The sequence below is a fragment of the Cnephaeus nilssonii genome, assembly GCF_951640355.1.
Source record: "Cnephaeus nilssonii genome assembly, chromosome: 20".
In the NCBI taxonomy this organism is placed as follows: domain Eukaryota; kingdom Metazoa; phylum Chordata; class Mammalia; order Chiroptera; family Vespertilionidae; genus Cnephaeus; species Cnephaeus nilssonii.
In genome coordinates this window covers 9,043,829-10,142,368 of record NC_137091.1, presented here as the reverse complement: position 1 = coordinate 10,142,368, position 1,098,540 = coordinate 9,043,829, and the positions used below count along the sequence as shown (strand labels likewise).

General features: G+C 46.6%; 17 protein-coding genes, 1 long non-coding RNA gene and 6 pseudogenes across 43 annotated transcripts; 13 read left to right on the top strand and 11 right to left on the bottom strand.

Moving 5' to 3' along the window:
- The first annotated feature begins 2,758 nt into the window (after nucleotides 1-2,758).
- On the top strand, nucleotides 2,759-78,589 carry PHLPP2 (PH domain and leucine rich repeat protein phosphatase 2). 2 transcript variants are annotated; one of them, XM_079759899.1, is made up of 19 exons: nucleotides 2,759-2,886; nucleotides 11,672-11,964; nucleotides 27,777-27,907; nucleotides 38,310-38,500; nucleotides 46,158-46,283; nucleotides 47,571-47,725; nucleotides 50,185-50,331; nucleotides 50,726-50,956; nucleotides 52,834-53,036; nucleotides 55,589-55,649; nucleotides 56,884-56,979; nucleotides 58,577-58,732; nucleotides 60,480-60,680; nucleotides 64,806-64,968; nucleotides 65,207-65,337; nucleotides 65,977-66,087; nucleotides 66,876-67,070; nucleotides 69,963-70,194; nucleotides 72,965-78,589. In XM_079759899.1, the coding sequence occupies exons 1-19, from the start codon at nucleotides 2,788-2,790 to the stop codon at nucleotides 74,111-74,113; spliced, it is 4,071 nt and encodes a 1,356-aa protein (XP_079616025.1). In that variant the 5' UTR covers nucleotides 2,759-2,787; the 3' UTR covers nucleotides 74,114-78,589. The 2 variants fall into 2 exon arrangements, with proteins under 2 accessions (XP_079616025.1, XP_079616024.1); XM_079759898.1 differs by having other exon boundaries at nucleotides 27,777-27,910; nucleotides 72,965-78,588.
- A 4,396-nt stretch (nucleotides 78,590-82,985) lies between these two features.
- Nucleotides 82,986-96,863, bottom strand: MARVELD3 (MARVEL domain containing 3). Of its 2 annotated transcripts, none has more exons than XM_079799350.1 (3): nucleotides 96,387-96,863; nucleotides 94,770-94,903; nucleotides 82,986-84,557 (listed from the first exon to the last, which is right to left on the bottom strand). In XM_079799350.1, exons 1-3 carry the CDS (start codon nucleotides 96,794-96,796, stop codon nucleotides 83,920-83,922), a joined length of 1,182 nt encoding a protein of 393 aa, XP_079655476.1. In that variant the 5' UTR covers nucleotides 96,797-96,863; the 3' UTR covers nucleotides 82,986-83,919. The 2 variants fall into 2 exon arrangements, with proteins under 2 accessions (XP_079655476.1, XP_079655477.1); XM_079799351.1 differs by lacking the exon at nucleotides 82,986-84,557 and adding an exon at nucleotides 88,564-90,054.
- A 21,388-nt stretch (nucleotides 96,864-118,251) lies between these two features.
- LOC307092460 (large ribosomal subunit protein eL21-like) lies at nucleotides 118,252-118,734 on the bottom strand (annotated as a pseudogene). The gene has a single exon. The product of its transcript is annotated as a large ribosomal subunit protein eL21-like (transcript).
- An 11,454-nt stretch (nucleotides 118,735-130,188) lies between these two features.
- Nucleotides 130,189-138,899, top strand: TAT (tyrosine aminotransferase; the record flags this gene model as incomplete). Its single annotated transcript, XM_079759746.1, has 11 exons — nucleotides 130,189-130,384; nucleotides 130,540-130,644; nucleotides 132,493-132,560; nucleotides 133,628-133,786; nucleotides 134,425-134,563; nucleotides 134,977-135,029; nucleotides 135,795-135,947; nucleotides 136,817-136,945; nucleotides 137,485-137,568; nucleotides 138,274-138,372; nucleotides 138,759-138,899. 11 exons carry the CDS (start codon nucleotides 130,189-130,191, stop codon nucleotides 138,897-138,899), a joined length of 1,326 nt encoding a protein of 441 aa, XP_079615872.1.
- A 20,122-nt stretch (nucleotides 138,900-159,021) lies between these two features.
- CHST4 (carbohydrate sulfotransferase 4) lies at nucleotides 159,022-170,410 on the bottom strand. Its single transcript, XM_079759528.1, has 2 exons — nucleotides 170,349-170,410; nucleotides 159,022-160,774 (listed from the first exon to the last, which is right to left on the bottom strand). Exon 2 carries the CDS (start codon nucleotides 160,754-160,756, stop codon nucleotides 159,608-159,610), a length of 1,149 nt encoding a protein of 382 aa, XP_079615654.1. The 5' UTR covers nucleotides 160,757-160,774; nucleotides 170,349-170,410; the 3' UTR covers nucleotides 159,022-159,607.
- An 11,629-nt stretch (nucleotides 170,411-182,039) lies between these two features.
- LOC307092265 (glyceraldehyde-3-phosphate dehydrogenase-like) lies at nucleotides 182,040-183,220 on the top strand (annotated as a pseudogene). The gene is made up of 2 exons: nucleotides 182,040-182,162; nucleotides 182,376-183,220. The product of its transcript is annotated as a glyceraldehyde-3-phosphate dehydrogenase-like (transcript).
- Nucleotides 183,221-203,266: 20,046 nt separating this feature from the next.
- Nucleotides 203,267-211,394, top strand: ZNF19 (zinc finger protein 19; the record flags this gene model as incomplete). Its single annotated transcript, XM_079759745.1, has 6 exons — nucleotides 203,267-203,287; nucleotides 203,416-203,494; nucleotides 205,392-205,456; nucleotides 208,060-208,186; nucleotides 208,399-208,494; nucleotides 209,879-211,394. 6 exons carry the CDS (start codon nucleotides 203,267-203,269, stop codon nucleotides 210,979-210,981), a joined length of 1,491 nt encoding a protein of 496 aa, XP_079615871.1. The 3' UTR covers nucleotides 210,982-211,394.
- Nucleotides 211,395-215,245: 3,851 nt separating this feature from the next.
- Nucleotides 215,246-229,907, top strand: ZNF23 (zinc finger protein 23). 12 transcript variants are annotated; one of them, XM_079800059.1, is made up of 6 exons: nucleotides 215,247-215,298; nucleotides 222,387-222,451; nucleotides 223,017-223,066; nucleotides 224,604-224,730; nucleotides 225,295-225,408; nucleotides 227,836-229,907. In XM_079800059.1, exons 3-6 carry the CDS (start codon nucleotides 223,046-223,048, stop codon nucleotides 229,638-229,640), a joined length of 2,067 nt encoding a protein of 688 aa, XP_079656185.1. In that variant the 5' UTR covers nucleotides 215,247-215,298; nucleotides 222,387-222,451; nucleotides 223,017-223,045; the 3' UTR covers nucleotides 229,641-229,907. The 12 variants fall into 12 exon arrangements, with proteins under 12 accessions (XP_079656179.1, XP_079656185.1, XP_079656182.1 ...); XM_079800054.1 differs by having other exon boundaries at nucleotides 215,256-215,277; nucleotides 224,554-224,730; XM_079800058.1 differs by having other exon boundaries at nucleotides 215,256-215,778.
- Nucleotides 216,446-220,576, bottom strand: LOC307116258 (large ribosomal subunit protein uL1-like; annotated as a pseudogene). Its single transcript has one exon. The product of its transcript is annotated as a large ribosomal subunit protein uL1-like (transcript).
- Nucleotides 229,908-237,745: 7,838 nt separating the features above from the next.
- On the top strand, nucleotides 237,746-241,054 carry TLE7 (TLE family member 7; the record flags this gene model as incomplete). Its single annotated transcript, XM_079759744.1, has 8 exons — nucleotides 237,746-238,065; nucleotides 238,391-238,421; nucleotides 238,863-239,075; nucleotides 239,181-239,422; nucleotides 239,598-239,739; nucleotides 239,885-240,038; nucleotides 240,577-240,650; nucleotides 240,950-241,054. The coding sequence occupies 8 exons, from the start codon at nucleotides 237,746-237,748 to the stop codon at nucleotides 241,052-241,054; spliced, it is 1,281 nt and encodes a 426-aa protein (XP_079615870.1).
- A 26,796-nt stretch (nucleotides 241,055-267,850) lies between these two features.
- CALB2 (calbindin 2) lies at nucleotides 267,851-292,782 on the bottom strand (the record flags this gene model as incomplete). Its single annotated transcript, XM_079759527.1, has 11 exons — nucleotides 267,851-267,967; nucleotides 271,808-271,879; nucleotides 272,642-272,695; nucleotides 273,182-273,221; nucleotides 273,519-273,574; nucleotides 274,013-274,090; nucleotides 274,634-274,690; nucleotides 278,474-278,554; nucleotides 280,413-280,502; nucleotides 282,326-282,402; nucleotides 292,689-292,782. 11 exons carry the CDS (start codon nucleotides 292,780-292,782, stop codon nucleotides 267,851-267,853), a joined length of 816 nt encoding a protein of 271 aa, XP_079615653.1.
- Nucleotides 292,783-348,118: 55,336 nt separating this feature from the next.
- CMTR2 (cap methyltransferase 2) lies at nucleotides 348,119-354,263 on the top strand. 2 transcript variants are annotated; one of them, XM_079759609.1, is made up of 2 exons: nucleotides 348,119-348,289; nucleotides 351,063-354,263. In XM_079759609.1, the coding sequence occupies exon 2, from the start codon at nucleotides 351,082-351,084 to the stop codon at nucleotides 353,386-353,388; it is 2,307 nt and encodes a 768-aa protein (XP_079615735.1). In that variant the 5' UTR covers nucleotides 348,119-348,289; nucleotides 351,063-351,081; the 3' UTR covers nucleotides 353,389-354,263. The 2 variants fall into 2 exon arrangements, with proteins under 2 accessions (XP_079615735.1, XP_079615734.1); XM_079759608.1 differs by lacking the exon at nucleotides 348,119-348,289 and adding an exon at nucleotides 348,296-348,495.
- A 38,646-nt stretch (nucleotides 354,264-392,909) lies between these two features.
- On the top strand, nucleotides 392,910-745,749 carry HYDIN (HYDIN axonemal central pair apparatus protein). Of its 5 annotated transcripts, XM_079759605.1 has the most exons (84): nucleotides 392,910-392,989; nucleotides 429,224-429,381; nucleotides 431,729-431,854; nucleotides 438,063-438,182; nucleotides 441,967-442,101; nucleotides 449,506-449,705; nucleotides 458,346-458,470; nucleotides 478,142-478,343; nucleotides 484,739-484,922; nucleotides 503,301-503,400; nucleotides 512,744-512,862; nucleotides 517,494-517,717; nucleotides 527,627-527,694; nucleotides 534,329-534,558; nucleotides 537,057-537,157; nucleotides 539,978-540,113; nucleotides 542,238-542,402; nucleotides 543,533-543,685; nucleotides 575,735-575,973; nucleotides 578,477-578,738; nucleotides 580,377-580,520; nucleotides 585,083-585,226; nucleotides 590,717-591,030; nucleotides 613,437-613,518; nucleotides 616,288-616,497; nucleotides 618,687-618,824; nucleotides 619,784-619,961; nucleotides 621,541-621,665; nucleotides 625,021-625,148; nucleotides 625,557-625,693; nucleotides 625,925-626,052; nucleotides 626,215-626,406; nucleotides 626,732-626,881; nucleotides 631,779-632,018; nucleotides 635,578-635,746; nucleotides 636,982-637,149; nucleotides 637,590-637,763; nucleotides 639,799-639,972; nucleotides 644,464-644,675; nucleotides 650,080-650,217; nucleotides 653,526-653,709; nucleotides 655,852-655,993; nucleotides 657,969-658,128; nucleotides 659,187-659,813; nucleotides 660,415-660,639; nucleotides 662,949-663,151; nucleotides 663,354-663,536; nucleotides 667,730-667,849; nucleotides 670,486-670,645; nucleotides 670,749-670,921; nucleotides 671,542-671,740; nucleotides 673,176-673,275; nucleotides 675,027-675,126; nucleotides 677,990-678,158; nucleotides 679,380-679,618; nucleotides 683,847-683,964; nucleotides 685,781-685,985; nucleotides 686,683-686,918; nucleotides 687,832-687,983; nucleotides 688,094-688,283; nucleotides 691,142-691,244; nucleotides 691,457-691,735; nucleotides 693,575-693,717; nucleotides 697,254-697,472; nucleotides 709,198-709,358; nucleotides 712,048-712,145; nucleotides 712,938-713,127; nucleotides 714,275-714,487; nucleotides 714,956-715,094; nucleotides 716,122-716,287; nucleotides 719,688-719,835; nucleotides 720,459-720,666; nucleotides 721,165-721,386; nucleotides 723,381-723,550; nucleotides 725,161-725,359; nucleotides 727,150-727,308; nucleotides 730,548-730,825; nucleotides 731,986-732,205; nucleotides 733,809-734,021; nucleotides 734,862-735,025; nucleotides 735,878-736,028; nucleotides 741,935-742,165; nucleotides 742,521-742,745; nucleotides 744,973-745,749. In XM_079759605.1, exons 2-84 carry the CDS (start codon nucleotides 429,247-429,249, stop codon nucleotides 745,453-745,455), a joined length of 15,036 nt encoding a protein of 5,011 aa, XP_079615731.1. In that variant the 5' UTR covers nucleotides 392,910-392,989; nucleotides 429,224-429,246; the 3' UTR covers nucleotides 745,456-745,749. The 5 variants fall into 5 exon arrangements, 3 of the variants coding, with proteins under 3 accessions (XP_079615731.1, XP_079615732.1, XP_079615733.1); XR_013812852.1 differs by lacking the exons at nucleotides 644,464-644,675; nucleotides 655,852-655,993; nucleotides 657,969-658,128; ... (39 more) ...; nucleotides 742,521-742,745; nucleotides 744,973-745,749 and having other exon boundaries at nucleotides 625,557-626,052; nucleotides 653,526-653,656; XM_079759606.1 differs by lacking the exons at nucleotides 644,464-644,675; nucleotides 655,852-655,993; nucleotides 657,969-658,128; ... (39 more) ...; nucleotides 742,521-742,745; nucleotides 744,973-745,749 and having other exon boundaries at nucleotides 625,557-626,052; nucleotides 650,080-650,146; nucleotides 653,526-653,569.
- LOC307092403 (large ribosomal subunit protein uL11-like) lies at nucleotides 437,299-437,966 on the bottom strand (annotated as a pseudogene). Its single transcript has one exon. The product of its transcript is annotated as a large ribosomal subunit protein uL11-like (transcript).
- A 2,998-nt stretch (nucleotides 745,750-748,747) lies between the features above and the next one.
- On the top strand, nucleotides 748,748-846,065 carry VAC14 (VAC14 component of PIKFYVE complex). The gene is made up of 19 exons (XM_079760061.1): nucleotides 748,748-749,122; nucleotides 765,346-765,496; nucleotides 765,780-765,947; nucleotides 766,778-766,840; nucleotides 767,197-767,304; nucleotides 767,822-767,931; nucleotides 768,219-768,325; nucleotides 769,587-769,721; nucleotides 770,197-770,349; nucleotides 775,239-775,302; nucleotides 781,861-782,005; nucleotides 782,271-782,336; nucleotides 796,946-797,102; nucleotides 808,775-808,907; nucleotides 835,120-835,294; nucleotides 836,661-836,779; nucleotides 837,972-838,051; nucleotides 840,150-840,300; nucleotides 844,322-846,065. Exons 1-19 carry the CDS (start codon nucleotides 749,019-749,021, stop codon nucleotides 844,482-844,484), a joined length of 2,352 nt encoding a protein of 783 aa, XP_079616187.1. The 5' UTR covers nucleotides 748,748-749,018; the 3' UTR covers nucleotides 844,485-846,065.
- Nucleotides 846,066-846,292: 227 nt separating this feature from the next.
- Nucleotides 846,293-862,580, top strand: MTSS2 (MTSS I-BAR domain containing 2). Of its 2 annotated transcripts, none has more exons than XM_079760059.1 (14): nucleotides 846,293-846,426; nucleotides 851,163-851,224; nucleotides 851,312-851,385; nucleotides 852,188-852,272; nucleotides 852,352-852,443; nucleotides 852,523-852,597; nucleotides 853,845-854,002; nucleotides 854,621-854,728; nucleotides 855,569-855,666; nucleotides 856,971-857,193; nucleotides 858,860-858,934; nucleotides 859,190-859,360; nucleotides 859,508-859,673; nucleotides 859,749-862,580. In XM_079760059.1, exons 1-14 carry the CDS (start codon nucleotides 846,358-846,360, stop codon nucleotides 860,510-860,512), a joined length of 2,220 nt encoding a protein of 739 aa, XP_079616185.1. In that variant the 5' UTR covers nucleotides 846,293-846,357; the 3' UTR covers nucleotides 860,513-862,580. The 2 variants fall into 2 exon arrangements, with proteins under 2 accessions (XP_079616185.1, XP_079616186.1); XM_079760060.1 differs by having other exon boundaries at nucleotides 857,067-857,193; nucleotides 859,749-862,579.
- Nucleotides 862,581-862,771: 191 nt separating this feature from the next.
- IL34 (interleukin 34) lies at nucleotides 862,772-906,906 on the bottom strand. Its single transcript, XM_079760062.1, is given in 8 exon segments — nucleotides 862,772-863,604; nucleotides 863,821-863,953; nucleotides 865,625-865,786; nucleotides 866,061-866,138; nucleotides 866,949-867,058; nucleotides 872,130-872,168; nucleotides 872,171-872,506; nucleotides 906,317-906,906. Coding segments are annotated over 7 exon segments (690 nt in total). The 5' UTR covers nucleotides 872,244-872,506; nucleotides 906,317-906,906; the 3' UTR covers nucleotides 862,772-863,509.
- Nucleotides 883,828-884,554, bottom strand: LOC307092456 (dnaJ homolog subfamily C member 7-like; annotated as a pseudogene). The gene is made up of 2 exons: nucleotides 884,322-884,554; nucleotides 883,828-884,190 (listed from the first exon to the last, which is right to left on the bottom strand). The product of its transcript is annotated as a dnaJ homolog subfamily C member 7-like (transcript).
- LOC307092455 (dnaJ homolog subfamily C member 7-like) lies at nucleotides 885,033-885,744 on the bottom strand (annotated as a pseudogene). The gene has a single exon. The product of its transcript is annotated as a dnaJ homolog subfamily C member 7-like (transcript).
- A 36,489-nt stretch (nucleotides 906,907-943,395) lies between the features above and the next one.
- SF3B3 (splicing factor 3b subunit 3) lies at nucleotides 943,396-988,110 on the bottom strand. Its single transcript, XM_079799390.1, has 26 exons — nucleotides 987,895-988,110; nucleotides 983,812-983,949; nucleotides 982,283-982,609; nucleotides 981,391-981,563; nucleotides 980,675-980,816; nucleotides 979,488-979,600; nucleotides 976,236-976,373; nucleotides 975,976-976,079; nucleotides 973,569-973,734; nucleotides 970,872-970,967; nucleotides 967,587-967,659; nucleotides 962,171-962,322; nucleotides 960,919-961,074; nucleotides 960,301-960,456; nucleotides 959,637-959,780; nucleotides 956,789-956,911; nucleotides 955,272-955,426; nucleotides 954,079-954,253; nucleotides 952,816-953,021; nucleotides 952,573-952,729; nucleotides 951,266-951,391; nucleotides 948,181-948,393; nucleotides 947,520-947,618; nucleotides 946,744-946,887; nucleotides 946,044-946,148; nucleotides 943,396-944,413 (listed from the first exon to the last, which is right to left on the bottom strand). The coding sequence occupies exons 2-26, from the start codon at nucleotides 983,879-983,881 to the stop codon at nucleotides 944,273-944,275; spliced, it is 3,654 nt and encodes a 1,217-aa protein (XP_079655516.1). The 5' UTR covers nucleotides 983,882-983,949; nucleotides 987,895-988,110; the 3' UTR covers nucleotides 943,396-944,272.
- On the top strand, nucleotides 984,566-986,372 carry LOC307092305. Its single transcript, XR_013812846.1, has 3 exons — nucleotides 984,566-985,854; nucleotides 985,891-986,003; nucleotides 986,035-986,372. It is a non-coding gene; the product is annotated as an uncharacterized lncRNA (long non-coding RNA).
- Nucleotides 988,111-988,351: 241 nt separating the features above from the next.
- Nucleotides 988,352-1,019,023, top strand: COG4 (component of oligomeric golgi complex 4; the record flags this gene model as incomplete). Its single annotated transcript, XM_079799392.1, has 19 exons — nucleotides 988,352-988,522; nucleotides 990,150-990,232; nucleotides 991,186-991,300; nucleotides 993,152-993,326; nucleotides 994,956-995,149; nucleotides 997,121-997,226; nucleotides 997,738-997,895; nucleotides 998,947-999,002; nucleotides 1,001,382-1,001,515; nucleotides 1,003,890-1,004,008; nucleotides 1,004,560-1,004,726; nucleotides 1,005,419-1,005,584; nucleotides 1,009,884-1,009,946; nucleotides 1,012,453-1,012,569; nucleotides 1,016,556-1,016,648; nucleotides 1,017,643-1,017,726; nucleotides 1,017,957-1,018,058; nucleotides 1,018,164-1,018,292; nucleotides 1,018,502-1,019,023. 19 exons carry the CDS (start codon nucleotides 988,352-988,354, stop codon nucleotides 1,018,634-1,018,636), a joined length of 2,367 nt encoding a protein of 788 aa, XP_079655518.1. The 3' UTR covers nucleotides 1,018,637-1,019,023.
- A 199-nt stretch (nucleotides 1,019,024-1,019,222) lies between these two features.
- FCSK (fucose kinase) lies at nucleotides 1,019,223-1,039,170 on the bottom strand. Its single transcript, XM_079799391.1, has 24 exons — nucleotides 1,038,988-1,039,170; nucleotides 1,031,537-1,031,641; nucleotides 1,031,058-1,031,209; nucleotides 1,030,878-1,030,928; nucleotides 1,029,746-1,029,871; nucleotides 1,029,373-1,029,445; nucleotides 1,028,933-1,029,030; nucleotides 1,028,470-1,028,550; nucleotides 1,027,798-1,027,917; nucleotides 1,027,469-1,027,640; nucleotides 1,026,932-1,027,044; nucleotides 1,026,272-1,026,373; nucleotides 1,025,980-1,026,150; nucleotides 1,025,485-1,025,549; nucleotides 1,024,712-1,025,082; nucleotides 1,023,845-1,024,055; nucleotides 1,023,517-1,023,683; nucleotides 1,023,207-1,023,428; nucleotides 1,022,707-1,022,850; nucleotides 1,022,428-1,022,547; nucleotides 1,021,185-1,021,372; nucleotides 1,021,001-1,021,100; nucleotides 1,020,281-1,020,504; nucleotides 1,019,223-1,020,104 (listed from the first exon to the last, which is right to left on the bottom strand). The coding sequence occupies exons 2-24, from the start codon at nucleotides 1,031,616-1,031,618 to the stop codon at nucleotides 1,020,018-1,020,020; spliced, it is 3,240 nt and encodes a 1,079-aa protein (XP_079655517.1). The 5' UTR covers nucleotides 1,031,619-1,031,641; nucleotides 1,038,988-1,039,170; the 3' UTR covers nucleotides 1,019,223-1,020,017.
- A 13,152-nt stretch (nucleotides 1,039,171-1,052,322) lies between these two features.
- Nucleotides 1,052,323-1,097,146, top strand: ST3GAL2 (ST3 beta-galactoside alpha-2,3-sialyltransferase 2). Its single transcript, XM_079800690.1, has 7 exons — nucleotides 1,052,323-1,052,518; nucleotides 1,084,242-1,085,625; nucleotides 1,088,301-1,088,494; nucleotides 1,092,173-1,092,352; nucleotides 1,095,283-1,095,328; nucleotides 1,095,622-1,095,741; nucleotides 1,096,610-1,097,146. The coding sequence occupies exons 2-7, from the start codon at nucleotides 1,085,287-1,085,289 to the stop codon at nucleotides 1,096,781-1,096,783; spliced, it is 1,053 nt and encodes a 350-aa protein (XP_079656816.1). The 5' UTR covers nucleotides 1,052,323-1,052,518; nucleotides 1,084,242-1,085,286; the 3' UTR covers nucleotides 1,096,784-1,097,146.
- The last annotated feature ends 1,394 nt before the right edge of the window (nucleotides 1,097,147-1,098,540 follow it).

Sequence of the window (1,098,540 nt, the reverse complement as noted above, 5' to 3'; positions counted from 1 at the left end):
AAAAGTATAAAAATGCTCAAGGAAGAAATTTCTTCAAACCTTGAAGCCAGGTCAATACTGCCTGTCTGTTTATTTGGAACTAAAATAAGGAATATCTAGCCCTGGCCAGGTTGCTCAGTTGCTTAGAGCGGCGTCTTAATAATGTCATGGTTGTGGGTTTGACTCCCCGTCAGGGCATATACAAGAATCAACCAATGAATGCATAAATAAGTGGAACAACAAATTGATGTTTCTCTATCTCTAAAAAGAAAAAAGAAAAAGAAACATCTAAATCTGCTCAACCTGTGATAGAATAACAAGGGTTTTAGGCCTAAAGGTGACTTTGTAATCATTGAAAGAGTGGGGACAACCTATTATTAAGCCAATGTAGTTGGCTTATGGTTCTATGAAAATCTGATATGAACTTTCCCCTTCTTTAGATATTCTTTCCATTTTGTAGTGAGCATTAGGAAAAACCCCTGATATTAAAGTGTGTGGGTGTGTCTCCAGGTGGGGAGAAAGGCATGCACAGCTGCTTATAGGAAGGATAGGATACGGAGAGGAAAAAAATCGAATGACTTCTGTCCCTTGCTTTGATCCAAACAGTGATTTTTGTAACAATGAACCTGCAGTGAGGGCAGATGGATTTTTGCACCAAAAAATCCCAGAGGAATTTATTCTTAGGGTTAGTCTTAGCTATTGACAATTTCCAGAAATTGTAGTTACATAACCCTTGGCATACATAATGCACACGGCCTTGAACTGAGGAGAACATGTATATGTGACCTTTGAAACAGTATAAAACATTAATGGCAGTATATGATTTGAAAACAATCAACTGGTTGTCACTACTTACTGAACTGGATCTTAAATCATGGAGACCTTTAAAGAGAGCTGCATCATAAATGATCCTCATGCAGTATCTGGGCTGGTAGCTTTAAATTTTTCCCCGTTTTGACAGAGGTACTACTATTGTTAAAAAAGTACTAAATATATAATTTTGGCATATGCTTGCATTTTGAATTGATGCTTTAGCCCACTATTCCATTAATTTTAAAAGAAACAACAGTCATCTACCACTGATCTTGCCCAGCCTGAATGCAAATGCTGGTCCTTGGGACTTCCTTCCGCTTCAGGTATTCAGTCAATACAGAGCCTCTGGAAAAGGTAATGCGTAATAAATACATCAAGAAACAGGCTTTTACACACACTAATCCTGAGCCATGTTTTTATTCTTTCTACTGCTTGTTCATCCTTGGTCAGGTCCATTTTTGTCTCCATATTGGTGCCTAGTCTTACAAACAAGTGTTCTTTCTAGAAGTTACCCAGTAAGTACTGAAATAGAGATCCAACTATTTTGAGTAGCTTTCTTCAAAGTAGAGGGAAAACCCCAGAGGTAGACAACCTAGGAGCTTTATTCACCTTACACCTAGACACAGAGACAAAAAAATTTTCATTATAATGAGACAAAGAAATGAAGATGACTGGAGGCTGAATTTTTGTATATACAAGGTAACTCATGTAGTGACTAAATTTACAGAAGAAACAGTTTGTACAGGGTCAGAATCTTTGCAAGAGTCAAATTTTGTCTTGGAATTTAAAGTATCTCCAAATGCATACCTATCATAGTACTATTGTAGGTCACAAACTCTTTTGTTCTAAGACTGCAATTAAAACATAGTTGGTCTGGACTGCAGCAATGGATAATAGATGATACAATCTTTACCAATTATTCAAAGCTCAAGAAATTATTTTTTTGCAAGTTGCTCGAGGATTCATCAATACCTTTGGTAAGGGGAATACCTAAAAATCCAGAAGTCTATGTTTCCTAGGAAAATTTGGAACAGAATTAACAAGAATACTCTGAGGAACTGAGTGAATCTTAAATTTGGAAATTCACATTTATAATGGCTATTATGAATCCTTACTATGTGCTAATAAGCACGCTGCATCACTCACAAAATCTTCAAAATAACTGCTAGGCAGATATTAATTTCTGTTTCACTGCTTCGTAACGAAAGTCTGAGATCTAGTAACTTGCACGAGGGTATATGCCTAATAAGAGGTAGAGCTGAGACTTGGAATCGAGCTTTCTGATTCCAAATGTGACCCCCTGGCCGGCCACAAAGCTACCGCCAATGCGGGAACTAGAAGAAGAAAAACTTTTTAAAGATTTTCTGAATCATCTTTGCAAACAATTAAATGGCTCACAGATACATAACAGCTTGAGACAGAGAACCGAATTCTGATTTTACTACGTAAGGAGAAGGGGAATGAAAACGTGGCTGGGAGGAGAGTTCATATTTTGTACACAGGGTTGGATCGAATTTGCTGAGTGTCGTGAGCATCTCCAATAAGGAAAAGAAAGGTCCTCGCTAGGGTGAGTATCCTCAACAATCCGTTCCATTGGGAAGGGAGGAAACAAGTCACAAGAGCCACCCTCTGTGGAGAGCAGCGTCCTGTCACCACTGACACCTGCCCTTTGTCCAGCCGGCACTTGGGAGGCGGGGATTGCAGTGAATCACCCACCCGGCGCCTCAGTCCTCCCAGGCTGCCGACCGTGGAGGCCCAGCCCTGCGGTGGCGCCCGGCTCCGCCCGCGGGGTCCGCACTTGCAACCCGCCAGCATGCGGCTCGCGGCGCCCCGGACGCATCTCGCCCGCAGCTACGCAGGTCCGAAGGCTGCGGGCGGGCGGGGCCGGGGCGGGGCTGCGGGCGCGGGGGCGGGGCCGCGGGCTGCTCGCGCGCGCCTCCGAGGCTCCGCGCGCCGTCGCGCCGGCCGGGCGTCCCTGTGCAGCCTCTGCCGCCGATGGGGGAGGTGGAGCCGGGGCCCGCGGGCCCGCTCGAGCCCCCGGAGCCGCCCGAAGCGCCTGCGAGCCGCCGGCCGGGCGGGATTCGGGTCCTGAAGGTGAGGCGGGCGGACGAGCGGGTGGCAGAAGCGGCGCCGGCGGGGAGCGGCCGCCCTTGCCTCGCGCGTTGGCCGAGGCGGCCGGCGACCCCCGCCCCGCGTCCGTCAGTCAGTCAGTCAGTCCGCTGGGCTGCTCGGCCGCCCCGCAGCCCCGCGTGGGGGGCCGCGGCTCCCGCCCGGGCCTTCGCGCCTGGCCCCGCCGAGGCCTCGGCCGCCTGCGTCCCCTCCGCTGCCCATCCCTGGCCGCGAGCCACCCTCCTCGCAGGCCCACGCCTTGGGTCCAGCGTCCTCCCGGCCGCCGCCGCCAGCCGGCTCCTCCGGGGCCCGGGGGCCCGCCACTGCCTCCGCGGCCGGCGCCGCACCGGGGGCCGGGCGCTCCCGGCCCGAGAGCCCGGCTGGAAGTACGCAGGGCTGCGCCCGGACACCTGAAGACATCACCCCGGCGCGAGGATGGCGGCGGCGATTGGCCCGGCGCTGCGGGGTGCGCCGGCGGGGGCAGGGCTGGGGAGCGGGCCGGCTCTGCCCTCGGGCTTTCCCACCGAAGTTCGGACCCGCCGCCCGCTCCGACGCGAGGCGCCCGCCTGGCAGCTCGTCCCGCCCCGCCCCGCCCCGCCCGGGGAGAGAACCCCCGGAGGAGCCCCGGCTCCGGGAGCCGCTGGGCGTGTTGCGGGAGGGAGGAGGGAGGAGGGGCTGGACAGAAAGGGGCATTCCTGCTGGCGGAGCGGGCCTGACGATCGGGGAGATGCTAATGGGGGAGCCGTTATGCAACAGGCAGCTTGCGGGAATTCTGGCAGGAATTGGGGGGAGTAGGAGGACTTGAAGGCAGATGCAGGCAATTGGGGGGGGGGGGGGGAGTGGAGCCTGGACGGTGATGACAAGAAGTTGAGATGCACAGGGAATGCGGGATGGGGCGGGAGCAGTGAAGATGGTGAAAAGGAGTGGTTGTGGGAGACTTAACTGGATGGAGTTTTCTACTGGCCCTCGGAATACTTGGAAAGAATTCTTTCTGTAGGTCAAATATGTAAACTAGGTGTTTCCTGGAGATGGAAGGGAATTCCTTCTGGAGTTTTAGAAGAGGCGTCAGCAGGATTTAAAACTTTCCAGGGAGAAGGAAGAGAGATTAAAAAAAAATTAGAAGATTAGATATGTTTCAAAATCAAAAATACTTTGCAAAATCAAAAATATTTTGCAAAAACAATGAAAATCCATGATGTTAAAAAATACGTTAATAGTTGTTCATTGGGAATGAGGGTGAGCACAATATACTTGTCATTAAGATTATTAGCAGGACGTCACAAAGATGGGAACACTGGAAAAAAAAAATCATAGATTTGAAGCACCTGGTGAATCCATGAAGCCACTAAAATACTGAAGTGCTTTTGCTACTACCTTCCAGTCTTAATCCAGTGATTTAAAGAAATAACTTTTCATAGTTTATCTCCACTTGTGCTTAAACCTTGTACATATTTGCTGTAACTTACTTAACCATAAGCTGCAAATATAATTACCCAAATGCTTTTGGATATTTATTTAAAACCATAAGGTCACAAAAATGTAAACTGAATGAACCAAAAAAAAAAAATTCAACCAGCTGGATTTATCAGGAAATGGCAGGCCTGAGAGATAGGTAATCCCCTCTGGTCTAGAAGGTAAACAACTTTAGCTTTTTTAAATAAATTTTTTCCTTTTTTTTGTGTGGGGAGAGAGTTATGAGAGGGAAGGAATTGAGAAATGACCATCTTTATTGCAGGGTCCTGCCTTCCTACACTGCCCGGAAGTGGTTCTACCCACCACTGGTTCCCTGGAGTTCCACTCTGGGGACCATTAGAAAGATTCCAGAAATTGATCTTGATTACAGTGCTCAGCTGGTGGTGTGGCAGGCTGACTGTCGAAGGCGCTTGAATCTCTCGGCTTTATTGCATATGGTTAATGCTTTATATAATCCTTGCAAATAAATGGGATCGACTATGGAACATAGGAGCTATGCGTTCTACATACAGAAGTTCCCTTAAATAGCTGAGTGGTTGAAGTTTGTGCCAAGTGAAACTGGAAAAGAATATGTAAATAGAAGACTTTCTGAATTGGGAGGAAAGTGATACTCTCCAACATTATTCTCTGAAGACCCTTTGGAAAAGACATTCTTTTTTGTAACGATTTTATACTTAATACCAAATTATGGACATAATTGTCAGAAAATACAGGTCTTCATAAAAAGTCTAATATAACTAAGCTAGTGTAGTTTAGCCAGATTAGCTCTAGGTCCATTTGTATCGAGTTTTGGAAAATTTGATTCAAAAGGTGCTAAAGATGTACCCCTTTATAGTTGTAGTTGGAATATAGTAGTGTGATGTTATTATTATTATTTTGATTTTTTTAGAGGAGAGAGAGAGAAACATCAATTTGTTGTTTCACTTATTTATGCATTCATTGGTAGAATCTTGTATGTGCCCTGACTGGGGATTGAACCCACGACCTAGTGTAATATTTTTAATACTCTTAAGGTTATTGGGAGTACCTTTGAAGCATACATTTTTCTAGATGTTTCCTCCAGTTTGGGGATTTTCTTTTTTTTTTACTCTTCATATAGAAGATATGAAGTTATAACTAATCTAGCCAGTGAATGTGATGAGATTATTGTTTTGAATAATAGTGTTTTGAATTAAGTACTGAAGTGAGTACTTAATTCATGGCTTACTCTAAAGACTTTGCTTTCTAGAAATATCTTTAAATAAATTTTATTGAATTTTTACAGAGAGGAAGAGAGAGGGATAGAGAGTTAGAAACATCGGTGAGAGAGAATCACCGATCAGCTGCCTCCTGCACACCCCCTACTGGGGATGTGCCCACAACCAAGGTACATGCCCCTGACCGGAATCGAACCCGGAACCTTTCAGTCCACAGGCCGACGCTCTATCCACTGAGCCAAACCGGTCCTGGCTAGAAATATCTTTAAATCTTAAATGTGCTTTTTATACATTAGTTTGATGCAAAACGTGATTATACTAGTGGTTGTGTTCTCTTATAGATAAATTGATCAACAGTTTTTTAAAAAAATATATTTTATTGATTTTTTACAGAGAGGAAGAGAGAGGGATAGAGAGTCAGAAACATCGATGAGAGAGAAACATCGATCAGCTGCCTCCTGCACACCCCCTACTGGGGATGTGCCCGCAACCAAGGCACACGCCCTCGACCAGAATCGAACCCGGGACCCTTGAGTCCGCAGGCCGACGCTCTATCCACTGAGCCAAACCGGTTTCGGCTGATCAACAGTTCTTATGTAAGAGTAAGGTTGGGAGGAAATAAAATGTTCTCAGTCTAGCAATTCCAGTGGAGTAGTGATTGTAAAAGCTGAAAGCATCTCTGAGGACGGTACTGGCCTTTCCAGCAGTTACCTGATGCTCTTTAGGCCGTGGGTGGGGAACCTTTTTTTCTGCGAAAGGTCATTTGGATGTTTAGAACATCATTCATAGTTCATACAGAATTGTCAACTTAGCCCTAACTGGTTTGTCTCAGTGCATAGAGCGTCGGCCTTCGGACTGAAGGGTACCAGGTTCGATTCTGGTCAAGGGCATGTACCTTGGTTGCAGGCACATCCCCAATAGGGGGTGTGCAGGAGGCAGCTGATCAATGTTTCTTTCTCATCGATGTTTCTAACTCTCTATTCCTCTCCCTTCCTCTCTGTAAAAAAAATCAATAAAATATATATTTTTTAAAAATGTCAACTTAAAAAATTAGCCTGCTATATTAAACATTTAATTAATTCACCCTTAATGCCTTGGCAGGGCCAGACCAAATGATTTCTTGGGCCTTATATGGCCCGTGGGCTGGATGTCTCCCCCCCCCCCCCCCCCCATCTAGATTGTTGCTAGAAGGCCTGTGCTTTCTTAGTATCTAGGTCTTTTAAATATCCATTAATATCTACTGAAGTTCATTCTGTGGAATATATCATATAGCCAGGAGGTACATTCTTTGACCAATAATACGTATATTTCAATAATGTAAAGTTCCTGCTGGGCCGGTGTAGCTCAATGGTTGAGCATCAACCTAGGAACCAAGAGGTCACCAGTTCAATTCCCAGTCAGGGCACATGCCCTGGTTTTGTGCTCAATCCCTGGTGGGGGATGTGCAGGAGGCAGCTGTCGATGATGTTTTCCTATCATTGATGTTTCTATCTCTCCCTCTCTATTCCTCTCTGAAATAAAAAATAATAATAAAAAAAGAATGATGTTAAGGAATTAATTTAAAATATCCTCTTAAAGTCCTAGCTGGTTTGGCTCAGTGGATAGAGCGTCCACCTGTGGACTGAAGGGTCCCAGGTTCGATTCCAGTTAAGGGCACATGCCCAGGTTGCAGGCTCGATCCCTAGTAGCGGGTGTGCAGGTGGCAGCCGATCAGTTATTCTTTCTTATCATTGATATTTCTCTCTCTCCCATCCTCTCTGAAATCAGTTTTTAAAAAATCCTCTTAAAAAATGTAAAGTTCCGCCGAAACTGGTTTGGCTCAGTGGATAGTGTCGGCCTTCGGACTGAAAGGTCCCAGGTTCGATTCTGGTCAAGGGCGTGTACCTTGGTTGCGAGCACATCCCCGGTAGAGGGTGTGCAGGAGGCGGCTGGTCGATGTTTCTCTCTCGTGGATGTTTCTGGTTTTCTATCCCTCTCCCTTCCTCTCTGTAAAAAATCAATAAAGATATATTAAAAAAATAAATAAAAAATGTAAAGTTCCTTAAGGAATTTATAGTCTTAAAGGAAATATATATACATATTAAAAATCCTCACAGAAGAAAAATCATGGGTGAACTAATAGAATACTTCCTGGGGTCTTTCTTGACTTTCTTTAGACAGAAGGTTGGTGGGCTATTATTGGGCTTAAAAACATTTTTTTAAAAAAGAAGCTTTTTGGTGCTTGTGTGGAATAGTGGCTACTTGCCCTCTCTTAATAGCAGTGAGCAAAATTTCTCTCCACTGAGTGCAGAACTTCTTCGTATGAATGTACCATATAGAATACTGTTTTCAGATGGACCAGTTGATCTTTTCCAAAGATTAAAAAATAAAGAATATTTCAAATTAACCTGTGAATTATTCAATGGTTAGCATTATTTAGTGGTACAAATATCATGGCCCCTGTGTCTATAAAATAAATACTTAAGATATTAATTCTGAGATATTCAGCTTTAAGAAAATGCTCTTGATGAGAAGAGAGACCTAGTTCCCACTTGTTGCAGGGGTTTATCCTACTTATCTAAAGTTAGAACCAGTAATCATCTTCATGGTTTTGAATAGCTATACTCAAATCCCTAGGATCTGCAAAATAACCAGTTTACCTGTGTTTTCCTAAACGTAAACAGTGAAGCCATTCTCACTCTTGTTTTATCTTCTTCCCACATGGGAATACCTTCTAACTTTTCGTTCCTCTTTATCCACTGTCTTTAGAAATTGAATTTTAGGTGCTACAGTTATCCTAAAATATTAATCTCAGTAATTACAAAAATAATATTTATTTTGTCCTAGCCAGTGTGGCTCAGTTGGTTGGAGCGTCATCCTGTACGCTGAAAGGTGGTGCATTCGATTCCCAGTCAGTGCACATACCTAGGTTGCGGGTTCCATCCCCAGTTGTGTGCTTACGGGAGGCGAGATGCAACCGATTGATGTTTCTCTCACCTCTCTCTCCTCTCCCTTCCTCTCTCTAAAATAAAAAAAATAATAATTTTGCTTTATTTATAGGTATTGCTGTTTTCCAGTGAGGAATAGTAGTAAAAGTATTTTATTTACTTTTTGGCTGATACAAAGAAAATATTATAAGTTTCTCTATAAAAATGGAGATGTTTCCTTCCATGTTTGTTTAACTTCTTGCCAGAGCTGATTGGGCTAATGTGCAAAGTGGGAATACATTTCTGTGAGGTCAGCTGAGTTTTGCATGCATTTCTGAGCCACTCAGGTGTGAAGGCACTAATAATAGATTATCAGTGTAGAAGAAAAGAAGAAATATCAAATAAATACTTAAAACCCATTGTAATCTGCATAGAAATGGAAGTATGCTCAAGGTGAAGTTCTGCTGAGGAGAGAGTAGTCATTAATTCCTTCTACTAGGAAATTAATTCTGCCTGGGAGGAGAAAAATGGAGATGGGAGACATGGAAAGTTTCAAAAGAGTGTAGAGAGGGTGACATTGGCATAGAATTTTAATGAATGGCTAGTCAGGTAGACAAGATGAAGCAAACATTTCAGACAAATCATAGAATTGTGGATTAGTTGGTGTGTTTGGGGAGTTACGGGTTGTTGGATATTCCTGAAACAGTGAAAGGCATGACACCGGAGAGGTATGTCAGTGTAGTTAGTGGACATTTCTTTGAAAGGGAACAGAAAGGGCTCATAAAAATAGAGCAGGTAAATGTTGATCTTTACAATTCTGTTACATAGCTGTAGCAATTGTTTTTGCCTTGAGGTAACAGTGGCTCCACAATGTGTATGAATTTCACATGCCTGAATTAACGCAACAGTAGTTTTTTTTGTAACGTGAGAAAGGAAAGAATATTTGTGAGGTATTTTGTTGATTCTGTACTTGATTATTTGGGATATAACACAGAGGGTTAGGACCCTAGAGAAACTTGCAGTTTGCAAAAATGTTTATTGCAGCATTGTTTCCAACAGGGAAAAATTAGAAACAAACTAAATGCCACCAGCAAGAAAATGGATAAATTGCAGTGTATTAAAGAATGATATATTATTCAAATGAATGAGCTGGGTGTATTAGCATGGATATATGTAAACCAACATTGAACCTAATAAAAATATTGCAGGGCAAAACATAAGCTAGGATTTAAAGTTTTAAATTATGTAAAATGAAGTACATGTAGTTTATAGGATATACATATATGGCAAACATCTGTGAAAATGAACACAGTGAGCCCGAGCCGGTTTGGCTCAGTGGATAGAGCGTTGACCTGCTAACAGAAAGCTCCCAGGTTCGATTCCGGTCAAGGGCACATGCCCAGGATGTGGCCTCGATCCCCAGGGGGGGACTTGCAGGAGGCAGCCGATCCACCATGATTCTCTCATCGTGGATGTTTCTCTCTCTCTCTCTCTCTCTCTCTTCCTTCCTCTCTGAAATCAATAAACATATATTAAAAAGAAAATTAACACAATGATAAATACCAAATACAGTAGTAGAGTGTTTCTGGGAGAGAGAGGGGGGCATGGGATTGGGATAGGGTACCAGGTGGCTTAAGCTGTATATGTAAGAACATATATTGTGTGTATATATGTATACACACACACACACACACATATATACATATATATATATATACTAGAGGCCTGATGCACGAAGATTTGTGCAAGAATGAGAAGAATGAGCCTTCCTTACCCTGGCTGCTGGCACCGCCTTCGCTCTGGCCGGAGCCGCCTTTTCGCTCCAGGCTGGGGCAGTGCGGAACGCCTGCATTGTTGCCATGGCGACGACGCAAGCGTCCCACCTCCGACTGCTGGGCACCTGCATATGCAAATTAACCCACCATCTCTGTTGGATTAATTTGCATACTCAATTCTGATTGGCTGGTGGTCATAGTGAAGGTACAGTCAATTTGCATCTTACTCTTTTATTAGTATACACACACACACACACACACACACACACACACACACACACGAGGCCTGGTGCACGAAATTTGTGCATTGCAGGGAGGGTCCCCTCAGCCCGGCCTACGCCCTCTCGCAGTCTGGGACCCCTCGCTCCTTACTGCCCACTGGCTCACTGCTCCTTAGCACTGCCACTGCCGCGGAGGCAGGAGAGGCTCCTGCCACTGCTGCTGCACTTGCCAGCCGTGAGCCCGGCTTCTGGCTGCGCGGTGCTTCTCCTGTGGGAGCGAACTGACCACCAGGGGGAAGCTCCTGCGTTGAGCATCTGCCCCCTGGTGGTCAGTGCGCATCACGGCAACTGGTCATTCTGCCCTTCGGTCAATTTGCATATTAGGCTTTGATTTTATAGGATATATGTCTATATACACACTAGAGGCCTGACGCACGAAATTCATTCAAGAGTAGGCCTTCCCAGCCGTGGTGGCTACCTGGATTCCTCCCTTGTAGCTGTGGTGGCTGCTTGCATCCCTCCCTTGCAGCCGCAGCCTGCGGCTGCCTCGATCCCGGGGCTACAGCCCCTGCTTCATCTGGAAAGATGTTCAGTCTAATTAGCATATTATGCTTTTATTATTACAGATTCTTTAGCATAATGACCGGAACTAAATAAGACAAAATATTAAAATTTGTGAAAGTTGGGTGGTAGGTACACAGATGTTTTATTATTCTTGACATTTTTCTGAAAACATAAAAAAAAGAAAGGGTTAGAAAAGTTGATGGACAGACATGAACTGCTATAACAGTAAAGAAAGCTAAGCTTGGCCCTGGCCAGTGTGGCTCCTTGGTTGGAGTGTCATCCCATACACCAAATGGTGGCAGGTTCGATTCCCAGTCAGGACACATACCCAGGTTGTGGGTTCAATCTCTGGTCCGGGCGAATGCGGGAGGCAGCCGGTGCTTCTCTCTCTCTCCCTCCCTTTGTCTAAAAATCAAATGAAAAAATAAAAATAGCTTTAAAAAATCTTAAAAAACAAAAACTAAGTTTGCCAGGTTAAGAATGAGCATGGCATATGCTGAAGGCTGTGTGAGGTGAGAGGAGATACTACTCGATTGAGCAGAGTATTGGTGACTGTAGATTGGAAAGTGGGGTGAGGACTGAACATGTCGAACTCGTTTTAGCTGATGTTTTTTCTCATGATTTTTTTTTTTTAGAGAAATATGAAACGCAATGGGAGCAGAAATTGTTTGAATAGGAGAAGTAGGTTTGGTTCTCGAGAAAGAGACTGGCTGAGAGAAGATGTGAAGAGAGGCTGTGTTTACCTTTATGGAGCAGACACGAGCACGAGCACTGCCACTACAAGCGCCACCTCCGCTGCCTCCTCCTCCGCCTCCTCCTCCTCTGACTTACATCTTGTCCTTTGCACAGTAGAGACTCCAGCATCAGAAATATGTGCTGGAGAGGGAAGGGAGAGTCTTTATTTACAGCTTCATGGCGACCTGGTCAGGTAAGGTCTGAGTCTCACCACTCTAATGCTGCTGCAGTGAGCAAGCCGTGTTTCTGCTTGGAAGTGCGCGTTAGGGTTTTGATTGTGCTGGAACTGATGTTGGCGATGCTGTCACTAGGCGTGAAAAAAGGTTTTTCCTTGGAATGCTGATGTTACGATTCTTAAATTTAAAAACTGTCAGTGAAGGAAAATTTGAAGTTACCTCATTTGGAGTACACAATAAGTCAGATATCTAAATTTAAAATAAACATTTTAAGAGTTTTTTTAGCCCTGGCCCGGTAGCTCAGTTGGTTAGAGCGTCATCTCATCCCAAAGAGCCAAGGTTTCGGGTTTGATGCCTGGTCAGGGCACCTACAACAATCAACCATTGGATGCATAAATAAGTGAAACAAAATCGGTTTCTCTCTCTAATCAATAAACAAAAATGCAAAAAAAAATTTTTTTAAATAATACATGTAAGTAGAACAAAAGTGAAATACATAAAAGGAAATAGAGTGAATAGTATATATGCTCATGCATGAGTATGTTGCTGTTTACATATAAATTTTAAAACTAATGGTGCTTTACATAACATGTTGATTTATTATTTAGAGCTTTCCATATTAATATTGATATAGTTTTCATTTATTTAATGGCTGCTTGGTCTACCATAATTTTATGAGTCTACCATTTCATGAGTTTACCATACTTATAGCCAATCTCCTATGAATGGACATTCAGATTGTTACTATTTTTTTACTTCTACAAGCAGAGCTGCAGTGAGTATCCTTGTACCTATGCTATTTTTCCTATGTGGAAGTCAGCTGTAAGTTGAATTGCTGGATCAAAGGATATGTGCACTTATAATTTTGATATGTATAGTCAAATTCCTCTTTATAGAAGTTATACGTTGATGAATAATGTAAAAATATATCTATTTCCCTCTTATTTTTAAATTTTTTATATAAATGTAGACACATACTCATGTATGAACGCATACTTGCTGTGACTAGAAATGATTGTCAGCAGTTTTTAAATTAGAGAATCATTAAGGCAACATTCCAAGGACAAATCTGTTTTCAACCCTAATGATTTAAATTCTTGCAAATTTGATGGGAATTTTGTTATTTTGTTGCTTTAATTTTATTTATTTTAATGAGTGAAGTTGAGCATATTTTCATAGGTTTATAGGCCATTTATGTTTTTAAAAAAAATACATTTTTATTGATTTCAGAGAGGAAGTATTATACTGTGCATGTGCACTCTTTGATTCTTTTTTTTTTTTTTTTTTAACAAATTACTATTCTTTGAATTAGATGTCAAATAGCTCTTTGTATCTTGTTAACGGGAAGGGGAACTGGCCGTTGGTGGGTCTGCCTAGGGCCAGCCAGTAGTGTGTGGATTCTTGAAGTCATGCAGGAAAAATTTCACAGTACAAGTCCAGGTGACTATGAGGGAACATTCACTAAAGCTGGGGACAGTAAAACAAGAAAGGGCTTCGCGTAGCAGAAGCCACAGGAGAGCCTAGGCTGGGCTGCCGGCTCTCTGGGGAGTCGGAGAAAAGGGGCCTTGGGGACAGGTTCAGGGGACCAGCCTGCAAGGAGCTGCCACTGCCCATCGCTCCCCAGGTTGCACGTCTGTGGGCTCTCCCAGAGGTTAGGAGGTACATGCCTGTGGGGGAAGAAGAGGGGAAAGGGGATGTCAGGTGCTGCTCCCCAGAGGGAGAGAGTGCACGGGGTCCTCTGTCTTGAGGCTTTGTCTCTCGTGCAGGTGGGGATCTTAGGGGAGGTCCCAGGCGGGGGGGGGGGGGGGGGGGTTTCAGTAGAACATTCATCAGTTTCTAGGTGTGCTCCTGCAGGGTGGTGGTCTCCACTGATGGGTCAGTGTCAGGGCAGGGGATCATTATCATTGCAGCTTGTCCTAGTGTCATCCATCTGGTTTTGCTGCTTCTCTGGATCTGGATCTGAAATACAGCTGAGTCCTAGATGTTATTTCTAGGGAGGTGACCATCTGTATCTGCTGTAAATTGCTCTGCCAGTTTGTTCAGCTGTCTGTCTCAGTTTCCCTGTTCCACTTGACCTGGCTTTACTGGCCTGGCAGCCTGACCCATGATTTTCTCCTCCCCCTTCTCTGTAATAAAGAAATACCTTGAAATAATTAAAAACTGTGGATTCAGCTTGAAAGTGAGAAAGGAAGCTTCCACTTACACCTTAAATGTGTAAGTAATAGTAACACCTTTAACTGAGCTAAAAATTGATGTCATTTTTAAAAGTCTAAACTGAGGTTTAGTATGTGTTCCTTTTAGGATTTGGACTAATTCCTGAAAAAGATTAGCATTTGACGAGATCGTGCGCGTTCAGGGTGGTATGGCCGTAGGCAAGATTAGCATTTGAATGTTTTCCTTGTTCACCAGTTAACTACATTTCCTAAATCCATTCGTAAAATGAAAGGATCAGACAGGGTGATCCTTAGGCTTTTCTAAATCTTAATACTGATTCTGATCTAATTTTATCAGGTGGAAAGCCTTGACCTACATATTGCTGGTAGTGGTTGATGGAGTTGATATATTTAAACATAAGACTTACTCATGTGTATACTAGTGTATATGCATACAAAGATAGTAACAATGTAGAGGAAACCCCACCTGAATTGGCTTACTAGTTAATTAAGAATCCAAATGTGACTGTCTGATCGATGCTTCTCTGTCTCTGGGTCTGTTTTCGTTCATCAGTTTATGTTGTTCATTATAAACCTCAGAGGGAAGGCAGGGGAGGGTGGGGGTAAGGGAAGAGATCAACCAAAGCACTTGTATGCATGCATATAAGCATAACCAATGGATACAGTCATCAGGGGGGTGAGGGCATGAGGGGGGCGGCAATGAGGGATAAGGACACATATGTAACACCTTAATCAATAAAGAAAATAAAAGAGAAGTAGAAAAAAAAGAATCCAAATATGATGTAATTTACTTTTGTGAATCTAAACTACTTACAGTGGAGACAAACTTGCCTCTTTTTAGCCTTGTGGCCTTGATAATTTTATAATGAAGTAGCTCTTTGAAGATATAATTGATTGGAAAATAATGAAAACACTATTGAACTGTGGTTTGAAAAAATGAATGTATTTTCATTGCTGGAGTAGGAGCTCAAGATGTCTCATTCAGCCAAAGAATGATGATGATGATGATGATGAAGATGATGATGATGATAGATTTTAGCTAACATTAAGTGCTTTCTTTTGCTATCAGTGTGTTTACTTTACACATTTTCTCGTTAAATCCTCACAACTCCAAGGGAGGTAATATATCATTCCTTTCAAATGAGGAAAATTGAGGCTTTGTGAGAGGTCTGGCAACCTGTTCAAGGTCAGGGAGGTACTACAGGCAGTTGGAATGGCCTAAATCATTCAAGATAGATGGTGGACTTTGTTCTGAGTAAAGGCCCTCCCGGGAGAGACTGGCACGGTGTCCCTTACTCAGTTTCACTATTTAATCATACTTATTTAAAGATCATTTTTAACTGCCTTATTCAATGGTTAATTGCTTGAGTTCAGTCTTATGTTATTTAATTAGAGGAAAAGGTACTTTCTTCATAATGGACTTTTTTTTTTTTGCTGCTTACTGAAGTATAATATGTATTCATTGTAGAAATTTTAGAAAAAATATAAAGAGAAATAATTTTTAATGATTAATGATTGTAGATAATGTCATTTAATCTTCACAACAATCTCATGATGTAAATATAATTCACATTTTATAGATGAGGAAAATGAGGTTTAAAAAGGTTACACATCTCACCTAAGATCACTGAGCTATATATAAGTGGTAGAGCTGGAATTTGAACTCTGGCATTCTGACACCAGATCCCATATATTGCCTACCCATGGTAACATTTTTCCCCCATATTTTTTTCAAAGTGAGGGTGTGTATAACTTTTAAAAATTACATATTTGGGCCAGTGTAGTTCAGTGGTTGGCATTGATCTATAAACCAGGAGGTCACGGTTTGATTCCGGGTTGTAGGCTTGATCCCCAGTGGGGGTGTGCAGGAGGCAGCCAATCAATGATTCTCTCTCATCATTGATGTTTCTCTCTTCCCCTTCCTCTTTGAAATCAATTAAATTTTTTTTAAAAAAATTACATATTTAGGGTCATACCATATATTCAATTTTATTTACTGCCTACTTCAATTAATTTTCTTGTGTCATTAAAAATTCCTTAGATACCACTATTTTGTTATTTAAAATTTTTTTAAATTTATTGATTTTAGAGAGGAAGGGAGAGAGAGACAGAGAGAAACATTGATTTTTTTTTTTGTTCTACTTATTTATGCTTTCATTGGTTGGTTCTTGTATGTGCCTTGACTGGGGATAGAACCCACAACCTTGGCCTTTTGGAACAGTGCTCTAACCAAATGTGATTTCTGGCCAAGCAGTTTTAATTGATACAGAGTATTCCATTTTATGGAGATACTGTTTTAAAATTGAGAAATAATATGCAATAATGGTTTAGAGCTTGGATTTTGGAATGAGAGTGTGTGGGTTTAGATCCTGGCTCTGACAGTTACTATGCAAGTTTCATAATGCTCTGTGCCTTAGTTTACTAATCTGTAAAAGGAAGAATGATAATATTTACATTATAGAGTTGTCTTGAGGATAAATTGTACATGTTATGAAGATTAAATGAATTAATACTTATCAACTAGTGTTTCTTAAACTCACCTGGGAGCTTGCTAAAATACAGATTCTGATGCAGTAGGTCTGGGGTGGGGCCTGGAATTTTGTATTAGGCTCTTAAGTGATGTGCTACACTTAGAGGAGCAAGGAAGTAAAGTACTTGGAATGATGTCTGGCATCAAATAAGTGCTCAATAAATGTTACCTATTTGAGTTGTTTCAGGTTATTCAACTCTTAGAACTAGTATTGTGATAACTAAACCTTTGCCCATAAATCTTTACATTGTTGATTTTCCTGGGCTTGGTCCTAGAAATGAGATTACTGGGACTAAAATTGCATCATGTATTTTCCAAATCAACCATGACTTCCTTCTTTTGGTACTCTTTTCCAGTCATGGACTTGTCACCTAAGTAAAATTGAAGGTTACTAATTTATAGAATTTTAGCACTTGGAGAGCCCTGAGAGACATCATTTTCTAGGGAAAGGAAGTCTACTCTAACCTAATAGCCCTTCCACCCTCTACCCTTTCTAAAATTTTGAAATATGTATGGGGGTAGGGTTTTTTTGGACCTTGAGAGCTTGTTTGGAGGTTCTAGCAGGGGAGTGCAGCTACTCGTACACCTTGACTGAAGACCGGTCCTCTCCTCTGGGGGGAAGGTGGTCCTCTTCCACCGAGCGCGCAGCTTCGGGAGGGACGCACATGGATCGGTGAGGGAGGAGGGGGACACCCGCCTAGCCAGCCAGATCAGCCGAATCAACCCTGGCGATCAATGGGGTGACAGATGTCGCAGCCAGATCGCCCTCACATCCAAAGGGTAGGGTTTTTTTGATTGTTACAACTACTGGGGAGAGTTACCAGCATTCGGGGGACAAGGGCCAGAAAGCCTTCATGTCCTCAATGTGTGGGACTGCCTTACACAACAAAGACTTGCCTTGCCCAGAAGGCCAGTGATTTTCCCAAAGGGTAATCACTGAGACCAGTCCCTTCATTTTATAGATGTGAAACAGAGTCCCAGAGAGGCAGGTTGTAAGCACATTCCCGCAGCTGCCTGGTGCTAGTACTTTGGTGGGAACACAGTGTCTTGTCTCGCAGTCCATTGCTTTTTACATGGTAATAGTTGGTCAGTCTTTTTTATTGAACTGCTTAAGTGATAAATGACTCACTAGTGGAGCTTAGTGTAATCATTGCCTTCTGTCTGGAAAGTTGTAACAAGATCATATGTGATAAAATGGAGTGCCCTTTGGCTCATGATGATATATTTGCTTTAATTCTTAGTCATCAAAATGACTACGATTCCTGTGTTTGATAGACTGTCTTTTAAGATAAGCTAAGAAACAATAATATGTGTATCAGAAAATAATGCCTTAGGACAGTGGTTGGCAAACCGTGGCTCTCGAGCCACATGCAGCTCTTGGGCCCCTTGAGTTTTTAGCAAAGGCCAGCTTAGGAGTACCCTAATTAAGTTAATAACAGTGTACCTACCTATATAGTTTAAGTTTAAAAAATTTGGCTCTCAAAAGAAATTTCAATTGTCGTACTGTTGATATTTGGCTCTGTTGACTAATGAGTTTGCCGACCACTGCCCTAGGAATTTGGGATCCTGAATTCTATTTCCTTTTATGTCAGTGACTTGTTGGATGACCTCTTACAAGTCACTAAAATTTTGTTTACTATCTATATAATATAAAAGAGTAATATGCAAATTGACCGTACCTCTACTACACCCACAAGCCATGCCCACCAGCCAATCAGGAGTGAGTATGCAAATTAACCCAACCAAGATGGCTGCAGCCATGGAGCAAGCAGGAGGTTTGGGTTTCTCTGGCGATGGAGGAAGCCAAGCTTTCCACCCACACTGGCTGGCCCAGGCCTCCATTCAAGGCTACAAAGTTTCAATTATAGAAGATAAATAAATCCCAGATACCAGGGCCTCCGCTTGGGTCGCTGGGGGGCATGGCTGGCCTGCAAACCACCACAGGCCCCTCCCCCAGGCCACTCCACGCCCCAAGGGAACCCCCACCCTGATCCAGGACACCCTTCAGGGCAAACCAGCCAGCACCCACTCATGCACCAGGCCTCTATCCTATCTAATAAAAGCGTAATATGCAAATTGACCATCACTCCAACACACAAGATGGCTGCCCCCATGTGGACACAAGATGGATGCCACAAGATGGCCAGCAGGGGAGGGCAGTTGGGAGGGACCAGGCCTGCAAGGGAGGGAAGTTGGGGGCGATCAAGTCTCCAGGGGAGGGCAGTTAGGGGTGACCAGGCCTACAGAGGAGAGCAGTTGGGGGGGCCCAGGCCTGCAGGGGAGGGCAGTTAGGGGTGACCAGGCCTGCAGGGGAGGGCGGTTAGGGGGTGATCAGGCTGGCAGGCAGAAGTGGTTAGGGGCAATCAGGAAGGCAGGCAGGTGAGCAGTAGGGAGCCAGCAGTCCTGGATTGTGAGACATGCCACGAGGGGTCCCAGATTGGAGTGGGTGCAGGCTGGGCTGAGAGACACACACCCCCCGTGCATGAATTTCATGCACCGGGCTTCTAGTCTATATAATAAAAGCCTAAGCAACCATTACGGTGGAACAACCAGAACGACCGGTAGCTATGATGTGCACTGACCGCCAGGGGGCAGGAGCTGCCCCCTGGCGGTCAGTGCGCTCTCACAGGGGGAGCGCTGCTCAACCAGAAGCTGGACTCACGGCTGGAGAGTGCAGTGGCGGTGGCAGGAGCCTCTCCCGCCTCCACAGCAGCACTAAGGAGCAGTGAGCCGAGCGGTAGGGAGCAGCAAGCAGGTGGGCGGTAAGGAGCGAGGGGTCCTAGACTGTGAGAGGGTGCAGGCCGGGCTGAGGGACGCTCACCCCCCCCCCAGTGCATGAATTTCATACACCAGGCCTCTAGTCTTGTATAATAAAAACCTATCAAATTGTCCCCTCAGGCAGTCGGTCGACCGGGAGTTCAACCGTCCAGTATGACGTGTACTGACCACCAGGGGGCAGCGTAGAACATGGTGGGCGTCAGTGACATGTGCCCGGGCAGGGGGCTGCGACCTCTCGCTGGCTACCCAGGGGCAGGGGTGACGGGGACGGAGGTGCGGTAAGAATGCAGGGTGTCCATCAAGCTCGCTGTCACTCCCCCTGCTAACCTTCCCTGGGATGGCAGGGCTTGCATGGAGCCTGCCCCGCACCTGCGCGGCCTCTTCTGGGTGAGCTGGGCCACAGCCGCCAGGACTGCAGGGGCCGGTCGGGGTCCCCATGGGTTCGTGCAGGAGCCCATCTGCGAGGCTGGCTGGGAGAGAGCACGCTGCCCGCCCGGCTTCCATACGGCACCGCTGGGCAGCCCAGAGGCCCACGCTGTGCCCTGGCCCTCGGTGTCCGACTGTGCTCACCACATCTCTGCGTGGGGACTTGGGTGCCGTGACTCAGGCAGAGGGGGGTGCGCAGGGGTCCAGGGCCCAGGTGCTGCCCAGGGCCCAGAGGTCAGCTGGGACCTGCCCTTCCACACCAGAAGTTGGCGCTTCGATCACGGGCCAGGCCTAGGGACCGCACCCGTGCACGAATTTCATGCATCGGGCCTCTAGTATATATATATTGGTCGTGATGTCAGTCATGGCATTGCTTGTCTGATTTTGCTGCTTTTCTGGGTCTGGAGCTAAAACACAACTGAGGCTTACATGTATTTGATGTGGGTCAGAACCTAATAAGTCCTGGGGGCTTAATGCTTAAGGGCTGCTCTCCAGCCCCCTCTAAGGGGGCTAACTGGCAAGACTAGCAACATGCCAGGGGAGGAAAGGTCAGGGGAGGGTCCTAACTGCATGACCAGGGATATGCTAGGGAAGGAAAGGTCACCCTGGGGGGCCAGTTCTTGGTTTCCCAGTTTTTTAATTTTTAATTTTTATTTTTATTGATTTCAGAGAGAAAGGGGGAGAGAGAGAGAAAGAGAGAGAGAGAAACACCAGTGATGAAAGATAATCATTGATCGGCTCTTCTGCACACCCCGCTACTGGGGATCGAGCCCCCAACCCGGGCATGTGCCCTGGACCCTTCAGTCTGACTATCCACTGAGCCAAACTGGCTAGGGCTTGTTTTCCCAGTTGCTAGGCGCCCAGGGCTTTCTGTTCCTGGCCCATCTTCCTTACTCTGCTCATGTCTGTCCAGCTGCCTACCACAAACAGCCCCAAGGCTTTGTTCCTAGGATTATTTGTTGCAGGTCAGAGCCTCATTGTCCTGAGGGCTTAAGGGAGAGGTGGTATAAGGGCTTGTATTCGAATCATATGAGACTATTCTCCGGCCCCTTGTTCTACCAAATGATGAGCAACATGCTGGGGAGGAAAGGTTAAGGGAGAGTCCCAAATGACCAGTGATCTGAAAGGTCAGAGGTTTAAACTGCATGACCAGCGATTTGCTAGGAGGAAAGGTCACCTGGGGGAGAGGTCCCATCAACAGTACTTGTTTTCCCAGTTACTTGGCATTTGGGGCTTTCCTTCCTGGTGACCTTCAGTACCTGGCCGATCCTTCTTAATCTGCTTATGACTAACTGCCTACTATATCAAGAATATATACTGCCCTAGCTGGTTTGGCTCAGTGGATAGAGCATCGGACTGAGGACCAAAGGGTCCTGGATTCGATTCTGATCAAGGGCATGTACCTTGGTTGCAGGCTTCTCCTGGCCCGGGCCCTGGTTGGGGTGCGTGCAGGAGGCAACAAATGGATGTGTTTCTCTTACATTGGTATTTCTCTCTCTTTCCCTTTCTCTTCCACTCTTTCTAAAAATCAATGGGAAAATATCCTTTGGTGAGGATTAAAAAAAAAATACACACACACACACACACACACACACACACACACACACTGAATGGATTATCACTGAAGAAGGGAAAAGATTATTTTTGTTTTGTGCTTCATATTTCTATACTATTTAAAAACTTTAAAAGAATGTCTTATAGTTCTAGCCAGCATTGGTCAGTGGTTAGAGCATCGGCCAGGGTATCGGAGGGTCTCGGGTTTGATTCCCAGTCAAGAGCACGTACCTCAGTTGCAGGTTCGATCCCTGGCCCTGGCAGGGTATGTGTTGGAAGCAACGAATGGTTGTGTCTCCCTGACATTGATGTTTCTCTCTCTCTCTATCTCTCTCTCTCTCTCATCCTGTTGCCCCCTTCCACTCTCTAAAATGTCAGTGGAAAACATATTCCTGGGGTGAGGATTAACAACAACAACAAAAGAATGTGTTATACATTAATTTGTTTTTATTTAAATTCTTTTTTTTATTTTAATACTTATGAAATCAGCTTATGTTTTAGAGTTGTTGGTGGGTCATAATTTAATTGGCAGTGTTTTGTTTTGTTTTTCTTAATGGTTATTGCAGTACCATCTAGTTTACTACAATACAATTCTGACACTAACCACCAGAGTTTGCAAAGACTTCACAAGTTAAAGGGCATAGTCCCCAAAAAGATTGCCCTTACTGCACATGCCGGCCACATTTCTGACCTCCTGGGTACAAGTTAGGAGGCTGGCTTGGTCCCTTCAGGTTCAGTAATTCACTAGAGTGACTTTGAATGCAAGAAAGCATACACTTACAATTACAGTTTTAGTATAAAGGATACAAATCAGGACCCATCCGGCCAAATGAAGAGACACTTAAGGGTCCTGAAGGTAGAACTTACTTCCCAACTCCCATGTCACCATCCCAGGACATTAATGCATTCTCTCACCAGGAAGCTCCATGGAACTTGGATACAGTTTTTATTGGGTAGACTTGAATGATCATGTGCTTGGAACGCAACTTCCAGCCTTCACTCCTCCCCCAAGACAGGCTGGCTTGGCTCCTAGTTCCAACCAAATCCTCTCATCACGTGGTTGGTCTTTCTGGGGACCGGCCCCTATCCTGAGTCATCATATCTCTTAAGTATAAACTCAGGGGTGATGCAAGGGGCTCATGAATAAAACACTCCCATTACTCAGGAAATTCCAAGGATTTAGAATCGCCCTCCCAGTTACCAGGGACAAACACTACTAAGATTCTTTACTGTACAATAGTGATGCATAAAAAATAGCATATATAAAATCCTCACCCGAGGATATGCTTATTGATTTTAGAGAGAGAAAAAGATAAAAACATCAATGTAAGTGAGAACATCAATTGGTTGCCTTTCCTATATGCCCCGACCGGGGATTGAACCTGTGACCTAGGTATGCACCCTGACTGGAAATTGAACCCAAAACCTTTTGGTATACGGGATGATACTCCAACCAACTGAACCATACTAGCCAGGACAAAAATAGCGTATTTTTCAAATGATAGTGTATTAGACTTAATGGAATAAAGTAATTTAAAACAAGTTTTTAGGTTCCTTGATATAAGTTAACATATGAAGTGCTTTGCATTCTCTTCTGTGTAAATTATTTTAACTATGTAAAATAATGTGGTTTGCCTAAAAGAAGTTAGGTTTTGTAATGAAACCAGTACAGGTGGGAACTTTGATACCATTAGTACTAATTATGTGACTCTCTGAGCCCCATTTTTCTTTTTTGCAAAATAGGCATAGCCTTGTGAAATGTAAAACACTTCTAGCCTAGCGTCAGGCATGGAGTAGACGTTCATTGAAGTATCCTTATTGTTGCTGTTTGTCGTCTTATATTGCTGATCTTAACATTTGCAGATTTTACCTTTATAAGTGGCCAGGGATTAAGTTTTAATCTGAATTTGATGTCCAGAGTGCTGCACTGTTTTGTTAGGGTCATTGATATAATGTATTATTCCCTTTCTTGGATTTCGATAATATGAACTTTTGCCTCTCACTATTATTAATAAAATTTTGTTATTGTTGTTAACCCTCAACTGAGGTTATTTTTCCCATTGATTTCTTAGAGAGAAGGGAAGGGAGGGAGGGAGGGGGAGAGAGAGAGAGAGAGAGGGAGAGAAGAGAGAAAGAAACATTGATGCTAGAGAGACATATTGATTGGTTGCCTCCCACACTCGCCTGCAACCGAGGTATGTGACCTTAACCAGAATGGAACCTGCGACCCTTCAGACCTCAGGCCAACACTCCAATCACTGAGCCAAACCAGCTAAGGCATTAACTAAAAATTGTGAAGTGATACTTGGAATGAAATTTATTCCTCTCTTAATTGTGGATGCTATTTAAAATAACTGTTGGCTACTATTGGCTAAGGAACTATAAACCAGTGTTGATAGCATTACTGTATTGGTTGAGAAATAACCATATGCATATATATTCAGATTCACAAGGACATAGTAACTACTAGAAACCTTAGAAGCAAACTAAAACGATTTCAGTAGTCTTACTGTCTTTTTACTAACTTAAGCAAGTTAGAAATGCTGTGTTGCGAACCTTTCATTGCCAACATTACTCTCTCCTACACCTGTTTAACAGTACTGTATATAATTTTCCTTTGATATGTGAGAGTTTTAACAAATAGCTAATTACCATCCTGTTAAACTTTTGGAACTTTGAAACACAAAATTGATCTGTAAGCATATTACAGCATTTCCCTCCCCCTTACTCTCTACTCTTTTAAGCAGATGAGTTTAATAAGTAAATGGAATTAGTCCCTCATTTTACTTGTTTTTGCAGTTCTTGAAATATCTCTTGTTTACTCATTTATGCTAAATTAATAAGAGCAGATGTGGAGATCCTCTTGATTTTTTTTTTTCTCCCACCAGGGAAAATACTTTCTTTAGGTGGATATTATAATATAGAGAGGTTTCAAAATCAGCAGAGCCTTTTCTTTTAATTTTTATTTTTTATTGAATTTATTGGGTGACATTGGTTAATAAAACTATAGGTTTCAGGTGTATAGTTCTATAATACATCAATCTACAGAGCCTTTTTAGGAAAGAAGATTTGATCATTTGAACATTAGAATTAAGATGTTTCCATTTCCCTGGGTTTTTCTAGAGAGAAGTTAAAAAATAGAACTAGTGAGATTTAACCTGAAAGTATTATTTCTTGGTCCTGAATATGTGATCATTATATGGAATTTTGATATTTAAATACATTAAATTCTGTATCCAAAAATAATAGCAGGGTTATATTAGGAAGATACCCTGGAAATGGAGTAGCCGCTTGAGTTCTAAAAGACCCTCAAGATGAGCTGGCCCAATGTGATTCTTAAGGAGTCTCTTTTAAAATATTGGTGACAGATGGCTTCCTAGCTCTGTGAGCTATTTTGAGAGGCAGTCTGTTTCATCATTATTCCTCATTTTTAACCCGTTTACCTGTGCAACAACTTCTCATTCTTCCTAGTCCCATTCTTTGGAGCAATACAGAGCAAGTCTAATTCCTTTTGACACTGGAAGATATAGATAGCTCTTTATGCCCTTGGTCTCTTTGTCTTTAAGTTAATCCTTTGTCAGTTTCATATTACATGGCTAATTGACTTTTCCAGGAGATAGTTTATTAGAAGTCCCTCTTAAAATGCATCTTCCTTAGAAGAATTCTACCATTGTATGGCGAAAATGCCTACTACTGTCATAGCCCTTGGTGAATTTTTATTTTATCTGACTAAAGATTAACTGTAACTGATGTGTTTATTCTGAAAAGATTATTTTTTGTTTCGATTAAAATCAACATTTATTGGTCTTCGTTGGCTTTTAGTTCTTTGGTCATTCTTCATGTAGTAGTTCCGAGTTTATAGAAAATAAAAGTCTGAACTGAGCAGTCAGGAGGGCCAGGTGATAATTTTGTTTTATTTTAGCTTAGTTTAGTTTTTTGTGCTCATCAGTATGATTTCTACTCCTCAATTATCATGTTTAAAAAAGTATATTTTTATTGATTTCAGAGAGTAAGAGAGGGAGAGAGAGAGAGATAGAAACATCAATGATGAGAGAGAATCATTGATTGGCTGCCTCCTGTACGCTCCCTGCTAGGGATTGAGCCCGCAACCTGGGCATATGCCCTGACAGGGAATGCAACAGTGACCTGGTTCATAGGTCAACCCTTCAACCACTGAGCCACTGTGGCTGGGCTCCTCAGTTATCATTTTGATGCATTTCTTTACCTTCAGCTTTGTAGCATTCATGTTATTTGTTACTTAAATCTTATTGGCAACAGTATTTTCTAGTTCTTTAACCACAAAACAGATGTCCTTCATATATTTTTGCCATGATTGGGGAGGTGTATTGTGTTGCTTCTAATTAATACAATTCTTAAGTTTTCTAAACAGAATCCTTTTAAGACATAAAGACTAATGTTCTTCAAAACCTTTTGAGTATACATAGACTTTCCTATACCTGTTTTTTGTTTCTTTCAGGTGGGGAATATTCTATTTTTATTCTAAGTAAAATTTGGTTCCAGTCCTAAGTTTTTTTAAAATATTAGTTGTTATATGCTATTGAACACTACTACATACAAGATATTTTTCTAAGTACTGTACTTTACATATTATGTGATATCTTATTGTAAGTAAATACATTTAATAACAACTGCATGAGTTAGGTACTGTTGTTATTCCCATTAGACTGATGAGGAATTTAAGACAATGAGGTTAAACAACTTGTCCAAGGGCATGTAGTTAAGTGGCAGAACTGACTTTTGGAGCCTATACTCTTAGCCACTGTATTTCTAACTATTTGTTTTCTTATAAAAGAATTGTAAAAGAGTTGTCTTGTTTTTATTACTGATGCAGCCCTGGCCATAAAAATATATATTGATCATTTTGGTTTTTTAAATATTTTTAAGTATTTTAAGTCTGTGTGATTTAAAATATGCCGTGTCACCAGGAGACACAGATGGTTACTTGACATTCTGATTTTATTTTAGCTTTCAGTCAGGATCATGCAATCTATTGATTTCTGGGGACTTAATTGGGCCATTTTATTCCTAATTTTTTTGGAAAAAGTGACTATGAAGCCAGTGGAAATACATAGTACCTGGAAAATAGTAGGTAATCCAAAGTCTGCAGCTCTAATTGTGTGTGCAGCTTATGTGAAATCAGATACGACCAAGTATAACCTTTTATATCTCACTAGAGGCCTGGTGCATGAAATTCGTGCATGGGGGGGCGGTCCCTCAGCCCGGCCTGCACCCTCTCCAATCTGGAACATCCCTCTCACAATCCGGAACCACTGGCTCCTAACCGCTCGCCTGCCTGCCTGCTTGATTGCCCCTAACTGCTTTTGCCTGCCAGCCTGATCGCCCCTAACCGCTCCTCTGCCAGCCTGATTGACGCCTAACTGCTCCCCTGCCGGCCTGATCGCCCCCAACTGCCCTCCCCTGCCAGCCCGATCACGCCCAACTGCCCTCCCCTGCCATGACCCGCCTCCTCCGCTGGGACCCGCCTCCTCCACGCGAGGCGGTGGAGACATTGGGACCAGCCTCCTCTGTGCCACATGGAGCCGCGGGAACCTCAGGCCTTACTGTGTGGAGCAGCCGCCGGGCCCCGCCTCTGCTGTGCGTGCGGCCATCTTGTGGTGGCCATCTTGTGATGATGTGCGTGAGGGCGCGAGGACTACCTAGGCTTTTATTAGTATAGGTAATTTTGCCACCTTTAAGTTTGGACCAGAGGTTCTTAATGGACCCTGTAGGGGTCCCTGAGACTCTTGGAAGAGGGCTGTGAGGTCAAAACTATTTCATAATAATATTAAGACATTGATTTTCTTTTTTACTTTCAGTCTCTCATGCATGTACAGAAGAGTTTTCTAGAGGGTAAATAGTATGTTACCACAGCAGATTGAATTTAGAAGCAGATCTGAGAATCTAGCTGTTTTCTATTTAGCAATTTACAAAAGTGTGAAATAGTGCTGTTCTTTTCTCCAAAGTTGATTTATTTTGGAAAAGATATTTTTCAAAGAATATTATTTATGTTAACATTATTGGTTTATTGTTGCTTAAAAATGAATAAACAAACAAAAAATAATTAGGAAACGAATAAACAAAAGTTTGGAAATTCTTAATTTTAGTTTCTAATTCAGTAGATATCAATCCCCATGTAAACAAAAGCTCTTTGGGCTCCTCAAAGACCACAGAGGGATCCTGGGACCAAAACCTTCCAGCACCACTTCCTTAGATTAGTTGTATCACATGATATTAAAGAAAATTTTGATATAGAATTGAACATCTAAAGCATAATAAAAGATTTAAAAAATGAGAAGAAGCATTTTTATCAGTTACTAACTATTTTTCTTTTGAATTGTGCAAGCAGGAGACTGGAACCCACCGAACGGCCTCTTCAGATTGTTTATGATTACTTATCCAGGCTGGGCTATGACGACCCTGTGCGCATACAGGAGGAGGCCGCGAATCCCGACCTCGGCTGCATGCTTCGGTTTTACGGTGGTAAGAACTTACCAGTGGCTTTGTGAACATGCTAACTGCTTTTCAGTGGATCATTTATGCCTCTCTCTGCGGCTTTTAAAAAGAATTTCATTAAAATCTGTTTTTAAGCCAATGAACTAATGTAGTTAAACGACATAAAAAAGGGGTGGTGTTTAATGGAAGACTTAGAAGAATTAGCCAAAAATACCTTTTCTTTTTATTTTTGCTCTTTTAAACAAAAAGTGTTGCTGACTTAATAGAATTATTTTTTACCTTTATCAGAATCTTGATAAAATCATGCTTTAATATAATTTGAATGAGTAAATTATGTTTGGGCAAGAGGTTTTAAAAACACATTATTTTTTAAAAGGCAATTATGTATTTACAAAAGGTAAACATATATCTATAAGTAAAGTGTAATTGGCTATGTAGCAAATTGCCTCAAAGCTTAGTGACTTAAAATGATAATAAATATTTATTATCTCATAGTTTCTGTGGGTCAGAAATCAGGAGAGATTTAGCTGAATGGTTTTGGCATGGGTCCCATGATATTGTAGTCACTCTGTTGGTTGAAGCTATGTTAACCTGAAGGCTTAAGTTGGGCTAGAACCGTGGTCGGAAAACTGCGGCTTGTGAGCCACATGCGGCTCTTTGGCCCCTTGAGTGTGGCTCTTCCACAAAATACCACGGCCTGGGCGAGTCTATTTTGAATAAGTGGTGTTAGAAGAAGTTTAAGTTTAAAAAATTTGGCTCTCAAAAGAAATTTCAATTGCTTTACTGTTGATATTTGGCTCTGTTGACTAATGAGTTTGCCGACCACTGGGCTAGACGATTCAAATCTAATAAGGATAACTCATATGGCTGTTGGTAGAAGGTCTCAGTTCCTTACCTGGAGAAGGTCTCTGGCTTTGCAAGAGATCTCAATTCCTCGCTCTTTGGACCTGTCTATATAGGTCTGCCTAAGTGTCTTTATGACATGGTAGCTAGCTTCCGCTAGTGACGAGACACACACACAGGCCTCCATGATTTTTATGATCTGCCTCATGAGCTGTCATTATTTTACCACTTTCTGTTTACTGGAAGTGAGTACAAATATAGCCCACACTGTAGAGAAGGGAATCAAGCCTCACCGTTTGAGGAGAGGAGTATCAATTTTGGACATATCTTACAACCATCACAAAAAGTTATGCTGCCCTGTCAGCTTGCTTCTTCAAGAAGCTTTTGAATCCAGAGACAACTTACTGTTAACAGAAGTTATTTTGAAGTATTTTCTTTGAAGCAAATAGCTTAGTAATCAACTTTAAATATTTCACGTGTAGTCTTTGGTGAATTCGTTTTGTTAGAATATAGTGTTAACAAGGCAAGGGTCAGGAGGGCCTAAGTTCAAACTAGTTAATGTTGCTGTGGTTCCCATATATAAAAGGTACCTGGTACTCCAAGCAGCCATTATATAAATGCTAGTTATCAGTCTCGCTGAAGAGGGAATGCTGGGGGAAAAGTAAGTGGAATGACTGGCTCAATGCAAATTCATGATATAAAAAGTTGAAGATAACATATTTTACCAAAGATGAGTGGGTAGCATGATCAGTCATGGAGATTAAGAGAACACATGTATTAACTCCTTTCTTGTGTATGAGGAAATGCAGTCTAGAAGGGAAGGTGTGAGGTAGCATAACTCCCAGCTTGAGTTTTTCTTTCTGTACCATATTCTGTGCACACAATGTTTAAGATAGTTTCTTTCCAAAGAACATAAACACAAACAAAAGAAGCCAGATACAAAAGAATCACATGTTTCCATTCATTTAAAGTTCAAAAACAGGCATAACTTAGCCATATGGCTTAGAGATATGTGGCAGTTCTATCTGTCCATCAAAATCTGTTCTTTCCTTCTTCCATAATAATGGAGTTGTGGTTGGGCACGTGACTGCCCAGTTACACCTCATTTCCCAGCCTTTATTGCAGTTGGGTATGCACATGTGGTTCAGTTTTCTTCACTGGTATGGGAGGAATTGTTGTGTGCCACTTCTATATCTGGTTTGTAAAGCTACCCATATATTCTTCTTAGTGCTCTTGTCCTCCTCTGTAGGCTAGGATGCAATCATCACAGCAATATTGAAGCCACCATCGGCCTGAGATTCTTAACAATATTGTCCCCTGACAACACACAATTCTCCCCCAATAGAGAATTAAATTTTTGTTGTGTTTAAGCCATTATATTCTTTTTGTTACATTAGTTTAACATGCTATAACTATAATATAAGACATTTACATAAATGGTAAAAATTTAAAGAAAGCAAGGAAATTATTATTATAAAAGTCAGGAGAGTGGCTGACCTCTAGAGTGGAAGGAGGAGGATGTGATTCCTACAAGTAGAATTTTTGAGTTAAAATATATATGTATTTTTAAATTTTAATAGAATATTCCTAAATTGCACAGGTGGGCAGTACCAGTGTACACTTTCATCAATAGAAGGACAGTATTCATTTTTCTACACCTTTCTTTGCCATTATCAGGTATTATTGTTAAAGTTAATCTTTGCCTCAAATTGCAAAAACATTCTATCTCATGTTAATATTTTAAATTGTAGAACTGATATATTAAAAAACATTTTACCACTCCTACATAATTATTTTTTATTGTACCCCTATATTTTTTCTTTAAAAATTTTTAGTTTTAAATACGCAAGTAAAGTATTGATGTAGTCTTATTATCTTTAGTGTTTTAATTTCTTATAATCACCTCCCAAGCCCATTTACTACTTAATAGATAATCACTACTACCAATTTGGTGTATACCTGTTCAGAATTTTCTAAATTTTATTCCTATAAGTATGTATTCTTAGAAATGTATTTTATTTACATAAATGTTATTATTTGGTACTAGAGGCCCAGTGCACGAAATTCGTGCACTCTGGGGGGGCGGTCCCTCAGCCTGGCCTGTGCCCTCTCGCAGTCCAGGAGTCCTTGGGGGATGTCCGACTGATGGTTTAGGCCAGTGATGGGCAACCTTTTGAGCTTGGTGTGTCAAACTTCGCCAAAAAACTGAGCATAACTCGGGTAGTGTGTCACTTTGAGGAAAAAACTAACTCCAAGACTCTAGTCGCAAATGTTTCATCCTCAGGAGCAGCAAATATTTCATCCTCGGCATGCGGCACGCGTGTCGTCCGAAATGGCTACGCGTGTCAGTGCTGACATGTGTGTCATAGGTTCGCCATCACTGGCTTAGGCCCACTGCCCGTGGGAAGTGGGCCTAAGCCATCAGTCAGACATCCTTAGCGCTGCCACGGAGGTGGGAGAGGCTCCTGCCACCGCCGCTGCACTCGCCAGCTGTGAGCCCTGTTCAGGGCTTCTGGCTGTGTGGCACTCCCCCTGTGGGAGTGCACTGACCACCAGGGGGCAGCTCCTGCATTGAGCGTCTGCCCCCTGGTGGTCAGTGCACGACATAGTGACCCGTCGTTCTGCCATTCAGTCGATTTGCATATTAGCCTTTTATTATATAGGATTGGTCTTTGTGATTTTTTCAGGCAACAATATGTTTTAGAGATTTTTCCTTAGCTGTCTTCTATATTCATTTCTTTAAGTTTCATAGTATTGAATGTTGTATGTATTATAGGTTATGTAACCATTTCCCTCGTGATGGACATTTACATTATTTCTACTTTTTTACTATAACATCGTAGTAAAATTGCTTTTTTGTAGCACAATTGCCTTTTTGTGCACCTGTGTTTCTTCAAAGTACATGAAATTATTGGGCCATAAGATAGTTGCAGTTAAAACATTAATTGTTAGTACAGCAAAACAAACCTGTATGCCATCAGTATGTCAAATTACACCTTTGCCCACAATATCTCTTTTTAATATTATTAGCATTTAAGTTTTTTACTACTCTAATAAAAAATGGTCTCAGTATTTTTTTAATTTTTATTTTCCCTGATTACTGGTCCCGGATTGTGAGAGAAATGTCCCAGATTGGAGAGGGTGCAGGCTGGGCTGAGGGACACCCCCCCCCATGCACGAATTTCGTGCACCAGGCCTCTAGTGAGATATAAAAGGTTATACTTGGTCATATCTGATTTCACATAAGCTGCACACACAATTAGAGCTGCAGACTTTGGATTACCTATTGTTTCATATTTGGTTGACTATTGTTTCATATTTTCATTGGATCTTTGGATTTCTTCTCCTTTTACCCATTGATACTTATGTGCAAATTTCTGTTGTCTTTTTTATGTTGATGTAAAGGACTTCTGTATATATTCTGAATATGCATCCTTTGGATACCATGTCTGAGGCAAACTTTTTTCCCAGCCTATAACTTGTCTTTTAATTTTGTTTATTGTGTGGAAATTTTAATTAGTCTTTTTCTTTATGCATTTATATTTCTTCCCTATTCTATAATAGGTCATAAACATATTCTATATTTTTTTCAGTACTTTTATAGTTTTAAATATGAGGTAGGGATTTAACTTTCCTTTTTTCTCTATGAATAGATTGCCAGTGTCCTAACATTTATACAATAGCTCACCCTTTTCCTACTGATTTGAAATTTCACCTTATTATTATTAAACTAGAGGCACGGTGCATGGATTCGCACACCAGTGGGGTTCCTTGGCCTGGCCTGCTCCCTCTTGCAATCTGGGACCCCCTGGGGGATGTCGGACTGCTGGTTTCAGCCAATTTCTGCAGGCCAGCCCAAGCGAACCCACTGGTGCATGAATCCGTGCACCAGGACGGTTTTGGCCCAATCCCTGCAGGCCAGGCTGAGGGACCCCAGTGGTGCACAAATCTGTGCACTGGGCCTCTAGTATGCATATAAGATCTTTGGTCAATCTCTTCCCGCCCTCCCTCCACCCCCCGCTTCCCTCTGAGATTCATCAGTCTGGTCCATGTTTCCATGCCTGTGCGTTGAGCGTCTGCCCCCTGGTGGTCAGTGTGTATCATAGCTACCAGTCGAATGGTTGAATGGTCAATTGGTCGCTTAGGCTTTTATATATATATATATAGATAGATAGATAGATTTCCATATAGGCAGGGTCTATATTTGGGCTCTATTCTTTTAACGTTGATCTATTTGTCTTGTGTTAATATCAAAACTGTTCTTAATTAATATACCCTTATGATATATTTTAATAGCTGATAGGCAAGTTTCCTATCATCGTTCTCTGAAAAGTGAGGAACATCTCTAGAATCAGCGAAGTGTTTATGAAGAAGTAGAATTTAGGTTGGTCCTTTAAAAAATTGACAGAATTTCAGTAAGCAGAAAGGAAAAGGAGGACAATGGGTGAGAGACTAGACATTTCAAGGTATGTTCTGTGAATCACAGATAATTGGAGTCCAGATTATTTTGGGCTTTAAGTGTAGTATCAGAATGTTGCCTTCATTTGGCAGAGGTAGCAGGAAGTGATGGGATCCAAGTGAGCCAGAGAAAGATGAATCAGGCAGCAGTGTGATAATAACTTAGATGTGGCCTAATAGGGGTCTGAACTGGGTAATGGGAAGAAATCGTTCACATGAGAGACTTTTTGAAGGAATATTCAGTAAGAATTGATGGTTGATTGAAAAAGGGAGTTGAGGAAGAGAACATAAGAGATGAAGCTACCTCCTGAGGTTCTAAGCCTGGGTAACTTCAGGAGAATGATAGAACTTGAGTTGGGAGAAGGAGCTGGTTTTCAGGAATGGTGATAACTTGGTTTTAGTCATGTTTACTTTTAAGTGTAGTAAGTATCCAGTTAGAGATGTCTGCCAGATAGTTGGAAATGTGGAACTAAAGCTGAGGAAATACAGATCTGGGAATCAGGTACATGGGGATATTAAAGTTGTGGAAGTTAAGATATCTTGAAAAAATACTTATTAGGAAAGAAGGTGGCTTAAGACAGAACTTTCATTATAATAACCAATATTTGTTTTATACCCTTACTCTACATACCTCCTTTCATATAATCCTTACACCCCTAAAAGGAGATGTTATTATTCCAGAGAGGTTGTAACTTGCCCCAGTCAAATAGCATAGTTATTAGGGAGTAAATCTGTCTGGTTCCAGATTTCATTCTTTTAACTTCTAAGATACTCCACCATTTGGTTGTTGGAGAAAGAGTTTAGAGAAGTATGAGAAATCCATAAAATGTGAGAACTGGGAAGGACTAGGGATCATGTAATCCAACTCCCTTGTCTTACACTTAGGAAACTAAGACCTAAAGATATATGAAGACTGGTTTGGGATTATGAAACTAGATGGTGGATCTGTTAGCCATCATTGCTTCTCATAGTTTTTTGCTGAAATACTTCAAAGAGCAGAATTTTTTTTTTTTTTTTGTATGGGGAGCCTATTGTAAATTTGAAATTTGTTTTGAGGTTTCCTGTTTTATTCTTTAAATATTTCATTTTTACCCCCAAACATACCAGCCAATATTTAATTGTTTTCTTTATCTTTTTATTTTGAGCTAGCTTTAGATTTTCAGAGCAGCTGGAAAGATAATACAGAGAGCTCCTGCACACCCTACCTTCATGCAGCCCATTGAATTGTTCAGGTATAAATAGTGCTTCAGTTTTTCTCTAGCTTCTTTCAAAATTTTTTCTTTGTTTTTAATTTTCCACAGTTTGATTATTAAGCGTCTGGGCTTGAATTCCTTTGGGTTTATCCTGTTTGGGGTTCATTGAACTTGTTTTTTAAAAATGTTTTATTAATCCTCACCTGAGGATATTTTTTCATTGATTTTTTTAGAGAGAGTGGAAAGAAAAGGGAGAGACAGAGAGAAACATCGATGTGAGAGAGACTCATCAATTGGTTGTCTCCTGCATTTACCCCGACCAGGGCTGGGGAACCTGCAACTGAGGGATGTGTCATTGACTGGAATCTAACCCAGGATCCTTCAGTCTGCAGGCCTACACACTGAGCCAACCTGGCTAGGGCTCACTGAACTTGAATCTGTAAGTTTTGTCTTTCGCTTGTGAAGTTCTCACCTACTATTTATTTTTTATTAATTTTAAAGAGCGAGGAAGGGAAAGGAAGAGAGAGAGAGAAACATTAATGATGAGAGAGAATCATCGATAGGCTGCCTCCTGCGTGCTTCCTACTGGGGATCTAGCCCAAAACCATGTGCTCTCACTGGGAATCAAACCAGCAACCTTTTGGTGCATGGGGCTATGTTCAACCAATTGAGCCATACCAGCCAGGGCTCATCTATTATTTCTTCAAATAATTTTTTTTCTTCAGATAATTTTTAAGCATTATACTTTCTTCTCTCCCTCTGGTTCTGTCCCTTAGTTCACTTTTCAGAGTTTTTGGCATGCTCTTTAGGATCACATTGACTCTTAGGTACCTCAAGGGTGAGCCCACTTCATCGACAACTATATAGGATCTGTTTTCCAGAGCTCCTTTCTGTTCACGATGTTCTGGCGCTTTAATCCGCCCTGTTGGGTACTTCCCACAGTTGCATCCACACTCCAGGGCTCAGCAGCAGGAGACAGACAGTGCAGTAGGTTTCACCCCCCTGAGAGTTTTGTAGGTGCCCGTGTCCCCCACCGTTGCAGCCATTCAGGGGGATGAGACTTGAGAAAATGAACAAAAGGGGGCGTAACAAGAACAAAAATGAGGAATTTCCCCCACTTGCTCTGAGTGTTAGACCTCTTGAGGGCTTCTCCTAGACCAGTGATGGCGAACCTAAGACACGCGTGTCAGCACTGACACGCGTAGCCATTTTTGATGACACGCAGCCGCTGAGGCGGCCACATGCCGAGGATGAAACATTTGCAAAATAATGTTTTTTCCTCAAAGTGACACACTACCCGAGTTATGCTCAGTTTTTTGCGAAGTTTGACACACCGAGCTCAGAAGGTTGCCCATCACTGTCCTAGAGCTCTCTGTCCACACCGATGCCCACTTCTGGGTTTTGGGCTTTTCTTGAGTCCTGGCTGGAGGATGTCAGAGGAAGAAAAAGGGGTTGGCTCACCACTGATTAGGTGGTATTTTATTTAATTAATTTATTTTTTTATAATTGACATTTCTTTTATATATATATATATATATATATATATATATATATATATATATATATGTTTTATTGATTTTTTTACAGAGAGGAAGAGAGAGGGATAGAGAGTTAGAAACATCGATGAGAGAGAAACATTGATCAGCTGCCTCTTGCACACCCCCTACTGGGGATGTGCCCGCAACCAAAGTACATGCCCTTGACCAGAATCGAACCTGGGACCCTTGAGTCCGCAGGCCGACGCTCTATCCACTGAGCCAAACCGGTTTCGGCTAGGTGGTATTTTAAATTCTGTTCTTCCCTAACCTACCCACTACTATTTAATGTTTGGGGTTTTCATCTACCTGCTGCATGTATTTTCTGTCCAGGATTTATAGGTGCATTCAGTGCGAGAGACCCAGTGGAATGTGCTTTCTCCATGTTATCAGAATCAGGAAGTACTTCATTTTTCAGATAGTGCAATTTAACACTTTTAAAAATTAGTTTCTAGAAGCTTTATTGTTTTGCCTTTCAATTTATGTTCATTGTCTGGATGACTTCATTTTTTTATTCTTTGTTTATTTTGAGTATCATTATGATCTGGGCTTGTGTATATTTATTTAAACTCATTACAGCCGTTCTCTGAGGCTCAGCTTGTCCCATCTCGGCCAGCGGGAGCTCTCTTCAGTTGGCTTCTACGTCCTTCCACCGTGATCCAGTAGTCTTTGATAGCATTCTGGATTTTCCATTAATTTCTTACACAACAAAATGTCCTAAGCTATTCTTTTCATTGTCTGACTCAGAGTAGGAATAGAACATTTTTTAAGGACTTATGGTTCATTTTAATGAAAAATGATATTTAGATGTTATGCTATGGGCAGTGGAGATACTCATTGCTACAGGGTTGCCCTTAATTCTCTTTTTGGAAATGTTTTTTAAATTATAAAAGTAATCCGTTTTCTCTAGAACATTTGAAAGTATAGATATATAAGGATATTAAAATTATCCCTTATTTTCCACTTAGAATTTTGGCTTTTGAAACTAGAAAACTAGTTTTTAAAATGAGAACTATCAGATATTCCAAATTCTTATTTGAACCTCCTCATTTTGTGTTTTTTTATTTTTATCATTTTCAGAAGATCAGAGACTTGAGGCACTCTGGATGTTTACAAACCCTCTAAAATTAATAATAAAACAGCTTGTTTATTGGAGGGATCACTTTGTAAATTATATAAATGACTACCCACTATGCTGTACACCTGATGCTAATATGAAATAATGTTGAATGTCAACTGTAACTGAAAAATAAAAAAGTATTGAAGATCTTATTTCTAAAATATTCAAATTGACTGAATTTAATTAATTCAAACATATTGAATTCAATGAGAAAAATAAACAACACCCCACCAGAATTGAATGTTCCCTTCTGAGAGTGGTGGTAGATAAATTTAGAAGTTTCCTCTGTAATAAAATATATAGAGAAATAAAACCAAGAAGAAAAAAAAAAGAGACAAAGAATTATACATCAGTTGCAACATCTGTTTCATGTAAACTTTAAAAGAGATTGATAAGCAATTCAGAAGCATGATAAACTATAATGAAGTCCCATTTTTATATTTAGTAGAACTGGGTAATAAATGATGCTGTTAATGAGGTTGGGGAATATAAAAGCAATGTTAGGTTTGGGGAAAATAATGAGGTAAAAATCAAGCAAACAACTTTATTGTATTGAGATGCTAGAGGCCCGGTGCATGAAATTCGTGTATTGCGGGGGGGGGGGGGGGTTCCTCAGCCTGGCCAGTGCTCTCTTGCAGTCCGTAAGCCCTTGGGGGATGTCTACCTGCCGTGGAGGTGGGAGAGGCTCCTGCCACCACTGCTGCGCTCGCCAGCCATGAGCCCGGCTTCTGGCTGAATGGCACTCCCCCTTTGGGAAGGCACTGACCACCAGGGGGCAGCTCCTGCGTTGAGCGTCTGCCCCCGGTGGTCAGTGCGCATCATAGTGACTGGTCGTTTTGCTGTTTGGTCAATTTGCATATTAGCCTTTTATTATATAGGATAGCTCACATATCATAAAATTCACCCTTTAAAAGTATACAGTTCAGTGCTTTTTAATTTTTTTCTTTAATCCTCACCCACAGATATGTTTTTATTGATTTCTAGAGAGTGAGGAAGTGGGGGAGAGAGAGAGAGAAACATCAATGAGAAAGAAAATAATGATCAGTTGCCTCCCTTATGTACGCTCTCTAAACAAAAATTCATAGTACTCCCATTATATAACTTCAGTGATGGATAACGTTTTAGTACTAAGATCTTATTTTGTAATACTTATATTGTTTGGTTGCTTACATCTCTAAACAAGGTTGCTGAATGTTGACACATAATACTTCCTTTTTCCCTTTTAGTGTTCTTATTCTACTTAAAATGTGGCTTCTGAAGTACTGTTTTCTTTTCAGAGAAACCATGCCAGATGGATCAACTGGATCGAATCCTTCTCTCTGGCATCTATAATGTACGCAAGGGGAAGACCCAGCTGCATAAGTGGGCTGAACGCCTAGTTGTTCTCTGTGGCACCTGCCTCATCGTTTCCTCAGTGAAGGATTGTCAAACTGGAAAGATGCACATTTTGCCTCTGGTCGGGGGAAAGGTAAGACTCACAAAGATGAATTATTCTTCATTTGATCATTTTAGTTTTAAAAAATCATATATGCTTTTTATAGCTTTTTCACATCTTTTAAAAGAAACAATATGAGCATTATTAATGCTTACATCACAAAATTTGTCTTTAAGAGTTCTTAGGTTTAAATGAAAAAAAACCCACAAAAACAACTGAGGCTAATTTAAGCATCAAGTAGATTTATTTACATTATAGACTTTCTGGGAGGTCCAAAGGGTATCTAGGCCCCAAGTTCTGTTGTGGAGTCCTTTGGAAGATACTCATGTCTCCACTGGTAGGCACTGGTAACACCAAGAGCAGGCAGAAGGTTCTAACACTAGAAGCTGCTTTTGGAAACTAGAAGTAGCTGCCATTATCCATCACCAATATAGATTCTTTCCAGTTTCTCTTCTCTCCCCTATTAGACTAAAGTTCAGACTGTGGCGTGGTCATAAGTCTCCATCCAGCAGTCATGGAGACATGTCATTTTTTGCATCTGTACTAGAGAATTGCCCATCAAAGGCAATCTGAATTTAAGAGAGCCTCCAGACAAAATGGCTGTAAATACATGCTTTGAAACATCCAATCTGCATGTCTACACAGCAATGGAGATAAAATATACATAATAAAAAGATAAATATATAAAAAGATATAGCTGGGCTTAAGAATAGAATATAGAATATAGAATAAAAATTTGAGTGGTGAGTAGGTCTGAGTCTGAGGACCCACTGGGCTCTGGGTCTGAAAGGTTGTGGCCCCCAGGAGTTCAGCTGTTGTAAGTATTTGGGTCTAAAAGTGCTCTGCTCATGATGAGGGACCTGGCAGTCTTATTGCTTGAAGCCAGGAGGTGAGTAGTACTCTTTGTTCCTGAAAGAAAGCTGGAAAAAACACACCAAGAACAAAAAACAAACAAACAACAAAAACACACACAACCAAAACTCTGTTAACCACTCACTGGAACCAAGGCTGATTTCTGTCTATGGTCCCAAAGAAGTGAGAGGGTCCAGTTATATGGCTTGTGATCAGGAAATGATCAAGCTCCAACTGGCTTAATGAATGAATGTGTGTAATTCCCGTATCAACCATGGGGCAGGAACCCAACACTACCAATGTGAGACCTGGTTCTGGCCTTGGGGGGGCTGAAGGAATGAATGAAGAAAGTAAATAAAATTTCTCTAAAGGGAGAAAATGAGTGAGGGCAAGGTTGGGGATTGGTGGGGAAGAAACGTGAGACAGAGCAAGAAAGAAAAAAGAAACTTCCATTCAAGTAATTCTTGCTCATTCTCTCTCTTTCCTCATAATAGAACAGAATTTTGTTTAGGGTAGCAGTATGACCAAGATTAAAAAAAAAACTATACCTCCCCAACATCCCTTGCACGTAGTGGTGGCTAATAGATATTAACAAAAGTTTCCAGGTGGGACTTTTGGGAAAACCCTTCAAAATGGGACGGACATGAATGGCTTGACCCTTTACCCTGCTTTGTCTTCCCAGCACAGTCCCCCAGTGTTGGAGGTGGAGCAGTCATATGGTGATTGAGAATGGCAAGCATATGCGGAGTGTGATCATTTGGAAAGTAGAAAGCACTTGGGTCTCTGGTAGCATTGTGGAGCTGCTGTACCAGTTATGGACTAACTCTGTATCTAAGCCACTGTTTTACAACTTAATATAATTAATTGATGTGCTGAAGAATTTCACAGATAAAAATATAAAAGAGCCCTTAAAGGAGGTGCTGGTATACATTAATAGGATTTCCAGAGAAGAGAGTAGAGGCGAATGGAAAAGCAATAATGGTTGAAATTTTTCTGGAAGTAAAGACAAACTTGAGTGTTCAGATAAAAAATATATAGTGTACCAAGTAGGATAAATAAAAATAAATCTACATTTAGACACATTGCAGAACATGAAGGACAAAGAGCAAATAATAAAAGCTTCCAGAGAGAAAAAGATTACCTACAAAGAATTGACAGGCCAACAAATTGTGTAGAAGACTACACAATTGCTGAAAGAAAATAAATGTCAACCTGCGTTTTATAGCCAGCTGAGTTATCTTATGAGAGTTGAGGCAAAATAGGACATTTTCAGACAAAGACTAATAAGCTGACATTCTCACTGAAAGAACTACTGAAGGATGTACTTCTAAAAAACAACCCCCTCCTGAAGAAAAAAATGTAAAAGAAAAAAAATAGAACAACAAAGGAAAGTAAATTTAAAGGGAAGATATTTTATATAAAAAACAATAAATGCAGAAATTGATAAAATATGGTGATAAATATATTATAAGAAATGTTTTAAACTTTTACATTTTAATTATGAAATTAAACTACTAGAGTGCAAACTACCCTGAACAATATTCAGGATGTGGTGGTATGTTCCATAACAAAGTGTGATGCAATCTTGGGATAAAAGGACAGAAACAGCCCTAACCGGTTTGCTCAGTGGATAGAGCATCAGCCTGCGGACTGAAGGGTCCTAGGTTCGATTCCAGTCAAGGGCATGTACCTTGGTTGCTGGCACATCCCCAGTAGGGCATGGGCAGGAGGCAGCTGATCGATGTTTCTCTCTCCTCGATGTTTCTAACTCTCTATCCCTCTCTCTTCCTCTCTATAAAAATCAATAAAATATATTTAATTAAAAAAAAAAGAGGCCGAGACCGGTTTGGCTCAGTGGATAGAGCGTCGGCCTGTGGACTCAAGGGTCCCGGGTTCGATTCCGGTCAAGGGCATGTACCTTGGTTGCGGGCACATCCCCAGATGGGGGTGTGCAAGAGGCAGCTGATCGATGTTTCTCTCTCATCGATGTTTCTAGCTCTCTATCCCTCTCTCTTCCTCTCTGTATATATTTAAAAAAAAAAAAAAAGAGGACAGAAACACCAAGTAGCTTTCATCGTTACTAGAAAAATTAAGTATGCACTTAAAAATTTTAAGGATGAATACTAAAAGTAGAGGGGGAAAAGAATATAAAATATCTGGAATGTTAAAAGAAGACAGGGAAAGAGTTGGGAAAAAAAGCAAAATAAATTGCATGGTAAGTTATCACAAGTTGTAATAGAAATAAATCCCAATATATCAGTAATCACAATAATTGCAAATACTAGATTGTTGTTATTTAAATCTTACTACTTGCTATTTAAAAGAGACACCTAAAACTTAGAAGGTTGAACATGAAATGATGTAAAAATTACACAAGTCAAATAGCAACCAAAATAAAGTTGCTATGGTTATAGTAACATAAAAAACATTTACATGAATATCTATATATAACAAAGGACTTGTATCCAGAATATATAAAGAACTTGAACATCACAGTAATAGACAAGTAACCTAGTAAAAAAACAGAGCTAAAGATTTAAACAGACCCTTTACAAAAAAGGAAAAACTGATGGCAGATAAACACATGAAAAGATTCTCATCATCATTAGTTATTAGAGAAATGCTGATTAAAATCACAGTTAGATACTAACTAGAATGACTAAAATAAAAAGACTGATGAATACCTAGTTTAGCAAAGATGGGGAACAACTGGGACACATACGTCATTGGTTGGAATGCAGTCACTTTGGAAACCCTTTTTTTTAGTTACTTGTTTCTTAGAAAGTTAAACACATGCTTATTAGATGACCCGCCAGTTCTTCTAGGTATTGGGAAATGAACATATATCTTTATAAAGACTTTAAGTGAATAATTGCTCAAAACTACAGGCTGCCCCAAATATTCATTGACTGGTGAATGAACATTTTGTATATCCATACGGTGGAATACTACTAAGCAATAAAAAGGAATGAACTACCGATACATATAAGAACAAAGATGAATCTCAAAAGCATTAATCTCAGTGAAAGAGGCCAGGTATAAAAAATTCTTTTTACTGTATGATGCCATTTGTATAATTCTAAAAAAAGACAAGAAAATAATAATGATAGGAAACAAATGACTGGTTATCAGGTTATGGAGGGGAGGGGATTGACTGCAAAAGGGCACAGGGGAAATTTGGGGGGTGATGGGGTTATACAACTATATTCATTTTTAAGAACTTACCAAATTGTTCACTTGGAACCAGTGAATTTTTAAAAAAATCTACAAATTTTATGTAAGTTGTGCCTCAATAAAACTTACCTCCCAAAAAAGACTAATGCAGAATCGTTACAGGGAAAAAGAGGGTCACTACAAATTGATGAGAGCAATATTTCACCATGAATATTTAATAATTCTGAAGTTGCACATTTTACAATGTAGTCTGAACATATATAATGCAAAAATTAACAATTACCCAGAGGAGTTAACTTTTTTTGTGTGTGTGAATCCTCACTTAAGGATTTTTTTCCCATTGCCTTTTTTTAAAGAGAGTGAGAGTCCTAGCTGGTTTGGCTCAGTGGATAGAGTGTTGGCCTGCGGACTGAAGGGTCCCAGGTTCGATTCCAGTCAAGGGCACATGCCCAGGTTGCGGGCTCGATCCCCAGTGGGGGGCGTGCAGGAGGCAGCTGATCAGTGATTCTCTCTCATCATTGATGTTTCTGTCTCTCCCTTCCTCTCTGAAATTAATAAAAATACATTTTAAAAAAAAGAAAAAAAAGAGAGTGGAGGAGGGGTGTGAGAGAGAAACATCAGTGTGAGAGAGACACTTTGATTAGTTGCTTCCTGCATTCGACCCAATGGGCCGGGTATCAAACCTGCAACCCAGACACGTGCCCTTGACCAGGAATTGAACCCACAACCCTTCCATGCGTGGGCTGTCCTCTAACCACTCAAGACACACAGGCCAGGGCTGACAAATTAACTTCTAGTGGGGGATTTACAAACCTCAATATTAGACATTGTATGACTATATTTTTCTGTGTCAACATCCCATACTGAATATTTAAAAGGGAAAATTATTGTAAAACAATCAATATTTGTTCTTCATTTCAATAAGATTCTTTATTTTGATACAGACTCATTCAACTGCAGTGTTCTATTACTAAGAAAAATGTTCATGTTGTGAGCATCACAATAGTTATAAATATTATTTAATTTTATTGGATCTTTTTAATATGGTTCTTTTTTGCTGAAACTATTTTATATTTCTGCCACTTGATTCAGTCTTTACTTGGCACCAGAAACATAATGATTTATGAGTATCACTCGGAAATTTCCAGCCAACTTACTAAGATTTAGTAGCTATGATATACCAAAGCTAGATGTCAGACAAAGGTGTAAATATAGTTATTATAAAAAGACTCCATCATCAAAGCTATATAGGTTGGGCTTTTGGATTTGGAAATTTTTCTTTGAAGAAAGCTGTTATGCTGTGAATCCCTACTGCCATCCCAAATAGGATGGGGAGGTTTGCTTCTTTCCTCAAGTTTGGTGAAAGAGGTTTCAACAGGACTCAAGAGAGCTTGATACAGGTCTCCTTCAGTAAAGGGGGCATAATGGACTGGTGTCCTGACTTGTGACCAGGAAGTCTTGAGGATAAGAGATAGGCTTCCTAACTGCTTTGGTGATAGCTCATGCATTGGGATCATTGTGTACTCCTTGGGTTTGTCAGTTTGTGACTCAAATGGGTTGAGAGAGAGAGCGAGCGTCATTGGTTGAGTGGGTGGATTCTCTTAGAACATGTCCAATAGGGAGGGCCACCTGCAGGGGCAAACAGGCTTTACCAGAGGACAGGCAGTGGACCACCAGAATCCTTTGGGTCTGAGGAGGGAGTGGTCAGTTGCTGGAATAGCATTCATTAGCCAGGTCAAGGGATCTGAGAGAAGCCATCATTGGTTGGGTTGAGGTTGGTGGGGATAATCCAAAGAACCCTCAGAAGGACCCATTGAAATCGGCTTTTAAATTCCCTTTAAGATCTGCTGGGCCCAGAGACTGTGGAGTCAGGTTATGACTAGCCTAGTCAGAACCTTTGGGCTTTTAGCTAGCCTAGTCAGAACCTTTGGGCTTTTAGCTAGCCTAGTCAGAACCTTTGGGCTTTTAGTTTCCCTGTCCTTCCTCCCTTTCCACTTCAACCCTGGAGGGAGTCAGAAATGGCATCTAGCCCAGCACTTAGTAAGTAAGGGAGGAGGTGAGTCCACAAAGCAGGCCAGGGCACCCCTTGCAGGCAGGCAGCTACCTCCAGTGTGCCCAGGTGTTGGGAAAAGGGTTGGAGCAGTCTAACATCTGAAGTGGAATCTTTGCCTCTTATCATGTGCTTGTACTTGCTGTTGCTGCTTCTCCCTCAGGTTTCCTCGCCTTGCTCCTTACCCCCCTTAGAATCATTCTTCACAGGTTATTTCCTCAGTGAGTCCTTCCTTGACTTCCTACTCATCATTCAGACCACCCACCCTGTTCCCCTCCAGCCCTTACCCTGCTCTATTTTTCTTCATATGACTCATTATATATCATGTCATGCTGTATCATGTCACAGTTTTGGTGTTAGAGTGTTTGTCCCCTTTCTAATATAAACTCCATTGAGAGTAGAGAGGGGCTTTGTTCTTTTTCCCCCTGTTGTGTCTCCAGCACTCAGAATAACAGAATGTATTTATCCAACAAATACTTAATTATCAAATTCAGACTATTTTGTGATTTAAAGAATCATAAATAAATTTACTCATAATTATGCACTGAGTTCTACTCTTTCAACATACTTGTTAAATAACTATCCTTTTGCTTTTTATAAACAATTTTATTGAGATATAATTAACATACCATGTGTATGTGTGTGTGTGTATTATATATGAATCAACCAATAAAAGCATAACTAAGTGGAACAAATTGATGTCTCTGTCTCTCTCAGATCAATAAATTAAAGTGTACAATTAAATTAAAAATTAAAGTGTACAATTTAATGTCTTTTAATATACTTGAAGAGTCATACAACCATTATCACAATCAATTTTAGAATATTTTCATGACTTTGAAAAGGAAATCAACCCTCCTTAGCCATAATTTCCCAGCCCTAGTCACCTACTAATCTCCTTTCTGTCTCTACTGATATGCTGATTCTGGACACTTCAGATAAATGGAATCATACCATGTATGGTTCTTTGTGACTGGTTTCTTTTACTTAGTATAATGTTTTCAAGGTTTATACATGTTGTAGTGTATATCAGTATTTTATTCCTGTTTATTGCTGAATAATATTTCACTATGGCTATACCACATTTTTACACGTTTACCTATAAATGGACATTTAGGTTGTTTACACTTTTATGAATAATGCTGCTATAATTTATGTATAAGTTTTTGTATGGATGTATGTTTTCAGTTCTCTTGGGTCTATACTTAGACGTGGAATTGCTGGGTTATATACTTACTCTATGTTTAATCTTTTGAGGAATTACCAGATTGTTTCCTAAAGTAGTTGAACCATTTTATATTCTCACCAACAGTGTATGATGGTTCCAATATCTCCACAACCTTGCTGTATTTGTTACCCAACACTTATTACCTGTCTTTTTTATTTTAGCCATCCTAGTGGATGTGATGTTTTGGTTTGTATTTATCTAATAACTAATGACATTGACATCATTTCATGTGTTTATTGGCCGTTTCTCTATAGTTTTTAGAGAAATGTCTATTCAGATCCTTTGCCTATTTTAAAAAATTGAGTTATTATCTTGTTATTGTCCTTTGCTTTTTGACTAGGATTTTTAAAAAATGGATTCTGGTTTTCTTTCCTGTTCTTCTTCAGGTAGAAGAAGTGAAGCGAAGGCAGTACTCCCTTGCATTCAGCTCAGCTGGAGCCCAGGCTCAGACCTATCATGTCAGCTTTGAGACTTTGGCCGAGTACCAGAGATGGCAGCGGCAAGCATCCAAGGTGATAAGATGTCAGATGTCATGATGTGGCGATAAGAATGTAGAAGCCCGATAGAAATGTATTTTGAAACTAAATCCCAAGAGAGTGAATTATAATTCTTACACATTTTATTCTAGGCCTTTTTGAGTATATAATGAATGAAATAAAGGGATTATTGTCAGGTCTTTAACTTATTTATATTTGGATAGTACAAAATGCTTTCAAAAGTATTTTAAGGTGCATTTACCTTTTATGACATTTCTGTTTGGAGGGTAAGGCCTTGAAGGAATGAGATTCAAATGACTTTCCCTGGACCGTAGTAGTTGGTGATGGATGGAATCATTCCTTAACTGGTAGCCTAGTTTCCTTGGTCTGTTTACATTTAGCACAGCTTTGATGAACCACTTCAGATTTGAACTTATGATGGGACACGACCTCTGATCCTGCCACAAACCGTTATTCCTGTATGCTGAGGATAATTAGCTTTGCAGCATAATTTCTACTTTTTTAGCCCGTAATGACAAGTGCTCTAAAGTTGTATTGCAATTTCTAAATCCTCCTGTTTGCAGAACTTTAACACATTTTTCTTTGTGGAACTAAGTAATTGCATAAAGGGTTGTCTCAATATAATGACCTGTCATCAGAACATGAATGACTTCTCCAGTGGTATTTTGTTTGGTTTTTTTTAGACCCATTTTTCAGAACCCATGTTTTATTAGCATACTATTGTAGAAATATAAATCTCATTTTTGTTTTATTGGATTTTCTGTACTTACATTGTGTAATAAAATCTTGGTATAAATCTAGTTTCAATTTTTAGCAGCTATTGCATTCTTCCGCCCTGAGAAGTTAATATTTTTGAGCATCTTTTGAATGCTAAGCAGTGTGCTCTGTGCTTGGTTATTTGACTTTATCTTCACTAGTGCAGATGAAGAAACTGTAGTAGCACAGTCCGTGTGGCTACAGAAGGACATGTCTTTCCACATCTCACTGCCTCCCAGAGTTTTGTAGTTAGTTTGAATCATCTTAACTTCTTGCATGAAATGTTACTTTTCCACTTTTATGATTTATATTTTTAATCTTTTGTTTATAGACACTTTATAGCATGCCTTTGTGTATTCCTAGCAGCTTATGGTTTTAGGAACAGTAAATATTAACTGGTTTTTATAAATGAATAATTAGATCTCATTACCTTTTTTTCTTCTCATCTTTTTAACCCGGCCTTTTTGTGTAAATGCCGTTCCATACTGTGCTGGGCGAGAGCATTAGGTCCTCGCTCAGATGGCTCTTCTCTTTGACCTGATTCAGGTGGTGTCCCAGCGAATCAGTACTGTCGACCTCTCATGTTACAGCCTTGAGGAGGTTCCTGAGCATCTCTTCTACAGTCAAGATATCACCTACCTCAACTTGCGACATAACTTCATGCAGTTAGAAAGGCCAGGAGGCCTTGACACTCTTTACAAGTATGTGGAGAACAGGTTTTCGAACTAACTTATTAAAAATGAATCATAATCAATATTTTAGTGGTTTGACTTAGGAGTGAGTATGCTTACCATCATCTATGTATTTTCTATTTTTGAAGAGGAAGTAAAATTTTTTACACAATTTTCCCATTTTCCTTTCCCCTTTTACAAAACAGAAAATAGATGCAAAATTTCTGTTACGGAGGCAACACTGAGCTGCCATTGATCTAGATTATCTTGTTAAGTTACTGATAGTGATGTAGCCAGGGTAAATTGAGAGATTCAGTTTATGGAAGTTTTTGAATCAGAAGTGTCAAACATAAATGACTTAAAGGGAATAGGCCTAATTTAAAGAATTCCACTCCCAGGTTAGGGCTTTATTTTTTCTTTGTACGTGCTACTGCCGACTCTAGCCTTTTATTATCTATGAAACTTCCCTCTTCGAATAAGGAACTATTTCTCTTCTAAAGGACTATAGTATGACCCATGTATTTTCCATCTCCTTTGTTAGAATACACTTTTAAAAATATATATTTTATTGATTTTTTTACAGAGAGGACAGGAGAGGGATAGAGAGCTAGAAATATCGATTAGCTGCCTCCTGCACACCCGCTAATGGGGATGTGCCCGAAACCGAGGTACATGCCCTTGACCGGAATCGAACTTGGGACTCTTGAGTTTGCAGGCCGACGCTCTATCCACTGAGCCAAACCGGTCAGGGCAAGAATACATTTTCTATTCCCAATCTCCACTCATGTCACCTCCCTCTTCCCTTTGAAAATGGATGGCAGTGAATAAATATATGGTATAAGTCAGTGGTCGGCAAACTTCGGCTTGCGAGCCACGTGCGGCTCCTGAGCCGCGGTTTGCCGCTCTGTTGACTAATGAGTTTGCCGACCACTGGGATGGGGCTTAATCACAAGGAACAACAACAGCCTGTAATTACTGGAATCGAGAGTCTAGGTCAGTGGTTGGCAAACCGCGGCTCGCGAGCCGCAGTTTGCCAACCACTGGTATAAGTAATTGTCTGGGCTTCTTATGAGGAGGGGAGAAATTAGAAATTAAAGCAATCAACTTACGTGGTGATTAAAAAGATAGTACACATTGAAGTGACATTTTACAAACGTCCTTAGTAACTGATATTTTTAGAATAAATTACAGAAAGCTCTGATTTTTATCTTACATTTTACAAAGTTTTTCAAGTTTAAGCCTATGATTAGTAATGAGATCATTGTTTTAATAATATTGGTATTTAAAAAATAAAAACAAACTATAATTTTAAGGAAGTGGGTTTTAGCATTTCCTTCTGAGTTGCTATGAAAATAGGGTAAATCTAGTTTGAGGGTTGGGTTAGGAATTCAGAAGTTAAGGCACCAAGGCCACAATCAGTAGTCAATGTCAGTACAATTAGAAATCAAGAATTGAGCCCTGGCCTGTTTGCTCAGTGGTTAGAGCATCAGCCCTGAAGGGTCGTGGGTTCAATTCCGGTCAAGGGCACGTACCTCGGTTGCAGGCTTGATCCCGGCCCCAGACAGGGCACACATGAGAGGCAACCAATTGATGTGTCTCTCTCACATTGATGTTTCTCTCTCTGTGTTTCCCCCTTCCTTTCATTCTCTCTAAAAAAAATCAATGGAGAAAATATCCTTGGGTGAGGATTAACAAAACAAAAACAGAAAGCAAGAGTTGAAAATTTGGAAGAGGAGTATTAGTGTGAGGTACAAGGATTCAAATCCGGAAGCAGGCGATGCAGAGCTTCATCGTGGAGAGCACCGCCTCGGCCTTACCATCTTGCACCAGCACATAGTGAAGTGTGATACTCCAAAGGAGAGTGACCGTAGTGACTTCTGCAGATCCAGTTTAGGTTAATGCTGTCTCTGGCTAAGACGGTATAGAGACTTTCACTTGTACCAACAAAATAGAAGCACTAGGAATTACTATTTCGTGTTGTATATCAGATCACATTACAGTAAAACTCCATAATATATAGTATACATGTCTTAAGCTTCATATAAGTGGCCCATTCATTTCAAGTGACTTTTGAACCAATATAATTTCAATATTAAAAAAAGTTGCTTATAAAGGGATTTGGTCTACATGTTAGCTATTCCTGTGTCTATGAGTTGATTAATTGTTGCTAGGTCTTTGTTACATTGCATGTAGAAATTTAATAAAGGAAAAGATTTCACGTATATCGGTATGACTTAATTGTTCCAACATAAGCTTGTCTTCAAGATTTTTTGCCTTTTTAAGGAAAAGAGAGGCCTCCCATCACACTAGACCTGGTTCCCTTGTAGCCTGGACTGAGCATTGGTCATCTTAGCATCTCTGCTGTGCACAGTTTGGCACATAGTGAGAGCTCAGTGAATATTTGTGGAACAAATTCTGTGATGAACATTTAAATAGATTGCTTTCTCATTCAGTAGTATATATATGTAATTTGTGCTTTTGCTTTTTAGATTTTCTCATCTGAAGGGCCTGAACTTGTCCCATAATAAACTTGGGTTGTTTCCTGTATTGTTATGTGAGATTTCTACCCTGACTGAGCTAAACCTTTCCTGTAATGGATTTCACGACCTGCCAAGTCAGATTGGCAATCTCCTAAAGTAAGTATCATGACTTTTCACTAGTTTCTTCACGTCCCTGGCAGAGTAAGTGACTGGTCTGGCCTTTGGAATGAAGGTAGTACTACGTGCTCTCACAGTGACATAAATCCTGTATTATGAGCATTCTGTCAGCAGCAGTTACTCGCCTACAGCAGTGACTAGTGTCCCTCAGTTTCAACAGCAGAGGCTCCGGCTATTTTTGATATTGGAGGGACCATCAATGTCAGTTATGTTTAAGCCATCTTAATAATAAGTTTCTATAGATACTTAGGACATTTTATCATTTATTGGATTCATAAAAATTAGTGACATAAGTTAGAATCCATAATTCTAGTTCTGCCCTTTCCAATTAAAACCTTTCATAAAGTAGACTTGTTTTGCTTTCTTCCTATAGTCTTCAAACTCTCTGTCTTGATGGCAACTTTCTGACTACTTTGCCTGAAGAATTGGGAAATCTGCAACAGCTTTCCTCCCTTGGAATTTCCTTCAACAACTTCAGTCAAATTCCCGAGGTGTATGAGAAACTCACCATGTTAGACAAAGTGGTTATGGCAGGAAATCGACTGGAAGTCCTAAACCTAGGGATGCTGAACAGAATGAGCCATATCAAACACGTAGATTTAAGGTAAGGTCACTTGTTACCATATCTCCTTTAGCTGGACCTCTGATGGACCTTTAGGTTTTCTCTTTATAAAGACTTTTTTTAAAACATTAGGCTTTTAAAGCTATAGTTTCAAAGATGTAACAAAGCTTCGCCTTTCAATCCATAGCAGAGATTATGAATGAGGTATAAGTGTTCCATGTGATAGAGACTTCAAATTGCCTTTGACAAAGGTTATTTAACTTACCTCCCAGCAACATTTTATAAGAATTCCGATTGCCTCACAGCCTTGTCATTGTTGGATTTTAGCAGTTTTTTTCCTTATTGCCAGTGCAGTAGATAGGAATAGTATTTCTTTGTGTTAATCAGTTTTTATGATTGAGGTTGAGCATCTTCTTAATGCTTATTGATTGGTAGTTTGTGTTTTTCTGTAAACTTGACCATTTTTCTGTTGAATCATTGGGTTTCTTCTTGATATTCATTTATTATTATTAAAATGTTAAAAGGTTTTACTAATAGTTTTTAAGAGTTCTATTTATAGTTATATTTTCCTAAAGGAAGCTGTAAAAGACACAAAGAGCTGTCATTTACACTAAGCCTTTGATATCCTTATAAAGATATAGTAATAGAAAAAAATGTATTGGAATACAAGAAAATGAGAACAGGCCTGAGTGCCTTAAATAATATACTTGTATAGACAGAACCAAGAAGCCAGTTTCTCTAATTTGCCCTTGAACTATTCCATACAGATACTGATGATTTTCCACTCCGTTAATTAACGTAACGTGAATCTTAGCACCAGAGAGAACAGGCCGAGAAGGGGAGGGGGGAAGGGCGGCTGCTTCCTCTGGCTTTTGCCGAGGTCCTCCATGCCTGCTTTGCTACGCACTGACCCAGAAGGTTATGCTCATCTGCTGGCCCTTGGTCCTACTCCCTCGTCCCCAGCTAACTTTAGTAGGTATGGGGTGGAAGTTAACGAACTCTGTGGGATCATGGTCCTTTTTTCCTTTCTCTTTATTTAACTTGTTATGCATTTGCCAGTCTGGATTATCTGACTTAAAATAAAGAACTTAAGGTACAGCTATCTGCAAGGTACTTTGAGCTTCACTAAGTGTCAGATATTTACTAACTATTTAGCCCTTTGCCAGTTTCTCATCTAAAACCTTGTGCTGCCTCAGTTCTAGAATCAGAAGGACTTCTCTTTTGATTGCCTTCAGTCATGTTACAGAAGCTGAACTTAGTACCTTGCAAATGAGGCAAGTAGTGAAATTCTTAAGTTGTTTAGAAAGAGAGAAAAACATCATTTTGTTGTGGGGTCGAACCCTGGAGTCAAAAATAAGACCACCGGAGGCTGCTAATTGATTAAAAAAAGCAGGCAAGGATTTATTGAACTGGCCAGGACGGCCGCGAGGGCACCACACGCAGGTGGCCACCCTCACGACCGCGCTGTCCAGGTGTAGGCAGTCCTTTTAAAGGTCTAAACCACAAGAATTTTCCTTTGTTCTAAATGCTAAATTCTAAATTCTAGACATTGGAATGCAGACTTACCTTGCGAAAGCAAATTGTACAAAAGCAGGACTGAGCAGGGTTAATAATCTCTAAAGGTAGTCAACTCCTGGAGCCACTGAGTCAGTGGGAATCAATCTCCTGTGGTTCTGGTCCACGGGCACAGGAAAATGACCTTTGTGAGTTTCCAGGTCTCAATCTGGAGCTGAGGTAACTACCCTATTGTTTAAGCAAGTAAGTGAGTTCAGAAGCCAGAATAGCAGGGTTAAAATTTAAACAGCAGTTTTTACCTAAGTATGGTTGCTACCATATTTCACATACCTCTCCTATTTTTCTTTTGATAGCACATTTGGTAGATTTTATTTCTAATGATTTCCTTATTTTTTAATATTAAGGATGAACCATTTGAAAACCATGGTAATTGAACATCTGGAGGGAAATAAATACATCACCCACATGGATTTGCGGGACAACCAACTGACTGACTTAGATCTTAGCTCCTTCTGTAGCTTGGAGCAGCTGCATTGTGAGCGGAACCAGCTGAGGGAGCTGACACTCAGTGGCTTCTCCCTTCGGACTCTCTATGCCAATTCCAACAGTGAGTTCTCTGCCCAGCTTCCGTTTTTTTCTCTTACAGCTCTCATCAGAGCTTTCTAAGAACAATGGCATCTGTGGTGGTCCTCACGCTCTCTTCTCATGCTCTCTGTAAAGTAGAATTTGAAGTTCATTGAGACCTAGCTTTGTCTTTTCAGTTTGCTATCAACACTTAAGTGGTTGTAATATGCATTAAAAAGACATTACAAGATGCTTTGAGCTTCACTAAGTGCCAAATATCTACTAAATATTTAACCCTTTGCCAACTTCTAATCTAAAACCTTGTGCTGCATCAGTTCTAGAAAGAGAAACCCCTCGTTTTGATAGTGATTTGCTCCAGGAATATTTTCCATGTAAAAGACCTCTTATTTGTTGAGGTCATTTTTTAATGGAGAGTTCATCTTTACCAAAGAGTTCATAATTACTTTTTCTGTGTTTAAGAAGGAAAGGAAAATATGTTCAGTTTCACTAAGTGTCAGAGGAATTAAAATTTAGATAATACATTTTATACTCATCAAATAAAAAAAATAATGCTAAGTGATATTGAAGATAGGGACAGGCAGCACCTTATACATTGCCGGTCAGAGTGCGGTTGGTAAAACCACCTTGGAGAGCAGTGTGCTGGTGTTAGAGAAGTTGAAGACACATGGCCCTGCTTGGAATATCTCCCAGAGACACTCATGTGTAGAAAGAGATGTGGACAAGAACGCTTATCACAGCATTGTGCTTGTTATAGTGAAAAAAAATATATGACTATTAATAGGGAAACTAAGCCATGACATATTTGTATAATAGAATATTGCACAGCAATGGAAATCAAGGTACTAAAGCTTTGTGTGTTAATATGGATAAATCTCAGAAGCACTTTTGAGTAAAAAAAGGAAGTGCATAATTATATGTACACTAGGATAGTTATTATCAAATTTTAAAACACACAAAAATGTTGTTTTCTTAGCTATAAGTATGCCATAACACTATGAAAGAATCCATGGGAATGATAAAAATCATATTCAGGATGATGTTTACCTGGTATGTGCAATGTTTCAATTCTTAATTTAAAAAGTGAAGTATATTAGGCAGAATGTCAAAATTTGTTAAAAGCTACATGATAGGTGAAAGAGAGTGTTCATTATTTTGTTGTCTTTTCTGTATCTCTAAAATGCGTTATTAGGATAAAAGATAGTTAAGGAATTCTTTTGATGCCTTTAACCATGTTACAGAAGCTTCAAATGATAGCTGAGATTAGGTCAGAATAGTGTCACAGCTGATGAGTGTTGTGCTGTTCATAGATATTGTGGTTTGGTAGTAAGTCTTTTGTCATGGAAATACTAATAGGACCATTTTCTATTCTTAATGTATCTAAAGATCTGAATAACTGGCTTCTTTGGAAAAGACCTTATTGACATAGATGCAGTCCTTCGTAACCAAGGTTCTGTCACAGTACTGTACTAAATGGGGCTCTTTCGAACTTAGCTATTCTGTTTACAGAATCCTTAAATTCAACAAGCTGGAAGAATTCACATCAACACTTGCAGTTTTGACGCCTCAAGAGTAAAGGACTCAGCTTCGCAAAAGAAGTTATCCAAATGATCAGTTACTATAGGAAAAGGCACTCACCTTCACTTGTCATTCGGGATATGCAATTGAACCCCTGCACACATTCCAGAGTGACACTACTGCACGCGTACCAGAGGGACTCGGAGGAGAGACTGAAAATACCAGTGTCAGTTGTTGCGAGTATAAACTGGTACAACCACCCTGGAAAACTGTTCAGTATATGCACCCCCTGTAGTCAGCAGTTCTCTCCTAAGCTTATACTCAACATAAATGCTTATATTAGTCCACAAAAGACATGGAAAAAACGTTCATAGAAGCACTATTCGTGCTTAAGTGCCCTAACTCTAAAGTGAATAAACAAATTGTGGTACAGTCATATAAAAAGTTTCGTACTGCCAGGAGAATGAAGGAACTACACCCATATGCAGTAATATGAACAGATCTCACAAGTGCAATGAGGAGTGAATGAAGCCAGATCAAAAACTTTACAGACTGTATGTAATTTATGTAAATAAGCAACAGTAGCCTGTGGTATAGGGAGTGAGGACGGTGAAGGGAGGAGACTGGAAGGTGGATGAGAGGAAGCTCCTGGGAGCTAGTAATGGGCACTGGCTACACTAGTGTGTTCCGTGTGTAAAAATGTAGCGATCTGTACACATAGGATTGTTGCCCTTTTCTATATCTATGTTGTACTGTCGTTAAAAGTTAAAATATTGCCAGTGAAAATCCCATTATCAATTTAAAAAAAATTAAGTAGTTACTATTAACAAACTTCCTGGTCTGGTGTGAGTCCAGTGCAGTACATATGATCCTTCTTTAGTTGTATTTGGTCTTCAAATTGAGACCACGCCATTCACGTGAGTTACCCGTGACTTTTGTCTTTAGTTCATGTCAGTAGGTGGCCTGTTTTCTTTCTGACGATGTCACTTTTTCCTTATTTACTCTCAGTTACTTTCTTCTTTAGACAACGTTACTGACACCCATTCGTTTCTCAATTAGGGCTGACAGCAGTGAATGTCTATCCAGTACCCAGTCTTCTCACGTCTCTAGAACTTTCCAGGTGAGTGTGTTTCTTGAGGGTGGTGTTTGTTTGATTCCTAATATTTGAAAGATGTATGTGGATAATTTGGTAGTTTTGAGGTACAAGAAATCTAAATACTTCTGAAGTCCTTCTCCTCCCATATGTATTACCACTCCCTTAGGCCTATATCACCTCTTGTCTGGAATTCTGTAACAGCTTCCTGATTAGTCTTCCTTTTACTAATATAATCATCTCAACCAGACCTCCATGTAGCCACAGAGTGACCTTTTTAAAGTACAAAACTGACATTGTACTTACTTACTAATCCTTCAGTGATCCCCCTGTACCTGCAGGGTAAAGTCAGTCTTCTGGACATGATTTCATTTTCTCCAGCCTGTTTCTTACCACTCTCGGCTCCGTTTCCCCAAATTGCTTGTCATTATTCCCACATATGTCATGCCATTTCTTTCCTTGCCTTTGTGTTCTCACTCATGTTGTCCCCTATTTCTTAGAATGTCCTCCTCTCTTCAGGTCATTGTCCAACATTCTTCAAATTCTAACCCAGATGTCCTATTTCTTAGGGAGCTTGCCTTGATCCATTCCAGACAAAGTGCTTCCTTCGCTGAGCCATCGTAGCCGTATCAGCATTTCTCTTACATCCCTCACTTCATTCTGCCTCATCGTCTCAATCGAACGATCAGTAGATATGTTGAGGCCTAGAGAGGCTAAGTAATATCTGAAAATAAAAATATTTTTACTAGGTGTCTGCTCAGTGCTATACTAAATATTTGCATTCACATTTTAAATGTTTTGAAGCCCCCCACTAGTTATCTTGTGCCCCTACTTCCTCACTTTTATTCATTTTGTTCATTTCCCCCAGAATTTGCTATTCTTCTTCCCCAGTTATTACCTATAGTCATCTTCAAAGGTTTGTTTAAAATGCCACTTCTTCCATTAAGTCTTTCCACATCTCTCCTTCAACCATCCCATCACATGTATGCTTTCCTACTGCTGAGAGCTTTTGTATCTTCTTTGAGCATGCAGTATAATTGACCCAGGGTTTTACACGTTTGGGTGCTTATCTCTGTCCGCCTCTCTATCAGCGACATTCATTGAGCACCTAGTGCATTCTGGAAGTGGACCAAGAATGCTTATGTATAGTGCTCCTGCCCTCAAGGGGCTCATGGGCCAGTTAACAGGTATATTACAGACTAATGAAATGAGTTCCACTCATCATCGTAAATGATGACTTGTGTTGATTTATTTTTGATAGAAACCAGCTGGAATGTGTCCCTGACTGGGCCTGTGAAGCAAAGAAGATAGAAATATTAGATGTGAGCTATAATCTTCTGACAGAGGTTCCTGTGAGGTAAGTGTGTGTTAATATATATATATATATATTATGTATGTGTATAATGATATCTGTGTGTGCATGCATGTATTACTCTCCTAGATTGGGATTACTTTGGATAGGTACTTTCATTTATTTGTTCAATAAATATTTAGTACCTGCTGAGTGCAGGGCAGTATGAAGTGCTGTGAGTGATACAGTAACAGCTAATGCATAGGCTGGTCTGTAAGAAACTTAGTAATAAGCAGGTAGTTGAGGGGACTTGTGCACATCTAACTGATAAAACGTAACGGGTTGCAGGCATAGGTTGGTGCTATGATACTTATAGTAGATACTCTTTATTGGATGAGTTATTGTGAGCTGGGCGAAGTTCTGAGAACTTTTATTTAATCCTTTGACAGCCTTATTATATAGGTGCTGTTATCCTCATCTTGTAGACGAGGAGACTAAGGCTTGGAGTGGCTCGGTAACTTGCCCAAGGTCACACTTAACTAGGAAGTAATGAGTGCTGACATTGCAATGTTGTCATTTCTTTTTTTAAAAAAATCCTTACCCGAGGAGTGAGGATATTTTTTTCCATTGATTTTTAGAGAGAGTGGAGGGGCAGGGAGAGAGAGTGAAATACCAATGTGAAAGAGACACATTGATTGATTGCTACCCACACGTGCCCTGAACCTGCCACCCAGGTATGGCGCCCCCACCACCCTCCCACCCCCACTAGACCAGGAACCAAGCCCAAGACCCTCGGTGTGCAGGCTGACGCTCCAAGCACTGAGCCACGCCTGCAAGTGCTGAATGTTGTCATTCTTGCCTTCACTTTTCATCACTGCACTGTATAAATAAAATGTTGTAGAGATTCAGAACTTTGAATAAAATGTTTTAGAAATTCAGAACTTTGAATAATTATAAGATACAAGATGGTGGGATTTCTACATGTAGAGTGGGGAAAGAGAGAGGTGCTTGGGAGGGGGTAAATTGTATATTCACAAGCATTGAATATACCATTTACATAAGGTGTAAAATGTGTAGTTATCACCTAGTGGAGTGTTTTAAATTAAACTAGAGGCTTTTGTAGCATAGTAGGGATGAGCGCAACCTTGGAATCAGGCCTTAGTTCAAATCCTGACTGCCATTGACTACATTCAATGTGAGATCTTCGGCAAATCAGTCACTATTTCTTCTGAACCTCATAGTTAAGTGGCCTAGCACATTTTAAGCACAGAATAGTGGCTTTGTTATAATGAATTTTGTTATTAATTTATTATAGTTACCTATATTAATATTAATAGATTCGTTCAATTCTTGGTGCTGTCTAGACTTAAATCTCAGTCGATTTATTCTAGAAATATTTTGTTTAGATCTGTTCGGTGCTGGTTGCTTTCATTAACTCCCCTTTTCCCAGGATGACCGTAATGACTTCCTGGTGGGTGGTGGGTAAACATATGGCCATGGCTGCTTTCTTGGCTCAGGCACTTGTCAGGGATTATACTGTCTAGAAGAGTATGTTTCTGTTCATTTACTCATTTAGTGAAATAGCCAAGGGCAGACTCAGAAAGAAAGATTTAAGTGAGTTTTTTGTTTCTTTGTACTGTCCCCCCTCCCTGCCCACTTCCAGAATTCTTAGTAGCCTGAGTCTTAGAAAACTGATGGTGGGACACAATCACGTGCAGAACCTCCCCGTGCTGGTGGAGCACACCCCTCTGGAGGTGCTGGATGTTCAGCATAACCTGCTCACCAGGCTGCCGGATACCCTCTTCGCCAAGGCCTTAAAGTAAGTACCGCAGACGTTATTTAGAAGAGCAGAATCATTAGGCTGCACAGACTGCGCTGACCTGTCATTGGGGTGACCTTTGGAACTAGATTTATAGTTTACCTCCTAGCCCAGCTATGGGTGGAGACGTTTGTACTTTCTATGAAATAAAACAGGACACTGTTTTATGAGGTGGTAATCTTCGACTCTAGAGTTGAATTAACCATCAAACACGTAAGAAGTTTTGGTGTTGTAAACAGTTTCAAACAGGTGGGAAAGTTCAGGCTTTCATCTCAGAAAATGAATTCAGTTATGACCTTTAAAGAGAAATTGCAGTGCTCTCATGCCGCTTTCTTGACAATTTTCAGCTTTCTCATTAGGAGAAAAGGACATACCACTAAAGTTAATTTTGTTTTTGCTTCTAGCTTTACCAAGCTATCATTGAGTTTTATTCTTTATTTGCATCACTGTTTTACTACCTACTTTGAAAACTGCATTTAAAGGTAACACTGTTTCAGAAGGTGTTACTTGCTTTCTCATTGTAAATTAGCAATAAGTAATATGTTTTCTTACTTTAACACCCATAATCAGGTATACCTAATGTGTATGTCACCCACCATTCAATGAAGATTTGTTTTATAGCCTTCTGCAATATGGAGAAGGCAATATTATCTTCACTTTAGAAATGGAGAAAATAGAGATAAGCAGTAGTAATTTAACATAGGCTATAGCAGTGATTTTCAACTGGTGTGCTGCAAGAATGTTTAAAACATGTAATACCTGACTATTTAGTCAGGGGCACTGACCACTTTTCCCTTAGATTGTCACATAAAATAATGACAACAGCCAACACAAGCCCTCTGGTGTGAGTGAATCAAAATTATATCTTTTTTTTTATGAGCTCAGCAAGAAATACATCTTTTTTGGTGTGCACAGAGTTTCAGTAGTTTATATGTGCCATGAGATGCAAAGGTTGAAAATTGCTGGCTACAGGAAACATACAAAAGGCATTTAGCTTACAAGTGTCTGGCTTGTTCTTCGTGTGGCCGCTTATACATCTCAATACACTTGGTTGGACTTTCCAAAAAATAAAATCTTTGGAAATTCTAAAAAATGTTTGTATATAAAAAGAAAGAAAAACAATGTTTGTATATATAATACATATTGTAAGTATAATTGGTATTGCCCTTTCTGGAGCTCAGTTTGGCAATATATATGAAAATTTTAAAGATATATGTATCTTTTGACCCCAACCAATTTTGCTTCTGGGAATGTAGTATAAAGAAATAATTGGATAAGGATACAAAGGTGCTCTTATAATGTCTGTAACAGCAAACAGTTGGAAACAGCACTATGCCTATTATTAGGGGATTTCAAGGGGCTTGGCTAAATAAATACGATGACGTTGAAATCTGACAAAAAATTTTCCAAAGAGTGTCTTCACAGTTTGGATATTTGTGAACATGATACTCAACAGCACTCTTTCGGGGGCGACATATAGTAAAGATGAAGCTAAGGTAGATTTCAGGCCAACACAGAAGCCCGGGACTACTACCAAGCCTGTCTATTTCCTGCCTATTTGGCTTGCATGAGTTGAGTAAAAGGAACTTTGATTGTTAGAATCAATTAGAGAAAACTACCTGAAGGAAGTTTCATTTGTCATGCGTTTTGGAGCATGTAATGGCAGTGTGCCCTACTGAGATGGCATGATGTTTTCTACCTAAGGCAACAGATAACCATGCAGGAGATGATGTGTGTGTTCTGTCAGCCTCAGGTACTTGAATGCATCCGCAAATAGTCTGGAGTCCTTGCCATCTGCTTCTGCAGGGGAGGAGAGCCTGAGTGCCCTGCAGCTGCTCTATCTGACCAACAACCTCCTGACAGATCAGTGTGTGCCCGTCCTGGTTGGGCACCCACACCTGCGAATCCTGCATCTTGCAAACAACCAGCTACAAACTTTTCCCGCAAGGTAAACAAATGCACACTTCGGTCATTTCAGACAAATCACAGGCATTCTGCATTTGTTAGACTGCATTGCCACTATCTCACTAGGTACTCTTGCTTTATGTGGAGTGATTTACGGATTCTACTAGTTGAATGGGAAAGTGTTTGTACCTAGTTGTTACGTATCAGTAACTGGAGAAGTTGTGGTTAAATGTGTTTAATTCTTAGTTGTAGTTAGCTGATAATGAATGGTCTGAGAATTTTCAGCCTAGAAAAGTACAGGCTTATGACATAAATTAAAGAAATTCTGGAGACAATTGTTTCCTCTTTTCATATCAGCACTGCTTCATAAAAGTACTGTTGAGTCCATTAATTTATTCATTATATACAGTTGATCCTTGAATAAGCTGGGTGCTAGGGGGAACCAACCCCCATCCAATCGATAATCCACATGTAACTTTTCACTCTACAGTTGGCCCTTTGCTTATGTGGATTCAACTAACTGTGGATGCAAAACAATATGTTTGATCTGCAGCTGGTAGACCGTGGTTGGGAATATGAAAATGCTGTTTCCCATCCACAGTTGGTGGGAAATCTGTGGGCATGAAGAGCCAACTGTATTTATTGAAAAAAATCAGTGTATAAGTGGACGAGCACAGTTCAAACCCATTTTGTTCAGGGTCAGCTGTATATATTGAATGCCTACTGTATGTCAAGTACTGTGTAAGTACTGGGGAAGCAGTGTTGATTAAGTTACAGCCTCTGTCCTCAAGTTACTTCCAGTCAAATTGGGGGAATTGATCAGTATATAGGCAATCGCAATGCAGCATAATAAATGCAGGATGTTAAAGATATATGTAGGTAGCTCATTGCACTGCACAGAGCCTGGGGGTGTTGGCCTTCCAGGAGGAAGAGATGAATAATAGCCAGGCTTCTTCACCCATAAGAAGACATAAGCAAGACGTTTAATGTGGTCAAAGTTTTAAACAGTGTATGTAGAAAAAGAAATATCTTCTAAAGTACCGTATTTTCCGGCGTATAAGACGGCTGGGCGTATAAGACGACCTCCAACTTTTCCAGTTAAAATATAGAGTTTGGGATATACCCGCTCTATAAGATGACACCCGGTGTATAAGACGACCCCCGACTTTTGAGAAGATTTTCCTGGGTTAAAAAGTCGTCTTATATGCTGGAAAATACGGTACATTTGATAAAATGTGATACCTGAAAAATACATCTATACCATGAAGGTAATAATAAAACTCATGCTTTGAAAGACTAAAACAATAGGGAAATGATGTTTGGTATTATTTGAATGAAAACAAAACTATATTTTGATTCTAATTTTATTTTATAAATGTTCTTAGAAATGTAATAAACTCAGAAAAACTGATAGGGGTTATAAATTTTTTGAATATTTATGAAAGAAGATATTTAGAGCTCATAAAAGACAAGCAGGATAAATGTGATTGCTTCCTAAAAGAATTTAAACAGTGGCTTTTAGCCGTAGCTGGTTTGGCTCAGTGGACAGAGTGTCGGCCTGCAGACTGAAGGTCCTGGCTTCGAGTCCAGTCAAGGGCACATGCCCAGGTTGTGGGCTCGATCCCCAGTGTGGGGCATGCAGGAGGCAGCCAGTCAGTGATTCTCTCTCATCATTGATATTTCTCTCTCCCTCCCTCCCTCCCTCCCTCCCTCCCCCTTCCTCTCTGAAATCAATACAAATATACACTGAGTGGCCAGATTATTATGATCTCTGAACGCATAATAATCTGGCCACTCAGTGTATATCCTATATAATAAAAGGCTAATATGCAAATTGTCCCCTCAACCAGGAGTTCGACCAGCAGGCAGGCCAGCCAGCCAACCACCCATGTCCCCTCCCCCTGGCCAGGCTGGCTGGACCCCACCCATGCACAAATTCATGCACCAGGCCTTTAATTAATATATATATATATATATATATATATATATATATATATATATATATATGTGTGTGTGTGTGTGTGTGTGTGTGTATATCCATTGAGTGGCCAGATTATTATGCGTTCAGAGATCATAATAATCTGACCACTCAGTGTATTTAAATGGTGGCTTTTAAAGTGAATGCAGAATCTTAATTTCAGAATGTGATAGATCCCTTGAAATCTGATGAGATTAATTCACTTGGCCCCACACACAGTCATATAAAGTGGAAATGACAGACCACTGACAAGTTATATTAATTTTTGAAGCTGTTGTGAGATACCAGATGAATACTCTGAAACTCATGAATTCCACCTAATTTGGTGACACTTATATTGTGGGAGGGGTCAAAAGCAGGTTAATATTAAGTGTAAAACACATTAAAAATATGAAAATAAGTTAGAAGTAAAGACAAGAACAGGAGCAGATCATATAAAATTAGAGTACTCTGGTACAGATAGTAAATCTAAATGGAATTTAGGAGCAGTACATTAAAGAAAATGTATGTTCTATACTGAATAATAAATCCACTGTCAGGTCACCTCTTAAACAATGTTATAATTGCACAGGCATAACCCAAATTTTCTGTTTCTTTTGCACTATTTTCAAAATCTAGCACAGCTCTGGGTACTCCGTAAGAGACTGACTGAGAGGGACACTCACTGTGTTTCTGTCCACAAGTCAGAAAGTAGTAGCAGATCCGAGCAGGGAGGAGTATGAGAGAACAGCATGAGATGTGGACACGGAACACTTAAAATGTATTAAGTAAAAAAACACATCAAGTTATAAAATATAACGTAGCATCGTTTTTTAATTTAAAATATAGTTTCATGCATGACAAAGGACAAGAATACCCTCCACCAATAAGTCATCAGAGTACTCTGGTAGTATGATTTTTTTTTTCCACCTCTGTTTTCCTTGTCCCTTTTTTCAAATTTTTTCAGTGAATATATATTACTACTAGAGGCCCGGTGCACGAAATTCATGCACAGGGGGTGTGTGTCCCTCAGCCCAGCCTGCACCCTCTTCAATCTGGGACATCCCTCTCACAATCCAGGACTGCTCACCTAGAGCCTGCCTGATTGCCCCTAACCGCTTCTGCCTGCCAGCCTGATCACCCCCTAACTGCCCTCCCCTGCTGGCCCGATTGCCCCTAACTGCCCTCCCCTGCATGCCTGGTCGCCCCCAACTGCCCTCCCCTGCTGGCCCGGTCACCCCTAACTGCCCTCCCTTGTCAGCCTGGTTGCTCCTAACTGCTCCCCCCTACTGGCCTGGTCCCCCCCAACTGCCCTCCCCACAGGTCTGGGTCCCACCCAACTGTCCCCTGCAGGCCTGGTTGCCCCCAACTGCCTCCCCTGCCAGCCATCTTGTGGCAGCCATCTTTGACCACATGGGTGTGGACATCTTGTGTGTTGGAGTGATGGTCAGTTTGCATATTACCTCTTTATTAGATAGGATTATAATTAAAAAGCAGTTTTAATTTACTGAGCTTAATTATGAAAAAGTATTTATGGCTTTTTTAGCAATAGAAATTATGGTATGTTTTATTAGAGCAACTTGTAATAATCTAGATAAAGGTGTTAGGCCATCTTAAGATATTTTGGTTATTGTGGAGAAAGCTTTGCTCAATCCAGCAGAACAGTGAATCACATTGCATTAACATTCTTAGCACAGCGCTGTATGTATAGTAACGACTCAATATAACCTTTAGTGAAGATAGATTGTGTTATGTATAGGCCACGGTAGATGTTTAAAATTGAAAAGACTCTTAGTGATGATTTAGTTCAGCTTCTTTTATAGCTGAGGATATTGATATAAACCGACATTAACTTATGCAGTATTTTGCAACTAGTTAGTGGCGAAGCAACTAATCTACCAACCCTAGGCCGAGGCTGATTCAGCCACTCCCTGTAAGTCACATAATGGGAAGCTGTTCGTGCACAAGAGCCAACAGCTATCAGAGAAGCCAGGGAAGCTTCAGCCCCTGCAGACACACTGGGAGGCAGACCAGGCTGAGGTTTGGCAGCAGCAGTCACCTTGGGGAGCCCTTCCCTTCTGGTATCTCTGATCATTTCATTATGGCCAGGCATCTGGCCCTGGGCCAGACACCTCTGCACTCTGGCTGCTGTAACACTTGCTTGGCAGCTCCTTTTGGGTGCAGTGTGGTATATTGGTGTTTCTTTTTCAGCAAACTAAATAAATTGGAACAATTGGAGGAACTGAACCTAAGTGGCAACAAACTTAAAACCATTCCCACGACCATAGCGAACTGCAAAAGGCTGCACACCCTTGTCGCACACTCCAACAACATCAGCATTTTCCCAGAAATACTGCAGTTGCCTCAGATCCAGGTACTTTCATGTGCTGGAATGCTGTCCCTCTGGGGGAATGGCAGGAGAGTGAATGAAGTTGACCTCGTAAGGAAGAAGGACGTGGCAGTTAGGGATCACAGTATATTCAGTGGATTCCTGGGGAGAAATTAAGTTCCCTTGGGGGACATAGTAGTAGACTGAATGTTAGAGAGTTAAGAATGTTCTATACTGAATAATATGATGTATTTTCTTTTGATTTTTTCCATTTTTTTCTCAGTTTGTAGACCTAAGTTGTAATGACTTGACAGAAATCCTGATCCCAGAGGCCCTGCCTGCTACCTTACAGGACCTTGACCTGACTGGAAATACAAACCTGGTTCTGGAACACAAGACACTGGACACATTTAGGTAAGAAAACTTTTGAAAATGAACCTCCATGTGATCTTAGTCCCACCAGCCATGTGGGGGGTTTCTCAAGGTCTGTGGTGATCTTGATTATTTGAAGGAGTAGAATGGATGAAGCCATAAAACCCCTCGGGCCCCTACTTTGATTCAGTTATGGATGGATGTTCTGTCCACCCTCATAATGTTCTCACTCATTTATATTAGGACTCGACATCAAGGCTCAGTCACATACTGACTATCTTTACGTGGCAGGCGTAAGTGGTTTAGGTGGCACAGAGCACATTACATTACAACATGCAAGAGACAGTACAAGCTCATTCATTGTACCAAGACTTAATTGTATCAAAATACTTAAAATAAGTAGACAGTTGGCTGAAATGTTGAAGTCTTTGTTGTGCCTAGTTTTCATAGAGAGAACAGCGTCAATTGTAACAATATTTGGCCCCTATTTCTTCCTCCTACCCTTTTCCTTTCTCCACCTTGGCCAGTGGGTCAGCCCACTACTTTCAAGTGAGTCCCTCTGGAGATGAATCTTAGTCTGTCAACAGACTATTTTATAAAAATATATAGTATTGTTAGGATAGTTTTTGTAAAATACAGAAGCATTTACGGTTTAATCTTCCCTTCCTCCTCTTCCCACAGCCATATCACAACCCTGAAAATTGACCAGAAACCTTTGCCAACCACGGATCCTACAGTTGCTTCAACTTTCTGGAGCCATGGACTGGCTGAGATGGCAGGGCAAAGGAACAAGTGAGTATCTTGGCCATGGAGACATCTGGGAACTGATCTGATGCTAAAGGCCGGGCCATATCCTCTTGTTGGATGTAAACAAATCACAGAATGCCAACATCAGATAAGATCCCTTTGAGACCATGATCCAGTGGGACAACAACAAGATGAATGTGCAGGCCCCAAAATACCAAATGCTCTCTCATCCCTACCATAAAATGGGCGACTACTACTTTCTGTACCAGTTACAGCTTTATCCTTATGCTAATCTTCTCCTATAGATAAGATTGATTGAAATACCCAACCATAGAATGGCCCTGCTTTCTGGCAGCCCCCAATCTAGTATGATCACCCCTTCATTAGACCTTCTCCAAAGTGACCCAACCAAAGCCCAAACCCTATGCTAGGTCTTACCTACACTCCCCAGAGTTCCATGATGTGCATTCTGCCTTGCTCAGGGCATAATACACTCAACTCATTCAACCACAGGTGTGCACCTGGGGACCTCTGGCTGAAGGGCGTTAACAATACTAGTCTTTGATAACTACTAAGAGAAAACATCTCATCTTTCCAGCTTTGGCAGCATTGCAAAGTTAAAATGTGTACAGCTTCTGAATGTGGCTGAATTCCCCTGTTAGGTCATCAACTCTTTCAAATGCTGCCTAATTATGTAACACTTTTCATTTGTAGGTTGGGATTTACTCTTGTTCTTCTCCACCCTCAATTAACACTTAGTTTTTTAAAGAAGGCTCTCCAGAGAATAATCCTTTTACCAATAACTTTCGTGGGTGTTTGTCTGTCTGGGATAGGCTGTGTGTATCTTCGCTAGCTGTGGATACCTTTGCGGAGGGCGTGGGAGCGGTATACGGCATGTTTGATGGGGACCGGAATGAGGAGCTCCCCCGCCTCCTGCAGTGCACGGTGGCAGACGTGCTTCTGGAGGAGGTCCAGCAGTCGTCCAGTGACACCGTTTCCATGGCTCACACCTTCTTGGTATCTCACAGGTAAGCAGGTGGGTTGAATAATCCCTAACTCAGTTCTGCTTTTGGAAAATCTCACTAAGCCAGAAGGCCAGAGTCTAAATTATAGGTACAGGATCAAGATGAGACCTTGCTCCTTCTGCCCTGGCTGTTCTCTCTATATCAGCGTAGAATGTGGGGATTTGGGTGCTTTAAAGAGCCTGTGGAAACATCTGTGTTTTCTCTGTTGAACCCAAAAACTGCTAAAGATCTGGAAAGCCCAGAAATGATGTGGGAAAGGTTGTGTGTGTGTATGTGCATTTAGGGAAAGGAGCGTGGTAAGCTTTCATAAGATTCTCCAAAGAGTTGATGACCTACAGAACGTTAAGCACTGATCAGATTCATGTGTTTAGAATACTTACTGGGATTTACCAACTAATCTTCTAAGCCAGTGGTCGGCAAACTGTGGCTCGAGAGCCGCGGTTTGCCGCTCTGTTGACTAATGAGTTTGCCGACCACTGACCTAGACTCTCGATTCCAATAATTACAGGCTGTTGTTGTTCCTTGTGATTAAGCCCTATCCCAGTTTGCCGATCACTGTTCTAAGCCACTTAAGGGTAAAAACCCTATATAACTAAACTATTGAAAATCTCTTAGTAGCTAATGGAGCATCTTACCCATCAGGTGGGCCGGCCGAAAAAAGGATACTGACAACTGAGAGGTTGTTATCTTGTACTAGAGGCCCAATGCACGAAATCCATGCACAGGAAGGGATGGGGTACCTCAGCCGGGCCTGCGCCCTCTTGCAATCCCTTGCTCCTAACCACCCACCTGCTCACTCCTAACTGCCCTCCTGCTCGCTCCTTACCTCTTGGCTCGCCACTCCTTACCACTCACCTGCTTGCTCCTTACTGCTTGGCTCACCGCTCCTTAGTGCTGCCACCACTACCGCTGCACTCGCCAGCCGTGAGCCCGGCTTCTGGCTGAGCGGTGCTCCCACTGTGGGAGCTCACTGACCACCAGGGCATAGCTCCTGCGTTGAGCGTCTGCCTCCTGGTGGTCAGTGCGCATCATAGCGACTGGTCGTTCTGATCGTTCTGCCATAATGGTTGCTGGGCTTTTATATATAGACTAGAGGCCCAGTGCATGATTGAATCATGCACGTGTAGGGTCCCCTACATGCTTTCGCTTTTCGCGGTGGAGCTGGGTGCCTGTCCGCTGGTGCCGGAGCAGACAGGCACCCAGCTCCCCCACTTTTGATGGTCCGCGGCCGCTGAGGGGGGCTGCCACGGACACCTGGCTACCCTGCCGTTGAGAGGCGCAGCTGGGTGTCCGCGGCAGGCCCCCTCAGCGGCCGCGGATCTGGCCGTTGAGAGGCACAGGGGGTGGGAGTCCCGCCCCCTGCACCTCTCAACAGCAGGGTAGCCCCCCTCAGTGGCAGCGGATCCGTGCCTCTCAATGGCCAGATAGGCCACCCCGAGTCCCGCCCCCCAGCCTCCCGCCGCCCAATCGTGGGCGTAGCGGAGTGATGGTAATTTACATGTTACTCTATTATTAGATAGGACAGATAGAGAGATATAGAGATAATCAGTGTTGAAATGGAGCAGCCTGGAGTCCAAGCTAGTTTTCTCTCATTATAATACAAAGCAAAGAGGCTGGGAAAGGAGTTTAACTTGGCAAAATAAAGGGTTTGGGAGAGAAAACTCTGCTTATGAAGTACCTCCTGAGAGCAGGGCACTGTACCAAGCATTTCTCATACCCTATCTTTAATTTTCAAAACAAGCCAAAGAGGTGGGTATTTTATTGAAAAATTTCTCAGAGAAATAACTTGCTGAGGATCTATAGCCAATAAATGAAAAAGCCAAATTTGGAACCAGATCTTCTTGATAGCACCTGCTCTATGTTTAGCATTGTGTACCCCGTGCTGGGGATGGATGCCATATGTGTGGAAGAAATACAGGGGAAATTATGATCCTTCCTTCAAGGGACTTACAACCTAAACGTGCAGTTCTCAATGTGTTGTTCTAGGACAGTGGTCGGCAAACTGCGGCTCGCGAGCCACGTGCGGCTCTCGAGCCGCGGTTTGCCACTCTGTTGACTAATGAGTTTGCCGACCACTGCCTTAGGGAAAAACACTTAAAAAACATTTTAATAATGTACTAATGTCTTTAACCTGAAGTCAAAACTTCTGGGTAAAGCCCTAACCAGTTTGGCTCAGTGGATAGAGCGTCAGCCTGTGGACTGAAGGGTCCCAGGTTTGATTCCGGTCGGGGGCATGTACCTTGGTTGCGGGCACATCCCCAGTAGGAGGTGTGCAGGAGGCAGCTGATCGATGTTTCTCTCTCATCGATGTTTCTAGCTCTCTATCCCTCTCCCTTCTTCTCTGTAAAAAATCAATAAAATATATTTAGAAAAAACCAAAAACTTCTGGGTAAGGGTAATGCCTTACGCAGTGGTCGGCAAACTCATTAGTCAACAGAGTGGCAAACCGCGGCTCACGAGCCGCAGGTGGCTCGCGAGCCGCAGTTTGCCGACCCCTGGGCTAGCCCCTTATCTACTGAATCAGAAATTCTGGGGGTGGGCCCAGCAATCTGTGTTTTTACAAACGCTCTAAATGGTTTTGATGCTCTAAAGTTGAAACCACTGAGTTAGGCCATTGTGGTCAATGATTAGACACAAGTAGAAGGGAGCAGAGAAAGATGTACCTTACTCTCTCCTTTGACCTCACCCGTTGTGTAAAATTCCTTTTCTCAGTGAGCTAAGCGTGGAAGGCAGAACTCTGTTCACCATTATCACCTATAGCCAGAGACTGCCTTCAGGTGGATAAGGGTGGGGCTGGTTCAGCCACATGGCAGGCAAACAAGGAAATCGTGGCCATGAAGGACTGCCACTTTCTTCTTACTCTAGCTACCAGGTCTTCATTTTCTTTCTAAACAGGAAATTAGGGATGGCTGGTCAGAAGCTGGGCTCCTCTGCTCTTCTTTGTTACATCCGCCCTGACACTGCCGACTCAACAAGTAGTTTTAGCTTGACGGTGGCCAACGTGGGCACGTGCCAAGCAGTCCTGTGTCGAGGTGGGAAACCAGTGCCCCTCTCTAAAGTCTTCAGCCTGGAACAGGATGCGGACGAGGCCCAAAGAGTGAAGGACCAAAAAGCCATCATAACAGAGGTGAGTCTCGCTTTCCACCAGTCACTTCTACTCCCCAAATCTAGTGAATGCTGTTTGCCTAATGGCAGTGGAGGCCCACTTTCCTCCTATCAAGCCTTGTGAATTGTATCCAAGTCAGATAATAGGACTAGAAGAAAAGCGAATGAGCAGCTAATGACCAGCAAGAAGAAAAGGCAAATTAATTAGAAGGAAAAATCTGAATTTGATACTTTAGATCAGCTATTTTCAGTCTTTTTCATCTCATGGCATACATAAACTGATTACTAAAATTCTGCAGCACACCAAAAAATATTCTTTTTGCTGATCTGACAAAAAAAGGTATAATTTTGATTCATGCACAACAGACAGCTATTGTTGTGTTGGCTGTTGTGTTGTCATTTTTTAATTTGACAATCAGGGAAAAGAGGTCAGTGCCCCTGACTAAATAGTAAGGTATTGCATGTTTTAAAAATTGTGTCAGCACACCTGCTAAAAATCACTGCTGTAGGTGTATAGCTAGCATGTAAAACGGAAGGTAAATGTTCCCTTTGGTTAATTTCCAAACAGAAGAAAAACACTCCTATAGTTTGACATTCTATTCTGAAATGCAAAGTTTCAAAATATTTTTTTCTATTCATAATACAATTGTATTTGGCTTATATGCTCTGGTTATATTTTCTTTTTTAAATAATGAAGCATCAGTATCTCCACAATTTTACAGTTTTTCTTCTGTTTTAGAAATTAGCATAACATTTTTGCTTTCAAAGAGACTTTAACAATTCATGTGAGCATTGTTTACTGCGAAGCAGAATTCTGTTCAGATCTTTTGCCCGTTTTTAATTGAATTGTTTGTTTCTTTATGGCTGAACTTTAAGAACTCTGTGTGAATTTTGGATACAAGTCCTTATCAGATACGTGTTTTGTAAATACTTTCTCCCAGTCTGTGGCTTTTCTTCTCATTCTTTTAATCAGTGTCTTTTGCAGAGAAGTTTTTAATTTTAATGAAGTCCCACTTATTTTTCTTTCATGGTTCATGTTTTGGTGTTGTATCTAAAAACTCATTGCCAAACCCAAGGTCACCTAGATTTCTTTCTGTCTTATCTTTTGGAAGTTTTTGAAGTTCAGTAAGTCTGATTGGTTTTGAATTAATTTTTGGAAAGGTGTAAGTTCCATGTCTAGATTATTTTTCTTTCTTTTTTGCATGTGAATGTCCAGTCGTCCCAGCAGCATTGGTTGAATAGACTGCCCTTTCTCCGTGGAGTTGCCTTTGCTCCTTTGTCAAAGATCAGTGGGCTGTATTTGTGGGTCCATTTCTGGGCTGTCTGTTCTGTCAGAATTCTGTCAGGACTATCCATGTTAGATTGCATCCAAGGAAGCACAAAACCAAAAAAAGTATATCACAATGTGGTTGATACCATGAAGATTCTGGAACTCTGAGGCATTATAGTCTTAGGAAGGTCTTTCATTGAAAACAAAAATGAAAGATAAAAGAACGTTTTGTTTGATTAGTCTATTCTTATAGAATTTAGTAATGCTTCGATTTTGGGGGTAAAGGGGGTTCTAGACAAGTAGGAAGTATTTTTATAAACATTATTTTAAACACAGATATTGTTTGCTTATTTGCTAAGCACCGTGCTTTCATTATTTTGTTTAATCTTCATAATAACAGCCATGAAAGAATTGCTTTTATTTCCATTTTACAGTTGAGGAAAATAAAATTTAGTGTTTGTGATAAGTTCTGGTAAATAGAGAGCCAGGATTTTCATCCAGATAATGACTGCAACTATGAAGTAAATATATTGATGGCTTTAGAGGTTTTGCTTGGTTTTATCTTGAAAAGATATAAGTATCAAGTATCTGGCTGATGAACATTCCCATCTGTTACTAAGGTTTTTCCTTTAAGTTTAGAATTATACCAGTTGTGACTTGATCTGTTACTCATTTTTGGTTATAATCCTTACAGAGTAGGTAAATTTACTGAAGATTTCAAACTTTCCTTTTTTAGGCTAAATAATTTTGGAGATTACTTAATGCTTTAGCCACAAGGATTGCCTTAGTCATTTAATATCTTCCTGAATCTTTTCAGTCCTAACTGTGCCTTTGAATGAGAAATCATTTTTAGTGACCCATCTGAGTTTTGGCCTCTCTGAGAATACTAGTGATGGAGAATTAATGACAATTCTGCTCCTTGTTTTTCTAACAGATGTCTTTCTATTTAAGGACATGCTGAGGCCTTTACTTCATGTTAAAGCAAGTATCTTTTGAGATTGAGGTACCTTTTAGCCACTTCATTTTAATTGGTTTTAACTTTCGTCCTCTGAACTATTCAGTATAGCCATCTGATATCTTGTTCTCTTAGAATTTTATACATTTATTTTTTGTAAGGCCATTTAAAATACACAGATCTTGCCGAAACCGGTTTGGCTCAGTGGATAGAGCATCGGCCTGCGGACTCAAGGGTCCCAGGTTCGATTCCGGTCAAGGGCATGTACCTTGGTTGCGGGCACATCCCCAGTAAGGGGTGTGCAAGAGGCAGCTGATCGATGTTTCTAACTCTCTATCCCTCTCTCTTCCTCTCTGTAAAAAAATCAATAAAATATATTTTAAAAAAATAAAAAAATAAAATACACAGATCTTAGGAAAAACCGTAATACCTGTCAGTTCTGTGTTGTTGTTTTTTTGTGTGTGTGTTTGTATTTTTTTGTAGAGCTGTAAGCATTGTGAGATAGAAAGATATAAATTGTATGTCATTGTTGCTTGTTTTTCAAAATTTGCATTCTGCTGCCTCTAGGATAACAAAGTGAATGGGGTAACCTGCTGCACCCGGATGCTGGGCTGTACATACCTCTACCCTTGGATCCTCCCCAAGCCCTACATCTCTTCCACTACACTTACCATTCAGGACGAGTTGCTGATTCTGGGAAACAAAGCATTGTGGGAACACTTGTCATATACAGAAGCTGTCAGTGCGGTGCGTCATGTACAGGACCCATTAGCAGCTGCCAAGAAGCTGTGCACATTAGCCCAGAGCTACGGTTGTCAGGACAATGTGGGGGCAATAGTGGTTTATTTGAACATTGGTGAGGAAGGCTGCACTTGTGAGATGAATGGGCTCAGCCTCCCAGGTCCCGTGGGATTTGCTTCAACCACCACCATCAAGGACCCTCTCAAGCCAACCACACCTTCCTCCAGCAGTGGGATCGCCTCTGAGTTCAGCAGCGAGATGTCCACGTCAGAGGTGAGCAGTGAGGTGGGGTCCACTGCTTCTGATGAGCATAACACTGCTGGCCTGGATGCCAGCTTGCTCCCACGGCCAGAGAGGCGCTGCAGTCTCCACCCCACCCCCGCCTCTGCGGTTTTTCAGCGCCAGCCTTCTTGTGCGACTTTCTCGAGTAATCAGTCTGACAATGGCCTGGACAGTGACGATGACCAGCCCGTTGAAGGGGTCATAACCAATGGCAGCAAAGTAGAAGTGGAAGTGGATATCCACTGCTGTAGGGGGAGGGAGAACTCGCCCACGCTCCCAAAGAATTCTCCTGCCCCATGTCCTGAGGAACATGGAAGAGGATTGTTTTTTGGGATCCGAAGACAGAACAGTGTGAACAGTGGCATACTTCTGCCAGTGAGCAAGGACAAGATGGAGTTACAGAAGTCTCCCTCCACCTCCTGTCTCTATGGGAAGAAACTCTCCAATGGCTCGATTGTACCCCTAGAAGATAGCCTGAACCTCATTGAAGTGGCCACAGAAGCACCCAAGAAGAAAACTGGCTATTTTGCTGCCCCCACTCAGCTGGAGCCAGAGGATCAGTTTGTTGTACCTCGTGACCTGGAAGAAGAAGTGAAGGAGCAAATGAAGCAACACCAGGAAAGCAGGCCCGAGCCTGAGCTGATTGAAGAGGATCGGACCGAGCTCCCCGAGGAGTTTGACACAGCACTGTAGTCCTCCCAGCAGCTCAGCGTTAGGGAGGCTGTGTGGGGTCGGGGTGGGACCCTTCCAGAGGCATTTTGCCGCTGCATTTCTAAACCATAGATGAGGGGGTAGAACTTGGAGCCAAAAATGGTGAGAGCTATCAGGATCTCACTCTGGATAAGCTAGTAAACACCATCAGTGTTAAGTTTCACATTTAACCTGCACTGGGATTCCCAGAGTTACTGGGAAGAAAGCAGATGTTGCTCTGTATCAGTCCTGCCACCTGCCATTAACCCTTTCTCTCCTAGGATAATTTTGAGAATTTGCCTGCCTGGGAAGGAAAGGGACTATTTCTGTGGAGGAAAATAACTGAAGATGATTCCCTTTACTGATTGCTGCTGATGGATCTCTATGACAGAGGAATCACCTTATATCTCAACCTAACTGATGGGATGTGATGTGACTAGTCACATGACTTTTCATTCTTCTCTACGAGAATACAGCCTATCAAAATGACGTTTATTGGAAATGTAGAACCAATCAAGCAGATAATTTATGTATGTAATGTAACGAGAGCACTTTTCATTGACTGTGAACTTTTTATTTTCGAATCTGCACTCGAGCCAATCTTCTTAGAGGCAGCCCAGCACCTTGGTCTCCATAGGTAGAAGGAGCATCAGGTGTTGGAACCTTGCATGAGGGTACTAAGCAGGGTCCTGGGAAATTGATTTAATTGTTGGATGTCAGACTGTGAAAGCTCCTGAGAAGCTTGGGGGAATAGAATCTTTTTGGGGGGATAAAGATGGGAAAGAAGTGAAGACTAAGACTACTTTTCCCAAATCACAAAAAAAAAAGAGAAAAGCTCCTTGACGAATGTGACACCTGCTAGGAGTTTCCCAGCAGATCGCAAGAGAGGCATTTGGGGGTTGGCCTCTTTTCACAACACCTGCTGGAGTGGCAGTCAGCCTCCTGGTGTGTAGGGCCGAGGCTGATGCTGCTCACATCCAGGTAACCTTGAGTAATAGCAGATGACCCTGAACAGACAGGCTGAATGAGAACAGAAGGATGGATGGAGCTCCGGTGTTAGGTTCCTTCTCTTACTCTAGAGCAGGGGTCCTCAAACTTTTTAAACAGGGGGCCAATTCACTGTCCCTCAGACTGTTGGAGGGCCGGACTATAGTTTAAAAAAAAAACTATGAACAAATTCCTATGCACACTGCACATATCTAATTTTGAAGTAAAAAAACAAAACGGCAAAAACACCCGCATGTGGCCCGCGGGCCGTAGTTTGAGGACGCCTGCTCTAGAGCTTAGGGATGGTTTTCTAAAACGTTGCAAGTGAGTGGAGAGTTCACCTCTTTAGTGTTTAACAGAGTACTGAAAACTGCTTATCCACGTCACATGGTTTGAGAATACTGGGCTCAATTACTAATATAAGAAAGAATTTAAAAATCCTAAGCTTACAGAAAACCTGGTTTACTATATTTTTTGCACATTCCACATAACCCTAGCAAAATGCAGTTCCTTCCATATTTCTGTTCTGTTGCCTTTTCCATTAGAAGATTTACTTAGGAAAATGAATTTCTATTTATTCCTACAAAATTTTGACACTGCTTGGTTTTACCCATGGGGAATATGCTTTGAGTGATTTCTAGAATACTTTCACAATTAAAAAGAAAGCAGAATGGAGCCATTTTTAATTTGTTTCGTAAGAAATAATGTTAAAGATAGGGTTGATATGTACATAAGTAGGGTCCTGTTCACAAATGGTTGGTCATCATGTATCTTCACCTTTTCAGAGGCCCCATACCCACATGTGTGTTTTGGTGGGGTACATACACTCTTGGGGGATTCCATACCACTTCAATGACTATTAAGTTCAACCCCTCAATCTGAATTTGGATCCCCAAATTTTCAGGAATACTTGACTTCCCTGTGTCAAACTACTGGTCAGCTACTGCAGAATTTTAGAACTCAGGTCTTGATTTGAAGTGGGGAACATAGTAGTTCATACAAAGTTTAGGTACTGTTAGAAAGATGGGAACAATAGTGTGTTGCTGCCTTATTTTTATATAGGAAAATGAAAAAAAAAGTGAAGGGAAAATGAAAATGAAGGAAACACCCAAGATAATAGTGATGGGTGATGTAAAACATCTTTCTACCCAGACAGCAGAAGCTCTGAGTTATAGGATAGTGATGTTGTCTAGAAGAGAAAGTTGTTTTGGGAATATACCACTTTAATAGTATAGTCTCTTAAAAATTGTCCTTTATCTGTGAACCTTCTTCTTGTCTTCTCTTTGTTACCCACCCTTAATGGAACCATCACAAAACCCACTTCTGAAATGACTTTTCCAGAAGTTCCAAATGTATTTACTTTTCAGTCAGAATAACTCCGAAGTTCCAGATGTTCTGTGTAGTAGATTTATTTTCAGGAAATACTAGGTTGTGTTGGATATCTTTAATATAGGCTATACCAAAACTATTTATTCTTTTTTGTAACTTCCTTTAGTTCCTTTTTCTCTGTAATTGCTCTGTATTAACACAGAGGGTAAAAAGGCCATAGCCCATTACCAAAAATATACAGAATCTTCTGACCTGTGAGGTCGTTTGCAGTCATTGTGTGAACCGATTAGACTGTTAGGTGGTGAAAGACAGTAATCTGTCTCCAGGTGAATGTAACCTACTTCCTAGGACTTTACCCAGAGGATGTGTTCTCCAGGTGGGCAGAGACCCATTGATCTCTAGTCCAGAGATCCTGGCCTCTGCATGATTCTCAGGTCTCTGTGTGTACCTCCCATTTAATAGAAAAGTTTAAGAGAATTTCTGAAAATAACATCACTCCTGCTGATGGGAGCAGTTCAGCAGTCCTATGGAAGAAAGAAAAATGCACGAGTCTTGGCAGCCATGGTATTCTTCCTTTTATCCAAATGAATTGGGAATATATGTGAACATTTGAATGCTGGTCTATCAAAGCTACCGTGCTACCATAGAGTCATTGAATTACCACTCCTAATGCAAGTGAAGGTTTTATTATACTACTGTGAGTGTGAGTGTGTGTGTGTGTGTGTGTGTGTGTGTGTGTGTGTGTAATACACTTATGAGTTCCTTTTCCTGGTGTATAGAAGAGCCAACACGAGCAGCTTGGTAATCATTGGGTGCTATTTCAATTGTTTGTAGCGAGTGCTATTTTTCAGGAGATGGAGCCAGTTAGTTAGGTTTGGCTGATCTACTGAATATCATGTGATGCTCTTCTTTCCATGTAGACCTTCAGTAAAAGCAGGTACTTGGAAGCCACAGGCTCACCTTCTCTCTCTACTCAATAATTATTAATGAAGAGACCTCCATAAGGGAGCACTTGGCTGTTATCAATAAATGTACTAATTATTAAATAGTCTCCAAGCCATTCAGTGATGTCTGCAGCATCACGATAGAACTGTCTTGTGTCACTTTTTACTTCCCTCTGGGTGGGGCCTTTTAGACTCCCCAATCATGGAGGCAAGTTAATCTTTCTCTCCAGTTAGTGACTTTTGCCCCATAGCTGGGTAAGCACTTCCTAGATGGAGAAAAGCAGCTACAGTAAATCCTGCTCTGTTTCCCTCATTTGGTGATCATTCAAATCACACATAAGCTCCTTGTACTCTAAATTTCATGCACTTCTCCCAGACGCTATAGGGTTTCCTCTCACTGTTGCCAATGGACGTCATCCAGACAGTGAGTTCCTATCTTACGGTTTTGTGCAATCATTGTCGTATTGTAGTCCTAAGACTCATTATAGTGTATTTTTGATATTTTTGAAATGTGTTAAATTTTTTAATTCAATAATATGAGCCAGAGCATGTTGCAGCAAATCTATTATTTGTAAAAAATAACAATAACAATAATAATAAATAAAATAAAATGGAATATCTTTTTTCATGGCTTTGTTTTAAAATGAAATACCTGTTATTTTATAAATACTTCATTTTAGCATGCAACTGTAATTTTCTCTAACTTGTATGTAGAATTAGTTTCCTAACCAAAAACACCATTAGAATTTTTCTGCTTTTTCTTGCTTTAGGGGAAGATAACAAATGAAACTACATTCCATGGCACTCTGTGAAGCTATGAGTTAAGGGCAGAATAAATATTTTTGATCATCTTTTAAGCTGAGATAGCAATAAAGTTTTTTTATGCTAAGAAACATTATATTCTGACTTGGTTTCTATGTTTTTGTGGGGGTTTTTTTAATCCCAAAGACAGGAAACATGGCCCTTATTTACATGCAGGTGACTAGAGGAAACTCAATTGTAAACAATCTACAGCTCCTTTTAAATCATAGAGCTGATGGTGATAGAGGAGCTAAGTGCATAATCTGGCCATCATGTTTGGTATAATGTAATAATGGCTTTGGTATTAGAACTTCAGACATAACTGGTAGGTTTTGGCCCATAAAATACTTATAATCTAGGTAAGCCTCTAAATTGTTCCTCTCTCCTCTCCCCATTGACTGTCTCCCAAATCTCTGGACTTCGAGCAAGATTAGCTACCTCTCGCTCCAGATGAAGTCCAAATTGAAGTCCTTCTTCAGTTTCCTTCTCATTAGCAGAGCAAACATTTTGAAAAGTTGGCTCACTATTCATTGAGCACCTTCAATGCGCTGGGTTCAACCACCATCACCATCATCTACTTCAGTACCTCAGTTCCATCAGATGCACACCTCGCTGTTCCACGGTGGCAGAAGTGAAATTTTCTGAGTGTGTTCTCTGCTTCGTGTGGTATCAAGTTCCCACCCAGTACACCGAAGGCCACAGAGTACATTAGTCACAACACGTTCCAGTGTGTGATTCACTGGTCCCGAGTTTTGCCTCTGCTATTTAGGTTTGAATTTAGGTAAGTTAACCTCTCCAAGGCTCCTCTCTCTCAATTGTTAAATGGAAATCGTATCTCTCAAGTTGTGAGCTTAAATGAGATAATGCAAAACGCTACCTTAGCTCAGTAGTGCATCTGCCACAATGAAGCAGTCAGCGGAATGTCAGCTACTGGGTAAACCACTTAACCTTGAACCTTGGTCTCCTCATTTAAAATGTGAATGATGAATCTTGATCTGCCTCCTCCAAGTGGTAGGAAATAAGATGTGGTTGGAAACTGCAGACGTGGGGTGTTGTGATCACAGTGAACGATGGGCTCCAGTCCCTCGAGAGGAGTTGAATCTTGGGAAGTGTTGTAGCTGGGCCTACACACAATGTTGGATAAAAGTCCTCATTTTATCAAGCACAACTCAAACACGGGACATGTTTTAGGGAACCTGGGAATACAGGCTAGGGGAGAACAGTGTGTATGGTTATACATGCTAGGGGAGAACAGTGTGTATGGTTATACATGCTAGGGGAGAACAGTGTGTATGGTTATTATACATGCTAGGGGAGAACAGTGTGTATGGTTATACATGCTAGGGGAGAACAGTGTGTATGGTTATACATGCTAGGGGAGAACAGTGTGTATGGTTATACATGCTAGGGGAGAACAGTGTGTATGGTTATACATGCTAGGGGAGAACAGTGTGTATGGTTATACATGCTAGGGGAGAACAGTGTGTATGGTTATACATGCTAGGGGAGAACAGTGTGTATGGTTATACATGCTAGGGGAGAACAGTGTGTATGGTTATTTTTTTGAGGGGTGGGCTGATATTTGCTGTAAACTTTTCACTGCTCTGTGAAAACCGTGGGGCTGAGGATGACAGGGGAAGCGCCTCCTTGTGGCACAGATGTTTGTATTTTAACCTCACAATGTAGACTTCCAGTTGATTGTTTTCCTCCAGGCTTCACTTTTTGTAAAAGTATAATCTAGATAATCTCCCATTTCCAGAAGAGGTTCTGTTTTGATCCCTCACTGGGATCGTTTCTGTAAGAATTAGCTGTTGAGAGAATTTGAGAGGAGCGAGGAAAGGCAGTGTGTTATAGGGAGGAGAGTCAGCAAACATGCAGGGGGGAAAACGTGTTCGAGGAAAATGGCTTTGACTTAATTTTCTAACAGTCATTTTGGTAGATATTGAAACAGGATTATGTTTGCTGGTTTCTTTCTGTATAGATAATGTCAAAATTGCTGTTCCTAGAAATTTCTAAAAATTTGGTTTGAATTTATCAATAGTTTGATCTTGTTTATAATGTGACCATAAGAAATTTGAAAAGAAAAAAAAAAAGCTATTGAAAAGCAAGAGGAAAATTAGGAAAAAAAGCAACCCCTATACTTTATATAACATACTAGGGGCCCGGTGTACGAAATTTGTGCATGGGGGTGGGGGGGTGTCCCTCAGCCCAGCCTGCACTCTCTCCAATCTGGGACCCCTTGAGGGATGTCCGACTGCCTGCCAGCCTGATCACCCCCTAACCACTCCCCTGCCAGCCTGATGGACACCTAACTGCTCTCCTGCTGGCCTCATTGCCCCTAACTATCCTCCCCTGCCGGCCTGGTCGCCCCCAACTGCCCTCCCCTGCTGGCCCGGTCACCCCCAACTGCCCTTCCCTGTAGGCCTGGTCGCCCCTAACTGCCCTCCTCTGCAGGCCTGGTCACTCCAACTGCCCTCCCCTGCAGGCCTGGTCGCCCCCAACTGCCCTCCCCTATAGGCCTGGTCCCCCCCAACTGCCCTCCCCTGCTGGCCTGGTTGCCCCTAACTGCCCTCCCCAGCAGGCCTGGTCCCTCCCAACTGCCCTCCCCTGCTGGCCATCTTGTGGTGGCCATCTTGTGTCCACCTGGGGGCGGCCATCTTGTGTGTTGGAGTAATGGTCAATTTGCATATTACCTCTTTATTATAGGATACTAGAGGCCCGGTGCACGAAATTCGTGCACGGAGGGGGGTTGTCCCTCAGCCCTGGCTGTACCCACTCCCATCTGGGATCCCTCTCACAATCCAGGACTGCTGGCTCCCAACTGCTTGCCTGCCTGCCTTCCTGATTGCCCCTAACTGCTTCTGCCTGCCAGCCTGATCACCCCCTAACCACTCTGCTGCCAGCCTGTTTGCCCCCAACTTCCCTCCTCTGCCGGCCTGGTCACCCCTAACTGCCCTCTCCTGCAGGGTTGATCACCTCCAACTGCCCTCCCTTGCAGGCCTGGTCCTTCTCAACTGCCCTCCCTTGAGGCCTGGTGCCTCCCAACTGCCCTCTCCTGCTGGCCATCTTGTGTCCACATGGGGGCAGGATCTTTGACCACATGGGGGCAGCTATATTGTGTGTTGCAGTGATGATCAATCTGTATATTACTCTTTTATTAGATAGGATAGAGGCCTGGTGCACGGGTGGGGGCCAGCTGGTTTGCCCTGAAGGGTGTCCCAGATCAGGGTGGGGTTCCCTTGGGGCGTGGGGTGGCCTGAGCGAGGGGCCTGTGGTGGTTTGCAGGTGGGCCACGCCCCCTGGCAACCTAAGCGGAGGCCCTGGTATCTGGGATTTATTTTCCTTCTACAATTGAAACTTTGTAGCCTGGAGCAGAGCCAAGCCTGCTGTTCCCTCCGGGGCGGCAGCCATCTCTGTGGCAGTTAATTCACCTTCTACAATTGAAACTTTGTTGCCTTAAGCGGGTGGGCCCGGCCAGGGTGTGCTTTAAAGCTTTGCTTCCCCTGTTGCCGCCGGCAACCCTGGCCTGCTCTCTCAAGCTCCATTCTGTTGCCATTTGTTTGAATTTGTTTACCTTCTATAATGGAAACTTTGTAGCTTGAGTGGAGGCTTAGGCCTGCAACAGCTATAGAAAGCTTGGCTTGCTCTGTTACCTGGGAAACCTTGCTCTCTGTGGCTGTAGCCATCTTGGTTTGGGTTAATTTGCATACTTGCCCTGATTGGCTGGTGGGCGTGGCTTGGCTGGTGGGCATGGCTTATGTAGCGGAGTGATGGTTAATTTGCATATTACCATTTTATTAGAGAAGATGCTGTTGTAATTCTAAAATATCTAGAGATGTGTTACGTTTGTCTCCATATCTGGAATTTATTTTCCTTCTACAATTGAAACTTTGTAGCTTAAGCGGGTGGGCCCGGCCAGGGTGTGCGGAAAGCTTTGCTTCCCCTGGCCTGCTCTCTCAAGCTCCGTTCTGCCGCCATTTCTTTTTTCTTTTTTTTTTAAAAAAAAATATATTTTATTGATTTTTTACAGAGAGGAATAGAGAGCTAGAAACATCGATGAGAGAGAAACATCAACCAGCTGCCTCCTGCACACCCCCTACCGGGGCTGTGCCCGTAACCCATGTACATGCCCTTGACCGGAATCGAACCTGGGACCCTTCAGTGCGCAGACCGACGCTCTATCCACTGAGCCAAACTGGTTTCAGCTCTGCTGCCATTTCTGTTTGAATTTGTTTACCTTCTATAATTGAAACTTTGTAGCTTGAGTGGAGGCTTAGGCCTGGCAAGGGAAGGCAGAAAGCTTGGCTTCCTCTGTTACCTAGGAAACCTTGCTTTCTGGGGCTGTAGCCATCTTGGTTGGGTTAATTTGCATACTTGCTCTGATTGGATGGTGGGCGTGGCTTGTGGGTGTGTCGGAGGTATGGTCGATTTGCATATTTGTCTATTATTAGGTAGGATATTTGCAGATGTATCTGAAAATACAACTTTCAGTTGAGCTGAAAATCTGAGACGTAAAATATAAGAACAGCTATAAAACTTTAGGTTAAAATTATTGAAAGGACTTTAAGATTCAGTGTTCATGATCTATTATACTATGAAAACAGTTTAGGGTCATGGGAGGTTATAATGGAAGATCTACTCTGTAGATACTGTCAGGGAAAGCAGCAATGGAGAGGCCTCCCATAACCCTTTATAGTCTAGTAAAATTAACTACTTGATCTTTGAAATAGTTAAATAACATGTTTAAGAAGTTTATGACTTTTTAAAAAATGTTTTTATTGATTTCAGAGAGAGAAATGGAGAGGGATAGAAACATCAGTGATGAGAGAGAATCATCAATTGGCTGCTTCCTGCACACCCCCTCTTGGGGATCGAGCCCCCAACCCAGGCATATGCCCTGACCGGGAATCGAGCCATGACCTCCTGGTCCGTAGGTCAATGCTCAACCACTGAGTTATCCCTACTGGGTGAGAAGCGTATGAATTTTATTTCTCACTATATGAGCCTCATATTTCAGAAAGATATTCAGGAAGACTGAATTCCAGATGAATGACTTGCAACAAAAAGAAACTAACTTGGAATGCTGGCAATAAAACCCATGACATTTTCTCTCAGCTCTAATACAAGGATCTCAAGGAGGAACATGCATGCTAAAAGCATCTCCCTTCATGTGTCAGAAATCCAGCTCCCGTCTTGCTCCTTGGGATCCAGGCAGTCAGTACACTGTCCTGTGGGCAGTACAGTTTCCCTCTACGAGAGGGTCGGAATGACTCGTTTAGAATTCAGTCACATAATTGCTTTAAAAGCTTTCTTCTGGGACCAAATAGGAGGGGGTATGGCATGTTTCTTTTGGTGAATTTCAATAGTTGAGACAGCTAAGATAGTTCAACTATAACACTGGGCACACCACCCCTAATGTATAGTTCTCAACTTTCAGAATCTCTCTGGCTACTTAGCCATCATCATCACCTTACCATTTGGTGAGGGAGCCAGACCATAAGTGCATATCCCAACTTCTGATGTTCTTTGTAGCAAAGGTGGGGGAGATTTTTTTTCCCAAGCTTTGAGCTTGAAAAGCTCCCTGACAGAAAAATGAGATGGCCATCTAGCTTTGCATCAGTACCAAAGCGAGCATTTATAAAATCCTGTATGTGAAAACACCAGCTGTCAACTGTGCGATTTTAAAGGACTCCTCCTTCTGAGAGGAGCCAGGGAGGCGGGCTGACATTCAGGTTCTGAGAAGAAGACCTAGAGTGTTCCGGACCACAGGTACTCCGGTCCCTCACTGTAGTTTCTGTGCTGCTCTCGGCTGTCTCTGTAGAGCTTCTGTTCTCGGTAGCTCCGGAGGGCCAGCACCACGCTGACTCCGTACATGATCACCAGAAGACAAGCAAAGGTGGCAGCCGCCCCGTCAGTGCCTGCCAGCTGGCAGTTCATCCAGGTGAGGCCTTTGCGGGCATAGAGCCTCTCTCTTCTTTTGCACGTGTCCGTGGCATTGATCCGCAGGGCTACGTGGAGGAAAACGCCGATGCCCGTGCAGTAGCCCACTGCGGCCAGGAGGCTGAAGGCGGCCTCCAGGACGAGCCACTTCCTTGGCAGTTTGGCGAGACTCTTGGCTCCTTGGAGTAGCACACCCATGGTGAGGACACCCAGCCCCAGGGACACCGCCACGCCGCCGTAGATCAGGGGCGCCCGGAGGACTGTGTACTGCTGGTCCAGCTGCCGGACCTGCTCCAGCTCCGTGCCCTCAAATGGTGAGTAATAGTTGTTCCCGAAGCCGCCGCCACTGGCAAAGCTGGCGCTGAATCCAGCCAGGACAAAGTAGGAAGCCACGATACACATGAGAACCATCCCATTCAGTATCACCTCCACTATCTGCACCACACCTAGGAGGAGAGAGTCGGGATTTAACACGAACATCATGCACCCAGGAAACCTCTCTAGGTCAGACCAGAGACTTGACTTTAAGGACCTGGTCAGATGCAACATTAACAGCCTTGGATTGTTTTCCAATATTCAGATGTTTGGAAAAGCAAAATGTCACTCTGGAAACATTTTTGGCAGCTTACAAAAAAAAAAAAAATTTAAACCTACACTTACCATGTGACCCTGGAACTGCACTCCTGGGTTCTTATCCTAAAGAAATGAAAACAGGTCGACACAACGACATGTACAGGGATGTTCACAGTAGCTTTATTTGTAACAGCCAAACATCCGAAACAACCCAAATGCCCTTCAATGGGCGAATGGTTAAACAATCTGGCACACCCATACCAAGGAATAATCCACAACAAAAAGAAACAAACGGTTCATGAGGCAACAAAGTGGATGGATCTCAAGAGAATTATGACGAGCTGGGGGGTGGGGGGAAGCCAGTCTCAAAAGGTTACAAACTGTATGATTCCATTTATGTAACAGTCTCAACATGACGAAATGATGGAGACGGAGAACAACACAGCTGTGGTGGTTGGGGCCTGGGGATGAGAGGGAGTGGGGAGGGGAAAGGGGATGCGTGTGACTATTAGGGGGGAACACGGGATGATGGGACAGTTCTAGACTTGATTATGATGGTGGTCACACGAATCTACACGTGGTAAAACTGCACGGGACTACACACAAAGACATGCGTGCATGTAAAACTGGTGACATCTAAGCTTTGTAGAATTGTGATATTATACTATAGTTATGCAAGATGTTTCCATTGGAGGAAATTGGGTTTAGGGTACATAGGATCTCTACTATTTTTTGCAATTTTGTTTTGTTTTATTAATCTCACTGGAGGATATTTTCTCTATTGATTTTCAGAGAGAGTGGTGGGGGGCGGGGGGAGAGAGAGAGAGAAACATCGATGTGAGACAGACACAATGGCTGCCTGCCGCACGTGCCCCAAATGGGGCCAGGTATTGAACCTGCAACCCAGGTCAGTGCCCTTGACTGGGAATTGAACCCGTGACCCTTCGGTCAGCAGTCCAACACTCTAACCACTGAGCAAACCAGCCAGGACAGCAATGTTTTATGAATCTATATTTATTTCACATTTTAAAGTTTTTTTAAAGATGCCCTCACTGGTTTGGCTCAGTGGATAGAGCGTCGGCCTGTGGACTGATGGGTCCTGGGTTCGATTCCGGTCAAGGGCACATGCCCAGGTTGCGTGCTCAATCCCCAGTAGGGGGTGTGCAGGAGGCAGCTGATCCGTGATTCTCTCTCATCATTGATGTTTCTATCTCCCTCTCCCTTCCTCTCTGAAGTCAATAAAAAATATATATTTTTAAAAAGTTTTTTAAAGATATAAACTGAGAAAAATCACTTGTGTCCCTGTCCACTCTGTTCTCTACCCCCAGCCACCTTCGTGATTTTCTAATATAACTCACAGCGTTCCCTCATGCAAATAAAAACACACTCAAATCAGCCTTCCATCTACTATTCTGCATCTTGCTTTTTTCATTTATTCTTCCCAGAGATGTTTTTAAAATGTGTGTGTGTGTGTGTGTGTGTGTGTGTGTGTTTTAATATATCTTATTGATTTTTTACAGAGAGGAAGGGAGGGGGATAGAGAGCTAGAAACATCGATGAGAGAGAAACTTCAATCAGCTGCCTCCTGCACACCTCCTACTGGGGATGTGCCCACAACCGAGGTACATGCCCTTGACCGGAATCGAACCTGGGACCCTTCAGTCCACAGGCCGATGCTCCATCCACTGAGCCAAACCGGTTGGGGCCCACAGATGTTTTTAGATCGGCTCCTACAGAGTCCACATTCCTCGTTGTGTGGCCTCCAACCCCACTGGGTGGATATACCAGTCTATTCAGGATCCTACTGATGGACACAGAGGCTGTGTCCTTGGGGGCTTCTTACAAGTTTAAGGAACCTACACGTGCCAGGAGACGGCAGGTGCCAACAGGTGAAAGGAGATGAATGTCTTCTTGTCAGAGGTCGGCTCTCATGTGTCACTGAGAGAAGCCCCGGGCTCTTCGAGGCTTCCTGCTGGCAGAAGGTCTCCTGCCATTCTCTCAGGGTTCAGACAGCGAACTAAGAGAAAAGCATGTGACCCTGGATTGGGGACGCCAGGTTCACGTCCCTGCTCTTGACCGCCTGTGACCTTGGCCCGAGTCACCGGCCTATAAGCCTCAGACACTTCACCTTAGCAATGCAGATAATGCCTGCCTGTTCTCCCACGTGAGAGCAAGCACATGAAAATACTTGGAAAATCATAAAATGTTCTACACGTGGGTGGTGATGCTCCTCAGGAACGTTTATAAAGTGGGAGGGGCTTAGAGACTTAAGAATGGGATAAATGTCTGAGAAGCGTGGCTTCTCAGACGTCAGGAAAACCCTCTGATCTGCTAGGCGTACCTCCCACGTGGCTACAGACCAGTGTCTCTGTCTAACGTACTTAGGCAACAGCTACTGGGCTTGCGGATCCTATCTCCCGCTGGGCCCACGCGAATTCCTAGGAGGCTCACGGAACACAGCAGTCAAGGGCCCCGACAGTTACAGCGGACCGGTCGCTTCACATTACACAGTGTTTTTCAAAGTATCACACTTTAAAAAGATATTAGCTTGTAAGAACATGTAATAAATAACTTCAAAAGGCAATGGGTGTTTAATTTTAAAGCGTGCCTTTAACATTTATGTAAAATGTTTTTTGTACTCTTTCAATAGAAACTTATCTGGCCACTGGGGAAAGCTAGTAATAAAACTACTGGTCCGCAATGTGTTAAGAAGCTACGTTCCTCCAATTTAAATCTGAGAATAACATCAAGTCAGAACTGCCCACTCTCCACCCCGACACTGAAGCTACTGGCCACTCTCCCTCCGCAGAGGCTGTGAACTGACCCAGACATCAACCTAATTCACGGGGAGTGAGTCCCCCTCCCCTTTTCTCTGCCTTGGTTTTCCTTATGTAACATGGTACTCTCTCTCCCGCTGTGGAGAAACAGGACCACTGGCCTACTCCACGATGTGGGGACCTGAATGTTCCCTTCCGGGACAGATTCTGTTCAAACAGTGGACCCATGACCCATGCAGCAAACATCTGCGAGGCTGAAACCGAACAAATCTACATCTTGTCAACCAACCCACGGACGGCAACCATCTGCTGAAGGCATATGGCCACTGACTTGTCACAGCACCAGCCAGACGACCTGGCTGAGCTACAGGATCAAACAGGCCCAGGTATTCCCAGTGCTGTTAGTGCAGAGAGTCACGGACGCCAGGAGGAAAGAAACGGGTGAGCAGAGCCAGCAGTTGTCTCTGGTGAGACGGAACCCGTCGCTAGGACGGCAGAGGGCTCTGTAGAGGGAAGTGGAGACTCTGAACGTGAGGTTTTTATTGTAAGCAGTGGCTTTCTCACCGAGGCTGCCTGGTGGCTGACCATTTAATACTCTGCCTAATTATACACCCACTTCTGCGTTTGCACTGCCAATGTGAACACACTGAGGAGAGCAGGTCAGGTATTTATTTATCTAAGTCAGTGGTCGGCAAACTGCGGCTCGCGAGCCACGTGCGGCTCTTTGGCCCCTGGAGTGTGGCTCTTCCACAAAATACCACGTGCGGGCGCACACGTACAGTGTGATTGAAACTTCGTGGCCCATGCGCAGAAGTCGGTTTTCGGCTCTCAAAAGAAATTTCAATCGTTGTACTGTTGATATTTGGCTCTGTTGACTAATGAGTTTGCCGACCACTGATCTAAGCTATGCAGTAAATGAAAAAAAAATTTTAATTTCCTTTTCTCCAGGAGCAAATGTTGCTCATGCTGTCTTGTGTATTCTCCAATAAATTTTCTAATCACATATAAGCATAGAGATATACTTATTTCCTTTTCTAAACTCAAATGGAACTCACCTCTTATATGTGATGTTGCCTGTATTTAAGGGAATATTATAAGTATTTATAAAGAGAACCATCACCTCTAAATTAAAATTTTCTTTGGATTTTTTTTTATTAGATTCAAATAAAGCAAATAACATATTCAGTTGTACCAAGAATATATTGTAATGTTCTAGAAGTCATAATTTAACATGTAATAAGAACCCATGAGGTCGTCTGGCCAAAAGTAGCATTCTTCTTTTGAGGAAAAGTTTACATTCTTTAATTCTGCATGGATCCTGAATTCCAGATGCCGGGTTTTAGTCTTCGTACAATGGTACATTTGTAAGAGGTACAAAACACTTATTGAGCCTTCAAAGCCATGGTAAGGGGCTTTTTAGAATAGCTTCTTTGCAGCGAATTAATCTGATTCCTGCTTCCTCAGCCCACGCCTACCTCCAACTTACATTTCACAGGAGTCTCCCAGCAATCCCAACCCTGCACCCGAGCACGAAGGGAGTGGAGGAGGGCGGAGCTCAGCGTGGAAAACACAGCGGCTGACCCGCTTAAGACAGCCGTGCCCAGACACGTTCAGGCGGAGGCGTCTCGTGTCTATGCGGCTTTTCTTGAACTCTGAAGATAAGATGCTTTAAATTCACTCGTTACCTCCCTTTACCTAATCAAGAAGGGCACGTCGCTGCAGCACATGCCTTTCCTGGGGGGGGGGGGGGGGGGGCGGGGCGCGGGGTCTCGGGCTCCAGGGTTTGCTTTAAAAAGAGTTTCGGTTAGTCCCTCACCAACCGAGGACTGAACCAGGCTTATGACGTCAGAGAACGGCAGCCGCACACCAGCGTTGGCTGTTCCTTTTCAAGCCTCGGCGGCGGGTTCCGCAACACAGGCCCGGGAAGACCAGGGTTCAGGAGAACTTACTTCACTTACGTCTGGCAGAACGTTTCTAAGAGCCTAAAACCCTAATACCTCCGCGGGCTTCTCCTGGAGCTGCCTGACCTTGCGGTAACCCCGGAAGGCCAGCACGGCCCCCACGGCAAAGGCCCCGATGCCCAGGGCAGCAAAGATGCCGGCGCCTACATCGCCCCCGTGGAGGGCGCAGCCGAAGCCGCGGTAGCCTTTGCTGGCGTACAGCGCCGCCCGCTCCGCGCACACCGGGGAGGCGTAGGCTGCGGACAGCGCGCGGAAGTGCACGTACAGAGCGGGCACGGAGGCCGCGGCCAGGAGCGCGGCCAGCGAGCCTTCCATCAGCAGCCACAGCGGGCAATGCCGCGGGACCCGCAGGGCGCCCAAGACGACGAGGAGGCAGCAGAAGGCCATGAGGGCGCCGCCGTAGGCCATGGCCGCCGTGACCGTGGGCAGCTTGAGCTGGTAGAACTGGAGGTCCAGCTGCTGCGCTTTCTCCCCGTCGGCGCCATCGAAACCACTGTAAGCCCCTCCGAACTGGTAATAGTAAATGCCCCCCAGGCTGGCGATGCCCGTGTAGCCCCCCGTGGAACTGTAAGACACAGAGCTGCAGGCCAGGATCAGCAAGTTCAGGAGAGCCCCCAGCATTTGGCAGCAGGCTGCAAAAGAAGGGCGCGTTACCATTCTGAGATGCCCACCGCGAGGCTACCTTCCCTGGGGCAGCGCCAACCACAGCTGGCTTTTTTATTTTTTGAGATTTTATTTTTAGCTTTAGCTGGTTTGGTTCAGTGGATAGAGCATTGGCCTGTGGACGGAAGGGTCCAGGGTTCCATTACGGTCAGGGTACATGCCCAGGTTGCAGCTCGATCCCCAGTAGGGGGCGTGCAGGAGGCAGCCAATCAATGAATCTCTCTCATCATTGATGTTTCTCTCTCTCTCTCCCTGCCTCTCTGAAATCAATTAAAAAATATTAAAAAGATATTATTTTTAATTTTTATAGAGAGAAAGGGAGAGGGAGAGAGAGAGGAACATTGATATGAGTGACACATCGATCAGCTCCCTCCTGCATGACCCCTACCAGGGATGGAGCCCACAAGAAGGGCATGTATCCTGACAAGGAATCTAACTGGCAACGCATTGGTGCCTGGGATGATGCCCAACCAACTGAGCCACCCCGGCCAGGGCCACAGCTGGCTCTTTGCTCTGCCCCCTGGAAGGCCCGAACAGCCAAAGCTGCAGGCGATGGCAGCCGGGAACTGTGGTCTCCAGAAATGATGTCAGAGAGACTTTGGACGGAAAAGAGTAACTCCCAGAGAGAGCAGAGCCGCCTGCCCGGGGGGGGGGGGGGGGGGGGGGGGGGTGAAGACGATGGTGGGGAAGCAGGCCAGCGAGCTGGAAGGAAGGCATCCTCTACGGGAGGCAAGAACTTGCTCTGCACCAGCCCTTCTCGCCAGAAAGACGGAAACGTAGCTTTCTCCCCTCCAGCTCTGTTTTGTGGCTATCTTCAGTTTGAAAGAGGAGCCGTCTCCACGTTGGAAGGGAAATCGTAATACAGAACTTAACAGAATAATGAAGTTGGAAGAAAAGTATGGAAGATAGGCATCACAATGTGAACCATGGTTCACATGGATTAGGAATAGGGGCCATTAAGTTCATGAAACCCATGACAGAATTAAGGAAACATAATGGGTTTTATTCTTAGACTTGAACTCCGTGTGCTTTGACGTGTAACGTTGGTTTCCTTAGTTTTCCTAACGGGCCCGCCTGGGCCATGACCTATTCCCAGAGCTGGTTCTCTCAGGACCCCCGGCTTCTTCAGACACGGGAAGCGCTCCAGCTCATCGAGCAACGCTCGCTGCTCCCTTCAAACCAGCTTTCCTGAGAGGTAACTCCCCCTCAGCAGAACAGCCCGCCCTGCGCACGCAGCTTGGGGTCTGGCAGGTAATCGATCACATCATCACCACCAACATACAGACCATTTCACCTGCCAGGAAGTGCCCTGGAAAGCTGACCTTTGTGGTCAATTCCTCCCCTTCCTCCCCAGGCAGCCCCTGCTGTGCTTTCAGCTGGGAGGAAGGTTTGCCTTTTCTAGAATTGCAAACAGTCCTGCACTCTCTGGTGTGTCTGAGTCATGAAGCGGGGTGCTTCTGAGCTGGGACCTGTGCTGCTGGAGGGGCCCTCGTGGTCAGCTGACTCTGAGGTTAGGGGCCAGGCGGTCAGCGTCTCCCCACGTTGAGAGAACCAGATGTTGTGCCCGGGTCCACTTGGACTGTATATGAAGCTGTTATATTTACTCTAATCAAATGATGAGCTCTCAGTTTTCCCCTAAAATGCAAATAGCATTGTTTTCTTTAAGCATAAAAGTCACATATACTTACAAAAAATGTAGATAAAACAAAAATACATAATGTAAAATTTAACTAAATTCCAACCAATAATAAAAAAGAAAACACACAGAGTTTTCGTTCTGGACTGTTCTGCTATCTCTATTATAAAAACTCCTTGGTGGTGACGCCGTCACGGCAGAACGACCAAAGACTGGTCACCAGGAGGCTGCGTGCGCGGGTGGGCGGGGCTGCACGATTTCAGGCGCTGGGCTTCTAGTATATACATAAGTTTTGCCATTGCTTATTAACCCACTTTTTCACTTAAGAATGTGGTGTGGCCTTTTTTTCTATCTCAGCAAAAATGTATCTACTTAATAATGTTAAGGGATGTAAAGAATACTGCGATGACTTTAAAAAATTCCAGTGTAAAGGACATTTAGGCTTTTCCCAATGTTTTGCTAATGGGAGCAAATACATGCTATATATTGTATATCTTACTGGAGTGTGGGAGGACTGGAGCTCCCACGGGCCCTTATTCCCGTTTTAGATTTAAAAGAACCACCAGGGCCAGGAGGGATGTCCAGGGGTATCCGTTTTTAAAAAGAAAGGCTCAGAGGCTCTCCAGGGCTTCCAGGCCCCTGAAGGAATCGGGCTCTCGGATAAAACCCTCTCTCCTGAGAAGCAGTATTCATTTGTGGGCACTCCCTCCTCTGACCTGGGCTGCTAATGAGTTAACAACTCTTAAAGTCAAATGTGGTTTGAAATCGTGGTGTAAATTTAGTCCAGATAATTACTGGGTTAGGGTATTAAATAAATACCTAAAAGGGGGGGACTGAGAATATTAATTGGGGGGAAACCCCACAACTCTCCATCCTGAATCTTTCCAGCGTGATCACAAGTCAATGCCATTGGCTGTGGGAAGCCATCTCAATACTTCAATCTCCAGGCTCTGATCGAGTGAGAGACATACACCACTGACTCTAGGGACTGCAACTTTCCTGGGAGAAAATGAAATTAAACTTTTAAAGATGCTTTGCAAGTAAGGCTATAAACGGAATGCAAACATCACCATGCTGTGTTGTTGTTTTTCATTCTTTTTTTAAAACAACTTCCTTTTTACATGGCCTCGCTCTCCTGTGATCATCTCCATGATGATTTGAGCACAAGGGACTAAAGTGAGAGGGCAAGGAGAAGCTGCTCCAAATGCAAATTGGGGGAGCTGGGAGGGGAGCAGGAAATGTACTTTCTTCCCAGGGAACATGTAACGCCTCACCGGTCCCTCCAAATCACGAGTGAGCACAAACTACACACAGACAGGACTCCTGGGGATCTGCTACCCACATTTGTATGTGCTTTTTATCTCCTCTTTGTCCTCAGCACCTGGCGATTTCAGTCTCTGCCCATAAAAGTGGATTGGGAGCCTCTCTCTGTGAGCGTTCTTAGCGTTCCACGGAATGTCTTAAGTTAGGGTGACTCATAGCTCAACTTCAGGGTCTCCCCTGGAAGCTATAGGGAGCCACAGCTGCCCCCCACTTCTGCCACTTTGCTGGAGGAAGGAGGGCATGATTTTGTCGATAAGGAAAAGAAATAAAAGATGGACGCTAAGACGGGTGACCTTTCTCCAGGCATGCATTTCCTGCTCGAGAACAGTTCCTGGTGTTTAATGGCTGGTTCTCTCAACACAACACCGTATTGTGTACTTCGTACGGGCCTCTGCGTGCACTGGGATCTTTAGAAGCCCTCATTTGTTAGCTTCTGGTTGGTGAATCATCCTTTTACTATCTTGACTCAGAAACCCAACCTCTAGGCCCAAAGCCAAAGAGCCAGAAGCAATCAAAGGTAGTAAATCAGGGTGCGTTTTGGTCAGGAGCCTTACGCTCTGCCCTCGCCTCTTGGTAAATCAACCACAGAAGAAAACCTAGCTCTACAGAGAAACCTGTTAGCCAGCCTGGCTCATTCCTATTATTTATATCACCCAGCAAAGAAAGAAGGCCCAGCAAGTAAAGCATTTCAGGCCTTCGCGTCAGGCTCTAAGTTTCCATTCCAGCTCTTTCGCTGAACAGCTGTGTGACTTTGGGCAACTGACTGCGTCTCTCCGAGCCTCAGCAGTTGTTGAGAGAATTAAAAGCAATGAGGTTGAGCCAACGTGTGTAAACTGAAGTGAGGATTCTTGTTCTAGGATTGCCCAGAGCTCCTCAGGGCAAGTTCCATCTAATCCTATAACCATGTATATCCTTGTAATCATCCTAAAATACACTTTCAGGTGTAAGTTCCATGACTCCTCTCCCTCAGGCTGAGAAATTCCTCCCCCCCTCCCTTACTCATCCACAGCCTAGGAAGATTTCTCAGCCAGTCATGTGAGCCTTCAGGGGTCACCCCGACAAACCAGATTTCCTTCTTTGCTGGCGAGGCCAGGACGCTGCCGGCATGGGAACTCTGGGAAACCACATGCAGCTGGCAAAGGATATTAATTAACTGTTTCTTCAAACCCTGGGTGCTAATAAGTGTGTTTTTTGTTTGTTTGTTTTTATGAAACAGAATAGAATAGAAATTACTCATGCACTTAGTGTATTGTTTCACGATGTGTGTGTGTGTGTGTGTGTGTGTGTACCTAGTCTGAATGTAAAATAACATTTCTTACTGTGAGTCTCAGCCAAGTTTAAAGCCACGATGGAGTTTGGGCATCAGATCTCTTATGAGCTGCAACCCAGCTGCTCCTTCCAGGTGACTTCTCTACCTCAGCTCCCTGACAGCTGGCAGCTCAGAGCTGGCTCTACCTGGAAACCCTGCAGTTCACCTGGAGCTTAAAAACTGCAAACAGGGCCTCAGCAGACCCCGGGGAGCCTTTGAGGAGAGGCTTGGGAAATCTAGCTGCACCTTTCAGGCATTTCTACTGTTGTTGTTTTTTAGAAAACGAGAACCTCATGCAGGAATGGGAACGAAAATGCTAGGAACCCAATTCTGCTTGAACTTCTGCATTACCAGGCGGGACCCTTCCGGAACCACCAGCGACAGTGAATGGCCAACCTGCCTCCCCGATGGCTCACCTCTCCCCGTGCACAAGTATCTGCATTTGTGGCATTCCAGGAGTCCTTCAGCCTCTGACTGGTAGTATTCCACGTCCTCCCGTCCAGGCCTGGGGTTTGAGGGCAGATACAGCCCCGGAGTGGGTTCACTGTAACTAAAAACATACACGGCCATTAGTGGGGGACCTCGATTTCAATAGCTTGTTCAGTATTAGAACTCTGGACACCTCATGCTGGGCCCAGACATCAAACCATGAGCAGAACAGAAACAAAACCTGCCCGAGTATTTAAACACTCCAGGGAATTCTCTGGTTCAGGGACCCCAGCGGGCATCCACTCTGCTCACTCCCCCCCTTCCTTATCCCTGGATGCCCTCTGCTAACGACCTCCATCCAGCCTTCGATGCTGGTGGGTCAGCCTGGGGGCGCCTTGCTAAGCTTCTCAGTCCAGCATGGACCAGGCCACTTCAAAACTAGCTTGCCTTCACAAGACTCTGATGCCCGGGCTGGGGACAGGACACGGATGTATAAGGCAAGCTAAAACGTAGCTCTGTCATTTCCCACGTCACGCAGTTGCAACGCAATGTGGCTTTAATCAGGGAAACAATAGCTGGTGCCTGTGACTCTATCAGGGCACACCTTTTGTCATTGTCTGGCTAGTTGGTTTTAGATAATGTCATACAAACTCAGGATAGCAGCTTTCCCGCTATGTGAACACAACAGGTGGAGAGACTAGGCCTAACCCCACAAGCCACACAGCAGAGAGGAGCCTGCCTCCTCCTGAGAGAAGTGGGCAGGCGTCAAAACCCAGAAGGAAGTCATCACTGCAGGTCCTGTCTGCTTCCTTGTTGGACTGGCGAGCATCCTGGGCATTGGTGGATTTGCATGGGATGTCCTGTGGGGTCTAGAACCACCACCAGCCCTCCCTCCCATTCCTGCCCTCTCCCAGCTCACAGTCCCCAGCACAGCACCCTGCTTTCAGCTCACGGGCTTGGTGGGAACTCGGTGTTCTACCAGGCAGGGGCGGCAGAGTCTGCTCAGACAGAAGGGAGGTGTCTGAAACAATCATGGCATCTGAAGGAGGGTGCCCAGGACGACCTCACGGACATAAGGGGCGGGGGAGGGGGGAAGGGATCTTTGCCCTTCAATGGGCAGTTTTTGGTCGATTTCCTTCTTTGGTTAAAAGTGTAGCTTCCTCCAGCTGTGTGTTTGAAATACGTATATCCCTGGAAGGGGTTACACATTAAACTATGACCCCGGCATTGGGCTGACTTTATTAGGTCCTGGACTTTTGGGAAGGCTGGTTCTGGGACACAGGAAAAGGGTGTGAAGCCCTAAGGGGCAGCCCCGTGACCCCGTGGTGGGGGGCCAGGGAGGAGCCTCAGGTTCACTCCAGCCACCTCCTCTCCTTCCCACCCCTTCCCTTTCCTGCCCTGAAGTGCTGTCTCCTAACCTGGTCCCCGGCTCTGCCACTGCCGACAGGGGTGGTTTCTGCTTTATTGATCGGGTTCGGGTCAATAAGTGGGGGCTCCATAAGGTTTTCCTTCCAGCCCCAGTGACCTCAAAGAGCGCAAAGGAACGGCGCCGTCTTCCTTTAGACCGGCTTCCAGCGACAAGTGGCCCCGCAGCCCCAGCTCACCTTTCCGGTCCTCGGCGCCCGGGGCCCTCCTTCCTGGAGGGCGGTGACTCCGGGGTTTCCCAAGGCGCGGGCCAGGGGGGCGGGGCTGCGTCCCAGGTGGGCCTCCGGGGTCCGTCCCGCGTCCGGCTTTGGCGGGGTTTTTCCAAAACTCTTTGCTCCCCAAGGCGATGGTCCCCAACCCTGCGTCTGTCCTGGTGGGGGTCTCGGTCCCGTCCCCGGTCCCGGTCCCGCTCCCCGTCCCTCCGCTCGCCACCCCTTTTCTCCCGGCGCCGGTCCCCCGCTCCGTCCCGCGGTCGCTCAGGGTGCCGGTCCTGCTGTCGCTCGGGGCGCCGGTCTCGGTCCGGGCGCGGGGGCCTGTCTGGGTCTCTCGGCCGCGTCCTGGGCTCGCGAGTCCCCGACGTATCTTCCATCGCCGGACGCCGCGTCCCGCCCCGAACGACCCGGGAGCAACAATCGGCACAAGTTTCCCCGGCAGGTGGCCAGGCCGGGGCGGGGCGGGGCGGGGCGCTCACCTGCGCGCACACGCACTGACCGCGCCCCGGGCCTGGAGGGCGTGCACTGAGCGCGCGCCGCCGGCAGGGGGCGCAGCTGCCGCGCCCGCCGCAGAGTGCTGGCTGGGAACCTGAGGCCCTCTCTGCTGTACACCCCGGGAGCCGGCGACCGTCAGCCCCGAGGTACCCCTCCGTGAGCCCACAGTGCGCCCCTCACCTCGGGTCTCCTTTCCCAGAGTGTACCCACCCCTCGCTCACAGGCGTCCACGGAGCCGCACTCCCAGCCCTGAGCCAGCGCTGTACCTCTCTCCCCCTCTCTGCTCTCCTTAGGACAGCTGAGCTGTAGGGAGCTGGAGGCCAGTTCATACATTGCAGTAGCCCCTGACAAATGTTTTAAAAATGACGAACCAGCCCTGGCTGGTTTGGCTCAGTGGATAGAGCCTCGGCCTGCGGACTGAAGGTTCCCTTGATAATGGTCAAGGCCACATGTCCGGGTTGCATACTCCATCCCTGATGTGCAGAAGGCAACCAATCAATTATTCTCTCTCATCATTGATATTTCCATCTCTCTCTCCCTCTCCCTTCCTCTCTGAAATCAATAAAAAATATTTTTTTTAACAATGACAAACCACACAGAATTGACAGCTTTTTATTTTGTCAACTAAGGATATGTAAAAGCATGTAAAATTGCCATCTGTAACTTAACTTTTTAAATTCTCACCCAAGGATATTTTTTCCATTGCTTTTTAGAGAGCGGGAGGGGGGTTGGGGCGAGGTCAGGAGAGAGAGAGAGGGAGAGAGAGAGAGAGAGAGAGAGAGAGAGAGAGAGAGAGAAACATCAATGTGAGAGTCACATGGATTGGTTGCCTCCCGCACATGCCTTAGTAGGGGCAGATGGAACCTGAGACCCTTCTGTCTGTGGGTTGATGCTCTAACCACTGGGAACACCAGCCAGGGCTTTAAATTAATTCTTTCAACAAACAACTGTGAGCACCTAGCCTAGCAGATACGGTGAACTCCACCTGTGTGGTGCTTCAGGTCTTGGGAACGGGGTGGAGGTGGGGTAGGGGATGGAGGGGCAGGGGAGAACTGGCAATAAACAAAGAAGACAATGTCTAAAATTTATGGGGGAGGGCAGGTTTCTTTATATAGATCTGGGAAGGGGACATTGGAGTTCAGATGAGAAAGAGGAAGCCTTGGGGATAGAGGAGAGAATGTTCCAGAAAGAGAGAAGCCGAGTAATGCTGAGAGCTGGACGAGGAAGGTTGCTGTGAGCAGAGTGAGTGGGGATGAGATGTGGCTGGGAGGTGAGGCAGGCAGATAGTGTAGGATATCCATGGTGCATTTTTAAAAAAATATATATCTTTGTTGATTTCAGAGAGGAAGGGAGAGGGAAAGAGAGATAGAAACATCAATGATGAGAGAGAATCATTGATTGGCTGCCTCCTGCACGTCCCCCACTGGACATCAAGCCTGTAACCCAGGCATGTGCCCCTGACCAGAATGGAACCTGGGACCCTTCAGTCCACAGGCTGACGCTCTATCCACTGAGCCTAACCAGCCAGGGCTCCATGGTGCATTTTTCTCTCAAGAGAAGGGTTTCTTTTCTTGCTCTGACACATGTTTTAAAAGATTACTCTGGCTTCTGTGAGGAGGATGGGTGTCAGGGGGCCAAAGGCAGAGGCGAGAGATGAGTAGGGAGCTACTGGAGCAATCCAGGGAGGGGCAGTGGTGAGAAGGTGCAGGTTGTAATCTGGAGGAGGAACTTACAAGATGGGTTGGATGTGAGGAAGTGAGGGGAAGTAAGAAGTGCACTCTACTGAGGTGGGAATACTGAAGAGAACCAGGTCTGGGGAAAATTGGAGCGTCCCACTTTGGACATGTTAACCTTAAGGTGGCTATAATTCATCCACGTGTAGATGTCCAGTTGCAGTAGGGTATATGAATGAGTCTGGAGTGTGTGTGTGTGTGTGTGTGTGTGTGTGTGTGGTGGGGCTGGGGACAGGGGGCTGGAGATACGCTTTGGGAGTGAAGGGGCTCACCTAAGGAGGGAGCGAGGGAGACTGGAGAAGGCCTTGGGCAGGGCCACAGGGAAATCTAACTTTAGAGCTAAAATGCCAGAGGATTCAGGAGTGAGGAGTGAGGAAGGAGGAAGCCCAGGAGGGTTGGATCACAGGCTTATCTGCACATCCCACAGAAGAGCTGCTATGCGTTCCATCAGCCTCTTTCCAGAGTGGAGGGGATGGGGCCCAATTGTAGGACCTTCCACAGATATTTATTAGAGCGAAGCTCTGTTCTGAGCCTGGGACAACAATGGGGACTGAGGACCCCCGGTGAAAAAACAGACAGGATGGTTTGTGAAGTGCTAAGCCCTTCTTCTGTCAGACCCTTGGGGCTTCTGGAACCCCTTTTTTTTAAAAAAAATATATTTTATTGATTTTTTACAGAGAGGAAGGGAGAGGGATAGAGAGCCAGAAACATCAATGAGAGAGAAACATCGATCAGCTGCCGCCTGCACACTCCCCACCGGGCATGTGCCCGCAACCAAGGCACATGCCCTTGCCCGGAATCGAACCTGGGACCCTTGAGTCCACAGGCCGACGCTCTATCCACTGAGCCAAACTGGTCAGGGCTGAAACCCTCTTTTTGAATAAACAACCTCCCATACCAGCTTTTTGTTGTATATTTTTAGTTTTATATTTTTACCTTCCTACATTAATTAATGTCATTTTGACACATTTCTTCTATCAATAGCTATAAACTTTTTAAAATGAAACATTTGAGTTTAGGTTCTAGACTCATGTAAATATTCCACATGTATGTCCAAAGATCAATGTTCTCCTAAATAACCACACTGCAAAATCACAGTCCAGAAATTTAGCATTGATGTAATATTATTATCAAGAATGCATCCCACATTCAAATTTCCCCTACTGTCTCAATCATCCAGTACTTTTTTTGATCCTTAAAAATTGCCCAAATTTGGCCACTAGGAGTCCCTTCAAGCTGCCTCTTGTGTGATTTTGACATCAGGAGACATATCCTGATGTGCACACCAATTTTTGTGGCTTGTGCCTGAACTGCTTAGCCTCCTTGCCTAACCTGCCTCTTCCCTGAAGATCCCATATCCCATGATGCTCCCTCAAGTGGAGAATGCTCATTCCTGAGCCCCACATAGGAATGGTCTGTTCACTTCCATATTCGGAGTCACCCCTATTCCTTTGAGGTTTGTCGTAGGTGGGTTATAAGATGGGCTGGATGGGCTAGACACCCAACATAGCAGTAACTTAGACAAACGTGATAGAAAGTTTATTTCTCTCTTGGAAGAGTCGGGGTTGGACTGGTGGCTCTGCTCTGTGAAGTTCTTGCAAGTCTAAGCTCCTTCTAGGTGTCGCCCTCATTGCCAAGGCCTAAGATGCCTGGCCGCTGTATCTACATCCCAGCCCACAGGAAGGGAAAAAATGGGGGCCAGGAATGGTTCCCTCTACTCCTTTAAGAGTGAGACCCACAAGTTGTAGACATAGCTTCTGCTCACATTACGTTGGCCAGAAGATAGTCACAGGACCATAGGTAACTGCACAGGGAGCTGGGAAGTGTAGCCATGTACCCAGCTAAAAACTGGAGGGCGGTCATGATAGGAGAGCGAGGGGGGAGTGGACGGTGGGGGGCAATCAGGAGTCTGTCACAGGACTTACTCATTCAGTTTCTGCTCTGCTTAGATGATGTCATGAAGCGGCCCCCTGGACTCTTCATTTCCCTGAAGACTCTGGTTCCTCATTCCATCCCAAGTCCTGCCATCATCAGCATTGAGGCTACGATGAACAGTAACCTCACTTGATTCCAAGGAACTGTAGCTCCTCTCCACTTCAGTCACCCCATGGCCTTAACAGTGTAGAATATTATCATCACACAGAACTTTCCATTTCTGAAATCTTAAGCCCAATATCCCTGGTTTCCATGGTGTCAGCACTCTCTCCATGTCCAATTTCAAGTGACTAATGGTTTAACAACTGGCTCACAAAATTCCTGAAGAGCTAACAATTGGCTCTCATTAGCTGGTGTGAGCTGGTTCCTGCACACCACTGCCTGCATGCCACTCACATCTGTTCTTTGACATCACTGGGACTCTGTGGGCCTTACGTCTTTGTTTTTGTCCCCTTTCTTTTATATATATTATTATTTTTTAAAATTTGATTTCATAGAGGGAGAGAGAGATATAGATATAGAAACATCAATGATAAGAGAGAATCATTGATCGGCTGCCTCCTGCACGCCCTCTACTGGTTCATAGGTCGATGCTCAACCACTGAGCCACGCTGGCCAGGCATAATATATGTAATTAAAAAAAAAATCCTCATCAGAGGATATGTTTTCATTTATTCTAGAGAAAGGAAGGGAAAGAAAGAGAGAGAGAGAGAGAGAAAGGAAGAGAGAGAGAAAGGGAAACATCCATCCATTGGCCTCCCGTATGTACCCTGACTGGAATTTGAACCTGTGACCCTTCAGTGCATGGGACGATGTTCTAACCAACTGAGCCACTGGCCATGGACTAATATTTGTAATTAAAAAATTTTTTTATTGATTTTTTACAGAGAGGAAGGGAGAGGGAGAGAGAGTTAGAAGCATCCATGAGAGAGAAACATCAATCACCTGCCTCTTGCACACCCCCCACTGGGGATGTGCCCGCAACCAAGGTACATGCCCTTGACAGGAATTGAACCGGGGACCCTTCAGTCCGCAGGCCGACGCTCTATCCACTGAGGCAAACCGGCTAGGGCAATATTTGTAATTTTTAATAAGTCAATCTACATGAGTAAGGAAGGAGCAATTAAACAAATCAGTAAGGCAGTTGTGAGTTAGCCCAATGAAAATTTGATGGGTTTATTTAATTTTAGTTTCTGTTCTTTTACTTTAGTATTTGTGGATGAGGTTAGGAGCCAATGCCCTCACCTCTCCTTTGCCTCAGTTAATAACATAATGTTTTTTGGCTCTGGCCGGTGTCGGTCAGTGGTTGGAGCATTGGCCTATGTACCAAAGGGTTGAGGGTTCAATTCCCGGCCCAGTTGGGGTGTGTACAGGAGGAAACCAATCAATGTGTCTCTCTCACATTGATGTTTCTCTCTTTCTTTCTCTTTGCCCTTCCCTTCCTCTCTTCCCCTCTCTCTAAAAACAAATAAAAATCAGTGGGAAAAATATCCTCAAGTGAAGATTAACAACAACAAAATAACTACCACATTTTTTTTTGATTGTTTCACTGTTCTTCCAGGAGCCCTTGGACAGACGTGATGCTTCTGTGGAAGGTCACAGGGGCAGGAGTCCTTTCCTGAGGAAACGCGAGTGTTCCACCAAAGCAAAGAGCACACACCAATGGCAGATGGCCCGAGTCGAGAAAAGGAAAATATTTGCCAAGCTGCGTCCAAGGTCATTTTCCAAAACAGGTAAAATCACGAACACGTGCTAAAGATTTCTTTAAACTCAAAAGTCCCTGAGAGAATCAGGCAGATGTTACAACAAGTTCAGGAGAGAATCCCAAGGACAGGTGTGAAGCCACGGCCAGCGTGGCCTCGGGTTCAAAGGCTTGGAGAAAGGACTGCCGCGCAAATTGATGAACAAGACAAGAAATATAAATTTGGAAATTATGGGGGAAGCCAGGGAAAGCTTAGCTGTAGTAGCCAAGTTCCACCGAGTCTCCGTTCCCATCGGCTTTTATTTACTAGAATACACTATTGCCTTTTAGGAATGCAAACAGACATATCAATGGTCATGTTTAGTAAACAGTAAGATTATCAGGTTGGGGGAGTTTGCTTTAGGCCATTGAGTCAGCAGTAGGTAATAAAATGCAAATATTCACCCTGTGAATATTCAAAGAGCCCAATTCAGCCTTCTGACAGGACTTCTCGAATTTATATTAATTACTGTTGATATTGGTTCTCAGCAGACCAGGCCCATGGTAGATCAGGAATAATGAGATGAATGCACAAAGGAGGCAAAACTGATTTATTCCAAAGGGGGAAAGCAGCATCAGTTGAACCTCTACCAGACAGGATCAGCTCTGCTTGTCTACAAACAAGAACTTTTTTTTTTTTTTTGCATTGCTCTTAATTACCTATAATTTACAGAGTTGTAAAATAGCATAGTTTTCTACTAAAAGCCCAAATGGAAAGACATTGCCTTTGCTTAAGATGGAAAAGTGGGATTCTACATGGTCTGAGAGACTTTGGGGCTTGGGGAAATGTAGCCAGAGAGTAACCCCGAGGAGAAATGATACCCACTTGTGGGTCTGACCTGGCAGGCTTGGAACGGAGATTGGGCATCTGTGTTTTTCAATAGTTCCATGAGGCACCCCGTCTGAGAACCAGTCTGTTAATATAAGTACCATTCAATTTTCCCTCCTAAAGGAAAGCCCAATGCAAGAATAATCTAAATGCTTAGTTCAGTATTTTTCTTTAAAAGTAAACATTTCTGTCGGTGGGGGTACATTCTGTGGCACTTGGGACAGAGGGTTTACTTTCCCAATTCTGTTCTAACTCTGAGGGGTTTCATTGAGCCATCCCTATCAGGGAGGGGGTCCTTCAGGTGTGTGGATCAAGGGGCAATGCCTGCATATTGCCCAGGTGACCTTCTGACTCAAGCTCAGGTGGCCGAGGGAACTTTGGATCCAGTTAAGCCCGCAGCAGGGCAGAGCTGGCCAGTAGGTGGCAGTGTAGGCTCAGGCTGGGGCGACTCACACAAAGCCTCTCTTCCTTGAGCCTGAGCACTTCCTTGCCCATTGGAGCCTCATCACTGGTGTGACAGAGAGCGGGTAGCTGGTTCAATATTTCCTGAACTTCGCGTGCTACATAAGTGACCTTGGGAAGTTACTCAACCTCTCTGTGCCCAAGGGCCTTCGTATGCAAAATAGGGATAACTGTACCCATCATAGGATTAAACAGTGTAAATATGTGTAAACCCTTGAAGCAGTGGCTGGCAGATATTAGTATTATAATAAAAATGTTGGCTGTTTTTATGGTCATTGTTATGATTTATCAGGGACCGTGGATGCCTAAGTGACTAAGATAGGCCCTTAGCGAGCTCACAGTTTAACAGGAGAGGCAGAGAGCCAGATGTTGTGGATGACTGCTAAGAAGAAAGATGTGCATGGTGTGTAGATGGGACAGGGAGGTGGAAGTAACTAGAACACAGCTTCCCAGAAGAAGGAGTGCTTGAGAATAGCTTTGAGGGGAAAATGAGGCAGAGGATCTTGGGGTTTGGGGAGCCAAGTTAGAGGGGGCAGCATGCCAAACAAAGCGGGCAGCAAAGAGAAGGTAGGCAGGTTTTTTGGGAGCTTCAAGTTCAAATCCTTCCATTTTGGACCAGAACACTAGGAGCAAGGGAGAAAGTAAAGGGAAAAGAGACAGAAGAGGTAGGCAGGGGCCAGATCAAAAGAAGCCTGGAAAGCCAGCCATACAAACGTGAACTTAACTGCTGTGGATCTGTGGTCTTCAAGGAAACGCACGCAACCTCCCCCGCAGCGTAGGGGGTAAAATAGAGCTATTTAATTTGTAAATGTTATCTCTTGGTGAATTTCTTTTTCTGTATCTGACTTACAACGGAAGCGATACATTGGTAATGGGCACACAGACACAACTTATACCAGTGAAGGAATATTGTGCGTTGGCGTCCATAGTAGGTTTGTGACTACAGGCCCTGCAGTGCCACCACAGGCGACTTTTAACGAGGGAAGCACCTCCGTCAGATTCATTATGGAAATAACATCTGAGGATGTTTGGAAGGAGAGCTGGCCCAAACCAAGGCCTTGGCATTAGGAATGAAGAGGAAGAGGATCTGAGCGACCGTAGGGAAATACAGTTCCATAAACAAGAAGGAGCAAGTGATCAGCAAGTAGTGTCAAGTGGGCAAGAGCATGGTTCCTAAATATCAGATGCTCAAGGAAAGACAAATACTCCAAGAATGGCTGGTACGCAATGCAGGCCAGGTATTTATCGTTGTAAACATTATTTTATTAGAAAGGTAAGTAAATTCAACAGAGTGTTCATTGTATTTGAGTAATGTTAGTGACCTTGGCTGGAGTTGCTAGGAAGAAACCGATTTCACTCTTGGATGAGAAGAGTAGGAGACGGGGCCGTTGCTAGGAGGAAGGGAGGCTGTTTTTCTGGAAGAAAGAGAGGGGAGCGCTCCAGGGGAAGGGCATCTAATAAGGGGATGAAAAGTAGAAACAGCTTCTCCAGTATGGATCCCCAGGGCTTGCTCTCCGGGAAGCATCTCCCTGCTACCCTCCTCACCAGAAAAAACCCCTTCTCTTGTCAAAGCACTCATTTAAAAGAGTTACAAAGCATGCGCCATACAAATGTAAAATGAGTCTGTGTCCAAGATTTATTTAGCTCATTGTGACAGGACCGTGGTGTAAGAAAACTGGTTCACATCTAAGTGAAATCCTTTGGTGCTTGTCTTTCTCTCACCGGCTTATTTCACTTGGCTTAATGCTGTCTAAGTCCATCCATGCTGTTAAAAAAGGTAACAGTATCTTCTTTTTCATGGCCATGTAGTATTCCATTGTGCAAATATACTACAGCTTTTTAAAAAAAATATATATTTTTTTATTGATTTTTTACAGAGAGGAAGGGAGAGGGAGAGAAAGCTAGAAACATCGATGAGAGAGAAACATCGATCAGCTGCCTCCTGCACACCCCCTACTGGGGATGTGCCTGCAACCAAGGTACATGCCCTTGACCAGAATTGAACCTGGGACCTTTCAGTCCGCAGGCCGATGCTCTACCCACTGAGCCAAACCGGTTTTGGCATACTACAGCTTTTTTATCCATTCATCTACTGATGGGCACTTGGGATGCTTCCAGATCTTGGCTATTATAAATAGTGCTGCAGTGAACATAGGGGTGCATACATTCTTTTGAATCAGTGTTTCAGGTTTCTTCCGATATATTCCTAGAAGTGAAATCTCTGGGTCATAAGGCAGTTCCATTTTTAATTTTTGAAGTAACTCCATACTGCTTTCCATAGTGGCTACATCAAACTGCATTCCCACCAGCAGTGCACGGGGGTTCCCTTTTCTCTACATTCTCAACAACACTTTTTTGTTGATTTATTGATGGTAGCCATTCTGAACACACAATACAATATACAGATGCTGTATTATAGAATTGTATACCTGAAATATGTAAGGAAGGGATACTGAAATATGTATAATTTTAGTAACCAATGTCACCCCAATAAATTCAATTAAATAAACAAATAATAAATAAATGAACTCATATATTAAAAAAAATAAGAAGAAAGAAAAAAAGAAAAGAAATTGGTTTAGAGGCATATGAGAAAGACCAAAGTATTTCTGGCCAATGAAAGAATGTTGAAAGAAGATTACCAAGTCAGTTCTAAAACTGGCTTAATTCTTACAGGTAAGGTGACCAGTTGCCCATGGTAGTCCTGGTTTTAGCCCTAAAAGTCCTGTGTCCTAGGTAACATCTCAGTCCTGGGCAAATGGGAACAGTCCTTTGGTCATCAAACCTACAAACAATAAACTGTAAACTCTGAAGTTACTATTTCTACTAGGTAAGAAATCTTTTTCATCTTTACAAAAAGCATTTGCAGTTGATCAATCTAAAAGAGCATCCAACTTTTCAGAGCCCGAACTCGATTAATAAGTCAAACAAAGACACACTATTTCTAGGGAATCAATAATATTTGGGGGGTGAAGGCTGTTAGTCAATACTCCATATGACCTTGAAGACATGCAATGATCTTTTGCCTTATTTCCAAGTATTGAGTAATTTTCCTTAATACTCTGTAAAAGCAAAACAAAACAACAACAACAACAACACACACACACACACACACACACACACACACACACACACACACAAAACCAATACCGTTTCTACACCTCAACCACAGCACCCATTTCTCTAGAGGAAAGAAAAGTTGTCAAGGGCAGGCCCAGTCCTCAGAGCCTTGGGGGGATTCCTCCTGGTGTAAGCTGTCCACTTGCATAATTAAGAATTATGTCTCCAACATTATGCACCATTTCCATAGGTTGCAAAGCTTTAGAGCCCAGGAAGTTTAGAGTTCAGGCCCAACGGACTGGGCCCACACAGATAATTCAGATAATTTCCTTATCTTAAAATCCCTAATTATATCTGCAAAGCCACCCTTTGCCATGTAAGGTAATGTATTCACAAGTTCCAGGGAGTAGGATGTGGATATATTGGGGGGGCGCGGCGGGCAGTATTCTGTTTACTACACTGTGGGTCTGAAGTTCAGGAGTGGGTGGGCTGGGTGGTTAGGGGGTCTCCCCCAAAGTTGCAGCCAAGAGTTTGGCAGGGACTGCAGTCTGCTAGGCTTTAATGGGGCTGGAGGATGTATCTGCTCCAAAGGCCATTCACGCACATGGTGGGCAAGATGTAAAGAGACAACTTAATTTCTCTTCCCCTGGAGCTCTCCACACGGCTGTTTGGTGTACTTACAACATGGCAGCTGGCTTTTCCCAGAGTAAGAGATCCAAGAGACCAAGGTGGAAGTTGCAATGCCTTTTTTGACCTTTGCCTTGAAGGTCACATGGTATCGTTGCAGTATTCTATTGCTTGCACAAATCGGCCCTTATTAAGGACCATGCAGAGGCTTGAATACCAGGTGGCAAGGATCTTTGGGCCATCAAGGAGACTGGTTATCCCAAATAGTTATTCTCACTCGTCTTTTGATGTGTGGTATCCTTCAGAATTTCTCCAGACTGTGGAGACTTTTGCACAGCAATCTCTGGTTTTAGAAAAAGTCTAAAAAAGTGTCCTATATAATAAAAGGCTAATATGCAAATCGACCGAACGGCGGAACAACCAGTCGCTATGACATGCACTGACCACCAAGGGGCAGACACTCAATGCAGGAGCTGCCCCCTGGTGGTCAGTGCACTCCCACAGGGGGAGCGCCGCTCAGCCAGAAGCCCTGAGCTGGGCTCATGGCTGGCGAGTGCAGCAGGGGTGGTGGGAGCCTCTCCCCACTCTGGGGCAGTGCTAAGGATGTCCGACTGCCGGCTTAGGCCCACTCCCCACATGGGGAGTGGGTCTAAGATGTCAGTTGGTCATCCCCGAAGGGCTCCCAGACTGCGAGAGGGCGCAGGCCGGGCTGAGGGAACTCCCCGAGTGTATGAATTTTGTGCACCGGGCCTCTAGTGTCCTTATAAAAAGAGGACATTTGGCCCAGCTGGTGTGGCTCAGTGGATTGAGCATCACCCCATGGACCAAGAGCGACCCAGTTCGACTCCCGGTCAGGGCACATGCCCAGGTTGCAGGCTCCATCCCCAGTAGGGGGCATGGGCCCATGCACTTTCCTCACACTGTTTTCCTCAGTATGTCCTGTCCTGTTCTCAGCCCCATGTTGACCAGTACCAGGTGTGGAGTGATGCCCAACTCGGGTTTCACAATGTTCCAGGGAGGGTGGTTGCGTATGGGAGGTGGCCTTGGATCAGAGAGAATGGAGCTCGGACGACAAGAGCCAGATCCAGTACTAGTAAAATCTAAACACAGATGAAGCGTGCTGCTCACTGCCTTCAAACCTCTCCATGCCACCTTGTTTCCCTCTTGGGTCACATGTTGCCCCCAGCAGGCCGCAATCTCTCCCTCCATATCACCTATCCCCAAAATTTGCTCAAGGTACACTTTTACACAGAGGGACAAATGATCTGTGCCTAATAACATTACCCTTCCCTACAATGGAAGCTTCCCGGGAGCTGCTGTTTTATGGTTTAGACAGTGCCTGGCATGTAGTAAGTGCTCAAGAAACATATGTTGAATAGAGGAATAAACTTCTTCATCTTTTTTTTTTAAAAATATTTTATTGATTTTTTACAGAGAGGAAGGGAGAGGGATAGAGAGCTAGAAACATTGATGAGAGAGAAACATCGACCAGCTGCCTCCTGCACACCCCCCACTGGGGATGTGCCCGCAACCAATGTACATGCCCTTGACCGGAATCGAACCTGGGACCCTTCAGTCCGCAGACGGACGCTCTATCCACTGAGCCAAACCGGTTTCGGCAACTTCTTCATCTTTTAAAGTTATTGTTATTATTTTGGATTATTAGCAGTACTTATTTATGGTAGAACTATTTGGAAATAGAGAAAAGTGTAGAGAAGAAACAAATGTCATCCATAAATGTACCATCCCTTATTCAAAATAGTGTTAATGCTTTATTTTTTTCCAGTAATGTTGACATCCAATCCTACATACTTGCTATTGTGAAAGTGCTTTAAAATAGTATAAGGTGGGCCCTGGCCGGTTTGGCTCAGTGAATAGAGTGTCAGCCCGCGGACTGAAGGGTCCCAAGTTTGATTACAGTCAAGGGCAGTACTTTGGTTGCAGGCTCCTCCCCGGCCTGGGGCCCTGGTTGAGGTGTGTGTAGGGGGCAACCAATTGATGTTTCTCTCATATCGATATTTCTCTCTGTCTTTCCCTCTCTCTTCTACTCTCTCTAAAAATCAATGGAAAAATATATTTAGCTGAGGGTTAAAAAAATAGTATAAGATGGTATTAAAGATAACAATTTACAATTTCCTAAAAATGGTCTCTGGGTCCCAAGTATTCTCTCCTGCATCCATTCCTGTGCCCAGTGGCCATCTTCTTCTCTTTACAATCTTGATGGGGGGTGGGGGGGTGGGGAGGGAATAGGATTATCTTAGGATATGATGAACTTTGCAAGAACTAATTAATTTTTAAAAGTAAGACCATGCTTGCCAGTTCCTCTGTGCCGGGGCTGGGGGAGAGGGAGGCTGTAGGAGGTGGAGGGTAATGGGTAGTGTCACAAAATCAAATAAACAACCACAACATGTTGTGTGTTGCAACTCCCAAAAGACTGGGAATGATCATTTCCCAGCAGCAATGGTCCTGTGACTCTGTATGTGAAGGACAAACCCTTCTAGCAAGCCAGCCCCAGGGACCCTGCACCTTCTGTGCTGGGCCTCTTCATACTACAGTTCTCTCAAAAGGTCTCTCTTTTGAGTTGATGGCTTGTTTAAAACCCAGAATCTAACTTAAAACTTTGTTTTTTTAAGTCTTCTCATAGCAGTGCTATTGTGAGAACAATAGGACTAGGAGAGAAACTTTGGTATTTGTAGGAACTCCCTGGTTTGGCTCAAGATGAGCCACACATGGTCAACAGACGAAGACTGGAACCCCAATTCCATTACATCTTTTTATTTTGTCACACCAGTACCGCTGTTTGCTCCTTGTTAGGGCTTGAATTATGTTGCCTGGTGAGGATGTGGAGAAACAGGAATCTCACTCATCAATGGTGGTGAAAGGAGTTTTAGCAGTAAACTAGGCAGGTTTAGGGAGATTTAGTAATAAAGAGGGGGCCGATGGGGGAGGACCACATAGGTGAGGGCTTGGAGCTGCCAGAAGGCATACATTCACAGAGGGGGAGGCGGGGGGGAAGAGGGTGCCACAGGATAAGGGGAGAGGAAGACAGCCATTCACAGAAGATAAGGAAAAGCCGCAGGGTATGGGGAGAAAAAGGAAACAAACTTTCACCGAGGATAGAGAAATGCTGACCAATGGGAGAAAGGAAAACAGATTTTCACAGGAGATAGAGCGGGAGAGAAGGAGGGGCGCACCCGGTGGGTTTGGGACTTTGAAGCTGATATAGTGACCAATAAGAAGGGAGCATCAAGAGACAAAGAATTGCAGCCTTTATAAACCTTAGCAAAAAAGAGCTTGGTGAGTTACCCCCTTGGGACCCCCACCCTACGTGGGAGTCTGTATTTGCTTCCAATAGATTTCCACCCTTTTCATCTACCACCTTTTGCTGGTGGCTTCATTCTTTGAATCCATCTGGACAAGAACCTGGGAAAGGAAATCACCCTTGCATCCTGCTCAGGAAAACAACCCGACCCAGTGGGAATGCAAAATGATATAACTACTTTGGAAGACAGTTCGGCAGTTTCTTACAAGGTAAACATAATCTTACCGCCTGATCCAGCAATAGCGCTCTGTGGTATTTACCCAAAGAAGTTGAAAACTTATGTCCACATCAAAACCTACTTGATGTTTATTCATCATTGCCAAAACTTGGAAGCAAACAAGATGTCCTTCAGTAGGTGAATGAATAAATAAACTCAAGCTAAAGAAATAGCTTAAGCATTATCAGAAGTTTCCAAGCTTTCTGGATCTTCCATTCTCAGCTATCATGTTACCAAAATGCACATTACATATACACCAACAATCCAATAACTTAAAGTAAGTTTTAAATATTTTGGATTCCGCCCCCTGGCTGGATAGCTCAGTTGGTTAGAGCATCATCCCAATACACCAAGGTTTTGGGTTTGATCCCTGGTCAGGGCACATAAAAGAAGCAACCAATGAATGCGTAAATAAATGTGACAACAAATTGATCTCGCGCTCTCTCTCTCTCTCTTTCTCTCTGAATCAAAAAATTAAAATTAGAAAATACTTTGGAATTTTTGTTGCTGTTTCCTTTTTCAGTCTGTGGATTTGCTATGGCAAAAGAAATGTAAGAAATTTGCGGGTTACTGTACCACTTACTAAGCACCTGGTCAGAACCACTCATGATAACGATAAAAGTGACTGGCAGTCCTGGAGCAGGTTCTTCCTGGTTGTATATTTGTGGCGAAGGCAGATCTGGGAGCCAGTCTCTCTGGTTTTGTGTAGGGAATGGGTCTCTGTGATCCATCTCCAGCATGGTCTGCTTTTGACAGGATTGGCTGCTGAATTTCCCCAGGGCAAATAGAATGTAGGGAGGAGGGAAGAGGATATAGGAACAAAGAACTGTGCACATGGGCCAGCATCGTGGTGGAAACCCCTGAGGCGCCTGCCTTAGCTAGACGGGGGGAGGTGGAGGCAACTAGAAAAGGCCTCAGCCCAATTTTTATTTTATTTTATTGTAGTTTTGCACATTATTTTATTTATTTATTTATTTTTATGATTCTTTATTGTTGAAAGTATTACATATGTCTCCTTCCCCCCTCCCCCCCCATTGACCTCCTCCATCCTGTCTCCTCCCCTCCCCCAGGACCTCACCCTGCCTTGTCTGGGTCCGTGGGCCATGCATATATGCATACAAGGTCCTTGGTTGATTACCTCCCACCCACCCATACTCTCCCCCTTCCCTCCAAGAATCTACACTCTGTTCCATGATTCCATGTCTCTGGATCCACTCCATCCATTAGTTTATTTTGTTACTTAGATTCCACATATGAGTGAGATCATGTGATACTTGTCTTTCTCTAACTGACTTATTTCACTTAGCGTGATGCTGTCTCAAAGAGTAAGAGATTCTTCTTTTTTATTGCTGCATAGTATTCCATGGTATAAATGTACCACAGCTTTTTTACCCACTCACCTACTGATGGGCACTTGGGCTGTTTCCAGATCTTAGCTGCAATGAATATAGGGGTGCATACATTCTTTCTGATTGGTGTTTTGGGTTTCTTAGGATATATTCCTAGAAGTGGGATCACTGGGTCAACAGGCAGTTCCATATTTAATTTTTTTGAGGAAACTCCATACAGTTTTCCACAGTGGCTGCACCAGTCTGCATTCCCACCAGCAGTGCACGAGGGTTCCCTTTTCTCCACATCCTCGCCAACACTTGTCATTTGTTGATTTATTGATGGTAGCCATTCTGACAGATGCGAGGTGATTTAATTTGCATCTCTCTGATGAACAGTGTCCTTGAGCATTTTTTCATATGTCTCTTGGCCATCTGTATGTCCTCTTTGGAGAAGTGTCTATTTAGGTCCTTTGCCCACCAATTTTTTTTTAATGGCCCAATGGGAGACAGCAAAACCTACGTGACGTATGAGGAAACAGGCGACCCCATAGTACTCAGCCAGTAAGGAACCCGAGGAGGGACTGAATAAATGGGCTGTGTTTGCTGCCCCAGGTGTGCCTGTACAACCAGACGGACACCCGCTCTCGAGAACATATTGATAGTCTCATTTTCGCCATACTTCTGTCTCTGAGTCCATTATTTGAATTTGAACAGGTGAGCATTTCTCACAGTTTGGACCCCAGGTCCATCACCTGTTAGAGTTGTGAACTTCAGCAAAATATTTAACTTTTTGGGGCCCAAGTTTCCTTCAATGAAGTGAAGTTTCCCTACATTGAAAATGAGCATAATAGACCTGACCCCATAGGGTGGTTGTAAGAATTGAATGACTTAAGATATGTAACACATCTAGAATCGGGACTGATATATAGTAAGTTCTGTGTAAGTGTTAGCTATCATTTTTATTTTCTCTTGTATCACTTTTCACTTGGACCGTCCCATATTTTGCCAGGAGGGACAATATAAGCTTGAAAAAAAACCCATTTTTATTGAAAAGAGGGGACAATCTTGATCGAATGACTTAAAGATGCATGGAGAAGGGCAGTTGAAAGAGGACCTCTACTGCCGTGTTGGAATCTTCTTCCCACTCCGCCTACATCAGACCCCGTTGAAAATTGGCACTCAGTGCTAAAAACATCCAAGTATGCGTGCTTGCCCAAATTGTCGTTTGAGTTGGGGGTGTATTTTTGGTCTGATTTATTTGGCACTTGTAAATCACGTCTGTTTTATGAGTTTTAAAAAACTGAGATGTGTAAATGTGCCATATTTTAACCTCCTCTTGGAAATAAGCATCCACCTCTTGATTACATTGGATTGTTTATGTGTGCCCTTGTGCGTGGAACTAGCACTGTGTAAAATCAGTTAAACAAACATGGCCCCTGCCCTCAGAAATGCACCAATATGCTGGTCTTTCGGGAAGATCATGCAGGGAACCCAAAACTAGTGTAAGAATTCAGCTTCTGTGCAGGTCACTGTAAAGACAGCACACCTGGCAAATAGAAGACACACAAATGTTTGCTGAACATAAGAATGAGTTTCTGTTTCAATGAACTTCTATGTCCAGTGTAATGTAGCACTTGGGGTATCAATGTAAGAAATGTTTCTATGAATAAGAAGAAAAATAAAAAGAAAAGAAACAGAAATACATACCCTTCCCCAGAGTTCTTTGGCAAAACACAAGCCAGGAACACATTGGTCAAATATTTACAAGACACAAAAGCATTGTAGTTAATAATTTTCATGTTAGGGCTCACTGACATCTAAGTGGGAATTTAGTGATAGATGAAAAATCAATAGGGCTATACAAATTAGTAAGTTTTTAAAAAATTTTTTTATTGATTTCAGAGAGGAAGGGAGAGGTAGAAACATCAATGATGAGAGAGAATCATTGATCAAGCCCTCAACCCAGGCATGTGCCCTTGACCGGAATCGAACCTGAGACTCTTTAGTTTGCAAGCTGACACTCTATCCACTGAGCCAAACTGGGCTAGGGCTAAAATTAGTAAGTTTTATGAGCAAAAGTATTGGTTACTTTGATAGATTGATCATATATATTCAATCTCTTGAGAAAAAACTGGTATAAGTACCTGTGTTAATAGTTATAACTATTATTTTCTGTTTTTTTTTTTTTTTTTTAAGAAAAGAGATAGGGATTCCCTGGAGACCCTAGAACAGCTGGCATTCACTGGCCTTGTAGTTACTGATTATTGGTCTGATGTCAGGCAACATTCCGTCACCATCTCCACATGCCCGGTGCCCTTTCCAGACTATGCAGGGAACTTTGCAGGCTCAATCTCCAGTCACTCTTTTTGGGTTCTTCCCTCTCTCCCTGTATCTGGGGATGGTCCTTAGTTATTCCCCACTCCCATTTACTAGGATTCAGCTCTGCCTTGGCCTCCTGATTCTCATTTGGGGTGGGAAGGGGAGGAGGGAAAGGGTTGGAGAATAGATCCATTTTGTGGCCTACGCAATCAGGTGCAACACTGAAGTCATTGCGGCCGACATTTCTCAATATTTGCTCTAGCAGAGCTAGGGAGCTAGGGCTGATCTCTTGTGCCAGGGGACTGAAAACCATGCTGTCAACAGAAGGCAATGAATCTTCTCAGCCTCAGGTCTGGAGGGCAGGAGGTTTGCAGGGCGGTTCAGTCCAGTCTTCTTTTGCTCATTCACTTGGCAAATGGACTCCTTCAAGTTTAAGCTCGAGGGTCGACAGAGTTCCCTCTCCTCCTCTGGGCTTGTCCTGCACCTCCTACAGACCTTCACAGTGTCACTCACTGGTTTACCAGCCTGTCTCTTATCTGTCCTTCCCAGGCATCTGCCACGGTGCTTGTCATGTCAAGGACACTCAATAAGTGTCAACAGAACCAAAGCCAACCAGAGCAGGTTGGCTCTGCCTTCTTCCTGCCACTTGAGATAATGTAGGCCAGAGAACAAAATGGCCCAATTAACCTTTGGTCGCAAAAAATTTTTATTGCCTTATTAACTACCACTTAAGTATCATCAACATAAGACAGGATGTTTTAGGGGTTATGAGACAGCCTGATGGATAAGAGTGCAGGTGCCTTGGCCTGAGTTTTGACTCTGCCATTTAGTAGCTGTGTGATCTTGGGCAAGTTCCTTAACCTTTCTGTGCCCTCTAATTTAGTTCTATTCCATGCTCCTTGCGAATGTACCCCACACACAAGACTTGTAATGGCAAAACCACCCCAAACCAGTGTCCTGATATCGATATGTTTTCACAAAGGACACTCCTTCCTAAAATGAGCAACAGACCACTCCTGGGTGAAATCCCAGCTGTTTCTGCAGAATTACTTTGGAGGATGAGCTATCCAGTGGTCGGCAAACTCATTAGTCAACAGAGCCAAATATTAACAGTACAACGACTGAAATTTCTTTTGAGAGCCAAATTTTTTAAACTTAAACTATATAGGTAGGTACATTGTTATTAACTTAATTAGGGTACTCCTTCAATCGCACTGTACGTGCGCGCCTGCACGTGGTATTTTGTGGAAGAGCCACACTCAAGGGGCCAAAGAGCCGCATGTGGCTCTTTAGCCGCAGTTTGCCAACCATGGAGCTATGTGATTGAGATTCAGTGGTAACCTTCTCAGCACAGATGTTTTTGGTTTGGTTTGATTATTTTTGGAGGTAACCTGTTATTCTTCCTTTTTAAAAATTAAGATACAATTTTCAAACAGTAAAATGCACTCTTTTTGGTGTACGATTCTGCAGTCTTTGTCAAACGCATCCAGTCATAACCAGCATCACAATCAAGATATGGAACAATTCCTTCGTCCTCCCAAATTCCCACACGTAGCCATCCCTTCTTCCAGCCCCAGCCCCTGGGAAACCGCTGATCTGTTTTCTATCCTTGTAATTCTGCCTTTTCCAGAACAAGAGTGAGATACTCTAAAATAAATTAATAAATTAATAGCTTTCTAATTTCTCCTATAAAACCTATAAGGTCCTATAGCCTTAACCACTGAAATTATTGCTCCCTCAAACCATCCCTCTGCAGGACTCTCAGATGAGGACCAAGGGAATGGCTGGATTTGCAGGTCCTTGGGTGAGAGGAGGCAGAATAAGTGTAAAGGCCCTGAAGGGTGGGCTCACATCCTGGGGGTGGCTGCAGGGGACTCCCCACCAGAGCCCCAGTCTGTATAGACTCAACCAGAAGAACAGCTGCTTACGTCTTATCTGCATGCCTGTTTGTCCCTCTGGTCTGCACCCAAAAGCAGAGTTGAGTGACCCTGCTGACCCGTGGCCAGCAGCACACCGCTTTGCGGGATTTGTTTTAGTTTGGAGTGGGGGTCAGTGCTGATGCAGATGCGCGCTCCCACCCCGTCCTGTCCGAAGGCATTCGTAGATGGCGGTCTGGGGCTGGGGAACAAATTGCCCTGTTAAACCAGGAGGCCCTCTTCAATCCTCTCAGTAGCAAGACTGGAGCGCTTTCTCTCTTGCTCCATCCCGGCAACCTCTGCTTTGCTCACAGCAGCCCGCTCACCTGGCTCTGCCTGGAACACGCCAAGTGCAGTCCTGCCTCAAGGCCTTTGACCTTGCTGCTCCCTCTGCCTTGAATGCTTGTTCCCCCAGGCCCCATCCACAGGACTCATTCTCTCTCTTCATTCCCATCTCCCATTAAATGTCACTATGTGGTGGTTGGGGGTGGGGGACATTCAGATGATTGTACACAAAATACCCTTCCAATCCCACACCCTGCTTTTTGTTTCTTTACGACACTGATGCCTCCTACCATATGTTTCTCTGTTCATTGCTTTTCTACCCCCAAAGGAACGTCAGTTCCAGGAAGGTAGGGGCTTGGTTTGACTCCCTCATTACTGTATCTCCAGCACTCGGAGCAGAGCCTGGCTCATAAACATTTGCTCAATGAGTGTATTCATGGAAGTTGGTTTCGGAACTCTTGCTGTGGAAGAGCTTTAAGTGATAAGTAGGCACAATGCCCCGCCTCTCCAGGTTTGACTTGGTTCAAACCTGAATTCTGTTATCTTGTCTCTCTTTTTTTTTTTTTTTCATCCTCTCTGCCAGTCCTCCAGCTGAGAGAGGTATGTGTCCCGTGGTCCTCTTCTCAAACACTACAGACCCACCGTGTTTCATCATTGTTTTGCCCAGGGTCTTGAGAGAACTCAGTGTTCCCAGGCTTGGGTAGTTCACTGTGGTTTGGCCCCATGGATGGTTCTCTCCCTTCCACAGACCCCAGCAGGGAACCTGGATCAAGTTTGTAGAGTTACATCACCTCTGGCACTTGTTTCGAGCCAGCATATTGAAGGGGTGGCCTTGAGGCCTCACTGGGGGATGGCAGCAACAAACCCTTTAACCTTTGGAACATCTGATACTTCTTGGCTGAGAGAATTCTTCGGAACGTCAGAGCCATGGAGATCTACCCGGGACTTTCTACAGCACAGAAGCCAGGCCCAGCACCTGCCTTGTCTGTAAGGAAGACCCTGTGTTACCCCGTAAGGCACAGGGCAGGGGATGCTTACGTTTGTGCTGTGCTACAAGCAGATGCTCTTCTGCATGGAGAGTCCTATCTTGTGGCTCAGACATCTCACTGCAGAGGAAAATGTAGGCCTGAGTAAAAAGCTAAAGGCTTTTTTTTGGGTCTCCTAAGCTCAAGGGTCCCCCAAAAGGTCAGGAAGAAAGAGAAAGGTTATGTAATTCATGTCATTATTAAAACTATCCCTTTCATTGGCTGCTCAGAGATCAGACTGGATGCGAAAGGAATCCCTCTCTTTCTATGTACACTATATCTATATACCCTCCTCTTAGTCACAGAACTAGTTAGACCTTCACGAGAGACTGAGCTCCATTCTTCCAAGACATCGTTCCAAGAAGGACAAGGAAATTACAAAAATTTGCTCAGCTTGGAAAATAAAAAACACACATGCTTTCTTGAGCATATGAACGATTCACGGTGTGGCAGAATAACCTCTTCTGTTATATCTGTTCTTTTTTTTAAAAAAAAATAAAATCAGTACAGAGCTCTTTTATTTATGTCTTTACACTTACTGTGCCATGAATCCCCAGGGGATGGGTTCCAGCATCTCAGGCTCCTTTCCATTGGTTCTCGCAAAGTGTGCTTCTCTGGGTGGCGTGGGCAGGTGCTTCAGGTGAACGCTGGTACCTTTCTCTTTGGCTTCCTTCTTTTTCTGACGATTTCCTTCACACGTGTAGCAAGCTATCTGAGCTCTTAGAGAGCTTCATATGCTCAATAGGTACTTTAATGCTCTTGGCAAGAATCTTGCCCTTCACTGATTTGTTCACAACAATGCCCACCACATGCTGGGCGACATTGTAGACTCTTCCGGTGTTGCCATGGGAACATTTGGGGGCCTTCCTTTTTGAACAGTGCCCATTCCCTTGGTGACTACATCCTCACCTTTCTTGTAGATGCGCATGTATGTGGCCAAAGGAACAACTCCGTGTTTTCCAAAAGGCCTAGGGAACATATAGCAGGTGCCGCTCCTCTTTCCCCTTGTGTTGGTCATTTTGGTTAATTCCTGGAAGATGGCATTCTGGCCGCCCCCAAAAAGAGCTACATCTGTTCTTGAAAAGTGCTGAAACAGGTGACTGAGTGCTGTGTTTGAGACAGGATAGAGACCCATGCATACGGGGTGGCTTCACACGGATGGCTTTCCAGGGTTATGCCTATCCCCATCGCACACAGGATTCTGTGATCCAGGTGAGTGGGATCTTTACTGCCAGACACTTTTGGTTGTGGTCCTTCAGCAGGAAACAGATGGTGCATACAATCTAGGCAATTTGAAGATAGTTTAATGAAGGAAATGGAGGTGTTCTGACATGAAAGAATTCATTTTGGATCTCTTGTGGTTCCGAGGGTTGACTGGGAATAGTTGGGTGGATCTTGCTTGTGATTTCTCCTGTAGTCAGAGTCATCCTGGTATGGTGCACGCTGAAGGCTCAGATGGGCTAAACACCCCAACTGGCTTCCTCTCCTACCTGCCTGGCACCTCTGCGCTTCCCTAGGTCCTTCTCCAGCAGAATAAACTGGATTCTCACATGGAGGCTCAGGGTCCCAAGAGCAGGAAGCAGATGCTGGTAGGCCAGTTAAGAACTAGATCCAGAACTGAGATGGTACATTTCTCCCAACTTGGTCAAAACAGTCACAGAGTGTGCCCAAATTTAAAAGGGTGGAGAAATAGACTTTACCTTTTTTTTAAAAAATAGATTTTTATTGATTTCAGAGAGGAAGAGAGAGGGAGAGAGAGATAGAAACATTAATGATGAGAGAGTCATTGATAGGCTGCCTCCTGCACGCCCCCTACTGGGGATCTAGCCCACAGCCCAGGCATGTGCCCTTGACTGGAATCGAACCCAGGACCCTTCAGTCTACAGGCTGACGCTCTATCCACTGAGCCAAACCAGCTAGGGCTAGACTCCACCTCTCAATGGGGAAATGGCAAAGCCACATTGTTGAAGAGCATGTGGAGTGTTGTTGTAGCCATTTGTGGGACTTAGGGTGTTGAGTAGGGAGTGAAGAAATCAACAGGGGAGCTGTCCCCACTGAGGCCTGAAAGGGCAAGGGGAAGAAATAATGACAAGAATCTAGAAAGAATAGTTGTGTGGAGATAGCCTCCTGATAGTAGCCGTGGCCTTCAGAAATGCATCCTAACAGGAAAGGAGCCAGAGGATTAATTACTCAACCTCCCCCCTACTTCAAATGTCCTGCCAGGGACCCCATTGAGGGGGATCAGCCTGCTGGGGCACAGAGAAGGGTGGGGAAGGGCAAAAATGGGTCTGGAGAGGCAAAGGGAAGATATGACCAGCGGACAAGAAAATAGATAGAATATGTTACCTGTGGGCAAGAACGAGGTTCAGGACCAGAATTGCTGCTCACGGGACTGGCAGGAAAGTTGCCTGATGTTGAGCAGCTTGAAGGATTTCTAAATACCGTGGTGCACTGGAAAACAGTAAGCCTACTGCTTTGGCAAGAAGATGCTGCTACAGCTACTGATCACCTTACCTATAAGCATCATCTGGCCAGACCCTCTGCCCTTTTCCAGCCTCATTGTCTACTACTTTCCTCTTATTCATAGTGCCCCACCACTTTCTCGTAAGTCCCTACCCCATCAATGCTTTCAGCATGATATGTTCATGGCTTGGACTCTCTGTCCCTCCCTTTTTCTGGACAAATATCTTCACAGCTTCAACTCTCCCTCTCTTCTTCCGGACAAATCCTGATCTTCACAACTCAACTTAAAGGCACCTTCTTCAGGGAAGGCTCCTTCAACATCGGGCCTCACCCTGGGCTATTCGTCCTGCACTTCTCCTCTGTGGCACTTCTCCTAACAGCAGGTTACCTATCTACTTGTGTAATGATTTGCTTAATGCCTATCTGAGTCACTAGATTCCAGTTTCCTGAGAGCAGGCTCTGGATCTTCTTGAACCTATGACTGTAGAACCTCAAACAGTGCTTAACACATAGGCACGCAGTAACTATATGTGAATCCGTTAGTGAATGAATATGGTAGAAAAATCAGCAATGATTTCTACAGAGGTGGTCTTTTGGTGTGATTTTTTTTAATGTGTTTTCAGCAATAGCCACTGTTTGGATATATTTTGTTGGAGGTAACACAGGGATGGGGATTAAGAATTAGGAAGGCAAGGTATGATGCCAGGAGCTGAGTCAGTTAGCAAGTATTAAGCAGCTATCAAAACACAATCAACTGCCCTGGCTGGGTAGCTCAGTTGGTTGGAGGAAACTGTCTAAGATCAGATTTAGTTTCAGGAGCACATACCTAGATTGCAGGTTTGATCCCTGGTCAGAGTGGATGTGGGAACCAACTGAACTCTCTCTCTCTCTCTCTCTCTCTCTCTCTCTCTCTCTCTCTCTCTTCAATAGACATATCCTAGGGTGAGCATAAAAAAAAAGTACACCACAATCAACTAAGGAATAGCCTCAATGTCTTTCAGCTGATGAATGGATGAACAAAATGTGCTGTATTTATATAATGGAACATTATTCAACCATACCAGGAATGAAGTGCTGATACATGCTATGACATGGATGAAACTTGAGGATGTATGCTAAGTGAAAGAAGTCAGACACAAAAGACCACATACTGTACTACTTCATTCAGAGGAAATATCCAGAATATCCATCGGGATAAAAAGTCAATTAGCGGTGCCAGGGGCAAGGTGCAGTGGTGGGGAGTGGGAGTGATGGCTAATAGGGATAGGGTTTCTCTTTGGAGTGATGACAATGTTGTGGAATGAGATGGTGGTGATGATTCTACAACTTTGTGAACATACGAAAAACCAGTGAATGGTACACTTGGAAAGATGAATTTTATGGCATATGTATTATATCTCGGTTTTTTAAAACTCAGTCAACATATATTATTGCACAAATAATGAGAACTTCTGAGATAGTGATAGGCTGAGGGATTGGAGCATGGTTTAGACTCTAGATTATCCTGGACATCAGAATGGCAAAACACAGAGTTACTTCCCAAGAACCTAGGCTTATTGTTTGGTGGCTACCTCGGTAAGTACAAATGACACTCGTTCTTGATGAATGTGGGATTAGAGTGGGACTGAGATGTCAGCCATCCACAAATGAAGGAACACCGAGTTCCAACTACAGAAAAACGGCTGCGTTAATAGGGCATGGTTTCAATGGTTATGCAAAGCACAAAACAAACAAGATGGTGAAAAATAAGGAAAGTGAGATCAGGTTAGTTTCAGGAGACAGAAAAAAGAATATTAGTAGAAAAACTAGTGAAGTCCAAATAAAATGTGGAATTTAGTTAATATTAATGGATCAATGTTTATTTCTTAGTGTGACTAAAAATGTATCAGAGTAACATAGATTTGAAAAATAGGGAAAAACTTTGTAGTACATTTGCAACTTTTCTGTAAATCTAAAATTATTCTAAAATAAAAAGTTTAGTTAAAAAATTAAAAGCTCAACCAGGTTCACCTCTCTGTTCTGGCAGCCTTTTCTCTATCCAGCTTACAGATATGTTATTTGTTTTGTTTTATTTTGTTGTTGCTTTTTTCCATTTGATTTTGTAAAAATTACATGTGGGGACAAACTACAAAGCTCTCTCTATGAATTAAGATGGCATTATGAGTGATCCAAATCCAATCTAGCCTCCTAATCCCTCCTAGATTCCTTACCCCACCCTCTCTAACTATGCAAAGGCTTTGGTTTCCCTCATCTGCCACTCCTACCATTTCTTTCCCTCTAAGTTATGTACTACCCATTGTCAACTGGCAAGCAAGCATTGAACACGGCTCATATAAGGCTCCATGCCAGAGGATGTGGAGAAGTACAGGATAAGGGATGCCCCCTCCTTGTACTTCCTTAGGGAACTTACGGTTCACTAGGGCAGTGGTCAACAAACTGTGGCTCGTGAGCCACATGCGGCTCTTTGGCCCCTTGAGTGTGGCTCTTCCACAAAATACCACATGCGGGCGCACACATACAGTGAGATTGAAACTTCGTGGCCCATGCGCAGAAGTCGGTTTTCAGCTCTCAAAAGAAATTTCAGTCATTGTACTGTTGATATTTGGCTCTGTTGACTAATGAGTTTGCCGACCACTGCACTAGGGGAATTAAAACCTCAGTACCCAACTGATGAATGATCATTGATCATGGTTCAGGACGAGAATACACAAAGTAACTATCCTATATGATAAAGAGCTAATATGCTAATTAGACTGAGCTGCAGAATGACTGTCTGGACATCCTTCTGGACGTCCGTCCGGACGACCTTCTGGATGAAAATGGGGCTGCGAGGCCTGGCTGAGGCTGTGAGGGGCTGCGAGGGCTGAGCCCCTTGCACGAATTTCATGCACCAGGCCTCTAGTTAAGGAAATAAGCAGTAAAAGGCAGGTGAATAGTCTATGCTTAATCCACATAGTTAATTCATTATTTTCTTAAAGTTATCACCAGCTGGCTGTCTCTTCATGTTTTCTATTTATTTATTTTTTTCTATTCATTGAAGAAAGGACTATACTTTTCAACTTACGTTGTCGTCTAAAGAGAGGCAGACTTGTATAGTAAGACCTGGAACTCCAATTCACCACCCATTGCCTGTGTGACTCATGTTCACCTGTAAAGTGGGATAGCCCAGGCCCTACTCCTAGAATGGATGTGAGGATTCTGAGCTGATTCAGCTAGGGCAGTGATGGGCAACGTTTTGAGCTTGGTGTGTCAAACTTCGCCAAAAATCTGAGCATAACTCGGGTAGTGTGTCACTTTGAGGAAAAAACATTATTTCACAAATGTTTCATCCTCGGCATGCGGCCGCCTTAGCGGCCGCGTGTCATCAGAAATGGCTACGCGTGTCAGTGCTGACACGCGTGTCATAGGTTCGCCATCACTGAGCTAGAGTGTGTCAAATAGTGCTTGGTATGGATGGGATAGTTGCCCAGTGAGTATGATCTGTTATGCTGCTCTACATGGGTAAAGGAAGGGTGTAAGAATTAGATATCTAAACATGAAGAGCCCAGGCAGTTATTAAAAAGTAAGTTTAGCCCTGGCCTTGTAGCTCAGTTGGTTGGGCGTCATCCTGTGCACCGAAGGGTTGCTGGTTCAATTTCCAGTCAGGGCACATGCTTGGGTTACAGGCTTGATCCCTGGTAAGGGGCATGCAGGAGGCAGCCGATCAATATTTCAGTCTCACATTGATGTTTCTTTCTCCCCCTCTAAAACTCAATAAAAAATAATATTTTTTTTAAAAAGTAAGTTTATAAAAATTTTATAGTTGTAGGAAAATGTTCATAATACCATGTAAAATGACACTCACTGAACATTCTAATACATAAAGCCTATGGATGTACACTTAGAAAAAGATACATTTCAAAATGTTCATTGTTGAGAAAATGGTTAACAGTGGTTATCTTTGGGTCATGGCACTATTTAAAAAATAGTGTTCTATCCAAAAAGCAGAAAGCTTTAAAGTAGAAAGGTGGTTGCCAAGAGCTGGGAAGAGGATGGAGGGAGAATGAGTGTTTAACGGATATAGACTCAGTTTTGCAATATGAAAAAGCTCTAGAGAGCTGTTGTCCAGCAGTGTGAATATACTTAACACTACTTATTGAACTGTACACTTAAAAATAATTAAATTAATAAATTTAATGTTATGTGTGTTGTTGTTTTTTTTTTTTTACCACAACTGAAAAAATGCTTTTCTATGGCAATCACAATAGTTTTATATTTAAGAAAAAAAATCAATGAAAGGTATTCTTTGATTTTTAAATGAACGTCTTAACTACGGCCGGGTGGTGCAGATTGTATGAGTATTTCTACAGTGTATTGGCCTTGGCTGCCCAGTGGAGTTCACCTGGTAGCAGTAACTTCCTAAATAGAGCGGGGTGGGGTCCTCTCATTTTTTCCCTACCTGATCCACCCCCACCCCCACTAGCTTTTCTATGGAGAGAAAACGTGGGCTGCAGAAGAGGGGTATGACCAAAAGCTGTTTGCTTTGTCTGTTTTTCCTTCTGACGTAGGTTCAGTTGTCAGATACTGAACGAGGGCGGTACAGCAGCCCCTGCCCCCTCAACCCACCTTGTGTCCTGCAGAATCTGCGTCAGCTGCTCTGTTTGCAGACTACCCTCCACTGTGCTGCTGGCTGCTTATTGATTGCAAACCGAGTCTGAGCCAGACTAGTTGAGACAGAGGAGGCTGGGCTGATGATCTCAGAACAGCTGTTGTGTTCCCTTGGGTGGCTTCATAGGCCCAGGTGTAACCTAAGAAAAACATGAGTCCCCCTGCAAGACAGGTGAGGGACGTGAACAGATAGTTCACAGATCACCAAGAGCTAATAAATACTTGAAAAGTGACCCCCCCCCACACACACACACTAAAATAAAAATAACAGCAATAACAGCAACCTTTTCTTCCCTGTCAATCAAGGAGGCACGATTTTTTAATTAATTAATTTATTTATTTTTAGAAAACCATTTCCAGGGTTTGCAAACAATGACTGATAGGTAGGAACTGCCCTCTCTGAAAGCAAGCTTGCAATGTGTATCAAGAACGGTAAAAACGTTCATTCTAGGAATATCCCATAAAAGTTTCAGGAAGACTCAGGAATTCCGTGTAAGGTAAAGGTGACATTTCCAATTAACAAGGAGAGAGACTTCCATTTCTGACAACACTGAGCTCAGGATGACCTGAAAAACCTTTAAGTATAAAAAATAGAAGTGTTGGATAAAAGATAACAAAATGCTTGAGCTCCAAAGATAAAAAGAGGCCAAACAACAAGGACAGAACACCAGTGACAACGAGGGCTGACACTGCGGCTGCCCTGGGTTATTTACTTGAACAATCTAAGGCGACCGTTTTAATGTCCGGGTGAGGACAGGACACCAAGCCTTGAGGCTGTGTGCGTGTGTGGGAGGAGGAGTTGAACCTGAGTCTCAGGTGTAGCTGGGGTCCTTGAAAGTCCAAACCTTGAGTGGCAGAAATCAGTCACCACAGCTTCTAACTTCAAGGAAATCCCACTCTTGCTTGCCTTGACTCTTTGCTGAGGCCAATATCAAGAAGGGTCTTAACCTCTGAGAGTCTGTCCACCATGAGTCTGTCCACCACTCGGCTGATTCCCTGTGCCGTCCCTCAAGGTGGACATGATATCCTGACAGGCAGTCTCAAGTCCAAGAGGTTGCCAAAATAAGACATATTTGTACGCTTCCTATTCCTAGGGGACTATCTGTGGATCAGCTTGGCAGGTCTATCAGTGTTTGAAATGTGATTCTGCCTCCAAGAAACTATCCCACAAATCACGTGATACTTATAACAATTGGGTTCATCATGCTTCATCTGTAATAGAAAAAAGTAGAAGCTGCCCATGTCCAAAAGCCAGGAATGGCCAAAACCGGTTTGGCTCAGTTGATAGAGCATCGGCCTGCGGACTCAAGGGTCCCAGGTTCGATTCCGGTCAAGGGCATGTGGTGGTTTGCAGGCCGGCCACGCCCCCCGGTGACCCAAGTGGAGGCCCTGGTATCTGGGATTTATTTATCTTCTATAATTGAAACTTTGTTGCCTTGAGCGGAGCCAAGCCTCCTGCTTGCTCTGTGGCCACCGCCATTTTTGTTGGGATTTATTTATCTTCTATAATTGAAACTTTGTAGCCTTGAGTGGAGGCCTGGGCTAGCCAGGGTTTGTGGAAAGCTTGGCTTCCTCCATTGCCGGGGAAACCCAAGCCTCCTGCTCACTCTGTGGCTGCAGCCATCTTGGTTGGATTAATTTGCATACTCACTCCTGATTGGATGTTGGGCATGGCTTGTGGGTGTAGTGGAGTGATGGTTAATTTGCATATTACTCTTTTATTAGATAGGGTATTAAAACTCCAGGACCAGTTATATAGTACTGTACAGACATAGGAAACACTTGGAAAGATACACAAGAAATGGCTATAGGGGCTATCTCTGCAGAGTGGGATTGTGGGGAAAGATGTTCAGAGTTTAGTTTAGAAACATCTATATTTAAATTTATTACATGAGGATATATCATGCTTTAACTATTAAACAAAAACACACCTAAAAGTAAAATGTTGCCGAAACTGGTTTAGCTCAGTGGATAGAACGTCGGCCTTCGGACTCAAGGGTCCCAGATTCGATTCCGGTCAAGGGCATGTACCTTGGTTGCGGGCACATCCCCAGTAGGGGGTGTGCAGGAGGCAGCTGATCCATGTTTCTCTCTCATCGATGTTTCTAACTCTCTATCCCTCTCTCTTCCTCTCTGTAAAAAATCAATAAAATATATTAAAAAAATAAAAATAAAAGTAAAATGTTTATTTTCTTCAATGCAGTAAATCAATGTATAGAAAAATTTATCTTAAGGAAATAATAACTATACAAACCAACATTTTTGCAGCATTACTCGCAATGATAAAAAATAGACTCCATATCATGTCCAACAATAGGAAAATTATTTAATAATTTCTGATCTTTATGATGGAATGTTTTGCATAACATGGAAAATAAATATTCATGACACAATTTTAAAATTCACAAAACAAAAACTATCCAAATGAATTAGAATAGATATATGTTCAAACAAAAAAAATGTATATAAATGTTAATAGTAGCATAATTCATAGTAGCCAAAAAGTATAAACAAACCAGTGTCCACCAGCTGGTGAGTGGATAAACAAATGCAGTACATCAATGTATAGAATATTAATCAGCTATGAAAAGGAATGGACTATCGATATAAGCACAACATGGATGAACCTTGAGAACATTTGCTAAATGACTGAAGTCAGACACAAAAGGCCACATTTGGTATGAATCCATTTATATGAAATGTCAGGAATAGGCAAATCCATAGTGACAGAAAGTAGATTTGTGGTTGCCAGGGGCTGGGAGGAGGGGATGGAGAGTGGCTTTTTAATGGAAAATGTCTTGGAATTAGATGGAGATGATGGTTACACAACATTGTGAGTACCACTGAATCTTCTACTTGGAAATGGCTAAAACGATGAATTTTTTGTTATGTGAATTTTACCTCACTTTGAAAAATAGGTCTATAGAATAAGATCCCAACTTTATAAAATAAGACTAACGTGTCAAGAGTGGTGGTGAGGTTATACATGCTTTTAACTTTTTTCTGATTTTCTCCAGCACACATGCCCACTGTATTTTAAATGGAGGGCAATGGCATAAAAGCACTGAGAAAAGAATGGTCTCCCTGGATAAAATCTGTGCGCTTTGGAAACAATACCGTGGTCTCACTGCATTAGCTACTGCACAAAGCGCAGGCCTGTCTAACCTGTGGAGTGTGCGCCCATCTATACAATGTTCAACTGCATTTGCCACAACAAACAAGCCTTAGGTGCCAAGTAGAAGAGTTGACTCCAGGCTTTCCTTTTCTGGACCTGTGGGTGTTGTAGAGACGGGGTTATATATTCATCTTTTGAAACAGGGTTGCCCTGATTCTGTAGCTTAAGGCTCAGGGTTCCAGCTTTAGAACTTGAACTCTCTTTGCCCTGGCTGGCTCCCTGCCCTTGCCTGGTGATCTGGTGATTTCTGCCACTCCACTGGTAAGATGAGGTGGTAAATGCTTGCTTCACTGGAGTGGGGAAGAGAACATATTAGATAAGATCTTCAACGCACTAAGAATTGAAAAGGTCCAGAAAAACAAAAGGTTATTCAACCCCTCTGGAGACTCGAATCACTGAAAAGTAGATGGAGGAGAAAGAACTTACATAATGACTCCTCATCACCCAATAAATAAACAGATAGGATCTGAGCGGGGGGGGGGGGGGGGGGGGCGGGGGGGCAGGCAGGGGGGTGTCACCGAGGTTTCTCTTAACCCTTGAATGGGTGGCATTTTTCATAGGCTCACAGGAATGATGAGATCTCGGCTGTGCTTGCTTAGCGATGTTTTGCTTAAATCTCATCTGATACCTTATTCTTCCAATAACCCCATAGCAGGCAAGTGAAAGAAAATTCCCAGGATAAGGATAACATTGCACAGGTTTTGGTTGCCCAGATATCTTTTAAGATATTTGCTGAGTGAGCCTTAAGTTACTTCAACTGTCCAGTTTGTTTCGACTGGGGTAGAACTGGGTAGACTGACAGGGAAAGAAAGGAGTCCCAGATGTAGGAAGCAAACAGACATGTCGTGGGACAAGTTGTAGAGCATGATCCCATCTGTGTTTTGAAAATCTAAAATCTATATGTATCTATCTATCCTCTATCTACCTCCCTACCTACCTCCCTACTTACCTACCTATCATCTCTCAACCTTGGTGAATGGATAGAAAAGGCCCTATTATTGCCACTGCTTACCCCTGGGAGGGAGAACGGAGTGTGGGTTAGCAAAGGGCAAGGAAGGACTCTCACTTACTCCTTTGCACATTTCTGTACTGTTATAAAATGTTAATAAGTTGTTTTGTATCCAACAAAACTGAATAAAAATGACCAGTTGTAATCACAACTACCCCCATCCCCCACCCCCCAGTCCTCTCCAGCATCTCACCACGTGCCTAGAAAGAGTTAACACAGAAAATTCCAGATGTTTGATTGGGACAGATTCCTGATTTGGTCCCTGGGGGTGGGAGGAGGGTTAGAGGTGAGAAGCGCCAAAAAGTGAAAAGGGGAGGAAGGCAGGGGGTTGGCTACCCAGCTCTCCACCTGACCAATAGCAAAAAAGCTTCAGGTCCAACGCCCACCTGTGCAGGGTATTTCAGGAGACACGAGTGGCATCTGAGTTCACTGTCACTTGTCAGAAGAGAATTAAGACAGCTTTCTGGTTTGGCTACCTGGAGGCAGCTTGCTACTCCTTCACTCAAAGGTAAAATTCAAAGCGTCAGCTATTCTGGTGGTGGTGATCGGGTGTGTGTGTGTGTGTGTGTGTGTGTGTGTGTGTGTGTGTGTGCTTTTTTTCCCCGTGGCGTGTTGACTTCTTTTCCCCCAGGGCAGACATGTGTTTATAGGCTAGTGCTTTATTTTTACAGCACTATTAACACTAAATTCTTAACAATGTGGAACGAGTCCTCCTGGTTCTTGCTTGCAGAAGGCAAGATACAGTCTGTTGATATGTTAGGGAGACGTTTTGCTTGGACAGGCAATGCATGGGAAAGAGAAAATACCTATTCTTTGATTGTTTAAGAGTTTTCATGCCATTTCCCCTGTTTCATTGAGAGCACAGTTAAAACTATTATGAGGACTAGGGTTGCAAATAGCGAATCTCACCGCAGGTAAGTACTCAACAGAATGCTCACCTTATAGAATGGGCTCTTGTTTTATTTTCCAACTCAGCAAGAGGTCTTAAAACTCCCCTCGTTCATAACACAGCTACTCTTCATGAGAAAGCAGCAAAAGAAAGAAAAAGGCTTGAAAAGGGATGTCCAATGAAATCACCCCTATGTTTAGGTCCAAATGTAGCCGCCCAGGATGGTGCTCTGTGCTTAGTATCTCTGCGACCTCCTTCCCTCTCCCCCCACCCACAGACTTTACTAGTGATGGACCCATACGTGATCGAGATGAATGGCAGCGGCGGGAGAAGCTCCACGCCGGGAAAAGTGAAAGGCAGGAAGGCCCGGTGGTCTGTGAAGCCCTCGGACATGGCCAACAACACTTTCAATCCCATCCGGGCCATCGTGGACAGCATGAAGGTGAAGCCAAACCCAGACAAAACCATGATTTCTCTGTCAATCGGTGAGTTGGGGGACACTGGACTGAGGGGTGGTCTCTGTTCTCCTCACCTCCATCCTCACAGGCGGATGGGAGAAGACGGGAGAGGAGGGTGCGTCTGAGCACTGGGCGTGGAAGAGTAACCTCTTGGTGGCTTTTCTTTTTCCTCCCATGAAAAGGGGACCCTACTGTGTTTGGAAACCTGCCCACGGACCCAGAAGTTACCCAGGCGATGAAAGACGCCCTGGACTCCGGGAAGTATAACGGCTATGCCCCCTCCATTGGTAAGCTTCTCCTGAGACTCTAAGTGGCTTCGGAATCTTTGGTGCTCTTCCAGGAGGAATACATTTCTAGCAATTCTCCTTGCTTTCCTGACGCATGGTTCCTAAGGAGAGGCTAAGATACATGGCCACCTGGAGTTGGGGAAAAGGGTCTAAGATGCTTAAACACAAGCTTCAAGGCCCAACTTCTTGCCTAGCTTTTTAAAAAATATATTTTATTAATTTTTTTACAGAGAGGAAGGGTGAGGGATAGAGAGTTAGAAACATCGATGAGAGAGAAACATCAATCAGGTGCCTCCTACACCCCCCCAAGTGGGGATATGCCCACAACCAAGGTACACGCCCTTGACCCCCTTGACCGGAATCGAACCTGGGACCCTTGAGTCCGAAGGCCAATGCTCCATCCACTGAGCCAAACCGGTTAGGGCTTGCCTGGCTTTCTTGGGCGTACTGATATCTCCCCTCGAGGCTTCGATCACATACTTATTTCTCAAATAATGCTCCTATCCTATCATGTCTAATGCTCAGATGAAGGCCTTGAACTTGGCTGCACCTGCGTGTTTACTGAGCCCTCTGGGTCCTAAGTTAATCTGCTTGGCTTTATTTGTCCTCCTCTGTGTATTCAAGGCTTATTTTAATTATGGTCCTGATCACACTCCCAATGAAGTGGTAATTATTTCATAGTAAAGAGGAATAAATACCACCCACACCACCAACAAAGAATAGACTGTCCTATTGAAGAATAGAGCGTTGTTTCTGACAGAAAGAAATTATTCTTATTTATGTTTAACCCTCTCCATCTAAGAAACATTTCTACGTTACACATTTTGGTAAAATACGTGAGTCCTTGGCTTTGTTTCAGTGTTGCACATTTCTCTCCTGTGTTTATGTGCACATAGGAACATATTCTTAAGGCAGAATAAAAGTTCCGTTTCATGCTAAAATAGAATTTTAAAAACACTTCAAAGAGGTTTAGGGGCATGATTTTCAGGTTGGTTATTTACATTTTATAAAGCTTCATACAACAAAAATAAAGACAAAATGAGACCAAAAATTAGGTTATAAAAAAAAAGTTTGTAGTGATTTAAAGCATTAGAGAATTGATTCAACCTGAAAAACCAAAACCAAGTTTCGTAAATATTCAAAGGATATGAGCACTCAGGCCAAAGAAAACACAGATAAGAATAGACAGTATATCTTGGGAAATGCTCTTCCTTGTTAGTAAATAAAGAAGTGCTGATTTCTGTAACTTCAAGAGATCTATCTCTACCTTTTAAGTTAACAAATATTATAAAATATTGCCTCTGGCCCTGCTAACGAAAGACCATCTTTTTGAAGAGCAGTTTTGCAAAACATGGTCATTTGCATGAAACTGTCTATACTTTAAGCTTATAAGCCAACATTTGGAAATAATGTATGAGACTATGATTTTAAAGGTAAAAATTGTACAAAAACAGTAATAGGGATATCATATGAAAAACTTAAGATGGACTGAATGCATCACACTCTTTGATTATAACTTTTCAAAAAATATAGTCCCTGGGTGGGACTTGGGAATAATTGAAATCCTGTATTTCATGGAGAATAAACACATAATCTTAGTAACCAAGACGGTGCAGAGTGTCCTACAGTTTGGTGAGCTCTTTCTTGTTATTATTTATATATTTGTGCTTATTTCACAAATTTCCAATATAAACTTAATCTCCTTTGTCAGCAGCGGCTGAGAGCTAACCTGAGCAGTATGTGCTCTGAGCAGGGACAAAAGGAAGCCTCCAGCCCTCTGACTCTCTGGTAGAGCTGTCAGTCATAGGATGCAAACTTCCAGCTTCCTCCTCTGCTCCTTTCTTTCAGGTTACCTATCCAGCCGGGAAGAGGTTGCCTCCTATTACCACTGTCCCGAGGCACCCCTGGAAGCTAAGGTGAGCCTGAGACAGGGTACCAGCTCTGAAGCAACGTTGGGCAAACTACACCCTTTCCATTGTTTCTGTTCTGCACATAGAGGTTTCCAGGGGAACAAAAGCTGGGGATAGTTTCCCTTTAACAACTCGAGGACTTCTTATATAACGAGGACACTAATCAGTGATTGCATTTAATGTCATCACAGTATGATGATGACGTTGCATACAGTTTATATGGTGTCAATCTCAACGAGGCTCAAATGACTCAGAGATCATTCTATGTTTGATTCCTAAATACGAAACAGTTAAAACGTTTTATTTTACCAATAGGATCTTTTTATTTTGTTAATCCTCACTTGAGGATATTTTCCCATTGATTTTTAGGAAGAGTGGCAGAGAGGGGGAAAGACAGAGAGAAACATCGATGTGAGAAAAACACATCGATTGGTTGCCTCCTGCATGAGCTCTGACCAGGGCCCGAGCCGGGGAGGAGCCTGCAACCAAGGTATGTATCCTTGACCGGAATCGATCCCGGGACCCTTTGGTCCGCAGGCTGACCGAAGCTCTATCCACTGAGCCAAACTGGCTAGGGCCCAATAGGATCTTTTTAAAGCTTCCCTCATTCACTTTAGGTCCCTCAAATAGGAAGACTGAGCTACCACGACATATTGAATTGATGGCAGTGCCAAGTTTAAATACCACCCTCATCTCTATTGTTTACCCTTCACCTACATTTCAGAGTAAAGCCAGGCTTCAAATATCGGGTCAAAAGTAAATAAATAACCAGGTGAAAATACCTAAGGTTATAATGACCACTCATGGAAGCTGGCTGAATCAGAGTTGACTTGTCCTTTTTTGAAATGATTTGTTTACTTCTTTTAAGTGGCCAGGATTTTCAACAACCTTTAGATAGAGACATATATAAGGCTGTTAAATTCTTTCTGGCTTAGTACAGTCCCTACTACTTTACTTAATACTTATAAAAGTAAGTTTATCTTTGTCCCCCACACACCCATCTGACAATTTCCTTTCTCCTGTTGCTGTTGGAACCGCTAGCAAAATGAACCTTTTATTTTTCGTCTTCACAGGATGTCATTCTGACAAGTGGCTGCAGTCAGGCTATTGAACTTTGTTTAGCTGTGTTGGCCAACCCAGGGCAAAACATCCTCGTCCCGAGACCCGGTTTCTCGCTCTACAGGACTTTGGCTGAATCTATGGGGATTGAGGTCAAACTCTACAACTTATTGGTAAATGACTTTTTAATTTTAGACCCAAGTGCTCAATTACTACTTATTTTTTTTATTTTTTAAATATTTTATTGATTTTTTTACAGAGAGGAAGAGAGAGGGATAGAGAGTTAGAAACATCGATCAGCTGCCTCTTGCACAACCCCTACTGGGGATGTGCCCGCAACCAAGGTACATGCCCTTGACCGGAATCGAACCTGGGACCCTTGAGTCCGCAGGCCGACGCTCTATCCACTGGGCCAAACCGGTTTCGGCTCAATTACTACTTATGTTACTAGGAAAAGCTCTGGAAGTGGGTGGTTGAGACCACAGACACATTTTATTATTTATATCACACCATTTGATTTAAATGAATTTTCTCCTTAAATTTCTCAGAATCATCTTTTTTTAAAAAATATATATATTATATTTTATTGATCTCATAGAGGGAGGGAGAGATAGAAACATCAATGATTAGAGAGAATCATTGATCGGCTGCCTGCTGCACGCTCCACACTGGGGATGGAGCCTGCAACCCAGGCAGGTGCCCTGACTGGGAATCAAACAGTGACCTCCTGGTTCATAGGTCAATGCTCAACCACTGAGCAACACTGGCCAGGCTCGGAATCACCTTAATCTCACCCTTTCTTCCTCCCCAGCCAGAGAAGTCTTGGGAAATTGACCTGAAACAATTGGAATCTCTGATTGATGAAAAGACAGCTTGTCTCATTGTCAATAATCCATCAAACCCCTGTGGGTCGGTGTTCAGCAGAAGTCATCTTCAGAAGATTCTGGCCGGTGAGTCCAGCAGGAGAGGAGATGAAGATGCAATCCTTTATTCATTGATCCACATGGGAAAAGAGTCCGTCACTAAGTTCCAAGCCTAGGATGGAGGTTGGGGAGCTCCACTAGGGTCTCTAGTGAATAGTGTGCCATTGGAATGGTAGGACTTGCTTAAAAGAAGGAGAAAGAGAGGAAATGCTTGACACATCGCCACTCCCATCATGTGGAAGAGAGGGTCTGAAATACCTAGTTAATTAAATGTCTAATTTAGGCCTTGTACCCTGCAAGAATATGTACCTACCCATTTAGTTCTTAATGAGGAAGACAAAGTACAAAAACATGAAATGCAAAGTACAATAAGTTCAGGTAAATTATAAATGCAAAGGCAATTCACATGAATGATTTCTGCATGTTTGTCTTATTTTCAGTGGCTGCAAGGCAGTGTGTGCCCATCTTAGCTGATGAGATCTATGGAGACATGGTGAGTCTTGGGCAGGAGAGCTCACTGCAATAATCTCCATTCCAAATTATTTCATGGGACCTTCAGAGGTGGCATCTAAATAATCAGAAGCAACTCCCAATCACTTCAGTACAGCAAATCAATATCCCTGCACTCTTCACAGATATATAGATCTATGACTCCTCAGCCAGTTGTCTGAAATCCAGAAAAGCTATGAAAATCCAAAGATCTTTGGAATTCATTGGGTGGCAAACCCTGACTTGGCTGATATAAAGATATTTGTAGATTCCTACTTTTCTCACTTATGGCTCTGTATGAGCATAGGGGAAGGGGCAGAAACGTTAATATGCTTGATTAGGAGTGTTATCCCAGAGTGCTCTGGGAGTGTTACGTAATAGATGGTAACATGTGCTATATAACCTTTCTAAAATCCAAATAATCCTGCAACATATTTGGGCCCAGGAATTTCAGCTAAGTGACTATGGGCCCGTATTATATTTCTAAATCTGTCACTCCAAAAGTCATGCCTTCTCTAGAACTGGCTTCAAGGGGTTGTCCATGTTTCAGGGCGAGGGCCTGTTTCCTCACTGTAGGCTTCCTGTCATCCAGACCACACACCAGGTTCAATGTCTTTGGATAGCCCCCTTGGAAGCCTCTTGGGATCCCAATCATGCTTCAGCGTAGGGATGAGCCCCCAAATCCGAGTGATATAAGGAAAAGGGTAGGAGGCATGGGATTTGGAGGAGAGTAAGCAAGAAGACAACTACAGCAAGCTCTTCTCCACAGGTGTTTTCGGGCTCCAAATTTGAGCCTCTGGCCACCCTCAGCAGCAACGTCCCCATCCTGTCCTGTGGAGGGCTGGCCAAGCGCTGGCTGGTTCCTGGCTGGAGGTTGGGCTGGATCCTCATCCATGACCGAAGGGACATTTTTGGCAATGAGGTGAGAGCAATGTGGTATGTCTACGTGGGGATATACACTGAGTGGCCAGATTACTATGATCTCTGAATGCATAATTAATCTGGCCACTCAGTGTACTTCTCTTGAGTACCTCATTTATTTGATATCAAAGATACTATAAATTGTGCACCTGATCAGTTTTCCCCTTTGCACTGGCTGATAGAAAGCTCAGGGCAAATAGGTGCTTGATCTCCAGCAAAAGTCTAGAATACTTTTGGTACCCATCTGAGATACAAATACACTGAGTGGCCAGATTATTATGCGTTCAGAGATCGTAATAATCTGGCCACTCAGTGTATATTTACTTTGGGTGCACAGTGGGTGGGAGGTAGATTTGTTTTTTCCCCCTTTCTTCCTGGCCCTGTAGTTCTGGGTGCCTGGAAAGATGCTAGATAAAGATGGTACCACTTCCTCTCCAAACTCAGTTTTTCTGTATCTGGCTCTGTGAAGAAGTTACATCTGTCTCCAATTTTTGGACCACAAAAAAAGGAAACAATAGCAGTAATAACCCTAATATTGTTTGCAGGCATACAATGTGCCAGTACTTTATATGCATTATTTTAATTTCATCTTCCCAACAACCCTATGAGGCCAGTATTAGTGTTATCTCCATTTTACAGACAGCTGAGAAAAATGAGGCACAGAGAAGTTGTAGAATTTTCCTAGAGTCACACAGCAGGTACATGGCAGAGCTGGGCTACAAACACAAATGGTCTGATCTAAGAATGACAGTAGGCACCACCACTTCTCCAGAAATATAAGAACTGATAGAAAGAATGGTCAGCACCTGAGTTCCCGAAGCCAGGATGCCTCAGAAAGGCTAAATACTGTGTTTGCTGGGGGGCTTTTAGATCCGAGATGGGCTGGTGAAGCTGAGCCAGCGGATCCTGGGACCCTGCACCATTGTCCAGGGAGCTTTGAAAAGCATCCTGCGTCGCACCCCTCAAGAGTTCTACCATGACACCCTAAGCTTCCTCAAGGTAAGGGAAGCCTGTGGCCTTTCACTTTGGGGGTCAGGGAATGCCACCAGTGGAATTAGGAATAATGGGTGCTCATTCCTGGAGCAGTGTTCCGTGATGGCACGTCCAAATCCGGAGGTGGCATCAGTGCAGGTGTCTGTCACCCATACATTTCCAACTGCTGGCAATTCACTCTGCTCCTGGCCAAAGCTTCATGTGGCAGGTTTTTTCCTTATTGACTCCTTATGCCTTACCGTGGATGTGGACTCTCCTTTAAAAAAAAAAAGTATGTTTTTTAAATTGATTTCAGAGAGAGGAAGGGAGATGGAGAGAGAAAGAAACATTAATGATGAGAATCACTGATCAGTTGCCTCCTGCATGCCTCCGACCGGGGACTGAGCCTGCAACCCGGGCATGAGCCCTGACTAGGAATCGAACTGTGACCTCTTGGTTCATAGGCAGAGGCTCAACCACTGAGTCACACTGGCTGGTCTGGGTTCTTCTTTTAATGACTTGTTTTTCCCCCTTTTACTTAACTTTTAATCTGCCTTCTCTTATAGTCCAATGCTGATCTGTGCTATGGGGCGTTGGCCGCCATCCCTGGACTCCGGCCAGTGCGCCCTTCTGGGGCCATGTACCTCATGGTAAGAATGCGGGTGGCAGCCACTTGGGTAAGGCAAAGGAAAGCCAGTGTGCAGGGCTCACAAAGAGCTAGGCTCCTATATCAGTCAGTTTAGGAATTACCGTGTTCCTGATTGTTCCACTGACATGATCTAAGCTCAGTGTTAGACACAACAAATCCCTCTTAAAACGAGTTAATTCCTTAATATACTCACTTTATAGACACATAGAGAAGAAATAAGACAGAGGAGGCTCTCTACATCATTGTCGTTCTCAATGTGGAATGATACTGGTTCCCTAGGGATGTTTGGGAATGTACGGGAATTTTGTTTTTAGAATGACTGGGGGGTGCTGTTGCCATTTTGTGGGCCAGGCATGCTAAATATCTTGCCATGGGTGGGAACGTTGCAGGCAATCAAGAATTGCCTGACCCATGAGGCTAATAGTTTATTTTTTGAGCAATACTGGCATTCTATTTCCAGCTTTCATTTATCAGCATACAGGAAGGAACCGCTCAATAAACTAAAATACTAACATAAATATATTCTCTCTTCTTTATGAAAAATTCCATGAGCTCATAAGTGCTAGAACTTATTTATCAAGCTAGTTATCAGTTGCAAGCGTTCCAAGGTATTTTTTAGAGCAGTCCCTACCTTACTTTCTGGCATAGGGAGTTGGCCTGTTTTCCCTCCTTCTGATAAGTTTGCCTCTCCCTGTTATTGGTATAGGTTGAAATTGAGATGGAACATTTCCCAGAATTTGAGAACGACGTGGAGTTCACGGAGCGGTTAGTTGCTGAACAATCTGTCCACTGCCTGCCGGCCACGGTGAGTGCTCCTGCACCTCTCAGGACATTCTCAACCGTTTCTGGAGCCTCGGGAGCTGGTTTTTACGCCCCCCCCCCCCCCGCCCGCCCCGCAACAAAGTGTATTCTCATTTGATGAGATCCAAACTGATGTGTCTTGTGGCCTCTGTTTGAAATTTGTTTCTCTCCATCACTATCCCATCAGTACTGGGAAGGAAAGGTGTGGTGGGACATTCTCCGTGAGGGGAAATCAAGCTTTTAAGACGAATGAACTCCGTCACTGACTTGGTGTCCCAATGAGGCCCTGAGTAAATGGCGCTGCTTCTTGCTGTTGGGGCCCTGGCCATTTTAGGGTGGTCCAGGACCAGGTTGAATTGCCCTGAGAATAACAGGCTCTTATTTTTGCAGTGCTTCGAGTACCCGAATTTCTTCCGGGTGGTGATCACCGTCCCTGAAGTGATGATGCTGGAGGCCTGTAGCCGGATCCAGGAGTTCTGTGAGCAGCACTACCACTGTGCTGAAGGGAGCCCCGAGGAGTGTGACAAATAGGCCCGAGCCCGTGCTCCTGACTATGTCCCATCCAGGGAGGGCCGGACTGGGCCCTGCTGCTCCTCAGGGAGTCAGGCGCCCCTATTGGGAGAGGAGCCTCAAAAACACATCGAGGGGTCAGAATGGCCCCTGCTTTACCCCAGCCATATCCATATGCACACTCTGAATCCCAGATTCTTCTCTCACTCTGCCCTGCGGGAGTGACTAATTCATTAATTTGCCCCACTTCCATGATGACTTCCTCCTTTTTTTTTTTTTTCTGAGTTCCAGGTGAACAAAATTCACCAGCAAGCAGTCGAGACAAGACAATTAAGAGCTCAGGATAAGAGAAACAAAAGAGAGAGAGAATTTGGGCCCCTAACCATTTCCTCACACTGTAAGAACATAGTCTCTCTAGGCAGATCTAAAGCCCAATTCTGTTACTGCCTCACTTAAGGTATTCCTCACTTTATGCCCTAGAGTTATAATGAAAGAAGTTGAGGACATATGTATTTGGTTAATTATATTCTAAACCCATGGGGAAAATTTGCTAATTCAAAGGATCCCTTACAGAAACACTTTTTTTGGGGTAAAGAATTACTTTGTGATACAAATAAATATCCTTTAATGATTGCCTTTCTAAATTTAGATATGTGTGTATCAAACTTTCTTAAAATGAAGACACATCTATACTTAAAAAAAAAAAAAAAGGAGGAATCATCGGATCTTCCAGAAACACTGCTCTGTAAGGGCCACAAATATCCCTGTCATTGTTATAGAATCATTGTTACTTTGCCTGTAATGTTACTGATTTATTAATATATATATATTATATTATCTTTTCATATGTTTTCTAAGGAACATTTATATTGACAAGATCCTTTATTTTGGCAAAGGCATAAATTATTGTTTTTCTTTTTTTTATACAAAAAATAAAATTTACTAAGTACGCTCTCTGGTTTTGTGTTTTTTCTCTTCTGTGGGGAATTTCTATCCCCAGGTGCTGCTCATTGCTCAGTCTGATTGATGGCTTACCCACCAGGCTTCATTTATTTCTTTGTAGATGTACTGACATTTGGAGTTACTTAAGAAACACTATTCCTCATGAGTGGGGGAGAGAGTGGGGGGGGGGGGGGACAATGGAGGGATAAGGACACATATGTAATACCTTAATCAATAAAAAGAAAAAGAAAAAAAGAAACACTATTCCTAAACTATTTTATTTGGGAACGCAACTTCTGGCTTCCTACTTACACACAAGGCAAACTAAGAAGCAACGTTATTAACTTCTGGCCTTAGTCTTTACACTTTCAACCTTACACTTTCCTCGATCTCTGGTCCCATTTTCTTACACTTGTCCAGATCCACTAACTCCTGGGGAACGAAGGCGAACTGGTTCCGTTAACCCAGGGGATGAGAAGTGTCCAGGGTCTTCTTTCAGTATGAGCTTTTCTTCTGCAATCCCTCTTAGGCACAGCTGCCTAATTTTTGCCTCACCATTTCTTTTAGAGGAGGGACTCTGAAGTTATCTTGCAATTGTTGGGGGCAGAAATATATTATAACTCCACATTAAGGGACATTTTCCTTATCTGAAAGAGGAACTTCAGGTCTCAACGCTGCCAGTCACACCCAATTAATTTCCTTTACAAAAATAAACATCACACGTCCCCTGTTCAGGGAGCTCACACTACAATTTACCTTTCAATTTTCTTCAGCAAATCCAAAAGGAATATGCAATGGTTGAGATGATAAAGATTGGTTTCCTGTATGGTGCCACTGCTGATAATTTTCCAAAAAGCCTGGCTCCTCTTTTCTTGTACCCCGTGGCTTCCCCAACCCCCAGAGATCTCTGTTCAGAAATAAACAGGAAGACTTGGTGGGTTACACAAGACATTTCTTCTTCAAACATACATATTCTATCAAGCATTACTGAATTCCACTCAGACTTCTTAAATTTCCAAATTTCCTTGGTGTCTACATTTTCATGGAGTCAAACATTCAAACATTTACAAAACAATACATGCTCATTGGACAAATTTAAAACAATGCAACCCTCCCTCCCCCACCCCACTTCCCCAAACCCCACTCTTCCTGCCCATCTTCAGCCTCCCAGTATCTTCCCCTTGAGGTAATCAGTTAGCAGTTGCTGGGTCATTCTTTGAGCTTATTCTGTGTATAAGTATATGTCAACGTGTGTGTTTGGGGTGTGTGTGTGTTGGGGGGGGGGGGTAGTTTTCCTTTTTTCTTCCCTTTCTTCAAAGTATCTATTACTCAACTTTATAATTCAGTTTCCTATTGAAGAAATGACATCTGAGGCGTCCATCACGTCTGGGATGTTTTTATAAACATTCTTTAAAAAAATTTTTTTTTTTTTTTTAAAAGAGAGACACGGACTTGTTGCTGCTCCATTTACAGTATTGATTCTTCTTTGTGCCTTGACGAGGACCCAACTGCAACCTTGGAGGACGCTCTAACCAACTGAGCTACCGGGCCTGGACCGTCCTGGAGGGAGGGAGGGAGGGAGGGAGGGAGGGAGGGAGGGAGGAAGGAAGGAAGGAAGGAAGGAAGGAAGGAAGGAAGGAAGGAAGGAAGGAAGGAAGGAAGGGAGAGAGGGAGGGAGGGAGGAAAGACACCCACGGGAGGAAGGGGAGGGAGGAAGGAAGGGAGGAAGGAAGGGAGGAAGGAAGGAAGGAAGGAAGGAAGGAAGGAAGGAAGGAAGGAAGGAAGGAAAGAAGGGAGGAAGGAAGGGAGGGAGGGAGGGAGACAAACACCCACGCCAAGGGTGCGTCCAAACAAAAGTCCCGATACAACTTCCAGCTGCTTGGCGGATAACGGAGAAGGAAACAGGAGAGACAGCGGCGCCTGAGCGTCCCCGGTTAAAACAAAGGATGCATAATGGCGACCAGGGCTCTGAACTGCAAACCCACCTTTCCCTCTAGGCCGGAGCACCGCCTGCCGGGAAGCTACCCACTGGAGGTGCAACCAAGCAGCCCGCCCGGGTCAGCGGCCGCCACCGACCCCCCCCCCCCCCCCCGCCCCCACGACGCGGGGGAAGAGGCAGGAGACGCACGGCTGCGCAGGCGCGGAGGTGAGGCGGCGGGCGTTGCGCTGCGTGGGGCGCATGCGTCGTCGCAAGGCTGCGAGGCGCCGCTCTGGGTGCAGGCGCTGAACCCGAGGGGATGGCGAGGGCCAGTTCCTTTCAACGGGCGCGGCCTTTCCTCAGGCCTGGGTTTGGGTTTGACTCCCTCCTCCGGCCTCTGCCCTGGACCCGCGTCCTGTGGAGCGAGGCTCTTCCTCCTTCGTGTCCTCCTGCCTGGGCCGCAGCCAGCCGGAGGCGTCCAGGGAGCGGACAAACCATCCGTAGGTATCGTCAACCCCCTTACCTTCCCCAGCTCTGGGCCGGGCCCGCAAGGCCGACGATTTGTGAAACGGAAGCGGAAGTCCCGTCCCATTAATGGGTGCCAGTTTCCAGAAGTTTGGTCTCTGGACCGTTTCCCCCAAAGAACCGTGGACTTGGCGCTCCCACGTGCCTGGCGTGAACGCCCCCCGCCCTCAGCCCGCCGCATCCACTGCCGTGCCCCCCACGCTAGCACCTCCCTGCGCCCGAGGGGCTGTGCTCTGACGACGCCGAAGGTCGAATTATTGAGTCCGTTGGAGAAGACCTGAATTCCCAGGACACCTGTATTGACAAACAAGTTTCATAATCATGGCACCGGCAAGTAGGGATGCTCCCTGTAGGTCAAACTGTTGCACAGCGCCTTCCATTGAGGGATGTTATGCAGGAGGCGATGCCAGTTCTGCAAAGAAAACAATCAGTGAGTAGCAAGTGTGTCTTCATTTTTGTTCATGTTCCAAGCAGGGGGAACACTTCTTGCTCTTTGAGACGTTTGCTCATGGATAACTGAAATTCAAAGTGTATTATAAAATCCAGAGTACATTATGCCCCGTTAAAAAATAAAGCCACCTGGAGTTGTTGCTTTGGCACCACACATACTAAAATTGAAACAATATAGAGACGTTAGCAGTTTGAATTCAACAGCACATTAAAAGGATTATACATCATGACTAAGCGGGATTTATTCCTGGAATGCAGGAATAAATAGGAAAAACCATATGAAAAATCAATCAATGAGATATACCACAATAACAGAATGAATGACAAAAAGATGACCATCTCTAGGAAGACAAACTTAAAAATAAATCTGTATGAGATTATGGATATTAACTGAACTTAATGTGGTAATCACTTCACAATATGCATATGTAAGTCAAGTCAGTATGCTGTGCACCAGGCATGTCAAACTCAAAGGCTAACTCGGGCCAAATAAATGAAGCATGAGGTCCATGGGCCGCAAGTTTGACATGCTCACTGTACACTTTAAACTTACACAGTTTTGTATGTCAATTATAGCTCAATAAAACTGGAAAAAATTTAAGTCATGAAAATGTAAGTATTATGGGGCAAGGATTTTTTGGTCTGTTTTATTCTCTTCTATATACTCAGTAACCAGAACAGCCTCTAGCATATAATAGGTACTCAATCATATTTGATGAATGAATGAATGGGAAAATACAAAGTCTAATGTATTGCCATTACTTTTTATCTTTTAAGTGAACTACAACAAGGAGATACTAAGATTAAAGATATTACTAATGTAGAAGGAAGACTCAGGGACAGAGGCATTTATTTATTTATTTATTTATTTATTTATTTATTTATGAGAGAGAAAGAGAGAAGCATCAATTTGTTGTTTCACTTATTTATGCATTCATTAGTATGTGCCCTGACTAGGGGTCAAACCCACAACCTTGGCATACCAGATGATGCTATAACCACTGAGCTCCACGGCCAGGGCAGAGACAAAGATATTTAGAAAATTTACTTTCAAAGAGGTGCAAGGAAGTGATCAATAAGCACTTGAAAAGTTGCTCAACATCATTAACCATTAGGCAGATGCAAATCAAAATCACAATGGGGTCACACCCATTACAATGGCTATCATAAAAATACACACACACACACACACACGCACCCCAATAGCAAGTATTGGCCAGGATGTGAAGAAATTGGAATACTCATACATTGCTGGTATGAATATAAAATGATTCAGCCACTTTGGAAGACAGTTTGGCAGTTTCTCAAAAGGAGAAACACAGTTACCATGTGACCCATCACTTCCACTCCTAGAGAAAGGAAAACAAGAGAAATGAAAACTTGTGTGCACATAAAACTTTTACAAGAATGTTCATAGCAACATGATTCATAATAATAAAAAAGTGGAAATAACCTAAATGTCCATCAGCTGATGAATGGATAAATGCAATGTGATATAGCCATAACATGGAATATTTTTTTTGGCAGTAAAAAGAAATGAAGTACTGATGTAGGCTGCAACCAGGATGAACCTTGAAAACATTGTGCTAAGTGAAAGGAGCTAATCAAAAAGACTAGTTTGTGTGATTCCATTTATATTAAATGTCCAGAATAGGCAAATTCAGAGATAGAAAATGAGATTAGTGGTTGCCTAGAGTTCAGAGTGAGGGTGTATGTGGGTTCTGGGATGGAGAATGACTGCTTACAGGTATAGGGTTTCTCTTGGGGGTGATGAAATTGTTCTAAAATTGATTGTATTGATGGTTACACAACTGTGAACATACTAAAAATCATTGAATGGTACACTTAAATGGGTGAATTGTATGGTATGTATGGTTTCGCTAGGCATATTCAAACCAATTGAAATACAAATTTATATTCTTCCTCCAGTACAAAAGATAGCATGAGCCCTAACCAGTTTGGCTCAGTGGATAGAGCATCGGCCTGCGGACTGAAGGGTCCCAGGTTCGATTCCGGTCAAGGGCATGTACCTTGGTTGCAGGCACATCCCCAGTGGGAAGTGTGCAGGAGGCAGCTGATCGATGTTTCTCTCTCATCAATGTTTCTAACACTCTATCCATCTCCCTTCCTCTCTGTAAAAAAAAAAATCAATAAAATATATTTTTACTCCCGGGCCCGGGTGAGGCTATGCGCCCCTGGGTCCGGGTGAAGCTGGATCCCGGGTCTGGGTGAGGCCGTGTGCCCCTGGATCCGGGTGAGGCTGGGTCCCGGGTCCGGGTGAGGCCATGGGCCCCTGGATCCGGGTGAGACCACGCGACCCTGGGTCTGGGAGAGGCCACGCGCCCCTGGGTCCGGGTGAGGCCACGTGCCTCTGGGTCCGGGGGAAGCTAGATCCCGGGTCCGGGCGAGGGCGTGTGCCCCTGGATCCGGGTGAGGCTGGGTCCCGGGCCCGGGAGAGGCCACGCACCCCTGGGTCCGGGTGAGGCCATGTGCCCCTGGGTCCAGGTGAAGCTGAATCCTGGGTCTGGGCGAGGCCGTGTGCCCCTGGATCCGGGTGAGGTTGGGTCCCAGGTCCGGGTGAGGCCGTGGGCCCCTGGATCCGGGTAAAGCCGTGCCCCTGGGTCCAGCCGAGACCAAACCAGAGGGAGTCGGACCTGCATTACCACCATTTGTCCACCATCCAGAGCTGAGGGGTCAGTGCCGACATGTACTCATAAGGAACTGGTGGACATTGATATTGGGTCTCAAAAGAACTGTTGGTCCAGAAAGAAACTCACTACAGACTGATTCATTTGCCTGTCAGCATAACTATTATTGCTCGTCTCACATTCAATTCTTATAAGTATATCTCTAGTGACACATGATTTCGCTCATCTAGGGGAAATGATGAACAACATAGACTGATGAACAAGAACAGAACCAGAAACAAGGAGGCATCGATCGGACTATCGGGCCTCAGAGGGAGGATAGGGGAGGGTGGGGGGAGGGGGGAGAGATCAACCAAAGGTCTTGTGTGCATGCATATGAGCCTAACCAATGGTTAAGTTCAACAGGGGGTTGGGGCATACATGGGGAGGGGTGTGGGATGGGAATGGGGGGATGAGGACAAATATGTGACACCTTAATCAATAAAGAAATTAAAAAAAAAAGAATTTAAGTTTAAAAAAGAGAAAAATTTTGAAATTAGGGGTTTGTTTAAAAATACAATAAGAATAAAAAAGATAAATTAAGCATGATCAAAATATTAATAACTCTTGAATCTAGGTGATACACATACCATGGTTCATTATATTAGTCTGTACTTTTATATGTTTATAAATTTTCATATTATAGAGTTAAAATTATTATGTATTTCAAATGCTACATTGGAACATACTCCATAATTTCACCAAATAAAATTCCCTTTATATATAAAAAATATATATATATATATATATTTTAAAAAAAGATAGCATGAAATCACAGTTTTGTACCTTGCTATTTTTATTTAAATATATAAAGATATATAGAAATTGTGGAGCTTTCCATATGTGCACACAGAAAAAATTTTCTCTTTCCTGCTACATGGTATTCCATAGCATGGTTATCACCATAATTTTGCCCATAAATTCTGCCCATCACCACGGATTGGTTAATAGCTAAGTTAATTGCTTAACAAATAAATCATGGTATAATTTGGGGAACCCCAGGAGAGAAGCCAGGCCCAGAGCAGCTTTCCCATGAAGCAGTGGCAGGCTGCCGGCATGGCAGAGGCATGCCGGGAGGGTGAGTGATAGAACCTGTCAGGCGGAAAAGTGCAGGGGCTGTCCTCCAACACTAGCGAGGATGGTGCCACTGCTGGAGGGAAGGCAGTGCTTCCAGAGGCAGTGGGAATGACACGAAGGCCTGCCACTTGTCCTCAGGTCCCCACTCAGCCCTTCCCCGTCTCCCTTCCGATATTTCTGCATCAACTCCTGCCTTTCCCTTATGAACCATTGAATCCCAGAGGTTTCCACTGGCTAAATCCTCCCTTTCTGAGACGTCTTATCCCTGGCTCAGTAACCATAGGTTGATGATTCCCAATGTACATCTCTACTCAAGACTTCTCTTTTGAATTCTAGACTTGCACATCTAACTGCTTTCTCCCATCTCCATTGGGAGGTCTCAAAAGCACTACTAATTCTTCATTTCCAAGAGCTCACTCATATCTCCCCAAATCTGGCCTTTTTCCAGTGTTCCTCCTCTCAAGGAATGGCATCTCTGTCCAACTGCACAAGCTAGAAACCTAAGAGTCATCCTCAGCCTCTCCTTTTTCTGCATTTTCCCATACCCAATACTCCCAAGTATGCCTTAGATCTGGCCTTTGCATCTCCACTGCTCACTCTATCCAAGTTCCACTGGCTACCACAATCTCTTAACTGGTCTAACAGCATCTTTTCTGCTCAGCTATCCTCTCAACATGATGGCTGAAATGTTGTCTTTCTTTTTTTAACATGAAATTTGATTTTGCCACCTGCTTACCCCCTTTAATAATGTTCCATTGCTTTAAAAATTGAGCAGAATCTCTAGCATAGCCTTCAAGGTCCATGGTCAGGCCCTACCTCCTTCCCTCCATTCTCACTTTGTACCATATCCTTAGGGCTTTCCTACTGTAAGGCCATGCTCCCTCCTCTTGCCATAGGCTTTTTGCTCACACTCTTTCCTCTGTCTGTATCAACTTCTATTCATTCTTCGAAGCCCAACTCATGGAATTCTTCTTGTGACCCTCCACTTGGGACAACTTCCTTTTCATTATTGCTGTTATTGTCTTCTGTTGCTATGCATTCCTTTGAATGGTTCCAACATTTGATTAATGTCTGTCTCCTTCACTAGGCTGTAAACAATCTCAGTCCAGAGGCTGCTTGCTTTTGCTTATTATTTATTAAGTATTTCTCTCTCAGACTCGGACCAGCACGGCTAGAGAACGGTCCACCAATCCTGAGTAGGGGCGGCTGGGGATTGAGATAATGAAAGAAAGAGACAGACACAGAGAGAGGGGAAAAGCTGGGACCGGGTGGGACAGCTGTCCTCTGATAGAGAGACAGTGACCCAGAGCTGGTGCAGCACGTTTATTATATACAGTATAATTCCAGGAAGTTTTGCTAGAGTTTAAAACTAAGGAAATTATGTGAAATCATGGTTAAAGTTCAAGCTGTAATTTTTCATTCTTTGTGGCTTCTTTGTAATCGTCACTCCTGGCTAAGCCCAGATAGTTGTGTCCATTCCTTGCACCTGGCTGAACTTAGATAATGAAACCCACCCCCTGGCACCTAAGCTAAGGGTCAGGCTGACGACATACCTGCCCCTGGCACAGTATGTCTCCAGGACGTGGCTCTGCCAACGCCACTGGATTCAGCCGACAGTAATTAAGGAAATGCTCATGTGCCTTCCCAGGCGCTCTCTGCAATCATTGTCACCCAACAATTAATGTTGAACAAGCGAATGACTGCTGGCTCCATGACAACAGTGAATGGTGCCTCTTTACCATCTTTAGCCACAAACATTCCCTTGGAGGCACTGTAGACCACAGTCCTATTTCTTACTTCCTGGGGCTGCTGTGGAGCAAGAAGCATCCGCCAGCCAAGAGCTTGTGCTCTGGAGGCAGGGCGATATGGGCCCATTTCTGTGCTGCCATTTACCAGCTGTGGACCACTCTTTCTCTGAACCTCAGTTTCCCCGTCTCTAAAAGAGGGTTACCACTTACCTCATAAGGTTGTGTGTTTGTTAAGTCACACCCAATACATTTAATATTTTTTTCAAAAATATCTGGCACACTATTCATTTTCAAAGTTTCGAATTGTCCCCACAATGGTTTTCTTCCAGCCTTTTTAAAACATCTAGTTCCAGTCAGAGTTTGCCCATTGCATTTAGATCATATCTCTTTAGTCTTCTTTAATTTAAAGCAGTATGCCTGATTTAAATTTTTTTTTCTCCTTTTATGATAGTGACAATTTTGAAGAGTTCAGGATCGTTGTCTGGTAAAATGTCCCAAGTTCAGCTGCCTCATGATTAGATTCCAGTTAAACATTTTCAGTTTTCTTCCCCATACATTCCACCAGGAGGCAGACAAAACCAGTTTATCCCATGACTGGTGATACAAATTCAGTCACTTGGTTAAGGTGCCCTTAATGTCACAGAGCTATGATGGGGGATTAAATGAAGGAATGTACCCAAGGGGTCTGGTCCATAAACCTTACTTCTTGCCTATTCCCCTTCAACCTTCACTTTCGGGCAAATACACAACATTCCTGACTACACTTTCCCACCACAAGTGCCTCTTGGTGGGACTGGTGGTTATCCCTAACCTGAGACTACTTAAAAAAAAGTCTTATTGTGAAATTTTCCATAAAAGTAGGGAGGGTATTATAATGAATCTCATTGTATTCATTACTCAGTTCCAAAAATTATCACCATTTCACCAATTTGTTTCCCCCACACACACACACTTTTTATTTTTCTGGTGCATTTTAAAGCAAATCCAAGATAGCATATGAATTCATACATAAATACTTTAATATGGTTCATCATTAACAGGGACTTTTCTCCTTCCTTCTTTCCTTCCTTTCCATCACCATAACACCTAACGAAATTGAAGATCATGTCTTAATGTTATCTAAAAACCGAATCATATTCAAAGCTTTGAAATTGCTTTGGAGTTTTATCTTTTTACAATTCCTTTCTTTTTCCTAATGCACAGGTCCATGAATTCTACAGCTGCCATTTGGGAAAACAGTTCACTTAGGAGTTCTCATTTTGCTGGACCAGTTTGGCAGGTAAGTGCTAATGGTCAATGCACATTTTTGGAGATAGTAGGTACTGGTTCAGTATGTCCAGAAATTGCTGTAGTGCTTCTCAAACTGCACACAAATCACCTGGCGGGGACGGGGGGGGGGGGATCATATGAAATTGTAAATTCTGATTTCACAGCTTTGGAATGGGGTCTGAAGTTCCGCATTTCCCAACAAGCTTCTAGGTAAGGCTGATGCTGCTGGTCTGCAGACAATGCTTTGAATAGCATAGTGTTCATGGAAGGTGAAATCTTGATATTTTGGATGTAGATGATAAGAAGGAAACAAGTTAAGTAAAGCCTGAAGTCCCTTCCAGCACGTACATTTGTTGAATCTTTGATTCTAATCTCTAGCAGTTTCCAAGCCCAGTCATTCCACTCCACATCTGGGAAGGAGAAAAGCAAACTGGAATTAACAAGTTGAACCCCCCAAAAAGTTGCTGTGTGTTTGTCCCAATTTCTCCTATGTAATCAACAATCCTAGTGTCTTGTGTGATGCATGGAAGCATTCCCCAGACTGTCACACAGACTTTCTTCTTACCCTTTTCAAAATACTTGTTTCTAAAGGCAGGCAGATGTGTAGTTAAAAAGCAGAGACAGACCAGTCTCTGCAGGTGTGGCCTAAGAATTTGTAGTCTTAATAAGCATCCAAGTGATGGAGACTAGACTAGGTGAGGGAGTGATTATTTGTGGTCATGAGAAATGGGAGGAATGGTTGGCAAGTTTCAAATAATTTGCTCGTGGATTTATCATGTTGGTGTGGGATTTGCATCACATATTTATTGAGCATCTTCTATGGGGACAAACAAGACAGAAATATCCTAGCAGCAGGGGAGACAGAAAACATGCACAGAAATAACTAAGACAATTTCAGGCACTGAAAGATGTTACAAAGAATTGTAAAATAATTAAAACAGCCCTAGCTTGTGTTTCTCAGTGGTTAGAGCATCGGCCTGTGCCCCAAAAGGTTGTGGGTTCAATCCCTGGCCCCATTTGGGGCTCTTACGGAAGGAAACTAATCGATATGTCTCTCTCATATCAATGTTTCTTGCTTTCCCTACCCCGCTCCCTCCCTTCCACACTGTCTCTGAAATGCAATGGTGGTGGTGGTGGTAAGGGGGCGGGGACGGGATCCTCTGGTGAGGATTAAAAAAAAAATTAAAACAGACCCTAGTTTCCCACATTGTAATCTTTACCATCTTTCCTTTTTCTCTCTCTTCTCCTTTCCTCTTTCTCCCTTTTCTATTTCTTCTTCCCCTGAACCTTAATTAGCACCCAATGACAACAGGGCTTAGAAAAATCACTCTCAAAATTAGCATGGAACCTATGGGTGAACTGAGGTGGAGGCAATTGGGACTCAACATTCTCAGCTTTCTCAACATTCTCAGTGCCCAGGTAATGCTTGTGCCCTACAGGTGGAAATTGGGTTTTGGAAGGAAGTCCCAATCCAGTCCCCTGCCTGAGAAAGAGCTGATCTGGCCATCTGCCTCCCCCTCCCCCACCCAAGTAAAACCATAATCCTAAACTAGGAGCTGAGGCGGGGGGAGGGAGCCCTATCTTCTTGGCACCTGCCTGGAGTAAAGCTTCTGTCACATAGAGTTAGGAGGAGATGGGGTCAGGTGATGGCTCAGCTCTCACAAACTCTTACTATTGTTATCAAGATTTACTGCCCAGCTGGTGTGGCTCAGTGGTTGAGTGTCGACCCATGAACCAGGAGGTCAGAGTTCGATCCCAGTCAGGGCACATGCCCTGTTTGCTGGCTTGATCCCAGTAGGGGGCATGCAGGAGGCAGCTGGTCAGTTATTCTCATCATTGATGTTTTTATCTCCCGTTCCCTTCCTCTCTCTGAAATAAATAAAAATGTATTTTTTTTTTAATTTACTAAATTTTCTTGAATAAATGTTTCTCTGTTTGCTGTATACTCTTAGGACAATATCCAGAGACTTTAACTGGTTGCTTTTCATAATTTTCTCTAGTTAAATGTTTCTTTCAGCAGGGAGTGTCAGACGACACTGCTATTGTAGGAGTGTGGTCACCTTAGAGGTTTTCATTTCCCCCATAATTTTAGTATGGAAATTTTTAAACAGCAAAACTGAAAGGTTTTCACAATGGATACCCATATTCTCCTTACCAGTATTCTACCATTAACATTTTAGTATAGTTATTTTATTATATGTCTATCCATCTATCATTCACTCTGATGTATTTTTGGATGCATTGCAAAGTAAGTTATAGACATCAGTAACTCCTAAATTGCTAGCATATACGTCATTAATTAGAATTCAGTATTGTTTTCAATTGCAATTAGCACTCAATATCATATTAGTTTCAGGTGTATAGTATAGTGGTTCGACATTTCTTTAACTTATGAAGTAGAATTCAATATTTGTTTGCATTTTTGAGGTAATATTTACATACAATGAAATATATAAATCTTAAGTACAGCCACTGAGTTCTGACAAATTCATGCACCTAGACAAACCAAACTCCTATCAGGATATGAAACATTTCCATCACCTCACAAAGTTCCCTCGTTTCTCTTCCCCAGTCTGTCACCACCACTTCCCCCAGAGGCAACTACTGTTATGATTTTTCCTCACCAGGTTAGTCTTTCCTGTTCTGGAACTGTATGTAAAAGAAACCATACAGCATAAGCTCTTTCCTGTTAAACTTTTACTTACCCTAATACTTTTGAGAGGCATCCATGTTGGAGGAATCAGTTCATTCCTTTTATTGCTGAATGGTATGACATGGTATGAATTTACCAATTTGTTTATCCAGTCTCCAATTGACAGTCACCTGGGCTATTTACTGGAGGACTGTAGGCAGAGAATTGGCATCTAATTTACCCTTTAGATAGGTCACTGTGGTTAGTTAGTTAGTTAATGGAAGGTGAACTATAAGGACAGGGCAAGAAGAGACAAGAGAGCAATTAGGAGGCTTCGCCAGTAGTTCCAGTGATAGTTGAGGTTGGTTTGGGTGCACATTGTAGCATTGGAGATGGTGAGAGGCAGTCTGATTCAGGGTATATTTTGGAAGTCAAACTGATAGGAATTGCTGATGAATAGGATGTGGAAAGTGGCCGAAACCAGTTTGGCTCAGTGGATAGAGCATCGGCCTTCGGACTCAAGGGTCCCAGGTTCGATTCCGGTCAGGGGCATGTACCTTGGTTGCGGGCACATCCCCAGTGGGGGGTGTGCAAGAGGCAGCTGATCGATGTTTCTAGCTCTCTATCCCTCTCTCTTCCTCTCTGTAAAAAAAAAAAAAAAAAAAAAAAGGATGTGAAAAGTGAAAGAAAAGGTAGAATCAAAGATGACTCTATTCCCCCAAGCCATTCCTTTAACCATACTTTGCCAACATGATGGTGGAGAGGCAAGCCGGAAACTCTCTGCTTGGAAATTTGGCTAAGAACCAATTGGAAGGCAATCAGTAAGCAAATATTTGCCAAATGCTTCCAGGTGGCACTTAATTAGTTCAAATGCTGTACCCTATGAACACATGCGGCTCTTCAGAAATACAGCGTAATTTGCAGTTTCTCTTGCCATGATAATATCACTGTTAGAAATATAAGTCAACTTAATTTTTGAATCCCTACTTTATTTCCCCTTCCCACCTGCCACCCCACTCAACCCAGCACTTCTAAGCTGTTGGCTTTAAGATTCAACTTCCCTTCTTTCTCTCAAACAGGAAACTTTTAAATGTCAGTTCTTTCTTATTTGAGTCTTTAAACATGTCACTGTGTTTCTCATAATAGAAGATTCTGTGATTGGCCTTTTGTCTAAGTGTTACATAATGAATGAGACCTTTACAAGTAATACAGATGAGATCAAGTTACACTTATTAAACAAGTATTTATTGAGTGCCTACTATATGCTAGAAATCGTGCTAGGCATTGGTTATACCAGAGTGAATAAGACAGTGTCTGCCTTCAAAGAGCTCAAAGAATATGTATATTGGAGGGATTTATTATAGTGTGATCGTTTTTATGATAGTAGAAAGCCTGTACAATGGCACTCAAGAGAGGCTTAAGGATAAAACCAGAAAAAACTCCCAGAGGAGGTGTTTTCGTTGAGAACTGAGGGGTTAGAAAAAAACAAGCCAGAGAAATTGGAGTTGGACAGAATCGGGTATTCCAGGTGGGAGAAATAGCACGACCTAAGATCCAGATGTGTACATGGTTGGGCTCAGGTGAAATGAAAATTGGCAAATGACCACTGAGTGAATGAACAATATGAAATTTAATTTTTATTGTTAGTTAGAGCTGTTTGAAAAGGAGGTCAGGATCCAAAGTGGAGTGGGTTGAGCAGGAAGTAGAAGATGAGGAAACAAAGCTAATGAAGAGAGACAGTTGGGCTGTGAAGGTGAAGAGGAGAGGCTAGTAGTTGGATAATGATATGGGGGTGACGGAGAGGTTGCTTTTTCTTTTTCCCTAAGAAGAAAGAGAATTGAGTAAGTTAAAATGCGAGAGTCCTTTGGAGAGAAGTTGAGGTCAGAAGAGAGGGAGTGAATAATAAAAATGTGTAGTTCTTGAAAAGGTGAGAGGGGATGTAATCCAAAGCTCTGATGGAGAGACTGGCCTTCAACAGGAGATAGAACATCAATATTGTAGCACAATATAGGAGGGAAGACAAAATGGTAAGGGAGGTTTAGATGCTTACATTGAAGAGTTGAGAAGTCTATGTCTGATGGCTTTTCTTTTCTCTGGGAAGGAAGGGAAGGTATGTGGTCTGAAGATGGTTGGGGAAGGTTCTTGTGGAGAAGGGGAAGGGGTTGCAGATGACTGTTGAAGTGATCATAAACTGATGTAGGTGATCATAAATTCCTTGTAAAGTAATCTGCCTTTATGTGATTTTCTCCATTCAGTGTTTGCCTGCTTGGGCTTGGGAGAAAGCTAAAAGAAACCAATGTTGGGGTCTTTGGGGTTATGATTGCTGGAAACAATTCAGCATTTCTCAAATTGGTCTTTTTCAAAGCATTCTCCTAACAGATATTACTAGGTATATTGATTTAAAAAAAAGTCCTTAGTCCAAGAAGTTTGGGGGCAGTGCTTTATACTCTATTCTTAATATGTACATGAACATATTTGAAGTTCTGAAGGTCTTAACCCAGTTAAATTTAGAATAGCCAACTTTTTCAAGCTTAGTTGCATCCAGAATGCTGTGTGTGTGTGTGTGTGTGTGTGTGTGTGTGTGTGGCATATGTTGAGGTATCATAGTTTGGTTTATGATGGGTTAGATAATCAAGAGTTTCCTCCATTCACCTTATCTTTACAAGAGCCTTTATGCCTTTCATTCAGCACATTTACATGATCTGTAGTTAGCCATTTAAATCTACATTGACTTGGGATACAATCAATGAATCCCAAATGTTCTCCTGAAATGTACCTCATTCTTTTTTAAAAATATATATTTTTATTGATTTCAGAAAGGAAAGGAGAGGGAGAGAGAGACAGAAATATCAATGATGAGAGAGAATCATTGATTGGCTGCCTCCTGCACACCCCGTTCTGGGGATCCAGCCCGCAACCTGGGCATGTGTTCTGACCAGCTGTCGAACCATGACCTCCTGGTTCAACACTCAACCACTGAGCCACGTCGATCAGCCTGCTCTGTGTTTTTATAATGTCTACTCTGCCACTCTCTTTGAGATGATTTGAGTGGGGAACAAAAGAGCCCTGGGTGTGGCATCTCCCCAGTCAGGACACTTGACTGGTAATGTGCTATTTGAGTGAGACTGAATGTGATTGAATGAGGATGGAAGAGAAATCTATTTGAATCATCAGCTCTTCATCCTTCATGACATTGTGGACCAGAGCATTCTTTGTGGGGGAGGGAGCTTTTCTATGCATTGAGGGAGGTTTAGCAACATTCCTGGCTCTTCCTCACTAGATGCCAGGAACACTGCTACCCCAGCCCCAAGTTGTGACAACCAAAAATGTCTCCAGACATTGCCAAATGTCCCTTGGGGCGGGGGTGGGGGTGGAGGGAGGGATTGCCTCCAGTTAGAACTACCACTGTAGAGAAACTAGAAGATCAGGAAGTTATCGATCTCCTAATCACTATCAGTATGATCAGCAATGCCATAAAGGGCTCGTGATCTACTGTTCAGCATCACCTTAATGAGGATGTTACCAGAAATGATGGAAGACAGTCCTTGAGAGCCAAGACCAGGTGTTAGCATGATAGTCACAGCTGACATTTAGTGAGTGCCTGCGTGTGTGCCAGACACTTGCTAAGTGCGCTCTGTACTGCCATTATTGTACCCACCCTACAGCTGAAGGATCTGAGACATGGAGATGTTAAGGGACTTACCTGAGCTCCCCCAGCTGATAATAAGAGTCACCTGGGCAGTGTAGTTCCAGAGCCCATGTGCTCATGAGCTCATACCCCATCTGTCATACTGTCCATCTGTACTTCTTCATTCTGTACAAATTCAGCATAGTACCAAGCACATGACAGGTTCTCACTAGACCCTATTGTTTCTGTCCATATTGACATTAGCGTTTAATGGGGCACTTTGCTCCAGATGTCTGCTGCACAAGAGTCCATGCTCAAATATCACTTTCTCAGTAATAACGTTCTTTATCACCCTCTTTATAACATTACTCTCCTTCACCCCTAGCTCTTTATCCTAATCTTTTATTCCTTGTAACACATATGATCATATGTTTATTGCTTGTTCTGCCACTCCTCAACTGAAATATAAGCTGCATGAAAGGAGGGGCTTTGCCTGTGGTTTGCTGCTGTATCCATAGCACCTAGCACATATCTTGGCACATAGTAGATACCCATTTAATGTATGAATTTAATGAAGACACCCTTTAACGGAAATGCTATATTCAAATCTCCTTACTCTGGTTATTTATCATTACTTTCCCCTCAATACTGCATTTAAAAAGTAACCTTTCTCTTAATGACCGGGAACATTTGTGCAGAAGAGGGGCAAAACCCTCAACAGGTTATTGGGAATCCTAAGCTAATGTGTATCAGAGATTTATTGTTATCTGGCCTTTGTCACTTACATATATTCATTTTAAATTTTGCTTTGCTGGTCTGTGAAAGTAACTCAATAGAAGTCATGATAATATACATAGTCCATAAAATTAATTTATATTTAGTTTAAATCACATAGTAAATTATAAACTGTATTTAAAAATTTTTAATCCACACCTGAGGATATGTTTATTGACTTTTAGAGAAAGGGAGGGAGGGAGGGAGGGAGAGAGAAACACTGATGTGAGAAACATTGCCTCCCATATGTGCCCGACGGGGGATCAAACCCACAACCTAGGTATTGACCGGGAATCAAGCCTAAAACCTTTTGGTATATAGGACAACGCTCCAATCAATGGAGCCACCCAGCCAGGGCTATAAACTATTTTTTGAGAAACATGTTACAGACAATATAATGGAAGATTTTTGCACAAAAATAATCAGAAGTTGATTCAACCTTCCCATCTCTTTCCATAACTACTATACATAAGTTGAAAAGAATAGTTTTAATTAACATTTACTAAACTCTTAGCAATTGTTCTCATTATATGGATAATGAAGCCATTTAGTAACACAGTTAAATGACAGTCAGTTGAAGCCCCTTTGTTTCAAAATGATCTCTTTCTCACCCTCCAAAAAACTATCTAAAATGTTTTGACTTCTTTCCTAAAATGGAGGGATTAGGGTAGGTGCCCAGTATGGTTTTCATAAAAACATCAATTGCTAACCTGAAATGAGGCAGTTCAATCCACTTTGTTTGATCTAGACACGAGAGAGCTCATTCCCCAAACTTGCATACTAGCCCTGAGAAATTTAGGTAAAATTCCTTCTCATCTGTGTTTAAACATCCTCAGATCCCATGCAGCTACATAGGCTGAGGAGGCAAACAGATGCCTTTCGGTAGCTTGGATTTAGGGATGGAACAGATGTTTCCAAATTAGGAAGGATGTTTAGCAGAACACCATCTTCTGGGCTCATCACAGGTTCTCAGCTCCCTAAACTCCCCATATCCACAGTTGGTATGCTGCCACCTTCCTCACTGAATTCCAGTGTCAGCCACCTGAGCACATGGACAGGAGACTAATTGCTCACTAAGTCTTGCTCAACACTGGGTCCGATTTTTAAAGAGGTTATATAGCATGGCTTTATGCTACAGCTACACCGTCTTATGTTCTTGAGGTGTGCCTAGAGTGGCTTGGATTTGGTTGTTAGAATAAATTCACTCCTTTAAAGCCCCATATAAATTAACTTCAAAGATTCAGCTGGCAGAGGTAGCTATTTAAGCACGTAGAAACAAGGAAAGATGAAATGATGTTACCTTTCAAGTTTGGACAACATGAAATATTTTAAAAGTTAGGACTCAGAGGTCCATGGAGTTTCAGATAGATTTAGACCTTCTTCCAGTGCCTTCCAAACTGAGGACAGCAGCAATATCAGGAGTAAATGGTATACACACTTGGCATGTCATGGAAAGTCACCTGTCTTGGAGCAAAAAGGCCAACAGTGCTGGTGCCCATTGCCAGGCTGGCCATGGAAGAGTCACCTGGTCACTTGTTTTATATATATCCCATCCCCTGTCCTGGGAGATTCCAATTTAATCTGTTAAATGCATTTTTTACAGATGATTCTGATACACAGCTAGATCTGAGGAATGTCGCAAAGACTGAGAGAAAGAACTTTTCCTGTTAGGAGAGGTGACTAGGAAGGGCTCAGTATCTCCAGTCATACTGAGGTCCTCTGGCTGAGGGATCAGATTAAAAAATTTCATTGCCCAGACTCTAGAGTGATGCATATGGTATCATTACAACTTACGCCTCACACAAGAAAGAAAGGGCTTGGTTGCTGGTTGTCTACTTTCTACAAATTCTTAAGAGGGCAATGTGTCAATTAGTATTGATCAGTTTAGACTTACTTTATCATCTGACACTGGACATCTTGGTAACTTTTCTATGTGTGGGTGATCCTATATATAATAAAAGGCTAATATGCAAATCGACTGAACAGTGGAATGACCAGTTGCTATGATGCACACTGACCACCAGGGGGCAGATGCTCAATGCAAGAGCTGCCCCCTGGTGGTCAGTGTGCTCCCACAGGGGGAGCGGTGCTCAGCCAAGGCTGGCGAGCCCAGCGGGGATGGCGGGAGCCTCTCCCACCTCCGCGGCAGTGCTAAGGACCCCTCCGGGGATGTCCGACTGCCAGCTTAGCAGGAGGGTGGACATCCTGAGGGGTCCTGGACTGCGAGAGGGCACAGGCCGGGCTGAGGGACGCCCCCCCACCCCAGTGCACGAATGTTGTGCACCAGGCCTCTAGTAGATAATAACAAGAGAAAAAATATCTGTGTAGATGATTATGCTCTTAGGTTGGGATCCTCTAAGGAGTATTTACTGTTAAGAAAATTAGAAAACATAAAAGAGGACATTCCAAACAGAATCTTATTTTGGAATTTTAATGTTAACAGATGGTAGCTTCCCAGGTGGAAATCTTCTATGTATTAGGAAAACACTGAGGAGAAATGACATGAAAATCAGGCCCAGCCACCCCATAAACTTAAGAGCTTGCTTTGTTGTGCAGAGATTTTGTTTCATATTTGTGATAACAGAGAATTGATGTCCAACCTCATGGGTGAGTGTCCAATTCTGTTCCTCACGGTCTTTTTGAATCCACTGGGAACTCTGTAAGAGCTCAGAGTTCACATCCCTATGGAATGGACTGATGGGCTCTTTCCTGGAAGACCCATTTCCTGTCCCTCCTTTCCCATTGGGCAAGATATGGACAGAGAAGTTAATGGACTTACTCCACTGATGCTGTGTGGTACCAAATCGGACCCCAGCCACGAAGTCTCTGAGGTATACACAGATAGGAAGGCTAAGGAGAGATGGCAGTATTCCTTCTCCAGTGGTGGAATGTGCCACACACACACAGTTACTGAGTCTCTTTTCTAGACCTGAATAGAGCTATAAAGCTTTCTTGGCTTGAGCATGTGTGGGCCTAGCTTGAGCTCACGTGTATACCAGCAGAGACATAAGCAAGGTTCAAACATAAGCAGCCTTCAGTTAATGTGGCTGAGGCTGGTGCCAATGGGGACGGAGCCTTCTCAAGGGGTCCAGGTAGACAGAAGACCCAGCGATAGGTTTCTCTGCTCTTGTTCAGATCTGACGAGGCTGTAGCCCAGCAAGTTCATGGTATCACCACAGACTTTCTGAAGTCGAGAAACCTTTTCATAAGGCAAGGACCGGCGCCAGGCCTGGGAGATATTGAGGGCATCCCTGGAATCTGTTTTGAAGGAGTGGCTACCCGTGCCCTTGCCTCGAGTGATGTTGTGTACCCAGGCCTGGAGGTGTGGCAAGAATTTCAACCCTGCATATTCATACATTCGGGCAGTCTGGGCCAGGGGGTTCTGGACCATGTCCTCATAGCGCACAAGCAGGTAGCGCTGCTTGAGTGCTTTGGGCAAGGTCTGCACAGCCTTATAGATCTCCATCTGGCTTTGACAGATAACCTGCATCACATAGTAGGGTTTGTCATTCTCCTTGAGGTTCTGCTGCTCCTGTCCCATCACAATTTGGCTGTCAATCATGAGTTCTTTTGTGGTGCGTTCTCTGGAATGGAACACCGCCCGGGGGTCCCGAACCAGGTGCACGATGTGCAGATTGAGGGAAGGGTCCCTCAGCAGTGGGTAGAGCACCTGCAGGTTGAAGAAGCGCACCTCCTTGAGCACCACGTGGCTGTAGTTGCGGCAGGCCTTCTCCACCATCTCAAAGGGCTGTTTGCTGCATAGTATCTTGCAGTGAGCCCCCGCTATGATGGTATCCCTTGGGAAGGCGTTGCAGGCAGGCGGAGAACACAGAGCCCGGCTGGTTTCCCACTGGAAGAGGCTGGACTGTATTCGGGGACCAGGTTTCATGTAGGCATCAAAGACGCTCATGTCACACAGAAAGATGGACCGTATCAGATCCCGCACCGCCATATGCAGGTTCCTGGCGGTGCTCTGTGTGAAGGTCATCCAGACGTGCCAGGCAGGCTCCATCAGGTAGAAGACATCTGGGTGCTGCCCGAAAAGCTGCCCCACAAAAGAAGAGCCAGAGCGCCAGGAAGTCAGGACCAGTACATGCATGGGCTTGGGCTCCTCCCTCGTAGACAGGGAGTTGAAGTTGTGGTTGTACAAATGGACGTATAGAACGAAGATGGCCATCTGGAAAATCAGGAACAACAGCAGTGGCCTCATTTTGGGGGGCAGTACCATCGTGCTGAAGTGGAAGACCTTTAAGGAACAAGCAGAGGGGCTGTGTTGGGCTGTTGTTTTGGTGTCTGCCTTCTCTTCCCTCCTCAGCCAAGGCCATCTTCTCCCCGACCCCCACCAGTGAGCAATGCAGAGAGCTGGAGCCTTCTTGCAACCAATTGTACAAATCCTCCTCAGAATCAATTCCTGTCTCTTGCAATTAGTGTGTCAATAAGTTCTGTTTATTTTAGGCTCTTTACCTCATCTCTCCTTGTCTTCCTTGTCCATTGTGCTATGACAAATTTCTAAACTCTGCCGTATTTCATCAGTGTAGGGAACAGCTCCACCCTGGCACCCTGGTGACATGCTTGTCTTCACTCAGGCCACTAGGCAAAGCTTAATTGCAGTCTGGCCCAAGTTGTGGTTGAAAGCCCTATGTTTCCTTCGGGAACTAAGGAAGATAAGCTGGCTTATGAAGAACTACCACGAGGCCATCACCCACCCTCTTTTCTTGAGATTGCCACATTACCTTTCTTTATCTCAGTGAAGCACAGGACTTGCAGGTTACGGCTGCAAGCTACAAAGCTGCTTGGCTTTAGTTTGGAGTTATCGCCTCAGTGACACGTGGTCCCCTGATTTGGTCTCATCCCGTGGGACTAGGAACATGGGGAGCTGACCCAGTGCTGACCTCACATTATGTGTAGGTAATAAATTATCTGAAGCTACTTAGGTAGAATTGTCTCATTACAGCCAACTCTGAAAAGTGTGGTGAGGCAACCTGAGCTGCAGTCATGATACTGTGGCCTGTTAGGGACTGTGCTGCTGCTTGGGGGATGCTGGACCACTTGACACAACCTACTCAGGGCTGCCCAGGATGGTTAGGCACGTTGTGTACTGGGCAACCCTAGGGAATGCTATCTCATCAAGCATTTAAGATATTTATTATTTAAAAAATGTTCTGGTAGGTAACAGTAAACTAACTTTGTCTGACAGAATAAGTATATTAGATTGATTTGCTAGTTGTTAGATCCTAAAAAGGGTAATATGCAAATCAACCAAACGGCAGAATGACCAGTCACTATGATGCACACTGACCACTAGGGGGCAGACACTCAACGCAGGAGCTTCCCTTTGGTGGTCAGTGCGCTCCCATAGGGAGAGCACAGCTGAGCCAGAAGCCGGGAGCCTCTCCTGTCTCTGCGGCAGCGCTAAAGACGCCTGACTGACGGCTTAGGCTCCCTAGGGAGTGGGCCTAAGCCATCAGTTGGACATCCCCCGAGGGCTCCCAGACTATGAGAGGGTACAGACTGGGCTGAGGAACCCCCGCCCCCAAGTGCATGAATTTTGTGCACTGGGCCTCTAGTGTTAAATATTTAGAGAAGCGAATTTCACTTTGTGATTCTTTCTAAGGCTCATATAGACTGGTGGGAATCCTGAACTAGTCCTGTCACAGTCAGGGTTCGCTTTGTGTGCAAAGACCATGGTTCTCAGGATCATACTAGAATACTATTCCAAGGGAGATCTTAACCCTCTTCAGGGGTTGAGATGATTCTGGATCATTTTGGGTGACTTACTGACATAAATAATTAAGAGATAAGATAGCCTTGGCTGGTGTGGCTCAGTTGGTTGGGTGTCATCCCATGCACCCAAAGGTTTTTGGTTTGATTCCCAATCAGGGTTCATGCCAGGGATGCAGGCTTGATCCCCAGTGCGGGGCATGCAAGAGGTAGCCAATCGATATTCTGCTCTCACATTGATCTTTCTCTTTCTCTCTCCCTCTCCCTTCCTATCTCTCTAAAAATCGGTATTTTAAAGAAGAGCTAAAATAGCTTATTTCACAAAGGATAAAATATTGATAGTAGCAAGGTGCTAATTTGCATATCACTACATAACCCAGAAGTTCTTCCTTCAAGCTTTAATAAAGAAGAGAAAATATATTTCTAGACAGTAACTGGAGCTGGATTCAGGGTTGCTATTTTCCTGGTGACAGGACTTATCACAATTTTTAAAAAAGTTTTTACTAGGTAATAGTCACGTGGTTCAAATTGTTTTTTGTGTTTTTTTTTAAATATATTTTATTGATTTTTCACAGAGAGGAAGAGAGAGGGACAGAGAGCTAGAAACATCGATGAGAGAGAAACATCGATCAGCTGCCTCTTGCACCCCCCCCCCCCCACTGGGGATGTGCCCGCAACCAAGGTACATGCCCTTGACCAGAATCGAACCTGGGACCCCCCAGTCCACAGGCCGATGTTCTATCCACTGAGCCAGACCGGTTTCGGCAAAATTGTTTTTTAAAATATCATTAAATATTGGGGGATCACTTCGTGAATTATATAAATGTCAAAGCACTATGCTGTACACCAGAAACAAGTAAAATCATACTGAATGTCAACTGTAATTGAAAAATTAAAAAAAACACCCACAATCAAGTAAACAAAAACAGTATTCAAAAAAAGTATCATTATTATGGACATTAAGTTCACAGATTCAGAATTAAAAGAAGGCTTCCTAAGGTTCTTCAGGTAGAAAGGAAATAAGGGGAGTACTTGCCAGCCCACAGCCTTGCCTGTCACTCGGGTCTGTCACATATTGCACGGTAGGCAAGGGGAAATCCTGTGACAAGGAGTTGTGTCTGTGGAGGAGGCCTAGTTCTAAATTAGAAAACTTCTAGAGCTATTTGTAAACACAGGTAGAGACATACTTTTTAAAGAGGCCACAGTATTGTTCTGGGGGAAAGAACACGTAAAACGTTTATCTGTTTCTGAAGCAGTAACCTCTTCTCTATTTACTAACAGCTAATATTTACCTGTTAGCTGGTGTGTTGTCATCCGTCAGTGAAAAGTCTACTTCTAACACCTGTCCTCCATCTGCCCATTTCCAAACTTGCTCCCAGATAGCAACTGAGTTCATTTATTAAACTGAGTTCATTTATTATGTCCTTTCAGTTGCTTTTTTTGCATACATAAGAAAATTCAAATGTATATGTGTTCTTCATTTTTCCTTCTTTATAATGCAAAAAGTAGCAAGTTAACCCACCCTTGCTACACCTCACTTTTTTAGCTTAACAGTATGTCTTGGAGAGTTTTCATGGCCATATGTAAAGTGTTTCCTCATTCTTTTTTTACCACTAGAATAGAATAGAATACTATAGTGTGGGTATACCACAATTTATTTAACCAGTTTTCTCATTGATGGACTTTTGGGTTATTTGCCATTTCAAAAACCTCAATAATGACCTTTATATTCACACATCATTACTCATGTATATAAGCTAATTCCCTAGCAACAGAATTGCTAAGTCAGAGTACAGATATAATTTGTTGTCTATTGCTCATAAAGCCGTCATACTGGTCATAAGCCATGCTGTAGGTCCAGAGTTCCAGAGATTCTAGGGAGTGGAGTTCAGAGGAAGAATTGGGCAGCCTCAGAGGTGACATTTGGAGTTTATAGTAGAGCGTTCTTGGCCAGTTCATGGGCTTCCCATGGAAGTCCCCTGAACCTTCTGGGAAGTGTGCAATGACCCAAGCCAAGCCTTGTGTGTCGGTGGCACAGAAACCCCTCTCTCTCATTCATTACAACAATGCGTTTCCTCCACATGTGCCAGAAGGAGCCAGCGAGGATCATCTCTCCTTGGTGGCCAAAAAGTGCTTTGCTATGTGCGAGGGAAACGCCACTGAGTGGTAATCCCTGCCTTGGCCCTTACGGTTAGAACAGGAACAGCAAAGGTGTGTTCCTAGTTCTCTTCAACTTGAGCCCAAGTGGAAATGATTAGAAACTAGGCCATTATTGATAACGCTCCTACCCCTCAAATACTGAAGAGGTAACTTTAGCAAGAGATGTTCTCCCAAAGGCAATGTGAGCATGAGGAAAAGTTTGGAACAAAGATAGGAAACAATGGAGCAAAAGAGAGGAAAGTGAAGAGGAGAAAAACTTGACCTGTGCACAATTACAAGGAAACTGGGATAGAATTTTATAAGCAGGGCCCATCATCAATTCAGGAAAAGGCTAACCTTTCCTTGGGATTAGACAAGTAAACTTTTCAAGATTACCCCTTTCCTCTCCATAGTCCCAGCTTTGAGCCAACTCGGTGTCCTTAGTGGGCTCCATAGCTCTGAGCCCTCCTTGCGGGCCCTGGCTCCTGGCCTCTTGCCCCTTCTCTTCCAGAGCTGGAGCAGGGCCTTCTGACTCTGTCCCCAGTTGTCCTCAGAAGTTAGTCGTTCTTGCTTCTCAGGAATTCCCATGGAAACCCTTTGACTTCTCTCTGTTTTTTTCTTTCCATGGGCACTTTCCCTGGCCAGAAAGAAAGTATGCTTTTGTCAAGTGAGTTCCATCTCTTATCTCTGGGATCGAGGCACATCCTGGATCTAGGCAATATGACGGGCTAACTAGAACTGCTAGGGAATGCTTTAAGGTGCATCTTGGGCAAAGCTCATCTCTGCAGAGATTGGAATAAGTGGTAGAGATGGACATTCTTTTTAAAAAATATATACTTTTATTGATTTTTTACAGAGAGAAAGGGAGAGGGATAGAGAGTTAGAAACATCAATGAGAGAGAAACATCGATCAGCTGCCTCCTGCACACCTCCTACTGGGGATGTGCCCATAACCAAGGTACATGCCCTTGACTGGAATCGAACCTGGGACCCTTCAGTCCGAAGGCCGATGCTCTATCTACTGAGCCAAACTGGTTAGGGCTTCTTTATTTTTTTTTAACCAGGGGATGTTTTTTTTATATAGATTTGAGAGAGAGAGAGGCAGGGGGACAGAGAGAAACATCGATGTAAGAGAGAAACATTGGTCAGTTACCTCCTGTACGCACCCTGACCAGGATCAACCCACAACCTGGGTATGTGCCCTGACCAGGAATTGAATCCTCAGCCTTTGGTGTACTGACGATGCTCCAACCCACTGAGCCACCCAGCCAGGCGAGAGGGACATTCTTGAGACCCTGGGAGAAGCGAGATGATGTGGCTCCTGAAGAAAAGGGAACCAGCAATCTCTTCTAACCTAGCCACTACCTTTCCCCGATTGTTCTGCACTCATCTCCTCTGTAGTCCTTGGCGTTGATAAGCATTTTTAGGAAGTCTTTGACTGCCTCCATCTCAGAGTCCCTGCTCCACCTTCCCAAGTGTTCTTTTCTGGCTGTTCAGTTGCATGCTTGAATCTCTGTTGTCCGAATCCTAAGTCTGCTCATCTCTATCCTGGCTTTGCCAGTAAGCAGCCTCTCTCTTCTGTTCCTCAGCTCTACCCATCAGCCACTGCTGCCCAAAACTACCCTTTTAAAGTGCAAATCGGTCACTCCCTTCCTTAAAATCCTTCAACAATTTTTGGGAGTTTACCACCCCAAATTATTTATGACTTTTGGAATCTTGATTATTTTAAGTTATTTTTTTTAAAGAAGCAGAGACTCAGAAAGAACTTTTAGCCTTTAACCTAATTGAATAAAATCATTTAGCTAGAAGACCTGCTTCAGGCCAGGAGCCTCTTATTGACAGATAGCTGTAGTTTGCTATAAACTAAGTATGATCAAAGTCCTCTCTGGGTCCCATTGTTAAAGATGTCCCAGCAAACACTTACGTACTAAATGTTTGCTTTTCCATCTTTTTTTTTTATAGAGCTATATGTATTTATTTTTTAAAAAAGCACACACCCATGCGTATAATTGGACCTGTGCAATTCAATTCCATTTCAAGGGTCAACTGTGTTTGTCTTTTTTCAACTGACTTATTTGCTTAGCATAATGTTCTCAAGGTTCATACATGTTGTCAGGATTTCATTCATTTTTAAATTTTTTAAAATATATTTTTTTATTGTTGATAGTATTACAGATATTTCCCATTCCCCCCACCCCCCTTTCTCACTTTCCTCCCAGCCCCTATCCACCCTCACCCTCCCACCCCCCAGGTCTTCACTAACCTATTGCCTGTGTCCATGGGCTATGCATGTAAGTATATAAGTTCTTTAGTTTATCTCTTCTGGTCCCCGCAACCCCACATAGAGAGAGGTATGTCTGTTCCTTACCTCCATGCTTTGGGTCTTATTTTGTTGTTCAGTTCATTCTGCTCATTAGATTCCACAAATAAGTGAGATCATGTGATATTTGTCTTTCTCAGATTGGCTTATTTCATTTAGCATAATATTTTTCAGATTCCTCCATGCTGTCCCAAAGGGTAAGAGAGCCCTCTTTTTTACAGCTGCATAGCATTCCATAGTGTAAATGTCCCATAGCTTTTTTATCCATTCATCTACTGATGGGCACTTGGGTTATTTCTAAATCTTAGCTGTTGTAAATAACGCTGCTATGAACATAGTGGTGCATATATTCTTTCTGATTGGTGTTTCTGATTTTTTGGTATATATTCCCAGAAGTGGGATCACTGGGTCAAATGGAAGTTCCATTTTTTATTTTTTAAGGAAACTCCATACTGTTTTTCACAGTGGCTACATCAGTCTGCATTCCCACCATCAGTGCACTAGTGCTCCCTTTTCTGCACATCCTAGCCAGCACTTGTTTGCTTTTCCATCTTTATGTGAATTACCTTCCTGCCTTTTGAAGTCCTAACCACAACCCCTCCAGCTCCCTTCTCCTTAGCTCAAGATGGCATATAAGCCTTAACTGCCCAATCTGTCTTTGGGCCTCATACGCTCAGGGAACCCCCTATGAAAATATAATTGGACCTATGCAATTCAATTCATTTTCTCCTGTTAATCTCTCTCATGTTAATTTGATTATTATTTCAGCCATAATTTAAAAGTGTAGAAGGAAAAATTATTTTTCCTCCCCCACACTTTCCAACCCGTACAGGATTAAGTCAAAATCCCTGTCTTGTACCCAGGGTCCTTCATGATCTGATCTTTGGTTACCTGTCACTCCCCTCCTTTTGGTACCATAGGCTCCAGACTTCACTTTCAGTTCTTCCCAACTTGCCCTGTTATGTAGAAGCCCCGAGACATTTGCAAGATGACTCCTCCCTCAAGATTGCCCACATAGCTCCTTTCTCCCTGAAAGTTATCTCCCTTCCTCTAACATTTAGTTGTTCCCCAAACTTTCCATTTGCATCCACCTCTCACTCTATAGTAAACAGCTGTAGATGAATGTCTTCCCCCTGGTGATTGTAACTTACGGGTAAAGTTTATGTCTCATGTTATCTACAGGTACATAAAACTTACAAGTGATTAGGGCTCAATAAATACTTGTTGAGTAAATAAATAGTTGACTGTGGGAAGAAGCAGTTACTACAAAGCAGATAACTGAACAAGATGCATCAAAGACAGAAACTTGTCCTCTTCTAAAATGCACACGAATGTCTCTTTAGTACCAGTTACTAAAATTTAGGTGATTCCATTGAGTATAGAGCACAGAACCAATACTGTCTTAATTGCATGGAGCAGGATATTAATATATACATCAGAGGCATAGGTTCAATCCAATATGGCACAGTTAACCTCACTCCAAAAACATAGTTACTATACTGAGTATGTATTAATTAAAACTAGGGGGAAATGAACATTATGTTAAGAAACATTTATTAATAAGAAATAAAAGCCCCTTTGCAGAGCAACAGAGTACTCAGAACACTTCCCTTGCTGTAACCAGCTCTGTTAGTAAAAGAAGAAAAAACCCTCAGCATATCCCATCATCACTGCCCCCCCCCCAAAAAAAAATTTAAAAACATGTTGCCCCAATGATGGGCAAGTGGTATCATGTTGGCACACAAAAGATACTCCGTCATTGAAGAGTCATGAGAACTTTAGGATGTTGACATAGGGGTGGCGCGTGTGTCAGGCACAGGGACCATGAGGCACCAGATTGGCGACACCATCGAGCAGCCTGATTACAGAGGGCTGAATTATAGATGTCCCCCAAATCGGTACCATGTAGCCTTTTAGAAACAAAATAAATCTGAGAGGAAAACAGACAGATTTCAATTTTTGAGCCCTGTATTCCAGCCCCTGGCACATTCCTAACCTAGATTCCCCAGTGGGATTATGCCTCTCCAACCAGGAGTTGTAGATGGCAGAAGATATTTGCACAAACAGAGAAGAGAGAGAACAAATAGAGCAGAGCTGGGTTGAGGAAACCAACACCCACACATACAGCTGTAGGCCTGGGAAACCTGTGGAGATAAGCACCCGGGCACAAGGTGTCCATATGGTAAGAGACTGTATATAGACGGAAAGGACCAAGAAGACGGGACCTGGGTCCTTGCCATTGCTATGTCTCTAGTGCCCAAAACAGTGCCTGGCACATAGAAGGTGCTCAAGAAACATCTGTTGAATGAATGAATGAATGAACGAACGAACATTTGTAAAGCATTTTTTACTGCTTAAAGTGTCCTCATTGACCTGGTAAGAAAGACAGAGGCCAGATATTTTTATTTTGCATATATAAAATATTTCAACTCCAGTTAGAAGTTCCAGACTTTCCAAGGTTGTATAAGAGAGATCTCATCTACCTTGGCTGATGTGCTGATCTCATAACTTAGTCTTATTTTCCATTCGTATGGCGCTCCACAACTTTGAAAGCTCTTTTAGCCACAGACATAACAATAATCCAATGAGATATACAGACATACCTCATTTTATTGCACTTCATTGCATGTCACAAATACTGTGATTTTTTTATTGTTGTTAATCCTCACCCAAGAATATTTTTCCCATCAATTTTTAGAGATAGCGGAAAGGAGGGAGGGAGGGGGAGAGAGGAAGACAGAGAGAAAGAGAAACGTCTATGTGAGACATGTGAATTGTTTGTGTCCTTCCTCCCTCCCCTCCCCTCCCCCCCGTACATGCCTCGACCCTGGGATCTGAGCAGGGATTCAACCTGCAATCTAGGTATGTGCTCTTGACCTGGAATCAAACCTGTGATCCTTCAGTGCGTGGGCCAATGCTCTAACCACTTAGTAACACCAGCCAGGGACAGATACTGCATTTTTTAAAAATTGAAGGCAAGACCTCCACCAGTAAAAAGATTACAGCTTGCTCTATTGTGAGACCCGCTTGATTGCTGTGATCTGGAACAGAACCAGAAATGTCTCTGAGGTACGACTGTATAGCACAGTGGTGGTCCACACCCCCATTTTTTTTAGAATAAGCAAACTAAACTTTGATTAATTGATTTAGTGGTGAAAATAGCCTTGCCAGAACCAGAACTCAGGTCTTTTGGGTTCCAGGTCCCAGAATGTTCAATTATCACACTACCCTTCACCTCAGTTAGGGAAGACCTGCAGCTCCCTGCACCTCTGGTCTGCCACCCCCCACCACCTGCACAGCGAAGCCGCAGGAAGTACAGAGACCTGAGTTCCGAAGCAGGATCTGAACAAGTTAGATGCTTCAGGGGACTGGCTACAAAATACACATCAAAACAGCCCTGCTGGCATTCTGGGCTCTTTCAGACCCTCTTCGGGATGGAGCCATGTGGATGGAGGAGCCGCTGGCAGGAGCTGGCATTTTCTCTGGGTGATTGATTCCCAGGTGAGTCTTTGTCAGCCGCCCTCCCTTTATGTTATCACTGACCTCCCAGTTTAGCCGTCCCGGTGACCTGATACCCACTCCTGTGGCCCTGGGATAACGGCCCTGCTTTGGAGGTGTATACAGAAAAAACTGTTCTTACCTTGTTAATGGCTTAAGCTTCCCCACTGCTCTAGAGGCTCACTGTTAGCCAAGCCCCACAGCTCTTCTCCTCTGACTCACTCTCTTCTCTGACTCACTCTCCTCTCCGCTTCCTCCTCCTCCTCCTTGCATTTTGCATACCCATCCCTTCTCAAAGGAAATTCCACTGCCCTCTCCCTTCTGCCAAAGAAATGACCCACCTTCCAGGCAGGGGTGAGAAAGCCTTTACTCCCAGAGAGCCTTCTGAGGTTCGAGGGCTGGGGAGACTGGAGAGGATCCTGGAATGTTCACACCTTTAAGCAGCTGAAAGGTTAACGCCCTTAGGGCAGAGTGAAAACCAGAGGGGGGCCCTGGAAAACTGGGAGCTGAGGTTGATAAGCAAATCATCCGATAGTTACAACCAAAATGCCACAGACTGTGAAACCTGTCTTCTATCTTAACCTTATCTCTTGCAAAAACAAAGGGTGAGGGGTGATGAGAAAGCTATGTCTGGATTGCATCTGACTGCTCACTCCATGTTAGTAAGGGGGTTAACTTTTTCTTTATTATTATTTTTTTACTTCTGTATCATATTCAATATCTCTGTCCTTCTTGCAGGAAGTAATAACTAGGTGTGTTACCTAAATGTAAAATCTGCATGTATGGGAGGACATAGAAGCATTGGCATTTAGTCGGGGTGTAGGGAAAAAATTTTGTCCCTCATGAAGAAAAAAGAAATAAATTAACATCAAAGAATATAGCTTCTTTCTAGCTGCATGTCCTTGGGCAAATCGCAGAGCTACTCTGAGCTATTTTACATGATTGCTGTGAGTGTAAAACAATAGATGAGAAAACTCTACAACATGTGCACAAATACATGTAAATTGTAGTGGAGTGTATAAAAGTTACTGACTTTGGATTCAGACATCTGGGCAAGTCATTCCACTTCTTTCAAGCCCTGGCATATCACTAAAATAAGGTGTAAAATATCAGTGTGAAATACATATTCACCTTACAGAATTTTTGTGAGCAATTATGATTGGATTAATGCATGTAGTGTTCCAATGTGATATTATGACAATAATGAGTTAAGAAGTGATAGTTATTATTAATCAAACAATACCGCTTTCTTCTTACACAGCTGCTGGCTCATTTTCCAGGCCTTGAAACAGAGGGCAGGCAGGCAGAGTTGTCTGAGTTCTGGGGTAATCTAGGAAGTGTCTTTACTGGTTTTCATCAGCTGAGCTCCTGAAGGCCTTATCGCTGGCACAGATGACCAGCCCTGTGGTGGTTCCTTGTTTTGATTTCAATTGTGTGGCCCTTCCTCCCTCCCTATTTCTCTCCGGCGGGAGGAGAGAAATGTCTCTTCCTTTGTACTATGTGCAGGGATATAACTTGAAGAGCCAGAACTGGGCAGTTGGTGGTTTTGCTCGTATTCTTATTTTCAAAGTAATACTTGCTGATTATTAAAAATTTTGAAAAATACAAAATATATAAGGAAACAATATAAATTCCTTTATATTTTGCTAACCAGAGAAAGCAATTATTGATCCACCCTCCCACACACACCCTCTCCCCCACTCCACGAATGCAGAAATCTGTGTACTTGAGATCACACTGGAAAATATAGGCTTGTACTTGTTTTCCCTTGGTCTTTATTTTAAAACATTTACATTATGAAAGTAAGGCGTAAAGGTACAATTTAACTAATATAAAGGCACTACCACTTTTTAAAAAAACTTTTTTTTGTTTTTGTTAAAATTCACCCAAGGATATTTTTTCCATTGATTTTTAGAGAGAGTGGAAGGGAGGGAGGAAGAGAGAGAGACACTTGGACTGGTTGTCACAGGGGTTGGGGGACAGGGGATTCAAACTCCTGTCCAGGTATGTGCCCTTGACCAGGAATCTGCCTGTGACTCTTTGATATGCAGGCCGGCACTCCAACCACTGAGCAATGCCAGCCGCCAGCCGTGGCAATTCCTAGTTTTTCTTTATTTTTTTATTTTTTTAAAAATATATTTTATTGATTTTTCACAGAGAGGAAGGGAGAGGGATAGAGAGCTAGAAACATCGATGAGAGAGAGACATCGACCAGCTGCTTCCTGCACCCGCCCCCCCACCGGGGGATGTGCCCGCAACCAATGTACATGCCCTTGACCGGAATCGAACCTGGGACCTTCCAGTCCACAGACTGACGCTCTATCCACTGAGCCAAACCGGTTTCGGCCCTAGTTTTTCTTTATAGTTTATCACCTTAAGCAATACAATTAAAATTTCCCTAGTTTGACCTTTATTACATAGAATCATGTCCCATATATTCTTTTGTGCTTTGCTTTTTAAAATTTCACATTATCCTTAGAAGATTCATCATATTATTACATAGTTATAGTTGTTTTTTTTTTATTACTGTACTAGAGGCCAGGGGCACAAAATTCATGCACGGGTAGGGTCTGTAGGCCTGGCTGGCGAGCAGGACCAATTGGGGCTTTCCGGCTGCTGGCCGGGGCCTCCCTTCCCCAGCTGCTGGCCACTGGCTGGGGCCTTCCTTCATTCTGAGCTGCCTCCTGGTGGTCAGTGCACGTTATAGTGAGCAATGGTACTCCCAGTCTCCTGGTCGAACTCCCATGGGGACATTTTGCATATTAGCCTTTTATATTTAAATTTCGGTGCACGAAATTTGTGCAAGGGGGGTGGTTCCCTCAGCCCGGCCTGCACCCTCTTCAATCCGGGACCCCTTGGGGGATGTACAGTTGCTGGTTTAGGCCTGATCCTGCAGGGATCGAGTCTAAACTGGCAGTCGGACATCCCTCTCACAATCTGGGACTGCTGGTTCCTAACCCCTCTGCCTGCCTGCCTGATTGCCCTAACTATTCCCCAGCTGGCCTGATCGCCCCTAACCACTCTGCCTCCGCCCCCGCTCCCGGGACCCAGGCTTCCCTCCTCAGGCCGGCCTCAGGCACCCGGGACCCAGGCTTCCCTCCCTCTGGCCAGCCGCAGGCACCTGGGACCCGGCTGGTTTTGCCTGGGCCAGCCGCAGCCACAGGCGCCCAGGACCTCGGGCGGCTTCGCCCGGGCCCGGGTTTGTCAGGAAGGATGTCCGGAAGATATCCAGTCTAATTAGCATATTACCCTTTTATTAATATGGATAATATTCCCTGTGTGAATATACCACGATTTGTCCATGATGTTGTTAATGGACAGACATTTGAATTGTTTTTGGTTAAGAGCTATGACTACACATTCTAGACATGTCTCCTGACATGTTTCCATAGGGACATGGGAGGGGGGTTGGCTTTGATTTTTTCAGTTCACACTGTATCATAATCATGTACCCATCTCAACAAATATTTATGGAAAACATTACTTTGAAAGGATTTACCATATGCCAGTATTCTAGTGCTCTATTATTAGACATTTAGATTCTTTCCAATTTTTCCCCTATGACATAGAAGTCTGTGAGGAATACAGTGATCTCAATAATTAACGAAGCAACTAGCACAATCCTCAGTACAAGTAACTGCCCCATCTCTTACCTTCCATGTAATACCACAGATCGTAGCCCCTTTAGTCTGTGATTTATAAATCAGGTAGAACTATTGGAAAGGTTGGGCTGGAAGCAGCCATTAGAAATAGGAGATCATAGTAATTAAAAATCCAGGGCATCCAAAACAAAGGGTATTCCCAGTAAGTCAGTATGGAGCATGAAGACCGTGAAAGAAGACAGTTACGGCTGCTGTTTGTTCAGACTTGCAACAAGCGAGGTACTGCACTTCACACGTAGTTGGATATCGTAGTCAGTCTTTCCCATGACCTTACGGTGTATGATCCACATTTTCCACATGATAGAATGGAGGCTTAGAGATGCTAAATAATATATCCAGTTTTATGGCATACGGTGTGAAGTCTAGACTGAACCCTAGGTGTGGGATCAAAGTCCAGGCCTATTCATCAAGCAGTGCTATTTCCCTACATTATCATGGAGCAGGACTATTGAGTATATTCCCTTTTATTGTGCTACTGAGAACTGTCAACATGCAGGGCAGAACTCTTTCTAATTATAGGAATAGAAATTTAACATTCATAAAGAGCAAAGAATTGCCAAAATGCCCTGTCCCACCATGTAATCCCTAGCCCTTGCTGACCTCACGGGGGTGTCTACTAACCTCCGTAAAAGTAAAAGAGAGAAACAGCATCTTTGTAATTGCTGATGAATACTGATAGTTTTTTTCTTTTTCTAAATCTCACCCGAGGACATTTTTCCATTGATTTTTAGAGAGAGTGGAAGGGAGGCAGGAAAGGGGCGAGAGAGACAGAGAGAGAGAGAGAGAGAGACAGAGAGAGAGAGACACACAGAGAGACAGAGACAGAGAGAGACACAGAGAGACAGAGAGACACAGAGAGACAGAGAGACATCGATGTAAGAGAAAAACATCAGTTGGTTGCCTCCTGCACATGCCCTGACCGGGGCCAGGGATTGAACCTGCAACACAGATATGTGAACCTTTGGTGTGCGGGCCAACACTCTAGAGAAACACCAGCCAGTGCTTTTCTGGTAATTTTAATCCAGACCTTTCTAATGTTCTCTTCATGCTTTTTTGAAGCCTGCCTGAATCTGAGGTCACTCAAACATAGCATAATCCCTAAATAATTCATTCCATCTTTTCCTTGATAGGAATTCATGCTGATAGAATGCCAAGCAGCCAAAGAAAAGCATCTTCTGGTCACTACTAGGTGGTAGTCAACAGGTTTAGATATTGGGCTCCCAAGGATCTACAGTATTCCATAGCACCGGGAAGAAATTTGAATGCCAGTGTCTGATATCCAAGCTTTCTCATGGAAGTTTCACAGAGAAAACACCATTTCTCTAAGGCAGCATTGTCCACCGGAACTTTCTGTAATGGGGAAATGTTATGTATTGCACTAATTCAGTAGCCACTGCCCCATGTGGTCATTGAACACTTGAAATGTGGCTAATGCCACCATATTGGAAAGTACACTTCAGGTTGCACAGATCCTATCTCTCTGTTTTTGAGTCTCAGAAAATCTGATAAAAGGTGAAGACCTTCTCTCCAGAAAAATGCATATTTGCTCATCATACAAATACAAAATCATGCCCAGTTTCAAGGGGTTCTAAGTTAAGAATACCTACAAAAGGTTGCATGTATTTCATGTGCTGTTCAGCTCCCTCCTTTGGCCTTGGATCCTTACCATCTAAGTCTGGGCGAAGGGACCCTGGGTCAGCCACTGAGCCAGACCCTGATTTTCTCAGGGGGCAAGGAGGACCTTTCTGCTGGTTACACTACCCACTTCTGTGGGAGGCATATGTGGGAGACTGCCTTTGCCCAGACCTTAGCTCCTTGTGTACTAGGATCAGAGTTCCTTCATTGCTGTATTTGGCTATGTGTCTTTCCTGTCCCCTGTGACACTAAAAGAGTAGTCGGGCTTTCCTTGAGTTCTTTTCATGTGGCACTCCAGCATTCCTCACTTTACTCAGTATGCACCGGCCTGTGATGTGGATGTCCAGGCTGAAACCTGAGTGGCATCACACCCTCTACATTGGTCACTGGCCCTGTGCTGGTCGGGGTGTGTACAGTAAGTTGCTGGGTTTAGAGAATGGATTCTGGAGGACTAGAACTTTCTACTTTGACTAAGCATATGCAGGCTGTAGAGGTTGGGCCTCTGCATTCTAGGGAACTAATACCTTCTGAAGGAATGTGTCAGGAAGGCAATCTTGGTTGCAGTAAATCCTATTCTCAAATGGACAATTGCCTTCAGTAGAACCTGCTTCCTTGAGTTGGGCCTTGGGGGTGGACACCTATAGAGAGATCCCCTGGCAATAGGGTGGCCCTTATCTCTGTATCAGAAGTATTTGCTTCAACAGTGGGAGAGTAAGTTGGATTAAGGTAGGTCAGGATTAGGGAAAAGGTGAACACAGTTTTTTAAGTTTCTTGGTTCTTGCTTTCTTGAGGCCCCTTAACAGGGCAGAGAGGGTGAGAAAAAAATGGGGAATAAAGACCCAGGAGTTTCTTATAAAGTCCAATCTTCTATGTCTTTGATGGTTCAGGAACTTGATATTTCCTTACCTGGAATAAGGCCAGGATGTGACCTAAGAACTCTACATCCAAGCTTTCAAAAACTTCCATAATCCATGATGCAATTTGGGGAGGATAAAGGGTGTCTTTTGGTGGACTATAAATCTGTATGTCACATTGATCCCCAAGGTCTGTCTATTCTACTCCTAAACGTCTAATTTGCTCCCCTTCTCTTTATGACCACAGCCATTGTCTTTGCTCAAGCTCTCAATTTTTCCTTGCTTGAATTTCTGTCAACTCAACTATTCCCTCTAGCTCCAGTCCTGCCCCCTCCAGTCTGCTCCACCTGTAGCTAGAGTGATCTTTCATTGTGTGGATCTGATTCCTATTACTTCTCTAATGAAAACTCTGCAATGGAGCTCATTCTAGACAAGCTCATCCTTGGCATGTCATTTAAGAGCTGGTGTCTCTCTACTCTCTATCATAATCTCCTTCATGCAATAAATACCAAAAATATTACATATCAGGGTCTGCTCTAGGCCCTGAAAAAACAGAATTCTATGCCTTCCTCTGGCCAGTATGGCTCAATTAGTTGGAGCATCATTCTTTATAGTGAAAGGTCATTGGCGATTCCTGGTCAGGGCACATACCCAGGTTGTGGGTTCGATCCCTTGTCAGGTGTGTACAGGAGGCAACTGATTGAGTTTCTCTCACACATCGATATTTTTCTCTCTCTAAAATCAATGAAAACATACCCCAGGGTGAGGATTAAAAAAAATGTCTCTGCCTTTATGGAACTTGCATTCTATTGGGTAGGGGACAAACACATCAATAAAATGTGTAGCATATCAGCTTGTGGTAAGTGCAATGAAGAAAAATAAGGAAAGAAGAAAATAGAGATTGTGACGGGGGGTAGGTTTTCCCCATTTTAAATAGAGGAGTCAGGGGAGGTAACATTTTTGGGAGGACCTAAAGGAAGTGAGGAGAACAAAAAAGGAAATATCTGAGGAAAGAGCATTCCAGGCAAGGCAACAACAGATGCAGAAGTGATAAGGCAGGCATCACAAGGAAAACAGTGTGCGTGGCTGGTCAGAGTTAAGGGGGCAGGAGGATAGGAAGTTGAGAGGTAATGATGGGCAGGTTGGGACAAATTGTGTAGGATGCAGTAGTCCTTATTAGTAGGAATTTGACTCATATTTAGAGTGAAATGAGAAGCTACTGGAAGGTATTTGTTTAGGAATGACTGTGTTCTAATGAAATCATTTTGGATATAGTGAGGACAATAAACCATAAGAGAGGGTCACAGACAGAAGCTGGAAGATTAGCTAGGAGGCTAGGCAAGAGACCAGTGGCTTGGATTAGGGTAGTAGAAGTTTAGGTAGTGGATTCTGAAATATATTAAAACATATTTAAAAAAGGTAGAGTCAAATAATTAACCAATGGATCAGTTATAGGGAGGAGAATAAGAGAGGAGTCAAGGCTGACTCAAGGATGTGGTTGCCATTTTCAAAAATGGGAAGAATGGGTTTGAGCTTGAAAATCGGGAGTTTAATTTTGGATGTATTAAGTTCAAGATGGCTGTTAGATATCTAAATGGAATATTGAGGAGACAGTTGGATATACACTGAGTGGCCAGATTATTATGATCTCTGAATGCATAATAATCTGGCACTCAGTGGAGAAATATATATATTTATATTAGAGGTCCAGTGCATGAATTCGTGCATGGGTGGGGTCCGGCCAGCCTGGCCAGGGGGAGGGGACATAGGCAGTTGGCCGGCCTGCCTGCTGGTCGAACTCCTGGTCGAGGGGACAATTTGCATATTAGCCTTTTATTATATAGGAATATACACTGAGTGGCCAGATTATTATGCATTCAGAGATCATAATAATCTGGCCACTCAGTGTATAAGTCTAGAGTTCAGAGCAAAGGTCCAGGTTGGGGATATACATTTAAGAGTCATCAACCTAGAATGGTATGTAGAGCAATGAAGCTGGATGAGAACACTCAAGAAGAATGAGAAGATAGAGAAGGGGACAGGGAAAACAAAGAATGAGTCATCAGCAAGTAAGAGGAAAATAGGTGAGTGTGGTGTTCTGGAAAGCAAGAAAATGTTTCGAGGAGAAAGAAATAATCAATTGTGTTAAAAGCTTCTGAAAGATTAAGAAGGATAAAGACTGTATATTGACCATTGGTTAAAGCAACATGGATATCATTAATGACGTTGACAAGAGGATATTCTGTGGAGTCGTAAGCATGAAAATATGATGAGAGGAAAGGGATTGTAGATAGGGAAGATAGCCCATGCTCCAGTTTAAAGGGGAGGAGAAATGGGACAGTATTTGGAAGGGAAAGTAAAGTCAAGAGACAGTTTTTTAGATGGGAGAAATAACAGCTTGTTTATTTGCTGATGGAAGTGATCCAGGAGAGAGAGGAGAATGGTTATAGTGATGGAAAGGTGCACACAAGTGGAATAGTTGGCCAAAATTTGGAGCAATACAATTTCATCCTCATGCAGATTGGTGGGGGGATGATATTCTGGGACTTTGTGGATATTGTCCTGTTGTTTTTATTTTCTCAGAGAACTAGGATGGGGAAAGAGTTATGGAAAGTATAGAGATGGGGGAGAAGATATGGAATAGCCATCTGAGACTGAGGATGGCGAAAGGGTTACGGAAAATTTGAAGAGAGAGGAGAAGGTATAAAATAGCCATTTATGAGGATGGTTTAGGGTAATGTAAGAAGGATTGTTGAGTGACATCGATGGCCTTTTCAAAGTGAGTGCTCACAGTTGGTTTAGACATGCGAGTTCTCCAGCCATGTCCAGTGGCTGCACTGTGCTGGCATTGGTGGGGAGTTGGATTTAGTCAAGGCTTGTGTTCTGTCAGGAAAGTGCACTGAAGTAAGAGAGGGGAAAGGGAACCAATGGTACATTCAAAGGAGTGATTATAATAATGGGCCATGGAATCTAAGGTGGATGAGAGGTGAAACAAGGGCATGAGAGGAATAACTGAGATAAGGAGGACATGCTTTTAAGAGGAAAAAAAGTCATTTAGAACTTAGCATGTTGGGAGTACTATCAGTAATAATAATGAGAACAGGTAGGAGCAAGGTTAGAGAGTGATAGTGGCCATATGACTTTGATGAGGTTAGCATAATCTTCTTAACATCAGAATCAAAGCTGGGGAGTTTTAGGAAGGAGGGCAGCAGAGTGGTCTGGAAATAGCAATGAGGAACAAGGAGGACACCTACTCTTCTGTGGGATGTGGGAGAAAAACAGCCAACTCTTTCGAGGGCTGCAGAGGAAGCAGTGTCCTCAAAGGAGTCCTAGGTTTCTCTTAGAGCAGGAAGGTGAAGAAAAAAATTCACACTTTATAAAAAGAGAGATTTTGTTGATATTGATCATGAATTCTTGGGGGTTTCAGGAGGTGGAGGTAGGAAATGGGGTCAGAAAAAGGATGTACAGGGCCCTTTGGGATGAAATGCAAGAGATAAGGAACTGACCTAGGATCCTGGGCTACTTACTTGACTCACATAAATCAGGATAAAGGGAATAATGATAATGATAATGGTGATTTCAAAGTAGATGTTGGTGGCTAAACTGTGAATACCAGGGGTTGTGAAGGATTTGCCAGGAAAGTCTAAGGTGCCCCATCTTTACTCATAGCAGTGACGATGTGGAGGCCAGGGGAGGTGTGCTGTCTTATCCAGAGCACCTGAAATTCTAGACTTTGAGAAACCATCCTGGGATAAATAGTATCACCACTTCTGCTAAGGATATAAAGCCTTTGGAATCAGCTTGGCCAAAGAAACAGGAGTTTTGATTAAAGGAAGAAGAGTGAAATGGTGGAGCCTGAAACACTGAAGGGCAGGGTGGTTCTGCAGAGGATTTTACAGGGGTTCCTGGATGCTGACCCAGATGACAAGAAGGCTAGAGGTACTCCATTGGAGTTGTTGCAGTGACTCAAGGATGCTGTTAGATGCCATCTTTCTGTAGAACTTCAATCTACTATCTATTGCCTCATGGTTATAAGAAGGCTGCTGCATATCTAGGACTCACACCCAAATTCCAGATAGGAAATGGGGGAAAAGTTTATAGGTGAAGGGTATGTACATCGTATGAAGCAAAGATGCAGGAATACTTATAATCTTCCAAGTTATCAGGTCTTGTGGGTTGATCTGAGAAAAGCACCTCCCCTCCTTTGTGATTTAGCTAACTACCATCCTCTCTTTCAAGGTTCAGCTTAAGTCAGTGTAAGTTAGGCTGAGTTAGGTGCTCCAGGTCTGAGTATTTACAGCCTGTGATAGAGTGCATTGACCTCCCCAATTCTCCTGTCTTTGTATTCATGCCCTGTGCCATGAGTCTGATTCTGGTCTTAGCCATGAAACGCGCTTTGACCAATAGGACATTTTTAAGCAGAGGCATAAAAACCCCTTGTGCTGTTAGGTGTGCTCTTCCTCTTGTGTCTGAGCCACTGCCATGAGGGTGAGAGACACATGAAGCAGAGTTGAATCATCATATTGGGGCTATCCTAGATCAGCCCCGCCACCTCCCAAACAAAAGGCACCCAACCAAAATCAGCAGAACTGTCTAGGCAACCACCCGATACTGAGAAATTAACAGTTATTGTATAACACTGAAATTATGTGGTTGGTTGTTACTCAGCATTACTGTAGCATTAGATAATTAATAGAGTCCCTTGGGCATAGCTCTGTCACAAGTGTTAGCCCTGTCTCTCCAACTAATGGTGGGGAGTCCCTTTAGGAAGGGCCTTTTTTCACAGGAGGATGCTAAGTGAAAGCTTGTGAAAGGAATGAATGAATGAACCTTTGTTCAGTCTTTAAGAAGGAACTTTAATGCTTTGCTCACAGCAGGTGCAGAGTTCCTCATAACCAAACAGTGTAATCAAATGAACCCACCCACAGAAAACCTGGTTCAACAAGATATGTGAAGCTACAATATAAATAAATTCTCATCACAGATTAAGGTGCTTTTCTTCCTCAAGTACAATGGTCATTTCTTAAACATAGGGTACTCTATTTTATATTCTATTAATACTGAATAGATTAGTTCACAGGTAATCTAAATCCTATAAGTACACTTTAAGGGGTAGAGTGTAAATAAGTGGATATGACTCAGTCTAGATATCCTTACTATTATCTTCAGTACACAATACCAAACCATTATTGATATTTCCTAATAAAGTCAAGAAACTTGAATTGCTTTTAAAAATGATATTATTTATATTAACATAAAAAATAAAAAGAGAATTTTTACTAGGTTCTGCAGAGGAAAATATATCTAGTAGCCTAGCCAAGTATGGGGTGGGATGGTCAGAACATCATTCTTTTTATTTTATTTTTTTATTTTTAAATATATTTCTTTATTGATTTCAGAGAAGAAGGGAGAGGGAGAGATAGAAACATCAATGATGAGAGAGAATCATTGATTGGCTGCCTCCCGCACGCCCCCACTGGGAATCGAGCCCACAACCCAGGCATGTGCCCTTGGCCGGAATCGAACCTGGGACCCTTCAGTCCACAGGCTGACGCTCTATCCACTGAACCAAACGAGCTAGGGCGAGAACATCATTCTTATAAAAGGTCAGCAATTGGTTCTCTGCTTCTCCTGTTCAACAGCCGCATCTTTGCACAGTGCCAGCTGTAAACCTCAGACACGATGGTGAAAATCAGAGTGAACGGATTTGGTCATATTGGGTGCCTAGTCACCAGGGCTGCTTTTAACTCTGGCAAAGTGGATATTGTCACCATCAGTGACCGCTTCATTAACCTCAAACACATGGTCTACATCAGGCATCCTCAAACTATGGCCCGCGGGCCACATGCGGGTGTTTTTGCCGTTTTTTTTTTTGTTTGTTTTTTTTTTACTTCAAAATAAGGTATGTGCAGTGTGCATAGAAATTTGTTCATAGTTTTTTTAAAACTATAGTCCGGCCCTCCAACGGTCTGAGGGACAGTGAACTGGCCCCCTGTTTAAAAAGTTTGAGGACCCCTGGTCTACATGTTCCAGTATGATTCTACCCATGGCAAGTTCAAAGGTACAGTCAAGGCTGAGAACGGGAAGCTTGTCATCAATGGAAAGTCCATCTCTATCTTCCAGGAGCGAGATCCCGCCAGCATCAAATGGGTGATGGTGGTGCTGAGTATGTGGTGGAGTCCACCGGTGTCTTCACTGCCACAGAGAAGGCTGGGGCTCACTTGGAGGATGGAGCCAAGAGGGTCATCATCTCTGCCCCTTCTGCAGATGCCCCATGTTTGTGATGGTGTGAACCATGACAAGTATGACAACTCCCTCAAGATTGTCAGCACTCCCTCCTGCACCACCAACTGCTTGGCCCCCCGGCCAAGGTCATCCATGACAACTTTGGCATCATGGAGGGACTCATGGCCACCGTCCATGCCGTCGCTGCCACCCAGAAGTTTGTGGATGGGCCATGTGGCGTGATGGCCGAAGGTCTGCCCAGAGCGTCACCCCTGCTTCTCCTGGAGCTGCCAAGGCTGTGAGCAAGATTATCCCTGAGGTGAATGGGAAGCTCATTGGGATGGCCTTTATTGTCTCCACCCCCACTGTGGATCTGATCTGCCACCTGGAGAAAGCTGCCAAATACGATGACATCAAGAAGCAGGCATCAGATGGTCCCCTTAAGGGCATTCTGGGCTATACTGAGGACCAGGTTGTCTCCTGTGACTTTAACCGTGACACAGTGGATCCGTCTTCAATGCTGGAGCTGGTATTGCCCTCAAGGACCACTTGTCAAACTCATTTCCTGGTATGACAGTGAATTTGGCTATAGCAACAGGGTGGTGGACCTTATGGTCCACATGGCCTCCAAGGAGTAAGAGCCCCCTGGACCACCAGCCCCATCAAGAGGAAGAGAGACCCTCAGCTGCTGGAGAGTCCATGCCTCACATCGGACCTTCAACACACTGAGAATCTCCTGACCTCCACAGTTTCCATCCCAGAGCCCCTGAGGAAGGGGAGGGGCTTGGGGAGCCCTACCTTGTCATGCACCATCAATAAAGTTCACTGTACCCCCTCCCAAAAAAAGGTCACTGATCACATGTATAGCATATTTTAGGGATACTGAACAAATTAATTTTGCTAAAGAAGAGGGTTTCTGCAGAGAAATAGTAAAAAAGGCTGGGAGTAACTAATATGTTATGTGCCAATTATATCTAAATTTTCTTAAAAGGCAGGGTATGGCAGGGAATTATGAAGCCAAATACATGGAAATCTGAATATAAGATCAGGGGCATTTTAAAATTATATTTTACTCAGCAGGAATGTTATAACTTTTGATCAAGGGAATGACAGTATGGTATGGGAAGGTTTTTTGCAGAAACATGCTTAATAGTCATATTAAATAATTTAATACCAAAATACTATTATGCAGATACTATTCCCATTTATTTCTAAATCTCATGTCTCATTAAAGTCTGGATTTATGCTGGATACGAATGACCAAGGAATTATTTTGAGTTCATAGGTTTGCTCTTCTCTTCCTGTCAGTCATTTAGCATATTGTCCATTCATTGGGAGTCCATGAATTATCCCCCCCCCCTCCACATCCTGCTGGTCCAGTTCTGTGAAAAACTAATTATAGCCAGGGGTGAAGGTCAAGAGTAAGAATGAATGAGACTCCATGTAGCCAAAACCAGAATCAACATTGGGATAAACTGTTCTAAGTGCCTTTTCCAAGAGCACATCTCACCTGAGTTGTGGTAGCATTTACCTTCTGGGTGTGAAGGTGTCATTTTGCCCTTGAAAGGTGTTTCATAACCCATTAATTTTATTTGCCACATGGGTGTCACTATTTGTTCTTATTCGAGTTGAACTTAGATCAGGAAGTATAAATATCCAAAATTTTATGTCCTGTTAGTGATAGAAAAATGTCTTTTCACACTCCATTCCTCTATACCTGTTTTCTCTAGAATGTTCTCCTCTCCACCTTACCCCATTCCACCTTACAAACTTCTAGTCAGCCTTCTAAACCTTATTCAAACATGCCCACATAAACAAAAACTCTTTAAGACCAAATAGCTTAAGAATAAATGTATTGATAATTTTTAAGTTTCTTTCCAGCTCCAAAATGTAAGGGTTCTCTGCTTGGAAAGCAGTTTAGATCATATATAACTTTTGGAGGTCAGAGGCTCAGCGGTGAGCATCGACCCATGAACTAGGAGGTCACAGTTCCATTCCCAGTCAGGGCACATGCCCTGGTTGTGGGCTCGATCCCCAGTGGGGGGCCTGCAGAAGGCAGCCAATCAATGATTCTCTCTCATCATTGATGTTCCTATCTCTCTTTCTCCCTCTCCTTTCCTCTCTTTGAAATCAATAAAAAATATTTTTAAAAAAGAATAATTAAAAAAAAATCTGGACATACTATAAACTTGGATATACTCGATGTTGTATATACTATACATACTGGATAAACTTTATATTTTCTGTTCATTTGCTGGTGTTTAAATTTGCTGGTGATTTCTTCATGCCCTTGCATTGTTTTCCTGGTATTTTCCCAGTCTGATGCATTTGGAGAAAGGAGGTCAGTGTAGGTGCTATTCTGACCCAGGTCACTTACTTGCTGTCAGATCTTTGGCAAGTCTTGCCCTAGGTCTCCATGACCCACAGCTGTCGCAGAAGAGTAACACTTGCCTTTGTGGGTCAGTGAGGAGGGAAACACAAGACCCAGACAACAAAGCCTTTTAAAAAGTTAAAAGTCCTACTTGGGGCCCGGGCTAGTGTGGGTCAGTTGGTTGGAGCATTGTCAACTCTTTTTATTTATATTACATTCAAGCTACCCGTAGTCATGGCCACACTTGAGACCTTAGATTCACACCCAGTCCTTTGTAGTAAAGAAGACTGTTGGTGCCTGGCCGGCATGGTTCAGTGGTTGAGCATCCACCCATGAACCAGGTCTCAGTTCGATTCCTGGTCAGTGTACGTGCCCGGGGTTGTGGGCTCAATCCCCAGTGTGGGGTGGGGTGTGCTGGAGGCAGCTGATCGATGATTGTCTCCCACCATTGATGTTTCTCTCTCTCTCTCTCTTCCTTTCTGAAATCAATAAAAATATATTTAAAAAAAATAAGACTGTTGGATTTTCATTGATAGATCTCTACCCCAGATGTCTGTAGGTTTACGTGGGGTTATTTGTTGCCTCTCAAGAAGGATCTTCCAGGCTTCCATGCAGAGATTATAAAGCCTGGTGGATAGCGTTTGAGAGCCAGGTGGGAGAATAGGGCTGGGCAGTGGTGAGGCACTGTGGTGCTTCTCTGTTCAGTATGCAGACTTTCATTCATCTTCTTGTTTTAAATCCACCGCTTTAATCTGGCCCTTTGCTATTTTCTCCCAGAGAATAAACCTCCTGTGTTACAGGGCTTGGGAGAAGTCTCTGGGCTGTGCTTGTGGGATGGGATCTGCAAGTCTAATTGCTCCTTATATCTCTCCCTTTGGCTGTCTCCACCTTGCAAAGTACTGTATCTGACGCCTAGTTCCTGAGCCTTTCCTGGAGGTCCCCCCAAAGTGAGTCCACTTACTTCCTGGTATTAGACATGAGTCCTAACCACCCTCCTCCCTACTCCACTCCCATGCCAGGCTTCCAGTTTTCCCTGGTTACCATAGCTCTATCCCTTCGCATCTTCCCAACCTGTATTGACATCTCTCATCCGTTTTCATCTTTCTCATGCTCTTATCCTTGTAGATTCTCATGCACTTTGTACTTTCAGTGTCATGTTCCAGAAATGCCTGTGTTCACTTCACCCGTATTTAATAAGCAGCTATTCTTTAAGCCCACCAGTGCCATGCAGTGTAATACTCTGCAGTTGTTAACAGCAACCTGTATGGACCTGTGCGTGGGCAATATAGAAAATTAAATGAAAAAAGAAAGCTGCAGGTTGGTATGCATGATACCATTTTCATAAAAATTTTACATATATAAAAACACATATACATATGTTGTATATATAATATAAAATATATTCTCCTTAGCATTATCTGAGACAATATACTAGGTGTACTGATTAATAATAACGTATTTTGTAATCAAAGGAAACAATTTCAAGAGAAACATCAAAAGTGCTTTATTCAAAGTAATGTCCATCACTAGCTACACATTTTCCCCATCTTTCAGGTAGTTTGTGGATACCGTCCCAATAGAACTTTTCTTGTTTTGAGGAAAACCATTCAGAGACCCAATTTTCCACTTCTTCGTACATTTTGAAGTGCTGCTCAGAACGTGCGTGTGCCATCGATCGGAACAAGTGGTAATCTGAAGGAGCAAGGTCTGGTGAATACAGCAGGTGGGCTAATACTTCCCAGGCAAGATCTTTTAACGTGTCTTTAACTGGTTTTGAAGTGTGTGATGGTACGTTATCATGAAGCAAAATTACTTTGCCTCATTTCTGGCACATTCTGGTCGTTTCACGATCAAAGCATGGTTCAAATTGACTTTTTGTTGTTGGTAACTATCAGTATTAACGGTTTCATCTGGTTTTAGAAGCTCATAATACATCACACCTTCCTGATCCTACCAAACGCGGAGCATTGTCTTCTTTCCGAAGTGATTTGGCCTTGCAGTTGATGTTGGTGATTGACCTGGATCAACCCATGATTTTGTGCATTGGGGATTCTCAAAATAAATCCACTTTTCATTGCCAGTCACAATTCGATGCAAAAAAGACTTTCTTTCATGCCATTGAAGCAACATTTTACTGATAACTTTTCGGTTTTCCATTTGTCTTTCGTTCAGTTGATGTGGCACCCATTTTCCTTCCTTTAAATCTTTCCCATTGCTTGTAAAACATCAGAAATTGCAAGTTGTTTTTGAGTTTGACACGCATCTTCATCCAATAATGCTTGTATTGTTGGCCTTCAAACTTTTTCGATTGACCTGGACATTCTTTGTCTTTCACATAGAAATCATCACTTTTAAAGCGTTTAAACCCACGTTCACAAGTATCTTGAGATGGAGCATGTTCACCACAAGCTTCCCGAAGTATTTAGCAGCACTTTTCTTCAAAATAAAGTAATGAATTAAAACTTCCCGCTAATGCTCTTTCTTTGGCACGAAATTCAACATTTTTAAGCATAAAAATATCTTATGATGTTAACACCTTCAGAAAATTTGACATATGAAGTTTTGAAGCTTGTTGTCAATACAACAAAATAGCATACATATCAAATCGCATATATATCAACATATGTGTCACTCCATCTATTAAAAAAAATCCACATTATTAACCGGAACACCTAGTAAATAAATATATCAGAATAAATATATTTTTAGAGCTAGTTGGATATACTCATTTGGCAAAAATATTTCAAAGGGTCTGATTTAAAGTCTAGTTAATCTGGCTAATGTAGAAATTTACTTTGGGGGCCATGGAGCCAGGAAATAGCATTCACATTGTGTTCTAAGTGAACAGTGCTCCCTGGAGTTGTGCAACTGTGGGGCCCTTCCTGGAGGTCCCCCCAAAGAAGAACATGACCTCTACAGAGTAGCAGCAGGGGTTCACTTGCAAAGGAGGTGCTTCTCCCACGTGCAACTCCTAGTGTTACCTTAAGCCAGTGGTCGGCAAACTCATTAGTCAGCAGAGTGGCAAACCACTGCCTTAAGCTGTCAGTTGGAGTGTAGGCCCAGCTGGCAACTTTGGAGGGGCAAGCCAGGCACGGGGGCTGGGCAGAGGATGTGGCCACATCTGGATCTAGGGGTGCCCCGTGGACTCCAAAGGGCTCCTCCAGATGTGTGGATTCTATGTCCAGCTTCTGAAGGAGGGCTGAGGGCTGTTGGCATCAGGCTTCCTGATGGCAGGTCCTGAAGCTCCATCTCCCACCCCACTACCAGAGACAGTCAGGGAGCTCTGGGGAGTCTCCTCCATTGGCCAAGATTGTGTGTGTGTGTGTGTGTGTGTGTGTGTGTGTGTGTGTTCTTACACTTAGCGGCCAAAAGCTAGAAAGATGAATGAACAGGGCTCAAGGGCCCCCAAAAGCTGGCAAGATAATTGTATAGAAAAAAAGCCTTCCCCTCCCTATCCCTGGCCGAGTAGCTCTGCTAATTAGAGCATTGTCCAGATACACCAATGAATGCAGAAATAAGTGAAGCAACAAATTGATGTTTCTCTCCCTTCCTCTCTCTCTCTCAAATCAATCAATAAAAAAATTTAAATTAATTAATTATTTTTAATTTTTAAATTAATTAATATATTTTTATTGATTAAGGTATTACATATGTGTCCTTATCTCCCCATAAAGAACCACAGGCTTGAGGAGGAAGGGGGATGGTTTTTGAGACGGAGTCCACCATTCTCTCAGGTCCGTGGCACCTGAATTAACCTCTTTTATTTTGCACCAGCACCTGTCTCATTAGTTTGGTTTTCCTTGCAGCGGCAGACAGACTGATTCCCGGTCAAAGCATGGGCCCAAGTTGCGGGCTTAATCCCCAGTCTGGGTGTGTGCAGGAGGCAGCCGATTGGTGTTTCTCTCTCACATTGATGTTTCTCTCTCACTCTCCTCTCTCCTCTTTTCCTCTCTCTCTAAAATCAATAACAATATATTAAAAATAAAAATAAAAATCTGATGCTGAGGCCGAACCCTTAGTTAGAGAGTTGAGTCTTTAACAGGGTTTCTCAACCATGGCCCTACTGACCTTTGAGACTAGACAATCCTTTGCCATGGGGGACTTTCCTCTGCATTGTGGGATTTTAGCACCATCCCTGGGCCCTACACACTAGATGCCAGTTGAATCCTCTCCCAATTGTAATAACCAAAAGACATTGCCAAGTGTTTCCTGGTGGGAGGAGCAAATCGCCCAATTGATAATCACTGCTGTAGGGGCCAAGATCCAGGCATCATATTAAAAAAATCTTCCCAGGTGATTCCAATGTGCAGTCAAGTTTGAGAATCAGTGCTCTGATGGAGTTTCCTTTGGGAAGTATATCCTGATGGAAAGTCCCGGGAATTTTAGAGTAGGTTTCTATAAACTGTGATTTACTATTAACTCAGCACGAATGGATCTATTCTGGGCCAGATGAGCAGTTCCACTCATCCTATCTAGTAAGACTATTTCTTCCTATCAAGGGGACTTTGGGAAAAAAGGAGGCTCTGAGCATCTCAAGAAGCTAGCAAAGCCAGCTGAGCTTGAAACACAGAGAACCTTTACTGCAAGCCAATGAAAGAGATCCAAACTAATGAATGGTCTACCCCAGGGGTCCTCAAACTTTTTAAACAGGGGGCCAGTTCACTGTTCCTCAGACCGTTGGAGGGCCGGACTATAGTTTAAAAAAAAACTATAAACAAATTCCTATGCACACTGCACATATCTTATTTTGAAGTAAAAAAACAAAACGGCAAAAACACCCACATGGGAGAAACCAAGATGGCGGCATAGGTTAAACACCTAACCTACAGCCGGGCACAACAATTTCAAAAATACAACTAAAAGTCAAAACGGACATCATCCAGAACCACAGGAAAGCTGGCTGACTGAAATGCCCACAACTAGAAGGAAAGATAAAACCACAAGGAAAATCAGAGAAGCCGTAAAAGCCTGAGGTATGGAGACACGGGCAGAGACACGAGCCCGCGCGCGTGCGGGGAGGAAGGAGCCGGAGAGGAAGGGGCGGCTGACGGCCTGGCTGGCGTTCTCTGGCGGGAAGGAGATAAAAGCTCCAGATTGCGCTGAACCCCAGCTCCGACTGCACTGAACCCCAGTTCCGGGCAAAACCCTGGGAAGCCGGGCTCATGCTGGGGGAGTCTGGGCTGTGGGGCGAAGACACGGAGGAGTTGCGCCGGAGCCGCGCACGGGAATGTGCGCAGAGGAGGGTCTGTTGCCTGTACCGCTGGATTGCCCTAGCGGGAAGGAGACAAAAGCTCCGGACCGTGCTGAACCCCAGTTCCAACTGCACTGAACCCCAGTTCTGGGAAAGACCCGGGGAAGCCAGGCTCATACTGGGGAAAACTGGGCTGTAAGGCAGAAATGCAGAGAAGCGGCGAAGGGCAGAGCACCGGAGGCGCGCACGGGATTGTGCGCAGAGGATGGTCTGTTGACCGTGCCGCTGAATCGCCCTGGTGGGAAGGAGACGAAAGCGCCAGACTGCGGTGAGCCCCAGTTCCGACTACACGGAAACCCAGCTCCGGGCGAGAATCTGGGAATCCAGATTCATTGGGGGAGAGACTAGACTGTTTGGCAGCGCGCGAAACTCCAGGGCACTTTTCTCTCAGAGGTGTTTGCTGGGAGTACAGAGGGACACTGAGACACAGGAACCTCATAGGGCGGGGCTGATGGGAAGCCAAGGCTGTAGGCTCCGCCCTGTAACTCCGCCCCATCCAAGCTGAGCACAGAGGCTTTTACAATTTTGCAAGTCTAGTTGAATGGGGCTGTCTCCCGGCATAGACACGGCTGATCCTCACAGCCAATTGGACTGGAGGTCACATCCTCCCAGTGTACCAACAGCAATCAAGGCTTAACAACACCAAGACTTTGCACTCAGCCCACAAAGGGGGATATCAAGAGCGACCACATAGGGAGATTGGGGAAGCTGAGCGATAGGGAGGCAGCCAAAAGGGGAAGACACCGAAACAGGTCACGAATATAAGGGATGCTGTAATTCCTGCTGAGGGGCCTCAGGCAGTAGCTGACCTACACTCCATTGGAGACCCAGAAACGAGGGCATCTAGTGGTCGGTGTGAGATGACACCAGATTTCAACCACTCGCATAAGGGACACATTCAAGAGGCAGACTCAGTGAGCACCAAAGCCTTGCTGCACCAAGACCCAGCCCATAAACGTGTCTCCCGCACAGCAACTCTTCCTTTATAGACACAGAGGGTCCGCACAGCCAATTGGCCTGGAGGACAATTCCTCCCAGTGACACCAACAACAATCAAGACTTAACTATACAAAGAAGGACCAAGATGGAGGCATAGGGCAGAAGCCTGATTGTTGCCTACCACAACAATTTTGAGACTATGACGGGAGAGCAGAGCAGACATCATCCAGAACCACCGGAGGGCTGACTGAGCAGATGCTCTACAACTAGAATAATAGAGAGGGGTACGCGGGATGAAGCTGATGCCGGTGACCCAAAGACCACACTTTAAGAACTACAGCTCAGGCGACACAATGGCGGCCTGGAACGTGCTCGGCGCAGTTCCCCCAGCGGTCTCCGGCTGAGGGGAAGACTCCACTCGCTGCCGAGCACGGACAGACGAGACCCTGGGAGACATGGGGTAGGAGACTCCGCGCTTGCTGACATCCGAGTCCTTCAAGAATCTCAACGCCCCAGAAGCGGCCAGGTGCGCACGCTTGGCGACCGGCTACCGCTGCAGACCCAAGGGCCGACGCAGCCACCCCGGACCAGCCCGCCGCCGCGCACCGAGTACACCGGAGCTTCGCCGAGCCCGCCGCCCAACGAGTTCTGCGGCAGCTGCCCTGGAGCTCTGAGAAAATGGCCGAAGGAATTGCTGAGAGGGAATTGACCAACAGGAATTGGGATCAAGAAGACGAAACCCCACTGGGTCCCGGATCCAGGTGAAGCTGCACGCCCCTGGGTCCGGGTGAGGCTGGAAACTGGGTCAGGGTGAGGCTGGGTCCCGGGTCCGGGTGAGGCCACATGCCCCTGGATCCGGGTAAGGCCGCATGCCCATGGGTCCAGGTGAGGCTGGGTCCCGGGACCGGGTGGGGCCGCCCCCCTGGGTCCGGGTGAGGCTATGCGCCCCTAGGTCCGGGTGGGGCTGGTACCTGGGTCCGGGTGGGGCCGTGCTACCCTGGGCCCGGGTGAGGCCATGCGCCCCTGGATCCGGGTGAGGCCACACGACCCTGGGTCCGGGTGAGGCCACATGCCCCTGGGTCCGGGTGAAGCCGTGCCCCTGGGTCTGGCCGAGGCCAAACCAGAGGGAGTCGGACCTGCATTACCACCATTTGTCCACCATCCAGAGCTGAGGGGTCAGTGCCGACATGTACTCATAAGGAACTGGTGGACATTGATATTGGGTCTCAAAAGAACTGTTGGTCCAGAAAGAAACTCACTACAGACTGATTCATTTGCCTGTCAGCATAACTATTATTGCTCGTCTCACATTCAGTTCTTATAAGTATATCTCTAGTGACACATGATTTCGCTCATCTAGGGGAAATGATGAACAACATAGACTGATGAACAAGAACAGAACCAGAAACAAGGAGGCATCAATCGGACTATCGGGCCTCAGAGGGAGGATAGGGGAGGGTGGGGGAGGGGGGAGAGATCAACCAAAGGACTTGTGTGCATGCATATGAGCCTAACCAATGGTTAAGTTCAACAGGGGGTTGGGGCATCCATGGGGAGGGGTGTGGGATGGGAATGGGGGGATGAGGACAAATTTGTGACACCTTAATCAATAAAGAAATTAAAAAAACAACAACAACAACAAAAAACACCCACATGTGGCCTGTGGGCCATAGTTTGAGGATGCCTGGTCTACCCAGTGGTTGGCAAACCGCGGCTCGCGAGCCACATGTGACTCTTTGGCCCCTTGAGTGTGGCTCTTCCACAAAATACCACAGCCTGGGCGAGTCTATTTTGAAGAAGTGGCATTAGAAGAAGTTTAAGGAATGGGGTAGGAGACTCCGCGCTTGCTGACATCCGAGTCCTTCAAGAATCTCAACGCCCCAGAAGCGGCCAGGTGCGCACGCTTGGCGACCGGCTACCGCTGCAGACCCAAGGGCCGACGCAGCCACCCCGGACCAGCCCGCCGCCGCGCACCGGGTACACCGGAGCTTCGCCGAGCCCGCCGCCGGGCTCTCAAAAGAAATTTAAAAAATTTGGCTCTCAAAAGAAATTTCAATTGTTGTACTGTTGATATTTGGCTCTGTTGATTAATGAGTTTGCTGACCACTGGTCTAACCAAGCATGTCAAACTCGCGGCCAGTGGAGTTTAACATGCTTGGTAAGCAATACTTGAGGACCCACAAGGTGTACCTTATTGATGCCAAGATAATATTGACTGGATACCCTGTAGGCCAGGGTCTTGTGCTAGGAGATCTGTTTACATGCCATAAAAAAAAAATTCTAAGTTATAAATAATATGTTAATAAATTAATCCTATATAATAAAAGGCTAATATGCAAATAGAAGGGCAGAACGACCATTGACTATGACACACACTAACCACTAGGGGGCAGACACTTAATGCAGGAGCTGCCCCCTGGTGGTCAGTGTGCTCCCACAGGGGGCGTGCTGCTCAGCCAGAAGCCAGGCTCACATCTGGCCGCAGTGGTGGCAGCACTAAGAATATCCGACTGCTGGCTTAGGCCCACTCCCCACCAGTCGGACATCCTCGAGGGCTCCTGGACTGCGGGAGGGCACAGGCTGGGCTGAAGGAACCCCCCCAAGTGCACGAATTTCGTGCACTGGGCCTCTAGTATTAATAATAAATAGGTCTAGTTTAAGGAGTAACATGTCGATACTTCTGAAACACATTTTAACCCTAACTCGTGTACAAAAACATTTATACATTTTGAGTATGCTCCTCAGTATCATTGTGGCAGAAACTACAGTTGGGCTCTTTCTACACCCTTCCATCCTCTTTTCTAATAAGGAAACCAGAAAGCTAAATACTTGCCTTTCAGATTTCTCTGCTGGTGGGAGTAGCCATGTGACATAGTTTTATTTTGGCTACTAAGAATGCAAGCTCTATGAAGACAGATTTTTTTCCAATTTTTTTATTAAGGTATTATATGTGTACATATCTTACCATTGCCCCCCCCCACCCCACTCCCATATACGCCCTGACCCCCCAGAGTTTTGCATCCATTGGTTATGCTTATATGCATGCATACAAGTCCTTTGATTGATCTCTTATCTCCCCCACCTCTCCCTAACCTTCCCCCTGTAATTTGACAGTCTGTTTGATGCTTTACTGTCTCTGTATCTATCTTTTTGTTCAAGTTTATAATGTTCTTTATTATCCATAAATGAGTGAGATCACGTGGTATTTTTCTTTCATTGACTGACTTATTTCACTTAACATAATGTTCTCCAATTCCATCCAGGTTGCTGCAAATGATGAGAATTCCTTCTTTTTTATGGCAGCATAGTATTCCATTGTGTAGATGTACCACAGTTTTCTGATCCAGTCATCTGCTGACGGGCACCTAGGCTGTTTCCAAATCTTAGCTATGGTGAATTGTGCTGCTATGAACATAGGGGTGCATATATCCTTTCTGATTGGCGTTTCTAGTTTCTTCGGATATATTCCCAGGAGTGGGATTACTGGGTCAGATGGGAGTTCCATTTTCAGTTTTTTGAGGAAACTCCATACTGTTCTCCACAGTGGCTGCACCAGTCTGCATTCCCACCAGCAGTGCACGAGGGTTCCTTTTTCTCCGCATCCTCGCCAACACTTGTCGTTTGTTGATTTGTTGATGATAGCCATTCTGACAGGTGTGAGATGGTACCGCATTGTTGTTTTGATTTGCATCTCTCGGATAATTAGTGACGTTGAGCATGTTTTCATGTGTCTCTTGGCCTTCCTTCTGTCTTCTTTTGAAAAGATTCTATTTAGGTCTGTTGCCCATTTTTTTATTGGATCATTTATCTTCCTTTTATTAAGTTGTATAAGCTGCCTGTAGATGTTGGAGATTAAACCTTTATCAGTGATGCCATTTGCAAATATGTTCTCCCATGCAGTGGGTCTTCTTGTTGTTTTGTTGATGGTTTCTTTTGCTGTGAAAAAGCTTTTTATTTTTATGTAGTCCCATTTGTTAATTTTCTCTTTAGCTTCCATTGCCCTAGGTGCAGTGTCAGTGAAGAATTTCTTTTGGCATATGTCTGAGATTTTGCTGCCTGTGGATTGCTCTAGTATTTTTATGGTTTCCCATCTTATGTTTAAGTCCTGTATCCATTTTGAGTTTATTTTTGTGTATGGCGTAAGTTGGTGATCAAGCTTCATTTTTTTGCATGTATCTGTCCAATTTTCTCAACACCATTTATTGAAGAGACTGTCTTTATTCCATTGTATGTTCATGCCTCCTTTGTCAAATATTAATTAAGCATAGTGGTTTGGGTCAATATCTGGATTCTCTCTTCTGTTCCATTGATCTATATGTCTGTTCTTGTGCCAGTACCAGGCTGTTTTGAGAACAGTGGCTTTGTAATACAGCTTGAAATCTGGTATTGAGATCCCTCCTACTTTATTCTTCTTTCTCAGGATTGCTGTGGCTATTCGGGGTCTTTTTTTATTCCAGATGAATTTTTGGAGAGTTCTTTCAAGGTCTGTGAAATATGCCGTTGGTATTTTAATGGGGAGTGCATTGAATCTATAGATTGCTTTGGGTAGTATGGACATTTTAATGATGTTGATTCTACCAATCCATGAACATGGTATGTTCTTCCATCTGTTTACATCTTCCTCTATCTCTTTTTTCAGTGTCCTGTAGTTTTCCGTGTATAGGTCTTTTACCTCCTTAGTTAAGTTTATTCCTAGGTATCTTAATTTTTTTGGTGCGATGGTAAATGGGATTGCCTTTTTAGTCTCTCTGTCTGTAAGTTCACTATTGGTGTATAGAAAGGCCATAGATTTCTTGGCGTTAATTTTGTATCCTGCTACATTGCCGAATTCATTTATTAAGTCTATTAGTTTTTTGACGGAGTCTTTCGGGTTTTTTATGTACAATATCATGTCGTCTGCAAATAAAGACAGCTTTACTTGTTCTTTTCCAATTTGGATGCCTTTTATTTCTTCTTCTTGTCTAATTGCAATGGCTAATACTTCCAGTACTATGTCAAACAGGAGTGGTGAGAGTGGGCATCCCTGTCTCGTTCCTGTTCTTAGGGGAAATGTTTTTAGTTTTTGTCCATTGAGTATGATGTTTGCTGTGGGTTTATCATATATAGCTTTTATTATGTTGAGGTATGAGCCTTCTATTCCCACCTTGTTGAGAGTTTTTATCAAGAAAGGGTGTTGGATTTTGTCAAATGCTTTTTCTGCATCAATTGATATGACTATGTGATTTTTATCTTTCAATTTGTTTATGTGATGTATCACGTTTATTGATTTGCGGATATTGTACCATCCTTGCATTCCTGGGATAAATCCTACTTGGTCATGGTGTATGATCTTTCTGATGTACTGCTGGAGCCGATTTGCTAGAATTTTGTTGAGGATTTTGGCATCTATGTTCATGAGGGATATTGGTCTGTAATTCTCTTTCGTTGTGTTGTCTTTATCTGGTTTTGGTATTAGGGTGATGCTGGCTTCATAGAAGGAGCTTGGAAGTGTTCCTTCCACTTCAATTTTTTGGAATAGTCTGAGGAGGATAGGTTTTAGTTCTTCCTTGAATGTTTGGTAAAACTCTCCTGTGAAGCCATCAGGCCCCGGGCTTTTGTTTGCCGGAAGCTTTTTGATGACTGCTTCAATTTTGTCCATAGTTATTGGCCTATTGAGCTGTTTAGATTCTTCTTGATTGATTTTTAGAAGGTTATATTTTTCTAGGAATATGTCCATTTCCTCCAGGTTGTCCAGTTTGTTGGAATAGAGTTGTTCGTAGTATTTTGTAACAATCCTTTGTATCTCAGCGGGGTCTGTTGTTATTTCACCTCTTTCATTTCTGATTTTGTTTATTTGGGTCCTCTCTCTTTGCTTCTTGGTGAGCCTGGCTAGAGGTCCATCAATCTTGTTTATCCTTTCAAAGAACCAGCTCTTGGTTTTGTTGATCTTATGTATTGTTTCTTTGGTCTCTATGCCATTTATCTCCGCTCTGATCTTCGTTATTTCCTTCCTTCTGGTTACACTGGGCTTTTCTTGCTGCTCTTTTTCTAGCTCTTTGAGTTGTAGGGTTAACTAATTTATTACCATTGTTTCTTGTTTTTTGCAATAGGCTTGTAGAGCTATGAACTTCCCTCTCAAGACTGCTTTCGCTGTGTCCCATAGATTTTGGATTGTTGTGTTTTCATTGTCATTTGTTGCCATGATGTTTTTATTTCTTCCTTGATCTCTCTGGTGACCCAGTCCTTGTTTAATAGCATGCTGTTTAGTCTCCATGTGTTTGATTTCTTTGGATTGTATTTATTGTAGTTGATTTCCAGTTTTATGCCACTGTGATCTGAGAAGATGCTTGATATAATTTCTATCTTCTTGAATTTGAAGAGACTTTGCCTGTGACCCAGCATATGGTCTATCTTTGAAAATGACCCATGTGCACTTGAGAAGAATGTATATTCTGTGGCTTTGGGGTGAAATGTTCTGAAGATGTCAATTAATTCCATCTGGTCTAGTGAGTCATTTAGGATTGCTGTTTCTTTGCTGATTTTTTGTTTAGAGGATTTGTCCAGTGGTGATAGTGGGGTATTAAAGTCTCCTACTATGATTGTATTGCTATTAATCTCTCCCTTGATATCCTCCAGGAGTTTTTTTATGTATTTGGGTGCTCCTATATTGGGAGCGTATATGTTTACCAGAATTATTTCTTCTTGTTGGATTTCTCCCTTTAGTATTATGAAGTGGCCTTCCTTATCTCTTGTTATGGCATTTACTTTGAGGTCTATTTTGTCAGATATAAGTATTGCTACCCCAGCTTTTTTTTCATTTCCATTTGCCTGAAAGATATTTTTCCATCCCTTTACTTTCAATCTGTGTGAGTCTCTTGTTCTGAGGTGGGTCTCTTGTAGGCAGCATATATATGGGTCGTGTTTTTTTATCCATTCAGCTACTCGATGTCTTTTGATTGGAGCATTTAGTCCGTTTACATTTAAAGTTATTACTGAAAGGTATTTCTTTGTAGTCACATCTATTTTTGTGTCTGTATTCCTTCTTACCTGTTTATTTCTTCTTTTTACAGTATTCCCTTTAGCAATTCTTGCATTGCTGGTTTGGTGGTGATAAACTCCCTGAGGCTTTTTTTGTCTGCAAAGCTCCTGATTTCCCCTTCAATTTTGATTGATAGTCTTGCTGGATATAGTATTCTTGGATTCAGTCCTTTGCTTTGCAACACTTTGTATACCTCCTTCCATTCACTTCTAGCTTGTTGTGTTTCTGTTGAGTAATCATTTGACAATCTGATGGGTGTTCCTTTGTAGGTAACTCTCTGTCTCTCTCTTGCCGCCTTTAGGATTCTCTCTTTATCATTTATATTTGCCATTGAAATTATGACATGTCTTGGTGTGGGTCTTTTGGGATTGATCCTGCTTGGGACTCTCTGTACTTGCGTAACTTTTATCTTTCCCATATCCGGGAAGTTTTCTGTCATTATTTCTTCAAATAGATTTTCTAATCCCTGCTGCTCTTCTTGTCCTTCTGGCAGCCCTATTATACGCATGTTACTTCGTTTCAGGTTGTCCCGAAGCTCCCTTAGGCTTTCCTCCTGCTTTTTAATTTTTTTCTCCAATTGCTGTTCAGATTGAGCTTGTTTCTGTACCTGATCTTCTAACTCACTAATTCGGTCCTCTGCTTCTTGTAGTCTACTGTTGAAACTTTCCATGGTGTTTTTGATTATAGCTATATCACTTTTCATTTCTTCCTGATTCTTGCATAAGTTGTTGATTTTCTCATCCATCCGATGTATAAATTCCACGACCATTACTCTGAACTCCTTTTCGGTCATGTTGCAAGCTTCAGTTTCACTAATTTCCTTTCTTGGCGACTCCACATTTTCTTTCCTCTGTGAGTTATTTCGTTTCCCCATTCTGGCTATTACCAGAAAGCTCAAGCTTCCGTTTGCGTGGACCTGGGCCGTGTGCTGTGGGGACTTCGCTCCACCCGTGTTTCACTGAAGTGCTCTGACACTAGGACGTGTGGCTGCCTTTGGTTGGCGGGAACCAGACTTGCCCAGGGTCAGTGTCCCCAGTGTTCCGTGTGGTCTCATGTGCACACTTAGAATCAGGGGCCCTGTCTGCACCACACTGTTGGTATGTGCCGAAAATGAGATCCTTAGCATGTGCCAAGAGTCAAGAGTTTCCCTGTGTCTGCACCAAGACTCGAGTGTCAAAGTCTCTGTTGCCTTGTGCGGTTTCTCGTTGAGAATCAGGGTCCCTGTGTGTGCATGCACCAACAATTGGGGTCGCTGGCTCTTAGTGTGAATGCGCTGTGAGTCAGGGATCCCAGGCAGCTGTGTCCAGCGTGCCAAATTCCCTGAAGTGGAGCTGCGTCCTGTGTGTGCTCTCTCTACTGAGCCAAACCGGCTAGAGCGCACATTCTTAAAATCCTGAAGGTGAGCTGGCTCCGTGAACTCTCCCAGAGTCCCGGAAGGGGGGCGGAGTCCGTCCTGTGCGCCAAATTCCCCAAAGGGAAGCCCCTCTGTGCACGCTCTAAGAATCCCCGAAGGGGGAGCTGTGACCCGCAAGCCAAATTTCCCCAAATTCCCTGAAGGGGAGCCCTCTGTGCGCACTGACAGATTTCCCCGACGGGGAGCTGCTTCTGTCCCGCGTGCGCCAAATTCCCTAAGGGGGAGCGCGTCCCTGCGCAAAGCTCAGCAGCTTGGGCAAGGGGCGGGTCTATCAGTTACTATGGCGCTTTCCGCGCGCCTGTGGGCGCTCAGCAGCTTGGGGGAGGGCGCGGGTCTATCAGTTACTATGGCGCTATCCGCGCGCCTGCGGGGAGGGGGATAGGCTCTTTGACTCACGGAAATCTGCGGGGAAGTCTGGATTCTTGTTGTTTGTTGGTCTGAAGCTGTGATAGCAGTTCTCTGTCCCCAGTGGCTGCAGGGTCCTGGTTTGTGTCGGAAGCCAGGATCCGAGTCTCAGGCAGCTCTGTTTCCCAAGATGGCGTGGTCTCCGCGTCCGCACCAGCCGCCGAGAAGTGTCTGCTTTGTGCGCGGGGCTCCACCGTCTAGGACTGCCCGGATAGGGAGCCCCTTGGAAGACCTGCAGAATCTAACTGACCCTAGCTCATACACACACACACACCTCACACGTCTACACTCTCCTCTATGGGTTCCTCACTCACACTCTCTCTCTCCCTACCTTCCTGCCGGTCGCCATCTTTTTCTCCGATTCGATTTTTTTTTTTTTGTCTATTTTGTTCTCTGCTGGTTAAAACTCACCAAATCTAACACTTTTAAAATGTCCACTCCAGGTGGGGGTAAAAGACAGATGTTGTTTAAGGGTATAAACTTGCAACCAATCCTATAGAAAAAAAGAGTAATATGCAAATTAACCATCACTCCGCTACACCCACAAGCCATACCCACCAGCCAATCAGGAGTGGGTATGCAAATTAACCCAACCAAGATGGTTGCAGCCACAGAGAGCGCAGGAGGGAGGCTTGGGTTTCCTCGGCGATGGAGGAAGCCAAGCTTTCCGTACACCCTAGCCAGCCCAGGCCTCTGCTTAAGGCTACAAAGTTTCAATTATAGAAGATAAATAAATCCCAACAGAAATGGCTGCCACCATGGAGCGAGCAGAAGGCTTGGCTCCCCTCCAGGCTACAAAGTTTCAATTGTAGAAGATAAGTAAATCCCAGATACCAGGGCCTCTGCTTGGGTCGCCAGGGGGCGTGGCTGGCCTGCAAACCGCCACAGGCCCCTCTTCCAGGCCGCCCCTCGCCCCAAGGGAACCCCACCCTGATCTGGGACACCCTTCAGGGCAAACCAGCTGGCCCCCACCCATACACCAGGCTTCTATCCTATCTAATAAAAGTAATATGCAGATTGACCATCACTCCAACACACAAGATGGCTTCCCCCATGTGGTCAAAGATCCTGCCCCCATGTGGACACAAGATGGCCACCACTAGATGGCCAGCAGGGGAGGGCAGTTGGGAGGGACCAGGCCTGCAAGGGAGGGCAGTTGTGGGCGATCAGGCCTGCAGGGGAGGGCAGTTAGGGGTTACCAGGCCGGCAGAGGAGGGAATTTGGGGGCAAACAGGCTGGCAGGGGAGCAGTTAGACATCAATCAGGCTGGCAGGGGAGTGGTTAGGGGGCAATCAGGCTGGCAGGCAGAAGCAGTTAGGGGCAATCAGGAAGGCAGGCAGGTGAGCAGTTGGGAGCCAGCAGTCCTGGATTGTGAGAGGGCAGTCGGACATCCCTCAAAGGGTCCCAGATTGGAGAAGGTGCAGGCTGGACTGAGGGACACCCCCCCCATGCACAAATTTTGTGCACCGGGCCTCTAGTAGTAAATAAATCCTAGAGATCTATATGCATAGCATAGTGATTGTAGAAAACAATATTGTATTACAATCCTTAAACTTGCCAAGAGACCAGAACTTAATTATTCCAACACTAAAAAAATGATAATTATGTAATGTGGTAGAGGTGCTAATTATTGTCACAATGGCAGTCATATTACAATATATAAATGCATCAAATTAACATGCTGTGCACCTTAAATTTACACAATGTTATATGTCAACTATGTTTCAATGAAAAAAAATACAATGTCCAGTTTATGTACATCAGTTTTATTTCAAAAATGTGAAAAATAAAAGAGCAATTGTTAATAAATTACCAATTGAAAAACAAAAAAAAATTTTTTTTTGACCCTTGAGAGGAAGTAAGACACCAAGACCCTTGTTTCTCTAAAGTTCAGGTTAAATTGCAGTGCTAGGTGAGATTTATCTTGCTAACACTAGATGTCACCATTGTGCTGTGCAAAAGTAGCTGACCCTCAGGAGTGCTGTTTAATATTTTTCAACACAGGGTCAGGCTGTTCAAGTGTTTGAAGATTGTTCATCCTCATTCCACCCATGCAGACTGTGATCGCTGTGGCCTTATTAAAACTCCCTGAACCTTGATTTTTTTCTTGGTTATAATTCATTCTACATCCCTGTGCCCAGTACTGCTTGGGGCCAAGTTAGAAGGAAAGGAGGGTGCCAGCCTCCATGCTCTGTGCTCCAGATAAAGAGCTTCCTGTGCCGTGATTCCCACCTCCAGGTCTCTGTCTAGGACCCGTGCTTGCATCTCTCTGGAGGCCTCTGGGGGCTAAATTTTAATAATGGACTTTGATTCTGCAGACACCAACGTGATTCAGATAAAGAAACAGTGGAAGTTGCTTGAATCAAGTTTCATGAGTTCCAGTTGTTGCTTCCTCAACAAGATATTAGTCTATAATTTTCCATAGCTGTCCTTTAATGAATACTAATAACCAGTGACATTTTGTGGTGCTTACTTAAAGATTCAAACCCAGGCGCCTGGCTTCAGAGCCCATGCTCTAACCATCATGCAATGTAGCCCCCCTTTTTCCACATCTTTTTTTTTTTTTCAGCTTCATTGTATGATTGACATGCAATCAGCTTGTTTATTTCTACAAAAGGTCTTGCTGGGATTTTGACTGGATTGCTTTAAATATATAGATCAATTTGGGGAGAACAACATTGAGTTGTTCAGTCAATGAACATAGTATCCATGAATTAGATATTTTTTCATTTCGTTTATTTTTTAAAACGTGTTTTGTGTTTTTTTAAATCCTCACCCAAGGATATGTTTACAGTATTGTTTTTTAGAGAGAGAGGAAGGGAGAAAGAGCAAAACATCTATCAGTTGCCTCCTGTATATGCCCTGACCTGGAATCAAACCTGCAACCGTTTGGTGTGCTTTTTATTCAATCTCAGAGATTTCCCTGCTTTGCTTTCTCCTGTCTCCCTAATCTACCAATGGATTTCATGTACCGCTCCCCCCCCCCACCCCCCGCCATGTCTTCTCCTTTGATTCTAATGTATAAAATAAGGTGCAAAACTGCCATTTCTCAATCTATTGAGATTTTGCTTCCCAGCAAACTGTTCTGTTGTTGGTTTGGCTCAAATAAACTCATAGAAATTCTTGCAGGTTTGGAGATTTCTTATGTCAACAGATTACTGATGAGAATAACCCGTATTTTGAGATACTGCATCTATATAAACTGTAATGTGATGAAAATATCTGTGATTTTCTGACAAAAATCACAGGTACTGCTGATACTACTGTGGTTTGTTGCCAACACGTAATGGAAGGAAACGCTGTTTCGGTTAGAGATGAGCGAAAACGACCATAAACTTTCTCACCTCCTCAAGGTCTCTAAGGATCCCAGGTTAAGAAGCCCTGCGCTGGGAGTAGCGCCAGAGAACCACTGAGCTGCGCGCTCTGGCATCCTAGAGAGGAAGCACGTGCGGCTTGGGCGACGCGCTCGGTGTGACGCACTTCCGGTCACGCCGGCCGCTGCGCCTTTTCGGAGGTGAGTGTTGGGGTCTGTCACCTGGGAGTCCCTGCTAGGAGCGCTCCTTTCACCCTTAGAGAAGGCAGTTGCCTTTGCCCTTGCTGCCGGGCGGAAGGAGTCGGAGGCGGCCTGCGAGCCAGGCCCGCTCGCCCCCGGTTGCCCCCGCTCGCCCAGCCGCTTTGGGGAATGGAGGCTGTGGATGGAAAGGAGACGCGCTGCGTGCCCGGCACAGCCACTGAGTCCCTCTGCGCATTGCGCGAACTAATTGTTGAGCAGCTCAATGCCCAGTAGCTGTTCTAGGTTCCCGGGGTGCAGCTATGAATGAGACGGGGTGTGGGTCCCGGCCGCAGAGCTTTCAGTTTGATGGGAAAGATACATATTAATCACATCTGATCATCTCACCCCATCTGGTCCTAACATCGTAGCTGCAGCCGGTTGCTTTTAGGTCGAAGACCGCCTGCGTGGCTTGGTCTCTTGCAGCTCCTTCCCCTCGTGTTGCAGCACATTCCCCGTGGCTCAGCTGCAGACTTTCACTTCTAGAACGAGCTTTTGCACTTGCTGTCACTTTTGTAAAGATTTTCCTTTTAATCAAGCTAATTCCGGCTCAGGCTTATAATTTAGAATAGATTCTTCCGGGCACTAGTCACAATTATGATCTTAAAGTTATTTATGACATTCTTGGATTAATACGTGTGTGTCCTTTAGCCTAGACCAAGCCCAGTGACGAAAGGGATCTCACTTTCTTTTCTCTCCACTGTATCTCACACTTGGGCTGGAATGTATGCAGTAGATGTTTGTTGAACGAAGAAAGCACTCATCAATGTGTAATCTCAAACATGGGAGACATGGTATACAGGGAAGGGAATACAGTACTAGTGGAGTGTGTAACATGGGGACCTGACCTGGTCTGTAGAGGATGACCTGAAGGATGAGTTGGCATTACTTAGCTGAAGTGGGGTTCAGGCTGTTGGGAGAGTATTGCAGGTGGACAGAATCAGTTACAAAGGCTCTAAGGTTGGAGAAGAATGTACAGAGGTCCTGAATTATCATAGCAGAAGAAACTGAAAGAAGGCTAGAATGGCTAAACTAAGAGTAAGGGTGGCACAGATGAGTAGAATATGACTACTTAACGAGAATACAAAATGTTCATAGGGGATATAATGAAAGTAACAACCATTACATTTTGGCATGTTGAGTTGGCCTTTCAGGGTCCTTTGAATGGGACGATGCACAGAAAAGATGCCCGCCTCAAGATCCAAGAAAAGGAAGACGTACTCAAACTCTTATTCTGAAATTCTTGACTACTCATTCTTCCATATTTACCTTAGAATCACTTTCTCAGGTTCTAAGAGAAATCCTGTTGGGATTAGATTGGAAGCAACTGAATGTAGTTATTAAAAGCATGACTTTTGGAATTGGCAGATCTGAGTTCTGCCACCAACGCATCCATCCACGAACTGAGTGACCTTGTAGAGAAAATTATTCACTTAGCCTTGTTTTCTCATTTGGGAAAAAGAAAAGGTTCAGAAGATTATTGTGGGTATTGAATGAGGGTGCCTATACTTCATCCAAAAAGCATGGTATTTGTTTCTATTTTCTTTAACCTTTTTTGTTTCCCAGTAAAATATTTTTTAAAATGAAGATTTGAGTTTCCTCTTGTTAGGTGTTGCTGCTAGTGTTTTTGCTCTTTGTGTACTCAAGTTGCCCCTGTATTCATGTCCTACCTAGGACAGAGCATTGCTTGATGTTGGGGAGTACAGGCTTTGATGCCCAAGGACATCAGAAATATTTATATACCACTTACCCAGTGGGCATTTAGTAAACGATTGTTGCTGTTATTAGCTGGTTTGTTGGTGCTAAGGAGAGCCTTTGACTGGGTAAGGCTTACTCTGGTTCTCTTTGCTTCTTCCCTCAGCCCCGACCCTTCACCGAGAAGAAGCCCAGGTGATGGCAGCCATGCCCCTGAAAGCCTGGTACCAGGTGAGCTGTTAATTCCTCAGGTCAACCTTTGAGAGACCTGATTTGAAGGAAATGATGGGAGGGATGATTCTGGTAAAATTCTTGGAGCCAAAGCAATAGGAAGATCCCCTGTTGATGCTCTCCAACTGGATGCTGGGGAAAAGCCAGTGATGGTGAGGGGCTGAGCAGCTAGGAGCCCACCAAGCAATGGCTGGAGAGAGTGTCCTGGGAAGTGGAATTGTAGCCTCTTCCATACTGGAGGGTCCCCAGGTTTAGAGGGATCTGTGAGAATGAGGGACAGGCTAGTGGTTAGGTATCTGGTTGCAAGTTCTTGGGCAGTGGTGACCGGAAGAAGGGTGGCAGGAAGAAGACAAGAATAAAGGAGGTAACATCATTTATCCTAAAGAGAGAAGTTTGGGCTTCAGACTCAAGGGAAATGGTGCTGCTGGCTAAGACAAGGCTGTGGGCTCTGACAGGAAAACTGCACGAGCACAGGGCACCTGAAATTAGGAATCCCATCAGGTCTCAGTGGCCTTGACCAGTCACTTAACCTCTTTGCATCTTAACTGACTTCATTTGTAAAATTCAGGACCTTACATTTGTGGGACAAGGAAATTTTTGTTTTGACATGTATTTCACTCTGAGACTGATGAGTTGCTGGGTATTGCTTTATTTACTATGTCTTTCTAGGGACTTATTTACCCAATAACTTAGCATGAACCATATTCCAAGTGCCAATCCTGGATTTCTGACATCTGGCAGGTACCTCTGCTGACTGTTTCACTATGTCTTCCTTGTAGCTCACCCAACTTCTGATCTCCCGTAAGTACTGGAGAGTCACTGGTATCACCATCTCGAAGTCCTGAACACTCAGTTTTTAGATTGCTGCATGCTTATTGACACTTCTTCCTGGGTACCACTTCCAGAGAGTCACCAAGTCCGATTGCTTCTGCCTACTACCTCTCCCACTTGTCCCATATTTCATATTGCCTTCCTTCAAGGTTGGTTCTTCTCTGGGATTTGGTTTGCAGACCTTCCCAGCTAGTTTCTCTGTGTACAGTCTTGTGCCTCCCCCTCACTGTCCACTGGTCACTTGAGACATCTTATTTCCTGAGCGTGGACTTTATCTTCTAGTCCAGGTTTCTCAGATTTTAGTGTGCATCACAATCACCTGGAGGCTCATTGATGGAGCATTTGCTCTCAGATGAGGCCTGCCAGTGTGCCTTTCCAATAAGTTATCAGGTGCTGCTGCCCTGGGGCCCACGCTTTGAGAACCACTATTGTAGTTAGTGGTGACTTATTAAATCACTCAGTTGAGTGGGTCAGGCTGTCATTTAAAATAGATCATTGTATGTGCTGGCAGAGGATGGATTCAGTGTGGGACAGCCGGAATTGGAGCTGTTTACGGTCCCCATCTGTTGAATTGGTGTACGGATTGTACAATAGTGAAGAGTCGGTTCCAGAAATATTTTGGCAATAATATTGGCAGGGTTTGATTACCAACTGTCAGAAGTGAGCAGTGATGGGGGCGAGTTAGTCTAGGCTGAATCTTAAGTTTCTGGTATACGAGACTTGCTGAAATTGCTACTGTCAACTGAGATAGGGAAAGAAAATTGTCACTTACCGTGTAAATTAGTTTATGTGAGTTAGAGAGGGAACCAGTTTAGGCGGGGAGATGATTAGTGTTAGCTGGTGGGTCAGACATGTTGGGTTAGCAGAGAGTGTGAGGCATGGGGATTAGTGGAAGGGGCAGATCTGCAGAATCAGTCAGGGTGTTAGAAAGTGGGAGGACATTCACCACATGTTCAGGTAACCACGTCTGATACTAAAGTCTAAGGTGTGAATAGAGGGCCTAACCAGAGGCTGGAGCCTTCTGGGAAGGTAGACTTGGGGCCATCTGGAAGGGGCAAGGATGGCTGTTGAAAAAACCCTGAGGCTTGGTTGGCAAGAGCTGTTACAGATTGTGTTGGGGCTATAAAGACATAGGCTAAAAGGGCGACCCAGCAGCAGTTTGATTCCAGAGCATATTCTCCCAGGAAGACGCATCAGGAAGCAGAATGCTAGGCTGCCCCGGGCAGCACGGCTCCCTCTGCTGGATGATCTTGAGCACAGACAGCACAGCAGTCTTCAAGCGACAGATGGGGGTTGGATGCAAAGGGCTCATCGTGGCAAACGGTGACTCTGTTCTTGTTGTGTGGGCTTGAGGTTTGGGGCAGAGTGAGCACTGGGGCAGTGAAGGGGGACAGGTAGTCCTGAGATGCCACCTGGGAGTGAGTGTCCGGACATTCTGAAGCTAATTGTCCACTTGTAGGTGTAACAGTGAAAGACTGACAGTATCTACAAAGTCAGAGATTTTGCTCTGAGAAGGTGAATAATGGGAGACTCTCCAGGCTTTTTGAAATGTTTTAAAACAGTACATTTTATGTTCCAAAGGAAGCTCTTCTGATAGAGAAGTTCCAGGTTGTTGGTTATAGAAATAGTCATTTAATGGTCTAATACCTATTCTTTCACCTTTTCTCATTAGCCATCTCTAATAGGACTCCTCTTTCATACTGTCCCGTGTCCCACACTCTGGCTCTGAGTCAGAGGATTGGTTCTGGGACAGCAGGAACCTCTTGTTTCAGGAGGTGGTGACCTTCGAGGATGTGGCTGTGCACTTTACCCAAGCAGAATGGGCTGGCCTCTCTTCTGCACAGAGGGCCCTGTACAGAAGTGTGATGCTGGAGAATTACGGGAACTTGACATCCCTGGGTAAGGCTACTTTCCTCTTGGGACTCAGATCTATGCTTTCCTGCTTCCTTCTTTTTTCCTTATGGGCTGGGGGTATGGTGTGGAGAAGGAGGGGTTGTTGCTGGTATCCCCACTGCATGGTTCAACCACTGAGCCACACCAGCTGGGCAGTTTTCCTTCTTTTAACATAGCAGACCCAGGGCTGAAAGGTGCCATTTTCTCCCCCTTTTCAGGATACACAGTTCCCAAATCTGCCCTCATCTCACTTCTGGAGGCACAGGATGAGCCACCTGCAGAGAGGAGCAAACACGTCTATAAAAGTAAAGGAGGCAAGTTTAAAATGGGCAACGGTAGGGCTTTACAGAGCAGCATATTTTAAAATTAACCATGCTGGTAAGGATTGAAATAGATGCTTTTTCCTAACAGGTAAAATATGAAACCTTTCCCACCAATTTTAATTCTTATCAAGATAACTATTTCCACTTCATGCATCTCTTATGCAATTTTTGAATCCCTTGTTCCCTTCTGAGTTTCAGGATTGCCTACTTCGATGGCCCTTCTTTGTACAGGATGGATTTACTTAGGAGCAGTTTTTCAGCACTTGAGTGTGCCAAGTTTTGTTTAAGACTCTCTAGAGCAGCAGTCGCCAACCTTTCGGACCTCAGGATGGCGACCACTGCTCCAAAGGTTTCCTTAAATCAGTGGTTGCCAACCTTTTGTACCTCACGGGCCTCTGGTTGGCAACCGCTGCTCTAGAGGATACAAGTTGTGGAGACCGATGTAAAAGCTTTTAAAAAATGTGTAGATAGGCAGTGGGCTGTGGGAGCTCAGCAGGAAAGCTTAGCGGAATTACCATTTAGAAGCTCAAGTAATGCGTCTTCCGGGGTAGTGCCATTTGTTCTGAATTTGACCGGTTACAGTGGATATCATGTGAAGAAAAAGAAGGTAGACTGTCTGGCCTGAGGAAGGGTATAAAGGATCCAATAAATCATTGTGAAGAACTTTGCAGCATAATGTGCAGGAGAATCACCTGGGGAGCATATTTTAAAATGGGTATTTTTTTTCTGGAGAACACCTACAAGTATTCCTCTGTCTTTTCTAGTAAGTAGTGCAAAAGGACTCAGAACCTAAGCAAGACTTCCTAGAATCTGGGGCTGGCACAGAGTCTGCAGTGCATCCTGACCCCCCCCTTTCCTCCGCCGATGGTGTAGGTGAATGTATTTGGTCTGTCTTACCCACCCAGCATTGGGTGGAATATCTAGGATGCAGACTTTGTGGTGGGCCTGAGGGCTCTAACCTGAATTTACAGCACAGGAATAGGAAATGGGAGAGTAGGCAAAACAGATCATGGAGCAGTAGCAGAGACACTGAGTTTGGCCAGCCTCAATGTCACTACTTAATCTTTGAGCCTGTACCTTCTTTGGTATTTTGTAGACCCATAAGTACCTAAGGTCAAAAGATACTAGAACATACAGGGACAGGTCATTCAAATACAGAGTCTGGAAAAGCTTAGGAAGCAGTCTGTCGTGTCATGTGTACCTTGACACCCTGCTCCACATCGACAGTTCTCTTCTGTGTGATATTTGGCACTTTTATTGCTAGCAGACCGATGTGGAGGTTGAAATAGTAATCTCTAAAAGCTCTGTGTTATTTGATGTTCTTTTGTTTCTAGTATAATTCTCAGGTGGCACTTGTGCTTTCTGTTTATGTCAGATACTGAGACCAGCATTGGCAGTGAGTCCACATCAGTACAGGGAATTTCTGAAAACAGAGCCGTGGTGTTGACTTGTGGTCTGCAGAAGAGTGCTCCTCAGAGAAGCAACTTCCTAGAAACATGTAAACTGGAGAAGCACCAGGAAATCTCCACGAGGAAAAATGGTAGAGGAAAGGTTCCCAGAATCCGCTGTGACGGGAAATCCTTCCGGTGTGAGGAATGTGGGAAGTGTTTCAGCTATTTTTCTCACTATGTTAGACACCAGAGAATCCACACTGGGGAGAAACCCTTTGAGTGTAATGAGTGTGGAAAAGCCTTCAATGGCAATTCCTCATTGACTCGGCATCAGAGGATCCACACTGGAGAGAAACCCTATCAGTGTGAGGAGTGTGGGAGAGCCTTCAATGATAACGCAAACCTGATGAGGCATCAGAGAATCCACAGTGGGGACCGACCCTATCACTGCCAGGAGTGTGGGAAAGGCTTCACCAATAGTTCTGAGTTTGTTATACATCGGAGAATCCACACTGGAGAGAAACCTTACACGTGTAATGAGTGTGGAAAAGCTTTTGTTGGTAACTCACCACTACTTCGACACCAGAAAGTTCACAGTGGAGAGAAACCCTACGAATGTAATGTATGTGGCAAAAGCTTCGGAAGGACTTACTATCTTATGCAACATCAGCGTATTCACACAGGGGAAAAGCCTTATTCTTGTAAAATATGTGGTCAAGCCTTCAATTTGCATAAAAAACTAACTCGACACCAGAGAGTCCACAGCGATAAGAAACCCTTTGACTGTGTAGCTTGTGGAAAAGCCTTCAGTGCTCAGGAACAATTAAAAAGGCATCTGAAGACCCATATTCAAGAGTCTTCCTATGAATGTGATGAGTGTGGAAAAGTGTTCACTAGGAAAAGAAGTCTTCTTCAGCATCAAAGAATCCATACTGGAAAGACACCCTATGGGTGTGTCAAGTATGAAAAAACCTTTAGGACTTCTTCCCAGCTAGGTGATCTTGAGCATGTCCATCCTGGAGAGAAACCTGAGCTGGACATTGGTCGTTTTGGCCTCCCAGAGTTTTTTACCCCCTTTGACTGGTAGTATATTCACTTTCCTTTGGAACTCCATCTTCTACGCAAGAGTAGAATGTGTGACACCGACCTGGCTTAGCCATCGTTGTTCATCAGTAGGTGACCCAAGATGGTCCAATTAGAGTTCCATGATGTGGCCAGATTTAACAGGAAGAAATACTGTTCTTTTCCCTTAGTCTTAAAGCTGAGAGGAATTCAATTGTGGAAGCTGAGAATAGAGTCAACACAGCAGAAAAGAAATCAGAGTTGAAGATTAATCAGCCTTGACAGTTCCATTTGAACAACTACATTAAACTATATCTGAAGCTAGAAATACATCTGGGCTTTTGAATTCCAGTAACCAATAAATTCAGTTTTGTTTTTCTCAAGCAAGTTTGAGTTAGGTTTTCTTTCCTTGGAATGGTGCCTTATCAGTCTAACAATTATATATATATATATATATATATATATATATATATATATATATATATATATATATAAATAGGCAATATGCAAATTGTCCAGGATGCCATAATGTCACGACTGCTCAGGAGGAGGCTGTGCGCACAGGTGGGCGGGAGGGGACTGCGTGGGAGATGAGGCAAGCCATGGATGCTGTGGCAGCCTGAGCAGGCCCAGAGCGGAGACATGGGCCTGCCCACCGGCACACGCCAGCAGGCCCGCCTCTGCGTGTGAGCTGCAGAGGAAACACCTTTTCTGACTGTTCATTGGCTAAGCTCCCAGTACGCTATTCAAAGTGTTCTTGGCAACTTGGGTAATAAGAATCCAAGAAAGTTATCTAGGGTTTTTCCACCACACTCCTGGAGAAAAAATCAAGGTCTGCTGCTAGAGGGGCTAAGAAATGTCATATCCTGCCCTAACTGGTTTGGCTCAGTGGATAGAGCCTCAGCCTGAGGACCGCAGGGTCCGGGTTCGATTGTGATCAAGGGCATGTACCTAGGTTGCAGGGTCCTCCCTGGCCAGGGCCCAGGTCAGGGCTCATTCAGGAGGCAACCAATCGAAGTGTCCCTCTCACATTGATGTTTCTTTGTCTTTCCCTCTCTCTTCTATATTCTCTAAAAAGCAATGGAAAAATATCCTCAGGTAAGGATAAAAAAAAAAAGAAAGAAATGTCATATCCTATGAAAGAGACATCTGAAGAAAGTTGTCAATTTTTCGTCGTGAAGGGACTGGAGTTCATATTGATGAAAACACCTTGGCGGCTGCAGCAGCAGCGGGGTGATGGGGGTGGTGTCTTCCCCTGATCAGCCCAGTTGCCTCTGCAGAGGGAGGCCAGACTGCGGCTTAGCGGGCCTAAGCTGTCAGTAGGACATCCCCTGAGGGTTCCCAGACTGTGAGGGGGCAGGCTGGGCTGAGGGACCCCCCCCCCCCAGTGCTCAAATTTCGTGCACCGGGCCTCTAGTCCTATATAATAAAAGGCTAACATGCAAATCGACCAAATGGTGGAACAACCAATCGCTATGAGGCACACTGACCACCAGGGGGCAGATGCTCAACGCAGGAGCTGCCCCTGGTGGTCATTGTGCTCCCATAGGGGGAGCGCCATTCAGCCAGAAGCCAGGCTCACAGCTGGCAAGTGCAGTGGCGGTGGGGGAGCCTCTCCTGCCTCCATGGCAGTTGGATATCCCCTGAGGGCTCCCAGACTTGTGAGAGGGAGCAGGCAGGGCTGAGGGTTCCCCTGGAGTGCACAAATCTCATGCACGAGGCCTCTAGTTTTTAATAATTGTTATAATCTTCAGGACTAACGAAGGAGAAATGTTTTGTGTGTATGATGTATGGGAAAGTCTTCAGCTATGGTCCCAGCAGCCCTGGTAATTGTAACAAGAATAGGAAACCCATTGGAACACATGAGGGCCCAGGTTGCATCAGGACAACACCAGTGGATAGAAGTTCTAACAGCTTAAGCTCTGTGACAAACATTTTAGTCTTACTACAAAACTATCAGTGAATCCATTCTCAAGAAACACCTTACCTATGTAACCAAAAGCTATCACTAAGACTTTCATTTTGTTTTCTTGGATTTTATTTGGAATGGATACTATTCTAGGCACCAGACTGGTAAATGCCAGGCTGTTGTAGCTTTGCCAGCTGTGTGTTTGTCTAGAATAGCATGCCCACCCTTCCCTTTGATCTAGAGAGTCTATTACCGGATAAGAAGGGAAGAACAGAGGTTGACAAGTGGTCTCTGCTTCTGCACGCCTTCTGTAGAACTTCTTTAACCTGGTGTGTGCCTGTTTTAGGAATCGGGGCTTCATGATTATTTAGGAGGTCTTATTTTCTTACCTATAAGATTAGGTGACTTTTTTGTGATCCACCATTTGGGGTCAGCATTTCTGTGACACTGATATGCTAATTCCTTCCTTAGACAAGCCTTTATTCCTAGCTAAAGGTCTATTTTCTGAGCCTAGGAAGAAGTGGAAACCTTTATTGCCAAGAGCAATATAGTCCCCAGCAATCATTGCCCAATTGAGGGGCCATTTTCCTCTCTGAAAGAGAAGCCATGTAAATTGCTCAGGATCAGGAAAAAGCAGAGAACTCCTAGCAATGGTCCGAGATCCCAGGTATAGGACATATCCTCACTCCAGTGCCACAGAAATAAAGAAGGGTTCTGCCCTAGAGTTGGAGTTGGAGCTGGAGCCTTTGGATTACGTCAACAACAAACATTTATTACATACCTCCTTCATTATTACATAATGGTGTTGAACAAGGTAGCTATAGTCCCTGCTCTCTGGAGTGATCAGAGAAAACATGTTTAAATAAACTGTCACCGTTAAATAAGCACAGATGTAGTAAGCACTGAAGTACAGAACGCTGCAATGCCTTATAACTGACCGGCCTCCCTTATACTAGGTGGTCAGGGAAGACTTGCTTTCCAAGGGAAATGGGATTTAGCTGAGACCAAGTAACAGTCAAGACAGAGGTGGGAATGGGGAGGGAGGGCATGTGGGGCTGAAGCGGAGAGGGGGAGAATGGGAGTGCTGAGGCTGGAGAGATGAGTGCAGGCCTCCAACCACCTTCCAGTGCAGGAAAGGAAGGGATCAGAGCTGGAACGAGAAAGGCCAACGCTATCCGACTTGGGAGGGACCCTAACTGTGGGTGGTGCAATCCAAGGGCTTATTTTGGAGTTTTATGGGGGTATTTTTGTTAGTGTTTGGTGGTAACAGGAGTGCCACAAATTCTGCAATGCATAGGATGGTTCTCCCTACTGAAAGTTTTCATAGCCCTAATGGATTTGGCTCAATGGATAAAGCCTCAGTCTGCAGACTGAAGGGTCCTGGGTTCAATTCCAAGGGCATGTACCTCGGCTGTAGGCTCCATCCTGGGCCATGGCCCTGGTCAGGTGAGTGTGGAAGGTATTGAGTCCATGTTTCTCTCTCTGTCTCTCCCCTTCCCTTCCACACAAAAAGAAAAAAAAAAAATCAATGGAAAAATAACCTCCGGTGAGGATTAAAAACAAAAGTTTTCAGACATTAGCCTTGCTGGACATTCATGGAGGTAAAAACTGCTTATAAAATACCTGAATCTAGAACTTGTTTTTAAGGTAAACACAATGTGGTTTTGCAGTTTTAACATTTGCTGATTCTCCAGGAATATGATCAAGACAAGATTGTACAGTGTTTCGTTTAAACTTTACCAAAAGGGTTCACCAATTTGGATCCCACCTTGTGATTTTTGAGACACCAATATAAGACACAGCATTGTGGCTGTGGCATTCAGGCACATCCTAAGTGCAAAGGCAAATATCTGACCACTTCCTTAGGTCTCCTACAGCAGCAGTCATGACCAAACCTTTACATATTGAAATGTGTTTTCAATTACAAATTATTTTCCTTTTATTTCTCCTTTATTTCAGTTAAGGCATAACTTTTTAAAATGTAAATTGTTTATATTATTTATGCTTTTCTAAGTATTATCTGTGATTTTCATGACAAGAGAATAAACTGGTCACTAGGAAATATTTGTTACAAAACGAGTGGTCTTGGTTTTGGTACCGTGTAACCCACTGAATCCAGTCCATAGACTCCCAAATCTGGTTTACTAAGATACAGATCCCCAGCACCACCCCTGGGTTGAACCCAGCGCTTGCCTCTGAGACGCGCTTTGCCCAGCGCACCCGGAAGAGCAAACGCTACCTGAACGAGCCCCTAGAAAGGGACAAAGCGCGCCAGACTCCGGGGCACTGGGGTTTTGAGCGCAGGGGGCGGGGCCAGAGCACCACCGAGAGGGAGCGACGGTACTCCTAGAGAGGCTCGGCCGCAGCCTATGACGCACTTCCGGCCGCCCCGCAGAGCCGCGAGCAGCGAAGGTGAGTCCCAGAGCCGCTTAGGTGAGTATGGCACTCTGGATGGTGGGGTGGTGCCCTGGCTCTGGGCGTTAGGAGTGCCCTCCGCCCGCCCGGGTAGGAGCAGGTCGGCGGCGCCTCTTTGACTCCCGCTTTGAACTTGGTGGCCGCATACATTCTGTCCCGTGGGAAGCGAAGCCCGAGTTCCTGTCATAGCCACGGAGCCCCAAACGGTTCGGGAAAGACGCCAGTGCCTGTTGGGAAGGTGTGTCGGAGCAGCCAGTGGGTGGGATATTTGCAGGGGGGAAGCGGCCTGAAGGGATAGTCACGAGTGTTTTGACATGTTGAGGTCATGCAGGCGCTTTCACCAAGGGTGGGTGGTGTGCTCTCTGGCTCCTGACATAGGGCCGTGAAGCCAGGCCCAGGGGAAGAGCAGAAAAGGCAGGGCCCCTCCGTCCACCCGAGAGCAGAAACCGGCTTTTGGAAGGCGTTGTCCACTCACTGGAGCGGTGTCAGTTCCAAAAGGTAACTGGCCCTACTTTCCATCTGTGCGATGACAGTGACCTGGGGATGATTGCTCCAATGTGCTTAGTGATTTGTTCAGTCCTAGAATACACTTAAAATAATTCCACAATTGCTCATTCATACCCTTATGAAAAGCAAGTTTACTAACGTCAACAAATAAAGAGCTGAGGCCATGAAACAAGTTTATTTGGGGTCTTAAAGGATTCGAATCCCAGGGAATCGGATTCAGGTAAGAACCCAAACTAAGCTCTGGAGAGAACGAAGAAAGGAGGCAGGGTTTATAAAGGCACAAATCACAAAATGCAATTCTTTCATGCACTTGAGGTATTGTCGGCCACGTTAACAGGGTTTGGTTAGTTCCCGTATGGAAACGAGGGAGGTGAGAACTAAGGAAGAATAAATTCCATATATGTCCATGTAGCAGTTGTCCTAAGATGTTTATGGTTTCCGCATGTTTATGTCTCTGCCTTGAGCTGAGTTTAGCAACAGGTTTTGTGTTCTGTTTGTTGTAGCGCAACAACAGAGCAAGCAACAGTAAAAGTAGCTCTGAAAACAGGCACAACATGTGCATAGGCCCCACTTCCTTTATTTTTATTTTTATTTTTTCTCCTTGCCCTCAAGGAAGTTGTAATGGCCATGTCATAGAGAGATAAGGTATGTGGAAACGACTTTTATTTATTTGTTTATTTTTAAATATATTTTATTGATTTTTTACAAATAGGAAGGGAGAAGGATAGGGAGTTAGAAACATCAATGAGAGAGAAACATGGATCAGCTGCCTCCTGCACACCCCCTACTGGGGTTGTGTCCGCAACCAAGGTACATGCCCTTGACCGGAATCGAACCTGGGACCTTTCAGTCCAAAGGCCGATGCTCTATCCACTGAGCCAAACTGGTTAGGGCCCCACTTCCTTAATAGCCTCCTGACTCGGCAATGTTTATTACATTTTAGTTTTCTCCATTGTCACTAGAGGGCAGCATTTGAGCACAGGTCTTTGTAGCCTTTGGAGTATCTAGTTAGAATACTGTTTTCCAAAGTTACTTAGTTCTTGTCTTTCCCACCATTTCAGTGTGGTTATGTTACTCAGTTGCAGGAGAGTTAGACTCATTTGATGATGTTTGTGTTCCTTTTTTTGGGTCATCACCACCATCCCATCCTGGTTGATTTTATATGTATGTATGTATATTTATTTATTTGGACATGTGAAACATTACTCTGGTTATAAAAGAACAAAAGGCACACTCAGAGACACGACACTCCCTCCTCGTCCCTTCTACCCAGTTTCCTTCCATCCTCCCATTCCAGGGTTCCTTTCACCCCTTCCCACCCACACCTGGTGTAACCACTCTCCTTGATTTCTGGTGTATCCTTCCATTTCTTTTTGCATAAATGACCAGACACATATTTTCTTATACTCCTGTTTTTGCACTTTGTTTTTTTAAATTTTATTTAACAATATACTTTGAAAATCACCCATATCATAGAGATAATTATCTTTTTAAAAAAATTGCCATTCATGTATACATAAGACTGCATCTACTATGACAGTTAAGAAGCATAGTAAAATGAGCAGCCAAGGACACACCACCCCATTAAGGAGGAGAACATTACCAGTACTGCGGCATCTGTCTGTGCTCTGCCCCAGCCCAACTCCCAGCTTCCCACCCCTAGAAGTAACAGCTGTCTTGAATTTTGTGTTAACGTAGCCTTACCTGTTAAAAATCATTTTATCACATATGTGTGTATATGTAAAGAATGTGTTTAGTTTGCTTTTGAGCTTTGTGAAAATGACAACATAGGGTCTGTAGTCATATGTTGTTAAATTCGTCCATGTTGTTGTGACATTCATTTTTGCTGCTGGGCAATGTTCCATTATAAAAAACTGTATGACAACTTATTTATGCATTCTCAATGGACATGTGAGTTACTTCCAGTTTTTGGCTATTAACATACTGATGATAATCAGTAATTCTGGACATATCTCCTACATATGAGTTTCTCTAGGGTATAAGTTTTTTAATTTAAGCATGAATGTAGAATTTTATCAAATGCTATTGAGATGAAGAGTATATTTATCTTTATTTGATTTGTTAATGTGGAAAAGTATACTAATCTGTATCCTAATATTGAAGTTTACTTGTGTTCATGGGATGATGATATGTCACTTTAATGAACTACTGGGGTCTTATTTCTTATTATTTACATTTTTTGCATCAATATTCATAAATGAGACTTGTCTATGGTTTTGTGTCACTATTGTGTTGACGTTACCCAACTCAAGGGGTTCACTGCTTAGGGGGTTCTAGTCAAGGAGACATGGTTGTTGTTAGGTAGTTTTATTTACTTGCAGCAAGTAAAGGAGACCAGGGATTCACATCCAAACCTGCTTTCTGGAAGAGATGCTTAGCAGTTGCTTTATACACTGCTTGGTCAATTACATGTTGATTTCTTCTTTGCAGTTGGCTAAACTTATCTGGATTTTGTTAATTGTGTGTTGAGTTCTTTCTTTATTGGGGGTTGGGGGCAGTTAGCAAAACTCATGGGTTGAGTGGTCAAACTCATCCTGAGTGGATAAGCTGCATCTGCAAAATACTGTGCTACATTTTCAACTTAACAAGATCTGCCCAGACCTTGAGACTCTTGTCCTATCTAACATTGGCATGATCAAAAAATTGGGAAACTTATATTGCTTTTCTCTGGTACAGTTTAAATAGTGTTAGAATTACTCATTTCTTCAAGATTTGAAAAGATTTGCCTGTGATATACATGGGCTCAGTGTTTTATGAGTTCACTCTTTACTGGCTATCTCAGTTTAATTAGGCAAAAGTAATAGATTACAGAGAAAATCTATATAATAAAATTGGTAGAGTTGATTCATTAAATTCACATAGAATTATATGTTCTTCCATCATATAATGTTTTTAAGCATCTATAGACTATTTTTTAAATGGGCACTTCAGTTATTAACTCTCAAAAATTTGTAAAGCAGAAGTAAGTGTATCGGGCTATTCAAACACCATACAGTAAAGCCAGAAATTATGAACAGTGAAGAAATTAACAACATACTATCCTAAACAATTCTTTGGTCAGAGACTAAACACCAGCTATCAAATAGTAATTAAAACATGACATAAAATCTCTGGTATGTGGCTAATTGTGTATTCAGAGGAAAATTTATGGCCTTACAGGTTTTAATTGCCAAATAGGAAAGTATGAAAATAAATGAATAAGCCATGCGCCCCTAAGAAGTTTGAAAAAAAGCCTTTATAGTCTAGTTTTCCCAAAAGTAGAACAAAGGGCAAAGATTTGTGTGCAGGTGATTTATTTGGGAACGTAGTCCCGGGGCAGAGTGAAAGACAAGGGCCTGACAGAGAAGGAAGGAGAGCCAGTACAAGGGGGCTTTGTCAGTCTGGCCCTTCTACCTCTGATTGCTGCTCTGTCTTACAGGATCTTGGAGGAGCTTTGGAATCTCATTTGGGGGTCGAAAGGGGAAAACATTTATCCATTGACCTCTGTCCCCTATTGGTCAAGGGTGGCACCACAGGCATTAACTCTCCTGCACTTTAGGGACCAGCAAGTGTCCACAGGTTTCCGTAGGGGTCCCACACAGGACAGCAGAGAAGCCCAGGGCAGGAGCCAGGCATCGGTGGTGCAGGTCCTTGCAGAGGCATTGGTAGGCTGCACAAAGCTGAATTAAGCTTCTGGAACAGGACTAAGAGTGAGACAGGAGGAATGGAGCGGTGCATTAGGTGTCTCTTACAGAGCCAAAGAAACAAACTAAGAAAAAGAACTTCCTTAAAAGCAACTAGGGAGGAAAAACAGTGTTCTAAATAAATTAAAAATCTGGTTCACTGAAAATAAAACATTAAAATAGATAAACCACTGCTCAGCCTTACTTTATTAATCTGTTTGGGATGCCATAACAAAATGCCATTGACTGTGTGGCTTTAACCACAGAAACCTGTATCTTATAGTTCTGGAGACTGCAAGTCCAAGATGGAGGAGCTGCTGATTGTTCTTAGTGAGGGCTCTCTCCTGGGGTTTCAGGTGGCTGCCTTCTCACTGTGTGCTCACATGGCAAAGATGGAGAGCTCTGGAGTCTCTTCCTTTTCTTTCTTCTTCTTTTTTTAAAATGGTTTATTAAGCTTAGTACAGGTGCTGGGACTTGCCCCTGGTGCTCTTGATGTACAAAGCCCAAACCTTCTGCCAGTTCTTTTTGAGCAATGACACCAGGAAATTGACAGCTAAGTGGATGTTGTACACAAGCTCATCACCTGTCATCTTCACGTGGCCAACAGCCACTGCCAGACACAGCAGCTGCTTCATCTGGAACTTGATTGTGGATTTTGCCTCATCAGCTTTGGCCACCATATTCTCATTGTGGGCCAACAAGGACGGGAACTTGCCAGCCTTATCAGGCCTGGGCCCAGGATTTGTGGGATCTCCTTGATCAGAGACTTTGAAGCACAAAAGGCATTGTACTTCTTGGCCAGCTTCTTGACCAGTTTCTTACTCTTGCTGAGTTTCTTCAGCGCCTCAGTGTCCATATGCGGGATGTCCACGGCCTTGGCCTCATCACAGTGCTGCTGGTGCCCCAGCACACACATGGAGAGCTTGGGATGGGGTGTGGACTTCAGCCTGACGGTGCCCGAGAAGCGTTTGTCCTCCTGAGGGTCATAGTTCTTCAGGCCAATCTGCAGCTCCACCGTCTCCAAAAACTTCCTGCTTGTGCTGGTTCCCATGCAGCACCTCCCGCACCACCTAGTAGAGGGTGTCATGGGAGACTTTGCTGCTCATGGTTCCTCGTGCTGCAAAAACCAGGAAAGAGGTCTCTTCCTTTTCTTCTAAGTGCTTCAGCCCTAATAGGTTTGGGCCCCGCCCTTATGACTGCATTTAATCTTATTGCTGCCTCGCCCATCTTATCTCCAAATATAGTCATTGGGGGTTAGACCTTTAACATAAGAATTTTGTGGGGACACAAAATTTACCAAGAAAAAAGGTCTAAAAGCACATATATTCAAAAGAAGAAGTGGAAAAAGCGAAGTAGCTCCAGATATGGAGGAAGTGAAAAAAGTCATAAACCAGTTTTTTCCACAACTGTGCTAAAGTTGAAATCCTGGAAGAAATAGATGAAATTTTAGGAAAGCATACATTTTCAAGACTGATTTTAGGATCCGTGAGAATCAGAAAATAGCCACTCCGTGTGTTTTTTAACATTGTGAGCAAGGGGCTTTGGGTCATGGGGCCCTACATGCCACAGCGATCCCCTCTGCCAGGGAGCTGAGTACATGCCACAGCGATCCCCTCTGCCAGGGAGCTGAGTACATGCCACAGCGATCCCCTCTGCCAGGGAGCTGAGTACATGCCACAGCGATCCCCTCTCCCAGGGAGCTGAGTACATGCCACAGCGATCCCCTCTGCCAGGGAGCTGAGTACATGCCACAGCGATCCCCTCTCCCGGGGAGTTGAGTACATGCCACAGCGATCCCCTCTCCCAGGGAGCTGAGTACATGCCACAGCGATCCCCTCTCCCAGGGAGCTGAGTACATGCCACAGTGATCCCCTCTCCCGGGGAGTTGAGTACATGCCACAGCGATCCCCTCTCCCAGGGAGCTGAGTACATGCCACAGCGATCCCCTCTCCCAGGGAGCTGAGTACATGCCACAGCGATCCCCTCTCCCAGGGAGCTGAGTACATGCCACAGCGATCCCCTCTCCCAGGGAGCTGAGGTCTCGGCTTCTTTGCTCTCAGAAGGCTGGAGAGGATGAGGAGGCAGCCTGGCCCCTCACTTCCAGCCCAGCTTCCTTGCGGTAAGCCTGGGCCACGGGGGAGGCTGACCTCCCAAGCTCTCTACGGAGACATTAGAGGCTGGAGGACACTCATCTGTTGAGGAGATAGGCAAGTGTGGGGGAGCAGCTGTTCCTTCCCAGGTGCTACCGCCCTGGGCCTGACGGGCCTCCGTGCTGGGGCTGCAGCACCTCCCGCTGTCTTCTCTTGCAGGGTGACGAGGATGATACTTGTTTAGAGAGAAATAAATCAAACATCTTGGTATTCTTCTGTCTCTGGAGCTGAAGCACTGCTACTTGAGTCTTTGTTTTTTCATTCTCTAGGCTCTGCATACATTTTTATGTACACTCGTGTGTGTGTGTGTGTGTGTGTGTGTGTGTGTGTGTGAGAGAGAGAGAGAGAGAGAGAGAGAGAGAGAGAGAGAGAGAGAGGTGTGTCATAGTTGTAAAACTCTAGGGTTCCTGAGAGAGAGAGAGAGAGAGAGAGAGAGAGAGAGAGAGAGAGAGAGGGAGAGGTGTGTCATAGTTGTAAAACTCTAGGGTTCCTGAGAGAGAGAGAGAGAGAGAGAGAGAGAGAGAGAGAGAGAGAGAGAGGGAGAGGTGTGTCATAGTTGTAAAACTCTAGGGTTCCTGGCAGTGAGCATCAGTGTCATGGCTGGGAGGAGTCCGGGGTACTGAGCAATTGAACAGATCACCCCCTTCTTCCTATGGCAGCTCCTGCTCACACTCCTATCTGGACACAGGCTGCCTGCATCTTAGATCTTCTCTTCCTGGTAGGGGTGGCTTACTTCACACTTGTCTCCCTCTGTGCTTCTCCTTAGCGCCAGCCCTTCTCTGAGAGGGAGACGAAGCAATGGCAGCCATGCTCCTGACAACCTGGCCTCAGGTGAGCTGTGGGTTCTTCGGGTCTTGCTCTGAGCAGTTTCAAATTGAGAAACTGAGAAGGGAAGCTGGTGAGCTTGTGATGAGAGCTGAAGAGGGCCTCCATGCTTATACCTGCCAGATTGGACTTGTGGGAAGAGTGGTGATTTGAGGGATGGAGAGCGTGCCTGAAGACAGGGGTGTAGTCTTTGGCACATTGAGGTTCTTTGCTCCCCTCAGCAGAGGGCTCTGGGGAATAGGAAATGTGGGAACTGACCAGGTAGGATGCTCCATGTATGGGTGTGAATGGAGGAGGTAGCAGTGGACTGGGATTCCCAGGGACCAGGTACAGGTGAAGGGGAATCAGATCAACGTAAAGGAGGGCTGTGCTTCTAATTCAGGGGAAGAGGAGGGTAGTGGGGGCAAGGGAGGAAGAAAACTGGAAGCCCTTGGGACAGGATGTCTCACTGTCCTGAGAGGCTTTCAGGGCTTGGGGTGCAGTGGCTCAAACTGTAGGTCTCTGATATGAGCTCTGGACCCTCTCCCCCAGAAAAATATATGTGCAAACCAAGTTTTCCATACAATTTCAGGGACTTCATGGATCCCCTGAAGCTCATCCATGGACCTCCATGGACTGCAGGTTGGGAAAGCCATAGTCACAGTAACTCCAGTAACATCGTTTGAGGCTTCCTATGCTGCAGGCACCATACTAAGCACTTTGCATGGATCGCTCATTCCTGACCACTGACCGCTGAGATAGGTGCTGTGTTGGACTCATTACACCACCAAAGACACGAAGGCAGAGATAGAGTGACTTGCCCAAGGTCTCACAGCCATTGTGTGATTCTTAACTGCCCAGCCTTATGGCACGTGTGGGACCAGTGGAGTTAACTTGGTCAGATTTGTGATGGCTGTATAGGGAATAACTTTCAGGGAGATTCAGAAGCAGGGTGACCACTTCAGAAAGAAGCCCACTGGTCCAGGCGACAAGAGCTTCATCAGGAAAGTAGTTGTTAAAGAGGGGGATCTAATTCTAGTAATGCTTAACACAAAAACCTTCAGGACCTAGAGTCAGAGTAAGGAGATGGGGGTAAGGGAGAGGTTCTAGCAGAGGTTTCCTGCACAGATAGTGGTGGTGACACCAACTGAGGTTTGAATTCAGGAGGAGGCACCAGCTCACCTGGGTAAAGGGCGGTGATGAGAAGTTAAATGTGCAGAGAAGTGATTTGACTTGTCACACAGCGAGTGACTCACAGTAACTCCCAGAAACTGACTAGATTATTTGCTGGGTGGAGGTTGGTAGAGTCAACCAAGACATCCTGGCAAACAGGAGTTGAGGGCAAATCCCTGCCAATGTGTCTCTGGGGTTGTTAGAGAAGGCTTGATGCGGGGGGGGGGGGGGGGGGGGGGAGGGGGAGGCAGAGAACAGCTGGAGTGTGCAGCTGCTCAGGAGAGAGGAGCCGGGCCTGCCAGTATGCGGCATCAGCCCTGAGTGGCAGAACCGGTGCTGACTGCATAGGGTATTGATGCAAAGAGGAGCAGCCCACAGGGTGTTTGAGGAGCTGGCCAACAGGAAAGCTGAGCTCCCTTCTCGTCCAAACCTTGGATGACCTTGGAAAGGATGAGGCTTGAATGGGAGAGGGTAACAAAATGTCAGGTTTTCAGCAAGACCCATCTGGAGGCGGAACGGCTGTTGCTGCCACCCCCTCACCCCTGGTCCCCAAGCTGATCTGGGCAGCACTGAGCTTCCTCTGCTGGAGGTTCTGAAGCAGAGGCTGCACAGCCCCTTGCTGGGAAGTTGGTGACGGGGATCAGGCTGCAGATGGGGCTGGATGAGATGGAAGCCATGGCCATTCTTTGGGAGCAGGATGGAGAAGCCAAGACCTCAAGGAGATGAGTGGGAATGCTGGTGGGTGGGTCCTGAGCTGTGTCCGCCAGTGAGGGAGTGGCTACGTTATCTTTTAGAAGTATAAAGATGGCATGAGGTTTCTCTGCCATGAGAGAAGTCAAATGTGCCCTGGCTTGCTTTCCAGGTATTTTTCTCACATTTTTTGCGGTGTTATTACTTTCATGCTCTTCACAAGCTCCCTCCCTGAGCCCTTATACTGCCCTCTGCCCCCCACTTAGGGCCTGAGCCATGGAATTGGCCCTAGGGCAGCAGGAACCTGTTGTTTCAGAAGTCGGTGACCTTTGAGGATGTGGCTGTGTACTTCACCCCAACGGAGTGGGATGGCCTGTCCCCTGCACAGAGGGCCCTGTACAGGGATGTGATGCTGGAGAATTATGGGAATGTGGCCTCCCTGGGTAAGGCCTCTCCCCCTGGACCCAGACTTGTTGGTTGGGGGTTTCCTGACTTCCCATACATGTTGCGGGGGGACTCCAGAGCCTGAGATTCCTAATTCCCTAGACCCAGGGATTTCTGGGAAGGGCAAACCCCAAGCCCTTTTTGGGTCAATATAGGACTTTGCTGGGACTAGTGTGCACTCTTTATGCACCCTATAGAAGCTGTGTTTTAGACAATGTGGAAAAAGTAACGTACAGCGTTATCTTTAGTTCCCCCTCACCTGCATCTTAGGTCTTCCAAGGATGTCCGCGTACTCTGAATATCTCAGGCCAAGGTCACAAAATGGTGTCCCTTTGGGCAGATTCTGTTTGCTCTGCATGAAGTCTCCTGTGCCCATGGTCTGGGCCCTTGTCGACTTCTCCCTCACCTCCTCAAGCCCTCTCCTCCCCCCCACACGGACAACCTGGGGCTCTTACCTTCCCCACGCCCTCCACCCCATTGCCAAGACAATCGGAGAAGAGGCTTAGGAATCACCCATGGCAGACTATTCACCCTTCTCTGCTATTTCCTTTCCCCCAAAACAGGATTTCCACTTGTCAAACCGGCTGTGATCTTACAACTGGAGGGAGGAGGTGAGCTTGGGGGCCCATCTCCACTGGCTGCTGAAACAGGCACAGACCCTCCAGGCCTCTGGACTGGTAAGGGAGGCACATATTGCCTATTATGCTGGAAAGTTTAACTCTTTAAGAAGAAAGAGTTAGCATGTAAGCATGAGTTAGCATGTTAGCAACATATAACTGTGCCACGTTTATTGGTCAGCTGTACAGAGTAAAATTTAAATAAGTTTTGATCTATATAGAGATAGATTCAATTAAGAACTTTTCTATTTTCACAATTTGCTATTTCTTTGTACTAAGAACAGATCATTTTCAAATGTCTCATTTTAACTCTTTTTAATCCTAATTTTGGAATTCTACCTTACTAAAAAACATGAACAGATTAAGTAATTTGGGTGCAGCGAGGGGGTTCTTGCTAGTTTTCTAAGCATTGTCTATTTCAGTGGTCGGCAAACTCATTAGTCAACAGAGCCAAATATCAACAGTACAACGACTGAAATTTCTTTGGAGAGCTGAAAACCGACTTCTGTGCATGGGCCACGAAGTTTCAATCGCACTGTACGTGCACGCCCGCACGTGGTGTTTGCACCCTATAGAAGCTGTGGGGCCTGAGCCATGGAATTGGCCCTAGGGCAGCAGGAACCTGTTGTTTCAGAAGTCGGTGACCTTTGAGGATGTGGCTGTGTACTTCACCCCAACGGAGTGGGATGGCCTGTCCCCTGTACAGGGATGTGATGCTGGAGAATTATGGGTGGAAGAGCCACACTCAAGGGGCCAAAGAGCCACATGTGGCTCGCGAGTCGCAGTTTGCTGACCACTGGTCTATTTAATTAACACTTTTTCACAGAACACGAAAATAGCCTTGTGGTTAGAAGTACAGTTTTTGGAGCAGATTTTCTGAGGTTCAGTCCTAACTGTGCAACTTCCTAGTTGTGTGACTTTGAGCAAGTCGATTATTAGTTCTCTGAGAGTCAGTGTTCTCATCCCTGAAAATGGGATAATAATAATAAAAGGTTTTAGTGCTAGTCTTACAGTTTGAGGATGGAATGAGGTAACATGTATCATGTGCCTGGCTAATAGTGTGTGCTCAATGATATATTAGTTGTTATTTTTGTTTTTTGGAGGAGACAGCTTTATATAGTAAGCTATAGGGAATAAGGCAGAAGGGAGAAAGTGCTGTAATTCATTGCTTCTCAAACCATATGCAAATAAATTACCTGAGAGTCTTACAAATATGAAGATTGTTACTCAGTAAGTCTGGTGTGGGGCCAAAATTCTGCATTTTTGTTAAGTTTCCAGGTGTTTTCAGTTCCCAGACCACACCTGAAGTAGTGAGGCTCTCATTGGCTTAAGCAGAGTAGCTGCCAGATGACTTCCTATTTCCCATGAGGCCTAGCTTTACCTCCTGCATTTGGGTTCCATAAGATTATCTTACATCCCTTCAACGAATCCTCTTTTTTTAAAAGATGGTTTCAGTGGGTTTTTATTCCTTGTCATTCAGCCAGATGATCTCTGACCAACAAAGACATGTTTTAGACATGGAGAGTTTGAAGTGCTTGGCATATAGAGGGGGAAAAAGTGATATTGTGGAGACTCTTAATCAAAGGTGTCTGGAAAAATCTATAGACAGTAGGTAGTCCTGAAGTTTTTGAACAACCCATCATGATCTGAGCTAATAATAGAAACAATGATCTAACTCATTAGTCAACAGAGCCAAATATCAACAGTACAACGATTGAAATTTCTTTTGAGAGCCAAATTTTTTAAACTTAAACTTCTTCTAACGCCACTTCTTCAAAATAGACTCGTCCAGGCCGTGGTATTTTGTGGAAGAGCCACATTCAAGGGGCCAAAGAGCTGCATGTGGCTCGCGAGCCGCAGTTTGCCGACCACGGATCTAGTCCGTGTCTATAGGTTTATTGGGGTGAGGACTCAAATGGGTTTTAGGCAGGCAGAAGGGGAAGGTGTAAGGCATAAGACCCATGTCAGCAAAGTTGACTTTTAAAAATTCCTCATGCCCCAGTTGGTTGGAATGTCATCCCATACACCAAAAAGGTAGTGGGTTTGATTCCCAGTCAGGGTACATATCTAGCTTGCAGGTTTGATAACTGGGCAACCAATTAATGTTTCTCTCTCACATAGATGTTTCTCACTTTTAACCTTTATGTTACTGGTTATTATTGGTTTAGAGACAGGTAGTCTTTTTAAAAGGATTACTTTAAAATTATACTATTGGCACATGCTCAAAACAGTAAAGAAGGTCTATAAAATGGTGGGGAAATCTATTAAACTTCCTGTTATTTTGTTCAGTTTCTTGTGTCTTCTAGAAGTTTTCTAGGTATAGTACAAATATATATGTCTATGTCCGCCCTTTTTATTTTCTTTTACACAAATGGAATCTACATACCATTTCTCAACTTGTTTTTCTATTTAACAGTATATCTTTTATATCTTTTCCTGTTAGCATATATAGATTTAACATTTTCTGTTTTATGTTTTTTATAATAGATATTGATATCCAGGCTGACAATAATATGACAAAGGAAATGAACAAAGAAAAACATAATACATCATTTGTACTTCAGGGGGACTTTTCCCAGCAAACAGACTTCTCAGAAGCCTATATTCTAGAAAAACAACAGCAGGAAGTCCACCTAGTAGTAAGTATGAAGAAAGAAAACAGCAGTATCATTGACGGAATAGTGAAAGATGACACAAGCCTCATGGAGGAGTGTTTGTTTAGTCAGAGTCCAAACTTGAATCAGTGTAATACCATCATTACCACTGGAGAGGAGCCCCCTGAGTGTACAGGATTGGAGAAATCCTTAAGTTTTGACACAAAACTTATCCATCATGAAATAAGTAATTCCAGGGAAAGACCATTTGAATGTGAAGAATTAGTGGAAACTTTTAAGTATAACTCTCAACTTAATCATCATCAAGACAGCTACCTTGGGGAGAAGCCCTATCAGTGTAAGGATTGTGGCAAAGCCTTTAGTGTTAATGCAAAATTAATTTGTCATCAAAGACTTCATAGTGGGGAGAAACCCTTCAAATGTGTGGAGTGTGGGAAAAGCTTCAGTTACAGTTCCCATTACATTACACATCAGACAGTCCACAGTGGGGAGAAGCCCTATCAGTGTAAGGTGTGTGGAAAAGCCTTCAGTGTTAATGGGAGTCTAAGCAGGCATCAGAGAATCCATACAGGAGAGAAGCCTTATCAGTGCAAGGAGTGTGGAAATGGCTTCAGCTGCAGTTCTGCATATATCACACATCAGAGAGTCCACACTGGGGAGAAACCTTATGAGTGTAATGACTGTGGGAAAGCTTTCAATGTTAATGCAAAATTAATTCAACACCAGAGAATTCACACTGGAGAAAAACCTTATAAATGTAATGAGTGTGGGAAAGGCTTCAGGTGCAGTTCCCAGCTCAGGCAGCATCAGAGCATCCACACTGGAGAGAAACCCTGTCGGTGTAAGGAGTGTGGAAAAGCCTTCAGTAATAATACAAAACTCACTCAGCATCAGAGAATCCACACTGGTGAGAAGCCCTATGAGTGTAATGAATGTGGAAAAGCCTTTAGTGTCAAAGGGAAGTTAATCCAGCACCAAAGAATCCACACCGGTGAGAAGCCCTATAAATGTAATGAATGTGGAAAAGCCTTCAGGTGTAACTCCCAGCTTCGACAGCATCTGCGAATCCACACTGGAGAGAAGCCCTATGAGTGTAATGAGTGTGGAAAGGCCTTCAGCGTCAATGCAAAACTAATGCAGCATCAGAGGATTCACACTGGGGAGAAACCCTTTGAATGTAATGAGTGTGGAAAATGCTTTACTTCTAAAAGAAATCTACTTGATCATCACCGAATACATACTGGAGAAAAACCTTATCAATGTAAAGAATGTGGGAAAGCCTTCAGTATCAATGCCAAACTAACTAGGCATCAGAGAATACACACTGGGGAGAAACCTTTCAAATGTATGGAATGTGAGAAAGCGTTTAGCTGTAGTTCTGATTATATTGTACATCAGAGAATCCATACTGGAGAAAAACCCTTTCAATGTAAGGAGTGTGGAAAAGCCTTCCATGTTAATGCCCACTTGATTCGGCATCAGAGAAGCCACACTGGGGAGAAACCCTTCAGATGTGTGGAGTGTGGCAAAGGCTTTAGCTATAGTTCTGACTGTATTATACATCAGACTGTCCACACTTGGAAGAAACCCTATGTGTGTAATGTGTGTGGGAAAGCCTTCAGGTTTAGCTTCCAACTTAGTCAGCATCAGAGTGTCCATAGTGAAGGAAAATCCTAATAAGGATGTAGAAAACTCTCAAGATTAATGTTGAACTGAAGCAGGTACCATGAGACTTATCCTGGTGGAAAACCCTGAGAGAGAAATCAATGTAGCAATCTTTACATGGAAACAAATCTTCCTCATTACATTTTAAATCAGGAATGAAGACCAGTTAAAAAGTAACATTCAAAAACGCCTAGCATCCTGGCCATGGACGTCTGGATGGTTGATAGCCTGACACTCGGGGAAAAACAAACAAACAAAAAAATAGTTTGTTTTTTTTTTTATATCAACAACCAATTAAAAAATATAATGGAAGGAAATATCCCATTCCCAACATCATCAAGAAAAGTAGATTTTCTAGGAATAAACTTAATTACTAGCAGGACCTATATGGATCACCACTGAGGGCAACAAATGGAAACAATTAAATGGGATGAGAGAAGCCTTGTTCTTGGATAGGAAAACTCAGCTGTTCACTGTACCTAAATTATTTCCCTTTCATTTTTGACAAGCATACATCACTTTTGTAAAGAGGAAAAACAATAAATATTTCCTTAGAAAAGGAAAAAATGTGAGTAATTTTTATTTTCATGGAATAGAGATAACCTTTAGAGGCACGAGCTGAAGTCATCACGCTCAGCAAGCCCAGCCTCCAGAAACCAAATATAAGGGAAAATATTGGTAAATTGACTTCAAAAGTAAATACCTGTTTTAAATCCAAATAAAGTTAAAAGATAAAGCACAAAAGTAGAACCCTTGTAAAATTTGTTATATAAAAGTAATAATATGCAGAGGTCTTATCATTAAGAGAGAAGTCCTATATAATAAAAGCCTAATGTGCAAATTGACCAAACAGCGGAACAACTGGTGGAATGGCTGATCAATGACCACCAGAGGGCAGATGCTCAATGCAGGAGCTGCCCACAGGTCCCAGACCAGCCAAGGAGGGTGCCAGAGGGGGGCCCACAGAGGGAGGTGACCAGCAGCAGTGGGGGTGGGGCCGGCGAGTGGGTGGCGCCATGCTGGCCAAGGTAGGTGCCAGTGGCACCTCCCTCCCATTGCCCCACCAGTTGCCCCCCAGATCAGCCCTGGTCGCAGGTCAGGCCTAGGGACCCTACCTGGCCTCTAGGAATCTAATAAAACCCAGTAAATCACACTAGCAGGCAGCTTTTAAAAAGGCATTAAAATTATTAAAGTTCAGTCTTGGTAGTATTCCAAGGAGTGGAAATTAAAACAGGTGCGAACAACCACACACAGGAAGCCCCTGCACCTCTCTCCCACAGACACAAGATGTACACACAGAGCCTCCCATAGATGCACAGATCCCTGCCCCAGACATACCGCCTATGCTCTCCAGCTTGAGTGATCTGAGTTGGCTGGGAGTGCTGTCTTGAATGCTTCAAAGGAGCTATTCTGGTCAGAAAGCTAATGACTTGAGCAGTGTCCAGGAGATGCCATTGCGTAAGTCCTCTCCCCTGCCCCCATGCTCCTAGGAGCTGATCTGTGTGGAGGCAGGCATTGGAGCCTCAGAACTGAGGTAGCAGGGCCCTTCTCCTGACCCGCTGGCCTGCTCTGGAAAATTCCAGGCTGAACACGAAGACCCAGAGTGCACTGAGGCATGAGGTCCATTTACTTTCAGGGAAACAGACCCAGAGATGGACGCTCCCCCTAGTCACACAGCAAACCAGGCGTTGATGTGGTCACCCAGACCAGAGGAGAGGTGAAAGGCCATAGCTCGCTCCAACCCTCCTGGTTCATGAACATCCTGTAGATGGTTTCTGGATGTGTGGTCAGCGGAGGTGGGGACAGGAAGTCCTGCAATCCTGGTTCCCAGCAGGTCCGACAGTTTCTGCTATGGCAGCAACTAGACAGGGACTCTAGGAGGATCAAGTCGCTGAAGACAGCCTGATGTCCAGGATCAGCCATCCATGGTCCGTGTGTCCTGGGTCTCAGGCTCCTGATCAGCTCAGGGGTGGGGCTCAAGGCCCTTCCCACCCGGATGGTCCCTGAGGCTTTTCTCCCTCATGGTGGGTTTGGTATTGCCCAGGGCAGGTCCTTGTTTAGATCCCAAGGACGTCAGGAGAAGGCAGACACCTGCAAGTCCTCATGGAGTACCGTGGCCCCCTCGCCCAGAGCTCCCCAGGGCCAGCGGGGACCTCACAGGACAGAAAGGAGTCAGTACCGGAGGCCCCGTCCCCTCACGAACACATCTCTGAGTTGGAGCCATGGGCTCGGAAGAGCTGGATTAAATCAAGTCTCCCTCAGCCTTCGTCAGCGTGTCTGTCCCGCAGCACCGGGCACCCTCCGCCCCAGGCTGTCACACTGCCAGGGCCCTCAGAGAACACCTGGTCCAGGTCAGGAGGGGAAACTGAGGTTCAGAGAAAACATGGTTGCCGCAGGGCACCCAGCAATCCAGGGAGGAGCCCGGTGAGAGGCCCAAGCGGGAGGGGTGGGAGGTCCCCGGGCTGGTGTGGGCAGGGCTGGGGTCGCGTCGGGGGTGGGGACGAGAGGATCCGCAGTCTCCGGCCCGCAGCTCTCTCCTCCTGGCGGAGGGCTGAGGGCGGAGGCTTCCGGCTGTCCTCCTCGGAAGCCCCCTCTCCCGGGCCACACCCCTTTCTCTGCGGCCCCGTCCTGACGAGGACCTGAGGACCCCCGGCACAGCCCGTTCGAGTGGACTGGCATTTGTGGGAGGCAGGCCCCTTCCCGGCCCGGGCTCGCCTAGCGCGGGGACCGCGAGGAGCCAGCCTCGGCCTCTCCGAGAGCTCCCCCAGCTCCTTCCCCCCTCCGGCGCCATCTGCACCGAGACCACGTGGTCTCCGCCCTCCGACAGCTCCCAGGACTCCCCGGGCTCCCGCCGTCTGGGCGCGCCCTGGGCTGGGGTCCTCCGCCCGCTCTGCGCCGGGCCGGGCCCCCTCCGCCCGGCTCTCCGCTCACCAGCCTCGCGGCGCCGTGCCCCTCCGCCGCCCTGAGGGGTCCACTCCGGGCACGGAACCCCCCACGCTCAGCAAGCCCGGCCTCCAGGAAGCCCTCCCGGCTGCACGGCCGCGCCGAGGGCGCTCGCTGGGCTCCTTCAGCCGCACGGTAAGGGCAGTTCCTCGTGTCCGCGGCCGCCTCCGGCCGGAGCGCCCGGAGCCCACGTGCTCCCGGCCAGTGCCCGCGACGCCCGGGCCCCCGCGGGGCCGAGGGAGGGCGGGAGGGCGCGCGGGTGAGGAGAGCGGCGGCCTTCGGCGGGGCGCGCGCCCTCCCGCCCGGGGGCTGCGTTGGCCTCCGCCTGAGGGGCGCGGAGGTCGGGCCCGGCGCCCGGGCGCTGGGACTCGCCCTGGGACCGGGGGAGCCATGGCGAGCCGCCGGCCGCCGGGCCGCCTCCCGCTCCCTCAGGTGGCCATTGGCTGCCTGCAGGCGGGAGCCGCCCCGCCCGCTCTCCTGCGCGGGCGGGAAACCACCTCGGGGCGGCCCGGCCGGCGCTCGCGGCGGGAGCGCTGTGCACCGCGGCCGGAGGGCGGGCGGGCGACACGCGCTCGGAGACCCGGAAGTCCCGCGGGCTGACCGCGGCGGAGGGCGCCCGCGCCCGAGGCGGGGACTCCGAACGGTTAGGCCAGCGCTTTGCAAACCTGTCTTCCAAGAAGCACAGCCCGCCCCCGCCGCCCGCCCCGCGGAGGCCCGCCTGTGGCTCACGCGGGCAGGGCTGCCGTGGGGGCGGCGGAGAAGGGCCCGGGGCCGCGGGGCCCGGCGAGCCAAGGGCAGCGGGCTTTGCTTCGAGGTACAGTGAGGTGGGGCCGGCAGGAGTCGGTAGGCAGGATCCAGAACACCAGACCCGCGGCACCCCCGGCTGCGAGGCGGGTCCGATAACACAAGATGGGGGCCACAGGACGGCCACCGTGCTCTCCGGGGCGGCCCCTGACCGCGGGGAGGAAGAGAGGCAGCACAGGGAGCAGGGGAACAGGAGGCGGGTCCTGGCCACGCCGTGCAGTGGCCCTGCTCCCCGGGGCTTCCTCCCCCTCTTCACACGGAGCTCGGCCAGAAGCCACCTCCCCCTGGGGGGCCTCCCTGGTGTCTGGGTCCGCGTGGCTTGCCCAGCTGTCAGCTCTCACCTCCGTCTAATGGTTCCCATTCTCTCCCCCGCACCCCCCTCCCCCCCATTCTACTTGGAGTTGCTCACTGGCGTGCAGCTCACTGGCCCGGCGGGGCCTTGCTGGGGCCTCACTTCGGTGCAGTGGGTGATGCCGGGGAGTCGGTGAGGGAAGAAGGGTTTTGTGTCTGTGTTCATGTGGTTCATACATTTTCGTCCACAGCCTCCCGGGTGAATTCCCAGGGGGCTCTAGTGCGGGGTGGGCGGGAGTGGGATGGGGCGCAGTACCCTGAGCACCACCATCCAGTGCACAAGCCCATGAACGCCAGTGGCAAGAATTGGGTTGCCCTTCTACTGCCCACGGGAGGGCGCTCCAGCCTCCAGATAAAGATCTGGAAACTGAGGTTTGAGGTCCGGCTCTGAGGACCCAAACTCTAGCCTCAGTGTGCACCCAATTGCTGGGGCTACCTCCCCCCCGCCCCCCGCCCCCATCACGGTTCCACCACCTTTGCCTGGAACTGGTCAGGGTCTTTGGGCAGGGACACAGGCCTCCCTCCTCGGGGAGCAAAGGTAAGAAAACCACCCGCCAAACTGCCTAAGGCCGGGGAAGGAGAGGGACTAGGAGGGCAGAGTGTGCTCAGTGGGCGGGGTGGGCCAGGCCAGTGGCAGAGGTGAAGGAGGAAGCGGAGCAAGAGAGGCTCCAGTTCACCACCCCTCCCCCTCCTGCCAGGAAGGGACCACCGGGCAGGGGGGCAGGCAGTGCTGCTCACTCGGGGTCCCCAGGCCAGCAGTGGCAGCTTGGTGACATCACCGCAGAACCTGTTAGAAATACCAAGTCTTGGGCCCTACCCCCAGACCCACAGAATCAGAATCTCTGGGGTTGCCCCCCGCCCCCACGCTGTTCTAAGAAGATCTGGGGGGGGGGGGGGTTCTTATGAGTGCTCAAATTTAAGAACCCCTGGGCCAGAGAGCCACAGAAAAGAATGGCTTCCCTGTTCTTCACTTTTTTTTTTAAATATGGACCGCTTCATGAATTTGCATGTATTCCTTGCGCAGGGGCCATGCTAATCTTCTCTGTATTGTTCCACTTTTAGTATACGTGTTAACGAATCGAGCACCCCTGCTCCTCACTTTCAGGGACACTCGTGAAAGACCAAAGATCACAGAGCCAGGCCTGTTCAAGTCAGAACGGGGGAAGAAGAGAAACGGGGCCCCTCCTTCCTCCCGTAGTCACCCCACATTGGGGCAGCCCAACGCCAGCCTTCCTAAGCAAAGGGGATTCACCCAGAGGTGAACATTTGAAGTGGCTCTTGTGTACAACCCAATCCACCTGTACATCTGGGAGGAAACACTAGCTCTAGTGGGCGGCCTGAACACCATCCAAAGACGTGTCCCTCTAAACATTTCCCACTCCATCTTTCCTCCTGCCGTGAATTTACTTGGCAGATCCCCATCTTGCCCCTCATCCAAGGACACCGGGTTCTTCGGAAATGGCACCCCAGGGATGGCCCGCGCTTGGCTGTGGTTGTGGCCACGCCTGGTCGATGAGCCATTCATGGCAGTGCCTGGTGTGGAGGGGAGGGCCCAGAGCTAGGGTGCAGGGTTCCCAGCACTAGCTAGATCTCGGCTCTGCTGACTTCCCTGCTTTCGGAGGGGAATTGCATGCCATGGGCACTGGGTGAGTGCTTATCTTGTTGGTAGGGTTGACTTCCGGCTCTAGCATTTTATGTTGAAGCTTAGGAAAGAGGGAGTTGCCTGGGAAGGGGCGGGGTCTCTATATTCCCACCTCTGGGGATAGGGCAGAAGGGGAATCGGGGCTATCAACTCTTCTCCTCTTTCTAGAAAGACTCTTCCTTCTCCTCTTTCTTAGGGTGAAATCCTGGTTAAATGGTTTTCCTGCCTTTAAGCTTTACCTAACCCCCAAGCGGGCGTCTGGGCAGCTGACACCCCCCCCCCCCCCCGCCGCCACTTCACACTGGGCTGGGAACATGTGTGCTCTGTGCTTTTGCCCTCACCAGGGCCCAGGCAACCCTGGTGGCCCAGTTAAAGGAGCCTGATAGGTGTCAAGGCAGATTTGGTTGAGCATCGACCTATAATCAAGAGGTCATGGTTCAATTCCCTGTCAGGGCACACGCCGGGGTTTGGGGCTCAATTCCCAGTAGGGGGCGTGCAGGAGGCAGCTGATTAATGATTCTCTCATCACTGATGTTTCTATCTCCTCCCTCTCCTTTTCTCTCTGAAAGCAATAACAATATATTGATTAGATATTTGCTCACCTGCTCCGAGCTTCAGTTTACAAAAAAGCAACACACACCAAGTAACTAAGAATCACGAGGGCCCCAAATGATCATTTGGGGGAAGGTGAGAAAGGAAGGACTTGGTTGAGAAAAAGACTCAAGTTCCCACAGTTTTTAATTTAGGTTCAAATAGCCACAAGTATGCAGAAACTGTCCCGAGTTATTTAGCAACAAATCTTCCTCCCATTCTTCTTTCCTGTTTGCCAGTCTCCATGTCCAAAAGCAACCCCTCTTCCTAATATGTACATCCAGACATATGCAAAGAAAGGTTCTCATTTCCATCCTCCTTTTACACAAAAGCTGTGTGTTTTCAGAATCCGCCTGTTCGCCCATGAACACACCTTGAAATTTTCCATATCCGTGCATTAGTGTCCTTGTCATTTTTAACAGCTGCATAGCTTTCCACTTTACGTGTATACTGTAACTTACTTCACCAGTCCCCTCCTTGGGGTTTGTCCACTCATCTGCTGTCACAACCAGTGCTCCAGTTTCTACCTATATCCTCTTGCACCTTTCAGGTACACCTTTAGGACAAATTCCTTAAAGTGGAAGTGCTGGGTCCGAGGGAAACTGCATTTTAATTACGGTGGATGCTGCCTTCCTTCCTCTGATGGGGAGATAGGAGAGAAGGCTGTTTGGAGCTAGACAGGGCAGAGAAGAGAACAACTTCTCTGTGCTTTCTAGCTATTTGCTCACCTGCTCTGAGCTTCAGTTTTAAAAACCTGTAAAATGTGGCCACACAGTTGTAGGATAAAATGGGCTCAGCTATGTACAGTGTTTGGTTGAGGACCAAACACACAACGAGAGCTCAAAGGTGTCAAGTCGTGGAGGCTTTTATACAACCACCCCCTGCATTTGCAAAGAGCAGGCAGCCTGTTTTCTCTGGGGAATCGGCTGGACCTTGGAGAGAAGTGGTATCTGAGAGCCAGTATTTGAACCTGGGCCACAAGGCATTGGCTCCCATTAGGAGATGCCCTCCCCAGCACCACCATCATTTTGTCCCCGAGGCTTCTCACGATCCCTGATAATGGCACCCTGGGCCTCCCCAGGGCCTTCTGGGGCTACCTGAATGAAGGCGCTTGGTCTGCCTTCAGTCTTACACGCGGTGGTCCCTGGCACAGTCCACAAATAAACGCAACCTCTGCCATCTATTGCACGTTTGTCACCAGCTTTACATAATTCTGTGTAGTCTACATGCAGGATTCCATTCCGTTCTCAGAGTTCTCCCATAGGATAGGAAGGATTACCACCAGCAGACACCCTCCTCATTGCTCCGCCACCATGTCCCATCCAAACGGAACATCATGTTCGCATGACTTCCTCAGAGTTCTTCCCCCGCCCGCCCCCCGCTGTCCCCTCCAGGGGGCAAGAGGCCCTGTGGTGTGAGTGGAGATTCCTGTTGCCTTACGTTTTATTTATAGTGGGGATGAGCCTTCGTTGGTCAGATGAAAGGGTGGATTGATTTTATGGGACTGGAAATGCAGTGTGTGTGTCTAGAAGGGAAAACACGATACCTGGTAACATCTCACAATGGCCCTGTGAAACTTGTCACCGGTGCTGCCAACATTTTGTATAAAAAGTTAGCGACCAGTCTTTTGAATCCTCTCACCATGAGAACACCTCTGACCTTCTAAATAGACCCCACACAGCGTACAGGATCCGTCCTCTCTTGCTGCAGGGGGTGAGGACGCATTGGGAGCCCAGCACCTGTCTGCCGGCCCATCGTGCCTCCGGCACTTCCTCGGCCTAAGAACATGAGTGGAAAGAAGGAAGAGGCGGCGTTCAGTATCCTCAGAATTTATGATGAACCGGAGCCGAGGAGGTGTGAGCCCGAAAGCTCTGGCGTCTCCTCTCAGCCTAGGCATCAAGCACAGCCCCAGCTGGATGGGGGGTGCGGCACCCCCCAGCGGTCCCCAGGCTCCCCGGAGGCGGAGGCGCAGCCGGGCCCGGTGTACCAGGAGATGAGCACTCTGACCCCACAGCAGTGGGCCCTCCAGGCCCTGGACAGGTCTGAGCTCCAGGCCAGCTGGTTCTCCGAGGGGCGGCCGAGAGAAGAAGCAGAGTTTGCCTCCAGGTAGGTCTCCCTTGGTGGGGGGCGGAGGGGGCCAGGAACTGACCTGGGGGAGGGGTCCTAGCAGGGAGCCCTCCATTTCATGCTCGTCTCCCCCCTCCTCTCTCCCCCCTCCCCCTCCCCCTTTGTCACAGCAGCTTACTAGGATTCGAGTTTGGTAAGTGCAACCGGGACAGTGTGGGTAGGGAGGGTGGCAGCTCAAGGGGCTCAGATGGGGCCTTGGGGAGAGGCCCTGGCGTCAGGAGAGCAGGCTGCCAGCTGCCCACTCCGTGAGCCGTGGGCATCGGTACTTCCCTGCAGGCCTGCCTTGTCCTTCGCCTCCTCCCAGTGACGAAGTCTGGTCCTTCTTCAGAGCAGTTGTAAGTGTCTCTTCCCCGTTCCCCCCAAACAAGAAGGTGAGGGTGTGGAGTGTCCACACTCGCTCTCTCCCATAGGTGGTGAGGGTCCTGTGGCTCCCCCCTTCTCCCGCCAGCAGAATACAGGGCCTCTGCTCACAGAGTCACTTCTAGAGCTGCACCCGTGGGGGCTCAGCCAGGCTCTGCTCTCGCTGCTGGCACTCGGAATGGTCTCAGAAACGTGGCCCTGCTTACCAAGGAGGGCTACCTGGGCCTGACCTGGGCTAGCATAGAAGGTGTCAGTGGGCTGGGGTCCCCAGCTGAGGACACGATCCTGCCTGGAGGTGAGAGGGGAGCTGTTGGATGAACGGCTAGGAATGTAGTCCGGACAGGGGCAGGCAGTCCCCATGGATGAGGGGGCCCAGGGCGATGGCCGTTCAAGGCCACCACCCTCTCCTCTCCCAGCCTCCCGTGGCAGACGAAGTGGTGGTCAGGCACAGGATCCCACGCAAGTCCTGGAAGGTGGGCAAACTCTGCCACGGCAAGAAAGTCTGTGCCATTGCCATCAGCAGCTCGACTCACCACGTGTACACGTGTGGCCATGGCTACATCAGGGTGTGGGACGAGAGTGCCCTGCACGCCTGGAGCAAGGCCCCGCAGGCCCAGCTGAACTTTCAGGTGAGGCTGCGCTACGAGGGCTTAGGGCCCCCAGACGCGATTCCGTCAGGAGCCCCGCAGCCTGCGCTCCGTGGAGGTGATGTGAGCGTGTGACCGTCCCTACAGGACCGTCATAACTGTGTCCTCAGCTGCAAGCTGTTCCCCGACGAGCAGAGCCTGATCACCGGGGGGGTGTCCCGGACCCTGACGCTTTGGGATCTGGCACCCACACCCCGCATCAGGGCCCAGCTGGCCTCCGCAGGCCCCATATGCTACTCTCTGGCCATCTCCTCCAATGCCCAGATCTGCTTGGCTTGTTTCAAAGGATTTGTTGAAATTTGGGATCTGCAGCACCAAATCTTGATCAGGTATGACCTGGGGGCGGGAAGGCACGTGTCCTTTCTGGACCTCACTCTCCCCTCTGTGCGGCAGGACTAAGTGAGTCAGTGTGGAGAATAGATCGGGGGTCCCTCTAGGGCCTTTCTGGTCCCCAAACTCCCGGGGGTCCAACCAAACACAAACCTCTGCGTTCTTTCCCACCAGGAAGCACGAAGTCCCTGAGTTTGGGTCCCGATGTGTGGATATCACGGGCAATAAGTTCTGGACCGGCGGCGAAGACACCAGCCTGTATGCCTGGGACCTGAGGAGCTGCCAGAAGCTGCAACAATACAGCGTCCACCATGAGGTGCCTGCTAGGCCCCGGCTGGCTGAGTGCGGCCCCCGGGCCTGGGAGCTATGGGTGCCCGCAGGAGCGGGACCTGAGCTTGGAGGTGGGCACGAAGGATGGGGTTGGCAGCCTGGAGCGCTGACTCCCACCTCCTTCCTCACAGATCCTCAGCATTACCCATGACCCCAGTGAGGAGTGGCTGCTAGTGGGCCTGCGGACGAGTGACATCATCATCATGCACACACACCGGAGGGAGGCGTTTAAGGCCGTCATACATAAATACGTCCATCACCACAACCTCAAGTTTGCCGCCTGTGGTGCGTGAGAAGCCAGGCAACATCTCGGGGTGTCCTGGCACACTCTGGGGTGTCTACTAACTTTTAAAGTCTGGGCCCAGCCTATTTCAGACTCTTAATTACTCTCTCTCCAGCCCCAACACTGGCAGAGATCCAGGTGTCTGCTCCCCGCTGCTCTCACCTCTGCATCACCCCCACTCCCACCCCCACCCCAGAGTGTTTCTCCCTCTGATAGCCCGGCTACCTTTCCTGTCTTCTCTCTCTACTCACCCCCTTTCCTTTTCCTGGCTCTGTCAGAAAGGGTCGCTTCCCCACACAATGGCAGCCTGAAGACACGGGCAGACGGAAGAGGCACGAAGCCCCAGCTGCTGTCCTGTTCAGAGACGTTCACCGTGATCCTCTGTGGGGTGGAGGGTGGGGGCAAATGAGGGAATGATGGTTCATGTTTTGTCTCTGATTTTGGGGGGAAACTGAGGCAGAGAAACCTCTTCCCTAGTCCGGCCGGGAACAGCTGGACTAGAATGCAGTATCTGGCCCTCCATCTGTTTTTCCTTCGCAGGGAGCTATTTTGTGACCACAATGGATGAGTCAGTCCACTGCTTATCTGCACCTTATCTACAAAAGTTGTTTCAGGTACTGGAAGGAGGGGTGTGAAAACCCGGCACAGAGCTGTAGCCCCGATCCCAGTGGGTCAGGTCCCAGAGGCACTGCTGGAGAGGACCTCTGAGATGGCAGCCAGGGCCACTTAATGGGAATGAGGACTTAAGGTCCTGCAAATGCAGGGGCTCCACCTTGAGGCCTGAGACCTGGCCCTGCCTCCAAACGGAGCCTCAGGTCTACGCTGCGCCTTGCAAGAGCCCTAAATGGAACCATCTCTTGCCCGAGCCTGGCCCCTGCATAAAGAACCTTTTTTGGCTCCTCTTTCCCTCTAGGAAGAGGAGTCTACAGAAGTCCTGTGTTGCGATGTGTCCTCCGACAACCAGTATCTGGTCACGGGCTCCAAGAACTGTGCCACGGTTTACCAGCTCTTGTACTGAAGGTTGGGTGCCGGGTCCTGCTGGTGAAGAGCCAGAGAAAGCGTGCTGAGAGGGTGACCGTGGGCCCTGACCAACTTCCAATGCCATGGCAGGTCACATGTCTGTTCCCCTCTCCCAGAACACACCCCAGCCTGCACTCCCAGGTTTTTATTGTACAGCTTAGGGATTTTTCACTTTGTTATTTTTCCACCACCGATTGCTGGGTTTTGGTGGGGAAACTTGCCTTTATTACTAATAAAATAGAAAAGCAAGAATCAGAATGGCCTGGATATGTGGTCAGTTCTTTCCAATGACAAATTCATTGTGGTGGATTCCTTATGCCCCCAGTCAGCAAATTCCAGGGTGGGGAAGGACTTTTTTTTTTAGGAATTTTCTTTTCTTTATTTTTTAAATCCTCACCGGAGGATATTTTTTTATTGATTTTAGAGAGAATGGAAGAGAGACGGAAAGACAGAAAGAAACATTGATGTGAGGGAAACACATTGACTGGTTGCCTCCTGCATGAGCCCTGACCAAGGCCCGGACCAGGGAGGAGCCTGCAACCAGGTATGTGCCCTTGACTGGAATCAAACCCAGGACCCTTGGGTCCACAGGCCGACGCTCTATCCACTGAGCCAAACAGGCTAGAGCAGGACTTAGTTTTGTTTGTAACTTTTTTTGGGGGAGGTTAAGGGGGGACATGCAGGGAATTCTTGGACTTTAAGAAGGCTTAAGAAGAAATGTATGTATATGTACAAATTTTCAAGTTGCATATTGGAGTTGGTAGATCAACAATGCTCAACTCTTCTGTTAATCCTCACCTGAGGATGAGGGGAGAGAAAGGGAGAGAGTGATGCGAGAGAAATACTGATCAGTCATCTCCCATTCGGGCCCTGACTGGGAACTGAACCAGCAACATTTTGGTGTACGGGACAGTGCTCCAACCTACTGAGCCACCGGCCAAGGCTGAGTGAGGCTCCATGAGCGGGTCTAACCATATCCCGAGAAAGGCTCTCTCCTTTCAGCTTCCTGATTCACAGCACCTCATTTGATCTGAGTCTTTGCAAGTCCTGATCCTAATTCTGGCATTTGGTGCCAGTCAAAAGCTACGGTTTTGTGTCAGCTTCCTCATGTTTGAGGATGTGATGATGTAATATTTTGAAAAAGCCCAGCTCCCCAAAACAAGCAGATAGGCCTGCTTTCTAGTCCTCTCCCATCCCGCCTCCTCTTTGCTTGGTGTTGGCATGGCCACGAGATAGCTGCCCACTCAAGTTTGTAGCTTAGAGTTGTCACTGGGAGGAGACTGCAAAGCCATGGACCAAGTGTGCCATCCTTCGCATTGAGATGTTGTTGGGTACCTAATTCTTGCTGAGAAGAATGGGTCCCATTTCTGGGCCAAGACTAAAGGAGTAGGGGTGTCCCTCCAGGTTCTCTGTCCTCTTCTACCAACGCAAGGTGAATGGCATGGAAGCCCTAGAGCAGTGGTCAGCAAACCGCGGCTCGCGAGCCACATGCGGCTCTTTGGCCCCTTGAGTGTTCTAACGCCACTTCTTCAAAATAGACTCGCCCACGCCGAAAACCGACTTCTGCGCATGGGCCACGAAGTTTCAATCGCACAGTACGTGAGCGCTTGCACGTGGTATTTTGTGGAAGAGCCACACTCAAGGGGCCAAAGAGCCGCATGTGGCTCGCGAGCCGCGGTTTGCCGACCACTGCCCTAGAGGATCGTAGAGCCATGAGGTGGAAGCATCCTGTTTCCACAAATCAAATATGGAGAAAAGCTGCCCACTTTGGATTGTTATGTGGACGAGAAATAAACGTATTAGAGCTGTTATAAATTTTGGAGTCTATTTGTTACCATAGCCCTGGAAACAATAAACTTAAAGGGCCAGGTAATAAATATTTTAGGCTTTGCCATTTGATCTTTGCCCCTAATACTCAACTCTTCTGCTGTAGCGTGAAAGCAGCCATAGACAATACATAAAGGAATGTGTGGAACTGTGTGCCAATAAAACTTTATGAATAAAAACAAGCAGTGGCCAGATTGATCTGCTGGCTATAGTTTGCCTACCCTGCTGTTGCCAGTGTGCCTCTAAATAATATAATTAGCATCCATGTAAAGATATGATACAGAGGGTAGAAGCCAATAGATCTGTCCTACTGGGCTATAGGAACAAATAGACTCCAAAATTTATAATGTCCATCGAGGTTTAAATCCAAAGATATGAGTAATTATGGTGAATGTAAATAGAGTAAATATTTCTATTAATCTGTTGATATATGACTGGATTTTAAAAATTCTCAGATGTACATGTTTAAAAGATTAAAATAAAAGGATACAAAAAGGATGAAAGTGAGATATTTCGTGTACACACTAAATCCAAGCAAGCTGATACATGAATTTTAGATTAATATGCTCTAAAACAAAGAGCAATATCTGAGATAAAGGTGAACACTTCATGAATCCAACAGGAAGATACAAAAATTCCATTATGTTTTATGCATTTATTAATATAGTTTCAAATTTATAAAGAAAAATTGACAAAAAATAGACAAATCTCTCTCAGTAGCCAATAGTTTAAACAGACAAAATAATAAGAATATAGAAGAGTTGAATAACATGATGAGTAAACGCAGGATAATTCATACAATCACTACAGAGAATATTTTTTTCACATATACAAAGCATTGATAAAACTTGACCATAAACTAAGGTGACCAGACATCCCGCTTTTGGCGGGACAGTCCCGATATTTAACAATTTGTCCCGCGTCCCGCGGTGTTTTAAAAAAGTCCCGATTTTTGGAAAGCATGCTCGACAAGCTAGGGAACGGTGGGAGAATGGGAAGGGAATATACGGTTTTCGGCGGCCATGTGGCTATTTAGCCAGGATATGAGTTTTATATTATTTTTGTTAATTTTATAATGTTAAACTTTAATAATAACAAATAATTGTTGAGAACTGATTATCAAGAACTGATTATCAAAGTTCACATTGTTGATCAGTTGTTAGAATTCGACCACCATTGTTTGGACTTAATGAACAATGGCATTTTTTGGGATTGGCAACGACGAAAACATTTTGTAACTGTCTCTCAGACGATACACATCGTACTGCGTGCTAGTAAGCTAGTTAAACAAGTGATGTCATTACAAATCAGCTATTCAGATAATTTAGGTAAGTAATTTATTTATTTATTTCATAAATAACATAAATTTTCTTGAATTTAGCAGACAGTACTCGTATTATTTATATTTTATAGTGGCGGCAAAAAGTCTAGCGCCGGCCTTGAAAGTGACACTTACGACTTACGTTACGGCAAATTCATGACCTTTTAAACAACGACAGCAATCTACTAAAAAAAATTCACTCAAATGAGAAATATGCCAAAGAATAAAATAATACTATACATAATTTTTTATTTATTATATTTGTAAATTGTACTTATGTTGAAATTTAAAAAAAATACTACAATACTATTTTTGCGTTCTATGAAAATTTTTGTTGCTCCATATAGACCAAATTTTTGATCAAGAACCCCCCCACCCCCGGTCAATGGTATCCCGCTTTACCAATGTTAAAATCTGGTCACCTTACCATAAACTCAGTCATAAATTTCAGAGGATTTAACTCTTAAGAATATATTTCTTGACCACAATGCAATTAAGACAAATGAATAATGAAAGCTAGAAATGTTCCTATTTTTGAAATGAAATAACTAATAGAGACTAGATCACAAAATAATTGGAAGCTACTGTAAAACTGAATCGAAAATTGGAAGATTCAGGGAACATTCGGATCTAGCTCCTTGGCATATGTTGTCAGTTTGGCTCAAATATAATCTTACTAAAAACGAACACCTGAGTTGAAGAGTTCAGCTAAAGCTGTGGTTAGAGCTTGGTCATTCCGGGTCAGCGCTGTCCCGCCCCACCTCGCTCTCCTGGGCCACGTGGGGGACCCGCCCTGGCTGCCCGGGGCTTCCCGCCTGTAGAAAGCGGAGCTGGAGGGAGCGAGGTTCCAGTCCGGAGGCGCTGGAGAGAGGCCGGGGCAGGGCCTTGCTCCCAGCTAAGGGGGTTGGAGGAAAAGGGAGGTCAGAGGTTGCTAGGCGGTTGATTTGCACTCATGTCGCAGAAGGAAGTGGGACCTCTCAGCCGCGAGATGCCCATTTCCCTGCATTGGCGCCCACACTGCATGTTTTCTCACCTGTATTCCTGGGAGGGGGGAGCACGCTCACTGCTCTGGCTGTGACGTCACCGGCGCCGCCACAGCAAAACGGCCGTGCCCTCTCTGAGGCTCGAACTCAGGACCTTCAGATTATGAGACTGACGCGCTGCCCACTGCGCCAAGAGGGCCGCCGGCGAGCGCGTCCTCTTTGTTACTAAAGAGAAAACGTCTGCAGCCCCTTCCCCGCCGCGCCGCCTCTGGGTGTCCGTCTCCCGGCAGAGACCGGCCTCCGCGGACACCTGGGGCTGTTCAAGCCGCACGTGGGGGAGGAGGGCGGGCCCGGCGGAGGGGCGTGCCCGCGCCCGGCGTTCCCGTGGGGACCGGGACCGGGGCCGCCGCGCGCCGGGGTCCCTGGGGTTCGGAAGGATGGGCCGGGGAAGCGGGCCGGCGAGCGCAAGGGCCGGGCAGCGGGAGGGGGCGGAGGGCCTGGCTGCCCCGGGGGGCGGGGGCGGGGGCGGGGACACGCTGAGGTCGCGGGCGCGAGGTGAGCTCAGGCCCGCGCTGCTGACCAACGGCTGGTGTCGGGTAGACGGAGGCTGTCGGGGCGACACCGGCTGCGGTGGGCGTGAGGGGGCGCCCCTGAGCAAGGTGCGTAGGGCCCCGGGGAGCCCGTGGGCCTGGGCGGGGCGGGATGAGGAGGAGAGAGGGACCGAGAGGAGTTCGGGGTGTGAAACGTCCATGCCCGGCACTGGCTTTCAGCCGGGACGTTAGGAGTGTCCAGAGATGGTGGGCCTGTCCGGACGCGGGAGCTAACTCCAAGGCGCTCCCAAAGGCCCGGTCTGGGTCCTTTTGGGACAAATAAATATTGATAGTAATGGGTTATAACTCATAGAATAAAATAAGTATCCGTGAGTCCATTCTGATAGAAATAATTGGTTATGTATACATACACATGTACGTGGATATTATGTATAGAGTATATGTATCTGTATGTTGAGAGGCGGGGGAGTCGCCTGGCATAATAATGGCAGGTAAGAATCGCCAAGGGGGAAAATTGTAATTCTTCAGCGGTGAGACCTGCCAGATATCACCTTTTCCAAGTCACCAAAGTTAAAACCAGCAGTAATGATCCATGCTGCTATGATGTGCTGAGGACAGAGCGTCATTTCTGTGTTATTCTTGCCCCCGATGCATTCTCTGGATTTGTTCACCAGGAGATAGTAGATAAGCCCACAGGGAGGGACAGTGGACAAATGTACTGGCCAGGACTCCTCCAGAATATCCAGGCCGGATGAGCAGTTGGTCTGTTGGAATGTGGGGGGAGTGAAAGATCCGAGGCAGTTGGAGGCAGTTCGGAGCAGAGAGGACGGTTGGGGGTGGGGGAGTGGTGGTGATGGAAGGCTGCTGGAGAAGGAAGGTCCCGGGGAAGTCTCAGCGCTTAGGGGGTCAGATGGCAGTAGTACTGGGAGCTGAATAGGGTTGCTGGGAGGGGAAACGGGGGGCCCAGAGCTGGGTAAGTCCTCTATTCACTGTGCGGCTTGGCTCTGTGAGAGGCCCCTGAGGACAGATTCCTGCTTGCCAGGATCCCACAGTCAGGGGCAGGAGGCCCATGCGGCCATGCTAAGCTAGATGTCTGGACAGAATGAGCTTAGTGCTGTAATGGAGATGGACGGGCGGGGCGGGGGGGGGGGGGACGGGGGGGAGCTACCGAGGCTCAAGCTAGAGGAAGGGGCTGGGCGCTCGGGCCTGGCTGGGTATCAGGGAAAGACATCCATGTGGGTAAGTCCCACTGGCCTTTGAAATGTGGGCCTGTCAATCAAAGGAGAGGGTGAAGGCTCAAAACAAAGACTAGAGATTGGCCCCACAACGACCAGAGGAGACGTTATCGAGGGGAAAAGTGTGGCTTGAGGGTCGTGGAGGAGCCAAGAGAACGTCCTGGGCAGTCTCACCTGGAGGCCTAGGAGACAGTGTGGTTAGGAGAGGGGGTGCTTGATCCAATAACCCGATTGAACCCCTGTCGTTGAGTTTCCTCACCTTTATTTATTTTTATTGATTTCAGAGATGAAGGGAGAGGGAGAGAGGGATAGAAGCATCAATGATGAGAGAGAACCATTGAACGGCTGCCTCCTGCACGCCCCCTACTGGGGATCGAGCCCACAACCTGGGCATGTGCCCTTGACTGGAATTGAACACTGGACCCTTCAGTCCGAAGGCTGACACTCTATCCACTGAGCCAAACCAGCTAGGGCTTGAGTTTCTTCAGCTTTAAATCGGGGTATGAAGAGAAGCTATCTTAAAGCATTATTGTAGGATTAAATGAGCTCATATAAACTGCTTTAAGATACGAACAGTGCTAAACAAATGTTACCCTTCATTAGGGGGCAAAAAGAGATGGAAGGAGCAACTCGAGAGGCTGCAGAAGACGCCAAAGCGTGCAGGTCACCGGGGCCCTGGGAAGAGCAGGCTTTGAGTAGAATGGAGTCATCATGATGTTGAGCACCAGCTAGATGCCAGGTACGAAACATGTCATCACAGACAGTTCTCACTGTAACCTTACGGGGGAGCTTCTGTTCCATCCCCACTCTATGATGTAACAACGTACAATTCCTGGTCTCATCCGGACCTCGAGTAGTAAACGGCCCTTGGACGGAAGCACCTTGAGTCAGGGATGGTATCTTAGCCATTTCTGGGACCCCCACAGTCCACATCCCGAGAGCTGTGGGCAAGTTCCAAAACCCCCCGAACGCCTGCCACCATTGCCTGCCACTTGGGGCCCAGGCCCAGCTCTGGGCTGGAAGAGCAGGGTGCTGTGGACGGGGATCGGGGTCTTGAGGTCTGAGGTCTGTGCCAGCCCACCCAGTGCCTGGCCAATGACCTTGAGCAAATGGGTTCTGCCCTCTGGGCTTTGACCTCTGCACCCACAAACTGTAGATACCGCATTGGACCAGAAACTCCCCATGGGCCCTTCTGGTTACCAGGACCATCGTTTCTCAAAGTCTAATCTGCCTGAATTCCTGGAGATCTTGTGAAAATACAGATTCTGATCCAGTAGGTTTGGATGGGCCCTGAGATTCTGCATTTCCAACAAGCTCGGGTGCCGGAGGTGCTGGTGGCTCGGGGGCCCCTGCTTGGAGTCACAGAGGTCTAGCCCAGTGGTCCTCCACCTCGCTGGAAAGCAGGGTGGCCTCAGAGGGTGCTTCTCCTCTACTTCTTTCTCCTCAAGAGAAGTGCACCCCCGGCCAGTTTACTTAATTGGTGGAGCTGGGGACCCGGCATCAGTGTTGTTTGAAGCTCCTCGGGTGACTCTAATGTGCAGCCAGGGTTGGGGACCACTGTTCTACAGGGTGGGCAGAGAATTTAGACAAATGGGCAGTTTCCAGTTAAAGCTTTCGCTTTCTGCTGCCCCCTGGTGGCCATCTTGTTCCTGCACATTCAAAGGCAAGCTGATCAGAAAAAGGAAAGAATGCTGCTGCCCAGGGCGAATGGGCTGCCCGCTGCCCCAGGACCCACTCTGCCAGGAGTGGGCTCCTCCCTTGCTCTGATGCTGCAGAGAATTCCTTAAACAATGGCCTCTGTCCCAGAGCCCCGGGGGCAGCCAGGATATGTTGAAAAATTCCGGGTCGGTCTGGGGACCGGGAGGATCCCGGAAAGGAGGGAGGCTTGGAGGAGCAGGTGAGACAGCCGAGGAGAGGAGGCGCCTGGATCCCGCCGTCAGTGCTAGCCGGAGCGGGATGGGCACTCAGAGAGAGTATGATCCGGGGCCTTGACCCGTCTGTGCTTCAGTGTCCAATGTCTTACTCCAAAGCCCATAGTGGGAGCCATCGGAATGTAAGTGGTCTCTTGTTGACTCTGAGCGTCTAGGGCGGCCTTGGAGGCTGAGAAGAAGGGCTTTTAAAGGCGACTTAGTGGTTCGGGGGCAGATTCAAGGAGAAGGCCAGGCCGCCTGGGCCTGCGTTGTGCTCTGTCCCCGTTCAACATCACTCTCTCCCCCTCCCCTCCCTCCTCCCCCCTCCCCGCGCAGGAGGACTTCTGACCAGGGGAACTGAGGCAGCAGGGAGGGGCCTCGGGCTGGACCCAGGGGCTCACACAGGCCCACCCTCGCAGGCTGGCATGCAGGGTGATCACAGCCGGTACAGCGGCATGGAGGCAGCCTTTGTCCTGGGGATCTTGATAAAGACGCTTTTTATGATGTCCGTTTCCTGCTTCCAAACTTGAGTGACTCCCAACCGCCGGCTGCTGTCCCGCAGACTCATCCTGAGCCTTCCTCCTCCCAGCCTTTGCTCCCAGCTCCTCCTCTCCCTCTCACACACGCGTGTCCTGCGCCATTGCCCACGGGGTTCCTATCCCTCCTTGCCCACCTCCTCCTGCTGCAACAGCCCAGAGTGACCTTGCCCCTTCCTCTGAACTTGCAAGGAGACTCCTCACGGCAAGACTCCTTTGCCCCTTTGTTTTCTCCTTCCGAGGGGAGGTTTCTCTTTCTCGGGAGCAGAGGACGGTTCAGGCCAGCGGTCGCCAGCCTTTCGGACCTCACAGGCCACCAGTGGTCCACGGTCCGCCGGCTGACATCCGCTGGTTTAGAATTTGCTGGGTCCCCCGTGTAAGAAATACTTCCCGCGTGTTGTGGGTTGTGGACAGGCTTGCGCAGGACTGCGGGAAGCAGGTGTTCATTGTCAGGGTCAAGGTGTGAGGCTGGGAGAGACACAGGAGCCCTACCAGACACCCACCTGGCCAGCAGGGGAAGGCGAAGAGGAAGAGGAAGCAGCTGGGACAAGGGACAAGGAGGGGTGTTGGCCGTGCCTATCCCCACCCCCAGACATGCTTTTCCTCTCTCTTGACACCTGTGCACCTCCTCAGAGCTCACCGTGCCTGCCATTAGAGCCCTCCGACCCATTGGTGCTTGGTTCCCAGCCCGCCGCACTCACCGCGGCCAAATCTTTGCCTAACTGGGCTTCCTTGGGTGTGGCCTCCCTCAAGAAACCCCATGGGGGCAGGGACAGTGTCCTGTCACTTCCAGCCCCCAAAGTACCAGGGCCAGGGGCTGGCCTGCAGAAGGCCATCAGTAGACGATGCTGAGTGGTCACATTCAGGGATGCAGCTAGAGAGAGAAAGTGCCTGTTACAGGGTGGGCATGGCTTTCCCACCCACAGGCGCCCTGGGGCTGGTGGAGAGGGAAAGGATGAACGCCCAGGACGGGTATGCCCTGAACCCCACCCTCAGCTTCCCTGGGCAGGGACCACACGGAATCTGAGGCCCACGTGTTAGGGTTGTTTAGCGTTTGGACAGCTGGGGCGCTCTGGCCCCACCTAGATTCCTACCGCTGGCGCCTTCATCCACTCTCAGCCTAGGGCAGCTGGCTGTTCCTCTCTGGGCCGTGTTGGGTGGGGGGTGGGGGTGGGGACTTGGGGTGGGGAGAAAGGAGGCCAATCTTCCCAGCCTGCCTCTGTGGGGTGAGGAGGAGGAAGGTTCCGATGATGCCCCCAGTGGCAGGTGCGCCTGGTCCCCACCTCCTCACTGACTGTGTGATCCTGAGACATCCGCTTACCCTCTCTGGGCCTGTTTCCCTGTTTCTCCTCCACCCAGTGGCGGGTTCATCCCTTTCGGCTGTTCTGGGTGCAGCGCGTGTCCCATCACTCTGGGCCGTGGTGCTGCCCAGCCGACCAGCCGTGCTTTGTCCTTCCCACGTTGTCCTTAGTGGACCGGCGTCACGGAAACCAGCCTTCTCCCGCTGTGGGGACCATCGTCCGCTGGGCACTCCCCATCCCCTTCCCAAAAGCCACCCGTGCACAGGTGGGATGAGAGATCCAGCCCAGGAAAGGACCTGGGCCCCTTAAGAGATGAGCCCAGGTAGGGGCCAGAAGTGGGCAGTAGATGCCTTTTCTGTAAGATGTCAGGACACCCCAAGCATATGACATGTCGATTCCAGTAAGAAATACCCAGCGAAGGGGTGTTCTGACTCAGGGCTTGTCCCAGAGAGGGGTGCTGACAGGAAGGAACAGCAGCACCTGGGGACACGGTGGCGGTGCCGTGACCGTTAGAGTCATGCGCCCCGGGAGGGGGAGGGGAGCTGAGCGCTAACATAACGTCGACCCACTTGCAGAGCCCTGGTGCGCGTAGAGAAATGGGTGGCATTTGTTAAATCTGGTTGTTTTCTGAAACAAAAACCGTTAGATTTGTGTCTGTGTGTCCGCAAACTCAGAGGAACGTGCCTCTGGACACACTTGGCTTGAACGCAGTTTCTTGATCGTCACAGGCCTCCAGGGACGCGAAGGTGCCGCGCTGGGTGGTTTCGGCAGGAACCCTGCGATCAGAATGAAGGGTGCCGCCAGGAAGTGAGGACAGAGGGCGAGCCCCGCGGGGCCCAGCGGGCCCACAGCAGCCTCTTGCAAGGACACAAAAGCAGAGCGACCGAGGCAGCCAGGGAGAGGCTGAATGGAGGAAACAAGGAAACCTCGCGGACTCGCGGTTCCTCATCAACTTCCAGACGCTGGTTGGCTGCTGGCTTCCGAGGAGCACAGAGAGGGTGGGCCCCCCGAGGGGGCAGGCTGGATGCACAGGTGCAGGGCCCGGGTGCCGACATGCTCACTCCATGAAGCAGCCACTGGTGGGGCTGGTCATGTCCGCAGGTGAGCGTGGTCGGAGATGACGAGGAGCTGATGGAGACTGTGAGGCTTCCCGCCGGGAGCCCGGAGCCCACCAGAAAGGAGGGGGGGGGGGGTCAGGGCAGGGTCCCTCTCCCCGAAAATTTGGGACCCACGAAGGGAGTGGCCTCTGCTTCATGCCGGGTGCCCATGTCCGCACGTCCGCCTTGGTGAGGGCAGGGGCTTGGGGCTGGTCTGCTGACTTCATCTCCCAGAGCGGGGAGGGGCCGGAGGAGGAGAGAGTGACCCTGATGGAACGCCAGGCTGGACCTGGAGCGCCCCCTGGCAGCTGGAGAGTTACCTGCACCCCAGTCTCCCCTGCTGCATGGTGACCCTAACAGTCCCAACCCGCTTGCATGCTGTGAGGTTTGAATAAGGTCAAATGTGCCAAAGGTTCTTTTGAGAGGGGTTTCTTTTCTTTACAAGGATAGACTCTCTAAAAAGAGCAGCTGACCTCGCTATCCTGGGTGCCTGGTGTTGGGGGGGGGGGGGTGTTCATGAATGGGCATCAGGAATTAATGACCCACCCCCCGCCCCAAACTGCAAAGCTTGTGCCTGCGTATGTGTATGAGTACTGCCCCCGGGGAGTCGACAGACTAACTTAGATGATCGGAGGGGTCGTGACGCGCGTGGGGGTTTCGAATGCCTTCCTTCCAGACCGGAGTTTCTCAGCTTTAGCACTATTGACATTTGGGGACGGATAATGCTTTGTCTTGGGGGGGGGTGGGGCTGTCTATGTGTTGTAGGGTGATTAGCAGCCTCCCTGGCTCTCCTCGTTGTAACAATAAAGTATCTCCAGACGTTGCCACATGTCCCCGGGGCGGAGAAGGGCAGACCTGCCTCTGGTTGAGAATCACTGCTGTGCGATGTCCCCTGTGCAGCGGGCCCTCGGGAAGTGGCTGTTTGCTGTGCTGACGTTTGGCATGATTACTTTTCTTTTTTTCACTCTTTTTAAAATTATTACTATTTTTGATTGATTTCAGAGAGGAAGGGAAAGGGAGAGAGAGATAGAAGCATCAATGATGAGAGAATCATTGATTGGCTGTCTCCTGCACAGCCCCTGCTGGGGATGGAGCCCGCAATGCGGGCATGTGCCCTGACCGGGAATTGAACGGTGACCTCTTAGTTCAGAGGTTGCCGCTCAACCACTGAGCCCTGCTGGTCGATCGGGCAAGATTTCCTTTCTGTTGGTCTCTGCCTACTTCCAGGCACTGTCTGGAGGATCCAATGAAATCTTGCCACAGGGTTTTTCTAAGTTGCCGGACTTTGGACTCCTAACCCAGCCCTGTTTCTCTGACATTACTGGTTCCGGAATTTGCTGGGCAGCTGTACCTGACTGGGTCTCAGTTTTCGTTGCAATATCAACTGTTAGTTCCTTTATGATTCGTTAAAACCTGGGCTACAATTAAAATTAAGCAGTCAGTTCTGTGGGGACGAAGGCCTCGAGGTACTCTTTTGTGGTGAACACATCGTCTTCTTTTCACCGCAAACCTCAGAATCGGGGAGGCCCAGCAGGAGACTGACGTGAGAGAGGAGCCGAAGCACTGGAGTCCCCACCACGTAGGAGATGCTCTGAGAGCACCTGCTCTTGGCGCCCCCTGCTGGCGCGTCCTGGGTGTGATAGGCCTTGGCCGCCTCTTTTTTAATGAGCAGTTGTCCTCCACAGACGAGTGGGGCCCGGGTTTGGCTCTCCTCTCGCTTCCCTCCTTTACCCTCCCCTCACATCTTCCCAGCGGTCCCCAACGATCTGGAGGAGTCGCTGCTCACGAGTGATGAAGGTTCATCCAGATGTGGGAGCTGTTTTTCCGAAGGCTCAGGGGGCTGGTTCCGGGGCGCTCCCTCAGCCCCTCAACCAGGCAGCCGGCTTTGGAAACTGGGTCCAGCATGGAGCTCCCCGGGTGTGCCCTGCCTCGGGCCCCGGGAACCAGTGCCCCCCAGTGTTCGCCTTGAATTGGTCTCTGCCCTGAGGAGTTTGGGGATCTTGTCGGTGCCCCCGGGGATAAGAATCGGTGTGAAGTCTGACTCCGGGAGGTGCGTGTCAGGAGCGGTGAGTGTGGCCGTCGCAGTCCCCCTTGCGGTCCCAGGGCCCTGTGCTGCCACCTGCACCTCTGATCCGGGGCCGGGAGCTCGGGGCCAGGGCTCCAGCAGCACCTGGGGACACGGTGGCGGTGCCGTGACCGTTAGAGTCATGTGCCCCTGGGAGGGGGAGGGGTGCTGGTTATTTTAAAGCAGAGGTGGCTCTCACAGAGCCGGTGCAGCTGTTGTCCTGGGATTCTCACGGTGGCCCTGGGATGGCGAGGGCTGCGCGACATAGACCAGGTCGATGGCGAAGGTCATCGACGGGTGGTGCTGGAGATTCTCTTCCTCCTACAAGCGTGGTAGCTATGGAGCTGGGGCATCGGGTGTGGAGTTCACTGCAGATGGCACCGCCAAGCACACATGCATTTTCCAAGCGAGCGAACGGCCCCACGGACCGCGGAGCATTTGTCAGAACAGTGTGGGGTCTTCTCCTCTGCGCCACAGACAGTGGGGGCCGTGCTGGAGGCATCCAGGCTCCACAAGGGGGGGCTGCTGGGGGAGGTGATGGCGGGGGGGCCGGGCCTGGCCACCTTTGTAGGAACCGAGTTGGTTCCTCCCTGACACTGTGACTCAGTGGCCCTCCTGCGCCCCCTGCACAGGTGAGGGGGTTCAGCAGAGCACAGGCGGGGCCTTGGATGAGCCTGGAACGAAGGGTGGGACCCAGTCCTGGCTGACCTCCGGGCGGGCCGAGGGGGCTTACAGGTGGGCTCCTCGGTGGGGGTGGGAAGAAGCTGTAGGCAGCATCTTGATAAAACCCAGGCGCAGGTTGCTGTCTGTGAGCTCTGCCGTCCGCATGCACCCTCTCGGGAAAAGTGAAATTCGTTCTTTGGGGAACCGTTAGGCGGAGGGACAGGGTGGTGGCCTCCCCGTGGGCTGCGCGTCCTGGTGTGACCATGGACGTCATGGAGAGGACCGGTGGCTCTTTACAAGGGATGGGTTTCTTGCATCTGTCGGGGGGAGGGGGGCCCGCTGTACCAGCTGGGAGACAGGCACTGCCCTCGAGGCCGGCGGTGACCCCTGGGAACCGGTGTTGGGCTTCCTGTCCAGGCCGGGCTCCTTCGGCAGGAAGAGGGCGACTCCACAGGCTGGCTTGTTGGGAGCAAGATGCCGCCTCTTCCTGGAGGGCGGGCCGGGGTGCGGGCGGGGACTGTTGACTTCTCGGAGCCGTTTTGAGGGTCACAGGCTCATTGCAGGAGTCTTTCTCGGTGAGTGTGTCCTGAAATGTGTCTCAGGTTGGCGGCCCCCCTTCCCTGTGCTCATGGCTCTCCTGTTGAGAACACGTGTACATTTTTTAGGGCCTTTCTTGTTTTTCTCATTTTTTTTCTTCAGGTCTCGGATTTTCTAGGTGCTCGTTCTCACGTCCTCAAGCAGCTTCTGCTCTCCCTCCTCCCCGAGGGGCTGCCTGGCTGCGCACCCACATGCCTGTTGCCGATGGTCTTCGTCGGGGCCTGCTCGGCTTTGCCATTTATTTTTCGGGTGAGCGCTGACCACATGCAGGGAGCACTACCTCCCTCCTTGCCTGGATTTTTTTAAAAATATTTTTATTGATTTTTGAGAGAGATGGAGAGGGGAAGGGGGAGAGAGAGAAACATCGCTGAGCGAGATACTTCGATTGGCTGCCTCCTGCATGCCCGCCAACCCGGAATCGAACCGGCAACCTTTCGGTGCATAGGACGACACCCAACCAACTGGGCCACCCTGGCCGGGCGGCCTTCCCCATCGGATCCTTCCAGCACTTGCCCGCCGGAGGGAGGGCCGCGTGGTGCCCTGGGGCTGAAGGCTGCACCGTGTCCAGCCCACTCTTTTTCTTCCTGACTTCATTTGTGCTGCAGAGCCCCGCCCGCTGCTGGCGGCCTTCGCAGGCCTGGGCGGCGTCCCTCTGGATCCTCTCAATAGAGCACAGGCTGGACGCTTCCTCGCTGCCCCGCGAGCGACGGCAGAGCGGGGCCTCTGTCCGGGCAGCAGAGGAGGCGGCCACCTCTCTGGGACCGCTGCGGACAATATGTGTCTGGTCCTGGGCTCAGGATGTCTGACTCGTCAGACTTGGTGTTTTTCTTACCCTGGGATTCAACTGCTTTCTCTGACTTGTCGCTCCCGCGATGCTGCAGCGCGTGGTGTGCGGGCGGGGGGGTGGGGTGTGTACCCACCGGCTCTCCTTGGTGGACAGAAGCTCTGTGGCGTTTTCTCCGGAACTCGGGGCCTCCCTGCCGTTTGGGGCCCGCTTCGTTTGCCCGTTCTGTTTTTGCTGCGGCTCTTCAGCGCCCCCGCCCGCCGCCTGGGCCTTGATGAAATAGCCCATCTTCTCAGGAGTGTCTCTTCACTTGAGAGATTTTCAGGAAACCAGCAGCCAAGGAGAGTGACCCTGGAAAGGGAGTCCTGAGTAGCAGCCCCCCTTCTTCAGCACTTTGGGGTGAGCTGAGGAGTCCCCCTCTAGGCTGATACTTGGGTGCTGACAGTACTCCCGGGAGCCGCTGCCCCGTGCACCCTGAGGCTGGGCCGGGCCAGCTTTGTGATGTAGGTCTATGTTGTGATCAGGAAGACTCTCCAAGGCTTCACTCTGTGTGTTGTTTTTTAACCTTGCTTTTCCTTAGCCTCAACCTTCCAGTTGCAATTTCTGCTCTAACAAGAGTTCGCATCCCCCTCTGAAGGGGAGATGGTGAGATGCTGGGTCCTGTTGGGCGCAGCCAGGGCTGACAGCCCCTCTCCCGCTCCCCACAAGCCTGTCAGGCGTCCCGTAGCGCCTCCTGGTGGTGGTTTTGCTGAGGCAGCGCCTGCTCCATGCTCAGGTGTGTGTGAGAGCTGCTCCGTGGTGACTTGTAGCCAAGGAGCGTAGGATCTGCCTTCCTCTTCCTTGTGTTTGCAACCTGGCACAGGTTTGGGGAGCTCACAGGAGCAAGGAGTGCATGCCCCTCAAGTCTTAAAGCCTTTAGAAAAGGGAACATTGATGGGCCCTGTTTCTCAAGGAGCCTGTCGCTGGGTTAGCGCGATGGAGCGTGTGCCCTTTGCGTTCACCCGCGGGCTCTGCGTCTCAGCTGCTTCCCCAGCCTCCGACCTTCCATCCAGTCTGGGATTTTGCGTCTCCGCTGGGCTCCCCCCTCCTACCCGACCCCTCAGGGCCCTGTGGCACTCCTACTTATGCACCTTAAAAGTGTCCACTTAAAGGACGACCGACAGTCCCACCAACCATTTCTGTCTCTTTCTGCCTTTCTCCTTTAGGCACGATTCCTCCCACCTGGCCAGCACCCCCACTCTGATCCCCGCAACGGGACAAGCCCCTCGCTGAACGTGTGGTCTGTTCATAGTATGCATTGCTTCTGTGCTATCGCCCCAACCCGTCTGCCTGCCCTGTCCTGGCAGCTGCTCCCCGAGGCCAAGTCCCCCTCCCGCTCGACTCCTCCCAGTGCATGGACGTGGAGGACGTGGAGCCCAGGGGAGGGTCGCTGTGTGCTGTCAGCTCTGTCCTGGTGGCTGCCGCTGGGTCCGGGAGCCTGTAAGTATTTTTCTTAGGGGTGGGACCCTCTGATGCCGAGGGTGAATTGAAGCTCACGCCTCAGTTCCTGGCGGATCACTATCCCCGCGTTCTATGACTATTTCATACGGAAGAATTGCACCTGGGTCCTCAGCAGGCTGATTGAACCTTGTTCTGCTCAGTCGGTGTTTTCTTTGCCGTCTATTTCACTTAAACTGCGGTGCCGTTTGCTTGGAGCAGCGAGCCACTGAGTGAGTCAGGCTTCTCAACACGGGCCTGATCGCAGGTCCTCTCGTGTCCATTCTTCATCTTTACTTCCTTCATTTGCAAGCCATGGCTGCTCCCTCTCCGTCAGAGGAAGTTGGTGGGTCCCAGCTTGCTCAGTCCTTCTTGGTTGAATAAATCCCTGTCATAAGCAGCAGCATTATATGTTTTCTGTTCCTTCGGTCTCACTAGCTCTGTGCTGCTTCGTTTCTTCTTCCATCGGTGGACAAACAGACCGACTCTTGGGACTGATGAGGTGCTTTGGCGAAGGGCACAGGGTGGGGGGTGTGTTATGTCATTTCTTTTCTTGTTCCTTTATACACTATTTAAAAAATATTTTAGAGGACATTTATTAAAGCTGGGGACAGTGACACAGGGAAGGGCCTAGGATAGAAGAAGTAACAGGAGAGAGACGAGGCGAGGACATGAGCCCAGGCGGGCGGCGTTGGCTCACTAAGAAGTCAGATGAAAGGGACCTTGGGGACATGCTCGGGGGCCTAGCCCGGGACAAGCTGCCGCTGCCCGCTGCTCCCTTAGAGTTGAGGAGATGCATGCCTGTGGGGGAAGAAGAGGCGGGAGGGGAAGGCGGGGTGCTCCTGGAAGGGAGACCACGCCTATGCCATGTATTTAACATGTGATCTTCCTCCTCTACATTCCTAAAACTGACCGAGATTACCCAAAGAGCTTTTGTTTATGTGGGTTAAAACTATTGCTGTTCACCTCATTAGCAATCGAAACAGAGATGGTAAAAAAAAAAAGCGTATTGATTCATTAGAAAATAGTGGTGATGAACACATTGCATGTGAACATAAGTAACATGTTAGCATTATTATGAAAGTAGTTTTGACTCTGCAGACTGCCCTTCAGTAACGTGTCAGTGTGTCCCCCAGGTGAAACGGCGCTGTGGAGGACAAAGTCTAGGGAAGGAATTCTGTTCGTGTTATTTGATATGCCTGCCCCTGGAAAGAAACTCTGAGAGGTGTTATATTTGAAATGTGTTGTATTTGCTCAGGTTCTGTGGGCCTGCCTCCTTGGTTTACTGATCAATACCATTGCCTATAATACGGAAGATTAGTCCAGATGACTGAGATTCTGTGTCTTACCAGAAAACCCTTTGTTTATGATATACTGCTTATTTTAATCATTTCACGAGCCATGCCTGCGTAAGTTTTTTAAAAAGCAAATTAAGATATTATTTACCTTTTCAGAGAGTTAGGTCAGGGGGTTTTAGGATATTAATCGGTTGTGCAACCACCAGCACTATCTAATTCTACCTAATTCCAGAACATTTTCCAAATGAAACCCCGTGCTCACTAGCAATCACTCTCTGTAACTCTCTCCCTACCTGCAGCCCTGGCAACCGTTAATGTACTGTCAGCATCAATGGGTTTGCCTATTCTGGACATTGCATGTAAATGGAATTATACAATGTGTGGCCTTTTGTGGGCTTTTTTTGCTTAGCATGCTGTCTTTGAGGCTCATCCATGTTGTAGTGTGGATCAGTGCTTCATTGCATTTTATGGGTGAATAATATTCCATTGTTTGCATATACCGCTTTTTTTTTTTTTAATTAAGTACGACTGCCATTAGGACTAATAGCTGCAAGAAGCTGTTCAATCATATCTGCAGGAGATGGGGCCTCCTTAGACGCCACAGCAAGATTGATACTTGTTCAGTCAGCCTAAACACGAGCTTGATCCCTCAGCCTGTCAGGCGTCCCGTAGCGCCTCCTGGTGGTGGTTTTGCTGAGGCAGCGCCTGCTCCATGCTCAGGTGTGTGTGAGAGCTGCTCCGTGGTGACTTGTAGCCAAGGAGCATAGGATCTGCCTTCCTCTTCCTGTGTTTACAACCTGGCACAGGTTTGGGGAGCTCACAGGAGCAAGGAGTGCATGCCCCTCAAGTCTTAAAGCCTTTAGAAAAGGGAACATTGATGGGCCCTGTTTCTCAAGGAGGCTGTGTTCTAGCTCCAAATTGCTTACTCTCATGGCCGACTCCAGAAAGTAGACTAGCATGAGGCAGACCTTCCTCGATGAAGGCCTTCATCGCCATACACGGCATCATCTCAGCAAAGGTGACCATGAGCTTAACCTGCGCAATGAGCGCTTGGCCCATCGGCCCCACAGGGACGTGTTCCACAAGTTCTTTTTTTTTTTAAATTTAATAAATCTTTATTGTTAAGATTATTACAGTTGTTCTTTTTTCCCCCCATAGCTCCCCTCCACCTGGTTCCCATCCCACCCTCTTCCCTTATCTCCCCCTCACTGTCCTCATCCATAGGTGTACGATTTTTGTCCAGTCTCTTCCCGCACCCCCCACACCCCTTTCCCCCCTGAGAGTTGTCAGTCCACTCCCTTTCTATGCCCCTGATTCTATTATATTCACCAGTTTATTCTGTTCATCAGATTTTTAATTCACTTGATTTTTAGATTCACTTGTTGATAGATATGTATTTGTTGTTCATAATTGTTATCTTTACCATTTTCTTCTTCCTCTTGTTCTTAGAGAATACCTTTCAGCATTTCATATAATACTGGTTTGGTGTTGATGAACTCCTTTAGCTTTTTCTTATCTGTGAAGCTCTTTATCTGACCTTCCATTCTGAATGATAACTTTGCTGGGTAGAGTAATCTTGGTTGTAGGTTCTTGCTATTCATCACTTTGAATATTTCTTGCCATTCCCGTCTGGCCTGCATAGTTTCTGTTGAGAAATCACCTGACAATCGTATGGGTGCTCCCTTGTAGGTAATTAACTGTTTTCCTCTTGCTACTTTTAATATTCTCTCTTTGTCTTTTGCTCTTGGCATTTTAATTATGATGTGTCTTGGTGTGGTCCTCTTTGGATTCCTTTTGTTTGGGGTTCTGTGTGCTTCCTGTACTTGTAAGTCTATTTCTTTCACCAGGTGGGGGAAGTTTTCAGTCATTATTTCTTCAAATAGGTTTTTAGTATCTTGCTCTCTCTCTTCTTCTGGCACCCCCATAATTCTGATGTTGGTACGCTTGAAGTTGTCCCAGCGGCTTCTTACACTATCTTCAAATTTTTGGATTCTTTTTTCTTTTAGCTTTTCCAGTTGAGTGATTTTTGCTTCTTTGTATTTCAAATCTTTGACTTGATTCTTGCGTTCCTCTAGTTTGCTGTTGGGTGTCTGTATAATATTTTTTATTTCAGTCAGTGTATGTTTAATTTCTAGTTGGTCCTTTTTCATATCCTCGAGGGTCTTGCTAAATTTATCAGCCTTTTCTAGGAAATTCTTGAAAAACCTTATAACTGTGGTTTTGAACTCTATCTCCAGTTGTTTGTTTTCCTCCATTTCTTTAGTTTGTGATCTGTTTCTTTGTCTCTGCATTTTCGCCGCTTCCCGGAGTTGGTAGGGTAGCTTTGTGTGGCTTGGTCTCCCCAGTTACCTTAGGTGGACACTCTTGATGCACCCCTTTGTGGACTGTGTGTACAGCCTTGTTGTAGTTAAGTCTTGATTGTTGTTGGTATCAGTGGGAGGAGTTGACCTCCAGGCCAATTGGCTTTGAGGATCAGCTGTGTCTACGCCGGGAGACAGCCTTATTCGACTAGACTTGCAAAATTGGAAAAGCCTCTGTGCTCAGCTTGGATGGGGTGGAGTTTCAGGGTGGAGCCTACAGTCTTGGCTTCCCGTCAGCCCCGCCCTATGAGGTTTCTGGGTCTCAGTGTCCCTAGTTACTCGCTGCAAGCACCTCTGAGAGAAAGGCGCCCTCGAGTTTCACCTGCTGCCAAACAATCTAGTCTCTCCCCCAATGAATCTGGATTCCCAGATTCTTTCCCGGAACTGGGGTTCAGTGCAGTCGGAACTGGGGTTCAGCGCAGTCGGAACTGGGGTTCAGCGCAGTCCGGAGCTTTTGTTTCCTTCCCACTAGGGCGATTCAGTGGCACAGTCAACAGTCCGTCCTCTGCGTGCATTCACGTGCGCGCTTCCAGTGCTGTGCCTTTCGCCGCTCTCCTGAGTTTCCACCTTACAGCCCAGATTCCCCCAGTATGAGCCTGCGTCTCCAGGTTCTCTCCCGGAACTGATTTCAGTGCAGTAGGAACTGGGGTTCAGCGCAGTCCGGAGCTTTTATCTCCTTCCCGCTAGAGAACGCCAGCCAGGCACTCAGCTGCCTCTCCGCACGCGCGCACCTGTGTCTCCGTACCTCAGGCTTTTACAGCTCCTCTGATTTTCCTTGTGGTTTTCTCTTTCCTTCTAGTTGTAGAATTTCCAGTCAGCCAGCTTTCCTGTGGTTCTGGATGATGTCCGTTTGTCTTTTAGTTGTATTTTTGAAATTGTTGTGCAAGGCTGCAGTTTAGGTGTTTACCTATGCCGTCATCTTCGTGTTCCTCAAGTTCTAACCGTCTGCGGCGTATAACAATCCCCGTCCCTTTTGCTGCGACCAGGAGCCAGCTGCTCTCGGATCCAGGGATGTGTCCAGGTCAGCAACTGGAGGGGTGGCCCTGGCCGGGTGGTCGAGAACATTGCACTGAATCGCTTCTTTGTCTGCTCAAGAGGACCTTGCTGTGGTTTCCTTACAAGATGGTAGACAAGCGAGAAGGCGGATCTGACAGTTCCATTTCGTGTGTCATCTGGTACAGTGACCCCTTTAAGGACCCATGGGGCCACTTTGCCCTGAGCATCTGGAAGGCTCCCATCAGGTTTCATGAGGTTTTGAATACCAGGGGCCACCTCCTTTAATTGAGGGCAAACAGCAAGGAGAGCTGATAGTGTGACATCAGCTGTTAACCCCGCTATTCATAGTTCTCTGAGTAACTCCGGCTGCGTTCCCACGGGGGTGGCTGTCGCTGGGTTGGGTGCCAGCTCCACCTAACTCGAGTGTGAGCAACACCGTGTCCTACCACATTTTGTGTCTCTATTCATCAGTTGATGGATGGTTTGGTTGGTTCCACTTTTTGGCTATTGTGAATTATGCTGCTGTGAACATTTGTATGTAATTTGTATGTGGCCATAGGTCTTCAATACTCTTGGGTCTGTTTACCTTTAAATTTTATCACTTAATTAAATGGGTAAGCAGGGTTTGCTTGTCAAGCACCGATGCTCATATGTTAATCAAGAGTCTGAATCTCTTCTGACAATCCTTTAGATTTTGCCTTCCCAAATATTTTAATAAATACAGAAAAAATATGGAAGGGAACATTCAGGATATTTGACCCCTCCGATCATCTTTGAGATTTCCCAGGGGAGACCTGGAAAATCACAGAGATTTGTTTTTGCACCTCATTGAAAGAGGTGCCAGGAATGATTTGGTGTGTGTGATGAGTTACTGTTGTAAGATTTGCATGAGGAGAGTTGTCAGATCAGAAGACATGCTCAGCCTTCCTGAGGTTAAGCTTATATGGACGACATGTTAACGTATTTTAGACATTGTACGTTTTACGGGGAGTCCCTGGCGATTTGTCAGTCCCCCCGCCCACATGTTTTTACCCTCAGGGGAAACACCCATTAAAGTCTTATGAAACAGTTCTGTGCTGTATCCTGATAGAGAGGTCTCCGCCCTCCATGCTGACATTACTGGTTAGAGGGACAACTTAGTCCCGGCCACGAAGTCTCTGCCACCTGTTTTTGTTTCCGGTGATGTTTGCCTGAAGGCTCAGCTCTGAGATGCAGGCTGCAGCCTGTCTTCAGTGGGAAAAGGACAGTCTTCGGGCTCAGAGGAAATGATGCACCCGGTCCTTCAAACCGTCCAAACTTTAAAGGACAGACTGTGGGTGCAGGCCTCTGCGCTGCCACGACTGAAGTGGCTCTGACTATCCCCGCGACCGAGCCAGGGGTGCCAGGGCTCGCCTTAGTCCAGAAGCAGACGGCCTTGTGAGAGCGGACTGCTACCCCAGATCCAGCAGAAGGAGAGTGGGTTACGTAGGCATGCGGGAAGGGGTGTGGGAGTTCCCTGTGGTTATTTAAACTCTCGGTCCTGTTGATTTAATGCTGGGTCTTCTGGCTCTGTGAGGAAGCCTTGTCTGTTTTTCAGCTCCCTGTAACCCACACCAATTTTGTAGACTCTGCTCTTGTAAATGGAAATAAAACTTTTCAAAATTATCTTTGGTTTTTTATTGGTGTGCAGTGGCATCTCATTGTGGGGTGTGTGTGTGTGTGTGTGTGTGTGTTTAAATATGTTTGTATTGATTTCAGAGAGGAAGGTTGAGGGAGAGAGAGTTCAAAACATCACTGATGAGAGGGAATCATTGATCAGCTGCCTCCTGCACACCCCGCAAGGAGGATCGAGCTGAAACCTGAGCATGTGTCCTGACTGGGAATCGAACCGTGACCTCCTGGTTCATAGGTCGATGCTCAGCCACTGAGCCACGCCTGCTGGGCTCATTGTGGTTTTGCATTTCCCTAAAGGCTAATCATGTCAGTCACCTTTTACACACGTGTTTGCTATTGATACATGCTCTTCAGTGAAACGTCAGGAGGTAAGATGTTGAGGTACTTGCACACCATTCATTCCAAGCTTCCCATTGTACAGATGGGGAACTTGAGACCCAAAGGGGGGAGTCTGGCCAAGCTCTCCCAGCAGACTGTGGTCTCTGAATGAAGCAAAGGATGGGTGTAAGGAAGAACGAGCCCCCTAAATCAGGCTTTTGGGCAGTTTTCAGCACCTCGATCTCTTCAGCATCAGCCCAGCCCCTGCCATGGGATCCGTGTGTGCAGGTGAGCCCCTGGGCGGGGGCACACAGAATTGTTCCCTTGGGGGGTCAGCCAGGTCTGGAGGGCTCACGTCCCCAAGCAGGAGGCAGTGGACCAGGTGGCGTCTTCTCTGAGGGGTGGCAGGGGTGTAGGGTTTCACAGATTTGGAACCAACCGAGTCCTTATGAGCCCTGGGCAGCCCCAGTAAAGTCCCCACAGCTGCCACTTGGCCATACTGTGTGCCGGGCACTGTGCTCCGTGCGTGATCACCTCGGATTGCCTCAGTCCTCACAGAAACACCGAGGAGGACTCGTCCTCACCCACACTTCATACTGTGACAGGAAGATGGGCAGGACCATGTGTTTGCCTGTGTATTTACTTCCTGGGCTGCTGTAACCAAGACCACAAACTTGTGGCTTAAAACAACGTGAATGCATTATCCTGCAGCTCTGGACGCCAGAAGTCCACAATGGGCTACAATCAAGGAATCGCAGGCTCTCGGGGGGGGGGGGGGGGGGTCTGTTGTCCTGCCCTGCCTGGTTTCCAGACGCTTCCCGCTTCCATCTGGAAGGCTGGCTGAGTCTCTCTCCCCCGCGTCACTCTGACTTGGCTTTGTCTTTCACACCCAGGGACCCTCTCGGTGCTCAGGCCCACCTGGATAACCCAGGATGAGCTCCCTAAGGCCAGCGGATTGGAACAAAGCCTTAATTCTGCTTTGCCGGGTAATAGTGTATTTACGCCCTCACCTTCCTCTCTGAAATCAATACAAATATATTTAAACACACACACACACCCCACAATGAGATGCCACTGCCCGGGGATTGGGGCTCAGACATGTTCCGGGGCCATTACTCTGGGGAGTTGAGAGGCCCGAGGAGAGGAGGGGGTTTGATTTCAGAGAGGAAGGTAGAGGGGATGAGAGTTCGAAACATCAGTGATGAGAATCATTGATCAGCGAGGAGTGTGGGTTGAGCAGGTGTTGGCAGAGCCATAGGGTGTGAGCACTCCTCCCTTGAGGATGCAGTTCTAGGTGGGCGTGGCATGGGGTGGGGTGGGGTGCTGGGGGGCAGGGGGCCGGAACACATATCGGGCCCAGGGTCATAGTGCTATGGAGAAAGATATGCCTGGAGGGGCGATGGCGTTGCGGGGAGGGGCAAAGGGGAACAGGGGCTGCAGGCCTCACTAAGAAGGCGCCAGTGGAGCCAAGACTGAAAGGAGGAGAAGGGAGGCGTCACAAAGCAGCCGGGAAAAGAGTGAAATCCCAACCCTCCGTGGGCCTTCACTAGCCCGTCCTGTCTGGTCCTTGAGCTTTTTCTCTCCTTCCCTTCCCTTCCCTTCCCTCCCCTCCCCTCCCCTCCCCTCCCCTCCCCTCCCCTCCCCTCCCCTCCCCTCCCCTCCCCTCCCCTCCCCTCCCCTCCCCTCCCCTCCCCTCCCCTTTCCTTCCTTCCTTCCTTCCTTCCTTCCTTCCTTCCTTCCTTCCTTCCTTCCTTCCTTCCTTCCTTCCTTCCTTCCTTCCTTCCTTCCTTCCTTTCTTTCTTGTATTTTTATTGATGTCAGAGAGGAAGGAAGAGGAAGAGAGAGAGAAACATCAATGATGAGAATCATGGGTCGGCTGCCTCCTGCACGCACCTCACGGGGATCAGCCCACAACCCTGGGCCTGTGCCCTGACCGGGAATCGAACCGTGAGCTCCTGGTTCCTGGGTTGATGCTCCACCACGGGGCCACGCCGGCCGGGCCTTGGGCTTTATTTCTCACGTCTCCCTCTCTCGACTGACTTGCAGTCCCCCATCTGAACTGGCTCCCTCTGGCTTTGGTGCCCCTGTTGATGCCGATTTTCACTGTTTCTGCTCTTCCCAGCGTCGGCCCAGGCTTGGTTTTGGATCGCCATGGTGCCACCTCTGACCCTCGGAGCTGGGTACCAACTGGCTTCAGTACCACATGTCCCACCTGAGAGCCCTGGTTCTCAACCCGAGATTCTGGGGCTCTCACTGGCCAGAGGTCCACGCTTGGCCCGGGCGGCTGTGGGCAGGGGGACGGAGGTCAGACGGTGGCTCACTGGGCTGCGCCTTCCGGGCTGTGAACAGGATGGCTTCTCTCAGAAGTGGGGCTTAGACCTGACCCAGCCATACCCACTCCACGGTAGCCTATTGCTCCGACGGGCTCCTGGCTGTCCAATAGAGGACAGCGCCCACGGGGACCTCGGGGTCAGACCAGCCTGTAGTTGAGTCTTAGCTCTGCCACATAGGAGTTGTATCGCCTTGAACAAGTTACCTAATGCCTTTGAACTTTAATTTATTCATCTGAAAATAGTACCCATCTCATGGGATTGTTGTGGGATTAAACGAGGAAATGTCAAGTGCACCTTGTAGGCAGTCAATAAATGAGAGCATTAAAAACCATCAGTTCTCTGTCTTAGCATCTCTAAGAGCTGCGTGGACCCGAAGGCTAAGCTCGTCCCATTCCAGGGGCATCTGACGGGTTGTTGTGAGGTGAAGCGCACTCCGAGGAGGAGAAGCTGGGTTTGTGGAGGTCCCGCACTCCTGGTTGATTGGTGGGGATCACTCAGCCCCCCTGTGCCACAGCCCAGGGGTCTCCCTACTGTAAGAATGTGGCCCTGATCTGCAGGCGTCGTACCCTGGCTCTGGCCCCACCTGGCCGCTGGGGCTCGTTATTATCTGCAGTTTCCTTGTCTGAACAGAGGAGACAGTCCCAGCACCTCTCCAAAGGGCCCAGAGAAACCCTCAGATACACCGTTTGGCACAATCCCGGAGATGGAGGAACAAACAAGGAGCAAAGAAGTGGCAGGTGATGGAGAGACAGGCAGTGGCTCTTCAGTGAAAGCCCAGAGCCCTGGGGTCCTACGCCCCGTTTCTAGTGGTTACACCCCAGTTGGGGGTCCTGATGCCCCTCCCCACCCACGTGAGTGCAGGCTCACCCCCCCCCCCACGCCGAGAGAGAGAGAGAGAGAGAGAGAGAGAGAGAGAGAGAGAGAGAGAGAGAGAGGAAATGCTGAGCGCTGGACCGGCAGACGTTTCCACTTTATTGTCTGTAAACTCCTCTTTGGTAAACAAGAAGACAAGAAGCCCAGAGAGAGAAGGAGCATGCTGAGTGGAGAAGACAAGGAACGGTGGTGCCTCCACAAACAGGAACTCTGAGAAGACAGCTACACCATTAGCAAGTGGCGGACGGAACTGGGACGTGTGGGACGGGCGGTGGCCCGGGGGAGAGGCACAGGGGAGCAGGAGGGAAGGGTCCACCCAGCTGGACACAGAAGCCTAAACTACACAGCAAATGAGCTCATGCATCACAGCGAAGAGAACGGGGGAGCCCCCCACCGCGCCCTGCCCACCTCCCTGCTTGGACGGTCCCCACTGCAGGCAGAGCCGTGTGCCCGGGCAGGAGGCCTGTCAGCTGCCCATCCTCCTCTCTCCTCTCCTCTCCTGCTCTGCAGGTGGCAGGGGCGTGGGGAGGGGCACCCCAGATCTCGGGGTCTGGGGAGGAGTGTCAGGGCAGCGGGGGCGGGGTTTGGGGAGGAGGAGAGGCCGCCTCCGTCTCCCCTTACAGGGGGGTCTCGCTGCAGAGGACAATCTCCAGGTCCTTGCGGTAGAGCTTCCCCGCCTCGGCCAAGGACATGACGCTCTTTCTGTAGTTGGTGAGCTCCTGGATGTTCATTTCCTAGGAGACACAGAGGGAGGGTGAGAGCCGGCTCGGTGGGCCGCACCGCACCAACAGCCCATCGCAGGCGGCCGAGGGGAAACAAAGCGTGGGCTTTGGAGGCAGGAAGACCTGGGCTAAAGAAAAGACCCTCTCCCACTTCCTGGTGCATTGCTTCGGGGAAAGGATTCAACTTGGGCCCCCGCGGCCTGGCCTGGGCCATGGGCACAGTAACGGCACGGCCTCCTGAGCTGTGGGGGTGACTAGATGAGGGCGTGGACGTGAACACCGTTCAGCTCCGTTCCTGACGCCGAGCGCGGATTCCAAAAGGGGCAGCTGTGGTGATGGCAGCCGCCGTCTGGGCCTCCCCCGCACAGCGCGGGCCTCCTGGACTCTGTGTCCCCGCCGGCGAGGGAGAGGGGGCCCGGGAAGCTCCCGGCCTTGCCTCCAGGCCCCTGGACCGCACTTCCCTAAGCCTCGCCCTTTAAGTAAGGAATTCTGACCCGCGTCCTCCGGCAGCAAAGCTCGCCGGCCTCCTCCTGCTCACGGGCTCCCTGCGGCTCTGGGGGGCTCCTAAGGCAGGATGGACGCGCGCACAGCCCCGCGGGGCCTGGGGCTGGACATGCCTTCAGGGGGACTCGGGCGCACCGGGCTACTGCGCTTTGCTTTGTCGTGCCTCACAGTGCTGTGGGGTTTTGTTTGTTTGTTTTCATCGAAGGCAAGGCTCTCCACCAGCAAGAAGATGATGGCCGGCTCTGTGGGGATGCTCGCTTTTTTGTGGAGGCCAGGAGCCGCACCGCAGTATTTCAGAGGTGTCCATCCTTGCTTCAGAGTCATTGCTTTGGATGCAAATAGCCAATGGGCCTGAAATATGGCCAAGTCATCTCCAACATGGGAAAATCACTTAACCAACGGTCTCTCCTCCTCCCCCGCCTTTGGTATTGAAAATGTCCAGAGATATTTTTTAAAAGGTAGTTTTCACCCGGGCTGGTGTTGACCCACGCACGGATGGGTCTCAGGTTCGATTGCCGGTCAAGGGTGAGTACCGGGGGCTGTGGGTTCCATCCCAGGCCCCAGTCTGGGCACGTGCGGGAGGCAGTCAATCCATGTGTCTCACATCGATTCTCTCTCTCTCTCTCTCTCTCTCTCTCTCTCTCTCTCTCTCTCTCTCTCTTCCCTTTGCCCCTTCCACTTTCTCTAAAAATCAGTGGGAAAAATATCCTCAGGTGAGGAATAACAAAATAATAATAATTCTCCTTCTAGGCTGAGGGGGCCATGATCCCCATTCTGTTCTTGAGCAAACAGAGCTATAAAGACGAAGGTATGTACCAAAGGACTGGCCGTCTCAGCCCTAAACACCCCGAGTCCCCGAGTCCTGAAGTCTCTCTCTCCACCTGGCTCACCTGGCCTCAGTCCCCCCCTTTTCAGCGCTGTTTCAGGGCGCCCCCTCCTGTCACTGATTCCTGGCTTGGTGCCACCACCTGACCCACAGGCACTCTGCAGGCTTCTCCAGCTTTGGGGGACATCTTCCCTGAAGTTGTGAGGTCCCTGGAAATGCCACCTACCTCATAACACGGGGTGTGCCTGAGGAGGAACCAAGGATGAGACCCCAAATATGAACTCCCAGCGTGAGCAGGAAACCCTCCGCCCCGCTTAGTGCGGCATCAGGAGGCAGCAGCTGGGGCTGGGGAGCTGGGGAGGCCTTGCACGAGTGGCAGGTGCCTTAGGAGGTAAGACACACGCCTGATCCCACCAGCCTATCCCCGGAGCCGCCAACGTCATTCCGCTCGGGAAAGAGAGGATGGCTCCTGCTCCATCAGAATGGCCCGCGCACCCGCCCCGTGGGTTCCCCGAAAGCAGCCTTTCCCTTCCCAGCTCAGGGCTGTTCTTCCCAGCACGCAGCTCTCCCCCAGGTTCGTGCTCTGCATCCCCCGGTGCCAAAGGGAAACAACGTTATGAACCCCTCGTTTTCTCACGTTCGGCATCTGACTGGTTTTGTGTTTCCCCCTCTTGAGCGACCCTGTGCCGCCGTGGGAGTTGTCTAAGGCGGTGATGAGGAGCGAGCCTCGTGGGGCGATGACCAGGAGATCCAGGTCAGGCCGGGGGATGGACGCATGCCTTCAGGCCCATCAGCCCCCCGGGCGGGAGGCAGGGCAGTGGAGACCATTCGTGCCTCATCGATACAATTACAGGCAAAGCGATTTTCCGTTATGATGCCCCACTCTCCTTGGGTGCATAGAAATGCGTAAATAATTTGCTCCTAGAATTTGGTGCCTGGAAAAAGTCTGCCACGTTCAGGCACTTGGGGAGTGCGCCTCCTTCCTAGGAAAGCCATTTCCTGCCCCTTCAGAAGGCAGCGGTGGGCACCATCGAGAACAATGTAAATGTGGGATGAAAGGCATGAAGGGTGCTACTCAGGATAAAGAGAAAGAGGTCGGAAAGCAATCCGAAAGGGAGCCGGACTCAGAGGCTGCAATGATCACTCGCCCGAAACCGAGCAGTAAATTTAGCTCTTGCCTGGCAGCCAGGGCAGGTAGACACGCACGATATTACAGGGTGTTCACCTTCCAGTTAAAGGAAGCAGCCAACAGCCAAACCTTTTGCTCAGAGGAAGACATTTCCAGGAGGTGGAGGAGGGCGACTGCAAAGGCTCACCTCTAGTTCTCCTCCCCCGACCCCTCCCCGTAACCCTCCCACCCAGGCACCTGACCCCTCTCACCTGACCCCTCCCACCCAGGGCACCTGACCCCTCCCACCTGGGGCACCTGACCCCTCCCACCCGGGGCACCTGACTCTCTCACCCAGGGCACCTGACCCCTCCCACCCAGGGCACCTGACCCTCCCACCCAGGGCACCTGACCCCTCCCACCCGGGGGCACCTGACTCTCTCACCCAGGGCACCTGACCCCTCCCACCCAGGGCACCTGACCCTCCCACGCAGGGCACCTGACCCCTCCCACCCAGGGCACCCAGCTGAGGCCACGGAGGCCTCCTGGGGTCTGTCCTGTCGGCAACAGACCCGGCCAAGTAAAGGAGTCCAGGCTCCGAATTTTCTGAGGGGAACTAATGCTTTTGTGGCTCCTTTTAGCCCCTTGCCCAGCTCCAGATTCTACCATGACTTGACTCAGAATACCTCCACTTCCCACTGGGCTCTGCTCTCTAACATCTCTCTTTGTGTAAAAACAAAATCTTTGTTGTTGTTGTTGGCATGTGGGTGACACTTCCATGAGCTGGGCCAGTCCACACAGCCGTCACTCACAACAGCCCCCAGGGCGAAGCCCCCGGTGCCATCCACAGCCGCGTGGAGAACGCAGTGTGGCATGAGCACACCGGGGAGGATTAGTCAGCCTTCTGAGGGGGGATTCTGACACATTCTCCAACACAGACCAGCCCGGAGGGTGTTCAGTGAAATAAGCCAGTCACAAGAAAGCAAATACTGTGTGAGTCTCCCTGTACGAGGTCCCTAGAGTTGTCAGATTTATAGGGACAGGAGACAGACGGTGGCTGCCAGGGCCTGGGAGGGCAGGGCTGGGGAGTTGTTGGATGAGAACGGAGTTTCCGTTTTGCAGGAGGAAGAGAGTTCCGGGGATGGATGGTGGTGATGGTTACACAACATCATAAATGCATTTGCTAGCACTGAGCTGTACCCGGAAACGGGGGTAAGACGGTAAACTTTATGTGTATTTACCAGAGTTAAATAAAAAAGAAATATAAGCCAACCAACCAACCATTCAACCAGACACAAAACAAAACAACCTAAAAAACGCTTTCTGCCTCGTGTGGCTGATCAGAGGGGATCACCACGCCCTCCTCCCCACCCTCCCGCAGAGCCCCCTCGCCCCGCCCTGGCCCGCGGCTCACCTTCTTGTTTTTCTCGTACAGGTCCTTCAGAAGGGCGTCCAGCTCGTTCTCGTCAATGTAGCCGCTGCCGTCCTGGGGGCGGCGCAGAGAGTGAGTACAGGCTAGCGGTCAGCCCCAGGCCACAGACCTCGCCCCGGCTGCCCCGCCCGTTCAGTCCAACCTCCCCCGCACTCAGACCGTGTGGTGCCAAACTAACGGGTCACTCTGCCTCCCCCAGGCCGTTCAGGAGCGGGCGCTTCAGGGCGCACTCTGGGTCGCCCTTCATTCGGGGTGTCTCCTTTGCGTTGAAATGGAAGCGAGGCTCAGGGAGCGTTTAGCTGACTGAGTGTCACCTCCCGTAATAAGATGCCAGGAGGAAGACAGGGCCTTACCCCCACCCCTGCGGTTATAAGGTTGTAAGGAAGACCCTGGGAGTCTCCTGGGCAGGGGACAGCTGAGGGCGGGGAGGGGGTGACACCCCCTCATTCCCATCGTCCCAGAGAAACAACTGGCGTCAGGACCTGACAGCAGGAGAGCGGTGCTGGCACCTCCTGCCCGTGGCCCCCACACCCTATCACACCCAGCTCGGAACAGAATTCTCTATCGTGAACGATTCTCTCTGTGCCTTTAAGGAACCAAAGCCTTGGGTTCCACAGGCCATGGATGGCGGTGACATGTATCTTCTCACACAGCAGAGGATGCGGCGGGGATAAGAAGGGACAGGAAGAAACCACACGGCCCCAGCTGCCCCCCAATAGCTCGTCTGTCCCTAAGGACGAAGTGGAGCCATTCTGGCCGGGGATGCACTGTTGATGGGGCCTCCTGGTTTCCACCTCACACCGTCCTCCTTCGTACCTTGTCGTAAAAGGTGAAGATGGCGTTGAACTCCTCTGAGGTCAGCTTCATGCCCTGGAAGGTCCAAGGTGTTGTTAGAGAGAGAAGCAGAGGCCGTGTGTGTGTGTGTGTGTGTGTGTGTGTGTGTGTGAGTGTGTGTGTGTGAGTGTGAGTGTGTGTGTGTATGTGTGTGTGAGTGTGAATGTGTATGTATGTGTATGTGTGTGTATGAGTGTGTGTGTGAGTGTGTATGTGTGTGTATGTGAGTGTGTATGTGTGTGTAAGTGTGTGTGTGTGAGTGTGTGTGTATGTGTGTGTGTGTAAGTGTGTGTGTGTGAGTGTGTGTGTGTGTATGTGTGTGTGTGAGTGTGTGTATGTGTATGTGTGTGTGAGTGTGTATGTATGTGTATGTGAGTGTGTATGTGTGTGTATGTGTGTGACTGTATGTGTGTGTGTATGTGTGTGTGTGTGTGTGTGTATTGGAAGGCAGGAGGGTGGAAGGTGAAGCTCAGAGGGATGAGAGGAAGGGAGGAACCAAGAAAAGCAAAGTGGCTCTTTTACCTGAAATTTAAGCAGGAAGTTTTCCTGTACAGGCAAGAGTCTGGAAAGAAAATGTTAGAGCAGAGGTTAGAGGCTGAGCAGAGGCGAGAACAGCTCGCACCCAGGCGGGGTGCGGGAGCCGAGCCTGTAGTTATGGAGAAGATCGCTGAGCACCTAATCATCTCGAGTTAGTGGCAAGTTCTGAAAAGAGGCAGACAGACACATTGAGGCGCGGCCTTCGCGATTCTATCTGGCTTTGCGTTGAGCTTCGTGAGGCCTGACCTGTCCCCTGTCCCAGCGATGGATCTGAGGGTAGGGACGGTAGCACAAGACGCTGGGGTGGAGGGCAGGCACCTACCGGGACATCTCCGAGAGGCCCAGTTTGCCATCGCCATTCAGGTCAAACATCCGTAGCTGTTAGGGACAGAAAGAGATGCGTGGGTTATTGGCGTTGACCTTCCGCCTCTGGAGAGGGAGGACGGTGGGTGGAGCAGGCTCAGGCCTCCTCTGAGGTCACCTGGCGGCCAGGGCCAGCCTGGTCTCGATTGGTCACTGGGGAGAGACCGTCAAGACTCGGTCACTGTTCCCCTCTCCGTCCTCAGGAAGAAGGCCGCCGAGGACAGCAGGCCAGCCCCACAGGCCCACCCTCTCCGAGTTTGTCCTCTCCAGTGCTGCGGCGGTCGTCATGGAAACACATGCTCCTGGTCTCAGAGAGAGGCCACGAGCGAGAGTCCCTTCTCCAGCTGCCACTAGGTGTCCCTTCACCGGGGCCCGAAGAATCAGCCAACAAAACTCTGCAAACCCCCATCTCAGCGGCGTGGCCCCGCGTCCTGCGCCCCTCTGCCCACTCACTATGGTTTGGGTGTACTCCTGGAGCTTGGGCTCATCATACGGCCGGTTGGCCTTCTTCAGCAGGTCAGACAGGAATCCCTGGAATACAAACGGCCTCTTCAGAGCTCCCGACTCAGTCAGTCAGTCAGTCCCTCATCGCTCAGTCGTTCGTGTCATTTACATAGCTACATCCCGCAAATCCCCGAGCCCTCTCATGTTTGTGGAGTGAGCTTGGAGGCCTGGAGGTGACTCCTGGGTGCAGCCTCACCCCATAGAAAAGGCATTAGAAGCTGGCTCTGGCCCCTCAGAGAGCCCAGGACCCGGGCTACGCAGTGCCTGGGATCACTGGTCCCCGAGGAGTACAGGGGGAGGCGTACCAGCCAGAAGGCCCATCTGCCGGGGTTGCCTAGGGTGCCTATCCGGGCACTGTGTGCGGGGCAGTGGGGTTTGGTCGACCTCTGCGCCCTGTAGCTCCATGTTACTGATTCCACTCGGCTGCCCTGAGCCAGACCTGAGTCTAAATAGACCAAATCCGTGTTCCTCACCCAATGTCTCCTCCTTCCCCAGGTTCCTTAAACCACCCCCAACCTGGCCCCGGCCCCATTCTCCGTTCCCTCACACCCTCCTCAAGGCCCATCCTACCTTGAGCTCATTGGCTTCAATGTAGCCACTTCGGTCTGTGTCGTACTTCCGCCAAGCCTGCAATGGAACGCCAGCCTGTTCGCAGGGCCCCCCGGACACCTGCACGCCTCCCGCTGTTCCCGCTAATGGCCCCGGTGAGCCTGGATATCGGAGAATCGCACAGCGGGTGGGGAGGTGGAGATGGCCTAGCCCAGTCGCTCATGCAGGGGAGTGTCTTGGCCAAGGTCACAGAGAGAAGGAAGACCACTGGTGGGACAAGGCCTCCCCACTCTAACTGGCGGAAGGTCCGGGTCCCTCTTGGATCCTCCTCGAACCAGGTTAGCAGCTTCTCGCAGGGCTAATACGAGGATCTGGGGGACCTGATTTCTGCTAAGTATATAGGGTGTCCTCTTACTGCTCTGGAAGCTTCTCATTTTCTGGGTGGAGGCTGGGAGCAAGGGTAAGAACCTTCTGGAAGGGGCGGAAACAGGCTTTGGTTACTCTTCACTGTGCTCCCTCCCTCCTCCCTCCCCCAGCCCGATGCAGGTGGCAGCCGTGTCTGAAATGGGACACACTTGGTAGTGTCATCAGTGTTGACTATATCAAGGCACCCGCCCCCCCCCACACACACACCTCTTTCTCATTAAAAGCTTTCTTTTCTTTATTTATGTATTTTAGGAAACACCCCTCTCTCATGCTCAACCCATATGGATCAAGAGGGGTTGACCCCATCTTTAGAGGTAGGCGTGTGTCCTGTAGACAAGTGCCCCGAAACCCCAGCCTGCACCCCAGCCATCCAGTGGACAGGAGGGAGTACGGGGGCGGGGGGGGGGGCTGCCTGTATCTGTGACAAAAGGCTCAGAGAACCCTGTTTTCTAAGTATTTCATCTATTTTGGTGCCTGATCATATTTCTTAGATTTTTTTTCTCAAGTTTTCTCTTCTTGCTTTTTATTCCCTTCTCCCTCAGCTCCCAACTGCCCACAGAGACACCGGCAGCACTCGGTTTTCCGAGAGTCAGCAAGCCCTAACTCTTTTCCTAAATTTGATCTCCTGCCCCCCACTTCTCTATATCATGTCAGGAGTATGAGAGTTTATAGATATTTTAGGCTCTTTCATCCATACCAGCAAACAAGGTTGTATAATTCTCACAGTACAGCAGTGGCTCAAGAAAGTTGGCTCTGATTTTAATTTAATTTAATTTTTTCCTAAAAAAAGGTCTCTCCTTCCACCCTGGTCCTGATTTTTGAAAAGTTATTAGACATGAGCAAGACCCCATAACAGTGTGGGCTCACACCACAGACAATGTGGGTTGATGGTATTTAATGAGGGGAGCGGATTTTCTCGGGGGGGGGGGGAGTGGGACGACAAAAAAGCCTAGTTCCATCAAAATAGTCCTTCCCCTGCCCAGAAAGCCCACCCTTGAGGAAGCACTGAGAGAAATACATGCGGGTTTTTAAATATGACTTCACCAACCACCTGCATGCATTCAGTGCATCAGGATTGAGTTCATCTAGGTTGAGTCTTGACGGGGAAAAGCAGACAGTCCCCAAATGCCTACAGGGAGGGTAACCTGAGGGAGCCCCCTTCGCAGGGCCACGCGCCCAGCAAAGCATCTGGCTGCTTCTGGGAGTGAGAACATCCCAGCAGGTCCATCCCGCCTAACCTCCCTCCCTCCCCTCCTTCCGCCCTCCCCGGAGCCGCCCGCCCCCACCCTCAGGCGCTCACATCTCTGCCCTCCAGCACTTTGTGCTCGTCCATCAATGTGTCATTATTTTCTTCCCGTTCAAGGAAAAGAGTTCAAGAGGCCTGGGCTTTGTGAAATCTCAAAGAAACCCGAGGTGTCGCTAAAATTAGAAATTAAAATGTTGTGCTGAGCAGCGGGATGGGCGCTGCCTGACAGCACTAGCTTCCCGGGCTGCCCAGGGACCACTTCATCTTTCCAGCGGATAAAAGCAGAACAAATGGACAACCCCAAGGGGGGATGCTGCTGGAGGGTGGTGGGGTCCCAGGAAACTTGGGGGTGTTGGCTCAGCAGTTATGCTGGGGCTTAAAAGATAAAGGCAGGTAAGAATATGGAATGATGTCAACTCTATAGAAACCACTAATGAGAGAGAGAGAGAGAGAGAGAGAGAGAGAGAGAGAGAGAGAGAGAGAGACACCAAGGGGCCATTGCTCCTCTTTAAGCATCTCTGCCCCCAGCAAGCTACCATCATCCACATTTTCCAGATCAGAGATGGAATCCAGGCCAAAGGAACATAACGCTGCCTTTTCTATAGACAGAAAAATGGACTCTCTCAAAAGCAGCACCCTGACAGGTTTAAAGTATATGCAGACTCCCCCCGCCTTCCCCTCCCCCTCCCCCCCTCCCCCGGGCCCTGTCTCCCCCAACCTGAAGGACTGCTCCCCCCCGCCTTCCCCTCCCCCTCCCCCCCTCCCCCGGGCCCTGTCTCCCCCGAACCTGAAGGACTGGGGACAGAATCCAGAATGTCAATTACCAACTTAGGGAATTTTGCCATCTGGAGACAATCTTTTAAAGCCCCACAAAATTCAATCCTTATCTGATGCTCAGGCAAGCTGCTACTGAAAGAGACTCCCCCGACCCTGAGCAGGCTCTTTCTAACCCACTTTCTACCCATATGTGGGGAAACCACTGTGATGTGGGTTTGGGGCTAGCTCCCCAGTCTTTTTAGCAGTGACTCACGGACTCACGGAGAGGGGGAGACTGGTGGCTGGAAATGGGTTTAACAGGACGAATGGCAACTCAGTCAAATTGAAGGCCAGTCATTGTTCATCACAGCAGGCAGGGTGTGCGGGGCATGGGTTGAGTTTCCCTCCCAGGGACACATACATTGAGTGGCCAGGGTGCAGAGCCCCAGAAAAAGAGCGAGAAATAATTGGTGGTTGGCTGGCCATTAGGATTAGTAATATATTTGGTGGAACCATATGGAATTCCAATTCTTATAAGTAAAAAATGGTTAAAGATCAGCAATTTCACATGGTTTAACCCAGTGGTCGGCAAACTCATTAGTCGACAGAGCCAAATATCAGTAGTACAATGATTGAAATTTCTTTTTTTTAAACTTAAACTTCTTCTAACGCCACTTCTTCAAAATAGATTCGCCCAGGCTGTGGTATTTTGTGGAAGAGCCACACTCAAGGGGCCAAAGAGCCGCGTGTGGCTCGCGAGCCGCAGTTTGCCGACCACGGGTTTAACCTATTGGTTGAATATGACTCAAAAGACACTTGAGTTTGGGTGTCCTTGTTCACTGACCTGAAGAATGTCTATTGTTCAGACAGTAATGCCCATTAAAAAGGGGGCAATGAAGCCCAGACCACAGTCAAAGAGCAAACCTGGAAGATACTGGGAACTGGAATTCTCTTGGGCGTTTCCAGCCTGAGGGTGGTACACACACCCATCCTCCCCAAGCATCTCCTTGGAACCCTGACCTTGAGGGACGCCGATGGCACTGAGTGAGAAGACAGAATGGGTGATCCTAGAGCCACACCCAGTGAAACCGGTCTCTCCAACTGCAGGATTTGGAGCCCATAATATTGCAAATGTCTGTGGCAATTCCCCAAAGGGGAGATGGCGTGTACACAGCACTTCCCAAGTGTACTTGACCTCGGCTTGCTTCTCACCTTATTCCTCACACTTTAATGTACACACACCACCCGGGGATCTTGTTAAACTGTGGGTTCTGACTCAGTGCTTCTAACAAGCGCGCCATGATGGCGGTGCGGGTCCATGGACCACACTGAGTAGCTGAGCTCGAAGGGGTGTAGCGTGTCCCAGGGACCGCTCCCAGGCATTGGGGGGGGGCCTGGCTCTGAACACCGGGAGGGCAGCGCCGCAGCCTCACCTCCATAAACTCCGCGCTGGAGCCCACGTGCTGCCTGAAGCACAGCAGGAAGTTCTCCTCGGTGGGCAGGATCTGCGCCAGCTGTGGACCAGAGAGGACAGCGACGTCACGGAGGGCCCTGCCGGGGAGCAGAGCAGACCGCCCGCAGGAAGAATGGGAAGTGGCCAGTGGCAAGGCAGCGTGGGAGTCGCATGTGGCTTCCTTCCTGAGAACAGCCCTTGGAAGGGGCAGGAGGATGTTCTGAGGAGTGCGTCGTTGTCACCCCAGCTGTATGAGCAGCTGGAGGGACAGGAAGTGGTGCCCAGGACCCAGACTCTAAAGCATACTGAATGGATGGTTCCATAAACATAACTTCCTAAGACATGCAAGGTGACCTAATGGCCTGCACCAGGCGAAGAACCTTTTGGGGATGAGAGAGATGCTGAATCTTGATTTGGTGGTGATTACGTGCCTGCCTACAACTGTGTGAACTCATGGAATTATACACTTCAAATCGATCAATCCATGCAGTTTATTGTATGTAAATGATACCCCAACTGCCTTTTAAAAAAATGCAAATACTCTGTGCAGCAAGCCCTGCAGGCTGCCCACCCAAGTGGCCTCCCCTGCCCGGCCTTTTGCTCCCAGCATCCCGGGTCACAGGCAAATCCTGACTCCTTTCAGCTAAATGTGCTAATCTTGTTTTCCTCACCAGTGATTGGCTCATGGGTAGGCATGTGACCTAGTCCTGGCCCATGAAACGGGAGGGGAGACCTGAATGCTGAGGGGACACCTGGGAAAGGTTTCCTTGCTCTGATGAGGGACCATATGAGAGGAGCCCTTTCTGCCTCTGGATGCGGATGTGATGCCCGGAACCGCGGCCGCCAGCTTGCTACCAGCCTGAGGACGAAGCTGTTTTCGGGGCAGAGAACAGAACCGAGAGAACTGCGGAGAGGCAGAGCCGGACACCGGCCGCCTCCACCCGGAGTCAACCCTGCCCACGGCCTTCCTCCTCATAGTCTCAGCCAGAAGTCAGTAAACGAAGGTTCATGGTCAAGTCTGCAAGTGAACTTGTACTGGAACATGCCATGGCCATGCGTGTGCACACGGTCTGTGGCTGCTGCTGTGCCACCATGGCAGGGCAGAGACTGTGTGACCCACAGTCTCCAAACACCTATCAAAATCCGCTTCACTTATGTCTCTTCTCTGTAAAAGTCTCTCCCTTAGCTCCTCAGCTCCTCAGCTCGTGTTGGTGGAATGTTCCTAACCATTTCCTGTTTGGCGCTGCCCGGTTTCAATAGATCTTTGCTAAAAAAACTCTTGAATTTTTTAATATGCCTCCATTTATCTTTTAACTATATATATATATAGCTATTCATATATAAAGTATATGTGTATATAATATATAAAGAATATTACACATAAATTATACATGCCATCTAGACAGAGGTGGGCGAAAGTAGGTTTACAGTTGTGAGTATGCAAAAACAGTTTATTCTTATATTATTGATTTATGATTGCGTTATTTGTCTTCTTATTATTTCATACCCTTACTTATGATTTATCTTTTATGTAATGATGGCTGGTAATTTAACCTACTTTTGCGCACCCCTGTATTATAAAAAATTTTGCCTTTTTTAAAAAATGCTGCCTTTGGATGCCTTTAGGTGGGGCACGAACTCTCCTGTTCCCCAGTCTTCACCGTCCCTCTGTCTTCAGCTGGGCTCATCACACATTTACAATACCTGATGGACCCCGAGAGCATTTAAGGTCTTCATCCCTGTCTTAGGCCAACGTTGGTTGCTTCCTTCCTTGTGGGACACAGAGAAAGCCCCTTGGGTCAGCCCCAGTGCTCAGGCTGGGGGCGGGGCTTCAAGGTCACCGCCTCACTTAGGTCCCTAGATGGGTGCTTGTGCCTGGGAGAGGTACCAGTGACATGAGCCCGGGCAGCAGGACTCACCTCTGCCATCTCGATTTTCCCATCCGAGTTCTTGTCATACTTCTGCATGAACGCCTTCATCTTCTCCCCCAGGTTGTCACTCTTGGACGTCTGTGGGAAGACAAAGGAGGCCGATTGTGCCACTGGGTCGCACTTGAGGAGCCCGTGCATTCTACCCCCAAATGGAAGCCGAGATGAAGTGACTTCTCTTGGGGTCCACCAGAAAGTAGAGACATAATTTGAACTCACGGCTCCTGCTTCCAAGGCCAATATTCTTTCTACCACATAACAGCTGCTCTATGGACTCGAAAGGACTTAAACCAGTCTGGGATGAGATCAGTTGAGATTGTAGTTGACAGACTTGAGAATCACCTCTGATGCCATCTGAGGAAGGCAAGCGACTAGGAGGATGTCAGACTTGGAGCACTTCATAACACACATTCCTCTCCCTGCACCACGATCCCACAATCAGCTGTGGAGCCTGTGTTCTCTCTGGTCCAGGCTTCATTATCTTGGTAACGAGGGGTGATGGGGAAGCTGGTGATAAACCCATGAATCACCTCCATCGCATAAGCCCATTGCTTGGACCTCCTCCTCACTGGAGCGCTCTGCTGAGCTTTGAACCAGGAGCTCAGTGGCGGATTTGTGACTCATCACCAGAACTGCTCCACAAAGACTTGCTAATAAGCAGCGGATTGGCCAACAGACAAGCAGCAGGGGGCGGTAGAGAGACCCCCCCCTCCCAAAGGACCCTCCAGAGCTGGGGGAGGAAGTGGGTCTGACTCCATATATTTGAGGACCAGGCATGGTTCTAATCACCTCACCTTTTAAATATTTCAGATGCTCCTCCAAAAGGCTTTAGTGAATTCCATAGTACCCGGCTGGCATGGGGAACAACATCCCTGCCATTAAGGGGCTGGGACAAGATTCGGAGTCACTTCCGGCCGGCTAAGCAGGGTAGTCTGACACCTCCGCACAAGAGCCAGCCAGTACCATTGATTCAGACCCTGGTTTGGAGCAATCCTCCGTTTTCCTCTAGACCTTTGCTGAGGATGCCCACCTTTGTTGGTTTAGGAAAGTGGTTCTCCAGTGGGGACGATTCTGAACTCCCCCACCGTGACCCCCCCGCCCCTGGCAGGGACATGTAGCAATGTCCAGAGACAGTTTTGATTGTCACAACTTGGAAAGGAGCTACTGGCATCTGGTGTGTAGCGGCCAGGGATGCCGCTAATCATCCTACAATACACAGGGTAGTCTCCACGACAAAGGGTTATCCATCCCCAATGTCAGTAGTGCTGAGGCTGAGAACTGCTGGTCTAGAATAAAAGCACTTGAACCCCCCTAGGAATCCACTCTTGAGTCAGGACCCCTCTGAGCATCTTAGACAGGCTGTGGATTCTCCACTAGGAAATTCTCCACTAGGAAATTATATACAGATACACAGACACAAAGCTTTGCAGCTTTGAGGGGTTCATCAATCTGCTGTCCATTCATGAATATCCCTCAATCCCAGACATTCCAGTGATACTGAGATACGGTACTCTTTTTAGGGAGTAGTCCATTTTTTAAAAATCCTTACAAATAAAAGAAAAACTCTAAGGGTTGAGACCAGAGCTGTCAGGCTGGCTGAGGGGATGCATAGCTTGGGACAATGCTTAAAGCCATGGTCAGCCCAGCTGGCATGGCTCAGTGGTTGAGCATCCACCTATGAACAAGGAGGTCATGGTTCGATTACCAGTCAGGGCGCATGCCTGGGTTTGCAGTCTTGATCCCCAGTGGGGGGCATACAGGAGGCAACCAACAATAATTTTTTTCTCATTGATGTTTCTCTCTCTCTCTCCCTCTCCTCTCTGAAATCAATACAAATTAAAAAAAAAAAAAGCCATAGTCAGATGACAGAAATCCCACACAATGGGAAAGGGGGCTGGGCTTACCATGCCAGAGACTTTTCTTGTCTTCTCCAGCTCTTGGAAGAAGTTTTCTAGTTCTTTACCTTCAATATACCCATTTCCTGCGAAGATAGCAAAGACAAAAAAAGCACTTAACCTCAGAGCTAAATAGTTAAGACCAACGGAGTGGGGTACAGTGGGGAAGTGGGGGGCTTCACGGAAAACTTCTCACTGGTCAACAAGCAGGTGTCTGGCCAGCCCCAGACTGTTAGGGATGTGGGTCCTGCCCTCAGGCACTTGCAACTGTAGAGATAGTGCGTCTTTGGGGCATGCATGCAGTAGTCAGAGAACATGGGGCGGGCCCAGCGTCTGGGCCAGCACCGAGGGCGGCAGGAGCTGGGAGCTGTCTATTAGCAGCTGGGCAAGCAGCAGGAGCTGCAGATGGGACAGGGGACAACAGGCCACCAGCATCCAGGTTTGTCAGCAGGTGGCCGGCCCTCGTCACCTGAATGAGGTCAGAAGCAAAACTTGGGTCTCTGGGGTTGGGAGGGTGTACGGAGTTGATCAGTGACCCCCCTGGGATCCATGTCCGCCTGGAACCTCAGAATGTGACTTATTTGAAAATAGGCTCTTTGCCACGATGCAGTTAAAATGAGGTCATACTAGACTGGGGCGGGCCCTAAATCCAATGACATGTTCTTAGGAGAAGGCCATGGGGAAACAGACACACAGGGAAGTTGGCCACGTGAAGACAGAGGCAGAGATCAGAGTGAGCATCTCCACGCTAAGGAGCACCATGGATTGCTGGCAACCCTAGAAACCATGAGAAAGACACAGGACACACTGCCCCTCGGAGCCCGAACCAATCTTGCTGACACCTTGACTTTGGACTTGTAGCCTCCAGAACTGTAAGAGAATAAACTTTGGTGGTTTAAAGCCACCCAGTGTGTGGTACTTTGTTTCAAGAGCTCCAGGAAACTGGTAAGGAAGGAAAGCGTGGAAAGAGAAAGGCGATCTCTCCTGTGGGGTGGGGGCACCGGGGAGAGCTGGTCACCGGGATTAAGCATGGGGGAGGCAACCCACGGCAGAGGAATGGATAGAGGGGCTCTGAGGTCCGTGGACCCAGGTTCAAACCCTGGCCCTGCTGCACTTACCAGCTCTATGACTTTGGAAAAGTTACGCTACCCATCTGGGCTATGTTAATTAGATGGGATTTTGGATGTAAATTCCACCATCAATGAGCGCAACCGTCAATGTTGCTATTGCTTGCGTTCAATGACCAGACGCTGCGTATAAGGTAAAAAGTGCTTTTGAGGACCAGGCCCCAAGGTCAACGCCTGACTTGCAAGATCAGGTAAGCAGTGAGAAGTCCGTGAGGTTCTCAAGTCTTGAACTCCAGATGACCTAGAGACCTGGGTGAGCTGAGGCCACGGACAAGGCCCACTGGCCTGGGCTGCGGCTGTGACGGGAGGAGGCATTTGTGGGTGGGGAACCAGGCCCAAGCACTGCTCCCCAGGCTGCGTGCTCTGAGTTGGAATCTCTTGGGATCTTTAAAACAATATGAACGACTGGCTCCCACCTCCTGATGTTCTGATGTAATTGGTTTGGGGGTGATATATTAGTTAAAGCTCCCTGGGTCATTTTCATGTCCAGCAAATTGGAAACCACAGGCCTAAAGTTCCAAATCTTACCTAAAGCAGTTAGTTACACAAGGTTTCCACGCAGAACGTTCAACTCGAGCAGAAAAGGGGATGGCAGCTCGTTTGCTTCCGGGGAGAATGGAATTACAAACTAAAGGAGTGTTTGCCCTGGCCTTGGTGGGGCCTGTGGGGATGGGTGGAGGAGGATATGGGTGTCCTTTGTTCTTCCCAGACTCCCCAGGCGCTCTCGGAGAATTGAGCTTACAAATAAATAACTTTAGAGGCGCCCTCTAGTGGAGAAGATGCCACAATTGTATATAAAGAATCACGTGAGATAAAGTATTTTTGTCTGCAGGGAAAAGATGTGATTATAATGGGGGAAACGAGACTAGAGTCTCCCACCCCACCCCCTCCTGCCCCCACACCAAGATAGAGTAGTGATGTTTCTTCCAAGATGTTCTGCAAAGCTTCCTGGGGGAGTTGGAATTTCACGAGTGTGTGCCTAATAGCTGGTGGCGGAGTGCGGGCGGGAGAGGAAGGAGGAGGGCTTTCTAGGCAAAAAGGAAGTCCTCTGGTTAGAGGACGGTAACTCCTGAGTGGGAGGAACAAGTTCTTTTTCTCTCCCTGGCCCCTCCCTGCAGTGGTCTGGCTGTTCTCCCATTTCTCAGGCCGGAAGCTTGAGGTGAGCGGTGGGTCCAGGTGCAGCTCCCAGGAGCGGGAGGCTGGGGTCGGCAAGGCCGCTCCGAGCTTGCCCTGGGAGATGCGTGAAGTGGAGGCCTCCGAGGTGGCCGGAGCCGGGCTGGGTGGACGGACACCTGAGAGAGTGTGCGGCTGCTTCTCCAGGGTGTCAGCAAGCGGCTGGCATGCCTGCCGGGGGCCTTGGACGGGGGTGGGCAGGGGAGGCCCCTCTGGGCAGGGAGAGGAGAGAGGGAGGGGTGAAGTCCGAGGCAGCCAGAGGGCCCGGAGCGGGGGTCCTGCCACTGGAGAGAGCCCCCTCCTGCTCCGGCTTGAGCAGCACCAGCGGCAGGAGGCTCCCGAGGCTGGATGAGCCCCTCTCGCCAGGCCAGGGGTACACCACCTCCCTGTGACCCCAACAAAGGGGCAGAGATGTGGTTCAACTCAACAGGCCTTTATTTTTTGAACTGAACAGTTCAACGCTTTGGCGGGAGCTCAGGGAGCTGGAGCCACGTTCTAGATATGAGCCTATTTTTCAAGAGCATTTAATGGTCTCCTGGGGGGAGGCAGCCAGACAAGACTGACGTGAATCTACCAGCTGAAGGTGGAGGGTGAGGAGCGGAGATTACATAGACCGGCTGGAGCTGCAGAGCCCAAAGGGTGTCCTCCACCACTGGGGGAGGGGAGGTGGGGGGGCTAGGGAGAGGAGGAGGTAGGGGGGGGGGCTTGCTACTTTGGCTCCCTCAGAGCAACTCCCTTCCGGCACCTGGAAAGCGCCTATTACCCGAGGCGGGAGGCACAAAACGTGGTTTGCTTTTCCTTCAGCACAAAACGTGGTTTGCTTTTCCTGCGACCCTCTTACTTTCTTATGGGGTCTGGGGGGGGGGGTGAGGTGACTGGCCACCAAGCAGATCTCATGTGGATGGGTGTCTAGATGAATGTGGTCACCATGGCAACCATCACGTCTAACCTCTATCAAACCTATTCTGTGAACCTTAGGAGGAGAGGACTGGGTGGGAGCCAGGGACCCTGCACCCTTCCTTAGTTTACTCTTAGTTTTTCCATTTTATTTTATTTTTTTTAGAGAGATAGAGGGGAGGGAGGAGGGGGAGAAGGATAGAGAGGGAAATATTGATGTGAGAGAGACACGTGAGATTGCTTGCCTCCTGCATGCACCCGGAGACCGAGCCTGCAACTGAGGTACGTGCCCTTGATCAGGAATCGAACCCGTGACCCTTTGGTCCTCAGGCCCATGCTCTAACTACTGAGAAAATCCTGGCCAGGGCCTTCGTTTACTCTTGCTACCATTTTCCACCACCATTGTGCCTCAGTTTTCTCCAATTTAAAGTGGGACAATACTTCTTTACAATTTATCTGGCCACAACTACTCGGAAAGCCTCGACTGAAGGGTGCTGTGATCCCAGCGGAGAGACGCCGACCTGAGACGTGGGAGCACAGACTTTCTGAGAATCGAACAGAAAAGAGGAGTCTGACTGAAGAGGTCTAATCCTGCCATCAGCTCTGTGACTGCTCCTGTGACGCCGAGCAAGCCAGCTCTAAGCCTCAGTTTCTTCACCTCTCACTTGGGTGTGACTCTGTATGCCCTTCCAGGGCTATTGTGAGAGCCAGGCAAGGGGATGTGACGGGAGCATCCTGGAAAACGTGAAGTGTCACTACCTGGAAAGCACCATTTTATCCTCGGTGCTCTCAAGGTCTCTGAACCCACCAATGACAGCTGTCTTAGGGGGCTGGTTCTCGGCCCAGGCTGTGTTGGAATCACCTGGGAAGCTCTTAACATATATTTTTATTGATTTCAGAGAGGAAGGGAGAGAGAGAGAGAGAGAGAGAGAGAGAGAGAGAGAGAGAAACATCAATGATGAGAGAGAATCATGGATCCGCTGCCTCCTGCACGCCCCACACCGGGGATGGAGCCCACAACCTGCATGTACCCTGACCGGGAATGGAACCGTGACCTCCTGGTTCATAGGCTGACACTGAGCCACACTGGCCTGGCAGGAATCGCCTGGGAAGCTTTTAAAACATCACTGCCCCGTGGACCCCATCCCCCGAGCTTCTGACTTAATTGATGAGGCGAGGCCTTCTGGTGCGCGTGTTTTCAAAGCTTCCCAGGTGATTCTAATGTGCAGCCGGGGGTCAGGGCTGCTTTAAGCAGCGTGTCTGAAATGTTAGGGTGTGCAAGAGTTGCCTGGGGATCTCGTTAAAACGGAGATTCTGACTTAGTAGGTCCGGGGGATCAGGGCTTGCTGTTGGAAGTGTGATCTGTGGAACAGCAGCTTGTTACAGATGCAGAATCCCAGGCCCCGCCCCAGTCCTGCTGACCCAGAACCTGCATTTTAACCACGTGGGAGCACCACCGTCTGAGGACCACGGCTCCCCAACGCCTGTATCTTCATAGAAAGGCCATGCCTTTGGCTTTTACTCAAGGTGAGGCTGGGGGCTGATGTGAGCCCCGAGATGGTGACAAGTGACTCGTCTCTATTGACTCGAGGGGCCTGGACCAACCAGTGCTCCTCAAAGTGAGGTCTGAGGCCTGACAGTGGCGGCATCATGGGGGGAGGGCGGGGGGGGGGGCGGTGCTCGTTTTAAAGGCAGAGTCTCCGTCCCACCGCCAGAGGCTTCGGGAGGGAGGCCCGGACACCTGTGCTCGCACAGGCCCTCGTGCGGACGCCGGCCGGAGAGCCCTGGCTGGGTGCTGGCGGGGGCGGCTCACCTGCCTGTGTGCCTCTGGCTGCACAGCTAATTAAGAGCAACCGAGGAGGGGAGACAGGCAGTTGGGACTTCCTCCTCAAGCTGCACAGGAGGCCAGGCCGCTGGACTGGCCGTGGGGGTTCCAGTTTCTGAAAAGGCCGACCGCCCCCTGCCCTCCAGCCCAAGCTACACCCTTTAAGGGGGAGACTGGCTTAAAGGGTGTAGCTCTGCCCCAGAGTAATATTCCTGTGCGTGATGCCCACCGCGTACAAAGAGCTCTCCACTCCCGCCCGCCTGGTCCTCGGACCCTGCCAGGTGAGTAGCCTGTGCTATGCACCCCGTGTTAGAGGGAGTGTGTGTGTGGGGAGACTTTAGTCACAGCTAACGGCCTTGTTTCTTTCTATTTATCTCAGGCACGACCTCTGTCCATATCTGTGTATGTCTTGGTTTCTCTCTCTGTCACACACACACACACACACACACCCCGCTCTCTCTCCCAGTGGGGATCCCAGCGTAAACAGCTACTTGACTTGGAGTCTGTGCTTCTGGCACGGTGGCTCGGAGCTGGGCCGGGTCCCCTGAACCTGTGGACAGCTGGCAGCTAGGGCTGGGCCGAGTCCCAGGCGTGGGCGAGGCCAGAAGGATGGGGCAGATTGGGCGGGAGAGGAGGGGAGACCGCAGAGAGCCGGAGAGGAGGGGAGAGAGCCAAAGCCAGAGGCCCCAGATGGGACCGGCTGGGCAACGGCGGGCGCGTGCCGCAAGGGGCCAGGAGAGCCGCCAGGCCCTGCTTGAGGAGCCGCACGCGGCTCTATTAATTCTGGCCCCTGGGAATTGAAGAGGTTCCCCCACTCGGTCTCCGTGGCCCTGGAGCCTCCCCCAGGGGCCTCCGCTAGCGAAACCGCTGGAGACCAGAGGGGAGGCAGGGCAGGGCTGGGCTGGGGGCCGCCCTGGGGAGGCGGCTGAGGCACCTTGTTTGTGAACACCTGTCCCTGCGGCTGCCCCCCTGGGGCCCAGCTCTTCCCAGACACAGCTGCCTCCCAGGCTGGCGCAACCACCTCCCCTCCAACACCCCGCAGACAGGCAGGGCGCTGGGGCGAGGGATCTGCACAGGGGGCACCCAGCTCAGGGCTGGCCCCGTGGGCGCTCCACACCGGAGGGCGCTGTTCATGAAACAAGTGGGGCGTCGGGGGTGACGGCGGAGGCGGCGCTGGGGGACTTATTCCTAGGGCCTCCCCCAGGTAGGGCAGGAGGCTGCTCCCAGGGAGCCCAGACCCTGACGCCACCCCCAAATGGGGCAGCCCCCAGGGAGACACCCTGACAGGGTGAAAGGAGGCTCTCTGACAACGTCGGCCTTGGCTCCCCGAACCAGAGCCCTCTGACTTGAGGGTGCCGAGAAGCAATCATTTTTATAAGTCCTGTAATGAACCTTATGGATAGCATAGTTCTATTGCATTGCAAACGTTGCGGTACTGGTGTAAATACTTCAGAGGGGCCAGATATTCCGTAACCCTGGCTGGGCATGCTCCTTTTCGGTGGGCCATGAGCCTTGATTGAATATTTAACATCCAATCAACGCAGCTGCCCGGCCTCGCTCCCCCTCGGAGAGGGGCTGGTGTTCGCCTCCCCCCACCAGGCACTCGGTGATGGGGGGTTTGGAGGGAGGTCCTGTTATTGGGACTGGGTGTAGGAGAGAGGAGAAACGCTGAGCTTTCCGCAGCCCCTCGTAGTCCTTCCTGTCACTCCTTTTCAAGGCCTGGGGCCACACACGTGAGGAACAAGGCTCCGTGCCCAAGAGAGGCGCTGAGAGCGCCTTGCGTCACCAGGCCACCTGGAACCCGGCAGAGTCTCACCCTGGAGATGGGGTGTGTGTATGTTTCTCTCAGGGAGGCGGGGGGGAGGTGTCCCTAAAATTACTTTCTTTTACATCTTGTTTTGCTGATTATACAAGAAACACATGCTCTTGTGAATGTGTCACACTCGGTGGAAATTAACTTAGAAAAGAAAATGCCTTTTCATTTCACTTCCTCTACTCTGCAGGGAGAACGGCTCTTCTGTTCTTTGAAATCTCCTCCAGCAAACCTGGTCCACGAATCACAACGCTGGGCTCATACCCGAGTAGCGTCCGGCCACAGTTCTTAAAACCCGAGGAATGGCCGTGGACATGTCCCACGGCAGGACCAAGCGCCGCCTCCTTTTCCCTGGTGGCATGATGTTCCTCGGCGGTGAGGAGCCTGGCTTATTTCTGTTCTAGGGAAGCCCGTGTCCCCCCACATTTTCAGCATTTGGTAAGGGGGTCCAGGCTCACAGAAGTGTGCACACGCGCGAGCGTATCGCACGCACGTGGATAGGTTCGTGGAGCGACTGGGATTGCTTCTTGGCCTGGGAGCGGCCGCTGGCCTCTGGGAGGGAACCCAGCTCAGTTGCTTCCAAAGGGCAAAGGTCAGTGTGAGCTCTGAGCTGGTCACCCCCGGCCGCCTGCACCTTGCAGAGCGAGAAAGCTCCTGGCAAAGAAGTGCCCAGGCGGCAGCAGTAGAATGGACTCAGACACGGAAGGCAGGGAGGCGACGGGGAAGGGCCACAGCCCCGCCCGAGTCACAGGGAGCGCCTGGCTGCTTTTGAGAGTTGACATCGGAACCTCCCAAATGCATGACCCTGGCTGACCTCTGTGGAGGAGTCCCGGGCTGTACAGGGGACTAGGGGACAGGATTCCTGTCCCCCTCCTCTTTGCTCTCTGATCTCCCCCTCTTCAAACACCTCCTTCCTTTCTCAACTGAAAGGCTAATGATAATTTTGAAAAAAAAATCGAACTCTTTGAGCAAAGTCACCAGGATGATGGTTCTTCCTCCTGGTTAGGAATGGCTGAGTTCGGGTCAGAGCCCCCGCCCAGCCCCGCTCTCCTCAGAGCCCAGTGCCTCCTGGTCTCTGTTTACTGCAGAGTGCGGGGTGGGGCGGGGGGTGGCGGGTGGCTCACTCTCCCTGGTGGCGGTGGCTAATTGGGCTCCAGCGAGCTCACTCCTGGGACCCTCCTCTGCAGACTCCTCCCTGTGCCCTTTAAGTTTGTGAGCAGCAGTGGGACTCGGGAAAGAAACCCCAAGATGAAAACAGAAGCCGGAGTTAGTAAGAGGGAGGCCCAGACGGGGCAGGGGACACCTCAGGGGTGCGGGGGCGAGCTCCCTGCAGGCTCTGGTGTTTGAGAGGGGAGGGGGAGGGAAGTTACAGAGCAGGCAGTCCACAGCTCCATTCTGGGTCCTTTAGTGGAAATCCCATTTAAACCACCTCTGTGCTGCCAGGCGTTTTAATTCTCTTTGCCTGCCTTCTCCGTTAGGCCGGGTTCCTCCTTGGGATTGCCCGAGGCCGTGACCACAGAGGGCAATGGGGTGCCTGGTGGACAAGCAAGAAGCAAGCATTCAGCTCCCCTTTCACCACGGAGCAGGAGGGGGCCACGGGTTCCCCGGCTTTAAAGACTCGAGTCTAGGTGCAGGGTGGCTATCTGGGGTGAAAGGAACTGCCCATCCCCTCTGAGGCTGGGTCAGGGGCTCTCCGGCGGGCAAGAGGGAGGCAGAGCAGGTGTCCAGGAATCCGAGGGGGGCCCAGGCGTGGCCGGTCACGAGCCCCACCTCCACCTCGCTGCTCCATCTTGGAGAAGTCACTTCTGTGCCTGTTTCCTCATTTACACGAGAGGACCCTGACCTGCCCAGCAGGCCCACAGCGTGGAACTCAAGAGGGTGCGACTGTTTTGAAAAGCACCACGTCTCAGATAAATGGAAGGATTAGCATGCTTATCGAGAGCGCGATGGGTCGTCCCCGGGAGAAGTAGAACTGAGGAGTCCTCTGTTTATAGCTGACTCATCTGGCAGGAGGCCGGTGGTATAACCTTGGCCACTTGGTAACTTTCCTTGAATCATGCCAGTCTCTGGAGCAGAGGGACCAGCGGGAGCATCCGTAGGGAATGCGCTTGTCATCTGGAACCCTCAGAGGCCAGCGGCGTCTTAGAGCCTTTTTCACTAAGTCCTAGGGCAGCATCCCTCCCTGGCCCCATTGTACAGATGTAACCACCTACCCACCTCCTTCAGTAAGCCAGAGGCAGGTCACGGCCCGAACCCACACATCCCATGCCCGGTCCCCTGCGCCCCCAGCTTCCTCAGTTGGCTCCAAGGGACCAGAACTTCACTCTTTAGCATCCCCAGATCTCAACCCCTGACTCCCCAGCGCTCTGGGCAGAGGACCGCTGGGTCTCCACCCTCACCCCGGCCCTGCCAAGCAGAGGGAGGGGAGGGGAAGATGGAATGAGCCACCCCCTGGTCCTCCCTCTGGCTCCCCTACTCCCGTCTCAGCCCCGGGATAAACACGCTTCGCCACCCCCCTGCCAATGGTCTGAGATGCCAGGACATTTTGGATGCCCACCCCAGGGAGGATCCCAGAGAAGGAATATCGGGCCACGTAATTTTTTTTTGGAGAAAAAGTCTCCAGCGAAATCGGAAGCCTCTCCAGGGGGGCCCCCCTTTATGCCCGAGGACCGACCCTGGAGATCTCAGTGCTGGGAGCCATCTCCAAGGGGCATTCGGTCCAGGCCTCACTTTTTGGGGGAGCCAATGTCAAGACCACACAGAGCAGAGGGGTGGTCACGGAAGGCATTTAACATGGTGCTCCCGACCCCCGCAGAGGTGGAATCACCCAGAGCACCCAGGATGGTCACCGTGCGGGAACGTGTCAGGCTGACACCCCGCTCTGCCTCCACCCTACCCCCTGCTGCTGCGGGTGGCTCCGCATGCCTGCGGGGGATGGAACAGGGGCGGGGGCAGCCCAGGTGGTGTTCAGGGCCCCCGCGCCCTTCTCCACGCCTGCTCCTCACTGATAGGGCTGGGAGGCTAAGGGTTTCCCTTCAGGACCCCCGCTCCCCCCAGCTTGCCCCAGGCCCCAGGACGGAGACAGGGCTAACCTGGTGTTCAACCAAAGGGGAACTTGAAAGAAATGAGTGGGCTTCTGAGACCTGTAGCTGCGGGCAGCTGAAGGCAGGACGTTCCCTTGAAGAGCAAGGCGGGAAGGTGAGGTGGCAGGGGGGGACTCACAGGAAGACCGGCCAGCCCCCCCGGCCTCCTCTGGGAAGGCACCAACCTGCCCAGAATGAGGCTGCAAAAGCCGGTGGGCTCTCTGTCATCCATGTCAGGGCAGAAAAGTTACTGACAGTTGTCATCAGAGCAGCCGGGATGTCTCCCAAACTCAGGACCCCCCCCCCCCCGCCCCCCGAGATCAGCAGGCTCTGCAGTCAACACGCCCCCCTGAAGCCAAGGTCCCCCTGCCCGCCTGCCTCCAGCAGCGCTCCGTCCCCTCCGCCGCAGGTCCCCGGGGGTCGAATGGGCACCGAAGTTGGGAGCTTTACTGACCGTCTGCGTCGAAGTGCTTCCAGATCTCCAGGAACTGGGACGCCGTCAGCTCGGCCAGGTGCAGGTAAGGGGGCTGCTGCTGCGGGCCAGCCATGGCGAGCGGCTCGGAGACCTCAGGCAGCACCGCGCTCTCCCTGCGCACTCCGCGCTCGGCCAGGTCCTGCGCGCCACGCCGCCTTTATATACAGTTCGGGGGCTGCGCCGGCGCCCGCCGCCAGCAGGGGGCGCGCGCGCTCAGAGAATCGGCCTGGGTCGCGGAGGGGCGGTGGCCGCCCTGGGGCTCCTCGGGGGTTTCTCGGTGGGATGCGCTGAGACCTCTCAGAGGCGGGTCAGGGAGACAGGCTCTTAGGTGCAGGGGGGCGTGAGGCTGCCCTTGCTTCCCCGCTCCCTCTCTCTGACCATCTCGAGTGCAGCTCCCACATACTGTTGTTGGCGGCAGCAATAATGACAACAGTAGGAACTGCAACATCAATGATGCTAATAATATGTCGACAAGTACTTAGCACCTGGAGTTCGGATTTCACTCGTCTCCCTCATGCGTCCTCCTGCCTGACTCTTCCACAGCCGGGAGGCCGGGACCACTTTTCTGATGTGGGCTAAACGCCATGCCAGCAAATAATGGGCCGGGCAGGAATTTGCACCCAGCTCTGTTTTCACGAGCTCCTAGCCCCTTAGCGCGGGGCCCAGTCTTGAGGAGAAGCCGCTCATTCTCAGGGCTCTTCTGGGGGTGGCTAGACTCGGGGCCAACCAGAGAGAATCCGGATGGGCGTGGAGGAGAGGCTCCTACTGCCCCTGGGTCTTGGGTTTTGCCCTTCCTGGGGTGCCCCCCTCCGCCCCTGGTACTCGCCTCCCCCTGGACGGGGTTCCGGGGGTGCTTTTAGACATTTGTCCAGGGGGTGACAGAGCTAGACACTCCCTCCAGCGTCTTAGCCACGCCCACCTAGGGAAATCGTGGGAAGCTGCCTGGGCCTGGGCAGGCAAGGTCCCACACTGACCTAGGGATGCTCCATACGGGTCTCGGGGGGCGCAGTCCTGGGGACGGCAGACAGGACTCCCCAAGCTGGGAACTGCGCTTCCTCCCCCTTCTCCCTGGGGGCCTGTCCGGGCCTTGTGCACCCGTTACCCCCAGAGTGGCAGCTTAGTCGTCCCTTCTCTCCTCTCCAGCTGAGTGGCTGAGAAATGAATTGATACCTATTAACATGTGCTAATGAGCGCTGCCTGAACTGCCTTCCAGAGGGAGAGGGAGAGGGAAGGAGGTGAGAACGGAAAGGAGGTCGAGGGGGAGAGGTTGTCCCTCAGGAGGAGAGACCCGCCCAGAGTGAGCCCTGAGGGGCAATGCAGAGTGCGGGTTCCAAACCCACTCGCTTTCTGCCCAGAGCAAACGTGTATGGAGGACTTAGAGGGGCACAGGCGAGAGGCGTCACGGACAGCCAGCGTGTGCGGCCTGTGCGCATCCCCTCCCCTTGCCGTCAGAGCAGAGCCCTGGGCTGAGGACTCGCCAAAGCCACGGGCTCTCTTGCCTGCCTCTGGGGGCACAGGATGGCCCCGTGGGTAAGAGCAGGCACTCCAGAATCAGGCTGCTTATGCAGATGACATGACCTCCCTGTCTGTGCCTCGACTTTTCTCTTCTGCAAAATGGGAATGTGCGGATTTACCTGGTAGAATTGTTCTGAGGATTAAAAGAGCTGGTGCTCCCCCTCTCCTTTATGGAGCCAGAAATCGGTGGTGGTCGGCTCGGCAGGCAATTCTTGGCCAGCACCCCGCTCCTGGGGTAGTGAATGGCTCCTGGAAGGCTAAGCCCAGAGGGAGGCCCAGAGGGAAGGCTAACCTCAAGCTTTGAACCCCCGTGCTGCTCAGCCACTAAGCAGTCTGGCTCAGCCACTTCCAGCTCTGACACTGTCATTGGGTTCCTTTGTGGCGCCCCCCCCACTCCTCCTGCCCCCCAACCCCCCAGCCCAGATCTGTGGGGCCAGAGAGCCCATCCTGGCTCTCTAAAGACCAAAGCTATTACCCCCTTGCTGCTTGTTTTCCTGGTGAGGGGGAGAGAGTGGAACTCCTGCTTCCTATTTTCAGAGCTGTTGGCATGGGGAGGATGTTGGCTTGACTGGGTATGACTGCAGGGTGGCCGCGGGGACCTCCAAACCCCTCCCCGGGGCAGCCCTGCATTGTTCATATCCGATGCTCTTGGCTGGAATGTCTTTCTGGGAGGCACACCAACTCTCCCAGAGACAGGCCCGGGGGAGGCCACCAAACCCAAGCAAGTCCCTTTGTCCCTGTCTCCAAGCCGAGCCTGCAGAGCAGGCACACGTAGGCGTTACAAGCCCGCTCCGGGCTCAGACAGATGAGGGTGCAGAACCCGCTGAGCGCAGTGAGGCCGGAGGAAGCCATGTCCCCTCGTTGGGCCCCCGTGGAAATAGAGGTCCTAGAGGTCGTCATAGCCCTGGGAGCACAGCGCAGGGTAAGGAGCAGAAGGACGTGGTCAAGGAGTTCGCCGGCACAGTAAGACGCAGTTACCGTGAACCCAGGCTGGCGGGAAGTTCACTTGCGGTTCTGAAATAGTCGCACAAAAGGGCTGAGTACTTCGCTTGGAAAGCTTCTCCCCAGAGGCCAGGCACCTCCTGTCTGCTGCCCGCTCCCTCCAACCGCGGCCACGGACTGTGAAAGGAGAGCCTGCGAGAGGGAGAGGGCGGGCCTTCGCCTGTGGGAGGGCAGCACCTGTGTCTCCTCTGAGAGAGGGCCTCCAGAAGACCTCTCCAGGTCTCGGGGTGCCTGCCCTGAGGGGACACGGGCGAGCACACCTGCTCCCAGAGCAGAACTCTGGAGGCCGGGCCCCAGACTCGGTGCTGTGTGAAGGCCCGGGCCGGGCCATCCCATGCTTAGAAGGAAGGTGGGGGGATGGCACCCTGTTCTGGTTACCCGCAGCCCTCGGAGGGACTCCTGGGAAAGGCACACGTGGAGTTTGAAGGAGGAACAGAACCCACGTACCTGCTGGTTGGTCCAGGTGTTGAAAGAGGCGAGGGTGGAGCTGAAAATGGCTCCCAGAAAACCTTCATCCCCTGGGCAGGGACCCCTGGCTCCCCAGAGGACAGCCCACAACCCAGGGGGGTCAGCGAGTTAAGATCTCGTCCTCCCTCTTCTCCTGCCGCCTACCCCCCCCCCCCCCCCCGGGGGAGATGCCCAGGGCCCGCCTCCTCTCCCAGCTGAGCCCTGGAGTCGAGGCCCCATGCCGTCTGCAGGGGGGAAGAGGAGCGCTTTGAAACTGAACTGGATCAAGATGAGCTACCTGAACACATGGGCTCAGACCAAGAAATCGCCAAGGGAAGGGATGGGCAAGAGATTCCATGAACATACTTGAAAGCAGGGGAGATAAAAAGGAACCTCTTTCATGTTTGTACCTCCATGCATTGAGGAGCTTGTCATTTCTGCAGGTGTCTGAGGTTTCGCAGCTCCTCAGCCATCTCCCCTCATGCTTTAGGACAATGAGGAGGCTCACCACGCCCCCAAGGACACATTCAGATGCCTTTACAGGGACTGGACGTACGTCCTGTTTGGTTAGGGGGTCGCAGCCAGCCTATCAGGTGTGCCAGGCAAGAATCGGGCCCATTTTAAAGATTAGAAAACCAAGGCCCAGCGAGTTAGCACCCAACCAGGCCCCGGCAGAGGTGGGCTGCCGAGAACCCGCTGGCTCCTCCAGTTTCCACTCCCCAGGTGACAGGGAGTCCCCCACGAACCAGGTGCAAGTCCCCGGACAATGTGTACAAAGTCTTCCCAGATCCTGGCCACAGAGCCTTGGGGTGCCGTCAGTGGCAAGGGGTGATGCCACGCCCGCTGTTCCCGGGTTGCCCGGGGAGTCCAGCGGATGGCTGGCTCCTCCCTTCCCCAGAGGGGGCAGATTGGGTGCCATCTTCCCTTTTGCACCTCCAGCCCACCAGCTGCATCCTGAAGGCTGTAGCCCGGAGATTTTCAACCCTTTTCATCTCATGACACACACGTGAACTAATTACTAAAATTCTGTGGCACACCAAAAAATATAGTGCTTGCCCATCTGACAAGGAAAATATACTTTTGATTCAGTCACACTGGACGGCTATTGTTGTGTTGGCTGTTGTCGTTTTTTAAATTTATTGGACGATCTAGGGGAAGAGAAGCCAGTGCCTCTGACTACGTAGCCAGGTGTGCCATGTTTTAAAAATTCGTGCAGCATACCTGTTGAAATGGCTGCTGTGACCCAGTACCTAGCATTCATGAGAAGACCTGCTCAACTTGCCCTCTGCCTCAGACCCCAGAACCGCTCCCCCTGGGGTGGGGGTGGGGGTGGGGGCGGGGGCGGGGCAGCCTGCCGACTATGAGATGACGAGATGCAGAACAGATGACAAACAACTTTCCAGCCAGCAGCCACTGGCGGAGGTAATTGGCAGAGCTCCTCAGAGCACCTGGTGCTCCTTTAGAGCACATCAAAGGAAAAAGCAGAAGCCCAGCCCGGTTCCTCCCTCTGCCTGGGAAGATTTCTTCCAGATAGAGTCTCTTTGGTCTTTATAATGGCCAGGCCTGGCGACCGGGGTGCCAGAGAGCAGGCCTGGCTTCCCAGAAAGGAGGATGAAAGGGATGCAGGAGCCCAGCAGTTTCCATGGAAACGGGTCAGGTGGAAGGAGAATAGAGAGTCCGGAGGAAGCCAGAGGATGGGAACAGGACTTTTGAGCAAACTTGATCTGAAGCCTGAGAACCTGTGGACAAAACATCTTCCCCCGTGCAAAGCGCCTGGGTCAGCAGGATAGCAACAGGAAGTAGAATAACAGTAGCTGGGGGCCGTCCGGCGACACCCTCCCCCAACAGGCGGGGGCTCAGGCCCCTTTTAGCCCTTGGTTCTGCAGTTATTCAGCAGTTCTGCCATGTGATGGCTGTGTGACCCCGGGCAAGGTGTCCACCCTCTCTGAGCTTTTATTTTCTCACTAGAGGCCCGGTGCATGGATTCGTGCACCGGTGGGGTCCCCTGTCCTGGTCTGCGGGGATAAGGCTGAAACCGGCTCTCTGACATCCCCTGAGGGGTCCTGGATTACAAGAGGGCACAGGCCAGGTGCAGGGCCTCTAGTATGCATATAAGATCTTTGGTTAATCTCTTTCCGCCCTCCCCGCCCCCCCCCTTCCCTCTGAGATTCATCAGTCTGTTCCATGTTTCCATGCCTGTGGTTTCCACTCCTGTGTTGACCATCTGCCTCCTGGTGGTCAGTGCGCGTCATAGCAACTGGCTGAGCGGTCGACCAGTCGGTGGGACACTTAGTATATTACTCTTTTGTTATAGAGGATGAGGGTAATTTTAGTAACTTACTTGTACACCGTTTGTGAGCATTAAGGGTGGTAACGCATGTAAAGGATGATGTAGTGCCTGGAACATAACAAGCCCTCCAACGTTATTATAGATCAGAAAACTGAAGGTGATTGATAGGTCTAATGCAATCAGTGCAACCCATCTCCCTGGACAAAATGGCTGGTTCAGGGATAGGCAATGAGAGCTTGCGTCCCAGAATGTGGAGGAGCTGCTGGGAGGGACTCCATCTCTATTTGCTGCCAGTTGGGTATGCAGCTGTGAGGTCCGGGATAGCTGCCGCCATCCTGACACCATGAGGGAAGAGTCTAGCGCGGCCCACGATGGGGACGGGCACAGAGTGGAGACTGAGGATGAAGCCCATTTTGCAAAAGGCAGGGCAGGGAGACTAAGAAATTGGGTCACATGTGACATCATTGGAGCTGCTGGATCAAGCTGAGCCTGAAGTATCTTTGGACTTTTTGGTTATATGACTGACAGCTATCCATTAGTGTTTAAGTTCATTTATGTTGGATTTTCTCTCATTTGCAACCCAAAAGGCCTAACTGATAATCCAAGAAGAGGACAGTTGATCTCACGGGAGATGGACTTGGGAGGCTGTGGGGAAACGAGGCTCCTCTCTCTTTTCTTAGGGCGGCAGGGCCACTCTGCCACAGGCCCCATCTCCATTTGCACGGAGCCCCCACCTCCTCCTCTCCCACCCGCAAGCGTCCTCATGACCTTGCCTTTCCTTGCCTATCACAGCCACTCGCCCCAACTTGTCCTCGAGAGTTGTAGCTCCCACTTCCCCTAATGGCCTCGATTCTATTTCCCTATTCCAAATGCCCAAGAGAAGAATCTGAGTGGTCTAGCTCAGTGGTCGGCAAACTGCGGCCCGCGAGCCACATGCGGCTCTTTGGCCCCTTGAGTGTGGCTCTTCCACAAAATACCACGGCCTGGGCGAGTCTATTTTGAAGAAGTGGCATTAGAAGAAGTTTAAGTTTAAAAACTTTGGCTCTCAAAAGAAATTTCAATCGTTGTACTGTTGATATTTGGCTCTGTTGACTAATGAGTTTGCCGACCACTGGTCTAGCTCACCTTTCCATGTCAGACCATTTTTTTTTTTTTCTGAATGAGTATTATTGGTGGAAATATATCTGCTAAATGTTGGTCTTTTAAAATTTTTTTATTTTTCAATGACAGTTTACATTCAGTATTATTTTGCATTAGTTTCAGGTGCACAGCACAGTGGATACACAATCACATACTTTTCAAAGTGTTCCCCTGATATTCCCAGTCCCACCCGGCCCCATACGTAGTATCACATTATTATACCCTAGGCTGTACTTACATCCCCATGGCTGTTTTGTAACTACCAACCTGTACTTCTCAGTCCTTTCACCCAGTCCCCCAACCCTCCTCCCCTCTGGCAACCACCCGTCTATTCTCCTTATCGATGAGTCTGTTTCAATTTTGTTCATTTATTTCATTCTTTAGATTCCACACATAGTGAAATGATATGGTATTTGTCTCTCTCTGACTGTGCTTATATCAGGCTCTTAAATCATAGGTTGCTGCCCAGCTGCACATGGCACCCACCCCTTGACCCACTTGGCTGTGGCTGGGGGCAGGGGCAGGGGGTGAGGGGGATGGGGTAAAGGGAATGGAGTGAGGGGGATGGGGTGAGGTGGATGGGGCAGGGGCAGAGGGTGAGGGGGATGGGGTAAAGGGAATGGAGTGAGGGGGATGGGGTGAGGTGGATGGGGCAGGGGCAGGGGGTGAGGAGGATGGGGTGAGGGGGATGGGGTGAGAGGGATGGGGTGAGGGGAATGGAGTGAGGGGGATGGGGCAGGGGCAGGGGGTGAGGGGGATGGGGTGAGGTGGATGGGGCAGGGGGTGAGGGGGATGGGGTAAAGGGAATGGAGTGAGGGGGATGGGGTGAGGTGGATGGGGCAGGGGCAGGGGGTGAGGAGGATGGGGTGAGGGGGATGGGGTGAGGGGGATGGGGTGAGAGGGATGGGGTGAGGGGAATGGAGTGAGGGGGATGGGGTGAGGGGGATGGGGCAGGGGGTAAGGGGGATGGAATAAGGGGCAGGGGGTAAGGGGGATGGAATAAGGGGCAGGGGGTGAGGGGGATGGGGCAGAGGCAGGGGGTGAGGGGAACGGTGGGCAGGGCAGAGATGGGCTGTTTCCCTTAGAGACAGTGGATGCTCAGTGACATTAGTTGTGGGTGCTCCATGTGGGAAACGCGAACACGTCGTGGGACATGTTTGCTGTAATTCTGGTGAAAAACATTCTGACAATGAGTCCAAATGTCAAAGGGAGAGCTGAGGGGTGGGCTGGCTTCTAAAACGGGTTGGCAAGCTTTTTTGTGTGTTTGTGTATGTGTGTGTGTGTGTGTGTGTGTGTGTGTGTGTTTTAAAGGGCCCTATAGTACATTTTTTGGCTTTATGGGTCACAGGGTCTCTGTCTCAACAAGTCAACTCGGCAGTTGTAGTGCAAAAGCAGCCACAAACAATACCTAAATACATGAACATAGCTGTTTTAATAAAACTTTATTTACAAAAGCATGTGGTGGGCCAGATTTGGGCTGTGGGACGTACATAGTTTGCTGGCCCCTGATCTAGTTGAATGGAATCCTCTCGAACCTCTCCAATCCTCAGTTTCTTCTTCTGTGAAATCGGGACACCAATGAAGCTGTGGTCGAAGGATTGTTGTAACGATTCAGGGAAACGATGTATGCACATTCCTTAGCACGGTGTCTGGCACAGAGTGGATAGATGTTGGCTGCTTTATTCCCTTTCTCGCGCAGTGGGATCTCAGGATGGCTGGGTTCTGGATCACCAGGTTGCTTTATGGATCTAGAAGAGTCCCTTCTCCCAGCTGAGCTAGGAGCTGACGACCCCTCTCTCCAGAAGGTGCGAGGGGATCTCTAAAGGAAGGGGTTGGAGGGTGTGGAGAAGGCAAGGCTCAGGCAAGGGCCGCGAAGGGAAATATAGCTGCGAGTGAAATTGAATCGGTCAGACCTCTTGTGAGGCTGGCTTGGCCTCTGCCTGGGGACCTGGCCGGGAGCCCTGGGCTCGATTTGCAAACAAACCTCCATTTCCTGCCAGAACAGGACTTCCTGGTGGCCAGGAACTTGGCTCCTTTCACCAAGGATAGGAAAAGGGTCCCTAGAGAGCAGTGCCCCACTTCCAGGCCGTTCCAGGAGGTAGCAGGGATATTGGCGTGTGGTGCTAAAAGATAAGCGCTGCATTCCGCTCATTCATGAATTCGTTTACATTGAATTCATTGGTGAGGTCAAAAAATATGGATTAACCATCTGCTTTGTGCCAGGTGCTGTACTAGGCCCTGGGGATTCAATGGTGAGCAAAACCATTGAATAAACCCCCGAGATGCCTCCCCTCGGGAGTTTAGGGTTGAGAGCAGGGAGACAGGTATTGTCCAAACCACACAAGTGAGCAAAGAAGTGCAAAAGGAGTGAACCCTGGGAGTCCTGTAAGTATCTCGCATTTAACCAGGAGAAGGGAGGGAGGGAGCGTTCTGAGACGTAAACCCTCGGGCAAAAGCTCCGTGGTGGAGGGATGGAAGAAGGCCCGTGGGACTGCGGTGTAGAGGGTGGACAGGTAAGCACTGGCCAGGGTCCATCTCTGGGGGGGGGGCGGGGGGAGGGAGGGGCAGGGGCACCTCCCTTCCACCAAGGGCAACACTCTGGAGAAGGGTGCAGGTGTGACAGGCTACCAGCTAACATCTGCAGCAGCTGTGCGGTGGGTGGGAGCTCTGGCCAGTGAAGGGGACTGGGCGAGGCCCCTACAGCAGCTGCTGCCTCCAGACAGGACCAGGGGCCTCGAGGAGTCTGGGCGGGGAGAGAGGAGGCAGCCTCTCTGGAGCGGAGGCCAGTGCGGAGGACGGAGGGTTCCTCCATGTGACCCTCCCCCCACTACTCGTTACCTGGTCACCCCTTCCTCCCTCACACTCAGACGCCACCCTGGAGGTGGCGGCAAGGAGAAGACGGGAAAGCCCGAGCCTTTACCCAAAGGAAACCAAGGGCTTCCTCAGTGCCCTTCTCCGGGAAACAGCAGGGCGTACCGGTTAATCATGCGGATTTCCTCAATAGCTGGAGTGACACGTGTGTTTATATATGTGATTCGATATGTATGCCACTTCGTTGTATTGCTCCTTCAGATGACCACTTGTTCCGATCGATGGCACACGCACTTTCTGAGCAGCACTTCAAAGCATACGAAGAAGTGGAAGATTGGGTCTCTGAGTGGTCTGCCTCAAAACAAGAAAAGTTCTATTGGGACGGTATCCACAAATTACCTGAAAGATGGGGGGAATGTGTAGCCAGCGATGGACATTACTTTGAGTAAAGCACTTATGATGTTTCTCTTGAAATTATGTTTTCTTTGATTACAAAATCTGCAATATTAACCGGTTAATAATTAATCCGCATTATTAACCAGTTAATACGAATTTTGTAATCAAAGAAAACACGATAATTTCAAGAGAAACATCATAAGTGCTTTACTCAAAGTAATGTCCATCGCTGGCTACACATTTCCCCAACAGAACTTTTCTTGTTTTGAGGCAGACCACTCAGAGACCCAATCTTCCACTTCTTCATATGTTTTGAAGTGCTGCTCAGAGAGTGCGTGTGCCATCGATCGGAACAAGTGGTCATCTGAAGGAGCAAGGTCTGGTGAATACAGCGGGTGGGTTAATACTTCACAGGCAAGATCTTTTAACGTGTCTTTAACTGGTTTTGAAGTGTGTGATGGTGCGTCATCATGAAGCAAAATTACTTTGCTGTGTCTTCTGGCCCAGTCTGGTAGTTTTACAATCAAAGTGTGGTTCAAATTGATTATTTGTTGCTGATAGCGATCAGAATTAACAGTTTCACCTGGTTTTAGAAGCTCATAATACACCACACCTTCCTGAAGAGCATTGTCTTCTTTCTGAAGTGATTCAGCCTTGAAGGCGATGTTGATGGTTGACCTGGATCAACCCATGATTTTGTGCATTGGGGATTCTCAAAATAAGTCCACTTTTCATCGCCAGTCACAATTCGATGCAAAAAAGCCTTTCTTTCATGCCATTGAAGCAACATTTTACTGATGACTTTTTGGTTTTCCATTTGTCTTTCGTTCAGTTGATGTGGCACCCATTTTCCTTCCTTTAAAAGCTTTCCCATTGCTTGTAAAAAATTGGAAATTGCAAGTTGTTTTTGAGTTTGACACGCATCTTCTTCCAATAATGCTTGTATTGTTGGCCTTCAAACTTTTTCAGTTGACCTGGACATTCTTTGTCTTTCACATTGAAATCATCACTAGTGATGAAATCATCATCAGTGAAACGAATTATGTGGACATTACTCAAGTATCTTGAGATGGAGCATGTTCACCACAAGCTTCCCGAAGTATTTAGCAGCACTTTTCTTCAAAGTAATGAATTAAAACTTCCCGCAAATGCTCTTTTTTTTGGCACGAAATTCGACATTTTTAAGCATAAAAATATCTATGGTGTTAACACCTTCAGCAAATTTGACATATGAAGTTTTGAAGCTTGCTGTCAATACAACAAAATAGCATACATATCAAATGCATATATATCAACATATGTGTCACTCCATCGATTGAAAAAAATCCGCATTATTAATCGGTACACCTGGTACACCGGGGAGTTCCACGTGTGCTCCCAGATCCTGCCACTTCCCAGTGGGGCAAGGGGGGAGGGGGCACTGAGGAAGATTATCCTGGGAAACAAGGAACCGGTGTTTTCCTTGTGCATCTGAGTGATTCATGACCTTGCAACGCTCGGTTCTTTGTCACCCTCACTAGAGTGGAGGTAGGAACCCTATCTATTTTGTACATCATGATTCCCCTGCTTTCAGCAGTTTGTGACACGTATGCACTCCGTGAATAATGGTGGAAGGAAGGAAGGAAGGGAGGGAGGGAGGGAGGGAGGGAGGGAGGGAGGGAGGGAGGATGGAAGGACGGGCAGCAGAGTGGATGAGGGTTTCTGTTTCAGACTTTACAGCATCAGGACCCTCTGAATGATCCCTGCCCTAGAACTGATCCCTTGCCCTGCCCTGGCCAGCTCCATGTGCCATCCAGTGCCAGGCAGCAGGCCAGGTGGGCAGCTGCTCGCCCTGCGGGGGTGCCGCACCGGCTGGTGAGGAGGCGCTGCCTGGCTGTCGTCCTCGCTCTCATTCATTAATCCCGGCCTAGTTCATGGCTCGCCCTGCCCGGCCTCCTGATCACGTCAGGGAATCCCCTCACAGGCAGGCCGCAGGCTGGGGCGCAGGGTGGGTGGGCCTAGGCCCCAAGAGGCCAAACGGGGGCGCTTCCTAGCCCCTTCAGCTCCCGCTGTGATTGTGGGGGTTGGGGGGGGGCGTTGGATATAGGAGCCAGGAGCCCTGGCCAGGCCTGCCCAGCCTGTGCTGGACAGTGATGGAGGAGGAGGTAGGTCCAGAGGAAGAGAGGAGGGAGGGAGAGGGATAGGAAGGGGCAGGGAATGTGGTTTACCGAGAGTCACAGAGCCAGTTCATGAGGTCTGGGCCTCCAGGCTCACCTGCCCATTGTAGATGCCGATGGCGCCCACCAAGGTCCCCTCTAACAGGGGACCACACACCCCTCAGCTGCTGTGAATGTTGACTGCTATCAAGGGCTCAAAGTGGCACCACTCTCCCCCGGCCCCTGCCCCTGGCACAGGCCACACTGTGGGACAGCCCAGAGCCAGCGGTGAGAGAGCTCTGAGGTACCACTCATACCCCAGAGCTCCCGCAGGGCAGGCTGAGGCCACACTCCCACGGAACCTGCATCTTTGCCTGGCTTCTTCTCCTGCCTCTTCCTTCTCCCCTGGCTCCTCCAGGTTCCCCCTAAGCGCCCCCGCGCCCCCAGTAGCTCACCTGCTTTTAGAGCAGACCTAGGGCTTGCTCTTGGGCTGAAAACCTCTTGCGCACTGCTTGCTGGGATGCCCAGCTCTTCATTTCCTGGGAGAGTCGGGTGAGGGCTGGGTGGCTTCCTGCACCTCAGCATGGCAGCGCTGTGCCTGCAAAGGACCCCAGCCCCGCCATTTATCAGCTGTATGAGCTTGCACTCGGACTTGAAGTTCTCAGAGCGTTTATTTCTGTCTCTGAGGAACTGGGATCCTATAATCGTGCAGGGTGGCTGTGAGGGAGGGAGAGCCAGGGACAAAGACTGTCCAGCTGCGTGACCTTGGGTGTGGCCAACTTCCTTAGCTTGTTTTCTCAGCCAAAAACTTTCCTTACAAAGCATGTGGCGGGCCAGATTTGGGCTGTGGGATGCCGTGTGCTGGCCCCTGATCCAGTAGAATGGATTCTAGGCCCTCTCGAACCTCTCCAGGCCTCGGTTTCTTCTTCTGTGAAACAGGGACACGAATGGACCTGCTTCGAAGGATTGTTGTTCCGATTCAGTGAAACGATGTATGTAAATGACTTAGCGCCGTGTCAGGCACAGAGCAGATGGGTATTGGCTGTTTGCATCCTCTTTTGCATGCAGTGGGATCACAGGATAACTGGATTCTGACAGTCACAGGACTGATGCCGTAGGTTCCCGGGAACGCTCACTGCCTGAGAAGCATCGGACTCAGAGCCTGGCCCATTCAGTGAGCAGCAGCCTAGAAAGTTCACAGGGCACCTGGCCCAGGTTGCGTACCAAAGGGAAGATTGTTAATTTTTTTTAAAAGATATTTTTATTGGTTTCAGAGAGGAAGGGAGAGGGAGAGAGAGATAGAAACATCAATGATGAGAGAGAAACACTGATTGGCGGCTTCCTGCACCCCCCACACTGGGGATGGAGCCCGCAACCCAGGCATGTGTCCTGACTGGGAATTGAACCGTGACCTCCTGGTTCATAGGTTGATGCTCAACCACTGAGCCACGCTGGCCAGGCAGAACTGTTATTTTTATTAATGGGGGTGGTATGTCTAAAATCAGATGGCGATAACAATAATAACACATACCGTGGGTAACTTGGGAGCGGTGCCCCAGAAGGGTGGCAGATGGAACCCTTGGGGCCCGATGCCTCGGACGTGGGCTGGGGAGGGGAAGGCAGATGGAACCCGCCCGGGCTCGCTTCTCAGTCAACTGGCATGCGCCCCGCGGCCCCTGTTCCGCAGCAGCCTGCGTGCCAGCCCATTTGTCACCCTGTCATCTCCTCCACACTCGAAAGCAGCCCCCCGGGGATCGCGGACAAAGCACACAGAACAGGGAGTCACTCTTTTCCCGCTCCAGCCAGAGAGGAGGAGGCAGGGATGGCGAATAGCAAGGGACATCCAAGGGCTGGTCCTTGCGAGGGGACTTGCGAACCAGATGGGAAAGATGCACATTGTGTGGTCCACGGAGAGCAGGGGCCGGCGAGCTCTGGCTCTGGGGCCAACGAGCCCCCTCTGTGTCTGCACGGCAGGCCAGCTAAGGGTGGGTTTCACGTTTGTCAATGTTTGGAAAAAATTAAAAGGAGGATGGCGTTTTATGAAAATCCTACGAGACTCAAATTTCAGTGCCGAGGTAAAATGTTACTGGGACACAGCTACGCCCACTCCTCTGCTTATCGCCTGCGGCTGCTCTGATGCTGCGAAGGCAGAATTGAGTGACTTCAAAGGACTCTGTGGCCCGCAGAGCCCAGGCTGTTTACTGTCCAGCTGTTTCCTGGAAAGGTTTGCAGACCCCTGGCTTACAGCATCGGGCTGACCGAGGTGGGCAGAGAGGGTAGCTGCCTCTTCCCTGCTTAACCACGCTCCTCCGCCCCCCCGCCCCGCCCCTCCTCCCCCCATCATCCCATCTCTTTTCAGTAACCCTGCCCTTCAAAATGCTTGGTACTGTTTTAGCACTTGGCTAATGCGGGGCAAGAAGCTGATGAATGAAGTCACACTCAGGTGATGGTGACGTAATGTGCTGCACCCCCTTCTCCCAGGAGACTGGGCTGAAGGAATACATCTTTGAGTGGTGGCGTTTTAGGAACTGTGGATGGTGTGTGTGTGTGTGTGTGTGTGTGTGTGTGTGTGTGTGTGTGTGAACACAAAGGGTGGAAGCTGCAGAGCCCGGGCCCAAAGGAGACAGATGAATAGGTTCTTTGGGAAGTAGTGGTATGAGCAGCCGTCACCTCTGGGGACAGGCCAGAGGAAGTGGCGCCCTTTCAGGGGGGACAGGGGGAGGGGAGAGACGCTAACCCTGTAGGGTGCCAGGCTCTTCTGATGATCAGCTAGCACCGGAGGACGTGGGCTCTGGGAACAAGTCAGGACAATGGGGGCACCACCTCGACGCCCAAGGCTGGGCCAGAGGGCCGGTGACTGGCCTTATGCCTCTGTCGGCCGGGACACTAGCTCCGTGGGCCTGGGCGCTCGGGGCACCAGCTGGCGGCCTTTGTGTGGCAGCACGCGGCTGTCCTCCTCCTCTCGCTGCTGCTGGATCTGAAGGGCAGTCACAGCTGGAGGCAGGGCCCATTCGGCGTGGCACTGCTGCGCGGCCATCCCACAGCCGGTGGCCTCAGCCCTCGTGGCTGCAGGCCCTCACTGGCTGGACGGCTGCGCCGGGGTTTCACCCAGCCTGCCACCCCTGCTTTCTGTTCTCCAAGTGACCTCCCTACCAGAACCAGGGTGAGCTTCCCCAAATGTCAGCTGTTCTGGGCTGAACTGTGACCCCCCCACAAATCCATATGCCGAAGTCCTAACCCCCAGTGCCCCAGGCATGACTGTATCTGGGGATAGGACCTGGAAGGAGGCAGTTAAATCCACATGAGGCCGTTCCAGTGGGCCCTCATTCCATCTGACTGGTGTCCTCACGAGAAGGAAAAATGTGGACACAGAGAGGGCCACCCCCACTAACGCCCAGCAGCTGCCAGTGACATGTCATTCCCCATCACCAAGCCTTTTCTTTCCCCAGCCTGGCAACCCAGAGGTCGCAGCTTCAAGTCCTGGTCAGGGCACATGCCTAGGTTGTGGGCTCGGTCCCTGCTGCTGAGGAGGGGCGGGGGCGTACAGGGGGGTGCAGGAGGCAGCCAATGGATGTTTCTCTTTCATCAGTGTTTCTCTCTCCCTCTCCCTTCCTCTCTAAAAAAATGAAAATAAAAATCAATAAAACACATGAAAAAAGAAAGACTTCTTCCCAGCCCCGCCCTCGCCCACCTCCCGGATGAGAAAACCAGCTAGGCCCTGGGGACGTTACATGCTGCATTTCCCAACGGCCAGCCCAGCCGCTCCGAGGGGACAAAGACTGCGGCCCCGGAACTCAGCACACGGCCAGACCCCTGGCAGTGCAGCGCCTCTTCTGAGTGCTTCCTCTGCGGTCCGCGCTGGGCGCTGGGTGGGCACCTCCCCTGCATGAGCTCACTCCGCTCGCAGCTGTAAGGAGGCCCCAGACACTCCCTCCTCCCAAGCCGGCAGCAAGGAGAAAGCATTGCCACGTGGCTCCAGTGCTTGGGCAGGGACTGGTGCACCGGCGCCTCCTGCAGGCTCGGCTTCTCCTGGGTTGACACCTGCTCCTTCTTCAGGGACCACGGAGCCCCTTTACCTGCAAGGGAGCCGAGGTGCTCCGAGGGGGTCAGGCTGAGGCTGAGACTTCATCTGACGTCACACCCTGGCGTGCTCTCCTTCCCCTCCTTGCCCTGGTCCCTCCAGCCCCTTGCTGGTTCCTCTAGGCCAGTGGTTCTCCACCTTCCTAACGCCGCGACCCTTTAATACAGCTCCTCATGCTGTGGTGACCCCCAACCATAAAATTATTTTCGTTGCTACTTCATAACTGTCATTTTGCTACTGTTAATGAATCGTAATGTAAATATCTGTGTTTTCCGATGGTCTTAGGCGACCCACAGGTTGAGAACCGCTGCTGTAGAGCCTAAGACCATCGGAAAACACAGATATTTACATTACGATTCATAACAGTAGCAAAATGACAGTTATGAAGTAGCAACGAAAATAATTTTATGGTTGGGGGGTCACCACAACATGAGGAAGTGTATTATGGTTGAGGGTCACCACAACATGAGGGTCGCAGCATTAGGGAGGTTGAGGACCACTGCTCTAGGCAGCATGTCCTTGATAAATCCCTCTCTCCCGAATGCTTGTCTCAAGTTTTGCGTCTGGGAGAGTCTGTCCTAATACTGGGTTGACCTTTTCCTGCAAAGGGCCAGATAATGACTATTTGGGAAATATTTTAGGCTTTGCGGGCCACATAATCTGTCCTAACTACTCAGCTCTGCCATTGTAGCAGGAAAGGAGCCATAGGCAGTATGTCAAGGAACGTACTTGGCTGTGTTCCAATAAAACTTTATTTACAGAAACAGGAGGTAGGCGGCATTTAGTCTGGGGCCGTGGTGTGCTGACCTTTGACCGAAGACAGCAGCCGGGGAGTCCCGGGGTTCTGTCTCACCCCCGTTGTTTTCTACGAGGTACAGAGAAGGTGCATAACCCTCTGAGGTCCCACACGGCCCCCCGTCTCCTACATCAGGGGTCTAGTAAGCGAGTGGCTTCAGGTGCCGTCCAGGGTGGAAGAGAAGGGGGTGCAGGTGAGGAAGTCCTGGTTGGCTTCCCTCCCCTCCATTTCCAGGAGGGCCAGTAGGGAAGGGGGGCGGGGGACGCATCGCCCCTAAAGTTCTGGGTGACTAAGTTATTAATTGGCCCGTGTGCCCTCCTGAAGCCCTGGGTGGACTGAGAAAGACTCTGGGATCCTCTGTGACACCTACGTGCCGGAAAGGTTTTAAAAATAGCAGCGGGCCCTTTGACAAGTCGAGTGCTAATTACCCCGATGCTCTGGCACCCCGGCCGATGTGCCTGCGGGATTGTGATGTCTTGGGTGAGAAGCGAGGTGAGGTTGCCAGTGCGCCCGGATTTCCAGCTCAGGCCCAGGAGCCGTCTCATTCTAAGGTTCTCCAGCCTGCAGGTGACTCTCAGGGGGACGCGGCACAGGTCAGGGAGGGGTGGGGGCGAGAGGAGCCCAAGTCCGTGCCCCACCCCCTCCCAGTGGCTGGCCAGCCCAGGCAGCTTTCTGGTGTGAGCTTTTTCTTAGCAAAAATCATTTCTATTTCTTGTAGTAAATGCTACTCAACAAACAGAAGGAAAACTACCAACAGTTCCACCCCCTGGGGTAGCAGTTTATTAACATTTTTGTTTTATTCCTTCCAGTTTTTTTCCTAAGCATATATGTACACATCATTTAGCTATTACAAAAATGGGATCCTTCTGTGCGGTGGCTTCATTTCACAACATACTTTTGAAAAATATATTTTTTATTGGTTTTAGAGAAGGGGGGGGAGAGAGAGAGAGAGAGAGAGAGAGAGAGAGAGAGAGAGAGAGAGAGAGAGAGAGAGAAACATCAATGATGAGAGAGAATCACTGATCGGCTGCCTCCTGCACGCCCTACACTGGGGATCAAGCTTGCAACCTGGGCATGTGCCCTGAGCAGGAATCAAACTGTGACCTCCTGGTTCGTAGGTCAACGCTCAACCACTGAGCCATGCCCACTGGGCTTCACAACATACATGCATATGTGTGTGTGTGTGTGTGTGTGTGTGTGTGTGTGTGTATATATTCGTGCACGGCAGGGGGTTGTCCCTCAGCCCAGCCTGTACCCTCTCCAATCTGGGACTCCTGGAGGGATGTCCGACTGCCCGTTTAGGCCCGATCCTGATGGACATCTCTCTCACAATCCAGGACTGCTGGCTCCCAACTGCTTGCCTGCCTGCCTTCCTGATTGCCCCTAACCGCTTCTGCCTGCCAGCCTGATCACCCCCTAACCACTCTGCTGCCAGCCTGGTTGATGCTTAACTGCTCCCCTGCCAGCCTGTTTGCCCCCAACTTCCCTCCTCTGCCAGCCTGGTCACCCCTAACTGCCCTCTCCTGCAGGGTTGATCACCTCCAACTGCCCTCCCTTGCAAGCCTGGTCCCTCTCAACTGCCCTCCCTTGCAGGCCTGGTCCCTCACAACTGCCCTCCCTTGCAGGCCGGGCGCCTCCCAACTGCCCTCTCCTGCTGGCCATCTTGTAGTGGCCATTTTGTGTCCACATGGGGGCAGGATCTTTGACCACATGGAGGCAGCTATATTGTGTGTTGCAGTGATGATCAATCTGCAGATTACTCTTTTATTAGATAGGATAGAGGCCTGGTACAGGGGTGGGGGCCAGCTGGTTTGCCCTGAAGGGTGTCCTGGATCAGGGTGGGGTTCCCTTGGGGCGTGCAGCGGCCTGAGCTAGGGGCCTGTGGTGGTTTGCAGGCTGGCCACGCCCCCTGGCAACCCAAGGGGAGGCCCTGGTATCTGGAATTTATTTTCCTTCTACAATTGAAACTTTGTAGCCTGGGGCGGCAGCCATTTCTGTGGCAGTTAATTCACCTTCTACAATTGAAACTTTGTAGCCTTAAGCAGGTGAGCCCAGCCAGGGTGTGCGGAAAGCTTTGCTTCCCCTGTTGCCGCCGGCAACCCTGACCTGCTCTCTCAAGCTCCATTCTGCCGCCATTTGTTTGAATTTGTTTACCATCTATAATTGAAACTTTGTAGCTTGAGTGGAGGCTTAGGCCTGCAACGGCTATGGAAAGCTTGGCTTGCTCTGTTACCTGGGAAACCTTGCTCTCTGTGGCTGTAGCCATCTTGGATTGGGGTTAATTTGCATACTCGCCCTGATTGGCTGGTGGGCGTGGCTTATGTAGCGGAGTTATGGTTAATTTGCATATTACCATTTTATTAGAGAGGATATATAAAATATATTTTACTGATTTTTTACAGAGAGGAAGGGAGAGGGATAGAGAGTTAGAAACATCAATGAGAGAGAAACATCGATCAGTTGCCTCCTGCACACCCCCTACTGGGGATGTGCCTGCAACCAAGGTACATGCCCTTGACTGGAATTGAAACCGGGACCCTCAGTCCGCAGGCCGATGCTCTATCCAGTGAGCCAAACCAGCCAGGGCCACAACATATTTTGATCACCTTTCCATGTCATTGCAAACTCTTCCGTAATGTCTTCCTAAATGACTGTGCATGACACACACTCTGCAGGCACGTGTCACAATTGACTTACTATTTCCCTCTTACTAGGGGAAAGGTATTGTTTCTGGTCATTTTGCTGTTAAAAACAAAGTAGCTAAATCGTTGTTCAAGCCCTTGATGCCCCCTTTACATTTTTTGGTGTGGAGGCTGGGTCCTTACTGATCTGTTCCAAGTTATCTGCAGTTTGTTGTTGCTGTTTTTTGTTAATTCTTACCTGAGGATATTTTTTTCTATTGATTCTTTAGAGAGGAGAGAGGGAGAGAAAGAAAGAAAGATTGATGTGAGACACATCAATTGGCTGCCTGCTGCATGTGCCCCCACTGGGGCTGGAGATTGAATCTGTGACCCAGGTACTCGCCCTTGACCAGGAATTGAACCCATGACCCTTCAGTGCATGGGTCGATGCTCTAACCTCTGAGCAACCCCGTCAGGGAGTTATCCGCAGCGTTTTGATCAGACATTCTAAGGGAGCAATGAAGGGCACGTGTTCTAGAGACTGAGCGGCTGGGTTTGAGTCCCAGCTCTGTCCAGAACAGGCTTGGGGCCCTGGGCTTATGACGTAACCCCAGCTGCTCTATCTGCAATGTTGGAACAACGCTGGTACCCAACCTTCTCATGTGACTCTGATCATGGCCTGACGCTCCTCCACTGATCTGGCCTGGCCCCCTCCTGCCCGGGTCCGTGCTCCTGCTCCTCCAGCCTCGCTGATGGAGCACAGCGGTGACCTGTCCACCACAGGGACTTTGTGCGTGCTGTCCCCGCAGTAGGATATGTTCTTCCTCCAGGTTCCCACGTGTCTTACTTCTTCACTTACCTCAGGTCTCGGCTCAGGTGACCGCCTTTCTGACCATCCCTCTCCATCATTCTCCGTCCCTATACTGGATTTTATGTCTTTAGACTACTGTGACCTCCTGACATGTGACATAACCCCGAGAACATGTTACTTGAGGGCCAGGAGTTTGTTGTTTTCTTCATGGCCAGGTCCCTAGATTTTTGAATTATATTGCCTGTTGCCTAGGAAGTGCTTAAACATAATTTTTGGAATGAATGCATTTAGCCAAGCACGGAGCACAGCGCCAAACCTAGATTGGGGTGCAATACATTGTTCCTCACCTGCTCGGAGAGCTGAATGGAATGACTGAGAAGTTGAAACGGCACGTCCAGGGGGTCTGAGCTGCGGTGCCGTTCAGAGGAGACAGGAGGCGGGAGGTGGACAGGGGTTGGGGTGGGCTGGGCTGATGGGCGTTGGGGAGCTGTGGCCGTGGTGTCCCCTTTCAGCTCCCTTCTCCTTGGGGACAGCGCCCCTCCTTCCCCAAGCAGAGCACCCCCGCTTCACTATTTTGTTCCTGGGCTATTTTATTGTATTTTTATTTATTGTTTTTGGTTAATCCTCACCCGAGGATATTTTTCCATTGATTTTTCAGAGAGAGTGGAAGGGAGGGGGAGAGACACACAGAGAGAAACATCGATGTGAGAGAGACACATCAATGGGTTGCCTCCTGCATGCGTCCCCTCCAGGGTCCCGGCCGGGGATCGAGCCTGCAACCAAGGTATGAGGTGCGTGGCCTTGACCAGAATCAAAACTGGGACCCTTCGGTCCGAGGGCCGACGCTCTGTCCACTGAGCCAAACCAGCTAGAACCTGGGCTATTTGATTTTAAAGGGGAGCCAGGCAGCCGGAAGCCCATGAGCACCAAGGGACCCCCTTTCTTCTCGAGCTGCATCTCTCCTCTCTCACCCTCACTCTCCATGCTCCGGCCGCATTGACTTGCCGGCTGCGCCCTGAATGCTCTCCCATCCTGGGCTTTTTGCATCTGCTGTTCTCTCCCCCTGAGCACCTTTCCTCGGGTCGGTCCAGTCCCCCACTGCATCCCAGCTAGCTCTTGCTCACCCTTCAAGACCCAGCTTAGGTTTCACCTGAAGTACCTACGACCCCCCTCCCTGGTCTGGTACCTCAGCAGCCCCACCCTCTGTTCTCATTGTCTTTCTCACACTGTGTGATGCTTCTCTGGCTTCTCATCGGCCTCCCTGAAAACCTGCCCAGGTGAGCACGGGACTCTGAGGTGCTCACCATCTATCCTCAGGGCCTTGCCTGACACAGAGAAGGTGCTCAACGCAGTGATGACGCAGGCACGGAAAGTGTCAGTGGGGACACCTTCTGGTGGGGTGCCTGCTCCTGGTCATGCGGTCCATCGGTGCCAGAGCCTGGAGTCTCGGGTCCGTCTCTGAGGCCAGACACCGCCATGGTTTCTGGATAAAGCATCCTTCTGTGTCTGGGGAGTGACATTCTCTGTTTGGCGTTCCAGCCCTGTCAGATTCAAATGCTTCGGCCAGTTTCTATAAATGTGAGCATTTTAATTGGGCAGCGGCTGCCATGGTAACTGGCTAAATCTCAGAACTCGGGAACCGACCAGAGATCAGATAACTTTTAAGTGGCTCTGTTTGAATTGTGCTGGTGTTGGGAAGCTCAACAATGAGAACCGACTTTGCCCAAGTGCCCCATGGAACAGGAGCGTCCAGGCCTTTTCCTGGTCATGTCTGTGGTGTCCCCAGCTGATCCTCCTGGATCCCAGGTTGCTTGGGGCCCAGATGAGGCCAGCTGAGACCTCTGTGGGTGGTAAGGCTGGAGGGGAGGGGTGGGTTATCCAGGGAAGGAAGGTCACACTCACCTTTATATTCTGTTCCAATCAAACTTCCACGTAACCACCCAGACTCATGGGCATGTCCCCCCTGCAGCTTTATTAAGTGGCAGGACAATGTTTATTATTATTATTTTTTAATCTTCACCTGAAATATTTTTCCATTGATTTTTAGAAAGAGTGGAAGAGAGAGGGAAAGACAGAGAGAAATGTCAATGTGAGAGAAACACATCGGTTGGTTGTCTCCTGCATGCGCCCTGACCAGGGCCTGGGCTGGGGAGGAGCCTGCAACTGAGGTACATGCCCTTGACCAGAATCGAACCCCAGGACAATGTTTTTGAAGCATGAGCTACTATTATTTCCCGTGCGGCATTTTTCTCACCCCATTCAGACTGCCCGGCGTGTGGTCAACATGTGTGCAGCACCCACAGCTGTGCGTATGCACACAGCTGATCAGTCATGCATTGCCCGAGTCCACCCAGGCTGGCCCCGTGCACGATGCTTAGGAACTGGGAAAGGATGTGCCAGCAAAGGTGAAAGGATTTGCTTCCATGACTTTGCATTTCAAGAGTCTTGGCTTTAGAACAAAAGGAACTTGGGAATATGGTTCAAAGGATGAGAGAATGCGAAGTAACTAAGAACAGGAATTCTTCAGCCCGGTTTATTTATTTGTTTATTTTTAAAATATATTTTTATTGATTTCAGAGATAAAGGAAGAGAGAGAGAGAGAGAGAGAGAGAGAGAGAGAGAGAGAGAGAAAGAGAGAGAAAGAGAGAGAGAGAAACATCAGTGATGATGAATCATTGATCCCCTGCCTCCTGGATGCTCCACACTGGGGATCCAGCCCGCAACCTGCGCATATGCCCTGACCCTTTATTGAACTGTGACCTCCTGGTTCATAGGTCGATGCTCAACCATTGAGTCATGCTGGCCGGACCAGTCCCAGTTTAAATAAAGAAAGATTCCTTGGGCTGTCTGAGGGCAATAAGTGCATAGAAGTTTGTGGCTCTTGAGAAGGGGACCTTGTACTCTGCTCCCTGGACCAGGGCCAAGGGCAAGGGCAAGGGCAAGGTTAGGGCAGGGGCATGTAGCAAAGACCTCAAGTCTGTTGGCAGAATCCAAGAGTCTCCGAGACTTGTGCCCGATTCCCAGGGGGAGCTCTAGGGAAGCAAGGGCAGCATGGGAAATCTAGGCAGACAGGGCCTCGGGGGGAGGGGCAGGATTTCAGTGCTGTGGATAGAGCATTGGAGCTGGGAGGGAGCTGCTGAAGCAGGATGGGCGATGGCAGAGCAGCCTCCTGTGAGGACCAAGGACGAGGGCGGATGGGGTGAGGGCTGAATCTGAGGCGGTCTGAGCAGATGGGAGAGCAAGAAGCAACTGTCCCTCCACCCCCGCCCCTCTATGCTTATGGAACTTAAATACAAGTGTGTGGGGAGGTGGAGTTGGGGGTTCCTCAATTTGGCCAAGATTTACTGTCTGTTTTTTGGTGGGATGAGAGATCAGAATAGAGATTAGGTTGCATTAAAGAAAAATAAGGTAATGTTTCTTGCACTCAATCCTGAGTCTTGTATGCAAGATTTGTTCCCACAATAACACATTGTCAGAGTCTCCAAAGCAGCCTGTTGGCGGGCGCTGGCTCATGCTAGTGGTTGTGCACCAGGGCTCTACTTGGAATCACATGGGGAGCGTGCATGAACACACGTGTGTACTTTCAGACTTAGAGTCAGAATCTCTCCCACGGGGCTGGTCTGTATTCCATTGGTGCGATTGGTGCCTAAAAAGTAACCAGTGAGACTCTTTCTTAGCTGAATTTGTTGTGTGCTTTTGGGGAAATTTCTTGCTCTTTTTTTCTGTTTCTTTATCTATAAAAATGGGTAAATTTCTCCTCTTCTTGTGATTGACTCTGAACATTCAACCTCTCAGAGGAGTGATCTTAAAGCTGTTCATGAAAGAGCATTCCATGGTTTTTGTTTTAAAAGGGAGTCCTTGCCACTTAGAAATTCATTCTTGAGTATTAACAGATGAAATAAGAATGATGATAAGAATAATAAAATCAGCTACCTATAGATGGAAGGAAGGAACATGTGGAGGGTACAGGGTCCAAGCTGAACTGCTTAGAATGTACCTTTTCTGGAGCTCCGCCTTTGGGACAGTGTAAACGTTTTACATGGTTACACAACAAAATTAACTAAGAAATGGAGTAATCATACCTGCCCACTGAAGGAAATGTGAGAAACTGAGAAACATAAACCTAGTTGTGTATCAAGTTGGAGGCACACAAAGAAAAATGATTTCAAATGACTATTTATTTATTTATTTATTGAAATGTTGTAATTGATTTTTACGGAGAGAGGAAGGGAGGGGGAGAGAGAGAGAAACATTGGTGCAAGAGCGAAACATTGCCTCACATGGCTCCCGCACCAGAGATCAAGCCCACAACCGGGCATGCACCCAACCAGAATCACCCTGGCAATATTTGGTGCCCAGGACAACGCCCAACCCATTGAGTCAACTGGCAGGGCTCAAATGACTTTTAAAACACAGTAGTTTAACTTTACACACTTAGTGGGATATATTCTAAGGACAAAAGAACTGAAAAATAGATCTTAAACTCTTTTCAGTAAAAATATATCAGAAATAATATTGGTGTTGTTATTCAAAACTATTTAAACACATACATAGTATAATTAAGCAAATAAGTAATGATGTTAATAGAAACCAAGATTATCAGCATAGGAGAGGAGATACAAATATAAAATTAAAGACTTCAAGTGAAAATTCTATAATTTAAATTTTGAATTGGAAATAGTTTAAATTTATGATATAGTTTCTCTTTTAAAACACACACACACACACACACACACACACACACACACACACACACACACACAGCTTGTATTTTCTACATCTGTAAACCCCAAAAGCCTGGAGCAATGACCAATTTCATAGCAATGGGCAGGCCAGGGTCCAGTTTATAGTCCCTCCCCACCCAAACCATTATCCACTTAAAGGGGCCATTTCAACAAAATGCAATGTGTGGGGCTTGTTTAGGTCCTTCCCCGAGCAGAACAACTTTAAAGAAATATTTATAAAATGATCAGGAAAATATGAAGACTAATTTGACATTTGATGAACTTAAGAAATTACGACAATTGTGTTTGGCTGTGTTTTTAAACAGAGACCTTATCTCTTTAAGATATATCCTGACATATTCACAGATGACAACTCTTGGATTTGCCTCAGAAGAACCCAGTAGGAATGAGGGGAAAAGTGGGTGGAGGTAGAGAAGAAAAAAGATTGGACAGGTTTTCATCATTGGTTACAGGGGGATTCATTGCACTATTCTCTTGTACTATTGGATATGTTTGAACATTTCCATCAAGAAATTTTTTTAGGTAGAAAGAAAAGAAGGAGGAGGAGAAAGAGGGGTGCATGCTGTAGGTCTTGCAAGTTGAAGGAATCTTAGGTCGTCCTCAAAGAGAGAAGCCAGGTACCTCCAAGGAGCACAGCCACGTCCCTCTGCCCCCAAAGTCACAGTGCCTCCAGTGCAGAAGAACATATGCTCGGAGGGTGACCGAGGCAATGATTCGGAAGTCACGGCAGTGAATTGGATAATCCACTTAGAGGCAGCTGGCTGAGCTGGCCTGGTGGGAGGGCAGCCATGAGCTTGGCACAAGCAGAGAGAACTGAGGAATGAAACCAGCTTTGGCCCCTGATTCCTTTTTTCTGTGGCCATGGCTTTCAAAGGGAACACTTCCTAGTGTTTAAGGTGGTATTGTCCTACTTAGAAGGTGTCACTGGAAAGATATCACCTGAGTCAGGCTCTGGAGGTACCCGAGGGATTCCAGATTTAAAGTATTTTATAAAACTGCCCTCGCCAATTTGGCTCAGTGGGATTTGGCTCGGTGGGGTTTGGCTCAGTGGATAGAGCATCGGCCTTCGGATGGACGGGTCCTAGGTTTGATTCCTCCATTGCAAGCTTGATGCCTGGCGCATGTGGGAGGCAACCAATGTCTCTCTCACATTGATGTTTCTCTCTCTCTGTCTCTCCCCCTCACTTCCTCTCTCTCTAAAAATCAATGGAAAAATATCCTCAGAATAGGATTAACAAAACAACAAAAAAAGCATTTTATAAAACTATTGTGCATTTTTTTTCAGATTATAAAAATATCATAATCTTAACAACATGTTATTAAAATAATATGAAAAAACATAATGTTGCATGGAAGGATATAAGAATAATAAAATCAGCTACCTATAGGTGGAAGGAAGGAACTACAGAATATATTGTTTCATTATGTAGAATTCAAAAAGAGCATAGTTTAACTGTGTTGTTTAGAGGTACATGGTTAGGTGATGATTCAGGAAAATCAGGATGCGAACAATAAGACAGTGAAGATAATGGTTATGGTTAGGAGAAGAGGGGGATATGGTCAGAAAGGACACAGGTAGGACTTCTGGGGTCCCCGTATGGGTGGTGGTTACGTAGGTGTTTATTCTCTAATTTACTGCAAATTTCTCGCATGCATGTCTTTCTAAATGTGTTATATTTCACAATAAATTAAAACAATATACTTTGCCTGTTGAAAATAGGAAAAACTACAAAATAGAAAATAAAAAAGGTCATTTATAATCTTTCTACCTACCCAAATGGTTGGCCCTGGGACAGAATTTTGAACAGTTAAACTACTATAACTTTTCAATGATCTAAAGAGCTGAAAAAATTGGCAGATTTAAACATATAAGATACTTTTTTCTCAGGTAGAGAAAGTCCAGAGCTATCAGGCCAACACGTCTATCTCTGCTTTGCCCCCTACGGTGCACAGTCCTCCATAAGTCACCTCAGGGTCTAAAATAGCTGCCAGTGCACCAGCCATTGGATGTCCAGGCCAGGCCATAGGACCAGGTCACAGAGAGGGGAAAACAGGTGGGAGGAGAGGAATGCCTTCCCTTTTTAAAGAGTCTTTTCAAAAGTTTATATCTTCCATTTACATCTTTAACACACACACACACACACACACACACACACACACACACACACACACACAGACACATATATATTTATGAATTTCAGGGAGGAAGGAAGAAGGAGAGAGAGATAGAAACATCAATGATGAAAGAGCATCATTGATTGGCTGCCTCCTGCATGCCCCACACTGGGGATCGAGCCCACAACCCAGGCATGTGCTCTCAACTGGAATCGAACGTGGGACCCTTCAGTCTGCAGGCTGACGCTCTATCCACTGAGCCAAACCAGCCAGGGAGGCAGTGCTTTCCTTAGGCTTCCAACATCTTCTTGGTCTGGTGTGTCCTTCCAACCCTCTTTGAAGGACACCCTCCCAAACCCCCAACTCCAAAATGTGGTAGAGTGATTTCCAGAAGACTTTGGAGGTTGTTTTTTGTTTGTTTGTTTGTTTTAGTACCCTGTACTTTTTGAATTACTGTAACACACGTGGTTCAGACTTATTCTCACTGAAGCTCCAGTTATTAGCAACAGTTATTAGGGGCTTATGGATGTTGCCATTTGCCATGGAAATGCTGAGCACTTTTATGTGCATCGTCTCCCTTCCTCCTCAGTGGCCTGAGTGGCTGGAACTGCTGGAAGCCCATTTTTCAGATGAAGAAATGGAGGCTCAGAGAGGTGAACTGACTTTCCCAAGGTCACAAAGGATGAAGTTGAGATTTGAACCCAACTCTGATTCTGAAGACCCTGTAGCACCTTAACCAGAAGGCTAGAGTGGCTCTTATTCCCACCTGGTAGCTGAGAAAAAGAAACCCTAAAAGAGTTAAAGTGACTTGCAAAAGGTAATAAACCAGGCGGGTTGGTGATGCCAACATCAGGACCCTGGGCCCCAGCAGCTCTCGCCACAGAGCTGCATGGCCTCATTGCCCAGGACCTCACAGGGGCACCCATGCCAAGCTGACTGATGTGGCCCCGATTACCCTCAGATCCCTCGCCCTCCACACTGTTTCCCACCTGCGGCGTCCAGGCTAATCAGGCCAAAGGGGGATTTGTGAAGTGCCTGGGAGAGCCTGCACACGTCACAGGAGGGAGCAAGGAGCACCGTTTGATTTGTGAGCTGAGCCCTTTTGATCTGAAAACCAATAGGAGTACGTGGCTTAGGCCCACGGAAGCTTTTCCCTGCCATGCCCTGCTTGCAGGAGCTCTTGAACTTGCTGCCATCCTCCGGCATGTGACTCCCTCCAGGACGGCCCCTCATGGCCCCCCAGGAAAAGCAGGCAGCAGACAGGGTTCTCATTCTGCCAGCACCAGACAGGCGGTTTTCTGCTGGTCCCAGCCCATGGTGTGACTTCTCCTCCCACTGTTTGTCAGGGCAGCTGCCCCAGAGTCTCAGCTGTAAGCAGAAGGCCTGGAAGGAAGAGATTTTAATAGAAAATGCCAACTGGATCCTAGCAACACTTCCCAGAGACCCACAGGGAGCACCGTGGGGCTATTTCCAGACTCCCCAGCCTCAGTCAAGGGGGGCGAGCACTGTGGCCAGCCAGGCATTTGGGATGCATGGGCAGCTGGGCTGAAATGTAGCCCTGTGGAGCCTGACACCTGTCCTGTCAATCACTGACGGGCTTCCACTGGTCAGTTCCCAGATCACCGGGATCAGCCGACCCAAAGCTGGAAGGGAATGCTGTGGTCATCTTGTTCATCCTGGATCTCCAGGCTGAACCATGGCAAACCAGGCCTATGGGAAATACTTTTTAGATGTAAATAACTAGGCAGAGGGCCTTCTACCCTGCTTTAGTGTCTGGCACTCTCTAGGCACTCAGTGAATAAACGCTGAATGAATGAATAGTTGAACAAATTGCCTCAATAACCAATGACTTTCAAGCCAGGAAGATTTGCAGGGAACTCTGAGAACTCACATTTAATCATCAGCGGTACAGGGGTTGAGACAAGTAGGAGCTCAAGAAAGTAGCGCACAGGCGTTCCTAGCACTCTCCTTTCTGAGCAGCGTCCTGTTACACAATGCCTTATCCCAACACAGGCAGATCCCCTAGACCAGTGGTCGGCAAACTGCGGCTCATAAGCCGCGGTTTGCCCCTCTGTTGACTAATGAGTTTGCCGACCACTGGACTAGACTAAATGTTACCGTGTAGTTGGAAGCTGTGAGGATTAGGCAATTGTGGCATATTGTGTGCAAAGAGGTAAAGGGTAGTATATGACAGCGGTCGGCAAACTCATTAGTCAACAGAGTGGCAAACCGCGGCTCGAGAGCTGCAGGTGGCTCGCGAGCCGAGGTTTGCCGACCACTGCCCTAGACTCTGGTCGAGGTCCTGAGCTTTAGCATCCAACAGATCTGGGTTCAAATCCAATCTCGGTTACATGTTATCTTGGGAACCTTGGGCAAGTCACTCCACCGCTTTGTGACTCACTCTTCTCATTGGTAGAATGGGGCAATAGTTGAACCTAATTCTTGACCTGTTCACACAATTTCCTGAGACAGTGCATGTGAGGAGTGGACAGAGAGATCAAGCAACTTAGCCAAGGTCAAACTGCTAGTGAATGGCAGATCCAAGATTCAAATCCAGGTTCTTCTGACACAAATCTGTGGTCTTAGCAGAGGTATCCATTTTTTTTTCTTTAAGTTTCTGGGAGGAATTCTCTCTTCTCTTTCCTTTATTTGCTTCTTTCCTCTTTAGGAGAAATAGTCTTAAGAACAATGGATATAGTGTAGGCTCATAACCCTTTCTGTGGTTGGAGTATGGAGCCACCATACTTCTCCCGAGCCACATAAATAAGGCAACAGTCTGATGGCTTTGAGGTGCTCCTCCTGTTCTTCTCCAATGAGGGGCCCAAGATCTTTCCTTCCATCCATCCATCCATCCATCCATCCATCCATCCATCCATCCTTCCTTCCTTCCTTCCATCCATCCATCCATCCATCCATCCATCCATCCATCCATCCACCCATCCCTCCCAGAAATATATTGAGCCCTGATGTATGTTAGATGCTAGGGATACAGTAGAAAATAAAATGAAAGCCTGCCCACATGATACCATTTCTTCTCTGGGCACTTTTGGGCAGAGGAGGCCAAGTGTATGATGGAAAGTGACAGCGAACGTTCACTGTCCTCTGGTCTCAAGTGATATAAGGAAGGCAAAGGGGCCGAAACCAGTTTGACTCAGTGGATAGAGCGTCGGCCTGTGGACTCAAAGGTCCCAGGTTCGATTCCAGTCAAGGGCATGTACCTTGGTTGCGGGCACATCCCCAGTAGGGGGTGTGCAAGAGGCAGCTGATCGATGTTTCTCATCGATGTTTCTAACCCTCTATCCCTCTCTCTTCCTCTCTGTAAAAAATCAATAAAACATATATATATATATATATATATATATATATATATATATATATATATATATATATAAAGGCAAAGGGGTTGGTAAGGAAGACAAAGGGGTTGGGTGTCATACAATAGGGATCAGTGGGGACTCTGGTTAAGTGGAAAGTGCATGGCCCACCTGCTCCTCAATGCCAGCTGGATGTGATCCTGAAGTCCAGGGTGATCAGATATTTGTATTTTGTCAAAAGAAGGTGGACATTAACATTTTTATGTGAGAGCTCCCCATTTTAACATTTGGGCAATTTGTTCTAATACCTTCTCCCCATCTTCCCCCCGCCCCCATTCTCCACTCCCCATCAATGGGTTTGATTCAATCCATTGGCTGTTGGTTTATAATGTTGCTTTATAATAACCCAGTGGACTAGGAAAGATATTTAATAGATATTATTTTAGTCTTTGATCTTTTAAAAAAAATTGAAGATTGGGACTTTAGTCCTACAACTATCAACCCTTGAGAAAAATTTCTCTGAAATATGCCTCCTGGCTAGTAAGATTACTGAAGTGTACCTAGAAAGTGTGTGCATAAGCATGTGTTTAGCTCTGTGGGTGTTGTTTTAATTTTTAAAGCCGCCTTGTTTAAGAAAAATGTCAGGAAGAAATGTATAATAGGAGAACTCTTTGGTCTTTTCGAGAGCACTTTGATGTGAACAGTAAGAGCCGAGGGACAGGACAACACAACTCAGAGACTTAGAACTGGGACAGACAGTCTTTGGTGTCTAGGTCACTGAACTGAATCCTGCCCAAGGCAAAACTGTCTAAAACGGAAGCATCCACAGCTGCTCGGTGGACCGTGTGTGAAGGACTCGCATAGCATTTGCTCTCATATTTGGGTTTTCGATACTCCTTTGTGGCTGTGCTCAGGTGTCACACTTCATAACAGAAATGTGAATACTGGCAACATAGTCACTCCCTGTTTAGTGGAGGTAGAGACTGAGGTAGAGGGAGGATGGGGCAGCTGTGTTTAGAGAGGTCAAGAGTAAGTCAAGATTCAAGTCTTGATCTTGACTTTAGGTGCTTTGCCTGCCATGTATAATACAGTGTTTCCTAAGCGTCAGGTCTTCTTATGTTGCCATGATGAACCTTACCACATCTTTGTACCACCCGTGCTTTTATTTATACAACTTAAAACAAGAAATCCATAATTTTACATGAATAATTTATTTTATAAGGAAAATTTATCTTACTACTACTAATCCAAAGCCATTATTTCTTGCCATAGGTAAAATAACAAGGCATGATAAGTTGCATACCATTACACATTTATGAGCGTTTATCTGTGTATTAATGACACTTCCCTTGCAATGAATGCCATTAGTGGAGTTCATGGGCCTAAAACCTTCTGTGAGGAAAGAAGAGTGTGCCTAGCTCTGGAGTATGGATAGGCAGCAGGTCAGGTTCTTCCTTCTCCGATAGCCTCTTCCGGGAAGCTGTTGGTTCATTAATTCATTCATTGACTTGCCATTCATTAGCTCCCTCCTCTGAGCCAGGCAGAGGTTCCCATCTCTGTGATCCCTCTTAAGTGAGATCATTTCTGTGGGTCATGAATGTGAGATGTTTTGCTCTGGTTGTTTATTATTATTATTATTATTATTATTATTATTATTATTATTATTCTTTGACTGCAAACTAGTCTGATCTGCAGCCAGAACACACCAGAACAGTCCGACCAGTTGTTTGTGGCTGACACCTGCTCTGATTGCTCAGTGCATTGGAGTTGGATGGATTGGTTGTTAAATATTTTGAATATCATTCTTAGTGGCAAGCAATAGAAATGGATTCAGAATAATTTAAGCAATTGGAAGGAACTGAGATCTCTCAGAATTTGAGGGAGGCTGAAGAACCAGGCTGGGATTTGGGCAGAACCAGGGCCAACCTGGAGTGCAGCGATGCAGGGGCACCAGCATGGCTAGGACCTGATGCTGGGCAGGGATGGACCCCGTAAAGGTCAATCTCTTTGACTCTCTGACCATGACTGAAATCCAGAGGGGGAGTGTCTGATTGCTGTAGGCTTTGTTCAACTGACACAGCTTACATGGCAAAAGGCAAGGCCCGGATTAAAGAGAAGAGAAAATAAAGGTGCTTTAGGAAAAGGGAAGTGGATGCTGGGTGGCTAAAGGCAACATATATTCAAACATATAACCTTTTTAGATCTGGGGGAGAAAAAACTTAGGCCTGTTGCTAATTAGTGTAATATTGTGGGATGGGAAGATGATTTTTGCCTAAACAATAGTGTTGGAAAATAATGGCAACATTTACCCTCTAGCCATTTATGAGAAAGACATGCTCTCTTGTCTCCCAGTGATTTTATATCTTCTTATTACATGACTATACTAATTAAACATGTGTGTTTAATGGGAAGGATCATTGTACCAGGAGTGAAAAGTTCTCATTTTGCCGCTATGTTCAACGGTGAGCTTAACAAACAGCCCCCAGACCCCGACCTAACAGATGTGGGATTTAATGAAGAGGGAGTTTGTCGTTGAGTCCCAGCTCTTTCACTGAGTAACTTGTGAGAGGACATCTTTGGTGAGATGTTTTCTAGGGAACTTTTCTGTGGTCTGGGACCAAGACAAACTTCCCACCATCTCTCCTGGGTTGATGGTTACCCAGACTGGTATTTGAAGGCGGATGAATCTGTAGAGCTCCCCCCATCCCCCAATTCATAAGCACTCCTGCTGATGCCTAAAAATGAGCCAACTTTTAGGTAGTAGTCCCCAGTTTGTCAGCCTTGGGGAAAACTAGTTCAGTTGACTATCTAGTTTCAAGTACATAAAATCTGAGATGTCTGACTGAATTTCCGACTCAATTTTTTTTTTTTAGACTTAGCCAGTTTGGCTCAGTGGATAGAGTCTTGGCCTGTGGACCAAAGGGTCCCGGGTTCGATTCTGGTCAAGGGCATGTACTTTGGTTGTAGGCTCTTCCCCAGCCCGGCCCTGGTCAGGGCTCGTGCAGGAGGCAACCAATCGATGTGTTTCTCTCACATCGATGTTTCTCTCTGTCTTTCCTTCTCTCTTCCACTCTCCCTAAAAATCAATGGGAAAATATCCTTGGGTGAGGATTAACCAAAAAAAAATTTTTTTAAAAAATATTTGGTGTGCTAGCTTAAGTTTCCCAGAAGTGTAGCTTGCTGGACCATTGGGGATGCTTTATTCATTACGGCTAGACCAGGAGAAATGGCGTGCGTCACTTCAATCAGAAGGAAACACCAATAGTCAAGGCAGAAACACTTTGAGAAAGAATTTTTCTAGAAAAAAGTGATTTAAAGGATCAGTGGTTTTCCAATTTTTGGTATATTTCTATATCTATCTATCTATCTATCTATCTATCAAATCTCAGTACACAGACACACACGGTTCATGAAACAATACTTAATTAACCCTGACTATGTCCAAATATACTATGCAGTTTTATTCCACCTTCTCTTTAAAATGCTGGTTACAACCCTGTAGTGTTCATTTTACATTGACCCACAGTTTTAAAGCCACTGATTCAGATGGTCCAAGTTCAAGGCCAGCACTTCTGCCCTATTTGCTGTTGGTAGAGCTGTCCACAGTGCTGACTCCTGCCTTCTAAATTGACTTGGGATGTAAGAAAAAGCATCCTAAAACTTCTTGATGCACTTTTATGCTCCAGGAGATGCACAATTATGCTTGCTTTTCCTCTTTTCTACCCTGAAAAATATTCTTGGGCTTTAGGGTTGCCTAAAGCATAATTGTGCGCAACAAAAACAGCCCTTGCTAGCAGTCAGCCACTGTCCTGAGTACTTTGCATTCATTATCTCTTTCAACCCTGTAATAACCCCATTCATAAGAGGTGGACAACATTCTTATGTCCATTTTCAGATAAATAAGTGGATTCTCAAGGAGATTTTATAACTTGCTCGAGGTCACACAGTTACGTAGGGATGGCGTTGTGATTTAAATCCAGACCTTTCTGACTTTAAAGATTTTTAATAAAAATCCCTCCCCTGGGAGCTGAATAATTTAGACCAATTCCATGGCATCGTATGCACTTTTTCACAGAAGGTCCAAGTAACGGGTCTCACCCCGGGGCCCAGAGCTTGGTGGATTGTCACATTACCCAGAGGCACGTGGGGCTTAGTGTGGGTGACTGGCCAACACCGACGGCCAAGCCTCGCTGAGTGCCCAAAACACACTCCTCTCTGAACCCCAAGCACCCCACCATCTGGAGAAATGCTTCTCTGATGTTTCGGGGGATTTCTAAATGCAGCCAGCCCTCCTGCCACAAAACATACCTTCCACATGCCTGTGTGTTGGCTCAGAGCAAATCCAGCCAGTGAGAACACAGCCGACTCAAGAGAGCAGGAAGAGAGCACACGTGTGCAAAGAGCACCTCTGTTTGCAAGCCACACAAATACACTCTCTCGCTCAAACCAGAGAGTTTAATATAGCTACGTAAGTGGCCGGCGTTATACTGGTGCCAGCTCCCCCAAGGTCACCTGGGCATTGCAATATTTTACAGTCCAGACATCTGACACGAGCCAGATGGCTCCCTTCTTTTTTCATAATAACGTGTGTACTGCTTCCCACCCTCTGTCTGACATTTATAGAGTACCTGGTCAGATGAGCAAAGAAAAAGAAGACAAGGCTCGTCTGCTATTGAAGCTGATGCAATCGCCCCCGTTCACACCTGCCTGTGACGGGGCTTTGTGCATCGCCCCAGGCCTCTCTTGTCTCTCTCTGCTCATCTTCTCTGCTTTTGCAAACTTGGCCCTACTTTCCCCAGAGATGAGCACAAATTAAAGTGTGCATTGGCGACCAGCACCCGGTGGCATAAGAACGATAAGGGAGTCAGTTTCCCTGTGTAGAAAGGACAGGCTCAGCTCCCCAGGGTGTCTCGAGTTCTAATCAAACATGCTAATTAGAACCCCATGAGCAAGCAAAAAAGAGCCGGAAGTGGGTGGCTTCAAAGAGGTTGTGGAGAGCTGTTCTGAATTCTACTTACGTTGTGGGTTAATACTTCTTCCCCTTGGTGCTTCATCAGGAAGGATTGCTTTGCTCTCAGTCTGCATTCTCTTACCTACTAAACAGGATCCCTGAGACTATTTTGCCATCATCTTGATCATGGCTGACAAGGAGCACTTACATAATTTGGGGTTTGATTAATTGATATTCCACGAGAGTAGGCATTGGCATCTCTTTTGATCTCCCATTGACTGCACATGGAGGTGCTGAATATTTACTTGTTTGTCAAGTTAATGAATTAGAAGCCCAGATCCACCTAGAAAGCTTTTCATTGTTTGTGGGTGGTATAAGGTGGAACAGCCTCAAGAGAAAATATGTTAAAATGAGAATTCTGAGAGTCAGCCAACACCCCTGGGGGAGAGGCAAACGTCACATCCCCAGTGCCAGCTCCCCCCTCTGCCGACAGTGCCCTTTTGCTTGTTTTGGGATGTGATGATGGGGACTTGGGAGATAAGAAATCTAAACCTAAGAGAGAGTCGTGAAATATTACAGTAATGAGAGAAGTCTGGGGTGTGTGTGGACAGAATGCATCTTTTGTAATGAGGTAGAAGATTGTTAAAATTTTGTTCCCATGATTGGGCATCTTCTAGAATTCCACAATCCAGGCAGACCTCTCTTTTCTTTTCAAAAAATATGTTTTTATTGATTTCAGAGAGGAAGGGAGAGGGAGAGAGATAGAAACATAAATGATGGGAGATAATCATTGATTGGCTGCCTCCTGCATGCCCCCTACTGGGGATCGAGCCTGCAACATGGGTATGTGCCCTTGACCAGAATTGAACCTGGGACCCAAGGCCCTTCAGTCCACAGGCCAATGCTCTATCCATTGAGCCAAACCGGCGAGGGCAGACCTCTCTTTCCTATGCTAGTTTAGTATCCCAAGTTGTCCCTAGGTTCTTAGAATTTTAGAGCAGAAAAGAACTTTTGATCTCACTGAATCCAAATGGCCTTGTTTCAGAAATGAATCTTGGGCTGAGTTCCTTATTTTGTTCATTAATTCAATCTCTGTGTCTTCAAGATCCACGCGATGCCAGGCACTGAGCCCATATTACCACAGGGCCACCGTAGAAAACAAGACAGAGAAGTCCTCCTCACTCTACTCCAGTGGTTCTCAACCTTTCTAATGCCGTGACCTTTTAATACAGTTCCTCATGTTGTGGTGACCCCCAACCATAAAATTATTTTCGTTGCTACTTCATAACTGTAATTTTGCTACTGTTATGAATCATAATGTGTTTTCCGATGGTCTTAGGCGACCCTGCTAGCGGTTCTCAACCTGTGGGTCGCCTTCCATGATAGGTTGAGAACCGCTAGCAGGGGAGCCTAAGACCATTGGTAAACACAGATATTTACATTACGATTCATAACAGTAGCAAAATTACAGTTATGAAGTAGCAACGAAAATAATTTTATGGTTAGGGGTCACCACAACATGAGGAACTGTATTAAAGGGTCACGGCATTAGAAAGGTTGAGAACCACTGCTCTACTCTTTGCTGTTCAGTAGTTTACATTTTGATGGAATGACACAGAGAGAAATACCAATGAAACAAATGCATGAGCAAGATAGTTTCAGACAGTGGTGAATACTGGGAAGAAGACAAAACAAGGTGATGAGACTGATGGAGAGGGAGGATGGACAGACATGAAATAGGGAAACATACCCCTAGAATGAATATTTACATTGACCTCTGAATGAGAAGAAGGAGTCAACCTTGCAAAGTTCAACCTGAAGAGATTTCCGGTTGTCTCTCTGGCAAATACCACAAGGTGGGGCGTAAGTTGTTCTATTCAAAGCCAGGAAGAAGGCCAGTGTGGCTGGATCCCAGTGCGGAAGGGGGAGGCGAGACATAAGCTGGGAGAGATGGGCAGCGGTCGTATCATGCATGCGCAGCGTTGCAACTCGTGACAAGTGTTTTGGGTTTCATTCTTTGCGCAATGGGAAACCATTGGGGAACTTTGAGCAGGGAAGCAAAGTGGTTTGATGTGATTTTTAAAGAGCTGCTCTAGTTGTCTGAGGAGAATTGTCCATTGGTGGTGGTCACAGAGAAGCATGGAGAATAGGGAAGAGCTTCTGCTATGTTCCAAATGAGTGGTAATTCCTCAATCACAGAGTGAGATGATGACAAAGCCAGGGGTAAAAAAAATTAGGTTTCTTCCAACAACAAATGGACTCAGTACAATTGAAAAAAAAAATAGAAAAATAAAAGAGCTGTTATCGTTTATGAAGTGCGTAGTGTTGCCAGGCTCTGTGTGACGTGCTTTATATTCACTATTTTATTTAATAGTTGTCATAATTATCTAAGGTAGATTCTATTCTTTCTATTTTTTGGATGAGGGAACCGACCTTCAAGAATGTTAGTGGTCAGCTTCACACAGATAGCAAGAGACAGAAAGGCACAGTGGGGATGAAAACCCAAACTAACTCCCAGAGCCCATAAGCCAGTGTCTGTGTGCTTACACATTTTGGTCAGCAGGGGGCAGTGTAGCCAATGTGTTACTTGTGAGTGAGGGGCTGCCTGCTTTTCACACAGGGGTCTGGCAAAGTTTATGCAGCCTAAAACTGCACCTGTGTGGGGAGGTTTTGGGTAGAGAACTCCACTTTTTCTCTGGATCCTAGTCTCCCCTCTCCCCCTTGTCTCCTGTGCTTTTCTGCTTCCTCGCATCGTCTGCTCTGCCTCCTACCCCCCAGGTCTCGCCTTTACCTTTGTAAGCATGCTTACACCCACTGATTCCCCGGTCCTCCAAAATATTCCACAGGAGAGACTGGGTCAGGTTCAATGTTTGTCATTTGCGGATGAAGAAACAGAGGCCTAGAGGCACCCGACCCCTTGCCACTGTCCTTTCCTCCAATGTACTATGGGACATGAAAGCCAATAGCAGAGGCTTTTCTTGTTCATCATTCTAGAGAAAGCTATCATGCCACGGAGCAGCACACTCGCTTTGGAATTAGAGCAAAAGCTGCCAAAGCAATACACGGAGAAGGTGCTGGTGCAGAGTTGTGGAGTCCGGCGCGCTGTGCATTTCACGAGGCCCTCCTCTGAGAGGGCGAAAAGTCAAAGAGCTAACCTCTTTGGATGTGCACTTGTGGCCAGGTGGGTATAGGTCGATCCTGTGCTTTTTAAGAAAAGAAGCCACCAGAGTTCCTGACTCAGGGGCCCGTTGGTTGGACTGAGCCAGTGCAAGTTTTGTGCAGAAATGCTGGACTGTGGACAAATTTCTTCATCTCTTTAAGCTTCAGTTTCTGCATATACAAGGGGAGATTGTCATAGAGCAGTTGACAGACTCCACACACATACTCTGCATTCAACCAATATTGCAATCGGTGTCCAAATAGGAGATTTACTGTTTTCATAGCTGCTCATGGTGGGGGAGTGATTACATCGATGGCCCCAATGAATGACTCTTTGTAGCCACACCCTTTGCCGTGCTTGCTCTCTCTGACTCGAGGCTGGCCTTGTATCTTGCTTTGGCCAATAGAATGTGGCAGCTGTGAATTTCAAGCCTGGGCCTTCAGGGGCCTTGCACTCTTCTGCGGTATTTTGCTTTTTTTAAAAAAAATATATATATATTATTGATTTCAGAGAGGAAGAGAGAGGGAGACAGAGATAGAAACATCAATGATGAGAGAGATCCATTGATTGGCTGCCTCCTGCACACCCCACACTGGGGATCGAGCCCACAAGCCAGGCATGTTCCCTGACTGGGAATTGAACCCTGACCTCTTGGTTCATAGGTCAACACTCAACCACTAAGCCACGCCAGCTAGGCTCTTGCTTGCTTTTGAAACCCTGCCCCCTCCATGTGAAAAAGGCCAGGCTATCGTTCTAGACTCTAAAGGATGGGAAATACTTGGACCTCAGGTACATGAGCCAATCCAGCAGAGACCAGATCTGCTCCGCTGACCCATGTAGACTCATGAGCAACAAGTGCTTATTGTTTAACGTTGGTTGGTTTTGGGAGTGTTCACTATGCAGCCATGGCTGTTTGGCATACTACTTGAAGTTTTACGTAGACTAATTGAGGGAGGGGGTTATGCTGGGTGAGACTATTTGGAAGGTTACCAACTATATCATTGAATGCTTAAGGCGGTATGATAATTTTAGAGTCTCAAGCTCAGGGATAGCCATGGCTGTTTATATACTAGAATAAAACAGACCCGGATCCAAATCCCTGGTCTCCCACTTACTAAATGTGTGCCTTTGGTGAAATTTCTGAACCTCTCTACGTCTCAATTTCCTCTTCTGTAAAATGGGGATGATAATAGTTATTAGGAGGATAAAGTGGGGTAATACAGGCAGAGTGTTTAGTAGGGTGCCCGGCACATAGTGAGCGCTCAGCAAATGTGAAGCATTCTCACCGACAACGATAAATTTAATCTCCAAGGGATGCCTCTATATACAATCATGTGGCTGCTGCAGGTCCAATTGGTAACCCAGGACAGGATCTTGCAATTAATTCTTCTAAAGCTTTGAAAAAAAAAAAAAGAATTACAATTTCATACGCATTTTTTCTCCTTTGTTTAATTATTAAATTAACATAGGCTGCATGCCTTAATCCAAAATGTCTTCTAGGGCAAAAGTCCTGATTCAAAGAAAATTTACACTGTGAGTTATGACCTATCACTACGAATATGGAACTCGGCTCCATGCACGGAGGTGCACCGGTTTTATTAGGAAGGAGATGTGCGCACACGCTCCACTGTGAGCCAGGGGCATAAACATACATCTTTCTTCGTTGCAAGTTGTAACAACTTATACCTCGTAGTTCATTGAACCAGGAAGCGGAGTGACTACCCACACTGTCTAAGGTGGAAAAACATCCTCTGACTGTATAGCTCTCATACAAAGGAGATTTCCAAAGGAAACCAGATTTAGGTTTTAATGTTCAGGGCGAAACTCCCTTCAGCGACCCATTCCTCACTGGCTTTCAGAAGGCACACACTGACATTTATTCCCAGTGGGAGAAGGAAATTGGTGGGGAGCTGGGGAGTCAGAGTAGAAATTCTTCTCAGATGAGAGAGACATGCTGGGTCAACTCCTCGTTCCTCAGCAGCATGAGGCTGCGTGAGTACTCACCGACTTTACTGACTGTCAGTTGATTTAATTTAAAAACATAAAACACGGGCCCTTTTCCTAAACACTGACTCTTGGTCTTTAAAAAAAATTTTTAAAAATCTTGGTCATGTCATCGGAGTATCTGATATTAGGGACATACCTGTGGAGACCCACCACACACCGCGCATATGGTGAAGGGGTTCGCAGTCCCTGAAACATCAAGGAGTTCCATCGTCCTGTTTTAGGGGGAGTGGCTAGTTCCCAGAAGCCCATTATCCAGGGGTGATTTTTCCAGCCCTTTTTCATGCAGATCAGATGGAGGCTTTTCATCCCTGTATAGGTCACTTGTGTGTGTGCTTCCAGGGATCACAGTGGATGCACTTGACATTATCACAGAAACTCATCTGTGCCTTGTCTGGCAGAGATTACTGACGCCCTGGTGGGCTGCAGAGGGACAATGCAATCACGCTGAGCTTCCTGTGCTAGGCTGCCCCTGTGACGCCCCCCACCCCCGTCAATGATACCGAGGTGCTTTGGTCAGGCCTTGCCCCAGCCTAACTCCCTGAGGGCAGCTGGTGGTCAAGGTGAGAGAGCAGTGTGCTTCAGCTGGCAGGGAGTTGGTGGGGACCAGGTGTTGATGGTGAGTTCGCTCCTGATGGGTTGTTAAATATTATGACTATCACCCCTGGTTGCAGGTGACAGAAACCTACAGTTTTTTATTTTATTTTTAAAAATATACTTTTATTGATTGTCAGAGAGGAAGGAAGAGGGAGAGAGAGATAGAAACATCAACGATGAGAGAGAATCATGGATCAGCTGCCTCCTGCACGCCTCACACTGGGGGTCGAGCCTGCAACTAGGGCTCATGCCCTGATTGGGAATCAAACTGTGACCTCCTGGTTCATAGGCTGACGCTCAACCACTGAGCCACACCAGCCAGGCGAAACCTGCGGTTTTGATTGTACTTCTCCAAATCCAGAGGAGGAAGCACAGTCAGTCTCTCTCTCTCTCTCTCTCTCTCTCTCTCTTTTCTTTGAGCATAGTGGAAGATTATTAGTTCCTGATTAATTTCATTTCAAGCCTCTGGCAGAAACCAACTAGGGTCCCTGAATTGCAACTCAGAATTCCCAGGGGGAGAGAATCTCATTGGCCACGTGTGGGCCAGGTGTCCATCTCCAGCCAGATGTGGCCAGGAGATCCCAGTCATGTGACACCTTGTGCCATTTAGCCTGCCCCGCTGAGTGATGTCGAATGGGGCACTTGCCTGAGAAGGGCGCTGTGCTTCTGAACGGCTTGAAGGCTGCTTCCTGGTAACCACATGTCTATGTAATCCCCTGGAGAGTGGGCTGGGTCTAGTGACTCTACCAAAATTAGGTGGCAAATGACTGGGGCTTCCATCTTGCCCAAACTCTCTCTCTCTGGTTCTTCTTGTTTATGTGCTCTGACAAAGCACGCTGCCATGCTGTGCCCTGTGGAGAGGTCCGTGTGTCCAGGAGCTGAGGCTGGTGCCTGGCTAAGTGCCAGCCAAGACCCAAGTCCTGCCAACCACCAGGGGAGGGGGCTTGGAAGCATGCCCTCCCCGGCCCAGCCTGGAGATGACTGTGGCCCCAGCTGACACCTTGATTGTCGCCTGTGAGGGACCCAGAGCCAGAGCACCCAGCTGTGCTCGGACCCCTGACTCACACAAACTGCAAGATCACAGACGATGTCTTACAGCCGCTACTTTTTAGCCCGCTGTTCCAGAAATCCCGCCCTTAGGCTACTGAATTTCGGGGGTAGTTTGTCGTGCAGTAATCGGTAACTGACACAGGCACCTCGTGTTTGGAGAGGCTCTGAGGTCAGATGATCTGTGCCTAGTCCTGACTTCACTGGGTAACAGGTTGTGTGCAAGTGTCTGAACCTATTCAAGTTACCGTCTCTTCTGTAAAATAGAGGCGATAGTAATAGCATGGCTGTTGTGAGGACTAAATGAACAAACTAGTACCAGCACTTAGTTTAGCTATATTAATCTTAACTAATTAACTAGTATTAGTGATATCGATAAAGTTTAGCCCTTGAGCTTTCACAATTTCTGCTAACCCGATACCCTGGGTTATTGGTGCCTGAGTTTCTTCTTCAAAGAGGTTTGGAGAATTCTGTGCCCCTTAAATGAATAATATAGAGATGAACATAAAATATTCAAAAATCTCTTGGAAGCAAATGATTATTTAACTTCTAAATGTAGAGAACCATTTCCATTTTATTCATTTTGGGTTTAAAGTAAAGAACAAATTCCTATCAGAGAGAAGTCAAATCAAAACAGAGTTTTTGACAGAGACCTTTTGAGGAAACTCAAAAATATTTGAGTCGATAGAACAGAGTTTGTTTTTGCAGTTTCCTTCACACAAAGGCAGCCAGCAACCCTCTGCAGCCAATTATTTTGTGCGTGGAAATGCCAGGGCACGATGCAGGTGGCCATCCGCCACAGACGCAGCCCGGAGATGAAGAGCACAGAGATAATCATTGGCGCTTAAAAGGCTTCTGCCTTCTGAGGCCAGAGCCCACGGTGTCAAAGGTCTGATGGGATTTGCTCATTAATTCCAGGCTTGAGTGTCCAGTTACCCCGTTTTCCTTTCTCCTCGGGGATGCTGTTTTTCTCCCAGTGGCAGCTGTGGACCTTGTGGGGTGGTGGGAGCTGTCAGATTTACAGATTCCCCCGCCCACCTCACTGTTTGTTTTCACCGCTCCATCCCAGGACCACTGCCCAGGCCCGGATTTCCTGCCCGTCTCCTTTGGTGGCATCAGGGGCTCAGCCGGCCCACCCTGTCTCCATTCATTCACACTGCCTGCTTCCTGCCTGAGCCTGGCTGCTGTGGGGAGCAGCTTTCCGAGCGGCCTGTCACTTTCGCTGTCCTAAGGTCAAGTGCAACAAAAGCCTTTCTGGGTTAAGGGTGACACTACTCGTTGCTGAGGAAACGAAGGTCAGCAGAAAGAGTAACTGAGAAGTGCAGTCGCCACATACCCTTCCCAGGAAATACCAGGCTCTCCGAGTCGGGCCTGCCACTTCCAGGAGGCTGGGGTCTGTTAGTGTCTGCCTGAGTCACTGTATTCATCTCTCCTACGCCCCAGTACACCACCCTACGCCCGCCCCCTAAGGATGGGGGGGTAAATTACCAGTCTCCTCACAATCGAAAGATAGCACTTCCTGCTTCCAGAAGCATCCTCCCCCATCACTCAATGAAACAATTAAAAATAATTACCAGGAACAACCAAACAAGGGAGAGGTTCTCTTCATGCTAGGAACTGAAAAGTGTCCTATAAGAAGAGGAGGAGGAGATTTTGGAATGACTTAGTGCAGCTCCTACATCATTCTTTTCCCCTAGAAGTGAGTGATAGAAGGGAAGAAAGTGAGCTGCAAAGCCTTGAGGGTTCTCACCCGTGCCCCTGGTTTAGGTAGAAGTTGGTAAAAGTTGGGAATAGGGAGCTTAGAGAAAAGTCAAGGAAATCTCTTCCAACAGCAGAGGTTCCCCTATTATCTCAATATCACAGGGGAGCCAGGAAGAGCCCCCAGGTGTTACCACCTGCCAGGATTCTGTGTGAATCAGGGGATTGAGTTGAAGTCTGAGGGTATCCAGTCCCCATTCCTTCCATGGGAAGAGGGGTTACCCCAACCTGGACATTAACAAAGTCTTGAGAGAAAGGGCAAAGCCAATCCTATAGCAAAGGCTGCAGGTAGTTGGCCAAGCCTTTTCTGAGTTCCTGGCCTCGGCCTAGGCCTCAAAATGCAGCTGGAAGGGGGAAAACGTCTCAGATAAGGTTAGGAAGTTGACAATGAAAATCCATTCTCTATTAAAGCTAAAAAAATAAAAATAAAAAAAAAGAAGAAAGAAAGAAAGCTATGAAGAGCTGCAAATGGGGCAAAGAAAAGAGGTAGCAGTTGACTGGGATGGTGGGGATCAAGGTAATGTTGCTTAAAGATGGGACTGGATGTGGTGAATTAAAATAATAAAGGGGGGGGTAATTTCTAATTCTATTAGGCAATTGGCCAGCCAGCTCTACCACAGTAGTGAGCTTTGGGTTGGAGAAGTAAATTTGGGAATTATCAACATATTTAAGACTGCTTGGAGATTAGATGGAACACGCAGGGGAGCATGTGATGGAAAAGAGTACAAGGCTTAGCAGGAAACTCTGAAGACAGCAATATTTAATAAATAGGCAGAGGTATTGGATCCTACAGAGAAGGCTGAGGAAGAATAGTGTCACCGAAGTCATGGGAAGAGAATGTTTCAGGAAGGAAGACCACAGGGTTGAATAGTGCCGGGAATTCAGTAAAGACAAGGCAAAGGACTCTGGGTTGGATGTAACAACACAGGAGGTTATTTGGGGGTCTCCAATGAGAGAGTTTCAAGGATGTAATGGAGGACAAGCACATTTTTAATGATTGAAAGAACTACTGGGAAATGGTGAAGTAGAAACCGTAATCACAGAACTCTTTCAACAACTTTGGCTGTGAAGGAGGGCAGGGGGGAGATAGGGCAATGACCGGAGAAAGAAACAGGTTTGAGGGACTAGCAGAGCATGCATATCTAATGGAAAGGTACCAGGAGAGGAGTGGGGGGGGGGAGGGGGGAGAGAAGCTCCTCTGTGCCTGTGGGATGAAGTTCAGAGAGACATAGAGAGAGAGATGGAGAGAGACCGAGAAAGATACAGGAGAGAGACAATTGATGGAATCAGGTTCCCTGAGATGAGGTGCAAAGAACAGAAGGAGGAAGTAGTCTTGGATGCCTATTCCATTATGACAGTAAGGGTAAGGGAGTGGGTATAGATGCAGATAAGTTAGTGATGAGTGGCAGAATTCCAAAGTTCTCTCCTGATGGCCCTTATTTCCTTTGTGAAGGAGGAGGAGAGGGCATCTCCTGACAATGAGTGAGAGGACAATTGGGTAGAAAGTATGAGAAGAGTGGAAGAAGTTTGCAATCGTTTCTGGGAAAGAGAAAGAGGCGAGTCATTTGGAAACAGAAAGGGAGTGGGGAAATGAAAGGGAGTTATTTGTTCCACCTTTTTTGTTCACTACACTTAAGAAATGGACCTCTTTACTTTGAAAAAAATGTTAAGCGTGTTCAAAATGGGTGATCAAAGAGGATGTGGAGAAGCTGGGCTTGACTGTCTCGAGGTCCCTTAAGAACCATGTCAACAAACTCCTCTTCCCCTTTTTGGGCTCAGCTTGGAAGCCAACTCTCTCGTGAGCCTACCTCAACTCCCTGGCTTGGAGTTAGGAGAGGACTGTCGATCTAACCCCAACAGGGACTGTAGAAACATTGGACTCAGGATCCTGGGGTTGGGTTGAGGCAGAGAGGATGTTCAACGAAGAAATTAGACACGTAGGAGTATCTATTTACCATCTTCTGCAGCCAGGTCCCTGAGCCACATCCAGCCCACTGCTGGGTTTTGTAATCATTTTTATGGCTATGTCTCTAGTTGCTTTCCAACTACAACATCAGAATTGAGTGGTCATGACAGAGACCTGGTGGCCCACAAAGCTGAAAATACTCACTCCTTGGCTCTTTTGCAGAAAATGTCAATCCTGCTCTAGAGGAAAAGCAGGAAGGTTTCAGAGGAAGGATAACCTAGAGAAAAACCCCAACTTCTGAGCCTGTTTCCTTTTCTGCAAAAATAAAGGCACCATTCATTAAATCAATCTTTCATTTAACAAACACTTATTGATTGCGTGTGCCAGAAGCTGGGAGTGCAGAGATCAATAAGATCCAGCCTGGTCCTTTCAAAGTCCACCTCAGAGATAGATGGGTAAACAAATCGTTGAAATGCTTAGAGATAAGTGCTCTATGCGCATGCCCAGGGGAGAAAGGGGGGGTCTCTCACCTGGCCCAGGTGGGCTGGGAAGGCTTCACAGAGAAACAGAGAGGAGGGACTTGTCAGCTTGGAAGGCTGCTGTGGATGAGAAGGAAATCCGTCAGGGGTGGTGGCAGCATGAGGGAAGATCAAGGGGAATCCGGGAGAGGAATTCTTGGAAACACCGAGATAGCAGGGGTAAGTGCAGGCAGATGGAGACGGAGGAGCGAGAGAGGCAGAGGAGAATCAGGAAAGTGTATGGAATATTAATGAGACACACGGGGCACCACCTCGCCACTCTGCCCTTGACACACCTTCCTAGCTGCTCATTGCCCTCCCTGCAGAGTCCAGATGTGGTTTTACAACTGTTTCAACAGAACCCTCTGGACAGTCACCATCTATCAGTTGGAATTTGCCCTGAGATGAAACTTATTGGTGATTGTAAGGTATACACAAGCAATTTGGTAACTATAAAGCACCCCCAAAATGTAATGTGCTATTACCAATCCTATCTAATAAAAGAGTGATATGCAAATTAACCATCACTCTGCCACACCCTCAAGCCAATCAGGAGCAAGTATGCAAATTAACCCAACCAAGATGGCTGCAGCCACGGAGAGAGCAGGAGGGAGGCTTGGGTTTCCCCGGCGATGGAGGAAGCCAAGCTTTCCGCACACCCTGGCCGGCTTAGGCCTCCGCTTAAGGCTACAAAGTTTCAATTATAGAAGATAAATAAATCCCAACAGAAATGGCTGCTGCCACAGAGCAAGCAGAAGGCTTGGCTCCGCTCCAGGCTACAAAGTTTCAATTGTAGAAGATAAATAAATCCCAGATACCAGGGCCTCCGCTTGGGTCACTGGGGGGCGTGGCTGGCCTGCAAACCACCACAGGCCCCTCACCCAGGCTGCCCCACACCCCAAGGGAACCCCCACCCTGATCTGGGACACCCTTCAGGGCAAACCAGCTGGCCCCCACCCATGCACCAGGCCTCTATCTTATCTAATAAAAGAGTTATATGCAGATTGACCATCACTCCAACACACAAGATGGCTGCCCCCATGTGGTCAAAGATCCTGCTCCCATGTGGATACAAGATGGCCAGCAGGGGAGGGCAGTTGGGAGGCGATCAAGCCTGCAGGGGAGGGCAGTTAGGGGTGACCAGGCTGGCAGAGGAGGGAAGTTGGGGGCAAACAGGCTGGCAGGAGAGCAGTTAGACATCAATCAGGCTGGCAGGGGAGTGGTTAGGGGGTGATCAGGCTGGCAGGCAGAAGCGGTTAGGGGCAATCTGGAAGGCAGGCAGGTGAGCAGTTGGGAGCCAGCAGTCCTGGATTGTGAGAGGGATGTCCGACTGCCCGTTTAGGCCTGATCTCACGGGGATCGGGTCTAAACGGGCAGTCGGACATCCCTCGAAGGGTCCCAGATTGGAGAGGGTGCAGGCTGGGCTGAGGGAAACCTCCTACCCCCCACCCCCGTGCATGAATTTCATGCACCAGGCCTCTAGTCATTAATAAAATAAAATGAAATAAAAACCTAATAATAGGGTAATATCTATAATTCAACCCAGGTATCAGAATTTGAAATCTATTTTGGTAATGTTGCGCCAAACATAGCCTCATTTGAATAGTTTTATTATACTCTTTCCAAATTGAATCTGAGAAGCATACTCATTCCTAAGAATCATACATGAGATTTAACTGAACAAGTAGATTTCTAAAGTATATGGGAGTTTGAATAGATTTAAGAATGAGGCAGTTCTTTTTATGTTTAAAAATTTAAGGAAATATTTCAAACATTCAGAAAATAGAATAATATAACACCCATGTATCCACTACCTAGATTTTAAAAGTGCTAATATTTGCCATTGCTTCAGAGCTTAATAAAAAGGAATGAAGACATGCCCTGGTCAGTTTGGCTCAGTGGATGGAGCTTCAGCCTGCGGACTGAGGGGTGCCAGGTTCGATTCTGGCTTGCGGGCTCGATCTCCAGTGGGGGGTGTGCAGGAGGCAGCTGATCAATGATTCTCTGTCATCATTGATGTTTCTATCTCCCTCTCCTCTCCCTTCTTCTCTGAAATAAAAAAGAAAAAGAAAAAAAGAATGAAGACATTGTAGATACAGTTGATATCTCTTTTGTGCCTCTTTGCTGTCCTCTCTGCCTCCTCAGAGATTCCCACTTTGGAAATTAGTGTGTATCTCCCTCATTTGTATTTGTTTGTTTGTTTATTTAACGAGAGAGAGACAGAGAGAGAGAGGAAGAGAGAGAAGGAGAAGTAGAGAGGGAAGGGGACAAGAGAGAGAAAGAGAGAGGGAGAGGAAGAGAGAGAGAGAGAGAGAGAGAGAGAGAGAGAAACAACAATTGTTCCACCTAATTACACATTCATTGGTTGATTCTTGTATGTGCTGTGACCCGAGATTGAACCCACAACCTTGGTGTATTGGGACACCACTCTAACCAACTGAGGTTCCTCACCAGGGCTCTCATTTGGTTTTCATGTGTGTTTTTTTTACTACATTTGTATCAATAACCATGAAGCAGAAATGTTTCCTGTGCTTTTAAACATTACATAAATGGTGAGGCAATATAATAGGGTAGCAACTTGCCTTTGTCATTCCACATTATGTTTCTGAAATGCATCCGTGCGGATCCATGTGCTCATTCATTTTGCTGCTGGCCTTCTCTCTGCTCCTTGACACCCGCCCAAATTGTTGAAGACAGACAGGAAGCAGGTACATCTGACAGCTTCTCAGTGGCCGAGACAAACAATTTGGTCTTCTCTTGTTTCCCTCTCATCTCCTTACTCGCCCTCCCTCTTTTCCTCTCCTGCTCTATTAAGGATTTGGAATATAAAAAGAAACAGCAAAAGAAGGACCTCTCAGAAAAGAGAGTTTGAATTTAGCACCTTGTCTTCCAGAAAAGAACAGACATTTTTTAGGAGCAGCTGACACTGATCAGATCGTGGCTAAATGCAAGAACCTGTATTAAGCACTTGACAGTCACTTGGGAGTTCTCAGTGCCTCCCTTGGAGGTCTTCCTTGCCCAAGGTCACACGCTGGTAGGTGGAGATTTTCACCCCGGGACTCAGGTGCCAGAGCTGATGTAGTTTAGCTATTCAAAGAGAGAAGCCATATTGATCTCGAGGAAGGTCAGAGTTAGGCGAGCTAGAAGAAGAATCCCCAGGGCCAGTGTTTTAACAACTTTTGGTATTGATTTTACTTCTAAATTAAGTATCATAATGACTGTAAATAATAAGCTATAATAAAGTACTTACTTAAAAATTCACAGGGTTGAGAGTCACTACAGTTTTTTTTTCCCCCACCGGAACTTCAGCCAGATATTGATTTCCAACTCCCTCCTGGATATTTCCACTTGGCAATTCCACTGTGTTCCCTAACTCTATAAGAACCAAACTTAGCTATTTCCTTCCTTCTTTTTTAAAAAATTAATTTATTGATTTTAGAGAGAGAGGAAGGGAGAGAGGGAGAAGTAGAGAGGGAAGGGGACAAGAGAGAGAACAAGAGAGGGAGAGAGGGAGAGAGAGAGGAGAGAGAGAAACATCAATTTGTTGTTCCACTTACTTATGCATTCATTGGTTGACCCTGTGTGTGCCCTGACCGGGGATTGAACCTGCGACCTTGGCATATAGGAACGACACTCTAAACAACTGAGCTACTCGGCCAGGGCTTCCTTCCTTCTTGACCATTTCCTATTGCAGCAGATCCTGGCACCTTAGTTTGGCTTCCAGGGTCCTCTATACTCTGGCTCTTCACTTCCTGCCATGGACTGAATTGTGTCCTCGTAAAATTTATATGTGGAAGCCCTACGCCGCAATGTGATGGCGTTTTGGAGATAGGGCCTTTAGGAAGTAATTAGGTTTATGAAGAGAACAAAATCTGCCAGCACCTTATTCTTGGACTTTCCAGGCTCCAGAATGGTGAGAACCACTAATATGTTTTTGTTGTGTAAGTCACCCAGTCCATGGTAGTTTGTTACAGCAGCCTCAACTAAGACTCTATCTATATAGCGTTTCAATCAAATTAACTTTTTGTCCTTTTTCTGCAATTACCCTTCTTGTCTTTTCTTTACCCATGTTATTTTCTCGAGCTAGGCTGCTACTCGCCCTCCCCCAATAACACAAACCTGTTAAGACAAAAATTGAAGTCTCTTTCCCCCATCTTTTTTCTACTAATTTCCCCCTTTTCTAGATTCCTACCACATTTAATCTGTATCACACAATATAGCCCTTAGTTATGTAATATTATTTATTTTTAAGCATCTTGTGTCTACAATGAAATGATTAATGCTTCAAGGATGGGTCATGTATTGTATTCTATTTCACATGCCAGTGTTTCTTAACCTTTTTTTAAAAAAAGCGTGGACTCATCTCACAGTAATATTCATTCTCCCTTAAGCCTTTAATTTTTTTAAAAAATTTTATTTTGGTCATTTTAACATGGGAGAAAATAAAGAAGCGATTTAAAGTAAAAAGAACACACATATATTTTAGGTCAGCATATTATTAATGTTTGTATTATCAATTTTGTCTTAAAAAAGTTTATCCTATGTAATAAAGAGGGAATATGCAAATTGACTGGCACACCATCACCATGATGGTGGCGCCCATAGCCACAAGATGGCAGCGCCCAGTCCCCTCAGCCCCATCGGAGTCCCCAGTCCTTTCAGCCCCACTGGGGGGTGGCAAGTGCACAGTGCAGCCTGACCCGCCCTCAGCCCCCCAGCTGCCCAGGGCCAGCCCGAGGCACAGGCAAGCCTTGGATGGCATCTGCCCAGCCACCCAGGGCTGCCGGAGGCTCAGATAACCAGGGTCCGCTGAGGCTTGCGCTGCCGGCAGTGGCAGCAGCAGAGGTGTGATGGGGAATTGCCTTCCCCTGATCACCGGGTCGCCTCCTACCCCTGAGGACACCCGGACTGTGAGAGAGGGCAGGCCGGGCTGAGGGACCCCCCCCTCCAGTGCATGAATTTTCATGCACCGGGTATCTAGTTTTAAATATAATCTTTAATGATATTCATAACATAAAAATACATTTTGACTCTTCCCCATTTAGTAAGTGCCTCTGCTTCATTAACTTTAGATTAACTACGTAAGAAAAAAACATGAACTGCTGGAAAAAAAATTTTAAGAAAGAAATTTCATATTGAATTTTAGTCCCGAATGTATCTTACGATGCAGAATGAAGTTTAACTGTGTGTTACAGGACCAAAAATAGACGAAAACTGCTTTCATGACCTGATGTTTAGAATTCTTGCAATTATTCTAAAAATTAAATTATTTGTATTAATAATTTTTGCTTAGTCTGTAAACAGTATGAAAGGAGATTTCAGGCTGCTGTTTTCAAGCATTTTCCCACAAAAGCCACAATGTACATGCTCTACCCAATAGTTGAATAGACAAACTAGTTATCATTTTTACTGTATCTTCTTTTTTTAATATGTTTTTAAAAATTGATTGTTAGAAACAAAGGGAGAAGGAGAGAGGGATAGAAACAGCAATGATGAGAGAGAATCATTGATTGGCTGCCTCCTGTATGCCCCCTACTAGGGATCGAGCCCCAAACCTGGGCATGTGGCCTGACCAGGAATCGAACTCTGACCCCCTGGTTCATAGGTCAACGCTCAATCACTGAGCCACGCAGGCCGGGCTATAACATTGTTTTTTTTAACAGCTTAAGGTGCTGTGTGAGAATTTTAATCAGAATGCAATTTAAAGATCTGGTAAAGATTATCAGGAGGGAAACTGAAAGAATTATTTATCAAGTTTATAACCTTTGTTGACTTCTGAAATTTCAACATCGGTGTTTTCTTAGTTTCCTGCATTTAAACAATGATGCATTCGACGTGGCAAGAAGAGAGTAAGTGGAACACCGTGTGTGACAAAGAATAGGGAAAATCTGAGATAGTGTAATGGTCAAAACCAAGCCTGATGGTGTTCACTAACTCAGGTAAGTGGATCACATGAGCCACAAGAACTTTCCCTTGGCCTCCAGCAAGTTCAATGCTGTTCACTTAAAGCTCTCTTGGAGGCTCTGTTTCCTTGTTAGTTGGAAATACTAGATACTCATTGTATGTATGTATGTATTTAATGTTTAACGGGAGAGATTCCATTCTTGCCTTTTGTGATATGAATCTCTATTTCCCCCAATATTTTACTGTGAAAATTTTCAACAGAGAAAAGCTGAATTACATAGTGAACAACCATGTGTTCACCACCTAGATTCTACAGTTATGAACATTTTGCGGTTACTTTATCATTGATCTGTCCCTCTATCCATCCATCAATGCATTTTATGTATGATGCATTTCAAAGTAAGGTGCAGACATCAATATACTTTTCTTCTACACTTCATTGTGCACAGAGTTCAATATTTGTTTAAGGTTCTATTTTTGAAGGTAAAATTTATTTTGAATGAAATGCTCAAATGTTAACTATATCATTTAATGAGTTGACATACACACATACCTCTAACCTAAATCCCGTCAAGATAGTTAATATTTCTGTCACCCAAGAAAACTCCCTCTGGGTTTTTGGAACTGCAATTTGCACATTGTCACCTCACAGAATCTGTCTGAAGATGTAAATTAGGGACTCAGCAAGTTGATTGGTGATAAATGACCACAGAAGCAGTTTAGTTTCTGTTTGCTTGACAGAGAAATATGATCAGAGCAGATGCTGAGGAGCAGGTTGTTTTAATCCTTTATGCTGCTTAGTTCTCATTGTCATGCTAGTTGAGTATAAAGAACATTCAGGAACTGGAAAGAATAATTGTAGCTAGCTTCCACTCAGATTCTATGTGTGCTTGTTAAAATATGTAAGTAAAATTGATACAAAATGCATTCACAGAGCTGTGCATTTTTATCCAAATTTGCAAATATATTAATGCAGGGTTTGGTTGTTTTCTTTCAACTCTTTAAAGTTTAAGATACTAATTCTATTCATTCAAAAGAATTGGAAAAAAAGCGGGGGGCAACAAACCTGTGAATTTGGGAGATCTTGGAATACCTTTTTCTTCTAATCAGCTACCAATTGGTTGCTCCTCATACTCTACAACACTAATATCTTTAGTCTTTTTCATTTTAGCCAGTCTATTGTGTATCTCATTATGGGTTCAATTTACATTTCCCCAAAGACTGATAAAGTTGAACATCTTTTCATAATTTTTCAGCCTTTTGGATCTCATCTTTTGGAAGTGTTTGTTCCAGACTTTTGTCCATTTTCCATTGGGAAAATTTATATTTCTTATAGGAGTTTTTTCACTTGTAGGAGTTATGTACTCTGGATATAAGTCTTTCATCATACATATGTATATTATTATAAACTAGAGGCCTGGTGCACTCGGGGGGGTGTCCCTCAGCCCGGCCTGTGCCCTCTTGCAGTCCGGGACCCCTCGGGGGATGTCCGACTGATGGCTTAGGCCCGCTCCCCGGGGGATTGGGCCTAAGCTGGCAGTCAGACATCCCTCTGGCAGCCTGGGAGCCCTTGGGAGATGTCTGATTAATGGAGGGAGTGGGCCTAAACGGTTAGTTGGACATCCTTAGCGCTGCCGTGGAGGCAGGAGAGGCTCCTGCCACCACCACGAGCCGGCTTCTGGCTGTGGGCGCTCCCCCTGTGGGAGTGCACTGACCACCAGGGGGCAGCTCCTGCGTTGAGCATCTGCCCCCCTGGTAGTCAGTGCGCGTCATAGCGACTGGTTGTTTACCGTTATGGTCAATTTGCATATTACCCTTTTATTATATATGATATCTTCTCCCACTCTATATGTTGCCTTTCACTCTCAATGATCAATAGATGTTCTTAATTTTTTTTAATATATATTTTTTATTGATTTCAGAGAGGAAGGGAGAGGGAGATAGAGATAGAAACATCAATGATGAGAGAAAATCATTGATTGGCTACCTCCTGCACACCCTTCACTGGGGATCAAGCCCGCAACCCGAGCATGTGCCCTTGACTGGAATCAAACCCGGGACCCTCCAGTCCGCAGGCCAATGCTCTATCCACTGAGCCAAACCAGCTAGGGCTAGATGTTCTTAATTTTAATATAGTTCAATTTATATATTTTTCTTTTATTATTAGTGCTTTTTCTTCCCTGTTATAAACTTGTTGTCTACTTCTAGGTCACAAAAAGTTATTGTTTGACTTTTAAAGTATAGATTGGCAATCCAAGTGAACTGTATTTTTGTTTATGATGTGAGGTAAGAGTTCAAATAAAGTTTTTTCCATATGGATTTCCAAATGACCTAGCACCATTTATTGAAAAGACATTTTTTCCCCCTTCATAGATGCATGTCCTGGAAGACTTGTAAAAATATATTTTACATGTTTAAAATTTACATAAGATGTTTCAAACTCTACACACAGTTCTATAGTCTCCTATTTTTACACAATACTATTGATGCATATAGGCTATTAATGACTGCATAGTATTCCATTATATGGATATACCTACCATTAGAATTTAATTAATTACCTTAAAGTAGACATTTAGAGTTTCCAATTTTTTATTGTTGATATTAAGGTGCTGAAATAAACATTTTTTTCAAAGTGAGTGCCACTTGTTTACTAAAGATAAATTGCTAGGTGTGAGAATAGCTGGATTAAGATGTAAGGCCATTTAAAAGTTTGCCTTCTGTAAGGTTTATATCAATTTTTACTCCCACCACAGTATATAAACTTGTTTTTTCATATTCTCACCAACTGTGGTTATTATCGATTATTTAAAATCTTTGCAAAATTGGGTGAAAACATTGTTTTCATTTCCAATTCTTTTTTTAATACTAAACACCTTTGTATGTCCTTATTGACTATTTGTTTTCCTATTTTTGGATGGCCTGTTCACATCTTCGCCCATTTTTCCTGAGGTTGTCTTTTGCTTATTGATTTATAAACATATGCATAAATGTCGACTATATAATGGTACTGCTTCATTTGAAGGATAAAGCATTTCAAAATAAAGGCAATAAAAAGTTTAACAAAATAATAACAATATTATCTCGCAGTTTCCCCAGTTTGGCTTTTAATGTCATATTGTCTAAAAGACACCAGTTTTAACTCAACCTGTACTAAACTAACTTCTGCAGAACAGCTTTAGAAAGCCTCTGGCGGCCGGGGCCAGGTGGGCGGAGCCAGCGTGTCCCGGACAGGTTTGCCCCGCCCTCTTCCCCCTCTTTACCGAGGGGGCGGGACCAAAGGGCGCTCTGTTTGCGCGCGCAGCTTTCATTGCCGTAGCCGCTGTGGGGAAAGAGGCTGGAGCTTCCCAGCCCCTATAGCCCCAGGAGAGGCAAAAACTAGCTTACCGGGGCCGCGGCACTGCGAGAACCGCCGGCGTGCGTAACGTTGACGTGTGACGTCATCCAGGCCCTGAGGCGCGTGCGCAGTGTGTGTAAGTGTGTCTGCCGGCGTTCGGTGGGGGCGCGAGCCTGGAGGTGGGTTTCCGCTCCAGGGTCTGGAGGGCGGGTCTGGGCCTCCTTAGGTCCTCCTTCCTGGCCTCCCGGCGCCTCACCTCCTTCCTCCGCGGTGGGGGTGGCCGTAGACGCGAAGGAGCGGATGTGGAGGATGGCCCCCTGGAGTGAGGAGAGCGAGTGAAGCGCCGCCTCTCTAGACTCTGAGGGAGAGGTGGGCGTGAGCGAAGGTAATGCAGGCCCGGGTTCCAAGCCCGAGCCGTCCTTGGTATTCCACCGGGTGAGGCAGGGGCTGGGACTGTGGTTCCTCCAGGTCCGGGACAGTCACTTAAATGGAGCTTGGGACTCACTTCCACCAGTTGAAAGAAGATCTAGGGTGCCCCTGGCCCAAAGTGAAGCGCTGGATCCACATTAGCCATGACTTTGAGTATTGCCGGTCTGAGGAGTTGTTGGCAGAAACACTTCTAAAACTTCCTGTTCATTGGAGGGATGACAACTGTTGATGAATTCATGTGGGTTTTGTCGTAGGTCCAAGAACTTTGCAGGTATTTCTTCTGTGGCTTTGGGCAGGAAGTACATGACTTCCTACTGGAGTCTGCAAAATAAAAATGGTAATACTGACCCTTCAGGCAGAATTATGATGCCACATAGCTCTCTAGAGAGTGCTTAAGGAAAGGGATGGAGGAACACTTACTTGTTCTTTATATTATTTAAACCACATGCTTTTTTGTTGTTGTGATACATTGATGTGCTGGAGTGAAGTTGAAGTGCATTATTATGATTCACATTCAGAATCTAATCAGAGGAGTGCCTTTTGTGCTAAATGATATCCATTCTTTTTTTTTTTTTTTTTGAAACAAAACTTATTGAGTGCTTTAGTGTACTAAGCCCTGTTCTAAACTTGGGATGATAAATGAGTAAGCACACTGCAGAAAGAACAGTGAAAGTAAATGCTAATAGATTACAGTTTTCTGGCTATTACTGTATTTATTGTGGCGCTAGCTCACCTTTATTTTCCATTTTAATCATGAAGCATTGCCTTTGTGCGATGGTGATTGTCAATTTTTTTCATATTTAAAAAATTTAGATTCTTTTTGAAAATTTGTGTAGAATGCATTGGATATACTAAATAAATGCTAAACTCATGAACTAAATTACCTGTTAATTAACACTGTGCTAACAAGTACAGTTGACCCTTAACGCCTCCAAAACTGAACTACTTCTAATACTTGTTGAATGGAAGCCTTACTGATAACATAAGCAGTTAACACTTATTTTGTATATTTTATGTATTATATATTGTATTTCTTCAATAAAGTAAGCTAGAGAAGAAATGTTAAGAAAATCACAAGAGAAAATATATTTATAGTATTCATAGAAAAAACCCCCACATATAAATGGACTTGTGCAGTTCCAACCCAGTGTTTAAGGGTCAGCTGTACCATGTAATACTCAGTGCTCTATCTGCTGAAATTTAGAACTTTTCCAACACTATGCCATTATTCCATGCTTCTTTCTCTTATGTCCCTTTCCCTCTCTGGTGGACAGATGTTTTTGGTTTCTCAGGCAGTGTTAGAACACAGAATGTAGGGTGACTATTTGTGATTTGTATACAATAAGGATATTCTTCACTTAAAAATTCTTCTATCAAAGTGTTTTAATTTTAATGGCAAGAAGAAACCATATTTTATAGTGTGAGTATGGAACTATCTGACTGACCAGATGAGACAGGAATTTTTACTTTAGAGACATGCTAGGGTGAACTATAGGTCAGTATCAACATTGAGTAGAAGGAGGCTAACCAGTCAAGTGTACATACCGTAGTTGACAGTGTAGTGATGAGTGTTAGTTGTTGACTTGTAAAGGTGATTTGATACTACCAAAGTGCATGTCTTAGCAAGAGAGTGAGATCTGGACAGAGGACATATTTGGCAATTCTGCTTGGTTGATAAGTGGGTGGTAGCAAAAAGGCCTGGTATCAGGATCAGTATTGGATTCAGATACAGAATCCTCTCCTGGAAGAAAGTGAGATTTGGAGGGAGCTAAAACAAAAAAAGCTAAAAGTCAGTTGTTTGAACTTGATCAAATGATCAAATGTCATGTTTGGAGATGAAGTTTAGTCTAAGCATGTTTGGGGCTCTGTGAGTGGTGTCCCGGCCATGAGTAGAGGAGGACTTCAGAGAGGAGCTAGAGGGGTTACTATGGGAATAAGAGCTGCCATTCACTGATGAATCTTCTGTGGAATTTGCTTTGTATATGCTAGCATGTTTTATCCTCCTCTAAAAAAATGATAACCTTGTCCAGCCGGTGTGGTTGAGCATCAACCCAGGAACCAAGAGGTTGCTGGTTCAATTCCCGTTCAGGGCACATTCCCTGGGTTGTGGGCTCAATCCCCAGTAGAGGGCTTGCAGGAGGCAGCCAATTGATGCATGTTTTTGTCTCATTGATGTTTCTGTCTCTCTATCCCTTTCCCTCTCTCTCTAATAATCAATAAAAATATTTTTAAAATGATAACTCAATTTTTAAAATAAGAAACTGAGGCTCCAAGATGTAAAAAAATTTGCCCAAGGCCACTTATTAAGCTGTAAGTGGCAGAGCTGGAATTCGAGCCCAGGTCTGTTGATATCAAAGCCTTTACTCTTTCTTTATTCCAAAGTGCCTCCTTATATAATTGAGTGTGATGACATTAGCCTTTCCATTTTATGCGATTTGTCATGAGTGTGATCCGATTTGCTGTGGATGAGATTTCACTCACTTATAATTTTGATTCATTTAATTATGTGTTTTCTTTTTCTAGATTTTAATTTAATTTGAAAATGAGTGAGTGCAGAAAACCAACCCTGGGTTCAAGTCCTGAGACATTCAGCCCAGATGTTGTTGCTGACATTTTTGAACTCTTTGCTAAGAACTTTTCTTATGGCAAGCCACTTAATAATGAGTGGCAGTTACCAGATTCCAGTGAGATTTTCACCTGTGACCACACAGAATTTAATGTGTTCCTTGATTTAAAGAACTCCCTAAATGAAGTAAAAAACCTACTGAGTGATAAGAAGCTGGATGAGTGGCATGAACACACTGCTTCCACTAATAAAGCTGGAAAAATAATTTCCTATGTGAGAAAATCTGTGAATGCTGAACTTTGTACTCAAGCATGGTGTAAGTTTCATGAAATTTTGTGCAGCTTTCCAGTTATTCCACAGGAAGCTTTTCAGAATGGAAAACTGAATTCTCTACACCTTTGTGAAGCTCCTGGAGCTTTTATAGCTAGTCTCAATCACTACTTAAAATCCCATCGATTCCCTTGTGAATGGAGTTGGGTAGCTAATACTCTGAATCCATACCATGAAGCAAATGACAATCTTATGATGATTATGGATGACCGACTTATTGCAAATACCTTGCATTGGTGGTACTTTGGTCCAGATAACACTGGTGATATCATGACCTTGAAATATCTGACTGGACTTCAGAATTTCATAAGCAACATGGCCACTGTTCACTTGATCACTGCAGATGGGAGTTTTGATTGCCAAGGAAACCCAGGTGAACAAGAAGCTTTAGTCTCTTCTTTGCAGTACTGTGAAGTAGTCACTGCTCTGACGACTCTTGGAAATGGTGGCTCTTTTGTTCTGAAGATGTTTACTTTGTTTGAACATTGTTCCATAAACTTGATGTACCTGCTCAACTGTTCCTTTGAGCAAGTCCATGTTTTCAAACCTGCTACAAGCAAGGCAGGAAACTCAGAAGTCTATGTGGTATGTCTCCACTATAAGGGGAGAGAGGTAATCCAGCCTCTCTTATCTAAGATGGTGCTGAACTTTGGAACTGAAATGACCAGGAAATCTCTCTTTCCCCATCATGTGATTCCTGCATCTTTTCTTAAAAGGCATGAAGAATGTTGTGTGTTCTTTCATAAATACCAGCTAGAGACTATTTCTGAGAACATCCGTCTGTTTGAGGGCATAGGAAAGGGGGAACAAGCAAGACTGAATAATTTAAGGGACTGTGCTGTTCAATATTTCATGCAAAAGTTTCAATTAAAGCCTCTTTCCAGAAATAATTGGCTAGTAAAAAAATCTAATATTGGTTGTAGTACAAATACAAAATGGTTTAGGCAGAGGAACAGATATTTTAAAACCTATAATGAAAGGAAAATGCTAGAAACTCTTTCATGGAAAGATAAGGTGGCCAAAGGATACTTTAATAGTTGGGCCGAAGAACATGTTGCATATCATCCTGGGCAAAGTTCTCTTTTAGAAAGGACAGCTTCCAGTCTTGAGTGTCATTCATGGCATATTTTAGAGGGAAAGAAACTGCCAAAAGTAAAGTGTTCTCCTTTTTGTGATGGTGAAATTTTAAAGACTCTTAATGAAGCAATTGAAAAGTCATTAGGAGGAGCCTTGAATTTGGATTCCAAGTTCTGGCCAAAACATCAGAATTGTTGTTCTTGCCATGTTTTTTCTGAAGAACTGATCTTTTCTGAGTTGTTTAGCCTTATCAAGTGCCTTCAGAATGAGCAGGTTGGACAACCCAGCAACCAAATAAAGTGCCTGCTTGTGGGTTTTCCAATTCTCCCTGATATCAAAATGCATATACCATTGGAAGTTCAACTTCTTGAATCAGCTGAGCTCATGACTTTTACCTGTTCATTGTTTCATGATGGAGACCCAACTTACCAGCAGTTATTTTTGGACTGCCTTCTACATTCATTACAGCAACTTAATACAGGGGATGTTATGATTTTGCCAGTACTTTCCTGTTTTACAAGGTTTATGGCTGGTTTGATCTTTGTACTCCACAGCTGTTTTAGATTCATCACATTTTCTTGTCCCACATCCTCTGAGCCTCTGAAGATCTGTGCAGTCCTGTTATGTGTTGGTTACCAGGATCTTCCAAATCCAGTTTTCCAGTATCTGCAGAATATGAACGAATTGTTGAGTGCTTTGCTGAACTCTGATGCACCCGAGCAAGTTTTACAGTTTGTGCCAATGGAAGTTCTCCTTCAGGGGGCACTGCTTGATTTTTTGTGGGATTTGAATGCTGCCATTGCTAAAAGACATTTGCATTTGATTATTCAAGGAGAGAGAGAAGAAATCATCAGCAGCCTTCAGTTACGAAATTGAACTTGTCTTTCTGAAGGCAATTTTTGCAGACAACTTAAGCAAATAAATAAGACCAACTAAACAACTATGGGTGTGTCAACCCCAAGCACATACATCTCATGGGTCAATGGCAATGTATGAAACATATTAAGAAATCTGGCAAAATGAGTTCCCCAAATCTGTAACTGACATAGTCAATATTAAAGGAAATCAGTGAGGCTCAGCAGTGATTCACCTTTCATCAAAACCTCTTTATCAATTCATTAACATCATTAGTCATTGAGAGGAATTTAGTTGGGAAAAAGTTGGAATGAAGGCAATTTTTTGCAGATAACTTAAGCAGATAAATAAGGCTATCAAGACAGCTTCAAACCAAAGATCATGTTTATAACTGAAAAATTGTTGTGTCTAACAATTCCTGTATCATGGAAAGCCTCATTTAGCAATGGTGTAGTAATTTTTAACTTCCAGGAAATAATCTGTGAACTAAAAGATATTTTAAAATTGCAAAATAATGTTTATGGTCTCATATTGGGAACACATGGATGTGATCAATACAATAAATAATGGGCGGGGGGAAATTTAACACTTTCATAATGATGATTCAGCATTTAACATTATTTAGTGCTTACAATTTCTTTTTTCGGTACGAAAGTAGCACTTTATCAAAAGTTTAACCATGAGATGGTTATTTTATCAGTTATGTTTGATTTCTTTTGAATTGTAGGTATTTGACATGTAACCAACCTTCTCTGATAAACTAGTAAGCAAATATTCATTACTTTGAAATTCCACAAAATGGAGAATATTTGTATTCTTACATGTGCATTTTAGACATTTTGTTAGTTATATGAAAAATATATGTATTATCTGATATATTTGGTTGATAAATGTTAATCTGAATTTTTTTCATGTTCTTTGCTATTTTGAGTTTCATCATAGATTCATGAATAAAGTCATTAGCAGAGAGATATTTGTGTTCGTCTTTTTTAAAGAGAATCATGGGAGAAGTTAAAAATATAACTTGGAAACAGATTTTTTTAAAGGAAGGTTTGAATGAGAGTTAATGTTCCTTCATTTCCTCTGATTTGTATTCATTAAAATTTAGTCCTTAATATTGTAATATTTATGGAAGCTCTACTTTGGGAAAGAAATTGAATACTTAAGAGGGAGGGGAGGGGATAGATTTAGTTCTTGTCAGGGAGGGTGTGGATGCCAGGAGGTAGATTTCTGGAAGAAATGTGATTTCCTACTGGTGACTTTATAGAAGCAGTTCCAGTTGTATATATAATGACAGAAAATTGGTTACCAAGGGAGAGTTAAAACCTCTCTTGGAAAACCATTTTGTACTTAGTAATCTTTATGCCTTGGTTGGTTTGGTCCAATGTAATGACACAGTTTATTCTTACTTATTTTAGCTATTTGATTAGAATGAAGTTGAAACCCTAGATCCAGGTTCTTGTATTAAAACTTTCTTTTAAGCTTCTCAAGTATTGAATACTTAGGTTTTTAGCACTAACCTATACTGGAATATATATTATATTGGTGTATACTAGAATGTATTTTAGTTTTCAACCCTGCTTTTGGAATCAGTTGCTGTTCATCTGATTTATTAGATTCAAACTTGCTTTAAAGGTGAGAGATAACTCGAGGAAGATTCAAATTGAACTGGATGTAGGTGACAGGTACCAATGATTTATAGGAATTTCTCTTTGAGAAAACACATGCTTTCCAAAAAATGAATGAGATAGTAGAAGGCAAGTATAAGATGGTTCGTATAGTTTATCAAGATAGTTATTGCTCTTTAAAAAATTTTTTTGTAGATCTTGAGATTTTTAATTGTGATGCTTTTTGAAAAGAATTTATAACAGCCAGAAAATGTAAACTTCATAAATGTGTTTCTTAAAAGAGTTAGATGAGAAAGAGGTCTTATAAATTTAATTTCTTTAATTTTAATCTTTGTTCCTCCTAGAAAAAAAAATCAGTTCCATATTTCAGTGGGGGATATTACATATTACCCTAAAGTTATTTAAATATTTGAATGTGTTGAAAATATCTTTTCTGAAATAAATTTAAAATTAATGTGTGGACTTGACTCCATCTTTAATATAGTTGTTTTGTTTAAAAAGATTTGTGTTGCCCTAGCTGTTTGGCTCAGTGGATAGAGCATTGGATTGCACACTGAAGGGTCCCAGGTTCAATTCCAGTCAAGGACACTTGCCTGGGTTGCAGGCTTGATCCCCAGTAGGGGGCATACGGAAGGCAGCCAATCAATGATTCTCTCTCATCATTGATGTTTCTATCTCACTCTCCCTCTCTGAAATCAATAAAAATATAAAAAAATAAAAGATTTGTGTTAAATTTTTTTTTTCTACTTCAAAGATGTTGGAAAGAATAAAAGCAAGATTAAAATGTTAGGAGTGCTGAAAAAACATCTTTCTTGGTGTTTTTATTTTACTTTATGAGAATACCAGGTCTTTAAAGATATTTAAACCTTATTCTTTAATTGCAGATGAGATCATTAATTGAATAGTTTTAAAATTAGTTATAGTGCTTTGATGTGGGTATATGAAATCAGTAAATCCCTCATATTTTTAGAAATGAAAATGTTGATTATAAACCTAACTAAAATTTTATTTTCCATGGTTAAATACTTTCCATTGATTTTTTTTTTTAAAGGGCAACACTGACATTTAGTGTATTTTTAGTTTCTGAGGTGAAAGTAAGAAATAGGACATTTTTAGTTCTGTTTCAATTTTTTAAATATTTTAAAATTTTATTTTAGAGAGAGGAAGGGAGAGAGACATTGATTTGAGAGAAACCTCAATTGGTTGCCTCTCATATGAGCCCCAACTTGGGGATTGAACCTACCAACTAGATATGTACCCTGATGGAGAATCCAACAGCAACATTTTTAGTGTATGAGATGATGCTCCAACCAACTGAGCCACCTGGCCAGGGCAGTATAATTTTTTAATGAAGAAATAACTTTCAGCCCCACTGGTATGGCTCAGTGGTTGAGCGTCAAACTATGAAACAGGAGGTTGTGGTTTGATTACCGGTCAGGGCACATGCCCAGATTGCGGGCTCCATCCTCAGTGTGGTGTGTACAGGAGGCAGCCACTTAATTATTCTCTCTTATCATTGATGTTTCTATCTTTCTCTCCCTCTCCCTCTCTCTGAAATCAATAAAAATATATTAAAAAAAATAACTTCCAAAACAAACTACTGTGAAACATGGCATTGTTTACATTTTTATAAATCTTGTCTTTGTAAGAGAAAACATTGTCAGATCTGTTTTTACATTTAATCTGTTGCAGTATATTTTGATTGAAGTGCTTAAGAAAACCTGGCCTCACATAGATATGTAGTTGGAAAAAGGAGTATTTCAATAACCTTTTCAGGTAATTATGGGTATTCTTTGATGCTACTCCAAAACTTGACAAGTGATAGTTTCTTAAAAGTTGGTGCAATGACGAATCTTAATATACATCAATGAATTTTTTGTACTCTGTTACACTAAAATCCATTTTCTCTCTTGCACTTTGAGTTGACTACTTATGCACATGTAGTTTTGCAGCACCATGAATTTGTTATTTGGAAAATACCAGTTATACAAATCTTGCAAATGTTGACACATTTGATTGTATGGTATCAAAAAAGAAATCACATTATTATTTTTTTATATTTTACTGATTTTTTACAGAGAGGAAGGGAGAGGGATAGAGAGTTAGAAACATCAATAAGAGAGAAACATTGATCAGCTGCCTCCTGCACACCCCCTACTGGGGATGTGCCCGCAACCAAAGTACATGCCCTTGACCGGAATCAAACCTGGGGCCCTTCAGTCCGCAGGCCGACACTCTATCCACCAGTTAGGGCAAGAAATCACTTTTTTAAACATCATTTTTGATCTCGTCAGAAAAAAAATCTAAGTATTGAGAAGCTGTGAAGCCTAGGGTGTTGAATTAAAATTTTCTAAAATTCTAATTTTCACTTGAATGCTTGACTTCTATCATGGCAATGAATACTGAAGGTTGTTTTCTGTGAAGTGACAGCTCACTTTATTAATTTTTGAGAAAATATCTATCAAATACGCATGTCTGAATAAGTAGAGTTTGGCTGCCAGTTGTTCTTTAAAGTAAAAATGCTATTCCATGAAAAATGTACAACCTATTTGCCACTCAGTCACATATCCGACGATGGTATGCAGCAGAAGTGCATTCCCCGTACTTCCCATTTCTTCACTTAGAATATTAAAGACATGTACCAAGTGACTCTGCTTAATCGAAGTAATCGTTTTTACTACTGCATAAATGATATTCTTAAGTAGAAATGGCTATCCCGCCTCCACTATGAATATGTGTGATGAAGAATCTAATGACTACTAGTCCAGTTTGGTGCCACTATCTTTGTTTGGGCTAAGGCACCAGCAATTTTTGCCCATTACTGCTTTTGCATCATCAGTGTGACTCTTAACATAGGGAAAAGGGGAAATAAATAATGTCTTGGCTTGGGTACATAGACCACATTTTGAGAACTGCTGCTCTTGTGTTTCTGCATAATATCAGCCATTCATTTATTATTTTTATGAATGAAATATTAATTACTACTTTGAGGCTTTACTATTATTATTATTAATCCTCGCTTGAGGACATGCTTTCACCAACTTTAGAGAGAGAGAAATATCTATCGGTTGCCTATAGTGTGCGCCCCAAACATGGATTGAACCTGCAACCTAGGTATGTGCCCTGATCGGGAATTGAACCCGCAAACTTTTGGTGTATGGGACAAAGCTCCAGTCAACTGAGTCACCTGGCCAGGGCCTATTTTTGAGGCTTTTTAAAAACATGCTTAATTTTTCCATTTTTTAAATTTGTGAAGGTAAGCATATGTTTTTTTCTATTAATATGATTTTAGCTCTTTCGTGTTTTCTAAAATATGCATTCCAAGCGATTAGAGTACCCTCTAAAGCACAAATTTCACTGCATCCTACAAATTTTTATGTTTTATTTTCATTTAATTCAAAATATTTTAAAATTTCTTTTTATATTTCTTCTTCAACTCATATATTGTTTAGAAGTGTGTTGTTTAACTTCCATGTATTTTGGGATGTTCCAGCTATTTTTCTGTTATTGACTTATGGTTTAATTCCATGTGGTCTGAGAGCAGAGATTGTGTATCTGTTCTTTTACATCTATTACGATGTATTTTATGCCCCACATTGTGATCTATCTTGGTGGATGTTCCATGTGAGCTTGAGAAGAATTCGCTGTTGGATAGAATAGTCTATAGATGGTAATTACATCCACTTGATTGATGGTGCTGTTGAATTCAATTATATCTTTACCGATTTTTTCCTTCTGAATCTGTCCATTTTTGATAGGAGGATATTGTGAAATAATAGCAAAAATATATATTGGTCTCTGTCCCTGGTTCCTGGAGTAGTGCTCCTGAAACCATTGTAATTTTCCTAAGTGACAAGAACACTATGAGCATCTTTTATTCTAATATTTGGTTGTTGACTCCAGCTCCTGATATAACATTTAAATCCCTTGGAATTTCCTGGGTGATCAGAGTGTATAACTTTCCATTAAAAAGTCTTAGTTATATCTGGTTCAGTCGGTTGGAGTGTGGTCCCACACACTAAAAGGTGGTAGATTCAATTCCCAGTCAGGGCACATACCCAGATTGTGGGTTCTATCTTTGGTTGGGGTGCGTGTGGGAAGCAACCAATTGATCTCTTTCTCCTTTCCTTTCTTTCTCTAAGATCAATCAATCAATTAATCAAGTCTTTAGCCATATGTTGAAATATTTTCATAAATTTTTCCTATATTTTTAAGAACTGTTCCTAGAGACCTTGTAGTTTTCATGCTATTTAAACAAGTTTTATCTAATTGCTTATTACTCAATTATGAAAATGCTATTGATTTAATGTTATCCTGACATCTAGAAAATTGATTGAGCTTTCACATATTTCTAAGTTTGCCTGTTTATACTATTCTATTTTGTATATTGACAGTTATGTGGTGTCTGAGAAAAAAAATTCACCTCTTCCTTTAAGTTATTTCTTTTATGTAATTTTTTTTTGCCCTGTTACATTAACTAAGAACAATGACAGCAACCTATATTGCACTGTGCCTGACTTTAATGCATCAAATATTTAATAAGTATTTTTTGTTACAGGTTTTTTGTTGTTGTTACATAAATGACTGTCTTGTTTTAGTATGCTTTTAATAAAAACATAAATGATTAAAAATTTCACACTATTGTCTTCTAGCTTGTACGGTTTATAACAAGATGGCTGTTATAATGCTTATATTTATTTCTCTAGGAATGTGTCCCCTTCCTCCTCCTCTTTGGCTGCCTTCAAGATTTTCTCTTTGTTTTGTGTGTTCAGAAGTTGAATATGATATGTCTATCTCTGGCTTGGGTATTTATCTTTGTTGGTGATGTGGATCTTTAGTTTGATGTATGCCATTAATTCTGGAATTCTTAATCATTATCCCTTCCAATATTTATTCTACCCCATTCTCTGTCTTTTGTTTTCCTTCTGGAATTCTAATTGCACATTTGTTAGGTCACTTGATTTTGTCTTATAGTTCTGTTTTTATTTTTTACTCTCTCTTCTTTTTTTTGTCTTTCAGTTGGTATATTTTCAAGGTCACTGATTCTTTCCTTAGCTCTGTTAAGTTTGCTGATGTGACTGCCAATGACAATCTCAATCTCTATTACTGTTTTTCACGTGTAGCATCTTCATTTAATTTTTTTCTTACGGTTTCCATATCTCTGCTGAAATTATTAATCTGACAATGAGTGATGTCCAATTTTTACATAGGAGACTTTGACATATTTTTAATAGTTATTTGAAATTCCCTATCTGATAGCTCTAACATCTGTGCTTTATATGAGTCTGGTTCTGTTGATTATTTTGTCTCTTGGCATTGTGGAGTTTTTTCCATTACTCCTTTTTTGTACACCACATCCCATGATTTTTTTCTTTTATAGAGAAGAAGAATCTGGGAAGTGCTCCCTGGCCTTCCTGCAGCTGCTGCTCATTCCCTCTCCTAAGCCTGTGCCATGAGGGGTGCTTTCTCAGGACTGCTGCCATCATTTTTGGTGAGTGCTCATTGGAATCTGTAGAGAGCAAAGCCTGTGAATGTTGTGAACTCTCCTTATATCTGAAGCCTTTAGGGTTCTAGACTGTCACCAGCCCAAACTCAACCTCTACCAATTTGTTAACCATTCTAGGTGAATGCTTCTTATTGGTGCTCACTGCCTCAAGTAAACAAATGCTTGTATCCCATGTCTCCCAAAGGCATTGTTTCTCCCAGATTTTGGTTTAGTTGGCATTTTTCTCAACTTCAACTTTTGATGAATCCAGGAAAAGTTATTAACTTGCAGAATGTTCAACTTTTTTTTTTTTTAATTGTAAGGGTGGCAGTGACATTCTTTCTGGTTCTTTTCCAGCTCTCTGCACCCAGGTAGAAACCAGGAACCTGATCCTCATTTTAAAAAAAATATATTTTATTGCTTTTTTACAGAGAGGAAGAGAGAGGGATAGAGAGTTGGAAACATCGATGAGAGAGAAACATCGATCAGCTGCCTCCTGCACACATCCTACTGGGGATGTGCCCGCAACCCAGGTACATGCCCTTCACCAGAATCGAACCTGGGACCCTTCAGTCCGCAGGCCAATGCTCTATCCACTGAGCCAAACCGGTTAGGGCTCATCCTCATTTTTAACATCTAATATCTCTACTGGTATGGTGACTGTTTAGTTCACACCAGTATAATTATTAATAGCATCCCCTTTCAATTTAAGAATTTCTTTGTTAGAATTATAAATTTTATGATAACCCTATTCTTGAAAATATTACATAATTAGATATCATTAGGAACATATATTAAGTTTGGGTGGATTTATTTATTCTAGATAAAAATCAAATATTGAAGATCATTTTAGTGATATTCAAAATGACATGGGGAGAAAAAATGTAAATAAAAGACACATCAATCAAATCCAATGTGTTGACTTTATTTGGATCCTGTTTCAATCCAAAATTATTTTGTTTTAGATAATCAGGGATATTTGAACATGGGCTAGGTATCAGAAGATATTAAGGAATTATTGTTATTTTGTTAATTATTACAATGATATTATAGTTATGTTTTTTAAAAATCCTGTTTTTCAGATAAATTTTGATGTATTTGGAGGTGAAATGGGATGACAGTGGGAAGTTATTGAAAATACCAAGAAAAAGATGGAGAGAGAAATGTGATAGATAAAAATAAGAATAACAAAACGTTGATAATTCCTGGAGCTTAGGTGGTAAGTACATGGAGGCTCATTATTTTATTATCTCATCTTTTTGTATTTTTGTCAATTTCCATAATTAAAAACTTTAAAAAAGGGAGACAAGGATATAATCAGGAATCTATTTATTTTTTTCAAAATCAGGTAATTATTCTATAATTTAAACTGTTAAAGGTGATGTTTTTCTAGTGGCAGATCATAGGCAATACAGCTATGCCTAAAAGTTTATTTAGAAACTTCCTGTGCTTCAGTGATTATTCAGCAAACCAGATAATTTGTGACAGGGAGGAAAAAACAGGTGAAATGCCATGGTTTGAGTGCAGTTTAGTGCTGCAGACTCACACTCGACCAGGAGGAGGGAATGCAGATGTCTTTTTCATCCTGACTCAATTTAGTGTCTCTTTTGTGCAAACTTATCTTAGAAGGGATACACTCTGCTTTTCTTCCATTTTTTCCAGGCTCTCATTGTCCCTCCATTCTCCCCTGTTCATAATATGGAGAGACGAATGCCTTGGGAAGGCAGCTAACAAGACTCTAAACGCCACGGGGCAAGGACGGTTCACTGTTTTGAACAGCGAATGTACACCTAGTACCATTACTGGCACATAAAAGACACTAAGTAAATATTGGATGAAGAAATAAATAAATAAATTCACACTTGCTGCTTGCCACGTAGAAGGGACCTAATAAATATTGTATTTGTTGAATTGAGTTGTGGATGACAGGATCGAAAAGCGAATTTTAGAGTTGATGTTCATTTAGTGCCAGACCTCATCAGAGTCTTTGAAAGATGTCCAGGTGAGCAGAATCAGACAATGTGATGCCTGTGAAAAGGCAAGGGAAGCCAACATGAAATGCAGCTTCGTTTAAAATGAAAAGAACAACATACAGTCACGTACATGCCATCTTTCTTTCAAATATATTGATGGACATGATTTGGAGAGAACAGCAATTCTCTCCTCTCCTCTAAAAGCCCTCCTGCAAAGAAATCAGGGGGCGTTGTAATACCCTGTCCCCAAAAGTTGGAATGGTAGGTACCCTTAAATAAACAGGTGTCATTAATCATGGTGCTGCTTGTTTAGATGACCATTCGAGAGTGACAAGTTAATAATAAATCTCTAGCTCATACAGGGATGGCTAAGGAGGTGCTGTGGGTTAATTTACATCTTTGGATGGCACCGAAGATTTAATCATCTCACTGCCTCATACATCAAATTAATACTCCTGTGGCAGAAAAGCAAACCATTTTAAACTGTTAATCTGAGAAGCAATAAGATCCTGTCTTAGGTCACAAATAAATTGAGTTGCTGGCGGTTTTGATGGACCCCTAGAGTGTGTGATTTATTCAGGTTCCAAAGCCACTCAGGACCCCTGGGAACCTTGGCTGCAAAGCCAGGCAAGCTGGGAACGCCACGGGAATTGCCAATCTAATCACAGAGTCAGATAGTCTAGACGAGGGCAGTGACTGAATTTACCTTGGACCTACCCAGTAACTTATTTAGCCTTTATGTCGACTACCAATAAATTATAGGATACAGACGTATATGAATTTGAGATTTAGTTCTAAATGGTTGCTTTTAGTTGGGATTGTAATCATCTTTCTGCTTTATGTAGTATGTGTTCTTACAAGATCAAAAGCTGTTTTTGAAGTTTTCACTTTGTAAGTTGTAGGGTTTTAACCTGGCTAGAGAAACTGGGATACAGAAAGGGGAACTCTTTTTGGCACGATGAGCCATATGTGAATCCTAAACAATTTTTAGATTTTCCGCTCTTCATTTCTTAAGCAGCTAAACTATGGGTTGTATTGAAATTTATTAATTTGGAAAAATATCCCCTTGTTGATACTAACAGCTAAAGTGTCATATTCCTGGTTTAAAGAACGGGCCATGATGATCTAGAGAAAGAGGAAGTAGAGTTGTGTGCATTAGCAGTATGTATATGTGCATTCATTGCTCTAGTTGGTCATGAAATAATTTTTATAAAGGAATTAGATTGTAAAATATGATCGCTGCTCATCTTTTTCAACTAAGTCGTGATATTTAATGCACTGTTATAGGAAATGGAAAAAAGAGCCTAAGTTGGTGCCATAAAAATAGCCAATTCCCTCCCTCTAGCCCCACGGTTGTAAATCACAGCTGTAAATTAGGGTTGCATTTGTCACATCTTCCAAGGGCACACTGACATCCATCCATCCACTCAGCTTAGCAATTAAGAAAACACATACCACCCCAGATATACCTGGGTTGCTCTGTCCGCCTCTCTCTGGGAAAGGCTAGGTTCTCCTGGTCAGGAGTTCAGGTTGGGCCAGGTGGGAGAAGCCTTAGAGGAAAATCTCTTTCTCCTTCAGGAATTCACTTAGCAAACATTCATCACTGCCTCAGGTCCTGGGGATGGATGTAAGGAGAGGGGCAAAGAGCACTGTGTTGGTTTCCTATTGGTACTGCAAGAAATTGTCACAAATTTAGTGACTTAAAACAACACACATTTATGATCTTCCTGTTCTGAAGATCAAAAGTCTAAAACTAAGCTATTGGCAGGTGTGTGTTCCTTCTGGAGGCTCTAGGGGAAAATCTGTTTCTTTGTCTTTTCCAGCTTTTAGAGGCCATCTGCATTTCTTGGCTCATGGCCCCTTCCTCAAATTATTTCAGATTCTTGCTTCTGTTGTCACATCTCCTACTCTTTAATGTGGTCTCCTCCCTCCCTCTTGTGATTACATTGAGCCCACCTGGATAACCCAGGAAAGCCTCCCCACCCCCAAACCTTTAATATCATCACAACAGTAAAGTCTTATTTTCCATCTAAGTTAACATTCACAGGTTCTCAGAATTAGGATGTGGACATTATTTAAAATAGGATAGCATTTGGCCTTGAACAGCTGTTATTGTCTACCTTGATATGATTACTAACTTAAACAAGTCCTGGAAGGTTCTGTATTTTTATTTTGATGAGGTCATGTTTTTTTCTTAAGAAAAAACTATTTCCTGGTCTTGAAATATTATGTTAACTCTCTTGGGCTTAGGTATAGGGCATTTAACAAATTAGGACCTTGGAGGGCTAAGGCTGCATTATCTGGTGAAAGGAAAGACAACAGTGTAGGTCTGTACGAGAAAGGCAAGAAAGGTGGGAGTATTCCAGTTCCTCCCTCCTGCTCTGCCTCCCTCCCTCAATGTTAAGAGCGCTTATCTGATTGGAAACATTCCAGAACTAGATGGGCCAGGTTTGTTAGTGATTTGAGTCCCTGTGTATGGAAAACTCATCACTCTGGGTGGGTATCATGCATGAGTCTTTCCCATTTATGTGTCTTGAGTAGTGACGACCAGGGTCTACTCTTTCCCTTGTGTGTATTAGCTGGCCTGAGCACCCATGCTCCCCCTTGTCTGTCTGTCTTTTTCCTAATTGTGTCCTCATCTTACTTGACCCTTCAGCAAGGGTCACAGACTCTTCCTTTGGCTTCTGGAACACTGCTTTCTTGCTTTCTCATGTCCACTCCCTCAGTCATCTCTGTGGGGCCTTCCCCATTTCCCCGACTTAATATTCAAATTTACCAAAGCTTGGTTCCAAGACCTCTTCTATTTCTGTCTCTAATCATCTTATTCTTATGGATTTAAACACTGTTTATATATTTGATGATGCCAGCATTCGCTTTCCATTGCTCTGTAACAAATTACCATAAACTTGGTGGCTTAAAAAAACACTACACTATGTAATTAATTATCTTCCAGTTCTTTAAGTTAAAAATTTGACAGGGTCTCACTGGACTAAAATAACCAGTCAGCAGGGCTGCATTCCTTTCTGGAGGCTCTAGGGAAAAATTATTTGCGTGGGGGAGGAGGGATGCTTTTCCAGCTTTTGAGTCCTCCTACATTCCTTAGTTTGTGGTTCCCTTCTCCTACCTTTAAAGCAATTAATAATCTTATCTCTCTGACCTTTCTTTCTTCCTCAGCTCTCTCTCTTTCACCACAGCTGAGAAATGGTCTCCATTTTTAACGACCTATCTAATTAGATTGGGCTCACGCATATGATCCAGGGTAATCTCCCCATCTCAAAATCCATACCTGTAATCACATCTGCAAAGCCTTTATTTTATTTTATTTTTTAGCCAAGTAAGGTAATATGGTCAAAGGTTCTGAGGATTAGGTCTTGGACAACTTTGGGGGTGATTGTTCTTCTGTCTACCAAAATGCTCAAATATGTGTCTCCAGCTAGACCATTCTCCTAAACTCCAGAACTATATATTCAACCACCTATTTGACACCTCTATTTGGATGTATAATAGACGTCTCAAACCAGATTTGTCCAAAATGGAGCTCCTGAGCAACTTTCCCAAAACTTCCCTCACAGTCTTCATCATGTTAGTTGATGGAACCACCTTTTAAGTTGCTCAGGCCCAAACCCTAATGATTATCCGTGACTCTTCCCTCTCCTTTGCACCTATGTCTAGTCCTTCATCAAATCCTGGTGGCTCTACTTTTACAGATATCCATAATGTGACCGCTTTTAACCTTCACTACCATCACCCTTGTCTTAATCCACCATCTCCTCCCATCTAGATGATTACAATAGCTTCCTAACTGGTTTCTCTGTGTCTATGCCTTGCTCCCCTTCAGTCTGTATTCAATACAGTATTAAGTGTGGTCAGATAATTGAATCAACATCCCCTCCTCTGAGAACTGATCTTGGAGGACATTCCCTTTCGCTTAGACCAGTGGTCGGCAAACTCATTAGTCAACAGAGCCAAATATCAACAGTACAACGATTGAAATTTCTTTTGAGAGCCAAATTTTTTAAACTTAAACTATATAGGTAGGTACATTGTTATTAACTTAATTAGGGTACTCCTAAGCTGGCCTTTGCTAAAAACTCAAGGGGCCAAAGAGCCGCAGTTTGTCGACCACTGGCTTAGACCACATTCCACTTGCTAAGACCATTATTCTTTCCCTCTGGACCTTTCTAGGATCCAGACCTGCCAAGAGAATGCTCCACCTAGAAAAAGCTGGCCTAGAGTTCTTTAACATCTCTGACTCCCTGTTCCTGGGTGCCGGTGCCAGTTGATCTAATAAATTGATAATCCCTTACCACTTTGGCCTCATGCGTTCTTCCTTCGGCAACCCTAACACATAGCAGCCAGAGCAATCCCATTAAAACATAAGTTGGATAAAGCCATTCCTCTTTCCAAAAATCATAGTTGATTTCCTATATCAGTTAGAGTAAAAGCTCGAGTGCTTAATTAAAATGGCCTACAAGGTCCCAGATGCTGTCCCCTTTGACCTTCACATTACTTCTTTAACCTTCTCTCTTTACTTTGGTCATGGTAGCCTCCTTATTATTTCACAAATATTCAAAGCACATCCTTACCTCAGGATCATCATACAAACTGTTTCCTCTTCCTGGGAATCCTGTAGGAAGCGGTTATAGGGTTAAGCCTCGGACTGACCTGCTGGCAAAGTCGCAAACAAGTCCCAGCTTGGAGGGCACAGTCCTCTAAGCATAATTAAGCTTGATCTTGTAACTGTTCCCTAGATCTTTCCTGGGTAGCTAGTGGGCTGCGGGAGGGGCAGCAAGTGCTGCCAAAACAAGTGAAACTTACAAGAACATTGTAAACTACATTGTTTGTCCCTGACTATAAAATAAACCATCAGCTTGCAGTCTGGATCTGTTCTGTGGCCTCAGCCAGGCACAGAAGAGCCACCTAGACCCAGCTTTTTCTCTTTGTCTATCATTTCTCCATCCTTCACCACCTCCCTCAGGCTCGCCGAACCCTTGGCTGTGCTGGCGCAGCACAGAATCCCATCTCCCAGAAAACCACATGGCTTGCTCTCTAACTTCCCATGTTTGCTCAAATGTCACCTCAGTGGGGCCTACCCTGAAAACCTTTATTTACAACTAGAGGCTGCATGCACGAAATTCGTGCAAGAATAGGCCTTCCTTCCCCCGGCTGCCGGCACTGGCTTCCTTCTGGCACCTGGGACCCGGGCTTCCCTCCAGCCACTGGCAGGCACCTGGGACCTGGGCAGCCTCGGCTTCATCTGGAAGGTCATCAGGTCTAATTAGCATATTAAGCTTTTATTATTATAGATTGTATCTCCCTCTGCATTGCCTTTTCCTGCTTTGTTTTTCTTATACTTTACAATTTACTTATTTATCTTGTTATGGTCTATTTCCCCCCACTAAAAGTAAACTTCACAAAGGCAGTTTATTCTTGTTGTGTTCACTCAGTAACCTCAGTACCAAGAAAAGAGTTTGGGCCATAGTAGGTACTCAATAAAATTCGTTGAATGAATGCATGGATTCCCTTTGGCATTGGTGCATGGTTTTGGGGTTAGCCTTCCTTATATCAGAAGAAAGAAGATTACATTTGAGTATTGGGAGACTAGAATGAAGAATACAACATTGGCCATCTCTAGCTTTAGATGAGGTACTTCTGGAAATTGACCTGCTTACTACTTATAAATGCTTCTGTTTGAGAAATAAACAGGTAGACTCACAGATCTGTCTCTCAGTGCCTGGGATGAAAAAAGTTGTAATAAACTTAGTCATTGTGATATCATGACATAATTAGAGAGATATATTTGATCTTCATCCCAGGTTCCTGGCACAGAGTTCTTGAAATCCTTGGAGTTTCCTGAGTGATAGGGGACACATTTTGTTATTCAAGTTTTTTTTTAACCATACTTGATTTTATACTAATGAGGTGACTCTTGGAAGGTGAAGTCTGGTTGTCCGAGGAACTAACCATATGATTGATGACAAGGTTGGAATTTTTAGCCCTGATCTCCTGGGCAGGAAGAGGGTTTCTTTGAGGTTAATCACCAACGTCTGATGTCCACTGATTGAATCAATCATGCCCATGTAATGAAGCCTTCATAAAAACCCTCACCACAGGGGCTCAGAGAGTGGCTCTTCCCAACTCCAGGGGGACAGAAGCTCCTGCCCTTGGGGCTCTTCCAGACTTTGTTCTGTGTACCTCTTCATCAGGCTGTCCATCTGTCCTCTTTATAATAAACCAGTTCAGATACGTATTTCCCTAAATTCTGTGACCTTTCTAGCAACTTATCAAACCTGAGGAGGGGTTTCTGATGGAAGGAAATAAAAGGATTAGAATGCCTCTCCCCAGACCCCTTCTGCTCAGGCCATCTAAGAAGCAGGTATTTGTAATGCCCAGAGAGCTTGACTTTGGGTATCCTCTTGTTGGTGTGCCATTCCACTTGGAAGGAGTTCAAGGTTGGTCAGATGTTTGAAGGAGGAAAAAAAAAAGTCCAACTTCAATAAGGGGTTGGGAAACAAGGTGTTCAGGATTTTTTTTCCTCATTTTTAAAAAGAATTAAGTAAGAGGGAAGGATTTCTCCTTTGAGTTTTTCAAGGTCCAAAAATTGATTCTAGGTTTGGGGCAGGAAATGTAAATGATGAAGCTGGAACATCTTGAAAGAACACTATTGACTACTGCAGTTGTGACAAAAGGACACAGAAAAAATTGCAGAATCAAAAAGAATCGCTGCAGTTGATGGAAGTACATAAAATATAAAAATATCTTAGTTCAAACTGATACCTTAACCGAATTATCATTGGAAATTGCTATGGCACCAAATTATTACTCTGAAAAATAATAAAGGTCCAGAATCAAGTAGTCATTCTGTCTTATGTACGTGACTTATGTTCAGGGAAAAATAGCTATGAAGAAAGTCATTCTTTATTGTATATTTTTTTCTTATTTTGAGACAATCTCAAACTTACCAAAAACGCCTATTATAGTACAGCTAATGTCTTCATTTCCCCAGGCCATTTGAGAGTAAGTTAGTAACCTGATGCCCTAACACCCAGGAATCCTGAATACAGGAAATACTTTATATTTCCCGTAAATAAGGACACTGTCTTAGATAACCATGATACAGTCATCAAAATGAAGATATTAGCCCTAGCTGGTTTGGCTCAGTGGATACAGCATAGGCCTGTAGACTGAATGGTCCTGGGTTTGATTCCAGCCAAGGGTACATGCCCGGATTGTGGGCTCAGTTCCTGCACACCAGTCAATGATTCTCATCATTGATGTTTCTAACTCTCTTTCCCTCTCCCTTCCTCTCTAAAATCAATAAAAATGTCTATAATAATAAAAGCGTAATATGCTAATTAGACCAGACGTCCTCCCGGATGTCCTTCCTGATGAAGCTGGGGCTATGAGGGAAGCCTGGATCCTGGGTGCTTGCCAGCAGCCGGAGGGAAGCCTGAGTTCTGGGTGCCAGAGGGAATCTGGTGCTGGCAGCTGGTGGAAGGAAGGCCTACTCTTGCATGAATTTTGTGCATTGGGCCTCTAGTATATATCTAACAAAAATTAAGACATTAACAGTGATTCCAGTCATCCTAATAACATCCTTTATGGCAAAAGGATTCTGTTCAGAATCACATGTGGCATTTAATTATTATGCTTCTTTATTCTCCTTCATTTTGGAGCAGTTTCTTAATATCTAACTTTTATGACCTTGACATTTTTGGAGATGAGAGGTCCGTAATTTTATAGACTGCCCTTCAAATGGATTTGTTTGGTGTTTCCTTGTGATTAGATTCAAATCATGCATTTTTTTGGAATATCACAGAATTGAAGCTGTATTCTTTCTTTTGCAACTTTTTGTCAAGTGAAATATGATTTTATCAAAGGATATTCCCTTTGATCACTTGATGAAGTCTGGGTCTATCAGGCTTCTTCACTGTGAAATTACTCTTTTCTCTTTGTAATTAATAAGTGTTTTATGAGGAGGTACTTTGAAAATAGTTGAATATCCTATTCTTCATTTAAACATTCATTTTATTCATTTATATCAGTGAAGTCATGGATTATCATTTTATTCAATGGGTTATATTCTGTTACTATTTATTTATCTATACTAATAAAAGGGTAATATGCTAATTAGACCAGATAGACTGGACATCTTCCAGACGTCCTTCTGGATGTCCTTCTGGACAAAGCCACGGTAGTGGGGCCGAGGCAGAGGTGGTTAGGGGTGATCAGGCCGGCAGGGGAGAGTGGTTAGGGGCGATCAGGTCGGCAGTCAGACATCCCCCGAAGGATCCCAGATTGGAGAGGGTGCAGGCCGGGCTGAGGGACACCCCCCCTCCCGTGCACGAATTTCATGCACTAGGCCCCTAGTTTAAATACATACATACATATATATATATATATATTGGTTAAAAAAAAAATATATATATATATATATATATTTCATAGAGGAAGGGAGAGGTAGAGAGAGAAAAATACTCAATGAAGAGAGAGACCAGCTGCTTCCAGCTAGAGATCGAGCCTGCTACCCGGGCATATGCCCTGACCAGGAATCAAACCGTGACTTCCTGGAATCTCAGCCCTCTGTAGCCAATGTCTAGAGCTCATGTAATCCAAAAGTTCACTGTTAAAATAAACCTGTATCACAAGCCCAATTTTATAAGACCCAGATTGGATTTTCACCCCACATTTGATTTCTTTTTTTCTTATAGAATTTATTGGGGTGACATTGGTTAATAAAATTATATAGGTTTCAGGTGTACAATTCTATAATACATCATCTGTATATTGTATTGTGGTCCACCACCCCAAGTCAAGTCTCCTTCCATCACCATTTATCCCCCCTGTACCCTCTTCTACCTCCACCCACCCCCTTTCTTCCTGATAATCATCATACTGGTGTCTGTGTCTGAGTTTTTTTGTATTATTATTTTGTTTAATCCCTTCTCCTTTCTCACCCAGTCCTGCAACCCCTCTGCCCTCTGATAGCTGTCAGTCTGTTCTCTAAGACCCAGATAGGTTTTGACCATGTCTGGAGAAGACTTGTCTCCTGACCATTAGTTTGGTGCATGATACATATCTTATCCCAAAGATAGAACTGGTAAGTGGAAACATCATGATATATTCTTGGCTTTGGTTCAGTGACATTAAAGGTCATTTAGGACCAAATGCAAAACCTATCCTTCATAATCCTTCCTGTTGCTGGTATGACAGGAAGGGTCGATGTAGACATAAGGACGTGCAACCCTCACTGGATAGGGGAGCTCACCTCTAGCTCCCACACCTGTTCCCTGCTGGAGCCATCCTAGTTCTGGGTGCTCTTTGACATCCTGAGCAGCTGCAGCAGCAAGCAATTTAGTGCAAAATAATCCATCAATTAATCTTTTTGTTATTGGACATTTCAGACGCTTGTACCTTGGTTCATGCTGTAAATGAGGTGGGAAGTGGCATGACTCTTGATGGTTAAAGGAACCATACCAACATTATGGTCACCCTGCCTACCTCATAGTAACAGCTGGGGAGCTCCAGAGCCCAGAAAGAGCCACAGTATTAGGAGGAGGTGACTCTGGTAGTCTTTGTATTGTACATAACTCCTTCAACCCTGGCAGGAATGCCACCCTTTGCCTCCGACCCCTAGAAGCATATCAGAATGCCAGTGAGTGAAAGGGTTAACCTGGGGTTCTCTTTAAATATAAAAAAAGGTAAATTTTAAAGCTTCAGTACTTGGAACACTGATAATAAACTAGTGTCAAAATATCATGGTTCAGAGCTGCGCTGGTGGAATACTTTTAATAAAGGAAATGTGAAATGAGGTCTGCGTGCTGCGGCAGAATTGTCCAGAGGCCCGACTCTTCCCGAGGCTGAAAAATCCCTTGGAAGTCTTCAGCTTCGCACTCAGTTTACCACCTCCCTGTGCTGTTTCTCTTTGGCTGCTTGTCTTTCCTTCCCCTGTGATCTTCCCTTTTTGTTGCCAAACACACTTTCTTTTCTAGACGCCATCTGTTTCAGAATACGTTCACATTCCCTTTTTCCTTCCCGAAGTGGCCCACTTTGGGGGCTTATGTTTTCCCCTCAAAGAGCTGCTTTACCCGTGCTACCACATGGACTGATGGGAAGGAAAACTGCTGCTGAATTGAAATATTCCCAGGAACCCAGCAGAGACATTCTTCTGGGCTTGGAAATGTTAAAAAACAAAACTAAACCAAGTGACGCTGAAGATCTAATTGGCTTTATTTAAGCGATTCATGCATTGGGCAGCATCCCATCTAGCAACTGAAGGGTATTCCAAGGGGTTGTACAGAATGGAAGGTTTTAAAAAATTTTTTTCATTTAATTTATTGGGGGTGACACTGGTTAATAAAATTATAGAAGTTTCGTGTGTACAATTCCATGATACATCATCTGAATATTGTATTTTGTGTTCACCACCCCAAGTCAAGTCTCCTTCTATCTCCATTGATCCCCAAAGGCAGCTAATTCTGAGGGTTTAAACAGGAGCGAAGGCAAAGCTGTGGATCTTCCTCAGTGCACAGAGGAAAGCCAGTTCTTATGTTACCATAGTGAAAACCTTAAAATTGTTGGTCAGAAGGGGGATCGAAGTTGTCAGGAAGCGTTTATTTTCATTTTAGCACATACTTTTGGTATTTGTGTGTTTGTGTATCTGTTTCTGTGTAGGAAGTTGTCATATTCAGAAACCAAAAGTTAAACAACATGAGTGCTATTTTAATTATGATTCAGTTGTCACTGGGACTGCCCTGACCCTAGGAGATTTAAGTAAACTTAAATCAAATTCTCAGTTTTATAGCCTGGCTAGAGTTTGCCTGGGGCAGAGGGGTTCCTGGAATGCAGCTTTCCAACACTAACATTGGAAAATTCCTGCTTAAACCCTGACAATTTGGTTACTCTAAGCTTGACCAAGTCCAGAGCTCTCAACACTTTTTTTTTTTTTTGCAAATTCCTAACTGCTTAATTTCTCCTGTCCCTCATTGTGACTTTTGTATTCAACCTTTCTCAATTCCATCCCCGGCTGACCTGCATGCAGATCTCAGCACCTTCACAGATTTCCACAAAAGATCCACTGAGCACCATGCATTTAATGAAGCAAGCAGCTTTCCTGCTGACTCGGGGGGTCACATATACCACTGAACAGTCTTGAACCATCTCTTTGGCTTCTTAGCATCCCTCTCTTTCTCTTCCTTTCAATCTCTGTTGCAGTCAGAGTATTTGTTTTATCCAGAGTATTTCTGTCTCTCAAGGTCCTTGGTGACAGGGGTTCCCATATTTTATTCCATGGGCATTGCCAGGAAATGTTCTCAACAAAGGTGGGTCTCATGGAAGAGCAATTCTTAACCCACCTACTTAGAGGATACATTTGTGTCTACTATATAGTGGAGAATAGTTCATACAAACATGGCTGAAAAATTGTGACCCGGTTTGGGAATTATGAGGCTGCCTTCCTTTTCTCTTTCCCAAGATCTTGTAAGATGCAACTCTACCCCCAGTTACACAATGTCACTTCTTTCTTTTCTCCTGGAGCTTACCAGTAGGGGCTAAACTGAGGGTGGAGCTTAACTGTCTTTTTGTTTTAGGTACATCCGGGGATTTTCCTCAGAGGTATGTGGTTTGATGCCCAAACCCCTCAGGAGACTGGCTTTGCAAGAGGATCTGATCTGTGTGTGCATCTGAAAAACCGAGTGATGCATCTTTCCTAATGAAAGCATTAAAGATTCAAGTTTGACTTGGATCAGAGGCTGTGATAATGAGAAAGGTGTTAAAACCACTCATTGGAAAGAGCTAGAGGGAGGTCAGGTCCGATGGATGAGACTGGTGATCTGGAGCCTCTGAGTAAGGGTCCTTTCTGCTCCTCTTGGAACGGAGGCATCTGAGCCAGGGTGGGAACCTGTGGTCAGACGTCTCACCTGGCTTTCAGATCCTCTATTCAGTATGTCTGGACTCAGATTGTCAAGGAGTGTTACTGGTAGGGAATTTAGCCAGGAGAAGAGGGAGGCATGGGAAAAGGAACACAATGGAGGTAGAACGTGGGCCAAGAGAGTATAAAATGTTTCCAGCAGTGTCTGTCCATGTCCCCACTTGAGAAGTTGTACTTTTGTGACCAAAGCATAGTAGTGATAATGATAATGGCACGATAATGGTAACATTAATTGCATGCTGACTATATGCCAGACACAGTGTTTGATGCACACATGAAAAGGTGTTAAACTTTCTTAAGTTACCAGGGAAATGCAAATGGAAACTGCAGTGTGATAGTGCTACAAATGGTTAAAATGAAGATGTCAGAAAATAACAAGTGTTGGCGAGGATGTGGAGCAACTGAACTTGCATTATACTGCTAGTAGGGATTTAAATTGGAACAACCACTTTGAAAAACTCATTGGCAGTTACCTGCTACAGCTGATACCCTCTCACTCAGAAATTCCACTTGACCTAAAAATTGTAAACATATTTTTCACCCAAAGATATGTTAGAGAATTTTCAAAGAAGCACTACTTGTAATAGCCTCAAAATGGAAATAGCTGAAATCTCCATGAAGAGTAGAATGGTTAGCACAGCTGGCATGACTCAGTGGTTGAGTATTGACCTACAAATCAGGAGGTCACAGTTTGATCCCTGGTCAGGACACATGCCCAGGTTGCGGGCTTGATCCCCAGTGGGGGACATCCAGGAGGCAGCCAATCAGAGATTCTCTCTCATCATTGATGTTTCTATCTCTCTCTCCCTCTTCGTTCCTCTCTGAAATCAATAAAAATATATTAAAAAAAGAGTAGAATGGATAAATCACAGAATATTTGCAAAATGGACTATTCTGCAACAACAAAAATCAATGAACTCCATCCACATGCAACCCTATGGGTGAATGTCATTTACTCCTCACAGTAACTCTCTAAGGTAGCTCTTATTGTTATTCCCAGTTTACACATGAGGAAACTGAGCACAGAGAGGATAATTTATTCCCTCAAAACTAGTTAAGTGGAATAGCTAGGATTCAAACCCTGGCAGTTGCACTACCCTCAGCCTCTAGCCACCCAAGCTGCAGGTATTTAGTGTGTGTGCTGCTTTTGTATAACAGAGGCACAAGATGGAGCTGGTGCAGGCTGGCCCTGCAGATGGCATCCACCAGCTAACAATGGTTACTGCGTGCCAGGCTGTGTACAAGTGTTTCACCTAGACCAGTGGTCGGCAAACTCGTTAGTCAACAGAGCCAAATATCAACAGTACAACGATTGAAATTTCTTTTGAGAGCCAAATTTTTTTAAACTTAAACTTCTTCTAACACCACTTCTTCAAAATAGACTCGCCCAGGCCATGGTATTTTGTGGAAGAGCCACACTCAAGGGGCCAAAGAGCCGCATGTGGCTCGCGAGCCGCAGTTTGCCGATCACGGACCTAGACTCTAAAGTTTAATTCTCACCAGAGCCCTTTGTGGTGGGTGCTATTACAAATGGGAACACAGATAGGGAGAGGTAAAATAATTGACTAAGTCATCACTAGTGTGTGAGGGAGCCAGGATTCAAAGCCAGGACTGTGCTACAGAGTCTGTGTCCTTCACCATCCCACCATGTGCCTCTCCTCAGCACCAACGAGGGCAGCAGAGCCACGGGGCCAAAGTCCTAACAGGAACCACTGCTCATGTCACAGGTCTTGAGTTCTTTGACCTCCATCCGTTGACAAAAACAATGGTAATTTGAGACCAAACCCCTGGAGTTTCAAGAGGCCAACTGGCTTCTGAGGTTGTCTTTATTACGTTCCAGGTAAGAAGAAGCCTGCCCTTGACCTTTTCTTCCTGGAAACAAAAAAAGATAGTCGGCAGTTTCTTCAGTGTTTGAGGCTGTGCCAAAGTGCGTCCAGGCAGGCCGTGAGCATGGCCCCCTTCTAACAGCCAGAGCTGAGCGGCCTTGGACTGGGGGAAAAGGGAGAGCCACTTACCAGATGGTGGGGGTGCACGTGGAATTCCCCAGTGAGCTCTGAAGTGGGCATGGGCCTGCTCTAATGAGAGGAGGTCTGGACACTGGCAACCTTAGTCACTGGCTGCTCAAGAAACGGATGGTAGGCCTTCCTGCATTGCCAAGAGCAGGAGACTTTGGAGACTCAAGGTTCTTTTGTTTGAATGTGTTGATGGAGGAACGAGAAGGTAGAAGAGTTGGCAGCACTTTTATATTTCCTCCTGATTGCAAAGCCTCATCATTTCCAGCCTGAATCATTATAGTAGCTTCTTACCTTAACTCTTTTTAAAAATACATATATTTATTGATTTCAGAGAGGAAGGGAGAGGGAGAGAGAGAGATAAAAACATCAATGATGAGAGAGAGTCATTAGCCTCCTGCACGCCTCCCTCTGGGGATCGAGGCCACAATCCAGCATAGGTAGACGCTCAACCACGGAGTTATACCAGGCAGGCCTTACCTTAACTCCCACAGCCTCTTTCCCAAGCACACCATGCTGTTGGATGTCACCATGTCTCTGCACATGCTGACTCCTCCCACTCAACATGGCAGGAGAGCCTTCTTATCTTTGAAGGCCCCATTCAAAGCTCTGTCCAAGGTGTTGCTCTCTTTGGCCACCTCCCTAGTAGGATTAATTGTGCCCTCGTCAGCACTCCCAGAACTTGTTTCTTCTTTTTAACACATAGCATCCCTGCTCTAACACTGCACTGTAATTATTTGCCAACTTCTCTAGAGTAGACTGAGCTTCCTGTGAGCAGGGGCTGTGGCATATTCGTCCTCAGATCCCTAGCAGCTAACAATACCCGTCTTGTCTGGGTGCTGAGTGAACCTTTGTTGGACGAAATCCAAAGGCACAGAGGTTTGAGGTATAAGGTCATAGTGTCTTTGCAACCCCAACACAGCCATAGAAAAAAGGAAAAGCTCTTCCCAGGCCAGCTTTGCCCTCTGTTGTCACATTGCTCTCTCACTCATATGTGCCCCTTCTTGCCATTTTGATATTAGTACCTGAAACTCTAGCTCTATATATATATATATATATATATATATATATATATATATATATATATATATATGTGTGTGTGTATGTATATATATATATTTGATTTCCGAGAGAGGAAAGGAGAGGGAGAAAGAGATAGAAACATCAAAGATGATAGCAAATCACTGATCACTGCCTATTGCACACCCCACATTGGGGATCGAGCCCACAATCTGGGCATGTGCCCCGACCAGGAATCGAACTGTGACCTCCTGGCTCATAGGTCAATACTCAACCACTGAGCCATGCTGTTTGGGCTGCAACTCTAGCTTTTAAGGATTGACAACGAGTTGTTTCCATCTTGGCTCTCTCATTCAGGTGGGTGGTAGAGTTATCAGAGATGTGGTCTAATATGATATAGGGTATTTGAGGGTGGGGAACAAGAACTTATTTATCTCTGTGCCCCCCAGCTCCCATGATGGTTTAGCATACATAAGAAGCTTTAATAAGCAAACTTTAAAAATAGATTTTATATTTTAAAACGGTTAACCGAAGTTTATCATTTATTCAGATTTCTTTAGTTTTTACCTAATGTTCTTTTCTGTTTCAGAATCCCGTTTAGGGTAAAACATTACATTTAGTCATCGTGTTTCCTTAGGCTCCTCTCCAATGTAACAGTTCCTTAGCCTTTATGTGTTTTGAGAACCTTGACATTTTTGAGAGGTACTGGTCATGTATATTGTAGATGTCCCTCTATTGGAATTTGTCTGGTATTTTTCTCATGATTAGACTGGGGTTATGGATTTGGGGGAGGAAGATCACAGAGGTAAGGTATCATTTTCATCCCATCATACCAAGAGTATAAGCAAACTTAAAAAAATGTGAGCATAGAATCCTTTTCCCTTTCCTCAGATTTGTGCTCCCTTCTGTATTTCCTATCTTGGTTAATGGCCTCATCACACACACAGTCATGAAGGCTAGAATTTGCATCTCTTCATTCTTTTCCATCTTCTACCCAACCAGCCGTCAGTTACTAAGATGCTACTGCCCCGGTAGCTTTGTATTTTTCCCTTCTCTCATCCACACTGTCACTGGTTAAGTCTGTATTGTGTTTTCTATACATTGTTCCCATAATCCCTGACTCCACTTCCTTACCTCTCTATTTTATTCTTCCTACTACTATTAGTAAATTATTGGTTTAACATTGACTCCATCTTCAGAAATCTCAGACTTCCCTCCTCCCCACCCCCATCGCATACAGAATATTGTTTAAATTTCTTGGTGTGGAATTCAAGAACTCTTCTGGGACTAGCTCTAAATGGCCTTATTCTCCAGGATAAATATTAGTTCCCATAATCTATATTTAATAGTTTTGGGGAATTTACTTATCTCAAAAATAGATGTTTTCTTAAAGTAACCACCCCCCCCAAAAGAGTAAATGAAATGGTGTGTGTGTGTGTGTGTGTGTGTGTGTGTGTGTGTGTGTGTGTGATGTGCACACACACATTGCAGTGGGTACCTCTCTAGCTCATGGCTTTAGGAGAGAGAAAGAGCTACTGGTGGCTTCATGTCTGCCATGAATAGGACCAGTACACTTGCTGCATAGTTTCTATCAGGTTAGAAAGATGAGAGGGCAGAAGAAGATAAGGAGATAATATATTTGCCCAGAAGTGTGTGTGCTGAGTGTTCAACAAAATCTTCACTCATTTTCCTTTTTTAGTGGCTCAGAACAACAGCCTCTATTAGCTCACAGTTCAGCTGGCTCATCTGGCTCAGGGTTTCTCACAAGGCTGCAATCAAGGTATTAGCTTCTCCACTCATTTTTGCACTTCAATCACAAACACTTTCTAAAATTCACTGGCTAAACCTCCAAGTTCTGTAATGCGGAGAGCTTTGAATGTAAATTGAATTCCTTCTTGCATGAGACAGCCAGTTGTCTATGTCCCAGGATGTGACACGCGTGCATTGTGCTTGATTGTATAATATGGCTGTCCTAAATTTTAATGAGCAAAAGAAATTGGCTTTCAAATTCCATCTGCCAATTTATTCATGGAAGTCCACGATCTTCATTATTAAAGTTTAAAAGTGCACAAGGAATTTGTGAGTCTCTTAGGCAGCCTGCTGAGGAATGCATAAGTAGTCTAGACCAGAGACCATTTCTATGCCCAGCACTAGGCAAGAGAAGAGCAATAGAGGTATGAAAATAAGAGTGGAGCCCTGACCAGTTTGGCTCGGTGGATAGAGCGTCGGCCTGCGGACTAAAAGGTCCCAGGTTCGATTCTGGTCAAGGGTATGTACCTTGGTTGCAGGCATATCCCTGGAAGCAGGAAGCAGCTGATCGATGTTTCTCTCTCATTGATGTTTCTAACTCTCTTTCCCTCTCCCTTCCTCTCTGTAAAAAAAAAAAAAAAAAAATCAATAAAATATATTAAAAAAAAAAAAAGAGTGAAGAGAGCAGGAGCCATGGGTCTGAGAATGCTCACAGGCAGGAAATAGATAAATCATTGGATTAATTAATCTGGAAGATGAATGCTCTCTTTGCATACTTATGAATATTGAGCTGTGAGCATCTCCTTGAAGCTGTGGATGGGAAAGGCAGAGACTGTGCAGAAATAGTCACTGATTTGGAGACTGTTTTCATTTCTCAAGCTTCTAAATAACAAAACTATTTTCTGTGAGTGGAAGAACTGTTCTTCTGGGATGGGAAACATCCCCAAACTGTCTGATATAAAAGCAGCAACTGTAGCCACTGGCGTTTTCCCCTCTCTGTGGGAGTCCCGTTTATCCCTGGTATAGAATGCGTCGACCTTACTGACTCTTGATAATTTTGTGTTGCCAGCAGCAAAAATAAAGACCGTTTATTAAAGGGTTAGTGGCAAGCTGTAGACATTGACAGACCTGGCAGTAAGTCAAAAATAGAAAGAACACGTGGATAGAAGACATTATATAACTCCAATATATCTGCGTGGACTTAGGTTTTATGTCCTCACCTTCATCTTGGCTCTCAGGAAATATGTGCGTGCATGCGCGCACACACACATGTATATGGCAGCTTATGTTTCTCCACTAGGCTCCCAATTTTGTCCTGATTCATGGAATAACTAAAACTATTCTGACATACTTCTTTGTGGTATATTATCCACTAGAGGCCCGATGCACGAGATTCGTGAAAGAGTAGGCCTTCCTTCCCAGGCTTCCCTCCGGCAGGCACCCGGGTCCCAGGCTTCCCTCTCAGCCCTGGCTTTGTCCGGAAGGTTGTCTGGAAGGACGTCAGTCTAATTAGCATATTATGCTTTTATTATTATAGATGTCTTGACTACCTTTATTAGTCCAGGTAGGCAATATTTGATTTAATAAACATTTGGCAATGTTGTTACTACCCTATTTTTATTTTAATTTCTCCTTTCTTTTCTTATTCCGACAGGGGGATTATTTCCTTAAATCCTAACATAATTTTAGGTTTTACCTGTGGTTCATTCCCTAACAAAAGTCATTGCCCTTGGTTTTCAAAGTCATAACCATCTCCAAAGGGTCAGCAGCTAGGACCAAATCAGATCAGAGTGGCCCCTGGATGCTATTAGCCAGTCCGTTATGTCCATCTGCTTTTCTAATGAGGGCAGGGACCTGAGTGCTCTCTGAAGCCTCGGGGTTGGTCTAATGGGAAGATGAGGGCAATGGGGTGCTTTTAATTAGGTTTGCTTGTTTCCTTCTAATATTCAGTTTATGAAAGACCACTAGCTCAGGGTCTGCCTCTTCCTGGCCCCCTTCCCATGTCATTATAATAGAGGTTGTACCCCTTTATGTTCCATCTAGTTGGAAAGTAAGCAACTAGAGTTTTCCTGTTTGTCCCTAGTATCTGACACAGTCGCTACAGTCTTGGCTACCTAGGTGTCTGCGAAGTGTGTGCTTAATTGCATTTCAGGTGAGTTCTTATATATTCCTTCCCATTTCTGGAACAGGGTCTTATAATTACCAGAGCAAAAATTTTATATGGACTCAAACCAAACACTTCTTTCTTCTCCTCTAGGCATTTCACAAATCCTTCCTCATTTTGCCAGAAAGAGAAAAGAGGATCTGAGAGTTGTCGCACCCTCTGCCCACTAAAGTCAGAGTCCTAGTCCATTTCTGTCCTTTCCTTTCTGTGGTTCCTGGCTCTGTCACTCTGCTGTGTTTTATTCCCAAGTATCTAAGATTCAGATTTACCTCAGAAAGTGTAATCTTCGCCATGGGTAAGCCCTGGAGCTGTTTATAGGGGTGTTGTAGCCGACCTCATCTGGAGGCTTTCTCCCCCAACCCCTTTTCCTCTGCTCTCTCTGGCTCTAGCTTGTTCACAGTGGCATCTCCAGTGCCGAGCATGGACTAAGGACTCAGCCATAGCTAATGCATGTGTTTAATAAGTAAACGAAGGGGGCTGTGAGCTTTCAGTGACCTCCCCACCGTCCCCAATGACTGCATGATCTGCCCTAGAGCAAGGATTCAATACAATATTTGATGAATCCATCAGAGGACATATTAAGTGAAGCAAAATTTTATTGGTCCTTCAATGGCCACTTTAAGCTTTCCTGACAACTCCAGCCAGCCATGGTCTTTCCCTTCCTAACCACCCTGCTGCTTATTGAGTGTTTTTTGTTTTTGTTAATCCTCACCCTAAGATATTTTTCCATTGAAAAAAAAATTTTTTTTTTGCTTTGCTTTTTAGAGAGAGTGGAAGGAAGAGGGAGAGATAGAGAAAGAGAGACCGATGTGAGAGGAACACATTGATTAATGCCTCCTGCACCCTGACCAGGGCTGGGATTGAGCTTGCAACTGAGAATACGTGCCCTTGACAGGAATCCAACCCAGCACCCTTTAGTCCAGGGGCCAACACTCTATCCACTGAGCCAAACCGGCTAGGGCTTGAATGTTTTCATAGATGATTACAGTGCTGTTGATCTTGTGATGTATTGCACACTAGTATTTGCATGTCTGTGTGCCTTAGCTCCTTTGATTGCATGCTCTATCTGGGAGCTAATTTTTGTGGAGTTTGAAGCATATACCATTTTGGAAGCCCTTAATTACAAATACAAATTAGAGACAAAAGTGAATTTTTTTTTAGGAGACTTAGAACAAATTATAACTTTTAAAAAGCAGATAAATATCAAACACATCACAAAATAAAAAATAAGATTTTTATTCATTAGCTGCCTGCCACATTTCTATAATAGTTGGCTCCTACATTTTTGTCTATGTAATCTCTGATTGACTTTTTATATAACAATGAAAAGGCAAAGGTGTGACTCAGTAGTTGAGCATGGACCCAGGAGGCCACAGTTTGATTCCTGGTCAGGGCATATGCCCGGGTTGCAGGCTTGATCCCCTGTGTGGGGCATGCAGGAGGCAGCCAATCGGTGATTCTCTCTCATCATTGATGTTTCTGTCTCTCTCTCTCCCTCTCCCTTCCTCTCTGAAATCAATAAAAATATATTTTAAAAAAATAACAGTGGTTTTGCAATATCAATTTCTAGAGAGAACAGAAAGATCGTTGGTGTTTTCATAGCATGGTTGATGTAAATTGATGTTTTTGTTACATACAGTTGCCTGTATAACATGTGTGCTACCTCACACACAGACATGTTCATTCTTGATAGTTCTGTTATGCCGTGGGCCCCATAAACACAGGGATTCTATTTTGTGAGGTTTTCATAAAAATAAAAAAAAAAAGCATAGTGTATCTGTCATTGTAGACACTGCATTACCAAGTATTTTCCTAACGGGAGACGACTTGAGTTTTGCCTGGGTATTGACAAGAACCAGAGCCTCTGCTTACAGTTGCGATGCCTGATGATTGCAAGAAGTTTTCACAGACCAGCTCTGCTTTCACCCCTTTGAAGCATCTTCTCCACCAGACGCTTTTGGTTCCCGAGCCTTCTGACACTGCTGTCATCAGTCAGTCCCTGATCCTGGGTGTTCTTGTCTGCTCCTCTCTAAATGATGTCTCCTGCCACCAGACACGGTGTCTGCTGCCTCCTCCTGACAAGTGTTTCTCTCTGAGGCTCCTTTTTTTTTTTTTCCTTCTCTTTTATTTTTTTTTCTTTATTGATTAAAGTATTACATATGTGTCCTTATCGCCCCATTCCTCCCTCTGGGACTCCTTTGGACAGTTAGTCGCTGGCAGTGTAATTCTGTTGGCAGTCCTTGCACCTGCATTTTTAAGAAGTCAAAACAGAATAAAATCTGCTTTTAAATTCTCTTCTGACCCAGACACAGTCCATGTTGACTAATTCTCTGGATGAGATAAGATATATTCCTCCCTCCCCCACCCTATAAGCAAGACCAGGGCTAATTAAACATGTGTTGACAGCTTTTGTTCCGAGGCCCTCTAAGAGCATTATAATGTGTCTTTTCATTGTTGAGCTGAGTCTGATGTCCTGGTAGGAGAAGTCCAGTTCTACAGACTGAATAAATATAAGTTCCTGATAGAAGGGGTAGGTGTAGAAGATGGAGAGCTGCAAAGGGCTGGCTGGGGAACCTCGGGGTTAAGACCTTAGACTCAACTCAGACGGACGTAAGTCCTGCCACTTCCTGCCTGTGTAATTTTGGCCACGTCACTTAATGCTTTCTGAGCCTCAGTTGCTCACGTGTGAAATGAAGAGAATACTACAGGGGGCTGTGAGAATTCACGTGGGTAAAGCCCTCTGCACAGAAGCATATAGTTAGCACTTCAGAAATGTTAGGTATCATTTCTTTACTTCTAGCATTTCTCTCTCTTCTGGGTCTATCTAGAGATCTGGATATCTGATATCTTTGGTTGTTTAAAACTTTACCCAGACTCCAGCTTCTTCAGCTGTTTTTTGTTTTGTTTTCTGTTAATCCTCACCCAAGAATATTTTTCCGTTATTTTTTAGAGAGAGTGAAAGGGAAGGGGAGGGGGCAGAGAGAGAAACATCTGTGTGAGAGAGACACATGGATTGGTTGTCTCCAGCACATGTCCAACCAGGCCAAAGGATCTAGCCTGCAACGAAGGTATGTGCCCTTGACCGGAATGGAACCTGGGACTCTTCGGTCCGTGGGCTGACGCTCTACCCACTGAGCCAAACCGGCTGGGGCTCTTCAGCTGTTTTTTAAAAGTAAATCTTTTTTGACAACAGTGGCCAGAGCTTAGTCATTTTCATTTTCTGCCTATGGTGCCTAAAAGCAGCATTTTGTACACCATAATCCCGCTCATTCATTTAGCAATCTGCTATTTGCAACGTGTTTTCTCTGCGGCCTTGCTCAGTCTTCAAAGTGACCGGCCAATGGTGGTGTCACCAGAGTTCAACTTGCTCCACTTTTCTTTTGCCTCTTCCCAAGCTGTGCTCTGCAAGGAACCACACCGATGGCTCCTCCCTCACAAATGCCCGGCTGTCCTTGCTTGTCATTCCAGTCTCACCACAGGGGTCACTTCTTCAGAGAGGCTTCTGGCCCATTCCCTCAGCCCTTCTCCATCATAGCATTCCAATTCCTTGTCCCCATCGCACTGCTCACATCTGATACTTTACTTTTTTAAAAAAATTTCTATTTCTCATATTAGAGCACAGGCTTTGTGAGAGCAGAAATGTTCTGTTTCCTTAGGGAGCACATTCTCTTGAGGGGTGTACTGTCCTCGGGCAAAATTGGATCTAGAAGCCATAAAAATCACTCCTTTTTTGGTACAAAGCACAGATTTACATAGTGTACATAAACACATATATGTATATACATACATGGTATTAAAGTTTGAGGGGCATAATTAGGATAAAAATGTCTTAAAAGGCCTCTTAGGGAAGCAATAATGAAACAAAAAAGGTTGAAAAGGACTTGTGTGCATGCATACGAGCCTAACCAATGGTTAAGGACAACAGGGGGGTGGGGGCATCCGTGGGGAGGGGTGTGAGATGGGAATGGGGGGATGAGGACAAATATGTGACACCTTAATCAATAAAGAAATTTAAAAAAAAAGAAAGAAACAAAAAAGGTTGAGAACACTGCTTTACAGTATAGAACAGAGCTGAGCACAGATTAGGCTCATAAATAACATTTTTCGAATGACTGAGTCATACCTTTTAATAGCTGGAGAGACTGAGGTTCAGAGAGGTGAAGGAGCTAGTCTCGGGACATAAAGGTGATAGATGGTAGACCTGATCTCCAATCTATTTCCTGGGTTTTGTGCTTTTTATTGTAAGCCACTCATTAAATGCTCAATATGTTGCTCTTTGAGTTGACTGGAATATATTAGACATCCACACAAGAAGAAGCAAAGCAAATTTGCATTTTCTAAGTGACACAACAAATGATTTCAGAAAGCCGGTCTATTCAGAAAGAGTCCGGCTAGTCTTCTCCGGGGGCATTAATGATGTGTTATACATGGCTCATCTTTGACATGGGAGTCAGTTCCATCTCCTACTCTTGGTAAAATAAAAGTGAAGAAGTGAGCCATATTTTTAGTGTCTTAGTAATTGTTTCACAGCATCCCAGGGCCAAAAGAAATAACTGACAATTCCATTTATTAAATAATTAGGTCCAAATGGCTTCATTAAGTATTCATGTCCTAAGAATTTAGTGCCTGTTGATCACTGGATAGCTTTTTAAGCCTTGGAAATGTATTGGACACCACCACCCTCACTTCCTATTCCACATTTATTTCAAACTAATGGCCCAGTGCACAAAATTCGTGCACATTAAAAGGGAATTAATTAGAGGAAATATTTTAATATTGCTATTTGCCCTTTCTCTGTAATGGAAGTGTCAGAGATGAAAGAAAATTAGTAAAATGTATATGAAAATCTCCCTCCCATCAGAGTCTGGGGCGCACCGTGGGACCCAGAGTCAAGTCCTCGAAATCGTGCGAGACCCAGATCCAGCCAGCCCCACCCCCATCAAGCTCGGCAGGGCAGGGGGGCGCGCAGCCTCAGGTCCCCTGGCTCTCCCAGGTCCCCCTGTCCGGTCTCAGTCCCCCCACCCCCGCCCCGGCACAAGGGTGCGACGTATTAGCTCTTTATTATATAGGATGGTACTTGCTTTTATCACAGCAACTACTGAAAACCCAGCTTTTAAAAGATGGGTGTCACTGGAAGAAATAGAATCATTTAGTGTTGACACTGAGCTACCTCAAGCCAGTAGTTTCTGACAGATGTCGCTGTGATCCCCGTGGATATTTAAAACATCCTGAGACACCCTGTGACTTCACCGTGGCACCCAGAGGTACCTCAGCACACAGTTTAGGAACTGTGGCAGTAGATATGATGCTGGCGTGAGGTAGGGTGGTGGTGGTGGAGTTGGAAAGAAGTGGGAAAATTTGAAGATATTTAGAAATGAAAAATTGGAGGCAAAGAGAACTGGTCCAAATATGTTGAATGAACAGGATGTGGAGACAGAGGAAAGAGGTTTGGAAAATGAAGCTTAGGACCTGGATGATTGGAGAACTCCCATGTAGTAGATGGCTTTTGGCATCCTTGGCCAGCCCAACTTCACCTTCTTGAGAATGACAACCATCCTCCACACAGGAGTGGTCCTGGCCGCTGTATTCATTCTGTGTGATTTATCTCACTTGCAGAAGGTGATTGGACATGGGGGGGGGGTATGTTGCACTTATGTCAGCCTAATTCAGTCAGATTTCCTCTCCCAAGAATTTTGAATTAAAGACCTACTATCTATTTCTTAGGGTTCAAATGACCACTAACTGCATGGCTTCAATCAGTTGAAATTTATTCTTCCATAGTTCTATAGGCCAGACGCCTGAAATAGAGGCATAGGCAGGGCTGCAGTCACTTTGGAGGCTCTGGAGGGGGGAAATGCTTCCTTTCTTCTTCCAGTTTTGGGTGGCTCTTAGTGGTCCTTGGCTTTCTTGGCCATACATCACTCCAACCTCTACCTCTGTGGTCACATTGCCTGCCACCTCCTCTTTATGTGTCTGTGTCTTCCCCCATTCTGTCTCTTACGAGGTCAGTGGATTTAGGGTCCACTTGGGTAATTCAGAATTATCTCATCTTAAGATATTTAACTTAATTACATCTGTAAAGATTTTGTTTTCCAACTAAGGTTACACTCATAGAGTCTGGATATCAGGACACAGGCATATCTTTATCAGAGCCACCCTTTAACCCACTACACTTAGAGATGGATGCACTGAGAGGATGGATGTGTGGGGCATTGGGATGACTATTGTAAGATCTGGGTGGAGAAATACAAGTCTAGGGTGAGGAGAAAAATGACATAGATGTAACGAAGCAGAAACAAAGGGACACTTGGGCCCAGAGAAAGGTTGGCAGACAGAGGGACCAGCAATGCTTTGGTTCTATTCAACTTTCCTCTTCTCGGCTCCTGTCCCCCAGGAAGCCAAGCTGCCTTCAGGTTCTATGACTTAGTTGACATCTTAAATTTAAAAAGGCATGGAAGTAAGCATCCTAAAAAAAAAGACTCAGCCTGGTGAGGGCAGGGACTATGTCTTGTTCATTTGGGTTTACTCAGTAGCTAACATAAGGTTTAGTGCTTAGTGGCTCTCAGTCAAAACTTGATAAATGGAATAATGACGAACATGAGTTTAAAGAGAGGCATGGCTGATATAACAAAAATACCATTGACTGGGTGGCTTAAACAATAGCTATTTATTTCTTACAACTCTGGAGGCTGGGAAGTCCAAGATCAAGGCACGGGCAGATTCAGTGTCTGGTGAGAGCCCACTCCCTGGCTCACAGCTGCTGACTTCTCACTGTGTCCTCACATGGAGAAAGGGGTGAGGGAGTTCTTTAGGGTCCCTTTTGTAAGGGCACTAATTCCATTCATGAGGGCGCCACACTCATGACCTAATCACCTGCCAAAGACCCCACCTCCTACTACTATTCCTCTGGGGCTTAGTGTATTTTGAGTTTGGGTTTTAAATAATGACGCAAACATTTGGTCTCTTGCACCGGGTGACTATTTAGAGTTGATGTTGAAGAGATGGAAGACTGAACTGAAGGATGATATTAATAAATAAATAGATTTTATTTATTAAGCCCTTGGTTTATGTTATCATCTTACTTAGTCCTTTAACAATCCTATGCAGCAGTTGCCCTTGTTTTACAGACGTGCGAACTGCATGAAACACAGAGAGGTTATGTATCAAACTCCACTCAAGGAGTAAATTCAGAATTGGAGTCGTTTCACAATAGAAAGAAAAATCATTGCTCATGTGTTGAGCATCTACTATGTTCTAAGAGTTTTGTACACATTGATCTCTAAATCTCTTTACAATGGTGAGTCCATGGTTTCTGGGGTATATGCCTCCCAATTTCTTGTCCCAGGCCCTCTTTTGGTGGGTCCCATGGACCAGAGTTTTCTAAGGTGGCTGGGGGCCCTCAGGGTACTTAACCACCCTGAGGTCTGAAGAAGGTTCAGTCTTGATAGTTTTCACTGTTCAGTGCCCCAATTATCTTCCGTTCCTTAAAAGAACAAGGCTGTGGCCTCATCTCTCTTGTCCTGACCTTTAGGGGTCAGGCAGCTTAAAAATGAAGACGTCTACATCCTTCCCATTAGCCTTTTTGCTTAAAGGGAAATATAAGCTAGCAAAAATGATTCCTAAATGTGATCTAGCTTTTAATACCATAATTAATCTTCAGTGGGATATCATTTTTCAGATGCACGGCTTTTTGTGTTTGTTTTAGTGTTTGTTTTCCCCTGTTTTTGTCTGCCCGCCGTCTCTCTGGCACTGAGAACAAACCTGGCTTCCATCTGTGCAGCAGCTGCAGACGGGCCCTGAGGGAGCAGCGGCCATGGTCACTGGCTGCAGCTCTCCGAGCCCAGCAAGACCTCTGGGGATGGAGGATTAAACGCTCGTCTTAGGTCTGAGGCAGAGGTGCTATGTGACTTTAGATAATCTATTTCTCCCCTGTAGTAATAGGCACTTTAATCCTTAGCTTTATACATCTTCTACTGTTCTGTGTACTTCAAGAAAAACAGAAACCTTGATGTGGGTTTGGGGGGATGAGAAGAGGTAAACCAAAGAACGTATATACTTATATGCATAGCCCATGGACACAGGCGATAGGGTAGTGAAGACCTGGGGTGGGGGTGGGGGTAGTGGCTGGGAAGAGGGGGTAAAGGAGGTGGGGGAATGGGAGACATCTGTAATACTATCAACAATAAAAAACATATTAAAAAAGAAAGAATAATACGTTTCTTCCAGTCTCATATTCTTAAGTGACCCTTAAATCAAACAAGCATGACTTGTGGACTGCAGTCATAAAGAAGTTAATTTTTGTCTTTCAGTCTCTCTTAAAATGTCTTGGGGGGCAAACTGGGTGAACTCTGGTGCTAATACTTTTATGGACTCTCACGGGTGTCAAAACACGGTCTCGATACAGTTGTTGAATGTTCTGTCCAAGGTGATAAAACTTTTTTTGTTGTTAATCCTCACCTGAGGATATTTTTTCCATTGATTTTTAGAGAGATTGGAAGGAAGGGAGGGAGGGGGAGGGAAGGGGGAGAGAGAGAGAGAGAGAGAGAAAGAAAGATATCGATATGAAAGAGACACATCAATTGGTTGCCTCTTGTACATGCCCCAACCAGCACGGGGATCCAACCTGCAACCCAGGTACATGCCCTTGACCAGGAATAGAACCCGTGGCCCTTTGGTGTGTGGGCCGACGCTCTAACCACTGGGCAACTCCAGCCAGGATAACCACAATTTTTACTTAAAGTTCTGGCTTCTCTCCTTTTTTAGTTTGGGCCTGCTGCCAGCAGGAAACCTGCAGTTGGAGAATGAAAGCACAATCCCCCTTTTCTTTCTTTCCTATTGTCTTCTACTCAGGTTCATTGCCAGCCTCTACACCTGTGCCCCCAGTTGGGTAACTGTTTTCTGGCCCTTCTGGTGTTAGACCGTGAGGAGGGAAGAGAGGAAAAGACGGTGAGGAAGTGGTTACCTGTCTGACACTGCTGGGCTTACGCTGACACTTCCTCTTGTGGGGCACCTTCAGGAGTTTTTCAGAAAACTTAACCTCATCGCTGGGCATCTGTACCCCGCAGTTCTCTTGCTGGGATCAAATGCATCTCTCTTTCAGCTGGTTCTTTGCTTTGCCTTGGCCTCTAGGAACCTAACATCACCCTCAGCTTCCCTTTGCTGCGGTCTCTACGTCCCACTGAATTTCCCTCTTAGAAAGGACCCGAAATGACCTTGCTCATTTCTCTTGAGTGGCGTACATCCGTTTCATAGAAAACATTCATGTATTTCTTTCCTTGATAAATCCTGGAGGAAGGAGACAGGGTATTCCCAATCAAGTAATTTCTCACTTTGCTCTGCTGACTAGTCTGTCTATCTCTTGCCCCTTTGAACTTGTAGGTGGGTTCAGACACAAGCCCACTGTCTCCCCGCCCCCCCCCCCCTAAATGGCAGGAGCCAAATGTTAAACTCTTCTCTTTGGGTGGTCCTCTCAAAGCCCCTTTCTTTTGACTGGAGGTTAGGAGGTGGGTGGGGTTCACAGCGCAGCTTTCCTTGAAGAAACCCTCCCTAGTCACCTACTCTGAGCCTTTTACACACTCAGTGTGTAAGACTTAAGAGTTGTCTAACCTGTTTTCTCTGTAAATACTTGGTCTAGTTGAAATTTGCTACCTGTTGTGCCTCAGCTGAAAAGTCTGTTTTGACTTCTGTAATAAGATATCACTGGCTTATTCACCTAGGATTAAGTTCCCACTAGACCAGTGTTGCCCAATAGAAATATAATGCAAGCCACATATGTAATTTTTCTAGCAATCAGATTTAAAAAAGAAACAAGTGAATTAATTTTAATAATAGATCTTATTTAACGCAAACTATATTCAAACTGTTATCCTTTCAATGTGCAATCAATATTAAAATTATGAATGAGATATTGTACATTCTTGTTTTGCACTAAGTTTCTGAAATCTGTAATTTACATTCACCTCCCACATCCCAATTCAGGCCATCTACATACCAAGTACTCAGTGGTCACAAGTGTCTAGTGGCTACTGTAGGACAGGCTGGCAGTAGACTATAAGTCTACAGACCAGACAGGGTTGGTGTCCTTTTAAAAAATTATTAGATTCAATAGATATAAAATTACATTTCAATAAATATGATTGGTGTTCTTCTTGGTCATTGCTATACACCATAATGCTTGGCATATAGGAGGTATTTGATATTCGTGAAATTGAACTGAAATGTAATAGAATGAAGAGATTATCAAGGGAATTGTTCAGCAGCTTCCCACAGCACTTACTGTCTAAATTATTCAGTTCTGCACACATTTAGTTTGCCCACATGGTTTGTAATTCTCTTATTCCAGAAGCAGTTAAGCTCCAAGGAGGGGGAGGTGTCTGTCTTGTCCCCATAGTCTACCACAGTTCCTGGTATTGTAATATGGAGACTCATACAGTCCACAAATATTGATTTAGTGTCCATGCTGGGGCTGTTGTTTTAGTTGCTGGGGATACTGTGTTGAACAATGTAGACAGTCTCTGTCCTGTGGAGTTCAGAGACAATAAAAAATAAGGGCTTTGAAGGAAAAAACTGGGGTGACAGGACAGGGGACGATTGGGGATGGAGGAGCAAGGAGTAGGGAGAAGTAGTCAGTCCTTTGAAGAGCTAGGGGAAGGGCAAACTGATTGTGTCTTACCACAGTTCTACAAGCTCTCTCCTTTTCAGTCACATTGGCTGTTTATTTCCTCTAACATCCCGAACTCATTTCTTTTAACTTTCTGTTTCCTTGCTTGTGCTGCCTTTTTTTTTTTTCTTTCTATAGCTGGTGTCTTCTCATGCCTTAGCCCAATGCTATCTCCTCAAAGTGACCTTCCCTGATCACCCTATCTACAGGGCTCATCCATCACATTACTGCATTTTGTTTATTATCACAATCTGAAATGATCTTGTTTAATCATTGGTTATCTCCCACACCACAAGGAAAGCTCTAAGAAATTAGGGACTCTGTCTTGACAATTGCTCTCTTCCTGGGCTAGAAAAGTGCCTCTATAACAAATGTATGACCCATAATTATGATCAATAAATATTTATTGAGTGAATGAATGAATGAGTTAACATTTTTTGGGAGGCAGACTTTGAATGAGGCCACAATCTAAATGAAGTCAGGGAAGAACTGTACTATTTTGAACTGTGTTCTCTGAGAAGGAAGATGGGATTAATGCATATAGAAGTTATTATCTTAAACTGTCTTGGGCTTCTGGTTCTGGCTCCTTTGAGAATCTACAGTAATGGCCCATCCTACTGGGCAAATGGACGAACTTTTGCATATAACATAAAGGGGAGGGGGATCATGGACTTTCTGAAGGAGGTAAAAGGACCCCAAGTTTAAAATTCCTGTAGAAATGAGAAGCTTCACAGCAACACCTTATGCATGAAACAGCTTTAAAGGTGTCTTTGGGGAGAGACGGCGTACAAAGAATCCCTGAAAACCAAATTCTCTCCCACTAGCAACTCTGCCTGGCTGTTGCTATGGACGCTTGCCTTCTCCAATCATCGCGCGGCTTGCTGGGCTGTGCGGAGCCGTGGTTGCTGTGGCAACGGATGGCAACAGCTCCAGGACCTCCACCTTGCGGCCAGAGAGCGGAGGGCTTGGAGCCGGGTGGGGAGCTCCTCAATTGCAGTATCCGTGAGTTGGACGCGGGATCTCAGAGGGGAATGGGAACGGAATCGACAGGGGTCGGGGTGCCCCTCCGTCCCACGGGGGTTCTTGCAATGATTATGGGGTCACAGTGTGAGGAGCGCGGGGACTGGCCCGGGATCCCCTCCTCGTGTTCCCGCCCTTCGCCCTTCGCCCCAGGGGCTCTCCAAGTTTTCCAGACCCCACTCCTTCCCAGTCTCCCCTGGGTCTCACCCCCGTTAAAATAGCAGAACCTCCAATTTCTGCTTTTTTGGGTCCCCCAGCCAAACAGGTAGCTAGCGCCAGGGGTTGGTCTGAAGGAGAGTAGTCAGGAGTGTCCTCCTCGCTTCTAACTTCTGGCCCTGCGGCCTTGGGCAGGGTAAATCATTTCCTGTATTTCCTCACCAGGAAAACGGGGTGCCACACCCCTTCTCCCCCTCCTCCCTCTCCTCTCACTTCTCAGGATGACTGTGAGGACCAAGTGCAAAACCAGTACACCCTCAGATGTACTTCACCTCTATGGTCTCATTCCACAGCCACAAAGGTCCTATGAAGTGACTATAATGATTGATCCGCCTTTACAGTTGAGTCACCTGGGCACAGGAAGTGCCCCATGGTCAGGGCTAGTGAGTGGCTGTCCTATGATTCTTCACCACCACCTGCGCTGGCTACCCATGTCCTGGTCTCTGTGTGTGCGCACCTGTTTACCTTGCCCCCTGCCACTATTATCCTTTTCATTTCAGAATGCTCCAACCCGTATTTATTTCACCACATGATTCGTTCCCACTCTCCTTTTCTTGACTCCTTCAAGTAATTGAGGTCCTACTTCATGTTTAGTACTAACCTAGGTGTTTTGCGGAAAGAACAATACTGTTAAGACAGGATCTGTGACCTTGATGAGCTTATACAGTGGAGTCACATTTTACTGTGTGAGATTCAGAAGTCAGTGGTAAGGTCAAAGTTGAACACAGTGTAAAATATCTCAGGGACCATACCTTAAATAACCCAGGGACAACCCAATTCAGAAACTGAACCATTGAAAAGCTTTAATTCTGGGAATATTTAAACACATTTCGTAAAATTATAATTTATAGACTTTTCCTGTTTGTCATCATAAATTAATCCTATATAATAAAAGGCTAATATGCAAATTGTCCCCTTGACCAGGAATTCGAATGGGAGTTCAACCGGGAGTTCGACCAGGGGGTGGGGCTGGCTGAGGCCCCTCTGCCCAGCTGGCCCAGTTCGATTGCCCCGATCAGGGTGGGCAGGCCAGACCCCACCCCTGCACGAATTCGTGTACCGGGCCTCTAGTAGAAGGATACATTTATGAGTTCTGTTATGTCTTTATTCCTCTAAATTTTGCTGTGGCCCCCATTACATAGTTCAGTTTCTTCTTTGAGAATGTTGAGGAGGCTATCACCATTTGAGTGGCTACTTGGACATCACTCTTTGCTTGGTGGGCTGGTAAATCCTTGAGGCTGTTCTGTGGTCTCTCCAGTCTGCACTGTACTGTCTGTTCTAGCATTGATGAAAATGACCAGCATTTTCAGGACTACCATCTCATCTCATTCTACAACCCACTGATTGGAACAACAAAGACTATCACCCAACTATTTTAAATGTTATTTATTTACTTTTTTTTGGCCTTTTGATTTAGCTAGGTATGAATATAGTTGAAATCCATCATCCCAATTGATGTATCTCTTTTGGGGGTCTTATTGTAGAGATTGTACTTGTCCTGCATACACATCAACACTTGGTATTATTAGTCTTTTAAGACTTTGTCCTCCTGATGGGAAAGTAATGGTAATCACTTGTTAGAGTTTTCATTCGCCAGATTACTAGTGAGGTCCTTGGATAATTGATTATTATGATTGATTATTGATAATTGATCTGTGGATTGTGGGTCTTTATCTTTGTCCAATTTAAATGTGACTGTTCTTTTTGTGTTGATTTGTAGGAGTACTGTACATACCCTGGATATTGGTGGTTTTATGCTATGTTGAAATTAACTAAAATTAATATTTTCTCCTGTTATGTTCTTAGCTATTTTTAAAGTCAGGTTTATATAATTTACTTATTATATATAATTTACATATTACAAAATTTACCTATTTTAAATGTACTGTTCCATGAGTTTTGAAAAATGTAGTCATGCTACCACATAAATGTATATAGAATGATTGCATTAGCTCAGAAAGTTCCCTAGTGCCAGTTGGAGTCAATCCCCTTTCCCCACATCCATTTCCTAGCAACCAATGATCTGATTTCTCTGTGTTTTCCAGAATGTCATATAAGTGGAATCATAAGCTACATAGCACTTTTTCTCTGGCTTGGTTTAGTTGACAGATTTCTTTGAGATTTATCCATGTTGTTGCATGTAACAGTATTTCATTCCTTATTACCACTGAGTACTATTCGATTGAATGGATGTAGCACCAGTTGATGGACATTTGGGCTGCTTCTCGTATTTGGTGATTATGGATAAATAAGTTTGCTATCACCATTCACATACAGGTTTTTGTACAACATAGTTTTTTTTTGATAAATACTTGGGCACTGTGGGATTGCTAGATTCTATGGTAAGTGTATGTTTAATTTTATAAGAAACTGCCAAAGTTTTCTAAAGTGACTACTATTTTGGATTTCCACCAGCATAGAATGAGAGTTTCACTTGTTCCACAACCGTACCAGCAGGTGACAGTTTTGTTAATTTTAGTTATTCTTATAGACTTATTCTTATTTCATTGTTTTTTAAATTTGCATTTCTCTGATGACTAATGATATTGAACAACATGTGCTTTTTGTGTTACTCTAACTATTCTTTGGTGAAGTTATCTGTTCATATCTTTTACCCATGTCTTATTCAGGTTTTTATTTTTTAATTTTTTATTGAGTTGTCTTTTAAAGTAAAAAAAATATTTAAATTTTGGTGAAATCTAATTTGTCAGTTTTTTATTTTATGGATTGTGCTATCTAAAACTCTTTGCCTAGCTTAGATTTTCTTCTTGAAATGTTATAGATTTGGGTTTTACATTTCTTTTCACATTTTATGTATGGGGAAGGCACAGAAATACCTCTGCCTTGTGTATGAGAATGATCTGTGAAATCACAAAGTAGAGGGGAATTACTCTCTGTTCTTAATTAGTGGCATAGTTTCACAAGCTTCAAAATAGTTTGGAGAACGCTTCTCCATCTTGGCAGCGAGAACATTTAGAACATGAAAATTTTCATCAAGTTTGAAAGAAGCCCACAAAACCTGTGAATATTGAAACCATGTTTTAACTGGTACACTTTGGCATCTGTGCAAAGTAGAGATTCTTGACCCTAGGTGTGTGGACCTTTAGATTTTATGTTTATGTTCATCTTTTGGTGGACAGTTCAGAGCTTTTATCTGATTCCCAATGGGACTTGGACCTCAAAAGTTAAAGACCATTTGGTTTAGGATGGGCACATTTCAGAACGCAGGGGACTGGAATATACTCGGTCATTACAGGTGAAGAAGCAGCCTGGTGGTGTTGCTCAGTGGTTGGGGTCACAGTTTGATTCCTAGTCAGAGCACATGCCTGGGTTGCGGGCTCGATCTCCAGTAGAGAGCGTGCAGGAGGCAGCCGGTCAATGATCCTCACTGATTTTCTATCTCTCTCCCTCTCTCAAATCAATTTATATATATATATATATATTTTTATTTAAAAAATAAAGAAGCAGCTGTTTCTTGAGGGCAGTCTCTTCCTCTCAACTGATTTTTTCCAAGATCTATCTCTTCATTAACACCACAGGGGCACTTAGCATGTGGCTGTTCTTCATATAAAATGTCTTGCAAGGGGGATAAGGGCTTGACATCAAGCAAAAAACAAAACAAAACAAAAAACTGCAAGAAGGATTGAGGTTGAGCAGAGAATAAGTGAGGAATTGACATATCACAAAATGCCTCTATTGAAAGTTAATTTGAAAAACTGTGCAGTCAGTCTTTTCATTTCTTTGAGGATTTAAAGTGCTTTAGTTCTCTGATATTTTTAAGGGCCATATTTATCCCTTGTGATGATAGGGAAGAAGAATGGGTTTTTAAAAAGTGTTCGGTGCTTGATTGAAAGGCTTGTCGGAGTATATGATATTGTTAAAGTGTTCTTCATCTTGAAATGAATACCAAAAAGTCAAACATGGTTGACTTTGAAGAAAAATTAGTATGAAATGATTTAAATAAAAAAAAATCACACACACAAGAAATCTCTTGTTATTTCACTGGCAGTTCATAAATCTGTTGCATTAAAAAAAAATCTCCATGCTTTAAGAGGCTATCTAAAATGTCCTGAATCTGACTGCATCTGTGTATGTTTTTATTTCTTTAAACTACTGTTGTAAGCCCAAGTGAGATAACTTTGCCTAATTCTATGTTCTGTGCAACTATGTTGTTGATGCTTGTTTTTATTATAAACAATCCACCCAAGTTTGCAGCAGTGGCTTTGAAAAATCCCTAATTAAAATAAATTTCAAGGTTAAGCTATTTTTATTCATGCCTAAAAACAATTACCAGTACTTGTGGCTTTAAAAATAATAACACTGTGGTAAGCATATTTCGAAACCAGGAAGGCAGAAATTTGTGTTTATGAGAGCCAAAAAATTAGTCTTGCAATACTTTGTGATGCCCCTGGCAATTAATTATAGGTGATGTATATTATATGAAATCTCAAAGATTTTAGCAGGAAGAGCGGAAAAAAAGGGCCCTTACGTATTTCATTTCTGATATAATCCCTGTCACTCTCAGAGGGAATTAAAGTTTAATAAAAAGGAATAACAGAGGGATACAATATAAAAATATACTAATTAATAACTTTAGTCCTACCAGAGTGAGATCCGGTAATAAATGGTAGGCTGTCAGTTGCTAACTCATGAAATATTGCAGAGAAGGAAAAGGCAACATACTCTTTCACAAGATGGCTCTTTATATTAAAACTGTTTGTGGTCGGGAAGTTTTGTACTTGTTAATCATCTGTGTTTTTACATCGATGTTTGTAATTACAATTAAACAGATGGTTCCTAAAAAGATAGTGTGTTCTCAGCAATTAAAACCATGGCAAGCAGCTTTTCCTCTTCCCCAACATGCAATTAAACTGAATAGACTCACAGACCCTGTGGGTTCTTCAGAAGAAAGGTTCTGTGAAGATTCGAGTAGATTAGTATTCTGTTCCCCATCCCTGTCATCTTGACCCCTGCACGCTGAGAGCTTTGCAGCTGGCAGAGGACTTCCAAACAAGGGTTGTAGGAAGTAGCTACCACTTCTCTCTCCTTTTCTTATTCTTAAGACAACCAATGTTGGCATGTTTGCTTGTGAAAAAAAGTTCTTTCATTTCAGAGTTTTGTTTAAAAAATATATATTTTTTATTGATTTCAGAGAGGAAGAGAGAGGAGAGAGGAGAGAGGAGAGAGGAGAGAGAGGAGAGAGAGAGAGAGACATCAATGAGAGAGAATCATTGATTGGCTGCTTCCTGCATGTTCCCTCCTGGGGATCGAGCCCACAACCCAGGCATGTGCCCTGACCGTGACCTTCTGGTTCTTAGTTCTACGCTCAACCATTGAGCCATGCTGGTTGGGCCATTTCAGAGTTTTTACCTGAAAAATAATAGAATTTACTTCGGGCTCTAGGGAAACCAAATTCTCACCTTATTAACAATTCCTGTTACAACAAATTAAGTTTAGGGGATTTTCAACAAGGATTCAGCACCCCATGGGATATATCAACAGCTGATATATGGCTTTGTGGCCAGTGGTGTCTCCCTTGAACCAGACCCCAGCAGTGTTAATGGGTCTCCTCCCCCGGAGCAGCGCTGTGGAGTTGGAGCCAGTGGTGGTCTGTTCACAGATGAGACTTTGGGAAATAAGGGGTTTTGTTTGCATGAGCACAAACAGGCCCAAGCACACTTTCAATGATTTTTAGGTACAGGCTTTTATGCCCACAAGTAAGCAGTTATTTGCTGGTGTAATTAACCATCTGCACCTTATTATGAGGGTGCAGCTGGCTAATTATGCCCAGTGCCATAGGGCAGGTTAAACTCCTCATCTGCATAAGAAGTAGATTTGCAGCAAAGGACATTGACCTTTATAAATGAGTCCCTAAATATAATGTGTGAGGTCACTACTTAGAGATTCTTGTTTTGTTCAGAAGTGAAATTTTATATGTGGGTAATGGTATTTCTATTTGTAATTAATACAGAACCATAGGGCAGACTTAAATTATTACGAGTCAGGGGCAAATGAGATCCCTGCTGTGTTCAAATTATTTGGGTTCCTCAATTTGGAAAAGTGGTCCATCAATATGGATGTACACGGATTCATGAACTTGTATGAACAACTTGGAGCATCACCGAGAGTTCAAATGGAGTAAATTTGTGTATTAACCATTTCAAAACCATTTTAAGCATTATTAGTGGTACATTATTCTTGTGACTTATTGTTTGAGACAACAGCAGCATACAGACAGCAGAATCTTAAATTTCAATGTAGGTTAAATTCACAGTCAGTGCCGACTAAGTGTGAAGGAGGTCTGCTTGGGTGAGTTTTCCACTATTTGTCTAAAATTGTCTTTAGTTTGCCTTTACCCTTGAAATATATTTTTGCTGGTTATAGAATTAAAAGATGGCAGTTTTTTTCTTCCAGCACATTTGAATGCATGATTCTACCACCTTTTGGCTTCCATTATATTAATAAACTAGAGGTCCGGTGCGTGGATTCATGCACCTGAGGGGTCCCTTGGCCTAGCCTGTGGGGATCGTGCCCAAACCGTCTCTCTGACATCCCCAGAGGGGTCCCGGATTGCGAGAGGGCAGTTCTCAGATGACGCATCCGGAATCAGGCTCCCTCCTCTCTGGTTCCGGGTGTGTCACCTGAGAACTGCAGCTCCTGCATTGAGTGTCTGCCCCTTGGTGGTCAGTGCGTGTCATAGCTACCAGTAGGACGGTCAAACGGTCAGCCGGTTGCTTAGGCTTTTATATATATAGATCACCTCTCAATTTAACTATGGCTCCTTTTAAGATAATCTGCATTTTTATTGGCTCTTTTAATGATTTCTTCTCTTTATTTTTGGTTTTCTTCACCTTCTCTAGGATGAATCTAGGAATGGATTTTCCCCCCATATAGCTAGCTTAGGATTTGTTAGGCTTGAATGTATATGTGGTCTTTTTCAACACTTTAGTCAATTTAGTATTTTTTTTAGGTTATTACCTCTGACTCATCTCTTTTTTCTCACTCAAGGCTCCAATGATGTCAGATCTCTGTCTCCATGTCTCTTACCTTCACTTGTGTGTTTTCTATATCTTTTGCCACTTTATGTACTGACCTGCATAATTCTTCTCATTTATTTTCTAGTTTAGTCATATTCTCTTTGGCTGTTTAAAATATGCTTTCTACTTATCCAAGAAATTTCTGAATTTAGTTACTATGTCTTTCATTGCTATATGTACTATATGGGTCTTTTTAAAGCCCCCCTATACAGCATACCCCTACTATATTTTGTTTTAAAATTTTTTCAAACCTAAATAAAACTGGAAATAACAGTGCCTAAATACCCTTTACTTACAGTCATCTGTGCATTGCATTGTGGGCCCACCACCCAAAGTCAAGTCTCTGTCACTTTAATATGTAACTTGCTTTACCCTTTACTACTACCCCATTCCCACCCACCCCCCTCTGGTAACCACTGTACTGTTGTCTATATCTATGAGGTTTTGTGTTTTTTTTCTTTGATCCATCCATGTTGTTGCAAATGGCAGTATTTAATCTTTTCCTATAGCTGATTAGTATTTTATTGTATATATGTGCCACATCTTCTTTATCCAGTCCTCTATAGAAAATTTTGATAATTTGTGTTTGGTTTTTTTAGATTACTGTGCCCTAAAGATATCTTTAAGCTTGTCTGCTAGTACTGTAAGCATAATAACATAGTTGTTTAATAATCTATATCTAGTAAGTCGCTATATGCAGTCTTTAATGGCCTTTCTGCTATCCTTAGTTTCTGCTAATTTTGTTCATGGTATCTGATATGCTGATGCCTTCCTCTGTAGGATATTTATATTTGCTTCTGCCAGGCAACTCAGGATCTGTTAGTCTGGGACTACCGTAGCTCATGGTTTGAAGTTCTCTAGACAATTTAAGTGGTATGAACCTGGGCTGCAAATTTGAGTCAGAAATAACCTCAATTTGGGGGTATTTCTCCTTCTTCTTCCTTATATTCTCTTTCGCTGCTTAGCCCCATAACAAGTTTTACTATGGATGTATGGGCGTGGTGATATAGTGGCCAGTTTTAATTTTGGGTCCAAGCCTAAAGTGAAGCAGATCCCTCATTGTATTTCCCATTTTGAGCAAACTCTCTCGAATCACTGACTTCTATCTCATTGCCCAGCAAGGCCACCAAAACCAAAGCCAAAAGGGTTTTTGGATTAGCAAATGCTTTAAGGGCAGTTCCTCATGTTGTGGTGACCCCCAACCATAAAATTATTTTCATTGCTACTTCATAACTGTAATTTTGCTACTGTTAATGAATCGTAATGTAAATATCTGTGTTTTCTAGTGTCTTGCTTACTTCTCTGGTGTTTGATTTCCTCTAGTTATTGCTTTATTATCTTAGCTCTTTAATACTTTTAAGGAGATTAAAATTTTTTTTAGTTGAAAAAAATTTTCACTAGAGTTTTTAGTTGTGTTTACATGAATGGTTGGTTCAACTGTTACCTGCCATTACTGGAAGTGAAAATGCTCTTTAATTTTAGGAGAAAAAATTTTATTGTTGTCCTTAGTAGAGATACAGGGTGGAGTCATAATTTTCATACTTTTAATAGGAATTGATCTTGCTAAGCCCTGTGAAAGCAATGCACTAAGAATTTCATAGTCAATATTTACCAGTGTGATAAGCAAAAGAAGAAAAATGGCCCTATTATATGCCAGTAAACTCAAGTCTAATGGTATAGTACATAACCAATCTCTGTAATTGGTTTTCATTACGGAATTCTGTTATGACAGCCATCCAATATGAATTACAAGAATTGCATTTGATATTTTAATAAAAGGCAGACATGCAGCATTTAACAAGTAGGTGCTAGTGAGCATGTGTGAGACAGTGATCAGTGTTGAGAGCACTCCGTTGATCAGGGTCAAGTATCTTGCCATTCACTTGCTTCTGGGAATTGCCACATCCCTAATGGCTGGTGGAGAGTGATGAAAGCACTCACCCCTTTCTTCACTGATGTCAGCTGGAGTCATGGAAGGACCAATGAGTAAGTCCAAGTTTGTTCTTTTATGTGTGTGGGTGGTTTTATTAAAAGGATTCCAAACATTTTCTGTGAAAGGAAATTCGATTCCCAGCATTATTTTTTGTCAAAATGGTTTGCTTAATAAACACGATCACTTTTAAATAATGTTTGCAGATAACTCAAGTTGTTAATACTTAGAAAAAATTCATACTAAAATTATCAGTTTTCTATAAAGGGTTTTTTTTTCTTCTAGAACCCTCTATAGCAGTGGTTCTCAACCTTTCTAATGCCGCGACCCTTTAATACAGTTCCTCATGTTGTGGTGACCCCCAACCATAAAATTATTTTCGTTGCTACTTCATAACTGTAATTTTGCTACTGTTAATGAATCGTAATGTAAATATCTGTGTTTTCCAATGGTCTTAGGCGACCCTGCTAGCGGTTCTCAACCTGTGGGAGAATGCAAGCTTATTCTCTCCTATTCTAATAGAAATGAAGCATTTTCAGTTTGCTTTGGAAATAGCAACTCATGCCATTGCATAGTAGTTATTTGCAGATTTTCTTAGTAAACTCCAAGAGTAAATTTTAGGGAAATGTATGATTTCTAAAAATCTAATCATCAAAATATAACAATTATCATACAAAAATATGACAAAATATAACAATTATAAGTTCTGTATTTCAAGTGACAGAAACTTACTTCAAACTTCAATATAGTTTAGTAAAAATAGGGAATTTAGTAGTCCATTTAGTTAGGATACTAGGATGACTCATAGGATCAAAAGATGAGCCGCAGATGCCAAGGCCTCATAGTTTAGAACTACTTTCAATACCACTCTGATTCACTTCTTCATCTTTCTTCCCTCCTGTCATCCATCCATTCTGCTCACAGTTTTGCTTTTATCTTCTTGCTTTGTTCTGCAGAAAGCCATCTCCATGTGAAGCAAAAGATGCTGCCAATAGTTTTAAATTCATTTCAGCCCAGCAAGCCCAAAGAAAAAGTCCAACTATCATTCAAGGAAAGAACTCTGATTGGCATTTTTAGGGTCATAAGACCAATCAGAGCAAAAGAGAATAGGATACTATGATTGGTCAGATCTGCCTACCCCTTCCAGACAGGGAAGTGGGTTCTTACAGGGAAAAGGAAAACTAGGAGGGGGGGAATTATACTGGGCAGACAAAGGAAGTCTTTTACAAGAGTAGCTTCTTAAAAAGGATTAACAAGTTAAAGAGTATTCCTAATCGAGTATGCATTCTTGAATTCCAGTAAGATAGATTTAAGAAAACTAAACTCAGCCCTAGCCAGTTTGGCTCAGTGGATAGAGCGTCAGCCTGTGGACTGAAGGGTCCTGGGTTTGATTCCGGGCAAAGGCATATGCCTGGGTTGCAGGCTCAATCCCCAGTAGGAGGTGTATAGGAGGCAGCTGATCAATGATTCTCTTTCATCATTGATGTTTCTATCTCTTTATCCCTCTCTGTTCCTCTCTGAAATCAATAAAAATATATGTTAAAAAAAGAAAACTAAACCCATTTTAGGTATACAAGTAGATACATTCTCATGTTAGAAAATTCCATAGATTAGAAGAATTGATACAGCATACTGGAGAAAAGTTCAATTGAATTAGGGATTGCTGTGTTAGGAAAATATATTAATACACCCCAAATTTTTCTTTGCTTAGATTTCTTCCACAGAGAAGTCACTAAGAAATGGTAGGATGCAGCTTTAAATTAAAATACACACACACACACACACACACACACACATATGTGTATATATATATATATATATACATATATACACATATGTGTATATATATATATATATACATATATATGTATATACATATATACATATATATGTATATATATATACATACATACACATTCATTGATTTCAGAGAGGAAGGGAGAGGGCGAGAGAGATAGAAACATCAATGATGAGAGAGAATCATTGATCAGCTGCCTCCTGCATGCCCCCTTTCAGGGACTGAACCTGCAACCTGGGCATGTGCCCTTCAGTTCTCAGGAATCGAACCCAGGACCCTTCAGTCTTCTATCCACTGAGCCAAACCAACTAGGACTAAGTGTATATATATTTTTTAATTTTTGTTAAACCAGCAGGAAGGGGCCATTTCATCTGTTGTTGATATTCAAATATGAATAAGCCCTCATTGATTGGATCCAAAATAAGGGATTTTAGTTAGCAATAAATGGTAATTTTACTCTCTTTTATTACAGCAAATTTATAAATAAATATACATTTGCTTATTAATTTTCTGCAATGAAATAATATGAATTGCCTAACATTTATAAGGAGCTTATAAAATAGATTACCTTGAGTGGTGTGTGTGTGTGTGTGTATTGAAGCAAATTCTCCAATGAACATTTATCATGTGTAATAGCTGTAGAAGCCAAAGGCATTCTCGCTGTGTGTTACTGCAAGCCTACTGGTCTGTAGACTTTGGCGGTGACAAAGTCAATGGTATATAAAAGAGAAGTTATTATATTTTAGTAAGGCAAACACGGATTTAGAATAGCTCGTCTGCTACATTTAAATTAGCATATTTGACAAAATGAACAAGACCATCAGAAACTGATTTTGCAAGTAATAGTCTGAATGGCTTTCAAGTTATTCATGCTGTGGTAATACATTACAAATAATAGATGGATTGCAATTATTTATAAGGAATTCACTTTGTCAAGAGACTGGCCACAGCATATAGCTCAGATGACATTTGTGTCATGGAACATTAATTGGCTCAGATAACTCAAAAGTTCTTGGCTGGATCTAAGGATTCAAGTGATGTAACCAGAGCACAGTCTCTTGGCAAGCTTTTCATGTTTGTGGCTTCATTCTTAGATAGCCTCTCCTCTCATGGGGCAAGAAGGCTGCCAGCAGCTTCAAGCTCATATCCTATTACTTAGTAACTTCAACAGGAAGAAAACATGCCTCTTTTTCAGCAATTCCAATAAAGTCATACTTGAGCCTAATCGGTTTGCCTTGGGTCATTTACCCTGTCCTGAACCAATCACTTGCCAATGAGATGATATATTGGGGCAAATCACTCCTGGTTTGGAGTAAGGAGTGGAGTATTTTTCTAAGGAAAAATGGTATTGATCCAAGAAGAAGGGTAAATGGATGCAGGGTAGTAAAAACCAATAAATATCTGACAAATCTTGGAGAAGGAATTCATAATAAGTGGTTCAGCTGCCCATCCAATTATTCAGCAAATATTTATTGACCCTAAAGCCAGGCACTGTGTTAGACATATATACCAATAATGAGCACAGTGGTCAAGGTCTCTGACTTTATGGAGTTTGCTCTCTGGTGAACAAGGCAGACATAAATATCTCGTCACACAAATAATTTACTCAATGTGTGTAAAGTACAATTGCTCTGAGAGTGTGTAACAAGGGGGCCTTCGGGAGGTCAGGTTAGACCTTCCAGGGGCAGTGATGTTTCAACTGGGAACTGTAAGATGAGTCTAAGTTAGCCCGGGAAACGCGGTGGGATGGACAGAGAGTTCCAGAGATTTTTACCTCTAAATAACCTTGTAGTTTGATCAGGAAAAATAGAGCAGCCTGAGAACCCAGAAAGAAGGGGACAGAGTATGCCAGTAGGGTTAACGGACTTGGAAGGAGAAGATGGGCATTCCAGAGACAAGAACTATGCATTTTACCATGTGATCTGAGGGTGTCCGAGACAGTGAGTCTCATAAGCTAGATCCCTCCATGGATCAAGACTCTGAAAGAAGATTTAGCTAATCTCGGAGAGTCTCAATTTCAATACCTTTTAAAAATTTTTACTGCTTTTTTGGTTCTTTAAGTGAGAAGGGTCTGGAAAATATACCCGTGGTTGCTTGGTAGACAAATTTTAAATGTTTATTTTTGGCCATTAAAGTTTTACAAGTAGCTATTCAGTGTTAATACACTAAGTGTCCCTCTCACCTAACAGTATTTTAAGTAATTGATAATTTATAAGTAATTGTATCTCTACTTGGTACCTTGACAGTCAAGACATCAGCTCTATAAATCTTGGATTTGGGGGCATGAATGGATTATCCAGGTTAATTTCAGACATCTGAGCAGTGCTGTAAGTAGACTTGAGCTAGTTCTGGGTTCTATTGTATTGTGTTTCATTTTTGCATTTTATCTTCTACTTAAAAGTTCCTATTGGTAAATTATTTAGGCATGGATTAGGATTTCTCCCCTTATACCATCTACACTCAGTAAATGAAGATTTCTGCTTCTGAGAATGGTGGACTAGGTAAGGCAGATTCTTGCTCCTGCTCAGGGCAATTAGATAGATTATAAACAAAAGTCTTCTTCAAGGCTGTAAAAGGTTAACAAGATGGCGAAGAATAATTAGGCCAACTCTAGGGCGAAGAGGGACCCAGGGAAGTGAGCCTCAAACTTAGAACCCCTGAGAACACATGCACATTCCCAGGAAGAAGCTGAGAGACTGAGAGGCTGGGCTGTCTTCGTGGATTAAGGCAACAGAATTGGTGACTAGGGCCTGCTGGTGGTGAACCCCTTCTCTTTGGGTTTGGACCTCAAAGGGCTGCCTGGAAGCAGTAGGAATGAACTGGAAGTCAGCCCACGAAGCCACTTGAAATGAAAAAGCAAGCTTTAGAATGGGCAAGACATTTGCAAGAACTGACAGAAGTCTTGTATCCAAAATATGAGAAGGACTTCCACAAACTGATAAGAAAAAGACACCCAATAGAAAGAAGTCCAGAGACTTGAACACTTCACCAGGCATTTCATACAGGGGGCATCCAAATGGCCAATAAACATATGAAAAGATACTCAATCTCACTTGTAATCAGGGAAATGCGAATTAATACCACAATAAACTATCACGACACACTCACCAGATAGCTAAAATTTAGGTTACTAATAGCAAGTGTTAGCAAAGTTGGGGGCAACCAGATCTCTCATAAACTGCTACTGAGAGTATAAATAGGTTCAATGGCTTTGGAAAACTGTTTAGCATTATCTTTCATTGTTTAAGATAAGTCTACCCTATGATCCAGCAATTTAATTTTCAGATATATATTCTGCTTGTCCTTGGGCACAGAGACATTTACAAGAATGTTCACAGTTGCATTATGCATTATAGCCTCAAATGGGAAACAACCCAAATACTAACCAATAGTGGAATGTATTAATAAATATTAGTTAGTATATTCAAAGAGTCAACTATTATACTTAAATGAAAATGAACAGATTACATGCAACAAAATAGATACACAGAGTAGAGCAAAAGAAGCCAGATGCCAACGATTACATACCACTGCCTGATTTAATTGATCTAAAAAAAACAGGCAAAACTATAGTGTTTAGGGATGCATGCGTGGGTTATAAGAGAAAATCAAGGAAATGTTTTCTATAAAAATGAGGATAGTGGTTACCTTTAGTGGGGAGAGCGGGCTTAGTGATTGAGAGGGGGTGTGAGGGTCTTTCTGGGTTGCTGGCGATGTTGTTTCTTTCACCTGGAGATTATTGCACAGATGTTCACTTTGTAATAATTCATTGAGCTCTACCTATTGGAGACACTTTTTTGTATGCATATAACATTTCACAATAAAATATTTTAAAAGACAACATCACTTTATTTTTTTATTCATCTCAATGAACTAAAAACAAAATTTATCACTTGCTCAAGTCAAATTGCAGCAACGCTTTTCACTTAGCGATGTGACCCAACCTGAACGTGGTCAGATATGCAGTCAAAATCCAGTTAGATTTCCGGATGCTTATTCCCATAAGCTAATAGCCATATCAATAAGTTTCATCTTCACTCCTCAAAAACAATATGATTTTATTTATAATTAACTAATTCAGTGCTTTGATTAGTAGACACAGTTCTTCCTTATCCATGGTTTCACTTTTCACAGTTTCATTGTCTGAAAATTAAATGGAAAGTTCCAGAAATAAACAATTCATAATTTTTAAAAAATAAGTTTTAAATTGTGTACCATACTGAGATAAAAATCTCCATGTCTCATCAGGATATGAATCATCCCTTTGTCCAGTGTCTCCACACTGCATATGCTCCCTGCCCCTTAGTCACTTGTGGCTGTCTGGGTTACCATATTGACTGTAGCAGTATCGTCGTACTTGTGTTCAGGAAACCCTTATTTTACTTAATAATGGCTCCAACGTGCAAGAGTAATGATGCTGACAATTTGGATATGCCAAAGGGAAGCCGTAAAATGCTTCCTTTAAGTGAAAAAGGTATGTGTGTATGTATAAAACACACAGTATGTGGAGGGTTTGGTACTATTTGCAGTTTCAGACTGGAGGTCTTAGAATGCATCTCCTTCTGATAAGAGGGGACTACTGTACTCTTATTTATTAAATTGAAAAATAACACACGGAATTCTCTTGTGAGAAAGTAATCTATTGTAGAATTATAACACTTGTAGATTCTTGGTATAAGTCATGACAATGATATGAATTTGGGCTCACAAATAATAATATGTCCTTTCTGTGCCTATGGCTCCATCTATTCCTGTCATTGCCTTCTTCCCGTATGGCTCTGGAGTGGCCTGTCTTGACTTTTCTCCTGCCTGTGTCTTGTCTGGAAGCTTTTATAGTTTGAACAAGCCTCTAGCACCTGACATTTCCATATGGATAAGCAGTTTTGTTGTTGTTGTTTTTTTTTGTAATTTGAGGCCCAGGAAAAACCAGTTTTCACTGTACATCTTGTGATATTGTGATTTATAATAAGAAATATGGATCTGGTCTTCATAAGCTTTCTGGCACAGAGCTTGTAAAACCCTTGCAATTTCCTAATTATTGAGAGAGATAAAGGTATTTTTTTCTTTTAAAAATTCTTTATTGTTTACAGTATTACATATGAGTCCTTTTTTCCCCATTGACCTCTCCCCGCTCGCCTGCCCTCCCCCACCCTGCACATGCCCTCACCCTCCCCCCCCCCCATGACTGTGTCCATGGGTTATGCTTATATGCATGCATACAAGTCCTTTGGTTTTTTTTTGTTTTTTTTTTGCGTTTTATTATTTTATTTTATTTTTTTGATGAATCTTTATTGTTCAGATTACAATTGTTTCTCCTTTTTCCCCCCATATCTCCCACCACCCAGTTCCCACCCCGCCTCTGCCCTTACCTCCCCCCCACTGTCCTTATCCATAGGTGTATGATTTTTGTCCAGTCTCTTCCCATACCCCCCACACAGACACCCCTTTCCCCCTGAGAATTATCAATCCATTCCCATTCTATGCCTCTGATTCTATTAAGTTCACCAGTTTATTCTGTTCCTCAGATTTTTAATTCACTTGACTTTTAGATTCACTTGTTGATAGATATGTATTTGTTGTTCATAATTTTTATCTTTCTTCTTCTTTTTCCTCTTTTTAAAGAATACCTTTCAGCATTTCATATAATACTGGTTTGGTGGTTATGAACTCCTTTAGCTTTTTCTTATCTGTGAAGCTCTGTATCTGCCCTTCAATTCTGAATGATAGCTTTGCTGGGTAGAGTAGTCTTGGTTGTAGGTTCCTGCTATTCATCACTTTGAATATTTCTTGCCACTCCCGTCTGGCCTGCATGGTTTCTGTTGAGAAATTAGCTGATAATCGTATGGGAGCTCCCTTGTAGGTAACTAACTGTTTTTCTCTTGCTGCTTGTAAGATTCTCTCTTTGTCTTTTGCCCTTGGCATTTTAATTATGATGTGTCTTGGTGTGGTCCTCTTTGGATTCCTCTTGTTTGGGGTTCTGTGTGCTTCCTGGACTTGTAAGTCTATTTCTTTCATCAGGTGGGGGAAGTTTTCATTCATTATTTCTTCAAATAGGTTTTCAGCATCTTGCTCTCTCTCTTCTTCTGGCACCCCCATAATTCTGATGTTGGTTCGCTTGAAGTTGTCCCAGAGGCTTCTTACACTATCTTCAACTTTCTGAATTCTCTTCTCTTCATACTTCTCTGGAGCAGTGTCCTTGGCCTCTTTGTATTCCAAATCTTTGAGTTGATGCTTGCGATCCTCTAGTCTGCTGTTGGGTCTCTGTATAATATTTTTTATCTCAGTCAGTGTATGTTTAATTTCTAGTTGGTCCTTTTTCATATCTTCGAGGGTCTCATTGAATTTATCGGCCTTTTCCATGAAATTCTTGAAAAACCTTATAACCGTGGTTTTGAACTCTATGTCCAGTCGCTTGTTCTCCTCCATTTCTTTGGTTTGTGATCTGTTTCCTTGCCTCCTCATTTCGCTGCTTCCCTGAATTGGTAGGGTAGCTTTGTGTACTAGATGTCCTATTGGTTCAATGGGTCAGCCTCTCAGTTACTTGAGGTGGACACTCTTGGTGTACCCTTGTGTACTGTGTGCCCCCCAGCAGGAGCTACAGCAAGAACTAGTTTTCTCCTCCTTCGCTTGGGTGGTTTTGGAGCAGTCTGACTGGAGCTGCAGTTTATTTGGTTAAGCTGCCACAGAACAGGCCATTTATATGCAAAAGCCGCTGTGTGGAGCCTGGGCGGGTTTGTAGAATGTGCGGGGCGGGCCTCAGGGCGGGGCGGGATCTCAGGGCGTCCCTAGGCTGGGGCGAGGCCAACGGCAATGGCTGGCGTCAGCCGTCTCTGCCTTTCCACGTTTCCAAGTCCCTGCGCCCCGCGTTCCAGCGCTGTAAAACAATGATTGCTGGGCGCTCCTCTGCAAAAAAGTCACTCTCACTTTCTGACCCGATGGCCGAGAGTCCAGCTTTTCCCCGTAGGTGTCTGGGTCCCCCGTGAGTCCCCAGAAACTGGGTTTCAGAGTGAACGGGAGCTTGTCTCCCTGCGAGTTGAAGAAAAACCGCGCGCCCAGTCGCCCGCCGCCAGCCTGATTCGCGCGCCTCCGTACCTCAGCTTTTCAGCGTTTGTGCTCCTTTCTCTCCTTAGTTGTAAATCTTCCACTCAGCCAGCTTTCCCGTGGTTCTGGGTGGTAGACGTTTTGTCTTTTAGTTGTATTTTTGAAATTGTTGTTCGAGGCAGCAGATTAGTTGTTTAACCATGCCGCCATCTTGGTTCCTCCCCCCAAGTCCTTTGGTTGATATCTCCCCTCTCTTCCCCCATCACTCACCCTCTTCCCCCTGAGGTTGGATGGTCTGTTTGTTTTTTTTTGGTATTTTTTTAGGAGCACTTCATGTTTTATAATTGTAAATTAAAGACTTTGCATAGTTTTCAATAAATCATGCTAGTTAGTAACTTTTGGGTTTAAATCATGAATTATTAAAAAATAGAAGAGAATTCAGAGGTCATCTTGTCTAATCATTTTTATCAGCTAGGAAATAACAATATTAAATGGGCACTTATGATGACAGCCCCGCACTATCTGATTTAACCCTGCCTGACCATCGCATTAACAAAGACCGGTACTAATCTCCAAGAGAGGACCATGTCCAGATAATTCTTGGATAAATCAAACAAGGCTGGTTAGTAAATGGCAGCAGGAAATCAACTTGGTGGCAAGTTCTCCAATGAGACAGAGTCTAAACTTCCAGGGTTTCCCCAAAGAGCCACACCAGTGGATAGACAATGGTTGGCTGCTTAGTCTGACTGATTTAGCAACACAGAGATCTGATCGATTCACAAAAGCAGTTCTTCCTGAGTACTCCATCTAAAAATATTTTCCAGCTGGACTTATTCTTCAGCTTCATCAGTCTCTTATTTTCTACTAGAGGCCTGGTGCATGGATTCATGCACCCGTGGGGTCCCTCGGCCTGGCCTGCGGGATTCAGTGGACCTCCGCTCTGCCACAGTCTGGCCTTACCTGCCAGCTCGTCAGGCTCCAGCCCGCTGTCCACATCGATCCCGCACAGCACCAAGTAGTGCGTGAAGCGGCAGGCAGCCGGGGAGGAGCCCGAGCCCGGTGCCGCTGCTCCCACTCATCCTGGCCTCACTGCACCTGCCGCTGCCCCTCGGGCACTCAGGGGGAGTATCTGTGGGAGAGGCTTGTGCTGCTGCAGCTGTGCTTGCCAGCCGTCAGCCTGGTGTCTGGCACCCATCTGTCAGCTGAGTGGCAATCCTGCTGTGGGGACGCACTGACCACCAGGAAGCAGCTCCTGCATTGAGCGTCTGGCCCCAGTGGTCAGTGCGCATCATAGCGACTGGTCCTTCTGGTCGTTCTGCTGTAACTGTCGCTCAGGCTTTTATTATATAGATTAGCAACTCTGTAAAAATAGCTAGCCTTTATTAAGTGCCAAGAACATTATCACTTTTATTTATTTACTAGAGGCCCGGTGCACGAAATTCGTGCACGGAGGGGGGTTGTCTCTCAGCCCAGCCTGTACCCTCTCCAATCTGGGACCCCTCAAGGGATGTCCGATTGCCTGGCTTATTTCACTTAACATAATGCTCTCCAGGTCCATCCATACTGCTGCAAATGGTAAGAATTCCTTCTTTTTTATAGCAGCATAGTATTCCATTGGGTAGATGTACCATAGTTTTATAATCCACTCATCTGCTGATGGGCATTTAGGCTGTTTCCAAATCTTAGCTATGGTGAATTGTGCTGCTATGAACATAGGCGTGCATATATCCTTTCCGATTGGTGTTTCTAGTTTCTTGGGATATATTCCTAGAAGTGGGATTACTGGGTCAAATGGGAGTTCCATTTTTAGTTTTTTGAGGAAACTCCATACTGTCCTCCACAGTGGCTGTACCAGTCTGCATTCCCACCAGCAGTGCACGAGGGTTCCTTTTTCTCCGCATCCTCACCACACTTGCCGTTTGTTGATTTGTTGCTGAAAGCCATTCTGACAGGAGTGAGATGATACTGCATTGTTTTGATTTGCATCTCTCAGATAATTAGTGACTTTGAGCATGTTTTCATATGTCTCTTGGCCTTCCTTCTGTCTTCTTTCGAAAAGATTCTATTTAGGTCCGTTGCCCATTTTTTTTATTGGATCATTTATCTTCCTTTTATTAAGTTGTATAAGTTCTCTATAGATGTTGGAGATTAAACCTTTATCAGTGATAACATTTGCAAATATGTTCTCCCATCCAGTGGGCTTTCTTGTTGTTTTGTTGATGGTTTCTTTTGCTGTAAAAAGCTTTTTATTTTGATGTAGTCCCTTTTGTTTATTTTTTCTTTAGCTTCCATTGCCCTAGGAGCTGTATCGGTGAAGAAATTGCTTTGGCATATGTCTGAGATTTCTCTGCCTGTGGATTCCTCTAGTATTTTTATGGTTTCCCGTCTTATGTTTAAGTCCTATATCCATTTTGAGTTAATTTTTGTGTATGGTGTTAAGTTGGTGGTCTAGTTTAATTTTTTTGCATGTATCTGTCCAATTTTCCCAACACCATTTATTGAAGAGACTGTCTTGACTCCATTGTATGTTCATGCCTCCTTTGTCAAATATTAATTGAGCATAGTGGTTTGGGTCGATATCTGGATTCTCTATTCTATTCCATTGGTATATATCTCTGTTCTTGTGCCAGTACCAGGCTGTTTTGAGAACAGTGGCTTTGTAGTACAGCTTGAAATCTGGTATTGAGATCCCACCTACTTTGTTCTTCTTTCTCAGGATTGCTGTGGCTATTTGGGGTCTTTTTTCATTCCAGATGAATTTTTGGAGAGTTCTTTCTAGGTCTGTGAGATATGCCATTGGTATTTTAATGGGGAGTGCATTGAATCTATAGATTGCTTTGGGTAGTACGGACATTTTAATGATGTTGATTCTAAAAGTCCATGAACATGGTATGTTCTTCCATCTGTTTACATCTTCCTCTATCTCTTTTTTCAGTGTCCTGTACTTTTCCGCGTATAGGTCTTTTACTTCCTTAGTTAAGTTTATTCCTGGGTATCTTAATTTTTTTGGTGCGATTGTTAACGGGATTGCTTTTTTAGTCTCCCTTTCTGTAAGTTCACTATTGGTGTATAGAAATGCCATAGATTTCTTGGTGTTAATTTGTATCCTGATACATTGCCGAATTCATTTATTAAGTCTATTAGTTTTTTGATGGAGTCTTTTTTGTTTTTTTTTATGTACATTATCATGTCATCTGCAAATAAGGACAGCTTTACTTCTTTTCCAATTTGGATGCCTTTTATTTCTTCTTCTTGTCTAATTGCAATGGCTAATACTTCCAGTACTATATCGAACAGGAGTGGTGAGAGTGGGCATCCCTGTCTTGTTCCTGTTCTTAAGGGAAATGGTTTTAGTTTTTGCCCATTGAGTATGATGTTAGCTGTGGATTTATCATATATGGCTTTTATTATGTTGAGGTATGATCCTTCTATTCCCACATTGTTGAGAGTTTTTACCAAGAAAGGATTGGATTTTGTCAAATGCTTTTTCTGCCTCAATTGATATGACTATGTGATTTTTATCTTTCAATTTGTTTATGTGATGTATCACGTTTATTGATTTGCGGATATTGTACCATCCTTGCATTCCTGGGATAAATCCTACTTGGTCATGATGTATGATCTTTCTGACATACTGCTGGATCCGATTTGCTAGAATTTTGTTGAGGATTTTGGCATCTATGTTCATGAGGGATATTGGCCTGTACTTCTCTTTCATTGTGTTGTCTTTATCTGGTTTTGGTATAAGGGTGATGCTGGCTTCATAGAATGAGCTTGGAAATGTTCCTTCCTCTTGAATTTTTTTGGTATAGTCTAAGGAGGATAGGTTTTAGTTCTTCCTTGAATGTTTGGTAAAACTCCCCTGTGAAGCTGTCTGGCCCCGGGCTTTTGTTTGCTGGAACCGTTTTGATGACTGCTTCAATTTCTTCCATAGTTATTGGCCTATTGAGCTGTTTAGATTCTTCCTGATTGAGTTTTGGAAGGTTATATTTTTATAGGAATATGTCCATTTCTGCTAGGTTGTCCAGTTTGTTGGAATAGAGTTGTTCATAGTATTTTTTAACAATCCTTTGTATTTCGGTGGGGTCTGTTGTTATTTCTTCTCTTTCATTTCTGATTTTGTTTATTTGGGTCCTCTCTCTTTGCTTCTTGGTGATCCTGGCTAGAGGTTCATCAATCTTGTTTATCCTTTCAATGAACCAGCTCTTGGTTTTGTTGATCTTTTGTATTGTTTTTTTTGGTCTCAATGTCGTTTATCTCCTTTATTATTTCCTTCCTTCAGCTTACACTGGGCTTTTCTTTTTTTTTTTTTTTAAATATATTTTATTGATTTTTTACAGAGAGGAAGAGAGAGGGATAGAGAGTCAGAAACATCAATGAGAGAGAAACATCAATCAGCCGCCTCCTGCACACCCCCCACCGGGAATGTGCCCGCAACCAAGGTACATGCCCTCGACCGGAATCGAACCTGGGACCCTTCAGTCCGCAGACCGATGCTCTATCCACTGAGCCAAACCGGTTTCGGCACACTGGGCTTTTCTTGTTGCTCTCTTTCTAACTCTTTAGTTGTAGGGTTAGGTAATTTATTACCATTTTTTCTTGTTTTTTGCAGCAGGCTTGTAGAGCTATGAACTTCCCTCCTAAGACTGCTTTCGCTGTGTCCCATAGATTTTGGATTGTTGTGTTTTCATTGTCATTTGTTGCCATGATGTTTTTTATTTCTTCTTTGATCTCTCTGGTAACCCAGTCATTGTTTAATAGCATGCTGCTTAGTCTTCATGTGTTTGATTTTTTTGGATTGTTTTTATTGTAGTTGATTTCCAGTTTTATGCCTCTGTGATCTGAGAAGATGCTTGATATGATTTCTATCTTCTTGAATTTGAAGAGACTTTGCCTATGATCCAACATATGGTCTATCTTTGAAAATGACCCATGTGCACTTGAGAAGAATGTATATTCTGTGGCTTTGGGGTGAAATGTTCTGAAGATGTCAATTAATCCCATCTGGTCTAGTGAGTCATTTAGGATTGATGTTTCTTTGCTGATTTTTTGTTTAGAGGATTTGTCTAATGGTGATAGTGGGGTATTAAAGTCTCCTACTATGATTGTATTGCTGTCAATCTCTCCCTTTATATCCTCCAGAAGTTTTTTTTTTATGTATTTGGGTGCTAATGTATTGGGTGCGTATATGTACCAGAATTATTTCTTCTTGTTGGATTGCTCCCTTTAGTATTATGAAGTGGCCTTCATTATCTCTTGTTATGTCCTTCACTTTGAGATCTAATTTGTCAGATATAAGTTGTTGCTTATTGCTACCCCCGCTTTTTTTTTCATTTCCATTCTCCTGAAAAACCTTTTTCCATCCCTTCACCCTCAGTCTATGTGCATCTTTTTTTCTGAGGTGGGTTTCTTGTTGACAGCAGATATATGGGTTGTGTTTTCTTATCCAATCTGTTACCCTATGTCTTTTGATTGGGGCATTTAATCCATTTACGTTTAAAGATATTATTGATAGGTGCTTATTTGTCACCATTTTTATTCTTTACCCCGGTGTTCCTTCTTTGCGTCCTATTTCTTTTTTTTACAGCAGACCCTTTAACATTTCTTGCATTGTTGGTTTGGTGGTAATAAATTTTCTTAGTCCTTTTTTGTCTGTGAAGCTCCAGATTTCACCTTCAATTTTGATTGATAGCCTTGCTGGGTACAGTATTCTTGGATTCAGACCCTTCCTTTGTATGGCTTTGTATATTTCATTCCATTCCCTTCTGGCCTGATGAGTTTCTGTTGAGAAATCAGTCGCTAGTGTGATGGGGGTTCCTTTGTAGGTAACTTTCTGTCTCTCTCTGGCCACTTTTAAGATTCTTACTTTGTTGTTGGTGTTTGCCAATTTAATTATAATATGCCTTGGCATCAGTCTTTTGGGGTTCATTTTGCTTGGGACTCTGTGAGCTTCGTGGACTTGTGTGAATTTTTTCTTTTCTGTATAAGGGAAGTTTTCTGTCATTATTTCTTCAAACAGGTTTTCTATTCCTTGCTCAGTTTCCTCTCCTTCTGGAAGCCCTAGTATGCGGATGTTGTTTTGTTTCGTGTTGTCCCAAAGTTCCCTTAGGCTCTCCTCCTGCTTTTTAATTTTTTTTTCCCTAGAAATTGCTCTACTTGGGTATTTTTTCCTACCTTGTCTTCTAGCTCGCTGATGCAGTCCTCTGCTTCTTCTAGTCTACTCTTGATGCTTTCTATTGAGTTCTTTAAAGCAGCGATGTCATTTTTCATTTCTTCTTGGTTCTTCTTCATTTTCTCTTGGTTCTTACACATATTGTCGAATTTATCTTCCATTCTTTTCAGCCACCTTATGACCATTATTCTGAATTCTTTCTCTGACAGGTTGCTTGCCTCCATTTCATTTACTTTCTTTTCTGGTGATGCCTGCTTTTCTTTCATATGCGGGCTCTTTGTCTCCCCATGGTCTCTCTACTCAGGGTGTCTGGTTATGTAGTTCTCTCTCTCCTGCGTTGATTTAAAGGCACAAAATACAACACAACCAGGTACTATGCACAAGGCACTGAACAGAAATGTATTCATGATATTAATAACCCCAAATAAAGGTGACCACTAGTGAAAGGCAAATTACAGGATAGGAGAGAAAGAAGAAGAGAAAAGAAAGAAAGAAAGAAAGGAGCACAAAAATGAAATTGGGAAAAGGAAAAAAAAGTAAGAGAGAAAAGAAAGAGAATACGAAAGAAGAGGGGAACAAACTATATATATGGGGAGAAAACTCCAATAGAACAGCCACTAATCCCAACAAATGCCAGCAACAAATACCTGGAGATGAATACAAACTACAAACAACAACTAATATCAAGTGAGGCGAGGAAAAACAGAAGCAAAAACCAAACAAAAACAAAACAACAAAAAAGAATAAGCAAAACAATCTCACAAACAAGCATAAAAAATTGATATAATCAACAATCAAGCAAACAACAACAAAAGGACAGAGAGAAAAACAATTTTTTGGATAGTGAAGACAGAGAAGAGAGAGGTGTGTATGGACTTGAAGCAGGGGATTGGAAATTATATATATAAGTAGAGTGAAATTTTAACGGGGTAAAAAGAAAGAATAGGGAAAATCTAAAGCAGGAAAAGGGTAAGAGAAACAGGACAACACAAGAGGAAAAGTTAGGAAGACAGTTATGGCATAAAGGTAAAGTTGAGATAGAGTAAAATGATGCTAAAGGGAAGATGAAAATAGATTGTAGAACACTAATCCCAAAGTAAAATAAAGAGAAAATAAAATTATACTTTTTTTAAAAAAAAGGTAAAATAGTAGTAGTAATAATACTGATTGAAAATAAAAAATGTAATAATTAAAAAGGTAAAATCAAGTGAGGAAAAAAGAAAAAAAATTAGTTTCTTAAGTAAAAGATGAAAAAAAAAATGTGCAGTAGTGAAGGTCATTCACTTCCTCTACTGTTCTGTTTGGCACTCCTGTTTCCTAGTCAGGACAGTATTGCAGTTCCCTGCATTCACTGCTCCTCAGTGTTGTAAGCCTGTCCTGATTTTTATGCAGGCAGTTTATTTGTGTTTACACAAGAGTCAATTTGTGATTCAACACCTGGGTGGCAGTGTTTCTGGATTGACCTCCGGGTCTATAGGTCCTCTCTAGCCAGTGCTTAGATCCTGCTTTCCCTGTGGCATTCAATACTGGTTTGTGGGAGTGGGTTGCCTCAGAGCTGGTTCTCTGATGGTTATTCCCTGCTCTGATCCCAAGGTTCCAGAAAAACAACTTTCCTCTGCAGTCTCTTAGGGTGTCCCCAATTGGGTGATCCTATGTATTGGGCTTAGTAATCAGAAGAAAGGATTTAAAGAAAAAAGAAAAAACAAAAACAAACACACACACAAAAAGATCCAGTGTAAGTGTGCGAACTCCGGGGTTGCGCGCAAGTCTGTGCAGTCTTTTTTTTCCCCCTTGGGTTTAAGCAGCCGGCACTTTTAAAATTTTTAGGCTGTCCTTTTGCGTCAGATCAAAATGGGTTGCTTTTTAGAGTTCCCTTCTGTTAGCAGCTCTGAGGACCCCCTTCCACATTTACAGATCACTCCAGCCCCAACAGCCACGGATTTTTCTAGGCGCAGACTTCCCCCCGTCTTACAGCTCCCGCAGTGCGTGCGTTTCTCTCTCCTGCCTGGAGCAGAGACCTCACCTTATCCCAGGTGAAATCTGACCTTTCCGTGGTGGAGTGTAGAGCTCCTCTGAATCCGTGTATTTGTGCCAATTGGGGACCGGTGCTCTGGGGTTTGCAGCTGTTCGGTGGGTGTCGCAGTTGTAGATTTTCAGGCTTCCGATAACATCCACTTTCCCCTTCAAGATGGCGTGGTCTCCGCGTCCGAGCCAGTCACTCCGGGAGGGAACCCAGCAGCAGTGGGGGCTGCCTGGTCAGGGGAGCCCAGTCCAGCAGTCCCCCACCGTCTCCAGGAGTATAGCTGTCCCTCAACTCACCAACAAACACTCCCTGTGCAACCCTCAGCTGTTCTTTCTATCTGCTCCTGGACAAGGCTCAGGACACGTCTGTCTATTCTACCGCCATTTTTTCCTCCCTCCTTTTATAGCTCTGGATGGTCTGTTTGATGCTTCTATGTCTCCGGATCTATTTTAGTTCATCAGTTTATGTTGTTCATTATATTCCACATACTAGTATGAGTGAGATCATGTGATACTTATCCTTCTCCGACTGGCTTATTTTGCTTAGCATAATGCTCTCCAGTTCCATCCATGCTGCTGCAAATGGTAAGAGTTCCTTCTTTTTTTATAGCAGGGTAGTATTCCATTGTGTAGATGTACCACAGTTTTTTAATCCACTCATCTGCTGATGGGCACTTAGGCTGTTTCCAAATCTTAGCTATTGTAAATCGTGCTGCTGTGAACATAATGGAGGCTTTGTTTTATAGGCATGGATGATTAAGTCATAGGCCATTAGCAACTGATTCAATTTCCAGCCCCTATACTCTCTTGTGGAATAAAGGTGTTTTTGTTACAATAATGAAGTGACTTTTGAAACTTACCTAAGGGTAGGGTCTGGTTGCAGGAGAATCAACTGTGATTTGAGGGTTGGAACTTTCAGTCCAGGGAGAGTAGCGGGGCTGGAGGTTGAGTCAGTTGCTAATGGCCTGTGACTTAATCGTCCATGCCTATGAAACAAAGCCTCCATAAAAACCTAGAAGGATAGAGTTGATGAGCAGGATGAGATCTGGGGAGAGAGAGGAGCCCCTGGAGAGGGCATGGAAATTCCTAGCCCCTTCCCACATACCCTGCCCTATGTGTCTCTTCTGTCTGGCTGTTCCTGAGTTATAACCTTTAATAATAAACAGTAATCCAGCTCTAACTGGTTTGGCTCAATGGATAGAGCATTGGCTTCCAGACTGAAGGGTCTCAGGTTCGATTCCAGTCAAGTTCATGTACCTTGGTTGCGGGCACATCCCCAGTAGTGGGGTGCAGGAGGCAGCTGATGGATGTTTCTCTCTCATCAATGTTTCTAACTTTCTATCCCTTTCCCTTCCTCTCTGTAAAAAATCAATAAAATATATTTTAAAAAATAAATAAACAGTAATCCAGCAAGTAGAATGTTTCTCTGAGTTCTGGGAGCCGCTCTACTAATTAATTGGACCTGAGGCGGTGGTCTTGGGAACCTCTGCTTTATAGCCGTTGGCTAAAAGTACAGGTGACAACCTGGGCTTTCAGCTGGCCTTTGAAGTGGGGGGTTGGGGGCAATCTTGTAGGACTGAATTCTTAACCTGTGGGATCTGAGTTGAATTATAGAACACTAGCTGATGTCCTGAGAATTGCTTGTTGGTGTGGGGATGTGCCCGCCCCCCCACTACCTTCCCACATTGGACTTGGTGGCCAGAACAAAATTCATCTTCATTTTTCTTTTCTTCAACATGAGTCAAATAAGAGGATTCTTTCTGAAATTTGTCTCTTTTATGTGCCTCAGATATAATAAGTCACACATCCTGCAGAGACAGATTGTTTTCAGGAAGCATTTCAAGGGGAAGAGAGCAGAGGCCACTGTGAAACCTAGGAAATCTGAAGTAATCCAATTGAAAAGAGATCAAATAAATAGAAAACCAAGGAGCATGGCAGCTTTAGAAACAATAGAAAATCAGAAGATGAAGCAGGATTAAAAAGTAAAAACTAATCTTTTCATGCCGAGTGCCCAGAAAACCCCTCACTGACAAAAAAAAGTCGTGTTGCATTTACTTGAGCATCTTCCCTATTATTTTCTGTGATATTTACCTGCAAACATGGTATTTTGGGGTAAAGAAATATCAACATCCCAGAGTGTAATTGCCCCTGCCCTTACTGTAGCTGTGGCACAAATTGACGTGAAGTTTCATACCCTTTACTTCCAGAGAGCAAGCTTTAATTGAATGGAATTTCTGTCTTTTCAGTTTTTTAAAAAAAATCAAATTTTATGCTAATAATAACACTAAGAACAGGTACTGTGAAGTACTTTACAAATATTATTTCATTTAATCTTCATAATAAATGAATCCGGTGAATGTGGTAGCTGGCTTTCGCGATGACTCCAATGGTCCTTACGTGGCCTCTCCCACATGGAATAGGGCTGATCTATGTGAGCAGCAGATGTTGCATAAGTGATGGTGTGTGACTTCTGCGGTTACAAAGGACAATGTAGCTTCTCCCGTGGTGTCTTGGACTGCTTGCTGTGGAAGTGTAGCTAGTCATTATGCCATGAGGGCACTCAAGCAGCCCCGAGGAGAGGAACCAAGGTCTCGTACCAACAGCCAGGACTAACCTGCAAGTAGAGTGAGGCCTTATTAGAAGTGGATTTTCCTGCCCTAGTCAAGCCTTAAGATGGCTTTAATCCTTGCTGCCATCTTGGACTACAACCTCATAAGAGACCCCAACCCAAATCACCTAGCCCAAATTCTTTCAATTTCTTGAATCATAGAAACTGTAAGAAATGAGAAATTTTATTCAGTTATTTAAAAAAAATTTTTTTAACTACAAAGTTTTGCGGCAATTTGTTACTCCATTATTGGAGAAGGAAACTGAAGCTTGGGAAGAGTAAACCTCATGTTACAATTTTGGAGTAGATTGAGAAGCTTTTGTTTTTTATTTCCTTAAAATATTTAACATACAACAAGCTGTACATAATTAGTGTATACTACTTGATGAGTTTGGAGATAAATATACACCCATGAAGCCTTAATCACAATCTTTGCCATAAACCTATCTATTACCTACAAAAGTTTCCTCCCACCCTCTTATTTATTATTTTGCATATGTAGGTGATAAGAACACTTAAAATAAGGTCTGCTCTTTAGTAAATATTTAAGTGTACACTATGTTACTGTTAACTTTAGACACTATGCTGCATAGCAGATCTCTAGGACCTACCCAACTGTATACCTGAAACTTTGTGCCCATTGACTAATACCCCTGTTTTCCCTCCCTCCAACTCCTGATGACCAGCATTCCAGAGAGTGGGATGTTTACACTAATGATTTACTTAGACACAGAGCAGTACCTGGTGATGACAAGGTCTGGACGGGCATCCAGATTGAAGTATAATGGAGGTGAAAGCATTTAGAATGGGCTCTGTGAATGCTGCATTCACCCAGAATGAGGCAGAGTTGGGAAGGAATATAGGACAGTGACCCAGATGGCAGAATCCTCAGTGGGGGCGTGTGAGAATGTGAGCAGACAGAAGAGATGAAGGCAGGGAAGTGAGTGGTAGAGGGGCAGGTGTGAGCCGCAGTGGAGCAGCGTGGAGGCTGCAAAGTAGACGGGCACCAGGCAGGGGAAGTGTGAATTTTATCCCATGAGTGGAGCAGGGAGGATCAAAGATGACATTTTTATATATTATTTGTTATTGTTAATCCTCACCTGGAGATATTTTCCCATTGATTTTTAGAGCGAGTAGAAGGGAGGGGGAGAGACAGAGAGAGAAACATCGACGTGAGAGAGACACCTCTATTGGTTGCCTCCGGAATGCACTCAGATGGCGCTGGGGATGGAGCTTGCAGCTGAGCTATGTTGCCCTTGACTGGAATAGAACCCGCAACCCTTCAGTCTTAAGGCCGATGCTCTATCCACTGAGACAAACCAGCTAGGGTGAAATTTATATATATTAAAGGTTTTTTGTTGTTGTAAGGATGAGAAAGACTAGAGGTAGCAGCCTACTTCGGAGACTATGAAAAAATATGAGAGCTTGGGGATGTGGATAAGAGAGAGGCCACTGGGCAAGGCATTGTCTCATTCTGCCAAATAGAGACGGGGGCCTTGTTTTTCCACTCAGCCTCTGTTGGCACACAAGGACGGAGGGACGACTCACTGTTAGTTCTGGGTGAGGGGTGGGAGTTGAGGTTCCCTACTCTGCTTTTGCTGATACGACCCTGCCTGGCAGGGACAGGAGTGCTTCATTAACTGCTCCTTCCGTGGCCTCCACTGGCTCTGCAGGGTGGGCGGTGGCCCTGTTACTGCTGGGCGGTGGTGAACGTCTTATCCTGACTTCTCCTAGGCCTCCTCTGACACCAGCCCAGTGGGAGGTGGACACCTCATTACCGCTGGGTGGAGTGGGACATTCAGGCTCCTCCCAGGGCCTCCACTGGTACCCTGGAAGGAAGGGGGAGGGGTCCCATTACTGCCTAGCAGGGGTGGAAGTCTCTGCCCTTCACTTGGCACAAGTTGAAGTCTCCGGCACCATGTTGGCAGAGGGTCGGAGCACGTTGTTAACCTGGTGAGGGTGGCCGTCCAGGTCCCTCCTTTGTCGTTGTTGGGGGGCTGCAGTTTTCCCTCTGGTGTGTGGCCAGAGTAGAGTGCTTTAGTTTAAATCGGTGGTCGGCAAACCGCGGCTCGCGAGCCACATGCGGCTCTTTGGCCCCTTGAGCGTGGCTCTTCCACAAAATGCCACGGCCTGGGCGAGTCTATGTTGAAGAAGTGGCGTTAGAAGAAGTTTAAGTTTAAAAAATTTGGCTCTCAAAAGAAATTTCAATCGTTGTACTGTTGATATTTGGCTCTGTTGACTAATGAGTTTGCCGACCGCTGGTCTAAATGGTTTGTGTCTTGCTGGGCTGCTGCTTTCCTGGTTCTCTGGCTAGAGAGAGCACGCTTTCCTTGGGGCTCCTTTTTGTCTGTTCCTATCAGCTTTTCCAGATCCTTGGCTTCTCCAGCACCCAGTGTGGGGTACATGCGGTAAATGAAAACTAAGGGTTCCTTGGATTCTGAGGTTCCTAACTGGTCTGCATTCTTCTTTCCACCTTTGTCTTCTTTTGTTTATTGTGTATGTAATGTATGTACATTAATATATAATGTTTATTGTATATATAATATTCAGGGATTTTTAGCTATATTTCGCAGAAGGAATAGGGAAAAGTATATCTACTCTATTTTATCAGTATTGGACATTCTTTGCCAGTTAAAAAAATTGATTTAGTGTATTAATATTTTTAATTATGAAAATTTAAAAGCATGCACAGAAGTGGAGAGAATTGTGTAATCCAGCTTCAACAGTTACCAACATTCTCCCACTCTTGTTTCTTCTATTCTTCCCCTACCACACACACGTACCTGCACACCCACACTCACTTATCATCCCCACACACATTTTTAAAAATAAATCTCAGACATAATTTCTCTTTATCTGTAAATGTGAACTATCCCTAACATTTAAGAACTTTCTTTAAAAAATATGCTTACAATATCTTTATTCCATAAGAAAAAACAATAATTATTTTACATAATCTATTCTTCATTCATTTGAATCATGATCCAAATAGGGTCCACCCTTGTTATAAGACTCTTAATTCATAACCAGTCTCTCTCTCTCTCTTTCTTTCTCTCTCTCATACTGTTTATTAGTTTATTAGGTCGTTTTCCCATAATATTACCAACTTGCTGGATTTGCCTTAGTTATGTTCTTACAGAATATGTATTTTCCTCCATTCCTGTACCTCCTGAAACCCAGCTGGTGGGTCTAGATGCTTAATTAGATTTAGGTTTAGATTTTTGTTGATAGTTCTACATAGGTAGTGCTATGTAGTGTACCATGTTAGTTGGCACTTAATATGTCTGGTTTCACCTTTAGTGTTAAGGTTGATTTAGAGGGCTCAGGTGTTGTTAGCCTGATTGAGCCATTATAAAGTTCTTCAGCAACATCTTTTCTGATGGCTTTAGCGTTTACGATCCTTTGTTTCATTAGGGCTCAAAATGGTGATTATTTTCCTGTCATTTCTTCTGCATTTATTACTTGGAATTCTTCTATGAAGAATAATTTTCACTCATCAATGATTTGGTTAACTTGCAATGTAATTTGTACACACACATACACACACACACACACACACACACACACACACACACACACACACAGATGCAGGATGAATGGTTGATTCTTCCCTTTTATTATTTCCTGAATAATTTGTTTAGCAACTTCCAAAAGGTGACTAATGATTTTCTTTGTATCATTTGAACTAAGAATTTTAGAGACTGATCCATTGAAGATTTTTTTTTTTTAAAAAAAAATAAATGCTCTAATTTATTTTATCTTTGGTGAATGGGAACTCCTTCAAGTTGCTCTGAGTCCTTTAGACTCAACCCCAGTTGCCTTTGGTAACATCGTTGTTTTATAGTACCATAGAATGTTCCAAGTTCATCTTATACATTTGTGCCCAGACCTCAAATTTCCCATTTCTCCAAGTAGCTGCACTTCCTTTTAGAGGGAGATGGTGTGTAGAGACCACAGCATATCCCTGCGCTGGCATTGCTTACTGGGCCTTCATTGATTATGGGCTGTTTGAGTAGACAGGTTATTTCCAAGAAAATAATCATGAGCTCACACCCATTTTCAATTAAATTTAAGATGATAGGTTTTCTTAACTTAAGAATTTATTTGGTTTTATACTTTTTAAAATGCTGAAATACTTGGTTCCTAACAATATTGATGTAACGACTTATTTTTAAAATATTATTAGTAATGTTATGGCCAACAATAAGACTATTTGATGGTATACAGTCAAAATACTTTGTTTTAACCTTTTGCACTCGGATGTCGAGTGTGACGGTTATTGAATGTATCAATAATTTGAAATATAAAAAAATCCAAATAAATAAGTTTGTATGAAAAGAAACTCCAGTTTTTACTCTACTGCCGCGCTTTGTAAAATCTGGGGTATTTAAAAAATTAAATCCCGAGTAGAATAAAGGAATCGAGAAAAAAGCAAGCGAGTGCAAAGGGTTAAGGTCCGTCGGAATAATTGTTTTCTTTGTGGTTATGACTTCAACTTGATACATAGCAAGGTTCATTTGTTTCAATTTGTTTTAATTTTGAAGAATTGATTGAATATTTAAACATTTATTTTTAACAACCTGATTGAGATATAATTCACATACCATACAATTCACCCATTTAAATATTACATACAACTCAACAGTTTTTAGTATATTCACAAATATGTGTGATCATCACCACAGTCAATTTTAGAACATTTTAATCACCTCAAAAAGAAATCCCATACCTTTTAGTATCACCCCCCTACCCCTTCATCTTCCCAGTGCTAAGAAACTACTTATTAACTTTCTCTCTATTCTGAACACTTTAGTTGAATGGACTCATCAATATGTGGTCTTTTGAGACTGGCTTATTTTGTTTAACATGAAGTTTTTGTGGTTTTTCCATGTCGCTGTGACCCAAAGAGGTCCTTCAACCTCACCCCCCTGTTCTGGTATTTTCACAAAGGTGTCCGGTCTATGGTTAGTTTCTAGTTAGTCTTTCTGTGAGGAAGACCGAAGTTAACCATCTATTCCATCCTGTTGGTGCTATCACCTCCCACATTAGTTTATATTGTAATAATTTTGTGTATTACATTGATTTATTATGTGTCTTTGTTTAGTATGTCTTCTTTGCTTTTTTCTAAAACTCCTTTTGGCATTTAGGAAAGTTTGTCTTTAGGTTCAAAGTTTTATTTCTATATAAACCCTTTATAAGGCCTACCCTAGTTATCTTGTTGTATAGCAAATTAACCAAACGTTATTTAATAGCTTAACACAATGACTGCTGGTCTTCTCCCAGTTTTATGGGCCAGGAATCTAGGTGTGGCTTAGCTGGTGCTTCCTCCTCAGTGTCTCTCAGCTGTTGTCCAGGACAGAATCATCTCAAATATCTACGGGGGCTTGCAAATCTGGCTTCAAGTTTATCCACACGTTCTTCTGGCAAACCTCAGAAGATCCACTTCCAAGCTTACTCATGTCATTGCTGGCAAGCCTTGGTTCCTCACCACGTGGGCCCTCTGTAGGCTTCCTGAGTGTCCTCACAGTGTGGCAGCTGATGATCTGAGAGACCCAGACAGTGCCCAAGGTGGAACCAAGTCCCTTTATAACTAATCTCAGCAGTGACATCCGTCACTTGGGTTATATGGTATTTGTTAGGACACCTAAGCCCCGGCACACTAAAGAGGAGGGGATGACACGAATACATGAGTGCTTGGAAACAAGTGTCATTGTCTGCCATCTTAGTGGCTTTCTATCATAATTCCATAAATCCCCTTTTATGCTTATAAATTTATTTTTTATATAATTGTTATATGTAAAACTCTACTTTTGAATTTTTTTGTATTTTCCCCTTTCTTTTTAAAATTGCATTTTTTCTCTTTTGTCAGAAAATATAATATTTAAATTCTAATCTTCTCCTTGTATCCTCAACTTCATTTTCATCTTAGCTCTGTAATCAAACACAGGAAATGTTCATTGTCAGTCCTTTTGCTGAAGTTCTCCAATCACCTTTTGGTTGGATGAAGCCTACTTTCGAGTAGATTCTTCAAGAAGGGAACATCTTCACACGAGTTTTTGCATGTTCAAAATTCCTTTTCTGTAGTCTTAATAATTGAAGAGCTTTGATGCATATAAAATTCTTGGCTCACATATGTTAAAGTTTTGGGAAAATGTTGCGCCTCTGTTTTCCCACATTGCAGGTTGCTTTCTCAAAGTTCAATGACATCTCATTCTCTTGCCCTTGTAAGTTATTTTACTTTTTCTTTTGCATGGAGTCTATAAGAAGTTTTAAACATTCTTTAAAGTCTAATAGTTTTGCTAAAATATGGCTCAGAGTTTATCATTCTGGGTCAGTTTTCTTGGGTACCTAATGGTCCCTTATGATCCTGGATTATAGTTTTAAATATTAGTTCCATTTCAGTAGTTTATTTTTCTTCCTCATGGGCTCTAGTTATAGCATGTTAGACCTTCTTTGACTGTCTTCTATTTCAATTATTTGTTCTTTATAATCTTTTTAAAAATTTTATATTTATTTTCTTGGGTGTTTTACTGCTTTACTTCAATGTACCATATTACATTTTCATTCAAATCTGTTTTCCTTTATGCACCTCTTTTCCTTCCATTTTGGTCTGGTAATGCCTTATTGTCTTGGGAACTTTTTAATGATTTTAAAGTTTTATTTGATGTTGTATCAAGCATTTTTAGTTAGGATTTTTGTTTGTTTATGTTTTGGTAAAGGGATGAATAACTTAGCCTGCTATTACTGAAAACAGAAATCCATACATAGTCATAAATGGCTCCCAAAGTTGCAAGTGTCCTGCCAGAAGTATAAAGAAGGGTATGCGAAGTAGAGATGTCATATTTCTTCGATTTGTAGACGTTGGGTGGTTGTCTAATGCCTTATTTATGACTAAGCATTACAACTTTTCTGGAAACTTCCTATTTCCCATCTAATCTCATGCTGCCTTTTTTGAGCCTCTGCCCAGCTGTGAAGACCTAAACCCTTATGTTTTTTTTTTCCTGTTGAAAGAGATCATGAGAGACAATTGTCAAATTGACAAAATAGCAGATAAAATAGCAAATGATGCAGTATATTTATTTAATAGTGTTTACTTACCTAGGAAAAATAAAAGTGCCAAAATGTAAGAACTGTTTGTATTTTCATGTCTTCTGTTTTGTCTAGAATCACTTGGTTTTTCTAAAAGAGATTGTAAGCTTTGAGATAAGGCTAAATTTAGACTGGTTACATGGAATGGACTCCTTTGGTTAAGGTATTTGTTCCAAGAATTTGATGTAATTTTGAAGATTTTTTAAACCTTCCTGTATTTAAAAAAGTTTAAAAATAAAAAAAAATAGTGACCTGTATTCAGGAATTAACTGTATTTGTTCTCAAACTGTTTTTCACTCTTAGGTGAGCAAAGGAAATAACTAAAAATGACAAGTAGAAGACTTGAGGAGTCCATGGGGGCTGTTCAGATGGGGTTAGTCAGAATGCTCAAAGGATTCCAAAGCAAGGTTTTGCCACCCCTGAGTCCAAGGGTGGTTAAAGAAGAAGATGTAAACCAAATGGTAATGTATCAGAGAATCTCAGTGTAAAATTCTTAATGTGGTCGTCTCAGGAGTATGACAGATGCTAATTGGCATTATGAGAATATGAGAGAGAATTGTTGCAGAGCATAGACACCTCTTAGAGGCTCCGAAGTTTGTGAAATTGCATACATTGAAAGAGCGGCTTGAAATGCTTAAGTCAAGCAGTTGAAATAAGACAATGAAAGCAAATTATTCGGTTTGCCAAATATTTAGTTGAACCGTATGAAACTGTCATTTGTATAGTTCTAAAACAAGCAAATATCAGAAATTTATAGGTTTTAACCTGAACACTCTATTACCTGTTAATTGGCAAGAGTTATTTTTGGTTGTATATTTATAGAATATAGAATATTAAAATAATGACTGTATTTTAAGAAAAATATATAATTTTTCTTTCCTTAAATGAAAATATTTATATATTTTATTTTAAAATAAGAGTTGATATTCAATATTAAAAATATTTATATTGTTAATGAATTATAATGATTTGGTGAGAATTGAATTATCAACTACATGCTATAGAAATTATAATGATTTGGTGAGAATTGAATTATAAACTACATGCTATAGAAAATTTCAGTAACAACTTACAGTGTTAGATATAGTATTCACTGCATTTTAAAAACAAGTCTCAAGTTACATTTTCATTAGAAAAATAAAATATATTATTCTCTTTTGTGGTGGTTATGGTTTCATATTTAAGGTAACTCTTGACCTTTTTGCTTATAAGACTATATTATTATTATTATTATTTAATCCTCATCTGAGGAGGATATTTTTTCCATTGATTTCCAGAGAAACTGAAAGGGAGGGGGAGAGAGAGAGAGAGAGAAACGTTGATGTGAGATAGACACATTAATTGGTTGCCTCCCACCCGTACCACTACCGGGAACCTGCAACCAAGGTACATGCACTTGATTGGAAATCGAACCCACAACCCTTCGGTCCACAGGCCAACATTCTAACCACTGAGCAAACCGGCCAGGCCTCAACATTGTTATTTTTATTTAAACCACAGCACAGCTGATACCTCTTAACATTTTAGTATTCTGTGTTCCAATAAAAAAAAAAAACACACACACACACACACCTTAAAAAACTAAGTTGGGAGCGATATTAGAAATATGCCTTCATTTTAAATGGATTAAATCACAGAAAATAATTTCATAGGGAATTGGAGAAGCATTGATTTTTAACCCAAGGCAAAACAAATCAGCTAAATTATATTCCTGTGATTGTATTTCAAAGTCTTGGCACGTACTGAAGCATTATGCTGCTGCCAATGACTATAATCTCCTTGCAGCTAAAGTAGGCCCTGGATGATGGAAATGCTCTGCATCCTGACTGTATCAATGTCAATGTTTTGGTTGTGATACTGTACTATAGTTTTGCAAGACACTATTTTTTTGAGAAACTGGGCAAATGATACCCAGTTCCTCTCGGCATTATTTCTTACAACTAAACTGCATGCAAATCTTAAAATTACAAATTTAATTTAAAAAACCCTTTCCTATAATTCAATCAATCGACCAATCAATCAATAAAATAAAGTAGGTTCTGGAAATCATGTAAACATCCCAGCACAACAAGAACTAGGTAATAGTGATTGGTCCTGGATAACTAAGCCCTTGTTCAGTTACTTAAATGATAAACGATAGGTTCCATTTTCTTCCCCTCCTAACTTTAGAAAGTGTTAAAAGCATTTTGTGTTCTCATTTGGGTATGTGAAAATGACTGACTGCCAGGTCTGATGATTGGCTTAGATCTGTTTTAAACCAAGGTCTAAATGCACTTTTGTGATTTCTAAAAAGTTCAAACTTATTCCTAAACAGTGTAATCACACTTTCCAAACCCTGTACATTTTGTATGGTTACTCTGTAACCTGAATTAACCTGATAGTTAATGTAATTTCAGTTGAGAAATAGATGTGTTTCAAACTTATCTCTGAAGCCTGAAAGTGATTTTAGGAAGTTAGGGTTTTATGTTCAGATGCCTCTTCCGAGCATGAATGTTAAGCTCTTTGGACATGTTCCTGTGCAATATGTTGACTCCCTCTACCCCCCCAAGTTCCTTCATGTGATTCCTTCAAGCTCATAAGGAAACAGTAACTACCTGTCATTTCAAATTACTTGCAAAGAGCTCAAAAGGACATGGCTACTTCTCTTGTATTATTTAGTTATTTTAAATATTTTATAAGGGAACTTAGTGGCATTCCAGAATTATCCTGAAAGCTGAAAACACAAATTATTCATTACTAGAACTTATGAAAACACTTCTTCAGTGTAGCCATTTATTAATCTTTGGCTCCTGTTGTTTTAAATTCTAGCTAACACCCTCGGAGTTCCTGAAGGAAATGTCCCTGACCACAGAGCAGAGACTGGCAAATACACGGTTGATGTGTCGACCACAGATCATCGAACTTTTAGATATGGGGGAAGCTACACATCAAAAGGTGCTGCTTTCTGTTTTACTAGCATTTGTCTTCCTAGCATGGAAAGTAGGCACTGGCATAGTGTGAACAGGGAGGGAGAGAGGGAGGGACAGAGAGAGAAAGAGAGATGTGAAATAGATACAGTGATTGGCTGCCTCCCCCACATGCCCTGACCAGAGCTGGGGATCAAACCTGCAACCCAGGTATGTGCCCTTGACCGGGAATTGAACCTCCGACCCTCCAGTGCACAGGAGACGCTCTAACCATAGAACAACACTGGCCAGGGCATAATGTGAACATTCTTGAACATAATGTGAACAGTCACTAAGTAATAGTTATTTTTCTGGGCTAATCTTTTATTTGTTTACTTAATACATTCTTTTTCTTCCTCTGTTGATCTTGATACCTGTGATTTGATATGGAGAGAATTACAATTAATTAGTACAAATAACTTTTGACTACTCACATTTCTTTTTTAGCTACTTCTGGACACTGTTATTTGCAGATTAGGAGTAATTCCAAGAATTATATTAGCCAAGCCTAATTAAGTTATCTTCTTGTCATCACTAGAAGAAAAGAAAGTAGAATTATTAAAGTAGGCATTTGTTGTATATTCTGGCTCATCCTATATAACAAAAGGGTAATATGCAAATTGACCCTAACTGGGGAACGGCTGGTTGCTATGACGCACACTGACCACCAGGGGGCAGACGCTCAACGCAGGAGCTGTCCCCTGGTGGTCAGTGCGCTCCCACAGGGGGAATTCCGCTCATCCATAAGCCGGCTGAAGGCTGCGAGCGCAGCTGTGGTAACAGGAGCCTCTCTCGCCTCCTTGGCAGTGCTAAGGATCTCCGACTGCGGCTTAGGCCCGCTTCCAGGCCTAAACTGGCAGGTGGACATCCCCCGAGGGCTCCTGGGCTGCCAGAGGGATGTCTGACTGCCAGGTTAGGCCCAATCCCCTGGGGAGCAGGCCTAAGCTGGCAGGTGGACATCCCCCAAGGGCTCCCAGACTGCGAGAGGGCGCAGGCTGAGCTGAGGGCCCCCCGACCCCCCCGAGTGCATAAATTTTCATGCACTGGGCCTCTAGTTTCCAATAACAAATGTTTTTTTTTAGTCTCTAAAGAATAGTTATTCTAACATGTTTCTATCCTATATAATAAAAGGGTAATATGCAAATAGACTGAATGGCAGAACAACTGAACAACCAATCAAAACGTAATATGCTAATGTTATGCTAAGGCTGCTTCACCACTCACTATGATGTGCACTGACCACCAGGGGGCAGACAGTCAACTTGTCAACCAATCGCTATGACGTGAACTGACCACCAAGGGGGCAGATCCTCTGACTGGTAGGTTAGCTTGCTGCTGGGGTCTGGCCAATCGGGACTGAGCAAGATGGGCCAGACACACCCTGAAGCCCTCCCAAGGCTCCTCCCCGGTCCACCGGTGGGGTCTCTCAGCCTGGCCTGTGCCCTCTAGCAATCTGCGACCCCTTGGGGGATGTCAGAGAGCTGGTTTCAGCCCGATCCCACAGGCCACTCCCCTTGGGAGAGCGCCAGACGCAGAGCTCATGGCTGGCGAGTGCTGCTGCAGCAGCATGAGCCTCTCCTGATCGATCGTGGCAGGCACAGTGGGGCCGGGATGAGCAGGAGCGGCAGGTAGGAGCTGCAGGCAGCATTGGACTGCAGGTTTTGGCCAGATCCCTGCAGGCCACCCAGAGGAACTCCACCTGTGCACGAATTCGTGCACCAAGCCTCTAGTATTCTAATATAAACCATATATTCTAGGCTTTAGGAGCATATTATTATACTAGTAAAATGAAGTTTTTCTTACTTTTTAATTAACTTCTTAAATTATATGCTTCACTTTTTGTGTAGAAATTATGGTATGAACTTCCATCGGTTGAACTGCTGGAGATCAACCTCCTCTCAGAGGGTTCCTTGCTATCCCTGAGAGTTTTTCAGACTTATTTCCCACATGATGAATGCTTCCCTGAGGCTCTTTGCTCTTGCTAAAATACCATTGCCTCCCCTGTCAAGGATCTACATAAAAATTTGCTCTTCCTCTCAGCCCTGCTAGCTTTAATTATTATTTATTCTCTTCCCCATAACCACACTCTAACTTTGAGGGCAGGGAACATGGCTTTTCCCAAAGCTAATTTATCCTAATTAAGGGATATTTGTTCCTTTCCCATAGCATAACTAAGACCAGACCGTGTGTATTTTTCTGTGTATACCGCTTTTGTGTGTGTTTTAATGTATTTTGACTCCTGCTCTGAAGAATGAGGAAATAAGTGTACTACATCTCATCTTCTCTTTCTTTTCTCAACCCTGCTGGTTATTTTTACTTTATTTTCAGGAGTTTCATTTTTTCTCTTAGTTGGATGACAGTCATTCTCTACTAATTTCTTCAAGAAGAGCTTATGGAAACGATTTCCCTGATGTTATATGTTTGATAATATTTGCCTATGGCCTTTATACTGAACTGCAGTTTTGTTAGGTATAAAATTCTTGGATCACATATTTTTTCCATAAGAGCTTTGCAGGCATTTTCCTCACAACCTTTTGGCTTTAAATAATGGCATGTAAAGGTATGAAGCCAGCTTGATTTTCCCCAAGATAAAAGATAGATATTTTAATCTTTTAGGTTGTATGCCCAAAGATTATTTATTTTTATTTAATGTCCAATAATTTTATTAAGTTATACCAATGGTCGGCAAACCACGGCTCGCGAGCCACATGCGGCTCTTTGGCCCCTTGAGTGTGGCTCTTCCACAAAATACCATGTGCGGGCGCACACGTACAGTGCGATTGAAACTTCGTGGCCCATGCGCAGAAGTCGGTTTTTGGCCTGGGCAAGTCTATTTTGAAGAAGTGATGTTAGAAGAAGTTTAAGTTTAAAAAATTTGGCTCTCAAAAGAAATTTCAATCATTGTACTGTTGATATTTGGCTCTGTTGACTAATGAGTTTGCCGGCCACTGGGTTATACCTTTATTTTATTTCCAGAAAGTTTTCTTGTTCATGCCATTTTGGGTTCCTTTCTTTAGGAATATCAATTATGAACATGTTGACCTTCTTTGTCTGCCCTTCTACATCTTCTATGTCTCCTCTAATCCGTTTTTAACTTTCTGTCATTTTCATTTCATTGTAATTACATACACCAGGTTATCTTCTGTGTTCCTTACTTTGAGTTTTATGTATGTGTATTTCTCTTAAAACTAATTATTTTTATTTTATTTATTTATTTTTTAAAATCTTTAGTGTTGAAAGTATTTTATCTGTCCCTCTTTTCCCCCCTTTGACCCTCTCCAGCTCACCCCCACCCCCGCCCCAGATCTTTAGCACCTGTTGTTTGTGTCCATGGACTATGCATATATGCATACAAGTTCTTTGGTCACCTCCTGCACTGGCCTCTACCAGGCCTGGGGAACCTACAACTGAGGTATCCTTTGCTTTTCCAGATAAATTTTATAATCACCTTTTTAATTTCAAAAAAAATTTACATGGATTTTTATATCAATTTGGGGAGTATTTGACATTCTTAAAGTATTGAGTCTTTCAATTCATAAACATGATATATATTCTTGTATTTTATGTAGGTTTTTAAAAATTCTTCTTAGTGATATTTTAGTTTTTTTTGGATAAAGGTCTTGTACATCTTTTATTGGACTTATTCCTATGCATTTTATGTTTTGGGATGCTACTTTAAATGGTATTGTTTATAAATTTAATTTCTTAAATGTTCATTGTAAATCTCTCTCTCTTTTCCGTGTCCAGCATGGCTAGAGAGCAATCTGGTTCCTGAGTAGGGGCTGCTGGGGATTGAGAAAATGAAAGAAAGAGAGACAGAGATAGAAGGAAAAAGCTGGGGCCGGGTGGGACCACTGTTCTCTGACAGGGACAGGGACCAGAGCCAATACAGCATGTTTATTTTATATAGCAAAAAACAGGAAGTTTTACTAAAAGTCAAGACAAAGGAGATTATGTGCAATCTTGGGTGGGCCCAAGTCGTATTCATTCTTGGTGCTTGGCTGGATTTAAATAACAAAACCCAGCCCCTGGCACCTGGGCTGAAGGTCAAGCTGACAACACTCCTGCCTCTGGCAAAGCGTGTTTCCAGGATGTGGCTTTGCCAATGCCACTGGATTCAGCTGACAATAATTACAGAAATGTCCGTGTGCCTTCCCAGGTGCTCTCTACAGTTCATAGATAGTACAGAGAAGTATAATTATTTTTTGTATGTTGATCTTACACTAAGTGACCTTGATAAATCACTTATTAATTTCAATAGTTTTATCTAGTTGGTTATTTTGAATTTTCTAAATAAACAATTTTTTCTTCTGGGGAAAATGACAATTTTGTTTCTTTTTGATCAGTTTTGAATGTTGAATTTCTGAGATAAACCCAACGTAGTCATGATGTATTATTCCTTTTAGATATTGTGGGTTTTAGTTTGCTAATGTTTGGTTTCTTTTTCTGAATCTATGGTTCATGAGTAACATTGACCTATAATTTTTCCCTTTTCCTACTGTATTTTTTACAAATTCACTATCTCTAATAGGCATAGATCTATTTCAACTTTCTATTTCGTCTTGTGCTAATTTTGATAAATTGTATTTTTCTAGGAATTTTTACATTTTACCTAATTTTTCACATTTATTGACATAATATTCATTTATTATTTTCCTTGGTTTAGGTTCTGTAGTAATGTCCTTATTTTCATTATTTAAAGAGCTCTTTGTACCTTTTGTCTTACTTTTTTAAAATCAGATTCACTAGGTATTTTATTAATTTTATTAGTATTTTTAAAGACAACTTTTGGCTTTGTTGTTATATAGTATAGTTACTTTCCATTTCACTAATTTCTGCTATTGTTTTTGTTATATCATTTTTTACTTGTTTGAGTTTTTATTTTTTAACTAGAAGCCTGATGCATGAAATTCGTGCAAGGGGCTTGGCCCTCGCAGCCCTAGCTTTGTCCGGAAGGTTGTCCGGACAATTGTTCCACTGTTCAGCCGTTTGGTCAATTTGCATATTTCACTTTTATTATTATAGATGTTTGCTATTGATTTTCTAAATTACTGAGGTGGATGCTTACATTTTTGATTTTCAAACTGTGTTTCAAGGTGCCTCAGGATACAACCATGAAATTGCAGGGCATCATGGAATATTCTGAATTTTTAATGAAATATGGCAGTACTCAGAACTTGTTGGATAGTATACAGGCTATTAGTTTGAGGTAATTCATAGTTTCAATATTAGATTATACCATCTTTTTAGCTTTTTAGTGCCTCCAAAGAGGTATTTGCTGACATAACATTATTTTGTTATTCTCATAGTGGAATTGGTTCATATTACCTTATTCATCATTACCAGAAATGGAAGTTTTGGATTAGTGTTCTAATTAGTCTTTATTATTTATTTATAAATGATCTTTAATTGAAGTATTTTCCTCTGTAGTTCTTAACTAGCCAGGCAGCATTGCACTGCCTCACTGTTGATGTCAGCTATGATGTCATGTGGGTGGCAGCCATCAACATTGCAGCCCACAGTCTGGGCAGTCCTCAGGATCTCTTCAATGGTTCTAGAGAGTTCTCTAGCTAAAGATCAGTGCTGCATCTGTCTGGCAATGTTGACAATCTCATCAATTTCCTCTGTACTTAATGTCTTTTGCTTCTTTCTGTCTCTTGGAGGTTCTTTGAGGGCTTTGATGATCAGGGCAGAGGCAGAAGGTACTACCTCCCTCTGGGCCTGTCTGTTCTGAATGGTCACTTTCATTGTAATCCTCAGACCCTTCCAATCACCTGCTGCTTTGGCGATTTCATTAGCAAATATTTTTGGAGACAGGCCCAGGGGGCCTCTCTTGGGAACCAGGGCTGACATGGCACTGACTTCCCCACTGGTGCAACTTAAATATATGACTTTGACCTCGTTGGGGTTGAATTTTGGCAGCATGTTGGAGGTGACTGGTGTCAGATGAACCTGGATTTTGGACCACCAAGGAAAACTGTACCTACGCCTCCTCTGAGCTGAAATTAGGAAGCTGGCCTCTATTTTTTTAAATGAGGACCAAAACTTACTTTTTTGTATTAAAGAAGTTGATGAAATAACCTTAACAATTATACCAATTATTGTTTATGGTAACTACCCCTTTTTGAGTGTTTCTTTTGTTGTTAGTCATTTTTGCATTGTGTGACTCTATGACTAATTTACTTTTTCAACTAAAGTTTTCAGAAATTGACCTGGACCAGGCTTTGTTCCAGCCTTTTCCATCAGAAATTGTATTTCAGAACTACACTCCCTGTGAAGTCTATGAAGTTCCACTGGTTTTGAGGAACAATGACAAAGTGAGTACGTTCAATACGATGGCTGTATCTTTCATGGATACATACAAAGGAGCAAATTAAATTGGGATCACGTAGGTTTTTAGATAAGTTCTTTAATTTGATAGACCTAGGAAAATAGATGAAAACATGCCCTTTGACTGTAGGGTTAATGAAGACAAGACCCTGTTGGTTGGTTTGTGGCTATTTGTACGTTCAATCCCTGGGTAGTGCCCAACAAACTGAAAGCTCCCGACATGTGCACTAACGTTTTGTTGAGTGAAGGACTGGCTAGATGAATGTCATGAAGTTCTCATGTGTGTCCAGTGGGCTAGGCTTTCATTTAAGACAGGATAATTACTATTCATGCTTACATACTTCGCTTTAGAGCCTCCAATCCCTAATTGAAGGTGTAAACTCATCTGAATTGCAGTTGTTCAGCCAATGCTTTTATATTCTACAAATTCTATTTTCTTTTAATTAAAAAAATGGATATCCCTTCCCCCTTTCCTTTCTCCTTCTTTCTACCTCAGAAGCCTTTAGTTTTTTGTTTACAGATAGCTTTGGACAGCTTCTCTCACTGTTTATACCTTGTCACTTTGTGGTTGCAACTGAGGATTTCTTCTCCATCCTATGCCTTTTTCTTAGGAGATCAATTAGGGTTTATTTAAAGAAAAGATATTAAATGCATGGAGATTTCCTTGACTGCCCTCCCCATCAGGCCTGATCATCCCCAACTGCCCTCCCTTTCAACATAAAGCACAAGTAAGTATGAAAAGTAATCAGATAGGGAGGAAAGGCATCTGAGAGATGCTAAAGTTTAGGTGTAAAGACAAGTAAAAATACTTATAGAATCTAAGAATGTGGAGGCAAATTCCCACTAACCAAGGGAATTCTCCTGACCAAGGGAAGATAAGTAAAGACTATGCAAGAATCCAAGGCAAATGGGAAGACTTGCAGGTATATTTGGCACAGTAGCTCATTAAATGAATCAGTGATGCTTCAAAGATCAGTGGGATGATTTAGTGACAGCAAAGCCAGACTCTGGAGAAAATGGCATATTTGTTTTTTGCTGCAGGAGTGTTAGCGAGAGAAGCTCAAGGAATAGAAGCTAAAGTGTAGGCATAGAGAAGAAAAAGAATCCAGGTGTTCAGGATTATGTTCCTAGACCTTAAGAAGAGATACATTGCATAGACTTTAGGACTCTCTCTTTTCATATAGGGCTGCCAAATAATTTAGTTTCTCACTTCCAGTTCTCTTTTTCCCTTTCTACATTACTTTTTTTTTACTTAGTTTTCTTAGTCTTTGAAAGGCAGAGAGGAGCTAGTGCAAAGGGTAGTTTGGGCCACTCTTCCCTGGTCCTAAACAAGAAAGGCTTGCCAGTTGGTTTATATGGACAAGTCAAGGATAAGGGGCATGTGTAAGTTTTACTGCCAAAGGTCACTCAATTCTCATGGATAACCCAAAAGCTCTTGGTAAGATGCTGCTAGAGGGTTGGGCCCCATGAAAGGATAGTTCTCATCTAGGGAAATTCAGCCAGCAACAAGCAGACAGATTTCTCTTGGCTTGTTTCTGGGTGAGTTGCTCCCAGGGCCCTTCCTTATACTAGACTAGAGGCCCGGTACACGAAATTTGTGCACAGGGGTGGGAGGAGGAGAATGTGTCCCTCAGCCCAGCCTGCACCCTTTCGAATCTGGGACCCCTTGAGGGCAGTCGGACATCCCTCTCACAATCCAGGACTGCTGGCTCCCAACCGCTCACCTGCCTGCCTGCCTGATTGCCCCTAACTGCTTCTGCCTGCCTGCCTGATCACCCCCTAACCACTCCCCTGCCAGCCTGATTGATGCCTAACTGCTCCCCTGCCGGCCCAATTGCCCCTAACTGCCCTCCCCTGCCGGCCTGGTCGCCCCCAACTGCCCTCCCTGTTATGGGCCATGGGGATAATAATAACACCCATCTCAATACGTTGTTTGGAATAGTAAATGAGATAATGAGTGTATGCAGTTCAGTGCTCATCACGTAGTAAGCACTATACCAGTGGTTCTCAACCTTTCTAATGCCGTGACCCTTTAATACAGTTCCTCATGTTGTGGTGACCCCCAACCATAAAATTATTTTCGTTGCTACTTCATAACTGTAATTTTGCTACTGTTATGAATTGTAATGTAAATATTTGTGTTTTCTGATGGTCTTAGGCGACCCTGCTAGAGGTTCTCAACCTGTAATTTTGCTACTGTTATGAATCGTAATGTAAATATCTGTGTTTTCTGATGGTCTTAGGCAAACCTGCTAACAGTTCTCAACCCACAGCACTATACCATTATTACTGCTCCCCTGCAGGCCTCGTCGCCCCTAACTGTCCTCCCTTGCCAGCCTGGTCACCCCTAACTGCCCTCTCCTGCTGGCCTGGTCACCCCTAACTGCCCTCCCTTGCCAGCCTGGTACCCTTAACTGCCCTCCTCTACCGGCCTGGTTGCCCCCAACTGCCCTTCCTGTCATGGGCCATGGGGATAATAATAACACCCATCTCAATATGTTGTTTGGAATAGTAAATGAGATAATGAGTGTATGCAGTTCAGTGCTTGTCACAAAGTAAGCACTATACCATTATTACTTTTATTATTATTATATTAATGTTACTGTTGTTTTCCTTCCTAGTTTTTAGTTCACAGTTATGCTGTTATTAAAGTATTCCCAGCAAGCTTACACAGTATCACTCAACACATCATAAATGTCACGGCACATTTCCCTTACAGCAAAGCTATTTCTATTCCTATCGAGTTTGCACACATCTCTTCCTTATCTATTCACTCTCTGGTCTTACCTGTCTGAATTCTCTTTGCATTTCTTCTCCCCTCCCCCATCCGGTGACAGCTTTGAGAGGTGGTGGGAGGTCTTTTTCCCTTCTTTTTCACCTGAGGCATCTGGGTCAGACTTGACTATAGTTAACTTTCCTGATGCCCATTTTAGTCTTTAAAGAAACACAATCCTGTCTCCCTTTCCTTGTGTCCCTAGAACCTCCACCCCTGACCACCCTCCTTCTCCTCATAACTGCATTTCCTTTATTGCTTGGGCTAACTGAGATAGAGCTACTACTCTAGGCAAGGCAAGCAGGGCAGAGAAATAAGACTTTAAAAGAATAAAACTGTTGGAAGCTGTTCGGAGACTGGCCTCGGGGACATTATACTGTTTTCTTTGTTCTTGCTTCACAGTGGTGTTTACTTAGGACAATCTCAGAGAGAGGAAGGCGGGGTTAGGCTGGGACTTGACTTGAACACCATTGCTCGGTGAAGCCGTGGCAATAGGGCAAGTGTCTGGTTCTTCATCTGTAGAATGGGAGTCAGAATGAAGCTCAAAGTTTATTGGGAGGATTAAGTGACACCTCATGTGCAGTGATGGCCCACAGCAGGAGTGCAGCAAGTGTGGTTTCTTCTCCAAGAGCAATTCTCAGGTGTTGGGAAATCCAGCTCAACTCCGCTGTGTGACTGCGGTCTTAGCCGTTAGTCCCTGCAGACAGTCACATTTAAATACTAAAATGAACAAAGCCTTAAACTAACAATAAAACGAGTAATAATAAAGTTCATGAAATTCAAAGTTAAAATGCTTTAAGTGCTTACTTTGTGTAAGACACTGGGGTAGAGGTAGGGCCTGTCATCTCCTATTACGGTTGATAAAACTGAAGTTCACGCCTGACCAAGGTCGCATGGCTGGTGGGTAGTAGATGGAGATGTCTTGTTTAACTATGAGGCCTGCACTTTCCCTTCTGCACTTTCACATGCACAGTCATTGCTCTATATTTTTCTTTCAGATTCCAAGGATGGTGAAAGTTGTTGAGGAAAGCTCACCGTACTTTAAAGTAATCAGTCCCAAAGACATTGGCCACAAAGTAGCTCCAGGAGTGCCATCCATATTCCGAATCCTCTTCACTCCAGAGGAGAACAAGGTAATGGCAGTGCTGGCAAGAAATTGGTCGCATGCGTTCACTAGCGGTTTGCAATTCTGAACATTAAGGAAGTGGTGGTTGGTGTTGGTGTTGGTGTTGGTATTGGTATTGTTAGAAGGGGTATTAGCTGTATTGGTTGTGGTGTTGGTGGTAGTGATATTGGTTTGATGGTGGTAGTTGTGTTGTTGATATTGCTGTTGTTGATGGTATTGGTGGTGGTGGTGGTGATGGTGTTGCTTTTGGTGGTGGGTAGTGATGACAGGAGTGATAAGACCAGGTGAGAGGAGGGGATGGCATTCCACTGGGAATGAGGTTACAATTGTCAAGGAGTGTTGAGGGCTTATATGAGCTGTAAATAGCCAGGATGTAAAGAAGGGTAATCCTTCTAAATGACCCCCCTCTCCCCTCTCCTCTCCTCCCCAGCACCTACCTCAGCATAGTTATATTTGACTGTACAGTTAGAGGGATACCAAAAAGGAAAAGGTGTGGTCAGGTGTGGTGAGCTAAGACAAAGGATAAAGACTCTGGCTCCTTGGAAGTTTGGGATCCTAGCTATTACATTCCTCCTCCCAGATTCGAACTAGTTTAGGAAAGAGACCTAAGATCCAAATATTGATCACAGTATCAGTCTAATTAATGGTAAAAAATGTGGCCAGACCTGAGGCCTAGAAGGGGCTTCCTCCTGTTTGCCTGGTAAGGGATTGCTAGATAACTGGACCTCGGTGAGGGGCTGACCTCACCCATAGCTCCATCCAAGCAGAGTGGAGAAGCTAGAGCTCAGAGCATGTGTACACAGGCAGGATGGAAAGAGCCTGAATTCAAAAAGAGGCCATTTCCCCTTACACCACAGAGCTGTGGGGAATCTAACCCGTTCTTAGGCTCTCCTCGCTTGAAGAAATTCCAATTCCTCCCAGAAGGAAGGACCAGCTAAGAGGGACTGAGAGAGGAGGCTTCCTCCTTAACCCTTCTCCAGGAGCACAGAATTGTGGGTTGAATTTTCCTCTATATGGACCAAAGTGGGGACTTATGGGTTTTACCTGCATGATCAATGGAGTTAGGACAAAAAAACAAGGTTTAAATAGGCATAACAAAATATCAGGTTATATATAATGTTAATGGTGTTCGTGACATGCCATTATGGTTGGAATCAAAGGATCATAATGGGGTCCGAGAGAACTAGATTTGAATCCTTGCTTCTCCATCACTAATACTTATTAGCTGCTATCAGGGTCATTCCCAATATTCTTGTTTTTTGCTATTGTTCCTACTTTTCTGTAGAGCAGGGATGGAGAATTTAAAATGTGATCTGCCAAGTATGTATCACTGTAGCGAGTGGTTAGAAATTCCATTATAATAAATAACACTGCGAGTAGTATTTTGCCAATTTGTAATATCTCTATTTCTCGGGTTGTGCTTGTGGACCTGGCATTTTGTTTGGGGTACTGTTGAAATAAATGAAAAGATAAATAGCTCCAGAAGTAATGCCCTTTGTTAAGTGCGATTGAAGTCCTTGTTTTTCCTTGAGGCTCTCTATCTGAATAGTAACTGATAAGAGAACAGCACCTGGATTTAGTTTGGGTATCAAATTCCCACACTGACATTTCTGTAGGAAGCCGAGCATAAGCCGATTATAAAGCCTTTGTGCATCTTGAAATAGAAAGCTTGCTGGACCTGAAGAGTTGGCTTTCCTTAATTTTTTTCTGTGCTGGAGGAAATATGTCTTCTGTTGGATAAGTATTGTTCTCCCTGCAGGTAGTCTGCCTGAGAAAAGGACACATGGCACTTTCTGAGGAGGTGGAATGTTCTAGATCGTGATAGGTGTGTGGGTTGTGTGGATAAACTCATTTGTCAAAATTGCACATTTAATATTTATGCTTTCCAGTGTATCCAAACTTTACCTTGAATCTATAGACATATAATAATAATAGAAGGGGAAATGGATTGAGGTGTAGAGAAAGCCAGAGTGGCAGAATATTAGTAATTGTTGAATCTGGTGATGGGTACGTGGGATTTGTTATACTATTCTTTGTATATGTTTTCTTTGTATATGATTTAAGTTTTCCCTAACCAAAAGCTTAAAGAAAAGGGAGTTTTTATTACTGCTTATCTATACAGCAAATACATAATTGAAATGTATTTTAGGTATGTTTGTATTTACCTTATAAATATGGAATGCTAACATTCCATTGAGGATTACTACTTAGCTATATTTTGTGGCTGCTTATTTTACTCCCAGGTTTTTTATTCCCTTTTATCATTTCATTTCACCAACATTGCGTGTTTGCTGGGAAACCCCTGTTTTAACTGCTGTTTTACTGTTTCTTCTTCTAAGCCTTTGAAAGTTATCCGAGGCTACAAGCGTGTGTGCAGAGGCATAAAGTGAGAATAATGGCTCCCTAGAGAAATGCAATTATTTGATTTTGAGTACATGAAGATTTTGTTTTGGATATGGGCTCGAAGCTATAATATGATTTACAGAATTTGTTTTTCTAAGGACATAGTGATTTCTCCTTTTGCTGACTAAGACGGATGGTGTGTGTGGAGAAGCTCTTGCTGTTACTTTTCCTTTACTTTTTCTGCAAAGATCCTGTTACACATGCACCATCAGCAGAGTTTCCAGTCCCTGGGCATCTACATTTCCACTCTGACTGTTGGAAAGCCAGCAAGGCCATGTACAGAATGACCAGCTGGGGTTAGTCATGCTGTCTTTAGTGCTGCTCCAGAATGTAGCAGAGGACTAACTGGAGCCAGATTTATTTTAGGAAAAATAAAAGTTCATCTTTTCACTGTGTCATTTTTTCTTCAGTTGGCCAAATTGATAGCCAATGTAGATATGTATTTTCCCTCCTTATCCCCTGCTGATCTGAGCACACTCCATTCTCATTTATCCTCCTCACATCTGGAGGGTGAGATATGTAAATTGCAGCATGCCATAGCTTAATAGGCCAGTCCCCTTTCAATCGGATTTTCAGCACCCATGTATATTAGCATGTCAGAGATGATAATGCAGTTCACATTTTTTCCCTGTCATCTATTAATCTGGCCTCCTAGGGATTGAACTTGTTAAGAATGCCAAATACCCAGATAACAGGTGCAGCAAATTTACTTCAGCTTTCCTTATCTCTTCTCACACAGACTTTAAAATAATGATTGGATATGTTATTAATCTAATAATCCTAGTGTACATGTCATTGAAATATAATAGTCAATGCTGTCATAATACTACAAAATCCTGGAACCTGGCATTTTTCTTGACCTCTTAAATTTGTATATTTACTATTAAAAGGTGTTTGAAAAATAATAGGCTTTTGTAGTAAAGTAAAAGTGGGTACTTCCTTGGGCTTAAGGAAGCATCTGTTTACTACAGTGTTATCATAGGGAAATGGCTACAGTGAATAAAATGTGAAGTGATGCAATTTTATTAGTATGTTTTAAGAAAATATCTAATTTATTGTCAACACAGTTTTATTGATATGTTACTATGAAACTTAAAAAATGATGGCGCAAGAAAAATAGAAAAATGTTAACATGTTTAATGTTATCTAAAATGGCAATAATGAAATATATTGCCAGCATTTTGAATTAAAGTTTAGATATCATAAAATTTTTCACAATCAACAATGTTTGTTGGCAAAAAAAGTTAAGGATTTTGTGTTCTTTCTGCCGGTAATTGGCCCTCTCTAGTTCTGTCTGGGTCACCCCTGTAACCCCAGTGCCTAGCACAGGATGTGTGCAGTAAATATTCGTCAAGTGAGATAGGTAAGTAAAAGTTCATGTCAAGAAAATATAAAGATATATTCTCAACTTGAGAATGGCCTACAGATGATAAAAGCAAAAGCTTATAAAAAAGGGCTCAAATATCTTTTTGTGCCATGAGCATATTAGATGTTAACTTTCTTGTCATTTCAGCCAAGAGAAAGATGTCTGAGAGTCTTATATAAGAGGAGTGCTTTTCACTATTTTGTTTCATGTCATCCTTGAGTCACATCACTACTTTTTTAGCTTTCTGGACTTGATCAGTATCATTTTATAATAAGGCTAATATGATGATGTTGGGAAATCTCTTAATGAAGAACTCTTGATACTTTAATACCCAAATAAAGATATTAAAAATGAGTAATATTGCCCTAGCTGGTTTGGCTCAGTGGATGGAGCGTTGGCCTGGGGACTGAAGGGTCCTGGGTTTGATTCCGGTCAAGGGCACATGCCTGGGTTGTGGGCTCGATCCGCAGTAGGGGGCATGCAGGAGGCAGCCGATCAATGATTCTCTCTCATCATTGATGTTTCTTCCCCCCCCCCTCAACCCCTCTTCCTCTCTGAAATCAAGAAAAATATATTAAAAAATGAGTAATATTCTTTCACTCACTCTGCGCCAGGCCCAGTTCTGTGAGCTGGGATCCTAGGAGAACAGAACAAGCTTGGGCCTTTCTGGAGCTTATGCTCCACAATGAATAAACAAACATGCATATAATTTAATGTCAGGTATTGACCTGATAGAGAAGAAAGAGTGATGAGAGGGTCCTGTTTCCTTTCAATAGGAGGATCAGGGAAGACTTGTCCGATGAGGTAACATTTGAGCAGAAAACGAAATCAAGCCATGCACATATCTGAGGGAAGATGTGTGTCTGGGAGAGGGCAGGTTCAAAGGCCTTGCCACTGAAACATGCTGGCAACAGGCTCAGGAGGTGTGAGAAGGCGTGCGGCTGGAGCAGAGAACGCTTCTGGAAGAGCGTAGGAGACAAGGCTGCAGAGAGTAAGGGTCTTAGGAATAATGCAATGTAGGATAGGGAGCCATCTGAAATTATCCTACATAATAAAATGCTAATATGCAAATTGTCCCCTTAACCGGGACTTCGAACCTGGAGTTTAACCAGGGGATGGGGTCGGCCAGCCAACCACCTATGTCCCTTCCCTGTGGCCAGCCTGGTCCAATAGGCCCCATCTGGGCTGGCTGGTCGGACCCCACCCGTCTACGAATTAATTCACTGGGCCTCTAGTTAAAAATATATTTTGTTATAGAAGCTTTCACTCATTTGTACAAGTAGAGAGAATGGTAGGTAGAGTGAACTGTCTACCCCAGATTTTCAGGTTATCAGTGTGTGACCAATCTTACTTCATCGATCCTGTTCCCTGCCCCAGAGGATTTGAAGCCAGCCCCATACATCATATTATTTCATCTGTAAATACTTCATTCTCTGTTTCTAAAAGATCAGGACCTTTTAACATAGCCACAATACCATAATCACACCTAAAAACAATAGTTTAGGAGTGGGGAAAAGGCAGAAAGAGGATTGTGGGGGCTTAGCCACTGGCCGTGCCCAACCTTGAATTCAGCCTTGAGAGGCCTTTGCCTGAGCATTTAAAGGACAGAATTATTGCCATGTTTGCTCTCTCTCACGGAGCTAATATAAACTCAAGATTCGTTCTTTTCACTTCTCAGAAAGCCACACCTGCCATTTTCATATCCTACTGCTGGTGTTTTAAAGTTAAGAGGAAAGGCATGTTGGAAGGAAGGCTAACAGACAAAAAATGGATTGGAAGTTTCATCTGGAGAGCACATAGGATAAAATTTTAGGATATAAAGTAAATTATGGCTAAGTCTCCTTAGTAGAGGGGCCAGAGCTCATTGCTCTGCATCTAAGCACAGCAGAAGGGAGTACATCAACTGAAGTAATTGCTTAGCTTGCAGGCTAACAAAGCCTCCCCCATCATAACACCTGAATTAATTTTAGGCCAGTATAGTAATATAAATTGTATATTACATAATCTAATACAGTCATATTAAATATAGAACTCTAGAGATTGGAATACATTATCGAGGAGCTGTTTAAAGAATCTCTTCATAATCTTTTATGAGTGCATGAATTGATTATGAAAAAAATACACAGCGGTGGGCAAAAGTAGATTTATAGTTTGTATGGAAAAAAGACATGCAGGTTATGATTATTACAATAGCTTTATTAACTCAAAAAAATATCACAATGGCACAGTGCACTTAGGTACAATCTAATAAGTGCTCAAGTTGTCAGCCTTCATCATTTATACACTAGAGGCCCAGTGCATGAATTCGTGCATGGGTGGGGTCCGGCTGGCCCGCCCCAATCGGGGTTGGGGGGGCAACTAGGGGCGGGGCCACCCCCTGGTCAAACTCCTGGTCAAACTCCCCGTCGAGGGGACAATTTGCATATTAGCCTTTTATGATATAGGATTCTTGTAGTCTTTGAATATCAGTAAACTGCCCGGCCAGTGTTGCCACTGAGCAGTGGTTGGGTGTTGACCCAAGAACCAAGAGGTCATGGTTAGATTCCTGGTCAGATCATATGCCTGGTTTGGGACTCAATCCCAGTAGGGGGCATGAGGGAGGCAGCTAATTGATGTTTCTCTCTCATTGATGTTTCTATCTCTCTATCCCTCTCCCAACCTCTCTCTAAAATCAATAAAAACATATTTTTAAAAAAAGAAAATCAGTAAAGAAACCTGAATTTCAGGGACCTGCAGGGTTAGCCCCACTGCCTCCTGAGGTGGTTGAATTCAAACCTACTTTTTTGCCCACTCCTGTGTAATTCCAACCAAACTTCAAATCTTCCTCATTTGGACATATGAAAAGGGTTGAAAACATCCTTGTGCATATTTCAATTAGCTTCCTAAACTGTTCCCAGTTTCTTACAGAGCGAGGCAGAGAATATGTAAATATAGAATAAGATAGGACAAATTACTTTGGATCGCCTCTCATCCTGGGTTGAGCAGTAGCTTTTGTTCTTTCTCTCAAAGCCTCAGTAAATGTTAAGTCTCCACACGTGCCAGAAGCTTTCCAGCTTCTGATTCCCAACAAAACCTTTGCCTGCTAGGTTTGATCTCCTAAGGAACAATGAAGAACGGCACTTACCTCTTTAGGATTCTGAAGTAATCAGACAAGACTGTTTCCTTGTTTGCTTCAGTGGGGTTTTCTAGGGTCAAATATGCTTAATGTAATTTGTGCTTCCATATGTCTGGGTAACATAATTTTCAAGCCTGGCATTACCATCTAGAAACCACCTGGGGCCATCAATCTAACACATGTTAGAAGGCTGACTAGGCACGGTTAGGAGGAGGATGTGAGGGAACTGGTGTGGACCTCCTCTGATCTAAATGAAAATGTGCCTCAACCACCCCCCACCCTCCCTCCCTAACATCTGAGAAACACAAGAAACGTAAGCTTTCTGTTACCTTGTAGGTTTTAACGCCTGAACTGTTCTCTGTCAGAAAGGAGTATCTTAATGAAAGTACAACTATAAGTGTCTTGAGACAGTTTCATAGAATATATTAAATTTTTTGCTGGATGCCTGGCATATGGCCATATTTCTTGCCCAGTTATCTTGATCATGTTGGTGTGTCCGCAAATAATGATTGTACCTTCTCCTGTAGGATTACGCCCATATGTTGACCTGTGTTACTGAGAGAGAAAAGTTCATCGTACCCATCAAAGCCAGAGGTGCTCGAGCCATCCTAGATTTTCCTGACAAGCTGAATTTCTCCACTTGCCCTGTCAAATACAGCACTCAGAAGATTCTGCTGGTCCGGAACATTGGCAACAGAGATGCTATGTTTCACATCACCACTTACGGGTATGCATGCCTGTGGCTCTTGTTTTTGATTCATGATAGCCACATCCGGTCGGCGTAAGTCATTTGCTAGAATAGCAGTTGGGGTTGGAACAGCTTGTTACAGTCTTGAGTTGCAAGGCTGGGAGATCTCACGGATATGGGGCAGACTTCCTCTTCATCCCCAGAGGAAACCAGATTTCAAGGTTACCTGTTTGGGTAGGGAGGGTTTTCTGAAATGCTGGATGAGAGTCTTTCTACTTGGCATGGAGAATGGTCTGTAGGAATCTATTAATAAACATCTGTTTAAGAATTTTATAACTGGCTGTACTATTTTTCTATTGCTATTATAACAAATTACCACCAACTTAGAGGCTTAAAACAACACAAATTTATTCTCTGACATTTCAGTCGGTCAGAAGCCTCACAGGGCTAAATCAAAGGGTCAGCAGGGCTGTGTTCTTATCTGAAGGCTTGAGGGGAGAATCCATTTCTTTGCCTTTTCCAGTTCTTAGGGGCCATCCATATTCCTTGGATCATGGTGCTCAGTTTTCTCCTCTGAAAAATAGGAAAAATTATAGTAGCCACCTAATAGGGTTGTTGTGAGGAATAAATGAATTAATAAATGTTAACTGCTGGTACACAGCAAGTGGTATATAGTAAGTGTTTGTTTCTTCAAATGAGCTACAGCTAGTGTAGACGGCAGAATAATGGCTCCTCAAATATGCCCATATTCTAATCCCAGAACCTGTGAATGTATAATGTTATATGTCAAAGGGGAATTAGAGTTGAAGATATAATTAAGGTTGCTAATCAGCTGACCTTAAAATGGGGAAGTTATCCTGGATTATCGGGGTGGGCCAGTGTAATCACAAGGGTCTTTAAAATAGAAGAGGGAGGCAGAAGGAGAGTTCAGAGTGATGAGATGTGTGAGAGGAACTCAACCTGCTCTGTAGTCTTTGAAGATGAGAAAACAGAGCAGTAGAGAGGTTGTATAACTTGCTCAAGAGCACATAGCTAGTAAGTGAAGGAGTTAGAGTTTCATCTGATAATTTGAGAAGTAGCTGCAGGGTAGTAGACACCATGGGACAATATAAAGGACAATGAGACAATCCTTGCCTGCAAGGAACTGTCTTATAAGATGGGAAAGAACAATTGTTTATGAAACTTCAAAACGGTGTCCGATCAGCAGGGCCATGACAAGAGTGACCAGCTTGGGAGGATAGGAAACAGAGGGTCAAGTTTTTTCCTATGACTTAAAAAAGTGTGTATATTGATCTGGTCTGTGAGCTCATTTTCTGAATGGCTTTATCTGTGGAAGCCTTTGCTGGTTTAAGGATACATCTCTTCAGAAAGGATTAGCACTTGCTTCTGCCTGGTTCATAAAGGTTAGATTGCATAGACTATTGGTGATTATTTGCTGATTATTTGACTTGGTGGTTCGTGGACTTATAGTGTGAATTCAAACCCCGAACCTGCATAAGACACATGTCCAAAGTTATGAATCCCTAGATAAATTTTGTTCCTTTCTCTCAAAGCCACGACGGACATTTTTCCTTGTGCTAATGGAGAATGGTTTGGCAGCCCTTCAGGTTTCCCGGTTTTATATGGGGGTTTTGTTATAAGTCCCCTGACTTGACCATGTCAAGGCGGGCTGTTAAAACCCAGGCTTCCAGGTTGCTGGGAACCCAGGGCAGACCCAGCATTAGCTCAGTGGTTTACAGCTCTAGTTCTTAGTTTCTTCTTCGTTTTTGAACCTTGTGGATTTGCCTTAATTGTTTGCATGCTCAGCCACACATTTATGTAAGTTACATTTTATCCAGTCTTTCTAGGTATTCCTGGTAGAAGAGTTTTCAAGTTACTCGGTCTGCTATATTCTAGGTAGCAGGGCTGCCGTAATGCAGGTTGAAGGCACATCCCCTGGGAAGGAATTTGTGTTTATTCTTCCACGTGTCCCAGGAGCATCACTGTCTCTGAGCCATTTCACGTAGATCTGAGTTTCTGTCTGGTATTGTATGTCTCCTGGCGGAAACACTGTTTTTAATATTTCTTTGTAGCATAGGTCTACTGGAAATTCTCTCCGTTTTTATCTATTTAATAAAAAGTATTTTGCCTTCATTTTTTATAGGTATTTTCTCTATATTATAGAACTCTGAGTTGACAGTAATAGATACACATATTTTATTTAGTACTTTAGAGATGTCACTTTATGGTCTATTGGCTTATATTTTTCTCATGAGAAGTCTGCTTATAACTCTTATCTTTTTCCTGTATGTCTTTTTCTTGGGCTGCCTTCAAGATTTTTTTCTTATACAGCTGGGCAAAAGTAGGTTTACGGGTGTGATACAAATACATAGTCCAATGATTTACAAATAACTAATAATATGAGAATAAACTGTGTTTTGTGTACACACAACTGTAAACCTCCTTTTGCCTACCCCTGTATTTGTTTTTTTCCAGCACTTTGAATATGATGTGTCTAGGTGTGGGTTTTGTGTTTTATTTTTAAGGAATTTATTTTGCTTTTGTTTAGTTTTAGTTTCAATCTTGCATGGGGTTCTCTGAGCTTCCTGGATCTTTTTTATTTTTGGAGGATGTCAGCCACAATCTCTTCTACTCCATCCTCTCTCACTGTTTCTTCTGCGTGTGGGGAACTTCTGTTTATCTCAGGCGGAACAGCCCGCAGGTGCCGCATCTCCCTTGGGGGCTGGAGATTGTCCATTTTTAGATTTCCTGCCCCTTGTTTGTCCTGCAGCCTCAGCTCTTTGAATGGTTCAAGAAAACTTGGGATGTTGCTATTTATCCTTTTTGTTTTTATTTTTCATTGTTAGAGTAGGAGAGACACTCTTTCCAGCTTTTTGCATCCTAGGTGGAAGCAGGACCCTGATCTACTTCAGGTAACTCCACCGTCAAAGGCAAAGGAAGAGTTCTTGTGAAAATCAGTGTCTCCTGACATTGTCCACAGCGCTCATACAGCCTGCGCCTGTCATCTCGGGGCGGGACGCGCGTATTTTGATTGAAGAAGAAGGAAGTAGGTTGTTCAACTGGCTCACTGTGACTTAGAAAGAACCAGTCTTTTTTTATTTAATAAAAGGCCTCCCACAACCACCATCTATGGTACATGTTACAACTTCCGTGACACTGGTATTTTTTCACTAGAAAAGAGAATCCAGCTAAGGTGGGCAAACAGGTGCAGGCGGCACAACCTCCTGGGCTGTTGGGCTGAATCTTCACAGCTACGCATAAATGACAGTTTCTTTACATATTGCGTTCCCATAAAGTGAGACAAAATCACTTCACAGATTGAATAGTATGAAGCTGCAGGAAAATATCTCAAGCATGTTCATCCGTAGCTATGAATGTGAATCATCTTCCCCTAATATAGAAACGCTTCTAAGGTAAAATGGTGAGCCAACTTAAGGACTAGCTGGGAATCATAAATACATTAGAAGCTATAGTCGAACATTCCTATTTTACAGATGAAGGAAGTAAGGTCTGAGAAGGGAAATAAATGATTTATCTAAATTCCCCCAGTAAGTTAATAGCAAAGCCTGGATTAAAGCAAACATGGCCCAGTTCTGGGCTTCTGAACCTGCAAATCCATTCCTCACCCTTTCCCAACAATACTCAGTGTCACCTTCAGGCTGTGTTAGTCCCCCTAGCCTCCTGAGTCAGCTGGGTACCCGCTGGGTTTGACCAGTTGGGGGCACTAGAAGGAGATTAGAGGGTAGGAAGAAGCCAGGGCATATCTCCTCCTCCCTCTCTAACTTCAGCAGAGTCCCCAGCAAGCAAATGCATTTTCCCTGTGGTTCTAGGCCTTCGGACAAGCCCGCCATGGGTTCCAACTTCTGCCAGGCCCCCAGGACCTGGTCACACTTCCTCCTCCTCTTTTGTCTCCAGCCCGGGTGGAAGTGGCTATTGTTGCTAATCCCTCAGCTATCTCGCTGTCTTAAATTGGGCTTCTCATCATTCCCATCTTCGGTGTAACCAGGACTCTCAATTAAATTCCCTGCCTGCAAATATTTTTGTCTTCCTGCTTAGACTTTGCATAAAATAATAGTTTTATGTTCGTTCCACAGAATGCACGTTTTCCAACCATGCTGTCAACTCTGTGAGCAACTTCAAATCCTTCCGATAAATCCCTTTTCTGCTTGTTAGTCAGAGTTGGTTTCTGTTGTTTACAGCTGAGAACCCTGATGGTTACAATGACAGAGGTTGCGGTTGGATTTGTGGCCGCTTCGTGTTGAATCAGAATCCCTGGTAGATCCCCTGGCAAGTGCCCACTCTGAAAAGCACACAGGTGACTGTGCTGCCCGACTGGGTTGGGGACCACTATTTCGGTTAATACGGTTGTCCATAGACATGGCAGAGCAGTGGATATCGTTTGAGAATTTGAAGTCAGTCAAAAACCCAGCATCTCTTCTTGGTCTTTACTACTTTTAGAGCCAATATACAGTTAGAAATAATATCTCACAGGACGTATGAAAACATCATATTCGTTTCATTGAAATAATGATTTAATTAATGTTTATGTTCATAAATGGTTAAGTTCATATAAATTATAAAAAAGAAAAGTAACTTTGTAGGTCTGTTGCTGCCATTAGAATATGAGCTTCTCAAATGCAAGGGTTGTATCTAACTAACTTCAGTTGTGTCCCCAGCATTTAACGAAGTATCTAAAGTAAACAAGTGCCCAATAAATGTTTATAGGCTGCCTAACCAACAATACATCACAAAGGCAAAGCTACAGTATGCTCCAAGTATTATAAAATAAGCACCGTGTTCTTTATACTAATATAAGGAGCCGCACTTGCTATAAAATATACAAAGAACCTAAACAATTACTCTTCAACTTTATTACAAATTTGACCTAACACTCTAGTAGGTGCCAGAATGACTTGGATGATTTGAGTAGGATTAATCTTGGGAGGTGAAATAGAAAGGATTAGGAAGCAATTTCAAAAATCTAAAACCTCAAGTTAGGAATCAGTTAATAAAAAGCTTATCTGAAGAAAAAGTACTAATATTTTATTCGACACTTAATAAAATAGAGCCGGAATTTAGTCTTCTGTTAAAGCATTGAGTCATTTGGATGGAATAGTTTTAGTTCTTAAGAGCAGTTTGCAGTAGATTGAACAAAAACCTTTCAAAGTCCCTTAAAATCTTTCCTGTGATTTCTCATGATTTTTTCACAAACCCGAGTTCCCTCCCTCATCAAGTCTTTGGGATTAATGAGGATGTGATATCAAAACCGAACGCTTTAGTGGAGAGAGCCAGCCTTATGCCCCGAGGAGCAGTACTTTCGGCTCTTTGTAAGAACATTTTCCGATATGCTCTCGATGGTTTCTAGCCTGTTCAGCCTGTCTGCTTTTAGTAAAGTGAAGTAAAAAAATTAAACTAGAGACAAGGCTTAAGCACCAGAACTTAACACGCTCTACCCAATTACGGTCTGATTTATGGAGAGCGCTTAGGCAGCTCTAAGTAGCAATGGCTATCCCAGGTGGTTTTCTAGGTCCTGAAGAAATTTAGTGTAATATATACCCAACCATTAGCACAACAGCAAAGTATCTGTTACCTCTCTATGGAACTTGGATTGCTGGAGTTCTAGAGAAGGGTCACTTCTGTTTTTCATAGAAAATTAGCTTAGGCTCTGCAATGTAACACTACCCAATTCATTTCAACACTGTTCTTTTGCTACCAAGAAATATTTGAAAAAAAATGAAAGCAATTTCATTTCAGGGTAGGAAGGAAAATATTAGGAACTAGGGAGGCAAAGATAGAAGGAAATATTACAGTAGATTATGTTTGTTCCCTAACCAGGAAACTGGGGCCAGTTCTCAACATTTTAGATTCTTACTGGGGCCATAAGGAAGGAAGGAACTTTTGAGACTGTGAGATTCAACTTCATCTCACATGAAGCAGAAATTCTTGAGATACTGAAAGTCTGCTCCTCTTCTGTTCCACTAGGATGTGATAATCACTAATTTATGATTGCAGATATTTTTATTTCCCTCTAAAAGTGGGTTGTAATTGCATCTGACAGCCTCTGCTGAGAGGCTCCTGTGAAGAAAGAACTGTGCCTGGAGTGGTGAGAGACACCAAGGTGAATCTAACAAGGTGGCTTGGATAAACAGAAAGAACTTGAACTTGAAGGCATGCTTCCATTCAACCTCCACCACTACCTCGCTGGGTAACTTTGGGACAGTTGCCTGACTTTTTGGAGCATCTGTTTTCTCATATTGAAAAAATGCAAATAACAACACCTACTTTCTCAAGGTGTTTCTGAGGATCGGGGAAATTAACATATGTAAAGTGCCGGTATAGTGCCCAGCACAGAGTATGTGCTCATGAAATTTTGTTTGCTTTTCCTTTCCTTTCATCTCAAGAGTCTCTAGCTTTTGAGAGAAGCAGGTATGAAAAGTCAGTATAGTACAAGGTGACCTGAAGTAAGAAGGAAAAAAAAAAAAAAGAAAAGAAAGTTATAGCCTCTGAGAGGAAGGAGGCGTTATTAACAAGAGGGAGAATTGGGGAAGGTTCTATGTAAGAAGCGATGTTGAGTCTGGGCTGTGAGGAGTGCCTTTGGAAGGTGTGGGGAATGTCTATGGAGGGGGCGCAGTCTGGCTGGAAGCGAGAGGAGGTGGCAGTGCCAGGGGAGGTTATGGGTGAAGAGACTAAAGCCCTCCCATGCCATCCCGCCCCAACCTGACTTGGAATGTGACAGGTGTGTGGGATATTTGGACAGATATCTGTGTTTAATGAGAATGCAAAAACTGCTTGGGAACAGATTGTGTGAGACCGCAAATGCCTAGGATTTTGAACTTTATGGCATAGGTTGGGAGGACCACTGAGGTGTTTGAACAAGAGTTTGATGTGCTATGACCTGTGTGTGTGTTTTTGTAAAATCTCTAGAGCAGTGGAAAGCATTGAGAGGAGAATTATAAAAATTTGAACTCATCTAAATACCCCAGATCATCCCCAGACTCATCTTCCACTGAGGGGCTGCCAGTGAGGGGGATAAAAATAAAAATAGCAACAACAAAAATAATGATAAACACTTTTTTTTTAGCACTTCCCATATTCTAAGCACTTTACTCATATCAACTCCTTTATTCCTCACTACTTCATAGGGTTCTATGGAGTAGGTGCTATCATTACCTTCATTTTATAGATGAGGAAATTGAAGGTTCAATGACTTGCCCAAGGTCATGGCAGAGCTGGGTTTTGAACTTATTCCATTGACTCGAGGCCAATAACCATTGCACCATCGTGCCTGTACAGCAATGTCTGGGGTTTATTGAGGATTGGTGCTGCAGGAATGAGAAAAGGACTAATATCAAAGGGGAAAAGTAAAGAAAGGAGAGGGAGATTCAAATGGAGAACATCAGGGAAAATAAACAATTGCCTGTGGGAGGAAGCACCAGAGGTCCTACAGTAATAATCCCAGTGCAACCTTGGCCATAAGCTCTGCACCCTCATAGAGAAAGCTTAGGTGTTCTGAAATTAAGCTCATTATCTAAGGGAGGATTTCAGGGTCGGTTGTGATATAAGTAAATAATCAGAAATAGCTTAGCCTGCCAGACATTGCACAATGCATTACTTTGAAAAGCTAGCAATTGGAAGAAGTGAAACGGAGCGTGAAAGTAATGAAGTGGGCTGGGTTTCTGATTTGGGAGAAAGAACTCTGTAAATTATTTAAGGCACTTCATGATCAGAGCCAGCTTCCCTCTTACTACTCCCTTCCAGGGCAATTAAACGAAACTGCTTCCAAATCCGCCCTACCTCCCCTAGTGTCTACGTGCCCAAATTCTATTTTGAAGACAGAACTTCTCCAGTCTTCCTTTTCCAATGCTTCACACCTTTCCCAGCTTACCCTCGCCCAGGAGGCTGGCCTGTAAGGCACAGGGCAGCGGGCTCCCGGCCTCTGGCCCTGGTTGGGTTCAGGCATCGGGAGCCCCAGCAGGCCATCTTGACAGGAGGATGTGAGGTCAGGACACTTCTCCCCCTGGTGTGTCTTCCCTCTGAAGAGGGGCTGTCTGTCTCTCTTGACTAAAGCTCTTTGCTCCTCATAAGGCAGCGTTCTCTTAGAACTCTTGTGGGTTTTAAAAACCAATCTTTCTCCTTGGCTCTTTGGGCCCAGAGGGGGTAACAGCCCTACTGTTAATAACCTTGTAGTTTCCCTCTATCCCTCCTCCCGGCCCTCTTAACTAGACCCTTTGTTACACTGCCCTCAAATGAACCTTCTGTGATTGTGTCATCACTTGCCTTTGGGGACTCTGATATTGTTTTCCATTATGAAGGCCCTTTTTCTCTGAACTCTCACAAAACTTGATTTTTATCCATTCGAAGGTACTGTTCTTTTGCAGATTACATTATTTGCATACATGTTGTAAATCTGTCCCTTACTGAATCACTCGATGAATGTTAAAGGAATTGCCGAATTGCAAGGACACAAACAAGAAGATTATCGCATCATTTAATGTTCTCTTAAACTTGCTGATTATTTTAACATTAAAACCAAAGTTCTTTCACATTAGGGGGGAAAGTTACTTCACCAGCACTGAGTTATAGTGTCAGGACTGAACCAGGTACAGATCTAGAGCTCTTGCACCTTCTCCCCTCACACAATCAGGAACGTGTGCTGATGGTGTGCCTCGTGTGTTGCAGGCCGTTCTCTGTGGAGCCATCTGTTGGAACTCTTACTGTGGGAGAGTCCATGCAACTGGAAGTGGATTTTGAGCCACAGACTGTGGGCAATCACAGCAAACGTCTGATTGTGTATTACGACACAGGTAGGCATTATCCTTTATTCAAAGTTCCGCCTGTTAAGAAAGGTCAGATGGAAAACATGAGGACGCAAAGCAGGAAATGGTTATTTTGGCTGCATGAGAGTAAGCTAAGATCCACCAGGTAAAGAACAAAAGAATAAATGCCTCCAACAGAAATAATGTTGAGGCAGATATAAATCCCACCTGACTGGTTTCTCCAATGTTTATGAGCCTGAGAAATACAGGGCTCAGGAAGGAACCTACACCCAGATGTCACGTTAGTAGATTGAGGTTATTTATATGTAAATGGACTTGAAAATAATACCCAGGTGTTTTCCATTTGATTTATTGCTGCATATGTCTGACATTTTGAAAATATAAGTCCCAGTTCAGAATGGTCTTTTGTGTGTTCACTAGTCTATATAAGATGCAGTTACTTTAATCCTTAGAATGTGCAAATATCTTACTTCTTTCTTAAACACAGTATAAGACGGTGACTATTGCCACAGCAGTTTCTTGAAGGACATACCCTGCATGATGATGGAAATTATTCATTTAATTGATGGCCATGTAGACTGCATGTACCATATGCAAATATCCAAAGTTGGTTTTCAAATTAATATTTTACCATTCCCATTTATTATTTCATATCCTCATTTCCTCCACATTTCTTTTTTAACCGTTCACGTTGAATGACCCAGGTTGTCTGCGTCAGAAGGGCGTTCGTTGTAGGGAGAAAACAGAAGTGTACAGCCAGGAAAGAGCAACAGGAGACACTGAGGTCACAGCTCAGAGTTGCTGGCCTTGGGGACGCGTAGCTCAGCAGGACAGTTCGAGCCGTTGCATAAGGACGCGTGGCTAAGTGGTTCTGGCTCTACATTGCCCAGCATAAAAGCTGCACCTAGCCAGGGGCACAATCTATATTTCTTATCTTTTAGTGTTGGCCACAGTTCACTGGCTGCTAGCAAGAGAAACCTAACCTGAACTAGCTTAAGCAAAGGAGAAGTTTGGGCCCAGGTAACCCAACAGAGGAAGGTTAAACACTCAGCTTATAACACATCAGGGACATTGATTTTTCCAAAGTCATCGCGCCATTTTACACTCCCACCAGCAAAGAGTGAGTTCCAGTTGCTTCACAGCCTTGCCAACACGTGGTGTTGTATTGTTCATCTTAGATATGCTAGTGGCATAAAGTGATGTCTTCTAGGGTTTAAATTTTCATTTCCCTAATAATTAATGACATTGAGCCCCTTTTCATGTGCTTACTAGCCATTCATATATGTTTTTATTATTAATTTGTAAGGAAAGAGTACTTTATAACTTTATAGTCTAATACTAGTCATTTGCCAGATATATGTATTGTTAATATTTTCTTTCAGACTGTAGCTTGCCTTTTCATTTCCTTAATGATATTTCTTTCTTTTTTTTTTTCTCCAATTTTTTTTATTAAGGTATTATATGTGTACATATCTTGCCATTGCCCCCCCCACCCCACTCCCATATATGCCCTCACCCCCCAGAGTTTTGCGTCCATTGGTTATGCTTATATGCATGCATACAAGTCCTTTGATTGATCTCTTATCTCCCCCATCTCTCCCTAACCTTCCCCCTGTAATTTGACAGTCTGTTTGATGCTTTACTGTCTCTGTATCTATCTTTTTGTTCAATTTTATAATGTTCTTTATTATCCATAAATGAGTGAGATCATGTGGTATTTTTCTTTCATTGACTGACTTATTTCACTTAACATAATGTTCTCCAATTCCATCCAGGTTGCTGCAAATGATGAGAATTCCTTCTTTTTTATGGCAGCATAGTATTCCATTGTGTAGATGTACCACAGTTTTCTGATCCAGTCATCTGCTGACGGGCACCTAGGCTGTTTCCAAATCTTAGCTATGGTGAATTGTGCTGCTATAAACATAGGGGTGCATATATCCTTTCTGATTGGTGTTTCTAGTTTCTTCGGATATATTCCCAGGAGTGGGATTACTGGGTCAAATGGGAGTTCCATTTTCAGTTTTTTGAGGAAACTCCATACTGTTCTCCACAGTGGCTGCACCAATCTGCATTCCCACCAGCAGTGCACGAGGGTTCCTTTTTCTCCGCATCCTCGCCAACACTTGTCGTTTGTTGATTTGTTGATGATAGCCATTCTGACAGGTGTAAGATGGTACCGCATTGTTGTTTTGATTTGCATCTCTCGGATAATTAGTGACGTTGAGCATGTTTTCATGTGTCTCTTGGCCTTCCTTCTGTCTTCTTTTGAAAAGATTCTATTTAGGTCTGTTGCCCATTTTTTTATTGGATCATTTATCTTCCTTTTATTAAGTTGCATAAGCTGCCTGTAGATGTTGGAGATTAAACCTTTATCAGTGATGCCATTTGCAAATATGTTCTCCCATGTAGTGGGCCTTCTTGTTGTTTTGTTGATGGTTTCTTTTGCTGTGAAAAAGCTTTTTATTTTTATGTAGTCCCATTTGTTAATTTTCTCTTTAGCTTCCACTGCCCTAGGAGCAGTGTCAGTGAAGAATTTCTTTTGGCATATGTCTGAGATTTTGCTGCCTGTGGATTGCTCTAGTATTTTTATGGTTTCCCGTCTTATGTTTAAGTCCTGTATCCATTTTGAGTTTATTTTTGTGTATGGCGTAAGTTGGTGATCAAGCTTCATTTTTTTGCATGTATCTGTCCAATTTTCCCAACACCATTTATTGAAGAGACTGTCTTTATTCCATTGTATGTTCATGCCTCCTTTGTCAAATATTAATTGAGCATAGTGGTTTGGGTCGATATCTGGATTCTCTATTCTGTTCCATTGATCTATATGTCTGTTCTTGTGCCAGTACCAGGCTGTTTTGAGAACAGTGGCTTTGTAATACAGCTTGAAATCTGGTATTGAGATCCCTCCTACTTTATTCTTCTTTCTCAGGATTGCTGTGGCTATTCGGGGTCTTTTTTTATTCCAGATGAATTTTTGGAGAGTTCTTTCAAGGTCTGTGAAATATGCCGTTGGTATTTTAATGGGGAGTGCATTGAATCTATAGATTGCTTTGGGTAGTATGGACATTTTAATGATGTTGATTCTACCAATCCATGAACATGGTATGTTCTTCCATCTGTTTACGTCTTCCTCTATCTCTTTTTTCAGTGTCCTGTAGTTTTCCGTGTATAGGTCTTTTACCTCCTTAGTTAAGTTTATTCCTAGGTATCTTAATTTTTTTGGCGCGATGGTAAATGGGATTGCCTTTTTAGTCTCTTTGTCTGTAAGTTCACTATTGGTGTATAGAAAGGCCATAGATTTCTTGGCGTTAATTTTGTATCCTGCTACTTTGCCGAATTCATTTATTAAGTCTATTAGTTTTTTGACGGAGTCTTTCGGATTTTTTATGTACAATATCATGTCGTCTGCAAATAAAGACAGCTTTACTTGTTCTTTTCCAATTTGGATGCCTTTTATTTCTTCTTCTTGTCTAATTGCAATGGCTAATACTTCCAGTACTATGTCAAACAGGAGTGGTGAGAGTGGGCATCCCTGTCTTGTTCCTGTTCTTAGGGGAAATGTTTTTAGTTTTTGTCCATTGAGTATGATGTTTGCTGTGGGTTTATTATATATAGCTTTTATTATGTTGAGGTATGAGCCATCTATTCCCACCTTGTTGAGAGCTTTTATCAAGAAAGGGTGTTGGATTTTGTCAAATGCTTTTTCTGCATCAATTGATCTGACTATGTGATTTTTATCTTTCAATTTGTTTATGTGATGTATCACGTTTATTGATTTGCGGATATTGTACCATCCTTGCATTCCTGGGATAAATCCTACTTGGTCATGGTGTATGATCTTTCTGATGTACTGCTGGAGCCGATTTGCTAGAATTTTGTTGAGGATTTTGGCATCTATGTTCATGAGGGATATTGGTCTGTAATTCTCTTTCATTGTGTTGTCTTTATCTGGTTTTGGTATTAGGGTGATGCTGGCTTCATAGAAGGAGCTTGGAAGTGTTCCTTCCACTTGAATTTTTTGGAATAGTCTGAGGAGGATAGGTTTTAGTTCTTCCTTGAATGTTTGGTAAAACTCTCCTGTGAAGCCATCAGGCCCCGGGCTTTTGTTTGCCGGAAGCTTTTTGATGACTGCTTCAATTTCGTCCATAGTTATTGGCCTATTGAGCTGTTTAGATTCTTCTTGATTGATTTTTGGAAGGTTATATTTTTCTAGGAATATGTCCATTTCCTCCAGGTTGTCCAGTTTGTTGGAATAGAGTTGTTCGTAGTATTTTGTAACAATCCTTTGTATCTCAGCAGGGTCTGTTGTTATTTCACCTCTTTCATTTCTGATTTTGTTTATTTGGGTCCTCTCTCTTTGCTTCTTGGTGAGCCTGGCTAGAGGTCCATCAATCTTGTTTATCCTTTCAAAGAACCAGCTCTTGGTTTTGTTGATCTTATGTATTGTTTCTTTGGTCTCTATGTCATTTATCTCCGCTCTGATCTTTGTTATTTCCTTCCTTCTGGTTACACTGGGCTTTTCTTGCTGCGCTTTTTCTAGCTCTTTGAGTTGTAGGGTTAAGTAATTTGTTACCATTGTTTCTTGTTTTTTGCAATAGGCTTGTAGAGCTATGAACTTCCCTCTCAAGACTGCTTTCGCTGTGTCCCATAGATTTTGGATTGTTGTGTTTTCATTGTCATTTGTTGCCATGATGTTTTTTATTTCTTCCTTGATCTCTCTGGTGACCCAGTCCTTGTTTAATAGCATGCTGTTTAGTCTCCATGTGTTTGATTTCTTTGGATTGTATTTATTGTAGTTGATTTCCAGTTTTATGCCACTGTGATCTGAGAAGATGCTTGATATAATTTCTATCTTCTTGAATTTGAAGAGATTTTGCCTGTGACCCAGCATATGGTCTATCTTTGAAAATGACCCATGTGCACTTGAGAAGAATGTATATTCTGTGGCTTTGGGGTGAAATGTTCTGAAGATGTCAATTAATTCCATCTGGTCTAGTGAGTCATTTAAGATTGCTGTTTCTTTGCTGATTTTTTGTTTAGAGGATTTGTCCAGTGGTGATAGTGGGGTATTAAAGTCTCCTACTATGATTGTATTGCTATTAATCTCTCCCTTGATATCCTCCAGGAGTTTTTTTATGTATTTGGGTGCTCCTATATTGGGAGCGTATATGTTTACCAGAATTATTTCTTCTTGTTGGATTTCTCCTTTTAGTATTATGAAGTGGCCTTCCTTATCTCTTGTTATGGCATTTACTTTGAGGTCTATTTTGTCAGATATAAGTATTGCTACTCCTGCTTTTTTTTCATTTCCGTTTGCCTGAAAGATATTTTTCCATCCCTTCACTTTCAATCTGTGTGAGTCTCTTGTTCTGAGGTGGGTCTCTTGTAGACAGCATATACATGGGTCGTGTTTTTTTATCCATTCAGCTACTCGATGTCTTTTGATTGGAGCATTTAGTCCGTTTACATTTAAAGTTATTACTGAAAGGTATTTGTTTGCAGTCATATCTATTTTTGTGTCTGTATTCCTTCTTACCTGTTTATTTCTTCTTTTTACAGTATTCCCTTTAGCAATTCTTGCATTGCTGGTTTGGTGGTGATAAACTCCCTGAGGCTTTTTTTGTCTGCAAAGCTCCTGATTTCCCCTTCAATTTTGATTGATAGTCTTGCTGGATATAGTATTCTTGGATTCAGTCCTTTGCTTTGCAACACTTTGTATACCTCCTTCCATTCACTTCTAGCTTGTTGTGTTTCTGATGAGTAATCATTTGACAATCTGATGGGTGTTCCTTTGTAGGTAACTCTCTGTCTCTCTCTTGCCGCCTTTAGGATTCTCTCTTTATCATTTATATTTGCCATTGAAATTATGACATGTCTTGGTGTGGGTCTTTTGGGGTTGATCCTGCTTGGGACTCTCTTTACTTGCGTAACTTTTATCTTTCCCATATCCGGGAAGTTTTCTGTCATTATTTCTTCAAATAGATTTTCTAAACCCTGCTGCTCTTCTTGTCCTTCTGGCAGCCCTATTATACGCATGTTACTTCGTTTCATGTTGTCCCGAAGCTCCCTTAGGCTTTCCTCCTGCTTTTTAATTTTTTTCTCCAATTGCTGTTCAGCTTGAGCTTGTTTCTGTACCTGATCTTCTAACTCACTAATTCGGTCCTCTGCTTCTTGTAGTCTACTGTTGAAACTTTCCATGGTGTTTTTGATTGTAGCTATATCACTCTTCATTTCTTCCTGATTCTTGCATAAGTTGTTGATTTTCTCATCCATCCGTTGTATAAATTCCACGACCATTACTCTGAACTCCTTTTCGGTCATGTTGCAAGCTTCAGTTTCACTAATTTCCTTTCTTGGCGACTCCACATTTTCTTTCCTCTGAGAGATATTTCGTTTCCCCATTCTGGCTATTACCAGAAAGCTCAAGTTTCCGTTTGTGTGGACCTGGGCCGTGTGCTGTGGGGACTTCGCTCCACCCGAGTTTCACTGGAGTGCTCTGACACTAGGACGTGTGGCTGCCTTTGGTTGGTGGGAACCAGACTTGCCCAGGGTCAGTGTCCCCAGTGTTCTGTGTGGTCTCGTGTGCACACTTGGAATCAGGGGCCCTGTCTGCACCACACTGTTGGTATGCGCCGAAAATGAGATCCTTAGGATGTGCCAGGAGTCAGAGTTTCCCTGTGTCTGCACCAAGACTCGAGTGTCAAAGTCTCTGTTGCCTTGTGAGGTTTCTCGTTGAGAATCAGGGTCCCTGTGTGTGCATGCACCAACAATTGGGGTCGCTGGCTCTTAGTGTGAATGCGCTGTGAGTCAGGGATCCCCGGCAGCTGTGTCCGGCGTGCCAAATTCCCTGAAGTGGAGCTGCGTCCTGTGTGTGCTCTCTCTACTGAGCCAAACCGGCTAGAGCGCACATTCTTAAAATCCTGAAGGTGAGCTGATTCTGTGGTGCACTCTCCCAAAGTCCCGGAAGGGGGGCGGAGTCCGTCCTGCGCGCCAACTTCCCTGAAGGGAAGCCCTTCTGTGCACGCCCTAAGATTCCCAGAAGGGGGAGCTGTGACCCGCAAGCCAAATTCCCCGAAGGGGAGCCCTCTGTGCGCACTGACAGATTTCCCGACCGGGAGCTGCTTCTGTCCCGTGCCGCGCCAAATTCCCTGGTGGGGAGCGCGTCCCTGCGCAAAGCTCAGCAGCTTGGGCGAGGGGCGGGTCTATCAGTTACTGTGCTCTAGGCGCGCCTGTGAGCGTTCAGCAGCTTGGGCGAGGGGCGGGTCTATCAGTTACTGTGCTCTAGGCGCGCCTGTGAGCGCTCAGCAGCTTGGGGGAGGGGCGGGTCTATCAGTTACTAAGGCGCTCTCGCGCCTGCTGGGAGTGGGGTAGGCTCTTTGACTCACGGAATTCTGCTGAGAAGTCTGGATTCTTGTTTGTTGGTCTGAAGCTGTGATAGCAGTTCTCTGTCCCCAGTGGCTGCAGGGTCCTGGTTTGTGTCAGAAGCCAGGATCCGTGTCTCAGGCAGCTCTGTTTCCCAAGATGGCGTGGTCTCCGCGTCCGCACCAGCCGCTGAGAAGTGTCCGCTTTGTGCGCGGGGCTGCGCCGTCTAGGACTGCCCAGTTAGGGAGCCCCTTGGAAGACGTGCAGAATCTAACTGACCCTAGCTCACACACACACACACACCACACACGTCTACACTCTCCTCTATGGGTTCCTCACTCCCTTAATGATATTTCTTAATGAGCAGACATTTTTCATTTTGATGAAATCTACATGATCAGTTTTTTTCTTTTAAGATTAATGCTTTTTGCCTTCTTGCTAAGAAATCTTTGCCTTCTCCAAGATCATGAACATACTCTCCTATGTTTACTTTTAGGAGGATATTAGTTTTAGCTTCTATGTTTAAGTTAGTGATTGATCTTTGATTTCATTTTTGTGTATGTGTGAGGTAGGGACCACGTTTCTGCCCCCCCCCCCCCCCATACGGATTATTAGCTTTTCTCCATTCTATTATCTTGTTCTGAAATTTAATTAGTTACTCTTTTAGTTACTCTTTAGTTACTCTAATTAGTTACTCTTTTTTAATACTTAATCTATTATTACTCTATTATTTATTCCTTTTAACCTCTCTTTTATGTTTTCTATTTCTTTGTCTCTGTAGACATCTCTGGATACTTCTTACCTATTCAATAATTTACTCTTTAGTGAAGTCTATTGAGTTTCAGTTTTTTAATTATAATTATTTTCATTTCTGACATTTTTATTTGATTCTTGTTTAAATCAAAGTGCTCTCTACTCTTATTTTTTCAAGTTTTCCTTTTATTTTTAAAATATATTAAACTTATTTATACTTATTTATATTCTGTATCTGATAATTCAGATATATTGTCTGTTTATTGATTTATAATTTATTTTATTTGCTGCTTATTGTTACTGATGATTTTCAACCATGTTATCTGTAGGGAGGGGAATTATCTTTTTCTTATACCCTTCTAGGCTTTTAGCTGGGCCCCTGTAACAAAAAAAACAAACAGATTATCAGGAGAAAAGCATACAAATTAATGTAATTCTTATGTGACATGGGAGCCTTCAGAAGGAAATGAAGACTGGAAGAAGTGGTTAAACCCGAGTGCTTTTACGCTAGGTGTGATGAAGAGTGTCAGTTGTGGGAAAATGTGATAGGACAAAAGGGTATGAGCTGTGTGTAGTAAACTTGGGGAAACAGTAAGGCCTGTTTGCTCAGATTCCTCTCAGTGTCGCTCTGTCTTTGCAGATAAGGATGCTCCGGTCATCCAAGTATAGGAGGGCACCTCTCCAATGAAGGTCTTATGACCTGCTTCAGGGGAAAGTAAAAAAAAAAATCCTTCCTGCACCTGCCTCGCTGCCATAATTTGGGGTAGTGTGTTCTCAATTGGTCATCTCTTATGCCGCTGTGTTTTGTAAATTTTGAATTTAGCATTTCTACTTTGGATGGGCCCTAGACTTTATCGCCTGTCCTAGGAATACAAAACAATAGTTAAAGCAGGAGTTCAAGGGTTAATAAAAGGCTTTAGGGCAAAAGACAGCTTTGGCACTACATTACTTCCTGTGATTCTTCACTTCACTTTGATGTTCTTATTTTTAAAGTCGTTTAAAAAATATTTTATTGAGTATTTTAGTTATTTCAATCTCCAGTTTAATTTAATACTTAAAACTGCCTCTAATTTGTCTTTTTCACATTGTTCAATGTTATTTATAGAGTAGTTCATTCTTTCCCACTACAGGGTTACTTTATAATCCTCTCCATATATCATATTATAAACATGGTTTATCCCTCTATGTGTTTAGGCTTTCTTTAATTTCAGCAGAAGTTTTCTGAGTAGAAGTTTTGAACCTTATGGTTAGATTTAGTCATATATTCATTGTTTTTTTTTATATTGGTGTAAGTGATTTTAATTACACTTTAATTATAGTATATGTAATTTAGATGCACAGATTTTAATTGTACAGTTTGATGAGTTTTGACAAGTGTAAATACCTGTGTACTAGTTACTACCACCCCATTCAGGATATAGAACATCTATTATCTCAGAAAGTTCCTTCATGCCTTTTCCACTTATTTCCTTCATCCCCATCTTAGATTTCTATTACCCTACATTAGTTTTGCTTGCTCTTGGAATTCAAATCAATGTACTGATACAATATATATTCTTTTTTTATGTCTTTCAGTCAACATAATGTTTTTGCGATTTTTTTTCATGTTATTGTGTATATTGTAATTCCCTTTTCACTCCTGAGCAGTATTCCACCGTATGCTCATATATAGTTTATCCATTCTCTTGTTAATGTAACTTTGGAGTGTTTGAAGTTTTGGGATATTATGAATAAAGCTTTAATAACCACTTTTCTACAAGATGTGTGTGTGTGTGCGCACGTATACTTTTATTTTTCAGGTAACTATTTAGGAGTAGAATTGCTGGATTGTAAGGTAGTTTATATGCTTAAATTTATTTAAAAAAAACTTTAAGTTTTCTGAAATGGTTGAAGCATTTTGTATTTCCACCATCAATGTATGAGGATTCCAGTCATTCCACATCCTCATCAACTCTTGGTCATTGTCAGTCTTTTAATTTTAGTCATCCTAGTGGATGTGAAGTGGTATCTATTTTGTTTTAAATTGCCATTTCCCCAATGACTAATAATGTTGAGTATCTTCTCATGCATTTTTGACTATTTTTATGTCTTCTACTTTAAAGTGTTTATTCAATATTTTACCTATTCTTTTATGGATTGTTTGTCCTTTTGTCATTGCATTATAGTCTTTTATGTATCCATTTTTTTCTTTTATGGCTAGTGTGGTATTGTTTTCTAATTCTATTTTCTAAACTTTTGTGGGTATCTCAAAATACAGTTGAATTTTGTGTGTTGATCTTTTATCTATAGACCTTGATAAATTAACTTATTAGCTCATGATTTATCTGTAGATGATCTTGCATTTTGTATATATATAATCAAGTCATTTGAAGATGATAGTTTAATTCTTTTTCAATTCTTTTATTTCTTACTGTGTCTTGCACAGGCTAGGCTTTTAGTACCAGGTTCAATGGAAGTGATGATAATTAATGTCCTTCTCTTGTTCTCAATCTCAGAGGGGAAGTGTCAGAGTTTCATCATTTAATATGATATCTTTAGTGTATACTCTCTATATCAGTTAAAGAAAATTTTCTATTTCTAGGTTTCTTTTTATCTTGAATGGGTATTGAATTCCATCAATTACTTCTGTATACGTTAAGATTATTACATATTATTTCACCTTTATTCTTCAAATGCAGTGATTGGTTTTCAAATGCTAAATCCATGCAATATTCTGGGATAAACCTACATTTAAAATGTTATTGTCTTAGTTAATCACTGGATTAGATATGCTAATAATTTGTTTGAGAGCATCCAAATTCATAAGAAAAATTAGCCTGCCATTTTCTATTAATATAATGCCCTTGTCTTTGGTCTTAAAAAGCCAACTGGTCTCATAAAACAAGTTGGGAATTATTCTCCTTTTTTATTCTCTAAAAAGAATCTTTAAGATTCTTGTTCTTTCTTCCTTAAATGATTGAAAAATTCATTATTCAAGCTATTTGACTTAAAGCTTTTAAAAAAATTATTCAGTTTCTCAGTAGACATAGATCTAAGATTTTCTATTTTGTTCTTGTATAATTTTTGCTAAATTCTTTCAAGCAATTTTTCTAAGAAAATAAGTGGCTTGCCCAAGGTCGCATAACTAGTCAGAAGAACAATTAGAACCCAGACTCTCAGTCCCTTGCCGTGAGCTTCCCACAGTAGTGGGTCATCTCCCCAGCCTCTCACATTACTACATTTGCATTTTTACTCCTATAATCCATTTACTTTGAAATGCAGCTGCATTCTCCCAGTGGCCTTCGGTCTAGATTTTATGTAAGTATTTGGATTGGTACCATATTTACATTTATCATCCTGTGCTAAAGAAAATGAATTATTTGTGTATTAAAAGTTAGTCATCCGTGGAGAAGTTGATTTCCATACCCTGAGGTTCTGGTGTCAACTTGGTTTCCTGAATAAAGTTGTTTTCTAAAGATTGCAGACAGAGGTGAACTATCTTGTAGCAATTTTCCTTACATGAAATAAACAGCTGATAAGAATATGCTTTCATCTTTATTATGGGTTATTAATGACCAGAACCTATAACCAAGCTTTCATTAGTGAAAACCATAATGACTGCTTAAACACAATTAATCATGCAGCTCCTCCAAGTTGTCATGATCATTGGCTTCTCATCTCCCTAAATAAGCATCCGATCGAACACTTTGCAGCTGTTTAAAGTAGGGATTAATTTGAGGAGGGAAGTTTAGCCTGGGCTTTTATTCATACTTCCTCCAACAATGTTCCAGAAGGAGGAGCTTTGGTACTCCTTGAGGGGGGAAGTACTCAACCACATTTTAAAAAATATATATATTTTAATTAATTTCAGAGAGAAAGTGAGAGGGAGAGAGAAGAGAGAAACATCAATGAGACAATCATTGATTGGCTGTCTTCTGCACGCTCCCTACTGGGGATCGAGCCTGCAACCTGTGCATCTGCCCTGACCGGGAATCAAACCCTGGCCTCCTGGTTCATACATAGGTCAGTGCTCAGCCACTGAGCCAAACCGGACGGGCCACATTTCTAAAACAGTTGTGTTTCTGCCTTTCAGTTGTTGGTCCCCCACGGGCTATGTTCTTGGTTAAATGCAGCCAGGAGAGTTTGCTTTTTCAACAACCAGCGTTTGACCAGTGTTCTAGCAGTTAAGGAGACTGAGTATGAAATTTCACCAATGACTAATATGCTATTCATAAACATTTTCCTGAACCAGAACTCTCCTTCCTTTCTTGTGTTTGCCCTTCTGTAGTGGAATCAAGTTTGTTCAGGCAATTGATTTTACCCTAGAAATGATTTCGTTACCTTTTATTGTAGTCTAAAACTGAGAGAGAACTGAAGCAACTTTCTGCCTTTGACAAAGAAATCCTCCAGAAAAGGTTAAGAATACAAACACTTAAGACTACATCGGTAACAACAAAATAAAACAAAACAATAATGAATGAATTAGTTCTATCATTTCAATAAAACAGATGTGAAAAGATTATTTGACCATTACGAGATAAACAAATGGTTGATTGTTTAAGTTTTGCATTTTTTCAACTGGGCATTGAGAGACATTGAACCTAAGGGTTCAAGGTGATACTAGCATTCAGAACAGGCTTTAGAAAGAGACATTCTTATTGAACCTTTGGTTGCTTGGATGAGCCCTGGAAGTAGCAGCATAGCCGTGTGTTTTCATCAGTGCCCAGGGAGGTTGCTGTCATCGTAGAGGTGACATTAAGCGCTAGCATCATCAGAGCTAATGCACTTATTCAGCATTTTAAAAGGTACTGTGTCTCTTTCTGAAGAGGAGATATTTCAATTCAGGAGTTGGCAAGTAGGCTTTTTCCCCAGAGGTGTGATGATGTATTGTTAAATGTATACGCAATAATAATATTAGTACTTCACAGGACAGCTTTATATGGTCATTTACATATTTTACTCTAGTGAACCATAAAGAAGTTCCTTTTTTTCCTTCTAAAAGCCAATAAAGGAATACCAAAATATAAAATAGTAAGTAATTGAGAGTGATTTAATATCTAGCAGTTGAAGCTGCTAAATAGTACATATCTGAATATACTTATACAGACTTACCTGCATGAACTTTGTTTCGATTATGTGAATATTATATTATAAATGTGTGCTTTGTACTTTGAAAATCTAACAAAACATAGTTATTGCAAAAGAAGCAAATGTTTTAACATGGCTTGGAGACAATGAAAATATCACTTGATCTAGTTTTATTTTTCTTTGGTTCTTATTCCATAGCTTAGGGTAGGGAATAGCAGAAGTTAGGACACACAGACGGTTAGGAATTGTTTAGGGAAGTGGAATGAAAGTTCTGTAAATTACACAGGACGTAAAGACTCACAATTCCTTCAGTGCTAGTATGTAAAGGGACATTAGAGGACATCTCTTTAACGCCTTTCATTGTAGAGATCAGTAAACTGAGGCCCAGAGACATTCCATGATCGTATATCTAAGTAAAGCTGGAACTTGAACCCAGGCCTCTGACACCATCTGAGACCAGCGCCCTTTGTATAATCCCACACTACCTTCCATGCAGATTGGAAATACTGATTTTGGCATTGCCACTGGTGTGCTGGGTGAGCTCAGTTAAGTTCCCTAATTTGTTTCTTAAACCCTTCAAAGCACCTCCAAAGGAGTTTGATTCAGCAATTCGCTTGATTTGGTGAATTTGACCCTGCCGTGACCAAGAGATGAGAAATACTCCATCCACCGACTTGTTAGTTTTCTAGAGCAGCGATTTCCAACACTGATGTCCCACAGGAATTGTTAAAACCTGCAATACCTGACCATTCAGTCATGGGCACTGACCTCTTTTCCCTTAGATTGTCAAATTTTACAAAGTGACAGCAGCCAACACAACAATAACCATTTGGTGTGAATGAATCAAAATTCTATTTTTTTGTTGTTAGATTGGCAAAAAAATATATTTTTTGGTATGCCACAGAATTTTAGTAATTAGTTTATATGTGCCGTGAGATGAAAAAGGTTGAAAATCCTGCCCTAGAGAATCTAGGGCTCCACTCATATATTTTTTAAACTATCCTCTGCTGTCTGAAAGCACTGAAACCACAGTATGAAATGTATTGTGTATATAGCTGGCTTCACCTTTTTTGGTAAAATTAGTTTTGTTCATATTTGTTTTTACTAGATTGATAGTGGCAAAACTGGCAAGAGGTAATGAGACCTCCCACAAAATAGATCTTTTCAAGGACAGAATAAATGACCGTGGCTAATCTCATCTACAATAATTGCACTATTCAACCCCAGAAACCCAAAAAGAAACACTGTGGGAACAGGCACTCAAGGACACAGAAGCACGGAGGCACAGCCACCTTATCCATTCTTGTAGGCCTCACACCTCCATCCTATCATTCTTCTAATAGCTGGGGACCCCTTTTAAGGTGGTCTGCAGGAAAGTGGGTATAAAAAAGAAGTATTTCAACATCCATATGGATAAGACAAGAGTTACTGTTTCCTTCACCTTGTGGATCTGATGATTTTTGGAAGATAGTGGTAAAAAAAATGATTATTAGATCATTCTTGAAAAGGATATAGTTGCTCTTGCTGTATTTCTGGGAAGGAAGTTTTGCGGTGAACAACTGCAATGGATGGCATTGGTCTCTCTGACCCCTAGATCTGTGTGAAATAAGTAAACCCTTGAATATTTTCTTTGATTAAAAAAAAATTATCTTTGTTGTTGAAAGTATTACAGATGTTCTCCTTTTCTCCCCCATTGACTCCTCCTGCGCCCTCCCCAGGCCTTTTAACCAATGAAATACAGGGTGGGCAAAAGTAGGTTTACAGTTTTGAGTATGTGAATCATAGTTTATTCTTGTATTATTATTTATTCTTGTATTATATATGTATCCATATGAATAACTGTAAGCCTATTTTTCCCCTCCCCTTTATTTTAAATAACCACAAAAGCACAGACATGATATAATCAACAACCATTATGTTTAACATATCTCATCATTTTGCTATACGCATTTCTTTCGGATGGCTATGAAATGGTATTTTATATTTCTCTCATTACTAGTGCTATCTAGAAGCTTTAAAAGTTTCCTGAGGCCCTATAATCCATTTTTAATTAAAATATTAGATAAGCAATGCATTCATATATTCAGAAATTAAAGCAATATATTTAAAAGTATATGTTGAAAGGTGTTATTTCCACCCTATCTCATTCACCCCAACTTGCTCTTATTTTATTGGTTTCTTGCATATCTTCCCAGTGTTTTTTACAAATAGATGCAAACATGAATGCATACTTATATTCCCCACTTATACAAAACAACATGCTGTATAAATTGTTCTGAACCTTGTTTTTCCTACTTAATAATATGTCCTGGAGATCTTTCCATATCACTGTGTACTTTTCCATACCTGCACAGTATTCCACTTTCAGATGTAGCACAGATTATTTAACTGGCCTTCTACTGATGGGTATACTTGGGCTATTTTCACTCTATTGTTATTAAGAACAATGCTGTATTGAATACCATTGATTTTGTTCTGACTCGTCTTTAGGATAAATTCCTAAAAGTGGGCCAGAGGATTAATAGTTTTATAATTTTGATAGATATTTAGATCTGTGTCACCAAATAGACTCCATGAAGATTGGTACCATTATGCATTTCCCTCCCAACAGTGTGTGAGAGTGACGTCTCCCCTTAGCCTTCACAACAAATTATGTTCTCAAATTTTTGTTTTGTTTTGCCAATCTGATGGGGGAAATGGTATAGAAAAATACATCTCTTTTGTATTTCTTTTATTATGAGTGAAGTTGTGCATCTGTTAATACACATAGGGGACCTTTGTATTTCCTTTTTCACAATTCCATTCTTCTATTGGATTGTCTTGTTGAATTCTAAGAGCTATATATATATTTAGAGATTTAATACCTTTGTCTCAGACACAGTTGCAAATATTTCACCCAGTTCTTCTTTTGCTTTTGCTTATGAACATTTGTGCCATGCAGAATTTCTTTTGTCATTTCTATGTAGTCACTTTCCTAGTCTTTTTTAAGAGGGATGTGGATTTTGAGTCAAAGTTAGAAAACTTTCCCTCTACAGTTATCAAAGTTTCCTGTACTTTTATGGTTTCATACTAAACACTGAAATATTTTATTCATTTGGCTTTTATTCTGATGTTGTTTTCCATATGGTTGCTAAGTTGTCCCAATAGCACTTTTTTTAAAAACAAAATTCATCATTAAACCAATGATTTGAGATACTGTCTTTATAATATAATACCTTACAAAAGTATTTGGCTCTGTTTTGACTTTATTCTATTCCACCCATTGGTCTGTCTCTTCATGCTGTTTTAGTTACTGAGACTTTATAATATATTTTAATTCTATCAATTCTTGTTTTATTGAGTTTTTTAAATAAAAATGTGTTTTGAATTTTATTAGATTCTTCTTCAGCATCAGTGGAGATTATATAATTTTTCTCTCTAGATCTATTGGATATTAATAGATATCTTAATAGTGAGCCATCTTTGCATTGCTGAAACAAACTCCACTTGTTTGCACAGTATCATTCTGATAATGTGCTGATGAATTATGGTTACTAATTTTTTTTAATTTAGGATTTTACATTGATATTCAGAAGTGTACCAGTTTATATATTGGCCCTATTATTTTATCTTTGTCAGGTTATAAGAACAATGTTATACTGAAAATTTAATGTTGGAAATGAAGAATTAATTGTGTTAGTTTAATAATAGAATTGATACGACAGAAGACAGCATTAGTGAGCCTGAATACAGGTCAATATAAACTACCCTTACTGAATTACAGAGAGAAGCAAAGAAGAATGAGGGGAAAAAAAACAGAAAGCAAAGGCTATGTAGATATGAGACATAGTCAAAAGGTCACCATATATGTGATTAGAGACTTAGAAATTGAGAAAAAGATGGAGTAAAAAATATTTTAAGAGATAGTGGCTATGAATTTTCCAAAAATGATGAATGACATTAATCCAAGGTTCACAAAGCTCAGAAAACTCTTGGTGGTACAAATACTGCTGAACAGTGAAGCAAAGAGAATATAAAAATAGTTAGAGAAAATACACCTATCTTAAAAGGCACACTAATAATACTTATTGATGGCAAACTTTACACCTGAAATTATGGAAGCCAGAATACAGTAAAATGGCATTACTCAAGAGCTGGAAGAAAAAAATTAACTTAGAATTCTTTATACATTGAAAATATCCTTAAAAAGTGAAGACAAAACAGAAATTTTTAGACAAAAAAAAATGCTGAAAATTATAACACTTTTTGTTGACATTGTTTCTCCTTATCATATTGAAGAAACCATTTCATTGTTTTTTTAGTTTCCATTTGAAAAGTTAGCTGTAATTCTAACCATGGGTCCTTTGAAGGTAACATCTTTTTCCCTCTGCCTACTTTTAGGATTTCTTCTTTGTCTTTGATTTTCTTTAGTTTCACTGCAATTTACTTATGTATGAATTTCTTTTAATTTATTCTACTTGTCATTATTGGCTTTTTGAATTATGAACTGATGTCTTTAATCAATCCTAGAAAACTCTTAACCATCATTTCTTAAAATATTTTCTTTGCTTTGTTATCTTTTTCCTCTCCCAAGTTTCCAGTTAAACACTTTACACCATCTCACTTCATCTGCCTAGGCTTTTACCCATTCATTGTGTATTTTCCATATAGTTTTATTTCTTCATATTGCCTTTTGTATTTTCTGAACCATCTTTTATTTCACTAATTTTTTAATAAAATTAACAAAATTCTCAGGTATATTCTTAGAGTTTTTACATTTTTGGTTATTTTATTTTATTTCTATGAGAACCAAGAATGTGGCTCTTTTTCAAATTCTCTAGATTTTAAAAATTTCCTATTCCTTACATATAGTTAAGCTCATCCTTTTTTTTTTCCTTTAAATTACTAAGCATAGTTGGTTTATAGTCTATATATTATGATTCCACTATCTGATTCTTTGTGGATCTGTTTCTGTTTGGCTTGTATCTTCAGGTTGTAACTTATGGAGTTTGTTTTTTTGTTGTTTTTTTAACATGTCTCATTATGTTTGGCTATGTTTTTGTTTTGTTATTTTGTAATGTTGAAAATTTTGAAACTTTGGGTGCAAGTACCTTTCTCCAAAAAGAAATGAGTTGGTTTTTTGTTGTTGTTGTTGTTTGTTTTGTTTTGTTTTGGAGAGCAAAGCTATCCCATGACCACCAAATTTAATGCTTAAAGTTTTCTGAAAAACAGACAATTCCAGTATAATATTTATCTCTGAACTAGGACTACCCTCATCTTGAGTGTACAATTCTTTGAGGATTGAGGATCAGCTTATTGTGGGAGGATCTTTTTTTCTTTTTCATCTTAAGTTTCCCCTTTTCTAGGCTTTGATTTCTGTCTTTCCTGCCCTCACAAGAATGGTAGCTCAAAATTGCCAAGAGTATAATGTCCTCATGTCAAAAAATTTTTTCCATGCTCATTTATTTCTTTGGATCTTGTTTTCCCTTTAATTTTGGCCCAGTAGTTCCTTTCCATCATAATAACTCTGAAATGCCTTTAAGAAGATGTTTATTCGTATTTTGTTCAGACATTTAAGTTATTTTATCAGGAAATACACATTTAAAATGTATATTGTTGTCAGTTTACTAACTAGCTGCTTGGTTCATACAAATGTGAATGGAACAAAAATGTTTGCTAAAAAATAAAGTGCAAATGATTATGCTTTCTGGATGCTGATTAAAGCTTTAGCAGTACATATCAACAGAACATTCATAGTATCTAAGCATTTTCTTTTCTATCTATTTCCCATGACATTACAGAGGGCAGAGAGAGTATAGTGTGTAGGTTTGTGTCTTCTTGGAAATGGAGCCCTCATGTATACACCTAGAATTAAGGCAATTGTGCATCTTAAATGAAGTCTGAGATAAATTACTATGTTGAATGAAGGTATTCTTAACATTACAAGAATTTTAAATTAAAAACATAGCTTTTGTCTTTCTATTTTTGTAGTGTGTGTATGTGTGTTTCATTTTTGTTTTAGTTTAATTACCATTACTTAGGGATGTGGCTTCTCTTAAATAGTCTGTTTTCTATTAATGAAGTTATTGAATCTCCTTCCTGATTCCCTTTGATTTGGACTTAGATCCTCTCATGCTGAGCAGCTCTTCCCAGATATACTTGGTACAGTTACTTTAAGAATCAGAAATCCAGCTCATGTTTGAGGTGGAGATGAGGCAAATGGTTATAATTCTAGAACTCAGTTGACCTCATGGTTGGGCTGTAGGATTTAAAACTGTCACAAAGAAGAAAAAGTCTTATAGCAACTACCACAACAACACATATTAAGCAAGATTTGATTCTTTATAATTGCACCAAACATAATTGAAGTTTACTAATCATATCTGATCTCTAGATTGATGGGGAAAAAAGAATGAAATGTGTAATGCTTGTGCAATCTTCCCTAACTTCACCTTTGGGGTGGGGGTGAGGGAATAGCCTAGTAATATCATTCTAGAACAAATCTCAAAGTGTGTTTACTTTGTTAATTTCTAGGTGAAAAAATGTTTGTATCTCTGTATGGAGCTGCCGTAGACATGAATATAAGGCTGGACAAGAATTCTTTGATCATTGAGAAAACCTACATATCTCTGGCCAATCAGAGAACTATAACTATTTACAACCGCAGTAACATCATTGCCCATTTCCAATGGAAGGTATTTGCTACCCAGGAAGAGGAAGATAAAGAAAAGTATAGGTTTGTAAGAAAAATCACCTAGGTGCTGTAATTTGGGGAAACACAAAGCTCGGTTATTATGAAAAAGCAGTGACTTTCGTGGTAACTTTTTAACCAACTCAACAATGTCAAATTTTTATAACTTGGTTCCAGTGTACAATGCTCATTTTTTCATTGAAAGAACTTGAATTGAACTATGTGGAACACAATGTTGTCCATTATCAGTTAATCTTTTTTTTTAAAAATATATTTTATTGATTTTTTACAGAGAGGAAGAGAGAGGAATAGAGAGTTAGAAACATCGATGAGAGAGAATCATAGATCAGCTGCCTCTTGCACACCCCCCACTGGGGATGTGCCCGCAACCAAGGTACATGCCCTTGACCGGAATCGAACCTGGGACCTTTCAGTCCACAGGCCGAAGCTCTATCCACTGAGCCAAACCGGTTTTGGCTGTTATCAGTTAATCTTAACCTGGTTATAATTTATCAGTAGCCAAACTACTGGATTTTGAAGACCAAATATAAAATTCTTCACTGTTTCCTCAAAACTAATCTATACATCTTTATTTCATTTCATAGCCCTAATCAGATTGATCAAGTGTCATAGGGTTTCTAAAAATAATCTTTTTTGGGTTGGGATCAATGTGGAATTTTATTTTATTTTTTTAGTGAAAAGGTATTTCCAGAAAATATGAAGAATGAGGAAAAAAGAAGGGCTTAGATATAACAGCTTTTATATTCCTAGTTTTAGTAGCATTGCTGAATCCCTGCTAACCATATACTAGTAATTTAATAATGATTTATTGTTGGTATCTTTAATTCCTGCTTTTTAAAGTGATACTTTAGGCAGTAGAGAAAGTTAATAAAATAGAAAACCTAACTATTTTAACTAATCTCTTCAATATTAAATTTTGAACATTTCTTTTTACTGAATCTACCCCTGCCTCTTTTAAACTCCTTTCATCCTCCCCAAATTAGCACCTTTGCTGCTTTCATTTGGATTTATTCAGCCTTTTTTATTTGCCTCTCCAATTTCATTTAAGATTAGCCCTGGGAAGCTTCAAAGCTTTGTTTAAAACCAAGTTAGTATGTGATAAAAATAAAAGTCTTAGGTCCATGGAAACCAGGCAGAAATCCCCCACTGTGCTGCCCCTAATTGAATCAGAAGGAGCTGTGACAATGACAGGACACAGAGGAACCAGAAGCTTCATTATTCAGGCAGGGAGCTTTAATCACTGGATTGCCACTGTGTCATCTTTAAAAAGTGAGAAAAGAAAAGCCTTTCCTGCCTAAAAACTTTCATTGGCCTCATGGTATAGAAACACCAAAAGTTGAAAAAGGCAATTGGAAACTGGTCATCCACTGCTTCATTGGTCCTGATTCCCCAGCTGATGTGTGTACCATCAATCAGAATGGTCCAAGCAGGTTTAAAGATAAGATGCGAGAGCAGGTACAAGCAAAGGAGTAGTAGTCAATGTAGTGTTTACATAACCTGCTTGTCCTGTAGGCATAATAATCTCTTGGGGAGAATGAATATACACTATCAGAGGGGAAGCCAGCTTTCAATTCAACTATGCCTATGTGTTTGACTATATGTCTAGGATATAGTTGATGCCAAGCCTAAGTCCAAAAAATACTTTTAAGGATGTTAATTTCAACAGGAAAACTCAAGAAGAATGCAAACCAATTGCTATCAGAGATGCTAAGATATAGAGTATATAATTTCAACCACGTGTGGATGGATATTTCTCTCCCTGCCCCTTCCCCATTCCACCTTCCCTGACACTCACACCTTTATCTCTTTAACGTTATCCTTGAGTCTTATTCCTTTTCTCTTATGTTATCTTTCTTTCACTATCTCTCTTGCTCTTTCATTAGTTCATCTTGTTCTTTCATTAGTTCATCTAGCAAGGGCGTAATATGGGATAACATTTTCGTAACCATGATTAGAAACCTAATTTTATTATCTAGGATCATGCCCTTCCCTTAAACAATGAACTTGAAAAGTAGCACCAGATGGCTAAATAAGAATACTTCCATTTTCACTTTGGGTGACACATAGCAACATAACTCATGTTTCTCCAAACTGGGTTGGTTGATTTATGTGAAGAGTTTGTTGAATATTCCGTTCCTTACCCTCTTCCCTGCTCTCCTAGGGCCAGATGCCTGGGACATGAAGGGAAATTGATTTAAAGGGGAAATAGGCCATTTATGCCTAATATCTTATTTGACTAGATTTACTCTCCTCTCTCATCCCTCTCTTGTTCCTTAATGCATTCTCAAGCATGCCACAACTTATATTATTAGTCATGGATTCATATCCTGGACATAACTAGCTATAAGATACCCATCCTCTAGAAAAAAAAAAAAGCAATTACAGAGAGGTTTGTTGTTGACTGAACATTTAGTTCCCATCTCTGGATAGCTGCCCCTCTGTAGGTGGCAGTGCTCTTGCTGTGAGTATGGGCCCTCTTCTCCTCTAAGTCACAAATCCTCAAGTTGTATCTCAAGCCACACAGCAGTGTCAGATAAAGCAGAATGTTCTCTGGTAGCTTGCTTGTGGTCAAGGGTTTGCTCATCCCCGAGAAGTAGCAGTCAGATCTTTAGTTAATGGTATAAATCTTCTCTTGAGCTCCCCAACAAGGCCAGTGTAGGTATCCCCAGAATAATCCTCCTTGTGTTTGACTCTCCTGCTCCTGGTGATGAGCAATCTACCCCTTTTATTCCTTCAGCAGCCTCTGTAGTTAAAAATGTAGAGAGGAAGGTCGACTTTGGTCCTGAACTTGGGACAGAGAGGATCTATTCTAAATGGTCTCATGCATACTTTGAGAGACTAAAGTTTCCCTTTGCAGCATCCCAAGGACCTACGATTTAAAACGTCAGTGTAGATTTTTAAGTGAGACTCAGGAGTCTGCCCACTGCTTTCCAACTATAACATGGCTTAAACCTTGTCCTAAGGCATTCATCTTATAGGAGCTGGAAGTTGCTCAGTGGTCACATTGAGATTGCTAATTGCTTTAACCAGTCCCTCAAGACCCCATTCCAGCCATTGTGGTTTCTTGGCCACTACATCTTGCTGATCTCCCAGTGGATGAATTTCAGCCCTCCTCAAGAGTAGGATGACCTATTCCTTTCTGGAAGTTATCATTTTCATTCTAGGAATGATGACTTCCTTCCTCTCCACATACCTCAGCATGTTGGTACCAACCTTAGGACACGTGTCCAGATTTGGGACTGTGAGCTAACCTCAGGCTCCAGATTCTAACAACGAAGATGTCACTCCCCCTAGGAAGAAATTCTGGACTTTAAGTCCCCCCCCCCCCCCCCCACACACACACACTTTTATTTAAACCTTCAGAATGAGACACAGAGGGCTTAAAAATTGTCTTTTGGGTCTTTGCCTTTTTGATGTTTTTATGGGACTTGCAGAGAAATTAATCTCTTCAGAAATGGAGGCATTCATCCCACCTTACTTTCTTCCCTTTGTCCTGAGGAGTTATAAAACATTACCATAAGATTCTTTCATACTCATTCTCATCAGGCTCGGCACGGGCTTTTGAGGATTTCGGTTCCCCACTTCTCCATGAAGGTCATGCCCATTGTCTCAAGAGCAGCTGGCTCAAATTCTAGATTTACTCTGTGCAGGAACTCCTGCAGTCTTCAGTGGACTCCCACAAGTAGTCAGCATGGATTTATTCCACAACATTCGGAAATAGGAAAATACATGTTTCTCTAGATAGATCAGTTTTAATTGGGCTTTGGGCCTGCCACCCAGGTAGTAATAAATTTAATCTTGAGTGGTGTTTGATAATCAGGGAGAGGACCTCTAGTCCTCAGTTTATAACGGTCATCACAGAGTGCTCAGTGACCAGGGTCACATGGTCCATTTGCAGGTGGATGGCTGTAACCCAGGTGTGGACATGGGAGTATTTCTCCCAGCTGTGAAGGCCATGGCTTTTAGTTTCCAACCTCCTCAGCATCTAGTTATCATCTCTTCGGGGTGCTGCAAAGGAGCAGGGTGAGGAAGATGAGGAAGCATTACTGGTTCAATGCTAATTATACCTGAGACACAAGTCTTACCCGTTGACTATAATCCATGGCTGAACTCTACTTGAGGCCTGAAGGTGATGGGTGTTGGTGGCTACCAGACCATTTGGAAAATAGGTTAAATCCATGATTTAACTGAGAGAAAAGGCTGGTGTGTTGTTAAGCTCTCTGATGAGAAGTGTCCTCATCTGTAGCACAGAACCACCTGAGACAGGAGACCATGGAGATCAGCAGGAACAGTGGCCTCACAGTAGCCTGGGGTATCTAGAAGCCCTTGTTGGAGTCAACCCAGCTCAAGGTGTTGTTGCCTGTTGCCTTTTAGTATCTCAGCCGTGGCTCCATTTCCGCATGAGAGGGCAAAGATGAGCCATCTGGGACCAGCCTCCACCCACCCCCTTTGCATTATGCAGCTGTTACTGATTTAAGAGTCCCAGCAGCAGGGGAGAAGAGCAGTGCTTGGCAATTTATGTTCTGTTTCCTTTTTTTTCTGGTTCAGGGGTTGAGCTAATCATACTCTTCAGTTCATGGAGCGTTGTCATCCATCCTTAGTCCATACGAGGCATTTTATCCCCACACACCACTCCCATTAAACCCCTAAATAAATGTAATTTTTATGATTCCCATTATTTGTTTAACCAATCCTTCAATCTCTTACATAAATGTTACCCACATTTTTTTGGTATTGTTGCTAGCATTTTTATGAGCATCTTTGTAGCTGTGTTTTTACTTACATCTGTGATTATTCCTTTAGGATTGATTTCTAGAGGTAGGCGTTATAGCTTCCCCTCACAGGAATTGGCGGTTTCCTTTCTGCGGACTGAGCTCTCTCTAATTTGCGCTGCTCTGCCCAGCAGTATAGAAGGACTGCTCGTTACCTGGGACGGGACACTGCTTTCCAAACACATTAAAAAAGAAGCACAGAATGGAACCAGAACACACTGAAGCCATTTCTTTGACATCTGTATGCTATGTGGCCAGAGCGGTGGTGGGCAAGCTGCGGTTCGCAAGCCACATGCGGCTCTTTGGCCCTTGAGTGTGGCTCTTCCACAAAATACCACGTGTGGGCGCGCACATACAGTGTGATTGAAACTTCGTGGCCCATGCACAGAAGTCGGTTTTCGGCTCTCAAAAGAAATTTTAATCTCCGTACTGTTGATATTTGGCTCTGTTGACTAATGAGTTTGCCGACCACTGCCCTGAGAGGAGATAAAATTCAGTCTCCAAAAATTCAGGTGAGCCCTAGCTGTTTTGGCTCAGTAGATAGAGCACCAGCCTGTGGACTGAATAGTCCCAGGTTCAATTCTGGCCAAGGGCACATGCCTAGGTTGCAGGCTCGATCCCCAGAGGGGGACTTGCAGGAGGCAGCCGATCAATGATTCTCTCTCATCATTGGTGTTTCTCCCTCTCTCTCCCTCTCCCTTCCTCTCTGAAATCAATAAAAATATATTTTTAAAAAATTTCAGGTGAAGTAATGGCTACCAGGAGTAATGTGATCACACCTGTGGTGAGGGCAGAGTAGAGGGCTGCTTTTCTGACTTTTACAAGGGATATGAAGAGCTAGAAGGGGGAGGGGTTGGAGAGGGCCAATGGCGGGAAAAAGGGGACATATGTAATACTTTCAACAATAAAGAATTATTTTTAAAAAGAGCTAGAAAGAGGGAGAAAAGGTTTCTTTAGATGTAGTTTAAGCATTTCATACACTTGACAGCTTGGTAATTGCTTGTGGTTGACACAGGGAGAAAACTGATATTTATTGAGTATCTACTTTGTCCCTGGAACTACACCAGGTCCTTGATCACATTTAATCCTCAACACATCTTTAGGATGAGGGAGCTCCTGTTTTACAGGTAAAGGCACTAAGGCATAGAGGAATTTGGTGACTCCCAAAGTCACAGAGCTAGTAAATAGATAGTAGAACCAGCATCCAAACCCAGTGCTCGCTGGCTCTCAATTTTGTTCTCCAGCTAAGAAAGAATGAAAGCTAAGCAAGTTTAACAGAAACAAAATTGTCCTTGAAGTGCGAGAGGTGGAGTAGATGTTAAGTGTTTAAACAGCAACTTGGGAAAACACTATTACCTAAAATAAAATATTTGTCCAGATATGTCTAAGGGCTCAGGAGAAAGCAAGTGGAGAACAGGAAGCCCAGGAGGACTTCTTGAAGGAAGTGACTAAAGAGGAAACTGAGGCTCCTGAGAAGTTAAAGTATAAGATCGCTCAGATAGCACGTTACACACTCAGGGCAAGGAGGGACCGCCCCAGGGTGATGGGTGAGATCATTCCCAGGAGGATGGACTGGAGCGGGGAGCCCTTTACAATGGTCTTCATGGGAGTACCAAAACGAATCTCACATTTTCTGTTTTCCTTCAGGGTCTGTGAGGATCTGATCAAAGAGGAAAAGGATGAGACTGATGAGTTTCTGGAAGAGTTTGTTAGTGATCCTTTACTCCGAGAACGGATTTCCATTCTCTCCCGCACCTTTGCGAATCAGAGAAGGCTGGTTCAGGCGGACAGCATACTTTTCTTGAATAACATTTTCACTATTGAGCCTCTGGTGAGCACATATATACAGTCTGAACGTATAGGGGAGTGTGGGTCTTATTTTGGTAAAAACACTCACTCTGGGATTGTTCTGAGAGCATAAAGACTCCATCTGAAGAGCCTCATCATCATTATGAGACAGTAAATGAAGGTTAATGGTAAGAATGCTCATAGACTATGTTTATAGGTCACACTTTCTATGCACCAATCACTATTAAACACTTTTAAAAAATATTTTTTATTGATTTCAGAGAGGAAGGAAGAGGGAGAGATAGAAATATCAATGATGAGAGAGAATCATTGATCAACTACCTCCTGCACGCCCCCTACTGGGGATCAATCCTACAACCCAGGCATGTGCCCTTGACTGGAATTGAACCTAGGATCCTTCAGTCCGCAGGTTGACGCTCTAACCACTGAGCAACCCAGCTTGGGCACTATTAAGTACTTTGTATGCACTATCTAATTTATTTCATATATATATATATATATACATATACATATATATACATATATATATACATATACATATACATACATATACATATATATATGTATATGTATGTATATGTATATGTATATATATTCAGTTATAGTTAATCCCCCATTTTACAGATGGAGAAATCGAGACTTAGAGAAATGTGATAACTTACTCAAGGCCAAGCAGCTAGTCTCAGTGGTTAGAAATTTATCTCTGATTAGCCTGACTGTAGTGTAGGGTTTCTCAACCTCTGTATCATTGACATTTGGGACTGGATAATCTTCATCCTGTACATTGTGGGATATTTCATAGCAACCCTGATCTTTACCCAACAGATGCTAGTCATGACAACCAAAACTATCTCTGGATATTGCCAAATGTCTCCCTGGTGGGCAAAATTGCTTGGTTGAAAACTACTCTGTCTGTAATTCACTCAATAAATATTATTGACTGCATGTTCTATACCAGGCACCCTGTGTGTGTACCAGACATTGATGAGACCTTCTTTGGGACTGTTGTTTTGTGAGACCTGCTGCTGGAGTCACTAATGCAGGCAGTCAGCACACTGGTTCAGAGGCGAGGCTGATTATCAGACTGAGAAGCTAGAGAAGGCTTCTTGAGAGCAGAGCCTTGAACTGGGTCCATCTTGCAGGATGGGGACTTTTGGGAAACAAAATTGGGGATGTGCATGGCATAGCTCATTCAAGGATCTGTGCATGGGTCAGGCTGTTTGACGTAAAGGGTTCGCACAGGAAAATAGATTGGAGAAGTGGGTTGGAGCTGAATCTTCTTTCACATCAGAAGACTGTCCACTGCTCAGCTGAGCAAAGGGATAGTCAGACATGATGGATTAAACCAGCAAGAGGTTAAATCAGGCTGAACATACAGTCTTGGAGGGATAGAACAGACACCTATTAAAATAGGTCAAGCCCAAAGATGTTGAAAAGATCAGGAAGGCATTACAAGTCCAAGCAGCAAATGACTGAGCGGGATGGAGGCAGCAGGAACAAGCAGTATGGCCCAGTGTGTGGACAGTCCAGGCATCTTCCCAGCTGGTGCTGGAGATCCAGGCTGGTGAATACTGTCCTGATGCTCATATCCTCCTGGGAGTGGGACTCAGGGATAGCAAACATTGGTGGTCAATGAGATGTGGGAGGCACACAGGCGAGTCTTGTATATTTCCAATCCAGAAGTAGAAAGACTAGGATTACCTTGGTTTTTCCTCTCCTCATGCTTACTTCCATTACCCAAAGCTTCATGATAGAGATATATGTACATTAAAGTAAGGCATTTAATAATTGTTTTTAATTCTGAATAGGAACTGAATTGGGTGTTATCACAAGGCATCTTTTCACCAGTACTAAGAAAAACATTCTTTAAACAGTGATACATAGAAATGATATCTTTTAAATGAGACTATTTTGTTTGTATCGTGTGGGAAAAAATCACCAGAAACAGGAAGGGGAGATAAAGTATCGCGGTGTTTATAGCATCTATAATGATTTTGTCTTTACACTATGCAGGTTTTCTTCTCATGATAGTACCCATAAGCTGGTTCGTGACAATTTTTGCAAAATGAAATGAAGGCATGAAACTTTGCCAGTGTCTTCATAAAATTATTCTGGTCAAAACAGCAGATCTCAATGTTGGTGAATTATTTATTGACTTTAAATCTCCTCCCGCCCCTACTTAAAGATCCTGACAGATTTATAGAGATACAGTTCTTGTGAGTGTACTATAATCTTTTAAATTACTTTTGAAGGTATTTGATGGGAAAATTCTGCCATTTTATTAGCTTCTTGACCCAAATGTGAACTATGGGTATTTTCCACTGTTGAGATTTGGGTTTTCTGGGATAGTAAATAAATGCTCTAGTAGTTTGGGATGAGAGAGTTAGGAAAGGATTTATAGAGGAGGTGAGATATGAGCTGTATATTGGAAGAAGGGTAAGATTTAATTAAGTGGAGAGGCAGAAGGAGAATGTTTCTAGCTAGAGAAATTGTGAAAACAAAGAAAAAGGAGGCTATTTGTTTCATGGCATATTATATAACAATACAATGACCAGTTTTTCTGGAGCAAGCAGCCATAGAGAATATAAGAAATTAGATTGGGTCTGGCCGGCATGGTTGAGTCTCGACCTATGAACTTAGAGGTCACAGTTCGATTCCTGGTCAGGACACATACCAGGGTTGTGGGCTCGATCCCCTGTGTGGGGTGTGGAGGCAGCCGATCTATGATTCCCTCTCATTATTGGTGTTTCTGTTTCTCTCTCCTTTGTCCTGGGTTTAACTTCCAGCTTTGCCAATAGCCAACGTGATCTTAAACAAACCATTCCATCTTTCTTGGCTTTGGTTGCTTTGTGCACAAAATAAGTTTTTTGTTTTGTTTTGTTTTGTTTTTAGGGTAGGTAGGATACTTGGATCCAGTTTGGGTACAGACTCTTTTCTCCTTAAGGTCAGAAGAGGTTTGTCCTCATCTGTGCTCCAGGCCTACCTCAGGGCCATTTAATGGAGGGAGGGATGGAGGAAAGAATGGAAGGAGGAAGAGAGGGAGGGAAAAGAGAGAGGGAGGGAGGGAAGGAGGGAGGGAGGGAGGGAGGGAGTTAGGGAGGGAAATCAGTTGATGATGATGAGTTTGGCTCTGAATACGTTGAATTTGAGATGACAATAGATGTTCAAAAAGTTTTGGAAATGCAGTCCTAAATTTGTGGGAGAGCAATCAGGAGTGGAGGTAAGATATGTGAGAATCTTATACAGGTCTTCAAGGAGGGCATGAAAAGTGGATGGAAATTCTAAGAACAGTTTGAGAAAAGAACATTGCAGAGGACCCAAGAGAGCCCTCGGGTGCTGCCCTTTAGAGACCCTGCAAAGCGGGGAGAGGCTGTGAATTCACAGAGAAGGCCTGCTAGGAGGCGGGCAGCCAGCGGAGGGCTCATTAGCCCGTCTTACCTCTTTCTACCCAATTATGGTTGGTCCATCACCATTTTCTACTGAAGGTCTCTGAATCTTGTTCACATATCAGATCAGTTATACCAGAGCCACTGTTTAATTTCTGACAGTTGAGCTGTGTATCAGCAATTAGTGTTCTTTTTTTATTAGAGTGTGATTCCTTTTAATTAGCTTCTTGATATGAGTTGAGTTCACAGAAGCAGAGAAGATTAAAATCATGCAGTCGCATACTGATCTAGAAATCCATCTCTAATTGATATCCTGTTCAAAAACTAAAAATAAAATAAAAGGTTGGTGTAGGGCAGGGGTGGGGAACCTTTTTTTCTACCAAGGGTCATTTGGATATTTTTAACATCATTCATGAGCTATACAAAATTATTAACTTAAAAATTAGCCTGCTATATTTGGCCAAACATTTAATTAGTTCACTCCTAATGCTTTGGCAGGGCCAGACCAAATGATTTCTTGGGCCTTATATGGCCCTCAGGCCAGACGTTCCCCACCTGTGCTCTAGGGGCTCCGTTACCACCTTGCTTTCAGATAGTCTCTTCAGATTCTGTGTCTACCTAAGATGGAAATTGGCCTCAAATGAGGCAAATTTAAAAAGGAAAAAAAAAAATCCAAAACTGTTACCTTAGTGTCTGAAAAATAAATGATACGTTTATTTTTTCAGACCTACGTCTATATATCTTGGTTTTTCAAATGAGTCAGCTAAAACCAAGGTTAGTTTAGCCCTTATTGTGTTCTCTGCATATTGTGTATTTTATGGGAACATTGTTTCTATTTTAGAGGTTCTTTCAATTTAAAGCAAGTATTCAAGATCAAGAAATCAGTCACTGTCTCTAAAATGCCCAGAGGTGGTGATGGTTTTGAATTTAATCAAATTTTCTCAATATAATCGTGTGAGAAGTAGTTTGGCTCAATGTTATAAGAACAACTGGCCCAAACTTTAGCACCGAAAGTTCTTCCACTGTTCTGTGACCTGCTCACCGGGTGGCCCTGGTTAGTCCCATAGTCTTGGCTCACTTTCTTATCATGCTCTTTACCCAAGTAGGGTCTGTCATTCAAACCTTGAGGAGTTAATGCTGGGGTGTCTTGGGGTACTGGTGTGGTTACAGAGTGTAGAGGTGGGGGAGTGTGTGTTTGAGAGACCCCAGAGATGGACCCCGGTGGAGGAAGGAGCAGACAAAGCCCCAAAGTAACCACAAAGCAGTCCTGGGCAGATACAGAACAGAGGTCTAGAAGTAATTTTTTTTAGTTTTACTTGGTAATCTACTGATATTCTAATAGTAACTATCATTGTTGTTTTAGTCATTAAAACATGTGGAATATTGCCCGGCCAGCATGGCTCAGTGGTTGAGCATCAACCTATGAACCAGGAGGTCACAGTTTGATTCTCAGTCAGGGCACATGCCTGGATTGCTGGCTCAATCCCCAGTAGGGGATGTGCAGGAGGCAATCAATCAATGATTCTCTCTCATCATTGATGTTTTTATCTCTCTCTTTCCCACTTCCTTCCTCTCTGAAATAAATAAATATATATATATTTTAAACCACACAAAAAGAAACAAAACAAAAAAACCCATGTGGAATATTACTATTATTCATGTCAAGTTCCTCGTGTAAATTCTTTTGATAAAGTCTTGGGGTATTAATGTAATTAGCCAAAATTTTTCTTGTATTCCTTACCTAGGGAAGGTACTGGCTTCTGTAGAATACCGATCATTTCTCAAGCCACCTCTTTCTGTATAGTTTTTTCCCCCTTTGGAAAAGAAGTGTAAAATTGAGTCTATTATGCATGTTTTGTGGCTTCCAGAAAAGCGAGTGAAATTGACTACTTTCAGAAATATAATATTCTATTTGACTAGATGGACTCTGGCTGTACAGAATTTTGACAGCCTCATTTTGTTATTTTCTCTGCTTAGGTCTCGTGGGTACCTGAGTGAGAGAAATTCAAAGACAAAAAAACACAATTCTGAGAATTGAGAGGCAGAAGAATATCACAGGGCCAAAAGAGGGAATTAAGCCTTTGATTTCCATGGGCGTTTAGGAGCCCTCTGAGAAATCACTGCACAGATGTGCTGGCCTTGTTCCTGAACTCTGGGACTGCTGGCTCAGGTCACACTTTTGAGATGCAGCAATTTTCTGAATGTTGAACACTTGCTATTTTCTCAAAAAGAAAGGTCTGAGAATTTAAAGGTATTTGCCCAAACCAGTCCTAGCATATTGGCTAACATCGGTGAGCAAGGAAAACATTTCTGCTTTTATTAGCAAGTGTCTTTTCCATCAAAGAAATCATTCAGTATCCCTTGGAAAGCTTCAGTTTAATTTAAATAAGCCTTAAAAAGGGAAACTTGGTAATTTCTTCATCATCATGTAAGTAATAGTAAACCACGCTTTGTTGTCACTTAAGCCTGCAGAAAACACGAGGTTCAGCAATTCAGACTTTGAAAGCACAGCTCAAATTTAGTTTATTTTTCTCAAGTCGGCATAGCATGTGAGCTCAGCAGAACCAGGTTGGGTGGCAGCCCAGATGGCTACCAAAGAGGAGAGATCTAGCTCTTTGCTGCAGACCTTCCACTTCGGCACCATTAGCTGAGTCACACTGCAAACATGTGGGAGCTGACTCCTTGGAAATGGACACCAGAAAGGAGAAAGGAGGACAGGGATCCGCTGAGAGCAAAGTGTCCTTGACAAGCCACAGCTCTTGCTTCAGCACCGTTTCCCATTCTTCAGCCTCCCTTTATTATGGTCCGGCCTCTCAGATCTTTGTGCTTGGCCAAACCTTTTCCAGTTGTGTTGGTACAATCACTATTGTATTGGAGAGCCAGTGTAGGTGCAGGGAGGCCTAAGGAAGTCGTAGGTTCCTCAAGGCTCATTAAATAAGTCGACATTCGTCCTTGTTGGAAGAGACACAAATCTGTTCTCTCCAGAGAAAGGCATGAACATCACACCTAACTACTTCAGCTCTATAAAAACCCACTGCAATTTTCACCATATATGGTTTAGAGAATTTCACCCAAGATAAAGCACACCTTTTGTGAAAATTCCTCTGGCAGATGACCAAATCTTAGACCCCTCTCTTAGAAACTTTTCTGGTCATTATTTTGAGAAGCAAAGCTTTACTAAATTTAGTTTCTTGTTCGAGAAGATATAATGGAGTAGAAAAAAATCTCCTTGTATGTCATGTGCCTGTTAGATTTTTTATCTCAATGATAATTAGGATAGTTTACCTTCAATGTTTTATTTATTTTTTTTTCAATTTTTTTATTAAGGTATTATATGTGTACATATCTTACCATTGCCCTCCCCACACCCCACTCCCATATATGCCCCCACCCCCCAGAGTTTTGCATCCATTGGTTATGCTTATATGCATGCATACAAGTCCTTTGATTGATCTCTTATCTCCCCCACCTCTCCCTAACCTTCCCCTTGTAATTTGACAGTCTGTTTGATGCTTTACTGTCTCTGTATCTATCTTTTTGTTCAAGTTTATAATGTTCTTTATTATCCATAAATGAGTGAGATCATGTGGTATTTTTCTTTCATTGACTGACTTATTTCACTTAACATAATGTTCTCCAATTCCTCCCAGGTTGCTGCAAATGATGAGAATTCCTTCTTTTTTATGGCAGCATAGTATTCCATTGTGTAGATGTACCACAGTTTTCTGATCCAGTCATCTGCTGACGGGCACCTAGGCTGTTTCCAAATCTTAGCTATGGTGAATTGCGCTGCTATGAACATAGGGGTGCATATATCCTTTCTAATTGGTGTTTCTAGTTTCTTCGGATATATTCCCAGGAGTGGGATTACTGGGTCAAATGGGAGTTCCATTTTCAGTTTTTTGAGGAAACTCCATACTGTTCTCCACAGTGGCTGCACCAGTCTGCAATCCCACCAGCAGTGCACGAGGGTTCCTTTTTCTCCGCATCCTCGCCAACACTTGTCGTTTGTTGATTTGTTGATGATAGCCATTCTGACAGGTGTGAGATGGTACCGCATTGTTGTTTTGATTTGCATCTCTCGGATAATTAGTGACGTTGAGCATGTTTTCATGTGTCTCTTGGTCTTCCTTCTGTCTTCTTTTGAAAAGATTCTATTTAAGTCTGTTGCCCATTTTTTTATTGGATCATTTATCTTCCTTTTATTAAGTTGTATAAGCTGCCTGTAGATGTTGGAGATTAAACCTTTATCAGTGATGCCATTTGCAAATATGTTCTCCCATGCAGTGGGCCTTCTTGTTGTTTTGTTGATGGTTTCTTTTGCTGTGAAAAAGCTTTTTATTTTGATGTAGTCCCATTTGTTAATTTTCTCTTTAGCTTCCATTGCCCTAGGGGCAGTGTCAGTGAAGAATTTCTTTTGGCATATGTCTGACATTTTGCTGCCTGTGGATTGCTCTAGTATTTTTATGGTTTCCCGTCTTATGTTTAAGTCCTGTATCCATTTTGAGTTTATTTTTGTGTATGGTGTAAGTTGGTGATCAAGCTTCATTTTTTTGCATGTATCTGTCCAATTTTCCCAACACCATTTATTGAAGAGACTGTCTTTATTCCATTGTATGTTCATGCCTCCTTTGTCAAATATTAATTGAGCATAGTGGTTTGGGTCAATATCTGGATTCTCTATTCTGTTCCATTGATCTATATGTCTGTTCTTGTGCCAGTACCAGGCTGTTTTGAGAACAGTGGCTTTGTAATACAGCTTGAAATCTGGTATTGAGATCCCTCCTACTTTATTCTTCTTTCTCAGGATTGCTGTGGCTATTCGGGGTCTTTTTTTATTCCAGATGAATTTTTGGAGAGTTCTTTCAAGGTCTGTGAAATATGCCGTTGGTATTTTAATGGGGAGTGCATTGAATCTATAGATTGCTTTGGGTAGTATGGACATTTTAATGATGTTGATTCTACCAATCCATGAACATGGTATGTTCTTCCATCTGTTTACGTCTTCCTCTATCTCTTTTTTCAGTGTCCTGTAGTTTTCCGTGTATAGGTCTTTTACCTCCTTAGTTAAGTTTATTCCTAGGTATCTTAATTTTTTTGGTGCGATGGTAAATGGGATTGCCTTTTTAGTCTCTCTGTCTGTAAGTTCACTATTGGTGTATAGAAAGGCCATAGATTTCTTGGCGTTAATTTTGTATCCTGCTACATTGCCGAATTCATTTATTAATTCTATTAGTTTTTTGACGGAGTCTTTTGGATTTTTTATGTACAATATCATGTCGTCTGCAAATAAAGACAGCTTTACTTGTTCTTTTCCAATCTGGATGCCTTTTATTTCTTCTTCTTGTCTAATTGCAATGGCTAATACTTCCAGTACTATGTCAAACAGGAGTGGTGAGAGTGGACATCCCTGTCTTGTTCCTGTTCTTAGGGGAAATGTCTTTAGTTTTTGTCCATTGAGTATGATGTTTGCTGTGGGTTTATTATATATAGCTTTTATTATGTTGAGGTATGAGCCATCTATTCCCACCTTGTTGAGAGCTTTTATCAAGAAAGGGTGTTGGATTTTGTCAAATGCTTTTTCTGCATCAATTGATCTGACTATGTGATTTTTATCTTTCAATTTGTTTATGTGATGTATCACGTTTATTGATTTGCGGATATTGTACCATCCTTGCATTCCTGGGATAAATCCTACTTGGTCATGGTGTATGATCTTTCTGATGTACTGCTGGAGCCGATTTGCTAGAATTTTGTTGAGGATTTTGGCATCTATGTTCATGAGGGATATTGGTCTGTAATTCTCTTTCATTGTGTTGTCTTTATCTGGTTTTGGTATTAGGGTGATGCTGGCTTCATAGAAGGAGCTTGGAAGTGTTCCTTCCACTTGAATTTTTTGGAATAGTCTGAGGAGGATAGGTTTTAGTTCTTCCTTGAATGTTTGGTAAAACTCTCCTGTGAAGCCATCAGGCCCCGGGCTTTTGTTTGCCGGAAGCTTTTTGATGACTGCTTCAATTTCGTCCATAGTTATTGGCCTATTGAGCTGTTTAGATTCTTCTTGATTGATTTTTGGAAGGTTATATTTTTCTAGGAATATGTCCATTTCCTCCAGATTGTCCAGTTTGTTGGAATAGAGTTGTTCGTAGTATTTTGTAACAATCCTTTGTATCTCAGCGGGGTCTGTTGTTATTTCACCTCTTTCATTTCTGATTTTGTTTATTTGGGTCCTCTCTCTTTGCTTCTTGGTGAGCCTGGCTAGAGGTCCATCAATCTTGTTTATCCTTTCAAAGAACCAGCTCTTGGTTTTGTTGATCTTATGTATTGTTTCTTTGGTCTCTATGTCATTTATCTCCGCTCTGATCTTTGTTATTTCCTTCCTTCTGGTTACACTGGGCTTTTCTTGCTGCTCTTTTTCTAGCTCTTTGAGTTGTAGGGTTAAGTAACTTATTACCATTGTTTCTTGTTTTTTGCAATAGGCCTGTAGAGCTATGAACTTCCCTCTCAAGACTGCTTTCGCTGTGTCCCATAGATTTTGGATTGTTGTGTTTTCATTGTCATTTGTTGCCATGATGTTTTTTATTTCTTCCTTGATCTCTCTGGTGACCCAGTCCTTGTTTAATAGCATGCTGTTTAGTCTCCATGTGTTTGATTTCTTTGGATTGTATTTATTGTAGTTGATTTCCAGTTTTATGCCACTGTGATCTGAGAAGATGCTTGATATAATTTCTATCTTCTTGAATTTGAAGAGACTTTGCCTGTGACCCAGCATATGGTCTATCTTTGAAAATGACCCATGTGCACTTGAGAAGAATGTATATTCTGTGGCTTTGGGGTGAAATGTTCTGAGGATGTCAATTAATTCCATCTGGTCTAGTGAGTCATTTAGGATTGCTGTTTCTTTGCTGATTTTTTGTTTAGAGGATTTGTCCAGTGGTGATAGTGGGGTATTAAAGTCTCCTACTATGATTGTGTTGCTATTAATCTCTCCCTTGATATCCTCCAGGAGTTTTTTTATGTATTTGGGTGCTCCTATATTGGGAGCGTATATGTTTACCAGAATTATTTCTTCTTGTTGGATTTCTCCCTTTAGTATTATGAAGTGGCCTTCCTTATCTCTTGTTATGGCATTTACTTTGAGGTCTATTTTGTCAGATATAAGTATTGCTACCCCAGCTTTTTTTTCATTTCCATTTGCCTGAAAGATATTTTTCCATCCCTTCACTTTCAATCTGTGTGAGTCTCTTGTTCTGAGGTGGGTCTCTTGTAGACAGCATATATATGGGTCGTGTTTTTTTATCCATTCAGCTACTCAATGTCTTTTGATTGGAGCATTTAGTCCGTTTACATTTAAAGTTATTACTGAAAGGTATTTGTTTGCAGTCATATCTATTTTTGTGTCTGTATTCCTTCTTACCTGTTTATTTCTTCTTTTTACAGTATTCCCTTTAGCAATTCTTGCATTGCTGGTTTGGTGGTGATAAACTCCCTGAGGCTTTTTTTGTCTGCAAAGCTCCTGATTTCCCCTTCAATTTTGATTGATAGTCTTGCTGGATATAGTATTCTTGGATTCAGTCCTTTGCTTTGCAACACTTTGTATACCTCCTTCCATTCACTTCTAGCTTGTTGTGTTTCTGATGAGTAATCATTTGACAATCTGATGGGTATTCCTTTGTAGGTAACTCTCTGTCTCTCTCTTGCCGCCTTTAGGATTCTCTCTTTATCATTTATATTTGCCATTGAAATTATGACATGTCTTGGTGTGGGTCTTTTGGGGTTGATCCTGCTTGGGACTCTCTTTACTTGCGTAACTTTTATCTTTCCCATATCCGGGAAGTTTTCTGTCATTATTTCTTCAAATAGATTTTCTAATCCCTGCTGCTCTTCTTGTCCTTCTGGCAGCCCTATTATACGCATGTTACTTCGTTTCATGTTGTCCCGAAGCTCCCTTAGGCTTTCCTCCTGCTTTTTAATTTTTTTCTCCAATTGCTGTTCAGCTTGAGCTTGTTTCTGTACCTGATCTTCTAACTCACTAATTCGGTCCTCTGCTTCTTGTAATCTACTGTTGAAACTTTCCATGGTGTTTTTGATTGTAGCTATATCACTTTTCATTTCTTCCTGATTCTTGCATAAGTTGTTGATTTTCTCATCCATCCGATGTATAAATTCCATGACCATTACTCTGAACTCCTTTTCGGTCATGTTGCAAGCTTCATTTTCACTAATTTCCTTTCTTGGCGACTCCACATTTTCTTTCCTCTGTGAGTTATTTCGTTTCCCCATTCTGGCTATTACCAGAAAGCTCAAGCTTCTGTTTGCGTGGACCTGGGCCGTGTGCTGTGGGGACTTCGCTCCACCCTAGTTTCACTGAAGTGCTCTGACACTAGGACGTGTGGCTGTCTTTGGTTGGCGGGAACCAGACTTGCCCAGGATCAGTGTCCCCAGTGTTCCGTGTGGTCTCGTGTGCACATTTAGAATCAGGGGCCCTGTCTGCACCACACTGTTGGTATGTGCCGAGAATGAGATCCTTAGCATGTGCCAGGAGTCAGAGTTTCCCTGTGTCTGCACCAAGACTCGAGTGTCAAAGTCTCTGTTGCCTTGTGCTGTTTCTCGTTGAGAATCAGGGTCCCTGTGTGTGCACGCACCAACAATTGGGGTCGCTGGCTCTTAGTGTGAATGCGCTGTGAGTCAGGGATCCCAGGCAGCTGTGTCCGGCGTGCCAAATTCCCTGAAGTGGGGCTGCGTCCTGTGTGTGCTCTCTCTACTGAGCCAAACCGGCTAGAGCGCACATTCTTAAAAACCTGAAGGTGAGCCGGCTCAGTGCACTCTCCCAAAGTCCCAGAAGGGGGGCGGAGTCCGTCCTGCGCGCCAAATTCCCCAAAGGGAAGCCCCTCTGTGCACGCTCTTAAGAATCTCCGAAGGGGGAGCTGTGACCCACGAGCCAAATTCCCCCAAATTCCCCGAAGGGGAGCCCTCTGTGCGCACTGACAGATTTCCCCGACGGGGAGCTGCTTCTGTCCCGCGCGCGAGCGCGCGCCAAATTCCCTAAGTGGGAGCATGTCCCTGCGCAAAGCTCGGCAGCTTGGGCCAGGGGCGGGTCTATCAGTTACTATGGCGCTGTCTGTGCGCACGCCTGTGAGCAGCTTGGGCGAGGGGCGTGTCTATCAGTTACTATGGCGCTTTCCGCACGCCTGTGGGCGCTCAGCAGCTTGGGGGAGGGGCGGGTCTATCAGTTACTATGGCGCTATCAGCGCCTGCGAGGAGGGGGATAGGCTCTTTGACTCACGGAAATATGCCGGGAAGTCTGGATTCTTGTTGTTTGTTTGTCTGAAGCTGTGATAGCAGTTCTCTGTCCCCAGTGGCTGCAGGGTCCTGGTTTGTGTCAGAAGCCAGGATCCGAGTCTCAGGCAGCTCTGTTTCCCAAGATGGCGTGGTCTCTGCGTCCGCACCAGCCGCCGAGAAGTGTCCGCTTTGTGCGCGGGGCTCCGCCGTCTAGGGCTGCCCTGTTCGGGAGCCCCTTGGAAGACCTGCAGAATCTAACTGACCCTATCTCATACACACACACACCACACACACATCTACACTCTCCTCTATGGGTTCCTCACTCACACTCTCTCTCTCCCTACCTTCCTGCCGGTCGCCATCTTTTTCCTCCCTACCTTCAATGTTTTAGCTTCTATTTTTTTTTCTATTTCTCTTTGAGACAACTTCTATTTTCCCTGATGATAGAGCCATGATTTCTCTCATTTATCTGATAAGCTCTAGAAGAGCAATTGTGGGTAGTGAAATATATTACAGCTTCTAATAGGTGCTTCTGCTTTTTTTTCTGATTAATTGATAGAAATTTGACTTTGAGTTTTTATTTCCCAAGAGAAATTCTTTAAATTTTCCTTAAACATGACAAGATAGCTGAAAATATTTATTTACACATTTAAGAATATATTCATCTTGGTGGAACGTGATGGAATTTATTACACATTTTAGCTGCTCTTGAAGTCATTATTCACTGACCCTGTTCTGAGCTGACTGAACCCTGGCCCGGCCAGATGGCTTGATAAAGATCTGCCAAGGCATTTCTCAAGAACTGCAAAATACTAGGGTTGACTGTCATCCACAAGGACCTCCTGTGAGTCACCTTCCAAGATACCTGAGCGTATGAGCATGCCGGGTGTCCTATTATGTTCGCCAGACAGGAGCACCAGTTCATGCTGGCTTCTTCTAAGTCTGATGATTAGTTGTTGTGTTTTTAAAACTTTCTGGCTTTTTTTTTTTTTTTTAATGATGTGAGAAAGGTGAGGCCTGACCTTTTGTTATAATTGCAGTGGGGATGAAGATGTTAAAGAAAGAATATTATAGAAACCCAGTGCTGCCACTTACTTTTGGTGTGGCCTTCGGTGAGATACTTAACTTCTTTGTGCCTTGGTTTCCTCATCTTTAAAATGGGGATAATACTACTTCACAAGGTTGTAAAGACTGAGCTAGATAATAAATACCAGCACCTAACACAGTGCTGGGAACATGAGCTCTCAGTTAATGGCTGAAAATATTATGATTTGGATTTAGATATGATTCAGTCTCTTGTCAGATTAGAGGTATGATTGGAAAGTATAATATTTGAGTAGGCAGACATTTGGATCACTCTTCTGTATGTAAATTGGGAATTAAAATAACTATTTAAATGATAAATGTAGGTATCGAGTCATATTGTAAACTACTTTCCAGATAAACCAAGTAACTTAAATGTTCTTACAGTTTGGGTTTTGATTTTGCAAAATATGTAAGAAATAACCCTTCATTGAAGGAAGGAAGAAAGGAAGGAAGGAAGGAGCTGGGTAATAGAGAAGAGGAAGGAAGTTGATTTTTAAAATATTGTTTTTACTTAAGGATTTTCAAGGGGGATTTTTAAAAGAGCTCCTTTAATCATTGCCAGTATAAGGGGAACATTTTCAAAAATTTTTTTATTTTATTTTATTTTTCCCATCGTCATTTATCCCCCCATGCCCTCTTCCACCTCCCTTCTCATGACTGTATGTGTCATGAACCAGTGGCAGTCTGTTCAGAAACAGCTTTCAGAAAGTCTTGGGACTGTGTCCATCAAGCCACTTGTTTGTCCTTGTTCCAGAGGAAATATGAAGTTCCATTTCCAGAGGTATTTAATATTCGGCCAAAAACTGCATTATGGAAGTTAGCGTTAGACCTGAAAACTCAGTCGATTCCTTCTAGCAGGTCACTTAATACTGTTATAGAAGACTGGAGAAAAACCAAGCAACGCTTGGAGAAATGGAGTTACACAGCTTTATTACGCCGGCGGACTCAGAGGAGGTTGCCTCTCAAATTCTGAGCAAACCAATATGGTGGAAGCCCCTCTTTTATCCCCTTTTGGTGTCTTTGTCCCCCAAATATGGATTATACTTCAGGGCCTTTTGCGGGTTTTGCGGGGTCTTGAGACCATACCTAAGGGCCTGGCCTGGCGCCCGCACTGATAACCCCCCTCCGGGGGCTGTGTCATGGTTTATGGCCTCTGTAAAATGGGAGCATTTAGGTAACAGGTCTTGCAAGACCAGTTTGTGGAGAAAGGGGCAATGACTTAATTATAAGTTACCAAGAAGGTACACTGGGCTTGCTGGCACAGATTCAGATTGCTAGCCCCCCCCCCCCCCCGCCCCCGCACCCCAAATATCAGGGTTACATTGGAATTACCCTCTTAGCCTTCTCAATACATGAAATGCAGTTATGAAGCTGAAGGAAAAACAAAACATTAAGACCAAGAAGGAAGATAATCACAATATAACTGAAGGCCATTTTGGCAGTCATTTTCAATAAACAAGGTAGTAGTCACTTACGGATTATATCCTGTATCCTCACTCTCTGATTTGGAGCCAGAAAATGTACGGTGATGGGAGAGGGGGCTGGAAGACCTGCAGGAGGGTCTGTGTGATGGGGCTGTTTCCTTAGCCTGGACGGACAGGATATTGACGTCAGAGCCAGGAGGGAAACGTCTGAATGTTTTCATTTTCAGAAAGAAACTTTAGAACTGAGCAATAAAGAAAGAAAAATTCTTTTCAGAGACATAAAGGACATGGAAGTTAATTTCAGGAGTATTGGAGAAGTAATATGAAGCGGTTCAAAGATACAAGTGAAAGTGGGGTCATCATAGGCTGACTGCCTGTTTCTGGCGTTTGCTCTCTCTTGATTTGCTATAGAAAATGCTATATTGAGTTTTTGCTATAAAAAAAGAGATGTTATTTAATTTTTACTTTCCCAACTGAAAAATACATGTTTCTAACTCCTTCAAATGACCTATTATTGAAAGCATCCCTCTGCAAGAGGAAACCGAATGACCACACTTGTGTTTTCACAGATACACACAGCCCTCTTAACGCGCATTAACACAAGCCCAGGAGAGGCCTTTAGAAGAGGATTGTCCTTGAATTATCTCCCCGGGCTGAGTAAAGCGGAAAGTTATAGCAAATGTCACAGGCGCGATTAAACAGCTGCGACCCAGGATAGGAAAACACTGAGCCTGCAGTCCCACCCGCTCAGTCTGAACCCTGAGGACTCTGATTCTCTGGCACTGGCATCCCCTCACCAGGCAGAAGGGCCTCCCAGCCTCCAGGGTGCCTCCACATCAGCCCGTCACTCACGGATCAGATCGCATCCGTTTGTCAACACTTCCTCCCCTGGGGGCATTCTGTGTGCCTCTCTGGAGCATGTCTGTCCTGCCATTTCCCAGTCTCCCCCCCACCCCCACCCCCCACCCCTGTTCTAATAGTCAGATTTCTTTCATGATGGGGTCTCCAGTGCTCCGGGGAGAGAGCTTAAGACTGCGGCCCTCTTGTCTGCACATGGACCATGGATTCTCTTTCTCTTGCTGGGATTATGCTTTTGAAAGTGATCTAGCCCAGCCCAAATCATAAAGCCCTTGAATTTGCCTGCATGCACTAAGCTTTCCTGACATCCATTGTATCATTTGGAAGGTCATTTCCTACAATTCTGATGAGACTTTTCTAGCAATTTCTAGGGTCCTCCTGGATGGCCCCTTTGATCAGCCAGCTTGCACAGGAACAGCTTAGCTGCGTCCAGTCTATACTCTCAAACAGAGTCGTGTCTAAGCCCACCAGGCAATACATTTGTCTCAGGGGTTAGGAGGAAACCCGGGTCTTCAGGAGTTCTGAGATGGAATACCCACTGATACACCAGTGAATGGATGAACCACCTCTTCTGCCTGGGCTCTCTGTCCATTCTATTCATGAGTGTCCATATCACTAAGACCCCCAGTAATCAAAGGGGTATTTGCCATTTATCAGGTTTGGAAAAGTGCCACAGTGAAATGCCTAAATCGGTGAAAGTGCTGAGGGATTTCCTGTTCCCTGCAGCTCTAAATGGTATGACTTCTGTGGTTCCAGTTGAGGAGAAAATGGCAGAAATAGGCTGCAGAGATGACTAGACATCTGCTAATAACTACACAGTGTGCAAAGTGAATGGAGACGGCTGATTCAGTAACTATGTTGAACTCTTATATGAGCCACTTCTGGGGATTAGGTCCTGGCATAGAACAGGGCCCACCCTCATGGAGCCTTCATTCCAGCGACCTGATCTGGGAGACCAGAGCTCCCAGGACCCTGTGACACGCAGCCCTCACTGCTACTTTTTGGAGGCTCTGTGCCCTTTTAGCATTCTGGGGATGCTGCCCGAGAAGCACATTGATCAGACTGCTACCTTCATAAATAAACTCAAATTGGCTCTAGTTTTCTATCACCCCATTGGGTATCTGCCCCTTAGACTATTTTGTTCTCTGCTTGATTCTTTATTCCAGCACTGTGCTCATTTCTAATCAGACTGGAAATGGAATATGCATTGGGGACTGTCTGAAACAGGAGCCTAATTATTTATCATGTTGTCTTCCCTCTGTTCCTTTTTAGACTCCACCACCTACATAGATTTTTGGATGTGTTTATCACATATGCCCTACTTGGCTCTCTTTACAAAAACCCTAGAAAAAACACTCACTTTTCTACCCTCATTTTCCCAATACTTTCATCTTACTGGTAGTCTTTCCAAGTGGCCATAAAAATAACATCAATTATACTTTAAACAGCTATTTACTGAGCTCTTACTATGTACTGAGCATGGAGCAAAGCTTTTGACCTGTATGACCTTGTCTGATTTTAGGAAATGATTTGAGGCAGGTGATATTAGCATCCTCTTTTATAGCCCTAGAAGTTAATGAAGCGGTCCCAGATTACATGGTTGGTACAAAACATTTTTCAAAGATCACCTTTTAAAAATTCTCCAGGAAATTCTGAGGTATGGTATGTGTATTATAAAATTTAAAACTTGGTCTCCTTATTATGAGTTTGAGTGGTTTGAATGAAAATGAGGAATATCACACTGGATCAGAACCAGGGTTTGCTCTGGCCTTTGTTGTGCCTTGGGCCATTGCTATGTTTTCCCAGAATAAGAGTATTTCCTTACGTTGTCACTCAAAAGTTAGAAATGTGGTTCCTCTATCAAGTGAGTTAGGCACTTCTTTCTCTCTGGCCCATCTGGACCTTACTTATACAGGCACAGCACTTAGCATGTATATTACAGAATATTTGTATACATATTTATCATCCGTCCTACATGTGAGCTGCATGCAGTCCTGGACCACACCCTTCATCTCTGAAGCCCAGTGCTGGGCACACATTGGTATACAATGAATCTTCATGGAATTCAAAAAATTTTTAAATTTCCTGAACATCATACTTATAAACTAATATAACTATTAGTTATATAAACTTATTATGTATTCATGAACTCACTGAAATTATTTTTAAAGCTTGTTTCCAACTTGTACCACCTCTTAACAAGTAGCCTAAGTTAACTGTCTGTTGGGTAAAATATTGCTTTCTTCCATTTATTGTAAAAATATTTCCTTCCAATCCCTAGAGTTATAACATAGATTTAAATGTTATTTAAAAGCAGCACCTTCCCTTCATCATATTGTTTTTTAATGATTCTTTCATGTTTTTCAGGAAGGTGATGTCTGGCCCAACTCATCAGCTGAAATCACTGTGTACTTCAACCCTCTGGAAGCCAGGCTCTACCAGATGACTGTGTACTGTGACATTTCAGGTGAAGATTTCTTCTGTGTGGTCAAGGCAGGCTACCAAGTGCCCAGAGCCAACAGTGGGATGCCTGAGTGTGTGTGTGTGTGTGTGTGTGTGTGAGAGAGAGAGAGAGAGAGAGAGAGAGAGAGAGAGAGAGAGGAGAGGGGGGGAGGGGCTATGGGCAGTGCATGATATCAGTAGAGGAATAATGGAATTAAACTATGCATTTATTCACTTCTTTCTAGAATAGACCAACCTCTGACATTATACTAGAATTGTGGTGTGGTGGGGGATGGGGTGGGAAATCATGGATCTGATTTTTAGAGCAGTAAGAACATTCCTTGAGACAGATTCTCACAAATTATTTTTTTGTTATTTTTGTAGTATTTGACTACTTATTTTTTTTCCTTTTAAATTTTTATAAAATAATGTATGGCATGTGGGATGGGAAAGTAGTCTGGCAGTGGCCAGAGCCACAAGGAGGGTGTGTAAGTAGGGTGGCAACCTGATGATTTCCGGGAACTATATATAGAGAGAGGAATTAAGCAAAAAAGTAAATATATTGAGGATACCAAGAGCCAGTATTACTCTTGGAGGAGGGAGGTACAAAATGGAAAGAAGGACTAAGGTGAGCTCTTTGGTATTGGAATAGAATTGGAGTTATCATTATGAAGACAGTTGTTAATATGCAGAGATACAAAAATATATCCCGGGGTGAGTAGGTTTACGGATCTGAGTACACAAGTTTATTCTTGTATTATTATTTATTAATTATTGAATTATTTTCCATACAAACACCTGTAAACCTACTTTTGCCCGTATGTCAGTGTGTGTATGTTCGTACACATGCGTATTTCCTAGCCATGTCCATTGAGAGGTCCTGGGAGAGACCCTAATAGCATTGAGCATACCTAGAACCCAAAGTTTGATTTCTAAATTTCCACTCTCACATAAAAGGAATCTTAGAGAATTGACTGATTCTAGGACTGAAGCAGAGAAGGAACAAGATGAGCCTGGAACATCCTCTTGTGCTAGAAAGTAAGGAAATGCTCAAAGAACGACAGAGATGTGTCAGAATGACACAGAAAGCAGCAAGGGGACTTCCACTGACCAAAACTGGAACACGTTGAGAGTCAAAGGAAATAATGACACAAATAGATTATAATCCAGTGAATAATTAGGACTCTGTGAATCTACTCAGTAAGATTTACCATTTGGCAATCATAGTAATAACCAATTCAGGTAAGAGACATCAGTGGATCTTAAAATTAATGGATAAAAGTGGGATGTGGAATAGTAATTTACATAGCCTCAAAATATTCTCCTTCAAAATACTTATTAATTATAAAGAGAAGAAATTAACTTTATACTGAAGAAAGCTAGTGGATGTTATCTTAGTTAATACTAGCAGTAAGAGAGGAAATTAACTTCTTGGACCACCGGCTAGAATGCAATGAGAACACAGCATCTGTTCAATGATATGACAGCCAAAATACCTACCTTGGGTCTAATTAATTATGAGGAAACATCACACTAACCCAAACTGAAGAACAAAACAAAATGACCAACATGGAATGAATGAAGCCTAGTATGATCTGGTCTTTCCTTGCCCATGACTGTGGGATTCTCAGGATAGCCTCAGGATAAATGCAAAATGGACTAGGAGTTTCTGTGTTGCCATAGTCTGTTTCTACACTTCAGACCAGCATGACCAATGCCAGACTCCTTAATGGATCTGAAGGAAATGTTGGTCCATCAGCTTAGACACAGGCTGGAACTGCTCCAGAGGCCCCCATGCCACGGCTGGCGGGATCTCCCTCCTCTCCATGGCTCCCCTGGGACGTTGTACTTGGTCATATCCAGGGGGGTTGGCTGCTCTCTAGGAGGTTCCTAAACATTGCATAATTAGTTGTATTTATCTATTGTTCCATTTGTAATTCTGAATTCTGCCACAAGTCACATCCTAGGTAAACTGAATAGAATAATTTTCCATCTGCATGGTATTCTTCTTTATTTTGTTAGTGGTATTTTGTAAAATATGTTTTTACAAAAAACACATTTTTGTAAAAACATATTTTTACAAAGAAGGAAGAGGGGGAGAGAGAAACATCAATCGGCTGCCTCTTATACACCTCCTACTGGAGTTGGAGCCTGCAATCTGGGAAGGAACCGGTGACCTTTTGGAGCCCTGACGGGGGATCGAACCGGTGACCTTTTGGAGCATGTGACAGTACTCAACCAACTGAGCCACACTGGCCAGGGCTATTAGTGGTATTTTAAAAGACATAATTGCTAGGGAAGGGTTTTGTTTAATAGTAATTCCATAGTATCTTCTCTGTAAATTCCGTGCAATTCTGTATGTCTTTTCAGGAGCTGGTAATGACTCCTTACCATTATCTTCTAAGGGTTGATCCAACCCTTTGGTTTTAGATCACTAAGAAATACTTCTTAGGCAGATTGCAAAGCTCCTACCTTTGCTTTATTTTATTTTGCTTTGCTTTCGTTCTCCTATATGCTTTGAGAGATAGAAGCAAATACATATAGATTTGTTTCCCCTCACCCCTTTTTTGCATAACTGATAGCATACTAGTACTTTACATGACGGTTCTGACATTGCTTTTAAAATATTTCTTAAAGATTATTCTATAACATTACATGTAAAAGTACCATTTTTTCATGGTTGCATATGAATACTTTTTATTTACATACCACAATTTAATTTTTAATCTTTTGTGACTAAGAAATAGAACATAGATTCAGAAATGTATATAATACATGCTGTGATGGTGCGGAGTGATGGTCCCCCGAGTGTGCCCATGGTCCCAGCACCTATGGCCATGATACTGAGGATATGTTACATCATATGGCAAAGGGGAATTAAGGCAGACAATGGGATTTAGGTTACTAATGGGCTGACCTTAAGGTGGGAGATTGATTGTGTGGGTGGCTCAGTATAATCACAAGGGTCCTTAAACATCGAAGAGGAGGCAGAAGTTATCAGTCTCAGTGTCAGAGTGATGTGATATGAGGAAGATTCTTCCCGCCATTTCTGGCTTTGAAGATGAGAAGGGCAAGGAATTCAGACAGCCTGTAGAACCTGGAAAAGGCAAGAAAATGGGCTTTCCTCTAAACTAGAACCAGCAGAAGGGAGCCCTGTCAGCACCTTGATTTTAGCACAGTGCGACCCATCTTGGACTTTTGACCTTCAGAACTTTTAAAAAAAATGTTTCCATGATAGTTGACATGCAGTATTATATGCAATATTATATTAGTTTCAGGTGTATAACAACACAGTGATTAGACATGACCTCCAGCACTTTTAAGATAAATTTGTATGTTAAGTTACAAAATTTGTGGTAATTTGTTGTAGAGCAATAGGGAATTAATACACATATATAAATTATAACATAATTATAAGGTAAACATTATGTAATCACCACCAAGATCAATAATAAAATATTTCCAGCCTTGAGAAGACCCCCTGGGGTGTTCCTTTCCAGTCACACTCCACTCACCCCAACCTCCCCTTGAGATGATCACCATTCTGTCTTTGATGATCATTATTCATTGCTTTTATTTATAGTTTTTACCCCATGTATATACTCTGAAACAATGCAATTTAGTACTGCCTGTATTTGAAATGTACATCATTGACATCAATATGCACATCTCATCCATGGCGTTGCTTGTAGCTCTAATTGTATTTCAGTGTCATTGTTGCATAGTGTACCATTGTGCGAATGCCCGTTCAGAGACAGGAAGTAGCAGGGAAGGTCATCACTGGTCTTGAGGGAGGCCTCTCGGGATGCACGAAATTTAATCCATAATCCCCAACTGCAACCTTATTTCTTTCAGCTTTTATATCTAGGCTCAGTGAGTACAAAGATGTATAAAAGCATAGTTCCTACCTTCAGATAACATAGAAATGAGCAGGGGAAACTGACACACAAACCAACAGTTATATTGCAGTGCCCTACAGTGAGTGAATGAACAATGGAAGAGGAGGATATAGGACACACAGCTCAGTCTTAGGGTTTTCAAGGAAGGCTCCCCAGAGAAAGTGACTCTTAAAGTATTTGTTAGCCAAGAAAATAAAGGGTGTCTATGGCTGGGCATGTCAGGCAGGGATATACTTAGTGAAAATACATAGAGAAACACAGTGAAAAATGGACATAACAAGAGCACGAAATGGCAAAGAATCATAAGTTCTTAGGGTGTGGCTGCCAGAAAGAGAGAGACACAGAGAGCCATAGAGAGGTAGAGAGACTTGGGAGGGGGTGTTGGGGGCAGGGATTGAAGCTGGAGTAGTAGGTGGGCTCTAGTTCATGGAAGGCTGCCCTTGAATGCCAGGCTCAGAGCCTTGGACTTCATCCTGGGTGCAGAGGGGAACCACTGAGGGGCTGGAAAGCAGGGGAGTGACCTGCCACGATCTGATTATGGCAAGTTTAACGTCATTTACATATTTTCAGTTAATCTGAAACTGAAATTTTTTCATGTAAAGATTTCAGATTTTCTTATAAGTAGTTAAACCTGTTAAATATTTATAAAGACTTGCTGATGGTTTGATCCAGGTCTTGAAACTGATCTTTCATCTGTCTTGACTTTCCAATGGAATGTGGAAATTCTGAGTTTAATCACAAAGATTACCTTTTAAAAACTCAAAGGGAAACAGCATGTATTTGGTTTGGATCACCATATGGGAACCTCAAAGGAAGCAACACTTTCTGATTTTAAAACTGTGAAATGTATTGTTAGATAACGTTAATGGGTGCTTCAGAGAAATGGTTCCAGATGTACCTGCTTCCTTTAAAGACCCAATTAAGATGAAACCTCATTGTCCATTTTTATTCTGTACATCATAAGAGAGAAATATCTAAGTTTTTGGCACAATTTAAGACTTTTGATTTTTATCCTAATTAAACTAAGGAATTGAGATTTAATTAGATTTAGGAAACAAAAAGTCAAATAACCCCAATCATTAAAAACAGTTTTGGGTTTTCAGAGTAATAAGTGAGTAATATTTAACGTATATATAGCTTTTCTTTCTCAAAACCCATCAGACTGCAACCTCTTACTTAATAATATAAGGTTTCTTAGTCATATGAATAAGAAATTATTTTCTTGATCCACTAAATTATATTTTCAGTTTTAAAATATTTCAAACATAAAAATACAGTGAATAATATATGAATATCTATGTATATAGAACCCAGATTTAAGAAAACTTGAACAAATAGAAATGTATGCTCATGTTTTTGGTCAGGAAGAACAGCATCATAACTAGGTTGATTCCAACCTTTTTATAGAGGAAATAAACAAACTAAGGTTGCCTAGAAAATTCAGAAAAACAAGAATAATGTGGGAAGACTAGCCCCACCATGTGTTAAAAGTTATTTAAGAAGCTATAACTATAAAAAAAGAATAAAAGAAAAAAAAAGGAAAAAGAAGAACACACACATGTACACAGATCCCATGTGGATGCCCAGTTGTTTTAGCTCTTTATACTGTACTAGAGGCCTGGTGCACAGATTCGTGGGGTCCCTGGTGCACCAGTGGGGTCCCTCAGCCTGGCCTGCGGGGATCGGGCCAAAACTGGCTCTCTGACATCCCCCGAGGGGTCCCGGATTGCAAGAGGGCACAGATCAGGCTGAGGGACCCCACCAGTGCACGATCAGAGCCGGGGAGGGACTGCAGGAGGGCACAAGGTTATGTTCGGCCCATCTCACCCAGTCCTGATGGGCCGGATCCCAGCAGCAAGCTAACCTACTGGTCGAAGCATCTGCCCCCTGGTGGTCAGTGCATGTCATAGAGAATGGTTGAGCATCCTTAGCATATCATTAGCATATTACGCTTTGATTGGTTGTTCAGTTGTTCTGCCGTTGGTCTATTTGCATATTACCCTTTTATTATATAGGATAGTTCATCTTTCCTTACTGATATTCAATGCCTGCTCCATCGTAAATCAAGTTTATATTTATATGTGCATTTATTCTTTGTTCTGTATTCTATTTCCTTAGTCATCTTCGCATTTTCTGCCCCAATACTACATTATCTTAATTATAATAGCTTTATAATAGATTTTAATTTATGAAAGGCCAAGTCCCCTCAATTTATTCTTCTTTAAGGATGTCTTGGTTTTTATTGGCCCTTCGTTTTCCTTTTAATTTTGTAATCAACCCATCAAATTCTACCTGCTGGCATTTTGTTTATTAAAGCATTAAAATTGTAGATATAGACCAATTGGAGAAAATTTGACAACCTTATGATGTTGAGTCAGTTTTCCCTTTCAATAACATAGCCTAGTCCTCCATTTATTTAGATCTTTATTAATATTTTTCAATAAAGTTTTATATTTTGCTCATTGAAGATCTCATATCTTGTTAAATTTATTTCTTGGTACTTTATATTTTTGTTGCTGTTGTCAATAGTATCTTGAGAATTAATTTTTCTGATTGTTGCTGGGTATAGAAATGCAGTTGACTTTTGTATATTGATTTCATAACCAGCAATTTTACTCTAATTAATTTTAAAATATTATTTCTAGATTCATTAGGATTTTCCAGCAGACAGTCCTAAAATATGTGAATAATGACAGTTTGTTCTTCCTATTCATATCCCCCTTTTCTCTTGTCTTATTGCACAGGAATAGAGCTCAAGTATAATATTGGACATCTAAGATATCTTAGATGGCAAGTTTTTGAAAGCCCATGGTTACATTTCCTGGTACTTAATGCAGTCAATCTGTTGCATTCGGGATTTTCAGAGCAGTTAAAGGGGTTCAGTAGCACATTTCTCTACTTCTTATGTGTTAAAACAAGGTAATGTAATCATAGGTGAGAAACTGCCTTATTTTAACATTTTGTTCTTCTAATAAGGAATTTGTCCTTTTATATTACTAGTTTCTTCAGGCTTGTCCCTCTTGCTGCTTTTTGCCAAGACAAGAAAAGTCCCTGCTTCAAAGATCTTATGGAAAAGTGGCATTTGAAACGTAACCCTAAAATTTAGGCTAATTCTTCTAAATCAAGGCTGGGTATTACTCGTATTCCCACTCCACCTGGGGTGAGGGAAAGGGCTAGCTATACATAAGACAAATTCCTTTGAAGTAATTAATAGCTCTCAAAGAAACATTGGCTCAGTGCTTTATTGCAACATATCTCTTTTTTTTTTTTAAATTTATGTATTAAGGAAGGCAGTCAAGGTAACAGATGGGGAAAGCTTCAAGCCTGACAGTTATAAATAGTCTTGCAGTTTATTCCACAATATATTTGCAATTCCCTTTTTTTGCCATTCTGAAAGTTGGATCTCTGTCAAAATATTTTTCTCTTGACCAAGGAGTACAAATCATTGCCAATAGATTAAAATGCTAAAATAATGGAGTAGGGCTCTCTGAAAATTTTACGTACGTTGCCAACAGTAATATACCTGGTCTTTAGAGAAACCTCTTTTCCAGGGATCAGATAGATTGGGGAACCCTTTGAAGAAATCAGCTGTCCCAGAATTGCTTTTGTTTCTTATAATCAAAGTAACACTTGCCTAATGACCACTGCATTGCCAAACACTAGAGGAACACAGAGATAAGTATTCTTGTCTTTAAAAGGACAGTCATGGAGAGAAAGCATTGAAGAGACACAGAAGCTAAATAGCAACAGAAGGCAGTGGAACATCAAATGTCACAAGGCATTATAACGATGATAATAAATTAGAAATATCATTTGGCTGTTCGAAGTGTATTGTTGTAATACTTATATTTATATCTAAAAGAGCATCAAAAGTATTTTGAATATGCAAAACATTATACACAAAGCAAAGATATAATTTTCCTTACATAACTGGCATTTAAGTGGTGCAAATTTAAGGAAAGCCAGTCAAACTATCAAAATTTTTTTTAAATGGTGATATACCCATTATGAGGGAGGATGTGGAGAGACAGGAAACATTAAATACTGTTGTTTGTGTGTGAATTAGTACAGTCATTCTGGAGGGCAATAAACCCGTAGCTGATAGTATGTAAAATGCGCATCTCTTTGTCCTGACCATTCTGTTTCCAGTAACAGTGGGCTCAGTAATTTGGATGAACAACTCTCTCTCTCTAAGAACAACTAGAAGAGCAAGGCGAAGTATTTTCTAAAACCAGTTTTAAAGGTAAAACAGCGCTGCTGGAACAGTGAAGAATTATGGGGCCAACATCCAGGAGAAGAACCAAGACAGTTAGATTTTGGGGGGAGGAATGACTCTTTAGTCTTAGCAACACTGACTTTCTGGTAGATGCGGCAGAGAGGCTGAAAAATTAATCTGATTTAGTGGAGAACGCCAGGAGTTAATGGGATGCCCCAGGAGAAAGGGCCCTGGTAATCCCCCAGGCCTCAGGGTGGGACCCTCATTTACATATTTAAATATTATTTAAATATGAACAGTATTTAAATATGATTCATTGTGGAAGGATTGGCACCAAAAGCCTAACAACAGTTACCTTTGGGTGGTGGAATTATGACAGAATGTCTACTTTTTTGATAATATTTTTATAATAATCATGTGTTATCAAGTGGGGATTTTTCCATTTTTTAAAAAGAAAACAAAACAAATCAGTACTTTAAAGGTTTGTGCTTTGTGTTGACCCTGGGTCCATTGTGGATGTGTAATAAGGGATACTGTTTAGTGGACTCCATTACCTGTCTATGAAAGAAACTGCAAAGTAAGGTCGGATTCCTAATACACTGGCTCTTCCTAAATTTAGGGAAGATCAATGTGGACAAGGTCCCTTGGAGCTGCATGGTGACTCACTTTATGGGGAGCATCGGTCAGGGATCACTCTTAGAGAAATTACTTTCCTTTATAAGAAACTTAAGGATAGCCCTGGCTTTTTGTGGCTCAATTGGTTGGAGCGTCATCTGGTGCACTGAAAGGTCACAGGTTCGATTCCCATTCAGAGCACATACCCAGGTTGCTGGTTTGATCTCAGGTCGGGGTGCATACAGGAAGCAACCCATCCATGTTTCTCATATCAATATTTCTCTCTCCCTTTCCTCCTCTCTAAAAAAGAAAATCAGCGAAAACATATCCTTGGGTGAGGATTAAAAAAAAAAAAAAGAAATTAAGGATACAGTTAAGATTGGGTTAAATTTTTTAATTGTTTTTTTTTTCCCTGCTAAAATGTCCATCTAAATGGCAATATAAGCTGGTCCCTAAAGGTAAGAAACTAGCAGTATTCCTGTTTCTAAAAAATAAACTAAATATTCAGCCTTGGTTAAATTGCAGGTCCCCCAGTCCAGCATAGGGGGTTGGTGCAATAATCTTGGGTGCTCACATTGGTAATGAGTTGTGGATAATAAAGCATCATTTGGGTAATCAAGTTTTAATTGTTTATATAGGTCGAGAGATCCGTCTGCCCCTCCGAATCAAAGGGCAAGGAATGGGACCAAAGATTCACTTCAACTTTGAATTGCTGGATATTGGAAAAGTTTTTGTTGGATCTGTACATTGTTATGAGGTAAACACTAGAATTGTTCACTGAGAGTCAAATAGTTCTTGGCTCGCTTTGTTTTGTTTGTGTTTGTGCCAATAGAAAATTTGCACAGTCACGTCCACTTGCCATTACTCATTCTTATGCAGACCCCAGAGCGATCTCTTTCTCCTCTTTCCTAGCCTTGTTGAGTGGAACAACTTTTTCCATTCTCTTCCCACCCCCTCTCACTTTACTAAACACATCAAAGCCATAACTTAATTGGTTTTATCCTCATCATTTTGTAGATTATAAAGAGGAACTCCATAAATACATCTCCCCATCTGTTTAATGCTTGTTCTCTCACAACACAAATCCTACAGATCAGAGGATAGAGAACCTTCCACATTTTCCAGAATGTCCTAATGAGGATCGCTGTTTTCACACCTCAGACGTTTCTCTAAATACAGCCTCCAACCCATGATTTAGAAACCAATCATTGTGTTTTCTGGAAGAGACCTCCCTGCTTTGTCTTTCCAAATAAATAGAAAAATGATACTTTTTTTTTTAAAAAAAAAGATGTACTCATGGGTTCTTAAGGATCAAAGTTAATTCAATGCCACCTCATGGTAAATTTTTATCTAGGACACGTTTTTACAGTATCAAACTATAACCATTGGAACTTTATTTTAGAAAGATTCCAAATTGTAAATGTTTGTATTTCTATAGAGGTAATAACAAAAGCAGTTATTATTTAATGAGTGCTTGAGGTTTAATTAGTGTGTCAGGTTCCATGTGTTATTATGTGTGCCTGTCAACATATAAGTGTATAATTTCTAATCCTTACAAAGCCATGAAAGGTAGGATTTATTGTACTTATTTTACAAAGAAGAAATAGGCAGATGGTGGTGAATTCTGTCTGCAACATCACTCTTCATGCGTGTTGAACACACATGCATCTTTAGTTCATTTAGTCCTCACAAACCCCCTATGGAGTAGCTACAATACTATACCCATTTTATAGATGAGGAATCTGAGGCTCAGAGTTTTACTTGTTAAGGTAATTAATGTTAGATACTATAACAAGCAACTATAAAAATAGAAATTCTCTCAAAATAGATAAAAGTCTATGTTGTTGCTTATATAAAGTCCCAAAAAGGTTGCTAACCAGCAGGTGACTATCCTCCAGCAGAGAATGAGGAGCCCAGGCTCCTTCCCTCTCATGGCTCTGCCGTCTCATAGGCATCACACTGGCAGGAGAAGGAATATGTAGGTTTTCACATGAGGGATTTTTATTGGAGGTAGCACTGGAGACGGCACGTATCACTTTTGTTCATGTCCAGTTGGCTGGCCATAACTGCAAGGGGGGCTGGGAAATGCAGTTTGGCTGTAAGCACCAGAATAAGAGGATATGGGTTCCATGAACAGCAAACCTGACTGCCACATTTGTTAAATAATTGGCAAGGTCACATAGCTTGTGAACGTTCGTAATCAGTGGGTTTTAGGGTCCTATACCCTGTGGGAAGAGAAGGCCTGCTGGCTTTTCTACCGCCACCTCTCACCAGATGCAAATCCAGCCAAGAGCCTACTTAGCTCTCAGCCCAGCCTAACCTCGCATGGGAGGGAAATGCCTGGCTGCTGTTGAGAGCTTTCTACAGCGGTCATTTGTCCTCATGATTCACTTGAGTAATTATGGCCTAAATGCGATGATGTGCAAGGTAAACAGAGATGTTAATGTCATGATGAGATGGAATACACATAAGAGCCCAATTTAAATAAAGAAATCAGTCACAGGACTGTCATAAAATGAAAAGTGGCACAGCTACTACGTTGCATTGTCCTGTATTGCATTTTGGGAAAAAATGGTCACTTAGGAATGAAAATTAAAATTAAAATGTGCAATAGTTCTTACTAAATCGATATTCTGTTTGTAATTTATCCAGTGTGAATTTCCCTTACATCTTATAGTCTGTGTCTTACAGATGCCACATCAGAAAAGGACTTTTAGTTCTGATGCAAAATGCATAGGGTTTCCCTGAAGGTAATGATAATTTCTTGCAGATTTAACACAAATGTGCCTTAGGCCACCACTTCTCACCCTCCTGGATTTGAACAGTAATGTATACCGAAGCCAGGTAAATAAGTGTTAAATGAGGTGCAGCATCCGATTGGGCAGTTTTGAGAGCTGTGCACTGGCAGAGAAGGGCATGGTAAGGTGCTTCTCATGAGAATATTTTGCACTCTCTGCATATTTAATGCTGATGCCTCATTGCATCTCTCTTTCAATTTATTACGTTACTTCCCCGAGACAAATTTGAATATCTATTGCCCTTAGTCATTGCTGAGCTTAGCAGATCCATAAAGAATAAGCCAGAACCCCAAGAGTACACACTCTTCCCAGTGTAATTAGAAGGAAAACAAATGAAATGGGAAGTTCTCTTATAAATTTTCTGTGCTCTGAGGAGTTGGACCGCATGGGTAGGAGCATCACCGGTAATCAAAAGGTCTCAGGACGGTGGCCCAAACAGTTTGGTGGATTCTGTACACATAAGAAGTTGCTGCTTTGTCAGGGGAAGAGAATGACATGCACATTCTTGAAAACGGGGGAGCTGGCACCTTATAAAACATTGGTGTTAACCAAAAAATAAAAAGACAATCTGTGCCACTTCTCAGAGAGAAGAATAAGGGTCCTTCGAGTTACCACTAACACCTTTGAGTTGCCTTTGAGTTACACTAGGGCGTGACAGTTTCTTCTTCAGCACAGGTACATTTCAAACCCATTCTGGTTAACAAGGGGCTATGAATAGGAGTCACTGTCATTGAAGCGTTCTTTGCCAGGCACTATTCTAAAGGGTACATAAATTAATAAACTTCATCTTCACAGCAATCTGAGAAGTTAGTAGTATTTACATCTTACAGATGGGGGAACTGGGGCATAGAGAAGCAGAGCATGCTTCCCAAGGTCAGACAGCTAGTAAGTCAGTGGCAGAGCTGAGATTTGAACCCAGGGATTTGGCTTCTGAGTCCCTGGTCATAATCACTTTTCTACATGGTCTCTTTCAAAGGAATGAAGGGTGAAGCATGATTCCTATGACCAGGGAACTTAAAACAGAGAGAGGGAGATGGAACATAAATGTAGAAAGATGAATAAAATATCAAGTAGCAATTAGTTGCATGTCTGTTTTGGTACACTGTCTGTCTGCTCTTGGCAGAGTGGCTGTCTTCCTCTGCAAGAGCCCCTTGCTCTGTCCTAGCTCTTGGTTCCTTCTTCTCTGCTTCTCCTGAAGCAAACTGAGCTGGTGGACCCCCATATCCACCAGACCCCATTCTCTTGGCTAACTGGCCCTCTTCGTCTATTACAACCACAAACACGGAGGCCAGGCACCGAGTATGTATTATCTCATTTATTATAAATATACTAGATCTCCTCTACCATACCTTCTCACAGCTTTGCCATCTCCATTCTCACTTTTCACCACTAATCTTCTCTAAACAGAATCTGGAATAGTCAACCACTATTTCATCTGCACCCACTCACCCCCCAAACATTTGGACTCTGGATTCTGCAATCATATTCCACTGGCATCCTCTCTTCTTCGAGGGCAGTGATGACCTCTAAGTAAAAATACAACATCTGTACCATTTCCTCAGAGCTTATTCTCCTTAACGTCCAGCAGCAACCCTTTCTGGAAATTCTCCTCCCTTGGCTTCTAGGTTCCTGGCATGGAATGTATGTCCCACATACCTTTCTGAATGGTTCTTCAGGATCTTCTGTGCTCTTTTCCCTCCAATGGCTTCAGTGTAGGTCGAGGGCCGTTCCTACATACACAGAGAGCATGTGTTGTTCACACGTTCAGGTGTAAGCATTGGCAAGGAAGAGATCGTATCTTGGAAGCTCAGGATTGGAAGTGTGTGGCTGCAGTACAGGTTCATGGACAGGAATTGTGGGAGGGAGTAGGAGTGGTAGACGGAGCCAGCTGTGGAGGACTCTGATTGTCAAGCTTGAGATTTTGATACATACCTAGGGTGCATTCAAATATGGGTAATGACCTGGTTCCAGAACACTACTCTATAGCAAACGTTCCTGTAGTAAAACGATTGCTTGCATAGGCATATCCAATGGAGTTTCAGATGAAAATATCCCAATAGGGTGAAATCTAATACCCTAAGGAAGAGAATCCTTGCAATCTGGAATCCACAATGAGGTCATATTTATATTTACCAAGCTACATTATAAACATAGGCTTAGGTAGTTCTTGCTCCTCTATTCTGACTTGCTTTTTATTTTCCAGTATGCCACTTACTCTCAGCCTCCTCGCTCATATGAGAGAAAAACCTATCTTCCCTTGGTTACTTTATAGAGAGTATCCAAAAATAGTATTTTAAGGCTCTTAAGTAGATGTGATTGTGATCAGTCTTTATCGAATGAGTATAATACATATGACTAACTCTTTTTTAAAGATGAGACGAAAACACAAAATTATTTTCTGGTTTGGGACTCTTATCTTCAAACATTCAAGAGAGAAGACTGTTCATTTCTCCCCTGGAGTTTTCCTTTGCTTCTAATTCCTGCCACTGTCTCTGCGTTTGTATTAAATAATACAGCCATATGCTTACATGAAAATATATATGAGGCCCGTTGTCTACCTTTTCATTCTTGCCTTTTTTTATTGGTATAGGCAATACTATCCAACAAAGGCAGCATCGATGCCCTCTTCAACGTGATCCCCCCGACTTCAGCTTTGGGGGCCTGCTTTGTTTTCAGCCCCAAGGAAGGCATCATCAAGCCAAGCGGGGTCCAGGCTATCCAGATTTCCTTCTGCTCTTCCATTCTGGGGCACTTCGAAGAAAAGTTCCTGGTCAGTGTCAATGGGTCACCTGAGCCTGTGAAACTGACTATTAGGTAAGACCTAGCTGTAACTAATGTGGTAACTAGCTGAAGTTTTTACCTACTGCCTTCTTAAACTTCATAACTAGATCACCTTAGACATCAATAACTGTCTTTGTTGATAGGAATACATCAACGGAATGGGGTATTTTAAATTTCCACCCATGCTTCCCTACTAAACATGTGTAACTTAGTATTGCAACACGGATACAGATGCTACTTTGTTATCCAGCTAGTTTGTTCTGTAAGCTATAACCTTATAAAACAAGGACTTAATCCATTATTAAATAGTTTCTTGCTGCTCTCTCTGTTTTAGGCTGTTTTGGGAAAATCATCTCTTTATTATCACAGTTTCACTGAGTCTTCATCTTCTGTTTTTATTTTAAGGACATTCTTTAAATGCTCTTATCTATAATGCCTACAGGTAGTAAAAGAGCCTACTTATAGTGTCTGTCAGTCAAGGCTCGACATTTGCAGCTTTTGTGCTCACAGTCTTTTGATGGCTTCTCCAGCTGCTTGTGATAATTGAAAGTCATTAATAGCAGAGTTTGTCCTTGGGCTTTAAAAAGAAGTTCTCTGTGACCAACCCATTGGGAAGATCTATAACTTTGGTTTCCAGTGCTCAGAAAGATAATAGTTTCAGAACACATTGCAGATTCCATTTGGATTCCCAGTGTAACAGGTTGTTAATTACCATGGCGGTCTCTCTCATTATGGTTACTGCTAGGAGGACCTCCCTCCATCTACAGCTGAGGTCTCCTTCAGGGTCTGAAGAGAACATAGAAAAGAGACAGACATATATGGCCTGAAGGACCCTAGGGTGAACTTATTGATTGTAGGATATCTACTAGAAATATAGACTCTCAAGATCAGCTCAAAAGTCATTACCATTACTTCTTAGGTCACTTTTCCACCTAGGTATCCCTGTTATAGGGTGAATTGCATCTTCCCAAAATTTATATGTTGAAGTCCTCCTACACAGTACCTCAGAATGTGACTGCACTAGATAATATCCATTTAATACAAAGGAAAACAATAATGGAGGAGTAGAGGAACGAAAAAGACATTAAAACATATAGAAGACAAATAGTAAAATGGAAGACACAAATCCTATCAGTAATTACATTAAATGCAAATATATTAAACACCTCAATTAAAAGGTAGAGATTAGCAGAATGGATTAAAAAAAAACCCACAATATTAAACAATGAGTGGTTACCAAAGAGATCAAAGACGAAATAAAAAAACATCCTGGAAACAAACAACAATGAAAACACAACAATCCAAAATCTTTGGGACACAGTGAAAGCAGGCCTGAGAGGGAAGTTCATAGCATTACAGACCTACCTCAAAAAACAAGAAAAACTGGTAATAAACCATCTAAATCTGCAACTTGAAGAATTAGAAAGAGAGCAACAAGAAAAGCCAAGAGTGGTCAGAAGGAAGGAAACAATAAAGATTGGAGTGGAAATAAATGACATAGAGACCAAAAAATAAAAATAAAAAAACAGTACAAAAGATCAATGAAACCAGAGCTGGTTCTTTGAAAGGATAAACAAGATTGATGAACCTCTAGCCAGGCTCACCAAGAAGCAAAGAGAGAGGACCCAAATAAACAAAATCAGTTATGAAAAAGGCGAAATAACAACAGACCCCACAGAAATATGAAGAATTGTAAAAAAATACTATGAGCAACTCTATTCCAACAAACTGGTCAACCTAGCAGAAATGGACATATTCCTAGAAAAATGCAACCTTCCAAAACTCAACCAGGAGGAATAAAAAAAATCTGAATAGGCCGATATTTATGGAGGAAATTGAAGCTGTAATCAAAAAACTTCCAACAAACAAAAGCCCTGGACCAGACAGCTTCACAGCGGAGTTTTATCAAACATTCAAAGAAGAAATAAAACTTATCTTCCTCAGACTATTCCAAAAAATTCAAGAGGAAGGAACACTTCCAAGCTCTTTCTACAAAGCCAGCATTACCCTAATCCCAAAACCAGATAAAGACAATGCAAAGAAAGAGAATTACAGGCCAATATCCCTCATGAACATAGATGCCAAAATCCTCAACAAAATTCTAGCAAATCGAATCCAGCATTACATTAGAAAGATCATATACCATGATCAAGTGGGATTTATTCTGGGGATGCAAGGATGGTACAATATCCGCAAATCAATAAACGTGATACACCACATAAACGGAGAGATAAAAACCATATAATCATATCCATTGATGCAGAAAAAGCATTTGACAAAATCCAACACCCTTTCTTGATAAAAACTCTCAGCAAGGTGGGAATAGAAGAATCATACCTCAACATAATAAAAGCCATATGTGACAAACCCACAGCCAACATCATACTCAATGGGCAAAAACTAAAACCATTTCCCCTAAGAACAGGAACAAGACAGGATGCCCACTCTCACCACCCTGTTCGACATAGTACTGGAAGTACTAGCCATTGTGATCAGACAAGAAGAAGAAATAAAAGGCATCCAAATTGGAAAAGAAAAAGTAAAACTGTCTTTATTCGCAGATGGCATGATGTTGTATATAGAAAACCCAAAAGACTCCATCAAAAAAGTACTAGACTTAATAAATGAATTCGGCAATGTAGCACGATACAAAATTAACACCCGGAAGTCTATGGCATTTCTATACACCAATAATGAACTCACAGAAAGAGAAAATGAAAAAGCAACCCCAGCCCTAGCCGGTTTGTTTGGCTTGGTGGATAGAGCATCAGCCTCTGGACTGAAGGGTCCCAGGTTTGATTCCAGTCAAGGGCACATGCCCGGGTTGCAGGCTCTATCCCCAGTGGGGGGCATGCAGGATGCAGCCAATCAATGATTCTCTCTCATCATTGATGTTTCTATATCTCTCTCCCTCTTCCTTCCTCTCTGAAATCAATTTAAAAAATATTTTAAAACAGCAATTTCATTTACCATTGCAACAAAAAAATTAAGATACGTAGGAATAAATTTAACCAAGGAGATAAAGGACCTGTACTCAGAAAATTTCAGGACACTGAAAAAAGAGACAGAAGAAGACATGAATAAATATAAGAATATACCATGTTCATGGATTGGTAGAATCAATATCATTAAAATGTCCATACTACCCAAAGCAATCTATAGATTCAATGCAATCCCCATTAAAATACCAACGGCATACTTCAAAGACCTAGAACAAATTCTCCAAAACTTCATCTGGAATAAAAAAAGACCCCGAATAACTGCAGCAATCTTGAGAAAGAAGAACAATGTTGGAGGGATCACAATACCAGATATCAAGCTATACTACAAAGCCACTGTTCTCAAAACTGCCTGGTACTGGCACAAGAATAGACATATAGACCAGTGGAACAGAACAGAGAACCCAGAAATCAACACAAGCCATTATGCTCACTTAATATTTGACAAAGGAAGCAAGAGCATACAATGGAGTCAAGACAGTCTCTTCAATAAATGGTGTTGGGAAGAGTGGACAGATACTTGCAAAAAAATGAAACTAGACCACCAACTTACACCATACACAAAAGTAAACTCAAAATGGATAAAGGACTTAAATGTAAGATGGGAAACCATAAAAATCTTAGAAGAAGCCCTTGGCACCAAAATAGCAGACACTGGTCGTAGCAATATCTTTACTGATACAGTTCCTAGGGCAATGGAAGCTAAAGAGAAAATAAACAAATGGGACTACATCGAAATAAAAAGCTTCTGCACAGCAAAAGAAACCATCAACAAAACAACAAGAAAGCCCACTGCATGGGAGAACATATTTGCCAATGTTATCTCCAGTAAGGGTCTAATCTCCAACATTTACAGGGAACTCATACAACTTAACAAAAGGAAGATAAACAATCTAATCAAAAAATGGGCAAAGGACCTAAATAGACACTTTTCGAAAGAGGACATCCAGAAAGCCAAGAAACATACAAAAACATGCTCAAAGTCACTAAATCATTCGAGAGATGCAAATCAAAACAACAATGAGGTACCATCTCACAACTGTCAGAATGGCCATCATCAATAAATCAACAAATGACAAGTGCTGGAGAGGATACAGAGAAAAAGGAACCCTCGTGCACTGCTGGTGGGAATGCAGACTGGTCCAGCCACTGTGGAAAACAGTATGGTGTTTCCTCAAAATTAAAAATGAAACTGCCATTTGACCCGGTAATACCACTTCTAGGAATATATCCCAAGAAACCAGAAATACCAGTCAGAAAGGATATACTAGTACTAGTATGCACCCCTATGTTCATAGCAGCACAATTTACAATAGCTAAGATTTGGAAACAGCCTAAGTGCCCATCAGCAGATGAGTGGATTAGAAAACTGTGGTACATCTACACAATGGAATACTACGCTGCTGTAAAAAAGAAGGAATTCTTACCATTTGCAACAGCATGGATGGAACTGAGAGCATTATGCTAAGTAAAATAAGCCAGTCAGTGAAAGAAAAATACCACATGATCTCACTCATTTGTGGAATATAAAGTACATTATAAACTGATGAACAAAAATAGATAGAGGCAAAGAAGCATTGAATAGACTGTCAAACTACAGCGGGAAGGCTGGGGAGGGTTGTGGGGGGGCAGGTAAGAGATCAACCGAGGGACTTGTATGCATGCATATAAGCATAACCAACGAATGAAAGACCCTTGGAGCGGGGGAGGTGAGGGCATGTGCCGGGGGGGGGGGGGTAGAGGAGGCTGGGGGAAGTCAATGGGGGAAAAAAGGAGACATATGTACTAGTACTACTACTTGTAATACTTTAAACAATAAAACAAAATTAAAAAGAAAACAAACAAACAAAAGAAAAGTTGCTATCTACTATCACCACATTTCAATAAAGAGATCTTTTACCAACATAAAAAAACACACCCACAAAACATGACCCAACTGTATGTGGTCTACAAGATACATATTTTAGGGCTGAAAGTATGAATAGATTAAAACTACAAGGATGGAAAAAGATAGACCATGCAAACAGTAACAAATAAAACAAAACAAAAATAAACACACCTGAAATTGCTATACTAATAGCAGGCAAAATAGACTTAAAAATAAAAATTGTTACTTGAGACAAAAAAGGACATTTTACAATAATAAAAGTCAATTCATCAAGAAGATATAACAATTATTAACATATGTGCACCTACAGCAGAGTCCCAGAATACATGAAGCATAAGCTGACAGATGTAAAGGGAGAAATAGGTAATTCAACAATAATAGTTGGAAATGTCAGTACCCACTTTCAATAATTGATAGAACAACTGGGCAGGGGACCATAAGGAAATAAGAGTTGAACAATACATAAATCAACTAGAGCTAACAGACACGTACAGAACACTCCACCCAGCAAGTGCACTTGGAACATTTTCCAGGAGAGACAATATGTTAAGGCATCAAACAAAGTCTCAATACATTTTAAGTAGTTTGAGTCATACAAATGTGTTTTCAACCACAAAGAAATTAAATTAAAAAATAAAAATCTAAGGAAATTTAGAGAATTCACAAATATGTGAAAAATGAAACATCACCAATGGGTCAAAGAAGAAATCACAACAGAAATTATAAAATATTTTGAGATAAGTGAAAACAAAACAGATGTTAAAACTCTTGAGATGTAGTGAAAGTAGTGTTTATAAGAAATGGTTAGCTGTTAAATGCTTATATTTAAAAAGAAGAAATATTTCAAATCAATAATACAAATATCTGCCTTAAAAACTTGAAAAAGAAGAGGCAAATAAATTCAAAACAAGTACAAGGAAGGAAATAATCAAGATCAGAATGAAAATTAGTGAGCAAAACAATAGAGAAAATTAATGAAAGTAAAAGTTGGTTCTTTGAAAAGATCAACAAATTGACAAACTTTAATGAAACTGACCAAGAAAAAACTGAAGAAAAGCCTCAAAGTACTAAAATCAGAAATTAAAGAAGGGGCATTATTACCAACATTACAGAAATGAAAAGAATTATTAGGGAATTTTATGAACAGTTGTATGCCAACACATTAGAGAATCTGGATGAAATTGACATGTTCCTAGAAGGACACAAACTATCAAAACTAACTCAAAATAAGTAGAAAATATAAATAAACCTATAATAGTTTAGGGAGATTGAAATAGAACCACTACCACCCCCACCTCACCCTGAACACACACGCACAACGCACACACACACACACACACACAAACCAGGAACAGATGGCTTTACAGGAAAATTCTACTGAGTGTTTAATGAAGAATTAACATCAATTCTCCACAAAAGATTGCTTCCCGCCAAAATAGAAGAGGTGTGTGTGTGTGTGTGTGTGTGTGTGTGTGTGTGTGTGTGTGTGTGCTGGAAACACATTCCACCTCGTTTTCTGAGGCCAGTGTTACCCTATACCCAAATCAGAGAAAAGCATCACAAGAAAAGAAACGGAAGACTTTTACAAATATAGACACAAAAATTATTGACAAAACACTAGCAAACCAAATCAAAGCAGCAACATATAGAAAGGATTATACACAATGACCAAGTAGAATTTATCCCAGGAATGCAAGTTTGGCTCAACATAGGGAAATTATTGTTATACAACATATTAGTAGACTAAAGTACCAAAACCATATGATCATCTCAATAAACATAGAAAAAACACTCACCAAAACTAAGCACCCTTTCATGATTTAAAAAGATAAACAAAAACAAGGAACCTCAACAAACTAGGGATAGCAAGGAACTCCCTCAGCATGATAAAGAATACCTATGAAAAACTCACATTTAACTCTATGCTTAATGGTGAAAGACAGATTGCTTTCTCACGAAGGTCAGGAACAAGACAAGGAAGTCTGCATTGCCACTGCTGTTCGACGTTGTACTGGAGGTTCTGTCCAAGATCCTATCCAAGGCAAGTAGTTGAGAAAAAATAAGAAGCATCCAGATTGGAAAGGAAAAGTAAAACTATCTCTGTTTGCAGATGATGTGATGTTGTATATAAAGAATCTTAAGGAATACACACACACACACACACACACACACACTCATAAAGAACTAATAAGTGAGTTCAGAAAAATTGTAAGATATAGGGTCAACATACAAAAATCAATTGTGCCCTACCTGGTTTGGCTCAGTGGATAGAGCATCGGCCTGAAGACTGAAGGGTCCCGGGTTCGATTCTGGTCGGGGGCACGTGCCTGGGTTGCGGGCTCAATCGCCAGCGTGCGGTGTGCAGGAGGCGGCCAATCAATGATCCTCATCATTGACATTTCTATCTCCCTCTCCCTCTCTCTTCCTCTCTGAAATCAATAGAAATATATTTTTAAAAAATTAATTGTATTTCTAGGCAATAATAATGAAAATTCAGAAATTAAGTTAAGAAAATTCTATTTACAATAGGTTCAAAAACAATAATATATTTGGAAATACATTTAACCAAAAAAGTGCAAGATTTGTACTTTGAAAACTACAAAACAAGACCTAAATAAATGAAAAGACATCTATGTTCATGGGTTGGAAGACTTAATATGGCAGTACCTCCCCAAATGATACATAGATTCAAGATGATCCCTACCAATATCCCAGCTGCCTTTTTTGCAATAATTGGCAAGCTGATCCTAAAATTCATATGGAAATACAAGAGACCCAGAATAGCTAAAAACAATTTTGAAAAAATAAGAACAAAGTTGAAGGCTTTTGCTATTCTATTTACTCTTCAACTACATAATACAGTTTTTTAAGTAGTTGGATAAACAACACTGTAAAATCAATGTGATTTAAAAAAATTACTCATGCACAGTTTTCTTCCTTCGAGTATTTACATATGTAATTTTATAGTTTTAACCATAGCACAGATATATTTTGTCTTCAAAATATTTCACTTAACATGTCATAGTAATTCAATCATTCTAACTCGTAGTCTTTATAATTTTACCAGACCACTGCAGTGATGGAGGGCACAATCTTGGCAGAGACTGTCCTAATATTCAGAATCCCTGTTAGAATGAATGTGACCATATCTAAGTCCAGATGGTATTCAGCCACAATTCCCTAGTTGTGTGTGCCTTCGAACAGATGTGATTTAACTCTGGTTCTTTCTACTTCACTGATTATATGACTGCTTTGTGCAAATTTGTAAGCTTCTTTCTTCCTTTCTTTAGCCTTTTGTACCTTTCAGACACTTTTGATCTATTATTTTTTCCCCTCTCCACCGCCCCCCCCCTTCCTCCACAAAAAAATTCTTTTACAAGTCAAGAATTTAATCCGTAGGCTGGTTTGACTTTCTTCTCAGCTAGATCCTCATTCCTTGCTGAGTACCAGCCATCCCTTTTGAAACCAGCATTGAGTCTTTGCAGTCATGGCTCCTCCCACACTTGGAGCCTCTCACCACATTATGGTCAGCTCTGTAGCAGCCAGTATTGCCAGGGCACCACTGCACTCAGCACGGTGAGACACACCTGCATCCCCAGTGTCTGGAGCTGGGTGTAAGGAGATTTATGCTTAGGTGTTGGCTGGTATCTGCGTGTCCATAACATTAAACGCCTGGCACACTAGAGGCTGTAGAATCTATTACAGACATGTCTCATTTTATTGCACTTTGCTTTATTGTACTTCATAGATGTTGTGGGTTGTTGGTTTGTTTGTTTGTTTGTTTACAAATCGAAAGCAATACCCCCCACCAGCAAAACGATTGTATCTCCCTTTGTTGTGATACCTGCTTTATTATGGTGGTCTGGAACCAAACCCACAATATCTCTGAGGTATGCCTGTATTTATTTCATTTTATTATTGCCGGAAACTAATTCCAGCATGTCATAAATGCAAGAAGTTTCATCAAAAGGTTGATGGAACTTGGGTATTCAGCAGGGCTGAATCACATGTTATTGCCTGTTGGAAATGGCTAAGGGCATTTCCCCACACCTAAAGATTTGCATAGATGACTGCTCGCTGCCAGATAGCTGAGGGCATTTCAATCTACATGCGGTTGCCTCCTGCTGGCCAAACACCTGAACAGCCAGCAGTTCCCCCAATCTAACAATGCCTACTGTATACCAAACTTACCTTTGGTGTGTATATCTACTTTGCCTTGGGACAAATTGTGTTAATAAAGAGCAAGGGGTCCGGAGATTCAGGAGGAGTTGGTTTCTTTAGCTAAGTCTCCTCTGGCTCCCCCAAATGCCTTCCAAATTATATTTCATTTCTAGACTCTTCAATAATTTACAGCAGCCATTCTCCAGATTCCTGAACCCTTTTAGATGCTGGACAAGACCCCTGGCATATTATTTTTAAAGTATTTTTTTTATTGATTCCAGAGAGGGAGGGAGAGGAAGAGAGAGATAGAAATATCAATGATGAAAGAGACTCATGGATCAGCTGCCTTCTGCAAGCCCCCCACTGGGGATCGAGCACACAACGTGGGCATGTGACCTGACCAGGATTGAACTGTGGCCGCCTGGTTCATAGGTCGACGCTCAACCACTGAGCAATGCTGGTCATGAGGCCTTGCACTGAGAGAGAAATAGACCAACATTTAGGGTAAAGAGTCCTTCAAAAGTCACCAATCCAGTCCTCCCCTTTATGCCTGAGGAAAAGAAACTAAAGCCTGTAGAGGTAGTGACTGGCCAAGCTCACAGCCAGTTAGTGGGAGGGAATGGCCTCAAACAGTTTTATAAAAGTGTGGGACAAGGACTACTGGTATCATTGATAGTCTTTGAAATTCCTCATGTGATTAAACCTATACTTTTCCTTTCTTGCCTGAGTTAGCCACTGTGTTAGTCCATCATCTCTTAGTTTTCTTAAACCCTGGATTCGAACATTGATTTAATGCCCAGTGGGGGTTTTCAGTTGACCCTCTCGAAGTTGCTGATTGTTACCCTGCGTTCACTGGGTTCTCTCCCACTCCCCTCCTTGTGCTCCTGCTTCCAGAGGCTGTGTCATCGGACCCACCTTCCACTTTAATGTTCCTGCTCTGCACTTTGGGGATGTTTCCTTTGGTGAGTATTTTTCATTTTAAATTAGAAACAGAGAAAAATTACTTTTCTCTACAGGGGAGGACAAATGTTTGCAAAGTCTTTCCATTATTTTTTTTTTATTGGGTAGAAACTGAGAGGATCTAGAATTGTTCTTCTGCAGAAGTGGCATTTCAGTGCCATTTCCCCGTTTCCATGTGAAAGTTGGAACTGTGTCCCAGGCGCTAACAGTTGTCAGGCCACGGCCATTCCCCCTCTTCCAGCAGGGAACAGTGGAAGGCCTTATGCTTCACTCCACCATCTGAACATTACGAACATTCTGTTTATGTGCAGAACTTGATCTGCCAGTCTGGCCATACAGCTACCTTTCCCCAGAGATGTTCTCAAGTTCAAAGTGAACTCAGTGGTGGGTCGATTCAGGTATCTTACCACTGTAAATTGAAGACTCTTCTGTACTTTTGTGTTGTCTTCTCATCCAGTTACTTCTCTAAGTCATTTTCTCCCATCTAAGTTCCCCAATAATAAAAATGAGAACAACGATAACAGCAAAAATTCCTATTTATTGGTTCTTTGTATACATTCTAATCACTGCTAAGTGCATTACATGCAGCACTACATTTAAACCTCTTAGCAACCCTATGGGGAGGTATTATCTAAGATCCCCATTTTAGAGATGGAAGAACTGAGCATTGAATGGTTAAATAACTTCCTAAAGTCACACAGCAGAAATTAGCATTTCAGTTGAGGTGTATTTAAATCATGTATGTCAGCACAAGTAATATTGCACCCAAAGGGGCAGAAATGTGTTCTAGGAGGTTGAAACAAAACTTAGATATAACAATGGTTTGTGGTCCTCAAGAGTTCAACCCTCCCCAACAGAATCTTGTCCCTTGGTATTTAATTTCTTCATTAGGAAGAATTTAATATGATTTAAATTCTATTTAACTTTTTTCATTAGGGAGAAATTAAATAGAATTTAAATCACATTAATTAAATATAATTTATTTGATTTAAAATTAATTTATTACATTGGTTCTTTTTAGGAGATGATAATTTTTAAAAGGGTTGAAAACCCCTGGTCTAAAGCTCCACAAACTTTTCCATTTTGTTCTATCATCTCCTACTTTGACTTTCAGTTCTTTTGCGTCTACTTGGGGGAAAACAGTTCTGTAGAAAAAGCTGATTAGATGCCTTTATCAATTGCTTTAACATTTGGGAGTATGAAGGTTTTATTTATACAGAACATATTTATTTATACAGTGCCCCCCCCATCTGCATTATATTGGGTAAGATACAAACTATAGGTAAATCTATACACATGAAGTTGAATATCTGTTTGTTACTATAGAATATGAAAATGGCTGGAGAGATTCTTACAAAATTTAGGGCATGTTTGAGTGATAGACTCTTTTGAAGGAAATAAAAATGACCCAGAACTTGAAAATTATCTGGTGGCCAACTAAGAAAGGCATCCTCTCTCAAGGGTGACTGTGACAGCTGCACAATAAGAAGTGAATTAGTGTCCCAAGACCTACGCAGTCATCCTCTAAACAGCTCAAACGGAGTCCACAGGAGGTCTAGGCAACTGATGCATGACGGCAGCATATCCTTCCACAGGCATTTCAAGACAGAGTCCAGCCCAAGGACATTTGGGAGATGTGCCTGATATCAGATTGCCCTGGAGGGAGAACACAGAGTACAAACAAGCACCTCAAATCAGTTAGTTCAGGAAATTTCACACCAATTCATTGTCCAGACTCTGCTCTATTGCTCACCTCTGCAGTGTTGATGTAAATGCTGTCCTAATGATAGGCCAACCGCTGTTTCTCAGACTTGGTCTAGCTAGAAGTTTTGATAACTAGCTTAGGTGAAAATTAGAAGCAGCTTATTTTTCTTTTCTTGTGTAATATCTTATTGAACCAGTTGATGAGACAGCTGCTAGATAAGATGCTAGAACACTCTACAGAGCCATAACCCAAGATTCCCAAGTCTGAGATTTGAAAATTTATCACTCCTGAGTCTCCCTTCAAAACCCAAGTTGCCTTTTCTTTTAGTTTGGATATGGGTTCCTTAGTCTTCTCTAGTGTGGCAGGGAATGTTAACAAAAACATATCCTTTTTGCTTGCCAACAGGAGATCTAGGGCTATGTGGTTTTCGAAACCACTTGGGTCAGTTAATTCAAGCTACTTTTCTGTGCTTCTAGATTTTGCACCGTAACAGCCAAAATTAGAGAAAATTTTATGATACCCTTTCAAAATTATTTTATGACATTTTCAAATCTCAAAGTTGGAACTAGAGTCCTCATGACTTCAACACAAAGTCTTATTATTTTTTCCAGGTAGTGGGACCTCCCGTCACAATGAAACACGGTCCATTGGCAGTTATTTACTGGAAGCTTCTCATTATTATTCTGCATGTGCAAGTAGGGCTTTGATGAGGCAGATAAAAGTGAGCATGTCATGGGCTTGAGAATAAAAGACCAATAAGGATACATATAGTTCCAGATGCAAAAGCGAAATTAACTGTTATAGGAGCAAGCCAGGAATTGGAGGAATTTTTTTAGTTATTTCAGGGTGACAGACTTATCATGGGGAGTTAAGCAAGGTTTGCAGAGACTTTTGTAGGGCTTGTGAGTGCATGAAGCTAGTGAAAGTTGGTTATATTGTCCCCTTATTGGTACTAAGGCACATTCCATTCCTGAAGAGGTGTCTGTTGTAGGTTATTGTGAGAGATGAAAATGTAGATTTGACATCAGGGTCTACTGGGATTGATGATGTTAGGAGCTACCATATGTTACAGTTTAGATAATCTAAAATAGGTTAGTATCTAAAATGTTTGAAAATGCTATAAATATTTTAATGATAGGATTAGATGTCGGATGACATATCTAATAATTAACTAGGCTGACTGAAGCTACAACAGCATGAGAGTGTCAGATGATAGAATTGGGTGGCAATTGTCCCTGAAGGAACATTGAGGCTTCAATAAATCCTCAGAATAGTCAGAGAATAAAACGGACCAAGTAACCACTGATATGCCAGGTGATCGACCAAAAGGGGCAGAGTGGGTATCTGTTAAGCCACTATTTTTCAGGAGGCACAAGAATGTGTTGGACTGAGAATAAGGAGTATGGAATGCTCCAGGCACTCAGTATACTTGACAATTGGATAATTTGGATTGAGAAGTTAGGGTTTGAGGGCAGAGTTTTTGGAATAAATATAAGCATTTAAAAAATGCTTGGTAGTTGTCTCTTCCATGACCCAGGTATGAACTGTCAGTATTTTACTCAGTTATTTAAATTGACTTTCTGAGGGTGTAGAGTAGGGAGTCAAGGGCAGTACTTACTTGTAATGATCATAAAAAGATCTTAGAAAGGTTGGCAGAAGAGGTCATAATCAGCACAAGCAAAGCCCAAACCCAAGCAAGTTACCATTAACAGTAAGAGAGACATACCAAGGGATATCAGAATTACCTAACTTTAAGATAGTAAATAGAGAATAATATGGCCAGATGGTAAAGAACAAAGTAGGCAAAGGAAAGCATCTAGCAAAATCTTGTTCCACTAAGTCTTGGGCAGAATCTTTCTACGTCATGTTAGCACTGCTTGTTTTGAGGAGCTTGGAATGGCAATCTATTTCTGTAGGTCAACCATTTCTGGAAGTTTTATTAGCAAACTACCATTTAAAATCTCCAGTAAAAGTGTTTTCTGCATGGCTTCCGCCAATAATTCAGTTTCTTTGGGCATCTTTTTACCCAAAGGTCTACCTTATAGGTAACCCCAGGGTCAGCGAAGCCCCTAAAGAAGACTGTTGGTATATTTTTTCAGAGTACTCATTGAAAGAAGAGAGAAGTCCTGAGGGTGAATTTTTAGGGACAGCTTCTAGACCTTATAGATGAGTTGGTTCTTGACAATATTTAGTTATGTCTGCATGAAGCAAGCTTGATTCAGACTGATAAAAGACTTGTAATTTCCTGGATTTTCTAGTTTAATAGTCTATGAGTTTCAGAGGAAATTAACCTGATCTGATGGACATTAGAATTAAAGGTAAAACTCTTCCCCCAAAGAATTCCAAGAGCCTCAGAGAGGTTGGCCAATTCAAGAGACGTAATACTTGTTTTTATGCTGTACATTTCCCAAGAATTGTGGATCATGAAATTTTACATCAAATGGTTAATGCACTGTAAGATTCTTTATAACTTCTGTGTGAGGTTGCTGTTCCTCAGGGAGGAAAGTTAAAGTGTGTAATTTCTTAGTCACATTTATGGCAGCAGCCTTTCTATATAGGGAGGCTCAAATCCATCTAAAGAATTTACAGACAATTATAGGAACACATTCTTAAATATATCATCTTTTATTTGAAAGGTTTACTGGAGTGTGATTTAAACCCATGTCTCACTGCACAGTTTTTCTGGAATGTGATATCCAGCTACCGAGGAAAATGTTTACCATCAGTTCTTGTTCAGAGGTGACCTTATCTCCTCTGTGATGGGATCTGTGGTTTCTGTCAAAGACCAGCTCGGGCTTTGGGGCACATCACAGGTGGTGTGCCGAAGACCACTGAAGTGGACAGAGGATGCTGATTTTAGGAAATGTTGGTGTTTCTAAGTCCGAGGCTCATTTTTTTTTTATGTCCAAAATGGGTTGTGCAGATGTTTATTGATCTCCCGTTTTCTGCTTTATTTCTACAGACAACTACAAAAGTACCACCTGTTATTGCAGAATGATCTGCCAACACATTTCCCTTCACTTGGTGGAGATTTTTATTTTACTAGAAAAATTAGGAATCTGTTGTCTAAAAGATCCCATGTGTCCCCCAAAGCCCATGAATTGTAATTGAATTTTTGGTCCTGGGTATTGCTGAACAGTTTCACACTCTCCTTACTTAGGTCCATTCTTTAGCAGAACAATCATGTTCTAAGTAATGTAGCATCTTTTGTCAGAATGGAAACTTTTCCTTTGCTGCCTTATACTCTTTTGCTCCTAGTTTATGTAAGTCTTCTTAGAGGCTTCCTAGGTCAGGTGACAACATGCATGTTAAATGAAAATCAAATCTCCTGAGAATATTGTCTTTTAAATCAAATTTAAGTACTAGGAGAGGAATGAAGGTGCCGCTGTGAATCTTTAAGGCGTTCTGACCGAGCATGTTGTTAATTATTCCAAGAAATGTTGAGTTTTTATATATTTTGATATCTCAGCTCACAGATGCCAAGGAAGGGAGAATAGAGGTCTGCACTGTAAAGTACCGGCATTCCCTTGAGACTGTAGATAGGACAGTGTTAGGATTTGGTGCTACCAGATTCCTAGTCTTCAACAATATCCCTTCCCTTTAGGCTTTTTGACAAGCAATATTACAGGTAATGGTACAAGGACTTGCTCTAGGGATGAGGTTATAATTGCCTTTATTCTGAGAAAAACTAATAGCTTCAGGAAGTAGTCTGAGCAATGGTTTGGAAGAACCCGAGTCCTTATAGGATCCATTTCCATAATATGCACACCCTACATTAGACGAGTGTTTATCCCACAAATGGTCGGGTCAAATCAGAGTGTAAGTCCAATGTAGCAATTACATGATTGTGAAACTGACTTTCTAGCAGTTCCTCTGGAATTTTCAAGAATAATCCTTCAGGTGCACTTTATCAGACAATTATTTTTTTCATTAAAGATTTCTTCCAAGTTGATTGGCAGGGGTGGTATCACAGGGGAGACATGAACATGTTGCCTCCACAGCCCTATTGCATAGACAGGGCTCAGACATGGGGAGAGAAGTGGATCAGTTCAAAATGCCCTCTGCAGTACTGCAGCAGTGACTCCCAGGCCAGTTGTAGAATACTGCCGTAGGGTTCAAAGTAGAAAGAGTAGTGTTTGCATGCATATTTGTTCTCCTGTGGTTACAGATAATTCTTGTTCTGAAAGTTGTGGCAGATACAATGGGCACCTAGGGGATCCAAAATCAGAGCTCAGTTTGTTGCTTACCAGGCAAGGAGGACCCCCATCTCTTTGGAAGGGAATGTGAATCTCACTGAACCGGATGTAGGAGGGCTAGCTATAGCATGAAAAAGCAGCTTTGTCTCAGGAAGGTAAAAGCCAATGTGTTGGTCTCTGTCTGGCTCAGAAGCAGATCACAAAGTCCCTCTTGGTAGAGGCTGTTATTCAGTTTTGTGTCATCGACCCTGAGGGTATGAGCCTCAGACAGGTCCAGGGTAAGTTATATAATGTCTTGGCAGGCTCGGGATCGCATGCGGACAAAACCGCACAGGCTTCTCCTTTCACACATAGACAAATAAAAAGAGCAGACATTATTCTATTTGGGAGGGAATCTGTATTTCTATGCAAAAGTTAAATGCAAAATATCCTTCTAGAAGACTACTCAGCAAACTGATAACAGAGGCCAACTCTCAGGAGGGATGGTGATTTTATGTCTATTGTCGCTGCATAGTAAATGAATAAGTATCCATGGAATGATTGAACGAATGAGTGAGTAAATGAATGAAATGTATGTATTGATTTACAATTGAAAACAATATGGGGGAGAGTTAGAATTAAGCAAGTAGTGCTGAATTGCGTAGACCATTTATTTGAGAGGTTTGGCAGCTGAGGAGGTTGGAGTTAAAGGGAGGCTATTGTGGGGCTTTTCTCACCTCATATTTTGTTTTCCAGGGTTTCCTCATACCTTGATATGTTCCCTCAATAATACCTCCTTGGTCCCCATGACCTTCAAACTGCGTATCCCTGGGGATGGCCATGAAAGCATTTCAAGCTGTGAGCAGTATTCAGACACCAAAGGACCTTCTTGGAACAAGGAGGAAATACCCATAACGAAACCAAAAGAATTTACCATCACCCCTAACTGTGGCACCATTCGCTCCCAAGGATTCGCTGCTATCAGGGTAAAGTGCGCACACCCCAGGCCGCTGAACTCTCAAATGGCCATGGGACCACACCCAGGGTTTGCTCTACATGCCCAGAGTCAGTGGGAAGGAGTGCCTCTAGGTCACATGGAAACGTGGGCCTATCAGGAAACAAACCGCTGTGGGGAAAGACACCAGACGCAAATACAGTGGGCAAAGGAACTGACACCACTCCCGTGGATTTCCATCCACCTCGATGTGTTGCCTCCACCAGATCAGTGGGTTGTAGGGATTTTTAGTGAAACCACAGTTCTACACAGATAGTGCACCCATCAGCACAGATATAAAAAGATTTAAGGACTCAGTGATAATTAGGTCCTCCTTTCCTTTAGACTCAAATCGTTTATACCAATAAATGTCCACATTTATGGCATCCGTTGATTCAGATTTTTAGTCTGAACCTGGGCTTCATAGTGAATGTGGATGTCATGTTTCTAACAGGGCTTAATATTTGGCTGTCAGTGCCACCAGCAGAATTATTTCATGGCTAACTGAGGAAGTTTTCCTGTCTTCTCTCACTGACTTATTCTTCTTCAAACAGTCAGGTCTAGCAATATTGAATGCTGCAAAATTGGAATGATTTTATCTTTTCTGGAAAAGAAAAAAAGATAAGACTTTATAGCTAAGGTTAATAATTTCCTCTTTAGTCACTGTCTGTGAATATTTAATTCAGCTATGGTTTTATCCCCTCAAAATTGTTTTAAATGCTTCATAATATCTCACCATGAATGAGATATTATGAGATATTATGAATCCACTCATCCTAACTCTTTTCTGGGAGTTTTGTTTTTTGTTTTTTTAGTTCTTTCAAGGGCTTCTCCACTGGTCCAATGGGATTTGATTTCATATATCATTATAACCTCTCAGGATTACTATCTCAGTCTATTTGGGCTGCTCTTATAAAATACCAGAGACCAGGTTGCTTATAAAAAAACAGATTTATTTCTTATAAGTCTGGAGGTAGGATGTTGAGATCAGGGAGCCAGCATGCTTGGGTTCTGGTGAAGGCATTCTTCCAGCTTGCAGGCTGCTGACTTCTCCTTCCATCCTCACATGGTGGATGGCCCTCTTTTACAAAGGCACTAATCCTGTTCATGAAGGCCCCACCCTCATGACTTAATCACCTCCCATGGCCCCACCTCCTAATACTATCACATTAGGGGCTAGGATTTCAACATAGGAGTTTGGGGAGGACACAACCATTCACAAATCATAGTTGCTAACTGTGAATTTCCCAGAGAGAAGTGCTGTTGCAATGAATTTATTTAATTTTTTATTTCTTAATGCTCAGCCTACCTGTTAGCTACCTTTCCCCCCCCCCCCCGGTTTTTTTTTTTTTTTTTTTTTTTTTTGCCTCTCTCACATAGTACAGGAAGATTTGACAAGATGTAGATCTATCTAGTAGCCTTCTGCCAGAACCACGTGTTTTTCTGCCTCCTAATCACAGCTCAGAGACATAAACAAGGGCAGATCACTCCAGGAATCTCTGCACACAGGGGCAGCTGCCTCTCTCCAAATCTGACACATCTTCTTTCCAAATCAATGACCCCATCTTCACTTTATTTTTTCTTTCTATTTGGAAAAGCTTTCTCCAAGCTTCAATTTTCCCTCATGATCTGTACTCCAACCATGTCTCTGTGGACTCAAATTTGCATCCAGCAATTCCCTCTGCAACTAAAAAATAATTTTAATTAGTACCTGATACATAATGTATAGCTAGAAAAGCATAACCTGTGCCAGAAGCTCTTTTCTAGACTTGCACGCATCCCTTCCAGTACAAATCATTGTAAAGCAATTAAAATCGTAACAAGGCTTCAAAAGCCTAAATGTAACGTTTCACAACAGTCAATAAAACACGGGGTGAAACATACTGCTTGCCAGATACTGTCCTTAGGCAGACCTTTCTTTGGCATCTCTATTTTCTGCTTTAATAACGACTATGGGGGCGGGGGACAAGATTTTGGTAAAAAGAAAAAAAAAAACACACACACACAGAACACAAAACTAGCCGATGTTTCATGCCATTCTCTGCTACTGCCATGGTTATGTCATGTATTTTGCTATAAGAGACATTCAGCTGGAGTGTTTTATTGGTGTACTAAATTTTCATCATTAATATAGCCCAGAGGTATGGGGAACGACTTAAATTGCAGTAATTAACGTTAGTTTGATGTTGCTCATCCTTCATGGTCACTTCCCCCCTTATGTAGGTACACGGCTTCTTTGATGACAATCTCCTCAGAAATGAGCCAGCCTATTGTACTAAAAGCCACTGGGCTTCTAACCTGGCCTTTGAAAAAACTCAGCATGCCCTGACCCCGACATGCAGCTGGTTCAACTAAAAGTGGAAAATGCCATGCATCCCACAATCAAATACTCAGAGGCCGCACTCTGCAGTGTCCCGGGGCTCCCCGCTCCCCGCTGCAGGGGGAGAGCTGGGCTGTTAGAAGAGCAGCTTTTCACCTTTTGCTTTCCAGGTGACCTTATGCTCCAACACGGTGCAGAAATACGAGCTGGCCCTGGTGGTGGACGTGGAGGGCATCGGCGAAGAAGTGCTGGCGCTCCTCATTACAGCGAGGTATCACTCACCTGCTCCCCTCTCCCAGGCTCCCTGGGCCCCAGGAAAGGCTGCCTCACCAGAAGGCAGCAGGCCTGTAAAGGGCCCACACTGCATTTTTCTGCTTTCCCTGAAGGGAGGCTGAGTGTGATTCAAATGACAGAGCTTTCAAACTGCCAACGCACCTTCACCTTCTGTGGAAATAAGAGAAGGGTGTGTGTGTGTGTTGTTTGAAGAATACTGGTGCTCTCTGTTTTTAACTTTCTGACTTTCCAGGTATATAACTAAAGGGATTTTAGCAGAAAGATGTGAACAGTTGCTGTTTTTTATGTTTATCATTCAATACAGTACCCCGGAGGTCTGCAGCAGAAAGAGTGGTGTCCACAATTCTGCAGTGGTCGATCCGTTTAGCAAGACAGTCCTGCTCCGGGCTGAAGCGGGCGCCCAAACAAGGCCCTCTCTAACTGTAAACTCCTCAGAACCATCACCAACATCTCTATTTAAAAAAACAAAAACATATTTTTTATTGCTTTCAGAGAGGGAGAGAGAGACAGAAACATCAATAATTAGAATCATTGATTGACTGCCTCCTGCACACCTCCTCCTGGGGATGGAGTCTGCAACCCGGGCATGTGCCCTGATGAGGGGTCAAACCATGACTTCCTGGTTCATAGGTCAACACTCAACCACTGAATCACACCAGTTGGGCAGCTTCTCTCTTTTTTAACCGAGACAGCAATGGGCTCTGGAGTCAGGTTAAGATCCCGGCTTGCTTTGGTGACTGTGTCTACTTGACCAAGTTACTGTCTTTCCACTGATGGTGACAGTGACCCTGAATACAATCATCAGCCACACTGTTGCCAAAGCAAACGAGGGTCCAGATCTGGGACTTTGGAGTGTACATAGGGAAATGCCATCTAAAGGAAACAGAGAAAATTGCTGGCAATGCATCAGGTCCTAGAATTCAGGTCTGTCATGAATCTGAAGAAAATGCACCTTAAAGAGGGTGCAGACCTACTGATTGGTGGAGGCATCATAAGGGGCACCTTCGCGTGGGCCTTGGGCTTGGATGAAGTCAAAGAGCAGCCCTAAAGGAACTTGAAGGTCAAGGTCTTGTCGTGATCTATTTACTCAGTATTCCTTCCCAATACCATTTTATTTAGTAATTTATCTGTTTGTTTAAAAAACATGCGGAATCTTTCATCTGGTCCTGTCTATACCCAAGTTGGCCTTTTTGTCTAGTCTTGCATTTTTCTATGTGGATTTATTCTGATACTTTCCAGCCTCTTTTCCCTACAGCAATCAATAGGAAAGACCGATTTTTTTTAAAGAAGGCCTGCCTGGCCGGTGTGGCAGTGGTTAAGTGTGGCCCTATAAACCATGAGGTCGTGCTTTGATTCCAGTCAGGGCACATGCCCAGGTTGCGGGCTCAATCCCCAGTGGGAGGCATATACTAGTAAGAGGCAGCTGATCAATGATCCTCCCTCATCACTGATGTTCCTCTCTCTCTCCCCCTCTCCCTTCCTCTCTGAAAGCAATAAAAAAAATATATATATATTTTAAAAAAAGGTCCTAAGAGGCTATGAGTTTCTACCATGTATACTCTGTGACCCACGTCAAGTACTAACTTTGAACCCTCTCAGCCACAGCATTTCAGGTAGTAAAGGATTAGCTTTTGAAAGTCATTGGGTCAGCTGACAACTTCCATTTTAGCTAAAAACGAACACTCATCCCATGTGAAATCTCAAGCTTTGGGGTTAACAGGGCTCTCTTTCCTGTCATTACAGTACTTTCCTGTAATCTGTAGAAACTGCTCAAAGACTCTCAACAGAGAATTGCTTTTCGAACTTGCTCTCTAAAGTGATTTTCCCAGAGAGCCAGCAGTGATGGCTTGCCGTGCCCCCGCCCGCACATCAATCGCCTCTTACTGAGCCCTTCCATGGCACTGTGCTATGCCCTCCATTCACATTAGCTCCTGTATTTCCCACAGTTCCCTAAGAAGAGTTAATGATGCTACTGTCAACCCCTAGAATTACCTGCATTTTATTTATTAGCAACATGGGGCTCTAGGGGGGGAAACAACTTGCTCAAGGTTGTGCTTGAACCTGGCTCTGTCCGACTTCAATGCCAGCGCTCCTCACCAATGCACTATATTGTGACAGGGCAGCCGGGCAGGGCAGACGCTGAGATTCACAGACACAAATAAAACCCAAGTCACCTAATGATAGACCAGCTGCACACACAGGGCTTCAATTCCTCCCTCTCCAGCACACACCCCTCCCTCCCTCTCCTCCACCTCATCCCCTGTTGTCACGGCGCCAGCTCTGGGTCGAGCAGCTGCCTGAGCCTGCTGATCCAAGACAGCTGTTCTGCATAGGAATTAGAATTATTACCATTATTTAGCTGGTGTGAGCTGTTACCAGCCCTCGGGGGACTCTGGCTGGTCCAAAGTGTCACAGCTAGTTAGGACCCCGTGCTGGTGGCATTGCCCCTGTTTGTCAGGGACACAGGTTCACTACCCTAAGGAACCTGTCCTATGGGGGTCCCTTGCCAAAGGAAGGCTAAGTATGAAAAACAATGGGAATGCTAGTCCTTACCCACAGACGACAGCTGTTTAAGGAGTCTTGCTTCCAGCCCTTTTTTTGATTAAAAAATGATGACTGGGGGCTAAGGGGGAGAGGGAAGGCAAGGAGAGAAGATTTGAAAGTGATTAATGTAGTTATTAGAGAAAAATACGATGTGACAGTAACAAATGTGTTTAACTTGGGACTCTTCGTTCTCCGTATGTAAACAAGCTTTCTATCCTTTTAAATTCTTTAATGGGCTCCTTCCTTTGAGCAGGTGTATTGTACCTGCCCTCCGCATGGCTAATGCAGAGGTGGACTTTGGGCGCTGCTTCCTCAAGTACCCGTACGAGAAAACCATCCAGCTTGTCAACCCGGATGACCTCCCAGGGTGCTACGAGGTCCTGCCCCAGGTGAGTTACTTGATCCTTTCTCAGTGTTGCTGTTTCTGCAGTTGGATTCCCTCAGTAAGAAAGAGATATCCTTCTTAGGAGCCATATTCCTAAACACACGACCTTGTGTGATTCTGACTTTTAACCCTGGGATAATCTGGGGATGGGGCTATAAAGCCACAGCTGGATTGCCACCTGCGTGCATGAGCAGCTGCAGGTGTAAGCAGTTGCTAATTTCCCAGGAAAATTGCCTTTGATAAAGAAAGCGTCAATTAAGCCAACACGCAGAAGTTGCACCTGCAGATAATTGCCTGGGAATTAACCATGCAGTCAAATGCGTATGGACTAGAGATTTTATAAGATCTGTGCAACCCAGAGGAATGGAAGGTTCCTAATGAGATGCAGTTTACCCAGAGTGCATTTGGGTTTAAACTCAGTTCTGTAAGGATAGTTCTCTGATAAAAATCCATGCAAACAAAATCAAATGGGGGTTTTATTTGGCTATAGGTTCAAAATGAGTCAAAAGACCAATGTGGGGACCACAGAACCAAGGCAGGTTTAGGCCCATCAGAGAAACGTGTTTAGCCAGAGAAAGGAGGTTATTTGTCTTCAGATCTTGACATTGTATTTTTGTAATAGAAACCTGGAAAAAAAATGAATCGTGTTCCAGGTAACCAGAGTGGCAATCTATGTGATCTGAAAATCCAAGTCATATGAGGAGGATACGTAGTATTTAATCTGGAACAGACAAGACTTAACCCCGCCAAAATAGCTACCCTTCATTAGTCGAAGGGCTGGTATGTAAAAGAGGGGATTGCAGTTACTCTGTGGGCTTCTCTGAGACAAAACCAGAAGGCAAGGGTGGGGGGCCACAGGGGACAACTTCTCCAACTTTCAGATGCTTAACAGCACAGCAGGCCCGCCCTACGCAGTGCAGGTCACCTCAAGAACTCTGAGCAGAGCCTGCATCTGGGGTGACGGGGAAGGTATTTCCGCACAACTGGGCTGGGGAAAGGGTGAGGCGCTTGCCTCAAGCACAATATTTAAGGTGGAGCCAAAAAGTTCAAAACAATCAAGATTAACATTTTCATGCCACATTTTATGAAATCAATATTAATGAAAAGTCCACGATGAGCAAAATATAAAAAGTTTATATAAAGACAGAATCAGTATTACTGGTTTTCCTGTGGCCTCAAGCTCCAACGAGGCCGGACAGCGCGCAGCTGCAGAGGGACGTGCAGTTAGATTAGGCCACGTTACACCAGTCCAGGCAGGGAAAGCCCGCGGGGTGCTCGGGACAGGTAAAACCGCATGCTCTGTCGTCCTCTCCAGGAGCTGAGCTTCGGAGGAGTGCTTCCCAGAATTACCTAAACTTATTTGGCCATGGGATTTTTAAGGTTTTGTTAGTGGTTGTTGTCATTGTACAAGAGCTAGTGATAGGCTGGGCAGCGTTCATTGGTAGACACTGGACAACATTCATTCATTTGCCCACCTATTTCCCCATTTAAAAAACATGTACTGAGCATATGTTTTGGGCCAGAAAGTGGGCATTGAGAAGAGGCTCAGGTTGTGCCCAAAGAAGTGTCTAGCCCATGGCGACGATGGATACATCGACCGTGTGGGCTGTGGAAAAGGACTGCAGGGTGCTCCGACTCCAGGGCACTGGGGATCCCTGGGGGATTCAGGGTGAGGGTGCAGGCAGGTCGAAGGGAGCAGGCATTCCAGAAAGAGGAAACACGTGCAAAGAACTGGAGGCAGGGGCAGCGCCATGTGTTCGGGAAGTACTAGTGGCCTCTCCTGGTGGAACACAAAGGGACAAGGTGGAGGGAGTAAGACATGGGGGCGTGGAGGGCCAGGTGGGGAAGGTGGCCGTGGGCAGCTGCTGTCCTGAACTGATTCATGTTGTGGATAATCTCTGCATCTGCCGGGTTGTGCACTTTGAATTTAGGGCCTTATGCACACTCAACCAAACTCCCTTTGGGCAAAATTGGGGTGCTCATCCCTACATACTTGCTTAAACAATGAGACATTTCTAAAGAACCTCCATGGACACAGGACAACACTTGTTTCAAAATAATCTAATGTGCTACTGATTTTCTATCCTGCCGGGGGCTTGTTATCTCTCTGGCTTGTCTCTCCCACCAGGTAGACGAGGACTCGCCCGCTGTGTTGCTCTCTAGTCCCAGCCCCTATGGAATCATCCCTCCCCAAAGCACCGTCCACATACCTCTGATCTTGGAGACCCAGGTCACTGGGGAACACAGGTCCACGGTTTACATCTCGGTCTTCGGGAGCCAGGACCACCCTGTGGTGAGAGACAGTTTTCAGAATGCAGTTACAATTGCTGTACTTCTTACCAAACCTCCAAGCCTCCGCTTTTAAGGCACATGCCATATTTGCATATCCTCCCGTTGTTTGTCGTTCTGGAATTCTACATTTTCACTCCATGGTAAAAAAAACTAGCAATACGGTACTTCGGGAATCTATTTGCGGATAATTCCAAAAGGAGTGGTGTTTGTAGCACTTGTTCTTAAATTCTTTTAAGGAGTTTTTCATGGACATGCCTGACCCTCTCCAGACCTATCAAGTCAGGATCTCTGCCAGGAGAGTACACCTGTGTGTGTGTGTGTGTGTGTGTGTGTGTGTGTGTGTGTGTGTATATATATATATATATATATATATATATTTAAAATGAGTGATTCTCTTTTTTTTCCAATTTTTTTTATTGAAAATGCAGCTTGTGTGAGGGCCACTTGCTGAGCAGCCAGCACTTTATGAAAGAAAAAGGCCCCTTTTCTGGCTGAGGACACAGGGCGAAGGGCGTGGAGCAAGGTGGATCTCAGCCACTTCTGATTCTTTTTTTTTAAATATATAATATATTTTTATAAATTTCAGAGAGGAAGGGAAAAGGAGAGAGAGATAGAAACACCAATGATGAGAGAGAATCATTGATCGGCTGCCTCCTGCATGCCCCACACTGGGACTCAAGCCCTCAACCCAGGCTTGTGCCCTGACCCGGAATCGAACCGTGACCTCCTGATTCATAGGTCGATGCTCAACCACTGAGCGACGCCGGCCAGGCCACTTCCTATTCTTAAGTGCCAGTCCTCAGCCCCATGCTGAGTGTTCTTGAAGCTGGAGAACTGGGTGGCATATAGAGGACCGTTATCTGGTTCCCCTCAGTGCACAGCTCCAGGCTGACCCAGCAAAGCAGACCATCCTGGAGGGATTTCAGACTGAATTCAAAGGTCTGACCGGCATGGCCATCCCTGTGTCCCTCTGACCAAGAGTACCAGGGCGGAGGGAGGTCGGTTCTCCTGAGCACCCTTTTGTGCTCCTGCTTTTTACAGAAGAGGTGGCTAGAAACTTCTGTTTCAATCGAATTTTAAGGCCAGCCGTTTTCAGGTGTTCCTGTCTTCCTTCTCTCTCTGGGAACACAGACGTGTCAGTTAAGGAGCATCGGAGAAGGCCCGGTTATCTACGTCTATCCCGACCAGGTGGATTTTGGCAAGATCTATGTCCTAAAGGAGTCCTCCAGGATCATCAACCTCTCTAACCAGTCTCTCATCCCTGGATTATTTCAGGCACACATGGTGAGTAGTATACTGCGGGACTCTCGTGGGATTAAAATACAGCTTTGCCTTTGCAACAAGCCTTTGGAACTGACCACCAGAAGCAGACAGTTACCTGGTTCAACTGCATTCAGCTATGTCATTCTCATCCTCAACTCCTTTTCATGGTAGTCATTCTGTTGACTAAGAAAAACAATATGCATGTGGTTTGGTAAACAAGCAAATATACTTACTGCCCCAGAGATCTCCTTACTGAGCTGCACCTAACCCCAGCCCCACATCTCAAGAAAACACCTTTTACATGACTCTGCCACTGAAAATGCTTTCTTATTTGTAATTTGAACCCTTTTGGCTACAAATTTGTTGGTATGCTTATTTTTATTCTCTCTTCCTTCTAGCAATATTTTAACACTAGAGGCCTGGTGCAGGAAATTTGTGCCTGGGGGGGTGTCCCTCAGCCCAGCCTGCACCCTCTCCAATCTTGGACCCCTTGATGGGGGTCGGACATCCCTCCCACAATCCAGGACTGCTGGCTCCCAACCGCTCGCCTGCCTCTGCCTGATTTCCCCTAACCGCTTCTGCCTGCCAACCTGATCACCCCCAACCACTCCCCTGCCAGCCTGATCGACGCCTAACTGCTCCCCTGCCGGCCCGATTGCCCCTAACTGCCTTCCCCTGCTGGCCTGGTCACCCCATAACTGCCCTCCCTGCCAGTCAGGTCGCCCCTCACTGTCCTCCCCTGCAGGCCTAGTCACCCCTAACTGCCCTCCTCTACAGGCCTGGCCCCCCCCAACTGCCCTCCCCTGCAGTCCTGGTCCCCCCCAACTGCCCTCTCCTGCAGGCCTGCCCTCCCCTGCTGGCCTGGTCTCCCCCAACTGCCCTCCTCTGCTGGCCTGGTCCCCCCCAACTGCCCTCCCCTGCAGGCCTGGTCCCTCCCAACTTCCCTCCCCTGCAGGCCTGGTCCTCCTCAACTGCCCTCCCCTGCAGGCCTGGTCCCCCCAACTGCCCTCTTCTGCTGGCCCGGTCACCCCTAACTGCCCTCCCTGCAGGCCTGGTCCCCCTCAACTGCCCTCCCCTGCAGGCCTGGTCCCCACAACTGCCCTCCCCTGCAAGCCTGGTCCCCCCAACTGCCCTCCCCTGCAAGCCTGGGTCCCCCCCCCTACTTTCCTCCACTGCAGACCTGGTCCTCCCCCCCCAACTGCCCTCCCCTGCAGGCCTGGTCCCCCCCAACTGTCCTCCTCTGCCACCCCAGTCACCCCTAACTTCCCTCCCTGCTTGCCTGATCACCCACAACTGCCCTCCCCTACAGGCCTGGGCCCCTCTCCCCCAACGGTCCTCCACTGCAGACCTGGTCCTTCCCCCCAACTGCCCTCCCCTGCAGGCCTGGTCCCCCCACAACTGCTCTCCCCTGCAGGCCTGGTCCCCCACAACTGCTCTCCCCTGCAGGCCTGGTCCCCCTCAACTGCTCTCCCCTGCAGGCCTGGTCCCCCTCAACTGCCCTCCTCTGCAGGCCTGGGTCCCCCCTAACTGTCCTCCCTTGCTGGCCTGGTCTCCCCCAACTGCCTTCCTCTGCCAGCCTGGTCACCCCCAACTGCCCACAACTGCCCTCCCCTGCTGGCCATCTTGTGGTGGCCATCTTGTGTCCACATGGGGGCAGCCATCTTTGGCCACATGGGGGCAGACATCTTATGTCTTGGTGTGATGGTCAATTTGCATATTACTCTTTTATTAGATAGGATGGTGTATAAGGTTGTATGAAATACAATAAGATATTTTTTGCAAAAGTAGAAATTAAAGAGTGAGGCAAAGATAAATACAAAATAAGTCTGTCTTATTTCTGTGTGTTTTGTAGTGCCAGTTAGATTTGTTAGTCTTCTATAAACTAATTTTTGAACAGGGATAATATATTCTTTTTGCAGAATTTAGAAATTTCTAATCCAGTAATTGAAGTTTTCTTGGTTTTGGAAAACATTTTCTAAATTTAAGTATAGCATTTAAAATAGAACAGTCCTTCTCCTATCCATAAATTATTGACATTTGAATGAATGCTAACATTTGATTTCAGTACTTGTCAGATATTTTTAATTTTATAAAAGTCCCTGTCAGAATGAATAGGATTGTAGTTTTCTGCTGACTCATGACAGCTCCTCGGAGTCATTGGTCCCAATTAGCAGCCATTCACCATGATCATTGTTCAATTTTACCACCTTTTGTCATTGCTCCTTATAGAGACAGTCATTTCCCACACAGTCACTGCTCTTTTTTAACATGAGGCTCAGACACAACCCCACTCTCGTTCCAGTGCCTTGTGGACCTTGTGTAAAGAAATTAAAGAAAATTCCTACAGAAAAGATGCCTTTTCTAGTCTTTATCCAATTAATTGATGTGTTTGGTGGAAAGCATGGGAGTTGATGGGTTTGGTGAATTGCTTAGGAAGCGCTGCTTCCAATTCAGTTTCTTAAAAAAAATACTTTTTTGTTGTTGACAGTATTACAGATATTGCTGACATATATCCCTCAATTTCCCCCACTTTGCCCCTCTCCACCCAGTCCCTGCCCCATCCCAGACTATCCCACACTATTGTCTGTGTCCATGGGCTATGCATATATGTGTATAAGTTCTTTGGTTAATCTCTTCCCATCTCCTCATCCCTCCCCTCTGAGCTTCTTCAGTCTGTTCCAGGCATCTGTGCCTCTGGATCTATTTTGTTTATTAGATTCCACATGTAAGTGAGACCATGTGATATTAGTCTTTCTCTGACTGGCTTATTTCACTTAGCATAAAATTCTCCAGGTCCAACCATTCTGTCACAAAGGGTAAGTGATCCTTTTTTTACGTATTCCATTGTGTAAACATACCACAGCCGTTTTATCCATTCATTTACTGATGGGCACTTGGGCTGTTTCCAGATCTTAGGAATTGTAAATAGCACTGCTATGAACATAGGGGTGCATATATTCTTTCTGATTGGTGTTCCAGGCTTTTTAGTATATATTCCTAAAAGTGGGATTGCTGGGTCAAACGGTAGTTCCATTTTAAATTTTTTCAGTAAATTCCATACTGTTTTCCATAGTGGCTGCACCAATCTGCGTTCCCACCTGCAGTGTATTAGCATTCCCTCTTCCCCACATCCTCGCCAGCACTTGTTGTTTGTTGATTTATTGATGTCAGCCATTTCAGCAGTTGTGAGGTGAGTCAGTTGTATGTGTAGCGTTCACAGCGGTGGAGCAAAAGAGTCAGCTGACCAGGCCAGGACAATGAGAGGTGGGCCCTGGAGGGCCCCACTGGATTACAGATGAAGGAGGTGGGCAGGGACCGGAGGAGAACTTACGTACAGACATAGCAGCGATCCCCTTTCCCACCACCTCCCCTTTCATTCTCAGATATCTCTGGATTTCACTTTTTATGGCAATTTTTGGTACATTTCAAGAACAGAAAGCCCATCAAGGATCTATTGTTGCTGTTTTTGCTAATCTATTGAATGACCCAACTAGGTGTTAAAATGGGACTTTTCCTTTCCACAAAGGTTTCATGATGCCATCTTTTAATTCTTTCACATCGTCTTAAGTCAGCAAGCTCTGGTTCTGAGGAGCCAGATGTGCGCTCTAAGTGAGCAGTCGCCACCCTTTCGGACCTCACGGACCACCAGTGGTCTGCGGCCCACCGGTTTGTCATTGCTGCTCTAAGTGACCTGCTGTAGAACGTGTTTTTCTCTCAGTCCTGTCTCAGAAAGCTTAGCATCAAAGTTATTTCAACTGTGAGTCTCATAGGTGAAAATGAAACTCTTCATATTTCAACTGGGATTTTTGCTGGATTTCCTAGTAAATACTATATGTGTTAATGCTATAGAAATCAAATTACACTAACTTAGAAATTAACTACAGTGGGAAGAAATAGAAATACCTTTTATTAAATTTCAACTTAATATACAATACTAAAACTGCTGATTCATTCTTACAGAAATTACTAAGCATTAGGAAATAGTTTTTGTTTTGTTTTTTCAATCTTCACCCAAGGATATTTTTTCCCATTGATTTTTAGAGAGAGTGGAAGTGGTGGGGAAAGACAGTGAGAGAAAAACATTGATGTTAGAGAGACACATCAGTTGCGGCCGAGGACCAAGCTTGCAATCGAAGTATGTGCCCTTGACTGAATCGAACCCGGAACCCTTCAGTCCACGGGCCAACGTTCTAACCACTGAACCAAACCAGCCAGAGCAAGAAATAGTTTTAATTAATAGTTGTTTTTTCCCTAGCTAAGCCTACAGCCCAGAACCCAGGTAAATTGTGGTCAAATACTTCTTGCACTTAATTTCTAGCTCTGTGAGAAATAACTAGGGTCAAGGACACACTGTTCACTTCTCTTATTTCTGTGAATTCAGGTCTAGAAGTTCTTTTCTTTTCCTGTGGCTGCCCTGACGGGAGGGGTCATCCTCTCTCCTCTTTCGGCTGCCAGTGAAAGTCAGCCCTCCCTCCCCAGGTTCGGGCCCCACTGTCAGCCATCTGTCCTGCTCAGCCTTGCACATCAGGACAGACACCGTGATTAGATTCTCCCTCAGCAAGAAACATCTGTTTGTTATCAGTTGGAGGGGCTTGGAGATGGGAAGCTGGAAGCCCACCTTCCCTGTGATGTTGGGAAGATAAATGACACTAAGAGCGATTTTGAGTTTCTCAGAAATAAATGCTATCCCAAAAAAAAATGATTTTTTTAAAAACACTGAATTCCTTGGTATAATATGTGTGAAGATCATCTTTTTTTTTTTTCTGTTCCATTAAAGCTTAACTTATCCTGAGAGTTTAAAAAAAAAAATTGATTAGTAAAAGAAGAGTGTGTTGTGGCCGGAAGCAGTAATTTCTCCTTTGCTTTGGAATGCCCGAAATACCAGCCTCCCTGAAGGCTTCCCAGTGCAGACTTAGAACAATAGAGTGAGTCACCTTGGTTTGGAGGGTAAAAAATGCCAAAATGGGAGAGCAGAGCACAAAGGCCCTCTTGGCAAGAATTCGTGGGCTCTGCTTGTATACAAGGTGCTCCTTCGGGAAGATGGATGTCCTTTCTCCGCGTGACACCAGAAATGAGGGCGAGAAGATGGTAGCTCCCCAGGGCCTGGCCCTCAGCACTGGGCTGGAAACAGATGCCTTGTGTGCATGGGTGCCCCTTGCCAGGTAGAGCAAGCGCATTCATTGCTCAGCACCTGGTTGAAAGCATCTGGAATCCTTTCCCTTTTCCTCTTGGCCCTAATGCAGCCTCAGGTACCCTTAACTTGAGAACTTGTGTGCAGATGTCAGCGACACCTTGGGAACCAGCTGGCGCTGAAACATCTCCACGGCGACCTTCTGCCTCTGTGGTCTGCGGGAGAGGCCATGGCAGTTAGATTGGAGTCTTCAGGACCCAGGAGACAGGAATTCTGATGCCTCATTCAAGTGTGTTCTTTTTAGGCACCTGTATTCTTGGTCACTTGCCAGAGCCACACACAGTGGCCTGGCATCAAGGAAATCATTGGGCCTTTACATCTCCTTCAGACCTTAAGCCACCTGGTCATTTCTTCGTTTAAATGGGGACCCCCTTTCTATATTTACTTATTTATCTGCCTGTCTCCTTCAGATGACAAGGGTCTATGCTTTGAGTTCCCTACACCTAGCAGCAGGATTGACAGTTATGAAGATGACAATACAATGACATTAATTATGACTAATGTTTATGTAGTTCTGTTTGCAACTTTAGATGCTGCATTTCATTTACTATGACTCTGAGAGAAATACCACTATAACGCCCATTTTAACCAGGTAGGAACAGAGGTGCAGACATTTTAAGTAAATTGCCATAACCTGAAGTGGCAGAGCCTGGTTCTGACCCCTGGCGGTCTGATTCCAGACCCGTGCTCTCTTCCCTGGGGCTGCTGTGCTGCCTAACTTTGCCTAATCAGTGGTTATACTAATAAAAATGGACTTAGAAATGGTGAAAGGATTTTGGTTTGGGGTTCATAAAAGACCCTTAAAGATAGACACCTAGCCCGGCCAGCGTGGCTCAGTGGTTGAGCATCCACCTATGAACCAGGAGGTCACGGTTCAGTTCCCGGTCAGATCCCCAGTGGGGGTTGTTCAGGAAGCAGCCGACCAATGAGTCTCTCTCATCATTGATGTTTCTATCTCTCCCTCTCCCTTCCTTCTCTCAGAAATCAATAAAAAATATATATTTTTAAAAGATAGACACCTAGAAGAGCAGGTTTTGCTAAAAGAGCAAGAGAAGAAATTAAGGAGCATTTCTGAAATAGACAAAAGGACCAGATATTCTTCATTTTATTCAGAAAATATGTTGAAATGTATATATGCAAATAATCTCCAGAATGTCATTTTTCAACCAACCGTAATTCTTTCAATTATGTATCTGAAATAATGGCACAATCTCCTTCCCACTTTTTTTGATCCTTTGTAATATAGTATGACAAAACAGTCAGTTCACATATGTGTGTATAAAATTTTTCACTACTATAGCCCTTAAAAGAGATTTAAATACAAAGTTATGACCCATTTATTTTATTTTATTTTTTAAAAATATAATTTTATTGATTTCAGAGAGGAAGGGAGAGGGAGAGAGAGATAGAAACATCAATGATGACAGAATCATTAACCAGCTGCCTCCTGCACGCCCCCTACTGGGGATCAAGGCTGAAACCCTGGTCATGTGCCCTGATTGGGAATCGAACCATGCATGACCTCCTGATTCATAAGTTGACACTCAACCACTGGGCCACACCAGCGGGGCAAGTTATGACCCATTTTATCAAAATAAACAGACAAACACAGAAGGAGATTGGCAGGCATTTTGCATCCGTCCATGATAGGAGATAGTGAAATTGTAGGCATTCTGGAGAGCTCGTTTTTAGCTAGTAGCAGCTGGTTTGCTGAGATTAGTAGCCACACTACGCTATCCCTATGTACCCGAAGCTCCTGTAGATCTAGAACTTAGTTCTCGCTTTACTCCTGGCGTATTAGTGCTAGAGAGATTTCTAATGGACAAGCAATAATTCTCCAAGGCTTTTTGATAGATGCTGCTATTAAGATATTGCACCCCATAATGTGTGGGAAGCGAAGGTAGAAGGAGCTGTTTCTCAGCCTTCAGAGGGCCGATTAGCTCTGCCCTCAGAATAACCATTACTCTGATGGAAGGAAACAGGTAAGGGAAAAAAGATATAAGGAAAAGGAAAAGAAATGGGCATGAATCAGAGACCAAATGCAGTTGTTTAGTTGTTTCTGAGGGTTTTGCAAAATAGTAGCTTTGTTTCCTAAAACATACTCTGTCATAATCTTTGGTCTTTAGCTCATAGTTAAGCTCTTCTGTTGAATGTGACTCATGCCATGGTACTTTCTGTGTCCTCAACACACCCTACTCCCTTTAGGTTTGCAGTGTCCACTCTGAGGTTCTCCTGGCTGAGGGGCCGCCCAGGTCACACATCCAGAGCGGCAGCCCCTCTGTTGTAACGCAGAGTCTGTACTGTAATCAGTCCTTTTCTGTTTCACTGTGGAAATATTTGATTCTAGAAGTCAGTGTATATTTAACACTTTTTTTTTTAATACAGAAAAATTCAAGAGCTACACTTGGCTCTCAGATCTAATGCATGTTAACCTTTCCTACTCTAACCTCAGGTCTTTTATTTTGAAAAAAATCAAATATTGAAGTTGGAGTTTCATATATATATATATATATATTTGCCAGTCCCATTTCCTTCTTTCCCCAGAGGCCACCTTATCATAAATTTGATGTTTGTCTGAGCCATGTTTTTTTAAATATCTTATTTCAGGTATATGTGTATTCATAAATACTAGATAGTGGTATTTTGTTGCTTTAAAATGTAGATAAGTTGTATTACTGCACATAACAGCTTGCAACTTGGTTTTTAGACTCAAGATTATGTTTCTAATATCTATGTTAATACAGATAAACTGTTTAATTCATTTTAGGTGCTCTGTGCATTCCATTTACCAGTAGTGTGTTTGTTTCTTAAACCTAGTTGTCAGTTGGGTTATTATAACAATGCTGTAGTAAACAAAATGTCTCCTGTGTACATATTAAGCTATATGTACTTTTGAGTGTATGTGTGTGTGTGTGTGTATATATATATATATATATATATATATATATATATATATATATAGCAGTGGAATTGTTGGGTCTTAAGACAGGTGGATTTCCAACTTCATTTGATATTGTCTAATTACTCCGCATTGTGCCCATTTCTCTAGTAGGCTAAAACTTAGTATGGTCAGACTTAGTTCTCACTACTCTGAAAATGAAATACAATTTAATTTGTATTTTCCTTGTTACTACTGAGGTTGAAACATTTTTTTACCTGCGTATCCTCTTCTGCCAATTATTTATTGTCAGTGATCTATTTGTAGATGTTTTTATACATTGTGGATACTAACCCTTTGTTTATAATGGAATTTTAAATATATTTTTAATTTTGATGTCAACTTTATGAATCTTTTACTAGGTTTCTTGTGTCTGTTTTTTATTTGTGGTTTAAGAAGTGTATCTCTGCTCTTCTATTTAGGTCTGTAGTCCAGCTAAGTATATTTTTATATATAATGTGAGTGAAGTCTATTTTTTTTTTCATAAAGAAAGCCAGTTGTCCTATCACCAGTTACTTAAAAGTTCTTTCATTTTCCACTGATTGGTAATACTTTTCTGTTATACTTCAGAGCTAATTTGTGCCTGGGTATGTTTCTAAGCTTTTTGTTGTATTCCATTTATCTACCCTAGTGTTAATACCCTCATTATCTTAAATGGTACAGTTTTATGATAGCAATAGTAGCTAAACACCTAGTATATACCAGTCTTTATTCTTAGTCTTTTGTGTGTATTATTTTATGGAATCCACAACAACTTGACTAGGTGAATTTTATTATTATCTCAATTTTACTTATGAGGAAAATGATGCACAGGAGTGATGAAAAAGTAGTCCAAATTTACACAACTAGAAAATGAACAGTAGAGCTGAATGCTACTTAGTTATCATGAACATATGCTGAACCTCAATGCATCTTCCATACCTAGTCAGATGATATAATTTTTCTGCTTTAATCCTGCTAGGATTTCTTTTATACCCTTTAATAAAGTCTTATACATCCTTTGTCATCTCTTCAAAGTTTCTTCTCATAAGTGGTAGCTTGTTTTCATTGCATTTTCTAATTTTATATTAATCATATACAGGAACACTATTGAATTTGTATAATCCATCTTGTCGCACATCTCTTAATTTATTCTAATTGTTGGTAAACTCTCATCCGCAGGCTTCCTTCACAGTCTTTATACCTTACTCCTTATTCTTGTCTCATCATGTTGGATAGGATCATCAATGTAATATTGAAGAGTAGAGTAGGTTAGAATGGGCATCTCAGTCTTACTCCTGACCTTAATGAATAAGCTTCAGATGTTTATCACTTTAAGCAGAATACCTCCTGTAGATTTTTTGGTAAATACCTGTTTCACATTAAGAAATTCTCATCCATCCCTACTTTGTTATCATGAACATATGCTTAAACTTAATGCATTCTTCATACCTAGTCAGATGAAATGATTTTTTGCTTTAATCTGTTAATACAGTGAATTAAATTATTAGAATTTTCTGGTTGTGAGTCATCTTTATGTTATTGAGGTGAATCCAAACAGTTACATTATTATTTGAATACATTGTTGATATCATTTCTGTCATATTATTTTAGATTTTGTGTCTGTTTGTTTACAACTTTTTTCATTGCACTTTTCTGGTTTGGATAGCAAGAATATTATATTCTTATAATATGAGTTAGCTTTACCTCTTTCCCAATATTTGAAAAGATCTTTATATCATCTATAGAAGGTAGGATCCATTCCTTGATGATAAAGCCATTTAGTCACAGGATCTTGGTGTGTTTATTGAGGGTGGGAGGTGTATAGGAAATGGTAAGGAAATTTTATCTAGTGATTTTTTTCTATAATGATTACTCAGACTTAAAATTTTTCCAAAATTTTTTCATTTTATCTTAGTTTTCAAATGTATTGGCATAAAATTATTCCAAATATTTTCTTATGATTTAAAAATGTTTACACATTAATTTCTGCTCTTAGTTTTACCATTTTTTTCTGTTGACTTTCTTTACAATTATTTTGTTTTCTTTCAATCACCTTAATTTGAATGTTTAACTTTTATATTTTAAATGTTAGTTTAATAGCATATTTAAAGTATATAAATATTCCCTTTATGTAACACACATTTTTATTTGTAATACTTTGTATTGCTACAAATATTTTATAATACTGACTGTGATTTTCTCTTTAATGTGGGAGTTATATATGGGAATATATTTTTAATTCTTAACATTTTTATAGAATTTTAATAGATAACTTTATTTTTTATTGTTTATTGTTTAAAGTATTACATATAGTAGTACATATATAGATAACTTTAAATTTAACTATAATGAAGTTGGAACACATAGTTTATATGACCCTTAGTTTTCGAATTTGTGTTTTGGGGGACATAGCTATGGGTGGTCTTTATAAATATTGTATATGACCTTAAAATATATAGATTCTCTAGTTATTGAGTTTAATAGAGTAACCATCTATCTGTCTGATTGTATGTCTGTATTAGATCAAACTTATTGATTTGATTGTCCAAGTCTTTTACAGCCTTACTAGTTATTTGTATATGATTCTGATAGAATTTTATCAAAAACTTACTTTTCCATTTCTCCTTGTAATTATGTCATGTGTTTCATGATTTTATTTCTCCTTAGTATATTATTCCTTTTGGCATGATATATGTTGCCTGATTGTAATATTACTATACCAACTTTCTCTTTTAAATAACGAATGACTGGATTTTAAAAACCTAATGATACACTCTATCTTTTAATCGACAAATGTGTCAGTTTTCTATTGCTGCTGTAACAAATTTATTACCTTATCTTTAGTTCTGAAGGTCAGTAGTCTCAAATGTGCATATCAGGCTGTGTACCTTTTTGAGACTCTGGAGGTGAATCTACTTCCTTGCCTTTTCCAGCTTCTGGAGGCCACCTGCATTCCTGGGCTCGTGGCCTCTTCCATCTCCAAGGCCAGCAGCAGAGCATCTTCTGTGCTCTCTGACCTCTGCTTTAACCCTTACGTCTTCTCTGACTCTGACCCTCTTGCCGCATTATTATGAGGACCTTTGGATTACAATGGCCCACACCAGTAATCCAGGATAAACTCTTCATTTCAAGATCTTTAATCACATTTGACAAGTAAGGCAACATATTCACAGATATTAGGGATTAGAACATGGACATCTTTGTAAGGCCATAATTCAACCTATCATACCAAGACTAGCGCTTTAAAGTTTATTGTAATTATTGATATATATGGACTCACTTCTTTAGTGTGTCATTTTCTATATACTATGCTGTTTTCTTCCTTCTTTATTTTTCTATCTTTCTGCTTTTTATTGGACTGATAAGTTTTCTCTAAGCCCTCATCCAACCACATACATTTTTCCTGTACTTGTTTGGGAGCTATATATTTTATTTATTTCATTTCTTTAAGTAGCTCTACTTATATTTTTAACAAATAAGTCATATCTTTTTTTTTTTACAAAAATGTGAAAGAATTGAGCACTTGGTTGTCCTCAAGAATAAGACTAGTACCTTATCAGACAGTTTTTATCTCTCTACTTTTCTCACTCCCATAATTTTTTATTATTGTATAGAATTTTGTGTCTTCTTTATCATAAAGTTGTTTATTTTTGTCAGTCAAAAATTAACTACTCACTAGTTACCAAAATACTGATTTTTCTTCATCTTTTTCTTATTTTGCATATCTCTCTGCTTCCTTCTTAATTTATATTTCTTCTTGCTGAATTATATCCTAAGTTCTAGTGTAGAGGTCTAATAGTTTATGTTTGACTATATTTTGATTTTACCTTCACTCTTACATAATAGTTTAGCTAAGTATAACATTCTATTTGACAGTTTTGTTTTTCATTGAAAATTGATCTCTGGAATCAGTCGTTGCTGATAAAATTCCACTGATTATTATTCCTTTATAGGTAATTTGACTTTCTCACTAGTTTCTATTAAGAGTATGTTTTTTTTATTTTTGACTTTCTTAAATTTCTCTTTAATATATCAGATGATTTGACCCTAAAACACTAGAAATGTTTTGGAAATATCTCTTCAAATGTTTTATTCTGTCATTACTTCTATTTCCTACTTTGAGAAAAACACATCCATATATGTATGTCTGCATATGTGTATGTGTGATACATATTCATATATGTTCCTTTGCAACTCTACATGCCTACTTTTATTTCTCATTTTTTAATTTTTTATTGAATTTATTGGGTGACATTGCTTAATAAAATTATATAGGTTTCAAGTATACAATCCTATAATACATCATCTGTACATTGTATTGTGTGTTTAGCATCCAAAGTCAAGTCTTCCATCATCACTTAACCCCCTTTACCGTCTTCTACCTCCCCAACCCCCTTTCCCTCTTGTAATCACCATTCTGTTGTCTGTGTCTGAGGTGTGGTTGTTGTTTTTTTCCTTAATCCCTTCACCTTTTTCACCCAGGCCCCAAACATCTTCCCTCTGACAGCTGTCAGTTTTCTGTATCTATGGGTATGTTTCTATTTTGTTTGTTTTGTTCATTAGATTCCACATATAAGTAAAATCATACGGTATTTGTCTTTCTCTGACCAGCTTATTTCACTTAGCATAATACTCTCCAGGTCCATCCAGGCTGTTGCAAAAGATAAGAGTTCCTTCTTTTTCACAGGTGAGTGGTATTCCATTGTGTAAATGTATCACAGCTTTTTTATCCACTCATCTACTGATGAGCACTTGAGCTACTTCCAAATCTTGGCCATTTTATTTCTCATTTATATCTTTCATCTCTTCATCTCTCTGTGCTGCCTCCTCAGTGACATGCTCTAATTTACAAATTCTATCTTTGATTTTGGCAAGTCTAAAGTTTATCTCATCTATTTACTTTTTTATTTTTCAATTATAATTCTATTTAATATTATTTTATATTAGCTTCAGGTTTGTAGCATAGTGGTTAGACATTTATATAATTTATGGAGTGATCCCCTGATAAGTCTAGTACCTACATAGCACTACACATATCTATACTTTTTAATTTCAGTGGCTATTTTTTTTCAATTTCAAGATTTATGATTAGTTAGTCATAACCACAATTCTTGACTTATATCTCCATGTTTTTGTCTCATGGTCCTTGTTTTATATTCATTATCCTAACCTGCATCTCTCTGAGGATTGCAGGCAAATTTTTAAATCAATTTTAGTTAGTTCTATTGATTGGTCAAGAATGAATTCATTCGCTGTTGTTTGCAGCTGTCCTTATTAGTATTTGGAATTTTAAATGGTACATTAGTCTGGTGTGGGATGTTTTTCTCTCACCTTCAGCATTGTTCTCCCTGTTTAGCATTTTTTTTTTTTACATTTGCCTTCACCCTGGACAAATATCATGAGTCCAGAATCAAGTGCTGAGCCTTTTTCCCGTGGGGATATTGGAGAACTCACAAATTCAGACATTGCATTGCACAGTGAATTGGCCTAGTTTATATGACAGACTCTGCTTCACCATCATCATGCACACCACCACTGGCACAAGTCTGTGTGTAGAGCAGTGATGGGCAACCTTTTGAGCTTGGTGTGTCAAACTTCACCAAAAAACTGAGCATAACTCGGGTAGTGTGTCACTTTGAGGAAAAAAAGTAACTCCAAGACTCTAGTCACAAATGTTTCATCCTCAGGAGCAGCAAATGTTTCATCCTCGGCATGCGGTCACGTGTCATCAGAAATGGCTACACGTGTCAGTGCTGACATGCATGTCATAGGTTCTCCATCACTGGTGTAGAGTATAGCCTTCTTCTAAATGCAGGGAAGCACTCTTGGCTGGGAACCTTGGTCCTTACCCATTATTTCCCACAGGATATTTCTGGTTTCCATTTTTCTCCCTGAGCTTCCTGTACAGGTTTCAGGACCTAGAGCCCAGGAAGTCTGTGGCTCCCCTTTTTGTCTCTGTTCCACTTCTGGGCCATACAATGCTTAACTTGATTTTTAGTAACTATGCCTGGTTCTTCATTTTTGTCAAAAATTTATCTCTTTTTTTCTATGTATTAGAGTGAAAAGCATGCTTTAAAGCTTAAACTCATTGGTTTATAGTTAAGTCCTCTTAACTACTTTTTATAGTACTTTATACAGGGTGGGGCAAATGTAGGTTTATAGTTGTGAGTATGTGAAACAGTTTATTCTTGCATTATTATTTATTAATTATTGTATTATTTTCCATATGAACAACTGTAAACCTACTTTTGTCCAACCCTATAAATTATCAGTGAGCACTTACAAAAAGATGCCCAAATGTGTCTTCAGTAGGCATAAAAGCAGAGTTCTTATGTCTTTGCCTTAATTATAAAATCTGTAATATAAACTCACAGGAATAAGGAGGTGAGAATAACATTCTAGTCTATCATGGTGGGCATCTTTTCTTTTACCACATAAAGTCATAGCCATTCTGAAATGGATTGTGTTGCTCCTGACTTATACCAAGTGACTCATTCAGTGACAAGAGGATACCAGTGGCAAGAATATCAAGAAACTTCCAGAAGGAAAGTTTGTGCCTGAGAACACACTGTGAGCCTTTCACCTCCACCCTCACTCACGACCTCTTTTATTTGGCAAAGCCAAATGTGAAACCCTGACGACAGATTTCAGCAGGTCGTGTTGATTATAAACTACACCAAGAGAAGGAAAGCAATTGATTGAGTGTTAGATAATGTGATTGGTCAGCACCTTCCCTGAATTTAGAATGAGAGCTCTAGTGATCGAATATGATTAGTTTGAGTATAAGTTAAAGCCGAAATGAAAGGTGGAGATTTGGTTCCCTTGTCACGAACGAGCTATCCAGAAAATAAAAGGAAAATATATTGGCTTTCTGCATGCTTTGCAAGCCTTTTCATCTTCATTCTGCCTGTTCCAGCTTTTAATTAGCTTTAGCAAATTGTTTTTTTCTAATTAATTATTATTCAGGCATACAGTTAATACTTGTCACCACAGAGGGAGATTAAGGTAAAACTTTTCTTTTTTTGAATCCCACCTTGCCTCCTCCATAAAAATTTATAACTTCTTCCCCATTACCAGCATCATCATCAACCCAACTGTTATGGATTAAATACCTGTGCCCCCATCAAATTCAAATAATGAAATCCTAATCCTCAATGTGAGAGTATACGGAATTGGGAGATAATTCGGTTATAAGAGTAGAGTCTTCATGAATAGGATTAGTGCCCTCATAAAATAGATACCACCAACCCAACCCCCCCCCCCCCGTCCCCCTCGCCCGGAGAGCTCTCTTGCCCTCTCCATCATCTGAGGATACAAAGAGAAAAAATGACTGTCTGCCACCTGGCCATTCTGACATTCTGATCTCAGGTTTTCACCCTCCAGAACTGTGAGAAATAAATTTCTGTTCTTTATAAAGCCCCTAGTCTATGGTATTTTGTGATAGCAGCCCAAACTGACTAAGATACCAACTCATGTCACTCTTAAGGAATGGCTATCATTGTCATTATCAACTAAAGAATCTATTCTTCCTGTTTGTGCACTGACAGTAGACAGTCATGTTCATTAATAATTTAGTACAAGGTGAGATATAACACTTTTATATAATGAACAAGGACAAGAAGAGATGTGTTAAGTAGCATGGTGTAAAGGCTTATTAATGTTATGAAATTTCCAATAGATATACATCAAAATTATATGATGTGTATCAGAGAGCAAATAATACTCTTCCTCAGTTCCATTTCCTTTTCTCTGTCACAAGCAAAAGGACAGATACTAGAAAATTAAGTGTATACAACATGGTAGAGCACTTTGTAGAATGGCATTTGAGGTATGTCTTTTTTTAATGTCAGTTGCAATACAGTTGTTGTATGCAACATTTAATATTTTGAAAGAAAAATTCCCCTCTGGGAGGTTGGGACATTAAATTGGAATGCATCTTGGAGGGAAGGACCACATTATCTGAGGGCAAGCAAGCATGGTGATGTGTCATGCACAGTTGTCTTCTCAGATGGTAGTCACTCAACAAAGAGTTGTTGAGTATATGAGTGCTGAAGTAGTGTTCTGTGCTATGGAGATTAAGGGTGTTATTGTCAGACAAATCTGGAATAAAGTCCTAACTCTGAGAAAGTTATTTACCCTTTCTGAGCCTTCAGTTCCTTCTTATTAAATAGAACTAGTAGTGGCATATAGAAGACTAAACATGATAATATATGTGGAAAGTGCCTGGTGAAAGATAAGTTTTCAGCACTCAATAAATGGTAGCTTTTGTTGTTGTTGTTGTTAATTCTCACCCGCGTATATTTTTTCATTGATTTTTAGAGAGTGGAAGGGAGGGAGGCAGGGAGAGAGAGAGAGAGAGAGAGAGAGAGAGAGAGAGAGAGAGAGAGAGAGAAACATCGATGTGAGAGAAACACACCAATCCGTTCCTACATGGGCCCCAACCAGGGCTGGGGATTAAACCTGCAACCCAGGTACTTGCCCTTGACTGAGAATCGAACCTGAGACCCTTCGATGCATGGGCCAACTCTCTAACCACTATGCACACGGCCAGGGCAATTAATGGTAGCTTTGATTATTATTGTTGACAGAGAGAAATACCTAGGTGAAATGGCTTGTGGAAAGACTTTTTATGACACTATATATCTTAAGCTCTTTTCTATTTCTTTCTTACATAAGAAAGAAAAAGAAAAAAGTCATACTCCGGGGGGCCATAAGGTTTCAAACTAACTGATCCACGTAGTCAGAGCTCTGTGAAATGGGAGCTCTAATGTGGCCCTTTTCCTCACTCTTTACGGTTTCTCTAAAATTTTGGTAATAAAGCCATCTTGTAAAACATGAAATATTTGTATTGATGAATGCATGTGTTCTTCCACATCAACTAAAGGGGGCTTATTAGCAAATAAGTTACTATTTAGAAATTTTAGGTTCGTTTATTTGTACAGATGCTTCCTGACACTGTGTAAATCATATATACATGCTCAGGAGCTATCCCATTTTCTTTTAATTATCTCCATGCCTTTTGTTTGACCTGACACCTTTCACTGAGTCTTGAGAAGGCAATGACTTTCAGAAAGAACACTGTGGTCCTTATTCCAAGATTCAACCTCGTAGCCTGAAAAGATGGCTGGTACACGCTACTTAAGAGCAATGTAAATTACATACACCAGCCGCCCTCATACAATCAAACTCAACTTGCCTTAAGATTCTTACAAACTTTTTTTCCCCCACAAATGGGGACATCAAGAGATAGGACAATTGCTTGACCAACGGGAACTCTCAGCATATCAGTGACCAAGCCCTTTCTACCATTCAATTCCATCTATCATTCCAAACAGCTTCCCTCTAAGAACAAGGAAAAAAAAACTGGGCAAGATATTAAGAATTATGAGTTTGAGGGACTGATGGGACAACAAAAGACCAGTGACAACCAAAAAGAAGAAACCAAGAAATATATGCCCGGCATGTGTGACTACTTTTCCTATACCGTTCTAGAAAAGAATGAAAACCTCAAAGGAGCCTTCAGGAAACTCACTGGTCTAAGGAAACAAAAAATTGGGATCAGGATGGGCTAGAGATACAAAACTTGGAACTGGATGGACTTGTTAAAACTCCCAGACTTTTGGTTAGGACTCTGAAAAGCAGTACCTGGAAACAACGGTAAACTAGTACAGATACTCATTTTAGATCATTTAAATCTCTGCCTGGATAAAGATAGATCCAAGATTTCTAGTTTCAAGAAGCAAAAATAGTAAGAAAACATTAGTTTAGGTCTCAATGTATCTCTACAGTTTTTATATACAGTGTCTAACAGTTAATTTTAATATAACCAGGCACAAAAGGAGTCAAGACAACTTAATACAAAACTATAATATGCTTAATATGCTCAAGGAAATAAAAGGTAAGATTTAAAATTTGGGTAGAAGTCTAGAAAGTATAAAAGAGGACAAATGGGAATTGCAGACCTAAAAAGTACAACAATTGAAATTAGGGACATACAGATGGGTTGAACTGCATATTAGATACAGATGAAGAGAGAATTGTGGAAGTGGATGATTGATTAGAAGAAATCACCCGAAATGGAAATAGAGAAGAGTTGGTAAAACAAACACAAGAGGTATTTTATTGGAGTATCCAAAGAAGAGAAAAGAATGAAGCAGAAGAAACAATGCCTGAGACGTCAAGCCACAGATTTAAAAAAAAAAAAATACATTGTAAACAGAAAGTAAGATAAATATAAAGAAAACCACATGTAATTGCTTTAGAGTACAGCTGCTACAAACCAAAGAATAGATATGAAAAGCATACACAGAGAAAAGACAGTTTACTTTAAAAAGAATAATATTAAACTGTCTGCTGACTTCTCAGGCATTGCCGAGGACAGGATACCATTATGAAAATAAGAGAACTTCAAGAAAGTCTCCATACCAAAAGGTAGAACGCTAGCCCCCTTCTCCCTCAATTTCCAGGACATGGGAAGAAGGTTTTCTCTGGGCAATGTCAGCATTCTCAAGGAAAGGCAGAAATAAACAGGTAGCTGGGAATCTAAAATATCTGGTGGCCCTTGGCTGGCTGCTGTCCACGCACACAGCAGTTGTAGTGCTTCACTCTTAATATAAGTACTTAACCAAGCCCCGCCATGAAAGCCGTTAGTGCAGAATTAGGAAATCAAAAAGCACAAAAATGAGAACTTAGAGGAAACAATACAATGAGAAGAGAGCTTAAAATAAAACAAAATGACCATTAATAATCTCAGGAAAATAAAAGATGACTTCGCATCTATGAACAAGAACAGGGTGATATTTATAAATGAAGAACAAAATGTGCTTAAGACGTTAAGAATATAATCACAGAAATTAAAATCTTGCCAGAAGAATTGGAAAATAAATTTGAGAAGCTATCAGGAAATAGAACATCAAGAAAAATAACTAAAAATTAGGTGAGAAAGATTAGAAAATTAAACGATTTGTTTAGGAGTTCTAAGATCCAAGTAAGTTTCAGAAAAAAAATTTTTTTTAAATGGGGATGAGGAAATTATGCAAGAAATAAGTTAAAGTGATGTATCCAGAACTAACAGAGAGGAATTTATGAAAAGACTTGTCAAAAAATGCTGTGTAATGGATGAAAATAGGCTCATGTTGAGAAATTAAGTTCCAGAGCACTGGACACAAAGAGAATACTGTAGGAATTTCCACATACCAAAATAATAATAATAATAATAATAATAATGAAAAACAAACAAGAAAAATTAGAAACCAGAGTATAATCCAACATCTTTATATATATATATATATATATATTTTATTGACTTTTTACAGAGAGGAAAGGAGAGGGACAGAGAACTAGAAACATCGATGAGAGAGAAACATCAACCAGCTGCCTCTTGCACACCCCCTACCGGGGATGTGCCCGCAACCAATATACATGCCCTTGACCGGAATCGAACTTGGGACCTTTCAGTCCACAGACCGACGCTCTATCCACTGAGCCAAACCGGTTTCGGCTAATCCAACTTCTTGACAGCTGGGAGTGGGGAGGGATTTGTAAAGGAAAATAAATCCAAATCTTGACTTCGTCATCCAGCCAAAAGACTAATCAAGAGTGGGGTAGAATAAAGACATTTTAGACATGCAGAATCTCCAACCACTTACACTCCAGGAATCCTTTCTCAGGAAGGTGCTGAAGAAGGTGCTCCACCAAAATAAGGTTCAGGAAACCGGCTCAGACACAGGGAAGTTAAGCTCAAGGAATACACAGCACAGAGCTGCACTCCCAGGACGCTGGCTGAATCGCAGGCCCAGAGAGCGGCCAGTCCAGACAGGGTTTCAGAATAGGTGGCTCCAGGAGAGACTAGGTCCAAGAAGTTGCAACTGATAGAAAACCTCATAATGTGGAAAGTATTGGGAGGTTTACTTCTTTGAGGATTTGGGATTGAACCCATGATAGATACATTAAAAACAACGCACAATAAAACAAACAAAAACCCACAATAATTCTTGGGAAAATGAGAGTTTTACAAGAAAGGAAACGTAGAGCTCAGCTGGGAATAGTATTTGCATTCTTATAATGATGTCAGTGCTAATGTTTATCTCATCAGAAAGTAGATTTTTAACTCCATTGGGAGGATGGAGAGAAGAAAGAGAGAGAAAGACATAGAAAGAGGGAGAGAAAAAAAGCTACCATTGTCTTCCACAGAAGCAAATGGATAAAACTCAAACTGAAAACTTAAGAAGTAGCAGTAGATAACTGGAAATATGGAGGTGAACACCAAAGAAAAACACTAAAAGAATTGACAGTGGTTGCCTCCATTAATAGACAAAGGTAGGAGGAATGAGGAAGGGCAGGAGAGGTTTTCACAGTATGCCTTTTCTAGAACCATTTGACTCTGGAGATTGTGTACCTTTCATAAAAATAAAATTTTAAAATTTAAATCAAGCCTGGCTGGTGTTGCTCAGTGGTTGAGCATCGACCCATGAACCAAGAGGTCACTGGTTTGATTCCTGATTGGGGCACATGCTGTGATTGTGGGCTCAATCCCCAGTAGGGGCATGCAGGAGGCAGCCAATTGATGTTTCTCTCTCATCGATGTTTCTAAATCTTTATCCTTCTTCCTTCCTATCTCTCTAAAAATCAATAAAAACATATTTTTAAAAAAACTATAACAAAATAAAAAAAAATAAGTCACCTCAGCTTTAAAAAAAATTTTTAAGTCATGCTTCAGGAAAGTATGTATAAATATGCTGCCATTTATGCAGGAAAAAGTGTATATCAAATATGCTTTGTTTTTAGTCATAAAGTATCTCTGGAAAGATATGCAGAAAACTGCTAACAGAGGCTGCCTCTGGGGATGGTAACTAGGGGCTTTGGGCAACATGAGAGAGAGAGAGATTCTTCCCGTAAACCCATTTGAGTTTTACACTGTGTTGCATGTATTATTTATTTTTAAAGAAGAAGCTTCTAAGAAACAAACAGGGAATGATGCTGAAGCAAGAGAGCAAATAGAATTAAAATTAAATGGGCTCTAGAGAGAAAGAGTGATCATATCCTTTTAGAATGAGTTATTTATTCAGTAAATACAGTGTGTGTCTTCTTGTTACACAAATCACATTATCCTAATATATAAAAAGCCAGGGGCTGTCACGACCGAAACAACCGGAAGGACAACCGAACAGTAGGCTGTGTGGGGTGACAAGCTCAGCAGGGGAGTTAGTGAGGGATGACCAAACGACTGAACAGCAGGCTGTGTGGGGCAACCAGGCAGTTGGGGAGGCAGTTGGGGGTGAACAGGCTGGCAGGGGGGCAGTTGGGGGCGACCAGGCCAATGAGGGGGGGGCAGTTGGGGGCAACCAGGTCATCGGGGGGGGGGGCAGTAAGGGGCCATCAGGTCAGTGGTGGGGGAGTTAGGAGTGATCAGGCTGACAGGGGGGCAGTTAGGAGTGATCAGGCAGGCAGGCAGGTGAACAGTTAGGAGCCAGCGGTCCTGGATTGTGAGAGGGATGTCCGACTGCCGGTTTAGGCCTGATCCTCAGGATCCGGTTGATCCTCAGGATCAGGCCTAAACCGGCAGTCGGATATCCCCTGAGGGGTTCCGGATTGGAGAGGGTGCAGGCTGGGCTCAGGGGACCCCCCATGCACGAATTTCTTGCACCGGGCCTCTAGTCTTTATAAAACAAAAGAAGGTTACAGGGAAAAATTACTCCTAGTGCCACCCTGCAGATAACACTATTACATGTCTGGTGCCTACCTTTCAAAACTTGACTGTGTGATAATACTGTTTCATGACCAGCTATTTTTACTTAACAGTTTAGTGTGGTCACTTTGATATGAATGATTGAGAAATATTCCTGTACAGATCATTTTCAGTGACTGACTTTATTGCATCATTTGGCTCCACTGCAGCTGAATTAACAAATTTCCTCCTCAGCGAGTGTGTCCAGCCTTTCACTACTGTAAACAGTGCTCCTGTCCAAAGCGCTGCTCACACCCGTCTCCTTTGACTGTATTTTTAGAAATGCAGTCACAGCATCAAAAGAACATAACTAAAATTCTTAATACATCTTAGGAAATTATGGCCCAGAAAATGTAAACAGTGTTGAAGAATGTCACCTTCTCCCTGACCCTTCCAACATTTTGTTCTTGCCAAATCTGGCAGGTGAAAAAACATTGTCTTGTTGGTTAAGTTTGTGTATTGTTGGCTTGCTGGTGATGCTGAATATTTTTCATAGATTTATTGACCAAAAACAAATAAATATTTTTGAGCATCTTTCCCATGCCTGCTACTAACAGTGCTAACTATACTTACTAACTAGAATGAGAAACATGAAAGTAAATTGGATGATGTCTTTTTTCAGAGTTTACAATCTCAAAAAAATGAACGAATACACAAACAATACAATATTATTGTATGCTGTGTCATATGTAAGCGCAGAGGAGGAAGTGTTTAATTCTTCTATAAAATTTAAAGTGTTCATAGGTAGGAATCTTTGAGTGGGGACTTGAGGGATAAAGAGTAAGAGGACAGGGAGATGGGTGTACATTTCCAGAGAACAGCGGAGTTAAAGGCAGGGATGATGCGCAGCACACTCAGGAAGGGAAAGGTCTGTGTTGGAAATGGACATGCCTGAGAAGTAAGCTTGGGAAGGCACTGGGACCACTAGGAAGGATTTGGAATAGATCCTCCAGACCAGAGGATCGTGTCTGGTGTAATAGTCTCGGCTGCAGGCTGCCATGTTTCCAACAGACAAATATCCACCACATTTGGGGCCCACGAACCCTGGGAATTGGGTGTAATGTTTGGGGGTGTTGTTAGGGGGTATGTATATGCCCATTTGCTATGAACTGGTTCCATCACTTTCTCAGAGGAGAAAAGGCTCAGCACCTGGTTCAGGCAGGGAGAGCCACCCAGGACCCTCAGCAGGAGAGGACCAGCGTCAGGTCCCTGACAGAGAATTCTGCCGGCAGGGTAGCCGGGGAGGGTGCAGGCAGGAAGGAGAACTGGATGTGAAGATTTGAAAGATAATGTTAATAATAACACCACTCACTGAGCACTTACTCTGTGGGAGACAAAGAGCTAGATGGCCTGGCACCCAGTTAATTTCATCTTCAAGTAGCACCTTTGGCAGATGAGGAAACGGAAATCTAAATTTTAAAATGTGTCCAAGGTCGCCTGGCTACAGACGGCAGTGGCCACAGCTGACCACGGGGCATGTGACGCTCAGGCCCACTCGTTTCGTCATGACCTTCCCTGCGTCGCTGGTAAAGCTCCAGCACCGCGTCTGTTGCACTCCAGCTCCTAATTTCCAGTTAATTATTTTAAGCAGCAAAGTGACTCACTGCAGGGCAGGGAACCGCACAACTAGAGATACCAGTTAGAAGACGAAAAGGAGAAAGGCTTCAGTGACTGTTCATTGTTCTTGTTCCACAAAGAATTGATTATCTGCTGAGATAATAGTATAAATCCAAAGAAATGCCTCACTCTGCACAGTGGTTCCTGTTGTTATTTGTGTCCTCTTGTTCCCTGGAATGAAATTCTTGCCGCTTTCAACGGGTAAAGGAGTTGTTTTGAAGAAAAGTGTATAGAGCTCTTTTTTCAAGCTTCACAGTCATTAGCGCTACAGAGTTAGGAGGTCTGCTGCGTATACTCACTCTCCTTTACTGCTGAAATGGCACGTGCAAACAGTTGCCTTCACTTCTGTCTTTCATAGCAAATATTAAATACGACTAAGGAAGCCTATAAAAGCTTGATTTCACCTCGGGAGCTGAGCGCTGTTTAAGCAATGCACTGATGCCCTATCTATATATATAAAAGCCTATGCAACCGAACGACCGGTCACTATGACACACACTGACCACCAGGGGGAGCATATGCTCAGGAGCTGCCCCCTGGTGGTCAGTGCGCTCCCACAGCCAACCTCCCGAGGCCAGCCAACCTCCCACAGTCCCTCCCCCAGGCCAGCCGGCCCTTATCGACCCCCATCGCCGGCCAGGCAGAGGGACCCAACCCGTGCACGAATTCGTGCACCAGGCCTCTAGTTGTCAGATAAAAAGCAAATGTTATCTCTAGATATGTGAAAGGTAGGGGAGAGGACTTAGCACAGATGACCAGTGGTATGGGATTCTGCATTGTAAAAATCACAAATTTCCCATCTTCCAGACAGTCATATATACACAAGCACCTACAAATCTTCTCTACATGTTGTTCATGGGCTGCTCTAGTGACTCTGGCTTTCTAGCCCCTGTTTACGCGCACACACGTGTGCTCACACACACACACACACACACACACACACACACACACACACAGGCAGCTGTTGCTGAAGTTTTGGTGGAAGACTTAGGAAAACTCAACTTACCTTTTGGACAAATATATGAAACTCTGTATTTGTTTTCTTTTTAAATTCTTTTTCAATTACAGTTTACATTTCACATTATTTTGTATTAGTTTCAGGTGTACAGCATAGTCGTTAGACAGTCATATACTTTACAAAGTGATCCCCCCGATATTTCAAGTATCCACCTGGCACCATGCATGATATTATTGACTAGAGGCCAATGCACGAAATTCCCAGCCCCGCCCACTGGTCGTTCCGGAACCTCGTCTGGAAGGTTGTTTTGGCTTTTTATTATATAGGATTATATTTCCTATATAACTATTTTGTAACTACCAATCTGTACTTCTCAGTCCCTTCACCTTTTTCACCCTGCATTAGTTTTCTATTGCTGTCTAACAAATTACTACAAACCTAGTGGCTTGAAATAACATGAATGTATGTTTCCCTGGGTCAGAAGTCCAGGCATGACTTGGCTGGCTCCTCTCCAGCCAAAAGGATCTCAGAAGGCTGAACTCAAGGTGTTTGCCCAGCGGCATTCCTTTGAGGAGGCTTAACTAGGGAAAGATCCACTTCCAGGCCCCCTCAGGTTGTTGGCAATCGAATGACTGAGGCCCCATTTTCCTGCTAGCTGTCAGCCAAGGCCTGCCCCTGTTGCTATAGAACCACCCACAGTTCCCCACCGTGTGGCCTCTTCCATAAGCCCTCTCACGAGGAAGCCAAGCCCTTTGACGGGCTCTCCTGATTGAGTGAGGCCCACTGAAGATAATCTCCTCACCTTCAAGTCAACTCTTTTAGGACCTTACTACATCTGCAAAATCCCTTCACAGAAGAACAGACTGGTGGTTGCCAGCTGGGAGGGGAGTTAGGAGGTTAGATGAGAAAGGATTAATACAAATTGGTAATTACAAAATAGTCACAGGGATGTAAAGAACAGCATAGAAAATATAGTCAATAATATTGTAATAATTATGTATGGTGTCAGGTGGTTACTAGACTTATCAAGGAGGTTAATCTGTAAATTACATAAATGTCTAACCACCACCACCACCCCCCCAAAAAAAAAAAATCCCTTCACAGTAGCACCTAGATTAGCCTTTGATTAAATAACGGAGAAGGTAACTATGCACCAGGAGATGGGGATCTTGTGGGCCATCTCAGAATTCTGCCTACCATAAACCCAATGCGATGCTTCTCTTTCTGGCAAGGGTATTGTATGTTACATGCTTTCCTGGCATCTATCTTTGTTTTCTCAGTTTTTTAATCTTCTTTTTTCTTTTTAGCAAATACTGCTGAGTCCATAATTATGTGTCGCATGGGGTGATGACAGCTTTTGGTAAGATGATGATAATAGCTGTCATTTTTATGAGGAAATTAACTGTATGCCAGACATCATTCTGAGTTTCACATGCATCACCTCATTTAACCATCACCACAACTCTGTGCAAAAGGTGCAATCAGGATCATGGGCTACAGATGAGGAAACTGAGCCTGGGCATGGCTAAGTGACGTGGCCCACGTTCGACAGCTGGAAAGTGGCAGATCTGGGACTCAAACCCCCATTTCTTTTCCTTTGGAGCCCTCCTTCCTAACCTGTTTCTGTCACTTGTTGTCTTGTTCTATTGTGGTTTTGAAAAGGCTATTGAATATCCTCCATAGCTATGCTGATTATCATTCACCCATTCCTTCTTTAGTCAAATTTGCCATCTAATAACTGAAAATGTTACATAGACCAAATCCTCCCTAAAAAAAAGTCAAATACCAGAGAGACACAGGGTGTTAGGATGATTTGGAGCCTTACTCTTGTTAAGGATAATCCAGCGTGTGACAGCTGGCATTTTAATGTGCCTTGTTCTTGGATTCTATGATATACTTTGCTGCCTTGTTTTATGCCAGACATTGATTAATACACTTCATCAAAAAGAAGACTCACCAATTCGGCCCTGGAGAGCAACTTCAGGTCTTCTTCCCAGAGCAGCCAATCTGTGTCTGCAGGAGTCAGAATGGAAATGCTGTGCATCTGCCGAAAACTCATGTCCCCTGGCTGGAAATAGCACTTATGCCGGTGACACCCTCTCCTCACTGTAACCAAGGACTCACCTGTGCCACTGTCTTGAGGAGGAAAATAAATAGTTAGAATGGGAAAGGTGACATTGACCGCACCCTCTTCGGAAAGGCACCTGCTTTTTGATAAAAGGACAAACATGGCATTGATTTATGTTTTAATTGTAAGCTGAGTCCCATAAAGGAGCAAAACTACACAGAGTGCTCTAAGGCCACACATTTGGGAAGCAAGGCCAACAGTGTGAGACTGTGTTGCCTAGAACATTCTTATTTTCTCCTGCAGCTGCCCCTCTAGTTGTCCTAGCAGCAGATGGATCTGAGCTCCAGCCCCGAAGTTCCCATCGGAGTGGGAATACCAAGTTACGCTCCCACTTCAATTTTCTGATTGGAGTGAACTCTTCACCTTTCGAAATCTGAGATCCAGAGGAGTTAGGGGAAGGCCTAAGGATATGGCAGGGCACCGAACCAACAAGGTAGCTTTGGCAGAGAGAAGTTAGCAGTTCACTATGCCCACCTCCCTTTACTCTTGGACCCAGAGCAAGGCATTTCCCAGATTCCTTTGCAGTCAGGTGTGTGTGCGTGACTGGGTTCTGGACAGTGGAAGTGGGAAGAAGTGTTGCGTACCACTTCCAGGCTTGGTGCATAAAATCTTAGCATGTGACCCCCCCATTGTCTTCCTTCTCTTGTTGGCCAACTGAATGGCAATGTCCAGGGTGGCTTAGAAGCCACACATTACACCTGTCAGAATCTGTTTAGCCGGGGTCCTTGAATGACTGAATGGAACCAGAGCCCATTCTCATGCCTGTAACCATTTGGAATTCCTGTGAACCAGAAGTAAGTTTTTGTTGTATTAAGCCGTTGAGCATCAGGTTTTTTGTTGTTGTTACAGCAGCTAGGATAACTTTATCTAAAATAGTAGCCTAGAATCTAAAAGCTGAAAGTAAGAAAGGCAAATAGTTCTAAGCAAGGAGAAAGGCTGGTTCCTCAAGCATGAGAAAGCTATTTCCATGTTGCTTTAAGTCATGTAAATGGTGTAAGTCAAAAACTCCCTATCTACTCTGATAAAAATGCTGATGAAATGAAGCTACATTGATCCATTAAAAAAAAATCTGCAGAAAATAGAGACAGACTCATAGGTAGAGAGCAGGTTGACAGTTCTGGGGCGGGGCGGGGCGGGGGGCAGGGGGGCGCAAGGGGCTGGGATGGAGGACTGAGGGGAAAAAAAAGAGAAAGAACTCATGGACACGGACAACTGGGTGGTGATTGCCGGGGGTGGGAGGAGGAGGACAGTGTGGGTGGAGGTGGAGGAGGGAGGAGGGAGGATAAATGTTGATGGGAAAATTTTTTTAAATATATTTTTTTAAATATTGGCAGAAAAAATAATTTGCATTTATGGCTGTTTTAGAACTCATTTTGTGTCATTTTCTATGATTAATATGTTAGAGGATTTTAAGGTTTTCACTTTGGGATTGTTTCTTAGTTCAGGCTGCTGTAACAAAGTGCCATAGACTGGGTGGCTTACAAACGGGAGAAATTTCTTTCTCACAGTTTCTGAGGCTGGAAGTTTGCGATCAGGGTCTCAGCATAGTTGAATTCTGGTTAGATTCCTCTTCCCAATTGAAGATTGTATTTTCCATATGAGAAAAACATGAATTTGGAGGGACTGAAGGTGAATGTTATGGATGGAATGGTTGTATTCTCCCCAAATTCATATGTTGAACCCAAACCCCTCCCCCCATGGTATTAGGGGTTAAGGCCTTTAGGAGGAAATTAGGATTAGAGAGGGGATTCTAAGAGTCTTTATAAGGGAACTTGCTTCCTCTGCTGAGCTCTTCTCCATGCAGGGACACAATGAGGGATTGGCTGTCCTCAACCCAGGAGAGGATTTCACCGAAACTCGACGATGCCGGCTCCCTGGTCTCACACTGCCAGCCTCGGGAACAGGAAATGAATTTCTATGGTTTATAAGCCGCCCAGTCCATGGCACTTTGTTATAGCAGCCCAGACTAATAGGGAAATTGGTACTGAGAGTGGGGTGCTGGTGTAACAAATACCTAAAAATGTGAAGTGGCTTTGAACTAGGTAATGCGTAGTAGCTGTAAGAGTTTTTTGTTTTTTTATCCTCACCTAGGGATATATTGAGAGAGAGAGAGAGAGAGAGAGAGAGAGAGAGAAACATTGATCGGTTGCCTCCCATATGCACCCCACAACCTAGGTATGTGCCCTGACCAGGAACTGAAGCCACAACCTTTTTGGTGTATGGAATAATGCTCCAACCAGCTGAACCACTGTCCGGGGCAGCTGTAAGAGTTTTTAAGTGCATGGTAGAAAAAGCCCACATTGCTTTTTCATTGCAGTGAATGGACTAAGATAGACTGTTAAAAAAATTGGGGAGGAGGATAAATTAAGAATATGCAATAGAAATTATTTCTTTGAATCTAAATATAAGGAGAATATAGTGACATTCAATCCTTGTAATTTCTCTTGCCAATAATAATCAATTTATAATCCTGAAAATTAAATGTATGAGGATTATTATCTTTTTGTGACTAATGTTTTGTTGTTGTTAATCCTCACCTGAGGATATTTTTTCCATTGATTTTATTTATTTATTTATTTATTTATTTATTTATTTATTTATTTATTAAATATATTTTATTGATTTTTTTACAGAGAGGAAGGGAGAGGGATAGAGCGTTAGAAACATCGATGAGGATGAGAGAGAAACATGGATCAGCTGCCTCCCGCACACCCCCCACTGGGGATGTGCCTGCAACCAAGGCACATGCTTTTGACCGGAATCGAACCTGGGACCCTTCAGTTTGTAGGCCAACGCTCTATCTACTGAGCCAAAACCGGTCAGGGCTCCATTGATTTTTTTTAGAGAGAGTAGAAGGGAGGGGAGTAGGAAAGAGAGAGAAACATTGATATGAGAGAGGCACATCAATTGGTTGCCTCCCACACTCTAACCCCAACCAGGGCTGGGGGTGGAACCCAGATACGTGACTTTGATGAGGAATCGAACCCATGACCCTTCAGTACGTAGGCTGACATTCTAACCATTGAGCACACTGGGCAGGGCTTGTTACTAATATGTTAAGATAAAATTATAAACAAATGCAGCATAATGTTCTGGAAAGACAGACTTTGCTTTCTGTTTTCTTATTTTAGTACTTAATAAGGGCTAACTTACTGTGAGTAGAAAGTTAGAAAATTTTAGAAAAACATTGAGTGGTACAAAAATCAACATTTTTTCCCCACAAATATTTTCAGAATAGATCTAATTATCATACAAACATCCCACCTCAGCCCCAGTTTATCTAGTGTAGCATTTAATGCTGTTTTCTCTGATATCGATGTTTCCAGAGATGTCCCATATTAAAAGGTCAGGAGTAATGATAGGACTCTTGACATAGAATTAAATCTATCATTTCCATTAACACCAAAATTAAAGAAAAATTTCATCTACATCGTCATTATAAACAACTAGAAGCACGGTGCACGAAATTCGTGCACGGCGGGGGGTTGTCCCTCAACCCAGCCTGTACCCTCTCCAATCTGGGACTCCTGGAGGGATGTCCGACTGCCCGTTTAGGCCCGATCCTGGTGGGATCGGGCCTAAACGGGCAGTCGGACATCCCTCTCACAATCCAGGACTGCTGGCTCCCAACTGCTTGCCTGCCTGCCTTCCTGATTGCCCCTAACCGCTTCTGCCTGCCAGCCTGATCACCCCCAAACCACTCCGCTGCCAGCCTGGTTGATGCTTAACTGCTCCCCTGCCAGCCTGTTTGCCCCCAACTTCCCTCCTCTGCCAGCCTGGTCACCCCTAACTGCCCTCTCCTGCAGGGTTGATCACCTCCAATTGCCCTCCCTTGCAAGCCTGGTCCCTCTCAACTGCCCTCCCTTGTAGGCCAGGTACCTCCCAACTGCCCTCCCCTGCTGGCCATCTTGTAGTGGCCATCTTGTGTCCACATGGGGGCAGGATCTTTGACCACATGGGGGCAGCTATATTGTGTGTTGCAGTGATGATCAATCTGTATATTACTCTTTTATTAGATAAGATAGAGGCCTGGTGCACGGGTGGGGGCCAGCTGGTTTGCCCTGAAGGGTGTCCCAGATCAGGGTGGGGTTCCCTTGGGGCGTGGGGTGGCCTGAGAGAGGGGCCTGTGGTGGTTTGCAGGCGGGCCACGCCCCCTGGCAACCTAAGCAGAGGCCCTGGTATCTGGGATTTATTTTCCTTCTACAATTGAAACTTTGTAGCCTGGAGCAGAGCCAAGCCTGCTATTCCCTCCGGGGCGGCAGCCATCTCTGTGGCAGTTAATTCACCTTCTACAGTTGAAACTTTGTTGCCTTAAGCGGGTAGGCCCAGCGAGGATGTGCTTTAAAGCTTTGCTTCCCCTGTTGCCGCCGGCAACCCTGGCCTGCTCTCTCAAGCTCCATTCTGCCGCCATTTGTTTGAATTTGTTTACCTTCTATAATTGAAACTTTGTAGTTTGAGTGGAGGCTTAGGCCTGCAACGGCTATGGAAAGCTTGGCTTGCTCTGTTACCTGGGAAACCTTGCTCTCTGTGGCTGTAGCCATCTTGGTTTGGGTTAATTTGCATACTCGCCCTGATTGGCTGGTGGGTGTGGCTTATGTAGCGGAGTGATGGTTAATTTGCATATTACCATTTTATTAGAGAAGATGTATCATCTTGAGAACTGTTCTCCTTTGTTTCATTTAACTTATTTAAATTTTTAAATACAATCTATTTATTAGTGTCCATATAGACTTTCAAACCAGACAAGCATGATAGATAAGTCAAGTCTGCATATGTTAGAAGATGATAAGTACTGGGGGCGGGGGGGGAGTAGCACTGGGTAAAGGGGAGCAGGAGTACAGAGGGAAGGTTTTCCATTTAAAAGGTGACGGTCAGAGCAGGCTTCATTCAGAGGTAGTGCTTAGCCAAGACCCTCAGGAGGAAAGGGAGTGAGCTATGAGGATCTAATTAGTTAAAGGGAACAGGTTAGTGAGAGTCAGCTTCCTCTCTATAATTTTCACCTCCTATTATATATTTCAAAATAAGTTTGGAATTTTAGCAAATGAAATTCTATTTATTATTATGGAATAATAGAAATTGAGACGACTTCCTATACTGTGTTGATTAACAAAAGCTGTTCCTGCTCACTAATAACATCATCAAAACCTTGCATTTGAAAAACTTGTCTCTGGAAAATTCCATGTTCCAGGAAGGATGCTGTACCTCCTGCGAGTATCTCAGAATTTGGTGATTAAAACAGATAATTAGTATCAGCTTGTTAGAGAGCTGGGCTGTCATCTAGCGAAAGAGATGTAAAGGATCCTCACCGAGCACTCAGGAGCGGAATTGTAGGTTTGCTCTTCAGAATCAGATTGCTTTTTGCAAAAAGAGAAGCCAACAAACACCCAGCTGCTTTGATTTGAAAAAATAATAATAATAATGTTTGATGTTGAGTTGCACAGTGCCGGCCATTTGAAGTGCAGACAGCTTTGACACATGCAGAAGGGAAAGCCAGGAATAGCCTCATGTTACCGTGTATCTTGTGTTGCAGGCGCACAAAAAGTCCCTTTGGACAGTGGAACCCAGCGAAGGCACCATTCCTCCGGAAGATGACATTCAACTGACACTGACCGCCAACCTGAATGACATACTGATGTTCAAAGACACGGTCATTTTGGAAATTAAAAACAGCAACACCTATCGGATTCACGTCCAGGCTTTAGGAATCGGTTCCACCATTGTTTCGGATAAGCCCTTTGCTCCGGAGCTCAACTTGGGAGCACATTTTAGGTAGGGAAACCTCCTGGATGAATTTTCATAGATGTCGCCTATGTTGCATAAGCTGAGCATTCACTTCGATTTTAGAAAATTGCTTTTCAGTAAGTGTACTAACCTCAGTCCTTCCGCTTTCCTACCTTCACTGTCCCCCTCCAGATGGGTGTGGCACCAGCAGAAGACACCCCCTAGTCACAGCGTGGTTGCTTTCTCAAGCTGAGTCCGTCCACGCTAGAGAAGAGATGGCTCATGGGCAGTGCATTCTTCTCTCACACTCGCAGTGCCTTCTCGGTGACTAGTTTAGAATCTCAACCATGATTTCTCCTCTTTTATGCCAATACGCTCTTAATCCCTCTCCGTGAAGGTCCAAAATACAGTCGCATCTTAGTGGTAACCTAAGTAGAGCATAACTAGGAAGGTAAACATTTACTGTAAATGTTTCTTATCAGGAATTGCAAAGCAGTAACTTCTTTGGTATTCTGTCTTCTGCTTGCCTCCCCACTAGAGCACCAACAATCAGGAGGGCTGCAATTGGCTCTACCTGATCATTTTGGGGGGAAAAAACAACAAAAAACTAGAACATCTAAATATTTAAATAAAAGGTGGTAGACTATAGACACCTCTGAGCAGAATGATCTAAATGTGGCTCTAAAAAATGTATGCAGTCTGAATGCAACGGGGGGATATGTGTGGGGATTCATTCAGGGCTCCCAGCTGCGGGGCCAAAGGAAGGTGTGCCTGTCCGTCGTGATACTGTGAACAGACCTCTGGTCTAACAGGCCCCGCAACCAAGATGGACACATGTGCCTAGAGAAGATGAGCCTGAAAAAAAATCAGTTAGGAGCCCTCCCCACAAACCCATTCACACCCCCTTTTCCTCTGTTCCATCTACAAACCATGACTTGATTGAAAATAGCATGAGCCACTGGGAATTATGCCTTCCGAGAAGCATCCATCACAGCTTTGTGTTAACTAGATACAGAAATGCTCCTCTCTGCCTGTCTATTGACCATACGCTAGAGCATGCTTCTATTTCCACGTTTCTCTAAGTATACCCAGACATAATTATAGAAACAGTATGCTGCGAACCAAACTTGATTACATGATGTTCTCTGTAATCTACAAACAGGGCCAAATAGCCCCAAAGGATATTCTGTCACTTGCCTGGAATTGGGAGGCTTAGCCTATAGTTTTCTATGAATACAGAAGCAAATTGTGGCTTTTTAGCTGTCAATTTCCCTTCTGCCTAAACCCTACCATTCTTTTTGACATAAAATCATGATGCCAGCAATCTCCAAAAGAATTGTCAAAAGCAGGGGACATAGAGGGTGGTAGATGGCATAGAGGGGATAAAAGGTGATGAAAAATTAAATTACATTTTTTAAAAGGGGAAAAAAAGAAGAGGTGGGCTGTTTCTGTAAATAAAGGTTTTTTAAAAATATATATTTTTATTGATTTCAGAGAGAAAGGAAGAGGGAGGGAGAGAGATAGAAACATCAATTATGAGAGAAAATCATTGATTGGCTGCCTCCTGCATGCCCCACACTGTGGATCAAGCCCACAACTCAGGTTTATGCCCTGACCGGGAATCAAAACGTGACCTCCTGGTTCTTAGGTTGACACTCAACTACTTAGCCACACCGGCCAGGCTGTAAATAAAGTTTTATTGGCATACAGCCATGCCTATTTGTGTACACATATTTTCTATGTCTGCTTTCACACTGCAGTGGACAGTTGAGTAGATGTAACAGTGCCCATGTGGCCCCCAAAATCCAAAATACTTATTAGTCAGCCCTTAACAGAAAAGTCTGCCAATTTTGGGACATATAGATCTAAAAAAACAAACAAACAAACCAAAAAAAACCCCATATGCCATCTCTTTTGATTGCATGTTTTGGGGCAACTTCCTTACATTTTCAGAGCTTCCATTTCTTCACTTAGAAAATGAGCAAATACACTTAGTATATCTGGGTTGCTGTGATGATTGAAAGATGTACTGTGAATAAGTTGGTCATTTCTCTCTAAAGTACCCTTCAAACTGAGCCCATCACAAGACATTTCCCTCAGTCCATAGGAATTTACTCCACACAATTTGAAATACACTTCTCCTCCAATAGGCATTTTGCTTTTCCTTTCCTAAAATCCTCTTCACAGCCATTTGTCATAAATTAGAGTGGTTTTCACATGAACTGCGTCCGTGTATTCTGCGGCACGCTTGACCTGCTGGGAAAGGCAGAGGATGGGTGGGACCACTTTCCCCCGGCCCCTTCCCTGGGGATGACAACTCAAGGGCCACACCCAGGTCCCTGACTTGAGTTTATGGGGGCCATGAGTAGCTGCTACTTTGCCCTATTGCCGTGGTAGCTCCTAGCAGTACCATGATGCAGCCTTCCTCCATTTAAAAAATTGTCTCTTTATTGCTCACTTTTCAAATACTTCCAGAGGAGTCAATCCCAAATTGTAGAGCTGAACAGAGCATTCCAAAGTTGAGTCCTCTCAATACCTGCCTCTTTTCCAGCCTGGACACCTGTTACTACCACTTCAAGTTGACCAACAAGGGACGTCGGGTCCAACAGTTGTTCTGGATGAATGAAAAATTCCACCCCCAGAACAAGCCGAGCAATAAGGGTGTGGCTAAGAGGAGACTTGCTAAGCGCCCCGGCTCCCAGGCAGCCAAGCGTTCCCAGAGCCCCGTGTTTCAGCTTCAACCCGTCAGGATGGAGTTGTATCCAGACCAGACGATCGATGTGACACTTGATGGCTATTCTGCTACTCCCAGGGTACGGGGACAGCATGTTTAGAACCTGTCTTTCTCCTAAATAAATCTTTGCTCTATTTCTTAGGCAAGTTCCTTGACATTTATCTGAAGAAAGGATGTGGTTTCTTGAGGATTGCACACGGCCCCGAGTTACCATGGCAGCTCCCGTTGCTGTGACGGTTCAGCGCTGCTGTTTTATGTTTGCTTCTACAGCTGCCACGAACCCATCCTCAAAACACTAATTAAAGCAGCTTCTCATCCCCAGGGTCAGCAGTGACCAGCCAGCAAGTCTCTGGGAGAGGGAGAGCCAGCTTTCAGCCCAAGCCAAGCCTCCCAGGAGCACTTAGCCGTATTCATATGTATTCCAAAGGGTGTGTTTGTAGACACTCTGGGCTGCCGTTCCCATCGGGGTATTGGGACATCCCAGGCTCCTCTCCCCTCAGTCTGACATAACAGCATCACACTTATAATCATCATCATCTTATGGGTCAATGAAAGAGCTGCATGTATCTTCAGCAGCTCTGATGTTCTGCTCTTATTTACATCATCGCCATTCTGCTTAAACGTTTATGCAGATCCAAACCACGTCTCTGTTTGTTCCTACTCTCTCATGGAGAGTGGAAACCACCAGAAACCTAAAAAAAACACACACACACAAAAAAAACAACCCTTTGTAATTGCTCATGAGCCTCTCCTACCTCACAAACGCAGACTGTCAATGAGGACTGATGTTTGCTTGAGCTCCGCCTGGTGTCACCAAATTAGGAGGTGGTGCTGAGCTTTCTCCTCAGGAAATGGGAAACAATAAGAAATTCGCCTTCCAGCAGACAGGATAGCAAAGCTTGTCCATTGCTTCCCTATGGAGTGAGTATATAAGGTGGTCTTTGTCTCTGCTCTTCAGGGGTTCAGCCAACTTCTCCTGAGTATGCACCAAGGATGCAAAGGTGACTAGAACACAGCCCTCCTTTCAAGACCCCGACAGGAGCACATTCAGTGTCACGACTGGCAGCTGACCATATTTTCAAAGGCATTCAGCCTGAGCTGCTAGGGTTCTAAATCCAGTGTAAGCTTTGCTAAAAGAGACTTGAATTCATTCACATCTGAAACCTGAGCACACTTCAATGCAAGCTATTCATGATATAAATTCACTTTGGGTTCTTTCTACTTTATACAAATCTGGACCTCAGGAGGTCGGGGAGCAAAGAAATACTAGTTTCTATAGCACGATCTTTAAATATTCAAGTAAGAAAGGCAACATTTTTCAGCCGCAGTTTCTGACTAGCTTGATAAGAAATAGAACTACGATTGAACTCTAAGCCCATAGGATTTTATCTGCCCTGCCCCTCACTGGTTGGTATGTCCAATCCCCGACAGTCCATGTATAATACATATTCCATACAGATATTCGTTGAACTGAATGCAAATTGATTTGTGTCCTCAAGAGCAGTCAGAAATGGACGCAAGATCCATCCAGGACATAGTTAACCAATAAGACATTTAAGTGTGAGACAGAGAGCGGCACCTGAAATGCACTGTTCGGAGACCCGTGTTCTTCCCTGGTGTCCACAGGCAGGTAGTCGAGCGTCAGTTTGCTGATTGTGTGGAACTAAGTTTTCTGAGCTATGGATGTTCTCACAATGCTGGCGGTTCTCACCTGCAGATGGTCAAGGAAAAGCTGGTGTGCCACGCCATCATCGGGGCCCAGCGGGAGCGGAGCCTGGTGATGACTGTGGATGTCATCTGTGAGTTCATAGCGCCGCTCATCCAGCTCTCCACCAAGAAGCTCGTGTACCGACTGGAGAAGGTCAGTGGGCAGTGCCGGGGAGGGTTGGGCGCTCCAACCGGGGTCAGTGAGGTCACATGTTCATTGGAGAAGCTAGGTTAAGGAAGTCTGGTGTACCCACACCCACCCATGTTTCCTAAGCTTCAGAGGCCCAAACACCTTCCTCTAAAAAGTCTGAATCTAAACCTACATTCCTCTGAAATGTCAATTGCGACAGAAATTCTGCTTCCTTCATTCCTGACGTACAAGGCCAAAGTGAAGGGGTATTTATTCCAGTGCACTGTGGTCGATCATTTTACTCTAATTAGAAAAAGTAAACATCACAGTATAGAAAGGATTGGACTGGAATTATTGATAATCATAATCATCAGAAAGAATAGCTACACCTTGTTGATTGGTTTGTGCTGGGCACTGAGCTATATTCATTACATACATTTGCCCAGTTGTCCCTCACAACAGTCTGTGCTGTGGGTTCTGTTATCATCCCCATCACACACATGAGGAGACCGAGATGCAAGTTATTATACGGATCACCCAGCACTGAGAATAACCCACTTAAACTATGACTCACATGTTTAAGTATATGGCTCTAAATGCCCATGACTTTATATGGCCATCAAGGGCGAGCAATAAAGCGGGGGAGTAGGGAAGCAGGGGAGTATGGGGGATGACTGCTGCTCAGGGCAGGGGGCAGGACAGTGAGGAGGTGAGGGAGGCATCACAGTAGAACTTGACCTCCTCTTCAGCAGACTTCCATCGTAGGATTTTTTAACATTCAGAGCAGGTCTGTGCCAGAGAGTGAGTTAGTGCTGATGACCTGGTGAACCAGGGAGACACAGTCAAAGCTATGAGACTGGTTGAGGTTACAACCGTAAAGCAATTATTACCATTTAGTCATTTAAATTACAATTCTAAGCAGTGCTGTGAAGAAGAGGTGTAAGTTGCTATGAGAGCACCTATCAGGAGAGTGGCTCTGTTTGTACCTGTGGTGACAGCTGGCTTCCTTGAGCAAGTGCCTCGGGTTGAGCCTTGAAGGAAATTTGAAGTTAGTCTGGTGACAAGAGATGGGGAGAGAATTAGGCAGAAGGAACAGCACATAGGAAGGGCCCGGGTCAGGAAAGAGCTTGGTGAGTATGAAGAACTGAAAGGCTGCCTTAGAGGGACATGAGGTCCATCAAGAAAGTAGGCAAGGGCCCATGAGTGTGGCATGACTGGGAGGCGTGTTCTGGGAGGCCATTGGCGGGCTTCAGGGAGGGGGTGACATGGTCAGATTTATTCATTGAAACAGTCACGCTGGCTGCTGAGTGGAATATTTGTTAAATCCTTCTATGTGCCAAGCACTGAGTCGGCTGCTAGGGGTACAGCAGTGAGGCTAGTCCCTCCCTGATGAACTACACAGCCAGCTGGGAAGACCAAGCATTAAGTACATTGTCCCACAGTGTGATCTCTGCTGTCATATGAAAGGTTTGGGTGTGGCAATGCCTAATCAGTCAGGGAGGGCATCAACCAGGGTTCCTTTCATTACCTGGAGGCTAGCAGGAGAACGGGCAAGACCATTTATTCTGGGAGTGGGTTCCATCACATTTTGTTTGTACTAAATATCTATTGAGCACCCACCAAGGGCATGGCACTCTGCTGGAGATGAATAAGGGGCGTATAATTGAGGAAGGGAGTAGAAATGTACAAGTTCAAATACACAAATAATTTGGGGGCATTTACAGTGTATGAGGCAGCAAAGACACCGCAAAATCCCAGGCTTAACCAACTACTGGGGAAAGTAGACACTGAGGAAGTAGAATAAGGGCTTCAGTTACAGGATGCTAAGCTAACTGTGATGAGCTCCATGAGACATATAAAAAGAAAATACTACAAGAGTCTCTGCTACAGTTATTAAGCTTTCATTGCTCTGTTTTAAATTCTTCCTTTTATAAGTGATCAGGAAAGATATTTGTTGGTGGCATCTGTACCAAATGTGGTGTCATCATATTTTCTCTGAATGTAGCTACTGAGTGAAAATTCAGTGAATATTTATTGAATAGCTATTCTGCAAAGACATTGTAGTATATGTTAGACATGCAACTTTGTTTCTTATTAGATTTTTTCTAAGCCCATAAACACTCATAAAAATGTGTGGATCGTGTTCCTTTTCTTCTCTTTATATCCTTAAGCCTTGGTGTGTTTTTTAAAAAGCATATTCTTGTTTAAGTGTCTATTGTTGGACTTTATCACTCAAATAAAATAGCAAATACTTTAAATATGGCAGTGACTTATTGAATTACAAAAAGGAATTGAGTCACAGCTCCCTGTTTGATTTTACCCTTCTCTCCTTCCACCCAAATATTACAAGTTTAAAATCTGTCCAACTACTGTTATTCTTCATTGTTCATTTCCTGCTCACATTTAATCCACACCAGGGACAATGAAGAATTTCAACTTCATTACCCAGCGTGTGCAAGAGACCTGTTAGGGCTCAGTATTCAGATGTACTTATATAACACCCAATTATCTAGTCTGTCTCCTATTTTCAGGTCAAGGCAGCGTATCTGACTTAGTACATTAGACTATAATGACACCCACACTGCCTATGGGAAGCATTTTTCTAGGACCGTTTCCTCAGATATGATCTACTTTCTAACTATTGTACCATTCATAAGCCACAGAGATGAAACCACATCTTTGTGGAATTGAAAAGGTCAATCGAAACCATCAGCCAGTTTGCTTCATGAAGTCCAGCAGCAAATCCCGTCTCCTGCTGTCTGGGGAGACAGACAACCCAGAGAGAAAGGGGTCATTTTAAAATAGAACAGGTTCTCTGTGCATCGCCTCCTTCTCATCACTAACCTCTAAACGGCCTCTTGCCGCAACCAAACAAGTGTGGCTTCTTCGCTTCAAAGTTCCCTGCAGTGACACAGCAGCCTGGGGGAAGGTCACTGGGTAGACAGTTCCCCACGTGGCCGTTGATGACCCTAAAGTGCTGGTTTATCCCTCCCCCAAACTGGAGAATGCGATCTGCAAATGCAGGGTGAGTCCAGCACCTGTATTAGCATGTTAGAGGGAGGGAAACCATGGTTGGCATCTCATGGTAAGTGCCAGACCAAACCCCTGCACAGAGGCTAGTGGATCACAACTGAGGTAGGAGACTTGAGCCAATCATCTGGACTGAATGGCTGTGTCTCCCCAAATTTATATACTGAAGCCCTAATCCACAATATGATGGTGTTGGAGGTGGAGCCTTTGGGAGGTGATTAGGTCATGAAGATGGATGGGGCCTTAATGAATGGAATTAGCGCCCTTATAAGAAGAGACACGAGAGATAATCTCTCTGTCAGGCATGTAAGGACACAGTGAGAAGACGGCCATCTACAAGCCAGGAAGCAAGCTCTCCCCAGACACCAGATCTGCTGGCACCTTGATTTTGGACTTCCCAGTCTCCAGACTGTGAGACATAAATGTCTGCTGTTTAAGCCACCCCATCTATATTTGGTATAGCACCTGATCTAAGGCACAATGGATGCTGATCTCAAGAGCTCGCCCAGAGCCAGGGGATCCAAGAACCACAGTGGAAGGAAGACTGTGCTGATCAGAGACACATGGTCAGATGAAAATGTGGAATCAGGAAGATTTAACTGAAATCAGAACAAGGAGAAAAAGCAAATCAACCAAAGAATAGATATGCATATATGCATAGACCATGGACACAGACAGTAGTGGAATGAAGGCGGAAGGTGGGTATGAAGGTAGTGGGGGCTGGATGGAGGGGGCAAAAGGGAAGGAGGAAATGAGGGGTATCTGTAATGCTGTCAACAATAAATTAAAAACAAATAAAAAGAACTGAGAAAAACAGGCTAGAGTTGTTAGAAGAGCCAGGGAATGATTAGAAGGAAGTTCTGTTTGGAGGCCATGGATTGAGGCTTCAGGTTACCTTCTGCTGGTATCAAAGGACCCTCTTTCCAGAGCATGCAAGAAATAATGTGGCCCCAACATCAGAATGAGAAAAATTCAGTCTGAACAGCAACATGCAGCTCAGGACCCATTTCTAGTATTTTCTGTAATTGAAAAATTAAATTGGATGTTCAACAGAGTAAAAAGATGCTTCTAAATCAGCGTTAGCAAGAAAAAATATTAGAGAAAAGTGTTACAGCATTTGTCAATTTAATAAGGTAAGTATATTCACAATTGAGTGTTTTGAGCATGGGAAAAAATATTGTAAAGGGAATAAAAGTTTTATCCATTATAGTGCAACATGGGTTCTTCTACAATATATCACTAATTTCTTAGCTTGCTTTATGACATTGTGGAAACTTCTATAGTAATAGTTCCATCCAGAAGCATGGCTTATACCGGCATGTTTTTTTAACCAGGCAACAGGGAGAGTAAGAAATCTAATCTGGTTTCTGACTTATATAGTCTCACTTCTCAGTAGTCCACCATACATCCCAAATGATTTAGCTCAGTCTCTCCAAGAGAATAAAAGCATATGCGCATGTGTTTGTGTATGCTCAGATATATATGAGACTTTTGCTGCTCTAGCCTTACTGTTTGTCATAACTTAGTTTGCTGCCTCTTTTTCCTTGTTTTTGCAGAAACCACAGACTGTCTTGCAACCTGAGTACCAGCCCTTGGTCATGAAGAACATTTCCACGCTGCCCGTGAACGTGTTGCTCTCAACAAACAGACCCTTCTTCATCTGTGACACGGAGAAATCTCCGTTGCCCCTAAATCCAGAGGTAACTGAGGGAGGATGGTCCTACCAAGCTCCTTGGAGGGGCCGGGGGAGGGGCACGTGTGTGTGAGAAAGGAAGAAAATGACAGCAGTACACTAACTAATTTCAGTCTAGAAAAATATAAAGAATCCAGAAAATAGTGAGGAAATAATACAGAGAATCTTAAATGAGCCCTAAATAAATCCCACTGTCTATCAGTAGAACATCTATTATTAATGGTGTAAGAACTTCTGGCTCATTATGATGACCCTTTCATTGTAATGAAGCCAATCTTTAGAAAACAGTGACTTCACACTAAGGATAGTAAAGATCTTTCAATTCCCCTCCCTCAAATTTGACCAAAACGCCATCCTCAAGGAAACCAGGAAATAGCCAAAGCCCAGTCTTTAAATCAGCCAGTCTATCTGCAGATGCCGAGAAGACGGAGCCCGGCTAAGGCAGGAGGCTTGAGCTCACCAGGCCACCAGTCTGGGGCGGGATGCAGTGTTCTCTCCACATCCCTGTAAGATCATCCCTGTGATCCTTTGCTGGGCACGGGGACACCGGTGGGAATGGCTGGGCCATGGGGCAAGCGCGACAGCAGAGCTGTCAGAAAGGACCGAAGAGAAACCAGACCCACACCATCAGCTGAAGGAGAAGTGATGTAAAGGAGGAAGGCAGGGCAGGCAATAATCGCAAGATCTCCCAACAGGGAAACTTGAAATTTGCTATGAGCTGCACAGAGGGGGATGGGTGGTTGGGGGAGTAGGGAACAGAGCCGCTTAGTCAGAGGGTGTTGCAGATGGTACCTGACTTGTGGCTGTAAACTGCACTGCTGTCCTCCCCCGCCCCTCCCCACCAATTCTTTAGTGAATCTCATTCAAGCATGAGCTGGGGAAAAAACAGCTAAGATCCTTGAACAGAGAAATAAAAGGAGAAGATGATCATAAGCAAGAGGCAGATGAAAATCTACTACAAGGAGACCTAGGCAAGGAAGAAGACCAAAAGTATAACATGTAATTCTCTACAGCCTCAAAGAAATTACAGACGGCATGACCAGTCTTTAAAAAGAGCTCAAGGATGAGATACAAGTGTTCAAAGAGATGAAGAGTGAACTCACAGAGCCCAGGAAAACAAGCGGATGAGAAAAGGAAAATTCAGACATGAGCAGCATTCTCATTCTGGGTAGATTAGACACACTCCTGTCCCTCCTGAAATCTTAATAAGATAAAAGTAGAAATGTTCAAAATGAAAGAAGCCCAGAGCAATAAAATAAAGGGGGAAGAGGATGGTGTAACCAAATACTGAGAGATTTAAGCAAATTCTAGATGCTAGAATGACAATGGAGTGGGTTGACAAAAGGCCACAAAAACCTGCAGCCTGGAAAATTCTCCAGTGAGGCTGCAACCACGTGGTAGTCATTCAGCCCAGTAGCCTGGCGCAGAGGCAACAAGTGTGAGCAGAGTGTTGAAAATAGAAGGATTCCATGTGCATCGGACAGCTGTCCCACCCGACCCCACGCAAAAGACATGGGCAGCTGGCTTTTATCTGAAGACATAAAGGTAAGTGCTCTTCCCCGGAGCAATCGATCAGAATGTTTGGGGAAAGTTAATGTTTCTTGTGTGAGTGTCGACACCCCAGAGTAACCCCAGGTATCTGGGATGTGTCCACTGCCTGATCGTCCCTCTCTGCCCAGAAACTGTTCTGTAGACCAGCCCTACCACAAGAATTGAGAAATGGCCACCTCTGGATTGTTGGGAGGCCAGGGGGGGGGGTGGGTCAGGAACTACTGTTTCTTGTCATAACTCTTATAGTACAGTTTGACCTTTTATATTATTTGCACCTATCACTATAACTAAAACATACATATACTTTAAAAAATGAAGAACTTTTATAAATCAATAAGAAAAATACCAATAACCCAATGGAAAATTAGGCAAAGGAAATGAACAGAGAGTTCCCAAAAAGAAAAAATGGCTCTTAAGTATATGAAAATATGCTTAATTTTAATCATAGTAGAAGAAATGCAAATTAAAATTACTACAAAACACATTTTTCCCCTATCAGATTGGCAAAGAATAAAGATTGGATAGTGCTTGGTATTACAAAGGGCATATGGAAACATGAATTCCTCTACAGTGTTGGTGAAGTGTATATTGGGAGACAATACAGTAGTAGCTATCAGAATTTTAAATGCCCAGACCTGCCTGGGTGGCTCAGTTGGGTGGAGCAATTGCCCGTACACCAAAAAGATTATGAGTTCAGTTCCGGGTCAGTGCACATACATAGGTTGGCTTTTTCAAATTAATACTACAATCAATAACAACTGGGAGGTGGGGTAAGCGTAAGCTGACTTCATCCCCTTTATAGCTAGGTGTCAATAAGATACTATCTAAAGATGAAACTGCTTAATATTTAACTGTATTTTTTATTGATCATAAAGGGATAACAATAATAGTAATATTTGGCATTTATATATGGTAAGCACTGCTCTGAAGACATCACATGTATATTAATTCATTTCATCCTCTTAAAAAGAGGTAGATCCTGTTCTTGACCCTATTTTACAAATGGAGAAACTGAGGTCTAGGTAAACCAACTTCATAGAGCTAGTAAACAGCAGGCCAGGATTTGATGCCAAGCCATCAGGCTCCAGAGTCCATGATTTTAGGATTAATCTCTCTTGTGTAAGATTTCTTTCAGGCTTCTTTCTGAGAAAAAAAAATTCAAACATGATATTTTGAAATAATTGAATCTAACTCTATTTTTGTAAATTTTTATTAGTCATCCATTATGTCTGGACTAATGTGTATCAAATATGAACTCTGAGAAATAATATATGATGAAATTTTGGATAAGTTTCTAATTTCTTCTTTGTGCTTTAATATATAATGTAAAATTTTGTGGATATGTATCTTTTCCACAAAACAAAAAAGTTATTTCTCTGGGGAGAAAAAGGTGTTTAAGTCAAAGATACTTAAACACCAAGCATGGAGGTACCAAGTGCTGCAGATGCCATTGTCTACATTGTGGTCTAAATTGTGCCCAGCCAGCGGTGCCAAGTGGCCAGCCAGGCTTTCAGATGGGATTAGCCAACTGAAGAGCCATTACCCTCTCTTTGACTCTTGGATCAGGTGGTTGGCAGTATCACCTGGAACCATCTAATCATGCACCGATGCACACAGTTAAATAACTGAAGCTTAAAGCTCAGTGGAGAGGGGAGAGCTCTGTAAACAGATTCGCCCTGTGTACATTCCTCCCGACTACCTCCGGGCACTTTCTGCAAAACCAGGAGGTGGCTTTTACGCCAGTTAAATGTGGGAATCGAGTGATTCCTAAAAAAAATAAAATAAAAGCCAACTCATAGCCAGGCTTTCTATGGGAAGGTGTTACTGTGGCCTTGGCATCAAGGAACACATGGGGATTTGAATCAAAGAGAAAAAGAACAAGGGAAATCTGCCCAACAAACTCAGTACAGCTCTATAGAGTGCCATTTTAAGTTGACCAGAAAACAGCAGAAAGTAGATAACACTGTGCTGAAGAGTTAGGATCACAGACATTAGAAAAGAAATTAAATTACCCAATCCGACCCTTTCTGGGTCATCTTCTACAGACCCCCTCCCCCAGTGCTTTAGTAAGCCTTTCTGAAGTTTTTAAGCAAAGAACTTTTCCCATTGTCTAGGAAGAGCATTTTACAATCTAATTTATTTTCAGTTAAAAATATTTTTATAATGGCTATTCATTGTAGATTTTCCTTTTTACAACTCAAACTTTATAACCTCACAACTCTTATCAAAATCTCTTCCCTCAAACAATTCCCTCTCCAGATTTTCCTTGGTTTCATTTTCTACTAATAAAATATGTATACACACACATATAAATATCTATAATATCGATAAATATAGATAACTATTGACATCAATATAGATATACTAGTTATTTAATCATGTGTACATGTGGATACCTAATTATGAACAAATAAAGTTATATATATACTAGAAGCCCGGTGCACGAAATTCGTGCACGGCGGGGGGTTGTCCCTTAGCCCAGCCTGTACCCTCTCCAATCTGGGACTCCTGGAGGGATGTCCGACTGCCCGTTTATCGGACATCCCTCTCACAATCCAGGACTGCTGGTTCCCAACTGATCACCTGCCTGCCTTCCTGATTGCCCCTAACCGCTTCTGCCTGCCAGCCTGATCACCCCCTAACCACTCCGCTGCCAGCCTGGTTGATGCTTAACTGCTCCCCTGCCAGCCTGTTTGCCCCCAACTTCCCTCCTCTGCCAGCCTGGTCACCCCTAACTGCCCTCTCCTGCAGGAATGATCACCTCCAACTGCCCTCCCTTGCAAGCCTGGTCCCTCACAACTGCCCTCCCTTGCAGGCCGGGTGCCTCCCAACTGCCCTCTCCTGCTGGCCATCTTGTGGTGGCCATCTTGTGTCCACATGGGGGCAGGATCTTTGACCACATGGGGGCAGCTATATTGTGTGTTGCAGTGATGATCAATCTGCATATTACTCTTTTATTAGGATAGAGGCCTGGTGCACGGGTGGGGGCCAGCTGGTTTGCCCTGAAGGGTGTCACAGATAAGGGTGGGGGTTCCCTCGGGGTGTGGGGCGGCCTGAGCGAGGGGCCTGTGGTGGTTTGCAGGCCGTCCACGCCCCCTGGCAACCCAAGAGGAGGCCCTGGTATCTGGAATTTATTTTCCTTCTACAATTGAAACTTTGTAGCCTGGAGCGGAGCCAAGCCTGGGGCTCCGGCAGCCATTTCTGTGGCAGTTAATTCACATTCTACAATTGAAACTTTGTAGCCTTAAGCGGGTGTGCGGAAAGCTTTGCTTCCCCTGTTGCTGCCAGCAACCCTGGCCTGCTCTCTCAAGCTCCATTCTGCCGCCATTTGTTTGAATTTGTTTACCTTCTATAATTGAAACTTTGTAGCTTGAATGGAGGCTTAGGCCTGCAACGGCTATGGAAAGCTTGGCTTGCTCTGTTACCTGGGAAACCTTGCTCTCTGTGGCTGTAGCCATCTTGGATTGGGGTTAATTTGCATACTCGCCCTGATTGGCTGATGGGCGTGGCTTGGCTGGTGGGCGTGGCTTATGTAGCGGAGTGATGGTTAATTTGCATATTACCATTTTATTAGAGAGGATATTTAATAGTAACACCAATGTGTGTATGTATGTACATAAATATATTTATTTTTTAATATATTTTATTGATTTTTTACAGAGAGGAAGAGAGAGGGATAGAGAGCCAGAAACATCGATGAGAGAGAAACATCAATCAGCTGCCTCCTGCACACCCCCTACTGGGGATGTGCCCGCAACCAAGGTACATGCCCTTGACCGGAATCGAACCTGGGACCCTTGAGTCCGCAGGCCAACGCTCTATCCATTGAGCCAAACCGGTTTCGGCTACATAAATATATTTAAATAACTTTGGCTGTCGTGTTTCATGTATCAGGTTGGAAATGCATAGTACAAAGGTTGGTAATTCCCCATAATCTTATTTGCAGCCTATTAAACTGGAGATTGGTGAAGAAAAAAACCTGCTGGTCAAATTTGACCCTACCCACAAATGTGATCTGAACAACTGGGTGGCAGAAGAAACTCTAGCGATCAGGTACATGGAGCACCCTCAGGTAGACAACCTGAACCTGCGTGGGGAAGTGCATTACCCCAACCTAGCCTTTGAGACCATGGACCTGGATTTTGGCTGTATCCTGAATGATACTGAGGTGATCCGCTACGTTCCCATCACCAACTGCAGCCCATTGGCTGTGAAGTTTTGCTGGTTCTTCCTGGTGAACAACGAGGGAAGTCAAATAAGGTACCACCAGCATAGCTATCCTGTAGAGCTCTTTTCTGCTGTTCGTTTTTGTGTTGTTTTTTTCCTCCTCCATGCTTTGCACTGGGTTCCTATATTTCTGTGCACTGGTCTTGCATGAATACTTTTGGCTCTGGCAACTAATTATTGACAAAAATAACGAAGAGCCTAATCTCATGGTCCCTCCTAGATTTCCAAGCAAGAAAAACAGATAAAACATCTTTGAAAGCCCCAGTTGCCACCAAATTAACAGAGTAATTAATATCCATAAGCCTCCTTTAATTTTGAATCTAGTAGTTGGATCATTATAAATTTGTCACTAAAAAATAAAGTCTTTGTGCATATTTCTTAATAAGCATTTCAAATCCAAAGATTGAATTACAGAGCACAATACACTGAGCATGTGCTGCATATTTCAGTGGGTTGGTGGGTTTCATTCTGGCATACTAGTACATATGTAGTGGCAGGTGATGAGTGCCGAAAAGGAAAAGCTATCGTCACAATATTTATGTTTAGAGGTATCTCTCTCCTGTTCAATTAAATTTAAATTCAATTAGGAGCTAAATCCAGACTTAATTTGGAAAACACTCTTTTTAAAAAATATCAACAGCCTGTTTTAGCCAGGCCACAGGAACGTTTTCATTTGGGTTAGCCTCGTTCGAGACCAGGACCAATGGGCTTCTGCCTATTGCTTTATTGGGTGTTTGACAATGGTTTTCAGCTCTGAGTGTTGAGTAGCCATACTTAACTAAGGAAGCCTCCTGTTTCCTTGGCTTGTGGGTGCAATCCTCATCTTGTCCATGACAGCCATCCTTTCCTTTCCAGCACTGTTACCATGGTAACGATGGCTTGCTCTGGATGTTTTCCATAGACAGCTAAGGACGACCTAGCATAGCCAGGCCTGTCCACACTGGTAGGTGGTGTCCTTTGCCTCTCTGATATTCACTCGTTCATTTTATCAGCTGGACCAAGGGTCAGGCCTGAGCCGTGGAACCTGATCTTGAGGTGTCGGGGGCTGTTTAGGTTTGAAGTGAAATTCTACAGAGGATGCACATTTAAAATAATTATGGAGAAACCAGCCAACCCGACCTAATAAGCTGCAAGTACCAGATTCTGTGAAGTTGTTCTCATGTAACAGCTAAATGAGTTTATTCCACCTGGGAGCAAGGGCCAGGCTTTATTTATTTATTTATTTATTTATTTATTTATTTATTTGAGAAGCCATTTTCATAATTAAAATAATGACATTTTGAAAGTACGCTTGACCAATAGTAGAGATGATATGCTATAATTTTCTATTGCTTTAAGGATTCATTGAACGATTCTTTTGCTTTCATCAGTATATTCTTATATCTTGATATTGAGCTTCTGCTTATAATTTTTCATTCAGTCATTCAGAAAACATTTGATAAGTGATTCTTTTGTACCAGATAATGTGTGAGATTAGGGATATAAAAGTGAATAAGACATGATCCCTGGCCTGAGGCCTTTGGGGAACCATAAGTGTAAACCACGGTGGATGTGTGACAATGCCAGGCTCTAAGGGACGACAGGAGGGGATGACTGCTCAGAGGAGCCAGAGAAGCCGCAATGAGAAGCACAGTTAACATTCCGATGGAAGAGCAGGGACATGTTCTAAGTAACAGGAATAGTGTGTTTCTATTAGTTAGGATTCACGGACACAGTTCTGTCATAAGTCACAGGAAACCTGACCCCGAGTAAAAATCAAAGGGAAAGGGCATTCATTGGTTCGCAGATTCCTTCTGACTTCTGGCCTGGCTTAACTCAGGGACTCAAGCAGTGTCTCCAGAGCCAGGGCCTCTGCTCTCTTCCATGTGTTGGCCATGTTCTCAGATCAGCTCTTCTCCATGGACCCCAAATGCTCCTTCACTCCTGGGGCAATATCCTCACGTGCTGATCCACCGGAGAGGAAATGAGCCTTTGCCCCAGAACTTCCATGAGGTTCACTCCGATCAGACCAGCTTAATCACGTTACCCATCCCCCTCCCCCTCCTGCAACCAGTCACTGTCGGGGAAGGTAACACATTTATCAGGGTTGTCCCACCATGTGCCCCACACCAAAGGCTGCAATCATGACCGCAGAGCCCTGTGGACTGAAGGGGGTAGGAGTGGGGCAGATCTCCCGACAAACCTGACATACAGGAGAATGAATGCTGGAGAGGCAACAGATGCCGCCTACCAGTGTGGACAGGGGCTCTGTCAGCATGGCCGCCATGCAGACTCTGTGGCAGAGGAGAAGTCAGGGAGACGCGGCAGGGACTAGATTGGCAGTGGTGTGCGAGAGGCCTGGTACCGCAGGATAAGGAGTTTAGGCTCTTTCTTGGAGGCAGTGGTGAGATTCATAATCAAGAGAGGTAAGAGATTAGCCAAAGACATAGACAACCAGTGAGGTGATGGCCAGAGGGGAGGGGGCAGGACCTGGGTGGAGTGTGCAGAGGAGGGGAAAATGGGGACATCTGTAATAGTGTCAACAATAAAAATAAGGTTACAAAAAAGAATATATATGAGAAACCACTAAACTTCAGACAGCAGAAAAAGATATATTTATATTTATTATTTTCAGTTTAATGAGGCTTTAAAAATAAATAAAAGGACATAACCAATTAAAAAAGAGAGAGAGAGACAAGAGTCAGGTTTTTTCAGAAAGATGCCTCTTAGCAGTATTCAGCGCAGTTGCCCAATCCCTCCTTCCTGAGACGCGTTCCTTCCCTGGCTTGACCAACACCATTCTGTCCTGTTCTCCCCTCATCTCCCAGCTCTCGGCCAGCAGCAACCCCGCTGGGCGGGTGGGACACAGGGTTCCCTCCTGGCCCTCTGCCCTTGCTGACAGTTGCTCTACCCTATGTCCTCGCTTGGCCCGTTGCTGAGGCTCACACGTGTGTCTCCACCAGACCCTCTGCTGACTTCCCAGGGCACCGCCCTCCTGACCTCTCCGATGTCTCCCAGGTGGCTCACTTCCAACTGCCCCACACCAACCTCAGGCTCTGCCCTCGTCTCCTCCGGCCTCTCCTCTTGGGCCTCTGTCCCGGTAAAGGCATCACTGTCCTGGAGCTGAGTCACCCCGCTCCTTCCTCTCCCTAGCCCCACCACTTCGTCAAATCCATCACCAAGTTCTACCCATTCTGCCTTCTAAAGCCTCCCATTCCCATCCCACTGTGTCACCCTAGTCCAGCTCACCATTGTCTCCTGCCTGGCCCATCGTGACGGCCCCTCCCTGGGCTCTCAGCTGTCACTCATGCTCCACAGTCCACTGTCCACACAGTAGCCAAGTGGCGAGTGTGGCACTGCCTGGGTTTTCAGCCTTTAATGACACCCATGCCTCTTAGGAGACAGGGCAAGATACTTCAGCAGAGCAAGTGCCGGTCCTGCATTCCTCTCTGGTTTCTTCTCACCTCACTCTGCCATCTCCACACTACCTCCCACGTGGGCCTCTTTCCGGCCGGAGCTGCTCCTATCTGACTGCCCTCTCTCTGCTGGAAGCTCTCCCCCTCTTCCTAGCGAGCCCCTTCCCTCATCATGTCTCAGCTGACACATCCTCCCCCAGGAGGCCTCCTCGAGACCCTCCCTTAGATAAGAGCCCCTGCCATAGGCTCTGGGCGCCAGCTCCTTGGGGCCTGGCCCCATTTGTGATAATGGCTCACTGTCCAACTCCCCAGGCGGCCAGAGAGCACGTCTGTCCTGCTGCCTGTGGGTCCCGGGGCCCCGCACGGCCGTTGGCAGAGTGGGCCCTCACAGGGTGGTTTTTAATCAGCTGCCCCCCTGCTCTCGTGTACTGAGCGGAGAGTGGTTGCATAACTGGTTGAAGATTCTTTTCTGTCAGCTTCCTGGCACCTGCCAAATGGAAAAGGTTCAAGGCATAATGTCACCTTGAATAGCAAAAAATAAAATAAACAATAAAAAATGCCACTTGCCTTCCAGATAGGCTCCCTCGGTGCCGGCGTCAGAAAAACATAAAGAACTCGCTGGCTAAAGGTCACTTTTATCAGCTGGACCAACACTAACCTTTTTTTCCAATTATAATTCTCAGCACTGCAGTTAGGAAACGAAACAAGAGGATAAAAGAGGCTTTTCTTCTTCTTTTATTAGGCGGGGAGTGAGGATGCCTAGACTCTCAACATTCCTTCCTGTTGCAACACCCATACCTCTGCCGTGTGTGTGTGTGTGTGTGTGTGTGTGTGTGTGTGTGTGCGCGCGCGCGCGCGTACATGCACACGTGTGTGTGATTTTGTAGGCAACTTTGACTCATGTATTTAAAGAATCCCTGTTGTTTGAGCATTTTTTCAAGTTGGCCCTCATATCACATATGGGAACAAAAACAGAAGTAAAATGGACAAGCATGCTAACTAACATTCTGTAAGAGGGAAAGGCAGTAATTGGCTTTTAAACATGCTCCTCCACGTGAGTCCATGTGTATGACAGGGCTCTGTATGACTTTGGTGGGTGACAGTCTGTGCCGCTCACTCACACAACATGTATGAGGAAGCTGGGATGCAGCTCAGAGCAGCGCGCATACCCGGCTCAGCCAGCACGTGGGGGATGTGCCCTTTATGGGCTGACTGTGCAGCTGGATGGGAGCGTGATGTTTCACGGCATCTGTTTGACAGCGGAGCCCACGGAAGCCCACACTTGAACCAGCCTTTACTGCTGAGAGGCCAGGGAGAGCCAAGCAGACGCTGGCTTGGCTGGTATCTCTGCCCAGCTCAGCGCTGCAAAGCTGAGGCGATGCTAGAACTTGGAGCGCATGAGCCAAGCGGTCTCCAAGGACAGCTTTGCCTTTTTACTTCCAAGTCAGATTATAAATAAATCGAATACGAGGGCCTAAGGGAGCCCAGCTCTGGAGCAAAGGAGCATGTGTTGTTCGCACATTGATTTTCCTGTGATGAGCATAAGTTGTCCAATATTGTGATTAGGGGAGGAGAGGGGAAGGACTGAAAGGGGGTGGAGGAGGCCTCATTTTCGGGATGCTTCCATCTGTCTCTTCATCATCCCTCAGTTTCTTGCCAGTGAACCTTTTCTAAGATGTGATGTATCAATGGTGGTTGAGATCGTGGGCTGTGGTTGGACACGGCTGGTTAAAATCCGGGTTCTGTCCTTCTGGCCATGTCTTTCTGGACCATCCCTGAGCTTGGGTCTACTCAACTGTAAGATGGAGATAATGTAGAAACCTAAAAGAGTTGCTGTGAGGATTAAATGAGAGATGCCTGTAATGTGCATATGTCTCTGAGATATGAAAGAAAATTAGGAATTTATTCCCTGGGGGTGCCTTCCTCTCCCTCATACCAAGTGCTGCTAAGTGAAGTGCTCTCCAAGATCCTAACGCAGGGGTGGGGAACGTCGGGTGCCTGGCCATATAAAGCCCGCAAAATCATCCGGTCTGGCCTGCCAAGGCATTAGGGGTGAGTTAATTAAATGTTTGACCAAATATAGCAGGCTAATTTAAAAAAATTTTTTTTCAATATATATTTGTATTGATTTCAGAGAGGAAGGGAGAGGGAGAGAGATAGAAACATCAATGATGAGAGAGAATCATTGATCGACTGCCTCCAGCACACCCCCTACTGGGGATCAAGCCCACAACCCCCTTGAGTCCTGGGCCCCTGCCCGCCCACAGTGACCACACACAGGAGAGCGAGCCTCGGAGGAGGGACGGCCCTGGGACCTTGGTGGGCAGCAGTGGGCATCCCTGCAGCAGAAGGAAACTTTAAATCAGGAGAATGGGCCTCACCCAGGGAGGAGCCCACCTCTGCCCTGACCGGCTCTTGTGAACAGAAAAGGACGGGGCCCAGCCCTGCTCTGACCCCCTAGCTTTGCTGTGGAGCCAGGCGGGCCTAGAGTGACCGATCTCCTGGCCGACATCAGCGATCTCGCCCTGTAGAAATGTGATCACATCCTATTTCAGAGCCAAGTTCAGGACTATTTTCTAGACCTACTGGTTCCCCCCCCCCCCCTTTCACACCCCTCTCAGCCAAACTGATCAGCCCTGGTTGCTAGGTAACTGTTACCTTAGTGACAGAACAAAGGGTTCTGAGTGGTTATTTGTGCCCACCGGACACTGGCAGTCAGCGGCAGAGCTGTGAGCCTGACCTGCCATGGAGGGCCTGCTGCCTGCCACCACGTCTGCCTCCCAGCTGATCCTGGAGCACCTGTGCGGGTGCTGCTGGTGATTTCCGAGAGCTTAAGACATGGCCCAGGTCCCCCTGCGTTCCCCTGGGGGAGCCTGGTGGGCGCTCTGGTGGTGGTGGCTGTGACAGTAAAGAGACGACACACTTCAAGAAGTGTGGAGGTGCCAGGTAAAAGCTGTTCTGCCCACCATGAAGTCTGTGGACAACAGAGTGAGAATATTGGGCCAATGACAGAAGCTGACGTCAAGCCACCTGGGGTGGAGGCCATTCCCTGTTGTTACAGACCTGGTGTTTGAGGGCCCTGAATCAATACCTGGGCAGGTTGTCATTCAGGATATGGTTGATTTACTGAAAACAGTATGCAAGAGCCAACCTCGTAAACTTTCCCAAGTGACTAATGAAAAGCCCATCTCAAAAGCATCAGGGATTGATGGAGAACAACTTCCGAAAAGCATAATGGATGATTTGAACAAAAAACCATTATCCAGAAAGTTCAGAACTACTCTCAGAAGGAATTATGGGATGGAAGCAGAAAGTCCAGGAGGAGGAGGAGGAGAAACAAAGGCTGGAGCAGTCGGATGCAGGAATGGAGCAGGCCCTGCTAGATAGGGTTCCCGATCACTGTCAGTGGCTGGAAACCCAATGCCGACCGTCCCCAAGCCTGCCTCCCTTGAAGATCACGTGGATGACAGAAACTCGGGATCCCCACAAAATTGGGAAGCAGAAAAGGGGGATGCTGACGTCCACGTGTCCCAGGAAAATCAGGAATTAGCCAGACAATTGTGGAAGCAAAAGCAAATGAATGAAGCGCTTGCAACAGAAATAACGAGCCTGCAAACTGAAAAAGCATCTTTGCAGCGTGAAAATTCAAACCTAAAAGATGAGATTCAGCTGCTGAAGCTGAAGCTTCAAATTCTGCCCGATACACGTGAAGATGCGACACAACTACAGAAACAACCGATTGAGGCGGAAACGCGCTACTTAGACATGGAAAAGAAATTTCCCACCGTCGGGAGAAACACGCACTCCACTTACCAGTTCCTGAACACGTCTAAGAAGATGGCCCGAGACCTGAACCAGGAACTACGAAGAAGCACCTGCTACCATGAAAAGGAGATCCGATGCCAGCAGAGAAGGCAGCAGAGGTCACTGAGAGGAAGTCCCAGGACCTGAGGAGAGAAAATGATCACAACAGGCAAATGCTGGCCAAGGTCAAGTCCAAGGTCCAGCCTTTCCCAGGTCGCCCTTTTGCTCCTTCTGCTCCCCCCCACAGCCCATAGAGGCCCTGCAGTGCCCAGCCATCCCCTGGGTCACTGGGGGCCCCAGGAAGGAGGCGGGTCCTCTGGTGAGAGCTCAAGAATCCAGGGTCACCTGCTGGTGTGGCTCGGCTCCCACAGCAGCTGGGTCCTGAATCCCCACACCAGGATCAACTTCTGCCTGTTTCTGTTCCAGTAACTTGTTTGCTCTCTCTTTAGCTTAGCTACTCTTAACTAAATTGATGCCACAATTACCCTTAGTAGTACACAGAATTATAACTTTACAGTAGTAATATTTAAATATAGATTCGTTAATATAATTCCCATGGATATAGAATTCCCCATGAGATCCTTTAGAATTATATACTAGAAGTATTGCATTTTGAATTAAATGACTACTATTATCTAAACTGTCATCTAAGTTTGACATGGGCATTTTAACAAAGACCATGATTGTATGATATGGCTATTAATACAAATCTATAGAAGTAATTTAATATGTACCTGAAAACATTTTGGTTGGTTTTAAAAACAATGAAAAAAAACATTTGAACAAGACAACACCCCATTCAAATGACATAATATTTTTATTACTTTAGTCCTAAATTCATAGTTTAGCCCTAAAACCATAGGATAGTTTAGCCCTAGATTCATAGATTGGAAATCTTTAGATTTCTTTCCTGCTTTATAGTTTTATTTTATTCATTTTTTGTCTAAGATACTGTTTATTGTTCAGCATTTCTAAATTTTATGCAGTCAAAATAAAGAAGGTTTCTTTTGATGGCGCACACACACACATACATACACTCCCTCTCATTCTCTCTTACTCTCTCTCTCTCTCTCTCTCATACACACACACACACACACACACACACACACACATACATTGAAGATACAATATCCTCTTAGTTGTTTGGATCTGAAGAAAATGTAGAAATATTGTTGTAAATTTTAATACTTTAAATAAATAAGTCAATAGAAAGAAAACAATTTAGGGGATACATGGTTCTTTATTTTTCTTTCAAAACAAAAATAGATATATTGAATACCACAGGGCAGGCCGGGGTGTCCTTGCACCCAGCCATTCTGGGCTGCGCAGTGTGCAGGTTGATTATATATCCCAATGGTTTCATAACCATTGAAGAAATTAAATAGTTTCACATCTTGCTATAATAAAACACTAAGTCCTGATAGTTACAGGCAAGTTCTTTCAAGGAACAAATAATTCCAAACTTACAAAAGTTCTTTTCAGAAAATAAAAATAATAAAAGAAAATATTACCCAACTAATTTTATGGAATCAGAGTGAGGAAATGAATCAGATTTGTGGAAACTAATCTTCATACCAAAACCCGCTCATTAAACCAGGTCAGAGACATAAATATTTCAGGTCATTCTCATTAATTCAAACTATAAATGCAAAATATTCATTAAATATTAGCAAATTGAGTCTAGGAAAGAATAAAAAGATGGGATATCATGATCAAGTTAGGTTAATTCCAGGAATTGCAAAGTTGGGTTCCACATTAGAAAGTCTAATGATTTAATTTCTCGCATTACCACAGTAAAGAAGAAAAACAAATGGTCATCTCAACAGATTAAGGAAAAAACCTAAAACTAAACAATCACTCATGGGAAAATTCCTTAACCTGATCAAGGATAACTTGAGAAAATAATAAAATGTTAAAATCATTTCAGGAAGATATGAAAATAAATAAAGGGGACTAGATTTGGAAAGAAAGAAAAGTGGCATAATTATTTACATAGAAACTCAAAATAATCTACAGGTAAATTCTTAGAACTAGCCAAAAAACTTAGTGAGGATGGTAGATAGCTATAAATGTGAAAGGCAATTTTTTTTACACTTGAAGAACATGTAGGATAAAGCCTTGATGGTCTCTGACCAAGATACAAAAAGCACAAACCTTATGAAACTATTCATAATTTCTGCATTAAATTTGAAAACTTTGAGTCATCAAGTAACACCATAAAATAATTAAAGGAGAAGTCGCAAACTGAAAGAAGGTTCTAGAATACTTGTTATCTTCAAAAAATCTATAAAGTATGCCTTTGAAGAAAAAAGCAAAAATTCCATTTAAAAATGGGAGATAGTGGGCAGTTACTTCACAAAAGCGGAACTATGAATGGCCGATATAGAGAGAGATTCCACCTCATTAGTAATATTGAAAAAGGAGATTAAAACAATAGCTAGACACCACTGCACACCCACAAGCGTGGGTCAAATTAAACACGACCACACCAGATATGGTGGAGGCTACGGAGGGACAGCAGCTCAGGCATTGCCAGCGAGCGTGTCCGCTGATAACAATCACTCTAGAAAGCAATTTGTCATTCACTGGTGAAGTTGATCATGAACATTCTCAAGGCTCCACCCATCCTCCTAGCCTGTATGGTTTGTGTCATCTTTCCTCAGTTCAGCTTCTCTCCTCAGTACCCCCCAGGTCAGTACATTCCACCAGTTTTTCCTCAGAAGTTTCCCAGACTCCATCCTTCCTCTCAGCTCTCCTGGCCGCCTCCTTACTCAGCATGCCTCCCTCCGATTCCTACACACTCTGCTGGCTGGCTGCTTCCTCCTGGTTTCCCCAGCCCGCACCACGTTCAGGCTACACGTTCATCGTCTCATTCATTCCTTCTGACCTTCTGACGTCTGTTGCTTTGCAAGGCCAAACTTTCTGTCTGTGCTCCTCCCTCTCAGCCTTTGCCTCTCGCTTTTTCTCGAGCTCTCTCTGTCTTTGCCCTCAGTGCCTGCACCCCACGTCTGAGAGAGCCCTCCTCTAAATCCTCTCGTGTCTTCCGTACGTAAGGAAACAATATACTCCTCTCCCCCATTCACTCCCCAACCCAGTTCAAGCTGGCTTTTGGCCCCTCACTTAACTGAAACTGCCTCAGTGGACAATCAGAAATGATTTCATGACTTCACATACTCCTTGACGTCTGCTCTATGTTTAGTGTGAAATTGCATCATATGTGAAAACGTGTATATAACATGTATGCATAGTTTAAGAATAAGAATGACACGAACATCCATGTTGCACCACCCCATTGTAAATATGACAGCACTAGTAAATTTGAAACCCCCTGTGAAGGAGAACAGTGTGAGGTGGACCTCCAGCAGCCCTGCTTATCCCCCGTGTTGCCCCCTGAAATCCTCCCAGGCCTCCTCTAGATGGACTCATCCATCTAGATTCTCCTCTCCTGCTGGAATGGGCCAGCTGATTTATCTGCTCAAGGGATCACATTGGCCTGGAGGGCTGTAAGCCACCTCTGGAGCCTGAGCTTCCAGAAACAAGTTCCTGCCTTTGTGGTTGGCCTGCCAGTGACTCCAGGCCAAGCAGAGGGAGCCCTTTCACGCGCTTCCTATTTAACGTAGAAGTGACCGCCGTATTAGGGTTCACATAGCCTGCTTCTGTTTGCAGTTCAGCTTAGTCCAGTCTCCTGAGATACCATATTTGTTACCCCAAGGAGAAATGAATTGGGATGTTTTTCGTTTCAATTGTGAGTGTTAACAAAACTTTTTGTACAGCTTTTATGTTATTATAAAGAACTCTAGTTCCCTTATTATAAATTCATTCTTTTTAAGGCATCTTCCCAATGTCTCCCCTATTGGTAGAGGGCATCAGCCTTTTAGATATTTAGTCATCCAAGCTGGCCTCTGCAGCAATCAGTGGGAAGTATCAGCCTGTGTCTGAACCTGAGTTAAAGTGATATCCGCTTGGTTCACTTTGTGACCTGATTCTTAAAAGGAGCGCAGTTGATTTATCTATGGGTTCATGTTAATTAAAATCCCCCAAAGAAGCTACATCTACTGAGATCAGACCTTAGAAGAAATTGACTTTCAAAACCGTCCTGTTTTTGAAAATATTTCCAAAGAGCTTTGAAGCTGATTAAAAGGGAGATCTCACAGCTGCGTCTCCGAGAGCATGCAGCAGTGGGGACACCTTCTGGAGCTTTTGGGGAAATGGCCGTTTCTCACAGAAATCCCTCTGGAGAGCTTCATGGCAGATTCTGGGCACATTCCCCTACGCTTTTCCTTATCTAGATACCAAAATAAGTTCTAGGAAATACGTTCTGTCTTCTTTATGTCATGGATTTCAATTACTTTTAAAATGAAAGGCCTACTTTGTGAGTCACTGCCGTGGGCATGGCATGAAGGAGAAGCCCTCACCTGTTGGTCAGGTAGACTGAGTCAAGGTGTTAAGAGTATGAGCGTTGGAGCGAGGCTAAGTTAGCTCAGCCACCGGCTCTATGAGCCTCAGTTCTGTCATCCGAAGCCTGAGGACCATCCTAGCACCTTGTGAAGATTTAATTAGGCAGTCCTTACTTAATATAATGCCCGGTAGAGAGTAAGTGACAGTAACTGTTGGCTGCAGTTACTTAATTAGGGCCTGTCTTAGTCCATGCAGGCTGCTATAACAAAAGCCCAGCTACTGGGGGGCTTATGAACAACAAACGTTTATTTCTTACAATTCTGAAGGCTGGGAAGTCCAGGATCATGGCGCAGACAGATCTGGCATCTGGTGAGGGCCTACACTTCCTGTGGATTACATGGCAGAGGGACAGGCTAGCTTCCTGTGGTCTCCTTTATAAGGGCACTAATCCCGACCAGGGGGGCTCTGCCATCAGGACCTAATCACCTCCCAAAGGGCCCACCTCCAAATACCATCACCTTCGGGGTAGGATCTCAACATCTGAAATCTGGGGGGACACAAACATTCAGACCAAGCAGAGCTCTCACTTTATCACCATTCCTGTGACCTTCTTGCCTCCGTCTTATAAGTCAGTGATTCGCAGCCTTGGATGCACAGTAGAATCATGCTGGGAACTTTTCCTGACTCCAAGTAACTCAGAACACCTCAGTGGGGGGTCAGGTATCGGTGGTTCCTAAAGTTCTGCAGGTGATGCCATGGGCAGCTGTAGTGAGGATCACTGTTCTAGAAGCTCCAGTTCCATCTCCTTTTGAGAATCTTTAAAATCCAGTTTTTACCTCCTAAGGTCTGAGTAACTTGAGTCTCAGCAACTCAGTGATGTCCCACCAACTTCCACCTGAGCACAGGTGGCCAGTTGGAAGCATTTGGGGACGTAAGAAAATCGGAGGCTCAGGCAGGCTGCTTTCCACGATGGGCGTCAGATCGCGTCCCCTTCTCGCGTGGCCGAGCTCAACCACGCTGGCAGGGAAGGCATTGAGCCAGCCCCATCTGTTTCCATCTGTCGTTTGCTTCCCATGGTGGGAGGTGCAGCAAGTGTAAGACCACAAAGCCAGGCAATAAATATGGAAATGTGGGTTGGGACTTTGTATTTGTGCCCAGAGAGGCCCAGGAATTTGCCCACTTTTAACATGATTTAAAGCCATGATGACAATCTGCTCCCTTTAAAAGCAGGAATCAAGGGCCTATCTAATCTGGAGCAGGTTTGTGATGTGAACCTCAGAGGAAGCAAGAGAGGGAGAGGGAGAGGGAAGAGAAGAGGGAGAGAGGGGCTTAAGAAATGGGAGAAGCAGAAGTCAGATAGCTAAGAGGAAGAATGGGAATGTAAAAAACCACCTGATAAGATCTAACAAAGTTGATGGGTTTGCTTAACATGGCCCACAGAGTAGAAATTGAAAGCAGTAGCAGACAAACACCTCCACAATGAAATCAGTTACACCGAGTAGCACACCTTCATATTCTCGGATGGTGGAGAACTCAAAATGACCTCTGGACCATGCTGGGAGGACAGATGGGACACCAGTGGCAGCAATGGGTCATTTTCCCCTTCTGCTATCAAAATGGGACAGAGGGCCTTGACCAGGAAGGGCCTTCTCAGCCTCTCTCAGGCGTCTGCTTGATCCTAAGGAACATGGAGAGTCTTCTGAGAGGTTTAAAATGGGGAAGTGAAGAATCAGAAAGTTCACTTGGGCTGCAAAGGGAGCATGGGTTAGACGGGGACAAAATGCCCAAAACTCTGAACCATGTTATAAACAGCGAGGGAAGACATAACCCAATAGGATTTTTTCCTGTTTTTATATTATGCAAGAATGAACATCAAGAAGCATGCAGAGAAAACAGCGTTAGGAATCCAGACAGAGAGTGGGAGCCTTCGTCAAGAAGGTGAAAATGGGGAAACCAAATGGCGGCATAGGTAAACACCTAAACTGCTGCCTCGCACAACAATTTCAGAACTACAACTAAAAGACAAAACGGACATCATCCAGAACCACAGGAAGGCTGGCTGAGTGGAAATTCTACAACTAGAAGGAAAGAGAAGAGCACACTGAGACTCAGAGGAGCTGCAGAAGGCAGAGGTACGGAGGCGCACATGTGGAGAGGGCTGGCAACTGAGTACGTGGCTGGCTTTCTCAATCGGGAGGAAGACAAAAGCTCCCGACTGCTCTGAACTCCAGTTCCAGGCAAGGCTCTGGGGACCCAGACTCATTCGGGGAGAAACTGGACTGTCTGGCAACAGGTGAAACTCGAGGGTGACTTTCTCTCAGAGGTGCTTGCAGTGATTACCGCGGGACACTGAGACCTGGGGGGCCTCTTAGGGCAGGACTGACGGGAAGCCATTGCTGTCTGCTCCGCCCTGAGACTCCGCCCCATCCAAGCTGAGCACAGAGGCTTTTGCAAGTCTTGACTCATAAGGGTGTCTCCAGCACACAAGTTCTCCCAGCGTAGATACAGCTGATCCTCACAGCCAATTGGCCTGGAGGTCAATCCCTCCCAGTGATACCAACAACAATCAAGGCTTAACTACAACAACACTGTGCACACAGCCAACAAGGGGTGCACCAAGAGTGTCCACCTTAGGTAACTGGGGAGGCTGAGCCACTGGGCCCTATAGGACACCTAGCACACAAAGCCACTCTATCAATTCAGGGAAGCAGCCAAAGTGTGGAGACAAAGAAACAGGTCACAAATGAAAGAAATGGAGGAAATCAAATGACTGGATATAGAGTTCAAAACCACGGTTATAAGGTTTTTCAAGAATTTTCTAGAAAAGGCAGATAAATTTAGTGAGACCCTTGAGGATATGAAAAAGGACCAACTAGAAATTAAGCATACACTGACTGAAATAAAAAATAATATACAGAGATCCAACAGCAGACTAGAGGAACTCAAGAATCAAGTCAAAGATTTGAAGCAAAAAACACACACAGGAAAAGCAAAAAGAAAAAAGAATCCAAAAATATGAAGATAGTGTAACAAGCCTCTGGGACAACTTCAAGTGTACCAACATCAGAATTATGGGGGTGCCAGAAGAAGAGAGAGAGCAAGATACTGAAAACCTATTTGAAGAAATAATGACAGAAAACTTCCCCCACCTGGTGAAAGAAACAGACTTACAAGTCCAGGAAGCACACAGAACCCCAAATAAAAGGAATCCAAAGAGGACCACACCAAGACACATAATAATTAAAATGCCAAGAGCAAAAGACAATGAGAGAATATTAAAAGTAGCAAGAGAATATTAAAAGTAGCAACAGTTAGTTACCTACAAGGGAGCACCCATACGATTGTCAGCTGATTTCTCAACAGAGACTATGCAGGCCAGACGGGAGTGGCAAGAAATATTCAAAGTGAAGAATAGCAAGAACCTACAACCAAGATTACTCTACCCAGCAAAGCTATCATTCAGAATTGAAGGTCAGATAAAGAGCTTCACAGACAAGAAAAAGCTAAAGGAGTTCATCAAACCAGTATTATATGAAATGCTGAAAGGTATTCTTTAAGAAGAGGAAGAAGAAGAAAAAGGTAAAGATAAAAATTATGAACAACAAATACATATCTATCAACAAGTGAATCTAAAAATCAAGTGAATAAAAAATCTGATGAACAGAATAAACTGGTGAATATAATAGAATCAGGAGCATAGAAAGGGAGTGGACTGACAATTCTCAGGGGGAAAGGGGTGTCGGGGTGCGGGAAGAGACTGGACAAAATTGTACACCTATGGATGAGGACAGTGTGGGGAGGAGGGCAGAGGGGGAGGTGGGAACAGGGTGGAGGGGAACTATGGGGGGGGAAAATGAGGAACAATTGTAATAATCTGAACAATAAAGATTTATTTTTTAAAAAAAGCAAAAAAAAAAAAAAAAAAAAAGAAGAGGAAGAAGAAGGTGAAATGACCCAGCCAGCATGGCTCAGTGGTTGAGCATCGACCTATGAACCAGTAGGTCACTATTCAATTCCTGGTGAGGGCACCTGCCTGGGTTATGGGCTCGATCCCCAGTAGGGGGTGTACAGGAGGTAGTGACCAGTGATTCTCTTCATTGATGTTTCTATCTCTCTATCCCTCTCCCTTCCTCTCTGAAATCAATATTTTTAAAAAACTTTTTTTAAAGAAGAAGGTGAAGATGCTGATGGAGATGCAGTGGGAAGGCCCAGTGCGCATTAGGAGGTGGAATAGCAGATCCCTGATCCTGGGCTCAGAATCCCACCCTGACAGCCACAGCCCAAGACTCTCTTCCCACTGCTGCCTCCTGGCCTGTCCGTGAGCAAGGCCGAGCGGCTGGTGGGACAGAGGGGTGGAAATAAGAGAGTATTGGAGGAGCAGTGATGGCCACCACAGTCAGTACCTACATTTGCTGTTTGTGCTTTGCAACCCCTCAACCCAGTGCCAGGAGGAAGAGATGTGAGAACAGGGCAGTGAAGTGGAGAAGGATCCGCACCTCTCCTGTCCCCATGCTGCTGTCCCCCGTCCCCTCATGGCTGCCTCCACGGCTGGCCTCACTGACTCCCACTCATTGCTAGTCTTCGTCAGCATTGCCATCGTCACCATCACCATCCTCCTCCCCATCATCATCCGCTTCCATTTGGCACCTACACGCACCCTCCATCTACAGCAAACTTCTCACTTGTCCCTAGACAACCAGGTTCTCCCAACCCTTTTCCCTTTACAGAGAGCTTTCCCTCAGACCCCGCATCCTTTTCACTCTTCACCAGGAGGCACCACGCTTCCTCCCAGGCAGTGAGATATCTCCTCCTCATGAGGACTTCCCCAGGCAGCCAGGGAAGGTGGGTCTTGCCCTCATCTGAAGCCATACAGACTCTCCTCTCATTTGAATTTCAAAAATGATGGCAATTCCCACCCATCCCAGCACAGGGACAGCTCATGTGCATTGGACATTTAGCGTGACCCCGGCACCCTGCGGAGTGTGTTACATGAACTAAACCCCACAACAATCAGATGAGGAGGGTTCCATCACTAACACGATACCCAGGCACGTGGTGTGTAAGTGCGGAGGCCAGAATTCAACCCCGAGGCTTGTGTCCCCACAGCCTTGCTCTGAACCGCTGTGCACTCTGCACACCTTGCCGCTGAGCCCTGGAACCCTGAGCTACATCTGTTCCTGTATCCCTGACTCTGACCCCTTGGCTCTGAGTCCCGTGAAGCAAGAATTGGCTTTCTCACCTTTGGAGTCATACAATACAATACAATACAATACAATACAATACAATACAATACAATACAATACAATACAATACTAAAGTGGTTCCCTAGAAGCAGAGCCTGAGCCTGGAATGGTGATTTGGGGCAGGTGATTTATTGAGGGAGGGCTCTCAGGAGGAATTATAAGAGAGTAAAAGAGACAATATAGAGTGGAGGGGAACATTATGGGGAGGTGTGATTTCAGAAGACCCGGGGGAGCTCTGGAGAGTGAATTGCATCAGAGTTTATCCCACTCCGAGACAAGGAGGCTGGGTCCTCACCCTCATCAGACATCCTTGCCTGCAGCTCACACCTGAATGGGTGGGAGGACATAACCTCCCGGGCAGCTCCCCAGAGCCAGGGCAATGCTCCAGAGAAAGGTGCAGCCAACACCCACAGCACCCAGGCGATGGCACACCATGCTGGTAAAGGGGTCGCAGAGAGTGTGCCCATGGCACCTGCTACAGTGGCGACTGCAAAAAATAAAGTAAATGGCGCATGAGCCACACAAAACACACCTGCAGGACCTTTTCAGCCAGCGTGGCGGGCTTCACCCTCTGGACACGCCCAGAATCCAGGTCCAATGAATGAATGAATTAGAAGTCATTGTGTCCCTGCCTTTTTTTTGGGGGGGGGGGTGCGGGGGGGCGGGGGGACGTCGTTGCATGGCACAGACTTCAGTGGAAAGCCACCATACACCATTCTACCTCCAACTATTGTCTGAACGACAGCACAAGATATTAACTGAAACACACACATGTCCTTTGGGGTTTTATTTTGATGGGCCACTGCCTCTCGTGATGTGAGAACAGGCAATAAGAGTGGTGGACATTTTTTTAATTTTCAGCACAAAAGAATGTATTGACCCAAGGTTACCAAAAATTGAAAATAAAATACGAAGAGGGAAACTGCTGAGCCCAAACCAGCATATCTGATTGACAGCGTGTCTGACAGTCACATGGCTCCGTCACAGCTAAGGGGCACGGTGGGGGGTGGGTTCGTCCCTGGCCCCTCCAATGCATCTGAAATGGGTAGCTCTGGAATTGGACCAATATTGATTTTTTTTTTTTTTTTGCTTGTTTGCTGTGCATTCTCTTTTAAAAATAACTGAATCTAATCTTGTTTGGGTCAGCATAACAGGAACGTAATCATCTGTTCCTGAGGATAAAATGAAATCTGGTCCAAAAAGACTCTACCAACATTCTATTTCAGCTTCTTGGAGCAGGTTTTCGGCTTTCATGATAAGTGGAAGCCTCCGTTATGATAAAGGTTTTGCCGTCTCCTGTGGCTCGACTGTTAGCAGCAGGGCTGCCTTACTGCTCTCCTTTGCTTGTTTCCAAAGAGACCTCTCACTTCCCAGTTGTCCAGGCATCATTGTCACCTGAGGTGTTGTTTTTCCTCAGGTCTGCGGATCTGCTACAGCTTTGTATTTTTCCTATACACATATTCCCATATGCTTTTTTTTTTTTTTAACTCCGCACAACATCCCAGCGGGGGAGCACATGTTGGATGCGAGAGCGCTGTTGTGTGGGGCAGCGATCTGGCAGACCTCCCCAGCGTCTCTCTGACGTGGGGTGATGTACCTTAATAAGTGCTCCGGACCGTCCTCTGCTGGTTTTCACTGTCCCCGGCTGCCCAGGCTGAGTGCTGCCCCACATTAATTGTCAACTCCAGTCCTTAGTTGCCATGCCTACCCATAGTGGGTTCTAAATCTGACTGTACATTAGAATCACCTGGGAAGACTGTTAAACATCTAACTCCTATCCTGGCCAGTGTTGCTGAGTGGTTGGGGAGTCAGCCCACGCTCTGAAAGGTCTGGGGTTCTATTCTCAGTCTAGGGCATGTACCTGGGTTGCAGGTTCAATCCCCAGCCCCCAGATGGGGCACATGTGGGAGGCAACCAATCGATGTGTGTCTCTCACATCGATGTTTCTCTCTTTGTCTCTCTCACTCTCTCCCCACTCCCTTCCACTCTCTCTCTCTAAAAAAAGAAAAAATTAATTGAAAAACTATATCCTCAAATGAGATTCACAACTACAAAAAAAATCTAACTCCTGGGCCCTACCTGAGACCTGCCGAATCAGAATATACCCAAGGATGAGGTTCAGGAATTTTTATTTTAATGAGCTCCCCAGCACCTATCCCTACATGGGTCCTCTGCCCAGAATGGTGTGGTTTCTGCCTAAGGTGAGGTCAACTAGAGACATGTGGCCTGGAATAAGCCAAACGGAAGGCCATGGTGGAAGATGAAAAGAGCTTTTCCACTCTTCTCCAAGGCCAAGGGCGGCGTGTGGGGAGAGGGACGGGGAAGGTGGCGGTGCAGAACAGCCACATTATCCTGCATGCGATCATCCGTCCATCCATCCATCTGACCTATATCCATTCAACCAGACACACAGTGAGCTCATGCTGTAGGTAAAGGACCCTGAGTTATGGGTCTCTAAAGTGGGAACTGCTTGGGTCCTGCCCCATAAGAGCTCACAGTTCTGAGGATGGTGCTAACCTGGGGTTTCCCCAAAGGGAAACTGGACTGTTCTCTCTTCTTAGAAAGAACAAGCGGGGCTCAGCTCAGAGCCTCGGCAGGCAAGAAAATAAGAACATTGCTTTTCCCCATCCTATTTATTTTTCTAAATGTGGTAGAGAAAACTGACTTTAAGTTTGTAGTAATTATGTAAAAACTTCCCCTTAAAATATGCCTATTAATGACACAACAATGTGCTGTCACTGCATACTCATTTGAATGGTTGAAAAGAAAAGGACTGAATACCAAGTGTAGGTGAGGATGTGGACCAACAGGAGCCCCCATGCCCTGTGGGTGGTGTAAATGGTGTAAGTCCACTTTGGAACACTATTTAGCAGTTTCCTTTCATCTTCAACATACATATACCATACAAGCCAGAAGGTTCCCCCCTAGGAATTTACCCAAGAGGAATAAAAACATGTGTCCACACAAAGACTTATAAGCAACTTTATTCATAGTATTAAAAGCTGGAGCCCAGCTGCTATGGCTCAGTGGTCGAGCGTCGACCTATGAACCAGGAGGTCAGGGTTCAATTACCGGTCAGGGCACATGCCCGGGTTTCGGGCTCAATCCTCAGTAGGGGGCATTGCAGGAGGCAGCCCATCCATGATTCTCATCATTGATGTTTCTATCTCTCTCTCCCTTCTTCTGTAAAATCAATAAATATATGTATATATTTAAAGCTAGAAACAGCCGAAGTGTCTGTCAATAAGAAAATGGATAAACACATTAGTCAGCTATTATTGCTCAATGATTAAAAGAACAGACTACTGCTCTGGCAACAACATCAGTGAATCTAAAAGCATCCCACTGTTCTGCCCAGCTGGTGTGGCTCAGTGGTTGAGCATCAACCTGTGAACCAGGAGGTCACGGTTCGATTCCTGGTAGGGGCACACGCCTGGGTTACAGGCTCAATCCCCAATGTGGGGTGTACAGGAGGCAGCCAATCAATGATTCTTTCTCATCATTGATATTTCTATCTCCCTCTCCCTTCCTCTCTGAAATCAATAAAAATATTTTAAAAATAAAAATAAAAGCATCCCACTGTTTGAAAGAAGGCAGATACAAAAGAGTGCATATTAATAAACCCATGTATGTGCAGCTGTCAACATGTCTAGTCCACAGTGCTATGGAGCAGGTGAGTGTGTGGAGCCGATGAACTGGGTAGAGGCACGAGGGAACTTTTGGGGAGGATGGAAATGTTCAGTGTGTTAATGTGGTCGTGGTTTTGCAGGTATGTGTATTTGTAAAAACGCATCAAACTATGCTTACAATGAGTGCATTGTGTATGTAAATTGTACCTCAATGAAAATTGATCTAACAAGTGATACTCGATATGGCAGAAGTCACGAAGTTGGCAAAGGAAAAGGTACATGCTAGAGAGTGGACAGTATCCTAAAAGAGTGCAGATGAAATGATCTGAAACTTAAGAGGGAGGAAAACTCCCATGGCAAGATGGGACAGTGTTGGGTGCTTCGTGTAATAAGTGACATTTCCACTGGGCCTCTGAGACAAAGTGAAGTGCGTGCGGGGCCAGAATGAATATCCAAGTGACATTGGGTTGATATTAATATAACGGCCTGAGACGTGGGAGGGGAGGAGTCCCTAAAAGCCACGTGCAGCCTGAGAGGAACAAGAAGAATGGGGGTGACCCTGCCACTCTGGCCTTTGTGACATCCAAAGGCCTTTCCAGTCAGTGAGACCTGGACAGTCACCGATTTCCCCCTCCATCCTCTCCTCGGGGGAACTTGAGTGGCAGTAGAGCCAACTGGCAGGGCCAGGACCTGGGTGGAGCAGTCGGGGCCCGAGAGCAAACCTGTAGAGGCAAGGCCCTGCAAAGGCTGAGCAGCACCCACAGGGCCGAGGCTGAGTGCCCCACCTTCCTCGCCCGCGTCCTGCCCTGCTTTCTGGGTCTCTGGGAGCAGGATCCTGGTACTCATTCATTCATAGCCATGCTGAGTGCCTGCTGCGTTCCAGGCACCGTATTATGATGAAGCAGATACAGCGAGCTCGCTGTCCAGCAGGGACAGGAGACATAAGTGGGGAGGGGGAGCCCAGGGGCCATGGGTACTCAGAGAAGAGAGACTCGATCCAGACCGGGAAGGGTGGTCAAGCAAACTTTTAGGAGAAAGTGAAAGTCAGCTAAGATTTGAGCAAGGGAGGGTGTAGGGCAGTCCCTTCTAGGCCTGCCGGGTCTAGGATTTGGAATCAAGAGCCCACCCAGGCGCCGACTTGCACCAGCTGGTGTGACTGTCACTTCCCCATGAGTTTGTAGATTTGTGATGAGGCTGAGGAAGCCCAACCGTACCCTCCTGTCCCAGATGGAGTCCATCCTGGGACCTCAGCCTCCACCAGCTCACCAGCAGACTCCGCGATCGAATCCCCTGAGATTGATCTAAGTGATTTTGTTAAGTAAGTGCAAAGCCAGAATGGAATTATTTTAATAGCATTCTTCTCTCTGCACTTACTTACATTCTCAAACTCATCCCTCGTTTCTTCATCCAACCACTCACCAGTCCACAGTTTAATGAGTGCCTTCTGTATGTCAGGCCCTAACTAGAAGTCACCTCTGCTCTGGCCATACAGCCTCCTGAGTCCTGGGGGACTGAGCCCTTCCTACCATGGTGCCCTCTCCATCTGCCCAAGGTCTACCACCAGGGTCAGGTCAAGGTCAGCAAGCAGAAAAGGATATGACAACTCATCAAGCATTACATCCTCACAATAAAATGCTCCAATAAATAATGCAACTTAACGTTGAGCACGGGGGACACATCCAGATTACCTGACGGATTGCCAGAGCCTCCCAGAGATTTTTATAGGTCGAATGAAGGCTTGATAGGACAGGAAAGAGGGGTTGGGCCTACAGGAAATCGATCAGTCTGATGCCCTGCACTGCTTGCCTGGGGCAGGGAGTGTCAGAGTGCTGCTCGGCTGACCTCTTGAGAAAAGCGTCCTTGAGTGAGAGCCCACTTGTTTGGGGCACAGGGGTGGAGGGAGGAAGATGGGGTTATCGTGTTGTGATGACTGTCAAAGCGGTGATTCTCTACATTTCATTCACTCCCAGGACCACCCTTGCAGATGAAGACACTTGGTTTGAAGAAAGAGAACACGGAAGACCAGAAGCGCCCAAGCTGATCAACTCAGATGTACGGTTTCCTTTGCTTGGGGCGGGTTGGCAAGTCGAGGGTCCTTTCTGTAAAACAGAGCAGAAGCAGATCCAGGAGCAGAGCGGCAAGGGCGTGCTGGGGTTTGGCTGTGATGAGGCTGCGAAACTTTATCCGGGTCACGTCCCAACCAAACACCCACAGAGCCCAACACCTCAGTGAGAGTCCAGACACCTCAGCAGCAAATGCTCTCTATAATGGAAAAGCCAGTTTCCTGTGAACCTGAGTGACCTCGTGCTCTTTCCAGCCCCTAGATGAGGCTATAAGAGGAAAATATTTTCCTCGGTAATTTCCCAGTAAAAACAAAGATGAAATCAAGGGATTTTACATATTCATACCCTTAAGTTCTCCTAGAATAATGACTTAAGCAAATCATTGGAGATGCATAGATTTGCATACAAAGATGTTTGTTACAACACTTTAGAAATAGCAAAAAAATGGAAAAATAAATTAGCGTGTATCCATGAGGATAGACGACTGCAGTGGCAAAGCAAGCATTGTCACCCTCTGTAAGTAGGAGAATGCATTGGCATAGCCTCGTGACATACGATTTGGCAAGAGTATCAGAATTTAAAATGCACACTTCCTCTGCGGGGATATTATTCTCCAGATACACCTTTACATTTACATCAAGACATGTAATTGTTCTCATTCATTGCAGCGCTGTTGGTAAAAGCAAGAAAAATTGCAACGGCTCCATAATATGAGACCAGTTGAATAAACTAAATTACATCTGCAGAAGAATTATACTATGAAATTCTTTTGCAGAAAATGAGAAAGACTTTATATATTGACTTGGAGCAATCTCTGATATATTAAGTAAAAAATACTACATATTCTATTTTTGTTGTTGTTATTCCTCACCTGAGGGTATTTTTCCATCGATATTTAGAAATAGAGGAAGGGAGGGAGAGAGAGAAACATCAATGTGAGAGAGACACATCAATTGGTTACCTCCCACATGTGCTTGACCAGAATGGAACCTGGGACTCTTCAGTCCATAGGTTGATGCTCTAGCCACTGAGCCAAACCAGTTAGGGCCAATTTTTTAAAATTATTTTAAATGATACTTGTAAAGAATATTTAGTTACATGGGAAAGCACCACTCATAATATCAACTGAAAATTCAGAATATAAATATATATACAAATATACACACATATATTCATATATCTATAGTATAATCTCATGGTTGATTTGTATTTCTCTATTTGAATGTTTCTGAATTTTTCACATTTTTTAGAATGAGTATGTGTTTGTATATAAAACACTTGTCTTTGAAATATTAATTTTTTTCTATAGCTAAAGATGTTTGTCAGAGAAAACTCAAGAAAACAGAAAATTGAAAGCAAAAATCCTCAAAATCCCACCATTTATAGAAAAAATATTACTGAAATTTTAGCAAACAGCCTCCCAGATATATCTATTTGCATATGCAAATCTCTGAATAAATTTACGCATGCTCACATCTTCCAGGTTGATACAATGGCATATCTCATTTTACATAAATGGAACTGCTTCTTCACTCAATAATCTGTTGTGCACATTATTTCTAGTCCATAAATACGCATTGCATCATCCTTCATGAGTAGAGTACTACATACACTTCATTTAAAGTGATCCCTCATTGATAGGCATTTAATTGGCTTCTAAAGTCTTGCTACTTTAAATAATGCTGCAGAAAACATCCCTGTTTACTGCATACATTTTGGGCAATTGTCCAATTATCTCCATAGGAAAAAGAATGTATTACAGGCATACTTCAGAGATATGGCAGTTCTTTCCAGACCACCACAATAAAGTAAATCTATTATATAAAACCCAAGTGACTGGAACGACTGGAACGACCAGTCGCTATGACACTTGACACTCACTGCATCCGGCCAACTGGCCCAATAGGGGGTGGGGCCGGCCGGCCAACCTCCTGTGGCCCCTCCCCCTGGCTGGCCCCACCCCAATCGGCCCCAATCAGGGCAGGCTGGCTGGACCCAACCCGTGCACGAATTCGTGCACCGGGCCTCTAGTAAAAGTTATGTTTACACTATAGTGTAGTCTATTTAGTGTGCAATAGCATATGTATTAAAAATATATATATACATACCTTAATTAAAAATTACTTTATTGCTAACAATTGTTAACCTCTCTCAGCCTTCAGGGAGTCATAATCTTTTTGCTGGTGGAGGGTCTTACCTTCAATTTGTAAAAAAAAGCAAGCAATATCTGCAAAACACAATAAAACGTAAGGTGCACTAAAAGGAGATATGCCTGTATTCTTAAAATATACACAACATGCTTCATTTTTCTTCGTGATGGGGAGGAGCACATTGATGACCCCATTGTAACTGCTTGCTAACTTTCCCTCACACCTCTAATTTTGAGGGGTTAAAAGGGAACTCTGCTGAAACAGAAAGAATAGAGCCAAACCAGAGCCAGGTTGGAGTTTCAGGAATCCCTATGGCTCTCCGAACAGGAAGAGAGACTTTCCGTTGGGATAGAAGAAGTAACATCTCCTGGGCACCAAAGTCATCTCACACTAATTCTTATTACTGCCCCAAGTTAGACGTTCAAATCTTGCCAGAGCACTATTACCGCCATGACCATCCTGTATTTTCAAGGTGCTGGGCTAGTCACCTGGCATGGAGTCAAACAAGTTAGTGAGGAAATGATCTGTAAATCGCCTGGACTTTAACTTACCTTTTGCCGGCCCTCCATCCTGATCGATGCTCTCATCTAGAATGACTTTCTCTGCAGGTGTTTGACATTTTGCCCCTCTATGGAGAGCTGCAGCCGTACAGTAGCTACCAGATAGCTTTCACCTTCTACGGACACTGTGACATCATCGCCCAGGCGAAAGCTCTGTGCAAAGTGGAAGGAGGGCCCAACTATGAGATAACACTACGGGGAGAGGCATCCGTGGTCAGCTATTCCTTTGACACCAAGGACATCAACTATGGGTTACAGGTATTGCCACCATCAGGAGGTTTCCTGCTTTTGTCCTAAACATCAGTCATCATCCTTGTGCTCTAATCTCTCTGGAACCCCCGATCACCATAGTCTCACCATCACCCCTATCTTTGACCTCTCATCTGTCCCCCCCTCCCTCCCGCCAACCCTGGTCATCCTCCCACTGCCAACCGTTTGCCAAGTGTCTTTGCTTGCTTTTCTCGCCGTCTTCTGAAATTCAGCATGTTAGATGCTAAAATTTGCATCTTTCCTCTCAATCCACAAAGTCATTCCAACCTCTCTGTTTCTCTCATGACACACTACCGCCTCAGTCCCTGGAGTTTACGGTCTCCACGGCATTCCCACTGCACTCTCTCCTTCACCTCCCGCAGCCTTACAGCACCCATAGATTGCTGATTCATCCAGCAGGACCCCTCTGAATCGATTTTCCTTCCCCACCACCATTGTGGTTATCACACAGCAGAGTCCCATCAAGCCACGCCTAAATTATTAGGTACAAAATGTAATGTGTGTACGAATCACCTGGGAATCTTGTTCAAGTACAGATTCTGATCCAGTAGATCCAGGACGGGGCCTGAGGATCTGCATTTCTAACAAGCTCCTAAGTGATGCCTGTACCGCTGGTCCACGGACCCTGGGGAAGTAAGGGATTACAACCCAAGCTTAGCTCCTACTGCTAACCCATTTAAACATCATTGCCAGACAGATTGTCCCCAAATTTCATTTTTATCCCATCATCCCTGAACAGTTCACCCAGCAGCGTTTGGGAAGGCCTTGTAGTATTGAGGAAATACTATTGTATGGTTTTGTAGTCAGGAGAACTAGGATGTTATCCTGATTTTACTTCCTAATGTGTCACCTTGGGCACATCACCTAACCTCTCCAAACCTCAGTGTCCCTCATCTATACAATGGGAATGGGGTAGCAATGCCTGTCTCACCAAGTGGTTGTGGTTACTTAAGTGACCGGACAATACCGTGCTGGGCCAGAGAAGGCCTTTAATCATGAGTCCCTTCCTTTGTCGCCCATAACATAGCTACTGCAGGTACCTATATTGGGTAAGGGTATCCCAAGTCCCCCTATTAACTGCTGTTCCTTACATTAAACTTCGTTCTTATCCCTCCTCATTATAGCTCTTCATTCATTTGGGGCCAAGCTGTTTTACTCCATGGCCCTAATGCATCCCAGCCCTTCAGGCCAGCACACTTACTCTTAAATTATTCCACTCATCCTCCACCCTGCAGCCCAGACTTACACACTGTAAGGCCCAGCTCAGCTCCATTCCTCACTTGTCTTTCTCTTACTTGATATTCTCTGGGCACTCAAGGATAGTCTTTGCCATAATATCATGTACCTTCTAATTTTTGCTTTGGAATAATTGCTAGTTAATTCAATGTCTTTACATCTTCTCTTCCCAATTAGATTTTGTGTTATATACTCAGAGACCATATTTCCTACCAAACTTTAATGGGGATTGGGTCCCCATAATATAGCTACTGCAGTTATAATTACTGAATCACTTGTGTGTATGTGTGTCTATAGGTTAAAGATTGTGGCTAAAATCAAATCAACCCAACACCTTTTGAGACCTTTTTTATTGCACTGACCAAACAGAATTCTCTTTCATTCCTTATCTCCAGGGTCCTCCTGGCAATTGGTCCTGGCTCAGCTCAGAGTGTATTTTTTAAAGCAGCTCGTCCTTGCCCTCTCTTGTCCTAAGGACCCCTAAGGTGGCCTTAGTTTGTGGTTATTGGGCTTGCTGGTTAGTTGCTGAATTGTGTGAGCAAAATAATTCATGTCTGACCTATTATTCCCAGTCTCGCCATATAAATAGAAAAATTCATTCTAGAAAATTCCGAACTCAAATCTTTTTTTTTTTTTAAAGAAGCAAATCTTGGTGTAGAAAAGCTTACTTTTAAGATCCTACAATATGAGGTCTTTGTGGTGAAGAAACTGAAGTCTGGGGAGATAAGATGCTCACCCCACAGTCCTACTGACCTATAGAACTAAGGTAGAGCTAGTCAGCACCTTTTTGTGATACTGAAATGAGACTGGCAGTGTCTAGGATCCTGAGAAATAAAATCCGTGTCTCTGAGGCATGTCTGTCTAGCCACCTTTGTTAGGATGACAGCAGCATCCCCAAGGGCAAAGACACAGGGGTCACTGTTTTCCTCCTTCTCCTCAAGCTGTTCGACCGGGTCACAGAGAATAAAGTCACACTGAAGAACACTGGGAAAGTCGGCTTCGAGTTCAAGGTGCTGACCAATTACCATTCTTCGCCAGACAACCTCATGCCCGGAGTGCCACTCATCCTGCCTCTTTCGGTAAGTAGCCATGTGATGATGGTCAGAGGAGCCCCAATTCAAACCTTCAAGTCAACCCAGAGCTAGGTCACATTACACTAAACATTCACTGCCAGGATTATGGAAATGATATTTTTAAAATTAAAGAGCTCTCAGAAGCAAGAAAAATAAATCAGCCCAAGCACTTTACTCATTTACTAAACAAATATTTACTGAGTCCTGCATTCCCAGGCACCATTCAAGCACCAGGGGTCCAATAATGAAAAGACAATACAACCCCATAGATGTTTTTTCATAATTTTAAGATAGATTTTTCCTTTTTATTCTTTGTTGTTGTTGTTGTTGTTAATCCTCACCCAAGGATATTTTTCCATTGATTTTTAGAAAGAGAGGAAGGGAGGGAGACAGAGAGAGAGAGAGAGAGAGAGAGAGAGAGAGAAATATCGTTGTGAGAGAGACACATCAATTGGTTGTCTTCTGCACACGCACCTCAACCAGGGCCAGGGATGGAGCCCACAACTGAGGTACATGCCCTTTATCAGATTTAAACCCAAGACCCTTCAGTCTGCAGGCTGACACTCAATCCACTTGCCAGCTAGGGCAAGATAGTTTATTTCCTACTATGTCCTCACACTTCCCTTGTGATTCCTTGAAGTTGAGGGCCTCCTGTCCATTGACTACAAGAGCAATTTTTCACTAGCAGGTATGAAAACAACAGTAGAGTGCAATGGGCCAAATTGGTTTTCAAAGCAAATGGAGGAAGTAGTTTCGTGTACATTGTATGTTAATCTATCAGCTGTAAGGAACTTTTGTTGAAGTTTTCTCATCATGAAAATAATTTTCTCATGAAAATAAATCCTGGGGGAGGAATGTTGAGTGGAGAATACCCAGCACCGTAGGCCCTTGGGGTTATCAAACTGCCAGAAGCAGGAGTCCATTGTACCAATTTGAATGTTCTCTCTGGTCTTTCTGCTGCACAGGGTTTTATCAGTTCACTTAAAGAGCAGGAGTTGAAGGTTTACTACTTACCTGGAGTACCTGAGATCTTTCAAAGAAGTTTTCAGGTACAGATCGCCCACCTGGACCCAGAGAGTATCACACTGAGTGGAGAGGGAATCTTCCCCCGAATCTGCCTCGATCTCCCCAGAAACCTCAAAGGTACTGCTACCCGCTATCGTAGTTCACCACAGGGGACAAAATATGCATTTTAGCTTTGCTTGTTTGAAGGTTGAAGGCTACCCACATCATTTTCTTGGCAGTCCCTACTAGTTCCCTTCTGTATTGTTCCTCCGCTGCAAGAAAGTCAAGAGTTGAAATTGACGTGGTGACCTGAGTTCAGCGAGATAAGATGCAGTCGCACATTAAGACCCCTCATTGAGGCATCAGGAAATTGCTCTTCCAACTGCCTTTTCTTCCAGCGCATTTTCCTTCCAACTGTCATCTCCCTCCAAGTTGTCCTTCCCCAGTGGCACCCTCACAGATGCCCGCTGAGAACCTGAAGGCTGATTTTACAGCCGGGAGTACAATTCTCAAAATATAAATTCTACTGAAAGGCAACCAAGGTTCTGATCCCTTTTTGGTATTACAGAGTTTGGAAGCGAATTGAGACTGTTGTTAATTGTCTGCCCACATCTCTAGCCAAGGCTTCCTCATAGCATCTGGCCTCCCTCTGTTTCTGTCTTGGCAGATCTGAAAGGTAATCAGCTCTTTTATAGCCATAGACTCTGGTTCTTTCTTGCTGAGTCAGAGGCCAGAGAAACTTCACTCTTCTTCATGGAAACTTCACTCTTCTTCATGAATCCCTCTTCTAGTTCCTAAGCAGCTTCAGACTAAACCTTCACACCTCCACCTTTCCTGCCACCCCATTCCCCAAAGTCACTAACTCAACTGTTGATAATCATCTATTAAATGCTAATAGTCTGCTCCCTGAAAATATGAACACAAACATTAGTAAAACTAAGACCATGTCACACCCTAGCATCTAGAGTTCCAGCAGACAGAAGTCAGCGCAAGTCCACATAGAATTGTCAGGAAGGAAGGTCTTTACCACAGCTGGACACTGGGCACCCAGCTGGCCTCCTATGGCAGCAGACATGGTTAGGCCAGTACAGGCTTTAAAATCATTGAAATCTGAGTACCATTAGCCGGGCCTTCTGTGCTCCAGGTCCCCTCAGTCCCCCGGCTTCCCGTCGTTTCCTAAAGGGCACTGTAATTACTCTGCCTGCCTTGCACTGCTTACTGGGGATCTGAAACCTCTCCACCACTTGCCTGCCCTCCCTGATTCTGGGGATTGTAGCTTATTTAGTTGTAATTAAAGCAACTTGAGATTTAATACCCATGAAAACTAATTGAAAGGGTGACCAGCTGTCTGGGGTGGTCCAGCCTGAGGGATTTCCCTAGTTGTGCAGCTGTCTGTGCTAGAACTGGGAATGTACCAGGTAAACTGGGATCCAGGCGGTCAACCTAAGATTGGCTTAGGATGTTACTGCCACCCGCTTCTTGAGAACCAGCTGGTACTAAAGCATCTTCTCATTAAACTCAGTGAGGTCTCTGGTACAAATTCAGCTCGCTCACAAATGACCTCATCCTCTAACGCAGAGAAAACATGGCAAGGGAGGCGCCAAAAAAAGTTCATTTCCCTTCTCACTTTATTTAACCTGAGCTAAGGGTCTGTGTTTGGGACATAATTCATCTATTTCTAACCATCCTGATTTTCTTCTCCTCCCAATCCCCACAGGGAATGAAAAGTATGAAATCTTCTTGAATCAGGCCAGAGAAAACCTAGAAAATGAGTTAGACAAATATGATACATTTAGTCACACAGAGACCACTGAGGAAATGCCCGAGGATGAGCCTTTTAAGGTAAGACTAGCCTCACTTTGCACAGAATGCATGTGGCATAAGGGCAGTATGTGCAAAGGCCCAGGGGCAGGAAGGACATGGAAAGGAGGAAAGGTATAGCAAAGATGGGGTGAGGTAAGGGAACCAAGATGAGCCTGAAGAGATAAGCAGCCCGCTATTGAACCTATTGAGGGTTGTGAAGGCACTGTGTTTCAACAGAGGCCTTGCATAATCGTATTTTGCGTCTTTTATTTTAAATCTGCTGGAGTAATTCTAGATGAAGGTGATGGTAGTATAAACAAAGGTGAAAAGGTGATTGCCCAGAAAGTAGGAGAATTGGGTGAATTCAAGAAATATTTTGGAGGTAGGTTGGCCAGGGATTGAGCGCATGTTGGAGTGAGGAGGAGGTGACTTCCAAGTGATTTGCTTGGATGACAAAGTAAGGAGAGGACACTCAGATAAGAAACTCAGGACGAGAAACAAGTTTTGGGTGAAAGAGGAGGAAGGGAAATGAGTTCAAATGGTCCATTATTACACCTGAGATGTCTGTGCATCCTCCACGTAGGGGCATCCAATAGGGAGCTGGAACCATTGCTTGGACCTGGGGAGAGAGAGAAGTTGGAGAAAGTGATTTGAGCGTTATCAGATGGTCACTGTGATCACAGGAGATAGGGAGTTTCCCAGGAAGTGTATTGAGTGATGAGGGAAGAGGGTAAATTCAGAGTAAAGGCCTTGGGTACCCAACAGCCACGTGGGGGAGAGGGACAGCCAAAGGGGCTCTGGAACAATCAGGACTGTGTGGTGCCTCTGAGGTCGGATCCAAGCCAAGAGGTCTCTTGAGGGAGGGAGGAACCCAGCTTGTATATAAAGGCTGCCCTGCTGTGGGATAGAAAAACAAAATCCCCAAATGTCCTCTCCCACCATTCCCTGAAACCCCGCTCTTCACCATCCCTTCCTCACCATGAAGGCTGCTTTCTCTCTGTGCTCTTCTTTTAAAATGCAAATGAACATGAGAACAGTGTCCTGAGGAAGGATTATGTATGCGGCTGAGAGAGCTTAGCTGGGGTTCTCAAATGGGGAAAAGGGGTGTCACTAGGGAGACTGGGAGCCCCACAGGCCACCAGCAATAACTTATTTGCAGATACTGACAGTGAGCTTTAGTTCCAAGGATAATCATCATTAGTAACAACAGCTACCATTGATTGAACTCTTACACTAGGCCTGTGCCATGCTACTGAGCTGCATTATTATTTCATTAAATCCTCCCACAATGGGGGGAGGGGAAGTAAGATGCCATTATTATCTTAATTTCACAGTTTTACAGGACTCACAGAAGTGAAGTGCATTTCCAAGGCAAGAGCAGAGCTAGGGTGTGAATGCAGGTCTGTCCAGCGGACCCCAGCCTGCCTTGGGGCAGAGGTGCAGCTCCACCTGCCACCTGCCTGCCCAGGTGGCTCCTCATCAGAGCCTTAGCACAGTTGTGTCTGGCGGTTCCTCCAGACCTGGGGTGGGGTTTCCGAGAATGTGATGGCAGGAGCAGAGCAAGCTAGTCCTCCTACATAAGCCAGCGGTCAACTGACCACTAAGCGGCTCAGGAGCCGAGCATAGGGCTGGCTCTGCTGTTCTAGAATCAAGATGGACTTGGAATGCCTGGAGGTGAGGCAGGCAGTTCCCACGTGTCCCTGTTGTCTCATCACAGGCCCCGTCACACAGTAACCTTTACTGTTTGGCCCCGGGCTTCTGGTTTGGACCTTTTAGAACAGTATTTTCCAACCATTTTTCACTCTCACTCCCGCCAAGACATCTTTTTTTAATACCCCATGAAATACATGCATTGTATGTAAAACATAATCTCTTTGAATAGTTTTGCATTACATTTTTTAAATTTTTATTTTGAAATAATTATAATTCACAGGAAGTTGTGAAAAATATTTTTCCCATCAGTAGCATCTTACATAACTATAGTACAACATCAAAACCAGAAAATCGACATTGGTACAAGCTGCGGAGCTCATCCATCAATTTCATGTACACTGGCGTGTGGGCGTGCTGGATGCTCCTTTGTGATTTTTTTCATGTGTAGATATGTGTCAACCACCACCACAGTTAAGATATAGAACGGCTCCTTTACCACAAGGATCCTTGTGCTCATTGGGGAAACAGAATTACACAAAAATCTCCTTCCAAGCCAGAAAACCTCTCCACAAAGATAGATGAAAAAGGGAAAAAAAAATTATGAAACCAGAATGAGATCTGTGTCACAGGCAGTTTACTAAGAGATTGCCATGACAGGAAGAAGTCTCAGCCTCTTATAAACAGCTGAGCAGATGCAACCATTGCATAAATATTTTCAAGTGAAGCAGTAACTAATCCCTAAGTAAGAACTATCACTAGTCCTCATGAGCAGACTTGGCAGCACCAATTTGTCACACATTGTTCATTCTAAAAATCACATGGTAATTGGGGTGACCATCTGGGTTAGCTAACTGGCTTTATCCAAAGGAAACCCAACTTCTTGTGTTTTTATGACAGGGCCCTCTGACTTTAGGCTCCCACAGAAACTGGGCGGGAGAGCCCTAGCTGGTTTTGCTCAGTGGATAGTGCGTCAGCCTGCGGACTGAAGGGTCCCAGGTTTGATTCCAGTCAAGGGCACATGCCCAGCTTGCTAAATCCTCAGTAAGGGGCATGTAGAAGGCAGCCTATCAATGCTTTTTCTCTCATCATTGCTGTCTCTCTCTCTTCCTCTCCCTTCCTGTCTGAAATCAATAAAATATATTTAAAAAAAGAAAAGGAAAGAAACTGGGCGGTAGGGGCTCCATCGTCCTTGATGATTGCATCAAGAAACAGTCCCCAGATCCTTAAGAAAGGCACTTTGAATTGTAGAGCTGACAAGAGGCTTATATGGCCCTCAGAAAGATTTAGACACATTTCAAAGAGGCAGAGAAAGAACTAACAAGTTCCCTAAAGTGAATGCTCTAAGAAGAGGGCGTGGGAAGAAGTCTCTTCCCTTCTTTTTTATTTTATTTGCTCTGACATCCTACACCTACCCCCAATCTCCCCATCCCTTGCCCTAACAACCACTAATCTGTTCTTCACCTCTATACTTTTGTTATTTCAAGAACGTTGTGTAAATGGAATCATACAGTATGGAATCTTTGAGGTTGGCTTTTTTCATTCAGCAGGATGTCCTTGAGTTCATCCCTTTCTATAGCTGAGACTACTCATACTATAGCTGTGCTTCTTGCATACTCGACCCACCCCCATGAAAATGTTAATATCACAATAGATTGCATATCACCCTGAGGGGTGATAGTGCCCACATTGAGAATGCATGTTCTAGAAAAGTTTGCTCCTTTGCTCTTCTCTGTTGCTCCAGTTAAGTGCTCAGCTCCAGATGGAAGTAGAGCGACTAATAGTCCAAAACTATACCATGGAACATCAGAAAACAATTATCTACGATCCCCTGGACGAAGTCAGCCATCGGGGTCGCCACAGACTAGCCAAGTGAGTGCCCTTCCGTGTTGTTTGTCTCAGAGTATAGTGGAGCGAGCATTGCCGCCCAGCAGAGTGCTCCCTGGCATGACGGTTGATCATGCAGGAGTGCAATCCACTCCCCTCACGCATCTGCTATCCTTTAGCATCCAGCTAACCAGGCAGGAACCTCCGGCTTTGTCTAACGGACAGGCCCAGGTTCAGGTTCATGAGAGCACATTGAAGGTGCTTTGAGATCATGGCTGAAATAACAGTGTGGACTTCTGAGGGAAGATGTAGCTGGTTCCTGGTCTCCCCTCTGGGGCCATTCATTGTTCTCAACTCCAGAGTATAGCATTGTGCACAGGAGATGGGAGAGAGCCCCACACTCCCTCGCTTTTGGAATAGTGACTGGTAAGGAGACCTTGTTACTCATTTCAGAATCCAGCTGCCAGAGTATATCCTAGACTTTGGCCACATCATCCTTGGTGACACCCGATCCCACATCATCAAGATCACCAACACCAGTCATATCCCAGTCTCCTTCCACGCGGAAAAGCGGGTCCTTCACGACACAGGTAACCAGGCCAGGGAGACCTTTCCCACTGCACCTTGTCACTTCCAACAAGGCCATCTGTCCTGTCTTTCTGGAGAAGAATGTGTGTTTCTTCTGGGATCAGCTGAAAGAATTGTTGGGTCGTTAATTGGGTCTTTGAATGGTTATCCTGCCCCAGAGGGGCTTCTAACTAAAGCAGCTCTTGTTTGCTATTTCTCTTTCCCACAAAGAAATTTTGTCTGTCTTGGTACAGGCTTTAGTACTGAGCTGGATCGTGTAAAGCATCTGCCTTACTGCGAAACGGAAACATTTGAAATGAGATTTGACCAGCAAGGGACCAATCATTCTGTTGGGAACAAAGAAGCCATTCTGCCCATCAAAGTAAGATGCACCGCTGGGGCCAGCTGAGCCTGCCCAGCGCCCAGCTCTGCTAGTCGATCACCCCTGGGATCATCCAGTTACTATTTCAGAGTCATAATTCTCCCCCCCCCCCCCCGACCCTATGCCACATGCTATGCTAACACAATTTTATGGCCACTCTAGGTGGTTGGAGGGCCAACAGTTCTCATCTGTCTGCAAGCCCACGTGGCCATTCCCACGATGACACTGTCTTGTGAAAAAGTGGAGTTTGCCACAATTCAGTGTGGACAGTGCCTTGTGGAAACTATTCAGCTCTCCAATCATCTTCAAGTTCCTTGTGAATGGTTTGTTGTCAGCCATAAGCCATTTAACAAGGTAAGTGAGTTACGGCCCGTTGATCCCCTTTTTCTGTCTCCATTTCAGCCAGATTTGTAATTCTAGGCATTCACTCTCATCATTTCACTCTCCTGCTCAGACTTTCAGTGACAGCTATCGCCTCCTGAACAAAATCTAGTTCCTTAGCTCAGCACTTGAGGATCTATCAGGCCATCTGTCTGGTGAATGCCTTATTCATCTTTGTACCCTTAGTATCTACACATTCCCTGATGCCTGGGAGGCACCGAGCAGGTGGAGTGAGTAGAGGCTGGAATAAGTCCATTTTCTATAGATGTTATCTAATTGTCTAATATTTATTAACCAGCTGGAGAAACACATGCCAAAGTACTTAAGACGGAAACTACATACTGAATTCAAGCCAAAAACACGGATCTTTGAGATCCAGCCCACTTCAGGGGTCTTGGATCCTGGTGAGAAGTACAACGTGCAAGTGAGATTCATGCCCAAAGAAGAGGTAAGCGGGGAAGAAATGTGGTTCCATTCAGACTTTTTATCTCTTTACTCAAAGTCCAGGCTTCACTGGGTCTCCAGTGTGGGTCTCCAGGGAAGCTTTAAGCGACCTGTGCCTTCTGTTCTGATTATGACGTGGCCAGTGCTTCAGTTCACGTAGGAACTGTGTGGCCTGGCAGTTAAGAGCACCCGCTCTGCAATCAGCACGTCTACCTGACACATCGACTTTCCCAGCAGGCCTGGGTTAATGGCCTTCTGCCTCTGCAATTAGAGGCTGTGTGGCTTTGAGCAAATTCCTTAACCTCGCTCAACTTCAGTTTTCTCATAGACAATATGAAAAATAATAATAATCCCTTATTGCAATTCTGAATCCAAGTAAGTTCCAAAAACTGGGGAAAGTTTCAGACCCAAACTCATTTGGCAGAAAAACCTCATCTGAACTGACATGAGACTACTTAACCTTTATTTATCCCACTTAGTTAGCAGAGTCTAACATTGCAATGCAGAAATATTAATGTGTTTGATTCCAGGGGACCTGCCCCAGACCCTGCTGAGGCTATTGGGTAACATAGGGTACCTGTTCTCTGTAAAAATCTGAATTTGAATGTGTCTGTCCCCAGGGTTTCAGGTAAGACATTATCAACTGCAATAGCTACCTCCTAGGGTCATGTTGAAGAGTAAGTGGATTAATGGGAATAAAATGGACAGCATACTGCTCTATATGTAGTAAGTGTCTCAATAACTATTAACTATTATCATTAGTAGTTTTGATAATAGTAAGTACCTCCTGGAAGACACTGTCTGGGCCTCACAAACATTTCATTTGTGAATACCACAGCACAAAGCTACTTCTGACAAAGAACATAGTAAAAATAATAAAAACTTAGAACCAGAGAGGATCTCAAAAGGTTACACTGTGAAGACTTTTGTTCAAAGCTTAAAGCTACCAGACCGCTGTACCGATTTTTCGGTAATTTCCGAATCTGCCGCTATACTGCTTTACCTAATTTTCTGTACTTTGCCTAGTACCTATTTTCTACAATGTCTCCAAGTTCCATCTTATTCTAACCACTTGTTTGCATGTAACTAACATTTTTCTATATCATGTTGATTTTTTTCTCTTTAATGCTCAGGAGCCCAGGTATAGGGGACAGTTAGGTTCAGGGCCTCAGGTCTGGTAGGGTTAAGGCATTTAGGAGACTTTTTTTTAATTCTTTTAAAAGAAAAAAAGCATGCAAGTTTTTAGAATACCTATGGTTTTCCTGGTAATGGCTTTGAGGAAATGTTTAAGAATCTGCAGTGAGAAAGAAAAAAAGTGAATGACTTTATATCTGATTCTAAAATAAAGTCCCGGTTTCTATGACTGGCTGGTGTTCTCAGTGGTTAGAGTGTCGGCCCATGCACTGAAAGGTCACAAGTCCGATTCCCAGTCAAGGGCACATACCTGCATTGGAGGTTTGATCCCCGGGCCCCATCGGGGTACATGCAAGAAGCAACCAATCGATGTGTCTCTCTTTCTCTCTCTCCCCCCTCTTCCCTCTCTCCCTTCCACTCTCTCTAAAAAACAATGGGGAAAAAATATCCCTGGGTGAGGATTAACAAAAAAAAAATTAAAACAAGATAAAAATCCCTGTTTCTATTATTATAAAAATATCCCCAACCCTTTTTAAAAGAAAATAGAATTAATATGTTTTTCATTGTTAGAGAATCTTAAGTCTGTCAAGGGGCCTACTCAAGATTTGGGTTGTTTTACTGAAAGAGGGAAATGTCAGTAAATATAGTTCTAAAAAATCTTTGTTCAGGCAATTCCATAAAGATTGAATTGGAATTGGTCAGAGTTAATAAAATGCTTCCACTGATTGGGAGAGGAATTTATTGGCTATGTACAAGTAATTGGTTTGCCCTGCAGCCCATACAATCTACACGTATATCTCCATCAGCGTCAGCAGCAGAGAAATCACCGATGTCCATACACACAACTCCTAGACATTATAACATATGTTCAGAATAATCCGTGTTAGAAAACAAGGAAATGAATGGGATGTTTTAGCAATGTTTCCATAAAAAAGCAATTAAAATATAGAAGTTTGGGATGAGGCCTGTGAACCCACATCTATAGGTTCCTTAGTGAAACGAGAGTACAATCACTGGCATCACTATCAAGTGGTACTTGGATCGTAGTTGTATCAGATGAAATGAATGCGTAGCTGATTACCCATGACTTAACTCTGTGTTCAAAAAATAAAAATATGGTCATTCAGAGAGAAACCAAGATGGCGGCATAGGGTAAACACCTAATTGTTGCCTACCACAACAATTTTGAAACTACAACTGGAAAACAGAGCAGACATCGTCCAGAACCACCGGAAAGCTGGCTGAGCGGATGCTCTACAACTAGAATAAAAGAGAAAGGGACGCTGAGCTTCGGGAGCTGTGGAGGTGCAGAGATCTGTGAATGCCGAGAGGGCTGGCGGCTAAATACACGACTGACTTGCTCGTGGCACGCGGAGAGGGCGGGCACCAAGTGCGCCGCTGGCTTTCTGGTTCGGGAGGAAAACAAAGCCTCCCGACCGCACTGATATCCAGCTCCGGTCAGGGAGAAGCCAGCCTGTCTGGCAACAGGCGAAGCTCGAGAGCAGCCTTCTCAGAGGTGTGCACAGCCATCACCGAGGGACATTAGGGCGGGGCAGACGGGAAACCAAAGCTTGTCTGCACCACCCTGAGACTCCGCCCCATCCAAGCTGAGCACAGAAGCCCTCCCAGCGGACACTGCTGATACCCACAGCCAACTAGCTTGGAGATCAACTCCCCCCAGTGATACCAACAACAAGCAAGGCTTAACTACAACAAGACTGCACATACAGCCCACAAAGGAGTGCACCAAGAGGATCCACCACAGGTAACTGGGGAGGCTGAGCTACTGGGCTCTGCTAAGACACCTAACATACAAAGCAACTCCATCAATTCAGGGAAGCAGCTAAAATGCGGAGACAAAGAGGCAGGCCACAATTAAAGGAAATGGAGGAAAGCAAAAGACTGGATATAGAGTTCAAAACCACGGTTATAAGGTTTTTTAAGAATTTCCTAGAAAAGGACGATAAATTAAATGAGAACCTCGAGGACATGAAAAGGGATCAACTAGAAATAAAGCATACACTGACTGAAATAAAAAATATTATACAGAGACCTAAAAGCAGACTAGAGGATCGCAAGAATCAAGTCAAAGATTTGGAATACCAAGAAGAAAAAAACACTCCTCTGAAAAAGCAAAAAGCAAAAAGAATACAAAATGTTGAAGATAGTGTAAGAAGCCTCTGGGACAACTTCAAGCGTACCAACATAAGAATTATGGGAGTCCCAGAAAAAAAGAGAAAGCAAGATACTGAAAACCTATTTGAAGAAATAATGACAGAAAACTTCCCCCACCTGGTGAAAGAAACAGACTTACAAGTCCAGGAAGCACACAGAACCCCAAACAAAAGGAATCCAAAGAGGACCAAACCAAGACACATCATAATTAAAATGCCAAGAGCAAAAGACAAAGAGAGAATATTAAAAGCAGCAAGAGAAAAACAGTTAATTACCTACAAGGGAGCACCCATACGATTGTCAGCTGATTTCTCAACAGAAACTATGCAGGCCAGATGGGAATGGCAAGAAATATTCAAAGTGATGAATTGCAAGAACCTACAACCAAGATTACTCTACCCAGCAAAGCTATCATTCAGAATTGAAGGCCAGATAAAGAGCTTCACAAATAAGAAAAAGCTAAAGGAGTTCATCACCGCCAAACCAGAATTATATGAAATGCTGAAAGGTATTCTTTAAGAAGAGGAAGAAGAAGATAAACATAAAAATTATGAACAACAAATAGGTAACTAGCAACAAGTGAATCTAAAAACCAAGGGAATAAAAAATCTGATGAACAGTACTAACTGGTGAATATAATAGAATCAGGGGCATAGAAAGGGAGTGGACTGACAATTCTCTGGAAAAAAGGGGAGTGGGGGGTGCGGGGAGAGACTGAACAAAAAGTGTACACCTATGGAGGAGGACACTGGGGTGGGGGGTAAGGGCAGAGAGTGGGGTAGGAATCTGGTGGAGGGGAGCTATGGGGGAAAAAAGAGGAACAATTGTAATAATCTGAACAATAAAGATTTATTAAGAAATCAAATAAATAAATAAATAAATAAATAAATAAATAAATAAAACCTCCAAAAAAAAATATATGGTCATTCAGATTCTCCAGGAAACAAACCTGGAGACATTTTTTAATGCGAACAGATTATTTGAGAAGTGTAGGGAGTACCAATAGAAACGTAGAAAAACGGTAAGGGAAAGGAAGGCAGCTAATAGGATGTGTGAGTGACTCAGCTACCTTGGAGACTGGAACTTAATCCCACTGGAAACACTTAGAAAATATACAAAGTACACATTTCAGAGTTGCCCCTCCCTAGGAGCGAGGGAGCTAACTCCTGAGAGTCACTGATTGAGGGCCGCTCCCAGCAGGTGTTACTTCTCCGGCTCTCTGCCGCACCCTGTCCCTGGGTAGCCAGGCCCATGAAATGAGAGCCCAGGGGTGCAGACGCAGAGGTACAGAGAGTGGCAGTGGGACATCTGAGTACCCTGGAGGTCTGAGGGATATGAGCAAGGCACTTAGAGGACCTTCTGGAAGTGATAAAGCATTGATACAGCACCCGGCATGCAATATGCAGTATTAATCCTGTAATAGAAGTTACTCTCATGCAATTTCATAAGAAAAGTTTTCTCTCTTCATCTAAACTTCTCTCTTCATCTAAATTTTGTTTCCCCTCCCCCAACCCCAGTGGTTTTCAGTTTCACATGGTGTGTAACAGAAAAAGAAAAAAATCAGATGTTTGTTTTGTTTTTATGTTTTCCAGAAATTCTACAGTCAAACCCTGACGTTCCAGCTTGCCCGTAGTACTCAGAAGCTTACGCTGCTGGCACAGGGGCAAGGTTTAGAGCCACGCTTGGAATTTAGTCCTTCCATTCTGGAGCTGGGGCCACTGCTGCCTTATGCACCTGGAGACGAGGCCGAGGTGGTGGTGAAGAACCCCTGTGACTTCCCCATTGAATTTTACTCCTTAGAATTTGACCAGCAATATCTCATAGAGGAGAAGGTGAGCAGAGGCCCAAACCCATCTTCCTCTTCCCGCCCACATTGGGCTGGTGCTCTTCTCTCTGCCAGGGCAACTGCCCCCTGACCTTTACCTCTCCTTCCCTTTGAAACCTTCCTTGTCAATTTAAAGATCACTTACATTGTGATCTTTTCTAACCTACTTCCCTTGCCTTGAGCAGAATTCATTACCTCTTTGTGATCTCATTATGCATTTAAACAACCATTTGGAAAATTAATACATGCTAATGGTTAAAATTCAAACAGTGAAGAATGTATGCAGCAGTCATTATATTTGAAGTGAGTTTCTTGTAGATAGCATATAAGTGGGTCTTTTTTTAATATACTCTGGGCAGTCTCTGTCCATAGTTGGTATATTTAGATCATTTACATTTAATATAATTATGTTGGGGTTTAAATCTGCCCCTTTTTTTCTGTTTGTTCTGGGCTGTATAATTTCTAGTTGCTCCTTCATGTTCATTTTTTTAAACTTTATTTTTTTAGGGAAGTTTTAGGTTCACAGCAAAATTGAGGGGATGGTACAGAGATTGGAATATCCTCCTGCCCCTACACATCATAGCTTCCCTCTTTATCAATATCCCTTTCTAGAATGTACATTTGCTACAATTGATGAACCTACATTGACACATGATAATCACCCAAAGTCTGTAGTACATTCGAGTTCACTCTTGATGTTATATGTTCTATGGGCTTAGACATGTAATGACATTTACGCATCATTATAGTATCATACAGAGTAATTTCACTGCTCTAAAAATCTTCTGTCCTCCTTCTGCGAGCCCTTGTAATCACTGGTCTTTTTACTGTCTCCATAACTTGGTCTTTTCCAAGATGTCATATAGTCATAATCAGTATGTAGCCATTTCAGCTTGGCTTCTTACACTTAATAATATGCATTTAAGTTTATTTCATGTCATTTTGTGACTTGATAACTAATTCTTTTGGTCGCTGAATAACATTCCATTGTCTGGATGTACTACAATTTATTTACCCACTCACCTACTGAAGGACATCTTGGTTGCTTCCAAATTTTGGCAATTATGAATAAAGCTGCTGTAACACCCATGTGCAGGGTATTGTGCAAACAAAGTTTTTACTCCTTTTGCTAAATATCAAGGAGCACAATATGTAAGAATATGTTCAGGTTTCTAAGAAACAGCCAACATGTCGTCCAAAGTGCTTGTACCATTTTGCATTCTTGTCAGCAATAATTGAGAGTCCCTGTTGCTCCTCGTCCTCACCAGCATTTGATGTTGTCAGTGTTTTGGACTTTGGCCATTCTATTAGGTATGTAGTAGTACTCATTGCTGTTTTAATTGCATTTCCCTGATGACATATAATGTGGAGCATCTATTCATATGCTTATTTGCCATCAGTATATCTTTTTTGGTGAGGTATCTGTTAAGGTCTTTTGCCTGCTTTTTAATCAGGTTGTTTGTTTTCTTATTGTTGACTTTGAAGAATTTTTTATATTTTTTTAAATAACAGTCCTTTTTCAGATGTGTCTTTTGCAATATTTTCTCCCAATCTGTGGTTTGTTTTCTCATTCTCTTAACAATGTCTTTTTCAGAGCAGAAATTTTTAATTTTAAGGAAGTTTTGCTGTTCCTGAAGTCTGATGCTTAGCTATCTGATTCTTATTAGTTGTTTATTACTGCACAACAAAATACCGCCAAGCTTAGGATGTTTGCTATGTCTTGTTTTCTGTGGGTTAGGAATTTGGGAATGGCTGAGCTAACCAAGGCGGCTCTGCTTCCTCAGGACCCTCCCCGACTTGGTCTTCGAATCTTCTGCTTCCTTTGCACCCAGTGTTTATGCTTTACCTACTCCAGTGCTGCCTCCAGGGGTTCTCCTCAGAACGGGACTCTCCCTCTGAAGGCAACCTTTTCACGGGGTATTTACGAAATGCTCAATGGCTTACGTTGGCACAGCATCCTCTGTTGTGGGTCAAGCTCCATGGAAAGCAGAATTTAAGACCCTGCGATCTGCATACAGAAGGTTTATTAGGGAGCATTCTTGGGGAAAACTCCTGTAAAGAGCAGGAAAGTACACTTGGGAGAGAAAAAGACGAGCTGTGAGAGACTGCAGCAGAGACTTCAGCTGATGCCTCAGGAAGCTCAGGAGCTGGCTCTTCAGCGTTACCCAACTGAAGCCATTGGCCAAGGCTTAGTGTCTCCGGAGCAAGCCGTCTTTGGAATATTCCTTCCTTTCCACACTGACCTCTGTCCCATGTCAAATCTTCATCTATGGATGTCTATCCTAAGCTCTCTTCCATTTCACTGGCCAGTTTGTCTATCCCGACATCAATACCACCCTATCTATTACTCCAGCTTCGTAAGTCCTGGTATCTGGTATGGCGATCCTCTCTCCTCATTCTTCTTTATCAGTGCTCTAACTATTCTTAGCCCTTTGTTCTTCAATATATATTTTTAAATGATCTTATTAACCGCAGTTTTCAAACAACTGAAAATGGTGATCCTGGAGAAGGGTTATCTAACAAGATGGATTTTTTCATACCGGTGGAGCCAGGTGTCCAGTTACTTGCCAGCAGCAATAAATTGGGTCAGATGGGAAGTAATTGCTTTCTAGGACTTTGTTTTATAAATATGCATATACACTAAAGTTGCCACATTTATCAGGAATTAAAAAACAGTTTTCCCAGTTAAATTTGAATTTCAGATAAGCAATATTGGACATATTTATACTAAAAAATGTATTCATTGTTTATCTGAAACTCAGATTTAACTGGGCATCCATATTTCATCTGACAATCCTAATACACATTTACACATTCCCGCTCTACCTCCTCTTTCTTCCTCTCTATCTCTATCTCTCTCAGACACATGTGCACATAAGCATATTTAATACTACTTTACTTGTTTACCCCCTGGATCCTCCATTCACGAGAAAACCACCTTACTTAGTATAATAATGCTACACGATATTTTATACGAATCTGTCAAAGTGGATAAAGGAGTTCTGTACTTTTGTCCATGAAAAACAACAACAATACCAGTATGTGTTATTTTTGAAACAAGAAGAGCTTTCACCGGTTTGGCTCAGTGGATAGAGCATGGGCTTGTGGACTGAAGGTCCCCGATTTCGATTCCGGTCAAGGTCATATAACTAGGTTGCAGGCTCGATCCCCAGCCCTGCTCAAGGGCGCATGTGGGAGGCAACCAATCAATGTGTCTCTCTCACATCAATGTTTCTCTCTCTGTGTCTCTCCCCCTTCCTTCCACTCTCTAAAAATCAATGGGGAAAATATCCTTGGGTGAAGATTAACAACAACAACAAATTTAAAACAAGAAGAAGATTCTCTTCCACACATTAAATGTCCAGGCTGAAATGAAGCAAAATAAAGATCCATCTCCCAAGGTTCAGGGCTCAGCGAACCTTTAGACCCTCCGAAGCACCCTGCCCTCTACACACACCCGCTTCGGGCAGGCGCAGGGGTCCGACAGGTGGGTGAGCAGCCCCACCGAGGGCTGTGGGGAGGAGCTTCCAGGGAGACCACCAGCAGTTCCCTTTGTCCTCACGCAGATCTTGCGGTCGCTGAAGGGCTATGACTCCTACAACACCCTGCTGCTGCCACCCCGCATCCCTGGGGAGAAGCTGCCCCCAGAGGTGTACGAGTACTTTAAGGAGATGAAGCAGTCCAAGGAGGAACAGATGAAGGCGAAATATCTGGAGGCTCTGGCTCAGGACAACGGTGAGAGCTCATCTTAGGGGCCAGGTCCCACCACGGCCCTGGCTTCTTTGAATGGTCCCTGGGCCAGGGTGAGGTGCCCTAGGCATTTTATTTCTACTCCTTACAACGTGGTCCTGTTATCCCGGTTGCATGGATGCGCAGACGGGACACTTTCTGCTCTTGAAAGGCCCTGTCTTCCACCACAGTCACAGTCTGGGGTACTAGGGAGCTAGGACTTCAATTGTGAGTTTCAGGGGAGCCAGTTAAGCCCCTGCAAACATGCTATGTTGCAAGCACTGAGCGGAAGCGTTGGGGGGGAAAGATCAATGAAATAGCCCCTGCCTTTAAGAGATCACAGTCAGGAAGTGGGTGGAGGTAAAGACATTTCCACTCAGGGCTGCCTGGTGGCCGGGGCACAGAGCTGAGAGGCTGTGACGTACAAAGGACGTCCTGACGTCAGGGAAGGGCCCTGTCCCTCTCATGCCCGTTACACTTGGCAGCTGTGGGTTCCTTCTTCCACTTGGCCCATCGAGGAGCCCAGGAAGGCGGCACTCTGCTTCTTACCAGTGCTTCCCGGGCCTCTGCTCACTCTGCTCTCTCACCATAGACCGTCCTGCTCCCCTTCCCACACCACGTCCAGGGAAGGCCACGGTCCCAGGTCACATCGCCACCTTCACAAGAGAGCTGCAACCTCTCTGGCTCAAATCCAAATCCTCAACTAAGAGGATGCCTTGACCCTGGGGTGGGGGTGGGCGTCAGTGTGTATGCCCCCCTCCTGTGCACCCCCTGAAACGCTGTGGGATAGGCAGTGAGGGGGGTGCTGGGCCCACAGGAGTCGATATGCTTTAACAACAGCAGGGAGAAATGTCCGTGACAAGGTACAAGGGAAAGCAGGTTACAAATCAGGTGTGTACAAGAATGGTTTTGAGAAATTAGCAATGTGAGAGGTTGCTAGCTCTCCTGCACTGGTATCATAAAATCGAGTTGCAAGTCCTCTGTCACCATTTCTTTATCTATCTCTCTTTTTGAAACTGAATTTTATAATTTTTTGCTTTTCTGAATTTCCCAAATTTTCTGGAGCAATAATTTGGGGGGTACTTTATGTTAAAATGTAGAAGCACTCTGGGCAGAGAAACTGCAGTTCTTGTTGATTTGAGTTGGATGATCCAGGGTGATGGTAACCAGCTCAGCAATTCTCCTCTTTGTCGTTTTCCTTTCTCACCCACTCTCCCTTGTCCCCCCTGGCTCTCTGGCAGAGGATGAAGATATACCCCTGACAGAGCAGGTAACCGCCTCCAACCTGAAGAGGGCCTCACTGAGCCGAGGGATCTCTGTCGCATCCGACCTGGAGGAGTGGGAGGAGTCCAAGAACAATCCAGATGATGAAGAGGATGATGACAGCCTGGAAAAAATAGTGTTTCAAAGTAACCAATTATTTCATTTATTTTATTTTTATTTTAGAGAGGGAGGCAAGGAGTGGGAGAGGGAGAGGGTAAGGGAGAAAGAGAGGGGCAGGGTAAGGGAGAAAGAGGGAGAAGGAGAGGGGGAGGGGGAGGGGGAGGGGAGGGATAAGGAGAGGGAAAAAGATAAGGAGAGAGAGAGAGGGAGAGGGAGAGGGAGAGGGAGAGGGAGAGGGAGAGGGAGAGGGAGAAAATCAATGTGAGAAACATTGATCAGTTGCCTAGTATGTGCCCCAGGTTTGGCCGGGTTAGGGGCACATACTAGGCAACTGATCAATGTCGTGTCCAAACAGGATTTAAAAGGAAAAAGTCACTCCCATTTCCCTCAGAACTCACGTGGACTCCGGGTGTGTCCACAAGCACGCACATGCGCGCACACACACGTGTATATTTTTAATTTGCAGCTGAGAAGTTACAGAGCACGGACAGCCACTCGGCAGAGGACGATGGGGAAGTAGAGAACAACCCAGTGAACAAGGCCATTGCTCGCTATCTGGGCATCGATGTTTCTGCAGAAGGTCACCTGGCCAAGAACCGGAGAGGCATCGCCATCATCGTCCATGGGACGCCCGTGTCAGGTATGTGACAGCTCTGAGGGGTTGCCCCTTTTATGGGATAAAGCCTGCATGTGCCATTCTGAGACATAAGGGTTTGGGGGGGTTTTTTTGGAAATTTATATATCAAAGGATTATCCCCAAAGTATTAAATGGCCAATCTCAGAGATACAGGATTAGAGAAAGAGCAGAGACACCCCATTTTTAATTAATACATCTGAACTATTTGAACTTGCCATCTTTCAATTATATCATTTAAAAATAAAGGGAGGGAATATGTGCAAATCCTTTGACCTGGCAATATTGCTTCTAAAATTTTATCTTAGGAAACTAATTAATGACGTGGATAAAGATTAACAACATGAAAGTTCACTGCAGCACTATTAACCATAATAAAATATTGGGAGGAATCTAAGCATTCAATATGGGAGACTGGTTAATTAAGCCATAGCACATTCATAATAGCGAATTATTATCACCATTAAAAACAGTGTCTGTGCACCCATGTTTGTGGCAGCATTATTAACAATAGCAAAAAGGTAGAAATAGCCCAATTGTCCATTGACAGATGAATAGCTAACAAAATGTGGTACAGTGTGATAGTATTCAGCCTTTAAAAGGAAGAGAATTCTTATACATACTACAACAGGAATGAACCTTGAAGACAGTGTGCTAAGTGAAATAAGCCATAAACAAAGGACAATAAGTATATCATTCCAGTTATATGAGCTACCTAGAGTAGTCAAATTCATAGAAACTGAAAGTGGAGTGGTGGTTTGCTGGATTTGGGGGACTGAGGAATGGACCTTATTGTTTAATGTATACAGTTTCCACTTGGGAAGGTGAAAAAAATGCTAGTGGTGGTTAAACAACAATGTGAACATACTTATGCAACTGAACCATACATTCAAAAGTGGTGAATTGTGTATGTATATTGCCACATTAAAAAACACACACACACAATGCCGCAGAAGTGTATTGAATGAATTGAAAGATGTTCATGATAAATTGTTTTAAGTGAGGAAAAAAATGTCACACTTATGATTTGGAATCTGTATTCATTTCCTATTGCTACTATAACAAATAACCACAAACTTAGTGGCTTTAAAAATGCAAATTTGCTTTCTTACAGTTCTGAGGGTCAGAAGTCAAAAATCGGTCAGTTCAGCTGCATTCCTTCCGGAGGCTCCAAGGGAGAACCCATTACCTTCACCTTTTCTGGTTTCTAGAAATGTTGCCTTCCTTCCTTGGCTATAAGCCCCTTCCTCCATCTTCAAAGTCAGCATCGTAGCATCTTCCAGTCTCTCTGTCCTTGCTTTCATCGTCTTATCACCTGCTCTGACTCTGACCCTCTGCTTTTCTCTTGTAAGGACCTTGTGATTATTACATGGCCATCCAGATAATTCAGGGGATCTCCCCATAGCAAGCTCCTTACCTTAATCACACCTGCAAAATCCCTCTACTGTCTAAGGGATTAGGATGTAGACATCTTTGAGGGGCCATTATTCAGCCTACCACATAACCCACTTCTTTTTTATGAGAAATAAAATAAAATAATTACATATGCATACTTACCAACCATCTGTGAACTATAATCTCTCTGGATGAGCAAATTATGGATCTTTTTTTCTTTTCCCGTCTGTTATTTCTGAATTTTCTGCTTTCTTTTTAATAAGCACGTATTTTGAAATGAGAGAAAAAAGTCAACACAAGTTATCCTTTAAACAGCAACAACAAAAAGTCTTTCTATTAGAATCAGAGACAGTAAGAGCTACAAGATTTTTGAAGGTCTGATAGAATCACTTTTTAAATTGAGGAGAGTATCTAGAGAAGCTGTGGCTTGCCGAAGCACACAGCCGATCGATGGCAGAATCAGGAGCAGAATCCCCGGTCCTGATTCATGCCTCGGGTCTTCCTTCTCCTTCTGCTGCCACCCCTGAGCACGGCAGAGACCCAGAGGCAGGGCACCTGGAGAGATCACTGTACAGGGGCCTCTGTTCTAGAAGCTTCTGTCTAGGGACACTAGGAAATGACATTCAGCCCCTAACCTTTTTTATAGGAAAGACGGCCACGGCAGTGAGCCTTGCCAAGTACTACAGCGCAGCCTGCTTGAACATCGACTCCATCGTGCTGGAGGCCATCTCCGATGGCAACAACATCCCAGGGATCCGGGCCCGGGAGCTCTGCATCAGGGCGGCCATCGAGCAGTCCATGCGGGAAGGAGAAGAGTCTGGTGAGAGCCATTTCCCCTGACTTTTGGTGGCCAGGTGGCCAGCACCCACACCGGTAACCCCCATCTTCTCGGTTTCCCTCACTGAGCTTTTCTCCCACCATTTGGTTGAAGGCTGATCTATAACGTGCTGCTACCTTAGCAGCCTAGAGGAAAACTCTCCTCCCCAAACATCACGTGGAAGTTCAAGGAACAGGACAATGAACGGCACATGGCCCACACCTTTGGAGGTGACACCTAGTGAGGAGCAGACACGCGCTCGTACAGAGCAGAGGAAAAGAGTGTAACAGGCGTGCTGGCTCTGTGGAAGAGCGAGTGTGGGAAGATTGCGTGCCAACAAGCATGATCGGGGGTAGTTTTCATGGGAATGGGCTTTGAAGGAGCAGAACTAGGTTGATAGGTAACCATGAAGGCAAGGACACTCCAGACAAAGAAAACAGGGATGCTGACAGTAAATGAGAGGCAGGGAGGGAAGCTGAGGCCAGTGGTAGTTGACCTGATGCCAAGATTAGGAGTTTGGATTTTCCTTTGAAGGGAAAGAGTTGGGTGCTTTTCACCCTGTGGGAGTAATGGCCAGCAAGAAGCTCTTGTAAAGTTTCGTAAAGGAAGCCAGAGGTGGCGAGGCTGGGCAAGCTGACCTGATTGCCGCCACGGCAGTGCGAACTGAGGAGTGGGAGGCGCTCAGGACCTCACACCAAGATAGGGTCAGAAACTTGGAAGAGGGGGACGTCATTTACCAAGACAGGGAATGCAGGGGGAGGAGAAAGTTTGCTGGAGAGAATTAACTGAGTTTTTGGCAACAATAGTGTGCCTGGGATGGCCTGACTTCCAGAGGCGGAGAATCCTGGCTCCATCAGGTCATCTAAGGACCTACAGGTCAGGAGATCAGCTGCTCAAGGGGAACATGTCTTTAGTCATGTAGGGGAGGAAAAATAATTTTCCCTCTACCCCTCTGAGTTCTCAGCTGAGACTCCTGTGGTAAGAAAAACAGTTTGACAAGAGAAAACACGAGTTTATTAACATGTAAACTTCCTGTATACATGGGAGGTGGGTAGGGGAAGCAAGTAACTCAAAGGTGGCTTTAGAATTCAGAATTAAATACCAGCTTAATAAGCAAAGGAGAGGAGGGACGTAGTCCTCTTAGGTGAAAGCAAATGACTTTCAGGAATGATGAATGAACCCTTAGAACAATGGAGGGAGGCATGATAGTTTGTATGGGTAGCTGTTGGCTTCCAGTCTCCTCTCCCGTGATAGGAGTCCATCTTCCCCGGTTGGTGGAACTCCCAGAAACGGATTTGTGGCCGTTGAGTTCCTGTTGCATGCCTGACTTTAGGCAGATAAGTAAGGGAAGTTCAGAGAAAGCCTCTCTGTGCATTTGCCGGTTTTCAGCTGCCTACAGCCCAAAAGAGTCAGAATACCGAAGCAGCGGTTTTGAGGTGGCATGTCCTGAAACTCCTGGAGTAATATTTTGGTGTGGCATATTCTGCTACCCTTCAGTGGGAACCCCAAGCTGAATCATAATTTCTGGTTCTCTTAGATTTTTGTTTTCTTTTGTGGCAAATAAACTCTATTTCACTGAGGTCTTTGGCATTGTTCATGTCCTGTGACATATCGTGAATTTGAGCTCCCTGTCTGAGAATATAATGTCAACCTAAAGGCATAATTGGGGAGTCTTCCTCAACAAAGTGACAGGTGCAGCAGCTGGAAAGAGGCAATCAGCCCAGGAAGTTCCACAAAGAAAGGAGTGGGATGGACAGGACAGGATGGGACCTTGGGGAACACTGACGTTATAGGAAGGGTTGTGGAGGAGACGCCAGGGGGAGGCTGAGAAGTGGAGTGGGGGTCAGGGATGGGCAATCAGGAGAGGAGGTCGCAGGGAAGTCACCTTTGCGTTACTCATTTCCCCCTACCTCCCATGTATACATGAAGTATACATGTTAATAAACTTGTGTTTTCTCTTACTAGTCTGTTTTTCTCATCACCAGAGTCTCAGCTGAGAACTCAGAAGGGTAGAGGGAAAATTATATTTCCCTGCAGCAGGTGGACAAGATCTGCAGGAGGGAGAGGGGCGTAAAGGGCTTTCAGGTCTCTCCAGAGCCCTGGTGGCGTCCAGGCACCCTTCCAGCTTCATTTTCCTCATAGCCCTCATCACTCATGAACATACTGTTTCTTTTACTTATTTCATTGTCTGTCTCTCCCCACTAGAATGGAAGCATCTGAGGGCAGAGATTTGTGTTAGTTTTCTTCACTAATGTATTCCTAGAATAGTGCCCTGTACATAGTACATGCAGAGTAAAGATTTACTTAACAAATGGATCCAATCAGTAAAGGATCCTAATTGGAGATTGCTGGAAATTCAAATGGAAGGACCCCTGAGAAGAGAGGACCTGTGTAGTTCACAGTTCAGAGGTCACTGGTGACTTTGAAGAAAACCCTTTCAGTGGAGGGGTAAGCCCCAACACACATTTGCAGTTTGTCTGGAGTGCGCAGGCTGTACCAAACAGGAAGTGATAAATCTGAACTTGCCTGTCCCGCTGGCCAGTCCAAGTTGAGATGCGCTGTGAGTGTGCAACCCATACTGGATTGGAAGATGTAGTATGCCTAAAAGACCATAACATAACACAGTAATAATTTTTTATATTTTTCACATTATTTTATATTTACATTGTATTATCTATTTTTATATTTGACTAGAGGCCCAGTGCACAGCTTCGTGCACCAGTGGGGTCCCTCGGCCTGCCCTGCAGGGGTCGAGCCAAAACTGGCTCTCCAACATCCCCTGAGGGGTCCCCAATTGCAAGAGGGTGGTTCTTGGGTGACACACCCCGGAATCGGACTCCCTCCTCCCTGGTTCCAGATGCGTCACCCGAGAACCGCAGCTGCCAAGTCACTGCAGATTGGCAGCTCCTGCGTTGAGCATCTGCCCCCTGGTGGTCATTGTGCATCATACCTACCAGTTGGACGGTCAAACAGTCGGATGATCACTTAGGCTTTTGTACATATAGATACTTTTTATATATTTTATATATTGAGTGAAATAAATTTTTACTTTTTTCATATGGCTACTAAAAATTTTTAATTTACATACATATGTGGCTCATGTTATATGTCTATTGGACAGAGCTGGTCTAGACCACTGTTTTGAGAAATTGGGGGGTGAAGGAAAGAAGTAAAATGATATCTTGAAAGATATGAAAGGTTAAATGAGAACTTTTGTTTGGTACGTATCAGAAAGAACTGGTTTTTTTAAGACATGGAGGGATGATGCTATGGACAGGGGAAGGTGGGAGCATCAGAGCACAGAAGACATTCCATAGCAATCAATGATGGTGAGGATGGGCCAGGGCGGGGCGGGCTCAGTGAAGTGAGCAGGTGTGGGTGGCAGGAGGCTGGAGCATCATTATCGAAGCAGAGCCTGGAGGGACTGGGGGTGAGGCTGGACAAACAGAGGACCATGCAGGTCTATTCTTGGAGGAGAACTTTGGTACAACTACTCCACTGATGTCTTCAGACACTTTGTCCACCCCACCCCCGCCCATCCTTCCAGGTATGAAGTCCCTGTACCTACGAACAGGTACCAGGGGAGGGGAGAAGGGAGCCCCATGAAAAGGTAAAGCAGAGTAAGATTAGTGAGAACAGGCCAGGAGTTTTCTGAACAGCTGTCATGGAACCTTTTACATAATTACATCAACCACTGATTCTGAAAGGGAACTGCTCAGTGGTGCTTATTGGTAGGGGTGGCGATCTGATTGGAAGGAAGGGCAGAGGTGAAACGAAGGGAGTTCTGGGGCTTATGTGCTGATGTGGTCAACAAGGAGTAGAGAGCTGAGAGCTAGAGAAACATGGAGGCTGCCTTGCATACAGCCCCATTGCATCTTAGAGTGCCAGCAGCATCCACTAGACCCTGTCTCCTTCAGGGCAGGGGGTTCATCCTTGCCAAGTCAGAGCCCCCGAGGACACAGTGAGGCAGGTCTTGCCACTGTGGTTGGGAGGTAAAGAGGGCCAGGAGTTTTCTGAACAGCTGTCATGGAACCTTTTACATGATTACATCAACCACTGATTCTGAAAGGGAACTGCTCAGTGGTGCTTACTGGTAGGGGTGGCGATCTGATTGGAAGTAAGGGCAGAGGTGAAACGAAGACATTAATGTTAAAGCCATGCTTACCGACAGGCACACTGTTGTTACTCAGCCTATTTGTTCATTTGGGCAGTGCCATCTCATGCTACTCATTGACATCACCACTGCCTAGAACCACAAAAGGGCAGGTGTTAGGCTCCCAGGGCAGGGCTGTCTCCAAAATGCTTGCCCTCTGGACTGGAAGAGAAAGTGAGCGATAATGCGGGATCTGCGCAAGGAGAAGCCCGGAACTCCAGGCCAGGCTCTCCATGGAGCCACTGTCACCCAGTCCTCCATGCGCTCAGTATGCCATCCCCACTGTGGTTTCCTTCTTGTCCTAAGGTGACTTTTCATATAAACCCACTCTCTCTGTGTAGCCCAGGAGACTGCTTCGAGTCAATTTGGCATAGGACAGCCACGACTGAGCAGTGAGACCCTGGGCAAGTTAATCTCAGAAACCGCTCTGATAAACCCTGAAGTGAAATCTGCAAAGTCCATGCGTGGGAGCATGCTGTTTGCCAAAAACAAGGCAGAGCATGGCTCTGGGTCTCAGAAGCAGCATCACCAGCACACGTCTGAAACACCGCAGGTACAAACCAGGGCTCCCCAGAAGCAGGGCTGGGATCCTTCCTCCTCCTCCTCCTCCCCCTCCTGCTTCTCCCCCTCCTCCGCCTCCTCCACTCCTTCTTCCTCCTCCTCCTCTTCAGCATCCTGCAGCCAGGTCAGCACAACTTCATTCAATGGGTGCCTTTGCCAGGCAGGCCTGAGCGCTGTCCCTGCATCACTCCTCCTGAAAGGAGGTTCATCCAGCAGGTGTTCAATAGGTGCCTTTAATAGTATAGGTACTGGGCTGAATGCTGGCAAAGTGAAGAAAAATAAACCAAAATCCCTGCACTCAAGCTGCACTAAGAGTCTAATGAAAGAACCACACCTTCAAATGTTTGCAATAAAATGAGATTGGTGCCCTGGCCTGTGTGGATCAGTGATTAGAGCATCAGCCTGTGCACTGGAGAGTTGCAGGTTCAATTCCTGGTCAAGGGCAGGTACCTGGGTTGCAAGTCCAATCTCCACCCTCCCTCAGGGTGCATGTGGGAGACAACCAATCAGTGTGTTTGCAACCAATCAATGTGTTTCTGTCACATCAATGTTTCCCTCTCTCTCTCTTCCTCCTTCCTTCTCTCTCCCTTCTCCCTCTCTTCCACTCTCTCTAGAATCATGGGAAAATATCTTCACTCCTTGAGTGAGGATCTTTTTAAAAAAGAAACTGGTGACAAATAGCTGTGTCAAAAGAATTAGGTTAAACCATATAAAATTGCCAATATTCAACCATTTGGGAACTTCATAGCAATTTAATATGGCTCAATTTCATACTAAAGGAATGCTAAAGATAAAAAACCATTACTATAAGTTGTGGGATGCCTACAAGGGAGTCTTGGAAAGTCATTAAAAAGTCGGAGAATTTGAGCCATGTGCCAAGGGACTTTGAGAACAATCTCAGGAGAATAGCAGGTGCTGAAGCCAAAGACGGATGGCACCATGACAGACAAGTGTGTGATGAGTTGTCACTCAGAAAGTAGGGTCCAGTGATTGTAAGTTTCTGAGATGTTTGAAAGAAATTGGAAAAAAAGATAAAGTGTTCGTTAGAGGGGCAAACCCAGGGTCAAGAGAGTTCTTTTTTTGAAAGGAAGTCTATAAATATAGGAAGGAAAAGTATAAGGTGATGATCCACCCAAGAGGGCATGCCAGTCCAGAAGGAGACAAAAAAGGCAGGATTAAGCATAATTTAAGAGAAAGGAGCTAGCTTCTTCTAGAGTTAGTAAAGATGAAAACCAGATGCAGCTGCATGTGGCAGAAGCAAGGTGGAGAGCAGAATTTGGAGGAGGTCTTACTGAATAACTTTAAGATGTGTGCAGGAGTCTGAGTCTTTGCCGGAAATATTGAGGAGGTTGGGTTGCAGAGCAACTTGAGGAGAGTGGCTAAGTATTAATATGTCCACTGTGAGGAATAGAACCAGAAGTTGGTGGTAGTTTGGAATGCTGTTGGCCCAGCAAGACAGGAAGCCATAACAGGAAGATTTCACTAAGTGGCTCCTGGCAGCCCCCATTCAGAGGCAGAGAGAGACGTTTTCATTGCTGCAGGGACAGAGTGTGCTCAGAATAAGGGGCAAGGGAGTTGAAAGTGGCATCAATATGGGAAGACAGCCTAGGTAGGGAAGAAACTAAGAGGACAATAGGATGAGAGAAATGGGAAGAGTGAAAGGGTGTGTGGGTCTCGTTACGGTGTGGAGTTCTGTATGGGCAGTGGAAGAGGTCGTTTTAGAGAAGATTGCTGAGGTGGATAGAGTGGGATGAAGGTCCTTATAGGAGATGAGGCCCACAGATTGGCCGGGGCAGGTCAATGGAGGGCATGTGGGTAGTGGAGCACTGGATGGGGCAAGTGGATAGACTGGAGGCGAAGGTCTTTGTGTGACAGGAGGTATGTTGGTTGGATGGGGCATCACCCAGGGTTGAATTTATGTCAGGTGATGTCTCTGATCTTTACTTTAGTCACATGTGTGTTTTTTTAACACCTTGAGAACTGAAACCATTGATTCAATTTATTTTGAAATAACATCCTTTTAACCCTCTTTTCCAATATCTACTATGTATTCTTTACATAGGTATGTATGGATGAACTAAAAGCCATATATTTGTATTTAATAGGGTGTCATGGGGAACCATTTCCTTTGGTTTGGTTCTGTCCATCTGAACAGTGAAGTAAGGCTTTTTAGAATATATCAAAGGCAACAGAAAATCCCAATGCGGACTTCAATCCCCTTTCACTGAATAGGGAACTTAAAACCTGTAAAAGATCACAATAGAAAGCAGATCTCACAGATCCCCACATGTGGCTGCCTGCACGGCTCCAGTGTGACAGGCCGCCAACAGTGTGGACAACAGTCACACTGTAAGAGTGCTTTACCCAGATGGAGATGGCTGTTTGGTCTTCTCACATTCTCCTAGAGCTATGAGCTCTCTGATGAATTGCAGTCATCAGTTGCAAGTGGAAAGAAATGTATAATATGTTATATAATGAAGACATGACCTATAATATAAGGAAATTTATTCAAAAATCACCTTGTTCTAAGAAAGCACCAGTTAGAAATCCTGATCTTTTGAATGATGTTTAATGCAACACTTCCACTTCTCAATTCCATGGCACCCTCAGCTATTCACCACTGTGATCACAGCCTAGACTTTGTTCATTTTACCCATAAACTCCAGGATCCCTATATCGCACATTCTACTTTCCAACAACCATCTTCTAAATTTTCAGGTGACTTACTCATCAAAGCATCCAGTCCACATGTTCACTGCTTACCACCCCTCTTCTCTTCCTTTCTCATCCAGTTTGGATTCTGTGGTCTGTCACTGTTTCCACTCCCTTGCCCCTTCCCCTTCTTAGTGCTTTTCAAGCAAAACTTTAGCCCTGGTAAACCCAATTCTCCACCTCCTCCATTCAGGACAGCTGAACATAGCTGGAGAAAATCCTCATCTCTCCTGAATGGTCTTAATTCAAGCTGAAGACTACAAATCTCAAGCCGACCCTTTGGTCTGTCCCAGCAAATTTGCCCTCTATCCCTTCAAGATAACTATTGTATTGGCTGTCACCACTCTCCAAACCTCTTCCTCATTCTTAGCTAATGATCAGAAGATGACGGATCTTAGCAACCAGAAGACAATGCCTTATCCTCCCACCACCAAATCTACCAGACAGCCTTGATCCTAGGCCAATGCCATGCCTTCCCTACAGCTGAGTAACTGTCCCTGCTCTTATCCAAGGCCCTGCAACTGGTCCCGATCCCTTCTCTCTTACCCAAGAGCTAAATTCCTGCAGTGGTCCCCTCTACCATTTGTTTATTTCCCCTGTATATTGGATTCTTCCCATCGGCATCTATACATGCTTTATTATATTTCTAAAAACATTTTAAAATCTTTAAAAATACTTTCCCATGACCCCAGGTTCCCCTCCAGCTATTACCTCATCTTTCAATTTCTCTCTCAAAGAATGGCTGCATGATTGCTTCCTCGTCCTCACCACCTTTCTCTCTCCCACCTATTCCCATGAGGCCTTTGTCTTCACCCCTTCCCTGGCGACTCATCTCAAGGTCATTGGCGTTCATCTTGCCAAATCCAGTTTTTTGTCCTCATCTTACATGATCTCTTGGCAGCTGATAACCCCTCCTCCAGAAAGGCTTTCTTCACTTGGCTTCCAAAACACCATACCCTTCTACTTTCCCTCTACCCCATTAATGACTCTCCACTGCTACATCTTCAGATAACCTAGTTTTTCAGAGTAGGCCAAGACTAAGTCATCTACTCTTTTACTTTTTGTATCTACCTTTTCTTTATAGGTAATCTCATCCAGTTCATTAGTTAAATACTTAAATATTTTCTTCATATACTTCAATGTTTTCTTAAATATTAAAATGCTTAAATATTTTCATTATGCTTAGGACTCTCAAATTTCTAACTCTAGCCCTAATTTCTCCCCATGCTTAGGTTCATATACCCAAATCACATTTAATATCTCTATCAAATGGCTTAGAGGCATCTCAAAATTTATATGTTGAAAAAAGTGGTTGTTGCTCCCCCAAATAAGAATAAAAGAAAACAATACCAAAAAAAAAAAAAAAAACACAAAAAAAAACTTGTCTTTTCCTCAGTCTTTTCTTTCTAAATAAATAACTTCACCATTTTTCAATTTGCTCAGGTCAACACTCAAGGAGTCATTCTTGATGCCTCTCTTTCTTTCATGTCTCATCTCAAATCCTATTGGCTCTATTCCAAAATATATGCTGTATCAGCCACTTCTTACCACCTCCACTGTGAGCGTCCTGCTGCCATCATCTCCTGCCTTGACCATGGAGATATATTAACCCACTAGCCTTCCTGCTTCCACTCTTGTCACCTCATGCAGCAGGTAGAATGCTCTCTTAAAAATAAAAGTCCAGCCGGCCAGTGTGACTCAGTGGTTGGGTGTCAACCTATGAACCAGGAGGTCATGGTTTGATTCCCGATCAGGGCACATGCCCGGGGTTGTGGGCTCGATCCCCAGTAGGGGGCATGCAGGAGGCAGCCACTCAGTGATTCTCTCTCATCATTGATGTTTCTACCCTTCTCTCCCTCTTTCTTCCTCTCTCTGAAATAAATTTTTAAAACACTTTTTTTTTTATAAAAGTCCAATTAGTTTGTCTGCCTAAAACATGCCAACAACTTCCTATAATACTTGGAATAACATCACATTTTTTACCATAGTTGACAAGCCCTGCATATTCTGGCCTGCCTATGTCTTTGACTTTAAGCCTGACAAACTTTCCCATTGCTCACTCAGTTCCCATTAGACTTGGCTCCAACGTGCTCCCCAAATACCCACGCATGCAGTTGTGTTGAGGGAACTTGCTCTTTCCTCTCAGAAAGACGCTTCTCGCGGGATCTTGTCTTGCTCTTTCATATTCTCTCATACCCAGGTAATGTGACCACCCTTTCTAAATAGCCATTGTACAACCCTGTCATTGCCTTTTATTCCCTTACCTGATCATTTTCTCCCTGGCATTCATTACTATTTGAAATTATCACTGATTTGCATATTCATCTGTCCCTTTTCTGTCTCCCCCACTTGAATGCAAGGACCAGACTGGCAGCAACATTGCCAGGCTTGTGTGTTGTTGTGTCCCTGGTACTGGAGGAGACCCTGGTGCATAGTAGTAGCTCAAAGAATACTTGATTGAAAGAACAAATGGGTGCTGTTCAGTACATACACAAAGCACCTTCCACAGTGTTCCCACTCAAGGCTTATAGCAATTCTTTGAGGAAGATAGGAATATCCCATTTTACAGATGAGGAAGTGAGGCCCAGAGAGATGATATGATTTTCCTGAGGTCACGTGGTTGTATGTGTAGAAGTTGTTTGGACACCAAGCTGGGTTCTAACTTCTGAACCTTCTCTCAACAGATTTCCTCCAGTCCTCTCCCCTCGGGGCCCACACCGCGCAGGCTTAGTGTCAGCACCAGCATCGGAGGTGAGACCGGGCTCCTAAGCTGTGTGCTCCCTGAGGAAATGCTCGTTCAGATCCTGGCCGATCGCATACAGGTGCGTCCACACCCATGCATGGAGCTGCAGGGCTCACATACCTTCCCCAGGCCATGCCGAGACTGAGCCCTCGTTGCCCACAGCAGCTTAGAACCCCGGGCCTTGGAGAGGAAAGATGGGTTTCCTCACCCCCACCAGTCATTTACGTGTCCTTTTGACAGAGCTGTCAGTCCCTGGCCCTGGCTCAGTCTGCTGCCTGAAGGCACTCACTTTAAAGGACCAGTGATCAGAAGAGTCACACCACAGCCCTCAGTGGTGTTTGTAAAACTGTAAGGTAGAGTCGTTCAGAGTTAAAATTTGGAAACATGTTAATTGCTGTAAAAGTTTGTTTCTAATATGTTATTAAGTGAGAAAAGCAGGTTATGTTCCATATGATTTCACTATATGTGGAATCTAAAGAATAAAATAAACAAACAAAACAGAAAGAGACTCATAAAAATAGAGAACAAACTGAAGGTTGTCATATGGGAGGAGGAATTGGGGGGCTGGGTGAAAGGATTGAGAACTACAATTAGTAGTCACAAAATAGTCACAAGGCTGTAAAGTACAGCATAGGGGATATAGTCAGTAATCCTATGTAATAAAGAGTTAATATGCTAATTAGACTGAACAGTAGAGCGACCATCTGGACAACCTTCCAGAGGAAGCCGGGGCTGCGAGGGCCGAGCCCCTTGCATGAATTTCATGCATCGGGCCCCTAGTCTATAATAATAAAAGCGTAATATGCTAATTAGACTGGACATCCTTCTGGATGACCTTCTGGACGAAGCTACAAGGGAAGCCTGGGTCCCGGGTGCCAGAGGGAAGCCTGGGTTCTGGGTGCCAGGGGGAAGCAGTGCTGGCAGACAGGGGAAGGAAGGCCTACTCTTGCATGAATTTCATGCATCAGGCCTCTAGTATTGTAATAACTGTGTATGGTGCCAGGTGGGTACTAGACTTATGGGGGATCACTTTGTAAATTATATAAATGTCTAACCACTATGCTATACACCTGAAACTAATATAAAATAACTAGAGGCCTGATGCACGAAGATTTGTGCAAGAACTGGCCTTCCTTCCCCTGGCTGCCCATACCGCCTTCACTCCGGCCAGAGCTGCCTTTTTGCTCCAGCCCAGAGCTGCCTTTCCGCCTTCCCATGCTGCCCAGAGGCCCAGAGCAGCTGGGGCAGTGTGGAACGCCCCGCCCCCGGCCACTCAGCGCCTGCATATGCAAATTAACCCACCATCTTTATTGGGTTAATTTGCATACTCACTCCTAATTGGCTGGTGGGCATAGCGAAGGTACAGTCAATTTGCATCTTACTCTTTTATTACTGTGGATATTGAATGTCAACTGTAATTGACAAATTAAAAAAGAAAGAAAAGCAGATTATGAAATAGTATGTAAAGCACAATTACATTCCTATAAAAATGTATAAATAGTAAAAATGTACACATAGTAAAAACTCAAAAGTACATGTTAACTGTGGTTATCTTTGGATAATTATAGTTTTTTAGTCTTCATTTCTGAATTGTTTTACAATGATATATTGCTTTTGTAAAATACATTTTTATAGATATTAGGAAAGGAAAGGGAGAGATAGATAGAAACATCAGTGATGAGAAAGAATCATTAATTGACTGCCACCTGCATACCCCCTACTGGGGATCGAGCCCTCAACCTGGGCATGTGCCCTGACTGGGATTCGAAATGTGACCTCTTGGTTCAAAGATTGACACTCAACCACTGAGTCACACCAGCTGAGCAATGATATATTGCTTTTAAAGTCCAAAACACAATAACTCTTTCCATTTTTTAAATTTTTATAAGTGCTAACAAGATCAGCAGGGTTTGGGAGAGCATCACTTAAGCCTGCTGGCTGCTTGGGGTTTACAGAGAGTGAAACTGCTCAACAAGTCCCACAGCTGTGTGTTTGCTTTGGTTTTGCAAACTGGGCACAATATTAATTGTACATCCTATCTAATAAAGAGGGAATATGCTAATTGACCCTCACCTGTTGCAAAGATGGCGGTACCCACAGCCAAAAAGGAGGGAATATGCTAATTGACTGCCCCGCCCTCAAAGATGGCAGCTCCCACAGCCAATAGGAGGGAATATGCTAATTGATGTCACGCCACAAGATGGTGGCACCCAGTCCCCTCAACCCCCCATCCACCCAGGGCTGGCCCGAGGTGCAGGCAAGCCTCGGGTGGCAGCTGCCCAGCCTCCCAGGGCCACCCGAGGCTCAGGTAACCAGGGTCGGCCGAGGCTTGTGCTGCTGGCAGTGGCAGCAGCAGAGGTGTGATGGGTCGTCACCTTCCCCTGATTGCCGGGTTGCCTCCCACCCCTGAGGGCTCCCTGAGAGGGGGCAGGCCTGGCTGAGGGACACCCCCTCCAGTGCATAAATTTTCATGCACTGGGCCTCTAGTTTAAATATAATAAAATCAGACTTGAGGTTCCCAGCAGAGGAGAAATGTTGTTCCTGGAAATGACTTATGTAATGTTTGGACTGCGGCTATGTTACAGGCACCATCACCCTCAACTCACTTGAGCAAGGAGGTCACATACATGTGCAGGTATTTCATGAATCCAGATTAAAGGTAGTGAATCACTGAGAAAGCCCAAAGGAAGCCAGTAGAGCTGTGCTCCTCAGAGTACTGATCTTTGTTGAGACATGGAGCCTGCACGGTTTCCTTCATCCACAAGGTCTTGCTACAAAGAAAAAAAATGCAGACCTGAATTAAGTCGTGTAATTTACATTCTGACACAAGATTCTTGCCTCGTCAAACACTGATAGTAATCTGTCCCTGGCCAGTGGTGGCCAGTCTATGCACTACACTTTGAGTAAGACTGCCATGCAAAGAGACTATTCTTGAATGGTTAATATTATCAAAAGCATTACACTCCAAGGCAGTAATACCACTAAGAATGGCCCATCTGCTCCCTCTGTCCTTGCTGCCTATGACCCTGCACACGAGGACATGCTTCTTTGCATCTTCCTTCCCTGGATCTCCTGGATCTGCCCAGACCAACACTCTAACATTTAGTTTGTTTTCTTTGTTTCTATAGAGACAGCATAAACCCTTTGCTCTTCAAGTATGTACGATGAAGCTCTTCCATGACTGATCAAATATTTTTGCTTTTCTCTTTTATTTTATAACAGCACCTTGGATTTCACAGGTAGTTGAATGGTACTTTCATCGGGGCTCAGTAGGTTTGCAGAACCAACTGCAGCTCCAGTAAAAGCACTGGCAGAAGGACAAGCAGCTCTATAGAGAACAGATGGCCCGGTGGCCATGGTAACTGCCTCCGTTCTCTCTGGTTTCAGCTGAGTGACTGCAACCTGGGAGTGGTGTTTGACAGCCTCGAGACACTCTTTGCTCGGAACGCGGCCCTTGCTCTCCTCTGCCTGCTGAAGGCCTTTGGCAACCGCGAGCACATCTACGTCCTCAACATGGCCCAGGATTACGCAGCCATGAAGGCCCAGGAGAAAGCCAAAAAGGAGCAAGAAGGCAAGGCCCCTACCCTTCTGGGCTGTCCTTCACCGGCCCTCACGAGTCTTTCCTTTACCTATAGCATCTGCCTTTTATAACAGCTTCCATGGCATGATAACCCACTGGGCTTCAATGAAACTATTTACATTTGCCATCTCATGGGTGCCCCACCTCTGCCCCACAAGGTGGCTGGGAGTTCTTATTTCTTCCACTTTGCGTGTGAGGAAACTGAGGCAGAAAGGACCTGTGGAGAAATTACAGAGGGAAGGGTAGACTTGTCTCTTCTCACAACAGGCACAGCCCTCTTTCACCCAGGATCTCACTATCCACACTCATCTTCTCCGGAACTACAGCTGACCCCAGGGGAACACATACAAGTCCCATCTTGACTCAGGTGACCGGTTCGCTTGTTGGTTTTTGTTTTAGCCAACTGTGCAGTTCCTGCAAAACTAGAGGTGCTGCTGAACGTTACGAAACACAGTCTGCATTTTAGCCTACCGTGTGCCAGGCTGCGCAGCAGACCTTGTGTCTTTAAATGGGGTGTTGTGCCCATTTTACAGATGAGGAAAACGAGGCTCAGAGATACTATGTAAGATCACATGGCAAGTTAGTAAGGTCTGTGTAACTCTAAGGCCTTTCCTTTTTTTTTTTTTTTTCTTCTGTCATTACACCAGTAGCCTGGAAATAATTTTCACTGATTGAAAAATAGGCACATGCACACACAGTAATATTAGTGAACAAGTTCCCAATGTAGTCAGAAGCAGACCTAGCAAATTGTGGCCCCCAAGAGAGGAGGTGACACTATCCCTGGGAGGTAGAGTCCTACTCTGGCCTCCGTTCCATCCACATCACTGCTCTTCCTCACTTGGCCTCCCCTCTCTCTTCCAGAACAATCCACACAAATCGTAATGCTTTTCCAGTGAAGGGAATATTCACAAACACTGAGCTCACTTAGTTCTTAAACAGAGCTCATACTGCTTCCTTATATTCTCATTCAGAGAAAAATGGTTAGGAAGAATGACCAGGCAGGATTTCCAGCAGGATTTCAACCTCCAGGTCCCTCGTTTTCCAGAAAGCCCGTTTCCCCGCAAGGATCGACTTAAAAAAAAAAAGATCTCTCTTCATTTTCTCAGTTATCTGTGGATTGAAGTTTTTCACAGTTGCATTTTGAAAAAGTCCTGAGACAGTAAATGTAATAATATTATTATATCCAAATCTAATTCTTATTGAACATTTATGAATATGCCAGGCACTGGGCTTTACGTGATTGCTTATTTGAGCCCACAACACCCTATGAAGGAGGAATTATTACTCTTATCTGCTTCTGTCCCTTGGTAAAGGTTGGGGAAAGGACTCACATGCAGATCTCTGAGCCCAGAGCTAAAACGAGGATGTAAGGCGAGGCTATCGAGCCGGTGACGTGCGAACGAGAAGCCGGGTACCTTTGTGCTGAGTGTGAGCCACACTCTGGACCCGAATCGGCAGGCGTGGAGGACGATCCTGAGTTCTGTCGCCCTGAGCTCTTCAGTGGCTACGCTCAGAAAGGGGGATGCCAGTGGGTGGTATATTTCCTATCACCGCGGTAACAAATCACCACACCCGTGGTGACTTAAGACGATACAGAGGCGTTATCTGACGGTCCGGAGGTCAGAAGTCCTAAAATCGAGGTATCAGCAGGGCTCTACTCCTTTGGAGGCTCCAGGAGAGAATCCCCTCCCCTCCCTTCCCTCTCCCACTTCCTAGAGGCCTGCTGTTTCCTTGGCTCATGACCTACCTCACAGCCCGCTGGCTTTTGTTTCTGTTGTCACATCTGCTCTCCCTGCTTCATCGCCGCATCTCCTTCTCCGACTCCGGCCCTTTGTGATTACATTGGGTTCACTCAGATACTCCAAGAAAACCTCTCCAACCCCAGGTCCTTAACGTCATCACATCTGCCAAATCCTTCCTGCATCGCCAGGGGACAGAGGCGTAGGCTCTGGGGACCAGGACATGGGTGTCTTTGGGGCCACTATTCAGCCGGCCACAGACGGAGACTGGTTTGGGAACTGTGTGACTGAGGAAGCCCACCAGGGACTAGGAATGCTGCTGCCACCCAGCCACCTCTCACTGCCGCAAGCTGGGTGTGACTTCCCTCCCCTTCCTCTCTGTTCCCCCGCACAGAGCAGAAACAGAGGGAGACGCTTGAAAAAGAGAAGGAGCGTCTCCAAAACATGGATGAGGAAGAATACGACGCCTTGACAGAGGAGGAGAAAATCGCGTTCAATCGCGAGGTTCAGCAGGCCCTGCGGGAGAGGAAGAAGAGGTTAGAGTCAAGGGCCGGCCGGAGCGGAGCAGTTCCCCTGGGAGCAACTTCCATGGGGTCCGCAGCCCATCCAGGGGACCAGGGTCATCCTCCAGGGTGGCAGCAATGGCCACGGGAGACCAGGAGAATGACCGACTGGGAGCAGGAAAACGCCCTGCCTGGGTGCTGCAGCCTTGCAGGGCCTCTCCGTTCTCCTCTCCCTCCTTCTCTCTCGGGGACACTGGGGCTGGGTGAAGGCTATGCAATGTAATGGGGGAGGGGCTTTTGGCCCCAGTGCTATCCTAGGGCTTCCATTGGCTCCCCCTGACCACTGTGCCCTAGGTGTGGTGACCAGGGACCACTCTCTTCATGTGGGCATGGTGTTTGCTCCCCAGAACTCAGCCATTTCTCCTCCTTCCCTGGCCATCAGCTTGGCCCTGGCTGGTGCCGTCCATCCCCTGAGGTCTGGCTGCTTCTCCAGCTTGATCCTCGGCCTGAGCAGCTCACAACGACCAGAGCGTGCTCCCAGCCAGCGCTGTCAGCCCCTTCTAGGCCCATCTTTGGGACCACATGGGAATGACCGGACCCCCTCCACACCTCCTAGGGCCCAGCAAAAGCAGGGCTGCTGTTTCAGGCTCTCAGATATAGTGGCAGTGGGATATATGTCCTTGTTGCCTTCAGATGTGCTGGGGGAAGGGGATCCCATTTCCTACCACTCCCTAGGATGCCAGCATTGGAGGGGGCAGAGCCAAGATACTTGCCTGCAATTTTACCTCCTTCCTTCTGCCTTTTCCTTCCACCCCCAGGCTCCTCCCACTAACCCCCAAATGGCCTATAGGAGACCCTCAGTTCTTCCCCTGCTTGGTCCACTACAAAATGCCTGTCTTCCAGGGGTATGAAAGCCTCATTCTGGAATTCCAAAGGAATCTCTTTTTCTCATCCAGGCCATTGCTTTCAGGCATTCATCTGAAGGTAAACTTAGAAAATGCAAATCTGGTCATCAGAGCTCAGCAATGACCTGTGTGTCACATGCCACACACACACACACACACACACACACACACACACACACACACAGTAATGATGAGTCAGCTTCAGTGGGTGGAGAGCCACAGCAACAAAGAACAACCAGGGATTCCTGGAGATGAAAATAGATGGGTTTTGTAATGCCAGAGATGCTGTTCCCTCCACATGTGTTCACACTGATGCCTGGCCTTGGTGCCCTCACTGCCATTAGCAGCAGGACAGGCACAGCTGAATTCATAGCAGGAAGGGAAAGAAAGAGAGAGGAGAGGAATGTGGCTCTCAGATCCAATGCTGTGGTTCCAAGCTAGCCATGGTAGGGACTGCTATTAAAAACACCATTTCTTGCTTTCTGACCATAAGATGACAGTGTAGGAAGCTGGGATACTGTACTAATATCAGAACAATCTTTGAGAGCTTCTTTTAAAGCCTACTTTCAGCCATTGCCTTGCTCTCCTTGGAAAGGAGGTTGGAATAGAAATACAAATTAAGTGAGGACTCTTTTTTTAAATATATTTTTATTGATTTCAGAGAGGAAGGGAGAGGGAGAAAGAGATAGAAACATCAATGGTGAGAGAGAATCATCGATCATCTGCCTCCTGCAGGCCCCCAACTGGGGATTGAGCCCACAACCCCGGGCATGTTACCTTACCAGGAATCGAACCGTGACCTCCTGGTTCATAGATCAACCACTGAGCCACACCAGCCAGGCCTAAGTGAGAGCTCTTAGTTGAGTTTCAGTTCATCCGTTTTGCTGAAAGACCATTCAAAGATAGATGTGAGCCATCCTTTCCCTCCCTTTTTCCTTTCTCTTTTCCTTCCTCCCTTTCTAGTTTCTGAGCTTTCATTGTTTTTTTTTCTTTTTATGCCCAAGAAAACTCTGCCACATGTCCCCCCACCCAGCAATCCCAGACAGGGAGGGGCTTGAGCCGGTGGCGTCTGAACTCAGCTTTCTCTGTCTGGTTTCATAAAGGGAGCTGGAGAGATTGGCAAGGGAGTTGCATGAAAAGAAGCTACAACAGGAGCTTGAGCGGCAAAAGGAAGAAGATGAGCAAAAAAAGAAGACCAGGAAAACAAAGCAAGTAGCAGCAAAGGATGAACCAGCCCTGAAGAAATCTCAGCCCAGCCGGCAGGTAGCAACCCTCTCCTGCTCCTTCCCCTAGGAGAAAGCAGAGGGACCAGCCATTGTAACCGGCCCTCAATCCAGCACATTTCCTCCCAGAAAACTGACCCGATACTACTAGGTGGGTTTTATGTTGGAGCAGAAGGTAGGAGGGAAGGGACCAACATTTGTGGAGCAATGATTGTGTGCTAAGCTCTGGGCTTATGCTTCATGTAATCCTGTCATTTTCGGCATCCTGACCCCCACCCTGCGAGGTTCAAAGACAGGAACCCGGTTTGAGGTTGAGAGAAAGGAAGTCAAAATTCCAGGATCTCACCCAGTTATGTCTGACCACAGCCCTTGCTCTTTCCTCTGTCTCTTGAAGTCCCCTGGACAGTGCTAAAGAGGCTGGTAGTAAAGATTGGCCTCCAGTAAGTTACCAAGTCAGTGACGCCCCTTGGCAATAATAGTCCAGGAAGAAGTTCAGCATAAGCTTGTCCTTGCCGAACAAGGACCATCGATGTTTCAACCTGTCAAGCTCGGGGGTCACACTATGATGGGGAGGGGGCAGAGCAGCCCAAGCAGCGCCCAGGTGGCCATCAGGGCTGAGGGGTGCAGCTGGCTGGGGTGCACGGTGGCTCGTTCAGCACTGTGAGTTCTGAGAGTGAAGTGAAAGCCAGACTTCCAGACAAGGTGCAGGCTGGTCCCAGTGGGTGAGCAAGAGTCAGTGACCACAACACCTGTGCCTCTCACAAGGCACCTGAAAGCAGGTGTAGAGGGGCCATTCCGGGTCACCTTTTCCTGCTGATCCTGCAGAGGGCCAGCTCTCCACCAGAATGCACACCAAAGTCACCATGCCCAATGCCAGGTCCCAGCTGGATCTGTACCAAGGAAGGACCACAGAAAGGACGTTTTGATAAAGGTTCCCACCGTGATTCTTAGGCACAAGTCCAATGTGTGTCAGTGGCTGGAATCCCGTGAGGACTTCTTATAAAACAAAACATCCTCTTGGTCTTTTTCATGTGATTCTGTGATTTGCTCTCCCTGGAAGAACTGTTTTAAGCCTATGTTATATGTTTTGCCTTCTAGACTCTTACCTTTTCCAAAGTAGAAGGCAAGATGGACTCGGTAGAACCGAAAGCTTCTGAGAAGGAGCAGGGAATGGCTGAGAAGGAAGAACTGAGCAAGAAGAAAAAGAACCAAGTGGCAGATAACAACGTCCTTGGGTTTCCCCTGGCCCAGGAACAAGAGGACAGTGATGGGGACCTCCAGAAGGAAGCTGACAAGCCTTTGGCCCAGAAGTTTAAGACCTATGAGCTGACTCTGAAGGATATCCAGAACATCCTCATGTACTGGGACCGGAAGCTAGGAATCCAAGTGCCTCACATGGGGGCTGAGGACCTAACCCACGAGCCCGATGACCAGCGCCAGGTTCCATCGGGTGGACGCAAAGGCCGCAAGGACCGGGAGAGGGAGCGCGCCGAGAAGGAGCGCGCGGAGAGGGAGCGCCTGGAGCGGGAGAGGGCCGAGAGGGAGCGGCTGGAGAGGCTCCGGGCACTGGAGGAGCAGCCGGATGGAGGAGAGGCGGACAGGGAGGAGGACCACGAAGGGAAGAGGGATCTGGGTGTGCCATTCATAAATATCCAGACACCAGACCTTGAAGGCTCCAGCTGGAAGCAGACCCTGGAGAATGACAAGCTTCCCAAAGCGGATCAGGTACAGACCCTTCTCCAGGATGGAGATGTAACCAATCAGGTAGCAGGCACTGTGTTAATCGTCATGAAAGAACTTTCTACATTAAAATCTACATCCCCTTAATTCCCTTCATCTCTGATACCCCTCTAGATAAGACATTAATGGCTAAAAGGGCCTTTTTCTGCTTGGTGACAATCCATATAAAGTTCCACAGATCAAAGTTATTCCATCTAACCTCATAAAAAGCCACCTGCAGGGTTGATTTTTAGTATTGACGGGACAGTGCTACATGCTGGCAAGGCCGGCAGATGTGGGGCGAAGCAACAGGCTCAACCACTCAAAAATCTTTTTCCCGCAAGCTTCCCACGGTAACAGAATTATACTACTAGATAGCTTTTATGTTCCTAAAAACAAAAGGTATTGCATAACCAAAAGCCACCTTTGGCAGTGGTCATTACCGCCTTTTGTCCAGGGACCAACTTTTTCTACATTAAAACACTAGGAAGCATCTGCTGAGCACATTGAGGGAAAGGCGGAGGTCTGAACCAGCCTGTTCTCCGGGGGAGGAGGTGAGAGGTAGCCCGCCTCTGCGCAGCAAATTAACCATGGGTTTTTCCTTCAGATCCTAGACTACTTGGGCCTGGGTTCCTCTGGACTGCCCATCCCGCCTCCGATTTTATTCTCACTAATCTCCTACCCTCTGAAGCGGCTGCCGTTGGCCTCAACGGAAATCATGAAGCATTTTGTGTTTCTGATCCCGCTCTCCGAAGAGCTGGCCCTGCTGGAGGAGAAAAGAGAGGCGGAATCAGAAGCAGACCTCTCGACGACCACCACCAGCTCTGCGAAGGTAAAGAGTGAGCAGCGCGTCCTGACCTTGGCCGTCTCCCTCCACAGGCCAGCGTGGAGCACGGTGCTGGGGGTCGTGCCGCTCAGGTGCTTCCCCTCCACTGGCTGGGGATCCTGCTGAGGACCCCAAACCAGCCTCCCCCTGGGTCTGACTTTTCCTACTTCCCAAGAGGAAACTGAAAATGACTGATGTTCACCTTCCAACCTGTGCATTCCCCAGGCATGGTCTAGGGCAGCGGTCGGCAAACTGCGGCTCGCGAGACACATGCGGCTCTTTGGCCCCTTGAGTGTGGCTCTTCCACAAAATACCACGGCCTGGGCGAGTCTATTTTGAAGAAGGGGCGTTAGAGGAAGTTTAAGTTTAAAAAATTTGGCTCTCAAAATAAATTTCAATTGTACTGTTGATATTTGGCTCTGTTGACTAATGAGTTTGCCGACCACTGGTCTAGGGAACTTGTCAAATTACTCAGAAGCTCACCTGCATGAAAAAAGGAAGCAACACTAGTCTTTTAAAAAGATAGTATAGTGTATGCATGAAGCTCAGTAATGTGCACAGTGCATAAGAATACAAGAATCTACTGACACAGGTTAAGGGAATGCACACCACTAGAGAAAAGACAGAGTATTGAAGAAACTGATGGGAAAATTGGCTATTTTATCTTCTTGCCTGATACAATGCAGTAAAATTAATTCCAGCTGGATTAAAAATATAAGCAACAACATGAAATAATGTAAAAGTAGAAGAAAATATATACACAATGACTAAAACAAATCACAAAGGAAAAATAGATTGGACCAATGATGTGCAGAGGATATGTATATTCAAAATTATGGAGGGCCTTTTTATTCCCAGAAGAGTATGGTGGGCCAAAATTTGAATCCCTTCACGTGACCACCTACAAACCATGCACATCGGCAAAGACTAAATAAAATCAGCAGCAAATAGAATTACCTTTAGGCCCTGCCTACAGCTCCGGTGGGTGGCAGAAAATGTGCCCATCTCCAGTTTATAAGTAAGCAGGAAGTCAACATCTGCGCTGAGCAGCAGCCGAGGGCAGGGCTTACTAGAGCAGAGCCCAAATGGAAAAGATAAAGAAATCTTGCCAACCTCAGAGGTGACTATTACTCTTTTCTGAAAATTGGCCATTACCAGGAAAGAGTTGAGCATTCTTTAGCTTAACCATTTTAGGAGGAAGTCTAGTTTATCTCCAATTGACAAAGGAAAGCTCTTCATTCTAGAAGAATGACAGCTGAAATTATAGAAAGAATAGAATGAGAAAAGTATTATTCTGTTATCCACAGTGGGCGGGGGATGATTAAGGTGCTCCAGTGGGTACAAAAAGCAGCAGTTTGTTGGGGAACAAGACACTCCCTGGAGCTAGCGTGTCGTCCCACAGGTGACTGGCCTGCTTTGTAGGGAAACGTCTATCGTGGCCACATCTGGCAGGCACCACTCCAGCCACACGAACACACTTTGTATCTGTCACCATGGGCCAACCTGGCATTACTTGTCCCCCACTGTGGCGGAGTGTGATGTACACAGCATCCTCTATAAATCTAGTTAAGCTTTTAAGCCTAATTTTCAGTTTATAGAAAATACAGGGAATAAAAGAATAAGTTAGATGTCACTCTGAGAATAGTCAGAAAATTTCAAACGATGGGATATCCTGTAAGAACACAGAACTGGTATCTCCAAAAAATCAGAGCAATTGGGAGGGGGCAAGCGGTCTACATTAAAAGATACTAAAGAGCCTTGGCCAGTTTCGCTCAGTGGTTGGAGCACCGGCCCACTCACTGAAGAGTCGTGGGTTTGATTCTTGCTCAAGGGCAGGTGCCTCTGTTGCAGGTTCACTCCCCACCCCCTGGTTGGGGCACATGTGGGAGGCAGCCAATCCATGTGTCTCGCATCAATGTTTCTCTCTCTCTCCGTCCCTCCCCCCCCCTTCCACTCTCTCTCTCCTGAAAACAATGGGGGGGGGGGAAATGTCCTCAGGTGAGAATTAACAAACAAAAACAAGATACTAAAGAAACACAACAAAATGCAATAAAGAAACCCAGTCCCTGCCAGAGTCGAGCTTTCTTTAGGTCTTGGCTTCCTCAGGGAATGGCCAAGTTCTAGACTTCTCTCCTCTACTTCTCTTCTACCTGGTGTGGGAGGCTGGGCCCTGCCCTGCTCCAGGCAGCCGCCAGCATCCCGAGCCTGTGGCGCGTCACCCAGACTGCAGACAGTTGTAGGCATCTGTGTCTCCTGTTCGTATGGAAGTAAGATGAGCATGTAAGACCTTGTGCTCGTTTCTAATTTAACTCCAGGAGGAGCCGAACACCTCGTCTAAAGGGAACAAACAGAAACTGAAAGAAAAAACAGACCAGGTTCGCGATACTCTGAAGGACAAACGTCGCATCGCCTTCAACCGGAAGGGCCTTTCTGGGGCCGTTTCTGGAACCATTTCCCCCCTGTCAGACATGGACCAGAACAACTTGTCCGGACAGCACTCCCAGGACAAATTCATCAGGTGGGCCTCCGAGCAACCGCAACCGGGGAGAGAAATGCCCACGCCCCACAGGGAGGGGGCAGCTGTCAGGGTACCAGATGGGAACAGGGCGGCTCTGCCTGTGGGGCCCTGCAGACCGCCCTGCAGAACCCCAGCAGCACAGGACTCCTCCCGGCAGCAAAGGAAGCATCCTCACTTGAAAAGCCCGTGTGCTCATTTGCAGGTTGAATCATTTCCGGTGGATCGTGCCGGCCAATGGCGAGGTGATGTTGAGAGTGCAGTTCTCTGCTACTGATCTCGGGAACTATGACCAGACGTTCAACTTTGAGATCCTTGGAACTTGCCGCCAGTACCAGCTTTATTGCCGTGGTGTTTGTGCTTATCCTTACATTTGCCAAGACCCAAAGTAAGTGTCTTTTATTTTCAAAGAAAAGATTGACAGACACATTTTAGTTTTCTTCCGTGCTACTTTGAACAGGGAGGCTCATATGTATGTGGGTATCCTCTCTAATAAAAGAGTAATATGCAAATTAACCATCACTCTGCGACATAAGCCACGCCCACCAGCCAATCGGGGTGAATATGCAAATTAACCCCAACCAAGATGGCTACCAGAAGGGAGGCTTGGGTTTCCCCAGCAACAGAGGAAGCCAAGCTTTCCACACACTCTGGTGGGCCCAGGCCTCCACTCAAGGCTACAAAGTTTCAATTATAGAAGGTAAACAAATCCAAACAGAAATGGCAGCAGCCACGGAGCGAGCAGGAGGCTTAGCTCCGCTCCAGGCTACAAAGTTTCAATTGTAGAAGGTAAATAAATTCCAGATACCAGGGCCTCTGCTTGGGTCGCCAGGGGCGTGGCTGGCCTGCAAACCACCACAGGCCCCTCACCCAGGCCTCTCCACGCCCCAAGGGAACCTCACCCTGATCCAGGACACCCTTCAGGGCAAACCAGCTGGTCCCCATCCATGCACCAGGCCTCTATCCTATCTAATAAAAGAGTAATATGCAGATTGACCATCACTCCAACACACAAGATCAAGATAGCTGCCCATATGTGGTCAAAGATCCTACCCCCATGTGGACACAAGATGGCCACCACAAAATGGCCAGCAGGGAAGGGCAGTTGAGAGGGACCAGGCCTGCAAGGGAGGGCAGTTGGAGGCGATCAACCCTTCAGAGGAGGGCAGTTAGGAGTGACCAGGCCGGCAGAGGAGGGAAGTTGGGGGCAAACAGGCTGGCAGGGGAGCAGTTAGACATCAATCAGGCTGGCAGGGGAGTGGTTAGGGGGTGATCAGGCTGGCAGGCAGAAGCAGTTAGGGGCAATCAGGAAGGCAGGCAGGCGAGCAGTTGGGAGCCAGCAGTCCTGGATTGTCAGAGGGATGTCCGGTGGGATCATATGTATATATATATACTAGAGGCCCGGTGCATGAAATTCATGCACGGAGAGGGGGGTGTCCCTCAGCCCAGCTTGCACCCTCTCCAATCTGGGACCCCTCGAGGGATGTCCGACTGCCCGGGATCGGGCCTAAACGGGCAGTTGGACATCCCTCTGACAATCCAGGACTGCTGGCTCCCAACTGCTCACCTGCCTGCCTTCCTGATTGCCCCTAACCGCTTCTGCCTGCCAGCCTGATCACCCCCTAACCACTCTGCTGCCAGCCTGATTGATGCCTAACTGCTCCCCTGCCAGCTTGTTTGCCCCCAACTTCCCTCCTCTGCCGACCTGGTCACCCCTAACTGCCCTCCCCTGCAGGGTTGATCACCTCCAACTTCCCTCCCTTGCAGGTCTGGGTCCCTCTTAACTGCCCTCCCTTGCAGGCCGGGTGCCTCCCAACTGCCCTCCCCTGCTGGCCATCTTGTGGTGACCATCTTGTGTCCACATGGGGGCAGGATCTTTGACCACATGGGGGCATCCATATTGTGTGTTGGAGTGATAGTCAATCTGCATATTACTCTTTTATTAGGATAGAGGCCTGGTGCAGGGGTGGGGGCCAGGTGGTTTGCCCTGAAGGGTGTCCCAGATCAGGATGGGGGTTCCCTTGGGGAGTGGGGCAGCCTGAGCAAGGGGCCTGTGGTGGTTTGCAGGCCAGCCACGCCCCCTGGTGACCCAAGAGGAGGCCCTGGTATCTGGAATTTATTTACCTTCTATAATTGAAACTTTGTAGCCTTAAGTGGAGGCCTGGGCCTGGCCAGGGTGTGCGGAAAGCTTTGCTTTCTCCATTGCCGGGGGCAACCCTGGCCTGCTCTCTCCAGCTCCGTGGCTGCTGCCATTTCTGTTAAGATTTGTTTACCTTCTATAATTGAAACTTTGTAGCTTGAGTGGAGGCTTAGGCCTAGCAAGGGCAGGCGGAAAGCTTGGCTTCCTCCGTTGCCTGGGAAACCTTGCTCTCTGTGGTTGTAGCCATCTTAGTTGGGTTTATTTGCATACTCGCCCTGATTGGCTGGTGGGCGTGGCTTAGGCGTAGCGAAGGTGTGGTCAATTTTGCATATTACCCTTTTATTAGGTAGGATTAGAGGCCCTGTGCATGGATTCATGCACATTGAAAGAAAATTAGTAAGAATGTGGCCAGCGGGGTGGTACTGGGTGAGATGGGCTGGACATGCCCTGGAGGCAACCTCCCGTGGTCCCTCCCCATCCGGCTGCATCTGGGGAACTGCCAAGGCTTGAAGGACATCTGCGAAGTGAGTGGGATCCCTCCAGCAGGTGGGGTCCCTCAGCCTGGCCTGCGGGAATCGGGCCAAAACCAGCAGTCTGACCTCCCCTGAGGTGTCCCAGAGTGTAAGAGTGCACTCTGCAAAGTTGCTGTTGCTTGGCAGCTCCTGCGTTGAGTGTCTGCCCCCTGGTGGTCAGTGCACATCATACCTACCAGCTAGTCAGCCAGTCGGCTGGTCAGCCAATCGCTTAGCCTTTTATATATATATACTAGAGGCCCGGTGCATGAAATTTGTGCATGGGGGGTGGTCTTGCACCCTCTCCAATCCGGGACCCCTTGGGGGATGTCCGACTGCTGGTCGGAACTTCCCTCTCACAATCCTGGACAGCTGGCTCCTAATTGCTCATCTGCCTGCTTGCCTGGTCACCCCTAACTCCCCGCCTCCCCGCCGACCTGATCACCCCTCACTGCCTCTGCATGCTGGCCTGATCGCCCCTAACTGCCCCCCCTGCCAGCCTGGTCACCCCCAACTGCCTCCCCCACTTGTTGGTCTGGTCACCCCACGCAGCCTGCTGTTCAGTCGTTTGGTCATCCCTCACTAACTCCCCTGCCAGCCTGGTCATAGGCAGCCATCTTGTGATGGCATGAGGGTCAATTTGCATATTACCTCTTTATTATATAGGAAATATACACTGAGTGGCCAGATTATTATGATCTCTGAATGCATAATAATCTGGCCACTCAGTGTATATCCTATATAATATAAGGCTAATATGCAAATTGTCCCCTTGACCAGGAGTTTGACCAGCAGGCAGGCCGGCCAACCACCCATGTCCCCCCCACTCTGGCCAGGCTGGCTGGACCCTACCCATGCACGAATTCATGCACCGGGCCTCTGCGTTCAGAGATCATAATAATCTGGCCACTCAGTGTGTGTGTGCGTGTGTGTGATATATTTTTAGTGGATTTTAGAGAGGAAGGGAGAGGGAAAGAGACATAGAAACATCAATGATGAGAGAGAATAATTGATCGGCTGCCTCCTGCACACCCCCTACTGGGGATCGAGCCGCAACCCAGGCATGTGCCCTGACTGAGAATCAAACCATGACCTTCTGGTTCATAGGTCAATGCTCAACCACTAAGTCATGCTGGCTGGGCTGAACATGGAGGCTCTTAATACCAACGTGGAACTGGAACAGACTCCCAGACCCTTTTGTACTGGGCTTTAGTGTCTTGGACACTGACTAAGCCACAGGAATGACGTGATACCATGAGATTGAGATGAAGCTAATATTTGACCAGTTACTCTGCTTATTCAACTATTAAGCAAACAAACAGATTTTATATTAACTGTAAGACATTTTATGCTGCAATAGGTGTGAATCTCTATGGGTGAGCTTTTTTATGAGCCCCCTATGCACCACATAAAGGCATTGGCTGAGCAAGCTAGTGGGCAAGCATCCTCCCCGCCACCAGGGGAGGGGCCTTTTATAGCTTGTCCACTAGGGAAGGGGCCTTTTAAAGCTTGTCCACCAAGAGGGCCTTTTGCAATTCTGATTAAGGAGCCACCTTGGACAAGGAACTCAGAAACTAGTCAATATCTACAAGAACTAGTTTTCCATAGGATTTTTGGGAATTGTCTAGCTGTACACACCAGAACGGGTCATCCAACTCAGTTCTATCATCAGCCCCTCATTATGAAAGACAGTAGTAGGAATCTTTTTTTTTTTTTTCAAGTTCAAACTGCACTATTTTCACTCAGGCCAGGGGAAGGGAAGGAGAAGGAATAAAGGCTCAACAAAAGTCTTCAAATTAAGAGTCTTCTGTCTCCAGACACCTGGACCCTCTGCTGAACAGGGAGTGTTGGGTTCAGGTAAAGATCAGGGGGTGGCATTGAACTTCCTCTCAAGCAGCCTCTCCTCTTCTCTTCCTCCCCTGTGTTCAGAGTGGTATTCCCTCAGCGGAAGATGGACATGAAAACAGATGAGATCGTCTTTAAGAAGTATATTATAAGCATGGACACATTTTACTTTGGGCCACTGCTTTGTGGAAAATCAAGAGATAAGTAAGTGTGCCATTATCTCAAGACAGATTTTAGACCCCTGGGTTGGGCTCATGAATGGTACAAGCAGAGTTTCTCTGTAGACATAGCTTTTATTAATGCTGCCTCAGTCCCTGAACCACAAATTAGGAGAACTGAGTTCTTGTACCCAAAGTTTCTGCTAAGATGAATGGGGGTGCCATTTTCCAAGATGGGAAAGCCTGGAAGAGGACCAGGGTTTGGTTGGGGGAGGGATAGGATCAAGAGTTCACTTTGGGATATGTTAAGTTTGAGATGCTTGGAAGATATTACCAGTAGCCACATAAAGCAGGGAATAGGCTATACAGCTTTGGTTCTCAGAGGAGAGAGGCTTGTCATCAAGACAACAAAAGCTTTGGGTGTAGATGAGATTGCTTAAGAAGAGAGGATACAGTAAGGAGAGAAGGACCTCAGACGGAACTCTGAAGAATTCCACCACGTTCAAGAGTTGAAGCCAGCACAGGAGATGAGGAAGAGGGCCAGAGCATTGTTGGAAACCAGAAAAGAGTGGGTCATGGAGCCACAAGAGGAGGATATTATTGACCACAGTTGAAGGTTGCAGAGAAGGTAAAGAGATGAAGACATCCATGTCCACAGGATTCAACAACATGGAGGTCCCCAGGGGCCTTAGCAAGAGCCCTTTTGGGGGGAATTTCTGAAGATGTAGCCCAAGTGAAGTGATTTGAGGAGTCGGTGGAGGGTGAGAAAATGGAGGCTAGGTGTGAAGATAGCTCTTTGGGACAGCTCGGCTGTGAAGGGAATTGAGAATGGGAGGGAGGCATGGAGTTCAGGGAGGGCTGTTCATACTCGGTTGTTCTTATAATGTTTGGATGCCAAGGGGAAGTAGGGAGGGAGAGTTGGAGTTGCAGGAGAAAGTACAGGCTGTCAGCTCCCCAAGACAACACAATGGAATATGTAGATATTGGCTTTGCCAGGAAGAGGGGCCTTCATCTATTACAAGGAGGGACAAAGGTGAGATAGCTTCAGGTGCAGGTAGGCTTACAGATTCAAGAAGGTTCCCATGCAGCTGTCTATTGTCTCCATGGGAAATGATGGGAGGACTTTCCCAATGAGGGAAGCGGAAGGAAGTTAAAAATGTTGAGAAAATGGAGAAGGTGTGAAAAAGTTTTGTGGAAAGTGAGAGAGAGAGCATATTAGAGAAATAGATTAAGATTCCCAGCAAAATTGGAGGCCCAGGTGAGGCTGATGATTATACATTTTTGGTGATTTTTTTTTTCAGTTATAGACAAATTCCTTATTCTATAGGCAGGGAGGAAAGACCCAAACTGAAACCAAGGTCTCAACATGTCATCATTCAATCTGGCATGCATTGTGATAAGTATAGAGAGGGTTTATTTCTGTTTGCTGGTGGAGCTAAAGAGCCAGCCATCTTTGTCCCCCATTCCCTTAGTCCCTCCAGTTTGTTTCCTGAGGTGCTGGACTAGAAAGTGAAGGTGCAGAAGGTTTGCTGATGATAGAGAGGATCTTCAAGGCCCAGAAGAAGGGCTTGGGAGAGAGGAATGTGGGTCAGGTTGATGGGCATGAGGTACAGAGAAGCCTCGAGGTGGGAATCAGGGAAAACATAGCCATTCGGGACAGCACTGGAATTGGAACACGGGATTTGGGGCCAAACAGCACTGGTCCAGGAGGAGGACAATTACAGTGGCCCAGAAACAAGGACCAGTGCAACCAGGTATGATTCGTTTATTCTTTACACCTTACTGAGCCTCAGCGTCCCAGTTTGCACAGTGGGAAAACAGTAGCACCCACCTCACAGACTTGTGAAGACTGCCCTGGATTGCGCACGTGAGGCTTATAGCACGGCCCTGGAGGGTGGCTGTGACGGTCACCACCCCTCCGGCAGTCCCACAGAGAGTGTTGTCTCTCTGGCTCTGGTTTGGTCTCCGCCGTGCACTCTCCCTCCTTCCTCCATCATAGCCTGTCCACAAAGCTTTGCGGGCTGTTTCTGGGCACCAGTGGGTACGATGGTACGTTGCTTTCCTGACCTATGCTATGCTCTCTGATGATGTGTGTCTTCACTGGCATTTCTTGGGCTTTCCGTGGTTCCTTTTCTGAGTGCCAATAATGGAGCAGCTTCCAGTGCTCAGGCTGCTTGACTCTGTGGCTCTCATCCTAATGTACCAGGAAACAAACAGCCCTGTAACAGCCAACCTCGCCAAATGAGTCCATGGCGGAACAGTAACATCCTGTGCAGGTGCCAAAGGCAGTGAATGAGGTCATCTCTACGACAGAGGTGAAGCAAATTACTCAGATGATCAGCTCCTCTGGGAATATAAGCCCTGGAAAGGATAGAGCTGTATATTTCTTAGAATTCTTTACAATAATAACTACCAGTTTTTGAGCATTTGATATCTGCTGCTGTGCTAAGAGCATTGGCTGCACAAATTCATTTAATACTCCCAGAAATCCTGAAAGGTATCATCATCCCATCTTAGAGATGAGGAGACTGAGACTTGGAGGGCGGGGATCAGGCTGCCTCAGTGTAACCACACTGTCCTTTGGAATTGCCTTGACCCCCACAACTTCCTTTTCCATCTGAGATCTCAGTCAATCCTCACATCCACATTCCTAATTTATCCCTAATTTTTGTTCACTTCCAGGTATAAGTCATCTTTGTTCCCAGGCAACATGGAGACACTGACTATCCTGAACAATTCCCCAATGGTCACGGAGGTGTTCTTCTGCTTCCAGAATGATGTCAAAGCAAATACCTACTTCCTGGAACCCATGAACATGATTCTCAAACCCAATGAGAAGCAGGTACAGCCCCATGGAAGCCAGGCCACCAGGGCAAGACTTTCTTGGGAAATTTGAGGCCTTGGCATCCTCAGTGTAAATGCCCTTTTTTTGCCTCTTCCACTAGATACTGACCGTGTGGGCCTACCCTACTGCCGTCGGCGTCTTTGAAGACAGCATCGTCTGCTGCATCAAGGAGAACCCAGAACCGGCCATCTTCAAATTAAGCTGCGAGGGCGTCCGCCCAGAACTGGATGTGGAACCCAGGCAATTGCATTTTGACCGGCTTCTGCTGCACAGGTCAGCGTTCTCGATGCCACCAGGACTGGGATGGAATTGAAAGAGTATTTAGTTCTAGGGTGGCCAACTCATCTTGACTTGCTCAGGGCTTTCCAGGCTTTAAACACTCTGAGTCCTACATGATGGGAAACTTCTGGTCCTGTGCAAATCAGGATGGTTAGTAGTCCTATTTGCTGGACTTCAGCAGCATCAAGACACCCCCCACTCCCGCAAGATCAACCGCCAAAGTGTGAGCACATTGCATTTTTCTCAGAAGAAAGACTAGCTTTTTCCCGATTCTCAAAGCAGCCCACTACCCTAAAAGTTTAAAAATATTTAGCCTAGAGATTATAGCACAAACAGAGACTATTAGATCAAAACTAGAACGTACATATCCATTCACTGGAATCTGTGATTCTAAATAGAGAATGTTTCTTTCTGGAGCTGCTGGGACAGAATGGATGATATGATATTATGATATGGATGCTGCATTCTTTGATCGATACCGTCAGGCCCCATTCCTTGATAAATATTCATTAGTGAACCAAGCTATAATTGAAAGAACCAGAAGTACTTCCTCTGACCTGCCATAATAAATCAAAATCATTTGAAACTGACAAAATGTCTTTTGGTCTCTTCAGAAAAGAATCCAAAGTGGTTCTTTTCCACAACATCACGGCCCTGCCCGTGGCCTGGCGGATCACCAGCCTGGAGCACCTGGGCGAGGACTTCTCCGTGTCCATGCTGCAGGGCACCATCCCCCCCAAGGCTGACTATAGCCTGCAAGTGTACTTCCAACCCTCCAAGCCCATCAATATCAAGAAGGCGATTCGGTTGGAGGTGAGGCTTCACCCATCTTCAGACGTGGTCGTCAAAATGTGTACACATTGGGATCTCTGACACACACACTGCCAACACATACACACACACTAGCAACACAAATACATACGCAACCCTCCACACACACTGCCCACACACACACTACCAACACGTACACACTGCCAACACACACTAAGCCAGGTCCCCAGTTACACACTCTTATCTAATCCTGTTTGACAGCCCCAACCCACAATATCTGCTCTGCACACATTGTAAGCTCCCTGAAGGCAGTCTCCTTCATGGCAGATTTCCCAGTGCTAAGAACAGAGCACTCAATCCATGCAGAGTGAATGAGTGCTTGGCGAAAGAAAAGATGGAAACTCCCGAGTTAAAACTCAAATTTGGTGATATTCACAAATTTCCCTCCTGGCACCCAAAGCACCGGTAATGGGGAGTGGTGACAAATTGTCAACTTGCGACTTGGGCAGAGAAGCGGGTGATCTTGGCAGACCCAGGAGAGCTGTACCCACAACCCAGGGCCCTTCACCTTGACAAACAGACCCGTTCTCGCCCCCTCACTAGTCTCAGGAGTCAATGGTTTGGGTCCAGCTGACACCAGTTCAGATGTTTCTTGGGACAGTAAGAGAGGAACTATCCCCAGGGGTGACAACAGAGGGGGACAGTGAGCAACTGGAGGCTGGGGCCTTACTTTTGTTTTTTTTGTTTGTTTTTTACATTTCTGACTTTAATAGTAGTAATGTTCATGTAAATAAGGCATTTGAAATTTGCAAAAGAAAAACATTAAACACTTTTTGTGAAAAATCTAGGACTTTTCCCACGTATTGAGCCAGAAACAAAGAACAGAACAATTCAGATTTACCAAATTAGTAGAGCAAGGATGATTAAGAATATACAAGTTTCCCATTTCCATTATCAGAAGAATGCTCTTCAGGTTTATTTTATTTAAGAGTTCTAAAGAACACTTTTCTGCAATGTATACTCACAGCCCAAACTTCAACAATATTACAACTATCATGCAAATAATTTAAACCCAGTCATTGGACAAGATAGGAAATTCGGTTTCATTTTCCCATTCATATATTGATGGTCTACACCAGCATTCCCCAATGGGTGCTATAAAGAACACTAATCCTACCAAATGTTCAGTGCGGGGTTTGTGCGGGAGGCAGCTAATCGATGTTTCTCTCTGTGTCTCTCCCTGTCCCTTCCACTCTCTCCAAAAATCAATGGGAAAATGCCCTCAGGTGAGGATTAACAAAAAAAAAAAAACAGAAACAAAATTCTATCCTATAGGACATACCCATAGGATAGAATTTTAAAAAAATAGATATTCCTATCACATCCCCTTCATGATCCCCACTGCATGTTACGTAGTTCAGGCTCTAAGCACCTCGTGGGTCTTGCCTTTACTGAAGACTCTCTCTCATCCCAACAGGTTTTGGACACAGACAATCTTGTTGGAGTTGTTCAGATTGAAAACATCATGGTCATTGCAGAGTCCTATGACATGGCCTTGGACATCACCTTCCCCAAAGGTGATTAGCAGTCACATCTTTTGGTGCAGTGTAGTGCTTGTGAGGGTGACAAGAAATATACTGGGTGGAGGGTGACATTTCCTGAGATGGGGATCTTTTGGTGCGGTATAGGTGGTTGTTTGGAGGAGGGGTAGAATTTCAGTAAATAGTAACGCACACCCCAGAGTGACGTTAGCAACATTACAAGAATCTGTTTGTCCAACTTGAAACGATGGCAGGGGTGGGGTCATGTAGATACAACATTTGCAGAGCTCTTTTCTGAACAGTCATCTGAGAGTGGGTACCATCTTCCTGCCTGTATTAGTCTTCTATCGCTGCTGTAACCAATTCCCACAAACTTGGTGGCTTCAAACAATAGAAATTTCTTACCTTTCAGTCCTATGGATCAGAAAATCCAAAATGAATGCCACCGGACTAAAATTACGGTGTTGGCAGGGCTGCATTCCTTTCTGGAAACTCTGGGCAAGAATCCATCTCCTGGCCTTTTCCTGCTTCTAGAAGCCACCCCCATTTCTTGTCTCATGGTCCCCTTCCTCCATCTCCAAAGCCAGGAATGTTGGGTCAAGCCCTTCTCATGTTGCCGGTCTCTGGTTCTCCCATGTTTGTCTCCCTCTTTCACTTTTCAGGTTTCTTATGATTACATTGGGTCCTTCAGAGAATCAGGATAATCTCCTTACGTTAAAGGCCAGTGATCAGCAACCTGAATCCCATCTGATACCTTAATTCCCCATTGCTATGTAAACTAGCATATTCCCAGGATCCTTTGCGGCAGGAGTGGCATGATTCTGCTTACTACAGGCTCTATCACCCAGCTTAGATAGATCCTTTGACCATGCCCTTTTCCACCTCCCTCCTTTCTCTGATAGATCGCCTCAACAAGATTCATAGAATGTTAGAACTACATGTTTGCCTAGATGTCATCAGTCTTATGTACAAAGATATTTACCACAGCATTATTTATAACAATGGAAGATTGGAAATAACCTAAATTTCTATCAATAATGGAATATTGTTATTGTAGGAATAATACTGTACGTTATGGAATAGCCATATCATGATATATTGTACACCCGTTAAGATCACATTGAGGATGCCCTGGCCAGTTTGGCTCAGTGGATAGAGTGTCAGCCCCCAGACTAAAGGGTCACAGATTCAATTTATGTTCAAGGGCATGTACCTTGGTTGCAGGCTCTGTTCCCCGGCCCCAGTTGATCAGGGCACGTGTGGGAGGCAACCAATCGATGAGTCTCTCTCACACCAATGTTTCTCTCTGTGTGTCTCTCTGCCTCCCTTCCACTCTCTCTAAAAATCAATGGAAAAATATCCTGGGGTGAGGATTAACAACAACAACAACAACAAAAGATCACATTGATGAGGAATTGTTAATTATGTGTGAAAATAGTTATGAAGTAATGCTAAGTAAAGCAATACAAATTTATATATAATATCTCAACTCTGTATAGCATACGCTTGGCGCAAAAAAATTGTTTGAATACTGGGAGATTTAGCTACTGGGAGACATAAAAAGGATGGTGATCCTAGGATGGAAGTCAGAGGGAGCTGCCCCATTGAATTGGGTGCAAGAGCAGTGTCTGTTGTTTGCTAAGATGCAATTACAAAAGCTTTTCTAGCAATGATGCTTTCAGAAAACAAATTCTCTGAAGTTGTCATCATGGATTTTCCACGTGACCTGCAATTTTCCTTGTTCCTATGCCCACTCACCCTCCCCATCCCGGCCCTGGCCTCTGCAGGAGCTGAAGGAGGCCTTGATTTTGGGACCGTGAGGGTCATGGAGGAGGTGAAGCAGCCCCTGCAACTGAAGAACCGTGGGAAATACGAGATCATGTTCAGGTAACCCGAAAACCATTCAGCATGTGGTTATCTGTATCCACTCCTGGGCAGAAAAACATGTCTGGGAGATTTAAAAAAAAAAGTTTGGAGCAATCATAAGAACCATCTCTGCTTTTAGCCTCTCCTGGTTTCAATGAAGGGAATTCCAGCTGCTAAGAGAGCAGAGATTCTCACACTGCTCTCAACTCTGAGACTTTGTGGAGACCCTTAAGGGTCCTCTGAAGGCACCTAGAGCCACGGGGCCTGAGGGGGAGATGTGTGAATAGGAGATACTGGGAGGAGGAGGTCCTGGGGTAGAGGGAGAGACAGAGATGGGGAACCTGGCCTCAAGCTGTCCTGCCCTCTTCAGCTCCTCTGTTTCATAAATTTGCATTCTACATAAGATTTCAGGTGGGTAGATGTTCCAACTTTCTTTTTTAATTTTAAGAAGTACTGTTTGTATACATTCCTAATGGCAGCCTGGTGGACTAGAGGTCCAGCTTGTGCTCATCTCTTGAGATTAAAAATATGGTGATAGCCCAGCCAGCGTGGCTCAGTGGTTGAGGGTCAACCTATGAACCAGGAGGTCACAGTTCTATTCTTGATCAGGGCACATACCCAGGTTGCTGGCTCCATCCCCAGTAGGGGGCATGCAGGAGGCAGCCAATCAATGATTCTTTCTCATCATTAATCTCTCTCTCTCTCTCTCTCTCTCTCTCTCTCTCTCTCTCTCTCCTTTCCTCTCTGAAATCAATATATATATCTTACCTTATAATAGAGAAACATGCAAATTGACCGCACCTCCGCTATGCCCACGATTGGGCCGGCAGGAGGCTGGGGGCGGGACTCCAGGTGGCATATCCGCCGTTGAGAAGTTCAAGATGGCGGTGCCCAGTGGCCGGGCCCATGCCGCCGCTCCCGGGGGTGCCTGGGGCGATCGGCACCCCGGGGGGCATGGCCGGGCCCATGCCGCCGCTCCCCGGGGTGCCTGGGGCGATCGGCACCCCGGGGGGGCGTGGCCGGGCCCATGCCGCCGCTCCCGGGGGTGCCTGGGGTTGATCGTCCACCTGGGAGGGCGTGGCCCTGCCCCTCCCGCCCCTCCCAGGGGTCCCGGGGGGGCGATCGGCCACCCGGGGGGCGTGGCCGGGCCCCTCCCGCCCCTCCCGCCGCTCCCGGGGGGTCCCAGGGGCCAAGGCTTTCCGGGCCTTGGGCACCAGTGGGCAGCCTGCAGGGATCGCAGGAAACCACTGGGGGTCGGCTCCTGCGATCCTTAGCAAGGATGTTGGGTGCAGCCGAGCCCAAGGCCACCGCCCGGGGCCAAGCCCCGACCCTGAAAAAGGCAGAAGGCGGTGGCCACAGCCAAGGCCTGGGTCCCTGGTGCCGGCAGAAAACTGGTGCAGGCAGCCAGGTGAATGAAGGTCTATTGCACGAATCTTCGTGCAAACGGGCTACTAGTGTGTATATATATATATATATATATATATTTTTTTTTTTTTTTTTAAATATGGTGATAGCCAGAGAGAAAGGGGATGCAGGGAGGGGGAAGTGGGCAAAGGTGGAATAAATGGGGATAGAAAGAGACTTGACTTTGGGTGGTGAGCGCACAATGCAATATGCCGATGATGTTTTATTGAACTGTACACTTGAAACGTGTATGGTCTTATTAACCAATGTCACCTCAATAAATTCAATTTCTAAAAAAATGAAAGACTAACTAAGGGAGTTTCCTGAGAGAGGAAACGGTGGTGCTTGGTGGGGCGAGGGAAGAGGTCACTCAGGCAGGGTCACACAAACCTCAGTGGCAGTGCCTGCACCCACGGCCAATCCATTTCTATGAAAAGTCATCCTTTCCCCAGAAGAATTCACAGTTGATAAAGGGTCTTCCCCTTCACAGATTTGAAAGAAATTCAGTTTATTCATGATGGTTTTGTTTTAGCTCAGAAAATGCTGAAAATTAGAGAGGCGCCACTTCAGTACTACCATTAGGTAGGACTGTGTATTGAAATAAATAAATACAAATGAAAGCTTAACAGACCTAAAAGAAAGCCACTGGCACTTAGGCATTAGTGCTGAATGCAGCTGTGCCTGTTTGCGAGTTTTGTTTCAGATTATGGCAGGGTGTTAGCTCTGCTCTTTCAGGTTGCATGGAAGAGTCGTCCTCTGGTTCCAACAGGTGATGAGGGGATTGTGCAGGGAGGTGAGGGAGCGCAGGCACCTGCAGGCAGCAATGGAGTGACCAGGTCCCCTGGGGCATGGGGATGACATGCAACTCCAGGTGTCCCATCTCACCTTAAGCTCCTTGCTCCTTCTCCAGTCCCCTGCCATTTTCATGAGTCAGCTCATCTCTGTGGTATGCCACCTCACCTCCCTGGGGCCACAGCCACCCTTTCCGAGGGCCTCTCTTACAGGGCTTCTGCCCCCCTGCTTTCTCTTCTTTCTTGAATCCCCTGTCTTCTGTGTCACTGTTCCTTCTGTGTGTGCTGCGTCCAGTCTCAGAAAGGGGAGGGAGGAACCGGGGCAGGGAAGAAGGAAGGGAGGCAGGGAGGGAGGGAGGGAGAAAGGGAGGGAGGGAGGAAGATGAGTTAATCTAGTTGATCCTTATCCAGCATCAAGTGTCCCTGTTGGACAGAGATTTCATGCAAGGGCACCACTTGACCACAGGCTAGAGATGGCTCTCTTTGCCTCAAGCATCACTCACTGGCCCGGTCAATCCTGGCTAAGGGTGGGTAGTCACAGAGCGCAACACACAGTGGACACTGCTAAGCAAAGTAGTTAACCAGGGCCAAAGGCATGGCAGGCACTTAACAGTCTAGAGTTTGCTCTCTAGTGTCTTGGGTTCCCTGGATAATAATGACTTATACTAACTTTTATTCATATCTTTCAGCTTTTCTGTGGACTCTGTAGGCATTACAACAACCAATATAAATTCAATGATCTCAGTCCAACCCAGGAAGGGCTCACTGACCACAACAGATAAGCCCACAAATGTCCAGGTGTTCTTCCGTGCAAAAAAGGAAGTGAAGATAGAGCAGCAGCCAGTCCTGCGCTGTCAGGTGAGAGAGGTCAAAGGGAGAGCTCAATGGCAGGGTTGTAAGATGCATGTAAGAAAGAAGAGCACATGGTCTAACCCAGTGGTCGGCAAACTGCGGCTCGCGAGCCACATGCCGCTCTTTGGCCCCTTGAGTTTTTAGCAAAGGCCAGCTTAGGAGTACCCTAATTAAGTTAATAGCAATGTACCTACCTATATAGTTTAAGCTTAAAAAATTTGGCTCTCAAAAGAAATTTCAATCGTTGTACTGTTGATATTTGGCTCTGTTGACTAATGAGTTTGCCGACCACTGGTCTAGCCCATGCTCCAAGGAGGGAAATGGAGGGCTGGCCTGGGTGGCAACCAGAGAGGATGCACCAGGGTTTGGCCCCCAACTAGTAGGTACAGGTAGGTCAGGTGGGAGGTAGGCAAAGTCATCAGAATTGAGAGCGCCAGAAAGGCAATGTGGACTCTGGTCTTTGGGGAGCACCTGAGACAAGGAAGCCGAGGTTAGTCATTCAAGTGCATAGGAGGCATGGGAAAGTGAAAACAGGAGGCAAAGTTGGTCTGTGTCAGCCATTTTCAACGGGTGTGCCCCGGGAATTTTTAAAACATGCAACACCTGACTATTTAGTCAGGGGCACTGACCTCTTTTCCAGTGACGGGCAACCTTTTGAGCTTGGTGTGTCAAACTTCGCCAAAAAACTGAGCATAACTCGGGTAGTGTGTCACTTTGAGGAAAAAACTAACTCCAAGACTCTAGTCACAAATGTTTCATCCTCAGGAGCAGCAAATGTTTCATCCTCGGCATGCGGCCGCTTGTCATCAGAAATGGCTACGCGTGTCAGTGCTGACACGCGTGTCATAGGTTCGCCATCACTGCCTTAGGCTGTCAACTTTAAACATGACAACAGCCAACACAACAATAGCCATCTGGTGCGAACTAATCAAAAGTATACCTATGTTTTTGTCAGATTGGCAAAAAATGATTTTTTGGTGTGCCGCAGAATTTTAGTAATTAGTGTCTATGAAAAGGTTGAAAATCGCTGGTCTAAGTTGGTCCATGGCTAGTTCGTAGTAAGTTTTATGTTAGTATTTTCTAATATTGTTGATGCAATAATATAAAGAGAATGAAAGGAACATGCCTTCGTGTCAACGGGGAAAATGGGCAATGAATTAGACAGTCATTGGAATTCTGGAGCTATGCCGGTAGCTGATGTCTTCCCAATCCTCCTTTCCTTTCTAGATCATTGAGCCCAGTATGACAGATGGAACTGAAATCATTGCCAGCATCCCAATTAGGTTTTCTGTGAATGCAGTGTTCTCCAAATACAGCATCAGCCCCTCCTCCATCATCAACTTTGGGGCTTTGATCTGTGGCACTCGTAAAAGCACCACCTTCACCATAGAAAATCAAGGTGTTACTGACTTCAAGTATGGCCTCTACAGGATGACAGGGGAGAGCTCCATTCACCAGAAGAAAGCGTAAGACACCCATTTGCTTGACTCATGCCATTTCCCAGTTAATTAGTGCTTTATATTTTACAACGAGCTTTCGTGTATTTTATCTAAATTCACCTTATTCCCTGTTGTGAGTGAGGTCATTAAGAAATGACTCATCTGCCCTGGCCCAGTAGCTCAGTTGGGTGGAGCATCATCCCATACACCAAAATGTGGCTGGTTCAATTCCCCATCAAAGTACATACCCAGGTTGTGGGTTTGATCCCATCAGGCAGGGGGCATGCAAGAGGCAACTGATCAATGTTTCTCTATCTCTCTTCCTTCCTCTCTCTAAAAATAAAAAATGACTCGTACAAGATTATGCAAGAAATCACAACAGTAGATTTTTTTTTATTTTAATAAATCTTTATTGTTCAGATTATTACAATTGTTTCTCCTTCCCCCCCCCATAGCTCCCCTCCACCCAGTTCCCACTCCACCCTCTGCCCTTACCTCCCCCCTCCACTGTCCTCATCCATAGGTGTACGATTTTTGTCCAGTCTCTTCCCACACCCCCCACATCCCTTCCCCCTGAGAATTATCAATCCACTCCCATTCTATGCCCCTGATTCTATTATATTCACCAGTTTATTCTGTTCCTCAGATGTTTAATTCACTTGATTTTTAGATTCACTTGTTGATAGATATGTATTTGTTGTTCATAATTTTTATCTTTACTTTTTTCTTCTTCCTCCTCTTCTTAAAGAATACCTTTCAGCATTTCATATAATACTGGTTTGGTGGTGATGAACTCCTTTAGCTTTTTCTTATCTGTGAAGCTCTTTATCTGCCCTTCAATTCTGAATGATAACTTTGCTGGGTAGAGTAGTCTTGGTTGTAGGTTCTTGCAATTCATCACTTTGAATATTTCTTGCCACTCCCTTCTGGCCTGCATAGTTTCTGTTGAGAAATCAGCTGATAATTGTATGGGTGTTCCCTTGTAGGTAATTAACTGTTTTTCTCTTGCTGCTTTTAATATTCTCTCTTTGTCTTTTGCCCTTGGCATTTTAATTATGATGTGTCTTGGTTTGGTCCTCTTTGGATTCCTTTTGTTTGGGGTTCTGTGCGCTTCCTGGGCTTGTAAGTCTATTTCTTTCACCAGGTGGGGAAAGTTTTCTGTCATTATTTCTTCAAATAGGTTTTTAGCATCTTGCTCTCTCTCTCTTCTTCTGGCACTCCCATAATTCTGATGTTGGTACGCTAGAAGTTGTCCCAGAGGCTTCTTACACTATCTTCAATTTTTTGGATTCTTTTTTCCTTTTTGCTTTTCCAGTTGATTGTTCTTTGCTTCTTTGTATTTCAAATCTTTGACTTGATTCTTGAGTTCCTCTAGTCTGCTGTTGGGTCTCTGTATAATATTTTTTATTTCAGTCAGTGTATGTTTAATTTCTAATTGGTCCTTTTTCATATCCTCTAGGGTCTCTTTAAATTTATCGGCCTTTTCTAGGAGATTCTTGAAAAACCTTATAACCGTGGTTTTGAAATCTATATCCAGTCGTTTGTTCTCCTCCATTTCTTTTGTTTGTGATCTGTTTCCTTGTCTCCTCATTTTTGCTGCTTCCCTGAGTTGGTAAGGTGGCTTTGTGTGCTAGGTGTCCTTTATGGTTCAATGGATCAGCCTCCCAGTTACCTGAGGTGGACACTCTTGGTGCACCCCTTTGTGGACTGTGTGTACAGCCTTGTTGTAGTTAAGTCTTGATTGTTGTTGGTGTCACTGGGAGGAACTGACCTCCAGGCCAATTGGCTGTGAGGACCCGCTGTGTCTATAACAGAAGAATTGCTATGCTGGAGACACGCTTATGGTGCAGGACTTGTTCCAGTGAGGCTTTGGTGCTCACTGAGTCTGCCTCTTGAATGTGTCCCTTATGAGAGTAGTTGAAATCTGGTGTCATCTCACACAGACAACTAGATACACTAGCTTCTGGATCTCCAATTGAATGCAAGTCAGCTACTGTCTGAGGCCGCCCAGCAGGAGCTACAGCAAGAACTACAGTTTTCCCCTCTTTGCTTGGGGTTTGGAGGTTTTGGAGCTGTCTGACTGGAGCTGCAATTTATTTGGTTAAGCTGCAACAGGGCAGGCCACTTATATGCAAAAGCCGCTGTGTGGAGCTTGGGTGTGTTTGTAGATTATGCAGGGCGGGGTCTCAGGGAGTCACCAGGCTAGGGCGTGGCAAACAGCGATGGCTGCCAGTCTGCCTTTCTGTGTTTCCAAGTCCCCGCGTCCTGCGCCCCAGCGCAGTAAACAATGATTGCTGGGCGCACCTCTGCAAGAAAGTCACCCTCACTTTCCGACCCGAAGGCCGACAGTCCAGCCTCTCCCTGTAGGAGTTTGGGTCCCCCACTTCTCCCCAGAAACTGGATTTCAGAGTAATCAGGAGCTTGTCTACCTTCGGGTTGAAAAAAAGCAGCTTGCCCAGTTGCCCGCCACCAGCCCGATTCATGTGCCTCCGTATCTCAGCTTTTTAGTGCTTGTGCTCTTTTCTCTTTCCTTCTAGTTGTAGAACTTACACTCAGCCAGCTTTCCCGTGGTTCTGGGTGATAGACATTTTGTCTTTTAGTTGTAGTTTTGAAATTGTTGTGCGAGGCAGCAGTTTAGGTGTTTACCTTTGCCGCCATCTTGGTTTTCTCCACAACAGTAGATTTTAATTGTGAAACCATATCTCTGACTCCAGATTTCACATACTTTCTAATTAATTAAAATTGTTTTATTCATTAACTTACAGTTGACTTTCTAATAAATTGGTTTAAATCAGGTATACATACAGCTTTACATTGTTTGTAGTTGTTTTACACTTTTTTGGATATCCTCTTTCATTCTGGCAAAGTATTAAGAGATTTTTTGTTAAACTGTTGAAAGTCTCTATCTTCCTTATTTAATTTCAACCTAATTTTTTACTTATTTTATAATCATTTAATAATGTTTATTTATAGATATCCTATATAATAAAAGGCTAATATGCAAATTGACCATATGGCAGAACGATCAGTTGCTATGACGCACACTGACCACCAGGGAGCAGACGCTCAACGCAGAAGCTGCCCCCCGATGGTCAGTGCGCTACCACCTCCGCGGCAGTGCTAAGGATGTCCAACTGACGGCTTAGGCCCGCTCCCCGGAGAGCAGGCCTAAACTAGCAGTCAGACATCCCTCGACTGTGAGAGGGTGCAGGCTGGGCTGAGGGACCCCTCCCCCGCCCCAGTGCACGATTTTTGTGCACCGGGCCTCTAGTTATAATATAATTGTGTGTTGCTTTAAATTGTTTTTTTGTTTATTTTTCACTTTAGCATGCACAAATTCATGCAAAATACTCAAAAGAGGATAGAACTTCAGTTGATCTATCTTCAATTGGTCATTAAGCAAGTGAATGCTCAAATATATAAATCTCTCAAAAGGTTAAAATTGCACCTCAAATACATTTGGATATTTTAGGGGAACTAGCTGCTAGGAAAATTAATTGTTGGGTAAACTAGCTTCAGTGAACAGTAACCCAAACTTGTGTTTATACTATTCCTTAAATTACGTCTTAAAAATACCATGATTGCCCTGGCCAATTTAGCTCAGTGGTTAGAGCATTGGCCTGCAGAACGAAGGGTTGAAGGTTTGATTCCTAGTCAAGGGCACATACCTGGGTTGCAGGTTCCCCAGCCCTAGTAGGGGTGTGTGCAGGAGGCAACCAATCGATGTGCCTCTCTCATGCCAATGTTTCTCTCTTTCTCTCTTCCCCTCCTCCCTCCCTTCCACTCTCTCTAGAGATCAATTGGGAGGGGAAAATATCCTTGAGTGAGGATTTAAAAAAAACAACAAACAAACATCATGACTATAAATGTGAAGAAAGGGCCAGAATTTAATCTATTGACCATTTCATTTTTTTTTTAATGAGATCAAGGTAAAAGATTTGATGTCTATAAATAATTTCTACACACCGCTTTCCAATTAACTCAGTAAATATTTAAAAACTATTATTCTCTTGCAGAATAATTTTCAATGTCCTTATGAGTCATGTGTAACAAGTACAATTACTGCATAATTTTCTCACAGTTGTTAAATGAGTTTGGCTAATGATGAATGCTGACTATGCTACCCCCAATGTCCTCTTGGGCAAAAAAGAGCCCTTCCCCCATTCCTAGGAGAAGGGACCTTTGCAAGCAGACAGACAGGTGGTAATAACATCACCACCCCAACCTAAGGGTGTACTCTTGCTTCTTTAATCAGAGTCGGCCACATGAGGCATTTAAGATCCCGGGAAAGCGAGAGCTTCTACAAGGTTGCCCCTTCCAGAGCAACCAAGTTCTCTGAGACTGTTCAGAAAGAAATAAACATCGCTAGCCAGGTAAGGACCCTTTCCCTTGTTCAAAGAAACCCTGTAAGACCACCTTCCAACTGGTCCTTTGCTCAAATACTCCCCTCCCCAGGATAGCAGGATTTGAATCTATTGTGGCAGGAATGTTAGTTATACTGAAATATCACTTTCATTTTAAGACAATGTATTATGGCCTTTAATTTGGATATCCTCTTTTGTTTTAAAACCTTCTTTGGCTCCTCACTGCCTTCTGATTACATTTCAACTCTTGATATATATTTTATTTAGCAATCTTTTGCTTATAAGAAACAGAAGCCCATTAAGACTGGCTTAAATAAAAGGAGATTCAAAGACACCTGCTTCTGATAAGATGGAGTTAGATATACTTTTCCCTACTCTTCCCAACCAAGTACAACTAAACCCCTGGACATTACGTATAAAACAGGTGGAGAGAAAAAAGATCAGATCAGTGAGGGTCCTTGGGACCCAATGAGCATCAAGGTGGTAAGTTCCCTGAGTTTTCCCTTTGCCTCATATATCTCATTGGGATGCTGAAGGAGCTGGCAACCCAGAAACTTCACCGGGCACAGATCAAAAAAGGGCCCCAACAAAAGCCTAGTCCCACTGGCCAAACAACCAGGACAAGAGCAGCCTAGTAAACCAGAAAACTTCAAATGAGAACTGTTCTATGACAGCTGAACATGACAAAACCCAGGATCCTACCCCACCATTGCTAGCAAAGGACAGTGGGAAGACGTTCACCCTATCCAGGTGATGATGAGGTGCCCAACTTCGGCCAGAGTGGTGTCCCAAGAACGCCCAGGAGGTAGCCAGGAGTTTCAAGACCCTCCCCCTCCTCCCCCATTGTTAGTGGAGACACCACATGGAGAGCCTTGAGTTTCACCTTGACCCAGTGGTAATGAGACGTTTCCCCCCCACCCCTAGTGGACCTTCCCGCCCAGACAACAATAGGACAGTAAGGAAGCACTCTTCCCCTGCCTTGCCAGGGAGGTAGCTGTAGAGGACTAGTGGGGAGCTGGATCCCCCACCCGTGCCTGGCAGAAATGAGCAGTCTGAGTGGGGAATTGGACTACCACCCCCACCTGGAAGTGATGAGGCAGTGCTTCTCTTCCCCCTGCCGAAGAGGTATCGGAGAAAGCCAGGTCAAAGAGGTTTAAGTACGATCCAGAGTCTCATAATAGAACACCCAAAATGTCCAGGTTTCACCTGAAACTCACTTGTCATACCAAGAACCAGGACGATCTCAAACTGAATGAAAATAGTCAAGCAATATATGGCAACACGGACATGACAGAGATGTTAGGGTTATCTGACAAAGATGCTGAGCCAGCCAACATAGAAGTGCTTCTGTGAGCAAGTACAAACACCCAGAACAATTGAAAACAGTAAGTCTCCGCAAAGAAAGAGCAGCCATAAAGAAGAACCAAATAGGAATTCTGGAATTTAAAAAAATAATAAGCAAAATGTAAAATTTCATGAAGGGGTTTAACAGCAGAATGGAGGGGAGATTCCCACCTGGGTAAGTGTTGTAGGATGTGGAACATGTCTGTCCCCCGAAATCCCCACTCAATCATGATTGGTCAAAGCAAAAGAAGTTATCTCTGTGCTTCATCTGAGACCTTGCTGAATAGGAAGTACTGAGAGATCCCCTCCCTGAAGGACCCCCAGGCCCTCCCTCCAGGAGAAGAGCTGAGCCCCAAAGAAAGCCTCTGGGGGATCCCCCAACAGTCCCTTTTGACACCATCTCACAGCTCTGGTAGAAGGGCTAAGTCTCTATGTCACCTGCTTGCCTCCACCCTTCCCACAATCCCACTGTTTCCTGCAGGCTCGCTACAGCCATGGCATGTTCACCGTGTACCCTGGGTTTGGCTCTGTCCCTCCCGGAGGAATACAGACCATCACCGTTGACTGCGTGGCCGACCCTGTGGGAAGGTGTGAGGAGTTTATGGCGATCGATATCTCCGACCGAGACCCCCGAGACCACCCTGCTGGCATTCCTTACAGCCTGTTGGCTGAAGCCTGTCTACCAGGTACTGAGCACTCAGATGGGACCGCATCCCTTAAAAGACCTTCCTCTGTAACAACCCCTCCCCCATGCACATGTTGGGCAAACATGGCTGGGCTGCTACCTTTGGGGCCTTAGAACTTTCTCTAGTGTCTTCAGCCACATTTCTCCCTAAAGACTCACAAGGCATGCACACCTACAAGGGGAGGGGCAGCTTTAAACTCCGAGGCTTCCTGAGTGAGGTCTGGAATTCTCAGATGACCAATGTTCTCTGGGAATCGTGGTTCAATGGGGTAAGTCCCATATCCAGCCTGTTCATGGCCAGGTCACTCCCTGTGGACAACACACACACGGAGCACAATGTTGGTGACTGAGCATGCTGCAGCTTTAACCCAGCGGATCTCAGGTGGAGCACAGGGAAAGCTTTTGCTTTGGCTAGAGGCTCCCTGTAGCCTCGCACCAAAGGGAGCCAAATGCCTCCTCCTTTCTTAAGCCCACCCCAGATCCTGATCTTACCCCTCCTTACCATTGGGAGGAACGGTGGTTGGGCGTCTGGCGACCCACAAGATCAGTATAAAAGAAATTAGACTATGTTCCATCACTCTCGCCCTATCTCTCTTCTATGATTGTCTTTTGTCGGAATCCAAACCTCCAAATGAGGAATTAGAGAAAGCAGGAACTGGGCTATCAGGCTGCGTCTAAGTCTTCCCTCCACTCCCCAGCCTTCGTGACGGACAACAATGCCTCCATATTTGAGGAGCACCAGATCTGCAACAGTGCCAACCTGTTCAACATCCTGCAGACCACAGAGAGCCAGGGGCTGTTTGTGGAGGATGAGAACAAGTTCATGTTCAGCAATGTCCTGGTGGGCCATCAGGCCAAGGCTCGGTTCAAGATCAGCAACGTGGGGAAGATCAGCTGCGATGTGACCATTGTGGTGAAGCCTGTCTCCAACAAGGTAAGCAGCCCCACTGGGCCCCAGCCCACCGTGGTGGGCAGAAAGCCGGGGAGAGAACTCTTGGAAGCCCCTGCTCTGGAGCCCGTCTACATGAGTGGGGATTATCTGGCACTCAGGCCCTGCTGGAAGGTGTAGGAGGGAACTAGACAGACCTCAGAGAGCAGGAGGCTATGAGGAATTTTCTACATATTCTTCACCATGGAATAGAAGATGCAGGATGACAAGAGAGAGAGCTGAGTCAATAGATTTCGCTCACCCTTCATTTCCAAGCAGAAGTGCTTCAGATGCTATGGTCTTATCTCAGCTGCTCAGTTCTCTGCCCAGAAGTAGAAACTTGTCCCAGGTGGTCCTTGTGCCCCAGAGCTGGCATTGTTCACATGGCTGGTGGTGGGGAGACCACCCAGAGGGCTGGCCCAGCCTGGAGCCGAATAGAGTATACATTCCCAGGAGGCTGACACCCACTACAGAGGGACAGGGTTTGGGAGACTAATTTCTCTCATGACTTCCCTCACGCCCCAGTGACATCCAGTCATTATTCTCTGACTTTATTTGGGACACAAAGGAGCAGCTCTCTTCCTATTTTGTGCTAAAAACATAAAAAGGCGAGGAAGCCTGATTTCTAAACAAAGATAAGTTTCTAACGGGGTTTGCAGGCATGATATGTTCTCCCCGTCCTAATTTGCAGGCTGTCCATTGAAAAAAAAAAAAACACAAAGGAAATTGAGTTATTGCTGGAAGATGGGTCCCAGAGTATCTAGGTTGCCCCTTCCAGGGGCATGACTATGCAGGCAATGGAACGTGTTTCCCCCAGAGCTTTGAGGGGCAATAGAGATAAGCAGCAAGCCCTGTATCAGTGGCACATAGCTAACACATGTGTGGGTTCCTTTCCCTCTCCTCCCCGCCCCCCCATCAGATCATTGCCCGCATCACTGACATCTTTGAAGTGGAACCCAACAAGATGTGCATTGCTAGTCGTTCACATGCCTTTGCCACGGTGACCTTCACCCCCCAGACCATGCAGACGTACCAGTGTATCTTCGAGGCTACCTTGGATGGCGTGTCCAGGTACCAGCACCCCAGCAACCTCTCCTGCAGCGGGGCTGCAGGCCACACTCTGTGGAATGTCACTCCTGCCATGCCGGGCTGACAGGCCTCCATCTCCCTGTTCCCTGCAGCATCCAGACCAAGAACCGAAGCCTCGTGTTTGATATCGTGGGAGAGGGGACCCTCCCTCGGGTGACCATTGTGCGGCCAATTCTCCACAACCAATATGGAAACCCCTTGCTCCTCTTTAAGAGGCTTCTTCTTGGCCATTCAGAGAAACTCCCTCTCATCCTCAAGAACAATGGCAATATCCCTGCCCAGGTACTGCTTGGGGGGGGAAGCGCGGGGTGGAAAGGGAGAAGAATCCTTCAGAAGTCAGACTTCTGACATTGAGGTCCCTGCCATCCCTCTTGTATAAGGACTTCTTTGATGTTCCTCATCCATTAACCTGTGTAAGACAGGGCATGCAGAGGGAAATCTGATATGGTCTCTACCCTCAAGGAGTGTCAGAAAGCAGATTACATACTAACAATTACTGTGTGAGGCCGTGTACAATGATACACACCAAGCTTAGTGGGTGGGATTATGGGTATTCTTAGTGTCGTCTGTTTTTTTCCATAATGAACCATTTATAATAAAGGAAAACAAAAGAAACCTCATTGGGGTGAGAGATGTAGCATCTGTAGGGACTTCTGGTTCAGCCATTAAATTTTGTAAAATTTTATTTTACAAAAAAAAAAGTGCTAAATTGTGTAAGGGTTATGCAAAGGACTGTAGGACTTTTGAAAATGACCTTGATCCCATCAAGGAAAATTTCACTCTCAAATGACATCTGAGTGGCATTGAAGGTAACTAACTGGGTTTTAGTTGGCGGGCATGGCAGGGAGTGAGTGCATCCAAGTAGCAAAAGAAACGGCAAAGTCACACAAGCAAAAAAGCATAAGGTACAAACCGGAGTTAGTGAACACCAGCTTCATGAGGGCATAGTGTACAGGGAGGACAGCAGTGGGAGATAAACACAGGAGGCAGAGTAAGGGGACAGCTTGTCAAGGGCTTCAGATTCTGTATATATTGTAAACCCTACAAGACATTATTACTATTATTGTTATTGTTGTTGCTTATACAGTTAAGACCCTTTTAGGTCTACCCACATGATTCTCTCTCTCTCTCTCTCTCTCTCTCTCTCTCTCTCTCTCATTTTTTTGTTTGTTTGTTTGTTTATTTATTTGTTTTTGCTTTTCATTCCTGCATCTCCAACTTTACATCTGAAATCCTTTTCCTATCAACCAAAGAATACTTTTTTAAAAAAATATATTTTATTAAGAAACATCAATCAGCTGCCTCCTGCACACTCCCTACTGGGTATGTGCCCCCAACCAACGTACATGCCCAGAATCAAACCTGGGACCCTTGAGTCCGCAGGCCAACACTCTACCCACTGAGCCAAACCAGTTAGGGCCAAAGAATACTTTTTACTATTTTCTTAATGCATGTGTGCTGGTAGTGAATTCTCTATTTTTATTTAAAAATGTTCATTTCTTCTCCATTTTTAATGTAGTTTTTACTGGCTATAGAACACTCTGCATTAGCAGTTGTTTTCTTTCAGCAAACAGGAGATATCATTCCAGTGTATTCTGGTTTCAGCATCTCTGTGACTGCTGAGATGCCAGCTGTCAGTCTAAAATGTTCTTTTAAGGCAATTTTTTCCCTCTGACTGTGTTTTACATTTTCACTCTGTATTTGTTTTCTTCTATTTCACTAATATGTGTCTATGTATGAATTTCTTGTTATTTATCCTTCTTGAAAATCACTGGGCTTCTTGATTCTGCAACTGATGTCTTAAATCAGTTTTGGAAAATTCCTAGACGTGTGTTCAAATGTTGCTTTTATTCTATTCTGTCCCATCTCTCCTTCTGGGAAGCCAATTAAACATATAGAAGACCATCTCACTACTAGTATATCCTCTATGTCTCACAATCTCACTGTAGTGTCCATCCATTTTCCTGAGCTTCATTGTGCATAATTTCTTTTTACCTGTCTTCAGTTTGTTAATTCTGCCTTTAGTTATAACTAATCTGCTATTAAGCCTTCCATTAAATTCTTAAGTTATTGTTTTTTAACTCTAGAATTTCTATTAGATTATTTTTCAAATCAATATAATCAGGTTTTTTATATGCTTTTTATTGACTTCAGATAGGAAAGGAGAGAGGGAGAGAGACATAGAAACATCAATGCTGCGAGAGAATCATTGATCAGCTGCCTCCTGCATGCCCCCAACTGGGGATTGAGCCCACAATCTGGGCATGTGCCCTGACCGGGAATCAAACCGTGACCTCCTGGTTCATAGGTTGACACTCAACTACTGAGCTACGCCGGCCAGGCTGATTTTAGTTTTTAAATCAGATATCTGGCTTCCAGTGGGCTGGGAAACATCCTTTTTTTCCAATTAATTTTGGAGAAAATGCTCACCTTGGTTTTCCTCTCATCTTGGTAAGATACTCAACATGACACTATCAAGCAACTAAGGCACTGGTACCTAGGAGACACTGGTTTTTAGAAACTCATATTCATGCAATCCCTCCTGGAATGACAAATATCCATTTTCATTTATTAGTCTGGAGCAGTGGTCGGCAAACTCATTAGTCAACAGAGCCAAATATCAACAGTACAAAGATTGAAATTTCTTTTGAGAGCCGAAAACCGACTTCTACGCATGGGCCACGAAGTTTCAATCGCACTGTACATGTGCGCCCGCACATGGTATTTTGTGGAAGAGCCACACTCAAGGGGCCAAAGAGCCTCATGTGGCTCGTGAGCCGCGGTTTGCCAACCACTGGTCTAGAGTATATTTTACAACTACCTCTGTGAAAAGCAGAGGCCGTGGCAAACCCACGTTGACACAACTTAGTTGGCTGATCTGGGAAGTTACCTGTGCTCTCTGGGCCTCCAGTTCCTCACCTGGATAACAAGAGCTGAACTAAATGTTCTTTTTTCCTCTCGAGGTCTAATATTTATTATCTCTCCCTCTTCATAAGAAATAAAAAATTAGGCACTAGGCACGGTAGCTTTTTTTTTTTTTTTTTTTTTGATACTTCCCAAACAGCACAGGATCTCACCATAGACTCAAAATCCATGAGCAGCCTGTAAGTGTAACACTCAATCCTGCTTTCCTTCTCCAGCTGCATGTTGACCTGCAGGACCAACTAGAAGTCTTCTCCCTGAAAGGGAGGCCCACGACCTCCTACATCTACATCATAGAGGAAAACAAACCCCGTGCAAAAGGTAAGTTGAGGAAGAGAAGTTTCTAGAGAGCAATGGAGCCCAGTCACTGTTTCGTTGGGGCACTAGTCAGGACCCAAAGAGAGCAGGATGTCTTGTCACCAATGGCCACTCTCAGCAATGCTCATGTCCATACTTGCCCTTGAGTTGGGGTCTTTATGGATGTGTCTTCCTTTACGCTAATCCTAAAGCATTCTTCTTTCTTCTCTTTGCAGCAAAGAAAGCTCACACGGCCTCCCTGGTGGTTCTTCCTGGAGAGACAGCTGAATTTGATGTTGTTTTCCAAGCCCAACATGTTGGGAGAATGACAGGCAAAATCCACTTGTCAGTGATCAACAATCAGTACGAGGACACAATCATCCACATGGTGGGAGAAGGCTACGAGGATGACATCACCTTGGACAACGTCCACGGGCTGGTGGCTTCCACCAGTGGGGAGGCCTTCGATATGTCCGATGTCATCGAGGATGGATCTATGGAAAACTTGGTGACAGGTGGGAGAAGCAACAGTGAAGTGTTGACAACTGTTGGCTCCTGGGTCATTTTAAATGAGAGTGAAATTTAAATAACAGATCAACTAGCTTCCTGGGAATTTAGGACTGACTCTCCTCTTCGTCACTGTATGCCCTTTCATGCCTGGCTCCGTCACTGCTTGCATTCCTGTGTTCCCTCGAGGGGCATTCATGGAGCATCCCTGTGCATGTGCCAGGCACTGTGCTGAGCCCTGGAGTTCTGAGGAGTAGTAAGAGTCTCTGCCCTTATGGGGCTTATCGTTTGAATTCCAATTCAAAGTTAGCTAATAACCAAAATTCAAACTCCAGATTAGCTAAGAACGGAATACACGTCTCTGTAGTTTCCTATGTTTATATCTATTAACTGGCTCACGTTGGCATTGTCTGTTTCACCTGCACCACGTATCCTAGACCAGTGGTCGGCAAACTGCGGCTCTGTTGACTAATGAGTTTGCCGACCACTGTCATATACTACCCTTTACCTCTTTGCACACAATATTCCACAATTGCCTAATCCTCACAGCTTCCAGCTACATGGTAACATTTAGTCTAGCAGTGGTCGGCAAACAGAGTGGCAAACCGTGGCTCACAAGCCACAGTTTGCCGACCACTGTCCTAGACATTCTAAGAGAGATGGTGAGCTTGTTTAACAGGTGTAGGCTTGTGCCTCCTCTAGAGCATCATTCTCCCTCATCTGAGAACCTACGGCATCAGCATTACCTGAGAGTTTCTTAGACATGAGAATTTCAGGCCCTACCCCAGCACTCACATACTGAATCAGAACCTGCATTTTAGCAGGGCCTCTAGGTGGTATATCAAGTGCTGCAGCTTCATCTGATTGACTGCACGCTTTGGGGTAGGAGAAAATTTACTTCATCATTGCCCTCAGAAAGCATTTGCTAAGCACCCTAAGTGTGTGCCTAATTGCTACGAAGTGAATTATATCACTACCGTCTCATAGTTTTCCTAGGAGCTTCATTATATGCCTGGAATGGAGCACTGCACAATCTATATGACATGGGTAAAAATCAGCACTCCTCACCCCTGTTTGTGGCTCCAGGGTGGCTTCTCTCTTCTCAGAAGTCAAGCAGGAGCCAGCAGTGAGCCCTAGTTCAGAAATTAAATTTTATACTTCTAAGAGGCTTGCCAGATTTAGAAAATCAGACTATAGAAGTCCCCATTAAATGTGAATTTCAGGCCTGGCTGAAGTGGCTCAGTGGTTGAGCATCAACCTATGAAACAGGAGGTCACGGTTTGGGGGGCATGTAGGAGGTAGCCGATCAATGATTATCTCATCATTGATGTTTCTGTCTCTCTCTCCCTTTCCTTTTTTCTCTGAAGTCAATACAAATATATTTTCTAAAAAATGTGAATTTCAGATAAATTATGAATTATTTTTGGTTTAAGTATGTCCCAAAATATTGCACGGGGCATGTTTATACTAAAAATTATTCATAGTAATTCAATTGTTCTGTAATTCAAATTTAATGGGACTCCTGTATTTTATCTGGCAACCCTAACCCTTAGAAGTAATGTGTCAGCAAATAAATGGAGTGGGGACACTGTTTCTCTTGGAGGTAAGGGCCAAGGTGGTTGGATGGATGGATGGATGGATGGATGGATGGATGGATGGATGGATAAGTAGATTCCCCAAGGAAGGAAAGCTTACTGCTCAGGACTCCAGTTTTCCCAATAGAACAATCCAAGGAGGGAGGGGTTACATGAGGATGAGACACATTGCCTTTCCAATGCTGCCTCGGCTGGGTAGGAGCCCTGGGAGGAGGCCAGGGGACCCACGTGCCTTCTGCTTCTGTTCCCTAGCTGCTCTGGTGGACCACATTCAGTTTGGGGACTGCCACATTGGAAACAGCTATAATGTGAGCTTCACAATCACTAACCACAGCCAAGTGAATGTGATTCGGTTTGAATGGCCCTCTTTAGCTACAATTACCTTTTCCCCACAGGTAAGTGAGAGCTACTTACTGTTTCTGGACTCCTTTAGGCCTAAGCCAACCCTATTAGATTGTTAGTCCATCCCCGTGGATACAAGGGGTGTGAGGGACCTCATTCAGACCTAGTATTGAAGGACACACTTTTCACGCACGCGTGCATGCGCTTGTACACACACACACACACACACACACACACACACACACACTGATCTAAGAGCAGAGGCTGAGGTCTGCCAAGACTGTTGCTAGGCTGATGTTGAGAAATTCCATGGAAGCCTGTGTGGATGGAAACAGGTCCCAGTCTTCCTATCCCAGAGTATACACCTGTGTCCCCCTACTGTGTGTTCTTTAAGCATTAGTCCTGCAAAAGTGGTTCGCTAAAAGATAACATGGGGGTGATAGTTTCTGTGGACAACTGAGATTTAGAAAATGTTTCAAGTTATATCTTTCTCTTAAAGACCCCCAGTGCCCTTCAGCATTCTAACACCTAGCTAAGTGTGTGTGTTTTTTAATATATTTTATTGATTTTTTTACAGAGAGGAAGGGAGAGGGATAGAGAGTTAGAAACATCGATGAGAGAGAAACATCGATCAGCTGCCTCCTGCACATTCCCCACTGGGGATGTGCCCGCAACCAAGGTACATGCCCTTGACCGGAATCAAACCTAGGACCTTTCAGTCCGCAGGCCGATGCTCTATCCACTGAGTCAAACCGGTTTCGGCTAGCTAAGTGTGTTTTACCTGCAATTTTCTAACCCCTCCTTTTAGCATCTCACAGTGCACATTTTGTGAATTGCTGACCAAATCTCACCATTGACCAAGGCCTCAGACAACATGGTAGCAGATCCTAGCCTCTGGCCAGCAGGTGTTTTTCATTGATAATTGATTTCTGAGGTCCCAGGACACTGATACACACAGACACACCCACTGCCTCCTGCTCTGTTCCAACCACCAAGTCTTCAAACACAGAATTCTCAGGGCATAGAGCAAGAGCAAGGGGGTTGGGGCCCCACATTTAAAGCTTTGAGTGCTAGCAGGAGGAAGGTTTGCTTCCTAGAGGGATGTGAATTATTAGTGAAAGTAGACAGAGATGAGCTTCTTATAGTCTATACCCCTCCACACACACACTCACCCCTCCACACCCCTCCACATACACATTCACACTTACGCTCCTGTATATGCATACACATATCTGTGGCCCTGGGAAGTAAGTACAAAGCTTTCGTCTTCTTTCACTTTCCAGAAGAGGCAATTTCAGAAACATGAAAGGACTAGCCTATCCTACCTAATAATAGACAAATATGCAAATTGACTGCACCTTCACTACGCCCAAGCCATGCCCACCAGCCAAGCCACGCCCACCAACCAATCAGGACGAGTATGCAAATTACCCCAATCAAGATGGTGGCTAATTTGCATATCAAGACAGTGTAGAAAGAAGCCAAGAGCTGCAGAAGGGAGCAAAGCTGCAGAGAAGCAAGCAAGCCAGGGGGAGGAGAAGGGAGGAGCGAAGGCAGGGCTGGGGGAGAAGGAAGGAGAGCAGGCGGGCTGGCGGAGAAGGCGGGGCGGGGGAGAAGGGAGGAGCGCAGGCGGGGCCAGGGGAGAAGGAAGGAGATTGGGCGGGCTGGCGGAGAAGGCGGGGCGGGGGAGAAGGGAGGAGCCCAGGCGGGGCCGGGGGAGAAGTGAGAAAAGCAGGTGGGCTGGCGGAGAAGGCGGGGAGGGGGAGAGGGGAGGAGAGCAGGCAGGGCAGGGTAGAGTGCAGCAGGAAACCCTATTGCAGGATTTTTCCTGCAACGGGAATGCTAGTCTGTACTAATAAAAGGGTAATATGCTAATTAGACCGGATAAATCAGATGTCTTCCAGACGTCTTCCGGACAAAGCTGCAGCAGCTGCGAGGGCCAAGGAGGGCCAGCAACCAGCCAGCAGTGGCAGCAGCAGCAGGGTGATGGGGCCGGCGCCTTCCCCTGATCAGCCAGTTGCCTCCTGCAGAGGAAGGCCAGACTGCAGCTTAGGCCCGCTCCCCCAGGGGGAGCAGACCTTAGCCACCAGTAGGACACAAATTTTCGTGTACCAGGCCTCTAACATATATATATATGTAGTTTAGTTTTATATATATGTAGTTTTTTATATGTGATTTTTGTTTATATATGAGTTTTGGTATATATGTGAGTTTTGTATGTGCGTGTTTATGTTTGTGAAATCATAAATGATTTTTTCTACAGCCCAAATTGGATTTCTTATGTATTTGCTATACTTCAGCAAATCTGAGCCTTTTTGGTCTCAGGATTCCTTTACACTCCTAAACATTATTGAGGATACCCCCAAAGAGCTTTTGTTTTTGTAGGTTATATCTATCAATATTTACCATATTAGAAATAAAAACTAAGAGTGTTTTAAAAAACTGCATTTATTTATTAATTTTAAAATATAATAATAAACCCATCACATGGTCATCTATACTAATAAAAGAGAAACATGCAAATTGACCATACCTCAGCTATGCTCACAAGCCACACCCACCAGCCAATCTGGAGCAAGTATGCAAATCAACCCAACAAAGATGGTGGTTAATTTGCATATCCAAGTGCAGAGCGAAGACTGAAGACAGCTTAAAAGGAAGCTAAGCACTGCAGAAGGAAGCGAAGCTGTGTAGAAGCAAGTGGGGCAGCGGAGAAGGGAGGGAAGCAGGCGGGGCGGCGGAGACAGCCACAGGAAGCCCTATTCTTGCAGGAATCTTCCTGCAACGGGCCTCTAGTATAAATATATTTTTATAAAAACAGCTATATTTTCCAAAATTGAAATTGTGTGAGAATAGAGGCATTATTTTACATTTTTATAAATTTCTTTAATATCTGACCTGATAGAAGACAGCTAATTCTCATATTTACTTCTGCATTCAGCGTAATCATATGTCACATAACTGCTAGAAAACTCCATTGTATAGTCATGAGAAAATGAGAATGAAAAAGTCAACATCTTAGTATCATGATGAAAATGGTTTTGACCTCATGGACTCCTGAAAAGGTCTTGGAGATCCCAAGGATCACCAGATCACACTGTGAGAACTGCTTATGTTCTATGTACATCTGTCCATAATTTAATTTATATAGATCAGACTGATTAAGAAACACAGGTGGTTAAGGGTGTGGTATCGGAAGCCATACTGCCTGGGTCTGAATCCAACTCTTACACTATTAATAGTATGACCTTGAGCAAGTCACAGTTTTTCCTTGTCTGTAAAGTAGAGGTAACAGCTATACATCTCATAGGGTTGTCGTGGGGATTGGTAGAATTGTGTCCAGGTTTTGAATCATGCCTGAAGCAAGTAACAGTGTGATAAATATTAGCTGCTCTTGTTTTTGTGATTATATTTCTATATAAGAAGCTCTTCTATATATTTAAAACACTCTTCATATCAAGCTTGAATGATGATTTTTTTTTTTTTGGCCAAGACTTTTGCCTCTACCCCTTCTTTAAAATGGCACCATGAGGTTGCTAGAGTCCTCAAGGTTGAATTCCCAAGTTACTAATACCAGGCTCTTCCCCAGATTGGCCACCTCCACCCTGGATGTGCCAAGGACATAGTGGTGACCATGAAGTCAGACATACCCATCAACATGAAGAAGATGGATATCAAGTGCAAGGTCTCCAAGATCATGTTTCAGCAGCCTGCAGACCAGGTCCCCGACTGGGATGACCGCATGCGCACAGTCAAGTGGGTGGACGTGCCCAAAAACATGCTCTGGACTTTTAGTACAAAACGAAAAGTGAGTAGAGACTTTAATCACAAATCTGGCCAGGCCTACCAGGCCTGGTTGCCTACTGCCCTCACCATTGCCATGTCTCACCATTTCCTTCTTTCATGGAAAAAAGAAATTGTTCACATTCAACTTGACTTTTTTTAACATATATATTTTTATTGTTAACAGTATTTACAGATATCCCCATTTCCTCCTCCCCTTGTCCCCTTCATAATTAAGAAAAACCCTGCCCCCCCCCCCCAGGCCTTCACCGCACTATTGTCTGTGTCCATGGGCTATGCATATAAGTATATAATTTATTTGGTTTATCCCTTCTCATCCCCTCCCCTCTCTGAGATATGGCAGTCTGTCCCAGGCCTCCAGGCCTTGGGACTTATTTTGTTGGCCAATTTATTTTATTAGATTCCACAGATAAGTGAGATCATATGATATTTGTCTTTCTCTGACTGGCCTATTTCACTTAGCATAATAATCTCCAGGTCCATCCATGCTGTCCCAAAGGGTGAGAGATCCTTCTTTTTTACAGCTGCCTGGTATTCCATTGCCATTCCACTTGATTTTGACTTCTAAGTGACAAACTGAACTTCCAAGCATGCCGCCTGCCATCCATACTACACATACCACATGAACCACACGTCTGAATTGGTAGAGCTTTATCTTCACAAACATCATGGCTGGTCTTTTAGTTGTTTCCTTTTTCCCTCAGGTGTCCAGAATTAGATTAATTGTAGACAGAATCTCACCTTTGGTCCATGCATGCCCCTCTTTCAATTATTCCTTGGTTGGTTCCCTTGTAATAATATAAACAAAGATGAGCCCACACACAGCACAGGAAGTAGACATGGATTCCTGTGTGGTTCTCAGCCGTGCCGTCCCCCGGCCTCCTTCCTAGAGGAGATCATCTCCTGAATATACTTTTTTAATTTAATAAATCTTTATTTTTCAGATTATTACAATTGTTTCTCCTTTTTTCCCCCCATATCTCCCCACCACCCAGTTCCCACCCCCCACCTCTGCCCTTACCTCCCCCCACTGTCCTTATCCATAAGTGTATGATTTTTGTCCAGTCTCTTCCCGTACCCCCCACACAAACACCCCTTTCCCCCTGAGAATTATCAATCTACTCCCATTCTATGCCTCTGATTCTATTATGTTCACCAGTTTATTCTGTTCCTCAGATTTTTAATTCACTTGACTTTTAGATTCACTTGTTGATAGATATGTATTTGTTGTTCATAATTTTTATCTTTACTTTTTTCTTCTTCCTCCTCTTCTTAAAGAATACCTTTCAGCATTTCATATAATACTGGTTTGGTGGTGATGAACTCCTTTAGCTTTTTCTTATCTGTGAAGCTCTTTATCTGCCCTTCAATTCTGAATGATAACTTTGCTGGGTAGAGTAGTCTTGGTTGTAGGTTCTTGCTATTCATCACTTTGAATATTTCTTGCCACTCCTGTTTGCCCTGCATAGTTTCTGTTGAGAAATCAACTGATGATCGTATGGGTGCTCCCTTGTAACTAACTGTTATTCTCTTGCTGCTTTTAATATTCTCTCTTTGTCTTTTGCTCTTGGCGTTTTAATTATGATGTGTCTTGGTGTGGTCCTCTTTGGATTCCTTTTGTTTGGAGTTCTGTGTGCTTCCTGGACTTGTAAGTGTATTTCTTTCATCAGGTGGGGGAAATTTTCTGTTATTATTTCTTCAAGTAGGTTTTCAGCGTCTTGCTCTCTCTCTTCTGGCACCCCCATAATTCTGATGTTCGTACGCTTGAAGTTGTCCCAGAGGCTTCTTACACTATCTTCAACTTTCTGAATTCTCTTCTCTTCTTGCTTCTCTGGAGGAGTGTCCTTTGCCTCTTTGTATTCCAAATCTTTGAGTTGATTCTTGCGTTCCTCTAGTCTGCTGTTGGGTCTCTGTATAATATTTTTTATTTCAGTCAGTGTATGTTTAATTTCTAGTTGGTCCTTTTTCATATCCTCGAGGGTCTCATTAAATTTATTGGCCTTTTCCATGAAATTTTTGAAAAACCTTATAACTGTGGTTTTGAACTCTATGTCCATTCGTTTGTTCTCCTCCATTTCTTTCGTTTGTGATCTGTTTCCTTGCCTCCTCATTTTCGCTGCTTCCCTAAGTTGGTTGGGTAGCTTTGTGTACTAGGTGTCCTATTGGTTCAACGGGTCAGCCTCCCAGTTATCTGAGGTGGACGCTCTTGGTGCACCCCTTTGTGGACTGTATGTACAGCCTTGTTGTAGTTAAGTCTTGATTGTTGTTGGTGTCACTGGGAGGAATTGACCTCCAGGCCAACTGGCTGTGAGGACCCGCTGTGTCTATAACGGAAGAATTGCTATGCTGGAGACATGTTTATGGGGCAGGACTTGTTCCAGTAGGGCTTTGGTGCTCACTGAGTCTGCCTCTTAAATGTTTCCCTTATGAGAGTGGTTGAAATCTGGTGTCGTCTCACACCAACCACTAGATACACTAGTGTCTGGATCTCCAATTGGGTGCAGGTTAGCTACTGTCTGAGGCCCCCAGCAGGAGCTACAGCAAGAACTACAGTTTTCTCCTCTTTGCTTGGGCAGTTTTGGAGCAGTCTGACTGGAGCTGCAGTTAATTTGGTTAAGCTGCCACAGAACAGGCCATTTATATGCAAAAGTCGCTGTATGGAGCCTGGGCGGGTTTGTAGAATGTGCAGGGCGGGGTCTCAGGGCGGGGCAGGGTCTCAGGGTGTCACTAGGCTAGGGCATGGCAAACGGCGATGGCTGCCGTCAGCCGTCTCTGCCTTTCCTCATTTCCAAGTCCCTGCATCCTGCACTCCAGCGCAGGAAACAATGATTGCTGGGCGCACTTCTCAGCTTTTCAGCGTTTGTGCTCCTTTCTCTCCTTAGTTGTAAATCTACCACTCAGCCAGCTTTCCCGTGGTTCTGGGTGGTAGACGTTTTGTCTTTTAGTTGTATTTTGGAAATTGTTGTGCGAGGCGGCAGTTTAGTTGTTTAACTTTGCTGCCATCTTGGTTCCTCCCATCCTGAGTCTTTTTTGCTCATTCTCTTGAGTTTTGTCTTTTGTTTCTTTTTTAATCTATGCAACTAAACATTTAATTGTAGGTTTTTACTTTTTTTTTTTTTAAGGTTGTTGCATGTGCTTATCCATATTGTGGCATGTAGCTGTAGTGCACTCATTTTACTACTATATAAAATTCCATTATTATTTACCATCCATTCTTCTTTTGAAAGCTATTTGGGGCTTCTCTAGTATGGACTGTGTTTCTATGAGCATTATTATTCATGTCACATTGTATCCATTTGAAAGAGTTTATATTTCCAGAAGTGGAATTGCTGAACCATAGGATATATGAATGTTCAACTTTCCAGGGTAACTCCCAAATGTTTTTCCAAAGTGCTGTACCAACTTATATTTTTACTAGCAAAGAGATCCTATTGATCTATGATCTCTCCAACATTTGGCATTGTGAGATTTTTTATTTTTATCATTGAAATGAATAGGAAATAGAGCTGGCCAGGTGGCTGGGTTGGTTGGAGCATCATCCCATACACTAAAAAGGTTGCAGGTTCATTCCCCGGTTGGGGCAGGTTCAGGAGGCAACTGATTGATGTTTCTCTCTCTTTCTCTCCCTTCTTTTTCTTTAAAAATTCAGTAGCACATATCACATATCCTCAGGTGAGGATTTAAAAAAAAAAAAAGGAAATAGGTTCATTTTGGGCCTTTGCATTTCCCCAGTCACTAAAGTTGAATACTTCTTCATGTGATTATTGGCCATACAAGTTATCTCTTCTGTAAATGCCTTTTGCCAATTTTTTAACTATGATGCTTGTCCTTTGTGTGTGTCATTTTATTTTTTATAAACTCTACTTTTATATTTTTGTCTGCAAACATCTTCACCAAATTTTAGCTTATCTTTTCACTTTCTTTAATTTATCTTTTTGTGAACAAAAATGTTCATCTCTCCCTTTATGATTATTTATTTTGTGTCTTGTTTTTAAAACCTTTCTATAACAGTGAAGAAAATAATCACTTTGTGTGTGTGTGTGTGTGTGTGTGTGTGTGTGTGTGTCCCACCTGTATGTTATGGTATGAGGCAAGGTTCCAATTTTATATTTTTCCATCTAGATAACTAATCTTGCCAAATCCCTTTTTGGCCCAGCACTTCTTTTGTGATCTGCCATGACTCCCTTGTCAACTAAATTTCATATGTGCCTAGATATTTCTTGTCTCTATAGTCTATTGCCAATTTTTCTACCCCTGTGCCAGTTTTACGCTTCTTTAATTACTGTAGCTTCATAATCAGCCTTGATATCTGGAAGGGAAGTCCCTCCTCCATACTGTTTTGTTCTGTTTAGTTATTCTTGGCCCTTTATTTTTCAAAATAATTTTGGAATCCATTTCCCAAGTACAACTGACCTTTCAACAACATGCGTTTGAATTGTGTGGGTCCACTTACAGCAATATATATAACAGACTTTTTTCAATAAATACTGTTAATGTATTTTCTCTTCCTTGTGACTTTCTTAATAACATTTTCTTTTCACTATCTTGCTTTATTGTAAGAATACAGTATATAATAGATATAGCAGAGGCAGGAAAAAAAGATGGCGACCGGCAGGAAGGTAGGGAGAGAGTGCGAGTGAGGAACCCATAGAGGAGAGTGTAGACGTGTGTGGTGTGTGTGTGTGTGTGAGCTAGGGTCAGTTAGATTCTGCACGTCTTCCAAGGGGCTCCCTAACTGGGCAGTCCTAGATGGCGCAGCCCCGCGCACAAAGCGGACACTTCTCAGCGGCTGGTGCGGACGCGGAGACCACGCCATCTTGGGAAACAGAGCTGCCTGAGACGCGGATCCTGGCTTCTGACACAAACCAGGACCCTGCAGCCACTGGGCACAGAGAACTGCTATCACAGCTTCAGACCAACAAACAAGAATCCAGACTTCTCAGCAGAATTCCGTGAGTCAAAGAGCCTACCCCACTCCCAGCAGGCACGCGAGCGCCATAGTAACTGATAGACCCGCCCCTCCCCCAAGCTGCTGAGCGCTCACAGGCGCGAGGAGAGCGCCATAGTAACTGATAGACCCGCCCCTCGCCCAAGCTGCCGAGCTTTGCGCAGGGACGCGCTCCCCACTAGGGAATTTGGCGCGGCACGGGACAGAAGCAGCTCCCGGTCGGGGAAATCTGTCAGTGCGCACAGAGGGCTCCCCTTCGGGGAATTTGGCTTGCGGGTCACAGCTCCCCCTTCTGGGAATCTTAGAGCGTGCACAGAAGGGCTTCCCTTCGGGGAAGTTGGCGCGCAGGACGGACTCCGCCCCCCTTCCGAGACTTTGGGAGAGTGCACCACAGAGTCAGCTCACCTTCAGGATTTTAAGAATGTGCGCTCTAGCCGGTTTGGCTCAGTAGAGAGAGCACACACAGGACGCAGCTCCACTTCAGGGAATTTGGCACGCCGGACACAGCTGCCTGGGATCCCTGACTCACAGCGCATTCACACTAAGAGCCAGCGACCCCAATTGTTGGTGCATGCACACACAGGGACCCTGATTCTCAACGAGAAACCTCACAAGGCAACAGAGACTTTGACACTCGAGTCTTGGTGCAGACACAGGGAAACTCTGACTCCTGGCACATCCTAAGGATCTCATTTTCGGCGCATACCAACAGTGTGGTGCAGACAGGGCCCCTGATTCCAAGTGTGCACACGAGACCACACAGAACACTGGGGACACTGACCCTGGGCAAGTCTGGTTCCCACCAACCAAAGGCAGCCACACGTCCTAGTGGCAGAGCACTCCAGTGAAACTCGGGTGGAGCAAAGTCCCCACAGCACACGGCCCAGGTCCACGCAAACGGAAACTTGAGCTTTCTGGTAATAGCCAGAATGGGGAAACGAAATATCTCACAGAGGAAAGAAAATGTGGAGTCGCCAAGAAAGGAAATTAGTGAAACTGAAGCTTGCAACATGACCGAAAAGGAGTTCAGAGTAATGGTCATGGAATTTATACAACGGATGGATGAGAAAATCAACAACTTATGCAAGAATCAGGAAGAAATGAAAAGTGATATAGCTACAATAAAAAACACCATGGAAAGTTTCAACAGTAGACTACAAGAAGCAGAGGACCGAATTAGTGAGTTAGAAGATCAGGTACAGAAACAAGCTCAAGCTGAACAGCAATTGGAGAAAAAAATTAAAAAGCAGGAGGAAAGCCTAAGGGAGCTTCGGGACAACATGAAACGAAGTAACATGCGTATAATAGGGCTGCCAGAAGGACAAGAAGAGCAGCAGGGATTAGAAAATCTATTTGAAGAAATAATGACAGAAAACTTCCCGGATATGGGAAAGATAAAAGTTACGCAAATACAGAGAGTCCCAAGCAGGATCAACCCCAAAAGACCCACACCAAGACATGTCATAATTTCAATGGCAAATATAAATGATAAAGAGAGAATCCTAAAGGCGGCAAGAGAGAGACAGAGAGTTACCTACAAAGGAACACCCATCAGATTGTCAAATGATTACTCATCAGAAACACAACAAGCTAGAAGTGAATGGAAGGAGGTATACAAAGTGTTGCAAAGCAAAGGACTGAATCCAAGAATACTATATCCAGCAAGACTATCAATCAAAATTGAAGGGGAAATCAGGAGCTTTGCAGACAAAAAAAGCCTCAGGGAGTTTATCACCACCAAACCAGCAATGTAAGAATTGCTAAAGGGAATACTGTAAAAAGAAGAAATAAACAGGTAAGAAGGAATACAGACACAAAAATAGATATGACTGCAAACAAATACCTTTCAGTAATAACTTTAAATGTAAACGGACTAAATGCTCCAATCAAAAGACATCGAGTAGCTGAATGGATAAAAAAACACGACCCATGTATATGCTGTCTACAAGAGACCCACCTCAGAACAAGAGACTCACACAGATTGAAAGTGAAGGGATGGAAAAATATCTTTCAGGCAAATGGAAATGAAAAAAAAGCAGGGGTAGCAATACTTATATCTGACAAAATAGACCTCAAAGTAAATGCCATAACAAGAGATAAGGAAGGCCACTTCATAATATTAAAGGGAGAAATCCAACAAGAAGAAATAATTCTGGTAAACATATATGCTCCCAATATAGGAGCACCCAAATACATAAAAAAACTCCTGGAGGATATCAAGGGAGAGATTAATAGCAATACAATCATAGTAGGAGACTTTAATACCCCACTATCACCACTGGACAAATCCTCTAAACAAAAAATCAGCAAAGAAACAGCAATCCTAAATGACTCACTAGACCAGATGGAATTAATTGACATCTTCAGAACATTTCACCCCAAAGCCACAGAATATACATTCTTCTCAAGTGCACATGGGTCATTTTCAAAGATAGACCATATGCTGGGTCACAGGCAAAGTCTCTTCAAATTCAAGAAGATAGAAATTATATCAAGCATCTTCTCAGATCACAGTGGCATAAAACTGGAAATCAACTACAATAACTACAATCCAAAGAAATCAAACACATGGAGACTAAACAGCATGCTATTAAACAAGGACTGGGTCACCAGAGAGATCAAGGAAGAAATAAAAAACATCATGGCAACAAATGACAATGAAAACACAACAATCCAAAATCTATGGGACACAGCGAAAGCAGTCTTGAGAAGGAAGTTCATAGCTCTACAAGCCTATTGCAAAAAACAAGAAACAATGGTAATAAATTACTTAACCCTACAACTCAAAGAGCTAGAAAAAGTGCAGCAAGAAAAGCCCAGTGTAACCAGAAGGAAGGAAATAACAAAGATCAGAGCGGAGATAAATGACATAGAGACCAAAGAAACAATACATAAGATCAACAAAACCAAGAGCTGGTTCCTTGAAAGGATAAACAAGATTGATGGACCTCTAGCCAGGCTCACCAAGAAGCAAAGAGAGAGGACCCAAATAAACAAAATCAGAAATGAAAGAGGTGAAATAACAACAGACCCTGCTGAGATACAAAGGATTGTTACAAAATACTACGAACAACTCTATTCCAACAAACTGGACAACCTGGAGGAAATGGACATATTCCTAGAAAAATATAACCTTCCAAAAATCAATCAAGAAGAATCAAAACAGCTCAATAGGCCAATAACTATGGACGAAATTGAAGCAGTCATCAAAAAGCTTCCGGCAAACAAAAGCCCGGGGCCTGATGGCTTCACAGGAGAGTTTTACCAAACATTCAAGGAAGAACTAAAACCTATCCTCCTCAGACTATTCCAAAAAATTCAAGTGGAAGGAACACTTCCAAGCTCATTCTATGAAGCCAGCATCACCCTAATACCAAAACCAGATAAAGACAACACAATGAAAGAGAATTACAGACCAATATCCCTCATGAACATAGATGCCAAAATCCTCAACAAAATTCTAGCAAATCGGCTCCAGCAGTACATCAGAAAGATCATACACCATGACCAAGTAGGATTTATCCCAGGAATGCAAGGATGGTACAATATCCGCAAATCAATAAACGTGATACATCACATAAACAAATTGAAAGATAAAAATCACATAGTCATATCAATTGATGCAGAAAAAGCATTTGACAAAATCCAACACCCTTTCTTGATAAAAACTCTCAACAAGATGGGAATAAAAGGCTCATACCTCAACATAATACAAGCTATATATGATAAACCCACAGCAAACATCATACTCAATGGACAAAAACTAAAAACATTTCCCCTAAGAACAGGAACAAGACAGGGATGCCCACTCTCACCACTCCTGTTTGACATAGTACTGGAAGTATTAGCCATTGCAATTAGACAAGAAGAAGAAATAAAAGGCATCCAAATTGGAAAAGAACAAGTAAAGCTGTCTTTATTTGCAGACGACATGATATTGTACATAAAAAATCCAAAAGACTCCGTCAAAAAACTAATAGACTTAATAAAGGAATTCGGCAATGTAGCAGGATACAAAATTAACGCCAAGAAATCTATGGCCTTTCTATACACCAATAGTGAACTTACAGACAGAGAGACTAAAAAGGCAATCCCATTTACCATCGCGCCAAAAAAATTAAGATACCTAGGAATAAACTTAACTAAGGAGGTAAAAGACCTATACACGGAAAACTACAGGACACTGAAAAAAGAGATAGAGGAAGACGTAAACAGATGGAAGAACATACCATGTTCATGGATTGGTAGAATCAACATCATTAAAATGTCCATACTACCCAAAGCAATCTATAGAGTCAATGCACTCCCTATTAAAATACCAACAGCATATTTCACAGACCTTGAAAGAACTCTCCAAAAATTCATCTGGAATAAAATAAGACCCCGAATATCCACAGCAATCCTGAGAAAGAAGAATAAAGTAGGAGGGATCTCAATACCAGATTTCAAGCTGTATTACAAAGCCACTGTTCTCAAAACAGCCTGGTACTGGCACAAGAACAGACATATAGATCAATGGAACAGAATAGAGAATCCAGATATTGACCCAAACCACTATGCTCAATTAATATTTGACAAAGGAGGCATGAACATACAATGGAATAAAGACAGTCTCTTCAATAAATGGTGTTGGGAAAATTGGACAGATACATGCAAAAAAATGAAGCTTGATCACCAACTTACGCCATACACATAAATAAACTCAAAATGGATACAGGACTTAAACATAAGACGGGAAACCATAAAAATACTAGAGCAATCCACAGGCAGCAAAATCTCAGACATATGCCAAAAGAAATTCTTCACTGACACTGCTCCTAGGGCAGTGGAAGCTAAAGAGAAAATTAACAAATGGGACTACATAAAAATAAAAGGCTTTTTCACAGCAAAAGAAACCATCAACAAAACAACAAGAAGGCCCACTACATGGGAGAACATATTTGCAAATGGCATCACTGATAAAGGTTTAATCTCCAACATCTACAGGCAGCTTATGCAACTTAATAAAAGGAAGATAAATGATCCAATAAAAAAATGGGCAACAGACCTAAATAGAATCTTTTCAAAAGAAGACAGAAGGAAGGCCAAGAGACACATGAAAACATGCTCAACGTCACTAATTATCTGAGAGATGCAAATCAAAACAACAATGCGGTACCATCTTACACCTGTCAGAATGGCTATCATCAACAAATCAACAAACGACAAGTGTTGGCGAGGATGCGGAGAAAAAGGAACCCTCGTGCACTGCTGGTGGGAATGCAGATTGGTGCAGCCACTGTGGAGAACAGTATGGAGTTTCCTCAAAAAACTGAAAATGGAACTCCCATTTGACCCAGTAATCCCACTCCTGGGAATATATCCGAAGAAACTAGAAACACCAATAAGAAAGGATATATGCACCCCTATGTTCATAGCAGCACAATTCACCATAGCTAAGATTTGGAAACAGCCTAGGTGCCCGTCAGCAGATGACTGGATCAGAAAACTGTGGTACATCTACACAATGGAATACTATGCTGCCATAAAAAAGAAGGAATTCTCATCATTTGCAGCAACCTGGATGGAATTGGAGAACATCATGTTAAGTGAAATAAGTCAGTCAATGAAAGAAAAATACCACATGATCTCACTCATTTATGGATAATAAAGAACATTATAAAATTGAACAAAAAGATAGATACAGAGACAGTAAAGCATCAAACAGACTGTCAAATTACAGGGGGAAGGTTAGGGAGAGATGGGGGAGATAAGAGATCAATCAAAGGACTTGTATGCATGCATATAAGCATAACCAATGGACGCAAAACTCTGGGGGGTGAGGGCGTATATGGGAGTGGGGTGGGGGGGGGCAATGGTAAGATATGTACACATATAATACCTTAATAAAAAAAAATGGAAAGAAAAAAAATAGATATAGCAGACAAAATATGTCTTAATTGACTGTTAATGTTACTAGTAAAGTCAACAGTAGGCTATTCATAGTTAAGTTTGGGGGGAGTCAAAGTTATACAGAGTTCGGTGCCCCTAACCCCCATATTGTTCAAGGGTCAACTACACTATAAAATAGAAAATTCATTGGAATTGGATTGCACCTATAAGTCAGTTTAGGAAGAATTGACAATAATATTATTCCATCCTTTCCATTAACAAGGTATGTCACTCTATTTACTTAGGTCTTTAAGATTTTTTTACTACCATTTGGTGTCTTTAATAGTATTAGGACTCTTTAGATTTTTTTATTTGTTCTTGGGTCAATTTTATTAAATTATTTTTTAGGAATTTGCCCTTCAACTAAGTTTTCATATATATTTCCATAAAATTATTCATAATATTTTTACCATATGTTTAAATATGTAGGATCAATAATAATGTCCCCTTTTTCATTTCTGATGTTGGTTATTTGTATTTTTCCTGATCAATCTCATCAAAAGTCTTTCAAATCTTTTCAAACAACTTTTGGCTTTGTTGGGCCTTTCTGTTTTAGATTTATTTTCTATTTTATTAATATCTGTTCCTATCTTTATGATTTTCTTCCTTGTACCTTCTTTGGAGTCTGTCTGACCCCAAACTCATCTCTGTGCAGTTCTGATGCCCTCAGTAATTTCTCATTTCCTTCCCATTTATGAGTCATTTTAGGTTTGCCTTAACCTTTTATTCTGGAACATGACTTTCCGAATCGGTGTTAATTTGCAGTGTAGAATAGTGTGCTGTTATTCCCCATGGTGTCCCTGTGACAGCTGGCTGTGCATCACTGAGGGCGCGGCTGCCTTTGTTACAGGTGATAGAGACGGACCCTGAGCCTGCGCACTCAGTACTGGAAGAGCACTACCGAGAGCTGATGCTTCAGATCAGCGCCAACGTGAACTTCGCGTCCTACCAGTGCCAGACGAGCGATGTGCGCTTTAAGGACACGCTAGTTTACCAGACCCGAGTGTTTCAGTGAGTCATCAAAAGCCTCCCAGCACTCAACGTTCTTTCATCTCATCATTCACTCAGTCTTAATCAAACATGCATTCAGTGTCTACGACAGCATATACCAGGCGTCACCTGTCACATGCACCAGAGTGTCTTCGTGGCTCCAATGAAATACTCAGACCCACAAAGCAATTGAAGTTTACACTTGAAATCAAGATATAGGCAGGAAACTGGCATCAGCTGATCAGCTTCAGTGGGAAGAGTCCATACCACCACCTAAGAACTATGTGGGGCCCCGGGTGACAGCTCAGAAAATATCCACGCTAGCGGGGATAGGGTCCATCCTTAGCTAAGAAGCCCCGTGACCAACAGAAGCAACATTTCTCATGACTACTCCATAGGTGTTGCTTCCAGGATCCCTGCAGGGGACATGCCCAGTTACAAGAGTCACTGTACTCAGAGAACCCCACAGCTATAGCTTCCCTCCAGATAATCATCATTCCTCCAGACCAGTTACAGTTTGCCAAGCGGGGTAACACCGCTGGCATTTCTCCTTTATTTTCCAGGGAAACTGAGCTAGAAATTTAGTTCAAAGTCAGAATTGTCCTTAGAGGAGAAAGGGTTATATTAACCCTTCACCCACACTCAGACGCAGGGATACAAGGATGCCATGGGTCCTGCTCTCAGAGTTCATAGTCTCGGGTGGGGAGTAGGGGAATAGGTGACAATAGGAATAGGTATCATGGCAGCTGCAGCATGGTGTCCTGTGTAGGCAGTAGGAGTGCCTAAGGCAGCCCTAACCTGTTTGGCTCAGTGGATAGAGTGTTGGCCTGTGGACTGAAAGGTCCCAGGTTCAATTCCGGTCAAGGGCATGTACCTTGGTTGTGGGCACATCCCCAGTAGGGAGTGTGCAGAGATCGATGTTTCTCTCTCAACGATGTTTCTAACTTTCTATCCCTCTACCTTCCTCTCTGTAAAAAATCAATAAAAATATATTTTTTAATAAAAGAGTGCCTAAAGCAGACCAACATGGGAGAGACAGAGTGTCAGGGAAGGCTCCCCAGACAAAGTGGTGCCCCAGCTGAATTTTGGAGACCAGATAGAAGGTAGCCCAGTGAAGAAGTGAGAAAAAAAAAGGCCTTCTAAGCTCTCTCTGCTTAGAAAGGGCTGTGACTAATCTTTGAGAATTACAAAAACAAGAATGAAAACCACTGACATTTCTACTTTGTAAACATTAGTAATTAACTTGTTCAACTCACTTTGCATTTGGTGCACTAGAAGTGTCCTCTCAAGTTATTATAGCAGCAAACGGCACAAGGAAAGGAGTGGGATCTTCTGCTGGTGCCCATTGCACCTAAAGCAGGGATCCGCACGCTATGCCCATGGGCCCAAGCCAGCCAGCCACCTATTTTTGTAATTGGGTTTGTTGGCACAAGGCCGTGCCCATTCGTTTGTGCATCGTCCGTGGCTGTGTTTGCACAATAGCAGAGTGAGGGATGGCTGCAGAGACCTACTGCATGCAAAGCCCAAAAAATCTTACTCTCTGGCCCTTTACCTAAACCCAGAATTCTTTTTGTGAAGACTACTCTGTGCCACTAAGATTCCTCCACTTTATAAAAACTTCCTTTAGGCTGAAGGCCACTACTCACGCATTCACACCGTGAATATAAGCCCCTGAAGTCAAAGCACTTGACTTCAGACATGCCTGCTGGTCTACCTGGATGGGATAATAGAGATCTAATCCCTAAACCCATCCTAGACCTCCTCCCCTAAAACCAGGAGAGCATTGTTTCTTTCTCTTACACAATCATTTTCTTTCTCTTTTATTCAATCCTCACTTAAGCATATTTTTTCCATTGATTTTTAGAAAGAGTGGAGGGGAGGAGAGAGAAAAAGAAACATTGATGTGAGAGACACATCAATTGGTTACCTCCAGCATGCGCCAAGGGGCTGGGGGAGGGGAGTCAAGCCTACAACTGAGATATATGCCCTTGACCCAGAATCAAACCTGAGACTCTTCAGTCCGTGGGCTGATGCTCTAACCATTGAGCAAAACCAGCCAGGGCCACAATCATGTTCTTGTATCAAGACCTCATCCTCCTGCTGTCACTGTCTATGATCAAGTTTAATAGTGGTTCCAGAAAAAGCTTCTCTCTCCCACCTCTTGTCTTAGAGCAGAGAAACTTGAGGCAAGAAGAAGCTCCACTGGTTCAGAATTTGAGACAAATATCTCAGCCATGAAAGCATCTCAGGAAGGGGTCAGATGGCTTCTGAGGACAGGGGCATTGTTTCTGGCGGGAAGTGATTCAGGAAGGGAAGGGACTATGGAATTTGCACCCCAGGAAGGTACTGTCAGGTGAAATAGACTTTTGTTTCCTCTCTCCTGGGAATTTTTCAGGATTACCATGACGCATGCTGAGAGTTCATTGCATAAAGTGCCAAGGGTATGCAGGATGACTTTAAGGGCTAAACGTGGATATTTTCACTTTCAATGGCTATGCATATATTTTGTGTTTTTGGAAGGAAATGTCATTGGTACATCAAATGCCTGATTTCAGATAACGTTGCTTAAAACTTGTCTTTTGAAGAAATATTTTAAAAGCAAAATGGCTTGACCTAAAGGGAAAAGTAGCAGTGTAGATGACGGATGTGCCGACAAGACACAAATCATTTGCAGCACATTTCTCAAATGCGTTCCCCCATCTGTGTGCAGGTTGGAGCTGGTTAATACAGGAAGTGTGCAGCTGGAATTCAACTGGATCTCGGAAGAGACAGCAAAGACTGTCAGCTTTGCAATGCCAGATAACCACGGTAAATGCGATGGCAGGAAAAACCAAGGGTGTGCGCAGAGTCCCCGGTTAGTAGAAGAGCCTTGCTCCATCGGCCCTCCCAAAGAGCTATGGAGGAGCAGAGCCAATGCTTCCTGATGTCTGTAGAGCCAATGGGGCCCGAGAAACTCAAGAGCTGACCTCTGCCCTCCTGGGGCCTGGCCCCTGCCCACCCCCGCCCCTCACAAGGTCAGCATCCCAGCTCAGATCCCTAGGGATTTTCTCTTTTAGATCTTAACCTTTTAGGAGATTACAGATCCTTGGAGACAATGGTGAAAGCTAAGAGCTGTCTCCCCAGGAAATTACATACCTTGCCCAACTTGCAGCTGATGCACGTGAAGCACTTTAAAAAGGGACCCAGCACTTGGCAGGAAAATATCCATTATTCCTGCTTCAATATTGCAGATTCCCAGACCTTCCAAGTGGGCCCTTTTCCGTGGGCCCTGGATTGTGAACTCCTACTTTAAAACAGTGGTTCTCCAAAAACTATGTTCACTGCCCATTCTTTTTAAGGCACAAGACCCACAGGTATCTACTTGACCCACTCCCTTGGACCAAAAGGAAACAAATTTAAAAACTTGATGGAATTAATGACAATATTTTTTTCACGAGTCACCTGTGAGAGCTAGGAGTCAATTCCTTACCCCTAGAGCCTAAAGTTAACTATATCTGCGAGAAGACCCTACAGAGGGGCCCTAAGGACCTGTGAGTGGGATGCCTTCTCCTTGTCCTCCCACTGCAAATGCAATGTCACTGGCTCTCTGTCTGTCCCCAGGTTCGCAAAAGGATCTGCTTAGCCAGTGCAGCACCATGGACAGCGCCGTGGAACACTGGACTGAACCTACCCCACTGTCCTTCTCTGTGGATCCCGTCTCCGGCCTTGTGCCGGTGGGGAAGGCTCAGAAGATCAAAGTGAAATTCTCCCCATTGGAGGTTGGAGACTTCGAGAGCACTATTTTCTGCCAGTAAGGAGATGTGCTCCCCAGACAAAGCTCTGCCACTCCTGTCCCTCTTCTCTGTCACCACTACCACCATTCTCCACAGCCCCAACTTGCCACATTTCACCTTGGAAAGATTCAAAGGCGCCAGCTTTTGGAGAACAAGGAGAATGGAGTCTTTTGTGTTGCTCAGCAACCCTCTCTAGACCCTTCCTCTGCCCCACTTCTCTCTTCCTGGCCCCAGACAAAAGTCCACTGGGCAACAAAATAGTTGGCAGCCAGATGGATTCCAGTCCTGGGACAACCTAGGAAGGCTTTCTTGTACCTTTACTGATACCAGGTTTCCCTAACTATAAAATGCAAGTAACAATAGCACCTTGCAGAGTTCGAGTTAAGACTGAATGAGGTAACTCACTGAAGCTTAGAACAGTGCCTGGCACACAATAAGCACAACAAGCATTAGGTGGTGGGGACGGTGGAGGTTGCAGACCTGGTGCATGGTAAACAAGGAAGAGATGGGGTCCAGACCCAGGTAGAGACAATCAATCCAGTAACTCCTGGCCATGGAAGTCCCTGATGTGGTACTCACTCCCAGGGAAGCTCCATGGAGAACTACTACAGAAGGATCCCATGAACCATGGCTGAGTATGGCAGGAGCCATAAGAGCCTCCTGCAATCACATTGCAGGGACCCTCCTGCACCTGGGCCACCTCAACTTGGATCTGGGGCTGAAAGTCTGCTCACATCCAGTTCACTTTCTCCGAGGAGCTCGGGATACTTTCTTAGGATCTCGGCATCACTTTCTGTATCCCACAAATGCCTCTGAGAGGGCCAGAGGGTAAGCCTCTGTGCTCATTTTACAGCAGGGAGATTTTCTCAACCCTGGTGTAGGAAGTACCTACGTAACTTAAGTACACAGAAGATACCAGAATTCAAGCTCCTCATACTCAGCCTATTCATGCATTCATCCACTTAACCACTAATTAATGAACACCTACTATGTAGCGTGTACTGGTCAAGACACTGAGGTTATATTGTTGACCAAGATAGACCCAGCCTCTGTGCTCATGGAGCTCATATTTTAGTAGATGTAATATTCGTTTCCAACCAACTAAGAAAGCAACAATTGGCTAAAACTAAATATAAATAAATAAAAGTAACCATATCCTCTCAGGATTCCCAACCTACCACCTGGAGAGCAAGGCCCAGTCATATCAGCAAAAGGGCGGAGCTTCTTGCCTATCTGCCACTTTGAACTGAAAGAGTCAGACTACATCACTGGTCATCGGCGCAACCCGGATCTCCGAGGGCCTGGTGGTGGGCCTCTGGACCCAAACACCCGGGTGATCGAGTTCAACAGTGTGGGCATAGGAGGGAAGAATCTCCGGTGAGTTGCCTCAGTTTGCATCAGTTGCATTCATATCAGTCAATCCTTCTAAAAAACTCAGAGGTAGAATTCAGAGACTCGAGCTGGATGGGTTCCTAGAAGCAGCTTGATATGCTGGGGTTTGACTTGAGAGAGCTGCTACAGTAAGAAAGCTGAATTCAGTTTCCTTAGTTTTGACACCAGGGAGGGTTTAGAAGGCATAAAATCTCTAACCACCACCTTGACCACAGAGGATCACTGGGACAGAAGGGCCCTCGGCACCATTGTTACTCCAAAGTCCGGAGCTCCAGCCATACGTTGGACCACCACATGAGATGTGGTTTTCATTTCTACAGTAAAAAAGTATCTGCAACAGTTCTGGCTCCCATGTAGGGGGACCGAGCCAGGGCAGTTAGGTCCTGAGAAAGTTTCTCTTAATCCTCAACCCTCCCTCTTACTCTCTGCTGTCAATTCTTCCCCCTTGGCCAGGTCGTTTACAATCCTGAACCCGACCACTAGCATCTACTGCTTCCGCTGGGTCTCTGAAGAAATGGAAAGTCTCCAGAACCCTTCAGCCTTCACCTGCCTTACAGAGAAGGGCTGCATCCACCCTGAAAAGAAAGCTGAGGTGTGTGTGTGAATGAGGACCACTTGACCCAGGACTTCAATCATTTTCTCTCTCTCTCTCTGCATAACAATTGTGCTGTAGACCAGAGATAGAGTTAAGGAGGACAGCCTAAGGGTGCATCCATCCACAAGTGTTTTTTGAGTAGCTACTATATAGGTTAGGCAGTTCTCATGGACAAGACAGACATGAGCTCACTTGTTTGGCAATGGAGAAGCAGATCTTTAGTATTTATAGTTTTAAAAATTGAGATTATTAAAGCAGGACAGGGAAGCTGGACACCCACTAGAGCCTGGACACTATAGGACAATGTTATTTTTGTCCAAGGGACTGACAGCAGTGAAAGGACACAGATGTGTTTTCACTTGGTCAGGACAAAAGTCAGAACAGAACACTGGAGTCATGTCCCATGTCTCAGTCCTACTGTTACCACAGTGACATAGGTTAGGGGGTCCAGCTTAAAGAAACATGAGCTCGCTGGTCAAAATAGATCTGCGGGTCCCATGTCCTGTAAGTCCTACAGGGAATCTTAGAGGCAGAAACAAACCCGAGAAACAGAAATTATGGATTCGGATGCCTCCAGGAAGGTCATACAAATGCATGATGCAAGCCAAGGGGACCCTGACAGGGAGTGCTGGGCAGAGCTGGCTGGCTGGCCACAGTGCTTCTCCGGGCACAGATCACCACCACACAGACAAGTGGGCCCAGGGTTGCCAACTCTCCCAGACTTCTCGGGAAAAGTCAAAATTCCAAATTCCTATCTGAATCTCTCCATTTGTGCATGTCATCCAATATGGCAGCCTAGCCAACAGAAGCTGCGGATGGTGTAGACCCGCTTAGAAAGACCTATGGGCAAGCAGGGCAATCAGACAGTACAGCCAGACTTGCATGCCCTTCAGAGAAGGTAGAAAGGTGGTGGTGACCTGGTAACACCAGCCATCAGAACCCCAGTGCCGACAAGCCTCTACGGGCATGTGGGGTAAGTAAACAGAAGTGCCTCTTACCACTGTGTTCCAAACTGTCTTCTCAGATTATCTTCCAGTTCATGCCTTTGCAGCTGAAAATCACAGAAGCATTCTGGACTTTCTCAGTCCCCGAACACAACATCACAGTCCCTTTCCTGCTGGTAGGCAAAGCCTCTGACCCTCTGGTCAATCTGGACAAGTCCCACATCAACTTCAGCTGTCTCCTCATTGGTAAGGCTGCCCTGGTGGTTTACGTTTCCAGTTGGCGTGACCGATAGGGGAGGGAAGTGGGACCAACCCCGCCATGTGCTCCAGGAGCAGCCTGGGGTGGGGACTTTCCCTGGCGCCTTCCAGAAGCATGCCTGAGGGCCTTTCCCACTGTTCACAAAGCCACAAAATATTTACCTCTCAATCCAATTTCCACCAAGGATATTCTGAACCCATGCACTCATAACCAACGGAAATTTAGGAGCCTGGCTGCAGATCCTCCTCGGAAGATTCCTTTAGGGCCTGGACTGACTGTCTTCATTTCCAGAGCCTCATGTCAGCCCCATCCTACGTGTGTTCCCCATATTATGGGCTATATTTGTTTGCTTCTTGGTGTGTGCCACAGTGGTCAGATTTCTCTGCCATCCTTTCATGCATGTATTTGGTTCAACAAATATTATCGAACCCCTTGTATGACCTAGGCTCTCTTCTGTGAGAAGATACAGCCACAGTTACTACCCTCATGATGATTATATTCTAGGAACAGGAAGCAAACTACCAAAAATAAAAAAGCAAGATATATAGCATGTCAGATGCTGATAAAGGAGAATAAAGCAGGCTAGAGAGAATGAAGAATGCTACTTGGAAGTGGGAAGGTGATACTTGTGGATGTGTTGTGTGTGTGTGTGTGTGTGTGTGTAATTGTGTGTAAAATACAACTAAAGCCAGAGGATTTTTTAGTAGTTTGATTTTTTTATTATAAAAGTAAGCTAATCAATGTAGTGTAGTATAAGGAAAAGCTTAATAATCTCTCCCCACCCATCCTATCTCATCCTTCCCTTTCCATCAAAGAAATCCAATGCTAATAATTTGATATGTAATATTTCCATGCATTTTTCATTAGATACATATAAGTTGGCAGGAGGAAATTGTGGTGTTTAGTAAGATTTTCAAAAATAAGTGAACAATGTATCATAAGAATAATAACAGCAAGACAAACAGAAATTAATCTAGGAATGCAAGGCTGGTGCATTTCAATATAATCATTACATTAACCACTTAAAGAGCAACCATGTGATCATATTAATACATACGGAAAAGTCATTGCTAAATTCAGCAGACGTTCTCAACAAAAACTCTAATAGGAAAAGAGGAATGGAGGAAAATACTTGAATAAAGAAGGTTAACTAAAATCAAGAGGCAAATGTTATCTATGTATATAAAAGGCTGTGTCCATCCAACCGGTAGCTATGACGCACACTGACTACCAGGGGGCAGACGCTCAACACAGGAACTGCTGTGACGCGCACTGGCCATTTAAAAATAAATGGCACCGCGGACCTGGCACCGACAAACCAACACTCAGCTTCCCCCAAGTGGGACACAGGCCCCACCACCACCCTGGAACATCAGCCTACCAAATCGCAGCCAACGCTGCCAAGACCCACAGCCCAGCCCAACCCTGAAACAGTCATTGTGGGCGCTGGGTAATGACGTCACATAGCAACGCCCAGCTTCCTCTCCCTAGCAACTAGCATCCTTGGAGTTTCTTCAGCCCAGGAACCCGACTTGCTTTATAGCCAGGCGCAAACATTTCACAGTTTAACCAAATGTTTGTGAAGCGTTTTCCCATGCCTCATCTCATTTGATCCTCACATAAGTCCTGGAGTAGGTAGATAGGAGACTCAGTAGAATCCTATTTTCATTAGCAAGACAAGAATATCAATATTAAAATATTTCTTCTAATAAATTTCCTTTCAATGTGCATGAATCTGTGCACTGGGTCAGTAGTCAGATAATAAACCACTAAAAAGCACATCAGTTAAAATCAGTAATTAGGCAAGACTGCTCATTATTGTTGAACATTTTTTTAAATATATGTTTATTGATTTCAGAGAGGAAGGGAGAGGGAGTGAGAGATAGAAACATCAATGCTGAGAGAGACTCATAGATCGACTGCCTCCTGTACACCCCCTACTGGGGATCGAGCCCACAACCTGGGCATGTGCCCTTGGCCAGAATCAAACCTGGAACCCTTCAGTCCACAGGCCGACGCTCTATCCACTGAGCCAAATTGGCTAGGGCTTGTTAGAGCGACCCTGCTAGCGGTTCTCGACCTGTGGGTCGCGACCCACAGGTCGAGAACCGCTAGCAGGGTTGCCTGAGACCATCGGAAAACACAGATATTTACATCACGATTCATTAACAGTAGCAAAATTACAGTTATGAAGTAGCAACGAAAGTAATTTTATGGTTGGGGGTCACCACAACATGAGGAACTGTATTAAAGGGTTGCGGCATTAGAAAGGTTGAGAACCACTGCTCTAGAGAAAAGCAACACAAATACTAAATGAACAAGGTAATTTTTAGTAAGTGGCTGGATGCAGGACAAGTATACCAAAATCAATAGTGTCTCATTCTTTTAGTAGTAAGCACTTAGAAACAAACAAAAAAAATTCTATTTAGTGTTGACCAAACCTATATAACATCTAAGGATCAACATAACGAGAAAAGCACATGACGTATATGAAGAAAACTATAGAAATCTTATTAAAATGCTCCCAACCAAGATCTGAATATTTGTCAGTTCTCCCAAAAGTAAATGCAAATCAAGTTCCGATTAGAATCTCAGCTAGGGTTGCCAGGTAAAATACAGATACATAGTTACATTTGAATTTCAGGTAACAGTGAATAAATTTTAGAATCCGTATGTCAGCATAAGTATGTCCCATACAACATTTGAGACATACACTAAAAAAATGTTTGCTTCATCTGGTAACCTCAATCCCAAAGGATTACGGGGGGCGGGGGGGGGAGAGGCGGGGGGGGAGAGAAGTGGATAAAAATGATTCGAAAGTTTATGTGGAAAAACAAATTCTCTACAATAGTCAAGGAAAGTAAGAAAAAGCAAAATAGTGATAGCAATGCATTAGTCGGGGCCCTGTCAAGACTCATGACATGCACAAGGTCTTATTTAAAGCGTTCAATGCAGGGGGCCTTCCTGCTTTACAAAGGTATGGGCAGAGTTAATGGGCCTATCAGGGAAGGTGAAGCCCCATTAGCAAAAGAAGGAAGCCATTGGGTCTGAAGGAACCAGGAGGGAAAGCAGTGTCGCCAGGTCCCCGGAGAGCTGGGACTGAGCCGAGGAGCCATCTAGCAGGAGCAGGCAACTGATGGGGTCAAGTTCTAGAGTAAGAGCTGGACTCCCTTCAGGGGAGGAAGGTCACTTGTAGAGCGAAAGGAAGAAAGAGGTAGTCAAAGGCTGAGGAGCTTGGAAGAGGAAAGAAAAGAAGTTGGAGAATCTCTTGGAAGAAGACTTGCTCTTGCCTGTCGAGCAGTATCTGCTGAGATACTGCAGGAGCAGGCAGGTGGCTGCTCCCACCGAGGTCCAGGCTGCTCCTGAGGGCTGATGTTTCCTCCTCAGGCCGAGAAGCCCGGGAGACCGTGCAGATCATCAACAGGGAGGAGCAGGGGTTCAATTTTGCCTTCCAAGACAACTCCCGGTATTCTGAAGGTTTCACCGAAAACCTGGTCGTAAGTCCCATGGAAGGCTGGCTGCCGCCGATGTCCAGGTAAAGAAATAGGAAGGCCCCCAAGACTTCAACCTCCCAAAATGGCCGGAGTCCCAGGCCTGGCAGCCAAGAGAATCCCTTAGATATTAACAATTCCATCTCTGTCCTACTTATTCCCTGTTATTCATTTTCCTGATGAATTGTTTAGTATTGAGAATTTTAAGCCCTTGTTTTCAGTATTTTCTGTTATATATATATATTCTTTTCCTTGCTATCTACTATATTTGTAAATCCATAAAGCAATGTCCTGCCTTGCCTTGCCTGGAAAACCTTCAAAATTCATAATTTGGCCTGGCTGGTGTTGTTCAGTGGTTGAGCATTGACCTATGAACCAAGAGGTCACGATTCAAATCCTGGTCAGGGCACATGCCCAGGTGGTGGGGCATGCAGGAGGTAGCTGATCAATGATTCTCTCTCATCACTGATGTTTCTATCTCTCTCTCTCTCCCTCTCCCTTCCTCTCTGAAATCAATAAAAAGATGTTTTTTAAAAAAATTCATCATAATTTGGAGTTATAATACCTTTTCCTCACAGTGTATCTGCTAACCTATTGGGCTCATGTTCTTTAGCTGGTTGTAGCAGGTGGCCTAGTCAGCTAATCTGCTGTCATCTTCCCCAATCAGGTTACAAATTGACATTTTCTTCACACCAAAGCAAGAAGGAGATGTGAACTTTAATTTGATCTGCAATGTGAAAAGGAAAGCCCACCCTTTGACCTTAAATGTCAAGGCTGAGGGCTACACTATGAATGCGGAGATCAAGTGCAAAGACAGGACTGGCTTAATCACTTACTTGACTCCCAATCAGACGACCGTTGTCAACTTCTATGAGGTAAAGGTGTGACAGGGCCTTACTCCCTCTTGGTTTCCACGCTGGCTGGGAAAGGCAGTACCAGTGACTATTATTAGCTGAATCTCTCTGTTTCAAACACCAGGGAGACCAGGAGAGCAGAAAGGTACCAGGAGCTGCTCCATCCCCAGAATGTGTATGATTTTGATATGAATGTTTTCTTATTTTTCAAGGGATGGAGAGACAGTAGGGAAGGGGAAGAATGCTGTGTTAAGCACATAGGCAGGTTGTTTGGCTACCGAGGGAGGTCTAAGAACTAAATGGCCCTCTTACTCTTCAGATATGAGGGGCCCCAACACTTGAAAGCTCTTGCTGGGATATCTGGCCACATTAATCTAATGATGTTCAACTCGCTGACATCATCGGCCATTTCTATTTTCCAAGGCATATTTCCCCCCAACATGTTGCATATCCTGATCCCAGAGGGGTGAACCATGGTTTGCATTCACTCAACATCCTGCTCTGTGCTCTGTCTCTCAGGTGGAGCTGAATGAATGTGTCCAGTGTGAGTTCACCTTTATCAACACTGGGAAGTTCAACTTCAGCTTCCAGGCAGAGCTCTCCGGCCCCAAGGCCCTGGTGCAGTACTTCGAGTTCTCACCCACGGAGGGCAACGTGGATGTGGGGCAGAGTACATCCGCCAGCCTATCTTTCCAACCATTTAAGAAATGTGTCTTGAAGGGCCTGGAACTCAGAATCAAGGTGAGACCATTGAACACTGTCCAACACTGAAAGCACTCACAGCATCCTGTCTTGGAAGAATAATTGTTCTGAGTGTTTCTGGTCTTCTCCATCCTGCCAGAAGCTCCTGGGGAGTGGCTGTGTTGGAGATAGTCCCATACTCTCTATTCGTGGCCTCCACCCAGGTGCCTGGTGAGAGTCAACTAAAAAGCAGTTAAGTGCCCATGCATTGGTATATCATGCAGCCATTAAAATAAATAAAGGAGCCCAGGAACCAAGAGGTCACCGGTCTGATTCCGGATCAGGACACATGCCTTGGTTGTAGGCTTGATCCCCAGTAGGGGCCATGCAAGAGGCAGCCAATCAATGATGTTCCTCTCATCCATGTTTCTATCTCTCTATTCCTCTCCCTCCCTCTCTCTCTCTCAAAATCAATAAAAAGCATATTTTTACAAAATAAAATAAAATAAACAAGGAGATTGATGAGAGGTGGAGAGAGACAGGAGAGAGAGAGAGAGAGAGAGAGAGAGAGAGAGAGAGAGAGAGAGAACATGTACAACATTTTCCAAGGTAAGTTATCAAATGAAAAACCAATGAGTTGGGATGTCAGCGGGGATGGCAGAGAAGGGTCTCAGAAAGGCTGCTCTTCTGAAGCAATGAGAACACTGGAAAAAACTATCAAAATCAACTTTTTCAGAACTCTCTAAATTAACTCTTTCACCCTCAGCACATTGGCCTTTGACCTCATTCCTGTCATCTCATGGTCACAAGCCGACCATCCCTCCTGCAGCCCTATGTCTGCATTTCAGAGTGGAAATAAGGGGAAGAGCCTGGAGCCAAAATACTTTCCCAACAAGACTTTGACTCTTTATTGAAAATAGGTCACCTTTTGTTTACATCCCAATGACCAAACTATGTCTGACGGTCACTTTTAGCTGCAAGGAAGAATGGGAAATCATACGGTTCTTGTCCTTTTACACCTGACTTATTTCACTCAGCATAATGTGCTCAAGATCCATTCATGTTGTTGCAGATGGCAATATTTCATCTTTTTATGGTTGAGTAGTATTCTATTGTGTATATGTACCACATCTTCTTTATCCAGTCATCCACTGAAGGACATTTAGGTACCATATGATTTCACTCATATGTGGGATATAAAACAAAAAGCAACAAATGACCATAAAACACAAACATACAGACAAAAAAAAATAGAGTGATAGATACAGACAAATTATGGTGGTTACGAGAGGGGAAGAGGATAGGGGACAACAAATAGGTAAAGAGGGTCAATACAATGTGACGGAAGGAAACTAGAATTCAGGTGGGGAACACACAATAGAGTACACAGATGTCATAAAGTTGTACACCTGAAATTTATATAATGTTATTAACTCATGTTACTGCAATAAATTTAACTTTTTAATGTTTTAAAAATGGGAAATCAAGTATTTTCACCTGGGCACATTGACAACAGTTAGAGTCCTGTTAATAAGGAAGCCCTGGGAATCAGATATTGGAGAGTAGTAGTTTTTGCCCTCAAGATGAATCATTGCTTCAGGAACAAAGCAAGAACCAATGTAGAGACTGATTCCAGAGTAGCCCATCTTGCTTTTCTTAAAAAACAAACTTCTGCCCAGCCAGCGTGGCTCAGTGTTTGAGTGTCGACCTGTGAACCAGGATGTCACGGTTCGATTCCTGGTCAGGGCACATGCCTGGGTTGTGGGCTCCACCCCCAGTAGGGGGCATGAAGGAGGCAGTCAATCAATGATTCTCTCTCATCATTGATGTTTCCATCCCTCTCTCCCTCTCCCTTCCTCTCTGAAATCAATAAAAAAATATTTTAAAAAAATAATAAAAAATAAACTTCTAACCTCTGAGTTAGAATCTGCAGATGGAACCATGGGACCTGTGTTTTTTTAAAACACTTGACTGCCTCCCTCCTTCACCTGAGGGCTTAAGGGCCCTTCCCTCTCTCTTCTAATCACACTCCACCTGCTGTTTCCTCCCCACAGATAAGCCACGGTCCATCATTTATGTGCAGCATCTCAGGCAATGCCGTGAGCCCTGCTATCCATTTCTCATTCACCAGCCACAACTTTGGGACCTGCTTCATCTACCAAGCCGGGATGCCCGCATACAAACAGACCCTGGTTATCACCAACAAGGAGGAAACAGCTATGAGGTGAGCAGACTTCCCAGAGCCCCCAGATGAGTCTGCGGCTCCTGGTGGGTCCTACAGCCTGTAGGCAGGTGGCGTGCAGCCACGACAGAAGGAGAAGGGTTATGGGGATGAGTCAGACACAGGTGGACATGAATCCCCAGTCTCTTTTCCCCACCACTGACACTGATGCTTGGAGAGCTGTGGGCTCCTCCACTGAAAATCCCCTTCCTGAAGTGAGGAGGCAATGCCAGATGATCTGATGAGAGGATTGAGGGCCTCCATTGATTTTCCTCATGTAACAGATGTGGGAATGGAAATTTGGAGAGTTAAAAAGTGAATTTCTCAGGCCAGTGACCTCACAGAAAATAGTAGATCTATACTGAGCCTAAGCCTTCTAATTCAAATTCAGCCTCTTCACACCATCCAGTATAGAATGTCCCAGTCCAGGGACATTCTGGACCCTATTACAGACCTAACAAAACAGAAGCTCCAGAAATTGGCCGAGGGACCTGCTAGATTAGTGCTATGCAATAAAGCTTTCCTTGACAATGAAAATGTTATATATCTGCACTATCCAGTATGGCAGCCTATAGCTATGATTAGTGAAACTGAGGAACTGAGTGTTTTATTTTATTTTATTTTATTTTATTTTATTTTATTTTATTTTATTTTAAACTGGAGGCCTGGTGCATGAAATTCATGCACTGAGGGGGGGCGGTCCCTCAGCCCGGCCTGTACCCTCTCGCAGTCTGGGAGCCCTCGGGGGATGTCTGACTGCCAAAGAGGTGGGAGAGGCTCCCACCACTGCCTCTGTGCTTGCCAGCCATGAGCCCAGCTTCTGGCTGAGCGGCGCTCCCCCTGTGGGAGTGCACTGACCACCAGGGAGCAGCTCCTGCATTGAGCGTCTGCCCCTGGGTGGTCAGTGCACGTCAGTGACCGGTCGTTCTGCCATTTGGTCAATTTGCATATTAGCCTTTTATTATATAGGATTTAAATAGCCACATGTGCCTAGTTGCTACCATACTGGGTAACACGAGTCTAGGATCCTCCCTAGCTATGTGACCTTGGGCAAATTTTTTAAACTCTCTGTACCTCTGTCTCTTTGCCCAAAGTAGGTGATAATAATAGTACCTCCCCTGCCCAAAAGGTGTGGCTCAGTGGCTGTGCATCAACCTATGAACCAGGAGGTCATGGTTCAATTCCCAGTCAGGGCACATGCCCTAGTTGGGGGCCCAGTCCCTACTGTGGGGTGTGCAGGAGGCGGTGGATCAATGATTATCTCTCAACACTGATGTTTCTGTCCCTCTCTTCCTCTTCCTTCCTCTCTCTGAAATCAATAAAAACATACTTTTTTAAAAAAGAGCACTGGCAAAGGGTCATGGGACTTAGAGTTTGAGGCCTGATTTTGCCAGGATCTCATGGTGTTATTTGAGGTAAGTAGCTTGACTTTGCCCAAGAGAATGTGGGCTGGATCATTGCTGGGTCCTTTTCAGCCCTTAAATGCTATGACTGTGGGATATCAGGACAGGAAATCCATCAGGCCCAAGCTCAGGCAGGAGGGCGGGGACCAAATCAGTCCCCCTGGGTCAGCCTTCTCAGAACTTATGCACCTTCCTCCTGCTTTTCTCCAGCATAGATTGTTTGTACACCAATACCAACTACCTCGAGGTGAACTTCCGTGTGGATGTGATAAAGCCAGGAAAGTCCATGGAGATTCCAATCACCTTCTACCCTCGAGAATGTATCAGTTATCGAGAACTCATCCCCTTTGAAATCAATGGGCTCTCCCAACAAGTAGTTGAAATCAAAGGGAAAGGCACTGAAATGAAGGTAAGAGGAGATCCTCAGACTGGCAGCTTCCCTGCCCTTCCCAGCCCCCTTGGCCCACCTGAGCCCATCCCCTCCCTCCCCTCGCCCTCTCTCCTGCCCCTATGCTGCTCTACCACAGGTCAGCAGTCCCACTGAGGGGTGAATTAGCCAATCAGACTCAAGTGAGTCATGGATCTTACTCAATTCCAAACTTGACTGTATCAAAGGACAGGCACTAGAAAAACAGTCTTTGTCTTGGGGAAGTTTGGGACTGTCAGATGGAGGGTCCTGAGCTGGTCTTTCTCTCCCACTTTAGGGCATATTCTGTTTTCAGGTGTAATAGGCAAGACTTGTTTTAAGCAATGTATGCAGGCATATGTCTCAGTTGTGGACATCTTCCCTTAACAACACAGGGATGCACACTCTCCGGTGAACCCCAGCCCCAGGATTAGATGCTCTGAGGGCGTTCCTTCTTGCCAGGTGCTCCTAATAGGAAGGGAATTCTCCAGTCCTGCTGCTCATCCCTTTCTTCCAGGTGTCTGTCTGGTGGGAGTATTTGCATTTAACCAGTTAGCTGCCACGATATTTTGAATTTAATTTAAAAAGGTCCGCCGCTTGCACCTATAGACGCTTATGGCGTACAAATGGTTCACAGGAGGTTTTAGAAGTCTGAAGATCTCCCAAGAGTCTCAGGAATGCGTGGGACATGTCAGCAACCAAGAGAAAATGGGAGGGGTGTGTTCCCATGAAGCCAAAGGCGCACCAGGGCAATGCCACCTGGCGTGTCTGTGCCCAAGCCAGTGACAGGGTCACGTCTGATGTCATTGATTCATTCATTTGCTCGCGCTTTCATGCACTCACTCAGCACCCATTATGTAGCAGGTACTCTGGGAAAATCCAGAGGTGATTTAAGTATGTTCTCTGACTTCCAAGAGCTCACAGGCTGGAGCTGAAGATTCGCTTTTTTAGACAAAATGGAAACATGTGGGCCAGATATAAAGGCGGTTGGAGGGAGAGAGCTCAATTTAGGGACGGATGGAATGACCCTGACCAGTGGGTGCTGCTCACGGTGGGTCAGTGCCCTCCCGGAGGGGAAGTCGCGGCCTGATCGTCATCGGATCCAGGCCAGCACTGCGTTCCGTGCTTCCCATGAGGACTTGGAAACGTCCGCCTCTGCTGCCGCCATTGTAGTTCAAATCACCATCCTCCTCCCAGCCCAGGCTTTCTCTCAGGCCTCCTCCTGTCCATCTCCTCAGAGGAGTGAGCCGTGCTCTCACAAAATACACATTCAGTCGGGTCACTCCATGCTTCATGGGCTTCCTTCCAGAACAAAACCTGGCCACCCCTGAGACTTAATCTTCTCAATTCTCCCCCTCACTCCCAGCCACTGAGCACCCCCTCCAGCTCAGGGGCTCATTCCTCCCCCGGAGGTGCTCGCCAACCCCACCCCACCCTGACTCAGACGGACTAGATCCTACCCTTCCTCTAGCTCTCAGTGTAAACATGCCTAGGGAGGCGGGGGGGTTCCTAGACCCCCATCTCTCTCAGTCCCCTGTAGTGGGCTCTCCAGGTACCCTGAGCTTTCCCGTCACGTCTCTTAACCCAGTTGTAATTATGTCATTGTTGTTTAGTGGGCGTTTTATGCACGTAAATGTTATTGAGCGAGTGAAGGCTCATCTAATGTGAAGAATGGGGGACACTGAAAGTGAGGGGCCACCCTTGGCTCCCTCCCCACCCCCATAAGCGTGGGATATTCATTTTTCTCATTAACTGACAAACCCTCCCTCCCTGCTCTCTTTCCCGTCCCGCAGATTTTAGTCCTGGATCCAGCCAATAGGATCTTGAAGTTAGGAGCTGCCCTGCCAGGGCAGGTGGTGAAGAAAACGGTTTCGATCATGAACAACAGCCAAGCCCCGGTCACATTTAGCCAGTCAGTCCTGTTCTCGATTCCAGAACTCCGGGAGCCTAAGGTGGGTGCTCGGGGCTGCCAGTGGCCTCTCCATGCTTCCCTATGACATGAACGACCAGGCTAACATCACTAACAGTTCACAGTTCTCCTGCACCATCACTGTGCCCGGACATGCTAACAGCTTTCCATGTGCCGTCTCTGACCATCTTCACAGAAACAGCCCAGGGTCCGTGCTTTTATTATGCTCAGTTCACATCCAAGGAAACTGAGGCTTAAAGGGGCAACATCCCTCTACAGGGCAACAGAGTGAAACAGAAGGAGTGGACTTGATGGGAGGCAGTAAACTCTAATAAATAAACAAAGATCTTCATTGCAGACAATTTGGAAAATATAGAAAATCATAAAGGAAAACATTTTGCCCATAATCTCATACCCAGAAATAATCACTTAACATTTTGATGTCTATCTTTCCTGGGTTTTTTCTACACATTTTTTAAAAAATATATTTTATTGATTTTTTTACAGAGAGGAAGGGAGAAGGATAGTTAGAAACATCAATAAGAGAAACATTGATCAGCTGCCTCCTGCACACCTCCTACTGGGGATGTGCCCGCAACCAAGGTACATGCCCTTGACCGGAATCGAACCTGGGACCTTTCAGTCCGCAGGCTGACGCTCTATCCACTGAGCCAAACTGGTTAGGCCCTCCACATTTTTTTACAAAAATAAAATTACAATATTCGTATTAGTTTGAACCCATCTAGTAACACATCGTAAATATTGTCCGTGTCCTCCAATGCCACGTGTTCACTGCTCCCTCCATTATGTAGACAGACCAATTGTCTATTTCTGCTCAACTCAGGTGTTCCCGATGCTTTATGTTATAAGCAACAATGTATGTCCATGCAACCAAAGCTTTGTGTGCATCCATGGCTCTCTGCTCAGGGCAGACTCCTAGAAGAGGGCGTGTGGGTTCAAGAAGAGGATGTTTTAGTACCCATCACCACCTGCCCCTGAAAGGGTGTCCCCCTCTGCACTCATCATCTGTGTGAGATGCACCCTTGTTCCTACATCCATGTCCCAAGCTCCCTGGAGAGAGGAGCTACCAGTCCCAGCTGCCTGCTCCCCTCTTACAGTCATCAGTATTCAGATGGCCCCTTGACAATGGACTAGGTGTGCCTCATTAATTCCAAGAGTAAATGTATCCATCCCCTTACATTTACTCAGTAAATATGTGCTAGGTGCTAAAAATATACAGATGTGTCTTAACTTGGGCTGCCCTAACAACGTAGACAGAGTGGCTTACACAGCAGACATTTATTTTCTCACTAGAGGCCCGGTGCACAGATCCGTGCATTGGTGGGGCCCCTCAGCCTGGCCTGCTGGGATCATTCCAAAACCAGCTCTCTGACATCCACTGAGGGGTCCCGGATTGCGAGAAGGCACAGGCCAGGCCAAGGGACCCCACTGGTGCACGATGGAGGCCGGGGAGGGACCGCGGGAGGGCTCCAGGGCATGTCCGGCCTGTCTCGCCCAGTCCGATCGGCCGGAACCCAGCAGCAATCTAACCTACCTGTTGGAGCGTCTGCCCCATGGTGGTCAGTGCACATCATAGTGACTGGTCAAACGGTCGAACGGTCAGACACTTAGCCTATTGGGCTTTTATTATATAGAATAGTTCTGAAAGCTGGGAGTGTGAGGTCAAAGTGCCAGCATGGTCTGCTTCTGTTGAGGACTCTCCTCCTGGCTCACAGGCGGCCCCCTCTGGCTGTGTGCACACACAGCAGAGAGCAAGCAAGGCTGGGCTTTCCGGTGTATCTGATCCCATCAGCAGGGTCCCTCTCTCATGGCCTCATCTAAACCTAATCACTTCCCAGAGGGTCGGAAGAGGTGGGGCCGCTCAGCGGACGGCTGCGCTGAGTGTTACAGGATGGAGAGGTAGCTCCCGGGCAGACAGGTGGGGGAGGGTGTTTCCGGCAGGCAAAGGTATACCGGCCAGAAAGAGTCAGTGCTTTTGGAAACCCAGATATGATTCAGTGCGACAGGCACACTGCGGACCACCTGGGGGATGCAGGACACACAAACACTGGCTGTGAGAGGCCAGCCACAGCCAGAGACCCAGTGGGTATCTCCACCCAGAACCCCGTGTTGCCCACTTTGCCATCCAGAGAAAGAGAGCAATAATCACTCAACATTTTGGTATCTGTCTTTCCACTAGTGAGGCGTCGCATGCCTCATTAATCCAGGTTAAAGTCCTGTTTTCCAACAGGTCAGGGCCCTCACAGTTTGCCTACCAACCTGCTTCTTCGGTTGATCAGACACAAGCTGCCAGTGACCTGTGCTGACCCCACCACCTGGGGTTGGCTTCCAACATCCTTGTGTTTGGAGAACTCGCTAGGATCACTTTGCTATTGCGGCCTCTCGGCCCATTATCTCACGCCCTGCTGCCTGGGCCCACTTGCTGGTGACAGCCCAGCACTGGACCAAAGGGAGCTCAAGGTGGAAAAGGGGTTTGGCTTCCTTAGAGCTGATTTTGATTTGCCTTTACCAGGACCAGGGCGGGAGAGGGGACCACACAAATTCAGACAGTGGTTCTCCAACTTTAGAACTCACGAGTCTCCCAGGGCACTTTTGAAGATGCAGGTCCCAGGCTCCTCCAAGGACACGGATCAGCTGGCCTGGGGCAGGGCCCCGGAATCTGCATTGTAACCAGCGCAGGGAGCTTGGGGGGGGGGGGGCGCTCCTCAAAAACCACAGAGCGATGAGTGTTTTTATTTCCTCTTCTGTCTCCTCCAGCAGAGAGTAGTGGTTCTTTGCAAGGGGTTAGAACGAGAATTAACATTTATTGAGTGCCTATTATGTGCCCTACATTTTATTTTATTTTTTAATATATTTTTATTGATTTCAGAGAGGAAAGGAAAGGGAGAGAGAGAGAAAAAAAAAATGTCAATGATGAGAGGGAATCATTGATCCTTTGCTTCCTGCACACCCCACATTGGGGATCAAGCCCATAACCCAGGCAGGTGCCCTGACAGGGAATCAAATCGTGACCTCCTGGTTCATAGGTCAATGCCCAACCACTGAGCCACACCAGCCGGGTTGTGCCATACGTTTTATATAGATGATCTAGCTGAATGCATCACCGGAAGTTTAAGTAACTTGTCAAAGATGGCACAACTGGTAAGAGAGAGCAGCAGTGAGATTTGCCCCCTGGGCTTTTACAGCAGCAAGGCCTCTAGGGATGGAGGGCTGCGTAGCCCCCTGCCCTCAGCTGCTGAGGCTCACTGTCCTCTTGCCCAGGTCATCACCCTGATACCCTTCAACAACATCACACTGAAGCCCAAAGAAGTCCGTAAGCTGGAGGTCATCTTTGCCCCGAAGAAGCGTGTCCCCCTCTTCTCTGAGGAAGTGTTCATGGAGAGCATGGGGCTCCTGCGCCCCCTCTTCCTGCTCAGCGGCTGCTGCCACGCCCTGGAGGTCTCCCTGGACCAGCAGCATATTCCCTTTGGACCAGTCGTGTATCAAACAAAAGCCACGCGTCGCATCCTCATGCTGAACACAGGCGACGTGGGTGCAAGGTAGGAGCTGGAGCAGAGCGCTCAGACCCTCGATCGGATTAGACATTTGTTTTACAAGTGTGGCCACTTTTTATTTCTTTCCTTTGCCTTTTACATCTCTTTCCTTCCTTCAAAATGTGACTGATTACTAAAATTAATATTACAAAATGATGGCCTGATTACTAAAATTAATATTCTAGAACATTTGCTCCATGCCTGTTATATGCCCTTTGCATGGCTCATCTCATTTGATCCCAACAATTCTACGAGACCAGTGCTATGACTGATCCATTTTACAGATGAGAAAACTGAAGTAAAAAGAGATTCAGTACCTTTTCCAAAATCCCACATTTAGCAAGAACATAGAAGATCCCATTTGACTGTCCCAGGACCCAAGATAGGTACTGTATTGTCCCCATTTCACAGATGAATTTGCAGCTCAAAGAGGTCAGACAGCTTGCCTGGGGTCACACAGCCAGGAAGTGGAGAGACAGGATTGGAACCCAGGTGTACCTATGGCAGCTCTCCTTCCCACGCTCTTCCCTCTTCCTAGCAGGTGCCCACCCCAGCCACTACTCAGGCATGCCACAAAGCTGTGCAGGCCGCACACCGCACAGCTGCAGGGGCACCCCTCACACAAGCTCAGTGTGAACGGGCCCTGAGGGTGCAGTGTGGCAGCCCTTGCACTGGAAGCACGTTGGTCTGCACTGTCCACCCTCTGTCCCCTGCCTGGACCAAATGCCAGACCACAGAGTGATGACCACTCAGAGCCATCGCAGCCCAATGCCACCAAGAGCAGATGCAACTCTCACAGGAAGGGATCATCTCCACCCTCCTGGATCTGGCTGGGGAGGCCGTGCAGGGAGTGGTTAAGGTCACAGCCTGAGGAAGGTTCCAGTCCTCGCTCAGCCACTTCCTAGCTACGCAACCTTGAGTGCACACGTGGGAACACGTTCATATGTATGTCCCCGATGCAGCCACTTCCCACCCTGCTCAGCTCTGAGAGGGAGCCGAGTCATCTTACCCTGTCCACACAGCCCCTGCTTTACCGAGCAATCTTTCTCCTCCCAGTCCCATGGAGCCCACAAGGGGGGAACCTCCAGTCTTGTTCTCAGCAGCATTGAGGACATCCCCAGGACACTAGTAACCTAGCTTCCTTGTCTCCTTTTGTCTTGGAAAAGGTTTAAATGGGATGTCAGAAAATTTGAGCCTAATTTCTCCATCAGCCCAGAAGAAGGCTATATCACTACAGGCATGGAGGTTGCTTTAGAAGTGACCTACCATCCCACGGAGGTGGGCAAGGAGAGTCTCTACAAAAATCTGCCCTGCTTCATCCAGGGAGGCCCTCCTCTGAGCCTAACGCTGTCTGGAATCTGCGTGGGATCACCTGCAGTGAAAGAGGTCAGTAAGTGCTGCCCACAGAAGGGCCATTGGCCAGAGTGGGCCTAGCAAGCCCCACCAGTGATCTCAGCCAGGCCTTCCAGAGGCAGATGCTCTGTTCCAATAGTCTTGAGTGCCCACCTCAAATATTCAGACCTGCTCCTGCCCCCACAGGGCCTTTGCACATACTTTTTCCACTGCTGGAATTTTTTTCCCCTCTTCATTTAGTTAATTCCTATTCATTCTTCAGCTCTCAATTCAACCATCACATTCTCAAGGAAGCTTGCATTGACATCTCTGGCTAGATCAAGTTCTGTTATAAGCCATGAGCGAGGGGTGAACACCTTTACTACGTGTTGCTGTTTTTTAATAGCTTTGGGTTAACCCTCTGCTAGTTCTGTTCCTAGAAACCTAACAGTGCACTGCCCGCTGTGTTCCTGGCAACACTGCTTATGGTAAAATTGATACCTGATCCCCATCTCTCTAATTTTGTTATTTCAAGAATGGTATGTAAAGGGAAACATACAGAATGCTATAAACATGCATGAACACATCTTGGCAAGAACACATGCTTTCATTTTCTTGGGTACTTAGGAGTGACTGGCTGGGTCATAGGGTAGATATGTGTTCACTTTCTTAAGAATCTACCGAACTGTTTTTACAAAGTGGTTGTGTCATTTCACATTCCCACTAGTAATGTCTGACATTTCTGTTTGTATCACATCCTTATCAATGCTTGATATGGTCTTTCTTTTTTATTTTAGTCATTCTAATAGATACGTAGTGGTATTTCATTGTAGTTTTTCATTTGCATTTCCCTAATGGCTAATGATGTTGAAAATCTTTTCAGATACTTATTTGCCATCCATATGTATTCTTTTTTGAAGTATTTGTTCATATCTTTTATTTATAATTGGGTTGTTTGTTTTCTTAATATTGAGTTTTCAGAGCTCTTTTTATATTCAGGATATAGGTTTTACATTTAGGTCTTCAGTCTGTTTCAAGTTCATTTTTGTATGTAGTACAAGATATGGATCAAATTTATTTTTACTTACATGGATATCTAATTATTGCAGCACCATTTGTTGAAAAGATTATCCTTTCTCTACTGAATTGCCTTTGCACTTTGGTAAAAAATCAATGGATCATATATGTGTGTGTCTATTACTGACCTCTATTCTTGCCCATTGATCTATTTGACTCTCTTAGCACCAATACCACATTGGTCCATGTTGTTACATTCAATGGCCAGTTCTCACCTTCATCTCACTTGACCTCCCGGTAGCATTTTGACACCTTGAACAAGTACCTCCTTCTTCCAACAGTTCCTTCAAATGGCTTCCAGGATACCACCCTCTCCTGGTTCTCTTCCTATCTGATTAGCTGCTCCTCCCCATCTCTTCTGATTCTTCTGAACAGTGGAGTGTGCCAGTCAGGAACTCGTCCTTAAGGTCCTTCCTTTTTCTAAATGCACTTACTTCCTGATAATCTCATCCAGTATTTTCACCTTTAAAAAAAATTGCTAAACTGACAACTCCCAAATATGCACCTCCAGCCTGGACTTTGCTGTGAACTCCCAACTTGTAAATTCCACTGCCCGTGTAAAGTGCCTGTTTTCTTCCAGACGGTCAACTTCACCTGCCAGGTGCGCTCCAAGCACACGCAGACCATCCTGCTTTCAAATCGCACCAACCAGACCTGGAATCTGCACCCCATCTTTGAGGGCGAGCACTGGGAGGGGCCTGAGTTCATCACTCTGGAGCCCCATCAGCAAAACAAGCCCTATGAGATTACCTACAAGCCCCGCACCATGAATGTGGAGAACCGCAAGCATCAGGTAGGCCGAGCACCCCATCGGTTCGTTTCCTGGTGTGATTGGAGGGAGAAGTTGTGTGAGAGAGGTTAGGAGACAGAGCTTGGCAGCTCAGAGAATGTTAGAACGAGAGGGGACCCTATCTTCTGGTATCTTCACTCCCAATGCTATGCAGATACAGCCTCGGCTGCCATCAGTTTTTCATTCTATTTATTTTCACTGTACATTCTATCATGAGCATTTTTCTATTTAATTAAGTAGACTTCACGATAATCATTTTTTTAAATATATTTTTATTTGATTTCAGAGAGGAAGGGAGAGGGAGAGAGAGAGATAGAAACATCAATGATGAACGAGAACCATTGATCAGCTGCCTCCTGCACAGCCCCTACTAGGGACCAAGCCCACAACCAGGGCATGTACCCTTGACTGGAATCAAACCTGGGACCCTTCAGACCACAGGCTGATGTTCTATCCACTAAGCCAAACCAGCTAGTCCTAATAATCATTTTTAATGATTGCCTGAAATTTTGAATGAGGGTTTCATGATTTATTTAACATTCCCCAGTTGTTGAATATTTAAGTTAGCTCCAAATTGTCATATTCCTATAAATGATTCTAATATATATGCTTATATATGTATGTAACTTTTTCCCCAGAGGGATTTTTCTAAAGTAGGATCCCTTGTCTGTGATTCCTGGTTCAAACACCTGGGAATATTTTTATGACTCTTGAAGCAGCTGCTTCCCCAAGTGTTATGCTCATTTGCAGAGCCTCCATTAATCCCGTGTGACTACCATGCCTGGGAGGTGCCTAATAAAGGCCCCTCGGTATCATTCTGATTGCATTTCTTCCTCTCCTTAGGGCACCCTCTTCTTCCCCCTGCCAGATGGAACCGGCTGGCTATATGCGCTGCATGGGACTGCCGAGCCCCCCAAAGCCGTGGCCAGTATCTATCGTGAAGTGCCATGTAAGACGCCCTACACTGAGCTCCTGTCAATCACCAACTGGCTGAACAAGCCGCAGAGGTAAGGGAGTGGGGAATGGGGTTAGAGTGGGGGAGACAGAAGGAAGACTTTTACTGTCTAGCCTGGCCCTTCCCATGGTCAGGGCCTCTGGAGGACATGGGCTAAAAGGGCCAGAGATCAAGTTCCCTGATGTGGCCAGGCATTGCCTGAACTCTAAGCCTCCAGAGACATTCTCCTTCTTGTTCAGTGCTCTCTCTGAGTGGCTGGTTACCTACAAACCTCCTAGAACAGTGCCTGGCACGAAATAAGTGCCCAATAAATGTTAGTTATTACTATTGTCATAACAATAATCATGGTTGTTATTATTGAGTGTTCAGTCTTATTACCTAAGCCACTGGCCAGAGAAGGACATCCCTTGGACTTTGTACTTGCAGTGGAAGTAGAGAAGAATGCAAGGACTAGAGGAGCTTGAGGCCAAACAGCCTAGTCCCCTTCTTTTATAGTTCAGGAGCCAAAGGTTGGGAGAAGAGGCCACTTGCTGAGCATTGTGGGTAAAGGCCCACACCTAAGTTCTGCCAATAACTAGTCATGTTACCTGAGCATGTTATCTCCCTTCTCTTGGCCTCGTTTCCTCGCTAGTAAATGGAGATGGCAATGACATGCACCTCCTGCAGACATCTCAGGGATTAAAGGCCTGTAACACATGCAGAGCACTGACTCAATAGCTGCCACATAATAGGTGGTCAGTAAATGGCAGTTACTGTTATTGTTAGAGACAGAGTGAAGGCAAGAACCCTGGACCCAGGTGTTTTACATAAAATCAAGAGTAGAGATAGCACCTTTCCTTCCACTCTTTGGGCAAATACCTCATTTTCTCTATCCTCCCTTCTTGTGCTCCTGTGGCTCCCTCAGGTTCCGGGTCATTGTGGAAATGCTGAAACCAGAGAAGCCAGACCTAAGTGCCACCTTAAAGGGCCTTGATTACATTGATGTACTATCTGGATCCAAGAAAGACTACAAGCTGAACTTCTTTTCCCACAAGGAGGGACTATACAGCGCAAAGGTATCCATATGTCAAAGGCATTGCCCTGGAACCCTGGAGGTCTGACCCTGAGGTTGACAATCCTGGTGTTAGGGAGTGAAGAAGTCCTCCATAGCCAGCCTATCCTTATCCTGTGGGGCTGACCATTTAAAGTGACCTGGCAAAGGCGGTCAGGATCCCCAGCCTCTTTGAGATGAGACCAGATTGCGAGGCCAGCCAGCCATCACGTAGGCCCATGCCAAGCTTTCAAGGAAGAAGAGTTATGAAAACTCTTACGCAGTTTGTAACACTGCACTGGCAAATACCAGACCACAGTAATAAAATATCCCACTTTCTGAGTGCTTATAGAGTGTCCAGCATTGTGCTGAGCACTCAACACACATAGCTAGTAATGTCAGAGCCAGGATTCAACTCAGAGTCATCTACTCCAAGACACCACGGCATCTTTCATATAGGAGCTGTTGTTCCTAATTCATTCATTAGTTGTTCCTAATTCATTCAACAAATATCTATAGAGCATATGTGCCATATACTAGGTGCTGGTAACACAGCAATCATTAAAAATAGGCACAGTCCCATTCTCATGGAATACACAGTCCAGTGGAGGGAGATGGACATTAATCAAATAATTGCACTACGAATGCATTATTACAAAATGTGGTATGTGCTTTGAAGAAAGGGAGCATATGTGAACTCACAAGAAAGGTCAGGGCTGAAGACAATATATGGGAATTACCTATTTATCGGTAATATTTAAAACTATGTGGAGAATGGAATTACCTAGGGAAAGATTTTAATGTGAAAAAAAAACAAAGTAGGAGCACATCTCCCCTGCCAGAAGAGATACTGGCAAAACCCACCCAATAGCATGTTATCTCCTCTCCTACAATCACTGAGTTAGGCTGCTCCACTCAGGTCACATTCACAAACAAGTTAACAGAGAACCTTAAAATCAAGGAATCACAAAACATCTGAAGGGGGGAAAAGCCACCATAAAATAGAAATACCAGCTCAACAAAGAAGAACTCCTGAGATAAGAGGTATTAAAGCAAACAGAAGAAGACTTTCAGTGAATATTATCAACTAGAGGCCCGATGCACAAATTCTTGCACAGGTGGGATCCCTCAGCCTGGCTGGTGATCAAGGCATATGGGGGCGGGGAGGGGAGCAGCCAAGTAGGGGGAGGGGCCAAGGGAGGTTGGCTGTGGGAGCGTACTGCATTGAGCATCTGCCCCCTGGTGATCAGTGTGTGTCATAGCCACTGGTCGACCAGTCGTTCTGTTCATTCCAGTCATTTGGTCGTAATGGTCACTTAGGTTTATATAGATATAGATATAGATATAGATATAGATATAGATATCCTCAAGGGAATAAAGGAAGATAATCATACCCATAAAATAAGAACAGGCTGTTGTGGAAGAGAATCAATTGGAGACCCTGGAAATGAAAAATAGGATATTTGGAATAGAATGCCATAAAGGTCCTGGCCAGTGTGGCTCAGTTGGTTGAGTGTTGTCCCATACACCAAAAGGGCACCAGTTCAATTTCAGTTGGTCTAGCACATGCCTGGGTTGTGGGCTCGATCCCCAGTGGGGGGCATGTGGAAGGCAGCTGATTGATAATTCTGACTCACATTATGTTTCTCTCTCTCCCTCTCTCTTCCTCTCTCTCTAAGAATCAATAAAAACATTTTTTAAAATAAAACCATAGAGGACAGATGAATAGTGTAATGAACTCTGGGGAAGAATTACTTGTAAGTTAGAAGACAGAACTGAGTAATATCACCAGGCTTTAGCACATGAGTACAAATAAATTGAAAGATGAAAAGAAAGAATAACAGGTGTTGGTGAGAGTGTGGAGAAATTGAATCCTTAGCTATGGTAATATAAATAGTGCCATCACTTTGGAAAACAGTCTGGCATTTCTTTATATGCTTAAACATAGAGTTACCATATGACTTAGCAATTTCACTCCTAGTTATATACCCAAAATATAAACTACTTAGAATGATTTTCAACCTAGAACTCAAAACTATTATGAGAGCAAAATAAAGATATTTTTTAACATGCAATGACTCAAAGTAACCCACCCATATACACAATCTTTGAAAGAAGTACTACAAATTAAAACTTTTTAAATTAACAATATTTTAAAGATAAGTAAATGAATCCAAGGGAAAGTACAAGGATACAATGAACAAAGAATCTAAATTGATAGGTAATTTCAAATAATTGTTGAAAAGCAATCTGAAATACTTCATATGGCCTCAAATTAGGAAGGGAAAGAATAAAATAAGGCAATGAAAATAATGTTCTCATTCTGTTGGAAGTAAATGGGGAAGTAAGAGATATTTTCTCTTTTATAGGGAAGCGTAAGGAGAAAATGGAGATTTTCATAAACTGTAGATGTGAAGAGAAATATATAAATAAATATATTATTAAAATGTAAGTGTAAAGACTTTTGAGTAAAAATGACAATTGAAGCCAGATCACAGAATTTCTTTACAGTAATAAGTATTTAAATTGACAATAACAATAACAAAAAGGTTTTTTTAATCAATAATAACAACAGAATTTTTAAAAATCAAAGCACTTTTGGTTATGATGGAGTAACTAGTCCTCCCACCATATAAACCATAAAACTGGACAAAATAAATGTCTGAGGCAAGTCTTCTCAGTCCTTGGAAAACAAGCAGCACAATACTGCAGTTCATCAGAGAGAAGGAAATTGATGAGTCCCGTGATTGTCCTGGCTCTCTGCCCAGTGCAGTGAGCTCGAGTCTCAGTACTAAGTGTAGCAGCCGCAGTGAACTGAGAAGACAGAAATCAGAGTTTGGTGCAGCCGAAATCGCTGGTGTCTGCAGGGTAAGACACCAGAAAGGAGGGAGCAAGATATGGAGGGCGTGGGAGTACAAACGTCTATACAGGAGTTCCTTTCGAAGTCCTTGGCTGAAGATGGACTGCACATGCACAGGAAGAGACTACATGAGAGAGCAGCTGCTACAGGGGTGATGAGGAATAAAGGCGCACTACATTAATCAGCGCTGGGGAACACGGGAGGTGTGGCCCAGCCAGAGTGGAGAGGCTGCATTAACCACACCTCCTTAGCCCTGGTAACCCAGTTGAAATACCTTAAAGGCCAGAAGAAAGCACCATGTCCATCGGATAAGATCTTCTGTGGGCCAGCATGGAAAAGCCTTACACTAAAAAAATGTGGATATCAAATCCCACCAAGTTGGAAGGTCTTGAGGAACACCTTGAGTTTTCCACGTATCTGCTCTAACAAAGCATAAAACCAAACCTACACAAGTTTAAAGTGTCAGTGATTGAACTGCCTGCCTCCTAGAACAAAATCAATACTCTGATAAGGAAGATAACAGAATCCAGAATCTCTACAATGTTCATGAACAGTGTCCAGTACACAAACAAAAATTACTAGACTTGTGGAGAAGCAGGAAAATATGACCCATAGTCAAGAAAAAAGCAGTCAATAGAAACTGACTCCAAGATGGGACAGATATTGGATTTAGCAGGCAAAGACCTCAAAGAAGCTATTATAAACATGTTCAAGAACTAAAAGGAAATATTTTAAGTAATTAAATAAAATATTATCTTAATGAGTGTACTGATAAAGAATCTCAGCAGGAAATAGATACTATGAAAAAGAACCAAATGGATACTCTAGAACTGAAAAGTACAACAAACCGAAATGAAAAATGCATTGGATGTGCTCAACAGCTGATTAGAGATGTGAGAAGATACACTGAACTTGAAACAAATCAATAGAAAGTTTCCAATCTGAAGAACACAGAGAAAAAAGATTGAGGAAAAACAACCAGAGCCTCAGGAACCTGTGAGAAAAATATAAGATGGTCTAATACATGAGTATTGTGAGTCAGAAGAAAAAAAAGTGAGAATGGGACAGAAAATTATTTGAAAAAATAATGGCTGAAATTTCCCTGATTTGATTTTTTTTTTAATGATTTACAGATCCAAGAAACTTGGCAAACCTCAAGCAAGAAAAATATAAAGGAAATCATGCCTGTGCACATCATAGTAAAACTGCTGAAAACCAAACACAAAAAGAAAAGCTTAAAGCAACCAGATTTAAGATCTGTTACATACAGGGGACAACAATAAAAGTGCCCCCTGACTTCTCCTCTAAAGTAATGGAAGCCATTTACAAAGTGCTGAAAGAAAAAGAAATTATCAACCAAGAATTCTTTATTCACTGAAAATATCCTTTAAATGTGAGAGTGAAATAGACATTTTCAGATAAAAGAACATGAGAGAATTCATTGCCAGGAAACTTGCATTACTGAATGCGTTAGCATTATTGGAATGCAAATAGGTCTTCTTCATTCTGAAGGGAGATGATACCAGATGGAAACTTGGGTCTGCTGAAAAGGAAGAACAGCACTAAAAATGGTAAATAAATAGGCAAATATTAAAACATGTTTTTCTTCTCATAACTTTGTTTAAAAGACAACTGACAGTTTATAGCAAATATAACATTGTAAAGTGGATGTTCTTACATACATAGAAGTAAAAGGTACGATGACAAAAGCACAAAAATGGGACGGACAGGTCAATGAAATTATAGGTCAGTACGGTTACGACATTTGTGCTGTGGGAAATGTGAGGTAGGAAGCATAAATGGTCAGTTGTAAAGTGGAAAGTGATGAAATGCTAACTCTAAATTTTGACAAGTTAAAATTTCACATTGTCAGCTCTATAGCAACCATGAAAAATCTTTCCTTTAAAAAGATAGCCCAATCGCTTCTCGGCCTTTTGGCTAAGATCAAGTGTAAAAAGATAGCCAAGAAGCCATTAGAGGAAATGAAATATATTCTGAAAGAATACATACTGACCCAACAGAAGACAGGAAGGTAGCAACAGAGGAATGAAAAGTGAGACCAATGGAAAAGAAAGAGCTGGAAGGCAGACTTCAGCCCAAACATGTAAATAATTATTTTTAATGTAAAAGACTGACTGCTCCAAGGAAAAGACGGAGGGTGTCAGAAGCACCCTAAATCTAAACACAGGAAGAGGCTGAAAGTAAAAGGCCAGGTACATTAAGAACCATGGCCACCTAACAATACGATAAACAATGGAAAGTGTTAAAAAGGGCAAAACAATCAAACAGACTCTACTTCACGAAGTAGACATGTGAATGAGCAATAAGCAGCTGAGAAGATGCTCACCATCCTCAGTCATCCGGGAAAAGAACTTAAAAAAGGTGAGCAGTCTGTCGATAACAAGTCAGTTGCAGGGGTGAGGGGACAATATACGGCAGTTACAAGTGTGAGCTCCAGAATCAGTCCAACCAAATCCTGGTTCTGACCCTTCTCTGCATGTGACGCTGATCAAGATACTTCATGCTGTTAAGCCTCATTTCCATCATCTTAAAAAAACAACAGCACAACAGTGAGGGGAATCATCATGTCGCTTACAAGCTGTGTGAATTAAACAATTAAGTACTTCTAGTGCCTGGCACACAGAAATCATTAAGTGTTAGATGCCGTCGTCGTCGTCATCATCATCGTCATCATCGACGTCATCATCGTCATCATCTACTCCGGCAACAACAGGGTTAGGAGTGAAACCCACTACAGCATGAACCTCTCCAGGACTTGCTTGTTCTCAAGGCCGGTCAAGCTGTCCCCACTGAGGAGACCTTCACCTGCAGCACTAGCCAGGGCTGCTGTGGCCTCCAAAGCAAACGCAGGCTGTGTAATATCCTCTCACCTGGGAAGAGCCAGGGCAGAGAATCTAAAGAGAGCGGCCAGCTGGTAGGGATGCAGACAGGCTGGGAGGGCCCACGTCAGCCTGGCACCCACGCTTCCCGTGCCCAGGCATTGCTCACCGAGAGAATGACCCCCGCTAACCCTCTCTGCCCTGCTTCCTCCCACTCTCCTGTGAACTCAGGTGATCTTCCGAAACGAGGTGACCAACGAGTTCTTATACTACGTGGTGAGTTTCAGGGTCATCCCTTCAGGCATCATCAAAACCATCGAGATGTCGAGCCCCGTCCGGCAGAGCACATCAGCCTCCGTCAAGGTGGAGAACCCCCTGCCCTACTCGGTGACCTTCGCCACGGAGTGCAGGGTGCCTGACATCAACCTGCCCTCCCAGTTCGTGGTGCCCCCTAACTCGGAGGTGAGTCCCGACTGCCGGGGGCCCCTGATAGCTGCGATGGAGGCTCTGCCCCTAGGGCCTCTGGATCCACGTTCCGCACCCCTGAGGTCGGGCCAGCTCTGGCCGTGGTCTATAGTGTGCTTGACCCATTACCTATTTTTAGATTTAAACAGATTCCAGATCTAGAAATACCTGGAACAGAAGTTAGGAAGAGTACAGGGGAGGAAAAGTGGGCTGGTTTGGGCAGAGGTTCCCGGGGCTCAAGATCAGTGTGAGCACTGCAGTGTGAAGTGCCACCAACCTGCTCTGAGGTCCCTGGGTGGCAGGGGATAAGCAGGACCTTCCGCATCATCGAGGCCTCTGTCTTCCCTCGCAGGGCACATTCTCATTCGAATTCCAGCCCCTGCGAGCTGGAGAAACCTTCGGGAGACTAGTTATGCACAACAATGATTTGGGTTACTACCAATATGAGCTCAACTTGAAGGCTATGCCAGCGCTGCCTGAAAAGCCCATCCACTTCCAGACTGTTCTTGGCAGCGGCCAGAGCATCTTTGCCAAGTTCATCAATTACACCCGGCAGAAGACAGAATACTACTGCAGGGTGAGCAGCCCCTGCCCCACCCTCTGGCCCTTCCCTTGCCAGAAGGCTGGCCTCAAGAATAATGGGAGGAGGACATAGGGGTGCAGAACCGTGAAACTCAGGAGAGTCGGGTGTATCAGATAGCCTGGGAACTCCCAGCTAGAAGGAACTAGTACAAGGCCTGGGTTCTTCCTTAAAGACTTTCTATCTTAACGAGCTGGGAGGGGTGTGGGGAGTTTTGCTTCCCAGTGCATGCTCAGTAGTCATTAAAGGGAGACAGGAGAGCTCAATGGTCATGAGGATAGGCTGTGAAATCCAACAGACCTGGATTTGAATCCTGGCTTTACTATATCCATTATATATATATTTCAGAGAGGAAGGGAGAGGGAGAGGGAGATAGAAACATCCATGATGAGAGAGAATTTTAAAAATCTGCATGCCCCACACTGGGGATTGAGCCTGCAACCTGGGCATTTGCCCTGACCGGGAATCGAACCGTTACCTCCTGGTTCAGAGGTCGACACTCAACCACTGAGCCACGCCAGCTGGGCTTTACCATATTCTTTGTATGAGTAATTTACTAAATCTCTCTAAGTTTATCTCTAAAGGGTGATAATACCCTGACCTTACAGGATTTCTATGAGGATTTTAAAATACATATATAAAACCATTTTCATAGAGCCTGGCCCACAGTAAATGTCCCACATACAGTATGTTACCTAATATATCAGTCGAAATGTAAGCTTAACTCCTGAAACAGAAACCCAAAATGACAACAAAATAGACATTTATTCCTCTCTCAGATAACTGTGGGCATAAGCAGTTTGAGCTGGAATGGTAGCTCGATGACATCAGCCACCCAGGCTCCTGAGCCAATGCTCTTCCCTCTGTAGAGAGTTGCTTTGGACCAAGACAGCTGACGGTGACATCCACATTTTAGCCAGGGACAAGGGAAAAGGTGGGGGGGGGGCTGCATATATCATTTCCAGTCACATTCCATTGAACAAAACTGCATAGGACCCCACCTAGCAACAAGGGGAGCTAGGAGATGGAGCCTTTACACTGGGTGGACGTGTGCCCAGTCAACATCAGAGCTGCAGTCAAGGGACATAGGCACTTGATCAGTTCTATCAGTCAGGAGAAGCTAGAGTATGCTGTAATATACCACGAGCCTCAATATCTCAGTGGCTTAAGAGCACAAAGGTTTGTCTCTCATTTGCACTGTCTATGCAGTGAGGCTCAGCAGGGGACTCGCTCCTCACAGCCCCTCAGGGATCCAGGCGGACGAGCAGCCACCATCTCACATGTTTCCAGGCACAGTACCAGAGGGGTGAAAGGTCCCTACAGGGACTTGCATGGGCAACTGAATACTCTGGTGTGGAAGTGACCCTTTCACTTCCCTCAACTGATTGTCCAGAACTAGTCTCACCGGTCCATGAGGATCTAGATTGTTTGGTCTTCCCTGTGTATGGAAGGAAAGAAGAGCCGGTTATGGGGAGCAACACCAATGACTGCCATACTAACATAATCCAGCCACGTGTCTTTGGGCCTCAATTTCTTTATAGTAAAACTAGAGGCCTGGTGCATGAAATTTGTGCATGGGTAGGGTCCCTAGGCCTGGCTGGCGATCAGGGCCCATCAGGTTCCCCACCTCCCTGCCTCCTCACCCCCCTCTTCCCTCGCTCCCTCAGTGCCCAGCTATCACCGCCACTGGTCACCTGCCATGTTCCGCATCGCCTCCTGGTGGTCAGCGCACATCATAGCGAGCAATCGAACTCCTGTTCTCCTGGTCGAATTCCCGAGGAGACACTTTGCATATTAGCCTTTTACATATATATAGATAGGAATAACAATTAAAAGTACTACCTATCGCCGAAACCGGTTTGGCTCAGTGGATAGAGCGTTGGCCTGCGGACTCAAGGGTCCCAGGTTCGATTCCGGTCAAGGGCATGTACCTTGGTTGTGGGCACATCCCCAGTAGGGGGTGTGCAGGAGGCAGCTGATCGATGTTTCTCTCTCATCGATGTTTCTAACTCTCTATCACTCTCTCTTCCTCTCTGTAAAAAATCAATAAAAATACATATTAAAAAAAAAAAAAAAGTACTACCTATCTTCAAGGGAGTTATATAAGGACACACAGCTTTCTTATATGCTGCCCGACCGAGAGTGGAGGGACCGGGGATAGACTAGGCTGCTGCTATACCCACCAGGACCCCGTGTGAACCAGGTGTACTTGTTCTCCTTTCAGACCGACTGTGTAGACTTCCACACGGAAAAGGTCATCAGCGCGGCCGCGGGGGCTCAGGGCGGCACGGAAGTCAGTGTGGAAGTCTATTTCGAGCCCAGCCACCTGGGGGAGACCAAGGGCAACCTGAGCCTGTCATCCATTGCAGGCGGAGAGTATATCATCCCCCTCTTCGGAGTGGCTGTGCCCCCAAAGCCGCAAGGTCCCTTCCAGATCCGAGCCGGGTACAACATAGTCATCCCCTTCAAGAACGTCTTCTACCACACAGTCACCTACTCCTTCATCGTGGAGCACCCAGCCTTCTCCGTTCGGGCCATGGACTCCGTTCGGCCCAAGAAGATCAACAACATCACAGTCTTCTTTGAAGGAAACCCATCCGGCAACAAAACACCCATCACCAGCAAGCTGATCGTGTCGTGCCCTCCCGGCGATGGCAGAGAAACAGGAATTAAATGGGTTTATTATCTGAAGGGGGTCACCCCTTAGTTGTAACCAGGGTCAGTTGCATCAAGAAAAAGCCGCCTCCTCCGCTTTAATATCTATATTTTGTTCTAGCCTGGTGAATAGAGAAAATAATCAGAATTCTAAAGGTAGTGTGTTATCCTCCTCATTCACTTTTGTCCATATTATATGTATTCCAAATACATGAATGAAATACAGATATATATTCCATATTAAATGTGGTAACTATACAAAGCAGAGCTATATTTTACTTTGCAAGGGCAAGTCTCTGAATTTGGTTTCTTAGCATACCCGCAAAGCTCAAGTACTATGTAAGTAATCCCCATTTTTAATAAGACCACACAGGTGTCACACTCATGGCCTTCTGTTGTACAGAACTTAGCAGTGCATGATGCTGAGGCACCATAGCTTCCTTTTAAAAATCCATGATGGCTTGGAGAGCCCTTAGACGTGACTCTATTTTGATGGGGTGTTTTATTTTGCTTTCACTATTTTCAAAGCCACTAACAGATAAGTGTAAAAACAAGGCATCATACAGATATAGATGAGTTACAACTGTGAAGTGATGGCCAGTGTGGAACCAGGAATATCAATTATCCACTGGTCTAGAAGCATCTAAGCATGGCAGGGCTGGGCAGGCTGGCCCGCACGGAGGAGAGGTGAGCACAGAGAAGGCCATGGTGATCGTTGGGCTTAATTCTCAGCACCACTGCTAGTCTAGTTATGAATAAATAACCTCATTTAGTTGGCATTTTCAAGATAGAGAAAATAAGCCACTTCTTTCTTGGAACTGCTGAACTAAAGGTGGAATAAAGATTGGGGCCTTGAGTAAGAAGCTGGTTTCTTAGCAACCTAGTCCAAAATGTGATCTCAGGAGAAAAGAGTTCCTCCGGTAAAAACATATAAAAATTCTTACTGTTTCAGTTATTAAAAAGTGTATCACATAGAGCCCTTGGGAATTTGGTTCACCTTTAAGAAAATGTCAAACCAAGCAGCAAAAGAAACAGATGAGATATTATATTAGACTAGAGGCCCAGTGCACAAATTCATGCACAGGTGGGGTTCCTCGACCTGGCTGGTGATCAGAGCTGACTGGGGCCATCTCACCCAGTCCAGGGGGAGGGACCACAGGAGGTTGGTTATGGGAGCGCACTGACCACCAGGGGGCAGCTCCTGCATTGAGTGTCTGCCCCCTGGTGGTCAGTGTATGTCATAGCAACCAGTCGTTCAGTGGACAGTTCATAAGGGTCGCTTAGGCTTTTATATATATAGATATGGGTCCAGTGGAAATGAATATGCACTGGAGAAATAAATCCAAACCATTCCCACTGATTTGATTATTTTTCATTGATTTGTATCAACCCTCATCAGAATTCTAAAGACATCAACCTTGCAAGACATTTGGAAATGTCCTTATCAGTGTTGCTTGGTATCAAGGTAGGAGATGGAAACCATTAAGTGATACATTTTCTCTGGAGGTGAATCTTCATTCATTGGATTTTGTTGGCAAAGGTTTTAAAAGCTGTGAAAATCCCACTAGTAAAGAAAAACACATTTTTCACAGATTTTTCTAGACAGGGTTTTTTCATGACTTACTGAGTTTGGATTAGTTCCTATATTTGTTTTATATAGCTGCATAACAGATTGCCACAAACCTAGCAGCTTAAGGCAACACAATTTCTTATCTCAGGTTCCATGGGGCAGGAATGGACTGAACTGGATTCTTGGCTCAGGGTCCCCCAGGCTAAAATCAAGATGCTAGCCAGCGGCATCCTCATCTGGAGGTTCAACTAGGGAAAGACCCACTTCCAAGCTCCCTCATTGTGTTAACAAAATGTATTTCTTTGCAGCCATATGACTGAAGTCCTCCCCTTCTTGGCAACTGGCAACAGGGAACCACTCTTAGCAACTAGAGACCACACTAAGGTCCTCACCACATGGCCCATCATAGACATTTCACTGTTGTTACTGTTTATTCTTCAAGACCACAAAGAGAATCTCTCTCTCATTTGAAATCCCTTCTAACTTCTTTTAAGACCTCACCTGATTAGGTCAGACCCACCCAGGATAATCGCCCTTTTAATCAAAACCAACTGATTAGGGACCTTAATTACATCTGCAAAATCCCTTCTGCTATATAATATAATAATTGCTAGAGTGACAGCCCATCATATTTACAAGTCTTGGCCACACTCAAGGGGAAGGGATTATACAGGGCATGTACCCAAAGGGGTGGGAATCTTGAGAGCCATCTTAGAATTCTGCCTACCATAGCCCCTTACTTGTGTTCCATAAATTCTAATCTATGGATTGAGGGTAATACTCTATTTCCAAGATTGTTCTAAACTTTAGAAGCGTACCTTTCACTCAGAAAAAAGTACCTCCGTGTGTTTTGTTCATATTTAATACTCATTGGTGCCCTTGTCCTAAGTCCCTGTCCACTGTAGAAGGTTACAATAAGAAACACTGATGCATCTCACTGTTACTGCATCTTTAGCCACACGACATCCAGAAAGTGCTTTTTAAAAACTTTAACACATAGCTTCAATTTATGCTCCACCATTTAGTGTGACATTGCACTTGGAGGGGCTGCTTTATAGTGGCTCCATCTGAGAACCTACACCCAGATTTGGGGCTTCTGCTATCTAGAATCTAGCCCTTTCAGGTATCAGAGCATGGTAAACACATTTCCATTCCCAAATGGTGGGGTGACAGCCACTGTTGGTACCTGAGATTTTAGGTGGTAGACCGGTAATTCTGTTTTTTATTGAGAATTCATTTTAATGTTTTAGAAAAATATACAGCTATTCAAATGCATGATTTTAGGTCATAAGCAAGGATAAAATAGGAATTTAAGATTTCAAGTGAGTTGATTTGAGAAAATATTTTTTAAAATAAGTGGCTAGAATATGGCAACAATCATGATGGTGTCACTCCAATTTGGAAAACATTGGCATATGTGAAATCAATGACTAAGTAGTGAATGAACTGGTGGATTCAGTGAGTATTGAATAAATTATGCTAAGTCATGCTCCCAGAGCCCCTTCTTTCTCACAAGCGTCTGCGGAAGCCCACTATGCCCCACTAACTACCACCTGCGGGAAGTTAAGAGCAAAGGATGCCCACCCCACCCATCAGGCCTCAAACCTGACTCAGGCAACGGGACGGAGGGGGGGAATAGAAGGCGGGAGTGTGAGAGGAGGAGGTGGGGCCTCGGGGGCGTGGCCAACCACGATGGGCCTGCGTGGGGGCGTGGCTGGGGAGGGGCGGGTCTTTGAGGCGGAAGGCGGAAGCGGCTGTGGAGTCACGTGAGCGGTGTAACATGGCCGCTGCCCCTTGAGCGCGGCAGGTGCCCGGCGGGAGCTGGTCCTGTGAGTCGCTGGGGACAGGTGTACGGGGGCGGGGTCCAGGCCCAGGTTCCGAATCGGCGCGCGCGGCGGAGCGAGGCAGGCGGGCCGGGGCGGCGTGGCCCATGAGCCAGCGCCGGAGGCAGCGCGGAGCCGCAGACTCCCCTGGTCCCCGGCGCAGCCCGGGCAGTCGCGGGCTGAGGAGTCGCGGAGCTCCGGGGGGCACCCCGAGTTGCCACCATGAACCCCGAGAAGGACTTCGCGCCGCTCACGCCCAACATCGTGCGCGCCCTCAATGACAAGCTCTACGAAAAGCGGAAGGTGGCAGCGCTGGAGATCGAGAAGTGAGTGCCGCGGGCATCCAGGGTTGGGCGCGGGAGCGGAGGTGGGACCCGCCCTGGCTACGCGGGCGCCCCGCTCCCCGGGGGGGACAGCTCACGCCTTTCTGCCAGTGTTGCCGCCCCAGGTCTAGCCTTCAGCGCTGTGTGCAAGAGCAGGAGATTGGGAGTCCCAGCTTTGCTTCTGACTGGCTGTGTGACTTGGGCCAAGTTATTTAACCTCCTGGTGCCCAAAAGGCTGCCGTGGGAATGAAGTGACATAATGTATGTGTAGTGCTTAAGGCTGCAGTGAGAATGAAGTGACATGACTTATGCTTAGTGCTTAGCACAGTGCCTGGCACAGGCGTCCTCAGTGTGATGGGAGGGAGGCGGGAAGCATGAGAATTTGCTAACGAGTTGACCTGCCTTATTTCTGACTCATTCTGAGAAGTGAAAGGGACAGTTAGGTGACCACGTGGAAAAATCAGGTTCGAAACCTCAAGATCTCAAGGTTCAAAGGGCCGTTTATTTGATCTCTGTCATGTCACCCTTCCTTGCAAGTGGAAGTAGGAATAATTTGATCTTTCTTGCTTCTGCAGTCTTATTATATGTGTGTGTAACCATGATAGGACAGTATGCTTTATTTCCCAATGTACAAAACAAAATCTTTAACTGGCAGTGTTTTATTACGATTTTTCTTCTACTGTTTTACGTTTTTGTTTTCTTCCAGTCAGATCTTTGTGATAAAGTCAGGTGGTTGAGTGGGGGGGTTTCAGAAGAGTGGAAAGAAGCAGGCTGTGGAACTGCAAGAACACCAGTCTGGGAGTTACGGAATGTGGGTTGTATTTCTGCCCTGTCCAGTAGGGTAGCCATTGGCCATGTGTGGCTATTTACATTTAAATTATTGAAGGTAAAATTTAAAAATGTAATCCGGTTCCTCAGTCACACTGCCCATATTTCAAATGCTCAGTAGCCACATGCTATTTGGCTACCATAGTGGACGGTGCGTATTTTAAAACATTTTCATCACTGTAGAATGCTGTTGGACAGCTCTGATCTAGTCCATAATGTGACACTCATTCTTTTTTTTCTTTCTTTCTTTTTTATCCTCACTCAAGGATATGTCTTTTATCAATTTGTGAGAGAGAAACATCAATGTGAGAAAGAATGATCAATATGAGAGTGAAACATCGATCAACTGCCTCCCACATGCCCTCCAACTGGGGATCAAATCCAAAACCTAGGTATATGCCCTGACCGGGAACCGAACCAGCAACCTTTTGCCATAGGAGACAATGCTCCAACCAACTGAATCACCTGGCCAGGGCATGACATTCATTCTTTGACCTTGGGCAAATTCCTTAACTCACAGTTTCTTAACCTCAGCGCTGTTGACATTTTGGAACAGATCATTCTTGGGAGTGGTGGGCTGCCCTGTGTATTATGGGAATTTGAGCAGCATCCCTGGTCTCTACCCACTAGATACCAATAGCACTCCATCACTTGTGACAACCAAAGGTGTCTCCAGGCCCTGCCAAATGTCCCCTGGGGGTGCAAAATTGCCCAGATTGAGAACCACAGCCTTAACTGCTTTGCGTTTTAGTTTCCTCTTCAACTAACGAGCTTGCACTTCGCTAAGAGGACTCTCCCATTCAGCTCTAACATTCAATAAGTCCAGAACCACCTAGCTTCTTCTCTCATCAAGGACTAATTTCTTGACTGCTTCTTGATTATACCCTGATTGTCACTAATGCTGGCAACTCTCAATGTTGAGTATTGCTATACTGAGTAAGAGAGCAGAGGTGATGTATAGACATGCCTCCATGTCCATGGGTTTTATTGGCTTTGAAGATGCATTGACATCTGGTTTGGTCCATCATCACTCACTCTGCTTCTCAGGAATGTCTGGTTTTATCATTGCTTGAATCATCTGTTGAGCCCCTGAATAGAGGCATTTCTCTCCGCGCTATTGTTGCCTGCAGCACAGCTTGTGTAAGTGCTTTCATTCTGCAAGCCGTCCTGTAAGGGTTTTGTTTTTAATTGGGTTCAATTTGTATTTGACATTGCCCTTGTTTTGTGGAATTTAGAGAAACCCCCAATGGCCTTAACTGGACTAGGAACTCCTTAAGAGCAGAAACCCTGTTGTATTTATCCTCAGCACTTAGCACAGCATCTGGTGGTATTTGACAGTTGGCATCTAAATGAATGGATGGCCATACATTTTCAGTGAGGAAATAACATTGCAGTCTTAAGGGCTTTGCTAGTCAAAAGCGTAGCCCACAGACCGGCAGTATTGGGCTCTCCTCGGAGCTTGTTAGACAGAGATTCTCCAGCCTTCCCCCAGACCTGTGAATCAGAAGATGATTTTCATAGGATCCCTGGGTGATTTGTGTGCATATGAAAGTTTGAGAAGCACTGGCCTAGAAGACCCTACAGTCAGTTTCTAGCCTTCTTCAGTCATATTTGGGATGAGGAGTGTCCTGTTTGGTAAGTTCCTTACACTATAGTAGCCCCCCCCCCTTACCCACGTGGAATACGTTCCAAGACCTCCAGTGGGTGCCTGGAACCGCAGGTAGTACCGAACTCTATCTATACTAAGTTTTTTCCTGTACATACATATGTGTGATGAAGCTTAGTTTATAAATGAGGCACAGTAAGAAATTAACAATAACTAATAATAAAATAGAACAATTATAATACCCTGTATAAGGTTATGTGAATTTGGTCTCTCTCAAAATTTCTTACTGTACTGTACATATCGCTTGTATACACTGGACAAAGGGGTGATTCACGTCTCAGGCGGGACAGCACAGGATTTCACACTACTCAGAACGGCAAACAATTTAAAACTTAGGGGTTGCTCATTTCTGGGATTTTCCGTTTAGTATTTTCAGACCACAGTTGACCACGGGTTACTGAAACTATGGGATGTGAAATCGTGGATAAGGGGACCACTGTACAGTCACAGTGGGATTTAGGACTTCAACATATGAATTGGAGGAGGCCACAAAATTCAATCCATAACAGTGATTTTTTTTTTTAAGTTATCACGTGTAGCCCTAGCTGGTTTGGCTCAGTGGATAGAGTGTCGGCCTGTGGACTGAAGGGTCCCAGGTTCGATTCCAGTCAAGGGCACATGTCTGGGTTGCGGGCTCAACCCCCCAGTACGGGGCATGCAGGAGGCAGCCGATCAATGATTCTCTCTCATCATTGATGTTTCTATCTCTCTCTTCCTCTCCCTTCCTGTCTGAAATCAATAAAAAATATATATTTTTTAAAAATAAATAAAAAATAAAGTCATCACATGTAAAGGGCTGTTTGCCTGATTTGTGGGGAGAAGGAGAGAGAAGCTTCCTTTTGTTTGACCATTATACACCCCTCATCTCATTTATTTTGCATGACTGTCCTATGAGCTAGAAAGTGTTATCCTATTTCACAAATTTGGAAACAGACTCCTTGAGGTCAAGTAATCTTGAAGGTTTCACAGCTAGAACCTACTTTAAAAACCCAGGTTCATCTGTCTCAAAAGTTTTCCCAACCACTATGAGTAGTTTTCCCCAAAAAGGGAAGCCAGCTCCCCACAGAGCCTAAGGACGTCAGAAAAAAGCTGAGAGACCATGTGACGGGAGCCAGTGGGTGAGAGCTAGGGTGGAGTGAGATGCAGATACAGAGGTAGGCACGGCCTGGAGGCAGGTGAGAACCCCGGGCTTTATTCTCACTGCAAGTGGAAGCCAGCAGAGTGTGTTAGGAAGGAGAATGACTGACATTTTCGTGATCTCTCTGGACCAGCAATCGCCAACCATTGGTCCGTGGACCACTGGTGGTCTGTGAAATCCGAAAGGTTGGCGACCACTGCTCTGGACACTTGTGGGAATGTGAAGAGGGAAACCAGTTAGGAAGCCTGTGCCAAAGGCCAGGTGAGAGATACTGCAGGTGGCCTGGACGAGGGTGGTAGTAGCAATGTAGACAGAGAAGTGGATGCACAGAAGACACACTGGAACACGGAGTTGACAAGACTTGTTGGAGGACTAGGTTGGAAGGGGCCATCAGGAAATGGGGGGAATCAAGGATGATTCTTAGGTATCTGTGGGAGCAACTGGGTGGAGGGTGACACTTCCTAAGACAGGAATCTGAGGGGTGACTGGGTTTGGGGTGTGAAATCAGGAACCTAATGCTCACCTAGGGATAGTAACATCATTCGTTCGTTCATTCATTCATTCATTTACTCTGCATTGATTGACTGCTCTGTTCTTAGCACTGGGACATCAGCTACAAACAAGACTGCCTTTAGGGAGCTTACAGTGTGTGCAGAGCAAGATACTGTGGGTTGGAGGCTCAATGGGGATTAGATGGAGGAGACCTGGCTTAGTGTGTATGTGTTGGTAGTGTGTGTGTGTCAGAGATCCCAATGTGTACACATTTTGACGACCACGTCTGAAGATGGGTGAAGCCTCACCTCCAACCGAATCGCCTTCTTGATGCTGATGGGCTTGGAGGGTTGGAAGTGCACTTGCAGGCTATAGTCAGCCTTGGGGGGGATGGTGCCCTGCAGCAGGGACACGGAGAAGTCCTCCCAGGTGCTCCAGGCCAGGCCATGGGCGGGGCTGTGACTGGAGAACTATGGATTCTTTTCTGCAGCGACCAAAAGACATTTTGTCGGTTTCTAATGATTTTGTTATATTATAATAGGTCAGAGGAAGCACTTCTGGTTCTTTTAATTATAGCTTGGTTCACTAATGAATATTTATCAGGGAATGGGGCCTGATGATATTGTTCAAAAAGGGGACATATATTTCATATTAAAATTTTCACACTTGAGCCCTGGCTGGGTGGGTTCAATTGGTTGGAGCATCATGCCATACCAAAGGTTTCAGGTTTAATCCCAGGTCAGGGTGAGTACGGGAGGCAACTGATCCATGTTTCTCTCTCACATCGATGTTCGTTTGTTTTTCTCTTTCTCCCTATCTCTCTCCTCCTCCCCCTTTCCTCTCACTCTAAAATCGATTTTTAAAAGCCATATCTTTGGGTGAGTATTTTTTAAAAATGTTTTCACACTTGAACATCTCCATGGTTGTTTTAACTGCCACTTTCAGTTTTCCAAAGTCCATCTGCTCAGGTGGCAGAGCCAATACTGCATATGGTATTTCAACGAGGGATTGAAATTCTGAATAAGAGAGGGTGATGGCAGACCTCTCAGACACTAAAAATGCCGAGATGGGTGCTTGGCTCAACTGAAGGACCCCTGGACTCTAGAATCTCAAGACCGGGCTGTGTTCCGTGACCAGGATCAGATGGCTAAATGTGTGAGCCTGTTGTGCACAATCCTGGAGAGCTTTTACCCCCACAGGCTCGCGCTAACATGCTCCACACAGTTTTCTAAAGGATACGGCACTTAGGCTAAGATTTTAGAGTGGCTGTTTCAGGTTTTGTGGGCTCTCAATTTCAGGGAATAAAGTCTGATCAGTCCTGACAAAAAGTTGGTCAGACCCAGGCTGTGCTTTCCAGGAGAGTTGAGTGTGGGGAGAAATACCAGCAGGCACTCAGCTCGCTCTGTTGAGGGTGCTTCTTGCTCCGCTTGGGGTACTGTGTTGCACAGGGTGGTGGCTGGGCCCCCTCACTGCAGGCTGGGGGAGATGATGCCCTTCTTGATAACCAGGAATGCCAAGTCTCTAGTGTTCCTGAACGTTGAGTTCCAAAAGCCCACAGATGGAGATGCCCAGGCCATGCCCTTTGAGAACACTGAAGCCCAGGAGTCGGCTTGTGGGATTAGAGCTTCCGAATCATGGGTTCTTGCTTGCTGGTGGTGGGCGTGGGGAACAGGGATCCCTGGCACTCTGTGATTAGATAAAGGTTGAACTCTTGAGTTTGACTTGGCTCTTTGGAGCCTACCCCCTCTGTGGGGAGACATACTTATTACCAAGTGGCTTAAGGCAATTTTTGGAGTGTGGGTCAGAACTCCACCCACTCAGCTTTGTATTAGCAGTGGGATTCTCAGCAAGCCTGTTTGATTTGGCCTGGATCACAGAGTATTTTAAATTGAGAAGTTTCGCCCAGCTAGTGTTGCCCAGTGGTTGAGCATCGACCTATGAACCAGGAGGTCACAGTTGGATTTCTGGTCAGAGCACATGCGTGGGTTGCAGGCTTCATCCCCGAAGCGGGGCATACAGAAGGCAGCCATGATTCTCTCTCATCATTGATGTTTCTATCTATCTCTCCCTCTCCCTTCCTCTCTGAAATCAATTTTTCTTTAAAGTAAATTGAGAAATTTCTCCATTGTGGCTCTGTGGGGCCCACACTCCCATATAGCAGATCTGGGAACCTAAGGGCCTCCCCTTCCCAGCCAGGGCATGGGCTTCCCAGTTTGCTTCCTGTGTGGGCAGATTCACCACACCCTGTCTTACATCCCTTGGCCTTTTCACTTGTACCTCCTGCCTGGCCCCTGCAAGCATTTGAGTTAGTGAACTCTGGTTTAATCTCCCTGATCCTCAGTTTCCTCCTTTTAAATAAATGCACCTTGAAAACATTACGCTAATTGAAAGAAGCCATCACAAAAGGCTGTGTATTGTATGGTTTTATTTATATGAAATATCTAGAATAGAAAAATCTATAGACAGTAGATGAGTAGTTGGTTGCCTAGGGCTTAGTGGGAGAGTGTTAGGGGAAAATGAGGAGTGACTGGTAATGGGTACAGGGTTTATTTTTAGGATGATAAAAATGTTCTAAAATTGTGGTAATGGTTGCACAACTTTATGAACATACTAAGAACCACTGAATTGTACATGTTAAAAGAATGGACTTATGGTGTGTCAGTTATATCTTAGTTTTAAAAAATAAGAATGCCTGTAGTATTTTGTTACAGTGTGAGGGAAGCACTCATTAAGTGGTCCCAATTGTCACGTGAAATCCAACATGTCTCCTGCTGTCTCTGCCTTGGCTCTCCTTTATAGTTTCCCCGCTGATATAGCCAATAAATGCCTAGTATATGTTGTCAGCTAACTCTGAGGCCTTTCCAGCAGGCCTTTGGCCCTTCCTCAGAGGCAGGTGTTCTGCTTTTCCCATTCAATTATTGGAGACTAGTGAGCAAATGGAAGCCAAATTACTTAAACGATCAGTAGATGGAGGAGATATTTACCTAGATTCTCTTTGGGAAATTGCTGTCTGGATATGCCGTCTGAGTACAGCATGTTACTTAGAGAACTGGGATGGATAATTGGACCTGCCAGGGGGAAAAAAGGCAGGGGCCCCAAATCCATGCTGTCAGTTTTATAACACAGGAATAAACACAACTCTGGATTTATCTTTTTCTATTATTTTTAGAACCAGGAGCATAGAAGGTTCTCAGTCAACATTGAGTGAATGAGCCTCATCTTGTGTGGTGTGTATACGATCACAGTTTGTTTCTTTAATTCTGACTTTGCACTAATCCTATATAATAAAAGGCTAATATGCAAATCGACCAAAAGGTGGAACAACCGATCGCTATGACAAGCAGTGACCACCAGGGGGCAGATGCTCAATGCAGGAGTTGCCCCTGCTGGTCAGTGCATTCCACAGGGGGAGCGCCGCTTAGCCAGAAGCTGGTCTCACGGCTGGCGAGCGCAGCGGTGATGGCGGGAGCCTCTCCTACCTCCACTCAGACATCCCCCGAGGGCTCCTGGACTGTGAGAGGGCACAGGCTGGGCTGAGGGACGCCCCCCCCCCCCCCCGCCCCGAGTGCACGAATTTCGTGCACTGGGCCTCTAGTACTATTATATGAACACTAGAGGCCCGGTGGATGGATTCGTGCACTGGTGGGGTCCCTCAGCCTGGACTGTGCCCTCTCACAATCCAGGACCCTTCAGGGGATATCAGATAGCCAGTTTTGGCCCGAACCCTGCAGGCTGGATCCAGACAGGTGGGAGCCTGATCCCCACAGGGTGGATCCAGACAGGAGGGAGCCCAATCCCTGCAGGCCGGATCCAGACAGGAGGGAGTCCGATCCCCGTAGGCCAGATCCAGACAGGTGGGAGCCCGATCCCCACAGGCCGGATCTAGACAGGTGGGAGCCCGATCCCCACAGGCCGGATCCAGACAGGAAGGAGCCTGACCCTGTGCATTGAGCATCTGTCCCCTGGTGGTCAGTGTGCGTCATAGTGACCGATTGGTCATTCAGTTGCTTAGGCTTTTATATATATATAGACTAGAGGCCTGGTGCACAAATTTGTGCATGGGTAGGGTCCCTCTGGGTGGCCTGCAGCGATCAGGCCAAAACCCACAGTCCAACACCGCCTGCAGCTCCTACCTGCTGTCCCGCTCATCCCAGCCCCACTGTGCCTGCCGCAGGCTTGTGCCCAATCAGTCCCGATCTGGAGAGGCTTGTGCTGCCACAGCAATGCTCACCAACCATGAGCCCTGTGTCTGGCGTCCTCCCAAGGGGAGTGGCCTGCGGGACCGGGCTGAAACCAGCTCTCTGACAATCCCCAGAGGGGTCCCGAATTGTGAGAGGGCACAGGCCAGGCTGAGGGACCCCACCAGTGCACCATCGGGTAGGGAAGGGATCACGGGAGGGCTCCAGGGCAGTCCGGCCCATCTCGCTCAGTCCTGATCAGCCGGACCCCAGCAGCAAGCTAACCTACAGGTCGGAGCATCTGCCCCCTGGTGGTCAGTGCACATCATAGCAACTGGTCGACTGGTCAACTGTCTGCCCCCTGGTGGTCAGTGCATATCATAGTAGGTGGTTGAGCAGCTTTAGCATATCATTAGCATATTATGCTTTGATTGGTTGTTCAGTTCTGCCGTTTGGTCTATTTGCATATTACCCTTTTATTATATAAGACTAGAGGCCCGGTGCACAAAATTTGTGCACGGGGGGGGTGTCCCTCAGCCCAGCCTGCACCCTCTCCACTCTGGGACCCCCGGTAGGATCAGGCCTAAATGGGCAGTCGGATATCCCTCTCACAATCCAGGACTGCTGGCTCTCAACTGCTCGCCTGCCTGCCTTCCTGATTGCCCCTAACTGCTTCTGCCTGCCAGCCTGACCACCCCCTAACCACTCCCCTGCCAGCCTGATTGATGCCTAACTTCTCCCCTGCCAGCCTGATTGCCCCTAACTGCCCTCCCCTGCAGGCCTGGTCACCCCTAACTGCCCTCCCCTGCAGGCCTGGTCCCCCCCCCAACTGCCCTTCCCTGCAGGCCCAGTCGCCCCCAACTTCCCTCCTCTGCTGGCCTGGTCACCCCTAACTGCCCTCCCCTGCAGGCTTGATCGCCCCCAACTGCCCTCCCTTGCAGGCCTGGTCCCTCCCAATTTCCCTCCCCTACTGGCCTGATCACCCACAACTGCCCTCCCTTGCAGGCCTGATCCCTCCCAACTGCCCTCCCCTGCTGGCCTGATCGCCCACAACTGCCCTCCCTTGCAGACCTGGTCCCTCCTAACTGCCCTCCCCTGCTGGCCATCTTGTGTCCACATGGGGGCAGCCATCTTGTGTGTTGGAGTGATGGTCAATTTGCATATTACTCTTTTATTAGATAGGATGTGCAATGCACAGCTCATTACATGCACTATCTTCTTTAATTCTCCCCAAACAGGCAAAATCATGGAAATTATTAGCCCCACCTTTTGACCAAGGATGTCTCCTCTGAAGGCATAGGAACATGAATGCAGTGGCAAAAACCTCTGCCACGTACTGGCTGGGACATTTGGACATCACCAAATAAAAAGGGATTGGGGTGAAATGAAATAATCAATGTAAAGTGCCTGGCACCCAGTAGGCATCCAGCAGATGGGAGCTCTGATATGTGAGGAAGGGGACAGTATAGCATAGTGGATAAGATTTTAGACCTTGGAGTCAGAAAAACCTAGGTTTCATGCCTGCACCTACCATCTGTAAGTGGTGTAATCCCAAGTATTTCTGAATGTCTCTGAGCCTCAGTTTCCCCATCTGTAAAGTGGGTATTAGAGTACTACCTAATTCAGTGGTTGGTTGAAGGCTTAAATTAGGTAATGCATGTGAAGCATCTAGCACATTACTTGGATATAGTAAGTGCTCAGCAAATGATTACCTATTTCCTACCTTCACAGTAGAAGCCCAGCCCTAGGGCTCCATGTCAAAAGACCTCATCTGTACTCGCTGACCAGTGTGGGGAAATGTGTGGGGAAAGCTGCATCTCACTCAAGGCCACCGTGCAGCTGAACTGGTTTAGGAGATGGGAGAGAGGAGCTGGGCTACAGCTGAAAGGGCATGGGCTTTGCAGGTGCATCAAGGGTTCTGATCCTCCATGACCTCAGGAAAAGGACTCGCTTTCCCTGAGGCAGGGTTTCAGGGGTCCAGTGAGGGACTGTGGTTGTGTTGCTGAGATGATGACCCCAGGCTCTCCTTTGGCTGATGATGATTCTGAATGTCGTACCCTGCCTGTGGCTCCTCCTCCTATCAGGGAGCGGGTGGGTGGTGTGGCACTTTGCACTGTGGGGTTGGGGCTATCACAGGCTTGGGGAAAGGTGGCTTCTACGGTCCTGGGACACCTCTGGCCAGTGGAGAATGGAGGCGCTCTGCCACCTCCACGGGCACTTCCGCAGCCAGCGTTCTCAACGTGAGAGGAAGCAGTCTTTCTCTGACAGATGAAACAGTGACGCCTGTGACCTTTACGTCAATGAAGGTCCCAGGCATTTGTGAGCGTGAGAGTCTCTGAGCCAAGTATTAACTTCAAAACTAGTTCGGCTTCAGACCCCCCACCTGTGGCTCGCCACCGGGAGATGAAAGAGGAGACGGTGTGGTCTTTTGAAGAGAGACGAGGCGGGCCCTTGTTCTGCCGCCCTTTGTAGTTGCGCTCTTCTCTCTCCATGTGCCTGGGAAGCAGAGGCCAGGTCCTGCTAATGGGCAGCTTTGGAGCCCCTGGAGAAGGCTTAGAGCACCCTTCACCCCTGGGCAGATGTCCTTCAGGGCCATTCTCAGTGTGCATTTTGGGATCCCGGTAAAGATAACTTGAATTATGCCCTACCTGGTTTGGCTCAGTGGATAGAGCCAGCAAACTGAAGGGTCCCGGTCCGGGGCACATGCCCAGTCTGCGGGCTCGATCCCAGTAGGGGGCATGCAGGAGGCAGCCAATCAATGATTCTCATCATTGATGTTTCTCTCTCTCTCTCCCTCTTCCATCCTCTCTGAAATCAATAAAAATATATATATTTTTTTAAAAGATAACTTGAATTATAACACTAAGGGCTTAGGACCATTGGAAAACGGTACTGATTAACCCAACCGGTTAGATTTAGCTTAGCAGATCCCCCTCCAGTGTCACCAGCGCGGCAGCAGAGCTTTGCCTGTGTTTGCCCTGCAAGTCGTGCAGTCCTGCAGCCTGCTGGCTGTCACGGATCCATCCCCGGTGGGTGCTTACTGATTCTTCACTCACTGTGTTCAGAGATGCAGGAATCCCGGCGCCGGTCTGTCCTCAGGGAGCTGTGGAGACAGAAATGTACGCAGGAGAAGGAATCGGTGGCTTCACCAGTGCCTCATTGGGCCCAAAATGAGGGGTCCTGAGTCCTTCAGTGTTCCGAGGAGTGAGCTCTTCCTGGGATGGTCAGGAAAAGTGGGGTGGATTTGAGCTGGGCTCTGAGGCTGGGTAGGATGTGGGGCAGAAGGGAAGTGTGTAAGGAGTCGAATGAGCTGGGCCCAGAGAGAAGGCGAGTCTGGCTGGAGTGGAAAGTGATGCTGGGCATCTGGGCGTTGAGACTAGAGAGGGAAGCCTGGCCCTGAGTGCCAGGTAAGGAGTGTGGGCTTGATCCATGGCACAGCCCTTCCTGCTGTGGCCCAGAGGGTGACTCAGAGCTCTCTGAGCGGATGGTATTGGTGAGAACGTGTTCGCACAGTTTCCCCTCCAGAGGGAACCACTGTCAGTGTTTGTCTTGTCTTCCTGGACATGAGACTTTTCTCTTCCTAAGTTCAAGGTGCAGACAGTAGAGACTTGGGGTTTTGGGACCTCAGGATTTCAGGAGTGGCCTGGGGTGTCCTGAGTTAAGCCCTGGATTCAGGGTGGACGAGGCCTTCCAGCTGATGTAGAGCAAATGAGAAAGGTGCTGCTGGGCCTGCACAGTTGGGGAAGTGGTAAGCACAAAGATCCCCCTTCCCCATCTCCTCCCAGAGAACCCATTGCCCTTACAAGCTGTCACCCCAACATTACAGCCCTGTTCCTCATACTCTCACCATTCAGTCCTGTAAGACTTTGTGGTCTCAGAGCTCCCTAAACACCATTCAAATCCGCACCGCTCACCATTGCAGATCACTCTTACCTTCCGGGGCTCCTTCCTGCCACCAGAATTCAATTCCAGTTCCTTGGCCCAGCAGCGTCCCCAGCCCTGACCCCACCTCTCCTGCACCTGTGCCCCTTACTCTGCCAAACCAATGCCTCTCCCATCCTCTGAGCCTTTGTTCATGCTGTTCCTCTGGGCTGCTTGGTCCTGAACAACTCCGGAATGAACACCTACTCATCCCTCGGAACCCCACTCAAATGCTAGCCCTCACGAAGCCACACCCAATTCCCTTCCCTCCAGAGATACTAGTCATTCTCTTTCCTGCCTGTCCCCTCCTCACCTTGCACTCTCCTCACCAATGGTGTTTCTTTCTCTGCTTTGCACGAACCGAACCTTCTTGTGAACTCTTGTGTTCTCTCCCCACACTCCACCTGAGCCCCTGGAGGGCAGGAAATGTATCCCGGAGGCTGGCTCTAGAACCGGGAAGAGTGCCCTTCCCAGTCGCTCGCTACCACCCCTGGTGCTGCTCTGCCCTGTGCCGAGCAGAAACATGGCCCGGCCTCCTTGGGTGTGCTCTTGGCAGGCAGAGTTCCCAGCAGGCTGTCAGGGCTGCAGGGGAGGCCAGCTGTCTCAGGGGCCTTGATGATTTCCCCCTGGACTCCTCAAGAACAAGGAAACACAGGTTCTAGATTTTTGTGGAATACAAGTCGTTCTCAGCTCTCAGACTATTCACTAATTCTTTAGGCAGTGTGAGATCTCAAATTCAACCTCCTAGGATTTAAAAAGTTTGCTGCTGCATTGGCCGGGAATCGAACCCGGGCCTCCCGCGTGGCAGGCGAGAATTCTACCACTGAACCACCAATGCTCCAGCTGTCAGCAGCTGTGTGAGCACCTCCCTTTAATTCCAGTCCTGACTGGATATATACTGACTCAAAACATAAGGCCAGGCTCTAAACCTGCCACATCAGCACAGCTGGAAGAACAGGAAGCTTATGTTAAGGCAGAGGAGAGAGAGAGAGAGAGAGAGAGAGAGAGAGAGAGAGAGAGAGAGAGAGAGAGAGAGAGAGAGAGAGAGAGAGAGGAGAGAGGAGAGAGAGAGAGAGAGCGCTCTTGTAGCAAAAAGCACATTGCAACTTGGGTGACTTTTCTCCCCTCTGATGTCTCTAAGGGGTGGGTCCTCCCATTCCGGGTTCACGTTTGTTGAGCTGTTTTAAGGTTCTCGGATTTCACCACAGTTTCCTGCTGGAAGCTGGCCAAGGTTGAGGGGGCGCAGCAGGAAACCCCTCACTGGTGAAGGGCATGAAGGCCTCGGTCCCACAGCCAGCAGTGCCTCTGGAGAACCCTAATGCTGTTCACGCACTGGCTGAGCAGGGAAGTGTGGTTAGATTCACAGCCCTGGGGCTGCTGCAGGCCCGGCAAGGTTGAGATCCAGCGGGATCTCTGTGTGAGGAGGAAACCTGCCAGGGAAAGGCAAAAAGAACAGCACTGCATTGGCCGGGAATCGAACCCGGGCCTCCCGCGTGGCAGGCGAGAATTCTACCACTGAACCACCAATGCTCCAGCTATTTGCTGATGCATCTTCAGGGCTTTTCTCAAGGGACTGTATCTTATCGAGGCACAGAAGAGGCCTAGCAGATGTCAGCCTCACCTGGCTGGTTTGTCCTGTTTGGAAAGCCGGACTGGTTTATACAGAACCACCCTTGCTGGGCCTTATACTACTTTGGGAGGGGCGGGGGAACCTATGAAACTGACATTGAGTTTACACCCGGAGGCCCTTGATTTATCCAAAACCTCAGTACAGTAGGTCCTTGGGTTACGTTAGAGATCCATTCCTACGGCGCGACGTAACACGATTTTCTCCGTAAGTCGGAACCCACCTACATAAGCACCTACGTCACTCACAGGGAGCACATACACAGCAGTAATGAAGTGAAACAGTAAAAAAAATTTAAAAGAAAGATAACAATTCCTGACCTTTACTTGTGGTAAATAAATAATAAACATAAAGCACATATGTACCTACGTCAAAATGACCGAACTTTTTTTATAAATAAATGGGAGATGGCGACGTAACCTCGAAACAACGTGACATACGTCGAGTCAGACGTAACCTCGAAACAACGTGACATACGTCGAGTCCGACGTAACCCGAGGACTGTCTGTACCTGGATGGACTTGGTGGAATCTCATTCTCGAAAGATCAAAGGAAGAGGCACCTCACAGGCCATTGCACAGCCCCTTCCTGACATGCCCGGCTCTGCTCTCACATCCACCGGCTCAGGAACCAGCCCGTCTGTTCACCTGTTCGCACAGTGCCCGGCACAGAATAGGTGCCCCATACAGCTTGCTGCATTAAATCTTTATCAAACCCTGCCTGACCCATCATTGAACAACGTTTTTGCAGGCATGGTCACTGCCTCATAGGGTGGCACGTTTATCTTTGGACAGCCCTAATTACTGGCAGGTTCCTGACACTGAGCAGGAACCACATAGATTAATTGATACCTTTCGGACTTGATGTTCTTTAAAATTCTTCAAGCAAACTTGCCATTTATGCAACAGGCAAGCAGTGTACCTGCCATGATGGGCACAAAGTGATCAGACAGAGAGTCTAGGCAGCTGCTTTGAAAAGTCCCGAATCCCTAGACCGCCCTCATCCCACCTTCACCTGCTACCCTGGTCCCTCCCCATCCATCTTGGGCTTCTTAATACTCTTTCTGAAGGACATAGTGTCTCGGCCTTAGTGTCCCCTGGGGTCTGAAAACAGAGACTGGTCCCCGATGGACCTGAGCCTCCTCTATTCTCCTCCACTCAGGGCAGGGCTGCCTTGGGAGCATCCCCTTTTGACTATATGAACACCTACTCATCCCTCAGACCACAGGCGCCATGAGCTCAGACCTCCCTCCTCCCTATTAGTCCCTCACCAGGCAGACACCTCAGAGCCATAGCTATACTTCCTCTCCCGTGTTACCTGGGCTTCTCATGCTTTTCTGTAGAAAGTAAAACAGTCCCTCCCTGTTCTTTCCCATGCCTCGGCCATACTGCAGCCTCTCCTTCCTGACCCTCATGGCTGTGGGGCTCTCCTGTGGGGGTTTTCAGTTTCCTTCTGTCAGCCCAGCCTTCCCGGGCTGCCCCCAGAAGCACTGCATTTCAGCACAGATCTGAGCGAGTCACCCCATTGCTGGCAAACTGCACCGGCTTGTCGTTTCCTTTAACTGTCTGGTCACTCCTTCCACACACCAGACTCCTCGTCCTTCCCTAAGCATGCATGTCTTTTCAGAGCTCCTTGCCTCTGCTTCCCTGTCCCTGAGATAGGACGCCATGCCTTCCTATCCCTTTACCCGAAAAACGCCTATTGATCTTCCTAAGATCTGACTCAAATGGCACCTGCCAGTCAGCCCAAGAAAGTTAGCCCATGCATTTGTCTTGCTTCTTTAGCATCAATGTGGCTTCTGTAGCCACATTGCTACAATTTCGTGCTTGTTTGTGTGTGGATCTTGCCCATTGGACGGGGACCTGGTTCAGCATCATCCCTGGAAATATTGACTCAGACCCAGAGAACCTCTGGCCCTCTGGCGTGCCCGAAAGGAGGGTTGAGCAAGTGTTGAATAAAGATGGTTGATAACTGATAATGCATTGTAGTTTTTGTTCCCCAACAAGATGTTCACTTGCATTCTGTCAGATTCCCAGAAGTGAGATCGCGCCACTGTTCCTCATTGTGTTGTACACGAAGGGAAACTGAGACCCATTCACTTGCATTCTGTCAGATTCCCAGAAGGGAGATAGCTCCACTGTTCCTCATTCTGTTGTACACAAAGGGAAACTGAGACCCAGAATAGGGAACAACTGTGACCCAGCCAGCACCTCCCAGTCAGCAGCAGCCCTGGGAAAGGCCTACCCTGACGTGCCTGCTCCCAACTCCTCTCTCTAAACGGGTCATCTCTCCCCCTCCTGCCAGCCCAGGCCCTGGAGCAGCAGCCGGGGTAGGCTGATTGCACTGGTCCTGCAGCCCCTCTCCCTCTCTCTCCAGGCTGGTCCGGGAGTTCGTGGCCCAGAACAACACCGTGCAAATCAAGCATGTGATCCAGACCCTGTCTCAGGAGTTTGCCTTGTCTCAGCACCCCCACAGTCGGAAAGGGGGCCTCATCGGCCTGGCTGCCTGCTCCATCGCGCTGGGCAAGGTGGGCCTTTCTCCTGGAGGGACAGACACACCAGCCATGGCCTTGACTCTGACCCGAGACCCTACAGGGCTTTGCAGACCTGTGTTTTATTGCCATTCTCTCCACACCTAAAGCAAGGTCCTGCAGCCTTATTCCCTGGCCTGGCCCCTATCCTGGGAGGCCAACCTGCAAAGAGTCTTTAAGCCTAGCCCCACACAAAGACCTGGGATGTCAGGTGGCACCGGGTGCTGAGGGGCAGGGACTAGGGCCTTTTTTGACCTGTTTCTCCTCCTCCCCACCCCAGGACTCAGGGCTCTACCTGAAGGAGTTGATCGAGCCGGTGCTGACCTGCTTCAATGACGCAGACAGCAGGCTGCGCTACTATGCCTGCGAGGCCCTCTACAACATCGTCAAGGTGGCCCGGGGCGCCGTGCTGCCCCACTTCAACGTGCTCTTTGACGGGCTGAGTAAGGTGACCGCTCCGCACTCTGGCTGGGCTGAGCTCGCTCCACCCACCTAACTGGACCTTCCAGGACTTGAGTGCTTGGGCCCCTTTTCCCAGATGCAGGCCGAGCAGATAAGCACAGAGCTTCCAGGGACACTTGTCTGTTCGATCTAGTGATGTTTTTAATGGGCTTGTATTTACCTATTTTCCCATTTCCCTATTAATTTACCCTTACTGCATTTTATGAAAGTACCAGTCCACCGCAGATTGGAGGGGGAACTGATAGTTTGGAAAGCCTACACTTCCCTATAGAAGGTGAAGATGGTATATCCGTATACAGAGTATATTTCCCCTGTGAGGAGAGCACTAGCCTGTAAGCGCTAGGAGAAGCGCTATGTAGGAAGGCTTTGGAGTCCCTAAGGCCCTCCTCAGCTCCGCTCTCCGTTCGTGGAGCTCCCGCCCAGGCACCAAGCTCTGCTGCCGGCTGATGCCGTAGTCACAGCTGGAGTATCAGCCTCACGGCTGCCTTGGCCCCCACCTCCAAGAGTGGAGAAAGGACCCAGCAAGTTAAGTTCCAAAACCCTGAGAAAGGCCGACAGGAAGCAGCCTCCTGACCCAGGGGCAGCAGGTGATGGGGCTTCCAGCAGGTCCCAGAAGTCCCTGACAGAACGGGATGGCCAGCAATCTCAGTTCCTTAGCCAGGTCCCATTTTTCCCATCCTACTTGCCCTGCCTTCCTTCGATTTATTCACCAAAAGAGGAACCCGTTCAGTGTTCCGAGCTGCACCGGGGCCTTGGCCGTGGGTTTTCCATAGATGTCATGACCTCTGCCATCTCTCTCCTCTGTGTCTCTCGTAGTTGGCTGCTGACCCAGACCCCAATGTGAAAAGCGGATCTGAGCTGCTAGACCGCCTTTTAAAGGTATTTGTACTCGATTCCCACTTTTCTTTCTAGAATCTATTTCTCACATCTGTCTGTACAACTTATAAATTCTATCACTGGGACACTCTTCCTAATTTGTTTAAATTTGTTCATTTACATGCAGTAAAAGTCACTCTTTGATGTACAGTTCATTGATGTTTATCCTTAACTTGGCTGGGCTTGATGAGTATGGACTTACGTCACCAGCACAAGCAAAATACAGATCCGTTCTGTCACCCATTTCCCTCTGTGGCTGCCTGACCCCTGGAGCCAGCCCTGGGCAGGACTTGGGCCAGGTCAGGCAGCCCCTGCCTCTGGCTCACTGAGCAGCTCACGAGCCTTTGATCCACACACAGGACATCGTGACGGAGAGCAACAAGTTTGACCTGGTGGGCTTCATCCCCTTGCTGCGGGAGAGGATCTACTCCAACAACCAGTACGCCCGGCAGTTCATCATCTCCTGGGTAAGGGCCGGCCCCAGCACTTTCTCCAGCCGTGACGAGCCTCGGGCTTGGTCACATCTGCTCTCTGGATACCTGGCTAGGTTCTGTGGCTGCAGAGGAGCCTCATTATTAATCTCATAGCCAGTGACACCAGATAATCTGAGCACACGTTTATTCAGCTTGTCCCTGGTGAGGATACAATTCTTTCCTTTTTCTGAGAAACTCCAATTTCCCTTTAAAGCCAATAGGCTACTTCTGGCAGTCACACCTCTTCCGGCTTGTCTGTCCCTTCCCATGTACTCCCCGCTCCCCAGGGCATCTGAATTTCCTGGTGGTTACATTACTGTTCCCCTGCACTTTTAACCAAAGCCGTAGCTGCTAGTACTTCTCTGCCCGCATGTGCAGGGGGCACCTGCAGTGCCAGGAAACGCTGCCTCAGCAGGCCCTTCTCACTGCCCAGGCCCAGCGGGTTGGGGAGGAGGAGGCGATGGCTCCGGGTTGGTGTAACATTCCCTCCTGGTTTCTTCCCCTGCGTCAGATCCTGGTTCTGGAGTCCGTGCCAGACATTAACCTGCTGGATTATTTGCCAGAGATCCTGGATGGACTCTTCCAGATCCTGGGTGACAACGGCAAAGAGATTCGGAAAATGTGAGTGGAGGAAGGAGGCAGGCAGCTGCCACCATCCGGGGCCCCTCAATGCGCACACGTATCCCACACTAGCAGGCAGGTGGCAGCAGAACAAGAAGTTCCTGCTTTTCTTCCTGGTTTACGTGCTTCCCACCATGAGGAGCTAAGAGCTCAGCCCCCTGCCTCTGACAAATTCATCTGACAAGTTCATCTAACAAGTTTAAAGTGTCGTTCTATCTGGGTGGTCAACCCAGAGCAGAAATGGGCCCTGGCTGCCATATGCTACGTCCCTTCTCTCTCGTTGGCAGGTGTGAAGTAGTCCTTGGAGAATTCTTGAAAGAAATTAAGAAGAACCCCTCCAGTGTTAAGTTTGCTGAGATGGCCAACATCCTGGTGATCCACTGCCAGACCACGGGTGAGTGTGTGAAGGCCCAGGCACCACCACCCCCTCGGAAGCTCCTTTCTCTCTCACCGTCTGGGATAGAGTCCGGGTAGGAGTGGGAACCAGCGCAACACGATCCTGAGCAGTGGAGCGCCGGGTTCTTGTGAGAGAGATTTGGGTTCTCTGTCAGCATGGAGGCCCTTTCCTTGGCCAGACCCTGGAGGGGGTGCAAAATCTGGAGGCCCTCTTGGTGGGAAGCCCGGCCTTAGCACCGTGAATTGAAATGCTTGGGGTTAGAATTGTGTTTCCGTTAGCTTCTGTTGAGGATCAAACCACTGCAAAATGTAACTGCTTGACACAGCAGACTTACTATTGGTCACGAGTCTGCGGTCCGATGGTGGTTCTGCTCACCTGGGCGAGGTGTGGCTGGGTTTGGCCATGCACCTACAGTCAACTGGAGGGTTAGCTGCAGCTCCATGGTCTAGGGTGGCCTCACTTGAGTCTGGTAGTTGACTGGCTGTCACCTGGGTCCATGTGTCCTTCCAGCAGACCAGCCCAGTGCACACATATAGAAGTGAGCAAGGCCTTTTGAAGCTTAGGCTTAAACCAGGCACATCATCACGTTACCACCTTCTGTTGGCCAAAGTGGCAAGGCCAGCCCAGAGTGAAGAAATGGACTCACCCCTTGATGAGAGAAGCTGGGCAACCCCATTGTGGTGGGCACGGACACAGAGAGGGGTAGAGAATCGTGGCTGCTCCCCCAGGGCACCTACTCAAATCTGTGAGTCTGGGACTTTCTCCCAGGAGCAAAAGAATCACAAAAGCATTTTCTCCCATGGCCATTCTATCTGAGCATTTCAGGCACACGTGCCCCTGGGCCTCCCATGGGTGTGGCATGCTGGATTCTTTCAGGTGTCACGTTACAGCGGGGCCTGGCCTCTGTGGGCCACAGTAGCAAAACAGCTGGAGGCAGAGCAGCACACAGCTGGAGCATTGGTGGTTCAGTGGTAGAATTCTCGCCTGCCACGCGGGAGGCCCGGGTTCGATTCCCGGCCAATGCAGCAGCTGGAACCTTTTTTGGCAGCTCCTTGTCTGCCACAGGTTGTTGCTCCATTCCAACATGAAACTGTATGAACTCAGGGGAGGCAGAAAGCAAGGGTGAGAGAGTACTGGTGCGGCCAGCAGCAGCATAAGCCCTCAGGACTTCCCAGTCCCATCTGTGGGCATGGTCAGCGGGAGGGAGCATTTCGCTGCTCGTGCTGACCGTGCTGGAACCCGCCCCTCCCTCTGCCAGATGACCTGATCCAGCTGACAGCCATGTGCTGGATGAGGGAGTTCATCCAGCTGGCCGGCCGGGCGATGCTGCCCTACTCCTCTGGGATCCTGACCGCCGTCTTGCCCTGCCTGGCCTACGACGACCGCAAGAAAAGTATCCTTTGCTCTGGAGAAAGGAAACGAGAGCAGCCCCACAGGGCGCTGTAAAGTTGCGGATCCTGGAGTGGGGTGGGTCTCCCTTGGGATGGGCACCTCCAAATAGTCCCTGGGATCAAGGGAACAGGAGGTGTTGCTGAACACAGACTGGGAGCGCCAAGACAGCCCCGGAGCTGTCCCTGCTTGCTTACAGATCTGGAGCAGCTCTCCTGCCCCACGCTTCCAACCCCTGAGCTCACACTGCCCAGCCAGGCTGGGGAAGTCCTGTTGGTGGGACGTCCACCAGGAAGGGGCCCTACAAGTCACAGGGGCATCTGGAGGGGACACCAGTGTGGCAGGAGGACATGCACTCTGTTCAGACTGCCGTCTGCCCACTAACATACCTCTGAAGAGGACCGAGCCCTCACCGATGCCAGTGCACTCGGGCTTAGGGAAGCCCCAGATGGGGATGCTCCTTACATCAGTGGACCCAGGCATCAAGGAGGTAGCCAACGTGTGCAACCAGAGCCTGATGAAGCTGGTCACCCCTGAGGACGATGAGCCTGAGGAGCCAAAGCCAGTGGTGCAGAGGCAGGCAGACCCCAACCCCGACGACTCCTTGGCGAAGCAGGAGGGGCCAGGCAGTGGTGAGTAGGCTTTGCCTCCTGCCCCTCACCTCCCAGGCCGGGCACCAGGGAACCAGAGGTCGTAGTTGACTTGGGGCCTCACTGACTACTTTCCATATGTTAACTCATGACAACCCAATAAGGTAGGAAGTGCTATTATCCCCGTTCGACAGACGGACACGGGAAGATAGATCACACAACCAGGACCTGGCAGTTGCTAAGTAGCAGAGTTGGGATTTGAACCCTGGCAGTGTGTCTGCAGAACCTGTGCTCTTAACCCTTTTGCTTTAAAAGCCATTACTCCTCTCCTGAATCCTTCCCTGGGCTCAGCTACAGAAATCGTTTTCCGTGTGGGAAGGGTGGAGCGTGGCAGTACAGGTCTCTTGAATCTTGGCTGTAGACATGCAGCCGCCCAGAAGCTGGCTGCTCTTACTGTGCCCGTCATCCTCACAGAGGGAGCTTATTCAGTCCGTGGGAATTCTGTCAAAATCAGTGTCCTTTAAAATATGAAATGGCTCTGCTCTCCTTTCAGACTCCTTTAGCATCATTGTCTTGTTTCTCTGTAACATGAAGAAAACCATGTTTGACCCTCTAAATGTCGTCTAGAACTGACTTTTTCTCTCTCTCGGATGTCTGTCCTCACTGAGAGGTCACTGATCAGCTTTGGGGAGACGTGCTCCTTTACAGAATCAGCCAGGGAGTAAATTGATGCGGAACCTACTCAAATCTGTGAGTCTGGGACTTTCTCCCTGGAGCGAAAGAATCACGAAAGCATTTTCTCCCATGGCCATTCTATCTGAGCATTTCAGGCACACGTGCCTCTGGGCCTCCCATGGGTGTGGCATGCTGGATTCTTTCAGGTGTCACGTTACAGCGGGCCTGGCCTCTGTGGGCCACAGTAGCAAAACAGCTGGAGGCAGAGCAGCACACAGCTGGAGCATTGGTGGTTCAGTGGTAGAATTCTCGCCTGCCACGCGGGAGGCCCGGGTTCGATTCCCGGCCAATGCAGCAGCTGGAACCTTTTTTAGCAGCTCCTTGAAAAAGGAAACTTTGGGAGATAAGTTAGTAGGAGCCTCCCAAGGCAGGAGCTTTCTTTCTGAGAGATATTAGAAGAATCCCAGGCATAGACCTATTTTGTGAACTTACACTGATGTATGAGTATTTTTTAATCTTTTCATTTTTGATTCTTGTTTTAGAAAATTTGGAAAGGGGGGGGAAATATAAAGAAGCAGGACTGTTCCCACCAAGAGGCAATCAGTATTATGATTTTGGCGTATTTTTTGCATTGTATGTATTTGAGGTCATACAGCTTATACAGGGTGGGGCAAAAGTATATGGCAACCAGTCAGGCCTCTGGAAAGGAATCACCATCCTGTCGTCGAGGTAGCAGCTGGGAAACCAGCTGGAGCGTTGGTGGCTCAGTGGTAGAATTCCTGCCTGCCACCCAGGAGGCCCGGGTTCCATTCCTGCCCAAGGCGGCATAATTATCTCAGGTTTTAGATAGCTTTCCTTAGCTTTCTGGAAACAGCTCCCTGCTCAGGAGAATCTTATATTAACCAAGATGCATCCAGGCAACTTGGCTTCAGATTTTACTGCCTCATAAACAGCCTTTCGGCAGACACAAAGCTCACTTTACGGTAGTTCCCAGCGATGGCAACAGCTAATTTGGGGCTCCGCATCCACTCCAGCCCTGCTTGTAACTAACCAGCACTTTACCAAGGTGCCAGGAGAAGGTGCCAGCAAGCCGGAAGAGTGATGATTTAACTGGTTGACGGGTTCATCCCAACCTCCCCGCTTCCTCCAGTTATTCTGTTCCTCTCCTCCAACCAGGTCCTCCTGGAGAAGGCAAGAGCCTCCTGCCTGCTCTCCCTCGCCTCGTGTCTCCCTCCCGGGCTCAGTCTGTGTTTCTGTGTCCCACAGCACACCTCGTTCTTCACTGCACGCCTCTGGCCACGCCCATGGGAGGCTTGTCAGCCAGGCCTTCTGTGCATGAGCACGCACTCACACACACAAACTCACACCACGCCTCTCACCACGGGGCTCCGGTCGGGACAGGCTCACGTGGGTGCCACGCTGCTCCCAGCCCTCTCTGCTTTCTCTGGCACTCCCTCAGCCCTGCTGCCGGTGGGGGTCCAGTGCAGGGTCCCTCTCTGACTCTGAGTTCCTGTGGCATGTGATGTGTCTTCCCTGTCCCTCTCCGTGACATTCCCTAATGGTCTCATGTGCCGTGACCTGGATTCTGGGGCCAGAACCACCTGCCGGTGTCCTGGCTCTGTTAACCTATCTGTTGCCCTTGGGCAAGTGGCGTGGTCTTTCTGTGCCTCACATTCCTTGTTTGTTAAATAGGACAACAGTGATGACACAGCCCACAGTGTGAGGGCGAGTTTCAGACAAGAGTTTTGCATGTAAAGCTCTTAGCACATGAGAGAGGCACTCAGTTACAGGTGCTGTAGGGTCTGGTTGCTTTCATTCCGGTTATAATAGATCCATCTCCTTAGCAGTGTTCTCCCTTGTGTTTATCACTAGCCTTGCCCAGGTGGGAACGGGCCCCTGCTGGGTCCTAAAGGAGGGGAAGGAGAGGGTCAGGGGTTGAGGTTCATGTGGCAAGTGAGGAGCAGAGCTATAAATAGGGCTGCCATGGAGGGCTGGTGACTGTGGGGCAGCATGTGATGGATCCATCCACTGCGGAGTTCTGACGCGGTGGGTGTATCAGCACCTCCATGGGCTCTGCAGATGCAGGCGATGAGGCCTGGAACCTGCCTGCAGGAGCTCAGGGCAGGGCTGCAGGTGAGTCACCATGTGACTCTGGGCGTGGTCACAGGGTCCTGCCAGGCTCCAGGGAGGTTATTTGAACTGGATCTTTTCTTTCTCTCTAGCTTCCACTCTCCCCCCATCCTCACCCCCATTTTATACTCTAATTATAAAGGAAATACATGTTCCCTATAGAGATTTTGGGGAAGAAACAGACATTCCTACTGGGCAAAAGCAAAATGTAAACAAGTTAAATATATTGTCTGACAGATATATTTAGCAGCGTGCATCAAAAGCCTTAAATATTTAATTTTTTTCTTAGGAAATAAATAGGTAAGGTTTTTCCTTTTCAACACCTAACAGGTGGTAGCCCATTGATTGTCACAGCAAGCCTGTGGTGTCGACACTGTCATTATCCCACTATGCAGGTGAGGAACAAGTCAAGTAACCTGCCCAAGGGTCACACAGCCATAAGGGGGGGAGTGAAGGCTCACACCCAGTCCCAGGGACCTCAGAGTCTCTGCTCATAGCGATGTTTACACTGCGGTTCTCTGACGAGGAAATTAATACAAAAGGGCAGCCGAAGGTGCTTGGCCTGACCGGGGATCCCAGAATTGCAAAGGAAAACAATGTATGATTTTTATTCGGCTTGGCAAACATTTAGAAGATTACTGATACCCCTGTGGGGGCTTTGTGGGAATGACTGTTACTCCGTACTTGAATATATATCAGTAGAACCCTCCTAAAGGGCCACTTGGCAATATTTGTTGGGGTGTCAGATGCCTGATCATTCTACCAGCAGCCTCCGTGTTCATGAGATCTGGAGAAATGCTTACCCTCGTGCGTAAGGAAGCACGGGAGGATGTAAACGAAATTAGGAAACAATCGAAATTAATTGGAAGCCAGTTTCCGACATCACATCATTTCATCTATAAATATGTGTGTTTCTGAAAGACGAGAGGGGAGAGGCCGCCAGAGGCATGGAGCTCCAGCTGCTCTTCCAGGCTGCTGGTCCAGGCCGGCCTGCCCCCCCTTCACCACACATCCTCCCCTGTCCCTGGGGCTGCTCAGCAGGTCCAGCTCATGCCCAGCCCTTCCTGCCCCACCGCGCTGTGCCACGTCCTCCAAAGGTTCTCTCAGCTCAGATTTTCTGTTGAACGTGGAAATAAAGGTCCCCTTACTAGGGGGTAGCTTCACATCCATACCTAGAATAGCACCGCTCTAAGACATAGTACACAGTGGGAAAAGCAAGTAACAAAAGACAGTCTCTGATCCCATTTATGTTTTCAAAACAAAAAGGAGGATTAGCAGCAGATGAGAGGGTACCTGCCTAACTGGTTCAGTCGTTTCCTGCACGCAGAGTGAATATCAAAGGCTGAGGAGCGACAGGCTTGGCTTTGTTTTTGACATTTTTAGAGTGAGAAAATGTTTTACTTGTATAATTTAAAACTGTTCAGAGGCCAAGGCTGGTACCATTTGAACAATATACGTAATAATAGTTTTAATTTTAACCCACAGAATAAAATATCTATGGGTCCATAATGATACGGATGGATGGATGGATAGATGGATGGATGGATGGATGGATGGATGGATGGACGGACGGATTGCTGGATAAATGGAGAAGAGACAGCTCTTCCTTATAGCTGGTAGCTGTTTAGCCTTTTCGGGAATTGCCAGTCTGGTTTCATTCCCACCAGCAGTGTCTAAGGCTTCCAGTTTCCCCACATCCTCACCACCAAGTGTTACTATTACCTCTCATGTATGTTAGCCATCCGAGTGGGTGTGAAATGGTATCTCACTGCGGTTTTGCGTTGCATGTACCTGGTGGCTAATGATGTTGAGTGTCCCAGAAGTCATTTTTAACATCCATTGCCCGCGGGCCAGAAGTCCCTTCTGACCTTTCCCAGATGTGCCCGGTGCTGGTGTCCCTCTCCTTGTGAGGTCACGTGCCTAAACTCGTCCAAGCATGGGTCCTATCCCCACGCTTTGGGGAATGAGCAGCCTTGGGTCCTCAGGGCTCCAGAACCATGTTCCTTTTCCAGGGCTGGAATCAGGTGTGGGGGACCGAGAGTCTGTGTTTTTATAACCGGGATCTTGTTCATTCAGAAGACCCCAGCAGCCTTTAGCATGACACGTTATTCCTCTTACTCTCCCAGGAGGCCCCGATGTTTCTTGTGACTCCAGCTTCAGTAGTGGCATCAGTGTCTTCTCTCCAGCCAGGTGAGTGGGTTGTTCAGCCAGAGGTGTTTGTGGAAAGCGAGCAGCCTAGACCTTTCTGGGTGCAAGCTGCGTGGGGCCACCACTTATGGGCACAGGAGGTGCCTGATGGAGGGGATCTGAGACACAGAGCAAGCCCACCCCACCCAGCTCTGATGGACAGACAGCTGTCTGAGGGGAGTGGGGATTAGAAGCTCCTGCAGGTCAGAAGCATAACTAATACGTGGTGACTACAGTAGGACACTTGCAGACACCGCTGCCCAGCACCTTTTGCTTGTCCAGGAGGATGTGGGGCTGACAAGACTGACAATGGGAAGGCTGTGTGAGGACAGTCTGGGTTACAGGCGGCAATTGGTGGAGTCTAAGAGTGCATGGACACGGACTGTGTGGGCAGCAGAGGTGTCCTCTTCTAGGCTCCTGGTTCGGCTGTAATTGCACAGCCTTCCACATGGGGGCAGTGCAGGCCAAGCATGAAGATCATTCCCTTCCCTCCAGCCCCCTCCCTAGTCTGCAGGGTGATGGCATTCCCCTGGGGAAGGGATTATCACCGTGCTGTCCTTGTCTGAGTAACTCTAAGGACATGGCCCATCTCGCTTTTTCCTTGGGTGGAATTGGCACTGGTGGGGCCGGAGTGGATGGCGATTCTCCTGCAAAGGGTTTCTTCCCTTTGAACTCAGGCCTGGAAAACCAGTCACTCAGCAAGGACAAATGAGCACTCAGTCCCAAGAGGCTCTGTTCTCCCCAGACCCTTGGATCTTCCCTCCTTTTACATCATTTTCCACATATTCTTGTCTCTAAAGACCCTGTGCATGTTTTCTAAGCGTGTGGGTGCTGATTATAAACATGCACTACTCCTAGGACCATTCGCATGTTGTTCGAGCAAACCAGTAAGCATCCTTCATTCACTCGTTTCAGTTAGCTGTCGTGCGCTCCAGCCCCTGCCTGTGTTCAGCCCTGCAGGTTCCAAGGGGGAGATACCGCCCCTGAACATGGTCCTTGACCTTGAGGTTCTCTGTGGGGAGGCAGAAAAATAATCTGGAAGTTACCAGAAAGGGTAGTGATTGCTATGACAGGGGACTCTGGTGTTGGGGGCAAGCGATAGCGCCTGAGCTGCGGCTGGAATGGTGGCTGACGGGGATGAACACTCGGTGGCTGGGTGCTTCCTAAGCCCTTGCCGTGCCGGCTACTTTGTGTCACATCAGTAGACTTCGCCGATGTTCCAATCCCATGGGGTCCGTGGTATTATTGTCTCCATGTTAGGGCTGAGGAGGGACAGGAGATCCCGGAGCTGCTGTGCAGAGAACTCACGTAAGAAGGACTCGGGAGGGTGCAGACTGGTCAGGAGGACTAGACGCTCAGCCTGAAGGGGTGGCAGTATAGGGAGGAAGTTGGATCGATTTGAGATCTGTTTTGAAGGTAGAACTGACAGAATCTGCTAATGGGATGGAGCGAAAGGAGAGAAGTGACAGAAAGAATAACTTCTGGTCTGGGGCTTGAGCCAAATCAGGATACTATCCCTGGTGTCATTTCCCAAGCCGGAAGGAGGGGCAGGTGAGTGAGAGGGCCACTCGGAGCTCTGTCAAAGGTGGCTCTGAACATCCCCTAGAGTGGTTAAGGGGGCAGGTGTGGGTGGTGAATTCTGGAACTTGGGGGAGAGGTCTGGATGGAGAAGCAGGGAGACAGTGTCCCACAGAGGACATAGACTTGTGTTCTGAAGGCTGTGGGAGCCAGCAGTCCAGGCGGGAGTGAGGGAGCAGACCTGTGGTTTAGAAGACCCTCTGGCAGCCGGGGGAGGATAGATGAGGGAGAGGGCAAACTGACAGCGGAGAGGCCTGTTGCAGACGTGTCACTGTAACCTAGGCTACAGGGATTGTCCTAGTCCATGGGAGTCCGTGTTGTGCCCCCACCCCCACCCCCACCCCGCCTCACTGCACCAGGCGGCAGGTCCTCCTCTCTCGTAGTGGTCCTCCTCTTTCTAGGCGTACATCCTGGCTCCGCCTTGCCTGGTGTGCGGCCCTGGGCAAACAGCTTGACCTCTCTCAGCCTCGGCTTCCTTGTTTGGAGACTGGGTGTGATGATGGTACCGCCTTCATAAAGGCCTGAGCTTAAGTGAGCTGAGCCATGTCTAGCACATAGGATGGGCCTGGCCCACAGAAAGCACTTTACACACTCTAGCTGTAATTGTTATTACGGGAACCTTGTTATCAGCCCCGCTTTACCAATGAGGAAACAGGCCCAGAGAAATTGACTTTTGCCCGAAGTCACTCAGCTAATTAGTGGCCAGGGTGGAACTCCAGAGCCCACGCGGTAACCTCTGTTGCTCGTGGCTGGAGAGCTGCAGGATTGGCCCCGTTAACTCGCTGACCAGGAGCTGACAGGCTTTCCGTGTGAGCAGGCTTCTGCTCTGATGCTGAGGCCGTGGTGTGGGACGTTCAGTGCGGGTCCCTGGAAGCCGGGGGCCTGTCCATAAACTAGGCAAGCACACAGATCTAGAAATCGTGCTTCCCCACTTTCAGCATCTGCTGATTGGAAAAAAGGTAGAAACAACTCTCTTTTTTTTCTTTTTCTTTTTTAGTTTTAGCTTCCTTTTGATTTGGTTAGAGATGTGACATATGAGTACTATAAAGAGTTAGACATTACAGAAATAAAGGGCTGCCTCCCAGAGAGAACCACTGGAATTTGTCGTTATTTATAGGTAGTATCGGAAGCATTATTCAGTAAAGAGGTATTTTAATAGCCACTGTAGCGCCATGCATTTGGAAATTTTAGCACATATACAAGTAAGACATTCGTTATGAGATGCTTTATTAAAAAAATGCTCAGCGAAAATGGCGTTTTGCAGACACCTTGAAATAACTCAGAAGCCCCAAGAGTGATTAGTCTAGACTTTTTGGAACCCACGCAGAAACGTGTTTTAAACTGAATAAGCCAGGGCGGCGGGTGCCCCATCCCGGGCTCCAGCCCAGCAGCTCAGGGGCTGAGCACACCACGCTGCATGCACTCTCCAGGAAGGGCCCACGTTTCCAGAGTCCTCGCTCCCCACTGAGCATGCTCAGAGCCCAGCACACAGCAGCCCACCCCACCTGGTGAGCAGCCCAGAGCCGCCTCAGAGGCGGGTGGGATCATCAGTTCTCCCTTTCCCAGCGCTGAGATCAGTCTCCTGGTGTGCACCTGCTTCCCTCGACCTTTACCTCCAGCCAGTCACGGGAGTGACACCCAGGGAGGGTGTCTCCAGCTGAGAAATGAGTTCTCCGTGCTTCTCTCAGCCTCAGTTTCCTCATCTGTGCATTGAAGGATCAGGGTACATGAACTGTGAGGTCCTTTCAGGTATATAGCTGTGGTTGACACCTACCCCTCCAGCAGCCCGAAGGTGCCCATGTCTGGGAGGTGTGCTGTGGCTGGCGTTTGCTGTGAGAAAAGTCAGAGGCTCTTATGCCAGTTCGCATACAGACTCCTTAAAATCCTCCCTTTGTTATGTGGCCCTGACAGTGCCACCTGAGGGAGATGCCATGGGTTGGTTCTTACTTTCTGCCCTCAGAGACACTGAGCTGGCCAGAAGCATCTCAGGACCACTGTGAATGAAGGAACCCGGCTGGCCAAGGGACCGTCCAGCCTGGGGCCCCCTTCAGATTACTAGATTTGGGGTGTCCCCCATAGACACCAGCTTCCCCAGTGTCCTCTCTCCCTAATGGAGACTTCGTCTGCCCTCCTGATAAGAAGATACACTGAAAAGTGTGTGACAAACCCTTTCTCCCTCCACCATGTGGGGCTGCCATCCTGCTGCCCCTGCCAGGGGACAGTTGGAAACGATGCCACCGTGGACTCTTCTGAGCCTGGCCCTTTCGGGCAGCGGGTGCCGTGTGGTCAGGGAGGCCAGCCTGGACTCAGACTGCCCAAATTCAGATCGCCGGCTCCACCACTTCCTGGCTGTGTAACCTTGGACAGGTTACTGGTGTCTCTGTGCTTCCGTTTCCCCGTCTGCAGAATGGGAATAACATTGTATGGGCCTCTGAGGGACATAAGCGAGGCTCTGCAGATAGAGCTCAGCACAGTGCCTGACACAGAGTATTTACCCAAGAAACGTGTGTTATCATTTCCAATACCACGTCCTCCTCATTGTTATCGGAGCCCTGCGTCTCCCCCACCCCCCAGCCCAAGGTTCATACACACCACAGGGCCTGAACTGCCAGTGGAGTGGGTGTGGGGGGGAGGGGATGGTTTGAGCTGGGCTTGGCACTGCCTTCCTCCCCCCCCAGCAGCTCAGGACAGTGCTACATCAGTGCAGCTCGGAGTCCCCAGGCAAGTAGAAACAAGGCCCCTCCTCCCGGGGCGCCTTCGCAGGCAGCCGGCAGCCAGAACGTGCGCTCCTGCTGGGGACAGGGACTCACCCAGGCCTGGCCTGGGGCTCGGGGAGTGAGGGAAGCACGGGCGGAGGGTTGGTTTCTGTTCATTCCCTCTGCCCCCGAGCTCCTGCCTTGGTGAGGCCTTGGGCTGTGTAGGCTCCTGGAGCTCCTGCAGCCCGGGGTCCCTCTGGCAGGGAGAAGAGCAGTGAGGGAGCTCACCGCAAAGAGCCGGTAGGGGGCCAGCAGGATGGGCAAAGTAGGACTGGGAGATAAGACAGTAAGTAGATCTGGGAGGGAGAGGGAATGTCTAGGAAAGGGTGAGACAAAGAAAATGCTTAGGAAGCCCTGGGTGGGCTGCCAGCCTGCTGCTGTGGAGCTGTGCTGTCCACGTGGAAGCCGCTGTCCCGCGTGGCTCCCGAGCTGTGCAGTCACCATGAAACGCACTGGGTTGCACAGCCTGGGGCACAAGAAAAATGTAAGGCACCTTGTCAGTGACCTCTATGTTTTATATCAGTTACATGTTGAAAGGGTAATATTTGGGGTATATTGGGTTAATTAAAATGTGTTCATTTCCCCTGTTTCTTTTTACTTTTTAATGCAAAACCAGAAAACGTTAAATTCCATATGTGGCTCCCATTCTATTTCTCTTGGACAGTGAGCATGAAAGAGAGGTTGAGTGAGAGGGTGATGGGGGCCCGCAGGTGCCGCCCCAAGTGGTCTGTGCGGGAGTTCCCTGCCTGTTTAAGGCCACTAAGGTCCTAGACCAGTGATGGGCAACCTTTTGAGCTTGGTGTGTCAGACTTCGCCAAAAAACTGAGCATAACTCGGGTAGTGTGTCACTTTGAGGAAAAAACTACAAGACTCTAGTCGCAAATGTTTCATCCTCAGGAGCAGCAAATGTTTCATCCTTGGCATGTGGCCGCGTGTCATCAGAAATGGCTACGCGTGTCAGTGCTGACACGCGTGTCATAGGTTTGCCATCACTGTCCTAGATGCTGGATGTCCTCGGGAGACCCCAGGAACTTCCCACCTCGGGGCTCCCGGGGAAATCTCAGTGGCAGCCCTGGCCAGAGGCTCAGGCCTTGTGCTGCCAGAGGATGGAAGTGCCCGGTGTAGCCCCCGAAACAAGCACTGTGGGGAACCATCAGACCATATTAGGTAGCAGTTCCGTTTAGCAATTACAAAGCTCAGAGCCGTGCCCTTTAGGAATTCACTTCAAATGAGCTTCAGAGAAGCTGCAGGCGGATTAGGGAAGCACAGGCATTGAGTTCCTGGTGCACATGAATAATTGAGCAGCCTGGAAATACCACGGAAGACCATTCTGTGCGGGCGGGAACTAAGGCCCGGCCTGGTCCTCGGGAGAGGCGGCCCTGTCACTCCTGTCGTGGCACCCGTGGGCGAATGCAGTGTGACGCATAGCCCCTCCCTAGCATCCTCGGGTTTTCTGCCCATGCCGTCCCCATCCCCGAAAACTCCAGCCTCTGGGCCCATGCTTCGGGCAGAGGCCTGATGTCCGTGTCCCAGCAGCACCAGCGCTCTCGGCTGCCCAGCAGGACTCCCTGCCTGGCGACCAGCAGGGCTTTGGCCAGTGAGGCCAGCGTCCGTGTCCCGCTGAAGCAAAGCACGTCTGAACAGCTGCGTTGCTCAGGCCGAGGCCGACTTTCCTGCCAACGGGAACGTCACAGTTTCAGAGGCAACTCAGGGCTTCTCACTGAGGCTGCCCCTGTGCTGAGTGCCCTGGGGGACGACAGACAAAAAGCCACAATCCCCGTCCTCCCTTGAGAAATGTTCTTCAGGTGCCTTGGGAAGGCGCTGTGGGGCTCAGGGGTGTTAGCAGGGCCTTTTCCTGGACTTTGTGGACGTGGTGGCTTTATCTGTCACAGAGGGTCTGGACTGAATGTGCTGAGGGTGCTCCCTGGCCTTCAGCCCTGAGGTCTGCGGGGGTCCAGCTCTGACACTCGAGAGGTTTTCTACCGTAGCAGCCAGGCTAGTGCTGGTCAAGAAAAGGGGGAGTGAGTGGGCACCCAGCAGCCTGGCCCTCTTCCTCCCGGTGTGGTTTCCAGGAGGGAGAGATAAGGCCTGGCGACCGTGTGTGCCGTCTGCGCTCTGCGCCAGGAGAGCAGGCAGGACGTGGTTCTGAGTGTGCGGGGCGGGGCGGGTGGTGCTGGGCTCGCTGGGGAGGGCTGCAGTGGCCTCAACTCCTCGGTCTCGCCCCCAGCGCTGAGAGGGTCCCGGTCACCCTCCACCTCGACGGGATTGTGCAGGTGCTGAACTGCCACCTCAGCGACATGGCCATCGGCATGATGACCCGGATTGCCGTCCTGAAGTGGCTTTACCACCTCTACATCAAGACTCCCCGCAAGGTGAGCCCCAGCCTCGTGGGCCCAGAGGTCCCTCCCAGCCCGGGGTGCTTTCCGGGTCCACCTTGGTTCCGAGGGCCTGCCCCTGCATGGTAGGGTCTGGGTCATTGCAGCTCTGGAGAAACCCTGACAAGCAGGGGAGTGGCAGGTGCTTAGGAACCTTCAGTGTCGGGGGTGGGGAAGGTGGTCCGTGCAGGGGACCCTGTCCGAGCTGAGCCCAGGCCTGGAGCGAGGGAGAGCTCACGGTGCTCTGCTCTCCGCTCCGCAGATGTTCCGGCACACGGACAGCCTCTTCCCCATCCTCCTGCAGACGCTGTCGGATGAATCTGATGAGGTAAGTGCACAACACCCCTCCCCTGTGACATGGCTTCCTGGCCGTCCCTTTGAATGACGTGGGCTCTTGCAGCTGAGAGGTGCTTGTTTTGTTCTCTTAAAGCAACACCCAGAAAGTGCCCTGTTCCTCATACCTGGTAAGATGCACCAGGCAGAGGGAAAGCTGTGTTTGCTGCCCTTGGCTTTGAGAGTAAGGATTCCTCCTCTGTTGGCTCCCTGGGTCAGGGCATCCGCGAGGAAACCAGTCTGCACAGGGAGCTCGCTGGCCCAGGATGGCAGTGGAGAGTGACAATGGGGAGCATGACTGTGGGTCAGGCGCCGAGTGCTAGGTCTGGCCTCGCTTCGTTGCCTGAACTTGAGCACGTCACGTCTCAACCCTGCATCTCCTTTCTCCCATGTTCAGTGGGGCAGTAAGAGCACATAGGTGGTGAGAATGAAACACTTCTCGGAACATGCCTCAGTGCCAGGCGGCGCGCATGCTGAGCACTGTGAGTGCTGGTTGTGCTATTCATTACAGCTGGGCTCCATTTTGACCTCAAGTTTGAAGTTGGAACCTTCTGCTTTGCTTTGTTGGGGTCACCAAGAGCTGCTGGTGCAAAGGCCCAGAGTCTGGCCCAGATTCCAGGCAGCGGTGTAACCCCGAGTGGGAAGCTGGCCAATGTGGGGGAGCTGGGCTCTGGGTCCTTCTGCCATCTGGGGGCTCCTCCAGCTGCACAACTTTCCCCACACTGTTCTCGGCAGCGTTCTGTTCCAGGGAGTTAGGGTAGGTGAGTCCTTTTTCAGGGGCAGGATTTGCAGCTGAGCATTGCCACTTGCCAGGATGGCATCCCGTCTCTACCCACGCCAGCTCCAGGCTGCAGGTCCGATGCTGGCTGCTGTGCCTTCGCACCCCTCCTTCCTTCTTCCAGGCCCTGGGCAGCCGTGGGCTCCAGGCAGAGCTGTTGTCCTCCCTGAGGCCGTGGGTCCCTGACTACAGACTCCCACAGTGCCCACTGGGAACGTGGGAGTGGACAAGGGCTGGAGGGTGGGGGAAAGAGGGAGGTGGCTCACAGCTTCCTATGGAGTAAGCCACCTCGGTCCTCCCTGGGCTGGTACCAGGTTTGTGTGGGGCCCTGTACCATGGCAGCTGTCCTCAGCCTACCCCTGAGCTGAAAGGAGATGCAGCCTAGCCAATGTCTGCCCCTGGGTCCTCTAAGGCAGCGGTCGCCAACCGGTGGTCCGTGGAGGTCCGAAAGGTTGGTGACCACTGCTCTGAGGTAATCGGTGTTTTCAGAAAAATCCGAAACAGATGGTCTGGGAATCTGCCCTTGACCCCTCCTGCATGCCCACCACATACACACATTCAAGCAGCCACACACGTGTTCAACCACACACGTGTGCACACACATCCTCTCTCCCTTTCCCCCACCACCACTGCAGTGCGAGCCCAGGTGGACTTGGCCCCGTTCTGCCTGAACCGAGAGTGACTCACTGCACAGTCACAGCCCTCATTTCAATACAAAAAGGAAGAGAAGAACTTGGCTGATTGGCTCCTTCCCTAGGATCTCACTGGAAGCAGCTGAGTTTTCAGTCTTTTAAATGGAGTGGTTTAATCCCATCCAGCTCTCTGCTTGCAGTTGGTTTTGTGTGCGTGAGCCTTTAGAGGGAGTGGGAGGAGATGCAGTCCATTAAACAGCTCTGTTCAGGTCTCGGCTGTGGAAACTCCATTTGCTGAAGCTCCAAATGTTGTCATAGCTTTGGGGCACATCTTGTGAGTCTCGGGTGCGGCTAGGATTGCACCTGCTCTTGGGGACAGTTGCGGGGGTGGGGTGGAGTGGGGTGGGGTGGGGTGGGGAGGAAAGAGTCCCTGCTTTCCCTCTAGGAATGGTTGGGACCTCGGTAAACAGTGGTGAGTCCTGATTCTGCCACATCCTGCTTCTTCACCAGAATCACATTCCTAAGCACCCCCTGCCCAGTCTCTTTGGCGACTTTGAGGGCTTACTGGGTACTTGGCAATGGACAGCCAGCCATGAACAAGACAATGGCCCCCTTCTCCTGGGATATCTAGAACAGCCCTGATATCAATATCTAGATCTCCCTGGGGTTCAAGACCCTGAAGGCCATTCAGTCGAATCAAACTACAGCCAAACGGGGGTGGGGGTGGTATAGCGGGTGGGGGGAACTTCCTATTAAAGGCTCCTGGAGTGTAACGGACACAACAGTCCCTGCAAGATCCTTTGTCCAGCCCGGGGCCTTAAGGCACACCTCTTCCCACATCTTGGATGATTCTTAATAGCAGCTTACTGTCTGAGCCATTACTCTGCCAGGGACTGCTACACCACTCGGAGTATTGAGAGAGGCCTCAGCTATTCTGTGGGAGAGGCCTTTTTGCAGTTCAGAAAACAAAGGCCTTGGGAGGTTAAGTAGCTTGCACACAGCTGGGACGTGGTGGAGCACACTCAGAACCAGGTCTATTGGACTCCAAAGCCCATTCCTTTAGTCACATAACTACCATGCCTGTGTTTCACCCCGGGCGGCCTGGCTACCCCCTACAGAACCAGCTGGGAGATGGGGAGCTCGTGTCTAATTGTATCATCCTCCTCATTTCTAGCCACTTTCTCTTGTCCTACAAGTTCTTGAGAAGAGTTCTTTTTGGGGTGTTAAGGGGTGTATATTCTGAAAAAGGTCTCCCTTTAGCCCCCAGACCCTTTGTCCAGTTTTCTTTTTGATTTCTAGAAGCTCTTTGTATATTGGAGACATTAGATTCATCATCTTGTTGCAAATGTTTTTCTCTCCCAGTATGATTGTGATTAAAGCACGTGCTTCTCGCCCTTGGTGAGAGCCGCTGGCCTCAGGAGACAGAGCGTACGCAGGTGTTAATGATGCAAGAGCTGGGCTCAGGGAGGGGCGGGCTGCAGAGACCTAGCTCTGCCCGCCACCAAGTTCCGTAGTCCCGCCGGCACCTGGCCCCGCGGGTATGTCTTGTCTGCTACTGGTCCTCCGTTCTGTCCCGGTGCCAGCTCAGTAGTACACAGCCTTCTGACATCCTCAGTTGTCTCTCTTTTCCCGTTGTTCAGGGTAAGTGGCTGTTTGCTCAGTACCGCCTGCTCCTTGCAGACTTTGTCTGAAATTCCCTGTCATCAGAAAGAATTTGAAGGTGTCAAATTGATATTCTTAGCACCAGAATAGAAATCCTCCCATTAGCTAAAGATCCACTTACTTGTTTTTACGTGACAGTGCGCCCTGATTCAACAGCGTGGAACGCAGGGCACATGCTCAGAGCTTCCTACTGTTCGCTGGTGGGGGGCTGGGGCCCCTTCTTCCCCTGCCGGGAAGATGCAGTTATTGGCTGCCTCCCGAGCCTGAGCTACCTGAGTGAGCTCTTCCCGGGAGCCCCAGAGGACGGGTCCTCTCCATGTTCCTGATGGTGTGGCTGGCCCGGGAGGGGCCTCAGGTCACTCCTCACCCCCACCCCACTCCCAAGCACAGCTATCTCCCACCCCGCATTTAAAATCCTCAAGGTGTAACGGTGGGTACTTGTCATTACACATTTGTTCTAACCCACAGAAGGTACACCAGGAGGAGTCCTAATGTAAACTATGGATTTGGGGGGATAATGATGGCATCAGTGTAGGTTAATCAATTATATCCAACGTGGTGGGGGATGGTGATAATGGGAGAGGCTATGCAGGGGCAGGTGTATGTGGGAAATCTCTGTGCCTCCCGTTCAGTATTGCTGTACACCTAAAACTGCTCTAAAAAATAAAGACTGTTTCAAACAATCAAACAAATGTAGCAGGTTTTTTTTGTTTGTTTGTTTGTTTGTTTGTTTTTTAAATATCAGTCTTAGGAGAGACCTGAAGGGAGTCTGGTTGCCTCTGACTGAACGTAGCATCCAGGCAGTTGGCCTCCAGACCTGAGCTTGAATCCCAGCTCCTGCCTCTTCTTCCCAGGGACCTTGGGCAGGGAGTCCAACCTCCCTGATTTAATAGATGGGACTAATGATGTCTACACTTGCCTCATAGGTCATTGTTTAAAGGGATGGTGAGCCCTAGCTGCTTTGGCTCAGTGGATAGAGCATTGGCCTGTGGACTGAAGGGTCCTGGGTTCCATTCCCGTCAAGGGCACGCATCTCGGTGGCAGGCATGTCCATCCCCAACCAAGGTCACGGTTCACGATGTGTCTCACATCAGTGTTTCTCTCCTCTCTGTCTCTCCCCCTCTCTTCCACTTTCTCTAAAAAAAAAATCAATGGAAAAATATCCTCGGGTGGGAATTACCAAAAAATAAGCAAATAAAGGAGCTTTTCACTAAAGCTCCTGCCCAGATCCTGGGCCATCGGAACAGCCTGTCTGTCATTACAAGTTCTTTAGGGAGAAGTTGGAGATGGGCTTTTTACTGTGATGAACTCTTCCCAACCCAGAGCAGGACTCATCCCGTTTATGTAAGTTGTCTAGTAAAGTTTCAGGGTCTTTTTTGTAGGTCTTGCTCATTATGAAGTTTACTATTGGTATTTCATATTTTTGTTGTGATTTTGAGTGGCATCCCTTTCTGGTAATACTTTCTCTGCAGCGACAGTGCAGCCTGGTGGTGAAGAGCAGGGCTGTGGGGTCTAGAGAGCCCAGAGTCCTGTCCCTGGCTCTGCCACATGTTGGTTGGCGTTGAGCAGGTGACCTAGCCTCTCCAAGCCCAGTTTCCTTATCCGAAAACCAAGAGTAATAGTGGAACCACTCTCCCAACTGAGATCATGAATGTAAAATGCTAGGCGCAGGCCCAGCACATGCAAATAAGTGGTAAATGTTGGCCCCTCTGGTGCTGGTGGTGATTTCTGTGAAAGGGCCCAACGCCAGGGACACTGAACTCAGGAAGATGGGCTCTGCGTTGCCCCAGATCCTTCCTGCCTTGGCTTCAGCAGCAAAAGCCGGGACGGAAGCTGATCTCTGTCTTCAGCACCACACAGGCCCCGGGCAGATGGCCAGGGTGGGCAGGGTGTTTGGGGGCTCATCATCCATCTCCAAATCTTAGAAAAAACAAAGGCGAAACAGTGGGCAGCAGAACTGGTGCCCTTCTCCCCTTCTCCACCTTCTCCGCCAGCCCCCGCACCCTGTGGCGGAGCTGCCTGGGCCGGAGCAAGGCCCGCTGTCAGCAGGTTGTGTTTGCGGCATCGCAGGTGGGAAGGCTCCCAGCGGCTGCTCGCCTAGGGAAAGGCGGAGGAATGACGTCATTGGGGAGCGCCGCATCAGGGCCTCTTGCCGCACCCTTGCTCAGAAGTAAAACCTTCCGATTCCAATGAGATCCGGTTCCATTGAGATCCACACCTCCCCAGACTTTGCTCAACACCTCAGAACTGGGGTGTCCTTAACACTTACCGCAGGTGTTTCCAGCCTAGAGGAAGCGCCCTTTCTCTCCCTAGTTTCAGAGCAACCATAAAGAGAATTGCTGATGGGAGTTTATAGCTTATGTGACTGGTATAGAAGCAGGGGAAAAAAGAATGAGAACCCTGGGAATTTGGAGGGTAGGATTGTGAGGGCATTATTTGTGGCAGTGCTAGAGTTTCCAGCTCAGCAACCTGCTAACTGCAGGAGAGCAAGGCTGGGGTGCAGCCATGACTTAGGAGGCTGGGGTGCAGCATGACTTAGGAGGCCGGGTGCAGCATGATTTAGGAGGCCGGGTACAGCCATGACTTAGGAGGCTGGGGTGCAGCATGACTTAGGAGGCCGGGGTGCAGCCATGACAGGAGGCTGGGGTGCAGCCATGACTTAGGAGGCCGGGTGCAGCCAATGACTTAGGAGGCTGGGGTTCAGCCATGACTTAGGAGGCCAGGTACGGCCATGACTTAGAAGGCCGGGGTGCAACCATGACTTAGGAGGCTGGGTGCAGCATGACTTGGGAGGCTGGGTTAGGGGGTAGGTCTAAGGAGTGATTTGAGGCACCTCACAAAAGTACTATGTACACCCCAGCAGGAGTGATGTGGCCTGTCCAGGGCAGGCCTGGGGCCTTCCTTCCCTGTCCTCAGTCCCCTGGAACATCTCACAAGTGCCCTGACCAGCCCTGGCTGAATCCTGAGAGAAGAGGGGCCATCAGCTCTGCTCTTTGGTATAAAACTCAGCCCATTGCCCACTGTGCTCAGGGCACTCAACCCCTCAGCTGCAGGGGGGCTGCAGGGAATAGGCAGGGCTGGATTTGAGGGACGGTTTGGGGGAGCAGGAAAGGGCTTCATCTGTTTTCATGGTCCAGGTCCCGGGAGAAGTGGAGCAGAACTGAAGGGCTTCTCAAACCTCTCACAGGAGAGCTCACCAGGGCCCGACAGAGAAACAGGTGGAGACTCATGTTAGAGGCCAGCAGGGTGGCAACACTGCTCACTCTGCCACCCTGACCGGCAGCCTGGCCCAGCCCCCGGGGCAGACTGGGGCGCTGCCTTTGGCTCCCTGTCTCGGGGAGCAGAGCCCTGTGGTCCCATCATGTCCCTTGATTTACCTTCTCCTAAGGAACCCTGTCACTTCGGTCTGGTGTGTGGTCAGCTGGGCCCAGGGACTCCTCTCTCTGCTTAAGGGGATTTAGTGAGTGACAGCAGGGACTCCCGCTTGGGCTCCCACTGGGGGAGGCCCAGACCTGAGAGCTGCGCTGTGAGGAGGGGCTGGGAAGGCTCTGAGTCCCCACTCGTTCCTCTCCTGACTCAGGTTCCAAGGTGACTGGGCTGCGCTCTCCTGTCCCAGGGGAGGGCTGCCGTTGGAAATTGGCCATCCCTCCAGGTCTGCCCAGAAATGAGGGCTCCCACTTCTTAGAGGCCCCTTCGTTGGAGGGCGGCTTTGAGAGCCTATGACAGCCCGCCCAACACCCCCACTGCTGGCTCCGTTCGGAAACCATGGTGGGTGCTGTGTGTCAGACCCCACGTGTCCATGGGAGGAGACTGGGACAAGGAGAGGGCGAAAACCCAAGTTTATGAGGTGGCTGTGCTGTTCGGGGGCATTGCATCTAGTGTCTTAATGAGCCTGCGGCGGCCCTGGAGTGGGTTTAATTTTCCCCGGTGTGACATAAAAGGAGATGCAGGCGTGAGGAGGGAACTTGCCAAGGTCACACCGCCAGGAGCCAGAATTGGCAGTCGCATCTGTCTGATTCCAGAACATCTAAAACCCCACACAGGGTGTGCCCTCACTGCAGAGCCACGGCCCAGCGGGTGGGGGCACCGCTTTATCCAGCCGCGCCTCCCACTGTGCCGGTCAGCGTTTTGTCCTTGACAGAGCGACAGACTGGTCGCACCTTCTCTCTGAGCAGTTGACTGTGACCTGCCGGGAGGCTGCCCTGGGCTGTGTGCTGACCCAGGGCCCCCAGCTCCCACCAGTCCCATCCAGGAGTGGGCCAGTGGCCGGGACGCAGAGGGGCGGTGTGGGAAGCGGCCGGTGGGGAGCAGGAGGGCGGGCCTCCGGTCCACGCTGCCCGCTCTGTGGGACCAGCAAGTCCATGGCGTCTCCTCACCTCAGTTTTCTTCCCTAAAATTCGGTTGGACTGGATTGTGTCAGTCCCATCCAGCTCCAACTCTGTGTGGTCCTGACCCCGCTCCCCGGAATACTAATGCGGCCTGCTCAAAAGTGGACAGTCTTCGGAAGAATGGGGCTTGTTTTTCCTTCTCATATCCTTGCCTTGGTTTTTATTCCACTCCCATTTCCATTCCATCCACTCTCCAGAACAAACCAAAACAACCCCCCAGTTCCGAAGATTTCTTTCCCGTCAGATGGCATGACTGGGTCAGATGCCAGCCCAGAGAGCCGAGGGTTAGATGTCAGAGCCCAGAACTTGGTTCCTCTTGCCAGCGGCACCCCCCGCCCCCCAAGGTGGGGAACAAGCTGGGCCCCACAGGATCATCCCAAACGAGAGGCATGGACCCGTTCCTGCTGCACCCCCCGCGGTCCTGCCAGAGACACCGAGCTCTTGTCACTCAGTTCTCCCTGTGGCTGACCTGTGGCAAGGCAGAGAATGGGACCCCAGTCACAGGCCCCAGAGACACCAGGCCCCCACAGCCAGCAGAGAGGCACTGGCAGTCACCGCTAGGGGTCCTAGGAGGACTAAGAGCCTTTGGCGGGGCGGAGAGACCAGCAGGGTAACTGTCCCAGAATCAGGCCTGGCGAGAGGGACTCTGCTCCGTGTGTCTGTACTTTGCGTTTTCGGTGCCCCACCTCAGCCACCCCAATCATTGCAGCTGGCCTGGCAGCGTTCACTCCGGGATGGCAGGTTTGTGTGCCAGGTGTGTTTTAGTGTTTATTCTGTCAGGATCCCTTCCAGTGATGAGCAAGTAAGGACCCAGAGCCAGCACAGCAACTGGCTGGAGTGGGTTGTGCTGGGGGCGCCTGCTGCCTGGCCCCCAGGCTCCTGATGACAGAGGTGGCACTGAGTTCTTCCCCACGAAGGGGAGCTGGGCAGAAGCCCCACAGCAGAGCCACACAACCAGGGCTGCCAGCAGAACCCTGGAGCTTTTGAAAATCCAGCTGCTCGGGCCTCCGCCCAGACCTCCTGACTTCCCTCAGGTGGGCCTGCTGCCTGGGCGCTGGCCCTTTCCACAGCCCCGGAGGTTCTCATGCACATCTCCGGTGGGGAACCGCGGGGAGGGACTGCAGGCCCTGCCCCTGCTCTCAGCCCTGATGCCCTCCCTCCACAGGCCTCAGAGCGGCCAGGCCAGGACCCCGTTTTCACCCTGTGCCCTACTCAGTGTTCGTGGCATCTTCAGAAACCAAAATTTCTCCCAAGATGTAGTCAGTTTTTTTCCCCTCTGGAGATGGCCACAGCTGAGTCAGCTGAATTTCCCGGACAGCATCCTGCTGGCAGCTCACAGAGCCCAGAGAGGCTGAGATGAGGTCGTCTCCCCACTGCTCACAGGAAGAGCCGCCCTCCAACGCTCGCTTCCTCCACACCAGCCCCTGTGCTGGGCTTCACTGAGTGTGCGTGGTCCTGGTTCATCTCTGTTGTGTTCCCCGCTTTACCCAAGAGGAAACCGGGGCTCAGAGAAGTGAAGTAACTTGGTCAAGAGCTCAGCTCAGATGCTCCATGAAACCATGTTTGTCATGCACACACCCCACTCTTCCTGCGCATGTGTCCGAAGTCCCCTGTGCATTCTCTTAGCCCTCATCTCACTCTGGGGACAGGCTGTGTCCAGCACCTAGCAGGCACTCAGAGACATTTATGAGAAAGTGAACAACTGGGAGGTGGGGAGGGTGGAGAGCTGATCCCACTCGGCCTGCCCCGCTCCCCTGTGCCCTCCTGCTGGGACCTGGCCATGCCGAGCAGACAAGAAGCTGGGCCAGAGAAGAGCCTGCCTCCTTGGCCGGCCGGGGCTCAGTGTAGCAAGTGCACAGGGTTAAGCAGAGACCTGGAGGCAGGCAGGGCACCAGGGAGCTTTGCTGTTCTCCTGGTTGCCATGGACCGGTGCCCTGGAAACAGCTGGCCCCTCGGCTCATCGCCTGGTAACCGAGCCGAAACGGTGCCTGCGCTGCTCCGGTGCTGCCCTCGGCACAGCAGGCCCTTCCCCACCCCTGCCTGGCTCCTGGGGAGAACCACAACCCTGGGAGCAATGATTGGCATCAGCAGGAAGGAGACCCTGGGGTGGGAGGGAAGGGGCGTTGGGGGGGTCAGGAAACCAGCTCCAAGTTGTCCTGCCCCCGGCCGGCCTTTCTCTTCTCTACCCTCAGGGATGGCGGCTGGAATGTTTTAAGCTGCCAGAACCCACACTGTTATCTACTGTTAGTAGAACTTAGCAGTAAGATTTAGGTGCAGGCCTTTTGCATATTTTTGCATATATGGCACAGAACTAGGGAAGGATTTAAGAAGAGAGAGGGAGGAAGGAGTTAGAGGCCCCACAGCTTCCGTGCCTCTGCCCTTACTCTCGGCTCAGCTTCCAAGATTCAGGAGCGGCCCGGCCTGACCCATATCTCAGGCTCTGCGCCCACTGCTCTGGGAAGAAGCATCAATTCAGCCTGAATTCACTCTCCTGCCAGCACCTAGCGTGTCCCTTGGAAGCACTGTTGCAGCATCCTCCTGGCCGGGACTGGAGAGGGCCCGGCTTGGGGATTTCCTTCGCTCCTCACGGCTGGGAGGCTGAGCCAGGGACATCCGGGGCACAAGCGGCTGACCAGTGGCACAGCCACACTTTGGGCCAAAGTTTCTTAGAGATAGTGAGTAGCGTGAAGTGGGCGGCCTCTCCGACCATCCCCGTGGCAGAACATCTTCCATCTCCTGCCTGGCACTGCAGGTCAGCAAGTACTTATCCAACAGCTGCCGATGCCTCCACCTGGGACCTCATGGTCAGGAGACCGCGTGGGAGGCGAGGATGGGCCGCCCAGCCTAAGGGCCTGGCTGCACAGCTCCGGGTCCCCAGCCGTGCCTACGTGGTGCAGGAGCAGGCAGCACCTAGGGGGCAGAGAAGGGACCTCCTACCACGAGGGGTTTTCCAGGGCTGGTCTGTGGACGAGGTGCCGGGACAGGGAGTGCCTGGGCGGACCATTAAGAGAAGGAAAGGAAACAGCCACCATCCCAGAGAGACTGTCCCTGGCGTGCTGGACGCAGCAGGTGGCAGCCTGCAGTGGCCCCATCCGGATGACCCCTCTCTCACTGAAAGGTGCCCTTTGCTGGCGTCAGGTCACCTCCTACAAGGAAGGGCTTTCTCAGGAATGCCCTGGCTCCCTCGTGTTTGCTCCCCAAGCCCTAGCGGGTCTGAACCCCTCACCACCTCCTCTGCGGCCTTCCCCTAAGAGTTGCTTTGTCAGATGTTTTGCACACCCAGATGCCACTGACCCTTTCACTCCACTCCAGGATGAGGGACCAGCTGATGTGCCTTCCCCAGCCCCCAGCCCCCGCCTGTTGCCATGGTAATGGCAGGCACTCCTGTTCCTGCAGAATATTGCTTTCTTGTAACCTCCCTCCCTCCCTCTTCCTCCCCCCCCCCCACACACTTCTTTCTCTCACACAAAAAGAAAGCACAAGTGTTTTATATTCATTTTGTAAAAAGCTGTGTAGCGCATACTAATTGGCGTGGCTTCCTCCTGCTTGAGCCTTTCCCGTTCTCGGAGCCAGGATTACAGGCCAGGCAGGCATGGGCCCAGCCACTGCTCGGGAAGGAGGGCCAGCTTGGTTTCTAGAGGCCAAGCAGCCGTCTGTAGCCCAGGGCCTTTCGCCCAGGTCTTAAGCAGGTGCCTCGTAAGCATGGCTGCTGAGGTCACCCTGTCCTTGTCCTAGAGCTTCCTATGGGGTCCGCAGCGGGTGAAGCACCAAAGCCCTGGCTGGACACACAGACTCAAAGCCACATCCAGCTGGAGGGTGGTCCCTCTGTTGCCCAGTCCCAGGGCCCCTGTTGGCATCGCCTCCCCAGCCCTTCCCTCCCTAGGGGCCTCCTGGCTGCTGAGGCAGAGCCTGGGCCTCGGCCTCAGAAGTGTGGATCTGAAGCATCAAGTTCAGCCCCTGGGCTGAGTAGGGTTTGCTGGTCAGCTGGGGGAGGGCCAGTGATCCTGGCTGTCAGAGAGCCACCGTGCAGCCCCAGAGTAGCACCCCAGCTCCCCTCCTCAAGGCATTCCTTGCCTTCCATTTTGACAGCTCCTTCCCCTCCTTGCCTGTAGGAGGCTGGGGGACTGAAAGGGCTGTGTGTGTGTGTGTGTGTGTGTGTGTGTGTGTGTATGACACACCACTACACGTGGTGTGTCCCCAAGCTGGGCTGTCTGGGGACCAGAGATAAATTTTTTGATATGTAAGCACAAGGGAGTGGCTGGGAGTGCTGCAGGAACCTGTAGGTAACATTTCCGGCTTTAATTGTGCAATTGAAGTGTAATTTGCATTCATTTGCCATTTGGTGTTAAACTTCCTAAAATAAGAGAATTCGCAGTGTGAAATATGCAGCGTTGCTGGCTGCACTCCCCAGTGGGCCGGAGGAGGTGGTGGTGCAGAGACACGCAATGCAGATCCTCTGGGGGAAGGAGGTCTGCAGCCCTCCTGTGTGCGCCGCTGTCCCAGCCCCGTCCCTACGCCAAGACTTGCTCACTTGCCGCATTTTGGGCATTTGGCGCCCGGGTTTGCTGCCTGGAGGCTGAGGGCCCCTGTGCGCCTGCCCCGCAGGCCTGAGAGGCGGGGCCTGTGGCTCCGAGGAGTGAGCGGCAGGAGGGGTGCAGTGGGCTGGCAGGTGCCAGGAGATGTAAAGACACAGGTTGCCCCTCAACCCCCTTGGCCCTCCTGTGAGTCTGAACCAGGTGTGAGATCATGGGGGTCAGTGAGGGTTCCCCCCTCAGGCCATGGGCTCAGCAAGAGCAGATTGCTCAACAAGTACCACTGGATTGGGAAGCAGGGTGTCTATTTGGGATTTTGACTTGGGGTGTTTTTTGAGATAGAATCCACATACCATAAAATCACCCTCTTAAAGTATGCAACCCAGTGTTGTATACTGCATGAGTATACTTTGCCAGCGAGGTTGTGCAACCATCACCGCTATCTAATTCTAGAACATGTTCATCACCCCAAAAAGGAACTCATTAGCAGTCACTCCCTGTGTCTCCCTCCTCCTGCCTCTGGCAACCTCTAATCTCCTTTCTGTCTCTGTGGATTCGCCTGTTCTGGACATTTCGCATAAATGGAATCATCGTACAGGATGTGACTTGCACATCTGGCTTCTCTCACTCAGCAAAGTTTTTGAGGTTCATCCGTGTTGGGGGTGTATCAGAACTTCATTCCTTAATATCGCCAGATCGCATTCCCTGGCGTGGATATCGGGGTATCAGTCAGTGGACGCTTGGGTTGTTTCCGCTTCCCGGCTGTGATGTGTGCTGCTCCGTGAGCGTTCCTATGAAGCTTGCGTGTGGACATGTTTTCAGCCCTGTTGCGAGTAACCGAGTTTCACTCTTTGAGGCACAGTTGGCCTGCTTCTTGCCTCACTGTTTGATTTTGGACAAGTCACTCCCCCACCTGGACTCCCCGGTCTGCTTTCGCCTCCCTGACGTTTTCACAGCCACTTGCTTGGATAGTCGAGCATCCGAGTGCACGTCCTGCGAGGTGGGGCTCGGGCCGCTCCGTCGCTCAGCGCCGCACTCACTGCTCTGCTGTCCGTTCCCACATCTCACCCTCTGTGTCCTTCCTGCCACTGTTGGAGCAGAAAGCCCTCTGGGGGCCTCCCTCGAGGGCAGCAGAGGCCTGGGCCTTGCTGCTTCTGGACCTAATCCTACCTGGGCTCTGGGCCTGGGCACCAGGCAGGCAGCCCTCGCTCCTGCCATCCGTCTGGACTGCTTCGCAGCCACACTTCTCAGCCAGATGCGTTCTCTGCAGGCCCAACAGTCAGACTTCCAAATGTGCAGAAGGGCAGGGGTACAGGCTGCCTGCAGGCCCTGGGTGGGGCGGGTCTGACTCACCTGCAGCCCCAACACCCAGCACAGCACCTGGGAGGGACAGGTGGGATGCCATGGCCCACCTGGTGAGGCTGGCGTGCCGCAGGGCAGGGAGTGAAGTTACTGTCTCTCGGAGATTTTGTGCCGAGCACACCAGGCTGCTGGGAGAACACTAGGGGCCGAGATGGACCAGCAGGTACGGGGCTCAGCTGCACGGCCAGGCTGCAGAGGGGACCCCAGGAGAAGTGACAGCAGGGGCAGGGAAGGATGGGGTGCTGGCACATTAGTTGCCGTGAGACAGGAACTGCTTTCAAACTTTGGAGAGATTAGTGGCTTTTTTTTTCTTTTGAGATAAAATTCTCCCTTTTAAAATACACGTTTCAGTGGTTTTATTTAGTATATTGATAAGGTTGTATAACCAGCACCACAGTCTAACTCGTGAACATTTTCGTCATCCCACAGAGAGCAGCTTGACCTTGACTGTAGTCACCACATTCCACGGGCTGGCCTGGCCTCCCATGGTACCCGGGCCCACCCAGAGCTTTCTGTCATTTCCACTGGTCCAGAGGTCTCTGGGTTGGAGGGCAGCCCTGGGGGACCTGACTTGAGCGCACACTGGGGACTGTTCTCTATGCTCACCTCTGCGTCTTCCTTGGAAGAGCTTGGCAGGCAGGGGTCAGGTTCGGGGCCTCGCTCCACTAGCTTCTGTGTATGAGCGCTGCAGAGGCAGCGAGAACTGAACAAGTTAGGAAGGCTTCCGTCCTGGAGCCCCGAGTCACACCCCACATGTGGAGGGTCCTCTGGGATCTGCCATGGCCTGGTGTCTCCTGCAGAAGGACTTGTCCTGTGACCTGATGCTGGGCTGGACCATGGCTGCCACACCCAGGACTGTGGCTGTGAGGGCACTGCTGGGTCATCGGGCACAGGCAACCCAGGAGCCCTGAGATGTGTATTGCACAGGCTGCCCTGGTGCCTGAGTCCCGCATCCCCTGGCGTCTCCTCTCGTCCCCACGCCAGGGACCAGAGAGGAGTGGTCATGGGAAAGCTGGCTTCCAGGCCTCAGATTCCAGCTTCCTTCCTGCAGTCGCTCCTGTCCACTGCCTGTGTTCTCTGCAGTTCAGTCCTTCGTAGAACGTTTTGGGCGCCGTTATAGCCATCGTCTTGGCCACTCTCACCAGCCTGTTGCCCCCTGCAGACCCCTCCCTGCTCCTGGAGGAGGCTCTGTCTCCAGCCACAGCTGCCTGTGGGGGTCCTTGTCGCTCATCCTCTGCTTTTCTCCCCAGGTTATCCTGAAGGATCTGGAGGTGTTGGCAGAAATCGCTTCCTCCCCTGCAGGCCAGACAGAGGACCCAGGCCCCCTCGATGGCCCTGACCTCCGGGCCAGCCACTCCGAGCTTCAGGTGCCCACCGCTGGCAGGGCCGGCCTGCTGACCGCTCCTAGTAAGTATTCCCCTGATACTTCCAGCCTCGGGGACCCTGGGAACACTGGTGCTCGGTCTCGTCCTGGACTGGGCCATCCTCGGGGCTGTCCCTCTCGAGCCTTGGAGTTCTGCCAGGGTGTGAGGGTCAGTGACGGCCATTGTCCAGGAGGCAGGTGGACCTTGCCATGCTGCCGCCTCCTGGCTCACACTCCAGCCCCTGTAAGAGACGCTTAGTCTCTTTACCTCACCTTCCTGCACCTTTCATTCGTTGAGCCACTGGCTTAATGTAAAACCATCTGAGTCAGCCGATGGCCTCTCCCTGGGGCGGCATCTCCCTGGTCAGGAATCAAGGGGCTTTGGAGTCGGGGCTCACAGGTGGGAGACTAGGCAGCCATTTCCTTCCTCACCGAGAGACTAAAAATAGCTCTCAACATGGCAGGCAGCCCAGGCAAGAGACAGTATAATTCAAGCAGCATGTTTCTGGGAGTGCTTGGCCATGACGGTGGCGTGGCGTTCCTGGTGCTCCTCCTTGGAGCTCCTTCCAGACATCAGGTGGCCCTTCTCCCAGGCCAGGGCTACTCCCAGCACCTCCCTCCCAGGCAGACACCAGTTCCCTCCAACGACACCGTCCTGGGACATGCCCAGGGGTGCGAGTCCGTGGGAAAGCACCCAGCGGGCCTTGGGTGTTTGCCTGGGGTGTCTCTGTCCCCTGAGCGGCTCTTGACACCAGGCACCAGGTCCTAGACAACCCCTCCTCTGGTGCAGAAACCAAGTGTCAAATACATTTGGGGCCCATCAGCGGCTGCTCCCCTCCTGCAGCCCCACCAGGCTGGGCCTGAGGACACCGGAGCACCGCAGGCCTGCCTGCGCCGGGCTGCGAGGTCGTCACAGAGACCGCCCATGAAAGGCGTCTCCCGGTGACACTTGGCCTCAAGCCCCACCCTGCCCTTGCAGCAGGGTGTCCCGTAGGACCCCAGGCTCTAGGCTGCCACCGCTGCACACGCTCTGCCTGCAGCTGGTCCCAAGTCCCAGCTGTTCCTGTAAAGTAAGGAAGGAGCCAGGGGCGAGCGGTAGGCCAGCTTCCTTCTTGTTTCCCCAGGATGCAGGGGTTTCCTTGCCAACGAGCTGGTTTCCTCTGGGCAGTCAGAGGCCATAATCAGGGAAGCGCCCACATCCTGACTCGGGACCCGTGCTGAGGTTCCCACCCTCTGTCCCACAGCCTAGGACTCCGCTCTTCATCCCGTGTCCCCAAGTCAGGACCTGAGGGTCAACCTGAAGTCCCCAGGACCGCTGGCAGGAATGCCGCAGGTTGAGTGTGGGGGTAGGGCCTCCATGAGAGGGGAGGAACAGCAGGCTCCTCCTCGGAGAGGGCGGGCCTGGAGGGTGGGGACAGGCTGGCAGTGATACCTGACTCCCAGGAGAAAGCACGGCAGGGCCCGGGCCAGCCCCATCCCCTTGTAGGAGCATCCGCTCTCCTGGTGGGAGAAGCTGAGGCAGCACAGCCCCGGGCAGGGAGGACACCTTGACCTCCCACGACTGTGCTCCCTCTACAGGGTGGCTTTTCTCTTCCTCCCTGGCACAGAGAAGTGCCCCCGGAGCCCTGCAGGCCAGCCTGCACCCCAGGGCATGCTCACCGGCTCATCATGACGGAAATGCTTACTTGCTGGTGGAGGGATGGGCCAGAAAAATAGCTGTGAGTGGCCCAGGTCACTCTGGAGCCCTAGGGCCTGACCCAGGGAACCCCAAGAGAAGCCCTGTGGGAGCAAGCCCTTTCAGCCGCTAGGGAACAAGGGCTGGGGGTACTTGAATGGCAAAGCACTCAACCCCAGCTCCTGTCCCCACCAAGATGGGTGGGCCACCGACGAGTCTCAGGCAGTAGTCTCATCAAGGCTGTAGGACCGCTCACATCAGCCAGGGGCTCACCGGATGCATAGACAAACCAAGTGTGCGGACGGAAGGAAAGTCCATCCTGGGAAGAACACCAAGGAAGTGCTGCAGCCAACAGTGCTTCTTGCCGCGTGGAGTCACAGCACCGAGGGCCACACGCTCTCCGCCTGAGACTCTGCACTTCAAGGAGTGGGGACCACCCCTGCATGTGCGTCCACAGCTGGCACGAGATTTTTCAAATGGATCCGTGATTTTAAAAGGTCAAGTTCATAGCAGTAATAGAAGAGCATGGGAAGCCAGAGCCGGGCCGCCGCCGCCTTCGGGAGGGCCCTCGTTGTTGAGGGCAGCTGTTAGGTCCGAAAGTGCTCGTCCCTCCGCAGGCTGCTCTTTGTCATGTTGCTTTTAAGGCACGCAGCAAGGGGGGCATTCTGTTTCCATCTGGCTGTGCACGTGGACAGTGGCCACAAGGCCAGACCCTCTCCTGTTTGGATTCTGCTTTCCTCTGGCTCTCCAGGGCACAGCTCTGAGCACTCGCAGACTGCCGTGCTACGTCCCTTTAGGGTAGATCCTCCCACCCCCATAAAGGAACTTCCTGGAAAGCCAAGGAGGCAGGAAACCTAGCAAAGATGAAATCAGTGGTGTTCCTGGGGAATCGAATGGCCTGCCTGTGTGTTGGGTCCAGAAACTAAAATGGTGCGGATTGAGTGCAGTGCGGGGGGAGCGGGGCCCATCGCACGCCTAGGTGGTGCTGTGTTGGCCTGAATGTGCAGCAGCGGTCCCCGGGGCCGCAAGGCAGAGCTGCCCACACGGGGTTTTCCTCTCGCCCGTCCCAGGGTAAACGTCCCCCTCCCGTGCAGAGCTGTGTGGGCTGAGGCCGTGGTGTCGCTTCTCGCACGCCCCCTTCATTCCTGACCTTTGCAGAGACCCCGGCTGGGACGAGGCCGCCTCTGGCGCAGTCAGGAGGGAGCCAGTGGAGGGACACTTTCCCTGTCTCCCCAAGACTGATTTGGTGAAATGAAACAAACAACCTTGGTCTCCTGTGACTTGGCAACTTCTGTGCCCTCTCTGCCTATCTCTCCTCGGGGGGACGACAGCCGAGGCTGTGCCAGGCTCTGGGAAGAGGAGATACTGAGCCCACCTCAGCCGACCCAGGGCCTGACCCTGAGCCTGCACAGAAGGCGCGGCAAGAGCAGGCGGCTCTGGGACCGTTCTCCTGTTAGAGACGTGCTTGGCCCTGTTAGAGACATGCCTGGCCGGCTTGGGGCTTGGACATCCCAGCTGCGGAGCGGGAGCCGCCTGCCAAGCACAGCAGCAGTGTGGCAATCCAGGGCCAGAGGTCAACTCAGGACTGATGTTTACCCCTAAAACCCAGTTTTCCCTGTCCTTCCCTCTGGCCACGGGCCCATTCTTGGTGGGATAAAACTGCTTACATCAGAGCTCTCTGGTCCAAGGTGGAGTATGACCCCAGCTCTAAGAACATGGACAAAAATGGAATGTTCTGATTCAGTTTTGTTCCTTATAAGCCCAGGCTGGTGTGGCCAAAAGCAGAAAGAAGTTCTAGAAAAAACCTAGAAAGCAATCCCTGGGCGTTTTTCCCAGTAACAACTGTGACTGTGATGTGTGGAGCTCTCGTGAGGACCAGGCTGCTCTGCGCGCTCCCCACGTGCTCAGCACCTCACCCTGAGCTAGCTCAGCCCTCGCTGAGAGACCACCGCTGCTGTCACTGCAGTAGGCAGGGGTGCCGACCCAGGGCCTCGCCTGAGCTGCTCTCTTCCCCCCACACTCAGGAGCCCCCGTGAACTCCAGCCTTGCCCAGCACTGGTCTCTTCCACCGCCCGAGGGAGGAGCAGAGCAATGGTAGCCAGGACAGCAGTCTCCTGTGGGTACGGGGTTGTGTCCCCAATCTGACAGTTCTTGAGGGTGGCCTTCTTCGCAGTGACTTCAGGGATTCCATTCCGGCCTCAGGTGACCTCTTGCACTTCTTCCTCCATCTCCTGCAGCCACACCAGACGGGGTCCCAGCCCCCAAGAGCCTTGCTCTTTGAGCCTTACCAGCCCTTCTTCCCACACGCTGTGTTCAGGCGCCGGGGTTGGGAAGATCTAGGTTCACAGTCCATCAGTGCCCCCCTGCCCTGCGACCTGGGGCAAGTGTCCTGCCTCGGTGCCACCCCTCCCTCCTCCGTTAGTTGGGCGATGGGTGCTTGGGGGCTCTATGAGCTCTTGCGTGGAAGGCGCTAAGACACGTGTGAGTGCTGCCTCTGCTTGTCTTTGTTATGGGAGCTCAGGTGCTCTCTGTGGGGCTTTCAGGAGAACCGGGGCCAGGCTCCTCCCGCCTCTGCCCTCCCACCCGTCACTGTGTGCATGGGTGCTGGGGGTCACATCTGTTTCCCTCCTGGCCGTGACCTCTTAGGCCCTGGTTTCTCAAGGTGCCGGCTATGCAGCCTCAGCATCGCCTGGAAGGTCATCAGAAATGGAGGCACTTGGCCCACCCGAGACTCAGAGTCGCATTTTGTCAGGATCACAGGTGCCTAGTGTGCTCCCCACAGTTAGAGAAGCGGCAGCTCAGCCCGCAGGGTCTGTGGTGCTCACCTCTGAACCCCACATCCGTCAGTGGCGTCTTTCAGAGCCACTGTAATGGGGGCACCAGAGCTGGGTCTCAGGCTCACCTAGCACCACTGCCCAGGCCTTCACTGGCCACCAGATGGAGAGCCCGGCCCCCTCCTGCCCAGGCCCATGGCCGTTGACGGTCTGAGGGCCCTTCCCCCTTCCCTGCCTCCAGCACAGCCCTGCAGCTCTCCCTGGTGCAGCCCTCTCCACTGCCATATGGGCTTCTGGTTCCTCTCGGACCCCGCCGGGGCCCATTAGCTTATCTCTCGCTCTGAACCAGGCAGCTGGAAACCTCCTGGATTTGGGTGGCTGCCCAGGGCAGAAGTCTCCCTGACCCCAGCCGGGCTCGCCCCCAGATTCCGCAGGCTCCACAACCCCCGAGACCCTGTTTCACAAGAGCCCTTGGCCTCCCTCTCTCCCAGGGAAGCTAGCCCCTCCCCACTTGACCCCCTTGATTCCAAACTAGCCTCCCAATCCCACAGCCCCCTCCTCTGAGCACTTCCTGTGCCAGGAACCATTAAGCTCCTTCTCCCTGTGAGGCTCACAGACAGGAACCGCCACCCTGGAGAAGGTGTCACTTCCTGAGACTGCCCTGCCAGTTAGCGACAGGACCTGGGTCTCCTCTGGGTCCCCTGGCCCTTCCCCGCACTCTCAGGGCAGGGGATCCATTCCCACTGGAGGGGCCAGGGGGAGCGAGACGGGAGGGTGGGAGTGAGGCAGGACCCTGCTGGGCCTGGGCTGGGCGGCTAATGTTTTCCCATCTGGTTTTGTTGAACTGTAACTCACGTTGTGTATTGAGGCCAGAGCTATTTTTATCCTGACATGTGAGGCTCCTTCACGTCATAGCCACAAAACTCAATCCAAAACATCCCAGGGAAGGTTGTTTGTGAGCCGTTCTGCAGATTCTCATGTCGCCACATCAGGTTTCACTTAGCAACATCTGCGGGGCTGGCTCCCTGGCCGCCCACCCCACCGGCCTGGTTTTGTGTACCGAGCGCTCCCGACAGCATCTGTCTGCCCCTGAGCCAGCGGCCGTCACGTGCGCTTCCTGCCAGAGCCTGCTTCTCCAAACCAGAAAGGCGAGGCGAGCGACATTTGGCTGCAGGACTGGTCCTCAGCAGGATTAGGGAATGAAACTCCTCAGCCCCCCAAAGGGCACCTCACTCCTAAGACCCATGGGCAGGTTGTTCTCTTTCCCCTCTTCCTGCGCCCCAGCCAGACAGCTGCTCCTCATCTCTGGGCCTGGAAGACTGCGCCGTCCATGTCACCTGAGTAAAAGCCTCTTCGTCCTCAGCAGAGCCTCAGCGCAGGAAAGTGTGCCGAGAGCAAGAGCCAGAAGTGGGCGAAGTGGCCGTGGAGGGCGGCGCTGTGAGCTCCCACGGGCTGCAGCAGGCAGGCACGAGTTCGGTGGAGAGAGGCCTGCCATGCCCTGTGGGAGCCTGGAGTGGGTCTGTTTCTTCTGCCCCAGTGGTCGGCAAACTCATTAGTCAACAGAGCCGCAAACCGCAGCTCGCGAGCTGCATGTGGCTCGCGAGCCGCAGTTTGCCGACCGCTGTTCTACTCCATCTCCTCCTCCTGTGCCTGCGGCCCTGCCTGAGAAGCTCTTCGTTCCACCTCCAGCCAACAGGGCCTGAGGGCCAGGGAGGTCGGAAAAGTGGCCAGTGGGCCGGTGGGAGGCCGAGGCTGGGAGATGAGGCCCACACCCCGCCGTGGTGAGCACCCAGACGGGCCCAGCCTTGACCAGCCCACCCAGAAAGTGTTCCCCACCCCACCCCCGCCCGAGGACTGCCTGCCCGCACATGTCTGCAGTTGGGATGGGATATCGCTGAGCTTTACGGGCTCCTGCTCTCTCCTGTAAAGGCTTCTGCCCTCGAGGGCAGTGGCCCTGACCAGAGTCCCTCTGGCATGTGGGAGCCTGAAGGGCAAAAGGCTCCACCCCGAAGCTGGAGGCCCAAGCAGGCCAGGCCCAGACAGCTCCCCGAAGCTCCCCCACACTCTGGCCTCCCGCCAGCCAAGTCTCAGGAAGGTGGCAGCCCTGCGCTTTGTAGTCTTAAGTGGTGGGAGGCTGAGCCCCACAGGCTGTCCCAGCAACCACTGCCCTGTGAGAAGGCGAGTCCCTGCCGGCTTCTTGGTGATAGGGCTCTGCCCCCCACCTCCCGCTAAGGGCCGCAGCCCCAGGGCCATCTCGCAGCCTGGACTTAGGGAGTTGCTGGTGTGGCCCTTGGGGAGCTGTGGCTGGGAGGCCTGGGAATGTGTCCAGAGCAGCCCCATGCTTTCTCTCCTGCCATCTGTGGTCAGCCTGTCAGCCGCGAGGTAGCAGGTCTCCCTCCCTGAATGTGGGGTTGGTTAGGGTTACAGGTGAGCCCCTCTCCTCCTTGCAGCCTCCCTGCCTCCCAGTTCTGTAGTCTCCCCGCTCAGAGACAGTCTGGACTCTCCTCCAGCCCTCAGCCATTCGCTGAGACTCAGCGGGAAGAATGTTCAGTATCTGGGTGATGGCATGTCTGCTAATAGCTGCCCCTATTTATTGGACCATGTGGCAGGCTCCAGGCCCAGTACATTACATATTTTGTCTCATTTAATAGGGGTTCTTGTTGCCCCCACTCTACAGATAAGGAAATTGAGGCTTAGACTTGGCCATGATTGCACAGCCAGTTAGTGGAAGAGTGAACATCTGACCTGAACTCAGGTCTGATGGACTCCCAAGCTGAGCACTTAAATGCCATGCTCAATGCTTTTCACTGCCCCTTGCAGGCCAGAACAGCCAGCACCTCTCCCCAGTGCCTACCCAAGACACCCTGCCCCCGGGGAGTGGAGACTGTGGCCCCAGTTGGGGAGGATTTCTTTATTGTTTTTGTCTGTGTTGGTCCCTTTGTCCTTTGGAATGCTTGGGAGCCTAAATGGCACTAGGCCTAGAAATGGGGTGGGATGGGAGTGCACATACAGAAGCAAGAAGGGGACAGGGACATCACAAACAAGCACGCAGTGAGCTTGTCCACACCCACCTCCAGTGAGCGAGGGGGTGGCCTAGCCTCCAAGCCAGGCCACCATGGGCAGCCCAATTCATAGCCTGAGTGTGGGGAATGAGGAGGGGCCGAGAGGCAGCTGGGCTGCCTCAACAGCTGTACCTGCAGCCACCTCCTCAGAGATCAACTCCAGCTGGGCCTGGGGTAACACGATCTGTAAGAATGTGACACTTGATTCTGCAAACAGCCCCGCTGAGCCAGGGAGCAGAGACTGTTTGCCATTCCAGAGTCACCCAGGATCTCCCGGGCCAGGCTGTTCTGGGCAGGAACCCAGAACAACACACTGCAAACAAGTCCAGTGAGGCCCACGCTTGAACTGGGCTTCTCACGCGGCCCTACACGGGGCATCAGAGCTGTCTAGGTGGTTCTGAGGAGAGAGGACAGTAGTTTGAAGGTGTGGCTCCTGATAAGAAATCCTTCCACAGTAATTCACAGGCTGCATTTCCAGTTCCCACCACTTGCCCAGAAGCACGGGGGGAAGATGTAAGGGAAGTCTGAGCTCAGCAAAAAGATCGCTACAGGGAGAAGGTTGGACTGCTGCGGCCTGGCCATGGCACCTAGTGGTCACCCCTGGGAGCCCCTCAGTGGGCTCACTTCCAGTGCTCTGGGTGGTTCCTGCTTGTGCTTTGGGCTGACCCTCCTGGGAGCTGTCTCCCCTCGCACAGCCAGGCTCCATTCCCAGTCTCCACATCGTGCCTGTTTCACGCTGGTGGGTGGCCATCCTCTCCCTGGTCTGGGGAGGAAGTCATGATGGCCAGAGAGAGGCCAGCCTGGAAAGTGATGGCCCAGATCCTCCGTCAGCCCTCGGCCTCCTCCCGCGTCCTCCCTAAGTGCCAGACTCCAGTTGAAGCTGAACAAGTTCTGAGTACCTAACGTAGTGTGGTGATTATAGTTAATAATACTGTGTTATATACTTGAAAGTTGCTAAGAGTAGATCTTAAATGTTCTCACCACAAAAAAGAATGGTAATTATATGAAGTGGTGGGAGTGTTAGCTAATGCTATGGTTGTAAGCATTTTGCAATATATAAGTGTATCAAATCAACAGCTACACAGTAAACTTACACAGTGTTATATGTCAATTTCATCTCGATAAAGCTGAGAAATTAAAATACAAAAAATAAATAAAGCATCTACACAAACTTTTTAAATATGGGACAACTGGATATCCATCCACATGCAAAAAGATATTAGCTTGGACTCCTTCACACAATATAAAAAAAATTTAAATGGGCCAGAGACCTAAATATAAAAGCTTAAAAAAATTTTTTTACAAGAAACCGTATCATAAATCTCTCTGACCTTGGATTGGATAGCAGTTTCTTAGATACAACACCAAAAGCACAAACAACCAAAAAAAGAAATAGATAAGTTAGAATTCATCAAAGTTTCAAAAATTGTGCTTGAAAGGACATCATCAAGAAAGTGAAAAGACATCCCACAGAATTGGAAAAAGCATTTGAAAATCATCCTACCTAATAATAGACAAATATGCAAATTGACCATACCTTCGCTATGCCCACGATTGGCCAGGAGGCATAGGGGGCGGGACTCGGGGTGGTCGGGGTAGCCGATTGGGCCAGCGGGACACTGAGCTCGCGTTGCCAGCGGCGGCGTGAGCTCAGCGTCTGCGCCATGGCTGTGCTGCGGCACAGAAGGGGCCTCTGGGGCAGCGAGCTCACGTCCCGCCGTGGACCATCAAAAGTGGGGGAGCTGGGTGCCTGTCCGCTCAGGCACCAGGCCTTTCAGAAGCCTTCGCCGCGCCGGAGGCTTCTGAAAGGCCTGGTGCACCAGCGGACAGGCACCCAGCTCCCCTGTGATCAAAAGCGAAAGCGTGTAGGGGACCCTACACGTGCATGATTCAATCATGCACTGGGCCTCTAGTATATCTGATAAAAGACTTGTATCTGATATACAGATAACTCTTACAACAACAATGAAAAGAGAAGTCAACCAATTTTAAAATGGGCCAGTTGCTCAGTAGTTAGAGCGTCGGCCCTCAGATTGGAAGGTCTTGGGTTTGATTCCTGGTCAAGGGCACATACATCAGCTGCAGGCTCAATCTCTGGCCCCTGGTCAGGGCACGTGTGGGAGATAACTAATCAATGTGTCTCTTTCACCTCTTTCTCTTTCTCTCTGTCTCTCTCTCTCTCTCTCTCTCTCTCTCTCTCTCTCTCTGTCTCTGTCTCTCTGTCTCTCCCTTTCCCCCTCCCCCTCCACACTTTCTCTAAAAAAAAAAAAAATAATTAATGGAAAAAAATCTCAGGTGAGGATAAAAAAAAAAAGTAGACACAGGGTTTGAATAGACATTTCTCCAAAGAAGATATACAAATAGCCAATAAGCACAAGAAAAGATGGTCAACATCATTAATCATTAGAGAAATGCAAATCAAACCCACAATGAGATACCACTTCCCATCCACTAGGAGGGCTATAATCAAAAATAGATAATAACAAGTATTGGCGAGAATGTGGAGAAATTGGAACTCTCATACATGGCCGATGGGAATGTAAAATGGTGCAGCCACTGTGGAAAAGTCTAGCAGTTCCTCAAAAGTTTACACATAGAGGGTGACTATATGATCCAGAAATTCCTCTCCTGGGCATATACTAGTAACCAAGAAAAAGGAAAACATGTTCACACAAAACCTTATATATGCATATGGATAGCAGCATCATTCTTAATAGCCCAAAAGTAGAAACAACCAAATGGTCTACCAACTGATGAATGGATAAAGTATGGTTTATCCATACAGTGGAATATTATTCAGACATAAAAACGAGGGGGAAATGGAGAATGGCAACTAATGGGTACAGAGTTTCTTTGGGGGCTGACAAAAATGTTCTGGAATTAGTGCTGATAGATGCACATCTTTGTGAATATACTGCACACCACTGAGTTGTGCACTTTAGGACTTGATGGTGTGTGAATTATATCTCACTTGAACTGTTCTCTTTGTAATGCCCTGTTCCTGTCTTGGGCAGACGGAGTGAGGATTCCTACCATCGCTAACACCTCTTTCCAGCAGTGCTTGTTGGAGTCAGTGTGTGTTAGAAAGGAAAGAGGGGGAATCCAAGGAGTGTATTGGGGTGTGTGAATACACTGTCTGGGGGATCATTCATGCATTCCGTCAGCCCTGCCCTTGTGTCCCCTCCTCTCCCTTCCTTGGTGCTGGATGCTGGATGCAGGGCGACGTGGGGAGGGGTGGCCCTCAGTGTGTTCTCAGCTAGGACACATCAGAGGGAGACCTCCAGTGTGCTTCTGGTTGGTTCTAAGGCCAACTGCGGGCTTTGAAAGTCTTCAGACTTTCACGACTCTAAAAGAGCATCTTTGCCTGAAGATGAGGAAGAATGTCTGATTTCAAAACATTGGGTGCATCCCTGGCCCATGTGGCTCAGTTGATTGGGCGTTGTCCTGTGCACCGAAAGGTCGCCGGTTTGATCCCTGGTCAGAGCACATGCCCTGGTCGGAGCACATGCCTGGGTTGTAGGCTTGATCCCCAATAGGGGACCTGCAAGAGGCAGCCAGTCGATGTTTCTCTCTCAGTCAATGTTCTTATCTCTCCCTCTCCCTTCCTCTCTCTCTCAAACCAATAAAAATATATTTAAAAAAACATAGGGTGCAGAGTGAAACCAGTCACATTTCATAGCATGTGCCGTCTTTAACCTAGTGGCGTGGGCACAATTACTTGTTGTTCAGTCACGCTGGGAAAGGAGTGTGGCTTTGCCTCTCCAGGTGTGTCAGTTTGTTAACCATTGAGATTGTGGGTCTGTCTTTCCCCCTTTTTTCTCTTTCACTTGTCATTTGTCAGTTGGCCAAAACAAAGGCCATATTTTATTAATTGAGATAATGAGTAGCAGTTTATTTTTTAAAAATTACGTAGCACCTAGCAGAGGGTCTTACAGATAGGCGGTGTTCACTAAGTGGCCAGGGTTGACTGGGGATGGACAAGTCAGTGGGTATGTGTGTAGTAAGCAGAGTTGCTTGGACATACCTGGGTAGCCCTTGTTTTATTGCTGTCAAATGTGGCCCTTGATTGAAGATTTTTCCTCATGTTGTTCCACACAGACCACCACCACCTTTTTGGCATTTACAACTGTTTCTATTCTGGGGGGTGGGCTGCCCATCATCCTGTGGACACAGAATAAATCCCAGCTCCATCCCTTTCTCTACAGGTACCAAAGGCTTAGAATGTTCTCCTTCCACTCCCACCATGAACTCCTACTTCTACAAGTTCATGATCAACCTTCTCAAGAGGTTCAGCAGTGAACGGAAGCTCCTGGAGGTCCGAGGCGCCTTCATCATCAGGTCAGCGTCACATACTCTCCTCCTCACCCTGTGAGGTGTCACCTGTCTCCTTTTCCTGATCTTTGTGTTGGTTCTTCAAAGAAACAAAGACGGTCCCCCCCCCCCCTTCACACTGGTGGTACTGACTTGAGGCAGGTCAGTGTCACCATTTTCAAACAAATGAATTCGTTTTTCACTTGTGAGACAATGTGTCCCTTTGAGGTTGAATATCGTCTCATTAAATGCCCTAGTGGGAGTCTTAGGAGTGAGGGAGTAGGTAAGCCAGATGGGCATGAACCAGGCTGTGCCAGGTGACCCACTGCCAACACGGGGGCCCAGGGTTGCTGGCAGCAGTGGAGCCAGATACTCGAGCCTAGACCTGGATGGTGCCTGGGCCCCAGCCCCAGGCGCTCAACGCCTCTCGAACTGTCATCACCAGTAGCGTGGCCAGGTCTGGCCATTTGCCACCTACTCAGCTCCAAGGAGCAGGGTTACCAGAAGAGTGACCTTCAGACGAACAAAATCTAGATCTTCCAGGGGGAGACTTCTCCAGAATAGTCTGAGCGGCAGTAGCTCTAGCTCTGGCTGTGTTAGGTCACCCAGGAGGCTTAAAACAGAAGTCGATGGCTGGCCCTCCCCCATCAGTGAAATCAGAACCTCTGGGGTGATGAGGGTGTTAAAGCCATCCGGGTGCTTGGGGGACAGATGACTAATGTGGCCCCAGGAGTCAGGGAGGCTTCTGAGGCCATCGGGAGGACTGGGAGTTGAAGGAGCGTCTGGCCTGTACAGAGCCTTCAAGGCAGGGAGAAGCATGGAGCGTTCATTTTGCCGTAAACCAGAGGCAAGGGCCAGAGGAGCTCAGCCTTATGGGCCACACTAAGGATTGGGGGCCTTACCCAGAGGTCACGGGGAGCCACTGAAAGGGCTTGAGCAGGGAAATGGTCTGACCCGATTTCTGGTTTAAAAGCTGACTGTGCTGCGGGGGAGGATGGGGGAGGGGCAGGATGGATGTGTGGGAGGCTGCTGTCCAGGTGAGAGATGGTGGCAGTTGCTGGTGGAGGGGAAAGTACAAGATTCGGTGATTGACTGCAGGAGGGAATGAGGGGAGGGGAGGGAGGAGTGACACCCAGCACCCTGGTGTGATGGCAGGTGGATGGGGTGGCAGTCCCTGGGACGGAGCCCTGGGGGAGGAGCAGGGAGGGAGGAGGGGCCTGTATTTGAATGTAAATTGCTTTGGGAACATCAAAGGAAAGGTTAAGAAGCAGTTTCTGTACCTGTCTCTGAAAACGGGGGCCTAGGCCTGAGATCCAAATCTGGGTATTGATGGCATAGGCATCCATTCATTCACTCACTCATTTATTCAACAGATTTGACTGAATACTGGTTCTGTGTGAGGTACCATTCTGTCCTCGTGTGCTTGTGGGGTTTCCATTCTTCGGAAGTGAGAACAGTCCGCTGTAAGAGGCAGAGGGGCGGGCGGGGCTGGGCTGAGCCTGAGGAGCTCCGCTGTTCCATTTGGGGAAAGGAGAAGCAGGAAGAGGCTGAGAAGAAGGGCCCGGGAGGTAGAAAGAAGCAGAGGAACCGGGGATGGCAGGAGGCAATTGGGGGGAGATGAGGCCCCAAAGAGTCTCCTGGGAGGCAGGGGGAGGGAGCACCAGGCCCTCGCTCGAGGGCTGAGCTTGGCGGTGAGCGACCTGGAGAACAGGCAAAGGATTGAGGCGAAGGGGGGACAGGCCTGCCTCGCCAGAAGGACACATAGCAGGACCACAGAGTCCCTGCCCTCCCCACAGGTGGCTGTGGGGGTGGGAGGGTGTCACCGCACTATTGGCATTTGGGGTCGGTCCTTCTTTGTGGCGGGGACTGTGCCGTGTAGGATGATGAGCAGCATCCCTGGTCTCCACCCACCAGCTGCCAGCAGCACCGCGCCCACCCAGCTGGGACAAACAAAAATGGCTTCAAACATTTCCAGTGTCTCCTGGGAGCAAAATTGCCCTGAATGAGAACCAAGGTTAAGAGGGACAGAAATGGATCCTTGTCCTCATTGGCCAAGGGAGGAAGATTTCCACGGGTTTTCAGCACCTCAAGCTGGGCAGTCAGTCGGGGATTGAAGTAGAGGTTAGATGTGGTACAGGAGACGCCCCACCAGGAAAATGACGGCCTGTCCCCACATGAGTGACAGTTCGCTGTGTGTGGTTTTCCAAATTGCGGAGGTGCCAGCCCTCTGACGAGCCCTCCTTGCCGGGAAGACTTTCAGGAACCAGTGGAGACAGGCCTTTGGAAAGGCATTCACAGCCACCCTCCTCCCTGGAGAACGGGCTGTAATGGGTTCCCCCATCCTCTCAGCCTCACAGGCCCCATCAGGGGCTGGGCAGCGGGAACTCAGGGGAGGGAGCAGCACCCCCAGACTGCACCAAGCTGCAGTGCGGCTGGGGCCCTGCCTCCGCCCACCTTCCCATTTACGACAGTGAGGCTTCGCTCGCTTTGCAGTGTCTCCCAGGCATCCGGGGCTGGTGAGAATCCTCATTTTGCAGAAGGGAAATGAGAGGAAGCCATGTACCCTTCCAGCTCGGTCGGAGCTGGGCCCCAGAGGCCTCCTAGCCCTTGGCACTCGCTCCGAGAACCAGGGCTGGGCCCCTCACACATGTTGTCCCTCTTAGTCCTTTGCTTCAGTTGTCCAGCCTGCTATTACTCTAAGCAGCTGCAGCACCTGTCAGTCCGTGTTAAGGCCGACAGCCACCTGGCCCTTCTGGGCCACGCCAGTTCTGTGAACCTGCTGCCTGTTAAGCCAGCATGCCAGGTCGCAGCCGGCCAGCCCAGGTCACAGCCCAGGCCACCCAGGCTGGCTGTCAGGGCGCACACCGCACAGCATCAGATTTGGAGGCGGCCTTGAAGGTGTGCTTTCCTCTTCAGCAGAGATTGCTGGGATGAGCCCTCGGGAGTGGCAGCCTGCCTGCAGGCTTCTCATCTCATTTCCTTATGTTCTGCTCAGGGCTCTAAGGAGGAGCGTAATAATGGTACGTGCTGGCTGCTGAGATGAAGCCGCGGGCCTGATAAGAAACAGTAAATGATCACACCCTCCGGGTGTTACGGAAACTATAAGTTGCTCCTCTCAACTCCCAAGACCGATCGTTGGGAAAAAGGAAAGGTTCTTCTGGCAGACCACCTCTGTGGCAGTGTTAGCTCCAGGTCCAGGAGCGGCTGCACGTCTAGGACACAGGCATCTGGAGGCAGACAGCTGGTGGGGGGTCCTGGCGCTGAGGAAGATGCCTGACTTCCCTCGGGACCCAGCGCGTTTCCTCTCCCCCACAGCTTTCCCAGGCTGCACCTCCGAGGGGGCTGGGAATGGGGCCCGAACTCCAGCCAGGCCCCTGGGTGGGTTGGACATCCTCTCTGGATCCAAATGGCCTTGTTTCTGGTGGACATAACAGTGTAGACGCCTGTTGAGTTTGGGGAAGCCAGTGGCTCCAAAACCCCATCTCAGCCCGACTTTGTGGGAACTGCTTGCAAGTCCACATATGGAGGGAAGACAGGACAGGGTTAGGGGGTGCTGAGAGGGGGCTGGTGCCGGGCACCCCCAGCCCTGCCCACACCCACACCCTCCACAGGCGTGCGGCCCAGGATTAGGAGGGAGCTTCTGGAGTGAAACCGACTTGGGTTCGAATCCCGGGCCCTCCAGTTTTTAACTGCGTGACCCGTTTCCAGGGCTGGTTTGCTTTGCCTGTAAGACGAAGACAGTGGTGCTGCCTGTTGTTTGCGAAGAGGGTTACGTAAGACCGTGCGTGTCACAGCTCTCAGCACAGCTCGATTTAAAGGGGAGCTGTTGTTCCTCCTGGCGATGTGGCCTAGGCCTCCCACGGTGGGCTGTGGGGAGGGGAAACCAGACCTGAGAGGGTGAAATAATTGAACCTTCTGTGCCAACAGCTGGCTCCGGCGCACCGGGCCTGCTGCCCCAGCACCCAGGGCACCCATCCGCGGCCCAGCCCCATTAAAACAACTCTGCCCGGGGTGGGTGTTCGTGTACATTTATTTCCCTCTTCCAGCCTATTCCCACCCTCCATGCCAGTGCAGGCAGGACAAGCGCGGGCCTTGTTTTCCCATGAACTGGTCACTTATACTGAGTAGAAAAGGCGAGGAGGGAGAAAACGCAGCCTCTTTGATAAACTGTGATATGAACTCCAGCGTAATCTAGCAGCTGGGGTCCTCACAAGGCCTGCTGTGTGCTGGGAAGGGAGCGGGGTGAGGACGCCCCACTCTGCCGGCCAAGACGGCCCTCTGGCCAGCCGTCCCCTGCCTTAATCAGCTGAGCCTCTTCCCCTCCTCTTCCTCCCTGCCGCCTGGCAAGGGGACTGGCCGGAGAATGCTTTCTTTTTAACCAGCGACTGTGCTGTGAAGGCGAAGGCTCCAACCCCAACCAGCCCAGTTGGTGGTGGGTGAGGTCCCAAGCACCCTCCCCAGGGAAAGCGGTGCCTCTGAGAGGGGCGGGTGTTTAGAGAGCACGGGCTGAGGGCCCAAGTGAGGTGGGGCAGTCACGAGGCTCCTTCCGTGAGACCCAGGCCCCCCACTCCCTCCCCAGGGTTTACATAAGAGCCCTGTGTGGCCGGCCGTGGAGTAGGGAATTGATTGGCCGCTGCGGTGGGTGGTGGGGCAGGGGAGCCAAGGCCTAGGAAGCCACTGGAAACTGGACTTGTTTTTAATTGCAGGGGCTGGGGGAGGGCCTCGAGAGAAGAAGCTCTTTCATGCTGTGATTGGGAAATTCCACTTTGCTATCCTTGTGCGTTCCGCCTGGGAGACAAGCCCTTGGCTGGGGCCAAAGGGCCACTGCGGCTGGGGCAGCCCACACCCGCTGATCTGCCCGACTCTCCTCGCTCTCTGTAGCCTCTGTCTGCACCTTTACTCCGACTGCCTTTATAGGTGCCACCTTAGCTGCCCCAGGGCCATTGGCCAGGCCCCCGAAAGCCCGTGTGCCGATGCTAATAGGGGATGAGTCAGTAAAGTGGCATCAGAAAAGCATGCTTTGCCTCCGGCCCTGGCCTGCAGCAGAGGGCTTCTAAGAGGTCCCACTTGGACCTCTTCCCCTTATAACTCAGAACTGAAATAAGTTGCTGTGACAGACACGCGCCAACCTAAGTCTGTCTGCTGGCAGAGGCCGTGGCCCACCTGCCCAGGAAGAGGTGGGCTGCATCTGTGATCCGTTCGGTTGTGTTGTTGGCCCCCAGCTGCGGGGAGGAGGCGGGCATTGCAGTCTGGAGGAGTTCCCCCAAGGAGTGGCCTGCGTCCCTCTCAGGAGCTTCTCGCAGGTCTTGCCGGTGGGAAGCCAGTCAGCCAGCTCCTTGGGTGACTCTTCAGAGCTTTCCACAGTCATCCCCCTCCCCGGGGCCAGGGCTGGGGTGCTTTCGTTGAGATGCAGGAAATCCAAGGGAGTGTGTGGCAAAAGCTACTCTGTTTGGTGTGTGTTTTTTTAATCCTCACCCAAGGATATTTTTCCATTGATTTTTAGAGAGAGTGGAAGAGAGAGGGAAAGACAGAGAGAAATAATGATGTGAAACACATGGATTGGTTGCCTTGTGCACGAGCCCTGACCAGGTACGTGCCCTTGACCCGAATCGAACCCGGGACCGTTCAGTCCGCAGGTTGACACTCTGCCCTCTGCGCCAAACCGGCTCAGGCGCAGAAGCTGCCTTGTACAACCAGCTCTTGGCTCTGACCTAACGGGGGACAGCGCTGAGGGAATGAATGGCAGGCATGATCTGACACACCAGAGAGACTTGCCTCAAAGATAGAGAGGTGTCCTTTGAAGGGCAGAATCCAGGGAGCCCTCCCCACTCTGTTTCCACTGTCCCCAATCCGTGGCGAAGAGCCAGCTCCCAGCACCTCACACCTGTGACCCAGGGGTGACAGGGAGGGCTAGGGACAAGCCAGTGACTTTGCTCTGCCTCCTCCAGGCAGCCCCCCACTGTCCCTTAGAGCCACTGTCCTGCACGCTGGCCCTCCCTGTGGAAGCGATGTTTCCTTCTGGAATGGAAGCATGTGTTGAGCCTTGTAAAGCCAGGGTGGGGGGAGTGCTAGCCAGAGGGGGGGCCTGCACACTGTGCTCTGGGAGTCTGGGAGCTTTAGAGGAAAGTGCCCCCACGTTTCAAGGGTCCTCCTGGATCCCGTGGTGGGGGAGGTGGAAGGAGACAAAGAGCCCACTCACTCTGAGCTGGGCTTGTGGGAGGTGAGAGGTCACAGGTGAACTTGGCTGGGGGAGGCATGTGACCCAAGCAGCCCTCCTCCCACGAAGAGCCAGCCCTTCGCCCCAGCATCCTGTCAGGAACCATTCCATGCCCACCGCCAGGCATGCCTTTTGGACTCCTCATCACATGGGTGCTGGGACCTGCTGGGCCCTTGGATTAAAAGGTATCAGCTTGCCCTAGCCGGTTTGGCTCAGTGGATAGAGCGTCAGCCTGTGGACTAAAGGGTCCCAGGTTCAATGCCGGTCAAGGGCATGTACCTTGGTTGCGGGCACATCCCCAGTGGGGGTTGTGCAGGAGGCAGCTGATCGATGTTTCTCTCTCATCAATGTTTCTGACTCTCTGTCTCTCTCCCTTCCTCTCTGTAAAAAATCAATAAAATATATATATTTTTTTAAAAGTATCAGCTTGCTCAGAGGTTGAGCATTGGCCTTCGGACTGAAGGGCCAAGGGTTCAATTCCAGTCAAGGACATGTACCTTGGTTGCAGGCTCCATCCCAGCCCTGATCAGGGTGTATGCGGGAGGCAACCAATCGATGTGTCTCTCTCACATCGATGTTTCTCTCTTCTCTGTCTCTCCCCCTCCCTTCTACTCTCTCCAAAAGTCAATGGGAAAATATCCTCAGGTGAAGATTAACAACAACAAAAGCTTCAGCTCCCCAGCCCACGGCTCAGGCAGCCAGCAGGACCTGGGGCGTGATTGTCAGGAACTGTTGCCAGGGGCTAAGAACTTGATAATTAATTTCTTTCTGAAGTTTGAGGGGTCAAGTTTCTGGGTAGACTCTACAGTCCTCTGGATTTGTCTATATTTTATCTAAGGATGCCAGGAATCGAACCGTTTTGACCTTGGTAAGTTAGCTTGGTTACTTAGCAGTAGCTGATGAGTGTTGTATTGTCACATCGTTACAGCTGGTAGGTTTGGAATCAGCCCCTAGAAGTCATTTCCACCCTCCTGCCTCTTTGGGGTAGGGCTGCATCTGAGCCAGGACAGGCACAGGGGTGTCCTTAGTTTTCAACGTGCTTTAAACTCCTCCACAGCAGCCGTTACAGAGTCTCCTGTTCATTCACTGTAGATGCTCTCCTCCTGGACCAACTCAGCTTCGGTGTCCTCAGGCGGCCTGAGGGCCCTGTGTTCTCCCACAAGTGGCTTCTTTAAGCAGGTGGCCCCAAAGATCACACACACACACACACACACACACACACACACACACACACACGCTCTGCCTTCAGAAAAACCCACACGGTTCTGTCACGTGCAGTTTGTGAAGGGCGTCCGGCCCAGCTGCCCCTTCCACACAGGAGAGTTCCCGGCTCAGCGCAAATGGTGGCGCCTGGGAGGACCCTGGCCTGGGGCACCCTCACCACTGGAAGTCCCTCGGGGTCTGAAGTGGGTGATGGAACTTCCTTTAGAGGTTTGCAGCTTCAGCTCCAGGAGAGCTTGGTTTAATTCCCCTGCAGTGCCAGAGCATCTGCGCCCACTCCCTCACGCCAAGGGGGAGCTGTGTCACCATCCAGAGACCCAGAGTCGGGATCCTGCTTGTCTTCCAGACTGTGGTGGTGGAAACCATTTGGGAAAACTGCCCAGTTTCCAGTCTGGACTTTGCTTTTCTCCGCCCTCATTGGGAAGAAGCTGGGCTCTCTCATGGCATCTCCATTTCACCCAGCATCGTTCACCGCAGGAAATCCCCACACACCCGTGCTGGTGTGACCTCCTCCTCCTTCATTTTCTCCTCTTCCTCCCCCTCCTCCACCTTCTCCTCCTACTCCTCTTCCTCCTCCTCCTCCTCTTCCTTCTCCTCCTCCATCTTCTCCTCTTCCTCCCCCTCCTCCACCTTCTCTTCCTACTCCTCTTCCTCCTCCTCCTCCTTCTCTTCCTTCTCCTCCTCCATCTTCTCCTCTTCCTCCTCCTCCTCCTCTTCCTTCTCCTCCTCCATCTTCTCCTCTTTCTCCATCTCCTCCTCTTCCGCCACCTCCTCCTCCACCTCCTCCACCTGGGCTCATCCTGCTGGCTGCCACCTCTCAGGCAGAAGTGAAAGGCTGAGTAAATCTGTGTCCTTCCCCGTCTTCCTTCTAGGCCCCAGCCCTCCAGGCTCCTGTGGTCCATTAGCCTGGCCTACTTCCGGTCTGAAATTAGATGACTCAATCTCGTTGGAACTGCCTGGCACTTGGACAGTGAATGCCTTTCTTGGTCTAAATCTCCTATTTGACTCTTGCTCAAGAGGACGTGTCTCACCCCCTCCTTCCCCCCAGATTATTTGTTTCTCCCTCTGGTTTATCAGTCGCTCACAGCAACCCATGTTGGCCCGTCTCTGAAGCTGAGCTGAGATGGACTTCAAGTGCACTCCAGTCTCTCGTTTCCCCTAGTCCTCCACCGGGCGTCCTGTGCCGCTGGAGCCTCACCTCCCAGCCTTTCCTTTCGGAAGCTGCTTTTCTAAGCTCTAAGTTTTACATCTCTTTCTCCGCTTCTTCAGAAAGGGCGCCCCATGCCCCGCCCCCAGCATGTGTGCAGTCTCATGTCCCAGCTGCAGCCATCACACATGACCAGTTTCCCCGAGCTTGGGGCCCTCTGAGCCTCCTTATTGCCCCCCCGAGAGAGTGTCTTCTTTAGCCTTATCGTGTCTCCATTACACCCTCAGCCTGGTCATCGGTAAACCTGTGGCCCTGGATGGGCCCGCTGCTCTGCCCCGCCCTGCTGCCTGCATATCCGGCCCTTCCCCTTGCAGCCCTTCGTGTCGCTTCAGAAAACAGCCTCAGAAGCTCTGCTGTGTCCTCAGACGTTTAGGCTTGTTCTCTGCTCAGTTTTGCCATCTCTCTGGTAAAGCCCTCTCTCTCTTAACCATGGAACACTTTTTGCTTCAGTGCCCCAGATCTGCCTTCTTTCCTTTTCCTGATCAGGGCCAGGTGGCAGCCTTGCTTCCCTCCCTGCCTCAATGCCTGTGATGCTTTGGTGATGTAAATTTTCACTAAAAAGCGTACTATTTAAAAGTGTACAAACCAGTCAGTGCATGCACTGCAGCTCAGTAGCCATTTAGTAGCTACTTAGTTTTTGCTAATTGGCTACATCCATGTAAGGAGCACTCAGATCAAGAAGTCACTCAGTAGTTAGAGCGTCAAGGGCATGTACCTGGGCTGCAGATTCGTCTCCGCCCCGGTTAGGGCTTGTGCGGGAGGCAACCAATCGATGTGTCTCTCTCACACTGATGTTTCTCTCCCTTCCCCTCCTCCTCCCCCTCTCCCTCTCCACCTTCCTACCTCCCTTCTGCTCTCTCTAAAAATCAATGGGGAAAATATCCGTGGGTGAGGATTAACAACAACAACAAAAGAAGTGGAGCACACTGAGGGTCCCTTCCATGTCTCCTCCCAGTCACTGCCCTGCCCTCCTCCCCAAAGGAACCACTGTCCTTACTGCTAGGTTCATTTTACCTGGTTTTGAACTTTATGTAAACGGAATCATACAGTTTGTACCCTCTTACAAAGTCTGGCTTCTTTGACACCCCACCCCCCCCCCCGCCCCCGTTATGTTTGCGAGACTCATTTGTGTTACATGTGACAGTAGTTCACATTTCTGTAGAGGATTCCACTTACGAAAACACCATGACTCATTTACCCATTCTGCCACTAATGGGCATTTGGGTTGTTTTCAGTTGGGCACTATTATGAATGTCTTTTGGTGAACATATACATACATTTCCCTTAGATGTAGACCTAGGAATTGCTGGAGCAGAGCCCATACATATGTTTAGCTTTCGTTGCTGCACCAATTTCCACTCCCATCGGAGTGTGTGAGTCCAGTTGCTCACATCCTCACCAGCCCTCGGTGTCATCAGGCTTTGACTTTGGCCATTCTGTTAGGTGCCGGTATCACCTGGTGGTTTAAATTTGTATTTCCCCGAAGACCAAGGAAGCTGGAGAACTTCTCGTTGCTGGTGGGCCTTTGGGATATCCTCTTTTGTGATAAGCCTGTTCCGCTCATTTCCCGCTGGGCTTGCATGGTTTTTCTCACCGATTTGTGGAGGTTCTTTCTGTATTCTGGATTTGAGTCTCTCTCAGATGCATATACTGTAATTATCTCCTCCTACTCTACATGGTGCATTTTGATGACTAGGAGTTCTTTATTTTTAACGGAGCCCAGGTGACCAGTTTTTCCGTACAGCTAGCATTTTTTGTTTTGTGGTGCTTTTCCAGGGATTAGAAGGAGCTCATGAGAGCTAACCATAAACCTGCCTGATTCTGGTTGGTATTTGTTAAGCATCCCGTGAGCTGACACTGAGTATAATCTACCTAAACCCAGTATCATTACTCTCAGCTCTGGATAGGGTCTAGGAGGTCACCTAGTTCAGGCTGCTTATGCTTTGTCAAAACAAAGACTCCTAGCCACCCTCCACCCCAGCGACTGAATCCCAGGGGCGCTGGAGCCGGGAACCAGTAATCTAACTATGTTGGTCAGCACTCTTGTGTGGCAGGAGGCAGGAGCCCAAGTCAAAGTCACCAAAATGAACAAGGGCCTTCACTGGCCTATGGAGCCAAACCAAGGCCAAGGGCAGCAAGACCCAGGAACTCGGGGTTTCTCTGTGGCGCCGTCACTCTTCTTGACCCTTGTTTGAGGTCAGCCTTGTTGTTTTGGTTTCTTCAAGTGGCAGAGACATGGCCACCGCGTCACATGGCCATCACGTCTCTGCAGGTGATGCTCTGGGGGAGCTCTGATTGGCTCACACAGCGTCGCAGCAGCCCCAAGTGAAGCCCACGTGGAGTGGGGAGCAGCAGCGCTCTGAGCAAAGGGCCGCTGTCTCAGGAGAAGGGAAGAGATGCTGAGCCGTGGGCCACAGCATCTGACCGTCACGATCTGCTCATCCTCGGGAGGTTAAGTGACTTGCAGGCGTGTGCTTGGAAGGGCCTGGGCCTGGTAACTGCGTGAGTACCAGTGGCGGCTGTGATGCCATTGTGATGAGTAGCATCCACCCGCTCCCCAGTGTCCAGAGAGGGGAGGCCCCGGGGACGGGTGGGTCAGTGGTCTCAGCTGGGCCTGGCCCCCTCCTCCCCTTTCCAGCCCTCGCTCCCTCTGAGGCAGCCTCAGGCTCGGCTCCTGAGAAGCCGATGTTCGGGCTTGACTGCACTTTCTCTTGTTTTCTAGAGATTGGTAAGAAAGGGAGCCGCTGAGCAAGCTAAGACTTGACCCCAGGTGTCTTCCTGTCCTCTACCCCTCCCCTCAGCCCTGCTCAGAGCTGCCCAGTCAGGACTTGATGGCATGTGACCAAAAAACACTTCTCACCCACCCTTATGTTGAAAAAAATAAAGGTAGTGTTCAATCAGGGGCAAGGACGGCTCATTAAAAACTAAAAATGTGCAACGAGAGCCCTCAGGACCCGGTCTCCCCCCTCACCTCCACAGCTGGCTCTTCCTCCTCTGCACCCCATCCTGGGCAGGCCGTCCACCCACCCAGTGGCATGAGGGACACCAGCAGCTCACGCCCACTCCTGTCGTGCAGCACCCCAGCCTCAGCAGCAGACCCGGCTGGGGTCCAGTGGACCCGTCACTGTGGCCGGAGAGCACCGTGCCCTGATGGTCCAGGACAGGTCATGTGCCCACCCTCAGATACAGCAGGAGGAGCAGTTGTTCATGGGAAAACACGGTCCTGGAGCCAGAACCCCAGGCCATGAACGTTGGGGAGAAAGACCGAGCCAGTGTCCACTTAATGGTCTCGGTTCAAGGGCCCACTGTGGCGGTGGCCACACCACTCTCCAGCAGCCAAATCCTCCATCCCACCATGAAGGCGGGGGGCGGGGGGCGGTGTGAGTGAGCCTAGTCCTTCCCAGAGACCACCATGAGGGTGGGACATGGGGGTCATCCCTTCCTTATGGGAACATGGCTACATGGCACCTTGCCAGATGCCAGAGAGTAGAGTTGCCTGCTGTGTGGTCAGGTGTGGAGCTGCGGGTAGTGATTGGAGACCAGGAGAGTCTCGGTCTGGATTTTAGGCTCAGTTCCGAGGGGGCAGAGGGACCTTAGAGTCAGCTGAGTTCTGTCCCACAAGGAGGACACCGAGGCTGATTCCTCAGGACTGTTTACCACGCGCCGCCCGTGTGCGAGGCAGACCCAGGCGCCGTGGCCGCGTCCGCAGACAGCACTCGGTGTGACGGGAGCTCTCCAGAGGAAAGAGTGGGTCCCCGCAGGGTCCTTCTGTGACTCTTCCTGGAGCAGGCGGCGAGCCAGGCCCCACGCCAGCCCTGGGCGCGCACAGGACCGAAAGCCAGTTCCTGCCTTTACCAAGGTGGCAATCTAGGGACACAGGCAGGCAGGTGACCAGTGAGTAAGAAATGTGCGTCCCAGTGCTGTGATTTGTGCTCTGGAGGAAATTGGGGGGGGGGGGGGGGGGGGGTCAGGCTCAGCCTGGGGAAGGTGGGTGCCCACGGCCTTAACGGTGACCCAGATCCCGTGTTTCTCGGAGCAGAGATGTGCCCTAGTTTCCCTCTCCTCAGGCTCAGCCGAAGCCACGCCAAGAATTGGCTTTTAAAGGCTGCCCGAAATGTGGTTCAGAGCCAGAAAAATCTATAGAGCCAGTGCATTTGTGACCTTGTTGAAAATGCTTACTGAGGCAAATCAAGGGGGTGGGGTTTGTGTTTTTTCTTCTTTTTAAAATCAGTATTTTTTACTAATTTGGGGCTCCTCACCCCCATCCCCTCCCTCTTGGCACATTCCCTCCTCCAGCCCCATGGCGCTCATCTTCTCCACTGTCCACACCCCTCCCCCCAACCCCTCTCCCCCCGCCAGGCATCAGGGATGAAAAATACCAGTGGGTAAAAATAAGGAGCCTGGGTATAGGCCTGGAAATGAGGCCACAGCTGTCAGGCCAGAGAGTCAGTGTCTCCCAGGAGGAACTGCCGGGAGCAGGGCTCGGCCCCTCCCCTGAGAGGGTGGCTGAGAGTCAGGAAGGGGCGGCTGCTGAGCTGGCGTGGGGAGGGCCAGGAAGTGCCATTTGTCCTGGAGCAGACCTGTCCTGTGCCCACCGGAGGGACACCGCAGTGGGCAGAGCTGGTCCCTGCCCTCCCAGGGAGAGTCACAGGCAGGGATATGGAAGCGGGATGCTGCTCTGGGGAGCAGATGGGATGGGGGAGGGCCCAGCCCCGGTGAAGAGGTCCAGCAAAGCTCTGGAAAGAGGCTGTTTAAGCCGAGCCTGAAAGATGAGGAGGAACTAGCTGGGATGGGGTGGGGTGGGGAGAACAGGTGTTTCTGACGGGTGACAGTCTGCTCAGAAGCCCACAGGCCAAGCCCAGCGCCCCAGGGCACTGAGGCCAGGTCCCTGCCGCCTCACAAGCAGCCCTGAGGAACCCAGTGACCCACTGACGGGCCTGAACAGGTTCAAAAACCAACTGCACCTGCCGCGGCCGCGCCGTTGGGAGGAGCTGCTCACATGGGCCACCTTGCACTGAGCTCCCACCTCCCCAGCCAAGAGGGACCTGGGCGTCTGTGCAAGGCCTCACCTGGCGGGGGGAAGGGGACCTCCCAGTGCTGCCGTCCTCCCAGCACTTCTATGGACAGAGGGAGGGGGCCCAGGGCTCCCAGGGTGGGGGTGGGGGTCTCATTTATTTGCTGTGCCTGCTGCGCCTTCGGCTCCTCCCCACTCTTAGCCTAAGACACCAAAGGCTGGTGAAGGAGTGGCTTGGGAAGCTTGCTGGACAGGGGTCTGGCTGCTGCGTCGTTCCAGAAGTTTCAGTGCTGCTGGAACCATCAGTGTGAGCAGATAACCTGGGCTCCGTTTAAAACCTCCTCAACCCCCAGACATCCCCGTCCTGACTTGTGTGGCTTTCTAGGGCGCTGCGTTTAGCCAGCTCATCCCCGGGGCCGTGAATCCAGCTGACGCCTTATCAGTTCATCGCTCCGGGGAAGTCAGCCTCTGCTTCCTCCTGTGTGCTGAGCCCTCGCTCCTGACAGACCTCAGTCCCTTTCCTGGAGGAGACCCGCCCCCTTCCCCCCCCCGCACCCCCACCCCCGTCCACCCCTGGCCCGACAGTTGGCAGTTCCTGGAGTTACCTCACTTCCTTCCTGCACTTGAAGCCTGAGCGGCCGCCCCCAGTCCAGTTCCTTCAGCCGTCTCCCGGCCCCCCAGTAGCAGGGTAATTGGTTTCTCAGATCTTCAGCTGTGCACCCCATCTGTGAGGATTTCCCGGTCCCCTGACCCTCCACAGGAAGGCGTGTGATCCTACTGCCTGAGGTACCCTGAGGGAGGGGCCAGGAGCGAGGCTGCGGCTTCATTTCTCCGCCCCTCCAGTCCCTCTGCTCCTGCTCCTGCTCCTGCTCCTGCTCCTGCCCGCCATGCCTGAAATAGCAACCCCACCACTTTCTCTCCCCGCCCCACCCCCGCAGCCCAAGGTCACGCTCCCCCCAGGCTGGGGCTCGGGGCCTGGTGTGATAGCAACTGCCCACTGAGCTCCGTCTCCAGCCCAGCTCCCGAGATGAGTCTCTGCAATTACAGCTCTTGGAAGGTTGCCGCTTTCATTTCATTTCTGTGGTGTTCGGAGGAGAGTTCAAGCCTCTCTTCACATGTTCGGTCTTCCCGAGCCAGCTAAGGGGGTTCCGGGAGAGAAGAGACTGATCAAAGACATATGCCCACAGGCCAAGCACAGTGGCGGGGAGAGCGGGGGAGCCGGGCCCTGAGAGGGGAGGCCAGAAAGGAATCAGGATGGATGGACCCTGACCCGGACAGGCGTGAGTGCCCGCGGGGAGGGGAGGACAGAGGGTGGCACCAGCCGCAGCGTCCTCTCGCCACAGCCGTGCTGCCTCCTCCAGCCTCACCTGCAGGAGGTGCCTCCCTGAGACTTCATCATCCGAGTCCTGCTGTGCCCGTCCTGTCTCCCAAGCCCACCCTCTTCCTCAGCCTGGCCTTGGCTCGGCCCGTCCCCTCAGAAGGGCAGCCCCACGACCCTCTGTACTTCACGTTGGGAGAAGGTGGTTGCAGGAGGCAAAGTGATTTAAATAGCAGCTTAGAGGGCGGCGGCCCGTGCACTGCTTTGATGGTCTGCAGACTCAGCTGTCACCCCGTGCGGCCCCAGCGCACCCCCAGCGCCCAGGCCCTTCGCTGGGAAGACTCCTCTCTCTCCTCCATCCAGCTTCTGGAGAAAGCCTCCCCGAGCCGGGAGTGGAGCCAGGCCTCTCCTCCTGCCTGTGTTATGCTAATCGCTCCCTGCGAACGGCAGACTTTGTAGGAGGTTTGCCTGGTTTCAGAAGAAACCCACGCCTTTGAGCCTTTGAAGCAAAGAGCCACAGTAGCTAAAAATACAATTTCCCGGCTGTTGATCCTCTCATTTGTAAAATGCAAGTTTCCATTGTTAAATCTGCAAATCGGCAGCAGCCCCCACCCCCAGGGGGAGAGGGAGAGGGAGGCTCTGCCATCCTCTGGGGAGGCGCTACCTCTGAGCCCTGCTCCCGGCTCTGCCTCTGAGAGCTCCAGAGGGAGTCCAAGATCATCCCACAATGTAGAGGATTCTAATTTAAAACAAAAACAAAAGACACCATATTTATTGTTTTGAAAAAACTTAAACCATATAAGATTTAAAAAAAAAAAAAGATGCAGGAGAATATTGCATAAGATGTAAAAGACCCTAAACCACCACTTCCTCCCAAAAAGTAACCTCTGTTTTCAGTTTCATGTATTTCCTTCCTTCCAAAACTTTGTCTGTGTGTTTATAAATATACAACTCCGTTTGGCTTTGGTTGTGGTTGTGGGTTTTCCAGGATTCTAGACCCAGAATTGATCTGGCCTTGTTTTCACTCCCTCGCGTCTTTCCACAGAGCACCCCTCCCTCGGGATCCTGACATGTTTCCGTCAAAGCCGAGTGGCTCAGGGCCGCTGTCCCGTGTCAAGGCCGCCGTATCCATCGCCCGCCTCTGTGTGGTGGCCTGGTCTCTGCTGGGTGGGCAGTGACCACGTGATGCTGGGGGACGGGCGGCGGCCGGGGAGGGCTCATCCATAACCGGGACCGGGACTCCTCAGACACCTCCTGGACCCTTTCCCCAGAGGGACTTCCACGGGCCCTTCCGCATTCTGGTGCATTTAATCCGGTGAAGATTGCCTGGGCTGGAAAGGAACATTCGGTTGAAAGCCCATTTCACGCATCTTAAAATTCCCTGAAAACGACTGATCGCGAGAGGGCTTTTCCAGCCGCCTGGCAGGGGGCGGAGGGAGGGGGTACGAATGAGAGAAACCCCTTCCATGTGGCCTGGGAGAACGGAAGGAGTCCCCTCCATGCTGTCTGTGTCCCTCTCCTGCTGTGGCCCCTCCACCGCCCAGCCCTTTCTCCCTGGTCTTTCCACCACTTTCCCAGAGACCCAGCAGGGAGGCCGCCCTGGTACTTGCTCTTTGTTACCAGCAGCGGCACTATTGTTTCCCTTCCGTTGTTTTCTGATGCTTATCTCAGTGCCCTTCAAGTGGGCACTTGTAAAGAGCTACAGAAAGTCTCAGTTCACAGGGTTTCATAAAACCCCCACACTGCAGATTTGGAGGCCAGAAAAGCACGATCTAACTCCCTAATCAGAGACTGTTCTCTTCTGTGGAAGCCAACAATGTAGCCAGAATGGCAGGAGAGGCATAAGCCACAGGCTGGGCCTCCTCCCCCGGGGCCAGGGAGACAAACCCAGGCCCGGCTCCTGCTGGTGATAAGGTGAGAGTGGCGATAAGGGGTCCTGGGCAGGCACAGGTCTGGCCTGAGAGTTGATCTCTTTTCCCTTCCTTTGAACAGAGCAAGTCGGGGCCTATGACCCTGCTGTATGGCCTTGGACAACTCCGTGGCTTCAGTGTCATTAGCACACAACCTCCGAGGGCCTCCGTGAGCCTCGTACGCCGGGCTGGAGTTGGCTGGACAGGCAGGTGTGGGGGCCAGGAAACAGTTTGCCACGTTGTTTGTGTGTTTGCGGCCTCTTCCCAGGCAGGGCCACCAGTGGGGAGACGATACATCTTAGGAGCAATCCTGCTTGAAGGCGGGAGCACAGAGTGTTCAAAGGGACAAAGGTTCCATTCGCACTTCTCTCTTTAACAGTCAGCCTAGAGGACAGCAGACATCGGGGCTCAGAGATGCTGTGTCCCTGGCAGTGCTGGCCTGGATTCAGAGCATCAGCCATAGAATTGAAACCACCCCCCTCTACCTACCCCTGCCCCAGGACCCAAACTTCAGAGCGGCGTCTCCTAGCAGAGGTTTCTGGGAACCTGCTGCTAGTCACCCCTGTTCCCAGCCCCTGGGTCTGAGTTTGGGTTCTGGCTACAGAGCTGTGGACACAGTTCCCAGATTCTGCCTCCCACCCGACCCCTTGGCAAAAGAACAGCACCCCAGCAGGGCAGAGCTAAGTGTGGCACAGGCCAGCTCTGTGCCGGCCAGGTGTGGTCCGGGCCTGCCACCCACAGAGGTAGCTTCAGGGAGAGGATGAGGGAGAAGGAGCTGGTTTGCAGATAAGCTGCCTTGGTGCCATAAGAAGGTTCTGGAAGAACTCCGGTTCCAGTCCATCAGAAGGCCCAGTGATATCTAGCCATGGTGCCCCCAGATCATCTGCCTTCCAGAAAAAGCACATCCAAGCCCCTGTGCTGTGGGCCCTGGTGCCTGCGAGCCCGGTGCATGGTGAAGAAGCAGCTGAGAGCTTGGTGCCAGGACGGGGCCAGCTGGGACCTTGGCCAGGCCTTGATCTCTTCACTCTCATTCTCCGTTAAAAGGGGACCTGGCCCGTGTTAAGCGGATTTGAAGGATGCAACGTGCCTCATGTGGAAGTGCTCACGAGTGTCTGTTCTATGTGCCATTGTTGGGCAAGAGGCTGTGACACAGCTGGAAGGAAATCCCTGTGACCGGAGAAGGCAGGAGCCGGCCGCTCTCAGGGCTTGGCACGTGTTGGCCTTTCTTAGAGCTGATTGTCATGAAGACAATAGGATTTCCTGTGGTGGCCCGTCCTTCTGTCTTCATTTGCTCTGGGTGTCCAACAGATGACACACTCAGAAGCTTGGGCTTTCCTACCAAGGGTTTGAGACCCCGCTCACACCGCCTCCCCCGCTGTCTTCACCCCCGCCTGGTCCTCCCAACACTGCCTTATCCTCCAGCGCCCAGCACCCCTCAGCCGAGTCCCCGGGTCTTCCCTGCTTGTTTCCTGGTGTCCCACAGCCTCCTGCCATCTGAGCTCCATCCAGCCACACTCGGGGTACCTCTGTGAGGGCTAGAAGGTGCAGCCTCCCGTGGGACACACACCGGGACCACATCTGTAAATCAGAACCCTGCTGAGACCCCTCCTGCAAGTGCTTCGACCAGAACCAGACACTGGGCAGCAACCCCAGTGCGTGAAGCCGCCCGCTCCCTAGACCCCTGAATCCCACCACTGAAGTCATCCGGGCCACCTTGCCTCTCCTGGCGATTAACTTTCTAGTCCACAAGCATCTGCCTCCCTGCTGCCCACAGGGGCCCAGCCCTGGGCCAGGCCCAATGGGGTTTCCCATACCTCCTGCCCTGGGGAGCCTGGGTCAGGACAGGAGACTCACTGCCTGCGGGTGTCAGGAGAGGGAGCTCAGGAGGGTGGAGGGCCACGAGGAGCTAGAGAGTGCCTATGAATGGACAGGGGGTAGCCTCAGCCAGGCTGAGAGTAGCACGTGGAAAATGGGCCCAACTAGGTCAGCCGGGCTGTGCCCAGGGGATGGCTCCCGTCCCGGGAGCAGGCGGGGCCCCCCAGCGGCAGGAAGGCCCACCCGATCCCTGGTGGTGGAGGAAGCGGCCACCTCTCCTGGCTCTGCCCACTCACCTTGGTCCCTCCAGCAAACCCCACACCCGGCGAGAAGTCAGCCGGGCCTAGGGCCTCAGCCGCTGCCTCCAGGAGACCCTTTGGTTTTCTTGGCCCCTCCTGCCCAGTGAGGCCTTCCTCGGAGGTCTCCGGCGAGCCCAGCCGGGTGCCTGTGGCTGACGTCTTCAACAGAGGGAGAGAGCTAGGTGGCCAAAGAGCCCTTTCCGCCTCCTCCTCTTCCTCCGCCGCCTCCTCATCCGCCGTGCCCCGCCCTCCATCGCCTTTCGCCAGCTCCCAGCAAGACCCAGAAAAACAAGTCCTCGTGCCTCCTCCTCCCACTCCCACCACCCTACCCCAAAACTTTTAAGTGCATCAGACACATCGACTGCATTAAACACGATGAATTTTTCAGGCATGAGTTGGCAGGGTTACCATGGCTGCCTCTGCCCTGAAGGGCGCACTGCCAAGGATTGATTGAAATAAATAAAACAGATTTACAGTTTTCATACTTAGGAAGCAGAGCTGGAGGGGAAGAGGAGTGAGGGAGGGTGGGGGAGGGTGCGTGAAACCCGGAGCTTCGGAACCTCAGATGGGAGACCACGCCCTCCTCCACCCTGACATTACTCTGACTGAGAGCTGCTTGCTCTGTACATTCCTGCAGAAGCCCAGCTGTCAGGCAGGGCAAGGCCAGGAGGGTCCTTTTCCCGTGGGAATGGCTCTGGGTCCCTGTGTTTTCTACACTTGACATTAGGCCGCACTTCAGAGTTACAGCTGTGAGACTCCAGGCATCTCCCAGGAAAGCCGTGTCCCATTGGCCTTGACCACTGAGAGGCCATGGACACCAGCTAGAGGCCAAAGGAGAGAGGAAGTGAGGGCCTGTCGCTCTGTGCACGGGATTGGCCTGGTCGGGACACAGCAGCAGGCAGCTGGGGGTGGGTGCAGGAAGGAGGCCAGGCTCGAGGGAGAAGGGAGGACCTTGATCAGCAGCACTCGGGGCGATGGCCATGATTTGGCCCTGCCTTCCACAGTGCCTGGACCAGAGGGCCTAAAGCGCGTTGCCTCCCCGGCTGGTCGGCGCAGCCCTGAGGCCAGCTTGTACGGGGCCATGGAGTCTACCCCACCCCGAGCTCTCTCAAAGGCAGCGTCCAGTTGCAGCCTCTGAGAAGAAGCGTGAACCAGGGCTGCCTGCCCAGTCACCTCCAGAGCTGGCAGCGGCCAGCAGGAGAGCAGACCTCCCACCTCACCTTCCCCCCAGTCCAGCCCGCACCACAGACCAGAGCTCGCAGGCCCAGGGCTGGGGAGCTGGACCTGCCTGGGTGGGAGACGGGAGGGGCGGGTGGTCCTGATGAAGGAGAGGACCAGGTGGGGGCAGAATGGGGCAGGGGCTTCTGTGAGTGTCAGGGAGCTGGCAGGCAGTCCTTCCTGTGTCAGGGAGGCCTTTTGTTGGGCCCAGCCCCGCAGGAGGCACCGAATGAAATCATCCACATGCCCGCCTCTCAGTGGCACTGACCCAGCACGATTCCTGGGGGTCTGGACGGGCCCAGGAAGAACTCGCCCCCTTGATCACACGGAGCTGGGGGCATAGAAGAGCTGGACACACCGCCCACCCTGGAGTTTGGCATCTGAAGCGAATTCTGAATTCTCTGTTTGTCACGGGGCAGTGAGCACCGAGAGGAAGGCAAGGGTTGAAGCAGGACGGTATTAATAGCAACTGGGAAAGATCAGGGGTGGGAGGCGGGTGCCCCCAGCCTTTCCACCCATCTCTCAACATTGACATCTCTGTCCACTCCAGTGGGCTGGAGTCCAGTCTCCCCACCAGGCCAGCTGTCCTGTGCACTGTGCTGTGGCGCCCATCCATGTGGTCAGATAACTGCTTGGGACAGGCCCGGGAGGAAATGGTTGCCCAGCCTCTGTTTCCCCTGTAGTCATCGGTGCCCTTCCCCCGTCCCTGTCCAGGATCCCTGCCTTGGGTCAGGGGGCGCCTTTTGTCTCTTAAAAAGGCCAGGCCCAAGGAAGGATGGGGTGGGAGAGAGGGCTGCAGCTCACTCCCCCAGCCCGCCCTCAGCTCTGGCTCAGCGTCAGAACAGGCGGGCGTCCGCATGCCCTTACTTGGTGAGGGAGCTGAGGAGAGCCCAGAGGCCAGCTGAGCATCTCCAAAGGGGCCAGGGACTCGGGAGGGCCTGCCGACATGAGGGTGAGGGGCTGTTTCTGGCCGTGGTGACCTTGCTGGTCCTGTTTCCGAGAGGCGAGGGGAAGTGGGGTCATGGAAAGAAATCTTACATCGTCTCCGAAGCACATGGCAGAGTCCAGATTCCCCCGAGCCCACCCGGCAGGGAGCCAGAATGCTTCCTCCCACGGAGGGCACCGTGCTCAGGCCTCCAGGCCCACCCCTCACTGTGGGGCCCCTGCTCTTGCAGTGGGCCTGGTCCTGCCGGGGCCCCAGATGTCCCCTCCCTATACCACCCACCCACCCACCCCCCCTGCCTTGTGTCTGTCCTGAAAGGAACCACTCACACTCCCCCTTCCGCCACCCCGCTACCTAGACAGGCCTCCAGTGCTCAGCTGCCCCTCGTGCCCCGCCTGGGCCCACAGGCTGAGCCTGGACAGCAGGGGCTGACCAGGGCGGGAGAGGCATCTGGCGGCAGAAGCAGCTCCCCACCTGGCACCCCCGGAGAGCGGCACCTCCTCCTGTCCACTCTCAGCCGGGGTGGGGCTCGGAGCCACTGGGCGGTCTTGTCCTCCACACCAAGGCTGCCCTGCCCACGCTGGGGGCCTGCCCGGTCCCTGGAGGCGAAGCCGTGTGTGGCCCCTTCCCCACACCCAGGACAGGGTGGAGGAGAGCACCAGGCTCCCCATTGGCCTGGCAGGGGCCAGCCTGTGCCCAGGCCTTTCTCCCAGGAGTCGGGCAGCAGCTGTTGCCTCATGGCAGGCCGCCTCCTGCCCAGCCTAGGCCACCTGGCCTCAGGGCATGGCCTCAGTCTGGAGCCGGTTGTCACCCTCCTCCTTCCCCGAGTCTGGCACACGTGTCACCTAACGCCGCGGCTGTGGGTGGGTGCCAGGGGCTCGGCGAGCACCTTCCACCGTGGCCAGCACTGAGGCTGGTGGCCTTCGGGGCCGGCGTCTGCGGCACAGTGGATGCTCGGCCAGTGTTAGTGTTGAAGGGGCCGTGACGTGAAGCTCACACCAGCCTGGCAGGTGCGGCCACTCCCAGCGGGCAGGCTGCAGAGGGCCTTCCCCTTTGAGGCCCCCGCAGGACGCAGCAGTCCATGGGGAAAGTGGGGCTCCCGCTCTGTGTCCTGGGGCTCCAAAGCAGGCTGAAGACAGGTCGCTCCCGAGAGCCCCTGGCCTGTGACAGAGGGACCAAAGAGAACGCAGACCTGGAAGTAGCGGGTGGCTGCCCAGGCGGGTAGCAGGAGGCCTGAGGAGAGGAAGGCAGGACCCCGACCCCGGGGACCCCGTCTGAGTGTGAGGGCTCACATGTGGACCCCTGCCCAGTCCAGCGCTAAGGCGGGTGTGAGACCCCGTCCAGGTTCCCTCCCACCCCACCTATGCCTGGTCCCCAAGCATTTTCTAATCCAACCGGTGGTCCAGGAGGTCCGAAAGGTTGGCGACCGCTGCTCTAAACCATTGTCTCACGAGTAGCACTTTCATACAGGTATTAAAAGTCCAGGCAAATGTTTAATGCTTACAAGCTGTGCTCCATTACGGAGCTGTGCCTGAGAGCCAGGCAGGCAGCTCGGCCAGGCTGGGCTCGGCAGAGAAGTGATGACGCAGCAGCCCTGCGGGGCAGCCATCTGCCGGCCCCACCGGGTGGGCGGCCCCCGGTGCCCGCTCATAATAGGCACCGAGGAGGCGGAGCGGTAAGCAGGGGCTCACTCACGCTCTGGAAGTCGGTTCTTCGGGGTCGAATCTGCCCTTCCTGCTCCCTGGTCGGTGGTGTGGCTGGAGCAGGGTCCTCTGTGGAGGAGGGGTTTATAGTGCCCCGTGCCCAGGGTTGTGTGAAGACCTGGCCAGAGGTCTCCCTGGGCAGGGCAGCCAGGCCCCGGGTGGCAAGGGTGAAGGTGGGACCTCCTGGCAGCTGCGCTCTGCAGACCAGAACGCACACAGGTGTGCGGAGGGCTGGCTGGGCTCAGCACAGGAGTGTCTGCAGGCAGCCCTGTCCGTCAGCATGAGCCTTTCATCAGTGGCAGCGTGGCCCCTCCGCACAGTCACACTCACCTCCGATTGTTGAGCCCTGGCCGGTGTGGCTCAGTAGATAGAGCACCAGCCCGTGGACCAAAGGGCCCCGGGTTCGATTCTGGTCAAGGGCATGTACCTTGGTTGCAGGCTCCTCCCCGGCCTGGTCGGCATGAGCAGGAGGCAACCAATCCATGTGTTTCTCTCACATCGATGTTTCTCTCTGTCTTTCCCTCTCTTCCACTCTCTCTAAAAGATCAATGGAAAAGTATCCTCAGGTGAGGATTCACAATAAAAAAAACACACACAGTGATTATTGAGTGCCAGGCCCTCTTCTTGAGGGATATGGGGGTCCCAGACAAATTCTGGTGGGAGACCCAGCCAGGGACCTAGTGAACAAGTCCATCCCCCAGATGAGCTGGGTAATGAGAATCGCTTGGAAAGAAACGGGACTCCCTTGGAGCTGAGACCTGGATGGCTGGAAGGAGCCAGTCCCTGAGCAGCGTTCTCCAGGCCAGGGCAGAGGGCAGAGGGCAGAGGGCAGGACAGGAGAAAAGTGCCAGAGGCCAGGGCATCGTGAGGGAGGGAGCACACGTAAGGGCTGAGGTTGGAGAGGAACTGACCGGAGAGTGTGGGATCCTGGAGCCAGGGTGAGGGGCTGGGTTTTATTTCGATCCAGCAGGAAGCCACTGGGGAGTGCCATGCTCTGATGGACACTTTTTAAGGACCCCCGCTGGTGCACGGAGGGTGAATTCTGCAGTGAGAGAGGCAGGGAGGCCAATCAGGAGCCGGCCTTGGAGTTGACCGGGCACCAGGGCTGGGGTGGTTGACACAGGGCCCGGAGGAGGCAAGGTGTGCCCTGACGGCAGAGCCCCCTGCCCTGTCTTGCGGTGGACCCAACACGGGCCCAGGGGATCCAGGATGACTCCCTGGTTTGGGCTGCAGCCAGCTGGGTGAGCAGTGACGCCACTTCCTGAGATGGGGACAGTTGGGGGGCCAAGAGTTACGCTGTGGCCCTGCCACGTTAGAAATGCCATGCAGGGCTGTCCACCAGGCAAGTGGCTGCCCATGCAGAGCTCAGTGCGGTTTCAGAGGCACATGTGGCAGCCCCTGAGCTACAAGCATCTTTGAAAATAATCGTGGGCCAGATGCCACCACCAGGAGACAGACAGGAGAGCGAGCAGGAGAGCTGCACGGCACGGGGGGGGGGGGGGGGGGGGGGGGAGCCACTGGAGAGGTGGCAGGACCAGCGGAGCACGGGGTCACCGTGGCCAGAGAAGAGCGTTTCCAGAAAACTCTGCCATCCCGGGCCTTCTGTAGCTCCGCCAGTGTTCCCCAGGTCTTAGGGACACCAGGAGCCTGGGTGCCCTCTTCTCCTCACGGCCACCCCCTCCGCCTGTCCCTCCGCACCCTCCCCGGCCGCCCCGCCGGCCTGTGGTTCCTGGAGGCGCTGCCTGGCAGCAGGCTCAGCTGTGGGCCTCTGTCATGGAGACGGCGGCAGCTGCAGGCGACGGGCATTTGTGAGCATTTGTCAGAGCGCTGCCCTTCCTCCCCGGCCTGCCCTTCTGGAACATTTCTCTCCCATGGCCCTGGAGACGGGGCTCCTGTAGGGCTGGGAGGACCAGAGGGGACAGGAGGCCTGTTCTCTGCCTAAGGGCCAGGCTTTCTCCTGTGAGCTGGCTGTTACCCCCACTCGTGTTACCCAACCAGGAGCCCCATTCACCATAGACTGTGCACCCCACACAAGCCATCACGCTCTGAGTAGCCCCCATGGTGGGCAGTGTCGCCAGGTGGGACGTAAAGACATTGTCACATAGACATTGGGTCACACGGCTGGGCAGGAGCACCAGGTTCTGGGACCTCTGCCCCCCACCAACACCCCACATCCCGGGCAGGCAGGGGAGCCCCAGGTGATGGTAGAGCTCCACCCATCCCCTCAACAGCCCTGTTTCCATGTCTCTGGTGGTTTCTTGCCCGAGTCTGCTGGTTCCGCTGGGCCTAGGCTGGATGGAGCCTGCCTGCCCACTGTTTGTACTTCGTGGCTTGGGATTTGGGGAGTTTGGGGGGTGGGAGATCTTCTCCAGCCTGGCCCCCAGGCATGGTTGGTATTTACTGGTAGAGGAAAGCAGGAGGCCAGTCCCCGATGCTGCATTTACTGCGAGGTCAGTGACCTGGGATGGACATGTTTCAGGCCTCAGACCCTGTCCCCACCAGCCCCAGGCATGGTCTGCGGGCTTCCCTGGAGCAGAGACTAGGAGTCAGAGAGGGGCACCCTCCCTCTCACCAACCACTCGCCCACTCGGTGCGGCCCTCCCTGCTCAGGAAGCCTGGACTCCCGGGGGCCCGGCCTCCGTGGGCAGAGGGACAAACTCGGGAGGTCGACAGGCTTCCTCCAAGCCCATCCTCACGACCACCTGTTCCTGTTGGCCTCACCTTGGGAAACTTTTTCTTTACTCCCTGGGATCTCTGTTTTCCTGTTGGTAAAATGGGACTCCTTTCCCCCAAGGCCAAGCCTTAGACCCCAAGATTCTCCCTAGAGAAGAGACGGTGGAAAGAAAGGAGCCCTAACTGACCCCATGACCTTGGTCAAGTCACCTCACCGCCCTGTGCCAGCAAAGATGAAACTCGGAGTGTCCGTAGGTTTGCTCATCCCACAAGTGCCGCCTGAGCCCGGCTGCCTGCAGCACCTCCAGGCGGGGCTGCAGTGAGAACCGCACAAACAAGTTCCTGACTCGGGCTCTCGTGGGGAGTGGCGGGGGACAGGACACGGTGACCAGCACGTGTAGAGGCTGGGCGGCGGAGAGCGCCGTGTATGTGGGGGTGAGAGCCAGGGCTTGCCGCTCTCTGAGAACCGTCTTCCTGGGGCAGAGTCAGGGACGAATAGTCTGGGGCTCCGGAGTCGCTGGGCCAGGGTGAGTGGTTTTGGGAGGCGTGGAGCCAGGCCCGCGGTGAGCAATGCCCAGTGTCCCCCCACGGTCCCCACACCGGCCCCAGGAGAAGCAGGTGTCCTCGGGATGCGGAGACCGGGGAGGGGTCCAAAGTGAGGCCCAGGGGTGGCCGTAACCTTTGCTCTGCCCGCTTTCCAGGCAGCTGTGCCTCCTGCTGAACGCGGAGAACATCTTCCACTCGATGGCGGACATCCTACTTCGAGAAGAGGACCTCAAGTTCGCCTCGACCATGGTCCACACCCTCAACACCATCCTGCTCACCTCCACAGAGCTCTTCCAGCTGAGGAACCAGCTCAAGGACCTGAGGACACTGGTACTGTGCCTGCGGGCTCTGGCTGGGGAAACCTGTGTGCACGCAGCACCCGTCCTGCCAGCCCACCCTCAGCCCCGGAGGCTCTCTGGGAGGAGACCGGATGAAATGGGAGGTCTCCCTGGGCCAGTGTGAAATCCGGACCCCCCTGGGTTGCGTACAGGAAGCGGCACCGTGGGAGTGAGTCACAGCTGGTTCCTTGAGCAGCGCTGTGGAGGCCTCTCAAGGAGACCGTGTGCTCTGCTCGGGTCCACGCGCCCTCCCTGACCCATCAAAGGCGGTGCCTTTTGTCCATTGACACCCCACTCCCACCCTGGCGCTGCCCCCTGGCACACAGAGTTCTGGGCCCATGTGGGGGACCCAATGGGTGATGCCCTCTGGATGCCACCTCCCTGTCAGGGCCCGGCCTGTGGCTGTCACCCTGCTGGGGTCAGGGGTTACTGCTCTCGTTGCCCTCCTCCTTGGCCCTGGCCCTGCTCCCCAACAGCTAGACCATGTGCCTCGAAAGTCACCCTGTCGGAAGCCAGGGTATCAGGGCTGCCTGTCCCAGGCTTTGGGTGAGGACCTCCCCGGGGCTGATCAGAGAGCAGGAAGGTACTCACCACCCTCCCATCCTGTGCTGGGGGCCGTGGTCAAGGTCATGCTCCCCCGGGGATGGGGGCTGAGTTGCAAATGGCCTCCAGGGGGTTCGTTCCCCTCTCTGGGCTGCAGCCACCACCCCCACGCCCTCCTTCCCAGCTCAGACCCCGCATCCACCCCTCTCCAGGACAGCCAAGCCTGGTCTGAGGGCATCTGGGGCCAAGAGGCTTGGAACGATCCAGGCCACACCCCTGCCTCCTTCCTGTGGTTCCTTTCAGACATTCGCAGAGGCCTTAAGAATTTTCCTCAGGGCAGGGGCTCCCGCGAATGTGGGTTCAACTCCTGGGCTGGTTTCCGAGTGCAAGGTGGGCCACAGAGAGGGAGGAGATGAGCCGTTTGAGGACGAGGGGTGGGTGCTGCAGGGAACCGCCTCCCCACCCGCAGGCTGTGCCCTCCCGCACAGCCCTCCCAGCCCCACACGCTCGGGACACAGGGTCCTGGAGGGGACAGTCACTGTTACTCGCCGAGCAGAAATACCAGCACGGAAGACAGGCTCCCCCACCAGGCCCTGTCACCACCACGTGGCTCTGTGGGGCCCAGAGTAATGACAGGGTCCGGGAGGAACTGTCAGCGTTTCCTTTGTGACAGTGCATTCCCAGCGGGGCTGCCAAACAGCTGGCTCCTGGCTCCCCACAAGGGCCCTTCCCGCTCAGGTCCCCACATGGAACCCGGGTGGGAGGAGCAGGTGGGGAGGGGTGGGCCCTCTGCTCACTGCTCACGCCTCCCCCAGGAGAGCCAGGACCTGTTCTGCTGCCTGTACCGCTCCTGGTGCCACAACCCCGTCACCACGGTGTCCCTCTGCTTCCTCACCCAGAACTACCGGCACGCCTACGACCTCATCCAGAAGTTGTATCCTTCGCTGTCACGGTTCTTCCGGTCCAGCCGCTGGAGGGGTGGGCCCACTGCCATCCTCCTGCCCCCGGCCCGTGACATCAGGACCCAGTGGGTGCCTTGAGGGATGTGTTTGCTGTAGGCAGCGAACGGTCCTCTGGGCCCTCGTGGAGGAGAGCTGGCCCTGGAGAAACCGCGTAGGCTGGGGATCGGGGCTGAGCGGGCCATCTAGGTGCGGGTGCCAGGGAACGGGCAGGGGCACCTGCTGGCTGCAGGTCGGCTGGGCCCGGTGCTGGGGCGAGCGAGAGACAAGGCCTAGAGCAGGGGGGGCGCGAGCCTGCGGGCTGAGCTGAGAGTTGGTGCTTTTGCTGCTGTTTAGGTACCTTCAGGGGCCACAAAGCCAGAGCCAGAGCAGTCAGGGATGACCCAGCGGGCAGAGCGGGCTGGCCGGGACCCAGCGGGCAGAGCGGGCTGGCCGGGAGGCCTCAGAATAGGGAAACCCCCAGCCCACTCAGGGCCTGCCTCAGCGAAGGGCATCATGGTCAGCTTTTGTTTAAAATACTGTAAAGCAAACCAGCCTTCTCCGGGAATGCCTGGCGTGTGGCCCTCACTGGGAGAGCTGCTTAGATGCAAAATCGGTCTTCCCTGAGGGGCCTGGAGTTGGGGTTCAGGAAAGAGGGGTCCTGAGGGTTCTTTGAGGGTCAGCCATGGCCTTGCCTGGCTCCCGCAGGTGCTGCTCCCCTTCCACACCCTAGATTTGCTTCTCTCGGTCATTGGTGACCAAGGGACCAGAGGCCACACCTGCCGCAGCCCTGACCTTGGCCTCAGGCGGGAGCAGGCCCTTCCTGCCCAGCCCTCCCCACAGGCTGCAGGGCTGCGATAAGTGAGAGCCTTTCAGAGCCCAGATCGCAGGGGGGAGCTGCCGGAGCAGAGCCCGGTGCCGTGCAGCGGGGACAGCTGTGCCGCCTCTCATTTAGAGGGACACAAAGGCAGAGGGAATAGACGAATGCCCTTCGGATGCGGAATCCAGCTTAGGCAGAAGCAGGCTCTGTGCCTCGGGAGCCGGACCGGAGGGAGGAGGGTCTCTCTGAGCCGCTGGGTCAGGCCCGTGGGTCCCAGCTCTCCAGCTGCCGCCCCTCCCCGCCACGGCCCCTCCCTGAGACAGGCTGCCCTGGCCCAGGGGGAAGACTTTCCTTGACTGCCCACCCAGCGGGGACCTGGAGGTCACTGTGGACTTCCTCACGGAGGTGGACAAGCTGGTGCAGCTGATCGAGTGCCCCATCTTCACATGTAAGGGCCCTGCCTCTGGCCTCTGGCCTCTGGCCTCTGGCCGGCCTGGAGTGAGGCGGGGGTGAAGCCACACTCAGAAGAGGGAGGCGGGGAGGGGGAAGAGCAGTCACCCCAGGGATACTCTGGAATGTCAAGAACGTAAGACTGGGGAGGAGATCAGGAGACCAGCCGCAGCAGGGCTGGGACATGTGGCATCAGAACCTGCCTGTGTGCCTCAGGGGGGTCCTGTGGACACACCAGTGCCGACAGCAAAACCCACTGAAGGTGAGTCTCGTCGCTGCCAGGAGAACTGGAGCAGTGCTGTCCGGACAGGTGGGCCGCTGTCCCAGCGCTGTGCCCGGCCCCTCCCCCCAGCACGCCACTCTCTGCCCTGGCTCTTGGAAGCTGCGGGGACCCTCCGCCCACCTGCAGGCGCTCCTGTGTGCCCAAGAGCCACACACTCATCTCTCCGCAAAGCAGAGTTGGCATTTGCTGGGAGCCTATGGGTGGGAGCTGCCTGATTGTAACACCCAGGCTGCATTGCAAAAGTGGCAGCTGGCTGCGGCACACACAGCTCTTGGCGCCTCAGACACAGTGACTGCATGAAGGTGAGAAGCCAGCCACCCAGGCCTCCTGCTCTCTGGCAGCGCCTGTGACCTGTCAGGCTGGCCCAGTGGTCGGCAAACTGCAGCTCGCGAGCCGCAGTTTGCTGCTCTGTTGACTAATGAGTTTGCCGACCACTGGGATAGGGGCTTAATCACAAGGAACAACAACAGCCTGTAATTATTGGAATCGAGAGTCTAGGTCAGTGGTCGGCAGACTCATTAGTCAACAGAGCGGCAGACCGCGGCTTGCAAGCTGCATGTGGCTCACGAGCCGCAGTTTGCCGACCACTGGGCTAGGCCATCAGCCTTCACCCTGGAGCCAAAGGCAGACGCAGGGGCCGAAGACGCCACCCCTTATGCCCATCCAAACTGAAGGCAGCTTGTCCCAAGAGCCAGGCACATGCCGCCCGATGCCTGTGGGACACAAGAGCGGGGGGAGACCCTGCTCCCCGTGGATTGCACCTGAGCCTGTCCCAAGTGGTCCCCTGAGCTGATCTCACTTCCCTGAGGGCCTCCCATGCAGCCAGGCACATGCTCCCCTTAGGTCAGATCCATCCCGACCCTAGAAAAGCGACAGCATCTTCTCTCCAGACCCAGGGCTTTGTTGGGGCGACCACAGAGATGCACCCCTGGTGCTGCCGAGCACCCGTTCTAACTGTGGGATGCCTAGACCCGGCTTCCCCCGGGCCCCAGGGGTTTGGACCCTGATAGGCCCACGCTTCTGCTGGAGGTGCAAGGCACGGGGATGACTGCTCGTCTCCCCTGGCGGCCCCGGCCACCTCGGAAGGGGAGGGCTGCGGGAGGCCCTGCTTCCTAGCTTTCCCAGCCCCGGGCCTGGCTGCTCCCTACTCAGCCTCAGCCCAGACGCTGCACAGCTGCCGCTGGTGGCGTGGCCTCTCCGGGAGTGTGTGTCACCCTCCACAGAGGGTCCCCAGCTGGGCCTAGAGACACGAGAAGGTAGAGCCAGTGACTCCCAGAGAGGCTCAGAGGAGAGAAGGCTGGGCCTGTGTAGTTGGGACGCGTGCTGGGCAGGGCCAGGGGTGTGTCTCCTCCCACCTGGCGGGGTGGTGGCAGGACTGGGATCTGAGGTGGATTCCAAAGCCCCTACCAGACACACGTGGGGTGTGTTTCAGCCCCACACGAACGCGCTTTCCATCTTGCCCTCCCTCAGCGGTCCTAACCCCGCCTCTCCGGCCCACCTGTTTACAGCTCGTGTGGCACGGACGGGGACCTGCTGCACAGTAAGGCCCAAGCCCCTCCTTACCAGGGAGGCAGTGAGCATGGGGCAGGGGCAGCCCAGGGCAGGTTGGGCGTCGCCAGGCTGAGGTGACTGTTGGGAAGATCAGACGGGCGGTTGGGTAGGAAGAGAGAATGATGAGGTCAAGGGGACAGCTAGGCGCTACTGGATGGGGGCAGGAGTGGTACCTGGCTGTTGAGCCCAGTTCTCTGCCATGGCCCCCTGACTGGCCCTGTCCTGGCCAGGCTCTTAACCCCTGACCTCTGCCCTCCTGCAGATCTGCGCCTGCAACTGCTGGACGTGAAGAACAACCCGTACCTGATCAAGGCGCTCTATGGCCTGCTCATGCTGCTGCCCCAGAGCAGTGCCTTCCAGCTGCTCTCCCACCGGCTCCAGTGCGTGCCCAACCCCGAGTTGCTGCAGACCGAGTGAGTGCGGGCAGGGGCCTGCGCCCGCTGCCTCCATGGGGGGAGGCATCGCCACCCAGCAAGGGCAGGGCCAGAGGGGCCTGGTGAGGACGCTGTGCCTAAGGGGGCTGCCAAGGGTCTCCTTGCCTGGGCATCACACCCCTCTGTCACCTCAGACCCTGTCCACCCACCGCCACTTGCCCGTGGGCCTCTCATTTCCATATCAGAACACCAGGCTGGGGGATTCTGGGAGTAGGTGGTAGCGAGACCTTCTCTAAGAACCAGGGTTAACCTAAAAGTCAGAGGTGGCGTGCACCTGTGGCTGCACTGCGCGGTGCTGCCCGCAGGAAGAACAGGTACAGACACACCTCCGCCAAGAGGCCCAGCATGGCAGCTCTGGCAGGAGGCTGCGGCCCTGGGGGGTCGAGGCTCCCACCCGAACACACTGCTGGCCTGGCCCCTGGAGCCTGTTGGGCCTTGTCTATATTTGGTAACCCTTGGAGGCTTCGCCTCACCCACAGGCATTTGGCATCCGAGATGGAAAATTTCACTTGTCAGGTCGCCATGGAAACAGGCAGAGCCACTGAGAAGATTTACGCTGAATGGAGCGCGCCCAGCTTGCATCAGATGCCCTGTGTGTCTAGAATTCCCTCCCAGGCTGCTCAGGCCGCTCTGCAGGCCTGGCGTCTCGCTCCTGGAAGGCCTCGCGCCTTTGCCATTGGATGCAGGCAGCCTTGAGAGGGGCTTGCCCAGCACTCGGCCCCTGCAGGGTCAGCCCACCACCCCTCCCACTGGCCTGGCCTCGCCACAGGCTGGGTGTGGGCACCTGACTGCTGGTCTGCCCTGGGCCAGCTGGAGGGGCTCGAGCCCTCAGCAAGAGGGGTCTCCGGACCAAGGCCCAGCTCCTGCCCACCCTGACCCTCTCGCCAGCAGCAGCTCTCCAGGGCGGCAGTGCTGGCACTGTCCTGCTGCTCTTGGTGCCACCGGGGAATCCCAGGGAGCGGGGAGCAGCTGGGGAGTTGGGTTTGCATTTGGGGAGAGAGGCCCTGAAGCCACACTGCTTCGCTGCCTCCTCTGCACGGGCCTTTCCCACACCTGGTGGGTGAGGGCTGCCCTGGCAAGCGCTGAGGAAGGGGGTGCGGTGGGAGGGGAGGAGGAGGCAGACAGGCTGCTGCCCTGTGAACTCTGGTACCCGCCTTTCGGGAACCAGCCTGCCTTGCTGGGGAGGCCTCAAGGCCAGGCCGTGGACCCTGTGCTGTGGAGGGCCGTACCCTTCTCCGAGCTCTGCCAACTACTCTCCTGATCTCAGAATAGAGGGCCCCTCCCTGCGCGCCCCAAGCCAGGGTAGAGCGAGTCTGCACAGGGACGCTAGGGAAACGAGCGTTCCTTCAGAGTCTCCCGTGGTCAGTCAGGGGACATCCCCAGGCCTAGATAGGGACCTGGCCCCAGCTCTGACCTCAGGCCAGCCCCACACTTGCTCTGGGTTCTTCATCGGGAAATGAGCACGGGGACTAAATGGTTGCTTGAGGCTCTGCCCGGTCTTGAGGGCTCTGCGTTCCCAGCCGTTCTTAGCAAGGACCCAGGCGGACAGGCAGGGAGCAGTAGGTGAGGAGGGGCCTCGGGAACAGCTGGGGAGGGGTCAGATTGCAGGGTGGGCACAGAGGGACAGCGCACACCCTGGAGAGGACAGTCTCAGCCTGGGAGGGCCAGGCAGCTGGAGGACCGCGTCAGGTGCCTGGCAGGCCTGCGAGCAGGGAACAGCTGAGGGAGTTTCTGGGCTCTCGCCCTCCCTCATTCTGTGTGCTCAAGGCGCCCACAGGGCTAAGGGAGACTGCCCCCCTCAGGCTTCCCAGCCACTCCCCAAAGACCATCTCCCCGGGGGGCTGGAGGAGCCCTCCGAAGGAAAAGCTGTGACGCTCACCACAGTAGCCTGGTGACAGGTGCTGCGTGGGGTGGCAGGAGAGGAGCCCCAGCTCTGTGCTGCTGGCGGTGTCCTCCAGGCATCACTGCCTAAGGGTTGCAAACATGAAGGAACCGTGCGAGGCCCCGTGGTGGCTGTGCCCTCTGTGACGCAGGGAGAAGAGCCCTGACCCCCGTGGGACTTACCCCTCCCTGCGCCCATGACCTCGGGCCAGGAAGGGTCTACCCGCAGGGAGGCTGAGTCACTGGGGACAAGATTAATTGCTTAGAGAGCAAGGTACAGCTCACTCCTCCCGACCCCCACCCCTACCCTGGCCACATCTTGGCATATCACCCTGGGTTTGCCATTCACTGCTGGCATCTCCATGGAAACCCCTCATCTCACTCGGGGGCCTAATGCCTGGGCTCACCAGGAGTGTTGAGGGAGCAGCATACAGACCCCTGGAACCCCAGCGACATGCTTCCGGATCATCTCTGGCCTCATGTTTACAGGCCTGAGTTGGGGTACCATCCGGCCACCCCCTGAAGTTAGAGGTCCGAGCTCCAGGGTGTCTCTCAACCTCCTCAGAAACCCAGGTTTCTCTCTGGGGACAGTGGCACCTGTACCACATAGTGTCTGTGACAGGCGGTCCCTGCCTGCAGTCTGGCCCCTAGAGCAGCCCCACTCTGGTCTTTGTTGAACTGATGTTCAGCAAGCCGCTCAGGAGGCAAGGCCTGCGGCCCAGAGAGCAGCAGCCCAGCAACCGCCAAGGTGTCTGAGGTGATGCAGCTCCACAAGAAGGCAGGGAGGGAGCAGGCTGCGGGGAGTGCGGGGCCACCTCCAGGCTCCAGGTGGCCGACCATGGAGGGGCTCACGCTGCCGGTGCCTTTCAGGCTCAGACCATTGGGCGCCTGTACCTTGCCGGGAGCCAGGCTCACTGCCGAGGGGTCCGTTTGGGTGAAGCACATCGTGTTTCCCCCAAAATGAACTGAGCAGCTCCTGTGCCTCCAGCTGCCGGGCCCTGGCTGGTCACCTCCGAGGGCAGAGTTGTAGCCACGGTGGCTGCCCATCAGGTACCTAGGCGGGGGCTGGAGAAACCCCCCTTTACAGATAAGGAAACTGAGTCACCCAACATCCAATGGCTAGGAAGTGGTCGTGTTGCCATTGGGTCATATCTGTCTAGCTCCTGCTGCTGCCCGGACGCCCCCATTGAGGTCTGTTCATGAACTCACAGGACCCAAGGATTGTCACGAACAGCCAGAGCCTTCCTGAGACCCCTTCCTTAGAGGGAGCTGGAGGAAGGTGACTCCAGCGCACAGATCTGCCCCCCAGGCCAGTGCGGCTCCGTGAAGGAGAGCAGAGTGTGTCACGGGACTGCAGGGATGGTGAATGGGACGGGCCTGAGGGAGCTCGTCCTCAGGGGCAAGCTGAACACTGAGTTGAAGGGGCAGCAGGGCTCCTAGCTTGCCCAGCTGTAAGGAGGACCAGGCACACTGTACTAGTAAGTGTGCAGTGCACCACGCGTGCTGCTGCACCGAGCAGCTGGGGCGGGTGGTAGCAGCAAGAGGGGTAGGAGCCATGGGCATGCCCAGCCATGAGACCGGCTTTCCTTCCCCAGGGGCAGGGACTGCCTGCGGGCTTCTGGGCCCCCACACTCAAAAACATGTCCTGCCAATTGAGGGCCCAGTAGAGACCCTTCAGCCCTCCCTGCTGGCCCTAGCCCTAGCCCTGCCCCCGAGAAAGGGCCAGGCTGCCTCCTCCCCCATCCCTGACCCTGTTCCAGGCCCCAGCTGGCTTCCTGGCTGGCTGCAGGCCCTGGCTTTCACCCCAAAGGGAGCCACTCGTAAACAGGAAATGCTTCCCAATGCGCTGCCTGCTCTGGGCGCTGTTGCCAGCCCACAGGCTGGAGGCCATATCCAAGCCGCAGTGTTGACTGGTCTCTCCAACTGCTGGGGAGGGGAAGCTCACAGGCTCCTCAACTCTTTGGGGCTGTCGGGGAAGGGGTGCTGGGCCCGAAGCAGCAAACCCCCGCCATCGAGTTCTACCACCTGTGGCCCTGCCCTCCTGTGTCTGGAGCTGCGCCCCTCCAGCAGCACGTGTGCCGGGACGTTGACACTGCGCCCTTCTGCTCCCTCTCCCCAGAGACAGTCTGAAGGCAGCCCCCAGGTCCCAGAAAACGGACTCGGCCAGCATTGACTATGCAGAGCTGCTGCAGCACTTTGAGAAGGTCCAGAAGAAACACCTGGAAGTGAGGCACCAGCGGAGTGGGCGTGGGGATCACCTGGACCGCAGGGTTGTCCTCTGACAGGCCTGGCGTGGAGAAGGGCCCAAGGAGCGGTCCCGTGGAGCATTGGGATCTTCAGGCCCCTTCCCACAGCCTGAGGACCTGCCTCGGGAGCAGGCTGGCCCTGCCACAGCCCAGGGATGGAGCAGGGGTGGAGGCTGTTCTGTCTACCCGATCTCTCACCACCCGGCCCCCTGGCCGCCAGCTCTGTCCAGGTGGGGCCACAGCCTCAGACGCCGCCTGTCCTCTGGAATGGGTCTTTCTAATACCCTCTGTGAAAGAGCTTGACCTCCCAGCCCACCAGAGCCCTGGCCTCATGCAATGTGTGTACACGTAGCTGTGTGCACATAGGGGCCAGCACAGAGCTCCGTGTGAATGATGCATTCCCTGCCCCAATAAAGAAATGACAGGAAACCCTCAGCCTGCGCCTGCCTGCTCCTTCCCACTGGCGCCCGCCCCTGCCTGATGCGGCAGCTGCCCCAGGACCTTGCACCTATCCTGGAGACAGGTCTCCTGGTGGCTCCAAGGAGGGCTAGCTTCGTCGGGAGTGTGGTTACTACACACTCACTTGACAGGTGTGGGCCCTGGGGGTCCCAGCTCACCCCTAGGAGCTGCCCCTACTTCCTGGAGAGCACCGAGCACTGGCCTGCCTGGGAACCGGAAAGCCCTCCCAGGCACCTACTCTGGCTCCCATCCTGATTGCCCCAGGGACAGTGGGACACGTCCCCACTGGACAGACGGACTGGGCGCACCTCCGGAGCTCCGGAATGAAAGGGCGTGCGCACTGCAGAACTGCAGCTCATGGGGGTGGGAAGGAGGGCCCAGACCAGTGCAAGGAGGGAGGACGTGCCCAGGTGCTTCCCCTTGATTTGGCTAAATGAGCCTCACCTAACCGCACCTGTAGGCCCTTGACCTCACACTTTGGGAAGCCTCTGATTGGCCTACGGGCCCTTAAGTGGCTCTCAGGACCCGGGGGGTGGGAGCGAAGGAGCTTTTCCCAGAGCAGCGACTCTGGGTGGGTTTCACTGCTGGAGTCTCCAGGGTCAGGGTGCAGGACGCGGCCCACTTATGCCCTACTGGACCCACATGGTCCCCACCACCCCAAGAAAGGTTGCCCGAGGACCAGGTCACTACTCCCAAACGCCAGGCACCCCAGCAGGCTGGCATCCGCGCCACTTGGACAAGGAGCCAAAGAACTTGTGGAGGAGGGTCCGAACTCCGCGGCGCCTGGGATGAAGCGCCCCCGGGCAGGCGGCCCTCGGGGCACCTCGTGCAGTGTGCGGTGTGGCCGTCCTGGGGAGGCTCCCAGGGGACCCCAGCCCTCCGCGGGTCTGCTGAGAGCCCGGGAAGCCCCAGGCCGAAGACCCCAGGCCGAAAGGCAGCGGTGAGCCCCTGCACGGGGGCGGGTAGCCGGCAGGCCCCGCCCCAGCGCCGCCCCCGACCCGCGTTGGCGCCCGCGCCGCCGCCCGCTCGCCCGACCAGTCTGGCCACGCTGGGCTCGGATTTCAAAGCCGCGGTGCCTGGCGGCGAACGGGCCTGCGCCCGCCCGGCGGTTCCCACAGCCCCTCCCGCCGCGACCCTCTACCCCCCCGCGTCCCCCTCGCCGCGCCCACGTGACGCCCGCGCCGCGGCGGCTCCGATTACCGCCGCCTCAGTCCCCGCGCCGAGGCTGCGCCGCCAGCTGCCCGCGCCGCGCCCCCCGGCCGCCGCCAGCCCCGCGCGCCATGGCCTGCGCCGCCCCGCGGCGGCCCGCGACCCCCGAGCGCGGCGCTGCCGGCCGCTGAGAGCGCCCCGAGGCGGCAGGCCCGGCCGGGCCCGGAGCGAGCGCCCGCCGCGGCCCGGCTCTCCCGCCGGCTGCCCGCGACCCGCCTGCGCCCCGCCGCCCAGCCCGAGCATGGAGACGGCGGAGAAGGAGTGCGGCGCCCTGGGCGGGCTCTTCCAGGCTATCGTCAACGACATGAAGGTAACGGGGCGCGCGAGCGCGGGTGCGGGGTCCCCTTGGGGGCGCGCGGCGGCGGCCGCCGTGCCCTGCTGTCTGCGCCGCGGGGTCTGTGTGTCCTTGGCTGGCCTGCGTCTGCTGTGCGCCCGGGTCCCCGGCCGCCTGTCTGGGTGCTCGTGTGTCGGGGTGTCCGTGTGGTCCCCAGGGTCCATGCTCTGGGTCATCCGAAGCGCAGCGCCCCCATGGGTTCGCCAGCGGAGCCTGCGCACACCCGGGCTCCCTGCGCCCCAGACCTTCACACCATGAATGAGGTTTGGCTCCTGGGGTGCCTCTATGGACCTTTAACAGGTCCGGGTCTCTCCGGCCTCCGCCCCCTACCACCACCATGGCCCCCCCATACCTCTAAGGCTGGCCTTGACGCCCCGTCCATGCTGTCACCACCAAAGCAGGGGAAAATAATTAAGCGGAGAACCGTTAACTCCTTCCCCACCGGCCTTGCCCTCTGTGCCGACCCTGCGACTGTCACCACCCCCCCTTCGGCCCCCCAAAACAAGCTGCAGAACTCCAAGGTCTCCCGGCTGAGTGTCCCTGCTACCAAGGCCTCTGTCCTTACCTTGGGAGGAGGAGCGGAGAAGGGTGGGATTGGCAGAGCAACCCCAAGGGAGGGAGGGCCTTCCCTACCCTACCTCCACCCCAGGCCTCAGCTCCAGCCCCTCCCCTCATTGCCCACCGTCAGCTGGAGCAGGCCACCCATTCCTGGCCCACCATTGGCTCACCGGGTGGGGAAACCGAGGCCAGGGAATGACTCAAGGTCATTTAGGAGACTGTTAGACACTGTCCCTGACCTCACCCCATCTTTGTCGATCTAGGAGGCCAGGGGCATCCTTCCCCAAAGAGGCCAGGTGGCAGGGCCGGCTCGGGCTGACAGGCAGGACGGGGTCAGGAGCGGTTCCTGCCCTTCTCCTTCGGGGTGGGGAAGGAGAAAGGAGGACTGGATTCCCACGGGAACTCCGAGAGCCCCCGCCCGCCCAGCCTCTCACACTTCCGAGTACACAGCACAACCCCAGGTGACATCACAGGCCCAGGAGGAAACCACTCACTGAGGTGCTCAGGCAGGCCCTGGGGAGGTGGGGGGTTACAGGCGTGGGGGGCCCCACGGGCAGCTGCCAGGGACCTGCTCCCCACAAGGGGCCCGAAGCCCCCTGGCCTGGGACTACGGGTAGGCAGCCTGTAGGTGCCCCCCACCCCCATACGGGGTGCTTCCCCTAAGACCGTCATCCCTTGCAAATCTACCTCAGCCCCTCTGGCCCGGAAGAGAGCTGGCCTCTCTCTGCCTTCAGCAGCTCCTCCTGCCCTGTGGGCATCACAGCCCTGGCACCAGGATCTCCTTCTGGGACCGGGCAGCCCGGACCACCCCCCCCCCCCAGCCACTCCCAGGGCCGGCACCCTCCTCCTGCTGGCAGCCTCTCCAAAGCACTGCAGAGAGCAGCAGCTCTTGCTCAGAGAGGTAGGACCCTCTCTCCCTCTCCAGTGTACCTGCAAGGAACTTGGGGATAAGACGGAAGCCAACGGGCCCAGGTTACAGCAAGAGATTCAGGCAGGATTTTCTGACGGGGAGGCAAAATGGGAGAGATTTCACCTGGGGTGATTGCCAAGCGCACATATTCCCTACCTGTGACACAGGCATGTGTTCTGGCCAGGGACAGAGCAGGGGACTGGGCCACCTGCAGGCCCATCACCTGGCTTTAGGGGACCGCCTCTGGCTTCCACAGAGGGTGGCCATGTCAAGAGCATGACCTTGCCCCATGAGGCTTCTCCACAGCGTGTCCGCAGGCCCCACCGCAGCCCAGCCTGGCCCTTCTGAGGGCCCACACCTTGGCTTGGGGGCTGGAGGGAAGGGCTCCCCGAGCTGTGCCTGGAGCTGGAAGGGTGTGGAGGCGGGCACCCACTCAGGGGTGGGGAGGGGGCTCTCAGGAGCTTTCCCTGCTTGCTGTGCCTCGTTGGACTCGGCTCAGATGCCCTCTGGGTGCCAGGAAGCCCACTGAAGCCCACAGAGGGGCAGGGACTTGCCTAAAATGCCAGACTGGGCTCCGTACCTGGGCTCTGCTTCGGTCCCCACCTGCCCGGGCAGCACCCTCAGCCGAGTGAATGGGGCCTCCTCCCAGCACTGGCCCATCCGGAAAACGGGGCCATAACTTCTGCCTGCCCTCTCAGGAGTGGTGAGTGTCCCCCAGACACAGAGGCCCTGGCTGGGCTCCTGGCAGGGAGGGAGGGATCCCATGGCCCCGTTAGCCAGCATTCACTGCGCACTTACTAGGCGTTGGCGCATGCTAAGTGCTTTCCAGGCAGTGCCTCCTCAGGTCTCTCCAAGCATGTCAAACTCATGGCCCGACGGGCCGCATGCCTCATGTATACCATCCGACCACGAGTGTAACATGCTTGCTCTACACTGACCCCACGAAGGAGGTATGCTTCCCATCCTGATCTTACAGGTGAGGAGACCGAGGCTCAGAGAGGGGTCCCTGGCCCAGGGTCACCTGGAAAACCCTCTCTCTGGGGTTGTAGCCTGGGTCACTCACCTGCACAGCCAATGCTAAGACCACGTCCAGCACCCAGAGTCTCCGAGGGCCAGGGTCCCCAGGGCCTCCTCATGGGTCGTATCCCTCCCACGTGGACACCTCTAGGGACAAGCGTGTCACCTTCCCCTTCTCCTGTCCACCACTGTGCTGGGGGCCGAGCTGGGAGTTTCTCCCATCCCTGCAGTCCCTGGCCTCTCCCCACCCGGATGCCCAGAGACTCATCCCCCCGCAGCTTCTACCTGGACCGCAGTGACCCGTCAGCCAGGGATCAGATCCTGACTGCCACTCGGCAGCCTCGGGCAAGTCTAGCCTTCATCTCTCGAGCCTCTCGTCTCTAGAATGGGGGTGATCAGTATTCATTCCACAGGGCCGTTGGAAGGATTCGAGGCGATCACACAGTGACAGGGCTCAGCACTCCGCAGGCACGTGATCAGCAGCGATCACTGTCACTAGTGAGAACAGCCCAGCGTCTTAGAGCCTGCCGCCGGGCGTGGGCCCAGGGAAGACTGAGGACGCGCTCCGGGACGCTGGCTGCTCCGGCCCCTCAGATCTTCACCTCTGGGGCCCTTTATGAATTCCCAGGGGGGGTGGAGTCCTCGGGCCATCTGCTGAGGAGGAACTGGGCCTGGCCTCCCCACGCCCCATCTTGTCCCCTCTGCACGAGAGAGCGAGGCTGGGAAGGTCCGAGATGGAGTGAGCCTGGCTGGGTCGAAGCTGTAGGGAGGACGGACTTTTCTCTGCCTGGTTTCACCTCGTCCCTTGCTCTCTCAGGCTGCCCAGGGGCCTGCAGAGGTTTCCTGGGGGCCAGGACGGCTGCACTACCCCCACCCCCACCCCCTCGCATCGTCTTTCCTCCCTGGAGGTCTCATCTCAGCAAGGGGCTGGAGGGGTGGCGATGGTAGGGGGGTGCCACCTTTCAGAAGACCCCTGGGGGTGCCAAGGTGAGGGTCAGCCCCTCGGGCCTGCCAGGGAGGACCCTTTCCCCTGAGCTGTGCCCAGTGGTGGCCGCCCACCCACGGCCTCCCCTTCCCCCTCCAGCTCCAGCCTGTGTGAACTTCTCAAATATTTGCTTTCCCTGGGCACTGGTTGGGCTGGGCTGGGAGGGGAGGGAGCTTCTGAGGTTCCCAGAGGCCGCCCCGTCTCCTGTCCACCCTGCAGGCTGTCCTCGGCCGAAGAGGCCATTTCAGAGCTGCCCTGGGGTTCCAGCCCAGCAAAGCCTCCCTCAGGCGGGGCAGGGTCTCTGCCTCCCGTTTTCCTTGGGATTAGCCACAGCGCCTCATCCCACACGGCAGGGCGGGTTGGAAACCCGTGGGGCTGGGGCTTTGCTGGCCCCCGGCTCCCTTTCTAAGGCTGAGGCCTCCACGGGGCCCTTGGGCCAGGACCCAGCGGTCATGGGAAGGCACGTTAGCCGCCCTTGGGCCGGGGCTGAGGTTTCTCCGAGACCCAGCGGCCATGGGAAGGCACGTTAGCCGGAAGAGCCCCTTGATTAGACTGGACAGCTCGGTCGCCAGGAGCCTGGCCTCCCTACTGGGACCCCCCCCCCGCCAACTTGGAGCTTTGGGCCAGGCTGGGATAAAGGCCACACTGTGTCCCCAGGAGGGGAGGGAGGGGAGCCGGGGGTGGAGAAAGGTGGCTCTGTTGGCCGCACAAGGCCCCATTCAGCCCAGGGCCTGGCTGTCCCGGGCAGGCTGGCCGGGCCCTGCGGCTGTCACACCCTCCCCGGGCCTGGGAGCCACTGCTGCTGGCCGGGATGGGTGCTGGCTGGGCTGGCAGCAGCTTCCAGGGCACAGAGTAGGGCCCTCAGGGGCCCCAGTAGAGACCTGGAGTGCCTTGAGCCCTGCCCCTCCCGGTGCCATGGGGAGCATCCAGGGCCACGTCCGGGGGAACATGGAGCCCTTCATGCGGCTCAGCCCAAATCCCCTGCCAGGCCCAGGGCAGCCCCGAGCACACAGCACCTGCCATTTACTGTTTTCACCTCCCTTGAGGGAGGATGTGACTGTAGACAGGAGGCCGAACTTCCTGATTGTCAGAGGCATCTGTTCCAGGGCCAGGACTTCCTCCTGCGCCCGCCTCCGTCCTTGGTCCTCTGTCCCGCCAGAGGGCCCAGGAGCCTCCCTCTCCCGGGGGCAAGGGAGCCCGGCAGCCCTGTGGCACCTCACTTCCTCCCCGTCTCCTCCGCAGAGCTCCTACCCCATCTGGGAGGACTTCAACTCCAAGGCCACGAAGCTGCACTCCCAGCTAAGGTGAGGCTGCTTGGGCGCCCCGACCCGGGAGGGGCCGGGGGACGTGAGGACACCTCCCCACAGACCCTCCACTGTCCATCTCCCCAGGACCACTGTGCTGGCTGCTGTGGCCTTCTTGGACGCCTTCCAGAAAGTGGCCGATATGGCCACCAACACCCGAGGTGGGGAGGGGCACGGCCGGAGGTTGGGGGGCCCCGGGTGAGGCTCAGAGGCTGGGACTGTGGGCCAGGGAGAGGACACCAGGCCCAGAGTCGGGATCTTGAGTTCTGCTCCCTCACGGAAGGGGCTGCTGTTGAGAAAGGGAGCCTCTCGTCACCAGAGGCACGCAAGCAGGAGTGGGTGACGGCGTCAGGGACGTCACAGGGGCTTCCGTTCTTGCTATGGGGCGCCCTTTGACCCCTCAGCCACAGTTGTTCACCGTCTGTACAGTGGGTCTGAGTATGGCGACTTTCCACCCCCTCCTCTGCCCTCAGAGGGACACGGGGCAGTGAGCCTTCCCTGTTGGCTCTGGCGTCTCCTTTGCTTTCTGGTCTGAGGAGCGGGGACCTGGGTCCCCTGTTCCTTCAGGTGGTGAGAACCAAGGCAGTGGGCTGGTGCTGGGACTCACACCTGCATCTGGGCACACCTGGGGTGGTTCCTGGTGGGGGAGGGGACCTGGGCTGGCTCTTTGGCTGTCTTTGGTTCTGACCTCTCCCAGCTGAGCGAAGGGCTCCTGACCACAACAGCACCTGCAACTGCAGAAGGCTGGCATGGCCGGCATGGGCAGGGTCTTGGTGGGGCTCGGTAACTCCTGGGGAAGATCAAATGCCCCATGGGACGGACCCGCAGGATTGTGGGATGCTGGGGACAGGATGGGCGGGACGCGGCCTGGCCTTCGCAGGCCAGCGCGCCCCCTCGTGGCCAAGGCCGGGAGTGCAGAGGTCCCGATGGGCCCTTTCCCATGCCACGCGCTTGCCTCGCCAGGGGCCACACGGGACATCGGCTCGGCGCTCACGCGCATGTGCATGCGCCACCGCAGCATCGAGACCAAGCTGCGGCAGTTCACCAAGTGAGTGGGCGCCGCGGGCGGGCAGGGGTGTCGCAGGAGACACCCCTGCTGGCCCTGACCTGCACACCCGTGTCCGCAGCGCCCTGCTGGAGAGCCTCATCAACCCGCTGCAGGAGCGCATCGAGGACTGGAAGAAGTCCGTCAACCAGTTGGACAAGGACCACGCGAAAGGTGAGGCTGGGGCTCCCCCGGGTTCCCACCCCCACACGGCAGAGACCCCAGCACAGCTCTCCTCTCTCGTCACCTGCAGAGTACAAACGGGCCCGGCATGAGATCAAGAAGAAGTCTTCAGACACGCTGAAGCTGCAGAAGAAAGCACGCAAAGGTAGAGCCCAGAGCTGCCCGTCCGGGCACAGCCCCCTGGACCCCCACTCCATGGACCCCACTGCCCTCTGGGGTTTCCCAGGGCATCATCCTGGCCAGAGGGGCCCTATCCTGGACACAAGACCCTCCGCCCTGTTGGGTGGGACAGAGGGAGCCTCCCTGCACCCAGACCAGGCCCCAACCTCCCCTCTCAGGAGGTGGCCGGAGGCTCCACCGGCCCACGCGCACATACACTCCCCCCTCCCCCCTCCCTCCCCCGCCCCGGAGTGGCTCTGTCCATCGGCTGTCTTTCACACATTCTCTCTTTCTCTGTCTCTCCTCTTCCTTCCACATCCTTCCTGTAGAGCTACTTGGTAAGTCAAATGTCCATCTCTCCAGCTGCTTCTCCCGTCCTTGTCGCATTTGTCTGTCTCCCCAGCTCAGGGCCATTGGAAAGAGCTTCTCCCAGCTGAGGAGGTCGGCCTAGTGAGGGAGGGGCCTGGGGCACAGTTCCCCGGGGGCCCTGTGGCCAGGGATGACTCCGGGGCCACTGCTGGGTCAGTCTGCCAGGTCAAGAGGGGTTGGACCGCCCTGGGGGGGTGGGGGCACAGGCCTTGTCTGTCTTGCCCCCACCCGCCCGCCACCCAGAATTCTTACCTGTCACCTCCCCACTTCCTGTCTCATTGCTCCTCTACATCCTCTTCTCGCCTCTCTCTGCCTCTCACTGCTTCTTGGTGTTGCCATTGCTGTCCTGTGCATTGCTCCCTGAGCTGAGGGGGGCCCACATGGAGACACCCCTCTCCCTGCTCCCAGAGCCCAGCCCCTGCTCTCCTGACAGGGCCTGGAGGACAGCTGAGCCCCATGCTCTACTTTGCCCACCCCTACCCGCTCCAGTACCCTAGGAGGCGAGAGGGTGCCTCCTGCAGGCAGTGAGAGTCCTGGGGGGTGGAGGTCTCCTCTGGGCCCCCCCGAGCACAGCTGTTCCAAGGGGGGCCCTGGCGCTGCCCAGGACTCTGCCCGCCCCAGGGTCTGGGTGGCTTTGCAGCTTTGGTGTCTTTCCTGTGTACATGTCTGTCTGTCTGTCCGTCTTCTTTGCCTGCTCTGGGGACCAGTCCCTCTACAAGTCCCGGAGTCCTGACTGCCCTCCCCAGGTCCCTGGCCCCCATGGCAGTGCCCAGCCCCCAGCCAGGGACACCACCACGGGGCCTGAGCCATGGATGCAGCCAACGGGCTGGGTCCCCAGCGCGGCCTCTCCTCCCCACCCTCCAGGGAAAGGCGACCTGCAGCCCCAGCTGGACAGCGCCCTGCAGGACGTCAACGACATGTACCTGCTGCTGGAGGAGACGGAGAAGCAGGCGGTGCGCCGGGCCCTGATCGAGGAGCGCGGCCGCTTCTGCACCTTCATCACCTTCCTGCAGCCTGTGGTGGTGGGTCCCTGGGGCAGCGTGGCATTGGGCATCCCACCCTTGGCCTGGCTGGGGTCCCCTTGGGTGCTCCCATCACCACATCCAAGAATCAGGATTTGGGAACTACTGGGCATGCGCCCTTCTTTTGTTTTTTAATATATTTTTATTGAGAGGGAGAGAGAGAAAAACATAAATGGTGAGAGAGAATCACTTATGGGCTGCCTCCTACACACCCCCCACTGGGGATCGAGCCCGCAACCCAGGCATGTGCCCCGGCCGGGAATCGAACTGGGATCTCCAGGGCCGTGAGTTCTTGTTGGTGACTTGGTGTCAGCGGGCTGGGCCAGGCCCAGGGTTGACCCCTTGACCTTGGAGAAAGGCCACTCTCGGTGGTCCCTAGCTGGGTGTGTCCAGTGCTAAACACTCCTACCCAAAGGCCTGTCTCAGCTCATCATCACCTGTGTGTCTGGCAGACGGTCACGCCGGCCCCCGGCTGTGCAGGCCTGGCCTCCTGCAGGCCCAGCAGCACTGTCTGTGGGGGAAGGGTGAGGGAGGAGGGGCCAGGTGAGGCCTGTTCCCCCAGGTGGGCAGGCACGGGCAGGGGGCAGGGCCAGCGGCCCTCACTCACTTCTTCCTCAGAACGGCGAGCTGACCATGCTGGGAGAGATCACCCACCTGCAGGGCATCATCGACGACCTGGTGGTGCTAACCGCAGAGCCCCACAAGCTGCCGCCTGCCAGCGAGCAGGTATGGTCAGGCCTGGGCACAGGGAAAGGACGCGAGGGGACAGCCCGCCCTTGGCTGGGGGCAGTAGAGGAGAAAGGGGGACCGCATTTGGGGGAGACAGCTGAGGACAAAGGACCGGACATGTCCTGACACCCACTGTGGGGCACCCAGGGGCACCTGCCCAGGTGAGAGGTGATGTCCCCCAGGACCCAGTAGGGGCTCAGACTGAGTGCAGATGGACAGAAGTCCCGGATTCATGGGGCTTGGCCCTGACCCTGCCCGCCTCGCCCCCCACCCTGCTCCCACTGCGCCAGGGTCAGTCCCGGGCAGCCTGCGGCATCGCTCTTCCTGGGCACTCGCAGTGCCCAGCACTTCCCACGGCCATCAGCGCATCCCCCGCCAAGACAGGAGGCTCGGAGGGGTCTAGAACTTGCCTGAGGGGCACACAGAGCCGGGATTCAAACCCCCTGGTGTCCTTTATGGTCACTCTCCCCTGACTTCCCTGCCAGCGACAGCGTGTCCTCAGGGGCCCTGCTTCTGCCCTATCCCCAGCCTGGCCCGGGCCGGGCTCAGAGCTGACTGTGTGTGGACTGAGCCTGGCCCCCTGGGCAGCGTCCCTGAGGAACAGGGTGGAACCTGCCAGGCATCGCCCCAGCCCTCTGGCAGCCTTGCTTCCCGCCCCAAGGAAGGAGCTTTTATTAGGAAAGGGCTAGCGGGGCTTCAAACTCCTGGGGGTCTCCCGCTGGGGCCGGGTTCTCGGTTGAGACGAGAGTAGGAGGGCCCTGGGCCTACCAGCCCCCTGGGGGACCCCAAGAAATGATAAGGCCCACGACCTCCATTCCTGTCCCTGTCCCTGTCCAGGTGATCAAAGACCTGAAGGGCTCGGACTACAGCTGGTCCTACCAGACCCCACCCTCGTCGCCCAGCAGCTCCAGCTCCCGCAAGTCCAGCATGTGCAGGTCAGTGGGGGGCGCAGGCACGGGGAGGCTCCCACCAAAACTGCATCAAGAGTTGCTCCGGGGCCCCACGATTCACACAGTTCCTGCGTCACTGAGGGATTTGCAGATGTAGAGGAAGAGTACACCCAGCACGGGGCTGCCGTGGGGCCGGGGGAGGGGTCTGTGCAGGAGCAGCTGCATTTATGGAGCAACAACCCATGCCTGGGGCCGTGCTCGGTGCCTCATGCGTTTTCTGTACTGACTCCTAACGCACTGTGTTGGGTAAGGGGTTGTCCCCGTTTCATAGAAGGGGAAACTGAGACCTAAGACCCAGAGTCCCAGCAGAGCAGGTAACCATTGACTCTGCCAGGCCCAGCGCAGGCTGGGGGAATCCTAAGAATCTAAGGTTGGGGAGAGGCGTGGAGGCTTCTGGAAGCATGTGCTGAGGCCGCCAGCTGACAGACGCTCCAGCTGGCTGGTTCCCAAGAGCTGGTGCCTGGGCAGCCGCCACGGGCCCGAACCCCAGCCTGGCCCCGGGTCTCGCTGGGCACCAGGGCAGGACATGGAGAAGATACGTAAGGATCGAGGCTCCTTGGGTGGGAAGGCAGTGAGCACAGAGCAAGTTTCTCGTTCTGGGGGAGCCCCCTGGGCCGGGCACCCCTTCCCCAGCACCCCCTCTGGCTGGGCACCACTCCTGCAGGGAGAGGAGGGCCCGGGTCTACTGGACCCGGGTGTCGGCATCACAGGAGGGAGTGTTGATTGCAGAGACACCCCTGACCAGAGACAGGGCTTGGGGGGGGGTCAGGATCACACTCAGGAAGGCAGCCTACATCGCCCGGGGGTGCAGCGGGGTGCAGAGGATGTGAGCGGCAGGGCTGGACACCCTCGGGGTGGAGGACGAGGCAGTGGCGGGCCACAAATCCAATTAGGGTTTGATGGCAGTCGGACTTGCAGAGGACAGTGTGGAAAGAATCAGACTGGTGTCTGGTCCTAGCGCAACTGGAAGCTGGCGCCTGGTGACTCAGTTTCCTCGTTAACCTAAGGCCTCCTGCTCTAAGGGCAGCATAGGAGGCAGAGAGCCCGCCTCCCCCCCGGCGTGCCCTCACCCCGGGGGTCTCTGGTGCTGTCCTCTGCCCAGGCCCACCCTGTCCCACGGCCCCAGAACCCAGCTCCCCTGGCACCTGGGTCTCAGGACCTTGTAGTCTAACATTGTCTTTTCCTTCCTCTGCCCCTCACCTGTCTCCCACCCCCGTCTTTCACCTTCCCTCCCACACACACCCCTGTGTCTCCCTGTCTGGCTGCTGTCCCCCCGTTCACTCCCCCAGCGCCCCCAGCAGCAGTGGCAGTGCCAAGGGTGGCGGAGCCCCGTGGCCTGGGGGCGCCCAAACATACTCACCCAGTTCCACCTGTCGCTACCGCAGCCTGGCGCAGCCAGCCACCGCCACCGCCCGCCTCTCCAGCATCTCCTCCCACGACTCGGGCTTCGTCTCCCAGGATGCTGCCTACTCCAAGCCTCCCTCGCCCATGCCTTCAGACATCACCAGCCAGGTGAGGGGGTGTCCGGCCTCCTGCCAGCCTTGGGCTGTCCGCGTGTGGGGCCGCCCCACTGGGGACGAACCGGGTTCACCGCCTCAAGGCTCTAAGGGGACGTGGGGACGGTCTTGGAGCGGCCACACGGCCCGGCCGTGTCAGCAGGAGGCTTGTGGCCCCGCGTCCTCGCCTGCTCCCTTCGGGCCCCGGGAGCTGGGTGGGCAGCGGGCCGGCTCACTCCAAACCTGAGACGGGCCTAAGGCTCTCGCGGGGGAGGCCCAGTTCCCGCCGCCTCCGTGAGATGGACAGCGGGGGTCAGGCCGCGTGCCCGGGCTTCCACTGGGGCTCAGCACGCATCTCTGCTCTCCTGCCCAAGGATGTCCCCGTGGCACTGACCCCTCCCTGTGCCGGCTCCTTCCTGTCATCACACAGACAAGCTCTGGGATCATCTTAAAGGCCCTCCTCCCCGCCCCCCACCTCCCGCCATCAAGTCCCCTTCACAGCACAACTTCTCAAAGCGTTGTCTGCACCGCCCGTCTCTACCTCACTTCCCATTCACTCCCAACCCCAGAGAGAAAGATCGCCATTTTAAAAACATTTTATTGATTTGAGAGAGAGAAACAGAGATTTGTTGTCCCACTTACTCATGCAGTCAGTGGTTGCTTCTTGTATGTGCCCTGACCGGGGATCGAACCCCCAACCTTGGGGTCCTGAGACGATGCTCTAACCAGCTGAGCTACCCGGCCACGGCAGAAAAGCAGCAATGTTTTCATAGCTGCTCTTTAGCAGAGTGAGGAAGGCCCTTTCTATTCCCAGTTTGAGTGTGGTCGGTTTTGTTTTGGGTTTTTTTCATGACTAAGTGCTGAGTTTTCCTCATCCTTTTTTTTTTTAATTCTCACTGAGCATCTGCCCTGTGTCTGCCCGTGCTTGTCTTTTGTTCATTTTGTTTTGAGTTGAGTTGGGGCCTCCCACAGGGACTTCTGCTCCCACATTCTACTGAAACGGCTCTCGAGGGCCCTCATCTGCGCCCCCACCCCCCGCGGCACAGCTGACCCTGCTTCCTCCACTGATCCCAGGTGTCACCTGCTTGTTTCCTCCCTCACCAGCGGCTCTCGTCACTCTCCTTGGCTGGACCTTCCTCTTCCCAGCCACAGACTGGCGGCCTGAGGGCCTCCAACCTTTTCTCTAGCTCCTCTCACCACGAGGTGACCTCATTCTGTCCCACGGTCGCTGCATTTGTGGCTCCAACCCCGACTTCTCCCCGAACCCCTGACTTGTAAATACAGTGGCCGCCGTGAGTGGATGCCTAACAGGCAGCTCAGCTTAACAGGTGCCGGAGGGAACTCTGGACCCCACCCTTCCCCAGGCCGGCCCTTCTCAGAAAGCCGACACCACCAGCCAGCTGCTCACGCCAGACCCCCTGCTGCCGCCCTGTCTCTCGTTCCCTTGCCCACACATCCAGGCCGCCAGCTGCAGGCCTGTCACTCATTCTCAGAATGGGCCGGGGGGGGGGGGGGCGTCAGAGCTGGTGGTGTGTGCTCTGGTGCTGCGTTCCGCTGCGGGTGCTCTCAGCTGTGGCCCTGGTGGGGGGCGTGTGGCGGGGCGGGTGCTGGTGGGACCCCCGCTGCATGCCGCCATGACCAGCTCTGTTCTCTCCTCCGGCCTCCCCGCCGCTGCATGGCAGAAGTCCTCCAGCTCTGCGTCCTCCGAGGCCTCGGAAACCTGCCAGTCCGTTAGCGAGTGCAGCTCCCCCACCTCGGTCAGTGCTCCCACCTGCTACCGGGCGCAGGGAGGGCCCGGTCCACCCAGCGGTGGTGCACGCAGCCCCTCCCCACACACTCATGTCTTTCCCTCCGGGGACCTGTTAGCCTGCCCCTGCCCCTGGCGGGGCGGAGGGCGCACAGCACCCGCCATACTTGGTCCGTGATTGGGAGCCTGAGGCCCCGCTTGGGCCGGAAACCCTGACCCTCAACTACAGCGAGGGGCCCCCTGACCCGCCTGCCATGCCCTGCAGGACTGGGCCAAGGCCGGCCCCCACGAGCAGCCCTCCACCCTGCAGCGGAGGAAGGACCGCGTGGAGCTCCTGAGAGACACGGAGCCAGGCCCGGCCAGCGGGGGCAGCCTGGGCCCCGGCGGAGACGAAGCGCCCCGACCCCGCATGTCCCCTGCCACCATTGCAGCCAAGGTAGGCGGCGGCTCCCTGGGCACCCCAGCCGGGCCCCACCTTCACCCCCAGACCGGTGCCGGCTCTGCCCCTGGCGGGCGCTCCCTGGAGTCCAGGTTGAGGGGGGCTGCAGGGGAGCGAGGCTCAGCCTGCAGTCTTACCCCCCAGCACGGTGAGGAGGTGTCCCCGGCGGCCAGTGACCTGGCCATGGTGCTGACCCGCGGCCTGAGCCTGGAGCACCAGAAGAGCAGCCGGGACTCGCTGCAGTACTCCAGCGGCTACAGCACGCAGACCACCACGCCCTCCTGCTCGGAGGACACCATCCCCTCCCAAGGTAGGCCCCGGGGCTGGGGCGGGGTCCCGGGCCGGCGGCCCCCTGGCCCCGGCCCACTGCATCCCGTGCCCCCAGGCTCCGACTACGACTGCTACTCGGTGAATGGGGACGCCGACGGCGAGGGCCCGCCCGAGTTCGACAAGTCATCCACCATCCCTCGCAACAGCAACATCGCCCAGAACTACCGCCGCCTGCTCCAGACCAAGCGCCCGGCCTCCACCGCCGGGCTGCCCACCGCCGGGCTGCCCACCGCCTCGGGCGCACCCCCCGGCGTGGCCACCATCCGCCGAACGCCCTCCACGAAGCCCACCGTGCGCCGCGCCCTGTCCAGCGCCGGCCCCATCCCCATCAGGCCGCCCATCGTCCCCGTGAAGACACCCACGGTGCCCGACTCCCCCAGCTACGCGGGGCCCACGCGGGCGGGCAGCGAGGAGTGCGTCTTCTATGGCGACGAGGCCGCCTCGCCCCTGGCGCCGGACCTGGTGAAGGCCTCCCCCAAGAGGCTGAGCCTGCCCAACACGGCCTGGGCCAGCCCGACCCCCGAGCCTGCCGGCTACCCCGGGCCGGGGGCCGAGGACGAGGAGCAGCAGCAGCTGGCCGCCAACCGGCACAGCCTGGTGGAGAAGCTCGGCGAGCTGGTGGCCGGCGCCCATGCCCTGGGCGAGGGCCAGTTCCCCTTCCCCACCGCCCTGTCGGCCACCCCCACGGAGGGGACGCCCACCCCGCCCACAGCAGCCCCCGGCGACGCCCCGGCTGAAGACATGCTGGTGGCCATCCGGCGGGGGGTGCGGCTCCGCAGGACCGTCACCAACGACAGGTCGGCGCCCCGCATCTTGTGATGGCGCCGCCCTCCGCCTTCTGGCCCCGTGCGAGCGAGGCAGCTGCCCAGCCAGGAGAGCAGAGCCAGGCAAGCCTTTTCTCCTCAAGTCACAAGGCAGAGCCACTTCGAGGAGGACTCAACATGGACACAGAAAGTGACTTCTTACAGACCTCACGGCGACGGAGCTGCCGGCCTGGAACTGGATTGGGAGCCCATTTTATACTGTCCTTGCCTATCTGTCCCATCTCCCCCTCCCCGCAGGCCCTGCCTTCCCCATCTCAGCGAGCCCCGAGCGGCTCCCCTGCCCGTGGCCTGGGCTGGGCTGCGGTGCCACAGCCTAGCTAACCTGTTGGCTTCGCCCAGGGCCCGCAGTGCCTCGGGCCTTTCTGAACTGAGCCCTTCTCCTCCCCTCCCCTGCCTCTCCCTGAGGGAGGCTGTAGGGGCCAGGCGCCCAATCAGCTAAGGTAGCAGGTGTGACTGAAGAGGTGAGCGGATGGTGGTGGTCTCAGGGGCAAGTGAAGTTGGGAGGCCAGCCCGCCACGGGGGCTAGGGGCCTAGGGCCCAGTCTCCGGGAGAAAATGCAGGGAGCCTGCCTGGAGGGGCTGGGTTGGGGGGCAGGGAAGGAGTCAGAGGCTCTGGGTGAGGGGGCCAGCCCCCGTCGATTGGGCACATCAGGCCTAATTCGGGTGGCGCTTGGCTCACAGCTGCAGCCACCTTTGGGGGTGGGGGGTGATTTTACGAGTATAATAAAGTGGAGCTGCCTGGACAAGGACTGTGTGTGGGGACAGGGTGGACGATACAGGGTGTGTCCAAGAGTGCCTGAGGGACAGGGCCCCGCCGTGGTCTGGTGGGCCCATGGCAGGAGGAGGAGGACCCATCGGCTCCCCCAAAGCCCAGTGATTGATAGCTGTTCTCTCCAGCCTGGAGCCAAATCAAGGGCGTCCGGCTGGTCGGGGGTGGGGTCCTCTGGCCAGGCCGGGCTGAGGGAAGTCCGGGGAGATTGGCTTTGACTCTCTGTTGCCAGAGGAGACGCCAACCCAGGATGCATCCCTCACCCTCCATGCACCACGTTGTGCCAACTCTAAGGTAAAAGCAGGTGCGCCTCCGGAGAGGAGGGCTCCCCGAGGCCCGCAGAGCTGGGCGCGGGTGGCAGGGCCAGGGCAGGGGCCTCCTGGGTGGGTCAGCGTTACCTGGTCTGGACGGGACGGGGTTGGTCGGAGTCTCCCAGCTGGAGGTCTTGGTGGTTCTTGTGCTGGGATCCAGGTGGGGCAGGGGAACCAAGGCCACCTCCGAGTGGAGGGAGCCCCGGCTCCGGGGATGATGGAGAAGGTACCTGTAAGTCGCTAGGTCAGCACAAGCTTGCTGAGTGCCCGGGCCAACCCCGGGGCGAAGGGGGGCCCGGGGCGAAGGGGGCCTGAGGGCCGGAGAGCAGGTGGCCAGTCTGGGCGGCCCCGGAGCGGGTGACACCGCCCCCTCCCTCGGCTGTCAGGCGTGGCCTGGGAGGAGGATGCAGGATGTGTGATGGGAGCAGGGCACGGAGCATTGGGGGGAGGCTGGGTCCTTGTGCCCCCAGAGGAAAAACTTGCCTCCGGGCGGGGGGGGGCTTTGGAGGTTCAGGGAGGGTGTGCCCCACCTTGCTCGTCCCCCTCCCCTCCCAGCCACCCCGGGGCTGTACATAACTAACTCATCCCCTGACCGCCTCTCATCCATTTAGTGACCACCCCCGGGATCCGAGCCAGCCATCCCGCGTCAGACTTCGGTTGGGGACTTTACGTCTGTTTTATTTTTCATTTTGTACAGAGGCATTCTTTTCAAAGTCTTTTGACTGAAGTAACTTTTCTGGTGCTGTTGTTAACTTGTTCCTTCTTTTAATTTATTTCCCTACCCCAGGCCTCCCTCCTGCCTCCCACTCAGCCTTTCTTCCCTTCGCCTCATCCCATCTGAACCATTTCCTTTCTTTCCTGTGGGTTTTGGTTTCGAATAAATTATCCTCTCCACTCCTCGCCCTCCAGCCACCCTGCCCCTGATTTAATAGTCACGGCTACAAGTAACAATGCACTGTGAAGATCCAGTATTAATAAAGTTGTACTGTAATTAACACCTGCCTCGCCTGGCTTCCTGCCTCCCCGCTGCTCCCCTGCCTGCAGCACCCCTGCACCCCACCCTTTCCTACCTGGATCCCAGCCTGCGAGCGGGGCTCCCCGGAACCAGGGCTCCGCAGCAGGGGCAGGAGCGGCCAGGGCTGTGCCGGGACCTACACCGTGGCAGGCTTCCGCTCCATCCCTGCCGGGGCTGTCAGGGCAGCCAGGGGGCGGGAGGGCTAAGGCACTGCAGGGTCAGCCCCCTGGGGCGGGGCTGCAGGAATTCAGTCCCTCAAATGCCCACCATTCTAGCGCCCAGCCAGGCTCTGCCAGACGGCACCCCCAGGCCCTGGCCCTCCAGCCCTTCCCAGCCACACGTGGGCTGGAGCAGGAGGGGAGGGAGGGAGGGACTCGCAGGTTCACCCTCCCAGATGCAAAGCAAAACAAATGAAAACAAAATAAAGTGGGTGTTTAATAGAAAAAAAATGAACTGGCAGAGAACCCACTGTGGCAAGATACGGCATTTGGCTCTGCCCTCTCCCCAGCCTGGCTGAGTCCTGTGTCCTCCACGCCCACCTGCCCACCTGGCTCAGCTCCTGGTCGGTGCCAGGAGGGGCCGCGAGCTGTCCTGTTCACCTCTAGGTGTCCCCAGGCCCCCCAAACTCCCTGAGAGACCTTGTGAGGCACTGAGGGTGGGAAGCTGAGCCTTCCCCACCCCACCTCCTCACAGGATCCCCCCAAAGGAAAAACGCCCTCCCTGGGCCTCTCCCAAGGGGGGGCGCCCCCACTACCCAGCGACATCTCAGGCCCGGTCCGAGGTGGGAGCGCCTCACCGGGCGCTGGGCAGGAGGCCTCCCTCTGCCCTCAGGAGCTACAGCGAGCCTGGTGGCCCTGGAGCCGGAGCGGGCCAGGGAGCAGGCTGCTGGGGCGCACAGCTAGGCGGCCACACACTGCGACGGGGGCTCTGGGCTGTGGGGCTGAGGGCTGGGCACCTTACAGTCCTGCCAATTGAGGATGGATGTTTCTTTACCTGCAGGGGAGAGGGGAAAAACCGCAGGAGTGGTCAGCACTCACCTTGTCCCCAGTCCGAGCCCTATTGCTCCTGTTCCCACACCCAGAGCCCATCTCAGCTTCCAGAAATGGCCCGTCGCCCTGCGGAGCGGAGGGCACACCCAGGAGGGTGCCAGCTCTGGCCCCCCGTCCCCCCGCCCGGCCCAGCCCCTCCCACCCACCCCGGGCTCCTTACAGCAGGAGCAGTACAGCAGCTCCATGACCCGAAAGCAGTTGTCCAGCAGGGCTTTGGGCCGCACCAGCTTCAGGCTCCGCCCCCGGGCACGCAGGAGGGATGGCGCTTCCGTCCGGGGGCTGGGCTTCACAACCTGGGGGAGAGGACACTGTGAGGCCCGGCCGGGAGGAGCCAGGACAGCTGTGGGGCTGTCACATCTGGAGCCAAACACAGAAGACAGACAAGCCTTCCTGTGACCAGGAGGCCTGTGAGCAGTTTCTCTCCCTCTTCCTCCAGGTGCCCCACTTCCTGGGGAGGGGGTACCCCTCAATGTCCCTCACCCAAGACAACACAGAGGCTTCTCTCTTCCCATCTCTGGAAAAATGACCACCCTGCCCAGAGGCACCAAAGAGCCACTCAAGAAGTCCCTGGGGCCCGAGCCAGTTTGGCTCGGTGGACAGAGCATCAGCCTGTGGACTGAAGGGTCCCGGCTTCGATTCCAGTCAAGGGCAGGTACCTCAGTTGCCCGGCCCTGGTCAGGGGCAGCGGGAGGCAACCAACCGATGTCTCTCTCTCACATGGGTGTTTCTCTCTGTCTCTCCCTCCCGCTCCCACTCTCTCTAAAAGCCAATGGGACAACATCCTCCGGTGAGGACTAAAGAAAAAGAAGCCGCTGGGGCTCCGGCCTTTGTCAGAACTGGGAGAGCTCTCCACAGTCGGCCGCAAAGGCAGCTTCGGGCCCCTCAGCCAGGTATCGGCAGAAGCTCACCGTGGCTGTTGGGTGTTCTGGCCGGGGAGCATGCGGGTACCAGGGGAGCAAGGCAGCATGGGGGGGTGTGGAGGGGTCCCACATGCCTGTAGGGGCACACACTCATCCAGTCACCTTACTCGTCAGGCTTTTGTGGGGACATACCTACTCAGAGGCCTCAGACCACCCTGCTGCGCAGGCAGTTACTAGGAGCCGCTCTATTATTATTGTCGTTGTTGTTGTTAACTGAAGCCCATAGTTTACATTAAGGCTCACGCTCTGTGTTGTACATTCTATGGGCTTTAACAAATAGATGCACAATGTCACCCGCTCACTCTACACTATCATACAGAAGCGTTTCATCGCCCTAAACACCTCCTGTGCTCCGCCTATCCATCCCTCCTCCCTCCCCGCAAAGGAACCTCGCTTCTTAGTTGCAGAAACAAAGCCACAGGGTTCAACGACTGACCCAAGATTGCAGAGCTCGGCAGAGCCCAGAGCAGGGTCTCAGGCACACCCTGCCCGCCCCCAACCCAGTCCAGCCCACCCGCTGGTCATCACTGGCTGTCTCCTCCTCTTTCCCATTTCTCCCACACCCATCAGGACATGCTGGGACTTCCCAGGTGTTCACATCCTCCCTTGACAGCCCTTGGTCCCCATACCCTCCCATGCACGCGTACACACACACATGCAGGCAGGCACACACGTATGCACACACTCACACATGGAGGCACATGCAGGCACATACACACTCAAACATGCATGCCCAGTATGCAGGCACACACACACACACACACATATGCAGGCACACTCACACATGCAGGCAGACAGACATGCACAACATGCAGGCAGACACGCACAACATGCATGCAGACACACACATGCAGGCAGACACGCACAACATGCATGCGGGCGGGCAGGCACAACATGCATGCAGACAGACACGCACAACATGCATGCGGGCAGATACGCACAACATGCATGCAGACACGCACAACATGCATGTGGGCATACACACACAACATGCATGCAGGCAGGCACACGTACACTGCCCGCCCACATCCTGGCCCAGCTTACCTCGAGGGCCTGCTTGACCTCCACCAGCAGAGTGTGGATGTCCATCAGGTACTTCCAGGACGGGTGGCCTTCAAGCAGCACCTCCTGCACGGCCTCGGTGGCGCTGAGACTCACCCAGACCCACAGGTAGCGCAGCTCCTGCTGGCTCACCCGGGCCCTCTGCTGTGGGGACGGGAGAAACCACTGAACCCCAGACACGGGTCTCTGTGCCCTTCCCACACCGCTGACACTGCCTCCAACCTGCCCGGGTTTCGGGAGCCGACCACAGGAGTCCGCTGTGGACTGCAGACAAGCCTGGGCCTGGGCCTGGGCCAAGGGCGAGCCTGCTTGAGGGGCCAAGACAGGCCCCTGGCAACGGGAGCTGCCACACACCGATGGCTCTCAGGGAGGCCCGGACGCCCGGAGACAGGGGCCGCCCAGCCCGGGGGGTCCTCACCAGCCTCGTGACGTTGGCCGCTCTGAGCACCCCTTCGTAAGGCATGCTGATCCTGTAGTCGATGGGGAAGTACAGTTTCTGGGGAGGTAAACAAAAACCATGAGATCAGAGCCAGGGACGGCTCAGACAGGTGCTCCCCAACTGCCCCGCCCCGACACTCTGCTGAAGGAGGAGGCCCAGGAGGCGCCCTGTGATGGCAGAGGTGGCCTCTGGGAGAAGGCACTTGGCTCCCGTCAGGGTGGGACAGCCGTCTCTCCTCTGGGGCTCGGGGAGGGAGGAGACAAAACATGCAGATGCTGTTAGGGCAGACGTTTCAGCCCCGAAATAGGAGGAGGGGCACCCCACCCCGAGAGAAGCAGATTCCTTTGGGGAGGGGAGGACGGAAGGGCACTCAAAAACGTGCGGCGACGGCTGCCCAGCTGTGCAAGTGCTAAACCCACGCGTGTGCGCGTACATGAGCGAACGGTGTGCTGTGGGAATCGTCTCCCAATAAGGCCGTTTAAAAAAAAAACATGCCACCTGGGCTTCCCACCCGTAAAGAGAGCCTGTGCCCCTGTCCAGGTCCTTATCTCCCTGCGAAGAGCAGGGAGTGTCTGTGGTTCCCCACGGTTTCCTGGAGTCCAGTCCTGAATCACAGGGTGCGTGCCACAGGGAGGTGGGACCGAAGGTCAGACCCAGTGGGAGGGGGAGGGCCCCAGGGACGGCCCGCAGGAGGGAGGGGGACAGTATGTGCAGGCCGGGGGCCGGCGGGGAGTGGAGAAAGGCAGAGAAAGGAGCCTGTAGGCTCAGGGCTGACACAGGGCCAAGGAGGGACCCTGAAGGTCCAGACCCCTACATCCCAGTAGCCAAGGGGCTTGGGTGGGGGGCACGGCGGGGGCCCACGGTTACCATGTACTGAAGGCGGTTCCTGTACTGCAGCTTGTCCCGCAGAATGCCAGTGATGGCGCACTCCTCCAAACCCTGGTTCCCCAAGGCCATGCCAAAGAGGATGCCGAGATCTGTGGACCGTGCCCAACAGGAACACATGAGCAACCTGCCTGCTTCCACCATGCCCAGCCCTCCCTCTGCCCGGTCACAAGTCCGCGGGGGAGAGGCGGGAGGGGTGGGGGCTCCAGGACAGCGAGGCCAGGCGGGCAGGAGCCATCCAGCCTGTCTGCTCCTGGCCAGAAGCCAGCCCCTGAGGCTACTTTCATCTCCTCCCCACTCTGCCCCACAGGTAGGCACAACCCCCTGCCGGGCCACCTCAGCACCTCCTGCCGTGCTGACATGTTTCAAAGCCTCTTGCTGCATTTTCCACTGGGGACTCAGGAGGCGTAGGCTCCAGTTCCAACTCCAGAAATGACTCTCGGTGACTGCAACCATTGTTCCCCTGCCTGCCTGACCTCGGCACCCACCTCAGTTAGATGCACCAGTGGGTTTGTAGCGGGCCCGCCTGGTTTGCTCATTCTGGGATGCTAAGCGAACCTCACTCAGGTGGTTTCTCACACTCCCTCCCAACAAACGAGCTGCCGCCTTCTGAATGTTACCAGCCTTTACCACTGGGGGTCGCTGTGACTTCAAACATAGCCTGTGTGATTTCCTGTAACTGAGCCGATTTACCAAAAATCTCTAGGAGGATTTGCAACAAAAAAAAATGAACAACAGCTACATCAATCAGAACAGAAAGAACAAAATATAAATGGACAAGAGACGTATCTAAAAAAATCAACCTCACTAATAAAGATAAGGACATGCAGGCCCTAGCCAGTTTGGCTCAGTGGATAGAGTATCGGCCTGCGGACTGGAGGGTCCCAGGTTGGATTATGGTCAAGGGCACGTGCCTGGGTTGCGGGCTTGATCCCCAATGGGGGGCGTGCAGGAGGCAGCCGATCAATGATTCTCTTCCATCATTGTTGTTTCGATCTCCCTCTCCCTTCCTTTCTGAAATCAATAAAAAATATTTTTTAAAAAAAGGTAAGGACATTCACATTAAAATAATCACATTTCACTATCAAAATGGAAAATGGTTTTGTTTGATTTTATTTTAATAGCAGTTGGTGCTGGTAAAAGTAGTAAGGCGGATACTCATCCTGGAAAGCAATTTGGCAATTTTTGTTATTAATGGAATTAATAATGTCCACACCCTTTAACACATTAAATTCATTTCTAGGAAGAAAGCCAAAGGAAAACAAGAAAAGAGAGCTGTCAACCAAAAGATTTACGGACAAAGACTTCCATCGCAGCATTATTTCATAATAGTGACCTAAATGTTTAATAACACTTAACGCAGCCAATAAAAGTCACATTGTGAAAGAATGCTTTCTGACATGTGTATGTGATAAGAAAAGTGCTCAGGATACGCTTGGGGAAGTTTTTTTAAAAGCATGACTCAATACTCTATCTGAGGATACAATTCAAGTATGACTTGAATTCTGTTAATTACACGTGTGCCTGCATAGCCAAGTGTGGTGGGAAGAACTGTCCCAAATTATGTTCTTTATGCTTTAAAGGATATATTTTCTATTCTACAGTCAATAGCTATTATTGTTATAGACAAAAGCAATCTTTTCTCTTTTTCTTTTTCTTTTCTTTTTTTCTCCAAAAATCAGCCAGGCAGGCTGAGTCCTCTCCTGGACCCACCCTGGTTATGAGCAGGCATTGCTGACGGACATTCCCCTCACTTCCTGGTCCTTAGGAAGGATTGTCCTTGACCCTGCTAGCCTGGGCCTGCTCACCGTCACCTCCCTGCGTCCTTCTCGCCCCGCTGCCAGGCCTTGGCTCCTGCTGGGCCCCTCCCCAGGCGTGCCCTCAGGTCCACTCCAGCCCTGTGTCCCACAAGGGCTACAGCCACCAGCCCACAACTCCTCTCACACAACTCCGACCACCACATTTTTCACAAGGTTGCACATCTGTAACCCACCCTACACTCCCTCGCTCTCTTTCTCTTCCCAGGTGCTCAAACCAGTATTTGGACAAAGGAACAGATCAGCACAAACGGAACCAGCTTGCTCCGGGTCTTGTCTCTAAGCCATTGACCTTCTCAGCTTGGCATCCCCGAAGGTCAAGGTCATTCCTGGCTCAGGTTTTGCTCACACGTTGTCGCTGCCCTGGGTGTCCTCTCACACTGCCGACCATCACCCGGACCGCTGGTCTACCCTGCCTCACCAGCCCCCACCAATCCTTGTCTCTAGCACCATCTGTCCATTCACTTATGATCTTCACCAGACGACTTAGCCCCTAGTATGTAAACACACGGTTTGGTAACCACAACCCGGGCTTGTTTTGGGTTCCCCTTGAGCAGGGGACGGGTAGCAGGCACCTGAATCTCGGGGAGGGCGGGCAGGGCCCCACCGGAAGGGCTGACTCAGCAGGTCAGGGTGGGGCCAGAGACCTGGCATTTCTAACCGCGCCCAGGTGACGCTGCCGGCGGTCTGGGGACCACACTTTGAGAACCGCTGACCTAGAGGACAGTTGCAAACTGGTGTCCCATGGGCCACAACTGGTTCACAGAGATTTCACATAAAAACCTGAATTCCCATCTTTTCTTTAAAAGTCGGCATCTGTCCACACTGGGTCTTCTTCCCCAGGTGGCAGCACCATTGGCTGCTCTCCCCACCCCAAGTCCTGCCGGGCTGCCCCCAGCTGTCCTGGTCCAGAGCCTCCAGGACCTGGCAACTGGGGGCTCGTAGCGGACACTGAGTCTCAGCCAGCCAGCGCCTCCCTGCCCGGCACCGGGGCTTCGCCAGAACCCTGTCCACAGGGGCTTTGCCCTCCACCACCCCACCCCACCCCCGACAGCCTTCCTCCAAGTCGGCTGTCCATTTCCAATTTTAAGCTTCTTTTCTGCTGCCTCCACCCCGAGAAACAGGCCAGCAAACAGGTGCCCAGGCAGAGACAGCCGATGGCCACACTGCACCCCGGGAGCCCCACAGCCGGGCAAACCTGACCCTGGTTGAGAGACCCGCCTGGCCCGCCCCCTCCAGAGGTACCAGGCCCAGGCCCGAAAGACGGAGAGGCGGCTGAAGAACGGCAGCGTGGGGAAGGGGCGCCCTCCCCGCCTTGCCATTGTTCCCGGGGTTGGGAGCTGTGCCTCTCCCCAAGGCAGCCCATTGGTGCATAAATAGGGTTTGTCCACCACCACGGGCAGGGGGGGAAACAGCACCCCCAAAATAGTCTTATTTACCCAGAGCCTCAGATGCAACCTGACTTGGGAACAGAACCTGCGGATGTGATGAAGGCCGCCCTAGATGCACTGACTGGCGCTGTTGTAAGAGGAGGGGGAGGGGACACAGAGGGAAAGACCGTGTGAAGGCAGGGGTTGGATGACGCTGTCACAAGCCAAGGAACCCCAGGAGCCACCAGAGGTGGGAAGAGGCGGGAAGGACCCTCCCCGGAGCCTGCGGAGGGAGAGTGACCCGGCCACACCTTTTCAGACTTCTGGCCTCTGGCGCGGAGACAGAATGAATTTCTGCTGTTTTAAGCCAAGTCTGTGGCAGCCCAGCCCCTCTGCAGGCCCACGGCCTGCACCCCAACCCTCTCACTCCACACCCCGTCCTGCCATCTGCCTCCCCCAGCTCTGACCCCTAGGCCACGCCCTCCATCCTCACGCCCATCTCCGGAGCTGGTCCTCATCACTTCCTGTCCAGAAGGTTGCAACAGCAGCTCCTGCAAGTACCGCCAGAGGAACCTTCCAAAAGCAGCGGGACCGTAGTCACCGCCCCACCCCCAGGTCGGACCGGGAACCTCCCAGCAGCCCCCGCCATCTCACCAGCCAGCTCTCCATCCCGCCTCTCGCTGCCCCTGCTCACGCGGGCCCCTCTGCCTGGCCACCTGCACGGACACTGCCCCCTTCCAGACACTTCAAGTGGCATCTCACCCATGCTGCTCCGCCCGCTCCTCCCGACCTGGAAACGTCCAGAACACGGGGTCTCTGTCCCCCCCACTGTTCTAAGAGCTCTGACCCTTTGCAAGATCCTTCCACAAGGGCCGGACTGGACCCAGCTCCTCCGCCAGGTCCTCGGAGGGCAAGTGCCGACCTCGTCCGTTCAGCCCAGAGCTCCCAGGGCCTCGCCATGCCGGGCTCGCAGAGGGAGCGGGCGGCCCGGGGCTCGGCACACGGCGCTGCCTCTCCAGCGGGCACGTGGGCGGCGCCAGACACGCGTGCTGCGTTGGACTCACGCACATGGACTCAGTCTGAAGGGACCCCGGCCTGGCCTCCCGCCAGCAGGCTCCAGAGGGTCCCAGGCCCTTTCTGTCCTCATTTCAACTTATTTTTCTTTTCCCCAACCCACTGCTCTCCTCCGCCTTTTAATTCTGCTCTTGATGGAGAAACAAGCTGCCTGCTGAGGCACCGGCTGCGCTCCTCCCACGTCTTGGGGACCAGACACTGTCACGAGCCCCCACCGCCTGGTGGCCACACCCCGGCGGCTAGAAATCCTCTCTGCCACCTCGGTCCCCGAGGTACTCCTGGCACCCAGGAGCCTGGGAAGGTACTGCTGCCACCGACCCCCAGGCCTGCCCCGGCCCCCCGTGCCTGCCCCGGCCCCCCCAGGCCTGCCCCGGCCCCCCCAGGCCTGCCCCGGCCCCCCATGCCTGCCCCGGCCCCCCAGGCCTGCCCCGACCCCCCATGCCTGCCCCGACCCCCCAGGCCTGCCCCAACCCCCCATGCCTGCCCCGACCCCCCAGGCCTGCCCCGACCCCCCAGGCCTGCCCCGACCCCCCAGGCCTGCCCCGACCCCCCATGCCTGCCCCGGCCCCCCATGCCTTCCCCGACCCCCAGGCCTGCCCCGACCCCCCCATGCCTGCCCCGGCCCCCCATGCCTTCCCCGACCCCCAGGCCTGCCCCGACCCCCCATGCCTGCGCCCACCCAACGCATGACTCACACGGCCATGCCCTGAGCTGGGTCGCTGGAGATGGGGTGGAGGGTGGGCCAGGGAGCCCCCGAGGGCACCGGCACTAGGCTGGGAAGCATCTCAACTTCTCACCAGCAAGAATGGCCCAGTTGCCATGGTTACGGCAGAGCCTGGCTCTGGGCCAAGACCTCCCTGGGGCGGCGCCCCTCCCTCCCGCCCCGACCCCCCAGTACTCACACTGGAGGCAGGCGAATCCCCGGGGCATGGTGGTGCGCAGGGTCCCCAGACTGCAGAGGCGGAGTCCCTGGTGGTGTGTCTGTCCCCAGAGGCCCGAGGGGGCCTACATGGCATCAGGTCAGCACAGGTGGCCCCAAGGGGAAGAAGGCTGGCCAGGGGAGATGGTGCTCCTGGGGCAGCGCCACCCTATCTGCCTGGCCGTGCGGAGGACAGCCCGGGGGTGGCGGCTGCGGGCTCCATGGCAGCGGAGACCTGACCGGAGTGCGGCCTCAGGGTCTTCCCTCGGAGCAGGAGTCCCCGCCGGCCCCTCGGAATCTGAGGCTGGTTGTGCTTTCTCTGATTTCTCCGTCTGCAGCTGCTCAGTGTGAGATCTGGCTCTGGAGAGAGAAAGGAGGAGAGAAGCCAATTATGTAAGAGCAGCGCTGCCACTCAGCCATCAGCCCCAGGCATGAGCCTGGCCCGTGGTGGGTGCTGCACCCTCTGCCCGGAGGGCCCGCCAGGCACAGGCCGGGGCACTCGGCCCTGCTCGCCCTGGCGGCTGCCTCCTCGGCGACAAGCTCACACACAAGAAGTGACTTCAGAACACCCAAAGGGCAGCATTGGCCCCGCACGAGCCAGGATGCCATCGGCCGCAGCCTGAGCAACAGCAGAGCAACCAGGCTACCAGGCACCCGCAGTCAGTACCTTCCCCCAACACCCGCACTCAGTACCTTCCCCCGGGCACCCGCAGTCAGTACCTTCCCCCAACACCCGCAGTCAGTACCTTCCCCCAACACCCGCAGTCAGTACCTTCCCCCAACACCCGCAGTCAGTACCTTCCCCCAACACCCGCAGTCAGTACCTTCCCCAACACCCGCAGTCAGTACCTTCCCCCGGGCACCCGCAGTCAGTACCTTCCCCCAGACACCCGCAGTCAGTACCTTCCCCCAACACCCGCAGTCAGTACCTTCCTCCAACACCCGCAGTCAGTACCTTCCCCCAACACCCGCAGTCAGTACCTTCCCCCAACACCCGCAGTCAGTACCCTCCCCCGGGCACCCGCAGTCAGTACCTTCCCCCAACACCCGCAGTCAGTACCTTCCTCCAACACCCGCAGTCAGTACGTCCCCCCGGGCACCCGCAGTCAGTACCTTCCCCCAACACCCGCAGTCAGTACCTTCCCCGGGCACCCGCAGTCAGTACCTTCCCCCAACACCCGCAGTCAGTACCTTCCCCCAACACCCGCAGTCAGTACCTTCCCCCGGGCACCCGCAGTCAGTACCTTCCCCCAACACCCGCAGTCAGTACCTTCCCCCGGGCACCCGCAGTCAGTACCTTCCCCCGGGCACCCGCAGTCAGTACCTTCCCCCGGGCACCCGCAGTCAGTACCTTCCCCCAACACCCGCAGTCAGTACCTTCCCCCAACACCCGCAGTCAGTACCTTCCCCCAACACCCACGGTCAGTACCTTCCCCCAACACCCGCAGTCAGTACCTTCCCCCAACACCCGCAGTCAATACCTTCCCCCAACACCCGCAGTCAGTACCCTCCCCCGGGCACCCGCAGTCAGTACCTTCCCCCAACACCCGCAGTCAGTACCTTCCTCCAACACCCGCAGTCAGTACGTCCCCCCGGGCACCCGCAGTCAGTACCTTCCCCCAACACCCGCAGTCAGTACCTTCCTCCAACACCCGCAGTCAGTACCTTCCTCCAACACCCGCAGTCAGTACGTCCCCCCGGGCACCCGCAGTCAGTACCTTCCCCCAACACCCGCAGTCAGTACCTTCCCCGGGCACCCGCAGTCAGTACCTTCCCCCAACACCCGCAGTCAGTACCTTCCCCCAACACCCGCAGTCAGTACCTTCCCCCAACACCCGCAGTCAGTACCTTCCCCCAACACCCGCAGTCAGTACCTTCCCCCGGGCACCCGCAGTCAGTACCTTCCCCCAACACCCACGGTCAGTACCTTCCCCCAACACCCGCAGTCAGTACCTTCCCCCAACACCCGCAGTCAGTACCTTCCCCCAACACCCACGGTCAGTACCTTCCCCCAACACCCACGGTCAGTACCTTCCCCCGGGCACCCGCAGTCAGTACCTTCCCCCAACACCCGCGGTCAGTACCTTCCCCCAACACCCGCGGTCAGTACCTTCCCCCAACACCCGCAGTCAGTACCTTCCCCCAACACCCGCAGTCAGTACCTTCCCCCAACACCCGCAGTCAGTACCTTCCCCCAACACCCGCAGTCACTACCTTCCCCCAACACCCACGGTCAGTACCTTCCCCCAACACCCACGGTCAGTACCTTCCCCCGGGCACCCGCAGTCAGTACCTTCCCCCAACACCCGCGGTCAGTACCTTCCCCCAACACCCGCGGTCAGTACCTTCCCCCAACACCCGCAGTCAGTACCTTCCCCCGGGCACCCGCAGTCAGTACCTTCCCCCGGGCACCCGCAGTCAGTACCTTCCCCCGGGCACCCGCAGTCAGTACCTTCCCCCGGGCACCCGCAGTCAGTACCTTCCCCCGACACCCGCAGTCAGTACCTTCCCCCGGGCACCCGCAGTCAGTACCTTCCCCCAACACCCGCAGTCAGTACCTTCCCCAACACCCACAGTCAGTACCTTCCCCCAGACACCCGCAGTCAGTACCTTCCCCCGGGCACCCACAGTCAGTACCTTCCCCCAACACCCGCAGTCAGTACCTTCCCCCAACACCCACGGTCAGTACCTTCCCCCAACACCCGCAGTCAGTACCTTCCCCCAACACCCGCAGTCAGTACCTTCCCCCAACACCCGCAGTCACTACCTTCCCCCAACACCCACGGTCAGTACCTTCCCCCAACACCCACAGTCAGTACCTTCCCCCGGGCACCCGCAGTCAGTACCTTCCCCCGGGCACCCGCAGTCAGTACCTTCCCCCGACACCCGCAGTCAGTACCTTCCCCCGGGCACCCGCAGTCAGTACCTTCCCCCAACACCCGCAGTCAGTACCTTCCCCAACACCCACAGTCAGTACCTTCCCCCAGACACCCGCAGTCAGTACCTTCCCCCGGGCACCCACAGTCAGTACCTTCCCCCAACACCCGCAGTCAGTACCTTCCCCCAGACACCCGCAGTCAGTACCTTCCCCAACACCCGCAGTCAGTACCTTCCCCCAACACCCGCAGTCAGTACCTTCCCCCAGACACCCGCAGTCAGTACCTTCCCCCGACACCCGCAGTCAGTACCTTCCCCCAACACCCGCAGTCAGTACCTTCCCCCGGGCACCCGCAGTCAGGCACCTTTCCCCGGCTGCCAGGTACCTTTTGCATGGGGCTCCTGTCACCGGGCAGGTGGGTTCAGCCGGGGAACTGCGTGTATTAGCGGTTTGTTCCTTTTCCTGCTGAGTATTCCATTTACGGCCAAATCGCTGTTTGTCCATCCACCAGTGGGAGGGCATTGGGGTTTTTTGAATTTTTGATAATTAGGAATGAAACCCCCACAAGCCTTTGCACACAGGTTTGGGTGGGGCTGGAAGTTTCCATTTCGCTCGGGCGGATCTGTACCTTGAATGTGCTCCTCAGTCCTCAGAATATCGGAGCTCTGCATGCTGACTGCGGGGTGCTGACCGCGGGGGTCCAGGCAATGGTCTCCTGTCCTGTCCTGCTCCACGCTGGAGCATCCCTCAACCCAGACCTCACCAACCACATGCACACGTCAGGCTCTGTGCCCCGTCCACACCCCACAACACTCCTGGCAGCCTCCTCACTCAGAAACCTCCCAGGAAGGCCCCGTGCGGAGCCCCACCCTGGACCTCAAATCCTGGACCACCAGGCCCTGATGGAGAAGCTGAGAGAGGAGGAAACGGGGTCAGGGTCGCCTTCCCGCCACGGCACATGGTCCTGGGCTCCATCTGTGGCTACACCCACCCTTTGAGGCCCCTGAAATGAGGGGGATGGGCAGGGGGATGTAGGGAAGCCAAGCAGGACACAAAGAGGGAGTTTACCTAATGACACAGGAGCCAGGGCCAGAGCCCCCCACCCCCAATCCATCCCGGGGCCTAGAACAGCCATTGGGAAGCCCGTACAGGGAAAAGCTGTGTAAGAAAGTCAAAGTTGGACTATTATGTTGCCCAAGTCATTTGTGAACAGCCAAGTCGTAGTAGCAAGTAAAAAGTGAACATTAATTTAACAGAATCACGACTCACGGGAGCTGGGAGGTCAAGGAGCTGGGGAGGCAGCAGTATGTAAGGAGGGAACCGGGTGACTGGGGGTAACTCCCACGGTGGGAAGCCAACAGGTGATGCCTCGAAGGAAGACGTGGCAATATGAGTGCGTTATGTAGAAGGAGAAATACATGTATTGCTTTTTGAAAAAAGTTGAAAGTCCTGTGTCTGGGGAGCAGGAAGTGGGGAGGAGGGAGCAGACAGAAGCCTGCTGCTGTTCATAACAGGGTCCTACTGGACAATTTGATTCTGTAGTTCAGGTGCAGGTATAATTTTGATTAAAAAATATAAAACTAGACTTATGCCCTAGCCCAGTGGTCCAACCACTGACCTAGACTCTCGATTCCAATAATTACAGGCTGTTGTTGTTCCTTATGATTAAGCCCCTATCCCAGTGGTCGGCAAACTCATTAGTCAACAGAGCGGCAAACTGCCCTAGCCGGTTAGGCTCAGTGGACAGAGCATTGGCCTGTGGACTCAAGGTATCCTGAGTTCGATTCTGATCAAGGGCACATGCCCAGGTTTCGGGCTCGATCCCCAGGAGGGGGAGTGCAGGAGGCAGCCAATCAATGATTCTCTCTCATCACTGATGTTTCTTTTTTTTTTTTTTTTTTTTTAATATATTTTATTGATTTTTTACAGAGAGGAAGAGAGAGGGATAGAGAGTTAGAAACATAGATGAGAGAGAAACATCGATCAGCTGCCTCTTGCACACCCCCCACTGGGGATGTGCCCGCAACCAAGGTACATGCCCTTGACCGGAATCGAACCTGGGACCTTTCAGTCCACAGGCCGACGCTCTATCCACTGAGCCAAACCGGTTTTGGCATCATCACTGATGTTTCTATCTCTCTCTCCCACTCCCTTCTTTTCTGAAATCAATAAAAATATATTTTAAAAAAATAAAAATATAAAACTAGACTTTTCAAAAAGGCATTTCGGTGCAGCAACTACATTGCCTTGTTCTTTCAGGTTAGGCAGCAAGGGCCTGCTCTCCGGAGCCTTCACTGTTCCCTCCTTTCCCAAGCCAACTGCCTGAGAACCAGGAGGCTCCCCCTCCTAGCGACTCCACCTCCGAGGTGCGGGAGCCAGGAACCGGACTAGAGTCCAGCAGCTAAACCCAGAGCCAGCCCAGCCTGACGAGGAGATAGAGGTTTCTGTTTAGGACACACACATATTCTATCAGCTGTGCAACAACCTCCCCAAACTACAGTGGCTGAAACAACCATCATTTATTTTTCACGAATCTATAGATTGGCTGGGACTCGCCTACCTGGGTTGGGCTGGGCTGGGCTGGGCTGGGCTAGGCTGATCTAGCCTGGGCTCACTCACGCTGGTAGGCTGGCAGAGTGCTGGCTGGTCTCAGTGCCTCAGCTGGGATGACTCCCCTCCAACAGGCTAACCTAGGTTTGTTCTTGTGACAGAGGCAGGATTCTACGAAATGGAGCAAATGAGTAAATGGCCTGAAGGCTGAAGCCTAGGTCCAATAGCACCATCACTTTTACCACATTCTATCCACCAAAGCAGATTGGCAGGGGACGGGAGTGAGGGTACAAAGAGTCCTTTTTCTTTCTGTTTCTTTTTGTTTGTTTGTTTGTTTGTTTGTTTGTTTTTAATTGACTTCAGAGGAGAAGGGAGAGGGAGAAGGAGAAACATCAATGATGAAAGAGAATCACTGATTGGCTGCCTCCTGCACACCCGCAGTGGGAATTGAGTTCGCAACCTGGGCATGTGCCCTTGACTGGAATCGAACCTGGGACCCTTCAGTCCACAGGCCGATGCTCTATTCTTTTTATTTTTTTAATATATTTTATTGATTTTTTTACAGAGAGGAAGAGAGAGGGATAGAGAGTTAGAAACATCGATGAGAGAGAAACATCGATCAGCTGCCTCTTGCACACCCCCTACTGGGGATGTGCCCGCAACCAAGGTACATGCCCTTGACCAGAATTGAACTGGGGACCCTTGAGTCCGCAGGCCGACGCTCTATCCACTGAGCCAAACCGGTTTCGGCCGATGCTCTATTCTTGATGAAAGGAGCTGCAGAACATCATTGCAAAAGGCATGGATGGGGTGTGCATGTGAAGAATTTGGGCCACTTTTGCAACCAATCTATTACACCCACACAGAGCATCCTTCTCCCCAAAGTGGCCAGGCCTGACCTGAGGCCCAGAGGACACAACGTCGGACCACCTGCTCCAGCCTGACCACTTCCCTGCAAGCAGGGCTGGGCCGCAGGGGCCTCTGAGACATTCCATGCAACCCCCACATCCTAGAGATGAGGAAACAGGGTCTCACGGGGGAGGCAGCTGGCCCCAGGCCACACGCCCAACTTCAGCCTCCTCCTGTGAATCAAGCCACTCTGTCCTTTGAGAACGTGGGGAGGGACAATGAGCAGCCACCAAGAGTGAGTCATAGATGTTCTATTCAAGAGGAGGTGGAAGGAAAGTAGAACTGAGTTTAGGCCACAGAAAAAGGGAGACAAACAAAAGCAGAAACAGGAACGAATTATTCTGGTGAATTCCATTAGCCCAGGGTCTGTATTTCTGAGTAAAATTTCACCCATGACCTCTGTTCTATACGTGGAAAGATGGCGCTAGACCTGGGGCACCTGAATAACACAGGACCCACCCTTGGCCACATCTGTGGAGTCGGTCTCATCAGAGAAGTACGCCGGGTCAGAATGCTCGCACCCTTGGCTCCCGTTCAGTCCAAGTCCAAGCTGTAAAGGAGTCCCTGTTTCTCCATCCCTTGACCCTGGGCTTGGCCTTGGGACTTGTTCTCACCTAGGGACGTGCCTGTGCCTTGAGGCTCATCCTCTCTTCGTGGCTTGTAAACAGCTCCTGGCTAGCCTCCTAGAGGAGGTGCTGAGGTCCCACGCATGTGAGGGAGACCAGCTGGCCCCAGGCAAGTCAGCCCGGAAGCCCAGCCACCACACAGAAGCATGAGAAACACTCAAGGTTTGCTTCCAACCACTAAGCTTGGGGGTAGTTTGCTACACAGCAAACGCTAATCCCCACCGCATGGAAACGCCCCGTGTCTGCAAACGCCCTGTCCGGAGCCAGACGGATTCTCACCCAAAGCCTCCCCTGGGGGCGGTGCAGGTGACCCAGCTCCTCAGAATGAAGCCCCGTCCCAGGCCAGGAGGTCTCCAGGGACAGAGGTGCTAGCGTTGCCCTAGGCCCAGCCAGAAGCTTCTCTTGGAAGAACAACTTTCTGGGATTCAGTACGAATCAAGATGTTCATTCTTCCTCTGCCACACTCGAACTCTTTTATAAAACTTTTTATCATAGAAATTGTAATGGTAGACTCATGTAGTGGCCCCCACCATGACCATTACTCAGTTTCAAAAATGATCAGCCCTGGCCGGGTAGCTCAGTTGGTTCGAGCGTCATCCCGATACATCAAGGTTGTGGGTTTGATCCTGGACAGGGCATATATAAGAAGCATAAGTAAGTGGAACAACAAAGCTATGTTCCCCCCTCTCTCTTCCTTCCTCCCTCCCTTCCTCTCTCCCTAAACTCAATTTTTAAAAAATCAATCCTCTGACATTCCAGTTACACCCATCCGCCAATTTTTTCCCTAGAGCATTTTTTAAAATATATTTTTATTGATTTCAGAGAGGAAGGAGAGGGAGAGAGAGAGAAACATCAATGATGAGAGAATCAATGTTCAACTGCCTCCTACACGCCCCCTACTGGAGATCAAGCCTGAAACCCAGGCATATGCCCTTGACTGGAATTGAACCCGGGACCCTTCAGTCCACAGGCCAATGCTCTATCCACTGAGCCAAACCGGCGAGGGCTCCCTAGAGCAGTAGTCGGCAAACTCATTAGTCAACAGAGCGGTAAACTGTGGCTCGTGAGCCGCATGTGGCTCGCAAGCCACAGTTTGCCGACCATTGCCCTAGAGTATTTTAAAGCAACTTTCAGACATTCCATTTTACCAGTATGTAAGGATTTTTGTTTTGTTTTTTGTTTTGGGTTTTTTAAAAATATTTTTTTATTGTTTCAGAGAGAAAGGGAGAGGGAGAGATAGAAATATCAATGAGGAGAATCATTGATCGGCTGCCTCCTGCACTCCCCCTACTGGGGATCGAGCCCGCAACCCCGGGAATGTGCCCTTGACTGGAATCGAACCTGGGACCCTTTGGACCGCAGGCTGATGCTCTATCCACTGAACCAAACCAGCTAGAGCAGGATTTTAAAAAATATATAATCACACTACTATTATTGCACATTCTCAAGTCAATACTTCCTTATATCATCTAATATAGAATCCATGTTCAATTTCCCCTGATTGTCTGAAAAATGTCCTTTTTAAAGTTGCTTTGTTTGAATTGTGGACGAAAAAGGGGCCACATACTAAACCTGACACGCTCAGGGGAGGCCTGCATACTGGGCCCTACAAACTCAGAAACCGAGAGTAACCACATAAAATGGTCTAAGCATAAAAATTTCTAACTAAAAGCAGGTCATGCGGGTAGTCACATCTGGGCATGAAGTACCCTTGACGAAGGTCAACCTTTATCTTAAGTGAACCTGTCTTTTGTCTTTTTGCAACTAAGATAACATACTTTTGAAATGTCTGTGTAATCTCCTTCTGCCATCACCAGACCTCAGACCCCTCATTGTTATCTTGTTCCTCGCATTCCACCTCTATGTGCTGTAAATGTCAATCATTAAGTATCCCGCACCCACCAGTGTAAAAGAAGTGTTGTTTTCTCTCTTTTGCCTTTTTATCCAACCTCAGAGATTTCCCTGCTTTGCTTTCTCCTGCCCCCTTAATCTACCACCAATGGACTTCCTATTAACCCCTCCCACTTGTGTCTCCTCCTTTTATTCAAATATATAAAACTAAAGGCCTGGTGCATGAAATTCGTGCACGGGGGGGGGGGTGTCCAGCCTGCACCCTCTCCAATCTGGGACACCCTGAGGGATGTCCGACTGCCCGTTTAGGCCCGATCCAGGTAGGATCGGGCCTAAATGGGCAGTCGGACATACCCCTCACAATCCAGGACTGCTGGCTCCCAACTGCTCGCCTGCCTGCCTGCCTTCCTGATTGCCCCTAACCGTTTCTGCCTGCTAGCCTGATCACCCCCTAACCACTCCCCTGCCAGCCTGATTGATGCCTAACTGCTTCCCTGCCAGCCCAATTGCCCTTAACTGCCCTCCCCTGAAGGCCTGGTCACCCCTAACTGCCCTCCCTTGCAGGCCTGGTCACCCCTAACTGCCCTCCCTTGCAGGCCTAGTCACCCCTAACTGCCCTCCCTTGCAGGTCTGGTCACCCCTAACTGCCCTCCCTTGCAGGCCTGGTCACCCCTAATTGCCTTCCCTGCAGGCCCGGTCATCCCCAACTTCCCTCCTCTGCTGGCCTGGTCACCCCTAACTGCCCTCCCCTGCAGGCTTGATCGCCCCCAACTGCCCTCCCTTGCAGGACTGGTCCCTCCCAAATGCCCTCCCCTGCTGGCCTGATCACCCACAACTGCCCTCCCTTGCAGACCTGGTCCCTCCCAAATGCCCTCCCCTGCTGGCCATCTTGTGGTGGCCATCTTGTGTCCACATGGGGGCAGCCATCTTGTGCATTGGAGTGACGGTCAATTTGCATATTATTCTTTTATTAGATAGAATAGAAGCCTGGTGCACGGGTGGGGGCCGGTTGGTTTGCCCTGAAGGGTGTCCTGGATCAGGGTGGGGGTTCCCTTGGGGCGTGGGGCAGCCTGGGCGAGGGGCCTGTGGTGGTTTGCAGGCCGGCCACGCGCCCCGGCGACCCAAGCGGAGGCCTTGGTATCTGGGATTTATTTATCTTCTATAATTGAAACTTTGTAGCCTTAAGCGGAGTCCAAGGCAGGCCAGGGCAGGCAGAAAGCTTGGCTTCCTCCATTGCCAGGAAAACCCAAGCCTCCTGCTCTCTCCATGGCTGCAGCCATCTTGGTTGGGTTAATTTGCATACTCACTCCTGATTGGCTGGTGGGCGTGGCTTGTTAGTGTAGCAGAGGTATGATAAATTTGCATATTACTCTTTTATTAGATAGGATAAGCTGTAGCCCTAGCCAATTTGGCTCAGTGGATAGAGCGTCGGCCCATGGACTGAAGGGTCCTGGGTTTGATTCTGGTCAAGGGCACATGCCTGGGTTGCGGGCTCGTGCAACCCAGGTTGCGGGATATTTTTTAAAATTCTGCTCTAGCTGGTTTGGTTCAGTGGATAGAGCATCAGCCTGCGGACCAAAGGGTCCCAGTAGGGGGTGTGCAAGAGGCAGCTGATCAATGATTCTCTCTCATCATTGATGTTTCTATCTCTCCTTCTCCCTTTCTCTCTGAAATCAATAAAAATATATTTTTTAAAATAATAATAAAATAAAATAAGCTGTAAAACTGCCATTCTCCAGAGCGTTTTCTCAATCCATTGAGATTTTCCTTCCTGGCAATTGTCAGCTTGACTCAAATAAACCTAAAAAAATCTCTACAGGTTTGGACATTTCTTATGATGACAGAATCAAGAGCCCCACAAGGTGGCCCACCTAGTACCCTCGATTGATGTCTTTTACATCTTTTTCCTTTAAAAAAAAATTAAGATATAGTTCAATGCCATAAAATTCAACATTTCAAAGCATGCAATTAAGTGGTTTTTTTAGTATATTCAGAAAGTTGTGCAACAATCACCACAATCTAATTCCAGAACGTTTCATCACCCCAAAAATAAACTCTGTATTCATTAGCAGTCACTGTTTATTTCCTGTTCCCCAGTCCCTGGCAACCACTAACCTGCTCTATGGATTTGCCCAGTGGTCGGCAAACTCATTAGTCAACAGAGCCAAATATCAACAGTACAACAATTGAAATTTCTTTTGAGAGCCAAATTTTTAAACTTAAACTTCTTCTAACACCACTTCTTCAAAATAGACTCGCCCAGGCCGTGGTATTTTGTGGAAGAGCCACACTCAAGGGGCCAAAGAGCTGCATGTGGCTCACGAGCCGCAGTTTGCCAACCACAGGATTTGTCTGTTCTGGACATTTCATACAAATGCAGTCATATGATTTGTGATCCTTTATGACTTACTTCTTTCATTTAGCATAATGTTTTCATTCATCTTATAGCACATTGTAAACTGAATGTTTGCATCTCCCCCCACAAATTCACAGGTCAAACCCCTAACTCCCAATGTGATGGTATTTGGCAACGGGACCGTTGGGAGATAATCAGTGTTGGATGAAGTCATGGGGGTGAGGCCCTCATGATGGAATTAGTACCTTATAAGAAGAGACACCAAGGGCTTGCTGTCTCTCCCTGCTCCCACAGAGGTCATGTGACCACACAGAGAAGGCAGCCTTCTGCAACCCAAGGGAAGAGTCTACACGAAACCGACCATGTGGCTCACACAGACACGGGGTATCCAACTAAGAGAACAAAACTGCTCTAAGTACATGGAGACAGAGGACAAGAGCAGGTGAATGGCGTCCATATTCAAGGTCAAACTGAGCAGGTCTGTGTTCTCTGGCTTCTGTACGATTTCCTTTCATTCGTTGTATTGAAAAAAGAAATTCCATGGACCAGATGCTTCAAAGCTGAAGGCCTAGGACCAGTGAAGAAAGCCTGGAAGATATTTGCATCAAATCACCCATATATATGTCCTCCTCAGCCAGTCCTGTCCACAGTCATAGGGGTCTTTTTCTTGGGATCAGAGAGGAGGGTAAAAGCTTCTCCAACTTCCCTGAACTTCTCCTCCTGCTCAGGAGCTTCTCACTGGCTCCTCTGCGCCCAGCCACAAGGTGCATCAAAGTCCACTTCCAGTAAGGGTTCTTGATCTCGTCCTCAGAGGCTTTCATGTCCACTCCCAGAACCTTGTAGTAAGCTTTCCTCTTTTTATTTTTTATTTTTACTTACTGAGTTGACGGGGGGGGGGGGGCGGGGGGGGGAGAGGAAGAGAGAGAGAAACATGGATTTATTGTTCTACTTTTGTATGTATTCACTGGTTGCTTCCTGGCCAGGGCTAGTGATCTTTCCTTTTACCCTTCTTCAGTTCCAGCTGTGCATTTTTTAGTTGCTCCTGTTCGTGTGTTTTCTCCACCTGATACACGTTTTCATAGGCTTCCTGCTTCTTCAGACTCTTGATCGTGTACCTCAGTGTCCACGTAGCACTGAGCTCTTCTCCAGAAGGCTTTTACACACGTGCCACTGAGCTTCCCTGCACCTGTGCAGTCTTCTATTGCATCACCTAGTTCCCTGAGCTTGGAATGAACCATACCCGATTATGGTAGAATTTAGCATTTGTTTTTTGTGTGTTTTTTTAATATATTATATTGATTTTTTACAGAGAGGAAGGGAGAGGGACAGAGAGTCAGAAACATCAATGAGAGAGAAACATCAATCAGCCGCTTCCTGCACACCCCCACCTGGGGATGTGCCCACAACCAAGGTACATGCCCTTGACCGGAATCGAACCTGGGACCTTTGAGTCCGCAGGCCAATGTTCTATCCACTGAGCCAAACTGGTTAGGGCATTTTTAAAAAAATATATTTTATTGAATTTTTACAGAGAGAAAGGGAGATGGATAGAGAGTTAGAAACATCTATGAGAGAGAAATATCAATCAGCTGCCTCCTGCACACTTCCTACTGGGGATGTGCCTGCAACCAAGGTACATGCCCTTGACTGGAATCAAACCTGGTACCTTTCAGTCCACAGGCCGACGCTCTATCCACTGAGCCAAACTGGTTAGGGCTAGCATTTGTTTTTATATTGTTGGGGTCTGTCCCCAGGACTTCTGTGGGCTGTTCCTATGCTAGCTTCTTTAAATGCTTTATTCCCATCTCTCTTTGCTTTAAGTGCTTTGGCATTTCTGCAAGCAACGCAGGCCTTCTCGTGGTCAGGAGCCATCCTGAGAGCCTGTACAAGACACTGAACCGTCTTCTCAATACGGCCTTCGTAATACAGGCAAAGACCTCGGACATACAGAGCATCCACGCTGGTGGATCCATTTGTAAAAATGTCACCAGCCACCGACTGTGCTTCCGGAGAAGGACCCAGCATGGCTAAATGTTCTGCTCGGAGGATTCTGAAGCAATAGCAGGCAGGGGCAAATCCTAGGGCACAGGTCTATGCAAAGAGCACCTTCCAAAAATCCCACTTCTCTGAATCCGGTTCAGCTGTTTTCTCCTAGTCCTCCACTGCATTAGCGTTCTCGAACTCCCGCTGTGCCCGAGCGTTCTTGTGATCCAGTTCTAGGGCTCTCTGGAAAGTGACAAGCTGCCATTGCCATCCCTAGACATAGGGGGCATTTGCCCTCCTCTAGACTTCCCCACCCCGCTGTCATCCAACCCCACTGACTGCTGTGCATCTCCCAGGCCTTCCTAGAACTTGCTGAGCATCATCAAGGTGCTCAATTCCCATAATACGGCTGTGGTTCTTTTTTTTTTTTTTTTTTTTTACACATAATGGCTATAAGTGCATACTTGTATATATGGTAATACAATGTATATATTTTATTTTTTTAATTTAATAAATCTTTATTGTTCAGATTATTACAATTGTTCCTCCTTTTTCCCCCATAGCTCCTCTCCACCCGGTTCCCACCCCACCCTCTGCCCTTACCGCCCCCCAACTGTCCTCATCCATATGGTGTACAATTTTTGTCCAGTCTCTTCCCACACCACCCAAACCCCTTTCCCCCCGAGAATTGTCAGTCTACTCCCTTCTATGCCCCTGATTCTATTATATTCACCAGTTTATTCTGTTCATCAGATTTTTTTATTCACTTGATTTTTAGATTCACTTGTTGATAGATATGTATTTGTTGTTCATAATTTTTATCTTTACTTTTTTCTTCTTCTTCCTCTTCTTAAAGAATACCTTTCAGCATTTCATATAATACTGGTTTGGTGGTGATGAACTTCTTTAGCTTTTTCTTATCTGTGAAGCTCTTTATCTGACCTTCAATTCTGAATGATAGCTTTGCTGGGTAGAGTAATCTTGGTTGTAGATTCTTGCTATTCATCACTTTGAATATTTCCTGCCACTCCCATCTGGCCTGCATAGTTTCGGTTGAAAAATCCACTGACAGTCGTATGGGTGCTCCCTTGTAGGTAACTGTTTTTCTCTTGCTGCTTTTAATATTCTCTCTTTGTCTTTTGCTCTTGGCATTTTAATTATGATGTGTCTTGGTGTGGTCCTCTTTGGATTCCTTTTGTTTGGGGTTCTCTGCGCTTCCTGGACTTGTAAGTCTATTTCTTTCACCAGGTGGGGGAAGTTTTCTGTCATTATTTCTTCAAATAGTTTTTCAGTATCTTGCTCTCTCTCTTCTTCTGGCACCCCCATAATTCTGATGTTGGTACGCTTGAAGTTGTCCCAGAGGCTCCTTACACTATCTTCATATTTTTGGATTCTTTTTTCTTTTTGCTTTTCCGGTTGGATGTTTTTTGCTTCTTTGTATTTCAAATCTTTGACTTGATTCGTGTGATTCTCTAGTCTGCTGTTGGATCTCTGTATATTATTTTTTATTTCAGTCAGTGTATGCTTAATTTCTAATTGGTCCTTTTTCATATCCTCGAGGGTCTCGCTAAATTTATTGGCCTTTTCTAGAAAATTCTTGAAAAACCTTATAACCATGGTTTTGAACTCTATATCCAGTCGTTTGCTTTCCTCCATTTCTTTTATTTGTGATCTGTTTCTTTGTCTCGCATTTTGGCTGCTTCCCTGAGTTGATAGAGTGGCTTTGTGTGCTAGGTGTCCTATAGGGCCCAGTGGCTCAGCCTCCCCAGTTACCTGAGGTGGACACTCTTGGTGCACCCCTTTGTGGGCTGTGTGCACAGTCTTGTTGTAGTTAAGCTTTAATTGTTGTTGGTAGCACTGGGAGGAATTGACCTCCAGGCCAATTGGCTGTGAGGACCCACTGTTTCTATAATGGAAGAACTTCTGTGCTGGAGACACCCTTATGGGAGAAGACTTGCAAAAGCCTCTGTGCTCAGCTTGAATGGGGCGGAGTCTCAGGGAGGAGCAGACAGCATTGGTTTCCCATCAGCCCTGCCCTAATAGGCCCCTGGGTCTCAGTGTCCCGCGGTAATCGCTGCAAGCACCTCTGAGAGAAAGCTGCCTTCCAGTTCCACCCACACTGCCAGACAGTCCAGTTTCTCCCCAAATGAGTCTGAGTCCCCAGAGTCTCGCCCGGAACTGGAGTTCAGAGCCATCGGGAGCTTTTGTCTCCCTCCCGCTTGAGAAAGCCCACTGCGCACTCAGTTGCCAGTCCTCTCCGCACACGCTCGTGCACCTCAGTACCTCTGCCTCCTGCAGCTCCTCTGAGTCTCAGTGTGCTTTTCTTTTCCCTTCTAGTTGTAGAATTTCCACTCAGCCGGCCTTCCTGTGGTTCTGGATGATGTCTGTTTTATCTTTTAGTTGTAGTTTTGAAATTGTTGTGTAAGACAGCAGTTTAGGTGTTTACCTATGCCGTCATCTTGGTTTCTCCACAGCTGTGGTTCTTATATAATAGTTATAAGCTTCATTGTAATCTTTCTTGGCACAGTATGCATTTCCTTGTTCTTTGAAAGATTGCTTCTTTGTCATCCAGCAGCTCTGACTCAGTCACCACCATGACCACACTGCACTCCCTGGCCACTATCTTACCACCAGGATCAGTACTCCATTCCTCTTTATCCTCTCTAATAAAATGGTAATATGTAAATTAACCATCACTCCGCTACATAAGCCACGCCCACCAGCCAAGCCACGCCCACCAGCCAATCAGGGCGAGTATGCAAATTAACCCCAATCCAAGATGGCTACAGCCACACAGAGCAAGGTTTTCCAGGTAACAGAGCAAGCCAAGCTTTCCATAGCCGTGGCAGGCCTAAGCCTCCACTCAAGCTACAAAGTTTCAATTATAGAAGGTAAACAAATTCAAACAAATGGCAGCAGAATGGAGCTTGAGAGAGCAGGTCAGGGTTGCCGGCGGCAACAGGGGAAGCAAAACTTTCCGCACACCCTGGCCGGGCTCACCCGCTTAAGGCTACAAAGTTTCAATTGTAGAAGGTGAATTAACTGCCACAGAGATGGCTGCCGCCCCAGAGGGAGCAGCAGGCTTGGCTCCGCTCCAGGCTACAAAGTTTCAATTGTAGAAGGAAAATAAATTCCAGATACCAGGGCCTCCCCTTGGGTTGCCAGGGGGCATGGCTGGCCTGCAAACCACCACAGGCCCCTCGCTCAGGCCGCCCCACACCCCAAGGGAACCCCCACCCTTATCTGTGACACCCTTCAGGGCAAACCAGCTGGCCCCCACCCGTGCACCAGGCCTCTATCCTATCTAATAAAAGAGTAATATACAGATTGATCATCACTGCAACACACAATATAGCTGCCCCCATGTGGTCAAAGATCCTGCCCCCATGTGGACACAAGATGGCCACCACAAGATGGCCAGCAGGAGAGGGCAGTTGGGAGGCACCCGGCCTGCAAGGGAGGGCAGTTGAGAGGGACCAGGCCTGCAAGGGAGGGCAGTTGGAGGTGATCAACCCTGCAGGAGAGGGCAGTTAGGGGTGACCAGGCTGGCAGAGGAGGGAAGTTGGGGGCAAACAGGCTGGCAGGGGAGCAGTTAAGCATCAACCAGGCTGGCAGCAGAGTGGTTAGGGGGTGATCAGGCTGGCAGGCAGAAGCGGTTAGGGGCAATCAGGAAGGCAGGCAAGCAAGCAGTTGGGAGCCAGCAGTCCTGGATTGTGAGAGGGATGTCCGACTGCCCGTTTAGGCCCGATCCTGGTGGGATCGGGCCTAAACGGGCAGTCGGACATCCCTCCAGGAATCCCAGATTGGAGAGGGTACAGGCTGGGCTGAGGGACAACCCCCCGCTGTGCACGAATTTCGTGCACCGGGCTTCTAGTTGTCAAATAACATTCCATTGTATGGGTATATCACATTTTCTCTATCCATTCATCAGTGGATGGGCATTCAGGTTGTTTTCATATTTTGGCTATTATGAATAATATTGCTATCGTGAGCCTGGCCCCGGGTCCGGGTGAGGCCGCGGGCCCCTGGATCCGGGTGAGCCTGGCCCCGGGTCCGGGTGAGGCCGCGGGCCCCAGGATCCGGGTGAGCCTGGCCCCGGGTCCGGGTGAGGCCGCGGGCCCCAGGATCCGGGTGAGCCTGGGTCCCGGGTCCGGGTGAGGCCGCGGGCCCCTGGATCCGGGTGAGCCTGGGTCCCAGGTCCGGGTGAAGCCGTGCCCCCCCTGGGTCCGGCCGAGACCAAACCAGAGGGAGTCGGACCTGCATTATCACCATTTGTCCACCATCCAGAGCTGAGGGGTCAGTGCCGACATGTACTCATAAGGAACTGGTGGACATTGATATTGGGTCTCAAAAGAACTGTTGGTCCAGAAAGAAACTCACTACAGACTGATTTTTTGCCTGTCAGCATAACTATTATTGCCCGTCGCACATTCAATTCTTATAAGTACATCTCTAGTGACACATGATTTCGCTCATCTAGGGGAAATGATGAACAACATGGACTGATGAACAAGAACAGAACCAGAAACAAGGAGGCACCGATCGGACTATCGGGCCTCAGAGGGAGGATAGGGGAGGGTGGGGGGAGAAGGGAGAGATCAACCAAAGGTCTTGTGTGCATGCATAAGAGCCTAACCAATGGTTAAGTTCAACAGGGGGTTGGGGCATCCATGGGGAGGGGTGTGGGATGGGAATGGGGGGATGAGGACAAATATGTGACACCTTAATCAATAAAGAAATTTAAAAAAAATAATAATATTGCTATCAACATTTGAGGACCAGTTTTTTTTAATATAATTTATTGATTTTTTTACAGAGAGGAAGGGAGAGGGATAGTTAGAAACATCCATGAGAGAGAAACATCAATGAGCTGCCTCCTGCACATCCCCTACTGGGGATGTGCCCGCAACCAAGGTACATGCCCTTGACCAGAATCGAACCTGGGACTCTTCAGTCCGCAGGCCCACTCTCTATCCACTGAGCCAAACCGGTTAGGGCTGAGGACCAGTTTTTGTGTGGACATGTTTTAAATTCTCTTGGTATATGCCTAGGAATGGGGTTGCTGGGTCACATGGTTGCTCTGTTTAACTTTTTGAGAAACTGCCAGTCTATCCTCCAAAGCAGGTATACTGTTTTATATTTTCATCAACAGTGTATGAAGGCTCTGATTTCTCCACATCCTTGCCAACACTTGTTATTATCTACTGTTTTTGTTATACCCATCGTAGTGGGTGTGAATGGTACTTCATTGTGGTTCAATCTTCATTTTCCTGATGCTTAATCATGTTGAGCATCCTTTCATGTGCTTATGAGCCATTTGTGTATCTTCTTTGGAGAAATATCTATTCAAATCCTTTTCCCAAATTTAATTGGTTTATCTTTTTATTCTTGAATTGTAAGAGTTCTTTGTATATTCTGGGTACTAGACTCTTTTCAGATATATGTGTTTTTAAAAATATATTTTATTGATTTTTTATAGAGAGGAAGGGAGAGGGATAGAGAGTTAGAAACATCGATCAGCTGCCTCCTGCACACTCCCTACTGGATATGTGCCCGCAACCAAGGTACATGCCCTTGACCAGAATTGAACCTGGGACCCTTCAGTCCGCAGGCCGATGCTTTATCCACTAAGCCAAACCAGTTAGGGCCAGATATATGTTTTGTAAATATTTTCTCCCATTTTGTGGGTTGTCTTTTCACTTTCTTGATAGTGTCCCTTGATGTACAAAATTTTTTAAGTTTGATGAAGTTCAATTTATATTTTTCTTCTTTTTTTGATGGCTTGTGCTTTTGGTGACATATCTCAGAAGTCATTGTCAATCCAAGGTCACAAAGACATGTTTTTTTATTCTAAGAGTCTCATAATTTTAGCTCTTACACTTTGGTCTTTGATCCCTTTGGAATTAAGTTTTGATTATGGGGTGAGGTACAAGCCTAACTTCATTCTTTGCATGTGGACATCCAGTTGTCCCAGCACCACTCTTTGAAAAGACTTCTTTTCCCCATGAAATGCTCTTGGTTCACCAAAAATCAGCTGATCGCAGAGGCATAAACAGATACGAATTTATTTCTGAATTCTCAATTCTATTCCATTGTTCTATGTGTCTACCTTACGCCAATACCACACTGTCTTGATTTCTGTAGCTGTGTAGTGTTTTGAATTCTTAAGGCTTTTTAATATATAATTTACTTTTACTTTTTGTTGTTGTTGAAGAAACTGGGTCACTTGTCCATAGACTCCTCAGATTCTGGATTTGGCGGGTTACATCACTGGCATGTCATTTAACATAGTTATCTCTGTGCTTCTAATATTCAGATTGAGAAGCTTCATTGGGCTCAGGTGTAATTTTCCCAGGAGGTATTGCATTGCATCAGGAGGCACAGAACGTCTGCTTGTCCCACTTTAGTGAGCTAATGTCATGCTCTTTCTTGCTGATCCACCCACTATAAAGTTCTCCATCAACCTTCACCTGTCATCAGGCACTGATGGCTATAGCCTTGACCCGGTATTTCATTAGGTGAGGACTTTCTAACTCTCTCTTTCCTTTCACATGTGCTACTGTGATTCTTCTATAACAGAATTTTCCTCCCTCGTCTCTTTTCCTATCTTAGAGCAGGATAAAAGTTTGATTCTTTCCATTCACTTACCAGCTAGCAAATGAGTTGTTCTGTAGCATCCTCTAAAGAGAATCAATAACGTTTTTCAGTATAATTTTGAATTCATTAACTTTTTAATTTTTATATTTCAATCCACTGAAATTACTTTGAAGTCAGGTTTATTAAGGTATAATTGATGTACATTAAAGTTCACACTCTTGCCCTAGCTGGTTTGGCTCTGGATAGAGAATCAGCCTTCAGACTGAAGGGTCCCGGGTTCGATTCCAGTCAAGGGCACATACCTGGTTGCAGGCTCCTCCCCCATCCGGACCTGGTCGGGTCGCGTGCAGGAGGCAACCAATGGACGTGCTTCTCTCACATCGATATTTCTCTCCGTCTTTCCCTCTCTCTTCCACTCTCTCTAAAACTCAATGGGAAAATATCCTTGAGTGAGAATTTTCAAAAAGTTCACTCTTTAGCTGTACAGTTTGATGAGTTTCAACAAATATTTACACCAACACCTTCTTAAGACATAGAACATTTCTATCACCCCCAAAAGTTTCCTTGTGTCCCTCCCCCATCCCACACTTCTGGCAATCGCTTATCCAATTTCTTTTCCTGGAGTTTTATCTTTTTCCATATATAAAAATACGGGATCATAGAGTATGTCCTCATTTCTGTCCTGTTTCTTTCACTTGACAAATGCGTTAGGAGCCCATCCATGCTGCTGAGTGTATCACTAAGTCTGTTCTTGTTATTGCTGAGTCGTATTCCATCGCACCAGGGCTTTTCAAGTATGAATAGAGCTGCCTCCCACATCTGCATACAGGTATTCTGAGGACATATGTTTTTATTTCTCTTAGGTAACCCAGGTGTAAGTCCCTGGAGATTTAACAGTAAGAAATTGCCAAGCTGTTTCCCAAAGTGGCTATTTGTTATTGTTTGGGCTATTCTGATTATTTCATCACTTGGCTGGTGGGAGTCCCTTCCCATAGGTTCCGATGCTGTTGACGTGACTCCAGTCGTCTTCAATAGCTTCCTTGCTTTCAGGTATGACTAGAGGTTCCACGCTTCTCTTGTATATTTTCTGTCTCAGACTTGAAATCAGCTACTTTTCCAAATAACCCTTTTAGTGGGAAATGGTACTTAGAAACCACAACCCTGAATACTAAGTCTCATTACTACTCAGGTGTCAGTGTGCATGGGCCTTTTCAGGTCTAGGAAATTTGTGTTTTTTTAGGAATAGAAAAATAAATCATTGGTGTGTACATAAATCATTAGAATTATAAGGGTTTTTTTTTAACATCTTTAGATTATTATTTGCATCTCTTTTGTCTTGTGCTGAAAATCTTGTTTCCTAATGACACTTAAGATAATTATCCTTCTCTATGTACAGTAGTTTCAAAATGGTAACAGTAATATAACTTAACAATAAGACAAGTCTGTAAGATTTCTTTGTGGCTCTTTCTATCTTAGGTTATATTCCCACTGGGAATGTATAGTCAAAAGATCTTATATTTTCAGCCCTCACCAGGTAGCTCAATTGGTTAGAGTGTTGAACCAATACACCAAGGTTGTGAGTTCGATCCCCTAATAGGGCACATACAAGAAGCAACCAATGAATGCATAAATAAGTGGAACAACAAATCGATGTATCTCTCTCTAACCAATCAATAAAATTTTTTAAAAGGTCTTATATTTCAATTTCTCTCTTATTTTTAGGGATTTTTAATTTGTTGTGTGTTTTAATTATATAAAGCATTTATATCATGCCAAAGTAAAAACTATAAAAGGTATGTTCAGAAAGGTCTAGCTTCTAGTCCCTATCTTTCTCCCCCATTTCTCGCTCCCTGATAAATAAACATTTTTATTAGTTTTTGGCTTATCCTTGCATTCTTTATATTTTGAAATAGAAACATAATTTTTATAATTCCTCTTTTTGCCTATAAAAGGTAGCCTATTGCACATTTTACACGTTGCTGTTTAAATGTTTTTAAATAAAACATGGGTACATAACTAAAAACAAATGTATGGTTTCATAAACTATTATAAGAAAATCACACCTTATAACTACCACCCAGTTAAGAAGCAGAACCTGGCCTGCCACCCCCTAAGGCCCTCGCTCCGTAAGCCCCATCGCAATCACAGCTCCCCAAAGTAAGCATCACCTGGCTGGGCTTCTTTCTGGCTTTATCAACCAAGTGCACATCCCTAGACACTACAGTTCAGCTGTTAGCTTCGTCCATTTTTCAAGTTTCATTTGTCTTTTACGTCTCTTTTAACCTATGAGATGTCCCCTCCTCCTGTTCTTTCCCTTACAGCTCATCTGCTGAGGAACCCGGGATATTTGGCATGTAGAGTGTCCCATCTGGGCTCCGGTGGCTGCACACTCACCGTGCACTTCAGCACGTCCCTCTGTCCTCTCTACTTCTGCACATGGCGGTTGGATCAGATTCAAGTTCAAACCCTTTGTCTCAAGGGTGGTGCTAGGTTCTTTCAACAGGAGACATGTAACGTCTGGTTTTTCACTCTCTTGTGCTGTTGGCAGCCACTGACGCTTAGAGCCCAGACCCATGGATTCATCCAGGGCTGCCAAGTGTGATCTCCCCCGTCCCCGTGCCTTCTGACCAAGCCTTTTCCCATGAGGCAAGCGGAGGCGGCCACAGACCCAGAGCTTTGCCAATGACACATGGTGCTTTCCTCCCACATCGGACCTCTCTCTGGAACCACAGGCTCTGGGCTTGTGTGGTTTGTTTTCAAACGCCCGCTTCTCAGAAAAGGATGGGCCGGGCTCCAGACAGGCACTGCCTTCCACCTTCTTCTCCTGCAGCAACTGTGAGAATAGCCCTCCCCTTTTCTCAGAAAAGCCAGCCAAGCAGTTTGATCCAGCAAGACCCACTCATGCCTGGTGCGCGGGCCAGACGCTTGCAGCAGGCGGGACACTCCTGGCAGGTGCCGCGCTACGGGATCTGTGTCACCACATCTGGGAGGCTTGGCCCCACACCAGATGCCTGGGGCATCCCCCAGGCTGGGGTATTGTCTTGGGTGAAGCAAACCATGGAAACCTGCCCAGTGCTACAGGCAACAGAAGCATCAAACAGGAAGATGCCTTACTCAGCATTTCCTAGCCCAGAGCCAGGTGTCTAACAACACCATTCAGGCCATATCTGCGTATCTTTTTTTTTTTTTTAATTTATTTTTATTGACTTGAGAGAGGAAGGGAGAAAGAGAGAGAGATGGAAACATCAATGATGAGAGAGAATCATTGATCGGCTGCCTTCTGCACACCCCACACTGGGGATCGAGCCCGCAACCCGGGCCTGTGACCTAACCAGGAATTAAACCATGACCTCTTGATTCACAGGTGGGATGCTCAACCACTGAGCCATGCCAGCCAGTCCACATATACATATCTTGAGATATATTTCTCTCTATTTTCTCACCTTTTAAAATATATATATTTTTACTGATTCCAGAAAGGAAAAGAGATGGAGAGAGAGAGAGAGAGAAACATCGATGATGAGAGAGAATCATCGATTGACTGCCTCCTGCATGCCCCCTACTGGGGATTGAGCCTGCAACCGGGCATGTGCCCTGACTAGGAATCGAACCGTGACCTCCTGGTTCATAGGTCGACACTCAACCACTGAGCAACACCAGCCAGGCTCAACTTTTTATTTAAATTAATTTGAAAAAAAAAAAACTTTATAACACTTTCACTAAGAGAAAAACAGTTCGGCTTTCCATGCTGATAGAGCTCTCTTAAAACCCCCCAGACTTTCTGTGGGATGCGTGGCCAGCATCACCCTCACAGGGTACCACAGTGCAAGAAGGGCAAGGATCCTGCGTGCTCAGAGGAAACGGCATTGTGACGGGAAACACAGTGGCTATGGTGGGCAGACCAAGCCGATTTTCCACAAAAAGGTTAAAACTACAAAGAAGATTGTGCGGAGGCTTGAATGCATTGAGCCCAACTGCAGGTCCAAGAGAATGGTGGCCGGTACGTGATGGGAGCTTTCTGAACTGGGAGGAGCTAAAAGAAAGGGCCAGGCAGCAGTAAAAAAAGAATCATCTCTTACCCTTCGAGACAGCATGGAGGAAGCTGGAGAGTATCCTGCTAAGTGAAACAAGTCAGAGAAAGACACGTATCACATGATCTCACTCACATGTGGAATCTAATTAACAAAATAAACCGGTGAACGGAGTGGATCCAGAGACATGGAAGCATGGAACAGAGCTCAGAATCTCAGAGGGAAGGCGGGGGGGGGGGGGGGGGGGGGGGGGGCGGGGGAGGTTGGGTGGGAGGTCCTTGTATGCATATATGCATGGGCCATGGGCACAGACAATAGGGTGGTGAGGCTGGGGGGGGGGGAGGGGGGCGCTGAAGGGGATCACTGGGAGCACAAAGGGGACATATGTAATACTTTCAACAATAAAGATTTTAAGAAATTAATTAAATTAAAAAGAGAAAGGGCCAAGTGATCCAGTTCTAAGCTTCGTGTATTGTTTTATTATGTGACAATAAAATCTTGAGGATGTGTTCACTTCAAAGAGAGAAACACAGTTTTCACTTATTAAAATGAGAAGGTAACCTCAGGGAAAACTACATAATGAAATTAAATTCTAGGCAGAAAGCTTTGCCTGTTGATGGCTCTGAGCTAGGGATTTGCTCTTTTTTGGAAAAAGAGGGATTAGCAAGGGCTAAGGGGGTGCTGAAATACATTAGCACCGGCCTGTCTTTGTCCCAGAGCAGTTCTCAGCCGCGAGGTGGATTTCTTCTCCAGGTGACATCGGCAATGTCTACACACATTTTGGTCTGTCCCAGCTGGGGGCGGAGGCCAGGATGCTGTAAACACTCTACAAAGGGCAGGGCAGACCCCCCCGCCCCGCCAGAAAGGAACATTTGGCCCCAAATGTCAATAATGCTGAGGCTGAGAAGCTGTGTTTTAGGGAATTAAGAAGGGTTGGAACAGAACTGAAAAACCATTTCCTCCCTCTGGGAGTCCATGCTATTGGGTGCAGGATCCAGGAACCAGGTAGCACCACCCAGTAGCCAGGGCGCCTGGCCCACACTCAGAGGAAACCGTCCACATACGAGGTGTGGTGGGACCGAGGGCGACACCAGCCACTGGTGCTGAAAGAACACAGTTATCGCTGTTCTCGGGAGGCTGATCTCAGGGACGCCCACAGGCCCAGGGCAGCGAGCCAGGACAGCGAGGAGCCAGGACAGCGAGCCAGGACAAGGGGAACAGGGAAACGGAGGCAGAGAGCTGAGCAAACTACAGCGGATACAGAAGGTCACCTCCCTAGAGATAACCTCTAGGCCTCCATAGTATTTCAGCTCCAGACCCAGAAAAGCAGCCAAACCAGATGGATGACACTAGGACAAGCTGCAATGATAATGATCCCCTGCCCTGACACTGACCCATCAGTGGAGACCACCACCCTGCAGGAGCACACCTAGAAACTGATGAATGTTCTACTGAAACCCCCCCTCCTGGGACCTCCCCTAAGATCCCCACCTGCACGAGAGACAAAGCCTCAAGACAGAGGACCCCGTGCACTCTCTCCCTCTGGGGAGCAGCACCTGACACCCCCTTTCCCCTCTTCTTCCCCCACAGGCATGTACCTCCTAACCTCTGGGAGAGCCCACAGACGTGCAACCTGGGGAGCGATGGGCAGTGGCAGCTCCTTGCAGGCTAGTCCCCTGAACCTGTCCCCAAGGCCCCTTTTCTCCGACTCCCCAGAGAGCCGGCAGCCCAGCCTAGGCTCTCCTGTTGCTTCTGCTACGCGAAGCCCTTTCTTGTTTTACTGTCCCCAGCTTTAGTGAATGTTCCCTCCCAGTCATCGGGACTCGTGCTGTGAAATTCTTCCTGCATGACGTCCAGAACCCACACACTACCGGCTGGTCCTGGGCAGACCTGCCAAGAGCCAGGTCCCCTTTCCGGTAACATCAGTGCTAGTCCCACTGCCATCCTCACAGTTAACGTTTATTAAGCACCTACTATGTGCAGTCACTGTGCTGAGAACAGGTAAGTCACTGTCCCAGCGAGAGGCACACCGGCCAGTGGGGGAGGCCAGGAGGTAAATAAATGAGTAGAAAACAGTATCGTGAGAAAGTGGGTGCAGCTAGTGGGAAGGTGAGAAGCCACTGAGCAGGGGACCAGGGGGTGAGCTGGGGGCCGGAAACAGAGAAGGCTTCCCAGGGAAGGTGACGACCTGGTTCTTAACCCTCCCAGTGAGCTCCCACTGGTTGAAAGCAGAGCTAATTCAAAACCAACGCAGGGCGCCCGGCACAGGGCATGAGCCCAAACCCTTTCAACACTGATTTGTAGAATGGATAAAAATCCGTAAGTATACACTAAAATAACTTTTAAAAAGGAAAAGCTATAATACCCATAAAATATCCACGGCATTGCTATGCACACGTGAAGAAAGGAAACTGGAAACAACCTGAATGCCAAACCACAGGAAAGCAGTTAGCATAAGCTGAGGACTAATTGCTATTTTAACTGTGGCAATGGGTTTACAATCAGTGCAGCAAACCGATTACACCTCTTCTCCTGGTAGCAGCTGTGAGAGTTAACCTTCCCATTCCCGGAGAAAAGCCAGGCTCAGCGAAGAGAGGAGAAAGTTTCCAACCAATGCTATGGGAGCTATTGAATGTCCTCACACACTCAAAAAATTAAGTGTAACCTTTACCTCACACCATGCATACCTTGAAATGGACCATAACTTAATTGTAAAACCTAAAACTATAAAAAATCTGGAAGAAAACTTCAGGGAAAATCTTTGTGGCTTTGAGTTGGGAAAAATGTTCTTAGATATGACACCAAAAGCATAAAGCAATTCTTTAAAAATGAGGTTGGGCAGTCGCCACAGGAACCAGTTAGAAGAGCGTATGTTGTTATCAGAGTATTCCTTTTATGGCTATCATTTGTTTATGGCAAATGGGGTGGGTTTCCTACTGATAGAGCAACATAAAGTGTCCTTTTTAAAGAAACCTGGTTAGGTTTCTAGAATGCGAATGACCCTGTGGAATACACTTGCAGGTGAGGATTCTCTTCTTGCCTCAGGTTCCTCGTCAGGAAAATGGCTTCATGTGAAATGCCGACCTCAGGGGGTCATGTCGGGGTTCACCGAGTTTCTCTAGAGAAAGCTTAGAACGGGAGCTGGCATGTGCAGTAGCTCGGGGCAGTAGTTCTCCTTTAACATTGTGGATAGGATCTTGGAAACGGCGACTTTAAGCGAAACGATCTATATCCAAACCAGTGTTACTGCGAGCTAACTGAAATCAACAACAGCTAAGTTCCTACGCCACATTTCTGGTCACAGAAAATCACTACACTTCCTAAATAAAGACCAAAAACACCTCTAAGTATTAAACACTAAAGTAAGTATGAGCTATACATACATTTAAGAAAGACTAATAAAAATGAGAAGGACAATTCTTTTCCAATCTGCTCATTCCAGTTCAGGGTCCCTGGTGGCCGGAGCCTCTCTGGGCAGCTCAAGCCACAAGGCGGGAATCACCCTGGACAGGGGGGTGTGGGGGGTGTGGGGGCGCTCACACCCACACCCACACTCGCTTTTAATTTTGAATGATTTCCTTTATTGCTGTTGCTCTGTGAGGAAAATACTTGATTATGAAAGACAGAAAGAAACCCAATGTGCAACTAGTCACATGGGTCCCCTGAATGCTCTAAAACAAACAACTGCTTCAAGCAGCTGATGTCCTTCTGAAGGATCTGACCTCTGACCTTCGACCTCTGACCTCTGACAAGCACAAAGACTCAAAAGTGGAAAAACAGAGTGTGTCACCCTAATGCCATTCTCAGAAAAAAGGGACAGTGGACAAAGGGACTCCAGCAGACCTCTGTGCCTGAACGCTTCCGTGGAGCAACAGGATAAAAAAGAATCAAAACAAAGCAGAAAAGGAGGGAGGGAGACGTCAGCAAGAACCTGGAGGGAGGGTCGTTAGCTCCTTGGACAGGAGCCTCTGCAGAGGGTCACCCTTTCTATGCAGCAAAGCTAGCAACTGTCACTGAGAAAACAACCAACTTCACAAGGATGTGGAGCAATCGAAAGCCTCACACCTCACCCTTGGAGTGTAAATCAGGACAATCACGGATGAAGACTACCCGGCAATTCTAATAAAGTGAAACACACACCTGCCCCGGGATGCAGTAATTCCACTCTCAGTATTTAACCTAGAAAAATCAGAATATACGTCCACATATGGATGAAGGGGGTCAAAAGTCTGAACTTCATCACAAGAAAAAGAAAGTGTTGAGACTATGTATGGTGACAGATGTTACCTAGACTAATTGTGGTGATCATTTCGCAATATACACAAATAGCGAGTCATTATGCTGTAAGCTTGAAACTAACATGACGATAAATGTCGACTACACCTCAATAAGAAAATGTGAATACATATATACGTCCACAAAAAGAATGAACAAGAATGTGCACCACTGTTCTATTCACATTAAAAAGAATAAACAGCCCTGGCCGGTTTGGCTCAATGGCTGGAGTGTCGGCCTGTGGACTGAAGGGTCCCAGGTTTGATTCCGGTCAAGGGCATGTACCTTGGTTGCGGGCACATCCCCAATAGGGAGTGTGCAGGAGGCAGCTGATGGATGTTTCTCTCTCATCGATGTTTCTAGCTCTCTATCCCTCTCCCTTCCTCTCTGTAAAAAATTAATAAAATATTTTTTTTTAAAAAAAGAATAAGCAGTTCCAAAACCTGAAAACCACCCAAATGTTCATCAATAGAAGAATGGGTATACAGACTGTGGTACAATCCCACAAGGGAATACTACTCTGCAAAGAAGAGGAAAAACTACTGACCCGTGCAACATGGCTGAACCTCAGAAACATTATTATGAGCAAGAGGCCAGACACAGAGCACACACTATGCAATTCCATATATTTGCAAAAACAGGCAAAAAAACTAACCTATGGTGATAGGAATCAGAGCAGTGGTTGTCTGACATGGACAGTGGTGGTAGGAATTGGCTGGAAAGGGTCATGAGGGAACCTTCTAGGGCAGGGGTCAGCAAACTCATTAGTCAACAGAGCCAAATATCAACAGTACAACCATTGAAATTTCTTTTGAGAGCCAAGTTTTTTAAACTTAAATTTCTTCTAACGCCACTTCTTCAAAATAGACTCGCCCAGGCCGTGGTATTTTGTGGAAGAGCCACACTCAAGGGGCCACAGAACCACATGTGGCTCACGAGCCGCAGTTTGCCAACCACGGTTCTAGGGTGCTGGAAACTCTTGATTGGGATGGTTTCCCCATGGATATATATAATCATCAAAACCATCTAAACTGGGATGAATAGTGTCCCCCCAAAGTCAAGTCCACCCAGAATCTCAGAATGTGACCTTATTTGGAAATGAGAGTGAGGTCAGACCAGATGAGGGTAGGCCCCAATCCAAAGACTGGTGTTCCTGTGAGAAGAGAAAATGGACAGACACAAGGAGAAATACCATGTGACGATGGAAACAAAGTGCCTGATGTGTCTGCAAGCGTGGAATGCCAGGGACTGCATGCAGCCACCAGAAGACAGAAGAGGCGATTAAGGATCTTCCCCTAGAGCAGTGATGGGCAACCTTTTGAGCTTGGTGTGTCAGACTTCGCCAAAAAACTGAGCATAACTCGGGTAGTGTGTCACTTTGAGAAAAAACTAACTCCAAGACTCTAGTCGCAAATATTTCATCCTCAGGAGCAGCAAATGTTTCATCCTCAGCATGCGGCCGCGTGTCATCAGAAATGGCTATGCGTGTCAGTGCTGACACATGTGTCATAGATTCGCCATCACTGCCCTAGAGCCATGGTCGGCAAACTGCGGCTCATGAGCCGCTCTGTTGACTAATGAATTTGCCGACCGCTGGGATAGGGGCTTAATCACAAGGAACAACAACAGCCTGTAATTATTGGAATCGAGTCTAGGTCAGTGGTCGGCAAACTCATTAGTCAACAGAGCAGCAAACCGTGGCTCACGAGCCGCAGTTTGCCGACCACTGCCCTAGAGCCTTCCAAGACATTTTTAAAGCAGTGAAACATATTAGTCATTAGAGAACTGAAAACTAAAATCGCAATTAATTGCCACTATATACACACACACATCAGAATGGAAAAAATATTTTAAAAACAACTGTTATAAGAAGAGGGAATAACTGAAATTCTCAGACACTACCAGAAGGAGGGCAAATTGTTACACATCTCTATGGAAAAAGGTTTGGCAATATTTTCTGAAGATGAACACATGCCCCTCCCATGGCCCAGAAATTGCTCTCATCAGTAAATATCCAACAGAAATGTGCATCTATGAGCACCAAAAGCCATGTGTGATAGCCAAAACCAGAACAACTTAAATGTCCATCAGCAAAAGAATTAAAAAAGAACACACTCATAAATATAATGTTGAGCCAAAGAACTGGTGCATATATACAATGAAATATGACTCAGCCATAAAAAGAATGAAATCTTGCATCTGCAACAACATGGATGAAGCTAGAGGGTATTGTGCTGAGTGAAATAAGTCAGACAGAGAAAGACAAATGCCATATGATTCCACTTATGTGTGGAATCTTTAAAAAAAATAAACAAACAAGCAGAATAGAAACAGACTCACAGATACAGAGAACATTTTGACGGTTGCCAGATGGAAGAGGGGTTGGGAGGACTGTGTGAAAAAGGTGAAGGGATTAAGAAGTACAACTTGGTAGTTACAGAATAGTCACAGGGTTGTAAAGTACAGCTTCGGGAATATAGTCAATAATATTGCAATAACTCGGTAGGATGTCAGATGGGTACTAGATTTATTAGAGATAAATTTGTGAGTTATATAAATGTCTAATCACTGGATTGTACACCTAAAACTAATATAATATTATACGTCAAATGTAATTAAAAAATAAAACAATTTAAAAACATATATACTTACTGTTGAGCCAAAGAAGGCAGATCCAAAAGCATCTAGATATATAAAGTTAAAAAACAAAAACAGCAAAACCCAATCCAGGGCATAATAAAAAGGATGGTGATTACCCCTCAGAAGACGCGGGGGGAGCCCCTGGGGACGCTGCACGCTAGTGACCCTCCAGTTCCAGCTCTGGGTAAGGACTCACGTTCCTCTGCGGCCACTTTGCGGTAACTCACCAAGCTGATACAGTTTATTCACTTTTCTAGAAGTGTGTTATACTTCAGTTCTTATTAAAGCAATTTCAATAAAAACACCAACCCGTGTGTGAGTAGACATTAGATTTTAAAGTCCAAATAGAAAAACAAGTAAACAACAATAGCCTGAAAAGGTTCTAAAAATAAGAAAACAGCGCTTTCATATGTTAAAAAAAAATATTTTTAAATATCGTAAAACTTAGTAAGCAAAACAGTGGGGACGTGAATGAACATGAGCAGGCCAGGGAGCCAGTGGAAAAAGAGGATCACGTTCAGAAACAGGCCCACGTACGAACGGGACGAGCTGTGGTACGCGCTTCCAATATAGTAGCTTCAGGGGGAAAAGATAACCATAGCAGGAGAAGGGGGCGGGAATTGCATCTATACCTCACAGCATTAGGATGACTTTCAAATGGATCAAAATGTGAATGTAAAATAATAGAAGGAAAAAGGACACGTCCTATTACCTGGAAGTGGGGATGACCTTGGTACCTGTGATTCAAAGTTCAGAAGCCATAAAAGAGATGACTGATTATTTGACTGCATAAAAATAAACACTTGGGCCTACAAAATAAACAAGCCATCAACCAAATAAAAGAGAAACCCTAAACTGGATGCAACTTATATCAAAGGCAAAAGGCTAATCTCCCTAATAGATAAACAGCCCCCAGAAATAAAAAGGGAGAAGGCGACAATTCCATTTTCAAAATAAGCAAAGAATATGAGTGAGGAGAGAGAGAGAGGGAGCGAGAGAGAGGTGGTCCTTTTAAACATAAGTTTAAAACTTTTCATAACAAATTTAAATTAAGACTCAGCTAAGTCACTGTTTATCACCTATCAGATTGGGGGAAATCCAGTAATGGGACTAAATTATGCATTGGCAAAGATGTCGGAAAACAGTAACTTCTCATCCAAAACAGAGGTGTACATTGATACTAATCTTCGAAAAGGCAAATTGGCAACATCTCTCAAAATTACACATGCAGATACCTAGCAACCCCATTCCTGGGAATTCATCGTACGTATATCACATGAGCCTGCAAAATGCCACAGGTGCAAACAGTGTCTGTGGCAGCAGACTGGAAACAGCCTGAGTGTTCGCCACACAATAACACAGCATGACACAGTCAGTGAAACAAGCCAGGCAGGGAACAGGGTGTTATCTGGTTTTGTAAAATGTGTTCAGCTGAAATGGCAAAGCGTTTTACTAGTATACACATATATTTGTATTTGCTTGTATATGCATAAAGAGACCCTGCATTAGAATAATTCACACTCACGTGTGAAAGATTGGCAGCTTAGAACCTCCCAGAGATGGTGCACCCTTGAAAAAAAAAAATGCTTGTTAACCCAAATAAACCTGTCATGTGCTGGAGTTTTTGTCAGGGTGATAAAATGAGTGGGAAAAATGCAAGTCCAGAGACTTGGGAGGTCATGAGGGCAGCCATACATCGGAGATTGCACAGCTTTTCCGGGATCAGCTCTGATTGGATTAGACCCAGTAAACTAAAAACAGTTGCCTGGGGCTGCAGGGTAATGGGTGGTTATAAACTAGGAATGAAATAAAAACTTTCCCTCTGGTCCTTTTCTACAGGATGTTTAAACCAGATGAATGTTTTATCTAATGCAAACGTTAAACAGTGAATGAGAAGAGCTGAAGTTCATGGCCTTGATGCAGACCCACCAGATCCTCCCTCCCCCTCACCCCCCAGCTCTTGGCTCCTGTTCCCAGAACCGTCGTGTACAAACAGGTAACATTCAGTATTTACAAGGAGTTTTATTACCCTATAAACAGCTCATTGGCTTTGCCATAAACATCTCAGGTTGATATCTCTACAAAAGACGTAGTAAGATAGACAGACCTTGGGCAACTCACCTACGCTCCCTTAAACATCAGCTTCCTCTTTGGCGGAGCGAAGATGAAGACAAAACACCACGGAGTTGCCGTGGAGTCCTGGCCCGTGAGCGTTTCAGGAAGCCGAGAAGCAGCACCCAGCAGGCTCTTCACACGACAGCCCAGCCTCAGGTAGAACGACAGCGGTTCCACAGCCCCGCCTCGGTGGCGGGAATGCGTGAGGCTCGGAGCTTCAGGGCTTCTCAAAGGTCAGTGTTGCCCAACACTCACCTGGAGAGGCGGCTGAAGCGCAGCCTCCAGGCCCCGCCCTGCGCTGCGCGTTCAGTGGGTGTGGGTCCCATTAGCCTGAATTTCTAACAAGCTTCTTCTCCCAGGTGATGCTGATACGCTGGTCTGAGGACCACGTTGGAGAAGCCTTAGTCCAGAGCAGGGTTCCTCACATGTGCATACCAATGGCTGGGCCCGGCAAACAATCAGTGTGTCTCCCTCACATCCATGTTTTTCTTGCTCTCTGTTTCTCCCCCTCCCTTCCACTCTCTCTCTCTTAAAAAAAAAAAAAAAATCAATAGAAAAATATCCTCGGGTGAGGATTAACAAAAAAATCCTATATAATAAAAGCCTAATATGCAAATCGACTGAACGGTGGAACAACTGGTGGAATGACCGGTCGCTATGATGCGCACTGACCACCAGGGGGCAGACACTCAATGCAGGAGCTGCCCCCAGCCCGCAGGCCCCAGGCCAGCCAAGGCAGGTGCCAGTGGGGGGCCCCCTGATGGCCCTGCGGGTCTCCCCACAGATCGGCCCTGATCGCCGGCCTGGCCCAGGGACCCTACCTGTGAATGAATTTCATGCACTGGGCCTCTAGTAATAATAATAAAATAAATATTACAAATGGCCTGGGAATCCTGTTAAAATACAGATTCTGACCCAGTGAGTCTGGGTGGGAGGGACCTGGGAGACTCCATTTTCACCAAACTTCCAGGTTTGCAGATGCTACTGGTCTGCAGACCACACGTGGAGTAACAAGGTTCTGGAATATCCAATTCCATTCATTTTACAGATGAGGAAACTGTGCCCAGGGAAAAACAAATGATCTGCCTAAGGTCACTCAGAAGGTCAGGGCACAGATCGGATGGGGCCCCTCCCGTGGCTGCCACCCTGCACTGTCCCCCGACCAAAGCCACAGACCTTCCTGAGCCAAACACTGTGGACATTTACTAAATCATTCACAATTCTCCACTCTTCTGACAAATAAGCCACTTCTTAGGGAGTTTAGCTCAAACCACCAGTCTGTTCTTTAAAAAAAAAAAAAAAAAGCATTTTGGCAAAATTCTTTCTTTAGCTGAGTCAGCTTCCCCTCCAGTGACTCACCTGTGACAGGCGCTGCTGTGGGAAGCCAGGGGGACACTGGGGCATTTCTCTCAACACGTGTGGTCTGATTATGGGCGGAGGAGGGTGAGGAGAGGCAGGAAAGGGGGTGGGGAAGCTGATCCTTGGGAAAGCGAGGAATCTGCTGATATGGGGCTCCTTCATGACCTCAAAAACTGAATTGCACTGCGTGCATTTTGCCAACTCACTTTATCAACCTGACAGAAAGTCCAGCGAATTAAAAAATGTATTTGGCCCTGGCCAGTTTGGCTCAGTGGATAGAGCGTCGGCCTGTGGACTGAAGGTTCCCGGGTTCAATTCCGGTCAAGGGCAGGCTCCTCCCCGGTCCGGGCCCTGGTCCTGGTCCTGGTCCAGGCTCATGCAGGAGGCAACCAATCCATGTGTTTCTCTCCCATGGATGTTTCTCTCTGTCTTTCCCACTCTCTTCCACTCTCCCTAAGAATCAATGGAAAAATGTCCTCGGGTGAGGATTAACCAAAAAATGTATTTGGATCAACCAGATGCATTTGGATCTTTTCAAGATGCATTGTCTCTGAGCTGGCAATCTTTCACACGTCAGTGTGAATTATTCCAAGACAGGGGGGAGGGGGTGGAGTTCCAGACACAGGGATAATTAAGGGGAGGGGGCTTACCTGAGAGGAAGCCTGATCTGGGATCTGGGGGCTGGTGCAGCACTGCGACCACATTCACCAGCAGGCCCCACCCTCATGCCTGGTCTTCAGGCTGTGAGTGGCTTGTGGGCCTGGCCCTGCCCCTCATTTACTGTGTGATGCAGTACGTCACTGAGTTTGAGAGAGTTCAGAGCCAGAAGGAACAACTCTCCCACCCCAGAACCGCAGAGCACATGGCCTGTCTGGGAGCGGCTTCCCCAGCAGCAGCGCCCGAGAGGGGGGTGACGCCCGAGAGGGGGGTGACGCCCGAGAGGGGGTGACTGAGTTATGGAGGAAGTGCTCTCAGGAGAAAGCTGCGAGGGAGCCAGAGGAGGAGGTGGGAAGGGCTGCCCTGGAGGCTCAGAGCATTTTTAAATGAGGCCGGGAGGCTGGGGGTTGGTTCCCTGACTCACTCAATGGCCCCCGGGGTCGGGGTGGAGTGGTGTAACCTCTCAACTATCTCTGGCAAGGTGGCTTGGAGAAGGACCCAGCGTGGCTCAGTGGATAGAGCGTCGGCCTGAGGACTGAAGGGTCCCAGGTTCGATTCCAGTCAAGGGCACATGCCCGGGTTTCGGGCTCGATCCCCAGTGTGGGGCGTGCAGGAGGCAGCCAGCCAATGATTCTGTCTCATCACTGATGTTTCTCTCTCTCTCCCTCTCTCTTCCTCTCTGAAATCAATAAAAATATATTATAAAAAAAAAAAAAGACACAGGGTTAGTTGTTTGTGGCAGCCCTGGTTAACCCATAGCAGCTGGGAAATGGGTACAAAAGTGAGTAAGAGGGCCCTAGCTGGTTTGGCTCAGTGGATAGAGCATTGGCCTGCAGACTAAAAAGAGTCCCGGGTTCGATTCCGGTCAAGGGCACATGCCTGGGCTGGGGCTCTTGATCCCCAGTAGGGGATGTGCAGGAGGCAGCTGATCAATGATTCTCTCAAACATCATCATTGATGTTTCTATCTCTCTTTCCCTCTCCCTTCCTCCCTGAAATCAATATACAATATATATAAAGTGGGTAAGAGGGACCTGGTAGACACCACGCTTCCACTAGTTCGGAGAGCCCCCCGAATGTGTCTCTAAACAAGAGGCACCCCAAATGATAAAAGACAGCCGGTGAGGGAATGCAATTCCATTCTTCACTTCCAGAGGAATCTTGGAATCTGCACTTGGACTAAATCCCACCTACTACCCCCCTCACTCTGGGCCACACACCCCCGTGGACATTTGGGCCGGATGCTTAGGTGCCAACAGAGAAGGAGAAGTGGGTCCGCTGAGCGCTCCCCAGCCCGGAGGCTGGAGGAAAACTGAGCACCGGCCAGGATGGGAAGGAGAGAAGCCCCGAGAGTTTCCTAGGCTCCGTGACCCCCTCTCCTCTCCCTGCTCCCACGCTCCACGCGGAGCCACAGTTGGCATCAATCCTGGGGAGAGCGCCACCTTTTGGAAAGGTGCAAACTGCTCCCCGTGACCAGAGGCACCTGGGCTCCAGTTCTAGCTCTGGCTCTTCCCTTCCCCACTTGCTCGCTTATCTGCGCATTGACACCAACTTATCCTCCCTCACCTCTCGCGGTCTCATTATCTCTGCTTTGCAAGAGAGACTGAGCTGAGAGATTGCGCAATGGGCAGAAGGTCAAAAGGCTCACGAGGGGTCACCAGGGTTCGAACTGGCCATTGGACGCGTTCGCCTTGTCACCACGGGCTCACTCAGTCCTGAGAGCAAGGTTTATTACCTTCGTTTCTCAGAAGGGGACCCCTGGGGGCACCCACACAGGCTGCAGCCGGGCCACCACCAGCTCCCTGTACTTGGTGCGGAGACTGAGGCTCCGGGAGACCCACGGGCTGCGCAATGAGCCCGAGGAGAGGCCTGCGTCTCCAGCCAGAGGAGGCGCACCTGGGGCTACACCTGGGCAGGCGGGGGGAGGGGGGGGCGCGCGGGGCGGGGCGGTGCCCTCCCTTACCCTTTGCCCCCTCCTTCCCTCTCTCTATCCGGAGGACTGGGTCTTTTAGCCGGATCTCATTGAGGGACAAGGCAGTGTGGTGAAGACTTCTGTAATAGCGTCAACAATTTAAAAAACAAACAAACAAACAAAAAAACAACACCAGGATGCTCGGGGGGCAAACGGAATCCCCGCGTCCTAATCTAACTGCAGCAGTACCAGGAATGAAGGGTTGGCTTTACTTGAAAATAAATCATTGTAATCTCCCCATGTCAGCAAACCAAAAAGGGAAAACCGGTGGTCACCTCAGAAGATGCAGAAGATTTTGTCCCTTGTCTGCTCCAGCTGCCCCTCTCCCAGGGGGCTGTCCCTCTGTGCCCCCCCCCCCCCAAGTCCCTGGTACCCTCTTCCTTTGACCTGACTGCAGTGTCCTGAGCATCTACTCGGACTGGTACTAAAGTCTCAGACTCCTGACTGCCTCTGTCTCTGGACTTTCACGGCTGATCGGCTGCCAGGGCTTGGGCTGACCCAGTCCCTTTCTTACCAATTCCGGAATGTCCCTGGTGGGAACGCGGGGAAATGGAATGCCCGGGGAACAGAGCGCGCTGTGTCTAATGCTCTGGCTCACGGAGGCTGGACTGCCCACGCAGGCTGCGGGGAAGCCTGGCTGTGGCTTCTTACTCCCTCGGGACCTAGAGGCCAATCGGTGCCTTTCTCTCAGCCTCACTTCACCCATCTGAAAAACGGGGCTGGAGAAACTTCCTCCAGCTGGGTGCTGGGCGGTGGGGTGGGGAGCGGCGGAGGGGACGTGGGGGCGTCGCAGAGGTCCCCACGCCGGGGAGCGTCTTGGTCACACGAAGCCTGTTTTCCTGGGAAGGTCTGGCCTCGCACTTGTTGACTTTGGGTTCAAGCCCTGCTCTTCCACGGGCCCCGGGCCCACGGCTCTGGTTCTGGTTTTGTCTGTTACCTTCCAAAAGCAACGGGGCCAGTGCTCCTAGCTGTCATTAAACAGTCCCTCACCAGGAGGCTCGCATTTCTCTCCCGGCTCGACCGCAAGCCACGCTGAATTCCTAGCTCAGTGCCTCGCACGAGGAGAATGCAAACGCGGTGTTAACTAATTAATGCAGGGAGGCGGGTGGGGGCTGGGGTGAATGTTCTGCTCACAGGCATCAGTACCACAGCGAGGAGGAATGAGACGCAGCCCCACTCCCTTCCTCCCCACCCCCCACCCCTGTCCCTGAGCCACTTGGGAAGGGAAAGTCTGGAGTCAGAGGGAGGTGCCCAGCCTCCTCGCCAGGCCACACTCACCCCCTCGGGACCCAGGCCCACCCCATGCCACCTGTACAAGAACACCACCGTCTTATACGGGGCATGGAGTCTCCACATCAGAGTTAAATTCTGCTCAGCGTGCCTTTGTGACTCAAGCTTAGCACACAAAGATGAAAAGCCGGGAGCCCCGCCTAAGCAGCTAACGGGGGCTGGGGGACAGCGGGGGGGGGGGGGGGCGGGGTGGAGGGCAGGGAGGGGCCTGCACCACCTCCTAACAAATGCGGAGAAACAGCTCAATGTCCCTCGTGAGGGGAGCCGAGCTGGCCAAGGAGGGTTGTTGTTGTTTCAGAATCTCCAGAAATATTTGTCACCAGAGTCAGCGGCCACGGGCTGGCAGTCCGGCCCATCTCTCCTCCACGGGGAGGCACAGGGGGTGGGCAACCTCAGGTTCCACCGGCCCAGCCTCCCTCCTCCTCAGCCGCCCCCGGCTGTCCCACAGCAGAGCCGTAAGCCCAAAGGCCTGAGGAAGGCAGTCCAGCTGGAGTCCTCCCCGCTCCTTCCCGCTGTGATCCCACTCCTGGCCTGCTGAGCCTTCTTCCAGAGACTCCTCCCAGCTGCACGTCCCGCCTCCTCTCCCACTTCCCAGGGCCCGGCGTAGACAAGCATCTCCTGTTCTATCTTTCTTTCTTTTTTTTTTTAAATCCTCAGCGGGGATATGTGTTTTTTATCGATTTTTAGAGAGAGAAGGAGAGAAGCATCAATGTGTTGCTTCCCTTATATACCCCGACCTATTGGAATCAAACCTTTTGGTGGACAGGACGATGCTCCAACCAAACGTGCCACCCAGCCAGGGCTCTTGCTCTATCTGTTATTTTTCAATCCAATGGCAGTTCACCACTGATAGTGGGCTGAAGAGTGGACCCCCAAATTCCTGTCCACCTGGAACCTCAGTAACCGTATGTGGAAAAAGGGTCCTTAGAGATGTAATGAAGGTGAGGTCGTGCTGGGTTGGTACGGGCCCTAAATCCAACAACTGGTGAGACACACAGAGGAAGAGCCGGTGATGGTGAGGACAGGGACAGAATGGAGGGAGACAGCGACCAGCCAAGGAAGTTCAGGAGGCGGGGCGGGGGGGGGGGGGCGGGGGGAGGCAGGGAGATGGGGGCACCCGAATCTAGGAAGCAGCCAGGAAGGATCCTCACCTGGAGCCTGCAGAGGGCGCCCTTGATTTCAGACCCCAGTCTCCCAAACTGGGCGGGGTGGGGGGTGGGGGGTGTTTCTTGTTGTTGTTAGTTTTTGTTTGTTTTATGTTTTAGACTTCTATTTTGGAAGATGAATATTGTCTAGCCTCCATTTTGCCCACCTAATTGTATGGTGTAATTGAACATTATCTTTTAGGACATTAATTAAAACCTCCAATTTAAGTCAAGATAAAATGCTGAGAAGCATAAAGCATAGTGGACATCCAACGTCATATCAGCTACAGGTGTACAACACAGTGACGCGATTCCTACATACCGTATGATGTCCGGTAACCACAAGTCTAGTGACCAGCCTCACATACGAAGTTATTATGATATCATTGGCTGTATTCCCTGAGCTGTACATTACATCCCCGTGATTCACTTAGCTTGTAACTATATGTTTGTACCTCTCCATCCCTTTACCTTTTTCACTCTTCCCCCTGCCACCCTCCCCTCTGGCAACCATCAGTTTGTTCTCTGAATTGGTTTGTTGTTGTTTTTAATTCCACACATAAGTGAAGTCATACATTCTCTGTCTGATTAATTTCATTTAGCATAATACCCTCCAGGCCCACCCATGTTGTCACAAATGGCAAGATTTCATTCTCTTTTAAGGCTCAACTTCTTCTTCATTTGTCTACCAATGGACACCTAGGTTGCTACCACATCTTGGCTATTGCAAATAATGCTACAACAAACACAGGTTTCCAAATGACTATTTTCGTTTTCTTCAGACTAAAGCCCAGAAGTGGAATTGCTGGGTCAAATGGTCGTTCTATATTTAATTTTTTGAGGACCCTCCACACTGTTTTCCACAGTGGCGGCACCAGTGAACAAACCCACCACCCAGGCAGGAGGGCTCCCCTTTCTCCACATCCTCACCAAGGCCTGTTTATCGTCTTTTTGACAATAACCATTCTGACAGGCGTGAGGTGGTATCTCATTGTAATTTTGGTTTGCATTTCCCTGATGATTAGTGATGTTCAGTGTCTTTTCATATGTCTATTGGCCATTTGTAGCTCCTCTTTGGAGAAATGTCTATGCAGGTCCTCTGACTATTTTTTTTAAAAATATGTTTTTTATTTTTTTTAAAATATGATTTTAGAAAGAGAGGAAGGGAGAGAGATACAGAGAAACATCGATGAGAGAGAAACATCCATCTATCAGCCGCATGCCCCCTACTGGGGATTGAACTCGCAACCCCGGCATGTGCCCTAACTCAGAATCAAACCAGTGACCTCTTGGCTCATAGGTCGATGCTCAACCACTGAACCACACTGGCCGGCCTCTGATCATTTTTAATCAGATTGTTTTTGTTTGTTTGTTCTGTTAATCTTCACCTGAGGATACTTTTGCATTGATTTTTGGAGAGAGTGGAAGAGAGAGGGAGAAACAGAGAGAGACACACACATGAACTGGTTGCTTCCCATACGCACCCCAACCAGGGCCAGGGTGGAGACTGCAACCAAGGTACGTGCCCTAGACCAGAATCGAACTTTCAGTCCACAGGCCGATGCTCTATCCACTGAGCCAAATTGGCTAGAGTCGGATTGTTTCTTTGATATTGAGTTGCATGAGCTCATTATATATTGTGGCTATTAACCCCCTATAAGATATACACTGAGTGGCCAGATTATTATGATCTCTGAACGCATAACAATCGGGCCACTCAGTGTATATCATATAATAAAAGGCTAATATGCAAATTGTCCCCTCAACCAGGAGTTCGACCAGCAGGCAGGCTGGCCAACCGCCCATGTCCCCTCCCCCTGGCCAGGCTGGCCGGACTCCACCCATGCACAAATTCATGCACCGGGCCTCTAATATATATATATATATATATATATATATACACACTGAGTGGCCAGATTATTATGCATTCAGATATCATAATAATCTGGCCACTCAGTGTATTGTATGCATACTAGAGGCCCAGTGCATGATTTAATCATGCACCTGGTGCACCAGCGGGCTGTCCGCAGGCGCCCAAGGCCTTCCGAAAGCCTCCGGCGCTGCGGAGGCTTTCGAAAGGCCTTGCGCCGGAGCAGACAGGCGGCCAGGTCCCCCGCTTTGGCCTTTGATCGCGGGGGACCTGACCGGCTGGCTGTCCGCCGGCGCCCCAGGCCTTCCGAAAGCCTCCGGCGCTGCGGAGGCTTTCGAAAGGCCTTGCGCCGGAGCAGACAGGCGGCCAGGTCCCCCGCTTTGGCCTTTGATCGCGGGGGACCTGACCGGCTGGCTGTCCGCCGGCGCCCCAGGCCTTCCGAAAGCCTCCGGCGCTGCGGAGGCTTTCGAAAGGCCTTGCGCCGGAGCAGACAGGCGGCCAGGTCCCCCGCTTTGGCCTTTGATCGCGGGGGACCTGTCCGGCTGGCTGTCCGCCGGCGCCCCAGGCCTTCCGAAAGCCTCCGGCGCTGCGGAGGCTTTCGAAAGGCCTTGCGCCGGAGCAGACAGGCGGCCAGGTCCCCCGCTTTGGCCTTTGATCGCGGGGGACCTGTCCGGCCGGCTGTCCGCCGGCGCCCCAGGCCTTCCGAAAGCCTCCGGCGCTGCGGAGGCTTTCGAAAGGCCTTGCGCCGGAGCAGACAGGCGGCCAGGTCCCCCGCTTTGGCCTTTGATCGCGGGGGACCTGTCCGGCTGGCTGTCCGCCGGCGCCCCAGGCCTTCCGAAAGCCTCCGGCGCTGCGGAGGCTTTCGAAAGGCCTTGCGCCGGAGCAGACAGGCGGCCAGGTCCCCCGCTTTGGCCTTTGATCGCGGGGGACCTGACCGGCTGGCTGTCCGCCGGCGCCCCAGGCCTTCCGAAAGCCTCCGGCGCTGCGGAGGCTTTCGAAAGGCCTTGCGCCGGAGCAGACAGGCGGCCAGGTCCCCCGCTTTGGCCTTTGATCGCGGGGGACCTGACCGGCTGGCTGTCCGCCGGCGCCCCAGGCCTTCCGAAAGCCTCCGGCAGCCATGGTACAGACGCTGAGCTCGGGCGCCAGAGGCGCCGCGAGCTCAGCGTCCTTCTGGCCCAATCAGCTACCCCGGCCACCCTGAGTCCCGCCCCCTGCGCCTCCTGCTGGCCCAATCGTGGGCGTAGCGGAGTGATGGTAATTTACATATTACCATTTTATTATGTAGGATGCCTTCTCCCATTCAGTTGGTTGCTTTTTGTTTTGTTGATCATTTTCTTCTCTGTGAAATGTCTGTTGTTTTAAGTCACCCACGGCAGTCCGAGGAAGCTAACAGATGTTGTTCTGAATTTTGCTCTTCTCAATCTATCTGGAAGACTCTGACTAGGTCTCTCTCTCTCTCTCTCTCTCTCTCTCTTTTTTTTCTTTTCAGCAGCTGCTAAGACTTCCACTGTGTATGGACCATAATTAACTTAATCTGTCTACCACTGATAAACATTTATGTTTCCAATCTTGAACTTCTACAAATAATGTTGCAATGACTCTCTTTGTACAGACAGCTTCATGCCCCCTGGGAAGTTCATATGTAAAAGCAGAATTACTGGGGGGAGAAATGAGTACACTGGGTACATTTATATTTTTGAAAGCTATTGCAAAAGGGCCTTCCAAAGGAGCTCAGACACTTTACATTCTCAGAAGCAGTGCATGAGAGGTTTTCATTGGGTCACTCGTTTTTGCCTTTATTTGTTACTAGAGGCCCATTGCACGATATTCGTGCAAAAATAGGCCTTCCTTTCCCTGGCTTCACTCCCAGGCAGCAAGTCCTTGCTCCCAACTAGAGCACCGCTCCTGTAGCTCCCTCTGCCACCGCCCTCCCCCTCATAGCAGGCGTCCCGCCCCTCCCGGCCACTCCACACCTGCATATGCAAATTAACCCATCATCTTTATCACGTTAATTTGCATACTCACTCCTGATTGGCTGTGTGCGTAGCGGAGGTACGGTCAATTTACATGTTTGTCTATTATTAGGTAAGATTTTTTCATGTTCTACATCAATGCAAGTTTGTTGTCCTGAGTGAAGCAGTCTAATACCAAGATATCTGTATTTATGTCTCTGTATCTCTTCTCTTATAAAGACCCCCAGAAGCTGATGTCTCCCTCTCCACTTCCTTCCCCTCCACTCTCTCTGTTACGATATTACAGATGCCCACACCTGTCTCCTTGCCCACACTAGCACATGAGGACATATACACATGGAGCTGACCTTTGCTTGTTTGTCTGAATAAAAACGAATCACCAGATCAAATGCCTTGCTTCCCCTGCCCCCGCCCCCATCACAGTGAGCATATCTGTAGGTCAGTATTCTAATTTTTTTATACGGCACACACACACACACTCACACACACACATACACACACTGCCTCCCCACAAAGGGTGTCATGGAAGGAATGCTGAGGCAGACATTTTTGGTGCAATCCTGTTGCTCTGAAATCTCTAGTTATTTCCCTTCTCCTCTTCCTTCTCCCTTCTCCCTTCCCTCGCCTGCATCCCGACACAAACACCTCCAATGGGCAGCCTTTGCTACCTTTTTTCATGCTCGTACATTGACACAGAATGCATGTATGCAAGTGTGGGGCTCGGGGTCAAGTTCTACTCTTTGGAGTTGCTTTGCAAAAATGGGGCTCTTATTAGCACCCACGTCCATTTCTTCTTTTTCTCACTCAAAACTAAACCTCCCCCTAAGGAAACCCTTCCAAGTCTTTTAATGGCTGCATAATGTTTCCTGGCCGAGGGATTTCACTGTTCCCAGGTGTGGTGGTGGTGGTGGTGGTTTTGTATTTGTTTTTGTTTTGTGTGACATGAATAATCTACAGTAAACATCCGGGGACATGTCTCCTCTTGTTTCTCTTTTTGTCCTTACTGCTGACTCCCTCATAGTGGCTGGCTTCCTGGTGCATTTTTGTGTGTTTTTTGTTTTGATTTTACAGACAGAGGAAGAGAGAGAGGGAGAGAGAGATTTGTTGTTCCACTTACTTATGCATTCATTGGTTGATGCTGCTATGTGCCCTGGCTAAAGCTCGAACCTGCAACCCTGGTGTCTGGGGATGGCGCTCTAACCACCTGAGCTGCGCGGCAGGCTCCCTGTGCACTCTGTGGTTCAGGCTGCTCGAGTTGGACAGGCATCCTGGGGGCCGCCTGACCAGGCTGGACTGAGGTGTGTCCCTCCAAAGAGGTGTTACTTTTGCTCTACCAGGTGTCCCAAGGAGTGACTAGTCAGGAGTAGCATTTTTTTTAATTGTGGTAAAATATACATAAAATTTCCATCTTAACCATTATTATTATTTTATATTTTTTTTACTATTTTTAACCCTCACCCAAGGATATGCTTTTATTGACTTTAGAGAGGGAGGAAGGGAGAGAGAGAGAAACATCGAACCCACAATCTGGGTATGTGCCCTGACCGAGAATCAAGCCTTCACCCTTTCAGGATGACTTTCCAACCAACTGAGCCCACGGGCCAGGGCAGGAATAGCTTTTATGTTCACTTCCTGGCCTGGAGACGAGGATCACATGAGGAGTGTAAATCTGATCCCAAATCCAAAAGAGGGCAGGTATGTGGTTACAAATCCCCCCAAAGAGGCCTTCCTTTCCCCAGCCGGACCCAGGCCAGCGGAGACAAGCTTTCTGCTCTGCCTTTGCTGGGGGGAATCTTTTTCCAGCCTGACTTTCACTGGAGGGTTAAACCCTCCAGGGGCCCAAGTGTATGTGGGGGGTCTCAGTGCTACCTCTCTGCTTCAAGGAGGCTCAAAACTTTGTCCCTTATCCCTGTGGCTCTTCAAACCCAAGTCCCTGGGTTATCCAGGCCAGGGAAGGGCCCTCAAGGCAGGCCAGGCAGCCTGGCTCCCTCCCCAGGCAGGCTTCCTTCACATCGCCTGCCCAGGGGCTGTCCTTACTTCCATGCAGCTCAGCTCTGCATAGAAAGTGCGAGGATGCCCTGGCCAGTGTGCTCAGTGGTCAGAGCATCCACCCATGCACCGAATGGTCACGGGTTCAATTCCCAATCAAGGGCACGTACCTGGGTTTTAGGTTCCCTCCCCGCCCCCTGGTTGGGGTGCATGAGGGAGGCAACCAATCGATATGTCTCTCTCACATCAATGTTTCTCTCTCTCTCTCCCTCCCCCTCCCTCAGTCCCTCCCTCCCTCCCCCATTCCATTCTCTCTGAAAAGCAATGGGAAAGAAGATCCTCTGGTGAGGATTAATGAGAGAAAAAAAAAAAAAGTGTGCTGATGGTTTTGTATCCTAAGTTTCTACATGTTTTATAGAGTTTTCCCTCAAAACTATCAAATCTTCTATCTTGCTAAAAAGAAATACCCCTTACATTTCCTTTTCCTTGCATTGGTTTTTAGCCGTCACTTTTCATGGGCTCCTGCCTCATTTGGGCCAATGGGACTAGTCCTCGGTTTGTAACGGGCACAGCCCCAATGGACACACAGGAGCTGCTCCGTGGAAACTCGTAAAACAAGGGAAAAACAGCCAGAGCTCCCAGTTTGGCGGGGGCGGGGGCGGGGGCGGGGGCGGGGGCGGGCCACGGAGAGAGTGCTGCCTCCACCTCAGGGATGTTTGGGCTCATAAAGCTTAGGCTGACAGCATTGGCAGTGGCCCACGAGACAGAGCTGGGACCCCCTCAGCCGGGCTAACAATGAGGAGGATGGTAACAATCACTAATGTTAGTTCCTTTATATCCTTTAGTCCCTGCACCCCGTACACAAACATCAACGGCGGTTAGGATTTCTCGACCTCGTTTCAAAGATGAGGAAACCGAAACTCAGAAGGTTCAGCAGCTTGCCCAAGGTCACACAGCTGGCAAGTGGGAGGGCAAGTGTTCCATCTAAGTATGTCTGCCCCAAAGCCCTTGCGGATAACCCTAGCTCAGAGGATGGTCTGAAGGCAAAGGGAAAAGAGCACATTCCCGGACCCAGCAGCCCTGGGCGGCTGGCAGAGCCTGACTATATGGCCAGGGAGGGCTGCCTAGGGGATGGAGCCCACAAGAATGCGGAGCAGGAGGGCGTGACCTGAGCACCCAGCAGCTTCAGGGTTAGAACCCAGAGGCTGCACGCTGGGCCCCGGACCGAGCCAGCCAGGGCAGGCCACTCTGGCTGCAGCTCAGGGCTGCTGGGCGTAGGAAGGAGCCACTTCTCTTCACCGCAGATGGGTTTGCCTCTTCCTGGGCCCTGGGACCCTGCAGAGGCAATAAAATGCTATGGCCATGAGCACAGGTTTGGCTTCAGAGCCCCCGTTTTCTCATCTGTAAAATGGGAATGAATTCCAGTTACTGACCCTGGGCCTGGTCAGTGGTATCATACCACATGCATGATACACATAGACAATAACAGCTCCACCCTCATTGCAACTGGACACACACATGGCCGGGGATGGATGGAGGACAGCACACGTGTGGCTGCAGGGCATCCACTGGCTCTGGTGTCTGAGACAAAGATGTACTAGTAAATGCAGCGCCAGAGCCCTAGCCGGTTTGGCTCAGTGGATAGAGCTTCGGCCTGCGGACCAAAGGGTCCCAGGTTCGATTCCAGTCAAGGGCACTTACCTTGGCTGCAGGCTCCTCCCCGGCCTGGGCCCTAGTCAGGGCCCGTGCAGGAGGCAACCACGATGTGTTTGTCTCACATCAATGTTCCTTTCTGTCTTTCCCTCACTCTTCCACTCTCCCTAAAAACAAGGGGAAAAGATCCTTGGGTGAGGAGAGGGAGGGAGGGAGGGAGGGAGGGAGGGAGGGAAATGGGGTGCCAGAGAGCCCAGTGCCACGTCTAGGAGAGCCACCTCCAACTTTGGGAGGGAGACCCAGGCGAGAAGCCGACTTGGCACAGGTCTGGCACTCAGACACCCGGTTCCCAGCAGCTCACTGCCTTTCCCTGGCTGTTCATCACAGCCTGTCCCGACCATGTGCCTCTGGGCGCCCTGGCCACTCTCCTGACAGTGCTGGTCTCTGTATGGACAAATCTCTTTTCTCCTGAGGTCAGCCAAACAAGGTTAGACTTGTCCCCAGAAGAATGCGTCTAAGAAACTAGAGAGGAAACAAAACCAAGAAATTAAAATGCAGCCACCTGCAAACAAGAGAGCTTCCAAGTCCTTATTCTGATAAGAATCTGGCCCCAGGCTGGCCTGACAGCCTCTTCTCACTGCCTCCTCACCTCCTCCTCCTCTCCACCCTTCCAGAACCTGCTTCCTCTTGCCTTGAGCGGCATCAGCCCTTCCCCCGGCCCTCGCCAGGACCAGCCTGAGCTCCTGGAAAACTCAACTGGCTCCAGAGAGTCCTCCTTGGGCCCTCGCTCTCCCATAAGGAGAATACCTCGGGGCAGAGTTTTGGAAACGTCTGAGGATGTCGCCGGTGATGGCAACTGCAGCGAATGTGCGCTCCAGGACAGCAAGACGTCCTTCTGTTTTCTGCCCCATCTTCTGTGCCTGGCCCACAGCAAATGCTCATGATGTTTGTTGGATGAATAGTAACTAAGAATATGAGCTTGAGTGTGTACATAGAACCTCTAGAAGGACCCATAAGGGCCCGGTATCAGTGATTGTGTTTGGATAGATGACAATAGAGGCCTAAGGAAGGAGATATGGAGAGGAAGCTACTCTTTACGGTAAACCTATCTGTATCTCTTGAGGTTTATTTATTTTTTTTACTGTGCATATACAGTAACTATTTAAAATTAAAAACATAAACCATTTACATTAGGACAAAAAAAATGAAATGCTTTGGTATACATTTAGCAAAATATGTAGGAGAGCTCCATGAGAAAAACTACAAAACTCTGATGAAAGAAATCAAGGAATGTGGTCGGCAGTCAGAGCAGGAATGATGGGCCAGGGGCAGATGGCCTCCAGGGGGAGAGTCCTGGGTGCCTAGCAATGGGCAGGACCACTCCCTTAAGCACTAACCCCTGGAGTTGACGTCTAGGCCTCAGCTGCGCTTCAGCTCTCGGCTCAGATAAGCAGCAAAACCAGGTGGAACAATGCCAAGGCCGACATCAGGACCAGCCACAATGACTAAGAACCCCCTTCCCTGGTACTGAGCAATCAGTGCAGACCACGACCCTGAGCCACACACCAACCCTGAGCCACACACCCACACCGGGAAAGCTGATGACTATGCTATTGAGATCCTCCCCTGATGCCTCAGACACAAGCCCTCAGGATGGAGGACCTGGTGTGGCTCTCACTGTGGAGCATGCCCAGGCCTTTCCCCAACCCTTCCTCCGGGAGCGCTTTCCTTGACTCTCTTTCCCCCAAGCTCCAAGGGCCCTTCTCTTGCCTCTGTCAAGTGTTTCCTGAGCCCATTTCTTTCTTTTCTTCCTTTTTTAAATATATTTTTTATTGCTGATTGTATTATAGGTATCTCCCGAGCCCACTTCTTCTACGGCTCACTTCTTCTACCTCTGTGACTTTCTACACTTTCTCTTTCAGTTTGAATCTTGGCTCTGAATTCTTTCTCAGCCAGAACTCAAGTACCGAGATTGCTGAACCCAGATCCCTTCTGACTCCACCGGTCTAGCACCTGGTGCCGTTTTTCTGCTGCTCACAGGAAGACCTACATAAATGGAGAAGTAGCCCATGTTCATGGATAGGAAGACTCAATATTATTAAGATGTTTGCCCTCCTCAACTTGAGCTCTAGATTCAATGCCATCTCAATCAGAATCCCAGAAAGCTATTTTATACGTATCTACAAACTGATTCTAAAGTTTATATGAAGAGGCCGATAATAGCCAGCACAATTCTGAAGAAGAATAAAGTGGGAGGACTGATACTACCTGACTTAAAGATTTCCTGTAAACCTACCGTATCAAGACAGAATAGTATTGACAAATGGTGCTAGAACAAAGTGGACATTGACCTGCAAAAAAAAAAGGGGGGGGGGAGGGGTCCTGCTGCTGTGGCTAATTAGAGTGTCAGTCAGTGCACAGAAGAGTCATGGGTTCAATTTCTGGTCAAGGGCACGTGTCTGAGTTGCAGGTTTGATCCCTGGCCCCCAGTCAGGGCGTGTGTAGAAGGCAACCAATCGATGTACCTCTCTCACATCTCTCTCTCTCTCTCTATCTCTCTCTCCTTCCTTCCCTTCCCTCCCTCCCCAACCTCCTTTCCAGTCTTTCTAAAAATCAATGGGGGAAAAATATCCTCGACCGAGGATTAACAACAACAACAACAACAACAAAGGAATCTGGACACTTATTATATCTTTTACAATAATTAATTCAAAATGGATCTTAGACTTAAATATCAAAGGCAAATAATAAAATTTTAGAATATAACATAGGAGAAAGTTTAGGTGGCCTTGGGTTTGGAGATGAGTCTTTAGATACAACAAAAGCACAATCCATGAGAAAAAGAAAAAGAACACTGTTAGACCTTATTAAAACTCAAAATTTCTGCTCTGCAAAAGACAGCTAAGAAAATGAAGAGAAAATATTTACAAAAGACATATCTGGTAAATAACTTGGATTTAAAATACATTTTAAAAAACTCTTCAAACTCAGCAGTAAGAAAACAAACAACCCAATTAAAAATTGAACAAGATATCTGAACAGACATCTTGCCAAAAAGATAAACGAATGACAAGCAAGCACATGAAAAGAGGCGCCGCGTCCTATGTCATTAAGGAAGTGCACATTAAAACAGCAATGTGCACTACACACCTATTACTTTTTGGGCTAACATCCAAAAGAACTGACATCACTAAATGCTAATAAGAGTGCAGAGTCCCATTGATTTGCTGGTGGGAATGCAAAATAATATAATCTTTGGGAGACAGTTTGGCAGCTTCTTACAAGCTCAACATAGTATTACCATACAATCCCAATTGATATTTACCCAACTGAGTCAATATAAACACGCACACATATGTCTAGAGCAGCGTCAAGACTGCAAGCAACCAAGACACCTCTCAATAAGTGAATGGGTTAAAAAACTAGAGTACATCCATATACTGAGACATTATTCAGCACTAAAAAGGAAATGTGCTATCAAGCCACAAAAAGACCTGAGTGAGCCATAAATGCATATTCTACGTGAGAGGAACCAATCTGGAAAGGCTATATACTGCATGCTTCCAACTAGATGGCCTTTGAGAAAAGGCGAAGCCGCACAGACGGTATAAAGATCAGTGTTGCCGGGGGCTGTGGGAGGGAGGGGTGAAGAAGGGATGATGGGTAGGACAGTCGCACTCTGCTGTACAACTGTAATTGCGGACACCACAACAGTCACACTGCCATATGTTTGTCAAAACCCACAGAAGGCACAACACCAAGAGTCCCTCCTAACGTAAACTATGAATTTTAGTTCACAGTGAATTAGTATCAATTCATCAATGGTAGCAAATGTAACACACTGATAATGCGTGTTAATAACAAGGGAGCCCAGCTGGCGTGGCTCCGTGGTTGAATGTCAGCCCATGCACCAAGAGGTCCCCGGTATGATGCCCGGTCAGGGCACATGCCCGGGTTTCGGGCTCGATCCCTGGTCGGGGGTGTGTAGGAGGCAGCCGATTAATGATTCTCTCTCATCATTGATGTTTCTATCTCTCTCTCCCTCTCCCTTCCTCTCTCTGAAATCAATAAAAACATTAAAATTTCTATAACAAGGGATACTGTGTATCCACAGTGGGGTGGCTACATGGAACTCTCCACACTTTCTCCTCAAATTTTCTGTAAATCTAAATTGTCCTTTTAAAACAATCCATTATTTTTTTTTTAAAAGAAAGCTTACAAGATACAAAATAAAAATGATTCAGCTAATGTCACAGTGGTCGGCAAACTCATTAGCCAAACTCCCTAGGGCAGTGGTCGGCAAACTCATTAGCCAACAGAGCCAAATATCAACAGTACAATGATTGAAATTTCTTTTGAGAGCCAAAAACCGCCTTCATCACATGGGCCACGAAGTTTCAATCGCACTGTACGTGCGCGCCCACACGTGGTATTTTGTGGAAGAGCCACACCCAAGGGGCCAAAGAGCCGCATGTGGCTTGCGAGCCGCAGTTTGCCGACCACTGGCCTAGGGAGTCAGTCCCAAATCCTGAACCAGCCTCGGCTTCCTCCTGTGGGTTATCAGCGCCGCCTTAGAGGGCTGGGTTCCAGGTTCCAGATTCCAGAACTCTGTCACTGCAGCACAACAGTCACACATTATGCTGCCGACATGATTTCTGCAGATGGGGAGAGGCCTGGCCTTCTCTGGGCTGGGAGGTGAACCGGACGGGCAGGACCAGGAGGCACCTTCTGCAGAGATGACACCCGACGGCTACCAGCTGCAGGAAGTCACTGGAAAGCACCTGGCCCCCGCCCAGCCTTTGTCGGGCCAGCTGGTCTGCTAGCCTCTGTGCACGGAAGCTTCCTGGCCTGGGACACCAGAGGACGACGCAGCCTGTGATTCAGTGCCGAGTGAGGGGGGCCACCACCCGGCCCTGGTCTGACCCTTCCACTGCCGTATCCTGGGGAGCCCCTAACCGTCGTCTTCATTCATAAAAACAGCACTACCACGCCGGCTTCCGGGGTGGCAGTGAGAGTAGCAGGCCGCAGTGGGGAAGAAAGCGGAAATGTGGGTTATTCCGCCACGCAGCGCAGCAACACAGAGCCTCAAGGTCAGCAGCAGGGAGAAGGACAGAGCCAGGCCTCTGAATACAGAATTAACCTCCCGAGCCTCAGTCTCCTCATCTGCGAAATGGGAACAACACAGTTCTTCACCGCCTGGGCTCTGTAGGAACTCGGTGAGGTAGTACCTGCGCGGGGCTGAGCACCGGCCTGGCACAGAGGGGTGCCTCCCTACGGTGTGAATGCCATCCCACTAACTGTGTCATCCCTGCCGGGGCTTCCTCTGTAATCCTGCTCAGATCGGAGGCCCCAGGAGGCCACCCACCGTATTGCTACCAGGAGGGAGAGCGTGGATTGCCTTGTGAGTGCTTGACTATGGAGTTGGACAAGTGGAATCACGTGGCCGAGGTGTGGACGCCCAGAGAGCTGGGTTGGAAAAAACAACGTCACAAAAAAGGCAAAATGAACACAACAGCTTCGGGGAAGACTTTGAGCGCAGGAGGAGGAGGGTTGCTAGAGAGGGTCCCATCTAATGAGAAGACATGGAGGGTGTTGGATGACAGGAAGCCTGGCTCCCAATCATAGCCTGTGTTTTCTACACCGTTTCTATCCTTGAACCCTGGAGACCCAAGCCGTCAGGGCTCGGCTCACAGAGATGCCAGCCAGAAAGAGGCGGCCGTGCTGACCCACGGGCAGGGGAGGGGGCCGCCGCTCTATCGGTTCCTGTGAGGGTGGCAGAGGGTGGCCAGGGGCAGGGTGGCAGGGTGGCAGGGAGTGACCAGCTTGGGGAGGCAGATGTTGGAGATTTCCACCCTGCATAGAGGGCGGGCCCCAAACGGTCTGGGTTCAAATTCCAGCTCTGCCACCTACTGGCTAGCCTTGGACAGGTGACTCCCCCGCTGCGCTTGGGTTCCCAGCTGTAAAATGGGGACGCGAGTAGCAACCACCACACAGGGTTGTGACGAGGACTGGAGATCCAGCCTGTTCAGCAGATAGCACAGTGCAGCCCGGAGGAAAAGGCAGCGTCTATGATCGCTGTCACTTAGGGCCGGGCTGGCAGCAAGCCTTCCCACCGACCTACCCCCTCCCTCTGACTTGGGTCCCACCGTTACACAGGCCTGTTCCATACAGCTTTGCCTGGACTGGATCAGAGAGGTGCAGAGTCTAGGAGACCCTCTGGCTCTAAACCTCTCATGCCGGAGTCACCTCTGCAGCTTGCCCAGCCTCTCCTTGCATGCCTCCACTAACAGGGAGCTCATCACCTCCATGAGCCAGCTTGCTCCACATTCAAACAGCTCTGATCACAAGTTCCCTAGGCAGAGCCAAAATCTCCTCCCTGCAAACTGCCCCTTCCTGGAAGTGACTTTTCTGCCAGGGACTTTCCAATGTCTGGAATCCACCCATCCCACAAACGCCAGGAACCCCCGTACAGGGCTCCAGGAAGGCTCCCCAGAATCCCACCCTGAGCATCTCATGCAGAAAAGCACGACTGCCCCCCTCACAGGGACAACCCCCCCCCTCCACATCCTGGGTCGATGAGGCAGAAAGTCTTGCACTAATAATGGCTCCCATTTGCTGTGTCACTCGACCCTCACAAAACCCGTGAGACATGTACTACTTCTTTGCCCAATTTTTTTAAAATTGTGGTGAAATACACATAATATAAAATCTTAACCATTTCTAAGTGTACAGTGAATTGTTGTGCAACCATCACAAACATTCATCTCCAGAACTCTTCATTTTGCAAAACTGAAACTCTACACTGATTAAGTAATAATTCCCCCATTCCTCCCTCCCCCACCCTCCACCTCCAGTCCCTGTAAACCTCCATTCTACTTTCGGTTTCTATAAATATAACAACTCTAGGTACCTTATACAAGTGGGATCACACAGAGGGCCTGGCCGTGTAGCTCAGTTAGTTAGAGCATCCGCCCGGTAACACCAAGGTTTCGGATCCAATCTCTGGTCAGAGAACATACAAGAAGCAACCAATGGCCCTAACCGGTTTGGCTCAGTGGATAGAGTGTCAGGCCGGGGACTGAAAGGTCCCGGGTTCGATTCCTGTCAAGGGCATGTACCTTGATGGCGGGCACCTCCCCAGCAGGGGGCATGCAGGGGGCAGCTGATCAATGTTTCTCTCTCATCAATGTTTCTAACTCTCTATCCCTCTCCCTTCCTCTCTGTAAAAAGTCAATAAAAACATATTTTTTTAAAAAGAAGCAACCAATGAATGCATAAATGTGTGGAACAACAAATCAATGTTTCTGTGTGTGTCTCTCTCCCTCCCCCCGCCCCCTCTCAAAAGCAATCAATTTTTAAAAAGTGTAATCATACAGTATTTGTCTTTCTGTGTCTGGCTTATTGCACTCAGCATAATGCCCTCAAGGTTCATCTGCATATTTTTTAAGGCTGAATAATATTCCATCACGTGTATATACCACATTTTGTTCATCCATTCATCTGTCAATGGGCATGTGAGTGGCTTCTACCTTGAGGCTATTGCAGATAATGCTGCCATGAACATTCAGTTCTGTGGGGTATAGAATCCGAAGTGGGACTGCTACATCATATGGTAGTTCTGTTGTTTAATTTTTTGAGGAACTGCCAAACTGTCTTCTACAGTGTCTGTGCCTTTGCAACCCCACCAACAATGCAGAAGGCTCCCGATTTCTCCACACGGGCCAGCGCTTATTTGTTTTGCTTTTTGTCTTCCTAAAGTGGCCATCTTACCGAGTGTGAGGCAGTATAGGGGGATCCTCTTGTTAGTTACCCCCACCTCACCGCGGAGGAAGGTGGGGCTGGGGGGCCTGTGACCGGCCCAAGGTCGCCCAGGCAGCAGGTGGCAGAGCCTGTGGACCGTGGCTCAGGGCTGTCTGCAGCTGTCGGGTGTCCTCACCGGCCCCTCCTGCTGCCCCACTGCTCAGGGACCCACCTGGCGCGGCCACATCCTCTGAGCTGCCTCCGGGAGAGGCGGGGACCCCGGGGAGACCCCTCCCCTGCCCGGGGTGCCAGAAGAACCCCAGCCCCCTGGGCCCCCTGGACCCCCTGGGCCCCCTGGACCTCTGCGACCCAGGCGACCACAGACGGCGGTTTCAGCAAAGGCCTTACCTGCGCGGCCGGCAGAGCGGATGGATGGCCGGAGGCCTCCTCGGCGGGGCCTCCCTCTCGGGAGCCGGGCTGCAGCGAGGAGTGGGTCCGGGCCGGAGTGGGGCGCGGGCTCGCTCCACAGCCGCCAGCTGGGCCGGCGGCGCCTCGGCTGATCGCGGAGAACAGGGACCGCGGGGGCGGGGGCGGGGGCGGGAGCGGGGCCAGGGGCCGCGGGGGCGGCGCGCATTTTCTTGAATCCGGCGGGGCCGGCCCGGCGCCTGGGGCGCCTGCAGCGCGCGGTGCGGCCGCCGGAAAGGGCGAGGCCCCGCACGCGAAGTGACCCGTGGAGCAGCCGCGGAGGCAGAGCCCGGGCGGCCCCCTCCTGGGGGGCCTGTCTGTCTCCCTGAGCCTCAGTTTCTTCATCTGTAAAGTGGGGAGACCAAGCCGAACCTTGCAGGGAGCTGTGGACATTAAATGTGAACCTGGCACAGAGTGAGAGAGGCCGCCACTGCCTCCTCCCACTCCCAGGCGCATCCTCCACCTGCCCCTGGGGTCTGCCCCTCAGTCTGCCCCTCGGGGTCTGCCCCTCACCGCTGGAGGGCTGGCAGAGCCTTGAGACCAGGGAGTAACACGGGTGAATGTGTTCGTTCTTAGGACAACAAAGAAACACAGTAACCATCATTCCTTCAGGTCAACAAAGTCGTGGTCCCAGATGTTTGCCCCTGTGTTCTGTATGACTTGGTAACCACCTGAGTTTCATTTGTAGGGCTGCTTGAATCACTACCCTACCACGCACTGGGCTGGTAAGTGGCCGCTATGCAGGATGGAGACCTACATTTGGTGGCATTTCCACGGCATGCATTGGAGTGGGGGTAAAAAAACGGTTATAATAAAGTCATGTATAGATGATCTGATAGGACATAGAGGGGTGTGTGTGTATGTGTGTGTGTGTGTGTGAGAGAGAGAGAGAGAGAGAGAGAGAGAGAGAGTGAGAGAGAGAGAGAGCGCGCGCACAGGCCCTCATTCCTCCAAGTATGGTTTCCTGGTCAGTAGCAGTCGTATCACCTAATCTTTAACAAAATCCCCAGGTGATGCCTGTGCCGGTTACACAGGAATGTGACATTGGACTTGGCAATGACTTTTTAATTTTTTTAAAAATATATTTTATTGATTTTTTACAGAGAGGAAGAGAGAGGGACAGAGAGTTAGAAACATCGATCAGCCGCCTCCTGCACACCCCCCACTGGGGATGTGCCCGCAACCAAGGCACATGCCCCCGACCGGAACCGAACCCGGGACCCCTGAGTCCGCAGGCCGATGCTCTATCCACTGAGCCAAACCGGTTTCGGCAGCAATGACTTTTTAGATCTGACACCAAAAGCGCAGGCAACAAAAGCAAAAACAGACAAATGGAACTACGTCAAAATGTAACACTTTTGTGCATCAACAGTGAAAAGGCAACCTATGGAATAGAAGAAAGTATATGAAAATATGGTAAGTTCTAGAGGCCTAAAGTTATTTATATCTGGAATATATAAAGAAACCCTACAACTCAACAATAAAAAACCAAATAACCTGACTAAAATATGAGCAAAGGACCTCAATAGGTATTTCTTCAGTGGTGATAAACAAATGGCCAAAAGATATACGAAAAAGATGCCCAACATCACGAATCATCAGAGAAATGCAAATCAAAACGACAGTGAGATGTCACTTCACAGCCATTAAGATGGCCACTATCAAACACACAGAAAGTAAGTGCTGGCAAGGACGTGGAGAAATCAGAGCGCTTGTAAACCGTTGGTAGGATTGTAAAATGTTGCAACGACTATGAAAAACAGTATGGAGGCTCCCCAAAAAACTTAAAACAGAATTCCCACGTGATCCAACAATTCCATTTCTGGGTATGTACCCCCATCCCCACCCCCAGTTGAAAGCAGGGTCATTTTTAAAATTCTCACCCGAGGATATTTTCCCATTGATTTTTAGAAAGAGTGGAAGAGAGGGAAAGACAGAGAGAAGTATGGGTGAGAGAAACACACCAATTAGTTGCCTCCTGCACGAGCCCCGACCAGGGCCCAGGCTGGAGAGGAGCCTGCAACCGAGGTACATGCCCTTGACTGGAATCGAACCCAGGACCCTTTGGTCTGCAGGCCAACACTCTACCACTGAGCCAAACCGGCTATGGTGAAAGCATGGTCTTGAAGAGATATTTGAGCACCCGTGTTCATAGAAGCATTATTCACAATAGCTAAACCATGGAAACAACCCAAGTGTCCACCAACTGGTAAGCAGACTAACAAGATGTGGTGTGTATACACAATGAAATACAGGGGTGGGCAAAAGTAGGTTTACAGTTGTTCGTATGAAAAAGCATATAATACAAGAATAAACTCTGTGTTTCATGTATTCACAACTGTAAGCCTACTTTTGCCCACGCCTGTATCGTTTTGCCTTAAAAAGCAATAAAATTTTATAACATGGATAAATTTTGAGGACCTTATGCTAAATTAACAAGCCACACCCAGAAAGACAAGTACTATATGATTCCATTTGTTTGAAATATCTGAGTAGTCAAATTCATAGAAACATATAGTGGGATGGCGGTTGCCAGCAGGTAGGAGGGGTAGAAAGTGGGGAGTCATTGTTCAATGGGGACAGAGTTTCAGTTTTGCAAGACGAAAAGTTCTGCAGCTCTGTGTCATAGCAATGCAAATGTGCTTGATATATATAATTACGGTAGATTTTTTTAAAAAATGCTGACCAAGAGAATTGAATGATCTGAGAAAGGAGGAAGACAAGGAAGCCGGGGAGCTCTGGCTTTTGGGAAAGGGAAGGAAAGGTGTGGTTCCAGGGAAGGCGGATTAAGGAGACATGTAGGTGACAAAGGCAGAGTGGGGGCTGGGACCTGGTGGGAGAACCTGGGCCAGGATGTCAGCGTTCTCACGCTATGACAGCAACAGGCACCCAGGAAGCTTTGGAGCAGCGTCCGACCTTTCCCAGTAGCTGCCAAGCAAAACCAAGGTCTCTTTGTCTTGCAGACTCATCACCTTGACTTCAACCTTGCTAACGGCAGACCCATCCCCACTTATCTACCTCCCGATCACCTGCGAGGGGGAGGCAGGCCTGGCTGGGCACTGAGCCCTTCCTGGCTGGGATGCACAGACAGACGTCTCCCAGTGGCCTGGAAAGCCCAGGCGGTAGGTTCCCAGGCTGACTGTCGCCCTGCTCCCGGGGGGACACCACTCCCAAGTGTGGGTCATGGCCCTCATGCACGCAGGACAGCTGGAGCCTAGAAACCCCCCGGGATTGTCACAGGCCTGCAGGCCACGGTTCTCAGAACTCCATGGAGTCTCTTGAGGTCAAAGGGCCAGACTGTCCGTTTCAGAAATGACTCTTCCTTCCGAGGCTGCGTCATGGATGGCCCCATCACCGGAGAAATGTCTATTGCCTGGGCGGGTGGAGGGGTGGGGCGTGGAGGGGTGCTACAGCCCCCAGAAACATGTGGACTCCCCGGAGAGCGTTGTAAGAAGCCTAACCCTGAACCCTCACCTGAGGGAGGAGGCCCACCTACTCCGGTGGTGGAGTTGCTGGGACCAGAACCACAGAACCCCAGGCCCCAACTCCCAGGCCTGGCTCCCTCACACCAAGCCTCTCCTGAGAATCCTACTTTCTGCAAAGCCCCTGAGATGAGGTGGAAGGCTAGGGGTCTTCCAGGCCTCCACCACCATCGCCTACTCCCCAAAAGCTGCCCGAACAGGCATCCCCAAACCTGCCTAAATCCCCACATCTTTGAGAGAAAGTCCAAATTCTCAAGGTTCTGTGGAATGTGGTCTCCACTGATTCTTCTCTTTCATCTCCCAGGCTCTTCGCCGAGCCCTGCAGCTCTCCTGAACTTTCCAAACTCCCTTCCCCAAACGCCATTCGGCTGTCCCACTTGCTATGCCTGCTTCCTTCTCCTCTCTGCCTAATAGCCTATCCTTCCTTCTTAAGCAGGGAGCTGTCCCAGAGTGACCAGCAGCCTGTCCCAGCCTGCTCTGCTCCCACGACATGGGCTGTGTGCCCGTATCAAGAGCAGGAAGGCCTTCTTATGGGCCTCTTCCTAGTTTCCGGCACCATAGCCACGCAGGCTGATACATGCTGATTGAGAAAATGAACACATGAGTTTTCTGCCCTCTTTTTATGGCTAATTCACCCAAAGGCTCTAGCACATGGCCTTGACCTTCCACAATGGGTCCCTAAGTGCCAGCAGCCTGACCTGTGTTATCGTATGTGATTCTACGGCGCAGGTGTTAACTTTTCCATGTTACAGATGAGGAACTGATGGTGAGAGGTCCCATGACTGACCACTGCTGGGAACTGGTGCAACCAGGACTGGAACCCAGCCTGACCAGCCTGGCTCATGCTACCGTGGCCTCCCAGTAATCTGTGAGGGGGGAACAAAGTGTGCCCACAGACTTCAGGGGAATTCTCCACTCTGTCCACTCCTTAAACCTGTGCTTTGAGGAAGATGGTTGAGAGGTAGGAAGAGTGGCATCCAGATCTGATGGCAGTAAGAGGCCACGATTTAGGAAAGAGACCAACCTGACCTGTTACCCCCCCCCCCCCCCCCCAAATGCCTAGCCTTCCAGCCTAAGCACAGATAGGGGCTTAGCACACACAGTCAAACAACCTTTACCAGGTGGCTGGATGAGAGAGAGGTCAACATGTCCTTGACATGGTCTTCTCCACCTGCCCAGCTTATAAAATGACCCAGAGAACGCCCCAGGCCTGAAAGAGCCTTCCGGGGCTGCTTCATAAGTGCTGTACACTCTCTCTGCCTTTCTTGTACGAAGTTTTCTAATCTGTAGTCTACATGTGAACGAATTGAACTTATTAGGCAAGAGGTCAAGGTCGAACAGCTGCCTTCAAAGGTCATCTGAACCACTGTTAGATGGCTTCATCCTCCTTCCTAAAGTCCCCAGAGAAAACAATCCCCACCTACCCCCTCATGCCTTCATGGTCCTGGAAATTAGGAAATGAGGCTCATAATTCCTATGAGTGAGCTGACCCCCTGGGTAACATGAGCTGAGCTACAAAAATGTTCTTGCCCTTTGCACCAGTATTCATTCTGGATGGGAAATAAAACACGGGGGGTGGGGGGGAATCTAAAATACTAAAGAAAGCTATTTTCACAGAGATGTCCATAGAAGTGGGATTATTAATTACAGAACACCTAGAAGCAATCCAACTTTACAACCAAGTGACAGAGGATTGTTAAGGTGGCAGATACCATGTGGAACTTAACAAAGACACAGTTCACTGGTTTATTATGTTCATTTAAAATAAATGCAGCCAGTTGGCTGGACATCATCCCATGCACCAAAAGGTTGCAGTCTTTTTTTTTTTTCTTTTTCTTTTTTTAAAAATATATTTTATTGCTGTTTTCACAAAGAGGAAGGGAGAGGGACAGAGAGCTAGAAACATCGATGAGAGAGAAACATCCGACCAGCTGCCTCCTGCACACCCCCTACTGGGGATGTGCCCGCAACCAAGGTACATGCCCTTGACCGGAATCGAACCTGGGACCTTTCAGTCCACAGTCCGACGCTCTATCCACTGAGCCAAACCGGTTTCGGCAAAAGTTTGCAGTCTTGATCCCTGGTGCGGGGGGCGTGCAGGAGGCAGCCAATCGATGTCTCTCTCTCACATCAATGTTTTTCTCTCTCTTTCCTTCTCCCTTCCTCTCTCTTTAAAAATTAATCAAAAATATTTTTTAAGAACTTGATTAAATTGCAAATGGTTTGGTGACTGCATCATAGTTTTATTTTAAAAATGATTAAAATAAATGCAAACTGTAAAACAACATTTTAATTTCAGAATAGCATTTGAATGAGAAAGACTCACCTATGTCATTTTATTTTTTTCCTTTCCTTTAAAGAATTTTAAATCAATGCTTTTTTGATGAGGTAATTCATGCACATGGTAAAAATTCAGGCACATAATACATTTAAGGTCTAAAAACCTAAAGCAATATACAAAGCAGCACCCGGTAACCCATGACAATCTTTTAAGAATGTGGTTTTGTCAGAAGGGAACATGGAGAGAAGTAACTTGCTTTGTGGTTATTCGGATCTATTTTACTAACCTCAGAAGGGAACATGGAGAGAAGTAACTTGCTTTGTGGTTATTCGGATCTATTTTTTTATTTGTTTGTTTGTTTTTCCCTGCAAGGCTGAAGAAAGCAAAGGTTTAAAAATGAAGAAACCCGGAGCAGAAAATTCACACCATTTCTCTATAAGACATAGCTCAGAGCTTCTTGGCAGGGACAGTCTTTCAAGTCTAGCTCAAATCCCTCTTGCTGTAATCTGTGAAGGAAGCAGCTAAATCAGGGTGGAGAAATCTGGCAAAGAAAACCATGCGAGAGAAAATCGACTGCCTCCTTACCTGTTCACGTACCAGGATGCAATCTTCTAGAGTTTTGCTGTCGGTTTTAAAGGGTTCCAGGGCCCAGAGCAGGTACCTAGCGGCTAGGGGCAGTGGGAGCCAGGTGGGAGCAGCTACGGCTTCCCTCAGCCCACGATCCAGGCTTCCCGGCTGATGGGAAGGGCCAGAAAGCAGGCCAGTACAACGCGACTCAGAAACTGAAGCCAACAAGGGTGGGGCAGGCCACGTGTCCCCAGCCTGCCTTAGAATGTGGAGTAGGAGGGGGCCACAACCCCACAGAATCAATTGGGAACTATTCTGGCCGAAGGCATCGGTTAAGATCATGGTGGGGGTCCCCATTTGGGTCGTTTTAAGGGGCCACCCCAGCTCCTCTCCAGAACACAATTACTTTAACCAAAAGAATCTTCTTACCAAACTTAATAAAACTGGGTGATGTGGTAGTAACCAGAGTGCACGTAAGGCAGGGGTGGGGAATGTCCGGCCTGTGGGCGATATAAGGCCCACGAAATCATTTGGTCTGGCCCTGCCAAGGCATTGGGGGTGAGTTCATTAAAAGTTTACCCAAATATGCCCTCTCTTTTCCCCAGGGTGCTGATGCTGTCAGCACCTGAGGCTCCGCAGGCCGTTGTGACCCCTCTGCTGGCTCAGCTGGGTCCCTTAGGGGAGCCACCCAGAGCTTAAGAACGCAGTTTCCGTGGAGGTGCCAATGCAAAACTTCACGATGGTGGAACCACTTTTTTTTTTTTTTTTACTAATTCTAACCTGTCTATTCAAGGATTTCAGAGACTCACAGAATCGGCAAAGCGATGGTGTGGTCTGTGCCAGCGCTCAGAGCGGGGGATATCAGCTGGGGGTGTGGCAGGCATGATCATTGACCAGTATGTCTGTGGGTGGGAGAGGCTCTGGGGGCGTGTGCCCAGTACTGCCATCCCCGGGAAAGGTCCTTTCGGTGGAGAGTTCATTTTGCAATTTCATGATTGCATTGAAGAAAGATTGAGACAGGAGATCTAAATTGCTTGAAAAAGTCTAAACGAGATAAAAACATAAGGAAAACACAGGGGGAAAAAAGTTTACCTAAATATAGCAGGCTGATTTTAAACTTGATCATTTTTGTATGGCCCTCGAATGATGTTATAAATATCCAAATGGCCCTTGACAGAAAAAAAGTTTCCCCATCCCTGATGTAGGGGAATGAATATATTAGACAGAGAAAAGACCTTTGATAAAGATCAGTGTTGAGGACCAATCAATGACCCAGTCTATATGGAGACAAGAGCCCAGAGAGATTAAATATCGAACCCAAGATCACACAGGCGGGCTTCCCCACATGACTCAGAGCCGTTCCTGGGGTAGCATGTGGTCTGACAGAAGACAGGCCCTTTGCTCAGCCCCGTCTCCCAGGACAAGGGCACTCTCACTTTGCCTGGGTCAGAGCAAGGGCTGAGGATGGCTCTGCCCAGGAGAATTCTGTGGGCACTGAAGAGGCAGCTCCATCTTCTCCTTAATTTTCATAGCAAGCTCTCTGACTTCTCAAGACTCTATCTGGCCCTGGCTGGTGTGGCTCAGTTGGTTGGGTGTTGTCCTGTGCACCTAAAGGTTGCTGGTTCGATTCCCGGCCAGAGCACATGCCTGGGAATGTGCACCTAAAGGTTGCAGGCTCAACATTTCCCTCTCATATCAATGTCTCTCTCTGCCTCTCCCTTCCTCTCTCTCTAAAAAATCAATTTTTGTGAAAAAGAAATTGTATTTGGAATTATGGAAGGGCCATACCCGCAAGGGATCCTTTAGCTCCCCATTAGTGGACATTGCTTTGGCGAGGCAGGGGGGGGGGGCGCAGGGGAAGGGCTGTGTTCAAAGCATCAAACTATCTGACAAGACAGTTTGCAGTGTTTCCCTGAGTGTGAGGAGAGCCCTTTAAGGGGTCGGTCCCTTATTAACATCTAGGATTCCACAGCACCTAGTCCGGGAAATGCTGGACTAGAGGATCTTAGCATATCTTACTCCGAATGCCAATTCCTGGCACAAGTGGTTGTTCAAGAAATGGTTTCTCAATGGGCTTGACAAAGCTGGATTCCCGGTTGGGCCCTGAACTTCCAGTAGGACAATAATGCCCACACAGGAATGAACTGGGCTAATTCCCCACCCCCGTCCCCAAGGCAGTGGCTATGCTGGCCACACCCTCTGCAAGGCCTTGCTGAAGAGCTCTGCCAAGTTGCTTCATACCAGTTAGGCAGCCCGTGGGAGGGCACGAGGGGGGGAAAGTTGATGGGGGAACAGTCATAGGATCTCACTGGGGCCTCAAAGAAGCCTCAACAAACTCTCCTGCGCCTTCTCTGGGGCCTCTTGGCATGAAATGATGCCCATTGCTTTTAAAGCATTGCATATAGGACTGCAGTTCAAGATGGAGGTGGCTCCGGGTCTCCCCAGGCTTCTGCACCCAAGTTTAGTGGCCATGCTTCCTGTTACCATGACCTTGGACCATGTCTTATTCTTCCCACTTTACAGACAGGAAACGGAGTCCTTGCTTAGAGATTGGTGAACCCAGGTCATCTGACTCCATGCAGTGCTCTTTGTATGGCCTTCACTCCTGCTTGACATTTGGCAGGCAGGATCTCATTTCTGATTGGCCTTTCCCCAGGTGCAGCATCAGCTTCTTAAAGGCGAGAGATTCCCCAGCGTGCCTGTTAACAGCATTAGGCTCTAATAAACCGCAGTAAATGTTACTACTTCTCTTGATTATTGTCACTACCATGTCACTAGCTTATACACCACACTTATTCAGGGCCCAAATTAACTTGTGAACTTGGCCCAAATGACCTAGTCAAAGGCAACTCTCATTCCCTGAGATTTTGTTTGCAATCAAAGAAGGGAGCACAGCACGCTCTGCTGGGTGGGCTTGTGCACTGAAAATTCCATGACCGGGTTCAGTGAGCTGACAGCAGCCCCGCTTGGCTCACTTTCCTAGAGCATTTCCAGGGAGCCAACGCAGAGAACCACCTCGGCTCTCCTGCTGCTTCTATCCTAAGCCCTTCCTTTGCTTCATTGTCCCCAACTTTAATAAACATACTTTCAAATGAAAAATAAAAATGATTTGCCCTAGCTGGTTTGGCCCAGGGGATAGAGCATAAGCCTGTGGACTGAAGGGTCCTGGGTTCGATTCCGGTCACAGGCACATGCCCAGGTTTGCAGGCTCATCCCCAGTAGGGGGTGTGCAGGAAGCAGCCAATCAATGATTCTCATCATTGATGTTTCAACCTCTCTCTCCCTCTCCCTTCCTGTCTGAAATCAATAAAAAATATATATATTTTGAAAAATGTTTTGATGATCAGGTTCTAGAAGGAAGAATTAGTAGTGGGGAACTGAGATGGGTTTGCCCCTAGGATTTCAACCCAACCTGACTGGGTACTAAAAGAGCTGCTGAAAAAAAAATAAAAATAAAAATAAAATAAATAAAAGAGCTGCTGAACTTGAGGGGTATGGGTGGGGTGAGGTGAGGCACAGGGGCCTTTAGCTACTTCCAGCCTTTTGTCCTCAAACTGGAAATTCCAAACTGGATTTTTGAGGACTTCATTTTGAATAAGAAGCAATATTCCCTCAATCCCTACCATACCTAGTGATTTCCAGGTCTGACCGTTATCAGCAGATTGTGAAATACACAGACAACCAGCGGAGTAATCTGGGGCAGAACGCAGGAATCTGACCAGTTCAGATGACCATAATGTCCAGCTGGGGTTAAAAACCACTGAACAGGTTCCTGCAGTCTCCTGACCTAAAACCTTTGGCTACCCACCCTCCACTTTATTTTGATTTAGGGCCTTCTGATTTTCCCTGGAAGTCCCAAGATTGTGCCTGTTTTATCTGAAGAGACCAGACATGGCCTGAGGCTCTTCTGAATTTGATGCCAATTTCTCTGGTAGAATCAGCTCACGGTCAGCCTCAGATGGACAGAAACGGCAAGGTTATAAAAAACTCTCCTCCAACTTCTGGGTGCAGAGCAGACTTGTGAGGAGGGGGCCCATAGTAGGTGCTCAGTCCATACTGCTGGAATAAATGAATTCAGCAGCATCTTCTAGACTCTAGAATCTAGAGGGTTAGGTGTATCTCCTGATGTTGGCTTTCTTTTTTTTAAGTATATATTTTTATTTATTTCAGAGAGGGAGAGATAGAAACATTAATGAAAGAGAATCATTGATTGGCTGCCTCTTGCACATCCCCTACTGAGGATCAAGCCTACAATCCGGGCATGTGCCTTGACTGAGAATCTAACCCAACCTCCTGGTTCAGGGTCAACACTCAACCATTGAGCCACACTGGCCAAGCCTGATGTTGGCTTTCAAAGCTTCTATAGAAACAACTCTTGGTTGTGCTGGTCCAGACTGAAGGGGATTCTTCTCACTGCTGTGTCACCCCAACTTCACACAAGCCCCACACACTGGGCTATCAGATCCCCAGATGTAAATAAGTCAGCCACCAACACGGAGGTGTTCACTGAGTCCCCCCCATGTAGCCCAGGGTAAGCCTCTGTGCCCCTCCACTGATTTCAGCAGCAGAGATGGTTCTTCTGAGCTCTGGATATAGTCCTTGACTATATTTTAAGGGTACAACAACTTAAAATATTCACATACAATATTCCATATGTAAATGAGCAAGTAGGATGATTCATGCAAGCACCCGTCATTTCTATTTTGGAAAGGAATAGAATTTAGAAATTAACAAAAAATTGAGAGCTAGGTTGATCCCATCTGAAGAATGCTCCCAACATTTCTGGCTTCCCACTAACAAGCAACTTAAGAGAGGCCACAGTCATGGGAGCAGCATGCATCCGGAGGCCAGTGCTCTCCCAGTGAGCCGGGTGAACTCCCGAGAGCCTTCCCGGCCCTAGCAGCTGTCTTTCTAGAGATACATTAAAAAAAAAAAAAAAAAAGGGCAACATTCCATCCACAGTCCAACTTGAACCCCCTCCCCCAAAGGAATGCTGTTCTTGGCACGAGATCTTCCAAAGGAAACAACATCTGTGGAACCTTCATCCGTGAGGTCAGGGAAAAGCTGAGGCAGCGAAAACCCTTTCAGTCCTTTATTCGACCCAAGTTGTAGGCCCTCAACAGAGAAGCAGGGTGGGAGCCATCCTAACAACCTAGCACAATCGCCTGTGTCTTGATATTACCCCTTCTGAGTTCCATGGCAGCTTCTGGTGTGTTTTGCAAGGCTGGACAATTCCCTGTTTACCGGGTTGCTCAACTAAACCAAAGGAGTTGATTAGATCCCCTTAATACCTACACAGGTAGGATTTGTAATTTAGCCTCATCCTCAATCTCTAAATATTTATGATGCACCTTTTGTAGGTCCTGGGGCAACAGCCATGAACTAGACAAAAGACCTGCTCTCAATATAGTCCAGCCTAATTCCTTGTGCCTGTGGTCCAGAAATTCCACTTGCCAGAGTCTTCTCTCTTGATGAGAACAAGCAAACTCATGGACAGATATGGAGAGGAAGCTCAACGGTTGACAATTCCCAGAGATGACATCTAAAGCACATGCAACAAAATAAACAAATAAACAAGTGAGACTACATCAAACTAAAAAGCTGCACAGCAAAAGAAATAATCAACAAAGTGAAAAGACAACCTATGGAATGGGAAAGATTACTTGAATATCCAAAATGCATAAAGAACCCATACAACCATAGCTAAGATTTGGAAACAGCCTAGGTGCCCGTCAGCAGATGACTGGATCAGAAAACTGTGGTACATCTACACAATGGAATACTATGCTGCCATAAAAAAGAAGGAATTCTCATCATTTGCAGCAACCTGGGAGGAATTGGAGAACATTATGTTAAGTGAAATAAGTCAGTCAATGAAAGAAAAATACCACATGATCTCACTCATTTATGGATAATAAAGAACATTATAATCTTGAACAAAAAGATAGATACAGAGACAGTAAAGCATCAAACAGACTGTCAAATTACAAGGGGAAGGTTAGGGAGAGGTGGGGGAGATAAGAGATCAATCAAAGGACTTGTATGCATGCATATAAGCATAACCAATGGATGCAAAACTCTGGGGGGTGGGGGCATATATGGGAGGGGGTGTGGGGAGGGCAATGGTAAGATATGTACACATATAATACCTTAATAAAAAAATTGAAAAAAAAAAAAAAAAAGAACCCATACAACTCAATAGGAAAAACCAAAACGAAAAATCCAATTAAAAAATGGGCAAAGGACCTGAACAGGCTTTTTTCCAAAGAAGATATACAAATAGTCAACAGGTACATGAAAAGATGCTCAACCTCATTAGTCATTAGGAAAATACAAATCAAAACTACAATTATCACCTCATGCCTGTGTCAATGGCCAATAAAAAGATAAGATAAATTCTGGTGAGGATATGAAGAAAAGGGAATCCTTGTGTACTGTTGTTAGGACTGATCCAGTCACTATGGAAAACAGTATAGAGAATCCTTTAAAAATTAAAAATAGAACTACCATATAATCTACTAATTCCACTAGGGAATACATCCAACAGAAACAAAAACACTAACTTGAAAAAGATATCTGTACTCACATGTTCATTTGTAATAGCTAAGACATGGAGTCTGTGTGGGGACGGTTTTGTAGCATAAACCTTACCTGTCTGCCTGTACAGCCAGCTTACACAACCTGTGTCCACTGAAAGATGAATGGATAAAGAAGCTGTAGTACGTGCATAAAAAATGAAGGGGCCCTGGCCTGTTTGCTCAGTGGTTAGAGCGTCAGCCCATGGACTGAAAGGTTGAGGGTTCTATTTGAGTCAAGAGCACTTACCTCGGTTGCAGGCTCGATCCACGCCCCTATCCGGGCATGTGTGGAGGCAACCAATCAATGTGTCTCTCTCACATTGATGTTTCTCTTTCTGCCTCTCCCCCTCTCTTTCACTCTCTCTAAACATCAATGGGAAAAAAATATCCTCGGATGAAGATTAACAAAACAGACAACAAAAAAAGGAAATCCAGCCATTTGCAACAACATGGATGGACCTTGAGGGTATATGCTAAGCGAAATAAGTCAGAAGACAAATACTGGATGATTTTGTTTAAATGCAGAATTTAAACACAACAAAATACCTCTCCTCCCAAAAAAGTAAACTCACAGAAAAAGAGATCAGATTTGCAGTCATCAGAGGCAGAGGAGGGATGGAGAGGATGGGAACTGAAGCAAGGTGGTCAGAATGTACAAATTTTCAGTTACAAGGTAAAGAAGTACTAAGGATGTAATGTACATGATTATAGTTAACACTGCTGTATAACATGTTAAAATTAGTGAGTAGACGTTTTCTTCAATTTATGAGATGATGGATATAATCATATCACAGTATATGCAAGTCAAACCATTAAACTTATATAGAGATGTATGTCAATTATATCTCAATAAAACTGGAAAGAAAAAAAGACCTTTCCAACTGTAAGAATCCCAGTAGAGGCAAATCCAGAGAAGGCCCCTCAATTATGGAGCTAAAATGCTATCTATATATCCCTTGAAACACTATCTTATCCAGCACCCCTGTGGTTACATCAACAGAGACATCAAAGCAAAGCATTATAAGGGGAATAAGAGAACATCAGGGGGTACATATGGGGTGGGGTGGGAAGGAGACTTCATTGGGTCCATAGTTATTTGGTGGTTCCTAGAGGAAAGAGATTCCATTGTGCTGACCTAAGCCCAAATATTAAGAGCTCAGTTTTGGCTCAATAAGCGCCCACAATGTGCTGGGCTGAGTGCCGGGTACTCTGGTATGTACTCATTGTATTCTCACACCAACTCTGCTTATCTCCCTGTTATGGATGAGAAGTCAACTGGCCTGATCAATGTCATGGATCTAATCAGAGGCACAGACTTGAATCAACTTGGACCTTGTGTCTCAGTTTATTTATAACTTCCCATTCCAGACGTATTGCTCCAGTCTTCAGAGGGAGGTGCCTAAGAATCCTTATTTTTATTGAGTGGCCTAAAGGATGATTTCCTTGTTTAGAAAAATTTGAGAAAAAATAAAACATACAAAATTTATAATCCCAAGATACAGGGTCACTTGGACTTTTTGGTTAATGTTGAGATTCTTAGGAACCAAGATGCTATTTTAAGGAAGGCTGGGCAGCATATACAGGGACTTCTGTACAGCTGATGTTACACCTCCCTTTACTTTCTATGGACAGGGAACCAAGACTCAGAAGTTTTAAATGGCTTGTTCAAACCCACTCAGCTGTTATTTGGCCCCACCAGCATAAATCCTGTTGCCGGATTCTAGTTCTCCTTCTATTGTAAACACATTTTGGCTGATAGTTTCACACGTGTAAGCTTTCTTTCCCCTGCTGGAATGTCAAGTTCATCTGAGCAGTCCCTGAGAATTTCTGTGCTTAGCACAATGCTTGTCGTATTAGCTCATAATCTGCTGTCATCTGTCAACCTTTCACAATATGGACCCTAGTTCTGGGACAATCCCACTGAGTTTCTATCATTTTTGTTGGGCTTTGGGTTACAGAGGAATGAAAAAGGAATGAATCTGGAAGCACAAGACAACCCAACATAAATTCCACCCTTGCCTGGCCTACCTGTAGCTCACCAGTAGGGCAGTAATCAGATGACCACATTCCCAGTTGTGGTATAAAATTAACCCTCAATATTATATGCAAGAAAACCAGAAGGGCTTCAAATGGCCTAACTACAAGTCTCCCTCCCCACTCTGCTCTTGTGGATAATGTTCAACAACCCTCCTGATCAAAGGACCAGGCATGGTTCCTGCTTATAGCAGTTCTGGGCAGTCCCTGGACTTATTCAAACAAGGCAATCATTCTCCCACAGGAACCAGGGGGCACCCATCCCCTTGATACCACTAAGCCTGCCTGCCTCTCACAGCCCCTAGTTTACTGGGTTCCTGAGTGCAACCCCCATGTGATTATGCAACTAATAAACTGCCATTTATCATTTAAAAAAGATGGCACAATTCCGGATTCTATACAGAGATCACGTTTTCCTTTTGTACATACCTCCCACTACTATAAAGAGCATTTCAGAAGAGGGTAGGAACAAGGAGGTGCTGCTCAAACATCTAAGCCGTTTCTCAGTCCACTGCATGTCAACATCACACAATCTGAGACTAAATGAAATGAGTTTAGGTGGGGGCCCCAGGAAAAGTGGACCCTGGCATTAGGCTGCACAAATGCCATTTGACAGTATTGTGTACCATGCAAATCCTTGAACTAAGAAAACTTATTTGGGGATCTAACTCCTAGCAAAATCTGAGTCTCTATCAACTGATCTAAAACCAAATCATAATTAAAGGGATTCAGCCCTGCTGGTATAGCTGTGGTTGAGCATCAACCTATGAACCAGGATGTCACGGTTGGGTACCTGGTGAAGGCACACACCGGGTTGTAGGCTGGATCCCCATAGGGGGAGTGCAAGAGGCAGCCGGTCAATGATTCTCAACATTCCTGTTTCTCTCCCTTCCTCTCTGAAATCAACTTTAAAAAGTGTTTTTTAAAGGAGGGATTCACAGCACATAGGGAACACCATTAGGAATCCTCTCTGCACTGGACTGTGGGTTGTTTGGGGTCAAAGTGTTTGTCTATCACCCCCATTCCTGATTTTAACCCAATGCTGAGCCACAATCTACTCAACAAAAGTGGCTGAGCACACGCACATAAAAGAACATTCACTATATGAAGTAAATGTTCACTGAGAATAGCAGTGAGCTTAGCTCTCTCCAAGTTCAGCGAAGCTGCCTGAAAGATTAGGGCTTCCCACACAGCTGGGCAGGAGGAAGGTGAATCATTAGGTGTGGGCTAGAAAGAAAATTTGAGACTGGCTCACTTCCACCTGACAGGCTACCTACCAGTGGTGTTTCCTCACACCATAAAGGCCCTCCAGAGCCTGCCTGTATGCTGCAGACAGGCCCCCTAGCTACCCATGTGCCTTTAAACATGTTCTACATAAACTTTGCTCCCAAGGGCAGGTTAATATCTGGGTACTTCTGTACTTATTGATCCTTCCTAGTAGTCATAGGGCAAAAAAATCATTACAGGAGCTGTAAAGGGAGCATCTGTTGAGACTACCCAGATGGAATTCATGCCAAATCCTACACTATAAGACCTCGAAGTAGAAGCTAACACAGGGGAGAAATCAGCCATTCTTCCTCAATATCCACTGGGAAGAGGCATGGGTGACCACATGGTTACTGAGCCAAGTTCATCTGCATAGAAGACTAGAGAAAGCCAAAAAACCATAATGCTGAAAGCAGGCGGACAGGGTGCAGAAATCCATGCAGGGAGCTGGAAGGAAGGAGGATACTCTCAGCTCTTCCTGCTCCAACTCAGGCTCAATTCTCTCACCTAAATTCTCATCCCTAGAAAAAGACACATGGACACCAGCTACCTTAAAAACTAGGTTTGTATTTCTGGCTAGGTTCCAGAGTGGCACAACTCAAGAGTTATACTATATCCAACCTGGTCCCCACATCAGCTTGCTTGCCTCCCTCCCTCCCTCCTACAAAGATAACATTATACAAAACTTTATTTACAGGAAAACCAGTTAAAAATTAAAGGTGTGTACAAAAGCAGACATGAGAGCCAGAAATATCAATGCAGGGAAAGTTTTGGGGATTACGGGGCATTGTATTCCACACTGGACCCGGGGCAATATATTATGTACCAGGCAGGGAGAAGCACAGCGAATCTCAGTGCCAATTTTAGGGGAAACCAATCACTCTAGGGGAAGTCTTAATTATCCAGCCACCCTTCTTCTGCCATATGGGTTCAGAGCCAGGTAGCGAGGAAAACAAAACACAGTCTTTGACAAGCCCCATAGAAAAAAGAAGGGCTCAGAAGGCATAGCGGGTCCGGATGTCCTCAAGCTTCTTGGACACCTCAGGTGGGGTTCGGTCCAGTTCTTCAGAGACATTCTTTTGTTTGTTGGGCTCCATAGAGTTGAACTGCTCACAGAGGTCTCCATCAATCACATTCTAGGGCACAGAAAAACGAGAGCAAAAGAAAAAGGTAAGATGGCTAAAGCAGCAGCTGCAAGCAGAGCTTTTTATTCTACAAATACCTTAACCCCATTTACAGAGGCAGGAACACTACTGTAAGGTGACTCTTAGTAGCCAGAGTTCAGATGAACAAAGCTAGTTGAAACCTTTTCTCTGGCTGTGCTCTGCCTGGAGCTCTCCCATTACTGTCTCCATCAATCTACTCTCTTGATGCTCCTTCATTCGGACTGTTCTGATTTTTTGGGCACCAGACAATGTGACTTTCATTCTTAACTACTGTACAAAAGCACATTACAATAAAATTTATGTATAACTACAAAGCAATACTAATTATTATTTTTTAAAGAAACTGCAGACCTTTTCTCCATTGTATGTTTTAGACTCCTCTGTCAAAAAGTAGTTGTCTAGCCTGGCCATTGTACAGCTCAGTGGTTGAGCATCGACACATGAACCAAAAGGACCCGAACTGATTCCCTGGTTGCGGACTCAATCCCCAGTAGAGGGCATGGAGGAGGCAGCCAATCAATGTTTCCCTCTCCTTGATGTTTCTGTCTCTATCCCTCTCTCTTCCTCTCTCTCTAAAATCAATACATATTTTAAAAAGTAAATATTTGCCCATATTTCTGGCCTCTCAATTCTGTTCCACTGGCCTATATGTTTATTTTTCTGCTAAAATGCTGTTTGGATTATTGTCACTTTGTAGTATTTTTTGAAATAAGGGAGTGGGATACCTCCGGCTTCTTTCTTTTTTCTCAAAATTGCTTTGGCTAATTTTTTACAGTTCTGGCAAATCACTATGCCATATTGTAGCAATTTTAAGGTAAAGTTCCTAATTTACTGTAATTATTCTACATTCCAAATAGCCATCAAGCCATCATTTTGTTTTGTTTTTTTGCTTTTTTTGTTAATCCTCACCGGAGGATATATTTTTTCATTTATATTTAGGGAGAGTGGAAGAGAGAGGGAAAGACAGAGAGAAGCACTGATGTGAGAGAAACACATCAATTGGTTGCCTCCTGCATAAGCCCTGATCAGGGCCCAGGCCGGGGAGGAGCCTGCAGTCAAGGTACGTGCCCTTGACCGGAATTGAACCTGGGACCCTGTGGTCCCCCAGGCTGATGCTCTATCCACTGAGCCAAACCAGCTAGGGTCAATCCATCATTTTAACAGTCTGACTTAAACCAATGTTTCACGAGAAACTTCATCTGAAACCCAAAGCTTAGTTGTCTTTTTTTCTGAAACCATCAATTGATCAACACTCTAGCTTCAATACTCCGCAACTATCCGAGGGTGGAGCCTAAATATATATATATATTTTTATTGACTTGCAAGAGTAAGGGAGAGGAAGAGACAGAAACATCAATGATGAATCACTGATGGGTTGCCTCCTGCATGCCCCTACTGGGGATTGAGCCCAAAACCCAGACATGTGCTCTGACTAGGAAATGAATAAGTGACCTCCTGGTTCATAGGTTGATGCTCAACCACTGAGCCACATTGACCCAGCAGGACTATTCTGATTTTTAAGGGAGTGAAAAGACCAAAGAAAATACTGGTTAAATGGGATGATTCCCCCTTTCAACCTACATTTCCAGCAAAGACCTACCTTAACAGGGAAATAATAAGAACGAAAGCTGAGGTGGTCTCGCCCACAAAGAGGAGGATGCTCAGACCGGAGGTGCATTTCCACATGCTGGAAGAAGTCATGGTCCTGGCAGAAGAAACAAAGGATCTGTGACTAAAAGACAAGTGATCTCAACTACTAGTCTGCGGTTTCCACTGATTTTTATCATAAAAACAGATGTCAAACATCGAAGTCACTCCTCTGATGACCACAGGTTGTCCTGCTACAACAAAATAGCTAAAACCCGAAAGAAAACCTCCCTGTACTTGTAAAACATGAAAACACCATGTGTAAAGAGTAGTTTGTGAAGTCAGATTCTTGATGCCGGCTTCCTTGGTTGGAATAACATAAACCAAATTTAGCCAATCCTAGATTTGACTCTAAGAGGTAAAAAGTGCCCCAGTCCTTATCATACCATCATTCCTAATCTGTGGGGTTTGGTTTGGGGCTTTGGCTTATAATTAACCCTATACCCACATCAACCATACAAATGGTTTTTCCCATGGGGCTAAATAAATAAAAAAATCGGGATTCCTATCTCCTTAGGCATTTTATCAGCTTATGAAATTTCCAGAACACTCCCAGTTGCAGGTAGGGACAATGGATTTGCTCCCTTAAGCAGATTTAGCACAAAGAAAGCACCTTGGGAAGGCAAAAGCCAGAGCAGTGTGGGAGAATTCACCTCATGAGATGTGAACGGAACAAGGATGCCAATTCCTCCTGACAAGGTGGTATAGACAAGCGATTCTGAGCCTCCAGGGATTAGTGTAGTCTTCTGTAACGACAGTACTGTCTCCCCCACATGATAGTTCATGATCACCTCTGCCTGCAAGTCAAAAACAGACCAGTAATTGTGTGGGCCTCAGGAGACTGCTCTCGATTCCCACAAGCAAGCAATACCGCCAAAGGGCAGATTTCACCTTTCAAAACCCCCACATTACTAAAATTTACGTTAAAAATGTTCTTAACATTTAGAGCTTAATGCCCTTACAAACATGCAGTCATGAGGTAATTTCTGATCAAACAGCCAACGCTAGGCGTGCTCTCCAAAAGGAAAGGTATTTTTTTGAAGTCCACAGATGTTCTATTATAGAAGTAGAGTAGGGCCAGCACACACCTGAGAAGACCTGGTGAGAATGATCCCATGCAGCCATCGTTTTCAAGGATCTCACTATGTTTCAAAGAGATTTTATGCTGCTAAATGTCTCAGAAAAATTTCTACTCCAGAGTCATAAAAAAGGGATAGTGAGTGACTTGGACACTTTAAGTCAAACCCAGTGTCCATCCGTCACAGGCTACATACTATCAATTTAGGGACTTCCATGCATGCAGGAGAGCACACGCAGCACAGTCACATGCACTGTGGATAATTCACTAAAACATGCTTCCTCAGTGCAGGTCAAGGGAAATGTACTACACAGGCTGGTGCCTCTCCTTGGGCCCCCTCCTGAATCTTACCTTCTGAGAGGCCCCATTGAGCAAGCCCCGGTCCCACAGGGCTTTGTTTCCTGTGGGGTCCTCATCCACTTCGTCATTGGTGTTAGGTGGGAGCCTCACCTACAAGGAAGTGACAAATCACAGGGCTGGGTCCTGCATCTACTTACCCGGAACACCAATCAACATGTGTGCCCCAGATCCTTGCAAGTAAACCTAGGGGCACTGACTTTGGCAGAGGCCTGAGCATGTCTCCTGCACCTATGCTGGTGTCCTAGGAGTGAGAAACTCAAGACATTCCACCCATGAGCAAGGGTCTAACATAGCAAAAAAACAAAGACCACAGAACATAAACAAGAGAAGTCAGATGGGGCTTAAAAAAATAAACCAAAATCCAGTCAAAATGTGAAAATAAATATTAGGCATTAGCTCAAACGGAACTATTATTATTAAATCATGTCCCATGGGGAGGAGGGAGGTGAAAGGGGGCGGGGAAAAAATTAAAAAAATTGATAAGATTTAGAGAACACAAAGTTCTCTAAGAGAGAGCCTTAGTAGGGCTAAATTGTATACCCAATTTTACTTTCCATACTAGAGATCATAGTCCTGGATTCTTGCCTTTACCACAAACGGAGCCAGCTTTTATACACATCACTATATATAACCCAAGTAAATATCAACTCACCACACAAATGTTGCCAAACTTGTCTGCCCCAGCCACAGTGTCATAATCAAGAAGGCTAGCTGTAGTGACCCACCGGGGATAGGTATCATCGGCAAAGATGATGAGCTGGTTCTCATTACGCTTGTAGCGAACCCAGATGAAACTTTCTTGGACGTCAGACACAATTACCCTATGCCCGATAGTCTGGATCCCAGAGATGTAATTGGCAATATGCTGGAAAAAACAAGGACAACAATGGGTATAACCTTGAGGTTCAGAACCCACAGAAACTCCAGCTTCCCCTGAGTGCAACATATATAGGGTCTGTAGAATAGTATACACCAAAGAATAGTGGTCATCAATGAATTTCTAGAAGATGGGGAAAAAGAGCTAAATGGTGTTAATATAGTATCACAACTAAGTGAATCATATGAATTTTTCCCCAGTGCATGAAAATAACATTAATTCCATACATTTCCATCAGGGACCTTGGGGGTCAACGAGCAGTAATATTTTGAAAGAAATCTTTTTATTTTCCTTTTTCTTAGCAATAGATCTTAAAATGGGCTTAAAATATTTGGTAAACCATGTTATAAATAGACTAGTGACTCGGTGCATGAAATTTGTGCACATTAAAAGGGGATTAATTAGAGGAAATAATTTAATATTGCTATTTGCCCTTTCTCTATAATAGAAGTGTCAGAGATGAAAGAAAATTAGTAAAATGTATATAAAAACCTTCCTCCTGTCAGAGTCTGGGGCTCACCATGGGACCCAGAGTCAAGTCCCCGCCCACCCCCATGCACCTCAAAATTGTGTGAGACACAGACCTGGCCAGCCCCCCCCCCACCCCCATTGGGCTAGATCCAGACCCAGCCAATCCCACCCTTGTCAAGCCCTACCAGGCAGGGGGTGTATCCTCAGGTCCCCTGGCCTTGAGCCAGGACGGGGGGCATGGCCTGAGGTCCCCCAGCCCAGATTGGGGCGGGGGGTGTGCCTTGAGGTCCTCTGTCAAGCCCCGCCAGGTGGGGGACACGGCCTGAGATCCCTTGTCAAGCCCCGCTGGGTGGGGGGCATGGCCTGAGGTCCCCTGTCAAGCCCTGCCAGGTGGGGGGGCGTAACCTCAGGTCTCCCGGCCCAGTACCAGGAGGGGGGCACAGCTCAGGTCCCCTGTCAAGCCCCGCTGGGCGGGGGAGAGGCCTGAGTTCCCCCGACCCAGCACTGGGGGTGCACCGTGAGGTCCCCTGTCAAGCCCCGCTGGGTGGGAGGCACGGCCTGAGGTCCCCTGTCAAGCCCCACCAGGCAGGAGGCACGACCTGAGGTCCCCGGCCTGGCGTTGGGGCAGGGGGAGCAGCCTGAGGTCCCCCTAGCCCAGCACCAGGATGGGAAGCGCAACTTGAGGTCCCCCGTCAAGCCCCGCCGGGTGGGGGGCATGGCCTCAGGTCCCCTGGCCTGGCACTGGGGCGGAGGGTGCGGCCTGAGGTCCCCTGTCAAGCCCTGCTGGGTAGGGAACGTAGCCTGAGGTCCCCTGCCAAGCCCTGCCAGGTGGGGAACACAGCCTGAGGTCCCCTGTTAAGCCCCACGGGGCCGGGGGAGGGCGTAGCCTCAGGTCCCTACTGATTGCTCGTTAAGGCTCCTTATGGGAACTTGGCCTCATCTGTGGGTGCAGCCATCTTTGTGATGGAGTGATGGCCAATTTGCATATTCCCTCTTTATTAGATAGGATATGCTGTCATCCAGGCCTTTTTATTCCATTTATAGAGGCAGAGCAGATTTACCTAGGGTAAAGAGCACTGGCTTCAATAGCCCCTAACAAGAGAGCCAGCCTAGCCTTGGAAGCTCTGAAGCCAGGCACTACCTGTCAAAGTCCTCGCTGGTACCTTTTTCTAGTATAAGGCTGTTTCACCTACACTGAAAACCTGCTGTTTAGGGTAGCCACCTTCATCAATTATCTTAGTTAGATCTTTCTGATAATTTGCTGTACTTTCACCATCAGCACTTTTATGTTATAGAGATGGTGGCTTCTTGCTAGCTTCAAATTTTTCTTTTGCAGCTTCCTCACTTCTCTCAGCCCTCATAGAATTGAAGAGTTAGGGCCTTGTTCTAGATTAGGCTTTGTCTTAAGGGAAGATTATGGCTGGTTTGATCTATCCAGACCACTCTGTTTCTCCATATCAGCTACAAGGCAGTTTTGCTTTCTTATCATTTGTTCACTAGAACAGCACTTTTCATTTCCTTCAAGAACTTTCACTTTGCATTTACAACCTGTCTGGGACAAGAGGCCTAGCTTTCGGCCCATCCCTGCTTTGGACATGCCTTCCTCACTACGCTTAATTATTTCTAGCTTTCGATTTAACCTTTTGCACTCGGATGTCGAGTGTGACTCGACATGGTTAGCATCGGTAGCAGGAATCGAGAAAAAGCAAGCGAGTGCAAAGGGTTAAAGTGAGAGATGTGTGACTCTTCCTTCCACCAGAACACTTAAGCGCGGCTACTGTAGGGTTATTAATTGACCTAATTTCAATATTGTTGTCTCAGGGAATAGGGAGGCCCAATAAGAGGGAGAAAGATGCAGAGTCAGGGGAGTAGTCAGAACATACAACATTTACCAATTAAATTATCTGTCTTATATGGCATGGTTCATGGAGCCCCAAAACAATTACAATAGTAACATCAAAGATCACTTATCACAAATTACCAAAAATTACCAAAATGTGGCACAGAGATATAGAGTGAGCAAATGCTGCTAGAAAATGGCATGGATAGACTTGCTTAACACAGGGTTGCTACAAACCTTTAATTTGTAAAATGCAATATATGCAAAAGAGCAATAAGACAAGGAATGCCTGTAGAGAAAATATATTCCTAATTCTCACAGTTAAATTCCTTATAGAAGCAAGCAGGACAGAAACATGGTTCTTAGTTTGAAGAAATCAAGAAACCCATCTTCTCATGCCCATCTCAAGTCTCAAGGGCCTAATTCTGAACCTGAAATTAGATGACTGTAACAAGGTCCTAATAACGACCCGATTTTAACATTGCCATGCCAATGCCTCCCCTTCCTTCCTCACTAGCTAGATCTGGGGCTTTCTACCATCATATTTACCTTGTTCTCACATTTTCGAAGTAACTTCTTTTTTCCCAGGTCATAGACTCGCAGAAGCTTCCCCACACCAATCAACACCCTACCCTGGAATGGGGCAATAGCAGCAGGGACCTCTTCCACTGGAGTCTGTGAGGAAAAACAGGTAATGCAGCTATTAGAACATGCTAGCCCCACCCTCTCAACCCAAAATGCCTTTTATAGGCATCTGTCAGAAAGATAGACAGCAAGTCAAGTGATTATCTTTTGCTCACCAGGGAAATAAACCAACATACAACACTATGCAACAGGATGTTTGGGTAAACAGGTTCCACATGCTGCATTTTACCCAGCAAATAAATCAATGCCACAAGTCAAAAGAAGTCCTGGTTCCCGATGAACACTGACTCAGAGCCCATGCTAATTCAGCCAGTGCCATGAACTAGCAGTGAAGCCTCAAAATCTGTAGTTTGTGGAGGAATAAACAGCCAAGGAGAGCTAGTGACATCTTAATTGTGAGGGAGACACAATGAGCTTAGTACAAAGAAGGGTCTATGAAATAATTACTTTCTAAAAGACACCCCCCTTATGGGAGGGTTGGAGAAGCCACGTTCATGTATTGTCAGTGTTGTCTCATAGGAGACAACAGGAATTATTTTTCTTTAATTTTAAAATTATAGTAAAATAGCTCTGGCCAGTGTGGGTCAGTTGGTTGAACATTGTCCTGTGCACCAAAAGGTTGCTGGTCAATTCCTGGTCAGGGCACATAACCAGGTTTCAGATTCAATCCCCAGTTGGGGTGATTATGGGAGGCAATTGTTCGATCTTTTTCTCTCTCCCTCTCTAAAAATCAATAAACATGTTTTAAAAAATTATAATAAAATATACATAAATAAAATTTACCATTTTAACCATTTTTAAGTATATAATGCATTAGCATTAAGTACATCCACACTGTTGTGCAACCATCACCAGAATCCAACCACAGAACATTTTAAATCTCTCCAAGAGAAACTCTGTAACCATTGAACAGTAACTCCCCAGAGAATACTAACTCTTTAAACTGATGAATTTTGATCACAAATTGCTGCCTGCTTAGTAAGACTAGTAAACAAGGAGCCAGTTCAGTGTGAATGGTTAGCACACAGGTAGCAAAGCTTCACTGGAACATGCAAGCCCCAGTAGCATTTTCCATGTGCTACCAAGAGATGGATCAGAATCAATGAGTTGGCGTCCACAATGGTCACCAAAAGACCTGATCCACAAGTTAAGCAAAAATGGGAGAGTGTAGTAGGATATAAGATCCAGTAGAACCACTGGCTGGTTCCTACCTTATGCAAAAACTCCAGTTTTTCCCCATTGTTCACAAGCTTGTAGGTATAGACAAAGCCACCTGCTACAGATCGGGGGTTCAGTATCAGGTCTTTGGCCACGCCCACCAGCACATACCAATCCTCACCAGTGTTGGAGAACCTGCACACGGCCACACTGCACAGAGAAAGAAGCAGGAGTTAGGCAGCAGTCACAGCCCAGAAAATTCCTGTTCCAGATCCTGGATGTTGTGGACTCCTTACCTAAAAGCAGCTTCATTCTGTTCCAGCTGGACAAGGTCCAGTGTGTTACCCTGAATAGGATTCATCACTCGGATCACAGAGGCCCACTGCCCATTGCCAGCCTTGGGAGCTCCAAAAATGGACTCAGGGAGGTTCTCATTGAGGAATGCTGCTGCCATCTCTGCAGCTAGCTCCCGCTCATCCTCCCCTGCTGCTTCCACCATTTCCTAAAAAAAAAAAACAACAAGGAAGAGTTGGTGTATTCAGAAGTGGGTGCTGGGTTAAAGTGAATAAGTAGCAAGAACACCTCCAGTGGCAGTCCATAATCTATAAAACAGCAAAGTCTGTCAACCACATCAGAATTTCCCAAAATGAAAAGATTAAAGGGAGAGGTACACAGACAAGAGGAAGAGGGAAGATCACTAAAGGAGACACCAGTAGTTCCCATCTAATTTCCTTTGCTAATTCTACTGATCTCCTCTCTTCCAGACCAGATATAGTTTTACATGATTGGGGATACTTGCCTTTGGTGAGAAATGATTTCTGGAAGGAGCTAGTGTTATGGGGAATATGAAAGCTATCTTTGTTGGGCCCAAATCCAGGAAACATGTAACAGACTGTTTTGGAAACTCAAGGACTTAAGAACTCTGTTCCAGAGATGGAACTAAATACTGAATAAACCCAGGTCAGTGTATTAGTCCTGAAGTCACAAGAAAAACTCTAAAACCAAGGACTTAAAGGGCTCTGCCTGAAGGACTCAGAAGAGCCTGGATCTTCAATATAACAAAAAATAGCCCTGGCTGGTTTGGCTCGGTGAATAGGGCGTCAGCCTGTGGACTGAAGGGTCCTGGGTTTGACTGCAGTCAAGGGCACATACCTTGGTTGTAGGCTCCCCACCTCCTGCCCTGGGCCCTTGTCAGGGCTCGTGCAGGAGGCAACCAATGGATGTGTTTCTCTCACATCGATATTTCTGTCTTTCCCTCTCCCTTCTACTCTCTCTAAAATCAATAGAAAAATATCTTCGGATGAGAATTAAAAAATAAATAAACACACACACACACACTTATATATAACGAAGAATAACTTTGTTATACACACACACACACACACATATATAACAAAGAATAATCAACAATTACAGGAGTTTAAACTTTGCAACAGTTTCACACAAACACCTTTAACAAGTTAACTGCCACGATATTTTGAATTTAATTAAAAGGTCCGCCGCTTGCGTCTATAGACATACCAATGGTTAAACTGAACATTGAAGGTCAGTCTCATTACCTCTGCCATCTGCTGCTTCCTCTGAGCTTTTGTAGCCTCAGTGTAGGCATTGTGGTCAGTCTCAATGATGATAAGGTTGTTACTCTCAGGGTGAATGACAAATTTCCTGGGTGTGTACTGCAGTGGAAAGGCTACTTGATTAAAGACAGCACCTAGCTTCTCCAATGCCAAAATCCTACATGAAAAAGAAAGGGAGTTAATAGGCCACTCACTCAGAACCTACAAACTGGTGTTCAAATGGTCCATGAGTCGTCACAGCAAACATATCAACTCCTAAAGCTCTAGTGCTGGCATTAGACAACATGAAATACCAGACTTCCAATCTGGAAGATTCTGCGCAGGAGACAAGATAGGGAAGGCTCTCCACTTTGGCAACAGCCCAGCACTGTTTCATGACAATTCTAGTTTTCACCAGTGAAATTCATATTAGAACCCTCAAATGTAATTTTTTTTATCACTCCAGTGATAACGACGAGTTAAATTTTCTTTTTTATTACTGACAAACCTTGAAATAAAGAGCACCAATTCTGAAACTATTGTGAAGCACTGCAATTACCTGAAGATAGGTGGTATTTGTGCTGATGGTGTTTCATAAAAATGGCCTCCTGAATCTAAGCTTTATGAAACTTAGGAATCCATTGTGAACAGCCAATAGTTATAACCAGGACACCAACAACATGGGTGGCATTAATAAAGGTTAAATAAAAAACAAAAAACCCAAAACTTAAGAAAGTCAAACTGAACAGGTTATTTTCCAGCTTGCAATATAAATAGTGCTCACTCCAACATTATCAGCGTAAACTAGTCTGTCAACTTGTAAAAGGCCTAAATAATTTATATTGAGGTTAAAGTTTAAGCTGTAACAATGCAAATGACAAGATAGAGTGAGAAAATGTTATGAGCGATCCTGCTCTAAAATTAACCCAATGGCACTGCCTAGAAAACAAGACGACTGAACTGTACTATGAAGTTTTAAAACTTGGCCCTAAAAGTCTAATCAGAAGCTAAAACTCCAAACACCGAAACTTGGCTACCAGGTTCCTAAATCCTGAGCCAAATAAAGGTTTCAGTTGCAACATACTAGTTGGCTCTTTTGCCATCTCTTCATAACTTTTTCCGACACTTTGGCAAAAGTACAGTCCAAGCCCTTGGGAGAAGGCTATCCACTGGCTTCAACTGTGAGACTCTCTCACCTCAGGGTATTGGTGGAGATGGCCACAATGCCTTCGGGACACTGTTCAGAGGCGAAGCCAGATGCAAATTCCAGGGTCTCATAAGATAGGGGGGTAAGATGGAAACGAGATTGGTAAGAATAGCTCAACCATGAGCGGCTTGACATGGCCAACACCTGAGGAAGGAAAAAAACACCTCGAGTAAGTTTGGGAAGAACTCAAACATAGTATGCTGAGCAAACACGCTATCCCCCAATTTCAGACTGCAGAATATCCAAATGAATTTTAGAAACCTGAAGAGTTACCTTAAGAAAAAGAGGCCTGCCCTAACCAGTTTGGCTCAGTGGATAGAGGGTCGGCCTGCGGACTGAAAGATCCCAGGTTCGATTCTGGTCAAGGGCATGTACCTTGGTTGCGGGCACATCCCCAGTAGGGAGTGTGCAGGGGGCAGCTGATCAATGTTTCTCTCTCATCAATGTTTCTAACTCTCTATCCCTCTCCCTTCCTCTCTGTAAAAAATCAATAAAATATATTTAAAAAAAGAAAAAGAGGCCTAACAGCCTAAGTGCCCATCAGCAGATGAGTGGATTACAAAACTGCACAATGGAATACTACGCTGTTATAAAAAGGAGGGAACTCCTACCATTCGCAACAGCATGGATAGGCCTGGAGAGCATTATGCTAAGCTAAATAAGCCAGTCAGAGGAAGATAAATATCACATGATCTCACTCATTTGTGAAATATAATGAACAACATAAACGGATGAACAAAAACAGATCCAGAGACATTGAAGCATCGAACAGACCATCCAACCTTAAAGGGAAGGCGGGGGTGGGGTGTTGTGGGGGGGCGGGGGAAGATAAGAGATCAACCAAAGGACTTGTATGCATGCACATAAGCATAACCAATGGACACAGACACTAGGGGGGTGAGGGCATGAGCTGGGGGGGGATAAGGACACATATGTAACACCTTAATCAATAAAGAATAAATAAAAAAAGAGGCCTAGAGAAGAGGCAGGATGGCTTACTATTTGCTGAAAGTGTGGAATCACTCAATCTCTGAGCCTGTTTTCATGTTATAAAATGGAAATACTATCACAAGGCTGGATAGTTGTAAGGATTAAATGCAGTAACAAGGACTAGCACAGTACCACAAGTACTGATATTCTCACCTATAAAGGACCTCTTTCACATTACATGGTAAACTATGATACCGATACAAGGCTGCTCATGGGTAAGTGGTACCCTAGATGGGAGGTATTCATCCAGCTAATGCTCACTCTGCTCAATTTGCCCAGCCTGAGGGCTGAAGGGATCAACATCCCAACTTACCGATAATCCAATCATGGAACATGTTAAGAAGCTCTGGATTAAGGGGCCCTAGATTTCCAACATAAAATAAAATAACCAAGATAGAGCTAATGTCAAATTAACTATATACTGGTAAATTAATGAAAGAAAGCTTATACCAAGGGGATTTATCTTATTGATGCTACTAACATCCAAAGATGCTGCCTACCCCTTTCATTACTTACTGCCTCCTGGCCTTGCATCCGAACACGAAAGAGTTTCACAGGACGGGACCCCAGGTACCTAGTCCGGGTGTCAGACAGATCCCCAGTGACAGGGTCCAGGACAGTTCTCAGCAGCACACCATTCTAAAAAAGGAGAGGAGTGGGTTAGGCCTACCCATGATGAAAGTTCTCTTGGCCACTTATTATATAATAAGTTCAAAGCAGATGGAAGGAAATGACTTAGTTCAGTGGTCGGCAAACTCATTAGTCAGCAGAGCCAAATATCAACAGTACAATGATTGAAATTTCTTTTGAGAGCCAAATTTTTTAAACTTAAACTTCTTCTAACGCCACTTCTTCAAAATAGACTCGCCCAGCCGTGGTATTTTGTGGAAGAGCCACACTCAAGGGGCCAAAGAGCCGCATGTGGCTTGCGAGCCGCAGTTTGCCAACCACTGACTTAGTTAAAAGAACATCCTAATAACTAGCTAACAAACCATTCATTCATTCTCTCACTAAATCACTCGCTCAAGTAGTTACTGAGCACACACTAAGTGAAAAGCACTTATTTTTCACTGTATATCCTTAAATTTTTTTTTACCACGTACACTAAATTCTTTATAATTTAAAAATATATGCAGTTACAAATATTATTTGCCCTAAAAATAATAAGACTCCTAAGAAAACAGCTCATTCAGGTTTAGGGCAAGAACATTCCAGGATGTGTGTGGAGCACTTTGCCAAAAGGAAAGCAAGCTCCCAAAGACAGTGGGGTCATGTTAAAAAGACAAAAGAGCCAACTTCAAATGGGAACTCCCATTCATTTAAAATGAGGTTATTTAGCATCCAAGAAAGAAAGAAAGAAAGAAAAAAAAAAAAAAGATTGCAGTAGTTTGAAACACAAATATATAAAAATCTGCAAGTTCTTATGTTATTTTATAAAACCCCATCAGTCCTCAAAATTGTTACGGTACAGACTCCTTACTCTAGAAATTGGATGAGCAAAGGAAAAAAAATTAAGTATTTATCCTTTCCCTATATGAACTGTATTTCAGGGTGAGCAAATATATGAAGCAAATCGTCTTTAGAGAAAAATTCCAGCTAATTAAATGATGAAATAGAAAATCATCATTTCCCAACCCTAATTTAATAAACAAATCTAGGCAATGTCTATCAAAGGCTGTTGATGGGGGGACTTCTAAACAAGTAATCTAAAATAAATACAAGCATTCTAACATCACTTATAGTAGGACAACCAGATGTCACGTGCCTTCTGATATATAACAGGAGTAAATAGAACCACCTATAAAATATTCTCTCCTCTCCCACACACAAATAAAATTCAAATCTAATCAACCCCTAGATCTGTGCTATCCAATACTATAGTCAGCAAGCCATGAGGCTAGTCCGATTAGAGTTGTGCTAAGTGTAAAGAACTAAATTCCAGATTTCAAAGACTTAGTCCAAAATAATAAAAAAGAAAGAATACACAATCTTATTAATTTTTATATTGGTTACAAATTGAAATATTTTAAATATACTGAATTAAACAACATTAAAATTAACTTCATCTGTTCCTTTTTTGGTAGCTATTAGAAAATCTATATTACATAAGGGGTTTACATTATCTATCTAATAATAGGGTAATATGCAAATGGGTCAGGACCCCATCACAGTAACGACCAATCAGCAGGCTGCGCGTGCAGCAGGCCCGGGTGGGTGAAGACTTGCAGCTTTGGGGACATGATGGTGGCTGCTGCTTGCCCAGGCCCGGGGCTCAGGCAAGCTGCTGATGGCCGCTGCCACTGTGAGGGCCCAAGGCTCAGGCAAGCTGCAGTGGCTGCAGCAGAAGCGTGATGGGGGCATCGCCTTCCCCTGACACTGCCCTGGCTGGTGTGACTCGGTTGGAGCATCATCCTGTTCTCTGGAATAGCTGGTGGTCTGTGAGGTCCGAAAGGTTGGCAACCGCTGCTCTGGAAGGTCGCAGGTTCCATTCCCAGCCAAGGCACATACCCAGGTTGGGGGTTTTATCTTGAATCAGGGTTAGCATGGAAGGCAATTGTTCCATGTTTCCCTCTCTCTCTTCCTGCCTCCCTCCCTTTCCTCTCTCTAGAACCAATGGAAACATATTCTCAGGTGAGGATTAAAACAAACAAACAAAAAAAACCCTGACACTACCTGATCCTTAAATTCCTGCTTTTCATGCCAGGAAGAGCTCCTTTACTGCTAGTGGAGCCCATTATGAATTGTGAGGTATTCGTTTTAAAAGCTGCATACAGGTGAATCTTGAGGACTCCACCTAGTTCTGACCCAGAGTAGTGAAGGCAAAGCATTTTTATCAAAGACTCTTTATGAAAATACTTTTCTCTAATCCTTATTTGTTCTAACTAGAGGCCCAGTGCACTAAATTCATGCACTCGGGGGTCGGTGGGGGGGTGGTGGTGTCTCTCACCCCAGCCCGCACCCTCTTGCAGTCCACGAGCCCTTGGGGAATGCCGCAGAGGTGGGAGAGGCTCCCGCCACCACCACTGCACTCGCCAGCCATGAGCCTGGGTTCTGGCTGAGCAGCACTCCCCTTGTGGTTGTGCACTGACCACCAGGGGACAGCTCCTGCATTGAGCATCTGCCCCCTGGTGGTCAGTGCATGTCATAGTGACCGGTCTTTCTGCCGTTCGATTTGCATATTAGCCTTTTATCATATAGGATTATTATATAGGATTAGAGCTGAGAACAGTGGAAACACAGAGCAGCATCATTCACTGAATGGTAACTGAAACCATGGGCACAGAAAATTCCCATATTGAACAAAGGAGTGCATGAAACCTAAAGGAGACCTGACACCAACAATATGCCCCCCTGGATTTCTTACCTGTAGCCCAATATTCAGGTATAGGAAGCCAATAGAGCCCCTCTCACCCAGCTCATCCTGCTTCTCTGTCCCACCCATTTCCACGATACACAAGGATTCAGGTTGGGCTGGGAGAGCCTGCATGCTCAGAGGTTGCAAACAGTCCTACGGGAGAAAGAGAAAAGAACATGGGAAATGACTAATTTTGGAAAAAACCTACCCAGAGAAATCTAATTCTAGGAGTAAAGAACAATCTGAGGAGTGAGTTCCAAAGGGGAAACGGGTTACTAGCTAAACTGAATCTTAAAATAAGCTCTTCAGAGGATCATGCTTTCCTCTTTTTGTCAAAGTGGATAATGGGGTTAAAGTACATAAGCAAGGTCACTTCCCCTAAAAGTCATCTAAAGCCCTGGAGCCAGCCCAAGTCCTTTTCTGTAAAAACATTCTTGGGATTTTTTTTTAAACTATAAGAGAGTGTCAAGGGTTTAGCCAAAGAAGCGGTGAGCAGTCTCGAATTAGCATCTTTAAAGCACTGCAGAAGACTCCTGAAATGTGCCACTATGATGATATCCAGAAGCAACAGAGTTCAGGGTTCAGCACAGCTGATCTCAGAGACAGCCATCAGGAGTGGGCCAGGTGCTCAGGTTCCAACTGGAAGATTCTTGAAATGGAGGGTAACACTCACTGAGGGGTCCAAGGAGATGATTCTGACAGTGTTGTCTACCAGTCCCACAGCCAGGAAGCGAGATCGCTGCTCTCCAGGAGGCACATTGGCCAGACTCATGCACACCACATCTGCTGACATCTCCTTCCGCTCTGTGTACTCATTCAGCTGTCCTGACTATAGGAGTAAAGACAAGAGAGGTCACAAACCAACTCATCACCAACCATGGACTCAGAAACTGGAGGAGGCCTTTTAAGTTCCTTTTTGCTTCCTCTCCTAAGAAAACAGCTCATAAGGACACATATGTAACACCTTAATCAATAAAGTTTAATCAATAGTTTACCTCTTACTATAATCAATGATCAAGAATTTCTCTACTTGAGATTCCAAGACTAAAAACTATGGCAAATATTTGGTGGAAAAGCAAGTGTTTCATTGCTAGGATGGGGTTTCATAACTCCAATGAGAATTAAGACATGAACTTACTCACTCCTACTCCCCCATAAGTGCCAAATTGGCTTGTGGGCACTTTCCCTCAATTCTCTTTCTTGTGAATATAATCTAGATACCTGGACTACAACTCCCATCTCTACTTCTGGACCCTACACAAGTCCCACAGTAAATAATAAAATAACATACAGGATCCATCTCAAAATAGACCAGCTCTCCTCCTGTCAGGGCAATCACTACTTGTCGCTGGTTCACTGCACATTTCACAATTGTTTTCTTTCCAGGAGTCTTCCACTCATTGACTCTCTTGTCTGCTCGGATGTGCCGAATACCGTCAGGATACACCTGGAATAACAAGAAAACCTGACTTTAGCAATTTGACACATTGCTCAGCATGTGTCACACCTATCAGACCTGTCAATCCTGTCAGATCTGGAGCATTTGAAGCACCAGTTGGGTCAATGACAAAAGAGCTAATAGGCTACAGGCAAGGACAGCTTTAAAAAAGTTCGTATCTTGAAAATCGTTTGGGCCAAAAAATGAAAATGGATCACAAGTCAAATTTATAGAAAATATTCCTTTATTAACTTTTGGTCGAGAATATGTTTGTATATTTTCAGAAAACAACTCCGAGACATGTGGATTCCTGCAACAGAGAGGAATTGACAGGAGTGCTCCAGCCATGAAGTCAGAAGAGAAACAGTCCAGAGATGGAAGACGCGGACGATGCCTTGCCATACTAGCAGTCAGCAGGTATGCGTCACTGCAGATTGCCCAGGACCAAACCAGAGAGGGTCGGACCTGCATTACCACCATTTGTCCACCATCCAGAACTGAAATATCATTGCTGTTATGAACACATAAACAACTGTTGGACATAGAAACAGGGACTCAAAAGAACTGTTGGCCCAGAAAGAAACTCACTATAGACTGATTCATTTGCCTCTCAGCATAACTATTATTGCTTGTCTCATTTTCGGTTCCTATAAGTGTATTCCTAGTATCACATGAGCTCACTCATCTAGGGGAAAAGATGAACAACATAGACTGAAGAACAAGAACAGCATTGATCAGACTGTCAGACCTCAGAGGGAAGGTAGGGGAGGGTGGGGACAAGGGAGATAGATCAACCAAAGGACTTGTGTGCTTGCATATGAGCCTAACCAGTGATCACGGACAACAGGGGGAGGGGGGCATGCGTGTGTGGGGGTTTGGGAAGGGAACGGGGAGAGGGGGTTGATGACAAATACGTGATACCTTAATCAATAAAGTAATTTAAAAAAAATTACCCATGCCAAAAAAAAAAAAAAAGTTCGTATCTTGCAATGTCTACTTCAAAGAAGTTTAAAGCTCATTAAGGTAAACACAGCAGCCTACATAATGAGGGCAAAGAAAGAAGCAAGTAAGGTGAGTACGTAAGTAGCTCTCTGAGAATTCTCACCTGCACCAAGGCATCATCTCCTAACAAGGAGCAGGACAAGGTTGGAGTGGTGCCCAGGAACCCAGAGTCAGTCACTTCTTCCACAGTCTCTCCGATAGACAACACAAGTGTGGCATTCACGAAAGACACAATGATGTAGGCATCAAACTCATCTGAAAGAGGAAAAAGGAGCTGGTTAGCTAATAAGTTATTAATTACACAGCCAAATGAGACACACTAAGTTTTCTCTTTAGTAACCTTCCAGAAGAGGCACTTCTATGTGTAGTCACCACGCACAGTCATGTGACAAACGGCACAGGATGATCCAAAAGATAACTGAGGGTCGTAAGAGCCTACAGATATACTTAAATGCCTAAATACATTGAGTAGATACACCCACTTCTAATACCTCTGAAAACTAATATTTTCTTGAGACATTAGCTGGAAAAATGCAAGAGGACAAAGCAAGGGAATCAGTGGCATGAAGAAGTTTTAAATACAACGTTTATATATATTGAAGCTAAACTTAATTGTGCCAGATGCCAATCACAAGCTATTCTTTTTTAAAAGTATATACTTTATTGATTTTTTTACAGAGAGGAAGGGAGAAGGATAGAGTTAGAAACATCGATGAGAGAGAAACATCGATAAGCTGCCTCCTACACACCCCCTACTGGGGATGTGCCTGCAACCAAGGCACATGCCCTTGACCAGAATCAAACCTGGGACCTTTCAGTCCGCAGGCCGATGCTCTATCCACTGAGCCCAACTGGTTAGGGCGCACAAGCTATTCTTAAAAGATACTCGTTATAACCAGAAAGGTGCCCACCTTCTTGCAAATGAAGCTTACGTGGGAACACAAGACCTAATGAATAAAACAGATTACTTACGCCTTCATGAGACTAAGTCATTTTAGGGTTGGAAACTGAGAACCCTGGTATGTCCCAATAGGAATGATGTAAGAACACTAGATAACCAGGAAATAGGGAGGGGAAATTGTTTATATTGTCATCCTTAACCTCTCTGGAACACTAGATAACCAGGAAGTAGGGAGGAGAAATTGTTTATATTGTCAGTTCTTGACCTCTCTGGTTTTTCACTATTTAAAAATACAACTACTCAGTGGTCATGAGCAATCGTATTAGGATTTGCTTTCCATTTAATTAAATGTAGTTGGATAAACAAACACTAATGATTTTCTCAAAGAAGTCAGAGGACCTGAGGTATACAGGCAACCTCAAGTTTCCCATGCACATCCCATTGTAATAGGTCATCCATTTCCCATACATTCTACCCTACAACATAAAAAAGCTTTTGTGTATCTTCCACATCTGGCATACAGGTTAATTAATACTAAATAAGGGAACATTTATTTTTTTAAAAGAGTTGAGATTTTCCTAGTTTACATTTGAATTTTCTCTATCAATTCCTCCTTCTGTCCCTCCCACAGAAACCAGGTAAACAAGGCACTAAATTAGGAGTGGCTACCTTACTTGCGCCACTTCTTCAAAATAGACTTGCCCAGGCCATGGTATTTTGTGGAAGAGCCACACTCAAGGGGGCAAAGAGCCCCATGTGGCTCGCAAGCCACAGTTTGCCGACCACTGTCTTAGCAGAAGAAGTTACAGTACCCTTTCTGCCTGACTTGAGCCTTGGTCAGAATTCAATGACATAAGTTTGATCCAACCAAACCACAATCAAAGACAGTTTGGGTTCCGAATGATCCTAAGGTGATTCAGCTGAACTAAGATTACTGGATTAGCTCAGCAGAATCAGTGTTCTTTATTTAAATAAAAGAGAGAGCCCAGTGAAAATGTTTTATTGCTGTAATCTACAGCAGTAGTGCTCTGAACCATTAGCAGGACATAAAATCAATTTGGTGGGTTGTAATCAGTACTTTTAAACAGAAATATGCAGAAATAAATGTGATTTGTGAAATTGTTTCACACAAAGTAAGGATTAAGTAGTTTTGTGAGACTTTTTGCTTCAGTTAATAATACATGTGAGTACTGACTGGGTGGCTGAAAGGTTAAGAATCAAAGATTGTTCCCAATGGGTGTAATCTAATGGCTACACAAGGAATCCAAAGTAAGGATTCAATTTCCAAATTATAAGCAGTTAACAGTGGACGAGGAGAGAGTTGGTTTTAGATTATTTTGTTATAACTGTCAACACATATCAAATGCTTTGGGGATACCTTTTAAAATAAAGAGTTGTAAGACAGCACTATTCACATTCATAATATGAGTAATGACACAGTTGTTCCTGAAACGGGTATCTTAATCGTGCACAGCAAAACCATAGTCACACGACACCAAACTTGGAGGCTTTACACCAGCTGTTTTTGAACCGGAAATTTCTGGTGTGCAAAAATAACAGGAATTGCTTAATTTTAACATTATATGAATACTGTGTCCTTTCCCACGTTCTCATTACTGAAATCCAATACCTTAAAAGTTGTGCCAGAGCAAATTAAAGTCAAACAACAAAAAGGCTCAAACTAGCCAGGTTTTCAGTTCTTTTCCTTCAGTCACAAGAAAAGGGGGCTTCCAGAGAAGAGACCATACAAATTTTAACTTACATGCAAGAGAATGGGGGAAGGGAGGAAGGAGGGCTACCTAGGTCCTTATCTTCCCTCTGACCCAAGACCCCACTGCTCAGATATGAAATAGAGTTGCACAGTGGACTTAAATGTGGCAATTCAACTTTTGCTGGGCAATTCAACAAGCAGTAGAGCAAGGACTAATACCTGAAACCTGCTTAACATCACATTTTCTCAAAATATCCATTACCCTGTGAGTATTAAGCACACTGTAACCTCTACCTTTTCTATTTTATGGGAAGGAGGACCTGCAGCAGATTAGTAGCCCTTGTATTTTGAGGTTATAGGTTAAAAGTTGGAGTTCAGAACAAAATCAAGCTTCAATCAAGGTAAATTACTACAAATGATACACATCCAAATTGCCTTTATCCAAGGGTTGCAAGCTTCATATAGAACCTCAGTTCATTCCTCAGTGAAGAATTTATTAGGGTATAAGAATGCACCTTTGCCTCAATTAAACAGGACTTCTATCTGTCTGAGCACTGCTGAAGCACCCCAACAGAGAGGATGCTTTATTCTTCTTCCCCCTGCGAAGTATCTGAGGCTCAACAAGCAGCCCACTCGAAAGGCTAAGGTGAGTGACCATCCAGATGATTTAAGCCCCCTTCATTCTTATTTTATATTCAGGCTACTCAGTGTTTGTCTTGCCTCATATTATATTCAAAAAAGGGGTGGGGGGGCTTTCTCCAGGACCTGATCATTCAGTTAGTATACCTGGAATATACAAAATTTCAAAGGAGAATAGGAAGATTAAGTTTTCAAGCTACAGACTCTTTCAGCTTAAAAACAAATCAGTCATGTTTTCCACTTTCTGTGGAAGAAAATAAGACAAGTTGATTCCTGCCTCAGACCATTTAATATACAGGCAGATGGGTATGCATTATTATTATGCACAAGGACATCCAACTGCAAAGTTACCCTCTGAGAGATGCCATCAGGGCAGCCTCAATATTTTGTGTAGTCCCTCTTGCTGGGTAAACTCTAAGACCCCATGGTAGACCCTAGCAGTAGGTACACACCTGTGGTGATCAGCACCTTCACCAGCCACCTGTGGAAGAGAAAAAAAGGCTTGGTATTGGTAGTGTGCATCACCACGTACCAGCCATGGTTAGTAATTGCCTGGAAGATTGCGGCATGTGTGGACATGTGGAATGTTCACTCAACAGTAACCTGGGGTTATCTGGAAAGAGAACAAACACAGAGAACCTGTCCTGTTTTCATGGGTGATAGCCCAAATTATTGTTTTTCTAAAGAGTATAATTTACCAAGATGTAGTCTTTCCCTAGATTTTGATATTCAGAAGAGAAATTTTTTCAGCTACCAGTTCCACCATGCACCATACTGCTCATCACTAACTTATCAAACATTGTCCAAAAAGCCCATTCCATCCTCTAACCCCTCCTTGGCAACATGCTTGTGCCTTTCATCACACGAGAACACACAATAGTTTAGTATACTTATCTTCTTAAGACGGCAAGTGCTTTGAAAATAGGAACCTATCTTTATTGCTGAGTACATGAGGGCACTCAAAAGACTGCAGGATGAAAGTACAGAACTTATCCTAACAAACGAGCAAGAATCACCGACTCCCACTGCAGGGTCAGTCAAATGAGCAATGGAATTCAGGAGACAGGGCCTTCCATTTCTATTACCTTGATAAACTATCTTGAGACAGTGAACCTTAATATGGTAACTTTTAAAAATAAAGGTAACTTTTCAGTAAATATAAGTCTATTTAAAAACAGTTTAAGAAGTAAAACAAACAAGGGAGGAAGCACACTAGTTTTTATCTCACAGGAGCTTTCTAATTCGAACAGTCCTGGCAATGTTTTCAAGAGCCATGAAGTCAATCAGCTACCAAGATAAAGGTGAACATCAATACTGACCAGCTTCTTATGACATTACATATAATAGCGAAATATTTCAAAAATCAATTGTCTAATTATCTTCTCAGCTAAAATGAACCTAATTTCCTATTCACCTGTTCTTTTTTTTTTTCTCAACTCAGATTGATTCCAATGCCTATATAAAAACAAAATCCACCAAAATGTGTTTTCTGCTAATAGAAAAAGGTTTAATTCCTACACATTTCCATTAAATTTGTTCCACACAACCAGAACATCTAAATATCAGAAATAAATTCAGCTGTTTCCTGAAAAAGCTTTGTATGCTGGCCAGGGTGATCTTATTCACTAGTCCTACATTCCTAAGGAAACAAAAGGAAAATGAGGTCTAGGAATAGAAATGAACTCAAAGTAAATAAAAGGGAAAATGGGAATTTTTGTCTAGGAGTTCAGATTCCATCTCTCCTCTATTCTTTTTCCACTCACTCTAAAATTCTGATTCCAATTAATCTATTTCTGCTTTCCTTAAGCACAACTACATCCATCAAGCAGGACTAATTAACAAGCTTTACCAAAGCGCCTAATACCTAGAATAACCATCAATTTCACTGTGGTTTCAGCACAATAGAGGAACATGGTTGAAGACAAATGAAGCAAAACCTTTCCCTCACACCATATCGCTTACACAGATGAAACCAGTGTCTTACAGGTGAATAGTCAAAGAACATCACACATGAAGGCTCTATGATACCAAAGTGTATATGTACTGAATATTAACAACCTCCCTATGCACCCCTTACCCATTTCTACAAGAAGTAGGTGAAGGCATCCAGACTGGAAGAGCCTCAAAACATAGTATCAGGTCAGAAAAGGTTCTAGTATATGGTGTTAGATGACGTGACATAGAACTATTATCAATGCAGCCGCTTACACCTTCTATTGTCAATGGCACCCAGACCCTCATTTTGACTGTTGGGAAAGGGCTGCTTACCTTCAATGTGCCGGCGCACTGTCCAGACAGCATTGGGGTTACCAGGTAGTTCAGAGACAGCCATTTCCGACACCTGACAGAAGAGACAGACCACAGATCCTGTGAGCATGGAACTCAGTTCTCTGCTTATAACTACACTAGATAATAAGGTCCCAAAAGCAGTGCTCACATTGTGTGCTGGATTAAAATAATGTAACCATCTAGTCAAAAAGGAACATAAGAAAAAAAAGTGAAAAATATTGGCAATACCCATGACAGACTTTAGCAAGAAATGATGAAACACCTGGGAGGGTAGTTGTTGCACCAAAACTCTACACTTCCTTTTGGTATGGCATACCTGCATCCTCCTCAAAGAGAGCATGTGGAAATGAATCAGGCCACCTGAGTTATTAGCATTCCATTCCTAACTCCGAATAGCCAAATGTCATCTCTCTTTATAGACCAATTCAAATGCCACATCCTTTAGGAAAAATCTTCCCTATCCTTTTGGTGGCAGTCATCTCTCCTTCCTATAAGTTCTCACTAAAGTCACTATCACCACCTCTTAAGGTACCTTTCCAAAAAGGAATCTGAGGAAATGTTATCCTTCCCACTAGAATTTTTATGCTCCTTAAGGTCAGAGTCAAGAATCCTATGAATGTCCTACAGTTTCTCAAACATTAAACAAAATATCTAAGGTGAACCCAAAATGATCTGGAATGGAAAACTGGGTGTGGCTTATACATGAACTCTCTATACTATCCCTACAAGTTTTCTGTAAATCTAAACCATCCTAAAATAAAAATGTTGTTAGTACCGTATTTTCCGGCGTATAAGACAACTGAGCGTGTAAGATTTTCCTGGGTTAAAAAGTCATCTTAGCCGAGACCGATTTGGCTCAGTGGATAGGGCGTCGGCCTGCGGACTGAAGGGTCCCGGGTTCGATTCCGGTCAAGGGCATGTACATTGGTTGCGGGCATATCCCCAGTGGGGGTGTGCAGGAGGCAGCTGGTCGATGTTTCTCTCTCATCAATGTTTCTAGCTCTCTATCCCTCTCCCTTCCTCTCTGTGAAAAATCAATAAAATATATTTTTTTAAAAAAAGTCATCTTATACGACGGAAAATACGGTACCCGATACTATTCATGAGAGAGACTTGGGTGAAAAGCCTATTTATATTACCGTATTTTCCGGCGTATAAGATGACTTTTTAACCCAGGAAAATCTTATACACCCAGTCGTCTTATACGCCGGAAAATACGGTATTTTTTAAATGACCTAGAGACAGTAAATTAGACAGCTTAACATTACCCCTTTCTTCACTTACTAATATGGTAACAGCAGTAATAGCTGATCATGGTACAGGAGAATCCTGAAAAACTTCATCAATTAAATGTAAATATCAGACACACTACATTCTATAACAAATGTAATATCTGACAGTGACCCTGTTTAACTTAATGAGACCATAATCTACCCATACAACAAGCTCCGTAAGAAATAAAGACAACAAAAGGTTTTTTCAATTTTACTTTTCAATTACAATTTAAATTCAATATTACTTTGTATTAGTTCCAGGTGTACAGCATAACAAATATTTTTTTTTTCTGTAGAAGTGGAAAAAAGTAATAAGGGCAGGAGACTCAAAAACAATTCTTAATTTGGCTCCTTTATTTCTTACACTGTACACAAAATTTTCTGTAAATACATGTATGTTAGCCTTCATCAAGAAGCTCGATAGAATCCATTGAATAGTAACTAATCAATAATTATTTGTCTAAATTGGGTTTGTATCATTGAAAATTTGGTGGATTGATGCATATTTTGAGTCAAAAATCTGTCAAATTCCTTGAACAGTAATATTAATAGCTAACATTTACTGAACAGACCTTTAGCTAAGTGCTTTATAATGCATTTATCTTATGTAATTTAGGCATCAATCCTTTATGGCAGGTGCCATTAAGCCCATTTTTACAGAAGAGGGAACAAAAGCTGAGGAATAGATATTAACTAGTAAGGTCATCTTGGCTGTGTCCCAATAAAAATCTACCAAAAAACAGGCAATGGGGCCTATAGTTTGCCATCCCTAAGTTCTGAAAGCAAATTGCCCAGCAAGATTTATTTTCATTGCTTCCTCTTGGAATTCAGGAAAATGCCCACAAGAGGCACCCTGCACAGCCAGGGCAAGAGGATTTTCTGAGTGGGGCCCGCTGAGGCCTGTCTCTCTGGAGACCCTGAGGGTCCTGCTGTGCCGGCACTTCGTGTGATGACACTACTGCCCTCTTTATGTGGCTCATGGACACGGCTCTTCTTCAGATCCCTTAAAGTGGTGCATATTCTGAAGGCCCTTTCTCTACTATGCCATAACCTTGCTCTAGTCAGTGAATGTTCCTAATGCTTTTTCAACATTTGAATTTTTAAATTTATGAAACATGCAAAATTTAAAAAATAACACACATACATATACACATTTTGCTATATGACTTCTGAGGTTTAAATTTTGAAAAATAATTAAACTTAAAAAAATAAATATTTTACTACTAACAAAGTCAAGTCCCAGGCATTTGCTATAAGGTCAACACTAGAATCAGGAAAATAAGATGTAAGATTTGAGAAGATTATTTTGAATGCCCATGTCACCTACAAGGCCCAACAATAAAGGGTTCATGAAATAAATTCTGATCCATCCACTTTGGTGGACAAATGCAAAAAAAATTAAGTATAATGTGACTTAAAAGCACATAACAATAAGGAATAAATTTAATAAGATATAAAAATATATACACAGTAGCCTGGCTGGTGTAGTTGAGTGTCAACCTGCACCAAGATGTCGCTATTTGATGCCCGCTCAGAGCACATGCCCGGGTTGTGGGCTGGTCCCCAGTATGGGGCATGCAGGAGGCAGCTGATCAATGAGTTTCTCTTTCTCTCCCTTCCTCTCTCTTTAAAAAAAATCAATGAAATATATTATATATTACATACACACAATATTAATACAATAGAAAATGTTAAGTGTCTGCAAGCTGAATTTAAAAATGTTAAGTATCTGGAAACTCTGAATAAAGAGCAAGAGCAAAATGTTCCGTGCAAATTTCCTAATTTCCATGTTAAGGCTAGTGAGCCTAAAACTAGTAGATACGTTCTTTCCCTTTTATCCCCATTTGCCACTTTTTAAAAATGTGGCCTATTGTGCTAATATGTTAAGGAACAGGAAATTTAATCTCTAAACTTTATGGAAATAGGGAAGAAAACATTTTTCAATGCTTCCTTCCAAACCCTGCAGATGATCTAGTAACTCCAATCTTACCTCAAGTCCATGCCTCAAGACTCTCAGAGATGACCGGGGTCCCCGTCCACAGGCCACATACAGCTGTGGAGTGTCTTCATTTGCCAAATCAGCTATCTGCATGGAAAAAGAAAGTCTACTTGTGCTAAGTTTTCACACCGATCCCTGATTATTCTCAGTGAGCAAATAACTTTTCAGTTTATAAAGCTTATATATTGGCCACTGGCCTTGGGGACATGAAAGAAAAAGCCTGAATGTTCCAAAAAGCATACCAGTTGGAAAACGGGTTTTACCAATCAATAAAAAGGCTGTACTAGTTAAGTTAGCAAAGGATTTTTACTTAATGATAGAAGTGCTATATAACCTCCAACTAAAATTTAGCATTTGCTTCCAAATAAAAATACAAACTATAATCTTATCAGTATCTGTGACTTTCTCACCAGTGAAAGTCACATTTATTCATATAACATTAAAATGTATAGATACCTCCAATTATTTCCATCACTACTTTAAATTGTATTTAATGTCTATTGTTAGACTGCATTTGATCACAGATGCCTATCTACAGATGCATCTATGATGTAGCTGACCAACTAATAGGTAGATCTGCACCTGATGGCTCGACACCAATGGGAGACGCCATACTGTCATATTGGCATCCCAGACAACTAGCTGCTTATTTCCAGTACAATTATTTGTTGATCAATATATGAAGAGGTCAGTCATTTGTAGTAGTTTTGTCAAATTGGACAGTTAAATGAAAACTCTTGACTGTCTATAAGGCATTGCACCCTATTTTAACATGGATGAGCATGTGAGTTGAGTGTATATGGCTTTCACACTGATCTCTTAAAAAATAATTAGTTCACCTATTTTATATTTTAAAGTCACCACCTTATTATTTATCTATAGCCTTAATAAAAAAGCACATATATTACTTTTTCACAACTTAAAAAAAGTATTTTGCTATCTTGGCTATATGTTAGTACTATGTGAACTTACAAAGTTATTCAGAGCGGATCCAGATGCCTCACCAGGTTAAAGAGATTCATGGCATACAAAAATGCTTATAGCCCCGCTACATATACCCAAATTTCCTGTTAATTTTATTTTTGACCTACAAACTATTTACACAATTACTTCCTCAAATTTCAATGAAAGGAGAAAAATCAAATTAGAAAGTACTTATTTTCTATTGCCCTGAGGACTGACCCTTTCTCAAATAAAAAACAAAATCAGTTAATTTCAGAATTATCAATTTTACCAGGAAGAATGCATGAATGCTGACTTGCTCCCCCAGCATCCAGTGAACAAACCTCTCTCCCACTAGAAATATGATCAACTAGACAGGGCAAGGGATCCCTCATATTCACTCAAACCCCAACCATGCAGGACACAGAGGCCTGGGAAAATTCCTGCTCAACTGAACACCAGTAGTAGGGGATGCAATCCACATCCTGGGCCACCTCAGGTTCCTTCCTTAGGATATGATTAAAAGTTTTTGTCGCCCAGCCAGTGTGACTCAGTGACTGAGTGTTGACCCATGCACCGAGTGGTTAGTTCAATTCCTGGTTAGGGCCCATGCCCAGGTTGTGGACTCAGTCCCCATTAGGGGGCTGCCTTGATGTTTCTCTCTCTCTCCCTTCCTCTCTTTCTAAAAATCAATTAAAAAAAATTTTTTTTAAACTTCCTGTTACTAGGCCCCGGTCTGATAGCTCAGTTGATTAGAGCATCGTTCTGATATACCAATGTTGTGGGTTCGATCCCCAGGCAGGGCACATACAAGAATCCACCAATGAATGCATAAGTATGTGGAACAACAAATCAATATTTCTCTAAAAAAATAAATTAAAAAATGAAAAAATTTTTTAATAAAATTCTTGTTACTAACTGATCCCAGTGTCTCTGGAATATTTTAAGGAGGGAATGAATGTTAAAAATTAGATAAAGATAGGTATTTCATAAACTGTTAAGTGACAAAAGGTCAATTTCAGAAGACTGCGAAATATATGAGCCTGTTTACATTAAAAAACATATATATAATACACACATTTGTTTGTTTTATGTATGTGTGCAAGCTTATAGACATAGAGACAAATGCCTAGAAGCAATCATTTGTCAATAGCAACAGCCTCAGTGGAGGGTTTTTGTTTTAAAAGATTGGGGAGACTTTTACTTTTAGTCTTTTGTATGGTTTGAATTTTTATACTGAACCTGAGTTTTATAATTAAACAAAAAGCCCAAGAATTTAATGGGTTTTAGTCCCCCGACTTCTACTTAAGCTGCCTTATCTATAGAACTCTGATGATTCCACAGATATGCTGACAAACCCAGCGTTTAGACTAGCCCAGTGGTCGGCAAACTGCAGCTCGCGAGCCACACGCGGCTCTTTGGCCCCTTCCTTGAGTGTGGCTCTTCCACAAAATACCACGTGCGGGCGCACATGTACAGTGTGACTGAAACTTCGTGGCCCATGCGCAGAAGTTGGTTTTCGGCCTGGGCGAGTCTATTTTGAAGAAGTGGCGTTAGAACACTCAAGGGGCCAAAGAGCCGCATGTGGCTCCCAAGCCGCGGTTTGCCGACCATTGGACTAGCCCTTAATTTAATTGGAGTTAAAACTTTAAACTCAAAAAAAAACAAAAAAACTTTAAACTCATTCAGATTCAAAACCAATTAGCTGGCACTGCTCATTGTGGAGGTGACTGGAAAGACCCACACCTGGCAAAACAAAATGGGAGAGAGGCTGTCCAACTCATCGACCAGCACAAGGTTTTTGAGCGGTCTTGGCTGAAAGAAGAATGTGTCTCCTTCTTCCAGAGGCATGGCAGATGAAAACTCAGGTTCTTCATCATCATCTCCAAGATGTGCAATTTGATATAAGTAACTGAGGAGAAGCAAACAAAACTTTAGTTAAAAACTTTTTCTGTCTGAAGATAATGTTTGACATCATTAATGCTCATAAAAGCACTTTATAAATATCTAATCCAAATTATAACATGAACTTTTGAGTCAACATCTATAGTTTAAAATCTCTGCTTATCTGAGTAAAGTTTTCTCTTTCTCTCTTTTTTTAAAGAATAGAAAAGGAATGAAAAAATTAAGTCTATTGAATTCAAATCACTATAATGAAAGCACTGGGCTTCCACTAGAGTGCTTGGGTTTGAATCACACCTCTGCCCTTAACAATAGCCACATAACCTCAGGCTTAGTACTTCACTTCTCAGTGCCTCACTTGCCTCATTTATGAAAATGAAATAATAGTGCCTTCCTAAAGAATTCTGAGTACTTACAACAGTGCACGGTACCTAGCAAACATCATGTTGGTCAAATAAGATGAAATATGGATACAGGAAGTCCAAAGAAAATCTATAACCATTCCAATTTAATAAAAAACCAGGCCATTTAATAAAAAAAAAAAAAAAAAATCAGGCCAAATCTACTGAAAACAAGAATTGGTGACCTTGCAGAAGTATGCAGATATTACTGTATTGTTCCCCAAGCAAAATATAAACGTATCCAAAGATAGTAAGCAACAAAATCTGTCCTATGGCTAATAATGCTTATTAGTGAACTGATTCAAAGGTAAACCATAAAAAAAGAAAGCAATTTGAGATAATCTATAACAATTTGCCACCATACGTTGAGTATGCAATGAGCTTTAGGGAAGCAGTTCAATGAAAACAAAACAACAAACTACTGGTCATATTTATTCTTTAAGTAATATATCGGACCTTTAATACAGAGCACTTGGAACAATATCCCATACAGCTTTTTAGAAGCAGAATGACTAAATCAGTGTCTGAAATACATAAGATACTCAATAAACCTCAGCATTTAACTTTTGGTAAACACAGCAGATTTATGCTAAACCATGAAAAAGCAAATAAGGTTGTTATCCTTGAACAATTTACAAAAAGCTTTGAGAAAATAGAACATAAATATTAATATGAACTCCTTATTCAGGCAAGATGCCTAGATGCAGATGATAAAGACTACCTGTCAGAGATATCTTCAGTGGCTAGTAACTAAAGAATACAAGTTTATCTTTATCACAGGAAAGGTTGCTTTGGCTGAATCCAGTAAAACAATTTCTGAGACTACACTATGCTTAAGACAGAGACTTTGGAACCAGACTGTCTGGGTTTGAGTTCGATTTAGTTCTGTGATTAAATTTCTTAAATTCTCTGTAACCCAGTTCCCTAAACTATAAATGTGATGGGTAATGGCACTGTCTTAATGGGAATGCTATGCATTCATATTTGTAAAGTGCTTAAAACAGCTTGGAACGTATAAACAAATGCTAAATTAGTGTTTGATTAATAAATAGGTTGTTGTACGGATTAAATGTGCTAACACCACAACATGTTTCTAATGCCCCAAATCACCACTCTTCAGTCTTCCAAATCAGCTGCAACAGAAATAATTTCTCACAAGATCAAACTCACCTCATTCTGACAGCATCCCACCTGTATATTGTCCACTTTTTTTCCTACTCTCTGCCCTAAGTACTCTACCCTGTGGGAGGTTGCCCGAGCCACAGGATATACAGAGGAGTTCATGCCCCAGGGGTAACTTTCAACCCAGAAGAGAGAGGACCTGGTATTCTTAATCAGTTAACTGCCAGGATATTTTGAATTTAATTAAAAAAGGTCTGCCGCTTGCCTCTATAGACGCTTATGGCGTACAAATGGTTAACCTTCAGACAGGCCATCTAAGGGGCACTCTGCTTACTTGATGCTCCTGGAAGTGAGTTCCCACTGCCCACAGCAGGAACCTCAATAATACATCCTTATGATGACTTTCCTTTTTCTTCTCTTTAGATTTGTACAAACAAAGTGTTTGTGGAACATCTTTTTAATACTAAGTATTTCAGTAAGTATTTATTCCAGCAAAAAGCTCAGGAGATCCCTTCTAAAGCTATGCAGCCACACACAGGTACAGATCAAAGCCACTGAAGTAGAGAAAAATAAAAGAAAAAATGTAAAAGGGAAAGGAGGGCAAAACTTTTGTTTTGAAGAAACTAAACATTCTTGTGAAAAGCTCCCTGCCCTTAAAGCCACATCTTCTCCCTCCTGCAATTGTTACAGTAACCAGGGTGAACTAGGGGAATAAAAGGATTACTCACTGGTTTCCGAATTCTGATGCTACAAAAAGGAAGCCTGTTTTAAGCACACACATGGCAGCAGCAACAGGCACAGTATCAAAATACTTGAGCCGAATCTCAGTAACCTGGAATGAAAAGAAAAAAAATTCTAGTGTAGGTAAGTGAAGCTAAGCTAGGCCATGGAAGGAAGCCCAGTATTATAAGACAGCGTAAGCAGAGTAGCAAATAAAATACTGTACTTTAGTCCCCCCCCCCCCCCCCCCTCCCAAAGGTCTGCTTACCATATCTTCATCTGTCTCCAAAGTGATCTTGAAGATATCGCCCTGCTCTGTTTGGGCCAAAAAGAAGAACATCGATTTGGTCTTATGGGTGGCAGAGCAGACAAAAATCATTCCTCTTTCAGGGTCATCCAGGTCATTCTAGCAAAATTAAATATACAACCAACACCTTAGAAATGAGTACTTATACTGTATTTCAGCACCTTATACTGTATTTCAGCTGGAATACAAGCTACCCAAGGCCTAGAGGCACCTGGAGCCTCTCTATATACTAGTAACCCCTGACCCAGAGCAGCTAGCTAGCTATGGTAATAAACACAACATCTAAAAATTCTTGTTTGCTATAAATACATAACAAAACCTGGGTACCAAAAAATAGCCATAATTACATTCTATAGTCTAATTAGCTGAGTATGGCAAAAACCATCTCCAGCCTTGGCTGGCGTGCTAAATGGTTAGAGCGTGGGCCAAGGGTGAGTACCTGGGTTGCAGGCCAATCCCACCCCTGGTCGGAGTGTGTGTGGGAGGCAACCAATTGATGTCTCTCTCACATCCATGTTTCTCTCTTCTCTCTCCCCACCACCCCCTCGCGCGCTCTCCTTCTCCCTCTCTCCCATGCTCTAAAAAAAAAAAAAAAAAAAAATCAATGGAAAAAATATCCTCACTCCCACAGTTAGGATAAAAAAAAAAATTTACCTCCAAAGAAAAATGTCACAAAAGAGCCACAAACTTTTAAAAATCATCATTTCAGCTGTGGATAAGTAAATCTCTTCCACATCTACGCCACTACCATCTATGCCATTCATAATCAGCTCTGTTCTACATCAACCCTTGATTCCTAAGGGGCATTCCCTTGGCTATGATTTTTGGATTTTTTGTTTCCAACATTTTGTATTTCTCTCATTAAATAAGCTCTTCAAGGGCAAAACATGCTTTATACTTCTTTGTAGCCCCAAGCCAAGTACAGTGCCCTGCAGTTCAATAAATGTCTCATCAACCAAATTAAATTACTTTCCACCCCTTACCAAGAATTTAACTTCCTAAGTTTCTTCTTAGGTTTTCTAAAATTGATGGACTCTTAATCAGATACCATGTATTAGAGAAAATAACTCATAAAAGCTGTAACTCCAGGATCTATAAGTTAATATCAAAAAATTAACTAAACCAAGGCTGAGAGGAGAGATTGAGGAAGATCAGATGAATCAAGATTAACTATGTGTTGAAAATTATTGAAGCTTGGGTACACAGAAGTTAATTATATTCTACCTTTGTATATGCTTAATAACTTCCATAGTAAACCATTAAAATTAAGAGCAATAAAACACCATTTTCAACCACCAAAGTAGTAGCTGATTAAGGAGAAAAAAAAAACACTGGGTGAGATGTTAAGGAAAAGGACATTTGCACAGTCTCAAAGTTCACCACCAGATCCCACACCAATTATTATTAAAAGAAAAAGGCACCTTTATGATAAAGAGAGCAGAGACACACCAACGTAACAAAATGATTGATTTAGCATCACCAATAATCAGACAAACCAACACTGTGTGCCCCTAACATGACTTAGTGGGATATATATATCACCACCTACAGAATAATTCACCAAAAATATTAACCTGGATATAATTATGAGGGAAAAATTATGGGACAAACTACAAGAAAACTAGTCCAGCCTTTTTAAAAACATCTTAAAAACATCAGTATCCTAAAAGATCCAAAACAAACAAAAATGAGAGAAAAATATTCTAAATTAAAGGAGACTGAAAGTCTGTAGATTATAAGGGAATTTTGGAGAACAATGAAACTGAACTTTACATAAAATAATCCTACATAATAAAAGGCTAATATGCAAATCGACCGAACAGGGAAGGACTGGTCACTATGACGCGCACTGGCCACCAGGGAGCACACGCTCAATGCAGGAGCTGCCCCCTGGTGGTCAGTGTGCTCCCACATGGGAAGCCCAGGCTCACGGCTGGCTCCCACCTCCATGGCAGCGCTAAGGCTGTCTGACTGCCAGCATGCGGGAAGTGGGCCTAAGCCGTCAGTCAGACATGCCCCGAGGGCTCCAGGGCTGCGAGAGGGCGCAGGCCGGGCTGAGGGACACCCCCTCCCCACCACCAGTGCATGAATTTCGTGCACTGGGCCTCTAGTTGTATTACATAAAATAGTAAATTATATCAGTAGTTTGGTTATATAAAAAAGTCCTCCCAAGAAACTAGAAACACCAATCAGAAAGGATATATGCACCCCTATGTTCATAGCAGCATAATTTACAATAGCTAAGATTTTGAACAACCTAAGTGCCCACCAGCAGATGAGTGGATTACAAACTGTGGTACATCTACACAGTGGAATACTATGCCGCAAAAAAAAAAAAAAAAAAAAAAAGGAACTTTTAGCATTTGCAACAGCATGGATGGAACTGGAGAGCATTATGCTAAGCGAAATAAGCCAGTCGGAGAAAAGTAAATATCACATGATCTCACTCATATGTGGGATATAATGATCAACGTAATTTGATGAACAAGAAGAGATCCAGAGACAAATGGCAGGGAAGGGGAGGTTAGAGAGCAACCAAAGGACTTGTATGAATGCATATTAGCATAACCAATGGATACAGACACTGGGGCAGTGGGGGCTTGCCCGGGGTGGGAATGGTTGGGAGGGAAGGGGTGGTCAAGTGGGGAAAAAGGAGACATGTAAAATTTTAGATAACAATAAAAAAAGTCCTCATTCTTAAGAGCCACATCTTAGATTCTTGTAGTGAAGTATCATGGTGCCTGCAACTTATCTTCAAATGATCTAGTGTCCAAAAGTTTGTATGCGTGTACATATACTTATACACACACAAACATAAGAAAAGGGAAATGCAGCAAAATATTAATTGGTAAAGTGAAAGGCATATTGAAATACACTGTCCTAAAGTTTTCTGAATGTTGGAATAGGGGAAAAGGATAAACAGAATGAGAGACAATTTATCTCCAACAAATATGCCTGGCTTCTTCAAACTAGAAAAAAATTTCAAATTGATCATGTTCATAGGTTCCTCTGAAATGGAAATTTTTGTTTTTAATTCCCTTCCTCAGAGATTGTTTTGTTTTTACAAACATATTTTACCAGCTTTATTAAAAATAACATTTACAAAGAAACTAAAACTTGGTAACAGGCTAAGAGACTACACTATAATTACAAAAATTAAGTTCATTTCACAAACACAAATATCTCTTCTCTTATGGCAAACAAAGACCTTACCCGTCTCCTGGGAATTGGACAGCGGATATCTGGTTGGTCACCAAAGTTCTTGTAGGTGATATAGTTTTCAGAGCAGATCAGCACTCCACTTGGACCATCTGACCCTCCTGGAACTGTCAGAGAAAATAAAACTTAGTAATGATCTGACATAACCATGAATTTAGCTTTCAATTCCTTCTCTCCTTTAGCACAACATGAAGGTACAGTGTGCCTAAAGCTGAGAAACATTCCTAGTGCTGCTTTTCCCTGAAAGTTATGCTACACAAAAAAGGAGCCCAGTTTGGGTGACTCAACCTGTTCAGATATCCGATAATACATCTATATTTTAGCTCCAAGCCCAGAACTGAGTTCTCAGCTTCAGAACTATAATCCAAGCGCATGGATATTCCACTGGCACTTTCAAAATACAATGTGTTCACAAACCCAAGTTCTTTTCCAAACCTATTCTACCTCCTGGGTTCCGTACTTTAGAAAATACTACCAACAAAAAGGACAAACCAGAAACCTGGTTGCTACCCTTCAATTCTCTCTCCTCACACAGCGCTACTGATTAGAATCTCTCCTAGCACCTCTCATGCTACCAATTTCTTGACTTAGTGAAACAGCTTCCTGACCAATCTCCTAGCCTAGTCTCAATATCCTTCATTCCATTAGCCAAAATGTAAGTAAGTACAAATACCTCGTTTTATTGCACTGTGCAGATACTGTGTTTAAATCAACAACAAGGCAAGACCCTCCCCACCAGCAAAAAGATTACAATTTGCTGAAGGCTCAGATGATGGCTAACATTTTGTAGCAATAAACTTTTTTTTTGAGCAATGAAGTATTTTTAATTAAGGTACATACACTGTTTAGACATACCACTGCACACTTAATAAACTACAGTATAAACAAAACTTCTCGATGCACTGGAAAACAAATTCATGTGACTCACGTCATTGCACATTTGCTTTATTGTGGTGGTCTGGGACTGTACCTGCACTATCTCTGAGGTATGTCTGTAATCTCCAGGTTATTATTCCCCTGCTTAGAATCCTTCAGTAGCTACCACCACAGCAAACATAGACAAGGTACTCAGGCTTACTATAAATAAGTTAGCTTCCAGACCCTATTAAGTAAACCCTCCCAAGTTTGGGCATAAAATGGACCAGGCAAAATGGTACATAGCAGCTCTGAAAGAAAAATACCTGTAATAAGGAAGTTGCCATGTTCCTCCAAAGGTTCACTGTATTTTCGGACCACATGATTTAAACCAAGGTCCAACTCGTAGAAAGTAAGCGTCTGCTGGGTGTTAGCTGCTGCTTCCCCTGTTGGATCATTGTCTGCTTCCTACAGTGGAGTACAATAGCACAAAGACTAATCAGTACCATAAAATCAAACTTTTAAAGGACATCAGGATTCTTCCATTTTACAAACAAGGAAGCAACAGTCATAGATGCTAAATGGTTTGCCATCACACTACTACTAGGTAGTGGTAAAGCTGGAACAAGAACCCAGGTCTCCTAATTCTGGGAGCAAGGTTTTCTCATCTAGAGGATACTGCCTTCTACCTTTCACTGTCTCTCTGTGGAAAAAAATACCCCCAAAACAGTTTTATCTTCTTTTTCAGGCAGTTTTTCTCAATAAATACCCTGTTTCCAAAGGGAGATTATTCAAATCAGAGCAAAGTGCTATTATATAACCAGGTAAGCTCTGAAACATTCCAAATTTCAGTAAGACACTTGGAATATGGAAAATATTTGTTAGCAGCACAGATAGAAGATTCAACCAATGAAGAAAAAACAACCTTAGGAAAGCTCTGAGGTAACTGGGGGTTAAAAAAAAAAAAAAAAGACGCGCGCGTGCGCGCGCGCGCGCACACACACACACACACACACACACACACACACACACTCCCCATTACCTCATAATCCATTTCCAGACAAGCAAACATTGGATTTTCAAATCCCACATCTACTCCAACCACATGATATACTAAAGTGTTCGCCTTGTGGGCCTCCAGGGGAGAAGAGATGGTAAGCCGGGCTGCAGCATCTCTGTTTAAGATATACACCAATTTCTGTTTTTCAATGGCACCTGTAGTTGAAGGAGACAAAACACACAAGATTTCCAGATAATGAACAGAGGGGCCTAAAGAGCAGCTAGGTTCTCATTAGAATTATTTTTTAAAATCTTTAACAGCCAGTCCAAAATCTACAAGTATGCTAACTTAGGATTTGCTTTCTATCATTAAAATAGAGAACAGCATCATTTTACCCATCTTCTTCCTAATAGGGATCATAATATCCCATTAATTCTTCAAAAAATTTTAGTGTGCCCTAGATTTAATGATATTGGGAAACTAAACAATAATTCATAAAATTGCCACCTTTCTTCCAGTTAGATCTAGTGATTTCGTGACTGGTCAGAGAGGGCTGCCCTCTAGAGGCCTGATCAGATACACAGAATTGTCTTCAAGAGATTTGTCAGAGAAGAGACATGAATGTGAATCATCACTTCAGGCTGATGAAGGCAACCATATTCATTGCCTAAGAAAACAAAATAATTTCATTGTAGTCTTTTTGCTACAGATAAAGCAAGAAATATAAAAACAGGAAGTTCCAACTAGACAGGAAGTACATAAGGTATGTTAAGACTTTCTCCATGTTTTAAAAGGAAAAGCAACTTTAAAACATGGACATATGATCCAAACTTTACCCAGTTATGATTAGCACACTGCCAAGATCATAGCATTGTTATCCTAAACTGAGCATCTATAATAGTCAGAGACGCATTCAACAGAGCAAGTCACTCACTAATCATAACAGCTCGCCCTTTGGGATCCACAGCTAAGAACTGGCCAGGAACAATACGGCGGCATCCACTCTTGCCAAAGGTCTCTTGGTGAATTTTCTCAAACATATTCTTAGATGGCTGATATTCCAGGATAACAATCCGACCCGAATCACTGCCAACCACAATGTAGTCTTTGGTGCCACCTGTCAGCCTAAAGGCCATGAGTGACCGAATAACACCAAATACTTCCACAGTTAGTAGGGTGTGTACTTTGCCAGTGTTGGGATCCGGGCGAAGCAGCTCCAAGATCTTCCCACGAGAAACAACAATTTCCTGTTGTTTGGTTCCTAGATTGCCAAAAAATAAAGATCATGAAAAATCCGAACTACTCAAAAAATAACCTGGATGAGTCAAAATGCCACCTAACACAGATATAATTAAATGGGTTGGGGGCTCAGTATTTGAAATTAATTTATTCCATTTAAACTGAAATGATCTAACAAAAATGGTATCAAACGTTTTTTTAAGTGGTGACACAAGTTACTTCTTAGAGACTTTTTATTTTTCTAACATTTGCCATCAATCTGCATAACTGAGCTCTGTCCATAAATGGTATAAATGTATGCTTAGCATAAGATTAAAAATTTCCAAAGTCTCTTTCTAGTCCCTCTTTAAGGCTATTATTCTAAGAAATCATATTAATATTTTGTGCAGTTTGATGCAGTAACTTAAAGATCTTTAAAAACTGTCATCTAAAATATACTGTTTATTTCTAAACTTATCTAAAAAAGTTCACCTGCTTTCATAACTGCTATCAATACCTCCAAATGCATACTAGTCAACATAATTCCACCTAGATGAGTTGTCATCGCCTTTAAACTAAATGTTTAAAATAACTAAGTTCTTCTTTGCCCAAACTCTCTTTGGTCTCAACTAACCTGCTTTAATATTACTATCATTTTCTCTGCCACCAAGGTTGGAAACTCATATTCTTTACTTTCTTTCTATCCCCACTGTCAGGTCTTCACTATCTTAATGGCTTCCTATCCTATCTTATATCCCACTCTCACCCATCCCAATCCATTCTCATTGCTCAATGCCACCACTTATCAGGAGCCACCTTACTTGCCAAAGGTCATTTGGGTATCAGATAAAATAAAGTACTCCAAAGTGCTTTGGAAGCTATAAAGCATTTTAGAAATTAATGTTCTCTAATGATTAAAAATTTTCTATAATTTTCAAATCTAAAAAATATAAGGTATAAAACTAGTAATATTAAAAAATATTATAGCTGAAACCGGTTTGGCTCAGTGGATAGAGCGTCAGCCTGCGGACTCAAGGGTCCCAGGTTCGATTCCGGTCAAGGGCATGTACCTTGGTTGCGGGCACATTCTCAGTAGGGGGTGTGCAAGAGGCAGCTGATCGATGTTTCTCTCTCATCAATGTTTCTAACTCTCTATCCCTCTCTCTTCCTCTCTGTAAAAAATCAATAAAATATATTTTTTTAAAAAATATTATATTCAGAAAGATAGTTAACTGGACAACTTACCAGAGAAGTTGCCATGAATGGCAAAGCTGATACCAGTGGCTCGCTGCAAGGTCAAGTTGTACAGGAACATGGTGACACCACCACTGAGTAACCCACCACTCCACAATCCAAGCGTTGATTACACCAAGTCAAAGCAAGCTAAGAGCACACAAAAACAGAAAAATACCAAATGGGAAATTGTTTATTTCTATACAGGAAGTTCTGGTTGAATGCAGCAGAAAGAGTATAGTAAGGACTATGGGGGAACAATATATTCACAATTAGAGTGCCTTCTATTCACCAGACACTATATACTCTTTGCCTCTAATCTCACAAGAAACCTATAAAGTACTTAATATTAAAATTCATTTTGTAGGTGAGGAAATTAAGGCTAAGAAATTAAATCGGATGTCCAAGGTCACATTACAAGTGGTAAAAATGTTGGTAGCTAGGATCTGGACCATTAATGTAACACTGTGTATTTTCTTTCGTCACAGAAACCAAGTAGGTCTACTTTTACTTGTAGTTGAACAGGGTATGTGTTCACAACACTCAGAACACAAAAGCACAGCAAAAAGCCCTCCATCCTCTCATTCCCTAGCCCAGTGGTTGGCAAACTCATTAGTCAACAGAGCCAAATATCAACAGTACAACGATTGAAATTTCTTTTGAGAGCCAAATTTTTTAAACTTAAAACTTCTTCTAACGCCACTTCTTCAAAATAGACTCGCCCAGGCCGTGGTATTTTGCGGAAGAGCCACACTCAAGGGGCCAAAGAGCCACATGTGGCTCGCGAGCCACAGTTTGCCGACCACTGCCCTAGCCATTCAGCTCTCCTCCCTGGGGAAATCAACAGTTATAGCTATCCTGTCCTTCCAAATATTTTGTGTATGAAGCAAAAATGTACTGCATTTTATCTCATTTTTTAAAAGTAAAGGTTGAGCACTATCTATTGTACACTCACTTTATACTGCAATTTATCTATCTTGGAGATAACTGAAAAGGGCTTTCTCGTTTTTATTTTACACTTGCAGAGTATTTCACTGAATGGGTATATTAGAATTCATTTAGCCAATACCCTGCTGATAAACATTTAGGTTGTTCCCAATCTCTTGCTATTATGAGCACTGCTGTAAAGAAAATCACTCATATGTAGGTCATTTATATGTGCATGAATATATCTCTACCATTAATTCAAAGAAGTGAAATTGCTGGATTGAAGGATTCATACAACTGAAAATTGGATAGTGGCCAATTAACTTTCAAAAAAACTCACCAATTAAATTCCCAAGAATGTACGAGTCCCTATTTCACTATAACTAGACCTCCGTGATCATCTAACATATAAAAATTAGTAACTTACTTAGGGTAGTTCTCACTTGCATCTCTTCTATAGCTCTATGCATGAGGAGTGATTAGGATTTAAAATCACTTAAAACTAAAACAAAACCACATTCCTGCCACTTCAGAAGGCCTCCCTAAAGGAGTACAATGAAGGGGGTTTTTAATCACCATACTAGGGCCCCCAGGACTGGCTGGCAATCAGGGCCAATCGAGGCCTTCCAGCTGCCGGCTGAGGCCTCCCTTCCCTGGCTGCCAGCGGCCGGCTGTGACCTTCCATTCCGTGCCACCCCCTGGTGGTCAGCACACATAGTGAGCGATTGAACTCCCGGTCTCCCAATCAAACTCCCTAGGGGACACTTTGCATATTAGCCTTTTATGTTTATAGACTAGAGGCTCGGTGCACGAATTTGTGCAAGGTGGGAGGAGGGGCAGCAGCACTTGGAGGGGCAATTGGGGGTAGGGTCATCAGGGGGAGGGGCCGCAGGCAGTTGGCCGGACAGCCCCACCCCCTGGTCAAACTCCAGGTTGAACTCCAGGTAGAGGGAACAATTTACATATTAGCCTTTTATTATATAGGAGGACTAGAGGCCTGGTGCCCAGTGGGGTCCCTCGGCCTGGCCTGCGCCCTCTTGCAACCCAGGACCCCTTGGGGGATGTCAGATAGCTGGTTTCGGCCTGATACAGGCCCGATCCAGACAATAGGGAGCCCAATCCCCACAGGTCTGATCCAGACAGGAGGGAGCCCAATCCCCACAGGCCTGATCCAGATAGGAGGGAGCCCGATCCTGTGGGTTGAGAGTCTGTCCCCTGGTGGTCAGTGGGCGTCATAGCACCTGGTCATTCAGTCACTCCGGCTTTTAGATAGGTAGGTAGATAGAAAGATAGATAGATAGATGATAGATAGATAGATAGATAGATAGATAGGTAGGTAGATAGATAGGACTTAAGGCTGCAAACTTAAGTATCTCTACCATAAAAGAATTACCCAAAACTACGCCTATACAGTTACTGCTGAAAAACTGAGGTTTTTTAAAAAATATATTTGATTGATGTTTTACAGAGAAGAAGGGAGATAGTTAGAAACATTGATGAGAGAGAAACATCGATCAGCTGCCTTCTACACACCCCCTACTGGGGATGTGCCCGCAACCACGGTACATGCCCTTGACCGGAATCGAACCTGGGACCCTTAAGTCCGCAGGCCGACGCTCTATCCACTGAGGCAAACCGGTTTCGGCAAAAATAAATGTCTTTATACATAATCATTTCTGGTCAGGGTGACTAAGACAGAAAAGGATAAATCCTCCAAATGGATATAAATTTTCCTACTTGAAACTAAGGAACACCTTTAATGTTCTTCCAGAATCACAGGGAAAGAGGAAAAGATCTGAGGTGAAAGAAGGGAGTTGAGAAAATGACCTGAAAGAAAAAGAGTAAACACATGGCCAAAGACATGGGGGGGAAGAGGAGGGGGAGACACATACACACACACATAGGCTTAGACATTGGGCAAGTTCCAGGGAAAGTTGTGCTCAGCTTAAAGTCAGAAAAATATAGGCAGAGAATACATTGTAATTGCTCTCAATTGAAAAGTGCCCTGGCCGGTTTGGCTTAGTGGTTAGAGCCTCAGCCTGAAGACTGAAGGGTCCCTGGTTCAATTCCGGTCAAGGGCACAAGCCCGGGTTGCCGGCTGGTGCAGGAGACAGCCAGTCAATGATTCCTTCTCATCACTGATGCTCCTCTATGAAATTAATAAAAAATATACATATTTTTTAAAAGTAGCGATCGTAATTCTTAAAAATACTTAAGTATTTGTTCACACTGGCATCTTCCTCTGGTCATAAAACTTCATTGAAACAATTTCAATGTTGCAGGTATCAACAACAAATTTCACAATGAAACCCCTATCACGTTATTGTTAAGGTGATCCATGCTATAAGATTAACCATGTTAAAGGTAAAAAAAATTGGTTTTGTGTTGCTTTTTTAACCGGCAGAGGAAACCACAGGCCACTTTTGATCCCCTGAAAAGCTCCCTCCAGGCTGCTTTTTATTTACAGATGAAGAACCCAGCCTACTTTCAAGTTGCTGGGTTGTAACTGACCCCATCCATTCCCATCCTCGGGATTCACTTTCCCCAAACCTATTCTTTCATCGGGGCAATGGAGAAAGGTGCATTTCGGAGGAAGATCAGCCTAAAACTGCAGTAACTATGCACCAGGAACCATCCCGGGCTAAAACCCGGTAAACTTTGTGACTTCCCGCACCTCTCTCTCCAGTCTGATGACTAGAAATTGCTCACTCCGTCCCTCCTCATGTGCCAAACGCACGTCGTCGCACTCCCACTCTGCAGTCTTCAAGGTCGACATCATTGCCCATTTTGCAAATGATAAAAACTGAGTATCAGAGTTCGAGGAAACACGATGACCAAGTACCCAAACGCAATTCAAAACAGGGTCTTAGCTCCAAAGACTGTTTCCGTTATTTACTCGTTTCAATACGTTAGGTGTTTTTTCCCCCACCTTGGCGCACAAGAGCCCTCCCTCCCGCCCTTCCTCACACCACCCCCAAATCCAAAGAGCACCAGGGCCTAAAAGCTAGGCAATCCCTACAGGCTTATTTTTAGCCAGGTTTCTTTCCCACCTTGTAGACAGAAAAGGGAATAATTCCTGGTAGCCGTTTTCACGTCCCAAGCGTTCCTGTCGACCTCTCGTTTCTTGCCCGAACCCCCTGACCTCGGTTGCCGCAGAGACCCCCTTACCGAAAACCGGTGCACACTGCTATATGGCCGCTCTACGCCTCCGTGGGCCGGGGGAAGACGGAGGGCTGGTTCTTTACCCTGCAGCCGGGAAGATGGTGTAGATATCCAACGGATGCAGAGTCCCTTCAAGGCCTAAGCCACCGCCAACGCCGACACGCCGGCATCCGCCATTAGCTCTCAAAATGAGGACCTTCCGGTTAGCGCGCGGTGGAAGAAGGCCCCACCGGCGCCTGAAGGATGTATAATCTATTTTTTTAACGCATCGGTCTTGCAGCCACCCCGTATTGAAAATTATTTAAACATACCTTATGACTGTCGCTTTTTCCAGAAGACTAGAACATGAAAAGACTTTTTAAAGTAAACATTTAAAAAATCAGTTTCTCGGGCACTTCCGTAGGCAGCCCCAAACACCCGCGCGCCGACGAGGAGAGGGGCCTCGCGGGGCCGGAAACGCGGAATGGGAACCAAGATGGCGGACCTCAGTTCCCCTCAGAAGCTGTTAGGGGCGCCTCCGCCGCCGGAGGGAGTGGGAGGAGGCCGTTGCTCCGACATCTCCACCGAGCTCATTCGCTCCCTGACGGAGCTGCAGGAGCTGGAGGCTGTGTACGAACGGCTCTGCGGCGAGGAGGTGGGAGGGCTGAGCCTTTTTCCTGGAGCTTCCAGGGGTAGTGGGCGTAGGAGCCGTCAGTCGGGAAATCTGGGCTGTGGGAAGCTCTCTTCTTGCCGAGGGAAACGAAAAAGCACCTACTGGAGGAGCAGGAATGCCGTTGAGTGGTTCTTGGGACCTGCCATCTCCCTTCACTCAGTCGGATGCCCCAAGCTTGTTTTCCCTGTTATCTGCGTACCGCCCCTCCTCCCCCCATTGATTTCCCTTTAAGACTGAGTGTCTCCTGCTCTCCGCGGGATTCAAGTTAGATTGAGAATATATGCCAATTCGCCTGGTTCTCAAAATAAGAATAAAGGTTTTCTTGCATTAGTTTAGCCGTTCTAAATCCATGAAATGCTTGCACCCTGTTATCTCATTGAAGCCTGCAGTCATTGCAAATAAAGGGGAAGCGTTTTAAAACTTACTCTTGATTTGGGGAGTGTAATTATAGCGTTTCATGCAGAGCTTTGTAGAAGCTTGAGGTTTTAAGAGTCATGCACAGCTGCCTAATCTTGGACAAGTCACTTCCTCTCTTGTACCCCTGGCACCGTGTCAGGTGAGGGGGCGTGGACTCGATTCTCGCCAGGATTCCTTTCAGCTCATGGCGTTTTATCTCCTTTCTGCCTCTCACGTTTCTGTGGCAACCTGATGCTGTCAATGCATTTTTACATGTCAGTTGGGTTCCTTGCCAGTCAAAAGAAAAAGATTTAAGCCCTGATCTAACAGTTTAGTAGCTGTTCCCTAAAACCAAACATTTAAATAAGGTTGAGCACAAAAGGCAGTTTCAGCCTTGGGGGGGTAGTTGAGGGAGGAGTCATTGACATCTTAATATTTTCAGGTATTGCACCAGCTCTAGCAGTTCCTGATAGGTTTTTCAGCAAGGTGTGCTTTATGAAATTAAGTACTCTTGACTTAACATTCCTAAGCTTGCAATCATTGAGTCAATTGATTCTTTGGGAGAAAATTAAGTCAGTCTTACAGACAGAACAGGGTTAGTTCTGAATTTGTATTTGATAACTGTCAAGGTGAAATTTCCGTCTCGATCCTACTAGACTATTCTCACAGACATGCATAGCTAATATTAATAGCTGTTGTTGAACCATAAGCCACATACTTTATGTTTGTTATCTTGTTTGGCTCCCACAACAGTCCCATGAGATATGGATTACTACTCCTATTTTACGGGTGAAGAAACTCAAGCATAAGAAGGTTACGTTAATTGAGGCAATGCAGTAAGTGGCGTGGCTGAGAGAGAATTATACACTAGGAAGAGACTCTGTAGCTGCCACTTTGGAAGTTTTGTTTGTTTAGCCATTATATTTTAAAGGCTTTCCTGTGTTAGGCACTATGCTAATGATATTGAATAAAGGTTTGTTCTCACCTTTGTGGTGTTCATCTAGTAGATGAAATAAGATATACATAATAATCATTATGCAGTGTGGTAATTGCAAAAATTAAGTATTGTTTGTTAATATCCTGGGGGGGGGGGTTAGTGGAAGGAAAGAAGACATTTGAAGTGGCATTCATCCTTCAGCTAAGCGGTTGGGTTAGGTAACTCTTCGGATTCCTTCTGAGTATTCCAATGACAGGATGCTTCTGTGTGTTTCAGAAAGTGGTGGAAAGAGAGCTGGATGCTCTTTTGGAACAGCAAAACACCATTGAAAGTAAAATGGTCACTCTCCACCGGATGGGGTGAGTCTTCATCTCAGCAAGAGTTACTCTACAGCAGGGTCCACTGGATACGTTATTTTTCCTATCTGTTATAAAATGTGAAACAGGAGCATTACTTCAAGGTAAAGTGAACACCTAAGGGTTTTCACAGTGTCCTTGACCAGCAGTACCAACATTAGCAACATCACTTGGAAACTTGTTGGAAATACAAATTCTAGGGCCCCACCCCAAACCTACTGAATCAGAAACTCTGGGGTGGGGGTTCAGGAATCTGTTTTTTATTTTTATTTTTTGAAATATATTTTATTGATTTTTTTTTACAGAGAGGAAGGGAGAGGGATAGAGAGCTAGAAACATCAGTGAGAGAGAAACATCAATCAGCTGCCTCTTGCACCCCCCCCCCACTGGGGATGTGCCCGCAACCAAGGTACATGCCCCTGACTGGAATCGAACCTGGGACCCTTCAGTTCTCAGGCCGACGCTCTATCCACTGAGCCAAACCAGTTAGGGCCAGGAATCTGCTTTTTAGTAAGCATACCAAGAGGCTCTGGTGCATGGCTCAAGTTTGAGAACTGCTGTTCTTACAAATGTTGTGTATTTGGTAGTCATAAAAATTGCTCTTTGATATCATCCTCTCAGATTGTTGGTTAATACATTTTATGCTCACTTGAAGAGGGTATAGGATGATAAATTGTGATGGGGGGAAAATAAAGAGAGAAAAAAACAGTTGGGAGAATCTGTTCTCTAATTCTTTGACAGTACCTATTTAAGGGTGTCTTTAAAGTATAGGCCTTTTTACAGTAAAACATGCTTGGGAGGAAAAACTGTTAATAGAGTGATTTAAACTAAGAATTGTGGGGAGGTACAAAAGAAGTAGAAAGACCTAGTATCCATCTGCAAAAAGATTTTTCCCATCTCTTACTACTACCTTCTGCCCCTGTGCATACATGTGTGCTGACAATGTGTATCTCCAGTCCCAACCTGCAGTTGATTGAAGGTGATGCAAAGCAGCTAGCTGGAATGATCACCTTTACCTGCAACCTAGCTGAAAATGTGTCCAGCAAAGTTCGTCAGCTTGACCTGGCTAAGGTAATCCCATTATGGTGTTTATGTTTGAGTTAGTAGAAGACAGTAGAAAAGCCACCACACTAGAAATTAGAGCAGCACTATCCAATAGAAATCTAATGTAAGATACCAAAACCAGACAAAGGTATCATAACAAAAGAAAACTCCAGACCAATTGTTCTTATGACTATAGACAGACATTCTCAACAACATTAGCAAATAGAATCCAGCAACATATAAAAAGGTCCATACTATGTGCAAGTGGGATTTATCTCCGGAATGGAGAGTTGATTTCACATATGAAAATTAATGTAATATATCAATAGGAAAAGACAAAATACACCTGATCATCGTATAGACTAAAAAAAGTATTTTACAAAATTTAACACCCCTTATCAAAATACTTGGAATAGAAAGGAACTTATTCAGCCTGATAAAGGGCATCTATGAAAAACCCACAGACAATATGCTTATTGGTTAAAGACTGGTTGCTTTCCCCCTCAGATTAGAAACAAAACAAAGATGTCACCTCTTGCTGCTTCTCTTCACCATCACACTGGAGGTTCTAGCGAAGGCAATTAGACAAGAAAATGAAATAAAAATGATTCAGATTAGAAAAGAAGATATTTAATACCAACCACATATGTACTTTAAAATTTTCTAGTAGTCATTTTTTTAAATATATTTTATTGATTTTTTACAGAGAGGAAGAGAGAGGGATAGAGAGTTAGAAACATCGATGAGAGAGAAACATCGATCAGCTGCCTCTTGCACACCCCCTACTGGGGATGTGCCAGCAACCAAGGTACATGCCCTTGACCGGAATCGAACCTGGGACCCTTGAGTCCGCAGCCCGACGCTCTATCCACTGAGCCAAACCGGTTTTGGCTCTAGTAGTCATTTTTAAAAAGTGAAACAGAAATAGGTGAAAATCATTTTTGAAATATGTTTTATTTAACTCATATCCATGATACCATTTAAATACTATGTAATTTCTATAAAATTGTAATAATGAGATATTTTAAATCCAGTGTATATTTTATATACATACACCTTAATTTGGACTAGCCACATTTCAAGTTCTGTGGTTAGTGGCTTCTGTATTGAACAGAATAGCAGAGTCTGAGCTCTTGAACAAATCATTCCCAGCCTTGGTTTGCCCTGTGAAATAGTATAACTTTTCCTGATCTGTGTGTTCAGATTCTGTAAAAATAACTTACCACAAAACTAAGCCACATAGCCACCAACTCACAAAGGTTATTTTTAAACATTCTTGCTCATTCTAGTAGAAAATTAGTTTCCTACATTTTTCATTTACTTTATAACTTGGTTTACAATGTCACGTTTCAAAAATGTCAAATGTAAACCAGATATAAATATGGATTATCACCCTGGCTGGGTAGCTCAGTTGGTTAGGGCCTTGTCCCATACACTAAGGTTGCAGGTTCAATCCCTGTTCAGGGTACATACAAGAATCAACCAGTGAATGCATAAATAGGTGAAACAACAAATCACTTCTCTCTCTCTCTTCCCCTTCCTCTCTTTCTCTAAAAGTCAGTAAATAAAAAAATAAAAAATAAAATCTGTTTGCTTGGTGTGAACAGCTTTAAAAAAAAAAACAGGAAAGAAAATATGGATTATCCCTATGCTTGCTTCCATTAGTTGAATGATCACATAAATTAAATTGCATGATACTTGTCAGTGATCTTGATCATTAGTAAGAACAGTTTTGTGAGTGGTATTGTTTTTAATTTCCCAGTGAGAACTGAAAAGGACCTATGGTTAACCAGATTCAGTCCCTGAATCTTTCTATCTTCTGAAGAGATGTTTTTGAAAGAATAGGACATTGTTGCTGAGCACCAAGTCTTTTTGCAGAACCGCCTCTATCAAGCTATTCAGAGAGCTGATGATATCTTGGACCTGAAGTTCTGCATGGATGGAGTTCAGACTGCTTTGAGGAATGAAGATTATGAACAGGCTGCAGCCCACATTCATCGTTACTTGTGCCTGGACAAGTCAGTCATCGAGCTCAGCCGACAGGGGAAAGAAGGTCAGCGTCCCGAACTGTTGATTTCTAGTTAACTTATAAGCATCTGTAATCTGAACTAGGCACACTCAAGCAGGAGAAGGGCATCTATTGTTAGGAATTTTTTTTGTCTGGCAATAGACCCTCTATGGGGCCCACATCATCCCAGGGCAGTGTTGTTATTCCTATTTTATGGAAAAGGAAATTGAATGCAGATCTGTTCTCTAGCCAGTGGGTTCTTTCCACTTGCCTACTTAAAAAAACAAATTCTGCCCAGCCAGCACGCTCATTGGTTGAGCATTGACCTATGAACCAGGAGTTCACAGTTAGATTCCCAGACAAGGGCACATGCCCAGGTTGCAGGCTCGATCCCCAGTGTGAGGAGTATAGGAGGCAGCTGACCAATGATTCTCTCTCATCATTGATGTCTCTCTCTCGCTCTCGCTCTCTCTCCCTTCTCTGAAATCAATAAAAAAAATATATATTTTTAATTAAATTCTTAGCCTTGTATTGTGGGCCTTCCATAATCTTGACTCACCCTTTCTAGCCTTATTTCATGCTATTCACTCATGCATTCATTCATTGTGCAAATATTTATTGAGCTCCAAATGCCAGGGCACATAATACTGTAGTTGACCTTTGAACAACATGGGGGTTACAGGCGCCAACCTTCCGCACAATTAAAAGTCCTCGTATAACTATAGTACTATTTTAAATACTCTGCAATACTTTTTTTTTTAATCTTTCCGTTTCTTTTTACTCACTTCATAACCTTTGCCTGAAATGTATGTTCCTTTTATTCAGGTATCAAAATCCAGTCCGTCTTTGAGATGGGATGTCACCTTCCTTAGGAAGCCTTTTCTGATTACTTCAAACAGAAATGTGACTTATGGGCACCTTTATTTATTATATCTATCATATACTGAATTTATTATAGTTATCTGTACACAAAGCTTCTCTCTTTCACTCAATTATAACTTCTGTGACAATAGGATTATGGCTGATTCATCTTTTAATCATCCACATTACTAGTACAGTATCTTGCACACAGTAAATGCTTAATACATATTTTTTAATGAAAAGTGGTTCACAGTCCTGGCCAGTTTTGCTTAGTGACTAGAGTGTCGGCTGTTGAACTAAAGGGTCGTGAGTTCTATTGCCTGTCAAGGGCATGTACCTGGGTTGCATATTCAATCCCCAGCCTGGTCGGGACACGTGCAGGAAGCAACAAATCAATGTGTCTCTCTTACATCAATGTTTCTCTCTCTCTCCCTTCCTCCCTTCTATTCTCTCTAAAAAGTTAATGGAGCCCGGCCAGTATGGCTCTGTGGTTGAGCATCTACCTATGCACAGGAGGTCGCCAGTTCAATTCCTGGTTAGGGCACATGCCCAGGTTGCAGGCTCCATCCCCAGTAGAGGGTGTGCAGGAGGCAGTCAATCAATGTTGATATTTCTCTCTCATCAATGTTTCTATCTCTCTCTCTTCCTCTCCCTTCCTTTTTCTCTGAAATCAATAAAAACATTTTTTTAACGAATACTTTAAAAAAAGTCAGTGGAAAAAATATCCTTGGGTGAAGATTAACAAACAAAAAGAAAAGAAAAGTGGTGCACAGACTAAGTGGTATTAATTTTCACTTTCTCCCCATTGCACAGGGAGCATGATTGATGCCAACCTGAAATTGCTACAGGAAGCTGAACAGCGCCTCAAAGCCATTGTAACAGAGAAGTTTGCTATTGCCACTAAGGAAGGGGATCTGCCCCAGGTGGAGCGCTTCTTCAAGATCTTTCCACTACTGGGTTTGCATGAAGATGGATTAAGCAAATTCTCAGAATATCTTTGCAAGCAGGTATGGCCCCTGATTCTTGGCAGATAATGGTATGGTTCTCTGTTTACAGATTGGAGTACTGGGTAGATCCAGTATCAGTGGATAATTTCTTGCCTCTGGATGTGATTCCCCTTTCCTGCTCTTGCAATAGCCTGCAGGACTGAATGCATGCATTCATTCAACATTTGTCTATTTCCAGTCTACTGTGTGCCAGGCCTAGTCTGGACATCTGCTGATGCACATTTATTTCCAACAGACCAAGTGAAAGTATAGGAAAATTAAAATGCAAATTCTCTGACAAGTTGACTCATCCTTTTCAAACTGTCAGCCAGGAACTGACTTCTTTAAAGAGCATTTTGAGTTGTTGGTCAGTGCTTTTAAGACTTCATAACTAGGGTTGAGTTTCAAAATAAGCCACAATAACATGAAGCAGATTAGGTCACTTGGGGTTAAATCCTGATAAAGAAGCAAGCTCCAATTAAAGTCTTAGCCCTCTTACCCTACCTTAGATGGAAAGAAGCAAATTCCAGGAGGCATGTGTGCAGAAACTATTGTTTATTTATTTATTTGTATTTTTTTAACCCTCACCCAAGGATATGTTTTTATTGATTTGAGAGACAGAGAGGGAAACATTATTGGTTGCCTCTCGTATGCGCCCCGACTGGGGACCCACAACCTAGGTATGTGCCCTGACCAGGAATCAAACCCACAACCTTTTTAGTGTACAGGACAACACTTCAACCAACTTAGCCACCTGGCCAGGGCTTGTTTTTTTTAAACTATATGTCACAGTGCATCCTGTCTCTCCCCCTGCAATTTTCTGTAATGAGACACTAATCTGCCATTAAGAAAAATAAGACAGGCTCTAGCCAGTTTGGCTCAGTGTATAGATCGTCAGCTTGCAGACTCAAGGCTCCTGGGTTCGATTCTAGTCAAGGACACATGCCCAGGTTGTGAGCTCGGTCCCCAGTAGAGGGTGTGCAGGAGGCAGCTGATCAATGATTCCCTCTTATCATTGATATTTCTATCTCTCTCCTTCTCCCTTCCTCTCTGAAATCAATAAAAAATATATATTTTTTAAAAGTTACCAAAAAGAAAAGAAAAATAAGATAGTTCCATGTGTGCTGACATATTTCACTCTCTAACGTATATGGTTTATTAAGTTAAACAACAGTATGCTACCATTCCTGTTTAAAATGAGGGCCATGGCAATAGAGATATATGCTTGTATAAGCATGGGGTATTTTTGGAAGGGTTAACAGTGAAACTTTTGTCCCTTTTGAACATTTAAGTGTTTGTATTTTACCCATTCTAAAATATTAATCAAAATAAAATACAGCTGCTTTATATTACATTTTTTATTTTTTTAAATTTACTTATTTTAATCCTCACCCGAGGATATGTGTATTGATTTTAGAGGAAGGGAGAGAGAGAGAGAAAAAAGAAACAAACATTGATGTGAGAGAGAAACATCAATCGGTTGCCTCTTAAACTCACCCCAACCAGGGATCAAACCCACAACCTAGGTATGTCCTCTGACGGAATTGATCCACGCTACCTTTTGGTGTATGGGACGATGCTCCATCCGACTGAGCCACACTGGCCAAGGCTTTATGGTACTTTTTTATAATCAGTAGTTTGCCATCTGGGACCTCGAAATGGCTTCTACTTTTAATTCTTTAAAAGTCCATTCAGCAGGGCCCAGATTCCTTGTCCTGCTCAATAAAACACCATTAATGATAACTTTGAATTACACTTTCAGGTGATTATTGAAATTGGGGGCTCTCTCCCTTGGCTAATGGCAGAACATATTTTTAAGCAAGAGAAAAGCATTATTTATACCTCTGAGTTCAAGTTCCTTGTCTTGCCTGAGGCTTAGACAATCCAGAGTTCTCAGGGGAAACATGGGAAAAAGAAAGGTAATGGGAAATCTTTTTGGAAAACTGAGACTAGCCTTTGGTCTGAAAAATATATGTGGATTTTTTTTTTCAGGTTGCCAATAAAGCTGAGGAAAATCTGCTATTGGTACTAGAGACGGACATGAGTGATCGAAGAGCTGCAATCATCTTTGCAGATACACTCACTCTGCTGTTTGAAGGCAAGCCTCTTTCCCCACTCTAAGGAGATGGCAGACCTTATCCTAACACCTGCATCCTAGCTTTTCTTCTCTCCCCACTAGCCTAATGCCTTTAATTTAATCCTGTAACTTACTGTATACTGGTTTATTGGAGAATTAACTTCCCAAGTCAATATCAGGTTAGCAAAGATTAGTCTGATCCTTCCTAGCCCTCAAGACCAAACTATAAGAATAAATTTAACCCTTAAATACATTACTGGGACGAGAGTGATGCTAATTTTTAAAGACATTTCTGTACAAATTGTCAATATAGCTTAGAAAATGCCTGCTGGTGTACCAAGTACAGAGCATATCTAACAGACAAATTTTCTTAGCAGATTCTAGCACTGACAAGAACCATTTGTATTCATTTGGGGAGGTGAAACAACCAAAAGGGGTTGAGTTAACCCTGGGTCAGCCTTGGCTGGAAGAAAAGAGCTTATTATATGAGAAGAACATTTGGAATCCAACCCTCTTACTTTCTTCTCTCTAGGGATTGCCCGCATTGTGGAAACTCACCAACCAATAGTGGAGACCTATTATGGGCCAGGGAGACTTTATACCCTGATAAAATATCTGCAGGTGGAATGTGACAGACAGGTGGAGAAGGTGGTAAACAAGTTCATCAAGCAGAGGAACTACCACCAGCAGGTGAGCAGGGGAAGCTACAAGTGGTTTGGAAGCAGTGTTAACCAGGGACACCAAATGGAATAAACAGGGGGAGAGAGGAAGGAGATGCAGACAGAAGAAAAATAAAGACTGAATGCAGACTGGCCTGCATCTTGCCCATCAGGACTTGAGGTGTTGTCATGATGGTGATGGCCTCAGTACAAGATTGAAGAGGAACTGGAAAAGGCTTCCTAAAAGGAACACAACAGAAACATTAAACCAGTTCTTTATCACAGAATGTGCAACTGTGCTTTCTAGTGATATGAGAATTTTGTGAAGATTCTATTCAGTGTCAAGTAATATGTCACACATTTCTCCTTAGTTCCCTTAAGTGCTAAAGGTAACATTTGCTTTTTCAGAACTTTATTTCTCCATTCCTTTGAGCAGAGAGAGTAAAGAGTAGGACTTAGAAATAGTAGTCCCATAGACTCTAGACCAGTGATGGCGAACCTATGACACGCGTGTCAGCACTGACACGCGTAGCCATTTCTGATGACACGCGGCCGCTGAGGTTTATTAAATACAATTATATATAACAATTATACATTTATGTTATTTAAACTATAAATATCACGAAATAATGTTTTTTCCTCAAAGTGACACACTACCTGAGTTATGCTCAGTTTTTTGGCGAAGTTTGACACACCAAGCTCAAAAGGTTGCCCATCACTGCTCTAGACAGTAGTCCTTTGGCATACCACTAGCATTACTTTTAAATGCAATAATACGTTGCTGCTATGGTTCCAATGCAGATGCAAGAAAAAAGGGTCCTTGAACTTTCTGTCCGTCCGATTGTGGCAGCCAGGATTGAATGGAGGAATACAGTCAAAAAATAAAAATAAATGCAATAATAGATGTGAGCATTACCACCTAAATCAAAATATCTTTGGCTTATCATCCTGAAGGCCTACTTTTGACGTGTCTGTTAAGCCCACTAACTGAACATTCTTATATGCCAGAAGTTTGGAGTGACCAGCAAAAGGCAGATACAAGGAGGGTGGGGAAGAGCACTCTTATATGTGGTGTTTTGCAGTTCCGGCATGTCCAGAGCAACTTGAGAAATTCTACAACAGAAAAAATAGAACCAAGGTAATAATCTCTCTTCTTCAGCCCATAAGTGTTTGGTTTGGCAATCATGTATCATTCAGACACTACTCTGTTACAGTGTGGTCTATGTTTTAAGAATATTTATCTGTGACTCTTGGTTTTCTTTAATGGACTATATCATACAAACAAAAGCACATATATAACCTATATGGTTCATAAAGAATAATAGATCATTACCAATACTTTTGAAGTCCCCAAATGACTCTCCTCCACCCCTCTCCAAAAAGCAACTACTACCCTAAAATTTTAAGCTTTTAACTTTTCTAATAAAAATAATATATGCTGCCCTAACCGGTTTGGCTCAATGGATAGAGCATCGGCCTGCGGACTGAAAGATCCCAGGTTCGATTCCAGTCAAGGGCATGTACCTTGGTTGCGGACACATCCCCAATAGGAGGTGTGCAGGAGGCAGCTGATCGATGTTTCTCTCTCATTGATGTTTCTAACTCTATCCCTCTCCCTTCCTCTCTGTAAAAATTAAAATATATATTTTTAAAAATAATAATAATAATATATGCTTGTTAAAAGAAAATCCAAACATTAAAATGTATTCATTCAATCAAATTTTTACTGAGTAGACATTACATGTCAAGCACTGGGAATATGGCAGCAAGCAAAGTGAGCAAAACAAACCTAGTTCTTTCTTTGTGGCATCTCTGGTCTGTAGTGTTTACTATATGCCAGACATTGTTCTAAGCACTTAACAAATGTTAAATCATTCAATCCAGGCTTTCTCAGCCTCTGTACTATTGGCATTTAGGCTGTGCATTATAGGATATTTAGCATCCCTGACCTTCACCCACTAGCTGCTGGTAACGCCCTCCAGTTATGACCATCAAAAATGTCTCCAGACGCTGCCAAATTTTCCCTGGGGGATAAAATCACCCTCGGTTGAGGATCATTGATTTAATCCATAAACATTTTTTACAGATGAGGAAACCAAAGCCTAGAGGGTTAAGTGACTTGCCCAAGATCATACAGCTAGAAAGTGGCAGAACCAAGAAAAGAATCCAAGTAACCTGACTCTAGAGTTCATGCTGTTAACCACTATGATATATTAAGTGTAGGGGACAGGAGAATGTGTAATATAGGGATACAGACTAAGCTGATGAAGTTCAAGAAAATATTCCTGAGACAATGACCTTAGATCTGAGACCTTAAGTTTAATAAGTAGGAATAAGGTGAAAGGTGTTCCACATAGAGCAGGGATAGTGTGTGCAAAAGGCCCTGTGTGTTTGAAAAAGTGAAAGAAGGTCATTGTAGTTGAAGTGCAGAAAGTTGGGGAGAACCTGATGTGAGATGAATCTGAAGAGGTTGTTAGAGTTAGGCTATTCCAGGTCTTGTATCCTAAGAGCTATGGAAATCTTGATTATGATATGACCAGACTTATGTCTTGAAAAGATCTCTTGGTCTTCAGTGGAAAATTAGTCAATTTGTGTATATAAACTGAAGTAGGGGGTTCAACTTCACTTTTTAAAATACGCATATCAGTTATCCTAGCACAATTTGTTGAAAAGACTATTCCTTTCCTATTGAATGGTTTTTACACTTTCCCTAGAAATCAGTTGACCATAAATGTGAAGATTTCTGGACTCTGAATTAATCTAAAGGTCTATCCTAATGTCAGTACCACACTGTTTTGTGTGTGTTTTTAATATATTTTTTTTATTGAGTTCAGAGAGGAAGGGAGAGGGAGAGAGAGAGAGAGATTGAAACATCAATGATGAGAGAGAATCATTGATCAGCTGCCTCCTGCACGCCCCCTACTGGGGATACAGCCTGCAACCCAGGTATGTGCCCTTGACCGGAATCAAACCCGGGACCCCTCAGTCCTCAGGCCGACGCTCTATCTACTGAGCCAAACCAGCCAGGACAGTACCACACCGTTTTGAATGCTGTAGCTTTGTAGTAAGTTTTGAAATTGGGAAGTGTTAGTCCTCCAACTTTTTTATCTTATATTGTTTGGGCTATTCAGATGAGTAGATGAATGGGTGTGGGATAGTTTAATGGTATCCCCCAAAATCTCATCACAGCTAAATAAGAGGTTGGGAAGGTTTGTTTTCTCTCACATGAGGCATAGATCATTTTTACTCAAACTGCTAACAAAAACACACCTCCAAGTCTCTTATTTAGTCCTGGCAGGATTTTAAGGGCTGAGTGATTTGGGTGAAATGTGTAAGTGGAATATGTGGTTGACAGCTCTCTCTGATTATAATTGGGTCAGCAGAGCCAGGATGACCATCTGGCACAGACCTTCTGGACCCAGTGGGGAGGGGATGTATGGGAGTATGTTTGCCCTGTAGCTTTTCTGTCTGAAGGAACCCATTGTCCTGCTTATTTCTTCTGCTGCATGTGTCTCAGGGAACTGGACCCTATCTTGACTGAAGTTACCCTGATGAATGCCCGCAGTGAGCTGTATTTAAGCTTCCTCAGGAAGAGGATCAGCTCTGATTTTGAGGTGGGGGACTCCATGGCCTCAGAAGAAGTAAAGCAAGGTAAAATGCATTTCCCATATTCCTTGGGAGGGCTAGGGTATGGTTATTGTTGTTTCATAGTTAAGCCACAGATCTCTTAATAAGGAAGTGATGGGTTTGTTGGCGTCTGGGGGTCTATGGGCAACTTGACTCCCAGGAGAAAAATCTAGACTTAACTGAATTTGGAATTGGACTGGGCCTTTGAAGCCATCTAATTATTTTCCTCTGCTATTTCCCCCACACCATGCTTCCTTATCAGCTTTCGTTTAGGGACTGGTGTTTAAATAGGTGATATGTACACACGAGGGAGGGAGGGAGGGAGGGAACTTCATGAGGGAACTTTGGGAGTGATAGGACTATTCCATACTGGATTGTAGCAATTGTTGCAAAACTCTGTCAAGTTACTAAAAAACATCATTGAGTTGTATACATATAATAGGTTAATTTTATGGTATATAAATTACACCTTAATATAGTATTGAAGTACAATATTGAGAAAAGAATATCTGTAATAATAAAAGCTTAATATGCTAATTAGACCGAACAGCTGAACAACCTTCCAGCGGGGACCGAGGCAGAAGCAGTTAGGAGCGATGAAGCAGAGGCAGTTAGGGGCGATCAGGCAGGCAGGCAAGTGGTTAGGGGCGATCAGGAAGGCAGGCAGAGGCGGTTAGGAGCCAGTGGTCCCGGATTGCAAGAGGGATGTCCAACTGCCTGTGGGATTGGGCCTGAACCAGCAGTCGGACATCCCCTGAGGGGTCCTGGATTGCAAGAGGGTCCAGGCCGGGCTGAGGGGACCCCCCACACACACACCGGTGCACAAATTTCGTGCACAGGGCCTCTAATATAGTATAAAGGAAGAGCATACAAAAAGAGTATATAGTGTAGCTCTAGCTGGTTTTGCTCAGTGGATAGAGTGTCAGCCTGTGGACTGAAGGGTCCCAGATTCGATTATTGTCAAGGGCACATGCCTGGGTTGCAGGCTCCATCCCCAGTAGGGGATGTACAGGAGGCAATCAATCAATGATTCTCTCTCATCACTGATGTTTTTATTTCTCTCTCCCTCTCCCTTCTTCTCTAAAATCAATAAAAATATCTCTCAGTACTCCCAGTCACAATTTTGAAGGGATAAATACATTTTAAAAAGTGTGCCACAGTTCTATTTTATTTATAAATTTACTCCAGGTTTTTAAGAACATTAAATTCCTGCTAGGCAACTATTACAGAATTCTCCAAACTGGAGACGAGACCAACCCAGCATTCTTCATGACTTGTACAAATAATACATGGCAGAGGAACTAGTTATATGGCCCAAGTGGCATTGCCTTGAATTGGTGTTTAAAGGAGGTTGAATTGGTGGTTTGGCCCTTATTTGGAGTTTTGGGCATCATTCATATTAATTATAACTGTCATTGTTCAGAACTGTGCTATCCAATGTAGTAACCACAGCCACCTGTTAACAATTTAAATTGAATTAAAATGAAATAAAATTTAAAAATTTAGATTAGTGCCCTAGCTCAGTGGTCAGCAAACTCATTAGTCAACAGAGCGGCAAACCGTGGCTCACGAGCCGCATGTGGCTCGTGAGCCGCAGTTTGCCGACCTCTGCCCTAGTTGGTTTGGTTCAATGTATAGAGTGTCCGCCTGCAGACTGAAGGGTCCCAGGTTCGATTCTGGCCAAGGGCACATGCCTGGGTATCAGGCTTGATTCCCAATAGGGGCGTGCAGGAAGCAGCCAATCAATGATTCTCTCTCATTGATGTTTCTATCTATCTCTCTCTCCCTTCCTCTCTGAAATCAATAAAAATATATTTTTTAAAATTTTCATATTAGCCACATTTCAATTCTTCAATAGTAGTTACCACATTAGACAACACAGATAAAGGACACTTTTATCATCATAGAAAATTCACTGGTTTAGAGAATGAAATGTATTATACCCAATGTATTTCATTCTTTGCCCTAGAAACTTATATCTTTTGAGTCTTACTAATTCTAAGGAAATAATGAAAAAGAAGTAAAAAGTGCTTTGTTCAAAAATGTTCACTATAATCTGCAATCACTCTGATCTCTAATTATCTTATGGCAAAATGTTTGTAATAAATAACCGAGGGGTCTTAATATAGGAGAGTAGTTTTTAAAAATATAGACTCTACCTGATAAAATATAGTCATTAAAAATAAGTAAGCTAAAAGAAGAAAAAAGCTATGAAGAAACATTGAAAATATTTATAATTTTTAAAGCACAGTACAAAACTATCTATACTGTGATTGTAACCAAGTGAATCATGTACACATTTGGAGTAAAGACTAGAACGGAAGCTGGAAAAATGAAAAAGGTCGATCTGTTTCCCTTGAGGAAGGAAAGTGAGTGTTCTGTCTTGGCTGTCCCCTAGAGCACCAGAAGTGTCTGGACAAACTCCTCAACAATTGCCTGTTGAGCTGCACCATGCAGGAGCTGATTGGCTTGTATATTACTATGGAGGAGTACTTCATGAGGGAGACTGTGAATAAGGTAGGACAGAGGACACATCCCTTGGAAATGGGGCTTCCTGTCCAAGAAGCCAGGCTGAAGGGAATGGCCAAGGCATGTCATATTTCTTGGTCCTGCTTTGAGAATACCCTTGCAGGTTGAGTGGCACCACTTTGTATGGTTAGTTGTTCTGCTTTGGAATTGTCATGCTCTTCATAGATCCAGGTGGGACTTCTTTCCCAAGGATCAAAAAAGAGCACCTCACTCCTTGGGGCGTCTCCTTGTCCCCGGCCTCCGTGGAGGTATGTGGTGAGGAGTCTTGGGGAAGAAGAGCCTCTCCTGATCTCTTACATCCCAGGTCATAGTTGTCCTCAAGGCAGAGGCCCTAAATACTTAATTTCTTAAGTGATCAATAGGGAAGTGAGCTATTTTAATAAGGACTATTCACACCCAGCTGTTGACCAGGGTAAACCATGTGGGGGAAAATATGGACAAGGTATAGAAAAGGAAGCAGAGCCAGGGCCTATTCCAGAACCATCTCAAACTGACATGTAGAACTGGGGCCCTTACTGGGTGCTTTGCCTTTTGGATAGGCTGTGGCTCTGGACACCTATGAGAAGGGCCAGCTGACATCCAGCATGGTGGATGATGTCTTCTACATTGTTAAGAAGTGCATTGGGCGGGCTCTGTCCAGCTCCAGCATTGACTGTCTCTGTGCTATGATCAACCTCGCCACCACAGAATTGGAATCTGACTTCAGGTATGGTTGGTGCTCTGTCTCATTTCTAGGAGGCAGGAAGGTCCTAATTGTGATTGATTTTTGAGGCCCATTTGTTTCTTCCTTTTTCCCCTTATAATAGTTTAGTTCTGTACAGGATAAAACCTCTTATCCATAGCACAGCATCCTTGGCTCCAGGCAGCTGTACAGCAGCCAGATATCTTACGGGCCAAGTCAATGTTCCCGGCACTAGCTTGGAGAGGTCATTGCCCTTAGTCCTATGAAAGAGAACAGGCATTTCAGATGAAAGCAGTAGTTGTAATATTTACATAGTTACCACTACGCTGATTGCCTGCTCTTATTCAGTCCTAAAACAACCCTGTGAGGTAGAAGCTATTAGCTCTGTTTTATAGATGGGGAAACTGAGGCTTAAAGAGATTCCATTCCTTGTCAAAAATACCACACCTCATATATGGTGAAATATGGACTAGAGTCCTGAACTGACAGCCTTACATTAAGCTGAACTTCTGAGTTAGTTGGAGCTCAGTGGTGATACCTGAAAGCCTCATATTGGTCTCTGTCATAGCCTGGCTGCTCCAGGTCTCCTACAGTCGTCTCAAGGATTGGTCATACTCTGCTGGGTCAGGGTAGGGGGCCCTCTGGTCCTGCTGTCCCGGAGGCCAGATTGAGCACTGTCGATGCCCATCAATCCCCATTTGCCATTCTGCCCCTAGGGATGTTCTGTGTAACAAGCTTCGGATGGGCTTCCCGGCCACCACCTTACAGGACATCCAGCGTGGGGTGACGAGTGCCGTGAACATCATGCACAGCAGCCTCCAGCAGGGAAAATTTGACACAAAAGGCATTGAGAGCACTGACGAGGCCAAGCTGTCTTTCCTGGTAGGTAGCCCCACCAGCCGAGAGCTGGGTTAGTTTATCTCAGAAGGTAAAACTATGATCTGTAAGCTACAGTATAACCTTCAACTAGAGATTTTCCCTCTAGTGCAGTGAGCTCAGATTTGTCCTCTAATGCTGCGACCGGTTTTCAACCTGTGGGTCCCGCGCGACCCACAGGTTGAGAACCGCTGCTGTAGAGTCTAAGACCATCGGAAAACACAGATATTTACATTACGATTCATTAACAGTAGCAAAATTACAGTTATGAAGTAGCAATGAAAATAATTTTATGGTTGGGGGTCACCACAACATGAGGAATTGTATTAAAGGGTCGCAGCATTAGAAAGGTTGAGAACCACTGCTCTAGTGTCTATGTAGAAGGAAAACTCCTTTAAGGACAGCTCATCTTAGAAGGTTCTGAAACCTTTCTTACCCAGGGGCCTATTTCTGAGGAGCTTGATCCAGGACAGGCACTGTTTCCTGCCTGAAGTCTGGGTGCTCAGCTTTCTGGAGTGCGCATCCACGAGAGCACTATGCAGCTGTTCAGGGGCTCCACTTAGAGCTTGGCTTGCATTTGCCACAGGACCAACTAGAATATGTGCCAAGCCTCCAGCCGGCTCCTCTGAGGACAGTCCCCCAATACGATGGGTGCCAATCCGTCAAGCCTACCAAGACTGCTTTTCTAGCACACTTCTTAGGCTTTCAACATCCTCAGAAAGGTGGCCTTGGTAAAGCCCTTAGCCTCCCAGAATGACAGATGTGATGAAGCATTGATTCTTCCAGTTGTGTGACAGCTGGCGAAGGAGAAATGTGGAAGGATGAAAGGATTTATACCACACTTAGTGTGTAATGAGCCAAAAGCACAGATGAGTCCTGAGCTCACATCCAGGCTTCTCTGGCACTTGCTGTCTTGGCATGAATGGAACAGCACTGTGAGAGGTCACTCTGCTCCACCCTTACATTGGCCAGACTCTAGTCTTCTTGGATCCTGAGGATCAGAGGCTGAAGGAAACATCCAATAGCAGAGCTCTCAATCAGCACACAGACTATGAATACCCTTGGGTTGGATGCAAAAGTGTATGTATGTATTTTTTTCTGGAAGCAGGGACCTTAGCTTTGCAGATTCTTAACTTCCAAAAGAGTTCGGAGCTGTTACTTTCTCAGACAGAAACCTAAATATGCTAATACCTACCTGTCTCTGTACAAGGGAACCCACAGTGATTAGTCCTCAGACAGATATGGAGGCTCTTTAGGCAGCCCCACTCTCTTCCTGTCATGGAAAATATGTTCCCTGGGCATGGGTTCTGTCGATCTGGAATGTCATGGTTGTTGCCAAAAAAGAGTATTAGTTCAGAGAAACTGTTGCCTCTGAGTATGGTGCCTTTGGAGAACTTTGCCAAAATGTCTGGCAGCCAGCTTCATATGATCATGGGTTAACTTACATTTCCGTTTTGTTTACATTCCATTTCATTTTTTACAGAACTTATTTCATTCTTTCATTTCTCTGCTCAGAAACAACTCCTTGCTACCTACCACAACAAAGCTAGCCATCTTTGCCTGGTGGTTTGTTGAAGGCCCTCTGACTCTCACCCATCCTGCCACTCTAGTCCTATTTTCCACCACTCAGCTCCACAGTCCCCATTAGGCTAATGGCTGTGCATTTGTGCGTTGGCTGTTCCCATTCAGATAGTTTCATTATTTGAGGGCCCAGAAAATAAGGCCAATAAGAAAGATGATGCTAAAAAAGAATGAAAGAAAGAAAGGTGATGCTGAGGTCCTGGCCGGATAGCTCTAGCTCGGTTAGAATGTCGTCCTGATTTGCCAAGGTTGTAGATTTGATTCCCGATACAAAAATCAATTAGTCAATGCATAAATAAGTGGAACAACAAATCAATGTTTCTTTCTCTCTCTCCCTCCTTCTCTACCTCCCTTTCTCTCTCTAAAAATAAAAAAGTAAGTTAAAAAAAAAGAAGTGATTCTGAATGCTTGGTGATAGGATTCTAGTTTTTCTGACACCAGGTACTTAAAATGTCACCATTCCCACCGCAGGGCCTATTTCTTGTGTCACCTTGATTCATTTGGTTGTCAAGATTAAATCCCCAACGGTGCTGACATATCATTCACCATGAGCTGGGATAAGCCCAGTGAGTCCTTGCTTACAAGGGCTGTCGGAACAAGGAAATTTTAAAATCAGTACCATTTGAACCCAAATCCATTTCCCCCTCATGACAGATTATCCTGGTGCCCTTAAATGCCTTAGAAACATTTATGTTGTCATCTTAATCCTTGAGCAGTCATGACAGTGCAGTTAACTCCCTAGAACTGGCAATGTTAGCCGCCTGTGTGTGGCATGCTAATGTAAGGCCTTACGTCTTATGCATCACAGTGGAAGCAGCCTTAGCACGGTCAGCAGCATGACCTTTCAGTACTGGCTGCAGGACGCTGATAAGGGAGCATTCTCAGGACACCAGAGGGGTGGCCTAATCTCAACCTCCTGAGGTTCTGGGAGTCTTCTACCTTGAAATCCTGAAGCTCCTGACTTAATCTCCTGGAAACTGGTTCCTCTCTACATCGCCTTTGCCTTCCTGGTCATGTCACCAGCACACCAGTTCAAAGGCTGTATGATCCTCTCAAATTTTAATCTCTGCCCCACACAGCTCTAGGTTAGTATTCCCAACCCACAGCTGTGCTCATGTGCCATTCACCTGCTTTAAATAATCCTCAGTATCACCCTACTGTCCACAGGACAGCAGAGCACCCAAGTGCCAGTCTGACTTTACCCACCTCTTACCATTTTCCTGCACTTGTCTGTGCACTGACTCTGCTGATCCCCAAATACCTTCTGGAGTTTTCTGCCACTCTGCATTTGCTTATGTTATTTCCTCTCTATTCACTCATTCAACAAATATTTATTGAGAAACTTCAGGCACAGTCTTCAGTTCTAGAGCTGCACTGCTCAATACGGTAGCTCTAACCACATGTGGCTATTTAAATATAAATTTTAAGAGTACAGGGGGATAAATGGTGATGAAAAAAAAAAGAATTTAAATTTTCTTTTCTTTTCCTTGTGAATTTAAATTTTAAAATCCATTTCCTAAGTTGCACTAGCCACATTTCTAGTAGCTCAATAGAGGCTACCATACTGGACAGTTCAGATTTCTAATATTTCCATCATCAGGAAAGTTATGTTGCACAGTTTTCTACTAGAGACACAGTGGTAAAGAAGACAGACAATGTCCCTGTCTTCAGGGAGCTGTCATTCTAGTGAGAAAGGCAGGCAAGAAACAAACATCGGGTCATCCTAAGTACCATTAAGAGATACCGAACTGGACAGTGGGCTGTGGGGGCTGGTACTCACCGTCATCTCCTGTCAGAGTTATGTTCCAGCCTTTTAAATTCAGCTCAGTTAACAACTCTGCCATGGAGCTTTCCTTGGAGGGATCAGACCAAAACGTTTGTTCTTTCCTCAAAATGGCCATAGCAGTTCGTGCCTTAATTATCACTTTGTCACATGCTGGTTTTTATGATTGGTATTTCAGCACCTCTCTTAAAAGTCCATTGAATTATGAGAGGAGTCCTTGGCTCTAATTCGGCTCTAGCTCTGTGGTCTGTCACTCTCTGAGTTCCTGTCTCTTTACCATGCTTTCTTTTTCTTCACAGTGTTTATCACTACCTGACATTATAAAATACATATATTACCAGACTTCCCTTCTGGAATGTAGATTCTGTGAGGGAGTGAATTTTGTCTGTTTTGTTAACTGCTTTCTCCCTGGTGCCTAGGACAGTGCCTGGCAGGTGGCCAGCGCTAGGTAAATATTTGCTGAGTGAATTCTTGACTAGCCTTGGTGAACCATTTCATCTTCTGAGAAGTTCTGTCCCTCTCTGTGAGCTGGCTTGGTAATGCTTGTTTTGAGAGGGTATTTGTATGAGAAAGTGCCTCCTGCGTGCCAGGGCTCAGGAAGCGTTTAATGAGTGTCAGCCTTTGTATCACTGACCTGGAGCTGGAGGTTCGAAGCCTCAGGATATCTCCCAGGCCAGTGTGCCTAAACATGGAGAAAAAAGACCTGAAACCTTGGGTCACTACCTCTGATGTCAGGTTGGCTTTGTTGCCTTGGTGTCAGGGCCAGGAAAAGAGCAAGCTGGCTCACTATTCTGCCCAACCTGAGAGCTGAGGGCCCTGCCTGATTTCAGTCCTCAGCCCTCATCTGAGCCTCAAGAGTGCAGCTGTCAGCCAGTCTGGCACTGGAATGAGTACAGACACCAATGAGCAGGAAGTCACATTCTTCTCTCCTCATCTCCCAGGTGACTCTGAACAACGTGGAAATCTGCAGTGAAAACATCTCTACTCTGAAGAAGACGCTGGAGGTACAGAGGAATTGCCTACAGCTTTGAGCTACTGCAGTCTCCCCGGGAGGGAGCCCTGTGCACTCCTGGTGGGACTGTGGCAATCAGAGCACTGAGCCAGTCTCTCCTTTCGAGCACTGGAGGGCTTCACTAGTGTGAGACCATATGAAGAGCTCTGGCCCAAGATCTGGGAGATCAGAATTCAGATTAGATCTTCCAGCCCATCTTAGCATGTGACCTTGGACAAGTGTCTTAACTCTCAAAGCTTTAGTTCTCTCATCTATTAAATGATGCCCTACTTTGGGTTTGTTGGGTGGCATAATTAAAAAAAACACACAAAAAAACTATGGTTGAAAACACTATAAAAATGATAAAGCCCTCTATAAATGTAAGAGATTAAGATGAGATAGAGTCACCAAACCTTGTACAAAGCTGGTCGCTGTTACTATTTTTTAAAGGAAGGCTGCATAGTATATTGAAAATTGTTTTCACTTGGAAGTCAGATACCCCTGAGTTCAAATCTCCACTTGACCACTGACCAGTGGTGCAGCCTAAGGCAAGTTCTGTACCCTCCCTGAGCCTTAGTTTTCTCATTTGTAAAATAGGAAGAGTGATCTCTGTCCCCAGGGTGGTTGTGAGAATTGAACTAGATAATGTAAAGCACCTGGTACGTGAGAGGGATGCAATAATAGTAAATTGTATCAATAGTTACATATAACAGCATGGAGCAATCACTTTAAGTATTAGAAGACAAGGGGCCCAACTCTGCCTCTGAGGAAGGAGGGAGGCCAAGGTCCTTCTCCCTCGTGGCACTTGTACTCAGCTCTGCTGCAGAAGTACAGGGCTCCACATGCATAGGGCTGGGCAGACTGGGGAGGCTGGGGGCCAGCACACAGAGAAGAGGGCCCCGTAGCTGATGGGCTTTCTGAGGGGCTCAGGGAGTACAGTCAGATGGGATTGACAGTAGTACTGTAAACTGGACTAGATTATGAATTTATCTAAAAAGGGGCTTTAGAATTGGATAAAATAAGAGTGACACAAAGTACCAATAGCATAGTCTATCACATTGCATGTATTCTACAAGGTAACTGTCATCATTGTTTCTGAGCCATGGCATCTTATATTCCTGACTTCATCTTTTACTTCGTCTGTTGGATTTTGAAATAAAATTTTAGGAAATGTTAGGCATTCAGAACTGAACTGGTAGAATTAGCCAAGTGAAAGAAAAAAAGGATAGCAAAAATCTAAAAACAATTCCCATAAATCCTACCCCCTTTGGATTTGGATTTCACATGTGTTCTTAATCCTTGAGGTCAATCAGCATGATGTCCGTTTTACAGATGAGGTTAAAGTGCTAACAGTAAAGATTGGAGCTGCTGTAGGAATGGATCTAGATCAGTCCCTTTACAACTCTCCACAATGCTGCTCCTGCTGTAGCCAAAGCAGCACAGACTTACTAAGGAGACTACAAGCAATGTGGGGAGTTGCAATCCAAACATGGTGAGCTTCAAGCAGCTCCCCCTGTGGAGTTCTGTGCACCTGGGCTGTAGTGTGGGGATTCAGAACAAGTGCTCTGATACTAGAATTCCCACCTGGAATCCCAGCTATTCAACTGACTGCTGCGTGGCTTTAGTTATAACTCTCTGTGCCCCAGTTTCCTCATCTGTATAACAGGGATAATAATAGTACTTCATAAGATAGTTACTTTAATAAAAATAAAATGCTTAGAACAAGGTAAGCAGTTAAATCTTAGCTCTATTCATGACGATCTCCCTTGGGCTGCCAGACTACAGTATTTTAAAATCAGAAATATAACAATAGCTAATATGACCTTAGTGCCTACTATGTGCCAGGCATTGGACTAAGCACTTTGTGCATCATTTCATCCAACTCTCACAACCACCAAGGAAGCAGGATTTGTGTTCTTATTTTATAGACAGTAAAATTAAAGTTCTGAAACTAAATCACTTGACCAAGGTCACTCAACTAATAGTGGCTATGCCAGGAATTGAACCTAGGAATGTCTATCTCTAAAGGTATGAAAAGATGTCTGGTTTTGTGTTTCTTTTTTTAAAAAAAATATATTTTATTGATTTTTTACAGAGAGGAAGGGAGAGGGATAGAGAGTTAGAAAAAGCGATGAGAGAGAAACATCAATCAGCTGCCTCCTGCACACCTCCTACTGGGGATGTGCCCGCAACCAAGGTACATGCCCTTAACCGGAATCGAATCTGGGACCTTTCAGTCCGCAGGCCGACGCTCTATCCACTGAGCCAAACCGGTTTCGGCAGGTTTTGTGTTTCTTATTCACATCCCCTAACACTGGTTAGGGGGAAGTGGGAGTCAAGTGGCTAGCCACCAGGATAGAATCTAGGTTTCTGAAACCCACTCAGGACTCTTGCCTAGGATTGGCCTTAGCTATTCCCAGAGAAGGCTAGAGTAGGAGAAATGGCTGGTTGCATGTTGCTGCCCTCCCCACGCCCGTGGTCCTTGCTTAGAAGCCTGAAAACTGGGTGTTCTCTCCTAGAGTGACTGTACCAAGCTGTTCAGCCAGGGCATTGGTGGGGAGCAGGCCCAGGCCAAGTTTGACAGCTGCCTTTCTGACTTGGCCGCCGTGTCCAACAAATTCAAAGACCTCTTGCAGGTAAGCCCCAGGTTCAGCTACTGGCTGAATCCTCTGCCTGTGTTGCGTGGAGAAGACTGTTACTGGCTTACTATGGACTCTGTGTATAAAGAAACAGGAAGGAGGGGTGAAGAAATAGCATGCAAGCCACTGAACGTATGCAATCCCTGAGACTAAAGGCCCCATTGGTCTTCCAGCAGTACAATTGTCACATTGACAAGCTAGCATTCTGGCCCTCTAGAATCTGTACTTGGCCCCCCTGTGCCAAGAGCCCTCAGAAAGGTGCTCTGAGGAAATGGAACCACGTGGTTACTTAGACCTACTGCTTGGCCTTAGTCATAGTACTGGGCACTCAAATCTCTTCCTTTTTTTTTTTAATAACAAGATTTTTTTTTATTGATTTTAGAGAGAGTGGGCAGGGAGAGAGAGAAACATCAATGAAAGAAATACCTTTTGGCCTGCCGGGGATGGAGCCCGCAACCCGGGCATGTGCCCTGACCGTAATCAAACCAGCAACCTCTCTGTGTATAGGGCAATGCTCAACCAACTGAGCCACACCAGCCAGGGCCAGAAATCTCTTCTTTTGAGCGTGTACACCAAGCATGTCAAACTTGCAGCCCGCAGGCCCCATGCAGCCCACAATTAATATTTTTTGCGGCCCAGACATTATAACGGTGTGTAAGAAATGTTTTAATAAAATTTTCGTAACTTAATTTTTACAATATCCTGTTATACATAATTATTATTTTCTTACCCCATGTTTTTTTTATTTAATAAATCTTTATTGTTCAGATTATTACAATTGTTTCTCCTTTTTCCCCCCATAGCTCCCCTCCACCTGGTTCTCACCCCACCCTCTGCCCTTACCTCCCCTCCACTGTCCTCATCCATGGGTGTACGATTTTTGTCCAGTCTCTTCCCGTACCCCCCACACCTCTTTCCCCCTGAGAATTATCAATCCACTCCCATTCTATGCCCCTGATTCTATTATATTCACCAGTTTATTCTGTTCCTCAGATTTTTAATTCACTTGATTTTTAGATTCACTTGTTGATAGATATGTATTTGTTGTTCATAATTTTTATCTTTACTTTTTTCTTCTTCTTCCTCTTTTTAAAGAATACCTTTCAGCATTTCATATAATACTGGTTTGGTGGTGATGAACTCCTTTAGCTTTTTCTTATCTGTGAAGCTCTTTATCTGACCTTCAATTCTGAATGATAACTTTGCTGCGTAATCTTGGTTGTAGATTCTTGCTATTCATCACTTTGAATATTCCTTGCCACTCCCGTCTGGCCTGCATAGTTTCTGTTGAGAAATCAGCTGACAATCGTATGGGTGCTCCCTTGTAGGTAATTAACTGTTTTTCTCTTGCTACTTTTAATATTCTCTCTTTGTCTTTTGCCCTTGGCATTTTAATTATGATGTGCCTTGGTGTGGTCCTCTTTGGATTCCTTTTGTTTGGGGTTCTGTGTGCTTCCTGGGCTTGTAAGTCTATTTCTTTCACCAGGTGGGGGAAGTTTTCAGTCATTATTTCTTCAAATAGGTTTTCAGTATCTTGCTCTCTCTCTTCTTCTGGCACCCCCATAATTCTGATGTTGGTACGCTTGAAGTTGTCCCAGAGGCTTCTTACACTATCTTCAAAGTTTTGGATTCTTTTTGCTTTCCCAGTTGAGTGTTTTTTGCTTCTTTGTTTTTCAAATCTTTGACTTGATTCTTGCATTCCTCTAGTCTGCCGTTGGGTCTCTGTATAATATTTTTTATTTCAGTCAGTGTATGTTTAATTTCTAGTTGGTCCTTTTTCATATCCTCGAGGGTCTCGTTAAATTTATCGGCCTTTGCCCTGGCTGGTTTGGCTCAGTGGATGGAGCGTCGGCCTGCGGACTGAAGGATCACAGGTTTGATTCTCACCAAGGGCACATGCCCTGATTGTGGGCTCGATCCCCAGTAGGGGGCATGCAGGAGGCAGCTGATCGATGGTTCTCTCCCGTCATTGATGTTTCTATCTCTCTATCCCTCTTCCTTCCTCTCTGAAATCAATAAAGAAATATTTTTTTAAAAAAATTTATCGGCCTTTTCTAGGAAATTCTTGAAAAACCTTATAACTGTGGTTTTGAACTCTATATCCAGTCGTTTGTTTTCCTCCATTTCTTTCGTTTGTGATCCGTTTCTTTGTCTCCGCATTTTCGCTGCTTCACTGAGTTGGTAGGGTGGCTTGGTGTGCAAAGTGTCCTATATGGCCCAGTGGGTCGGCCTCCCAGTTACCTGAGGTGGACACTCTTGGTGCACCCCTTTGTGGACTGTGTGTACAGCCTTGTTGTAGTTAAGTCTTGATTATTGTTGGTGTGACTGGGAGGAATTGACCTCCAGGCCAATTGGCTGTGAGGACCCACTGTTTCTATAATGGAAGAACTGCTGTGCTGGAGACATGCTTATGGGGCAGGACTAGTTTCAGTGGGGCTTTGGTGCTCACTGGGACTGCCTATTGAATGTGTCACTTATGGATGTGAGTAGTTTAAATCTGGTGTCATCTCACACTGACCACTAGATATACTAGCTTCTGAATCTCCAATGGGGTGCAGGTCAGCTACTGTCTGAGGCCACCCAGCAGGAGCTATAGTGAGAACTAAAGTTTTCTCCTCTTTGCTTGGGGTTTGGAGGTTTTGGAGCTGTCTGACCAGAGCTGCAGTTTGTTGAGTTAAGCTGAGATAGGGCAGGCCATTTATATGCAAAAGCCGCTGTGTGGAGCCTGGGCGGGTTTGTAAAATGTGCGGGGCAGGTCTCAGGGTGGGGCGGGGTCTCAGGGAGTCACTAGGCTAGGGCGTGGCAAACAGCGATGGCTGCCAGTCAGCCATCTCTGCGTTTCCACGTTTCCAAGTCCCCGCGTCCCACGCCCCAGCGCAGTAAACAGTGATTGCTGGGCGCACCTCTCCAAGAAAGTCACCCTCACTTTCCGACCCGATGGCAGACAGTCCAGCTTCTCCCCATAGGAGTTTGGGTCCCCAACATCTCCCCAGAAATTGGAGTTCAGAGTAATCGGGAGCCTGTCTCCCTTCGGGTTGAGAAAAGCATCACAGCCAGTCGCCCGCCTCCAGCCCAATTCACGCGCCTCCGTATCTCAGCTTTTTAGTGCTTGTGCTCTTTTCTCTTTCCTTCTAGTTGTAGAACTTCCACTCAGCCAGCTTTCCCGTGGTTCTGGGTGATAGACGTTTTGTCTTTTAGTTGTAGTTTTGAAATTGTTATGCGAGGCAGCAGTTTAGGTGTTTACCTATGCTGCCATCTTGGTTTCTCTATACATAATTATTAATACCGAATTATAACGTTCTCTAATGACTGATTATTATAATTGTGTCATTACACTTACACGCCTTACGTGCAGGCGCACCATTTCTCTCCACTAATACTAGCAGCGAATATTTTAGCAGCCGATTGCCCTGTTATTAGTCTTGTACTGACTTGTTTGGTGTGCGCAACAGGAAATATTTTGCTCATGGAGAACAAGAAAAATAGGTTTATTTGCATTACACTTATTAATTTGTGCAGTTATTCAGTGTCTGGTAAGTTAATGTTCAAGAAAAAATATTAATTTTTATTAAAATGTTCTATTATTTTATGTTAACGATTACTCATTTATTTCAGCCCTTTGTATTCAGCATGTCTCTATAGAAATAAACCTACATTTCTATGAAAATTGAAGCTTTTGTTTTTTTGCAGCCCACATAAACTTAAACCTTGTTTATTTGGCCCGTGTTAGCATTAGAGTTTGACATGCTTGTTGTACACACGAGCCTCTAGGCCTTATCTCTGGCCTGGACCTGAATTGGCACAGATCTGGAAAGGAACTGGTGTTCCTGGCCTCTTTTATCAGCATTATCCATTACACTTCAAACTAGGCCTGCAGATAGCCTCAGAGCTGGAAGAATGTCCTGGCAGTCAAGGATGGAGCTGGAGAAAGGAAAGGAGTGGAGGGGGGTGTACCTTCATGGTCTGATACTTGTACTTTGCAGGAAGGGCTGGCAGAGCTAAACAACACAGCAATCAAGCCACAGGTGCAGCCTTGGATCAACACCTTTCTCTCTGTTTCCCACAACATTGAGGAGGTAAGCCTGACCACAGGCAGCCATCAAGCTTAGGATTACCCTCTTGTTCCCCTCTCCCCCAGCTGGAGGGCAGTGGAACTGTCTAAACCAGTGATGGGCAACCTTTTGAGCTTGGTGTGTCAAACTTCGCCAAAAAACTGAGCATAACTCGGGTAGTGTGTCACTTTGAGGAAAAAACATTATTTCGCAAATGTTTCATCCTCAGGAGCAGCAAATGTTTCATCCTCGGCATGTGGCCGCCTCAGCGGCTGCGTGTCATCAGAAATGGCTACGCACGCGTGTCATAGGTTCGCCATCACTGGTCTAAACAGACTAGTCTAGTCCTCACACACTTCTCAGGCCCACTTCCCTCACCCCCTTAGTCTAGGTTCCTCCCAGGAAATAGGCTGTTCCCGTAGTCAGAAGGGTTCAGGAAAACATTTAAAGGGAGTTTGCCTTGACCTGACATGTCGCCTTATTGAGGTTCTTTTTTCTTTTTTTTAATCTAAGGATTTTATTCCTATAGAACAGGGGTGGGGAATCTTCTTTCTGCCAAGGGCCATTTGGATATTTATAACTTCATTCGTGGGCCATACAAAATTATCAACTTAAAAATTAGCCTGCTATAGTTGGTCAAGCATTTAATTAACTCACCCCTAATGCCTTAGCAAGACCAGATTAAATGATTTCTCAGGCCTTATAGGGCCCGCAGGCCAGACATTCCCCACCCCACCCCTGCTATAAAACATGAGATGCAAGGGTGAGTAAAATGCCAGGAGCTTTACCATATTGTGTGAGCCATGGCTATAGGCCAGGGCCATTTGTCAGTGGGAAGTGTCGTGCAGAAGTAGCAGCAGTCACTGCCAGCTGCGATGTCCAAGCTGGTTTTAAGGTGGATGAGTCAAAAGCTACCAGAGAAGGAGAACCTCTTCTGTTAGAAGGGTGGAAGTGGGTGGGGGGTAAATGGTTCTTCTGGGAGAAGCCCTCAGTGACCCCTCTTGCTTCCTAACAACAGGAAGAATTCAATGACTATGAGGCCAACGACCCTTGGGTGCAACAGTTTATCCTTAACCTGGAGCAGCAAATGGCTGAGTTTAAGGTGAGCAGGGGCTCTAACAACCAGCTTATGGAATTACCCACATCTGCCCAAATCAGCAGCCTGCGGCTCCTCATCACACTCCTGCTGGGAACCCTGAAAGCCCTCCCAAGTCCCAGCCTATGGAAACACTCCTTGATGGCCTCATGTGACTGTCCCTACCGCCCAAAAACTCCACTGTGTAGACAGAGGGGTAGGTGGGGCTCCCACTGATGTCTAGCCTCTATGTGTAGGCCGGCCTGTCTCCAGTCATCTATGACAATCTGACCAGCCTCATGACCAGCTTTGTTGCAGTCGAAATGGAGAGAGTGGTGCTGAAATCCACCTTCAACCGGGTAAGGTCAAGGGAGTACAGGTCCCCAGCTCTGTTTCTCCTTTGAGGAAGATGGGTCCTGTCATTTGCATCCTTGAACAGTGGCTGGGCTTATGTTCCCCTGCAGCTGGGCGGTCTGCAGTTTGACAAGGAGCTGAGGTCACTCATTGCCTACCTTACCACGGTGACCACCTGGACCATCCGAGACAAGTTTGCCCGGCTCTCCCAGATGGCTACAATCCTCAATCTGGAGCGGGTATGTGGGGTCCCCTCAGCCTAACCAGGGAAAGGTGTCTGGGAAGAGAACATAGACCACATTTGGATGCCAGCCACTCCACCAAAACGCCAGCAGCCCAGCCCTGCCAGGAACCTTCTTCCTGGCTCCACTGTTCTGAACCTGGTGGAGCCAAGGCCTTCCCTCGGGATAGCCTCCTCCTGGCTGACTTGGCTCTGTTCTTCCCACAGGTGACTGAGATTCTAGATTACTGGGGCGCCAACTCTGGCCCACTGACATGGCGCCTCACCCCTGCTGAAGTGCGTCAGGTGCTGGCTCTACGCATAGACTTCCGCAACGAGGACATCAAGAGGCTGCGCCTATAGCCGCCAGGGTGAGCCCACCTGGCCCATCACACTAAGTGGCCACAGCCAAGGAGCTGAGCAAGGCTGTCTGGCATGAGGAGAGCTCTGACAGCCCAGACTGTTCCACCACTGGCAGCAGGGAAACAAGGCATTGACTCACTCCACTCTACACTCAGACCCAGCTGGGTGGTGCTTTGGGAGTAGCCTCTCCCCACCAAGGGGTGGGTCTTCCTGGGCTCCTAATTGGTGGGCAAGTCAACGCAGGCCAGCCTTCTCCATGGTGGTCATGCTCTCCGCCCCGCCCATCCACCCCACCCACCCCCGGACACTGCAGCAAACAGACTGCCAGCCCGAAAGGATTTGGGTGCATCTGGAGACCTAGAGAATTAGGTTTACTCCGAGAAGAGGATGTGATATTATGTGCACTCTGATTAAAGAGACTCCTCAGAGAAATGCCAGTGTGCTGTTTTCAGGGAGGGCTGGGTGCTACAGGGCAAGACAGGTGTACCAGTTGCACTGAAATGTGAACGCAAAAGCCTAAAGCCTCAGCCTCCTCCCACACCCAGAGTGGCACACAGCTCCTGCCAGGACCCACTTGATAGCTGGTGACTCACCTGACCCTGGACCCTCAGCACCAGAAGCTGGATCATCCCCAGGGCAGTTGCCCACAGTGCCAGGGGAGGTGGGAATTCCTCCTGGCAGGAGCAAAAGAGCTCTATGAGGACAACCTCGAAGGGCAGATTCGGTTTATTCCAAGAAGGTCACAGTCTTGAAAACCTCTGCCCATAGGCTCTGGGCCACATGGCACAGTCCATGGTACAGGTTAAGGCCTGAGTTGGCAGTGATTGGCTGTAGACCACACTGGCTCACTTCCACAGACATGGGTCTGGACCCCTACCCCTACTCCTACTCCCCCATCAAGTCAGCCTGGGAGTGAGTACTGAACATGAAGTCTATTCAGGCAAAAGCCCGGCCTCTAAGGAAGGCCACAGGAAATGCCTCAAAGGGCCTCTTCAGGGTCAGCCTTACCAAGGGACCCAGCTTCTGCTAGGGCTGGTTGTCATCCCCTTCCAGGGCCCCCGTGGAGAGTAAGGAGGTCAAGGCCCCAGCTGGGCCACGGGATTGGTAAAGGCCACAAAGGACACTGAGCTTAGGACCTTCCTATGTCCAGATGGAGCAGAGGCCAAGCCTAGGCCACAGTTAATCAAGAGGTCACAGTCCTGTTCCCAAGCGTCGTGTCTCTTTCACCAGGGGGCTGGGCCCAAACTCAAGTCGGCTTCCTTTGCGAGCAGATCCATAAAGAGGTAGGTGGGGAGTCGAGGCTGAGTGCTCTGAAGGGAGGGGCTGCTGTAGCTCCAGGTTTTCTCCTCTTGCTGAGGGACAAGCCTCGTGGGAAGGGGCATCAGGTTGAGTTCTCACTCCCCAACAGCTGCAGGCTCAGGCCCTGAGTGTCCACTTCTACCAGGTGGACGCTGTAGTTCCCCAGGCCCTGGGAGCAAATGACAAGAGGTGTGTAAAGGGCTCTGTGCAAATCTGTGGTCTTCTGGAGGCTGACCTGAGGCTGCAAGGCCAGGGGGACATGTAGCTGTAGCCCCTAGTTAGCCAGTGGGCCACAGTGAGGGCTCCTGCCCCCCACCAATTACCATACCCAACACCATCAGGTACCTCAGTCTTGGCCAGCACGGCCTCCAGAGCCTCCTTTTGCTTTGGCTCCTTGGTCAGCAGATAGAGAAAGCCCCCACCGCCTGCCCCTGCCAGGCTCTGGCCATACACGTGGGGGGCCAGGACATCCATCATTCGCCGCACAGCCAGGGGCTCACAGCCTGGAGCCATGAGCTTCTTCTGCTCCCAGTACAAGGTCAGGCACTGGCCCAGCAGAGGCAGGCTTCCTGGGGTGGGGGCAGAGAAGGGGAAGGCGTATCTGAGCCAGAATATTCTATCAATGCCCATTTATCGACACTAAAGTGCTAAGAGGTACTGCTCAACCAGGGGCTGGGAACAGGAGTAGTAAAGACCACCTCACAGGGTTGTCTGAGACCCGTGCACACAAAACTGACATGGTGCCCAGCAGTGTTCAGTGAATGGTACAGCCACTCACTTGAACCCTGCTTAGCTCTGACTCCCTGGCACTTGGTTAAAGGGCCCAGCCTCTTCCCTGACGTGCTTCTTGGTAGATAGGACTGGAGGCCTTCCCCATGATGCAAGTATTGTCCTGAGATATGGCTCCCACCTAAGTGAGACCCTAAGGAGGACAGATGGTAGGCTTCTGTCCCCGGGGGCCTAACATCTGAGGCCTGTGCCAGCCTGAAAAGGCCCCTGGCCTTAGACCCATGGGCGACAAGACCCTCACTCCTGGTGCCCTGCCCCTGGGAAGAAGCACCTCACCTTGGTGGAAGGCTTTCGTGCACTCCTCCGTGTGCCGCACGAGGCTGTGAGCATTCTGTACAACGGCAGGCAGCCGGGCATACCAGCTCCTCAGCACATCCTGCAGATGGGGCAGGAGGGTGCAATGAAGGGCTGGGCCCTGCTGAGCTTCTGCATCCCTTCTTCCTCCTGGGCTGGGGCTCACCTGCAGCAGATTCCGTGCCAGGCGGGTCTTGCCAGTGTACACCAGGAGTAGGTGGTCATTGAGCGTCTGGACAAAGCCCTCAGGTACAGTGACCTCTTCCACCTCCACCTTCAGTGGCAGCTGGGCCCGGGAGCGCCCCACCTTGATGCCAGGCATTAGACCACCCACTTGGTCCTGCCAGCCACCTCCTGTGAACCCAGAGTCCATCACTCTTGGAGCCTGTCTGGCCCAACTTCTCTCTCCCAGCCCAGGCTCTGGCAGGAACCAGCTCCAGTTGGACCAGGTGAGCTGTCCAGCTTCTGTCACCAGCCTTGGGAGCAGGATGAGCCCAGCAAGAGAAAGGATTTCACTCCAGAACCCAGCTTGAGTGGCTATTGATTAACGTCTGTCCCCAATAGACGATTTAATTTTTGAGAGCAAGGGCCCTGTATTTGTTCATATTATCCCCAGGGTCCAACACTGAGTTGGATACTCAATAGCTGTCAATTGACCAAATGAAGGGTTTGAATGGTACATCCCAGAAGAAAACCAGAAAGGCCTCCCTGTTTGCCGCTCGTGCTAATAACTACCTGTTACGGGCTGTGAGTCATTACAACAAAAGGAGGGTGGGCTGCCAAGGGACAGGGAAAGGTGGCATCGTCGGCATCTATCCATCTTTGTGACAGTTTCCTGCCCAGAATCACGACGGGGGTGAAGCCTGCCATCCTGGGTGACCACAGCACCCTAGGATCCTGCCGACAAACCTCTAGGTGCTCCCCATTGGGCATGGATTCCAAGGGGCCATGGTGGCGAGAAGAGGGAGAAGACTGTGATCACCGCCATGTTCTGGGCCCTCAGTGCCCCCCACATGGCTGGCGGGAAGGGGAGGTGGGCACAAATGACCATAGCCCAAGGGAGGGGCAGGTTGGTTGGGAAGGCGGGCTGAAGGTCCTGTCTCCTGCTACAAACCCATTCTGCCCAGCCCCACCCTAAGGGACAGTCCTGGGTGGCAACAAAGTCATGAGGAATAAACAAGTACCTAACACACATGAAAGTATAGCACAGAATCTCTAGGTGCTCCTAAAACATCAGCTCCTTTGAAGTAGAAATACTTCAAGTTGAACATCACCAGAAGTCAGAGTGATAAGGAAGCTCTAACCATTTGAGGAACAGCCATTATGTGGCTGAAGGCAAGCCCAGGGGAGCCCCAGAAGCGCTTGGGAAAGTGCCAGTGACCTCGCTCCCAGCAGGGGCAGTCCCATACCTGTGGTGAGCACCTGCTCCAGGTGCAGCACTGCGTGGATCAGGGCCTCCCTGCTCACCTTCCGGCCTGCGGCCCGCTGCAAGGCGGCCAGGGCAGTGCCCGCCAGGATGCTGCTGGTGCCTGCAGCGCAGGGAAGAGGTCAGTAGGGCATGAAACACCTCTGCGCAGCCCAGACCTGCCCCACCCCCTTGGTCTGTTGGGCAGGGGTAGTGAGGAGGAAGGAAGGAGAGGCTGAAGGGCAGGGATGGAGTGGTTGGCAGCAGGACAGGGCTCACTCACCGAGGCCAGAGCCATGGGGCAGCTCAGACCAGGTGTGCAGCTCAAAGCCGCCCCCAAAGGTGCGCAGCAGCTGCTCACTCAGCGAGAGCTTGGACCTGACGTGCACGATCCCCGCACAGATGAAGGCCGCCTTCAGCAGGGCCCCTGCGGAGGGACCAGCACCCAGCAAGGCATTTGGTCTCCCAAGGCAGAAGCAGACATACCACCCACCTCCACTGTTTCCCATCTAGGGGCTCATCTAGGGGACAAAAGCCCAGCAGCAGTGCAAGCCCCATCCCCAAGCCCCAAAAGACCTCTGGGCTCCCCAACATGGGCAAATGTGCCAGCTCTACCTCCTGTAGCTGCATGCACATGGGCAAGGAGACCTCGGGACTCCTCAAGCTGAATGGCTAGCCCTCAAGCCAGGCCCCCCCATGGCCAGCAGGGTCTCCAGGGTTCTGCCCTACACCCCAGCTAGCTATGTGTGCCCTCCCTCCGGCAGATGTCCTGGGTGCCCTGACCTGGAGCATGGGGCTGGCAGTAGTCCTTCAGGTCCTCCAGGCTCCGGCACACTATCCTCATGGCCATCTCATCCCGCCGAGGCCCCACTGCCAGCCACAGCTCAGGCTCCCAGATGCGGCGAGCCCTGGCCCCAATGGGCCGGCGGCCATCCACTCGCACAGCCAGGCCCAGCACCGCCCCACCAAGCTCATAGGCAAGGGGTGGCGTGTCACTCCAGCCTCCTGCAGCAGTTGAACAAGACCAAGCTGGTCAGGGGGCTGCCTGCCCAGCTCTGGGGTGGCTACCCTCACACCCCTCCAAGGGGCTCACCAGAGAAATCCACGCGAGCTGGGCACTCAGCCACCACCCACTGCCCGGGTGCCGGCAGCCCCACAGGCTCCGTGGAGACAAAGTGCTGGGCGGACATCACAGCCTGGCGGATCAGGATCTGCCCAGCCCCCTCGTAGTGGCGAGCAGCTCGCACTAACAGGACTGGCCTGCCAAGAGGGAAGGGAGAGATGATGGCATGGAGCCCCAAGCTGGGGGAAGGCTGCCTGGGTTTGGGGCCCTGACTTCCTTGGGCCCCACCTCTCTCTGGGTTTGCACCTATAAGAATGATCAGGGGCTTCTCCAGGGTTCTGACATCATTAGCACCCACCTGCTCAGCCACTTGTCCCGCTCCTGGGCAAGTGCCTTCACGCCCCCAGCCAGGTCCCCACACTCCAAGTACGAGAAGGGCCGGATCCACTCAGGATTGGCAGCCGGCCCACTCCGTAAGCCACCTTGGCCTTCTGCCATGCAGCCCAGTACGTCTGCCACACAGGCCAGCACCCGGGCCGCCACGCCTGGGTCTCCTGCACCCGCTGCAACTGAGGGACCAGAAGCCGGGTGGTTAGGGATGGGACCCACCCCCAATGCCCTCTTCCCCAAGAGACTGTTCCACAGCCCCCAAACATGCCTGATCCCTCACACCTCTTCACTTTGCCCAAGATGTACCCTCGCCTATGAATGCACACCCCACTTCTCTGCTTGGCAAAGTTCTCATCCTGCCAGCCCCAGCCCAGCCCAGCTGTGCCTCTTTACCCCCACCCAGGTTGCCCAGAGTGGTTAAGAACTCAAGACTCGGGGTCAAACTGCCTGTGTTCAGTCTCAGTGCCACCCCACCAGCTGTGTGGCTGTAGGTGGATCACTTCAATAGGGATCACTTTCCACAATCACTGGGATCATTAATGAGGTGCTGCCTGAGAGAGCCTGCTACATCCCCTGGGGCTCTGGCACCTACGTTTTGGCACCCAGTACAAAACATGTAGGGTTTGCTGATGCTCATTGGACCCAGAGGCTCGGGCCCAGGCCTCAGCCTCTCATCAAACTCCCTACTGACAAGAATGAAGCTCCCAGGAACCTGAAAGCAAACTCCACTGTGTCCCCTGCTTTGAAATCTCCCACCTCCGGTCATCAACCCCGAGGGCAGGTAGGGCAGGTGATGCTGGGTCTCGCTTCCCCACACAGAAACGCAGCAACTCACCCTGGTCCAGCGTGGCCAGCAGGAGCCCAGGGCAGCCCTCGCGGACAGCGGCCCAGATCAACGGGCGCAGACTGAGGTCCTGCCTGGCCTCAAGCACCTTGCGCGCCTTATGCAGGGCCTGGCGGAAGAACAGGTCCCGGCGGGAGGCCAAGGTGGCACCCCGGTCCAGACAGGGCTGCAGCTGCTCCCAGGACAGACGCCAGGAGGCCCGCCAGGCCCACAGGGCCTCACCCCCATCCTCCTGGGGGTCTAGCATCCACAGCATGTCCCTGGGCCCCAGGGCCCTCGACGGGTGGAGCACAGGAAAGAGGCGGGCACTGAGAAGGCAGCGCTCTGTGGGGGGCGTGTCTGGGTTCCACAGGTCCCAGTTTCTGATGTGGGGAGAAGGCATGTTAGCAGGAGGGAAGCCTGGGCTCCTGCTTCCTCCCCAAGGCCTGACTGCCTGTCGACTGGGGGCTGGCTAATTCACGGGGAGGGCGGGGGGCAGGACAAATTCCTCTAGGTGGCATAAGCAGGCAATTTAGGGAGGGAGACGAACTGCCCTGCCCCCTTTCCCAGGCCTCTGAACAAAATCCCAAAGCCTGAGCACAGGCAGGAATTGGAGATTGTCCAGGGGGAAAGGGCTGGGGAGGATCAGACTGCCCCAAACTACCCCAGGCCCCAGGGCTGGTGGGAGGGCAGGTGCTGCTCTGGGGCTGAGGCAGCGATGAGCCTGGAAGAAGCGGCCGCCCTGGCTGCCGAGGCCCAGAGGCCCATGGAGCCATCCATCTTACCGAATGCCTGTCTTCTGGAAGAACTCATTCCAGGACATGTTAAGATATGTTCCTGTCCCCTGTCTCTGGGGGAAGTGGAGGAGGCAGTCAGGGCTTCGGGGACCACAGGAAGGGAGGGGTCAGGGACACGAAGACCAGAGGGGACAGGAGGAGAGACTCGCACATAGGAAAGCAGCTTCTGAAACACTGTGTCAAGCCCTGGAGCTCAGCGATCCTGCCCAGGTACCGGGAACCTGGCGCAGAATCCCAGTTCTCGGCCCAATCCACTATAATTGGCTCTGCCGCCCAAGGCAGGTCACCTCCCTCTCTGAACCTCAGTCTCCAGCCTGGCAGAGCAGCTGAGGGAGAGAAAGCCATGGCGAGACTCTACTGGCTACAGCCTATCCCTCAGGCCAGAGCTCAGCGAGCCCTGCAGTGGAGTGGAAACTGGGCTGGGGTCCCTGGGCTCCCCAAAGCCTGAAGGTGGGGGTGAGGGGACGCAGGGCGGGCACCTACTTCCCAGCTGTCCAGACGTCCAACGAGAGTGAAGGCACGAACAGGGGCTCCGTGCAGCCGCACGTGGTGCCCCTGCAGGACAAGATCGTGCAGCTCCAAGCCGTGTAGCGCCTCGGACTGGGCCGCGTCCAGGCCACTCACAAAGCAACCAGTGCCGATGTGAATGGGGCCCTGGCAAGGGAGAGGGCAGGCATCCTGAGGGGGCAGTGCCGCTCCAGGCACCCCCCCACACACACACAGGGCCTGGCCCCCACAGCCTTGCCTGCCCTCTGCCCCTGCTCTCAGGCCTCACCTGGAGATGGCAGTGCTGCAGGACACTCCCAGCACCCAGTCGGACGGCGCCCTCCAGCAGGCAGTTGACCACAGAGCTCCCAGCCCCCAGTAGCTGCAGCTCCTGAGCAGCCAGGGAGAAGGTCGTGAGCGCCCTCTACACCTGCCCTGGCCCCAGCTTCAGGCTGATTCTCCTCCCACCCGTTCACGCTGCTCCCAGGGGCGAGCTCTCCTGCACAGTCCCCCAGAGAAGTCTGAACTCAGGAATGGAGGTCCCACCAGATGGCAGCTTCCCCAGAAAACCTCTCCCACCAGTCCAGGTACCCCCGCCACTCGGAGGGCAGCCTCGGAAATCTACCTGTCCCCCTTTCCTCAGCACCATGGCACTGACCCAGGCCCATCACCTCAAATGTGCTCGTCTCCCCAAGCAGTCCCCAAAGAAAGGGGTGGGGTCTTCTCTAGCTTCTCCATCAGGCAGACCTGGATGTAGAATCCTAACTTGACCACTTACTGACTCCGTGGCCTTAGGCCAGTTACTTAACCTGTCTGAGCCTCCACTGCCTCGCGCCAAATGGGGTAATGACATCTGTATTCCTGGGTAATCTGCTCCAAGCGTGGGCTATTCCTTCCCTTTCTAGGAGCCCCTATCCCACCTGTCCTCAGGCACCTCTGCTGGTCTTACCTCCACCTGGGAGTGCACGACCTGGGCCCCAGGAGCCCTGGGAAACGTGAGGCTGTGCAGGAACTCACTGGCCGAGGTGGTCATATAGCTGTAGCTGCCGTCAGGGATATATGCTGTAAAGATACAAGCAATGACCCCACCCCTCTTCCTGCTGCTGCTCTGAGCCCAGCCAGGCCTCCAGCCAGAAGACACATCTTCATCAGGCCCTGGAGGGCAGGCCTAGCACTGAGCCCATTGTGCTGATGGGGAAGCTAAAATCCAGAGAGGCTCAGTAACCTGCCCAAAGTCACACAGCTAGGAAATGGAAAGACTGGGACTGGAGCCCAGAAATACGACAAAAGGAAGAGAGTTACTGGGGGTTGGGGGGAGTCGGGGGTGTCAGGCCTCTGGGTTGGGAGAGGACAATTGGCTGATACATGCACTAGACCTGCCTGGTCCAGGAGCCCAGGGACCAGGCAGGAGGCAGCCTTGTATCTCTGGGTAGGGGGTCCTCACTCTGTGGTCTCCCTACCCAGGGAGCCGAGAGGCAGCACCCACCCATGGTGAGGGGCTGATCACGAAGTTCCCTCCACAGCTTGGCCCGAGCAACCTGGAGATAGCCCCCGACGTCGGCGCCGCTTTGCCCCATTTCCGGAGGCCGCCCCGCCAGGAAGGCCTCTCTGCTCACATTCCGGGCCATGCACAGCAGGATGTCGAAAAACAGAGACAGCTGGGACAAGGATAGGAAGCACAGCTATTGGGGGGTTCCTAGGCCAAACCGGGGCGGTCCCATCCCCAGAGACACGGACCCTGAGAGGGGAAGGGGCTAGCTTGAGGTCACAGAGCCAGTGTGAGGGCCTTTCCCCCCAGCCCCCACCCTCAGTCACCTGGACAGGCCGGGCTCCAGAGTCCAAACCCATGTAGGTGCAGGCATCCAGGGGTGGGCTCACGTGAGTGGCCAGGAGGTGCTCAGCAGTCTCCACAGAGAAAAAGGCGACTCCGGAGACCTGGAGGAGCCCCCATGAGGGTGAGGTGGGGGGACCCTGGAGTCAGGCTTGGGCCTGAGTTGGGGAAGACACATAAAGATGGACCCGAAGGCTGGCTGCTATGCCAGGCAGAGTCCTTCATCTTCGGGACCACTCCTGCACCCAGACCCCAGGCTTCCTGGAAGGGGGTCCCCTGAACAGGCACCTTCTGGGACCCCTCTCAGTTCTCAGGCCTCCTCCCAAACCTAGTCCTCTATTATCCCCTGGTCTGGTCCCAGACCCTTACCCACCACGCGGATCCTTGTCCTTCATTCTAGAAGGAGCCCCCAAGTCGGCCTCCAGACTTCCTCCCAAAGCATTCCTGAACTTTCTCGCGTTCTTGTTCTAGCCTTTCCTGTTCAGGACAAGACCCTTTCCTCAGATTCTGGCTCCACCTGCTCCTCCACCACAGATTCTGGTTCTATCCTGCCCTGGCATCTTCTAGAAGGAGGAGAGCTCTTTCCCGAGCAGGAAGGCAAACCCTCCCTTTTCCACGGGGTCCCCAAAGCCCCCCAAGCTGGGCGGCAGCCATACCAGTGGCACCCGCCCATCAGGCCTGGCGCACCGCTGTATGTCCGCCTCGCTGCCCTGGTAGTAAATGTCTAAAACGAAGCCCTGTGTCGGGGGAGAAAACAGAGTTAGGGAAGGGGGGCCAAGGACGATCAGGAACAGGGACACAGCTAGGGTGTTCTCCAGCGAAAACCCAGGTGCATGTCTGACAGGTACCAGCGTGCTCCCGGGAGCAATGTCCCACCTGACAGTAGAGGGGCCCTGCGTGTCTTCCCAGCCCCGCCCAGCACAGAGCCTGGCACAGGGGCCATGTGCCATGCAAGTTTGGTGAAAGACTCAGTGAGCATGAGAGCTGTTGCCATAGAGGAAACTCCTCCGAATCCAGGCTGTACCAGCAAGTCCAGGGCGAGAGGCCGCCCAGAGCACAGGACCAGGAGGCCAGCCCAGCCCGGCTCTGTGGCCCGTGCCCCTGCCCCAGGGGCACTACCTGGGCGTCGGCGAGGTAGACACCATGGTTCCGGGCGTAGGCTGTGGTTCCTGGAAAGGCGATCACTCTGGCTCCCCGGAAGCCGTCCCAGCTGATCCCTGTGAGCAGAGAAGTCAGGAGCCTCCCTGGGGGCCCCAACCCAAGGCAGGGAGGCCCCAACCAGGTAAAGATAAGAGCTCAGGGCAGGGGCATCTGGGCACCTCTAGAAGGAAAAGATGGTTCCCAAGCCAAATGGACATTCCTCCGGGAGAATGGCAATGCCTCCCCTCCCAAAGTTCTACCGCAGCCCTGGAGGGCAGAAGGGGCAGGGCTGGCGTCTCCATTCGACAGCTTCCCTTCGGAATAGGGCAGTGGGCCGGCCCAGAAATGGTGAGCTAGGACAGGCACAGACCCCCTCGGGCCATGGCAAGGGAGGAGGTCCCACGCCCTCTCAGGCTCACCTGGGTTGGGAGGAACAGACAGCAGCATGTCGGTGCTGCAGACCCATACACCTGGCGGGGAGCCTGGGCCCAGCTGCGGGAGAGAGTGCAGATGGTGGCCTGGCCCAGCCCTTCCTCTGCTCCCACACAGCCCAGCGTCGAGCCTGTCCTCCTGCTCTAGGGAGACTCTGAGGTAACAGAGGCCTTCCCAGACCCTTCTGCCCACCTCCTGGGACCACACCTCCCTCCAGTTTTGCCAACACTAATTTCCTAAAGCTCTAACTCTAGGCTCCTCCAAAGCCATTCTTCCTGGCATCCCGTCTGAGCCAGGACACGCTCTAGCTGGTGGTGCAATGAGAAAGGAACAAGGCCCGAAGGCACCTGCTGGCCTCACCTGATAGGTCATGATGTCCAGCAAGCGATCCAGGTTGTAGACCAGAGCCTCCACGGGGGCCTGGGGGTTCTCCACGGGGAGGCAGGTGAAGGCCCGGCCACAGTCATCGAAGGGGAAGTCTCGGCCCTATGGGGGAAGCAGGGACAGGGGAAAGAGCCCTTGGGGCAGAGAGCCTGGGGACACCCCAGGAGCTGTGCAAAGGTGTAAAGTCATCAAGCTAGAGTGTTTTCTCATGTAATTTTCCCAAGTACATGATTATAGTAAAAAGTTAGAAAATTCAGATAGGCAAAAAGAAAATCTCTCAGGAATAATAACCATTCCTCTCATTTTGAGATATATCCTTTCAGACTTATATGCATACTAGAGGCCCAGTGCATGGATTCATGCACAGGTGGGGTCCCTCGACCTGGCCCGTGGGGATCAGGCCAAAACCGACTCTCCGACATCCCCCGACCCCAGAATCAGGCTCCCTTCTCTCTGCTTCTGGGTGCGTCACCCAAGAACCGCAACAGTTTGGCAGCTCCTGTGTTGAGTGTCTGCCCCCTGGTGGTCATTGCGCGTCACAGCTACCGGTTGAACAGTCAGACGGTTGCTTAGGCATTTATATATATAGATATTCTTTAATTTTTTATTTTATTTTTTACAAAAATGAGATTCTGAAAAGGTAGAAACAACAGAACTTCTCACACACACACACACACACACACACACACACAGGTAAAACTGGGGAAATAACATTGGGAACTATATAAAGCCAGGTCCCGCTTTAAGCATTTAATGGATCATCTCAGCATATCCACACAAAGCAGGAACCATCGCCATCCTGATTTTATAGATGGGGAAACTGAGGCTTAGAAAGGGTCAAGTGCCTTGCCCAAGGTTACAGAGCTGGGAAGTCTCTTTCAATGCATAGAATTAGATGGACTTAATAATCCCTTTCTAATATCTTACCAGAAGGGTATGCTATTTATATTTAGCCAGTTTCCTTTTTTTTTTTGGATACTTGGATCCATTCTGACTCCAATTCTTCTGGATTTGCACAAAAAAACACCTTGCAAACACTCCCCTACCCAACCCTGAGGATCGATGGTTCCAGCCTTCTGCATGGCACCCCGCCCAGCATTGTACTAACCATGTGCAGGATGAGGATCCAGGCCGACTGCAGGACATCAGCGGTGACCACCTGTCAAGAGTGGGAGAGCCCTATAGACAGAGGCCTGGGCAGAAGGCACCAAGGATGGCACCCTCTTGTCTGGGGAGAGGCCCCGACACAAAGCCACTGAGGTACGAAAGGAGCGGCAGGAGCACTCACGGTGAAGCCCGCCCGGGCACTCAGGTGTTCAGCAGCCACCAGCAGGGCATTGAGGGTGGCTCCTCCACTGCCCACACGCCTCTCAGGGTCCTCCACAGCCAGTAACAAAGTCCCGGCGGGGATCTGCTCTCGTTTCTGCCGCACTTCCAGCTCTGTGGTCAGAACGCACCTGGCACCTGCTCCCCAGCCTCCCAGCCCTGGTCCCAAGCAACTAAAGCAAACCTACTGATAATTATTATTTCATCTTTGACTCAGTAGCTTTTCACGTAGTAGCTCATTAGCTCTTCGCCCAACTCTGTGAGGTAGGTACAATTATTCCCATTTTACAGATGAGAGAACCGAGTCTCAATGAAGTGACACGATATGTCAAAGGTCACATGGCTAGGAAGAAGCAGACTCTAGGTTTGAACCATAGGAGGTATAGGGGTGTGGGGAGGGGTTCCTACATTAGGGCAGAGTAGGGAGGGAGGGTCCCCTACCTTTCTGGAAGACCTCGACACTGTCCTTGTACTGGTATGTCAGGATGATAACCGTCCAATCAACCCCCTTGGGCTGCTCCATTCTAACCAAAGTTGAGGGGCTTCCTGAAGCAGAAATGGGGTGTACATGAATTATTTTATGTTATCATAGCCTAACATTGATTTTTGTGTTGCTTTATGAATTTTAACACTTGCATAGATCCTTGTGGTCACCACTACTACAGTCACACTTGACAATCATCCATCAGTTCTCTATAGCTAGAGTTGGAATGGAATCTTTTGAGATTGTCTTCTTTCACTCAACACGCCTCTGAGATTCATCCACGGTGGCTGTGCATATCAGCACTGCAGTTCTTTCTCCGCACAGACCTTCCACAGCCTGTTTCTCCATCCACTCACTGAAGGACATCTGGGCTGTTTCCAGGTTTTGACAGCCATGATAGAGCTGCTATAGATATTCATGTGCAAATTTAGTATGCACTAAGACTTCATCTCTCCAGGTGGATACCTCGGGGTGGGATTGCTGGGTCATGTGATAAGTGTGTCTTTGACTTTCTCATTCTGGGTGCACGTGATTTCCTCAGGAGCAGGGTGGGGTAGACAGGGGGTCCCACCTTAAAGCAAGGGCCTACCCTTTCTGCACCACTGGCCCCTCAGCATTCAGTCATTGGCTGTGATCTGGGAGGAGGGAAGGCCGAACCTCCCAGGCTCCTGAGGCTGAAGGGAATTCCCTGGAGAAGGGGACAGTTGTGGGAGGAGTGCAACAGCCTGTTCAAGGGATCTAGGCAGGGTGCCAACAGTGCCCACTATTAGGGACTTAAGGGGGGGATTTCCCCTCCCAGAGGCTCCACGCCTGAAAGAGGCTGCAACCCCACCTGCCACCATCTTCTTCCGGGCATTATGAGCAAGTGAGGGGAAGATGAGGCCAAAGCTATGGCTTCACCCCTTCCTCTCTCCCCCAACATTTCTCTCCTACCAGACGGGAAACCAATCTGACTCCAGGGCCCCTGGCCTCCCCAAGACCTCTGCAGACAAGTCCCCAAGAGTACCCTGGCATCTGCCTCTGGCAGAGTCCCGACTGCTGTCCTAGGAAGCAGCCCACCCCCGCCTCTTCCCTCCAACCCCCAAAGCTCAGTGTCAGAGTGATGGTGGTGCTAGCTGCATGCCTTCCCAGAGGCACCTCAGCTAGTTTCTTCTCAGGCCCGACTCCTCTGCACCGGTGCACAGACACCACCACTGAGCAACACCCGCACTCCCACACGCTTGCAGGGGAAGCCTCGCCACTAACAGAAAGTGCTCTGTTCCCTGCTCAGCCCCGGAGGGAAGTCCAGAGGGGAAATCTGAGCCGAGATCTTGGCCAGGCTCCTGAGGGCAAAGGCATTCCCAGGGATACCCAAATGGCCTTCCCAGTAAATGGGTGGCGGGAGATTCCAGCTTGACCACCAACTTACCGTGTGATCTTTGGCACCCCTACCCGCTCCAGCCTCCTGAAGCAGGAGTGTAACTGACCAGCGTCCCCCAGCTTGTTCACATGGAGGCCATGCTTCCCAACTGCTCCCAACCAACGACTCCGCGCAGCAGGGCCAGGCAGACAGACCCCTTCCAGCAATTTGGGGACCCTCTGACAGGCAATCTTGGCTCCAGGACTCCCCACCCACCTCACGGAAACTCTTAGAACCTCACTGCAGTCTGAGACTGTTCCTGCCCATCACTCCCCTGCTTCCTCCAGTTCCCTCCTTGTTTTCCCTCCCCCAGTAAACCTAACCCCATCTTGGTCTCGGCTTCTCCAAGAACCTGAACCAACATGGAGAGTATAATATCATCTCCTTCTTGGCACCGTCAAAGGAGAAATCACTGTATGAACCTCTAACTTAATGTGTGGAAAGTACTATCTTTATCCTAAAAAAACGGATGAGGAAACTGAGGCACGGAGAGACTGAGTCACATGTCCAAGGTCACACAGCTAGCAAGTGGCAGAGTCAAATCTGAACTCACTGGTGACAGATGATCTGACTTTGGATGGTGGGCACACGGTGCAATGCACAGATACTGTAACACAGAAACCCACACCATAGAGCAGCCTTTATGTTCATGTTGACCAATGTCACCCCAGTAAATTTAATAAATAAATTTTTAAAAATCTGAACTCAGACACTTTTGTTCCAAAGTCCATTCTCTTAACCACTACACCGAACCTGCTGTGTAGGACTGAAAAAAAAAGAACAAAAGGAGCAAATATATATAAAGTGCTCCATTCAGGTGGCAATGAAATGGGGAGGACATTAATGGTAACAACCGTGAGAAGTGGGCTCACCCACTCTGACCCATAGTTAAGACATGATGATTTTTCATTCTCACGACACCCCGCAGGGTAAGTGTTCTGTCCATTTTCCAGATGCTACCGCCATGACTGGGACCTGGGTCTCTCTGATTCTTATTTAAGTAATGGTACTAATGATGTTTGGTCCCAAGCAAAGGTAACAGAAGAGAGCAAGGAAGAAATGCCCCCAGGACAGCCCAAAAGTCTGAGCTCAGTCTGGGCCTCAGCACAGTGACTAGGAGACCCGGGCAGATGACAGGTCATGGCCAGAGGAGGGAGGGCAGCCCGATGTGCACTGCACCCAACTAGAGCCTGGGGCAGAGGCACAGTTCTGGGCTGGGCATCAGCCCCCAGGGCTCTCTCCCCCTCTCGGCCTCTAATTACTTCATCTCTCTGAGCCTCAATTTCCTAATCTGAAAACTAAGGCCAACAATACCAGCCTCCTAGGACTGCTACCAGCATTAAATAAGATGTAAAATATGCGGCACACAGCAGGAGCTCAATGAATGGTAGTTCTCTCCAGCAGGGAAAGGAAGCAGGAGAGTTTAACTTGGCTCTGAAGCTGGTAGGAATGAAGGCTCTGAAATATTCTCTGAGTCAAAGATGATCCTGAAGAAGAAAAATAATCAGGGAAGCCCTAGTCGATTTGACTCAGTGGATAGAGCTTCGGCCTGCGGACTGAAGGGTCCTGGGTTCAATTCCGACTAAGGGCACATGCCCAGGTTGTGGACTCGATCCCCAGTAGGGGGCGTGCAGGAGGCAGACGATCAATGATTCTCTCTCATCATTAATGTTTCTATCTCTCCCTTTTCCTTCCTCTCTGAAATCAATAAAAATATGTTTTTAAAAATAATAATAATCAGGCCAGGCCCAGGGAAATCAAGCAAGGCTGAGGAGCATGCCTCGCCAGGTCAGCCAAAAGGGTATTTTGTGATAACACAAAAGGTGGAATGAGACTTGTAGCTAATGCTTAGGGGCTGCTTTTTTCAGGCACCGTGCCAAAGGCATTGAAGTATCAGCTCATATGACCTACTCTGTAGTCCTCCCTAAGAATTGGATCTTACCACACTCACGGTATAGGTAAGGAAACTGCAGCTTAAAGAGATGGGATAGTCTGCCCAAGGTCATTCAGCTGGTACAGGCAGAAAGGTGTTCCCAAGTCTAAGGTTCATGTTCTTAACCACCCTATAGGAACAAGACATCTCTCTCCTGGAGCCTCTGCCCTCTGTCAGACCTGACATCTGTACAGAAAACTTAGGGGGAAAAAATAGCCTTCTATTTCAATATTCTGCCCACTTTTTTTTTTTCCCACCGAGGATATGTGTTTGTATTTTTTTTATTGACTTTAAAGCAGGGGTCCTCAAACTTTTTAAACAGGGGGCCAGTTCACTGTCCCTCAGACCGTTGGAGGGCCGGACTAGAGTTTAAAAAAAAAAAACTATGAACAAATTCCTATGCACACTGCAAATATCTTATTTTGAAGTAAAAAAACAAAACGGCAAAAACACCCGCATGTGGCCTGCGGGCCGTAGTTTGAGGACGCCTGCTTTAGAGAAAGGGAGAGAGAGAGAAACACTGAGGTGAGAAGCTGTTTGGTATGTGCCCTGACCAGGAAGCTAACCCACAATGTTGTGATGTATGGGATGACACTCCAACCAACTGAGCCATCCAGCCAGGGCTCTGCCCACTTTTAATAGAACTTGACCTACTGAGGCCAAGTTGAAATACTGTTTACTATCCTCAGCCACATGCTGTCCAAAACTGGGGGAGGGCCCCGACATCAGGCATCCTCTGTGCCAGGGGCAGACCAGGCTGGGAAGCCCCAACACCTGACAGGGTTTTCCCAGGGGGCAGGGGTTCTGTGTGGGTCTGTGTGAGGGCGGGAGTTCCCAGAGCCCGGCATGGACTCCCTCCCTAGCGATATCAAAGGCGGGGACCCCCACCTCAGGGAAATGGAACCCCCAGGAATCAAGACATCCAAGCCCAGTGGTCGTGTCACATACAAGAATCAATGAATGCCTCCATACGTGAAGCAGTTGCCAGGCCGGCGTAGCTCAGGGGCTGAGCGTCGACCTGTGAACCAGGAGGTCAGGGTTCGATTTCCGGTCAGGGCACAGGCCCGGGGTGTTGGCTTGATCGCCAGTGTGGGGCATACAGGAGGCAGCCAATTAATGATTCTCTCTCATCATGGATGTTTCTCTCTCTCCCTCTCCCTTCCTCTCTGAAACCAATAAAAACATATTTAAAATAATTTTTAAAAATTGGGGGAGGAAAGGAGAATCAGGGATGGAAAATATTAAGACTTTTTCTCCGGGCGGGGCCGCGGGCCCCTGGAGCCGGGTGAGCCCTGGGCCCCGGGTCCGGGCGGGGCCGCGGGCCCCTGGAGCCGGGTGAGCCCTGGGCCCCGGGTCCGGGCGGGGCCGCGGGCCCCTGGAGCCGGGTGAGCCCTGGGCCCCGGGTCCGGGCGGGGCCGCGGGCCCCTGGAGCCGGGTGAGCCCTGGGCCCCGGGTCCGGGCGGGGCCGCAGGCCCCTGGAGCCGGGTGAGCCCTGGGCCCCGGGTCCGGGCGGGGCCGCGGGCCCCTGGATCCGGGTGAGCCTGGCCCCGGGTCCAGGCGAGGCCGTGGGCCCCTGGATCCGGGTGAAGCAGTGCCCCTGGGTCCAGCCGAGACCAAACCAGAGGGAGTCGGACCTGCATTACCACCATTTGTCCACCATCCAGAGCTGAGGGGTCAGTGCCGACATGTACTCATAGGGAACCGGTGGACATTGATATTGGGTCTCAAAAGAACTGTTGGTCCAGAAAGAAACTCACTACAGACTGATTCATTTGCCTGTCAGCATAACTATTATTGCTCGTCGCACATTCAATTCTTATAAGTATATCTATAGTGACACATGATTTCGCTCATCTAGGGGAAATGATGAACAATATAGACTGATGAACAAGAACAGAACCAGAAACAAGGAGGCATCGATCGGACTATCGGGCCTCAGAGGGAGGATAGGGGAGGGTGGGGGGAGGGGGGAGAGATCAACCAAAGGTCTTGTGTGCATGCATATGAGCCTAACCAATGCTTAAGTTCAACAGAGGGTTGGGGCATCCAAGGGGAGGGGTGTGGGATGGGAATGGGGGGATGAGGACAAATATGTGACACCTTAATCAATAAAGAAATTTAAAAAAAAAAGAAAAAAAAGACTTTTTCATATGCTATTTGAAGAAAGGTAGGGCAGGAATCTTGCATTTTAGAGCTTTCAAGGGAAAAACAGGCACATGGAGGAATCTGATTTGCCTTCTGGGGGGAAAAAAAAAAGAGTGGAAACTGATAGGGAGTAAAATGACAGTGTAAATTACCAAAAGGCAAGCAAAGTAGTCCCCTCTCATCCATGAGGAATACATTCCAAGACCCCCAGTGGATGCCTGAAACCAAGGATAGTATGAACCCTATATATGCTAGGTTTTTTTCCTATACATACAAATCTACCTATGAAGGCTTGCTTTGGGTGGTATCCTTTCTCCTTAATCAACTTGTGCAACTCTGCTGGGAAAGTGGCAGCAGCTTCTTCACAGCACACACAGCCTGTCCCGTAATTTTTTAAAATATTTTTTTTATTGATTTCAGAGAGGAAGGGAGAGGGATAGAAACATCAATGATGAGAAAGAATCATTGATTGGCTGCCTCCTGCACGCCCCACACTGGGGATCGAGCCCGCAACAGGGGCATGTGCCCCTGACCGGAATCGAACCTGGGACCCTTCAGTCCACAGGCCGATACTTTATCCACTGAACCAAACTGGCTAGGGCTCTCCCGTAATTTTTTTTAAATTATTATTGATTTTTTTTACAGAGAGGAAGGGAGAGGGATAGAGAGCTAGAAACATCGATCAGCCGCCTCCTGCACACCCCCCACCGAGGATGTGCCCGCAACCAACGTACATGCCCTTGACTGGAATCGAACCTGGGACCCTTCAGTCCGCAGGCCGACGCTCCATCCACTGAGCCAAACCGGTTTCGGCTCTCCCGTAATTTTTATATTACTTGCTGTAAATGGCTTGGTGTCACTCTTTTCAGGGGACCCTTTGCTGAAGTCTTTGTGTAGGCTCACTGCTTTCGGGCACAACATGTTGCCATCAATCAGAACACATTTTCTGTTCATGTCTTCTACCCACAAATTTAATGCCTTTTTCATCTTAACTAAAGTTGCACTTATCCCTTACGGCGGCTGTGTAACTTTTGCAATTTGACGTGACAGCAAAGCTAACACAGATTACTTTTTCCTTCTTCACAATTTCACAGATGGAAGATTCATTCGTACCATAGATCTTAGCAACCTCAGCATATGATTTTTTTTTTTTTCTCTTTCCTTAGTAAGTCGAGAACTCTCACCTTCTCACATAAAGGAAGCACTTCACAGCTACACCGGCATGTCTGATCGGCCAGCACCACTACTCTTGCACTATGGGGCCATTATCAAGTCAAATAAGGGTTACTTGAACTTCGATACCTGACAGTGGATCTGATAACCAAGAAAGTTACTAAGTTACTAACCAACTGGTAGCATATACAGCCGGGATATGTGGGACAAAGGGGTGATTTATGTCCCAGGCAGGAGGGAGTCTTAAGCCTTCATCAGTCTACTCAGAACTTCAAACAACTTAAAGCATGCATTGCTTATTTCTGGAATTTCTATTTAATATTTTTTCCGATGGAAGACCTCAGGTAATTGAAATCATAAAAGCAAAACCGCGGATAAAGAGGGGACTCGCTGTAACTGAGATTTGCGCATAGTGACGAGACCCCATGGGGCACACTGAGGCAGGAAAAGCGACCTCAAAGCAAAATCAGCAGCGAAGGCATCCAGCACCCCACCTGCCTCAGGAACGAGCAGGCCCTGGAGCCCGTATCTCCTCCCTGTTCCCAGCGTTCCCAAGTCTCGGAACTCCCACTGCAAGACCCAAGCAAAAGGGTGGCAGGACCTGCTGACCCCCACCCCCTGCAGCCAGTGGGTGCCCAGCGGCGCCAGCAGAGCTCTCGGAGACTCCCTGCCTCGGTCCTGGCCCTCGCAGAGATTAGGCCAAGAATTGGCGAGTGGGGAGTGAGGTGTGCGAAGCGGAAACGCGTGGACGCACGTACCTGCCTCCGCTTGGTGCTGGGCTCAGCGGCTTTTATGAGGGGCTGCGTGTTCCTTCGCGGCGCACCCTGGGAAATGTAGTTTCCCCCCCTCTACCGGCCCTGGCTGGTCCTCTCCAAAACACCTGCTCCCACCTATCGCAGGGCAAGCACTTTCCAAAAGGGCAATCAGTGATCAGATCCAGAAAGAAGGTGAGGCAAGAAGGTGGCTCCGTTGGCCAACAAAACTACAACTCCCAGAGGAACCAATGCGTCTTAAAGACATAGGCTCATTTTTTCTGGGACTCTCGGTTTCAGGTTTGAGTTTGTTTGTTTAACCTTCTGGCCGGGACTTGCTTTTCTCTCGAGAAAATAAATCCTGGAGCAGGGCGGGGGAAGGGAGAATCACAGATGTTGCCTGAGTTTAAACCGCTACCGTTGGATTAGCAGTTAGTGGTAGTGCTCTCTGGGTTTTATGCACGTGGGAACTAACGGAAGACACTTTCCAAGTCTGGAAAGAGGATCAGCAGAGTTCTGAATGGCAGCATTGTTTGTAATCGCGGAAAATTGGAAACACTCTTCCTTGGGGGTACTGGAGAAATAAAGGCATATTCATGCAACGGAATACTATGCAGCAGTTAGAACCAGGCAGAACTTTATGTACAATAGGAAACGTGTCCAAGACATTTTGTTGAGGGACAAGAAGCAAGTTGTTCGAACCCTATGTACGCGGGAAGCCACTCATGTCAAAAGTAATGTACCTGGACACATAGTATGTGTGGGAACAGGATTGGAAGGGAACACACCCTGGGGCAGAGACTGCCAGGAATGGGGAGAGGCAAGGAGAACTTAGGCCTTATCTGTATTTCTGGAATTTTTCTTACAAGAAGGCACTTTCCAAATCTACTGTTATTAATAGGGAGCCAGAGAGGCCCTGCCTTCAGTCTCAAAGGAGATGGGGGACCCTACTCTAACTTGGTTACTCTGCGTCTCCTTGTCACCTGTCATCTGTAAAAATGGGTTAAGAATAGGATTGAATGCTGAGATTGTTGTATAGTAAATGCTCAAAAAGTACTAACCATTTGACAAGAGAAAAATTCTGAGATGTCCTAAATTGATTTATGGCAGGCTAGAGGGTGGGAGGAGGGGGGAAGAGATTAATCAGTTAACACAGTGGTCGGCAAACTCATTAGTCAACAGAGCCAAATATCAACAGTACCACGATTGAAATTTCTTTTGAGAGCCGAAAACCGACTTCTGCACATGGGCCACGAAGTTCCAATCGCACTGTACGTGAGCGCCCGGCCCGCACGTGGTATTTTGTGGAAGAGCCACACTCACGGGGCCAAAGAGCCGCATGTGGCTCGCGAGCTGCAGTTTGCCAACCACTGAGTTAACAGAACCACAGGCCAAAACCAACAACAAAAGACTACTCACATTCTTGAATGTATGTTAAAACTTTCAATTAAGCCCTGGCCGGTTTGGTTTAGTGGATAGAGCGTCGGCCTGCGGATTCAAGGGTCCCAGGTTCGATTCCGGTCAAGGTCATGTACCTTGGTTGTGGGTGCATCCCCAGTGGGGGGTGTGCAGGAGGCAGCTGATCAATGTTTCTCTCTCATCAATGTTTCTGACTCTCTATCCCTCTCCTTTCCTCTCTGTAAAAAATCAATAAAATATATTAAGAAAAAAAAACTTTCAATTAATTTCCAGAGAGCTATCCAAAGGAAAAATAGTGAACCACTAGAGCCACCTCATCCTGATTATGCATGAGCTTTCTGGCTTGTTGCCCACAACCAATCCAGAAGTTGGAAATATTTCTTCCTTACCGACTCTGCACCTATCCTGGAACGGCTACTGCTTGACCTTTTCCCAACCCCTCTTTACATAGAGCCAGTGTAAGTTCTTTCGAAACAACTTAATCTTTCTTCCCCAAACCCTTCATATGAAGGATCCGGGACTGGGCTCATGTTCTTCTCCCTCTAGCCCTGCTACTGGTGCCTTAGACTGTGTATGTCCCAGGACATGGTCCTTTTTCTGGCTAGCATATGACTCAATAAACCCTTTCTTTCAGAAAAGCTTGAGGCCACAAAGGTTTTTTTGTTTAACATGTCATTATGATTATGTTTATTGTCGTTATGCTTATGCTGCCCCATTACAGCAGGGTCTTTGGTTTGTCCACTAGAACAGTGCCTAGAACATTGTAGGTGGTTAAAACAGTTTGTTGAATGAATAAGCAGTCCCCTGCCAGCTTCCACTACCCATCTCCTCCCCCAAATTTTTCTCCTTCCCTCAGTCTTCTCCCACTGGAGTCATTCCCCCTCTTCACGTGGCCTGGCCCAGGTCTCACCCTCCTTCCCACACTTAAGTGGCTGTGCTTTCTTCTGTGAACCCAGGAGGCCTCCAGGGGAGTGATGAGCTAGCTGCCTCCCACTGCTGCTGTTCTCATCAATGCAGATCCCTCTCTGCAGTGGAGTAGGAGGCAGGGACGCCTGCAGCTACAGCTTTTGGGGGGAGGGGAGTTCAAGGAAAACAGTGTGCCCCCCGGGAGCTCAGAAGCAAAGGGCTTCACCCCACCTCCTAGGGCCCGCACACTGGCGGGGGGGGGGGGGGGGGGGGGGTAAGGAGAGGTTCCACCGCCATTTGCACTTTTCAGACTGAGAGGCAAAGATGCTTGAGGGTTTGGGGTAACATGAAGCCCTCAGTGCAATCTGTCAGCAGCAGACACAAAAATGCCAAGCTCTCAGCTCTGGGTGTAGCCCCTCTGTCCGGGGTAGGAAAGACAGAGCCATAAAAAAAATTAAAATGTTCTGATGTTATCATATAGGGTAGAATCTAGTGGTTAAATACAAGGATTTGAAATCTGACAAATCCTCCCCAGTTCCCATCATTTTCTTACTGTGTGAGCAAGCCACTGCACTTCTTGGAGCCTCGGTTTCCTCATCTCTAAGAATACAGTTTCCACCCAGGGTTAGGTTTGGCTCAGTGGATAGTGCGTCGGCCTGCGGACTGAAAGGTCCCAGGTTCGATTCCAGTCAAGGGCATGTACCTTGATTGCGGGCATATCCCCAGTAAGAGGTGTGCAGGAGGTGGCTGATGGATGTTTCTCTCTCATTGATGTTTCTGACTCTCTGTTCCTCTCTATAAAAAATCAATAAAATGTATTTTTTAAAAAAAAGAAGAAAAGAATACAGTTTCCTCATCTGTATTTACCTAATCGGATTTTTTGAAGGGTTCAATGAGCTAATGCACATAAAGAGGTAAGCACAGCCCTAGCTGGTTTGGCTCAGTGGATAGAGCATCAGCCTGCAGACTGAAGGGTCCCAGGTTCAATTCCGGTCAAGGGCACATGCCCGGGTTGCAGGCTTGATCCCCAATGTGGGCCGTGCAGGAGCCAGCCAATCAATGATTCTCTCTCATCATTTATGTTTCTATCTCTCCCTCTCCCTTCATCTCTGAAATCAATAAAATATATTTTTATTTTTATTTTTTAAATATATTTTATTCATTTTTCACAGAGAAGAAGGGAGAGGGATAGAGAGCTAGAAACATCGATGAGAGAGAAACATCGATCAGCTGCCTCCTGCACAACCCCACCAGGGATGTGCCCACAACCAAGGTACATGCCCTTGACCGGAATCGAACCCGGGAGTCCGCAGGCCGACACTCTATCCACTGAGCCAAACCGGTTTCGGCTATTTTTTTTTTTTTTAAGAGGTTAGTGCAGTGCCTGGCCAGAGTAGGCGTCCAACTTCCTTCTTATTAAATAAACATGCTGCCAGTGAGTGAGGGTCCGGGAAGGCTTCTTGGCGGAGGTCCCATCTGCAGGGCCCTGAATGAGATGTGTAGCTGCTGCTGGGAGCCGGAAACCCCCTTGGGAGCCAGGACTGGCCACAGGGATATCTTAGGTTGGGCTCCTTAGAGACAGAGCCTGAGACAGGGATTCCAGTGCCAGTGACGTATTAAGACAGAGGGAAGCAGGACAGGGGAAGAAGCCAAAGGATGTGGCTTCATCTAAGGCTTGCCTCAGTCTGATCCTGCAGTGAGCTCTGCAACAGAAAATGCACCACAAGGTTTATCCCTCGCAGAAGCACGGGAGCTGGGCTTTGTACCCCTCTTCAGTCCTTCACGGGCTGTAGGCCACTAGGGGGGAGGGGCTGGGGGGAGCGTGATTTCCCAGGCATTTCTGGGAGAAACATGGGCTACGTGGACTGAGCACAATTCGGGGAAGGGTGAAGCTGTGAGCCACTAGCCGCCAACACAACGGCTGGAGAGTGGAAAGTGATGTCACCAACAGCATTTACTACAGGAGGACTGGTGAGAGATAGGAACTGGGTGAAGAAAATGGAAGAGGATATTAAACTTTCCTCTTGCGTCTTCCAAGGAGAAAAATGAAACAGCTGGCATGTTTTTAAGCACAACCCTAGCTGGTTTGGTTCAGTGGATAGAGCGCCGGCCTGTGGACTGAAGGGTCCTGGGTTCGATTCTGGTCAAGGACATGTACCTTGGTTGCAGGCTCCATCCTGGCCCTGGTGCATGCGGGAGGCAGCCAATCGATGTGTCTCTCTCACATAGATGTTTCTCTCTCTCTGTCTCTCCTTCTCCCTTCCACTCTCTCTAAAAATCAATGGAAAAATATCCTCGGGTGAGGATTAACTAAAACAAAATTTATTTTTTTAAAAATTAATGCACAGACTTGAAAGAATAACCAAACAGTGAACTTGTTCCAGAGAGTATTAAGTGGACTTTATTATTTTTTAAAATATATTTTTATTGATTTCAGAGAGGAAGGGAGAGGGAGAGAGAGATGGAAACATCAACGATGAAAGAGAATCATTGATTGGATGCTTCCTGCATGCCCCACACTGGGGATCGAGCCTGCATGTGCCCTGAGCGAGAATCAAACCATGGCCTTTGGTTCATAGGTCAACACTCAACAACTCAGCCACATCAACTGGGCTAGATCATTTTTAATCTTTGCTCTTACAATGGTGGAACAACTATCTATTTCTATATGTAACCAAGAACATGTGCAAATAGGATACTTTCTTATAAACTGTTAAATCAAATGGTGTGTACATGTGTAATTTTAAGATATTAGCAAGCTGTTATTCATAGAGGCTGTACAATTTCAGTCACACTGGCAGTGTACAAGAATCCTTGTCCCCCACACTCTTGCCAAGATAGTTATCAAGCTTTTTTATTTCTGCCAATCTGATAAACGAAAATTGATATCTCAGTGTGGTTTTAATTTACATTTCTTTTATTAAGAGTGAAGCTCTGAGCTCTGGCTGGGTGGCTCAGTTGGTTGGAGCATCATTCTGTGCACCAAAGGATTGTGGGTTCGATTCCTTGTCGGGGCACATACCTAGGTTGTAGGTTCGATCCCCAGTTGGGGCACGTGCGGAAGGCAAGGGAACGATGTTTCTTTCCCTCCCTCCCTTTCTCTCTCTCTAAACACATCCTCGGGTGAAGATTTAAAAGAAAAAGAGTGAAGCTCTGAGAAAATAAGTGTTGGAGGGAATGTGGAGAAATTGAAACGCTTGTGCACAGTTGATGGGAATGTAAAATGGGACAGCCACCATGGAAAACATTACGGTGGTTTCTCAAAAAAAATAAAGACAGAATTATCATATGATCCAGCAATATCATTTCTGGGCATATAACTATAAAGGAATTGAAAGCAGGACTTGGAGAGATAGTTGTACACCCGTGTTCGTAGCAGCAGCATTTACTATAGCCAAAAGACGAAGCAACCCGTGTCCATCTAGGAATGAATGGCTATAATGCATACACAAACAATGCAATATTATTCAGCCTAAAACAGGAAGGAAACCCTGACACAGGCCACAGCATGGATGAACATTGAAGACATTATAGTAAGTGACATAAGCCAGACATAAAAGGACAAATACTGTATTCATACTCATATGATGTCATGGTCAGATTCACAGAGACGGAAAGTAGAATGGTGGTTGTCAGGAACTGGGGTAGAAGAGAATGTGAGGAGTTATTGTTTAATGGGCTCAGAATTTCGGTGCTGCAAGATGAAAAAAGTTCTGTGGATGGATGGTGGTGATGGTAGCACAATAATGTGGATGTATTTAATGCCATGAACTGTGCACGTAAAATTGGTTAAGATGATAAAATTCGATGTTACATGTATTTTATAATTTTTAAAAAGCAAAGCTCTGCATTTTCTCATATAAGAGCCATTGTGTTTCCTTTTCTGTGAACTGCTTGTTCATATACTTTACACATTTCCTGTTGGTTTCTTGGTCATTTTACCGATTTGCAAAAGCACTTTGTATTAGCCTTTTTTAAAAAAAATATATTTTATTGATTTTTTACAGAGAGGAAGGGAGAGGGATAGAGAGCTAGAAACATCGATGAGAGAGAAACATCAACCAGCTGCCTCCTGCATACCCCCTACCGGGGATGTGCCCGCAACCAAGGTACATGCCCTTGACCGGAATCGAACCTGGAACCTTTCAGTCCACAGACCGACGCTCTATCCACTGAGCCAAACCGGTTTCGGCAGCACTTTGTATTAGCCTTTTACCTCTGATGTAAGTTGCAAACATTTCTACCATTTTTCTATTGTTTTTTTTGTTGGCTATTATTGGTTTTAGTTTTTAGTTAGGTTTGAGGTAGAGCTCTGACTGGAAAAAAATGTTTAACCATTCTATGATGGAAAATGTCAATATATGCAAAAGTAGAAAAATTTTTATAATGAACCCCAACTAGCCATCATTTCCCAGCTCCAACAATTATCAATTTAGCCAACCCTGTATCTATACCTTCACCTCAACCCTAGATTATTTTGAACCAAACCCCAGCTATCTTATCAGCTATAAATATGATTTCAGTATATATCACTAAGTGAGGTCTCTTTTTTTTAAAATATATTTTATTGATTTTTTACAGAGAGGAAGGGAGAGAGATAGAGAGTTAGAAACATCGATGAGAGAGAAACATTGATCAGCTGCCTCCTACACACCCCCTACTGGGGATGTGCCCGCAACCAAGGTACATGCCCTTGACCGGAATCGAACCTGGGACCTTTCAGTCCGCAGGCTGACGCTCTATCCGCTGAGCCAAACCGGTTTTGGCTTAAGTGAGGCCTCTTAAAAAAAAAACAACACACAAAACTAACCACAACACCATTAGCACACTTAAAATTAATAATAATTACTTAATATCCAATGGTCAGTGTTCAAATTTCCCCAATTCTCATACAATTCTTGTTCAGTTTGTTTGAATTAGGAGTCAGATAAAGTCCATACATTGCAATTGTTTGATGTGGCTTTTTAGAAATTGCAATGTATTCTTTGAAGAAGCTGGTCATTTGTCTTGTACAGTTTCTCACTGAATTTTGCTGATTGCATCCCATGGTTTCAAATAGCACCTTCCTCTGGTACCTGTATATTTAGTACATTGATGTTGTCAGATTTGGGATGATTTATTTCTTCGACACTATTTTCAGAGTATCATACTTCCATCACGGTTAGTTACATGTTTGTCTTCAGATGAATCCGGTTGTCTTCATTTTTCATGATTTTGGTAGCCATTGGTGATTTTTCCCTAGATCCACTAATTTATTCAGAGTTGAACTATTTTTAGCAGATGGTTCCCCAACTGTCCCTTTACTATTTATAGAGTAATTCATCTTTCCCCCACTTATTTGAAATTTATCTTTACCATACACCAAATTTCCATGCATATTTGAGTTTATTTCTACACTTGTAGGTCTTTGTCATGGATCTACCACACTACTTTAACTGTACCTCTAAAATATGTTGAACACCTGAGAGGGCTAATTCCCTTCACTACTGTTCGTTTTTCAAAAATTTCCTGACTAGTCTTGCTTGTTATTTTTCCAAATGAATTTTAAAAATCAATTTATCTAGCCCGGCCAGTGTTGTTCAGTGATTGAGCGTCGGCCCATGAACCAGGAAATCGCTGGTTCTATTCCAGGTCAGAGCGCATGCCCAGGTTTGCGGGCTCGATCCCCAGTAGGGGGCATGCAGGAGGCAGCTGATCAAAGATATATCTCTCTCATCAATGTTTCTATCTTCCTATACTTTTCCCTCTCTCTCAAAATCAATAAAAACATGAAAAATAAATCAATAAAAATATTTTTTAAAAAATCAATTGATCTACTCCTCTCTCCTGTTTCAAAACAAAACAAAAAGCCTTCTGGTTTTGGTATTAGGACCACATTCAATGTATAGATTAATTTGATTTCTTTTTGACAATCATCCTATCCAAGATGACAGTATTTTTTTTCATTTAATCTTTACAACAACTCCAAAAGGTAAGGTGTGTTATTATTATTATTCCCATCTTACAGATGAAAAAACTGTATAACTTGCTTTGGGTCACACATACCATCTGGTGTGGGAGCTGCCAGATAGGTCTGACTTAAGCTTCTGTCCCCAAACAGAAACCCAGGGAGGGAGAGAGCCAGCGCCTCTTTGCAGCCTGCTTAGTAGCTGTCCGCCTCCAGAGCCCTGATCTGTCATCCACCTTGTCCCACTGTCTGTTCCACCACCTCTCTTGCATTGGACAGTTCACCAGCAAAGCTAGGCTTCTGAATGAAGGATGCAAATTCAAGTGCAACACAAGGGCTGAGGTTCACATGGGGCCGAGGCAGCTGGGAAGAACCTTCTGGAGGAAGGGAAACTCAGGGTAGACATTTGTGTGTGTGTGTGTGTGTGTGTGTGTGTGTGTGTGTTTAAGCAGCTTATTTGTTTATTCATTAAATTTGTTGTTGTTGTTGTTGTTGTTAATCCTCACCTGAGGATATTTTTCCATTGATTTTTAGAGAGAGTGGAAGGGAGGGGGAGAGACAGAGAGAGGGAAACATCAATGTGACAGAGACACCAACTGATTGGTTACCTCATGCCAGAACCTGCAACTGAGGTATGTGCCCTTGACCGGAACTGAACCTGGGACCCTTAAGTCCACAGGCCGATGCTCTATCCACTGAGCCAAACCAGCTAGGGCATCAGGGGAGACTTTGGACAGTCAGGCAGAATACGGAAGGGTGGAGAGGATGGGAAAGCACAAACGGCAAGGAGAAGTAGTTAGGGTGATGATGGGGGTTCCTATTGGGGCTGAGAGATATAGAGGATCTGTTAGTTCTGCCCATGAAAGGCCATTTTAATTCTCCCTGAATAATATGCTTAACAGAGATTTGGGAGATGGATATAAACTCAAAAAGGTTCATTTAGCCCAGCCGGCATGGCTCAGTGGTTGAGCATGGACCTATGAACCAGGAGGTCACAGTTCAATTCCCAGTCAGGGCACATACCTGGGCTGTGGGCTCGATCTCCAGTGTGGGGTGTGCAGGAGGCAGCCAATTGATGATTCTCTCTCATCATTGATGTTTCTATCTTTTTCTCCCTCTCCCTTCCTCTCTGAAATCAATAAAATATATGTGTGTGTGTGTGTGTTTCCAAAAGGCTCATTTACCTTTTATCTGTGAGGGAATGTTGCCATTGCAGGTGCAGAGGCAAACCCCTGTCAGGAAAGGGCCAGGCGGCTGGTTTCATGGGCACAGCATAGGGTTGCATGTGGATCACCTAGCCCCCCACATAGCCAGTGTTGGGGACACAAATCTACAGGAAACAGAAAAGCATTCCAGAGTCAACCCTAGTCAGTGTCCAATGCCTCTGGTGGCCACTTGGCTGTTTGTCCAAAGGCCTCGGGATAACTCACCCATCCTTTGAGCACTTGGTAGCTAGAGGGAAGGCTAGAGCCTGGGCCCCCAATATCCACAATAGTCAAAGATAAAACCAGACACTAGTGAAAAGTGGTAAGGACTGATTTTAACCAATAATAACTATTGCAATAGGAAGAGGGTACAGAGTGAACTGAACTCAATTTGGACTTGTCTAGAGGTGACCAGGCATTTTAAAAGGATAATGAAGGAGCCATAGATGATTTGGCTCAGTGGATAGAGCATCAGCCTGCGGACTGAAGGTCCTGGGTTTGATTCCGATCAAGGGCATGTACCTCAGTTGCAGGCTTGGTCCCTGGTTGGGGTACATGCGGGAGACAACCAATCAATGTGTCAGTGTTTCTGTCTCTCTCTGTCCCTCTCTCTCTCTTTCACTGTCTTTAAGAATCAATGGAGCCCTAGCTGATCAGCCTACAGACTGAAGGGTTCCAGGTTCGATTCCAGTCAAGGGCACATGCCTGGGTTGTGGGCTCAATCCCCAGTAGGGGGCGTGCAGGAGGCAACCAATCAATGGCTATCATCATTGATGTTTCTATCTCTCTCCCTCTCCCTTCCTCTTTGAAATTAATATATATATATATATATATATATATATATATATATATATATATATATATATTAAATCAATGGAGGGGGTTAATGGGGGGAGGAAGGGGGACATAAGTAATACTTTCAACAATAATTATTTTTAAAATAATAAAATAATAATAAAGAATAAATAGCAATGGGGAAAAAGAATCAATGGAAAAATATCCTCGGGCGAAGATTAGCATAAATAAATAGATAGATAGATAGATAGATGGAGAATGAGGGAGTCCAGAGGGAGGTGAGCAGGGGCTCAGTAGAGTCAGGGAAGTAAAAAATTACAAAGGGTTGGTCAGTGTAAATGCTGACTAGGCCAGCTGTGTCTGCTTGTGGGAAATTACTGAGGTTAGGATCCTAACCTCCCACAGAGACTGGGAGACAGAGGCTCTATTCCTTCCCGGGGCTTACATTTCAAGGGAATGGCTTTCAGGTCCTTGGGAAAGACCCTCCTGAGTTGTAGGAGATACATACATCTCAAAGGGACAGAGGACAGAGTCACACTTACAGACCCTTTTCAGTAAATCCTCTAAGCAAGGGGTGGTCACGAGCCTATCAAGGGGTGTTGGCTAGAATAAACAGTCAATTCTTTTGGCAGCCTTGAGCTTTACAAACTTTAAAGAGAGCAAGGGTCATCCTAGGGATGTGGCCTTGAGCTGTTAGAAACTACGCTATTGTATGTAAGTCTTTCCATGTAGGGGAAGGGGGTGACTGAAATCATTTGTGTTGGGAGTGTCATTTTTATTTTTTTATTTTTTATTTTTAAAATATATTCTATTGATTCTCCACAGAGAGGAAGGGAGAGGGACAGAGAGCCAGAAACATCGATGAGAGAGAAACATCGACCAGCCGCCCCCTGCACACCCCCTACCGGGGATGTGCCCGCAACCAATGTACATGCCCCCGACCGGAATCGAACCCGGGATCCCTCAGTCCGCAGACCGACGCTCCATCCACTGAGCCGAACCGGCTCCGGCGAGAGTGTCATTTTTAGACCAAGGTTGAGGCCTATGGATGAAGAGGTCTCAGAGGAGCCTGGCTGAAGTTTGGTCAAGCAGAGACTCTTTCTCACCTGACAGCTGAAGAGTCTGGGGTGGTGGCCACCAAGTTTCCCCTTCGGAGGTCTTAGCTCCCAGAACATCAGGACAGAGGTGGTCCGGAGGGTCCTACCTGGGTAGGTGTGAGAGACTCTCAGATACTTGACAAGCCAGGAATCCACCTCCTCACCTCTCACTCCCCGCCACTGACCCATTTTAGGTCAGAGCTCACCCAGAGGCAGCAGATTCTACTGACCTGTCAGAACTCGACCCACCAAACACCAACAGAAGTTCTCAAAGTGGTTCCCCAGCCCAGCAGCTTCAGCAGCACCTGGGATCCTGTTAGAAATTTCTCAGGCCCACTCTAGAACTGATGAAACAGAACCTGGGGTGGGCGGTCAGCAACCTTTGTTGTGTTAACATAAAAAAACACACACATTGAAACCTGTAAAGAATTTTTGTGAGTTTATTTGAGCCAAACTGTCGACATATGCTGGGAAGCAGAACCTCAATGAATTGAGATAATGCTCCGAAGAATGGCGGGTTACATTTGTATTTATACCTTGCAATCAAAGGAGGGACATAGGTGGGTTACATGAAATTCATTGGTGATGGATTTAAGGAGATGGGATAAATAAAGCAAAGCGGTGGGAAACCCCTGGGAGTGGATAAAAAGTAAAATGATGGACACATACTTAGGTGAGTGCAGGAACAATTAACATGATAATGAAGGAATTTGTGGTATTTGTCCTGGCGCCCACCACATCTGGTTGTGCCCCAGGGGCTCCAGAAAAAAGGGAAGTTACAAGTTACCCAGACATCTCACAGATATGTTATCTTAGAGGCAAAAAGGCAAATGGGCTCAGAAAAGATCTAAGTTGATCTTAGGGAAAATATCGGCCTAGGACATGACTGCCCACTATAACCTGTTTGTAGTTAAATATTTAATTTTCAGACCATCTTTTGTGGTTATTTTAGGTCTCTGAGTTTGCAAGACTGCCACACAGGCCTCCCTGAGCTTGTCAGGTTAGCATGTGGCTCCTTTCGTCCACAGTTGGAACAGGCTCGCTTGGAGAATCTGACACGGGCGCCAAAGTTTGAGAACCACTGATGTGCAGGCCTTCCCTGAGCTCGAGGGGATGAAACGTGGAGAGTGAGCCTGAGGCCGACCTGGAGCTTCCTACAGGATTTGAGCTGGGTTTGTAGGAGTGGGGAAAGAAGCGTGGAAAAATATTTAAAATGTGTGCACCTTACCCTACACAGTAAGGAACTGAGGGCATCTAACAGAAAAAGAGATGAGACTGGAATGAGAAGGTGCCCCAGCAGGTGATGCTCCAGCAAACCCACAGACATCGGGGGCCCCCCTTTCCCAGGTGGGGAAACCCCCACGCCCACGCAGCTCCCGGAGCCTCTCTGCTCAGGCCTGGACGCAGCAGCTCAACTGCAGCTCTGGATGGCAGAGCCGGGCATGAAGTCAGGCTAGCCCCAGGTCAGGGCTCCTCGCGAGCACGAATGGAAACGGTACCCGGGGTGCGGTGCGGTTCGGGGGCCGGAGGCTTCTCCTCCAGTCGGGCTCGGCTGCAGCTGGCACAGCCGCGTCTAGGAGGCAGCCTGGGCTGGTTTGCACCTTCCTGGGGATCTAGGTATTCAACCCGGGCCCGGGGCACCTCACACCCCACATCCTACACTGGGAGCCCGGCCTTCTGGGAACGGAGATCCCCCCCCACACCCCGCCAATGAGCGGTAGACCCCCCAGAGCCCCGGTCGAACTACAAAGCCCACAATCCCTAGGGCGCAAGCGCGCTGTTTTGGGGGAGTAGTAGTCCTGAATGCGGGGCACCCTTATTGACTCAGCAGCTGCTGGACTCCACATCCCAGCATGCCCGCGCGCGTGCGGGAGGAGGAGGGAGGGGAGAGCCCAGAGGATGTGAATGGGGAGGGGGCAGCCGCCCCCCTTCCCCCACCCTTCCCTTCCAGCCGAGCTGGGTGGGGGGAGGGGCAGGGCTGAGTCGGCGGCAGCTCGCTCGGGTAGGGCTGGGCCGGCAAGGGCGGGACTGGCCCGCTGCAGGCGAACCAGGGAGCGGCGGAGCTAACGGGTCCGGACGTCGGCGGCGGCGGCGGCGGCGGCTTTTGCACGGGTGGAGGCGGTGGCAGGAGCGGCAAGCATGGCCCGCGGCGCCCGGCGTTGACTGAGGTGCGCGGGCGGAATGAGGGCGGGCGGGATGCGGTACACCCCGGGCCCCTGGCTGCTCTGAGCCCTCCCTGCGCGGGCAGCGGGCTCGGCCCAGCGGCCCCAGACCGGCCGGGTCCACCCCGGCAACTTCCCCCGAGTCAGGGGGCTGGGCTCCCCAATGCGGGCGCGGGTCCGTTTGCATTGGCCTCAGTCCCCATCCCCGCCTTCTGCTTTTGCACATCAAGCCGCTCTCAGTCCCCCAGGCGAGACTGTTCCGCTCCTTGGTGGCAGCCCCCAGTCCCAGCCCTGGAAGCACTGCGTGCCCCAGTCCCGATTTATAGTCCACTACTTAGTTCCTGCCCCCCACCCCGCGCGCTCCTGGCGTCCGCACTATCTGGAGACCCCTGCCCCGCTCTGCTTGGTCAGAGGCTGTCTTTGCACCATCAGCCTCTCTCCTCTTTCCCCTATCTGGCAGTGCCCCCTAGGACCCCCCCCCCCCCCACTAGCCCAGTTCTCTCTGAGAAGACTTAAGAGTTTGACCTCCTTCCCACTTTGCAGAAACTGAGGCACAGTACAAGCCAGGCACTTGGCCAAGGCCATGCCCCAGTCCTGTGGGGACTCGCCTAAGCCCATCCCTCCGAATGGAAGAGTCATTTCTTCCTTTCAGTCATTCCTCTGTGACTGGACCAGACGTCCCACCCGCCTGCTGCAGCTCTGGGCTGAGCTCACGTTAGTCTCCCCTTTAGCTTTCCACTACTTCTGTTCCCCCTGCCCCGTCCTGCCTGTACCCCAAGTCTGGCCCTCTCTGCCTGTAGAGTCACCATCCCAATGCTTCTTTGTCAAGTTAGCCTTTCAGTTTGTATTTCTTGCCAACCGCATCCATCTCCCATTTTACAAACTCTTGCTTTACAGCTGCGCAAGGCACTGTGGAGCAGCCTAATGTAGTGTTAGGGAAAGGGGAGAGAGGTGCTGGTGACACGAAGGAATCGGCAGCCTCTTTCGGCCAAAGCTGCCGAGGGGTCTTCAGGGAAACAGTCATTCCTAGCCCGTAACTCGCACTCCCGTCCTGCCTTTGGGACAGTTGTCTGGAAGCTGCTAGGTTGTCCCTGCCCCTTCCTCTTTATTATGCCTGCTGGGCTCCAAAGTCCCTCTGAGATGGAGGGAACCTCCTACAGTGGTGGAGATGGCGGCATAAGAGGAGTCTGGGAGACCATACCACTAAGCCTCAACTTGCTTCAGAAGCTAACTTTAGAAGAGGTGGCCGGTTCAGGGATGGATGCCTGCCAGGTGCCCTGAGCTCTTTGTGGACGAAGACAGTGTCTGTAGGTTAGGCGGTGAGCTCGGGTTTATTGGTAGTGTTCAGCTCAGTGAGGTGGCACAGACTTGCCTGTACAATTTTTTGTTTCCTTGTCTTCCTTTGGCAGATTTGCCTTTGGGTTGAAAGATTTCCCTTTCTAGCCCAACGCTCCGTTTCCCAGTGGGAAGTTGGGGAAGAGACCCATCAGGAGGGTCTGGGAGTGTGTTGGGGTCCTGAATGAGCAATCCTGATCTGAACCAGATGGTTCCCTGCTTCAGCACCCTCTCTCTCATCCCTCCCCCTTGGCTGAGAGTAGGAACGCCTTTAACCTTGTAACTTGAGAATGGAGGGAGGGAGGCCAGGGAGGCAATGTCTCTCTGTGTTTATGTCTGTATCGCCACTCTTCCTTGCAAGCTTGCCAGGGGCCTGTGGGAGTGACCCTGCTGGGGAATGCATTGCTGTGATGTGCTGTGACATGCTCACAGCCCTCTATGAACTTTCTGAGCCCAAGCCGCTAGGAATCACGGGTGTGGCCTCATGGGAGCATTTCTCCACCTGCCAAGTCTATGGACCTGAGACATACCTCAGGGCAAGAATCCCTCTTTAAAAAGTTACCTGTAGCCCAGCTGGTGTGGCTCAGTTGTTGAGCCATCAACCCATGCACCAAGAGGTCACCCGTTCAATTCCAGGTCAGCACATATGCCAGGTTGTGGGCTTGATCCCCATCCAGGAGGGGGTGTACAGGAGGCAGCCACTCAGTGTTGATGTTTCTCTCTATAATATGCAAATGGTCGTTACGCCGTGAAGCATAAGGACCAACCGTGTAAGGACCCGATCATGGATCAGCAGGAGGGTGGGGCAGCGAGCTACAAGTGGGCTGCAGAGAGCTATGAGCAGGGGGCGGGGGGGGGGGGGGCAGGGGGGAGGGGAGATACAGGAGGGAGGGGCAGGGGCAGAGAGCTACTGGAGTGTGGCAGTGAGCTACTGGTGCACGGATTTGTGCGCAGGGCTACTAGTGTGTGTGTGTGTGTGTGTGTGTGTGTGTGTGTGTGTATACACACACACATATGAAAGTTACCTGTGATTGAAGAGTCCAAAAGAGCAGCATTGGGTAGGGGATATTCTCTTTTCCTCAGTCATAGCAAGGGATGATCTGAGGGGTTGGGGTCTAAGGTTAGGGGTGGGAAAATGATTCCTTTGTCTTGTGCTGTACCATATCCTGCCTTGAGGATGTGTGTATTTGATTTTGGCCCCTATTAGATTGGAAGTTCCTCAAATATATCCTCATTTCCGAACTAACACAACCTGGCTTGGTCCTTAGCATGTAGTAGGTGTTCAGTAAATATTTGAGGGTCTATGGTTAAAGGTTTAGGGTGGGATTTCTTATACTTGACCAGATATCAGAATCCCCTGAAGAACTATTTAAAGCACAGGTTTCCGGCCGAAACCGGTTTGGCTCAGTGGATAGAGCATCAGCCTATGGACTGAAAGGTCCCAGGTTCGATTCCGGTCAAGGGCACGTACCTTGGTTGTGGGCACATCCCCCGTAGGGGGCGTGCAGGAGGCAGCTGATCGATGTTTCTCTCTCATCGATGTTTCTAAGTCTCTCTTTCCCTTCCTCTCCGTAAAAAATCAATAATATATATATAAAGCACAGGTTTCTGGAAAACTAGATAGGGTCCAGGTGAGACCCGATGAAGCTGAAACTTGGCAGTTGAAATGGAAAAGCAGGGACCGATTCTAGAGAGATTGTGAAAGTCGGTATCATCTTCTGGAACAGACACTGGATTGGCTGGGGTGTGACATTTCCGTGCCTGGGTGATGAGGTTGGTTCCTTTAGCTGAAATGGGACCGTCAGGGGGAGGAAGAGTTTGCAGATGACGATGTGTCTGTGCTTTGGAGGAGCTGTGTGCAGGATGCTGACAGCACAGCCAGCATCCTGATGAGCTCATTCCTCCCGACTCCAGGCTGCCTGATGTTTGAGGCCTCAGCCCTGAGGAGGTGGCGCCCCAAAGCCCCAGGGGCTCTGTACTTCCTGAAAGCAGCGGGGGCTTTGTGACCCAGGCTCAGCACACCTGCATCTCTTCTCTCACTTCGGCCTGGGGTGGGCCTCCCTTCCCTGCTCTCATCCCCATGTCCCAGCTTCCCCCACCACATGTTCTGTGTATCCAAGCCCTTGCCAACTAAAGGGCTGGGCCCACCTCTCTGGGGACCTGGGTTTTCAGGTTTTCCTCCCTCTCTGCTCAGAATGCTTGTTGACAGTAAGTCCTTGCTAACTGTCAGGGCAAACATCTTCAAGGGACATTTCCCAAGGAAAGGGTCTGAACTTGGCTTGCTACCTAGGGAAACAGGCTTTTCCTTCAGTTATGCCATGCTCATCAGGGATGCCCGTGTATGTCCCTAACCAGCCATTCTAGAGTACTTCTTGGTGCTTATTTATAACTCATTATTGCAATTACAACATATTGTCCATTGAGCTTTCATGTTGTCATTGCAGATCTAGCCCAAGGCTCCAGGGCATAGACTGGCCTTTGGGCCACGCCAGCTATTTAGCCGAGAACTGGAGAAGTTTCCTCCTTCAGGAATGGGAGGAAGGCCACAGGGTCCTCTCTAGGGTGGGAGCAGGGGGAGCTATGCGGCAGGGGAATTTGTCCCCACAGATTCTCAGAGGAAAGCCATCTTCCTGGGGTAAAGAGGACTGTTCCCTTCCGTTCCAGCTGTTGGCATTCAGTATACATGATGTTTTGCCATCTATGAATGCAGTGCATACTACCATTTACAATAAAGGGAAATGTAGACAAACGTTTAACTTTTCTTTATTTTGCTATCAATGCTAAATTTTTATCTGTTCAATAGTAATATTAAAACAAAACAAATAGTTCTGGTGTGGACTGTACTGCTCTCAAAGGGGCCACATTGCAGGGCTCAGGAGAAGGCAGGGGGCCCTGCGGTGTCAGGGCATGACCCAAGAGACCCCAGTGAGCGGCTCTCCCCCTGCTGTACCCTCTCTCTAAGGAGTCCTTCAGCTGTCAAGTCCGAGCGCCGCGGGCAGGCAGCCACCCTCAGCCTGAGCAGATCTGCAGCCTTTGAGGAAGAAAATCAGCCACAAATGCAAATAGCTAATTGGTCTTGAGGGAGCTGCTCTGGTGAGGAAAAATCAACAAGTTATTTATTTGTGTGGCTACAGGGAATTTGGAGGGGTAGTGAAGAGGGGAAGCCGAGAGGTGATTACAGGAAGAGGCCCAGGTGAGGGAACTGGGGGTGGAGTGGGCATAACCCCTGCCGCTCCTGCCACTCCCACCGTTTTCCTCTCCTCTTCCACCCCCACTCCCTCCTTCCTTCCTTGGCCGGGTTCCTTGAGGCTTGAAAGGGACATTAGTCGAAATGTAGTTCTCCCCTCACTGTAAGTCAAGTTCCCCACAATTCTCATTGCCACTCAAGTTTCGTTACAGACACAATGCCAGTCATTTGGTCCTGATGGTGAACTGGAACCAGAGGCAGGAGGATGTGAAAGTCTCAGCTGCCAAAGGGAATGAGGCTGAGTGGACAAGGCAAGAGAGGGGAGAGCCTCCGAGCTCCTCCTTGTTCCCTGTTTCTCTTGGGCTCTGTGGGAGGTGTGTGGGCATGACCCAAGAGACCCCAGTGAGCGGTTCTCCCCCTGCTGTACCCTCTCTCTAAGGAGTCCTTCATCTGGGGATGCCAGGCCACGAGGGAGTTTCCAGGGATCGGCCTTCTCTCTGTTCCATCCTGTCCCAGAGAGGTTGGTATTTCTGTGGACCAATGCCTTTTCGGCATCTGGCTGGTTCCTGGGGACTCCAGCATAGCTCAGGAGGAGACCCCCGGGACCACAGGTAGGGGAGACAGGAAAGCCTACAGGGGGTGAGGAGAAGAATGAGGACCCACCTCAGGCTTTTTCAGTGTTGGGGATCTAACATTGGCACTTCCATAGAGAGGAAGGTGCTGTGAAATGGGGAGCAGGGTATATGAAGGAGGTTTAGCCCAAGACCAGAGTGGCAACTGTTTGATGAAGGACTTTGCTCAGTGCCTGAAAAGCAGTTCATGCTTGACCCGAGGCAAACTTACAGGATGAAGGTGAGCTCTGATCTCTCAGGTGGCATTTCCTGTAGTTAACACAGAAGATACCTCTTCTCCCTTCAGACCTGGCTGATGTGTTTGAGAGGGTGTCTTCTTTCAATCAGGCTGCCCATCCTAGCAATTCCTGCCCATCCTGGACCAGATCTGTGGGCCTGCCCTGCCATTCATCCTGTGCAAAACCGAGAGAAGCCAGCCGGGCCTCTGTTTGGCAGGCAGTGAGGCCCAGGTGAGGCCCGCCTTGGCCGAGGGCCCGAGAGCCTCAGGGGAGGGCTGTTTGGCCCTTCAAAGGGGAAGCAGCTTGTTTGGTCAGGTGTCCCCTCAATGGATTTCATAGTCCAGGGCCCGGTCTGGTTAGATGCATACAGCTGCCCACAAGGGGTTGGTGCTGTGTGACCCCGGCAAGTCATCGCCCTTCTCCGGGCCCCAGAGTCCTCGTCTGTGAAAACAGAATTTGAAGACCTGCTCAGGGATTCGCTCTCAAACCATCTGGTAGACCTGGCAGAGGGACACCATAACCTGAGAGGGAAGGTAGTGCAGGGGGCACAGGATTCCACAGTGAGGTGCAGACGTCCATGGAACTCAGTTTGACCTTTCTCCTAACCTGCTCGGAAGCATGAACAGCAGCCAGCCTGCTCCGCTGTCCCTCTGGAGAACGTGGGCTCCTGCAGCCGAGGGAACTGTCCCCCGGCCTCCCATTGTCCTCAGCCCTCAGCCCTCAGCCCTTGCTCTGACTTTGTCTGGGTTCAGGCAAAAAAAAACCATCTGGTCTCTCATCGCATTCCTCCCTTCCTACACTGTCCACCCATTAGGCCCTGGGGTGACTGTTTATAGGGCACCCATTTTTTATGCTCCCAGTGCCCTCACCTCCTTATGCCCTGGGTTCTGCTCTAGCCAGGTTTTTTCCCCCGAAGCCAAAGCTGATCACGGAGGACCCCCGTCATCAGCATAGACACATGGCAAGTGGGCTAGAGAGAAGGAAGGTGGTAAAGGCAGCCTATACCGGGATGCAAAGGCCTGAACCGAAAGGCAGGGGTTGTCCTAGGACCTCGAAGAGACTAGTTGGGGCAGAGTATATGGTTTATTGGATTATTGCCCAAGAAGGGGAGGCAAGATGAGGTGGTTGGGCCCAGAGATGGGCTTGAAGACTCGCCCTGGCAGGGAGGAAAGGCACAGGCTTTCGGCCCTGGGCTGGGCTGGGCACGCAGGATTGTGCTGGCAGGAAGTGTGGGAGGGGTTGTTAATGATTGTTTATTCTCCCCAGGCTGCAGGCTGCCCTGGGTCAGTATGATAAGAGGGCAGAGATAGGCTCCTTGAGGTTTATTCTCCTGACAGCTGCCTTCTCTCTCAGGCCCCGGAGGCACTGACAGTCTTTTGTGGTGCTGCTCTCGCTCTATCTCCTCTCCTTCCTGAAGTGCACAAGCCCTGGCGTCAGCCCAGCTGGGTTTCCCCTGACTGCCGGCCAGCTCCCTTCCCATCCATCTGTGGTCAGATGAGGTCTGCCTTGGGGGAGCGTCAGTCCTGGCGAGACTGAGTCAATGGTGAGCCGGACCTCAGGGTGGGAAGCCACTTAGGGTGGGGCCAGGACTCCCAGACCTGTCTGGTCCATTTTGGTTCCAGGGTCACCCTGCTGCTCAGCCAACCGGACCTGGGGCCACAAGGCTTTGGAGGAGCCCCACCTTTACCTCAGAGTATTGGGAGATCCAGCTGTTTTGCTGGAAGGAGTGGGGGTGGGGATCTGATGGGATTTGTGTGGTCACTTTGGCCTCTCTATGGAGAGTGAATTGGAGGGGTCTCTTTAGTAGATCTGGGGCTACTGTGGGTGAAGGGTGACAGTTCCTTGGATAATACGATGGTGGTAGACGTGGAGAAAAGTAGGAAGATAAGTGACGTAGGTGGTAAAAATCAGGTGGAGCCCTAGTTGGTTTGGTTCGGTGGATAGAGCATTGGCCTGTGGACCGAAGAGTTCCGGGTTCAATTCCAGCCAAGGGCACATGCCTGGGTTGTGGGCTCGATCCCCAGTAGTGGGGCATGCAGGAGGCAGCCGATCAATGATTCTCAGCATTACTGTTTCTATCTCTCTCTCCCTCTCCCTTCCTCTCTGAAATCTATACAGATATATTTTTAAAAAATCAGGTGGGCTTTGTAATAGGTTGCCTGAGGGAGGCCGAAGGAAGGAGGGGACATAGATGATTCCCACGTTTCAGGTTTGCATGAATGATGTCCCCATCCCAGAAACTGGGACTATAGAAAGAGGACTGGGTTTACATGGGCTTAGAGCATGCATGAGTTTGGTTTGGAGCAGGTTGAGTCTGAGATATTTTGGGGTACCTCTAAGGTATGTCAGGTGGGGGCAGCATCCAGAAATGAGTGGGGTAGATGAGTCTGGAGGTCAGGGGAGTGTCGGGCATCATTTGAAAAGCCAGGCACTACTCTTACCAGGTTGAGAAATAGGTTTGGAAAGGGTTCCCCAAAAACCCACTGCCAGATGGAATGGAACCCAGGATCCTGACTTTCCATTGCATCCCATGTCCCGGGTCATCGTCCCTTCCCTGGCCACTTCAGCTGGTTCAGGCCCTGCCCAGGCAGCAAAAGACATGGCACCCTCCCCTGTGGAGTCTTGCCTGTAGTTGGGGGACTCTGATGGTGGGCAGTGCTGACCCCAGGCCACCCAGGAAGGCTGTGCATGTCAGAGCCTCCCTTACCACCTGGGCAGAGTCCCTGGCTGGAGAAGGCCTTGGGTCCTGGCCAGAACTCAGCCACTGCCGGGAACCCAGAACCACTTCTGTTCCTGTGGGCTCGTTGGCCTCTGAGCTGGGTTGACGTATCAAGGACGGGGGTTTTTAGGGACAAGTTCAGGGCAGCCCTACTGCGTCAGATAGCAAGCAAGACTGTCTTAAGTGGCTTTTAAAAATTCTTTTAAATGAAGTGGAAAATGGTTACAATGCATCCAAGATTGTATCAGTTGGACTTCTTCAAGGACAGAGGCCACAAATCTAACTCAGAGTGCCGTTTGATAAAAGGGAAGCTGTTGACTCATACCTGAGAGTATTGCTGGCCACATGCAGGGAAGATGAGGGGCGCAAACAACATCCATCTCACCCTGCCCTTCTCCGTGGCGATGCCACTCAGTTCCCACGTGGTAGAAGGTGCCTGCCAGCAGTGCCAGCCTCCATCCTCTCAGCATCCCTTGCCAGGGTTCCCGCAGGAGTCATGGGTTCACTTGGAATTGGGGCCCATGCCTAACTTGGGGTGCTGTGGCTGGCCAGGCCTGGGTTTCATAGTTCAGAGATGGTTCCCCAAAGGGAAATGGGGTGTCATCCAACCTAAAAACATCATATGTGAGGTGTGAGACCAGGAGCCCTTTCAGTAAGTCCTGGCCTGACTTACATTTCAGAAACACCACTAATAAGGATTTATTGCCATTGATTAATTTACCTTGTTGAAAACTAAATGCTAGCATGCGTAATGGAACTTAGAACCATTGAGTCATTCCACTTACAGATCAGGAAGTGGCGGTTGAGAAATTCGCCTGATATCCTCCAACCAGTAGATAGAAGAACTGAGAGCAGAACCCAGGTCATCTGACTTGCAGGCTGGGGACTCCCTCCAGAACAAAGTGGTATCTTTTAGGGAGGAGTCCCTTGGGCGCCCCTTAGGCACCCCCGCTGTCATCCACAAGAAGTCATTCATCCCCTGGACTTCAGGACAAAGTTGATGCAGGGAGGTTATGGCGAATGGTCGCTTCCTTGTGGTGGCCCAGGGCCACCTGCATGGCAGTTGGTGTTATGCAGGGGTCGGTCTGAGAGGAGGGAGACCCTCCTGTAGCTTCGCCTGTCCCAGTAAACAGAGGAGGCATGGGCCCCACTCTGGCTGGTTTCCGCCCGGGGCTGCCTCCGCGCCCTGTCCCTGTCCGTCTCCCCTATCATCTTGGCTTCTTGAATGCTTCCCTCCTCTGTGTTGTGTCCTGCTGGGGTCTGGGTAAGAATGTAGCTCCAGGGCTGCTGCGCTGTCTGGGTTATGTTGGAGTGTTTCCTGTTGGGGAGCGTTATGCCCTCTGCCTTCTCTCTTGGAAGAGAATGCCCGGGACAGTGGTTCCAGTTCAGGGACAGATGAGCAGATAGCACGGCTTTGGCCTCAGCTCCCATCACCTCTAATTTGTGAGGGTCCAGATATTTGACCGAACTTGGCAGAGCCAAGAATGAATGGGGTTCTGTAGAAAGAGCTCTGGGCTTCGAGCCTCCCACTAGCAAGAGGAGACCTCAGTCTGACACATGCTTCTAGTGTCACATGGGGTGGGTCACGCCCCTGGGCCTCTGGGCCAGAAGGGGAAGGGTGACCCTGTGAGGGGCTTCCGGCGAGTTGAGGAGCTGAGTGACGTAGAAACAAGATGCTGGAGGTCCTGGGAGCTTGCAGGCGGTTCTCACCAGCTCCTCAGTGCCCAGGGCTCTACCGAGTTTGGGACTGACTTCCTTTTTATTCTTACCCTCTCCTCAAGCATCTTTCTTCCTGCCCTTCAGATATTTGCTGACAGCTGGCTCTTCTCTCCTGAACTGTCTGCTGTTCCCTTAGGCTTAGCTAGTGTCTGCTCTGGTCCCTGCCCCCTTCCCCTCTGTGAGGCTGCAACTCAGTGGGACCTGGGACACATAGTGTTTTACAGCTTACAGCCATCGCTTATTTCATCTTGGCAGGGACTATCATGCCCATTTTACAGATGGAGGGCTTGAGGCCCAGAGAGGTATGATTTGCCCAAAGACACTATTGTCAAACAACAGAGCCAATCCTGGAATTGAGGTCCTCTGAGTTTAGTCCAGAGTTCACTATAAAATGTTAACTCATAGGCACATATTGGGGTGGGGATGCCCCAGTTTCACCAGGAAGGCCATGGGCTTGAAAGCAGGCCCTGGCCCCACCTCTTCACAATCCCAGGTCTCCCCTGCACAGCCCCAGTCTCCAACAAGCACCATCGTGTTGGCCATCCCTGTGTAACCCCAAGATACATAATAAAACCGAACAACAGAGACCACTCCCTGGGGACCATCATAATGGTCCCTGGTCTGTGTATTTCTCCCTTCTCTGTTCCCCCAAAGTCGACAATAATAATGCATGTCATGTCACTATCATCTTAGCAGGGAGCATGTAACTCAGGCCCGCTCCCGGAGGATGAGTCACTCCTTGAGGAGAGGACTGGGAAGAGCGCCCCCGCCACACACACACATATACCCCTCCCTCCCCCTCCCCTCTCCCTGGGGGTGAGGGTCACAGGGAGTGCAAGGGGAAGGCTCTCTGTGCCTACTCACTCTCCAGAGGTGGTGAAGTGGATTACCCAGCAACCTTGGGGATATTTGTTCCTCCCAGGGGCCCTGCCGGAATCAGTCCTGGCATATGACCAGCTCTTCAATGAAGAGGAAGGTTGCTCAGCCAGAACAAGGGAGGAATAAAAGCAGGTGTATGTTGGGCAGGACCCCGCCTGGTAGCTGGGCTCTCCAGTTCACCAGCCACCTGCTTTCTGCCTCCTGGAGACGAATGTTAGTGACACAAGGAAAAGTGGGGGCACCAGGCAGGGGTTGGAACCGGAAGTTACTCAGCACCAGGGAAGGTGACATCCAGAGGACACAGCAGCCGAGCAAAGGGCTGACGGCGAGCTCCTCTTTTTACTTCGCGTCTCTCCACCTCCACTCCTGGGGGGAGAGAGGCCACATGGCTTCCTTTATGAAATGTCCTGGTCCAGGCAGGGATGCAGGCACCTTTGGGTTCCATTAGCGTAGCTACCACAGGCAGACCTTCCCAAAAGACATGGCTACACATAAAAGGAGAAGAAAAGAAAGCGAGAGTGCATGAAAAGTAAAGAGAGTCAGGCTCACGAAGCACAGGCTCCTGGTCTGTTCCCGGGGCTCTCTGCCCACTGGAGATACTACCTTAGGGCCAGCATCCCTCTGCATGGAGAGTCTGACCTGTCTCCTGTCTCAGGCCCCCCCCCCCTACGACACATACACCGTGAATCCTCGCTAAACAGCTGGTCCACCTTCTGGTCAACTGTCTGTCCCACCCTCCTCTCTACTCAGGATTCATTGGTTGTAGAGGGCATGGGCCCTTACCGAGGCAGCATAGGAGACTGGCACCCACATGACTGTACCTTTTGGGAGTGCCATCTTATTCTAAGTCAGTGGTCGGCAAACTGCGGCTCGCGAGCCACATGCGGCTCTTTGGCCCCTTGAGTTTTTAGCAAAGGCACTCTAATTAAGTTAATAACAGTGTACCTCCCTATATAGTTTAAGTTTAAAAAATTTGGCTCTCAAAAGAAATTTCAATCATTGTACTGTTGATATTTGGCTCTGTTGACTAATGAGTTTGCCGACCACTGTTCTAAGTAATCCTTGTACTAGGACCCATTTCTTTATTTTTAAAAAATCTTTATTGTTGAAAGTATTACATATGTCCCCTTTCCTTCCCCACTGACCCCTTCTAACCCGCCCCTGCCCCCCACCCCCAGCCTTCCCCGCCCTGTTGTCGGTTAGGACCCATCTCTTGACACAGTGCTCAGGCCCCAGCTTAGCCCACAAGATGCCTGGTGGTTCTACAACATCTGATCTTGGCAGGAACTAGACCAGTCCCCCCACCTGGTTCCTTCCTCTCACTGGCCACAAAAATAGGAACTAGTAAGTTGGCCCGGTTGATGGGAGTTTGGGGATGCGCTGGGGGAAAGACCGGGCTGTGTGTTTTTTAAAAAACAGAAAGAACACTTTGTACCTCGTGTTGATGAAGGATGTAGATAAGAACCTGACCACAAAACTGCGTTTCCAGCCTGCAGTCCGCCTCTGCGTCCTGTCTAGCGTGTGAGTGCCCGGGAGCCAGACAGGTCCCCCACTCTCCAGATTGCTCCCTGCCAGCGCCCACAGCGCTCCCATTTCATACCCAACGTTCAGGTGAAACCGCACACAACATCACAAGAACCGCCACCTCACAAGGAAATGGGGGGAGGGGGATAGAAAAGGGGAGGTTGTCATCAGTGATAGCCCACTGTGCCTACCCTGCTAAGAAGGTTGGAGCCCCACAGAGAGCTTGGCCCTGTGCAATGGAGGCCTCATGCCTGCAGCCCAGCCTGTCACGTTCATGGTCCTGCCTGGTCCCAGAGGCTCTGGCAGACATTCCACCTGAGTGGCTTGGCTGGGCCATGAAGCCTGAAAAGTTCCAGCCAGAGGTCTTACCAGCGCAGTGGGAGGTGTGGGGCATCGCTGGGTGATCAGCCAGCCTGTTCTCACCTACACCTTCCAGGGAGGCACTGGCCCTTGCCGAGCGAGCTGTGCTGCTCCGGACTTCCGGCCCCTGGGCCGGGAGAGGGGAGGGTCCCAGAACCAGGGCTGTTGCCCTCTGAGGGGGGGCACTTCTGGACCCTCAGGTCCCAGCAGCCCTGTCAGCATTCTCAGGTCCGGAGCTTGTCCTGTGTGTCGGAGCTTTGGGCCACGCCCAGCCTAGTGTACGCCGCCCGGGAAGAACGGAGGGCCTGCTGTCTGCTTTGCTGAGGGCCTTAGAACCCTGTTGGGTTGTGCGTCTGCAGTGACTGCACAGATCCCAGTCCTGCAGCGTTCCTGAAGCCAGCAGTCGCCCTGCTTCCTGAGCCCCTTTCTTGCAGGCTCACAGTCCTGGGGGTTGGGTTATGACCTCTCCCCTGGCTTTCTCTCCCTATCCGGCCTTCCCACAGAGGATGTGAGGATAGATACTAGAGTTTTAAGTTGAGTCCTTCCCCTCTGGGCCTGGGCGAAGGCCTGGCTAGAGTTTTGAGTCACAGAGACTGTGGCCTGTAAGCTAGAAGCACAGCTTCTCCCTTCCCTAGGTGTGCAGTGGTGGGAGTGTATGTGCCCCAGCTCAGCCTTCTCCATCAGCCTCTGCTGGCATCTGGCAGGCCTCAGCCTTCTTCGGGGTGGCCAGACTTCCAGTGCTCACAGGGGCAGGGAGGGGGAACCCAGTCCAGAGCCTCTTGCCCTGGTCCAGACTTGGGAAGGGCGAGAGAGGAGAAATACCAATCCTGTTCCTCTCCCCCAGGCGAGGGCAGGAATGATCAGATTAGGAATTCTCCAAGGGGTGGGAGGCTGAGGGCTGGCTGGGAGTTGGGAGGGGGAAAGCCCTGCCCTTCTCTGCCATCTTGCGTGAGTCACAGCTCCTTTAGGAGAGCATTTGCCCTTTGCCTCCAGCCCCTCGAGCTCCCTTCTCAGTGCCTTTGCCCTGCGTGTTCCAGGGAGCTGTCCCGGGTGGTGGGCCATGATTTCACTGGCTGCTTCCCTGCCATGGTGGTGCTCACGATGGGGATGAGAGGGCTGAAGGTTACCTGGAGAAACCAGTTACTCCTCCTTCAGTCCCTTTCCAAAGAGAGTGATGGAATGCGATGACTCTTCTAAACCTGCTCTTAGACCACCCTGGTCCTCCCACCCCAGGGGAAGGGGTGTGTGTGTGTGTGTGTGTGTGTGTGTGTGTGTGTGTGTTTGGGGGAACCAACCTTGAGAAGGATTGGATTAACCTGTGGACTGACTCTTCTCTGAGAAGAGCAAGGAGAGTTCCTTTGATAAGAGTGAGTTTGTCAGGGACCATGGTCCTTTTCCCCAAGGGGGTTGAGAATTGATCCCAAAGCCATTGGCTCTGCCCTTCTGCCCTTCGCTAAGCCTCTGGCTGGCTGTGTCCCCCTGAAGGCCTCCGGGATAGGCCACGGGATCACATCACCAGCTCCCAACTCTTTAGAGGGCAAAGGCCCACAGTTGAGACCTGAGATTCCCGTCTCTGAGGTTAATCGCCCCCTGAGACCCTTGGAAGGGCAGTCCTCCTGGGGGAGCCCTGGGTGGTGGGCAGGCTGGAGGGGCTGGGAGAGCTCTCAAAGCGGAGGAGTCCCAGCCCCATTGCTCTGCTTCCTGACAGAGCAGGAGCTTCAAGGCCCCAGAAAGAAGGGCTGTGCTAAGGGCAGGGATGCAGCTGTACCAGGAGGGAGCGGGCTGGGCTCTTCCCATTCTGTCTGCCCCTGCTGGGTAGCAACACGTATTTGCTGAACCAACCCATCCTCTGTTCTTCTCGTGAGATTCCAGTCGTAGCCCAGACCCCCAGGCAAGCGCAGAGGAGAAGGAAGGCAGAGCAGCTTCTCTGCGGCTCTTCATTGGACGCCTGTGGCGTGAGATCGGCACCGTAAAGGTGATGGATAGCTCAGCCACCTGGTGCTCTGAACTTATCGTTAAAGGACCAGAGCTGACGATGAGCATCCTTGCCCCCTCACCCTGTGAGGCAGAGGTGGGCAATGAGGTCTAAACCCCCAACTCTACAGACTCCCCTCTGGCTTGCCCTGGGCCACCATTTATTCATCTCACTCCCTACTTCCTTTAAAAGTCCCCAGAGAAATTTAGATTTGTTTCGCCATGGCCAGTTTTGTTCAGTGGTTAGAGCGTCGGCCCGAGGAATGAAGGGTCTCGGGTTCAGTTCCGGTCAAGGGCGTGTATCTTGGTCGGGGCACGTGTGGGAGGCAACCAATTGATGTGTCTCTCTCACATCCATGTTTCTCTCTCTCTCTCCCCTTCCCTTCCACTCTCTCTAAAATCAATGGAAAAAATATCCTCAGTGAGGATTAACAACAAACAAATTTAGATTTGTCTCCCAGGCTCCTACCTTCAGGGCTTTCCACCTGTCTCCTGCCTCTCAATCGCCTGTGGCTCTCAACCCTGTGGAGAAGCCCCTTCGTAACTTTGTCTTTTTTAGAGTCTTGCTGCCAAGCTGTGGCTTGAGAGCCACTATGGGCCTGGCCTTGGCGAGCTGGTTTGGAACCCGCTCAGGGCAGGCCTCTGTTCTGTGTAGTCTGACGAAGTGACAGCTGTGGAAGAGGTGACAGGCTTTGTGACCCACGAGCTCTGCCACAGGATGGACTTGGCACTCCTCTGCGCAGCCTGGGGATAAGGGTCAGCCGGGGCAGAGCTGGTGCTGAGACCTCAGGTCTGTGCTGCCCACCACACCTCCCTGGGAGCTGCTGCTTGCCCCTGGGGACAGGGGGAGGCAGTGCCTGTGGTTAGCCAGGAAGGAGGCTCTGGAGCCAGACCCTGGTGGTGCTGGCCTGGGGGAGGCTGGAGTGGGGCTGTGGGTGCTGAGGAACCCGTGATGCCTATCCAAGGTCATGGGACTCCAGCCCCGAAGGGTTGCCCACGCTGGGTCTGGGGCTAACAACACTGTGTTCCTTAACATGGGCACTGAGCTGGGAGCTTTATGCCTCTCATCCTTACAGAAACCCTCTGAGATGGGGGATATTCCCATTGTACAGAGAAGGACACAGATCAGAGATGTTAAATGGTTAATAGCTGGCAAGTGGCAGTGCCAAAACGTGAATCCAAGTTTTTCTAGTTGCTTTCTTCTTTTGGGAGGCTTGACTGGAAAGGGGCTTTGAGCTGGGTGAGCAGGTGTGAGATCTGAGGGAGGACGCAGCCAGTAGCCTGCAGTGCTTAGGGGAGTATCCAGAGAGAGGTCCATGTTAGCGGCCCCGGTGTCTCTGCTGACAGAAAATTAAGAGGGGGCACTTGTTCCCATGGTCCAGACAACTTCCATCACTTTTGCACATACACCTTTCCCATTGCCTTCGCTTAGTTAAATCGATTTATACCTAAGGCCTCGCGTTTCTTGGTGGTCCACGAGAAGTTAGAGAAAGCTTTCACTTCTAGAATGTCAGAGCTGGAAGAGTGGAGGCAAATGTGATGATCACTTTCACCTGCATACTTACTTAATGATTTATAAAAGTGGCTTCAAAGCATTTTTTCATTACCATATTTCTTCTGATAAGGAATGGTGAATTCTTTATTTTTTATTTAATTAATTTATTTAAATATATTTTTATTGATTTCAGAGAGGAAGGGAGAAGGAGAGAGAGATAGAAACATCAATGATGAGAGAGAATCATTGATTGGCTGCCTCCTGCACACCCCACACTGGGGATTAAGCCCGAAACCCTGACCAGGAATTGAATCGTGACTTTTTGGTTCATAGGTCGACGCTCAACCATTGAGCCATGCCAACCGGGCAGGAATGGTGAATTATAAATAACATGATCTCTGTACTCACTGAAGGAGTTAGACATGTCTTTTTAGGTTCTGTGTAAGATAAAAATATATATAGGCCAGGTTGTGCCCATGGTCCAAACTAGTTCATAACCCCTAGAGAGTAGGTTATTGTGAGAGATGAGGCTTAGGAGGGTGTCCTGATTTGGGGATCTCTGGATGTATGTGTTAAGCAGCTTGACCTTGGCCCCATGATTTCATATGCTCTTGAATGCAGGAAGATGATGCGTTTAAGTCTGAGGCGCCATATGGGCACACTAAAGAGGCAGTTGAGAATGTAGGTCTAGAACCCAGGGTAGAAGGGCAGGCTCTTAGATTTGGAAGGGGGTGGTGTAGAGTAGAGACGCAAAGAACGAAGGGCTGAGGGCAGAACCTTCAGGAGCCTCAGCAGCTCAAAGAGACAAGGAAGGTCTGAGTCCAGAAAGTCGATGGCAGAGACTTGGAAGTCCAAGTGGTGGCCAGCAGGAGCAAACAGATCATCAGCGAGGAAGAGGGTGGAGGCAGAATTGCCTTTTTCTAATAGTTAAAGAATCTTGGCCTGGGAAGAAAATGGCTTGTGGCCTGCTGACAGCCTGGATGAGAATTTGGCTCCCCATTCCACTGCTCTTTTGATATAATGGAAGCTAAAGGCTGGGCAGGGCAGGGTGGGGACTTGAAGAGAGTCAGATGGGCCTTTCATCAAGGGTGTCCATATGGCCAGGACGCATTTTTCCCTGGCCAGGTAAAAGACTGGGAAGTGGTCAAGTGGCGTGGAAGAGGGGCTGAAGGCTGGGATGGCCTTCCCAGTGAGGGTCTGGTCAGACCACATCTGAAGGATCCTGTTTGCTTATCTGCCCACCCCTGCCCCCACCCACTCTGCCCTGGAATGAAGAGAGGGGTGGGGGTGGCAGAGCAGTTTTCGTTGGGACTTTTGTTCCGCTTACCCCAGGCTGTCTCAGTCTGCTTCCTTCAGCGTGCTGGCTGGAGTTCAGTGAATCTCATTAGAGATGGTTTGATATGCCTTCCCGGGAGATCGTATTGGCAGGGATCCCTCATTCCCCGGTACAGATAGATTAATCCAACTCATCCAGTCAAGTTGGCACTGTAAATTTATACTCTAAACACACGGCAGTCGTACATAAAAAGATAAAATTCTTAAAACATAGTCATGCACTCCCCCACCTCCCCACATACAAAAGGATAAACATCTCTGAGGATACGTGGGACAGGAACACAAAGAAGAGAGCAGGGAGAAGCTGCTGGAAATCTGGAGTAGCAGAGCTGTAAGTGCTGCGCATGACGCGTGGAATCTGAGCTAGTTCCCTGCTTGAACCCAGGGGCTGGGAAAATAGGCTGGAAAAAGTTGCTTCCAACCCTTCCCTGGGGTTATGGCTTCTTATAAAGATGCTTACCTTGGGAGACAGAACTTCACAGCCTGGACCCAACTGAGCTGCTGCTACTACATTTGATTCTAGATTGGGAGACCCAAAGGACCTGGGGAGAGCAAAGGTATGAACCCCTGGACGGGGAGAGAAAAATAAAATATAAGAGAAAAGATGAGTTTATACACTGAAGTTCAGAAACACATGAAAAAAAAAAAAAAACTAATGCAAAAAAAAAATCAAAGAAAAATTTACCCAAGAAGAAATTAAAATAAGAGTAATCAGAAAAGTCTTTAATATAAATTAGGTTTAGGATGCTCAAAGATATAGGGAATCCATTAAAGAAAGGGAAGCTGTGAAAGAAAAAGGAAACAAGAATACATGAACATAAAAATTTTAAATAAAAAATTCTGGTAGTGAAAAACAGTGTCATTTGAATTTGAAAGAATAGCTAGAACAGAAAATACATGAATTGGAAGCGAATACTGAGGAATTGGTTTAGAATGCAGCATAGATACAGAGGATCAATTGACAGGCTTCAACATGTGTCTACTAGGCATTCCAGATGTGTGTCAAGAACATGGAAAATATGCCTGGCCAGCATGGTTCAGGGGTTGAGCATAGGCCTATGAACCAGGTGGTCTTGGTTCGATTCCCGGTCAGGGCACATGTCTGGGTTGTGGGCTCAATCCCCAGTGGGGGGGGTCTGCAGAAGGCAGCCAATCTATTGATGTTCCTATCTCTCCCTCTTCTTGCCTCTCTGAAATCAATTTAAAAAAAATTTTTAAAAAAGAACTTGGAAAATAAATAATAGTTGAAGAGATAATGGCTGAGAATTCCAGAATTGAACAAACAACGTGAATGTTACACAGAATAGATACCTAGACATAACATAGTGAAACTGCAGATAAGAATAAACAGAAAATAGCCAAAACCGGTTTGGCTCAGTGGATAGAGCGTCGGTCTGCGGACTGAAAGGTCCCAGGTTCGATTCCGGTCAAGGGCATGTACGTTGGTTGCGGGCACATCCCCGGTGGGGGGTGTGCAGGAGGCAGCTGGTTGATGTTTCTCTCTCATTGATGTTTCTAGCTCTCTATCCCTCTCCCTTCCTCTCTGTAAAAAATCAATAAAATATTTTTTTAAAAAAAAGAATAAACAAAATATTAAAAACTACTAGAGGAAGAAAAGAATTCAACCAGCTGACAATTAGGCTTGACACTACACTAGATGCCCAAAGATGACAGAGGAGTATCATAGGGAAGCTAGAATTCTGTATCCAGTTATCATTCAAGAATGAGGCAAATATATTTCTGGACATATGAAGACTGCTTTATCACCCACAAACCCTTGCTAAAAGAACTACTGAAGCCCTAGCCGGTTTGGCTCAGTGGATAGAGTGTCGGCCTGTGGACTGAAAGGTCCCTGGTTTGATTCCCGTCAAGGGCACATGCTCAGGTTGCGGGCTCAGCCCCCAGTAGGGGGTGTTCAGGAGGCAGCTGATCAGTGATTCTCTCATCATTGATGTTTCTATCTCTCTCTCCCTCCTTTCCTCTCTGAAATCAATAAAAATATATTTAAAAATAAAAAAAGAACTACTGAAGGTATACTTCAGTAAGAAGAAAAGCAAATTGGAGAAGGAACAAGTTGCTTGCACCAACACTGAGCACAGAAACTGATATTACATTGGAAAATGTAATTAACTATAGATAGTATATCAGGATGCTTTCTGCTACAAGTAATAGAATAACCCACAGTGACTTAAATGCTAAAAAAAATACTTAATCAGCTTATAATGAGAAGTGTGGAGATAGGAAGTTCCAGGGCTGGGCAGTGGTCCAGTATTGACATGAACGACCCCGAGTCATTCCATCATTCTGCTCTGCTATCCTCAGGGTGTAAGATCTCCCTCCCTCCTCATGGCTGTGGGATGGCTGCTGCAGCTCCAGGCATCATATCATCACCCTATTGCACTCCAAGCAGGGAGATGCTAGAAGAAAGGAAACTGTCACCCTAGCTGGTTTGGCTGAGTAGATAGAGCATCGGCCTGTGGATTGAAAGGTCCTGGGTTTGATTCTGGTCAAGGGCACGTACCTTGGTTGCAGGCTGCTCCCCAGCTTAGGCCCTGGTTGGGACACATGCAGGAGGCAACCAATCAATGTGTTTCTCTCACATTGATGTTTCTGTCCATCTTTCCCTCTCTCTCCCACTCTCCCTAAAAATCAATGGGAAAATATCCTCAGGTGAGGATTAAAACAAAAAATCCTATCCTATATAATAAAAGCCTAATATGCTAAGTGTCCAGTTGTCCGTTCAACCAATCAAAGCAAAATATGCTAATGATATGCTAAGGCTGCTCAACCGCTCACTATGACGTGCACTGACCACCAGGAGGCAGATGCTCCAACTGGTAGGTTAGCTTGTTGCTGAGGTCTGGCTGATCAGGACTGAGCGAGATAGGCCTGACATGCCTTGGAGCCCTCCTGCGGTCCCTCGCCTACTGGCCAACCTCCTGCATCCCTCCCCAGCCCGATCGTGCACTGGTGGGGTCCCTCGGCCTGGCCTGTGCCCTCTCACAATCTGGGACCCCTCGGAGTATGTCAGAGAGCTGGTTTCAGCCCAATCCCACAGGCCAGGCCGAGGGACCCCACTGGTGTATGAATTCGTGCACCGGGCCTCTAGTAAAATAATAAAATAAAATAAAAATTTTAAAAGAAGGAAGCTGTCTAATGTGCCTCCTTTTCTGGAAGAAGAATCTTTCTAAGAAGGCCCCAGCAGACATCTCCGTATGTCTCCTGCCTGAGCTGGTCCATCCTTAGAGCAATTCCTGCTAAAAGGGAACAGGCTTACTGTGGTTGGCTTCGATGAGGCTTGCCTCATCTCCTAGGACAGGGTTCTTCCCTGTCTGAACAAAATCAGGATTCTGTTGGCAGGAAAGACGGGGGAGTGGCTGCTGGTAGGCAACCAACAGCGTCTGCCACAGATGGCAAAACACGAACAAAAATATAGCGTCTGAATTGTTTTTTAATTTATAAAAAATGAAAACTAGGCCTAGCTGGTTTGGCTCAGTGGATAGAGCGTTGGCCTGCGGACTGAAGGGTCCTGGGTTCAATTCCAGTCAGGGGCACATGCCCAGGTTTCCGGCTCGATCTCCAGTAGGGGGTATACAGGAGGCAGCTGATCAATGATTCTCTTTCATCATTGATGTTTCTATCTCTTACTCCCTCTCCCTTCCTCTCTGAAATCAATAAAAATCTGTATTTTTTTAAATTAAAATTAAAATTGTTGACCACATTACCAAAGGAGAATAAGGTACATTAAAGTAGGGAATTTCGTTGTTAAATCACACCAAGTTTCGGCCTTGTTGAAGAGAATAGTGCTGCTGAAAACTGCGGTCTTATTTAAAAAATGTATATATGCTGACAGTTTAACACATTGCGGGCGGATCATGAGCATTCCCGTGTTTTCATATTACACAGTGTTTTACATAAATGTTAAAGGCACGCCTTAAAATTAAATACCCATTGCATTTTGAAGTGTTTGTTTTTTTTAATATTTTATTTATTTTTCACAGAGAGGAAGGGAGAGGGATAGAGAGTTAGAAACATCGATGAGAGAGAAACATCGATCAGCTGCCTCCTGCACACCCCCGACTGGGGATGTGCCCGCAACCAATGCACACGCCCCTGATCGGAATCGAACCCGGGACCCCCGGCAGACGGACGCTCTATCCACTGAGCCAAACCGGTTTCGGCGCATTTTGAAGTTATTTATTACATGTTCGTATAAGCTAATACCTTTTTAAAGTAGGATACTTTGTAAAACGTTTTTTGTACTCCTTCAACAGAAACTTATCTGGCCACGGGTAAAGCTAGCAATAAAATGATTGGTGCACAATGTGTTAAGATAACCACTAAAAGAAAAGGAACGTAATTTCCAAGCCAGGAGGGAAAAAAAGTGTTAGGAGTGGGGAGAGGGTTGGATTGCCAGGAAAAACAAAATACCAGTAAAACTAAAGTAAACTTAGTGGAGAGAAAATACAAAGTAAGATAGTAACGTAAGCCCAAATACATACTAAGTGTAATGGATTACATGCGTGTGTTAAAAAGGAAACCTCTCAGAGTGGATAAAAAACAAGTAAGAAATGGTCTGGAGCCGAGAGACTAGTCAGCAGGACAGAGAGACTTAACCAGAGCCGCCCTGACCTTATCACGGTGGTTCTGTTCTTTAAAAGATTTTCTATCCTTTCCCCCTCCTCCGCCCCTCCCCAAACGTTTCTGTGGGGCCTTATCTGCCTAGCTCTTAAGATAACATTGTTTTTCTGAACTTTGCTTCCTGAACTAGTGTGGTTATGTATAACATATTCCTGGACTTTCCTCCCAAAAGACACAGACAGACTACACTCTGGACTCCTTGAGGGGGCAAGTGTGGAACCGAGCGGGGACCCCACATCTCAACTCTCCCCCTGGGCCACTCCCACTAATGCCTCAGAGCCCAGCATTCCTCCCCTTACAGCCTGTTTCTTAGGGTGCACCACTGATTCTCTTGCAATAAAGACTTATTAATTGAAAGTTAGTTAGAGTGACAATCACAGGTTTGGAAAACTTGGTTAGCTCTTGCCTTCTGGTTTCCTGGCGGCTAACTCTGGGCAGCATCAGGAGTCCTGGAGCGGAAATCTCAGATTGGATGTCTAATGAAGGTGAGGTGTCCGGCAGGAAGGCAGGGGCTCAAGAGGCAAGGTCTGCCTGGCCAGTGTGGCTCAGTGGAACCAGGAGGTCACGGTTCGATTCCCAGTCAGGGCATATGCCCTGGGTCTCGGGTTTGATCCCCAGTGGAGGGTGTGCAGGAGGCAGCCGATCAATGATTCCCTCTCACCATTGATGTTTTTCTCTCTCTCTTCCTCTCTCTCTCTCTCTCTCTCTCTCTCTCTCTCTCTCTCTGAAATCAATTAAAAAAATAAAAGAGCCCTAACCGGTTTGGCTCAGTGGATAGAGCGTCGGCCTGCGGACTGAAGGGTCCCGGGTTCGATTCCGGTCAAGGGCATGTACCTTGGTTGCGGGCACATCCCCAGTGGGGGGTGTGCAGGAGGCAGCTGATCGATGTTTCTCTCTCATCGATGTTTCTAACTCTCTATCCCTCTCCCTTCCTCTCTGTAAAAAATCAATAAAATATATATATATTTAAAAATTTTAATAAATAAATGAATAAAAAGAGTCAGAGGCTGCCCAAGGACCTTTAATTGGGAAACAGAGAGGCCTGAGTCACTAGGTTGACCATGCGGGTCTGCCAGAGGCCGGTGCCGGGATGTTGTAGTGCGGTGACTTCATTAGCCAAGCTGGTGGAGGTGAAGCAGCCAGTTCTCAGCCACTTCAAGGACAGGCCTCATGGGTTTGAGATGTGTGTAAGGGCGGCTGTCAGGTTCCTTTCTCAAGGGAATGACCGGCACTGCCCCCTCGCCCAGGGCACCTGCTGCTCTCTGCCATTGCCACACCAGGACGCAGGGAGTTGCTAGGCTGGTAGGGATCTGGGGCACAGGGAACCCTTCTGTGCGTATCCCCCAGTTAGTGGGGAAAGCCACTCTGGAAGGCAGTAGACGCTTGTGGAAGGAGCACTGGCCTTGGAGCCGTCAGACCTGGGGTGGCATCAAAGCTGCATCACTTCCTGCCTGGCTGACCTCGTTCCGCTTGACCTCGTTCAGCTCGTCCGGACTTCTGTGAATACCGAATGAGAGGCTGCGCCCCAAAAGGCTCAGAAACTCATAAGGCATCATGCAATGTGCGGAATCATCTGTGCTTGGATGCCTTTCCTGTGGCTCTGGGACATCCGCAGGCTGTGTGTCAGCGGGTGGCAAGAGGGTGGCTTTATCAGCATCTCAGGCTGGGTTTTTTCCTTCTCCCCATCCCTTTCAGATTTAAGCAGCCTCCTTTCCGCCATCCTCTGCATCTTATTTTGACATTTCTTTTCTCTGCCTGCCAAGAAGATTGTGTTCGGCTGCACTGGTCTGAGGCTGTGGTATCCTGTGCTTCATTGGGCTAGTTTGATGGTTTGTCTCCTGGGAACTGACCGGAGACTGGCTCTAAAGCCACCCTACCCTCCCCTTTTTGGGGCAGCCTTTGCGGCTCAATCCCATACCCTGGCCTCTTCTCTCCTTTACCCGAGAGCTGGCTAGGGCCTCCGTCAGCTTCCATTGGCTCCTTGTATCTGCTCAGGCGTGCACCTCCTGAGTAGCAGAAGGCTGTCGGAGGAGGGAGCTGATCTCTTCTTCAAAGCCTTCACTGCCCCTGACCTTCTGGATACTGGTCGCCACTTCTGGTGCTCTGTCTGGCATTTCAGGCTTGCCCAGCCATTCAGGGAGCGTTTATGGTTAAATGGTCTCCCCAGATTTGCATAATGTGTGACCACAAACCTTTTGGAAGACCACAGCATTGCCTTGCCACCTGCTAAATTTTCCTCGTTACTCCCCTTCCCTCCTAGAGGGCTCTCTCACGGCGGATCTCTGTAGGTCTCCGACCCCAGCAATACAAAGACCCTTCTCATTGTTTGCCACCCAGTGCACCACTCCCTGGGACTATGCTCCGTGCTCTGCTTTGCTTCCTGTTTCGCAGGGAGGAGACCCTGTCTGTAGCAGGCACTTGCTCCCACCCCTTCTTGTTCCTCAAGGACTTTGCTTCTCAATTAACCTTTCTTTTTCCTGCAGCGTGAACTTTTCCCTCTACTAAATCACTCCCACTGGGATCCAGACATTCTGTAATATCTCCCAACTTAATACCCATTCCCTTTTCTTTGGTGACATCTTTATTGAAATACTAGAGGCCTGGTGCACGGATTCGTGCACTGGTGGGGTCCCTCGGCCTGGCCTGCGCCCTCTCGCAATCTGGGACCCCTTGGGGGATGTCGGAGAGCTGGTTTTGGCCCGATCCAGACAGGAGGGAGCCCGATCCTGTGCGTTGAGTGTCTGTTCCCTGTTGGTCAGTGCATGTCATAGCAACCAGTCAACCGTTCGGTCGTTCGGTCGTTCGGTCATTCGGTCACTTAGTCTTTTATATATATATAGATAATTCACATACCATACAGCAGGCATCCTCAAACTACGGCCCGCGGGCCACATGCGGGTGTTTTTGCCGTTTTGTTTTTTTACTTCAAAATAAGATATGTGCAGTGTGCGTAGGAATTTGTTCATAGTTTTTTTTTAAACTATAGTCCGGCCCTCCAACGGTCTGAGGGACAGTGAACTGGCCCCCTGTTTAAAAAGTTTGAGGACCCCTGCCATACAGTCTGTGAGTTATATTGTACACATTTCAAGTGTACAGTTCAGTGGTTTTTAGTCTGCTCACATGGTTATGCAGCCATCACCACAAACAATTTTAGAACATTTCATCACCCTAAAAGGGAACTCCCTGCGTGTTAGCAATCACGCCCCATCTCCCCCAACCCCCAGCCCTAGGCATCCACTAATCTGCTTTAGAGATTTGCCTCTTCGGCACATTGCACATGAATGGAATCATATCATATGCAGTCTTCTGTGACTGGCTGCTTTTACTCAGGACACTGTTTCCAAGGTTCCTTCATGGCGTAGTGTGTGTCAGTCGTCAGTCCTTTTTGTGGCTGAATAAGATTCCATTGTATGGGTGGACAACGTTTTGTTAGTTCATCAGTTGGTGGAGCTTTGAGTTGTTTCCACCTTGGAGCTAACATGAATAATGTGGCTTTATAATCATTTGCGTACAAATGTGTGTGTGGACATATGTTTTATTTTCTCTCGCTGAGTCATATGGTAATAATAGTTCCAGGTTTAACCTTTTGAGGAACTGCCAGACTCTTTGCCAAAGTGGCGGCATCATTTTGTAATCCCACCGGCAATGTATGGGCGTTCTTCACCAACACTTGTTAACGTAATATCTCTTTCATTATAGCCATCCTAGTGGTTGGGAAGTGATACCTGATTGTGGCCTTAATTTGTATTTCCCTGATAGCCAATGATGTTGAGCCTCTTTTCGTCTGCTTGTTGGCCATTTCTCATCTGTCCAGTTTTTTGTTTTGTTTTGTTTAAGATATATTTTATTGATTTTTTACAGAGAGGAAGGGAGAGGAAGAGAAAGCTAGAAACATCGATGAGAGAGAAACATCAATCAGCTGCCTCCTGCACACACCCCCCACTGGAGATGTGCCCGCAACCAAGGTACATGCCCTTGACCGGAATCGAACCTGGGACCCTTGAGTCTGCAGGCCGACGCTCTATCCACTGAGCCAAACCGGCTAGGGCTCATCTGTCCAGTTTTCACCCCATCTTTCTCTGGGTCAGCCATTGTGAAGGTCACCACTGACCTCCATCTAGCCACAGAATGGTCCGTTCTCAGTCACATCTTACTTTTTAAGAAAAATTTGACACAGTGAATTCTCCTTCATTGTTTCTTTTTAAAAAAAATATTTTTTATTGCTTTTTAGGGAGTAAGGGAGAGGGATAAAGAGACAGAAACATCGATGAGAGAGAAACAGCATCCATCGGCTGCCTCCTGCACACCCCCCGCTGGGTATCAGGCCACAACTCAGGCTTGTGCCCTGACCGGGTATCAAACCAGTGACCTCTTAGTTCATGGGTCAACACTTAACCACTGAGACACACCGGCTGGGCTCGCCTTCATTCTTGAAACACTTTCTTCTCTTGGCTTCCCAGATACAGGGCTGGTTTCTGCCCCCTGCTTAACGGGCCATTTCTTTCCTGTCTCTCTACTGGCCTCCTCATCTAGACATTGGAGTGCCTCGGGGCCCTCTCCTGGGCCACCTTCTCTTATCTGTGTCAGACCCTACCTAGATAATTTCTTCTGGTCCTGTCATTTTAAAAATAAACTGTACTTTCAAACGGATCCCTTCGGCCCTGGCCTCATCCATGAGCTTCAGATCTGTGTGTCCAATTTCCTCTTGCCATTTCCATGTGGACGTCTAAAGGTCAGCTCACATTTAATCTGCCGCAAACAGAGCTTTTGCTTTTTCCCCCACCCAAACCCATTCCTTTCCTGTCTTTTCTTTTTAAGATATTTTCATTGATTTCAGAGAGGAAGGGAGAGGGAGAGAGAGATAGAAACACCAATGATGAGAGAGAATCATTGATCGGCTGTCTGCGGCACACTCCCGCTGGGATGGAGGCGGAAACCTGGGCATGTGCCCTGACGGGGAATCAAACCTGTGACCTCTAGGTGCATGGGACGATATTCAACCACTGAGCCACACCAGCCAGGGCTCCTGGCTTTTCTGTATCAATGAATGCCACCCCTACCACCAGGTTGCTCAGGTCCCAATCCTCTGTGTCACCCTGATTTGGGCCTTTCTCTCCCGTCCCCCATCCCCTTCCAGCCCATCAGTTAAACCCTTCAGAACACAGCCAGCCGCTGCTCACCACCAGCCCTGTTTGGGGTATCACAGGAGCTCCTCTCTGGTCTCCATGCTAGTCTCCCACAGCAGCCAGAGTGATTTTTTTAGTAAAAAAATGTCTTAACCTTAAAAAAATTAGATTTTATTTTGAAATACCTCACACATTCAACATCTTACCTATCACATCTATACTCCTTTAAGAATAAAAATAAAAATTACTCTGTACTCTCTACCCTGACCCAATGCTTCAGAAGCCTATGTAGGCCCCTCCTTGATCATATCTACCTTCCTTCCCCTCCAGAGGGAATTTCCTGAATTTGGCTCTGTTTTCTTGAATTTTATCTATTTGTTTTATCATCTCTGTATAGAGGCCTCAACAGTTTCTTACGTGTCTTTGGGTACTTTTGAACTTTTCATGAACTCATGCTTTAGGCATTTATCCACGACTTACGCTTTTTGCTCAGCATAATCGTTTTTTTGCGCCTATTCATTCCTGTTGATGTCTAAAACTGGTGTTCATTCATTTTTACTATATGACATGAATGTACCACAATTTATCCATGCTATGCTGACTGCCATTTCGCTTGCAGTTTTCAGCTATTACCCTGTGCGGTCAGGAGCATTCTTTTTTTTTTTTTTTTTTTTTTTTTTAGGAGCATTCTTTTACGTCTCTTTGTGCACATGTTCATATGTACCTGGCAGTAGGAATACCAGAGTTTACTATATGCCCACCAGGACACCCACAATTAAAAAGATAGAAAAGATGGAGGCATGGAACAAATGGAACTCTCATACAGTACTAGTGGAAATATAAAATGCTACAACCACTTTCGAAAACGATATGGTTATTTCTAGTAAAGTTAAACATACACCTATCCTAAGATCTAGCAACTCCACTCCCAGGCATTTACCCAAGGGCCATGAGTGGGTGTGTCCACAAAAGGACTTGCACAAAGAGTTCATGGCCGTTTTATTCCTAATGATGCAAAACTGGGAACCGTTTAAATGTCCAGACCTGGAGAAGGACAAACTGCTGATGCACACAGACTGCTGGATGAATACCCAAAACATTGCCCGGGGCAAAAGAAGCCAGACGCCAGAGTATACACTGTGTGTTTATGTGGTTCAAGAGCAAGTCAATCCAATCTGCGGTGACAACTCAGAGAAGTGTGAGCGGTGGGTGTTGCCTGAAGGGAGCACGGGGAACTTTCTGGGCTGATGGCAATGCTCTGTATTTTACATAGATGCACACATACATGGAAATGCGTCAAGCTTTACCTGGAAAGAGTTCTGCATTTTATTATATATGAGTTAAAACTTACTGGGGGGAAAATAGTTCCAAGTGAGGTAAGACTTGGGGTTTGGGGTGTCCTATCTCACCCCACCCCATGGGCCCCTTAAGTGTCTACTGAAAGAATAAAGAAGCCTCATGAGCCAGGGGGCCCAGAAAGCTAGCCTGCTTCGTTTTGCGGGCAACAGAGGTGGGGACTGATTCCAAAGTGTGTGAGTGCACGCCCCCTTCCCCCCTGCCCCCGACTTTTTTATATCCGGGTATATGCATGGGCTGAGTGTGAATGGTCAGAGCAGCTGTGAAGGGGAGAAATCAGAATTAGTCAGTGGGCTGCTGGAGGGACTGGGAGTTCCCAGGAGAAAACAAGACAAGTGAAAGCACTTAGTGAGGGTCAGCAGTGGGTGACTCCTGGGGTTTTTAATGCATGCCTGGGGACCTCGGATCTTTTCTAGTCCCAATTAGCAACTACCCGCGCCTCCATTTGCACTCAGTGCAAGCTGAGCAGCAGCTCAAGCTCCCGGGAGCAGCCTGGCCGTGGGGTACCCAAAGCGAGGGCTTTTGCCGGCCACTCCATTTCTGTGCTCTTTCCTGACATGTTGTTGAAACTAGGGCTTTTCCTCTCCCCACCAAGGCGGTCAGTTCCCTCAGCTGCCTCTTCATTGAGTTAGAATCCCCAGGAGTTCTGACGCCCCTGATGGGGGATGTTTCCCTTGGAGCCTCCTGTGCCAGGTCCTGCCCAGCCCCTGCCTTCAGTGGCCACCATAGGCCGCCCACCAGAAACCAGGTCTCCCCAGCGAGGCCCCTCTTTCCCATCCCTTGCTCAGCCTGGACCGTCACCGCCTCCCAGGGCCCCTTGCCTCACAGCTGATACTCAGGTCACGGGCCGCTGAGAGCGGGACCCTGTAAAACCGAGTTCTCTTCCTTAGATGCTGGGCATGGAAATGGGCAAAGGGGGAACTGGACTGAAGAGACCGTTCAGCCAAATGTCATGCCTGGAGTCGGGCCTGCCAGACGGCAGTAGAGTTGGAAGGCGCACACCAGAGCCAGCACTGCTGGGGCCCCCGTGGGTGAGAGCCAGGAGCCCTGGGTGAGGCGTGTGGGGGAAGCTTCACTCTTTTTTTTTTTTATAATATATTTTTATTGATTTCAGAGAGGAAGCGGGAGGGCGAGAGAGATAGAAACATCAATGATGAACCCTAACCGGTTTGGCTCAGTGGATAGAGTGTCGGCCTGCAGACTGAAAGGTCCCAGGTTCGATTCCAGTCAAGGGCATGTACCTTGGTTGCGGGCACATCCCCAGTAGGGGGTGTGCAGGAGGCAGCTGGTCGATGTTTCTCTCTCATCAATGTTTCTAACTCTACCCTTCTCCCTTCCTCTCTGTAAAAAAATCAATAAAATATATTTTTTTTAAAAAAAGAAACAGCCGAAACCGGTTTGGCTCAGTGGATAGAGCGTCGGTCTGCGGACTGAAAGGTCCCAGGTTCGATCCCGGTCAAGGGCATGTACATTGGTTGCGGGCACATCCCCGGTAGGGGGTGTGCAGGAGGCAGCTGGTCGATGTTTCTCTATCATCGATGTTTCTAGCTCTCTGTCCCTCTCCTTTCCTCTCTGTAAAATATCAATAAAATATATTAAAAAAAAAAAAAAAGAAAGAAACATCAATGATGAGAGAGAACCATTGATTGGCTGCCTCCTGCACGCCCCCTACTGGGGATCAAGCCTGCAACCCGGGCATGTGCCCTTGACCAAATTCGAACCTGGGACCTTTCAATCCGCAGGCTGACGCCCTATCCATTGAGCCAAACCGGCCAGGGCGGAAGCTTCACTCTTGACCCTGGGAAGCCAGCTTCTGTATCTCCTTGTCTCTCATCCCTGACCCCTGGCCAGTCACAGGCTTTGGACCAGATAGACCTGGACTCAAATCTTGAGGTCGTGACTTACGCAAGTTCCTTCACTTATGTGAGCCTTGTCTTCCCCCCATGCCCACTGCCGCCCCCCGCTGAATAATGCCATCCTTATTGGAATGTGCTGGCTCCTTTCCCTGATGGCTTTGACCCCAGAAATGTGAACTGCCACGAAGGGGCAGCTGAGGTTCTTAAACACAGAGGCGGAGAGGCCTTCCCTGCAGCCAGGGGACTCAGTGAGTGGTGGTGAGGCCCAGGGGTCAGGTCAGAACTGGGCTACCAGATTAGGCAGGAGCTGGCGGGGAGAGGCAGGGAGCCAGGATTAAGTAATCCTTGTGGTGGTAGGCCCAGGGCCCGGAGGCCGCACTCTCAGCATTGCCCTTGACCCTGCCCCAGCTCCTTTGCATACGGCATGGATTCAGGCCAGACCGTTGGCAAGTGGCCTCTTCTCCCTGCTCTTGCCAGCCAGGGCGGCACAGGGCTCAGGCTGTCAGCGCCCCCGGGGGCCTTGGCATTCATTTCATCCGTAACATACAGATGAAGACAATGCCCAGAGGGCTGGGTAGTGTTGGTGCTGAGCCTGGCACCCTTTGTTCAGACGCAGTCATGTCCTGTCCCGGACACCAGAGCTGGAAGGATTGTTAATTCCTGAGCTAACCCAGGGACGCGTCATCTATAATCCACATTGAGAGAGAAGAGGGCAAGTGTCAGGGCCCGGGCCCAGCCTCCGGTGTTACTTAGAGGCTTCGCACAGGCACCAGGGTGGGGGTCCTGTCCGCAGTCCCCTGAGATCTCCTCTGGGATATTGTTCAGTTACGTTTTACCTGAAATGAACCTCACATACCTGAGCTAGGAACATTTAAAAAAACATTCTATTAAGAGTTTATTATAAATTGGCTCCACAGGCCACAAGGTAATAAAAGGAGGATGCGCAGCCTTGCAGGAAACAGGCAGGGAGCTGAGGAGGGCCAGGATGCATCTTGGGCCTTGGTGAGCGCATGCCTGGGGTTAGGTAGGGGGCCCTTTAAGGGGAACTGGACTAGGAACTTTCTAAACCTGGTTCTTGCAGGGACTTGCCTTGTGACTCTAGGGAATCACTTTCTGTCCTTGTTTACCTTCTGGCTAAGAAGTGAGGATGGTGGGCTAATCTCATCCTGAGGCCCCACGTTAGGAGAGCAGCGGCCATCTTGTGGATAGTTAGAGGCGAGAGCCCTTTCTTTTGTCTGCCCTTCGGTTAAGTGGGCATTGCCTCTCCTGCCAGCTTTGTCCCCTCTGGGACTTGGGGGCAGAGCTGGGGGGAGAACGTGTGTGCACGTGTGCAATTTTGTCTGCACGTTATTTTTTTCTCTCTGCAATTTCAGGGTCATGCTGAGGCAGCCGGGCGCCTGACAAGCGAGAGGAACCTGCCAAGGGATTAGTGCTAGCAGGAGCCAACGGCAAGACGGCAGGACGGCAGGACGGCGGGCCCCTGAGGAGCGGGGATGGGCAGAGCAGCCGCTGAGTCCGGGCCAGCAGCACCAGGAAGGAGGCCTGGGCTCTGGCTGGGAGCCTGGCACACGCTCTGCTGACCCAGATGACCCAGACTGCGTTCACAGCAGCACGGCGCTGAGCAGCAGCTGTGCCCAGGCCCCGGGACTCCATTGCTGCAGGAGCTCTGCAGCCCGTTAGGAAACTGCCGTGGGGCCGGGACCGTCAGGAGAAGGGACCTGTACCTCGATGGGAAGTGGAAGGACGGAACCTATCGCAAGGAGGATCTTGGTCTCTGCAGCGGAGTTCTGTGACACCCACAGAGCATCCTGGTTTCTTCCCTCAGGGTTGGGGCCCGGTTCCCCTCCCCTGGCAGAGGGATTGGGCCCGGAGGACCATCTGAGGGGTGGCTGCCTCTTGCATGGAATCAAGGCTGCCTGAAGCCCACATGCTCTCTGTTGTGATTGGGGTTCAAGGGCTTCCCTGCTGCAGGGGACGAGGGGCTGCCTCGGTGTCTGCTCATGAACCACAAGGACCTCGACTGCTCCAGACTGGATCATTTCAAGCCGCCAAAGAGGGGGACCCCCAGAGCTGGCAGCCAGCAAGCCCAATGGACTAGAAGGCTGGAATGGACTGACCTCCCCCTCGCCAGGGCAGCGGGAGAGGCAGAGCATCTGTGGCCCAGCTAGTGACAGAGGGACCCAATGAAGCCATAAGCAGGGGCCCAAGTGGCTCAGGGACAGGGGAGCCACTCTTGCCCACGTGCTTTCTCCTCACCTTGAGATCGGGCGTGGCCTGGGACTCCTGCTGCCGTCTGCTCTGCAGCACACGCCCTTATGACCTAGAACAGGCAGGCCTGCCAGTGGGCTGGGAAAGGAGTGGCCGCAGGGACACCGGCCGCCCTCCGGGCTGGTGGTCCCGCCTCTGGGGCTTCGCACCATGAAGTGCTCCCTGCGGGTGTGGTTCCTCTCCGTGGCCTTCCTGCTGGTGTTCATCATGTCACTGCTCTTCACCTACTCTCACCACAGCATGGCCACCCTGCCCTACCTGGACTCGGGGGCCCTGGGGGGCACCCACCGGGTGAAGCTGGTGCCTGGCTATGCCGGCCTGCAGCGCCTCAGCAAGGAGGGGCTCGCTGGCAAGAACTGTGCCTGCCGCCGCTGCATGGGCGACGCCGGGACCTCCGACTGGTTTGACAGCCACTTCGACAGCAACATTTCCCCTGTCTGGACCCGGGAGAACATGGATCTGCCCCCTGATGTCCAGAAGTGGTGGATGGTGAGAGAGGCAGGGCCCCCCCTGCCTGCCTTTGCTGCTCCTCTCCAGGGATCTGTTCCACCACCCCATTGGGGAGTCACTGTCAGAGCCCGCTCTGGGATTTGGGCTGTCTTCTGGCCCTAGAGTCTTGACAAAGCAAGAGGCCCATTTATCCAGAGCTATCTACTAGGATCACAGAATCTGAAAGGCAGAGTGAGCTTTGGCCTGGAAGGAGAGAGAACTGATCTTCCCTAGTGCTTGTAGGGGCTGAGCATAGACCAGAAATGCTTACTGGGCCAGGCAGGTGACATAGACGAGAGAAATGGTCGGATTCTGCCATACAGATCCTGCTTCCTGGCCCAGACTGTCAGAGTTCCTAAGGACAGGGAGAGGAGGGGTCACCAGGAGTCCCACAGGCCCTTCCTGTGACAGCTTGGAACCCTTGGAGGGTCCTGCCTACTGCTCATAGTCACAGCCTTCCTTTCATGGGTAATATCAAAGTTCAGAGTTCACAGGGCTTGCCCAAGGTCGCAGGTCCCAATGGTGGCCACCTAGGTCCAGAACAGGACTCCAGACAGAGGTAAACCTATGGGCAGGTCAGACTTCCAGCCCACAGGGATGGAACTCAGGGCTCTTTAAGCAGTAGAAGCCACTTTTCCTCTGCCCCCACAGTCATCCTCTTTAACTGTGAACTTAGGAATACTCATAGCTAAGCTCTCCACACTGAGTTTGTGTTCTTTTTTAAAAATTTTTTTATTTTATTTTATTTTTTTTAAGAGAGAGAAACATTGATGTTTGAGAGAAACATCCATCAGTTGCCTTCTGTCTGTGCCCCAACCAGGGATCAAACCCACAACCTGGCTGCCCTGACTGGGAATTGAACCTGCCACCTTTCAGTGTATGGGACAAAGCTCCAACCAACTGAACTACACCAGCCAGGGCACTGAGTTTGTGTTCTCGTTCCCAGGGGTCCTTCCTGTGCTTAGAAGAGGTTAGAGAAGCACACCCACTCTCTCCCCTATCCCTTCCACGTATTCTGTCCCCTGAGCAACGCCTGCTCAGCCACAAATCCAGGTATTATGGCTCAGACCACAGGGCATTTTATTTTTTAAAGATTTTTTATTTGTTTCTAAATATATTTTTATTGATTTCAGAGAGGAAGGGAGAGGGGGAGAGAGATAGAAACATCAATGATGAGAGAGAATCATTGATCAGCTGACCCCTGCATGCCCCCTACTGGGGATCTAGCCCACAACCGGGGCATGTGCTCTTGACTGGAATCAAACCCAGGACCCTTCAGTCCACAGGTGGACACTCTATCCACTGAACCAAACCATCTAGGGCTAAAGATTTTTGTATTGAATTTTAGAGAAAAAGGAAGGGAGAGGGAGAAAGAGAGAAACATTGATGTGAGAGCACAGCATTGATTGGTCATCTCCTGCATGCTCCCTACTGGGGGTCTATGGAATGGAACTGGCAATATTTTGGTACATGGGACGATGCCCAACCAACTGAGCCATACTGGCCAGGCACACAGGGCATTTTAAAGCCCTAATTTGACCTTACCAATTGGTGGCCTGTGGGCCATGGCCAGCCCACTCAGTGTTTTTTAAATATTACTATTAATGGCCCAGCCAGCGTGGCTCAGTGGTTGAGCATCAGCCAATGAACTGGGAGGTCATGGTTCGATTCCCAGTAGGGCCATATGCCCGGGTTGCAGGCTTGATCCTCAGAGTTGGGTGTGCAGGAGGCAGCCAGTCAACGATTCTCATCATTGATGTTTCTATCTCTCTTTCCCTCTCCCTTCCTCTCTGAAATCAATAAAAATATATTTAAAATAATAAATATTACTGTTAGTTATCAGCATTTATGAATCAGGATATTGCACATGAAATCCATACTTTTCAGCTTCTCTTGAAAAGTTAGAAAATTTAGTCCTGGGCTCACAATCTCACATGTCAACAATTGACTGAAGTTGACTCTTATTGATGGGTGGGGCCTCCTGTTAGCCCTGGGCCCCACCTGCCACTTCATTCCTGTGTGTCACAAGCCTGAAGGCATTAGAATGTTACCTGGGCCTCATTTTGTGTGGGGGTTTTTTCACCTGCATGGTGGTGGGACATGCAAGAGACCAGTTTCATTCTGGCTGTTCTAGCATTGAAAGATGGTCTGCGCCCCTCTGCCTTCCCCGGAAGCTCAGGGAGTGGCTCCACGTATCCCATGCATTCTGCCCCGGGCAGCTTCAGTCACCCCCGGCCTTGCAGGCCGAGCTCCTGGGGCACTCCCTGCAGACTGATTGGGAACGAACCCCTGCAGCTCAGCCGGACTTTCCACCTTACCTGCACCTCAAGACGACCCCTTGATGTGACTCAGAGTTGCCCTAAGGGAACAGCTGAGCAGGGGCCTCTTCATGCCTGAGGAGCCACCCAAGAAGTTTCTCTGTTCCTGGGACAGGCCTAGGGGTCCCTGGAGAATGTGCCTTGACCCCCCCACCCCCCTCCAGTGCATCAGAGCAGCTGGAAGGGAGACTTGACTGTTGTTGAGGGGAGGGTCCTCACTGCTCAGAGAATTCCTGCTCCCTGACAGCCTGGTTAGGGGTCCTGTGTGGCTTGGACGCTGGCAGGGGAAGGCGGGGAAGGGAGGCAGGCAGGAGTCCCTCTCTGCTCACACCCACTCCCTTCCCCTCCCCTCTGCAGATGCTGCAGCCCCAGTTCAAGTCACACAATACCAATGAGGTGCTGGAGAAGCTGTTCCAGATAGTACCAGGCGAGAACCCCTACCGTTTCCGGGACCCCCAGCAGTGCCGGCGCTGTGCTGTGGTGGGGAACTCCGGCAACCTGCGGGGCTCTGGCTATGGGCCAGATGTGGACGGGCACAACTTCATCATGAGGTGAGCCACGGGGACCCCAAGCCTCCTGGAGGGGGGACTGGACTCCGTGACCTTGTCGGGCAGTGTAGGAGCTGCCCGCTGCTGGGGCTGCTATAGGTCTAACACCCAGACCTGTGATAGGTTCTCGCCTTTGTTGGGGTGGATGAGGAGGCAGAATTCCCATTCAAGACTTTGCTTGAGGCCTGTACTCAGTCTCCAACTCTGAGTTAGTCTGAAAAGAGCTGAAACTAGACTCCTGGCTGGCTGCTGGTGAAAACGCCCACCAGAGGCCCTCCTACCTGCCTAGTTTCCTCAGTAGTTACACCAGAGGTGAGGACCCAAACCAAACCAGCATCTTGCTTACCGGTAATAGTCACAGGCGATTCCTCCTGGAACTCACAGAAGACGGATGTCCTGGGCAGAAGAAGAAAAGTAGCATCAATCAAACAAGCATATGGATGTCTGGTGCTTGCTCTGGGCCGCTGTCCTTTATGTCACAAGGTTTAGATGGGGGTGGGGGGCCCTCACTCACTCAACAAGACATCAGTGCCCAGTGCCCAGCCTTGAGGACAGAAGGGTTGGATGGGCATTCATTCCAGACAGGGGGACACAGAGCAAGAAATCTGGGGATGGACAGGGACTAAGAGTCGACTTGTGAGCTGAGTGTGGGCTGCTCCTTCTGCCCTGAACCTGTTTTCTGACTTCTTCACTAGACTTGGAGGCAGAAATGCCATCCCACTCCTTGGAGGAAGAGCCCTTAAGAATAAGATACTGAAAATGCCCAGTTTTCACGAAGTATCTCTTAGGATGAACATTGCAGAAAGACCGGTTTCCCAGGAGGAGGAAGGAAGGGCTTTATCTTAGAATCTGTTGCTGTCTCCATAGCAACACCAAGGCAGCAATGTCTCTGAGGCTTTCCTCATTCCTTGCAAAACCCTTCTTATGGTGAGAATGGTGCGGTAAGGGGGGGGGGGGGGGGGATGCCAGGCCCCATCCAGGAACCCAGAGCCCCTGAGATTCTCCCCATTGTCCAGTGGCTGACAAAGGAGGCAAGCTGGGAGCTGAAGAGGAGCCTCTATTTACCCAGAGACAGTGGCTGAGGTTGGGGAATGAAGCGTCCATTACTCCAGTCAGCCCCGGAACGCTTGAGAAATGTTCTAGACTGCCTGAAGCCCTGCCTCCTTTGCCCTGCCATCTGCATCTCGGTGATGGTTGGGAAGCTCCAGAGTAGAAGCACAACGGACAAGCTAAAAAGGCTTTGCTGCTGTGATAGTGGGCGGCCCCTGGTCAGGCCAAGCTACAGAAAGGAATTCACAAATGTTCCCTCAGGGATCAGGCAAGGAGGCTTGGTATGTTACAGTGGACCCCAGAATGGATTTGTGGAAGGGGTGACCCAGATGATAATTGGCTGTCAGCTGACCTATAAGGAGCCGGTTGCAGTGGAGGTGACTCTGCTTATAGGCATATTTTGGTTTGGAACCAGAGGGGAGGCCTCCCTTCCTGGAAGTAGCACTAATGTAAAGACCCCACTGTGAGGGCCAAGCTGAGTTACCATGAGATGATGGCTCTACCCACCTAAAGGCCTCCTCCTCCTGAATGTCTTCTGAGCCCTGCCGACAACTCCGAATGGCCTTGAGCTGGTCCTGCCTTAGCTGGCCAGCAGATGGGTCCACAGTTCCTAGAGCAGTGCCTGGCGTATCGTAGCCATACATACATGAATGAATGAAAGGGACTAGGCACCAACCCCTAACCACGAATGCATGTCTACACTGCCTGTGCCCCTGCCCCCAGGTCTTCTTTGGCGGCTGGAGGCAGCCAAGGGCAGACAGAATTCTAGAATGCTTTGCCCTCGAGATACAGGAATACAGCTCATCCTCTGCCCTGCTCTGCCAGGGCTTGGCTTCTCCAGAATGAATCAGAGCCTCAAAGCAAAATCCTGTCTCCAGATGCATGCCATGTTCCCCTGCATTGGAGACTCTGAAATACCTTTTGGACCTCTTACTCTGTTTATTCCCAAACTTTTTTAAAAAATATATTTTATTGATTTTTACAGGGAGGAAGGAAGAGGGATAGAGAGCTAGAATCGTCGATGAGAGAGAAACATCGACCAGCTGCCTCCTGCACACCCCCTACTGGGGATGTGCCCGCAACCAAGGTATATGCCTTTGACCGGAATCGAACCTGGGACCTTCCAGTCCGCAGGCTGACGCTCTATCCACTGAGCCAAACTGGTTTCGGCTATTCCCAAACTTTTGAAGATTGGTGCCTGCCCAGCAAGTGGGAGGAACCTCAAGGAGGTGGAGGCTCTGCAGCAGGGCCCACTGCAGGGTGGGAGGCATTGTGATGCTGGGTGACAGGTCCAAGAAGGGACTTTGTGAAAGCTCTGGCTGCCAATTCAGGGGGGAAGGCAGGTGGAGGGCTGTCTTCAGAAGCCATCCTGGGGCAGCGGTAGCCCTTTGATCTGCAGGACCAGTTTGGTCTCTCCATTTCTGGTGAGATGAGGTTTGTTTCTTGAGTCTTCACAAGAGTCAACCTTGACCCCAGCTCCTGTCTAGCCTAGAGCCCAGCCAAGACTTCCACTGCCTGCTACCCTTCTGTCCCCCAGCAGCTGAGAAACACCATCCCTATTAAGCCTTCCGCTCCAGCCTGCTCTGTTCCTCCCAGAAGGGAGGTATTCTTGGGGGTGAAATGTACACAATAAAAATGAATTATCCTAAGTCCCATTTCCCAAGAGTAAGAATTATTCATAATTTTAATACCATTCCAGATATTTTTTCTATTTGTATACAAAAGTATTTTTTCTTTTAATGAAAAATGGTTATCATACTACCAATTTTTAAGTCTTCCTTTTCTGTGTTGTAATTCCCTCCTGCTGCACACAGTAGGTATTCAAGAGCTATGTGTTATAAGGAAAGAAGTGGGATACCTCACACCACTTGTTTTTTTCACTGAATAACTCTTGGACTTTTTTTTTTTTTTAAAGAATAGTTTACCAATTTTGAGAGAGAGAGTAAGGGAGAGAGAGAGAAACATTGATGTGAGAGCACAACAGCAATTGACTGCCTCCTGATTAAATCCACAACCTTCTGGTGCACAGGATGATGCCCAACCAACTGAGCCACACCAGCCAGGGCTCTTGGACTTATTTCTTAACAGCACATGTAAATCTACTTCATTCATTCTGATGGCCACATGGTATTTGAATGGGCCAAAATGCATAAACCAGTTTTTATTGCTTGATTCTACTTTTCACTATTGTGATATTGCAGTGAATATCCTGGTACACACATCTTTGCACATTTATGCACCTATTTTTAAAAAATATATATCTTTATTGATTTCAGAGAGGAAAGGAGAGGGAGAGAGAGATAGAAACATCAATGATGAGAGATAATCATTGATTGGCTGCCTCCTCCATAATCAGGGATTGAGCCCACAACCTGGGCATATGCCACGACCGGGATCGAACCATGACCTCTTAGTTCATAGCTCAACCCCTGAGCCACCACTCTCAGGCTGCACCTATTTTTATAGGTGGATTTCTGGTAATGGGATTGCTAGGTCAAAGTATATTTATATATATTGGCTAGCACCAAATCATCCTCTAAAAATCTTGTACCAGTTTCTTTTGCCTTTTTTCTTTTGTGTGTACCAGTTTCTATGGCAGTTTCTTCTCATGTCAACCTCTTGTCCCTGCAGAATGAATCAGGCACCAACTGTGGGCTTTGAGCAGGATGTTGGCAGCCGAACCACCCACCATTTCATGTACCCTGAGAGTGCCAAGAACCTGCCTGCCAACGTCAGCTTTGTGTTGGTGCCCTTCAAGGCCCTGGACCTGCTGTGGATCGCGAGCGCCCTATCCACGGGACAGATCCGATTGTGAGCCGCCCTGCTGACGGGGAGTGCCATATGGGTGACAGGAGCACCTTGGGAGGAGCCTGACTGGGGACTGGACCTTAGAATTCCTTTAACTGAATATTTGGGCCAAGAGGGGCTGGTGAGGAGGGAGGCACAAGGAGGGAAGGCCCCAAGTGGTGCTTTAGCCGAGGCCTGAGCATGTTCTTTGTCAATTCCTGCGTGGTGACAGCCAGCATATTGGTGGAAAGGTGAGGAAAGAACAACCTGCTTTTGGTCTCCTTTCCAGGGGGTAGTTCCGAACTGTGGGAGCTCTGCCTTCTGAGAATTTTCTTTGGGGGCAGTTGCCCAGTCATAGTTTGAAATCTCAGGAAATTCAGTGAACCAAGGTTTTTTTAAAACAGATTTTTATTGATTTTTAGAAAGAGAGGAAGGGAGAGAGAAAGAACATTGATTTAAGAGAAACATCTATCAGCTGCCTCCTGCACACCCCCTACCAGGGATCGAGCCTGCAATCTGGGCATGTGCCCTGACTGGGAATCAATCCAGCAACCCCCTGTGCCCAGGATGATGCCCAACCATCTGAGCCACACCGGCCAGGGCTAACCAAGTATTTTTTTAGGAGCTTTATTGAGATATGATTCACATACCATACAATTCACACATTTAAAGTATATAATGCAGTGGCTTTTAGCCTGTTCAGAGTTGTGTAGCCATCACCACAATTAATTATAGAGCACTGTCATGTTCTAAAAATGAAAACCTTTAATCTAAAGATATAAAGATACCTCTGTACACCTTAGCCATCACCCCACTCCCTAAACCCCCAACCCCCAAGGCAACCACTAATCAACTGTCTTAACCATGGTTTTAGTTGTGTGTGCAGCAAAATGTATGTAACTTAAAATTTACAATTTTAATTGTACAGTTCAGTAGCATTAAGTATGTTCACATTATTGTGCAAACATCACCACTACCCATCTCCAGAACTGCTTTATCACCTCAAATGGAAACTCTGTAGCCATTAATAACTTCATTCCTTCTTTCCCCAAGACCCTGATAATCACTATTCTTTCTGTCTCTATGATTAGACTATTCTAAGTACTTCATATAAGTAGAATTATGTAGTATTTGTCCTTTTACATCTGACTTATTTCACTTAGCATGATGTTTTCAAGGTTCATCCATGCTGTAGCATGTTTCAGATTTCATTCATTTTATTTTTTTGTTGATTTCAGAGAGGAAGGGAGAACGGGAGAGAGAAACATCAATGATGAGAGAGAATCATTGATCAACTGCCTCCTGCACACTCCCCACTGGGGATCTGTAACCCTGGCATGTGCCCTTAAGTGGCATCGAACCTGGGACCTTTCAGTCTGCAGGCCAACGCTCTATCCACTGAGCCAAACCAGCTAGGGCAGATTTCATTCATTTTAAAGGTTAAACTAGTGGCCTGGTGCATGAAATTCATGCACGGTTGGGGGGGGGGTGGATGTTCCTCAGCGCGGCCTGCATCCTCTCCAATCTGGGACCCCTCCAAGGATGTCCTACTGCCGGTTTACAGGGATCGGGCCTAAACCAGCAGTCGGACATCCCTCTTGCAATCTGGGACTGCTGGCTCCAAACTGCTCACCTGACTGCCTGCCTGTCTGATTGCCCCTAACCACTCTGCCTGCAGGCCTGCTTGCCCCCAACTGCCCCCCGCTGCCAGCCTGCTTGCCCCCAAATGCCCCCCTGCCAGCCTGATCACCCCCAACTGCCCCCCCATGCCAGTATGCTTGCCCCAACTGCCTCCCCTGCTGGCCTTCTCACCCCCAACTGCCCCCCTTGTTGGCCTGCTCACCCCCACCTTTCCTCCCCACTGGCCTGCTTGCCCCCAACTGCCCCCTTTGCTGGTCTGCTTACCCTCAACGGCCCCATCCCCCACCAGCCTGATCCCCCACAAATGCCGTTCCATCCTGGCCTGATCACCCACAACTGCCCTCCCCTCTTGGCCTCTAACCGCCTCTACCTCAGCCCCGCCACTACAACTTTGTCCAGAAGAATGTCCGGAAGGTCTCCTGGAAGGTTTCCTAGTCTAATTAGCATATTACCCTTTTATTATTATAGATAGTATTCCCTTGAATGGACATGCCACATTTTGTTTACTCATTCATCCAACGATGGAAAATTGAGTTGTTGCGACCTCTTGCCTGTTATCATCATGTATTTTTAAACACAGAAGTATAGCCGAAACCGGTTTGGCTCAGTGGACAGAGCGTCGGTCTGTGGACTGAAAGGTCCCAGGTCCGATTCCAGTCAAGGGCATGTACATTGGTTGCGGGCACATCCCCAGTGGGGGGTGTGCAGGAGGCGGCTGGTCGATGTTTCTCTCTCATCGATATTTCTAGCTCTCTATCCCTCTCCCTTCCTCTCTGTGGAGAATCAATAAAATATATTAAAAAAAAAAAAGAAGAAGAAGTATAAGTCACAGTGTCCTGACTTTATGTTTGGGAGACCTAAAAGCTAAAATAAATGCTATAGCGCTTAAATCCCATAGGTTTAAAAGGGATTAGAAAAGGGAGTGTAGGTTATGGGTGTCATGGCTGGCTAATCGGGAAGGAGGGACTTGTGCCAAATGTGAGGAGAGTAGCAAGAGTGTCAGGTGGGCACAGGTAAGAGCACGCACGGTGGGTTTGAGATGATTGGCTAACTCAAGTGGAGAGTCCACAGCAGAGATTTGTGGGAGAAAAGTTGGGGCTGGAATATGGAAGGCCCAATGTATGTCTAATAAAACATCCTTATTTTATCCTGAAGGGCAGGGGAGCCATTGAAGGTTCTGAGCGAGGCACTGCAGTGATATGGTGTGGGAGAGCAGTCTGGAAGCAGGGGGTCTTGTGGTGAGGCTGTCATCACTCCGGCCTGAGCAGAAGGAAAGGCATCTAAATGTTTTGTGTGTTTTTGTTTGCTTGCAGTACCTATGCTCCAGTGAAGTCCTTCCTTCGAGTAGACAAAGAAAAGGTAAGTTCTCTCCTCGGCCCCCTTCTTTATCCCCACCTCCTTGGAAACAATGCAGACCTGATCTCCTAGTGTGCCTGGTCCTGTGGCTCAGGTATCCCTTAGTGCCCTTCCAGAACCTTCAGTGTCCCCATCTGCTGGGATGCCTGACCTCCACAGAGGCTGCAAGGAACCAGGGAACACAGATGAACAGGTCCAAGGGCAAGCGTGGAGGAACTGGCACAAGCTACTCAGAGCCTGGCCTATGCCTCTAGGCCCCCAAAACCCTCATGTGCCTGTCACATTTTCTCCTCCAGGTCCAGATCTACAACCCAGCCTTCTTCAAGTACATCCATGACAGGTGGACAGAGCATCATGGGCGGTACCCTTCTACAGGGATGCTGGTGCTCTTCTTTGCCCTGCATGTGTGTGATGAGGTGGGTAGCCCAGTCTGGGGGTAAATAGTGGGACCCATGGAACAAGGGAAAGCAGCCCTTCTCAGGGCTCAGTAGTGCTTCAAGAGGAATGTGTTTTTGTAGGCAGAAGCCAAGTGGCTTTTATTTCTCCCCATTTCTAGGCAGTGTAGCTCTGCATTTCCCAAGCTTACTTCTTTAATTTGACCAAATCTGAAATCACTTCATTTGAAAGTTAAATTTATTGACAAAGGAAAAAGAATACTATTTCCATAATTGATATTACTTGCCATAAAGAAAAAATAATAAAAAACATAAATAGAATAGAATGGAGATAGTGTAGTTAAGATTCAGGGGGATGGTTATCTCCCATAGCTGTGGGCCCCAGGCCTGCTCTGTTAAAAACGAAGGTTAGTCATTCAAGGAGGCATCTAGCTAGTGGGCAGGGGAGCTCTGCCATACACTTCAGTGCTCACATCCAGCACACCCACATTTGCCAGTAAATCCTTTAACGTAGGGTATTGGGTATTTGACCAGTTTTCAAATAAAAGTACTCCATTAAAAAAAAAAAAAAGTTAGCAAGGGTTGGGCTAGCCCTAAATTGGGGCGTTGTTCTTGAAGCAATCAGACGGGTGGAAGGAGGTGCATGCACCAGGCAGCTGGGCTCCCCATCTCCAGCCTTCTTTGCCACGAGTTGCTCCCTCTCCCTTGAGCCAGCCAGTGTCCTTAGCCCAGGCTTGGGTGTCCCCTCTTCCCATGCATCCCGCAATCAATCGATTAGCTGGCGGCCTCCCGGGTTGTTGGGTCTCCTTCCCCACTACTACCCAAGGCTCTCCCGCGTCCGGTCTCCCAAGGTCCGACGTAGGGTGACTTGCATCGCCCTCCCCTGCAGGTGAACGTGTACGGGTTCGGGGCTGACAGCCGGGGCAACTGGCACCACTACTGGGAGAATAACCGGTATGCGGGCGAGTTCCGGAAGACCGGCGTGCACGACGCCGACTTCGAGGCCCACATCATCGACATGCTGGCCAAGGCCAGCAAGATCGAGGTCTACCGAGGCAACTGAGAAAGGTCTGACCGCGACTCTCCCGGCCCGCCGCCCAGCGCGTCTGCGCTCGGGGTCGGGACCCAAGACCAGCCCCAGGGTGGCGGCTTCCGCCTGCGCGCGTCGCCGGGCGTGGGGCGTCGCCGGGCAACGCTGAGCGCGCCCGCCGCGGTCTGGACCAATCATGCTGCAGCCCAGCGAGCGCCGGCTGTTCCCCGCCAATCACAAGACTGGGCCTGGCACCAATCAACGCTGCGGTCGGGCGGAGCCTGTGTTTATCTCAGTCAATCGCGCCCCTCCACTCGAGTCAACTTCCGGAGATGCGCCCTTCTCCTCCAATCAATGGCCTTCGGGGGGCGAACCGGCCGACTCCACCCCCACAGCCCTAGGCTCTTGGGTGGGGTTTTGTTTCACTTTTTAAAGAGAGGAGGTGGCTCCTGGCCCGGAGAAGTACTTTCTTCTGGCTGGGTCGGAGCTGTCGCAATTGCTGGACCCCGCCAAGGACGCCGGGAAGGAGAGGGAAGGGTGGGCCGGGGGTCCCGCGTGGCCTTTCAGCGGTCCAGGAACGGTCCATGTGACTTACGGGGAGCGCTCTTTCACTCAGAGGCAAAGCCAGAACCCTCCCAAACCTCTCCAGGCTTCCGAGAGAATTTTAGACACCCCCCCCCCCCCCATTTCTTTTATTGTTTAGTCCGAGATGGGTGTTAACCCACCAAAGAAATGCAGTGAGAATCCAGAGGGCGAGCGGCCCCTCATCCTACCGCCTCTCCCTCCCCGCCTTTGGCCACCCTATGGAATGGCCTTTCTGACCAGGGCATTTAGTGTCTCACCAGAAAACGAACTGTGTTCACCCTTGGCTTGGGAGCGAAATTCGCCGAGGCCCTAACTCGAACACAGGTGTAAGGAACTGGGCAGGGGACCAGGAAGCCCCCTCACGTCAAATGTAAGGTGCTTCTCACTCACGTGTATCCTTGGCCCCTACTGTTCGCTACAACTTTTAGTGTCTCCTTAGGCCCTGGGCCTCCTCACCAGCCTACTTGCTCTAGAAAAAAAATCAAAACATGCCCTGGGATTGATTAGGGCGCTGCTGCCTCTCTCTCTCTCTCTCTCTCTCTCTCTCTCTCTCTCTCTCTCTCTCTCTCACACACACACACACACACGCACAAACACGTCTTTGGCTGGCTCAAGGGAGAGGGAGCAACTCATGGCAAAGAAGGCTGGAGATGGGGAGCCCAGCTGCCTGGTGCATGCACCTTCTTCCTTCACACATCACCCCAAAGAGGAGTAAGAAACCTCTTGCTTGGGGGTGGTTTTTGCTTTGGGCTCATAATTTAGTTAACCTGCAATGACCAGGTATGGCTGACCAACACAAATTCTGTAAAAATTCCAAGCTGGCCGTGGAAATAGCTGGGAGCCTAGCTGGGGAGGAGTAGACTTGCCCCTCTGCATGCCTCCTCCCCTGCCCATGGGTCCCCTTCCCCAGGCTCACCTCTTGCCTTCTCGCTCTAACTCACTTTCCATTTCCAGCTCAGGAATGGGCTGGGAAGCTAACAACCAGGGATTACAACTGGAAGCTACTTGCATGATTGAACCCAGCTTAACCCCCTCGAGGAAGCTGCGGATGGTATTCAACCTTCAAGGTCAGGGAATTTTAGGAGGGGAAAAGAGCTTCTGTGAAGCTTCCAAACCACTAAAAGGACCCCAGTATCCAGCAGTGACAACACAAATACCACCCATTTTCTTAGTGAGTTGGTACCACCAAGCAGCCTCCTGGCTGT

Coding starts and splice junctions, on each gene's coding strand:
- CMTR2 (XM_079759609.1), top strand. CDS start 351,082: ATGAGTGAGTGCAGAAAACCAACCCTGGGTTCAAGTCCTGAGACATTC.
- CHST4 (XM_079759528.1), bottom strand. CDS start 160,756: ATGGTACTGCCCCCCAAAATGAGGCCACTGCTGTTGTTCCTGATTTTC.
- ST3GAL2 (XM_079800690.1), top strand. CDS start 1,085,287: ATGAAGTGCTCCCTGCGGGTGTGGTTCCTCTCCGTGGCCTTCCTGCTG. Junction 1,088,495..1,092,172: donor GGGCACAACTTCATCATGAG/GTGAGCCACGGG, acceptor TTGTCCCTGCAG/AATGAATCAGGCACCAACTG. Junction 1,095,742..1,096,609: donor CCCTGCATGTGTGTGATGAG/GTGGGTAGCCCA, acceptor CCTCCCCTGCAG/GTGAACGTGTACGGGTTCGG.
- MTSS2 (XM_079760059.1), top strand. CDS start 846,358: ATGGAGACGGCGGAGAAGGAGTGCGGCGCCCTGGGCGGGCTCTTCCAG. Junction 851,225..851,311: donor AAGCTGCACTCCCAGCTAAG/GTGAGGCTGCTT, acceptor CCATCTCCCCAG/GACCACTGTGCTGGCTGCTG. Junction 851,386..852,187: donor TATGGCCACCAACACCCGAG/GTGGGGAGGGGC, acceptor TTGCCTCGCCAG/GGGCCACACGGGACATCGGC.
- HYDIN (XM_079759605.1), top strand. CDS start 429,247: ATGACAAGTAGAAGACTTGAGGAGTCCATGGGGGCTGTTCAGATGGGG. Junction 679,619..683,846: donor TCCATTCACCAGAAGAAAGC/GTAAGACACCCA, acceptor TTCTTTAATCAG/AGTCGGCCACATGAGGCATT. Junction 709,359..712,047: donor TACCAGACCCGAGTGTTTCA/GTGAGTCATCAA, acceptor ATCTGTGTGCAG/GTTGGAGCTGGTTAATACAG.
- ZNF23 (XM_079800056.1), top strand. CDS start 222,419: ATGGCAGCCATGCTCCTGACAACCTGGCCTCAG. Junction 222,452..224,603: donor TCCTGACAACCTGGCCTCAG/GTGAGCTGTGGG, acceptor CTGTTGTTTCAG/AAGTCGGTGACCTTTGAGGA. Junction 224,731..225,294: donor TGGGAATGTGGCCTCCCTGG/GTAAGGCCTCTC, acceptor CCCCCAAAACAG/GATTTCCACTTGTCAAACCG.
- MARVELD3 (XM_079799350.1), bottom strand. CDS start 96,796: ATGGAAGATACGTCGGGGACTCGCGAGCCCAGGACGCGGCCGAGAGAC. Junction 94,904..96,386: donor GGGCGCCGAGGACCGGAAAG/GTGAGCTGGGGC, acceptor GTATGTTTTTAG/TTACAGTGAACCCACTCCGG. Junction 84,558..94,769: donor ATACTTGTGCACGGGGAGAG/GTGAGCCATCGG, acceptor CTCTCCTCCTAG/GTGTGGTGCAGATAGTGGAG.
- PHLPP2 (XM_079759898.1), top strand. CDS start 2,788: ATGGGGGAGGTGGAGCCGGGGCCCGCGGGCCCGCTCGAGCCCCCGGAG. Junction 27,911..38,309: donor CATGCTTCGGTTTTACGGTG/GTAAGAACTTAC, acceptor TTTTCTTTTCAG/AGAAACCATGCCAGATGGAT. Junction 50,332..50,725: donor CAGATTGGCAATCTCCTAAA/GTAAGTATCATG, acceptor TTCTTCCTATAG/TCTTCAAACTCTCTGTCTTG.
- SF3B3 (XM_079799390.1), bottom strand. CDS start 983,881: ATGTTCCTGTACAACTTGACCTTGCAGCGAGCCACTGGTATCAGCTTT. Junction 960,457..960,918: donor TCTATTTTGAGATGGATCCT/GTATGTTATTTT, acceptor TTACTCCTATAG/TCAGGACAGCTGAATGAGTA. Junction 951,392..952,572: donor AACTGGAGTTTTTGCATAAG/GTAGGAACCAGC, acceptor TTTTCCTCACAG/ACTCCAGTGGAAGAGGTCCC.
- VAC14 (XM_079760061.1), top strand. CDS start 749,019: ATGAACCCCGAGAAGGACTTCGCGCCGCTCACGCCCAACATCGTGCGC. Junction 767,932..768,218: donor GGCAAAGAGATTCGGAAAAT/GTGAGTGGAGGA, acceptor TCTCGTTGGCAG/GTGTGAAGTAGTCCTTGGAG. Junction 797,103..808,774: donor CGGCCTGCTGACCGCTCCTA/GTAAGTATTCCC, acceptor CTTTCTCTACAG/GTACCAAAGGCTTAGAATGT.
- FCSK (XM_079799391.1), bottom strand. CDS start 1,031,618: ATGGAGCAGCCCAAGGGGGTTGATTGGACGGTTATCATCCTGACATAC. Junction 1,024,056..1,024,711: donor GCTGGCCACGCTGGACCAGG/GTGAGTTGCTGC, acceptor CTGGTCCCTCAG/TTGCAGCGGGTGCAGGAGAC. Junction 1,021,101..1,021,184: donor TGGCACGGAATCTGCTGCAG/GTGAGCCCCAGC, acceptor CCCCATCTGCAG/GATGTGCTGAGGAGCTGGTA.